The 1,153,433-nt window shown below is 36.7% G+C and overlaps 1 protein-coding gene, 1 long non-coding RNA gene and 2 other non-coding genes across 4 annotated transcripts; 1 reads left to right on the top strand and 3 right to left on the bottom strand.

The window, feature by feature from the left end:
* Positions 1-191,074: 191,074 nt before the first annotated feature.
* GPC5 (glypican 5) lies at positions 191,075-873,275 on the bottom strand. The gene is made up of 9 exons (XM_047075274.1): positions 873,113-873,275; positions 827,559-827,720; positions 594,604-595,298; positions 554,093-554,226; positions 530,572-530,697; positions 397,878-397,998; positions 191,850-192,006; positions 191,267-191,435; positions 191,075-191,135 (listed from the first exon to the last, which is right to left on the bottom strand). The coding sequence occupies exons 1-9, from the start codon at positions 873,273-873,275 to the stop codon at positions 191,075-191,077; spliced, it is 1,788 nt and encodes a 595-aa protein (XP_046931230.1).
* On the top strand, positions 284,328-284,436 carry LOC124523363 (U6 spliceosomal RNA). The gene has a single exon (XR_006964984.1). It is a non-coding gene; the product is annotated as a U6 spliceosomal RNA (small nuclear RNA).
* Positions 763,993-764,133, bottom strand: LOC124522938 (U4 spliceosomal RNA). The gene has a single exon (XR_006964871.1). It is a non-coding gene; the product is annotated as a U4 spliceosomal RNA (small nuclear RNA).
* A 14,356-nt stretch (positions 873,276-887,631) lies between the features above and the next one.
* LOC124514919 (uncharacterized) lies at positions 887,632-890,869 on the bottom strand. Its single transcript, XR_006962694.1, has 3 exons — positions 890,288-890,869; positions 889,366-889,434; positions 887,632-888,908 (listed from the first exon to the last, which is right to left on the bottom strand). It is a non-coding gene; the product is annotated as an uncharacterized LOC124514919 (long non-coding RNA).
* Positions 890,870-1,153,433: the final 262,564 nt, after the last annotated feature.

The raw sequence follows: 1,153,433 nt of genomic DNA, 5'->3' as shown, positions 1-1,153,433 counted from the left end.
GTTAGAAGACCATTGCAATACCGCCAAGGAGAAAGGGTTTCCTAATAAACAATTGATTGGAATTAATAATTGACAAGAAATGGATGAAAATACTTAGGCAAGGGGTATAGAATGAAAGTAGAAAATTAGAGCTCAGAGCAATGAACACCGCACTCCAAAGAGGCAGCTATAGAGGTCACAGTTGAGCAAGAAAGTCCAAGGTCTGATTTGGAGAAAACCATTAGAAGACATGAAGGTTTCCAGAAAATAAGATAATTGGAGATGTTACAGAATGGGGAATTCAAGATATCAAACTCATCAACAAGATTAAAAATGAAAATTGTAGGGTGATAGCAAGACCATTTATGGACATGCTATGTCCTGCATAACAGTGAGTTCTCACTCAGAAACCAGCTACCCCAATCTGCTTCCCCCTTTATAAACATCAGAACTTCTAGCGATGTTACGCATCACATTTTTGTTCATAGAATTTTCCCCCTCAAAAAATTCTATGCTCTAAGTTTTTATAATCTTTTGTTGGTTTCACACAATAAAATTTCTTTAGTATTTAAATAATGATAAATCATTTTAACAGGGGATTTACTTTGATAAATATGTCACATTTGTAAACATTCAAAGTTAATTTTCATCCAAACTTGAACTTACTAAATCAGCACCTCAATTCTTTTTTTTTTTTTTTTAATTTTTTTTTTCAACGTTTATTTATTTTTGGGACAGAGAGAGACAGAGCATGAACGGGCGAGGGGCAGAGAGAGAGGGAGACACAGGATCGGAAACAGGCTCCAGGCTCTGAGCCATCAGCCCAGAGCCCGATGCGGGGCTCGAACCCACGGACCGCGAGATCGTGACCTGGCTGAAGTCGGACGCTTAACCGACTGCACCACCCAGGCGCCCCAGCACCTCAATTCTTTATTATGCAATCACAGGATTTTTGAATAAAATCTGAAAAAAATGTTTCTTTGCTTTAAAACAAGTTCCTAAAATATTTATAGAATTACTTTAAATTGATCAGTACAAAGTTTCTTTTAATCTTACAATAAAATCCATGTTTCTTCTGTAATCTTCATTAAAAAACAAGCAACTATGTCTTTCATAAATTTTTTTTAAAATTTTTAATGTTTATTTTTGAGACAGAGAGACACAGAGAGACAAAGAGAGCAAGCAGGGAAGGGGCAGAGAGAGGAGACAGAATTCGAAGCTGGCTCCAGGCTCTGAGCTGTCAGCACAGAGCCTGATGTAGGGCTGGAACTCATGAACTGCGAGATCATGACCTGAGCCAAAGTCAGGCGTTTAACTGACTGAGCCACCCAGGCGCCCCATCAGCAATATGCCTTTAAAATTTAGGCCCCATATAAATGGAACTGGAGCCCAAATTTATATCCTACTTAAATGCTTGCTACGGTAACATTTCTTGTGAAATATCCAAGTAAAGCCCTTGAAAGTTTTTATTGAGAAAGAAATCAAAGCAAACTAATGGTGCCTGAAATTTGCTTTTTTTGTTTTTTAACCAAGTATTTCATTACTGAATCTCTTCTTTGCTTGAGAATATGGACATATTTACTTTTCTCCAAACTTTCTTGCAACTAGTTTGTAAGTAATTAATTATCTCCATTACTTTGCCAAAGATTTCCCAAAATGTCTTTTCTTAAAATCCAGATTTTTAATAACTAAGTACTAGAGCAAATAAATGTAATTCTGCAAAGCACAAACAAGAAGAAAATAACTCTCATTGCTTTAGTGTTTCTTGACAGAATGATGTTCATTAGATGGTACTTGTATGTTTTACAACCCAGGAACCTATCTGATGACACTAAATGCTATACAGTAGGAAATAGAAGAAGTAAAATTGTTTTAATTATTTTTACTCAGTAAAATCAAAGTGAGTTTTTGTACATGTAGGGAGTAGAAGTCAAACATTTAGACTTTCATAGAAGCCACACTAATGTTTTTTACTGTTAGTTCAGCCATGTGACTGATTTTATATTTCATCACTTAACAATTTCAAATCCTACCCTTTCTGAAAGTAAAGAACAATTAAAATTACACTGCTTAAAATGTTGATACATGTTTTAATGCAAAAAGTTTTTAGGCCCCTGAAAATCTAAGATCTATATTTTATGTTTTTGATAGAGCCATAACTATGTAGTTTTATAACTCTTTTCAAATATTTAAAAATTTAGATTTGGTCATATTTTAAAAACTCGGTGTGTATACTAAAAATTATTACATCTATTTCCTTAACATTCAGTTTTAGCTTGGATTATGAACACTGCCATTGAATGGAAGGTTTCTTTCCCAAATTCCATCTATTTTCATCATTATTTACCATTACTGCTTCCCTGAAAGTAAGCAACATAATTATCATTTATATACAATTTTCTTATGGAAATATGTAGGGTGTAAATATTTTCTGATTGTGACATTAATTAATAAGTCAAAATTTCACCTCTTAAACAATATTAATACTAAGTTACTATTATTAATTTTTCTCTGATTTTTGTCATTTAATTTTTATTTTGAATATATTTTTGGTAAAATATAGAGAGATGATAAAATACTTGTATTCATCCTCATATATTTTTGTTCACAGATATAAATACTCTGTATTTTTATGGCCTAACACAAAGAAAACAACATTTCACACATGTGTGCACATTTAGCATCAGAAATACATTTCATTCGTTGTAAAAACATAGCTGTAAAAATAAAAATAAGCTACCCAGTTACAAATCATCTATTTGCTTTAAGTAAGATTGTTGTAATTATGAGAATACCTTGCTTTAACTGTCCTTTAAAGCCTCTTGGAAATGTCCAGATCAGTAAAAACAAGTTCCTGAGTTTACTAAAATTAATTTTAAAATAGCACATTTGCAGTAGCTTTGGCAATTCTCAAGCTCAAATGTGTAATTCCTAGTTTTATGTATACCCAATCAACATTTTCCTGTGTGTCTGAGATCAAATATCCTTAAAAATACTTTGAAGTGCACACTGCTAGTTAATTGGATAGTTATAATACCATTTAATTCATTCCTAAATGTTGAAATAAAGGTGGCAGAATTCTAGCTAGTGTTATAAAGCATGAGGCTCTGAATAGGTCTCCCACTTCCATGAAATACAGCAAATAAATATTACACAAAACATTTAATGCTCCTTAAAAACTTACATTTTAATGTCATTGATTTCTCAAATACCTATGGCCTTCTCATTTGAAGCCTATGAAGCAAATATCTATAAATAGAAGATCGTTCCCCAACCTTAACATATTACAAGCCTACTATGACATCCTGCCTTGAAGAACAATAACATTAGTCAAGAGAAACATGAATATTGGAAACAGAAGACACGACAAATAATACTGCGCGCACGCATGTGTGTGTGTGTAAGCTATATAGCAGATATATATCTCTGCATATATATGCTGATATATATGTGCAGATATATAGTATCTGTTTTTTGAACAGAAATAATATATTGAAATGTCTGGCGTCAAGCAAGCACTTTCAATTAATGAATGTTTTAGAAAAATAAAATATCTTCATCATCTTGTTTTTTTCATTAGGGCCAAATCTAAAGGAATCGAATTCAACCCCTGGGGAGGATTATGGAGTGCGATTTTCTTGAACCATGAAATTTTCTCTCTTTTCAAAAATAAAATTGTGATCTGCTTCCAAATTAAATTTCAGTGATTGCAAACAGTCAGTTGCTTACTCTACACTGTGATGTTACTTGCCACAACTTTCCTGTGAAGTATTTCCCTAGTTCTCATTCTAAAATTGAGGAAATGAAGGATTGAGGCAGTTACATAAGTGAATTGTCTGGTGCCATTTCAGTAGTAAATGATGAAGCTGGGATGGGGCACAGATCCCCAGGACTCCAAAGCTTATGCTATTAACACGCTATTTACCGTCTGTCAATCGTCTTTACCCCTCACTCCAAAAAGCCACTTACAGGTGAAGAACACAGAACAGAAAAACAAGGCAGAAGCTATCAAACCAATATTCCCAGCTTGTTTATTCTAGCTCCATTACAAGGTATTTTCTTTAAAAGTCTTAAGCGATGTTGAAATACATCCCACCTCACCTGAAGTGTATAGTTTAGTATTATATATTCAATCAAAACTTCTGAAAATCTATTAAGAAAGCTGAAGGATTTCAATGTCATTATAAAAATAAAGCATTTGACAAAGCTCTGAGTGAGGGAGTGGCTGGGGTGTGGGTGGGAAGGAGACAGATGATGTTAGCCATGGACTTTCCAGGAAATATTTCAAAGATTTTTAGTGTTATGAAATGATTTTGCACATATGCCTCTAATTACATAATTCATATACCCAATTGTTTTTGTTTTGCCATAAACTACTTCTTTGGTTACTAATCAAAATTGTACTGAGTATTCCAATTTTTCTTATTTTTGTTATTCAATTGAATTTATAGTAAAGAATCCCCTACAGGGTGCGTGTCCCTAAGCATGTAAAATACTCATCTCTAATATAAATTATAAAAGCCTGGTCAAGACCTGAAGACAATGGCTAAATAAGACTTTGTTGGTCAGTAAAAGTTTGGTCGTGCAGACACACAATATGACATCAAATGAGATATATATTTCAGCTAGCATTCATACAATATATATATATATATATATATATATATTATTAACCACTTTTGTGAATTATTTCAAGCTGCACAAATATTTACACCTGGACTAATGGAGGACAGGTAGGAAGGAGGGAGGCAATTTGAAAACCCGTCAGTCATCAACACAGCCAGCCTGTTATTGTGCTTGTATTTCAACCAGGTATCTCAGCCACTGCTATTTTGCTTTATAATTAACATTTCTGTGAGTATAAAAACTGAGAAGACTATTTTTTAATTTAGTGTTCTCTTTAGTGAAACTTCAAATTTCACCATTCACCAGGTTCTCATTATGTGACAAAGGATCCAAAGACAAAGAGAGACCAGATGAGAGGCAGTAGCTTAAACTCGCAGACTTCAGTCATTTTGAAAAGAGATAAACTCGGGGCAGTTTGTAATAATTGTGCTTTAAAATACATTCCTACTTTGTTTCCGCCTCACTGAATCTAGGGTGTACTTGTGTGCATTAAGAGATTGAGGGAAAAAGGAAGAGGGAAAGACTAGATCACTGAGCAAATTATCCATTCAGACTTGATCGAAGAATGAGCAGGGATAATACACAGGCAATGAGAGATTCAACAAGTAACACCTTATTATAATGTTTTTAAAAATTTAGACTTTTGTTGTTAAATTGCCTAAAATGAATTTAAGATGGTGGACACAGTACAAATTTATCGTAATTTAAATGATCTTAAACTATCAAGAAAAAAATAAACAATCTGCTATTTTTATTTAGGATCAATGATCTTTGAAAATAAACATGATAGATTATGGTTTTGGAAGCAGGAGGAGAGGAAGAAGCAGGACGGCTCAGGGATCAAACAGTTTGCCTGTGGGTCACTTTTGACTAAGTTTTATAATAGCAAGTTAACACTTTCCTCAAGGCCCAGCCATGCCTCACACCTGAATTAGCTGCTTTGTGTTCTGCACACACACATAGCCAACTTTACTTTGCTCCTAGGAGACATACATTTTCTCTCTAGCTCCCATTTTTTTCCCTGGAAAAACTGTGCCCACCCTTTTAAATTCATCTTAGGCAATTTAACAAAAAAAAAGTCTAAATTTTTGAAAATATATTACTTGTTGAATGTCTAATTGCCTATATATATATATATGTATGTATACACCCACATATATATGTACATATATATATAGCCTATATATTATATATATTAACAACATATATATGTGTTGTTAATGAAACCAAACACTTTAGAGGGGGCTTAAATGAAAAACTCTCACAACTTTCCCCCAACTTCTGATTCTACTATCACCGGACGAGAGAAACAATGTTATGAATGTTTTTGAATTTTTTGGGTAACTTTCATATAATAAGCCTACGCACATGTTTTCAAAAATTTACATATACAGGATTACAATATATAGGAAAATGCTTGCATGAAGGATGAATGGATCAAAGAAAGAGTGAATAAAGAACCAATCCTCTGAGGGGAATTGTTTCACTTCTATGATATGCCAAGAGTTGGTATTAGCATATCCTTCTACCAACAGATGTTAACGGACTTGAATAGGCACACGGAGGTGATTACAGATCTCCACCACTGGCAGCCTCTGTTAACCAATGAGGGGAATCAACTGGGATAAGAATCAGAGGATTCTGTTTAACTTTCTCAGGGCCAGAACTTGCACCCTCTCAGTATACCAACCTGCTGCATTGCTAAATAGGGTCTCTCATCTCCAAATACGAGTGATGTTTTTCTGGGGCTACAAAGTACTTAATCAGCATTCCAGCAGCTCCATTAGTTTCCCATCTGACTAATTAGGAAAAGCTGGCTTGAATCAAGGAAGTGTGAGGAAGAAAAAGGGGTGGGGGAGACTTCGTTTCCATAACTTAATAGTCTCATAACTGGTTCTCTTTTATAGCAGGGGAAATTAGTAACATCAAAGCCTCTTGTAGCTCCAGAACAAGTATGTAGGACGCAGTTCATCTAGTTGATGAATACACCTTCATTAAGAGATCTCCACTTTTTATATCTTCCTCTGATGACTGTTTACCAAGCCACAAGACTGTGGCTGCCTTATGTGGTTGACAGACTGCCATAGCCATGGTCTTCTTGTCTTTTTCTAAGCCAAACGGTTTTATTACAAAAGATTCCTCAAGTTAAAATGAATGAATAAATACAGCTGGAATAATAATACTCCCCTTCTATACTACTTGAGTTTTGTTTTTAGAGTGAAATCAGAAACTGATGATGAAGGGAAGCTGAGATAAGCCATCTAATTATACGTGCATCTTTGAAGGAAGGATAATTATAACCTGCTTGACCCTCTAGTATGCTTACATCCTCAGTTTCTCAGAAATTTAGGATTTCAAGCCCTGAGATAGATTGGGGCACCAGATTCTAATAGGTCGAAACTGGTAATGCATAAATCAAGAGTTGCCTGATACTTGAGCCCATAAATTCAAGGAGGAAGACATGAAAAGCATCATCAAAGAAAAAAAAAAAGACCAAGTCATTGATCCAAAGCCCCTAAACACAGAGTTAAATATGGATTAAATAAGAAGCACCACCACAAAACGATGAATGGGAAACTCAGCTGGGACCAGAGCATTGGAAATAGGTAGAGATGCAGAATCCAAAGACACTCTTTGAAAGTGGAAATAAAATGGTAAGCCTCTTCATTAACCCCTCTTTTCCTTTTCAGGGATATGGAATGGTATGCATGAACCTGACCCAATCTAGACATCCTAAGCAAGTCTGCTCCTGGCCGTGAGGAGTTTGAGGAGTGCAAGATCATTGGTACCTTCTCACTGACTGGAGTATTGACTCTGGTTCTCTTCAAATCAACAACTCTTACCATACCATCTAGTTCCAGGAACATGTTCATGCTTGTTCCTCTGGGACAAAGACCTTGATTCATTACTTCCTTAATACTCTCACTTACCAGGGAACGAAATCCCTACTTATTTCACTTGGTCTCTTAGGAATAAGCAAACTGTCTAATAACCCAGATGCTCTGTCTTGGTCTATTTGTACCTGTTGTTTCCCTTTGGGGAACTTCCTACCAAGCTGTACGCCTGCATCTTACAGTCCCCTGATATTTGTATGCCATCCTCCTTATGCCTACCCAACAGAACCTATTACGTGCCAGTCCCAAAAGTACAAGGAGAAAAAAGACATCTTTCCCATCCTCAAGAGGCTCTCATTTTAACAAGGAGGACTTGTTAACGACCAGATGAACCACAGTGCCTTAAGCACCATAGAGTGTACAGGAAGCTCCTCTGCCCTGAGGTAAGGTAGCAACAGCTCTAAAAAGCACGTTGCAGGGAGTCAGGGTTGTCTAGGAAAAGCTTCAGAGGGGGCTACATTGGGCTTTGGATTTGAGCTAAGACTTTATCCAATGAAAACAAAATGGAAGCATCTTTCAGACCTAGGGAACTTCATTGTAGATGGCATGGAAGAATGAAGACTTACTGGTTTGGGAACTGAGGGATTTGATAGTGAGGAAGGGAGGGTAGATGGGGCACCTGGGTGGCTCAGTCGGTTGAGTGTCTGGTTTCAGCTCAGGTCACGATCTCATGGGTCATGAGTTCAAGCCCTGCATCTGGCTCTCTGCTGTCAACGCAGAGCCCACCTCAGATCCTGTCTCCCTCTCTCTGCCCCTTCTCCACGCATGCTCACTTGCTCTCTCTAAATAAATAAACATTTAAGAAAAGAAAGAGAGGTTAGGAAATAATACAAGAAATGTGACTTAGGGACAAAAGGAGGGGTTCCTGAGTATCACAGTCAAGGGTTTTGATTTTATTCTATAAGAAATCAAGGAGCCATCCACAGCTTTCAAAATCAGAGCATGATTATGTCTGGGGTTCACAAAAATAATGCTGATGGTAGTGTTAAAGATGACTCTGTGTTTGGATCTTTACCAGCTCTTATTATTGGAAGCCATATAGATTATTCACTCTGCTCTGGCAGTTACACCATTTTCCCTGATCTTGTTCTCTGACCTACAACCAATATGGTCCTTATTTTGATAAGCTGGGTGCTAATTATCAGGAAAATCTTAACTTTCAAAATATCTAAGAAAACATGCTTATTTCCTGAACCAGATAAGAATTTCCCCAATATATAAAATGGTAACATAAGCATGTATAATACACAGCAGGAGACAGAAAAGAGGTGAGTGTTTGGGGGTAGAAAGTGTTTTAAAAAGAGAAATTGGGCTTTTCTGAGGTATTGGAGCAAACTTGAATTAAGCAACAACATTGTAAATTAAACTTGGGCATGTAGTTCTTTGCTATCAGCTGGGAACAAATGATAATGATTTGAAGAGGGCAAAGATAAAAGCCATAGTGAAATGGGTCTAAGTTGCTGCCGTAAATGATTATTTACAGGACTTTGTAAGGAAAATATTTCTCACTGCTAGAAACCACTGAACCAGGATAAACATTAATTCTCAGAATGTCATGAATATAGGAAACCCTGAAACAGACTAGCCCAAGGTAAAGACAGGGGAGACAGGATGAGAAGGTTGAAGATAGTACATAAAGTGAGGTCACAATGGTTACTGCAGTCAAGAGCAACAGATAGGCAAGTGAGAAATATTTACAACTAGTGAGGGACATTCCTTCATGGCCCTATAGCTGGATGCAGACAACTGTATGATCTTATATACTGATACCTGTCCTTTACAAAACTGACAGAAAAATAAAAAGTGCACAAAGAACCTAAAGATCAGTCAAGGAAGAAGTACATGTTTGAAAACTGAGTCAGAATAAATTAATGTCATTTGGTCCAACAGTTAACACGCTAGTAGAATAACCAGATTTTAGCCTTAGAGAATGGAATCAAATCTTGGTTCCACCACTTACTAAATGCCTATCACTTGGCAAGATCATGCCCCTTCATTTGCCTTTTAATTGTTTAAAAACAAGATTCTGATTCATTAAATAATCCTGATTGTAAAGTTGTTATATACAATAAACATGTAAAGTGAGATAATATACAAATGGCATTCACACATAGCACATATTCATTAAATGTTGAAAGACATTTTCCCACCAGATCAAGAGAGGTGTCTTGCTTCCAGTAACATAATGCAACCTCATAAATGATGACATTAAAAAAGACCAATAACTAATGGAAAATTCCAATGGCCTTACCCATCACAGTATAAATCTTGCCCATCAGAAGTGGTTTCAACCACCAGTGAGAATACAGACAGTGGAAGATCAGATTTATAAGGATAAATGTGAAATCCCAGGCAGGAGGTGTGACTAACAGCCAATGTCATGGGGGAAAAAAATGACCTCAAATTTGGAAACAGGTTAAAGGATGCAAGGTTTCTTTCCAGAGAGGTAGTGGGTGTTGTAGTAGCTCAATTTGCTTGAGGAATTACCTGATCTCCAAGGTATATGTACCTTTGTCTTCCTATTTAAGTATATTTAACTCTTAAGAGTTGACGTTAGCATGCAGAAAAGAAATAAGGGAGTAAATGAGAGCAATGAAGACATTTTACTCAATAGCATGATAAGTATCTTCTGTCCAGGATAAAGGGTAACACCAGATGTTTATTGTCTTGAAAGACAGTTTTGCATCTATTAGCACATTCTTTGCCCTATTCCTTTGGTTGGCCAACCCATCTGTAAGTTTCTGTTCCTTTGTTGTTGTTGTTGTTTTGAACTAATCTTAATCATCATACTAATCCTCACAGTAACTGATATATTAAAGGAAATCTCTGGCATATGTTCAAATTTTATGTTTATAGGAGAGTCATTTCTAAGTTTTTGAACATGATACTTTACCATAAACTTCTTTAAACAAAAGTACAAAACACTATTACTATGTGCATTTGTTAAAGTTCCATTATAAATATGCCTTAGTTAATAATTTGAATGTAACTCACTGCACACGTTGGTCCCTTGTAATTAATGCCACCGTTTCAAAGTCCTAAAGATTCCTATTCAGGTGTTGCTGAAAGAGAAACTTTGAATCATGGGGATTGATCACATCTTCAATGGGACAGCACCTCCCTTGAATCTGCAAGTTAGCCAACCATTTACATTAACTTTGCCCACAAAGCTGTTGATCAAAAAAAGGGTGTTACTAGATGACTGCATCTTTCACAAAAACACTGAAAGTATAAAAACTGGCTGCACTACCATTCGGAATTCAATCTAAGAAGTGAGGGAGAGAAGGCAAGGAGAACCAGTTTATCCATTATTCCAGGTTTTGCCTGCACAACAGCCCCAGCGACCACTTTCCTACCTCCCCCTATACACACAATTCGCATCTACTCTCCCCACAGAAAATGAATGGAGATACTACAGTAATGCAACCTTCTCTGATAGCGAGGCACACAATTTTTCTTGGGTAACTGATACATTCCTTTAATCTACAAGTAAGTTTATTACCTTATCTTACTAATAAGTTATTTAGTAATAACTTACAAATTACTTACAAATAAGTATTTAATAAGCCCTTACTATGCACAAAGCAATCTATAGGTTTTATGCCTGTGTCTGCACTAAAGAAGAAATAGAACACATAATTTCTGCTATGGACTGAATGTTTGTGTGCCTCTCAAATTCATGTATTAAAACCTCATGCCCAATGTATTACAAGGTAGAGCCTTTCAGAGGTGCTTAGGTGATAAAGGTAGATCCCTCTTGAATGGGATTAGCACTACCATGCTAATGGCCTGAGAGTGCTCCTTTGTCCCACCATGCAGTGTTACGGTAGAAAACCATCATCTAGGAAGGAGTCTTCCCCCAGACACCAAACCTGCCACTGCCATGAGCTTGAACTTTCACCCTTCAGAAATGTGAGAAATAAATGTTCGTAATTTATAAGCCACATAATTTATATTATCATAGCCCAAAGAGATTAAAACAGTCCCTTTAATGAAGGTACCCACCATTTATAATAATTTTTAAGATTATTAATAGTCATTAAGTTGTCCTGAAAATGTTTATGAATTTTCAAAGGTCCAATTAATAAGTGAGAATTCCTTAAATTACATTAGGTAAAGATGTTTGTTTTATTTGATTTATCCAAGTATTAAACAGGGAACTCACGGCATGAGTTCACACTGAAATCATTATCTGAACAATTAGATCAGCTGGGGCCCAAGAAGGTAGTGGAAAAAGAGAAGTTATCATCCACCTGAATACTTTTTTCCAAACCACTGATGTTCATAAAGCTATTTTTCATGGACATTTAAATGTTCTATCACTATTGCAAATATAATATAAAGCCGAGGAGACTTACAAGATATTAAAAATTTTTTAAAAACTACCAAAATCAAAGAAAAAGATTAAAATGTACATACACAGTGAAGTTTCTAGAAAAATATGAGTCATTTGAGTTGAATGTTTTAAATTTACTTTCATTCCCAGACTATTTACATGTAAGCTTCTTCCTTAAAGTTTTAGGGAAGAGGGAAAAGAGAAGGATACAGGATAACACATTTATTTTGTGCAAGTCTGAATTATTTTTTATCATAGACATGTAAGCTACTTACTGGTAAGAGGCATTGTACTTAATAAGAATATCACATCTGTTTTTCTTTTTTCTCATTAATAACTTCATTCCTCACTCAGAATGGCAACATATACATAAAATAGTAATTGATGTTTCAGATGAGTTTGAAAAATCTGAGAATCACCAGGTCAGATTTACTCTCATTTGGAATCTTCCTTTGACTCTTCCAAATATATGACAACATATTTTGTAACATTACTTTCTCCTTTTGCAAAGTGAACCATATAATTGCACCCTCAGTTTATACTGTTTTTCTTATTTGTTTTGTGAGATATGAAGTCTTTTGAGGGTACCTAGGTAAAGATAAGCTATTTCAAAAGTGGCTCTAAACTTCCTGATCAAAGTTTGTCTCCTTTCAAATGCAGCAGTTTATAATAACATGTTTAGATCTATAAAATCTCTACAGCAAAAAAAAAAAAAAAACGAGAAAATCAAAAGTCACACACACAGTAATAATGCACAATGTTGTACAGCATTATTTTTGATTTACCAGATAATCCTGAGTAGAGATCCTACTACAACAAACTTTAACAAGGTGTCACCTTCTTGGTATTATTTTAAAGGCCTATTTCTATTCTAAAATCTCTTAATTTGGGTCTTGTTCTGCAGTCTGTACTAATCTACAAGACCAGAGGGCCCCCACCTCTTTAACTAAATTTGACTTTCAACCATTTATTATGCCAACCAGACATGTAAAACATTTTACCTTTCTTCCAGAATGAAGATATGTTCATTCTTCTCCTGTTAGGAGGATATTAGGCATTCATATTCAGGTATTCAGAGTTTTGTTTTAAATTGGTTTACAGCAAACCTGTTTACAGCTAATCATAAGCTAGAATGTGGTGTAGTTCTAAAATAGTGTACTTTAGATCTCATGATCCACACCCTTATGTGCTGTGTGGGGAAACCACCATCATCATTTTGAATCTAGCACTGAAGATACCAAGTAAGAGAAACTTTCTGCATTCTATACCACTAAGTATTCCAAGTTTACAAGTATAACCAATGTATTTTCCTCATTTTAAAAAATTTTAAATTACTATCTTACATATATGCAGACAGGCTTTCATGTGTGTTCATTGTATTTAAAGTATGCATAAAAAGAATGAGGGTTTTGTCATTGACTTATTCAGTTTATTAAGTACAGAAATCTCTAGGCTATACAGGACAGGTACTATTGAACCTTCTGATACATAAGGGTTGACATTTTAGTTCTCATGAACAGAAACCATATCACAACATTAAAGTACATAAAATACAACAGCAATGGGACTTCATTAATAACACATTCATTTTTATGGAATTTTTTTGGTAAATTTCTACTTTTTAAATTTTTTTTTTTTCAACGTTTATTTATTTTTGGGACAGAGAGAGACAGAGCATGAACGGGGGAGGGGCAGAGAGAGAGGGAGACACAGAACCAGAAACAGGCTCCAGGCTCTGAGCCATCAGCCCAGAGCCTGACGCGGGGCTCGAACTCACGGACCGCGAGATCGTGACCTGGCTGAAGTCGGACGCTTAACCGACTGCGCCACCCAGGCGCCCCAGATTTCTACTTTTTAAACAGTGACTCAGTAATTGCCAGATATCTTTAAATCACATGGACTAGTGGGTTTTTGTTTTCCAATACTCTGACATAACCGTCTATAATCTTTAAAATAAATTGAATTGTGAGTACATTTTATAAACAGAACATGGATATTAGTAAAACAAAGGATTCATTTATTTATTTTAAAACTATTTTCTTAAGATCAGGAATAATGCATAAGAAATCATTTGACTTTCTAAAAATTTTCAGTCTTCATATCAGTTTAAAAACTTATGTGTATATATCTGTCGTATATATATATGTCACATATATACTTTTATTAACTTAGAAAACAATTGAATGCCTAATGTGTGCCAGCTCCTCTAAATATTTTTTCATTGTCTAGTCAGTTCAAACCAATAGTTTTGCTCTATTTTACCAAAAATACACCTCATATGAAAACTACTAAGAACCTTATGGTACACCCAGAAATAGTAATTAACAACATTGGTCTTGGAGCTCTGATGTATTTGATTTCATAGACTTTTTCTCTTCATTACACAGCTTCCTTCAGAGCATGTTAAGTTTATTAACAGAGCAGTGGGTGGGTCTTAGGACTACTTTCTTTTCCTAGTAAGAATCCTATAACAAGATCAAAATTCTGCTTTTCTGTAATTCATCAATTTCTTGGTATTTTGTCCCCTCCCCTGACAGACCCAGAAACAGGAGTTTCCTGTTTGGAGAACTCTTATGATAGTATATTAAACACTTGCCTGATGTGGAGAAATTTCTTAGAGAGTAAATTGAGTCTTCAAATCATTTTATCCACGATGTAAATTGAGCATGAAACTCTGTTTCTTCAAAGATGAAAGGTATGTTGAAGTTGAGCCCATGAAATTTGTTTCTACTTAAAGATATCTCATTATTCATTGAAAAATTAATAAATTCACAAGCACTTATTGAGTGCCTATGTGTACAGCATTGAATTTGGTCTATAGAGAATGACAGAGGCATACAGTCCAGCTAGTGAGACTATTAACCATTTACAAAATGTGTGTGCTTCTATGTGTTCTTGCACCCGGTTTAGAGGAGCGGATTTCAGTAATTTCTTCTCATTTCTATACAGATTCATTTCAAAGTCATGCTTTACTTTTAAAACTTTATAGGGGCGCCTGGGTGGCTCAGTTGGTTGCTTAAGCGTCCAACTTCGGCTGAGGTCATGATCTTGTAGTTCATGGGTTCGAGCCCACATCGGGCTCTGTGCTGACAGCTCAGAGCCTGGAGCCTGCTTCTGACAAGTGTCTCCCTCTCTCTCTGCCCTTCCCCTGCTCACACTGTCTCTCCCCTCCCTCAAAAATGAATAAGCTTCAAAAAATTAAAAAAATATTAAAAACTTTATGAACATACTGCCTTTTCTTTGTGATAATTGTTTACAGGTGTTCCACAAGATTTTTTTTAATTTTTATTTTATGTCTTAAGTCAGATTTAGTGTTGGCTCACAGCTTGTGAGCTTCTCTTTTCTTACCCCATTCATCATCCCCTTGATAAATTGGTTACTCACCTCTCTTCTAAGGTCATATCTAAAGCTCTACCACTTACTATGTGTGTGACCTCATACAAGTTATTTACACTCTGTGTGCCTCAGTTCCCTCACTTAACAGAGGCCATGTATTAATTATCTTTGTATTGTTAAGAGTAGCTGATATGTCATGTATTAAATAAATATACGTCCCTCACATAAATTCATTTAATTATTGTTTGGTTATAAAAATGAAATTCAAAAATAAAAATTAGATTACCTATAACCACAGAGACTACTCTGGCTATTATCCATGTTTACTATTGATTGTTGATAGAATGTATCATGGCAGCTAAAATTTTATCAAAGAACATGAATAAAGAACACAGTTTTTCAATGGATTCTAAAATGTCTGAAAGATAAAAAAATAAGTACGACCATGTAAGTTACAACAGAAAATATAATAAAGAAATCTGGTAGCCTAATCTGAAGACAGCAATTATAAAAGCATAAAGAAGCCTGAATTGTTCCTGAGTAATATTCTTTGGCCATCAAGAGTTTGATTTGTCTAATAATTCTATTTTAGATACCAGTCTTTCATCTTAGCACTTTTTCAACTTATGTATTTGAAAGTTACATTTGACTTATCTTACATTTAAATGTAATTTACTTAGAAATGCATTGATGTAAAAAGATGACAGCACCTAAACCGATGATAAATGTATCTATAAAGAGTTTGACATTGGCATGCTGTCAAGCCATTTTCATTTGTTAAAAGGCGAGCTGTAACTTTCTCCAGAGATATGTTCCACAGACTTTTTTTAGTAAGGTGATTGCTAATAATACCATTCTACACTGTACAAAAAAAGAAAAGAAAAATCCAGCAGTAATGTACTATCAAGGTAACTCATTCAAATTTAATTAGATACCAGGATTTATTATCAGTGGGTCAAGGAATCAAGAAGAATGTTGGTTTAGATGTTTTTGTGGATCACTGATTTTAAGAATCCACATTTAAAAAGATCTTCAAAACGGTCTTAGTTTCTAAAATCATGTTATGCTTCAAAATATTTAAAACAACTCCATGAAGTTCAGGCATTCGGGGGCCTTAATTAATTTTCTGTCTATGGTCTTTCTGGTTGTTAATCAGATTTGGCATTTGCCTTATGTTTTGATGAGAAAGTTGTAGTTTTGATTAGAAAGAGATTTTAGACAAAAGTGTATTTTCCCTTATCAAGGGTCATTAAGAAATAAGGCATCCAGCAAAAGACAAGCTGGAACTCATTAGTTAGCTTAATAAAACACTTATGAGGAACAACAACATGTACTAAAAGAATGACTATATTTACATGGCCTTTTAAATAAACAAACCAAAGCCAAAAATTACAAGAAGAAATGACATAAAATAGACTTATTAAAAGATAAAAGTTGAACAGCTAGGGAAGTCACCTTTATGTTATTATCTTATACATTGCCAGAATAGGTTTTTCTTCAAAAGAGTAAAGTAGGGTCTTTATAAAATGTATTTAAGGATTCTGGGAAGATGGCGGCGTAGGAGGACGCTGGGCTCACCGCGCGTCCTGCTGATCACTTAGATTCCACCTACACCTGCCTAAATAACCCAGAAAACCGCCAGAGGATTAGCAGAACAGAGTCACCGGACCCAAGTGCAGACGAGAGGCCCACGGAAGAGGGTAGGAAGGGCGGCGAGGCGGTGCGCGCTCCACGGACTGGCGGGAGGGAGCCGGGGCGGAGGGGCGGCTCGCCGGCCAAGCAGAGCCCCCGAGTCCGGCTTGCAAAAGCGGAGGGGCCTGACGGACTGTGTTCCGACAGCAAGCGCGACTTAGCGTCTGGGAGGTCATAAGTTAACAGCTCTGCTCGGAAAGGCTGGAGGACAAAGGGAGGGTGAGCTGCGGAGCCCCCGGACGACAGAGCTCAGTTTGGCGGGGAACAAAGGCGCTCGCCAGCGCCATCTCCCTCGCCCATCCCCCAGCCAAAATCCCAAAGGGAACCGGTTCCTGCCAGGGAACTTGCTCGCTCCGCGCAAACACCCAACTCTGTGCTTCTGCGGAGCCAAACCTCCCGCAGCGGATCTGACTCCCTCCGGCTGCCACAGGGCCCCTCCTGAAGTGGATCACCTAAGGAGAAGCGAGCTAAGCCTGCCCCCCCTGCCGCCGTGCACCTTGCCTTCCCACCCCAGCTAATACGCCAGATCCCCAGCATCTCAAGCCTGGCAGTGTGCAAGTAGCCCAGACAGGCCACGCCACCCCACAGTGAATCCCGCCCCTAGGAGAGGGGAAGAGAAGGCACACACCAGTCTGACTGTGGCCCCAGCGGTGGGCTGGGGGCAGACATCAGGTCGGACTGCGGCCCCGCCCACCAACTCCAGTTATACACCACAGCACAGGGGAAGTGCCCTGCAGGCCCTCACCACACCAGGGACTATCCAAAATGACCAAGCGGAAGAATTCCCCTCAGAAGAATCTCCAGGAAATAACAACAGCTAATGAGCTGATCAAAAAGGATTTAAATAATATAACAGAAAGTGAATTTAGAATAATAGTCATAAAATTAATCGCTGGGCTGGAAAACAGCATACAGGACAGCAGAGAATCTCTTGCTACAGAGATCAAGGGACTAAGGAACAGTCACGAGGAGCTGAAAAACGCTTTAAAGGAAATGCAAAACAAAATGCAAACCACCACGGCTCGGATGGAAGAGGCAGAGGAGAGAATAGGTGAACTAGAAGATAAAGTTATGGAAAAAGAGGAAGCTGAGAAAAAGAGAGATAAAAAAATCCAGGAGTATGAGGGGAAAATTAGAGAACTAAGTGATACACTAAAAAGAAATAATATACGCATAATTGGTATCCCAGAGGAGGAAGAGAGAGGGAAAGGTGCTGAAGGGGTACTTGAAGAAATCATAGCTGAGAACTTCCCTGAACTGGGGAAGGAAAAAGGCATTGAAATCCAAGAGGCACAGAGAACTCCCTTCAGACGTAACTTGAATCGATCTTCTGCACGACATATCATAGTGAAACTGGCAAAATACAAGGATAAAGAGAAAATTCTGAAAGCAGCAAGGGGTAAACGTGCCCTCACATATAAAGGGAGACCTATAAGACTCGTGACTGATCTCTCTTTTGAAACTTGGCAGGCCAGAAAGAATTGGCACGAGATTTTCAGGGTGCTAGACAGCAAAAATATGCAGCCGAGAATCCTTTATCCAGCAAGTCTGTCATTTAGAATAGAAGGAGAGATAAAGGTCTTCCCAAACAAACAAAAACTGAAGGAATTTGTCACCACTAAACCAGCCCTACAAGAGATCCTAAGGGGGACCCTGTGAGACAAAGTACCAGAGACATCACTACAAGCATAAAACATACAGACATCACAATGACTCTAAACCCGTATCTTTCTATAATAACACTGAATGTAAATGGATTAAATGCGCCAACCAAAAGACATAGGGTATCAGAATGGATAAAAAAACAAGACCCATCTATTTGCTGTCTACAAGAGACTCATTTTAGACCTGAGGACACCTTTAGATTCAGAGTGAGGGGATGGAGAACTATTTATCATGCTACTGGAAGCCAGAAGAAAGCTGGAGTAGCCATACTTATATCAGACAAACTAGACTTTAAATTAAAGGCTGTAATAAGAGATGAAGAAGGACATTATATAATAGTTACAGGGTCTATCCATCAGGAAGAGCTAACAATTATAAATGTCTATGCGCCGAATACCGGAGCCCCCAAATATATAAAACAATTACTCATAAACAGAAGCAACCTTATTGATAAGAATATGGTAATTGCTGGGGACTTTAACACCCCACTTACAGAAATGGATAGATCATCTAGACACACGGTCAATAAAGAAACAAGGGCCCTGAATGAGACACTGGATCAGATGGACTTGACAGATATATTTAGAACTCTGCATCCCAAAGCAACAGAATATACTTTCTTCTCGAGTGCACATGGAACATTCTCCAAGATAGATCATATACTGGGTCACAAAACAGCCCTTCATAAGTTTACAAGAATTGAAATTATACCATGCATACTTTCAGACCACAATGCTATGAAGCTTGAAATCAACCACAGGAAAAAGTCTGGAAAACCTCCAAAAGCATGGAGGTTAAAGAACACCCTACTAACGAATGAATGGGTCAACCAGGCAATTAGAGAAGAAATCAAAAAATATATGGAAACAAACGAAAATGAAAATACAACAATCCAAACGCTTTGGGACGCAGCGAAGGCAGTCCTGAGAGGAAAATACATTGCAATCCAGGCCTATCTCAAGAAACAAGAAAAATCCCAAATACAAAATCTAACAGCACACCTAAAGGAAATAGAAGCAGAACAGCAAAGGCAGCCTAAACCCAGCAGAAGAAGAGAAATAATAAAGATCAGAGCAGAAATAAACAATATAGAATCTAAAAAAACGGTAAAGCAGATCAACGAAACCAAGAGTTGGTTTTTTGAAAAAATAAACAAAATTGACAAACCTCTAGCCAGGCTTCTCAAAAAGAAAAGGGAGATGACCCAAATAGATAAAATCATGAATGAAAATGGAATGATTACAACCAATCCCTCAGAGATACAAACAATTATCAGGGAATACTATGAAAAATTATATGCCAACAAATTGGACAATCTGGAAGAAATGGACAAATTCCTGAACACCCACACGCTTCCAAAACTCAATCAGGAGGAAATAGAAAGCTTGAACAGACCCATAACCAGCGAAGAAATTGAATCGGTTATCAAAAATCTCCCAACAAATAAGAGTCCAGGACCAGATGGTTTCCCAGGGGAGTTCTACCAGACGTTTAAAGCAGAGATAATACCTATCCTTCTCAAGCTATTCCAAGAAATAGAAAGGGAAGGAAAACTTCCAGACTCATTCTATGAAGCCAGTATTACTTTGATTCCTAAGCCAGACAGAGACCCAGTAAAAAAAGAGAACTACAGGCCAATATCCCTGATGAATATGGATGCCAAAATTCTCAATAAGATACTAGCAAATCGAATTCAACAGCATATAAAAAGAATTATTCACCATGATCAAGTGGGATTCATTCCTGGGATGCAGGGCTGGTTCAACATTCGCAAATCAATCAACGTGATCCATCACATTAACAAAAAAAAAGAGAAGAACCATATGATCCTGTCAATCGATGCAGAAAAGGCCTTTGACAAAATCCAGCACCCTTTCTTAATAAAAACCCTGGAGAAAGTCGGGATAGAAGGAACATACTTAAAGATCATAAAAGCCATTTATGAAAAGCCCACAGCTAACATCATCCTCAATGGGGAAAAACTGAGAGCTTTTTCCCTGAGATCAGGAACACGACACGGATGCCCACTCTCACCGTTGTTGTTTAACATAGTGCTGGAAGTTCTAGCATCAGCAATCAGACAACAAAAGGAAATCAAAGGCATCAAAATTGGCAAAGATGAAGTCAAGCTTTCGCTTTTTGCAGATGACATGATATTATACATGGAAAATCCGATAGACTCCACCAAAAGTCTGCTAGAACTGATACATGAATTCAGCAAAGTTGCAGGATACAAAATCAATGTACAGAAATCAGTTGCATTCTTATACACTAACAATGAAGCCACAGAAAGACAAATAAAGAAAATGATCCCATTCACAATTGCACCAAGAAGCATAAAATACCTAGGAATAAATCTAACCAAAGATGTAAAGGATCTGTATGCTGAAAACTATAGAAAGCTTATGAAGGTAATTGAAGAAGATTTAAAGAAATGGAAAGACATTCCCTGCTCATGGATTGGAAAAATAAATATTGTCAAAATGTCAATACTACCCAAAGCTATCTACACATTCAATGCAATCCCAATCAAAATTGCACCAGCATTCTTCTCGAAATTAGAACAAGCAATCCTAAAATTCATATGGAACCACAAAAGGCCCCGAATAGCCAAAGGAATTTTGAAGAAGAAGACCAAAGCAGGAGGCATCACAATCCCAGACTTTAGCCTCTACTACAAAGCTGTCATCATCAAGACAGCATGGTATTGGCACAAAAACAGACACACAGACCAATGGAATAGAATAGAAACCCCAGAACTAGACCCACAAACGTATGGCCAACTCATCTTTGACAAAGCAGGAAAGAACATCCAATGGAAAAAAGACAGCCTCTTTTTTTTTTTTTTAATTTTTTTTTTCCAACGTTTATTTATTTTTAAGACAGAGAGAGACAGAGCATGAACGGGGGAGGGGCAGAGAGAGAGGGAGACACAGAATCAGAAGCAGGCTCCAGGCTCTGAGCCATCAGCCCAGAGCCTGACGCAGGGCTCGAACTCATGGACCGCGAGATCGTGACCTGGCTGAAGTCGGACGCTTAACCGACTGCGCCACCCAGGTGCCCCAAAGACAGCCTCTTTAACAAATGGTGCTGGGAGAACTGGACAGCAACATGCAGAAGGTTGAAACTAGACCACTTTCTCACACCATTTACAAAAATAAACTCAAAATGGATAAAGGACCTAAATGTGAGACAGGAAACCATCAAAACCTTAGAGGAGAAAGCAGGAAAAGACCTCTCTGACCTCAGCCGTAGCAATCTCTTACTCGACACATCCCCAAAGGCAAGGGAATTAAAAGCAAAAGTGAATTACTGGGACCTTATGAAGATAAAAAGCTTCTGCACAGCAAAGGAAACAACCAACAAAACTAAAAGGCAACCAACGGAATGGGAAAAGATATTTGCAAATGACATATCGGACAAAGGGCTAGTATCTAAAATCTATAAAGAGCTCACCAAACTCCACACCCGAAAAACAAATAACCCAGTGAAGAAATGGGCAGAAAACATGAATAGACACTTCTCTAAAGAAGACATCCAGATGGCCAACAGGCACATGAAAAGATGTTCAGCGTCGCTCCTTATCAGGGAAATACAAATCAAAACCACACTCAGGTATCACCTCACGCCAGTCAGAGTGGCCAAAATGAACCAATCAGGAGACTATAGATGCTGGAGAGGATGTGGAGAAACGGGAACCCTCTTGCACTGTTGGTGGGAATGCAAATTGGTGCAGCCGCTCTGGAAAGCAGTGTGGAGGTTCCTCAGAAAATTAAAAATAGACCTACCCTATGACCCAGCAATAGCACTGCTAGGAATCTACCCAAGGGATACAGGAGTACTGATGCATAGGGGCACTTGTACCCCAATGTTCATAGCAGCACTCTCAACAATAGCCAAATTATGGAAAGAGCCTAAATGTCCATCAACTGATGAATGGATAAAGAAATTGTGGTTTATATACACAATGGAGTACTACGTGGCAATGAGAAAGAATGAAATATGGCCCTTTATAGCAACATGGATGGAACTGGAGAGTGTGATGCTAAGTGAAATAAGCCATACAGAGAAAGACAGATACCATATGGTTTCACTCTTATGTGGATCCTGAGAAACTTAACAGGAACCCATGGGGGAGGGGAAGGAAAAAAAAAGAAAAAAAAAAAAAAAGGACGTTAGAGTGGGAGAGAGCCAAAGCATAAGAGACTGTTAAAAACTGAGAACAAACTGAGGGTTGATGGGGGGTAGGAGGGAGGGGAGGGTGGGTGATGGGTATTGAGGAGGGCACCTTTTGGGATGAGCACTGGGTGTTGTATGGAAACCAATTTGTCAATAAATTTCATATATAAAAAAAACAAACAAAAAAAAAACAAACAAAAAAAAATGTATTTAATCCTATGTCATGTTTTACTTAAGACAGTGGTTAATATTTTAAGATTTTAACTTTCCCCCAAGTATGATATTTGAATTGATAAGTAACTTTCTTAGATTGCTCAACCCAAAAATACACGCAACTCCATATGCTAACATGGCTTTGCAGATCTTTCTTATCTTGGAAAAACATAGATTCAAAGCAAAAGAAAGTGGTATTAAGTCTAATTTATAAATTATATCCTGCACTCATTTGTTCCCTGATTTAAACTATGGGAGACTGTGTTGCAAAATAATAGGTAAATTACCTTGAAATAAAAGTGTTTATTAATGTGTGGTAATGAGACTTAGAAAAATATATGGAGATTCAATGAGTAAATGGAATTACAGATGATAATTTTGACTAGAGACACAAGACAATGATAAATAACATGGATAACATGTATAATGTTTAAAGTGTCAAAACACTAGCTCTCATAGTGTTGCTGCTAAAATACAAATTGAATTTTACATGATGTAAGAATTTTTTACAGTTTTTGAAAATTCTCACTGAAAAAATGATGATGACAATGTTGATGTAATGCACCGCATAGTACATGGGACATATAAATGTATGGAAATACCCAACACCAGGTAGGTAAAGCTCAAAAAGGGCCAGCTACTTTTAACATATTAAGAAAGTAGCTTCTTTTACTTAAGTGGATGATTACTGGAGTAAGCATACAAATGTCAGCTCCTGGAAGTTAAGTTTTATGGAGAATATATTAAGTACATGCTGATGTGCCAGACAATCTGTGCACATAATACAGATGGACCATACTTTAGATATTAGAAGTATTTCATTATGGAGACTGAGGTAGGCAACCTTCATAAAATATGTATTTCCATCTTAGTTCATATTTTTCTAACTAAATTCCTCTTTTAACTTTAGAGATAGATTCTCATGAGGGAAAAAAATACTTTACCCTCAAATTGTACTAAACATCACAGTTAAGAATCCTAATGCTTTTCCAAAACGATTCTATCTTTATGTAAAATATATGTATATTGAATTCACTAATACTAATTCGGAAAGAGAGAATGAGAAAATAACCCTAATAAACTGCATAAACATTCAAACTCTCATTTGCTCAAATGCAACAGATTATTTCTACTTTATTGGTAGTTTCAATCTACTGAAAGGAACTTGGATGTTTATACCACTGCTCTGTCAGTCTCCACCACCCTTTCTACCAACTGAAAGAGAAAATGGAGGTAACTTTGCAAATAATGTTTATATTTAAATATATGGGTCCTTAAATATATGAGTTCTTCTTTTTTTAAAAAATGATCTGTTTAATGTTTATTCCTTTTTGAGAGAGAAAGAGAGGGAGAGAGAGAGGGAGAGAGGGAGAGGGAGACAGAGAGAATGAGTGGGGGAGGGACAGAGAGTGAGGGGGGCACAAAGGAGCTGAAAGGGCTCTGTGCTAACAGCAGCAAGCCCTGATGCAGGGCTCTAACTCAGAGACCACAAGATCATGACCTGAGCCCAAGTCGGACACTTAACTGACTGAGCCATCCAGGTGCTCCTGAGCATTTAAGTTTCTGTATCTTTTATTCATTCAACCAACCAAAAAACAAACACACACTGAAAATAGCCTTTGGACCAGTCGCTGCAGTTGTTCTTGGGGATGTGGAATGTGACAACAACGTACATGGACCAATCAAAAATCCTAAACCATATCTACCCCACCTTCAAAGACTTCAGAGTTTAGCGAGGACCCACAAAAACTTATAGTACCTTGTGATCATTTCCATTATTAAAATATATCTGCAATTATATGGGAAAACATAACAGGCAATGGTTAATTTTATAACAATAAATGATAGAAAAAATGATTAATGCCTGTTAATATGGTACGGAGTAAACTAGATTGAGACAATATTTCTGTTCTATAGAGATTATGTCTTTTTTTTTTTAATTTTTTTTTCAACGTTTTTAATTTATTTTTGGGACAGAGAGAGACAGAGCATGAACGGGGGAGGGGCAGAGAGAGAGGGAGACACAGAATCGGAAACAGGCTCCAGGCTCTGAGCCATCAGCCCAGAGCCTGACGCGGGGCTCGAACTCACAGACCGCGAGATCGTGACCTGGCTGAAGTCGGACGCTTAACCGACTGCGCCACCCAGGCGCCCCGAGATTATGTCTTTTAAGACACATGCTGGCAATTGTCAGGAATCTGGGGGCCAGTGGTTCAACACACACATTTTTAAAGATTTTAATTTTTATCATTTTAATTTACAACTTATTTACAGTAAAATAGTCAAAACCCACAACTTCCTATTTTACTATTTTATATATATGATGTATGTATTTATATATATTTTATATATTTACTATTTATATTTTAAATACTTCCTATTATACTATATTTATGCTCTTAAGGTTTTTTAAGTCTGTATGCTAGAAATACTGTAAAAGTATAAATCTCCACATTTAGCAATGTCATATTGGAGACTGGAAATAAGCTCTGTTAGTAGTGTTTACAAAACACAGAAATCAGAAAATAGTGCAATTCCGGTTTTGGTGTGTGTGTGTGTGTGTGTGTGTGTGTGTGTGTGTGTGTGACAGAGAAAGTGATGCAAGCCAATTATTAAACGTTTTCTTGCATACCACCAACAGCACCCAAGACATCTGACTCACGATTCTATCAGTAGCAAAATACAACCAGAAAATGTACAAGGTAAGTTGAATTCTATACTTAAAGATTCATGGACATTAAAAAAAAATCAACACAATGAAATCTAAATCCTTCCATGGTAGGTATGATTACATTGTGTATGTGAAAAGCTTCTATTAGGCAGATTAGGCATTGATATTAAGAATCAGATTTTCTTTGGGGCACCTGGGTGGCTCAGTCAGTTGAGCTACTGACTCTTGATTTCAGCTCAGGTCATGATCTCATGGTTCATGAGACTGAGCTCCACCCCAGGCTCAGCACTGACAGTATGAAGCCTCCTTGGGATTCTCTCTCTCCCCCTCTGTGCTCACAAGTGTGCCCACACTGTCTCTGACTGTATCTCTCTTTCTCAAAATAAATAAACTTTAAAAATGTAAGATTTTCTTTGCTTAGGCTTCAGATAGGAGATTCTCAAACCTACATTAATCACTAACATCTGGAATATATTTTATCCAATAAATTATCCAGAATTGAAATTTATTACACTGGAAATAATTTCAAAATCTTACACCGATGTGATCTTCCAGATTGTTGTAGTAATTAGAGGAGCAGGGTCCAACTACAATGTTAACCAGTAACTTCTGCAAACATATAAAAGGTAAATGCAACTACACATGAAGAGTAAATTCTATTAAAATTCTATTTTCTATCTTCCAGCATCCTGAAACTCAAAAATCCATCACTTTCCCTGAAGATCTCTTTATTACTTGTTATGTTGGATCTTTTCCTCACTCCACCACCCCCTACCCTTCTATGAAGAGCATTCCAGATTGATCACACACACTATCCCATGCTGCCCACAGTCCCTGGACAGCCAGTTCTGTTGTCTGACACACACTATCACTATAATGGTTATCTCAAGAATCCACCCCCTTGGACATGCTCACAAATACACTCTTGCCAGTTGGAGAAAACTCTGAACAACTGCATATTAACTATTTTTGGCAATCTAAATTTTGATATATTTAACATTTAGAAATAGAGCTTACGAAGAAAATGTCTTGAGCTATGGTTTGATATGGAATTTTCATAGCTTACTTTTAATATAGAATAAACAAGACCAAGCACATCCAAATGATTGCAATTCATGACCACCTTAAGGAGAATACAATGTATCATTTAACATTTAGAAATATGAATAATTTATGAGTTAAGGTAAAAATATCATATATAAAAGATGAGGTAATTACAAGTAACCTTAATCACAATTTATGAAAGAAATAAGATCAATACTAAAATTTAGTATGAAGCCTGTTTCTTATCCAGAATATTTTTTTCCAAAACTTATATACACAGATACATATGTAACTTTTTCTATGGAAAAAAAAAAACTTCAATTACTTTATCAAATACAATACTATTCTTGGAAAAATATAAATCCCTTGTGCATTTGAGATAATAACATTAATTTGCATCTATTAAGTACAGTTTCAATGCTTATTCAGTTAGATTAATAGATATTCAAAACTCATACTATGTCTTTAGTCTTATTACACTTTTCTTTACAGAAAGCTATTTAGGTAAAAATAGATTGTATATATACTTAGATAGCTATCATTCCATGCCTAAAATGTCATTGTACTGAAAGCTAAATAAATATATAGATGTACAAAATAAGACTTTGATTAATGTTAGAAGCTTAGAGAAATGCTACATTAAGAATAATTATCTGCATATACCCCATTCTTGTGTATTACCTTTCTGCCTACTTTTTAAGAAAAATCAGTATTTCTTTTTCTATATAATTGGCCTGCAGATATTTAAAAATAAAACCCCAGCCACTGACTGGATGGAAAGGTGGTAGTGTGGTCAGTGTTCATTTTTCTGAGTTTATGTAGTTACCATTCATTTTTGCTTTCCATAATTTCATGTTAAAGTATCTTACTAATCATTGCCTTCTTTATATTATACACAGATTAAGATGTGACAGAAATATAATCACCAAGCAGAAATATTTTAAATAAAACAAAAATCTTCTAATGTAATGCTATCTGTCCTTAGAGTTAATCAAAATGTCAAAATGGGGACTTATGTAAGTATCCTATAGAAATAACTTGTTCTTTTCAGTTTTATTTCAAAAACAAGAGTTTTGTTTATTAGTCCCTTAAGGTAAGGTCAAGCCTTTCTCTTTGGGAGTATTTTCATTGAATAACCAAGTTGACTTTATATAAATCACATCCACACATCTACTTTTTCTAATTTAATTTTATCTCAAGTACAGCACAAATTAAAACACTTAAATTTCATCTGAGAATCCTTCTTAGATGTTCACTGATTGTTTTTCCAATTTGTATCTCATTCAACAAAATTCTTTTAGTAGTTTATCTTTTCTGGACTGATCCAAACCTTGAGTTTTAATTTTAATGGAAAAGATTGCCCTTTAATCTTTCTTCTTTGCTTAAGTTTGCACCTTGCACTAATCTAGTCACTTGTACTATCAATACACAGGACCAACAAGGTCTGTGCAGTGTTGAAGAGGTGGGTAGGGATTCTTCCAACTCTGATGTTCAAGTCACCATGGGCCCGAGTCAGAATGTTTCCAGACTGAATAGGAAGGTCTGGCAAATCCATTGTTTTGGTAAAATGAAAAGTCAGTAAAAAGAGCTTCTAAAATTAAAACTGAAACTTGGGAGTAAATCCTTATCCAATCACCCATACCTGGGAAGACATTATTTAGCAGTCTGTTCAGTTTTTCTTACCTGCATCTAGTCAAGATCTCATTAGCTCATTTATTCTTTTCTACTACCATTCCAACTACTCTAGTCCAAGTAACCACTGTCTTATTCCTGGACTTTTCCAGAGCATTCTAAAAAGAATTTCTGTCTCAACTTGCTCCTTTTGCAACGTATCTTAACCCGGAAGTTGATGCCCTTTGCCTATACTCCCTCTGATTATGTCATGCTTGAATATGAAACCTAAATTAACGTTCTATTGGCTTTTAGATAAAACCCAAAGTCCTCAATATAAAACATAAGATATTTAATCATTTCCCCTGGCCTCAATGTCTCTCTCATTTGATTTCTATGTGCCTATCTCATTACTATTATGTATTCCTCTATTTCCCTGTGTTTTGAGGATATTTTCTCCTTATCACCATGTTTTTAAACAATTTCTCTCACTTTCCAATATTATTCTGAACACTTGTTCAATTTCTCTCTGGTTTTCATCTGGATAATTTTTACTTATTTACCAAATGTCAGCTTATAGTTAGTTTCCTTACCTCTTTGAGTTGTTTGAGTATTTTCTGTGTTCATATAGAAACCTGTTCTGCCTCACTACTCCACTGGAATTGCCTTTTCCCTGCATGTTGCTTGCTATGATACACATAGAATGCCTAAAATGTGTGTTTAACAAAAGAAAATAGATAAGTGGTAAATGACTAAATGATGGTTTAAAATTCATAGTTAGTATTCAGTAAGTGCCGTGTGTGAGGGTACTTAACACGATATCTCTCATCCAGTAAACTATCGGTCACCTGCATTGTTCTCACTTTAACTCTCAGGAGTGTGTCTAATGGCAGAAAATTATTTTGCTGCAGTGATTTCAGTAGGTCTGGTTTGCCCTTTTCAGGCCTGGAGTACAAAACTTGAGGATATTTTGAGAGTCTGAAAAGTACAAGAAACTGACAGCAGCTGTGACAAAAAGGATTGAGAGAGAGACAGGAAAGATACAAGATGCCTGACAACTGCCTAGCTACCCTTGCTTCCAAGAAAATTCAGGACAGAGCAGTTATCATTGAAAAGAAATTTTAGGAAGTATTGAATGTGGCATGTGACAGAATTATCTTCTCCATTTGGCTCTAAAACTTCACAAAAAAAGTCCATTAAACTCTCATGTCAAAGTTTATATGCAGTCTTTTTTTTTTTTTAAATTTAATTAGTGTACTGAGTTCTTTATTTCAAGCTGATAGAAGGATTCATTTGAAGACAAGCCTAAAGGTGGGCCAGGCAAGACAAGTCCAAATTTATCCACGGTAGCACTACATCTGGATATGGGAAACTCTCTCTCTTTTTCTTCTCTTTGACGTGCAAAGACCATTCTCCTATAAAGGATAAAATGGAACCAAGGGCTGAAGTTTGCAAGATCAGGGAAAGATATCTAAATAGGACTCTTGTCTGGCTGTCTCCAGATTAGACCTTTAAACATTAAGAAAAAATTGAGGAGTAGTCCTGGATCCCACCACCTAGTCAACAGTGATAAGAACAGACCATGGATTGGGGGTAGGAATCCACGAACAATTTGACCGAAGCATCCTCTCCATCACATTGCTCAAGTCAGGTAGAAACTGGCTGCCTGGGGTTTTCCTTAGGGCAAGATAAGAGAAACCTTGACTTCTGGGATAATGAGCAAAAAACAAACCCTCAGCTTCTGGAAATGGTAGACTTTAAAAACAAAATCAATGTGATCTATCTAATCATTTTCCTCTCTTACTTTTCCTGCACTGCTTTGTCACAAGTTATTTGCAATCGTCTGAAGTACAGAAGGTCCTTTTCTTGAGGTAAAATTTTGAAACTGTGTGACTTTCAGGTATAAATGGTACTAGGTACATTAAGATTTTAAAAAATCCGTTACTCTTCTCAGCATGACTCCCAAGAATTGATATTGGTGTGTTACGCTTTGGGGAGTAGAGAGCTGCCATGAAGCTCTACTTTAATAAACTCACTGGCTAGAAAAAATGCTTGTATCAGCTGCTAGGTCACAATTCTATTTTCTTAGTTATACTGTTTTTTCCCAAGTTTCTTTGGCCAAAAACATTTGGAATTCCCATTCCAGATACAGAGGAATGACCATTAGGTCTTTTAGAAAACTATTCTTTATATGTACAAGCACATGGTCCCCATCATTAACTCAACATTAAGACAATTTCTGGCGTTACTACAGGAAACTTGTTTTCTCAAAAAATATGCATTTTGAAATTAATGAATGATATTGGAATTTATTACTCATTTGAACTAGAATAACAAATTTCTGTCCCACAGGTACATTTTAGAAATGACCTAGGTACTGGATATTATAGTAAGAGCTGAAGAAGCCTTTTCAAAATTTAACATGAGATTAAGTCACATTAAACAGAAATGCTAGTTATTAACAGAAACTGAAGACAAATTTATATTTACAGAACAGTTCTTTTTGTCTGTAAATGTGTTATCTTCATGTAATTTTAAAATTATGTCAATAAATGGCAATTTTATGATTAAAATTTAAAAAGGTATTTTATTTTTTTAATTTTTTAATGTTTATTTATTTATGAAAGAGAGAGAGGCAGAGTGTGAGCAGGGAAGGGACAGAGAGAGAGGGAGGCACAGAATCCAAAGCAGGATTCAGTCTCTGAGCTGTCAGCACAGAGCCCGAGATGGGGCTCAAACTCATGAACTGTGAGATCATGACCTGAGGTGAGGTCAGACACTTAACTGACTCTGGCACCCCAAAGGGAATTTTAAAAATGAGAAAGTCAATGAATTTTATTCCATTAATGAATATTCAGTGCAAAATATTAAGCAACTCCTTAAATTATCAAGTAATATGTTGATAACAGGTGTTGGCAAGAGTGTGGGGAAAAGGGAACCCTATAAATTGGTGCAGCCACTATGGAAACATTATGAAGTTTCCTCAAAAAATTAAAACTTAGTTCTAATAATTAGAACTACCATATGATTTAGTGATACCTCTTCTGGGTATATATCCAAAAGGAGTGATATCAGTATGTCTAAAAGGGATCTGTCTACACTCCATGTTCATTGCAGCATTATTCACAACAGCCAAGTTATGGAAACAACCTAAATGTCCTACAGCAGATGAATGAAGAAAATCTTGCATATATATACATACATACGATGGTTTATTCAGCCATAAAAGAGAAGGAAATTCTTCCATTTGCAACAACGCAAATGAACCTGGAGGACATTATGTTAAGTGAAATAAGCCAGACACAGAAAGACAAATACTGTATAATAGCACCTGTATATGGAATTGTAAGAAGTCAAACTAATCAAACCATAGAGTAAAACAGTGGTTGCTAGGGATTGGGAGATGGGGGACAGACGTGGGGAAATGTTGGTCAAAGAGTACTAACTTTCAATTATTAGTAAGTTCTGAATTCTGAGGATCTAATTCACAACATGGCAATTATTGTTAATACATTATTGTATACTTGAAATTAGCTAAGAGGGCACATTTCTCTTATTATTTCTTTGCAGTAAGTGCTGCTAAAAGTTAGTTTAGCTTTCAAAATATTATGTTACTCATGTAGGGCCTTAGTTGCACATAAATTGCTTTATTTTGATATACTCCTGGAACTCTGGGTTTTTTCCATTCCACAGTACATAACATGCATCGGAGTGTTTTCTTATAGCACACATATCTTCAATCTCTCTTAAAGTGGAAAGTGAAGAGACTGGAGATGTCCTAGAAAGAGGAGTAGGAGAAAGGCTTTGAAATTCATATCCTTTGTAGATTCGAAATGTTTTAAACCTAATGGAGTCCCACAGAGGCCCAAATCATCTCTTTATAAAGCAAATCTGATCTTGCCACTGTCTTGGTTAAAAGTCTTTAATGACATCCGTTGCTCTTCGACTAAAGACCAAAGTCCTTTATATAGTCACAATGGTGTGACTGGTTGTCACTTTATTACCTGACTTGATCTCCTTTTCTACCTATTCTCCCCACCTTCCCACACTTTTTCTGCCCATCAGAACTCATCCAAAGAGTATTTCCTGGCACCAAGACTGAATCAAAGTATCCTGTTCCTTCCCTTTCTCCTTCATACCATGTGTCATGAGTAATTAAATAATGTGTTTATCTTTAAAATAATTTCTCTAATAGAAGGTAAATCCAATGAGGGCAGGGCCATGGATGCCTTATTCACTGCTCTATCTGCAGTGGCTAAGATCGTTCCAAGTACACGTTAGCTGCTCTACAAAGAGTTTGAATAATGAATTTAGTTTTTATTACTATGTGACTTTTATAATTTAGAATTATTCTCAATTACTCGTACATGGATTCCCATATGTGTCCCTTATATTTACGAACTTTCAACTATTGCTGTTCATTGGCTACTTTCATTAAAAACTATCAAGTGGCCTTTTTTTCTATAAAAATCATTTCATTTCTTCCCCAGCCTTTTAATTTCCTATCTTGTATTTTAGGCTACTTTAACATTCAAAGCCTGAAAATTAATTGCTACTATACACAAGAGATATTCATGGAATAATGACATGATACATTCAATCAAACATTTATTCATTCCAACTTTCCTTCAAAATATTCATCATCAATGCTATCTGTATAAATTAGCAGATAGCCTTTCACCATCCCTTCCATATAATGTGGTTATTTGTATACAAAGTTCAAGTTTGGTGGTTTTTACTTTTTTTTTCTTTTATATATAGAGAGAGGCAAAAGGATAGAAAAAGAGAGAATCCCAAGCAGGCCCCACGCTCAACGTGGAGCCCGATGTGGAATTTGATCTCATAACCCTGGGATCATGACCTAAGCCGAAATGAAGAGTCAGACACTCAACCAACTGAGCCACCCAGGAGCCCCAGTTTTTACATTTTCATATCTATTTGCAGCCTACATATATTGTAATGGGAAGAAATGACATTAAAATCTTAAAGAAAAAATAGTAAACAGGAGAGAAAAATATGATCTTAAAAGTTTTAAAAATTAAAAAATGAGAGAAGGTGAATGACCATAAAACAATTGGGAAAATCCCTTTCTATGATATAGCAAATCCATAGACAAAGTCTAGATTTAAATTTCCTATTTGTCTGCTTTCATGGCACTCTGCACAAATGGTTTTATGAAGGCCATCTAATGCAACTTGCATGGAATGAGATGCACTGCTACAACTGAAACCATGTTTACACTTTACAGAAAGGTAAACTTTAGGTCTAGACTAAATTTTTGCCAAACATAGATGTCTCTTTCTTAAGTACCATAGATGAAGTATAATAAATATAGAAATTAGGAATATGGGGGGCACCCATATTAGGAATATGGGGGTAGCTCCATCAGTTCAGTGTCCGACTTTGACTCAGGTCGTGATCTCATGGTTCATGAGTTCGTGCCTTGTGTCTGGCTTGCTGCTGTTAGACTGTCAGCAAAAAGCCCTCTTGGCATCCTCTGTCCCCCTGTGTCTACCCCTCCCCTGCTTGTACTCTCTCAAAAATAAGCATTTAAAAAAACAAGAGGGATGCCTGGGTGGCTCAGTCAGTTAAGCATCTGGCTTTGGCTCAGGTCATGATCTCACAGTTCGTGAGTTCCAGCCCCGCATGGGGCTCTGTGCTGACAGCTCAGAGCCTGGAGTCTGCTTCGGATTCTGTGTCTCCTCCTCTCTCTCCCCCTCCCCTGCTTGTGGTCTGTCTCTATCTCTCAAGAATAAATAAACTTAAATTTTTTTAAAAAAAAACAAGAAATATAGAAGTAGATTCAATACAAAAGTATGAAACAATTTTGTTCTCAAGACCCCCACCTATTAGTATATAATACTGCAGAAAGCTTGCCTCATTCAAATATGTGAAGGTCAAGGAAAAAAATAGAGAAATAACAAACTGCTATTTACAGGGAATTGAAAGATAATGTTTTAAAAATATGTTCTAAAGTGTGTTTATTTCTTAATTACTAGCCAATAAAGTAAATGAATTAAACAGCATGGAACCGGGGGACTGAATTGACAATAGTGTAAACACAATAATACAAATAACAGGTTAATCTTATTTACATGTAAACACATTTAAACAGTCCTATTCTTACAATAATATACATAAGAATCCAACTATTTAAGTATACACAAGTCATGAATTCTTAGGTATCTGAAACACACCTTGAGAGATCATATAATTATGTTCTATTCAAGATTGAGTTATTAATCTTATGCCTGTAGATTCCCAGTGAAAGGAATACATATTTTTTGTTTCCTCGATCAGTGCAGTATACTGCAGCTCTTACAATCAGAAAATTGCACATTTTACCTTCAATTACCTTTTCCTGTTATCTAAAGAAAATATACTAATAAGATGTGCACAATAGGGTCTGTATTCACTCCATTGTGCTGTGGATGAGATCTCGTTTTCAACAGCTATTAAAAAGCTAGTGTTTTGTTTTGTTTTTCATTGCATGAATGTGTTCAATATTTGCATAATGATCCCTCTCAAAAGATGAGAGAATGAATGAGGAATAAATAAATTGCAACCTCCCTGAATAACGACTCTACCTTTAAAGATGGATCACGCGTGGCCATGCTCGAAAGCATCCAATATATCAATATTTATTAAGTAGACAGAAAGTCAATTGAACCATAACTTGCTTTGTGCTAAGAAAGAAGAAACACTGAAAAGGATATGGGAGGATTATTAAAAAGAAACTTAAGAACCCTCCCCAAATCAATATGAGAAGCTCCTACTGAATCTCTTTTTCCAAATCTTTATGGAATTGAATAAACCATCTACACAGGGAATTAAAAAAGATAACTAAATATGAAATGATCGTGCCCTGTCAGAAAACCTTATTGAATTCTTAAAACAAGGATATTCAATGTCCATTTATAAAGATGTTCTGTACCATTTGTATACATTGTGCAAGAATTCTTAGTTGTATACATATATATTCACTTCCCCAACTGGAACATATTCCTTGAGAACATAATGTTTTCATGTATTTTGAGTTCCATTGAAAAGTGTTTAATAAATGTAAACTAGCAGATGGTGAAGAATTGGTGCAGTGTATTAGAAAGATGGCATCCACACACCAAAACCAAAACAAGCATGGGCTTATCCCTTTTCTTTATTAATGTTTGTTGAACATTCTGTGTGCCAGGCACAGTACAAGCACTTTCCTTACATTATTTAATGCTGAGAAACTCTTAGTTGAGTTTTATAATTTCCATTGTATAAAGGAAACAAGTTGGAACAGTTCAATTATTTTTTCCTAGATTAAAAAAGGAATAATTAGAAAGCCAAGGGAGTCAGCACTGTTTTTTTTGTGATTCCACAGACCATGCTTTTAGCCACCTCTCTATACTTTTTGGACCACTTGGTGATTACCTTGAAAAAAAATATATATGAACAACATGTTTGATTGAAAAAAAGATTTAATAATTTAAAGTAAATCTTCAGCTATCGCTCTCTGCCTGACAATTAAAAATGTACTCTTACATACAAGGTAGACATAGGCTTATTGAAAATATTTATTCCTCTTGTGATGATAAAAAATAGGGGGCATGATCTTTAACCCCTTACTGACTTATTTCCCTATCTGTAATGTGGATATATTATTCAGAGATATTATTTTAGGTTTTCTGTATGTATGTTTCCTTTTCTGTGTTTTCTATTTTCACCTCTTCTGTGTTTTCTATTTTCACCTCCCCTCATCCCAATACCTGTCTGACTTAGTTTTAGGGGAGGTTTGTGACTTTTGTTTTACACAAGTTTGAGCTCATACTTGAGCTCCTGGGCCACAACCAAAATTAAGAATTACAAACTTTTGGTTGACACACACACACACACACACACACACACACACACACGGGTAACATACAATTTTGAGCGCAAGCCTAAAAAAGAGATACGTGTTTAAAAAAGAGAACACAAATTTCTTAAGCTATGTTTACTTTTCAGCATGTATTTCTTAAAGGAACAGTCTAAGGGTCTGAAGAAATAAATAAAATACATAAAATATATGATATTTCATCTTCGTACGAAAAGTTAAATTTTAAAATAAAGCTAAGTAGCTAAAGAGTAGGCATTTTCAACATCCTGTGGTTTTTTTCTTCCATTGACTTTGGCTCTTGCTCTCTACCATAAGATCTTTGTCAAACAAACAAAAAACCCAAAACTATGCTCTCCTCCTCTACGTTAATTGGTCCCACAGACTGAACAATTGAGCTCAAATACAGAATAATAATGCAGCAGGTTAAAGGTGAGATAAAAAATGATTTTATGCCAAGGGTAAGGCCCTAGGGGGCCACCATTCATTATGCGCTTTCTGTTTAGATCAAGAATGAGAGCAGAGTCTGGGCAGGATTATTAGCTTTAAGAGAAATAGGAAGGATGCATCTGGCTACAGTGGAGTCTCCATTAGGCCACCTCACACATGATGCCTCCTCTTGACTAAATTTATTTTTTCTCTGAGGATCCAGCAAGTTCTTCTACTCCATCCAGTATACTGTGCATCTCCTTCATGCACCTTTTTCTCTTATTTATTTCTTTTTCTTTTCTTACTTGGGTAAACATTGCAAAGGACTATTCTGTCTTTAGTTTCCAAGTTATTTTCTACAGATACTGAGACCTAGGAAGAGGAGGGGAAGAATAGACGTTTTGCTTCCTAACAGTTTCAGGGTTTCTTTCTTTGTCTCTCTGTCTCTCTCTCTCTCTCTGTCTCTCTCTCTTGAGCGTGCGCACGCGCACGCGCGCGCACACACACACACACTTCTACTTTTGCAAAAAAAAAAAAAATTCAAAGTTTGAAAAAACATTGGCCTATTCATACTTCATTTAACTTTTTCACTGCTCATTTACTCTGTAGCATCTTGAAATCCAGTTTCTAATCTCACTACTCAATTGAAACAATCTTTTAAAAGTCACAGCTGGACCTAATGGAGAAGCCAGTCCACTTGCTGTCTCAGTCTAGGTACTTTGCCATCTCTCTGTAGCACCTGAAAGGGACAGTGCCCTCCTTTAAAAAACTCTTCTGCATTTTGTCCTTCTTGGGCAATCTACTATCCCAGTTGCCCTCTGGCTACCCTAAGAGCTACTCCCCTGAATCCTTCACTGACTCTCAATCAGGGAGATGGGCCAGGTGCTCTCTATGGGCAATGAAATATATGGTGGGTCAAGAAATAGTGGACTTGAAATCTGAAGACTTGGAAACAAGCTTAGGGAGTTTTGGATTTTCTATCAAATATGATCAAATATTTCACAGACTTATAAATAAATAAAATGAATGAATATATTCTTAGAAAAAGTGAACATCAATTTAAAATACCAGATTTGAAAAATTTTCTTTAGAATGATGTTTTATAATATTCTTTGAATGAAATGTTGTGTTAACATTTTGACAGTCTAGTTTCTTAACCCAGGGTATTTCCCTGATAATGCTGTGTGAAGGGGAGAATAGTAAAGTAAACAGTTGATAGGAACAAGGCAGTGTGCTGTGGGACAAATATCTTATTTTTAAGTGTATACTAAAACACACATTTTCGTTGACTATATGTCTTAAGGTTGAGATTTACCCTAAGACAAATACAATTACTTATTTTTTAAAATAATTAATTAGATCTATGTCAGTTTTGATAATTCACCTCCTTTGAATGTATTTTCAGACTTAAATAACTATAATTTAAAAGACTGGTGTTATGTTTTTGCCCTGAATATGGCCTTGGTGGCAAATACAGATGAAAAATGGTACTTTAGTATGAACAGTTGGATATGAGTAATGAATAGTACATTATTCTGATAGTTACATCACTTAGGAAAATATTTTAAATAACTTGAAAGTTGTTTAGATATATTGTTTTGAGATAATGATTATGGCTAGATTCATTTTGCATCCATTTTAGGTGGCACTAAAATGGTTTAAACACAGGTCTCCATGATGGGAAATGGATTTCTGAGATCATAAGCCACATCTCACGATCAGTTTTGTTTCATTCATTTCAGCATTTAGTGGAAAAAATATTAAATTCTAAGAAAAAACCTCAAATGTTCTAATTATACCTAGTTATAACAAATTTGTGTTTATAAAGAATGTATTTAAAGGAAAATTATTTAAAAGTTTGATGAATTATACACTTAAATGTGGGTATTTAATACATAGTTGAAAGATTAAACAACTATCTCTGGCTACTCAAAGATAGAATGGGCAGGGGCCTATTCTCCACAGTATACAACAACAAGAATTACAATAAAGATGATAAGATGGTCTACTTATTTATTACCTTCCAAAATTAGGTTCCAAGATGGTCACATTAACCCTTTGCATTAAAATCTTGGACAGCCCAGTATCTGGAGTGAAGCTTACAAGTTATGGGGTTCAAGTTCTACAGATACTATGAAGTTAGAAAAGTTACTCTTGATTTATATTCACCATAACTCAAGAGTAAATAGAATGGAACTTATATAAAACTTGAAGTATATATCATATACAGAAGCTACCTTAAAACATTTAGAATCTCCTATTAGCATTTTTTTTCAGTGCTGTGATGTTATATATTTATGAGCCCATGCTTCTAGTCTTTGTGGAGCTGAGGCCAAGGAACCTGCTCACTCACAGCTGTGACCTCAGAACTATCACAGGGCCTCCACAAAGTAGACAACTATTTGTTGATTGGATGAATGGGTAATTTATCAAACACTAAGTGGTATCTATCACTTTCTAATCATCTGCTCTCTGGTCTCTGATTCTTTGTATATGATGACCATGGTATGGCTTAGATCCTCACTGACCAGCTGTTCTTGGTTATGTTTGAACAATGTTGCCTGGTTTATACCAAATCCTAAAGAGCCAATATCTGGTCTTTTATCACCAGTAACCTAAACTAGAACTCTTGGTCCCTACCCATGTTAATTGCTATAAAGGTCTATCTCCCTGATGGCTAGATTCACATTTCTTAAAATTTTTTTTTAATTTCTTTGTAAGTTTATTTGTTTTGAGTGAGACAGAGCATGAGCAGGGGAAGCAGAGCATCGTGAGCAGGGGAAGCAGGGGGGTGGGGAGGGAGGGAGAGAGAGAGAATGAATCTCAAGCAGGCTCTGCCCCATCAGCACAGAGCCTGATGTGGGGCTCAAACTCATCAACTGTGAGATCATGAGCTGAGCAGAAACTGGAAGTCAGACGCTTAACTGAGGACCTAGGTGCTCCCACATTTCTTAAATTTTCAATATTAATCCCAACATTCTTCAAGTGCTGACTTCTCCATTTGGAATCTTAACATCTGCTCACTCCCATCTTGCATGCTTGAATTCTTAGGCTGTGAGTTTGGACTATTTCAGAACTAGACATTCTGTACCTGTCTTTAAGTTATAAATATTAAACTTTATCGGCTATATTGGCTCATTTAACTTCTCTAACAAGTGTAACACTCAGGCATCACTTGTACTGTCACTGAGACTCTGGCATGGTATTTTTTGCCTTTCCTGAAAAGAAGTACCAAACATGATCCAGTCCCCATAGCTCTGTGCTGGATTGCTGCATTCCATCTCCCTAAAACCAGTTCTGGTACCTATATGCTTCCCAACTGAAGGAAAGGAACTTGTCGGCGGGGGGGGGGGTACTATTAGAGGGTAAAAGTAGAGAGAATAGAGGCATTGGTTATGAATGAAGATGAAAAGAAATTCTAGATTGTAACTGGAAAAATAATTTGGGATAATAGGGATTATGGTTTTTGATATGGAAAAAGATAGAAGAATTACAGAGATAGTAATAAAGATAAGTCTTCTCTTTACTACTTTGATCCTTCCATAAGGGTAATAAGAGGGGGGTGATTACTGAAAGGGAGAAGAGATTTTAAGGAGATAACAAATGTTTCTGAAAAATGTTTCTGCTGTAAGTAATTCACCAAGGAATCAAGATACTTTGAATTAAAAAATAAATAAATAAATAAATAAATAAATAAATAAATAAAGAGGTAATAGTCCAGGTAATATTATGCAGCATAAATATGTAATTGGTCAAGTCTTATTATCATAAAACATTGACAAGATAATGTACTTGCTAACTAATCTTATTCACCAAAAAAAAAGTGAAAGGTGTTATTAAAATCATAAAACTATTTTCTCATATGTTAAATTTAATCATCTCTAAAGAAACAGTCCAACAAAGAATTTACTAATACAAAAGGTAGATTGAAAATAAATGCAATACTCGGTTTAAAATGCAATTCTTTGATTCTAAGTTTGCTACCTTCTTTCCTTTTAAAGCAAACTACTGCAACAAAATGAGGTTTGCATTTGGGTTATATCCAAGGGCACCATTCAATTTCACAATCTCCACTACAGCAATTACACTGAGTTCATTTCATTCATGTGCATAGAAGCACTCAAAAAAAAAATCTATGTCAACAATTGTGGTACTTTGTTCTTTTCCCAATGGGCATTATATTGCTCAACTGTCCTCAAACAACATAATGGAAAAAATAGATATTAAGTGCAACATTAATTCCAGTGCAGATAATTAGTGCCAACATTGTACTTGCAGTGTTTTAAATGGAAGATTCATGTATGGAATAATATTTACTATAAGGGACTGAAATTCATATCTATTCATATATATCTATATACATATAAAAATTTATATATATTCTACATATATAGATGTATATTAAAATATGTAAATAAGCATAGTACAGATAAGTCTACATAATTATGTAAAAATCAAACTATCTACATGTATATTGGCATACAGAATTTATACATATCGTACATGATAGATCTGTTCCATTATATACATTCAACTGTCTGAAAAGTTAAAGTTTAAACTATAATCACATCAATAAAAATAGTATCTTGGACTTACATACAACTTTATAATTTACAATTGTGACCAGTTTGTATATATAATCTCTAATCCTGATGGAACAGAAAATGCATTATGCTCACTAAGAAGGTGAATAAAACAAGTTATGGATAGGTTAAGCAACATAATAGGTCAGAAAGCTAGTCAGTGAAGAATCTGTATTTTGCAAGAAACTAAGTTCTCCATATATTTTTCTTGCTACCCCATTTTTGATATACTTTAGTGCCTACCTACACATCAATATCATCTATAAGTTTAACTAGACTCTCAAGTACCTTTTTACCTGTCTTGATGCAGCCCTTTCTCCCATTTCCAACAATGGGGATTCCAGAACTTGCATCTTTTCAAACCTCTAGCTCATTGTCGACTTCTGTCTAGAAGATGATTACATGACCTACTACATCAAGAAAGCTGAAGTTATTAGGAATGAATATTCAGTTTGTTATTTCAAAAGAGTCCCTATTTTTCTGAGTTTCAATATTTCCTTTAGGCTAAAAGGGCAGTGTTACTTCCAGACAAGTTGATTCCATTAAGTGGCATGTTATTTAGCGTACTCTCTCCCTTGTCTTACACTATGTGCAAAGAGGCTACTCTGACACTTCAATAGGAAAATAACAGACTCTCTGTCTTTATTGCTGTTGAAACCACAATTCCTAAATAGCCAGGAGTCCAACTTTTTACCAGTTCCAGTGAAGAGGGCTAGGATCTATCAGGGCATTACCCTTGCTCATGATGAAGCTAGCAAAATTTATCTGACTGTGGATTTTCCAGATGACTCTATTGTAGCTTAAGTTTGAGGACAATGAGGCAGAATAAAAAGGAGAGAATCCAGATTTTGAAATTGATTGAGAAATTGATACAACAAGTTTTGGGCATAGGACTTTGGGAACAACATTCTCTTTATACGCAGTCTAATGTCCTCACTACTGCACTGTATTCCTTCAAAAGAACACTCTAGGATGATATTCTTTGCTTACAGTCCTCTGCACAAGAAAAGCATGCTTCTGGAAAACGTGTCTTCAGGAAAGAATAAGGAACTTCAGCTTTATGTGGCTTGAAACACAAATGAGTTTCATTCTTTGGTGAGGGATTAATCAGTTGTTTTCAGCCAAAGTTTGATTTAAAAAACAATCCTTCCAGGTATTGTTACAAATATGTTATCACACTGTGAAATTTGGTTCCAGGGTGGACAAATTAAGCAGGGAGCACTCCTTAACGTCAGTTTCACAAACCTGCTTTCTCATAAGCCTCAGGCTGACTATATAATTTGCATATCATACAAATGATAAACATAATCATACTAACAGCTTAAAAGTCTCTACTATGTATGCAATACTTAGATAAAGGCCCATATTCTGCAATAAACCCACTTTAGAACAATAGTTACTAATGATTTCTTAGTAAGTTAAATGTGCACATAATTTCAGATACAAAAGATGAAAACAAACAGTTACTTGAATTTTTAAACGAGAATAGTAATCCTTTAACTTTTTCTTAGGCTTCAGAAATAATCCTTTATGGTTATAGATCATCTTCTGGGAGAAAAAGACAAAATCTCTGCTTTATCTAAGTTTATGCTATATTTATTAAATATTGTATTGTTTTTACCCTGCCTATCTAAAAAGTAATTTTTTTAAAACAGGAATGTGTCATAATCGTTAAGATTTTTCTTAGGAATGTTAGTACTTTTACTTAAAAGGAATTGTTAGTATTAGAAATGCACATTTATAAATCTGAATGTTAATTACAGCCATTATTCACAGACATTATTCTTCTGGAGGTGTGGGTAACACTCTAGTGTCGCACTTTTTTTTTTTTAATATATAATGACCCATCAAAGGTTTGTTCCTAAGTATATCAGCTTCTGTCAAAAGATTTTCATTACTATAGATAGAAATTATTTAAGATAACTAATGGTCTATCATGTGGAATGCTTTGAAGTGCTGAATTATGGCCTTTAAAAGAGATATTCATAAAGATCTTTGTCATGAGTTATAGGACAAAATAAAAAAATATAGGGCATTTTAAGAGTTGGAATGATATACATCACTGATTTTTCAAACTTGTATTTTCATTAAAAAGTCTATATAATTCCTTAATTTAAAGTACTGGAAAACAAAATCATAAAAGTCTAATTGAATCTAATTAAAAGATTTCCAATGTCACAGCTTATTTGAATCTGTATTCAAAAATTTTGTTAAAATTTCTAATCCAAGTATGCAAAATAAAGGGGCTTCTTACATTTATTGTGATTTACATTCATGGAAAAGTGCTATAAATCAAAACAATGTAAGTCAAATCCATTTCCTCATATTAACTGTTTATAATAGAGGTTTAGATTGCTCACCCTAGTCTATTGACTACATAGCAATGGGCAAAGATACGTTGCATCATTAACTACCAACACTACATCTTGTAGCCTTGACTTTACCAAAGTTCCAGATAAATTAAATAATTCAAAATTAATAATATAACCTGAAAATTATCTAACACTTAACATTTTACAGTATTATCAGACACATATCCCGATTACCACTTGAAAAACTATTTATTATTATTCTATACAATAAAACCTGTGTGTACAAGGATGTATGTGGATAATTTTCTATCTCATTTCCAGTTCCTGCTAAATTTCTCCTGCAACCATTTAAAAGAAACTTAAGGCTTAGAATTATAAAATTCAAAATAATTTTTTTAGAGTGGATAACTGATAGGGAGCTTTAAGAATTCTTTTAGGGAATCTTTAGGCAGCTCATGAACTTTCTCAAAAATATATTCATAAGAATATATTTCACTGCTTTTATTCTTTTTAGTATGAGAAAAAGGATGGTGATGCTTTTTTATGTTGGTATATCTATCTTGTTATTAAGTTGTTAAAATATGTAAGAAAAGCTAAGGGTTGGCACACCTGGGTGGCTGAGCTGGTTAAGCATCTGACTTTGCTCCAGTCATATTCTCATAGTTCATGAGCTCTGTGCTGACAGCATGGAGCCTCCTTGGGATTCTCTTGCTCCTTCTATCTCTGCCCCTCTCCCGCTCTCATGCACTCTCTCTCAAAATAAATTAAAACTTAAAAAAAAAAAAGCTAAGCATTCAATACACTAATCCTCATAGACTTACTATGATTATTTTTGAGATAATCTATAAAAGTCATTTAACAGTTTCTGGTACCCAGTTAAACAGTTATTGTTAGTCAATATTAGAGTTATTATTAACAATAAATACTGTGACATATGTGATAAAAAAGTAGAATGTTTTAATAAGGCTAATTTATACCATTGTGACCTTCATTTCTATGTATGTATAGATGTATGTATGTATGTATGTATGTATGTATGTATGTATGTATATATATTTGAAGGGTCAAATATATATATATATATATATATATATATATATATATATATATATATATATGTATTTGAAGGAATAATGGTTGAAAACTTCCCAAATGTAAAATACAAAGTAAAACATCAAAGAGATTCAGTGTACTACAAGTAGGATAAACACAAGAGCCACACTAAAACACATTGTACTCAAATCATTAAGCGGCGCCTGGGTGGCTCAGTTATTTAGGTGTCTGACTTCAGCTCAGGTCATGGTATCATAGTTCGTGAGTTCAAGCCCCACGTCAGGCTCTCCACTATCAGCACAGAGTCTGCTTCAGATCCTCTGCCTTCCTCCCTCTACCCCTACTCTGCTCACTCTCACTCACTTACTCTCTCAAAAATAAACATTAAAGGGGCGCCTGGGTGGCGCAGTCGGTTAAGCGTCCGACTTCAGCCAGGTCACGATCTCGCGGTCTGTGAGTTCGAGCCCCGCGTCAGGCTCTGGGCTGATGGCTCAGAGCCTGGAGCCTGTTTCCGATTCTGTGTCTCCCTCTCTCTCTGCCCCTCCCCTGTTCATGCTCTGTCTCTCTCTGTCCCAAAAATAAACATTAAAAAAATTTAAGCCAAATACAAAGAGAAATCTTCAAAAATGCCAAGGAAGAAGACTCACAACCATGTATAATGGGTTTTTAATAATATTAACAGCCAATTCCTCATCAAACCTATGGAGGCCATGAGGCAGTGGGATGCTTATTCAAAGTATTGAGTCATCAAGAAGCTATAAATATATATATATATATATATATATATAGTGCATATTTATCTATCTATATATATAGTGCATATTTATCTATATATAGTGCATATATGAATAGTGCATATTTATAGTGCATATATATCGTGCATATTTATCTATATAGGTATATATTGCAAATAGCAGTCTCAATATACACGATGTGCACATTGACAAAATTCAAAGACATAGTTCTATAATAATAAAAAAACTAATAATAATAGGAGACCTCAATACCCCACTTTCAATAATGGGTAAAACTAGACACAACAGCAGTGACACATACAGAACATTCTACACAACAGAATACACATTCTTCTGAAGGGTACCTGGAACATACTCCAGGGCAGACTATATGTTAGGTCATAAACATATTAGGCCATATGTTAGGCCTTTATCAAATTTAAACAAAACTGAAATTATACCAAGCATCTTCCCTGATCACAATGAACTTAAGCAATTACTACAAAAAAACTGGGAAATCCACAAATATGGATAACACACTCAAACAGATGATAGGGATGCCATAACAAATTGCCACAGATGGAATGAAATAACAGACATTATTTTCTCATATTTCTGGAGAGAAGTCCAAGATCACAATGACAATGGGTTGTTTTTTTCTGAGGGCTTTTCTCTTTGCCTTATTGGTGGCCAGAGTCTGTTTTCATATGATCTTCCCTTTGTGTGTTGATGCCCTTATCTCCTCTTATAAGGACACCAGGCATATTAGATTAGAGGCTACCCAAATTACCTTATTTTACCTTAATTACTTCATTTTTTTCATTACATACTGTTTTTAGTTTTTATTTTTATTTATTTTTTGGTTGATATGTCTTACACATTTCTTATTCAGTCATTTTTAAATTTAATTTCATTCAATTTTTAATTTTAATTTTGAATTTTGAATTCATTTAATTTTAATTTACATTCAAGTTAGCTAGCATATAGTGATTTCAGGAATGGATTTCAGTGATTCATCCCCTACGTGTAACACCTACCACTCATCCCAATAAATGTCTTCCTTAATGTCCCTTACCCACTTAGCCCATCTCCCCACCCACAACCCCTCCAACAACCCTCAGTTTATTCTCTGTATTTAAGAGTCCCCTATGTTTTGTCCCTTTCCTTGTTTTTATATTATTTTTGGTTCCCTTCCCTTATGTTCATCTGTTTTTTATCTTAAATTCCTCATATGAGTGAAGTCATTTGTCTTTCTCTAATATCACTTAGCATAATACCCTTTAGTTCATCCATATAGTTGCAAATGGCAAGATTTCATTCTTTTTTATTGCCAATACTCCATTGTATGTATATGTGTATGTATGTACACACACACACACACACACACCACATCTTCTTTGTCCATTCATCCGTTGATGGACATTTGGGTTCTTTCCATACTTTGGCTATTGTTGATAGCACTGCTATAAACATTGGGGTGCATGTGCCCCTTTGAAACAGCACACTTGTTATAAAAACAAACGTTTTTATATATTTATAAATATACATCTATATATTTATATATGTATATCTTTTATATATTTCTATCTCTTATAACATATAAACAGCACCCTTGGATAAATACCTTGTAGTGCAATTGCTGGGCCTTAGGGTAGTTCTATTTTTTAATTTTTTGAGGAACCTCCACACTGTTTTCCAGAGCGGCTGTACCAATTTGCATTCCCTTCTTAGTTACTTCTTTAAGGCCCTATCTCTAATCACAGTAACATTCTAAGGTAAAAACTTCAACATAAATGATTTTGGGTGGGAACACAATTCAGCCCATAACAGAGTCAAAGAAGCAACTAGGAACATTAGAAAATAATTTGAGATGACAGGGCGCCTGGGTGGCTCAGTTGGTTAAGCATCCGACTTCAGCTCAGGTCATGATCTCACGGGTCCATGAGTTCAAGCCCTGCGTCGGGCTCTGTGCTGACAGCTCAGAGCCTGGAGCCTGCTTCGGATTCTGTGTCTCCCTCTCTCTCTGGCCCTCCCCCATTCATGCTCTGCCTCTCTCTGTCTCAATAATAAACATTAAAAAAACAATTAAAAGAAAATAATTTGAGATGAATGAAAAACACAGCATACTAAAATTTACAGGATCCTGCAAAATCACTCCTCAAAAGGAAATTCCTATCTGTTAAGTGTCTACATTACATAGAAGACAGACTTCCAATCAACAACCTAACTTTACACCTTTAAAATACTAGAAAGAGAGAGCAAACACATAGTGAACAAAAATAAGGAAATAAGATCAGAAGAGAGATGACTCAAATAAAAAATAGAGAATATATGCAAAACCAATGTCATTTCTTTGAAAGCATCAACAAAATGGAGAAACTTTTAGTGAGACTGAGAAAAAAGAGACGACAACTAACTAAACCAGAAATCGAAGTGGGGACATTACTCTCAAACTACCAGAAATTACAAGGATTCTAAGAACACTATGAACAATTGTATTGGTGATAAATTAGATAATCTAGAGAAAATGGGTAAATTAGAAACATACCAATCATTTCTATCTCAGGGGGGAAAAAAGATGATCTCAATACACTTACAATAATTAAAGATATTGAATCGATAATCAATACGTTCAGGAATAGATGGTTTCTCAATTGAATTATAGCAAACTTTTAAGTAATTAAAAACAACTCAAACTCTTTCCAAAAAAATTTCCTGGGACATTGTCTAAGGCCAGATTCACACAGATACCAAAGACCAACAAAGATACCACAAGAAAACAACAGAATATTCCTTATGAATTAGACACCAAAATGTTCAACGAAATACTAGAAAACCAAATCCATTTAACAGAACATAAATGGATTAAACACTGTGACCAAGTGGAATTTATCTCAAGAATGCAAGGGTATTCCAATTAAAAAAAAAATTTAAATCATTGTATTACACCACATTTGTAGCACAAAGGGCAAAAATCTGTAAAGCAACTGATAAAATTAAACACTCTTTCATAATAGAAATATGACCTAATAGAAACATAAAGGACTGAAATTTCTGCTTTAAGATCAGGACAAAGATTCTCACTTTCACCACAGATAATGAGCATTGTAGAGTAAATAGGGAAGAAAAATAAACAGTATTTAAACTGAGAAAGAAGTAAAACCATCTTTATTTGTAGGTGACATGATTCATGATTCTCTACATAGAAAATCTACAAAATAGTAATATTTTTTAAGAATTAAAAGTGTAATGTTTACATTTGTCCTTTTTTTTTTTTTTTTTGAGAACACCAGGATCTTTGGTTAACTCCTGATAGATAGCTCTTGAAATTCCAGCTTCATCCTCCAATAAAAGTGTATCCTTTTTATTTGACATTCATTTGTTTATAATACATGTTATTAGTTTTAATCAAACAGTATGCAGAGGCCATACTAAAATAAGAATATTTTAGTGTCTCAATACCATCCAGCCATAGGTCAGATCTTAGTCTCTATATACATTCCTATACTTGATTTAACAGACGTTCACATGTTCATATACTACCTACTGAATACTTCCTCACATATTGTACAAAAATAGAAATAAGGTGACTGTGATGCCACTTTTGTGATCACAATTTTGAACGTGATAGTTTTTGGACATACAATTTATTGACGATTTAATTATATAATGGCCACCATCAACTACACAAAGAAAAAAAAATCTTTCCATTAAATGTTTAGGTTTTCTCAGGGCACCTGTGGTTCAGTGAGTTAAGCATCCAACTTTAGCTCAGGTCATGATCTAACCATTCCTTAGTTTGAGCCCCGCATCCCACTGTCTGCTGTCAGCAAAGGGACGCTTCACATCCTCCGCCTCCTCTTTCTCACTGCCCCTCCCCTGCTCACACTCTCTTTCAAAAAAAATTTTAAGGTGTTCTCAATATGTTCTATGAGAGTTTTAGCACCAATAGAAGAGAATAAATCATTAATTTACTGTGTTCTGAAACTTGAAGGAGTATTTTCATCAGCAGGGCAAAATAAGTGATATATAATCTCCCCCTTTCACTTATTACATGCCATCCTAATTTTTGACCATCCTTGAACATAACCTATAGCTATGATTATGCAAGAAATAGAAATACAAGTTTATTTCTTTGAAAATAATTCTATTGTTACTTTAAAATATAGAAATGATCGATTTGGCCTGTGACATAGTTTAAAATTCATTTCTGTATTTCCCACCATGAAATCTCAGTGCAATCATTAACTCTGTCTTCCTCTCTGTTGCCCAAGGACACTCAAGCTGTTAAGTGTTTCCAGACCCGTGGTCCACGTCCATTCTCTACACTCTTGAAAAAAAAATCTACAGAGTTGTGAAAAAATATGAAACAGAATTGTGAAATTGTTTCCATTTACTTAAGGAAAAGGGGCAAAAATTGAAACACTGAAGTGACCGGCATAACTGGGACTAATCCCAATGCTGTAAGCACCTAAAATGTTGCTGTAGCATTTCCTATGGATTTGGTGTAAAGTAGAAAAAAGAGACCAAAAGTAATGTTTACATTTCCTATGTTCAGTGCACTAAAGGAATACTGCAAATGTATATCTAAGCAAATTGAAGCAAAATTCTACTTGCTTCACCATTTATAATTCTTTTCTGTGAACTTTAAAATTTTATCACGTAATGCTTTCAACTCTACTGAGGAAAGATGTTAATTTATGGCAATGTTAATAAATATAATCTATAGCAAGTCATTATAAGCCTATTGGAGCATTGCATCTTAGGATATTTTCTAGTAATGTAAAGACATTAATTCTGATGAAATAATTCATAGAAGAAAATGTAGTGCAAATGTTCCTCACAATGTATTCTGAAAACTTGAAGGTAGTTGAAAGAATAAGTAACATGGACAAAGAACTAGCATTCATGAGTCACGTTTTTATTTTTCCAGAAGCCCAGGAAATGTAATGGTCAGTTTAATGCCAAGTTATTTTTGGTTGTGATTTTAAATATGAATAAGTATTATTCTTTTTTGAATCTTAACTGTAGCAATAATATAATGGTCCCAAAGAAGGATGTTCTTGTCAAAGAATACATTAACTTTCCCAGGGAAAACCTGAGATAGTCTATGAAAAAGTAGAATTTTAGTTGGTAGAAACAAAGAATAGCAAAACAAAACATTCTGAAGAATCAGAACTATTAGATGTACTGTGGATTACAAATTATTGCACTTTAATTTTTAAATGAGTTTAGACATCTGTGAAACTTAAGCCCCAGGGCCAGTGATTTGTGTGGCAGTATCTCACAAAAGGAACAAAGCTTTGACATGCAAATTTTAGCTTTATGTTGCATCAGCTCAGGTAACCTTGTGAACCACCTTCACACAAACACTGGAAGCTGAGTGATGCCTCCCATATGGATCCATTCTTCCCTTCCCCTTCCCAATCAAGTAGACAGCAATTCTCAGTTCATTTTCTGAACACACTGATAAAAGCTATACTAAGCCTTTACTTATTATTAACCTCCCCAGTACTATTATTACTCATTTTTTTTTTCCTTTGAGATAAGCAGCTAAATGCAGAAGCTGATCTTTGCATATGGTGGGCTATTACCCCCCAAAAAGAATTGCAAATGTCAACCTATTATTGGGTCATTAATGTCAGGTCATGATATTTCAGAATTTGATGTTTTTAACCTTTGCAAGCATTAACCCATATACAATACACTTTTCAAAAGAGTTTATTTATCCTGGGAAACAGTGGATGCATGCTCGAGGAACATTGTCCTGTAATATTAGGTGTTGTGTATATGGCAAGGATCATTAAGTATATTTATGTAATCTCTTCGGTTTACTTTGGCCCTTTGTCTATTACTTTAGAAGAATCCAAAATCATGGATGAAAGAAATGTTCAGATATCAGACACAAAAATGAGGGAAACAGAATTTAATAGTGTTTCTCTTTTATTGTAGAATTATTCAATTCTGACTTACTGTTTAGACAAAATTTGCAAGGATGATACTATCTTTTTTCTTCTTCTTCATCAGAAGTCAAAAGTGTTTCTGGTTATAAAATTCAGTGAAGTCAACGTCACTACATGAAGCAGTTTTAGTGTGTAACATTAAAGTCATAATTCCAGAGGGTAAAGAAAATCTATGACGAAATAATTTAAATAGGAGATTCTGTACACAGCTGTGCCAATGTTTACACTACTCTGGATACATGTATTTGCAATGTGGCTTCAAAATATTAGGAAATAACACAGGATGCTTGTGTATTTTAAAATTATTTGAAGTTGTTTTTGCTGATTTATTTTTAATTTTTTTGTTTTTTTCATAAGTCTCTACTCTTTAGGTTAACCGGACATACGTAAAAAAAAAATATTCTGAAAACAAATAATGGAGAGTAAAAAAACAAAGAAATTTAGAGGAAAAAATATAGCTAAACAAATTTATCTGTTATCTTATGGTCAAAGGAAGGGATTTTCTGCATATTTCTGTAAAGGAGTCCTCATATAAATCATCCTTTCATTGAATGAATCATTCATTTGGAAGCTATTATTTTAATACCTACTGTGTGCCAACACAGTACCAGGCCCTACTGTGGTCAGCACTCTCATGATCCCCACCTTGCATAACTTCTCTCCTTGAGTGTGAACAGACACCTATGATTTGCTTCTAACAGAATTTGGCAAAGATGAGGAGATGTCACTCTCTTTGATTATGTTATATAAGATTGTAACTTCTATCTTGCTAAAATCTGTTATCTTCTCAGTTTGCATACTTTCATGAAGCAAGCTGCCATCTTGGAGAGGCTCACACGGTCAGAACCTAAAGGTAGACTCTGGGCAATCGTGAGGGAGAATCTGAGCTCTGCCCAACAATTGTTTAAGCTTGGAAGCTGCACTTTCCCTCTTTTAGCTTTTAATGAGACTCCAGCCCTGACTGATACCTTGTTTGCAACCTTGTGAGAGACCTTGAAGTAGAGCAAACAGCTAAGCTGTGCACAGACTCTTGACCCAAAGAAACAGATAATGTGGGTTCTTTTAAGTTCCTAAATGTGTGGTGATTCGTTATGCAACAATAGAGAACTAATGAACCAAGGAATGCCATAATAAATAAAAGCATTAATAGTTGCTATATCTCCGGGAACTTATGTGTCCATGGAGAAAGACCACATAGCTCTAATACAGCGTGGTAAAATGTGATGAAGAGAAAGGTGACTAAGGCTACTAGGGAGATACAAATTCAGAGAACCAAATGGGGCTTGGGGAAGAGGAAAATCTCCCAGAGAAGTAGCAGCTGAAACTTAAAGAGTGAGTATGAGTCACTGAGGAGAAGGGGGAGGTATGTTGTGTACATCATGGGAAGGGTAGATGGCATTGGTCTGGAAGACATGGAATGTGAAAATACAGAAGTGAGAAGGGGAGAGAATGTTTTGCCTTATCAACATGTCTAGGTTATCAGAAACAAGGCAAGGAGTAGTAAGAGATGAAGAAAGAATTAAGCAGAGACCGGATCATGTAAATCCACATGACTCTTGTTTATGATAAAAATCATGCTTATAAATTCTAGGACAACAAAATTAAAAGAATCTTGGAGAATTATTTGCACAATGCATTTCCTCCAAAATACTGTCTAGTTGTTCTGATAAAGTCTAATTTTCAAAAACTTTAAAATGGGACCTTACTACAAATGTAAAATGAGTATGTGCTCAAAGATTAATTGATGAGGGAATACATACCAAAGCCTGTTTATTTAGAGAACCAGTCAAATATTAAGATTAGCTTAAGTGAGAATTTGAGTGAGAGGTTTACGTTGTCAACTGAACAAGAGGTTTTGCATTTGTGTAAACAGGAATCTCTTGCTATGCTATTGGTTGTCTATCAATTGATCCATACTCCTACAGAGTTGTGAGAGAACCTCGTCAGTTAAATACGTACTCTTATATAATCCTTTATACAATCAGGTAATCCAGGAGGGCCCACTAGACTATGTTCAGCAATCTACTGAAAATTCACATAGTAATTAGTCATTTTCCCTATTTGCAGGTATTGCATAATTTTTCTTGCATATCACAGAACACCTATGACTTTCATCCGCCTGCCTATTTTCCAAGTGATTAAGGGGCACAACAATTTCCCCTGCACCTTGGATTTTTTATCCTTTTCTTCCTGGCACTTAAATTCACAGAGAAGTTTGAACTTCACTCCCAAATTATTGTATCCTCATTAAAAACTTTTTTTGGCACCATTTTTTGTTGATGTTCTAAATCCATATAATTATCTTACTAGAGTCTGTGAAGAGGAAATTCCTTTTATTATGTTTATTAGAACATCAAATCATCTTTATTTCTATACATAACTTTCTGTTGTTGTTTTAATAGTATAGTAGCTAGCGTTTATTGTTTACTTATCTGTACTAGGCATTAGGATACATACCTTACATGCCGTATCCCTGTAAGAGCCTCCTAACACACTTTAGTGGATATTGTTCTCATTCCTATTTTACAAATGAGAAAGCTGCATAAGGTCATTGATCAAGATCAAATAGCTACTAAGTACTGGGAGTAGAGGTGGCTTCAGGCTGACAAGTCCCACTTTGATTAGTGTGAAATCACCACCCACTGATTAAGTCAACAGATGGTGAGAAGATACCTACAGTATCTAGGCCTGGTGCAGAGCAAGGAGACCACTGTGCTAAACAAATACATCCAATACGAGAGATGTTTTTAAATGTTACTTTACTTTTTTAACGTTATTTTAATTTTAAACTAAAGCAGCATTGATTAAAATTAAATCTAAGCAATAAGACAAACCTCTGTTTGCTGTCAGGTGAATCTCCAATTCTCGGCAATATCCCAGGGAGCAGTGTCCTCTGTTCCAGGATCCCTACCAGTCCAGTTCACAATGTGAACATTGCTTTACTTGCTCATCTTTTTTGTTTCCTATCTGTATTTTTGCCACAGTCTGGCTTTCTGCTTTTCTCAATTTGGTGCCGTGCTGTCTCCAGCATCCTATCAAGAATGTCAAATTGCTTTCTAAAATGTTCTATGGCTTCTGGAGAAAAGAAGTGTGTTTCCCTCTGAGTCTCACAGGTTCCATTCCCTCCAATTTTCTCTGCAATATACTCTTTTAAGCCCTATGGAATCAAATTGTATTACCTTTCTCATCCTCAACAAGGAGGGAACTATGCAACATTGGTGTCTGCCCTTGGCTTTGATCCATGGCCATGCAGATTCCAGACACAGGCTAACCCTGTTCTCATAGCACAGCAGAACAGCAGACTGCACTCGCCAATGCCCTCTCCCTCCAGAGAGCCTCACCTGTGCAAGGATGAGAACTTCTGCCCCAGTCTGCTCTTCTGACAGGTTAGCAGGATACCCAGTGGCTGGGAGGGTAGAGAATCACAACCTTTCTACTGTACTTCAAATAGGCAGATCAGTGCTACCTCATAAATCGAAACACTGTTAGTTGGTTAGGTGTTAGGCAGGGTTTCCAATGTGCCCCAAGTGCCTCCTAGCTAGTAGATATTCCTCTCAGGACTGGCTTTCGAACTTTGTACCCTATGGTGTTGTGAATTCCCCTTCTTTCCTTCCTGTGTTCCTATCTTTCTTCATCGCTTTCTTTCCTGGATGCTCATAAATATTTTGGTAAAATATTTGAGAAGGGTGTATCAGGATTATATACTATAACAGCATTTTACACAGAAAGTCCCTTATTCGAATGTTAACTCTAACCAGTCTTTAAACTTCCCTTCTTAATTTGGTGATTCAGCTGCATTTAGGGATCCAGGATTCATGTGCCCCATCCCTGCCTTCACTGGCTGAACAGTGAACAGAGTGAGCAACCAGAACAGAGAGAAGGTTTGTCAAATAAGACCAGGAAGTACCTGTGCAGTCAGACGATGGTCCCCTGTATACCATCAGGCTTAGCATTTGCTAATTTGATGCCCTATTTATGCATAATCTAGTCTTACATATTTATTTGCAGTTTACTTTTGGTCATTACATTTCTACCAAAGGAACATTACCCAGACCGCATGTGTCTGTACTGGAAAAGAAGAAACCATCTCTTCACTGTCATTTATTTATTTATTTACCTAGTCACATATGGTAAGATTTGCTCAACTCCTGCTCAGTGTTGGCATTTATCTCTAGGTCTCTGTCTTCTATCTCTCTGCTCTACTCCCCCAACCCCCAATCTCTGGAGAATATCACGATACTTTATATTCTTACTAAATGTTTTTAGAAGATTATGTTTAGAAGAACATTTAGAAGTCATAATGTTCTTCTAAATGTTCTTTTTAAATTTCATTTAAGGCTTGTTGCATAATATTCCTATAGCATTCAGTTTCTCTCCCTTTCTGAAAAATATGGTTTCAGCAGCTGACTCTATAAAAACAATCTATGTCATCAAGCTATATACTATTTAGGATTGTTTCCTTTGATTCATGGAAAACATGTTCCAAGAGAGTTAACAAGCAAGGCGCAAGTCATAAAAGAGAAAGGTTAGAAACAGACTGCCCATCTATCATGATTCCTGGGAAAATATTTTTGCTGGAAGTGACAAATTGCTCTCATTCTCTACTTAGTGTAAATGTGCAGCCAAACAGGCCTCTCCAGCATGTTTTCTTTCTCCCCAGAATGTCACCTTTGGCAAAGCACAGTAGGTGCACCCACCCTGGTCCTGCTCTGTACAGAAAGATACTTCGACAGTGCTCAGACACAACGCATGGGTGACACATTTGTTTCACAGCATAGGGGCTCCAGGGAATTGGGTCTAAATTTTTTCCTCTGGGTGCAATGGAAACTACTATCGACATCAAATAATAGGTCAGTTTCTAAGTTCCCAGGCTAGACCTTGGAGACTATGTTTGCCTTTTGAAGGCAAAAAATGTATTATTTTTTTAAAGGCAGTATGATTAAGCATGTAGCAGTGTTACATAGAAACCATATATAAGCCAATGGAGCTAAAACAGCCCTTTCATTATCAAATATAAAGATTATGAATTATATGGGGCACCTGGGTGGCGCAGTCGGTTAAGCGTCGGACTTCAGCCAGGTCACGATCTCGCGGTCCGTGAGTTCGAGCCCCGCGTCAGGCTCTGGGCTGATGGCTCAGAGCCTGGAGCCTGCTTCCGATTCTGTGTCTCCCTCTCTCTCTGCCCCTCCCCCGTTCATGCTCTGTCTCTGTCCCAAAAATAAATAAATGTTGAAAAAAAATTAAAAAAAAAAGATTATGAATTATATATGTTTAGTATAGATCCAGGGTTAAGTCAGCGTTCCAACATTTTAGAAAAAAGTGTTTAATTTTTTAAAGAAGTTTAGTTTTATGATCTATCCAGAATGGGATTTAAATGAACAGAGTTCAGAATTTCCATATGATGATTTTCTACTAAGACAGATCAACACATAAGATATATTCACATCGTCTTATTATGCGAAATGTACATTATCTGTAACTATCTGACGAGAAGTAGTTGACATCTGTTTCCTGGATATATAACGGGAAGACGTTTTACCAGACGTTTTACCAAGTATTAAGTATCTTTTACAGTATGCCAACATAATCGCGTCACTATATGGGTAGGTTTCACATTCCCATCATGGTCCCTAAGCTTGCTATTGCTGTGACATGTAACAAACATAGAAGAGCCGTCTCCTAACCTCCCCTGACCATTATCTGAACCACTATTAACCACGGGGCCTTGTATACAATCAGAAAATTACAGAGGTCTCTAAATGGTGAACAGACTCATTCAGAGGACGTGAATATAGGTAACTTGAGTTAAACTAGGTTATGGCAGGAACACGTCCTAATTAGCAACATAAATGAGAAATGCTCAAATCGCCCCCCCCAATCCAAACCATGAACTCTCTTAGAAAGGAAAGGAAAAAAAGGGAAAACAAAACAAAATCCAAAATTCTGCCTTAACCCTGGCATACTCCTGTGTACCAAAACACACAAGGACTCAGAAATTCTGTAGGGATTAGGGTTTTAGTCCAAAGAATTCTTCACAGAGGATATATCTACATTATTTCATTTTATATCCACTTATGTAGCTGGTCGGTCAAGATGGCAACAAACTATACCTTATGTTAAGAACCTTTTTTCAGGGGTGCCAGGGTGGCTCAGTCAGTTAAGCATTGACTCTTGATTTCAGCTCAGGCTATGATCTCACGGTTTGTGGGATCAAGGCCTGTGTCAGGCTCTGTGCTGTCAGTGTGGAGCCTGCTTGGGATTCTCTCTCTCTCCCTCTCTCTCTCTGAACCTCCCCTGCATGCATGCTTTCTCTCTAAATAAATAAATAGACTTAAAAAAAACACACAAAAAACATTTTTCAGTGATTGAAAGTAACAGTAACTTTACTATTGTTTTTCCCTTTGGACACATGTTATTCTACTTTCAAATTGCTTTTCGTATTGTCTTATATCACACTTATTACTCTAACACGGATTTATGCTCACCATCCTAGCACAGACATTCTTTAAGGACACATTCTTTTTTTAATTTTCCACAGTTCTCAATACAGAGTCTTGTGTGTTCAATAAATGGTTATGGTGTTGAATATACTTTTGAAGTGTTTAGCAAACATGGAACAGAAGTTTCACCAAACAACAGAGTTTCAAGTCAATAAAGTTGGACAGTAATTTAGTAAAAATATCTGTCAGCACTGTGGTAAGCTAAGACCAAAGAGTTGAGTAAAACGAGCCTTTCCTTTGAAGAATTTAAATCTCATAGGAATTTAATTCTGAATCTAGAAAGAAATGAAATCTAAAAACAGATGTGTAAATAAAGCTGCTTTAATTAAAACAGTTTGATATGGGGACATGGTTGCCAAATAGAAAAATCACCAATGAATTAATTACAGAAATGAAATTAAATTCTGAGATGAAACAATTTAATGGATAGTGTTGGATAATTTACTATATAATTTGAAAAAAATATTCCTACAGCCAAGTGTACCCAAAAACAAATTCCAAACAAGGGATCAAAGTATTAATACAAATTTATTTCAGAAAATTAGAATAATTGCTTTTATCTTTAAGTAGATACTTTGAAAAAGCAATCAAGTAATACAACATCCCCAAAGAGAATAATTGGGAGGGTTGATTACATAAAAACTAATAGGAATCAGTCCACATTTAATGATAAAATATGGACTTGGGGCAAAATGATGAAGAATATAGACAGGCCAAATGAAACTTTCTCTGCTAAGTCAAGTACTCCCATGCATAAATATGAACAGGACTTAAAAACAAAAATGGATAATACAAACTTACATTTAATGGACATATGTATACAAAGGTCTTTTAAATATACCAAAAAAGTTTGACAACTTGAGGAATACAATGATCAACTTTGAAAAGTGAGTTCTATCCACTGTCGACAATGACGTAAGAAACAGGTACTCAGAAACATGCATTTTACTTGGGACTGAAGGTTGCCCTAATGCTGTTCAGACACAAAGGGGAAGGTTCACATATTTGTGTCCTAGCACTGAAAGTGCTGCACGGCAGTGTAAGACAATAAATCTTAGAGATTCGTTTTGGAGTTCCACTTCAAAAAAATGCTTTTACCAACATACTAGCAGAAACGGATATAGATAAATGAACAAGTTTGTTTACGGTAGTGTGTAAGAGCGAAAAAAAAAAGGGGGGGGGCAGGGAAGGGAAAGAAAGGGAAGGGAAAGAGAAGAAAAAAAATAAAAACATAAAAGAAACTATGTAAAGGTCCATCATGTGGAACAGACCAAATAATTTCTAGTATACATCCACACCAGGAAATACAAAGCAGCTATTTTACCAAGAAAGGACTTCTATATATACTAAGGTTGAGAGCAGTAAACAAAGAGTAGATCTTTTTTAACTTGCGGGGGGGGGGGGGGGGAAGTCATTCTATTTTGTTATAGATCTGTGTTTATCTGTATCAAAATTCTTCCGTGAGCATAAACACATATTGAAAGAGATACACATGGAACTAATAGCAGTCGTGCTGTCTGGAGGAAGGGATGGGACACGACTGAAGGGCTGGAAGGGAAGATCAATTGGTACTTCACACACTTCAAAATGACCATGGCAATATTGCAGAAACTTTTACTTCCTTTTTTATCCTTTTATTTCAAACAAAATGAATGAAACCAGGCAGATAAATAGTGCGATACATACAATAATAAAAGAGCGGTCTGGACAGCATGTGTACACACACACACACACACACACGGGAATAATAATTATTTTTTTAAATTTTTTTTTTTCAACGTTTATTTATTTTTGGGACAGAGAGAGACAGAGCATGAACGGGGGAGGGGCAGAGAGAGAGGGAGACACAGAATCGGAAACAGGCTCCAGGCTCCGAGCCGTCAGCACAGAGCCCGATGCGGGGCTCGAACTCACGGACCGCGAGATCGTGACCTGGCTGAAGTCGGACGCTTAACCGACTGCGCCACCCAGGCGCCCCGGGAATAATAATTATTGGAGAGATTTAGGACTTGAGGGGTGACTAGAGAGCAAGTCTTTTTTTCTTTTTCTTTTTCTAAATTTTTGGTCTCCTATATAAAATTAAGGGGAAAAAAGTTTAAAGCACCTATCAGAAGACTCTACACGCAAGGTAGAGAAGAGCAAATAGATTTGTGGGGTAACTGGGCTCCAAGTTCCCTCTTTATCTCCTACCTATCCTATCTGGGGTTCTAGGTAAGTCCAAATCCTCAGTTCTTGAATGCTGAATGAGTACAGTCAGAAAAAGCTCAAAGAAGAAAAGCATTCCCACTACAGAGAGAATTAGGAGAGGTCTTCCTGTACCACAGATGTTTCAGGGAATTTCCCCACTAACCCCAGGTACAGAGCTACAGTGAAGGGGCAGCCTTCCCCAATTCTCCCATCCCCAGGCAGACATGGCATTTAGGACCAGCAAAAGAGGCTTTTGACACTCCCCACCTGTCATATACCAGTTGAGCCACAGCTCATCAAGTGGCTCCCCTCCCTGTCTTTAATAACAGGGCTGAGTCCCATTTTAACACCCCCTGCCCTGCAACTGACATGCAATATTGACACCATACCCCTGATGCAGCAGCAGCAATGGTGGGGATGATGGAAACAGCCCTACAGACTGTTTTCTGTCACCACTTTGCCATCTGTTGGGCCAGTTTGTAGGTACAACGCAATAGTATAGGAAGGTTAAAGTCCCAACTTTTAAAACTGAACACTGAACATAAGAATACTGGGGGCATAGAGACTTGGGGATAAGATCCTGGAGAGGAGGAATTAGAAGGGACTCTCTGCACCTGTGTATGAAGCCCAGGTTCACTCTTGAATTCCAAAGATGAAACCAATTGAATCCAGACAGCAAATACTTCCAGACCATATAAAGACTGAGGCTAAATTCAAGACTGAAGTATACTAGCATATGCATAGGCCAGACAATGAGAGGTCCAGGATAGGATCTAAATTATTAAAAATATAGGGGTGCCTGGGTGGCTGTCGGTGAAGCATCCAACTTCGACTCAGGTCATGATCTCATGGTTGGTGGGTTCGAGCCCCATGTAGTGCTCTGTGCTGACAGCTCAGAGGCTGGAGGCTGATTCAGATTCTGTGTCTCCCTCTCTCTCTGCCCCTCTCCCACTCGTGCTCTGTCTCTCAAAAATAAATGGTAAAAAATTTAAATTATTAAAAATACAAAGAAGCAAGAAAACAATTATCAGGGGGAAAGCACGATCAAGAGATACCAACTTGGAGAGGACACAAATGTTAAAGATTTTTTAAACAACTATTATAAAAATGACCCATGAAAAAAAAGGGTGAATACTCATGAAATGGAAAGATAGAAGTCTCAAAGAAATACAAGTTAAGAAAAAAAAAGCTAAAAAATAGGCAAAAAATTTTACTGGAGTGTCTCACAGCTGGAACTGCGATGTTAAAGCAAAAGTGTACATTAAGATAGAACAATAGAAATTATCAAAACAGAAAAAAAATATGTAGAAGAATGAACAGATACCAAAGGTCTAGTACTGTGGCATAAAAGACACTGAAGAAGAGGAGAAAGGTTGGAACAGAAAAAAACATTTAAAGAAATAATGCTGAATCCTCCCCCATGTTGGTCAAAGACATAAATGAGAAGTTCTAAGAAACTAAACAAACCATAATCAGGATAAAGTTATTCACACGCAGATACATTAGCATCAGACTGCTGAAAACCAAAAATAAATAAACTTTTTTAAACATTTATTTATTTTTGAGAGACAGAGGCAGACAGAGTGTGAGCGGGAGAGGAGGAGAGAGAGAAGGAGACACAGAATGTGAAGCAGGCTCCAGCTCTGAGCTGTCAGCACAGGGCTCAACCTGGGGCTCAAACTCTCCAGCTGTGAGATCTTGACCCAGCCGACATCAGACGCTTAACCGACTGAGCCACCCAGGCGCCCCAATAAAGAAACTTTTGAAGCAGGCAAAATAAAAAAAAAATTATGTATGAGAAAACTGGGAGTTAAAGGACTATAGATTTCTCGTGAGAAACCAAGAATGGCAGAAGAGAGTGGAACAATATTCTCTAAGTACTGAAAACAGAGGCACCTGGGTGGCTCCGTGGGTTAAGCTTTTGACCTGGCTCAGGTCATGATCTCCAGGTTTGTGAGTTCCAGCCCAGGTCAGACTCTGCTCAGCAGAGACCCACCTTTGCTTTGGATCCTTTGTCTCCCTCTCTAGCTGCTCCTCCCCTACTTGTGCTCTCTCTCAAAAATAAACATAAAAAAAAAAAAAAAGTACTGAAAACAAATGACCTACCAATCCAGAATCCTCCATTTAGGGAAAACAATCTTCCCAGATGAAGGCAAAATAAAGAATTTCAGCAGGAATAAAACTAAGGAATCTGTCAATACTATGTCTGCTTTAAAAGAAATGCTAAAGCAAGTTCTCCAGTGGAAGGGAAATGATAACAGAAGGACAGGGATACGAGGACATGCGGAAGGTCAAACATGAAGGAGGAGAAAGAAAAACATTTTGGTAAATAAAAGACTTTTTGTCTTTAAATACATTAAATTATGCATGACTGGTGAAAGCAAACATAACAGATGTGATTTTTAGGGCAGTTAGATGTAGTACTTTTGGCAACTGCATCACATAGGAAGTACAGGTAATGAAAGGTTATGACGGTAAGATCATTCCATTTTACTTCAACTGGGAAAATATTAATTCTAACTAGATTGTATAAAGTTTGTTAATATAATCCCTAGAAACCACAAAATAAAATAAAACCACTATAACCTATTTATGTGTGGATATTTTCTTTTTCTCCACTTGGTTAATAGAAGCTATTTATGTATGTAGTTATCATTCTCTCATGTGCTTGTGTTATTTTCATCCAATGGGATTTTGTTCTATTTTTAACTTTGTGAAATATTTGGCTAAATTTTTATCTTTATATAATCTAATATTAGTCTATTCTACCACTTTCCGTCTTTATGCTTTAGTTATGTTCTCTTTAGATCTTGTCTTCTAAAGTACAAATTATCTCAAAAGTATTTACCAAATGTTAGCACTTTTCTTATAATTGTATTTTCTAACCGCTTTATAAATTTTATTACCAGATTATGTTGGCTATTTTACTGCAATCATTTATATTATTTGTTTTCCCTTGAAATCTGACAAATGTACATTTTTACTATGATTCTGGTTTACGGTTTCCTTTTATTTCTACATTTGTTTGCTACTTATTTTGTTTTTACATTTTTTGGTTTATTAGATCTTTCTGCTTACTCTATTTTTAGATACTGCAACCAATGTTGTTACAAAACAACATTTTCCCCATGTAATATCAGCTTAAAAGTGCTCTTTACCAGATTTTCACTTTCTCACTTTTGTAACATGTCACTGTTAGCTCTGTGTTCAATCTCTTTGTGTCTTTCATGTTTGCATGATCTATTAATAACATCAGGACTAATATTGTTCTTTAACTCATTTTAAGATTCTTGTATGTTAATGAATTAGTTGAATCCAATTCCACTGATTCACATAATTCAGTCGTATTAGTAAATTTTTATGTTCTTACCTATAGTCTATTAATGTCCCTTTGTTGCCTTTCCAATTTTGTTTTTCCTCACTCTATTGATAAAGTTTACACTTGTCTTCCTTCCCTCTCATAGTTAACGTTTAAGTTCCATATGTATTTTTATTCTATTAGCTATTTTCAAACTATAAAACATTTAAATGCATTTTAAAATAATCAATATAAGTAAGCCCCACACATTCTTTAGTGCACATTTAATTCTCCCCTTGTCCAATCCTTCTTCTGGGTTTGGGGATAAATTGGAACTTCAGATTTTTTTTTTTTTTAGAGAGACATCAAGTGTGCAGGAGCAGGGGAGAGGAACAGAGGGAGAGAGAGAGAGAGAGAGAGAGAGAGAGAGAGAGAGAGAGAGAGAGAGAGAAAGAAAATCTTAAGCAGGCTCCATGTTTAGCACAAAGTCTGACACAGGGCTTGATCCCACGACCCTGGGATGATGACCTGAGCTGAAATTGAGCCAGTCACTCAACAGACTGAGCCATCCAGGTGCCCCCAGATACATTTTTATTCAGAGCTTATTACTAACAGCAAAATGTGAATATGTGTGCAATTTTATTCTTTTATGAATATATGTGACAAGAGAATCTAACACTTCACTGCTTTAGCTTCAACAATAATCACAAGACAATTGTATATATTAAAATAAAGGAAACAGGTGAACTGCCACTAGACCTAGGATAACTGAACTGAGCAAAACTGCTGAGTGTACTACCTCCTTTTTCCACCAGCTTCTCAATTATGGTTCTAAATCATGCAACATGACACCCAATATCTACATATTAGATTTTTTTTTTACTCTATCACTTAAAAAATAAAACATATATTGAATAGATCTTAGGCACTCTACCGAGTTAAAAAAAAAAAAAGGCCAAAAAGGGGTATCTGACCTCACAAAATGAGGCAGAAGTTAATGGGGCTGAAAAATAAATGAGTTGTCAAATGTAGTAGAATGGAGTGTTGCGGTGGTCAATATATGAGTGTTAGAAGAGCACAGAGAAAAGAAAAACTATTCTACCTCTTGACGATGTCCAAGAATATTCTCTAGGCTGATACTAGGGTATACTAGATATGGATACAAAAGAAGAGAAGGAAAACTCTGTACATGAAGATAGCATAGTTGTAAAACAGAATAACAGAAGGATATTCATTGTGTCAGGATTATGATCACAGAAAACAGGAAGCTCTAAGGTAAGAGACCAGAATGTCAAGAAGGATCTTAGGCATAAAACGTCTCAAAAGTCTTGTTAAAATTTTGAACCTGATCCTAAGGGCAATGTTATTAATTCTAAGTTTGATGTAAATCAGAGCTTTAACATATTAATGTTCTAAATAGCAGGCAAAATTTCCCCATTTTCAAAGAGCATGCAAAGTCTATATGACTATTGACAGAAAGGACAGGTTTGTGTCATGTATTAGCAGTCCCAGTAAAAGCTAACACACAACTCAATGAAACAAACACAACCTGGCTGGCAGAGGAGCAAGGAAACCAGGTCATTTGAATGCAAGAGGGCAGTAAATTGCAGTACATTCCAATTCACTATAACTATACTTCTTAATGAGGGTAATCATTTATTATACAGATAACAAAAAATAATAAAGATTTTGTTGAATTAACTGCTTTTAAGAAAATAAATTGTTTCACAAGAGTGTTGCATTCTTACATATCTCTTAAAGTTGACAAAGAATCAAGTGTATAGTTCCAGCTGAGCCAAAGAAAATACAGCTATTGTTTAGCTTCTTTCTCAGTGAACAACATAAAATTACATCTTTAATTTTGAAATGGAACTAAGTTAATATTTAATGGCTATATGGTCATATTCAGAGTAAATTATGGCCGAATACAGAATTTATGAGTTTGTTTTTAACCACTAGGGCACTATGTTCCCATGAAGCAATTTGACAAAAAATTTTTTATCTCAACCATAAAAAATAGTTCACAAAATCATAGATAAGTTTTTATTATCTCAATTATGCAAGTGTTCTTAAAATAGAGGTACTCGGGGTATACAAAACAATTTCTATTGTAATGAAGTATTAGCAACCCAGTTCTGTAAGGACTATTACATTGAACATTATTGTCATGAACATTACATTGTCATGGCACAGATCTTCATCCATGGATCTTGAAGGAGTTTTTTGGTTACCTTGTCTGCAGATGACCCTAACTTTAAGTTAAATAATTTTTTCATATTATTGTTATATGAGCACATAAGTTATTTATTATATTGTAAAATTGAGGCCTTTTTAATTTTTCTAGACAACATCTGAATTGGATACAGAGGATACAGCCCTGCTATCCCTATGCTTCCTTCTCAACTGGTTGTCAGAATAATTGCTGGCATTTAGTAAGTTCTTCATAACGATTTCTTCAACACTTGGATAAATACAGGTAAAAATATTCTTCACATATATTAGTATATAGTTGACTCTTGTTACTCACAATGGTTGTGGTCTATAAAGTCATCGCAAACACTGAACCCCTGCCTCTAGCATAGAATACAAAATAAGGTTCCTATAAGCCTCTGGTCAAAACAATTTCATCAAATACTCCATGTATAAGCATTGTTTTATATGTGTTTCTGATTCCAAACATTGTATTCAGTATCTACTATTGATTCATCAACATTGAACTCATAGCCAACAGCATAAAGGTTATCTAACACAAGCACTTTCCTCCCTGAGGCATACTAGAGTCTTTCTGCACCTAAGAACACAAGATAGCACTTCAGCATTACACCTGAGGCCATTTAAAATTTTTTGAACATTTATTTATTTTTGAGACAGAGAGAGAGAGTATGAACAGGGGAGGGTCAGAGAAAGAGGGAGACACAGAATCGGAAGCAGGTTCCAGGCTCTGAGCTGTCAGCACAGAGCCCGACGTGGGGCTCAAACCCACGGACCGCGAGATCATGACCTGAGCTGAAGTCGGATGCTTAACCGACTGAGCCACCCAGGCACCCCACCTGAGGCCATTTTAAATGACAAAAGTATGAACGAAAAGCAAATAAGTGTTATAGAGGCATACTTCATTTTATGGCTTTTAGCATTATTGCAATTTGCAGATATTGTGCTCTTTTTTAGTAACTTGAAGGCTTGTGACAACTCTGCATCAGGGAGTCTGTTGGCACCATTCTTCCAACAGCATTTATTTACTTCTTGTTTCTGTGCCACAGTATGGTAATTCTTTCAATATCTCAAGCTTTTCCATTATTATTGTTTTCGTTATGGTGACCTGTCAGTAATCTTGTATGTTACTATTGTTATTGTTTTGAAGCACTACGAACCAAGCCCACGTAAGACAGCAAAATTCATAAATGCTGTGTCTATTCTGACTGCTGCAACGACCAACTGTTCTTTTACCTTTCTCCTCCTCAGGCCTCCCTGCTTCCTGAGACATAACAATATCGAAATTAGGATAATTAATAACCCTACAATGGCTTCTAAGTGTGCCAGTGAAGAGTTGTACATCTCTTACTTTAAAACCAAAGGTAGAAATTATTAGGGTTAGTGAGCAAGGATATCAAAAGCTGAGAAAGGCCAAAAGCTAAGCCTCTTGCACCAAAGTTGGCCAAGCTGTGACTGCAGGGGAAAAGTTCTTGAAGGAAATGAAAAGTGCTATTCCAGTGAACACACAAATTTTAAGAAGCAACTGTACTGGTGATAAGGAAAAAGTTTTAGTGGAAGATCAAACCAGCCACAACATTCCCCTAAGGCAAAATCTAATCCATAGCAAGGCCCTGACACTCTTCAATTCTATGTAGGCTGACAGAGGTGAGGAAGATGCAGGTAAGGGTCTGAAACCAGTAGAGGCTGGTTCACGAAGTTTAAGGAAAGAAGCCATGTCTGTAAGATCAAAGTAGAAGGTGAAAGCAGCAAATGCTGACGTAGAAGCTGCAACAAGTTATCCAGAAGATCTAAGATAATTAATGAAGCTGATTATACTAAACAATAGATAATCAGTGTAGATAAAACAGCCTTCTACTGGAATAAAATGCCATAGCTGCAGATAAAAAGTTAATGCCTGGCTTCAAACCTTCAATGGTTTGAACCTTCAAACCTGAGTCTCTTGTTAGGGGCTAATGAAGTCAGTGACTAAGTTGAAGCCAAAGCCCAAATTCTGAAAATGTGAGGGCCCTTATGAATTATTCTGGATCTACTCTGCCTGTGCTCTAAAACTAGGTGAACAAAACCTAGATGACATCACATCTGTTCATATCATGGTTTACTGAAATTTTTAAACCCAATGTTGAGATCAACTGCTCAGAAAATTGTTATTTTAGTTTTTTTAACTTTTATTTATTATTAAGAGACTGAGAGAGACAGAGCATGAGCATGGGGGACAGGCAGAGAGAGGAGACACAGAATCTGAAACAGGCTCCAGGCTCTGAGCTGTTAGCACAGAGCCCGATGCGGGGCTCAAACCCACAAACTGCCAGAATATGACCTGAGCCAAAGTCAGATGCCTAACTGACTGAGCCACGCAGGTGCCCCAGAAAAATGTTACTTTTAAAATATTACTGCTTACTGACAACGCACCTGCTCAAGAACTCCGAGATGTACAAGGAGATTAATGTTGTTTTAATGCCTGCTAACACAACATGCATTCTGTAGCTCACGGATAGCACAGTTATTTTGACTTCCAGGAATTATTTAAGAAATACATTTCATAAGGCTAGAGCCACCATAGATTGTGATCCCTCTAATGGATCTGGGTAATGTAAGTTGAGAATCTTCTGGAAAGAATTCAGCATTCTAGGTGCCATCAAGAACATCTGTGATTCATGGGAAGAGGTCAAAATGTCAACACTGACAAGCGATTGGAAGAAGTTGATTCCAGCTCTCATGGATTACTTAGAAGTGCCCAAGCCTTCAGTGGAGGAAGTCACTGCAGAGGTGGTAGAAACAGCAAGAAAACTAGAATTAACAGTAGAACCTGAAGATGTGAGTGAGTTGCTGCAACCTCACTGTAAAACTAATAGATGAGGAGTTGCCTATAAATGAGCAAAGAAAGTAGTTTCTTGAGGTGGAATCTACTCCTGGTGATGATGCTGTGAAGATTCGTGAAATGACAACAAAGGATTTTGAGTATCATATAGGCTTAGTCGATAAATAGCAGCAGGGTTTGAGAGAATTGACTCCAATTTCGAAGGAAATTCAACTATGGATAAAATACTATCAAACAGTACCTCATGCTACAGGGAAGTCATCCATGGAAGGAAGAACAAACCAATGTGGCAAACTTCCTTGTTGTTGTATTTTAAGAAATTGCCACAGCCACCCCAACCTTCACCAACCACTACCCTGATCAGTCAGCAACCACCAACATCTAGGCAAGACACTACCAGCAAAAAAATTTGACTTGTTGAAAGCTCAGAGGGTTAGCATTTTTTAGTAATAACATAATTAAGGTATGTACATTGATTTTCTGTTTAGAAATAATGCAATTTCACATTTAATAGACTACAGTTTAGTGTAAATATAACTTCTGTATGCCTGGGAAGTAAATTCATTTGACTTGCTTTATTGCAATATGTGCTTTATTACAGCAGTCTGGAATCAAAATGACAGTATTTCTGAGGTATACTTTTGATTTTAAAGCTACAAAAAAAAACTGAAAAATTCGGGCGCCTGGGTGGCGCAGTCGGTTAAGCGTCCGACTTCAGCCAGGTCACGATCTCGCGGTCTGTGAGTTCGAGCCCCGTGTCGGGCTCTGGGCTGATGGCTCAGAGCCTGGAGCCTGTTTCCGATTCTGTGTCTCCCTCTCTCTCTGCCCCTCCCCCGTTCATGCTCTGTCTCTCTCTGTCCCAAAAATAAATAAATGTTGAAAAAAAAAAATTAAAAAAAAAAAAAACTGAAAAATTCAAAAGCAAAAAAAAGAGAATATAAAATAGATTATAAAACTAAAAGAAAAGGGACACCATGTTCATGGAATATAAGATTCAATATTATTAAGATTTGTATTCTCCCAAAACTGGCCTACAGAGTTAATGCAATCCACATCTCTACAAGCTTTTTTTGTAGAAATTGAGATTATTTTTAAGATTTACATGAAAATGCAAAGGACCTAACCACCCCAAAAGTCTTGGTGGGAATGAGGAGTTGGTAGACTCATACTTCCTAATTTCAGACTTTCTATAAAACTATAGTAATCAAGAGTGTGGTAATCATGACAGGATATATAAATCAATGCAGTTAATTCATACATAATTAATTGTATTTTGGCAAAAATTTATTAAGAAATTTAAATCAATGATGAAAAGAATGCCACTTTGTAAATAGGAAAAACATATCTTTCTTTAAAATATAAGGTATTGGAAGAATTAACCTTAAGTTTTCAAATATGCAGTAACAATCAATTTCAAGCTCTATTTAGAATAATTGTCCAAGTACATTGTTTCCCATAACTTTAGTTGTCCAATTTATCATAACCATTTCTAAAAGTTTATGTTGAAACAATGTGTTCTTAAAGAATTCTTTTATGCCTTCTTTTGTGTTCATGGTCCTTTTGGTCAAGTGTGACGTTTAATACTACTCTATTATATAGCACTAATAATATCTAGACTGAAAATGGAGAGATGTGAAAAACAATAATCTTCTCTTCATAATGCTGCTCATTAACATATGTTGATTACTAAAAGCAATAAAAAGTGACTGAATATATATTAAAATTTTCTAGTATTTCTTGTTTTTATTGCTAAAACCTATTTCCTCTAACTGCAATAGACTTAAAACAGTTTTTAGACTCAATTTCTCTTATTTTTGCTATTTATCTGAAAGCAATGTATAAAAGATGACCGATTCCTAGATGGTTAAGTGAGGAGAAGTGTAATGTTGACAGCTACAGGCAAAATATTCAGCAAACTATTAAAATACAGCCCTAAATAAGAGGGACAAGTCCCCTATCAAGGTATAATTGCTTCAAAATAGTCATCCAAATAATTTCTACAGAATTAGGTGTTTTTGGTCTGGTTTGTGTGTGTGCATGTAAGCATGTTACCAGAACATATAGGAAGGTTTTGAAACTAAGGAATAAAATCAAATAAGAAGTGAACAGAAAATATTCAGTAATCGCTGAAAAACAAATAGATCTGGATTAAGTGGAAATGTTGGCTCTATATTTAAGCAGTTATAAGTATATAAGGAATTTTATATATTTTCTGAAGAATTAGAATTAAGAAATATAAATAGATTGGTTCACAGCCAAAGAGAAAAGAAAAATCATTTGCTAGATATAGAAGTTCTATTACCATTCAAGCATCCATCATATAGAGTACACTGAAAAAGGTTTTCCCATAGATTATCAGGAGATTGAATTGTCTCATGAGGTAGAACTGAGGCAACATCCATTTAATCAAAATATTCCTTTGTTCTCCACCCCACTCTCACCAGGGCCCTGTAGTTTAAAACAAAGTTAGGTTAGCCATAAGATCATGACAAATTATATTGGCAGAGTGATATAAGACCTTTTCAGTGGCCTTAGATGAATGATGGAGTTGGTATGTTTGTGTCATTACTATCAGCAATAGATATGCTATCATGAATCAAGTATAGTGGTTAGAGAAAAATAATTTTATGACAGTCTTTACACATATTTTAAATATTCATAGAGTAATGTTCAAAACATATTGTTTTCTACTAGCAAGATTGGAAAAAGATACATTCCCAAATATAGTTGGTGCAAGGTAGTCCCCAAATCTTTCAGGGCAAGTTATCTTTTATTAATCTATTTAACACCAGTTGCTTATAAGAGTTAAAGCAAATTTAATGTTGTGCCCAAAATATAATGTAAAAAGAGAAAAAGCATTTGACTTTCTCATGTACGTAATTTGTCTCTAATTTAGTCTTAAGGTTGGGAATTTTGCTGGAACACAGAATACAAAATGAGATGTGAATTATACTTTAACTTTTAAAATTGCAGTATAATGTATATTCAAGAAAATTAATGAATTTTGTATAACCCACACTGAGTGACATCAAGCACAACATGGCAGGCTGCCTTGGTTTGTTCCAGATTTTGGTAGAAAACTTCCAAAATTTTAACCATTATATAGGATGTGAACTATTGGTGTTAAGTGTATGCTGGCTTTATTTTTTTTAACTTGGAAGTTTTCCTTTCCTTCCTTTTTTTTTTTTTTTTTTTTTTTTGGTTCTATCTCCTTGAAGAATTTGTCTTAGGTTGTTGTTATTTCTTCACCAAGTATTTGGAAGAATTATCTGTTGAAGCCATTGAGCCTGGCGTCTCTTCTGTGAAAAGTTTTTTTGTTTTTAATTGAAGATTCAATTTTAATAATAGAATATGATTTAAATATAGTATTCTAAGTTAGCTCTTCTGAATTTTTCTAGGGGTTTGTTCATTTCATCAGAATTTTCAAATTTATTGTCCAAACAAATCAGTTTATATATTCTGTAGTGAGCAATTTAACACTTTCATATAATCATGTCTCCTTTTTGGTTCATGATATGAGTAATTTGCACCTTTTCTCTCTCCCTCATTAGTTCTCACTGGGGGCTTCTCAGTTTTACCCACAAAGAATTGTTTCTTTCAATTCAACAATGCTTATTCTAGAAGTTTCTGCTTTTGTCATTATTTACCTGCTTCTTTGAGTTTAATTTGCAGCTATTTTTACATTTTTCTTTAGATACAGATTGGTTTTTAGCCATTTCTGTGTTAGTGTATGCATTTAAAGCTACACATTTTCCCCTGAGCCCAGCTATAGTTGCATCCCATAAATTTATGCTATGTTATTATTGTCCTTCAATTCCAAATACTGAGTGATTTTTTTTTCCTAATTTCTTTGACACACAGGATATTTAGAAACATACAGGTTAATTCCCAGTGATCTTGATTTTCCTACTTAGTTTTTGTTACTGATGTTTAGATTACACTATGTTCATATGATATGCTCTATCCTTTAGATTTTATTGAAATGATTTTATGGTGTTTTACGCTTGGGTTCAATGTGAGTGTCTATAGCACATCAATATCAAACCCAAAGAACCATGAAAACATTTACAATAAAATTAGGTATGAAGGTCTCCCCCCAGCCGCCCCCCCCCCCCCACAGAACAAACTAGAAGAGGACAGGGCAAAACAACAGTGATCACAGAACTGTGAATTATCTTTATCTGTATGGGAGAAACAAAGGAAGGCTAAAGGGCACCAGAGGGACCTCAGCCTAGAGGCCATGTGCAATTTCTAGCCAGTGCAATCACTCCCTTCGTGAAGCCAGCAAGGAGATTCCAGAACATCCAGAACATACCCCAAATTACACAGTTCGAATTTGAAGTATTATCTGACTCTAAAGATCAATTCCTTCCACTCTATCCCAAAAGCATTATACTTCATGGAAGACAGGAAACAAATGATCTAAGAAAGGAATAACCCTTGGAAAGCAAAACCTTTTTTCTCAAAAAATAAGTGGCAAAAAGATACAAAGAAATATTGTCTTGGAAAGGAGAAAGGAAATAAAACATACATCCAATGATGTATCTTTGCAGCTGAATGGGAAACAAGGCTACATTGTGGGTATTAAGCATGTTGGTACAACTGGAGGCCACAATCTCTATCCTGCAAATAGCCTCTTTCTCTACTCTAGCATTTAAATATTTTAAGCAAAATCCAAGTGATAAGGTATTTTACAGGACTTGCGTTGGAAGTTTGCTTTATCCAAGTGACAACTTATTTTACATGACTTATTGTAAGTTTGTTTTCTTTTATTGTTTTATTTCTCTAATAGTGTCTCTGGTTTTCATTTTTCTCCATAATGGAGACCTAGAATTCTTCCATAGTAAGTAAACCAAACTATGACATCCTTCTGGTAGGCTATGACATATTGTTTCCCCACTGATAGCTGAATAGCATGGCAATGGGGGGACAGAGACGAATACTGGGATAAGAATAGATTTATTCAGGGTTTAGGATACTCAGTAGGATATACTATACTAATTAAGCACACAATGAGACAGTGGTAATTGGGACTAATTCTTAATTCTTTAATGTATTTTTCCTCTCAAGCTTTACATGAAATATATTTATATCATTCTGTAAACTTGGAATTATATACTGTGGGAAATATGTTTGAATAAAACAGTGTCTTTTATGATAATTTGTAAGGTAATAGATCACAGTTCCTTTCCACTAGCATGCTTTCATCTGCATCCATGACTTGCTATTGCCTAAACTTTATTTGATTGGTATCTGCCAATCATTCTGTTCAAATGAACATATTAAGTATACTCTGAAAACAGATGGGCTAAAACATATGGCATTGATGCTACATATACTTTGACTTTGCTGGCTGCCTGGCCCCCAACTCCTTCACTCTGAAAGACAGATAGAAAATGACACATCTATTTTCTTTATTATATCAGATCTTAACCCAACATTAATATCAATTGAATAAAATCAATTTTAAAACTTCCCCCAAATGTCACATTATTCAAATAGACTATGTTGTCACAAAATGTACTATCTGTTAAAGCAATAAGAGTAAAACACAAATGCCCCGTGTTGACATTTCACTGCATAGTATCTCCACTAATAAGATTCTGGCTCCATTTCTAGTTATAATGCACTTGTGAAACACCAGAAACCAAATATAAATCAGATGTTGTAAAGCAGCCCCACACTCCATGATAGCCTAAGAACCTGCGGAGGAAGAAGTGGAAGAAAAGGGCAGGCAAGTTTACTTCTCTTTGCCTCAAAGAGGGCAAGCATGTTTCTTTCCTTTCTCCTTTTTATGTTTCTTGTATGTATTGTACAATAAAGGTCACCTGACAGTGCACATTTGCACACACATACATAATTGTACTTAAGATGCATATACCAGTTCATCTTATGTTTTATTAAGTATTTGATTATGTGCAATTTTGATAAAATGGTATAAGCATCTTAAGTATTTGATTGCATGCAGTTTTCCATTTTTAAAGTAGTTTTCAACATTGCATTGAACAGTTTAGGGAAATTTTCCATGTAACCATTATAATTTTCCTTCCAAATTCCCCATCTGAATCAGTAATATTAATATTACTATGGTCTACAAAAGTGGTAAGAAAAAGGATCTTTGATTTGCCCCACCCCCTTGATCTTCCTTTACCTATGAATGTTTTCTATTTTTAATTAAGTTTTCTATTTTGATTAAAAGTAGATATATAAAAAATATTGTAAAGTATTGAAACCATATCTCAAAAACCTGGAGGTTACCCTATGGTTTCCTTATCAACAATCATTTCATTAATGATACATCAATTCTTTCATTGAAAATTCTTCTTCCATCCTTTTTTCACACTTTCCAGGTATTTAAAATTGGCCATTTTATACTTTCATTAAACTGCATTAAGGTATCCTTTTCTGTTTACAGAAATTTGTTAGAAAATAACCCATTAAATAGCTTCAGAAAGAAGCCAATATTTGAACAATTTCTGTGCTGAAAAAATGCTGTATTTCAACAGTTTGGGGTTTTCCTTTCTAAAAATCATTTTAGTCTTGCATAAATATGGGTGTTTGAACTTCCAAAACTTCCTTTTGCATAGTGGTTTAATGCATAAAAATATTAGGCATTAATATTCTCCAATTAGAAGCCAGAGGACTCAGTTTTATGTTCAAATAATGTTATTTTACTTGCTAAATCAAATGAATAGCCAAGTTCTATTTTTCAAAGGAACATATGATAACTTTTCTGAGGAACACTGGGGAATTTACTGCTTTATCTGATGAATCATTTTTCATTAATTTGGGGGAATAAAGTCCTACAAAGGGGTAAAATTTAAATGTGAGCTCCCTTCCATTGTCCAAGGTTTTATTAAAACTTAACAAATGAGGCTTTTTTCAGTATTTACATAAGGCACTTTATTATCAAATGTTTCATGTGTCATGAGTTAATGTCTTTTTAATATGAAAGTAGTGAAGTTTTTCTATTGACCTGTACATCATTCTGCTCACTGGTATAATTAGTGGTAATAAAACATTATCTCTCTTAATCAACTCTTTAAAGCTGGCAGGAATCATCAATTCTACATCCTTCCCATTTAGATGAGTAATGTACACTCTGCAGAGATTTTGTCGCATTTAGGGGAAAAATATATTCTTGTTAGAGAATGTTCCATTTGCTCTACTAATGACTAACCAATGACAATAATTACTATACAACACTAAACTCCTTAATACAGTGTAGAAAAATCCTTTTTGCCATGTCTGACCTCTAAGGCCAATTGTTAAGCTTTCAATGACCTATGTACTATGTAAGACAGTGATAGGAAAATTGTGATTCTGTCATTTTTGATTTTCGTATCTCATAAGGTTATGTTAATAACACTAGAAAATAAGACTAAACAGGAAAAATAAATCAATTCTTTGACAAGGAGATAACCAGTATGCATTATCTATTTGCCTATGTTTTAACAAATTTGTTTAGTGACTTTAAAATTTTAAGTATGAAGGTGCCTATAATGTTTTTGTAACATTCTGATGGTATTTTTGGTACAAAAATGTTATTATGTAAGAACACAGATAAAAGTTTTGGACAAGTTATGACGCATAGTTCCCAGTAGTTCCTGTTATTTCAACTACTCTAACAGCTGGAATCTGAGATTAAACATTCAGCTTTTAACCCCCCAAAATATAAATGTCTTTAAACAGAGAACATCTAATCCCAAGAGAGCTGGATTTGAATTCCCATGTTAATTAAATCAAGTAATGAAATACAAACAAAGATGGATGTTATACAACAGATTTTCTACCAAGAAAACTTAAGAATGCTATGTGCACATGAAAAGAGGAAAAAAACAAAAGATACGAAATCATGGTTTACTACAGTGGCCAACCCCATCCCACTGATTTCCTATGGCTAGTGTGCAGAGTTTTGAAATTTTTAAGAACTCAGCAGAGAGTCATAGAGCTGGCAAGAAGAATGTGAAGTAACAGAGGCCTTGGTTCAGAGTATGGTGGAAGGAAAAGACAGAACATGGAAGGCAGGGAACACAGACCTAAGCGTCAACTTTCTGAGATGAGCAGGGCCTGCTGGGGACTTAAGAACAGCACACAGAACAGATGAAAGAACACAGTTCTGCGATAACAGTATGTGATGGTTACAGGGTGTTCAAATAGGATCCTTCTGCCCTTGCTTTCAACTGAGGAATGAGAATGATAGCTGCAACATTCTAAAGAGTTAGTGAAGCCACACTGCACAGTTTCCAAGAAGGGGCTTACAAGTATTTAGGAAACTCTTCTACATTGATTGTTAGAGATTTGAGAGTCTCTGAGTAGAGTTTCTGCAGAGAGCTGGTATGTTTTTAGCACTCTCCTTGCCCCCAAAGGTAGAGGAGTGGCCGAGATCCCATCTCTTAACTCCAGTGTTCAGTTAGACAGACTGCAGCTGGATAATGCAAAACACTTGACATGAATCCCAGTGCTTAGAGCAGACTGACTCATGTATAGAAAGTTAGAGGAAGAAGAGGAGTTTAGTCGGTCTGGCTACATCCCAGAGGGGAGTTGTAGTTGGGCTGGGCTTGACCTGTTTTCCAGTTTGGTGAGTCAAGAATATTTGATTACCTCCCACTCAAAAGATGTGGGTCCCATATGTGAAAGAGCCAGATGAGGATTCCCTAGGAGCCTTCCCAGATGGGCCACTGAGAAGGGTGACAGAACCTAAGAAACTGGAAGCTACAGGTGCATTTCTGACCTGTAGAGCTGCACATGCAGTGAATCACCAAGCCAGTGAGAAATGCTTTGCCCAAGCCTCCAAAACCAATAAAATCTGATGAGAGCACAGATTCCTTTTGAGAGGAAAAAAAACTCAAGCTCTAAGTACCTGCCAGGCCCAGTCATTTTAGAATAAGTCAGGTAAGAACAATCCCCTACATCTCTCCCTCTCCCTCCCTCCCTCTCTTTTGCCCCTCTCTCATCTCCCTGTCCTCCCTTCTCCCCCCCTCTTCCCTCTCTCTCCCTCCCCTTCTCCCTCTCTCTTCAATCTTGTATCAGATACTGGTGATTAGTAAGATGAGAAACCAGAATCAAAGACTAAGGCAAGGTAGGAAGGGAAAGATGGGGTGGACTGTTCTCAGTACTGAATTGGGTCTGCTTTCCAATCAACTCCACTGAAAGAGTTTTATTATCCAAGAATGAGTAGAAAATAGGACTACTGGAGTTTTCAAGCCAGGGGTATGGGGAAAACTTCTTCCACAAATGGACAGTGGAAATAAAAAATTACCCTCTTTTATTATATCCCCTGCATCCTGCCTGTTCAAAATATTCCTTGAAATTTCTACTTGTCTTTGGAGGCCACACAGACAGACATAAGAATGCAAAGGGGAAGGGTGGGGAAAAAAAACTCCATGATTAAGTGTTTACTCCAAAGAAAGTAACTTGTAAAGCTGAAGTAAATGAGGGCGCTTGAAGTGACAATTACAAATGGTTCCTACCAAGAGCAGAAATGAGAGATAGAAAACAAATTGAATTCAGATTTAGAAAGAAATATCAAGTCTTCTGTATATCCAAGATGTATTCTGTAAATGCAAATGCTAGGCACATAATACCAAAATAATCTTAAACAGGATTAAGTTATCCCATCATGAGCGGTGTAAGAAAATGCAAACCTCATTCTCTCTCTCAAGGTTCTTGAAATCTTTACCAATTTAATGGGCAAAAATAGAGTCTTGATGACCAGGAAGCCACAGAACTGATTTGTGTGTGTCTATGTATGTATGTTTAATATGAAATTTTAGAGTTTACCAATAATCATTAACAAGGTTTAAGATCGAATCTGAAATATTAATTCTTTTTGTTTCCCAATCCAATATATTTGGACATTATTTTAAAAACACCAAATGTGTTAACTTCATGCCAGATAAAACTGAAAAAAAACTTTTGATGGATATTTTATGTATTGATCAGAAAACATTTATACATACTTTCACAAGTTTCACCATTGGAATGCATCGATGCTGATAAAGCATCCAAAGTCTACCCCCAAATAATGGTGATTGTACCAATTATTGTGTTGTGATATTCACAAGCCCACAGAGGAATTGGATCTTGGGCCAAGTTTTAGGATGCATTTCCGCACAGGTTAGAAAATGCCTGATAGCTTTGATTTAAGCAACACTAGAATTAGCATGTTTTGGCACCATTAGGGATTATAGCCCTGTTTTTTAATGGATCTGCATTAGAATTTCCCTGTAAATGAATGCAATTTTATCTTCTAACTAAAAGTTACGAAAAGAAGCTCAGGCATTTAGGTATCAGAAATTAACTTGTTCACCATTATTTTTTCTTCTAGATCTGTAATTCCTTCTATATTTTCATTCAGATTTGATAAGCAATTTATAGCTTAGCAAGGAAATCATAATAAATTGGTGTCATAAAAAAAACCCTCAAACTGATAGCCTTTTATTATACCTTAAAAAAAACTTATTCCTGGATAATTATTATTAAAAGGCAAATTCACTTAGCTCATACACTCCACAATTAAAATAACCCATCAAAAACATCCTTGTATTAGAAGTTTTCCCTACCAGCTTAAAGGTTAAAAGAATATGACTACACACTGGGTGCTGGTATTTATCTCAAATCATGTACATGAAACTTCATAAGATTTTTGATGCTTAAATTTAGAGGTGATAGGTGAAAATATTCAAAATCTCTCATTTTTTTCGTATCATAAGTAACATAAATTAGGGTAATCATACATATTCTGATTCTATGAGCAGCCCAATAGCTTCAAATTGCATAAATATGAAAACTTTAGGCAGCTCCCATCTTTTCCCCACAAATAGTGGTGTGTATTCACAGCATTTGAGGAATGTACTTTGCTTGGATATAAAATCAAATTTTAATTTAGTCAAAATGTAAAACTATTACCTGATAAGCCTTGCAGATTTTTCACTTAAAATAATTCTTTTTGGTTTTGTATTGAATCTTTCCAAGTACTTACCTAAAGTTAAATATCTGATCCCACCTGAGCAAATTTATTTACTGCTATGTGTCTTTACTTTTTTAAGGATAGTCAGCAGCTATTTTCTTTCTAAGATGATTTTTACATAAAAAGTTAGTAATACAAAAAAAAAGGTTGGATAAGTCAAATTTAATCCTACATTTTCAAAATGATGAGGGTAAAAATGCAGGGGTATATCTTTTTATAGAAAATAAGATATAAATAATTTCACCCCAGGAACTATCAATTAAAGGACTACTTTAATTCTCAGGAATTCATAATCAGGGAGGTGTTTTAGCAGTGCAACTTTTTGTCAATGTACGACAATTAAAACATGTTACACTGAAAATACACAGTAAAACAATGGCAGATGGAAAAATATAAAGTAAATGCTATACCATAGATGGTGGAATTGCCTTTCACCCATACCTATAGCCAGGACTACAGACTCACTCTCAAATATTGCTAACTCTAGATAACCTCTGACAATACTCTGGATTTAAAAATATGTAAATCATTGTGGGATTTGGCTATGTAATTTCATTCGATTTTCATTTTCCTCCTTTCTGTATGCCAATTCTGCAGAGAGTTTATGAATGCTTGAGATAATGTGATACATATAATCAACTACATAGTCACACATATATGGACATATACCATTCAATAGAACACACCATCTCTGGTTAACCACCAGATACCAGGAATAATACTAGAAAAACAGATCTAGATCTATATTACAAATCAACAGGTTCTGCCAATAAGTTAAGCCTTTTCTACAAATACATAGAAAATTATTGGTAGGGAAATTATGGCACCTTAGAAAAAATAAACTATGCTTTCATTTCACCAATGCTATGTGACTTACCTAAGAAAATTATTGATTCGAATATTAAGTCCTAGTGATTCTCCTCCTAAATGATTTTAAAGTGACCTGATAAGAACATGCAAAGAAAATTATATCCAATTCTTCCCTTCTTTCTAAACCCGTACCCATACTTTGAGGTTAACAAGACTATGAAAATTCTTGGAACAGAGTTACAGACAACATAAACAAAGTAATAAACGGATAAGGCAAAGAATGATAATACTGAAAGAAACCAAATACTCTGTGAGCTCCAAGTGCCTGGATGCCAAGAGGCTCAGCTGTGTTACTGCAGAAATTTATCCCTATGCTAATATTCCAAAATCTACTAAGAGATCTAACAGAGAAATCCAGACTACTAGTGATTGCATGAAGAAAACATTTGCCCAAGCAACTGTTTTTGTTCCTTAAGACAAGAGCCTGGATATTACGATATTTTAAGTTCACATATGCTTATTAAAAGTTTAAGTTTCTATTTTTTTAATATTGAATAGTATAAGACATTAAAATAACATTCATTTTATTTATCAAGCTCATGTGCCTAGATGCACAGATTTCCATCTAGAACCTAAAGGAATTTCTATGTCTTTAGACGTCCTTCCATGAAAGTTCACCGATTCAAACAACCATGGCTTCTAAATGAAGAAGGATCACAATTTTATTGTTTGATGTTCAGACAGAAAGTATGGTTAGGTCTTTGATGCTCCGTCCTAATTAAGTATAGAACTTTGTTTGCTCACAGCTGTTTTACCAATATGTTCTTTTCCTCAAGAGGTATGCCAGGTTGAAATATATGTAAGTCAGTTTTTTTCCCATTTTATCCAGCACAAGTTGTTCCATTTTCTAGTCAAATGAGTAAGAGTGAGGAGGAGCTAGCTCCAAAGTTACTTTAATGTGAATCTCTATAAACTTCATGAAATGCAAAACACCTGTCATTACCCAAAGGTTCTTCAAAAAAGCTTTCATTATTTTTTGAGCACGCCTGACGTATTAACTAGGCAATACAACCTCATTCAGTTGTTGGTGCTACCAACACACAAATTCTTAAATTCTGACTGAAGACTCATTTCCACCCACCTGTGAAGTCTTCCTATTGGCATCTGTCCAGATGCATTCTCCATCCTGTTCTCTGTCCCAGGAGGCTGACATGTATGGATACCTTAATTGGTGCTCATGCTCTTTGGCTTCCAATTAGTTCTGCCAACAAGGAATCCCAGTGAACCCAAAGAATGAAGAAGAGTGTTATCTAGTTTCCATGACCCCCATGCTCAGCCCTCGTTCAACTCCCTTGTGATGTTGCCTTCATCTGTTTTTGGCCCTTGACTATTTTCAAGGCCACTTAACTATGCAGAAGTCTCCTCTTTCATCTCTTTCTCTCCTCATCCATTCATGCTCAGGGGTGGAATCCACTGGGCTACTACTCATTTGGGGTTCCTATAGTATCTTTTGTAGTTCCCTTACATCCTATTAATGGCCTTATAATTAATTGTTTTGTAAGCAAGTCCTCCTTGAACCATCCTAATTTTTTCCTGTTAGGACCCTGACACAATAGCTTTAGCTTTCTAAAACTAAGCTCTTTCATCCCCCCAAAACTATTTGGTTTCCTAAATTCTGTTAATATTACCATTTTTCTAGGGGCACCTGGGTGGCCCGTTCAGTTAAACAGCTGACCCCTTGATTTAGGCTCAGGTCATGATCTCACAGATTGTGAGTTTGAGCCCTGTGTTGGACTCCAGGCTGACAGTGTGGAGCCTGTTTAGGATTCTCTCTCTCTCTCTCTCTCTCTCTCTCTCTCTCTCTCTCTCTCTCTCTCAAAGTAAGTCATAAATAAAATATTACCATTTTTCTAGGCATATTACCATGAAATTTCATAATAAAACCAGTAATAATCTTCATTTTCTTAAAGCATTATTAACAAGTCCATTTCATGTACATCCTTTCATTTACTCTCAATTTATGCATCATTGCTTCTACTCTACATGATACTCCTTTGCAACATCATGCATGTGGTCATCCAGAATGCTATCTTTGCTTGAGGCATTTGGAATCCATTGAACACAGGTGACTTCTTTTCTTCCCTACATTACTAGCTACTGATTTCCATTCTATCTGTCTCTCTATTTTTTGTGTACATTTTGAGGTGTTCACTATTTAAATATAGAGCCCTAAATAGATTTCTAACATCCTCACTTACTCCAGTCTATCAGCAGTAGCATAACTGTTCTTAGAGCTTTCGTGTTATGTAGAAGTTCTAAATCCTTCAGTGACTTTTCACCGACCCTCATAATTTTCATAGTTCACAATTTTCTAGGCTTTAATAACCCCTTGAGATTGGTCTCCCACTATCCTTCTCATTACTTCCTGAGTTTCAGTCCAAATAAATGAACATGATTGGACCTGATCTTCCCTACTTCGATGCCTTGCCTACATATTCTCCTATACTGGAAAAATTCACCCTTTCTTAGAAACTGATAAAATACTCTCCAAATTAAGGTCCAAGGAAAATTCCACTGTAAGTTCCCTCTGCCAGTTGACAATCACTTTGCTCTCTAAACTTCCACAGCACTGTCACATTCTTCCATTCTTATCATATCGCACTTCTATTTTAGCTTTTACATAAGTATTTTGTATGATATCCATCATCTATTTTAGACCCTTTAGCTAAAGGAATGCATCTTATTCCTGTTTGCAGTACTTGAGGTCACTGAAGCTTAATTGATGACATTTGTTTTTTTTTTAGTATCAACTCAGTAGTGTATTAAATAAATGTTTAAAATTTTTTGATTGCTATTAACTGTACATTACCAAATTCTCTACTTTCCATCTTTTAATAAAATCTCAGGTAGATCATTTAACTTTATGGTAACCTCTAGTAGCGAAAATATAATCCAGAAAAACTTTTTATACAATGGTAATTTTCCTGTAAGAAACTATAGAGATGTATATACATATGTTTTTATAAGTCTGTATATGCAAGTATATGACCGTGTGTATTTTTTCTTCATTACATTCTAATACCTAGAATGGACCCATCATTTTACAGTCTCAAAAGTATTTTAAGTAAAAAAAGCAGGAAAAACAAGACTAAAGGTTTTATGTAGTTTTATATTAGTGCTGCAAAATACTTGGTTAGAAATATAATAAAACTCTCATTACAACCACACAGGGAGCTTCTTTCTCACATGTATTTGCATTTATTACAACATCTTGATTATTCTCGGTTAACCAGAAATATTTGTACCTTATTCAAAGATCAACCTTCCTCTCCTTACAAATTACAATGTAATCTTCAAAAGCACAGGTCTTCTTATCCCCTTTCTATTCTTCAAAAAATTTATAAACCTTATCATCAGAGAGTCCAGCCATATCATTAATGCTTTTCTAGACTTGAGTGCTACCTCAAATCAATGGTTGCTTAATGTTCTAAGTTACTTCAATTCCATCCTTTCTCAGATAATTTATCTCTTCAGATAAAACATTAAAGGATATACCCACATTGGGGAGATTATTTTACCTTTTGACTGTATAAACTCTGTTTGAGATCATTACATTAGAGTGTTTGATGTTCTCTTTGCTTCTAACTACATTTACCCTTGCTCTGCATTATTGAATAACATTGTCCTATAGATGGGGACCAGCTTCCTTTGGATCACACATGATTGAAAAATGAGCCAGAATAAATACACCTAATTGGGGCAATAAATGGTCATTTAACAGGCTGTAGTTAAGCATGGTTTGCTAAACTCTTAATAGAGAAATTTTATGCAAGTCTGGCTTTATTCTACCTCTCCTGGTACCACACCATTTAAAAGGAAATAGATATTGTCTTTCAGGATCTGCAATGTGCCAGGCACTGTACTTGGATATTACACATCTTACTTTCTTCTAGTCCCTTTGCAAAAATGCTTTTAACAAATGAGGTCCAGGGAAGCTACCTTGACCCAGTGCTCATTAGAGAGGAAATCAGTGGGATGAGATTCTGAGATCTACAATCTTTTCCATGTCCCATGCTGCATCCTGAGAATGGTCTGGAGGAACTGGGAGTAAAGGCAACTATCATGAAATAACAGCCGTACTCAGATATGTACAGTTGTGAGCAAGTAAGACCAAATGAACTTAGATCAGTCACATTTGGAGATGTCACAGTTTCACTATTCCCACCATGACTAATTTCCTACATGAGGTCACTGAATGCAGACTTGGGCAAAAGGCTGCATAGTTGGTTCTTGTCACTGATAAGACCTGGCTCCTACAGCCATTGGCTATTCCAAAGGAGAAGAAAGTATGCCATTGAGGAAATCTAAATGCAAGTATTGTCTACCATCCAACTGGTGAGTGTTGAAAAGTAGGTGTGAAGCAGACATGGCATCTTCTGCCCAGACACTAGCTGGCCATTAAGTCAAACATGGCTTTTTTTTTTTTTTGAAAGCAATTACAGACATCAAAACTGAGCCATTTGGGAGTGGAATGCTCCATTCTTATTGCAAAATTGTATGTTCACCAGAAAGCTGTACCAAGCTGTCAGAGATTACATCAAGGAGGCAAAGATACTTCACACAAGAGGAGGGTAAGATAAGAATAGAGGATAGAGCATGTGTTTAGATGTGTTAAAAAGTAAAACTTGGTGTTTTCTTCCAATTTTGGTTTTGTACATAAATCAACATTCATAGGTATGGATAGTCACAGAATATTTTCTTCATCCATAAATAATTGCTCAACTCCCATGTGACATTGTCCTAGATGCCCTAGACTTATCACTAACCAACATAGATCACAATTACTTTTTTTTTTAATTTTTTATTTATTTTTGAGAGTGAGAAAGAGATCCTAAGCAGGGAAGGGGCAGAGAGAGAGAGGGAGACACAGAATCCAAAGCAAGCTCTAGGCTCTGAATGGTCAGCACAGAGCCCAACATGGGGCCTGAACTCGTGAACTGTGAGATCATGACCTGAGCTGAAGCTGGACGCTTAACCAACGAAGCCACCCAGGTGTCCCAGATTACAATTTCTTGCCACACAGTCTTACATTCCATTGAGGAGAGAGAAATTAACTACATAAGAAAATACTATGTTTCATTATACCTTTAAAAATCAATTTTCCAAAGCCCAATCTAATATTTTTAAAAGCACAGATGATAGAAAGCTACTTTATTATAATGTATCTAGTTCCTCAATACGTTTTATAAGTTATACTGTGGAAACTTAAAAGTCACCTGACTCATCTAAAATTATTTGAGTGCCTACTATAGGCAAGCAGTATTCTAGAAATAGGCAAACTGTTTTTTTCCAAGTTAGTTATTTTCCTTCATTTTAAGCAATTAATATTCTAACAGGAGAAAAACAAACATGAATTAAGATACTAGTAATTTCAGTTACTGACGTATACTCAAGACAACGGGAAAGGGTAGTGTGACAGAGTGACTAAGTGACAACTTGAAAACTTGGACCAAAGTGGTCAGCAAAACAGTCCTAAAGATGTGGACTGGAAGAGATCTCTGAAAACACTACCTCCCAGTACATCCGATAACACCAATAATTCCTGTCTCTGCTTCAAATTTCCAGGGACTTGAAACTCCTTCCTTTCATGACTAAGGCAGGATTCAGAACAAAACATTACTGTCCGAGGAAAAGGAAAATCCAAGGGTTCTGAGAGAAGAATGAGCTTAATGTATTGTAGAAACAGAAAAAAGGTTCATGTAGCCTACGCAGAGACAAGAAAATGAATTTTAGTACCAGATAAAGTTAGAAAGTTGTGCAGAAATTCAATAGGAACAGCTTTATGGGCACTGGTAAATAATTTTACAGTTAATTATAATTCTAAAATGGAGTCACAGGAGAGAAGGGACACAATCCCATGTTTTTTGTTTGTTTTTTTAAAGATCATCTGAGGGGCACCTGGGTGGCTCGATCACTTAACTCTTAATTTCAGCTCAGGTCATGATTTCATGGTTCATGGGATCAAGCCCCAGGTCAGGCTCCATGCTGACAGCATGGAGTGTGCTTGGGGTTCTCTCTCTCCTTCTCTTTCTGGCCCTGATCGCATGCTCTCTTTCTCTTAAAGTAAAAAATAAACTTAAAAAGAATTCATCTTGAGTACTGCTGCAGCCCTCATGACAGGTGATGGTGCCATGGACCATCTACACCATACGGTGTAGAAAAAGACATGAAGATCAGTGGAAAGGCGATGAGCATGCTTTAGAGAGAAAGAGGACACACTCTGGTTCAGCCAATATGTCATGGTATCAGAAGACTTTTGCTACTCGATATGATAGCAGTTCACCTTCCTCCATGAAATGATCTCTCCCAGAGGCCTACCTTATTTTCACCATAGCATTACCTGAGATTTTTTTGTGTACTTGTTTGGTGTCTATCTACTTTCACTAGAATACAAGGGCTAAGAGCGCTAGGAACTTGTCTGGCTTATTCAGTTATGTCTACAGTACCCAAAACACTGCCTGAAACATAGTAGGCACTCAAGTAGTGAGTGAATTCGTGACTATAATTTCTACCCAATGGTTCTCCTTCTCCACCTTGGGACACATAGGATAATTTGTTATCTATTTTACTTATGAAATAAGTGAATGCAGCTATGCTATCCCTCTTGAATTTCTCTTCTTTAGGGTATTTCTACTTCCTTAAAATATTCCTCTTATATGTTTTTTAGATTCTTAAATATCATAGGTCATTTTTAAACTTTGATTTCTAGAATTTATTACATAGACCTCCCACAGGAAGGAGGTAAATTATCTATAATAAGACTTAGTGGTAGAGACTACTAGTTACCACCCATGACATTTTATTCCTTGGTCATAGAAAATTCATTCCATCTGTGGCTATACTGAGCAGCTCTCCATACAGCCAAGTTTGGCCATGTGATTTTTCAGGCCAATTAGATTTGGGTAGAAGTGTTATGTGGGAGCTCAAAGTCAGCTTAAGGAAAACATACTGTGTTGGAAGGAGTGACCATTTTAACTTATTCTCCCTCACCTTCCACCTTCCTACTACTTGGAATGTGAAGGTCCTATCATACTGCAGGAGATCCTGAAGATATCTTAGAACCTGCAAATTTAGCCATATACAAAGAATGGGAGAAAAGAAAAAAAATGAAGCAGTTGTGGTCCTTCATGACCATGAGTTTACCTTTTACTTCTTTGATGTAAGAGAAAAAACTCGGTCTTAATCTGCTGTTATCTGGTGCTTTCTGTTGTATGCCCAGGAATCTAAACTTAATTGACAGAAAATTCAATTTATTTATCAATTTCTACTTTACCTAGTCATTCCTAGTCATTTGAGACTTATAAAGATTATGATACCATTTCAGGAGAGAAAAAAAAAAAAGAGGGATATATCAACTAGGAGGAACCTGAAAACTCAATTGCTTTAAATACTGATGATGACAGACAAATCACATATACTCAAATGCAGCTCTGGCTTGGTCGTTTTTTCTAGTGTTTCTTTTAAAATATAGATTGGAATTACTGGTATTATTTATTGCAAAACTAGATACAATTATTGGTGTTTTTTTAAAATAAATGAATCACTAAAGTTTCTAATCATGACTATATTTTTCCAGGCTTTCATAAATGGCTTATAATGTAATGGTCACTGACATGATTAAGGCAATTTATTTCAAAATTATAATGAAATTGGTCATTGAACTGAATGTATTCCAAGGAAAAAGGAAACATTTGTGTTAAATATCCATGAACTCAATCTGCCTATCATCTTCCTCATTTCATTTGAATTTATAGATATTATGGATTTGCTGAATTCATTAGCTCGTTATCTAATATCCCTAATATCTACAACACATATATACGTGTGCTTTAAATGTTCCCTACTTTAAAAATGCCTGATATACCAAAATCCAACAATTTAAGCACAATATTATAAGTACTTATTCTTCCCTCTGCTATGATATTGTATACTATAAAAGTTACCTTTTATCCAGAAATCCACTACCTCCTATACATCCAGTTACTGACTTTAGTATTGTCAGTTCATCAATACCACCCTTAACTGTGTTCCCACATTCACTGCCCATTTGCTAGGTTTTTCTGGAACTTTATGAGGGATTGCAATTTGATGCTATGTGACATTATCACAATATTTAAGCATACAACGCATGAATTACAAAGAAAATATGGTACTAAAGAGAATCCTAAATACAGTTTTCATACTTTGAAACATTACCATATTTATGGATTTAAATTACTTTAACTTGGATTTCTAACCCAAACCCCCCCCTTTTTTTTTTTAACAGATTTCCATACATGCTGTATAAACATTTTTTCCCCCAAACAATGAAAATGACTTGCCATATGCCATCATAAAGCTGGTCAGGCTTTATCCTTATTAGTTTACATTGCATCCTCATTTAGCAGGATCTGGAAAAGTCTGAAAATCCGATTATCAGTTGGCCAAATCTCATTTTAACGTGCATGATTTTGTAACTTTCATCTATAGTTATTTTTTGACAACAATAAGTTATAGTCATTTTTATTTGTCAAAACTGATCATCTTGAAGTAGAACAAAAGCAGTGAAGGTCATGCAAACTATTTCTGATGAGCCGTTCTACTGCACTGCCTACAACTTGCAAGAGTTCTACCATGCCAGGAACTTTAAATGTACAGCCTCTTTATGGACGTAAAGAAGGACTAAGTGGAAGTGAATTCTGCTCAAGACACATGGTATGGAGAGCATTGCTCTCTCGAGGATCTTCATACACATTGACAGTTGTCAGCTGTAAGCACAATTATAAGTTTCATTAATGGGAGTTTCTTTCAAACCCATCTTCATTTATTTGAAGGCTAATATTAAAATGGGCATATGGTAGTTGCCTGTATTAAGAGTAAAACACTGCCTGAAATAATACCTATGAACACAAGCACACAGATCTACACATAAAGTAATACATCTGCTGTATGACACATGTATACATGCTTTAAATTGTTAGCTTTAGCTCTCAATTTCATTGGCTGACATGTATCAGAGAATTCCTATAAATTGTTTGTGAGGCTATCCTACAATTTATAATTGAATTACCATTTTTCATAAGAAAAATATAGATATACTGCTATAAATGCAGAAATATTTGTTATCCATTGACCCTTAGTATTATGTGTTTGTTATTGATTTTTGCTTAAATATGCAATTACATAAAATATGATTGCCTTAACTAAACTGTATTTATCATGTTTGACAGATACCAGGCGAGTTATTGTAGTACAACCTCAGGGAGATAAATGGGTAATGCTTCCACTATGCTAGTTTCCAGTATGCACACCTTTGATTTCTATAGTTCTTAACTAATATTTTGTTCAGGTTGAATAAGATTCTGACAAAAATAGAACTAATTAAAATAACCAAAACAGATTCCTGAATGACTTTATTCTGCCACTACCTTAAATGTCTTTAAAGATTTCATTTGTCCTATCAGTACCCCCTCCTAAAATTTTTTAATGGTCTCCAATGCATTCAGACAAGCTCCCATCTGGCCATTCCTCAATACTAATCTATAGGAAAAGGAAAATAACAACAGGAAAACATCAGGATAAACATAAAGAGATTCTTATGGCCAGCTCTGTCTTCTGCTTGTATGGACCAAGCTGGGCATTACACGGAGAACCACCACACAGAATAAATCTAAGGAGCATGTCTTTGAATTGTGGCTTAAGAGATGCTGCATGAAGGTAACGTTAAGTTACTCACACCCTTTGTATCGGCTTCCATAACATGAGTTTAAAGCAGGCATCCTATTTACCAGATTTTATCATCTCATGAAACTTAAAGACATTAGCAACTCTGCCATAGTTCTCTAATCGGGGGAAAGTTTGATCAAGCAGCCTTCCATTGTTTCGAGTGACAGCACCTTCAGCAGCAAGAAAACAGGAGTTTTCCTGACAGAATCCTTATCTCATCATCCTGTGTTCAGCCACTGCTTTGTGACCTTTGCAGGCTGGAGTCCTAGCCTTCTCTCTTAACATCCTGGTGAATTCAGAAATAATTTTTTTATTGAGTTTCTACTGAACTCGTTACATAGATTTTCTTATTTAATCCCACCACAACCCTCGGTAGGAGGTAGTATCACCATTTTAGAGAAGAGAAAACAGACTGGGGAGGTTAAGTAACTTGCTCAAGTTCATGTTATTGGAAAATGTGGTGAAAGCAGATTGGGAGCACAGCCTGTATGACTCCAGAATCCCAAGCTTTAACTCCTATAACTAGGTTCTTACACATAACTATCAGATTTTTTTTCCTCCAGGTTTTTATTTGAATTCCAGTTAGTTAACATTTAGTATAATATTGGCTTCAGATGTAGAATTCAGTGATTCATCACTTATATACAACACCCAGTGCTCATCACAACAAGTGTCCTCCTTAATGCCCATCACGCATTTAACACATCTTCCTGCCCACCCCCCCTCCAGCAACCCTCAGTTTGTTATCTGCAATTAAGAGTGTGGTTTTTGGTTTGCCTCTCATCCCCCTGTCCCCTGCCATGTGTTCATTTGTTTAGTTTCTTAAATTCCACATATGAGTGAAATAAATCATGTTGGATTGGTCTTTCTCTGACTTGTTTCACTTCACTTAATACTCTCTAACTCCATCCACATCATTGCAAATGGCAAGATTTCATTCTTTTTTGTGGCTGAGTAATATCCCATTGTGTGTGTATGCATATATATATATATATACATATATTTGTATATACATAAAGAAGATATGCATATGTATATATATATACATATGCATACACACACAGAGCACATCATCTTTATTACTATCAGATTTCTTTCATGTGTCTGAACTTTCCTACCTTGTCTGCTAGCAGATAATCAAAATACTAAACTTAACCTGCTGGCACACCATCCTGCTTTTCCAAAATATATCTAGCCAGCCCTCCCAAATCCCCCAAGCCAAAAGCCTAAAAAAAATCAACATTTATTGTCTTCCCACTGCTACTCCTCTATTTCGTGTCCCACCAACCTATTAAGGCATCCTACACAACTTACCCATACATTCCCACTCCCCTTCAGTATCATGCCTTGAGGAATTGTTTAGGTTGTCTAAGAGATAGGAATCAGCCAGGCAGTTTGCCTATTATCTGAGTCCTGAACATCCTGATAACTTACCTCTTCTCTTTATTATTTAACATGTTTATGTGTACCACCTGTCCATTTGGATTATAAATCTGCTCATATTACACATCTGCATCCTCATAGTACCTATCAAAGGTTAATGAATATATCAAACAATTCAGATGAAAGTGCGCACAAACACACACACACACACAAACACACACACACACACACACAAACACACACACACACACAATCTGGATAAATGCGGCTTTCAAATTATTATGTGGGGAAAAGCCAGAGCATTGATAAATAGAAACTGTTCAAATGGGTGCTAAGTGGTCTCCACAAAAAGGCTTATATTCTATTACATTGTAATTACATATAAAAGGGTAAAACAAATGTCTTTCTGAGTAACAGTCTATGTCATGAATAATCACTCACCAGATAATTTAACTTACATGGCTTACTTTATCTTATGTATTTATGATTGCCTCTTATGTATTACACAATATTGCAAGATACCTATAAAGAGTGGTAAATATTTCACAGATTATACTAAATACTATTAAAGTATCCCTATTTACTATGAAATAGTCCATGTATACTTGCTTAAAATATGTAAAATATGTAAAAGAGCAATACAAGTACTATTAAAGAACTAATTATATATTGGTGTCAACAAACGTAGTATCTGTTGATTATGTATGAATTACAGTTCAATTATTAAATATACCAAAATCTAAGACTTACTAATGACTTAGAACATCTAAATCTTAATTTACTCATAATATCCAAATAATACCTTCTTCACAGGTTCTCATGAGGAACAAATGAGATTTTACACATACCCATACACACTCATGCAAATGGTTTGTAAGCTACAAATATTCAACATGTTAATAATTAACAACAACTCTCAAAAAGAGTGGTCTTTCTTTTCAGAATTACAGTATTAGGTTTTAAGATAAAGCCAAATTAAGTCACAATATATGGCTTAGATGATATGTTGTAATAGTTTTGTTTTGCATGATATCATGCATGAGTCTAAGCACACTGCTGGTCTTTAATAATTCCACCCAGGGCAAAAACCATCCTTATGGGAGAATTATGATCCAGCATGGCAAAAAAGTTGAAAGAAATATTTGTATCACACCAACATCACTGAGAATGTACCACAGACATTTGGAGATTTTTGTCTAAGTGTTTAATGAAAAAATTAGTATACCAAATCTCTTATAATTTAGATGAACCAATTTAAAAAATCAGTGTTGAAAACCACTTATAAAAAGTTGAAAAACCTGACATTATGTCTAAAACATAAAACTTTAACAGAAAATTTGATACATTCCAAAGATAAATATGATGTTTGTATAGCCAGAAAGCAGAATTCAAAAACTGAAGTCTACCTCAATTCTAGGTTTATCTCTGGATTTTTAATTAAGTGTTCTTTTTTTTTTAATATGAAGATCTAATCCTCCAACTCGAGCCTAAGTTATAGTTGCTTTTCCACAAAGTATTGAAAAAAGATGCATTCCCTCACCTCCGTCCAAATCTCCAATGTGGAAATGGGGTTGGCAGGATGGTTGGTCAAGATGAGTGATGTGGCTTATAGGCAAATAATGCAGCAATCTATCTTTATACCTGACCTTCCAACAGGAACAGACAAGGATAAGCAACTGAGATTCTCCGTCCCACCACCACATCTCTCATTGACATAAGTAAACACATTACCCTAAAGAATGAATTCAATAAATTTATCTTCGTTATTTATGTTGTTATAGATCACAGTATATCAAAGCTCTCCAAACAACAAGCCAATGGAGATGCAAATAAATACAAAGACCTCGAGTTTAAAATAATACCTTTTAAACCTAACCTTTCCTAGTATTTAGGACGTGTAAAGTAACATAGTATAAAATAGTCTTTACAACTCAAAAGTAAAAGTTAATTTATTAGTAACTCTTACCTGTACACCCATCTTAGTATTGCAGAATCAGCGGGGTGATCATGGTGTATTCAATTATTTTATGACTAACTTACTATATTTTTACTATAAATCAGACCTATTTCTCACCTTTGTTCTAAAGAAAATAAATTGCACAAAGGAAGGCCTATTATTTTTATAAGGATTTTCAAACACAAATGCCCACTTAAAACATTCATCAAAAATATATCAGAACTCAAGCAAAAAAGGGATATATTCCACACAAATGTTAAAACAAACAATAATAAAAGTGAAACCGAGATCCTGACTACACACCCCCAAAGCAACTTTAGTGAGGCTAGGATACACAGGCTTTATGGATCTGATATGTGGTATTAATTTATTTTTATATCAAGTGAATAGAATCAAATATATTTTTGGCTATATGTATGCAATATTAAGATACTAGATATGGATCTCTATATCAAACTTTATAGTTACTGAAACATAACATCATTTACATCATTTGACTGAAAATATTCATATGCTTTAAGTAAGCAGATATTATCCCCACCTAATGAAGACACAAATTCAGACATGTTTATTCATTCTCTCATTCATTCCATCACCCCTATTACTTAGTACCTACCATAGATTAGTAACACCCTGGGTATTAGGAATTTATTAGTGAATGGAACAAATTAAGTTTCTACTCTGAGCCTTGTTCTTGAGAGAGGATAGGAGTAGGAAAAGAGACACATATATCAAGTGGGGATAAACACTACAAATAAAAAGAAATCAGGTAAGATAAGGAAGCTAATTCATATGGGGTGGTCAGGAACATGTTCTTTTAGCAGAGCCCTCTGTGAAAGGAAGTTGAACCATGCATCTATCTGGAGAGATTACATTCTGAAAAAAGAAGACAGTAACTTCCAAGACCCATAGGTTTTACTGGCTCAGAATTCTTTAAGAATTATGGCTTTTAGAGAGAGAAGTGTCCAAGAAGCACCCAAGAGAGAAGCTGAGCAGACTTAAACAGGATGACAATATACAATACATGATGTTTTTACAATGTTATCCAAGGACATTCCAGTTTTACCAGAAAATATTTTACATGTATAAATGCATTATGTGAGTGCTTTAGGAATGCAAAAACTGAAAACAAGGAGAAAATTGAATTCTAGTGTTCCCTATTTTAGTAAAACTCTAAGGAAGGTGAAATGCAAGCAAATAGGAAAAAGATCTTGGAGCTGGACTATAAAATTTAAGTCATTGAGGACTTGTTGGAATTTTTAGAAAATTTATTAAGTTCACAGAATGTAGAATATAGAGTCTAGCGTATTTTATTTAAACATCAAATAACTGGTCCACATCAGTTAATAATTGGGTAACATTTATGACATTTTATTGAGCTCTCTCTCTCTCTCTCTCTGAATATTTCCTAAAGCAGGCCAAATGTCATAATACCAAAATGAAATTTAGCAATATTCACTGTTATGGGAGTCATAATTTCCATTTTACCTTCTGATGGTCTGATTAAAACCAGTGTTGGGGTACTGAAAAAGAAAGAATGCACCGTGCATATGTTGGATGGATATCTTCACAAATTATTCCCTTCACCAACCTTTTGGTCAATGAGTGCCAGTGAGTGTAAAGTTATACTAGATCCTAAAGTTTGAATAAAGAACTATAAACTTTACCAGTCAGCCCTTATGAAAGTTAATAACTCCTACCAAGAACTACCATTTGCTCAACATCGCCCGATTCATGGATTTCCTTATCCCTCCCTTCGTTTTTCAGCTCCCTTTGCTAGATTCTTCTCAGTGGACTACCCCAAATTTTAGGGACTAATAAAGCTAGGAGTTGGACACAATCTCTTTACACTATTTTTCTAAGCAAATATTTCCTCTCAAGGCTTTGAAACTATCTACAGATTGTCTAGTTTATACCTCCAATCCTGACTTCCATTGCCCCTATCCTTGAATCTTACTTTCTATCAGGATGACTAAAATTCATCTTAGTCAAAATAAATCTGTAATTTTTTTTCCTATAACACAAATCTATTTATCTGCCAAGCTTTTCCATACCTCAACAAGTCAGATTATCCCCCATAAAATGAGTCAGATTAAAAATGTGGAGTCAACATCAATGTTTCTTACCTTCCCTGCTGTATCTATCCTATTAATTCTATAGTATCAACCTCTAATGTGTATCTTAGAGGCTTTCATTTTTTTCCCCATTTACACTGACAACAACCTGGCCCAAGTGACCCTCATCTCTTTCCTATACTGGTCTGTTTTTACTTTGGTTTCTCTTTAATCCACAGATTTGAAATAGAAGATTTCCTACAGATCATTTAAATTTCAGTGTGAAGATTTCCTCTCAAAGATGAATTCACAGCTAGATGTTAGGGAGGTGGCTCATCTAACAGAATTATCAAGCCCTAAAATGATCCAAACATAAAGTACAAAGTACAACCTTGGCTCAAAGTATATGGATATGCAATGTCTGTGAGGAATGTATTTTGAGAGTTGCAACAGAAATTACGGTGAAATTACTATCAATAGCAGGTCAGATTAAGGCTAAGATGAATATAAACTGTGGAAAGGATCACTCCTAATATAAGGCTCAAAAGCAGAGATAAGGAAATTTCTAAGTTTGATTTAACTGTAAAAAGATTTTATTGAGAAAATCAGGAAAATCTGCACTGAGAACAAGACTCAGAATAATACTAAACAGTTGATTAAATTTGGAGTAAATATTAAATAAAACCAGTTAGAAATTAAACACAGAATCCTAAAGACTTGATGTATCTTTTACAGTTTTGAATATAAAAACATGGAGGTAGCAGGTTATCAGGCAAAGATAACTTTAATAAATGCTTATTGTTTGGTTTACTCTCTGAATCAAAAGCTTATACTTCATAATCCTGCATATGCTGCCTTGTTTATCTATCTCAAAGGTATCAACATAAGTACTAATAAATTCTCTGAATAGTTTGATATGCCCTTTAAAGATATCAGTAACAGTTTAAGTGGGACTAAATACAGGTTTTTAAATAACTTTCTCTAATGTGAAAATATTCCTTGAAGTATATTTCTAACCTGAGATCATTTTTTAAAGAGTGCCTCAGGGGGAAAAATTAAGGAAATTATGCTGTAGATGTTAGAAAAGTACTATTAAAAAGCTAGAACAGAACAAGACAGAAAACTGAAGTCCATTAATCTGAGAATCCGGTTCTGTTCTGTGCATGTCCATTCAGAAAGGGACACATGTTAGAGATGGTCTGAAAGGTAAAGTTAAGGCTAATACCATGGTCATTTGATGTGGTCATCAGATGTGGTCTTGAGGAAAGCTAGATTTAATATCAGGTGTAGTGGGAAGGCTTAATGAGAACGGACTTCTGATTCTTCTACTCTTGCCTTGGCTAGAATAGTTTCTATCATTCAAGTATTTGAGTTGAGAAATTATTAGTGGTCAAGATGAAATTGTCCCTCAAGAACTAGTAAATAAGTCTCAAAAATTTTTATGATAAGAGTACTTCAGAATTTTTTTTTTCCTGGTGTGATTAATACTGCTCTATTTTTGGATGAAAACAGCACAGGGAACTCCAAGACATATGTACATTATCTATGTGGAAGAGTCAACTTCAAATTCACTGGTAAATTATTTTTGGTTTTCAGAATGTAAAAAGACATATTGCAAGGCTTTCACTTAAAGTGCTGTAGTCCTAGACATTCCAAAAAACAACTTAGTGCAGTATTTTCAAAGAACTGAGAGATTCCATTTTTTACCCCTGATGCACTTCAACAATTTACTAACCCATTCCCTGAACTATCATTGCCATGGACTACTAAACTCTGAAATCTGAAACTAACTGTCTAATTTCTGATTAGGAAATCCTATTGTCTTAAGCTTTTCAACACCAAGAACACTGTACCCCAATTTTGTTGAAACCTCCAACTCTCTGAGGAGCTCCATTGTCATCCTTTCTTTTACGCTTCCCTACAATTTCTTTCCATAATCATTTTTCACGGGAAAACTATGCTTAAGTAATTCACCTCTTATCAGGCACAGATTTCTTGTCTCCAAAACTTGTGTTCATCTCCTCTTATTGGTTCTAATACCAATCATTTTGGAGTGGAATCAAATTTGACAGAAGAACTCTTAAAGATGAGTTCTCATACAAGATACTTATTGTACTTGGGGTTATGCTTGAATTATAGGGAGTGAATATTTCTCCAAAGACTAATGTAATCCACTTGGTTCTTGGCAAAGATGTAGTAACTTTATGTATTTAAAAATATATTTCCTTTAAATAAGACAGCAATTAGTTTTTCCCTATAGCTATAGGTATTCCATCTAATCCTCATGCCTGGTTAGTATTCATGAACACTAGTTCTAAGCCTTTTGAATTTCTACTTCTGTCTCTAGAATTCACTTTTTATAGTGTTAAGGAGCTAAAATGCTCTTCCAGGATTACTTTGGTCACAACAGTAGGAATCAAATTTAAACTGGCTAATGCAAAATGCAATTGGTTGACTCAGGCAGCTGAGAAGCCCAGGAATAGTTGAGATTTCAGTTTGGCTGGATCCAGATGCTCAGATACTATCATCAGGAGTCTTCTTATATCAGAATACTGCTATTTCCTTGTTGGCTTTATTCTAGGCAGGATCATTCCACACAAGGGCAGCACAGTTAAGAACAACTCCAGGATTATAAATCATAAGCCTAGTCAAGTAGAAAGATAAGAACTCCTCTTCCCTGTTATTCTAGCCATATCCCCAGATATTTGTCTGACTTGGGTCACTAATCTGCCTCTAAAGCAATCACTTCAGCTAGAGAGAGAAATGGTTTGAATGTGTCCTGTTCCCATCTTTTGAGACCAGGTTAAGATCCTTCAGATCTATAATGCAGGAGTTGAGAGAGAGAAAGAGACAGAGAGAGAGGCAGAGACAGAGAGAGAGGCAGAGACAGAGACAGAGAGGCAGAGACAGAGACAGAGAGACAGAGACAGAGACAGAAAGAGACAGAGACAGAAAGAGACAGAGACAGAAAGAGACAGAGACAGAAAGAGACAGAGACAGAGACAGAAAGAGACAGAGACAGAGACAGAAAGAGGCAGAGACAGAGACAGAAAGAGGCAGAGACAGAGACAGAAAGAGGCAGAGACAGTGAGAGAGGCAGAGACAGTGAGAGAGGCAGAGACAGTGAGAGAGGCAGAGACAGTGAGAGAGGCAGAGACAGAGTGCCAGAGACACAGTGCCAGACAGAGAGAGAGAGACAGAGAGAGACAGAGAGAGACAGAGAGAGAGACAGAGACAGAGAGAGAGACAGAGACAGAGAGAGAGACAGAGACAGAGAGAGAGACAGAGAGAGAGAGAGTGACAGAGAGAGAGTGACAGAGAGAGAGTGACAGAGAGAGAGTGACAGAGAGAGAGTGACAGAGAGAGAGTGACAGAGAGAGAGTGACAGAGAGAGAGAGAGAAGGTGGTTCCTAAACCAAAATTTGAAAGCTTTTGTCAGATAAGGGGAGAAAATTTTCTGGACAGTGACAAAACTTTTGATTCCTAATAAATCATGTGTTGTGGAGTGAATCATGTTCCCCCAAATTTATGTTGAAGCCCAAACCCCAAAAGTGAGTGCACTTGGAGATCGTGCTTTCAACGCAATATGAAGATTAAGTGAGGTCATAGGTCATTATGACTGGTGTTTTTACAAGAAGAGATACACCAGGGAAGTATGCGCACAGAGAAAAATCCATGTTAGGATACAGTGAGAAAGCTGTAGTCTTTGAGCCAAAGAAACCCTACAAGTATCTGCCCTTGTTAATACCTTGACCTTGAACTTCTAGTATTCAGCTATGAGAAAGTCAATTTCTGTTTTAAGCTGTCCAGCGTGGCGTATTTTCTTACGGTGGCCCTAGAATATAAATATATGCTAAGTACAACTTATGAATATTGGTGTTTGGAAAACAGAGAAAAATCATGATATATCAGAGTAAGATGATAAAAGTAATTTCAGGAACTCAAGCTTCTTTTAACTCTGATGAGTAGGAATGAATTGTATTCCCAGGGTCAATGATACTCTTAAAGGTTGGCTTCTGGCTTCAGCGTCAATGTACTTGAAACCAGGGACAATTACAAATACACAAAAGAATGTGTTTGTATAACTACAAATAGTTTTTCAAGGGGAAAAACAGAAACAAAAACAGGACACTATTTGGTAATGTCCAAAGATCTTGTATTTCCAAAACTGAGATAAAGAGTTCAGATTCTTTAGTCTTTTAAGAATGCTTTTTATATCATATCTTATGAATTTGTTATCAACTAATTACCATCTATACTATCAGTAGCATGGTATTTCCAGACATTTTTGTAGGTAGAATTTTGCTATATCACAGAGGCATTATGTCAGGCAGGTGCCCTGTCATTGTCACAATGATTTTTAATATAAAAAAGCTAAAATAAAATTAATTAACACAAATTAAAAAAAAATCATAGGATATACAAAAAACCAAAAAGATATTTATCTTACATAGATAAAAATATTAAAATACAGAAATGCTGTTTTTAGACAATCAAGTACAATAAAGTTTAAAAAGATATTAAATCAAAATGCAAACTGATACAATCAACCTTGAAATGTATGGAAACCCAGTCTGGACTGTTGCTCAAATATAATGGAACTCATATTATAATTCCCTAAACTATTATTTAAGTAAGATAGAGATTACATCTAATATGTCTCTGGATATTTGATCTATTTTTTCTTCTACCTGATTGTATCTTTTTAAATAATGAATATAAATTCTGTAGTATTTAGTACTTAATCTCAAGAACCAATTCCTATTTCTTTGGAAATAGGGATACATACTAACAAACAATTGTTTAGTTGTGTATTGTGACACCAGAAGACCTTACAATACTATGGAATGTTTGTTAATGATAAGAAGAACTAGATTGTAATAATGGTGTCGAAATTCAATGAATTATCTTGTATCAAGAAGTTTTGTTTTACTACAGAGATTTAATGAAATTATGGACCTAAACAAATAGAAAGATATTCACATTCATGAATCTGAAGACAATTTTGGTAAGATGGCAATACTTCTCAAATTGAACTACAGATTTAACAAATCCTTATCACAATGTCAGTTAGTTTCCTTGCAAAAATTGACAAGGTGGTCCTGAAAATCATATGCACTTTCAAGGAACCCAGAGAAGCCAAAACAATCTTGAAGGAAAAGAACAAAGTTGGAGGACTCCTACTTCCCAATTTCAAGTTTTACTGAAAAGCTACGTTAATCCAGACAGTGTGGTAGTGGACATAAAAGATCAATGGACTAGAACTGTGAGTCTATACATAAAATCTCACATTTGTGATCAGCTGAGTATTCAACTTTTGCTAACATACTTCAAAAAGAATCTTTTCAACAAATGGTGCTGTGACAACTGGATACCCATATGCAAGATAATGAAAGTGGGTTCCTACCTCATACCATATGCAGAAATTAGAAAACTTGTGTATCAATCTTAGTTGTTTTTTAGTAGGACATTGCAAACACAAGCAACAGAAGCAAAAATAGATAAATGGACATCAAAATCAGAAACGTGCTTCAAAGAATGCCATTAAGGAAAGAAACTACACAATGGGAGAAAACTTTTGTTAATCCTGTATCTTGTAGCAGACTTGTATTTAAAAAGCAGAACTCTTGCAACTCAATAAGAAACACTGAAAATCTAATTTAAAATGGGCTAAGTATCTGAGGAGACTTTTCTTCAAAGAAGATATACAAATGGCCAATACATGAAAAGATGTTCAACATCATTAGCTTCAGGGAAATGCAAATTAAACCCACCATGAGTTATTTCTTCACACCCACAAAGGTAACTATAACCAATAAGACAGAAAAAAATTAATTTAGAAGGGCCAATTATAAAGACCACATATATGATTCCATTTATAGAGATGGCCAGAATAGACAAACCTATAGTGACAGGAAAGTAGTAGTGGTGGTTGCTTAGGGCTAGGGAGAGACAGCTAGTGGGTATGTGTTTTTTGGAGGTCGGGGGGTGGGGGTGTGTGATAACAATGTTCTAAAATTAATAGTTATACAACTTTTTGACTATATTAAAAACTGCTAAATTTTATACTTTAAATATACTGTACAGTATGTCAGCTACATCTCAATAATGATGTTATAAAAATTAATGGTGTTTAAAAATATATATGAGACAGCCATAGGAGGATTTATTGACAATAAAGTAGAAGAAACAAAGCTCTTGATTTGCATACAATTGTTAACAAAAAGACCAGGCACAAACTAAAGTGTGCTGCAGTCTCACCTGAGCTCATTAAAAGCTCATGATGAGAGTCCTCAGCACATATCAATTTCATCCTTCAAGATACTAGGTATGGAGTGTTTTCTTGAATACTATAATGAACAATCAAAAGAGGAAACACATTGAAATCTTACATAAATCAAAGATAGCTATTTATATAACTACAAGGATATAAGAAAATGTAGGAGAGGACAACTGCAGAGTATAAGGTCAGCAACTGGAGATAGTATGGAGTAAAGACAGGAAAATACTTCCATGTGAAGAATATTAGACCTTTTGACTATCATATGTAATTTGGTTTTTTACCAGTGGGGAATTTGTGTTATATTATCATAAACACTTGATTTCACTAACTTAATGTTGCATCAAGATACATACTTACAGGGGCGCCTGGGTGGCGCAGTCGGTTAAGCGTCCGACTTCAGCCAAGTCACGATCTCGCGGTCCGTGAGTTCGAGCCCCGCGTCGGGATCTGAGCTGATGGCTCAGAGCCTGGAGCCTGTTTCCGGTTCTGTGTCTCCCTCTCTCTCTGCCCCTCCCCCATTCATGCTCTGTCTCTCTCTGTCCCAAAAATAAATAAACGTTGAAAAAAAAAAATTAAAAAAAAAAAAAAGATACATACTTACAGTTTAATGATATACACTTTGTGAAAACATTAGAAAATGTCTAATCCTCAAAGAAAATTAAAATAATGATTTAAAAATATATATAGGAACAATTCATTTAAAATCCATGAAAATAAGTATTCACATTAAAATAGCATTAAATAATTACTCAAGCAATATTGAAACATTTACTCAAAGTAAGGTGAATTCAATTTCAATTCTACAATTGCATCTCTATCAGACACATATTCCCAACACATTTCTATTGACACACAGAGTACCTAATTCATGACATTGTCCTCTGTAGAGAGAATATATACAAATTATATATATTTATGTCATTTGTTATGAAATTATACTGTATTACTATAAAACTATGCCTTAATACTTCCTCTCCTGGAGAGGAGTTAAGATGGCAGAGCAGCATGGAGACCCTGAGCTTATCTTACCCCTGAAACACAGCTAGGTCAGCACCAAACCATTTTGAACACCTAGGAAATTGATCTGTGGATTAGCACGACAATCTGTCTGCATAACTTGAGCCACAGAATTTACCAAGTACATGGTGTGGAGAGGTCAACTGTGGGAAAGGAAAGCCACAGAAGGTAGGGAGGTGTTTCTGCACAGAGAGGACAGAGAAAGACAAAGGGGGAGAGTGCAGTGCATTAGGATTGTACAAGAAAAGCACTCCCATGAAAGTAGTTGGAGAGAAAGAGAGAAAAAGAGTGAAAACACTTGCAGGGCAATGAACAAGAAATCCATTCCCCAAAACCATTGAGGGGAATAAAGGAGAGGGTTTCAATATTACCAGGTTTCTATAAACAGTGGAGCACAGAGTCTGAAATTCCAGGCTCACTGCCTGGTTGTGCTCTGGTGAGGAAGTAGGTCAAATCCCCAGAGGCAAGCAGAGGGGTCTGAGGGATCCATGTACCACATGGGAAGAAGCAGTTTTCCTGCTTGGAGTGCATTTGATAGAGGCCATATAGCCTTCCCACAGGCAAAGGTCCCAACGGAGCACAGAGACCAGCCATGTTTGCTGGTATTGAGACAGAGAAGCCAGAGTGTGGCAAAACTGGCACTGGCTATGTGTTGTGATTTGCCATAATCTCAATCTCTGCTGCTATGCAGTCATACATTTTCTGGGACAAGCCAGTACCCAGCCATTGTGCAGTGAGACAGTTCCTTGGAGAGTTGGCCCAGGTCCAAGTTCCAAGGGTTTCTGAGTTTGGGGTTTTGAAACACAACCCCACTTGATATAAAACTCTGGAGGGAGATGCTGCCTGGCAGGTGGACAGCTTGGATATGGTCAGGGTAGAGGTGGGGAGTGGACAGAGTCCTGAGACTAAGGAGGGGTGCTTGATCGCAACTCAGTGAGAGTGCAGGTTCCTGTGTCAGAGACTAGGAAGCTACATGAGGCCATTTCCACCTCTCTGGGGCATGTGCATGTGCACCACACTGATCCACCCAGTAAGCTAAGCAGCATTACTTAGTGAAGAACAGAGCCATTACACCAAGTCCCGCCCAACTGCGCCTTCCAAGCACATCCCCTAGAAGACCAGCACAAGTCATTATACCAGCTTAGTGTATGGACTATAGAGGGCATCACAGTTTCAATTCTAGAGGAAACTGGAACTAACCTCATTTGGGTTTCATTCTGTTTGTTGGTTCATTTATTTGTTCATTTTCTTTGCTTTTGTTTTTGCTGAAATCATTCTTTTCTTCTTCTTGGGCACAGAGATATTTTTTATTTTTTAAATTTTGTATTCTATTTTATTTTATACTATTTAATTTATATATGTATGTGTATATATATACACCTATATATGCATGTGCGTATATGTATATACATATATATGTATGCATATATGTATATATTTTTTTTTAATTTTTGAATTTTTTCTACCCTTTTCTTTTCTCTTTTTTCTCTATTATATCACAATTCTTTCAACAAGCAGACCAAAACACACTTAGGATCTAGCTTCCTTTACTTGTTTTTTGTCTCGTTTTCAATTTCTAATTTTTAATTTTTATTTTATTGATTTTTTTTATTCTTCCTAAATGACAAAACAAAGGAATTCACCCCAAAAGAAAGAACATGAAGAAATAACAGCCAGGGGCTTAATCAACACGTATATTAGCAATGTGTCTGAACTAAAATTTAGAACCACGATAATAAGAATACTAGCTGCAGTTGAAGAAAGGATAGAATCCTGCTCTAGAGAGATAAAAGAAGTAATATCTAGACAGGACAAAATTAAAAATGATATAACCGTGATGCAATCTTGAAATATTGCCACAATGGCAAGGATGGATGAAGCAGAGCAGCGAATCAGTGATATAGAAGATAAAACTATGGAAGATAATGAAGCAGAAAAAAGGAGCAAAGCAAAGGCAAAGATGACAATAAAAGACATCAAGAACCCAGTGACTTATTAGAAAGGAGGACCATCTGAACCTAGGAGTCTGAGAAGATGAAGAGAGAGAAAAAGGGGCAGAAGGTTTATGCAAGCAAATTATAGCAGAAAGTTTACCTAATCTGGGAAAGGCACAGATATCAAAATCCAAGAAGCGCAGAAATACTATTAGATTTAACAAAAACTGGCCATCCCAAAGCTATATCACAGTTAAATTCAAAAAAAATTCACAAAGAAAAAATCATTAAAGCAACAAAGAAAAAAGTCATTAACCTATAAGGGAAGACAGATCAGGTTTGCAGATCTATCCACAGAAACTTAGCAGGGTAGAAAGGAGAGGCAGGATATATTCAATGTGCTGAAATGGAAAAATATACAGGGCAATAATTCTTTATCCATCAAGACTGTCATTAAATATAGAGAGATAAAGAGTTTCCCAGAAAAACAAAAACTAAAGGCGTTCGTGACCACTAAACTAGTCCTGCAAAAAATTTTAAGGGGAATTGTTTGAGTGGAGAAAAGACAAAACAAAAAGACCAAAAGCAACAAAGACTAGAAAAAAATCAGAGAACATCACCATAAACACCAACTCTACAGGCAACACAATGGCACTAAATGCATATCTTCCAGTATTCACTCTAAATTTCAAGGGACTAAATGCTCCAGTCAAAAGTCACAGGGTATGACAATGGATAAGAAAACAAAACTTATCTATATGCTGCTTACAAGAGATTCACATTAGACTTGAAGACACCTGCAGATTCAAAGTAAGGGGATGGAGAACCATGTATCATGCTAATGGTCATCAAAAGATAGCTGGAGTAGCCATACCTATATCAGACAAACTAGATTTTAAAATACATACTATAACAAGAGATGAAGAAGGATGTTATGTCATAATTAAGAGGTCTATCCACCAAGAAGATCTAACAATTATAAATATTCATGCCCTAATGTGCAAGAACCCAAATATAGAAATAAATCAATCACAAACATAAAGAAATTCATTAATAATGTCATAGTGCTGGGGGACTTCAATATCCCACCTACAGCAATGGAGAGACCACCTAAGCATAAAATTAACAAGGAAACCATAGCATTGACGGACACTCTAAACCAGATGGACTTAACAGATATATTCAGAGCATTTAATCCTAAAGCAGCAGAATACACATTCTTCTTGAGTGCACATGGAACATTCTCCAGGACAGTTCACATACTGGGTCACAAGTCAGCCCTCAGCAAGTACAAAAAAAAAAAAAAAAATCAAGACCATATGCATATTTTTGGACCACAACACTATGAAACTCAAAATCAACAAGAAAAAAAATTTGGAAAGGCCATGAATACATGGAGATTAAAGAACATCCTACTTGGGGCGCCTGGGTGGCGCAGTCGGTTAAGCGTCCGACTTCAGCCAGGTCACGATCTCGCGGTCTGAGTTCGAGCCCCGCGTCGGGCTCTGGGCTGATGGCTCAGAGCCTGGAGCCTGTTTCCGATTCTGTGTCTCCCTGTCTCTCTGCCCCTCTCTGTCTCTCTCTGTCCCAAAAATAAAATAAAAAAACGTTGAAAAAAAAAATTAAAAAAAAAAAAAAAAAAAAAGAACATCCTACTAAAAAACTGAATGGGTTGACCTAAATTAAAGGGGAAATTAAAAACACAGAAGCCAATGCAAATGAAAACACAACAGAACAAAACCTCTGGGATGCAGCAAAGGTGGTCATAAGAAGGAAGTATATAGCAATTCAGGCCATCCTAAGAAAGGAAGAAAGATCTCAAGTAAACAATCTACCTTACCCTAAAAGATCTAGAAAAAGAACAGCAATAAAGCCCAAACACAGCAGAAGAATGGAAATGATAAAGATTAAAGCAGAAATCAATGTTATCAAAATTAAAAAAACAAACCAGAACAGATCAATGAAACCAGGAGATGGTTCTTTGAAAGAATAAAACTGATAAACCCCTAGCCAGCTTGATCAAAAAGGACCAAATAAATAAAATCATGGTTAAAAAGGAGAGATTACAACCAACACTGCAGAAAAACAAACAATAATAAGAGAATATTATGAGCAATTATATGCCAAAAAATTGGGCAATATGGAAGAAATGGACCAATTCCTAGAAACATATCAACTACCAAAAACTGAAATGAGAAGAAATAGAATATTTGAACAGACTCATAACCAGTAAAGAACTTGAATCAGTAATCAAAAAGCTCCCAACAAACCAGAGTCCAGGGCTGGATGGCTTTCCAGAGGAATTCTATGAAACATTTAAAGAAGAGTTAACATTTGTTCTCTTGAAGTTGTTCCAAAAAATAGAAATGAAAGGAAAACTTCCCAACTATTCTATGAAGCCAGTATTACCTTGATTCAGACGAAGACCCCACTAAAAAGGAGAACTATAGACCAATTTCCCTGATGAACACAGATGCAAAAATTCTCAAAAAGATATTAGCCAACCAGATTCAACAATACATGAAGGAAGAATTATTCGCCACAAACACATGGGATTTATTCCTGGGATGCGGTGCTGGTTCAATATCCACAAATCCATCAAATTGATACATTAAATTAATAAAAGAAAGGTTAAGAACTACATGATCCTCTCAATAGACAGAGAAAAAGCATTTGACAAAATAAAGCATCCTTTCTTGATAAAAACCCTCAAGAAGTTGTGATAGAAGGATCATACCTCAAGATCGTACAGGCTATATAGAAAAGACCCACCACTGATATCATCCTCAATGGGGAAAAAGTGAGAGCTTTCCCCCTAATATCAGAACACGACAAGGAGGTCCACTCTCACCATTGTTATTCAATATGGTGTTGGAAGTCCTAGCCTCAGCAATCAGACAACACAAAGAAATAAAAGGTATTCAAATCGGCAAGGAGGAGGTCAAACTTTCACTCTTTGCAGATGACAGGATCCTCCATGGAAAACTCAAAAAACTGCTAGAACTGATCCATGAATTTGGCAAAGTTGTAGGATATAACATTAAAGTACAAAAATCAGTTTCATTTCTTTATGCCAAGAATGAAGCAGCAGAAAGAGAAATCAAGAAATAAATCCCATCTGCAATTTCACCAAAAACCATAAAACATGGAGGAATAAATCTAACCAAAGAGGTAAAAAATCTATTCACTGAAAACTATGGAAACCTTATGAAAGAAATTGAAGATGACACAAAAAAATGGAAAATGATTCCATGCTCCTGGATCGAACAAATATTGTTAAAATGTCGATACTACCCAAAGTAATCTACATATTCAATGCAATCCCTATCAAAATAACACCAGCATTCTTCACAGAGCTAGAACAAGCAATCCTAAAAATGTATGGAACCAGAAAAGAACCCAAATAGCCAAAGCAATCTTGAAAAAGAAAACCAAAGCAGGAGGCATCACAATCCCAGACTTCAAGCTGTACTACAAAGCTGTAATCATCAAGACGGTATGGTACTGGCACAAGAACAGACACTCAGATCAATGGAATAGAATAGAGAACCCAGAAATGGACCCACAAACATATGGCCAACTAATTGTTGACAAAGCAGGAAAGAATATCCAAAGGAATAAAGACAGTCTCTTCAGCAAGGTGTGCTGGGAAAACTGGACAGTGGCATGCAGAAGAATGAACCTAGACCACTTTCTTATACCATACACAAAAACAAACTCAAAATGGATGCAAGACCTAAATGTAAGACAGGAAGCCATCAAAATCCTTAAGAAAGCAGGCAAAAACCTCTTTGATCTTGGCAGCAGCAACTTCTTACTCAACATGTCTCCAGAGGCAAGGGAAACAAAATAAAAAATGAACTAGTGGAACCTCATCAAAATAATAAGCTTCTGCAGAGCAAAGGAAACAATCAGCAAAACTAAAAGACAACTGACAGAATCAGAGAAGATATTTGCAAATGACATATCAGATAAAGGGTTAGTATCCAAAATCTATAAAGAACTATCAAACTCAACACCCAAAAAACAAATCATCCAGTGAAGAAATGGGCAAAAGACATGAATAGACACTTCTCCAAAGACATCCAGATGGCCAACTGACACATGAAAAATATAAAATAATGTAAAAACAATATAAAAATAATATAAAAACAGGGAGGGGGAAAACCTAAGAGATTCTTAAATATGGAGAACAAACAGAGGGTTACTGGAGGGGTTGTGGGAGGGGGATGTGTTAAATGGGTAAGGGGCATTAAGGAATCTACTCCTGAAATCATTGTTGCACCATATGCTAACTTGGATGTAAATTAAGAAAATAAAATTAAACTTAAAAAAATTTAAAAAAATAACTTATCAAACTCAACATCCCCCCCCAAAAAAACCAAAAAATAATCCAGTGAAGAAATAGACAAAAGACATGAATAGACATTTCCAAAGGAGACATCCTTATGGCTAACAGACACATGAAAAGATGCTCAACATCACTCATCATCAGAGAAATATAAATCAAAATCCCAAGGAGATACCATTTCACACCTCGCAGAATGGCTAAAATTAACTCAGCCAACAACAGATATTGGTGAGGATATGGAGAAAGGGGACCCCTTTTGCACTGCTGGTGGGAATAAAAACAGGTGCAGCCACTCTGGAAAACAGTGTGGAGGTTTCTCAAAAAATTAAAAATAGAACTACTCTATGATCCAGTAATTGCACTACTAGGTGTTTATCCAAAGGATACAAAAATGCTGATTCAAAAGGTCATATGCACCCCAAAGTTTATAGCACTATTGACAATAGACAAAGTATGGAAAGAGACCATCCAGTAACTGATGGATAAAGAAGATGTGCTACATATATACAATTGAATATTACTCAGTAATCAAAAAGAATGAAATCTCACTATTTGCAACAACATGGATGGAACTAGAGTGTATTATGCTAAATGAAATAATTCAATCAGAGAAAAAACAAATATATGATTTCATTCATATGTGGAATTTAAGAAACAGATGAACATAAGGGAAGGGAAGTGAGAAGAATAAAAACAGAGGGAGACAAACCATGAGAGACTCTTAAATACAGAGAACAAATGGGATTGCTGGAAGGGAGGTAGGTGGGAGGATGGGCTAAGTGGGTGATGGGCATTAAGGAGGACACTGGTGGATGAGCACTGAGTGTTATATGTAACTGATGAATCACTAAATTCTATTCCTAAAATAAGATGAAATGAAATAAACCACTCAACAACGAAAAAAAAAACATATGTACAGTGGAAAAAGATATATATACTCCTTTTAGTTGCCTAATAATGGAAGAATTTGTTGATTAGAAAGATGGTTATCAGAGTGAGTATAAGCCTGAATCTGGAGTGAAGAAGAATCAAGTACAAAATAAATAAATAAATACTTCCTCTCTTCATCTCATTTTAGACTGGATCTACAGAGCCCTTTCAACATGGAGAATGTGATTTTTTTGAAATTTCTAACAAAAAATAAGTTGATTTTATTTAAAGCTTTAGTACAAACATTATTAATACCCATTAAATATCCTAGTCAAAAAATGGAACATATTTAAGATAATTTTAAGTAGATTCCATTGAATTAGTGCTTTTTATAATATTGAAGTTCAATCAACATTGCCTTATTTCAGAAGTCAGGGTAAAACCTCTACATAGGAAGAAGGAATGATATTCCATCTGAATCCTTAGGAAAAGCAAGGGCTAACTTAAATTTTTCAAGTGTTTTCATGTTTTAAAGCAACATCAGAAATATGCTTAGCTTTGAGGATAACTAAAAATACTAGTTGGCTATTCTGTTGTATCAATTGTAATATGGAAAAAAAGGGAGAGAGCATTTAAGATAAATTCAAGAAAAAAGTAAAGCAAGGAGAAAAGTGAGAAAAAAAAAACAGTAAATTTTGAGTAGTAGCAACATAGGAAAAGTCACTACTAATAATTAAAGGACATCATCTTAATTGGATTGACTTGGAATTTCAGTTCAAACTGCTAATAAAGAAAATTTTCCTTATTATGGAAGACATTCATCTCAACCTACTAGGTTAATTATCCCATCCTATTTTTAACAGAAAAATGGAGATTTGTGACACTGCACTGAAACAAACAGCATTGTATTTAATTATAAAAAACTCAACTTGCTTGAGAGAATCTCAAGCAGGCTCTGCACTGTCAGCACAGAGCTGATATGGGGATCAAACAAACAAACTTTGAGATCATGACCTGAACCTAAATCTGAAGTCAGATCCTTAACTGACTGAGCCACCCAAGCGCCCCTCTATTATCAAAAACATTTGCCAGTGAAGAAACTAGAACATAAAGATAGACATGGGATGAATAAAATGGTGACCTTTTTCAAGGATATGAAGCCTAAAAAGATAAATGACTTTAATATTTCTTTTTGCCCCTGACCAACTTTCTTGGTTGAGTTTATGCAGATAGTTTACCTGTTCTAAAATCATAAAGTACATTTAAAAGCTTCCCTAAGTATTTCTCAATATTCCCCTGACTTCACTTTGATTTTAATTGTTTTTATCTTTCTAATGATTAGTATGGCCCCAAATTGTTGCTATTTTGTCTACATATGTCCTACTCTAAAAATGTAGACTAGATTCTCTGCCAAAGTCAGTCCCATCAGATGAGTAAGTGTTTGCATTGTTAGGTCTCAACAAACCAATGATTCAATAGCTTACTCAGTGTGAATTACTGAAAACTGTAATAAAAGAGCTATGCCTTTTTAATTGCTACAAAATTTGCTTTATACAGTAGAACATGGTACTTGGTAACAGCAGTGACTTTCCTCTGCATCTGATTTCATACTTAAGTTGGTTGCTGTAAGGCAGATTCACCATTTAAAAATCCCTTTCTGATGTGGTGTCATAGGCATTGTTCTTCCATTACACAGAAATAAGATGATGACCAAGTATAAAAGCATTTTGTAGCCATAGTGGCAATAAAGCAATAATCTAAAGATAGACAGCCCAAAAGATTTCATGGCAGCTACAGAAAGTGGCTGACATTTAGTTATGATTGAAATGCTCAATTTAGTTCAAGCGATTTCTGAAAGAGTATCATTCATATACACTAAGAAGTTCTTCAGGTCAAGTTGAAGATTCTCTTGAAAACAGCTTCAATACTCTTGCATGAATGGTTGAAAAAATGTGGAAGTTTTGATAACTGCTTCAATTACAGATTTAATATGGTCTCTTTAGATTAGAAAGGTAACATCCTACAATATTGCGATTTGTGATAGGAGGGAAGCTTAAAGCCACTATGAGAAACTTCTACCTCTGGAAAAAAAAAATTTTTAACTGTAGTTCAGGCTATAAATTCATGATAAATTTCTATGTATTTGATATCTTCCTATCCATTTTAAGTTCTCCATTTTAAGTCCTTCTTTTGGAGATATAGATAATAGCACTTAAAATGAGAATTTGTGGGGCACCTGGGTGGCTCAGTTGGTTGAACATTGAATTTTGATTTTGGCTCAGGTTGTGATCCCATGGTCATGGGATAGCGCCCCCATGTCAGGCTCTGTGCTGAGCATGGAGCCTGCTTAAGATTCTCTTTCTCTTCCCCTCTCTCACTCTCCCCTACTCATGCACTCTCTCTCAAAAGAAAAAGAAAAAAGAAAAAACAAGAACTTGTGTCAGGTGAGAGAGTAAAATGGGTCTGCTATATCCATGAATTTCCATTAGTGAATGGGGATCGACTGTATCTGCCAGACACATGAGAAATATTGCTGAGCCTAGCCAGCTTTCGTAAGTTGGACACTTACGACATTCCTCTACTCCAACTTTAAGAATGTAGAGATGCTATGTAATTTATAGAAGAAATGGTCAATGAAAATAACCTTGCGATATTACTATCTCTAAGATGAAATTATTTGAATTTGACTTACTGCATAAACCTTCACCACTACAACCCAACCACGTATCCACTGCCTGCTACTTCTAAGATGAATTTTTGAATAATTTGACTATATGGACAGGCCAATAGAACCCACTGAAACAGATCAGACTGAATGACAAAAATTTTTTTCCTTCTACAATTCAGAAAATTATCAAAGGTAAACCAAGAATAACTGCCATGTCATATTTGATCAGAATAGTTTATGATCATAAAATATTCACACGTTTTCATCCCATTGAGAACAACATATGTGCCAGGAGTTCACTTAAGAAATTTCTACTTAGCATTTGTTTTTCAGATTAAGCAACCTCTGGAAGAATATAGGTCTGGGTCTATATATTTCTATAGGTTGTTAAAATGGTAGATTAAGGCTGGCTTAATTCTAAACCTTTTTACCTCTTAATGATAGAGTTAAATTCATCTCAGGGGGAATTAAAATATCCTATTTTCTGAGGGATGCTTTAGGGATTTCTCTATCTATTAATGGACCGACAGGTGTTCTCTAAACAATTAGGACTAATTAGCATTTTTGTTGACTAGATTGAATAGGGAGCACTGGAAGAAACACTTAATGGCCATATAAGTAATTATCTCACCCTTGGAATTTTCTTTGCCAGCAAAGAGAAAAACTGTACTGTGGAGAAGTATGGAAAAGGAAAAGTTGCTTTACTCCATGATTATTACCGTGAGTTAGCTTCCTGTAAAGAAGGAAAACAACATCAAATTGTGTATAATTCAAATTAGATTCCTATCTACAACAGCTACCATATACTATGTTGAATCCTTTACATAATTTGCCTCTTGGCTTCAGAAGCCTTACAAGTTAGGGGCTAATACCACCAGATTTATTTTTTAGGAAACGGATATTTCAAGTAGATGTTTAACTTATCCAAAATTATAGAAATAGGTCCAATTTTGGCTATCCCATCATAAAGGACCTTTGCTTTTCAAAGACACCTTGCCACCTCTTCATCCTGTTTTTCCCTAAAGACATCCCATTTATTAAGGATTTTTATTTTAAAAGTGGAATTGCATAATGATATAGTCACTAACTAGGATTTATACTTTCTAGTTGCACAGAAAATTCTCTTCATATTTCTTTTCATTAATCAGTGTAATTTTAACGATCTACTATGTGCCAATCATTGTACCAGACCCAGAAAAAACAGTAATTAAAATAATCCTTGCCCTAAAGGGATAATGGGCAGTATGTTTTAATATAGTTTTAAGTGTATTCTGATTATTTATACCCATTATCAAGTTCTCTCTCTTGAGTTTCCTACAGTAATGCAAAGGCAATTGACTTAGTGGGTCATTAATAAGCACAATCGTTGTTTAAGTTACTTGCGGTCTTACCATATTGGGAATGAGATAGCCAGATAGCAGAAATCTCAAAATTAAAACTCGGAGTCAAGAAATAAATATGCTGATATCAAAAGAAAAAATATTACATAAAATAACTGAATTGTTTCAATGTTATTAGACACTTAAATACCTATTTGTTCATTATATTGATATTCTCTCATCACCATCATACCATTTGACAACCTTATCTTTAATTTTTTTAAACCCCCCAATTGCATTATAGCTCCATAATTAGGCTGAAAATATGTGATTTTAGATTATAAGATTTTAAGAAGTCCAACTATATGAGGACATATTTTATATACTCTTTGGAGATAGGAGTTAGGCAAATATTAATCCAACACCTCATTTTCAAAGCTGTCTTCTCTTTGGTCTAGATTTTTCACATTAGACCATATCTGCTCTGGATCTCATCATCTACAGAATGGCGATAAGATTTCGACTTTTTTTTCCTTAAGCAAATACTAAGAATAATTTACTTTAGAAAAACTTATTTTCTTTAATAATTCTCAGTCCTAAGAGGAAGCAGTGTATGAAAAGCTAATAAATAAGGGTAAGTAATAAACTCCACCTTAATACAATTTTATATTCTAAATGCTTAGGGTAGGTTGGAGGTGGTGGGAGAGATTGAGACTATAAAACAATGTTGCACTGCACCTATACCCACCTGCCAAGAGTTCATTGCCACTGACAATTCTTTGCAATATGTAACACTTATGGCAAAGTATTTTGTCATGTTGACTGTAAGTCTCTGAAAAGTTAAAAGTAACTTTTGGAGGCTTTTGAAGGTATAGGAAGGTCAAGAAGGTAAAATCAAGCATGGCGGTTGCTGAATTATACATAAGAAACTAAATACATGACCAAACTCACAATCTGACACCACAACAGAGCTATAAATGAATAGTAACCAATAGCCTCTTGAAAGATTTAAGATAGGCCACGTTGGTTTCACCATAATGCAGAAGTTTCTTTAACAATGACCTTCGTTTTAGATTTTCTTTTTCAGATGTTCAATATGTACCTTATTCACAATGGAGACTTTATTAAGAGTAGAATATATAGGGGCACCTGGATGTCTCAGTTGGTTAAGCGTCTGACTTCAGCTCAGGTCATAATCTCATGGTTCGTGGCTTCCAGCCCCGTGCAGGCCATCTAGCGCTCAGAGCCTAGAGCTTGCTTCAGATTCTGTGTCTCCCTCTCTGTCTCTGCCCCTCCCCCGCTGAGCTCACCGGCCTTCACTCAGTCTCTCTCAAAAAAGAAACTTTTTTTAAAAAGTAGAAAATATAAATACTGACAGCATAAATCTAAATCCAATCATAGAAAATAATGCAAGTAAGAGAAGAATAGTTTTGCTTGATTTCTCAATTCACAACCCAAATAAAAATATGCCCATATATTTTTCTAGGATAAAAAGCAAACAAAACCTTACCTTCTCTCATCGATACAGAATTTTACTTTTAAAATGTTTATGGTTCTGGTTCATATAATGTAAGGAATCACCAATACTTAGTATTTTGTAAAAATCAATTCCCATTCCCATTCTCTGGATGGTACTTCCTCACCGCTGCTTTCCAAAGGAAAGGACCAGGTCAGTTCTTTCATTAGGAACTCATTTCCTTACCCAAATAAATATAGTTACATGGCTGTTATTTGTATTATCAATTTCAGATATGGGCCCATGACTTCCTGCCATGGCAGGTATCAAGTTATTTTCTTGGGCTCTCATCTTTAACATTTCCACTCCCTCCAAAACCATGTACAGGGTTATTCCAGTTTTGGTTAAATCAGTGGTCAGAGTTTACATTTTCTTAACTATGTAAATACCACTGGGCCACATGGTATATTTTATTACTTTTGCTTTCTCGTGCAAGTTTATGTTTGGCTAGTATTTTTGTTTGCTTTATGTATCATTCTTGTGATACACACACACACTATTTTTCCCCCCAGATGTTTAAGCAAATCTTCTAGACGTATCAAGCTCTTCCAAATCATCATTAGGTGTATAGGTAAATCTTTGTTCTTCTCCCTGACTACCATCTCCCAGGGTTCGAGCTTTCTACTCCATCCTCATTGCTCCCCTGAGGGACACTCCAACTGCCATCACCTTGCTATTCAGCCTGATTGTTTTCCAAGGAGGGATCCTCACAAATCCCTTCTCTTCATTTAATTATTTTTCTGATGAAAATCCTCTAACTTCCAAAGAAATGGTACATAAGATAATTTTTTATTTTTTTTTTTATGTCCACAATGTGTATCATGTTCCCTTCTTTATTGTTAATCAAGTGGGTATAGATTTCTAGTTGATCATTTTTCTCTAAACTTGTGAAGGTATTTGTTGAGTGGATACAGGACAGGCTCTTCAAAATAAATTCTCAGATACTTTATTTAGGGAGCTTTGTAACATTTTCTAGTTAGTTGCTTTCTCTGCAATTTCTCTTTTTGCTCTAATTTCATTTACTAGTTAATGTAAGAACCCCTATTGAATGTACATAGGACCCCTTTAACTTATCCTTGAAGAGCTACATTTTCTTTTTTCTTTTTATATGATTTGACTTTCTTATCCTACCCTTGCCTGTTTGGCCTAGTCTTTAAATACCACAATAGTTTTAAAATCTGTTTTATTTTATATATTTTATTTTGTGTCATGTATGTCTCTTTGGATCAATCTCAGAACATATGACCTTTAGCTTTTTTTTTTCCTTTTAACATTATACTTCCTCTATTGTAGATTTTCTCCAAATTTATTTTGATTTCTGTCTTTCACATTGAAGGCCTTCCTTCAATTATCTGGTGATCTTTGGCACTATTTCAAAAAGGGGGCCATAAAAGTTGATGAGAAGCCCTTTATGAAAATAGCTTAATAGGCCTCACTGAAGAGTCGCTGGGTAAGGCAAAGTTTTCTTTGGACAATTATCCACGTCCCTCTTTGAAGACCTATTGTGGGGGGCCATCTAGATTCTTTGGGAGAATCATTCCCTTATCTTATGTCTAGGGGGACTTTTTTGAGGTTGGCTTCAAGTGACTAGGAAACAAAAAAAAAGAGCCTGGAGAACAATGTTCAGTTCATATGTATTAACTCACCATACCAACTTGTTGGATTTACTTTCTTCTTCTCCTTAGCCTGGTATTTCTATGTTCAGAATCAATTACTGAATTTTTTGCCTTCACGCTAAACTCACTCCTACTCAGTTTTAACAAGGGCCATGAAGAAAACTGGACTCTGATATTTGCTGGGTTACTCAAGGCTGAGCAAGGGACCTGGGTCTCTCACATCTCCATGCATTTACTTCAAGAATTTCCATTGCTTCCAGATTTAACTGGTCCATGGTCAGGGTCTTTCTTGAAATCCTGAAGAGCTACACACACAACTGGAGGTAGTAAGAGATTCCTTTTAACGCTTAATCACTATGCTTAGCACTTCATGTGCTCTTTTCTCCCATTATCTGAGTTTATACCTTGATTGACACTTTTGCTTTTTGAAAGCATATAAAAATTGTAGCCAGGAGATGGTTTTTCATTAATCTGCCATAGTTATTCAGAAGTGTCAAAATAATCTCAAGGATTTGGGGTCTAGATTTCAGCTCAGGTCATGATCTCAAGGTTCTTGAGTTTGAGCCCCATATCAGTCTCTGCACCAACAGTGTGGAGCCTGGTTGGAATACTTGCTCTCCCTCTCCCTTTCTGCTCCTCAACCTGCTCTCTCTCAAAGTAAATAAATGAACTTAAGAAAATACTTTAAAAGATAATCATCTCAAAGGTTTTAGTTTATAATCAATTCAAATAAACATAAGAATCTGAGGATATTTTTTAATGTTTATTTACTTATTGAGAGAGGGAGAGAGAGAATCCCAGGCAGGCTTTGGACTGTCAGTACAGAGTCTTATCTCATGAACTTCAGTTCATGAGCTCAACTGAAATCATGCGTCAGAGGCTTAACAGACTGAGCCATCCAAGTACCCAGAAATTTGAGGAAATTTTAACATGGAAAAATGACAGATCCAGAATATTAACTGTTTTTCTCTTAAACTCCCTTTATAATTATATCAAAAGTTTTAAAACCTGTACTTAAGATACAATAGTGGCTTTCAAATTTCTATTTTCAGAATTCTATCCAGTAGATTCTTAGCTTTCATCTGTTGCCTCATATTTAGCAATCTGAATTTTTTTTTTTAAAGACCTTAACAGCAAAAATGACATTGAGCCTTTGGGAAAGGATTCTTTAAGACATCTTGGGGAAGAATTTGAAATCAGATTTTTTTGTTTGTTTTGTTTTGTTTTTCCTCCCCTCAGCAATTGCTCTAACTTATGACTAGTTTGTATTATTTTGCTTGCATATACATATACATTTCAAAAGTAAATCCAATTCTCTTGAGTCATTTTTGTTCCCTTTTATATGTATCCAGAAATCAGCTGGCAATAGTTCACACATTTGTATTTCAGGTCAATTAATCAAAGTTATTAGACTCTACTGATTATTTACAGAACACTAAATTCCTTAAAATTCAACAACAGCTGCATTATACTTTAAGACTGCCCCTCAGAAACCCTAAATCCCAGTTTTAGTATAGATACTGAGATAAGAGTGAAGTTGTACAACGTTATTTAATTCAATGACTTTCTTTTATCAAAAGAAGAAAAATATACGAATTCATTCACTGAAGTCAAAGACAAGATTCACACAGAGCGTAAGCCACTAAGCATGGCACAACAACAACAACAACAACAACAGTCTCCCCATTCAAGTAACTTAAAATCAGGTAGGGGAGGATACATAGATACATCATGAAGTACACCGATTCATGACATAGAAGAAATATGGATAATTACAGTCAGAATACTCCAGAGTTCTTTCCATTTGAGGAATAGTGTGAAAGTCAGGAATAATCTCACAGAGGGGTACCATCCATGCTCAGCACTAACAAGCCACTCAGTAGTTCAGAGGGTAAGAGGTGGTCTAGGGTTGGGGAAAAGGTACATAAGTTGGAAAATACAAGTGACAAAAAATGGTTTCTATGATTATTACAATGTCAGGGGTGCCCAAGACCACTTCTAGATTTGGTGATTTCCTGGAACAACTCACAGTACTCAGCATGTGTTTGTTTTGGTTAGGACTCAGCTAATAGATAAAAAGCAAAATTAGCAAGGGGAAAAGGCACATGGGGCAAAATACAAACAGATGTGATATTCAAAAGTCCTCTCTTAATAGAGCCATACACAACATACTCCGATCTTCCAAGGAGTGACAGAATTGCAACAACACATGAAATTTTATATCCAAAGGATACTCACCTGTACCTAGGAATCCAAGGTTTGGGGGAGGCGGGTGGTCATATAGGCACCTTCTGCCTAATACATATTTAAATTCTAGACCTCCAAGAGGAAACCAAGTCTTCATTAGAAAACAATGTTTGTGCCAATTTAGGCAAGTGAGTCCCTTTTTTAAGTTCTGGGAATGGTGGGAATCCTCTTGAAACCACGTTACCATAAGCCAACCAAGGGCCAACCTTGCAAGCACGTCTTTTTAACAAGAGCATCCTGGACTTGCAAAGTTTGTTCTCTTTGCAGGATTATTATAACTACAGAACACAGTTTATGGAATGTCTTGAGAATTAAAAAATCTAAAAAAGTTTCCTGAAGCATTCAATCTTGTCATTAATTTTGATAATGCTTTGTAAAATTAATGAGAACATTTGATACTCTGCCACAGAGAAACTTCCTAATGGTTTATTTGTTACTCTTCATTGTTAAGAGAGAACAGATGATAAAAGATCTTAGTCAACAATCAGATTACTGACAGAAATGTTCCGGTGACATGACTAACATTACCTCAAGTTTTCACTCATTCGTTTTTCCTCTAATCATGCGCAAAGTTCTTTTTGAGTTTAGATTATCTTTAAATAATTGCAAGCAATCATAACCTATTTTATCCCTTGTGTTCAGGTTAAAATATGAACAACATTTTCATGTTATGAAAACAGTTTTGATAAAAAAAAAAAATGGATGTGTGTACTAGTTTTTTTCACAGCAATAACACCAGGCTGAGACTTGAATGCCTTCAAACATTTCATTGACCAAAAGAAATTAAAAAACCATGTCAACTTTCTCTTTTAAATTTTGATCTGTCATGAATTACAAGTATACTGCCCACAGAGCTAGCCTCCATTAAATGGAAGAAAGCTAGTTTTCCAAACTCTTTCAACCCAACTGTTACCATCATCCATCCAGAGCCATAGTTATACAAAGTGTACAAAGGTTATGGAAAAAAATATGAATTTTTTATGTCCCATATTAACAACGCACAATTTATACTTTCTACCAGTGTGCTGAATAAGAGGTCTACCTACAGAAACAGTGTGTCATTTTTACAGATAAATGGCAAATAAAGGAAACTTTAGTATATAAAAACCAGCTAATTATAAATTGTTCTGATAGAAGACCCTTGATACTCTTAAGGATAACGTTCTGCTGTCGCTAATAAAAAAGTACAATCACGAAGGAAAAGCTGACCCCTGATGTTAAATAAGATTTATTTTATCTCCAGACTAGGGTGGGAATAAGTTTGGCTAAAATTACTAGGGTGTAACGAACATGATGATTATTTCCATGTGTCAAATACCAGAGAAAGAAGTCTTTCAAGTTTATTGGGTCCAACTTTCATAGAACAAAATGGCCTTGAGGTCAGGTGTGAAATCTTTTGTGCTATTAATCTTCATCTGAACATGAAATTGTTTTTTTTTTTTTCCTTTTAGCTTTAGTGACAGGTTCTAATTGCCACTTTTCCTGTAAGAGTAATTTATACAAACAAGGAGAGAACATGGAGGAAGAGAGTCCTCTTGAGGATTTATGGTCATCATAAAAAATTTGTAACACTAGCTCAAATTATTTTTCAATAAGCCTAAAACAATTTTGCATAAAATAGGAAAACAGGTTCTATAGACCACCTGGTACATACTGATAGTTGGCTTAAAGTTATTGTTTGTTCATATTAAATGACCACATGTTAATTTTGCAATAAATATACTAAGTGTATAGTATTTGAAAAATAATTTTATACTCTTAGCTATAATAGTTCCATTATAGTATAGTTCAATACTTCTAATCTTTGAAACTCAGAAGTTCCTACTATGAAATATTCTTAGGATGGGAAATACCCTCTAAATTAAATTAGACCATGTAAGATAATATGGGTGGACATTAAAAATAAGGAAGGGGTTGGGGCGCCTGGGTGGCGCAGTCGGTTAAGCGTCTGACTTCAGCCAGGTCACCATCTCGCGGTCCGGGAGTTCGAGCCCCGCGTCAGGCTCTGGGCTGATGGCTCAGAGCCTGGAGCCTGTTTCCGATTCTGTGTCTCCCTCTCTCTCTGCTCCTCCCCCGTTCATGCTCTGTCTCTCTCTGTCCCAAAAATAAATAAACGTTGAAAAAAAAAAAAAATAAGGAAGGGCCAAAAAAACATTCCTGACAAATCTTAAGGATGTCAAAAAAAACACACACAAAACAACAACAACAGTGTAAGAAATGGTTTTGTGTCTGGGAAAACCAGCTTCATTTCTTAGTTTCCTCTTAATGTTTCTAACAGTTTTGAATTAGCATTTTCTTCTTTGACCATCTGTTGTTTCTGCTTCAGTGTTTTCTTCTCTTCATTTACTGTAATTAAACTACTTCTCTATTTCTACCAAGTCTCAGTTCATGTGCATCTCTGTATTTAAACAATTTCAAATGCATCAAATAGTACAATCGCTCAACTATGAGAAGGATTTGAAGGAATACTTTATAACCAGTCATGTGGTGCTGTTTCCCCCTCCCTTCCTTTCTTACTAACCAGGGGAGATCACAGAGGACAATAGTTCAGTCCTCTGGTGTTCTCAGGCCTTTTCTTACTCTTACACAGTGGCACGTGGTGCCTGGAGTTTACAAAATTGATCGGAGATACCACAGGAAGATAACCACTTTACCACAACACAAAGAAAGTGCTGCTTCACTGCACAGATTAGCTTGGGGAAAACAAAATGAGATAAGAAAGTTCCCACCAGCTAAATGTCAAGAATCACACACACTTACTGGCAACACTCAAATACCAAGCAATTCATAGAATGCTTCTGCTTAACTACTATTTAAGCTCTATTATAACTGGAGAATGCTAATAAAATAAAGAGTCTATTATATTGTACAGGATTGTAATTTAAAGGTGTAATATTTTCCAGTGAACTTAAGGAGCTAGATCTTATTAGCACGAGTCCCAGTGTTCCTGAGTGGTATCCAGAGATGGAGAGGGAGCTAGGTTGTAGCTGAGAAGGTTTACAATGGAAGGAAAGTCTCCCCATACTTAATGGAAAGGATTAGGAATACAGAGAACATGAACAGTAATAGCAACAATGGCAACTAAGTACACATACTGTGCTGTAATAATGACCAGAAGAGGTTTGATTGCGGCTACCATGTGCATGTCTAACTACGGCATTCCACTGGCCCCGAGATCATCACCAAATGTACATTTCAGTGGTAAGGATGTGGGAATCACAGGAGAGCAGAAAGTAGATTGGGACCACAGTCAAAGAGGATATTGAACAGACACGGGATGAGCTCCAATAAATCCCTGCCCTCCATTTCGGTAATTCCATAAGTCTACTCTAGAGCATCTATTTGAGCCAAAGCCTGTGAACTTAATACTATGATTTCTGACAAGACCATCTTCTTGCTTTATTGATCTTTGACATCATGTATCTATGATGTCCTTTACGTCCATGTATCTTAGCATGGATTCCTTATATTGTACATAATAGGACAAAATAAGGTACATGGAAGTACAGTATATTCTCAGAAATAGCTCAGGTTGTAATCAGCCAAAATAGAATAGCTCTGAGAAATTAATTAGCATTCTACCCTGGGATAGTCATAAAGTAAGCTGTTTCTCAGCTATGATTAAGCTAATAGAGTACTAGTTTCTTAGCTAGCAAGTTCTCTAAGATTACCAGAGCTAAATTCCCTGCTTCATCATATACAACCAACAACCAGTGATACTTGTTAAATATGTTACCTCTGCTCTCGCTGCTTTGGTTTTCACAGTTTATGTTAATACTAATATTAATACCACATGCTTGCTTTGAGAATGAATTAACATATGAAGAATATAACATACTCTCTAACCTATAAGAAGTACTACTAGATGTTGTTAGCTAGCATTCCTATTAGGTTAGCCTGCCAGCCCCACTCCAGTAGACTATCAAACACAATAGTGAATGGTTATGGTGCAGCTTTTATGCTGAAATAGTCCTAAAAACAGTACCAGTGTTATCATTTATGGGTCATGGAACAACAGTTCAGATACTTCATGTTTCTGAACCTCAGTTACCACATCTACAAATTGAAGAAAAATAAAGGCTACAAAGAGAAGCCAGTTTATTTACACTGCAGAATCTCAAAAGTGTTCAAAAATTGGCTTCACTAGGGATCTTTTTGAGAAGTCAAATTAGATCTGAAGAAAGTGGGCAAATTCAGTGAGAGTTTGTTCTGTGGTGAGACCACTCCGTTCCCTCCCTCAAGCTGTTAGCCAAGTGGCCATCTTTCCACTTGAGCAAAGACTGGACCTTTCCTGCACAGATAGGTAGAATGAGAAAGGCTCCAAAGTGAGGCACACCCTTTGCCAACCAGAGGCAATGGAAGTATTTCTCTCCAATGAAGTTCTGACAAGGCCCTAGAAAGGCCTACAAAAGTGACATTAAAGATTTTCTAACAAGTGTCAGATGATTAGCAATTAAACCCTACCCAAGTAGACAGATTCACATCAGGTTTGTAGTGTCCCATTGTTAAACAGGACTCAGTTTGTTAGCAGACATGGAAGCACATCACTAACGTTAAAAACAAATCCATATGGAGTAAAATATTTTTTAAAAAGGAATTAGAAATGAAAAACATGGAATGGAATAAACCACCCTCAAATTGAACATATTAATACATATGTAAGCTTGAATGTATCAGCGGTATAGAAAAAAATGTATTTTTTCAGCCTATTTAAAATCTCTTTTCCAAATTTATTTCTTAGCTCTATAATTGTTTGATTCTTGCCATCACAGCATCCACATCTTTCCTAAAAAGTTTATATGTAGTCTTTGCCTGTCCAAAGTCGTATATTTAATATGATCACGACTCTATCAGATTTTATTCTCAACTTAGACAAGGAAACAAAGTCACAGAGAGGCTGGGTAACACGCTAGGGTCACAGTGTTGCTTCTTATCAAAAAATAATATTTTAGCCCAGGTGAACAGCTTTCAGATTTCCTGTTCTTAAGCACATTGCTGGGCTGCCTCCTCTTTAACATATTAGCTCCTCAGGGTAGAGACACCCCCATCTCAACTGTTAAATCTCCAGTACCCAGAGGAGAGACTACACAAGAAGGTGAGGTACTTGGTACATATTTGTTGTATCAAAGAAGAAAACAAAAAAGCCAGTATTTACACAGAAGTCTACCCACACTGAGCAGAACAGTATTTATATTGTTATAGAAGTATCAACATCAATTTCACTAAAAGTGTTCTATAATGATAGGGTTGTGATATGGAGGGAAGTTATATGCAAAAGGTCATCAGGTGACAGACCTAAATCCTTATAGTAGGAAGGCAACAGAAGAAATGCATATTTAATTGAAATATCCAGAAACAGGGGTATTTTTAAGCATGTTTAAAAAAATTGGAGGTGAAGGTACTAAGAAACAAAATCTCTCAGAAGACAGAGGATCCTTGCCTTTGGTGTATTGAGTATCATGGCTGGGAGAGGGGCAGGAGCTGCTGGCAAAAATGGAGTAACCGGTTTCTTCTGGATGGTTCCTTTAGAGGCCCAAAACCCATCCTCAACTTAACATGAGAAAACATGAGGAAAGTGCACAGAAATCAATGGGCCACTTCTAACAGAACCATTAAGATGAACAAATGGTCACATAAGGCCAGAGACCATACATTTATTATAAACATACATCCTTTAAAGCCTGAGGAGGATATAATTTCACTGTGGATTTAGAAACTGGTTCTCACTTTGCAAACCTATTTCCAGTTTCTGCCCCCAAACCTTTTACAGACAAAAATCAACAAACTGCTTTAGTGTTCCTGAGAGGCTTTTTGCCTAAGGATTGCCTTTCTAATTAAGCCCTCCAACTCTTTAACATGCTAATTTTATCCATTAACTTGTAGATGAAGTGGTTTCAGCTGTTATCTGTGCATCACACACAATGGGGCTTGATCTACAATTTCAGAAAAGCTGGATTGAAAATTTTTGCCAGCTTTCATTAAAGAAACTTGAATTTTATAGCACCAAATTATTTTTTAGTGTAGTTAACCAGAGTTTTATGGACTGGCCAACAGAGAAGAGGATAAAAGGATATCAGCACTGATGCTGGGAGGGAGCAAGGGCGATGAAGTGAGTGGACCATGAAGTTGAAGTTCTCTGGAGCACGTTTGTGGATCTCCACCTTAAAGATCTCATCAGCGAGTGAAAGGACAAAACCTAAAGTTTAATGTATTGAGACTTCTGGAAACGCAATGTAAACTATCATCACTTGACCATATTCACGGTCTGACCCAAACCCAGAAGGAAGTGGAGAAACAAATTAGCAAAAGGCACCCCAATCTCAAGAATGGGTTGCATCTGAGGTCCTCTGCAATTTTCTTAAAGACAAATCCAGTACTAGTTTCACTTCTGCATAGCCTTCAACTTGCGACTTTATTTTAATGTTTACTTTGAAAGACAGACAGAGTGCACACAAAGTGGTGGAGGTGGGGAGAGGCAGAGAGAATCCCAAGCAGTCTCCCCACTGTCAGTGCAAAGCCAGACACAGGGATTGATTCTACACCCCTGAGAGCATGACCTGAGACAAAAATCAAGAGTAGGAAGCTTAACCAACTGAGCCACCCAGGTGCCCCTCCAACTTAGGATTCTTAAGCTCCAGACACTGGAGTTTGTTTGCTAAGAACAGGGTAATAATATCACCAATGTCATGCAATTGTTGAGGGATAAAACACTGTGTTTTATGTCTTGTATTACTATATTTCACCTATGTGATTAGGAGAAGGATAATGGAGTTTTCTGGCATGCTGAATGAAGGATGCCATATGCAAGCTAGTCCATAACCTACCTCAAGGGAAACGATTCATCAAAGTTGCAATCAAACCACTAGAAGCACGCTTTCTTTTGACTCTAAATGGCACAACCCAGGAGGTGAAATTTGAACACTTTTCATGCCTGACAGAGGGAAAAATTAGAATAACCTGTGTCAAAGGAAAATTGCACCTGACAGAGTTAAACAGGCAAGGAAGACATCATTCAGGACTATCACAATAAGGATCGAGACTTACAAAAGGGAACAGATATTGAACTCAACTCCACTGTAACACGAGGCCATAGAGTTTTCAAGCACTGAGGTGAATGAGAAGGAGAACCGGCGATGGAGTCACAAAGAGTGAGGGTAATCAATGTGAACAGACCACGGGTGTTTGCTAATTGGCACTTACCTTAAATCTGGGTCCTCCTCTCCCACAGAAACTGGGCGACAGGGGTCTTCTCTTTCTTGATCATTACCTTTCAAAGGTATGGTTCCTAGTCCTTGAAAAAGCCAGTCCTGTGTTGTCAAACTGTCAAGGGGCTGGAGAACTTTTCCATTGCGCAGGGGCAGAGGAAATTTACAATAGCAAGTTTTTTCAAATAAAAGCTCTAAGAAAAACGGGTCAGGGAAGTATAGGCAGGAAGAGATCGATCTGAAATTTAGTTAGGCTGAGGAGACTGTTAAGGTGATCTCAATTACCTGAGGCAATAAACCATTGTCACTTTAGGAAAGGTACTGTGTGTTGTGGTGAAAACCCCAGACTGTGTGACTGGATCCACCCCCCGCACCCCCACACACAAGCTGTGGGACTGTGGGCGAGACAGACAACCTGAGCTACAGCCTCCTTGCTTGTGAGAGAGTAATAACTGTACCCAAGGCCTGGCGTAAAATAGCTGCTCTGTATGTATTAGCTATCATTAGTATTCTTTTCACTATCATTACCGCATTAATACTTGCTTGGCAATTTAACACGTTAGAAATGCTAGACTCTGGGAGGGAAAGAAACCAATTTCAAACGGTTAGAGGAGATAGTAATTGTAAGAAACTAGGCCACAGGACATTGATCTGGGCTGCCTCTCAATAATGATGTTCCCCTCGGAGATTACTCGAAGCCACAACCTCAGGAGGTTTGAGCCTAGGATTAGATGGCTTGAATGCTGTTCCTCCCTGAGGCTCAAAGTGCTGGCACTCCAGACCCAGGCACTCTGCCCACACGGGGTCCTGGAAGTCCTCACACCAAAGCCTGGACTGAGGAGGGGTGACCGAAGTTCCCTTAAACTGAGTCCATTGCTACCCTCAGGGTCCACCATGAGAGAAGAAACATACCACTATCACGCATGAGACCTCATGGGTAGTGCAGCCCTCCTTCCCTTACACAACGCAAACTAGGACACCGTAATGATTCCTGGGCAATGCTCTAGGGCCCCAGAAGGGCCACGAAACAGCAAAGGGCAGAGGTCTCCTTGAGGTAGGCTTCTAAACAACTGAAAGAGCTCAATGCCTCTAGGTGCTTCTTCCAGAAACAACCACGACCTTTGTGTTTGGTGAGCACAAGCGTGCCACTCCACTGACAGACACAGAACTTCTACAGAGTCACCAGTTCACAATCCTTTCTCGAATTTCAGATAGCAAAAAAACCCCAAATTCATGACAGAGAAACCACATGAATTATTTTCCTTTCTCCCTGATTCCTTTGCCAAATAGCAAATGTTGATGTATTAAAATTGCCTTAATTATTCCATTGAGTCGTTCTAGCAATTACATTCTCTCAAATTAATTAAAAAAACGTTGTAGGACTTTTAATGGAAATAAACTTGTTCAAGCTGTAAAAAGATGGGAAAAAAGTTCTAACCCTTGATAGGAAAAGACCTGTTTGACACGCTTAAATCACAACGCTCGTTCCCAAGAAGTTGTTTTCCTTTTTAATATATTAACTTTGTAGACTCCCCAAATTGTTTTTCACATGAATATAATCATTTCTGCTAAGACGATACTAGCTGAGCAAACCCCCTTCTACGGTTTAAAAAACAACATGAAACTACGTATTTCTTACCATCTAGTTCTAGAGGTCAGAAGTCTGAAATGGTCTCACTTGTGGTCTAGGGAGATCAAAATGGAGACAGGACTCTGTTCCTTCTGGAAGCTCTAGAGGAGAATCCATTTCTTTGCCTTTCCAGCATTCTTTTGTTCCTCCATCTTGAAAGCCAGTAATAGCAGATCCAGCCCTTACCACATCACTAACTCCTGTCATGTCTCTCTTCCACTCTCTCTCATTTTATAAAGACCCTTGTGATTCCATTGGGCCCACCTGGACAGTCCAGGCTATGGTCCCCATCTCCAGGTCAGCTAATTAATAACATTAATTCCACCAGCAACCTTAAAGCCTCTTTGCTGTGTGTCCTAGAATGTTCATGGGTTCCAGTGATTAAGATGTAAGACACCTGTGGATAGCCATTTTTCTGCTTACACAAGCGTGGTTAGAAAAGAAACACGGCAGAGGAATAAGAGCCTTCCAGGCTCAGCCTCCAGCAGAACCACTGTGTTGCCTGAATTCTAAGCGGCATTATTATCAGAACGATACACAACATCGAGGACTGAAGCAGCTGAAGGCTTAAGAGACTTAATAGCCCACCACCAACCTTAATCAAGGCAAGTTCTAGGGGCTGAGAGTCTAGTGCTCAGAAGGGTGAAATTGGCTTTTAACAGAATAAGCCTCTTAAATGGATACTTCAGTGGTGTTTATAAGATGAGCAAATGATGTTTAAAAACAAAAGTGTTACTGGTTTTCTATAGTGCTATGCAAAATATGGATGAGTCCCATGTACATTTTTGACTTTGAAGTAATTTGCAACAAACCACCAAAAATGAATAAATGAGATACGTTGAATAAGCCCTAAAAACAGAAAACAAGGCAGTATAAAAAGAATTAATGCTTGAACAGCCCTTGATTTCCACATGATAGAAAGCAGCTGAGAAGTTTCAGTATGTCTCAGAACTACTGCAACCAATGAGTAGTTACACTCTAATCATGTGTAATTTTTTTTTTAATTTGTGATTGTAGCAATACAGAACCCATTGGAGGCTTTTATAAAGAGAATAAACAGCAGATTACAAGTAGACATATCAATAAAATGTTCTGTATGATGGAAGCAACATTTCTTATATCTGTCGTGGAAAGTTCCCACCACAATGGAGGGATAGAAAGCTGTCTCCATGACAGTCTTCACAGCCGTTTCCTTTGTCAAACACTTGAATCTTCTGGTTTTAACTTCTGAGATACATTTAGATTTATCTAATGGAAGCAGGACTGTAGAAGAAGACTATCAGCCTGAATTCACCTGACCTGAGCTGTTTGGGAGTTTGGTTTCTTTACTCTGAAGACTGTAAAGGAGCTCTTTATTATCAGTATTGGAAGAACCGATGAACATTTCTGTTGTGATTTTGGAATGGCACAGATTATTAACTTTTTGATGGAAGGAGTTATAACACCACCTGCTCTTTAAATGTTAGTTTACATAATGGCTCTGCCAGATTATAGAGTTATTTCAGGGGCAACAACAGAAGTTTTAATGCCTCAAAAGGAATTATTCACCAGATAATGATAATAATCATTATCGAGAAGATAAGACCCCATTTCCTGACAGATTCTCAGAGGTAAGTGTTCCATAGATAGCAAACATAAAAATCTTCTGTTCCGAGGCATTCTTTCTTTCCCCCTATTGCCGGGGCTGTCCTTCTATTCACTGAAAATTATTATATGAAATAAAATCTGTCTTCCCAAGTTTTCCATTAAAAAACTGATTTGTGTGCTCCAGGAGGATGGGAAGGTTGTCATATATATGTTTGATACAAAGGAAAACACATTGAAAAAGTACAATTTATATTTAGCAACTGCTGTGAACATCTGTTAACTAAGGGACACATTTATTATTCAAGGCAATCATCAACATAACTATTTGATCATTTGTCTGAGAAACCTGAGCTCTGAGTTCAGAGAGAAATCTCTCCCTCTCCTTTGGGCTGGTGCAGAGGAGAGCAGGATTGTGGTTTGTATCAATTGGATTCTTGTCAAGATTATTCCCCTTGGTGGTGGCTTGACTATAGCTGAAAGAAACCTCTTTCACTACCCTCCCATCCATCACTGATTTGTTGGATACATTGCCAAGTGATTTGGGTGGTGGAGCCCAGGAGTGATATAGTACAGGGCTGATATACGAAATGTTTAACAACTAGGCCTGTGAAGGTAATACCCAATTAGGATGGGTCCTGGAAATAGAGTACTGAAGTCCCCTGCTAAGCCATGCAGTCTTTAAGTCCAGGCCAAGAATAAGGTCCTAAGGGAGGTAGTAGGGCTGTTGGCACACCCTGAGGACATCAATGGAACTTAAGACAGCAGCGACTTATTGATCTGAAGTATTCCAATGTTTTAACAACTGGTCCAAACAAACTGAATATAAGCTCTAGTATAAGCAAAGGAAATTGCATCACTGCATTGGGTTTGACTCCCCGCCCCCCCCAGAAACAGTAGATCTATGTGGCAGGCATTTCAGTCGCAAGATGTAAAATTCTCCATCTTTAAGATATTGTGCACTTAAAAGAACTGTTTTAAGGAATGAAAGGGTCCCACAGAAACTCAATAAAACTACTCATGAATCTTGCTATATTAGCTCATTTTTACTAGTAATAAGAGATTGTTTTTTGAACATTTAATGTACGTCTGCAGGGAATAATATAGCATGATGGAAAATGCTCAGACTTGAGGGCTAGCAGCCCTCAGTCAAGATCATGGTCCTACCATTTATCACCTCTGTAATCCTGGGCAAGTTGCTTCATCCTTGTGTGCTTTGGCTGGCATAGCTACAGGTAAGGCCAAGGGTACCTACTGCACAATTGTTCCCACTTCTGGATTGAGCAGCCTGTAGTACTTGCCACCTGCTAAACATGCCAAACTTTGTTTCCAATTTCTTGACTCTTTCCCCCACCTACAACATAAGTTGCATGAGATTTGTCTTTTTTTAAAAAAGTTTGTTTGTTTGTTTGTTTGTCTGTTTATAGGAGGCGCTGAGAGAGAGGGAGACGGAGAATCCCAAGTAGACTTTGCACAGTCAGCACAGAGCATGACACAGGGCTTGATCCCATGAACCGTGAGATGGGACCTGAGCCGAAATCAAGTCTGACCCTTAACTGACTGAGCCACCCAGGTACTCCAGGATTTGTGTTTTGGCTTTTTTTTTTTTAAACTGATTTGTGTTTCCATCCAAGAGGATGGAAAGGTTGTCATATATACGTGAGATATGATCTCAGGGTTTGTGAGAATGAGCACTGCATTGGGCTCACCGTTTGCTTTTATATCTCCAGTGCCTAGATGTGTGGTTAGCACATAGTAGTTGATCTATATTCATCTGTTGAAAACACTAATAAATTGATATTGTACATGTTCTGGATCTTTTGTATCTATTAGGATGTTCTCTGTTGCAGTAACAGAAACCCTGAGTTAAAGTGGTTTAAATACTAAGGAAATGTGGTGTGCTTACCAGACTGGAAGTCCTGCACTATCCAAGTTGAAGCGCTGTCTTTAAGTGTTTTATTCTGCTTCCTCTTCACTTTTTTGTCAACAAACTGAATTTTCTCATGCTGTCAAAAGTCTGCCAGCAACAGCTGGGGGAATTTAGTTTCCTATTTAAATCAAAGGGAGGTAGAGAAAACCTCTCTTGTATCCATGGGGTAAAAGCCGTTTCCCTGGATCAGATTGAAATTCATGAGCTCATCTCATTTGTTCCCAAACTTGAGCATGTATCAGACTCACCTGGAGAGTTCGTTAAAACATAGATTGCTGGGGTCCCCTCCTCTAGTTTATGATCCAGTAGGTCTCAGTTGGAGCCTAATAATTTGCATTTCTGACAAGTCCCCGGGGGATGCTAATGCTGCCGAACCGTACTTGGAGAACCTTTGCCTGAACTGCTATGCATCTTTGAGGAAAGGCCAGGAAGCCACCTAGCTGAGGCCTGGATCCCTGAATCAGTCAGTGGTAAGAGGGATGGGAGGACCAAGGCTGGCTTGGATTTCAGAGGCCATTCCTATTGCTGAGGGCAGGATCAACTTCCCCAGACCTTCATGGGATACAATAGGGAAGATGGCAGGAAGAAGGAGAAGCAGAATGGATGGATTCTTGATAGGAAAACTGGCAGCTAAATAACCCTTTTAATGTAACAAGGAGTTACTTGTTGTTACTTTAATGTAACAAGGAGTTCTCATGACTAAGATTCAATTATCAGTGTTCAGTGGATTTCTTTTCCTTCCAGTGCCCTCCTACTTTGCATATACCGAGTCAGCAGCTTTCCACTATCGTTTATTTCATTCATCTATGTAGTCCATATCTGAGGGCCTGCTTCTCCAAGGCCCTAAACACTGCTCTGGGATAATCAATAGAAAATAAAATAGCTCGAAATTTAAGGAGTGGTCATTTAAAACTCAGTTACTGGGGAGACAGTGGAGCTAATGTCTTGGAGTGAATTTATTTTTTAATGTTTATTTACTTTGAGACAGAGAGAGAGAGAGAGAGAGAGGCAGAGAGGCAGAGAGAGGAGAGAATCCCAAGCAGGCTCCATGGTATCGACTGGGGCATGAACCAATGAACCGTAAGATCATGACCTGAGTTGAAATCAAGAGATGGACACTTAACCAACTGAGCCACCCAGGTGTCCCTGGAATACCTTTAAAATACAAAAGTCAGGGCACCTGGGTGTCTCAGTCAGTTAAGTTCCTGTCTCTTGATTTTGAATGAGGTCATGATCTCATGCTTTGTGAGAATGAGCACTGTGTTGGGTTCTGTACGGATAGTGAGAAGTCTGCTTGGGGTTCTCTCTCTTCCTCTCTCTCTGGGCCTACCCCCGCTCACGTGCACACTTTCTTTTTTTCTCTCTCTCTCTCTCAAAATAAATAAATAAACATTTTTTTAAAAAAACAAAATAAAACAAAAACCAAGAGTCTATAATACAAGATAAAATGTGTCAAAATCTAATAGAAAATTTTGATTTATGTGAGGTCTGTCTGATTTCTTTACTTCATTGGCCTCTTCTCCAAGCCATGCTAACACAACATCTACCTTTAGAAACACCACAGTTGCTATATCAGGAGGAACAATTCAGGCTTGTTTTAAGGTGACTCATATGCTGCTCCCATCTATTTGCCTTATTTTTGAGACTAAGGACCTACTATGTAATGAGAACATTCTCTTTTCTATCTTATATATTATTCTAACAGATCTTACTTTTTATAAATACCACATTAACTTTTTATGTCATGGTCAATATATTTTTAAAAGATTATGAAAAATGTTGTCAGTGATTATTATGGCTATTATTAGAAATTGGGGAAGTTCATTAATTTGCCTGAAAATAACATATAGCTGTGGAGAAAAGGAAGTCTAGTGATAACTTTTTCCATCAGATTTTAGTTGTAAGGAAGAACCAACCCTTTTTAGCAATGCTAAGAAGGAAAAGAAGGGAACTGAGCCCCAAATATCAGTGAAGAATTGGCAAACATTTCCTAAAACAATGTTTAAAATGCTTATTGAGGAACCCTAAATATTTGACTTATTCAGTAGGAAATCAAAATCAGTAGGAAATCCTCCCTGTAAGAAATAAAGCTTAATAATTACCAAGATGCATACTGAAACTTTGAATCTTTATGGTACATAAATAAAAAAAATATATATTCTCATTACTGTGATGTTGATAACATGTTAAAAATCTAACATATGGCAGATAAAAATGCACACATATTTTTGTTCACATGAGATAATAAATAATGAGACATTAATTTTTACAGTTAATGCAGAATTCTCAAGCACACTTTATTTATATACCTACTGTTTCAAAAGGTTGTTAGGAGTATTAACTGTTATTAAACACTCAGGGATTCAGGATCAAGCTTATTACCAGTAGTTATTAGGTGCTCATCAGATGTTAGTTCCAATTCCTTATTTTCTCACACAGTCAATAGACAACAATTGATTACAACCATTTTACACAGAAGATTGAAGTTCATTGTGTTTAAATCTTTCACCTAATATTATGGAGCAGGGAAAACACTCGAACTTCACCCAAATGGTTTTAATGACTGTTCTACTGTTCCAATGAGATGTGATATTATCTTCCTACTCATAATTTGGCCTGAAAATTCTTCCCAGATTTTTGGATGGTTGCCAGTATTGTGGGAATATACTGTGAGTGATTTTTTTTATGGCCCAGCATATTATCAATTTGGTAAACATCCTATGTGAAAAGAATATGGTTTCTGGTATTGTTGAGCTCAATGTTCTATTATTTTTTTTTCAATGTTCTATTATTGAATACAGTGTTCACTATATTAATCAGAGCAGATCTGTAAATTATGTTGTTAATGTCTTCTACATCCTTACTGCCTTTTATCTGTTTTGTATGTGTGTCATTGAACAAGTTATAGGAATATCTCCCATCAGGACTGTGAATTTGTCCATTATTTCAGAAATCTGATTACTAATATAATAATCCTCCTACTCCATAATGTTGCCAAAATGACTTCCATGAAGTAAAATCAATTTCTTTTATTATAGTATTTTATTGAGATCAAAGAATCATCAATTATAAGATATACTATTTATTATAAAGAAAGGAAAATTCTCGCTAAGTAAAATCTATTATGATATACCACAATGACAATTCTACATAATTTTGTCATTCAAGACTCTTGTTCTTAAATTTCTTTCATTTATTTCAAGGCATCTAGCAATCTCTACTAACTTCAGTTGCATTGCACCTGAATCAGTAATAAAGCAAAGCATAGCTTCATCTACTTGTGGGAATGTTCCTTTCTTAGGTCCTCTAAGGTATTTGGTTTTTGCTGTAAAAAAAAAAAAATAGGAAACTGAATTGAGTTCATGCTTCTACTTCTGAATATTTGTTTCAAAAATACCAAATGCATGGCTCACTGCTGTTTGTGACTTTCCTCAAGGACAATATATTTTTGTTTCAATTCTGAGTCATTGTCTAATTTTTTTGAAGATGTCTTATGTGACCATTGAACTCAATACATGCAGTATCAACCAAGTAGATCATTTAATTGAAGTGCCATGTGTCATGGATGCCACCTGGCCAGCAGCAACTTAAGACTTCTATAAATTATAAGATTTAACCAGGTTTCAGAAATGTGACTTAGAACTGATGAAATACCACTCTCAGCCATCTGATTCATCCTTTGAAATTATTAACTGTTACACTTTATTATATAATGTCTTCCTCTCATTAACAGTAAAAGGCATAAATAATGGCAACTCAAAATTTCTGAAGAACAAAGATCATGAATAACCCAAAGTATGCCAATTCATTAGCATTAGATTTCACCGGAGTCCACAGATGATGTTCAGTACATGCTAGATGATAAGGAAGGTGCAAGAATGGAAATGAGGGAATGCTGAACCCTGTCGCTGTGTGTTGCCCTCCCTGTACTCCTCTCATTTCTTCTGGAAAAGGTATTCTTCATCTTGGCATTATTTTCTTCTCTAACCATGAGGTCAGAATGGGAACCAGCAAATTCTTACACAATCCTCAGCTCCATAGTTATAGATTTTGGTTTAAAGATACCACCTGAGCAAGACTGGGCCAAACATAGGAACACATTCCTCAACCCATAATGATTAGTCTGGTTGTAGGCATGTGACCCAATATAGGCCAGTTAGAAACTTTCCCTCAGGATTTTTCAAAATGAAGCTGAAAAGGACTATATATATATATATATATATATATATATATATATATATACACACACACACACACACACACACACACACACACACACACACACAAACACACGTATTTTTTCTGTTTGGAAAGCAATGAAGATACAAGCATTGATGATGTCAGAAATCATCATTTTAGCCCTGAAGAAACACGGTCTGAGATAATTTGCCTGGCACACAGCAAAAAATGAGAGGTACAAAGAGAATCCCAATGGTTATAATTCTCCAATTCCTCTTATTGAGAGTCTTCTACAGTTTACATGAGCCAAATAATCCTCCATTTTGCTTAAGTATGTTTGCATTGGATTTCTTACATTTACAACCAAAACTGCATTAGCTCTGGCTAATATGCACTTAGCACATGTTTATGATTAAGGATAATATAATTATAATTATTTTCTGTGATAGCAAGTGTCGCTTAATCACAGAAAGGAAAAACATAATATTTTAAGGTTTATAGAAATGAATAAAGTTTTCACTGAGTTGTTTCTTTTTTCTTTAGTTTTCTTTTGATCTCATGTTTTAAGAAGAAATGTGTGAACAAAATATTACTTGGAACTTGGGAAAAGTTAAATGCAAAAAATAGAATAAAATAAAAGGGATTCAAAGTAACATACTCATCTCTCAACATATTGAAAAATGCAGCCTTTCATTCCTTCTTGGATACATTATTATATAATCAAAATAAGGTTTGTCCATAATTATAATTACAATGACTGTGCTTCATACACTCAATGAGAATATATTGAACAAAGAATTAGACATCAGCAGGAGTTTTTCAGTTTGACATACTGAGAGATCTAAGTAATTCTCAGCATGCTCTGAACTTTAATATATGTGTGTGTGTGTGTGTGTGTGTGTGTGTGTGTGTGTGTGTGTGTATATATATATATATAGGCATAATATATATAATATATCTATATATAGTCATAGGTAAAAGCCTGCCTATATATTGCAGGCTTTTACCTATGCCTATTTTTCTTAAAGGATTCCTGAGACACAAAGCTATATACACTAGTCTAAAGGGAATATCATAGCTTTTTTAAAATAAAAAAATTGTGTTTGAACTGATGTAGTCAGTATCAACACTTCTGTCTGAATTTTAAAATAAAACCTCAGTGGTTCTATGACTGATGAAATCTGTCCCTTTAGTACAAATGGGCAAATCTCTTGACTGTATGAAGACTCCCAAGGCAGATCCAACACTAATATTTCCTTAGTAGTGTTGAAAATCTTGAGCCTTTAATTTGACTTACAGAATATCCAAACACAAATTATAAAAATAATAATGATCAGTGTTCTCTTTGGAAATTATAGTCCCCTAATTGAAAATAGACAATATTGTACTTCAAACCATATGAAGCCAACTTTAAATTTTTATGAAAGAAAATACTTGTTTTCACTATTAAGTTTTTATTTCCAATATAGAGAATTGACCATTTTCTGACACCAGGGACATTTATATTTGGAAATTGAGAATTCTATTGATTAATTTAGTAATGTTACTTCTGCTTTCACACTAAGGGAAAGGTGATATTGGAACTAATGAATTAAGTTCTCAGATATTTCATGTAACTTTTATGGTAAGTGGACCATAGGCTAGAGGCTGCTGATTTTGGAGACTGGAATACACAGACCTCTGCAGTGAAAAGAACAACGAAATATTTCCCGCTACTTGACTAAGTAATGGTCATATACTTACTTATTTATTTTTAACAGAGAGTCTAATCCTAAAAGAATCTTACTTCCTAGCTTTACAACCATCTGGCAGTATTGAGCTCTCTTTAATTTCCTTTGATGTAACTTTGACATGACAGTTACCATGGAAAAGAGTCAGACAGTATTTGTTGACTTCCCTTTAGATGTTAAAAACTTTTCTAGATGAAATAAAAAGTGTGTATTGCCTACCAAAATTACTCGTCATCTGTAAGTCAGGTACCTCCATGATGTCTCAATTTTAGTATGGAATTAATGCAATAGGACTTGGTTTGGACTCACTGTTTTCCATCTCATTTTGAGTACATGGTCATTTCTCTATTTCTAAGATAGAGATGTGACTCCAATTTTTCAGAAATAACTTATGTGTATCCTTTCTTTTTTTTTTTTTAAATTTTTTTTTTCAACGTTTATTTATTTTTGGGACAGAGAGAGACAGAGCATGAACAGGGGAGGGGCAGAGAGAGAGGGAGACACAGAATCGGAAACAGGCTCCAGGCTCTGAGCCATCAGCCCAGAGCCCGACGCGGGGCTCGAACTCACGGACCGCGAGATCATGTGTATCCTTTCTTTAAAAGTGATTTGCTAGTGAAGATAATACCAATAGCCAGCTTGAATCAGAAATTAAAATTTATCAGGCCACTTAGTCATCTTTGTCATTGGCATCAAGGGCTATAAAGGTGCTGGTTTTCTTTCTAGACATCATTGTTGAAAGGTGCAGTGATCTTCCTAAGGCCTGACTTTACTCATTATTTTATTAATTTATTTACTCATTTATTCAACCATCCATATCTGCATTTCACTCATGATGGAAGCAAGAATAACATCTGAGCTAATTATATCATACAAAATTTTCAACTGTAGGTTATAAATTTGGACCTCAGAATCCTCTGGGGAAATCATTATCTATCAATAAAGAAGTGTTACTAATTAATTAAGGAGCATATCAATGACCCATAAACAAACCTGTCAATGGGAAACATTTTTAATCAGACACAGCTAGTAACAGAATCAGTTTTAGGTGCCCGAAATATAGTGGAATACAGCATGAGTAAGTTTCCGGCTATCATGGAGATAGCATGTAAGTAAAGAGAGACACACAATACATAAATACATAATAGAGTGCTATGATACTGAGGGGATGGTTGACCGCTTTAGAGAAATCAGAAATGATTTCTTAGAGAAGATGATATTTGACCATAGACCAAAGAAATAAGAAGGAGCCTTAAGTCAGAAAAGCCAGCACCAGAATCACAGGAAGAGGAAACTAGCAAGTGCAAGGATTTTGAGGCAAGAATCTGTTTGTCACGTTGAAGATCAAAAGGAGGCCCATGTAGCCATGCGGCTATAATGTAGTGCCTTAGTATGCAATATGTCATCATATATATGTCCTATATATCATGTTTTACATACATGTATATGTGTATATATACACATGTGTATATATACACATATACATGTGTGTATAAGTATATATTATTTATATACTTTTATATATACATATATACATATATTTTTTTCTGAGAAAAAAACTTTTACTATGAAATTAAAAGCAGGCAGCAAACGCAACTTATTCTGCATGTCCCCAAAGGTATTGGGGGTGGGGTGCACATATGCCCCACAGGAATTAAGAATAAAGTGGAATTACAGAATCAAAAACATACAAAAGTACTACAGCAGGTTATGATTTTACACAGGATGTTAAATGACTAATGCTGACAATAAAATTTACTATAAATCTGAAAAAGCAGTACATATTGCTGAAATGAAACATACCTGTTGTGAAAAATGACGCACGGTGTCCAAGTATAACATATCAAAAAGCAGGGCTTACCCAGGCTGATGAGGACAGGCAGTGTCACAGCCAGTGGTCGCACCACATATCGTCCTACTAAGGACACGATGCATACATACATATGTCATATTATGCATGTGACATTTCCTTTTCTGAATACTATGATATTTCAAATGTATTCTTGGTACTTCCAAATTTCAACTTAACAAGTATGAAGTCTATAAGAAAATGGCAGGCTTTGAGGGGTGGATATTTTATTATTGTTTTATATCCTTGGAACCTCAGCAAAGAGAATTGTGAGTGCAAAAGATGCTGATAAAGCATATTGGGAGTCTGTGAGTGGAGGTGTTTCATGAAGTCTTTGTGTGAGCAGAGACTGTATCAGAGCTGTCTCCTTACCCCTGTCTTCAGTACCACTCACCTCCCCCCTCTTCTGAGCTCACTCACCTTTAGTTGTACACTTCATATTGTTTCCATGGCAGTTTTCAGTATCTTAACGTTTCCTGTATAGCAGGCCCATCCAAATAAACATTATTTTAACTTAGGATCATGCCACGCACGATAGCAGTCTTTCTACTATCTGAGTATAGAAAAGGGAATATGCCGCTTTCACCCACTGCTTTCTATGTGTGGCAACCGCATGCCTCTGTCTTTGTGCTTTGTTTATCAGTAAGAGGAGCTGCTGTTGATGTTGAAAGTTCTCCCAGTTACCCTGGGTCTGACGTGGATGAGGAGAGGAAAGGGCAGAGTTACAGCTTTGATGTTGGCATGTTAGAAAGCAGAAAACAGAATAGCTTAGCAGCTAGAGAAATGTTGCCTTTGGATCACGAACAGAAGGGCCAAGGCAAAAGTTTTATAAATAAAAGTGAAATTTCTCCAAGACTTCATGACTAAAATCTTTAGTGAGGCCACTTAGTTTTCAATAAAGTTTTCAGTTGGAGACTAATTTTCTTTTAGGATTGTAATTATGTTTTAGGACTGATTAAATATAGAACAATAAAAAACTAATCAAGCCTCTACTTCTCCCTCTTAAATATCATTTATATTAAATTTTAAAATACATATTAAGCATATATATCTGTATGTTAAGTGCTTTGTGCATAGAAATCTTCATTTCCATTCTTATTGCTATGTAAAAGTAAGTATATGCCTTTCAAATAAAACATTACCTCTCTAATTAAATCTTGTAAAAATATCAGGAGCTATCAGCATAAGTGGTTGTAAAAGTGATGGTAATATTTCAAAAATTTTAGACAAACTATTTAATAATAGATATTTAATACTTTATTGATGGTATATTATGTATTATTACTTTTATGAGATGGAATACATCTTTTTTTCCAATAAATTTTATGCAGAGAGGAATAAATTTTGAAGATATTATTAATGAAAAGCAAAATTAATTCTTCTGTAATTAGTTCTTCATTATGCTTTCCTAGCTCCTTTGGCTCTTGCCCTACTGGCTCTCTTAGTCTCTGGAAGGCTTAGCAAGTTCCTGCCAAAGGGTCTGTGCACAGACTCTGTCCTGCTCATCAAATGTTCATACTCTCCTTAAATGTGATTGTTTAATCACACTGAATCGCCTCTGAATCTAAGCACACCATGAGTATGTAATAAACCTATGTTGAGTGAATGAATCAATGAATCAATGAAATCCTGAGCTAAACTTAATGGCCAGGAAAACTTTCCAAAGGCAAATACAAATTATTTTTATTGGAGATAGATGTTCAATATGGGAGATTCTGAACTCACCTCCTCCCACCAACACAACAAAATTATATCTATGTATGCAACAATTCTCTCTGAAAAACTAGCTGAACATCTTCTCCACAATACAGAATGAAAGAACCACACTGAGAGCGGTAGGAGCGGCAGAGACATGGTCTCACCAAAAACCCAACCCCTGGTGTGGTGACCCATGATTGGGAGGGATCTCACAAATACAGAGCTTCTCCCTGAGGAGTGAAGGGTTTATGCTCCACACCAGGCACCCCAACCCTTGGAATGTGCATAGGAGAGATGAACCCCCCCCAAATATATGGCTCTGAAAACCAGGGAGGATATATCTAGGAGAAACAGAGGACAATAGGGAATGAAAATTCAGCTCTTAAGGGGCTGGTGCACAGACTCACTTGCCCCAGGACACAGCCAAAAAGGAGCAGTTTACAAAGTACCTAGAGCACATGAAAAGGAGATTCATTTGCTAATCTTAAAGCATCTGCCAGAGGTGCAGAAGCCTGTAAGAACCCATTCCAGCGCCTGAGGCACTGATGGGCACCATTTATGCACTCCCCTCTGACCTGCCAGCACCATGGGGCATATTCTACCACCTACTACTCCCACAATCCTGCTAAAGCCTGAGCACCTCACCCCTGCTCCCACACTCCCACCAAAGCTGATAACTGAAGGTCCACCAGAGTATGGCTCCTATAGCCCCACCAAAGCCATTCATGTAGCCCACACAGGGAATGCCCCTGAGCATCTTGCTCTAGTGGCCAGGGGGACAGTGTTTCAGGGCCCCACAGATCTGGAACAAACAGAGTTAAAGTTCTTGGCAGGCTATCACCCCCAGCGTACCACACAGACATGAGACTGAAACATATCCCCAGTCTTCCTAGGGGAAGGCCATATGCTTATCACACATCCAGGGGCTACAGAGGGTTCTCAAGGAACATAGGCCAGACAATGTCATCTTTTTGCTCTCCCTTGGCCACATAATAGCTTGCCAGCACATGCACAAAAGAGCTCATCTATTCATCTGAAGCCCCAATATTTGCAACCATCACCAAGAGGACACCTCCAGGTCACCTGGTCTGAAAGCCAGCGGGATTTACAATTGTCCCACAGGACTATATGTATTTGCTTACCTTAAACTCTACTGCCTAAGGATCTAGCTTCCAATGAGCCTGAAACTATGTGCTGACATTTATCCATAGAAGATGTACAGATGACCAAGAGGCACATTAAAGATGCTCAACATCACTAATAATCAGGAAAAAGCAAATCAAAACCACAAGGATATAGCACCTTACCCCTGTCACAATGACTACTATCAAAAAGAAGCAACAAGTGTTAGCAAGGATGTGGAGGAAAGAGAACACTTGTACTCTGTTGGTGGGAATGTAATTTGGTGCAATGCTATGGTAAACAGTTCAGAGGTTTTAAATTTAAAAAATTAAGAATAGAAATACCATATGATCCAGGAATTCCCCTTCTGGGTATTTATTCAAAGAAAATGAAAACACTCAATCAAAAAGATATATGCACCCCTATGTTCATTGCGGCATTATTTACAATTAGCCAACATATGCAAACAAGTGTACATCAATGGATAAATGGATAAACTGTGGTATATTTGTTCAGTGTAATGCCATCCACCCACAAAAAAGAATGAAAATTCACCATTCGCAATGATGTGGATGGACCTAGAGGATTATGCTAAGTGAAATAAGTCAGACAGAGAAAGACAGAGACCATGTGATGTCACTTGTACATGAAATCTCAGAATCAAAACAAACAAACAAAACCTAAGTCATAGATACAGAGAACAAGTTGGTGGTTGGCAGAAGAGAGGGAGTTGGGAGGTTGTCAAATGGGAGAAAGGGATCAAGAGGTACACACTTCCAGTTATAAGATAAATAAGTGATAGAGATGTAATGTACAGCACTGTGACTATAGTCAATAATGGTGTATTGCACATTTGGAAGTTGCTAAGAGGAAATCTTAAAATTCTCATCATAAGGAAAAGGTAAATTTTGTTGATTTTGACGACTTAACGGGGTGATTATTTATTTATTTATTTTAAAGTTTTGTTAATGTTTTATTTATTTCTGAGAGAGACACACACAGAGACAGAGCCTGAGCATGGGAGGGGCAGAGAGAGGGGGAGACACAGAATCTGAAGCAGGCTACAGCCTCTGAGCTGTCAGGACAGAGCCCAACGTGGGGCTCGAACCCATGAGTGGTGAGATCATGACCTGAGCCGAAGTCGATGCTTAACTGACTGAGCCACCCAGGCGCCCCAGTGGGGTGATTATTTAGTAATACATACAAATACTGAATCAGTGTTGTGCACCTGAAACTAATATAATTTTATTTATCAATTACACTTTAATAAAAAATCTTCAGAACATAAATTAATTTTTTATAAAATAATTATTTTATTAAATATTATAATACTCTATTCTAAATGAAGTACAATTGGGTAGTTTGTTACTCTAAGTTGCTCATTGGAACCTATTTTCTAGAGTTACAGTGTTTTCTGTTTATGTCCTGTCATCTCACCTCATGTCTGGTTTTAAATTAGTTGTTTATTCTTATATCCTTCCTTTCTTCACCGTGACCATTGACACATGTATACAGTGGCAGAATGAACATATTAAGTAGGAATACAGTGTGGTTATTAAAGGCAGTGGGTTTGTCCTCAAACAGATTTGGATTTCAACACTACATTTGAACACTTGTCTGGCAACAGGAGCAAATTAATGTTATTTTATTATTATTATTATTATTATTATTATTTTAATTTGTGGTGGGAACGCGTGCATGGCTCAGTCAGTTAAGCATCCCACTTCGGCTCAGGTCGTGATCTCGTGGTTCGTGCGTTTGAGTCCTACATCTGGCTCTGCACTGATGGTGTGGAGCCTGCTTGGGATTCTCTCTCTCCTTCTCTTTGCCCCCCCCCCGACTCATGCTCTCTCTGACTCTCAAAATAAATAAATAAAATAAAATAAAAATTAGGGGCCCGAGAGGCGCTTGGGTGGCTCAGTCAGTCGAGCGTCCGACTTCAGCTCAGGTCATGTGATCTCATAGCTCATGAGTTCCAGCCCTGTGTGGAGCTCTGGGCTGACGGCTCAGAACCTGGAGCCTGGTTTGGATTCTGTGTCTTCATCTCTCTCTCTCTCTCTGCTTCTCCCCTCCTTCCTCTTTCTCTCTCTCTCTCTCTCATCAAAAATAAATAAACATTAAAAATAAATGGGGACCGATATACTCCAATGATTATCTTAAAGATTAAATTCACTAATGAATATAAACCCAATACATACAATATGCTTTTCATAGTGCCTCAGTTATGTTGTTCTAATCTTCTTTGGTAAATTTACAATTCTAGATACTGTTTAGGTCCCACCTTGCTATTTAATTTTAGAAGCTGTGCATGCCCAATACTAAATTTAGAAAACACATATTTTATGTCCATATATAGATTATAGCTCAAAAATATTTACTGTACAAGAAAATACATAGAGCTTAATATCAAATTATATTGTAATACTCATTTATATTGTAGGGCCGTGCAATCTTATGACTTGACTTTTAGATGCATTTTCAATCCTTTTCCTTGTTTTTAATTTGTGCCTTCCTAAATTATCCTTAATGTGAACCATCTCCACACGTCTATACCAGAGATCTTTGTTAGACTCTAATGCTTCTCTGATTGAAGCTTTAGAATTTTCAGTGATAATTATCATAAAATAACCTTATTTTTTTCTGCTAATACATGTCTTTGAATCTGTGCGCCTTTAGCTGTTCAATCATGATCCTACTTCAGATTTTGAGGAAATGTCCTTGAAGACCACGTTGTTGGAGAAAGACCATTAACAGTGAGATCTGTCAGGGAAGCTAATGGCAGGTCAGAAGGAGCCTAGTATATGCCCTCTGCTAATCCCTTTTACACTTGAGTTTTGTTTTTTTCTATTCTCTTCCCTAATGAATACCTGAATTACCATACCATAATGTGTACCTTCAGGCTACGGCCAACTGAAACTGATTTCTAAATTCATAGGACACAGATCCAGCCATGACCACTTTGCAATTTCTGAATGAGGATACTGTTTTTCTGTAAGGACATGTGCAAAAGCATTGTCAGGCAGGTTTGAAGCAGTGGAATGAGCGTTGAACTTGGAATGATGGGATTTCTCTTTGTATCCTGGCCTCTCTTAATTTGCTCAGGGACTTTGGAGACTTGTTTCAACTTTTCTTTTTCCTCACCTGCAAATAATGAATCAGCATACCTAGACCATGGTGGCAGTATCAGGATTCAGTGGGTTTCTACATGGCAAAGCCTACCACACACATTGTACACCTGCCTGAGCCTGCAGTGCACTGAACACGGCTCTGGAGTCAGATAGAGATATTTGTGATTTCTGCCTCAACCACACGTGATGAGTTGTGAAATCAGGCAAGGTGCTTAAACTCTCTGAGCATCGGGTTTGTTTTTCCAGTTGTAAAATGAGGATAATTATCTCTATAGGGTTTCTGAAAATAAATGGTCATAAAGAAGTAATGGTACTTAGATAGACTCAATAAACTAGAGTTACCTATAGCAAAATATGGAATGCAAAGTTAGGGAAACAGGGAGAGGATGAGCAACTTAGAGTGGAAAGGTTTTCAGCCCAATTAAACCTTGATACTAAAAACCATTATGCAAATAGCCAGGTTTTTAAATTATATTCAGCTTATAATTTACCCATTCTAAAGTATATCCTGCTGAATATGAATTTTTTTAATTTGAAGAATTAATATCTTAATAAAACTATAGAGTCATAAATATTAAAATGCTTCACATGTTTTTCATAGCCTTAGCAAATATTTATAATTAGATTAGACATAATGTGCCTGCATGGCTGCTTCCTGAAGTAATACGTCTTAGTTAAAGAGAGTGTATCATGGTGCTACCCAAATAGGAAGTGACTGTTCCTATCCCTGACAGCCACTGGTGTGCTGGGAGACAGCAAGAGAACGTGGAGCAAGGTGGTTACAGACAGGACCGTAGGGCTAGGTTCCTGGGATGCCCCCCCCCTCAAAAGCAGGTGGTCAGCAACTAGTAGAGCATTAAACAAAGGTTGCTAAAGACTATGCTTTTTTAAAAATGTAAGTTTTTCCTAATACAAAGACTAAAACCTTGATTTTTTTTTTAACATTTATTTTTGAGACAGAGAGAGACAGAGCATGAACGGGGGAGGGTCAGAGAGAGGGGGAGACACAGAATCTAAAACAGGCTCCAGGCTCTAAGCTGTCAGCACAGAGCCCGACGCGGGGCTCGAACTCACGAACCGTGAGATCATGACCTGAGCCGAAGTCGGACGCTTAACCGACCAAGCCACCCAGGCGCCCCCTAAAACCTTTGTTTTACATGGGCCATTGGGTGGATTGTTTTTACAGTTTATTTATTTGTTTTGAGAGAGAGAGAGAGAGAGAGAGAGAGCACATGCAAGCAGGGGAGGGGCAGAAAGAGAGGGAGAGAGAGAACCCCATGCAGGCTCCATGCTGTCAACACAGAACCTGATGTGGGGCTCGATCTCACAAACCGTGAGAGCATGGCTCAGTCTGTTAGGCCTCTGGCTCCTGATTTCAGCTCAGGTCATGATCTCAGGTCATGATCTCAGGCCATGAGATTAAGCCCCATGTCAGGCTCTGCTCTTGAGCGTGGAGCCTGCTTATGATTCTTTCTTTCTCCATCTGCCCCTCTCCCCTGCTTATACTCTTTCTCTCTAAGAAAGAAAGAAAGAAAGAAAGAAAGAAAGAAAGAAAGAGGGAGGGAAGAAGGAAGAATGAAAGAAAGAAAGAAAGAAAGAAAGAAAGAAAGAAAGAAAGAAAAGAAAAAAGGTATTTCTTTTACTTTTAAAATGCATACAGTCTGCTAAGAAGAAATAGGTAAGTCACAATAGAGTAATACATTGTTACCTGTGGAATAAAAAAGTTGTACAGTCTACAATGGGAGCACAAAAAATGGAGTGGTTAATCCCCCTGGCCAGTGAAAGGCTCTCAAAACAGAAAGTAGGGGAGGTACCACTTATTTACAAGAGAAGTGTCAGAAAGAATGAGAGACCAGTGGGGTAGAGCTGAAGAAGGATGGCCCTCCAGACCAGCTCACAGAGCATAGCCAACTTCTCAGTGGCTGAGTTAATTTACGTACAATGATAATAAAACTCCATTTCAGAGTTTAAAAGTATAAAATTCCATTTCAGAATTTAAATACAACCATTCTCAAGATGGACTTAATCATATCAAGCAAATCCATAGTTGAAGAACTCTCTCTTACCTGTTATTCAATATAGGAAACTGCATCCAATATAGATCAACTTTCACTGTTAGTTACATAAACATAATAAAATGAATACTAGTTATTATGTCATGGTACTCTAAATATTGAGTCCAGAATTTATATCTTATTAATATAAATGTAAATATGGTTTGATTCCATCTTAAATTATGAAACAGTAAACTTTATTTTTAATAGAAAAAGGAAACATTTATCTTATTTCCTTATATCTTAGTAGGTAGTTATCACATTAATAGCATCCTTTAAATTTCTGTAGGAGTATAATGTGCAATATATTTTTAATAAGCTTGCAATAAAATTTCATGATTATTGTGTCAGATAAACTTATTCCAGGTTTAGAAAAGTTATAATGGACTATGTTATATTTGTCAAGTAAACATAAAGTTATTTGTTGTAATGTATGGTCTACATTTCAGTAATCTGCAAACCCATTCCTGGACATAGAAACAAAATCATTCCAAAATGAAAATGTCCTTTTTCTTTTTTTTATTCCCAGGCCATCTAAAATTAATGAACCCTGTTCTCACCTAAAGGCATCTAATTTCGCAATTACCAAATGCTTCAACTAAACAACACTTTTTTCCCCACATTCAAAACTAAAATAAACTCAACTCATATTACTGAATGATATATTATTTCAAGATCATTAGGAAAAAGAAATGTGAAAAAGGAATGACCACTGTTATTACGCACTGCTGTATTTACTTATTAAATCCACTCCGTGAAATATTGAATAATTCCGTTAAACAATGAGCTCCATCTGTCTTTTTAGTTTGTTGTGCTGTGTCTTATTTTGCTTTTAGTTTATATCACCATTTATTGTCACGCACTTAGTGGATATGAATGAAACAGCTTAGTGAAAACCAAAGGTATAAAATAAATACACTCATTAAATAAAGGCCTCTTTTGTCTGTCTCATCCTTTCCCTTTAGTTTTTCTCCCGTTAGGTGCCATTTTTACTCTCAACTCTGACAATTAATTAATAGAGGGCTTGTTCAAAGCTGTGCTTTTAGCAAAGTAGCTTCCTCCTATTGTATTTCTTTGAAGATAATCAATTGGAGCCTCTTTTAGCTGTCAATAAGTCTTCACAGCCTCCTTTCTTTTCTCCTGTCATCAGCAAGTGATACATTTAGAGCTACATGGGAGCCAATCTAAATTATCCCCGAGGAAAAAAAAGCAAGCTTGATATTATATATGCTACTAGTAATTTTTAAGAGCCCTGCTACCTCAAAATAGAGATGCCAGCAGTCACAACTGACAATATATCTCTTTGCTTGAGACTGAAACGGGAGAAAGGAGCAAAATAATGCTAAAGTAGGTACTGTCATGCACATCACAATTTGATTAAATGGGTTTTAGAATGCAGCTAGTTACCATAGTGGGATTTTTATGTTAAAAAGTTAATAAATAAAAAGTCAGTGACACAATTTGTGGTAGAAGAAGGGGAAAAAAATCTTGAGGGGAGTAAAGAAGACTTTATTTCACATTTAGTCATAATGTTCTTTATATGAGTAATTAAGTCTGAGGATATTGTACTGAACAATGATGATAGAAATTAATAGATTCTAAATGAAGCATTTTCCTTTTATTCTCAACAGCTGTTCATTTTTACTTAGTGTGCACATATTTCCCCCAAAAAGACAAAAGTAAAATTATTCTTTAGGAAATTAATCACATGCGTCTCATTATTTCAAATAAAATGGTCTAAAACCTGACTTCTTAAATGGAGAAATCTCTTCACTGCATCAGCCTCAGAATCTCGTCAATGAGGAGTGCAGTGCCACCATCTGGTAGGTAGGGGGATCGCTTTTCTTTGTCTAGAGAGTTAACCTGGAACATTGGAATCCAATTGTGGACATGTATGTAGTATGAATAATAAATGGTATTAAGCATGTGCTTCATTTACTTTATTGGACATGTATGTAGTATGAATAATAAATGGTATTAAGCATGTGCTTCATTTACTTTATTATAATGGTGCAAAGTGTTGGAATTGAGTCCACTGAGAACATGGTTTGATGTATGGTTTACTTAAAAGTATTTCTGAGTTTTCTTTCAGTAGGAAGCAATCACTATGGCAAACTCAACAAGCCTTAGCAACTTCATAGGTTAAGATAGCAAATGAGTAATTTATTTAAAAATTTTTTTAAATATTTATTTATGTTTTGAGAGACAAAGTGTGAGTGAGGGAAGGGCAGAGAGAAAGGGAGACACAGAATCCAGAGCAGGCTCCAAGCTCTGAGCTGTCAGCACAGAGCCCAATGTGGGTCTCGAACTCATAAACTGGGAGATTATGACCTGACCGGAACTAAAGGCAGTCAGTTAACCAACCAAGCCACCCAGGTGCCCCATGAGTAATTTATTTTTAAAAATGCACAGGGCAGGGGCGCCTGGATGGCTTGGTCAGTTAAGCCTCCAGCTCTTGATTTTGGCTCAAGTCATGATCTCATGGTTTGTGAGTTGAAGCCTTGAATTGGGCTCCATGCTGACAGTATAGATGGAGCCTAGTTGGCATTCTCTCTCTCTGGCCCTCCCCTGCTCATGCACTCTCTACCTCTCTCAGAAATAGATAAATAAACATTTATTAAAAATTTTAAAACATGTACAGGACAAAGGAATATAACTCTCAAGACACACATTGGCGCCTACTGCATTCTATTTTAAAGTTGCATGTGTTACTTTAAATGGGAGGGGGTTGATTTCTGCATGTAAATATGGATTACGTGGAGAATTTTCATGCATATGAAGAGAACAGTTTCAGAAGTTCAAGTTTATACAACAGGTGCATAATGATTTTCCACTAAAACATGCTTATATAGATATTACTTCATTTCATTCTCATAATAACCAATGAAGAACTTGATTCTAGATGAGGGAATTGAGAGGCAAACTAGGCAAGTTTCCTGTCCTAGACGATGCAGGGAGCAGTGATGTAGAATTCAAATGCAGGACAATTCCAATTATGAGTTTTCTACAAGCACTTCCCTCAATTCCCTGAATATCTAAACATTGTTCTACATAAGAGACAAAAGGTTTAATTTGCTTTTTTCCCAAGCATTCATGTTCACTTCCTCATGCCAAAAATAGTCAACCAATTAACTATTAGCAAATATACTGTATGTGATTATAGAAACCTGGATATTATATAATGTACATTTCCACAACATTTACTCATTTTACATATATATTATGTATAAGATATTATATAGGTATCTACAATTGCTACTAAAAGGTTTAGATAGATAGATTGATAAAATTTTCACATGAATCCTAACTCAGATTTTCCTTGCAGTCCCAGGGTATTATACTACATGGAATGGTAGTGACAATAATTCTTTGAATATACAGATACTATTAAGGTTCTTTACCAAATTTCACAGCTTAGGTGCCAAAAATATCAAAACACTTATTAGGGACCCACATTCACAATGTCTTGATTTAAAATGATTACAAACTACAAAAGATCTATAAAACATTCAGAAGATAATTGCCACCAGAATGATTTTCTTTAAAAGGTCAGTTTTTTGGCTATATTGTCTTCAGAAGGAACTCTCTTAGGATCTGGGTTTTTGAAACACAGTTTCCTTTGAGACCCTTTTTCAGTAGTATCTGATTATACTATGCTTACATTTAACCTTACGTTAATATTTCATTAGTGTTCAGAGTTGTGTTATTATATTTTCTCTTTGAATATTTTTCATTAATTGAATCACTACTAGCATACAGTTTTCATATATATTTTTTCATATATTTTTTAACTGAAAAATATCACTGTAAAAATAATACAGCGCTTGCTTTATTTATTCCTTTCCAAAGTTCATTGAGGACCTAGTAATATTTGTGTCTTATCATTTGTATTAAACCATTTACTTTGGTAATCAACCAGCATAGCCTAATTTGGCTACAACATAGTAGCATAAGCTAATTGGCAATGATACAGAACAATTTCTCAACCTTAAAAATGTTGGGTTAACTTAGAACTATACTATTTTATGTTTTGTTTTACTTTTTAATTTGAGTAAAATTTATTTAATTAAACCAAAATCATCAGATCATTTGCCAATTTGATAAACTCACCTAGGTCTAAAGAGACCGAGCTCTGTGAAGGCGGAAAATAACACATTTCTGGGGCACGTGGGTGGCTCAGTCAGTGAAGTGTCTGACTTCGGCTCATGTCATGATCTTGCAGTTCATGGGTTGGAGCTCCATGTTGGGCTCTGTGCTGACAGCTTAGAGCCTGGAGCCTGCCTAAGAGTCTGTGTCTCCCTTTCTGCTCCTCCCCTGCTCACACTCTGTCTCTCTCTCCCTCTCTCAAAAATAAACATTAAAAAAAACCATTTATTATTACTGGGGTGAGAAGTGGCATTTATTTTTGAAGACTCCCTAAATATACTTTTTATAAACAATAAGGTAACCATTTTGTTTCTTTCACTGCAGTACAGAGGCATTGCCCCTACTTGTTCACAAGACTGTGAAAATACATCTTACTAAATTTAAGAGAATTGATACTAATTATTTTGAGCTACAGATCTGGTAGGTGATACCTATTCCTATACAATGTTGGGGATAAAAATCATTGTGTTCACTTTCACACACATTACCAACTTGAAAGAAAAAATTTCAACACACTACATGGATAACAAAATTGAATATTGTGTTTTATCCCACCAGAGCTGGGGCCAACTGAAGCTAATAAAGGTTCCTGAACATTGAGTGAACCTATCCAGTCAGACACCTGCTATATCAAACTAAGGACTGTTTTCTAGCCAATGAACATTGGAACTTGATATAACCAACTGTGTGTAGATCTATGAACTCATCTATCCTATCACAAGTTTCTAATACTCAATTTACAAAATTACCATGAACTCTTTTTTGTGGTTTTTTTTTTTTTGACATTTAAAATCCCATGGGGCGTCTGGGTGGCTCAGTCGGTTAAGCGTCCGACTTAGGCTCAGGTCATGATCTCGCGGTTTGTGAGTACGAGCCCCGCGTCGGACTCTGTGCTGACCGCTCAGAGCCTGGAGCCTGTTTCAGATTCTGTGTCTCCCTCTCTCTCTCTGACCCTCCCCCGTTCATGCTCTGTCTCTCTCTGTCTCAAAAATAAATAAACGTTAAAAAAAATCCCTGACTTTTCCCCCATTAGCAATTTACTTAGTGAATTTCTTCATTGGTGTGTTCCTTGCCTGACACATTAAGAGACTTGGCTTTGTAAAATTTTGTTTAGCTCTGGTGGTCATTGTTTTACTGCATTAAAATCATTGTGTTTCAAGTTTCACATTAATTACTAGGAAAAGAATAAATGAAGACATCAACTTCAGAATTTGAAGGCACCTTATAAATCACAGACACCCTCTTATAATAATACAATGCACTAAAGTGATTTAAAAGCTCTCCTACTAGACACACCTAACTATGTTAAGTAAAAATAAAACAAATGAAAATCTTTAAATTTTTTTAATGTTTATATGTATTTTTGAGACAGAGACAGAGCATGAGTGGGGGAGGGGCAGAGAGAGAGGGAGACAGAATCCGAAGCAGGCGCCAGGCTCTGAGCAGTCAGCACAGAGCCTGACGCAGGCCTTGAACTCATTAACCGTGAGATCACGACCTGAGCTGAAATAGGATGCTTAACCAACTGAGCCACTCAGGCGCCCCACAAATAAATATTTTTAATGCCTCGCTGAATTTTCAACAACAACAACAACAACAACAACAACATCAACAAGAAAGAATCCTTAGTTTTCCTAAAAGAAGGAGGAATTTAAATCTGGGATAACAAATGTTCAGTCTATCATTGGGGAATGCCTTGGGTGGTGAGGACAAGGGTAGAGGATTGCTCTTAGTTATTTAACAGCTCAATTTTAATGCAAAGACAGATGCTAAAGCTGTCTGAGGAGCTGAGGAGAAAACGACATGTGGAAAATGAGAGTATTCCACAAAGTTAGGACCCTCAGGGGGCTGCATTTGCAAAGACTGGTCTTTAAAAAATCCACCCAATGGCCCATGTAAAAATTAAAAAAAAAAATTATATTCTCCTAGGGTCTGGAAAAAGTAATTTTTTCCTGACATGGCAAAGGAGCTTAAGTCCTCAACTAATGCAGTTTTGATGTTCAATTTTATGTTACATGTATAGATGTAACAAAATGAGAGGTTTCCTATAGAGTTCTGAAATGAGCTAATATAATCATCATGCGTGGTCTCATACTAAAAACATTCTCAATAAAACAAAACAAAACAAAGTTTGTAATAAAAATAATACACCAAAATACAAACAGTACACAAAATAAAAAACAAGATTAGAGCTACACAAATTTGAGATGACAGAATGGAAATGTGAAAAAAAAATACAGTTTTGTTTGCAGTGAATAAAATTGAACTTTTACAAATGATGTTAAAAATATATAATTTAAATTAATAGTGTCAGTGGTTGGATTAAGACATCATATTAGATAGGGTGAAAGAGAAAATTAGTAAACTGAGTGATATATATAAGGAAATTGCCTAGGATGTATCGTGTGATTTTTTAAAAACTGACAGTTACTGTAATGACTAAAATCCTAAGGTACTTATAAACAAATAGCAAAGTACAACCCTGACATTTATAAAGGATATCATAAACTCCATTGAAAACCATACCATTAGGGCGCCTGGGTGGCTCAGTCAGTTGGGCGTCCGACTTCAGCCCAGGTCATGATCTCACGGTTCGTGGGTTGGAGCCCTGCGTCAGGCTCTCTGCTGACAGCTCAGAGCCTGGAGCCTGCTTTGAATTCTGTGTCTCCCTCTCTCTCTCTGCCCCTTCCCTATTCACATTGTCTCTCCCTGTCTCTCAATAAATAAACATTGAAAAAAAAATTAAAAAAAAAAAAAAGAAAACCATACCATTAGATCTAAGTTAAGTGGAGAGATATATCATAATTTATGTTGAATTAATATTAAAAGCAGTGTATCACTCCTCAATCTGCAAATTTATTGCAATATAAATAAAGTTTATTTTTCTTGTTGTTTATTTATTTATTTGGAGTGAGCAGGGGAGGGACAGAGAGAGGGAGACAGAATCTCAAGCAGGCTCCACATTGTCATGTGCTGGAACTCACAAACTGTGAGATCGTGACTTGAGCTGAAACCGAGAGTCAGAGGCTTAATCTACAGATCCACCAGGTGCCCTATAAATAACATTTCTGAGAGCATTTTCAGAGATTTTAATCTTAAAATTCATATATATTATCCAAAATTGCAGATAATATTTAAAAAATAAGAATAGGGGATGAACCCTATTATATATCATTCTAAAGCACTATAATCATTAAATCAGTGACATTGGTACAAAGTTAAATGGTCAGACTAAAGAAAAACGTTCACTTATATGAGCCTAACATATAATAAATGACACACTAGAAGTCTGAAAGAAAATAACAGATTGATTTATGGATGGTGCCAAGACTATGAATATCTGTATGGAAAAGGAAAAATATTGAAACTCTGTCTAATAATGGCCTATATATATATATATATATGCATATGTAAGTATATATATATATATATATGTATATATATATATATATATACACACACACACACACACACACAGGCTTATCATATATAAGTGTGTATTTGAAATATTCCATATATATATATATATATATATATATATATATATGCATGCCATGGAAGAAATGATTAATACATTTAAACTCAAACTAAAAATTTGTGCCTAAAAATCCCACTTTTTCTCTAAAAAAGATAAAAAGATATGCCTCTGATGGGGAGTAGAGTCAAACCATATAACTCACCAAGAAATAGTATCCACAATATATAGTAAGTTATAAAAATTCATAGAAAGGATGAAGAATACATGGAAAACAGGACAAAAACATGAATAAACTTATGAGAAGATGCTCAACTTCAATATTACTTTGAAAGATGCAAATTAAAATAAGACATTTTTAAAACACATTTTAGTCCATTTTAGCAACAATTTATTATATTATATTATATTATATTATATTATATTATATTATATTAAATAAGAGCAAAGATATGCAAATATCTGCTCCTGGTAGAAGTGTAAATCAGCATAGGCACCCCAGAGGGTAATTAAGAAATACATAGCAAAGAAAATTACACCCTCTATCATCTACCTTCAACTTACTATGACATATGTCCAAAAAGGAATACGTTCAAGGAAATTCCATGAGTTATTTATAAAAGGAACAATATGGGAAGAATGGGGAACATTCTAGTTTATTTGAACACTTTAATACTACAGGGAAGCTGAAATAAATGATTCTATATATACTGACGTGAATAAGTAACAAAAACATAGTGCTGAAAAAAAATATATAAATATTGATAACAATATGTAAATACTGAAACAAAATTAAGTTTAGATATTTGGTATGATTCAGTAAAACTTGTTATATGTTGCGGAAAACATCAACATCATGGGGATGATGTACAACCCTACAAGGTTCGAGGCTACTTCTATGAGAATAAGGATGTGAGTGGTAAGAAGTAGATCTTTAGCTGTCTTTACTGATTTTACTTCTTAAAAAGCCACAGAGAGAGAAAGCAACATTGAAAGAAAAAAAAAAAAGCCCTATTTACCTCAATCAGGGTATTAAATTATTTTCCGTGCTTTTTGTGTATATTTGAAATATTTCATAGTTTATATTTTAAACATTAAAAAAAAAGAAAGCAAAAGAGGTTCTTAAAACAAACTTCTCATTTTATAGAGAAGTAAATGATGTCTAGAGAAAGGGATACACCTAATTTTATAGCAAGATAGAGGACAGGTTAGAACAAGAACCCAGCCAAGGAAAAGTGATCCAAATGTTTTCAAAAAATGGAATGCTATCTTTGGTGTTGCATATTTTCTGTCTTCAAGTTTCAAATAGAAGTCTAAAGAGTAGACCCCCAGAAGTCTAAAGAGTAGAGCACTGTACAATGGAAATATAATGCAAAGTACTATGTAATTTAAAATTTTCTGTAGTCAAATGTAGTCAAATTCTTAAAAAAAAATTAAAGAACAGGTGAATGTTTTAAAATACATTTCATTTTACCCACTATATTAAAAACATTGCCATTTTAACACATAATAATTATTAACGAGGTACAGTATTTTACATTATTTTTCCATTGTAAGTTTATACAATCTGATGTGTATTTTACACCGGTAGACTTTATCTCAGTTTGGACTGGACACATTTGAGGTGCTCAGTAGGATGTGGCCAGTATCATAGAAGGCCAGGGTAAATAGAAGATTCTTCAGTCTTCCTGGAAAAGGTAAAATGGGCTAATTGGAAACTGAGTACACTTCCAACAATGATGGGCAAAAACATGTCTTCCAAAATGAGATGTGGACCCTGCAGAGAGGGGGTTTGGGGTCTTCCTACAAGGGTTCCACGCAAGAGATCTTGCTTGTACTTGAAGAGTATATGATATCTGATCAGAAGCTAAGACAGCTATATGTAGCCTGCAGAAAAGAACTGCTTACGTCAAGCCGTAAGAACAAACAAAGTTGATATTTGCTTACACTCCACCAGTTCTACTCTGTTCAATAAACCAATTCTGCCTACATTAAAATTGTAATAAAAACAAAGTACACTTATATGTACCATAAAATAAACATTAACACATTAACTACTTTCCCCACGAATGCACACTATAGCTTGAAACCGTATTTTCTTCTGCCATCTTTGTTTCAATGATGAGTACCCTAAGGGCACAAAAGTAAATGTCAAAATGTTTACCTTTGCTATTATGCATGGTAATCAGGATTTTCTTAATAGTGGGAAACCCCCAAAACTATATGATTATTTTATTAATTAAAACATATATTAAGTAGAACATTGGCATTACTTATAATTGTAAACATTTTCATTCACTTAAATCAACTCATGCTCCTCAGATGACTTTACAAGTAAATATTAAAATTTTAAATTTAGCAATTCAATTGATATTAACAAAACATTGATTTATCAATTTTAAAATGGGGTTGCTCTTTAATTATTATTTGAAAACAATGGATTCTATTTTGAACATTCTTTTGAAAATCACTGATCTGATTTTTAGACAAATATCGGAAGTTTTTCAATTTGGCTATGTCTAGGCAACAAGTACATTCCCGATTGGGTTATATTCTTCCATTGCTCTCAAAGTTTGAATAGAACCATTACAATATAGATATAAGGAAGTTATACTTAAGGAGGTAAACCTATTTCCAAACTAATTATATAGCATACTTCTTTTGGATTATTTAGCCCCCGAGTCTGTAGCAAAATACCTGAAATGTTAAATGACTTACCTACTAGCTTTGTGAAAATACCTACTAGCTATTTCCCAACCCAGTTCTCAAAACTCCCATCCCTCACAAGCACAAACTTATCTTGATAACTTCAGGTCTACCATCTGATTCTCAGTACAAATCTACCCCAAATATTCCCTATTCCCCAAGTGTTCTATCTACGTCATTATTGCACATTGTGTTTAATGTAGGATAACATCTTTCTATTTTAATTTGATCCCTTGACTAGATAAGAACCATATTGAATTCATTTTCACCATTTTGCCTTCCTCTATATACACATAAAACAAGTTCATAGTTTGGAGAAACAATGGGATACAAATAAACAGGTATCAAGCTTTGGACTGGATCAGAGGATCTGACCTCCCACCTCTAGTAGGTCTTCTAATTGCAATTTCCTGAGTAAGTAATTTTTAGGGCTTTATATAAAAAAGAAAAATTCTACCTTTAAAATCTTGGTGATACACATTTCCTCATTGCTTACACATATACATATATAAATTTTATACATCGATACTTAAAAAATTACTTTGGCAAAATTGTACTATATTAAGTAAAAAATCTTTTGTGGTACTCAGCATAGTACACAGCAATGATCCGTGAATTATCTAGCACATCAAGAGGGAAATTGTATTTATTTTTTGTTTGCTTGACTGAATTCATTCATTAGCCAGACTTTCCCCAAACACAAAATACTTTCTAAGAATAAATTAAAAGTTGTGGTACTTGGTCTAAATTTAGCTTAATACAGTAACAAGAAAGTGTGTGCTGTGGGTCTTATTACTAACATTTTTTTTAAAGTTCATCTCAGTAGTAGCTTGTCAATACTTTTAATTTTTTTTCCCCTCTGACCAGGACACTTAAGAAAACTTTAAAAGCTAATTAGTTACTGTGAATGATTAGCAAAGAGTAAAAACACACAGCGAGGCTATCTGTGGTAAATCAGGGATGAACTGATGTGTTTGACAAGTGATATTCTGTCAGGTCATGAGTTTAAGATAATTCACATATAGTGTTAATAGCTGAAGGAAGATAGTATTTTACATGCACTTTTGTTCTCATTATAAAAGGAATACCTACCTGTTCATTGTGAACAATTAGCAAATAGAGATAAGAAAAAATAAAATCATTTGAAATCATAATACCTAAAAGATAATCACTGGTAATATTTAGTGAATTTACTTCTCTTTATTCGTATAAGTACACACACATACATAAAGAGAAAATTAGACTCAAATTATTGATGCAGTAATTTTACTTGTTTTTTAGTTTTACTAATTACTATTTTCCCATAACTTAAAATAGAATTTTATAGGTTACATAATTTCCTGTGCTACAAGCTAACCGTTGAAGATGAGACAAAAAAAAAATAAGCCATTTTAGATTTTAGTATTAATCAAAAGGGATTTAACCTTGCTGCAAAGATCAGGTTAAGGATGGGGCTTTCTTTCTCAACCAAACCTCTTGTCTTCATGCATAAGCAAGGTGTCCTGAATTACCACATGGAGAAAAGCCAACTGCCAACTACGAAGATCTGCCTTGGACGCTGAAAAATAAGCCTCTAATGTATCTGAGACATGATGCACATTTGGACATATTCGTTAGAGAAGTTTAGGTGACCTCAATTCAGAGAATATGGAATCAGTAAAAACATGGCTTTTGATTAAAATCTAAGGCCATATTTATATTTGTTTGCATATATAAAAACTGTAATAAGGGGCGCCTGGGTGTTCAATCAGTTCAGTGTCCAGCCCTTGACTTTAGTTCAGGTCATGATCTAACGGTCAGTGAGTTCAAGCCCCTCATTGGGCTCTGTTGCTGACAGTGTGGAGCCTGCTTGGGATTCTCTCTCTCCCTCTCTCTCTGCCCCTCCCCTGCTTGTGTGCTCTCTTGCTCTTTCTCTTAAAATAAGTAAATATTTTACAGGGCACCTGGGTGACTCAGTCGATTGAGTGTCTGACTTCAGCTCAGGTCATGATCTCACAGCTCGTGGGCTCAAGTGCCACGTCAGGCTCTGTGCTGACAGCTTAGAGCCTGGAGTCTGCTTCAGATTCTGTCTCCTTCTCTCTCTGCACCTCCCTTCACACTCTCTCTGTCTCTCTCAAAAATAAACATTAAAAAATAAAAAATAATAATTAAATATTTTTAAAAACTGTAATGAAATATATTTATTATATTTTGTTTAAATTTAGTCTTGTAATATCTTTCTGCACCTAAAATTTAGATAATTCACTTATAATTTTTCATTTTCCCTTTAAGGTTTCAAACTTCAACATTTATTTGTTTAATCTGTATACATATTAATTTGCTATAAAAATTCAATCTTCCCATGGGTCAGAAGAAAAAGTACTATGGTCATGTAAATCATCAGAGTAAAATGTTTAAGAGCATATAATCAATCTGAAGAAATAAATACTAGGCTCTGAATATTTCTTGGATACTAGATTTATCAACATTACACTATAGTAGGAAAAATCTATTCTTTAGCTAGTAATAAATATTCTACAAAACTATGAGTAAATACTGTGATAAAAGAGAATTATAGATGTTTTTTAAGTGATCTAATAATGTGGATAGGCAGATCATGATGGATCAGTCAGGTTGGAGACTAGCTTCTAGACTCAACATTTGGACACATTTAATGGATAAGCTCACACTCAAGTAAATACCCTGAAAAGGCAAAATCATGAGAAAATCCTTCTCTTTAGGCATCTGCCTTTAGCTGTGTCCTCTGTAAAAGAGAGCAAAGGAGCCAAACTCATTTGAGAACAGTTCTATTTCTATGGTATTATAGAAAAGGTAGTATCCTTTCTTTCTTTTTTTATTAACTTTTTTTAAATGGTGGAGAACATGTAGATGCTTTTCTCTTTCTTCAGAGCTAGATTAGGAATCTTGGCCCTGAAATGCCAAATTTGTTTCATTTTGCTTCAGGAGAAACTATTAATTACTCACTAGTAAGGATAAAAAGATGTTAATCAACAAGTGTAGTCATTTGACTAGAACACATTTTGGGCTTAATCTAAAGTTCAAGTAGTCTGTGGTAGAACACTGTCTTAAAGACAGAATAAATGAGTTTGTTTAAAAAGAAACCTTAAAATCCTTATACTACTGGTAGTATAGATTCAAAATGCAAATTAGCTGATATTAATTCAGGAATTAGCAACTATTGATATATAGCATTAACCCATTTCAAAGACTACTTGCATATATATACTGCACCTACAATGCATAAGATAACAGGTTACTATACATTAAGTATAAATTATTAACTGTATAGATCACAAATTACTGCATTGTTATTATCTATATTCATATATTACGTACACATGTGTCTTTGTGTTTGTGTGTGTATGTGTGTATATATGTAAATAATGTTTCGAACTTGTGACCCACAATTTATATATATGACAAATACACATATATATGTAAATAAATTGTAGGCCACGAGTTCAATACTTTAATAGGTAAATGAAATCTCCAGTTTAATTTGCAATCTTAATGGTATGGTATGAACAACTTTTTAAATAAAGAAAACTCTTTCCACAACTGCTGACACGCTTTTCAGGATTTTTGTTTGACTACTGCCAATTTTGGTCCCTAGACTGGAATAAATGCAGAGCCATCTGCTCCGACGCGGCTGTTACGACAGTTTTAGGCTCACTGAAGCAATTGTTTCTATTACCCTTAGAACTTATGACATGCTTCACTTTGCAGCATTCCTACTGAAAAAAATTGAGCCTAACTTGTATCACAAATATAATTAGGTTATGATCTTGGTAAAAATTCTATGTGCCAGAATAGCGTAACCCTCTCAGCTCCAAGCCTCCAAAAAAGTTTATTGGTGGCTTGAAATGTTGCGCACCATTCCCAACCCTTGCCCCCTCATTAGCGAATGACTTCGGCATGTAGAATAATGGGGTGTGTTTAATTATGTTGAACCGTGATGGGATCATAATGTTTGTATCGAAAGAAAAATGGGGAGGGGGAGTTATTGAAGCAAATTTTTGTTGAGCTTGCTGAAATTCACTGGAAGTAGATGGTGCTGTGGATACAGATTTTGTGACTAGTCTTTTCAAGGTAGTAAGGTATAAAATAGGCTGAGTTCAGGCATGTATTCAGAGTTGTCATGTGTAGATCATGAAAGGAATATCAGACAGAGAGTGTGAAGTAAAAGTGATTTTGCTGGCAAAATGTGGAAGCTTCTGCACTGCAAGAGGTCATTTTGATCAAAGATTGTGCATATCTGATCTAAATAAATTAACAGTAATTTGAGTGTTTCCATAAAATGGTGGTAATGGTGGAGACCACAACATGCTAGCAGCTCATTCATTCATCAGCACAAGAGTAGAGGTTTTGCAAGATGACAATATAAAAAGGGTAAAAAAATAGCTTTAATAAGGTAAGATTTGGGACGCCTGGGTGGCTGAGTTGGTTAAGCGTCTGACTCTTGGTTTCGGCTCAGGTCATGATCTCATGGTTTTGTGAGTCTGAGCCCGGAGTCAGGCTATGCACTGATGATGGGGAACTTGCTTGGGATTCTCTGTCTCCCTCTCTCTCTGCCCATCCTCCATTCACACTGTCTCTGTCTCTCTCAAAATAAATCAGTAAACTTAAAGAAAATAAGCTAAGATTTAAGGAATTCATGAAATTACAAGAATATAAACATTCTATAAAGGTAAAGTGCTTGACAGTTGGTTTTCCATAGATAGGCTAATCATTTGAAATGGTAAACCAAATGAAATGGGGTATGCTAAAATACCATTGAAGATACAAACCATTTATTTTAAGGCATTATCATGATATTAACAAAGAAGGTGTCAAAGCTCAGCAGGGAGGATGAAAATCAGGTAAGAAGAGGGTGCTCAGGTTGCCAGAGGCAATGTGGACTTAAAAGTCTAGAAACAACAAGTAAAGATAGAAGTTTGAGATGCCACACAAAAGCCAGGGCGTTTGTGTTTTCAGAAGCAGGGAGCCTGTAAGCCAAGACATTCACTGAGATAGAAAACAAGGTGGTGACAAGAGATGTTCAAAATCTAAAAGAGACAGAGCAATCAAAACAGTGATGGAGATCTCAAAAGACGGAGGTCGTGCCTTACTTGTTTACCACTGTAGCCAAAATGGCTCAATGAGGAGGTATCTGGAATCATCTGTAGTTACTAACTGATGAAGGGATGGGTAATCAGAAATAAATGGGTGTGGAACTAAGCGACCTGCTTCGAGATATAGAACATAAAGAACTATGGGGCGCCTGGGTGGCGCAGTCGGTTAAGCGTCCGACTTCAGCCAGGTCACGATCTCGCGGTCCGTGAGTTCGAGCCCCGCGTCAGGCTCTGGGCTGATGGCTCAGAGCCTGGAGCCTGTTTCCGATTCTGTGTCTCCCTCTCTCTCTGCCCCTCCCCCGTTCATGCTCTGTCTCTGTCCCAAAAATAAATAAACGTTGAAAAAAAAAATTAAAAAAAAAAAAAAAAAGAACTAGTGCATAACTAGGTCTCCAGGAAGGGTAAAGTGAAGATACAATCGTGTGTGGTAGGTGGTAGGTCAGGAATCATTAAACTAGGGCCTGAGGTAAGGCTGTAGAGAGAGGGACTCGCCTTCATCTGGACATTTGGGAAGAAGGTTAGAAAGATGGGGGCTGGATGGGGGAACCTTGCAGCTGGGAGGTAAGATAGAGAAAAATGGAAAAAGGAAAGACTCAGAAATCCAAAAGTCAATGAGCTAAGGGAAAATCAGAATCCACAGTCTTAGTGTCTTGGGTAAAACTTTCCATTAAAAAAAAATGAGTATTAGCTGTTGGTCGCTAAAAGATATAGAGCAGTACCCCCTAGGCTGGTGATGAAGTTGAGTCTTATCTAAGTTAGAGATCCGGCTGCCTAGTGTTTAGGAGCATGAATACAATGAAAAGAACACCCCTTATTTCTGTCTTCATCCAGGTCTCGGTGTCCAGAGAGATGAATATTTCAGGGTGGCACAAAGGTGTCTTGAGACCAATGGTATTAACATATCTGGGTACCAGTTGAAAACACAGAGTCATTGGTTCCACTCCAGACTCACTGTTTCAGAAATTCTGGGAGTATAGCCCAGCAATATGAATTTTTCTAGACCTCCAGGTGATGCTGACACATGTTAAAGACGTTAACGTCTGAGAACCACTGTTTTGCAGGAAACTAGCATTAATGATAGATAAGGGATAAACTTTGTAATTTATGGTAAAGCCTTTGTCTGGCCCTAAAAAGTAGGAACTAGTGCTTCCAAGGTACACTATCTGGGATTTTATAACATGAAGAGGCACAGTTTTAGAAGGAACTATTATATTAGTAATGGGATCTAAAGAGATAAATCTAAAGAACCTCTAAAAAGAGAAATGGGCCTGGTGGAAAAGAGATTTGTTTTCTTTGCTTTGAGGAATATTACATGTTTGCAAGTGCACAGTTATGTTGCACACTTGATAACATGAAAAGATTTCTAACGAGAATTCCTTACAGCATTACATTTAATAAAGAATAGGATAGGTTAAAGAGAAGTTTTTCTGAATTAAAAAAAAAAAAAAACTAACTACAAGTATATTTTGCTAAAGTACTAAGCACACAAGCCCCATCTAGTGGCCTTTCTGCCAAGAGTTCAGTGAAGGTTTCTAAAAGGGTGCAGGACAATTATGGAAGGAGAAAGATACAAGCAATTTAACTCTTAGATATGTGGACTACAGCACGTAAGCATCATAATTATCTCACATAGTCTTATGCAAACATTCCTCAAGTTTTTTAGAATCACTCCTAAATTTCAAAACTATCTAGAATCAGAAAAGGAAGAGAAACATTGAGTTCCAATTATGTGCCAAGCCTTCTGTTAGCTGGTTTTATATATTTATAGATACAAGATATGGTATAGATATAGATGACAGATATATGTACAGATATAGACATAGACATATAAGGTGAACATTAAATCTGGAAACAAGGGAACATAAATATTTTACTAATATTACAACATATAATAAAATAAAATGGTCTATGCTTCCAGAATACTTCAATGAAAAACAAACAAACAAAACTCAGAGGGAGACCTTTTTCAAAGTTATTCAGTGTGGTATTCCCATCATACTCTGTGCTTAACTCTGTATAGCATTCTTCATTCTATGACATTTCTATTTTTTGTTTTGTTTTGACCTAGTATTTTAAGCTCTTTGAGGAAGAGAAACACTTTTTTTTTTTTTTTTACTATGCTGTTGTTTATTCCTGGCACCAAGCACAGTGCTCAACAGAGTAGTCAATAGTTGGTAAATAAGTAAATGCATGAATGGACAAATACATTAATTAAGTAATAGATGAGTTATTTAAATCTTTGCTTTTATATTTCATGTTTCATACACATACATATACACATAAATATATATTACCCTCTTAACAGTGAAACTGAATCTTATCAGCAAGTATGGGAGTATCCAAAGATATTGTGTCCTACATTCTCCAAATATTTATTGACTCAAAATAAAGGTAATTACTGTTTCATTAAGAATCTTAGTAAGGGAAAAGGAATATTTACATAAATAATTATGATGTAATATAGAATATGACAAGTGACATACAAGACATGACTTTTTGCTCTTTGCGTTTTAGTGGAAGAAATGACTTCTAGTTGAAGGCATCAAGGAAGACTTTACTAAACAGATTCTTGAAAAAAAAAAGATCAGAACAGTTCGATAAGAAATTAGGATGGAAGGGTATTCCATTAAAAGGAAGAACTTGGGCAGTGCCTGGGTGGCTCTGTCAGTTAAGCATCCAACTCATGATTTCCTCTCAGGTCATGATTTAATGGTCATGAGATCGAACCCCATATTGGGCTCCACACTAAGCTTGGATGCTGCTTGGGATTCTCTCTCTCCCTCTCTTTATGTCCCTCCCTCGCTCATGTGCGCCTACTTGCTCTCTCTCTCTTTCTCTCTTTCTCTCTCTCTCTCAAAATAAACATTTTTTTTAAAAAGGAAGAACTTGGGTAAAGGGTTTATTTAGAAGTTAGCCACACTTCCCAGTGTGCTCTTGGCACATTGCACATGAACAGAAGCAACATGGCAATACAGCCTGAAAAGGAAGTGAGGTCAAAGCAGCACCAATATTGTGCCAAGAGCCATATTCCAGCCTGAAGGGCTTCACTTCCAACAAAATCGCAGAATCAATGGATCTAAGCAAAAAAGAAAAGTAGGCAACCAAACAAATGTAATAATAACCCTGGTGAAAGAGGCAGATCTATATTTCTAACATAAATAATCCTATTTTGAAAATATCTACTAATTCTCAAATTAAACAGGGGTTTAATTGAACTCACATTCGGTGCACAGACCACAGCATGTAGGCAACACAGGATTTTCCTTTCGCATAAGCTTTACATACCAGTTCCATCAATAACCAAGAAATTAATTTTAATCAAAATAAGTCTTGGTGGTGATACAGATTACAGGTAATTAGAACCAAAGTTTTGCTGCTTCAACCACAAATGTGTTTCCATTTTTATGAATAGGTATAGTTAAATGTAAATAATTGTTTAAATTTTTCCCTTTTTAGAAAAGAAAACTCTTAGTTTTTTTTTTAATATAGAGAGAAAAAGGGCAAAAATGGATCTTAATTGCTTTAGTGTTGTTTAGTAACCTAGCATTACACTGCCAGAAGTGGAAAAATTAGCTTTAGATATCATGTTGCACATTTTAGGTTTCAGTGGAACTAAAATAGCAGCGAGCAAACCTTTTCAAACAACATGTAGGATAGTATCTCTTTTAAGTAATGAGAAGAGCCATCTTTTTGTAAAAGCTCCTTCTTTCTCAGAAAATATTTTCAAGGTGACATGTCAGTTAAATGAAAGAAGCATGAGATGAACAAGGGAGACATAAAATTTATTATGACTATAAAGCATATGAAAAATTTCACATCTACTAAGAGACATCCTCCTTTTTTTTTTAAACCACCTTATTTTCCCCCCTAGTCAAAATTGATTCTACTTCTCAGATCTCCCAAAACTGAATTTAAAGTTTCAGCTAAGAGTCAACTCAAAGGTTATGTTTTGTTTGCTATTTTCAGTCCTGTGAACAATCCTACGGTTTTACAAACCTTTTTAAATTCATTTCAGAACTCATACCCTAACGATTCCTATATGGCTGTGTTTTCTACATTCTCCTTTAGGGCCATTTTCTCCATGTACATTAGGGTGATAATACAACTCAACTGGATCTCACTACTTTAAACTAGAAATTGTGTTCTTTTTTCCCAATTCATACACAAGCACTTCCCTTCTCATCCTTCTGTCTAGCTACCCAGCCATCCAGCCACCTAGTGACCCAGCCACCCAGACACCCAGCCACCCAGCCATCTACCCATGTATCCATTCCTCCATTCATTGAGGAATAATTTTCAGTACAGTCATGTATCTAAGAGCCGTTAATACTACATGGTAACAAGAAATACACAGATTTTATTATCTATTATAAGTACAAATATGTGAGCTGCCATTTTAAATTTTGCTAATAGGTGCTATGGGGTTGGGAACATTCGGGAGCAGATGGGAGTGGACACCCAAAGCTGGTGGCTCAAAAATGTTCCCTTGTAAAATTGAGTGAATGATGGTAATAGCCATTAAGATAGAAGGCAGGTTTCAGGATGGGGGTAATAGAGAAACAGCTCAGTTATGGATGTGGTGAATTATACATGTTTGAGTTTCAGAAGAAATCATAGAATTGAGAATGTATAGGTGTCAATTACTCACTAAAGAGAATAATATTGCTCAGGAAAAACACAGAATGAAAAAATTGGAATATCCAATAGGAACCCCAACAGTATCTAGTGGACCAAAGAAAAATGTATTTCAAAAAAGTGAAGGTTGACTTTGCCAATTCTGGGGAGTGGACAAATGAAACAAAACTGAAAGTAGACTACAGGGGAATGGGTGACTTTGGTAATCCATATTCAGTTGAGAAGGGAAAATGGATTGAGGAGCAACCTATGTGAGGAACAGTAACTCTGAATATAGACAACTATTTCAGGAAGTCTGGTTGTGACAGAAGAGAGCTATAAAGGGCAGTAAAGGAGATTATGGGTTTAGGAACACAAATGCGGGTATATGTGTACACATGCGGGTATATACGTACATAAGCATTAAATTTACTGATTTTTTTTAAATAGAAGAAACTTGAAAAAAACATTTTTAAAGGTAGGCTTTATTAGAATAGAAGAGAAAAAATAGACATAACCTATAATAGCAAGCTGTCTGAGAATGCAATTGGGGAGAGCATACAGCACACAGAAGTGGCCCTAGATAGGATATAGGGCATTTTTGTTGTTTAGCAAAAGGGAAAGAGGAAGAGAAAGAGTAGGAATGGAGTCGGTATATCTTGTGGAACAAATCTGAGGAAGTTCCCATCTGATGGGATAGTAGTTAGAGAGTTCGTGTCATGGTAGCAGATTTGAGGAGAATAACACTGTCTACAGTAGCTTTCACATAGCCAGTGCATGAGGTGCTACTGACATAGGGGGGATCATAAAAGCAATTTGCCAGACTGTAATATGGCTCCAAAATTACAATTCTTGACTTTAAAATATTTCTTAAGTTTTAGAATTTTAAAGTTTTTAATATTGTCCCTCCTGCTACATGTGTATCTCATTTTTTCTCATTCTGCATCCAAAGAAAATAGAAAAAAAAAAATTCACCACAGACATTGCTAACTCTGGTTTCGGAAAACAATTGCTTCTGATAGAAACTGTGACATGTGAAGCTATGGGAAGGTTGGTAATCAAGTATTCTATATTAATAGAAAATCTTGCTTTGTGGATATAGGAAGTAAAGTCTTAAAAGAAATATAATTAACATCATCAGAATACAAATCTTTGATGATATTCATAAATTAATACTCAGCCCCACCATTTATGCATGCATTTTTTGGAGGGCATTAGAAATTCAAAACAGAAGTCATTTTAAAAATTACTTTAAATATGCACATTCAGTCATCTTCCTATGGTGGAAGATTTATTTGAAAATTTTCTCTTGATGTTATCTCCATTGTAATATTTCATGATGTTGACTCTAACACAAGAATAAGTGCCAGAGAAACATATTACTAAAAGTTACATTTAAAAATGAATATCTTCTATTAAGAAAAAATATCTCCAATTATGTTCATAAGCCAGCCTTCCAAAATGCTGAAAAATGTACTCAAATAACAGACTGCCATATGTCCATAGCCTAAATCAAGTAAGTACACATAATGTACTTCTTAATAAGAAGAAGCTTTTGATTTTTTTCCACTAATGACAAGTATACTATTTCAAATTATGAAATAAATATGCTCCTCATCTTTAGAACTATTACTGGATGACTCAGTCTAAGTCTTATATTTAACTGCTTCCTGGGCAAAAATACCCCTAGAAGGCAGATTGTGAATCTTATGTGTCTCTTGACACCCCACAAGGAAAAAAAAAGATGCAGACAAAAACTTCAGGCTAATACAGAATAAAAGGTAAGAAATTCAAAGTTTATTCCATATTTAAGGGTGTATAGCTTTCAAAGTTCATCTTCAAAGTACCAGTGTTTGATCTTAATGATTTCCTTTTCTGTTCTCTTTTAGTAGTTTCTTCTAACACTATTTTTGACATAAAAGTCTATGCCTAAATGAAAGATTTTCTGCATAAAGGAAATGCATCATCGAGGAATGTGGATTTCTGAACCTCAAAGATATTTGAACATGGTTTTAGAAGTCACATAGATTCTTTAAAAATAGATACTAAAGACACTTAAGGGGGAAGGTCATTTGGAAATTCTTCTAGGGGACTTGGTTATTTGTTATACCCTTGGCCTAGGAGAAAGTCCCCATCTAGAAATGTACTCTTCCATGGTTGGAACTAGCAGTTCCTTATCAGGACCATGACTGGAGAGAAGAAAACATAGCCACCCTGGAAATGCAAATCCATTAAATCAGACTTGACCACCACCAGGTGACAATTATCACACTTAGTTTGCCTTCATCACATACTGAGAGATTATAGAATCACCCAAGTTTTGGAGCTCTTTCTTGGCTTTACCTAATGGTGTGGCACTTTCATGTACAGACCTTCCAGTTTGAGACAAAACAGTGTCTTCTTTTCCTTTTTTTTGCATGTGTTTTTGTCGCCTGCTAGCTGTTATACCTTGGCCCTAATTGACAGTGAAAGCTGAAGTTGAACTAAAATGAATAAAATTAAATTGAGCTAAGAAGTCAATTTGAAACAACAGTTGACCTTTTCCGAAAGGCTTGGGGCTCTGGTAATCCACATGATTCAGATGACAGCAGCATGGGATCTGAAAGCCCTTGTGTCCAGAGGCAGGGCTGAATCCATCAAATACAGGTTATCAGCTGTCTGGTTCAGTCTTCCACTCAATCCAAGGAAAGGGATGCTTCATTCGCCCTCCAAATCTATCTCCATAGGTCAGAGTCTTTAAAATCAAAATTTATTTTGCTTTGTTCTTAGCCCTAATTCCTGCTGCTTCTTTTAAAACCATTTACTTTATTCAAAGGAAGGGAAAAACAGAAAACATCATTTACACAACTATCTTCATACATTGCTACTACTGTCCCCTTTTCTAGATCTCTTTCTCTCAAGGCTATTTCTTGCTACTTTTAGTCATTTGCATTGCTTTTACTCATTTCATTTGAGAATGCTGTGGTATTTGAATTTCTTTTAATATGAAATTTATTGTCAAATTGGTTTCCATAAAACACCCAGTGCTCCTTCCAACAGGTGCCCTCCTCAATGCCCATCACCCACCCTCCCCACCCTCCCATTCCCCATCAACCCTCAGTTTATTCTCAGTTTTTAAGAGTCTCTTATGGTTTAGCTCTCTCCCTCTCTAACTTTTTTTTTCCTTCCCCTCCCCCATGGTCTTCTGTTAAGTTTCTCAGGATCCACATAGGAAAACGGTGTGGAAGTTCCTCAAAAAATTAAAAATAGATCTACCCTATGACCCAGCAATAGCACTGCTAGGAATTTACCCCAGGGATACAGGAGTGCTGATGCATAGGGACACTTGTACCCCAATGTTTACAGCAGCACTTTCAACAATAGCCAAATTATGGAAAGAGCCTAAATGTCCATCAACTGATGAAAGGATAAAGAAGTTGTGGTTTATGTACACAATGGAATACTACTTGGGAATGAGAAACAATGAAATATGGCCTTTTGTAGCAATGTGGATGGAACTGGAGAGTGTTACACTAAGTGAAATAAGTCATACAGAGAAAGACAGATACCATATGTTTTCACTCTTATGTGGATCCTGAGAAACTTAACTGAATTTTTATATCATTTGCAATTTGGGTCTTTTTCTCCCCAATGTTAAAAACCATATAGAATTTTTTGTTATAAAAAAAACTTTTCTCTCTCCACTTCAATGCCTGGACAATGATGAATATTTAAGTAATGCAAGTACTGATCATAGAATATCACTTGTTAGCATCTACTGAGTTACAACAAATTGTTACTATTTCTCAGTGGTATATCTTCAATTAATTTTTCAAACCTCTTTAATAAAATAGTCAATACTGTAGAGTCCTAGATATAAGATGTTTTCATGTAACACAAACCACATACTTAATGATGGGGAAAAACAACTGTATATACATTATTTTCCCTATCAAAACTTCTGTTAATTATTGTAGAAAGAAATTTTACTGTTCAGGCATGTGTGTGTGTGTATGTGTGTATGTGTGTGTGTGTGTGTGTGTGTGTGTGTGGTGTGTGTGTGTGTGTGTGTGTGTGTGTCTCAATTAATTTGTCTTATTTGTATCATTTTGAGTATAGGGAAAACTGTGATGTTCCTAATAGAACCTAAAATAATGATATTTCTAATGGAACATGGCCAACATCACACAAGTGATTCTTGCTTTTTTTTTTTTTTTTGTCAACCAATGATTTTCAAGCTTTGCTTGATTTCTCTCACCTTCTCAACAAAAATTATTGTGATACCCAAATGGTAAACAGCCCTTCCTCATGACCACAGCCAATCTAAGGCTGATCTGTTCTTTCAAGTTCCTCTTTAGAGAAACCTGTGCAAAGCTATAAATAAGCCATCACAATACTCTCTGTCTTGCTCAGTTCAGCAAATGAGTAAACCTAACTCTGTTTGACAATGAAAGCTTCTCTGGTGGTCTTTATCCGATGGTTTTATCCAAGTAAGAAGAGCTTTCAATGAAATCAATTATACCTAAGACATTTTCTAAGTAATGGCCATTATTTAAAAATATGCCCTCCCCTGAAACATAGTATTTGAAAGATAAAATGGAATTTGGGAACATCTTATCCAAATCCCATGGTTTTATATGGTAGGAAAATGAGATCCAAGATGTCCTTAAGGCCCCTAGACATTGGTGACACAACTATAATTAGAAACAATGTTATTTTATATATTGCCCAGTGTGCCTCCTCCATAAAGCCTATAACTTTACTGTAAAATTCCATATACTGGTAGTCCTTTCAAAAGTACAATAGAATAAAGTTTGCTTTACATGAAGCATATAAATGAATGCTATTTTTTTTTACTTGCTTCTTCAGATATTTAGACCAATAGTTGGAAATGCCCTTTCCAAAGATACTTCTTGTCTTTTTGTTGATTTTCAATTTCTCCCACATAAGCAAAAGGATTTTTCAAAACATTTAAAAATGTGGCATGGAGTTACTCATGCACAATTTGCTGAGACTATTCTATTATTCTTGTTTGAAGTCCTATTGCCTGGCTCTGATTCTGGCAGTGCAGCATGCTAACTGAAACTATTGTGACCTTGGGCAAAGAACTCAAGTATTTGTGCCAAACAGGAAAACAATAATAGGTATCACAGAGAGTTTTAAGGTGAAATAAGTTAATACATAGAAAATCCCCCAAATAGAGCTGGGCTCTGTAATTGAGTATCACTAAATAAATATTAGCTTTTGTTTTTATGATGTTGGTTAGCTATTAAGAATTATTATTATTATTAGAATTTTAAAAATCCATTTTCATATTTTATATTTGCATTTTACAAACAACAAATCTGATCTTTTTATAATCAACAGATATTTTTGGAGCAGTTTTACTTTCACAGCAAAATTGAGCAGGGAATATAGAGATTTTACACATGTCCCTTGTCTCCCACACAATCTCCCCCATTATCAACATCCCCCACCAGAGAGGGACACTTGCTATGTTTGGTGAACCTCCATTGATTGACACATCATTATCACCCCAAGTCCATAGGCTATATTAGTGTTTACTCTTAGTATTACACATTCTATGGTTTTAGACAAATGTATAATGACATGTTTCCATCATTATACTACGATGCACAGTATTTTCTCTGCCCTAAAATCCCTCTGTGCTCCATCTATTTTTCCCTTCTTCCCCCTAAACCCTGGCTACTATTGGTCTTTTTATTGTCTCTATAATTTTGCTTATCGCTCATGTCACATAGTTGGAATCATACAGTGTGCAGCCTTGTAAGATTGGCTTCTTTCACTTAGTAATATGAATTTAGGGTTCCCCCACGTCTTTACATTTCTTGATAGCTCATTTATCTTTAATGCTGAATTATATTCCATTTTCCTGATGTACCACAGTTTATCCATTCCCCCACTGAAGGACATCTTGGCTGCCTCCAAGTTCTGGCTAGTATTAATAAAACTGTTAAGAACATGTACAGGTTTTTGTGTGGATGCACGTTTCCAATTCTTTTGAGCAACCATGAAGAAGTGTAATTCCTTGATCACATAGTATATGGTTAGTTGTGTACGTAAACTTCACCTTTAAAATAGAAAATGTTTACTATTCTTGCCATTGTTCACTGACCTTGAGCATGTTTTGCTGAGCCTACATATAGGAACATTGTGTGGTGATGACAGGTATCTTCAAAGACACCAACAGCTCCCAAAATACAATAACCCCTACAAAGTATATGATAGGAGCGTTGATCATCTGCATGTTGAGGAAACAGTCAGTAGAAATATTCAATAGAAAAATTCCATTAATTTGTTTCATAAACATCATAACTTTGCCACTTATACCTATAACTCTTGTTTTTTCTACTCCAATTTTATTCTAGTGTGACTGTATATTCCTATATTTTCCATAAAGACTTCAAAATACTTTTCTTCACTCTTTCACGTATCCATACACTAACTAAACAAAGATATTCTGAATGTCTTGGCTCATGCACCATATTTGATTCCAAGGATATAAAGATGAATAAGACATGGGTACCATTTTTAGAAACTCATGGTCCCAGAAGAAATAAAACATAAATAAGTAAACTACAGTGTAATAATATAAACACGCATAATGTTAAGTTAGAAGAGAGTGACCAAGTTCACTTGAAGAGGTGGAGAAATCACCACAAGAAAAAAAGTATTTGATTTTCATTTATGTCATCAACATTTCATGCCTGTATTACGGCAGTACCAACACTCTCCAGATGTATTTTTAACCCTGCAATTACAGAGCTCTTGCCAGAGTGCAAATTGATCAGTGAACTAATTTTTGGTGTAGCATGTTATGGGTAAGTGATTCATGAGTTAGTTTATGCCAATCCCTAGGCTACATCGTATATTACAACATTCTGGGATTCCATGCAGTTTTCTAATGATGCTCAGCTTTTTTGAGTTATCAGGTTTCTGCTCTTGCTTCCTCATCCTGTAGTGATTATCCTCCTGGCTATTTATAAGCCTATTAATAACTGTTTCTCCAGCAGCAGATTATATTTCAATTCCTTTGAGAAAACTTACCATGATCCCTAAGACGGTCTAAGATAGCTTTCCTTTATGTTCCCATAAGATCTGTTTTCCCACAAATAAAGTTCTTCATACTGCACTGTAATTTCCTGATTACTGATCTGTATTCCCCAGAGGCAGAAATTTGCACACTGACTAGTACAGAATAAGTACCAGGTAAGTATTTGTTCAATGAATAAATGAGTGGATAGATGGATTGAGAGGTAAGGGGTTAATATCAAAGAAAAGACTGGTTTTATGGGTTGGGAGTATAAAGAAAAAACAATTAGTGACTCAAATTTAATTTGGAGTTTAAAATTTGTATTAAATTAGTGTTATGCTATTCCCCTTTGAGCTCAATAATGTAATTTAAATTTCAGGAAAAATAAATAAATAAGATTCCACCAAAGTAGTTGTATCATAAAGGTAACACTAATAATAATTTCCCTGAGAAATGCTATGATACAAAATCTATATTATTTTGCAAAAATATACCAAGAACTGGAAATAATTATGTATACTATTTAATAAATAAGTGTAGTTATTTATATTTTGAAATTAGAGGAGGCCAACCATAATAGACCAAAAAATACCCCCAAGCAATACAAACTGTGTTAATATATCTTCCAAAATTGAGACATTACACATTAATCTAGAAAATTACACTCTTAAGTTCAGTGCTTTGCAATCCAATTTAACAATTAGCACTCAAATAATTACCTTTGACTTATTAATTTTCACTCAAAATACCATATTAACCTAATGCAAAAATTCCTATGTCAGGTCTCTACTGTGCGAAGATATGAAAGTTATTCATATAATTCACAAATACTGATAGCTGTGGAAGAAAACTATGCTGATCAAATGCATTCTATATTTAACAGCTATGGGCTTTTAAGTGTGAACATATTTATATTCATTTTGGTTTCCAGTTAATATTCTTGACTAAAATTAATGTCAATATTTTCAAGTCATTAAAAAACCCAAGTTTTAATGTTAATTAAGATGTGTCTCAGAGACACATAGCTTATACTCATACCCATTCATGCAATTCAAAGCACATTCATTAAATGTCGTATGTTTGGAGGCATTATTGTAAGGACTGTGAGGCAGTTGTTCTCAAGCTTTATTGGGAATAATTATTATTTATTATGCTCGCTAAATATAAATTTCTGGGTTCTACCATGGAAATGTTGATTCAATATTCTGGGATGGAATTCTACAATCTGCATTTTAAACAAGCACAGGGATCATTCTGATGGAAATTGCATACTCCATGATCAAAAAGAGTGCTGTGATGTGTGGAAAGATGCCTGTAAAGAGCACCTTTTAATGGGTGCTGCCTAACTTACCCTCAAGATCTTACAACCTATTATAGTTAATGTAACTCATATATAAAACTATATTATTGGGTGGGCCACAGGAACTAATAAAAGTTTTGGTGCTGGGTGCAGGAATGGAATCCTACTTCAGAAATATATATCTGGTAAATATACAGGGTGTTGAAGAAGTGTTTGACTGTATCTTAGAGAGTTAATTCAACTATTCCAAATCTCGGAAGCCCTGCAATTAATAATAGTAAAAGAAAGAGACTTAGAATTTGTTTTCAAGAACCAACAAAATTTGGTACCTTGGAACTGCCAGTCCCGTTTGCTAGTTATTATGTGTGTATGTATGTTTTAACTGCCCAGCGTCAACCTTTCCCAGCCCTAAACAATGAGTTCCGTGGAAGTTCCTTAGAACTGTCCTCAAAGACAGTTTCACATAGTGGTTTCACTGACACTCAGAGCTTCAAATCAACTCAGGGTGATCAGGCACACTGACACCTTAAAACAAAGGCTTCAGGGTTTCAGGGCTGATTCCCCCAGGGTATTTCTCACCCAGAAGACATCTATTTCCTCTTATTTTCTCCTCAACATGTCCAAGCATGGATTATTTCTTTTCATTTCCTACCTGATTATTTTCCTCTAGAATTTGGGAGGAAATGTAAAACAGGTGTTAGCCAGCACAGTACATTGTGATGGTTTTATCCCTTTGAAAACTACAGGAAGGTCTTTTTTGGTTCTCAGATAATAATTATATTATTCTTATTCTAACTTTATACAATGAATACCAGCTGTATCATTCAGGGTCTGGTTCAAAAAACATACAAGGAATTATGCCAGCCAGCTAGATATTTTAGAGATATTACAAGAAATTTATATATATGTATATATGTACATATATATAAAAATATAAATATATATGTATATATAAATATATATGTATTATATATGTGTATACATATTTATATAAATATAAGTATATAAATATAAATATATATGTACTATATATGTGCACATATATTACAAAAATTTATATATATATATATTTCTATATCACATATATATATTATATTATATATTTAAAGATTAGTGGAATAGAAAGATGTTGAAGACCATACATAGTAATTACTATAAGGAGTAGCTCCCACTTTTAGGGTTGAGGGAAAGAAAGAGATAGGATATCCAGAACAGAGAAACTTGAAAGAGGAGTTTAAGGGTGCCTGGGTGGCTCTGTGGGTTAAGTGACTAGTTTTTGACTCAGGTCAGGATCTTGTTGTTTGTGGATTTGAGCCAAGCATCGGGCTCTGTGCTGACAGTGTGAAGCCTGCTTGGGATTCCTTCTCTCTCCCTCTCTCTCTCTGCTCCTCCCCTATTAGCTCCCTTTCTCTCTCTAAAATAAATAAAAACATTAAACAATTTTAAAAAAAGACAGGCGTTTACTTCTCAGAATGGACAATGAGGGTATAGCCATTCCCGAATCATGTTCAGACCTCTGTGGGTACCACAATGCTGGTATCAGACTTTCAGTGCAATTGAAGGGAGGTGACACAGGTTCCTCCAAGGGCTACAAGACAGCTGCCGCCATAAGTGTTAAATGTGTCTGGAGGCAAGGGAATGATACTGGAAGGGATATAATCCTGACAAGAATTGGAAACAGGAAGGAAGTATTTTACCCCTTCTCCCTTCTTATGATCTCCTTTTAGTATCTCTCACTGGCAGAAAAGCAACAGGACACTGGCTGGCAAGATAATTTGGGAAACATAATATATAGACCTCATGTAATTTGGGAATTTGGTTGAGAGTTTAGAAAATGTAGTTTGCATAATCACAGAACAATTTTTAGAAGGACGTCCTAGAGCTGAGACACAACAGGTAAATAACCAGCATGGCAGCTATAACAATCTTTTTACATTTTTGAGGCCTGTGTCTTAAGAAAGACAGAACAATTGTGCACCACCACTCATTTCACTGGGATATGAGAGACGATGAAAGTGTTTAATTTGGTAAAAAGCAACAGGGTTTCCTCAGAAAAAAATGAAATTGGCTGTCTGAAATGACAAATAACTAAAAGCTATTGTTCATCTATTCATAAGCTCTCCATGCTGAAATAGCCTCCTTTCTTAGAAGACAGATTCTCTGCCTAAGATGACTTTGTGGTGGCTGGGGGCACCATATCTCAGCAAAGAACCAGACTGTCAGTTTAAAAATATTACATTAACAGCAGGGCAGAGATGGGGAAAATAGAAGCAAAGAGACCATTATGGCATTATACAAACAGTGCAGGCAAGAGATGGTGAGGACCTAAGTTAAGAAAGCAGAAATGGGAATAGGAAAGACAGAATGTATTCCAGAGAAATTGAGCACGTAAAGACAATGGGCCTTTCTGGGGCGCCTGGGTGGCGCAGTCGGTTAAGCGTCCGACTTCAGCCAGGTCACGATCTCACGGTCCGTGAGTTCGAGCCCCGCGTCAGGCTCTGGGCTGATGGCTCAGAGCCTGGAGCCTGTTTCCGATTCTGTGTCTCCCTCTCTCTCTGCCCCTCCCCCGTTCATGCTCTGTCTCTCTCTGTCCCAAAAATAAATAAAAAATGTTGAAAAAAAAATTAAAAAAAAAAAAAAGACAATGGGCCTTTCTAAATGTGGGGAGTGAAGGAAGCAGAGGAACCTTGGATAACTCCTGACTTTCCGGCTAGATAGGATCATAAATGGTAGCATGTCTACCAAATACAGAAAATTAAAACACAGATTTAGGAGAAAATTTGACAAGTTTAGTTTGGGGCTCATTGATTACACAATCTACATCTAACTGCTGCCTGAACATCACTGGAATTTGGTATATTGTTTGGGCATTGGGCCTTGAATATGTGGATTTTCCTTCAGAGTCCTTCTCAGTTGAGCAAATCATTTCTTATAGAAAACAACCCCAATTACTAACAGAGGCACTATATATTGTCCTAAATTATAGAAACCGCTAATTATTTTGCTAAACTCTTGACTCATCCCCCCTCAAAAACAGTGTTTCAGGAAGATCAAATACATCGTGAATACATTCTGATATCTGAAACATTTGTGCTTTTGTAAATGCTGTGTCTGGAATGAATTTATCCCACACCCCACCTGACTATTTTTGATCTCCTGTGGACACCAGTACAGATGTAACTTTTAGGATGTTATTCCTGGCTAAATAAGTAAATATAAAATTTATTATTCTCATATTAATGAGTGCCTCATATTGTTTCAGTTTTTAAAATATTTTAATGGTGTAGTTTATTTATTTACTTACATATCTGTCTCTCTTCTAGACTTTGATCACCTTAAGTGTATAAAGCAACATACATATATTTTAAAAACATACACAACTAGAAACAGCAAAGAGATTTCTTACAACTCATATACTGACAAAATATTATCAATTAGGCATGTAATGAGATACCTCAAATCAACCTAGTAATAAAATGAGAAAAGGGAAGGGAGGCAATTTGCAAAAAGGAATCACAAAATGACCAATAAACAAAAATGTGATGCTCAACTTCAGCAATCAGTGAAATGCACATGGCCAAAAAAGATCCCCTCAGTTTATGTAAACTTGAGACAGGTTTCTTCCAACTCAAAGTTCCTGACCTCCCTCTCCTAGAGCCCTTACTTTAGAAAACTTGCTATTGTAACTCCTGCCTCTGCCCTTTGGAGATGTAAAAGTTCTCCCGCCTCTTAACAGTTTTACAACCCAGGACTGTTTTTGTCAAGGACCTGGGAGCCATCCCTTTGAAGTGTAACTTTTTTAAAAGATAGAGCCCGTATCCCCTGGTCTCTGTAGGAGTCTAACTTGGACAAGTGCCAGTTAGCAAACATTTATAGCCTAATCCCATTGACCAACCACTTCCCTAATCAACTCCAGTACGTTTCATCTAGTTCACCCCAGTGCTTAAAAACTCTCCCACCTTTTGTTTCAGCAGAGTTGAATTCAATCTCTCTCCTTTATTGCAATAGCCTTGACTCCTATTTCAAATGTTTTAAATAGTCTCCCTTTCCCGTTTAATTCTGTCTGGTGCCATTTTTATTTGGCACACCTAAGTATAGTTTTTACATTTATATCTAAAAGTTTGCAAAATTAAAAAGTCTGAGGATATGTAATTTTGGCAAAAAGTAAAAAAAAAAGTTTTTCTTTGGTTTTTGTGTAAACATAAATTGATACAATGGTTTTGAAGATCAATTTTACTACCCCAAGTAACTTATACTCAAATGCATAAAGAGCTTGCTTGTAGCATTGCTTAGACTCATTAAATTTGAAAACAACAGACAATACATTATGGTATATTCGTATCCCTAAGTGAATAAAGTCTATTTCATTAGCAGAAAGACTATTAATGATGTGTAGATTTGAGAAACACAGTTGTGAAAAACATACACACGTTTGTATGTTTGTATGTACACATACAGGCAGGCATATACAGTATGTCAAGGTATACAACCAAAGATAAAGAAGGGCATTATCATTTCCTTAAAATTTTAAATGATCTGGGAGATTCAGGGAATATACCTTTGCAGTACTGTTGCAGCACAGGCTTTGGAAACTTCAGGATCCACACAATAACCAGACAGAACAATCAGATAGTAAAATCAAAATCACATGATATCATTTTACAGCCCAACTCATGAATTATCCTCACAAACCTCAAAATACGAATGCATGGAGACATATTAGCAATAGTCGCTAAACTCAATGCCGTCAGCATGTCTGCCGAAGAAAGCAGTGGGAAGCAACACAGCATGTTATGAGCCTGAAAACCAAAGACTGCAAAAAAGCCAACCAGTATTCACTGGAAATCAATCTGCAAACAGCAGAGAATCAGAAGTTTTTCCCACTCTAGCAGGGGGAGAGTGTAAACACCCTGATACAAGGCTGCAGGGCTGGAGCCTCTGACTCAAAACTAATCCACCAAGTCTTTCTTACTATTTGGGGGTTCACAAAGAAGAGAAACTGCTGGAAGTGGAATCAAGCATTAGTGGGACAAGGTCAGTGGAAAGAGAAGACCTGAGTAAATGTAGGGGAGGAGATGGAACCAGAATATCTCAGAAAAGAAGCCACCATACTTTACAACTACGTGAAAACAACAGGACTGGGAAGTTAGTAAATTTAGAAAATCTATCTGAACCAAGCCTCCTTCTAAAAATTGAGAAAATTTAAATTCACATACAAATAAGCATCAGAAAATGATTGAGATCAAATCCTATAACAAGTTATTATAACAATATTATTTTGCTGCCATCTTTGCAATGAAAGCGCGCCAGAATGACGTGCAGAAATCAGACCAAACATTTAACATATAATTTTCAAAAAAATCTGAAAGACATTTAAAAAAAGAAAAATAAGATACCAAATAATAACATAAACCAGAATTAGAGAAATTCAGAAATGAGGTTAGAGATTTTGAAAAAGAAGAGAAGAAAAAAACATTTAAAAATAAAATCTTGAAGGAGTGTAAGAGCAAAGAAACACCACTAGTAATACAGTAAGGGAAGTAGAAAGTGGAAAAAGGTAGATATCTAAAATTAAAAATAAATTTAACAACAGATCAAAAGTATTGAAGAATGTACTGAAAAGAAGCAAGAACAAGTCAACAAATGTATATAATAGGTGTCCTTGAGGAAAAACAAATCAAAACAAGGGAAGAGAACAATTACTTAAAACTATAACTCACTGGGTCGCCTGGGTGGCTCAGTCGGTTAAGCATCTGACTTCTGCTCAGGTCATGATCTCACGGTTCGTGGATTCAAGCCCCAAGTCAGGCTTTGTGCTGACAGCTCAAAGCCTGGAGCCTGCTTTGGATTCTGTGTCTCCCTCTCTCTCTCTGCCCCTTCCCTGCTCATGCTCTGTCTCTCTCTGTCTTTCAAAAATGAATAAAAACATTTAAATATTTAAAAAAAAGACTATAACTCATTATAATCTGCTAAAAATTTGATATTAATTATTTAAAAGGTATATTATGTTACTGAGAATGTCAACTCAGAACTGCCAACACAAAGCTATAAGCTATATTCTAGTAACATTACTGCACCTTAAAGAAAACAAGACGTTGGGCACTGAGAGAGTAAAAATATAAAATGTTATTTATAAACAGTAGAAAATTAGACTGTCAATATTTGCCAGCAATGCTTTCTCCCAGAACAGAAATCAGTGCATATTAAAGAGATGCAAGGAAAGAAAATCCCAATATTCTTCTATCCAGCAGAAATGACTTTCATGTAAAAGGGTCACAAACTCTTATCACCAAGTAAGAATTTATGAAATATTGTCTTTATAAGTCCTGCGTAAGAAATGTATTAAAGACATCTTGACAGAACTAGTAGTAACCATTGCATATATAGTTACTGAAAGAATAAATGAAGTGTGCAGATGTAGTAGGTGAATAAAATTTAATTAGAATATGGATAAAATATTCCAAAATATAACTGACTTTAGTAATCATAATTGGTAGGGTAGTTTTAGTATTATTAATATTAATAATCACATTGATAATGTGATATATCTAAAATAGAGTAAAGCAAATGAGTAAGGAGATTATTTCATCTTTTATCACCTGTGTCTTTTTATTTATTTTTTTTTTCAACGTTTATTTATTTTTGGGACAGAGAGAGACAGAGCATGAACGGGGGAGGGGCAGAGAGAGAGGGAGACACAGAATCGGAAACAGGCTCCAGGCTCTGAGCCATCAGCCCAGAGCCTGACGCGGGGCTCGAACTCACGGACCGCGAGATCGTGACCTGGCTGAAGTCGGACGCTTAACCGACTGCGCCACCCAGGCGCCCCATCACCTGTGTCTTTAAGAACCATGTCTTATGCCTAGATTGTGGCCATAAGAATACTATTTCTTAAGAAAACAAACCAAGGGTCATGTAAAAATGACTGGTTCCATGTGTGTGACAGATAATGAACAAGCTCAGTTTGGAATATTTTCTTAAATTATATGACAATGAAACTAGCAAAAACTTTAAGGATCATGTCAAAAGAACTCAAAGGCCAAATCAGAGAAGGGTCAATTGGCATAATGTGGGACAATCTGGACTTCAATAAGGATAAGAATCACAAACATTCTTAAAGCTACTTTTGTGATGACCTTAATTTGTACAATCTTTTAGGGTGCCTGGGTGGCTCAGTTGGTTAAGTGTCCAACACTTGATTTTGGCTCAGGCCATGATCTCCACGTTTATGGGATTAAGCCCACAGCCTCTGTGTGGACAGTGTGGAGCCTGCTTGGGATTCTCTCTCTATTCCTCTCTCTGCCCCTCCCCTACTCTCTCTTTCTATCAAAATAAAAAAATAAACATTTAAAAACCTGATTTTTTGATGGTGTTAAAAAAAAAGAATTGGTCACCTTCTGAGAAAGGAAGGGTACCAATTCATTATCTTAAAACTAGTTAAATAAAAAGAAATATTCAAGAATCTATCCTGACTTTCCTGAAGATGATAAGTAAAATAGATAACTACATCACTGAAGTTGACTTTTATCCTGAGTGCATCTGTCAAAGAAAATAAGTAATGCTATAGAGAAGGGAAAATGACATATAAGACATTTCAGATGAGTAAGTATATGAGGAATTTCATATACCTATGAAAAAGCACCATTCAATGAATTATCATGGTAACAGAAATTAATATAGAATAAAATACTCTTCCACTTCAATTCTTTGGACAGATACACAAAAGTAGTGACAATGGGGGAAAACGTTTGCAACAATGGGGAGCAATAAATAATAATGAACTCTTATTTATTGCTGTTAACCATATAAATTTGACTCAATCACCCTGTAAAGCAGTTTGACATTTCCTAGTAAAGCTTAACATATGCATGCTTTGCTTTGAGATATTGTCATGATACTTCTAGGTATATACTGCAGAGGCTCTTATACATGTGTATCAAGAGATACGTTCAAGATGGTTTATGGCAACATAATTCACTATATCCAAAAACTGAAATCAACTCCAGTATCCATAAACAAGAGAATAAATAAGCGGGTGTGTGTGCCCATAAATGAGAACACTATTCCTTGGTAAAATAAATGAGTACATCTACAGCCATCATCATGGATGAACTTCAAAAATATAACATTTAAGTGAAAGGAACATACCACATAACAACAAAAATGACATGATTCCACTTACATAGAATGCAAACTCCAGCAATATATGTTTGCAAATGCATAGATTGATGGTGAAAACTCTTAACAAGAGGAAAAGGGAATGATTTATATATAATTTATGATCATAGTAAATTCTTGGAGTGTAATGTGTTCAGGGAGAGGCACACAGAGACATGGAAATATTCTGTTTATTTGACTGGGTAGAGAAGTAGATACAAATTCATTTTGTCATTTTCCTTAAACTGTGCATGTGTGAGTATGTGTGTGTAATTATAGATTTTTCTCTATTTCTATACATCTATATTCGTCTCTGTTTCTATCTCTATATTATTGTTATGACTTCACCTGGTTGTATGGAATATTCCTTTCTTTCTTGCCAGTTCACGGTAGAAGCATTTAGGAAAATCCTTTTACATATCTTACTCAACAACTTTTTCTGGTTCAGTGTGGGGATGGATGGGGCACTCCTGTAATGCTATGTACGGATTAGGTTATTTAACCCTCGCAGGATGTTCTTGGAAAGTACTATCATTATCCCCATCTTAAGGAAATTCAGGCACAGCACAATTATGTGTGCAAGGTAATTGGTAAATTACTTGTGCAAGCTACACTTCATTTACACGTTTTTTTTTAACCAGTCCACTGTATTGCTAGTAAAAATAACACTGCATATTCAAACAAAACGACCACATGGAAAAACTTGTAATAGTTCTTTGCCTAACAAATAAAATGCAAACTCTTCACTCTTGAATTTGGAACCCATTATGATATTTTCAAGCCACATTTGAATAATGTTGGTCCTCCCCTCTCTCCTCACAGCTCCCCAATCTCTGTTCACCATGCTCGCTCTTCACAAGATACCTTTTCCTTCCTGTTGTCATAGCTGAAACTAAGTCATGCACCCACCTTCTCAAATGCCACTTTCTCATAAACATCACCATTAATTTGTTTTTTCAGATGGCCCTTTCCCTGTCTCCCCTATGCAGTATTTTCTGATTGCCCCATTTAGATAGTCTCTCTCCCTCCTCTTAGTTCACATGAAAGTTTGATTTATCTCTGTTGGAATTTAACATGAGTCAGGAGCTTGTGCAAACTATTTCTTCAGTGTTCATCACAAACTGGTAGAGATGAAACTGAGACATTTCTGCTCACATACAAGAAGCACTGTTCCAAAATGGAAGGCTGCTTGAAGCAAGTGTTACCTGAAGGCTTCAGACCCCACGAAAAGATGGAAGTGGATGTCCTTTGGTGTTAGGAAGAAAACCCTTGGCTTAAAACAGTCAGACTGATAACCAAAAATCATATAGCGTAAGCCACACTCCCAGTCTAATTGTTATAGTCCCTAACGCCTTCGTGTATATGATGTTCTTTTGGTATGCTAACATATACATGTAGATGGTGTTTTAAGAGTTCATGCTACTTTAATAAAGCTTTAGATATACTAATAAATAAGGGATATAATAAACAAGGGTACACATGTTTGTTCCTCATGGAAGAAATGGTTCTTAGACCAGCAGCATACAAGCAATGCCCCCCTTAGACCTCCTGTATCAGACTCAGCTTTTTAACAAGGACCCCAAGTGTTTTGTATACATAAGCAACTTTGACAAGCTCTGGGCCCAGATCACATGCTCTGTTGTTTACATTAATTATTTATATTTAGATGAGCACTTAATTGGTCAAAATCCTATATGAAATACTCTTTGTACTTAGTTAGAGATATGGAAGTCATTAAGGAGCTGAAAGTATACCTGACTTGTTTCTACATGATCCACTTTATCAATTCCTCCTGAGAGACAATTTCAATAACCATTCTGTTTATTTGCAACCAAAGGCTATAAAAATAGACCTGGGTAGAAATATGATTTGTTTCTGGTTTCACTGACAGTCACATGACTCCAGGCAAGCCATGATAAAATGTATCTGATAATAGTTTCTTAAAAATTTCAGTTTTTACTTCCTCTATTGGTCACACAGTCATACTGAGCATTGTGCTAGTTCAGAGAGACCATAGCTTCTTCATTTTACATCCTCTGGCATGGTACAGATTTAGTCACGAGATCTGCAGAATACCTGCTTGATCTGGGATGCATGCTAGGAGGCTTTGTAAGCCTTAATTAAGAAGTCTTCCCTCTTCACCTGAGTGATTGAACATCAGTTCTGTGTCTAAGCCAAAGCAACGAAAATCATTCCATAGGCATTCAAGGACAAACCCTCTTATTCCAATTCTATTATTTAAATCCACGAATGTGATATATAATGTTTCAAGAGAATGAATGATGATTTTAGATGTTTCATTAGGTATCCAGATACCACTACACAATCTTGTTAATAAAATAGCAAGCAGCCAGGATGAGTCTCAATTATTTAGACACCGAAATGGAAGTGTATAATCAGAATAATATTCATAGTTATCACATCTTAATTAAAATATATTTATCTTAGAGATGTACTTCATTTCTCTTTAGTATAATATTCACCAGCAGTGTAAAGACTGTAGTAGATGACAGTTTCAAACTGTTTATATTTTTCAACATTGAACAGAATCAGGAAGTGTTTCTTTGTGAAAATCTTTTTGGCTTTATCATGATCCTTCAGTATTAGGCATTATAAAATGTACATTAAAGTATATATAGTGATTATTCAAGATTACTTTCTCTGTGTCACAAAGATTTGAATCTAAGTAACCTTATACAAGATGATTTATTTTTAGCATCACTGAATAAACACATAGCTAGTTATTTTTAGTAAACTTTCTTATATTGAGGATAATTTATTAAAGGGCCATTTATCAACACTTTGCAAAGTAAACTAAATACATTTTGTTTTAATTGAATTTGGTGAAACTTTAATTTAGAAAGAATACACATACTTTTAATATGCTTATTTGGAACTATTATTTTTCAAGGAAACTATGATTAATATAAACAAATGCATACTTGTATTATCTGTTTGACATAATTTATATTGGAAAAAATCATCAATAGATAATATAAAATGATTTCTACAAAATGAATAATTACATAGTTTTAGTAATTCTGGAAAGAAAAATAAAGACTGCATTTTTTAAAGAAAATGCCACTTGTAATTTTTTTGAGTTCTCCTTGACCTCTATGCCTGAGATTCTGAAATAAAGGTGATTTGTGGCAAAAACAAGTTTGAGGAAGCCAAGAATTTTCACTCACTCTACAATTGTGCATCACTAAATAAATCAGCAACTTCTATTCTTCAGTGGTTAACAAAGTCTTATTTATTATCTTCATTTTACTATGCACATGGAATATACTATTCTTTTCCAAGGTCATTGTTAGTACCATGCTGTAGATGCATTTGTCAGATGCTGCTCTAAGGTTAGTTACTAAGTGACAAGTCCAAACCCAATATAAACAACAGTTCTATTTATTTTAGGCTATTGAAGGTGAACCAAAGTTTCTTTCCATATCTAGTAGCTTTATATTTTGATGTATTTCCCTTCTACTTCCAAATTAATCTCCATTAAGTTGAACACCTTTGGTATTCATAAACTTACCTCCTGAGATAAAACACAGGGAATGCTTCATAAACTAGACGGTGCTATCAGGGGCCGGGTACTGTATCACCACTGTTCTTATGACGCAGTAAGCAGTTTGCGGAACAGGGAATCATTGAGAACAGAGATGATGAAAGGTTGGAGAACTGAGTCCTGCATTCTAGAAATATTTAGAATTTGAGATGATGATGAAAACCCAAACAAAGAGAAGAAGAAGAGCAGCTAATGAAATAAGAACCTAAAGGCTAGCAGTCCTTTTGAAGAAAGACTTTGGGTGGCTGAATAGGAAGCCGAGGGACCAGATTGCTGCACTGGTACTCTGAATGCACCAGTCTTTACGAACCCATACGATGATCCTTCTGCAGAGACATGTTGAGGAAAAAGGAGACATGACCACTAGGAAAAAAGTCATCTGAACACACACCAAACGATCTTTGTTGCCATTTACAGTTGCTTAGCTAAAATAAAATTATTTCTAAAAACTGCTAAACACACTGTATAACATTGTATGAACAATGATGAATATGACAATAGAAATTATCACAATTTGAAAACTGAAAATCACCCTACTATTCTTGAATGTATTATAGCTGAAACAAACTGGGGTCAAATTCAATGCATCTGAGTTATCACTGTGAACCACCTTATCAAAATGAATCTGGTTCTAGGTTACACAGTCTGTGTTTTTCTTTAAAATTGAAATTTAAATTACAATATCACATATGAATTGCAAGCAATGCTACTACAGATTCCAAAACGATACATGGACTAGTTTTGCTGCAGCTCGTATTTTAGTGTCATTCTGGTTTGTTTTTCAACATTTGAAACTATCAGAATTTCGGGTATTAGAAGAATAGTCAAGTAGTTGAAAAAGTATTGATGATTGTGTCAATATGTTTGCTCTGCATGGCTAAAAGAACAGAACTTGTTTTTTCCCACTGGTGTTTAGAACCTGCATCAATCAGCTACTTTGAAAGGGTGCCAAGTGTCAAGTGAGGCAAAATGAAGGTTCAAAGCCATTTTGACCCTACACTTCCAGGTTACTAGTGAAATAACCACACCTATACAAATGAGCCAGATTCAATACCTAAAAAAAAGCACAGAGTAAGTTCCCATAAGATTGGAATTTTTAAATCATTTTACTGAAATAGGAAAATATTTTCAGTTTCCTAAGAGTAAACACTGCAGAGTACAGATGGCTGCTTTTTATAAGAAACATATCAGTTATCATTTCATAATAGCCACCAGGTAGTTTTGAAAGCTAAAAAGTTGTTAAATTATTTGATACCATTGGTGATGAAAACAAAATGATACCTAAAAGGTATATAAATATTTTGATGGTAAAACTTTGCCCGTTAAAGTGTGTAGAACCCTCTCTTGTTTGAAATAAACATGAACAAGAACAGACGGAAGATCAGGTTAAGGAATAATTAGTAAAATATTCACCAGCTTTGAAAATTGTCATAAATGAAGCAAAATCAAATTTGCAGAACACAATAGTAGTGTTATTCCATGTAATCCTATATGGCTATAATTACATAAATACATTTTGGTATAACTCTTTCTAATCAGACATTTTTTTTTGTTTTTATTTTTTTTTTTATATGAAGTTTATTGACAAATTGGTTTCCATACAACACCCAGTGCTCATCCCAAAAGGTGCCCTCCTCAATACCCATCACCCACCCGCCCCTCCCTCCCACCCCCCATCAACCCTCAGTTTGTTCTCAGTTTTTAACAGTCTCTTATGCTTTGGCTCTCTCCCACTCTAACGTCCTTTTTTTTTTTTTTTTCCTTCCCCTCCCCCATCAGACATTTTTGAGGTGACAAATGAACTGTATTGTAGTAAGGTTGTATTTTATAAAGAATACACATCCGTGTAAAGAAGACACAATGGTGCGTTTCAAGTTCTTTATTCAAATTCAAACCTGGCAAACTTTCTAGAGCACTTGAGTTTTAAGTCATTATAGCCATCTAAAACTAGGTCTCAACTTGCTTTAGCAATATATCAAATGAGACAAACACAAGGAAAATATGATCGTGCTGTATAAAAATAGAAATATGACCTATGCATTGCTACTTTCCCTGCCCCTATTTATTTCAGCATACTATCCACAGTGGTTTCCTAACCACTTATTAAAAATTGAAAGGCAACAGCTATAAACTCTGAGAAACACGATAGGCAATCCACTTATAGCAGATGTGGATTTTAAAAAAATGTTTGCCTGGAGTTGCTGAAAACCATCTAAATCTTAAATCTCTCCAATTCTGATGGATAGTTGCTTGCACCATACATGTTCATATCAGTAATAATTGAAAACAAGGTTTTGAGGTAAAAATTCATTCTTGCCACCTTGACAAGTATGGTTTGTGAGAAAATTATTAGTGGTTGAATATCCTCCACTATCTCTACTTCTCTTGTGAAATAAACAAAAAAAAAAAGAGAGGGAGAGAGTAATCTATTAATACATAATGAGTTCTTGAGCTTATAAATAACTCCCAGAGTGAAAAAATTCCTATAAAAATGCTAATTCTACACACACACACATACATATAATTTATAGATGAAGTTTCAACTTCAACTATTCTTTATAATAATATTTATGCCTTAAAGCCCTACTAACAGTCAAATTGCAATAAAATTATGGTACATGGAAACACTGAAGATAAAATGAAAATGAAAGACTAACTAATATTATCCTAATAGATAAGTATCATAATTCCAAAATACAATGGAGGACATTTTAACTCTTAGAAAAATAATTTTTTTTCTAGTGAAAACCCTTTCATTTTCATTTTCTACTTCCTCCTTTTCTTGTTGTTTTGGCCTAACCAACAAAATATAGAGTAAAACAGAAGAATCACCCTGATAAACTATATTAATACCAATAACAAAAACATGTATCCTAACCTGCCCCTACAAGAGTAGAAGATATTTAATTTTCACAAAGAAATTGCCTTAATATATCAAGACATTTTGTGGCCATTGGTTCAACTGCTGCTCCAATGTACTAAATCCCATCTATTTACTTTCTTTTTTCTTAATTTCTTTATGTTTATTTATTTTATTTTTTTTTTTAAATTTTTTTTTTCAACGTTTATTTATTTTTGGGACAGAGAGAGACAGAGCATGAACGGGGGAGGGGCAGAGAGAGAGGGAGACACAGAATCGGAAACAGTCTCCAGGCTCTGAGCCATCAGCCCAGAGCCTGACGCGGGGCTCGAACTCCCGGACCGCGAGATCGTGACCTGGCTGAAGTCGGACGCTTAACCGACTGCGCCACCCAGGCGCCCCTATGTTTATTTATTTTTGAAAGAGAGAGAGAGCGAGAGCAAGCGTGAGCGGGGTAGAGGCAGAGACAGAGAGGGAGACACAGAATCCGAAGCAGGCTCCAGGCTCTGAGCTATCAGCACACAGTCTGAGGTGGGGCTCGAACTCATGAGTCATGAGATCATGACCTGAACTGAAGTTAGTCGCTTAACCAACTGAGTCACCCAGGCAACCCCCCCCCCCGCCCCGCGCCATCTATTTACTTTCTATATTAAATTCATTTCTATTTCTAACAGGAAAACATGTTTCTTCATATTAATTGTCCTTTGTATTTTGCACCTCTGTGGCTTCCATTTTTTTAACCAATATATCTGCCTTATAAAACAAGAGCCTAGAAAGAATGCAGTATTGATGCTTGAAGCATGTGTAGTGTTCTAAATTTATTACAAGAAGTGAAAAGCAAATGAATTCTTCTCCCACCAAAGTCATGAAAGGACGTGTCTAACAGTTCCAAAGCAGCCCTTTGTGATTTAGAGAGAAACTATCAGACTAGCCTCCAGATAGGGCTGCACAGGTCCAGAAAATTACTTTAAAGTAGTCACCTTTGGTATGACCTGAGATAAATAAAGAGCTGGAAGGTAGCTGCCCTGGGTACATTAACTTTCATCCTTCTTTCTCAGTTGATAACTTTGGTTGTCTTGCCCACCTGAACATCTGCATATACCTAACAAGAAAGAGCCAATATGCCTCATCTTTGAAAGTGAAGAAAAGAAAACAAAGTTCATCTGGTGATTTGTTGTGGCTGTTGTCATTTGCAAGCTCCATCTTTTGCCGTGGTGATCAGTCCAGCCATACCGGAAACGGTTTTCAAACTCATACAACCGCAACAAGGCGAATGACCGGTGAGAGTTTTTTTGGGAGAACAAATTCCTAAGAGTTAAATCTGAGCAGTTTCCACTATCACTAACCATATATTTAACCAAGTTCTTTGCAATTCGACTCTGATGCAAACCTGGTAAAGTATCTTTTATGTAATGGCACAATATAATGAAGTTGCAGAATTTGATTATTTAGTAGAGTTTACCCATCCTGGTTTGACATTATTTACCAATATGCATTTAATAGGCACCCTAATAGTCATTTCATGCCCTGACGACCATCTGCCTTTAAAGCCTTTAATTCTCAGAACTGGTCATTCACTAGTCTTTCTCAGAAAAAATAAAAATGCCATTTCCATTCAAAGCCATGAGTTAAAGATAACAAAACCCCCAAGAATACATGTCCTGAATAACTTAAAAATGGGGTCATTTTCATTTCCAATTCCTTTTGCATGCTTCTGAATTCACTATCATTATTACTTTACATTCACAATAATAATTATCTTCAATTATATTTCAAAATTAATTCTTTAGAAGTGGTGTTAGAATCATGTACTTACAGTCCGTGATTTTCAGTGTCCTCTTGACTTCTCCACTTCCCGATCCCCCACAACCATCTTCATCATCACACTCCCCGCTGACCTGTTCAGCCATGCCACCGCCACTGCCCATCTGCAGTTCCCACTTGTTGGGCTTGGGTGACCTACCCTGCAACAACTAAATATGGATACAAAAACACTTATTAATGGAAGACTCAAGTCATCTAAGGAAGTGATTCAGAAACGTGTCTAAATTAGAATGATTTTCTTATGGGGCTCTACTATTTTGGTGAGAATACTTTACCAAATTGAGTCTGTAAGAAAAATTAAAACTACTGAAATAATAATAAATAATGGGAAAGGTGTTACAGCTACAAAGATCTACAATCTGCATATCGGCTCAATAATCAAGCTTTGCTTGAGGCTTTGGAAAGCCAATAAACCAGGCTTTCTTGCTCATGGATAGTTTGGCTGGAGAATCTTTTGTCTCTGAATTAACACGTTTAAGCTTGGTCAATCAAACTCCATCAGTCAAACTCCAGGACGACACAACTCCCTTTGCAGTATATTGGTTGATACTACTGTGCTGTGCTGTAAGCCAACAATCCAAAATTTCTCAAAACATAGAGTAATATTCTTCAAGAAAAGATTCTGTTAAAAGAATGTCGAATTTTGCACATATATGTGTATATAGCTTTAAACTTTCTTGGATCAGATGCATAGTCCAATGCATATGGCACAGAACTGAACCTGGGAACAAAAGACTTAGATCCCACTTCCATTTCTACAAATTACTTAGGAAATTTAACCAACTTCTTGGTTCTTGGTTCTCAAGTATTTTATTTACTAATATGAGCAAAATGGATGGAATAGCCATTTCCCCCTACAGCATGGGAGTGCTGGTAATATTTTTGAATAATATTGGTAATGCCTGAACTCCTTTTCAAGAAGATGATATCATGAATAATAGAATATTTCACTTAAAGCTAAGATGAGAGAAATGATTGAGTATGTGGCACACACCCCTGTAAGGCAGTATAGAACATATGACCAAGCATGAGCACAAGAGGGTACTGCTATATTATGAACAAAATGTACCACTGCTGAACACTTAATGGGCATTTAAATTTTTAGGGTGCTTCGTGAAAGTATCAGGGTTGTTACTTCTAGGAGATTTTCTAGATAATAGTATCGACTGGCAGACAATAATTAAACATGCAGCCCAACGACAATATTTCATATTGGAAAACAAAGGGTAAAATATCCGCAGTACAACTAAGATGAATATGTTTAGCATTTAAGGAACACTTACATCAAAGAAGCTGGACTTTTTTATAAGCTTTCAAAATTAAAAATAAAATGAGGTCACAAATTGTGAAATATTACAATTCTTTAAAATTAATTTTTCCCTAACAAGAACGAAACAGTAAAACAATTTGACAATAATTTAAAAATTCTGGTCAGAATTAATTTCTATTTATTAGCATTTCCTAAATGTGTTAATAGGCGTTAAATTCAAAAAGATGTCTCCCCTGATTCTCTTGCATATTCCTCCAAACAAGAGGTTAATATTCCATAAGACATTCCCTTACTGAGAAGATCATACCCCGGGAAACAAGCCATCATATCTTACTTTTTCTCCACGTTTCGGTTTCTCATCCTCTTCACAATCCCTCTCACTGTTTCCAAGTCCCTGAATATGAGACATAATCACTGCTTCCTAAGACAAACTCATCAAAAAATATCCACAATTCTATCTGACCCACACTTCCAGGTTCCCAATAATCCTATCTCCCTCTGATGGGGTCAATATCTCTGCGTCCTCTGCATGAAAGTTCCATCTTACTATGTTCATTTTCTTCCTTCTCAATCATCACACATCCACAAATGTTCATTTTCGTTCTCACAACTATGATAAAATTTATCTTGCCAAAATCCCCTATACATTTCTAATCAACAAAAACAAGATTTTCACAGTAAGATCCTTATTCAAACCCCACATCTTTTGGATTAAACTATTCCAATTTCTTCTTAGTTTGATCGTCTCTCTCCTCACACTTCCAGGAAAATAAAGATAAATGTTTCAGTTAATAGCAGAAATCTCTGTTCTTCCTTTGTAGTCTCTTTCTGGGAATCCATCCCGACAGATTGTGCTCTCACCTGTATACAAATTACACACAAGTCCTTATCTGCAGCTCTTGCCACAATACTTCATCTCTAGGCAGTGATTGGATATAAAAATGTATTCTACTGCTTTGTATCTTAAAATAAAACTTCCATCTCCACTATTCATGTATCATTACAACTTCTCTTCCCAACCCCTGATTGCAGGGGACATCAGTCTCTCCATCTACTACCACCAAATTATTTTCCCCAAATCAGTACTTTCACCATGTCATTTCTCTCTGCCTTACTGCTCTTTGTGACCCTTAACTGTCAAAAACTGCTAGTTCCCAACATGTGTCTAGAGGAGAAATATCACTAGCGATAGACAAATCACAGAAAGAGATCCTGTGGCAAAATGGTTGTGAAATTCCTATGATGGCCCCTTCTTGATACCCATGAACTAAAGGCTCATGAGAAACCTCACAGTAAGCAATCTTGTTTAACAGTTGAGACTCACTTCCCATTTTCCAAATTTACATAAGCAAATTACCCCTTCCCCTCACTCAACACCCACTGACATACATTTGGAAATGGGGCCTACAAAATACCATTCAAATACAGTTAAAAACTTTGTTTTTGTTAATTATGTCTAAGCACAATCCCCCAGCACCCAAATTCTGCCTCAGAGCAATCAGTTTGTTTGTCACACTGAAACTGTGTGAATTTATATGTCTATAATTTTGTTTGTGCTTGTTTCGTATTTTTCTCACTTCCAACTCTTGTTTTTCCTCCACATAGAATACCCCCTTTCTTCTTTCACAATTCATCATATCCTAAATCTCAAGTTCAACCTCAAATACCTCTTTTCCCACTCCATACATATTTCTTGGATCTTTTCAATCTATGTGAACCATTCACAGGCGCTTAATTAACTTTCTTAAGCATATGCCGTGTCTTTCTGACTAATGTTAAGTTTCTCAAGGATGAGACCATGATATTCTCATTTTTATGCTCCCAATCATTACCAGAGGGATATTTTCACATTATAGATGCTGAATAAATAAGTTTTAATTCATTTGCAATTTGAAAATAATTTATTAAATTTACCCTGTCTTCCACGCCCTTTACATCTAATTTAGGAAAGTGCTTTCACTTTTACTCAAATCTTCAGAGGCCATGATATTCTAGAACAGCTTTTGAATTCATGCTTATTGACTAGTAGATGAATTCACTTATTTATTCAATGACATTGAGTATATATTATGCAACTCATACATATGTTGAAGAATATAATTCACATCCAAGGAGAAGACATAGTCTTAGTTCTTAAAAAGTACTCAGTATATATTCCTTTTTAAAATTTTTAAAGTTTATTTATTTTGAGAAAGAGAGAAAGCATGAGTCAGGGAGGGGCAGAGACAGAGGGAGAGAGAGAGAATCCCAAGCAGGCTCCACACCATCAGTGCAGAGCCCGACGCTGGGCTCAAACTCATGAAACCATGAGATCATGACTTGAGCAAAAACTGAGAGTCAGACACTTAACTAACTGAGCCACCCAGGTGGCCCTATATTCCTTATTTCAAAAAAAGTTTTTAATGTTTATTTACTTTTGATAGAGAGGCAGAGTGTGAATGGGGGGTGGACAGAGAGAGAGGGAGACACAGAATCCAAAGCAGGCTCCAGGCTCTAAGCTGTCAGCGTAGAGCCTGATGCAGGGCTCGAACCCACAAACTGTGAGATCATGACCTGAGCCAAAGTTGGACACCCAACTGACTGAGCCACCCTGGTGCCCCTATATTCCTTCTTTCAAATTGGTCTACATGAATACGCAACAAGGTACAATCAAAATAAAAGAAATGATGTGAAAATCGGGGGTGGGGTGGGGGAAGCAGACTAATGATTTAGTTTTGTCATCTTGCCAAATGATTTTTCTTTTTGATCTTAGTAAGAAGTTCATCTCATTCCTGTGCTCCAGGAAGCATCTAAAATATTGTGGAAATAAAAATTTAACATTGAAGGATTATACCAAGAAATACTTCCCCAAAATATTTGTGTTTGCTACCCTATTAACTCAAGAGAAAAGGGGTATTCAAATTACCTTTTTAAATGAATACCTAGGAACAGGAATCTAGATAGGGTCAAAAACTTATTTATATAAAATATTCATTTTTTTCTAGAGTAGGAAGGGAACTTTAGCTTTATGATTGGGTCACCGGGTGATGAAATAGCCTCTTGTTCTTTCACAGGACATCAGCTCTTTATCGCCCTCTCCTCCTCCAAAGCCTGGGAGCAGCGTGCAGATCACTCCGCCATCTTTCTGTTGGCTCCACCTTCATGGGCAAGTGCCATTTCACTTACTATTCTTAAGTCATTTTGGAGAAATATACACAGCTTCCATCAAAGACAAGCTTGCGCCCCATGTCTTTAGGTAAAACGAAACAAGTTCCACATGTGCACATTTAAAGCAACATACACAGGGGCGCCTGGGTGTCTCAGTTGGTTAAGCATCTGACTCTTGATTTCAGCTCAGTTCATGATCTCACCGTTCATGAGACTGAGCCCCTCATTGGGCTCTATGCAAACAGCATGGAGTCTGCTTAGGATTCTCTCTCTCTACTTCTCTCTCTCTCTCTCTGCCTCTCCCCTGTTCAGCTCTCTCTCTCTCTCTCTCAAAAGAAATAAATACACTTAAAAAAAAAGCAATATATACAAATAAAATGACCCTGTAGAATGATAAAGAAGCCAATTTTTATAAATGACATATGAAAATCAGTCATATTACAGTAGATATACTCATGCCACACACTGTATCAAACATCGCTTCTTTTTATCACATACATGGATAGCTGTTCCATATACTCATAAAATACAGAACATATTAGAATTTTTCAAAATGTAAAGCCTTAAAATTTTAACATTACTCTCTGGGCCTACATTCTCTGCATCTGTAAATTAAGAGAACAATATCTGTTTGGAAGGTTTTGAGACTATTAATTGGTTTAATTATACAAAGTGCTACCATATTGTGAGTGCTCAGTAATGGTTAGTTATTTGTATCACAGTTATCATTATAACCGGTAGGAACTGATACTGGTTACCCTGATTCTGTCTTTCAAAAAGGGAACCCATGCCATGATCATCCTCATCCTGCCTTGACTTGATCTGAGTCTGCCCAGTTGTAAAGATGGCAGTATTTTGAACACTTGAACCTATTCCCAAGTCATGAAAGGTAGAAAGTCGATCAATACATACATATTTATAGAACAACTACAACAGAGGAAGGGCATGATTTTGAGTCCCAGACATACATTAATTGTGTGCCTTTAACCAACTCACTTAAGCCCATTAAAACTTATTTTATTCTACTGAATAATAATGCAAGGGGAAGCACTTTATGTAGTAGAAGGCACCATACTCATTTACAGTGTCCTGTGCAAGATGCCGCATCCATAAAATTGAGAAGCAGAGTGAGGACAGTGAAAAAACCCACAACTTTTAGGGTGTTCCTCCTTTCCTCAATGCCATGCAGTTTGTGCAGTCAGCTGATTAGCTGAAAATAGTCAGTTCTGATGACTGATGCTTCCTGCTTATGTTTAATTGGTTTAGGAAACTCATTAGTTATGCTATCTTGGAGGATGAGTTCGGTGGGTAGAATATCTGATGACTCTAAGGCAAATGTATTTCTTTCAGCTGGTGAATTAATCTCTCAATAGACTCAATTTGCTTTTTACTAACGGTCTGGCAATATCCCATAGTTGCAATATCCTTTCAAACACTTACAATAAAATCTGGCTAGAGATGGCTCACATACACAACATGTTTGCTGTGAAAGAGAAACATATTCATCCAAAATTTCCAAATGTGAAAGCAATTGAACATGCCTCAAAATCCTATACATAGTAATGCATCTCTAAAATATTTCCTCCTCCGTCCCCTTACAATCATTTACACGGATATACAAGAAGTACATATGTATATGGAAAATATTAGTCATCAGACACGAGCCTCTACTCATCTATTCAAGTGCAGACACGGTAAAACCTGTTTTCTGAGTTTATGCTATTGATGAGAACATGTTGTTGAAATTAAATGTTGACAGAAAAACTTCAATCTAAAAAACTAAAGATACAGAAAAAAATTATTTTTTTTAATATATGAAATTTATTGTCAAATTGGTTTCCATACAACACCCAGTGCTCATCCCAAAAGGTGCCCTCCTCAATACCCATTGTACAGAAAAAAATTATACTTTCACTTCATCAGTTATAAGGCATCTCTAAAGATATATTTTAAGTATAGAATAAAAAATCTCTTTGAATATATACACGCAAATATATACATATATATGAATTTAATTTTGTTATAAAGCACTTGGTATCTGCACTTTCATACAGTTTAAGTGAAACTTAAAAAGAAATGTATGGGAAATAGGAAAACAACGGAAGCTCATAACATTTTAAAATTGGAACTCTGATTCAAAATTCCTCGTGATGTATTTTTAAAGTTATCTCCGTTACATATTTCAAATGAGACCTTTAAAAAAAACTTCTTATATAATATGCCCTCATCTTTTTTTGCAATTTAACTTCCCTTCCCCCAAACCTCTAACTCTGACCCCATCTAGACCCCAACCCGGTCCATCCTTTTTTCACCTCCCTTATGAACACAATTACAATCATATTTTACAAATCTTTTTCTAGCAAATTTTCCCACTCTTCCTCTTTCAAATTAAAAAAAATAATAATAATTTATGTTAAGCTAACCTAACCATAGATCTCCAAGTTCATATTTTCAAAAGCAGTTAAGCCACAATAGACCATTCCACCTAAAAAGCCAAACACATTTTACAGTGTGTCATGTTATGTTACGTTGACCAGACACAGAAGTCATTTCTGTAGGATTTCTTGTCAGTGTTTGCTTTAAGTTTGAGCTTTCTGATCTCGGCTTCTGTTACCCAGTGATTTGAAAGGTCACTGTTCTGTTGGCATTTAGTTTATGCAAGGCAGTCTGGCAATTTATAAAAGTCTTGTGATTTTGTAAATAGAATACTGAACTTAAAAAAGGCTTACCACATTCACTATCTGGCCTCTAATGCTTCAAGAAATCATTTATTTCTAGTCCCCTTAAGAAAATTCTGTATGTCTCCTTTCACTGTGCTAAAACTTATCTTCAACTCAGAATGTGGCCGGTTCTGTCTTCTGAGTTGCCATGCCAAAAGTGACCAGATACGTCTATAATTAATGTGTGTTCCAGTCCAACCGCTCTGTTTGACCTCATGGGAGAGTTTAAACTAAAAGCTAATGAGTAAGTGCAGAAATAAAATGGAAGTAGGGATACAAACACAACCTCAAAAAGAACTCAGAAAAAATGAGAGACTTTTTCTTTTTTTTCAAAAGAGGAAGTGCCCATGCCAAATGTTAGCAAATGGCTTTTGTGAAACGTCTGTGTGACAACACTCTGAAGACCCGGAAAGAATTGCTAAAAAAGAAAAACAGAAGAAAACAACAACAACAACAATAACACACACACACACACACACACACACACACACTCACAAACACATGCACACACAACATTTCTTACAAGACAGCCCCAGAGTTAATTTTGGAGCTTTCAATCAAAACATCCATGCTGAGTTAGCTGGACAGATATAGAAGATCAACGGCTACAATAGGGAAGGAACAAGGCCACTTTGTGACAAGCAATGTATAAGGACCCTGCAGCAGGAGCATGGGAGACGAGGGGAGGAGGAGAATGGAGCCTATCTATATTGCAAACATGTAAGATGTTCAATGGACTAAGTGGATGTGTAATGCAAATTTCTTGAAGTCAGACATTTCATTACGTAGGACATGAGGCATGACATTTATAATTGCCCCACCCCCCACCCCCAAAAAAGGTGAGAATTGTTTTCTTGATGCTGCTATCTTACTTCCCAAGTAGTTTATTAATTTTCCAAATCATTACTGCATATTGCACACTAGATATTGTATATCTACATAGACACACACACAAATCACATTGCATATTGTCACGCACAATTATAGGATAGACACCATCCAGGTTTCTAGCTGTTCCAGGTGAGTCTATGATTAAAATTAAAGAACATCCTAAACCAGAAAAATCAGATATTAAATAATCTCATTATTTTACATTTCTTGGGTGAAGCGTGAATTTGTATTATTCATGGTGTGGTTTATCATCGAGGAGTCATTTTTTAACATGCTGAAAGCCTATATCTCTGTTCCTAGGTCTTCATATGCATGAGAATACTTAAATAACCACCATGTAATACAGACTTAACATGCATATTTGCCCTAAAAACACAGATTACCTCAGGAAACGGCCTCTCCCTGGTTTGGATGCTACAGCAACTCAAGGTACTAGTAATTTACTGCTAAGAACATGCCTAACAATTTGCCTCATTATCTTGTATCATCTTCCTGACACTATAAGGCACAACGACCAAATTTCCAAAATCAAAGATAGAACTGAACATCTGCTCCCTCTGAGCAAACAAGTGAAAGTATTCCAAAACATGGATGGATTGACTGAAGATGAATTCTAGATAACTGATCATCAGCTAGTGAATCAGGTTTCCATTAAGCACACTCTACAGAAGTGAATCGGGACCCATATCAGAAAGGTAATTTTAACTTTACATGCATTTGCTAGTTAATGGTATAATATTAATTTTGGTTGTGTTACTAAGGGAGTGGTTTTCTTTGCTCAGTTCATCTGCTAAATGTTGCTTTATCTTGGCTCAGTCAAAAAGAAAAGGATTGGCAATGTTAGCAATTCAGTTATCTCTACTGACAGAAAGACCATGAAATTTTTACATGGAATACAGGAATTAGCATTTCCATTATTTAGATTTTCCCTTGCCATTTCTTTTCATTATCTTAATATATTTCTAACAGGACTACAGGATTTATGTCATCCAATTGATACATGTTGGAATCACTGTCCTTGAATGATTGATCTGTATAAGCCTGATGTCATGAGAAACAGACAAGGGAAAAAAATAAAAGGAAGGAAGGAAAGGAGGGAGGGAGAAAGGAAACCTTTAATCATGATACATTGTCGATGTAAGGGTTCCAGATTAGAAAAGATTTTTATTTGCTAATTCGTCAAAAGTTCCATTATCTTTTAGAAAGAACTGTGACGGATTGCAAATTCATTTAAAACCTAGTTTTGGCAACTAATCTAGATTGCCTTCACTGGCCAGCTGTGCGGAACTCATCCTCAGATGCTCTATTAAAACATTCTAGGAGAGATGCCCTTAAAGTTCCCCAGTCTATTAAAGGTTTACTTCCAAGGAGCTCGTTCTGATCTCATTTAGTACGACACCCTTGTGTATGCCAGATGGTAACAAGAGTTATAGCTTCACACATGTCATTCTGATTTTCACCTTTGCAGTGAAAGTCCCTTAATCTAGCTTTCTTTACATAAACCACAAAAATACGGACAAAGATATGCTAAGCCAGGATTAAGGAATTGTGATCTTGGTAAATATTCTAGAAATAATTTGAGAAAAATTAGTAAAATTTGAGGCTGTGGTTGCCTTGGGGAAAGGGCAGGTGGGTGTTTGGGATTCTAGGCTAGATTCTTCCATTAATGATTTAAATGTGTGCCTAAACAAACTTTAATTTTGCTGAGCCTAAATGTTTTAGCTGAAAAAAAGGAGGAGGTTGAAAGTCCCCAAGTGTGCCTTCTGGCTCTAAAATTTTCAATTCTAACTTGTTTCAAGCCATTCTAACATTTGGTTTAGAAACTGGCATTCTAGGGGAGCTTGGATGGCTCAGTCGGGTAAGCATCCAGGTCTTGGTTTCGGCTCAGGTCATGATCTCACTGCTTCCTGGGCTCATGCCCCTCATCAGGCTCTGTGCTGACAGTGCAGAGTCTGCATGGGATTCTCTCTCTCTGTCTCTCACTGCCCCTCCCTGACACATGCTGTCTCTCTTTCTCTCTCAAAATAAAAACTTTAATTTTTTTTTTTAAAAAGAAATAGGTATTCTATCATCAAGGGTTATTGCAGCCCTCCTTGACCTACATTTTAATTCTATTCCTTTTTCTGTTAGCTTTAATTTTTGGAGTTTTGTTTTAAATTTTTTTTAACGTTTATTTATTATTGAGAGAGAGAGAGAGAGAGCATGAGCATAGGAGGGGCAGACACAGAATTTGAAGCAAGCTCCAGGCTCTGAGCTGTCAGCACAGAGCCCAACAGGGGGCTCGAACTCAAACAAACTGTGAGATCATGACCTGAGCCAAAGTCAGACGCTCAACCAACTGAGCCATCCAGGCACCCCTAATTTTTAGAGTTTTAAAATGTACAGTATATGTTTCTTATAGGCTGAATCATGTTTCTGCAAAAATATATTTTGAGGTCCCAAACTCCAGGACCTCCAAACATGACCTTCTTTTTTTTAAATTTTTTAATGTTTATTTGTTTACTTTTGAGTGGGGGGGGGAGCCGGCATGAGTGGGGAAGGGGCAGAGAGAGAGGGAGACACAGAATCTGAAGCAGGCTCCAGGCTCTGAGCTGTCAGACAGAGCCCTATGCAGGGCTCGAACTCACTGACCACGAGATCATGACCTGAGCTGAAGTCAGACACTCAACCGGCTGAGTCACCCAGGCACCCCAAACATGACATTCTTTGAAAATAGGGTCTTTACAGAGGTAATAAAGTGAAAATGAGATCATTAGGGTGGGGCCTAACGCAATATGATTACTGTCCTTATAAAAAGGGGAAATGTGAACACAGGGCCAGACATGAACAGAGTGAACACTATACAAGGACATAGCAGGAAAATGTATGTGACGGTGTAGGGTTGGCCGACACACCTACAAGCCAAGGAGGCCAAATGCTGCCAGAAAACCAGCAGAAGCTAGGAAAGAGGCATGGAGCAGATTCACAGCCCTCAGAAGGACCCACCCTTGCTGACTCTTTGATTTCCAACTTCCAGACTCCAGAACTGTGACGCAATAAATCCACTGTGTTAAGCCACTATTTGTGGTCTATTGTTACAATAACCCTTACGGTTGAATACAAACATACATACTAAATAGTGCAAAAGTCATAAGTGTGTAACCTCAAGAATTCGACATGAACTCAGCCATGTGATCACCATTAGCATGATACAGAACATTACCAGCATTTCGGAAGCCTCTTTTACGCCTCATTTTCTTCTCCCAAATATAACACAATTTTGACTTCTACCACAGATTCATTTTTCCTGAGGAACTTTATATGAATGCAAGCATGTCTGTGACATTCCAAATGTAGCAGAAATTCATTCTTTTTAATTACTGTATTTTATTCTATAGTATCAATGAACCATAACTTAATTTCCCATTGTGTTGGTAGACAATTGTACTATTTTGAGCGTCTGGATGTAAAAATACTGTTGCTGTGAAAATCTTGTAAATGTCTTTCAGTGTAAAAAAAATGGTCATACATGTTGGGTATATACCTAAATATGAAATTGTGAGGTCATGGAGGCCGGTATCTGTGTAGTGAAACTAGCTTTATTTGTTTATTTCCTCCTTCTTAATATTGATGTATAATTTATTAATATAGTCTACAGATCTTAAATATACAGTTCAGTGAGTTTTTGCATAGGTATACAGGCAAAAATACAACTCAAATTAGAATATAGTACAAGCATCCCAGAAATCTATCATCTCAGTCTATAACAAGAATCAGAAGATAACTGCTATTCTGATCTCTACTTACATAGATTCATTTGCCTGTTAATGAATTTAATAAAGATAGTATCATGTAGTATATATCCTCTTGTATATGGCTGTTTATATTCAACATTATGTTTTAAACATTTATCATATTATTGTATGTATCAACTATTCATTATTATTGTGTAGGGGAGAAAAAGTATCTTTTCTTTCTACCCTTTTAAGTTCTCAACTACAATCTCTGCAACAAAAGACAGATTAACAAGAGAAAAGCATACAAATTTATTTAATAGGAATTTTTTTTTATCTTTTAATGGATTTTTATTAATGTGCATCTTCATAGGGTTTTTTTTTATGAAATTTATTGACAAATTGGTTTCCATACAACACCCAGTGCTCATCCCAAAAGGTGCCCTCCTCAATACCCATCACTCACCCTCCCCTCCCTCCCACCCCCCATCAACCCTCAGTTTGTTCTCAAACTTAACAGGAACCCATGGGGGAGGGGAAGGAAAAAAAAAGAGGTTATTTAATAGGAATTTTATATGACACAGGAGCCTTCATTAGGAAGAAGCAGTTAAAGCTGAGCATTCTTATGCTAGGTTTGATGAAGAGCAGAAAATCATGGGAAAATGTGATAGGACAAAAAAGGCTATGAGCTAAGTGGGGAAAAAGCTTATTGTTCAGATTCTCCTGAGCTGAGTCCCTAGTCTTTGGAGATAAGGATACTCCCTACCCTGTTTATAGTGAGAGCACCTTTCATATTAGGGTCTTAAAACCTGCTTCAGGGGAAGGTTCCTGCACTTGCCCTTTCTCAAATTTCTTCAGCTCAAAATAGTCAATTCGTCATGATGTCATATTTTGACGTTGCCTTTCCTGAACCCTGTCAATTGCAATATAGGCGTTCCATTTTATGCATAGACAGCAACTTATTTAGCATTGGACTATTCATCTGTTCTCAGTTTGAGGATACGATAAATAATGCTAATTGCATATTGTTGTGCATATTTTTTGAATGACTTAAGCATTCATTGATCTTGAGTGTATATCCAGGAGTGGAATTGCTGAGACAAAGGGTATATTAATATTTATCTTTAATAGACATTGCCAGAATAGATTTCCGATATGGTTCTTCAGGTTTAAATTTCCACCAACAATACACAACACTTCCAGTTATCCCATGCTTTCTTCAAGACTTGGTAATATTGGCTGTTTTAATTTTAGTTGTTTTGTGGGCATGTAGTGATAGTTTTAGTGATTTATTTCTAGGGGTACCTGGGTGGCTCAGTTAGTTGAGCGTCTGACTTCATTCAGCTCAGGTCATGATCTCACCAATTGTGAGTTCAAGCCCCTAGCAGGCTCTCTAGGGGCAGCGCAGAGCCTGCTTCAGATCCTCTGTCCCCCTCTCTCTGCCCCTCCCCCATTCCCACTGTCTCTCTCAAATATAAATAAAACCTAAAAAAAGATGATTTATTTTTATATGATTTTGATTTTTTCTTTAAATTTTTTGATGTTTATTTATTTTTGAAAGAGAAAGAAAGAGAGAGAGAGAGAGAGAGAGAGAGAGAGAAAACATGAGTAGGGGAGGGGCAGAGAAAGAGGGAGACACAGAATCCAAAGCAGGTTCCAGGCTCTGAGCTGTCATCACAGAGCCTGACGGGGGGCCTGAGAACCATGAGATCATGACCTGAGCTGAAGTGGGACGCCAAACCAATTGAACCAACCAGGTGCCCCTGATTTTGATTTTTTTTTTCATCCTCTAATATAAAGTGACTTTTCAAGTCATTTACCCATAGGAAAAAACAGGTTATCTACATTTTCTAATGGATTTCTAAGAGTTCTTTATAAATTCCAGATATGACATTTGTTTTCATGTTTATGTAATATTTTTATTATTTTTGTCTTTCCTTGCTATTTTTAGATGGATCATTTTTTATTGCTTGTTAGCCTCTTGTTACACCTTTTTGAATATCTTAGATATTATAATTGTAATATTTATGTATAGTATAATATTTATTCTAGACTTATTACTTTCGATAAGTATGCTTATTGAATATAAGTATTCAATACTATTACCACTTCGGCAACAATATAAGAACCTTAGAAAAGTTAAACACTATTTAGCCACTCTCATTATCACATTTTATTTCAATATATATTATAAATTCCAGAGGCCAATTCTTATGTTTACCCCTCCTTCTCATGTGTATTTCATGGTAAATATCCCCCCCCAATTCCTTTTAATATCCTTGTCAGATTTTAATGTCAATATATGCTTCCCACAGCAAATTAGGAAGAATTCTCTCTTTTGTATGTATTTCCTGAAAGTGCTTGTATAAGATTAAATCTATTCATTCCTTTTATTTTTAGAAGAATTTACCAGATAATCTGTCTGTGCTTGAAATTTCTGTGTGTGTATGAGTGTGTGTGTGTGTGTGTGTGTAAAATGTGTTAATTATAGATATGGTTTCTATAATTGATACAGAGCTCATTCTGATTGTCAAATTTTCTTCTTGTGCCAATATTTTAAGATTTGTTTTCAGTGAACTTCATTGCTTCCTGTAGTTTCATGCTTCTTTTAGGAATTATTTTTCCTTAGCCTGAAGAACTGAAGTATTTCTTGTAGCTCAGGTCTGCTAGGTAAGCATTCACTCAACATTTATGTGACAAAATAGATTTTATTATGCCTCATTTACATGTATATTTTCACTGGTCATAGAATTCTGGATTGACATAATTTTCCCCTCAGCATGTTAAAGAAAGATGCCATTCTACTGTCTTTAGTTTTTGTTGAAAATCTTAGTTTTGCTCTTTTACTTGGTTTTAAGACTTTCATTTTGTCTTGGTTCAACAGTTTGACTAAGATCCACCTAGTTATGGTTTTCTTTGTATTATGTTGCTTAGGTTTTGTTGAGTTTCTTAAGAACGGACCTTTTTCCTTTATCAGTTGTACAACTTTCTTGACCAATTGGTCTTCAAATATTTGTCTTTCCTACTCCCTCTCACGTGTCTTTCTTGGTCTCCAGTTGCAGGTATATTAGACATTCTGATGGTGGCCCAGGCCTCTTATGCTTTGTTCTGCTTTATCTAATTTCTGTTCTTCAGTTTAGATTATTTCTGTGGATCTGGATCTCTCTTCACGTTCACTTATTTGGGTTTTATTGTATTTACTGTGATTTACACCTATTCAGTGATTTAAGTTCAATTAGTGGGCTTTTCAGTTTTAAAATACCTACCTAATTTTTTATATAGATTCAAGTTCTTTGTGAAAATGTCCACCTTTTCATTCTGTTTATTTTAATTTTATTACCATATGAGCATCAACCAGCTTTCAGAGATATCGAGATTAGCTCTTTGCTTTGTTTCTCCACTGCAACCTCAAAACCTGAGAAATGTCTGGGGTGAGGTTCTGGGGGTTGGCCATACGTTTATGGCAGACCCCTCCCTTTCAACGATTTTATCTCCTAAGCACTGTGAGATCCTGGAAGATTTCATTCTGCCTTCTAGAATCCCTTGGTATAGTTCCTCAGCCTCACATATACCCAAGAACTCGGCAGATAGCTCTCCAGAAAAGAAGTCTTGTGTACCACTGTCTACTTTACCCCAAGATTCATCCAGGTCAGGCCCACTCCTCAGCCTCTACCCACAGTCAGAAAAAGCTTCCAGAGAATAAACATTGACAAATAGCCCATGTTGGCAGGACTCTCCAGTCTATAAATTTTAGTTCTTTAGTTCTTTTGGTTGTCCCAGTTGTCCTTAAAATTTTTAATTATATAATTTATCTACATTCTAATTGTTGCAACAATTCTTTGGCCAAGTCTGACCTATATACCAAACTTGCATTCCCTTTACTTTTAGTACTTTATTTGTTAATACAGAGTCTTTTATTTTTTTTTTCTGAAAGCATCTTAAAATTCATAAAAGTTTATGTCATGAAATTTTTGCAGAACTGAATATTCCAAAAATAAACATAGACTTTCAACTCATGTTATCTTTTTTACATGCTCATCTTAGGAATCAATGGACCACCAAAATTGCTTCTCAAATTAAAAATATATCTGGAAATTGTCCAAAAAGGATTTAAGATGGCTTTTCTAGAAAGAGGTCTTGCTAGTGGGACTCTGAACTCTCTGACAGAAGTAAAAATAAAAATGTCTTGTAATTATGAAGACCATTCAGGTATATTTATTGACATTCTTACTGCTTCATCTTGAGGGGCTGACTTACAGGTACATAGAAATATACCCAGAACAATGGAGAGATAGAAGATTTAAACCAGCATGTTCTAATTTTTTTAAATTAAAAAAATTTTTTTTTTGAGAGAGAGAGAATGAGCAGGGGAGGGATAAAGGGAAAGAGGGAACCTAAGTAGGCTCCAGGCTCAGTGCAGAACCTGAGGTGGGGCTTGATCCCATAATCCTGGGATCATGACCTGAGCCCAAATCAAGAGTTGGACGCTCAATGGACTGAGCCACCAGGTGCCCCTCAACCAACATGTTCTGAGGAAGTAGTTTAGAATGTGACAGTGTATCTTGTTTTTAAGTCAGCTGGCCAAATGTAATTCAAATATGTTATACACAAACCCTTTGTGTCCCTGAAGAGAGCTCTGTAATGATGTAGATGCCACTAGGGGAATTATCAGGAATACTATCATGAACCATCCTCTGCGGTGCTGAGTAAGAAATTTACTTTGGTCTGTAAGCCTCAAGTTAAAGGAGGGAGAAATAACAAACAAATAAACCCTGAGAACATGTTGGAATGAGTGACAGACAGAAATGTCAGCATCTATTATCAAAAGACCCAGAGAAAATAGGGAAGACTAGGGTAGAACTGAGTCAATATTCTGTAAATTTTTAAAGAAGGTAAATATTAGAAGAAAGGAAGATTGATCTGAGGAACAGCCCTTCACCTGCACTAGTAAAGCATCCATCAGGTAGGGCATGGGCAAATGACAACCTTAGTACCTCAAAATTCAGTTTTGTTCCATCAAAGAGTGAAAATGTTGTTGAACCTCAAATTAGTCCAAATAACTTTCTGGCCTGATGAATTTTGCCAAGATAATAAGTTCTGGGCGGGGGGCGGGGGGGGGGGTCTTTGTATTTTCCTTACTTTAAAATTACAAAAGTACCTTCTTATTATATAATCCATTCACATTATAATCTTTTAGGCAATATGGAAAATCTTATGAAGTTCAATAAAACATTTATACATTTAAATTTTAAATATCCAATACAGTGCTTTACCAGTCTCTACTTGGCATTTTCCCCATGTCCCTATACCAGTGAGTGCCCTTAAATAATTGAAATAAATGTATACATATATATACTTACATATGTATACATTTATACATATATATTTATTCCACATAACAATTTCATACTATAAAAGGTAATATTTTCATTTAAAAATTAAGTATTAGTATCTTTTGATAGATATGCCAGAGGCAGCACAAGAGCTATTTATTTTTGGCACAAACTGGCTTCCTTTTGATAACTGCTCTCATGTCCTGAGTGTTCCCTCTCTCTTCCATGTATTCAGTGTCATATCATTTTTTAGCTCTTCACACAGGCTTTCCTGGAAGATGCAATTTCCCCTTCCTTTGATCATAATACTTTCTTAAACAATATTGCTATTCCCTTGCAATTGATTCAATGTGAGTATTAGGGGGAAAAATGACCAGCTGATTAGAACACTTTACTTATGGGCTGGGTGGAAAGAAGACATATCCCTCCAAAACTGCACTGAAATATAAAGGGAGGAGATTGTCAATTCAGAGCTATGCAGGCACCATCACGGGTTCTTCTTCCTTATTGTCAGTTATAGATCTAAGCCAGAAGGGTACTGACGATAGAAATGGAAAGGGGAAGTGTGTGTGTGTGTGTGTGTGTGTGTGTGTGTGTGTGTGTGTGTGTGAAGGCAGCCACTTGAATGCAGTCATCTCAAGGCCTGACAGGGAAGGATTCATTTCCAAGCACACACGCACGAGAGCTGGCAGGATTTAGTTCCTTGACAGTTGTTGGACTGAGGACTCCTTTGATTTCTCGCAACATGGGCCTCCCTGTAAAGCATCTTACAACATGGCAGCTCTCTTTATCTTAGCAAGAAAGCAAGAGAGCAGGAGAGGGTAACAGCAAGGTGGGGAGAGGGCCAGCAAGATGCACGTCTGTTTTGTAACCTAATCCCAGAAGTAACATCCCTTTACTTTTGCTACATTGTGTGTTTCAGAAACAAGACATTAGGTCCAGCTCGCACTCAAGGAGAGGGGATCACTCAAAGGCATGAACACTAGGAAGTGGGATCATCGAGAGCTATATCAGAAACTGCCTATGACACCATCCAGGTAATTACCACTAGTATATTATTTGTCTTCAGAAATATACTTAAATAAAGCTCTAGAATAACAGTCTAGGATTAAATTAAATTAAAATAATGGTCTCTACAGCTCTGTATCCTGCTCCATACCCCCAGAGTTATATATAAATGTAGCAGTTGTTTCTCTTCTTTACCACCAGACTCCAGCATGATTCACCCACACAGCAGAGACCCTCTATGTGTTTGCCTAAGCCAGATTCGTCAGAATCTATATGTTATTGACATGCCAGTGACTATTTTTACCCATTCTGGAAAGCCGATCAATTTTCCACATTCCCCATTCTCAACTCTCAAGAGTGTTGATTGCTTTTTACAACTAATCTCTTCTCCTCCTTGTCACCTGGGCTTCCGCAGCAACAATACCCCTGACTACATTTTCTTTCTTCTTTTTGCAATGTCTTTTTCTCCGTCTTCATGCAATTTTAAGCAAAGAGACTTTTTCTAAACATTTTCTAGCAATGCATGCTCCTGCACAGTGTGACCTGACTACTTACATCAGTTACAATTTCCAGCTCTTTTCAGTTCTTCTCTTCTTCTTAGTTGAGCTCACAAATGATTCTACACCAAAGAGGAATAAGATGGAATGGCAGATAATTCTGGAAGACCGTTGTAAGAATTGCTAAGATTTTGGGGTGCCTGGGTGGCCCAGTTGGTTGAGCGTCCGACTGTGGCTCAGGTAATGATCTCACAGTTCGTGAGTTTGGGCCCCGTGCTGGGCTCTGTGCTGACAGCTTGGAGCCTGCTTCAGATTCTGCATCTCCCTCTCTCTCTGCCTGCTCGTGCTCTGTCTCTCTCTCAAAAATAAACAGACATTAAAAAATTTTTAAATAAAGAACTGCTAAGATTTTATTGAATAGTTTCTATCATCCTTTTGATGCTTACTTATATTGCTTATATTTTCCTTTAAGATTTCAATTTTGATAAGTAAATAGTGTTTATTAAGCCACTGTGTTCTAGGAACTAGAGAAAGAATGTTTAACAAAAAAGAAAAACCTAAACTTTTCTAGTATTATTATCATAGCTATATGCAAAATCAATGCATTCATTTTTAAAAATAAGAACTTGAAAGATGTGCAGTGAAGGAAGAGAAACTTTCTTGCAAAGGTAGACACAAAGCAAGATTTATTTAAAACAAAATTAAGAAAATAATATTTGGTAGTTTGTTTTGAATTAATTTTATATAATCTCTATTTCTAAATATATGTTTAGGAGGCAAATGTATAAATTTTAATCATTTTTATTCATAGGAAAAGTGTAGGGTTTCATAAATTTTGCCACTAAACTTCCCTGACCTTTATCAATTCCGGTTTTTTCCCTTGTTTACAATCTTACTGAGCTATAAAGGTATAACCATTAACCAATCAAAATGAACACTAAAAGGTCAGTGCATTGCATATAATATAGTTGCTTTTCAAAACATGTGTAAGGCATTCAAATTCTGGCACATTTTTGCAAGTCCAAACTTGTAAAATAAATCCATGGTGACATAAATGAGACCCGGGCTCCTGGTAAAACTTGTAATAAAGATGAGAAGAAAGTCCAGCTCCCTGGCTTTTCGTTTTTATTTTCATATTTTAAATTTAGTCTCCAAAATTCTAGTAAGTACAGAAAGGACATGAAACAAATAATGTTATGGATGCCAAAAACTGTAACAATCTTACAAATATCTAATATCAGCCTATTAGACATGATAGAGTTACGGTTATGGGTAATGTGACTCAGGACAAACCACGAGAAAACAAAAAGGGATAGCCAGATTATTGAAAGTAACATTAATGAGTGAAGAATGCAATACTATATAAAATGGATTAATATGTGATGGTCAAAGGAATAGATGAAGATCTAAGTACAAATAATCTTCTGAGGGAGGCCTGGGTGGCTCAGTCAGTTAAGTGTCTCACTCTTGATTTTGGCTCAGATCATGAGCCCATGGTTCCTGAATTCGAGCCCCACACTGGGCTCTGGGCTCACAGCATGGAGCCTGCTTGGAATTTTCTCTCCCTCTCTCTCTGCCCCTCCTTTTCTTGCACGCTCTCTCTCTCAAAATTAAACAAACTTTAAAAAGTAGTTTTCTGAATATTAATAGAAAAGAGAATTCTTTGAGAACAAGAAGGATGTGTTCAGGAGTGCCAGATGCTAAGTTGAATAAGACCTGGATAGAAACCGTTCATTTAATTTGAATATTATATAATCATTAGTGATCCATGGGGGAACTCTTGCCACAGTAATTTCCACATGAATTGAAAAGCTGAATGTTAAAAATACAATCAAAATGCCTTAAAATACAAGTTGATACTTACATCATCTTGGATGAGGCAAAGGCATTGTTAACATAAACCCAGAGCTGGATACCATAAGGAAAAGATGCCTAAGTCAACTAGATAAATTTCAAATCTCCATGTTCTCCTATGTTTTCTTGTTTAGTAAAGTCATTTAAAATGTAATTTTAACAAGATTACAAATACATCTATATGTACACATACATAAACATGCATTACTTAACATAGAAAGAAAATATAGTATTTAAGACATAATAAGGTAAACATTAGAACATATATTTAAAAAAATTTCTTTTTACATTTATCTATTTTTAAGAGAGAGAGACAGTGGGGGAGGGCCAGAGAGAGAATGAGACACAGAATTCGAAGCAGGCTCCAGGCTCCGAGCTGTCAGCACAGGGCCGGATATGAGGATGGAACTCACAAACTGTGAGATCATGACCTGAGCCAAAGTCGGACCCTTAACCAACTGAACCACCCAGGCGCCCCTAGAACATATGTTTTTGTACATAATAGTGATTTTGTGCATAAGAGTCGCACGGAAGTCCAAGCTGGAAAAAGAAAGAGCATGTCCAGTGAAGATCTACAGGTTCTGTGTGAGCACACATGTGCACATGCACACTTACAAAAGGGCTGATGCCCTGGCCCTAGCGAACCTCATGGTGGAGCAGGAAATTAGGCCCTGATGTGGAGAGTTCCTCAGTATATATGTCGATGTGTCAGAGCAGGGAAAGGAGCAAGACGGGGGATGCCCCACTTCTTCCAGTCATTCATTTTCACATTAGGAAATAAATAAATCTTATTATTATTTCCAGCTCCTCATTTTCTGGGTCAAGGACTACTTGAGAAAAAGGGGGAGACTGATGATTTATGTTGCCAAAAATAAAACAAACAAACACAAATACCTCATCGTGTTCCGGCTTTTCCATGGGATCCGATATAATTATAAACAATCGCTCCAGAGCCAAATACTAAACATTTGAGAGAAGAGCTGTTTTTTACATTACCTTTAGTTTTTATCAGAAGAGTGAAACAAATATTATACTAATTGGCCTCCTAAAAGGAAGCCCTATATTGCTTTCTTGGTTGTTCCATACTTCTTAAGACAAATGTTTTTTCTTAATACTGCCTTATACTGATCATTTATTAAAGCATGTTTAGCATCGATCTTAACAATCACTTCTATTTCTCTGTCCAAACGTAGTAATGAAAATCATTTCATGTCCAAGAATTGTATTTTAGAGGTTTACCACCAATGCAGAGATTTCATTTAGGATTACTTTTACATTGTATTTCCAGAGAATCTCTCCACATTTCCCTAATATTTCACACTGAAATAGTTGACTTTAAAGGCATGCTCAGGTCAGGGCACCTGGGTACCTCAGTCAGTTAAGCGTTTGGCTCAGGTCAATCATGAGTTCTGTCTCGCTCTCTCGCTGCCCCTCCCCTGCCTGCTCTCTCTCTCTCTCAAAATAAATAAGTTTTTGTTTGTTTAAAAAAGGCATGTTCAGGTCATAAGATAAAAATAAGTTCTTTACTCCACTCACAACTCCCTTGCTCTGTATTAAATTGTATGTGTTGTATCAAGACTAATGACTAGGCTTAACATGTGGAAGGGAAGTCATATCAATTGACTGATAAAGTCATGTTTGAAATAAGCTGACTCACAAATAGACATTTTCTTTACTACTACTTATAAAAATATTTAGTAACAAATAAATATGTATCATTTAAATATGTATAAATAAAACTGTCACAATAGTTATAAGGAATATACGTAGAGACTGATATCCCCTTTAAATACCAGTTCAAAACAGAGATGCAAGTTAAACTTTCAGCAAACATTGGTGATAAAAATCAAGCAAAACTTTGTGATAATAAAAAAATAACATGGGGCGCCTGGGTGGTGCAGTCGGTTAAGTGTCCGACTTCAGCCAGGTCACGATCTCGCGGTCCGTGAGTTCGAGCCCCGCGTCGGGCTCTGGGCTGATGGCTCAGAGCCTGGAGCCTGTTTCCGATTCTGTGTCTCCCTCTCTCTGCCCCTCCCCGGTTCATGCTCTGTCTCTCTCTGTCCCAAAAATAAATAAACGTTGAAAAAAAAATTAAAAAAAAAACATAAAAAATAAACCAGAATATGGTAAAATAACCCATGGACACTTAAATAAATGTCATTATTTAAAACTGAAATATAAAATCTTCTTATCCTTCATGTATTCATCATTACTTCCTGAAGAGAGTGAAGATATCCATAAAGAAAAGATAATATCAATACAATATTTGACACAAAATTTAAATACTGCCACATAGCCATTTCCCAATGGTAAAGTTTTGTTAATTACGCATTTACCAGTAAGTGCTTTATCCATTTAGTTATGGATATATGAAATGGTGGTTATAGACCAAATATTTTGATGATAGGCAGTTGAAATTAGCAAATTCATAATCAGTGATTCAAAAATGACTTTTGTGATACCTATAATGGAAATAGGTGTGAATGCTCGTATGTAAAACCACTGCCTCCCACCCCTCTAATTATCAGGGATAATCTTCTGCAAATTATATCTGCCCTACCTGAAGGTACATCGTTTTCTCCACTGGCAATCTCCTCAGCATACAATATTCTCAAATTTCTCACAATACTACATACACACATACATACATGTGCATATGTACATATACCACACACACAAATAACCCTGTTACAATTCTATGATCAACTGCTACCTATCAAATCTGTTCTTCTTCCTCCTAACTGTTCCTTCCAAGTTTCTACAATATGTGATATCCACTTTCTTATCTGTTCGTTCTTTATATCTCTTTTTCTTTATATGCCTATTTCCTGCTTAGCTTTACTATATCAGTTCCCCCATGGATCACTAATGATTATATAATATTCAAATTAAATGAACAGTTTCTATCCAGGTCTTATTCAACTTAGCATCTGGCACTCCTGAACATACCCTTCTTGTTCTCAAAGAATTCTCTTTTCTATTAATATTCAGAAAACTACTTTTTAAAGTTTATTTAATTTTGAGAGAGAGAGCGTGCAAGAAAAGGAGGGGCAGAGAGAGAGGGAGAGAAAATTCCAAGCAGGCTCCATGCTGTGAGCCCAGAGCCCAGTGTGGGGCTCGAATTCAGGAACCATGGGCTCATGATCTGAGCCAAAATCAAGAGTGAGACACTTAACTGACTGAGCCACCCAGGCCTCCCTCAGAAGATTATTTGTACTTAGATCTTCATCTGTTCCTTTGACCATCACCTGTCTTTGATACAAGACATCAAATATTTCCCACTGTCCTTAAAATAAATTTCACAGTATTTAGGATTGTGTACATAGATACTTATCTCCTATTATCATCCCTTGATTAGCTTTTCCTTTAACTACACCAATATTCTTGGGTTTTGTTGATTGGATACGGTTCTTTGTTACCTTGATGCTTTTATTTTGAATCCTCTTCATGGATTGATATTCTTCACTATTGTCTACCTAAAAAACTGCTAAATGATCTAATTCATCACAAGCTTTTTGGAAGACTTATTTGAAGTAATTGCCATCAATATTTCTCTCTGATTTCCAAAATTTGTGTACCACCTCTCTATATCACTTATTTCACAGCACTGTAATTGTTGTTGTTGTTGTTGTTGCTGTTTGGGGAGTAAATCTATTATGGTAAAAACGGCTAGTTGCCAATAGATATTTACTATTTCTTATCTCCTAATTTACAAAATCTTGTTACATTACATAGCAGCAATGTGCTAAAAATATTGATATCCCAGGATTTGGTATGCAAAGAGTTTCAAATAACCTGATGGACTGTGCCAGTGAGATGTGATCAGAAGTCTGCTGGGCATGATTATAGGGAAAGAGAAATCTTAGCAATTGCATGCCTTTGGGCACTCTTTTTCCCGTTTCCACTGAATCATAGAAACAATGTGGGTAGATGAAATTACCATCTTTAACTATCAGAAAGAGACATATATGAAAGAAAAAAGAATAGAAGGAAGAAAATACTTGTTCTGTGATGCTATCATGAAGTCACTATACTGGACGTGGTTTGCCAACTCTGACCTCTTCATTAATGAAGCCACCATAGCCAGGTTTCTGTCACAGTTTGCAGCCAAATACATTTCTACGTGACACACTTTGCTAGCTGGAAGAAGGACCCTTTGAAGTCAGGGACTTTATCATATTCAGTTCCAGATTTCAATAGCTAGCCCAATACCAGACACACCATAGATGATATATACAATTTTTTAATGGAAGGAATAAATGAATAAACCAAGACAAATAAGATCTCTTTCTCCTAAAATCAGGGCACTGGAAGAAAATGTCCAACTCTGAATATAAATAGACATCTAACAGCAAAATGTTATTTATCCAGTCTCAGAAACTTCTATGTCCTTATGTAGATAAAACGCATTTTATAAATAGGAGTGCATAATGAATTATTAGTTAGAATACTGAGGTCAAGTCTACGGTTTTCTTATCCTTCAATTATCCTTTAGCCTGAGAAAAACAACATGACACAACTGTTGCTCAGTTCCAATTAACTCAGCTAAATTGTTGACCCTTGTCATTTAAATTACAAACTATTAAACGGCAAACACCAATTTTCCTCTTTAAATTCTGACTGCTTGAAAGATACTTGGGGGACTTCTTTTTTTTCAGAGCAAATTTTACTTACCTATTATTACTGGAAAGGAAAGCCTGTCCAACTATCAATGACTTACTATCCTTAAGTTAGAGTCTGAGAGACAAAACAATTCATGGAAGATGCAGAAAGGCCAGTTTAGGATTTTAGCAAAACATGACAAGTCTCATTTTTGAGTAGACCTTTCTTGTCATGCAGTTAATAAGAACTTACATTCAAATTCAAGAAGTCTCACCGTGGGTAAACAGAAATGCTTAGGACTAAAAGGAACACAATTTCTATTACCTGGTGTTTAGTCTGTCATTATTTACATATGTTTGGGAGTGGTCATAGTTTACATGCCTAAAATGTAAGACAAAATTAATCCTGCATTATTTCTCTTTTCTTCAAATCTCATATTTTACACTTTAAAAGCTGTCAGTCTATAGCTTAGCTAGTCCATATAAGTGGAAAGTCCTCTTTTTTGGCTGATCACCTTGTTACATGGCTTCTACCTCCTAAATAAATTACCTATATGTTTTTCCAATTCCCCAATGGTTTCTCTCTTTCAGGTACCTTGATTTTTCAACTAGACTCTAACAATAGCGTTCTGATTGGTGTCCTTGGACCCACTTTCAACACAAATCCCAAGCCATTGCTTAAGTAATTTTGCCAAATCAGTTCACTACAGCCAGTGTGATCTACAGCTGGTGCAAATATAACACCACTCATAACCTAAAGCATATAAATAGCTCCCAACCCCTCTATAGATATAGTCCAAAGGTATTATTATTCATAGTATTTGTAAGATTAGGCCCCTCCTGATTCTCTCTCCCTTTCTCTCTGTCCCTCCCCTGCTTGCACATGTGCTCTTTTTCTCTCTTGCTCAAAATAAACTTTTTTTTTAAAGGGAGCGCCTGAGTGCCTCAGTTGAGAGCATTTAATCTCAGCTCAGGTCATGATCTCACGATTCAGGAGTTTGAGCCTCGCATCAGTCTCTGTGCTGGCAGTGTGAAACCTGCTTGGGATTATGTCTCTTTTCTCTCTCTCTCTCTCTCTCTCTCTCTCTCTCTCTGTCCCTTCCCCATGCTCTCTCTGTCTCTCAAAATAAATAAACTTAAAAAAAAATTAGTCCCCCCCCCCTTGCCCTCTCACTGTCATTTCATGCCAACCCTTTAACTAAATCTTTGTATGACAACATTTTTTTTTTTGGCTTCAGATGTACCATTTTCTCTCGTTCTGTCCTTTACAATTGTTATTTAACATTTGTAAAATATGCATGTCTTCAATTCCAATATTACCTGACCCATTTGCCTTTCAGGTCTCATGATCTTGCTCTCTCTCTCTCTCTCTCTCTCACACACACACACACACACACACACACACACACACTGCATATGCATGCATTTTTAGAGAGTCAATCAAAGTCCAAAAGAAGGAATCATTAATAAAAGGATTTAAACAGAGGTACAATTGCAAGCCTGGCCTTGGATAGAGTTTACCAAGGAGGTGCTTACAACAGTATTGGTGAGAGATTATGAAGATCATGTGATAGAAGTGCCAATGGTACTGGAAAGTAGGTTCTAGAAAGAAAACAATAAAAAGGCAAGATCAAGAGAATTTGATGACTGTGATTATGAGCATCTGTTAGGGCTCCATGTGGAAATGATAACCTTAGAAGGATTTTTTAATATATATTTCATACTGCAGATGTACACCAGAATCAATCTGCACAGATATGGCTGTCAGACTTTTGAGTGTTAAAATTGATCAGGAAATATTTGTATGTCTAGAAAATAAGTGATCTTGGGATAGAGACTTAAGTAACAATGATATTAAAAGACAACAGAAAGATTGGGGCACCTGGGTGGCTCAGTCAGTTGAGCGTACAACTTCAGCTTAGGTCATGATCTCACAGCTCATGAGTTCAAGCCCTGCATCAGGCTCTGTGCTGACAGCTCAGAGCCTGGAGCCTGCTTCGGATTCTGTGTCTCCCTCTCTCTCTGCCCCTAACCCACTTGCATTCTGTCTCTGTCTCTCTCAAAAATAAAATAAACATTTAAAAAATTTTTAATAAAAAAGACAACAGAAAGAGAGATGACAGCAGAGGAATGAGAGACGAAAGTTCAAGAGGCAAGAGGAGATCCAGAGGTTTGGACAGCAGATGCAAAGGAGAAAGATGTTTCTGCAGATAGATTTAGTTAAGTAACTGACACTACAGAAATTTGTCTAGAATAAGTCTGAGAAGGGTCAACATGACAGTCTATGACCACATGTGGGGAACAAATTCCATTAGAATGCTGAAAATTAATACCATATTGTGTACTTTATTAGGAAGTTTTATGTGATCACAGAGCGAAGATGTGAGTATAGAATGTGCTGTTTTTCATTGCACAGAAGGGCAGATGTGAGAAGGAGATAAGGTCATGGTAAAAGTAATGAATGGGCTATAGAGCTCATGGTCAACTCTCAGCATTGCAGCCTCCTCTGTGCGTGGAACTGAATCTCTTGGTTTTGCTGAGCATCACTTTTCTCAGTGCCCAACAAGGATAGGCATACTGCTGTCCTTGAAGTGTTACTGTCAGGATGAAATGACTGTTGATACATGTAGAAGCAAGAAGTATCTGGAAATTATGAATAATCAATAAGGATATGCTATTATTATTTTTATGTTACTATAACCATATTGTCCAGCATATGGTAGATATAAATAATAGTGTTCTTTATTGGAAAGTTTAGAATGGAAGAATTTCAAGAAAATAGGTGAAGGAGGAAACATAAGAGGTGACAACTATAACCCCAAGAGGGATAACCAATGGAGCAAAGTTACTGGATTGGAATAAGCAGGTCAGATGCAGGAATTAGCCTCGGAAAGAGGAAAGTACTATCTTACTCTGAAATTGGGATGACAAGGTACAGGATAGGTAAGTAGGTTGAAACTTTCAAATGGAAAAAAATGGAAAGAATTCATGTTGGATGGAAACAGTCATCTCAGGGAAGAAATCTCATCATGCGTAGTATGCCTAGACTTTAGTGATAACTGGAGTTGAGAAGAGGGAAGATGGTTTAACCAGGACGTTGAGTAATAAAGTAGATATTGAGCCATGGAAGTAATTCAACTATTTGGTCTGTGTGTTACATCTTACTCTCTATCTTGCCTTAATCTGTAAACTTCCATGCTCACATGTAGGTACACTGTGGGCTCTGCAATATATCTTTGTTGTTTTCAATCTATAAAAGAATCTATAAAAGGAGGAACAGAAACTTTCCAATGAAAGATAAAATAATAATATTTTCTGGAATATTACATCTTCAATCCTTGGCAATTTTAACTATCAACTATAAGACCAAACTATAAACCCCCCAAAATGGTATATGAACTTTTCACAGTAATGTAGTAAAAAAAAAAATTGCCCTCACATTATTTTGAAAGTAAGACTGCAAGGTTAAGAACTCTTTCTGATTTAAGGGGGATTTGAGTATTTTTTAAAAATGGGATAAAAGTAAACATACCACAAGAAACTGTGCTGAGAAAATATAAATGAACACAGAAATAATTTGCCTCATGTATTTTCCAGGTATATTGCCAATTTGGGTAAAAAAGGTCTTAGCTATCTTTTGACAGAAATCATAAAAGAAGGGCTTATGTCATATACTCAAATATGTCTAGGAATCAGCTTCCCTGAAAAGGGAAGGAGGGGTCTGAGGTTGAGCTTGGGAAATAAATAAGCAAACCAAATATGCTGAGTAGCTAAGATATGGGGCATCCTGCTTGTTTACCTATTTTTCACTTAACAATTTCAATTAATTTCTGAAACTGTCACCCAGCAGAAACTATTAAATGAAAGCAAAATGCTTTTAACATTAGAATGGGAAAAATTATGTGTTCAACCCAAATTCAATGTATCCAAACAGATTTCACAGACAGAAAAATATATCAAGTGATGATATAAAGTCATTATTACAGGTAATAGCACTCAGAAAGAAAGTAAAGTTTGTACATAGCCTGTATTATTAGGAGGGGTTATTGTAACCCACCTGATAGTGAGGGGTGGTTAGTCAAAAAAGGGTGCAAGCAACCACTTTGTTGGATAGTGATGGGCAATTTTTATGCAGGTATTTGATAGTAGAATCCAAAGTGTTTAATGATAAATTTCTTTATTCTGAGGCTTTGAGACTAAAAGATCCCACTTAGGAATATTTTGGCATACCTATAACAGGAGTGAGATCTCTAGGTCAAACCTAATGTTCTGCTAAACATGAAAAATAGCAAACACACAATTACCTGAAGAATTACAGATGATGTCACCTTCTTGTTTGTTTATGTTTGCAATGTTCTTCGTCTCTATAGCTTATATCTGTTCACGTTCATTTTCTCCTTATCTTATAAAGTACTTTAGACAATCTATTCAATACCCCTAGGACATTTTTTTCCAATTCTACCCACATATAAAATTGCTGCAAGCATTTGTTCTGAGTAAAAAAAATTCTAATTTGGAACATGTGTCAAGTGAAGAGCCTCATTTAAGCACTCATCATACCCCACATCTATTTTTTATCTGATAATGTGAAAGAACCATTTATTTTCACACATATGGCTCAAATGAGATTCTTTCTTGTATTTTTCAAAATTTAATTTAATCCTTGGTTTTCAAATCTTGTATCTACTGTGAATGCCTGTAGAAATTTTTTTACTTTTTTAGTTTCCCAAACTGGGTGTCCATTTTTTTCATTGACTCTTAGGAGGTCTTCGTGCATTTGGATCTGGAATCTTAAATTGGTATAACCACTGTGGAAAAAAATGGTAACGTTATTTTGTAAAGTGAAATGCATATATAACTTATGACCAGCAACTCCAACAGAAACACCTGTATGTCCATCAGTAATAGAATGAATTAAAAATTTCCATATTTTTTCAATAAAATGCTACACAACAGGGAAAAGAACAAAACCACTGGTATATAAATTACATAGAAGGATTATACAGATATAAGTGTGAGTGAGGTAAAGACAGAACCAAAATAGTAACTACTAGACTCCTTTTATATGAAGACCAAAATAGGCAATATTAATCTGTGGTAACAGAAATCAGAATAGTGGCTACTTTGGACACCATTGATTGAGACGGGGGTGAAAGAGATGCTTTTTGGAACTTTAAAAGTATGCTAGATCTTACAAATACACATTTGTGAATTTATTATACTGAACACTTAATATTACTATGTATAAGTTTTATATACTTCAGCACAATTCTATTCATTTTTTTTTGACATAGTAAGCTATTGCATATAATATGCAGTTACTTGGAACAGTTCTGGATTTAGGCATTTCCTTGGTTGGAAGCCAATTAGAAGCAAATATTAATTCCAAAAATATAGAAAACATTTTTCAATGAGAGATGAAAAATGTGTGGCACTGTAAAATATACAAAAGATAAGAATGCTTGCTTCCAAAGTTACTTTCACATTTTCACAAATAGTTGAACTAAATTTCCTATGTTATTCCGAAAAATACTCAGTAAATATCAAATGAAGGTGTTAAAATTAAACCAAGGTTACATTTTTAACAGTTAATTTACAATGCTCCATTATTTTCCTTAACAAACAATTTTATGGTAGAAATAAGCAAGTTTCTGTATTCACGTTATCTTTACCCAAGAGCATTTAAACAAATATCATTGATTACTTGCAAATTACACATTGTGGATTCCGAGCTCCAAACTAAAGCTCTAAGGATATAATTCAATTAAAACGATCCATAATTGTGAATTCACCTCATCAGTGCCCCAAGACAAGAAGCTCTTTCTCACATCATCGTGAATTATTTTAATGATCATGGCCTGCACAGAAAAAAATTGAAAAGCTAAGAATATCTTAGTCCCTTTGCAATTAAAACAAAACTTCTCTCTGATGCTTCTCTATATCTTGATTTCTATAAAAATACTTTCTATAAAATTATGTTCATAATTTCTATAAAAATTTTAACACAAAAGTTTGGGTCAGATCAATAACTGAACTGATTCAATATTTTCTGACAAGTCCACATTTTATAGGATGGTGGGGTTGTCATCTACAAGGTCACTGCTGAAGATGTGATGGGTCCAAAATACTCTAAGCTTCACATAATCCATTTTGTAACTGTCACCCCAAATTTACCAAACTATTTGGATTGAAAATTTCAGCAGAGACCTCTGTGAGACACAGAGATTCATCTACAAATGCCTAGTCAGCTTCTGTCCTCTTGCTCTTCAGATTCAATTACAAAACTTGCACCTTTCTCTTTCAGCATTCTACCATCACTCTTTGCAAAAGGAAGGCTAAGGCTCTACCTCCTCAAGTTGCCATCTACTATAAAATAGGTTATAATTGTTTCATCCATCATCTTTCAGGATTCTTCTCTAATAGATGGAGGATGTAGCTGACCTACTTTGAATACCTGTGAGAATATAATTTAACATAATTTAAGAATTTACATAAGGTAGTTCTGGCTTCCAGAATGGTAAAGACTTCTGAAAATCTACTCTCCCACAAAACCAATGAAAACACTGAAAGCTGTCAAAATATCAACTTCTTCAGAACTCTGGGAATTAAAGAATTTCAACAATTTGCCGTTGAGGAAAGATGCTGAATCTCAGTGAACTTTGTGACATTTAATTTGCCCTATTCACATACTCCTAGCTCCAGCTCTGTGGTAGCCTTGGGGCACCTGGGTGGTTCAGTCAGTAAAGTGTCTGACTTCAGCTCAGGTCATGATCTCATGGTTCATAGGGTCAAGCCCTGCATCAGGCTTTGTGCTGACAGCTCTGACCCTGGAGCCTGCTTTGGATTCTGTGTCTCCTTCTCTCTCTGCCCTTCCCCTACTCGTACTCTGTCTCTCTCTTTCTGTCTCTCTCAAAAACAAATAAACATTAAAAAAACGTATAGCCTCAAATTATAGTGAAAAACCAAGAGCATAGTACTCATTGATGGGGTTCCTTGGATGGGGCACAATGTGTTTGGAGCTCCCTAAAAGCCCCAATCTCTGAATATTACCATTGTTTGGCCTGGCAGTTTCCTCAAAACCCCCACTCAGAGGTCTTGTCTTTATTTTACCTGTGTCCTAGCTCTCTTGGTAAAAATAGCCTTTTCCCATGGGTATTTGCCAGAAACATTCAGTGACAATGGTTTAACATTTCGGTTTTCTAATGTGGTGATAATGGTGGAGGCAAACCAGTAGTTGACCAACAACCTTAAGAGAAATCCTGGGGAAAGAGGAGTGAGATGTTCATATGGGACTTTGAAGAGCTCCAACATACAGCTGGGAATGTAAAAGAACACACACACATGTCCAGTGCTATGTGTGCCTTCCCAGAGAAACCTGAGAAGGCTCTAAACTCTCCTTGCTGACTGACCTTGAAGCTCTGTGAAAGCAGGAAGTGAAACACTCTAGTCCTCCCTCTAATCCAGCTCTGAGAAAGACTTGTTCTTGCTCATTATCAAGGACTAGGATTATGTTTCAGGCGATCTCTTTGACGGCCCTATAGCCTTTGACAGGGTCTCATGGGCTCTCCTTAAAACTCGATACCTTTGCTTTTCTGACTATATTTCCTCCTGAATTTCCTATTCTTTTTCCATCCATCTCTCTTCTGGTATTCCTCCCTGCCTGTTCTTAAAAATTGCAATTTCTCTGGGCTTGGTCCATTTCCTTCTCAGACTTCTATGCTGTTTGTTTTTTTTAGGGAAATCTCAATTATTTAAATAATACCAATAACTGAATATATGTTTATGAATGCCAAATCTATAAATGCTACCTGAATCTTTCCCCAGACCCTTCAATATTCAGTTTCTAAATTCTGCCTTCTGGATGTTCCATAGGTACCACAAAATCACGGACTGTTGACAGTATCCAGAGAGCTCAAATGATTTTCAGTTTAGCATTAGAATATTACCTTGAATATTTTAAAGGTTTTGAGTTAGGTTTATCTTTCCCTCTAAAATCATATACTCCTAACTTCATCACACCTGCCAGAGACACAACTAAAGCTATCCAGAATTTATTCTCAGGTATGTCATTGCTATTAAATCCTGAAAGGAAAACTATTAAACAGACTGACTTTTCAAAACAGAGCATTTTATTCCCTAGAAGCAAGGGCATAATCTGAGGCTGTAATTATTGATTTTAAATATTTCTGTTAGAAATGACTTGAGGTACTATGCATACATTAATTTGATGCTATAAACTGTGAGTCACCCATGTTTAAACTCTTTCATCCTAATTGCAAAAGAAATTCAAATTTAAATTAATTTCCTCTAGTTTGTTTGCATCCTAATTAAATGATAGCCAGGGAGAGCTCAGGAAATAGTGAGCATATGCATAAAAATACATTGGGAATCCACTATGGACGTGGCCAGTCCCTGGTAACCAACATAATCTGTGTACTGACGCTTTCAAGCTCAACAGGGTACGTGTAAACAAGCTAGCTAATTATATCCCCAAGGAGTGGGGTTGCTAAGCCCTATAGCAGTCACCTTTAACTGAAAAATAAAATAAAGTATCTGTTTGAAGGTGAGCAGTTTGATGATAAATTTGCATATCAAGTAGTAAAATCTTAAGTTCCCTCCCCAGTCAAATTTTTTTTAAATTTAAAAATCAATGTAGCAAGATAATATCTTAATGCTTTCATTTTTCAGAATTCATTAACTAGCAATTCATGTGTTTCTCATTTGATGTTTTAATGAGATGGTCAATTTCTTTCCCTTCCCATAGCAGGCATGTACTGCATACTGCTATGGGCTGCATACTACTATTAATGTTCACAGAAGCTTTTAATTCCCAAAGAACTTGATAAATATTTTAGTACCAGTTGTAACTAGGGGATAAGTATGTAAATATACATCAAGCAATTGCATTATTTTGCCATATCCTACTAACTTCTACTTTGGAATTTTGATTATGGCATATGACAAATGTGACTGTGGCCAAAGTTACCCATTACTTACCCATGGCTAAAGTTGGCCATGTCATAGTAAGGAAGATGCTCTAGGGACAAATGTGTCCTATGTTTTTGGAGAATCAACTTTAACAGTAAAGTATAACCTTGCTTTCAATTATAGTCTCAGGCACCTCAGTCTTGGTCTTGGATAATTGCCTCCTCAATATTCTTCCCCAAAGATATAATAGTGGATTGCAACTACCTTTGTATTTCAAATATAAGATGATAGATAAAATAGCAATCAGTGTAATTCGAAAATATACATCACCTAAGACGTAAGGATATAAGCAGTCAATTCACAGAAAATTAAGCACAACTGGACAATATATGAAAAATCCTTACGCTTGCTAAATGAGTCTTGTGAGTTTTCCAAGTTAGTTAATACATATTTAACTTTGAATTTTAAAATAAGTCAATGCAAGCATCAAAACAGTCTCCTAAGTTTTCTTATTTCCATTTTAATAAAATAAAGCAAATTGAAAGCGAAGTAAAACTAAACTCATTAAAGTAGTAGTATTTTTTCTATCACTTTATAAAATGACCTTTATTTAAATATAGTATTTACAAAACATGTTTAAAGATTTGAAGTATTTTCTACTTCACTTTAATAAGAATTAAATGATGTATTTTGTATTATACAACATATATATATATATATAATAATATTTTGACTTCTGGGAATCTAAAATTTCAATCCAACTACAATATTTAATAGTTCCTATACTGTTCAGTCTTTATTTTTATATGTGAGAAATAGGGATCTTCTCCATAGCAATCTTCTCAATTGCTGTTATAATTAATTAACATAATCCTTGTGAAGCACTGAGTAGAATATTTGACTCTTCTTTTTACCTCCTCTAAATTTAACTTTTTTCCCCTTTTTATTTTGTAAGGAAATACATGCTACTTGCATTTTGTTCTCTTTCTCCTCCTCTTCTTGACAGGAACATAACATAGTGTGAAGGAGGGGCAGGGAGTAAAGCTTAAGAAAAAATGATGTGGCTTCAAAATAGACATGAAAATGCCACATCCATCTTAAGGAGCCACAGTGACACTGGAAATGACTGGTAAGCTATCCTGGTGATTATTCTGTGTGCACAAGTTTTTATGTCTGTGGGATTCTAGGACAGAAGCATCCATTGGATTAAATCTGATACCATGATTGCAGTTTTTCATCTGACTAATGCACAATCTTATACACTCAGACAAACAACAGTGGATTTTACAACATGACATATGACATGGAGTAATGGAATATCCAAAGAATTTTGCAGTATAGAAACTTTCTTGACAAAATGAATAAAGGAAACATAGTTTAGATGATAAGCACCTTAGTGTGTGGTTGATTTGTTAGCTTTTTTTTTAAAGTTTTATTTTGAAATAATTTTAGTACTTTCTATAGATAGATTCCTACACAGACACAATGAAATTATTCAAGCAAGAAAATTAACACGGATAAATTAATATTCACTTATCAACAAATCTTACAGAATTTTGCCTCCAGAAGCAACCAATCCTCTTGACAATCCTCCTTGATTTTGGACTTAGTGCCTCCTGAACTGTCAGAGTATAGATTTCTGCTGTGTTAAGCCACCCATTTTGTGGTAACTTGTTTTAACATCCCTACAAATACGAATATGCATTTTCAGTGTATTCGTGAAGTTTTACTTGTCATATATGTACTCTATGGGCCTTATGGATATTTTCCATGGAGCTAATGTATGGTCATTTGTCTCTTTTTGTGAAGGTTACCAGGGTGCTGGAGAGAAGGTGCATTCTTTGTTACCAGAGTATACATTTCAACATCTATTCATAGTATCTACATCATTGACTTGATTAGGTCTCCTACCTTCCCACTTCTATTTTGTCCATTTTATGTGTCTTGTACTGCAAGTGTTAGGTTACAATCTCTCACTACTATTGCAATTCTCCTCATACCTCCTTGAGTGTGCTGATAGTTTTTCCTTGATAAAGTGATGGCTGTATTACATGGGGCATAAATACTCATACAGATTATTTTTTTCATTGTGAATTGTGGCCTTCACCATTAAAAAGCACACTTCTCTATCTTGTTTAATGCTCTTGCTCTTGAATTCTACTTTATCTGATATCAAGATTGCTGCCCCTGCTTCCTTGTGGTTTTTACTTTTTTTCCATCTGCCTAGTATATTTTTGTTTATCCTTTTTGCCCTATTCTGAATCACTTTGTTTTATCTTTTGTACAAAGTATATAGATGTATCCTGCATTTTGAATTAAGGTGAAAATCTTTTATACTTTGGTAGGAATGGTAGGTGCATTCACATTTATATCTATAACTGCTGTGTTTGGTCTCAGCTCAGTCATAATATTTTATGATTATCTGTATTCGGATATATTCACCATTTTCCTTTCACTAGAAATTTATAATCATTGTTCTTCAACATATGCGTATATACACATATATATTTTCCAAAACATTATCTATTGTTGTTTCGGTGTTTACCTCTGTTCTTAAACCTTTTTAATGGCCTTAGTCTCCTAATATTTTATTTAACTTTTATAATATGATTTAGTTGAAATTACTCTGGGTTGTGTATCCCTCTAATCCTTTGGTTCTTTTTTCTCTTTCACAGCCCCCTATTTTCTTCTGTTTCCTTTCATCAAGCAATTGCTAAAGGGCAAATCTTACCTTTCAACCCCCTTTCTCTTCCCCAGGAGTCATGCATTTTGAAGACTGCCCTTCAGATAGCTCAAACTTGTAAATCTCTTCCTGGGATTCCATGTTCAGCTCTACTTGGGCACTATTTCTATATTTTCAGACTTATGAATCATAATCTTTCTGGTATGGACTATATATAAACCGTGGGCCCTATTTCTACCTTCCTTCATCTCTTTGCCCTGTAGCTATTAGCCACTTGCCTCTGCTTGTCACAACCTACATGAGGGTGCGTTGAGGGAAGAGAGCGAAACTCTCTGGCAGGCAATAGCTTTTTGACTTATTTTGGAGGCTATGCTGAAGGTGTGGTGTTTGTGTTGCTTTATTTTTCTTTTCTTACTGTTCTGTATTGCTTTTGAGGAACTTGTAGGAGATGGGTGCTATGAACTGAATTGTGTCCCTCCCCAAACTCCTATGTTGAAGCCCTAACCCACTTTGTGACTGAATAAAGATAGGGCTTTTAAGGACTTGATTCTGGTAAAATGAGATAATAGCAATGGAGTGCTAATCCTCTGACAGAACTTATAAAAACAGGGAGAGGGCACCTGGGTGCGTCAGGTAAGCATCCAATGTCAGCTCAGGTCATGATCTCGCAGTTCGTGAGCTTGAGTCCTCATGGGGCTCTCTGCCGTCAGTGCAAGAGCCTGCTCTGGACCCTCTGTCCCCATCGCTCTCTGCCCCTCTCCCATGCTCACTCACTCTCTCTTTCTCTCTTTCAAAAATTAATAAACATTAAAAAAAAGAACAGGGAGAGACACCAGAGCTCACTCTCTCCCTCTCCTTCCCCACCCCAATTCCCCCATGGGTGTGCACAGCAAAAAGACAAGAAGGAAGCTAGGAAGAGATACATTACCAGAAACCGAATCTGCCAGTACCTTGATCTAGGACTTCCCAGACTCCAGAACTGAGAGGAAATAAATTTCTGTTGTTTAAGCCACTCAGTTTGTTATTTTATTATGGTCACCCGGAGCAGATTATAACAGGTATCTAGGCAACCCCATTGTTTTCACCTACTAAAGTGCCAGCTACTTAGCTTTTGTAGTCTACTTGTAATCTAAATTGATAAATTTAATAAATTTATCAAAAACTTCTATATGGTCCTGCAAGTAGATTTGAGCAAGTTCTCAATTCACCCCCACCATTTTACAGCAAACAGAGTCTGTATCTAGCCATGTAATTCCTCAGGATCAATATTGATTTTCAAAATGTTTACTATTAGACTTCAGTCATAAATCCAAATACGTAGTCTTACAGCTTCCCTTATAATTATTTGAATGTTAACATAACTTTTGAGACACATTATGGTTTCCCCCCAAATGGCTTCATCAATGCATTTCAGGCACATTGGAGGATAGGAAATACTTCAGCACCTATTACACTTTAAAACTATGTAACCTTGTGGAAGTTTCCAGCAGATGAGAGAGAGACAGAGACTCCAGAACTGAGTCTATAACCTTATGTGTTGTTCTCGACAAAGGAAGATCTGTTTCTTCACCAAAACACCAAACCAAAAACCTCATGAAATACAGTTATGAAAACAGGATGCAAAGATGCAGAACAATAAAAAAGTTAAATCGTGTTACAAGCGAATCTTGTTTGAAATGTGATTGTACGTAACAGTTTTGCAGAGGGCTTGATGGCAGAGGTCGGCTCTGGTAAAGGTTGGCTCAGGTCTCAGGTGAAGAGACCTGAAGGAGGCTGCGGTTTGGGGTTGGTGGGGAGAAGTATTCAGGTCATGGAAAACATGGGTTAGATCATCAGCCCAGCTAGCTGGAGAGAGTTGCTTCTCCCTACATGTCGTAGGGTGCTGCCAGATTATCAGTAGCCTTTGAGTGCAGAAAATTTCATTACTGATTTCTGCATCCACACGATTAATGTCTTAGATTTAAAAATATTAATGGCATGCATTAATGCATGAACAAATGCTAGAGTGAATGAATGAATGAACTAATGTAATAGAAGCAGTGACTATATATTGCAGAGGTTGTAGTAACTATAAAATAGTATCATGACTGCCTGAAGGTGTGGGTCTATAGGAGTGTATTAGTGTTGCATTGCTGAGTAACAAATTACCACCAACTTAGAAGCTTAAAATAACACACATTTATTTCACTGTTACTATAGATCAGGAATTCAGGCACTAATTATCTGAGCCCTTTGCTCTTGGTCTCTCAAGGCCACAAGGTATTGACCTGGCTGTGTTCTCATCAGGAAGCTTGACTGGAAATGATTCCACTTCCAAGTTCATGGACATTGTGGGCAGAATTTATGCCCTTGCCACTGTGTGACTGAAAGATCTGGCTTTTTGCCGACCGTTGGCCAGAGTTCACCCTCAGCTCCTACAGGCTGCCTCTGGTTCCCTGTCACATGGCTGTCCCCATAGGCAATTCACAACTTCACTGCTCACTTCTTTAAGGTCAGCACGAGAATCTATTTCTCCAGAAAGGATCCCTGTCTCTGTTTCAGGGACTTCATTTGGCTAAGTCAGGCCCATCCAGGTTAATTTCCCTTTTGACAAACTGACTTGGGGTCTTTATTATGCCTGCAAAATCCCTTTACCTTGACCTTGCATATTAGCTAGACGTGAGTCACAGTTTCTGCCCAGTCCTAGGGGAGGGGATTATACAAAGGCAGGACATCATGGGGAGAGGAGATCACCTTAGGCTGAGCCCACCACAAGGTGGAGCAATTTAACTCCACTTAATGAAGTCACCAGTTATTGATATGAAGTCACCAGTTATTGATTACCTACTATGCTCCAGCCGCTCAGACTCATACTGACCAATAAATCATCAGTTTATTTTCTTAAATGTCCAGATAAAGATGTGTTCAGGAAAAGAAAAGAGCACAAAGCAAGATCACTAAGCTCCATCTGGCAATCAAAGGACAGATTCCAGGAGAAGAAGGGATATTAAAGAGTGTAAAAGTCTTTCGAAAGTTGTTGAGAGGGAGCACGAAAATTGCAGAAAAAAAAGGAAAGAAAGAACCGCCAGAGCTATGGTAGAAAGACACAAAAAGATCGTGGTATGTGAAGAGCACCAAGAGGAGCTCAGTATTGCTTTAGCATTAACTATAAGGTAGGTGATGCTAGAGTAGGTAACCGGAGACCCAGGGGAAGCTTTACAGTCATTTTTAAGGACCTGGGCATTATTTTCTATGACAAGTGATGGGAAAACCTTGAAGAACATCAAAAAAGATTCTGGGTGGTGTTATAGAGGGAATTTTAAACATATTGAGACACTGGTTAAAAATTAGGACACTTATCTAGGGAAGCGATGATAGATATGGAGACAAGAGGGCTTATTTCAGGAAAATTTGAGCGCTCAGGCAACAATACACTGTAACTGATTGGCTGTAGCATCCAGCAGAGAGAGGGAAAGCAAACAATATTCTGAATTTTAGGGAAGGGAATAGATAAATGATAATATGGTACATTGAGATAACAAAGGGGCAGAAATAAATTATGAGCTTTTCATCACTGCTGTAACAAATTACCACAACTTAAAGGCCAAATATAAATCTGTTATCCTACACTTTTGAAGATTAGAAGCCCAACATCTGTCTCACAGGGCTAAGGTATAAGCAGCCATGTACAGGCCGCACTGTATTCCTTTTTGGAGGCTCTAGGAAAGAATCCTAGATCTTTCCGTTTTCCATTTTTAAGGCCTCTTGTGAGGACATTGGATGCATCTGGATAATCCAGGGTAATTGTTCCACATTAAGACCAGCTATTTACTATTATCTGCAAACTTATTTCTCCTTTGACATTTTATGACATATCCACAGGTTCCAGGGATTAGAACAAGGATATCTTGCCCCTAAAGAAGGGGCATTATTCTGCCTTGAACATTCTGGTCTCAGGACTCCAGCAATACCCACATATGAAATACCTTAGCTCGATTCCAATTTCCTTAAGGTTCTCATCACATTACAGCATGAACTCAAAGTACAAAATTTCATCTAAATCCCATCAGCACAGAAGTCCCAAATGACTCCCCAAACACATTAGTACAGGTATTCGATAATAGCTATAGATATTCTGGATCAAGAGAGGTGACAATGTGGGGGAGGTGGGGGAGTCACAGGTGCCAAGCACTTTCACAATCCAGAGAGGCCAACTCCATTAGGTATCAAGGCCTGGGTATGGTCCTGTGTGTGTGTGTGTGTGTTTTGGCTCCACACTCTGAGCTTGAGGCTAGGCACTCTGGATCATTCCTCCTTCATGAGATAAGGCGTGTATTTATAGCTGAGTAGTTTAAACAGCCTATTTCCTCTCTGTAGAATTTTGGAATTCTGAAGGCCTGCTTTCATTTTGCATTCTGTTCCTTTCTGTCCAAGCTGGCAGTGTCTCTGTTGGTGTAACATTCTCAAGACTTTTGTGTGCATTCTCTGCATTTCATAGCGCTCACTCAACTAGACAAGAGGGATATCCATAGACGTTCATATCCATCTCTACGTTCAGCTTCTGCTAACGTCTGAGTCACTGCATCTCTTCAAATAGTCTTCTGTGTAATAAAATACTCTGACCTTTTGATCTTCCTGAGGCATTAGCAAAAGACTGTTCAGCCTTAGCCTTAGCTTTTTTAGTCTACATTTTCCTGACAGCAAATCTCTTAACTTTAATGCCTTTTGCATTATCGGAATTTCACAAATCATCAAGTTCTGATTCCTTTTTTTTTTTTAACAATTATTGCCTCGATTCATCTCTTTTTCTTGCATTTTACTAGAAGCAGCAAGTAAAAACCAGATTGACCCTTCAAAACTTTGCTATGAAATCTCAGCTAAATGCACAATGTACATGGACATAAAGTGCTGTCCTTTCCACATAACTGCAAGTAATTCCAGTAAGTTTTCTGCCGCTAGGTAACAAGGATCCTCTTCCCTCCTGTTTCAAAAGACATGCTCCTTATTTCCTTCCTTACCATCAGATTCTTTCATGTTCATACTTCCAATGACAGTCTGCTCATGACAATGTTGGTATCTTCTTAGGTCATAGTTTTTCTCCATCATGCTTTTCACGCGCTAGTTCTCACTAGCACAGTCACCAGGATCCATATCTCTACCAAAAGTCTATTCAAGATAATCTGCGTTTATTCTGTTATACATATTTTCCCAGCCTCTACCCACCATCCAGTGCCCTTTCACATATTTTAGGTAATCTCCACAGCAGCCTACTTCCAAGTATCAAAACTGTATTAGTTTTATAGTTGCCACAGCAAACCACAAACTTGGGGTCTTAAAACAACACAATTATTACCTTATATTTCCATAGGTCAGAAGTCCAACCTGGGTAACGCTGGGGGAAAACCAAGATGTCAGCAAGGAAACGTTCCTTTCTAGAGGACCTAGGGGAGAATCAGTCTCTTTTCCTTTTCTAGCTTCTAGAGGCCACACGTGTTCTTTGGTCCATGATCCTTTTCATATACCTTCATATCCAGTAATTTTGAGTGTTGCTGAGCATTTTTACACAGTCACACCTGCCTCTAACTCCCATCTTCTGTCTCGTATTCCATTTCTAAAGACGTTCATGATTACGTTGGGTCCACCTGGATAACCCAGGTTAACCTTCCTATTCTAAGATTAACTGATTAAGAATCAAATTACACGTGCAACTTTAATTCCCTTTTGCCTTATAATAATTTACTCACAGGCTCCAGAGATTAATATGTAGGCATTTGGGAATGGGGAGGATAATTCTGCCTACCATAAATAACTTGGGAGAAAGTCGATGAGTTTCGTTTAGGACATATTGAGCAAGAGTTGCATCCAGACTTCCAAATGCATGAGTCCAGGTGGCAGCTGATAAACGAGTCTGAATATTTGGCAAGAAGGCATGCATAAAATACGGATTTTATATCTTTAATGCAGTGGTTTTCTGAGAACTTATTTAAAATGTGTATTTTCAAACTCCACTATAAGACACTCATTATGAGGGGGTAATATGTTCAAGAATATGCATTTAGCAGTCATTCCAGGTCATTTCAATACAGGTGGTACTTTGATGATACTTAGCAAAAGAGTTTGATCATATTACTAGAGATTGCATATGTGTGATAAAATGGTGGAAATAGTTACCTGGAAGATAACTCTGGGAAAGAGGGTTATTGTAGTCAGGGACTCGGGCTGCTGACTGGAAAAAAAACAAACAACAACAACAAAAATCAAGTGCTTCAGAGCTTTGTATGTCATAAATAAAAAATATTAGGAGATAAGAAAATGTTGCTTTTGTAAAGAAAGTCATTGCCTATTTGACATGCAGTGCCTGAGCAGAAGGCCTTCAGAGATAGTGTGGTATTGAGATACAGGAATTAGGAAAAAAAAAGAAGTCTGAACTGCTATGATCTAATCCTGATACTGCAAACCACAAGCCTTGTGACTTTGGGAAAGTCACTGTCTCTCGGGGATGTCATTTTTCACATCAATAAGATGTCTACGGTTAGCATATGGAATTGTGAGAATCCAGTAATGTAGCTTGTGGGAGATCTCTGCAAATAATGATTGCATATATGGGTTTACAAAATAAAGATGTGAAAAACTATTGTAAAGAAAAATAACTGGTAAGCAATATGAACTCTTATAAACTGAATGAAAGAGTAGTATTGGTTTATTTTACCAAACCTAATAAGTTTATTTTACCAAAAAACCTATTCATATGAGTCCCTCTGTGTTTCTTTTTGCTCTGTGAATATATATTATTTGCGTCAATTTTATTCCATTTTTCTCTCTACTATTAATGCATAGAGAATTGTGACAAGTTCTGTTTTCAAATCACATCAGGCAGTAGATGGCTCTGATTCCCAACCCCGAAAAATCTCATTTTCAAGAAATTCTTGAGCTTTGACTCTGATTGCATTCAGAATATCTTGGTTCAAAAGTCTTGTTTTTGAGACCCATCTATTTGCTGTCTACAAGAGACTCATTTTAGATCTGAGGACACCTTTAGATTGAGAGTGAGGGGATGGAGAACTATTTATCATGCTACTGGAAGCCAAAAGAAAGCTGGAGTAGCCATACTTATATCAGACAAACTAGACTTTAAATTAAAGGCTGTAACAAGAGATGAAGAAGGGCATTATATAATAGTTAAAGGGTCTATCCACCAGGAAGAGCTAACAATTATAAATGTCTATGCACCGAATACCGGAGCCCCCAAATATATAAAACAATTACTCATAAACATAAGCAACCTTATTGATAAGAATGTGGTAATTGCAGGGGACTTTAACATTCCACTTACAGAAATGGATAGATCATCTAGACACATGGTCAATAAAGAAACAAGGGCCCTGAATGATACATTGGATCAGATGGACTTGACAGATATATTTAGAACTCTGCATCCCAAAGCAACAGAATATACTTTCTTCTCGAGTGCACATGGAACATTCTCCAAGATAGATCATATACTGGGTCACAAAACAGCCCTTCATAAGTATACAAGAAATGAGATCATACCATGCATACTTTCAGACCACAATGCTAGGAAGCTTGAAATCAACCACAGGAAAAAGTCTGGAAAACGTCCAAAAGCTTGGAGGTTAAAGAACACCCTACTAAAGAATGAGTGGGTCAACCAGGCAATTAGAGAAGAAATTAAAAAATACATGGAAACAAACGAAAATGAAAATACAACAATCCAGACGCTTTGGGATGCAGCGAAGGCAGTCCTGAGAGGAAAATACATTGCAATCCAGGCCTATCTCAAGAAACAAGAAAAATCCCAAATACAAAATCTAACAGCACACCTAAAGGAACTAGAAGCAGAACAGCAAAGGCAGCCTAAACCCAGCAGAAGAAGAGAAATAATAAAGATCAGAGCAGAAATAAACAATATAGAATCTAAAAAAACGGTAAAGCAGATCAACGAAACCAAGAGTTGGTTTTTTGAAAAAATAAACAAAATTGACAAACCTCTAGCCAGGCTTCTCAAAAAGAAAAGGGAGATGACCCAAATAGATAAAATCATGAATGAAAATGGAATTATTACAACCAATCCCTCAGAGATACAAACAATTATCAGGGAATACTATGAAAAATTATATGCCAACAAATTGGACAACCTGGAAGAAATGGACAAATTCCTAAACACCCACACTCTTCCAAAACTCAATCAGGAGGAAAGAGAAAGCTTGAACAGACCTATAACCAGCGAAGAAATTGAATCGGTTATCAAAAATCTCCCAACAAATAAAAGTCCAGGACCAGATGGCTTCCCAGGGGAGTTCTACCAGACGTTTAAAGCAGAGATAATACCTATCCTTCTCAAGCTATTCCAAGAAATAGAAAGGGAAGGGAAACTTCCAGACTCATTCTATGAAGCCAGTATTACTTTGATTCCAAAACCAGAGACCCAGTAAAAAAAGAGAACTACAGGCCAATATCCCTGATGAATATGGATGCAAAAATTTTCAATACGATACTAGCAAATAGAATTCAACAGCATATAAAAAGAATTATTCACCATGATCAAGTGGGATTCATTCCTGGGATGCAGGGCTGGTTCAACATCCGCAAATCAATCAACGTGATACATCACATTAATAAAAGAAAAGATAAGAACCATATGATCCTGTCAATCGATGCAGAAAAGGCTTTTGACAAAATCCAGCACCTTTCTTAATAAAAACCCTTGAGAAAGTCGGGATAGAAGGAACATACTTACACATCATAAAAGCCATTTATGAAAAGCCCACAGCTAACATCATCCTCAATGGGGAAAAACTGACAGCTTTTTCCCTGAGATCAGGAACACGACAGGAATGCCCACTCTCACCGCTGTTGTTTAACATAGTGCTGGAAGTTCTAGCATCAGCAATCAGACAACAAAAGGAAATCAAAGGCATCAAAATTGGCAAAGATGAAGTCAAGCTTTCACTTTTTGCAGATGACATGATATTATACATGGAAAATCCGATAGACTCCACCAAAAGTCTGCTAGAACTGATACATGAATTCAGCAAAATTGCAGGATACAAAATCAATATACAGAAATCAGTTGCATTCTTATACATTAACAATGAAGCAACAGAAAGACAAATAAAGAAACTGATCCCATTCACAATAAAATACCTGGGAATAAATCTAACCAAAGATGTAAAAGATCTGTATGCTGAAAACTATAGAAAGCTTATGAAGGTAGTTGAAGAAGATATAAAGAAATGGAAAGACATTCCCTGCTCATGGATTGGAAGAATAAATATTGTCAAAATGTCAATACTACCCAAAGCTATCTACACATTCAATGCAATCCCAATCAAAATTGCACCAGCATTCTTCTCGAAACTAGAACAAGCAATCCTAAAATTCATATGGAACCACAAAAGGCCCCGAATAGCCAAAGGAATTTTGAAGAAGAAGACCAAAGTGGGAGGCATCACAATCCCAGATTTTAGCCTCTACTACAAAGCTGTCATCATCAAGACAGCATGGTATCGGCACAAAAACAGACACATAGACCAATGGAATATAATAGAAACCCCAGAACTAGACCCACAAACGTATGGCCAACTCATCTTTGACAAAGCAGGAAAGAACATCCAATGGAAAAAAGACAGCCTCTTTAACAAATGGTGCTGGGAGAACTGGACAGCAACATGCAGAAGGTTGAAACTAGACCACTTTCTCACACCATTCACAAAAATAAACTCAAAATGGATAAAGGACCTGAATGTGAGACAGGCAACCATCAAAACCCTAGAGGAGAAAGCAGGAAAAGACCTCTCTGACCTCAGCTGTAGCAATCTCTTACTCGACACATCCTCAAAGGCAAGGGAATTAAAAGCAAAATTGAATTACTGGGACCTTATGAAGATAAAAAGCTTCTGCACAGCAAAGGAAACAACCAATAAAACTAAAAGGCAACCAACGGAATGGGAAAAGATATCTGCAAATGACATATCAGACAAAGGGCTAGTATCCAAAATCTATAAAGAGCTCACCAAACTACACACCTGAAAAACAAATAACCCAGTGAAGAAATGGGCAGAAAACATGAATAGACACTTCTCTAAAGAAGACATCCAGATGGCCAACAGGCACATGAAAAGATGTTCAGCGTCGCTCCTTATCAGGGAAATACAAATCAAAACCACACTCAGGTATCACCTCACGCCAGTCAGAGTGGCCAAAATGAACAAATCAGGAGACTATAGATGCTGGAGAGGATGTGGAGAAACGGGAACCCTCTTGCACTGTTGGTGGGAATGCAAATTGGTGCAGCCGCTCTGGAAAGCAGTGTGGAGGTTCCTCAGAAAATTAAAAATAGACCTACCCTATGACCCAGCAATAGCACTGCTAGGAATTTACCCAAGGGATACAGGAGTACTGATGCATAGGGGCACTTGTACCCCAATGTTCATAGCAGCACTCTCAACAATAGCCAAATTGTGGAAACAGCCTAAATGTCCATCAACTGATGAATGGATAAAGAAATTGTGGTTTATATACACAATGGAATACTACGTGGCAATGAGAAAGAATGAAATATGGCCTTTTGTAGCAACGTGGATGGAACTGGAGAGTGTGATGCTAAGTGAAATAAGCCATACAGAGGAAGACAGATACCATATGGTTTCACTCTTATGTGGATCTTGAGAAACTTAACAGAATCCCATGGGGGAGGGGAAGGAAAAAAAAAAAAGAGGTTCGAGTGGGAGAGAGCCAAAGCATAAGAGACTGTTAAAAACTGAGAACAAACTGAGGGTTGATGGGGGGTGGGAGGGAGGGGAGGGTGGGTGATGGGTATTGAGGAGGGCACCTTTTGGGATGAGCACTGGGTGTTGTATGGAAACCAATTTGACAATAAATTTCATATATTGAAAAAAAAATCTTGTTTTTGGGTAAATAAAAGAAGCATCTTTGAAAACTACATCTACAAAAGGGAATATTAAATAAAGAAATCAAGCTAAAGGTTATAAAAGACATTAAAGAACATGAAAACACAATATTACTGTATACAATAAACTAACATTTTTAAACATATGAAAAACTAGCCAAAAAGGATATGTAAGCCAATTAGCTGTGGTAAAATAATAGAATTTGAAACAGTACAATCTGCTGAAAATATCCTAAAGAAAATTTACACTAGTGTTCTTCATATTAGAATATAACATGTATCAGAAGAAAAGGTGACTTTGAAACACGTATGGAAGACAAGCAATGTTTAGAGTTTGTTACCTTATATTTGTAAGCTCAAGAAGCAATTGTTGGGGTTGATCATTTAGAGGCTGTCCCCCCTTCTTTAGAATGTGCATTCTGCCCACTGTTCCCAAAGGGGAACGATTTCAAGGATGCAATGTTGGGAGAGGAATGTGTTGTTGAGACTATCTAGATTGAACATGTGATGAATCCAGTTAAGACTTTTACATAAACTATTAAGATTCTGGTGGGGGCAGGTGCAGAGATTTGCCACCCAAGGCAAACTTCATAAGTTCCTCTGCTTATTAAATCAGCCACCTATCAATCTAGAGCTATCTGCCTCTTTTTTCTTTCTCCTTGCCATTCATGTACTTGGGCTAGTTTGCAAACCAACAGCAATTTAAATTTTATTCTTTGACAGTAATATATTTTAAACTAATTTTTCTTTTGCTTAAAGGATTTTAAAATGTATATTTTAAATATTTTCCTAAATATTGACAATTGTAGGGTATTTAATGCCAAATTATATTTTTAGGAAATGCTAATAATGCCTAAAAGTCAAAGGGCTATGAAATATTAAATAGAAGCCCCCAAACAATATAAATAGTTTGTGTGAAAATTACTCACTAAAAAATTGCCTAATGAATATCAATACTTTAAGAGTCTCAGGTTCTACTGTCTGAGCTAGCCGGGCAGTTGAATATCAATACTTTTTTGGCCCAAATATTAATAAAAAATTAAGTAATAATATTATTAGTTAAAGATTGATTTCCATGAAATATGATTTAACCTTTTTAAGACATTCAACTTTAACACAAGTTTTTATTTTTTTATTTTTTTTTTATTTATTTATTTTTTTTAATTTTTTTTTCAACGTTTATTTATTTTTGGGACAGAGAGAGAGACAGAGCATGAACGGGGGAGGGCCAGAGAGAGAGGGAGACACAGAATGGGAAACAGGCTCCAGGCTCTGAGCCATCAGCCCAGAGCCCGACGCGGGGCTCGAACTCACGGACCGTGAGATCGTGACCTGGCTGAAGTCAGACGCTTAACCGACTGCGCCACCCAGGCGCCCCTAACACAAGTTTTTAAAGTTGATTGCTTTATTTTTCTTATTACATATTTACCAGGATGAAGGGGAAAAAAAATCCACTCATCTCTTTTTTATTATTCTTTCTATAGCCCTTGGTAGCCAATTGCTGAAACTAATTTCAAACCATTTATTGTTATTCACTTCTTTTTGCAAGTTTTACTTTGACTGATTCATGTTTTTGTGATTCACAGCTAAAGCCCAGGTTCCATTCATCTTCATATACGTTGGTGCCTTTCATAGCTGTTGACATACACTGAGTCTTAAAAATTTGTGTTTAAGGAAAATTAATTAACAAAGTAGGACTGTGCTGGTAGATCTTGTATGTCATTACCTCCAATACAGTACACTGGATGCCGGGAAAAGAATATATAAACAGCCTAAATATCTTAGAGAGTTCGAGAGTTGTTTTGTTACATAAAAAAATAAAATAAAATAACAACTGCTTGGTAACCTGGTTTATAATAAAAAGCAACACAATTTGCATAAGTAATTCTCTGAAATGGATAACTATGTGGATTTGTGTACACATTCATACACTTATGCATCCATATATATGTAGTAGCAAGGTTATGGACATTGGCTATTTATTTTTCTTTTACAGAGAGAATTAATAAATTAAATTACTTAATTATTCTCAATAAGTTTTTTTGTAATACTATCTACTTAATAAGCTTGATTTCTTTACGTTCTATCTCCTTCCATAAATTTTTCAAGCCAATTCAACAAAGAAAATTTTCATTAATATTCCCTAGGAATAATTTATAAATATTATCTTAGTATGGAAGCTGAGATTTTTGAAATGATCCAAAAAAATTACTAACTACTTTCAATGGAAAACTCAACATTATTGGTTTATCTAATTCTATGGAGTCTCTTTCCTTCATTGGTTTTTGCTTTTGTTTTCATTTTAGCTTTTTTACAACTCTGTAATCTACAAATAATTCTTGTCTAAGAAAAGAAAATTATCCAGTGGAGATGTATTTGATCCTTGCCCTAAAAATAATGACCAATTTTGCATTGATTAAGCATATTCATTTCAGCATTCTTGACTGCCTATATATGTGTCTGCTCTTTGGATTCTCCTTTGAACCAGTTGAAATATCTTACTGGTTCTCTTCTTAATCAAGAAGTTAAATGTAATCATTAACAGATGTTCATTTTACATTTGCATGAGTCATGATTTTTCTCTTTTTTAAAATTTTGTAATTATGCTTTGACATTGTGTTGACATTTTCTTAAGACATGCCAGAAACATTAAATGTCAAGTTTCTCAAGGTCATTTCTAGGAAAAACATTCAATTTTATATAAAAACTTAACCTTACATTTTACAGTCCCCAACACCCTAGCCATAGTATTTCATGTACATTGTATACATTAATCTGAGGATGATGTAAGATCCCAAATATTTTATCAGTGATTTCAACTACTTGATTTCTTTCACTTGTTTAAATTTCCAGTTCAGTACTGTCTAATAGTACTATAGAGTCAGGCAATTTTACTAGATAGCCATTAGGTTTCTACACTTTCTTACCTGTGATGAACATAGTAAGTTTATAAGTCAAAGTACAGACATCTGGTGGCAGGATTTTAATTTGTAATCAAATAAAAAACTTTATGAAATTTATCTAGAAATAACTCATGATTTATTTTGTTCCGGGGGCGTAGTACTATGCATTCATATATCAGTCCAAGTGTCTAAAAAGGTATGTAGAGGGCATTTACATTATCTGCTTCACAGTTGTTTTGTAGGGAAAAAATGTAGTCAATTGATGCCATTTAAGAGCTAGATAGCAACAATATTGGCAAATTCTCATAAAAGAGGGTCACTAATGTGTAAACAATAGCTACTGATGTTTGATACTCATAAGTATATATTTATTTAGATAGATAGTATAGTACAACTTTGGCACATACCTCAAATGTATTTATTTAGACCCATGTAATCATGAAGACTATTAAGTATAAATGAAAGTGAAGGAGCCAATCAGCTGATATTTTAAAAGATTGAAAAAGTCTAAAGCCATATCCTTCTGCATATATTTTGATAAGAAGAATGTAAATACATTTCTCTGGACGGGGAGCGATTGTGATTTACGGTGAGTAGAAGCTGACTGTCCACAATGTTTATATTCACCGTGGGGGGTTGAATACTTGACTGATTCATGCGCTGGGAACTTTTAAATTAACTAAGAAAGTTGGCAAAATAGATGACTCCTTGTGTGACACTACAGAAAAGATTTTGTGTTATCCATGCACATCTGTCACTTTGCCTGTCTGTTAGTACAGACAGTACTTAAAACTCCAAGTATGAGCCAACAGGAACTGGTACATTACGTTTAAACTAAGCAGCTTTAAAAGCCAGTGTGTAACTACCTACAAACTCTTGCCACTGCTACTATCAACATGAAGAATGTACCAGGTGGAATGTTTTACATGTCCAATGTGCACCACAGAATTCCATAAGTAATTTTTATAGTTTTAGTTTAAAAGTATACGAGTCAGACATTTCTTCTACACCTTGGTCTAGCAATAAAAATTCAGACACTGCTTAAAGAGATAGTGCATTTCGAAAGCAATATTTGGATTTGAAAGCTAGGGTTTTATTTCATATTTTCAATGCTTATTTGATCTTCTGGTTAAAGTTGTTTCTAGGGATAAAAACTTAAAATAAATGTCTTTATATTCTTCTCTCATATAAAATTAAAATAAAAAATCTTCATTACTAAATGTGGAAAAATTGGTCTGGAATATTTAATGAGAAACATTTAGTAAGTGGAAACTTTTTCACTATTGAATATCATCACCACATTCTAACACACAAAAATATGAATATAATATTATTAGGATGATATCATTGATCTTTTTAAAATATAAGGACATTTATTTATTAAAGCCACACATCACATTCCAGAATCAAAAGTAATAAAAAATCACTGTAAATTCTGCTTAAAAATAATAAGGCCTGTTGAGTTCAAGCCCCACATTGGTGTGGAGATTACTTTTTTTAAAAATCTTAAAAAAATAAGAAAAAAAACTTGTTAAATATTAGGTGACAGCATTTTAGACACTATTATATACATATATTTAAGTGTATAGTTAATTGACTAGTTAGCATAATGTATTTAAATGACACAATATATGTATTGTTAATATAAAATAGATGTAATTATCTAAATCAAAGAAAACAAGAAACTGATGAAATGAGGCTCTATGACCATTTATATGAATGCATGTGTATCTGTATGCATAGGTGCATGAAGAAATTTTTATCCTCAAAATGATGGAAGTTTAAGGACAAATAAGAAAACTATTTTGGAACGGAGGTCATAATTTTTTAAATTACATATTTCAAAGTACCTGACTGTATAAATAATGAGAAAGTTGTCACTTAATATTTTATTCTATTTACTTTTAAGAGAGAGAGAATTAGTGGGATAGGGGCAGAGAGAGAGGGGGAGACAGAATCCCAAGCAGGCTCGACATGGAGCTCAAACTCATGTACTGTGAGATCATGATCTGAGCTGAAATCAAGAGTTGGATGCTTAACTGAATGAGTCACCTGGGTGGCCCGAGTCACTTAAATATTCTAAACGTTTTAGTTACTATTTTTATATTATCATGTCTTAGCTCAGGCTGCCACACAAAATACCATAAACTGGGTGGCTTAAATAAAAGACATTTATTTCTCAGAGTTCTGGAGGCTGAGAAGTCCAAGATCAAGGTGCTGAAAGATTCGATTCCTGATGAGAGCTATCTTCCTGGCTTCCACACCACTGTCTTCTTGTGTTCTCACTTGGTGGAGACAGAGAAACCCAGCTCTTGTCTTTCTTCCTCTTCTTATAAAGGAACTAATACCATCAATGAGCTGCATTTTCATAACCTAATTCTCTTCCAAAGTTACTACCTCCAAATACCAGGACACTGGGGTAAGAGTTAGACATATGAATTTGGGGGGACACAAACATTCAGTCCTTAATACATAGTTTCCAACAATTACAATTTCGTATGTAACCATAAATCTAATACTTTTAAACATATATACTACAAGTGTATGGGGCGCCTGGGTGGCTCAGTCAGTTGGGAGTCTGATTTGGCCTCAGGTCATGATCCACAGTTCGTGGGTTTGAGCCTTGCATCAGGCTCTGCACTGACAGCTCAGAGCCTGGAGCCTGCTTCTGATTCTGTGTCTCCCTCTCTCTCTGCCCCTCCCCTGCTCATTCTCTCATTCTCTCATTCTCTCTCTCTCTCTCTCTCTCTCTCTCTCTCTCCCCTCCAAAAAGAGACATACTGTTAGAAATGCCTGCCTGTGATTTTGTCTGCAAATGACAGCCTGGTTGGGCATAAGATCTCCAGGTTACCTGCGCTATCATCCTCCAGCATTTAGTGTGCTGGTGAGTGTTGATAAGCCTAACACTGGATGTCCCCTTTTCAAAGGATTTACTCTCTCTTTCTTGGTAGTATAAGATTTTATTTCTTTTTCTAGTGAAATTCAATCACTTAAGCAGTGTGTACCTAACCGTTAGATTTTCCCTGTGCCCTGTCCTTGCCACCCACACACTCAGGAACTCTTTGTCACCTTGTATCTATAACCCCAGTCTTTTCCTCACTTGATACAAATTTGGCTACGTTTTACCTCTGAATACCTTCTTACTCTTTCTAGTAACATTTATTTTTTTGTCTTTTTAGAGTCATTTATCTTAATTGGGCTCATATTTTTGCTCAGAACCTATTATTTATCTAAATATTCTAATTACATTTTGTGTTTACTGTAAGTTTTCAAGCTTGTCCCTTATAAAAGCAATCTGAATACTATACATATTGAATTTCTTGTCGTTTATTATTTTTCTAATATGGTTAAATGGTATTTAATTGGCTCTACAAACTTACCTTTAAAAAAACTGTATTCTATTGTTTGAGCACATTTTTCCTGAGTTTATAGTTTTTTTCCTGAATTTACCAAGCTTTCCTATTAGATAAGGGACATGAGAATTTTTTTTATTCTTTCCCTTCCCAGGTTACACTCTTTATCTGAGTTTTACATACACATTATTCTCACTTTGTGTGTGTGTGTTGTAATAGGTTTGTACAGTTGAAAACTTCTCCATTTATTTTGCTAGTGCCCCAGGTGAACAGGAAGATGGTGTCTTACACCCTTCCTTGCCACCTAATACAATACAGCTTAGCAGTCTGGGTTTTGCTTTTATTAGTTTTTGAATTTATTTTTAATTGAAGTAGGATTGACACAGAATGTTACATTAGGTTCAGGTGTGCACCACGGTGACTGAACAACTCTATATGTTACGCTGTGCTCTCTACAAGTGTGGCTACCAGCTGTCACCATACAACAGCATTACAATACCATTGACTGTATTCCCTGTGCTGTGTCTTTCATCCCATGACTTATTCATTCCCTAACTGGAAAGCCTTTAGCATCCAAGGTGACCACGAAGGGGTGGGCACAAGCGTAGTCTGGGTAGCCTCTCCAGGGGCACAGAGGCAACATGTGGACCAGGATGCATCCTACCTGCAGTGGAGGCAATGCCTCAGGCTTTGGAACATCTACCCAAACTCAACATAGGGTTCTGGAAAACGGGGAGATTTGTGTGCTTTTGCTGAGATCCTGTATGAGTCTGGAGCTTTATCTAACCTTTTTTTCATACAGGTCTGCTACATACTACTATAACAAGGTAGTCTACAGATGGTGAGTAATGAACGGGAATTGGCAGAACTTTGTTAACTTTCGTATTGTACTGCTCCTCAGAGTGAAAACGTGTGTGTGTGTGTGTGTGTGTGTGTGTGTGTGTGTGTGTGAGTGTGTGCACACAGATTGATGGTGGTGGCAGGAGGAGTGCTGGTGCTTCTGTGGTCAAGAACAGACCAAGATGTGCCTAAATGTAAATCTTTTCCCCTTTCTCAATGCCACTTTCCCAAAACTGTCTACTGTTTATTTTACTGTCTATTGATTGTTTTTTTTCTTTTTTCTGTATTTAGAATCTTTGTTCATTCCTTAAAAAATATAATTATAATATAGTATCCAACCTAATTCCCTAAAATTTTAACATTACTTTTAGAGTAAAAATATAGAAAGTCACACTCTCACTAAATATATATTCCTCAACTAAAATTTTTTGCATATTTTGAAATGAAAAATTACTTCATCATATCGAATCAAACAAATTTCATCTATTAAACTCAGGCATAATATTAACGTAGCTTATCATTAATTAAGGCAGATAATTTAAAATCAAAGAAAGCTACACAAAAGCATGACTTACTAATTACATGACATTATAAGTGGTCTGATGGAGAGAAACTCCACCTCTGAATTATAATATTCAAATGTTGTCCATCCAGGAAATTTCTAGTCTCTAATTTTAAAAATTGTCATATTGTTTAAATTTTTAGATTAATTTTCAACAAAAAATATATGTACGTGCCAGGCAACAATACAAATTGAAGTTCTGAAAAGTAAAAATAAAATTGAATATTTTTTTATCTTTTACTGTTTAGATAGGCAAATCAAAAACCATATTTTGACATTTTGGAATAAACATCAGTAGTTTGCTTATAAAAGCCTGGATAGGAACCCAGTCAGTCTTGTTCACTAGATCATACCAATGTCTTGAACAGTGCCTGGGATATGGTATGGACTCAATAACTGTTTCCTGAATGACTCAATTAAACAAACACATGCAGGATATTGGTGAAACATGAAACATTGTCTTCTAAACCATATAGCATTAAAGAGACTGAGTTGATTCACAACCTATTCTGTAACATGATTAAGCCAGGCCAATTTTCTCACTGAAGAATTCAGAATTTTATAAAGAAGGACACAAAGTTTCAGAACCAAATAATTAATGGAAGATCTCTCAAGGAAATGTTGTTTTTCAATGTAATTAGTACTAAATATTTAAAGGAATAATAAATAGCAAAAGTATTCAGGTTTCTGAAAGGTGAATATCCAATGGTGTGCATTTTTATCATGCTGTAGAATTGACCTGTAGACTATATTACCTTAACAATTAATTGAATAAATATATCTCATGACTTCAAGATAAGGCATTGAAATATGCTCTCTTTAATTGAAATGTTTTATTAGTGATTTTTAAATACTATAAATATTTCATAAAACTAACTAGCTTCTGGATTTTTTTTTCCAAACTGAGAACAATAATTTACCTGCTTCTTATTTTTCCTTGTTTCTTAGGAACTTTAATTTCAATGCAAATCTCTAAATTCCTCTATTAATGTTAGTTTCTTGGCCAGTGATTGCTCTAGATAAAGTAAAAGGCTTAACCTAATTAACATGATTGTGGCATTTATGTGAATGACTGCAGGTTCTCTCTTTAAATACTTTATTTTTTATGTTTTATGGCATCATTGCACTATGCCATGTGGAGTGCACAGAAGCATTTATGGTAGGAAGAGTAGTTTTGGCAGAGTGGTTAGAATAGAAGCAACTCTTCATCATATTGACATATAAGGGGATGTTAGTAAAGCAAGAAAGGGAAAACTTCTTTCAAAAGAAGATTATTAGAAAGGGGACTTAAAGATAATAGTCGGAAGCCAGAGCGACACAGCAAAAGTGGGTACTTTTAGAATAGGAAAGTGAATGATGTCTATAAGTGGAATAAGAGATCAGAGAAGTGAGAAAGCCTGAAAACAGAGGTATGAGACACAGTAATGAATGAGGAGAGAGAAGACAATGTGAAAGGTGTGAGATCCATTCTACAATTGAAAAATTTCTATTGGAAAAGACGAAGAACCATCCAGTTGTAGATGAGTTTATAGAAGGGTGGACATGGTGGATTTATAGGCAGGTGATGCCTTATATATTTGTGTCCAGGAAAGAGAATATGTCACTTGCTGAAAAGAAGAGTTGGATCTGAATGGAGGGTTGGCAAAAGTTACTGAAGGCAATTAATCCATTCATTCCATAACTACTTAGTAAATATGAACTACATACCAGACACTTCACTATGATGCAAATGCAACAATAAAAACCAGACTCAAGTTTGATTTTATAACCAGGAAGTTTATAGTTTAGTAGGGAAACCAAGTAAAAAATCAATTGTAATACAGGTGGTAGATGCAGGGAAGGGAGGCTTAGAAGGAATTCTAGAACACATCACTAGTACATCTATCTCAGGTTTTAGGGCATCTACGAAAGTATCACACTCTGTCTGAATCTCCCCATTCGAGCTCTTGATCCCAAATTAACAAAGCATCAAGATGGTACTTAGCACTGAAAAAGAAGTGCTACTTGAAGGCATATGTTTGAATGGCTGCATTTTTTAATGTGAGTTTCACTGGTGTAGGAGCAGGGATGGAAGACGGATTTGTCTTTGACTTGGTATACTTCCAATTGGATTCTGACATTCCATGTTGCAAAAGATTTGAGGTGCTTAAGAGACAGTTTGAAAAGAAACTGTGAGGTTTCCACAAAATACAAATTGACTTGAAAATATTTCTCTGTGTGAGGTCAGATAACATGTGTAGAGAAAATAAATATTTCAGAGAACTAAAAAGATAAGAAACTGAAGTCAGGAGTAAGGAATACCAGAATTTAAAAATCTGATATGAATTAACTACAGATGTCATGGTTCCCAACAGGGCAATGAATGTGGGTGGCTAAATGAGAATGCAGATGCATGTTATTAAAGATAAGGAGATCAATAAACTATAAGGCTGTTGAATGTATTCTTCACAAAGACACTAAAGTCACCAAGAATAATGGCAGGGGGAACAAAACCTGATAGCTTCTGGCTAGAGTTTTCCTTAAAATGCATATGTGCCTTCCTGGGAAATGGAGGAACTTAGGGCCTCCTGACATGAATCTCACAGAGGTGGTGAAGCATTGAGTCGGAAGCAGCCATGCAGAGGTAGGAGAATGCCAGCCACATCTGGCACAGGTACACAGAGCTTCAGATAATTTAGATGATCCCTTTAATGCACTTTCCTTAGAGGAGCTAGCACAGTATATACTCCTGAGGGACTATTTACCTTTTATATTCCAGATGCTAAAATAGAATAAAAATAACCTGCTCACTTGAAAAGCTCATTGCGTATTAGCAATTTCTCTGCACTACTTAGAGGTTTCTTCTTCACATGGTCTACAAGGACAAAAATGTTTCAGACAGTGGAAACAAGCAAAATATGCTCTTAATAACCTTGAATTTCCAATAAGGTTTCAAGAAGTCTTTCATAATATCCACCTTATGTTTTACTGGCCCTAACCCCCTTTCCATATTTCCTCCCTGAGTATATATTTATATACATACATATATATACATATACATATACATATACGTATACGTATACGTATATGTATATGTATATGTATATGTATATGTATATGTATATGTATATGTAAGTATGTATATATCTCACTGGTTTGGTGCTTACATATTTATCCTTTGATGAGTCTCTCTCTCTCTCTCTCTCTCTCTCTGTATGAAACATATCCACAGACATACAGCCAGTTACAGTCAGAGCCCAGACTTGCCTCCCAGCCAAGGCCTACACACCCCACGACTCTCCCCCATTACCTTCAGTCTAAGCAATTTAAACATGTTCTCTCTTGTCATATTATTAAAATACATACACATACAGAGATGTCACCCACATGTTATAGCACTCTGGTTTTTACAAAAATGTTGCAAATAATTTTTAAAAGAGCTCAAGGTTCTCCTTGTATTTGGGTAACATCTGAAGAAGAGTATAATGCAAAGCACACGATTTACCTTCCTCTTTTTTCATGCATTTTCCATCTTTAAATCCCTTCAGTTATAAATAAATAAATAAATAAATCCCTTCAGTTAACATCATAACCACCCATCAACTTTGCATATATTTTCCTTTGCCAGAAAAACCTCCCCTAGACCCAAACCCAAATGCATCCCTCAGTCCATATCACCTTCTCTCCTACATTTCAAGTCCTGATTCCTTCTTTTTTCCTTTTTATTTTTACATTTATTTATTTTTGAGAGATAGAGAGACAGAGCACAAGTGGGGGAGGGGCAGAGAGAGAAAGAGACACAGAATCCAAGGCAGACTCCAGGCTCTGAGCTGCCAGCACAGAGCCTGACATGGGGCTTGAACTCACAAACCATGAGATCAATGGCCTGAGCTGAAGTCGGACGCTTAACCGACTGAGCCACCCAGGTGCCCCAAGTCCTGATTCCTTCTTATCACTGTGCTGATGTGACAACATCAAAGAGCAAATCACCTGTCAGTTGGCCACCAGCAGGACCTTTTCAGAGAGCAGAAATTAGGAGAGGAGAGCAAAGTGAGCAGGCAAGCCAGCATCCCTGTTAGCAAGCAGAGAGAAGGAACTCCCGGTAGCCACACACATTAATAATTTTTATTCCCCAAAGGGAAACTCGCTACAAAAGAAATTGTATTACACTTGTATATGACAGTACTTAAAATATAACTCCAGCTGAAGTATTCTAAACTTACCCATGATATGAACCTGAGGGAATGAACTTAATGAATCAATATTTATAAGCTCTTTTCACTCATGTCTTATGGTTTTAGCCAGTGATTGATTTCAGAATGCTGCTGAAAAATATAGTTCCTCCTAATATTTGCTTTCATAAACCCATGTAGACATAGATCCATATTGGATTTCAACGTATCCACAAAACTTAAATATCTACTTTTAGCCAGCTTTGATTTTAACAAGTTTAATTCTAACATTTACTAGTATCAACTATGTGAAATAACCTGGCACGAGTACGTAGTATATGCTACATATTTGGCAGATGTTTTGCTTTCCTCTTTTCTCATAACAAAATAATGACTCATTTATAGAATGTTGTAAGTAGGAGTAAAACTAAACTCTTGTTTGTCAATTATCAATACTTTAGGAAAGATAACACCCTTTCCTTGTTAGTTGAACACTGAGGCATTAAAAATTATATACAGTAGATTAGGTAAACTCCTCTTTACTAAGAATTATTTTTATAAATTTATGCTTTAAAACATACAGAAATCCTTAAAGTGTCACCAAACAGAAGTGTAGATTTAATAAGCAGCCCAGCTGTGGGACACCTGGGTGGCTCAGTCAGTGAAGCCTCTGACTCTTGATTTTGGCTCAGGTCATGATCTCACAGTGTGAGATCAAGCCCTGCATGGGGCTCCACACCAAGCACAGAGCCTGCTTAAGATTCTCTTTCTATCCCTCTCTCTCTGCTCCTCCTCCAGCTTTCTCTCTGTCTCTCAAAAAGAAAGATAAATATATATATATATACATACACATATATATGTATATATATATTTGTAAATATATATGTATATTTATATATATTTGTAAATATATATATGTGTATATATACGTATATATATATTTGTAAATATATATATGTGTATATATACACATATATATATTTACAGTCCAACTGTAACAGTTACAGAAAATAACTTGAAGGCTGTCACTCCTCTGGGTATTGTCAATTTTAGCCTTGGTCAAATCATCTCATCATAAGTATACAAACTTGAACTATATTCCCTTTGTCCTTAACAGAATTACCTACTCTGGAGTAAATTTTGAGGTCATGCCCTAATTTTTTTGTGAAAGGACAATACAGCAAATAATCATGCAAAATCCATTTTGTTGCTTAATACAACAATATTGTTGAAAAATATCATCACTCAGTGGCCCATACAGAATACCATAGGAAAGGCATTGATATCACAATTCAGCACTGGGGAAGTGTTTCTCCTTCAGAGGCAAGCTTCTCCTTTAATTAAGGTCAGAAATGTTTAAATGATGCTATCTTTATTTGAACATGGCTACTAGGAAACTAAACGTAAAACTATAATTAGTATCCATTTTCTTTTGGACTGAATACTTACATTTTTCTTTATCTTATCCTTGGTTTTCTGTCTATTTATAACTTCCCTGTACTAGTATTTATATGTTTAATTTCATTTACTTTTGGTTTTGCACCACATTTGTTTTGTAGCCTCCTATGCTTTATAAAACAATATAGATGTTATAAAATTGATGAAACATTTAAGCTTTGTCTCTGCACTCAAATTAGTTTGATCAGAATTGTTTAATTTAGTCAGCAAACACGTGGATGAGTTGAAATCAACTTTCATAGGCTTTTTCCATATGTTTCACATTGAGTTATGCTTTATTTATGTTTTGGTATAAAATACAAAATTAATATCATAAAATATCAACATCTTACTTAGAATACAAGGGAGTATTTAATTTTTAATCTCTCACCCCTACACCTGAGAATATAGAAGTAGAGGTAGAAATCATTTGGACAGTTTGTCCTCTCTGGGGTCCTTAGAGTATACCCCAATTCACATATATTCACACATACATTTTTTGTAGGAATAAAAAGAACTTCAGACATTCCTAATTGACCCTTTAAGAACTACTTATTCATAATTATTCAGTAGGTATTATGTGTTACCCTTCATAATATTCTGTGAATAAGATGAAAGACACTATCCAGTGGGTCACACAGACAATTAAATTAAGAGTAGGGCATCCATGGGGTTCTATGAAAATGAACAACACAGTAATCCAGAAGAATGTTAAAATGAGTATTCATCCTACCACTCCAAAGTCAAGGGCAGAAAAGAGAGCTTACTGCAAATACAACATGTACATGGTGCTGCGGTGTGAGGCAGCACGGGCTATGGAAACCTGTAAGGAGTTTGATATGGTTAGAAGCATGTGCACAAGATGGGTACCATTCGATGGATGAGCCAGGAGAAGTGTTCAAGACTTATTTGTATTTCGTACTACAAAGGTCAGAACTTATATCAAGGACAGGGGAGAAATAAACAATTTTTACCAAGGGAGTATCAATCAGAATTGTATTTTAAGAACATTACTCTATAAGGTGAAAAAGAGATTGAAATTGGAGGAGTGGGACCAGGAAGATTAATGATGAGGAGAATTATATTCCCAATCGCTGCTGTGGCAGTACACATGAAAAGCAAAGATCATACAAGAAGAAAGAAGAAAAAGAATTGCTTGGATTTGAATGAAATAATGTAGAAAGAATAATAAGGGTTGGATTATTCAGTGATTCATCGAGATAAGAAATTTAAAAAGGGAGAAGCTTTGGAGGAGTAAAAGATTTCATTTTGGGATTGTTTGATTTTAAGGAATAAGTAATATCCCCAAGTCAAGCTTTTACAAACAAGTATATACACAGGCCTAAAGCTGAGCAAAGAGGTGCTCAAGGCACAGGCTTCAAAGTCATTAGCAGTTAACTGGGAACAGTTGCCATGAATGTGAATGTGATCACCCAAAGAGCATATGTAGCGAAGAGAGAAAATGGAATTGAGAATAGAATCGTATGCACTAGAATGACAGAAAGAGAAAATTTCAGAACTTGATAAATACCTGTCTGAGAGGTAGAAAGAAAGTTAAGGGAGCATTGTATCGTAGAAAGTTAGAAAAGGGTTTTCAAAAAAGGTTTCATTGATAGTGTCAAATTCTGAAGTCAGATCAGCCAAAATTACACTGGAAAACCCCCAATGGATTTAAAGACCCATTGGTGGCCTACTAAACACAATTACAGAGGAGTCACAGAAGTGGAAGGATTACAGTGGGGGTGTGTATAATATGAAGAAGTGGATACAATAAACACTAACCACCTCTTGGAGACAACTGGCTCTGAGGGGGGGAAGTATAACACATAACAGAAAGATATGAAAGATATGTAGAATTGACAGGGAGTGTTGGAGAATTTTCAGCTTGTTAATATGATTAGGGAAAGAAGTTTACAGAAAGATCTTATAGGTATGGAGGAGAGCAGGAAAGCTTCATATATCATTTAAAGAGATGAACTACTGTCTTTGAAGAACAGCTTTCTGATGAGGTAGCAAGGTAAGCAGACAAAGAATGTAGACAATGCTTTTATGTCTGGGGCTTGTCCAAGAGAATGTAAGAACAGTGGTGACTACAAAGGGGTTAAACACAAGATACTTGCTAATTTTTTAAAGTTTTTTTTTAACTTTTTTTATTACTTATTTTTGAGAGACAGAGACAGACAGAGCATGAATGGGGGAGGGTCAGAGAGAGGAAGACACAGAATCCAAAGCAGGCTCCAGGCTATGAGCTGTCAGCACAGAGCCCGGCACAGGGCTCAAACCCAGAAACCGTGAGATCATGACCTGAGCTGAAGTCAGACGCTTAACAGACTGAGCCACCCAGGGGCCCCACAAGATACTTGCTAATTAAGTGTTATACACTAAAATCTAAACTTGGAAAGAACTGAGGTGGAAAAGAGCAAAGGATGGTTACCAGGGAGGGTTTATATGATACTACAGTCATGGATATGGATCAGATTCAAGAACAGGTATTATTGAATTAAGGAAGTAAGCAGTCTGGCATGAAAAAGGTGGGGATGAATCATCTCTGAGCGTTTAAGTCACAAAATGACAGCAGATGTATGTATTATTACAAATACTGTGAGCCACACTCCAAGATACTCAATTAATGTGAAGAAATGCCAGAGCACTATAATTAAAGTGGTATGCCGGAAGAAAAGACTTTAGAAGTGAGAGCTGTAGGTTATGAGTGGGTGTGGGAGCCGACTCAAGAAGTAAGATCTTAAAGTGGAAGCAATAGTCACTGAATCACAGGCGGTTGGGAAAGGTGGTGCCAGGGAAGTGGATAACAGCTACCCAAGGCACTGAGGACCCAAGGACTGTGATAGTGTTTGTGTGTCCACAAAGATTATGAACCTGATGGCCAAGTGTTGATGAATATCGAAGAGTGACTACGAGGCCCAACTGAGAAGTGGCTGATGATGGTATACCTACCTTCATGGCATTATCCTCAACGCAAGGAGACTGAACTAGTGTGGGTGCGAAAATGGCAAAATGAAAAGAGTTGAATGATAAACCCACCCCAGCATCATGGTAAATTGAGTCTAGAGAGCATGTTCTTAGGGGCTACAAAAGGGCACTCTCAGAGGTGAGAGGCAGACTTTGGGTTTTGGTAGGAAGTTACGGGAAGTATACAAAACAAGAGATATAAGGGAAAGAAAATATTGGAGGCAGAGTAGCAAGTGTGATTAAGGAAAGGGAAAGGACAGAGCACTTTGGGAAAGAAAGAGTGTGAGAAGATACATTTTTGACTGATGAAATGGTCTGATGGTTGATGACGGCTACTCACAGCTTAACACTTGCATAGTGTCGCTCTTGGTACTTTATGTATATTACCTAATTTAATTCTCACAAGAATCCCAAGAAGTCAATCCTACCATTTCACAGAAAGTTGAAGAAACTTAACCAAGTTCATATTGATACTAAGTATGGAATCAGCACTGAAGCAGAAACTATGATTCCACAGTCTGAAATATTAACATGTGCACTAAATTGCTGCTTCGGTGACAGGAATGAGTCACTGATGTGACACAGTGGCATCAGTTTGCTGAAAAGTTCACAAGAGAGCTCAAGATAAAGGTATTTACTGCTTTCTGAGATGCAGAGTAGCATGTCTCAAAATGTTTTCGACCTGAATCTCTGCTAGAGGGAAATTGGACAGAAATTGCTAAAAACTATGCAATTAATTAATGCAAAACATTTTATAAATTCCTCTTTGTGTAGGGCATTGCAAATATTCTTTGGCTGATTATAATTTAACACCTCTCATGTGTGTATAATTCTATCTATCTCTGCATCTGTCATCTCTGTTTACCTATCATCCAGCTACACATCTATCTATATCTCTGTCAAGTTCAGCAATGCCTTGCTTTCCTCTAACATCTGTGGGGGTTTGTGGGAGTGGGCTTGTATGCAAAATGTGAGTCTCCATTTCTTTATCAAATCCTTTTCACTCTTCTGTGTTCTTCCTCCTTTTCATGTCATGAAACTATTCTGGACAGTTCTAGAACTTCCTCATCTTACTGTCTTACCCACACTTCTGCAGGGTTTTTTAAATCTCATGCAGAACATCACTTTTGAAGGCTGAACAACTTGTCAGCTCTATGTTATAGCAGATGCTGGATCACAGATAAAGAGGGAAATAGCAAGTGGTGAATTTTTGGTCTCTTACCCTTATGACTGAGACTTTCAATCTATCATCCAGAAAATCTCTTCATTTCAAAGCCCTGTGTTCTGGGAAAGTTCTACCATAAAATGATACAAACTTCCAGTACATGGTACCTCTTGATGTATTCATTCTAAAGCATTTCCTATCAGGAAATAGGGCCACAATCCCAGGGGCAGCTGCATTTTAAGTAATAAGACTGACGAAGAGTCTTTTACCTCACTGCTGTTTACATTTGGGTTATATTAACAAAGGAAACACAGTTTGTTCAGTGAAACAAGTTGTTGAAAAATAATGAGCTACCAATTTCTTTTTTCCCCCCTTTGATAGAATTCAATAGGTGGCTCGAGAATTCATATATTTAAAAATTTGAATGTAAAAGACATTTAATATAATTCATCAAAGTATATAAGAAAATATAGATGAATGAGGAACTATGAAAATTGTAATTTCAAACTTTTCCTTCTCTAACCCACATGGTTTGTATGGTCTCACACAGATATGTAACATGAAATTTTCTCTTTAGAATTTAATGTTCTCATCTTGGAATATTACAATCTTGAAGTGAGGCATTTTCTGCTTTTCCCTTAAAGTATAATCAAGAAACATGATCATTAATTAGACTTAGCTACCTATAATTTAAAGCTTAGTTTTCTGATTGGCTTAAAGAAGTTTATTGGAATGTGATGTATTTATAAATTAAGACAAAGTATATATTCTAAACTGATTTTAAAATACAACACCTCTCTTAATTTAATAAAATCAAAGAATGCAGGCTTTTAAATTCATCAACTAGATCTAGTTTTAAATCAATGAAATAAAAGAGATGGCAATAGAAAAACCTCGTGTTGTCATTTAAAATATGTTTCAATATATCACATTTAAGTAATCTTGTATTTAGAATTTAATGATGAAAACACTAGCAATCTTACACTGAATATTTTTATTTAGAATTTGGCCTGAAACTCGAAAAATGCCTTAAAATATAATTGTTAATTATGTTCATTTTTGGAATTAGGTCAAATGTCTCATACCCTCTGAAAGTTTAGTAAACTTTATAAAATGGCAGTAGAAACGAAGAAATAGAGTCTCCACTGAAAAGAGTCATGGGACTTTAAATATCATTGTGTTGCTAATGTTAGCATACCTCTCTATCCTTTCAGTGAACTTTGACATTGCAGATAAAGGAGTCCTTGATATTGCTGACAGTATTTCCAGTAAGAAACTTGCTTGAGAATTCTTCCTAAGAACATTTTACTTTTTTTTTTTTTTTGGTATCCACAAATTGCAAGTCACCTGGTGGAGTATTCCCACTGAAAAGTAACAGCTAGTAATATGAATGGAGGTGTTAACTGAATATATTAAGTAGATTTTCTTGGCATTAGGCAAAGGAATCTTTCAAGGATGGTGTGGAAGTTCCACCAGAGAAAATAATTAAAAACAAACAAAAAAAGAGGCATATGCACGAAAATTTTTATAATCTAGCAGGATTATGATCTAGATTTTTTTAAAGAAAACTGGGGTGCCTGGGTGGCTCAGTCAGTTAAGCGTCTAACTCTTGACTTTGGCTCAAGTCATGATCTCAAGGTTCGTGGGTTTAATGCCCATGAGATTCTCTCTCTCTGCCCCTCCCCTGCTTGTTCACTCTCTTCCCTCCCTCAAAATAAATTCAAAAGCTTAAAACAATATATTAAATTGAAAAAGCAAACTGACCAACCAAAACACAATACAAAACTAGCAAAAATAAAATACAAATAGGAAAATTTATTCTATGTATATAATATGGAAACTATGTTGATACTCAGATGTGAGCAGATGCTATTAGGAAAAGTCAGCCCCACATGAGCTGACTATTCAGTTTAAATAAAATTAAAGAGGCTAAGGGTTGACTTGGGGATGTGTCATTTAGGTTTGGGGCTCAGTTTTTACCACCCCATAAATTTAGTAATGTACTTCCAATGAGTTGCTAGGGTTACAAATATCTCTGCCTGCATACATGCCTGAGGTTCTTAAGGAAGGCCATTGCCCCCTGATGTTCAATAACCAGGGGATCCAAGAACTGGGATTGGGATAAACCAATGAGTTACAGACTCCTCACCACACTGTGAAACAAACCTACCTTTCTAGATTCCTTTTTATTACTGGCCTACTATGAGATCTAGTCAAAGTTTGCATATTCACATTTTCCCATTGTTTTGTTTTTAGTTTCCTAAGTGCATGCCATTGCCTCTACTGAGAATACACTTTTCCTGTCATCTCTGTCAATCTGCATACTCTTCAAAGATCTCCATAAATCTGGGGCGCCTGGGTGGCGCAGTCGGTTAAGCGTCCGACTTCAGCCAGGTCACGATCTTGCGGTCCAGGAGTTCGAGCCCCGCGTCAGGCTCTGGGCTGATGGCTCGGAGCCTGGAGCCTGTTTCCGATTCTGTGTCTCCCTCTCTCTCTGCCCCTCCCCCGTTCATGCTCTGTCTCTCTCTGTCCCAAAAATAAATAAACGTTGAAAAAAAAAAAAAAAAAAAAAGATCTCCATAAATCTCTTCTATGTCTCTACACAGGTATTATGTCACCTGTCTTGACCTTATTTTTTTCACCTGTGCCTACCCCAAAAAATCTAAGGCACATCACTTCAACTCTTGCACCATACTCTCAGCATTCTTGCCCCAGTGGCTTCTTGGTTCAACTTCCTGAAAGCCCTCCATTCGCTGTCTCCAGCAATCTGGCTTCTCTCCACTGTTCACACAGCTTCTCTCCTCAAGGCCTCCACTTGCTGTGTTCTGGCCTGGGCACTCGCCCGCTGTTCACATGCTCTGCCATGAACTGAACTACACTGGAAGAGGTGGGGGGAGGGGACAGGGCACAAATACAAAATGCCAGGGGCCGGGAAGCAGTTCTGGCAGTTGTGAACTCAGTAGTCCTCCACAAGAAGGTGTTCAGTTTTACGATCTCTTTAGACACGGAGGACAAAAGTTTGGTTTTGTTTGTTTGTTTGTTTGTTTAACTTCTCTGTTTGCAGAGCAGTATGCTATTTTTACTTTAGAGGCCCTGGACAGTCTGGTGGAAACTCTCACATCCTCCATACCTCAGCACAGTGACCTATTTCTAGTGTCAGTGTGGGAATTGGAAGCTGTTGCAAGAATGTTTAGGAATACCTTCCTCTGCAATCCAGTACAACTTGACCACCTGTAATAACAGTGTTCTAAATAAAGCTCAAATAAATGCCTGCACTAATTCTCCAGAATGCTCCATGATTTATTCAGTGTTTACTAAGCAAAACACAGCGCTCTACTAGGACTTGTAGATAAAGCTAGCATCAAGTAAAGAAAATATGTATTTAATATTATTTTGAGATTAAAATTCAAACGAAGAGGAAAAGACAAATGCATCAAATGCTCTAGCAATTAAGATTTATTGAGCAATTGGTGTAGAACCAGACCAAAAATTTACGGATAAAAGTAGAAATAAGATATTGTACCCTACCTCTAAGATGCTCAGTGCTCAGTAATAGGAGAGTCATTTATTAACAAATTATGATGCAATGTTATAAACAGTATAATGACAAGTGTTCTACTGACTTCACTGTAAATGAGCTTATAGTATATTTTACCTAAACCAAAAAAACATAGAAAGACCTCAAGAGGATTTAAGAAAGCTTTGACTCATCTACACAGTATGCCTTTAATACCAGAATTAAGGCACCTTCACTGAGGAAAATCATCACCCTACAGCAGGGAATTTTCTATGAGCCAGGTAGGAACCAGAGCCAAGGCACTGACTCTCTAGCAGAGTCCAGAGTGAAAACACAGATGGCCCTACATTAGTCCAGTAAAGCCATGCTTGATTAATGCCTGGAGACGGGATTAGGGATCTGTCCATAAAATTGCCCTTTCGGAATACAGTTGAGAGGGGAAAAGCTTATAAGGTTCACATAGGAACTCAAAAGGGTGAGGGGCCATCTGTGTTTTCTACTGGAAAAAGTATGGCTTAAATCTAGATCTCTGTAGTTACAAACAAACAAACTGATTTTTCCCAAAACATCTAACATCAAAATATTCAGCATTCAAAACTGACAAATTTTTAAAAAGTGTTTAATACATGAGAGAGAAGAAAACTAGGAAAAATCTCCTTTTTATCCACAAAAATATACACAGCTATAGTAAAGAGCACAGCAAAGAGAGAAAGGTGGTTTTGAGAGAGGCTGGCATGAGAAGAGAGCAGACTGAAATAAGACTAGAACACAAGGAAATCCAAAACCCAAAATAAAATAGGGTATTTCCTGGAATTCTACTATGTTTAAAAGTGCAATTACTATTCCTTTGTCTTTTTATGCCTGATTATTTTTGCCTATGATTTCATCTGAAAAAGTAACAATGATTTAAATTAATAAAATTAGCAAAAAGTTTTTAAAGAATCAAAAGTAAGTATATAAAATATAATTGAAGAAAATATTAATTTCCTTAGGGATTTAAAAGACTTAATGAAATAAAAAATTATTATTCATCAATTCCCTCCAAAAAAGTACAAATTTAATAGAGTATTTTTCAAAAAAATTTTTTTAATGTTTATTTATTTTAGAGAGAGAGAGAGACATGAGCAGGGGAGAGGCAGAGAGAGAGGGAGACACAGAATCCAAAGCAGGCTGCAGGCTCTAAGTTGTCAGCATAGAGCCTGAGGCAGAGCTCAAACTCACAAATGGTGAGATCATGACCTGAGCTGAAGTTGGACACTTAACCTACTAAGCTACCCAGATGCCCTTAATGAGAATTTTTTTAGCTTTTTATTTAAAAAGTTGAATTTCATCTGGAAGAATATTGAAATTATCTAAAAAGTTTTGCAGGAAGATGAGGTAGTTTTGTAATGATAGTAAAATTAAATAGTGCCATACAAGCATAAGAAGAGACAAATCAATGAATTTTTTCAAGATAACTTTTAGGATTTCAGGTCAATGGAGTAAGAAATTATCTGTTATGCAACAGATAATGCTAGAGGTAGGGTAACTGGTTAATTAGCTGGAAAAATAAAGTCATAGTTCTACACATCAAAATAATCTCATTTAGAACAAGCGATTTGTTGCTTAAGAAAACATCCAGAAGAAAATATAGATGGATATTTATCTGACCTTGAGGTAGAGAAGGCATTCAAAGACTAAAATCCAAGAAGAAGTCACAGAGGAAAATACTGATCAAGTTGACTTCATACAAATTGTAAAGTTCTAGAATATCATTCACAATAAAATTAAAAGATATACTCAAAACCAGATAAAACTTTGCAAGGTATATAATAAAGCAAAAAAATATGCAGAAAAATTGTGCATATCAGTAAGAAAATATCTTTAAATGGCAAGGAAAGCCATGAAATAGCAAGGAAAGTATAAAATACTAGAGCAGAGAGATTTTATAGATTGAAAGAATAAAGTAGTTGTTTTAGGATAAGTTATATGACATTATGTTTTTCTTACTTGGCTAGTTCATCTACATTTATTTTTTTAATTTACCTTCTTTGAGATATAATTGATATATAACATTAAGTTTCAAGTGTACATGTTGGTTTGACTCATTTATATACTGCAATATGATACCACGGTAGGGTTAGCTGACACCTCTATCATGTCACGTAATTATCAGGTTTTGTTGTGGCGGGGGGAATAACTAAGATCTAGTCTCTTAGCAACTCTGAAGTTTATAAAACAACAGTATTGCTTATCATCACTATACTGTGCATTAGGTGTCCAGGACTTCTCTGTCTACTGGGTGCAAGATTGTACCCTTAAACAACATCTCCCTAATTCTCCTACCCTCCAGCCCCTGATAACCACCACTCACCATTCAGTTTTTACAAATTTGGTGTTGATTCCACATATTAGACAGATCATAAAATATTTGTCTTTCTCTGACTCATCTCACATAGGATAACTGCCCTCAAAGTCCATCTATGTTGTTGTAAATGGCAGAATTTCCTTCACTCTCATGGTTGAATAATATTCTATTGTATGTAAATACATCACATCTTTATCCGTTCATCTGTCTATAGACACAGGTTGATTCTATATCTTGGCTATTGTAAATAGTGCTTCAATGAACATGAAAGTGCAGATATCTCTTTGATATCTTGTTTTCATTTCCTTTGGAAATATACTCAGGAGTGAAACTGCTGAATCATATGGTAGTTCTATTTTTAAAATTTTTGAGAAACCTCCATACCATTTTTCATAGTGGCTGAACCCATTTGCATTCCCATCAACAATGCACAAGGATTCCCTTTTCTCCACATCCTTGCCAACACTTGTTATCTCTGATCTTCTTGATGATAGCCATTCTAATGTGTGAGATGATACATGTATTTAACATATTCTATATGATATATGTTCAATAATTGATAGGGACTGGAAAATGAAAAAAAATATGCTAGCAGTTTAATGGGGAGACTGACATGTAAACAAAAAACTCCTCTAAGAGGTGATTACAGTAATGCAAGTACTTACAAACTAGCGGGGAACAATGAAATGATACTGTATTCATGTGGGAGCATGGAGAAAGACTTTGCATTCAGTAGAGCATGTGAGCTGACACCTGAGATGAAGACACAGGAGGATAAATAACACTGAAGAGAGTTTTCAAGGTAGAGAAAATGACTTTTATGAAATCAGAAAAGCATGAATTTTATGTGGTTTAAAAAGTATGTTGTATCCAGGTAATAATACAAGTACTCCAATATTCCTGCATTTTTTTACTAGAGGTTCTGAAAAGGCATCTACTTCGAAGCTCATTCAGGTTGTTGGCCAGATTCAGCTCCTTGTGTCTGTAGTATTGCATTCCCCACTTCTTTATCGTCTTTCAGCTGGGGGCCAGCTTTGCTCCTAGAGACTGCCTACGTTCTTGTCATGGTTTCCCTGTGGACTATCCAGCAACATTTTATTCTACTGATCTCTAGGACTTTCCCTTCTGCCCCATCTCTCAGACATCAGCTGGAGAAAGTTCTCTGCATTTAAGAACTCATGTGATTATATTGAGCTAATCAAAATAATCCAAGAAATGTGCTTATTTTTAAGATGTTTTAAAGTGATTATAACGGCACAGTCTCTTTTGTCACCAAATGCAGCATACCGAAAGGTTTCAAGCATTAGGATGTGGACATTTTGGGGGTCTCTACTCTGCTATCACATTAATCAAGAGTAAAAATAGAGGAGCACGGGAGGATTTTATAGGGAAAAGAATGAGTTCTATTTTGAACATGCTGAGCTTGAAGTGCCTTTGGGAATTCTGGGTGGATATGTTTTGAGAGCAGTTTTATACACAGATTTGGCAGTTCTGTATAAAAGTCAGGCTGATTGTATAATTTGGCAGTCATCATCTTATAAATTGTAAATGAAGCCATTATTATATATGAGAGGTTTAGCATTTTGCCCGGGGAGATTTCAAATCAGTTTACGAAGTTAATATACTGTGGTGCTCTCAATAGTAGGATCATGTTTTATTCATTTGGTATTAGCCTGGGATCAAATTCTTGTATTTGTTGAATGAATAAATGAATGAGTGAATGAATGAATGAAAACTATAGACACTTGTCCTTTAGGACTCTATCTTGTTTATAGCTGTGTGTGTGTGTGTGTGTGTGTGTGTGTGTGTGTGTGTTTGATATGGCTCAAAGTTTTTAAAAACGCTATAAAAACAGAAAATATGTTCATTGGAGGAACACTTTAATTCAGACTAAATTAAAGCATTTTTTATAAATAAAGCAGTTAGAAGGCACTCTTAGATTTTAAAAAGTATTATTCCATAGAGAAAGCACTGCAACAATGAGTTCCTACTATTTCATTCACTCTTAAGATAATAGTAAGTAAACTGTGCATAACTTATTCAAAGCACGTTCTTCTAAATTTCTAAACTACCAGGATGTGTGCACAATAGCACACACACAGAAACACCTCTTGTAATGTTATTTTAATTTAGTTAGTCCATTCAGACACCTGAACAAAAACTACTTGTTTCATTAGAGAGACCACTCATCTATATCCTTCTCTTCTTGAATGCATCAAGGAGAAAACACCTAATAGTATTTTTGTTTTTACTAATAGTATGTAAAAAATACACACCAGTGACAGTATTTTTATATGCTGATGTTTCACTTGCTTTCTAGTAAATGGATTAAGTTTCACCTTTTTTAAAGTTTTTTTGTCTTTTTCCCAAAAACAATTTTTTAGGGCAATTTCTGGTTTAAAACAAAATTAACAGGAAGGCCCAGAGATTTTTCATATACCTCTCCTCTCCCACCCCCCATCCATACCCATGCCTAGCTCCCTCCATTATCCACATCCTCCACCAGAGTGATACATGTTTTACAACTGATAAATCAACATTGACACATCATAATTGCCCAAAGTCCATAGTTTGCATAAGTGCTCACTGTTAGTGTCGCACTTTCTGAAATTTTAGACAAATGTATAATGACATGTAGCCGTTATTACAATACAATACAGGGTATTTTCACTGCACTGAAAATCCTCTGTGCTCTGCCTATTCATCCCTCGCCCTCCCCTAACCCTTGGCAAACAGTGATCTTTCTACTCTTTCCATAATTTTGCTGTTGCCAGAATGCCATGTAGTTGAAATTATACAGTATGCAGACTTTTCAGGTTGTCTTCTTTCACTTAGCAATATGAATTCAGGGTTCCTCCATGTCTTTGCATGGCTTGATAGCTCATTTCTTTACAGTGCTGAATAATATTCTATTTGATGTGCCACAGTTTATTCATCCATTCACCTATTGAAAGACATATTGGTTGGTTCTAAGATTTGGCCATCATGAATTATCTAATCTTTTTAAAAATACATTAAAAATATTCTGAAGTAATTATATTCTGATAGGTATTCTCAACACAATTGGAGAGTATCTGGAAAATAATAATTACAAATAAGTAGAAAGATTCATTTTATAATCTCTACAAATCATTTTATAATCTACAAATAAGTACAGAGATTCATTTAAATAATTAATGTAAGGAATGGAAAAGGGATAAGATTATATATCATTATAGATCTGATAGACACCAAGAATGGTTAAGGGAATATTAATAACAATTAATAACAGCAGTGTGTTTCAAAATAAAACTCAGACAAAAGAGAAAGTTTGAATAGTCTCATGTGTATTAAGTAAATCAAATCCACACTTAAAAATGTTCTCATCAAGAAAATTTCTGGCTCATGTGTCTTCACCATGATTATGTCAAATATTTAAGGATGAAGCAACACCAGTTTTATACAAACCCTTCCAGAGAATTACAAAAAAGGAGAAAATAGTTCATAATTTGGCCTCAGGCCCACATCACCTCTGTATGTAAAACCTAAGACATTACAAGAAGGAAAGCTATAATCTTCATCAAAAATGTAGATGTTAAGACCCTAGATAAAATATTAGAAAAGTGACTCCAGTGGTACATCAACAGTATCAATGGGAGTAACATCAGTAGATATGGTGGAATAAAGATTTGTGAAAATTTCCTCTCCCATTAAAGCAATGAGAGTATGGCAAAATTGTCAAAATCTAATTTTCAGAGCTTTGGAAATGAACTAATTTCTTACAGCAATCTGCAACGTGTTGTTGTTTTTTTTTTTTTTTTCAAGAAAAACAATGGAATCTCAGTAAGAATAGTGAGTTTTATGGTGATATTTGTGATTGATATATGTATGGATCTGAAAGCCGTAGCCATGTTCAGGGTTGCACATATGCCCATGAAGGCCTGAGAAGGCCCTCCTCCCATCATACCCCTCCATGAACCTGAGGAACTGCACAAGCAAGAAGTGAAGTCTAAGGCATAGTATCAACTGCCTATAGGATGCTGAAGGTGTATCCTTCAGTACACACACACACACACACACACACACACACACACACACACAGAGTTTCTCAGTAAACACAGGACTTTCTTTGGTTCAAGAAATTTAGGAAAATCTCCATAAAATCATTAAACACAAATGCAACTGAATGGAAACTTTAGTGGCCACTAATGAAAGTGAATAGAATTAGTTTCAAAAAGTCATTAAGTAAGCAGCAACACAAACAACAAACATCAACATGAGGGAAAAAGCCCTAGGGAAGGGCAAATCTGACTTTGAGTTGTCCCATTATATTCTCTAACATGTCCAGTTTTCAATAAAACAATACAATACATGCAAAGAAAGAAGAAAGCACTGTCCATACACATGGCAATGAACAGTCAATAGAACTGTTCCTGAGGAGGCTGAGATGTTGACTTTACTAGACAAAAGTTTAAAATTTCACAAGAGGGGCTCAATAGCCAATTTCAATTGACAGAAGAAAGAATCAGAAAACCTGAAGATAAGCAATCGAGATTACCCATTTTGAAGAATAGAAAATAAAAAGAATAAGGAAAAAATAATAGAAATAGCCCAATGTTCCATTTTAAAAAACAGAAAGAGAAAAAACTAAATCTAAAACAAGCAAAAGAAAGGAAATGATCATGATTATAGTGTAAATAAATGAATTATATAATAAGAAAACAGAAGAGAAAAATCAATGAAGCCTAAGTTGGTCTTATGATAAAAAAAAAAACAAAAACAAACAAAACCTTTAGCTATACTGACAAAAAATATGAGAGACAAGACTCAAACGACTAAAGCAAGGAATGAAATGGGAGCCATCACTACTGACCTCCCAGACACAAAAAGGAATATAAGAGAATACTATGAATAATTATATGCCAAAAAATTAGGTAATATACATAAAATGAACAACTTCCTACAAAGACCCAAACTACCAAAACTGTCTTAAGGAGAAACATAAAACCTGAATGGATCTGTAATAAGTAAAGAGGTTGAATTAGTAATCAACATGCTTTCTGCAAAGAAAAAGCCCAAATGGCCCAAAAGCCAGATGGCTTTCCTGGTGAATTTTACCAAATGTTAATAGAAAAGTGATCACCTTTGTCCTTCACAAACTCCTCCAAAAAATCGACTGGGAAAGAACGCATTCCAGTTCATCCTAGGATGTCTGATACCAAAAACTGTGACAAAGATATTAAAAGAAAGAAAACCCACACACCATTATCCGTTATGACTATAGAAACAAAAATCCACAATAAAATGCTATCAAATTGAACACAGTAACATATAAAAAGGATTATATATTGTAAGTACGAGTGATTGATTACAGGAACTAAAATAAAGAAAATAATTGCATTTAAAATAGCATCTCAAAAATGAGAAATGAGTAACTTAAAGTATAAAACCTATACAATGAAAACTACAAAGTATCACTGAAAGAAATTAAATGGAAAAACATGCCATGTTCATATGGATCTGAGGACTTCATGTTATTAAGGCGGCAATATACCTCAAATTGTTCTTCAGATTCACCACAATCTTTATCAAAATTTTAGTTGACTGTTTTTGCAGAAATGGACAGGTTGCTCCTAATATTCATACGGAAATGCAAGTGTGATAACAGAACACGGCTCCCAAAAGATGTCCATGTCCCAGAACCTAGGAATATTTTAGTTTACATGATTAAAGAGACTTAGACATGATTACATTAACAAATTTCAGTTGGACAAATTATCATGGATGATCTGGGTTGGCCCAACACAATCCTTACTAATGAAAGAGGGAGGTGTGAGTAGTAGTGTCAGAGAAACAGACTGGATAATGGACAATGTTGGACAAACACAAGGGAGGGACCACAGGCTACAGAGTGCAGATGGCCTCTAGGAGCTGGAAAAAGCAAAGAAACAGATTCTTCTCCAGAGACTCCAGAAGAGACACAGCCTTGCTGCTGACACCTTGATGTTAGGCCATTATCTGCAGCACTGTAAAATAATAAATTTATGGCAAGCTGTTATTTCAGCAAAAGGAAACTGACATAGCCAAGGTCCCAGAATAGTCTAAACAAGCTTGAAAAAGACCAACAAAATTGAAAGGCTCACCCTTCCTGATTTCCGAACTTTCTACAAAGCTAGAGTAATTATATCAGTGTGGGACCGGCTTAAAGATATTTATAGTCAACTGATTCTTGACAGGGGTGGCAAGGTAATTCAACAGGGAAATAATAGTCTTTTCAACAAATAGTGCTGAGAAAATTGTATACACACATGCAAAAGGGTGAAATTAGATTCTGACCTTACATCATATACAAGCGGTAACCCAAAGTGGATCAAAAACCTAAGTGTAAGAGCTAAAAGTATAAAACTCTTATAAGAAAAGATAAATACAAATCTTCATGACCTTGGATTAGAACAGGGCTTCTTATAGGTGACACCAGATTATAAGCACCAAAAGAAAGTAATACATCGTAGTTAATCAACATTCAATGTTTTGTGTGTAAAATAGATCATCAAGAAAATGAAAAGACTGCACACAGGATGGTTGAAAATGTTTACAAATCATACATCTCATAAGGGACTTGTATTCAGAATATATATAGAACCCTTACAACTCAACAATTAAAAATGGGAAAATGGTTTGAATAGATAGTTCTCCAAAGATGATATACAAATACACAAAAAAAAACACATAAAAAGATGCTCAACATTAATAGTCATGAGGGAAATGAAAATCAAAATTACAATGGGATACCATTTTATACTCACTAGGAAGGTTAAGGTCAAAAGATAGAAAATAAAAAGTGAGGGTGAGGAGGTAGAGACAATCCCTCATCCTTTTCTAGTGGGAATGTAAAATGGTACAGCCACTTTGGAAAGCAGTTTTGCATTTCCTCACCAAAGTTAAACATGGTGTTACCAAATGCCCCAGAAATTTTACTCCTATGTATATATCTAAGAGAATTGAAAACATATGTCTACCCAAAACGTGTACATAAATGTTTATAGCACCTTTATCCATAATAGCCAAAAAGCAGAAACAGCCCAAATGCCGATCAATTGATGAATGGATAAACAAGTGGCATCTCCACTTTTTATCAACCATAATAAGGCATGAAATACATCTGCAACATAAATGGACCTTGAAAACATTGTAAAGTGAATAAAACCTGACACGGAAGGTATTGTATGATTCTACTTTTATGGGATGTCCAGAAACAGCAAATCTACAGAGACAGAAGGTAAATCAGTCATTGCCAGGGGCTGGGGAGGGGAGTTAATATGATCTTTCAAATAAGAGATCTTTCAAATAAGAATTTGGTGTCTTTCAGTGATAAAACTCTTCTGGAATTTGTGGCAATCATTACATAACTTATGAATACACTATTCACTGAATTGAACATTCTTAACGGGTAAACTTTTTGGTATGTGAATTACAGTTCAGTAAAAACTATGATAAATGCAAAACAACAGGTTTATTCCAATAATACAAGATTGTTTTAATATCACAAAATCAATCAGTGTAATTTTCAACATTAACTGTTTGAAAATCTAATCTCAGAGGATGCACAAAATTGGATTTTTTAAATGTATAAATGAGGAATACAACAAATTTCTTTAACCTGATTAGAGAGAGACATAAAAACCTATGCAAATATCATAATTAATAAGGGGATATTGAAAGCTTTCCTTCTGAGATCAGAAACAGGACAAGATTCCCCAGCCAGTTCAATAAAAGAAAATTTTAAAAAGTGCCTAAGTATTGGCAAAAAGGAAATACACTGGTCAAAATTATTTGCAAACTGCATTGGATATGCAGAAAATTTTAAATGTTAGAATTAATAAGTAAGTATAACTAGCAAGATCACTGGATACAATATCTGCATATAAAAATTTAAGGAAATGTATTTCCTTAAACTAGCAATAACCAATTAGAAAATGATAAAAATATACCATTTATGATCAAAGTTTTGTTAATTTCATGAAATAAATTGGAAAGTTTTCCTTTTTTATATGTTCTGGAAAATCTGAACAAATTTTCAAGTCATTTAAATAATGTTAAATATATCCCTCCAATAACAACAGCAAAAAATATTCAAGTTGCATGTGATTGTGGATATTCTTAATGGTATTAGGAATATCTCTTTATTGAAAACCCTTTTTAGATATAAATTAGGGACTCCTAAGAATGTTTTGACCTAAGTATTCTTTTTTTATTTACCAAAATTGAGAAATTTTTTATCTCTCATTTTTTAAAAAGTAACACAGGCTTATTTTTAAATTTGCAATTAATACAGATATGTAAAAAGTAGAAAATGAAGGTAATCTACATACTAATATTAACAATAACCATTCATAGGGGCACCTGAGTGGCTCAGTCAGTTAAGCATCCAACTCTTGATTTTGGCTCATGTTGTGATCTCATGGTTTGTGAGATCAAGCCCTGTGTCAGGCTCTGTACTGACAGCACAGAGTCTGCTTCGGATTCTCTCTCTGCTTTTCTCTCTCTCTCTCTCTCTGTGTCTCTCACAAACTTAATAAATAAGCTTTAAAAGGACAATAACCATGTATACTATTTTGGTGTATACCCTTATATATGTATGTGTGGGGGTGTATATACATGTAGCTGTAGATATATACATATATATATATATGTATACACACATACACATAAGTAAGAGTACTTGCATGTGTGGGTGGGGGAGAAATACATAGGTAAATAGAAACAGAGAGATAGATGTCAAATATAGCATGCATTATATTTTGCAAACTATTTTTATTTTTGAATTTAGACAACTTATAGAACTTAATAAACATAGTAACTAGAAACCCTAGAGTTATTTCCATATTTCCAAATTTCTGAAATGACATCTGTGTACACATAAACATTCATCACAATCAACTACACATGCTGCTCAGAGTTCTTTCCTCCAGCTGACATGTTAGATTAAAGTAATGATTGACATGAGTTTGCATACTATTTGGGAATTTAATATTGGTTATGTTGGATTTCTTCTGTTGCTAAAACATACAGCTTGGAAATACACATTTTGTTTGCCTGCAACTGGATGGTGCACATATACTAGAATTAAAGAATTACAGCTAGTAGGTCCCCAGCTTGCATCCTTAAGCAATCCTTAAAATACTACCTTTCTTATTAGCATGGCCTTCTGTTCTCAGTTTCAATAGGGCACACTCAGGAATTTAAATCATAGTGCTTCCTCATTTAAATAGATAATCTGCCACTCAAAAACTGTGAAGACCTTAAAGTTTGATGTTAGAAATGGAGCTAAGAGTTCCGAATATTTTAAATAACAGACTATAGTGGCACCTGAGTGGCTCAGTCAGTTAAGAGTCTGATCAGGTCATGATCTCACAGTTTGTGAGTTTGAGTCCCACATTGGGCTCCATGCCCACAGCTCAGAGCCTGGAGCCTGCTTCAGATTCTGTGTCTCCCTCTCTCTCTGTTCCTCCCCTGCTTGTACTCTGTCTCTCTCTCTCTCTCTGTCTCTCTCAGAAATAAATAAACATTAAATAACAGACTATAACTTTGTGCAGTGCTTTTGTTGGTCATTTAAAACAACAGAAAGATTTGGTACTCGTGATTTTCCTCAATAGTGGTTACAAATAGTCTTTTCTCAAGACAGATACCATATGTTTTCACTCTTATGTGGATCCTGAGAAACTTAACAGAAGACCATGGGGGAGGGGAAGGAAAAAGAAGAGAGGGAGAGAGCAAAACCACAAGAGACTCTTAAAAACTGAGAATAAACTGAAGGGTTGATGGGGGTGGGGGGGGGTGGGTGATGGTCACTGAGGAGGGCACCTGTTGGGATGAGCACTGGGTGTTGTATGGAAACCAATTTGACAATAAATTTCATATTTAAAAAAATAGTCTTCTCTTCCTTTACTATATTTGAACAGCATATTTCATTCCACACATCCTTTGCTTGCTGCCAGAACCCTAATACTGCGAAGGTAGAAAGCTTCTCTAGTACAGTGTTTGTAAATGTCAAGTAGCCAACAGATATTTGGAAGTCTAGGGATATTCACCTTTCTAACATTTGCTTAAAGCCATCTGAAATTAACGTTCTCCGCTTTCTACTCTTCTTACCCAAAAAACAACAACAACAAAAACCTTATACAGATGTGACACAAAACATTACATAAAGCTTTTATTCAGCCCTCTTCCAATGAGGCAGGAATTACACATGCATGTATAAAATAAAAGGGGGGGGAATATTTTTATAGTAATCTGTATATTTGATGTCAAGTTACCCTTTGATGTATCTGCAATTTTTTTTTAACTTTTTTAACATTTATTTATTATTGAGAGACAGAGAGAGACAGAGCATAAGCCGGGCAGACAGAAGAGGAGACACAGAATCCGAAGCAGGCTCCAGGCTCTGAGCTGTCAGCACAGAGCCCAACATGGGGCTCGAACTCACAAACCGTGAGATCATGACCCGAGCTGAAGTTGGACGCTTAACCAACTGAGCCACCCAGGCGCCCCTGTATTTGCAATTTTCTAGTGAAACAAATGCTGTTTATTTTGGATTAGGAGGAAGCTCGTGCATTGTCCACCAGGATTCACTTGCTGCTAAAGAAGCACTATCCTGAAGCCAATCACATGCCCCTCAAACCAAGTCTGCTTGCTTTTATTTTATTTTCCCAGCCTGATTACTCAACATCTGTGAATAAGAGTAATTTGAAAGATGAAACTAAAAATGACATAGAGTTGGCCCACCCTCTCTCCTAAGAGTACCTAATTCTCCTCTGAGGCCTTAGGACTGTGAACTAGGGAAATGGAGAATGAAGAGCTGGCCCCATTAACTCTGGAAAACTCTACTCTGGACAAGCTGCTTTTGCATGGTGCAAGGAAGCCAACGGATGCCTGAGTAACACTTTGTAGGGAGTTTTGGCCTCCTCTGGGCTCCATTTTTTCTTTCTGTTTCTTTTGTTTTGTCTTTCCAGGTTTGTTCTATCAAAACCTAATGTTGGGTTGCCTAGGTGGCTCAGTTGGCTGAATGTCCAACTCTTGATTTTGGCTCAGGTCATGATCTCAGGAGCGTAGGATCGTGCCCCAGGCCGGGCTCCGCCCTAAGCATAAAGCCTGATTAAGATTCATTCTCTCTCTCTCTGTCCCTTTCCTTCTGCTCATGTGCCTTCTCTCTCTTTAAAATAAAATAAAATAAAATAAAATAAAATAAAATAAAATAAAATAAAATAAAATAAAATAAAATAAAATAAAATAAAATAAAATAAAATAAAATAAAATAAATAACTATAAATAAATAAGAAACCTAATGTAACAAAATCGGAGTAAATCTTCAACATCCTTTCTATTTTCCCCATTTTCACTACTCCAACATTCAGCCATACCTTCACCCCAATCCACCATCTAACATTCATTTAGTAAATATTCAAGGTGATTTGTATCAAATCACTTTAAAGGAGCTGATTGGAGATACAGCAATTAGCATAGTATATGGTTAGATTAGCATATGGCCGCCCTTATCCTCTAACATCACAGAATAATGTTTCCTATTTTCAAGTCCTTGAAAATATTCTGTCCTTTCAAGGTCCAAAACTTTACAAGTTTACCTAGCCATCTTTTCCCCTTAAGCTTCTGCCTCCCTTTTTCAATTCATATTTGTTCTACAAAAATTATCCCCCAAAAGAAAAATTAATCTTCCACGAAGACTGGTTTTTTTTTTTTTTTACATTATCTGCTAGTTACTTAAAGTTCAGACTCTTCAACCCATACTTAAAATCTTGTCTTTTCAACTCTTTCATATTCAGTTACTGTTACACAAAATGATTATATAGCTACAGTCTTGCAAAATATTCACTATAAATGATAGTGTGAATAGGCAAAACACCAAGCACCTTAAAAAGTAACTAGCTTACACTAGTCCCTTCAAAAAGCAATTAATAACACGTGTGCTCCAAACAACTATTTCTAAACACATGTGTCTCAGTAACCAAACTTAGCTGGAAACATAAAAGAGATTAAAGATCTGGTCAACTGACCCAACGTACAATTTTGAAAATGTAAGTTTAATTTGTTCCTGATAAATGACTTCTCAAAAATAACCCATTAATGGGGCACCTGGGTGGCTCAGTCAGTTAAGTGTCCGACTTCAGCTCAGGTCTGCAGTCTGAGAGTTCGAGCCCCACGTCAGGCTCTGTACTGACAGCTCAGAGCCTGGAGCCTGCTTCAGATTCTGTGTCTCCCTCTCTCTGCCCCTCTTCTGCTCATGCTTTGTCTCTCTCTCTCTCAAATATAAATAAAGATTAAAAAAAAATTAAATAACCCATTAATAAAGGACATTGTCAGAAAAGTAAAACTTATTTTGGGCCTTTTAGTAAGTAACATATCTGTTTGATTTAAACCTAGGAGATACCGAATGATATGAAGAAATTAGGTTGTAGCTAAATATCCATGAATATTAGGGTTATTCTCTATTGGTTTGGAGTGCTCTTTTACACACCAATATTCAGCTTTAGGAATTTAGGGACTCATTAACTTTGTTAAACATGGAATTTAGCTTTTTTTTTTTTCTAAAAAAAAGAGCTAATTATTTCTTTACTATTTTTATATCCAAGTACACTCTTCTTATTACTCACAAAGGACAAATCTTTACCAATCCCCAATCCCTTCAGTCAGGGAAATAATTTCATTTAAACATCCCCTGAAAGCAATTATTTATGGACTCCACAGAAACTGGGGTAAACTTTTTGTGGTCCCATTTATTTTGTGGAAATTCTAGATTGCTTATAAAAGAATATGAACTCATAACTATTTGGTTAAAACATTAACAGAAAAATAGAGCAAAAGTAAAGCAATGATCCCACCGCATAACAGAAATACCTTGTTATAATTTAACTGACATTTCAGGTGTTCTCAAAGTGTTATTTTGATATTTAACAACATCACTGATTGGAGAGGCTCTACATTCCCTGTATTATCAAAATTTTATGAACCAAAAATATTAACATAATTGGTTTTATTGAGAATTTCTTTGTTGTTCTCAGATGTTCTCTGAACAGAAAATCTATGATAAACACTGTAACAAATTTGAAGAAACCCCTCTCTGGGCATCTTCCCTAGCTGACACTGTGTTCTATCTTCCAGCAATGTACAACACTTATTTTGCCATAATTTCTGTGGCATAGTTGTCTCTGAGGTCTCCTTTAAAATCTCCAAGCTTCTCACATTTCAAGTTTCTCTAGAGCAATGTTTCTCAACCGTGGCTGGCAGTCCTGATGTCCAGCTGTGTCTCAGACCAATTTCATAAAAATTTCAAGGGTGGAACCCTGACATCGGTAATTTTTAAAACTCCCAGGTGGTTCCAATGTGCAGTCATGGTTGAAACACACGATTTAGAGTGAGAAATGACCTCCGGCTATCCCACGACTTTTCTATTAATAGCTTAACATATTACAAGTGGCAAAATGGCATCAGTGAACATTTATGGTTGTAAAATAGAGCTGTTTTGTTCCAGTTCTGCTGAAGTATTTTTGTAAAACCTCTAGGTCTGTGTCCCTGTAATTTGAAGTTTGAGCCATCAAATTCTGATAAAGAATCTTTGCTAAATTTAGAGCAGAGTTAAAGCATGATTTTCCTGATTTAAAAATGGCAGCTTTCAGTAAAATTTGGCCATTTAATTATGTACCTAAAAAATCAATTTTGAACAAAAGTGTCACTCTCAAATGATTAAAATTTTAATAAATTTCAGGTAAATAATAAGTTGTAGATACCATTTATTTAGATCAATTTATTAATGCATAGAATTCCTAGGAGCATCACTCTCATTAATAACTTATTTACATAAATTCTTATATATTAAATTCACTGTGCTAACATTTTCGTTATCTGAAATGCCTGAATGTTATATCACTAACATTTTTAGCTTTCTAGTCAAGAAAAACTCTTTTAATTGCTCATTCTAATACCTCAAAAGAAAATCGTGTTTTTTGTTTTGTTTTGTTTTTGGTTTCCATAAATATGAAATTTATTGTCAAACTGGTTTCCATACAACACCCAGTGCTCTTCCCAAAAGGTGGCCTCCTCAATAGCCATCACACTCGTGTTTTTTGTTTTGAACCCACCTTTAAATTTCAGCTCCAAGCTCTTCTAACTTATTTATTTTAAATTTGTTGCAGAGTTAATTGTCAAAACTCTGGATTTATTTCTCAACAATGTTACTCTCAGGTTTAAACATGTTAGGAATAATAAGACACCCTTCATTCATCAATAATAAGGAAATCTTTTCTAAGAAGATTTCACTCTAAATTGTATCCTTGCCGCAGCCCTTTCATTAGGCAAGTTTCAAGTTTATTTGATTTGGACAACCATTTTATCAATTTCCTTAATGGGACCTAGCAAACTTTGACATTTGAAATAAAAAGGAAAAGAAAACGTCAATATGGAAATTTAAGTTACTATGGAATAAAATTTATGAGAAGGTTATTATTAACACTGATGTAGGGGCTCCTGTGTGGCTCGGTTGGTTAAGCCTCTGACTTCAGCTCAGTCATGATCTCACAGCTAGAGATTTGAGCCCCCCATCAGGCTCTCTACTGTCAGCACAGAGCTTGTTTCAGATCTTCTGTCCCCTCTCTTTCTGGCCTTCCCCCCACCACCCCTGTGTGTGTGAGCTCTCTCTCTCAAAAATAAAATAAACATTAAAAAAAAACAATGATGTAAACCCAACTGTTTGGGGGATTATAGTGAATCTGATGACATTGAACAAGTTCCATGACATTTACCCATGAACCAACTGAGAAAATATATTTCAAGAAAGAGCCTTTGGTCCTAGGTTGCTGAGACCTGAATTACCATGCAAATTTGGTGTCTTCTTTTTAAGTAAACCTCATTTTCCATGCCAGTTCATAAAGTGGTAACAGGGAGGCAGGGCAAAAATATCAATCTGATAGGCAGTCTTTCCAAATCTGCTTCCCCAAGTAGAAGTGATTCACTCTCTTGCTACTTCTCCTTCCTGTAAATATTTATATTAAAGAGGCTCTATATCACTTAATGACAAACCCATTCGTCTGGGTAATAATTTGATCTGACTCATAACCGTATCTCTAGCAACTAGGGGTTCACACTTGGCATTCAATAAATGTTTGCTGAATGAATGATGAGGGATGTGGAGTACACAGATTTAGCATTTGTTGTAAAGCATCAAATTGCATGCCTAAGATCTGTGCATTTTACTGTACTTCAACAACAAAGAACAAAACAAATGTTTTCATTCCCCTTGGAACATGCTTTGAGAATCAGATGACAAACCATTATGGAATTGGAGAGTTCCTCCTTCACAAGTAGGTTAATAGGCATTTTAATAATCCACATTGTTCTCTGGACTAGAGAGTTTACTATTTTACAAAATCAAACTCATCCACAAATTTGCCACCAATATGGATATTCAAATAATGTGCAAACACACATGTCAAATTCAAGGAAGATGTCTTAAATACTAACAACTTCATTGAAATAAAATTGAAGTTTTGTGTAGTAATTATTTTGTGGGATTAGGCATATTTGGTTGTTACTCCACTAAAACATGTCAACATCCCTTTATAGTCAGACTTTGCATAAAAGATACACTCTGATTTTCTTTTACAAATGTTTGAAAATTTTTACAGAGTTATGTATAAGTAACCAAAAATTGGGTATGGACTAAACTAAAGCAAATGGGCTGCAACACTGTTTAATAATCTAGTACCCTAAACAGGTCCTAAAAGATATATAAGTACATTACTTACAAGTAAAAATCTACCATTTTATTATCAGTTATCTAGACAACAGTTATAATTAACTAAAAAAAATGCCCTATAGAATGGTCAGAGTATATAAACCCCAATCAATAAATAAAAAAATATATACATAACTTTTCCTTTCCTAATCATTTTATCCTTGTTTCTTTGATGTCATTACTTGATCTTTAAGAGGTAAGAAAGCATATAAAGTGAAAAAACTTAAAACATGAAGACAGAAGCATGGTTTCACAGATATTAAAACTTGAAAACATGTTAAGAAATAATGATAAATAAATTCTTGCTGTTCTTAGCAACATGGAATAGAGGCTAGGAATAAAAAAAGACCTTGTAGTCTACAGTATTGTTTGTTTGCTTGTTTGTTTAGAAAGAATTTTTCTCCTTAATGAAACAGAATGTAACGTATCACATAAATAAATTAAAAGAAGTAAAAGTGGGTGAATGTCCATAGTCTTACCTGCAGGCTCAGTTTTCACTTTTAGTAATGGATCCTGAGGGATAGCTGTAGAAAACTGAGACCAGAAAAAAATGAAATTCTCACTGACACAACAAAAATGTCCCATTCCTCAAGAAGATGGGAATCTTCTTTGGTCGCGGAGTTAGTTTATAGCACAGTAAATTGAATGGCTTTGCTTAAATTGAATGTTTTTATCTAATTATATAGAAAAAATATAATTTCTATATTATATTAAAACTATGATCCATTACAGGAGTGATTATTAACTTTTAAAACTAATTTCATGAACTGATTTTATTTCCTTAAAATGGAAATCATACCACTTTGCATTGCACTTTGAATTTTTTTTTTCCAGTGAGCTTATGAAATTGTTGCATATGCAAATATGCCATACCTGTTAGCATTTCTTATATACTTTGCAAATGAAGTGTCTAAAGCAAATTCTATACTCAATTTCTGGTTTTGTTGTAAACCAATACTACTTAATAGCTTAGTACACCTGATGTGACTTGGCATTTTCAAAACTGATTTATTGCACACTCTGAAAAACTTGTTAGTTCTAACCTGGAGAATGCAATAGGTTCTTCTGCCATGATAATTATTATGCAGCTGATAGATCTGTTATGCCTTCCCTCAGTTTATGTAATTGTGATTTATCAGCCATTTCCAAGAGAAATCACATCTCCAAAGCAATAGGTTCTGCCTTTCCTATTGACTAAAGTGCTCTGCGTTATCTGAAGAGTAGCCCTGTTACTGAGAGAGACCTATACAAACCCATCCTATTTCAAGCCCTGGCGTATGTCCTGGGGAGAAACTGATATGTCTTTTATTCTTTGCAGTAGGTCTGGTCAATGTCTTACAATTCAAATACAATTAACCTAGAGTTTGCAGTTTGCTTCTACTGCTTATGAATAGCTGCAATCAATAGGTTACACATGATTGACTTCCTAAATACTTTTAAAAGCTGCCAAATAATTAAGTAGGGTTGGTGACAATTTAAGGTATATGGAGGTAATGACTTTTCTTATTTCTTTAATAATTTCCATTCTCAAATTGTAACTCTTTCTTTTAATTGACAATGGCCACTTGACAAGCATTGTTTGTAATTATGCTTTTTTTTAATCCAAAGTTCAGTGACTTCTGTCACAACAAAATTATAAAAAGCTGCCATTCTAGATGGCTCCTTCATAGCCATATGGGAAAGTTATTTTCATGTATGCATTTCTTTTTCTGTATTATAAAGTGACAAAAAGAGCTTTGAGAATTCTGTATCCTTTCTTTTATTGATGAGAACCCAAATTAAGTTATGGTTAAAGAGGTTTTAGAAAAATATCATGTTAGTTTTTTCTCTGAGTTTTCTCTTACGTGGCAAAAAGTAAAGCAATGGAGAATCAGGTTAAAGAAAACTATCATTCTCTATACTCCATGTGAGAATAAAGAAATGAAATAATTTTAGGATAACTAAAATTAAAATAATTTTTAATTATTATTTAAATAATAATTATATTTAAATAATATTTAATTTTTTAAATTTAATTAAATATTAAACATATTTAAATATTTAAATAATAATAATAATTAATAATAATTAAATAATTATTATTTTAATTATTTAATTAATTTTAGGATAACTAAAATTATTTTAATAGTTACTTCAAATTTTAAAGATAGAATAAATTGGATTCAGCACAAAGAGCATCTACTATTACTACAATAACTACCTTTGAATCCATAATTCATGTATTTACATTTACATAAAATCTATCAGTTCTTTCTTGTTTTACTATTGCAGGCATCTTTGATTCTTATAAGGGGGCAGTATATGATAGACTTGAGGAATATGAATTAGACCTGGAAAATCATATGAAAATTATTTTCTTTTATCAGTCTATTGACCTATCAATCTATTGATCTGTCTATTCACTCTAGACCTATATCAAATGTATTTATAATATAAAAATAATGAAATCCAAAAAAATAATGAAATCCAAGGTGAATACAAAGAAATCCTATCTGTAAAGTGGGCAACTTATATCAACTTTACTTAAATAAATCTTTATATCTCTAGCAAAAGTGAGTCTAACAGCTAAGATAATATATTTCACATATGCTTCAGTAGTAAACAAATTTACAGTTAAAAAGATGCTCATCTAAATATATTTATAACGATGAAAATACGAAAATACCTTAACAATCCATCATGGCTATGTAAATGATGGTACACCTTTATAAATGAAAACTACACAGTCATTATAAAAGATATTAAACACTAACGTGGAAAAATCTCAACGCTATACTATTGTGTGAATAAAGAAAGTTAGAAGCAAAAACATATGTAGCATATATCCTTTTATATAAAATAATATTAGAGCATATGCATTCAGAGAGAGATGTCTATACATATGTCTTTAGCTTATAAACATCTGTCACCTTTGGGCAGTTTGATTTGTACTGATATCTATGTTCTTCTTTTTATCCAGAGTGGTAATAGCATTGATGATATTTCTGCAATGACTGTGAATCTTCTTATGTACCCTCCAGATGTACCTCCTCATTGAGACTATTTTTTGGTCTTCTCATCTGAGGCATTTTAAGTTGATATAACTATGAACATATTCTTAGAAGTTATAGCCAAATAATAAGTAATCCTTGCATGGTTGCTCCTTAAATCTGAATACTAAGGAGTAGAATGCAGTTCAGTAAAAAACACATACAACAAAGGTCAAGTGTTCTTACATAAAATACTAGATTTTAGGAGAAGGGAATAAAAAAAAAGGTTCATGATGAACAAAAAAGAAGAGAGGAAAGGTAATTAGAAAAACATGATACAGCACAAGAAATTGCAATGTTATCAGAGTCAAGGGTTTTCTAATAGGGATAACAGAAGACCTCAACATTTGTTTCCATCCCTGCAGTGAAAAGAGAATCAAAACCTGAAAACTCAATCTCAAGTAACACTACGGCATTTTGGTGATAATGACATTTCTGTGTAGATTCATCAATTGTAACAACTGTGATATCTGGTGTTACATGTTGAGTGTAGGGGAGGTTGTGCATGTTGGGGGACAGAGGGTGTATGAAAACTTTCTGTACGTCCTGTTCAATTTTTCTGTGAACCTAAAACAGCTCTAAATGATAAAGTTTATAGATAAAAAATTAAAGATCCTATGCTAACTGCTGAAAGCAATGTGGTCAATGTCTTCCGGCCATCCCAAAGGACCCTAACCAAGATTCAATTGTCACGTGGAGGGAGTGGTCCAAGGGGGTAATGGAAACCATGAATCTCTTGATGCCTAGACATAAAATCCCTTGGCATCACTTCTATTGCATTCAATTTGAAAAAGCCAGTCACAGAGCCAACTTAGGTTCAAAGAAAGAGGCAATGGCCTGCCCACCTCAGTAGGAAGAATGGGAAAAAATTGGTGGTCAATTTTAATCAATCTTGGGAAGAGATCTCAGGAGGGAACTTGGCAAAAGCATCAATTTATATTAGGTAATTGAGGTTAATCAGGTTAATCAGGTTAATTAGGAACTGTGTTATTAGATGTGACCTAGTATTATACCTCCTTGTCTGAGTTGGAGAGGGTATGAACTCAAGAACATTGTCATCATTTTAGAAAAGTAAAGTAGCTAAATTGCTACATTTTATGTCTTAAAAACTACATAAACTATGGTAATAGAATAAAGAAACAAGCAAATTAAAATTAGCAACTCAAAATTCATGCATCATTCAAATTTAATTTGCATGGCATAGAATCATGAGCTTTTTTTAATTAAAAATATTGTTATAGAGTTACATAAAAATATATTGGAGGAAAATTAATCCTTATTATATTTGGTGCAGGATATTTCTTTCTAAAATTACAGATAAAGTTTTGTGCCTCAAATGATAAAAATAAAAAAGAGAACACTACTGTGGTAAAGAGAATAAAGCTTCCCTCTCTCTACAGATTTCCATACTCCAATCCTCAAAACTGGTGAGTATGTTAACTTATGTGGTAAAAGGGAGTGTGCAGATGTGATTACATTAAAAATTTTGAAATGAGGGGACATCTGGGTGGCTCAGTCAGTTGGACATCCAACTCTTGATTTCGGCTCAGGTCATGATCTCAGGGTTCGTGAGATGAAGCCCCTCATTGAGATTCTCTCTCTTTCTTCCCCTCTCTCTCTCTGTCCCTCCCCTCCTCATGCTCCCTCTTTCTCTCTCTCTCAAAATAAATAATAAACTTAAAAGAAAAGAATTTTGAAATGAGAAGATTAATCTGGATTATCTGGTGAGCTCATTGTAATCCCATGGGTCTTTATAAGTGCGGGGGGGAAAAAAAGTAGAGTCAGAGGAGTGGTGATGATAGAATACAGGCAGTCTCTAGAAGCTGGAAAAGTCTGGAACAGAATCTTCCTTAGAGACTGCATAAGGAACATAACCTTTAATGTTAGCCTCAGAAGACCTAGTGCAGATTTCTGGTCTCTGGAACTGTAATGGTACATTAAACCACTACATCTGCAGTAATTTGTTATAGTGGCAATCAAAAGCTAGTAAATTATCAAAAATTTAAAAACGTAAGTTATAATTATTTCCCTAAAATGACAGCTCACAACCAATGAATCATTAGAGAAATTTTAAAACTAATTTGTATGGTAAATTAGTTAACTACATTGATGTTATCCAATGGAGTCATCTAGGATTTAGAAACCATGGTTTTTAAGTAATAAAGGTGGTTGAAAGCATGTAAAATATGATTTGAAAAACATGTGTCAAAAATATATAATTCTCTTCTGGGGCATGTTATTCAATCAACTTTAATATTTTAGAAACACACAGAGACCTTCAATGATAAGTTAAATATAACCTATGTATAAATACACTTATGTATAAATTAATCTATATATAAATAAATATAAATAAAATAATATTTTATTCTAACCTATACACTAAGATATGGAAGATATTTTTTAATATTTATTTATTTATTTATTTATTTATTTATTTATTTAGAGATCAAGACAGTGCAAACTAGGGAGGGGCAGAGAGAAAGGGAGAAAAAGAATCTCAATCAGGTTCTGTACTGTTCAGTGCAGAGCCCGATGCGGGGTTCCATCCCACAAACTGAGATCATGACATGAGACAAAATCAATAGTCAGACACTTAACTGACTGAGCCACCCACATGCCCAAAGAGATGGAAGAAATTTTTAATTTGTGAGTTCAGGGTTCTCTCTCCATGTGATAGTTAGCAATTTCTAGTTTATCAGGGTGAGGCGGGATGTGTGTGCATGCATACTCCCTCTATTCTCCTAAATAACTTAACTGGTATGCACAAGAGAACCTGGGGAAGGAATGAGGAGAAAAACAAGCATTTCTTTGTAGATCTATAGAATTAATTTACCATTGAAAGAAAAAAATGTGTGTGCTCACTTCCATAGCACTACACTAAATTTGAAAAGATACAAGGAAGGAAGACCAGCATGGTCCCAGTGCAAGGATGACACACAAATTCAGGAGGCATTCCATATTGAGAAGAGAAGAGAAGAGAAGAGAAGAGAAGAGAAGAGAAGAGAAGAGAAGAGAAGAGAAGAGAAGAGAAGAGGAAAGAAAGGAAAGGAAAGGAAAGGAAAGGAAAGGAAAGGAAAGGAAAGGAAAGGAAAGGAAAGGAAAAGAAAAAAAAGAAAGAAAAATGAGAATTGAACATGTCAACATTTTTTCATCTTCATTTATGGGAAATCTAAATACACTTCAACATTACAATGAAATGGAGAAAGAACAAATATGCATAGCCAAGAAATGTGCAACCTAATCAGTTTCAATCATAGACAAAGTGGCCACCAGTGGGCCTATTACTACACATGATAAAATGAATGCCTAGTGTGCACAATGGCATCAGCTTGCCACTGTTCTGTTTCCCATCTTAATTAGAACAAGAGCTCCAATATTATTTATTTTAAATTTATGCTAATGAACAAGGTCACTTTCCTCCTGAAAGCCTTTTTAATTCTCTACAGTTTACAGAATCAAGTCAAACTCGTTAACCCATCTTTATAAGTTCCTGCCTACCTTACCTTATATTTCCAATTCTCCAAATATTTTTGTTCAAAGCAGAAGACACAGCCTGGAGCCATGTTCTTAGCATTCCTCTACTTCCCCTAGCCTGGCACACCTCATCCACATTTGGTAAAGTGTTCAGAGGATATCAGAAGCTCCCCAGACCCCATGTTAACTGCTTAGGATGGTGTTTCTGGGGATGTAGAAAAAAACCTTAGAAAGTTGGCAATGTGGACTCCATTTGTAGATGTGACACTTACCTGCCAAGACTTAGGGCAACATATGGGCACTGTGGGGTCTTGTTTTCCTAATATATAAAAGCAGGAGAGTGTTGGCAACATTCACCCCATGGGGACACTGTGTAGGTGAAGGGACACAGTGTTTGTACAGTGCCTGACACAGTCTTCGAACATGAAGGTACTTAAATGTCAGCTATTCCTACAGTAATTTAGAAGAGAATGGTTTGTAAAAAGGGAACTATAATCACAAAGAAAACGTAAGAGGGTCTTTGTTCTTCTAAAATACAAAAGAGGTATATTAGCAGTTGAAGTAGAAATCTAAGAAAACATAGTTTATTTATGTCAAGTTGTTTTAGCATAGGAAAGAAAGTTAAGTTTCTCTTTGGTTTTCGATGCACCTGATAACCCACAAGAATCAAAAGTGAGAAGGTTAAATTAATTACAGCATTCCCTATCTGACTATCAATGTGTGGTACTCGAGAGTCTTTGAATTGGTTGTACCATCTACTAGATGTCTCATTAATTAATGAGTTGAATAAAATATTTGACACATGTTCATTTACGAAAAAAAAGAAGTGGGAAGGAAATGGAGATGCCTACTCTACTGCAGCCACAGAGTAGGTCTTCAGCCTGCATTCTGGAAGTTTGACAATCACAGTGATTTGTACAAGCAGAAATTGAATGAGTGATAAAGGACAAAGTGCATGATGCTCTGATGAGTTAGGCCACATGAGAAAGGAGAAAATGTCGTTTGGTTCTCCAGAGGAAGGTGTAACCTTGGGTGTGGCTGCTCTTCACTTGTGGCCCTTGTGTCAGCACACCCTTGATGAAGCACAGCCTGGTGGTCTTGCTCTGCTCCCTTACTGACCCTCTCCGTCCTTAGTCCCTACCAGATCTGAGCCTTTTGGGTGCCCAATTGTGAGTAAATATTCTTGCACATAATTACAGTATTCATGAGAACACAAGAGAAGTAAGTTTGAAGCAAACAAACATTCACATTTTAGCAAAAGGCAATGTCTCCCTCCATCTTATGCAGCAAGTGGGTGAGGACTTTTCACAAATGCTGGATCATAACCAGGAGAGATCCTACCTCTCTCCTAACAATGTCCCCTCTGCAGCCACATTGGTGTGCTTGCCATGGTCAAGCCTGATCTGCTCCTGCCTCAGAGCCTTTGCAATTCCTTCTGCTTGAGATGGCTAACTCCTTTGAATACTAACTGCTTAGTAAGGCCTCTCCTGACCACTCGATGGTGGGACCTCTAGCCTCCTTGACCCTCCATATTTTTGGCCTACAATACAGAACACTTTCTCATATACATCAATTTATTATGTAGGTTTGTCTCTCTCCAAAGGCCGATATAACAAGAACAGTGTTTTGTGCCGATATAACAAGAACAGAGTCAGGCACATTGTAGGTATGCATTACGTAGTTATTAAATGAACATTTCTTGAATGAATTAGCATTCAGGATGTATTTTGGTCAAGCAAAAAAGTCTAAATAACATTCAATTTGAAACTGCTTCGTGCAACAGGGAAATCAGCACTACATTTTGTTGTTTCTACGTATTAACTAGTTAAAATATTTCAATTTTTGGTATCTCAAGGAATTTTCTTCAGCTTTACGGAAAATTCACTAACCCAGAATATTTTGTAAACCCAAATATGGTTCATGCAATTCTGTCTACATACATTAATATGAAGATGAAGTTTACATCTTGACTTTTGTTATAAATGTTTAAATTACTATTTATGAACCTTATAATTTTAAGAATGTAAATCCTTTAATAATCAATTACCACATCCAATTAGTTCACAATCATTGAAATATACAGTTGGGACTGGAGTTCATTTCAAATCTCAGAATACAAAGTCACTTAATTCAGAACTCCATCTGTGCCTCCGTCTCTAGAGTCTGACAAACAGTCTCCAAATTGTCTTCTGAGTTTTCATCAAAACAAGACACCAGTTTGGAATCTATTTTAACATTACTTGCACTATATGGGGACTCACATTGCATCTGCTTTGATTTTTCTCTAATGAAAGTTCCTAGTTGTTCTGTGTCAGAAAGGATGTAAGTATTCCCTAGAAATAGTGCTGTTATTTAGAATGCAACAATAGAGAAAATCGAAGCCCCAGATCTTATATTTCCTATTCATAAAATTGTAATTGGCCTTTTTATGTCTGTGTTACCCTTGAGACACAGGGAATTAATTTTATGTCCATGAACATATATAGGATACCCATAAAACTCAGAACAGTTCAAATTCTCATCCCCCAAAAAGAATTAGAAATAAAATCAAAGCATATTTTTCTTTAATCTTGGGGATTCTGTATAGTTTAATGTTACCTCTTGAGATGATATTAAATTGCAGTTATTGTAAATAACGGGCAAAGGAAGAACTATGGTATAATGTTTGCAATAGCATTGTAAATAGAGAACAAATCCCCACCAAATTTACATTTCACTTGCAGGATGAAGCAGACTCCTTGCAGATATCAAATGTTTATACTCTCCTTTGTCATAGCTGCTACAAGTACAAGGCTTGTTCGCTCACTGGGTTCAAAGTCTGGTTTCACTACTCTACATGACCCAGGTATGGCTTGGACTTGCTAACATACGGCAAGCCTCATTTTACTCATCTCAACAGGGATAAAAATGCCTGCAGCAAAAATTGGGGAAGGGTGAGGCCTATGTAAATTAATATACATAAAATACCAGCATGATTTCCGGTTCACAGGAAATGCTCAATCAATTAGTGCCAACACCAAGGGCAATCAGACAGAACAGACATAATAGTATCAGCTCACGAAGAGCTGATAGCTCCAGAGGCAGAAAAGCTCTGCCATTTGGAATACAAAAGTAAGTCTTGGTCTTATGTCTCTGTATTTTTTTTGTGCTTAATGCACAAAATCAGGATCTATTCAGCAATTGAATGAGAAAACACACATACACAAACAGCCATCCAAAATAACTCCTTGTTTTTAAGACATGTATTGTTGTCTTCACTCCTCCTCTGTAAGTAATATCTACAACTTAAAAAAAATTCCGTAACACAATGAACAAATATCAAAGTAATACATAATTTTGTTATTGATACAGATTAATGGATAGCAATATAATATGAACATATTTCCAGATATGCCTGTATGAAGTTTTTTTATACCAATAAGATTATAACAATATGAACAACACCTCAAAAAACAAAGAAAAAGAAAGAAGGGACCAGACAAGAAAGAAGAGAAAAAGAGAGAGACACAGACAGATTGAAAGACAGAATAGAACAGGTACAGCAGCAATCTTAAACCAGCCCTATCAGGAACCTTCTCTTTCCACATCTCCCTTTTCATATGTCTGGTCTGGAGGAGAGGGGTCTCGGAGCTGTGGAAGAGTCTTTTTTTACTTACTCTTTTTGTTAATTTCTGTATGAGAGGGGCTCTATCTTCTGTCTTACCTTCTCTCTGTTATCCTGATGCTAATCAAGGCTGAAATTAAAAGATTCCCATCCTAACGATTTGTTTTACCTCATTAGCATAAGAGGCTGAAGCCACTAATGTAAAAGTGTACCTCTTTCCGTGTCTCGATAATCTCTGTGGAAACTAAAGAACCACGATGCATCAGACCCATGCTGCTCAAAATGTAGACTCCAGATGGGCAGCCTGGGCATCACTAGGGACCCGGTTAGAAAAGGAGAATTTCATTCCCTCCTCCAACAAATGCTGAAGCAGAATCTGCATTCTAACAAGTTTCTGAGGAGATTCATATGGATATTTAAGTTTGAGAAGCACTGCAATAAAGGGCTATTAATAATGATAGTTTCAATTCCCAAGCTGTGCTCCTTAAAAAATTAGTATCTTCCAAAATGCTTTCTATGAAAATGAGTTCTATAATCAAATATATTTTTAAAATATGCAACTAAATAAAGTTAAGCAAATTTCCTCTTGGGGGTCGTCTTGGAGCCTCTGTTATACTCCATCTTGTGTAGTATTTTGTCCTATGTTCAGTCTCCTCTTGCACCTGATCAAAATAAGAGTGTTGAGGCACCTGGGTGGCTGTGTCAGTTAAGCACCCTACTCTTGATTTCCGCTGGGGTCATGATCTCACAGCTTCTGAGTTCAAGCCCCACGTCAGGCTACATGCTGACAGTGCAGAACCTACTTGGGATTCTCACTCTCCTCTCTCTCTGCCCCTCCCCCCCTTTTTCTCTCTCTCTTTCTCTCAAAATAAATAAACAAAATTTTTTTTTAAATAAGAGTCTTCATTATGTTCTTCCTAAGGTAGATACTACCATAAAAACAATTTGTTAAAGCCATCCTCCAATAAGAAATATCTGAAGTTGCTTAAGTATGCTAGTCTTTTTTTTTTTTTTTTTTTTTTTTAAATAGAGAAGACCTAGACTTTAAATTGCCTTTTACCAGGACACCTGGGTGGCTCAGTTGGTTAAGCACACGACTTCAGCTCAGGTCATGATCTCACAGGTCATGAGTTTGAGCCCCACGTCGGGTTCTGTGCTGACAGCTCAGAACCTGCAGCCTGTTTCAGATTCTGCCTCCCTCTCTCTCTGCCCATCCCCGCTCATGCTCTGTCTCTCAAAAATAAATAAACATTGGCAAAAAAAAAAAAGTCTAAATTGCCTTTTCCCAGTACCAAAACAAAAAGTTACATCTGTTGTTATAATTCAAATACTCTGTACTTGAACCATCTCTGGGAATATCCCACACAGGAACTCTGGTGGAGAGCTGGAATTCACAATAGTCATGTACTAAGAAAATACTAAACTTGCAAACATAAACACATTAGCACATGCTTCCCATTTCCTATTATAATCTTATTTTCAACAAGGTCCCATGTTTCTTTCTCACTCATTTCATTATTTAAAAGCCCTTTTAATTTTTTTCTATCATTTTCCATGTTCCAGGAAGACAAGTTTTACAGACATGAAGAATTTCACAGCCAGCTTTCTCCCCTTTCCCCTTAGAGATTATCAGGGACAATTAGCATTTAAAAAATTCAAGCTACCACTGAATTTGTTTTCAAATTCTTCCAGACATAATATTTTTTCTGGCTAAAAAAAAAAAATCTCATTTTTAGACTCCTTTTTCTCTTCACTTCTATCATAAAAATGCAGGCTGGCTGCTCTTTTTATACATTTTTGGTGATAACAAATAAAGTTAATTAAGATTTCAATCTAGTTTTATCTGGCATCAAAACTTGTAATTATTCCATTATATTCAATATTGCCTTCAGAGGCAATTAATGGTTAAAACATTACAAAATATTATTTTATATAATATCAGTAGTTTAATTCATTTTAGACTATCTCCCCCTATACCACCACCCGCCCCCCCCCCCCGGATTTCGTAAAGGAACCATTAATCATCATTAAACTTAATTGCCCAAGAAAACAACTAAGCAGAATTGAGAGTATACAAAGAAGCTCAATGGTACATAAACACCTGTAATTCCTGCTTCCCTCGTGGTTTTTTATTTGGAGCTCAGATTTTAAAGCAATGCTGATTTACTCTCTCCCCATCTTTATTTATTCAACAAATATTCATTTAATGCATATTAAATGCTAACGTCTGTTCCAGACTATGGGGATTTAAGAAAAATTTTTAAAAATAAACATACATTATAAGGTCAGGTAATGTAAGTGCTAAAAGGAAAATTAAAGCCATTTGAACAAACAGAAAATGACTTGGGTAGGGGAGCGAGGGGTTGTCTTCCTGGACCATGAAAAATAATAGAAAAAAATATGTAGATATATAGATATAGATAAATAGTTATATATAGATATATTTGATCAGCTATAATTAGGTATATATATATTTTATCAGATTATCCCAATTACACTTCAGTTTAGGTAAGAATCATTGCTCTGTTTTAGCTGTTCTCAAAATGATTATCGATGAGGCACTCATGCATGAATTTTTTGTGTGGCCTATATATTTCAGACCATACCAAAACTTCTCTTGAAATTTGCTGAACATTTGCATAGCTATTTTCATATGACATAAGAGAAGAAAAAATAAACTTTATCTTAGTCATATAGAAAGAAATCTATTCAACTAGATTTCTATTCAACTAGAAATCTATTCAACTGAACTATTTCAATTGAAAGTATAGATTATGGTAACAATTATTATGGTGTTGTTTTGTGTTTGCTTTTTAAGGAAAAAAAATTAAAGACCCAGAAATGCATAGTGGAATTCTTTCTGTCATTTATTTTGTCAATATTATCACCAAACCATTGGTCAACTAAACAGTGAAATTGAGAAAAAAAAATCTTTATGAGTTGCTTGATATCATATAGGAAAAATACCTGATTTAACTGCATTTAAAAATGTTAATCACTTATTCAAACAAATATCATATTGATAAAATCAATTTTTTTAAAAAGCCAACATAGGAAATATCATGAAATATTGTTGTAAAAATCAGAAAAATCAGTGTATAAAACAGAAACTCTGCTAAGTAAAAATCACTATTTGTTTTCAAAACTTACATAAAATGTACTAGCAATGGATCTGTGGACTTTCTTGAGAGATTTCATGTAGACAATTCAAGTATGCGAGGGAACTTTTGCCCCCTTGGCTGACTTTTAATATTGTCATACTGAAACCCTGTCCTTCAGCCTATTTGTGTTTTAATTCCTCTTGAGTGTCTGACGAATCACGAAAGAAATTTGTCATCATTTTAAGATTCTAGGTGCATTTTCATGATCAACAACCATTTCCCCGATGATGGTCTGCATTTTTATGCTGCCCTACTGAATCTGAGATGATTTAATCAGTATTGTTTTTGTGATATATTCTTCTGATATATTGGGATTATGTAAACTAATTGTTCTGTAACTATGTAGTTGTTAGCATAGGTTTGTTTTCTTTTCCTTCGTTCTGGATTCATATCAAGCCAAACTAAATGGAAGCAAGAAAGGGAAAAAGGATCTCTGGTATCACTGTGGGTTCTCACTTGAAAATTGAATTCCCTTTGCACTAAGGAGAAAAATGTAAAGTCACTTAACTCCATTGTTTTAATGAGGTTAAGAATAGACCTCATAAGCATCTTTGAAAATCACTCCTCATTGTTTTATAAAAACATTAGAGATTTAAAACATTAAATAGTCATCTTATAGGCATTTAATGAAATCTGCAAAAATACACAGTTATTAAAATGACAGCAGTCTGCTTGTTGTTATTTGCTGCTCAAAGGTAAGACTAACATGCATTTTTCCTTTCTTTTGCAAAGATGAAAAATACTATCTCCATTAAATCTCTGGGGTTTTTTGCAAATACTTGGGGAGCAGAACATCTTTATATTTGAAGGATTTTCTAATATAATGCACAACCATGTGACTAATCAGCAGAATAAATTGGAAGGACTCCATAAATTTCAAGGCTGGAGTTTTTCACTCCTCCCTACCACTCATTAGCTTCTTCCTTTGGTAGGAGAGATCTGATTGGTGAGATGATAAGAGTCTGCAATCTATTTCCTCGTGATCTTGAATTGAGAAGGTTAATGTCCTGAACTTACATGCTCATGTGTTGTTTCTCTGTCTTTGTCAATCTGCCACTCCTGGATCTCGGTTTTAGAAACCACCTGCCTGTGAGCCCTATGCATTCTGCTCACCAATCTTGCATTTTCCATGCAATAAACCAAAAAGAACAAGCTATGCCTTATGCAGTAAAATTTTTAGTTATTCAGCTGCTCTAAAGGTAATATTTTTGTACAAATTCTATGGAGGGGAAAAAGAAAAAGGAAAAAGATTTGGTTTGAAGCCCAAGCTATATTTTCTAATCCAGTTCTGCACCTATAATAAAGCAGACAATTTCCCTCTCTTTCTAACTCCTGTTATTTATTTCAGATAGGATCCAAATCATGAAAGAATGAAATGGGATGGTTAATTAACCAAATCAAATACTGTGAGTGATGATAGTGAATCATGATAAAATTACTCTCACTAGCCCTTTGAAGTTGAGCAAGCCTAGAGTTTTCATTTCTGCTAGAAGCAGACATCTTTAAAGGTTTTCTTTCTAAAACTCTCTTTAAAAGATGCTAGGCTTTAGCACAGCAAGATTTGGGTGAATTATATGCATAAAGTCTTTATCATGATCAAATTTGGTTAGTGTATTTAATCCTCATACTGTATTTCAAATTTCATTAAAAGTCAAAACTCTACATCTGGCTGACACTGGATACTGGATTTTAACACTCTCAATATCTACCTTAACAATAGTCCAGCTTGCAGGGGATAGGAAGCAAAAACCACAATTCCCAGAATCCCTTGCAGCAAGGGAATCAGATAGAATTTCATCAATTAGATATCCTTGTGGAAGATCTCCAATCAGAGCTGAATCATTTGATAAAGTAAAAGACGACCTTTGGGCTGGCAGAAGCAGCATGCAGATTAATCAGTTTCCTGACTACTTTTTGAGACATCATCTGTGATGATGCTTCTGTTTCTGTAGCTCTCCAGCCATGTAGAGGCAGTTGTATCCATGCAGACCAGCTCTACCCAGCATGGGGCTGTCCCAGAAGCTTGGTTTAGGGTCTTGGTTTTGTAAGCCTACTAATTTATCTGTGAGATAGCTTAATCCCTTCAATAAAACAGGTTATTCTGTTATATATATACATATATATGTATATTTTGTATATGTATATATATGTATATTTTATATATATTTATATATATATAATTTTTTTAATGTTTATTTTTTGATATATAGAGAGAGACAGAGAGAGAGACAGAGTGCAAGCGGGAGAAGCAGAGAAAGAGGGAGACACAGAATCTGAAGAAGGCTCCAGGCTCTGAGCTGTCAGCACAAGAGCCCGATGCAGGGCTTGAAACCACAAACCATGGAATCATGACCTGAGCCAAAGTCGGAGGCTTAACCTACTGAATCACCCAGGCACCCCTAAAACAGTTATTTTTAAATGGAATGAAGCATGTAGTTAAGAACTGGGCTAATACATCAGTAAAACAATTCAAGATGGAAATAAGAATTTAAGGTAAAGAATAGATTAAAAAATATAGATTAACCTTGCACAGGAAATATTGTAGAACTAACAAAAATATGCCAAGAGTCATGGCGACATTCAAGCCAAAGGGAATTAGACTACATACAGAGGTCAACTCCACATGGTTGAAGCCAAAGGAACCACATTATGCTAGGCAGTGAGAATTACCATTCCAGTTGAAGAAGTTACATTTTAAGCACACAGCCTGAAGGAAAAAGGAACATTAACATGATCTGACTTAAATGGTCCTAATAGGACTCAGGAGTCACCTGCTGGAAAAAAAAAATACATCATTGCTGTCAGCTACTTACCCACAGAATCATTCCTATGTGTTTCTCAAAAATTTTAGTTCCTGGTTTACTCCTACTCTGTCCATTAGAAATGCCTGACTTGTAGTATATACATGCACAGAATTTTTTCCAATACCCTGTATTTTTAATTTCATAAATGCTTCCATTCCAAGGATATCTCCCTCCATTATTCCTTCCAATGTCAAATCTTAGACCGTGTCATTACCACTCACTGGAACCTATGCATGGAACTGTGATTATGTGATATACATAATCACAACATAATGAGTACCTTCCACTGATGGATACCTCAGATCCATCTGGTGCATGACCTCCAAGTCATTGGTGCAATTATTTTTGTCTGTCTCTTGATACACTTCCTTCTCTCCTTACCCAGTTTGAATTCCATGGTCTGTCATAATCACTCTTGTATACCATCCTTACCTCCTTTACCCCCCTCTCTTTTTCCTGCTTGCTTGGCACAGCTGCATCTCTGGTTCAGTCCAGCTCTTTCCCCATTCCACAACCAGATCACATAACTAAATATGGCTGGAAAATAACACGCAACCATACTGACCACGTCCACTTTAAACTCACAATTCTCAAGGGACCTTAAGGGTAATTATCCTATACTCCCCTCTCTTTGGTCATTATTTCTTCTAATATTTTTTTTCTTTTTCTCTCTACCCACTTCTTATGGAATTTCCATTATGTTGGTATGTTTAAGGGTCCCTAACATTTATCTGATACTGTTCATTTTTCCTCAAACTTTTCCCCCTTCCTTCTTCAGATTGCATTATCTCAATGGATTGATTTTCAAGTTTGCAGGCTCTTTCTTGTAATGAAATTTATAGCTAGACACTTTTACTGAATTTTTCATGTGTTATTATATTTTTCTTAATTTTTTAAAATGCTTATTTTTGAGAGAGAGAACGAGTGAGCATGAGTGGGGGAGGGGCAGAGAAAGAGGGAGACAGAGAATCTGAAGCAGGCTCCAGACTCTGAGCTGTCAGTACAGAGCCTGACTCGGAGCTTGAATTCACGAACCGTGAGATCATGACCTGAGCTCATGACCTGAGCAGAGCTCAAGAGTCACACACTCAACCAGCCAGGCACCCCACAAAAAATTGTCTTGATCCACTTCTTCTATCAGCTTCCATCCAATTTCTTGCTCCCTATTGGCAAAATAGTCTGAAAATTTGACCAGACTTAAGGTTTCCAATGCTTGTGTGTCTGCCCTAAACCCACTTCCCTGTGGCTTCACTCCCACCACACCTACTAACCTGCTTTGAGCAAGTTACCAATTATTTCCTTGTTGCTAAATTAAATAGTCAATTTCAGACATCTTCTTAAGTGATTTGCTAGCAAGATTTTACATAACTAATCATGTTTTCCTCGGATACCCTGTGTTCGTTTGACTTCAAGGAAAACACACTCCCTTGGTTTTCCTCCCACCTCATTAGTTTTTCCTTCTCAGCTTAATGCACTTGCTTCTCTACTTTTCACCTTCCTTTGAATGTTAAAGCCCCTAGCTGTGCCGTCCGTGTTCTCTTCACTGCTCTACTTACACTCCCTCCCCTAGTAACCTATTCTTTTTCAAGATTTTGAATAATACATATATGCCCAAAAACATATCACACATATATATCCAGCCTACATCAACATTCATGAGCCCCAGTCTTATATACCAAGTGCCTACTTGGCATTTCTCTTTAGATGTACCTTAAACACTTTAGGTTTTATCATGAACCAGTCTGTCAACCCACAACCTGTTCCACCACTGCATCCCAACTTGGCACCAACTCCATCTTTCCTGTTGTTCAAACCCCAAAATCTGGACTGAGCCAACATTCCTCCTTTTCTCTCATATTCTATATCCAATCCAACAGAAATCTCTTGTGCCACTATCTTTTCAGCATATCCCGAAGCCAATCACTCCTACGCATTCCCCCTGCTAATACCTAGTGCCACCTGCCAGCAATTATCTCTGAGCACCAATTATCTCTTAATCCCTTAATCTTCTACCCTTGCCACTCACACTTGTAGGCTCTTCATATCACAGCAGCCAGGGTGATTGTTAGAAGAGTCAAGGAGGACACTGTTGCTCTCCTCAAATCTGCTCAAAGTCTTCCAGTGGCTCCCAATTTCATTCAGAGGAAAATTCAAAGTTCTTCAAAGGCCCATAAAGCCACAGAAGATCTGTTTCATCACCAACCATCCCACATTTGATTTTTAACTTCTCTCCTTAGTCACCCTGCTTCAGCCAAACTGCATCCTTACACTTTATTTTTTATTCATTTTTTTTAAAAAGATTTACTTATTTAAGTAATCTCCTACACCCCATGTGGGACTTGAACTCACAACCCCAAGTTCAAGAGTTGGATGCTCTTCCAACTGAACCAGTCAGGTGCCCTAACACTTCGTTAAACCTTCAAAACACATCCCAGCCTTTCCAACTTTGCTCTAGATGTTGCTTCTGCTCCCGGTTCTCTTTCCCACACACCAGCATGGCTAACTTCTTCATTTCTTTAAACACTGCTCATATCTCAGCTTCTTAATGAAGACTACCCCAATCACCCTACTTAATATTGCAACTAGCCACAATTTCTACTCCTGACAATCTCAGTATCTTCTTTCCTTGTTCCATGCCTTTCAAATCCATAGTCCTTGTCACCCACAATATATTTTATATATTTACTGTGCTCACCGTATCACCAAAGAACACAATCTCCATGAAAGCAGAGATACTTGTTTTGTTCATAGATATACCACTAAACACCTAAAAAGTGCCTGATTTAACATAGGTGCTCAATAAATATTTGTTGAGTAAATGAAAAAAAGAATAAATCTTATGTAGGACTGTGAATCTGGGTGTAAATGAGGATAACTTCAGTTCAGCTACTATTTGGAAAATATTAATAATGTTCCACCACAAATAGAGACACTAGTCAGTATCTTTATTATCATCTACACTTTAGTTTGATTGTCTGTCTTATTTCAACACACAGGCATGAGATTAGAAGTGGTTCATTTGAGATAACAGAATAGAATTTTCAGGTAGAAAAAGTGTTTACATAGCATTTAATCACATTTCATGGTTCACTTGCTTACACTTAGCAAAACAAGGCTGCAAGTCCTGACTTGATATGCTGTCTGCTTTCCTACATAAGCAGAAAGCAAATCTTCAAGAATTTCAGATTTCCAAATTGGACCAATTAGGAAATGCTTTTGCAAATTTTTCATTCTCAGGAAAAGATTAAAGTAAGTATTATTTCTTATTTGTTTTGTATCTTAATTTATATAACTTTGATTTATGCAATTATGCTACATGTGTACCACAGATACATATTCTGTCACATTATGCAGCTATTAATACTGTTTAAGTATGTATATATTCAAAACACCACTTGCCTCAAGTAGGGAATATTAGGGCTGACATACCCTCTCAACTTCACAAACATATCTGCAGTGTAATTCTGTTTGTACTTTTACAAAAACTTTTTATTAAAGATTAAAAATAAAATAGCACTCAGAGAATTCAAGCAAAGGTTATACATCTTAAAGCCCTTGGTCGACTATGCAAAATTTTTTATTAATTTTTATCTTAGAGTTAATCTTGTGTTTGGATAAATGATGAAATGCCTGCAGAGTTTATTCAAAAAACATTTTCCAGGAACTATTATGGCTTGACAAAGTCCTAAATGCTGTAGACAGATATGTGAGTTATGGATGCTTCTTGTGCTCTAGAATCTCATCATGAAATATAGAAAGACATACACAAATTGAAAAAAATTATAATAAAATGTAGTATGTCTTTTCTCAGGTTGGGTGCCTCCTATCGTGCATACACATTAAAAAAGTATTATTATTATTTTTTTTTGGAAAAAGTATTTGGAAGCCGGTGCATTGAATTTTGTGATATCCAGGAAGCAAACTCTGAGGTGGAGATCATCATAAGGCATGTTTCTGAGGACAGTGCTCCAGTATTATTAAATGGCAGGGCAGATGAGGAAGTAGAAGGGGAGGTCAAGCTGCAATGTAATCTCAATACAGGTATCAACTAATGATCAGTTCTGAAGCTCAGATGACCATTCAGAATTGCCCTGAACCCCGTACCACCAAATAAATCCGTCACCACATGGGGGCTACCCTAGGAAGGAGTCTTCAGCAGGATGGCTATCTTTAGCCAAGACAATCCCTGCAGGGGAGGGGGACTGTCTGGCCTACTTAGCTGTGACAAAGGTACTAAATAGCATGCCTGATAGTAAAAAAGGAATTCCTAAGAAAGGGGAGATGGGTATAATAGTCTTAATGAGGCATTTCAGATAATATCCCTGACCCTGGCCTGCACATTACATGGCTGAATTCATCTTCTCAGGCTGCCATAACACAATCCTGTAGACTGGGCCTCTTAAAACCCAAAGTTAATTTTCCACCCTCAAGACTCTGCTGGGTGGGCGCCCATCCTCAAGGCTCCTGCAGACAGAGCTGTGACACTGAGGCCCTGGTGATCTCTAAATTGCCTTTGAGGTTATTCTCTTTTTGACAAGAATAACTCACATTTGCAACCTAATAGTTTTATAGTCCACACTTGTAGAATCCAAGAAGTCCACCAGCCTTCCCTCATTTCATCCCACTTTCTCTGTCCACTTCACAGTTCAAGCTGGCAGTGTCTTTGCTGGTATAATCCCATCTCAATTTCCCAATTCTGTTTAGGTGTCTGCTTGACATCATGCGTAACCCTCATAATGAAGCGATTCTCCAACAGCAACATTGATGTTCTCTCCAGAAGAAGCTTCCTTACTTTTTGCAACATCGATAGGTTGACAATTTTCCAAGTCTTCAAGTTCTGGTTCCTCCTAAGGATTCCTTCTTCAATTCATCTCTCCCGTCTTACATTTTGCCATAAGCCATCAGGAGAAACCAAGCCATTCCTTCAACACTTGGCTTAAAAGTCTTCTGAGCTAAATATACAATTTCATCACTCCCAATTTCTATTCTCACAAAACACTAGAACACAGTATAGGCAATTTCTTTGCCATTTTATAAGATTACCTTTCATCTCATTTCTAATAACATGTTCCTCATTGCCATCTGCAACCTCACCATAATGAAATTTTACTTTCATATTTCTACCAACATTCTATTTGTGGTTATTTATGTATTCTCCAAGAATATGGAGGCTTTCTCTCTAGCTCTCCTCTTTTCTCTCTGCTTCCTTGCCAGAATCAGCCTTAATTTCACTATTTCTAACGTACACCTCAAAACTCCCCCAACCTCTACCCATTATCCAGTCGCAAAGCTGCTTCCACATTTTTAGGTATTTGTTACAGCAGCAACCCAATTCTTAGTACCAAAATCTGGATTATGCTTCTCAGGCTGCCATGACACAATACTAGAGAGTAGGCTTGAACAACAGAAAATTATTTCCTCACAGTTCTCGAGGTTAAAAGTCTGAGATTGAGGCAATTAACATGATCGGATCCTGGTGAGAGCTTTCTCTGTCTGCTTGTTTGCCCTGTCCTCACATGACAGAGGGATAGATAGAGAGTTCTGGTGTCTCTTCTTCTCCCTTAAAGCACTAGCTCTGTCAGAGTGGGACCTAACTGTTATAACGCCATTTAGCTGTTGCTACTTTCTCACAGGTTCTATCTCCAAAGAGCTACATTGGAGGTTAGGGCTTCAATGGGATGAATTTGTGGGGCGGGGGGCAGACCAAATTCGGCAATAGCCTACCTCATAACTCAACCCCATCATACTGATTAGAGTGAAGATGATCCAGAGGAAGAAGATGGGTTGTGCAGTAGCAGAGGAAGAAGTAGCAGACAGAAAGAATGTGGAGATGGGGGAACAAAGCAGGATACTGGCCACTGCTGTTTCTCTTGGATGACTATAGCTGAGTCCCCTGGAGTGGGGTACCATGCAGAGAAACAAGACTGAACAGGTGCTATACAGGCATGGATAAATTTAGGGCAACTGGTTCCCAGATCCTCAATTTCTCTGAATGCATGCTTTCCAAAGATTAACTTGGCTAAGAATGTGTCTGCGTTTTCAGAAATTTTTCCAACTCCCCCTTTAAAATATCATTTTCCCATCTTTACAAAAGAAAGGCAAACCTGTCACCATCTTCCACAATTCATTGCCCTGCAGTATAAAGCTGCTAAGAGTGAGACCCATGGGAGCAAAACATCAGGGAAACATTCATACTTTATCTAGAGGTGCTTTGAATAATCTACCTTAGAATTAGAATTCAGAACACCTACTGGTTAATACAAGGAGATTTATTAACTTATTCATTTGAACAACAACAACAAAAGAAATTTGACCTTTTCTGATGTAAGGTCATCTAATTTGCTGTTGAGTTTGACAATGAGTGCTGCATGCCCTGATGTTGTTTGCAGACTGAAAGAGCTACACTACCGCTCTAATGTTTAGATGTAGATCATGTATGCAATGAAAATATCCAGATAGTATATTCTTTGCAAATATTTAGACTTGTAATAAATTTTAAAGTGTCAATTTCAAATGAGAGGAGAGGATACATACATTTTCAAAATTATTTTAGGAGTTGCATGAGCAATATTTAAACACTGCCATATGCCTATGAGCTATCTTTCAATCTTCTCTGAAGGATGCTGACATGCTTTCCTAATCTTATCTATTTCCTTATGAGCCATAAACCCCTAGCACTGGAGGAAACCTGACCTTTCCTTTCTATATAGTAGTGGGCAACATGGGTTTGTATGTTGAATGTTTAATGGTGCCAGAAAAAGAGAGCCCGATGACTGCATTTCCATTATAGGAATAGCCTGACACCAGGGGCAGAGTACTCAAAGGATGTTAAGTAGAACTCTCTGCTCCATGGAAAGAACTCACAAGCACAATTATTCTACTCACGCTATTTGACTCCTTGTTCTTTCACTTTCTCCAAGGCTATTTCCTTCTTCCTTCGTCCTTAATACAGATGCTTCTAAGAAACATAGCTTGAACCACTGTTCCGCCTAGGCGATTCCATCTACTCTCTATCTGTGCTAATGACTACCAAATACACATTTGCAAAATAGACTTTGTCCCTAAATTTCACACATCCTAAAACTGAAGAGTCCAAAGGACGCTCAAAATCATTGTGCCTAAAATGAGCTTATAACCCTTCCTTCCTAGAGTTTTTCTTCTTTGTACTCCCTATTTGCTTCATATTTCTGATTTCTCCCCAATTTTGTAAATTTGAAATCTGGAATTTCATTCCAGATTCATTCTTGAATCTTCCATCCTCATCACTGTATTATATTTAACAAGACCCCAAATCTTGCCAATTTACATATAATATAATTGTCAAATCCTTTCCCTACCAGTTTCCTAGTTAAGGTGTTCATTATCTCTCTGCTACAATGATACAATAGCTTCCAGCAGTGCCCTTGACATCACATTCACTCTGGAGTAATCTGTCTAAAACTTCAATATTCCTCTGGAGCTCTATTGCTTAAAACGGTATGTTTCTCCAGAGCGAATACAGTACTTAAAATTTTTTAATGTGCATCGATATCATTAAAAATGTTTACATAAGTACCCTCTAATATAGTGTGTCACATGTAATCATACAACAGATGTCAAAAATAGAAATTTTTAAATCATATTAGAAATTAAAATAAATGGCATTTCTAATATTTCCCTCCCAGATGTAAAATGATATTGTCAAAGTAAATGTCAACAATAATTCTAATACTTCCTTTTTGTACTTTAATGTTTTTAGCATAATTTAGAGGGTACTCCATGTTTTGGGTCTTCACTGGGATTCTAGTTAGACTGAATTTATTGAGGTTACCTATCAATGTAACTTGTGTCTTTACTAAATGGGAATTCATCCACAGAAGAAAGTATGGTATCTCCAGAGACTAAAACATGGTGGGTGTTTTAAGCAATGCTCGCTGGCTGAATGTCAAAAGTTCTCTCTGTATGCACCTTCCCTTTTTAATTATATTGTCTAACAATCTAACAATCCATTATATTATTAATTGGTCTAAAGATTTGTGATTATATTGCTTTGACTGTTATTTCATCAAAATAGTAATTGAAATAAGTGAATTTAGGTTGTAGAAATATATTCATCTGATTCTGTTTAATAACAGAAAGATGGTGGTTATGAGGCTACTAAAAATTCTAGTAACAAATATCCAGTGAAAGATAATAAGATTATGGGTCTCACACTGCTTTTGGTAAATTATTCTAGTTGATTACTAGGTAGGCATAATGTTTAACCTTATGGACACTGGAGTCAGATTGCATATATTGAATTAGTTCTTTATTTTATCACTGAGTGTGTGTGTCCCAGGTCAAATTATTTAATACAACATGCCTCAGTTTCTTCCCCCTCAAAAATGGTGACAAACATAATACCAATCTCCTAGCACCTTTAGGAGAATTAAATGAGATTATACAGGTAAATATTCACAATAGCCCAATTTAACATATAAATACATGTAAATTATTAACAGTGCCAGAAAATGCTAAGTGTTTATTACATGTCAGCTATCATCATACCTACAATATACAATAAACAGAATAAGTTGGATTTTAAATCAATTTCTCTCTTGAAAAACAAAATGTCAGATTGCACATATCTGGGATAAAAGACCTGAGTTTTAATATCCTGTATATTAGCAAATGAGGGTTTTTAAAACCACTATTGCAAGAAGGTTTATATTTTCCATCTAATTTTCATTTAAGGTCTTGGTTCATACTATGAGCACTTTAATAATTGGTTTATAGATTGCCAAGATCCATGTAATCTTTTATTAAAAATAAATTCATTAAGGACGCTTTCTGTGTCAGTAAAGCACTGCTCTAGGCCCTAGCAATTCAGTAAAGAATCTAAATCTCATACTTTAACAAGTTTACAGTAAGCAAATACATATACCATAATGCCAGGAAATAATACAAGCTTTGAAGAAATTAAATCAGCATTCATGTATGGAAAAAATAAGGGTGGGGCCTACATGGGGTCATTTCTAATAAAGTAGTCAGGGAAGACTTCTTAGAGAGGCAACTTTTAAATAGGTACTGGAATAAAGGGAGAAATTCTGTTTCATGAATATTCCAGGGAAATAGTTTTAACAGTAGAGGAAGCAGCAAGTGCAAAGGCCCCCGGTAGAAATAAACTTGGTAAATTGGAGGGCCAGCAAGAAATCCAGTGATATTGTAAGTGAGCAAGATGCGTGTTCATGCATATGTCTGTACAACTGTGTGTGCCCACACACGCACCATGACAGAGGTAGAAGATGAGGTCAGAGAAGGAACAGCCAGAACATAAAAGTCCTTATAGAAAAGCAAGTTTGGTTATCTGCTGAGCATAATGGGAAGTCACTAGGACAACAGAGCTGAGAAATAGCATGAATTGAGTTACATATTAGAAAATACCATTATGACTGCAAAAAGGTAAAAAAGGGAAGCAGGAAAGTAATTTAGTAGGCTGCTGTAGCGTTCTACATGAGAGATGACAGAGAAATAGATTAAAGGATTATGAGAAGAAATCTCTCTGCTTGGGTTGCCATAATACAGCATAGATAGGACTTGTTTAAACAACAGACATCTATTTCCTTGCAGTTCTACTGTAGAAGTCTGAGATCAGGGTGCTGGTTGGTCAGGTTCCAGTGAGCTCTCTTCCTGGCTTGCATCTAGAAGGATGACTTTTCACTGTGTCCTCACTTGGCAGAGAAAGAAAGAGATCTCTTCTTCTTAAGGCCATCATGAGATCCCTGCCCTTATAACTCAATGTAACCCTAATGATCTCCTAACAGCCTCCTCTGTCAATAGCATCATATTAAGGGTTAGGGCTTCATCATCTGAATTTGAAGGTGGGAGAAATGCAAACATTCAGTGCACAACAGAAAAGTTGGGGAGAATTGTTAATGTTGTAAAATATACTGAAAGTACTTTTTAATGAACTAATCAAAAGAAAGGAGTCCAACAGATCTTTGTGTAACAAAGCTTTGGTCTGAGCAACTGTATAAATACTCGTGCCATAAATGGAGACGTTTAAGACTGTGTAGAAGCAAGTTTAGGAGGCAATTAAGAGCTGGGTCTGAGACACGTTAAATTTGACTTTCCACTTGGACATCTACGTTGAGAGAGGAGTAGGCAGAAGCTCAGGGGAACGGTTGGTAAATAATAAGCGTGGAGAACAAATAAAGTTGAAAGTAAAATCTGTTGTACACTAAGACTGAGGCTTATTTTAGTTTTCTTCTTGCATCTTGATTCATATAGCATGAAATCAGCTACTGTTTTTATTATGAATGACCTTTACAGTGGACACAGAAGAGGTACCATGAAAGTCCTTTAAGAATAGCCGATTTTGGGGAGCCTGGGTGGCGCAGTCGGTTAAGCGTCCGACTTCAGCCAGGTCACGATCTCGCGGTCCGTGAGTTCGAGCCCCGCGTCGGGCTCTGGGCTGATGGCTCAGAGCCTGGAGCCTGTTTCCGATTCTGTGTCTCCCTCTCTCTCTGCCCCTCCCCCGTTCATGCTCTGTCTCTCTCTGTCCCAAAAATAAATAAACGTTGAAAAAAAAAATTAAAAAAAAAAAAAAAGAATAGCCGATTTTATATTTGCTATAATTTGAACAAGAGCATGCTACTTAGTTTGGCCAACAAGGAGACATCAAAGTACCTTTTGTAAATGCAGAATTTTTCTTTTGTCATACTATACTATAACAAAAGATCTTGGTCCACCTTAGTAAGTTTCATTTATTTTGCACCAAATTTACAAGGAACATGAAACAAATAAATAGCACTTCTGTAAGACCATTAATATGTCAAATCCAAAGAACAAGAATGTTTGATGTAAAAGCAGTCAGAGATGAGAAGGCCTTGCTTAATCAAAAACTTCCTGTTAATCAAGACTAATAGAGGAGAGAGTAATAAATAATCTCTGACATAGCAAAAGCAGTCACATTTAACTGGAAGATAGATTTTACATATGGTTGATGCGATAGAACTATCAAGCTAACAAGAGCCCTTGGGGCCAGTTTGAATATTCATTAATCAGCCCTACTTTGGATTTAACTTAGAATAAAACTGTCAATGAACAAATGGGCTTTTGTAGAAAAGGTGATAAACAAAATCCAATGAATTGGCAAATTGGAAAGTCTTGAAAGAGAATAAATGCTGTAAGATTAAGAACTGAATAGAAGACTTGAGCTCAGCTCTCTGCAGGGAACACAAAAGCTTCTCACTAAATCAGGTAGCTTTGGAGAACATTGTTTTTTAATGGTTTTTCAAAAAGAAACATCTGCCATGGTAAGGATATATTTTAAGAAAAAATTTTGAAGAAGGCTTAAAGTTCTTAATTCTCCTATTTTCTACAGCACATTGAAAAGACAGGTTTCTAAATAAATGGATTATTTTTCAGTTGAAGAATCACTAATCTCATGTATCCAAAATGTACAAATGAGATGATTTATCCAAAACGTACAAATAGGTGGTTTTCCTCCAAAGGCAGAGCGGTAAGAACCATGATTTAATGAAAGCAGGCAGAATTGGCACAAGCGTAAGTTGGGGTAGTGATCCCAACTAAAATGTCTAGGGAGACAAAGTAAGTTAACAAATGATCAAATACCTGTGTATGAAAACAAAACAAAAAACAACAAAAAACAAAATGGTATTTATACCAACACTCTACCACAATGTTGAATGGAAACCGACACTCGTAGTGACAAGTGACAAGAGATTTGGAGAGGTGAAAGTCCCCCCAGCTGAAAGGGGAGCAGTTTCTTGTCATCTGGGAAGAAGATTCTAGTTTGGACTCATCTCTAAAATGTTTTAACACAAGAGCCACCTGGATCTTTTTACATGAGATTTCCCAATTCTTTGAATGTTGGTCACAAATTAAAAAGTATTTAAATACTGCATAAGCCACTATTTTGTGTGTCAGACAAACTATATTTCTTGACTGAATTCAGCTGAATGGGGTTCTTTTTTTTTTTTTAACCACAGGTATAAGAGGGAAAATTTACCATAGCAGAATATGAAAACTATTACATATGCATGTCTACAGAGATAGTATACACAGACTTTTGCTTGTATTGTATGATCTGATATATAAAACTGACCAAAGCAACTAATAATTATCAAAGCACTTATAGATTCATAAAATGTTAGACCTTCAATAGATCTTAAATTTAATAGAACTGAAGGTTTAATATTATGTGAATTTTTCTTTAAAAGAGTACGTTTCTTTAAAAAACTCAACATTTTATCATAAACAAAATGTGCTAACAGGAGAGTGAACAAAATAAAGTGTATAATTTAATGTAATGATTATAAAGTGAACATAACTCAGCCCAAGAAATAGAATATTTGTTTGTACCGGGGAAGCCTCTATCTTCTCCTCCATTCCCTATAAAAGCCCTGTTCTTACACTAATAAAAACAATTTTCTTAACATTATCATTATTTTAATAAAAATTTCCCAATTTTCTTTCTATTTTGCTGGAGATGCATTCATCCTTAATATAACTTAGTTTTGCCATATAAATATCAATACATTTATATAAATGAGGTTGTATGTATGTATCATTGCCTTCTTTTTCATTAGCTCAGCATTACATGTACTAGAAGTATCCATGGTAAGTGGTTTGTTTGTTTGTTTGTTTGTTTGTTTTCGGGTGAGGAGGGTATAAATTCCTCATCTTCTTTGCTATGTAATATTCCATTTATGAAAATACCATAATTTGGGGTACCTGGGTGGCTCAGTTGGTTATGCGGCCGACTTCGGCTCAGGTCATGATCTCGCGGTCCGTGAGTTCGAGCCCCACGTCGGGCTCTGTGCTGACAGCTCAGAGCCTGGAGCCTGTTTCAGATTCTGTGTCTCCCTCTCTCTGACCCTCCCCTGTTCATGCTCTGTCTCTCTCTGTCTCAAAAATAAATAAACGTTAAAAAAAAAAGAAAATACCATAATTTATTTGTTCATTTATATGCCAATGGATACTTGGGTTGTTTTGAATTTTTAGTTATTACAAAACAATCCTCTTTTTTAAATGAAGAAACTAAGGCCACAGTCTGCCACAATTAGTGGCAGACTGTGGCACACTTCCCTTTTTCATGTTTTGTAAAGTTGCCGCTGTCTCCACTGCTCAGTTTGTGTCATTGGCAATTTCTGCTGAAGTGAATGTGGATTCAGCTCTACATCATCAAGCTCATCATTCAAAGTGAGATAGGGAATCCACTCCACTTTAAACATCAGGTAGCTATTTGCTATATAACCTTATTAAATGTACTATGCAAAATCTTGTTTTATTTATATTGCCACTGAGAAATGTAGGGGAAGGGGAGAGAAGCCAGAGTACCAAACGTGTAGAAGCTTTAAATACTGTCTGAAAATGAGACTGAATGCATCATGTACAAACTTTTTCAACCTCCAATTAAGAAAATCATAATATTCAGCAGCTATCTTTCCTCCTCAGATGTTCTGGAACACAGAGACAAAATCAGAGTTGGAGTTAAGTACTGAGGAATCAAAGACATGCAGATGGTGATGAAACCCCGGATTCCTTAGGAAGAGAACACCTGGTTAAAAGAGAACGAGGTTTGGAGTGCCGGGGTGGCTCAGTCGGTTAAGCATCTGACGTTGGCTTGGGTCATGGTCTCACAGGTTCATGAGTTTGAGCCTCGCATCGGGCTGTCTGCTGTCAGTGCAGAGCCCACTTCAGATCCTCTGTCCCCCTCTCTTTCTGCCCCTCCCCCACTCTCTCCCCCATTCACTTTGTCCCCTCCCCCAAAATAACTAAACATTAAAAGAGAGAGAGAGAGAGAGCTGTGAAAGCTAAGCCTGAGGAAGCACACCATGGAAGGGCTGGGTAAGGTATGTGGGCCTGCAATGGGAATGGATAAGAAGTGGCCAGGGAAGTAAGAAGGAAAGCAGCCATAGACTATGGTGTCACAGATGATAAGAGAAGAAAATGTACCAAAAGTCAACAAAGGGGTCAAAAGCTGTTGTGAGGCCATGGAAATGGAATGCTGACATATCTACTCCATTTAGCAGCAGAGAGGTCACTGGTGACTTCAGTAAGAAAGGTTTTGGTGGGATGGGGCAGAAAGCTGCCTGCAGAGGATTATGGAGTAAGGGAAGTAGGAGAGAAGACAGACACGGTTGATGACACTTTCAGGAACTTTGGGGAACAATGAGATGGCAGTAGCTGAATCTAGATGGGTGAGCAAGAGAGGTAGGAAGGGAGATATATTTGTTTGTTTGTTTGTTTGTTTCTTTGTAATTTGGAAAAGAGTTTAAAATTCCCAAGAAAAGGGTAGGATCTAAAACAACTAGAGATAAGGGATTCAGAAACAGTAAGGTCTTACTTACCTCAACTACTACAACAGAAGGGAAGAGGAGAGGGTAGTGGAGAACATGGATGAAGTCCCCACCACGTGGCTTCATTTATCTAGTCTTATGCTAAAACTGTATTTTTTATTCTAGTAAAATCTTGAGAAACAGCCTCAACTAAGACACTTGTTTTCTTTCTGTTCGATATCCTGGCTGTTGTCCTTCTTCCCGTTCAGTTAGCAAACAATATTGTATGCTTGCTGTTACAATGTTTAAACTGGATGTAGTTCTAGCCTTTGTAAAGTTTCTCAGGAGGTATGGTGCATTTTCTGCTCTGAGATATGGTCTATAATCTCTACCTTCCAATTTTCTAGTACTTTTTCTTTCAATTTCCTTCAGTAAACAATAGATTCATGGTTAATTTTCTATAGACTGTACAAGGGTGTTTGAAGCTGTCACTTTTGATATTTAATGTGAGGGAGACTGGCATGCCTCATCTGTTTTACTAGATCCCTGTGGAAACTGCAAGTTGATGTTTAAGATTGCATCAATCAGGACCCATCCAGAAATTACAGACTACAAAATGCTCTAAGTGTTTAAAGTGAAAGGAATTTATTCCAGAGAATTGGTTATACAGGTGAAGAAAAGCTGAGGAGCCAAATGGATGATGGTGAGTCAGCCTCCAGACGAACAGCATAAGAAACAAATGGAGGAGGGGCACCTGGGTGGCTCAGTCGGTTAAGCGTCCGACTTCAGCTCAGGTCACGATCTCACAGTCTGTGAGTTTGAGCGCCGTGTCGGGCTCTGTGCTGACAGCTCAGAGCCTGGAGCCTGTTTCAGATTCTGTGTCTCCCTCTCTCTGACCCTCCCCATTCATGCTCTGTCTCTGTCTCAAAAATAAATAAACGTTGAAAAAAAAAAAGGAAAAAAGAAACAAATGGAGGAGACAGGATTACCAAAGTTTAGGGGTTGGGTCACCTATCAAAAGCTGCAAACACTAGGTCCATGCAGAAGAACTGGGAAGGCTGGAGGTGATTAGGTTGCAGATACAGTCAGAGAAGCTACCCAAAGAATTAGAAGTGGAAGAGCCTGCCTTCTCCCTTCCTCCTTCCAGCAGGAGCCTGGATTATGAAACCTGCAGACGACTGCCCCCTTCTATTTCATGACACAGCAGGGTAGAAGGTCAGGAAGGAACCTGACAGGATAGGCCAAAACATCACTAACAGGCTGTTTGCATTCTATAACCTTGTACATGCCCTTTAATTTCAATGAACATCAGTTTCGAGATCTGGGTGAATTGCTAAGGGAAAAACTCCTTACCTAGCATATGATTATCATAGTGTAAAGGCTCAAGCAATGGGATCTCCTCCTGTCTTCCTCCCCATGGCCCCGTGTGATGATTTTCAAGTGCTGATGCTGATCTGGCTAAGTAAAAATTTCCTGGGGAAATCAGATAAATATGTAGATTTCTGGATCATAAGTTTGCTGTGAGGCTCAGAAGACTGAATTAAAATAAAACAAAACAACAACAAAAAAAGGTCATTCTGATGAAGAGCTATATTAGTGAATCCACGTGCAGGAACAGATAGAATCATATTGGGACGCATTCTACCGTATATCAATTGCTCGCCAGCAACATCATGGGATGTGCCTCTAGACTCCTTTCTGGCTCTGCTGGTGGCTTTCTCACATCCTAAATGCTGGGATATGACAACTCAGCTCTTATTGGAGGACTTGCTGTTTTTTTTGTTGTTGTTGCTGTTGGTTTTTGTTTGTTTGTTTTGTTTTTTAGCAGTTTGAAAGCTAAATCATTTGGCTTTCTTTTCCCTTTTCCTACCATCCTGCTCTCTCCAGATACTCATGGGGTTTACTAAAGTGACAAGATTATATCCTATGTGAACAATGTTCAAGGTAGAAACCCTGGGTATTACAAAACAAAGAAACAAAAAAATAGGAAGCAAATATTAGGCTGAAACCCGAACCAAATAAAGCACATAATAAATGGTACAGTGAAAGATCTCAGAATAGATACATCTTAGATTCTACTTCAAAGGAAACCCACTCTATTCAACAACTAAGTAGGCATTAATTTGGGAGGTATTTACCTGAAGTTGAATTCAGCAATTCAAGAACTTTGTCCTTCCCATAGAAGTACAACAGTGTAACACAAGTGTAAATGATTTAGCAGATAGCATTTGAGTCCAATTACTGAGCCCCATATGCTATATGATATTTAAACAGCTGGACCTGCTGTTTCTATATTAAACTATTTCCTTACAACAGGTTTATGATTTATAGTAGTGCTATTGATTTAATGAGTCATAAGAAGTTCATTTTTCCCCCTAGTGAGATTTTTTCCCCCAAATACAAACAGGTATAAGATATTTTTTAATTTAATTTATTTTTTTAAATTTACATTCAAGTTGCTTAGCATATAGTGCAACAATGATTTCGGGAATAGACTTCTTAATGCCCCTTACCCATTTAGCCCACCCCCCCTCACAACCCCTCCAGTAACCCTCTGCTGTTCTCCATACTTAAGAGTCTGTTATGTTTTGTCTCCCTTCTTGTTTTTTGTATGATTTTTGCTTCCCTTCCCTTATGTTCATCTGTTTTGTATCTTAAAGTCCTCATATGAGTGAAGTCATGTGATAATTGTCTTTCTCTAATTTTGCTTAGCATATTTTTAAAATATTGATCATGATATAGTGTTTGGTTTTGAAACATGGCTTATAAGAGAAAGTCTGCTAAGCATCTCTGATTATTATTAAGAATCTGCCAACAGTGAGTAGTTGTTTTCCTTAAACATTGGCATCTATCATTATTGACATTTGCTATTTTTTACTAAAATTGGTATTTCAATAGTAATTTGGAGAATTACTTTAACTACAGTTTGATTTGTTCTTAGTTGTGGCTATTTTGATGTCAAATATTTTGTATATTTGTGGTTTTGGTGAGAGGGGATAATGGATAGTGGTGTCTAAGGAGAAAGGAACGTTAAGTATTTCTTTGAACAGTGACCCTTGTTGTGTCCGGGGCTGGGTCTTCTATCTATCCCTTCCTGGTGAAGTCAGGCAAGCCCATTCACTGCTATTATTAGTGTCTATGTCGTGACAAGTTGTGGATATTCCTTGCAGAAGAGTCTCTAGTTATGGGACATGTTTCAAGATAAAATAAGTTACATATAATGAGATTCAGTCCTTTAAACTATTAAATAGCTATAATAATCTATAGCCACAAATCTTGCAGAGAATGCAATTAAATAATATGATCAAATGTTTATGAAATCATTGCACTTTGAAGCACTGTACAATGTGTGGCTTTAATATGCCACAATCAATTTCTGAAGGAATATACAGTTTGCCCTCTATGTAAAAAATAGCATATACAGATATTAAAGCTATCAAAAAGTTTCCTCTGTCATTTATAACTCTATAACCCTTTTATTTCACTTTCTACCAAAAGGGAAATTATATGTTCGTTAGCATTAAAGATAAAATACCAGATATGACTCTCAATCCTTTTCATGAGAAACTTTCATGATTTCAACAAAGAACTATTCTACAACTTAATTCACTTGATGATTTGTAAAATCCTAGTAATTCTGCTTGAGTTACTGAAATGCTAGGAGCCAGCTGTGAAGACTGGCAGGCTATATGCAGATAGTCAAATAAATACTTAAAAGATTTTAAATCCTTATAATGGTGTCTTAAAAGTGCTGCATACTGTGGAAACAAAAACAAATCCCTTAACACCCACCCATTTGAACCTTTCAACCAGAGTTCTGAAGCATGTTAATAGAGGGAATCTTTGTTATGAATGGAGAGATAGTTCTACTACTTAAGCTCTAAAAATACAGCAACTTACAAACTTAGTCATCCATATAACATCTGCTACTTACATGGGTTTTCACCAAGAATAATTTTTCATTAATCCCGATAAAGACTTTTTGAGACAATATCTTCTCCTTAGATCCTGAGATTGGCTTTGACTACCCTCAGAACAGAACTACTTATAAGAAATGAAGCATCAATGTAATTTAATCATAAAAATAATTCTATTTTTATGAGATAGTTGGACCTCATTATCTGTATGGCCCTATAGCACTTAGAGCCCATAGCATCTATGATTATTTAATCAACTAAATATCCACTTGGCTTAATGATTGCCTAAGTCAAAAACAAAAACAAAACAAAACAAAAAACCCATGCAAACAAAAGGAAATAATCTCACAACACAGTTTTAAGACAATGTCTCTGCTTATTTTAGTAAAAATAGAACTCAAAGACTATTTTTTAATCATTCTGGTTCTAGACAGGATTTTACCATTTCACACATATACTGTCACATGTGCACATATAGAAAAATGTATGTAAAGAAAAGGGAAACTACATTATTAATAAATAACTTGCATATATATTACGAATGAAATAACTGAACGAAAATTTTGTTTCTATGATAATATGCACTACCTTTTTTAGAAAAAACAAGGATTTAGAACATCTCAAGTGGGAAAGACAGGTGCATTGGGAAAATATTCTCAGTTCCTTCTCAGTTCCTTGGTCCTCTTGCCTTTCTCAAAAAACAACAATTTTTGTTACAATTCCACATCCTTCTCAGAAGTGCTGTGGGAATACTGTTTAAATTTGGGATCGGCCAAACCTATCCAGGAACCAGGAATTTTACTGCAGTATTTATTTTTAAAATTTTTGGCCCCAATTTTGATTCCAACCAACCCAAGAGCCAAAAAAAAAAAATCCAACCTGACTCGGGTGTAACTTTTTCCATGCTACATGTACAAATGTACATGTGCACATATAATTTTGTGTGTATGTGTGCAAATATACCGATAGATAGACGGATAGATAGGTAGACTACGTAGCTACAGATAGTATTAGTTCCCCTTATAAACTGCCTGAGGTAATAAAAAAAGAATGGCTTAGCGATACATCAAATGGAACTTAGCATCAAATGGAACTTTGGTTGAATATAAAGATGTTATCTGTAATAATAAATAAAAGTCAAACAATATGCTGGGCATGTACATACTTCCAAAAGAGGGTGGGAAGTGGCTCACAGATAAAAGGTACAAGACACTTTCTGCACACACGCTGGGCGTGTGCTGATACAACTGGTCCAATGTTTTAAGCTCCTGATTTCCACTTTGTAAATTTGTGTGACATGAAGCAAGCCAGCCCCCAGATGAGCTTCCTTGACCACTCACTGCCTATGTGGAATTCTGGGCCGATGCTGCCTTACCTGCTTGTGAGCTGGGGACAATGGTGTGGACTTTTCTCCATCACCTGGCCGTGAGCCAGAGAAAGGAAGGAAACCGACAAAACTTGTAAGCAGTTCTTTGCCTCCTCTTGAACTTTATTATCTTTATCTGTGTAAACAAGCTTACTTTTTTCTTTTTTTCTTTTGGATGTGGGATGGGGGTAGAGGAAAAGAGAACAACAACAAGAAAAAATCAACTTTGGAAGCCTTTACTCTGTCTTTTGTTTTTGAGCCCTATGTAGTCTTGGGGAAAATTTATCAAAAAATAAATTGTTAAGAATCCGGAGACACCGCAGTCAGTTAAGCATCTGACTCTTGATTTCAGCTCAGGTCATCTCAGGGTTGTGAGATCAAGCCCAGTCCATGCTCAGGGTGGAGGCGCCCTGGGATTCTCTCTCCCTCCTTCTCTCTGTGCCCGCCCTGCCCCCTCAAAATAAATAAACATTTAAAAAAGGATCTCTGTTATAATTTATTTTAAAATCAAATATAACACAAACAGCAAATAATAAATACTGTAGTGTAGAAGTCATATGCTGGCCACAAGAGGGCTTATGGAACAAAAGGAACCAAAAAAAAGGGAGGCAAAATATAAGTGAGGACAGTACCAAAGAAAGGCTACAGATTAGTTCCTAAATACCTTTATCACTGAAGGTACCATTTTAGAAAGAATATTTCTGATGTATGATGACAGGGAATAGATCTGAGTAAGCATGATGACTTTCAACTCTACTCATAGATTTAATAAAATCCTAAGAGATCATAAACTGGCAGATGCTTTGTGAAAATGAAATGCTAATGTTCACAATTATAATTTTTATACCCATAGCCATAAAGTACATAAAGGTATTAGGTTCTTTTCTAATGCAATAGATGTGTAATTTATGTATATTACAGCAGATTAAATAATTTGAGGTAAGAGGGAAAACCCCACTGGTAAGTATGCATTTGGCCATTTGAAATACGCCTAGAAAGTACTTAAGTAGATAAACACCTATTAGGAAGTGAGAATAAAAGGAATGTTGCACCTGCAGCAAGAATTATAATAAATACCACTATAAAAAGACAGGAAGTGTCATGACCCTATTACATGTTACTGAAGTTTTAAACAATGTTAAGAATGGAAACAGTTTCAAGTTTATTTTAAGCAGGTTTATTTTAGATCACAGTGATTTTTTTTAAAAAGCTTTTTGAAGACTTAACTGAGAGAGGAAGGAGAGAAGCATCCTATTCCATTATTCTTTCATATAGAACCTTAATGTGGGAAAGTACATTGTGAGATGGACAGAAATCTGGACAGGTTGCAAGGTACTGCGAAAGCTGCATTCTGATTGGAGGCATATAATCACAACACAGAGCAACCAAAAGGATTAAGGTATATTTATGGATCCAGGAGGAACAGCAGTGACAATACTGGTGTTTAAAAACCAAAAACATGTTAAAAAAAAAAAACACCTATGAAATGAAAATGAGATCATCTACAGGACGTCTCAGGATTAATATGAGTAGAAATGGGTAGGTTCACAGGATCCTGCAAGCAAATCAAGGAAGAATAAGAAACATAACCTTCTTTCTGAAACTAAAATTCTTGATTCATTAATTTATTAGGCACTATAACTTGATGCTTATGAGTATGGGGTTTGGAGTCAGACTTACACAGACTTAAATTCTGGCTCTACCATTATATGATGTTGGGTAAATCATTTCACTTTCTTAAACTACTGTTTTTTTCATCTGTGAAATGAGTATAATTATGTCACCTCGCAGGATGACTAGGAATTACAACAATTAAATTTTAAGAACACTTCACAAAGTGCCTGGCACTTAGTGTCGGTAAGTGATTGAAGTTGACTTTCTGGGCAAATACTATATACATAAATCTTGGGAAATTTTTCCATTGATTTTATGTAAACTGAGAGCTATGAATCCAAGATTGACTAAAATGGTTTGAGGATTTGATAGATACAGCACTTTTTGAAGTAGGGAGCAGTAAGCCAGGTCTGCAACCATTTAGCAATAAATGTGGGACAATTTCAGAATGTTATAAATTACATTAAATAGCAAAAAGTTAGCCTAAGTAGCACAGCAATTGGAAACAAACTGAAAGGATTCATTTGAGATTGTGAGATTAAAACCTGGTTTTAACATGTAAATGCAGGAATTTACTACTAACTCCTAATCCACTCAATGCTTCCATTAAGGGCATTCGTATACAAAATTATGCCTTTTGTATGTAAAGTTAAAAACATTTGCTTTTTACTTTGTAGGTATCTGTGAAGCCTACTCCTTAGGAGAAACGGAAGGCCCAAGTGAAAAAGGATGCAACATACACAAAAGTAGCTTTTCCACTTTGGTCAAGACCCTAACCTGCCAGTGCACACCATCAGCTGTGCTACCCTCTCACCTCTGGGTAGATACTCCAGAAACCAGAGAAACTGGGGAAGATGCTGCCTTTGCTCCTAGTCTGGACGACCAACGTGTTTCTGGGAACTGTGCTTCCTTCTATCCTGAACTGAAATATATTTGTAATTCTCTCTGTGTGCATGCATATATGTGTATGTGCATGTGTGTGTGCTCCCAACAAAGGAACACTGTTTTACACACACACACACACACACACACACACACACACACACACACACACACGATCTACGGTTCAATCAAGATGTCATAGACACATCAAGCATGAAAACCCAATACTGGCTGAATAACCAAAAATCATATTAAAATACATTCAATTCTCATTTGCTGAGGAATAAAAGCAAGGCAACTTTCTGGTATAAAATGTACAAGTCTGTATAATGCACTCATATTTTTGATTAAGTATTTCATGTACTCCTAGTGAACCCACATTTTGCCACTGTTTTCATTACAATAATTTTGTGTGGGTAGCATTATTTTTTGTTGATAGATGAAGAAATTTATATAGAGAATGAATAAAATTTCTATCTGGAAAAAATATTTTTGGGATCCTTTGTTTATCTTCTATTTGTTGTATAGCTTCTTGTGAACATTCAGGATATAATTTGATTTGAGGCAACATCAAAAAATAGTCTCAGATCCATACCAGAGGTCTCTAAGCAAATAGAGTAAATTGAAAAAGGAATGTGGGCATATAACTTTTCCTTCCCATGTCAAGCACCTGGAAAATTTAACACCATCATCCCTATGCTCATTCAGAAACAATTCTGAGACACTGTTGTTTGCTAGGTACAATGTCAGGTACTAGGATGGTCTCACTTAAATAAAATACAAGTTAAATATTTTACTCAGCACATATTAACATTCTATGAATTCACAGAATACTATCTTATGAAAGTCTATTGCTATTCTTGGCAAAAATAGGCACTAAATTAAAAATTAACTGAGACAAACAGAAGAGCATTCCTCTTCCTTTATTTAATTTGTAACATAAAAAAAAAAACAGGGAGTGTGAGTACTCACTATTGTCATTCACTTGTTTTTAAGACCTCGTTTGCCCTTATTTATATAAAGGGCATATTTTGCAACATTCTATAAATGAACATAAAGTAAAAATTAAATGATTGTCTTATACTGACAGGAATTCACTGTTTTTTTAATTTCATTTTTTAATATTTGCAACTTTCTGGTTTTGAAAATTCTACCAGTTGCATTAAAAAAAGTGGTAGAAATAAAAAAGATACAAATTTACCATTGTTTTATTTTCTAGAAAAACTACAGGTCCTAACATTCTATTTTTAAATTGTTGATTTCAAAGAATGTATTTAAATATTTTTCTGGTGGCTTTCATTTATTAAACACACAATTATTAGGGTCCACTATGCGCTTGTGAATCCATGTGTATACAGACGTGAATAAGATATGATACAAAAAACATGAATGACACTATCAACCTCCATGGTCTTGTAGATATTTTATAGAACTCTCTCTTCAAAGACAGCAGAATACATGTTATCTTCAGGATCACATGGAGCATTCATTGAAATCAACCATACATAGGGCCATAGGGTCAACTGAGGGATTGATATCACATAGAATATGTGGCACAAGGACACAAGATTGATAGAAAATCATTCCAAAGAAAGAACTAGAATATCCTCAAGTATATGACAACAAACAACACTCTTCTAATAAATTATGAGTAAAGAGGAGTTATAGGGAGAATAGAAACCATTTTGAAATGAGTCAATAGGCAAAAACATCAAAATGCGCAGAGTGGAGCCAAAGCAATGCTTAGGAGGAAATTAATAGGATCACATTATTTTATTAGAAGAGGAGAAGGTAGAATGTGATAGCTGACTGTTCATTGCCCAATACAGAGATAGTTGATAGTTTCTAAAATGGATACATCAAGGTAAAGAGTTTACTAAAATTAATACCTTTTAGCTGTTTTTCATATGTGTATGTGAAAGATAGATATATATATGAAAACAGCTAAAACTGTTTAAAACGAAGACTTTTTTAAATTGTTTTTAAAATTAAAATTTTTTTAAATGTTTATTTATTTTTGAGAGAGAGAGAAAGAGAGTGAGTTGGGAGAGGGGCAGAGAGAGAGAGGGAGACCTAGAACTCAAAGCAGTCTCCAAGCTCCGTGCTATCAGTGCAGGGCCCAACACAGGGCTCGAAACCATGAACTGTGAGATCATGACCTGAGTGGAAGTTGGATGCTTACCCAACTGAGCCACCCAAGCAACCCGAAGACTACTTTTTTTTTTTTTTTACCAGCATGTTAGTATCATTTGAATTTTAAACCACCTGTATATTACTTTGAAAAGACCAATGAAAATACTGATTATAAACAAATTAATTAATTTTTTCTATACAATTTCAAAGTTTCTATTATTATTAGTTAGAAGGCAAGGAAAGACCTGTGCCAGATATATAGTGTGGTGTCAATGAACATTTAGCTTTTCCCCTTAAAATATACATGCTAGCCTGGCCATTATGTGGTGTGCAAGTAAACAGAAAATCTATCACAGACTGATATAAAGAGGACTGTGAAACTGCTAAGGATATTTTTTTCTGGTATGCAATGTTCACATGCTACAGAATGAACATTTATGCTTTAACAGACATATATGCGTAAAACTGCACAGTAGCATAAATATAAATTTACTCTATCTCATTAAATTTGTCAGAAGAAAGTGCTTAAAAAGAAGAACTCACATGCTAATACTTGGTTATGCAATGAGATTAAATTCATTTTATTAAAATAGAATTCTAACATTCAAAACTATGCATGTTACAATATACAAACACCGTGTAAGAAAACAAAATTAATTAACACATAAGCAGATCATGCAGTCAGCCCACTGAATCATTCCCCAAGCCTATATGCTATGACACTCGAATGAATGAACACAGTCCACTACATCTGTGTGTGTGTGTGTGTGTGTGTGTGTGTGTGTCACTCTTCATTTTCATAATGGGAAATGGTGAAAAGCCCACTGTAAAATGCAGGAATCTTTGATAGTAAAGACCTTTCCAGATTAAGGAAGTTCTCTTTGGAAGAAACTTAGAGGATAACACTTTCCACTACATTTCACACAAGATCCAAGGTTTACTTCGATATGGATCCATAGTAGGAGAGAAACCATAGCCTGGTGTAAGACAAGTTAGGAGTGAGAAACTTTAGTGCCAGACACAAAGAGTTTCAAACACTCTTCAAGCCAAATGGAAATCAATACGTATTTACTTTTTAAAAACACACAATTTCTTAACCTTAGAAAGTGCTAATTGCTTATCACGGAGGTACAACTTTTCCAGATAAACCAACTAAAGAGTTTGCTTAGGAAACAATCTCACATTTCACAGAAATGTGTTTAAGAGCCAACGACTGTTGAAAATGTACACAGGCATACCTCACAGAGAGACCGCAGGTTCAGTTCCAGATCACAGAAATAAAGCAAATATTGCAATAAAGGGGGTCAAATGAATTTTTAGTTTCCCAGTGCATACAAATCATATTTACACTATATTGTAGTCTATTAAATGTGCAACAGCATTATGTCTAACAAAACAATGTACATGACTTAATTAAAAAATACTATTGCTCAAAAATGCTAACCATCATCAGAGCTTTCAGTGAGTTGTGATCTTTTTGTTGGTGGAGGGTCTTGATTCAAAGTGATGTTGACGGCTTGCTGACTGATCACAGTGGTGGTTATTGAAGGCTGGGGTGGCTGTGGTAATTTCTTAAAATAAGACAACAAGGACACTTGTCACATCTACTGATTCTTCCTTTCACAAAGAAGTTCTCTGTAGTTGGGTCACCTGGGTGGCTCAGTTGGTTGAGTTACCGACTTTGGCTCAGGTCATGATCTCGGGGTTCTGTGGATTCGAGCCCCGTATCAGGTGTCAGGATGGACCCTGCTTCAGATCCTCTGTCCCACTCTCTCTCTGCCTCTCCCCCATTCGTTCTCTCCTCTCTCTCTCTCTCAAAAATAAAAAAAAAAACATTAAAAAACAAGTTCTCTGCAACATGGGATGCTGTTTGATAGCATTTTACCCACAGCAGAACTTCTTTCAAACTTGGAGTCAGTCCTTTCAAATCCTACCACTACTTTATCAACTAAGTTTACATAATATTCAAAATCTTCTTTTGTCATTTCAACAGTCTTCCTAAACACCATCATCAGGAGTAGATTCCATCTTAAGAAGCCATTTTATTTGTTCACCTATAAGAAGCAACTCCTCACCCATTAACATTTTGTCACAATATTGCAACAATTCAATCACATCTTCAGGCTTCACTTCCAATTCTAGTTCTCTTGTTATTTTTGTCACATCTGCAGTTACTGCCTCTACTAACGTTTTGAACCTTCAATTTGTAAAAAACCATAATATCTACGAAGCGCAATAAAGAGGAGCACAATAAAACAAGGTAAGACTATACCTTCCACAATTCCTATATATTTAGTTATCATTTGTCCACTTAAAATATTTTGGTGTCGTTTTCCAATTTTAGTACTGATAATTGTTTCAGAGTATGTCCTAATTTTGAACATAAAGAAGACAAAATACTACTCTATATTTGCACATTTTTTTCATGATGAGCCATAAACATTCAAAGTTCTAATACACAGATTCCGTGGGCTACAATTTGCCTTTTACAAGGGTATAAATGGACTAGGCATTTCTCCAAGTGACAAAATTAGAAAGGAAAATCCCTTCCCTTCAGGTATAATATAGGAGCTCCTTATAGACTTTTGTGGGTCTTTTGTAGTTATAAGAAACACTTAAGATTATTACTATTTCTAGTTTCTTTGAGAAGACAAATGTGTTCATCATTTGAGGGTGATTTTGCTTTTCTACTACCTACAAGTAATTAATTTACTGGCATTTAAAAAATCTGTCCCAAGAGTGATGTAAACTCAGGAAATATTCCATTGTCATTCATTCATTCATTCAACAAATATTTGTTGATTACAAATTATAGTCTAGCCACCATTTTAAGTGTAGGAGATACACAATAGGCAATGTTCCTACCTTCTTGGAGCTTCTACTCTAGCAAGGAAATATAAATAATGAAATAAGTTACATATGTGTAATTCATTAACAATTAAATTACACACACACACACACACACACATACACACACACACACATACACACACACACACAGTTACATGTAAAGAGTGATATATACCAGAGATAGACATAAGGGATGGGAGGAGGATAAGGAACAATATGAGGAGGGGGGATTACATTTTTTAAACTGTGGTTATGTGAGACACCACTGAGAATATGATGCTGGTCTAAGAACTGCAGAGCTTGAGGGTACAAGCTTAGGAGATCTAGAACCAAGAGGCTTCTAGACAAATGGAAGGAACAAGCAAGGCAAAGAAGACCCTATGGTGGAAGAAAACTGGACAGGCAGAAAATTGGTTTTAACAAGAGCAAGTTTTTAGCTTCTAGACATAACAGATGTAAACACAAATAGAGGGAAAAAATCAGATTAGTCTTGATGGTCTCAAAGCTGCTGGTGGCATGAGGTTGCCACTATTTTGTTAAATACAAGAAGTTTCTGGGGTTCTCTCTTCGTTCCTCTTGGTGGAAGCATGGAAGCCAGTGAGGAGGAATCTTAGACTACTGGAGGCTCTTTTTCCTTTCAAAGATTTTTACATAAAGAAACTTATGTGAAAATTGTGACTCTGTTCTTGCTAATGTGAACTTTGCTTTAAACCATGACTCTATGATTATATGAACAGAGACATACCTTTGTAGATAAGTAATAAGAGTTGCATGATAAGCTATACTGTCATTACCAAGTACATAAGAATATTCAAATATCTGAGAAAATAAAGTCAAAACTGCTTTTACATTGGGGGAATTCTGAGATGTGTTCTACAAGAAAAATGGGTCAGCTAAATTATTAGTTTGTTGTTCAAAATTCTAATGATGCTTATGGTGTACTTCATTAAATTCTTAGTGAGGTGTTAGGAGAGGCTTTTAATTTTTTAATCCACTTCTGGCAGCAGTAAGAGATTATAGAAGGCTTGTTTTTAATCTTCTCCCAGATCAGATTTAATGATTTTAATTTTCTTTCATTCTGTAGTTGTATTGCCTGAATTCTGAGGTGTAACATTTCATCAATATGGATCAAGACCGACCATGACATTACTTTGTTGTTCACAATAAATGTGAAAGATAGCTGTTACTTATTTTTTTCCTCCTACTTGTTTAATAGCCAGGGAAAGGAGGGAATTTAATTATAGCAAAAATAGTAACAAAATACAATTGATGTACACTACTGAGATCAAGACTAAATACTTAAACCAAATGAAACAAACTTTTTTTATGCATCCATTTAATGTACAATTTAGCTTTATTGGATTTGAGATACTGACAACCTATAATTTGTAAATGTCATGTTTATATACAAACTTCTGCATATACAGTTGGACCCTCTGATTGTTTCATTGAAGAAAACAAACATCCTTACACTGAAAAACATATCTGAATCAGTTTGTAAGTGTCCCATGTTCTACAGATTAGAGAAAAACTAGATGTGTATCCACAATGTCAAACTTTGCAAATTTTTTCTGCCACTTGTAAAGTGTGATAAGCACCTCAGGGATTCCCACTGTTCCATTCCAATGTTCTTAAATGTTGTACTCTTTGTTACCAAGTAGCAACATAGCAGACATCTCTGGTTGCCTGGGACTGACCCTTACACCCAGCAGGTAGATTCTCCGGTTGGATGGCTCAAGGTGCAGGTACAAGGAGGTCTCAACTCATATAAACTCATTAGAGAAATGGTCCATCTTAACTTTTGTAGAAATTGCAAGAAGCTTCAGCCAACAGAATTGTCTCTGTTTTGATCCTTTCCAAAAGTTTTTGGTTCTCTTTCATATGATCCATTGCCATCTTTTTTCTGGTTTACCTTAAATACAACATTGCTCATAGGATCGGTACTTTTATTATTCTTTGAATACATTTTTATTCTCTTTTTATGTGCTTATTTAGATTTATCTTTCTATTTCCAGTCTTTATCACATGTTACTGTGACAATTTCCTTCCCTCCAAAACACTCAACAAAATGTTGCTGGGGTCTACTTCTCTATCATTCCACAGCGGCATCTTTATCCCCGGGTAGGACAATGTGGCTTACTGATTCCTGACCAGTTCTGGGGATTTTGTGTTCTGATCCAAGTTTTGGCATAAAAAGAGGGTATTTTAATTCCTTTTGGTGATGGCAGCAAAATTTCTGACTGGGAGTCAAGGTGAAGATGAATTACTTTCACAGAAGCAGAATCCTGATGGGAATGACAATACCAGACAATTTCTGAGACCTCTTGAGTCTTGTGATACAGAAACATTCCTTTTTAGCCCTTCTTGCCGGTGTATTTGAGGGAATACACAGGTGTCGCCTATCTGTGAGTCCCTCAGAGCAGCACATCAGTGTTTTGTCACTTGCTCAAGAGTTTTCAGAAAGCATTCAGAGAGACAGAAGGAGAAAAGAAAAAAGAGAAATGATCACCTTGATATCCGTACTGAGATCTTAGGGAGGAGAGCAGATGCAGGGACACAGAATAGCTTATTCTTTTTTGTCCACAATTAATTTTGGAATGCTATACCATGTCTTCAGTTACACGAAAATTTAAGACCTACATTCCAAAGGCCACAACAGTAAAAAATGGATATCAAAACTAGAAAGGCAAAGATAATTCAAATCACCTAGATTAAAGGTTGGAAATGTTTTCAGAGAATAAATATATGTATATTATATATAATTTGAGTATGTATATTTTCATATTTTTGATATTTCAATCAGACGATGTGACTTTGTGATCATCATAATTCAATGTGATCATCATTTGAACAACTTTGCTAAAATGCCTTTGGTAGGAAAGTAGGTATCATTAGAATCCAATGTCTAAATATCTCTATAAATGAATTTTACTTTCAACTGCTCATTATTTCAACTGTAATAAATAAAAACTGATTGTTTTAAATGACCATAGACTTCATCAAAATATTCATATTACAGGCATAAAAATAAAATATAATCACATCTAAATTAAGTGGATTTTTTAATAATACTTTCAAAATTTAATTTCATTTTTATTTATATCAAGTATTTATATCAAGTAAAATGCTTTTACTTTTGGGGCACCTGGGTGGCTCAGTCAGTTGAGTGTCTGACTTTGGCTCTGGTCATGATCTCACGATCCATGAGTTTGAGCCCCACATCAGGGTCTGTGCTGACAGCTCAGAGCATGCTTCTGATTCTGTGTCTCCCTCTGTCTCTGCCCCTACCCCAACTGCGCTCTGTCTCTCAAAAATAAATAAACATTAAAAATGTTTAAAAAATAAAATAAAAATAAAGTAAAAACAAGTAAATGCTTTTACTTTCAATGACCACACTGGCTTTTTTTTTTTTCCTGAAAATTTAGTGTAAATCAATCTCAGCATTTCATTATTAATATCACCATACTTCCTTTATTCATATTTCTTAGTGGATTCTGACATGTCTTTGAAAAAATTGAAACACAGGAATTTAGAAAAGAACATGAGAGTAATAATAGTGAAGAAAACTACTTAACTAATAATAGAATTCTGACATATTAACTGCAGTCCCATATTGAATTATCACCATTGGCCTTCAAATAACTCTTGACACTAGATATTATTTAAGCATAAAGCCATAGCAAACAATATACAGAGTAAAACAAAATATTTTTTTCTAGTAATACACATATATAAGTAGTTAATTTTCTCAAGAATATTGCTTTTCCAAGCGACTCAACTGTGTGTAGTCAAAAAATGCTTTCAAGGAGGATAAATGTGAATCATATAATGATATTGACAACCTCATTTCTAATGTCTTTGATTAAAATAAGCAAGCTATGATATTGCCTTTAATCCTGGAATTGCAAAGCTGAACACGATCTAACAGAAATTATATTTGGTATCCAAGGAAGACATGTGTGCTAAAAGCATGGTATATGGAAGGCACTATTCTGGGAGCCGTGAACCCTTACAGAGCTAAGGTAGACTATTCATATATTTTGTCTTCACACTGTATGGATTCTCGCCCATACCTCAAACACAGCTTTCTCAGTGGCCTGCAAATGATACGGCTAACATGAGAACATTCCAAAATGGTGTAGTGTAACACCATTACACTTACTAGCATTAGACACATTGTTCTATATCGATCTAAAATTATAAAATTTGTGGTTCTTCTTAAGTTTTAGTGACATCCTAAATACCAGGAAATCATGCTGCTTCATATTCCTGCTACCTACTTGTGTCTGAGAGTGTGCTAAACATCCTGTTTTGGTTACAGTCAATGGACTCCACAGAGGATTGCAGGCAACCAGCAGAACACTTAGATGACACATTTCTCTGTTTGTGTTTCCTAGATGAATTATGGTGTATTCCATTAGGGAAATAATAGATATTTGAAGTCATTTAAGATCTAGGCAAGCACAATGCCACAAAAAATACCAGAAATTCTTATAATTTTTCAAACAGTGACTACAATTTTAAGTATATCAAGCAATACAAATATTATAAGAACATGCCAATTTGGAGAAGACTCAAGAAAATGTGAGTCTAACCTAAAGGCTTAAAGAATAATGTATTTCTTTCTGAAGATAGTTTAATCTCAAAAATATGAAGACAGTAGTTATATCTTTCAATGACTTTTTTTCTACCCAGATATAGTACTAGATTTTAAAAACTCAAATATGCACATCAGTGCTTGCACTCAGAGCCTCAGAAAAACCACACCTTTCATGTAAGCACATGCTTTTGAGAATTTTCTTTTGAGAGTAAGAGAAATAAAAATGACTCCCCAGGAATAGCAACGGCATACCTACGTGTGTTCCCACTAGAATGGAACAGATGGTAGTTATTATTGTCTCCAAAACTTTTTATTTATGGATTACATTCTTGAAAATGTTAGGTCCAATTTCATTTTCAAGAGTATCAGTTCCTTGAGAATTCAGCCTGTTTTATAAAGATCACTGGCCAGTTTTCAGTTCATTAAAAATAACTTACATTAGATATACATGCATGGCCCTTATTTCATTTTCAAAATCACTCTTTGAATTTTCCTACTTTGCAGATGCAGAAAGCGGTATTTAGAAAAGCTATAATTTGTCCAATGTTGCCCCAGTTGAATAAAAATCAGGGCTTTAATCTACATATTTTGGTGCTACAATCATGTCATTCATTTATACACAAACATAAAACATAATTAAAATATTAGGAGTGAAATCTGGCAAACATGATGACATTGGGAATCTAGGGACATCTGTTAATGGCTACCTGAATAAAGGGGCTAGGATGCATTTTCACAGTAAATGGATAAAACAGGAACATATTATCTATAGATTATGCTCTCTAGGTATTCTCTCTCTCTCTCTCTCTCTCTCTCTCTTTTTCTTGGTGAAGTTTTCAGTCTACATATAATCTATTTGAAATGGGAAAACATCACAGATCTCCAAGCAAATAATAGCTTTGAACCCAAGGGAAAGGGAAAGATGTGAGCAAGCCAATTAAGGAAAATATAATTATGAAGTAACTTTTTGAAGAAACCAAGGCAATGAATCAAGACCCTCAGAACAAAATGATCCTGTACTTCTTGCTTGAGGTAAAAGTTGATAATGCAAGTGTATTCATATTACTGAATTTAATAGATTTTTAAAAATATCTTTTTGGAGGAGTCAACATGGCGGAGAAGTAGGGGGACCCAAGTTTCCTTATCCCTCAAACACAGCAGTACTGAGGCCAGAAGACTCAGAATTCCAGGAATCCAGGCTACAGAGTGACAGAAACATCTCCAGGGGCCCGTGGGCCAATTTGGAAAGTCATAGGTGTGTGACTGTGAATTGGGAGAGATAAAATGGGCAGCATAGGCACAGAGGGGAGGCATCCCCTTTTGTGGAGAGACAAAAGGAAGAGAAAGAGAGGCTGTGGAAGTGTAGGATTGTGTTTGGACAAGAGAAAAACCTCCCACATCACAGACCAGGAAATGGAAAAACGGAGAAAGAACCAATTTCTCACTTTCAAACAACCTTAAGAGTAAGGACTTTCTCCAGACTGGGGCTGGCCATTCTGTTTGTGTGCCTGGGGAGGAGGGGAGCCATCTCCAGGCTTGGTAGTGAACTCAAGGCACAGTCAGAGAGGGCAGGCCCCTCCTTTGAGTGCTGTGGGAAGAAGGCATATAGCACTGCAAGGACAAAACCCCCTCCAGGCACCTGCCAGCTAGAGGCCTTTTGTCAGCTGGCTGGCAAAGTGGCTCTACCCTGGAACTGGGGCACACAAAGCGAGGGGGCACACAAAGACATTGGGGGTTTGAATCTGAGCCCAGCGCCTGGGAGGCACAGGAGACTGTGGATTGGGACAGACTGGCCTGCTTGCACCCACATGGCACCGTGAGGATGGCCTGAACAGAGTGGTTTGGATCACTTGGTCCAGGGAGGAGAGCCTGGGGCATCGCCATTTTTCTCCCCATCCTCAATATGGTGAGGATTCAGGGTACAGGACAGCGGGCCTAAAGTGGAGGCAGGACCTGCCTACACCAAACCACACCCCTCCGGGCCCAGTAACTGTGTATCTACAGGAACAAGATTGACAATGACCAACCAGATGGCCCCTCTTCCAGACCTGCACAGCCATCAGTTCCAAGGCACCATAAAATATCAGTGCAGCGTTTTTGCATTTTCTGCAAAAGTTTGATTCTTGGTCAACTCTTATTATATATATATTTTTTCCTTCATTTTTTTCCTCTTATTTCTTACTTCTTCCCTTCTCTATTCTGGTTATTCTGGTTGTTGGTTTGTTTAAGCTTTCACACCTCTTCTTTACCTCCTTCTTCTGTATTTCCCTCTCTCTCTCCCTCTGGATTAAACTGCATAGTTTCTCAGATTCTCTGCCTGATCAATTCTTTTTCTTTCCTTTTTCCCTGCCTCTGTCATTTCTCTTTTTTATGGGATAAGGCTTCTTCCACAATCATCCCATTAAAAAAATTTTTTTCCTGGGTTACTTCAATGAACAAACCAAAGGACACCTAGTGGAAGGTCCAAACCACCACTACGAGTAGGGAGATAAAGCAACCAGAGTCACAACAACAGAGAGCATGCAACACACTCCACAAACATCTCTCGAGGGGCCAGGCCCTTGACAGTGCATGGCTCCTTTATAATACAGTAGTGCTCACAAGTGCAGGACACATAACAAGCTATTAAATCATGTAAAAGACAGAAACCTATCCAAAATGACAAAATGGAAGAATTCTCCTCAAAAGAAGTTCCAGGAAGAAATGACAGCTAGAAAATTGCTCAAAATATATATAAACAATATATCTGATCAAGAATTTAGAATAATAGTCATAAGATTAATAGTTGGGCTTGAAAAAAGTATAGATGACAGCAGAGAATCTATTGCTATGGAGATCAAGGAACTAAGAAATAGTCACAATGAATTAAGAAATGTTGTAGGGGCGCCTGGGTGGCTCATTCAGTTAGGCATCCGACTTCGGCTCAGGTCATGATCTCACGGTCCATGAGTTCAAGCCCCGTGTCAGGCTCTGTGCTGACAGCTCAGAGCCTGGAGCCTGTTTCAGATTCTGTCTCCCTCTCTCTGACCCTCTCCCATTCATGCTCTGTCTCTCTCTGTCTCAAAAATAAGTAAACATTAAAAAAAAATTTTTTAAAGAAAGAAATGTAAATGAAGTGCAAAATAAACTAGATGCAGTGACAGCAAGGATGGAGGAAGCAGAGGGGAGAATAAGTGAAATAGAAGATAAAATTATGGAAAATGATGAAGCTGAGAAAGAGAGATTAAAAAAAAATACTACACCATGAGGGGAAAATTAGAGAACTAAGTGATTCAATGAAATGTAACAATACCTGTTTCATAGGCGTTCCAGAAGAAGAAGAGAGAGAGAAAGAGGCAGAAAGTTTACTTGAACAAATTATAGCTGAGAACTTTCTTAATCTGGGGAAGGAAGCAAACTTCCAAATGCAGAAGGCACAGAGAACTCCCTTCTGATTTAACAATAGGTCTTCACCACAGCATATCACAGTAAAACTGGCAAAATTCAAAGATAAAGAGAGAATTCTGAAAGCAGCTAGGGACCAATGGGCCTTAACAGACAAGGGTAGACACATAAGGGTAGTAGCAGACCTGTGCACTGAAACTTGGCAGGCCAGAAAGGAGTAGCAGGAAATATTCAATGTGCTGAATAGGAAAAATATGCAGCCAAGAATCCTTTATCCAGCAAGGATAAAACACAAGACCCATCTATATGCTGTCTACAAGAGACTCATTTTAGGCCTGAGGACACCTTCATATTGAAAGTGGGGGGATAGGGGCGCCTGGGTGGCGCAGTCGGTTAAGCATCCGACTTCAGCCAGGTCACGATCTCGCGGTCCGTGAGTTCGAGCCCCGCGTCGGGCTCTGGGCTGATGGCTCAGAGCCTGGAGCCTGTTTCCGATTCTGTGTCTCCCTCTCTCTCTGCCCCTCCCCCGTTCATGCTCTGTCTCTCTCTGTCCCAAAAATAAATAAACGTTGAAAGAAAAAAAAATTTGAAAGTGGGGGGATAGAAAACCATCTATCGTGCTAGTGAAAGTCAAAAGAAAGCTGAAGTACCCATACTTAGACAAAATAGACTTTAAATTAAAAGCTGTAACAAGAGATGAAGAAGGGCATTATATCATAATTACTGGGTCTATCCATCAAGAAAGGCTAACAATTATAAGTATTTATGCCTCCAACTTGAAAGAACCCAAATATATAAATCAATCACAAAAATAAGCAACCTTATTGATAAGAATACAGTAATTGCAGGGACACTACTAACAGCAATGGAAAGATCATATAGGCAGAAAAACAATAAAGAAACAATGGCCTTGAATTATACACTGGATCAGATGGACTTGACAGATATATTCAGAACTTTTCATTCAAAAGCAGCAGAATACACATTCTTCTCGAGTGCACATGGGACAGTCTCCAAGATAGATCACATACTGGGTCACAAAACAACCCTTAATATAAATTTGATGAATTGAGATCATATCATGCATATTTTCAGATCACAATGCTATGAAACTTTAAATCAACCACAAGAAAAAATTTGGAAAGCCTCCAAATGCATGGAGGTTAAAGAACATCCTACTAAAGAATGAATGGGTCAACCAGAAAATTAAAGAAAAAATTAAGAAATATATGGAAGTAAGTGAAAGTGAAAACATGACAGTCCAAATGCTTTGGGATGCAGCAAAGGTAGTCCTAAGAGGAAAATACATTGCAATCCACACCTATCTCAAGAAACAAGAAAAATCTCAAATGCAAAACCTAACTGCACACCTAAAGAAATTAGAAGCAGAACAGCAAAGAAACCCCGAAGCCAAAATAAGAGAAATAATAAACACCAGAGCAGAAATAAACAATATAGAATCCAAAACAACAGGAGAACAGATCAATGAATCTAACAGCTGGGTTTTTTTTTTCAAAAATAAACAAAATCAATAAATCCCTAGCCAGACTTCTCAAGAAGAAAAGAGAGAGAACCCAAATAGATAAAACCATGAATGGAAGAAGAGATCACAACCAACACCACAGAAATATAAATACTTATTAGAGAATACTATGAAAAATTATATGTCAACAAACTGGACAACCTGGAAGAAATGGACAAATTCCTAGACACCCACACACGACAAAAACTCAAATGGGAAGAAATAGAAAATTGAGCAGACCCATAACCAGCGAAGAAATTGAATCAGTTATCAAAAATCTCCCAACAAATTAGAGTCCTGGGCCAGGGCTTCCCCAGGGAATTCTACCAGACATTTAAAGGAGAGTTAACACCCATCCTTCCCCAGCTATTCCAAAAAACAGAAATGGAAGGAAAGCTTCACGACCCATTCTATGAAGCCAGCATTACCTCGATTCCCCAACCAGACAGATACCCCACTAAAAAGGAGAACTACAGGCTAATATCCCTGATGAACATAGATACAAAAATTCTCAACACCATAATAGCAAATTGAATTCAACAGTATATTAAAAGAATTACTCACCATGATTAAGAGTTGGATTCATTCCTGGGCTGCAGGGCTGGTTCAACATTCACAAATAAATCAATGTGATACATCACATTAATAAAATAAAGGATAAAAACCATATGATCCTGTCAATAGATGCAGAAAAAGCATGGACAAAATACAGCATCCTTTCTTAATAAAAACTCTCAAGCAAGTTGGGATAGAAGGAGCATATCTTAACATCATAAAAGCCATATATGAAAAGCCCACAGCTAATATCATCCTCAATAGGGAAAAACTGAGAACTTTCCCTGTGAGATCAGGAACACAACAGGGATGTCCACTTTCACTGCTGTTGTTTAACATAGTGTTGGAAATCCTAGCCTCAGCAATCAGACAACAAAATGAAATAAAAGGCATCCAAATTGGCAAAGAAGAAGTCAAACTTTTACTTTTCGAAGATGACATGATACGCTACATGGAAAACCCTAAGACTCCAACAGAAAGCTGCTAGAATTGATACAACAATTCAGCAAAGTCACAGGATTGAAAATCAGTGTACAGAAATCGGTTGCATTTCTAGTCACCAATAATGAAGCAACACAGAAATCAAGAAATCAATCCCATTTACAATTACACCCAGAACCATAAAATACCTATGAATAAACCTAACCAAAGATGTAAAATATCTGTATGCTGAGAACTATGGAAAACTTATGAAAGAAATTGAGGAAGAAACAAAGAAATGGAAAAATATACAGTGCTCATGGATTGGAAGAAAAAATATCGTTGAAATGTCAATACTACCCAAAGCAATCTACCCATTCAATGCAATCCCAATCAACATTGCACCAGCATTCTTCTCAGAGCTAGAACAAACAATCCTAAAATTTGTATGAAACCACAAAAGACCCCAAATAGCCAAAGTAATGTTGAAAAAGAAAACGAAAGTAGGAGGCATCACAATCCTGGACTTTAGCCTCTACTACAAAGCTGTAATCATCAAGACATTATAGTATTGGCACAAAAACAGACAATTAGACCAACAGAATAGAACAGAGAACACAGAATTGGACCTACAAATGTATGGCCAACTAATCTTTGACAAAGAAGGAAAGAGTATCCAATGGAAAAAAAGATAGTCTCTTTAGCAAATGGTGCTGGGAGAACTGGACAGCAACATGCAGAAGAATGAAACTGGCCCACTTTTTACACCATACACAAAAATAAGCTTAAAATGAATGAAAGACCTAAATGTGAGACAGGAAACCAACAAAACCCTAGAGGAGAAAACAGGCAACCTCTTTGACCTCGGCCGCAGCAATTTCTTGCTCAACATGTCTCCAAACGCAAGGGAAATAAAGGCAAAAATGAACTATTGGGACCTCATCAAGATAAAAATCTTCTGCACTGCAAAGTAAACAATCAACACAACTAAAAGGTAACCAACAGAATCAGAGAAGATATTTGCAAATGACATATTGGATACAGGTTTAGTATCCAAAATCTATAAAGAACTTACTAAACTCAACACCCAAAAAACAAATAATCCAGTGAAGAAATGGGCAGAAGACATGAATCGACACTTCTCTAAAGAAGACATGCAGATAACCAACAGACACATGAAAACATGCTCAACGTCATTCATCAGCAGGGAAATACAAATCAAAACCACACTGAGATACCACCTCACCCCAGTCAGAGTGGCTGAAATTAACAACTCAGGAAACAACAGATGTTGGCAAGGATGTGGAGAAACAGGAACCATCTTACACTGTTGGTGGGAATGCAAACTGTGCAGCTACTCTGGAAGTGTGGAGGTTCCTCAAAAAACTAAAAACAGAATTACCCTACACCCCAGCAATAGCACTACTAGGAATTTATCCAAAGGATACACAGTGCTGATTCATAGAGGTACATGTACCCCATTGTTTATAGCAGTGCTTTCAACAATAGCCAAATTATGGAAAAAGCCCAAATGTCCATCAAATGATGAATGGATAAAGATGTGGTTTATGTATACAATGGAATACTACTTGGCAATGAGAAAGAATGAAATCCTGCCATTTGCAACCATGTGGATGGAACTGGAGGGTATCATGTTAAGTGAAATAAGTCAGTCAGAGAAAGGTATCATGTTTTCACTCATATGTGGAACCTGAGAAACTTAACAGAAGATCATGGGGGAGGGGAAAGGGAAAAATAGTTTCGAACACAGGAAGGCAAAGCATGAGACTCTTAAACTACAGAGAACAAACTGAGGATTGATGGGGGGGCAGGGGAGAGGGAAAATGGGTGATGTGCATTGAGGAGGGCGTTTGCTGAGATGAGCACTGGGTGTTGTATATAAGCGATGAATCATGGGAATCTACCCACGAAGCCAAGAGCACACTGCATACACTGTATGTTAGCTAACCTGACAATAATTTATATTAAAAAAATCTTTTTTTTTACATTTTTTATTCTATTTAAATGTTTGTTTATTCTTGAGAGAGAAAGAGCATGCACACGCAAGTGGGGGAGGGGCAGAGAGAGAGGGAGACAGGGAATCCAAATCAGGCTCCAGGCTCTGAGCTGTCAGCACAATCCCAACATGGGGCTCAATCTCACAAACCAAGAGAACATGACCTGAGCAAAAGGTAGATGCTTAACCAACTTGGCCACCAAGATGCCCCTAAGTGTATCTTTTTAAAGGTAATTTTTATGTTCTCACTTTGTGAATCTGAATATGTCTATAGATCATGTGATATTAGGCACTATAAAATTAAATAGTAATTTCCTGAATTAAGATTGACTGGTTGGCTATATTACCAATAAATATTATTTTGATGTACTTGAGAAAAATGAGAATCTTTAGGAAAGAGAATTAAATTTGTCTCTGATCAAAGATAATAACTCATTTCATGGAGCCAATACAAGGACAAACCATTACAGAGGTAAGGATATAAAGTCTAGGTTAAAGAGAAAGAATTAAATACTGCCAGAATTAGAACTTGAAGCTCATATTGGACTAAGACTGTGTCTTTTATTGAAGTTCTTTCTAGCTCCAGTAGAAAAGATTCAGGAGAAAATCTGTTGACTCTACTTCCATGACATGGGTCATGTACCTATCCTTGAAACCATCACTGTGCTTCAATGGATGGGGCCTTTTGAATGGGCAGCCCAGCATATGCTCAGCTCTGTGACGCTTGCATGGGTAGTCTTGGGTTTCCTCACGCCATACCAGCAAAAAGTAATATCCTTTCATTATAGAATATGACCTCAATATTGCTGCTTTCAAAAAAGTCAAGTAAAATAAACAACCGATACCCCCTCTAGATGTCAGTCCATATACAACAAAATAGAACAAAACAACTGAGGTACCTGACCGACATACTCAAAAACTATGGAACCAAGAGTGAGATAATTCATATGAACTACATATATCACAGAATCCAATTTAAGCTTTTGCCATTCAACAGGTGTGTCCAATTAGGTTGCACTGCCATTGACTAATATGTCTGGCTGGTTCCACTGCTTTTACTATGAATGCTAAACACAACTTAGGTGGCCTGAAATTTTCATTCACAAACACCACACTTTGTAGCACCATTTTTAATGACCATAGCTTTAAAAAAAGAGAACACTGTAATTCTGGTGGACACAAACCTTATTAAATAAGCTATACTTGGAAAGATCTTATTAATTCATGAGTACAATTCAGTAAGTGGGAAATTTGAAATTTAAAGCATGCATTCATTTGCAGCAGACTTATATATTTCCATCTTTTATTTTTGGTGAACATTTGACTCTCATGGAAACATCTGAGTTACTGATCAGTTAAGGGAAATGTCTCACTGTTATAGCTCTGTGTATGTGGGAGTATTTTACATTCCCCTTCATCTTTGCACAGCATGTGGCACAATGCACTGTGCATAACATTTTCTAGATAATGATAATTTTCTGAAGCTCAGTATAAAATAAGAGAAAAACATATCAAAAAAGGTACTAAACATATTAAAAGTTAGTTACAAGTAAATACCACTAGGTAATATACATCTTAAAGAGAAATAAGAGCAATCTATCCCCTACTTTACGTACATAGTTATGTTGTTGCCACTTATTAAGCACTTACTATGTGCCAGGCACTACACTGCATTTTTAAGATACATTACCACTCTTAATTCTCACAGCTACCCATTTTACCAATGAGATAACTGAGGCTCAGAGAGTAAAATCCAATTACCCTTTGTTACATGTCCCTCGAAATCTTAAGGCTGAGTTTCAAATCCACACCTGTGACATTTTAAAGATACAGTACTGCCTCTCTTGGCATTTTGTTCACTTTTACTCAAGTTTAACAACTGTGAATATTTTTGCAACCAAACAGTTTAACCTGTAGCTCTATATATACAAATGTATATACTATGTATAGTATATATATATATATATATATATATATATATATATATATATTGCATACATATCTATAAAGAAGTGGGCTTAGGGGTGCCTGGGTGGCTCAGTCGGGTAAGTGTCCGACTTCAACTCAGGTCATGATCTTGCAGTTTGTGAGTTCAAGCCCCACGTCAGGCTCTGTGCTGACTGCATGGGGTTGGCTTGGGATTCTCTGTCTTCTTCTTTGTGCCCCTCCCTTTCTCACTCTCTCAAAATAAATAAACATTAAAAAACAAACAAGTGGGCTTTATTTCCTTAGATCTGAACCACCAAAAACACAACACCCAAATATTACTATTTGTGCACTCACAACATAGATAGAAATTAATGTGTTCTTCATATCCCTTTGAGAAAAGAGATGCTATTTACATCTGAAGTAATTTTAATTACTACAGTTATATATATATCATATGATAGATATGTGAATTACATGGTTTAAACCTTTGTTACAAAAATAAAGCAAAGAAAGTGGAGTTATTTTTTTTCTCTGCTTATCTTGCATTTTCTCTCATGCCTATTGTCAACCCAATTCAATACATATGCTATTAAATTATATTAATACTACTTATCTATTTAACAATAATGCTAAGTTTATATTAATGACTACACAACTATAATTATATAACATTTATGGCAATGATTATATATTGGTAATAATTACTGATATTCTTGCAGAGTGATCATTGCATGCTATCATATATTAATATTTGCAAAAACATTTGCTTTTGGAACCAGGACAATACCTTTAAAGCTGTAAGAGAACAGACAGCTACCTTTTATATTTCACAAATAGTCCCACCATTTAGCATATGCCAGGCACTCAAAGACCTGTAAATTTGTAAATAATCCTTGAATGCAAGAATTTCCACAAAAGCTATAACAATGCATTTGTTAAAAATGCATCTCAGTACTTGGGGTGCCTGGGTGGCTCAGTTGGTTAAGTGTCCCACTTTGGCTCAGGTCATGATCTCACAGTTTGTGAGTTCGAGCCGTGCGTCGGGCTCTGTGCTGAAGGCTCAGAACCTGGAGCCAGCTTTGGATTTTGTGTCTCCTCCTCTCTCTGCCTCTCCCATGCTAATGCTCTGTCTCTCTCTGTCTCTCAATAATAAATAAACATTAAAAAAATTAAAAAATGCATCTCAGTACTTTAGCTTGTGATTCTACAGTTTAAAATCACCATTTTCTTGTAAGTATAAGAATATTTGATATAAAAATTGATACCGTCCTTATGTAGGTAGTGTCGATTCAATTTTTTCATTTGTTAACAGCATTGCATTACAAGACAAAGGCAATCTTGTTCAATTTACATACCTAGAGCAGTGGGAATCAGGCATGAGATACAGAAACAGAAGTCTAAGAATAAGTTAATTTAAGTTAACTTATATAACGTTTCACTAACAAATCCTAAGTTCTTTACCCCTGGTAATGCTGAGAGAATCCACTGAAAAAACAATTTTCTAAAACTACCTGGACAGGAAGGGGCATGGCCTTTGTGGTTCTAACGTAACAAGTTCCCAGTGGAAGTCACAGAGCAGCAAAGAGTAGAGAGAAAGGCAATAAAGGGCAGACTTCACTTCCTCTTTTGTTTTCTTCTTACTGTTTTGTGACATGAATAAAGTCTCTGATTATTGTGAACTTCAAATGTCCTATTTACACAATGAGCATGATAATACTTGCCTTGTCTATTTCCTAGGATTACTGCAGATCTCAACTGAGATATGAGACTACTTCAAATCTTGTAAACAATGCCAGCACTGAGGCTTGGACCAAATACTAATGAAGCAAGGAAACAACCATCTCAATATCATCAGAGTATCTCCCATGAATGGACACTCTAGATAACGGAGCTTAAGCCTTGGAAGGAAATGTGTCTCTAAAACAAACTACTGTGGGCTGGTCCACGTGTTTTTGCTTTTCTGGCATACTGAACCTACCTTAATTTCTCAACAACAAAAATCAAAAGCGTAACCATCAGTAATTGTTAGACTGGAACACGGGAACTTTGATTTGGCTTTCTGGATATCAGGACTTCACATGGCTGGTGTGCCACCTCAAGCTGGCCTCTGGCAGCCCCCCTTTCCCAATTTGCTTCTTTTACTCAGCTGTTGTTTAAGAAACCAGATAACCTGGCTATTTGGAGTCTTATGTAACCAATAAATTTTAAGAAAGTGTCTGAAGGCCTTTCTGTAAAGTCAAAACAAAGATTTCATGCTGAGGGGTTTCCTGAGTCCCATATGCAGCAATCTTTAGAAAAAGCCAGAATTCTAACCTGGAATAAACATTGCTGACAGATTAATATCAGTAATTCTGAGTTTTCCTTCTGTGTTTCCCTGACCTTCTGGCTTTCCCATATACAAGAACATTCGTAACATTCCAAACCACATGTTTAGTTATAGGTGTTAGAAAACATGGTGCCTCTGACATGTTTATTTTAAAAGAAAAAAAACAATGATCATGGGTTGAAGTGTGAAGGCTTCTGCCTCTCTTTCAAATGTTATCATAGCAGGGGAATTGGAAATATGTACCTAAAAGCCCTTTTGACCTGGTTTATAGTATTGTGAAGAACAGCTAGAAAGCTGGTGATTCCTATTGATTCCATAATACAATGAGCAACCATAAGAAATGGACTGACAGCTCCTGAAGTTTAGTCAACAATGGTTGGAAAATTATACCTGAACTTTCTTATTCATCTTCACTTTTCATAAATATAAATTAATCATAGGTTTTAATTAAATAACAAAACAAAGCCAAATACAAATGCAAAAGCAACACTTCTTTGAGAAGTAATTTGAAAAGGAGCCCATGTTAACACTTTCAAATCTCTCTTGAAGAAATGAGAATGTTGTCCAACCTACTTGAGTTTTCTATCAACAGTGAAATTCGCAAAGGTCACCCCCGACAAAGTAACACAATATTTTTCTCACAGTCCTTGTTACAGTAGCAGTCAAGCAGCATATTCATTTTCAATTTAATTATGTTTGTAAATAGTGGGAGAGGCAGGCAAGAAGCCTGAGCTGACCGCCCGCGGAGCCTCTGTGGGTGTCTGAGCCACTGCGGCAATCACCCTTGTAGGTTTCATTATTTTTCAGTGGATTTTTATTGGCTGGGGATAATATCTTATTAAAATTCTGTTAGTTATAAAAGTTGTTTAAGGAAACCCATTCCTTTGCCATAATGTCTTCCCACCTGATTATCAGTTCATTTATGCCTTCCCAGCTAACATTTATTCTTAAGACAGTGTAATTTTTGTGTAACCTTGATTGTTATCTAATTTATTTCCCAAGTGACAATTAATCCCTGATATATTGCCCCTAGCGCAAAACCCCCATTGCTTACTGAAGCATTCAGCTACAGTCACCTTGTATCTATACGAGAATCCATTGACAAAGCAGTTTGAAAATTAGCTTTGGTTTAAAACTGCTACAGCAACACCATTGGTTTTTCTAATGTATACCATGGAGGCAACATCAACTGTATAACTGATTATTCTTTATAAGGCAATGTGACAGATAATAGTGAAAATATAGAAAGAAATAATATGCATAAATAACTATTATACAAAGTAATGATCAAAAATAATGTAAGAGAATTACTCTTTCTTTCTTAAATGTTTATTTTTTGAGAGATAGAGAAAGAGAGAGAGAGAGTGCGCACGCAAGGGGGTAAGAGGCAGAGAGAGAGACAGAGAGAGAGACAGAGAGAGAGAGAGAGAGAGGATCCCAAGCAGGCTCTACACTGTCAGTGCAGAGCCCGACTAAGGACTCTATCTCACAAACTGTGAGATCATGACCTGAGCCGAAATCAAGAGTCTGATGCCTAACCAACTGAGCCATCCTGGTGCCCCTAGGAGAGTTATTCTTAAATTTCAGACAAGAGAGAGATGCCCAGAGGAAAAGTCAGGTAAGACTTGCTAGAGGCAGTAGAATAAGACTGGGAACTTGAAGCAAACATATGGTTCAAATATATGAAGATATAAAGCTGGGAAGAGGAAACCAAAGCAGCAAAACAGGTAAGTGTGATGCATCTAAAAGGATAATTACAATTGAGCTTCTTTAAAATATTAAAATGTAAAAAAGTGGAAAATAAATGGGATCTTTAGGCTAAGAATAAATTAGAAGAATACATTTGTAAACGTCTTGACTACTAGGGTGATAAATTTCAGCGTTACAATTGTGACGACTGCCAGAATCAGAGTTCTGTATGCCTAGGACTACAATGAAATGTAACACTGTGAGGTTTTTTTTTTTTTTTGATGTTGTTATTTGTGGAGGTTTTACTCCCATCTTTTCAGCTGTGTCTTCTAAGAATTTTCAGAATGCAACTTTACTAATTTATCTTTAAGGAGGAATATACGATGTTCTTTTTTAAGTCATCGCAAGCTGTGCTTCCCCTGTAGGGCTTAAAACATATGTAGAAATACAATATATGACAAAGTAGCACAACAGGCTAAAAGGAATAGAGAAATGAAGTTAGATAGTAGAAAGTATCTTGAATTGTTTGCGAAGCAGTAAATGTGCTATTTTAAAATAGACTAAAATAAATCAAGAATGTGTGTTGCTATCAAGTATAACTATGAAAATAATAATAACATCAGTAACCAAGAAGCCAATTAAGAAAAGCAAAATGAATTCTAAAACTACTCAATTCAACAGAAGTCAGGAAATGAGTAAAGAATGAAAGAAGAGATGGAACAAATAGAAAATAAAGAGTGACATGCCAGACATAAACCTAAACACAAAAAGTTCTTTAAATGTCAGTGAACCAAATACTTAACTCAAAAAACAAAGATAGTCACACTGGTTTAAAAAAATATATATGTTGCTTATATTCTAGCAGATGAGCATTACATATAAGATCACAAAGAGCATGAAACTAAATGATGAAGAAAGATATACTATGTAAACATTAAATAAAAAAGAGTTGCTATATCAACACTGAAGTAGAATTTAAGGGAAGAATATTGCAAGAGATCAACTGGCTTATATTTTTTTGTGACAAAAGACACAATTCAACACATAGCAATTTTAAATGTGTATGTGACAAATAATTTAACTATATAACACAGAAAGCAAACATTGATGAAAGTAAATGGAAGAACAAATATAAAATCATAGTTGAAAACTTTAACAAAAATCAATATAGAGAGATGATCTATGAGATGCATAATTTGCCAACTTTGCTTAATTTGCCACATTTTTTAATGTTTATTTATTTTTGAGAGAGCACATTAGGGGAGATGCAGACAGAGGGCAGAGGACAGAAGCAGGCTCTCTGTGTTGACAGCAGCAAGCCCGATGTGGGGCTTGAACTCATGAACTGCAGGATCATGACCTGAGCCGAAGTTGGATGCTCAACTGACTGAGCCACCCAGGCACCCTAATTTGCCACATTTTGAACTGTGCACATGAGTGCAAAATAGACATTATTTTAAGTGCACATTTGAACATTTGCTAAAGTAAATTCTGCACTATACAGTTAAATCTCAAAAACATAGACTTACTAAAACCATAGAGAACGTGGTCTCTGAACATAAAATAATTAAACTTGACGTCAATAATGCAAAGGTAATTAGAAAATGGCCAATGTTAAATAATTTATAAACTTTTAAGAAAAACAAAGATTAGAAAATTTTCAACCAGAACTTTACAAAAGAGGATATCCAAATAACTAATATGCACACCTGTTATCAGGGAAATGCTAATTAAAACCATAGCTCGATATGACCACATGCCTCAAGAAGAGCTGAAACTCAGCAGCCCTTCCAAAGAAACAATGACATAATCACAGACTTGATCTTCATGTTAGGGGTTGCGGCGGGGGGGGTGCCCACATGTGTGCCCTTAGTAATACAGCCTCAATTGGTCCTTAGGATTTGTGTGCTCTAAAGCCAAAGTATCACCTGCAGTTCAACCCCATGTCATCGGCGCTCAGCAAGTTAACATCATGATAGTGGATGGCTAGAGACTTGTATCAGATTCACTGATCTTCACAGCACGTTCTTTTATTATTGAACCATGACTGAATTACACTTCATGGAAACTGATACAACAGTTTAGTCACAAACTCAATCTTTAAGTTGTCCATATAGATGTCCATATAGAATAACAAAATCTAACTATATATCTGAAGTGAAAAAGCCAATCAAACAAGTGCAACCATCTCTCTCCTATAGCTTCTGCAACAATGTTTAACTCATTACACCATGGTCTTGCTACCAAAAGGGACGTAAAATTGACCCAAGAGAAATTATTTTGACAAACATGTTGCTCAGCTGGAGGACAACTTTATAAACATGAATTTGGACAGTTACTTTCACTTAGATGCTGCTTTGGCCACCCTCACACAGCCACAGAGACTGACCATGATGACAAAGTGACAATCTTCTGAAGCCTTGTAGAACTCACAGATCCAGATAGCACAGTGCCTGGCTCATTCAGAAAGGGGGGATGACAAATTTTGCTTGACTGGGTGTGGATATACACAACTCAATTCTGACACTATCTACTCAGACAAAGCATCAGATTCCAAGGATAAGGGTTCAGTCCTACAAAACTTCCCCATTCACCCCACTTCAGATACCAGTCACAAGTCCAGGCTGTTATTTGTGCTTCTGACCTAAACAGCTACAAACTACAGGTTCCAATGGCCCCTTCCAACTCAGGGTGCCCACATCAGGTCCAGCTTGTTTTCTTACTTTTGAAAGACTAGCTATAAATCAAAGGTTCCCAAGACCCCTTCCTCAGGTTTGATTAATTTGCTAGAGTGGCTCACAGAACTTAGTAAACCCCTAGATTATGTTTCTTATAAGGAAATAACTCAGGAACAGCCAAACAGTGAGATGCATAGGGCAAGTCATAGGGAAAGGGCTCAGAGTTTCCATGGCCTCTCCAGTGCACCACTCACCCCAATCGCCACATGCTCCTCAACCTGGGGGAGGTCCTCTGGGGGTTTCATGAAGGTTTCATTACATAGTCATGACTGATGAAGTCACTGACCATTGATGATTGGTTCAACTGCCAGGCCTCTCCTTGTTCCAGAGGTACTCAAAGTTCCAACCCTCTAATCACATGGTTGGTTCACCTGTGGCAGGTTGGCAACCTGCTCCTAAACTTAGGTGGAGTTAAAAAGTCACCTAATTAACATAGCAAGAGACACCTTTGTTGCTCTCATCACTTAGGAAAACCCAAGGGTGTTAGCAGCTCTGTGCCAGCAACTGGACAAAATCCAAATACACATCTCTTAGTCTAAATCACACTAGCCCCATGTAATATCCATAATACCCTGAGACAGAAGGTAGTACGATGAACTTCCCCCAAGGTTGGATAAGCCTCCCCCTGTTTGAGCTACAAACGGTCTCTTCAAATTCTTCACAGAATTCAAATTCCATTCTACATTTTAGAAAATGCTACAATCTGACAACAAATTAAGCCTTTGGAAAGAATCATAGTTAATGAGCTTCTAAAGAATAGGAGGTGAAGCTGGAGAGACAATTCTGGATGTCCTGGAGTTTTCTTTCCTTCCTTTTTCAGGAAGTTAGCAAGTTGCAGGCTCTGCTTATCTGAGTTAGCTAGCTGGAAAAACAGGCTGATACCAGCTTCAGGGCTTCAGCCTCTCCTTTCTGAGATGTTTCATTGACTAGGGAGCTCTTTTATAACATAGTTACTAGATGTTGCCTGCCACCCTTTTTCTCTCTGTGGTGCTCTAAGTCAACTGTACCAAGCTTACCTTTTTTTTATGTTTCAAGTTTTAATTTAAATTCTAGTTAGTTAATGTATAGTGCAATATTGGTTTCAGGAGTAGAATTCAGTGATTCGTCACTTACATACAACACCCAGTACTCACCCCAACAAGTGCCCTCCTTAATGCCCATCACCTCTTTCCCCAACCTCCACCCACCTCCTCTCCAGCAACCCTCATTTTGTTCTCTACAGTTAAGAGTCTCTCATGGTTTGCCTCCCCATCTTTTTTTTTATTATTATTATTTCCTTCCCTTATGTTCATCTGTATTATTTCTTAAATTCCACATATGAAGGAAATTGTATGATATTTGTCTTTCTCAGACTGACTTATTTTGCTTAGCATAATACTCTCCAGTTCCAATCATGTTGTTGCAAATGTCAAGGTTTTATTCTTTGTGAGTGGTGAGTAATATTATAGTGTGTGTGTGTGTGTGTGTGTGTGTGTGTGTGTGCGCGCGCGCGCGCATGTGTGTGCGTGTGTATTTCACATCTTCTTTACTCATTTATTGGTCGATGGACGTTTGGGCTCTTTCTATAATTTGGCTATTTCAATTGTACCAATCTAAGCATGGTAGTCTGTGGGAAGACAGCCCAGAGGATGATGTGCTCTATGCTTGAAATTTTCCCTCAATAATGTTTATTTTATATTCATATCATATTGTGCTAGTGGTGGATATTCTTGTACTTAAAGGAAATATTAACCAGAAGTTCACCTCTTCTTTAAGTTGCTGAAAGAATGAAAAAGCAGGAATTCTGCATGCTTAAATTATTTGAACAATTACCAAAACTACCTATGACCTCCTGATTACTAAACCTCACAAAATACTTTCCAGTTGTACCTTGATTAGCATCTCTATAGACTCTAAGATCATCTATCAATTCTCCCATTCAAAAAACTCACTTTTGTGTTTGCTTCAAACTTTCTTTTGACGTGTTGACATTTTTCCATTTTTCTACTTACCTATTTTAAGTCTCCTCGCCTAGATTTTCTCCTTCTGTTCACTCTTTGTACGCTGGCACAATGCAGCTAACTGTGGATCATCTCATTATAAATACCCTCGATGCTGCTCCTTGCTTTTTTTCACTCAACAATATAGCCTTTTGATGATTACATTTCAATGTATCTGTATCTGTATCTGCAATATTAGTTTCACCCCTAAATAGCATGGATATTTCATTATTTAAATAGCCATAAGTATAGCATTCAAAGCACTTTTTAAATAATGTTTTGCTATTTCAAAGAGCCCTAAATCTCCTGAGCACTCTTGAATATATGGGGCAGATCATTCCCTGGAAGTAGAATCAACTGGTTTAAGGGGATAAGGATTTTCCATCTTTGTGGATATTGCCACACTGTCTTCCAAAGAAATGAGGTCAGGAGTCCCTTACACCAGTCTCCTAGGTTATCTCTCTGCCTCCAGTACTGGTTCCTCTAATCCAATATTCACAATGCTGCAGGGTGACTATTTAACATGTACATCTGACCATGCCATCTTTCAGTTTCTCATGGATTTTAGATTAAGTATCTACTACTCACCAAAGCAAGAAAGGGCCTACGTGGAAGGACTCCTACCTCCTTTCCAATCTCACTTGCTGCTAGCTTGCTTTTGCACTTGCTTCTTTTTCTGCCTGATACGTCCTGTTCCCGTCCCTCAGCACTCTCTCTTCACCAACTTTTACCTTTTCCAATCCTTCAATATTCATGTGTGCGTTTTCAGCATCTGAACAATTCTCAGAACATAAAAAAACAGTCTATAATATTTTTGAATGAATGAATGAATGAGTCAGGATTACATCCCACCCACAAATTATTATAGCATCTTGGTGTGCACATCTCTTTCAATGCACTGATAACATTTCATTTTAATCAGCCTGTCTTCTATACTAGTTTTATGGTGATGAGGACTGTACCTGGCACGAAATCAAGTGTCAGGTGAATAAATAAACGATGGAATGAGGTCCATTTCTTCTTCATTTACAGAAGAAAAATTCTGAGGCCCATGGATGTAATGTGTCTTTCCCAGTGACATATACCTAATCTAAGTGGCAGAACCAGGCCTAGATGTCATATATACTAATTTTTATTTTAGAACTCTTTCTAGTAAGTATGCTGCAACTTTAAATAATTGCATTTTGCTTTCTGTTTCACAGTGTTTTATTTCAAATAGAATTTGGACTAAACTTTGGAGGGTGTTTTCTCCCCCCTCCAGTTATAGCTCTGCTCTTTAATAAATAGCAAAGCCAGTGCCTGCACTAAGTTCATTTAGCTTCAGTTACCTTGGCTATAATATCTCTGCTTCACCTGCCTGACTGCTTTATCGTGAAGGTTAAAAGAAACTGCAGGGGTGTGTCCTGAATGTGGGAAGCATTATACAAGTAATTTGTGGTGAACATTGCCTTACATAATCATATTCGCTAATTCCTTCATGCAAGAATGTTTGTGATCACACAAGCAAGCATCTGGGCTCTGCTGATTCCAGAGATAAAAACCACTGCTACTATAATCATATTACATGTGTGCCTACAGGAATTTCCATAAAGAACCTGTGACAAAGAAACAGGGGTTTGGGCTAATATATATTTTCATCAAGTTCAAATCAAAGAGCTGCACAATTCTGATCATGTCTACATTTCTCAATGGTTGAGATATGTAAGTTCATCATAGAGTTTGGGGAGGTTTGTCACAATTTATCCAATACCAGTAAACAGTATACCCATAGTGTTCACAGAAGAGAGTCTTCATCAAAAATTGCTAAATTATCAACTATTTGACAGGTGGGAAAACATGCTTTAAAATAAACCTGAAATAGAAGTTGAATGTGGAATCTAAAAACAAAAACAAAACAAACTCTTAGAAACAGAGAACAGATGGGTGGTTGCCAATAACAGGAGTTGGGGAGGGGGCTAGGAAGGGAAGTAGCTGAAGAAGGTCAGAAGGTATAAACTTCTAGTTACAAGATGGAGATGTCCTGGGGATGTAATGCATAGCATGGTGACTATAGTTAACAATGCTGTATTGCAGATTTGAAAGTTGCTAAGAGGGTAGATTTTAAAAGTTCTTACCTCAAAAGTTTGATGGATGTGTTAACTAATATTGTGGCAGTCATTTCACATTATTAACCCATATAAAATCATTACATTGTACAGTTTAAACTTACACATGTTATATATCAATTATATCTGGAAAAGCTGGAAAAATACTCTATGAGAGTTGAAAGACAAGTACTGTAACGTAATGTATCAAGGTTTGATTCCGGTCCCTATTTTAATCAAATCAAACTCCTTTCCAAGACCCACAAGGCTTGGTTGCACAGTCGCTAGCTCACTAGACTCCATCTTTGCTTTGAGGAGATCTGATGTCTCCCTAAAAGTCAAATGGTCACAAATCAAATGTCAACTAGTAATGTATTTCCTTATTACCTTAGCTTAAGTAGCCTTGTCCCAGTGACTTTCTCTGTTATACATATTTGCCTCTAGTATTTCTAGCACAAGGTCCACTATAGCTAGTGTTGATCTGATACATGTACCTGTTCATATGTGGCTGTGCTATCCCTACCTCATCCCACCCCTACCCAGATACTGCCCAAGGAAAATGGAACCTATATCCTCGGTGCCTGAGAGGCAGTCAGTAAATCTTTGTACTATGAGTGAATTAGTGAGTAATCAAATGAAAGTTCAGAGCACAGTTACCATATGGTAATGGGATTGGAAAAAATTGTCAGAACATGCTGATGTGCTGTTATTGAAGATGGGTTTTTTTTAACTCATATATTTTGCACCTCAAAACAGAGATTAAGAAAAAGAGGTATCTACCCAAAAAGAGCATTTCTAAATTGCTCAATTATAATAGACTATTTTTATCCTTCTTTCCAAGTTGAAGAAATATTTAGTACCGTGTACAATGTTTATTACTAAACACACATGCATGTATATTTATGTGTGCATGAAGTGATGAGTTACAAAGACAGTGTAAGATGTGGGATGTTCCACATAAATATCATATATGCTTTTATTCTGTTCAGAATCATGGAATATCTATTTACACACACACACACACACACATACACACACACACACACACACACACAAATATATATTTAAGGAAATAATGTCAGCACTGCAGGCCAGCTAATAGGTTAAAAACTAACAAAAAGTTAAAAACTTAAAGTAGGAAAAGGAGAAGAATAAGAGAAAGAAGAACATAAAAGGAAACAGGAAGATAAAGAGAAGGGGGAAAGGACAAATGTGGATCAGGAAGAGAGAAACAGGAGAGGGCGAAGAGCAGAAGGAAAAGGAAAATCAGGAAAAGAAGTGCTAGTGGTATAGTAGTGGTGAGACCGTGGAGCTGGCTCAACAAGGTGGTAACACATACTCCAAGGCTTCCGTTAGTACAAACATAAAGTACTGCTAAAAGAACATTTGCAAGATTATTTTAATAAACGAACCTATATTCATATTGTTTCAAAAACATTATATTTGTCTTAAAATTTAAATCTGTTGGTAAAAAAATAATACTCAGATAATACAATAAATATTTGGAGGGAAATCTTAGATGTTATATCTCATATTATATACCACAATTATATCTATAAACCCTGAAGGATTATGTATGTGTGTGTATATATATAAGTATATATACATATATATGCATATATATTTACATATAAATATATATGTATATATACATACATGTATGGGTATACACATATATATGAAAACTTTAAAACTGGAAAAAAAATAAGTGAATGTAATTCCGATTTTGGAAAGATTTTCTAAGTGTATGAGCAATCCAGATGAACTAAAAGAGGGGCGCCTGGGTGGCTCATTCAGTTAAGTGTCTGACTTCAGCTCAGGTCATGATCTCGAGGTCCAGGAGTTCCAGTCCCTCATCAGGCTCTGTGCTGACAGCTCACAGCCTGGAGCCTACTTCGGATTCTGCGTCTCCCTCTCTCTCTGACCCTCCCCTGCTCGCAGGCTGTCTCTCTTTCTCAAAAATAAATAAATACTAAAATAATTTTTAAAAAATATGAACTAAAAGATCATGTTATATAATTAAGTAAAGGACAAATTCATAAAGGTAAAATACATCGTTAAAATAAAAGGCAAAAAGGTTAAAGACATATATCCTACAAAGGTAACAACAAAAATGTTAACATCATTAATATAGGGTATTCATTCAGATTAATTAGAATAAAAATATAAAGGCTTCGAAGAATACAGTCCAAAGCTATGGTAAGAGAAAATTTAGAAAAGGAATAATTATAACTAGTGAACATTTGGCCAAAATATTGAATTTCAACAGGAATTAGAGAAATCCAAATGAAAACAATAAACAATTAAAATAATGTTGGCAGGTATGCAAACAGACGCTCAGTATGGACTTGCAAATTTATCAACTTTGAAACCCTGTGCTAATAGATTTAGGAAACCTAAAAAGGTATGTCATTTATTCTAGAAATTTCCATTGGAACATTTCATATGCAAATGTTTACAAAACTGAAAACAATACAGATAATGCACTGTTAATGGTGAAAATATAGAATTCTCACACAACAGAGTATTATACTTTTAGAAATCTCTCATGATTTTTTTGGAAATAGCAAGTGAGCTTATAGAGTATAATTCTAACTTAAATTTTAAAAATATAAACAAACAAGGGAGGAAAGACTGAAAAAAATAAATGTGAAACCATTTTTTTAAATAATGGGTTATTTTAGGGGCGCCTGGGTGGCGCAGTCGGTTGGGCGTCCGACTTCAGCCAGGTCACGATCTCGCGGTCCGTGAGTTCGAGCCCCACGTCAGGCTCTGGGCTGATGGCTCAGAGCCTGGAGCCTGTTTCCGATTCTGTGTCTCCCTCTCTCTCTGCCCCTCCCCCGTTCATGCTCTGTCTCTCTCTGTCCCAAAAATAAATAAACGTTGAAAAAAAAATTTAAATAATGGGTTATTTTAGTATTTTCCTTGATAATTCTAACCACTGCAACTTTTTTCCTAAATGAGCATATTTCACTTTTATAATATGAAAAATACAAATGTTTTTAAAAGGTAAAAATAACCAAGATAAACATGAAAAGTAAATGTGTTAATTTAACATACCAGAAATAGTGTTCCTTTCCAAAGATGTAATTTTAAGCTTTTATAACATGCTACAAAGCTATTCATTTTGTTGCAGTATTTTGTTCTTATCTACACTCTCATAGTAAACAGTGAATTTCTACAGAAATGCATTGTTTTCTTTGTTTTTTTTATTATTTTTTTAAATATTGGCATCAGTTTTTAAATGCATTAAGCCTTTTGTGACTCCCATAATAGTTTGGGTAATGACAAATGAGTACACTGTGTAAACTAAATTTGTGGCTGCTAGAGTTCCTGGGATATTAGGTTGTTGATCATTTTTGATTCATCAATATTGTGAAAAGTAATAAAATGAAACTTTATTTAAAATGGTGTTGAGAGGCTGGTAAGGGGAGTGCTCACCCCATACCACTCGTCCATTGCATATTCAACAAGAATTGAGGGACTTTGCATAACTACTTTGGCTAGTTGTTTACTATGCGCCACCAGGTGGAAGAATGGTTTCCTCCTCCACCAGCAACAGCCCAGCCAGTGACTGTCCCGACTCAGCCAATGAAAGGCACGGTACTTTAAAGTCTGTTTCCTTTAATGGATTTTTTGTGTATTACACCCCTCCCAACTTCCGCCTCTCCTTTGTTCTCTGGACTTGCTATGGTTTTGCCTTAGCTTGCTTGTCCTAGATTGCAATTCTCTACGGGTCCCAAATAAACCATTTTTTTCCAGTAAAATAACTAGCAATTTTGTTGTTAAGGTTAACAGCATAAACAACAAATAATAAACATACCCAAGTTGCAAGGAAATATTTTAGAGAAAATATACTCTACAAATAGATATAATTCAAAAGTGAATACATACACCTGTCTCAATGACTGTCTACAAATCTTTTCTTTAGCAGACTATAAGACTTCACAAAGGAGCAATGTATTATAGTCTGTCTCCCTCTTAATTTACTGAAATAAAACAAAATATTTCATCAACCCTCTTGATGAAACTCTGTCCTGTGAAAACTGACAATGAATCTCTTTTCTGATCATATACTACTCCAAATGTATGTTTTTGATTACATTAATAGAAGTTTATTACTTTTTTCTCTGCTTTTCCTCACTAACTCTAAAGGGAAACGTTAAAGTAAGTTGTTCTTTATTAATAATTCAGTGAATTTTTCAGTTCACTGATGTCAGGCAGCTGAGTGACCCAAAAATGAACCTTTCTAGAAGCATACTGCCTAAGAAGGCTTTCACATGTCTCCATGAGGAATGCACCTTTAGTTGTCTAATTATTTCTATTTAGATGTTCAGGCAATTAGGAAGAAAACTTGTATTCTTCATTAATCCAATTCTATCTTGTACCAATAAATAGCAAAAAAAAAAAAAAAAAAAGAAGAAGAAGGAAAAGAAAAAAGAAACCCAAAAACCAAAAACCAACCAACCAAACAAACAAAAATCCCCAAAAAAACTGCATTCCTCCTATATGGAAATCTACTTTATAAATGAAATTTATTTAATATTTAAATGAAATATTACAAGAATTGTAACTCAGTAGATATATTCAACTTAAATTTGCATTTCAGAGAAAAGTTCATGATAATTATATCAGGGGGGAAAAAAGCAGGTCAATTTATCAAGAAGGGTGAAAATCCCACACAATAGCAACAGCTCAAGCTCAGAGGTACTGAATGGGACTCTATAACCACAGAGTGATTATTTTGACACATTCAGCTGTTTAATATCATGCCTCACTGCCCCTTTCTGGTTGATGATTTTCCTTTGTAGGATCTGACAGGCCTAAATGAATTTTCACCCTTGTGAATTAAAACCCTCTCATTCATTTACATTGGCCAAAATCCCTTATGCTCTAAGCAAATGTGTCTTTTTCTTCTTTCAATGCATCTGAAGGTACATACAATTACGTGTAAGTATCTGAAATTCTTATAGATGTAAGGAGAGAAAAACTGGTTAAATGAAGATGTAAAAAGAAATAGGAAAGTTATAAATATTTAATCATTAACTTTTTATTGACATCGTGGTAAAACAGATAAACAAGCAATTTAAGGTTAAAATATGTTTCCAAACGAGCACTCTTTTATACCTGGCTTCACAACTAAAATTCCCTTTGGAGCTAAGCAAGTTACATACATGAGTCAATAGCAAACATTATTGAGTATTTCTGAGCCAGGGAATAGGGAAGTGTGTTTTTAAGTATGAACTCATGGAATCTTTATCACGTCTTTTATGAGGAATTACTATCTGATTCATATTCCATTGAATTTCACTTAATGTCATTCCTCAGGTGCAAAAGAATGAGCTCAGAATCATCAAATTATGACATATCAACAACACTGTTATCATGTTTTATTTATTTATTCTTTATTCTTATACCCAGCCCCCCCCCCCCCCCCCCACTAAGAGTTAAGATTCTAATGTGTTTAATCTATATTTTGGGGAGAAAACTTGAAAAAGGTGTATTTTTGTACATGTATTATTCATTCTTATCAAAGTTATGCTCTAGAATTCATTGTTTCTAAGTTTTATCAGTCAACACTAGACCTTTAAATTCTGCCCATGTTGCTATGGGTGCCCGGATTTATTGTGTCTAACTGTTCAGAGTACACTGTGATGTGTACCTGATGCATTTTACCTATTCACTGTTCAAGCAACATTTAGGATGCCTCCTATTTCTACCAGCAAAACTAACGTTTCAGTATTTGTTCCATTTCTTCCCTTTGTTACAAACGTTCCAGTAAATGTCCTTCTGCATGTTCCCTTATGTTATGGGCCTGTGTGAAAATTTCTTTGGGATACACACACACACACACACACACAGGCATAAGACTGAGTTCAAAGCATGTACATGTGTATAACTAGATTATGTTCTGCTTGCGTTGCTTTCTAGATTGGATCACTTCTACCTAAAAGGCACAAAACTCTGTGCCTCATCAGTTTGAAGATGAGAAACCAGAGGTACAAATATATTAAGTAATGGCCCAAGGTCAAACCAAGCGGACTGGTTCCAAAGCCCACACTTGCAGTCACTATTCTGTACTTCCACCCTAGAGGGGAGAAATAATAAAGCACCAGGAATTGTGGCAATCTAGAGAGCATAGGTACTGCCTTATGACTTTATGACATTTAAATATAATAACCACAAACATAACTAGGAGTGTGACAAATGAAATTCATCAGCATGCTGAATTGACTCAAAAGCTACCATTATATAATCTGTCCTCTATGTAATGATTTCATTATCAGCAGAATCATTCCTAAACTGGCTTTCAGTAGCTCTAGCCAATGGTTAATAACAAGTCCCATTGAGATACTAGAGTCCACCTTATTTTTTTTTCACAATGGGAAATGTCTATTTAGCATCAGTTACAGCTATAGCTCTACTGAGAGCACATTTTATTTGCCCTGGCTGAATCATCATGGACATTTTCAAATGTATGTTTCAAGTCATGGGTGAGAATAGATAAATACATTAAACTACTACTAAGACTACACAAAAATTTTCCCCCAAACATTTACTAATTAAGTCTACTAGATAATGCCAAAAATGTATAAAAGCATTCTATTGTTTGCTGAGTCAGTCTACTCCAGAGCTCACACAACCTGTACCAGGTAGAAATAATCATTTGTTGTGATTATTGTCAGGAAAAAGTTACCTATTTCTCTAATGATTTAAACAAGATGTTAGTTTTAGAAGAGAACAAGGCATTTAGAAAAACTCAGGGGTCTCCCCAATATAATTGTTTATGCCTTGACAAAAGATCCTAAAATTTCAAAAGGAAGATATACTCTAACATTGCCATCTGATACATCCATTCTTTAGCAGACAGCAATCTGATTTCCACACCCACCATTCCATAGCAAATGCCCATATGAAAAGGCTCTTATAAGTTTAGTATTCACCAATGACCTTCTACTTATGAAATTTAATAACTGTTTCTTAACGCTCATCTAAACTTAATTCTCAACTGAATTTGACCACATTAGTTACATTCTCCATAGTTTGCTAAGGTCATCTCTCTTCTTATTCACTTCCTACTTTAACTTGTCTTTGATGTAAAAATTTATTGACTTGTATACTCACAGAAAGTTAGAGCTTAATAGATTTTCACAAAGTGAACACACCTGAGCCCAGGGGAACTTTGTTGCACAGTGGAATACACTTTCATCAGATAAAAAAAAAAAAAATAGAACATCACCAGCAAATCTTAAGCTCGTTTCCAGACTCTCTTCTCACCATTAACAGCCTTCCTCCACAGACAAAAACACTGTCCTGACTTCTCTTAATTTTGTCTTCCTTCAACTTTAAGGAACCACAAATAGTGCCCCTGTGTTTGACTTCTTTGGCACAAAATTATGCTAGTAAGATCCATCTATGATATGTGGATTAACAGTTATCTTTTCTCATTGTTGTATAATATTTATGAATATTGCATCATTTATTTGCCTATGCCACTTGATGATCACAAAATGGTAGCTATCATTAAAAGTAAATAATCATAATAATAAGATTAGCTGTAGAAAAGACTCAAATATGGAGAACAAACTGAGGGGTTTGTAGGAGGGGGGATGGGCTAAATGGGTAAGGGACATTAAGGAATCTACTCCTGAAATCATTGTTTCACTATATGCTAACTAATTTGGATGCAAATTTTAAAAAATAAAAAACAAAATTAAAAATAAAAAGACTAGCTGTTATACTGGTAATATCTAGTAGAGCACATACCATAGAGTAGATATTTGAAAGTGTTTATTATTTTCCATTGCATAATTGCCAAGTTATACCTAAAGTTATTCATATCAAACAATCCATTTAGCTTTAGCTTTTAATGAGGAGAAGCTCTCTTCTTCAAGAAAACCTTTCCTCGCTCACCTTCAACCACTCCGTTTCATAAATCTTCCACAGGAGAAGTAGTAAACATGTTAACAAAGATTTCTAGGTATAAAAATGAAATGTAGTATTGATGAGATGTGTAGCAATTCACTGAGCAAAATATATTTTTAGACCAAACTATTTATTCTTCACCATTACAACTATTTTTAATACTTTCCTTTTCTTTACTTTGGTCCTATGCTAGGGAACACTCCACAGGAACTAGGAAAATTCCCAATTGTTTACTGGGCTAGTGCAACTCTCATCATAGCATTTGAAAATGATAAGAGAAGAAGCTTAAAATTCAGCCTCCAATTTTGCCTCTTACTTCTACTTAGTCAACTATATGGCAACCATATGAAAAATAGACTTAATGTTTGTAAACATGTGGTTAGTTGGAAGAAAATTAATACCTGAAAGAATCATCTGCTTGTCTGTTATTAATGCTTTAGATATACCACCAAGACCCCATTTAGGTAGTCAGAAGGCTTGTTTTGTCTGACACAACTTTCAGACATGCCAAAACCATGTAACTTCACTGGGCTTAAAGAAATGAGACCATGGGGCGCCTGGGTGGCGCAGTCGGTTAAGCGTCCGACTTCAGCCAGGTCACGATCTCGCGGTCCGTGGGTTCGAGCCCCGCGTCAGGCTCTGGGCTGATGGCTCAGAGCCTGGAGCCTGTTTCCGATTCTGTGTCTCCCTCTCTCTCTGCCCCTCCCCCGTTCATGCTCTGTCTCTCTCTGTCCCAAAAATAAATAAACGTTGAAAGAAATGAGACCATGAGTACTGATGAGTATCCTTCAACAGTGAAGACTCATTGGCATTTTCTATTTAGAATTCATCATCAAAAGACAGAACTAATAGGGCTTCTCTCTCTCTCTGTATATACATACCTACATATGCCTTCATGTATATAATGTGTATAACATACACATATACATATATCCACACATATACAAAATGTGTCCATTTTAGCGATACTTGTAATTTATAGATTCACAACATAAAACAGGTCTATAAAGTAGAAATCAGTACAGAGTCTTCTAGATCATTTATAACCTTAAAATGTTCTACTCTTTATCGGACTTCATTAATTCACTCTTCAGTAAATATTTAATGAGGTTTAGTATGGGCCAGGCAGGCTAGAAGGCCAGAAAAAGATAAATAAATCACCCTCAAGGAGCTCTTAAACTAGTTGTATGGCAATACATATAAAGTAATAAAGTATAAAGCAATGTGATACCCTACTGAAGCAGGTGTGAGTAGTCTTATTAGTAGTAGGAGGAGTAATGGTATGGCAGGTAGTAGTCATGAGAGGGAGCAAGGGAAGTGTGGCCTTTGGAGACACATCCCTTGGATCATATTCTATCTCTGCCATTTTCTGGCGTGGGACCTCGGGCAAGTTTTCAAGTGTCTGTGCTCCAGTGTACATTTTTTACAATAGAGATGATAACAGTAACTATTAAACGAGTTGTTACACACAAAGTTCACTAGGAAGAATGTCTGACATACAGCAAGCACTGAACGTATTCGTTAGCATCAGTACCACAAAACACTGCGTAGCACTTTGTGGGTTCAAATACTTCACTGGATACTTTATAAACATTATCTCATTTTACCCTGGTAACCCTGTGAGTTTAGTACTCTTATTCTAATTCAATAGAGGAAGAAATTCATGCTCAAATATATTAGCAACTTGTTCAAGGTCATACAATCGAGTAATTTGGAGAATTGGAATCCAATCCAAATTCTGCCAATTACTCATATCCTGAACCAAGTGCTTTGACAGCACAGAAGATGGAGCAACAGATGTTTTCCTTGGTGTTTGCAAGCGACGTATTGGAGGTGGGTCATTTAGTTTGGAAACTGAAGCACAAATACGCATGAGCTGGCATAATTAAAGCAGAGAATTTCATCCCAGGCTCAAGGCATAGCATGGTAAGGACATTAATCCATGGAAAAGCTTGGCAGTTTCAGTAAAGACGGAAAAGTTCTGTGTCACTGGTGTGAGGGGAAATGGAGCATGAAAGTTACAGTGGCAGATCATAAACGAGTTTCAGTGAAAATCTACAGACTTGGTTAATCCCAACTTCTATGAAATTAATGGGGCCCAACTCTGAACCTGTTGTGACCAATTTTTGAGCTTCTCTCTAGATAGGCTGTTCATGCTAATACTGACAGATTAAGCATTTGTATATTTTCAATCAAAGTGACTCTACCACTGAGTGACTATGCATGTAAGCATGTGATTTAAACAAAGGCTCTTCCCTCAGCTCTGTCCATTTCACATGGTATCAGATTCTCCAAAGGGCAAACCAAAGGGTTACTGTTATCTGAAGGCAAGGTCAAATTTTTATAATGAGAATCTAGTACAGCAAAGAATGCACATGTACATCACAGAATAATTCATGAACTTTTTCTTTCCTAAACCAAAAGAACATATACTGCCTGCAATGCAGTTACACTAATTTTATATTAAGAATGTCATTAGGTTGACCTCTGGGGCTCCTGGGTGGCTCAGTCGGTTGAGCACCTGACTTGATTTCAGCTCAGGTCATGATCTCAGGGTTCATGAGACTGAGCCCCATTGGGCTCTGGGCTGGCAGCGCAGGGAGCCTGCTTGGGATTCACTCTCCTCTCTGCTCCTCCCCCACTTCTCTCCTTCCCTCTCTCTCTGTCCCTCCACTGATCGTGTGTGTGCTCTCTTTTTTTCTCAAAATAAATAAAATAGGGTCGACTGAGTGGCTCAGTTGTTTAAGCATCAGACTCTTAGTTTCATCCCAGGTCATGATCTCCTGGTTTTGTGGGTTTGAGCCCCTCATCGGGCTCTGTGCTGGCAGTGCAGAGCCTGCTTGGGATTCTCTCTCCTTCTCTCCACTCTTCCCCAACTTTCACTGTCTCTGTCTCTCTCAAAACAAAAATAAAAAACTTTTTAAAAAATTAATTAATTAATTAATTTAAAAAAAAAGAATATCATTAGGTTGACCTCTGATTTGTTACTTTTCTACCTGCAGTTAGCTATAAGGTTTTTCTGGCTTTTCTGTTTTCACAAATGTAACTTAATAGCTTAAGTGGTTGTGTTAAACATTTTTTTGTTTTCTATTATTCTTTGTCCACCGTCACATAATGGAGGTATTATTGATTTTATCCACATTAATTTCTCCTACCACACACTATGGCAGGCTACTAGTCTCAGTATAATTTCAGGTTGTTTGCTTTATATGAAGCTGCCTCTTAAACTGTACAGCATAGCCCTATTTTTTTTTTCTTTTACAACTCATTTACTGAGCATTCCTATACGTAACTTTTTGAAGTAGATTTTTTTAGATTTTTTGCTTTCCTTTTTCTTCCTTTATCGTTGATTTTTATAAAGCTATGAATTAACCATTTTTATAATAATAATAAAGTATTTGTAACATTCATTTTTGAATGCACACATGTGAATGGGAGCCCAAGGTTAAACTGGAAGGTGTCATCAGATTTTTTTTTCCTTAATTAGAATTCTAGAGACACATGGAGATAGATGCCTTTTCTTTATACTTTAAATGGGTTGTTTCATGTTAGAGATAATAGGAGTAGTCAGTTAACACCAAACAAATGTACAGTAATATACAAAGAACTCTTCAAATATAATACATTGGTATTTTTTAAATGTTGCTTCTACAAGGACTATAAGTTATATATGAATATCAAGGAGAGGGGACAGTAGCAACTACCTGATAATAATTTGTGCTCTTATGGAGCTAAACACCATCTGGTGAACATTCTTAATATTTCCTCCTCAAACACCTTAATAAGCTGTACTATTGACATACCATATGTCTCTCCTGGATAGTAATAACTGTATAAAGAGGAAAAACCAAAACCTAGTCGACATGTATACTAACAAGGCATACTAAAATTACATTTGTGCCATAGCATAGGTAATGCACTTTGACTGTGCCGCAGTTCAGTTTGCAGGTAGTGAAATATGTTAGTTCTCCATTTATAACCCAGTTTGTTGCAGTACGGATCCACATGGAATACCTATCACATCACGTCTGCCCGCACCTAACCACCAGAGAGAAATTATAAAGTGAGTAATGGTAATATTACCAAATTATACGGATTTTTGTCCCCTAAAATAAATTTTATGAATTTCTGGAATTATTTTTAATACTAAAAACGTGATCTATTTTGGAGAACGACTTTAGTTGATTGTTTTTTATATTTTCAAAAAAGACCAAAACCATAAACATAGTCACCAGATTATTTCCCAAATCAGATTGTGAGTTCCACAAGAGAGGGAATCATTGATGTATCCTCAACCCTGAACAGTGCTTAGCAAATAGTAGATGTGCAACGAAAATTCATTCAATGAATGAGTAAATCTGTACCTTAATATCTCAATTAATCAGTATCACTTTCTTTTTCAAATTTTCCTTTTGTTTGTTTCATATTATGAGCCTCAAAGTAGTAATGTCAGGAACAAGCAACTCAAGTATTTAATATCACCCCAATCATTCTTTCATTAGTTCCATAACTGTTGAGTTTCTACTCTTGGCCAAGCATCGTGCTCAGTGCTATGGGGGGAGAAGAAGATTCTACTCCTCCCTAACCCATTCCCAATGAGCAAAATGTAAACGCAGAATTGGGGTCAAAATAAATAGTGATAGAAATCCATTCAATAATTTTAACTGCAGCAGTCCCCGATGACAGACTGTGTCTTGCATAATCGCTTTTTCTTGATCACTCTCTCAACCACTCACTATATAGGCACATTAGGCAGCGAAAATTATGTAAGCCTACCACTCAAGAAGTGACAAGAAAAGATCACAATGTCACGCTTCCATTGTTGTTTCTTCTATGAAGGGATGGCAAAACAAAATTAAAATAGTTGAATGGAGAAACCCAACTTAATTAATTAGCGACAGTATACTAGCTGGACATAAGGTGTAGTCCATATGAATTTCTGTTCCAAAAAGTAAGAAATTACTCAAAGATCAGCAGGTGGACATAGCAACGAGACAAAATACCTTAGAAACATCCAGGCAATGTTGTTATTTTCTTTTTTCTTACAAAGAATAAATACTCTATCTGGAAACTGAAAATATCCAGATTTGAATCTTCAGTATGAATAAGGATTGAAATATAGGCACTTGCAATATGCAAGATTATAGAGTACAACATAGGAGGAGGAGAATTTTAAGGGATGGATAGACTAGAATAAAATACTCTACCTTTGCTCAATTCTACATTTTAATACTAAATGGCTCTTCCGTGTGCCATGATTCCCAATGTCACATCAGTTTGAAAACCACTATGTGAACAGACGGAATACTGCAGTTAAACCTGCAGGTACATGTTGAAAAAAAAGGGGCAGGGGAAGAAGTGCACAAAGTAAGACACAAGAATTCAGAATTCTAATATCACAGATCATTTTCCACCATGCAAGAGTAAACTCTGAAAAAGTGTGCTTTAATTTTAAATGAAGAAGTTCAGTTAATTGCAAAGCTGGCTCACATCACATGCCCTCAGGTGCCAAGCCAAGTTATGAAACTGACTCAGGGTTCTGAGTTTAATTTTATTTTTCCTCTTTATCAGTAAACCCCAGGATTTGGACCCTGGAAAGATACTTTCAGAACAGAAAGGATGGGATTTGTAGAATCAATGGCTCATTTCATTCAACAGTGACATCTGCTGTCCATTCACTAGATTTACCGAGCCTCCCATGTAAACATGTGATATCTGAGGGGTTAGGGATAATTTTGCATGTATGCAGGTAATTGAGTCAAGTATATAATACAGGGGAGTACTCAGAAATGATGAAACATTCTCCAGAAATCTTCTGATGATGTCGGGCTTCAGTACTTCCTTGCAAAGAATGTAGATTATTTTTAATTTATTATTTTTTGAAATTGCATTTCATATACAATCATGTTAAAGAATAAAACTGAAAAGAAGCTATATTTTCTGAAAAGAGGTAGAGTTGCAAGCATATGGAGTAAATTTAAATATTTCTATCATCTAAACGTGCAAAAGATTTGTACATTTCCACAGTAGCACCTTAGTTCTAAATCATCTTACTTCTCTTAGAAACAAGAAGGGAAAAAACAAAAATATAAACTATACACAGTATTTTCAGCAAGAGCATGAGACAAAGAAAGACCCCTAACTCCAACAAATCACATAGCATGCTGTCACAAACAGTTCTGAACTGAGTAAGAAGCACCCTAGGGAAGTCAGGCTTTGGTAGAAGAAATAATTGAGAGGATGAGGGATCTAGCAGTGGTAGATCACTAGAAATCCACAAGCAAATCTGTGAACCCAGAGGAGAAGGTCCCAATCAGTGTCAAAAATGCTGAGCGGAGTTAAGAGCTAACAGGATAGGAGTCCTCCGGGAAGTGGAGACAGAATAACGAACAAAACGCTCAATGGTAAATCCCAGAAAACAAATAAAAATATAACTTCTAACATGGAGTGAGTCATTCTCGGGCGGCGGGGGGGGGGGGGGGGGGAACAAAGTCTGTATTGCCTGTGGCAGGGAAGCAGGTAATAGAAGAGAATAAAGCTGGAAATGGAAACTGTTCCAAACCAGTTTGAGTTCCAGGAATTAGAACAGCAGTGGCTCTGTCATAGCCCCAAACATGAGGCAATAGTTTATCACTGTAGCTAACAATGAGAGAACCCTTGAGCTACAATGCTTGCACAAATTCTGTAACTTGTTTCCCCCTTTCTACAAGAAACTTTTGCTATTAGCTAGTCAAGGAAAGTCAACATTCCTATATAAGGAACAATAAAGGAATTTGCTTAGCATCCATGAAAAATACTCTGAGAACCAAGAAAGGAACATGTCAACTCCCTTAATCATCAGAAACATGTTGCTATAAGACAGATGAAAAACTCTAATGAACAGTCATACGTGCCAACATAAATTTTAACAGTGTAAAACATACAAAGAGACTATGAAGTAAAATACAAGACCTTGGGGAAGAGATAGCCAGTGAGTGAAACTGAAATTAGGAGGACTCATGGAAGAAATGGGATTAAAGATGAAATCATTTTAGAAAAAACTAAATTACAAAGAAAACAAGAAATATTGGACCCCAAAGACAGTAAAAGTCATAAATAAATAGTGAAAGAAGAAAACAAAATGAATCTTCTTTATCCCTCTGAAGAAGCAGAAATATGGAAATTAGAATTAGGAAAAAAACCATGTATGTTGGGCCAAAGTGTATAATAAATATTATGTATGGTATTAAATACATTATATTTAATATATATCATATTATATTAAATGTTAAATATATTAAAATATTATGTTAAATATTATATATTACACATTTTATGAGAATATTCAACTCCAAGATAAATCCTTGTATGATAATTGGACTTTCATGATTAAGAAATCATTGTTTGGGAGGTTCAATACAAAGATCAAGACACTTATAAGAAAAGAAAATCAGTGGAATATTAGAATTTTCCACAGCAAAAGATGATACCAGAATATGGGAGGAACTATCTCCAAATTAATAAAAGAAGAAAGTTAATGGCTTTTTCTTCATCCTCCCAAGATATCCACCAACAAATAAAGCTTACAGTTATGATCACCCATAAATTCAGGGTATATTGTTTATAGTAAGACCTTATAGAGGAATAAAATATGCCACCCCAAATGTATCTCTTTGCATGTAGATTATTTCCATCTGATTCTTTTTAAGACACATAAGACTCCAGTTTTTCTTTTTGTTCTCTCTGCTAATTGCCAAAAAGCATTTAGATACAGGACCTTTTCTGGAGAGGGAATGATCACCATACATAACTACAGTGAATTAGGTGTGGTTGACAGGAAGGAATTTATTAGCAAGCCCTATTCGATCAAAGTCCTCTCTATGCCCCAACATTTCTGCATTGCCCAGCAAATACTTGTTTGCCAAGCATTTACTCCTTCCATTCTTCTTGTGAACTGCCTTTCTTCCCTTTAAAGATGCAGACCTCTATCCCCTGCTCCTTAGTTGAGGATGATATATATACCTCATTTTGCCTGTCTTGGAAATCTCTTAGGTTTATTCAGATTCCCCATACATATCTAATTAAATGTGATTTTCTCCTGTTAATCTGTCTCATGTCAAGTTAATTTTTAGACAAGCCAGAAGAATGCTGAAGGATAAATTAAAAATTTCCACTCCCCAACAATCTTCTTGAGGAATCTTCTGGAGAAGACACTCAGCAAACTTAATGCTGATTAGGAGAAATACTGTCATGAAGAATAGAAGTGAGTGTGGAATGCATTCATCTGTAGATTTAAGGGGGAAATGGAGGGGTGCCTGGGTGGCTCAGTCAGTTGAGCATCTGACTTTGGCTCAGGTCATGATCTCACAGTTCATGAGTTCGAGTCCCGTGTTGGGCTCTGTGCTGACGGCTCAGAGCCTGGACCCTACTTCAGATTCTGTGTCTCCCTCTCTCTCTGCCCCTTCCCCACTCATGCTCTGTCTTTCTCTGTCTCTGTCTCTCAAAAATGAATAAACGTTAAAAAAGGGGGGGGGACGGTGTGGAAAACATAAAACCACTTATTGACAGTTCTGACAATGTACAAATGATCCAACTTTAAGCATTAGGGAGAGAGAGAGAAAGGGGGAGGGAGGGAAGGAAAGAGAAAGAGAGAGAGCACATACTCACACAAGAATGTAGAAAGTGAAATGAGCTCCCTGGTTGTCTCATATATTATAGCTGAGAGTAATAGAGTATTTTTAAAGCACACGATTCACCCCTAATGATATAAACATATTAAACTGTACAAAAGAAAGTATTAACAAATGTTCAATTACAAAAACTGAACACAGCAAGAGTCATAGAGAAATTAAGAACTAGTACCTAGCCTAATTTTTTTGCCACTCATAGTGAGGAGCCGTTAGATATTGTCTAAAGAATGGGGAAGGACGCCTGGCTGGCCCAGTGTGCTAAGCGTCCAACTCTTGATTTCATCTCAGGTCACGATCTCAGGGTTCATGAGTTCCAGCCCTGTGTCAGATTCTGCGGTGACAGAGCAGAGCCTGCTTAGGATTCTCTCTCTCGCTCTCCCTCTGCCCCTCTCTCACTCATGCTTGCTCTCTCTCCCTCTCAAAATAAACAAATAAATTCTAAAAAAAGAAATGGTGGAAATTTTAGATAACAGTAAAATTGTAAAAGTAATGACTAGAAAAATGTATCTGCTCTATCAACAAAAATAAATGATCATTTATTTTTAAAAATACTTTCTAATAATATTATAAAGCAATACTCAATTTAATAGTATGCCAAAAAATATGCCAAAAAAGAGATCAAAAATTTTGAGGAAGAGTCGATAGATATAAACACAGCAAATGCAAACAAATGAATTATCAGACTATTTTTATAGTCTGTTTATACTCTGTTCCTTGCTTGTGTTTTTATTCCTTTTTAAAATTTGGTTATTTAAATTTAATTGTTTGTTCATTCTTTTCCTGCTAATTCTAATCTGTTTCTTGTTATTTTGCTCTTTCCCTCATAACATCTATTTTCCTTGAGTGTTTCTTTGCTGTTTTGTTCTGTTCTGTCTTTTGATTGAGAAAAAAACAACAAGAAACACCAGTAAAGGCTGCCTCTCCAATTTCTGACTACATTTCATAATTCTCCCACTTTTGTTTACTTTTCAGAGACCTCAGTTAGTTGTGTGTTGTAGTTGAAATCAATGTGAAGGACGGGCTATAGGGAGCTTACTCTACATAGAGAGCCAGAAAAACACCTTTTTTTTTTTTAAAGTTATTTCCCACTTGTAACTTGTGGGAAGAATGCAGATTTGGAGACATAAATTTTCCATGACATGGGAAAAATCATTTCACAACATAAAGCTCTATTTCAGCTAATACAGAAGAGATATGGTTGAGAGAACAAGAAAGTTGACAGTAAAGAACTCACATGGACAAGCATCTCGACAGATAATATAATCCATCCTACTCCCAAGAGGAGAAATTTTGTGTTAGTGAAACTTCAAACAGGTATCACTTTCACCTCAGTTAATCCACAAAAATTGAGTCAGCAACATCTTGTGATCAACCATATTAAAAGTAGCTGATAGATGGAATGCCATTAACAGAATGAGCACTTATCCATCACTCAGTAAAACTTCATCCATCACCCTTATACCAAATCCAATTCTATCTTATACTGAGTACACATACTACATTGAAAACTGTCAACTTCTTATGATCTAAAAAGTTTTCTTGGGGCGCCTGGGTGGCGCAGTCGGTTAAGCGTCCGACTTCAGCCAGGTCACGATCTCGCGGTCCGGGAGTTCGAGCCCCGCGTCAGGCTCTGGGCTGATGGCTCAGAGCCTGGAGCCTGTTTCCGATTCTGTGTCTCCCTCTCTCTCTGCCCCTCCCCCGTTCATGCTCTGTCTCTCTCTGTCCCAAAAGTAAATAAATGTTGAAAAAAAAAAATTAAAAAAAAAAAAAATAAAAAAAAAAATAAAAAGTTTTCTTCCATGACTATGTGATCATATTCACAGAAAGAATACAGAAAGTTCATGGATAGCCAGTAAAAAAAAAAAGTTACAGTAATACAATAATAAATATACTACATATCAAATTAATAAATTAGATTACATAATATAATGCTTACGATACTGACATTATCTGATATTAAGGTTTTCTGTTAAGCAAGTAATCTGTTATAAAAATGATTGTATAATCTCATGCCAGATTACACATTTTCAAGTGAAATAAATAACAAAGAATAAAAGAATCTTACATGTAAATTGACTTCAATCATGGTCTTTATTATAAACATACATAATTACTAATGAAGTACAGATGAATGGTTAGTGATGCATATCAGAAAATAGATATCCCTAGGGGTGCTTGGGTGGCTCAGTCTATTAAGCATCCTACTCTTGATTGCAAGCTCATGGTTAGTGGGATCAAGGCCCACATTGGGCTCTGCATTGACAGTGTGGAGCCTGTTTGGGATTCTCTCTCTCTCTCTCTCTCTCTCTCTCTCTCACCCCCCCCCTTCCTCCCTCCCCTGCTCATGCTCTCAGTCTCTCTCAAAATAGATACTTAAAAAAAGAATATAGGGGTGCCTGGGTGGCGCAGTCGGTTAAGCGTCCGACTTCAGCCAGGTCACGATCTTGCGGTCTGTGAGTTCGAGCCCCGCGTCAGGCTCTGGGCTGATGGCTCAGAGCCTGGAGCCTGTTTCCGATTCTGTGTCTCCCTCTCTCTCTGCCCCTCCCCCATTCATGCTCTCTCTCTGTCCCAAAAATAAATAAACGTTGAAAAAAAAAATTAAAAAAAAAAAAGAATATAAATATTCCTAAATACAGATGGACAATCCAATTGTTCTCAAATAGAAGCCAGAGATTCTTGTTCCTTATTAGTGAATGATATGATTATCAATTATGCAGCTGTTTTCAATGTCCCCATGAAGAATATCACACACTTTCTGGCAGAGGTCTCTGTGGATGGGTCATGTAAGTTTTAAATATAGAATTATCTATTGTGGCCACAGCTTTAAAGAAGATGCTGATTCATTCTGTGCCTATGATTCAGATGCATAAGTTGTGAGCAACAATTCACCATAAAGCAAACCACAGTTTCTTTTAAATCATGTCATGTACACACATATATACATACAAAAAGTTAATAGTGATGAAAATCTTAAGTGAAATGAAATACACAGCCTGTGATGAAGAAAAATATATACACATATACATACAGCCAACAAGATTTCCAACAACCATACATTTTTTTCATAAATTTCCACCTCAAGTAAATGGGAATTTTCACTTTTGTAATATATTGCATATTAAAAATGAACTGTGTTTTTATTGATTTTGAAAGCAACACTTCCAAGTATGAAAGTAATAGCTTTTTGATTGATTCAGTCAGGATGAGTTAGACGTTGAGAAGAAAGGGAGAATTAATCAGAAAGGGTTGATATAGGACCCGTTCTTGGTATAGATTTCCATTTTTTTGTGTCATTGTTCTCTTGTTAGAAACCTGATGGACTGTTTGCACCAAGTTAAATGATAAAATGACTATGGCAAGAGAGGAAGCAAGTAAAGATATATAAGAATTAAGTCTGTTTTGAAATTAAAGGTAGAGACCAAATTTTAGAATAGTGACAGTATTCTGAGTAGAAGGGTGTTTTGAAAAGTCAGGTACATAATTAAATCAATCTTCATAGGAAAGAGGAAGTTGAAAACACACCTAAATGAGATTAAGAATATAACTTTGCCTTGCTTTACCAAGTAGATGTTCTAGAATATATGCATGCAAATCACGTCTGTTGTCAATCAAATTGCAAATGAATACAACTCTTGGGCTTTAGCACTGAAATTTATTTATTTTCTTTACTCAAGTGATTCAGGAAACATATATCAAGTTCCCACTCTGAGCCAGGCACTGGACACTAGATAGAAACCTGGATAAACATAAACCCTCCCCACACACTGACATTGAAGGGAATGTGAGAATTCTATAGTGGCTACACTCATCCTTCTGAGGCACCAGTGTAGACATGTAAAGTTCTCAATCCATCTGGGAGGCCACAGGGAGGAGAATCCAGAAATGCCAAATAGACTGAGAAGAGAGAGGACCTAGGACCTAATCTTGAAAGAAAATATCATAACCAAGGTGATTCAACAGCTTGGTTGGAGGGGGAAGATGGAGGCAGGCTTGTAACTGAAGGGAAATAAAGAGCTGAGGGAAGACTGCATTAGGGCATGAGAGACTGTAATGCGTCCAAAAAGAAAAAATAAAACAAAAGTCCAGTATAAAAAAATGTTGACGGCAAATAACAGTTAATGCATAAGGTGAGTCCATGTGGAGATGGATGAATTGGCCCCAGAGAAGAGGGGCCCATTTAGTGTTCTTACACGGAGAAGAGAGAAAAAGACATGGGATGCAAACATTTATATCAGCTCCAATTTGCATCGCTTCATGATTATCTCCAGGACTTCTCAGCAGCCCAGGTTTAGATGGTTGTATTAATCCAGAAGGGTTTGTCAGGTGGGAACCAACAGGATAGTGGAACTGAAAATGTTGCCAACAATTGATGAGTGACAGACAATGGCATCTAGACTGAATGGATAAAGAAACAATATGAGGCCGTATGAGCATTCAGCAATGGGAGGTATAAATAGGACCAAAAATCAGATGTAGCAGAACAAGCAGGGTGAAAGGCTATAATGAGAAAAGAGAGGTTGAGAATTTCTGATTTCATAGGTGGAGCATTTCTGGCTTCCTTACCTTATGTGTCCCATAAATCACTAATTTCTGTCATCTATATCTCCATCAACCCCCTTTTCAGCTCCAGTGACAAAGCCCTGCTTAATGCCCTCACACACCATGGGTTTCTTCGGCTGGAGTCTTTGAAAGAGCCTCTGTCTCTAATCTCACTTCCCCCTCAAACCAATGGGCCCTTTAAAATCTCAGAGAAAAAAATTTTAAGTGGAAATCCAATAAGGTCATTTGCTTGCCTAAACTCATGTTAAAAATAACAAACATGGGGTCACCTGGGTGGCTCAGTCAGTTGAGCGTCCGACTTCAGCTCAGGTCATGATCTCACAGCTCATGAGCCCGAGCCCCACGTTGGGCTCTGTGCTGCCTGCTCAAAGCCTGGAACCTGCTTCAGATTCTGTGTCTCCCTCTCTCTCTGCCCCTAACCCACTCACATTCTGTCTCTGTCTCTCTCAAAAATAAATCAACATTAAAAAAATTAATTAAAAAAATGAATATGAATGACCCTATGCCAGGAACAATGAAAAATAGCTAACTCAAAGGTTTGTTTAGGGAATGAAAAGAATTAATATTGGTAAGTTATGCAGTGGTCTCTGGAACACAGATTCACTCATTGGTATTATATACGACAGAAAGAGAATTCAACCCAGAGGTCTGACCTCTGGCTTTGACCATCTCGTGAACTGACCAATACACTCAGAGTAAGTGAAACATCTTTTCTGAGTCTTGGCTTCTTTGTATGTAGAGAGTTAAAATAAGTTACTTCTCAAGTAGTCTCTAGTCCATAAACACTGTGGTTTCTTAATTCACTGTTAGAATCATAGCCAGATGTATGTAGATAAAATCCCCTAGCAAGGTAGTCTGCATAAAAGATGAACATGGGCAAATTTCTTCTCTATGAGATAGAAGCATTCCTTAATAGAATTTTTTTTTGTATTGGAATAATGATATACAGAATTAGTAAATCATTGTATTGTACACCTGAAACATAACACTGTATGTTAACTGTATTTGGAATTAAAATAAAAAACTTAATTTAAAAATTGCAAAGATGTACAAGATCCCATACATCCCATATGTCAATATTAACATTTTATATATAACTACAGTATATTTGACCAAACTGAGAATTTAATATTAGTGTCATACTATTGACCAACCTACAGACTTCACTCAAATTTCACCATTTTTTCCACTACAGTCCTTTATTTATCTAGGATTTAATGCAAACCCAGGATAATGCATTGCATTTAGTCCTTATATCTTTTTTGTTTTACGATTTTGATAGTTTTGGTGAGTAATGGAAATGATCCAGATTTTGTAGAATTTTCTGCAATTTGAGTTTGTGTAATTGATTTCATGATTAGACTAGAATTATGGGTTCAGGGTAAGAATAACACATAATAACAATATCATTGCATCATATCAAAAGGTACAGGGTATCAACATGACTTACACTAATGATACTAACCTTGATCACTTAATTAAAGTGGTGCCTACCAGGTTTCTCCACTAAGATACTATTTTTACATTTTTATTGTTTGAAGCAACTTTCTAAGTTTCTAACATGAATAATCATGGAGATATTTATTGGTAAACATTACCAGAAGGGCAAGGACAAAAATAAGGGGTTTTTCTAACCTAAGTAAAAATGTAACTAGATTACAGTTAATGTCTTTTTAAAATGTAACCTAGTTACACTTTTACTCAATTCCTAAAATGTAACATCTAATGGTGACAGTCATTTAAAAAATTCAGAGTTCAGGGGCACCTGTGTGGCTCAGTTGAGCGTCCAACTCTTGATTTTGGCTCAGGTTACGATCTCATGGTTGTGAGATCAAGCTCCCTGTCAGGCTCCACAGTGAGCATGGAGCCTGGTTGGGTTTCTCTCTATGCCCCTCCCTGCTCGCTCTCTTTCTCTCTCTTGAAATAAATAAGTAAACATTTACATAAAATTCAGAGTTCAATTACTACAGGCACTACATTTTTGTGTATTTATATATTTATAACAAATTGAAAACTGAGTAGAGTAATATTCTTTTTAATCATTGATCGGAACACTGGAAACTTGCATTGCAAAGGTACTTTGTGTAATTTTTAAGCATCTTTCATTTTTTGGTCAATGCATAGCAATATTAAATTATTTAAATGTTATTTGAACATTTTACATGTTTACAATAGTCAATTTTTTATAGCAAACTGAAGGATTAAGAGGCAAGTATTACATAAACAGACAAAATATACTCTGGAAAGATTAAGTGCCTTTCTTTAAAAAAAAAAAAAAAAGAACTGAAATGCTTACGTATTTTCTTTCCAACCCTGAACCTTCTATGTACACAATACTCCTTTAACATTGACCAGAAGGCAATGGCCATGACCCCTATTCTGTAAACTGGCACCATATCACTAGAACCCTTAGCTGGAAGGCACTTAGTATAGATCCCAAGCCCTGGGCTGCTGCGAAATCCAGACTGAACTTGCTGCAGATGTTTCCAAAGATTCTCACTATATTTCAAAGTGGTCTCAAGGATTCTCAGTTCATAAAATAACCCCAAATAAGTGTCAGATATATAGCCAATGTAATGGAGTTGGATTATGGCTAAGTACTGATGTGTCTTCATCCACTCATACTGTATAAGAGAGGAAGGTGCTTAGACTCTGGGGTTGCCTGGATAACACAATGCCCTAGGTCTTCCGAGTAACGGCTACCCACCCTTGCCCCCAGATTTATCTTTCTAACTTCCACTTACATTTGTTTCTCTTGTTGAGTCTAAATAAACCTACATACAATTTAAAAACAAAGTCAGTAACTGAACCTGTTTCTGTATATCAAGTCTTAGAAAATATACTTTCTGTCTCCTAATGTATCTTTCAAAACAAGGCCAGCAATATTTTTGTAAAACCTTGTGTGGAGAAATACAATCTAGAAAAAGTATCTGTAATCTTCATCACAAGCCACAGAAGTCAATAGATCTTCATGACAGATCTTCAAACCCAAACAAAAAATCAATATTAAGGCATTTACCTGTGAGGATTTCAACATTGTGCCATAGATTTTGACTTGCTTGCCCCTTTCTGAACTTGATCTTCTGTAGAAGCAGAGCTAAATCTAATAATAAACTTCACATAAAGATAGATCTTTATTTTTCAAAATATTTTAACATTTTGAAAAAATTTACTTGCACTACTTTTTCACTCTCATCAAACAAAATGTATTATGTTAATCAAAGTAAAGATATTTGAATGAAAATAATCTAGGAGAAAGAGGGACTCCCAAACCAATGGATCACCTTTAGTTGATGGGGTTGTCACATGATTGTTGACCCAACTGTCCAAGTTTGGTAAGGGTCATAATCATGGAGAAGCAGTGATAACCAAAAATTTGTAATTTAGTTAAGGGAAGATAAGATGTATTGTGTTGGTTTTGTTGTGGATACATGAGCAACGGATAAGCCAGAATGCATTCACATCTGCTTAATGAAACACTGTGTGGTGCAGTTCTCTACTACTGTGCTTAGCACATAAGTTATCAGCAGTAGAGAAGATGCTCTTGCTTCTAGTGGTTGAATTTGCATAATTTTGAGAGTCCTGGTGGTAGGCAGGGTAGAATGGACTATTGGCTTGGAAAATGTCAAAGCTGCAATGGATTCATCCCCAGGCTGCTGAGTAGATGGCTCCCAAGGCCCCATAAGGACAGCATGCAGATTTCCAAATAAATTGACTTCCATGACTTAAATGTGTTTCTCTTCCTCTGTCTCATTTCTAAGAAACCTGGGCCAATTAGAGGAGAGACATCTATGGTATTATTTGAGATCCTGGATCCAAGAAAGTCCTAGAGTAATGAGATGAATATTTGTTTTCTATTTTCTATAGACAATGGAACATGCTGGGTGCATCCCCTTATGTGATGAACTGATTTCTGTAATAACACTGCATGGTTTAAGAAAAATAAAAATAAGTAAACATACTTTTGTTACAGGGTTTTTCAACTTTGGCTAGATTTCTGTGGCAAAAAAATAATGTTTTGTGGACTTTAAAACCTATTTTTCCCTCCTAGACACATAGTCAGACCACTTTTCCCAGCTTCCTTTGAAGTTAAGTAACCATGTTTTTGAGTTTTAGTTAATGGGAAATGGGGAGAATTGCTGAAGGTAACTTCCAAACTGATCCCACTAAAACCTTCTGTGTGAGTAAGCTTGCCTATTCCAGGGGCACCTGGGTGGCTCAATTGGTTTAGCGTGTGACTTTGGCTCAGGCCATCATCTTGTGGTTCGTGGGTTTGAGCCCCACATTGGGCTCTGTGCTGATAGCTCAGAGCCTAGAGCCTGCTTCAGATTCTATGTCACCCTCTCTCTCTGCCCCTCTCCTACTCGTGCTCTCTCTGTTTCTCTCAAAAATAAATAAACATGAAAAAAATTTTTTAAAAAGCTTGCCCATTCCCTACCCAATATCTGAATGGAAAGAATTCCATCAACATAGAGAAGGGGGAGCCATGTGCCATGGAGAGAAGAAGCCTACATCCTGCATGGCTCTTCAGAGCAAACCCCTATGAGCTACCTTTAATGAATATTATAGTGAGACATAAACATAATGATAAGCCACAGAGATGTGAATATTGTTTATTATACTGGTCTGAAAATCCTAGTTAATATAATTTCCATTACATTTAAAACTTTTATACCTAGATGACTAAAATCTGTTGGCATAGGGAGGGAGAGACAGGGGTAGGAAATAGGGAGAATGTTACTTCAAATGAAGTAACATAACGTTTGCCAAGTATTTAGAACAGTACATGGAACACTGTGGTCATGACATGAATATTTGTTTAGATAGATTGATAAGTAGACAGATAGATGAGTCAGACCGTTTTTTGTTCTTTCTTTTTTTCTGGCAGAGAAATTCTAAATTCACCTCGAATCTTTGGTTGATGTTTCTGCTTCTCTGCGGAGGCTCATCCTTCTCTAGTTAGCCATATTACATGTTGGGTTTCTTCCTCAGCACTCAGTCCTACACCCAATTCTCTTATCACTTCATGTTATTTCTTTGGAAATTTTATCCACAAGTATGAAACCTAGTATCTACATAGGTTGATAATGACACAGTCTGTATCTCTAACTCAGATGTATCCTTTGAAACTTAAACAAGCAAAATCAATTTTCTACTTGATGCCAACTCTAAAAACCTTTCCAAACTTCACATAGTCAACAGTAAACATGGGGCACATGGGTGGCTCAGTCGGTTAAGCATCTGACTTCGGCTCAGGTCACAATCTCACAGTTCATGCATTTGAGCCCCGTGTCAGGCTCTTTGCTGACAGCTCAGAGCCTGGAGCCTGCTTTGGATTCTATGTCTCCCTCTCTCTCTGCCCCTCCCGCACTCATGCTCTGTCTCTCAAAAATAAATAAACGTTAACAAAATTTTTTTTAAAGTAAACGAATGCTCCTTTTCATGTATTAGTTTTGTTCCATTGATTCGTATTTTGGAAAACTCTACCACCATCATTCTAGTTGTGTAGGCCAAATACCTAGGAGCTACACCTGTCACACCATCCCACCCTTCTCAGGACCAAATGATCAATTTAGACAAGTTTATCTCTGACACGGCTTTCATGACCACCTATCTCTGTCTGCAACCCACCCCCCCCCCGCTATCCTACTCCACAATACTGTTATGAATGGCTGCCAGTCAATCATACTGTTACAATGGCTGCCAGAATCCACTAAATTCTCAGGTTTCCTTAGCTTCCATGTAATCTACTCTACCTACTGCCTGCTGTTTTTTTTTTTCCAATTCAAATCTAGTTAACATATGCCTCAACTTAAAACCTAGTATGAGACAATAAACTTCAGATATTGAAAAAACAAACAAAAAAACCCTCGTATGACTTTTATTCTTCGATACACATAAGCCATTTATCATCTACTACCAGGCCCTGTGTGGCTCCACTCCCGCCTGCTTCCACTACCATCCTGCCCATTCCTCACCATGTGCTCTGAGCTCATTTCACACTGCTTTGCCCTCAGTCATTATTGCCCCACACTTACCGCACACTACATGCACTTACTGTCTGTCTCTCTCCTTCTCTCCCATTTTTTTTCTGATGCTTTCATTCTATGCCACTTTATTTTTTGCCTAATAAACCACTACCTATTTTTCAGGCCAGATGACTTCCTCAGTGAGTGCTAGCACCTTATAATACCATGTCCCCTTTCATTATAATACACAACCTAGCTGTAATCATATGTGTTATCACTTGATTCCTATCCATCACTCCTCCTACACTGAATTTTCAACAATCCTTGTCAAAGAAGAGTAAAATATATTTTGTTCTTGATAAAATGAATTAATCTGATGGTAAGAGGTGAAAATTTGTTTCTTTGGGAAAAACACACATCAATGAGACTTTTGAATGAAGAAGGGTAAATGACCATCTCATCCTAAAATGAAAAGATTTGAGACAGGGAGGTGATAATCCTCTCTGTCTAATAACAGAAAAGGTAACTATTATTTTAGTGCTTAAAGTTGCTTTTGTACAGGTTATTGTAACTATAGAAGAGGATGACCTTAATACCTTTATTCTTTGGAATGGGAATTGGAAGACATCATCTAAAGTATTCCCATGGGGTAATTAAACCCTGGAGAATATAATACCAATATTAGAGCATGGCATTAAATCTGCTTTGAGGAACTAAGAGAAAAGCCTGTGTTTTTACTTGGGACAAAGGCACAAACGCAGAGTAACATTATTCTAGAAAAGTCTGATCGGAGATGACAAAAGTTGCCCTACAGAATGAAGTACTCTTCTATTGCCAAGATCACTGTGATGAGTTAAAAGCAGTAAGAAGAACAGAATTTAATCCACTGATACATTTCTCAAGAATTTCCATAAATCGTCTGGAGACAAGAACCTTATAGACCTCTGCTCAACAGTGGTGGCTTCTGGAATAGTGCCCCTGATAGCAGCTTGAAGTGACGTGTGATCCCTGAAACTTTAAGGAGTTGAGGGATAGTGTATTCTTCTACAAAGAATATGGGGCCTCTCAACATTCGATCCTTATTTTTCCTAGTGAGTGAGGAGGATCAAGCACATCATTTAATAACCTAAATCATTTCTTGGACACCCTCAGTGTTTATGGACCAAAAAGGGGATAGTGCTTGCCCAGGAGTCTGTGTAAATTCCTCAGCTGCCATCTAGTCTGTTTTGAAATAAAACTTAAATCCCAAGTTTGACCTTGGAAGACACCCAGTTTTTAAGATAAAAATGAAGCACTCCTATTTTCAGTGACTCTCAGACAGTGAACATCAGTCACAGAATACAGTTACATTGAAATATGTATTTAAAAGCAAATATTACTCTCAAGATGATAATTGAGAGAGCAATCTGCAATGCATAACTGCTCAGGGTCATGCCTGAGCCTACAAAAGAAAAGTACTTTTGAGCCTTTCTTGATACCTAACCCATTCTTTATAGTACTAACTTCTGCTCCCAGAGCAAGGCACATGTAAAAATGCCTTCAATTAACTATTTTTAAAGTTCTGCCTCTGGATTACTGCTGACCTCTCTTATAACCTCTGTCTGATTTTGTTCACTTTGGTACAGACCTAGAAAATCTCCTACTTGTTGGTAAACTGACATAGGCTGGGAGGTGATTTTTGTTAGTTTTTAAAATAAATTCCTTCATAAACTTGAAATCCTAAAGCTTATCCCTAGAGCAAGAGTGTCAAGAAGAGAGTCTATGGGAAGCCCAATACAGGCATTTGGGAGGCCATAGATACAACTAGTGACATAATATAACCTTGTTCCCAGAGATATTTTAACATGATGGTACATCATACAGAAGCAAATAAAACATCACAAGGGCAGTTAATGTAACAGAATTAACCAAATTCAAATTACTATGTATTCAGCTATGTAACAACAATTATACATCTAATGAGACATAGTATCTGTCTTCATATAGCTTGCATTCTAATGGGAATGGCCTCTAGCTATAAATTACTGTGATACATGGTAGAACACATTAGGAGCTACAAAAGAAATAAACACAAAGTGATATGGAATATAGTGTAAACAACTCAAGGAAATTTAGGCGGTATTTCTTTTTTTTTTTTTTTTTAATTTTTTTTTTCAACGTTTATTTATTTTTGGGACAGAGAGAGACAGAGCATGAACGGGGGAGGGGCAGAGAGAGAGGGAGACACAGAATCGGAAACAGGCTCCAGGTTCTGAGCCATCAGCCCAGAGCCTGACGCGGGGCTCGAACTCACGGACCGCGAGATCGTGACCTGGCTGAAGTCGGACGCTTAACCGACTGCGCCACCCAGGCGCCCCTAGGCGGTATTTCTATATCCTTTAAATTGCAGCTTCCCTAGCTAATAGCTGAGAAAACTTGCATACATGGCATTAACTGTGTATGTCTCAGTATTTTTCAATCCATACAATGGGTTGATTCATATTTCTTATATAAATGAATGAGATGATTAAAATGGCGCATGTAAATACCTGGTAATTTATTTTTTTTTTTTAATTTTTTTTTCAACGTTTATTTATTTTTGGGACAGAGAGAGACAGAGCATGAACAGGGGAGGGGCAGAGAGAGAGGGAGACACAGAATCGGAAACAGGCTCAAGGCTCCGAGCCATCAGCCCAGAGCCTGACGCGGGGCTGGAACTCCCGGACCGCGAGATCGTGACCTGGCTGAAGTCGGACGCTTAACCGACTGCGCCACCCAGGCGCCCCCCTGGTAATTTATTGCATACATGGTAAATATTCCATTAAAGTAGAACTCTTACATGGAAACACTCTTAGTAGATATTACTTCTGACTAGGATATGTAAGGACAGGGAAGTTTCAATAAATCTCAGCAGAGAAGGGGATAATTTATTCATGATAAATGAATTTTGGATTTTTTTTTTTGTTTATTTATTTTGAAAGAGAGAGAGCAAGCAGGGGAGAGGCAGAGGGAGAGGAAGAGAGAATCTTAAGCAGGTTCCGAGCTATCAGTGCAAAGCCCAATGTGGGGCTCGAACTCCCAAACTGTGAGATCATGATATGAGCAAAAACCATAAGTTGGACACTTAACCAACTGAGCCACCCAGGAGCCCCAAGTTTCACATTTTCAAAAGACAAACTGTGAAGTGGGTTGCAGGGGATTCCACATAAAACCAACAGTAAGAACCAAAGCATAGAATAGAAGATACACAAGTTGAGTGCAGCAAACAGGTCTGAGCAAAAAGGACCTGTGAAGAAATGATGACAGAACAGAATAGAAAAGTCCTCTAAGCCTGGATGTGATTCTATTGATAATGAGGAATCTCTGAAAGTTTGGTCAATGTAACTCTGAAAGAATACTTCTAAGAAAATGGATTCTTTTGTTAAATATATTATAGAAGTTCTGCATATGCAAAGCATTTTGAGAGATTTCTGGTATATATTAACATAGCAATGCAAAAAAGCAAACTCTATCCAACTGTATTTAACCTAAATTTTATGAAGTTATTTACTAAACAAATTTCCATCTCTGTTTCCCCATGGGCAGCATCTACTAAAAACTTTTATTTTGGGTATTATAGGAACTTACTTAGAGAAATGTGGTCTAAAGTCTACTTTAAGAAGACACAGTTCTAGCCGACCTATCAGTTGGAAGAGAAGAGTTTGGAGGCTAGGAGACCATTATAAAAGGTGAGTTGTGAGTTACTATGTGAATGGCTTAGTTTGCAGATATAAAATTGAGAGAAAGGCATAAATCAGAAGCAACAATCCTTGCCATATGATTACTGAAAGACAAAAGAATATTCACAACCCAACAGAGACTCCAAAATGTTAAGCCCAAATGATTGTGTCATCTGTAATAAAAACTGGAAATGCCGAAGGAAGAACGAGATTCAGAGAAAAGGGACAAATTCTGGAAGTGTTGAGTTTTGAGGCCTTCTCTGAAACTTTCAACCAGGCAGCTGAAGATTTTGTTTCAAGTGAACCAAACACAGGAGGTGTCAGATTCAGGACAACATGTGAAAGAGTCAAAGCTGAATAGGGCACTATCTCTGCTCTTGAGGTCTTAACTTTTCTGGACACACTCCTTCATTAGAGAAGACCCAGAAATCTTTCAGAGGAAATCTTGGACATGCTCATGTTTCTCCTGAGTCTGCCATCCATTCAGTCATATCCTTGAAAGACCCAACTTTCAAAAAGAGAACATCATCCCTCCCTCACACTAGGCAGTGTGTCAAAGCACACAACTCTCTCATTTTGTTGTTACACAAAATTTTTGTATTCCACTCTCTTTCAAAAAATAAAACACTGGATTCTTTGCAGCCAATATCTTAAGGAAAGTTTGGTATTAGGGAATAATATTTCCTTGAGAACTGCTTGCAGCATAGGGACACCATCTCTTGAGATCAGTGTTTTTATATCAAGCTATGTACAGCATTCAGAGTTCCTGTGGAGAAGAGTCAGGGGGCATCTGAGAAAGCAGAAGAGAGTCCATGACAGGCATTTCATGCTCACCAAATATTCGTGCACTTCCACATATTTCAAGGACTTCCAGTTATGTTGGGATCATGTGAAAATATCTGACAAACAGACTATGCATTAAAGTGACATGTACCCCATTGGGACTGAGAAAAAGATCCCTACCTCATTTCTATACTCTCTCTTCTTCTGCCTCAAAGTTTTGTGTCATGAGTGCTAGAGTTTACAGATGGAAGAGGGTAGCCTGACCAATGTTGAACTTTATATGAGCAACAAATAAACAATGATTCATTTAAGCCACTGAGAATTCAGATTTAATGCATTTTGTTTTGTTTTTTTTAGTTTTGGGTTTTTTTTTGGAGGGGGGAGACGTGGGAAGGGGTATTGGAGCCAACACAGTGGGATTAATACAGAGCTCAAATGAAGAGAACAGCTCCATGTCAGCTAGAGTTTTTTCGTGTTGGACTTCCAAATAAAACTTACTGGTAGAAATCTTTAGCAGATCTAATGCTCTACATCACATCAATGTTATTTTTGTCTCAGTTGAAATCATCAGAAAATTACATATTTAGTTACATGGTCTGTAACAGAATTTTTTTTACTGATTTGCTTTTTGATGGTATACACGAACTTAACAGAAGTTAAGAGAACTCAATAGAACTCAACACTGTAATCATTATACTGATAATATTGAGTTTATTGCCCACCATGTCAAATAGGTTTATGAGAGCCCATTTAAAGAATGTCTCTCAGATCTCAGAAGTGGGAAGAACTAGAATTCTCCACAGAAACTTCTATATTTTTAATTCAAAAATTAATGGGAGAGAACACGTTAGAAAATGGAAGATAGGACATTATCAGAAGGATTCCTTAGTCACATTTGACGCATTCCTTTCAATAAAGAATGTCAAACTGTAAGAGGAAAATTAATAAACCTAATTGTTAAAGTCACTCAACCAACATGTTAAAGGGTCTAGAAATTTTCTCATATGAATAATAGTGAAGAGTCAAAGAGTGATTAGTCTGAGGCAGAGAGGACTTGCTAGGGTTTTTGAAAAGGGTATGTATATGGGTTTGGTAACAGGGGATGGTGGCTGTACGGTCCCTGCTTTCACATATTTAGTGAGCTGCTATGTCTTAGGTGAAAACACATAAAACTACCTTTTTTAGAGGCCAAAAAAGGCTCAATATTGACAATTTCATATGATTCTACCTAATGGAATAGAAAATATAGTTATCTGAATTGTTTATTAGGGAAGAACTTGGGACAGTATTTAGACTTTACAAAAGTTAGATTTTAGGCTAAAATAAGATAGAAATTTTATCTAGAATCATTCAAAAGTGGACCCATGGATGGAATATTAGGTCCAAAAGGCAAGTAATATCAGAGAATTCATGTAAGAATTCCATGCTTTGAATTTAGGTTGGATATGTGATCTTGATGTCTTTCATTTCTACAGTTCTAATATTATTATACAACTTTTAAAACATTCTTGTAAAAATGTTCTTCAGTGTTGGTTTTCTCAATTTAAAGATTTGCTTGCAAACCAAATGTTGAGCCTAAAAAAACACACTCAGGGCTGGCTTCATGGGCATGTGACCTGCTTATTAAAGCCTGTGCACCTGCTATTGTAGGATCTCTTCAGAATCCTTAGTAACTTTTGAAATAAGAGATTTCAATTTCCTACATTTTCATTTCACACTGAGGCTTGAAAATTATGTAACTAATCCTGAATACATAGTCTTCTTAAACTTTTATGCAGATTAAAATGATAAATGCACGTTAATTCTAGGTCATTAAAGACTAGTTTATCACCTTTAAGTTACATTTGGGAATTGTCCTTACATATCAAAATTTATTGCCCCAAAAGATCATTTTGTAATAACTATTAAATAACGTATGCCAGCATGCTTTGGAAACTGAAGAAGTTCTAATGGAATTTGGGTGTTTTATGTAAAATTAAATCATAAAATGTTTCCAAAGGTATAAATAAAAATAATTATGGAAAAGACTTTTGGAAAGGCAAAAAGCAAATCTATGACAATATGCCAATTCCACTTCTTGAAAATAAATAGACATGAAACAAAGAATAAAGGGATAGCAGGAAGGCAGGAAAATGCATAACTATTTTGGTCACAGCTTCTAGCAACCCATTAAAATGACAACCAAACAGAGGTAGCAACAGATGTATCCACCATCGAAAAAAGTTAAATTAAATCAAGCGATAAATTTCAAATGAAGTAACTGTTCAATGAAAAGGAAAAAAATAAAAATCACATCTGCTTACACAGCGATAAAGCATGAAAGATTCTGTTGAAAGTTTATGTTGAAAATTAAGATATAGATAAAGCAATCTATGTGCACTCATCCAATAAAGAGAAAAGAATGAATTGGTGGATTAGTGCCAATTTTAATTTTGAAATCCTCAAAAAAAAGAAAGAAAATTAAGATTATTGTTGATAGACTCTCTCTACTATAGCAGACAATCCAGCTGAAACTCTAGAAGGACACAAAGTAAATTCATTTTTAAAAACAAATAGTACAGTTCTGTTCTTTGAAAGACATGCATAATACGGGTTTTTTCCCCTACTTTAGAGACCATTTGACTTGAAATTCTTACATTCTTATAAATATTTTAGATAAGGAAATAAAACTCATAATTATTTAACACTAAAAGTTGAAATTACTCACTATATCATTGTTGCTAAAATAATAGCACATGCAGCCCACTAACACCAAAAAAGTCCAGGTGAGTGTGGAAGAGTAAGGTTGGAGGGAATCAGACCTAAGTTGAGATTGCCAGAGCCATAAGAAAAACTCTGAAGCCTACTGAACTCAAGAAGGATTTCTGGACCCTTTGGAAAAGGACTGAATGAGTGTGATAGTGGAAACTGAATTCCAGCTGCCCTCCTCTGGACTTACCTGTAGTGGAAAAGGACTGAGAAGAAAAATTTCAAGTATTTACATTTGTGAAATTGGTGTTGAGAAGACAATCTGTGAAATATTACTATTTCTTTGTAGTAAAATTTAAGAAATTAGCATTATGCCTCTTGTCCTTCATTCTAGATTTCACTATGTTTCCTCTTTGTATCTCTCCTCCTTGCTCCTCAGATCTCAAGCATGCTATGACTATGAGGCCTTCCATTTAGCCAATGTTGACTGTCTTTCCAAATTCTTTTTTGATATTGCTGTGACCATGAGTGATATTTCACTAAAGGAGAATAGGATGTAGATTCCTGGAAGTTCAGGGATATGGGGACTGAGGAAAGATTTCTGGATTCCCTGGGTGCCTACTTCCACAGGTTGCCTTCCTGATATCCTTAACTTCTGGAACTCCTGCTCTGGCCTCCTTTTAAGGCCTAGAGCACAATTAAGTGTCTCCTCTTGTCCTGCATTTGCACCACCATGAGGATCCTTTGGAACCCTGAAACATGCGATGTGACCATTTGTTGGCTGCCAAAACGAACAAACAAGCAAACAAACTTTTAAAACTCCTCACTCCAGCCCTCCTATACTGAAACATAATTCATGGCCCTTGGTCAGTTGAGGGACACTATCAACTTGATCACTTTCCAAATACAACTTTCCTTTCTTTACTCTATGATGTCATATAGAGATATTCCATGTAACTCCTACTGCTTGATCCAATGGGACTATGATATGAAAATTACATTAGGATAAAAATAGGTAAAATAAATGCTTATTGAAGTCCTTTACAACAACAATATCAACTAGTGTCTCTGAGTGGGACAGATGTTTAGAGACCAGTTTAGTGGGGGACATCATGGGGAAGAAAGTAGGTGACACGCTATGTAAGGAAGTATTAAGAACAACAAGTCGTTTGTTATTCTTATTAAGACAGTCTGTGTGCCAGGTTAACATGTTTCTTAAAAACATTAGAATGATCATTCAGTTCAGCTTAACAGTTTAGTAACTGAAAGCTGATTGAGAGTATACAGATATGTGTGTGTGTACACATAACTTATATACGCACTTATGTGCAAAATCAGTTTGAGCTTGTCTCACTTAAATGGATCTACCTACCGAGTTTGCTAGGGATATGCTTTAGATATGCTTTAGATAACTCAAGATAACTCAAGTATTTCTCTGCATGCTTTCATATTCTTGCCCATTGAGGAATCTTCTTAAAAGAAGATATATAATCATTAGCAAAGAATCCATAGTCCAACTGGCTGTATTTCCATCTCCTCATTCCAGTGACAGATTTCATGGGTTGGGAAGAATGAGGAGATCCCAACTGCTTCTCTATACTACTAGTTTATGTATGTATGTATGTATTTTTAAGACTTTTTAATTGTACTATAACTAACATACAGTGTTATATTAGTTTCAAGTGTACAATATAATGATTCCACAATTCTATGCATTACTCAGTGCCCTATATTATTAGTTTTAATAGCTGGCTTGGTTGAACAAATTCTAAGCATGGAACACAAGAAACAAAAATTATGTTTGAAAGCACTGGTTTCCTGTAACATAACAGCAGTATAAAAGTAGTTCTTCCTAGATTGAACCTGGAACTTTTACATTTCCAAAATCCTCTCTATTTTACAGAAGACAGAAAAGGAATTCTACTACTGATAATTGCAAAGGCAAACAGGTTGCAAATGTTCTGATCATCCTATATTTCTGTCCTGTTTCACGTTTTATAGATAAACATAATGCATCAATATCAGAATGGCATCTTGTTAACAATGTTAAGGCAGAATTCTAAATTTTCAAGCATTTCTAGAAAAGCAAACTATCGATAATAAATTGTATTTACAGAGAACTCTTATCTACTTGAATGAATTGAGAAATCTAGAATATTAAGTCATCAAGAAATGATTAGTTAAATGATTTAATTATAGCACAGCATGTTTTTCTGTTGATAATGTTACTAATTATACTTTAATAAACCAGTCCCAACAAAACAATTACAATCCAAATGTTTAACATAAAAATCCAATCTCCTTTGGAGCTAAGACTAGTATTTCAAGTGTAATTTCTCTGTTAGAAATTTATTCTGATTTTTGTAGTTCATCAAAATAAATCAGTATCTAACTTAGCAATAAATTCTATCAGTTCAAGTTTTCTCTACAAAACATTAACAATAGCACAAAACATTCAAAATACGGAGAAATATTTTATATGATGATTTAAGTTGATGTGCCTTTCCTGATCAAATTGAAATACAAAGTTTTCAGATTGGTGCAAAGACGGCTTATAAAAATATACTCAAAGTGGAAAATATGTAGCAATGTTATGAATATAGAGGAAGAGTTTAAATAGTATTTTCATATTGCACTGTGCTTATGCAAAGCCTTATTCACACAAATGAAAACAATGCAATGATATTATTATTTTTAACTCTTCAAGAAGATTTTGGTAGATAAGATCATTTTTGAGCAATTGTTTACTCTCTCCCCATCTGTATCCCTGGAGGAGGATATACGTTTCCATTGCTTGGCTTTAGTATTTCCTGTCTGACTTTGCTTTGGCCAAACGGATATCTTAGAGGAACAAACACAGAAAAAGGTGGCATGTTTTTGCACAGATGGGCTTGTGCTTTTGACTTCTACCATAAAAACATGCTTTCGGTTCTGTGATCTCAGCAGGATGACCAACATGTACATCAGATCTGGACTTTAAGCAAATCCCAACCAAGCATGGCCTGTATCAGGTGACTTGTAGCTGACCACAGGTTCATGAACAAGAAAAAAAAATGCTTATTGGTATATCTCAGTAAATTTTGCATGGTTTCTTAACACAAAATTATTGTGACAATAGCCTAACTGCTACGAAGGTGTTGTTGAGCATTTCTGTTATTCAGTCATTACATCTACTATGTGCAAGTTATAATATCTTTAAAACAAACTAGAACTATGTTCTAATTGAAGAAAGTTGTACCACAGTATTTCATTAAATGTCCTCTGGTAATTTGCTTTATATTCACTCTCAATTAAATGCCTTCTAGGTTCTTAAAATTGTGACTAATTCTGCGAAGCTAGATCAGAAATCTTAGTATAAAATCTACAAAGTGAATCCCTTTATCTTTTTATTATGGAAATAAATGTTTTACTATAAGCAAACGTGGTCTTACTCAATTTTGTGAACCTACTATTTCGGAAATTTCCTGATCCATAATAAAACTTCAATAACATTAGTTGAATAAAGTAAAGAGATAGTATCAGTCTTCTGTCAGCCTTCTCTCACCTACTTACTCAGAAGCATACCACATCATAATTGCTATAGGTATTGTTTCTATAATATATTCACTCTCATCAATGCCCTCATTTAATCATATTTTTTACTCCCTGTACTATTAACATACCTGGAACCTAGTGAGGAAATTGGTGTTTGTTCAGTGAATGAATGAATATATGGATGAATAAAATAGAAGAAGAATTTTAAAGTTATAATTTAAGATTGAAAGCATAGTATTTGTAATTAGATTGATTTTAAATAGTCTCTATTAAAACTTGATAATTGGGAAGATGCATTTTCCTGTTCCATTTAAATTTTACACATAGTGATCGACTTAATTATAAATTTCATTTACTTATTCAGTGGATATATATTAAACATTTCTTATCTTTCCCTGCACTCTGCTAGTCACAATGAGAAAATAACAGGTATATCCCATGACATGATGGAGATTATAGTCAAAGGCATCATAAATGATGATCTACATAAAGGCTTGTTTTAAATGGATAATATTCTCAATAGTTTTGTTATTACAAACCCAAGAAATGCATTTATAGGTTTGCAATACATTTTAAAGTGTCAGATAAAAAGGTATTTTAAGAATGGGTGAAACATGACACTTTAATGAATTAGCATAGAAACATGACAAATACTCTAGTTATGAGTATATTTGAGAAACAGACATGGAAAATGAGTTTTGTAATAAGACTACTGTGTCCTTGGATGAAATATGATAATTTTGCTGCTCAATATTTATCAATTAAAATAAAAAACACAATATTGTTGCTTACATCAGAATTTAGGTATATAAATAACTCACTTTGATAGGCTTGAGGCATGTTTCTACATTTTCTAAGATGTGGAATTATGAAATTTAAACTCTATACATTTTAATGGGTGCAAATCAAATATTTAAAAATTTCTAAAAATTAGGTCTTCAAGCTTTATTAAGGGCCTTAAGAACATATTTATTTTCTAGAAATGTAAACTTTTCTGATAATGTGATTCTTTTACAAAAACCTTGAAAAGATCTTCTTATCATTAACTTAAAAATGAATGTGTACAATAGAAAGTCACTAGGATCGAGTAAATTTAGCAACTATCTTGTTTTGTTACATATATATCTAATAGATTCAGATTTGCTTTTATAATTAACAGATGACAAGCTCATTTGCTTTTATAAGACAGAAAGAAAAGGAATGTTAAAGGAACTTAAATTAGATTTCACCATCTGTTTAATGAATTTCAGGCCTTGTTTGATAATAAATTTCCAGATATAAAATTTCAAAATGATCATTTTCAGAAAGAGTAACTGACCTGACTTGTAAAAGGTATATAAATGCCTATTCACACTCATTCCTATAAAACTCATGATTTGTTTTATTTCTAATGAAACTGATTAAGCTTCCATTATAGCAATGTGAAATACATAATAAATGCAGAACTTATATTCATAAGAGTTATCATAGTTCTTAAGGTTATTATAATTCATATTTTAATTTTACAAATAGGACTTTTACTTAGTTTAGTTTTTAATAAATCTCTGGAGTATTTATTTCACTACTGCAATACCCTGTGCCTAACAGACTTTCCCGTCAATCCCCCATGACCATATTCTGCTACTGTCAGCCTACTTTCAAGGTGCATTAACTGCTCCAAAACTATAGGGGGCCATCTGGTTAAGTGCTTCTGAACTGCAAGAAATATATCCTGAAACTCCTCTGCACTGATGGATTACATCTTCAAACCACATTCATAAAATGATAGTTAAGTAATTACAGAGTACAGTTACTGAGTCTGCCACTACAGACTCTTAACATACCTGCAGAAAGCTGAGAGTACACATAAGCCAGTTAAAATTTATGTGTGGCCTAAGAGTGCTTCAGAAAATCAGGTGAATTATTTTCTGCATGCTAAACTTTGGGGTATTTGGAGTCAATTTCTGGCCATTGCCAGGAGAGGACTGTACATGGCCCAGAAAACTGTGAATAGTAAGAGGAGAAAAGCTGGGCTGTTTGGGAAGCCTTATAAACTATTATGACCCTAGGAATTCAGAGTTCAGTGAGGGTGTTTGAACTATGAACTTGAATTAACATGCAGAAAAGGTAGAGGAAAGGTTTCTCATTTTACCAGCACGAAGATCAGCCTAGTTTAAGCTAAAAAATTAGCAATGTTTGTGTGATAAGCCCAAAACACTAGAGTCAGAATAGGAAGACAAAGATTAGGGTCAGAAATAATAAAAAATAGCAGACTAACCAAGATATTTGGATACAGAGAAAGAGGCCACAGTCAATACCATCCAATACCCCAGTTTTTTAATTCCTTGATTTTTCTTTTCTAAACAAGTATTCTCGTAAGTCAGAGAGTGCCAAGGAGAACACAGGAGCACACAGGTTCTTTGTCAGAAAAAACTGACACATGATGGATAACCAGGAGTTACAAAGAAAAAAATAGGTACAATTGTTTTGTTGCAATTAAAAACTACAACAATTTGTTTTATTTTCTCTTGTTTTTAAGACAGGATGAAACACCTAGAAGTAACAGTTGAAAAAAACTGAAACATTAAGGAGTACATCTGTGGGGAGATTAGATGTCAGGTTTGTGTAGAAAACGGGAGTAACTAGCTAATGAGGCTTGAGACATGGAAGATGAGATCAAGCAGGTCCATATAAATTCTGATGTAGAGTTTCTCTTTCATTTGTAAAATCATGTTTATATTTATCAGAGTAATAAACATATCTAATGGAAAACTGAGTAGTACCAAAAGGTCTATGTTAAGAAAAAATAGCATTCCTAAGCCCAAGCACTTTATATGCCATGTTTCCTGCTCCTGTAAGCAGTAGTAATCAACCTGATGGATTTTTCTGGTATTAACCTTACATATCTACATAACTGGTAGTAAATAGGCAGTTTTTCTGTTTCCTGAATGTCAATTCTTGGCAATATTTATCGATTTTCTATGTTATACCACCAACTCCCCATTTCTTTTTCCCATCCAACTAATATAGTTTTAGCAAGGTTTTTATTAATGTAATAGTTGTATCTACAAATCTACTATTTACTTCAGAGCAATATCTTATTATGATTATATTTTTTTTCTGTAAAATTTTTCCCCTATAATCTATAATTGTCATGGTATCTATCAATTGCCTTGAATCTATCACATCTTTCTATGTATCTACCCTGTTTTTTTCTCAAATGCTTTAGCAGATCTGTCAAATACTTAGTAATATCTTTTCCATACATTCCAACATCTCACCTTTTTACATTTATTTATTTTTGATAGACAGAGAGAGACAGAGCACAAGTTGGGGAGGGGCAGAGAGAGAAGGAGACACAGAATCTGAAGCAGACTCCAGGTTCCGAGCAGTCAGCACAGAGCCCGACATGCGGCTCGAACTCACAAACCACGAGATCATGACCTGAGCCGAAGTCGGACACTTAACCGACTGAGCCACCCAGGTGACCCCAACATATCACTTTAAGTTACTATTTTTTTCCTTTTTAGCTTATAAAATTCCCTTCCACAGCCACCTTTTTCCCTGTTCTGATGTTTTCAATCTGATGTTTAGTCTCCTAAACCCCATATATTCTTTTTTTTATTACTCCCATTGCCAAGAGCTTTCTACAAAAAGCATAATAAAATATGTATATGTGCATCCTTACCTATCTGAAAATCTTTTTATCTTCATGGTTGACTGCTAGTTTAGCTGGGTATAGAATTTCAGGCCAGAAATCAGTTGCTTTATAATTAGAAAGTATTGCTTTTGCATTTTTGTCTAGGATTCCTGTTGATAAGCAACTATAAATCTAACCCTATCTTTGTATGCATTACACACACATATATATTTATTTCTTTCACTGGAAGATTTTGATATCTTCTCTTCAATATTCAGAAGTTTCACAATTATTTGTGTGTGGTGTATGTTTCATTGATTGTGATGGATCCTTGGTGGGTTCCATTTGGAGTCATGATTCCTTACTTTTGAAAAAAAATGGTATTTGATAAATTTCTTCTATTACTTTGGTTATTTTCTCTGAAATTCTTATTACTTGGATCTTCTGGAGTGAAATTCTAATGTCTCATCATTTTTCTATTTCCTTCTCTTTTGTGTGTTATTTTTTTTAATATTTCCTTAACTTTATAAAACCCTTCCATTGAATTTAATTTAAAGAAATTAAAGAAAGGCACAAAGATTCTGGGATAGAGTGATCAGAAAGCTTGAAAGGAAATCAAAGGAGTGAGAACAAAGAAAATATAGTCAATAGCACAGATAAGTGATATCAAATGTTCAAGAGAGATAACAACCTATAAAAGGCTATTAGATTCTGAACAACAACAACAAAAGATAATCAGTGACCTTAGCAAGAGAATTTCAGTGGAGTGAAGGAGGCAGCAATCAGACTGAGTGGATCAGGAAGTAAAAGAGGAAAATTGATAAAACTTTACAGATATTCAGATATTAAAATTAAAAAGGAATTATGTATTTTATTTAGCACAGTATTTGCAAAACTGTTAGGATTACGTAGGATAAGCCTTCAGTATACCATACAATTATTGCCAGTATAAAATAATGTTCTATATAGAAATGAAAATTGATGTCAAAATATTGAAATATACTTATTAATATTTATTATATAAATGGATTCATACAATATGTGATCTTTTGTGACTGTCTTCTTTTACTTATCATGTTTTCAAGGTTCTTCTATGTTGTAGCATTTATCCATAGTAATCCCTTTTAACTGCTGAACAAAGTTTCATTTATAGATATATAATATTTTATTTATCCATTCATCAGTTGATGAACATTTGAATTGTTTCTACTTTCTGTATATTATGAGTGAATTACACTGCTATCAACATTCATGTACAGGTTTTTGTGTAAACACATGTTTTCTTTTCTCTTAGGTATACAGCTAGCAGTAATATTTCTGGCTCGTATGGTAACTCTATGTTTAACCTTTAATAGAACTATCTAATTCTCAAAGTAGTTGCATGATTTTACATTCGACCAGTGGTGTTTGAGAGTTTCACTTTGTCTACATCCTACCACACTTGTGATTTTTTTATTTTTTTGATTATATAACAAAATATGTTAATTAAGGTGACTATAGACATACAGCTAGTATCTACAAGAGCTGGAATCTAGTCATATGCCTTGTGGGAACTCAAAAGTCATGCTCTTTAGCATACTGCAATATTGTGGCCAGTGAATTTTATTGAAATAAAAGGGACTTTGCTATTTATTTATTTATTTATTTATTTATTTATTTATTTATTATTATTATGGTTCTTTGACATTTTGTAGTTCCTGAAAAAATTCAAATTCTGGTAATTTCAATTTTTTGCAATAAATATAAATTTTTATGGGAGATGGTTATAATTTGGAATCTCGTTTTGTGAAATTATGTTTTATGTTATATTTCAAACAGAAAGATTAAAGATCTTAGCCTATAAATAGTTCTAGTTTTACCTAATTACCAAAATATAAAGTATAAAAGTTCTAGTGTTCAAAATTCTCGCAATATGTTTGAGAAATGGAAAACCTGGTAGATAAATGGCTCAAATTTTAACAGGTAATAATAATATCCAATACATATTCTCTTATGTATTGAATCAGCAGCATCCAAGCAAATATAAAGTAAAATTTTATCCAACATAAAACAATTACATACACTTTAAGTAAAAAAAAAAAAAAAAAATCAATGGCCAACCCAAATCCTTTCATTTCCAGTTGATTGTACACTAATTGAAATGGTTGGTTTTATGCTGACAGTTGATTTTTTTTTAATGAAATGGCCAATAGTAAAGTTAGCGCATTATACCACACACTCTAGAAAAGCAACCTTCCATTGAATTTATTCAGACCAGCTAATTGCTAAATTAGATGACCATTCCAAGTTATTGAGTACATTTCAAATACTTTCATCTGAACCAAAAGATAACTAAATGTGTTTTGGTTACTACTGCACAGTTAAGTAAAATCAAAAGGTGTCTATCTTTCTGGAATATCAATATGATTAAGCCTGACACTGGTGCGTAATACAGATAAGTCAAAGTGCTGTGGTGAATTCTCAGAGCAAGAAAAGAAGTTTGTAGAAGTGAAAGAAATTCACAGAATCACCTGATACCACTGACCAATCAGTGGTGATTAACTGGTTCTGCATCACTATTATAAGCTATTATCAGTAAGAAAAAGTTTCTAAAATGTGTATTAGAGTCAGTATTTTAATGAAAAAAACCTTAGGCAGTTTTCAGAATTCAGAAACTTCGACATATTAATGTTTTTAAAAATCTCATATATATTTTTTGTATATATAAACACTAACCTCCTAACTGCCACTAAGTTTTAAGTTAGAACTTCTCACTCTATTACAGCTCTAAAGTTACTATTTATCATATTAGTATTCTAGGAACAGAATGGGAAAAAAGAAAAAAAGGCAATTTAGCACAGTCTTTTCCTACATGAAATAAAGACTTCATCTCTGCTTGAACCCAGTACGTTATGAGTATTGAAAAACATATTATAAAATGTCTATATATTTTGTAGTTTTAAGCAAATGGTTATGATTATTGCTTTTTCTCACATTTAAAAATCAAATTTATTTTACACATGAAGACATATTTCCAAGGAAGTTTTAGTCTCTCTATAAAAATGAATATTTAATAGAAACTGATAATGTTCTCTTATGTATTGGAATTTGGAGGTTTGAAGAAGTAAAATGTTACTTAAATCCACTACTTTTAACAACACTGTAGCATTTATTGGTTTTGCAATAAAAGAATTATAGAAAATTATTGTTATATTACTTTTTATGTTTCACATTGAAAGTAGGTAAAGTAATTTCTAAGCTATGGGTCATTATTGTTTCTAACTAACCATGCTCAACAGTTAGGTTTTTAACTGCTGACATCACTTTTTTTTCTTTTTCAGAAAAATGATAGATATTATTTAATATTTAAAGATAAATTGCTGCAAAACTGTGACTTTTTGGCTGACAACTCTGCCCTACACAAGCTTAGTCAATATGAACAACAAGAAGTTTTAAAATAAATTTGCTAAGAATTCTGAATTAAATTTTTCATACATTTCCTCAGCCACTATAAGAGGAATCAAGTATTGTTTACAATCTATTATCAAAGGGCAATTTCGTCTGATGCAAACATCTAAGAAAGTTCATGTTAACCCTTTAGAGCTTCTCCTTTTATAAAATTCCTCACCATACTCATCACAGGTAATTTTCAAAGGTATAAGCTTGTCTACCTCAAGCAGCACAGGCTTAAAATGTAGGAAACCCCTGGGAAGCATGTTAGCACAATGGCTTCTCCAGAAAAGGGGTCAGAATCACAGATGGCAGAAGGCCAGGCATGATTGTCCTCTTTTCTCCAAGATTCTTGTTCCCAATTCAGAAGGATTTACAGAGGAGGAGGGGACTTTGAAGTGTCTGAGATCCCTGAGGTCCAACCTACAATCTGTAAGTCTCCATGTATATGAGATCTTGTGAGCAACTTATTTTTTGTCTTGTAGGTTTTAAAAATAGAGGGCTTGTCCTAAACAAAATAAAATTAAAGTTGTGTCCGCTAGGATCTTTCTCTAGGAAGCCTTGAAACTTTTTATAAACTATTTTCTAAAATTTTTTAATGTTATTTATTTTTGAGAGAGAGAGAAAGAGACAGGGCATGAATGGGGGGCGGGGAGCAGAGAGAGAGGGAGAACACAGAATGTGAGACAGGCTCCAGGCTCTGAGCTGTCAGCACAGAGCAGGACACGGGCTCAAACCCACAAACCGTGAGATCATGACCTGAGCCAAATTGGATGCTTAACTGAGCTATGCAGGTGCCTCTAAACTATTTTCTAGTTAAAATATTTATTTTGGCCATACTTGGAGTACCCACAGGTGACACCAGTTCAAGCCAACATTTCTTTTTTTTTTTTTTTTTTAATTTTTTTTCAACGTTTATTTTTTGGGGGACAGAGAGAGACAGAGCATGAACGGAGGAGGGGCAGAGAGAGAGGGAGACACAGAATCGGAAACAGGCTCCAGGCTCTGAGCCACCAGCTCAGAGCCTGACGTGGGGCTCGAACTCACAGACCACGAGATCGTGACCTGGCTGAAGTCGGACACTTAACCGACTGCGCCACCCAGGCGCCCCTCCAACATTTCTAAAGGATTGCTACTTTGGTCTCTAGAACTCCATGTGATTTTCCTACCACCCATGCGTAATCACTGCCAAATTCCCAATTATTCCTTCAACATGCTGAGAAAGTTGACATATATCCTGTGCTTCACTTCATGTATAAATTCTTAGAATTTTCCTGAATAAAAATTTAGCAATATTTATTAAAATACTTAAAATTATGAATGAATAGATTCTTGGTTATAGCATCTAGAAATATATCACAAGGGGAAACAGTTATAAAAACAATTTTCATCTGGAACATTCCTATTAGCAGTATTTATTACAGTGAAAAATTGGTAACAACCTAAATATCCAACTTCAGTTTTAGATTAAATAAAATTATAGTCCTTCCATATGATAGAATATTATACAGGCACCAGCAGCCACGTTGCAGAGCATTTTATTTTATGGAAACAAATATGTTACGTGTTGTTAGGTGAGTACTCTGTGACACAAAACCAAATAAATGTACTCTTGAATCTCACTCGGTTATACCAAAAATGTAAAAGTATTGATCTAATTATATGTATAATTAAGTCTAGCAAGAGCCTAGAAGGCTTGCTTATTTCCTGATCCTGCTTAATGTTTTACAAGTATAAGTTGTTTATTTTCCACTCATTTTGAAAATTTTCTAAAATAACCCATTTCAATTTCTTATAATAGACATTGATTATCTTTCAGTAAAAGAAAAGTTAATGTTACTAAATACCTTGTCTGTCCTAGATCAACTCTCTATCTACGTGGTATCACATACATTTAATAAATGCTTTCTCCTTTCCTAGACTTTCAGAATATACATCTCTCATATGATTCTGCTATTTTATATTATCCTCTAACAGTTTTTGTTGAGAATTTATTCTCTAACAAGAAGGTGGCCACCTTGCAGTCCCACGACTTACATATTATCTAACACTGATGCTCCCAACGGGCACCTCTTGCTGTGTGGTTGCCACTGAATCCTGGACGTTCCCCTTGAGAGTCTGATGTATTTCAAATGTAACAGAGCCATAATTTCCAATTAACTCCAACAACTAAACTCCAGACTTGTTCCACTTTCAGAATTCCTTGTTTCACTTAATCACACTATCATCCCACCCAATGTAGTTTTCATCCTTGCTCTCTCCCTCTCAATCCCATTTCCAATCCATCCTGAGTAACTCTCCTTCTCCTATTTATCTAAATCTCCCTGCTTCTCATATTAGCCATTCTTCCTATTCTAGTCCCAATCGCCACAATCTTTTGTTTTGTTACTTTCTTCCTCTATGTTTGTTCTTCTACTTTTGGTCCATTTCCAAAGTGAAGCCAAAACTACCCTTATAAAACATTAATTATATTATATCATCCTCTGCCTACAGTCTTTGGCTTCCCATCCCACTTAGGATAAAATCTGAACTCCCTGCTGGAACTATCAAATCTTAATTCAGAATCTCTATCTCTTACCCGTTCAGTCACTCTGTTCTGGCCACATGGGCTTCTGTTTGTTCTTTGAATACAATAAACCTATTTCTGCCACAGGTCCTTTGTATGTGCTATTCCTTTTGCGCCAAACACAGTTCCTCAGATTTTCCTGATTCTTTTCTTTTCCTTCTTTAACACCAACCCAAATATCCTCCTTTTAATGGCCTCCCAAAACACATGCTTCTTAAGTACCTTTTCCTACCTCATCCCGTTTTGTTTTCTTTATAACATTTGTCAGCTATAGTTATTGTACTTGCTATTAAGACGTTTAAAAAGTACCATTTCTTAAAGTGAAATTCCTACCCACTTGTCTAGTTAGTGACTCTAATTATAGAGATTACAGGGTAGGAAGGGCGGTACAGTTCAACGACAGGCCAAAAGAAAGGTGTTTGGAGGCTAATTGTATGGAGCCAATTTACTAATAAATATGGTTTATTTCCACATACTTACATAGAAGGAAAAGGACAAGAGGAACATTTACTTATCTATATGATGAGAGATGTCATTTTAACTGTTAAATGCAGTTAATATCCATCGCAATAACAAACAGATTGAGTTCTAGCCAAACAGAAATAAGTGATGATCTAAATCCATAGATTAGATTTTGAAATATATTCCTACTTCTACTTCCTCCCTTTGTCTCACACTACTCCAAAATTAAGAAGTTATCACTTATAGAAGACAATTTTCTGAAACTCTTCAGACCTGACACTTTGTCAGGTCTTTATAACTGTCCCTTGATAGTTGCCAGGGCACACACATATTATCAATAGTCACAAGTCTAGCGAAAACAAAAATGTTCCTTCATCTCCAGGAGAGCTGCCTTAGGAAAGAACGTGTTCTAAGACATTAAGTGTGAATATTTTCATGCCACCTGTACAAAATATGACTTTCTGCTATCTTCAATAAAAATCTAAATTTCAATCATCATCCTAGTAGACTTTAAAAAGGCAGACCTCAAAAAGAGCATTTTATATGATATTCTCTTGTAGTTCTAGAACAAAACTTAAGTATGAATAACTGGAGATGTTCACAAATGTAAAGATGAAAGAATGGGACTCAATTTAACACAGGAGATAAAAAAAAAAGTGGGATTATTTCCCTCTGCCATCTTGAAAAGGATATGGCTTTAAACCTATGAAACAAGAAGATGGTGATGTTAGGCTGAATGGACAACATATCCGTGAACCGGTTTCCTAAGAGTTTTTATAAACCTTTATATTTTGAATATCTACTTATTTCCTCAGGAATATGGTTACTTATATCTGTATACTCTTTCCTATATAGCAGCTCCGTCTCTTTTACTTATAACAGGTTTTCATCATGTATGTATTGAATGCACACCTACTTGACATATATATCTACATACTTCTACACTATAGCCATGTGCCATTGCCCTCTTACACATGTTACCCACCTTCCTACGACCAAATAAATTAACATAATGAAGCAAAATAAATATACACTGAAGTTTTATTTTTCCTTCCTGCCCCCCAGTGGCGTAGCCTGTACACTCTCTGGAGACTGCTTACCCCACTTTGGAGACCACTAAAATTTTGCCATATCCCAAGGAGAGATACCACCTCATCTTAAAGCTCTTTTGATTTTATGACCAGTGAACACTTGAATTTCTGAATAATCTAGATCTGCATACCTTATTACGGTTCATGATGCTAGGAAGTGCTGGCTAGACCAAGGCATTCGTTCCTTCAGCCACAGGTTATATTGTTGGCCGCTGGTGATTCAGAGCTGAGTTAACATACCACCCGCCCCCACCCTCACAGCCTTCATCCAATTACTGGTCCAATGATCCAATTCCTCATCCAACGCAGGCCAAACTGAAAGGCTGAAAGCCTCCAGAATTCCTACTGGATTCAGATGAGGCTTCCATTACAACCACAATAAAGTTCAACTGCTCTCTCTTTAAGGCACCACTTCTTCCAGTCTTTTTACTGATTATAATGTCACGCTGCGAGAAATCTCCTGCACAGATATCTCTGTCCCAGCGTCTCTTTCCTGGGAAACCTCAACAATTATGTGTCAAGTTCCTAATAAATTGTTTACGGAGCCACTGGAAATTCAAGAATTAAAATAATACCCTAAATTTTCCTGAATCCCCATTTGGTTCTCACTGAGTCAGGACTAATTTCACCTGGAGGTCTTCTTTGTTTTTTTTATGAAAAATCAAGTTTCCAAAAATTCCTCCTTTTGAATGCCTGAGCGACATTTACTATTGGGCTTAATATCACTGCTTCTGAGGACAACAGGGTTTGTCCATCTTGATCTCAACCATTCTGCCTCAGGCTACGGTCTAGTTGATACTGCTCACTACAATACCTCCTTCAGTGTCACTTTAGCTCCTGACACAATCCCACGACCACTGAGGTCCAAGAAATGTCTGAACACTTGGCGTAATAACAGCATAAAGGACTTACTTTATCTGGGAAGTGTCTCTCTGAGGGAAGGCTGTGAAGTTTAACTCACTAGTAGATGTGACACCACTTTTCTCTTACACTTTTCTCAATGGAACTTAACTTTCAGTTCTGCCATCCAGGCTGAGAGCTCTGTTTCCCCAACGCACCAGTCATAGAATAAGCAAAATACCATTATTGCCTCCTGGACAGGATAAATGTTGGACACAGACCCTGATATCCTCCTTGAATTTCCTTTGATGAAGATACAGACTTTGATAAAAATGGAATCCTAAGAACAGACCCTACATAAACTTAGGTTTTGCAGAGCAACTATGAAAAGCATACCAGTGACTCTAGAATATTTGAATATTAATAGAGTCAGTACTTTAAGTTTGTTATGTTAGTTATTAGAAATAAGAATCAACTATCCATCCAAGGTTCAACTTAGGAAAAATGAAAATATATGTACAGATTGTTATAAAAAGACTAATAACTAGAAAATAGTCCTTCTTACCCCAAACTCCAACAAATGAAGAATGGAGGGTGGCCTTCACAGCATGTAACATAATATTTGATTCTAACTAAAAGATTAGTTCAGTGAAGTGTTCTTTTGATAGAAATTCTCATGCTTCATATGCTATATGTTAAAAACAGCAGTATATACTCACTTGATGACATATTATTAAAGATAAAACAGAAGTATTTCATAAACAACCAGATTATAGATTATAAGTAGATTATAAGGTAACATGTAAAACGTGATACAGAAAATAAATACAAAAAATGCATATTATTCATTTACGACAACTTTTATAGAAAATGGAACAAAAATCTTCACAGCAAGGCTTAGAGAGTTGCCTGCAAATGACTTACTTGTTTTTTGTTTCCTCTAATTGTCACAGTAGACTCCATGTCTAAAGCTTATTCACTGGGATGAAGCTTATCCTGAGATTTTCATCACATATCAAAATGCTGAGGCTATGTCTCCTTTTCACAGATACAGACTGCCCTCCATTGAAATACTACTGTACATTGATTCTGTATGAAAATCGCTCAAATATTTCTAACACTCTAGATACAAATAATTTATTCCAATACTCACTCTTAGATAGGACTATTAGGATTAACAGATTTATCACATGAAATGGAAAGTGACCACTTATTATTTACCATTGATTACACCAATAAATAGAGTTTCAGTCACTTACCTGAATAACGTGCTTTAGTTTATCAATAATTTGATTTATCACAGGATCAGTTCCTCTGACTTTGACTTCGGGATTTCCAGATTGGGCTTTGATTCCATTGCCAACCACACGCTGAGTATAGCTAACAAAATGAAAAGTGGAAGATATATGAGTTAGTAACCTGGTCACAATATGATCTGCCATAACTATTTGAACATATTTGAGTTCAGAATATTGTTCCTTTAAGGGTACATGACAATATACCCTGGCACAGCTACAGTATTTTTTTTTTTGGTAAATGCTTAGCATGTAAATATAGACTACTCTAATGTTTTTTCTCTCAAAAGACCCAACCAAAGATTGTGTTTTAACATCACTTATCAATATACTAAAGAAAGCTAATACACATTTCACTTTGTTACCAAGTCTTGCTGAATGACACATATGTCTGCATCCATATTATCTGAGTCAACTTACTTCATTTTATATAATATACAAATGAGTCCCAACAATATCTTTTACATATTGGATCAGGAAATTATATATATAATTAAATGTAATTAAATACGTATTTACATAAAACATATATATGTATATATAAATATGTATTTACATTAAATATGTATTCATATACCAATATATTTATATAAAATACATATACATATATTTTAACCACACAAGTCAAAATTACAAACATTATAAACAACTAAACTGACAAAATATTTTGCAAGTAGACAAAACACAATCAGCTTTCACCAACGTATACCTAAACAAGGGTCTAGTAAATTGTGTTGTATGTAATGGGGTGATTGCATAGGTGGTTAAAGTCATTGCAAATTACTATCTTCCCAAAATGATAATCACACAGTATCAACTTAGTAAGCATACACATGTTTAGATTCATCAGTCACGATCCTAGGAATGAAGGAGAGGTTTAGCATGCTATGGGGATAGCTAGAAGGAACTGTGTATGTCAAGTGAGAAGTAGGAATAACACAGGTAGTAAACACTGAGCATTCAGAGAAGTCCATCTTGACTAAGACACTTGGGGAAAAACTAAAGAAGTTAGAGCTTGTGTTAGCCCTTGAAGTATTACGGAAAGAATAGGTCCTAGATGACGTAGTTAACGCAAACTCCAGAGCAAAGGATGACATCCCAGCAGGAGAAATGGCAAAGGCATATGAATGACACACACAGGGAAGAATAACTAGGTTTCTATTTGCAAAGAGCACAAATGGGGAAAAGTAAGAGATAGGAGGTCACATCCTGAACATTCCATACTCTCTCCACTTAAGACTTTCCTCTGAGCAATTTGTTTGTTTAAATAAAAGTCATAATAAAGTGGTCTCAGAGACTTTTCAACAAACATTTTCATATGTTTAATATAATTTTTCTTCCCTCTATTTGAGCAGACTATCACAACTATCCATATGAACCGTCTGTATTTTTCTACAGCAATGGAATCTCTTTGAAAAGATGAAAAGAGAGTCCACTGTTGACAATATGGCGACACAAAAGAATTTTCAAGGAATATCCAGCTTCACCCCAAATTTTGCATACACAATGACCAGTTCATAAAAGTGGATCAAACAATTCTTAACTAGATCCTTCCAATTAAATGATGGAATTGTGGGGGGCACCTGGGTGGTACAGTCAGTTGAGTGTCCGACTCTTGATCTCTGCTCAGGAGATGGTGTGCATTGATGGTGCAGAGCCTGCTTGGGATTCTGTCTCTCTTCCTGTCTGCCCCTACCCTGCTGTACACATGCTCGCTCTTGCTCTCTCTCTCAAAATAAATAAATAAACTTTAAAAAAAATGTAAACAGAAATGATGGAACTTTTTCATATTGATAATATCAATTGGACACGACAAAAATAATGATATTAATAAATCTTTTTTATTTTAAAACAACCTTGAACCCACTTCTTCAGGCAGAAATAGAAGGTACAGAGTTATGCATTCCAGTATACATTAGACACTGTCAATATGTACCAATAACCAGTGGTAGAAGGAAACCAAGCCCACAAATCTATTAATGTGTAATAATATTTTTTACTTAGGAGGAATTGAGTAAAATCTAAATATTAAGCTTTTCTTAACTCCTCGATAGCACTATTATATTTTTCTTCAAAATATTTCAAGCAGATTGAACATGTGGCTCCTTTGTTAATGTACTATTAACGATAATGAGTAATATGAACACATAAATAGACAAATGCATGTTTATCATTCAGGCATTGTTTTAAATACTTCCTTTGTAGTTTGTCACTTTATTCGCATAATAATCATTTGTTGTGGTCATGAGAATGTGCCTATAGACCTCAAAGTACTGGAAGTTTAATTGCCTAAAGGTACATGGGCTTTGCTCTGAAATCTATTTCTGCATCTGCCCCCAACCAGTGACTGAGTGCAGCAGAGCTAATAAGCAGGGCCATCACTAGAAGACACAGGGCTCCTCTGGTGACCAAGTTTGTCTCAGGATTCCCTGAAACCCTTGTTAACCTTTCTTAGGCTGCACTACATGGTAGAATGCTTTCACTCAACCTTTTTAACATCCCCTTCACTCTGGGTCATACGTGCTTCATGACTCACAGCTTTTCCAGCTTTATTCAGTGTCCACCCCATTTACTCCAATAGATATTTCCCTTAATAAATCCTCTTGTGTTTAATCCCTTTTTGGCATCTGCTTCTTGGAGAACCCAGATTAATACATCATATAATTTTTATACTGTAAGTATTCCTACTCTATAGATTGAGGATCTAGGATCTGAATAGGTTAAGTAACTTTCCCAAAGGCAACATTTTGTTGAGTGTGCAGCAAGGGTATGAATCCAGGGAACATGAGGTCCAAAATACAATCACTCAAAAATTATTAATGAAAACTCCTGAAATCAACTAAGATAAATTGGGATACAATTAGCTTGGTGCAAAGTGTTTGTTTGTTTTAATCATTTCTTCTTTTTTTCTGTAACTACAGCATTTTCAAAAGTTTTACTATTTATAATTAGGAAAGAATGTACTATTTTCCTCAAAGATCCCAAAGAACAGTTGTATACTACCAGCTGGTGGGGTGAAAAGAAACTAATAGACTTCAAGTGTGCTCTAAGATTTTCCTGCTTGGGGGCACCTGGCTGGCTCAGTCAGTTAAGCATCTGACTTCGGCTCAGGTCATGATCTCACAGTTTGTGAGTTTGAGCCTTGCATCGGGCTCTGTGTTAACAGCTTGGAGCCTGGAGCCTGCTTCAGGATCTCTGTCTCCTCTCTCTCTTTACCCTTCCTCTGCTCATGCTGTATCTGTCTCTCTCTCTCTCTCTCTCAAAAATTAAAAAAAAAATTTTAATTAAAAAAATATTTTCCTATATCTCTAGAAACACAAAGTGAGTAATGGAAAGTTAGTCTTGTATCTTAATTTTATATACAGGAAATTCTTGAACAACACACGTTTGGACTTCCCTCAGTCCACTAATACATAAATTTTGTTTTTCAATAAATACAATATTATAAATATATTTTTGTTTCCTAATTATTTTCTTAATAACATTTTTATTTTCTTTTCTCTAGCTTACTTTACTGTAAGTATAGTTAGTATGTAATACATATAATATACAAAATATATGTTCATTGACTGCTTATGTTATTGGTAAGGCTTCTGGTCGACAGTAGGCTATTTGTAGTTTGGGGGAAGTCAAAAGTCATATGTTGATTTTTGATTATGCTCATAACCCCCACATTCTTCAATGATCAACTGTAAACTGTTACTTGGTTTATGGTTCGTGGGTTCGAGCCCTGCATCAGGCTCTGGACTGATGGCCTGGAGCCTGGAGACTGCTTTACGTTCTGTGTCTCCCTCTCTCTCTGCCCCTCTCCCACTTACGCTCTGTCTCTCTCTCAAAAATAAACATTAAAAAAAAAGATGTAGGAATGTCATGTTACTTTAATCTGAAGAATATCTCATTTTTTATTCTTAACTGTCACTGTTGATAACACAGATAAATGTTATCACAAATACAATTGATCAAGAATCTCATTCCAAACTAGTGTCTTATAGAATAGTTCAGGATCACTATTCTTATTTATTATTTAAATAAGGAAAAACTCTGCAGCAGGCCATTTAAGATACTTCAAGTGAAATATAAGTTTTAAAAATACGTTCTTCTTTTCTGTTTTTGTAAGGCTAAGGAGAATCACAATGCAATAGCTGTTCATACATACCAGAATGGTTTAAATGAAAAAGACAGATGATACCAGGAGGAACTGGAGCCTCTTCTGGTGGGTGAGAGTATAAACCAATGTAAACCACTACTTGAAATGTATTTTAAAACTAACATATCCCGTGGCCCAGGGGATATACTCAACAATGTTTACCAAAAGACAGATATAAGAACATTCAGGGAAGTACTACTCAAAATAGCCCCAAACTGGACACAATCTCAATGTTCATAAACATTAACATGGGAAAATAAATGGTCATATATTTATATAATGATATATGATACAGCAATGAGAATGAATGAATGACAACTATACTCAAAATCTTATATAAGCTAAATGTGGAATGAAAAAAGCAAGGTATGGAACATATTCTATTACCCTATCTATAAAAGTTTAAAAATGAGTCAATAATGTTCTAAATCACCATAACTGCTACTCTAGAAGATACGGTCTAGAAGGTTGAAGGGGCTCCCTGGAGTTCTAGTAATATGTTTCTTGATTTGGGACCTAGTTACATAACAATGCTCATTTTGTATAAATAAAAAAAAACAAAAACAAAAACAAAAAATGCCGAATTGTAGAGTTAAGGTTTGAATATTTTACTATATGCGTGTATTTTCAACCTAAATAAAACACATTAAAAACCTCCTTGTTCTTTTTTCCATAATATGTATACAATAGACAAATTGTCTCTGAACCATCTATAAATAAAAGATCCACACAGGTATTTTTAACATGGTCTAAATGGTGGTGTCATCACTAAATTAGTAATTTAGGAGCCTAGATTGATATAAAAACTTACTCCCTGCAGCCTTGCCTTTGTATGCAAAAATATGGTTTCTAAATAAATAAATATTTTTCTAACAAAGAGTTTGAGTTTTTTATTATAAAATTTTAATAAATCATTAATCACATTTTCCTTCTAATGTACAAGTAATGGATAAAACATTTCAAGGATCCCTATAGAGGTTTCTCAACTTGAAAAATTGCTTGCATTTCAACTAGAAAAAGGGAATAAAACACACACCCCCCCCAAAAAGGCCAATTTTTTGTTAGAGAAGTAGCAGACCCACCATCTGTGCTGATTTCTTCTAAGCAGGTCTGGTAATGGATGACAGCAACTTAATAGGGATACTTACTCCCCAAGTAAAACTTGCTTTTCATTAAAATGGAAAAAAGGCAAGCACTGACGTTATTTACATTCTATAAAGATGTTTTAAAATGATGATTAACAAGATTCCAATTCTCTATGTGTTCAACATATGAAATATTAAAAAGAAGTGTTATTAAATCTACACACAGTATGTCATTAGGAAATAATTTCTCCAGACTCTACCAACATTTCTTATTTGAAATTCATGTCATGCCGTACTAGTTGGTATTAATTTTACTTTATTTAGAACACAGAATTTGTTTCAGATGCACATCAAAAGTATGATATTTTGATGTGTGCTCACATAATTTCTGGGGGACAAATATTTGGAATCTGACCCTGGAATGCATTACAAATCACTTCAAGTGGTCTGAGAAGTCTCTGATAACTTCACTGGGTCAAGACATAAGAACTTCAAAATTTATACGAAATGAGAAAAACACTTGATCAGGGACTTTCTCTTTTTAACATGTCACCATCTTTGTTAGAGTTTTAAGACTGTTAATGGGGACCATGTTGGTGGTGGTGGTGGTGGTGGTGGTTTAGCAATAACAGTAGTAATAGGTGTTTTGTTTGTTTGCTTGTTTGCTACTTTTTTTGTATGATCTGGTTAGGTGATTGTATATTAAAATTCCTTCAATTTCCAGAGTTTTGAGTCTCCTAAAATCCAGGAGGCAAAACACTGTGTGTTTTTGGCTCTGGTAAATATGTTGCCATCCTGGGTAAAAAAGTCTGGGAAGGACATTACATGCATTCATCAATAAACCTCTTTTTTGACAACAAATTGTCCTTTCAAATAATTTCTGGGCCTCCCTTCCTGGTTCTGGCAGCAAATGTGAAAGTAAGTAGCACTGGTATTTTTGTGTGTAAATTTTCATCAAATATTTGGGTGACACTGAATACCACTGCTGACTGCTGCTTTATGTACAGGCAGCTTCTGTATAGCACTTTTCTTATACAGTGAAGGTCTTAATCTTTGAAATCTCAGAACGAAAAGAAGTCATATGATTGATTTTATGTGCCAGGTTTATGGGGCTAACCTTTCATGGTAGGTAAGAGGCTTACAGGGGATTTAGAAAATAGAGACATCTGTAGAATCAATTCAAAATGATTAAACCTTTTGTGATTGCACTATCTCATTTCAATTGCTGAGCCACAAACTATTTATAAGTTAATCTCTACCATTTATTTGGCTTTATAATTATAGATAATGTCTAAATTTGAGATCTATGTTTCTGAACCTAAATAACGAAGTCAAAATAAATATATATCTTAGAGACCTTATTGTGTTATCATTACTTATAGGTAATTAATTTCCTGATGCAGATATTGTATTTCTGATACCTTATGGATAACAATCGTTAACATTATTTTAATAAGGCAACGTCATGCTTTGTATGGTAGCCAACGAAGAATGTTTATCAGATCCCTGCCATAAATAAAATACGAACATGTTTAGAAAAAGCAAGAAAGCAAGAACTCATTAAAGAATGGATATCAATCAATCTTCCGCCTAACTTCAGTCGGCAAGGCATGTATTTGTGCTTGTCAGTTTAGCCAGGTAATCACAGGTTTCAAGATATTTTATAAGATAAGCAGCTGTGTGAACCTGCAAAATATTTGCACATGAGAAACTAGTGACTATACATGCAAAACCAGTGGTGTTCTGAAGGCTATCACTTCGACAAATGTTGATTACCTGATAAAAATTGTATTAAAAGTAAACTTCCCCCCATGTAAAAAAAAAATAGTACATTCCTTACATGATTTCTTTTCTCCTAACCCCTCCCTAATCTTACCAAGAAAAGATCAATATCTTAATTATAGCAAAAGCTCTGTTTTTATGGTTTAAAATTTTTGAATTAAAAATTCAAAGCAAGTAATAAGAAAACTTTGGTTTGTTTAATTAATTATCCTCATTTTCTTCAAGGTAACTGTCAAATTTAAAATGATCACTTCCAACTACCATCAATTGCACATACTGTTATATGAATTATGAAATGTTATACTAACTTCTGTTTCCCAGGCACACATTTCAAAATTAAATTCTTCTTAGTAAGAGACAAGCTATCTTTCATGGATTTATGATAGCTGATAATCATCATTTTGTACTGATTTTCTGTCTCCCTTCACTGTTTGCTATCAATATATGAAAGTAAAATGTTATTGTCTGAGTACTAATAAATTAAATACTATTAGAGCCAAAAAAAATGACGTGAAATTGTTTAGGGTATAAATTTCATTTAACCAAACTTGTATTAGACATCACTAAATCCTAAAAGTTCCCAGAATCTTATACAGCCTGTTTTGGTATTTTTTAAATGTAATTGACACCAACATTAATTAAATTTCAGATATAAAACTATCAACTGCATCATAAATACTTTAAAATTAGGCACAAGATACAATAATCTAAGACTACCAACGTATCATCCAAATGAAACACTTAGGTACTTCTTACTAATATATACCATAATAAAATCAGAGAGAAAGAACCTCTGAATTTCAGACTATACTAGATTACTAGTACCACCACTAGGTTCCTAGGGCCACCATATTCACCCCACTACACAGAGTATTATAAAGAAACTGGAAGCTACCTGCATGAAAACAAATTTCCCCTTGAACTTTAATTAATCAATAGACTTTACATATAAACCTCTATCCTTGAAGTCATAATCTATTTTATTCTAGGGAAATTTTATTTACTACAAAATAATATTTATATTTCTCAAATACAGCTCTCAAATTATAGCTTGGGTTTTTTCATTACAATTCAGTTATCCTTAAGGAAAATAATCACCTTTGGAAATTTTCAGTACCTAGTATCTAGCATTTCCTGTAATCTAAATGATTTTCATCTTACTAGCAAAAGTAAACAATGCTATTGATAATTTCCTGTGTTCCAAATTCATACAAACAGGAAATAGAATCTTAAAATATGATTTGTTCTCCTCTTAAGCAGCAGCCCAACCACCGGCCCTGAATGTAAACTTTCCCTGAAAGCTATGAAGGGCTAGTTTATCATGAAGGTGTTGACGGTTGATTCTTTGGGGACCCATATAAGCACACAGAATAAATTTTAATCATACTTAATGCTAATGTGGTAGCAAGGCTGTGACAATATTCAAATATGACTAATTTCATTGAATTAGCTGTACTCAGTAAGCTAAACTTCATTGCTTAAATCTATATAAATGCCTCAAAAGAAATAATTAAGCTTATCTCCTTTCTATTTATTTTTTTGTTGATGCTTAAGAGTGAAAACTTTTGTCTGCTTGGTTTTTGTTTTTATTTAGCAATCAGTTCTCCTGTTTTATCACCATAAGACTGTGTGGGTACTTAGCAGGTTGCTGAAGACAGCACTCTGCTTTCAAAAAGAAATACACCTATTCCAGGAATATAGTACTTGGCATTCAGCTCTTGGCCTATAGCCTAATAGATCTGTTGTCTGTCTTTAGTGACAGTCACATAAATTTAAAGCTGGAGAGGACCTTAGAGGTCATCTAGTCCAACTGAACCATGTTTTAAAACAAATGAAGAGGTATGTTTATTTCATCATTTTGCACCTATGTACTGTATATTTCCAGAAAAGCCTTTGAGACAGCTTAAAATAAAAGGCATAGACACTATAAAACAAGGGCACAATGACAGAATAATGAAGAGAGGCAGATGACAATTATAAAAGAAGACCTAGTAAAGAGACACTACACTTCAGCCTAAAACTTAGCCCTAAGCCTCTTGATGGTAAAGGCTAAAAGGAAACCCAGAATTCAAATAGCTCTTATTAGTTAATCAAAGTGGTATTTGCAAATGTCAACAGCCACTTTTGTTTTGTTTTGTTTTGTTTTGTTTTGTTTTGCTTTTGGTATCCCTAAACTCTCAAGCACAGCACTTGAGTCCTTAAGTAACAGACAATGAATAATACAACCAAAATTATCTTCAATAGCAATTTCAAAGGTTCCAAAGATATAAGTACACATGATCCTTTTTTATATGAATCTTTGTTAAGAGCTGTCCGTGTGATATTAGATTTTAGTTCTGAACAAGCATTTCTCCTGGGGCTTGGTTATCTGACTTGGTGAAAAATGTAGCCTTGGAGAACTTAGAAGAGCAGATGGTTAATATTACCCTGAATTTACTTTTGTTTTTAATTGATATTTCATTTCACCACTCACAAGGAATATATTCTCTGGATAATGTATTGAAGCACCATAAACAAAGACTCTCAAGGTCAAAGGGACTTGAGATAGATCAGAAAGCAGAGGTCTGGTCTGAAGAGCTGCATGCATGGTCTCTACTGTACTACACGGCAAATAGGAACACGACAAGCAATTTACCAATAAATAAACACCAATGAGAGGGGAAGAGTGGGTGTAATGGCATGACACATTTTAACTGACAGTTAAATGTTTTCTAATAGATTTATACATCCTACATTTAATGGGATCATTTTCTTTTCTCTTCCATCACTTTTCAAAACATGTAGCTTGTTGCTTTGTAGAGGAAATTATTTGGTAGATTCAATTTCCAAAGTTTAAAACAGGCCCATCATCAATGTTCTATGAATTGGATGGTCTTGATGTTTTGATGGTCTTGAATGTATTGGATGGTTCGTATTTTTGGATAGGGATGGGAGCCTGTCAAGGAGGTCAAAAAGTCTGCATTTTGTAGCTCTTATTATGAACACTTTTCGTCTGCTCTTATCTTAGGCATAATCGCACAAATTAGTTAGGAATTAATAAAAGCCAGACATAATCACAAGAACTAAACGGATAAAAATGTTTATATATACGTTATTTGTATTTTCAATAGCAAGAACTTGGAGTTCTGGGCCCATGGAAGAGATTTCAAGTTTTGAAGATTTGTAAATAGCCATTCTTAACAAAAATAACCCAGCAATAATTAGTATTTAGAAAGCAATTAGAATTGGAGCTTAACACGTCAGTTTTAATCTCCAGTTTCAATCTTGTCTCTGATGCCAACTTGAAGTTCTGTCCAACAATTCTATTTTGTGGTCTGTTGAATCTCAAAATACAAATCGATAGGTTTCAAATCATAGTTATTATGAAGAGCAAGGAGGAGGTGAAGGTGGGGAAATAACTAAGCTTTTTGTCCATACTTCATCTTAACTAGACCATAGCCAACTTTCTGTTATCACACAGTCCTGAGAAAACAGTCCACTTGGATAACAGAATTTAATGTGTCCACTTGCATATATGAGAAAATTTCTCCTCCAGCTATTTTTTGGCAAACTCAGTTGTGCTGTGCAGAAAACAGCTGGACTTAGTTCCACAGACAGAACTATACATGCCTAGGGACTTTTAGATCCCCAACAACTGTATATACCCCAGAAACAAATTTGGCTGACTCACTATATGAAAAATATTCATACACAGAATACAGGACATTTCTGATAGCCCATCTGGGTATTTCTGGCCCAGATGACTTAGAGATTCCACACCTTTGGGAAAATGTGGCCAATCTCTCCCTCACTCTCTTTACTTCCCTTCTTCTTATCTTTTCTCAGTCACTTAAATGATTTCTGCCACATCTCTCAGGGTTGACACACTCCATCCTCCCTGCCTGGAAAGTTCTGTACCTTTAGACCCTTTCCTCAGTCAGCTGCACTAAACATCAAAAAGATTTTTGCACTAATGATTCATTTAAGGATTTTGAGATTACCCTGAATTATCTGGGTGAGCCCCAACTGCAATCACCTATATCTCCTTAAATGGCAGACAGAGGGAGATTTCTTTCTAAAGGAAGGAAGAGAAGATGACAGTGGGATCACAAGTCAGGGGTCACAGTGACGCAGCCACACGCCTAGAAACTCCAGAAGTTGGAAGAGGCAAGGGATGGATTCTCCCTAGAGCCATTAGAGGGAGTTTGGTCTGGCCAATAATTTGATTTTGGCCCAGTGATATGAATTTCAGACTTCTGAACTATTAGAGAATACGTTTTTGTGGTTTTAAGTTTCTCAGTGGTAATCTGTTACAGCAGCCACAGGAAACTAATACAACCACCAACTTGGGTATCTCCTGTGTTATTTGCTCTCACTTCAGCTATTGCTTGCTAATACCTCGTTTTCTGGGATGCATGTATCATCACTGTAATTAAGTAATTAATTCACAAGGATGTGTTTAATGTCTGTAACTCCCTTCTAGACTGTAAATTCTTAAGGTCAACTAGCGTGTCTGTCTTAATCATCCTCTAGTTCCAGGGCTTGGCAACATGTTTGTAATATGAGAGCTCATATCTGTATCAGAGTGAATGTAGGACAGATACAAAAGTAAACTAAAAAATCATTTTCAGGCAGTAGTTTATCTTTCCCAGAATTGTTCCTTATAAAAGTGATGAGTCATTTCTAAACATTCCTGAATTTGGTAACAAATTCTAGGAATTTGAAGTTCATTTTAATGCTGATTTGATCAAGCTTTAAATAGCTTCTGATAGTCTATAATGGAGTCCGACCCAAGACCCCATTAGTAAAGAGAAAGAAAGAAATTAGGAAAACAGAACAAACAACATGAACAATACCAAACGTTAAAACTGATACTCAATATATGGATTATAAGGACAATTAAGTCATCCTATCCATATTTTATTTCATAAGACAGAAGAATTTCCTCCTTATAAAAACCATATAAGATGGTAGTTGGCTCTCCATAGCCTATTCTCTGAGTCACTCTTGCAGCATCCCAGAGAATGTTCCTCTATTGTCCCAGTCCTGTTTCTTGAGGGGCCAGAGACTAGCCACTCCCACATAATTCATAATGTGAAGCCTCCTTAGGAGACAGTAGCTATAATAAAAGGACATGATGCATTAGGGGTCTGCTGGGCCTTGTTCCCTCAAGCAAGCCTTGTTGGGGGGGAGGCAGTATGACACAGGTGCTAGAAGCAAATCATTACCTGAGTGATGAGAGCTTAATCACATAAGTTTCCCAGAATCCTCTCCCTCTGCTGCTTCCCCCACTACCCTAGCATGAAATCAGCCTCTTTTTCTTTTCCCTTCTCTTCCACATGTTACAAATTGCTATTTATTAGTACAATGGAATTTGAATGAAGTTTAGGGAAAAATGGAGAGAGATTATAAAGCAAAACAGGGAACTACTGATAAACAAGTGGCCTGCACTATACCAATAGGCTATTTAAAATTAATGGCCATTCTGATAAAGGGTTAGTATCCAAAATCTATAAAGAACTTATCAAACCCAACACCCCAAAACCAAATAATCCAGCTAAGAAATGGGCAAAAGACATGGATAAACAGTTTTCCGAAGAAGACATCCAGATGGCTAATAGACACATGAAAAATGCTCAATATCAATCATCATCAGGGAAATACAAATCAAAACCATGATGAGATACCATCCCACACCTGTCAGAATGGCTAACATTAACACAAGAAACAACAGGTGTTGACTAGTGTATGGAGAAAGGGGAACCCTCTTACACTGTTGATGGGAATGCAAACTGGTGCAGCTATCCTGGAGAACATTATGAAAGTTCCTCACAAGGTTAAAAATAGAACGACCCTATGATCTAGCAATTGTACTACTAGGTATTTACCCAAAGGATACAAAAATACAGATTCAAAGGGGTACATGCACCCTGACTGTTGTAGCAGCATTATCAACAATATGTAAATTAGGAGAGAGCCAAATGTACATCAACTGATGAATGGATAAAAAGAGATGCTGTATATATAATTTGTGTGTGTGTGTGTGTGTATATATGTATATACACACACACACACACGTATATGTATAGTGTGGTGTATACATATAATATATAACGGAATATATAAATATGTTATATATGTGTATATGTATGGATATATGAATATATATACACAGATGGTATATATACATATATATAATGTGTATATACATATAAAATGTGATATATGTAAATATATATAATATATATAATGGAATATTACTCAGCCATCAAAAAGAATGAAATTGTGCCATTTGCAACAACATGGATGGAACTCGAGTGTATTATGCTAAGTGAAATAAGCCAGTCAGAGAAAGACAAATAGCATATGATTTCACTCATATGTGGAATTCAAGAAACTAAACAGATGAACATAGGAGAAGGGGGAAAAAAAAGAGAGGGAAGCAAACCTAAGAGACTCTTAATGAAAGAGAACAAACTGAGAGTTGATGGAGGGAGGTGGATAGGGAATGGGCTGGATGGGTGATGGGCACTTGTTGTAATGAGTTCTGGCTGTTGAATATAAGTGATGAGTCACTGAATTCTACTCCTGAAACCAATATTGCACTGAATGTTAACTAACTAGGATTTATATAAAAAACTGAAATAAAAAATTAATACCCAAATAAATACAGCCCTCCTTTAGAATTCCTCATCAGAAAGCAGTAACATGTATAACCTGTGATAAGTACTCATTCTTATATGAGTACCCCAGTCCCCACTATATGTCCATGCTGAGTACGATAACATGATTGGTACCTTGAAGCAGACAGATTAAACAGGTTTCAACTTAGCCTAGTTGAGCTGTTCCAATAAATGCTTGCTGGCCACTGGGAGGAGTTATGTCTATCAACCTGCTCTTCAGTTTACATCAAAAAGTAGCTCATCTCAAAGGTAGACAAATTAATGGAAAAATGGTTATTATTTTTTGATGTTAGACCCTGATTTTGGATAAACATCACTACCTTCTAGATAAAGAGAGTGGGGAAAATAAAACAGAAAGCACACACACACACACACACACACACACACACACACACACACAATTAAAAATCATGCTGTAGAAAAGGGAAAGGGAACATCATGTTCTCATAATAAAGACTCAGGGAGAAGGAATATCCCTTAAAAAGATTTAACTGTGGAACGAGAAGGAATATTTAGAAAATAGCTTTGAAGTACTTAAACTATGAAGAATGTGTAGAAAGGCAAGTCATTTATGAAATAGAACAAAGTTAAAATGACAAAATGGCAAAATGGGAGATGCCTGAGATTAGGAGGTTTATAGGAAAACTAACATGCAGTAGCAGAATTTCCAACCACAAAGAAATACATGGGCAAGAAAACTGACACAGTGAAAAGTTCAAGTGGTAATTGAATCACAGCCCCAGGGGAAAAAGAGAAAGATAAAACAATGACAGAGAAATGGTAGATGGGAATGCCAGAGACTGGAGTTTCAACTCAAAAACAATTTGTGTACCTGAGAAACAAGACCAACTCATTCTGAAACAATAATCAAAACTATAGCTGAAACATGAAGACTAAAATGACTAATCAGTTAGTAGAGGCAGTGGTAGGAAAACAATGAAGTGTGACCCATATTTAGATAAAAACCAGCCAAACTCCAGAAATTAAAAAAAAATGTCCAGCAGCGCCTGGGTGGCTCAGTCAGTTAAGCGTCTGACTTTGGCTCAGGTCATGATCTCACAGTTTGTGAGTTCGAGCCCCACATCGGGCTCTGTGCTGACAGCTCAGAGCCTGGAGCCTCTGCAGATTCTGTCTTTCTCTTCTCTCTCTGCCTCTCTCTGGCTCTCAAAAATAAATAAACATTAAAAAAAATTTTTTAAATACATAAAAATTTTAAAAATGTCCATCTTATATATAGACAGAAAACAACAACATTAGCCACAGCGACAAACAACAACAGCAACAACAACAGCAACAAAGAGTCAGACTTGCTTTGGACCTTTCTTTTGCTGCATTAACATATTCAAAGACATGGCACTTTTAAGAGGATAAGACTACCAAGAATATACCTATTAGGTTGTCTTTCTCCAGGCTGACTGAGAGATATTCTATACATATTCTACTGATTTGTCTTTCTAATAATTACTCAAGGGCATATGGGTATATACTGGGGAAAAACAATAAAAATTAAAGTTTTAAGAGCCAGGAAATTGTAAATCCAAAATCCTGAGAAAATTGACTCAATTAATTATAAATCTAGGGTGTCTTGGTGGCTCAGTCCATTAAGCATCTGACCATTGATTTTGGCTCAAGTCATGATCTCATGGTACATGGGATCAAGCGATGAATCAGGCTCTGCAAAGTCAGTGTGTAGCCTGCTTGGGATTCTCTCTCTTCATCTCTCTCTGCTCCTCCCCTGCTCACCCTCTCTCTCTCAAAATAAATAAAATAAACTTAAAATATATATTTAAAGTTAATTTTACATATCTTATAATTGTTTGCCACCATAATATTCTTAAAGTAAAACTGGAAGAGAACATAAAACATTTTATAAATGCAATTATATTTCACATTCCAATAGTAGATATTAAGATTTTTAGGGTCAAAGAGAAGGAAAAGCTTTCTATACCCCTCATCTAACACTGTGAGCTCAAGAGAGACCACTAAAAATTCTTTTAGGCTCTAATCAGTGTCCAGACTCACACCACAGATAACCTCTTCCAACCTGATCACTGTAGTCTGGTCCATGCCTATTCCCTCATCTGATGATTACAAAAAACTCTTAACCAGTCTCCCAGCTTCTGCCATGAACCCCCTTGAGCTATTCCTAACACAAGGCCAGAAAGATATTATTAAACATAATTCATATCATGTTACTCCTCTGCTTAAAACCTTTCAATGGAGGCCATCTCAGTTATAAGAAAAGACAGTCTTTACAATGGTCTACGAGACCCTTTCTCCATAATCTGCCTCGTCTCCTTTATTTTTCTATCAGCTACTGATACTCTTCCCTCATTAGGCTCCAACCACACTGGTTTCAAAGATGGTACTCTCAGCCAAGTCCACATGCTTCCGATTCAGGGTCTTGGTACAAGCTACCTTCTCCCCAGAATGCTCTTTCCTCAGAAGAGCATGATCCCTCCTCATCTCTTTCAAGTCTCTCCTTAAATGCCTTGCACCTGATATACAATCGCCATGTCTGGCAGTTTTAAAAATGGCCTCAAAATGGGTTGACACCAAGTGATGGGTCTGTGTCCCCTTACCTTGAACTGGAGCATGCTTGTGACTGCTACAACCAATAGATTACGGCAAATAATTTTGTGTGACTTCTAAGGCTAGACAGTAAAAACCCACAAAACTTCTCCCTGGTTCCCTCAGAATTCTCAATCCATGGGAACCCAGTTACCATATAAGAAGTTCAACTACCCTGATACCTCCAGGGTGGCAAAGTCATATGTAGGCTCTCCAATGAAGAGTGCCTCCCAACTGACCCCATCCTTCTAGCCACCCTCACTGATTTATAAGACATAGGAAAAAGCCCCTTGGACCCTCCAGACTGACTTATTTGACAGTAGAGTAGTACTGAGTCACTTTAATCACACAAAAGCAGAAGAATCATCCAGGTGAACCCTGCTGGAATATTCCTGACCTATAGTATCCACGAAATATAATAAAATGTTTGTTGTTTTAAGTTATTAAATTGTGGGGATAGTTTCTTAAGCAGCAATAGTAACTATAACACCACCCTATCTCTACAGGCATCAGTTATCCTCTTTTCTTTTTCATTTGTTTTTAAAAAATTAACATTTATTTACTTTTGAGATAGAGAGAGACAGATCATGAGCAGGAGAGGGGCAGAGAGAGAATCCAAGCTGTCAGCAGACAGCCTGATGTGGGGCCTGAATTCATAAACCATGAGATCAAGACCTGAGCCAAAGTCATATGCTCAACAGACTGAGCCACCCAGGCGCCCCTCTATCCTCTTTTCTTGATTTATTTTTTGGTTGGTATGTAACATTTTAAAACAAATCAAGGAATTATCCTATTTTGTGATAACTTCTATTACAGAGAGATTTCTGTATGTTTTATTCACAGATACATAAAAACCTACCTATAAATAGTTATTATTCTATAAATATGTTGAATGCTGAATGACTAATATGAAATGGTAATAAAGTTTACATATGTAAGTTTTTAACATTAAAAAAATACAAAGTAAAAAACACATTCCATGCAGGAGGAAACAAACACAGAATGCTGTTTACAAAGGATAAATGAGTTCACTGAAGTAAATCCAAATAATCAGGTATGGTAAACTGAGATAAATTATATCACTTACTATTGAAAACAGACTCTCAGGTTGAATTTATAAAAATAAATGAATGAATAAAACTCTATTCTATTTCCAGGAAGTGTAAAAATCATTCCTGGAAGTTTAACAATCTAGAATACCTAGATTAATATAGAGATTACTATGGAATATAAAAATCAAAAGTTTTTAAGTAGCAACATTGACTTCAGACAAAGTGGAATTTAAGGGGAAAGATTTTACATGGAAAATAAGAAAGCAACTTAATGGTAAAAGGCAAAATAGTCAATGGATATATAGAAACAATAATCTTTATTCAATAAGTTACATAGCAAACCTTTACAAAGCAAAATATATTCACAACAATGAATACATAATTAAAGATAAAACTATATTTAAGAGATTTAATGATGGTAGAATTAGTATGGCTCTCAGTTATGATTGATTACATAAAAAGTTTTAAGGATATAATTTTGTCACTATAATGTACATTTTTAACACATGCATATTATAATCTGTGGACCACAAAAGTATTTTTCTTTCATGTCTCCTTTGACTATGAAAAATGGATTATATCTAGGACTACCAAAAAAGTTACAATATGTTTTTAAAAGTAAAAATTATGTCAGGCACCTGGGTGGCTCAGTTGGTTAAGCATCCTATTTCAGCTCAGGTCATGATCTCACAATATGTAAGTTCGAGCCCAGCGTCAGGCTCTGTGCTGACAGCTCAGAGGCTGGAGCCTGCTTCAGATTCTGTGTCTCCCTCTCTCTGCCCCTCCCCCACTCATGCTCTGTCTCTCTCAAAAATAAATAAATGTTAAAAAATTTTTTAAAGTGCAAATTATGTGATTTACATTATCTGCATAGAACTCAAAAAAACTAAAAATTAAGGGAAAGCTGAAACAAGACAACCAGCACCAATCCTGTTCTTATAATATTTAAAAATAGACACCTCGAGATTAGTCCTTTTTTAACAGAAAGAAACCCAGCCAATTACTATAGAGATAATCCCACATTTAATTCAAAATGCATAGCTATAAATATTCTCGTTTATGTTTAAAAATTTTAAATAATTTAGTATTTAACTCAAAAATTTTTAATGGTAAAACAAAACATATATAAGTCAATTTAGGGTATATTAAATTAAATATTAAATAAAACGCAATGAATTATAAATTTAACAAGTAGAACTGATAAAGATATGAATTCATCCTTTAACAAGAATCCCATAATACACAAAAATATGACAAAATATACAAAAAAATACATTATAATAAAAAAATTAAAAATTTAAAATTTGAAGTGGAACAATAAATATAGGAAATGAAGAAATCATTTTAAATACAGAGAATATGACTCTAGAAAATGGGTTACATGTTTCATTTAGATGAACTGGGTAAATGAATCTTGTATTAACTTAAAAATGGTAAATCTGGTAAACATACCAAATCTTTGCAAGAAATTCAAAAGTATTACTGAAAATGAAATTTCTATTAAAGCTTCAATAACCAAACAGTTTTATTAGTATCTTTTTTAAAAATCTGAGTTGGAGGCACCTGGGTGGCTCAGTTGGTTAAGTGTCTGACTCTTGGTTTTGGCTCAGGTTATGATCTCACTGTTTGGTGAGTTCAAGTCCCACACTGGACTCCTTGCTGACAGTGTGGAGCCTGCTTGAGATTCTCTGTCTCCCTCTCTCTGCTTCCCTCCCTCACTTGAGCTGTCTCTGTCTCTCTCAAAATAAATACATTTTAAAAATAAAGTTAAATTAAAATTAAAATCTGAGTTGAAGCAATAAAATATATATAAAAGCATAGAAAAACAAGTAGCTTCTATTCCAGTAATTATACAAAGCAAATATAACTCTGATACTAACTCTTGAAAAAGTTAGAATGAAATATTTAAACAGTATCTCCCATGAACACAGTTAAAATATCCCTAACTAGGGGCGCCTGGGTGGCTCAGTCGGTTAAGCCTTTGACTTTGGCTCAGGTCATGATTTTGTGGTTCGTGAGTTCGAGCCCCACATCGGGCTGTGTGCTGATAACTCAGAGCCTGGCGCCTGCTTCAGATTCTGTGTCTCCCTCTCTCTCTCCACCTCCCCCACTCACACTCAGTGTCTCTGTCTCTCAAAAATAAATAAACATTAAAATTTTTTAAAAAAATATTCCTAACTAAAATGACAACAAACTGAACTGTACCCTACTAAGAAATCACCCACGCCAATAATTTGGGATTCAAATTCAGGCATACAAACATGGCTTAATACTAAGAAATGCCTATTCATGTAACACAACATAACAATAAACCTCTTCATTTACTTTATATTGCACATTTACTTAATAAGTATAATACACGTGACTAATTTAATTAAAAATAGTTAAAGGATACTTCCTTACCCTGATTAAAATAACTATCTTAAACTAACAGGCACTTTTATTATTATTTAGGTCTAGCCAACACCATAACATGAAAAAAACAAATAAGTATGTATATTAGAAAGGAGAGAATAAATGATCAGTAATAGGTTTAATAATTAATCATTTAATCATGATGAGTTCTGTGTGATCACATATGCCACAAGAAAAACACAAAGTAAGTTTGTGCAATCAACCCAAAAGATAAATCTCTATCTTCATATGAGACAATATAATTGTATAGGAAAATTTTAGACTTCATTACAAAGATAGAACCTAAGTCCTATGTTGGCCTTTCTCTCATATACAGGAGCAAATTTTGCCACCCCAAAATACGCCTCTTTGGCATATTGATAATTTTAAGCTGGTTATTCTTTTTTTTTTTTTTAATTAGAGAGAGAGAGAGAATGAAGGCACAGGAATGGGGGAGAAGGGTGGAGGGAGAGAGAGAGAATGTTAAGCAGGTTCCATGCTCTTGGCAGAGGCCGACTTGGGGCTCGATCCCACAATCCTGGGATCGTGACCTGAGCCGATATCAAGAGTTGGACACTCAACTGACTGAGCCACCCAGGCACCCCTTAAGCCGTTCATTCTTAAGAAACTGCAAACACAAGAGAAAAATTGAAAATCAAGTAGAAGTTACCCTTTTGTAAGAGACATTTACATGTATAAGGGAAAATTCTAAGTGTAATCTCCTTTGTATTAAGAAGAGGCAGGTGATTCAATCTGTAAAACTTTTAGCAATGAAGAAAGCACAGACTTAAATCTGTGTAACAACCTTTACTGTGTGTTTCTTGGTAACCTCCCACCTGACTTCCCACCCCCAACATCTTTTATGTTTAGCTGAAGATGGTATTTAAGGTGATGGCTTCTGCCATTTGGGGGAGTTACTCAATTTTCCTGGGTCTCTCCCATATATAAAGAAGGTATACATATTGTTAAACTTCTGTTTGATTCTCTTCTATCAATCTGTCTCTGTTTAATTCTGTAACCAGACAAAAGAACTTAAAGGGGAGAGGAACATTTTTCCTCCCAACATTCACAATGTGGATTTGGTCACTCATTAACTCTCCCTGAGCTTCAGTTACCTTATGTTTAGAATATCAGTGCTGTGTTCTAATATTCAGGGCGGCTGTGATATTAAGTGTGCACTGAAACGGTGCTGCATTAAAACAGGTGACTGATGCCAGCCTTCTGTGACCTTCTCAAGTAACTTCAAGGAGAAACCCAAAACAAGAAGAACCAGAAGGCCAGTTAAGCAAAGGCATTCAGGCAATGTTTTTGAACAATCAGATATGATAGAAACATAATGTATAGAGATGACCTAGGGTCGGTCTTTCATGTGTTTATGTGGAAATCATTAAACCTTAATTCTTAAAACCAAACAAGTTATACCTGGTGACACACAACTGCAGCTTTGTGCACTGCTTACAACACTTATATATATCCCTCCCCCTTTCTGCATACAATCCTCTGTAAACTAACAAGCTTCAGAGCAGTTTTTTCAGAACAATCTGAAATACAGTAAAGCCTTGGTTTGTGAGCATAATTTGTTCCAGAAACATGCTTATAACCCAAAGCACTTGTATATCAAAGCGAATTTCCCCATAAGAAATCATGGAAACGTAGATAATTCATTCCACAACTCCAAAATACTCACATAAAAATGATTACAATACTGTAATATAATACAAAGTAATAAAGAAAATATAAAGAAAAATAAACAAATTAACCTGCACTTACCTTTGAAAATCTTCGTAGCTGGTATGAGGAAGAGAGAGGTGGGTTATTGTCTAGGACCACTTTCATTATTGCTAACGGAATCACTGCTATCTATTGGTTTAATGGAATCTTTTTCTTTTTGTGCAACTTTAACAAGGAACCTATCCAATGACACTTGCTTTTGCCTTTTTTTGAGGATTTCCGGCAATAAATCACCAAAGGAAAGGGTCTCTACCTGCAGGCAACCTGACCTAGAATGAAGCAAAGCATTTCTAAGCTTACTCTCGTATGGAAAAGCAAAGGACTTTCCACAGGTGCTTTGAAGTGACAAAAAATACCCTTGTGCCAGTTGTGGACACTTTCCAATGTTGAAAAACCACTGATTTCTGCCAAACACCATGGCCTGAAACCAAGCATCTGAGCATGGGAGACAATCACCCACAATCCCACAGCAAGAGAGAGAGAGAGAGAGAGAACCACTGGCTCAGTTGTGATCACGGGACATTTGGCATCACATACTACTTGGTTGCAAGACATCATTTGTTTATCAAGTTAAAATTTATTAGTAGTATTTACTCGTCCTGTGAAAAACTTGCAGAACAAGTTACTCACAATCCAAGTACCGTCTCCCGTGCTACAGTCCTCAGTAAGACAAGCAAGAAAGCATTTACTAATTTACTTTGAGGCTGGCTTTTTTTTCAGTCAATGTAAGTGAAATCATCCATGTGTATTGCCAATAACAAGGCATTTTAACAAATATTAGTTACCATTATTTTAATCTAAAGAAGAAATACAAAATATTGATTTTGCTATACTTTATTTTTCTCCAATCATAGCTATAAAGGAGATAAACAAAACTAAAAACTATTAAGGATAATACTTTTGAAGTAAAATTAGTTACTCCTTATAAGGACACTATCGGCAAAGAGCTCATATTACTACATACATTGTTTTAAAATAATCCAAAACCGGGGCGCCTGGGTGGCTCAGTTGGTTGGGCATCTGACTTTGGCTTAGGTCATGATCTTGCAATTGGTGGTTTCCAGTCGCTCTGTGCTGATAGCTCAGAGCCTGAAGCCTGCTTCAAATTCGGTCTCCTCCTCTCTCTGCCCCTCCCATGCTCATGCTCTGTCTCGCTCTCTCAATAATAAATAAACATTAAAAAATTTTTAAATAATCCAAAACCCCAAGTATTTCACTAGTTTAGTTAATTGTTTATGCCAATATCAATTCCTTGGTTTTGATAATGCATCACAGTTATATAAAATGTCATCATTGGGGAAAGTGAGTTATGGATACATAAGGTCTCTCTACATTTTGTTTGCAACTTCTTGTGACTCTGTAATTATTTCAAAATAAGAAGTTAAAGATATAATGCAAACTGAACATGATTCAAGGAGAAAGAGAAAAATTGCAAGACAAATAAAGACAGGACTGTGTTCGAAATAGTGAATTTAATCCTTCAAAATGTAAAAATGGAGAACAAAGAGAAACCTTATGTGAGGAACACCAAATTAAACATGATTAAATAAAAGATAAAATTTTGCCTGAGGACAAATTGAGCAGCAGCAATCCACTGCATCTGTAGTTTCTTGAAATCTCAGCTCTTTTTAAAAATAAGGTATCCTCTTTAACATACCCAATTAGTGGTACTGTGAAGTATTAACATTACAAAGTACCTTATTGTGTACTAAGGCATCTAGAAAAACAAAGGTTGCTATTCTTGGAAAAATGCAAACCAAGGGATGACATGATATTGCCAAGGCTAATTAGAATCAAATAGAAGAGTAAAGATTCCAAAAAGAGACTGAATATTTCCACTTTATGCAGACAAAAGGGCATCCAATAAAGGACACATACAATCTATTACTCAGGAGACCAAACCTTGGAGACACAAGTCTGACATTTCTTATTTCCTTTAAAACAACACTGAAAATCTCTTGGAACCCACAGCAACACCCTTGGAGATTTGAGATTACCTGATAATTTCAGAACTGATGTTTGACATAACACTGACATGTTGAATATTTTTCTTTAGCCACAGGAGATCTCCAGCTCCAGAAATCATAAGTCAAAGAGCATACACTCAATTCATTCTTTGTTATTGAGTGGTTTGTTTTTTGCTAGGTAATTTATGGAAAATTAGCACAAAATGACAGCTACGATATGGTGTACGAATACCAAGCAGATGAGAAAGTTGAATATTATTACCAACACCAGATAAGAAGGGCAGTCAGCAAATAAAGGTCAAATGAAAGAATCAGCCTAAGTTTCTCATAATATCAACTCTGAAATGCAGTTTCAGCAAATGTCTGGGCAAAGATAGTTTGGTTGCCTTTTTTTCTTGCCTGAGCTATACTTTGAAATTCTCAATCGCTGAAGATATATGCCATTATCAAAATCCTAACATATATTCATTACCTTTAACTCAACAATGTAAATTTTATTATAACAAGCAAAATAATAGAAGAGTAGTGAAATTAATGAATGCAAAGAAATTGATCACAGTTATCATTTTGGTGGGCAAAATTAAAAACAATGGAAGTATACATAAGTGAATTACGGTATATTCCTTCTAGGGAATTATATATCATATAGGGAAATGCTGGCTATACAATGTTAGGTGACAAAAGCAATGTTAAAACTGCTTACATAGTATTACCTCTACCGTATGAAAATTATGTACATGCTCAGAAAATCAATAATAACACATTTTCAAATATATGGTGACCATAAAGTTATTTCTCCATACCAGGCCATAACTAACAGTAAAGGAGGGAGTAATAATAAAATACTTTAGGCCAAGAGGTCTAAGTTGGGAATCTCCTGGAGACACAGAACACGTGTCCCACTACTTGGGTTGTGCGTACTATGTTTAAGACAGGAAGGTCTTTGAGTAGTTTGTATATTTAAACTCATTTAATCCACGTCAGCACACTGGAATATGGACAACACTGGGATATGCATTTTACAGATGAAGAAACTGAGGTACACAAATAGCCAGTAACTTGCCCTAATTTGGTGAGTTTGAATTTAAGGGGAGAGAGTCTGGCAGGGGTTCATGCTCTTAATCACTATACAAAATGCTTACTGGAAACACTGGAAGGAAACACATCAAACTACTACAGAGTGGAGACTAGTTTGGGATAAATTTTTATGCTTTTTTAAATGATTCAAAATTTTCATGTCCATGCTAACTGAATATTATTTTCAAGAAGAACAATATTGTAAATGCATCAGAGATATAAAAGAAAAATACTGTATCTATTTTTTCTACTTTTGGTATAAAATAAACTATAAAATAACAGTAATTTTAAATTAATAAATCAATATTATCATGTTACTTTCTTAATTATTTCCTGGTTTTATAAGTACAGTGAACATGAGTTTTCTTTCATGTCTCACTTTACCAGTGAATGGATACTCTAGAATTAATAATATCTAGCTAGGCATGTTTTCACACACACACACACACACACACACACACACACACACACACACACACACAAAACCCTAAAACAAAAATGAATTTCCAAACATCTTTCTTCCATGGGCCTTTTTTAGCTGGGGGCTGGGGGCGGGGGAGGGAAGCAAGGGTTCAATCATTTTTTTTCCCAACCACTTTATTAAAGTATTAATGACATATAAACAAAGTCCATATTTAATGTTTACAACTTGATGAGTTTGAGGATAAATAGACACCCATGAAACTATCACCACCATCAAGGCCATAGATATACCATGACCTTGAAAAGTTTCCTCCTCTTCCCATTGTTATTATTAGTGTGTATGTAGTAAGAACACGTAACATAAGACCTACCTACTTAGAAACTTTTACGTATACAATATTGTTAGTTATAGGCACTATCATGAATTATAGATCTCCAGAACTTATTTATCTTGTATAACTAAAACATTGCATCTTTTGACCATGACTGTCCCATTTTCCCCTCTGCCCAACCCCTGAAAACCACCATTCTACTCTCTGCTTCTATGAGTTTGATCACTTTAGATTCCACATGTAAATGATGTCATACAGTATTTATCTTTGTGTGATTGGCTATTTCACTTAGCATAATGTACTGCAGGTTCATCCATATTATTGCAAATGGCAGGATTTTCTTTTTTTAAGGCTGAATAATATTTCATTGTATGTATATAACATATTTTCTTTATATATTCATCCACTGGTGGACATTTAGGTTGTTTCCATATTTTGCCTAATGTGAGTAATGCTGTGATGAACATAGGAGTACAGAGAACTCTGAAATCCTGAATTCAATTTCTTTGGATAAATACCCACAAGTGTGATTGCTGAACCATATGGTAGTTCTATTTTTAATTTTTTGAGGAAACTCTGTGCTGTTTTCCATAATGGCTGAACAAATTTACATTCCCACCAAGAGCATATCAGTATTCCTATTCCTCCACAACCTCAGCTCTTTTCTTTTTTTTTTTTCTACCTTTAAATAATAGCCATCTTAATTGGTATGAGGTAGTATCTCATTTTGGTTTTAATCTGCATTTCCCTGATTATTAGTGATGTTGAGCAACTTTCATGTACCTCCTAGTACCTCCTAGCCATTTGTATGTCTTCTTTAGAAAAATGTCTATTCAGGTGCTTTGCCCAGTATTTAATCAGGTCGTTTGTTTTCTGCTATTGAGTTTTAGGCGTTTATTACATATTTTGGATATTAACTCTTTAACAGATACATGATTTATAATATGTTCCCCCCATTCTGTAGGTTGCCTTTTCTTTTGGTTGACAGTTTCCTTTGCTGTGTGGAAGCTTTTTAGTTTGATGCAGTCTCACATGTTTATTCTTGCTTTTGTTGTCTGCACTTTTGGTGTCATATCCAAAAACATCATTGCCAAGACTCACATCAAGGAGTCTTACATTTTTCTTAGGAATTTTATGGTTTCAGGCCTACATTTAAATCTTTAATCCATTTTGAATTGATTTTCATATGTGGTAAGGTATGGGTCCAATTTCATTCTTTCACATGTGTATAACCAGTTTTTCCAGTATCATTTTTTGGAGCCTATCCTTTCTCCATTTTGTATTCTTATCAAAGATCAATTGATCATACATGTATGAGTTTATTTCTGGGCTCTCTAATACACTCATTGCTCTGTCTGCTTTTATGCCACTACCATACTGCTTTGATTATTACAGAATTATACCATACTATGCAATCAGAAAGTATGAATCTTTACCTGAAGGCATTACACTTCCTAATTCCATGGGACTTTTTTATTAAATACCACTAAATATCATCAAATACTATTTACCAGGCTTATTATTGACTTATTTTTCTGTATTGAATATATGTTAACCATATCAATAAATCATCATAATAAAAAATAGACTATAGAACAGGTGATCAATATCTATATTTTATTTTTCTATAACTTTTAATCTGGATGGACACTAAGGAAGCTACACTACATATGCTATATGGTTATTGTGAGAAATAAGTCAACTTTAATAAGGTAATGTGTATGCATACAATATGTGTATGCATACATATCTGCTGATAGATATACACACACATTAACTTTCTCATTTTCTTGGTCATGATATTCTGAGGAGAATTTTTCAAGTTCTATACCCGTATTTCTGATAAGTAAACAAAATTAAGAAAACATAAATACAGTAAAAACTTGATTTGCAAGCATAATTCATTCCAGAAACATGCTTGTAATCCAAAGCACTTTTATATCAAAGTGAATTTCAAGAATCATTGGCTCAGTTGTGATCATGTGATGTTCGGCATCACGTAACACTCCCTGCAAGACATCACTTGTTTATCAGGTTAAAATTTATTAGAAATGTTTGCTCGTCTTGCAGAACACTTGCAGAACAAGTTACTTGTAATCCAAGGTTTTTCTATGTATTTTTTGTGCTCATTAAAAAAAGAAAAAAAATACTTATTTATCATTTCTTGTTTATTGTGGTATCTTCCTAAATGTTTCCACAGGACCCATGGGCAGAAAGAGCTGCCCTGGAATCATGAGGAGTGACTGATTACATACTTGGGAGTTGGGGGAAATAAGGGCAAGAGTAATTTTCCAAAAGGATTTTCAAATGCTAAAGAAGCTCAAGAAGACAGGATCCCAGAGGCCTAGCTAGTGTCAAGCTAAGGTTGTTTTTCATTCTAGCAAAGCATAACATTAAGACAATTGGGAGTTCCAGGAGGAATGTGGTACTTTGCCTGCCTCAAGTATTTGTCAATGGGCTGCAGATTAAAAGGAAATTTAATTGTATCATTTCCTTCTGCCTTTGTTTCCCACATCAATAGATAGGGAGCAATTTAGCAAGCCCTATTGGATCAAAGTTCTCTCTCTGTCGCAGAGTTTCTGAATGGCCCTTGTGTACCAAACATTCACTCTTTTTCATTCTTCCCTTCTCCTTAATTCAGAAAGACAGATATACTTTATTTTGCCTGTCTTTGGATTTCCAGGTATGCATGGATTCCTCGAACACATGTGACTATTAAATTTTATATTTTCCTGATAATCTGTCTCATGTCAATTTGATTCTTAGTCCAGATAAAAGGACCTTGAAGAGGACAAGAATTCTTGCTCCCTGACATCACAATAAAACTGAAATAATTGCCTTTTGTGATATGAATAAGAACACAGAAAATGATACTTTAGATAACATTTGAGGACTCACATGTCCTCAAATCTTTATTTGAATGAAAATATTATGTTTAATCTCTCTTTTTTAAACTTCACTCTTATTTTTTTACCTATTTATTTAGTGTTGTGATACAGTGGGAAATGCTGAACTGACATCATTTCTACAATTAGTAACCTACCCCAGACAGCCACTTCTTTCCTCTTTTCTATAGTAAGCCTGGGAAATCAAACCTCAAACAAATATGTATTGCAAGGCGAGAACCCCCTATTTCCCCTGGGGCAGTGGTAGATTTGAAAGAGAATTGGAGAACAGCTACCCCAGCAGGAAAGTTTCCTGGATGACACATTTACGTCTACAATGGAAGCTGGCAGTTCCTAGAAATATAGCTAAGATAAAATTTTAAAGCACATTTAAAGCCAGGTTTAGAATTCATTATTAGTCAGGGGAAATGTAGAAGGTAAACCCCTCAAAATAGGGGAATTTAGAAATTACATTTTGAGGGGCGCCTGGGTGGCTCAGTCGGTTAAGCGTCCGACTTCAGCTCAGGTCATGACCTCACAGTCTGTGAGTTCGAGCCCTGCATCGGGCTCCAGGCTGACACCTCGGAGCCTGGAGCCTGCTTCCGATTCTGTGTCTCCCTCTCTCTCTGCCCCTCCCCTGCTCACACTCTGTCTTTCTCAAAAATAAATAAACATTAAAAAAATTTTTTTAATTAAAAAAAATAAATTACATTTTGATTTGAAAGATGTATACTGTCAAAATGAGCAGAAATTTATTTAAATTTAGTTTCTTGTTCTTTTTGAAAAGAGCATCCATTTTATTCTTCAACAAAGTTATTATTTGTGATACTTAAGCATCTTAATTCTTTAAATGATTGTTACAGGTGAGTTTAAGAGTATCAGCATAAATATTAGGTTGGTTAAAATTATGTGGTATGGAGGTATAGGAATGAGCTAGAAAATCTCAGGAGACAGAGAAAGAAGGAGCAAGCGAAAAGGGGAGGGAGAAGGGGAAGGGAAGAAATTGAGGTAAGGAAACTGAAGGACTCCAAAAATATATTTTTGCTCCTTTGCTTTTTGCTCCTTTGCCTGCTTCTATTCTTGCTAGTACCTGCACCCCCAGTTTCCACTTGCCTCAAAATGCAAATAGTGTATGTCTTCCTTGTAGGGGACAGGGAATTAATGATTTGCTTACAATAGATAACATCTAAGGAAGGACCACATGAGGATGACCAGAAGAAGCCATCACATGCTATTCCAGTCCACCAGAGCTACATATCTTGGCGCCCAGACCCTCTGGCCACAAGGAATAACAGCTGCGCACTTATCTTTCTTCGAACTGCTTCCTGGATGCCTGAGCAGACACACGGACCAGACCATGATCCTCAATAAAACTCACCCCGAGGGCGTCTGGGTGGCTCAGTCAGATGAGCGTCAGACTTTGGCTCCGGTCGTGATCTTACTGTTCTTGAGGGAGTTCCAGCCAGGCTCTGTGCTGACAGCTCAGAGCCTGGAGCCCTCTTCAGATGCTGTGTCTCCCTCTCTCTCTGCCCCCCCCCTCATGTTCTGTCTCAGTCTCGGTCTCTCTCTCTCTCAAAAATAAACATTAAAAAAATTAAAACATAAAAACTCACCCCAAACAAAGAGGAGACTCCCTCCTTTTTTTTTCTGGGATACTCTGTCTGTACCTGCACTCTCTCTATACGACCAATAAACTTGGCTTTCATCTTCTACTGGCTTACATCTGATTTCTATTCTGCTTGTAGTCAGGGACCCTCTTGGTTAGTCCTGTGGAAATCCCCTCCCCGCCTAACTGGACCCAGCCTATCAGCATCAAAATGAGATAAGAAAAACAAAGAGAGGAAAGCAACAAATATCTGAATAAGCAGCAAATGTTCTCTGATGGTTTTTTTGCCATGAGATCTTAAAGCATTTGAAATTTTAGAAGATTCAGAAATTTAAAGAAAATGTGATTTTAGCAGAGTGAGATTACAACTTCTAAGAGGAACAAGAGGTATCTTTCTAAGAGAACCTTCTTAAAGGTGCTGCCTTCTTCTTTTTTTTACTTTTCTTTTTCTTTTTTCAATTTTTTTCTCCACTTCTTTCTTGTTACAGATTTTTGTACCAAAATGTTGGTTCATTAGATAAAGCAAAGTCTATGTGAGTTGATCTTCACCAAAGAAAGTCTTTATTTGTTTGTTTAAATTCATAGTGTTTGTAAGAGGATTGCATGCTTATTTAAGAGAATATAGAAAAGATGAACAGAAGAAAACTTAAAAATTTGTTTGGGTACTTTCCATGTTTGTCAAACAAAGTAATACCCAAATAATCCATTGACATTTTACTCAAAAATTAAAATAAAAATTAACTATAGAGATATGTGTGTTATAATTTGTGTTGACAGCTTCAATTTCAGAATGCCAGAATCAAATGTTCAAATTAGTGGTTCTAAGTATACTTTCCAGAATATACTTCTAACTGTTTAACTTGAAAACTCTAGATATGTAATGTTTTATTTTTAATCCAAATTTTGCAAGTGGTTAATTTAAATGAACTATCTAACATTTTAATGTTACTTAAAATTACTTAAGAGTAAAATTTAAACAAATTTTTACTCATTTTTAGTCATAGCATATAGTTCCTACATTTACTTTACTAAAGATAACCTATATTACTGTTATTTATAAACAGTATGGCAAGAGTTGCTTGCCATGGGTCCAGTCTATACAGTATACAACATGAGCCACCTGCATTAAATACCTCACAATTTCTATTCCATCTGTAAGGACACAAAAAACTCCATAATTTAAAGACAATAATGAGTATTTTTTATAAACGTAAGGACAGAGTAAAGCTTCAGACTTATTAGCCTAAGTAAAAGTATGATTTGCTTGAGCCTATAAGTAAACTTTCTTTATATATGAAATATCAATGACTAATAAAAGTAGAAGTCATTATGACATTCTCCAGATTTTACAAAGAAAGGTAACATCTTAAACTCAAGTGTTAAGACTGCAGGGGGATGCCTGGCTGGCTCAGTCAATAGAGCCTGCAACTCTTGGTCTCTGGGTCTTGAGTCCAAGACCCACACTGGGTGTGAAGCCTACTTAAAACACAAACAAACGACAACAAAAACAAAGAGCAAGTGTTAAGATTGCAAATAAAATTATTTAAATTCAACCCTTCTCTTCATTTTCAAAACTTTGGCATACAGACATAACTACATGAGCACACAAACACTTCAGTAAGAGACAAAATTCCCTTTTTTCATTCATTCTAACAACCACCAACTTTATTAAGAATTAGAATCAAACTCAATAAGAATAAAATTAGTATAATCCTTGATTTAAGTGTGTGTGTTAAGACATAACCTTTAGACAGCTACAACAGTGCCTGCATAAATGATACTCAATAACTTCTAGATGACAAATTGTAATAGCAGTAAAATCTGACTGTTTTTTAATCAATCATTTTGGTTATTTACTTTTGGTATTATAAATAAGGCAGTGATTGATATTCATATATCAAAATCTTTGTTCTCATCTCTGTTTCCTTCCTTAGGATGTTAAATTGTTCATTTTTTTATAAATTTATTTTATTTTATATTGGGGTGTGATTAGACACATGACTTCTACATTTCCTACTAATGTTAGGGCAAAGGTTTAACATGCAATCATATTTTATATATATCAGGGGCACTCCGGGTTAGAATAAATGTTTGGAGGGTACTAAGTTTACTGTTTTTAATCAGTACTATTATCTCATTTAGTTTCTCTGCATCCAATTATATATTTTATCTTCTTGGCATAGGAAAACCTGAGTGGTGAGTTTACAACTCTCATTACTATTAAATGTTGTCCCATGGAGCACCTGGGTGGCTCAGTCAGTTAAGCTTGACCTCAGCTCAGGTCATGATCTTGCTATTTGTGAGTTCAAGCTCCCTGTGGGATTCTGTGCTGACAGCTCAGAGCCTAGAGCCTGCTTTAAATTCTGTGTCTCCCCATCTCTCTGCCCTCCCCATTCACACTCTCTCTCTCAAAAATAAATAAACATTAAAACCTTTTAAAAAAATAATAAATAAATGTTGTCCCCCTTTACATTATTAGTTTTTGTTTTGTTTTGCTTTGTTTTAATGGTATATGACATTAAATCACATATTATTTGGCACATATAAGGGCTTGAGTGCTGGTATGCTTTTATTACCAGTTGCATGCTTCATCAATAAAGAGTGACACATTGTTTTTTAATGCTTTTAAGAATACGTTATATTAATTTTAATAATCTGATCACTGGTCTCATTTTGCTTCCATTTACCTGGTGCATCTTTTTTTTCCCGTTTCCTTTGTAAAAATTCTCTAAATCTCTTTATTTTAGGTTTTTCACATAACAGTATATATTTGATTTTTAATTTTTTTTACCCAATTGAGATTAAGTATCCATTAAAATTACTCTTCTAAATGATATATTTAGCTTTACTTTTGTCATTTTAATATTTTTGTTTTTATATCTTTGCCATATTTTGCTGAATAAAGTCTATGTCATTTCTCATTACAATCTAGAGCATACCTGTCCTCACTTAAAATACCTTAAAGCTTTAGATATACTTAAATGCAAACTGCCTGTCAGCATGATGAAAAAACAAATATATCACATACTTTTTGTAAGAATTTTAAAAATTTTAATTTCACCTATGGTTCCTCATGCCAACTGCTGGATTGTGGAGTTAAATTATTACTTTTAGATCATACATCTTTTCCTATGGCAATCACATTCTGATTCATATTTATAGTATATGATTAGAGAAATAATTAGAATTAAGTCTTGATTTACAATTATTCCTGTGTTTTGCTGACATTTACATTTCTATTTCCCACAAGTTTAGTTTTTGATTCATGTGTTTAATTGCCTAAAAAATTACTTTACATGAATCTTTCAGGAACAGTAACAAAAGCGTATCCTAGTAAAAAAGTATCCTAGGCTTTGCATATTTGAAAATTCTGTCATTCATTTGTCTTCTTAATGTTCCTTGCTTACAATGTTCTATTTTAAATATCTTATACTGTTGTCTTTTCTTTTCTTTTTTAATATAATTTATTGTCAAACTGGCTTCCATACAACACCCCATGCTGTTCTCTTCTCATCCCTTCTTCGCTTATTTTTCCTTAGCCAAAAAAAAAAAAAAAAAAAGATAGCACAAAGTCAATGCTCTCTATACTTTATTTCTGCTTCCTGTAATTATTTTTACAAAGCGTGATGTTTTCTCTTCTATGATTGTGAGCTATAGGCATTTTCATTTTTTATGTAATAGAAACTAACTCTCCAATGATGGAATTTTTCTATTCACTTATTTAAAAAAAAGAGAGATGGATCCAGGCTGAGTTTATGCCAAAAAAGATTCCTGCTTTGATCCTTCATGGTGAGTCTTTCTCATATCCTAACCAGAAAAGCTTGTTAACCTCTTGTTATATCTCTAGTTCACCAATATAATAGGCTATACAATAGGAGGGAATGAAAGGGCTTTAGTCAGTCCCACTGGGAAGCCTCAGCATGAACAAATTGGTAGTTGGTGGTATCACTACAGAGAAAAACAGTAATGGAAGACAACTTTGTATCAGAAACACAGATTCAGTTGTGAACAACAAACATGTTTGAGTTTTGCACTAGGTACCATAACTATAAGTACAGCAAGGAATGAAACCATCTGCTTGATATAATAGATAAAAATAGGTAAAGACACAGATAAAATTCTATTGTCTTTTAAGAGAATTGACATAAGATAAAAGAAGACAGTCTGGTGATAGAGACTAACAGAGTGGAAACCAAGTAGATACCACCTTGATCAACCTGTCAAAGTATGCATCATTACTAATGAGATAAACTGAAATTATGTCTGACCTGACAGAATGCAATGAAAAAATGCAGCATTAGTTCTGTAATATTCTTGTCAAAATGTAGTACCTGAATCTAATCACAAGGAAATATCAGAAAATCTAAATTGAGGTATTCTCTAAAAGGAAAAAAAAGGAAGGAAGGAAAGAAAAGAGAGGGGGAAATGATGAGGGGGCATAAGACAAGCTGAGGGCAAAGTACAGGCTAACAGCAACCCCCTGCCCCCAGGTCGGATATGTGTGATATACCTCGGACACTCCTGTCTGCCCAAGAGCAAAGGAAAGGAAAGGAAACAAATGGTTGACTGACAGAGCTCACAGACTTGCAGGATAGGAGTCTCCTTCAGTTTATGGATAACTTAGTAAACTGCAAGAAAAAGGCAGTCTTATCCATAGCAACCTATAGATTCCATTTCCTGGAGCCCTAATATCACCCTCATCAAGATGTAAAGGGTTTTCAGTACTTGCCATGGTGATGTGGGAAAAAAAGGCAAATGAAAAATTAAATTCCCTTACTGCCTACAGCCCATTGACAAGTCCTTGAAACAGGCTTTCCTCTAGGAGCTCAGCTGCCTTGATGATGACACTTTGCTAGGGGCAAAAGGGAAATTTGGCTTAACATAATCCTGACACCCAGGATCCTGTGAGTCTCCTTAAACACGTGAAACCACATTATAAATCACCTTAACCTTATTGGCATTCATAAACTACATCAAATAAGGGCAAAATTCACAGTGTTTTCTTGTGCAATTAAAATATTCACAATGGGGAAAAGATAGTTTCTTCAATAAATGTTACTGGGAAAACTGGACCAGAACATGCAAAAGAATGAAATTGGATGCTTCTCTCACATCATACACAACAACCAGTTCAAAATGGGTTAAATATTTAAACATAAGACTGGGAATCATAAAACTCCTAGAAGAAAAATCATAAAAAGCTTTGCATAGGTCTTGGCAATGACTTGTTGACATGACACCAAAAGCATAGACAACAAAAGAAAAAATAAATGCAAAAACAAGTGGAACTATACTAAACTAAAAGGTTTCTGTACAGCAAAGGAAACCATCAACAAAATTAAAAACTAGTCTACTAAATGGGAGAAAATCCAAAGCCATATATCTCATAAAAAGTTATATCCAAGCGGCACCTCGGTGGCTCAGTCAGTTACGCATCCAACTCTTGATTTCAACTCAGGTCATGATCTCATAGTTCCATGAGTTCAAGGCCCACATCAGGCTCTGCACTGACAGTGTGGAGGCTTCTTGGGATTCTCTCCCACTCCCTCTGTCTCTGTCTCTCCCTCTCTCTCAAAATAAATAAATAAACTTAAAAAAAAGTTATATCCAATATATATAAGGAAAACTTACAATTCAATAGCAAAACACACACACACACACACACACACACACACACACACACAACCCAAATAACACAATTAAAAATTGGGCAAAAGACTCAACTGATTTTTTTCCAAAGAAGGCATATAAAAATGGCCAATGGATTTATGAAAAAGTGCCCAAACTTACTAATCATCAGAGAAGTGCAAATCAAAACCACATTGAGATATCACTTCACACCTGTTAGAATGGCTATTGTTTTTTAAAAAAAGGAGAAGGAAGGAAGGAAGGAAGGAAGGAAGGAAGGAAGGAGAAGAGAAAAGAAGAGAAGAGAAGAGAAGAGAAGAGAAGAGAAGAGAAGAGAAGAGAAGAGAAGAGAAAAAAAGAGGAGGGAGGAAGCAAGAAGAAAAAAAGTATTGGCAAGGATGTGGAGGAAATGGAACTTATATGCTATTGCTGAGAATGTAAATCGTTACAGCCATTATAAAAAACAGAATGGATTTTCCTCAAAAAATTTAAAACAGGGGGTGCCTAGGTGGCTAAGTTGGTTAGCATTCAACTCTTGATTTCAGTTCAGGTCATGATCTCACAGTTCATGAGTCTGAGCCCATGTCGGGTTCTGCACTGACAGCACTGACAGTGTGGATTCTCTCTCTCCCTCTCTCTCTGCCCCTGTCCCACTCAAGCTCTCTCTTGCACATGATCTCTCTCAAAATAAACAAACAAAAAATTTAAAACAGAACTATAATGTGATCCAACAATCCCATTTCTGAATACATAATCAAAGGAATTGAAATCAGGATCTTGAAAAGATATCTACACACCCATGTACATTGAAGCATTGATTATTCACATTAGCCAATATGAAAACACCTAAATGTCTGTCGATGGATAAATGGTTAAAGAAATGTGATATATACACACAATGAAGAAATCCTGAAATTTGTGACAACATGAATGAACAACACAAGTGAAATAAGCCAGACACAGAAAGACAAACATTGCATGATTTCACTTACATCACACACATACACACACACACACACACACACACACACACACACACACAAACTGAACTCATAGTAACAGTGTAGAATGGTTACCAAAGGCTGGGACATGGGGAGAAAAAGGGAAATTAGAAAAAAAAATTGGTGGTTGCCATTGACTGAGTGGAGGGGGTAATGAAAAGTTATTGTTTAATGGTTAGAAGGCTTCAGTTTTGCAAGATGAAGCGTCTGGGGATAGATGGTGGTGATGTTTGCATAACACTGCGAATGTACTAAATACCATTGAAACACACACTTAAAAATGGTTGAGGTAGTAAGTCTCATGTTATGTGTATTTTACCACAATCTTAAAAACATTAACCATGACAGGCCACTTGCTGGGCCAAATAGTAAGTTTCAATAAATCTCAAGTTTTAGAACTTATATAGTATATTCTTTGACCAGCATAGAAAGCAATTTGAAATCAATGTCATAAAAGATACCTAACCCTCCCCCCAATACTTGTAAATTCGACAAAAACACTTTTTCAGAAGTCTCAGAGTTCATAAAAGAAAATTTAAAAGATAATACAAAATGATGAAAATGTCATAAAATATTATCATTTGTGGGGTGGAGTTAAATTTGGGTTGAGAGATAGTTTGATCATTTTAAGTGCTTACACTGAAAAAAACATGCAACTAAAGAACAAGAGAATTGTAAGAAAATTAAGTAAAAAGTGAAAAAATCAAGTAATAAAGATAATGGAAGAAATAAATGAAATTGAAAACAAATACTAGAAAGTACTCACAAAATGAAAAGCTGTTCTTTTGAAAAGATTCATACAATTGTTAAAACTTAGCAAGACTAATTAAGAAAAAAAGGATGAAAGGGTAATATCATTACAGATCCTGCGGATATTCAAATGATAACTATACAAATAACTTGACAATCACAAATTTAACAGATTAAAATTCTTCAAAACAACAAATTACCAAAGCTTAGTGAAGAAGAAACAGATAATCTGAAATTTTCTGTATCTATTAAATAAAATAAAACATAGTGTGAGAATTTCAATCATAGATTGATGAATTCTCTCAAATATGTAAGGAATAAATAATGTCAACTGTATATAAACTCCTTCAGAAAGTAGACAAAGGGATAACCATACCAACTTCTTTCATGATTTCAGCAGTACTCTAATACTAAAATATGGTACAGACATTACCACAAACAATTACAAGAATCTGTCACTCATGAACATAGATGCAAATGTTCTATAAAAATATTAGAAAATCAAATTCAGCAAAATATAAAAAAATAATGAATACCAAAAATAAGTGAGACTTACTATAGTAATAAAAGGTTATTTTAGCATCCAAAAAATTAATCAATATTTTTTAACTTAATAACAGAACAAAAAAAACCACACCCATATGATAATCTCAATAAATGAAGAAAATACTTTTGACAAAATTGAATAAGTATTTATGATAAAATATCACTTCAGATTGATAATAGAAGCAAAGTGCCTCAGTCTTATAGAGGAGCATCATCTACATAATTGTACAGCAAATATAATACTTAATTACATAGTCAATGAGTTTTCTCTAAGATTGGAAACAAGGCAGGTATGTATGTCTTTGCAACTTCTACTTACTACTGTACGGGAAATCTGAGCCAGTACAATAAAACAAGAAAAATGAATGAAATACAAAATTTGCAAAAGAAGCCAAAAAACTGTCTTTATTTACAAACAACACAATAATTTATGTAGAAAATCATACAAAATCTGTAAAACAGAACACAAGACCCATATGCAATTTTATGTACTAGCAACCAAAAAATAATTTAACAAATGATATATAAAAAATTCTGCCCAGAAAATTACTAACCATTTCTGTGAGAAGTTAAATAAGACCCAAATCCATGTTTGTAAATTAAAAGTAATATTAAGGTGCCATTCTACCTAATTTGGTTATTAGATTTAATCCCAGTCAAAATACCTGATGGGATTTTAAAGAAATTGACAAGTTGATTTTAAAATTTGTATGGAAATGAACAGGACCTAGAATAGAAAAATAAAAATAATGATAAAAAAGCAGAGTTAGAGAACTGATTATTCCTAGCTCAAGACTTATCAAAAGCTACCCTAGTTGAGACAGTGTGGTATTGATCTAAGTGAGGATAAGTAGGTCAATAGAGCAGAATATTCATGTAATGGAATAATATTCAGCAATATACATACACCACCATAAATGGACATCAATAATACATAAGGAACAAAAACAGCTGGACACAAAATGTCAGTCCAAGCAAAGACCAAACTAATACATGGAGATAAATTTCAAAAATGGGACATAGGGAACTTTCTAGGGTATAGAAACATTCTGTATTTTGATTAAGTTTTAGTTATGTGGAGGTACATATTTCTTAAAACTCCTTTAATTGTATATTTAACATCTATACATTTCAATATATGTAAATTTTCCCTCAAAATATTTTTTAAATGTTCAAATAAGGATGAAAAATTAAGATTGAAAATGCAGTAGCTAAACTAATCATCAAGGAAAGCATATCTAAAGAGTAGTTCACACATGTATCAGAGATTTAGAAGCAAGAGAAGCAAGATTTAGAAGCAAGCTGCTTTGGTGGTACTAATGAAGGATTTGATTCTATACGTTAATTTTTTTAAAATTTTTTTTTAACATTTATTTATTTTTGAGACAGAGAGAGAGAGCATGAACAGGGGAGGGTCAGAGAAAGAGGGAGACACAGAATCTGAAACAGGCTCCAGGCTCTGAGCTGTCAGCACAGAACTCGATGCGGGGCTCGAACCCACAGACTGTGAGATCATGACCTGAGCCGAAGTCAGACGCTCAACCGACTGAGCGCCCCTCTATACGTTAATTTTAAGTCATTAGGAATAATTATCAACTTTGATTCTTATTCATATGTCTAATTTAGGATGCTATTATTTCACAGTAGAAAATACTGTGATTAGTACAAAGTAAGCTGTCCTTCCATTAGGAGCATTTTTCCTTAACTGTATTATATCAGGAAAGAGTGACTGATTTTATATGCATGTTTGGCTATAGATTGCCATGGTTGTAATGGCTAGTGGAAAAGTACACATTTTACAGATATTTTTAAGGAAGATTAAACAAGATTTCATTGCTTAGATACAAGACTATAATGCTAAGAACTGAAAAGTTAATGAAGTTTGACACTGCATTTTTTTTTTTTTTGGCTTTCTTCCATGGTTACTAGAAGCCAGTTAGAAATGCATGTTAACTTCACCTTACAGAAGATAAAGACTGTCACACATCTATTAATGTCTTCCTTATCAAACTGTCATATTTTCTGAAATTTAGACTTTCAAGTTTGAAAACAAGATAATAAAATTAAATGGATTTTTAAGAATAACAACATAATTATTTCAATATATTCTTTCAATGTACAATGTGAATCTAGTATTTAATATATCTATTCATACTTCTAGGCAACGTAAAATAGTTAACGTATTACATAGAGAAGAATCAAGTGTGCCTTGGCAAGTACTGAATTCTTTTTATTTCTAATGTTTATTTATTTACTTTTAAGAGAAAAAGACAGAGATAATCCCAAGCAGTCTCTGCACTGTCAGTACAGAGCCCAATGTGGGGCTCAATCTCATGAACAGTGAGATCATAACCTGAACCAAAATCGAGAGTCAGATGTTTAACCAACTGAGCCACCCAGGCACCCCGCAGATACTGAATTCTTGCTCTATTAAATGGTAAGTCTAGAAACTAAACTCCTATTTTTTTTCAACAAAATTTAAAAGTACATCTATTAACAGTATAGGTTTAAGGGTTAGATTTCACATATATTTTTAAAAGTGAAAAGAAACAGTTCAAACATTCCAGTTCTTTATTAGACTAAATTTAATTCTTAGTATCAATTGATATTTTTGCTTTTTTTGTTAGAAATTTTCAGTAATTTCTTCAAAATCTAAGTGTATCATTCTGATTAAACTATTCATAGTATAACTTAACTGTTCATAGAATAATTCATCATACTGTAGCATCCCCCCCAACACACAATACTTGATACAGAACCCTGGTACCCACTCTCAGCTCAAACCATGAAGAAGTTGGAAAGCAAAAGAGTAAGTGCATAAATAAACTTTCTAACAGCAGAGATTTCAGAAATAAAGTAACGATAGTGAAATTGGAAGACTTAAGGAAAGCTATTTATGTTACTCTGAGGAATACAAATCAATAAAAGTTCATGGCTGAAAGGTTCTCATTGATTGGAACATACTGGTAGCAGAGTAATTTCAAAACTCAATGTAGGGTTTGCCAACCACACCACATTTTCTGATTGTATCCAATAAAATGTTATGACCTCGAAACAGCTATCTCTAGTATTAGTTTCTTGAATGACTTTATTTTTTATTCTAACATGACTAAGCTGAAATCAAAACATTTGAAATTTCAAAGAATTATAAACTCTTTTTAAGTTAAATATTTCAAAGTTGACTTCACGAATGTTGTTGTTGGAAAGCATTCACCATTTAGACGTGTTGTAAAAAAATAATGCAGACAATTGCTTGATTGTATTTCTAGAAATTTCCTTAAATTTCCTATGAATGCAGTTTTCAGGGCACTACTAACTAATCCTTTGTTAATTTTTTTTCCACATCCAGCCCAACGGAAGCTACTGTAAATCTCTCCATTGCTGCACGGGCACTTGCAGGATTAATGGGTCTTAGTGTCGGGTCAGGGAATCACTTTTCTAAGAAGTGCCTTCATTTCTATGCTGCTTCAGAAAATGATTCTTCTGCATGTGCTGCTGATAGTCATATCTGCCCAATCAACTATGACACTTTAACTGAAAAAAGGAAGAAAACCTCTCTAAGAGGAAAGGTCTCATCTATAACAAGCAGCTCCGAAGGATAGCTTGAGGAATTAGGAACTGGATATCAAAATATCTTGGATAAATGTGTAATGTTTCTCAAATTGACATCATTTTTATGATTTTATAAATATATTAAATTAACTTGCCATTCAATACATAGCTCAGTCTAACAATTCTTTCGCCTCGCCTCTTTGACTACACACAAGAGGAAAACGTGTTAATGAAAAGCAACCTACGTAAATAAATAATATATAAATAAAAATATTTATATGATATATTTATATTTCATTTATATATTTAATATATAAGTAAACCAGCACACTAGAATGTAAGCTACCTGAGGCCAGAGGCTTCAGTTGTTTTGTTCAGTGTCAGTCCTAGAGTTGTCTTTCAGTAAATGTTTGTTAATGAATGAATATATATGAAATGAAGCTCTTTCAAGCTTTACATTATGTCTTTAAATCCTGTGGGGCACTTATTGTGTCCCATGTCTTACGTGTTTAAACACATTATTCTTTTTGTAAAGGCAATAGTTTCCTCCCACTTCATTCATCAGGTCTCAGAACAAATACAATTTCCCTGACCACTGATGCCTGGATTAAATGTATTATGTACATTTAAAGCATCTTCCACATTCATTATCATCATATTTTGTTTATAAGCTTATTTATGTTTATCCCCTACAAGACTAAGTTCCAAAAGGGTAGGTAGGTATCTAGCTGATATTCCCTGGACTCAGTAAAAAATATTCATGTATAAAACATAATTATTAATCATTACATGAGATTATAAATCATTAATAAGAATCTAAACCTATCTAAACTGCACCAGCCAGATATTCTATGTATCTAGAGATACAGCTGACAAATAGAACTTGAAAAGTCAAAAAGGAACGATATGCTATTCTTATGAGGTTAGATAAAAAAAAAAATACCAAAAACCTTAGAACAAAAGGAAAGAGGATCAAATTCTATAAAATAAAGATGAAAACATTTGGAACTCTCCACCAAAATATGAAATACTGCAATCTAGGGATAACCCTAAAGGTTTAAATCCAATATGAGAGGGAAGATCAGGCTTCTTTTCAACTAGTACAGGAAACCTGTCATTCATTACATTTATGTCTTACAGAGGACAACATTAAATCCCCTAGAGGGGGCTTATTAACCTTGATACTATTGACATTTCGGACTAATTTTTGTTTTGACAACCAAAGATGGCTCCAGACATTGAAGATTGTCACCTGAGAGGTAAAGTTGTCCCTGGTTGTTCTGTAGTGTTACAGCAGATTCAGCTAAGAGCATAGAAGTTAAGAGATTTAGTCATGGTTTCGCAGTTTAAAGACACTAATGATATTCAGATGATATTTTAACCTTTAAATATGATATTCAAACAAAATATAAGTGTTGTAACTTTCAAACAAATATTGATCTGAACAAACTCTGTTGTAAGATACAAGTTCCAGCAATAACAATATATGATTAAGCGTCCATCTTGGTACAGAGGGTATAGATGGAAGAGAGAATCAAGAGATGTAAATGCCTGACCCTCCTTTGCCCTTAACTCGGACATTTTAAATCGTGTCCCTTACTTTCTTCGTCTTTAAATCGAAGGTATGAATTATTTGATTTCTTAGTTCCTTTTAGCTCTAATATACCATGAATATATGACACCATTTCATGTATATTTCAGAAACAAATAAAAACAACCCCTCTCTTCTTGATACATGCATCATAATGTACCACAGCTGATACTGAACACAAAAGATTTATACAGATTGTGTGATTTTGGAGTTTGCTTTTCGTCAAAAGGTATTAGTTTCAAAAGCCTGTTGAAGATGCCTGAAATTCTATTAGAAAATGGTATTTTGTTTCTTTGACTTAAGGCAATAATTTTCAAACTGTGCTATAGGTACTCAGAAGTATATGGTAGAGTGCAGCTAAGCAGGTAAGCAGGTAATGCTTTAGATCCCCCTCCAATGATTCAAACAGAATACAGAAGCTTTCATCATTTTATTCATTAAGGCTCAACAAAAAAATCGTTTGCACACAGAATTTGGTATAGATGTGAAAACACCGGAAAGAATACCTATCATATGCCATTTATCCTTTTATGTATATATACCTATGTATAGCATTCACATATATTTTATATCTGTGTATATATATACATAAATGCAAACATATATATATATACACACACACACCTATATATAGGTATGTGTATATATATATATATATATATACGTGTATACATATACACCTATATATATATATATATACACATCTATATATACCTATATACCTATATATATATATACACCTATATATATATACACATCTATATATATATATATACAGATCTATATATACACATATATATAGATCTATATATACACATCTATCTATATATATATGTATATATATAGATGTGTATATATATATATATAGGTGTATATATATATATATAGGTATATATATATAGGTATATAGGTATATATATATATAGGTATATATATGTATGTGTGTGTGTATGTGTGTGTATATATATATATGTGCGTATATATATATATATATATATACACACACATACACACACACACACACACACACACACACACACACACTTGCAAGTGTCTCTAGAGCTATTAAACCATGTGCTGTTGTTCATGGACAATGGATTATAAATTCATTCAGTCCCCTTTTTAAAACAGTCTCATCAGGGAGACAGTGCCCCCATACAGCAGTGTTTGGGAGAAACGATTTGCAAAGTCAGATACAAAAACACTGAGTGTAGGAATATATGCCATGTCATCCTACTGAAAGGGCAGGTGGCAGGTGCTGTGTTGAAAGTTGTGTGTTTCTGAAACAGGCATGTATGTGGAAACCCAACAGGAGCAAATGTGTGCGTTATCACACCAAGAAAAGATCTATTGGCCTGCAGCACATGGGTGGAAGGGAGAGACGTAAGAGTTTCACAGTGAGTAGGAAAAACTAAGAGGAGGTGACCTCTTTCTTTTAATAAACCAAAAGCTCATTTTTTACAAACCATCTCTAAAAAGCAGCATCACATTTAAACACTACTGGATTTAAGATAATAAATATCTATGATGAATATGATTAAGCTTTGAAAATAGTCATACTGCATAAAAATATATTTTTAGGAATATCTAGAATGATTTTTTAAGCTACTAATTATACAAGGCTACTGTTACAATATCTTATAAATTATTTGCATAACAATTTACTTCCAAGTACATGACTCAAGTATAAGAATTCTTAGGGGTGCCTGAGTGGCTCAGTCAGTTAAGGATCTGACTCTTGATTTCAGCTCAGATCCTGATCTCACAGTTTGTGGGTTCGAGTCCTGCACCAGACTCTGTGAGAACAGTGTGGAGTCTGCTTGGGATTCTCTCTCTCTCCCTCTCTCTCTGCCCCTCCCCTGCTTGTGCTCTCTAAACAAACAAACAAACAAACAAACTTAAAAAAAATAATTCTTAATGGATCAGTCTTTGGAAATCTCTGTAGAAGATGTATTGGAAATCTCTACTACTATGGTTTAAGACATTAGTTTAAATATTGTATTTTCCAAATTGGTCATCAGCGGATATACTTCATGTATGACCCAAGTAGGACTACTCCAACACACCCTCTCCTCTATCCTCTTCCTTCCCCTTCTACATTCTCTTTCTCCTTCATTTCCACTTCTTATCCCACTCTTTTTAGGCACAGCCTCCTCCAGGAAGCCTTCCTTGTAGGCAAGCCACCTCCAGCATATTCCTAAGTGCACTTCTCTCTCACTGCATCTATTTCAACCCTTCTCCCTTTTTATAGGCTCCTGAAAACAGGAATAAAAGACCACCCATGGCTTTCATTCCTAGTGTCTACCATTGTTTGTGACACAGAAGAACATCCAATAAATATTCTTTCAACTAAAACATTAAATGTCTTTGCACTAGGTTCATCCAACAAACAGAGGGGCCACATGCAAGTCTTGTGCTTCCTCCTTAACGAGATAAAATTCATTACATTTTTAAGGTGATAGTAAATGCGAGATAAAACTGACATTCAAGTAAGAACTGGAACTCAAATACTTGACAACAATTACATGAAGCAACAGCAACTGTTACTACTACTATGCTACAGGACTACTGTTGTTACTGCCCCTACTATAGAAGACGACTTCAATACCCGAGTATGAAAAGTATCTTGTTCAACTAGGATGTCATCTCCAAAGTCATGCAAAGAATATAGCACCAAGGAATCCATTGTCTATTACTATGCTTATTCTATAAAGAATAACTGTTTTATTTTAAAAAATCAGATTTATGGCCACTAAAAGACATTTGTTTTGAAAATAAAATGAGTGAAACTTTTTTGCCAACACATATTTTTCTCTAAAAAAATAATCTCAAAGATGGCTGACCCAGGAGATCTAACTTCCAATTATACTACCAACAAGATTAAGAGAAAGTTTTTTAAATTATGAAACTATTGCTAAATACTCCCTTATCTTCTTCCTAATATATTTAATAAAATATATATTTAACCAGGGATTATTTTTTTTCATTACATTTTGATACTACTAATTTTGTCTTCACTTTGAAATTTGGAACCAAAGCACAGGTACTTCAAATATTATGAAAATGATTATTTTTTCCCTCTAAATAATAAACTAATAATTCTCAACACCTGAAAGGAGATCCTGTCTACTGGTATGCAGTTTCTCTTTGAATAGAGTTTTTATTTTTTCAGTTGAGCTATGATACACTTGCAGTAAAGTCAATAATCTGTTCTAATCTAAGCATATATATAAATAAATGCACATCAGACCCTGTTTAACTGGCACCAGAAATGCAGTCTGTTTTTGTTTATTATTTATTTTTCACCTTTAAAAATGTTTATCTATTTTTTTAAAGTGTCTTTATTTAAGGGAACTTTATGTTCACTAATTTTGAATGTATAATCTGAAGCATCATAAACTTTTTTTTCCTAGACAAAATAAAATCACACTCAAGAATTGTATCACAAATAATCACTTGTGGCTTGGTGGCTAAAAAAATCACAAAGACTTATGATCTTACAGTTCTATAGGTTAAAAGTCCCATACAGGCCCAAAGAGAAGTATGGGACTTCTAACCTATTTATCTATTTTAAAAGAGAGAGAGAGAGAGAGAGGGAGAGAGAGAGAGAGAGATCAAGCAGCAGGAGGGCAGAGAGAATGGGAGACAGAAAATCCCAAGAAGGCTCTGTACTGCTAGTGTGGAACCCAATGCAGGGCTCAAACCCATGAACCGTGAGATCATGACCTGAGCCACAACCAAGAGTCAGACGCTTAACCTACTGAGCCACCCAGGTGTCCCTGGAGTCTGTTTTTAGAGCCACTACCTACAATGATTACATTTCTAATTGTGAACCATACTTTCATATTTATTTCAACTGTACAAAGTTATAATGAAGAATATACCCTCTTCTTTGAACTTAGTCTTCCAACAATTTTTCTAATTTCAGGATATATACATTTTCCCATTAATAGCACCCAATTTTCAAAAGCCTCCTTAATTCCTATGAACATGGAGAACCTTTATCTAGACTACTTCTGAAACTTTCTTTAGAGCAGTTGAGATTAGATTAGCCAATCTGATGAAACGAAATGGGAGAGGGCTTGCAGGAGAAAGAAGAGTTGACTACATTTGCAATGGTACACACGTGTTTAGAAAGTATGCTTATGGCCCTCCTCTATTTTGTCTTTGGTAAAGAGCCATTCAAAAGTCAAGGGTTGGGGAAAACTAAGTGTACAAATCCTCACTTCTCTCTGTGAATTTATATTTCACAAAAGTTCTACAGTCCTCAAGCTGCTTCACTTACTCCAAAGTTATTTGAGCATCACATTCAGTTTATATGTTTGCATCTATCCCAAGGAGATACTAATTTACTAAACCTATGCCTTATGAAAGAGTGAAACTTTCCATAAAACTTTTAGATATAACTCAAAATTGTTGCACTGGGAGACTGAGGTGAAACTGGCCTTTAGTACATTACAAGGGTGGTATAATAGTCTTTCATTTTACAACATAAAACATGAAATTTAGGATTATAAGTTAATTTGAGAGGTTGTGAAATGAATCTGATGAAGACTAGAATCTGATTTACTTATATGATTTAGTAAATTGCATGTGCATGTCAGAAGCGAGGCAAGAGGACGTGAAATGTTTCTTGCAGCCATATGTGTATTTTCATGTAATGGATGGGGAACCCTACATGTCCTTCTGTGCGGAAGGAAGAAACAGTTTCCCACATGCCCATTTAATTTTGCATGGATTTTCCACTTCATTATGCCTCTTTAAGCCAATAGAGAAACCATAATGGGAATTGGTAAAAAAGGTGAAGATTAAAACTCCACTTAGGGTCTTATTTACCATGATCTGATTTTAACCACCATCCAATAAATCCCTATGAAGTAAGTATTATTTCCATTTTATTGTCAAAAAACAGAAGCTTAGAGAATTTAAATAGCTCTTTTTAAATCATGCATCTACTAAGTGGAAAATCTTGAATTTTAACCAAGTTTTATCTCTTAAGGGAGAATAATAACAATACACTCATAAAGGGTAGTTATAAAATTAAGTTAGAAAATTCAGGAAAAGCACTCAAACATGTTAATAATATTATTTTATACTAATACTTTGTAGTCTGCTGAGGGAGTGATTCTTCAATAAAGTCTTACAGGTAGAACAGGATTACAGGAAAAGAATAAGAAACCCTCCTTTTTATAGGGAAAATTGTATTTGCTCATTAAGATTAATGACTAAAAAAATCAAACTCTCACCAATTTTTTAGTTTAAAAATATCTAAGAATTCTATGTTGAGATGTGAACTCAATAGATAAATTCTACATTGAGATAGAAGTCAAAAATAAATGAACTTCACTCTACTTAAAATTTTTTTTAATGTTTATTCATTTTTGAGAGAGAGAGAGAGACAGAGCAGGGGGAGGGCAGAGAGCGAGGGAGAACAGAATCCAAATCAGGCTTCAGGCTCTGAGCTGTCAGCACAGAGCCCCACACAAGGATAGAACTCAGGAACCGAGGAACTGGAGATGATGACCTGAGCGGAAGACCAATGCTCAACAGACTGAGCCACCCAGGCGCCCCTCTATTTAAACTTCACTCTATTTAAAACAAACATTTCTTCACTAGATTATTTGTTGAGTTTGATAAGTTCTTATAGACACTTTTCCAAGGAAGATATCCAGATGGCCAACTGACACATGAAAAAATGCTCAATATCACTCATCATCAGGGAAATCCAAATCAAAACCACAATGAGATACCACCTTACACCTGTCAGAATGGCTAACATTAACAACTCAGGCAAGGACAGATGTTGTCAAGGATGCGGAGAAAGAGGAATTCTTTTGCATTGTTGGTGGGAATGCAAGCTGGTGCAGCCACTCTGGAAAAACAGTATGGAGGTTCCTCAAAAAAGTAAAAATAGAAGTACCCCATGACCTAGCAATTGCACTACTAGGCATTTACCCATGGCATATAGGTGTGCTTATTTGAAGGGACACATGCAGCCCCATGTTTATAGCAGCACTATCAACAATAGCCAAAGTATGGAAAGAGCCCAAATGTCCATCGATGGATGAATGGATAAAGAAGATGTGGTATATATATATATATATATATATATATATATATATGTGTGTGTGTGTATATACGTATATATATACATACGTATATACACACACACACACACACACACACAAATGGAGTATTACTCGGCAATCAAAAAGAATGAAATCTTGCCATTTGCAACTACGTGGATGGAACTGGAGTGTATTATTGTTAGGTGAAATTAGTCAGAGAAAGACAAATATCATATGACCTCACTGATATGAGGACTTTAAGAGAAAAACAGATTAACATAAGGGAAGGGAAACAAAAATAATATAAAAACAGGGAGGGGGACAAAACAGAAGAGACTCATAAACATGGAGAACAAACTGAGGGTTGCTGGAGGGAGTGAGGGAGGGGGTATGGGCTAATGGGTAAGGGGCATAAAGGAATATAATCCTGAAATCATTGTTTCACTTTATGCTAACTAATTTGGACGTAAATTTTAAAAAATAAAAAATAAAATTAAAAAAATAAATAAAATAAAACAAATAAACAAACATAGGTTGTGACTGGCCCAGGGACAGAGGCGCAGCTGAAATGAGCTTCACGAAATTGTCACTGAGCGTGACGCCGGTGTTAGTGTTGAAGATGGACGAACGGGTATCACTTATAAAGTCCGTGGAGACAACCTGGGTGTTGGAATTTTAAGATAAGCGTGGGTCGCAGAGCAAGTATCTCCAGGAGCCCAGACTCCGACCCTTAGGCACACTGGCCATCCATTCATCAACAATATCTGGTGGAGCCCTGCTGTGGCCAGGTTCTGGGGATGGTATGAGGAAGGCACACTGGGGCTTTGCCTGCGTTTGTGTGTGTGGGGGGGGGGGTGGGGGAGTCCCATAGGATGAAGATGGAAACACCCTGATGCTGCACCAGTAAACATCACTTCCTGGTGATGACGCAAGCACTCACAGCCAGCCAGCACACAGGCCCTCTCTGAGGGTATGCAGTGAGGCTGGGTCTGGACGTCTAGGAGGATCTGGTCAACTCAAGCCCTCGGCAGTACCTGAGGTGTTAGGAGCTACAACACAGAGGCCCTGAGGGCTTGGCCCTCGTGTGAAGTAAGGCCACAGAGTATGGTGTTCAGAAGCGAGGGGATAAATTTAAAAAAAAAAAAAAGCCAACAAACATGAAAAAATCTCAACAGCCAAACATGAGAGATATTAATTAATTAGTGTATCATAAAAATTGTGTCCATGAATTTATTACTAACATTTTTTTGTGTAGATGATCACTGTATATTGTTAGAGCCACCCTGAAATAATAACATTATAACACGTTTGACTTTATGAGTTAAGTCCTGTGTTCTTCAGATCTTCTCCCCGAAGATGATTACAACCTTTTTCCAATATTAGAGGCAGAGGCTTCCAGAAAAGTATCATTGATTTTTTTTTTCTCACTAAAGTTAATTTGAAAATCCACACAGCAATCAAAGGTTATTCCAAAGCAGAAGCGATTGTTACATTTTCAGGACTTTCGCAAGCCAGTTGAGGTCACATCGGTAGCTTGAAATCAGCCATAGTAAGAGTATTTACACCATTTATTACAGAAACTGGAAAATACTACACATCAGGGCTTTTAAATTTTTTCCCCAGAGAGTTATTAAAAATTTACCAGCACACCACAGTTTTAAACCCACCTTTTCTATTAAGAAAACATGATACAAATAACAACAACCACCACAAAATTTTGATGTTATCAGTACCCTCTACTGATAAGAAGTTAACTACCTATTAAAGGAACCTTGGGGCGCCTGGGTGGCGCAGTCGGTTAAGCGTCCGACTTCAGCCAGGTCATGATCTCACGGTCTGTGAGTTCGAGCCCCGCGTCAGGCTCTGGGCTGATGGCTCGGAGCCTGGAGCCTGTTTCCGATTCTGTGTCTCCCTCTCTCTCTGCCCCTCCCCCGTTCATGCTCTGTCTCTCTCTGTCCCAAAAATAAATAAAAACGTTGAAAAAAAATTTAAAAAAAAATAAAAAAAAAATAAAGGAACCTTGACTTTCCAAGACTAAACACTTCATGCCAACTTTGGTTACAATTCATTTTTGCTCTTATAAAAACCATGTTCCTTTTCTCCCTATTTTACTCCGCATCTCGCAGAAGTTACCAAATCTTAAATCTCCAAAATTTCCTCTTCGGCTATGTGTCCCCTTGATTTCACTCCTCAGACCACTACGGTCTAGCGTCTGTATCCACAATTCAAATGAGATAGCTCTCTTAAAGATCATAAAGACACTGTATACACGACACCAAATGCCATCGATCAGGCCAGTGAGCGAAAGCACTCTGCCAGCTGCAAAGTTGTTGGCTGCTGAGGGTTCCCATGGATGCCCTTTACTGGGTGAATGTCCCTGGTTGAAGGAAACTTCCTTCCTGGAGGTTTATGTTTACAGTGACTGGCTACTTCAGGGTTTACCCATAGCCAGTGACTGACTGATGTAGGGCTAAAACAGCCCAGGCCATTTGCCTCAAGAGTCTGACACCATTCATATTCTAGAGTTCCTTCTGACATCAGGCTGAAGCTAGACTCCACCTGAGTGTGTTCCCCTCCACACCTCTCCTGTCATGATTTCCTGATAACATCAGATGTATCTCTCCGGGCCAGCCACTTAGCCACTACACTATGCTCCACAGAGGCACTACAGCTGTTTATCTAAAAATGTGTTATGATCATCATTTCTCTGTTTAAGAACTTTGCAGAGCTCCACAGTTTGTTTTTAGAAGTAATTTCCCCATTTGCTTTAAAACAATATCCAAAGACCATTACAAGTTAAGGAAAAAAATCAGTTTGTCCCATTCTCCGCTAACTTTCGTCAGAAAACCTATGGTCCTCTAATACCAGTCTGCTTGCCATTCCCAAAACACATGACGTACCTGCACATTCCAGGGCAGGTTTTCATATTCCTCTCTCTTCCTGTAATTCTAAAGCAGATGTCCTACGTGACTTTCCCCTTCACAAAATGTCCTATGTGACTCCTTCCATGGCCGACTTGCAATGACTCATCTTTTACGTATCATTTCAGCCAATGCATTCTCCCTTCCTCATGAACCTATCATAAATTCTTATATATTATCACACTTGGATATTTTGGCATATTTACAGTTTTGTGTATATATTTGTCCTTCCAACATGTTGACTATAAATACCCAGAAGGATCAAGATGACTAATAATCACTTTTTATGTTTCTTCTGGTGTAGAGCATAGAGATTTACACAAAACAGTTGTTCAATACATATTGGAATTTAATACTAAAATTATGAACTACACAGCCAATCAACAATAATGACTACAGTAGATTTATGTTTCCTATTCAAATAAAACCTTAAAAATAAGAAAAGAAATAGAGGACAAAGTAAAACAGTCATTGAAATACTGGCAAACAGGGGTGCCCGGGTGGCTCAGTTGGTCAAGTGTCCAGCTTTGGCTCAGGTCATGATCTCGTGGTTTATGAGTCTGAGTCCCGTGTTGGGCTCTGTGCTGACAGCTCAGAGCCTGGAGCCTGCTTTGGATTCTGTGTCTTCCTCTCTCTCTGTCCCTCCCCCACTTTCTCTCTCTCTCTCTCTCTCTCTCTCTCTCTCTCAAATAAGTAATAAAAACATTTTAAAAAAATGTTTTAAAAGGGGTGTCTGGGTGGCTCAGTTGGTTGAGCGGCTGACTTCGGCTCAGGTCATGATCTCGTGGTTTGTGGGTTCAGGCCCCGCATCGGGCTCTGTGCTGACAGCTCAGAGCCTGGAGCCTGCTTCTGATTCTGTGTCTCCCTCTCTCTCTGTCCCTCCCCCACTCGTGCTCTGTCTCTGTCTCAGAAATAAATGAACATTAAAAAAAATTTTTTTATTAAAAAATTATTTAAAATTTTTTTTTTAGGGATTCTGGGAAGATGGCGGCGTAGGAGGACGCTGGGCTCACCGCGCGTCCTGCTGATCACATAGATTCCACCTACACCTGCCTAAATAACCCAGAAAACCGCCAGAGGATTAGCAGAACGGAGTCACCAGACCCAAGTGCAGACGAGAGGCCCACGGAAGAGGGTAGGAAGGGCGGTGAGGCGGTGCGCGCTCCACGGACTGGCGGGAGGGAGCCGGGGCTGAGGGGCGGCTCGCCAGCCAAGCAGAGCCCCCGAGTCCAGCTTGCAAAAGCGGAGGGGCCTGACGGACTGTGTTCCGACAGCAAGCGCGACTTAGCGTCTGGGAGGTCATAAGTTAACAGCTCTGCTCAGAAAGCGGGAAGGCTGGAGGACAAAGGAAGGGTGAGCTGCGGAGCCCCCAGACGACAGAGCTCAGTTTGGCGGGGAACAAAGGCGTTCGCCAGCGCCATCTCCCCCGCCCATCCCCCAGCCAAAATCCCAAAGGGAACCGGTTCCTGCCAGGGAAATTGCTCGCTCCGCGCAAACACCCAACTCTGTGCTTCTGCGGAGCCAAACCTCCCGCAGCGGATCTGACTCCCTCCGGCTGCCACAGGGCCCCTCCTGAAGTGGATCACCTAAGGAGAAGCGAGCTAAGCCTGCCCCCCCTGCCGCCGTGCACCTTGCCTTCCCACCCCAGCTAATACGCCAGATCCCCAGCATCACAAGCCTGGCAGTGTGCAAGTAGCCCAGACGGGCCACGCCACCCCACAGTGAATCCCGCCCCTAGGAGAGGGGAAGAGAAGGCACACACCAGTCTGACTGTGGCCCCAGCGGTGGGCTGGGGGCAGACATCAGGTCGGACTGCGGCCCCGCCCACCAACTCCAGTTATACACCACAGCACAGGGGAAGTGCCCTGCAGGCCCTCACCACACCAGGGACTATCCAAAATGACCAAGCGGAAGAATTCCCCTCAGAAGAATCTCCAGGAAATAACAACAGCTAATGAACTGATCAAAAAGGATTTAAATAATATAACAGAAAGTGAATTTAGAATAATAGTCATAAAATTAATCGCTGGGCTGGAAAACAGTATACAGGACAGCAGAGAATCTCTTGCTACAGAGATCAAGGGACTAAGGAACCGTCACGAGGAGCTGAAAAACGCTTTAAAGGAAATGCAAAACAAAATGCAAACCACCACGGCTCGGATGGAAGAGGCAGAGGAGAGAATAGGTGAACTAGAAGATAAAGTTATGGAAAAAGAGGAAGCTGAGAAAAAGCGAGATAAAAAAATCCAGGAGTATGAGGGGAAAATTAGAGAACTAAGTGATACACTAAAAAGAAATAATATACGCATAATTGGTATCCCAGAGGAGGAAGAGAGAGGGAAAGGTGCTGAAGGGGTACTTGAAGAAATCATAGCTGAGAACTTCCCTGAACTGGGGAAGGAAAAAGGCATTGAAATCCAAGAGGCACAGAGAACTCCCTTCAGACGTAACTTGAATCGATCTTCTGCACGACATATCATAGTGAAACTGGCAAAATACAAGGATAAAGAGAAAATTCTGAAAGCAGCAAGGGGTAAACGTGCCCTCACATATAAAGGGAGACCTATAAGACTCGTGACTGATCTCTCTTTTGAAACTTGGCAGGCCAGAAAGAATTGGCACGAGATTTTCAGGGTGCTAGACAGCAAAAATATGCAGCCGAGAATCCTTTATCCAGCGAGTCTGTCATTTAGAATAGAAGGAGAGATAAAGGTCTTCCCAAACAAACAAAAACTGAAGAAATTTGTCACCACTAAACCAGCCCTACAAGAGATCCTAAGGGGGACCCTGTGAGACAAAGTACCAGAGACATCACTACAAGCATAAAACATACAGACATCACAATGACTCTAAACCCATATCTTTCTATAATAACACTGAATGTAAATGGATTAAATGCGCCAACCAAAAGACATAGGGTATCAGAATGGATAAAAAAACAAGACCCATCTATTTGCTGTCTACAAGAGACTCATTTTAGACCTGAGGACACCTTTAGATTCAGAGTGAGGGGATGGAGAACTATTTATCATGCTACTGGAAGCCAGAAGAAAGCTGGAGTAGCCATACTTATATCAGACAAACTAGACTTTAAATTAAAGGCTGTAACAAGAGATGAAGAAGGACATTATATAATAGTTACAGGGTCTATCCATCAGGAAGAGCTAACAATGATAAATGTCTATGCGCCGAATACCGGAGCCCCCAAATATATAAAACAATTACTCATAAACAGAAGCAACCTTATTGATAAGAATGTGGTAATTGCAGGGGACTTTAACACCCCACTTACAGAAATGGATAGATCATCTAGACACACGGTCAATAAAGAAACAAGGGCCCTGAATGAGACACTGGATCAGATGGACTTGACAGATATATTTAGAACTCTGCATCCCAAAGCAACAGAATATACTTTCTTCTCGAGTGCACATGGAACATTCTCCAAGATAGATCATATACTGGGTCACAAAACAGCCCTCCATAAGTTTACAAGAATTGAAATTATACCATGCATACTTTCAGACCACAATGCTATGAAGCTTGAAATCAACCACAGGAAAAAGTCTGGAAAACCTCCAAAAGCATGGAGGTTAAAGAACACCCTACTAACGAATGAGTGGGTCAACCAGGCAATTAGAGAAGAAATCAAAAAATATATGGAAACAAACGAAAATGAAAATACAACAATCCAGACGCTTTGGGACGCAGCAAAGGCAGTCCTGAGAGGAAAATACATTGCAATCCAGGCCTATCTCAAGAAACAAGAAAAATCCCAAATACAAAATCTAACAGCACACCTAAAGGAAATAGAAGCAGAACAGCAAAGGCAGCCTAAACCCAGCAGAAGAAGAGAAATAATAAAGATCAGAGCAGAAATAAAAAATATAGAATCTAAAAAAACTGTAGAGCAGATCAACGAAACCAAGAGTTGGTTTTTTGAAAAATAAACAAAATTGACAAACCTCTAGCCAGGCTTCTCAAAAAGAAAAGGGAGATGACCCAAATAGATAAAATCATGAATGAAAATGGAATGATTACAACCAATCCCTCAGAGATACAAACAATTATCAGGGAATACTATGAAAAATTATATGCCAACAAATTGGACAACCTGGAAGAAATGGACAAATTCCTGAACACCCACACTCTTCCAAAACTCAATCAGGAGGAAAGAGAAAGCTTGAACAGACCCATAACCAGCGAAGAAATTGAATCAGTTATCAAAAATCTCCCAACAAATAAGAGTCCAGGACCAGATGGCTTCCCAGGGGAGTTCTACCAGACGTTTAAAGCAGAGATAAGGGGCGCCTGGGTGGCGCAGTCGGTTAAGCGTCCGACTTCAGCCAGGTCACGATCTCGCGGTCCGTGAGTTCGAGCCCCGCGTCAGGCTCTGGGCTGATGGCTCAGAGCCTGGAGCCTGTTTCTGATTCTGTGTCTCCCTCTCTCTCTGCCCCTCCCCCGTTCATGCTCTGTCTCTCTCTGTCCCAAAAAAATAAATAAACGTTGAAAAAAAAATTTTTTTTAAAAATAAAGCAGAGATAATACCTATCCTTCTCAAGCTATTCCAAGAAATAGAAAGGGAAGGAAAACTTCCAGACTCATTCTATGAAGCCAGTATTACTTTGATTCCTAAACCAGACAGAGACCCAGTAAAAAAAGAGAACTACAGGCCAATATCCCTGATGAATATGGATGCAAAAATTCTCAATAAGATACTAGCAAATCGAATTCAACAGCATATAAAAAGCATTATTCACCATGATCAAGTGGGATTCATTCCTGGGATGCAGGGCTGGTTCAACATCCGCAAATCAATCAACGTGATACATCACATTAACAAAAAAAAAGAGAAGAACCATATGATCCTGTCAATCGATGCAGAAAAGGCCTTTGACAAAATCCAGCACCCTTTCTTAATAAAAACCCTTGAGAAAGTCGGGATAGAAGGAACATACTTAAAGATCATAAAAGCCATTTATGAAAAGCCCACAGCTAACATCATCCTCAACGGGGAAAAACTGAGAGCTTTTTCCCTGAGATCAGGAACACGACAGGGATGCCCACTCTCACCGCTGTTGTTTAACATAGTGCTGGAAGTTCTAGCATCAGCAATCAGACAACAAAAGGAAATCAAAGGCATCAAAATTGGCAAAGATGAAGTCAAGCTTTCGCTTTTTGCAGATGACATGATATTATACATGGAAAATCCGATAGACTCCACCAAAAGTCTGCCAGAACTGATACATGAATTCAGCAAAGTTGCAGGATACAAAATCAATGTACAGAAATCAGTTGCATTCTTATACACTAACAATGAAGCAACAGAAAAACAAATAAAGAAACTGATCCCATTCACAATTGCACCAAGAAGCATAAAATACCTAGGAATAAATCTAACCAAAGATGTAAAGGATCTGTATGCTGAAAACTATAGAAAGCTTATGAAGGTAATTGAAGAAGATTTAAAGAAATGGAAAGACATTCCCTGCTCATGGATTGGAAAAATAAATATTGTCAAAATGTCAATACTACCCAAAGCTATCTACACATTCAATGCAATCCCAATCAAAATTGCACCAGCATTCTTCTCGAAACTAGAACAAGCAATCCTAAAATTCATATGGAACCACAAAAGGCCCCGAATAGCCAAAGGAATTTTGAAGAAGAAGACCAAAGCAGGAGGCATCACAATCCCAGACTTTAGCCTCTACTACAAAGCTGTCATCATCAAGACAGCATGGTATTGGCACAAAAACAGACACACAGACCAATGGAATAGAATAGAAACCCCAGAACTAGACCCACAAACGTATGGCCAACTCATCTTTGACAAAGCAGGAAAGAACATCCAATGGAAAAAAGACAGCCTCTTTAACAAATGGTGCTGGGAGAACTGGACAGCAACATGCAGAAGGTTGAAACTAGACCACTTCCTCACACCATTTACAAAAATAAACTCAAAATGGATAAAGGACCTAAATGTGAGACAGGAAACCATCAAAACCTTAGAGGAGAAAGCAGGAAAAGACCTCTCTGACCTCAGCCGTAGCAATCTCTTACTCGACACATCCCCAAAGGCAAGGGAATTAAAAGCAAAAGTGAATTACTGGGACCTTATGAAGATAAAAAGCTTCTGCACAGCAAAGGAAACAACCAACAAAACTAAAAGGCAACCAACGGAATGGGAAAAGATATTTGCAAATGACATATCGGACAAAGGGCTAGTATCTAAAATCTATAAAGAGCTCACCAAACTCCACACCCGAAAAACAAATAACCCAGTGAAGAAATGGGCAGAAAACATGAATAGACACTTCTCTAAAGAAGACATCCAGATGGCCAACAGGCACATGAAAAGATGTTCAGCGTCGCTCCTTATCAGGGAAATACAAATCAAAACCACACTCAGGTATCACCTCACGCCAGTCAGAGTGGCCAAAATGAACCAATCAGGAGACTATAGATGCTGGAGAGGATGTGGAGAAACGGGAACCCTCTTGCACTGTTGGTGGGAATGCAAATTGGTGCAGCCGCTCTGGAAAGCAGTGTGGAGGTTCCTCAGAAAATTAAAAATAGACCTACCCTATGACCCAGCAATAGCACTGCGAGGAATCTACCCAAGGGATACAGGAGTACTGATGCATAGGGGCACTTGTACCCCAATGTTCATAGCAGCACTCTCAACAATAGCCAAATTATGGATAGAGCCTAAATGTCCATCAACTGATGAATGGATAAAGAAATTGTGGTTTATATACACAATGGAATACTACGTGGCAATGAGAAAAAATGAAATATGGCCTTTTGTAGCAACGTGGATGGAACTGGAGAGTGTGATGCTAAGTGAAATAAGCCATACAGAGAAAGACAGATACCATATGGTTTCACTCTTATGTGGATCCTGAGAAACTTAACAGGAACCCATGGGGGAGGGGAAGGAAAAAAAAAAAAAAAAAAAAAGACGTTAGAGTGGGAGAGAGCCAAAGCATAAGAGACTGTTAAAAACTGAGAACAAACTGAGGGTTGATGGGGGGTGGGAGGGAGGGGAGGGTGGGTGATGGGTATTGAGGAGGGCACCTTTTGGGATGAGCACTGGGCGTTGTATGGAAACCAATTTGTCAATAAATTTCATATATAAAAAAAATAATAAAAATAAAATTTTTTTTTAAAAAAAGAAATACTGCCAAACAAAATAACATGGCTAATACAAAAGTATTAGTTGACACAAGATGATACAATTCACATTATGTTAACCTACTTTCATGTAAAAGTCATTGGTGGAGTCCATTTATCCAGATAATAAAATGAATCAAAATGCATCCTGAAAGATAAGTAGAATTTTAAAGTTCATCAATATGTCATCAACTTTCATATCAACCTCAGCTCAGATATTTTGAAAATTTTGAGCAATATGAATGAAATTAAAATAAAGTTTGTCACTGAGAATATAAAATAAATATCATTTTTATGAATCATAGTTGCCTCATGAGTTTCCTTTAAACAAAACAGCATTCACTATTGGCAGTGATATAATGTAAATCATGGAATTTTTAAACAGTTCAGTCAAAAATAAAATGTTTAAATAATAGCGTTTTGAAATAAAATGTTTCTATGTTTACAATCTTTACTTCATCTTTATTTCCTTTATACCACCAACCAGACAAATGTAAAATGAATTCCTTATTTCTAAATATATTCACATTCCTTTGCTTTAAACTCAAATATTTCTAAACTAGAGAAGAAACCCTTTTAGAATATTGGAATGTGATCTGATTCTTAAAGGCTTGAAGATATACAACATGCACAAAAATCAGAGTGTGGGAAAATTCTTGCACTATATCTAAGGGAATGTTCACACAGAATGAAAGGATGGAATCAAAGTTCAAACTGTTCCTTCAAAATGGTTCATCTTCCCTAGCAAACTGAAACTTCTTTGTGCCTTAAAGACAATGAATCACTAAATCAAATGGGCACTAGAATATCCCCAAAAGAGAGTAGATCTTGACAAACTGAATAGAACCTCAGTCTGCCCATGTGTTCAAAAAGTCATTGAAATCAATTGTCCATTGTATTTATGTTTGCTCTACTTGAGACAATCCACTGTCCGTCCTTCCTTCCTTCCTTCCTTCCTTCCTTCCTTCCTTCCTTCCTTCCATCCTCCATTTGGTTTTCTAAGCTACTCTAAATTACTAGTATAAATTCAATGCTTTTTTTGGTTATTTCTGCCAAGAGTAAATACCATTAGTATTATGCATTGGCCACCTGGTTAAAGCTGACTCCTTCTACAGTGATAGAATTTCTATCCATAACCTTTAAGTGGGGCAAAATAATTTAGATGATATACACAGCATTTAGCATAGTATATTACTTTGAAAAAACAGATGAATTTTTTATGTAAAATGCTACTGAAGTACTCACTTAAATGTAACCATTCAATTTTCTACCTCAAGCCCAAAAGCTCTCTTTGCTGGCATAAGGTATTTTTCTTTATCTAGCATACCTGATGTTGCGGGCTACCTTCTCACTCCATATTCTGCAAGACATGCTCAGATTCTCTTCCCATTCAATTTATGACATGATTCATTGAATGCTACAGCCTACTTGAGGATTTTTTAATATTTTCCAGCCCTGCAGTAGAAATCCATTTTTCCGATAAGAAATGTAGTGATGACCCTGTCAGCTAAGTATCCTAATTCATCTGTCTATGTGAAAAAGCTCTTCCCTCCAGGCTCCTTCAGAATTCATATATGGATTGTTCTGTATGTATTAACATCTGTGGAGAGACTAGCTTTCACACTTCTTTAAAAATAAAAAATACATATATTTCACAATTCCAGAAGTAGTAGATAATAATCAATTCAAAATATTATGATCACATTTTTTTTCTGGTTCTCAGGGATTTATCTATAGTTATGACATGAAAGAATTTATAAAAGAGAGTGTACTACCAGAGCATTAAAAATGAGGCACATTTCTCTGGACTCACATTATGCTGTTTCCAGTGGAAATTTTTCCAACCAATATGATATTTACTCTTAATTCAGAAATATGCACCAGTTGTTTAAAATTAATACTTTACAGTTAATTAACAATTAAATTGATACTTGATATTGGTCAAAATTTAAAAATGCATCTAAATATGCTTTTAAAAGGCATGAAAATAAGAACCTATAAATCATTATGTGACTAGCATTAGAAATTATAAAAATTAAGTAAACTTCTTCCACCTGCATATATGGGATGTTGTGAATTGAAAACATACTTTAAATATGAAATCACATGGTCTAATGTGAGGAACTTCAGGGGAGGAAAACAAATGAGGTTGGTTCCCCAATTTTGTCTCATAGTTTGTTTGTATCATCTACTTATCTATTTTATTCTCAGAAGGTTTTTGGAAAGGGTGTTCTGCCCCACTGCAAGCTTCATTATATCCTGAAGACCTTAATACAGTGTTCCCAGGATTTATAACCAGCAGTGGACATTGACAGCACCACCTTTCCTAACCCGGTTTAGCTAGCCTGCTCCATCATCCACACGCACTTTCACTCATTCAACTGTTACTTAGAATCTTCTGTGTGCAATGCATTGAGTTAGATGTCAGATAATACAAATGGCTGCCAAAAACAAAGATGAGTAAGACGAATACTCTGATCTCAACACTCCTAAAATCTACTAAGAGAGACAGCGATGTGTAACTATAGTGATAATACAAAATACAGTATCTAATTGATAAAAGTAAGAATAAATTACAAAAACTTGAGAGACACTTCAGGAAAGAGTTGCCATTGAGCTGAGTCCTGTCAGTTGAATATGACTTCCCATGGCATTCCTAATTCAATGGCTTGAATTACTGCAGAAAGACACGTATGTGTATGGCAGATTTCAGGAATCACGAATAATTCACTATTGCTAGCTCATAGGGAAAGAAATATGTAGAAGGAGAGACATTGGAAAACAAGTTCCAGACCATAAGAGAGGGACTTAGTTACCATCACCTCTAAATTAGACTTTATTCATTATCACTGAATTGTGTTTAACTTGTTTCAGTAAATTCTCCTCCTGATGAAACTAAACGCATACCATTTCAAAAGAAATCATTGCCAACCCTTTTCTGATGACTTATGCTTCTCCTCCTCTCTCCTAACCCATCATAACAGGCAGGGTTAATAAACTGGCAGAATTTTTAAGTCTCTAGGGAACAAAACATACACAATTTTGGTACAGATTTCCAAACTATGGGTTGAAATAACTGTGTATCCACACATTTCTAAAGCTCTAATTTCAGCCCTAATTTATATGCCTTATTTTCTAAACAGAAAAACCAGACTATCCTCCCAAAGCAGTACATGAAGGCTGAAGGGTTGCTTGAACCAGCCTATTTCCTCTTTAGTCAGGAAACCCTTTCCAAAAAAAAGTCACTTGATAATATTTAAGAAATGTCTATTAACTTTCAATCATATGTAAAAAAAAAGGGAGCAATCTCCCAGCATTTCTGTCCCCTCGACCCCTAAGAGCCAGAAAGTAATAATGTTCGGTGCTGATCTGGACGTAAAAAAATGGGTTTTCATGGATTGTCAGTGGGGGAGAAAATTGCTAGAACCTTTTGGAAAATCATGTATTAAAATATCAAAAGTCTAAGCAATATAAATGTAAATATAAAATCTGAGCAATTTCTATAAAAATTCCAGTATATGTATACAATGATGTATACTGTTATTTATTGCACATTGTTTGTAGGGGAAAAAATTAACTTAAATTTATATCCATTTAGAGGGAAATGACTGAATCAATTTGAAAAAGCATATTATTGAATAGTATGCAATAACTAAAATTACAAGTTGAGATGTTTTGCATATCAGCCACTGGAAAAGCCACTACATGATGATGAGTGAGAAAAATTAGAGTTTAATATGGGTAGTCATAGAATAACCACATTTTCGTAAGTATTATCAATAATAACTTTATGAGTATATATGTATACAGAGGCATGGAAAACATGGCGAAGTATTATATGTCTTGCTATTAGCATGGTTGCTCTTGAAATACCTTTTTAAAAATTAAGTGAATAAAACACATACCAGCACTCTCTCCCTAGCTTGAATTCTATTCAATAAGAGGCCTGTGGAAAGAGCAAGTAGCCCATATTACTGACAGAAAATATTTACCATTCTCCTCAAGCTTCTTGACTCACAGTGATGATAATGTCTCCTCATTTATAGAAAAATTGCTGTCTCGACTAGGAAATTCTTCATCTTCCTACCTACCAATGTAACAATTGTCCATATTCATTCCCAGGCTTTTCTTCCGTTCCAGAGGACTGTCTTCTCCCCACCCTACGCTAATATCTACGTCTATGTACCCTGGATTCTTCTCCCACTCCATTTCTTCCTGATTTCAACATTTACATCTCTACCCAATCCTTCTCTTCTATCTATAAACAGAGATAAACCTCTCTTTCCTTAAAAATAAGTCAAAGAAACAAAAAACCCACAGCCTCCTTTTTTTTTAATGTTTATTTATTTTTGAGACAGAGGGAGACAGAGCATGAACAGGGGAGGGGCAGAGAGAAAGGGAGACAGAATCTGAAATGAGCTCCAGGCTCTGAGCTGTCAGCACAGAGCCCGACGCGGGGTTCGGACCGTGAGATCATGACCTGAGCCGAAGTCAGACGCTTAACCGACTGAGCCACCCAGGCGCCCCTCCCACAGCCTCCTTTGACCTAATTTACCCCTGTGGCATGTTATTAAAATTATTTATCTGGAAGAGGTCATCCAGCTGGACCTAGGATATTGGAGACTCTCAACCCCCTCCTCATTCTTGCAGTGTATGTTCTGCTTGACTTCCCTACTCCCAAAAGCTGCTCCACAGACACAGCCATGATACATAAATGTGTTGGTGAGACCATGTGAATTCAGTACATGACTAAACCCAGTTAAGGCCTCTATACAACATGTAAGATTCTGGTGGGTGGATGAGGAAATCTCCCTGCGAGTGCTCAAGACAAGCTTCATAAGTAAGTTTGTTGCTTATTAAGCAGCCACCGACCACTCTGGAGTGGTCTGCCTCTTTGGTCTCTAACCTCTGTGTACAGAGGCTAGCTTCAAATTAAGCCCAGGAAGCTCCCCAAGGAGGCTGCAAGCCAATAGTATGCTATCAATCATACAAGAGCCTACATCAGGTCCTGAGGTCCCCACTGAACTAAGAGTTCCTTTTTGTTATTGGATTCTGGGTCAGTCACTGAATTCTTGTGGAGTATCCAGGCTAGGTGGGATGGCAGGGGACATCAGGAAATATGGGTAGTGGCTATCTACCACATTTTCAATTGTTATTAATCCTCAAATTTGAAAGTTAAAATTTCAAAATTTTGACAAGGACAGGTATTCCATTGCATACTAGATGAACCCAACCCTCTTTACCTTTCCTTCTCTTTTCTCTCAGAGAAAAATCCTTAAAATAAAAGTCCACCAGACTATAATTACAACTATTTGTTAAACTCCTATTTATCACCACTACATACCTAGAGAATGGCCCAAGTCTAGAACCCTGATAAATGCTGGGTAGGATGGGCAACAACAGAAACACTCACATTGCTGGTGGGAATGCAAAATGGTACAACCACATTGGTAGACAGTTTGGCAGTTTCTGACAAGACTAAACAGACTCATCATATGATCTAGCAATTGTACTCCTTGGTATTTACCTCAAGAAGTTGGAAACATGTCCACACAAAAACCTGTATGAGAATGTGGATACCAGCTTCATTCATAACTGCCAAAACTTGGAAGTAACCAAGATATCCTTCAGTAGGTAAATGGATAACTAGAAAATAAACTGTGGTGCATACCAACAATGGAATATCATTCAGTGCTGAAGAAAAATGAACTATCTAGCCATGAAAAGACATGGAGCAAACTTAAATGCACACTACTAAGTGAAAGAATCTGAAGACTACATACTGTATGATTATAGCTACAAGATATTTCAGAAAAGATTAAAAAACAAAAAACTTGGACACAATAAAAAGATCAGTGGTTGCCAGAGATTGGGGCTTGGGAGTTGAAGGGATGAGTAGGCAAAGCACAGAATTTTCAGGGCAGTGAAACTCTTGCACATGATCCTATTGTGGCAGATTGATGTCATTATACACTTGTCTGAATTCAGAGAATGTACAACACCAAGAATGAGCCTATGGTAACCTGCAGACTTTAAGTGATTATGATGTGTCAATGTAGGTTCATCAATTATATAAATGCACCACTTTGGTGGGGGGGATATTGATGATGGGGGAGGTTATGCATGTGTACAGTGGGGGATTACATGGGAAATCTCTCTACCTTGCTCTTAATTTTGTTGTGAACCTAAAATTGCTCTTTAATGAAATGTCCTAAAAAAAGAGAAAGCATATCTATCCATCATTTCATGACTATCCAGTTTAATCCACAGTTCATTGAGATGCTTCTCTTCTGGAGCCTCCACTGATCTTCTAATTTGCCAAGACTAAACTACACTCTTAAATATGTCTGATAATTGGCCGCTCTGCTCCATTGTCACTTCACTGTTGAATGTGTCCTGTATTAGTTTCCACACATTATTCTCCCAGGTTCATCTACCACATCTCCTGCTGCTCTGCTTTGGTGATTCAGAGGTCACATCTTCAGCTCTCTAGATTTCTGATTCTAAACACTCTCCCAGGGTGACCTCATCCATGTCATTTTTTCACTTACCATCATGACATCCAAATTCATAGTTTTGTCTCTCATTTATCTCTTGAGATTCAGACTCATAATCCCTGACTGCCTGCTCATCTTATTTAGAGCCAGCTTCCACTTTGCAGCAAAGGTGATTCTACTTCAGAGTGCAATGAGTGTGGCATAATAATCGTCTGACAACACAAAAGTTATTAACATGGAATACTGTTTAGCAGATTTTAGACAGGTGCAAAAATTAAATGACAGCAGAAGTTGCACAGAATGTACCAAACACACCTCAGTGTAGAATTCCACGGCTGAGGTATGCTGGAAAGCCAAAAGACTTTGTTGATTCAGGTCTCTTTGGGACCACTGACTTAGAATTTTGTTTCTTTCTTTCCTTTTTTTGTCAATTTAATGTTTCCCCTGTGGCCTAAAAGGCTAATGAAGCTTCAAAAGTTCCTGCCGTGGTCCCAGACTGTAACTTACACAGAAAGAAGCTGGGTCATTAAGCTAAAGGTCTCTGGATGAGCATCTTCTCTAACAAGCATAAAGGTGATCTTGACCCTTATTGTCATTCAGGGAATAACTTTCCTAATTCCCAATAACAGAACCATAATTGAGCCTTGCACATGAAAGGCAATCAGATCAAAAGTTTTTGGTTAATTTTGCTTTCCAGAGAATGGGATCTTGACAAGGTTCTCTTAAAATAGGGATTCCCAGTAAATAGTAAGTTAGACATTCATTCAATTTCTCAGAAATTTGTGGCAGGTGCAAACAATTTACAAAAGTTTCCGTTTACCCCAGGAGTAAGAGAAATACATGCATTTTATTTCAAATGTCAAATTGTACTGTTTTAATTTCTGATATAAGAATTTTTAAAACCTTCAATTGTTCAAAACCTGCAAACTATTCAATTTGGCAAAATATTTGCCAAATTATTCCAGAAAACCAAGCAATCTAACTGGCAAATTCCTTTATTTTGAGCATAATGAAAATATTTGGGTAGTAAATAACATGGTCTGAATATGAGTATTTTTTCCAGTCAGTAAAAATCTGTCACTTGCATCAAACTAAGGATTCTAAAGAATGTGAATGTAAATATTGTGGCAACTACCAACAAAAAAGATTCTTTGTTTAAAACATAAAACAAACCTCAAGATACATCTTGGATGCTATTTAAAAGAGCATTAAAATTTATCTTAAGATTAAATTAGCATTTGTGTTATAAAATAAATTAAGGATTAAAGATGAGCCATGTTTTTAAATGTATTTGCTGTAAAAAAAGGAAATAGGCTGTCAATTGCTCAGTATTTATTTATAATTGAAACCAGTTAATAGTAACATGAAAGGCTTTATTTTGGGGAGAATAGATATTTTTATATATATGGCCTGAAGTAAATCCGTAGTGGCACCAAAACTAAATATATGTCCCTGTTTCAGAAAGCAAGAAAATATGCTATACTACTGATGAAGAAAGTGTTCATAAATTTAATGTAAAGCAGTAGTTTTAAACTGGGAAGTTTAAAGGAAAAGGGATGGAGGTCAACTGTATAAAATGTTGTGATTTCCTGGGAAACAACTACTTGGATGGTGGTATAATAGTATCAATTTCCTACACAATATACCAATGTCAATAATAACGTGAACCTCCTATATAATGATATCGCTCACTATTCAATATTTTCTAACTACATTAAAATAATGTTTGCTATCAATATTTTTCTCATGAGCACATAGTAACATTCAATATTTAAGTACGTTCTTAGTAATTAGTATTTTCTCCCATTTGGCTTCCTTCCCCATCACTCCACCACCAGTTCAAATGCATGTGTTTTAATCTTTAAAGAAACTACAAAGCTGTATAATCACAGTAGGTTAAGACATTAGTACATGATGTGCTTGAGGCACTGGGAAGTCGTAGATCTAAAACATTTATGATCAAAGTCTTTTTATTCCCTCTGACATAATGCAGTTTAGCTAATTTCCTCTATTTAATGGATATAAAATAACTTTGATTTTCTAAATAGGTAAGTTTATATATTTTTAAATATGGGGATTAATAGGATTCTTCAGCGCAAACGAACCAGTAAGATGTAAACAGTAACAGAAAAAGTTAGAGGTGCAGTTGTATTTTCAAACTATTGTTATATTATGTCAAATTTATGGAAAATTTGCAAAAAAAATGATCTGAAGACTTTTAAGATAATTTTAAGATTCACGAATTCTTTCCATTTTTCTCCATTTGATTTCTCATTCTCATTCTTTCCCTCTCACTCATACGCCCTGTTGTGTGTATTTCCTAAGAACAAAGGAATTCTCTTAGTTAACCATACAACAATGATCAAAATCAGAAAATTTAATATTAATATAATTCTATCCCAATAATGTCCTTCTTTTTCCATATCTTTTCTTTTTCCCTCGTCCAGGATCCTGCATTACTTGATGTATCTCTATTTTCTACTTTAATCTGGAAACTAAGAGTTTCTCAAGATTTTCTTTGTCTTTTTCCCCCTTAAAATTTTTAAAGAGAGGTACAGCATAGAGAATATAGTCAATGGTATTGTAATAGCATTGCATGGTGACAGATACAGTTGGGGTGAGCATAGCATCACATATAGAATTGTTGAATCACCATATGTTGTACAGCTGAAGCTCATGTAATATTGTGTCAACTATACTCAAATGAAAAAGAAAAAAAATGGAAAGGTATACCTCCCACTTCTTTGATAGAAGCCCCCTCAGGTTGAGATCAACTATTGTTTCTCATGACTAGAGTAAATTTACATCCTTTTGGTAAGAACACCAGAGAAGTAATATGTGTTCTTCTAGGTATCAAATCAGGAAGCACATAAAATCAGTTTATTACAAGACTGATGAAAGCATTTACGATTGGACTGAGGTGCTGCACTGGATTTATCCACTGTAAAATTATTTTGATCTTTTTGTTATTAATAAATGCTTTAATACTATGCCAATATGATGCTCCTCATCAAATTTAACCTGCTAGTTGTAGCACAAATTGATAATTCTTGGCTGAATCAATTATTAGTGTGATAACTACAACACAGTGATTTTCTAATCTCTTCATTTCCTGTACATTTATTTGTTGATATTCTATTGCAAAATAAGAACTATTCCTTCTCTTCCATTTATTCATATATTTATTCATTCATTTATTCATTTATATCAGTTTGGACTCAAGGATTTCCATTTTATCAAATGGATTTTTTAACATTTTTTTAACGTTTATTCAATTTTGAGAAAGAGAGACAGAGCATGAGCAGAGGAAGAGCAGACAGAGAGAGAGACACAGAATCTGAAGCAGACTCCAGACCCTGAGCTGTCAGCACTGAGCCCAAAACAGGGCTCAAACTCAACAACTGTGAGATCATGACCGGAGCCAAAGTCAGCCGCTTAACCAACTGAGCCACCCACGCACTCCTCAAATGGATTTGATCTTTTACCATTCCTATTTGTTTCTGATACTCAGACTGTACTAGATTTGTCTATTTGGAGGTTCTTCCATCTGGATCTCAAGTACTTTCACCATGTCTGTTTCTGTCATTCTTCAGCAATTCTTTACTTTCTAGTACAAGACAATTCCTTCTTGGCCTTTTGGCTAAGATCAAGTGTCTAGTACAAGACATTCTAGACTCATTTTGTAATTTTTCTGCCCCAATTCTGGAACTGTCCATTTCTCCAAGGAATCCTGGTTACTTTTATTGGAGAATGATAATTTAAAAACTAGAATCTGGGCAACAGATACAGCAATTGCTATTGGTATGATATTGTCCTTAGGTATTCTCAACAAACAGAGCTAGAAAATATGTGTATGTGTCTATCCGTCCTCATCTATACATATGCATATTTTTAAAAGCCATGAATTGTAGGTTTTTATGTTTAAGTGTGATCCATCATGAATTGATTTTTGTGTATTGTGTGACACATACACATGCACACACAAATAATACATTCAGTTGAACAGTGTTTTAAAACTCTTTGTTGACCATGCTTTCCTTTACCAACTGAGCTGCTTTGGCAACTTTGTTAAAAATTATTTGATCTTACTCTTTTGTTTCAGCAACCTATTTATCCATTTTCATGCCAATTCCATTGTTTCATGAATATTGTAGCTTTAATTTCAATTTTGATGTCACGCTGTATAAGTCCTTCAATCATAGGCATCACTTTTAATATTGTTTTTGTTATTCTATGTCGTTCATATTTCCATTTAAATTTTTGATTTGAAGCAATTTCTCATTTTTATAAAACAAGTTAGTGATGTATATGTGTATATATATATGTACATATAGCTATATATGTATATCTATATCTATAGATATATGTATGTATATGTATTTACATATATGCATATATGTGCATATATATCTATACATACATGTATCTATAGATATATATGTACATATATATATATACACACACACATATATCAGTTTCACATCAGCTCTCTCAATATAAACATATTTTCCTCTAAGTGCTTGAACATATGTACTATAGCTACCTTAAAGTCCTTATCTGCCACGTGCCACATGTGGACATCTAGACTTTACAGTTTGCTTAATATGACCTGTCTTTTCTCTTGAGTCTAGGTATTATTTTTCATATTTCTTTGCACATAAATAAATTTTTGTTATTTTAACTAAACTTCATAAATATATTATAAACTCTGGATTCTGTTATATTCCCCTGAAGAACACTGTTTTTCGTTATGGCAAGCAGTCAGCTTGGCTGGACCGATTTTAAGCTCCGTGTCCCCTGTGGTGGACAGCAGCTAAGCTCACTACTCAGTTCTTCAAACCTTCAGCTGTTGTTGCACTGGGATGCTTGTAGCCTCCCTCATGTAAGCACAGTTCAAGAGAGAGCCAAAGATTTGAGAAGAGTTTACACGCAGATTTGAGGTTTGCTCCCTCTGTGGTTCCCTCCCTTGTTTGACTCCCCTCTCAGTTCCAGGCATGTCTTACAGAATAAAACTCTGTCATCTGACTCTTCAAGCCACTAAGTCTGGCTTTTGGTTTGAGTTCTAGCCTCCTGATGCCCTGTGAACTGATAGTGCTTTCTGACAAAAGCCTTATATATATGAATCTCACCCCACACAATTCTCTTCCTTTAAGGGGAAAATCCCTTCTAGTCTCTGCTTTCTTTTGATCATTTTCCTATGCCTTCAAATAGCTGTTTTTATATTTTCCCCAGAATTCATAAGTTTTAGCCTCAGCTTTGCTATTACTGGAATTGAAACCAAGTGCTTCAGTTTTTATTTCAGTCATCATAAGGCATCATGATTCAAATATTTTCACTCTATAAAAACTAGCAACTCTTTTTCTCTCTTTCTTACTCTGTCAGGAGTAGTGCTATGCTATACACTGTACATGCACAAGTGTTTTGACACAATGCACAAACATCTAATTTCATTTAGTCCTAAAATAACATTGGAAATAAGCATATTTATCCCATTTTATATTGCAGAAAATAAGACTGAAAATATTGTTTAGGCAAGTTCAAACAGTTAGAAACAGAGTGAAATAAATCACAGCTATGTCACACTCTCTTGCTACTCATTCTCCCCACCCCCCAACCCCTTCAAACAAATACATCTGACAACTACAATTTGAAAATGTAACACCATTGACGAGTACCAATTGAGCAGTATGATTCAGTGGTTAAGGTCATGGGCTTCAGAATCAGACAAACTATTTTTAGTCCCTCCTCTTCACTAATTCCCTATACGTAATGATCAAATCTACAAAAGCAGGTAACATAAAATAACATTGTGAGAATTACATGTGTTGTGCAGACTATCTGATATACACAGAAAGAGCTTAATAGATATTAGATTTTAAAATAACTATTAAATATAGTTTTATTACCAGATACTAAGGAGCTAACCTTCTCGCAAAATAATTTAAAATAATTTTAAGTGTATTTATTTATTCTGAGAGTGAGCAAGTGGGGAAGGGGCACAGACAGAGGGAGAGAGAGAATCCCAAGCAGGCTCCGCACTGTCAGCACAGACCGGTGCAGGGCTCAAACTCATGAACCATGAGATCATGACCTGAGTCAAAATCAAGAGTTGGACACTTAACTGACTGAACTACCCAGGCGCCCCTCTTTTGCAAAAGAATTTTAAAAACGTATGGTCATGGTATATTTATACCAGACTTGATCTGTCACAGCTGGATAAATAATCGCAATAATACACAATGGGAAGGAGAAAAGAAATGAACATTTATTGGAGATGGACTATGTCTTTAACACTGAGCAGGGCATTTTAAAATATGTTACTGTATTTTATTTTCACAGCACTCTGTACAGTAAATAGGTCCTCTATTTTTAGAGATAATGAAACTAAAATTTAGAAGACTTGAAGTAACTTATGTAACAACACAAACTACTAATCTCAGATACTATTAGAAACTTCGTCTAACACATTTCTCTTTCCCACATGACAAAATTAGACTGCTATGAATCTATGACAAGTACTGAGTCTCATAATACTCTTATAATTAAAATGCTGTCTGGTGTTTAAATGCTTTCTGAAAGTTCCTGTCAGTCCTTTCTCCTTGTCCCTCCTTCAACGTAATGTCCTAATTTCCTTCCTTCAATATTTCACGACAACATAATTCAATTAAAACTTGATTTTTCTTTCTTTGTATCCATTTATTTCATTTGTATTGGGTTGGTTCCAAACCTAATTTTATGTTCTTCAGAAACCTTTCACATGGCACATAACCATGCATTATACTGTCTTAGGCATGGAGAAGAGTGAATTAGACTTATACGGTCTTACCCCTTCCTTGAAGGTTTTAACTGCATTGATTTTATTAAATAATAGCTGAACACTTACCGTTTTACCTAGCCAATGCACTCTCTCCTAGCCCATGATTCCATGATTCCAGGTGGTCCCAAAGAATAGTCTCAGTTAGAACACTAGAACATACTACATCGTATTGATTATTTCAAAGTGGTTCAGCCACTAGGAAAAATGGTCTTAGAAATAGAAGGTTGAACGCCAGATATTATATGTAAGATTGTAAACATTGGTTCTGGAAATATTGAAAGATTGATCCAACAATCTTTGGAAATGAAACAGCGATCAAATAAGGGGGATACTGACAGTTATAGATATTGATAATGGGCAAAGAGTGTTAGGACACTGGATTCTACTCAGGAGGACTCTTACACTGCAGATTGGTTTTATGCAACTTATGATACTTTGTACAGTTTGGGTCATAATTCCTAAGAATTTAATAAAAGATTAGGGATCAAAATGAACCATCCATCTCAACTTGCAGAAAGTAGAAAAAAAAAAGATATGAAAAAAGATACATCATGGATCTGGAGTGAGAAGAAGCTAGTTCTGGTCTCAGCTCTGCATCTAACATCTGAGGATAAAACTTAATTATTTGAGTTTAAATGGGGGCATCCATGTAATTTCTTAATTCCTTTTGGTTACTGTACTCTAATTTAGAATTGGCCATGAAGGTCTACTGAGTTGTAATTTGTATCTATGGAACATTAAGCAAAAAGGACACATTTTGTTAATGATGTGATTTTTACACACACGTAAGGGCTATGGTGAGTGAACATCTAGATCGCTGGGGTCTACATGGTAGCTCTTTCTCATGTAATGGTAGTTTGAGGGTTAGTGGCATAATATGTTAAACTTCTCACAACACACATGGGAAGGACTGAGTGATAGGACGCATTCCTTTAGTTCTCACTTCTTCATCCTTCAGCAGTTCAAAACCTGGATTAAGTGCTACTTCCATTAACACATAGTTTGCCATTTTATCCTTTTCCTTCTTAGCTTTATCCCATTATCTCCTTACAAACAGACTCCAATCTCTACATAGGTTAAGCAGATATCAGAATCTAAACATTTAGATAACTGTTAAGGACTCTAAGCAAACCTCATGGGCACAGAAAAATATTAAGTTGAAAACTATACTTCAATTAATACACACACACACACATATATATATACATATACATATATATACATATATATACATATACATATATATATATATCCATCCATCCATCCTAACAAGTTTCTAAAACTAATAATAGAGCTACCAAGTCTTAAGGTCATTATCAGGTGATTTTGATAGAGTGAGTGTGGAAACATTCTAGGTTTGAGGTATCTGTGATTATCATTTTCATTCTCCTTCAACAACACACTTCTCTTTTTCATAATCACCACATAGCAGGAATATAATGACAGTTTAAAGCATCAGAATTTCAGTAGATGCCTGGGTCAACTCTCTGTTATCCCTCAGCACTTGCCTGACCTTTGTCAAGTTTCCTTGAGATCTCTGTTCCTCAGCTTCTTCATCTGTAAGTGCTATTTTGCAGGGTTTCTCCAAAGATTAAATGAGATAATACATGTAAAGGCTGGAACAGGGCTGAGATAATAGCAATCATTTAACATATCAGTTATTGAATATAGTCTGCCTTTGAAGATTCAGAAAATTTACAATGAGAGGATAACAGGGAATGTTATTTATAGCAAACCCTCCAACCTCTACTGTCTTCTTTTATCTATCTTCTCAGACAAATCCAACAAATCCTAGTTCACATCCTACCACTTATACCTAATCTTTCACTTTTCTGAACTCTAAAATATTTGTTTGCTATCTCATCTGTTTTGGAAAGAGATCACATACTATTTTACATCACGTTAAAAATGTTTCACATAGGTATCATTTATCTCCAGTACATCTTTAGTATTCTTAAGAGGAAAGGTTTTATCTTACATTGCTTTTGTGCTTTTAGACTTTCTTGGGAAAAATCAGTTCTCTGCCAGAGCTCTGTCCACAATGCCGAGTACAAGTGTAACTGAATTGGTGGAACAGAGTGGGATTTCAAACATGTCTTTCTCAGACCAAGAGTGAAGGCCAAGCATGTAGTCTCAGACATCCCAACATTAGAAGTCACTCATGTCAAAGCCAACTGCAAGCCGTCAGTCATCAACTTGAGCCGTTCTGTAACACTGGAGTCCCTGATTCATTTGTCAGGAGAAGATGGAAAGACAATAAATTTAGATGCCAATGAATTTTAACTGAATCTTTGTTTTCAGAAAAGTAGAGGAGAATGGAATTTAATTGGCTTCACTGTCCTCTGAAGCCCTACATATAGAAAACAGGTAAGTTCTGTATGAGTTAAGAAAGAAAGTATTAAGCTTTACCATACTTTGTGACCACTGTCAGTGAGGCAGGTGATATAAATCTTTAGAATTACAAGGTAGTATTAAAATTTCACATAAAAACAATTTTAATTTACTAGGAAAAATAGAGAATTTCACAATTAAAGAAACATTTTCTATTTTGCATGCATATAAGACATTGCAACTTGTTTCTACTTTAATTCCAATTTTTGGCATATTTAAAAACCTCAAGGCAGTCCCATTCATAGCCACAAATGCAAAAGTTCCATAAACATATTAACAAATTGATTTCAGCAATGTTCAAAAGGGATTATATGTAATGCCTAAGTTAGGTTTATTCTAGGAATAAAAAGTAGCTAGCATTAACCAATTAGTATAATTAATTATATTGACGGATTAGAAGAAATCACATGATCATAATACATAAAGAAAATCCTTTTATAGTAATTCACAGGATACAAAATCAATGCACAGAAATCTATTGCATTTCCACACTAATAATGAAGCAGCAAAAAGAGTAACTAAGAAAACAATCCCATATACAATTACACCAAAAATAGTAAAATACCGAGGAATAACCCTAACCAAAGAGGTGGTGAGAGACCTGTACTCTGAAAATTATAAACAGGATAAAAGAAACTGAAGACACAAAGAATGGAAAGACATTCCATGCTCATGGATTGGAAGAACAAATATTGTTAAAATGTCATTACTACCCAAAACGATACACACATTCAATACAATCCCTATCAAAATATTAACAGTATATTTCACAGAGTCCTAAAATTTGTATGGAACCACAATACACCCTAAATAGCTAAAGCAATCTTGAAAAAGAAAAGCAAAGCTGGAGGCATCACAATTCCGGACTTCAAGTTATATTACAAAGCTGCAGTAATAAAACCAGTATTGTATGGCACAAAAAAAGACACATAGATTGATAGAACAGAATAGAAAACCCAGAAATGAACCCACAACTATACCATTAACTAATCTTTGACAAAGTAGGCAAGAGTAACCAAAGGGAAAAGGACAGTCTCTTCTACAAAGGATATTGGGAAAACTGGACAGCAACATACAAAAGAATGAAACTGGACCACTTTCTTATACCATACACAAAATAAATTCAAAATGGATTAATGACCTAAATGTGAGACATGAAACTGTAAGAATCCTAGAAGAGAGCACAGGCGGAGACTTCTCCGACATTGGCCATAGCAACTTCTTTCTAGATATGTTTGCCACCTGAGGCAAGGTACACCAAACCAAAAATAAACTATTTTTCTACAACTTTATACTCAAAAAACAAATAATTGTATTTTAAAAATGTGCAGAAAACATGGACAGATATTTCTCCAAATGGCCAACAGACACATGAAAAGATGCTCATCATCACTTATCATCAAGGAAATGCAAATCAAAACTACAAATGTGACAACACCCCACATATGTCAGAATGGCAAATATCAATAACACAAGAAACAACAGGTGTTGGAAAGGACATGAAAAAAAAAAGAACCCTCAGGCACTGTTGGTAGGAACACAAACTGGTGCAGCCACTGTGGAAAACAGTACGCAGGTTCTTCAAAAAGTTAAAAATAGAAGTACCCTATGACGCAGCAATCACACTACTGAGTATTTACCCAAAGAATACAAAAACACTAATTCAAGGGGATACATGCACCCTATGTTTAGAGCAGCATTATTTACAATATCCAAAATATGGAAGCAGCCCAAGTGTCCACTGATTGATGAATGGGTAAAGAAGAGATTGTGTGTGGGTGCGCCCAGGAATATTACTCAGCCATAAAAAAGAACGAAACCTTGCCATTTGCAGCCACATGGATGGGGCTAGAGAGTGTAATGCTATGCAAAATAAGTAAGAGAAAGACAAATACCATATGATTTCCCTCATGTGTGGAATTTAAGAAACAAAACCAATGAGCAAAAAGAAAAAAAAAGGGAGAGAGACATAAACCAAGAAACAGACTCTTAACTACAGAGAACAAACTGATGGTTACCAGAGAGGATGTGTGGGAGGGATGGGTTGAATAGGTAAGGAGAATTAAGGAGGGCACTTGTTGTGATGAGCACCTGGTGATGTATGGAAGTGTTGAATCACTACATCCGTTGTACATCTAAAACTAATATAACACTGTATGTTGACTGCAATTAAAATGTTAAAAATTTAAAAATAGTTTAAAAATAAAATCCATTTACACAGAGAATGAACTGGTGGTTGCCGGAGGGGACAAGGTTGAAGGGATGGGCAAAATAGGTGAAGGTGATTAAGAGGTATAAACTTCCAATTATAAAATAAATAAGTCACAGGATGACAAGCACAGCACGGGAAACATAGTCAATAATACTCTAATAGTATTGTATGGTGATACATGATAACTACTCTTATTCTGGTGAGTAGAGTTCATTGTATGGAATTGTCAAAGCATTAAGTTGTACTTTTGAAATGAATATAACATTGCATGTCAACTGTACTTCTATTTGAAAAGGAAAATCCATTTAATAAAATTTAATACCCATTCATTATAAAAATTCTTAGCAAAATAAGAATTGAAGGTAACTTTCCTTATCTGACTTAAGATTTACAAAAGTTACAAAAAAGTTCATTGGTGAATAACCAAACTATCACTGTAATTTTGGAATCAAGACAAGAAAAACCATTATCTCTAATTTTTTCAACATTGGGGGACATTTTAGACAATGCGACAAGACAAGAACAATAAATAGAATGTATAAGGATGGAAAGGAAGTGAAAAAAAAACACTATCTTTTCCCAACTAATAGTATTATATACAAAAGAACTTTAGATAATTTCTGGAATTAATTAAGTAGTACTACAAAGTTACTGGATAGAAAATTGGCATACAAGACATATTACATTCCTATTCACTAGCAACAGTAGGAAAACAAATTTTTAATAAATTACAATAGCATCTATCAGTATTAATTTAGATATTCTAGGAATAACTACAAACAAATGTGAAAGACATCATCCAAGAAAATTATGAAAATTTATTGTGCAACATTAAAGAAATTAAAAGGGGTTAACTAATCAAGACATACACCATGTTCACTGCTTGGAAGTTGAAATATTGTAAAGAATTTAATGCAGTGTAAACCCACTCACAATCCCATTAAATTTGGCAGTATGTGACAAGCTACTTCTAAAATATATACAAAATTATAAGGTCTGAAACACTGTTGAAAAAGAACTAGTTTCAACCAGACATACAGAACTTATTATAATGATCTAATAATTAACAAACTACGATATTCACACAAGGATAGGCACTTGGACCAATGGAATGGAATAAAACACCTCAGAAACAGACCCATTTTTTATGGATGTTTGATAAATGAGATCTTTAACACGTAGAGTAATGGAGAAAAGCAAGCTAAACAGAAAATAGTTTGGAGTCAAGTGGTGGAATACATTTAAGTAGAAAATAAAACAAACAGGACTTATATGGCCCTCTGGGGCCTAGGTCTAGGTGCATTGGGTCTAAGTGCACTTGGGTCTAGGTGCATTTATATGGGAAATACTTATCCACTATACTTTGAGAAAATTTCATAAGAGCCAATCTTTATTTCCTGGAGTAAATCCTATGATACGAAAATCAAGAACTTCTGTGCATGAAAGTTCACCATGAAGACAATGGTAGATACAAACCAAAGTATAGAAGAAAATATTTTTTAAAGTATAATTAAAGAGAGGCTAGAAAAACAAAAACAACAAAACTCCTACAAGCATTAATAAAAAGACAAGATCTTAATAAATGGGCACTTACAAAGAGGACACTCAAATAGTCAATGACCATTAGAAATGAGGGAAATGTAAATTAAAACAAGATATCACTAACTCACTGAGAGAGCAGAAAATTTTAAAGTCTGACAACACTATGTATTGGTAAAGGTGTGGCAACAGAGGTCTCATTTTCTGCTGGTTGGAGCAGAAGTTGGTACAACCATATTGTAACACCATATAGAATTACCTTGCAAATTTCAGAGTGCAAAAGAACTTACAACCAGCAATTTCACTTCTCAGTATATACTGTAGAGAAACATACACACGTACAACAGTATATACATATAAGACAGCTACTGACAGCATTGTTCTTCAGAGCCCCAACATGGAAATGCCCAATGTCCACCACCAGGCCAACAGATCAATAAATTGTGTGATAGTCATAAAATATTCAGCAATTAAAATGAATAAATTACAGGTGCACATATTAAAATAGATGGATCTTACAAATACTAAGCATTAGAGGTCAGCCACAAAATAATATATACAGTAAGACACATGTTAAAAAAAAGCAAAACTGTTACTTGAGAATGTATATATAGATGATATATATTAAAATGCAAGGGAGGGGCAACTGGGTGGCTCAGTGGGTTGAGCGTCTAACTTTGGCTCAGGTCATGATCTCATGGTTCATGAGTTGGAGCCCCACATCAGGCTCACTGCTGTCAGCTTGTCAGCACAGAGCCCACTTTTGGATCCTCTGTCCCCCTTTCTCGCTGCCCTTCCCCCATTTGTGTTCTCCCCAAAGTAAATAAATATTTTAAAAAGTAATAAATATAAAATAAAATAAAGTGCAAGGGAATGATTCTCAGTAAAGTCAGGAATATCGGTTACATCTGGGGGAAACAGTTTACAATCTGGCAAGAGACCCTATGCTGGCAAAATTATATCTTCTGATTTGATGGTGTTTATGTGAGGTTCACTTTATATGCATTCATTAAATTGCACATTTATGTTTTATGCTATGTGTCATATTTAAGGATAAATATAAATAATCTTAGAACTATAATATTTACATAATCATAGCTATGATCATTTATGTAAAACTTAATTTATTAGGATCATTTTAACAATATCAATTACATAGAAGTCCCACTATTTATAATAAAAAGAAACATGAAAAGTTGAGTGTTGTTTGCTATTTGTATCAATGAGGTCTGATGCAATATTTGTCCCAGTGCAATTTGTTGAAAGTAGAGAGGCCTAGTAGTTGCTCTATGCAGGCCACTGGACAATCTGATACACAATAATTAAAAAATAAAGAATTTACATATACCAGCAGCAAACAATATGGTGCGTATCATTTCTCTCAATCAACTGCAATTTAGAATAGAATATAAACAACTTCCCCATGTTATATATCAATTGCATTTGGTAACAGCATTCCTCAGATGCTAATTTCTATTACAAGACTGCACAATTTATTCCAATAATGTATCCCAATAATGAGTTTACAAAAACACCCTTTTAGGTGAAATTTCCCTTAATGATTCATAAACCACAAAAGTGTATGTAAAGAATGAAATGTTATTACCCTGACCACATAAACACATAAATCTAATACAATAAATAAACACATAAATCTAATCACAGATCTTTTTAATAAAGAAAAAAGACAGGGCACCTGGGTGGCTCAGTCGGTTAAGTGTCCGACTTCAGCTCAGGTCATGATCTCACGGCTCGGGAGTTTAAGCCCCGCTTTGGGCTCTGTGCTGACAGTGCAGAGCCTGGAGCCTGCTTCTGATTCTGTGTCTCCCTCTCTCGCTGTCCCTCTCCCCCTCACCCTCTGTCTCTTTCCCTCAAAAGTAAATAAATGTTAAAAAAAAAAAGAAGTGAACAGCTTACATAAATGAGAAAGAAAACTAGTCATAAGAAAATGAAAAAATGAATAAAAATTTCTTTATCACATAAAGTATGTTGGAGGAATAGGGAAGATTGCAAAATTTTATTTTGGGTGTTCTAGGACTGACATTAATCAGTGTATAAGTCCAGTTACTTGTGGTCCTCTGTAGTTTAATTAAATGTTTCCAGAAAATAAAAGTGAATCCTCCCCAATCCCAGAAGTAGACTTTTTTTAAAAAAAATTTTGATGGTTATTTACTTATTATGAGCTGTCAGCACAGAGCCCAATTCGGGGATAGAACTCACAAATGGTGAGATCACAACCTGAACCAAAGTCAGATGCTCAACCAACTGAGCCATCCAGGCACCCCAGAGACTCTTAACTACAGGGAACCAACTGATGGTTTCCAGAGGGGAGGTGGGTGGGAGAATGGGTTAAATAGGTGATGGTATTAAGGAGTGCACTTGTGATGAGCACCAGGTGTTTTATGGAAGTGTTGAATCACTAAATTATACACCTGAAACTAATATTACACTCTCGTTAACTAACTGGAATTTAAATAAACACTTGAAAAAAAGTGAAGCCTCCCATCTGGAGGTTTCATCAACTGTCTTTTCGCCTCTAAAATACTTTTAAAAAATGGAAACAATTACTACAGAACTCATCAGGTTGTCCTTGATTTTTCACATTCTCCCCCCAAAAAAAATGCATATCTTCTTCCCAGACATCATTTCCCAATTCCAAAAACTAGTGTCGTGGATTCTTAAGCATACACTTGACACTAGACAGGTGGACTGTTCTGGGAAAGAACTCACATACCTAATTATGGTTTCATTCCATCTGGTGCAATGGTGCCATCTACAGACATGACTGCATATTTCCACAAGCTTCTCTGAAACGATTCATAACAATTGCTACAATGAAGGGCTCCAAAAGATGTACAACTGACCTTTGAACAACACGGGTTTGATCTGCGCAGGTCCATTTATACGTGGATTTTGGTTTTGATGAATACAATACAGTACTATCAGTGTATGATCTTTTCCTTATGATTTTGTTAATAGCATTTTCTTTGCTATAAGAATGTTGTATATAATATACATAACATGCAAAATATGTTAATTGGCTGTTTATGTCATCAATAAGGCTTCAGTCAACAATAGGCTATTGGTAGTTGTGTTTTTGGGGAGTTGAAGGTATGCACTGATTTTCAACTGTGTGTGTGTTGGGGGAGTCAGTTCTCATAACCCCCATGCTTTTCAAGGGTCAGCTGCTGTTCTCACCCTGATTCTTTAAGTTGTAGAACATCTGTTTTTTTAGACTGTATCATAAAAACAATTCATTTCAGTTAAACACGGTGAAAATGCAATATGAAATCCATGCATTCATAATCCAAGGGAGTTCAATCCCTATTCCTAAGAATAGAAAAAATATATCTAGAGATGGCATTGTATTTTGGTATTTTGAGGTATATTACAAAGTAAAATGGAACAGGTATATGATATGGGCCTTCACACAAAGTGCTTAAGAATAAGTTAAAATTCACAACTAGCACAAGTAAAATAATTCCAATGGGATTAATTCCTAAATTGTGTGAGCAGGCTTTCAGAACAAGAAAAAATGCATATGGGGAAACAGGAAAAGAGGAGTTCTGAGTTCACATACTTGACATCTTTCTCTCCTCACACCTCTCTGCCCTGGGAGGCAAGTTTTCACTGAGCCACACCCAGGTTAATTCACCTTGGCCACACCGCCAAGCGGAAGGGTCAGGATTCAGACCCATCATGGCTAACCGCCAGCCTACTCATCTTTCCATTCTACCACTTGCCAAAACCCCAGGAGAAATCCTTCACAGCTTTAAAAAGGGTGAGAGGAACTGGCACCCTTGCTTTTCCAGGGTAGCTCACAGAGTGTTTTCTATGGGCTTTAAAATATGCATTACTATACACCAACTGCTGAGCTCTGCTGCACCGGATGTTTTTCTTACAAAGACCTACTATAAATAAAAATTGTAATAAAATATGATCCAGGAAACAGCTGGTTCCTAGGATGAAGGCATATAAATGAGTAAGCAGTTAATTATCTTCCCCTTGATTTCAATGCTGCATGAATTCACCCTTCCTTAAACTACACTGAATAGGAACGAGCAATGAGTAACCCCACTGACAGCATCTTTTCCCTCTCTGAAACTAAATCCATCTTGCCCTTCAAAGTCCTCTAACCCATGCTATTTGTCTGGGAATAGCTTTTCTATCAAGGGAAGAAAAAAGAATCTCCTTGAAAAGGAAAAAAAAAAGTACCTCCTATAATTCTTCCATAGACATTCATTTACACATTCACTGCATACGCATGCATGCATCCAACAAATACTCTCCAATGCCTGCCTTGTGTGTCACAGGCAGAGGACACACAAATTTGCACAAGACAAACACAATCCCTGACCATGAAGATCTTACAATGGCAGAAGGGTGAATGTGGGAGACAGTACAGTCAAACACAAATAAATTACACACAGTAAGTCATAGTTAAATATTTATTAAATGAAGCCCTTTTGGGCTAACTTAGCCCTTATTGATCCCTCTGAGGACCAAGCACTTAGATTGTGTAACATTATTTAGCTAGGTAAGCTTCTGGAATAATGGGGCAACGAGTGATATTCCTTTGCCATCCAGACATGATCCAGGTAAGTACTCTTCAAGTACCTCACGATGTGCTTGTGTAGTAGACGTGGGAAGGAGTGGGATAAGAGGAGGAAGAAGTGGAGGAAAAGAAGGAAGAAAAGAAGGGGAAGAAAGGGGGGAATCTCACTGAAATTATTTTTTGCTTTAGGAAAAATAAAATATTTCTAACTTGTGAAGAAATCTATTTTTTTTAAGTGGAAACTAAATAGGAAAACACAAACCGAGGCAGAGGCAGAACTCTATTTGTCTTGGGTGAGAAATCGGGTCCCATGTAGGGTGGGGAGGCACTGCTGGGGCCAGAGCCTGAAGGTCAATAGGAGCAGGAATATAGGTTACGTTATGACATATGTGATGGGGTAGAACCAGGTCCAGATTTTCATCACCTTAAGTCAGATGATCTGTGTCAGTGGGGCCAGCACATTGCCTAATACACCACCTCCATCAAATTTTCTGAGGAAACAAAATTATAAAAAATCAAGTACTAGAAGAATTCAAGGAAAGGGACACCTGGGTGGCAGAGTTGTCGGCTCAGGTCATAATCTAACGTCTGGAGGGTTTGAGCCCCACGTTGGGTTCTGCGCTGACAGTGCGGAGCCTGCTTGGGATCCTCTCTCTCTTGTTCGCTCTGTGTCCCTCCTCTGCTAGCGCTCGCTCTCTCTCTCTCTCTCTCTCTCTCTCTCTCAAAATAAATAAGTAAACTTAGAAAAAGATTTTTTAAAAGATTCAAGGAAAGCAGGGGTGTAAACAGAGTTACACTGCTTTCCCTCACTCTACACCAAGAGCATTGCGTGCTCTGGGCTGCTCTGGGCTTGCTCTTTAATGAAGACAGCAACCTCTCCAGTCACTGGTGCCGGCCCTCTCAAGTTAGCACGGAAGACAACTGGAATGCAGTGATGTCTGTAGCGTCCTTGAAATCTTCCAAATGCATGTGTACATAAAAAGCAGACCTCAGGTGTCTGCCGTCCTCACGTAAAATAGCATTCAGTCCACAAACAAAGTGATGGTAGAACATCAGCAATCAAAAGCTACTGCATTCCACCAAGAAGCTGAGAATGAATTTCAATGTTACATCTGTAAAAATACAGAATATTATGGGGCAGGAGCCTTTCCCTCACATACTGTGTTAAAACTGAATTTACAAAGCCTGCAAAAACGGGAGACAGTTAGATATAATGGATGTGGATCTATATACACAGAGAGACACATACAGAGACATAGATATAAATACACGTTTATGTGACAGAATTTGAAGAGTACTTTTAGGTATTCCTGAATGTTACATTAAACCTTTCATTTAAGATAATCTAAAAATCTTAGCCTAAATATTGATTATCTTATCAAAATCAGTATATACATTGATAGGATTTACCTCTTGGGGGAAGAGGTGTTTTAAGTGCTAGTATCATTCAGTTAAATCTCAAAAAAAAATGGTAACACTCTACTTTCTAAAAATTAATTTGATATTCTAAATTAACTCTATTTCTAATCCAAAACGTCTTGCATCTTGTGTCTACACAAGGTGGAAGAAATTTGAATAAGGTCAGTGCTTGGCACCTTTTAAAAAATATCTTCCTTTATATTCAATATTTGGCAAACCTCATCCGCCCCTTCCTCGAACCTTCCCACCCCTCACCTGAAAAACATGTTCTGGTGCTGTCCCTATCGGCTTCTGGATTGCCCGGCACTAACTCTGCCTTTGCACCAGCCACCTAGCAAGGAATAGGATTCTGTTCCACAAATGCTCTTTACTGTACTGAGGGCTGGAGAGGTTCTTGCAGTCACGCTAAACAAGAGTTTGGGATTTGGCAACCCAGTGCATGGGTCCTTCTGTACCGCACCACAGCGGCCCCAGTCTTGGCAGTTAGTCAAAAGCTAATGAAAATTTCAAAGGTACAAAGCTCTTCTCAGAGCTCCAGAGAAGCAATAGAGCTTTCAGCAGGATCATAACAGGTGCATCAAAGTAATCCAAAAGAAAAAACCAAAAGTCTTCTTGGGTCTAGAAAAAAAATAAAATTAGAAAGATAAACACGCACATTATAAACCCTGTTTTATGCGCCAAAGAGCTCCTCTCGATATTCAGCATATAATTGCAAGAGGATCCAAACAGACCAGCACAAACTATAAGGGCTCATAAGTATCAGAATTTTTCCAGCTTTAAAGAACAAACATAGGTATCTGCAGATTGAAGTGCTCCACTTTGGAATTTCTGCTTCAAACCACAGAAAGGTGGTGGCTACATCACACTTTGGTCTCACACTGCACAAAATAAATTTTTTAACAAGCAAAACATATGTGGGAGATGATGAATACAGATTTCATTTGAGCTCTGTACTTCTTGATGGTAATTCAGAGGTCAGGATATTTCTACCAATATACTCTTGAGAACTGGGACAGAAAGAATCAAACAAGAGCTCCCCTTCTTTCAATCCCCACCTTCATTTCTGCTATTGACTATGTTTCCTTATTCCAACAAGTAAGTGGGCACACAGGAGAAACAGAAACTGAGGAAGTGACCCCCTCTGTCCGCTGGTGAGTGAGAATAGGAGTGCTGGGGAGGTGGGGAGGGATGGGTAAGTACAGAGACAAACAAACGATACAGCAAGTCCAGGAATAATGGACAATATACCAAACAAAAATGCAAGAAATTATGGAATAGAAGAGGACGAAGCAGACCCTAATGTTGATTCTACAACTAGATTTAAATTTGGGCAATGTTTTAAAGCTTTCTGGGATTTTGCTTCCCCGCTTGGAGAACATGAGTCACAATACAGGTTCGAACTGTTTCACAAGTTTGCTATAGGGTACAGATTAGCTAGCGTTAAAGTGCTTCAACAATATTTTTCTCATAAGCTGTATTTGGGGTTCTCCTATTTTTTCATAATCATGGCAGTGTTCCTTTATTCTGTAGTTGCACAACAACAGGAATGCATGCATTAGACAAGCATTTGAATATAGAGGGACAGACAAGATCTCACGGTTCTAGGAAACAGCGCAGGAAGATTTAATAGACTCTAAAAAGACATTCTTATATTTATAACCTGGACTAATACAAGCATTACTCTGAGTCCATGCTAGTTAACTCCCCCTGAGGTAATGCATTTATAAATATTGTCTTTATTGCAGGTGCAGATCTTTCCAGCTCAGCCCATAAAGCAAGCTTTCAGGTGCTGCACTTTCCCTTCGTTCACACACTGTCCGATAGGTTTCTGATCCCTGGACTCCGCACTGTCCTGGAACATCGGAGGGGCTCACTGACACTGCAGCGCCACGTTGTGGTTACACCGAGAAAACGTCCTGAGAGCGGAAGTATGGCAACGTGTACTTAGACATTTGCTGCAATGTTATTGTATCGTTGAGGAAAGACGTTCTCCATATGTGACTTTCACACAGATTCATATGCAGAGACCAACATTCTGGAGCTTCCTATCTGGAGTATTATTGTATAACAAATCCATACTGCAGTGGATACTAATAATGATTTTGTTTGGCCTATAGCAGCATTATATTCAAGGCAATTTGTAACACAGAAATAAATAGATGACCTCCTATCCAATTTTTTAAAAGAAGTGATCTCTCAAAAATGCTGTAAATATACAGTTGCTGTATGCTTAACAGTGGTTAGAAAATTAAAACAGATGCAACTGAATGATTATTGTAACTATAAAATTGTAAAGTTTATAAAAGTAACAGTCTTTGTAGTTGGACTTGGATTTAATTCCATGTGATCAGTGCCAGTTCAAAGGTGCAGACAGAGAGGTGAATTCCTAATAGATGGGATGTATCAGAATCCATAATAATGACAAAGATAGGAAGGCACAAAATCAGAGCCAGCGGACCTATACTCAATAACCCATGAATTTGGTACACTCTTCTTTCTTTCCTATTGTATTTGGGTCCTCCTAGGCTATTTTGTCATGTGTGAAGTCATGAAAAAGCAGAACTCATCACTAGGAAAAGAGATAGTTATGCCTTTGGGATGAAGGAAGATAGGAGGAGCTGTTAAAACTTTTACAATAAGACATACTGAAATCATCCACAATCGTTTTCTGCCAGAAAAAAAAGAAAAAAAAACTATCTTAAGTAGACTAAGAAGGGTAGTTTATGTGGTTCATCACTGCTTTTGTAATCTTAAATTCAAATTTTCTTTTTAAAAGAATATTTATTTATGGGAGAGGGAGAGACGGAGAGAGAGAGAGACAGAGAGAGAGAAAGGGAGGACAGGGAGGAACAGAGAGGGAGAGAGAGAATCCCAAACAGGCTTCGTGCTATCAGTGCGGAGCCCCATTCAGGGCCCAAACTCACAAACCTTAAGATCATGACCCGAGCTGAAATCAAGAGTTGGATGCTTACCTGACCACCCAGGTACCCCTTGAATTCAGATTTTCTAAACTTTTTCCATACTATACTAATCCTACAAGATACTTAAGTGAAAAATATTTTGTTGCCAAAATATTCCAAAATTTTCAGGAAACTGTAAAGTATACAATTGCCTCCAAGAAATTTACTGTACATTGGCCTAATGTTTTGAAAAAACCTTACAGTAAAAAAACAAAATGTACTTAATATTGTTAATAATATATCTCCAAAATTAGTTGAAATTTTAATTTTCCTTGTTGCTCCTCTGAATATCTCCCAAATCAAATGCTGGAAAATACTTCATTGTACGACTGATCTTCCATTATATTGCTTTCTCTTACATGTGTGACTATACTGTTTAGCTGCTCAATTCTTTTGACACGTGTGCATTTACAATTATTCACTGACATGCATAACAAATTGTTACCCCTCAAGAATATTATTACCACCAGTACTTAAATCTGCCAAATTTATACTAAAACAAGTATGGCTAAGTAAAAACACAAGTATAGGGAAGTAAAGTTCTTAGATCACTTAGGAATCAGAAATAAAAATCAGTAGCACAAACAAAACTGTTGGTACTTCTCAAATTATTTTCCAAAGGATAATGTTGCCTCATTAACTAATTTTGACTGAGGACATTTATGACCGTTTACCTAGAAAAGAAAACCTTCCATTGTAGTGCGCCTTCTCTACATATATGACTGTGTATGAGTGTGTGTGCCAATTTCCTTTATTTATAGGTCTAATTAACTTACTAATTTATTACACAATCTTTTCTTCACATGGAATAAAATTTATGTGATAATTTATGATATCTGAAAAGGATATTTGGAATAATCATAACCCTATTTGGATAACCTCTTCTTGTATCTATATTATATATAAAAAAGTAAAATCTATTGTTTCTTAAAAGCTGGTGACCAAATTTCAGATGCTTGTTGAAAATGGAAATATTTGCGTTAATTCTCAATGAGTATGATTAATTAGGATTAGAGTAGGACCTAGAAGTCTGCATCTTTAATAAATTCTGGGTGAATCTGATATTAGTTGGTCTGAGAAGCAGGCTTGAGGAAGCACTGATCTGTTACAAAAAGAACTATTCTCTTCCAATACCCAAAAAAGGAACATGCATCGAATGCATTGAGACTCTATTACAAATACACCCAAAATAATAGTGCAAATAAACATTGTGATATAATATGAAATGCTGATGATCTGGGGTATTGCTGGTAATATTTTTAAATAAGTCAGTTGGTTTGGTTTCTTTCTCTCTCCTTTCTTCGCTAAATAGTGTATATATGCCAGCGTTAAAAAAACGTATATTTCCATTTCCCATTTCTACTAATACACTTACAGCTTCTAGCTCATTTTTAGTCAGATTTTCTAATTGAATTTCCTTGTGCCCAAGTAGAAACTAAGAATGGGAAAAAAATACACCAGTATTTTAGGTCTACTTTTCCAATTTACTACTAAATGTCAGAGAACTTGTCTAAACTTTATTTCCTGTTTTGTAAAAGGATAATATATCTCAGGGTTATTGTAAGGATCCAAGAGGATAATTTGTGTGAAAGGTCCTTAAAAAATAAAGAAGTGTAGTGAGAATGAGAAGCATTATCCCCTGTCATACACTCATTATAATCATGCTATTGAAGAACGGATATTAGGTTGTTTCATTTATTTATTTATTTTTAAAGCTCATTCATTTTGAGAGCGCGCGCGTGCGCGCGCGCACACACACACACACACACACACACACACACACGGGGGAGAGGCAGAGAGAGAGGGAGAGAAAGAGAATCCCAAGCAGGCTCCGCACTGTCAGATGCAGGCTCGAACTCAGAAGCTGCTGCAAGATCATGATCTGAGCCAAAGTCCAACACTTAACCAACTGGGCCACCCAGACACCCAAATATGTGGTTGTTTTAGAGTAAAATTTAAAATAAAGATAAAGTGAAATTAAGCTAAGTAAAATAAAATTAAATAAAAGTTAAAAACAATAAAACCCTATTTCTGCTATTGTGCATGGAAAAACATTAATTCACTACGGAGAAAATCTATTGCATTTGTTAATGATTTGACAAAAGAAAACATGAAGTTTAAATTTCATTAACTACTTCCCCATTTAAGAGTAGGGAGAAACTTAGCCCACTGCCGAAAAAAACAAAACTTTAATAATTTTTCTCTTCAGTTGCAAAGCTAAACAAAATGATGGTACTTGATACAGAGAGAGATTCCCGGAAACCCTCTGCCACCTAGTGTACAAAAAGCATTCCAGGGATGCTCACATGTTTGCATTCAGCCATCAGAGTTATCTTTGCGTGTGTCCAGGTCAGCTATGAAGTTATAATTTGGAGTGGGAATAAAACACTGCATTTTCTAAAAAGCATCTGGCCTGAGAATCAATATAGCATTTCATTTCATTTTAGCAGCACTTTAAATTAAAGTCCCATTTATAAATGTTTTAATACGGCAATAAGGGACTCCTGGGTATGTTTTAGTCTTTCATTAATATACACCTCTTGTGTGCTGCAAGATACATGCGTACTGAATAAGTCCCTTCAACCTTTCAAAGTGCTAATTAATGATCCAATAAAGCAAAGCCTACAGTATCTTAATGGCAGCAAAATACAACCCTTTAATTGGGAAAATAAAATATTAAAATTTCCTTTCCAATAGCTCTTAAGCATATGCATGAAATAAGTATCAAGGGATTAAAAAATTGCAAAGACTCTTTAACCATATTTTTATATGCACAGTACCCCCCACTTCTCATTTTAAGCTTTAAATATTTTCAGCTCAGTTTTGCATGGAGGTGGGGGTAAAACTCAGAGGTTGGCGGTGAAGGAGTATAGAAAGCTGGATTATTAAAATATTTTGAAAAGTACAATGTCAACTATACCATACTCTCTCTCTCAGCCCTAACATTTTTTGAGCCAGTTATTTCTTGACCACTTTTCTAAGGGGGGTGCGGAGGGACAGAGACAGGGAAGGAGGGATGGGGAAAGGCTATGCCTCGCCACGTGGTTCAGAGAAGGGATGCTTCCCCCCAGCTCTGAAGCAGTCCACAATGAAACAGGACTCATCAGGGTGCTTTCACTCTCTGCTCACTCCACTTCCTGACATCTGTGAGAGGATCTGTGTGGCCTGCACTTCAACCTGGCCTGCCAGGTCTGGTACGGAGATTTCATCTCCTTTCCTCCAGCTGCCTCAGCCCGAGTGAAGGTTCACATGCAAACCTCTCCAGCAAAATTTCAACCTAACAGGCAGGTCTTTCTTGCACTTTTGCTCTGCTAAAACTCCCTGTCTTAGGAATTCAAGATGGCACAATGACTTGTGATCCAAATGTGCTATGCAGTTACTGAACTGTTCTCCTGAGATAATTTTAGCACACCAAAAACCATTAGAATTAGCAAGAATAATCGGACAAAGTGCAAACAAGAAAAAGAAGAATTCATCTTTTTTTTTCAATTCACCAAGCTGCCTTTTGATGGCTAACAACTGCTAGCAAAGAGCATGTATCAGTTAAATAAATCATTAGCCTTAAGCAAGAGACGTCAGGAGATTCTTCTAAATTACTTGGCATGATGGTTGGCGAGCGCTGAGGTAAAACTCAACGTCATACCTGTAAAGGATGTGTTGGCACAAGGGTGTGGTAATGGGACAAGAGAGAAAAATCATGATTGAGTACAAACAATACCAGCAGCAATACAAGGTCACCCTTCCAATGAACACAAGCAACAAACACACTATTTGGAGACTAATTGCGCCATGAAACAGTGACACTTTAAATGCTGAAATCCATGGTAAGCAGCAATATTTAAATTTTTTATAAATATTATTGAGAGATACAGAGCATGAGCATGGGATGGGCAGAGAGAGGGGGAGACACAGAATCTGAAGCAGGCTCCAGGCTCTAAGCTGTCGGCACAGAGCCTGATGCGGGGCCCGAACCCACAAACCATGAGATCATATCTGGGCCAAAGTTGTATGCTTAGCCGACTGAGCCACCCAGGCACCCCTCAATATTTATATCACAAACCAGTATATACATATATATGACCAGGCAAGTGAGTGTGTATGTATGTCTTTGCATGTGTGCACATGCATGTGTGTAAAACCAAATGAAAAATTTCACACAAAAAAATACTTAGGTTTACTAGGAGTGGTATACTCTGCTTTATTCTGCTCTTTTTTTCATTAATTTTAAAAATAAAGATTTATTTTATTTTTCTAATGCTTATTTATTTATGTTTGAGACAGAGAGAGAGGGAGACAGAGTCCAAAGCAGGCTCCACGCCTGTCTGTGCAGAGCCTGATGCAGGGCTCCAACTCATGAGTCATGAGATCATGACCCGAGCCGAAACTGAGTTGGACATTTAACTGACTGAGCCTCTCAAGTGCCCCTACAGATAAATTTTAAATTGATTTTATAAAGTCTCCATGGGGGGTCAGATTCCAAAAATATTTTTTTAATTTTTTTAAGAATTTTTTAAATGTTTATTTTTGAGAGAGACAGAGTGTGAGTGGGGGAGGGGCAGAGAGAGAGAGAGAGAGAGAGAGAGAGAAGAATCTGAAGCAAGCTCCAGGCTCTGAGCTGTCAGCACAGAGCCCAACGTGGGGCTCAAACTCAATAACCATGAGATCATGACCTGAGCTGAAGTGGGATGCTTAATGGAGCCACCCAGATACCCCAGATTCCAAAAATATTTTAAAAACTATCTTTATTTATTAAATGTATTAAATAATGAATCATTCAACCTAACATCTTAATACTTAAATTAAGATGATTTATTAACGTGGTGCCTGTGTGGCTCAGTCAGTTAAGCATCTGACTTAGGCTTAGATCATGATCTCGCAGTTTGTGAGTTCAAGCCCCACTTCGGGCTGTGTGCTGACAGCTCAGAGCCTGGAGCCTGCTTCAGATTCTGTGTCTCCATCTCTCGCTGCCCCTCCCCTGCTTGCACTCTGTCATTCTCTCTCTTAAAAATAAACATTTTAAAAAATTTAATAAAAAAATATTTGTCAACAATAATGCTTATAACAAAGGTTTAAAGAATTGGTAATTATTTCCGGTTTCAATTACAGTTGTCAAAAATGAAATAACCCATTGCTATGTATGCTGAGTCTCTGAATACTTTTAACAGATAATTTTAACTATTTTTTAAAATGTATTTTATTTGAGAGAGAGGGGGAGAGGGAGGGTGTGTGTGCAAGCAGGGGCAAGGGACAGAGAGGAAGAGACAGAGAATCCCAAGCAAGTTCCGAGCTCAGAGCAGAGCCCGATGCAGAGTTCAGTCTCCTGATGCTGGGATCATGACCTGAGCCAAAATCAAGTCGGACACTTGACCGACTGAGCCACCCAGGTGCTCCAATTTAACTATTTTTAAACCATCAACCTTGGAAGAAAGCAAAGGACATGATCATATATATTTATTTCTTGCTATATTTCAATTTGTGTACTCTTTTTTTAAATGGCTTTTTAGTTTATTGTTTTATTTGTTTATTTTATTTATTTATATTTTGTTTATTTATTATTTATTGTTTGTGTGTGAGAGAGAGAGAGAGCACATGAGCGAGCAGGGGAGGTGTAGAGAGTGAGGGAGAGTGAAAATCCCAAGCAGGCTCCACGCCAACAGCACAGAGCCCGACGTGGGGTTCGAAACCAGGAAGCCATGAAACCATGACCTGAGCCGAACACAAGACTGACTGAAGCTTAACCAACTGAGCCACCTAGGCGCCCCTCACTTTGTTTACTCTTACTTTGCATTAGTTTGCTTAATCTCCACAACAATCTGGTCATGGAAAAAGCATTACTGCCTCCTCTTATACATGAGTGACCAGACTCACCAAGCTCACCTAATCTGCCCAAATCATTTATTTATCAAGTAGAAGACAAAACACGAGTCCAGCTTATCTGATTCTAAGTCCAGGGCTCTTTTCTTAAATCATGCTAATACTAAGTGCTACCTGCTATGGTTCCAATAATTTACAAATTGCTCTATCAGATCTGACATGTGAACACACAAATAGGACTGTGTTTGAATATTTATACTCTTAATTCATAAAGTCATCTGCTTAATCCATGCCCACAGAGTCAAGCAGAAAATGCCTCCAAGGAGGAAAACTTATTGAGGAATGTGGTATGTGGACATGCCCAACCACAGAGAACCACGGCCTCCCTGTTGGTGGCACAGAGGTCTGCAGTGATTTGGAATGTGGACACTGGAGTGAATGAAGCTGCTTGGATTCAAATCCTGGTGCAACAAATGACTGGGCGTGTGGCTTTGTACAGGTCGGCTCTGCAGTGTGCAAACGGTGACAGTAATAATGGTCCTCACAACAAAATGTTACACGCTGCCCACTACGTAGCAGGCGGTTGATAAATGTTAGTAGAAGCAGTTCCTCTGCTGACATGTAGTCTTGTGGCATTACCAAATTATGACATAAAAATAGACAACCGACTCACTTTACTTCTGCTTCTATAGTTTGTGAACTATCAGTTTGATTTGAGGTCATCAGCTACATGATACAATCCATACTCTCAGAGACGTGCTCTCTTGGGATGCCAGAGAAGTTGTTGGTTGGGTGGGGAACAACATAAGGAACTCAAGAAAGAATTGTGTCAGGGAACATTGTGAAAGCTGTGTAAAATTTAAGCTAATTCAAGCCAACAAACCATTTTAAACTCGAAAATGTGCACACAATATCAGATGGCTGAGGTATCCAAAGCAAAATCAAAGAAACAATCCCAATACTCTATTTCTGAGGAAACAAAACAAAACAAAAAAAAACACAGGCCTGGATGTCATAGGCAATTATCTCCACTCAACATCTGGTTTGGATTTAGATAAAACCATAAAAAATTGCTGCCTTACTATTAATGGTCCTGACATTTGTATTCAATGCCTAGGCTATCAAAATCTTCCCACATTATTCCAACTTAAGAGAATTTCAAAGATAAGAGAAAACAGCATTAAGATTGGCCTCTAAAACCAAACAGGTATATAGACTGTCCCAGACTTGAATAATAAATATATAATAATATAAAAAGCTAATGTGATCTTTTAAAAATTTAAAGGAGAAAATTTTAACATTATAGTTAAGAACTCAAGATATTCCAGCCTGTTTTATCTTGTAAAGATACTGTGGAAACAAATGAGGTAATAACTGTGAAATGTATTAATTGTATATATTACACATAAAGATAAAAAGACTGAATAAAAATAGAGCTCTAGACTTGCAGATCTAAAAATCTGCTCCATTGCATCCAGACCATTAGAAACAAACAAGATTGTATTTCAAAACATGTAGGGAAAAGAAATTTCATAATCTCCTTTTAAAAATCCATCCTATCTCTAAAAATTCTCTTAGAATGCTTGCCATTTGACTGACTTAGATTCTTACCCCTAAGTGTGAGACACAGGGGTTTAATTTTTATCTTTATGAACAAAAGACATTGAGTGTAACCTGAACTCGGCACAAAAATAGCCACATTAGCAATTAAATGATAGGAAATAAAATCAAGAAAGATACTGTGAGAGGAAATCTGATTGCTATGAGATAATAAAGAAGGTTGAAAGGGGATGATCTATATGGCTTCTCTGAATTCCTTGCTCGTAGTCTCACGAGTGTATCATGAATTTGAGTGACATATGTTTACTATTTTAAACTTCTGATCCTTAACATTTCAGTGCCGGTTTCCTTACGTGGAAGGAATAGACAATGGGAAAGCAAGATAAGTGAGACGCTTAAATAGCTACTTACATGTGCTAATTCCATCTCTTGTATACCCAAAACACGTATCATTCTCTTTTAGGTGCATAAATTTACAAATGTTGTATCTTTATTTTTCTGCGAATAATGTTGAGTTGCATATGTTTGAATGATTTTTTTCATTGAAACATTTTGTTTTGTTTTTTGGTGATTTTTTTTAAAAAATTTAAGTCCATGATTTTTTTATCAATATAAAAATAATCAGGTTACTAGTATTACCTCTGAGGCATTTATAAATTATAAATGAAAATGTCAATTTCTTTTCGTTTCAAAGACATGTGACTTTGTTATACAATGGATAAAGTTCAGAAAAGTATAAAAGGACTTTGACTATTAAGATGTTGAAGAAATAAAAAGTTAGGGCTGCTGCTTTCATTTTATCATTAATAGAATATGGGTGAGGGAGTTGTATTCCCAATATTAACATTTTCTTCTATTTCTTTTCTTTGAAGTCTTTAAAATAAGCCCTTAAATATCAGTAAAAGATACCAAGCCTTTTGCTAACAGTGTGTTCGTTTTTTAACTTGATATTCAATAAAACACTTTATCAGAAACATGAAATAATTAAATTCATTCTTACATGGTAATTATGTTGCCATTCTTGCAAAATAACTAATATCTTCAGGAAATCTATTCAACAAATACTTTTGGGGGACCTACAATATTCAAAGAACTATAGCAAATCCTATGTTGTACATATACTGAATACAGAATGTACTGTAATCAAGATAGATCTAGGATATACCCAGGCCTTGATTATTATAGATTCTGCCATAATACATTTTATAACTTGGTGGGGGGGGGGAATGAGCACACAATAACTATATGCATCAAGAGGTAAATGAATTTGGAAAATTTTCAAAGAAAAACATAGGTAAATGACATTTTAAGCGATCAAAAGGACATCTTTCCATTCCTGGGAAGATTTGTTCGTTTTGCTTTTCAAATTATCCTACACTTTTGAAATCACTCTTTTTACAAAAATCCTCCCCTGGTTATTCAGAAGGGAAAGATCATCTCCCTAACACATACATTCCTATTTACACTGTGCCCCATTATCTGTGCTTATCCTTCTCTCTGACGCCTAATGTAAATATTTGCAGAAGCCCCAGCTATGTGTCAGCCAAGCTGTCAATCCGGTGGCTCTCACGGGTGCTCTTTTGATGGGAACACAACCACACAACAGGACCACAGGGCCGGCTGAGGTATCACGAGCAGCTCAGCTGTCAGCACGCCACCTGCTTTCCACAGGGTTGTGACTTTGTTTTCCTGGTGTCTTGTGCGGCTCACCTAGCAGAAAAAGCACTCTGTCAACATCAGCTGCCGACAGAACACATTCCAATTGTTGGCTCTCATTTTAGGGGCTGATGTAGAGCTCTTAATTTTGCCTTTCAAGAATTTGTTTTCTGATGTCTAAGTTGGATGCTAAGTACCTTTCTTCTAAACATCTTGACTGAGTCATGGTCATCTGCCTTAGTTAGGAATTCCTAAACGGCAAAACTCTGTTGACATGATCTGAGATGATTCACATGAGGAAAAATAAAAAATGGGGAATGCTGCTTTTATTTGATTACTAATAAAGAATATGGAGGAGAGAATGTATTCTCAATATTAATGCTTCTCTATTTTTCTTCTTCTTTCAACTGATAAATACAAATCATTTGATATCAATAAGAATGCCACCATTTTTTTTTAACTAGACAGAATTTATTGTATTTGGTGAGCAAAGTACTTTTATAGTAGACTAAACTCCATGGTGTGGACATAGCTGAAATATTCCTCAGTTCTTTATGTGTTACTTGCTAATACTGAATACAGTTTGGGCAGTAGTTACTTTTTTTTTTGAAAGAGACAGGAAGACACGAGCAGGGGAGGGTAGAGAAAGGGAGAGAGAGAGAGAATTCCAAGCAGGCTCCACACTGTCAGCACAGAGACTGATGCAGGGCTTGAACTCATGAACCATGAGATCATGACCTGAGTCAAAATCAAGAGTCGGACACTAAACCGACTGAGCCACCCAGTTGCCCCTTGGCCATAGTTATTTTTGAGTAAAGTGGTGGCTCCCAGCGAGGCTGACTTTGCCCCCCATATACTCAGAAATATCCTAGAGGAAATCAGAAAGGTCCACTGGTCACTGAGTCAAAACTCCCAGATTAGAGTCCTACCTCTAAAAATGCCACTGTTTTAGGGTGCCTAGGTGGCTCAGTCGGTTAAGCGTCTAACTTCAGCTCAGGTCGTGATTTCATGGTTTGTGAGTTTGAGCCCTGCATAGGTCTCTGCACTGACAGTGTGGAGCCTGCTTGGGATTCTCTCATTCTTCCTCTCTCTCTGCCCCTCCACTGCTCACTCTCTCTCAAAATAAATAAATAAAAAAATAATGCCACCATTTTTAATAATGATAATGTCCATTTTAACTTTAACACAGTATTAGACACAACACTGGACTCAAAGTGCTCTCTAAATGACATAATAAATGAGAAAACACCAGGAAGAAGAAAGTAGTCTAGAATTGAGGATTCAGGAAGTTAATTATATTTCTACATCAAAACTGAATTTTGCAAGGGAAAGATGCATATGGATTTTTTCTTTAGGCAAACATCAAAACTGTCTTTTTAAAAGTGAGATCATTTATGTGAGCCTGTGCTGTGTTTTTATACTAATCTATTATATAAAGCGAATAAATGATAGTTATTGCTAAGAGTACAGCTCAACTTATTAAAGTAGAGCGATTCCATGGTACAGGAGGTAAAACTGAAGTTTATTAAGCACAGGTAATTTTAATTTTAAATGCTATTTTTAAAGCTTGATATACCATGGGAAAAACATTAAGAATTAAGTTTCTTATCCTTGGAAGAAGATAAAAATCAAGTCAAGATGTGCCACTGAAAAAAACACAGAGAGAAGAAGTGCAGACTCAAGACTAAAACCTAAACCAAACCAATCAAATATTGAATCAAAAGAGAGAGAGAGAGAGAGAAGCTGCTCTGGCTTAACATAGTCACATGAAGACATTTATTCCTTCTCCTTCTGATGCCTTATTAGAATGGAAATAAAGAAGTGATGATTTAAACACACAAATACAGAGATCAGGAATGTGCCAATAGCAAAGAGGATTTTGCAACATTTCTGAAAGACAGCATGTGCAAAAGTAGTGCCAGAGGAAGTCCAGAGAAAGGCTGGGCTGAGCACAGAAGGGTCTGTAGTCAAGGAGAGGGTGAACACACAGGATGCAGACGGGAGGGGCGGGATGGCAGGGTAAGGACCTCATTTACCAGGTATACACATGAGATGTGGCAAGCCAGAAATGAAAGGTGTGAGCATTTTGGGAAAAGTGACTAAGATAACCTGGAAGAACTGAGCATATCAATATAGCTAGAAGTAGAGCAACAGGAAGGGGAAGTGAGGGGAAGTGTTCTTCAGAGGCGTCCATCAAAAGAGTCATCAATAAATCATCCCAAGAAGTAGAAATAGAAGTATCTAAGAAAAGCATTAGTGATATGATGATACAACAAAAGGATCCCCAAACAGAAAGCTACAGTTTGTTGTTGGGATTAGACTGAGTTAGAGCAGGGAAACCATTGCCCTTCATGAGAAAAAGATACTTTCACTATTAAGTGTATGGGTTACTGAGAATAACAAGATAATAAAAATTATTGACCCATATATGTTTTAAAAAGAAATAAAATCAGTTCTATAAATGTCCAGGTTTATCAACAGTTAATGCCTGAGCCAAATTGCCAATCAATAAGTGTTCACAGTGGTATGAGAGTAATATATAGATATAGATAGCAATAATAGATATATGGTGGCAGAATGGTCCATAAAATCATTCATACCCTACTTATTCCAAGCACACATCTGTGGTTCATCCACAAAGAGAGTGATTTTCGATCTTGCCAAATTTCTTCAGAAAACTAAACCAATTTTCCTTTGTCCTTCCGTCCTTCCTTCCATCAGGCTTGCCTGTATTCAGTGATTCATTAACTCTGTATTCAGTAGCTGCCCTCTATATTGGATTCTAGAACACAAAGATGTGTAAAATGCAAACCATTGCCTGCAGTTATCTCCCTGGATAATGGCAAAATCATGCCTCTCAAACTAATAATTACAACAAATTTGCTGAACTGTAAAATACTATTATGTTCATGGACTGAGATGTCTGATTAGCAAAAGTTTGAAAACTTCCAGTTAGAGGGGCGCCTGGGTGGCTCAGTCAGTTAAGCATCTGCCTCTTGATTTCCGCTCAGGTCAAGAGTTCATGGTTGGTGAGATTGAGCCCCACCTTGGGCTCTGTGGTGACAGTGCTGATCCTGCTTGGTATTCTCTCTCTCCCTCTCTCTACCCTTCCCCCACTTGTGAGTACATGCATGCACGCCCTCTTTCTCTCTCTCTCTCTCCCAAAATAAATAAATAAACATTAAAAAAAATAAAGTCTGGTTAAGAGATCATCACCCTTTTCTAGAATTTGTCAAAGACACTTCACACAAAGTTTACATGAGGTCACCTTAGTACCAAAATAATGGGGATAAACACCTGTATGAAGAACACAGAATTTCAGATAAAGTTGTCTCAAATTTCATCATTAGTACAACCATTCATTACAGGAAATGTGTTAAGAAGAAATGAATAGCCACTTAGAATACATTAACATATATTTGTATATCAAGCATCCAAAAACTAGTTTGCACCAAAAAGAAGCATCAATAATATACTGTGTTAATAATATATATCAAATATTTAGAATGAGGAGAGGTAATTACAAGTTCTGTCTATCATGCTGTATCAGATGCTTTTCACTTGATTATTTGAGGAAATACCAAGTGTTCTGAACATGTTGAGAAAAGCTGATTCTCCCTTTTAAATAATCTGTAAAAAAGCCTATCTAAAATAATATGCCACTTGCACATCACTCTTTCCCTTTTATAGTCCCGATTTTACAACAGAGAAATTATCTCATATCATTAACATGAGCTAGAATGTAGCTCATGAGGGTAGGTAGGAGCTTTGTTTGTTTGGTTCAAATCTGCACCCTCAGCAACCAGAAGAGGACCTGAAACATACTAGGAACATAAGTATATTTATGTGAATGAATGTCTGTAAGCAAAAGTTAAGAGAAAGTAAACGAATGAATGAATAAGTTGAATATACCAAAGGAGTATCACTAACTTATATTTAAAATACTGCTCTGAGACAAAGATTTTCTGTCCTTCCAAAATTTTCACAATGGAAGGAGTTATGTTACTGTGTATTTTTAGTCCAAATTATCTGGAAAAACTATTCTCATTTTCTGCTTCTTCTTGACACATTCGGGAGGGAAATAAATTAGATTAGGTTGGACACTTCTGATAGGATTAATCCCCCTTAAAAAGAAGAAACAAGAGTTCTCTCTCTCTCTCTTGTTTAGCCATGTGAGGACACAGTGACAAGGTGGTCCCCTGCAACCCAGGAAGAGAACCTTCACCAGCTATTGAATCTTCTGGCACTTTAATCTCGGGCTTCTCAGCCTCCAGAACTTTGAAAAATAAATGCTTGTTGTTTAAGCCACCGTTAGCTCTAGTCTGTGGTGTGCTGAAGGTTGGAATTAATACGAAAAGAGGGAGAAGGCTGAGGTTTAGAAGGTTGAAAGTTTAGAAGGGAAGATCAGTTCAGTTTTGAGTATCTTAGGTTTCAATATCTACAGACACCAAACTGAACATGTCAAGTAGGCAGCTGAATACACAAGAGTGGGCTTTGTAAAAAAAAAAAAAAAAAGAAAGACAGATAACAAAGCAAATATGTTCATCAACAGCATATTGACATACCTGAAGGTCTAAGGCTGAATGAAATCACCAAGACTGCAAAGAGTGTGAGTCACTGGTTTTCAGCTAAAGGCCAATTAGCCCCCCAGAGGACACTGGACAATGTCTGGAGACATGGTAAATGTCAAAGTTGAGGCATAAGGTGCTGGTAGCATCTAATAGATAGAAGCCAGGGACACTGCTAAACATCCTAAAATGCACAGGACAACCCCACAAAATAAAAAAAATTATCTGAACTCAATTGTCAGTAGCATCATGGCTGACAAACCCTGGTGCAAACAGAGAAAAGGACCGAGGCCTGAGCTCTCTGGTGCTTCAATATGAAGAGGGCAGAGAGAACCAACAAAGGAGATGGTGACCAGGCAACAAGCAAGGCAGGATGACAATGAGGAGTAGGTTGTAGCTGTAGAGCCACATGAAGAAGGGTACCAAGAAGCAGAGAGAAATGAAAAGTGCTAAATGCTGATAGGTCAGTCAGGATGTTGCCTGAGGAATGACTGTTGAATTTGGCTATATGGAGGTCACTGGTGACATGAAAGAAAGCAGTTTGGTTGGTAGTGGTGGAACGCAGAAACTGCTTCTCAATGATCAGCAAAATTTGACTCATTTTCTAATCTACTTATTGCTGATCAGTCAATATAAACTTAAACTAAAACTCATATATGGTTATAACCCCACTATGGTTAATTGACTGTCCTCTGATCTCCTTCGCCAAATAAGCTATTATGTTTCTACTGTTATTATCCAAATATTATTATTTATAAATATCATATTATATAGTATATATATATGAGTTATATGTCATTTAGTAAACGAGCTTATTTTGCGTAATAAAACTAACTTATTATCCAGATAAGCTGGTAAACGTTTAGCAATCAGCTAAGACTATGGAGAGGAGCCTCGAATTGCAACAAGTACTAATCACGGTGGTGTAACAACTCTCTTTGTGGCAATTTTTAGCTAAAAATATAAAGTAAACTAGCTCTCAAAATTTGGGAAAATTTACCAACCAGCTCTTTCCAAGAGCTGGCTCCTACATTTTATATCTGTTTTACTTTGGAATCTGAATTCTTCCTCCTCTGTTCTATACCGGATTACACTCTATCCAGCCCATGGCTTACTCTCTCCGTTCTATGGTAATAGGTAATCTTCACAAAGCTGAGTTATCCTCTCTGCAATTTTTCAGTGAGTTTCTGTTTTACACAACTGACATAACTTCTGACATATTTCTGATGTAATTAATTCACCCTTCTCAATGACTACATCTAGGGGCACCTGGGTGGTTTAGTTGGTGGAGTGCCCAACTCTTAATCTTGACTCAGGTCATGATATCACAGTTGGAGAGTTCACACCCCAGCATTGGGCTCTGAGCTGACAGCCCAGAGCCTGCTTGGAATTCTCTCTCCCCTTCTCTCTGCCCCTACCCCACTCGTGATCATGCTCTCTCCTCTCTCTCTCAAAATAAATAAATAAACTTAAAAATTTTTAAATAAATACATAACTACATTTATTCCAAGTGCCATAAATTCTAGATATGTTGGCTTTCCAGCATTGCATTAAGCTCTGTCTTTTGTTTTGAAAAGGTACCTGCCAAAAATGACTGTTGCATCTGTGGAGGAAATGATGACACTGAAAAAAATGTTTGTTGGATACATTTCCCCTTTTCTTAAATTCCTTTGCTCTATTGCCTGCTTTCCACTGTAAAATACAGCATACTGAACCATACCAGCTAAAGCTAACATCGGTCTATTAACTGTTTAATGATTATGTACTCATTTCTTTTTTAGGGATAAACGCACAATGCATTTCAACCCAGGGTTTGTAAAGCAATATAGGTTTTTTTTTTTCAATTTTTCTGAATTTGACCCATGCTCTTTTAAGTCAAATCTCCTCACTATAATGCTTCCCATTATCCTATAGGAGAATAATTATAAAATTATTGGAAAACTTCTTAGAAACAATAATTCAGTAAATCCAGATACATTAAAATCTGCCTTTAGTTTTGGTCCTGTGGTGAAAATTGTGCTACACTAATTACAATGGTTGCTAAATAAATTTCAGTGCTTTGCTCCAACTAATAATTTACTAGACACATGACCAAGATGCTGATTAATATTCTTGGTATGTCAATATTCCTCACTGTTTTAACGACACTGCTGCTTAATTAATCTTGGCATAACCGCGTTCTACTAATAAATAGTGACAGGTAAGTTAGACAGGTAAAAATACATTTTAAAAATTACAATTAAAAGCATCTCCTGCCCATAGATATTTTCCCAAAGAACATACAGATGGCCAACAGACACCTGAAAAGATGGTCAACATCACTAATCATCAGGGGAATGAAAGTCAAAACCACAATGAGATATCACCTCACACTGGTTAGAATAAGTAATATAAAAAAGACAAGAAATAACAAGTGGGGATGTGGAGAAGAGGGAAGTCTTATGCACTGTTGTGGGAATGTAAATTTGGGAAACCACTGTGGAAAACAGTATGAGGTTCCTCAAAAAATTAAAAATCAAAATACCATATAATGCAGTAATTCTACTGGGCAGTTACTCAAGGAATAGAAAAACATCAATGCAAAAAAGATATATGCACCCCATGTTTATTGCAGCATTACTTAAAATAGTTAAGATATGGGGGCTCCTGGGTTGGTTAAGTGTCCAACTTCAGTTCAGGTCATGAACTTACAGTCTGTGAGTTCAAGCCCTGCATCGGGCTCTGTGCTGACAGCTCAGAGCCTGGAGCCTGCTTTGGATTCTGTATCTCCCTCTCTCTCTGCCCCTCCTCAACTCGTGATCGCTCTCTGTCTCTGAAAAATAAACATTTTTAAACATTCTTTAAAATTCTTTAAAATAGCCAAAATATGGAAGCAACTGAAGAGTCCACCAACAGAAAAATGGATAAACTCATTGAAAAGGAAAAATACTACATGATTTTACTTACATGTGGAATCTATTAAGAAAAAATAGAAATGGGGAGCCTGGGTGGCTCAGTCAGGTGAGTATCCGCCTTAGGCTCAGGTCGTGATCTCGTGGTCCATGACTTTGAGTTGTGCCTCAGGCTCTGTGCTGACAGCTCTGATCCTGGAGCCCGCTTTGTATTCTGTGTCTCCTTCTCTCTCTCTCCCCCTCCCCTGCTCTCACTGTCTCTCTCTCTCTCAAAGATAAATAAACATTAAAAAATTTTAATTAAAAAAATAGAAACCAACACATAAATACAGAGCACTGGTGATTACCAGAGGGGGGAGAAGAGTGGGGAGATGGGCAAAATGGGTACAGAGTGGGTGATTCAGACTTCCAGTTAAAGTATGAATAAGTCACAGTGATAAAAGGCACCTCGGGAATATGGTATTATAATAGTGTATGGTAACAAATGGTAGTTACACTTGTTTTGAATATAGCACAACTCTATAGAGTTGTTGAATCACTATATATACTCTTGAAACTAATGAAACATTGTGTGTCTACTATATTTCAATTTTAAAAAATAAAAAATAAAAATTAAAGGCAAAAGGTCAGCTCTCCCATATGTTTAATACAATATAGACAATCCAGATGACTCCATTATAATATTCAGATGCCTTTTACTGTACAAAGTTGAAGTACCTGTGGCATTTGAGACTCCTCATTTGAGACTCCTACACATTAAAAAAATTTTTTAACATTTATTTATTTTTTAGACAAAGAGAATCAAAGTGTGAGTGAGGGAGGGGCAGAGAGAGGGAGAAAGACACAGAATCCGAAGTAGGCTCCAGGCTCCGAGCTGTCAGCACAGAGTTTTACACGGGGCTTGAACTCACGAGCTGTGAGATCATGACCTGAGCCAAAGTCAGGCGTTCAACCAACTGGGCCAACCAGGTGCTCCTGCACATTTTTTTTTTCATGGTATATATTTCTCTGAGTTTCAGCATCACCAAAATATCCTCTCTCTACTGAAAAACATTATATTATAGTTAAAAATAATTGGGTGGAACATTGTCTTAAAATGAGATATTCATAATTTAAAAGTATTATTCCATAGATTACAGTTTACTAATTAAGAAGAAAGTACCATTAAAATGTAAAGACCTCAAAGATACCAAACCTGTTTGTGTGTATCATGAATAGCACGCTGTCAGTAATATAACAAATTGGCATAACGGTGCTGGTGTGATACAGTGAGTAACACAGATCATCTAGGCAGGATGCTTGTCAGGTATGTTCGACCTGAATCTAATCACGAGGAAATGGCTATGCAATCTATGTTGGAGTATATACTAGAAGGACAACTACACACAATAAAAATATCTACATTAACTAAAAAATTTGACATATGAGAGAATGTTCTATATAAATGGAGACAGAGGATAAATTATATCCAAATGGAATGCATTAATAATGACCAGATCCTAGATATTTTTTGAAAAATCTATATAGGACCTTTGTGATAGATGGGAAAAACTGGAATATGAACTGTAGAGCAAATATTATTATAAACATTGTATTTAGTATATAATCATCTGGTTGTTACATTTGTCTTCTTGTTCTTACATGATACAGATATCAAAGTTTTTAGGTAATAAAATGTTCAGAGTAAACTATTAAAAGTTAGCAATTTACTTTCAAATGTTTCTGAAGACTAAGAGGATGTGTGTGTGTGTGTGTGTGTGTGTGTGTATACAATTCATACATATGTGTATGTATATGCTTTATGTATATAAGTATATGAGTGTATAAATAAGTATATACATGGATTATATACACACATGGATATGAGGAAGAGAAAATATATGTGTATTATATTTATAATATATATATATAGTGTACAGAGAAAGAGAGGGAAAATACAAATGTAGCAAAAATGACAGCAGTTGGTTAATCCAGACAAAGGAGATTTAATAGCCATTGTACTTCTGTAAGTTTGAAATTTTTAAATTTTTTTACTGTTTATTTTTGAGAGAGAGAAAGAAAGACAGACAGAGTGTGAGCAGGGGAGGGGCAGAGAGAGAGGGAGACACAGAATCCAAAGCAGGCTCCAGGCTCTGAGCTGTCAGCACAGAGTCCAACATGGGGATCGAACCCACCAACTGTGAGACCATGACCTGAGCTGAAGTGGGATGCTTAACCGACTGAGCCACCCAGGTACCCTTTTAAGTTTGAAATTTTTAAACAAAAGAATTATAGGAAAACAATTATATCATTGCTACTTAGATTGATATATTTTTAGAGATTAAATAAGTAATTTTAAATGGCATGACTTTTTTCTGCCTAATCCATCCCATTTTCTAAACTACACTTGTTAAAAGAGAATAAAATTGTCTACCCAAACACACAACTTTTCACTCAGATGAAGATTTTTTGTCTAATAATTATTTTGACATCCAACTTTCAATCTTCAAACAAACAAAAACAAGACAATCTCAAATAAAATTTCCCCACAGTTTGAACGGATGAATGCTCTACTTTCCACCTACCAGGAGTGGCCTTTTTATTCCCTCATATTTAGTGACTTAAATAAATCCCATTTGATTTTATGGCAGGAAATGTTCTTCACCTCTGTTCACAGAGTTTCTATGATGTCTCTGGAAGCTATTGCTTTAAAGTACTTCCTATAAATTATATCCACGCCACGGACTACAACTTGTCCATCTGTGAAGAAATGATTGAAATATATTATCCTAAATTCTTTATTCAGAGTAATATACTAGTGCTTTTTCCCATTGGTGAGACATCAGATTTAAGGAAAATATAAGAAATCTAGCCTTTTATTTGACTGCATTAATCATTAAGTATGGATTTGCTACTTATTGACTTTGACAGGAATTTTAACACAGATTCTTTATTTCTAGTTATTTTCTGAAGCAAGAAATGTTGGTTATAAATTTCCAGGGAAAAATTTTTTAAAAATTATTTCTTTTCTTACTGAAAACTAGTTGTTTTTGCCAATATCTAAACATCTCGATAGATTTTTATCTTTGGGGGACTCAGCGGTAGCCATGGCTAACACTGATAAATTAGGTACATAAAATTAACATACGCCATTTGCTTTTGAATGATAAGGTCAGTATGATTAGAAAGTAGAGGGTTTTTCTTCTTTCTCTGTTACAAAATAGAAGTATATGACTGCCACCACTGGATGGCAACCAAAGATACAGAAACACTAGGAATGCTCCACAAACACAGCCTAAGGAGCCTTAGCATTTCGAATGGAATATAAGAAGATCTTACTAAATAAAATACATTAGCAAGAAAATAAACACGTATAACAGATTTTATGACTGTATAATCTAAAATATATTCTTCCAATAAATCATATTTTAATATAGTTTGAAAAAATTTTTGAAGTTAGTGATCTCATTCTTATTTATCTGGACTATCTCAGAGTCTAACAAACTTTTAAAAGTTTGGCTTCCAAGGTGCTCCTTTGATGGCACCTTCACTTAAGGGAAAGAGAAATGAAGGCAATAAGGAGGTATTGTTTACAGCAGATTATTGAATGTGAGGTTGTCAAGCTGAGAAATCACAAGCTTTGGAAATGGGCAGAATTGGTTTTGACCCATAGTCCTGAAACGTAATGATTACGTGAACTGGAGTGGATTCTTCTTCCTATCTGTGCTTCCTCATATATAAAATGAGGAAAATATACCTACTTCATAAGGTTGGTAAAAGGGGAAAAAATGAACTAATTTAGGCAAAGGTGTCTATTACTGTGTCTGGCATACAGCAGACACAAAACGAATGATAGCAATTACTTATTCTATGATACAAATGGATGAGTTTTGTTTATATTTAACTCCATCACAAGCAAACTGATCCACATAATACTTTTCATTTATTCTACCTGTGTCATGCTATCCTAAAGAATTCCTTAAAATAAAATGTTAGTCTTGGGATGCCTGTGTGGCTCAGTTGGTTAAGCATCCGACTTTGACTCAGGTCATGATCTTATGGTTCGGTGGTTTGAGCCTGCATTGGGTTCTGTGCTGACAGCTCGGAGCCTGGAGCCTGCTTCTTTGGATTCTGTGTCTTCCTCTCTCTCTCTCTCTCTCTGCCCCTCTCCCACGCACACTATGTTTCTCTCTCTCTCTCTCTCTCTCTCTTTCTCTCTCTCTCTCTTTCTCTCTCTCTCAAAAATAAATAAACATTAAAAAAAATTTTTTAAGTTAGACTTGTGTAGTGAGTATTAAACTAAATCAGTTCTGTGTCTTTCCTATAGAATGGTGACTGCACCAAAACATCCTCCGTATAGCATATGCATGGTCTTAGGTACAGCATGTTGCTTTGCTGACCTCTTTAGGTATAGTTCCTTTAAATTTGAGGTAGTGTTGGACAAGCAAATCCAGCTTCAAAGTGACAATTAGCCAGGCTGTTGTGACAAGCATGCTTTCCCATAAGAACCAGTGGCAGATCAACCTGAATGACAACCAGAGTCATGCCAACAAATGACTATGGAAATAGAATCACCATGCTGCCGTCATTAAATCATGCACAGGCACCACAATTACAGGCTATAGCACAACAACTAGAAGACAAAATTAAAAAGTTTTATACCTTCAAATATTAGGGAAATTCCTCTCCCCCTTAAAGTAATGCCATACTTTACTTTCTTTCTATACTCTTCGCTTCCAGTTTTGTTTTGTTTTTTTTTTTTTTTTTTTTAACAATTCTTGCTCTTCAACTGGGACTGACAGAAGATTAGGGGCATGGGGTGGGGAAAGAGCTATATGTTGACCAAGAATAAGAAGACTTGTATGTTTCTCTCATTCAAACCAAACAAACAAAAAGGATTCGATTTTTCTTTTTTTTTTAATGTTTATTTATTTTGAGACAGAGAGAGAGAGAGAGAGAGAGAGAGCATGAACGGGGAGGGTCAGAGAGAGAGAGACACAGAATCTGAAGCAGGCTCCAGGCTCTGAGCTGTCAGCACAGAGCCCGACGCGGGGCTCGAACTCACGGACCGTGAGATCGTGACCTGAGCCGAAGTCGGACGCTTAACCGACTGAGCCACCCAGGTGCCACAAGGATTCGATTTTTCTAACATTTATTCTATTTGTGGAATTGACCTGGGAACAAAAGCAATGTTTCATTATAAACTTACTAAAATTTAAGATGAAACTAAACAATGAATTGTATGTAACTAATCAAGTAAAAATTTCGCTAGAAAAAATATAATATATGTAATTTGATCTATTTACTCTTGTTCAACTCCAGAGCTGAATTTTACTACAAACACCCCTAAATAGTAACTTTGATATTTTAACAAATCTCTACAACATGCACTGACTTCAAGTCCCCAGACTAGTATTGGGTAAACAATGATGTATACTACAGAGTTTCTGAAACAAGAAGCTTAAGAAAGAACAGAGGTAAGAAAAATGTAAAAAGTAACAAATTTCAAAATATAATGAAAAGTGCAAAAGTAGAAGAACATATAAGGTACAGAATTAGTACAAGAAGGAAGAAAGATCTAGAAAAGATTCTCCGAGGAATCATCTTGTAACACAGGTGCTGAAGGAGAAATAGGATATTTTTAAGAAAGGCAAGGGGGGAAAGGACATGTCTGACAGAGGAAGAGCACATTCAAAGTCATGGGGCACGAAACCAAATGGTGTATGTGGGAAATTATAATTAGTTATGCAGTGATTGAGTATAAAGTTCGTGTGGCAGATGAAAAGAGCAGGGCGTGAGGTTTGAGACAAATATAAGTAGACACTAGATCTTGGAGGGCCTTTTGGTTTATATACTTTATTAAATTGGCCATTCAGCCACATTTTAGTAATATTAACACTATCTGTATTCCTGGAGATTTTGCTCTGTTTTGCCCTGTAAGACATTGTGAAAAGAAAGGAAATACTAATTTGGTCACCTAGTGAGGTGTTTCATAGCCAAGGCACATTTTGTTTACTAATAATCCTTGAAATCTTCCAAGAAAATCTTGTTGGGGACTATGATGGAGAGAGGTGGGTATCTGAGATGATGCTTTTAGCTGTCCTTACAATTTGAAGAGCACTTGGGGCATCTCTAGGAGGGGAGGTTCCTGAAACTCCACTGGGGGCAGGGCTATTTACCAGACTTTCTGAGGAGCTCCACAAAGACAGTCTACTGTGGGATGGACACAGATGGAGTCCCTGAACTCCTAAGAGTTAAACATGTACCACTGCAAGATGTTACTGTGAAGAGGAAGTCACCTGACCAAACCTTGAAACTGTCTTGAGGGAAGGGAATTTCAGTAAGTTCTTTTAGATAAGTGATGCAGAATGAGGATGCTGAGGAAAACAAAAGGCAAGAAGCATAAAGTGCAGTTCCACGGATAGAATAACAAGCAAATAGAATTTTCAGGTTTCTGCCTAAGACCTGAATGGGCTCAAGATCCAGATGCATCAAGGTAATTTCTTATTAAATATAAAATAAAGTTTGTATAAAGCCTGAAATTTAAGAAATACGCCAACAACTTTACAGCCATCACAGAACAGAATTGTACCTACACATTTAAGTAATGAGTTAAAAAATTAATTATGGGCTTGGCCGTTGATATTTCATGATCTTCTGTCATTTCCACATAATACGGATTCACGTTTCTATGTGACTTCACATTAAATAGCTCTACTCTTCCCATACAACAAGATGAAAGGGTTCACTGTATTTTGCTTCAGATCATAACATTCCCCGAACGTAATAGTATAACTAATAACAGAAGCAGCAAACTTCTTTTTCTAACAGTGGATACTAGTTCAAAGAAGAGAAATCAACAAAGGGTACAAGAAGAAAAAAATACATACAATTTTGCTGTAGATAACATACTCTCATTAAATGATAATTAAGAACAGGGAACATGCCTCTTAAATGAAAATGACAAATAATAAAAGTGTCTTAATTCAGTATTATCCAGTAAAGACACAGGGCTGGTGGAGGAGGAAGAAAGGAAATGCCCCAAAAATGAGAAAGTAAAAGATTTGTTTATAGGATAATAAATTATCCACAGTCCTCATGGTTAAAGGTTACCAGGAAGGCCTTTAAAAGCAATTTTATTGGGCAGTTACACATTATAATGTCAAAGTAGGTGTGTGTTGGCAGGAACTAAAAAGAGCTTTGAAGGATTATGGAGAGAGGTTTAATTATTTTCTGATGGTTGCATGAGGCGTATTTTTAACACTGCACTGAGATTTGACCAGTAACCTAGACTTCAACACCGCCTTATTACTCACTTATTACTCACAAGCACTTGAAAAATACTCAGACTTTCAGTGCAGACATCTACTGTGCTGTTTCTTGAATGAAAAAATACACCAGTTAGTCTCGTATCTATTCATTCAGTTGCTCATCACTGACGCATGCAATTTATTAGGAACTGGCCCCACAGCGTAACAGTGGAAATAGCATGAGATCTGGCATCACTTCCAGTTTTAGCTCTCCTACTTACTGCAGACAGCATCTTGCATCTGTGACTTAATGTCTCCAATTCTTACTTGCTCTTACTGAAAACCAGAGATCATCATAACATCTCCTTAATAGGTATTAATGGGAGATAATACAAAATCCTTAGTTATACCCTGGCTTCGAGTAAGGAGCATTGCTCTCTAATATTGATGTGGAAACTGTCTCCTCAGATATTACAAGGTTGTACAAACAAACAAGGTCACATAAACTTAATCTCCACCCTAATGACCACTGCCTGAAGAAAGGTGGATCTGAACTTCCTAAAGAGCTCTTGAAATCAGATGTTTCTGAGAACCCCCAAAAGGTGTCCCAGAAGACTGTCCCTGGTCACACAGGCAAAAAAGCCACTATACCAGCAATACTGCTGCACCCAGCATCATGGTCCCCACCGGGAAACATAATCTCAGCTTCCTCAGGTCCACCACTGATCTTTTAGGTGTTTTTTAAGTGTTATCACAGATATATGAATGCTCAGCAGCCCGAAAACTGTCAGGTGGTCTGAGGTGTTTTGTGGAAGTGTCCCTCACTCCCATATTTCCATACACAATGGGGAATGAGCTGGGAAATAAATTTGAGGGGCAGACACCAAGGTGCCCCTGAACTTGAACCACTTCTCTTTCTACAGGGCTCGTTGTGCATGTTCCTTCTTAGATCTAGATGATTCTTCCTATAAATAGAGTCCCAGCCACCCATGCTCCCAGTTTCACTTTGCCAGATATACCTGAATCTCACTTAGATGAAACCTGGGGCTCTTGCTCATGGAACAGTCTAATGAATGAAGCAGACATCTAAGCAAGCGATTAATGTACGTCTCAGGCAAACGCTATCACAGTGACATATAGGAAGCATAAGGAGCCCTAGAGAATAAAATGACTGATTGATCAGTCCTTATAAAAACATAAAATTACCTCTTTATTTTGAAGGGTTGGGGAAATTCCAAGAATGAAAGGCTTGCCCCAAACCACATTGATATGAAAGAGTTGATTTGATATGCCTCGATTGGAGAAGTGGTGGACAGAGTAGAAAGAGATAAGTCTAGAGGCAGAGAGAAAATTCACACTGTGAAAGGGTTTATAGGCAAGGAATTGCATTGTTGATTTATGGATTCATGAGGAAGGTAGCAGGTGGATGGACTAGGAGTCTATTACATAAATCTGGTTGGGGGATGGGGGTCTGAGTGCAACAGGAATGCTGGTAGAATGGAGATACCAATCCAAGAATTATAGGAGGAATACAACTGCATGTTAAACTCCCACTCAGTACTATATTTCTGTATATATTTCCTGATCAGTGTATTTGTGGAAAGTCACACATTATGACAATTTAAAGTCCAAACAAAGAGAAATGTAACATTACTTACAACTCAAATGCTAGAGAAGTATTCAGCTTAAGAAAATAACCCTTAATTTAGTCCCACGTCTGGCAGTAAGATGTAAGGCAGAAGTAATTTTTCCATATTTTAAATAGATTTTTAAAATTTGTTTCATTGGAACTATAATATACACCCATTCTTAGTGATATACACAGTAATGAAACCCAAAGCTTTTCAAGAATCACCTTCATAGGTTACTGCCAGGTTATGGAATGTATCAGAATAAACATGTTTAAAACTTGGGTTACAATAAGATCTATGATAGAAAATGATATACTAAATACCTGTTTTCCACCTGATAAACTATTGGGACTACATCGACATAAAAAGCTTTTGCACAGCAAAGGAAACTATCAACAAAACAAAAAGTCAACCAACTGAACAGAAGAAGATATCTACAAATGATATATCTGTTAAGAGGTTAATATCCAAAATATATAAAGAACTCATACAACTCAACATCAAAAAAAACAAATAATCTGATTTTAAAATGGGCAGAGGACCTGAATAAACATTTTTCCAAAGAAGACATTCAGATGGCCAAAGACACATGAAAAGACGCTCAACATCATTAATCATCAGGAAAATACAAATCAAAACCACAAGGAGATATCATCTCACACCTGTCAGAATGGCTAAAATGAAGACAAGAAACAACAAGTGTTGGTGAGGATGTGAAGAGACAGGAATCCTTGTGCACTGTTGGTGGGAATGTAAATTGGTACAGTCACTGTGGAAAACAGTATACAGGGTCGTCAAAAGTTAAGAAAAAATAAAAATACTTTATGATCCAATAATTTCACTATTGGGTATTTACCTAGGGAAAACAAAAACACTAAGTCAAAAAGATATAGGCACCCTTATGTTTACATAAGGAGGGAGATACAGGCCTCCAGTTATGGAACGAGTAAGTCACGGGAATAAAAAGTAGCGCATAAGGAATAGTCAATGATATTGTAATAGTGATGTGATGGGACAGACGGTAGCCATACTTGTGATGAACATAGCATACTGTATAAACTTGTCAAATTCCTAAGTTGGACACCTGAAACTAATGTAACACTGGGGTCATCTATATTCAATATTAAAAAAAAAGAACTGACAATTACAAAAATTATGCTTTATAGATTTATAGCATGTTGTTTATACTGCATTTTAAAGAACTTCCTTTGGAAAGCAGAATGAGAATGAGAATTTCTGCAGGTTGGCAACACCGCCTACTGTCTGCTTGCTACTTCCTTATAATTGTGGGCTGTGATCCAGGGTTGAACACAGAGGGCAGTTTAAGAGTAGTACCACAATAGCAGGCCTTTTTCCCGGCGGTATATGCAAAGGAATTAATCTTAGAATGCTATTTTAAAATATCTCAAATAAATAAATTATTTCAAATATCACATATTTTATGTAGACTAAAATAGAGGTGATAATCTGAATTTTTCACAGTTTTTGGCATTAATTTGAGGTAGATGTAATTTGGCTTACAAGGATGTTTAACTCTTCAGCTTCGTCTCTCATTACCACCCCCTTTCTGCCATCTCCTTCCCACCTTCTAACTCAGTCCCACACTCATCACGCTGCTCTTTATCCAGAAGCCCTTTCCCCCCTGTGCCTTCAGAGCTGGGGGTTTCTCTGCATAAAATTCTCTTCTCTTACCTTTTCATCTAGCTGACTCCTACTTACCCTGCAGGTCTCCGTGAAAATCAATCAGGCTCCTCAGGAGGAGATTCTTGTTGAAGAGATCTACTGGAGAAGGTGCTGTCAGGTAGAGGGGAGTGAGGGACCCAGGACGGAGCCAAGATAAATGTTATGCAAGAATGGGGTCTCGATGTGGGGTTAACTTCCTCTGAACCCACCAGGAAGCAGTGGGGCACAGACTGCAGCAGGAAGTTGATTCCACCTGGAGGCAATGATGCTGCTCCATGGACCTCAGTCATTACCTCATGACTGGGGCCTGGGGAGGGGGTCTGAGAGCAGCACATGCACTCTGAGCCAGGTGGCAATCCTGTGGAGAAGGTGCCAGCTGGGGGTTGTTGACAAACACTTCCAGAACTAGAGAAATGAGTGTGAGGCAGGTCAAGAAGAGGGTGGGGTATAGAGGAACCGGCAGAAATATCAGATCCCTTTCTTCCTGACTTGTGGGTACCTTGTCAGCGTACTCCCCCAGCACCCTGAGCGTCACTCTCCCAACACTCACTAAGGCTTCCACAAGTGCCGCCACTCTCAAGAAGGCAGGGATCACTTCTGTGCATTTTTAATGGACACACAGTAGATACCACATAAATATTTGTCAAACAGCCTTCAACAGAGCCTCACACACAGTAGGCACTGTATAAGTATTTGTCAGATACGATTCAGTAGAGAGAAAGCTAAAATCCCCTAATAGAAATTTTTAAATAGGGAACTTCTTTTGAAGCAGCTTACACTGCTCACCAAGTCAAGTTACTTATACTCATTTGTATGCAGTTAGAAATCATCTGCCTCATCAAAATAGACAAGAGACAGATTCTTGACTTCCACATCCTCTGAGAACGCTCTGGACAGGTGGGATTTCTCTCCATACTGTACCACCCATAAGCTGCTCTTTAATTTCTTTTGAATTAAAACTAAACAGTTTGTTTAGTTGGTGAAATCTCTATGAAGCTGAAACAATTTGTCATCTGGGCTGTTAGAAAACTTCTAGAGAGGAAAGCAATACATTTGCAAGTAAAATGAACAGGAAACTGCTAATTAGGCATCCCAAAACAACCATGTGTTTTCCCAGGAACGGCATTAAAAATTTTTTAAAGATAAGTAAATAATAAAAATAATAATAAAGTTTGTTGGTGAATAGTTCCCAAAAGACACGCATTAAAAAGCATGATAAATTATGTCGATATACGCACTAATGGATCAGGTTTGTGCGTGCCTCTTGAGGCGGGCTATGTGGATTTGGATTGAGTCCCAAAGAGAAGCTGACTTACATCTTGCATGAATAAATTTCTAATTAGCTGCCCAGTCCTGAAGCTTTTACAATCTAGAGATAGTTTAATCTGAGGGTCTGGGCCAGGGATAGAAATTGTGGCCAGAGAATATTTAAAAATTGTAGAACCAGTTGATATTGAAAACATCATGTTCCAGACAGAAATCTTCATCCAAAATACATACACTAAAAATTATATATATCGGGGCGCGTGGGTGGCTCAGTCTTAGGTTAAGCGGCCAACTTCGGCTCAGGTCATGATTTTGCAGTCCGTGAGTCCAAGCCCTGCGTCGGGCTCTGTGCTGACAGCTCAGAGCCTGGAGCCTGTTTCAGATTCTGTGTCTCCCTCTCTCTGACCCTCCCCCGTTCATGCTCTGTCTCTCTCTGTCTCAAAAATAAATAAACGTTTAAAAAAATTTTTTTAATTATATATAAATATTCAACCTTGTGTAGAGATGATCTGTTTCATTCCTAACATTTCTTTTAAATTAAATAATACCATCATTAATAAATCATGAGTTTCCCTTCCAGACATTTTGTTTCTGCAGATATAATACTAAGAACAAGTGTGATTGATATCAACCTTATATTTATTTGCAGTTACTCAGCAGTCTATTATGGTCAGTATTTAGAAACCCCAAAATACCCATTATAATGCAAAACTCTATATATTGTATTTTGTATATTTGCATGAAAAAGCAGTGATTTTCAAAGCCTTTCCTCCTGAGCACTGCTACAGATCCAAATGTGGCTTAAATAATTAATTTCCATCGGTGATACTAAATATCTAAGAAGGATTCGATCAATGCTTTTCTTCCAGAATATGCGATACTTAAAATTCTGGCTGTGTAAAGTCTTCAGCCATTTGATATGCAAAATTCATTATGCAGAAGGCGGACTGTATATCAAAATTGAATTCTATCAGATACCAAGTCTGCTCTAAAATCTTTATCCAAACAAGAATGACATCATTTCTACAGTAAGATTTATCACTTCCTGATATCTAAACTTCCTTAGGAAGTAAATAGGTTCTTTCCTATGTTACAAGTCTAAAATCATAGGACAAAAAGATAATTATTAAAAAAAAATTTATGATGCCCTAACACAACAATTCTCACACTTGATTGGTCATCAGAATCATCTGGAAAGCTCAGATTCCTGGGCCCCAACCCAGTGTTTCTGATTTAATAAAGGTCTGGGGCGGGGGCCAAAAAATTGGAGAGTTAAATGCACTAAATACTCAGGACATTAAAAATATATATATATATCTGGGGTGCCTGGGTGGCTCATTTGGTTAGGCGTATGACTTTGGCTCAGGTCATGATCTCACGGTTCATGAGTTTGAGGGGCTCTGTGCTGACAGCTCAGAGCCTGGAGCCTGCTTCAGATTCTGTGTCTCCCTCTCTTTCTGTCCCTCCCCCACTCACGCTCTGTCTCTCTCCATCTCCCAAAAGTGAATAAATGTTAAAAAAAATTAAATATATATATATGCATATATATACATATATATGTATATATATACGTATATGCATATATATGTATACACACATATATATGTATACACACACACATATATATATGTGTATATATATCTTCTACATCTTCTTCAAGGTGAGGTCTTATAATATAATTAGTGTCTCTCTTAAACATCTTTCTTCCTTACTAATGCATTGGGTAACAGGAAGGAAAAGAACGCTTTCTTCTTGAGAAATTAATTAGATGAAATTAAAAAAAAAAAAAACAATTTCTTTAGGGAAAAGGAAAGTGCTTAGATAAAAATAATAAGGCAAGCCAATATATAAATTTCAGAAGATAAAAGCAAATATATAATCAATTATGTATTGGAAAATAGCATTCCTGAATATATAGTTTTGTATAAAGAAACTTCGATAAAAATGTATAATTCTTTCCAATTGCCAAATGTCATCACATGCCTTTTCCGTATCTGGGATTAACTTAATTTTTTTATCATTTCACTTACATGCTCCCCATATATCAATTTCCAGTGTGAAGATTATGCCACATCTCTCTTCCATTTTACTTTAAACTATCATAAACCATACACTTGATAAATTTATTTGCTCCGGTTTGGAATTGCAGGAACTGTAATAAAATAACCAAACGGGAAGATAAGCCCTCACTACCAATCACAATGTTCTCTCCTTATCTCTATGCAACCGATCTTACTCCAACAGGGCTGCTCAACAGAAGTAGTATTGACTGGGGGGCTTATAAACAACACACATTTATTTCTCACAGTCCTGTTGGCTGGGAAGTCCAAGATCAAGGTGCCAACAAATGCAGTGTCTGCTGAGAGGTCAAGTCCTGATTCACAGTCATCTTTTCACGGTGTCCTCACAGGGGAAGGAGTGAGGGATCTCTCTGGGGTCTCTTATCAAAGCGTTAATCCCATTATTTTTTATAAATATGTTTTTTAAGTTTATTTATTTATTTTGATAGAGAGTGAGCAGGGAGGGGCAGAGAGGAACAGACAATCCCAAGCAGGCTTTGCACTGACAGACACAGGGCTCAATTCCAAGAACCATGAGATCATGACCTGAGCCAAAATCAAGAGTCAGAGGCTTAACAGACTGAGCCACGCAGGAGCCCCAGCAGTAATCCTCCCCAAATCCTTACTTCCTAATACCATGGCACTGGAGGTTAGGTTTCAACACATGAATTTGGGAGGGACACATTCAGTCCATAACACACCTTCCTATCCAGGGTGTGAGATGTGAGAACTAGGTTGAGTTTGGGTTCTATTCAGTTAGTCGGGAGAGCAGTGTTCAGGCAATCCTAATCTGCCCCCAACTCTTTTTAATCTCCAAACCACTGGTTTGACCTTTAATGAAGTAGTTACCAGTTTCTCCCCTGTTTCATGCAATTTGTTTCTCAAATACTTCTAAGCCTTACATTGAAAAAACATTTAGAAAACTTTTATTTGCTTTTATTTTATTTGCCAATTTACTTTTATTTTATTTGATGCATGGGCTTTTCAAGATATTGTCTTAAGACATCTTTCTGTATTTCAGAAAGACAGATAATTTTCCTTTAATATTTACATGGATAATTTTACTTTTTAATTGGTTTATTTTTGGAACAGGACTGAAAGTACAAGGTAAATAAATTACAAAAACACATGGAATTATGAGCAATCATTTTTTTCTTCCTATACATATCCTTCACTCATCTTCTTCTCTATTTCCTAGAGAAATATGTATGAGAAATATTTCTCTATTTCCTAGAGAAATATGTATGGCTACCTCTTTCTTTTAAAAAAAATCTAAGTTATATTCCATTTTTGAATATACCATTAATTATTTCCCTATCAACAGACATGTTGGTTATCCATACCTTATGCTACCATAAACTATGTGCAATGCATGCTCTTTTGTTTACATATATTAGTAAATCTCAGGATAAATTCCTAAATGTTAAACAGCTGATTCAAAGGTCATGTGCATTTGAAATATTGACAGATGTTGTCCAATTGCCCTTCAAAGATGTAGAAATAATGGCCCCTCCTATTGGGGGACTGACATACCTGTTTCTCCACACTTTGGTCATTGCAGTGAATTATCAAATTTAATTATCTTTATCATCATAAGTGAAAAAACAAATTTTTAAATTTAATTTGCTTTTATTTAGTGTTGGAAATTCTTTAATTTAATTTGTAGGTTGAGCGTGTTTTTTTTTTCATATGTTTAAGAGTCCCTGAAAAGTTTCTATGATCTATCTGTTCATGTACTTTGTCCACTCTTCTATTAGATTTTTTTGTGCTGTTTTAATTCATTTGAGGAAGCACTTCATTTCAGGGGTCAGGGGGAGTCTCTCTGTGATATATGTTGTGTACGTTGTAGCCCCAGTGTGGTTATATACTTGTAGTTTCCTTGTAGTATAATATTGCTCTGCAAACAAGACTTACATTTCCCCGATAACACAAATGTGAAAGATTTTCATTCACTGTGGATAACTTCTTATTCCTTAGAGGTGCATGTGTTATTCCTCTTTTTCATTTTTCTTCTCTCACATATAACCATGCACAGATTGGCCAATATAAACCAGTAGGATTGTGTTGGTTTTCTCTCAGCTTTATATCCAAAATTACTCTCCATGAAGCATCCAAATTGTAGCTGCCTTGGCTTGATTATCTGCAATGACTTCTCAGAGCACCTAGAATAACACGCAAGCTTCTCCCCTGGCCTATGTGATCAGACACCTGCCCCATCTACAATCTCCTTACAGAAAATCCTTACACATCTTTCCTGTCTCTTTGTTCCACACATGCTGATTTTCCTTCTGTCCCTCAGACACATGGACATAATATTCTCTCTACTTGGAAACACAAGATCTTCCTACATTCTCAGCTCAAATATGTTCTCCAGAGAAGTTTTCTCTAGAGATTTAATGGAACACAGTGTCCTTCACAGCCACCTGTTCTACAGGTGTTCTAGATTTTAAGTAACGCAAATCAACTCCATGGTGTGGGTGGGCCTGTTCAATCAGCTGAAAGGCTTAAGAGAAAAACTGAGGTCTCCAGAAGAGGAAGGAATTCTACCTCCAGATGGCTTCTGGACTCAAGACCAAGATATCAACTTCTGCCAGAATTGCCAGCCCACCGGCCTGCCTTACAGATATAAGAATCACCAGTCTCCACAATTGTGTGAGCCAATTCCTTAAAATCCCTTTATATAGATGATAGACAATAGACAAGTGATAGGTAGAAAGAAAGAAAGAAAGAAAGAAAGAAAGAAAGAAAGAAAGAAAGAAACTACTGATATCATTCGTTCTATTTCTCTGGAGAACCCTATTACATCCAATAAGTTACCACATGCCCATCACATAAAAAGCCCAATCACTGCAGGTTTCATGTTTATTCTGTGGCTCCTTCTATCCCACAGAGCATCACATTTTACCTCTAAACAAATATGTATCCCAAATGAGAAGTGTGACTTCAAATTAGATGGCAGTGACTCAATTCCGAACCAATAGCAGCATACATGTTTTTACTACTTTGCATTATATTTAAATAGTCCATGCTAACTAAAAGATACTAATTTTGCTTGATGCAGAATAATTTAAATATATCACCTGAAATGCTGTTGATTTAATGATCCAATATACCTAAAAATGCCTAGATTTTGTCTATAATAATCCATAAAGGAACTCATATTACATCTATGGACATAATTGGTATTTCGTATTTAATTTGTATAAAATTAATAGGAAAATGTATTTATATCATAACACATCATGTATTAAAACCTTACCGACTAACAGTTTTCAGTTTACAGAAAAGGAAGGCTTTCTTGCTGTCAGAACTGCATAGAATGGGGAAAAGAAACGTGTAGTAACTCACCAGTTCAGGTTAAAGTTTGGCTGATACTAACAGAGGAAATTCAAGAAATATATTGTATTTCTTAACACGTCAATATCATTTTTCATATTATAATAATATCGGCATCATAAAAAATTTAAGCACTACCTTGAAGTGTATAGAAAACAAAATTTTCTTATTTGTATTTCCCCTTCTCCCAATCATTTCTTAGAGTTTTGTTCTATATAGGATGGACTAATTTTGATGCTACTTTCTAAACTTGAGATTCATTTCCTTCATTATTGTGAGTCTTCGGTGTCTATTCAATATCTAAAAGATTTATAACTTGACCTCGTTGTGGCTGCCACTGTATATAAAACTGATTAAAAATAAACTTTGCCTAGGTTATACAAACACTCAAAAATTTGCATTCATCTATTTCCCTAGGAGAACTAAACAACAACAAAAATATTAAAACATTTGCTCATTTCAGTATAGTTATAAGAAAAAGAAATCTTCAGAACAATGAAACAAATATTCAGGCAAGTCAAAATATAAAGGTCAATATTCTTCAAATGTTACATTCATTAAGGTGTAAGTAAGTTCAAATTAGATTTTGGAAACCCATTTCAATAATATCTAACAAAACTTATATATTTGTCTTGAAGAATGCATCCGAAAATAAGGATTTTGTTGGCTGGGCAATAAAATGTTCTGATAACTAATGAGATGCCCTAATAAAACTTATGAGACTATCCTGGAGCCTATTTGAAAAAGAAAGTATTAAGAATAAGTGACTGGTCTCTTTCATCTCTCCTCTGGCGTTTTATTTTAAAATATAATAAATCATTCACTGATGAATTTATATGCTATGTTGTGGAAATAGGACTAGACTAAGAAAAACTATGTTCCCTCTTTGTAGTTTAGCAAACTTATGCCTATTTTACTGAAGAGGGAATAGTTTTTCACCTGTAAGCTCAAAATGAAAATGAAGGATAACTAAGGAACTGTTCTGGCTAACGTAGGAATAGGCATCCTGGAGGCCTTTCAGATTGCCGCTGTTTTGCAATAACACAATCTGGAAGTCACAAGTCTATGGAACTGTGATGAAATCCGTAACCCCAAAGAGATAACAACTTCTGTGCCAAACAGATGGGGAAAGGTCCTTTAGGTTTCCACTTCAGTAAACTTTTATCTTGCTATCTTTTTTATTTTATTTTTTTTAATCTTCCTCTACACACAATCCCTGATGGAAACAAGTAGCAAGTTAAAAACAGTTTATGTGTACTGTGGAGGTCTGGCAAGAACCTGAGTAGTTAGAGACATGGCGATGGCTGATGTTCAATCTCATTTTGTTCGAGGGATTCTGTTCACAATATGTATTTCCTTTGGGAACTCAGTGGATGGAGAGTGATGACTGTAAGTGTAGCAGCCTTAAAATTGTCACGTCACCAAAACAATCTGGTGTGTGATGTACTGAAATTTAGTGTGGCTTCAGAGCTTTGTTTCCAGTCAACTGGTAGTTCGTTACGAGCAACCCTAAGATGCTACAGTCAGTGACTGAATATTCCCAAACTACAGCTTAAGAGTAAAATATTTTTATTTTATCTTCATAGTGCTTTTTCTTTGTATCTTAACTTTTAGTGATCCCTTAAGAAAACTGAAACGTTGCATGGGTACAAGTCAGACAAAAATTCTCTACAGTTAGGGTAGTTGATAAACTGTCTACTAAGGTCTATTTTCCTTACAACCTTAATGAAATTATTATCTAAAATATCAAATAATATGATTAAAATATTAATAATGGACTATCTCCTATTCCCAGACCAAAATCCCTAATATGAATTTTTATTGACTCATACACTAACCTCCACACATATCTTTATTTTCCAAATGAAAGCCTTCTGTTCCATTATAAAATTCATCCAAAGGAGAAGTTCTGTAGAATTTCATTTCTACTGAAGTCAATAAGTATACACTGTTTAATAATAAGAAGATTTAACAGTTGTGTGATGTTAATTATATGATTGCTACTACTCTAAATTATTTCTGTGAATAACATTTAATTATCAAATATGAGACAGATATTATTGGCAGCCATGTTTTAAAGATAACTGATACACTTAGTGGTTAATGAAGGTTCCTGAATTCACATTACTAATAAGTGCCTAATCTTTATTAGGAACCTTGGTAGCCTGGTTCTTGAGCCTAACATTTGTAACCTCTGGGCTTTAAGAACTTTCTGAATGAATGGCTGGTATAATGAACAAAGGAAGGGTTAATACTAAATAGGACACAGCCATGAAGTTCAAATGAAAGAGAATGTTGAGAAGGAGAAAAGATAATCTGAAAGGTTATACACAAACAGAAATAATGCAATTAGTAGGCCACCAAACTTGAAGCATTTCTTTCAAGACTACATTTGCTCCCAATCTTTCTTGCTTCCAAGTCTTCTGATTAAAATTCCATCCAACCTTAAAGATTTTGCAGACTCTTCTCACACATGTAATTATTTGCTCTGTGTTCATCTCCTCTATATCCTAATCTAATGAGAGATGGCTCATGTCTGTCTTGTCCGTCACTGTATCCCCAGTATCTAGAACAATGTGACAGAGTAGCTGCTTAAGTGTGATTTTTTATGCCTTATCATTTTTGTACTTCTATGTTTTATTATAGAACTTTTGAACATACACAAATACAGAGAATAAGCAGCCCTGTACCCAAAAAACAGCTTCAATGATTATCCACACACAGAAACACTTGTTTTACATACAGTATGACCCTCTTCCCTCTAGTCACTGAATTATTTTATAAGCAAATCCCAGACACCATCTAATCTCATCCATATATATTTTAGAGAAGTTATTTAAAAATTTTAATGTTTATTTATTTTTGAAAGAGAGAGACCTGGAGAGGGGCAAAGACAAGAGGGAGACACAGACTCTGAAGCAGGCTCCAGGCTCTGAGCTGTCAGCACAGTGGGAACACTGTCATGAACAGTGAGATCATGACCTAAGCCGAAGTCGGACACCCAACCAACTAAGCCACCCAGGTGCCCCAAGAGAAATTATTTTAAGTGAATGAACTGGGGAAAATGAATGAATGGAGACACATATCACATATTACCTCTTTTATTAAATACTTTTGAACCCCTTATTTGATATTCAACCATTTATTTGAAAGTCTGTGGGATTTTTTCATCTCTCTTACTTCACAGCACCTGTTTTGGTTGGAAGTGGATAAGTGCCTGAAGTTAAAAGCCTGTGTACATATCATGAACATTTCTTTACTTGTTTTTATTTTTAATTTTTTTATTTTAATTTTTTTTGAGAGAGAAAGAGACAGAGTGTAAACAGAGAAGGGGCAGAAAGAGACAGAGAGAGAGAGACAGAATCCACAGCAGGCCCCAGGCTCCGAACTGTCAGCACAGAGCTTGAACCCACAGATTGTGAGATCATGACCTGAGCTGAAGTCGGATGCCACCCAGGCGTCCCTCTCTACTTGTTTTCAGTTTCTAAGTCCCTCAGAGGTGAGGACAATGCCTTACTTTTGCATATCACTCAAGGGCTATTGCAGTATCTTGAACATGGAATCTAGTTTTCTCTCTCCTACATACCACTTCCAAAAGCATGTAAAGGGATGCTAAAACAGCCCTCTTGATGTTTCCATTTCAGCTAAGAACAAACAATAGATGGGATTCGAAACTCAGGTGCCAGATACAAAAAGCACATGACTAAAAACCGTTTTCAGTTCTTCATGGTCATATTCACCTTAATTGCATAAAAAATGATGCTGAAGAGGCAGAAGGAGAGAATTTCTTTGAAGAAACTTGTGGGATGGCTGTGGCATTCCCCCATTCATTCACCCTAAGTGACAAAGGCTTTAGAGACCCTTAAGTTTGCAAGATTGAAAGGACTGGTAGTAGATCCCTATGTCTATGAATGGCAGCCTGTGCTTGTGGAGGAAGTTCCTGGCGTAGCAGCAGAGGAAAGAGAGGCAGTTACACTGGGTATAGGCCAGAGAGAGAAGCAAAGTTTCTATGGTCTACAGCAGTCCATGTTGTAGAAAAAGACCCCAGTAGATCTCAACAGAAAGAAACCAGAGGTTTACCATCAGAGGGAGAAATGAGCCTTGAGCACACAAAGCCCTAGGCTATCAATTCCTAATATCTGCTAAGCCAGAGTCGAAACAGTGGCTGGAGGATGAGAACACACGGTTGGCACATGGACCTGAGGTTGTTCACTCCTCGCTTGGGGTCCCCCTAGACTGATTTGGTATGCAACCGGGGAATGGGGAGAAATGACCACCTGAGTTTTGACTATGAAGTTGGACTAGACCTTTTCCTTGCAGAATTTAGACTTTTTATGGGACTGAATTCAATTACTAAATTTACACTAGTTATGGGACTAATGACAATATAACGTCCTTTACACACTGAGAGTGACCAAAGGGTTCTGACAATTGGCCAGGGTGTCATCCTATTGCTAAGATAGAAAGTAGCCTTGTGAGTAGGTTTAAAGAAGTAGTTTCCACTCTCACCTGAATCCAACTACCTGAATGTAATGATGACACACTTAACAGGAGACAACTGACTGCTAAGGTAGTAAGCCAGTGAAGAGGGATTCAGAAGAAACATCTCAGTTCAGAAGATGGGATAACGTGCAATTATTACCCAACTGTTGTAGCATTTTTAGAAAAGACCAAAATGTGTATATTGGCCTGCGACAAATGGGTATCTTCCTAGGTTTTAACACTAGTTAGGAATGTGAAGACTTGGAACAAAGTAGATAAAAAGTGTATCCCCTTGCCACTCTATGTCATTTTCCAAACTACTTCAGGCACCATTTACATACAATTTATTTGCCAAGCAGACGAACTAGAGTAAGGCAGAAAAAGACAGTACACCACCAAGAACTCTGCAAAGTCTAGGTTTATTCTGAACCCAACACATACTTGTTTATTCTGAACCCAATACACACACCTGTATTCGTCCTCCTGGACATACACTATGCGATTGATTTGACAGTCCCTTAAAAGGTATCTACGACCATACTTTATTTTTATTTCTCTCACAAAAGAACAGAAGTGTTTCAGTTCATCCCTCACTGAGGATTGTAAACTTAGGCTTTTGACCTCAGGCACTTTTATCCACTTCATACCCAGATGTCTCATCTGTGATAAAGACAATCACATGTCTCTAACCCAGAACACTTGAGCTTCTTAGAGTTCTTTAGAGTCTGAGTTCCCAAAAATATCTATGGAAGTGCACACCATGAGACATGCATGATTTTAAGAGTAAGTCAGAAAACAAACCAGCATGCAGAGTCAGCCACAGGAAGAAATTCTTATGATTCATCTTTATTCTCATCTTTCAGCACTCAGTTTCATTTTCCACCCACGTATTACCCACCAAAGGGTTATCACCAAGCCACCTCCCAAATCTCCAAATTGCTTAGTTCTCGGTAACACTTACAAAACTTCTTATTCCTCAGAGTCCTCTTATCTTTAAAAATATTACTGACAGGTGTTCAATGATATTAAACATTCTTAACCTGTCAGGTAACACAGAGTTCTATAATAAAAGACACTGCAGTAGATAAGAAGAAAGAAGATATATGACATGTAAATGCAAAAAATATAGGTGTCATGGGGGAGTTAGAGGTTACAACAAAACATAAGTGAGGGGATTCATTCCATGAGGACTCAAGATAAAAGTGGGAGTTTGGCAAAGTTGTATGTACAGTTGCATGGAGAAAATGATTTAGTTGAAGATCGTTCCATTAATAGTGGGAAATTCAGGGCCCACAGCGATTGCCATGGTGGGGTAGGAGTGGGGACATCTTCTAATCACATCTCTTATGCCACTTCAAACTCTGAAGCAAATTAGATGGGCCATAGGTATGATAACAGTGATGATCATCATGAAGCTATACTTCAACAATACTAGAAACCTTACTGAATAGACAGAAATTGCAAGGGGAAAAAAAGAACTACTAAACAGATTGTTTAAGTCAGGAAGAACATACTGCCTTTGCATAAGCCACCCAGGAAAAGCAACTAGTTGTTACATTAATGAAAATCAGAACAAACCAGAGACCTGACTGCTTTGTTGTCCATAACATTTGGAAATTAGGCCAGGTGTTTAAATAAATAAATAGATAAATAAATAAGTAAACAAACAAATAAATAAATAAATAAAATATAGCTGAATGCAGCAAGGTCAGGAAGAAGAAGGAAGATCAAAGATAAAGTAGCTTTTCAGATAGATAATGTAAGGGAAAAAATTGAAGTTAAAAAATATTATATTCACACGCAATTAAAAAATTTTTTACTTTTTTAAAGAAATGTATGAATCAAAGAGGTGCATACAGGGATCAGCTAGCAGCTTTGTATCATAAAATAAATACACAGATACATTTAGATATATACATGTATATATATATGTATATATATACATAAATATAATAAATAAATATAAGGAAATATGTTATTGTCTGGGAATCTGATAATGGATAAGTATAAAGTCTCAGAGACTTCCAAGGTTTTATATTTTTATCTGATTTTTAAAAATTCAATTATATTATGTTCAGTAGGGCCACCTTATAATGAGAGTTTGAAAGGAAAACACTGAATTAGGAAAGAAGCATTAAGAAACAATAATTCAAGATGAAGTAGAAATCATGTGCATTATTCATTTTTCTAGGATACCTCACAGCTCCTGGCTAGTTTGAGAGTTGTTGTACAGGTCATAAATTCCTAGAGACTGAGGGAGAATAACTGAATTATCCATCTATTAATCAGAAGGGAAAAGGGAGCCCTGGTAATTAAGTAGCTGTCACATGCACTTCAATACCCCGAAAGAATAGTGCAAACCATCAAACAATCAATTTGTAATCACACAGAACTGAGAACAGAGCTCTGAGAACAGAAGGACTGACGCGCCTTTCAGAGAACAATTTTGTTTCATGATAAAGAGACAGGAGGGGGAGATAAGAGGGACTTCAAGAGATACAGACTGAATGGAATTCAGTAACATATTTTCATCTTAAACCAGAAATTCTGCGAGCTGTTGACCTCACTATTGCAGTGTAGTGTATGGTGTCCATGCAGTCCTTAAAATCATTTGAATTAAAATAGATTTTGCTTCACAAATTAAACACTCCTCGTATCCTACAGATAGCTGAGATATTTCCATCTATAGTCACAAAGGATTCCACTTCTTTTGATGAGCGCAAACCTGATTTCGCTCCATTTTATAGGACTGTCATAATATTGAAACAATCAGTATGGCTCTCCTATTTTTTGAGACAGCACGTCTGTGCACATAAATAATCTTATCAATCATCTCCTAAAAAATGCCTTCAGGAGAAGAAGTCTTGCCAAAATAGTCACTTTGCTCTTATAATGAATGATAGACTCAGTCTTGGCCACCAATTTATCCTATTGATGTGTTTGGCATAATTTCTCTAGAATGAATCTGATGAATTTTATAATCCACCATAAAAAAGGAAAACCTGCTATCATCCCTAAATGCGGTATACATTTACTTGATAATTCATTTCTTCAAAATTCAATGGCATTATTTATCTCCATCAAGTGCACATCTCCAAAATGAGTATTTTATTTGAGAATCTTAGTGTTTTCACACGGTGATCACTATTATACTTCCTTTTGTCTTAAGGAGAAAGTACCTAATAATTCAAGATTGCAACATTCATCAGGATTTAACTTTATACTGAAGACTTTTTAGATAAATTCACTAGTTCAGTATTTAGCCATATCCATTAATGCTTTGACAAAACTGTATCACAAAATTACTACGAAAAGCCAAATTAGTTAGAAATTGAATGTAAAAATAGCACTTTCACTTTAAAAAATAATTATAAAAAGAGAAAACAGTAACAGCCTATAATTCTAACATCACTATAACATCTTTTCTCATTAAACATAAATAAATACAAGGCAAATAAAAAATAAAAGCTCCCGAGTACTTTTTAAGTATATTTCATGTAACTGTCCAGAAATATTCAATGCAGAACCAATATTGCTATTTTTTATTCAGATCTTCTGCTAAAATATGTAATATCCTAGTTTTAACTACCTTAATTTAATAATTTTTTGAAATCGTTCCACATTAGCAGATATAAATATGCATAATTCTTGACTAACACGTAGTATTCCATGGTGAAGATATCATAATTAGTCAACTAGATATGAAGATACTAGATTTTAGCATTGACTTTCTATTGAAGACAAAATAATCCTGTTGAATATTTATATCAAGAATTGGCTGAGCCACAAATAAAAATACAATTTAAATGATATATTTTTTTAAAAAAAATTCAAATACGCATGAGAGTTTTCTCAAAATCAAAAGAAAAGAGATGCCACCCAGTCAGCTTATTTTGGAGCACTAAGGAGTAAAGTTTTAGGAGAATTAAATGAGATAATGCTTATAAAACCTTGTCTGCTAGAAAATAATCAGGGCTTAAGAATATTTGGAAGCAGCCTGGAGATGGTGGTAGAGAGCCACTGTGGGAGGCTTGCCTGATGCCAGGGGAGCCAAGAGGAGTGGAAGTGGATTGGGGACCTATGAGATTGGGATGGACCAGAGGAAATATTCTCAAGGAGAGGAAAATGGCAGTTATGGTCATGAGGTAGAAGGGGTGTTTGAGAAAAGATTAAAGCAAAGTACAAGCTGTTCTCAGGAGAGTGAAGTGGAACAGTGCACTTGGAAGTAGCTGACAGACAAGAGGCTGGGTGATGCAGGGAAGGGGAGAATGAGCTGGAAACAAATGAGAGTAATGAGAATCACTTCCTTTATCAGAAAGGTAGACACTTTCTATAGAGAATTCTCGCTAAATATGAGCTTTTTTTAAAATTCTTAAGCCATGAATGAAGTCTTAAGAAATATACAATATAGAAGAAAATACATTCTTTGAGTTGAAAATACTATCCCTCTAAAAAGTTTTTCCAAATCACTGATTTCCCCAACAGTATTTCTTATTATACAAACCCCAGCCCAAATAGTGGAGAAGAGTGGAACAAACTGAAACTAAGGTTCTTGTGGCTCTAGAATGACATGATATAATGTAATGTAATATATTATATATACTTATATAATATACTAAATCTTTCATTAATCCCCATGGGATTCTTATTACTCTTTGTAGAAAAATTGTTAATACACACAAAAAACCTCCCTTCCAGTTTGCACAAGGTAAAAAGAGATAGCACAAGTCAAAGTATAATTTAATTACTAGACCTAAGTGATAGAACTTTCACTGGCATGAAGACTGTAAGAACTCAAAGTTCTACATACTGTAAGTGCTCTCAGTAAAGGCAAGAAATACAAATTTTAAAAAATACATTCTCAAGAAAAAATGTTCCACATCACTCATCATCAGGGAAATACAAATCAAAATCACAATGAGATACCACCTTACACCTGTCAGAATGGCTAACATTTACAACTCAGGCAAAAACAGACGTTGGCGAGGATGCAGAGAAAGAGGAGCTCTTTTGCATTGTTGGTGGGAATGCAACCTGGAGCAGCCACTCTGGAAAACAGTACGGAGATTCCTCAAAAAACTAAAAATAGAACTACCCTATGACCCAGCAATTGCACTACTAGGCATTTATCCAAGGGATACAGGTGTGCTGTTTCAAAGGGACACATGCACCCCCATGTTTATAGCAGCACTATCAACAATAGCCAAAGTATGGAAAGAGCCCAAATGTCCATCGATGGATGAATGGATAAAGAGGATGTGGTGTGTGTATGTATATATATATATATATACACACACATATATATATATACACACATATATATACACAATGGAGTATTACTCAGCAATCAAAAAGAATGAAATCTTGCCATATGCAACTACGTGGATGGAACTGGAGGGTATTATGCTAAGTGAAATTAGTCAGAGAAATACAAAAATCATATGACTTCCTCATATGAGGACTTTAAGAGACAAAACAGATGAACATAAGGGAAGGGAAATAAAAATAATACAAAAACAGGGAGGGAGACAAAACAGAAGAGACTCATAAACATGGAGAACAAACTGAGGGTTGCTAGAGGGGTTGTGGGAGGGGGGATGGGCTAAATGGGTAAGGGGAATTAAGGCATCTACTCCTGAAATCATTGTTTCACTATATGCTAACTAATTTGGATGTAAATTTTAAAAAATAAAATTTTAAATTTAAAAAAATACATTCTAACGTCCAACGAACATAACTATCCATGTCAAATACTGTATTCAAATTTAATTATACCCCCAAAAACAATTGGCTAAATTACATTCCTCCCTTCAATAATTTTTTTTCTGTGCAATCTAAGAATCTCTATGAGATATTCAGATATAAACTACAAAATAATCATTTAATGTATAAGGAATACAAGCGTTATAATAAATATGATCACACAGAAATATGTAAACAGTTTCCATTATTTAAATGTATTTAATTACAGTACGCGTTATGGTTAAGCTTAATTTGCTAATAATATTTTAAATTAAAAAATTTTTAAGGTTATTTATTTATTTTGAGAGGGAAAAACAGTGCAAGTTGGGGAGGGGCAGAGAAAGAGGGAGAGAGACAGAATCCCAAGCAGTCTCCGCAGGGTCAGCACAGAGACCGACAGGGCTTCGTGAGATCATGACCTGAGCCAAAGTCAGACACTTAACTGGCTGAGCCACCCAGGTGCTCCGCTAATAATATTTTAAATGAACTTACCACTCTTGTGGTAACTAAACCACCTATTTTCATGTGGAGTAGGCATGTTTGTAAATCACAAAGCGTAACACCCTATCTTTCTTTTTGCAGATTGTTGAAAATAAAATACACTAAAACATTCAATTCCAAATGCAACCCAAGCCTAGTTTCTAAAACAATCACCAGTGCTGGAAAATCAAAGGACCAATTCCCAGCCAGTTATACTGACTACTGTTATATACTACGAAGGGAGATTTTTCTTTTTCTTTTTTAAGCCCGGGAGATTACTTCAGAGTACAGTCATTTATAGGAAGCAAAGGAAAAGAAAATGTCAAAGAAATTCTAGACAATGTGAAAAAAAAGGCAAAAAAAATTTCCCCCCTGAGTTTCCCCCACCCTGACAACACACAAATAAACAGTGCCTCCAACAGACACATATGGAAGTACTCCATTCTTACATACACACACACACACACACACACACACACACGAGACACTTGTAGGGTGGACATATGAATGTTGCTGAGGTATAGTATTTAATACATTAAATTCATGTTTCAATGAATCTTTGTGTAGGCATTCACATTTTACTGAATTTCTTCACTTTGTAAAACTAATAAAATTAAATGAAAAAAAAATAGGATACTTGACAAACAAGACATATTGGATAGAAGGTAAATAATACTTAATTGTTGGTAAGCCCAAGTAAAGCAGAAAGGAAGAAAGAATGGTCAAACACCAGAGAATGCTATCACATTTCTAAAACATCAAAAAGGATCAAATTTATTTCTAACAAACTAAAGAGATAAAACTGTCGTATACTCTAACCTCTGTGGCAACGTTAAAACTGAAGTAGTCCATTCAAGACCTGGGAAAAGAAAGCAAGGATGAAAGAGGCCATTATGCTTTCACAACCATTGCGTATCAAATACCTTTTTACTATATGCTCCCCGTCCCAGCATGGTAGTCCATCGGCAGCAGCTAATTCATTAACGCAGAGCTCATCAGCCAGGCCTCCGTAGAACGTCCTGTACAGTCTAAGGCTGTTGATAAATTCCCTGAATGGGAAAATAACAAAAACAATCAAAACCAAAAACCCATAACAAATGCCAGTATAAATGGTATAATTTGTTGTGTGTGAAATTTAGAATGTAACTTTTTTTAAATGTTCACTGCTTATTTGTTATATATTCGCAATACTTTTCTAACAATCAAGATAAATACTATACTTTTTTTAAAAAGGATGTATTAAAATTTCCTCTTTTGAATCAAAGTTTTCACAGGGGATGAGTGTTATATAACTCTAGTCCAAGAGTTGTGAGGAGTACACACACACACACACACACACACACACACACCCCACTTTATACAGTATCCCTAAAAGCTCTTACTCACTGTGGCATCTGAACCACAGTGACACTAACTACTTTCTTACCCATATAGAAATGTCAGAGGCTCTTAACAAGTTAATTGATTGCTTATTAATTAAAAGTTTATTAAACTTGGGTTGTTTTCCCATCTGGGTCTTCTCTTTGGTGTATAAAAACATAAAATAATATATCTTTACTAAGATGAAAAAACAGATATTTAATATATTGCAAAAGCATGAAAATAAAAGTTGTTGGAAGATATAGTATTTAATACATTAAGTTTTTTTCCTCTCACAGGAAGTACATCTCTTTCCCCCATCAATTATGGGAAGGGAAAATTCAACAAAAAAGTAGCTTGCTTTTTAACTTAAAAATTTCCAACTTTTAAAATCAAAGCTTTGATGTCCCAGGAACCTGAGTTTTAGCATTTCAAAAAACTAAGTCCTAAAAACTACCTTTTTGAACTTTTTTACATAAACCATTGCTTTGGTGACAACGAAATGAAAAGCCACTAGCTTAATAAAGAGGAGATGTCTCCTGGGCTAGAAGACAGGGACAGAAGAAAAGCAAACAGAAATCTATAGGTTGAATAATTAAAACGTAGTGATTATGAAATTGCACCCCCCACTGATATTTTTAAAATAATTTCTTTAAAAATGAGATCAAAGAGGAGGGGTTGCTCTAAATTACAGCTGAAATGACCAAATTTTTAAAAATCAAATCTGATTTTGACAGCACTGATGCTCAGCTATATTTCTTTAATGCTTATGTATTTATTTTGAGAGAGAGCATGTGCATGAGAGAGTGAATGTGTGAGCTGGGGAGGGGCAAAGAGAGAAGTAGAGAAAGAATCCCAAACAGGCTCTGCACAACACAGGGCTAGAGAACTCAGGAACTGTGAGATCATAACCTGAGGCAAAATCAAGAGTTGGATGGTTAACTGACTGAGCCACCCAAGTGCCCTCGATGCTCAACTGTATTAATTTTATAATTCTCTTTCTTACTTGTTTTCAAAGAACTATTTGTGGAAGTGGCTGGAGTTTTAAGTAACTACTCATCCATAGGTAGGATAAATGTCATTTTCAAATATGTAACATTCTGATTATCACAGAGATCAGAAGTTTCCACAGCAAGTGTTTGGTGAGTATTTAACCAAATTTTTAGCAAAGCTTCATCAGGAAAATGATAACAAAATGACTGTAGGATGCATAAATCTGACTCACTTCCAATTTATGCTTAATCCAAAGAAAAAAAAAAGTATGCTGTATTTTCAAACTAGCACAGTAACCACTTATTTATACTTATTGATGCTTTAGGTTGGTTTCCTCTCCTAGAAAATAAGTTCCCCCATGAGGGCCATATTCCTACTAACTGGAATGCATGAACAAATACCAAGTCTCATGTTGCTACTAAAACATAATTGATGAAGCCAACTGATTCTTTCCTAGAGTGATGGGGTTTAATAAATAGAAAGGTGTGTGACTCCTGTCCTGAATTCTGTTCACTATAAATAAGCACCTGTTTGGAATCAAAGAGTCTTCTAGAAATGAAGAGGCCTGTCAAAACAGCTAGAATGTTGAGATCTTCAAAGTGATGGTATAAAACTGAATAGATATTTCTTATCAGCCCCAAACCTAGTCCTAATCTCAGTGAATGGTGCCTTCACAACCAATAGATCATCCTGGGAAAAGCTTTCATCTTTCTTTTCTAGTCCTCTTTCCCAATGCTACTCTCACAGCCTTAGCTGAAGCCCCTATCATCTCTCTGGAATGACTGCACTAGAATGGCATACCTCTAATCTCCTCAACAATCACGTCTCATCCTCTAAGAGCTACCTCTTCAAATTCAAATCTGATAACCCCCAGACTATGTCACTCACTTGCTTAAAGCCATCAATGGTTCTCTATTCTCTATAGCATCTTGGAAAGGCACATAAGGCACTCTCTCACTTCTATTTCGGCAGTAGGTCAAACCATACTTTAGGATTCCACAAAAGTGAGACACCTGCTGTTCCCCAAACACACCTTCATGCCTTTGCATGTGTTCCCTCTGAAAGCAACGTATCATAGATTTCCACTCATTCTATAAACCAGCAGCTATCAGTTATTTGTCACAAACTACTGAACACTATTGAGTACCAAGCTCTGTGTTGGCACCATAGCTAAACAAGACAGTCCCTACCTGCTAAGAATGCACTTTCTGGTGAAAATGCACAATAATAACACAGTGTTTATAGTGCACATGTGAAGACAGAGAAGGAATCAGGAAAAATGTACAAATAAGATAATACTTTCATCTCAGTGTTTCATGCAAAAAAAAAAGGAAGCAAACAACAACAACAACAACAACAACAACAATAAGAAAGGTAAAGAGGAAAGAGAATACTGACACTCATATGCAGTTTAGCTCGTGGGAAACGGGCTTATGGGAATTATGTAAAAAGGTAGGAAGAGGCCAGTTTGTAATCAGCCTTATTGATCATCAAAAAGTGTTTCCATTTTGTTCAGAAAGCAGAGGGAGCCATTAAAAGTTTTCCAGCAAGCAAGTGATGGCATCATGACAGGATCATGGAAATAGGTAGAAAGTCAGTGAGGTCACTCAGGGGGCTATAACCAAGACTCAGGGGGAGAAAATATGAGGGTGTGGAAAAAACATCTGTCAGTGAGCATCATGGCAAGTGATAGAGTTGAAAGACATTAGGAATCTAGAATTGACAGTTAATGTAAAAGTTATTATTCCTAATTGTCTTTTTCAACACCTCCCCCCAACTGACTGAGGGGATGATTATTATCTCAGTGTTATTCACTGCAATAAGAAGTAAAGGAAGGGTGATACAACTCTTTTCAATGTCTCACACTATACTTAGGATTGCTATTCTTCTGCTCAATATTTTTATCTCTCTATGGTGCATATCACTTTCTATTCTAGCACATCATGTACTTATTTACTATGCTTTATTGTTTCTCATCTGTCTCCCACTCCAGAATAAAAGATTCAGGCAGGCAAGGATTTTTTTTGGTTTGTTTTGTTTACCAGTATAGATCTTAAAACAATTGTGAAGGCATATAGTAATGTCAACAATGAGTAATTAAATTAATGAACAGGTTAAAACTAATTAATTAATAATTAATTCTATTCCCAACATGTTCGGTTTGCAATTTCTTTGGAACATATGGAAAGAGAAATCAAGTAGAATGCTACTTTCAGACTTACTATGTGTAACATCATCTGGGGATCTTGCCAAAATGCAGGTTCAGTTAAGTAGTTCTGAGGTGCAGCCCAAGATTCTACATTTCAAAGAAGCACTCAGATGATGCTAAGGCTACTGGTACAAGAACCATGAATACCATGGATGTTTGCTGTTGGATATGTAACCTTGGAACCAGGGGATTGGACATGTGACATGAGAGTCATTATCTACAGAGGTAGTGACCAAAGTCATGAATGTGGATGAAATCTCTCGGGTGAATAGCACATAGTAAGAAAAAGTCAAATGGACTCAGAAGTAGAAAGAGCAAAGGAAGAAAATCGTCAATGATAAGAGCTTTGAACATTAAAGAATAAGCAAATTTGAACCTAGAGAGATTCTCCACAGGGTCAAATGCTATTATGAGAGGTTACTTAAAATAATGAAAATGTCCTCTCTATGTGTTCACTCAAAAATTCATATGTTGAGACAAGGCCTTTAAAAGGCAAAAAGGCTCAAATGGTCATACACATAGGTTCTAATCCAATATGACCAGTGTCCTAATAACAAGAAGAGATGCTAGGGGCGCATATGAGCAGAGGAGAGGCCATGTGAGGACACAGGGAGAAGGTGGCCATCTGCAAGAGAGAAAAACCTCAGGAGAACCTAAACCTGCCAATGTCTTGCCCTTGGACTTCTAGCTTCCAGAACTGATGTCCGTTGTTTAAGCCACCTGGTCTGTGGCATTTTGTTATGGCAGCCCTAGAAAGCTAATACAGTAATTAAAGCATCTGAAACAGGGGCGCCTGGGTGGCGCAGTCGGTTAAGCGTCCGACTTCAGCCAGGTCACGATCTCGCGGTCCGTGAGTTCGAGCCCCGCGTCAGGCTCTGGGCTGATGGCTCAGAGCCTGGAGCCTGTTTCCGATTCTGTGTCTCCCTCTCTCTCTCTGCCCCTCCCCTGTTCATGCTCTGTCTCTCTCTGTCCCAAAAATAAACAAACGTTGAAAAAAAAAATTAAAAAAAAAAAAGCATCTGAAACAGTGTAATGGACTTCAGATTTGCAGTATGAGGAGTATTAAAGAGAGAGTGAGAAACTAAAAGTCCCAAAGACGAACGTGAAGAGAGTTTTGGTTGAGCATATGTTTGTCTGTTTGAATATGCAGGAGAGTTGAAAATATTTGTGTATGAAAGGGAAGGAGATAACAAGGGTTTGTAGTCATTAGCTTGTTCCCAAATATCCCAATTCTCAACATTCCAGGCTTAAAGTCACTCTGAAGCTTTAGTATATGACTTTAGTATGTGACTAGCTCTGGGTTCTAGTAAATGTAGGCAGAAGTGATGTATATTTCTTCTAAGCTTAAGCTTTAAGAACCAATGTGGTTTGGCCAGCTTCTGTTTCCCTCTTCCCAAAGACTGGCAATGTTTCACAGAGAGGCTGCTTCGTCATTCTGAGGCATAAAGCAGGTAAACTTGAGCAGTGTCTCTGCTGGTCTAAGATATTCATAGGTTGTGGGGTCACCTGCGTGGCTCAGTGGGTTAAGACTCTGACTCTTGATTTCAGCTCAGGTTATGGTCTCACAGTTTGTGAGTTTGAGTCCCATATCAGGCTCTGCACTGACAGTGTGGAGCATGCTTGAGATTCTTTCTCTCTTTCTCTCTCTGCCACTGCCCTGCTCCCTCCATCTCTCTCTCTCTCTTTCTCTCTCTCTCCCTCCCTCTCTCAAAAATAAGCATTAAAAAAAAATAAGATGTGCATAGGTTGTGAAAAAAAGCACTTTTTTTTGTCCTAAACCAATGATAGGTTGGGGTTGTTTGCTACCATATCATAATTCAGTCTTTCTTAACTGATAAAAAATAGAAAAAGAAAATTAAAAATTGATAGATCTCACATTTTAAAAAGAAGAGAGAGTAAAAATTATCAAAAATTGAGTGATTCGCTTTGGAGCAAATCTCTGAGACTGAAATAATGGAAGAAAGACTGAATGCTGAGATGAGTTTTGGTTTATAAGGATAGAAATGTGAGGACAGCTCCTACTTCAGAACTTTATATTCTGTGTTTGGAGGTTCTTAGGTCACAGAGAGTAAGAGTGGTGTGGCAAAAAGTGATTGCAAGAAGGGCCGGTGGGGGGCGAGGGGGGGTGCTACATCGGATACAGAAAAAATTGAATTGGGAAGTGCAGGCGACAAAGCACCAGTAGCTATAATGAGGTTAAAAAAAAAAGAAAACAAAAAGATTTATCTACTGCCACAGAGCCAATTAATGTTGGTCCTATTACAAGAATCCATATTTCAGTTCCCAGGTCAATGCTTGGCCTACTCTACACCATCATGCCTCCTTTTCAAGTTTTACATGAAATGTCTCAATAAATAAAATATTCTGTTCTTTGGATGATTCAAAATTAACTTGCTGGAAGGGTGACTATATCCACACAATTATTTTTCTACAGTTATGAGAGTATTTCCAGTTAAAACCAGGAGCATAATAAATGCAGGGAGATGGTAAAAGTTCCAGCTAATTATCATTGAGGGGCTATGTTATATATGTCAGTTGCTTGCCTTAGTCTTAAGACATCTTACTTAGTCTTAAGAGTAACAGAAAATATTTTTTAAATATTTAAATATTTTTTAAAAATGGGAAAACATTGCTTGTCAGAATATTTAGTCAAAGCCTGTATGTCAAGGCCATACACAAATTAATAATTTCTCATTTGGGCCTGTAACCATTTAACAAATGATATCCCCATCTAGCTTTGCTCTCCCATCTTCTTTTTGATGCATGTCCCATGCTGTAACCAGAATTGGCTTTAGAAATCAGTCCAACACTTTACTGCTTTAAAACCCTAAGGATTCATTGGCGCCTGGGGGGCTCAGTCAGTTAAGCTTCCACCTTCAGTTGAGGTCATGATCTCACATCTCCTGGGTTTGAGCCCCATGTCGGGCTCTGTGCTGACAGCTCAGAGCCTGGAGCCTGCTTCCGATTCTGTGTCTTCCTCTCTCTCTGCCTCTCCCCTGCTTGCGCTCTCTCATTCTGTCAAAAATAAATAAATATTAAAACCCTAACTATTCATATAAAATGTCTTCCCATGGCACATAATCTACCCACTCTCCACCCCTTAACTTCCCATGACAGCCCCCCCTTCCCTCCACTCACACACACCAGCCAACACCGCACACATATACTCACAAGGCATAAGATACTTCAATATTTACGGGATAAGATTCCAGGTTAGCACATGCAGTTTCCTCTACCCTGGATTGCCTTCTCCTCCATCATTCTCCCAACCTTCTGCCTGTCCTTCAAGATTCAGCTTAAAACTCATCTCCCCTCCACCTCCTTGCCTGACCAGCCTGTGCAGTTTTATTTGTTCATCCTTGTTTCTTGCACAGCACCAGGCATCTGTTTTTCAGGCCTGGCTATCTGATATTATAACCCCTTTGTTTGCACGTCTGCCTCCCTGATTAGAGGAGACATTCGATAAAGGCAAGAGTAATGTCTTCTTCACATCCCTACAGTTTGGATCACAGTTTGGTATCTAACAGGCCCTCAGAAAATTCTTGCTGGTTTGGTCCCAGATGCAGTCTTAGTTTTTAAGAGCTTCCAGAATTAGAAGTTTCTAAAAAAAAATACATTTTTAAAATGATAACAATAATTGAAAGTCTTTAAAGGATACAGTTGACCTGGAAACTAAATTAGGGGGCCCATTCCTAGACTGTGGAGAAATATCAGAGAGGGCTTCCTCGTGTGTTGCATTAGAAAATGGAAGAGGGGCGCCTGGGTGGCGCAGTCGGTTAAGCGTCCGACTTCAGCCAGGTCACGATCTCGCGGTCCGTGAGTTCGAGCCCCGCGTCGGGCTCTGGGCTGATGGCTCAGAGCCTGGAGCCTGTTTCCGATTCTGTGTCTCCCTCTCTCTCTGCCCCTCCCCCGTTCATGCTCTGTCTCTCTCTGTCCCAAAAATAAATAAATGTTGAAAAAAAAAAATTAAAAAAAAAAAAAAAAAAAGAAAATGGAAGAAATCTGGGGCGCCTGAGTGGCTCAGTCAGTTACACGTCCAACTCTTGATTCTGGCTCAGGTCATGATCTCATGGTTCATGAGTTCAAGCCCCGCATCGGGCTCTGCACTGACAGGGCAGAGCCTGCTTGGGATTCTCTCTCTCCCTCTCTCTCTGTTTCTCCCCCACTTGTATTCTCTCTCCCTCTCAAAATAAAAAATAAACTTAGGAAAAAAAAAAGAAAATGGAAGAAATCTAACAGAGGAAGACTGCAAACTGTGCCAGACTACACAGGCTCAAGACAGATTGTATATATATGTGCTGCTGAAATTAATATGTAGGGACACAATAATATTTAGTCATATAGCTCTGTAAGATAGCTATCATAATTATCGCCTCACAGATATACCATGTAAAACCAGAAAGAGCCATAGATTATCTGTTCCCATGGCTCTTTGTCCTAATTGTACACTGTCATCGCCAAGAAAATGTGTAAACTGCACACCTACATTTCTCCCTCACTCAGATGTGTTGGTCCGGAGTTGGACCTGGGCACATGAGTGTTTCTGAAATGTTCCTATAGGATCCAAATGTATGGCCAGAGTTGAGCACCTGTGATTTAGACCTATTCTTTCATTTGGAAACTAAGGAAAGTGAAAATCAGAGAAGAAAAAAAAAAAACCAAGTGAAAATGACTAACTTACTCAGGAATTTAATTATAGCAGGCCTCGCTATCTTGGTTTCATTAATTAATTAATTAATTAATTAAAATGCCATAGCTTAGCAATGTTGGGCTGATACTGAATATCTGATAAATCAGACTTTAATGAACCTTTATACAGAAGAGTATTTCTACCTGTTTCAAAAATTTTACAGAAATTCTCATGCTGTTAATAGAACACAATTAGTAGATTGTTGGACTAGAAGACACAGATACAACACTTATTTCAGCCAAAATCTGCACTTAGAAGGCAATTTGTTTAAGCAGGATTTATCTGTATATTTCTACCAGTGTGAAAGGTCTGATGCAGAACACAGTGAGCGGGGCAAATTCTGCTTCCTGGCTAATGAGCGGCTCTGTCCACTGCTAGCACAGAAAAGACGGAAAGGGCCGCAGCACAATTGATCATTCATAGCTTGCAGCCTTGTTTGCCCTAAGCTTACTAAAGGCGAGGGAGAAACATGGACCAGCATAGTTATTGCTTCATTGCTTCCCATGCCCTTGAGGCCAGCAGTGCCAGAAAGGTCTCCTGATGTGTCACGTGGTAAAGAAAAAAACTATGAAAGGAAATGCAACTCACCCTGAAGTGTCATTTATACTTTGGGTGACACAGGAATGCCCAGTTCCTACTATAAAATTGAGCAACACTTCTGATTGGCTGTGTCATCAGTGTTGACTTGAGTCATTTTTAACGATAAAAGTAACATATCTTTTCATAAATGGTACAGTAATCAAAAGGCACACGAAGAACAAGTTAGTATGTCCCTCCATAGTGTGTCTATCCCTCCCTCCTGAGGTAGCCAGTGTTAGCAGCCTGGTATGCTTTCTTCAGCTCCTCTATGTGCACGATATCTAGCAACCCAAAACAGACAGACAGAGAGAAAGAGAGACATAGTGATAGTCTGGTTTTACAAAACTGGGACCAAGCTATATACATGTGCATGCAATAGGCTTTTCTCACTTGACAACATATAATGAACCCATATGAGATTAATAAGTCTAGATCTTGCTTATTTTTCGATAGCTGTATAATATTCCATAATCTGAATGTAGCAACTCCACCACAATCTACGAAAATATTCCACTAAACTAATTTACATTTTAATTAATAAGGCTGATATCGTCCTCATACGTATGGCTTAAAGAGTGGCAACCACGTGTTTCAGACTTTGCTGATTTCCTCTCAGGAGCCTTTTTCACTTAAGCATATGGCTCTGATTTTACATTCAATTTTGTATTTCATTTCATTAGATGTTGCTGAACACAGAGCTATATTCAAAAGGCATTACCTCTCAATCTTATGTCTTCATATAGCAAGAATTTGTTGCAATTATAGAACATTTATAAACTGTCACATATTGTACTTCCTCTCCTTTTTTGCCATTGAACATAATATAAAAGGGACTATTTCTAATTTTGACCAAACCTAATTATCTGGAAAGGTATTGGAGAAGAATCTTGTTTTCAAATGGAACTTCTCTCTGTGGAATGTTTCAGACTACACGCTTCTTTATTTAATGACATGTATTGATTTTTTTTACCCCTAAAGTCAGTCCACAAATAATACAGAACCCAAATTAAAAGCAGTGCCTCCCATACTGTTTGAAAATATCTGTAGAACAAAGGTCAAATGTGCAGTTTGCTGGTTAATGGCCTGAGGCAAAGTTAAGGTTAATGTGGCACTAATGAGCAGGCTCAACCCTGTAGAGATGTCTGACCACAGTTGTCAAACAGTAGACATTTAAAATGTCAGTCTCCAGCTCAGCAGAGGAAGTATATAATTACATGTTTCCAGATAAGAACTATTTTTTCTTACATATTCTGAATCTATATTTAATAAATTTATCTTATTCTGAACAAAGTCATTCCATTTGACAAAATATTTTTAAAATCTTCAAAATAAAAAAAAATTTAAATTTCTATTCTATGGCAGTAACAGTTCTTGTGCAAATGCTTGAAAGTCATTAAATGTATACAGTCAAATTAGCTAGAGGGAGAATTGAAATCTAGTTACCTGGTCCCTTTCCTTAGACTTTGCGATGCATGTAGAGATTGCAGAGAGGATCAAAAGACCTTAAAAAGCTATGCAGTATGAGGCACCAATCATCATAAATGTAAATGTGTTACAACCACATTGCACTCATATTTGATTAAAAAGATAAAAAGTATTTTTCCTAAAAGAGTAACTCATAAAGTGTATTCTCTGAACCCCACTTGAACCTACTGGTCGTTATGGAAGCTGGGACCAAACGATCCCCACCATTCTCAAAAGAGAAGAATTTTTTTGTTTTTTTCTGACTAAATGATTCCAGGTTCCTTCCTCCTCATAGGAAGTCTTGTTCACGCGACACGATTTCCCTTCCTTAGAAGATTTACTATGCTTTCTCAACAAAGCTGAAGGGGTTAAGATGGGCAGCAGGCTGCAGAGCACGGGGTCAGTGAGGGGAGGGGAATGGGAAGGAGAAACAGAAAAGAACCTTGGAGACATGCTAATATCCTCAGATATCCTCTGCAGAGGATTCTTTTTGACCTGTGCTGTATGTTTCACACTCCAAGGTGGTGATTTTATACTAGCGCTGAGCTGAACGTTCACAGCCATCTATACAATTAGGACAGACACCTCTATTCCTCACTTCTCAGTAACTCTCCAAACCCAACACATTGCCATTTAATGTCCCAGTAAAAAGCACCCTTTCTGAAAGCATCCTCCTTTAAAAAGAGTGATTTAAACCTGATGTCAAAACTCAGTTTTCAAAACTAACTCTCATCTCGTTTTCCCATGTTGTAAAAATGTACCTCAGAAAGCACTGGCTGTTCTCCATTAAAAAGCACTTTAAACAAAGATCTTAACTCATTTATGAAAGTAAACACAGGACCACATGTCCAATATTTAAACAAATCAGACAGTATTGAGGAAATTGACCATCCAGCCCAAAAGAGAAGAGACATAACTTTTCCTGCCTCATAGTTTTTGTTCATTTTAATAAAAATATGCAATTATTTGTTCAGTTATGCTGGTTTCAGAAAGCATGTTACTAGTTTTTCAACAGGAAAAAAATGTCTAGGACGTGACTGGGACAAGATCAACAAGAATCTTCAGTCAAATATTTGCAAATCTAATGATTCTAGCAAACTTCATTAATACTAAGATTCATTATTTGAGTAACTATATTTTGAGATTCAGCATTTTAGGTCAAACCTTGAATATTACTGTCTTTTGCAGTAAAGTATTTTCTGTGGTTACTGACATTTTAACTATAAATTCCATGACTGAGAGGATATGAACATATTTTTTATAATATTTTCCTCTCTCAGCATTACCAGAAAACTAATTTAAAAAAAAAAAACTTTCCCTTTAATAGTCTGCCAGTAAATGGATTTCTTCCTCATTCCTTTTTGTCTTTTTTTTTTCATTTGTGATTTCTGTCATCTATTCTTGGTCATTGCCACCCACCAACTTACCCGATGGACAATATATGTCTGGTATAAACTGTTCTTGCTGGCATCTTCGGTTACTGTATAACTCTTACTGCAAGTACTTGTGTTCCTGAACTCTGGTATAAGTATGTGCTTTAGGTTCAGAAAATCTATAATTAAAAGGGTTCAGAGAAAATGAGATATTTTCATCTTTGATTTTATTCTTATTATTCTAGTAATTCTCATTTTAGAAAAAAATGGCTCTTGAAGGTTACATGTAACCCAGGTATTATTTTGGGTGGCACAGAATATTACTGATCAGAGCTGAGTAATGTATAATTACCTCTGCTTAAGTATAACATCTAAAATATTATCCATGTGATGAGAATTATAATAACACATCCTTCCATCATGATTATTCATACATCGGTTTGTTTATATAAAGCTTAGCTTACATTGGACAATGTAGATAAACCAAATACAATGAAGATTAGAAATCCTTGGAGTTTACTCAATTTGTGGGACCCCAAAGTCGCAGTGCCCATGTCTAACAAGATTCTTGCTGAAGGAGGCTGAAACCGACCCAGCAAAAGGAGCACCTTAGACCTGTTGATCTTCAAAGTCATTAAACAGAATGAAGCATATTTTTGAGAAGAAACCTTGATGTGAAAGTCTGTAACTCTAAAATATGGGCCTAAATAAAAAGAATCATCCTGAAACTACCCCTGAACTTTCTTCAGTTGTACTTCCAAGGAAGAGGTTCCACATATGATTCTAGAGATCATGATGGGCCCTGGAAATGGTGTGCCTTATAGTGAAGATGGAAAACAAAAACAAAAAAGTACAAAAAAACAGTATGCCCATCAAAGGATATAATCTACCCTAGAAACACATTTCTCCTATTTTGTGGATAATTGTGGAGGAATTGGCAGCTTTGTCATTTCCTTAAATATGCAAAGGGATAAAAATGTAAATATCCTGTTCCCCATTTTCCCCTATTAGCTATATGCATCTAATTAAGACACTTCCAATGCCACTGAAAGGTTTAAACTGATGGAAATGTTTTTTGCTATCTACACAAAACCAAGTGGAAGAAAGTGCTTAGTACTCTTGCTATATACTGAGCACTTCTACATATGATGCTTCTACATACAATTAATTTTGCTAGTTTAATAAAAGAAATGAGCCTCACTCAACATCCTGATTTAGACCCCATAGATTCTGCTAAAAATTCTGAGATAGTTTTTATACACTCCTATAAAAATGATCAATTTCAGTATGACATGACTTTCAATCTTCTTCACCTCTTCAAAAATTGAGTGGAAAAAAGTGGGAGCTGAATTTGCAATTCTTTTCAACTCTGCATACGTTTACTGGCCTTCCAGAGGATAGAAGATTCATTTTTTGTAAGGGGAAAGAAAAGACGGAAAACATTCTCAGGTATATTAGACAGGGAGAATTTCATTCACAGTTTGATTTTCTTGGTTGAGGGATATTTTGAGCCATATAAATGGGATAACCCTACAGTCTCAATTATAAACACTACTGAGAAGCTCCTAGCTCATTTAACAAAGCTGCTACTGGGAAATAGAAGATTTTTGGAGAATCAGTTTGAAAACTGTCCGATTTAAAGATCCTTCTTCCTATGGCTAAGGAAAAAAACATGTATTTTTTTTTTATTCTTTGTGTAATGAGAAATTTGAGGAGATTTATTTCTACTCACATTAACTTAAAGTTGAGAGCCTCAATATGACAGATGTCACAAATTAACTTGAGGACCAAAGCATTATGGACCATTGATGTAACTTTGAAGAGTTTAGAATAAATCTCACTCTCCCTGATATAAACCTACCTTCATCTAAGCAAGCAAGTTATAAGAATTCTAATTGCAGTCAGTGATAACTATACAAATCTGCTTTCTAGAATTTTCAATAAATTCTGCCTTCAAAACAAAAAGAGTATCTGTTGGATACCATGCCCGCATAGCCACATCTAAGACAAACCACCATTTCAACTTCTAGTCCATACCTTTCAGTACAAATACTGCTTAATGTTAATTTAGTTGTTTGAATTTGGTTTCCGATACATCAGGAAATGGTCACTAATTTTTCCATGAACATCTAAAAAGGTAAGAGCAAACCTCATTTTTAAAGGCTTTATTTTTAATATTAGTCTTAACTGGAGAAAATGGCTTTTCAATACACAAAATTTTGCATGTATTTGTTTATGAACTTTCCTTTTCTGGGAAGTTTTTATCAGATTCTCAGTGGGATACGTGACCCGCAAAGGTTAAGCACCACTAGCCTAAACTTTTGCCACATGTTTGTTCTGCCTTCTGGCATTCCTTCTTCCTGTGTGCCTGGTTTTTGACCCCCTAGGGTCCTGCTTTTCATTATTCATGTAGGTCTTGATGCTGGCCTGCCTGCCTCGGAGCTCACATTTCCTCAGTACTGCTCTGGCCTGGCCTCTTGCCCCCTCCCCAAAGCCCTGCCTTGGCCTGGCCTGCCCTGGGTACCCTCACACCCACCACTCACTAAGCACTGTTTTAAATTAGCCAGAAATGCTCTCATTGAAGGGAACATGACTTTTATTTTAGTAAATTAAACTTACAGGTAATAAATAATAATGTCACCTCAAAGAAGCACTAACTTCCTTTTAGGAAATAGGTTGGAAATTGCTTTCCCCGGTCCTATAAACGATATTAACTTTTTCTCAGAGTTGACTTTTTCCTGACCTATGGATATTTTCATCCACCGAGTTTATATATATACAATTCATCATCAAGCCCAGTATGTCAATACTGATTTAACCATATAAACACATACACTCAGACACACACATCAAGAATTTTAAACATTAATTAATTTTGGTTTCACTAATAAAATATTGTGCTAAGTAAGGTTTGACCATGTAGCTATAAATTCATGTGTTTTAAGCTAACTGATCTTATGTGATATGTACTGATCCTATCTTGGCATTAATCCTAAGTAATATTAAGTGTTCTCCATTCAGATTATGTTTAAAAGTTTTTCCTATGCATGATTAACTATTTCAGTCACTTCACTGTGTTCTTTTGCAATGTACAGGGTAACAATTAATTGGCTTTCATGGATAGACACATCCTGAAACAGAATGTGCCCTGACTCATTCCCCTCTTTCAACTAAGCAATTTCAAGCATCCTTTTGAGTTCCTATTCTCCATTTAAATACAAAAAACAAAAAACTGTTAATGTTCAAGTGGTAAAATTCCTATGCAAGTCAAGATTTCATAAACACATTAGAATAAAATGGAGCTGCCCGATAAAACAAGATTCCATTAAGTTCCGAAGAGAAAATTGAGAAAAACCAAAGCTCATAAAACAATTCAAATTGTATTTGTCTTAAACATTAAACATCCAGTATTTCCAAAAATTCTCCTTTCCCCACCTTCACATCAAAATCTCCTCTTACATCAAAAATATTTTATTTTTACTAAGCATCTAGGACAGTCGTTATTACCCCAATGCACAGCCATGCATATAGCCAATCCCCTTAATTGGCGCATTCTTAAATGAGAGGTTTGGCTAATTGGAATGCTTGCTGTAGAACAGATGGGGCACTGGTGTTGAGACTCTGTCTTAATTTATTGTCCTGGGGTTTTCCTAATTACCCGCTTAATTGGCACAGCCACACCACTTTGAAATAATAATGTACCGCTAATTATCACCGATTTAAGCTTGCTAATAGCTTATTCTTACCAGCTAACTTCAAGAAATCAAGCAGAGAGCAGGAACTGCCACAGGGAAATCACTCTGCCTGGGCTGGTTTAGACAGTTACATAAGTGCAGTGTCCTTTACAGCTGTGCTGATTTGGTTTCTGCCCCACAAGACTAAATAGTAATGTTTTTCTAGACATTCAAAGGAATGGTAGCTCTTCCTTGACTTTCTCAACTTTCAGAGACCTTTGTAACTGGTGTGTATCAATAACTCCAAGTCTCCAATGAGCTCATTATTAGCATTCTACATAAACAGAAAACAAAACAAAACAAAACAAAACAAAACAAAACAGGGCAGGTTGAACAAGTACAATCACATCACCCAAATATAATCAAAGGAATCCAAAGCTATAGTTTAGCTTCCTTCCTTCCAAGCCAAAAGACTGACATACTCTATACTTCAAGCTTAGCACAGCTGGTAGAGCCAAGGACAGACATGGATGTCCTTCATCAAATGTTCGAAATCGAGCAAGGAAAAGGGTATTAAACGGAAGGGTTCTCTTTTAAAATGAATACAGAGGAGGAAGGGGGAGAAAGAAAACAGACAAAAGGGTTACAGATTTGGGAATTCAGAGAGAAATACCTGTATTTAGGATAAGATACTATAATTTTGCCTAAGTTTACACCTATTCTGCATCTGTTTTAGGTACTTTTTCAGGTCAGATTCCTTAGAAGCAATACCAGAGGCAGGAATTTGGATGCAGAGGATTCATCAAGGTAGCACTCTTAAGAGAAAGGTAGTGAGAGAAACAGGATAGAGTGGGCAGGAAGAAGGTAAGTCAGGATGCAGTCCCAGCTTCAACCAGATTGTACAGGGAGTGTGGAAGCATGGATTGCATCACATATCTGGCCACATCACGTTGAGTAAGGGCAAGCCTTTTATCCCCCTGTGTCAGACCCTGCTTACGAGCCTCCGCCAAGGCGGTGAGGCAGGTGGGAAGTTAGCCCCCTCTTTCAGATGGATGAGATGGTGTGTAGTCCTCCTCCACACAGACTAGAACTGACCTGTGTAACCTGTAGGATACTACAGAAATGACAGTGTGGGACTTCCAAAGCTAGATCATAAAAACACTGCAGCTTCTGCCTTTCTCTCTCTTGGATTATTTGCCCCTGAGGAGAGTCAGCTACAGAGTGCGAAAACTCACGAAGTCATTGTGACGAGACAGTGAGGCCTCCTGCCAACAGCCTTGTGAGTCGCCATCTTGGAAGATAATAGCCAGTTCCACTCAAGGCTTCATAGGATTGCAGCCTCACCTGGCCTTGGTAGCAATCACCCTAAGAGACCATAGCCAAAAGAAACCCTGAGCCAAAACCCCATAGCTGAGCTGCTCCCAAATTCCCGACCTACAGAAAATTGGTTAATAAATAGTTGTTGTTGCTTTAAGCCACTTTGTTTTGGAATGACTTGTTAAGTAGCAAGAGATAATGAATATAGATGGCTCCAATTTGTTAAGTGCAATTCCCCAGAGAATAAGGCAGCTGTGCATTATCAGCAACCAGGAGAGAGCAGCCAGAAAGCAGATAAAATGGCCAGGTAAAGGGATGTGAGTAGGGCATCAGCAGCATCCACTACCGTAATTACCTCTCCTATGAAACGTTTCCATTAAGCCTCCCATACGACTTACAGTGTCATGTCATGAACTCAATTATGGACATTTATATTTTTAAAAATGGTAGCTGGCAACAACCTATAATTCTAGACCTAGTAAAATATTCTTCAAAAATGAAGATGTGTTCATAGGGCACCTGGGTGGCTCAGTTGGTTGTGTGTCCGACTTCGGCTCAGGTCATGATCTCATAGTTTGTGAGTTCGAGCCCCACATCAGGCTCTGTGCTGACCACTCAGAGTCTGGAGCCTGCTTCGGGTTCTGTCTCCCTCTCTCTGCTCTTCCCCTGCTCACATGCTGTCTCTCTCTCAAGAATAAATAAAGATTTAAAAAATTAAAAAAAAAAAAACAAAATGAAGATGTTTTCAAACAAAAGTTGAGAGAATTCATCACCAGTAATAAGCAATGAAAAATATACAAAAGGCTAAGGCAAAATGATTCTAGATTGACACATGGAATAAAAAAAAAGCACCACAAAGAATAAAATATAGGTTATTACAATATTGACTATTTTATTTTTTTTTAATTTTTTTTCCACGTTTTTATTTATTTTGGGGACAGAGAGAGACAGAGCATGAACGGGGGAGGGTCAGAGAGAGAGGGAGACACAGAATCGGAAACAGGCTCCAGGCTCTGAGCCATCAGCCCAGAAATATTGACTATTTTAAAACGATAACAATAATATCTTGGAAGATGTTAAAACATTGTTAGAAGTTATTTGTTAGGAATAGGGTAATGGAAGATAGGAAGAGGGTAATGGAGTGAAACTATTTTAAAGTTCTTATATCGTTCAATGAAGTAGTAAAAGTTCTACTTTAAAGCAGATAGTAAAAATTAAAAATGCATATTGCTATCTCTATGGTAACCATTAGAAGAATAATAAAAAATGCAAGTAAAAAAAGCCATGAAGATCTCAAAAAATATTATATACCTGTTAAAGTCAAAAGAAGGCAAGAGATCCACATAAGAGTGAAACCATATGGTATCTGTCTTTCTCTGTATGGCTTATTTCACTTAGCATCACACTCTCCAGTTCCATCCATGTTGCTACAAAAGGCCATATTTCATTTTTTCTCATTGCCACGTAGTATTCCATTGTGTATATAAACCACAATTTCTTTATCCATTCATCAGTTGATGGACATTTAGGCTCTTTCCATAATTTGGCTATTGTTGAGAGTGCTGCTATGAACATTGGGGTACAAGTGCCCCTATGCATCAGTACTCTTAACAGGAACCCATGGGGGAGGGGAAGGAAAAAAAAAAAAAGAGGTTAGAGTGGGAGAGAGCCAAAGCAGAAGAGACTTTTAAAAACTGAGAACAAACTGAGGGTTGATGGGGGGTGGGAGGGAGGAGAGGGTGGATGATGGGTATTGAGGAGGGCACCTTTTGGGATGAGCACTGGGTGTTGTATGGAAACCAATTTGACAATAAATTTCATATATATAAAAAAAAAAAGAAGGCAAGAGAGGAGGAATAAAGAATAAAGAACATGGGGTAAAGAGAAAACAAAGAACAAGATGGCAGCCTTAAACCACTTCAGGATACTATATACCCCTGCAAAAAATTGACTACACATCCCAACTGAAAAACAAAAAAGTAATTAATGATCACTTAATAAATACTGTTGGGTAGTTAAAAAAAAAGCTAACTGGTCAAATCATACATAAGTCAACAATAGTTATATTAACACAACCTGAAAAGAATTGATTGGATAATGGAAAACTCTGTAAATTAAACTCTGTTTTAAAGCCTGGAAATATTTTTGTTAGGATGCCATAAATCTAACATAATTTTAACAACAAATTTTGGGGCACCTGGCTGGCTCAGTTGGAAAAGCATGAGACTCTTGATCTCAGTGTTGTGAGTTCGAATCGAGCCCCACACTGGGTATAGAGAATACTAAAATAAATAAATAAATAAATAAATAAATAAATAAATAGCAAGCTTTGGACAACAATTTTTTATAAGATGTACCACTAAAGATACTAAGTCTAAAGTAAACTGTGACAATATAATTTAAAGACTATGACTTCTTTATATGTAAAAATGTATTTTAAATTGTTAACCATAGAATAGTGTTTATCTTCATTTACATTGACAAAACAACAGATGCATTTTACAATTTTCTATTTTTCAGCTACCAGAGCAATTATATTAACTTACAGAAACTCTTGTGTGTGTTTTTTTGTTTGTTTTAGTTTTAAATTGCTTTAAATTTATAGATAGTAGTTACTGTTATAGATATTCTCATGGGAATTACCCAAGGTAACTAAGAAAACCTAAAAAATACTGTCATGGATACAATGCTAACTTACAAAAACTAACTCAGAAAATATTTTTTTAACTTTACTTTTTTATGAATCGCACAAAACAGTGTTTGTTAATGATCTGGATGGGCTGACTGAGAACTCATTTTTCCCTTATCTACTTTTTTTTTACAATAAACTTTCATTTTGTTCTAATTAATAACTAAGTTATAGCAGAAAGTCCCAAGTCAATAAGTCTTTTCAGCAAATTATATTTTATCTCTATCTGGATAATCACTATATCTACAATATACCATAATGAAAAATTATCCATGCTTAGCATATGAAATAGCAAAAAAAAGTTATTTAAAAATTGAGTACCATTAGTTCTCACAAAAATTTTGACTGAAAGAGTATTAACTATGTTTTTATAAGGAAAATATAATTAAAAAAACACTTTTCGCCTAAACTTTAAAATAATGTATATGTGTATATTTATTTATATGTATATACACACAAACACACACATATTTTCTCAGATACAGAGAGTTAAAGAATACTCCTCTGTCCCTGGCATACTGTCATAACTTATACTTGAAATAGAATATTTATTTATTTTTTCATCCTTCAGCCTCTTTCCTGTTTTTCTATAAATATCCATTCTAATATATTTAATATAAGTACTTTGCCATATCCTCTCCTTGAAAAATATATACTAATTTTTTATATATTTGCTACTAATTTATAAAAATGGTATTGCACTGTTATTCTCATTCTATTTAATATATTTTTCTCTTTAATCACAATGATATTTTTTGATGCATGAAAATGCATTCTACCCTTCTGACTCATAATATTCCAAACTAATATATTTTATTTTTCTTGTTATGGACATATAACTTGCCTCTAACTCTCAGCTACCACAGATATGCAAGAATTCTCCTTGCGAATATAAGCAAGAGTTTCTTGGGATACAGGCTAAGGTAAGGTAGACAAGTACATAGAGTATACGAGTTTTATAAGGTACAGCAAGCTTCTTGCTAGAATGGCTGTACCGGTGTACCATGTGATCATTCACATAGAAAATCGAATCCTATCAACTGATCAACCATTAGAATGGAGTTCAGAAAAGTATCCATATATAGCATTTTAAACACATCTTTGTCCAAATCAGTCTATTCGATATTCATGTCACTTGTTTGGCTATTCTATGCACACTGAGATGGGCTTGGAGAATGTTTGGATTATCATAACCTGAGTCAGAGGGTGACTCCAATTACATCCAGCTTTGTATGTGGTATCTGCCAGAGCAAATCCAAACATGTACTGCTAACTGCTATCTAGCTAACAATTGATTGTCCTTTATCAATTAGTAAGGACAATTAGAAATATTTCACTTTCAGCTCGTAAGAATATCTTCACTGTTAGACCTCAGGGCAACTCTCCCACTCCATGACAGACAGGAGCCCTGATCATTTGGATATCCTACAGGACGCCATGCTGATAATAAAATATTGATCACATCATCCTAGTTGCCTTAGTAGACATGTTCATGCCTCTGGTGGGGAAAAATACTGACATTTCAAGTGTTTGACAATTCAGCAGGGGTTCTAAATGTCTAGTTGTCTGGATCTTAATGGGTTATTCTAACATAAAAGGCAAATTTCTGCCTTATGATGACCTAGCACTCAGGAAGAGGCACAATGCTTTTTGGGTCCCTTTGAATATTAGACAAAACATAACATACACTTGAGTGTTGCTCTAACCCAAATATAGAGTAGCCCCAAGGAGCTTTTGTATGAGAAAGAAAAGTCTGTAGCTTGGAATTTTGCAAACTGTTCTGATGTTCAGTCCAGATGACCCAGCTCATCCATTCAAAGGTGCCTTAGAGTACAAGTAGCAAATGAAGATGCTCTACAGAAACCCTGGGATGTTATGATCTCATGGTTCGTGAGATAGAGCCCTGTGTTGGAGTCTGTCCTCACAGCATGGAGCTGCTTGGGATTCTTTCTCCCTCTCTCTCTCTCTGCCCCTCCTCTGCACATGTGTATGCTCTCTCTTTAAAAAATAAACATTTTTTTGAAAAATGAATTGCTTAAGTGAGCTCATGTACAATACTTCTGGTTGTTTACTTTGTGTGGCATGATACTTGTCTATGATGGACCTACTCTGGTTCATGGGTAATAGCTAAAGGTGGCTGGTTGTTTAGGGATACAGAAATACATGAGTCTGCAAGGTTGGTGACAAGAAGTCTATTCAATGGCCTGGATAGATACTTATAGAACTTTCCATTCACAAGAGCCCCTCATTACTCTTGAGATATTTCACTTGTATTGGGTTTTGTTTTGTCTTTCCAACAACTGAGTTGTTTTGATGGTGAAACAGACATGACCTTTAAAACCTTAAGATCTTCCTTAGCTAGGTTTTATTAGAAGAATCACTCTACACTATACCTAGCCACTACATGCTATATACACTAGCTAAAGCACATTAATTTCTCAAATACAAGAAAAGACTGCTGATCACTATAGATGTTTAGAAGAAAAAAGAACAGCTAGTTTACATGCAAACAAAGTGCTACTTCTTTTGAGCTGCAGCAAATAGCGAGCAATAGCCCAGATCTTTATCCCAAATTATAGTCCATCTGAGAAGAGAATGAGGCAATTAAGAGCACTATCCCAAAAGGAAAGAAACAGAGTTTACATTCTAAAGAGTAAAGCGATGTAAAATAGTGAGGCTGCCATAAGATATTATTAGAAATAACTATTTGAGGGGGCACCTGGGTGGCTTGAGCATCCGACTTCAGCTCAGGTCATGATCTCATGGTCTGTGGGTTCGAGCCCCTTGTCAGACTCTGTGCTGACAGCTCAGAGCCTGGAGCCTGCTTCAGATTCTGTGTCTCCCTCTGTCTCTCTCTCCCTCAAAAATAAACAAACATCGGGGCGCCTGGGTGGCGCAGTCGGTTAAGCATCCGACTTCAGCCAGGTCACGATCTCGCGGTCCGTGAGTTCGAGCCCCGCGTCAGGCTCTGGGCTGATGGCTCGGAGCCTGGAGCCTGTTTCCGATTCTGTGTCTCCCTCTCTCTCTGCCCCTCCCCCGTTCATGCTCTGTCTCTCTCTGTCCCAAAAATAAATAAAAAACGTTGAAAAAAAAATTAAAAAAAAATAAAATAAATAAACAAACATTAAAAAAAAAGAAATAACTATTTGGATTAATAAATGAATATAGAATTCTCAGTTTCAATTCATTTCAAAAACACCCACCAAGAAGCTAGTATTTGTCAGGGCATACAGTGGGCAACAGAATGCAAAAATAAATAAAATAACAGTTTCCTTTAATTTTAAGAGTTTTTCAGTTTGACTGCCAATTATCAAGCAAAGAGATATAGATGAAGGCTTTAATTTAACATGTGAAACAGTGACGGGGGCAGTGGTAGAAATGTGAGTTATAGAAGCAAGCCACTCAATGCTTATCATTTTGAATCAATGTATAGCCATTTTCAGCATTCCAGATTAAAGGTATAGAAACTTCTTATCTAACCATTTGTTAAATACTTGCTTAATAGACAGTAACACAGATTTCATCATTTATGTGAATTCTTTTTCTCTCTTGCATCACCCAATACAGTAGACACTAACTATATGTGGAATTTAGGCTAAAATCAATTAAAATTAAAAATGGAGTCATCAGTCACACTAGCCATATTTTAAACTTTTTTTTTATGGTAAGATCTACTTTCGTAACAAAATTTGAAGGGTACAATATAGTATTGTTGACTACAGGGAGAGGGAATTGGGGAAGTATTAACTAATGGCATAAAGTTTCAGTTGAGCTAGATGAGTAAGTCCTAGAGGTCTGCTGTACAATATTGTACGCTAGCCACATTTTAAGAGCACAATGACCATACGTGCCTATTGCCCGCCATAGTGTATTATAGCAAATGTCCCTTATCACAGAAAGTTTTATTGGTCTCACAGGTTGTACTTATCTTCCTAATTAACTGAATAGGAGCAACTGCTGAGTTTTAAAAGTAATTAATGGTGATCTTTTTTTCTTCAATAGTGTATTTGGTTCTACTTAATTGAATACATTCTATTCTGTTGAAAATTAATGGCTTACTTTCTTTTCTCTTTCTGGTTGTAAAACAAATGTCTTACTTTCTTCTGTTGGCAAGTGTCTCTTCACCATTTCTTGGAGAGATCTTCATCCCATGCTTCTCTTTGCTTCCCTCAAAAGAACAACGGGGGCTTTGTGTAGGTGTTCTGATTGGACGGCCACAAATCTTACTGATCTTTCAAAGAGAAAATATTAAAAGGCAGTTAGAAACCTTCCTCCATCCTACCTGAGAATGTAATATTTGCTAGAGTCCAAAACAATGTAATGTTCTTACTTACACTTCAATATTAACTTTTAAGACATAAAATGTTTGTTAATTTTCCAAAGGGGGAATCAAATTACCTGCATAAAATGGCAACCATGATTATTAATTGATGCTATGCACATATATATGTTTTGCATGTATATATACGCAAAGTACATGAAGCAAACGTATGCAGAATAAGAGAAGTATATTAATAAACTTGCCTGCTTGTATAAATAAGACTACTTAACCAAAATAGGTATTTTATGGTTTATATTCAATTTATGACAATCACATAATTGTACTGAAATTTTAAATGAAATAATTTGCTATTAAATATGCAGTCTGTTTTCTAAATGAGTTCTAAAGGTAGTTTTCTTCTTAAGGTCTTGTTTTTTATATTAGAGAGAGAGAGAGAGAGAGAGTGCAAGCGGTAGAGAGGGGGAGAGGGAGAGAGAGATTGAGAATCCTAAACAGGCTGTATTCTCAGTGCAGAGCCCAATGTGGGGCTCAATCCCATGACCCTGGGATCATGATGTGAGCCAAAATCAAGAGTCAATCATTCAATCAACTGAGCCACCCAGGTACCCCTTAAGATCCTCTCTTAAAATAATAATGAATACATTTGTATAGACATTTCATTTGGTAATTGTTCTATATCTTCTTCTTGTATTTTGAGAGTGCTAGTATAGTTGTTTTTCTAAAATCTAAAATCGTTTTTCTAAAATCAAATGAAAGAGTAAAAAACTTATCTAGCCAAGATCTTTATATAATTTACATAATTATCATTGAGAAAGTAACTAATTAATTGGACATATTACCATGTAGAGCATAAAAAAGACTCACACAATACCTTAAAGAGGTGGAGTACTTAAAGAAGTAGAGTAGTATAATTGCAAATACATAAAAACATTGCCTAGGAATCAGGAGACTTTGGTTCTTGTCCTAATTTTTCCATCTTAAGCACTGAAATCTTGAAAACAGTAGCAGAACTTCTTTGAATTTGATTCTCTTATATGTAAGATGAAGAAATTAGAGTAAATTATTCCCAAGTTCCATTAAATTTATCAATTTCTTTAATTTTCCATGCAATGAGCATTAAAGGAATTATGCACTAATTTGTTTATTTAACCCATATTTATCTTGTTTCTTATATTTGCAAAGAAAATGTATTAGAGGTTAGAAGAGAAAAAAGGCAAAAAACTGAATTTTCTCCTAAAAGAGAAAACTAAGCAGGCTCTGAGCTCTCGGCAGCATCCCATGCAGGCTCCTCATTGTCACCACAGAGCCCAACACAGGGCTCAAACCCACGAACCATAAGATCATGACCTGAGCTGAAACCAAGAGTCAAACGTTCAACTGACTGAGTCACCCAAGTGCCTCAGAGCAGGTAAATGGTGAAGAGACTCCTAAAGTAGTCCTGAGGGGGAAAAAAGTTATTTTGAACTGTAGTAGTGGCTATGTTCATGAAGAGAAAGATTCATGAATTATAGAGAGAAGTAAAATCAACAAGGCCAAATCCAGAACACAGACAACACCAAAAGTTATGGAAGATGGAGGAAGAACTGTTATCCATTGCTGGTGGGAACGAAGAATGGTATAGACAGTTTGGAAGACAGTTTCGTGGTTTCTTACAAAATGAAAATTATCCATAGGAATTGAAAACTGATGTCCATACAAAGACCTGCACATGGATGTTTACAGAAGCTTTATTCATAATTGCCAAAACTTGGAAGCAGCTGAGATGTCCTTCAGTAGGTGACTGGGTAAAACTGTGGTGCATCCAGATAGCGCAATATTACTCAACACTAAAAACAAATGAGCTATTAGAAAAGACATGGAAGAAACTCAAATGCATACTACGAAGTAAAATAAGCCATCTGACAAGGCTATAAACTGTATGATTCCAACTATATGATATTCTAGAAAAGGCAAAACTGTGAGCACTAAAATTCTTAGTGGCTGTCAGAGATCAAAGAGAATATAGGGATAAGCAGGTTGAGAACAGAGGATGTTTGGGATGGTACAACTACTGTGTATGATGCTAGGGTGGATACATGTCATTATAAATTTGTCCAAACAAATGGGATGAATATACAACACCAAGAGTGAATCCTAATATAACCTATAGACTGGGTGACAATGATGTGTCAGTTGAGGTTCATCAATTCCAAAAAATGTCTGACTCTGACAAGGATGTTGACAACGGGGTAGGCTATGTGTGAGTGGGGACAGGGGATAGATATATGGGGAATCTGTACCTTCTTGCTCAGTTTTGATGTGAACTTAAAACTGCTCTAAAAAATGCAATCTATTTTTTAAAAAATCAACAGGGTTTGGCAAATGACCAAAAGTGAGAAGTTAGGGAAGTGTAAGACCAAGGTGTTAAAAGGCTCAAAGTGAATTTCCAAGAAGCTGAAAAATAGTGATAGTGCAGTGTAAATATATTTAAGTGTGAAAATATTTTCTTAATGGAAAAAAAAAGTATCTTCATTGTCAACAATTCTTAGTCACAAGAACCAAGGGAAGACAATATAAGTTGATGGCAGAAATATTGAGTGAGATTGTTTAATGAAACTGCAGAATATTTGAAATAAAGGAACACAGTAAAAAAGAAATAGACTGCTATCATGATCCAATGTGACTAGCGATAGAGCTCTAGGAAACTTCTAGGAATCTCGGCTCTCATCCTGTCCTTAAAACTTGAGAAAATAAAAACACTTTGTAGTTATAAGTTAAGGGAAATCTTATTTCACCCTGCCCTTCCCATGTTGGACTTAAAACCATATTGGCTACTGAACATATTTCCTAGACAGGTAGATAGAAAGCTGAAAACACTAGCCTCACAAGATCTTTATTCTCATCATCTTTACAATTCTTTTTTGTATTTTGCTACAAATACAAAAGAAAATGTACAAGCCATAGACTTATGTTATCTTTGATTGTATCCAAAGGTCCAGGCATATATACCAGATTCCAACAAATACAAATAAATTTCAAATCCCTTCTATTTGTTGACTTGCTACCCGCTACCCGGGGAGCTCTACTTCACACCTTATTGAAAGGGAATGGAAAGCCATCTGTTACTAGCACATTAGCCTGTCACCTTGGCCCCGCTGGGGTGAGCCGATTTGGGTGGCCCATTTCAATACCTTCTTGCTATAGAAAAGTCCTTCACACTTACTTGGACTATTTTTCATCTTTGACTTACACTGCCATTTCCTCCTTACCCCCTCCTTGCTCTGTACTGTTCTCCCCTGCAATCAGTCTGAAGTGTCTCTGAAAGAATTGTTTCCCTTCTTAAGGCTTACCTACTCTTGCTTTAAGTTCATTCTCTGGCTTCCCACTGATCTTCAAGTTCCCATCTCACTTTGAAAGGCCCTTTTTAGTTGCCCCTAACCCGGGTCACTTCTCCCATCCTGAGCGAGTACTTGTTTTAGTACTTATCACCATGCAAACCTTCCCATTTTCACTATGTTCTTGCAGAAGGACAACTTCTCCTAGAGCCTCCCTTTTTGTTCATTCAGTCTTACTCAAGCCATCAAATTGCCAAAACTTTTAGTTAATAATCTAGAAAAGCTATTTGTTTATTTTTCTATCTATCTATTTATTTATTTTAGAGAGAGTGAGTGTGTGAGTGAGGAAGAGGGGTAGGGTGGGGAGAGAGAGAGAGGATCTTAAGCAGGCTCCATGCTCAGTGCGAAGCCTTATGTGGGGCTCGATCCCATAACCCTGGGATCATGACCTGATCCAAAATCAAGAGTCAGATGATCAAGCGACTGAGCCACCCAGGCGCTCCTCAGAAATCTTTTTAAAGAACAATTTACATTGTTCATTTTCAGTTGACTCCCATAAGCAGAGCCTCTATTTCTTTTGCAATGGTCTTTTAAAGTGTTTAATAATAATTATAATTGAAGAGAAAACTGTATAGATCATCACTAGTTGAAAAGCAATGAATGTGGAGGTACTGTGAGTATTTAGTAAGCGATCTGTTCATACGATGAAACAGAGGTGGATGGATGCTCCACCACTATCAGAGGCAAAAAGATAGAAGGAAAATCAAAGCTGTTAGCAGTTTTGAATCTGTTAATCAGGGTGAACAAAGATCCAATAACCCACGTGTACAAGTTAGAAGGTAGAACAAGTGTATCGTTTTGGCTTCTCTGTTCCTTAGAGCAGGAGATAAATTCTCATTTAAAACTCTGATTTGGAGGTAATTCTAAAAGGTAGCTCTAAATGATGCATTGGAGATAAAAGGAAAGTTAATGAATAGAATCACCTACATAGAGTCAATAGTTAAAACCATGAAAATGGATGAAATGACAAAATGTATATAGAATGCCAAGAAGGTCGGGGAGAAAATCTTCTGGCAGGAGAAAAACAACTCTGAAAATAAGGTGTTGGGTGGGGAGGGGAAGAGGAGAAGGAAGAGGGACTGGAAAAGAGAAAGAGATAAAAGGATTAAGAGGAAGGAGGGAAGGAAAGAAGAGAGGAGGAGAGGGTGGGCGGGAGGGAGGACTCCAGACTAACAGAGCTGGCAGTCTTTTAGATGGTCTCCAACCTTGAGGCTCCTGGATGGCTCAGTCAGTTAAGCATCCAACACTTGGTGTCGGCTCAGGCCATGATCTTGCAGTTTATGAGTTCAAGCCCCGCATCGGGCTCTGCGGGGAGAGGGCGGAGCCTGCTTGGGATTCTCTCTCTCCTCTCCCTCTGCCACTACCCTACCCTACCCTACTCATGCTCTCTGTCTCTCAAAATAAATAAACTTAAAAAAGAAAAACAGAAGGTATCCAACCTTAACCTATAGGTGAGAAGACGGAAGCCCAAGACAGGAATATAACTTTGCTAAGTCTGTATCTAGCTATTGGATGAGTCTATCTACTACTATCCAATCAACAGTCTCTTCTTTATACTTATTAGTGGTCTTGTTAGTCACATATTCTTATCCATTGGGAGGGACTCCCAGCATCATATAAGACCTGGGTCCTAAGTGTCCTACATGAATGAAATAATTTGGGTTGAAAATGATCTAGATATATGAATAAACCAGAGAATCCCATTTTTCCTTTGTATGTGGAAATAGATGAGGGGAAACATGGCAGTTATTTCCTTTAAGATTCCCACAAACTAATGGAGGTGGGGAGAAATGTAAGGATATTAGACAATTTGACGGATTTTAGGAGGCAAACTAGAATAACTGAATTTATGAAAAAGAAGTCCTCTTTTTCTTTTTCTTAATGTTTATTCATTTCTGAGAGAGAGAGACAGAGCATGAACAGGGAAGGGGCAGAGAGAGAGAGGGAGACCCAGAATCTGAACAGGCTCCTGGCTCTGAGCTGTCAGCACAGAGCCCGACACGGGGCTCAAAGCCACAAACTGTGAGATCATGACCTGAGCTGAAGTCAGATGCTCAACCAACTGAGTCATCCAAGTGCCCCAAAGAAGGCACTCTCTCTTGATACACTCCCCAAGTTCCAACTTAGTGAGATAGTAACATAAGATTTTCCTCTCTTCCACGAAAGTTCAGATAACATTGCAAAGAATAGTCAGTAACTTCCTGATCTACAAACTACCACAGCAAAATAATTTTGGTTTGATCAAATACCTGATTAACAGAATTGGAAAAGCAAAGTTCTGTCAGATTTCATTAAAGATGTCACAATTGACATATATTAAATGTTCTTGGATTTATGAATACTCAACATTTTCTCTAAAAAATCAATTTTTTTCAATATAAAAAGGATTTTCATATTGCTAGTGATCTGTGGTTGCTCTTAAAATCATGGTGGAAATAAAAAACTCTCTAATCCACATTTATTTTTTAATTGCACATTAAAATATTTTAGTAAATAAGTGTTATTTTGCTATTGCAAATAACTTTTAAAAGTTATCAAAATGTTGATATCACCTGTGTTTTCCATGTTGGATGCAACTGACCAATATTGGTTTTAATCATGATATTACTGTGCATTGAATGCCTATGATGGTAAATTGTGTGTGTCACCTTGACTGGCCATAGGGTGACAAGGTTACACATTATTTCTAGGCATGTCTGTGGCACTATTTCCAGATGAAATTAGCATTTGAGTCAGCGGACTCTGTAAAGTAGATTGCCTTCGCCAATGTGAGTGGGCATCATTCAATTTACTAAGGGCCCGCAGAGAACAAAAAACAGATGAAGAAGGAATTTCTCTCTTTTTCCCTGCCTCATAGAGTAAACTGTCATCTCATCTTCTGCCTTCAGACTGGGATTCACACCATCAGCTTCCCTGGCTCTCCGGCCTTTAGACTCAGACTAAATCATATGCCACTGGCTTTCCTGGGTCTCCACCTGCAAACAGCAAGTCATGGAATTTCTCCACGTCCATAATCACATGTGCCAATTCCTCAAAATAAATCTCTCCACATATATATTTCTCTGGAGAACTGTAAATAATATAATGCCAAATTCAGGCTTGATGAAGCAACATATCTTTTTACAACTACACAAATAAATTGTTTTGAACATCCTAGTCTTTATTGTAGCTTACATCTGCTTTGAACACATAATGAAATGATGATAATTACATGCAATTAATAAAAGGAGCATGTGGATACATAAAACTCTTAAAACACAAAAATCTTGCTTAATTTTCCTTAAATTATCAGTTCATTTCCTTCATGTGTCATTATATTTTGACAGAAGTAGTCAGAGGGGCGCCTGGGTAGCTCAGTCGGTTAAGCGTCTGACTTCGGCTCAGGTCACGATCTCGAGGTTTGTGAGTTCAAGCCCCGCTCTAAGCTCTGCACTGACAGCTCAGAGCCTGGAGCCTGTTTCAGATTTTGTGTCTCCCTCTCTCTCTGCCCCTCCCCTGCTTGTGCTCTATCTCTTTCTATCAAAAATAAATAAACATGAAAAAATTAAAAAGAAGTATATATCATTTCATCGCATTGATACATATGATAGTGTCCCCATACATCAAAATATAGTTTATTAACTCAATCTTTGAATCAGGTAGATTCCAAAATATCTTCCTAGTTTATTTTTCAATATAATGCAACATATACTTCAATGAAAGCATAAAAATACACTGAATTAGTGTTGATAAACTTTTTTTAAACTTCAAATTTATGTTTATTTAAAAAATTTTTAATGTTTATTTTTTGAGAGAGAGAGAGCACGAGTTGGGGGAGGGGCAAAGATAGAATCCAAAGAGAATCCAAAGGAGGCTCTAGGCTCTGAGCTGTCACCACAGAGCCTGGTGTGGAGCTTGAACTCACAGATGTTAGATCATGACCTAAGCTGAAGTCAGATACTTAACGGACTGAGCCACCTAGGTGCCCAAATGTTGATAAACTTTTAGATGAATTTAATTAAGCAAACAATAAGTAAACAATATTAATTATGCAAGAGTGATAACATAGTAAAATCATATGATCAGAGATGAATTTCAGCAAAATTGAACTTAATGGAGCCATTTGTAAAATATAGTCTATTTTTCTGACAATTTCCATTAGTATGCTAGATGTCTTCCCAGCCAAAGTTACTTTTGGTGAGAAATATTAACTTCATGAGGACTAGTATTATGGTATGGTGATAGTACGTTATTACAAAAGATTTTGCTAAGTTTGTATTAATGGAAATGAAAAAATAAGTGATTACAGAATATCATACCCTATAACTATGGAGCAATCACCATCTATATAATATGCATGCTACTTTGAAGTTCAAGGTATAAATAATTCCAGAAGTCAGCTGTGGAAAAAACATAACGTTATAGCTATAATACCACTTTTAAAACACTAGTACATTCTGGTATTGCAACAAGGAATATTTATAGTAAGTTATAAATTATTAAGACTCTAAAAAGCAGTACTTTTAAATATAAGTTATCCATAAGGAGAATTCTAAGTTTGTACAAGGTGCCCAGTTCCTGGGAAAAAGCAAATAAAACAGTGTTAACGCTGAATAAGGAAGAAAACACCTATTGTCTCCAGTTCACAAGGGTAGAGATATGTTAACTCTAGAGCCTGCAAAGAGTAAATAAGGCCCTTTTACAAGTGTCTACTTGGAACCAAAGAATGTTTGTCCTTGGATGGCTGGCTTTTCCTTGTCTTTCCTTTTAATTTTCCAGAAGTTGCCTCCCTGCATAGATTTCAGTAGCTATCATCATAAAGGTTGCCACACCGAACTCATTTTATAGTTCAAATTAAAAGAGAAGAAAGAAGAGGAAGGGGAGGAGGGGCAGGACACTGTGAAGCAGAATAACATTTCTAGATATTCTAAGTGGGATCCTAATTCTGCATTGCTAGTTTTGAGCACCTGCAAATTAAACCACCAGAGGGAGCTTCTGCATTTCAATCTGATGCCTAATCACTAATTAAATTTACTGCATGTGGCCATTTAAAATCATTTAACTCACGGGGCGCCTGGGTGGCTCAGTATCTGACTTCGTCTCCGATCATTACCTTGAGGTTCGTGAGTTTGAGGCCCGCATCGGGCTCTGTGCTGATAGCTCAGAGCCAGGAGCCTGCTTCAGATTCTGTGTCTCCTTCTCTCTCTGCCCCTCCCCTGCTCTCTTTCTCTCTCTCTCTCTGTCCACCAAAAAGAAATAAAATGTTAAAAAAAAATCATTTAACTCAGGACTCTTAGAAAAAAAAAATGCAACTTGTAGGCCAAACTGACAAATATTTAGATACATGAAATCTGCATAAAAAGCCAGTCTTCCATGTAAAATGGAAGAATGGGGCTGAGTGCCAATGTAATCAAATGAGAAAAGGAAAACCAACCCAGAATTGAGGACTAATTCCTCCAAACTGAGCTATGTTGTTGTCAGAAATGGGGAGAGACTGAAAACTAAGACAACCAATTATTTTCCCCTCTTGAGCCCTCTTGCCTTTCTTTCCTCCTTCCCTTTCTTCTGTGTTTCCTTCTTTTCCTCGTTCGTTCCCTTCTTCCCTTTTACTTTCCTTCCTTCATTCCAATCTCTCTTTCCTTTTCATTCATACCTATCTTTTTTCCTCCCTTACAATTATATGAGCACATTATTTTTGCAAGCTCCCAGGACTGGAAGTCAAATTTATGCATTTTAGTCCTTGTTTAGCTACCGATAGCAGTATCGCTCAATATGTGGAGCACCTATTATTTGTAGGGTGTTATTCTAAAAGATGGGAATACATTCTGAGAGATGATGAAACTTTTTAAAAATGCTTACATTCTAGCAGAGGAAACTGAAAATAGAACATTAAATATATTACCTTTATGCCTTAGTGAATGCCATTCAGTCAAAAATGGGTAAGAGATAGACTAATGGGTTGGACAGAGGATGGACTCCTGAATGAAGAAAGTAGAAGTGGTATAAATATGCAATGGAATATTAGTCAGCCATCAAAAAAAATGAAATCTTGCCATTTGTAATGACACAGATGGAGCTAGAGAGTATTATGCTAAGCCAAATAAGTCAGTCAAAGACAAATACCATATGATTTCATTCATAATGGAATTTAAGAAACCAAACAAATGCAAAAGGGGAAAAAAAAAAAGAGAGAGACAGAGAGATGCAAACCAGGAAACAAACTCAATTATAGAGAACAAACTGATGGTTACCAGAGGGGAGGTGGGTACTTGCTGTGATAAGGATCGGGTGTTTTATGGAACTATTGAATCACTATGTTGTGCACCTGAAACTAATATTATACTGTATGTTAACTAGTTGGAATTTAAACTAAAAAGCAAAAAAAAAAAAAAATTAAATGAGTAAGTCATAGACTGGTGAGTTGGGGGACAATGGACTGCTTCAACTAGTTGGCCAAGAAAAACTTCTTTAAAGTGGTATTTGAGTTATGTTCTGAATGAATACAGAAGCAGCCATGGGAAGATCACAGGGGGGTGCTTATATACAGAGAGAACAGGAATTAAAATAGTCCTGGGAAGGAGAAAAAAAAGGCTGCTACAATGGAAAAACACCAGAGAGTATGGGGTGGGGGCTGGGGATCAGAGGTAAATTGGCCGGATTACATGATTTCACATATGTTCTGCCAAAGAATGAGTTTGTCTGAAGTCACTGCAGAATTCTGAGCAAAGCAATAACATTATCTGTTTTATGTTTTAAAAATATCACACTGTCTATCTGTCTATTGTTTGGAGAGAAGTCTGGGCAAGTCACAACAGAGTGATAGACAAGATGGAAACCATGAATCCAGATACGAAGCAGTCTGTACGGTTCAAGGAAAAGGGGATGATGGCTTTGCCAAGGATGGTCTTCAAGGACTGAGATCTCGCTTGAGGACACGTATATTTTGAAGGTGGGAATAGGAAGGCTTGAGGGTGGATTAAATGCTACAAGTGAAGGAACCAGCAGATTCAAGAATGACTTCTGATGTTTTTTGGCCAAAGCAACTAGGCAAATGGAAGTGTCACATAAGCTAGAGAAGAATGAATTTGGGGAGAAAAATAAAATTCTCTTTTGGACAGATCTGTGTGTTTCTGTGACTATTCTTGTTTCTGTGACTATTATTCATCCAAGAGGAACTATCCAATTAGCTGTTAGTTATGTGAGCTGAAATGAAAGCTCAAGGGTAAGGCCAGGCAAAGTATATGAATGTGGTTGTTGACTGCATTGTCCTTGGGATGAGTACAGATGGAGGAGAGCACAGAAGACCAATACCTGGGGCATTCCAACATTTACAGGTGGAGACAAAGAAAAGTTAAAAAAGATTCTGGAAAGAAATTTTCAGAGAAGTGAAAGGAATCCATTGAGAGTGGAGTCTGGGCCATCGCAAAATACAAATGAAGAAGGTTTTTTTTTTTTTTCTTTTTTAAGAGGAAATGATCAAATGTGTGCAAAGTGACTGACAGCTCACATAAAATGAGGATGAAAATGGACCATATATCTTATGAGAAAAAGACCACTGGTCACTTGTGAGAAGTGTAGTTTCTGTGGAGAAGTGTGGCAGAAAGCACAGTAACTCGGGTACAAGAGATAAAAGGAAATCAGAAAGCAAGACTGTCAAAAGGTACAAATTTCCAGTTATAAGTAAGTCATGGAGATATAATGTACAGCCTGGGACTACAGTTAAAATACCGTATTGCATATTTGAAAGTTACCGAGAGAGTAGATCTTAAAAGGTTCTTATCCCAAGAAACAAAATTTGTAATTATGTGCAGTGATGGATGTTAATTAGAATTATATATTCACAATATATATATATCAAATTATTACATTGTACACCTGAAACTAATACCATGTTATATGTCAGTTATTTCTCAATAAAAAAAAAATAAACGTTGACTGTGAAAATACACAAACCTTTAATGGAGTTTCATAGTCAAGGAGCACAGATTTATGGGACAGAGCCTCAAAAGGACACAGAGTCAAGTCAGTTTCTGTTTTGTTTTGTTTTGTTTTGTTTTGTTCTGCTCTGTTCTGTTTTAGGGCAGTAGCTATTACAATTTGATTGCATGTTTAATAGTACAGACTCTGTTTCAGATCATTTGATCCCAAAATACTTCAATTGCAAAACAAGTGAGACATTTCTCAAAGTGTCTGACTACCAGGGAGACACGTAGTTTAAACCTACAATCTGAAGTCAGAGTGCCTTTGCTTCTGCACATATCCACGGCTGATGCATTGGAGATGCTGGATCATAGACTATGGATTGGGTAAGGAGAGAAATAAGGGCAAAAGAAATGGATGGGGAGAGTAAATATTATGAATATTTCCATAACATAAAATAATTTTTTGGATTAGAAATACAAGAGTAAGGGAGCTGGAATGGCAAAAAATGAAGACCGTGTGATGTAAGTGAATTGCAGATTTCAGAGATGGTACAAACATTGGTGATGAGTATGGGAGGACAGAATGATTAGAAGTAGAATCAGGGGCTCCTGGGTGGCTCAGTTGGTTAAGCATCTGACTCATGATTTCCTCTCAGGTCATGATTTCATGATTTGTGAGTTCAAGCCCTGCATTGGGCTCTGTGCTGATGGTGTGCAGCCTGCTTGGAATTCTCTCCCTCCCTCTCTCTCTCTCCCTCCCTCCCCCACTTGCACATGTTCTCTCTCTCTCTTTCTCTCTCTCTCTCTCTCAAAATAAATAAACAAACTTAAAAAATTAGAATCATATTATCAGATATACAGGTTGGTATAATGATCTTGGATAACTGGAGTTTGGGATTCCTGATGGTCACTGATGTCAATGGGGGAACAAAGCATAATGGGATTGATCTAGGCAATCAGAACACATATTTAACAACATAGGAGTGTGTGGAGTGTTGTGGAATCTGAGAGCATCTGCAGAGGCTGGCCACATCACTGGTGGCAGTTAGAAGAATGCTGATTTACTAGAGCAATTGCCAGTTTCAAGTTTTAGGAGAAAATGTATAATCTGACTTTAAGCAAATCACTTTAAGCTCTGTCCATATTGTGACATCGGCCAAATGGACACAATTCAACTAAGGGGATTTTGTAAAGGTCTCCAAATGTGGGCTATCTTTCTCTTTTAAGACTGAAGGATCATTAAGGGCAATAAAAACTAGAACTAGAACATAGTTTGCCAATCCTCTAAAGTCTTGCCTTTTAGGAGTTTATAATCTAGTTAGGGAGGTAGAATTTCCAATGATGAAACAAATTGATAGATATATGAAGTTAACTTCAATACAATACAAACAATGTCTCAATAGAGTATAAGTAATGTTTCAAAAGAATACGATAAGCAGTAAGTTGTGCAGGAGCCCAGAGAAAATCACCAGGAAGCAGGGGCAGCAGGGAACCTTGTACACAGACCTTGAAGCATTGGTGGAGAGAAAAAAAATGAGAGCAATCCTACCCTGAGAGGATAGGAATGGGATAGAATTCTACATGGGATACTAACTTGGTTATCCTAAGTAAAGCTTGATTCAATTACCTTTTGCAATACAATCTAAGGGGGATTTTTTTTTTTTTTTGCCTTCTATGAGCATTGGGCTGTATGACATTTTAAACCTTTTGAGTTAGACAGTCTGATAGCGTACCAACTACTAAGCTCTCCCAACAAAGAGAAGAGTGCCAGACAGCCAGTGCAACCTCCATATTGGGGCAGTAAGAAACCACAGGGAAGGACAGAAAAACACCTTGACATCAAGTTTAAGGCATGGAAATATCTCTAGAGCCATAAAATCAAAACTTAACCATTGCCTTTATCAAAGGGAGTAATAAGAATCCTAAGCCATCCAAATGCATATTCTAGATGTAATAATTAGATGAAAATAAGAAAGAAGAATAAAGCAGTATGACCATATATTCTTCCACTTTTCCAAAGCTGAAAATGTTTGAAGCTGCTTTAGAAATGGCATCAGCTAGAGGCTTAAAATGTTCCAACAAAGGCTATTCTGCTTTCATCGGGTCTCCTACGTTTTGCTTCTCCCTTGGCACTGGGATTTCCATCACCCCACAATGGGCTTTCATTAGCTTTTCCTTGGGTAGATGCAGGACATCCTTGCTGCCTTTCTTTTGAGCATCCTCCCAGATTTGATCCTACCCTCCATGCTTCCAGATTAATCTTCCTAAAGCACGGTTCCAGTCAGACTCCTTCTCTGATCCCAAACCTTCTGTGCTTCCTCCCATTTCCTACTGAGTAGAAACTAAAGTATATCATGTGAATTTACAGTGTGAACCTCAAAATTTCTGAGCACCTCTCTTTAAACACTATGTGCTTCAGCTGAACGGTATTACTCACTGTCCCCAGTTACCCTGTACTTTTCAGTCTGTACTTTCCTTATTTCAGCTTGTCTAAATGTTACCATCTTTCAAGGGTCACTGAAAATATCACCTGTGAAATTTAATCACCCTTGATCTCTCAATTTGAGGTTATTTGCCAACCTAGCAAACATTTGGTTTGTACATCTCAATAAGATTTGTCCTGAAGCAGTTTAGAGTATGGCAGAGGAAGTATTTTGATTTCTTGTTTGTTTGGGTTTTTTTGTTTTTTTGTTCCTAATAGCTATCAATGCCTCCTTCTGCCCCCCAGGGTAAAGCTAAAAATACATTTATTCAAATGAATTCATATATTTCTTCTCAACTCTCTGATTTGTTGGAAATAGTCAAATGACAATCCCGGGGACAATTTACTCCCTTCCATAGAGTACTCAAAGTCTACCATTGTGCCTTCCTGTTTACTGAGAAGTTGTGAAGATTTTTTGCCTTTCTTATTTTTCATAGCCACTGACCTATAATGAACATTCCATGTAACATTCATGCATCAGAAAATTTCATTGTCAGGAAATTGTTAGAAAAGTACTTAAAAAGAGGCACTGTTACCTGGGAAAATAATTTAAACACATTTAATAGACAAATTCGTATTATTCAGAATAGTTGAAAACCATAAACAACCCAAATGAAAAAAGTGGATGGACAAAGGCTAAGGTCACATAAGTCATACACACACGCACCCACACCAGACACAAATGGCAAAAAACAAACAAACAAGCAAACAAACAAACACAGGGAGGAGTTAAGATGGAGGAGAGTAGGGAGACCAGGATTTTCCTCATCCCTCAAACACAGCTGTATTAAGGTCAGAACACCTGGAACACCCAGGAAACCGATCTGTAGAGGGACAGATCTCCACAGGTGGAGGGAGACATCTTGGTGGGACAGGGGTGCATGTATGGAAATTGGGGGAGATAAAACAGTGTAGGCACAGAAGGGAGGGCACCACTTATGTGGACAGACCAAAGGGAGAGAAAGACAGAGAGGCTGTAGAATTGCAGTGTTGTGTTAGCACAAGAGAAAAACCTCTCTGGACCATGGCCTGAGGAATAAAAAATTCGGGAAGTACCAGTTTCTACTTTGCAAACAGCTTCAGACCTGAAGATCGGAGTTTTCGAAAATGCGAGCCTTTCTCCAGACACAGCAGACCATGTGCACGTGCCAGGTGGAGAGGAAGCTCATCCCAGGATGCAGTAGAAACCTCGGAGGTGCACTGGGAGACAACTGTCCCCTCCGTTGACTGCTGAAGGAAAAGGATTTATTGCCTCCCCAAGGACAAAAGACCCTGCAGGTGCTAGCCAGAGGCCCTTTGTCCACAGGGCTGAGTGGCACTACACTGGAACAGAATCTGCGCAGTGCAGGCCCCTTTAAGACATCGGGTTTTGAATCCCAGCCCAGCAGCTAGAAGGCTCCTGAGACTATGGAGCAGGGCAAGCGGACCACCCCGGCACTGCTCTGTGAGGCCGCCTGAGCAGCCTGGTTTGAGACATCTGGTCCACGGAGGACAGACTGGGGTGTTGCCATTTTTCTCCCCATCACCAACAGGGTAGGGCTTCAGGGAGGAGCACAGTGGCCCCCAGTGGAGGCAGGGCCTGCTTATACCTAACCCTGCGCCTCCATGCCTGGTAACTGCTTATCTACCCCAGTGAGATTGACATTGACCAAACCAGAGGCCTCTCCTCTGGCACAGCCACCAGTCCTGGGTACCAACAGACAACTGTTCTGTGGTTTGGTATGTTAGTCTGTTTCTCTCTTTTCTTTTCTTCTCCTCTCTTTTCTCTTCTTTTTCTTCTTACCTTCTTCTTCTTCTTTTTCTTTTTTTTTCCCCCTTTGGAAACAGGCTCATAGCTTCTGATTTGATTTTGGGTCAATTCTCATTATCCTTTCTCTGTTTTGTTTGTTTAATGCTTGCCCCATTTTTACTCTATTCTTTTTATACCTTTTCTATATCTCCTTTTTCTTTATTTTACTTATTCTCTCTCTGAGTTAAGCCTTATAGTTTCTTTCATTCTCTACTTGGTCTTTTTTTTTTTCACCCCTTTCATTTTTCTCTTTATATAGGATCATGGTCCCTGCCCTTTCCTTTTTTCCAGGGTTATTTCAACAAACAAATCAAAGCACATCTGGTGGAAGGTCCAAACAATCCTCCATTAGGAGCAAGAAGAAGCTTTGTAGAGAATTGACCAATGGGATAGAGCAGCCAAATATGCAACAACAGAGTGTACATAACACACTCCAAAAACACTTACTGAAGTGCCAGGCCTTGGACAGTGTATGACCTCTTTTTAATATAGTAGTACCCACGGGTATAGGACATAACACAAGCTATTAAATCACACAAAAGACAGAAACCTAGCCAAAATGATGAAATGGATGAAATCTCCTCAAAAGAAAATCTAGAAGAAATTACAGCCAGAGAATTGCTCAAAAGAGATATAAGCAGTATATCTGAACAAGAATCTAGAATAAAAATCATAAGACTAATAGCTGGGCTTGAAAAAAAGCATAAAAGACAGCAGAGAATCTATTGCTATAGAGATAAAAGACCTAAGAAATAGTCACAATGAATGAAGAAATGCTATAATGAGGGGCACCTGGGTGGCTCAGTCGGTTAAGCATCTGACTTCGGCTCAGGTCATGATCTCATGGTCTGTGAGTTCAAGGCCCGCATCGGGCTCTGTGCCGATGGCTCAGAGCCTGGAGCCTGCTTCAGATTCTGTGTCTCCCTCTTTCTCTTCCCATCCCCTGCTTGTGCTCTGTCTCTCTCTTAAAAATAAATAAACACAAAAGAAGAAAGAAATGCTATAAAGGAGATGCAAAATAAACTAGATACTGTGACAGCAAGAATGGAAGAAGCAGAGGAGAGAATAGGTAATAGAAGATAAATTTATGTTAACTGATGAAGCTGAATAAAAGAGTGAAAGGAAATTACTAGACCACAAGGGGAGAATTAGAGACCTAAGTGATTCAATGAAACAAAATAATATCCATATCATAGGAGTTCCAGAAGAAGAGGAAGAAGAGAGAGAAAGGGGCAGAAGGTTTATTTGAACACATTATAGCTTCCCTAATCTGGGGAAGGAAACAGGCATCCAAGTCCAAGAGGCACAGAGAACTCCCTTCAAAATTAACAAAAACAGGTTAACACCATGGCTGATCATAGTGAAACTGGCAAAATACAAAGATAAAGAGAGAATTCTGAAAGCAGCTAGGGACAAACGGACCTTAACCTACAAGGGCAGACACATAAGGGTAGTAGCAGACCTATCTACTGAAACTTGGCAGGCCAGAAAGGAGTGGCAGGAAATATTCAATGTGCTGAATAGGAAAATATGCAGCCAAGAATCCTTTATCCAGCAAGGCTGTCATTCAGAATAGAAGGAGAGATAAAAGCTTTCCCAGACAAACAAAAACTAAAGGCATTCATGACCACTAAACCAGCCCTGCAGGAGATCCTAAGGGGAATTTTGTGAGTGGAAAGCAGCAAAGACTACAAAAGGACCACAGACATCACCACAGACATGAAATCAACAGATAAAACAATGACACTAAATCATATCTTTCAATAATTACTCTGAATATAAATGGACTGACTGCCCCAATAAAAAGATATAGGGTATCAGAATGGATATAAAACAAGATCCAACTATATGCTGCCTACAAGAAACTCATTTTAGACCTGAGGACACTTAGAGATTGAAAGTGAGGGGATGGAGAACCGTCTATCATGCTACTGGATGTCAAAAGAAAGCCAGAGTAGCCATACTTATATCACAAACTAGATTTGAAAACAGACTGTAATAAGAGATGAAGAAGGGCATTATATCATAATTAAGGGGTCTATCCGTCAAGAAGAGCTAACAATTATAAATGTTTATGTACCCAATGTGAAGACACCCAAATGTATAAATAAATTAATTACAAACATAAAGAAATGTATAGATAATATACTGTGATTGTAGGGAAGTTTAATATTCCACTTACAACAATGGACAGGTCATCTAGGCAGAAAATCAATAAGGATATAAGGGCTCTGAATGACACATTAGACCCGATGGACTTAACAAATATATTCAGACTTTTCAACCAAAAGCAGAAAAATACATAAACATTCTTCTTGAGTTCATATGGAACATTCTCCAAAATAGATCACATACTGGGTCACAAAACAGCCCTTAATAATCATAAAAAGGTTGAGATCATACCATGCATATTTTCAGATCACAACCCTATGAAAATTGAAATCAACCACAAGAAAATATTTGAAAAGCCCCCAAATACATGGAGGTTCAATGTCCCACTAAAGAATGAATGAGTCAACCAGGAAATTAAAGAAGAAATTAAAAAATATATGGAAGCAAATGAAATGAAAACACAACAGTCCAAACCCATTAAGATGCAGCAAAGGCAGTCCTAAGAGGAAAATACATTGCAATCTAGGCCCATCTCAAAAAGCAAGAAAGCCCTCAACTATATAACCTAACTTCACACCTAAAGAAACTAGAAAGGCAGCAGCAAAGAAAGCCCAAAGCCAGCAGAAGAAGAGAAATCATAAAAACGATTAGAGCAGAAATAAACAATATATAATCCAAAAACAAAACAAAACAAAACAAAACAAAACAAAACAAAACAAAACACTACAACAGCTCAATGAATCTAAGAACTGGTTTTTTGAAAGAGGACCCAAATAGATAAAATCACAAATGAAAGAGGAGAGATCACAACCAACACCACAGAAATACAGTTATCAAAGAACACTATGAAAAATTATATGCCAACAAATTGGACAGTCTGGAAAAATGGACAAATTCATAGACACTCACACACTACCAAAACTCAAAGGGGAAGAAATAGAAAATTTGATTAGACCCATAACCAGTGAAGAAATTGAATCAGTTATCAAAAATCTCACAACAAATAAGAGTCTTGGGCCAGATGGCTTCCCAAGGCAATTCTACCAGACATTTAAAGCAGAGTTAATACCTATTCTTCTCAAGCTGTTCCAAAAAATAGAAATGGAAGGAAAACTTCCAAACTCATTCTATGAAGCCAGCGTTATCTTGATTCCAAAACCAAAGACCCCACTGAAAAGGAGAATTACAGGCCAATATCCCTGATGAACACGGATATAAAAATTCTCAACAAGATACCAGCAAATTAAATTCAACAGTATATTAAAAGAATTATTCACCATGATCAAGTGGGATTCATTCCTGGGCTGCATGGCTGGTTCAGTATTTGCAAATCAATCAACATGATAGATCACATTAAAAGAAGAAAGGGTAAGTACCACATGGTCCTGTCAACAGATGCAGAACAATCATTTGACAATATACAGCATAACCCTCAAGAAAGTCAGGATAGAAGGTACATACCTTAATATCATAAAAGCCATATATTAAAGGCCCACAGCTAATATCATCCTCAATGGAAAAAAACTGAGAGCTTTCTCCCTGAAATCAGGAACACAACACGGATGTCCACTCTCACCACTGTTGTTTAACAGTGTTGGAAGTCTTAGCCTCAGCAATCAACAACAAAACAAAATAAAAGGCAAAGAAGAAGTCAAACTTCACTTTTCACAGATGACATGATCATCTACATCGAAAACTCAAAGACTCCACCAAAAAACTGCTAGAGCTGATACATGAATTCCACAAAGTTGCAGGATATAAAATCAATGTACAGAAATTGGTTGCATTTGTATCTACCAATAATGAAGCAACAGAAGGAGATATCAAGGAATTGATCCCATTTACAATTGCATTGAACTCCATAAAATACCTAGGAATAAATCTAACCAAAGTGGTAAAAGAACTATAGAAAGCTTATGAAAGAAATTGAAGAAGACACAAAGAAATGGAAAAACATTCCATGCTCATGGATTGGGAGAACAAATATTGTTAAAATGTTGATACTACCCAAAGCGATCTACACATTCAGTGGAATCCCAATCAAAATAGCACCAGCATTCTTCACAGATCTAGAACAAACAATCCTAAAATTTGTATGGATCCACCAAAGACCCCGAGCAACCAAAATAATGTTGAGAAAGAAAACCAAAGCAGGAGGCATCACAGTCCCAGACTTTAGCCTGTATTACAAAGCTATAGTCATTAAGACAGTGTGGTATTGGCACAAAAACAGACACATAGATCGATGGGACAGAATAGAGAACCCAGAAATGGACTCACAGACTCACAAATATATGGCCAACCAATCTTCGACAATGCAGGAGAGAGTATCCAATAGAAAAAAAGACAGTCTCTTTAGCAAATGGTCCTGGGAGAACTGGACAGCAACATGCAGAAGAATAAAACTGGACCACTTCCTTATACCATACACAAAAATAAATTCAAAATGATGAAAAACCTAAATTTGAGACAGGAAACCATCAAAATCCTACAAGAGAAAGCAGGCAGAAACCTCTTTGACCTCAGCCAAAGCAACTTCTTACTTGACATGTCTCTGAAGGCAAGGGAAATAAAAGCAAGGATAAATTATTGGGAACTCATCAAGATAAAAAGCTTACGCAGAACAAAGGAAGCGATCAACAAAACTAAAAGGAAACCAATGGAATGGGAGAAGATATTTACAAATGACATATCAGGTAAAGGGTTAGTTTCAAAATCTATAACGAACTTATCAAATTCAACACCCAAAAAATAAATAATCCAGTGATGAAATGGGCAGAAGACATACATAGACACTTTTCCAACAAAGACATCCAGATGGCCAACAGACACATGAAAAGATACCCAACATTGCTCAACATCAGGGAAATAGAAATCAAATCCACATTGAGATACCACGTCACACCAGTCAGAGTGGTTAAAATTAACCCAGGCAACAACAGATGTTGGCGAGGGTGTGGAGAAAGGGGAACCCTCTTGCACCTTTGGTGGGAATGCAAACTGGTGCAGCCAATCTGGAAACCAGTGTGGAGTTCCCTCAAAAAATTAAAAATAGAATTTAATAAAAATTTAAAAATACCCTACCACCCACCAGTTGCACTACTAGGAATTTATCCAAAGGACACAGGAGCGCTGATACAAAGGGGTACAAGTACACCAGTGTTTATAGTAGCACTATTGACAATAGCCAAATTATGGAAAAGAGTCCAAATGTCCATCAGCTGATGAATGGATAAAGAAGATCGTGTGTGTGTGTGTGTGTGTGTGTGTGTGTGTGTGTAATGGAATACTACTCAGCAATGAAAAAGAATGAAATCTTGCCATTTGCAACAATGTGGATGGAACTGGAGGGTATTATGCTAAGCGAAATAAGTCAGCCAGATAAAGACAAATATCATATGATTTCATTCATATGTGGAATTTGAGAAACTTAACAGATGACCATAGGGGAAGGGAAGGAAAAATAATATAAAAACAGAGAGGGAAGGAAACCATAAGAGACTCTTAACTACAGAGAACAAACTGAGGGTTGATGAGGGTGGGGTCAGGGGAGGGGAATGGGTGATGGACATTGAGGAGGGTACTTGATGGGAGGAGCACTGGGTGTTGTATGTAAATGATGAGTCATGGGAATTTACTCTTGAAGCCAAGAATACACTGTATGTTAGCTAACTTGAGAATTAACAACAACAAAAAGAAAGAAAAAAACATATGAAAACCAATCAGACTCAATATGTACCTGTGAAATTATAAACAATTTTCATCCACCCTACTAGAAGACATTTCAAAGGCTGACAGTATCAAATATTGGCAAAGGTGCTGAAAAGAACATGACCTCTTCCATTGTTAGCCTAAGTCTAAATGGGTATATCTGCTCTTGGCAGGGGGTGGTCTGGCTGTGTTTTTATCAATTTTTAAAGTATATTCTCTCTACCAGCCAGCAATTCTACTTAACGGTATCTTAGCTAAAGACACAACTACAGTGCAGAACAAGGAGGCATGTACAAAGATGCTCAATAAATCATTTATTTTGAATAATGAAAAATTAGAAATGAAAGTCCATCATTTTTTAACGACTGCATAGTCATAGTATATTATAATTTGAAATACTATGTAAGAGTTATGAGGAAAATATCTAGACATACTATGAGTAAAAAAATTGAAAAATGAGAGTAAAATATCATTTATGGTATTCAAATTAAAATATCACATTTCTATTATCACATTTATTTATGCATATAAATGAATTTTAAAGGTCTGGAAGAACACATACCAATTCCTAACTGTGGGTACCTCCCACAGGCAAATTGGCTGAGGCCTAACCTTCTATAGCATTCTTCTCAGTTTTACTAACCTGTATAAGCAGATATATGTCTGATTTTACTAAATAGATCATCTGATTATATTAAATTGTAATTATATTCTACACAACTCTGCAAAACGTTTTGTCACTAAAATGTCACCTATTTCAGGAACATAGCCAGAAGTCACTAGATATATACAAATGTCAGTTTTATGTTTCTAACTTATGTATGTGTACATAGAGATAAACACACACACACACACACACACATTTACATAATATGCCACAAATGCAATCATATCATAATGCTGGATTCTATTTTTTTAAGGCCATAGATATTTTTCTATTATTTTTCTTGTTTCTCTAAGTCCAACTCTCCCTACCATGGCCACTCGCATCTTTTCCTTCCTAGATAATTAAGTGCAGCAAATCATTATGCATCCATTTCTATTGTTTCCCCATGTTTATGAGCTCATGCTCTTTGCACATAAACTCATACACATATATACACATATACATATGTTTTTATAAAAATAAAGAAAGCCCCCAGGGTCACATGGGTGGCTCAGTTGGTTAAGCATCTGACTCTTGATCTTGGCTCAGATCATGATCTTGTGGTTCCTGAGCTCCAGCCCAACATTGGACTCTGCTGACAGCGTGGAGCCTGCTTGGGACTCAGACTCTCTCTCTCTCTCTCTCTCTCTCTCTCTCTCTCTCTCTCTCCCCCTGCCCCTCCATTCGTGTGTATGCATTTGCTCTCTCCCAAAACGAATAAATATTTTTTTTAAAAAAGCTAGAATAAAATTTAAAAATATAATAGGGGCTCCTGTGGTACTCGGTTGGTTAAGTGTCAGATTTCAGCTCAGGTCATGATTTCATGGTTCGTCAGTTTGAGCCCCGCGTCAGGCTTTGTGCTGACAGTGCTTGGAGACTGGAGCCTGCTTCAGATTCTGTGTCTCCCTCTCTCTGACCCTTCCCCCCAACACACACGCACACTCTCTCTCGAAAATAAATATTAAAAAAAATTAAAAAGTAAAAATTCTAAAAAATAAAAATAGCCCCCATAAAAACCACACGCTTTATAAAAGTAGGATCATATTTTATAAGCTTCTAGTCATTTCACTTTCGCAATTCCATAATATCACATGAAAATCCTTTCACATCAACTGATGTAGCTTAAATTCATGATCTATGATGCTTGTACACTCGTCCTTGGTGCATTTGCGTTCTAATTTGTTCAGCATTCCCCCTGCTGTTGGATATTTGTTTACAGTGCTACGGTTACAACAGTGCTACACATGTAAACGTATTGGTACAGTGTCTTTGAATACTACTACTGGTTTTATTTTAGTACAATAGAATCTCAAGAAATTGGACTATCAACATCTGTAAAAGAACTCCAGGATTGCTGAGGATGGAAGGAAATTGCTGGTGGAGGAATAGAATTAAGAGATGTTTGGCAGTCAGAGATACAGAGTCCTTGATCGTCATATTAAAGAGATTCACCAAGTCTACCAATGAAGGGCTTTAAATCCTGAAAAAAATGAGGTTACAACTGAGTTTTTCAAATGCTATTCTGGTGAGCCGAAAGATGGGATGGGCAGTGGGGGGAAACTGAGTAAAATTAGTCTAACAAGGACACACCTGCATGTAATCATTCAAGCCAGATAATGGCTGGTGCTATAAACAAGACACTAGGACATATTTGAAATACAATTAGGATGTGCAATCAATAGGAATCAGGACTGAAAAATTTGTGAAGGCAAAGATGTCAAGGGTAGTTTCTAGGTCTCTACGTGGATGTACTGAGCCAGAAGAAACCAAAGAGTAATTGGGTTTGGGAGACAAGATGGTTAAGATCAGTTCTGGATTTGTGGGTTTTGAAGAGTCTTTGAGACATTCTGAGAAAATGTGAAAGTAGTAAACTGTATATATAGGTCTGGTGCTCAGACATTGTCTTGGATATATATAAATAAGGCAGTAATTTAATCTAAAAAATCAATTTCTAGCATGCTGATGTGACAAGTGTCCTCGAAAGTAACTCTAGGAAAGCACTTTTTATTTTCCCAGAAATCTGAACTCATTGGTAGAGAAGGTGTGATTAAAGGAAAGGAGAAAAGACATTGCTGTCACCCCCACTCATTTTTATGCTAGGAACTGTGAGAAATATGAAAAGAGGGAAAGCTGAGAAGAAGTTACAGGTATTACCATCATCGGACCACTTCTGGTTACCAAGACATTAAAGGACGGAATGTTTCCTTCCTTATTTCGAGTTTCATAGATGTAAAACTACTTATAGTTGTTTTATTTCAAAATATCCCTTTTGCTTGTAGATTAAACTAAATGTATGTGTTTCATTTACTTGCATTTTTCTAGCTCTGAATCTTAATTCAGTCTCTTCTTTTCACCAATCTTAATATTCCCAACATGGCAGTTTAGTAAAATTGAAAGTAGGTATGTCCCTTGCTATCTCTGAACAAGGAAAGACTTGTTCTGTATAAAATACATTAGGAAATACCTGCTATTCTTTTTTTCTAAAACCCATTGGCTGATGGACAGCGTGAGGAAAAACCAACAGCAAAGTAGGGTGAAAAGATTCTATGTATTATCTTCTGGGCTGGGACACCATAGTTGGACTTTCTAATATCCCAGTGTGGAAATAGGGACCCTCTATCAAGGGCACTGATGATTGTGATGTGCATTTTAATAAATTATATTATGTTTTGATCAAGAAGTGATGAAAATATCACATTCTAATCAGTATTACATATTATGAATTTGTAATACATTTACGAAGCATTTATATCTTCATCCAAGTTAGTGGGGGAACACCACCTGTCCAAACAATACATAGTGTTAAACTGGTAGTTTTACATTGCCTTTGCTGTGTGATCCAATCTAGAGAATTCATCCTAATGGTCCGGTCCTTGTGAATATTATAATTCCCAGTTTATATCGCTAAGAAATTGAATAAAAATGGTTAGTGTGAAGTTTGAAGAATAACATAAGGCAAAGATATTTATCTTAGATGTGCTTACTCTGATCTCTCTATGGACAGAGACCACTTTCAGAAGGTCAACAGAATGTTTAGTCTTCTTTTTCCACATTGCTAAAGCTGGGAAAATACAATTCAATCAAGTTCACATGGAGTTTCAAAGGAATTCAGTTCCTGGGTTGTGTTCTCAGAGCCCATGGTAAATTTTAGGGTGACTGACCCTTTCCTGATGTGAGGTGATCCATCTGAGGATCGTGGCTGCCAAAAGTCCAGCTCTAAACTTGAAGCTGCCTGGCCAGATACCAGCCTACGTTGCCTTCAACTTTCCCCAAAAGTAATTTCCTTGTGGCTGAAGCCACCAATAAATCATGAAACATACCTCTGAGCAACATTTTCCAAAGTGTTTTTAGCAGAAATCTATAACATATTCAGGCAAATATGGGGTCTTGGTTAAATATATATTGAAAACGCTTTTCTTAAAGTAGTTGACAGATATTTTTAAGTAGCAGGATTTATCAGAGCCTTTGACACACTAATCTGCATAGAAATAACCTGCAATACTCTCTAGGAGATGAATATTATGTGTAGTTTTTTCCCAAACTTAGGATCATGCAACATTTTATCAAAAAAAAAAAAACCACCTACTGCTAACATCTAAAAAGAATACTAGTGAAAAGCAGAAAGCAGTTTTTAAAACTTCTTAGATGAATCATGAGGATTTTGTAAACTAGAGATTGGTGTGTGGAATCTACAGGGCGTCTGGGTGGGCGGTCGGCCTCAGTCCTACCCCAACCCCCAAGCAGTTCAGGCTGCCCTGGTACCAAATAGTATGCAAAACAGGAAGCCCAAACACCTGAGGTTTGCCTTCCTGAATGAGAACTGGAAGGTGGACGGCATGGCATAGGGCCACTCCCAGAATTACGTCGAGTAGATTATATACACTTCTATAAAGATTTGTCTTGAATGTTTATCATTTTTGCTTTGTCCTTATTTCCAGTAATCTAATTTGATAAATGGGATTTTTGACTGGGCTTAAGATAAATGCAGATATAATATTAATAATGCCAGTGTATTTATCTACATAAAAATTTAAATGGAAGCGTTTTGCACATTCATTAAAAGAATCATAGATTATTACAATTGTCTTGCTGTGCTCTCATGGGAGATATGAAATGCTAGTAATTTAAGATTCGATGAAAAATTGTAAATGCCTGAAATTAAATGTAATTCAGTGCATTAATCAAGAAGTTTCTACTGTGGAGCGCGGAGGTCATTTCAGTTCAACAAATATTGCCAGACGGTTTAAAAGGCATAAGGGATAAAGAGATGAAAAAGACCCAGGGAATTCTCTGGTTAAGTTTCTGGGTTTGTTGATTACATGCAAATAGTAGAATATTCAAGGTCCCGTAGGGTTGAGGGGAATGGGTGCCATTCTTCAATCTGGAACGTTAATGCAAGGGAGGGCAGGTGAGGAGAAGGGAAACAAGACTGGTGAGTGGGAGGGGGTGGTATCACTACACAGAGGGCCTTCTACACCATGCTGAGAAGCTTGCATTTTTTTTTTCAGAGAGACACAGGGAAAGCAAAGGTGGAGCAGAGAGATCGATATGGAAACAATTCGAATAGTCCAGGCAATGCAGGAGAAAGACTCACTGTTGATTAACAGGTATTCATCAGGGAACACATGCCCGTCGAGACTTAGACTCTAGAGATACTGTGATGAACACAACCGACAGTCTCTGTCCTCTTGGCACATACAATCGATATAAAATATAAATGAATAATCAAATAACAGAATATCCACAAAATGCTATAAAGGAAAAATTTTCGTGTACTAGTATATACTACAAAGTTACCCAACCTTTTCTACAGAGGCTAGGGGAAGCTTCCCAGGGTTAGCAGCATCCAATATAAGACCAAATGAGAAGCAGCATCAGCGTTCACTAGATGCAGGTGTTGGGAGGCATGGTTAGAAAAGAGCCTACTTTCAGAAAAATCTAACTGACAAGAGTCAAGAAAGAGGATTGTATGCTAAAGGAAACAAGAGAACTCTAGAATGACTAGAGCAAAGAATTTGAGATAGAGGGCACAAGGAGGGAAGAGGCAGAGGAGAGAGAGAGAGAGAGAGAGAGAGAGAGAGAGAACCTTAAGCAGGCTACATACCCAGTGTGGAGCCCAATACAGGGCTTGATCTCAAGACCTTGGGATCATGACCTGAGCTGAAATCAAGAGTCAGATACTCAACCGACTGAGTACTCAGGTGCCCCTAGAGCAAAGAATTTTTAAGAGTGGTGTGAGATGAGAGTATAGTGACACCAAAGGGCAGATGTGCAAAGCACTAAAGATCAGTATAAAGGCTTTAGATTTTATTCTAAGGTCAACAGTAAGCCAATGAAGGATTTCAAGCATAATCTATTTTATGCTTTGTTAAGATTATTCTGACTTCTGTTTGGAGAATAGACACTATGATGGTTTGGAAAAGTCAGTCTACTGTCAGTTCCAACCATGTAGCTGGATGTCTACACCCAATGTCTAGCAGTGCCCTCGTGCACTGAAAACTCTCACAAAGTGTTTTTGGTGGAGGTCTGGATAAATGAATGAGATTAGCTATCTTTTCATTTTTATCTGACCTCAAAATTTCTCCCATGAGAAAGGCAGTCTTTCAAGGTCATAAAGATTACTATCTGTGGAGCAAACAACACCTTTAATGTGGGGGATTTTTTTTTTCTGTGAAGGACCTTGAAGCATTAATGATAAAATATCTCCAAAAAACTTTTAGTGGGTCATGTACACGACAAATGAAAAGACACATTGTCCCTACAAGTTCCCAAAGCCTCAAGAAGCATATGCCAACAAAAAGGACAAATCTATAAATGAAAATTATTCCCTGGAATATGCTGGGTTTCCTTTTGTAGGAGTCAATTTTCAAAATGATACATTATAACTTTTTTATAACAGCTTTATTGTTATACAATTGATGTTCCATAAAATTCACCCTTTTGAAATGTGCAGTTCGGTGAATTTCACCATGTTGACAGAGATGCACAGCCATCATCATTATGTAATTTTACAATATTTTTATCACTTTCCCCTGCAAGAACAATCCTGTACACATTAGCAGTAATTCTTCATTCCCTCTGCTCCCCGCCCCCAACCCCTGATAACCACTAATTTACTTTCTGGGTCAATGGATTTGCTATTCTGGACATTTAACATGATCAGAGTCTTATGAAATGTGGTCTTTTGTGACTTCTTTCACATAGCATAATGTTTTCAAGGTTCAATCATACTGTAGCATGTAACAATACTTCATTCCTATTTTATTATAAAAAATATCCCATTGTATGGCTATGTGACATTTTATTTATCCATTCAGCAACTGATGAACATTCAGGTCATTTCCACTTTTTGGCTACTATAAATAAAGCTGCCATGAATATCTATATATTTTTTTTATAAATATATGTATTAAGTGCTTTTGGGTATACACCTTAGCCTGGAATGGCTAGGTCATGCAGTAATCTATGTTTAACTCTATACAGAATTGCCTAACTTGTCTCAAGTGGCTGCACCATTTTACAGTTCCCTTAGCAATGCATGAGTGTCCAAATTTCTCCATGGCCTCACCACACTGTTACTGTTGACTATTTATACTATAACCATCGTAGAGGTGTGTGAAGTGCTATCTCATTGTCTCACTGTGGTTTGATTTACATGTCCCTAATTACTAAGTATGTAGAACATCTTGTGATATGTTCTATTAGCCATACCTTCTTTGGAGAATGCCTGAACTCTTTGCCTATTTTTATTAGGTTATTTTTTATTGATGTGTTGCCTAATTGTATCAATTAGTGCCTTTATGTAAACATTACCTTGGAAGGTGTAACACATGATAGAGATGTCTATTTGTGAATTTAAAGCAAATACTTCTAGTAACTCCATCGTAATTTTGGAATTATGTAATAGTCCTAACATTTTTTCTATCTCTGTTTTATCTTTAATTTGTATATTTTTTCTATTTTGCTCAGATCATAATTTATTTACATGTATGTTGATGCTCCTTAGCACATTCCTAACATATATGACAACTTTTATTAATATAAGGTATATCTCTTCGTTTCGTTTCTTTTTTTTCTTCCTGCTTTTATTGCTGTCCTGTACTCATCCTCTGGAAATACTCTCTCCAAGTCTTTCTTGACATGTTTAGGTGAGCTCATCCCATTTATGGCTCCAGGGTGGGAAAATGACCCAAAGGTGGCTAGTCAGGGGGCCAATAGATGCCTCCAGAAGAAGAAAAGGCCCAAAATCATAGTGATGAGCAAGAGGATAGGGATTTTGATCAATGAGAAATAAGTACTATTTTTTCTTGCTAGTTAAACTAGAAGGTGATGACCCTAGACGTTTTGTGGCCTACATTGTTACACCTGGGGACAGCCTGACTGAGGACCAAACTAAGGTAGACGAAAGCTTCATTGACAAGTAGGCAAGAACCCTGATAACATTCACGAGGAACTAGATCAAATCAGAACTTCAGTTATCTGTACCATTTGACCTTTTAGTTATATGGTCTAACATCCACTCCTTCCCTTAGGAAGTTTTAAATGAATTTGAGGTTCTGTCACTTCCCACCAAAAAAAAAAAATAAAAAAAAAATTGCCCATTATAAGCAATAATGTTTTCAGTGTCTTTTTTTCTTGATGCATTAAAGTATAATTTTCAAAAAGATAAAAAATATGCCTCTAAAGCTAATATATAAAGAGCTATTGTGAAAGGCTTGTTCAATTCCTTAATGAGGGAATAAACACAGCAATAAAGCTGCTGGAAAGAGATTAGCATTATGGTCACTGAAAAAAAGAACAGTAGAATATTATTCTAATGTTATAATAATAAAAGATAAGGTTAATACTTTTCAGGTAAATAAAATAATGGCTTTTTGGGGTTTTTCTCAATCAGAAAAAAAATAACTTGTAATTCAATAGGGCAAAAATTATTTACAATGTATTAATCTTCTTCAAATTGATATCTAACTTTACAGAGAATAGTATGGCCTTTATAGTGAGAAAAACAGTAAGTAAAAAAGAAAAACTTACTTATACCTAGTGATGACTCAGGTGGTTTGTCCTAATAAACTATCAAAACAGTACAGGGTAATGTTTTGCCTTCTTTTAATTTTTTGGATATATTTTTTAGACATAATACTTTATTGAGGGGAATTATAACTACATAGCGTTTGGCAATATGGGAGAATCCAGTTACAATCCTTCTCTATCCACTTGGATGGTAAAGGTTTCCTACCCCTAGATCAAACCTGGAGGTCACCTTGACAATCACAGGGCCTTGCCCGGTGTGGTACCCAGTATCACAACAACTGCTGATTGATGGAGTAAGGTGAGATCTTCTTCAAATCAGACTGTCCATATTGTACAGACAGAGACAGCTCAAAGGTCATTGAAGAATTTAGGGCATAGCTTAACACTGACCCTCTTATACCCACCATGCACTGGATGGGGCTTTCTATTTCTATCCCTGTTTTCATTTGCCTTGGTGGTTTTACAACAGTTGCAGTAGTAATTGCAACAGTGTCTCATCTGCTTATTCTAGTCTCCAAATGAACACAAAGAGTGCCTGAAAATAGAAGGAAGCCAGAAGCTTCAGTTTTTAAAGTGGGAGGTTCTACCTTTCTCAAATGACAGCTGTTGAAGAGTCAGACCTCAGCCTCCAGCCATCCTGGTCCATGCAGGCCCTAAGGGCACAGTCCCAGGAGAAAAATGGGAGAGGAGCAAAACATCCCATGGTTAGATTGAACATTCCTGAGATGGAAGACTTTGAAAAGTCCTCTTATTTTTTCCTTAGTTGTTAAATGTGAAAATGGAAGAGACCCTACCCAGAGCCTCTCCTAATACATCTCACATGCTTCCCCACACACATTCAAGGCCACCTAGAAACATTCCAAGGGGAGCCCTGAGAGACTCTTTTCTGATCATCAGCTGGATTAGGTCTTCAAAGACACAAAATGAAAAGTTTATAGAAGTGGCCATGGGGACATGCAACCCTCCACTGTGCAGCCTCCCAAATAAGAATAATTACAGATATGGAGAGACATTTCCCTGCTTAGTTCTTGGGACAGCCAGGGAAGGTCTCAGATGCCCAGAGCTCCTAAGCAATTGCCCCAGCCTACAGACCATAGTCTATACCACCAGGGCCATGTGATATGACCATTGTCCTTGTGGGTTAAGATGTGGCAAAGTGTGGTAGACACTTGTTTGTCCCTTCCACCACCTCCATTGAGGTCTGCCCTGGTTTTAGGTACTCAAGAGATTCTGGGCAGAACTCTCAATTCAGGGCTGTGTGCTATGTTGTGGCCACAGAGTCATGGCAACCTGAGGTGTGCCATTAGTGGCCTTTGGGTCCACAGAAGTTCCACTGATGGCCACAGTGCTCGGTGGAATGTTGATCCTGGAGGCTCCAGGCCCAGCAGTGGGGGTTGTGCCACGTGCAACAGCCCAGGGAACACTGTGACACGTGGTGGTTGTTACAGTCAGGATGGGGGTTTTCGTGGTTAAAACTTGTTGTTATGGGGTGCCTGCGTGGCTCAGTTGGTTAAGCGACCGACTTCGGCTCAGGTCGTAATCTCATGGTTTGTGAGTTCAAGCCCCGCATCGGGCTCGCTGCTGTCAGCGTGGAGCCCACTTCAGATCCTCTGCCCTCCTCTCTCTCTGCCCCTCCCCTGCTTGTGCTCTCTGTCTCAAAAATAAATAAACTTAAAAAAAAAACCTTTTGTTTTTATGCAAGGTGAAACAAAGTAATGGCCACTGGAATGTCTGTCCCTCTGGAGTAAAAATATCAAGTTGAGAATATTTGTCACTTTGTAAAAGAGTTTGGAGACCTTAAATCAACTATTTTGGAAGCAAACTTTAAAACTTTCTATAGGACATAGTAAACATGAAGACCACGAATAAAGAGCTAGGAAGCTACCATTCTTTACTTGAACTTAAACCAGGTACTTCTAGGAAGCATTGGGAAAGAGAAAAATATAAATGGTTACAAGTTCAGATGATGGTTGACATTATAAGCAAGACTAACTCCTTCGAAGGAGCATCAGAGCTAACTCAGCAAAGTGGCAACCAAAACAGCCTTCACAATCCAGCCAAAGAATGGAGAAAAGCTTCAGACAGCACTAACAAAACCTTTGGAGGTAAATTCTAGTCTTCGGAAAAGCGTCAAATTGCTTTCATGCGAATCTCAAAAACAGAAGCAGAGAGTGGGGAAATTTACTAAAGAGAAAAAATAATATAAAAGTCTGCCCATGGAGTGAGTCCTTAATAATAAAGAGAGTCAGATCAAACCTCTAGGTGAACAGTTGGCTAGAGATGAGCAATTGGGCTGCTGTTCTTGAGGAAGACAGCATGGATTGTGCAATCATGAAATTGGATATAATGGACACATCAGAAAATGGAGACTTTTTAATTGGTGAAGCCAAAGGATTGTTGATTTACGGGGACTGAGTTTAGTACCGGTTTACAAACTCTTGAGGAACACAAGCGTACACAAAATTAACTGCAGAGGCTAAGATAATCCATGCACTTAAAAACCATTTGAAAAATTTCCAACCAAGAAAGCTTTGCTATATTCAGAAAACACTCAGAAAGGGAGAGGCAACAATTCCTGCAGAAATATCACTGGGGCACCTGGGTGGCTCAGTTGGTTGAGCGTCCGAGTCAGCTCAGATCACGATCTCATGGCTCGTGAGTTTGAGCCCCGCTGACCGCTCAGAGCCTGGAGCCTGCTTGGAATTCTGTGTCTCCCTCTCTCTCTGCCCCTCCCCTGCTTGTGCTCTCTCGCACGCTCTCTCTCTCTCTCTCTCTCTCTCAAGAATAAATAAAAACATTAAAAATTTTAAAAAAATATCACATACTTCTTGAACTTAATCAATAAAAGGAAATATGGTTTTATACAGTGTCCAATTTAGAGAGAATTTATTCCATTTGAGGTGGAGGAGAATTATTCCAAACCACCCCAGAACATCAGTGATGCATATGAACAGTTACACACTTCAAAATTCAATCAAAAATGCTTCAGAACATTTTTTTAAATATCACTGGGTATTATTAAAACCCTCGTATTCCCAGGAGACAAAAGCTCATGTTATTGATATAAAAGCTCTGTTCGCTCAGAGAAACATCAATAACTTAACAAAGCAAATGCACACATGACACAAAAACTGAATGAGGAAGAAATTAAAGGTTTGGAAACCTGCCCTTCCATTATTTGTTTTCCAGAAAAAGTGTGTTTGGCAGAGGCCTGAGGCCACAGGCAGGAATCTTCCAGATGCCAGATCCCTGAAGAAGGAGGAGCATGTGACTGGGACGATGAGAAAATGAAAATATCCATGCCCAGTATCCACCACCAATACCCCCAAGCTTCCTCCCGTCTGGCTAACTCCATCTTGAGTCAGCAAGTTCTCCAGAAGAGCCAGACAGAGTTGTGTAATTAAAATAGTGATCCTAACAGGGAAGCCTATAAAGAATTGAATAAAACAGGAATGAATAGTCTGGAAAGAAGATGTCAGGAAAACAGGCAAATAATAATAATAATAATAATAATAATAGCCTTCAAATATCTGAAATTTAAGATGCCCAAGACTTAGTCCCTATCTTCAGAACATTACAATCTATGGTACCGTGAATTTTCAAACACCTAGAACTATCCACAAGCATGATGCACCACTGTTCCAGGAGATCTTTGTCCAGATTTCCCTTTATAGGCCTTCAGATCTTCACAAGACATTTAATAATTATTCCTCTCTTAGGAAATTAGGTAGAAATAAACCATCATGGTTAACAGTACTTATTCACAAGAAAATCAGACTATAATCTTTCTCACATAGATAAAAGCACAAATTAATCATGCAACACTGGATGCAATACCAAAGCCTTAGGAAATATTGATCTTTAAATTATACAAGCTTGTTGTCTAATGTGTTTCTTAAAAATATTTAGGCTTACCTCATATGAGGTACCTGGGTCATGACTGACCCTCACCACTGGAAATCATTTCAAGCTCCAGAGACATTATCAAAGGGCCAAACTGGACCTCCCCTCCCCCCATGATCCACAAGTGCAGGGGGCAAATCTCCAAAAGATAAAGGATTCAGATCTAATCAAGCATGTGAAGAAAATTCTTACCAGCAGAGGCCAACCATGTTATAGAACTATCTCTATATACTATAGCATGTATTTGAGTAGAAAATCACTGGACAATAGAACCTTTGGCTTACCTCTCTGGCCAAAAAACGTTTGCCTCTTTCCACATCTGAAAAGAACTCAATGGGCCTAGTACTGGGAGGAGAACCCACTGATTACGGCTACATACTACTGCCACCATTCTGTCACAGCAACCTCCCTATCACTACCTAGCATGCAGAGTTAAGCAGGTAAAACGTTCTTAAGTGATCTTTGCATACGATGATGACTTGGATTGGATGGCCTCTCGTGATCTCATGAAATCTTCCTTTCCTTCTTTATTAGCTTATAGGTTTTTCTACTTCCGGTTGGCCCACTATGATTGGACTTTTTCTGAGATGTCTTTTACCCTAAAAACTTGTATCTTTCACCTTCAATTATTACTAATTTAATTCTTACGCCTTTCCATTTTCTCATGTGGAACTTCGGTTTTATTTCTCAGAAGAATGAGTCCATTTGAATAACATACTAATCCCAAGTTAAACACTATCTCTCTACATAAGTTAAATAAAAATTAGGCAAAGGTTAAAATGGTATCTTTAAATATATTATGGATGTACTTTCAATGACTACCCATAAAATGTGTCCATAGGTGGTTGATTTATAACCTTGAGTCACAGCCTTTTATTCTGTGGCAGTCAAATGCAAAAATACACATGAATGAAAGCTCATAAAAAAAAAAAAAGTTTGCCTCAGAGATAACACCATCTTGGGGAACGTTGGAGGTGGTCATTGAGAAGACATGACTGTAGGCTGACATGTGAGCTGGACCCAGACATTTGGAGCATCTTAACCCTCTCCCCTGTCCTTGGAATGTACATTTTCTCCATTATCCCCACACTAGGAACCATATCAAGGATGCAGCCTTGAGAGAGTAATGTGTTGCCTCAACCCTACTTGCCTTACAATCTCTATTATACAAAATCATATAACAGTGATTTTTAGGAAACTGTATAAAAAAGAACAAAATTAGTGCCTTACCAGAAATAATGCAGGCTACTATTTTAATTTGCCTTTCAATTCATGTGAAAGAATATCATTGAGATACCTAAAAACATATGATTAATTTATTATGCTTTAATTCTACAGATGCAGATAAATGTGAATGTGTATAGAGGAAGTGATGAGGTATTAGTTATCTCAATAACATACTTTAATTAGAGTGCACTAGTGTGTACAATTCACCTTAAACTCAATTTTGATAGGTATTAAAATTGAATTGAATAGCTATTCTAAAGTAATTTGAATGCAACCAGCTGAATCTCTACTAATAGTGCATAGGTAAGAGATGTGAAAAACTGATTATCTATTTAAAAATACAAATTAGGACTTTTACTGTTGGAAATTATGTTTCTAAACCCTTACAGACTTTAAAAAAAAAAAAAAGCTTTTTGTGGTAGTAATTCCTAAGATGGCAACGTAGGACACTCTTGAATCCCCTTCTCCCGCAGATGCACCAAATGTACAACTACCCATAGAGAAATTTCCTCTGAAAGAAATCCAGAAACTAGCTGAGCGCATTGGGTGAATGAGAAAATACCTACACTGAAACAGGAAAGGCTGAGACACACACTTATAAATCCCACCTTCAGCAAGGCGCCATACAATCCAGAGAGAAACCCCAACTCCCAACTGTGAAAACAAAGCATACCAAAATTTATGAGATCCAGCAAAAGCAGTGCTAGCTAGTAAGTTTATAGTGATAAGTACTTATATTAAGGGCAGTGGGGTGGGAGGGGGAGTCATAAATAAACAACCTCATTTTACACCTCAAGAAACTAGAGGGAAAAGAGAATAAACTAAGCTGAAAGTTACCAGCAGAAATAACAAAGATCAAAGCAGAAATAAATGAAATGGAAACCAAACAAACAATAGAAAATATCAATGATGTTAAGAGCTGACTTTTGAAAAGGTAAAAAAAATGTACAAATCTTTAGCTAGACTAAGAAAAAAATATAGACTCAAATAAATAAAATTATAAGTCAAAGAGGAGACATTACAACTGACACCATAGAAATACTAAGGGTCATAGAGACAGCTATGAACAATTATATGCAAACAAACAGGATAACCTAAAATAAACAGGTAAATTCCTAGAAACATAGAACCTATCAAAACTAAATTATGAAAAAAATAGAAAATCTGAACAGACCAGTGTTAAGTAAGGAGACTGAATCGGTAATTTAAAAATTAAGAAAGAAAAACAAAAAGCCCAGGACTAAATGTTTTCACTGATGAATTCTATCAAATATTTAAATAAAAATGTGATTTTGTCACTTATATGTCAATAAAGTTAAAAAAAGCCATTTCGTTTCTAAAATTGTATAGAATCAATGTGCAGTTGAGTTTCTTAGTAATATTTGCTCATTTAGAAGATGTTGAACCACTGAAATTAACACAGGTTCTGGGTCCTTTTAATAAGTTAAAATATTAAATTATATTAATAAATAATATGCTATGTGTAATTAATAGCAAAAAATAAAGTGTTATTTTATAAAATAAACAAATGATTTCCTCACAAGAAATCATTTGATCATTAAATGATTTCTGAACATTAGGAATGATTATGAAATGATTTTTATATATTATTAATTAATATCAATTAATTAATATTAAAAGCACATTATAGTCTTGTATAAAGTTTTATGAAAATTCCAGTTTTTTTCCTCATTCAAGGAAGATCTTTACAATTATTTGCTTACATTAAATGACAATTTATAATATTTTTTCAACTCTATTCCACATTAGGAAAGGTATGTTTGCTTTAGGAGCATTTAAAACACCACAGAAATCAACAAAGCATTCATAAATAATAATTATTTACTGTGATAAATAATTAGTAGTGATTATAGTAGTGATAAGAATTAGTAGGATTTAAACATTTAACATGTATAAGACACTAATCGAAGTGTGAAAGCTCATTTTATGGTGAGAACTCTATGATGTAGGTATTATTGCCCCATTTCACCACAGAGGAGACTAAGGAAAGGAGAGATTAAATAATCAAATGCCCAAACTCATAGCCAGTAAGTGGCAGAGCACCTGTGAAATCCAGTCTGACAGCAGAGCCAGCGCTTTTAATATCTACACTTTGCTGGCTCTCTGTTAATGCTTTATTAAATTATGTATTGTCTTAATCCCCAGAATAATTATAAAATGAAAATACCCTATTGTAAATTAAATTTTGTTTCCCTAACGGCTTATTAAACAGGAGAGACTCATGATTTTCCTCAGGAAACTGGTAACATTTTTTTTTCCAGTTGAAATTCATCCAACAGAAATATGATACAGCTGATACCTCTATGGATTTCTTAAAGTGAAAATATGTATTTATTGAGGACTAGACTTGGAAGTCCTAGATCTCAGAGATTGCTTTGGGAATGTGAGAAAGTCATTATTTGCTGGCTCTCCAGTAATTTATTTTGAATTTGTTAAATTCATTGATGTGTGAACTGGTTATCGAAGCTTGATAAACAGCTTATAAATCACTTTGAAGTTGGCAGAAATAAATATTAATGAGTCAATTTTCAAGGAATTTAAAGTCAGTGGTATCTCCTTTTTCTGTTGCCATAAGTTAAAAAAGAGAATCTCAGTTGTTTTATTTAGAAAAGGATCTAACAACTTATTAGTAATGATTGATGTTTCTCAAGATAGTCCTAGGACTACTGATTATATCAAATCAAACGATTTGCCTAAAAGAAAAGAATGTTCTTTATAAATTCACCACAGAGTTTCATATGACAAAAGTTTTGTTTAAAACTTCTTTATAAAACACAAGTACAATGATGATTCTCACTCTTTGAGATTCTAAAGTAACCTGCTTCCCCGAGGTTGGCTCAAGGCTGGACTTAGAATAAGCAAAGAAATAAAGCAAGCATTTCAGGTACTGGTGTCTACCAATGTCAGAGCCTTACCGACATTTTCCCACTTGAACCATTTCTACCTTCTCCACACAGGACAAAACAGAATCAAAGGATTTTAGTAGCTGTCCCAGGCCACATGACCAGTGAATAGCAAAGTCAGGACTTAAAAACAGGTTTATCGAAGTATGAGCCTGTGTTAGTTTAGTGTTTGAAATAGGAAAAATAGATGATTTTCTATGTGATAGATTTTAAGGATACAGAAAGGCCCTCCAGTTTTCAAAACAGATAGTAAAAGAACCTAATTACTTATGTATATTAGAAAACCCTGGCCCTTTGAGATTACATGGCATGCCCTCAAATTAATATCAAATCTGGACTTGATTTCAGAGCTCTTGTGCCTGTTTTCCCTTCTGGAGATACTCAATATCATAATACTAATATTTGTTTCCTGGATCTAAAGGTTTATTTCCCATAATTATGAAATACTTGAAACTTTAGAAGTCTCACTTTGAGTTGGTTTATTATATCCCTTCCAAAAGTTCTAGTACTTATCTGATCTCCAGAAAGGGACAGATTGAAGAAAGATCTGGACCAGTGCATATGGTTGCGAACCTTGTTCACTATATAAAAACATCCAGCTGAATAAATCAGGAAGCAGGAGTTGAAGTCCAGCTCACTTTCTACCCGCCAAGCCACACAATGGTGTGGCATCCACCTAAAGAGGGCACCATGTCTAATCTGCAAAAGGGGACCTTACAGGCTCACACAGGCCCTGCAAAGAAAGGGGGAGTTACGTGATTGGGCACAAAGTTAAGAAGAAAGGGGGAGGAGGTGATTGGGCACAAAGATTTTCAGATCCAATGTCTATCAGAAATTGATTAAGAAAACCAACTTCCAATGCTAATGATTAGGATGTTTATTAACTTGATAAATTAGTGCCACAATGGGGAGAGGTCTTCTTTCAGCACCGAGGAATATAATTTTGTTTCAGGAGAAATGATTTAGGATAAACATCAGCAACATGTCCTACTTCACTGTATGGGATATGAGAATGTTACTAAGGAGCCTGTGAATATGTAAGAAAATGGCTGTACAGAAGGTGGGAAAAATAGAAAACTCTTGTGTCCTTTTTACTTGATGATTTTATTTCAAAAACTTCCTAAAATCTTCTTGGAATAAAACACCATGATGTTGCATATACCACATTTTCAAAAATCATTACACCATCACTGTGACAGATTCTGAAGAGTCTCTGAAGAAACACTTCTGAACGTTAAGCTGTCAAGTTTTCATTTAATGAAAATATAATTGGCATGTCTATTTTAGTGTTGAAAACCTTTGAAATGCTAACAATAACTACCCATTTTTTTTTAGTAAAAGGCACCATTCTAGGTAGTTTGCATACATATTGCCTAACTTCCCAAAAAAGAATGCTCTAAAAGTTATGTGCTACTATTCTCTTTTTATCAATGAGGAAACAGGCTCAAAGAGTCTAAGGCATCTGAGAATTACTGGCAGAATGCAGATTCAAATCCATGTGGGTTCCCATTTTAAACCTGAGTCCTCTCTACCTCACTGAACTAATCCTATGAGAAGGCTTCTACTTAGAGAGAAAGGGGAAAGTAGCTAACCAATATTTTACTGTAAGATATAAAAAATATATTTTTTTTGAGAGAGAGAGAGAAAGAAAGAACAAAAGAGGAGGGGCAGAGAGAGAGAGGGAGAGAGAGAATCCCAAGCAGGCTCTGTACTGTCAGCACAGAGCCCAGTGCAAGGCTTGATACCATGAACTGGAGATCATGACCTGAGCTGAAATGAAGAGTTTAACAATCAACTGAGCCACCCAGGTGCCCCAATAAAAAATAAATCTTGAATCAAATATGGAAACCCACACAATTTCCTACTATTTCCTAATGTATTAACTCATTAAGTTGCCATAATTAAAAAAAAATTAATGTTTATTTTTGAGAGAGACAGAGACAGAATGTGAATGGGTTGGGGCAGGGAGAGAGGGAGGCACAGAATCCAAAGCAGGCTCCAGGCTCCGAGCTGTCAGCACAGAGCTTGACATGGGGCTCGAACTCACAAGCTGTGAGATCATGACCTGAGCCAAAGTCAGACGCTCACTGACTGAGCCACCCAGGCGCCCCAAGTTGCCATAATTTTAAAGTACATAATAATGTGCTTATAGTCACTTAATTTTATGTATATGGCCAACCCTCGAGTTCTAAGAAATCAGTCAGGGAGTGTGGAGTGGCTGCTTACCTGCTCCGATAACTTTTGTGCATCGAGGTGAGCCTGCATCACGGCATCATTAACAAGCAAGTGGAAGTTCAGGAGCACATGTTCAATGTCATATGTTCCATGCATGGCATCTGACAGCTCTCCCAATGACCGGATGTAGGCATGCCAGTGTGGATTCAGCTCTGCCATGTGTGCCAAGCAGCCTCTCATGACGTTGAGGCAGTACCCCATGCAAGGCTTGCTGAGAGTCAGGCCCTGGCAGTGAGGGCAGTACTGCATCCTCAGGACAGCTCTGCTGCACTCTCTGGAGAAGTGTAAATGGTCTGTGGTATTGATGACTTCAATGCCCAGATTCAGTGCCTGCAGAAATGTGCGGCTAGGCAGCAGCGATCTCCCCATCTGCCCCATCACTCTTTGGGGAATATTACCAAAGGGACTAACATCCCGGCGAGCCATCCGGATGCATTCTGAGTATTCCAGGGAACCGTCTGTCACACCAGGGCTAATGAGGTGATTGTAGACCAGAGGGAAAAGACCGTCAAAGAATCTGTTTACAAATTCTTCAGGATGAACATCTGCACCAAACAAATAGAGCCCCACATCAGTGAAGAACTCCTGAACTGAAGCTGTAGCCTCTAAGGCCATATTTCTGTAGCTGTTGCAGAAGAAGATACTGGTGTAATTCTCTGCTTGTCTGATGAGATTTTCGAGGGTTTCTGTAACAAGAGCAGAGGTAAAACATGGAAAGGCTTAGTATACATGCTGAAACTGTCCATCCGTCTGCTCCAGACAGTAGCATCCTAACCAACTTAAGGACCCAAATGGGAAAATGCTCAGCCTACTGAACCCAATTTAGTGCTCCAAGGATAAAGGTTGGTCAACAGTGGGCATCACACACACCATGCAAGTTTTATGAGATGTATTTCCTAAAGTCAAATGTAAAGAAATCAAAAAGTGTTGAAATCAAAAAGAAGTTACGATATGGTGGTTTCCCACTTACTTTATTTCATGGTCATCCACCACCCACCAATGGCAGAAGAAAAGCGTCGATGAGAAGATTATTTCCAACCATGGGTTCATTGTTTATAAAAGACTGATGGTAGATGCTTGATTCACCACCTACTGTACTTTTACGCTTTTTCAATTTTTTTTTTTCCAGAATGAAAGCTAGTAGATTATACACTAGTTACTGCATTAGAATTCCTACCAGGTTCAAATGAAAAAGAAAGCAAAATATTTCATGATTAAACAATGCCCTAACTGGCAAACCTTGTTAAGTAGTAGGTGAGTCATGAGTTCTATTAGTTGACAAATATAATCGTGTGACCATCTTCTGAACACTGTTTTGTTGTTCTCATCATCTGATCTCCAAAGACTTAACTGTGGGACATTTTATTTTCTCACTTAAGTAACTGATGCTCCCAAATCAATTTCTCCACAGAAATAGAGAATAATTTATCCACAAATTAAGGAAGGTTGTAGTAATCGGTAAGCAAGAGTTATATTTCAAAATGATAGCTTTAGGCAGCAGTTGAACACCTTGGCTATTCTAGTAATTACATTTTATAATTAGCCTAATTATAATAAATAATGATGCTGGACTGTTATCAATACATAATTAATTGTAAAATACATCAATAAAATTATCTCCCATAACCCCAATCTCATTGTTATTTTTAATTAGGTTGTAAAAGACCACACAATGATTCAGTAATCAGACCATTGAATATATTATAAAAGGAGATGGAACGACAGTAGAATGAAAATGAAATAATAAAAAGCAGAAGTGCAGTGAGAGCCACTAATGAAGTGGAACTGTGTCATGAATATGCCATCATTTCCTAAAAACAAATAAACAACAACAAACCAAACTAAGCACCTTTACAAAAAGCACCGAGAGGTAAAATACAGCCCCATGTATTCTGATTCTGTTCTGAGACCAATTAATGTTGGGTCTCAAACTTTAGTGGGATATATCAAGATGCCTGCTACGGACTGAATGTTTGTTCACCTCTCCCCCAAATTAATATGTTGAAATCTAATCTCCAACGTGGATGACATTTGGAAGTGAGGCTTTCAGGAGGTGATTAGGTTCATGAATCGTGAAGCCCTCATGAATGGGATTGGTGCCTCTATAAAAGAGACTCCAGAGAGCTCCTTTGCTCCTTCTGCTATGTGAGGACACAGAAGATGACCATCCATGAACCAGGAAGTAGGTTCTCACCAGACAATGAATCTGCCAGCACTATGATCTGGGACTTCCTAGTCTCTGAAACTACGAGAAATAAATGTTTGTTGTTTATAAGGCACCCAGTCTATGGTATTCTGTGACAGCAGCCTAAACTAAAATAAAACAGCATGTGCCCTACCATGAAAGGCAGCAGTTTTTAAAGGTGGCTGTCACTCTGTTGCAACATAGAGGATTACAGACTTTAGTCTGTAAAGGAGAAGGTCTCCTGTGTTACCATGGCATCCCCGGTGCTCTCTGGAATGTAGGCTGCATACTATGTATTCAACAAAAATGTGAGCAATTGAAGGCTTCAAGTGAGATTAGCTGTTTTACCAAGTGAGATCGCCTGATCACCTAGGCTGGGTGAGGAAAATAGAGATTGCCAGGTCTCTGCACTAGGGTTTACAACCCAGTAGGTCTGTTTGGGTTTGGGAATCTCCCTTTAACAAGCAGCCCCCATGATTCTGTCAACCTAACCAGTTTTGGAAAAACTGCCCTCACAGATAATCTATAAAATGTTTGCTCTGCTTTGATAGAGTGGTTCAGCAAGCATTCCACTGAAACAGTCTCACCCGACAGCTGCGATGTCAGCCACTGCACTCTGCTTTCACAGACCCTCAAGAGTGCGTGTGGAAAGTGAGTTAAACCTGTGGCTGAAATAAAATAAAACTGCTAAGCTTATATTTTTCTCAATAATATAGGCTCACATCTCTCAGCAAATTATGTGTGGCCAAAAATTATGAGGTAGATTGAAAATGAGTTTATTTGCCAGTAATGGTTAAATAGCAATGTTTGCCATTTTTTAAAGATAAGTGTAAATTTAAAGAGACCAAAACCAAAGGCACGATTACATACTTTGCGCCAGTTTTTCTAAGGTGCATGCTATAGACCTGTTTGTGCAGCTGATACTTGCCACACAATTCTCAGTGCAATAAAGGTTGAAAGCTACCCCAGGAAATACAAATGTTCCATCTGATTTCTGCCAACTCTAAGTGGTGTACAAACACACAATTTTTTAAAGTAAAAAAAATAAAAGGTTTCTTTAAAAATTTGAGCCCCAGTAATCTATAACTTACTATGATTCAGGGGTATATGAAATTTGTCTTTTCAGCTGCTATAACAAATAGGTTTTGCAAATTAATTTATTCTGTGAAAACAATATTAAAAATAATGTATTTAATATTTACATTTTCTTTTTTTATTTTATTTCAGAGTAGTTTTTCTCTGATCTAGATTTTTATTTTTTTATTTTTTTGTAATTTTTTTAATGTTTATTTATTCTTGAGAGAGAGACAGACAGACTGCGAGTGGGGGACAGGCAGAGAGAGAGGGAGACACAGAATCCAAAGCAGGCTCCAGACTCTGACCTGACAGCACAGAGCCCAATGTGGGGCTCGAGCTCATGAATCATGAGATCATGACCTGAGCCAAAGTCAGAGGTTTAATTGACTGAGCAAACCAGTCACCCCTGATCTAGATTTTTAAAACAAAATATAATGGAATGTATTAAAATGTTAGGAATCCTATCATGGTAACATTTTAAAACTTTACTTTATGTTGTAAAAATTAAAATTTTAGTTTTCATAACTACGTATTGTTTTTGCTAATCTTTGAATAAGAGAAGACATGTGCTCAAATATCAACATTCTGATTATTTCCTGAATATCTAAACACAAAATAGCTTTTTTAAATGAACTTATTCTGTAATATTTTTTAAATGTTTTACTTATTTTTGAGACAGAGAGAGAGCATGAGCAGGGAAGGGGCAGAGAGAGAGGGAGACACAGAATCTGAGGCAGGCTCCAGGCTCTGAGCTGTCAGCACAGAGCCCGATGCAGGGCTCATGAGACTGTGATCCGAGCCAAGATCAAGAGTTTGATGCTTAACTGACTGAGCCACCCAGGTGTCCCCATATGTTAGTATTTTTCAATGTATACATTTGTGATCCTAAATATTTTTTAAATCCAATCAATGATGAAAATGTAAACAATTGTTCTGTATACATTTGAATTAGGGATAAACATACTTTTGTAAGTTTTTTATCCTAATATAAAACATTAATATATAAACAATTATATCAGAAACTGAATAATCTAGAAGCCAATCCACTTGATGACTGTGTTAATCTTTTTTAAAAAAGCTGGTAAAATCAGAAGTTGAATTTATGAAAATTAGTTGTTTGTATTAACTCTGAATTTACAAACCCATCACTTTGTTGTCTTACTGTGTTTATCATAGAGTTGAGTGTTTCCATTTTATGGAATCGGTATTATGATTTTAACAAGAATTTAAACTTGCCAAAAGAATTGTCAAATAACCCAAATATTTTGTGGTTCTGCAAAATAACAATCCATATATAAAATCGGTGTTTACAAATCCAAGGGAGGTTAGATGCTAAATAATTCATCATCTCTACTTCATTATTAAAGAGAAACTATACAGTTCCTTTCATTACAAAGTTTTAATAAGTAAAACATAGCCCTCACCTAAGCTATACAAATAACAGTTTTCTTTTGATATGCCAAAAATTATAACACATGTTGAAAATAATTAAACATTTGCTAGGCCTTCCTTAAGGAATTTAGGAAACAGACTAGAAAAAAAAATCTTTTTGTTGTTTTTCATTGAGAATTTCAATAAGCTCTTCCTCTCAGTGGTAACACATCAAGTCTACCAAGGCATAAAACTTCCAGCTTTCCTTTCCATACCTAAGTGTGGTAGGTTCAATAAGAAAATGCAATCTAATTAGTGATTGAATAAAAAATGTAATTTCTCCTGGCTTTATGAGAGAATTAATTCATGCATCATCTCATTAAGTAGAAAGCGAAGTTGGAATACATGAAGTTTATGTGAATCCACTTCAATTTTCAACATTAACATTCTGTGAAAATTTAATAACAAAACACCTATGAGAAGAAACTTACATCAACTTTCTTCAGCCCACATACCCTTTAGAGACATTTTATAGTACATACAAATGATTACTGACACTTAAACCAAGGGTTTAAACTTAAATACAACTAGTGGAGATAAAACAAGGTGATATCGATTTAAAATTAAACTTGACAAACTGAAAAATCAGTGAAGACTTATATGCAGGTAGATTTTTACAATGGAAGAAACAATATTTATAGGGCTTTTATTGCTTTAATGATAAAGAGGATTTCAAAATGTAATGATCGCGAAATTACTGTTATACTAACCTCCCCTGCATGACATGAACAGACATTTTATGACCCATTTCATATTTTTATTATTTTATTTTTGATACATGAACATTTTAAGATACAAAGTCTGAAGTGTCTATTACAATTTAAGACCCCAGATATTCTCAAACATAGCAATGAAATAGATGAGGAAATATTAAATCATATCAACTGTGGATAATCAGACGATTTTACAATATGTACCTGGGTCGAAGAGAAATTTTCAGAGCAAATTTACATATTTGTGCATTACATTTCTCAAGTCACAAATTTTGTTACTATCATAGATAATTCCTTACTACCCTGAAACTTCAGAGGTAGTCTGTGCCAAAAACTATCTTTTCCTCTGAAATGAATTGTAGGTATATGAGTAGATAGGTAGTGATCATTTTAAGAGCAATTTCTCAACCAGTTTTTATCACATACACATTACAATGAACTGTAACTCCTTCTGCCTTTTTTTTTAACAAAATGCCTTCCAATAATTTTAATATGGTCTTACCAATTTCTCCAGTCTGGAATTGTTTATACTGAATTCATCCCTTTGATATTTGCATATTTCCTCCACTTTTCCATAAAATAAAATGTGTAATAAAAGCTTTCTACAATATTAATTTAATGACATTTTTAAATGGTATGCGGTATGATTTATAATATCATTCTTCAGAAATTAGTCAGCTATACAAATAAATAGTAAATAGAATATTGATCTGTATCACCAAAAATTAACACATCAGTAATTAATCTGGTCTCCTCAGACAAGCACTGTATGGAAAAATGCTTTCTCAACTTTTCTCCCTCATTTCCCTCCCCACTAATTCGGTTATCATGGTGCTTCACATTTATTACTATTATCATTTTAAAATCATTTATGTTTGGAAATCAATTTATGATTTTAGCAAGAATTGAAGCTCAATTAAACACTTACATAACAGTTAAAATCAATGTCGAACAACTCACTGTAGATTGTTTCATAAGTTGTTATAGGATAAAGACTTTAAGTCACATCTAATAATCTTTAAAACAAACCCAGAAACATAGTCCACAAATATAGGATTGTTGTATAAAACTGTAATACTCGGTTATTTGGCACATTAAAAAAATGTTTTAGTAAATTGGTTTGGGCAAATTCATTTTCTCTGGATTGACCATTTGAGATAAGGTGAGTAGGAAAGCCTCCAATGAGGAACATTTGAGTAGACGCCTCAGTGATGTAAATAAACCAGCCATGAGCAGATGGGGTGTGGTTAGCGAGTTCACAGGAACTAGAATGCAAGGACCTGAGGTGTGAAGAAGCTTGTTGACTGGCAAAAAGGAGGAAAGTCTATGTGATTGTAGACCAGTGAGTGAGAGAAGGGATGAAAGGTCAGAGAAATCAGAACAGCCTCACAGACCATGGTAAGGGATTTGGATTTTATTGTGGAATGAGAAACTACTGGGGAATATAAAACATGAAGAGCATGATGTGGTTTGTATATTAAAGGATCACAGTGGCTGCTGTGTGGAGAATGGACTGTTGGGACAAGGACAAGAGAGAAAACAGGGAGTCCAGTTAATAAGCTATGGTCGACATTGGTGGACTGGGCTGTGATGGTAGTGGAATAATTTACAAAAAGTGATCACACTGGCCACATGTATTAAATTATATCCAAAGGGTCTTGCTGTTGTATGGAGGGAGGTGCAGAGAAAATGGGTAAATGTAGGATCGCTGATACCTCTGGTGCCTCAGCCTCAGCTGCTGAATCCACACAGGTGCCATTTACTGAGATAGGCAAGTCTATGGAGGCACCATATTTGTGTGTGGTGGGAGCTGGAAATTAAAAGTTGCATTTTGGACACGTTAAGATTCAAACGCCAATTAGAAGTCCAAATAAACTTTTATCAGTATAGAGTTAGATAAACTAATTTCTGTCTCAGGAGTAAAGTTGAGCTTGGTGATATAGACTGGAGATTGTTGGGCATGGGGAATAAAACCATCGTACTGGATGAAATAAACTAAGGCAAAAAGATAGGAAAAGAGTGCAGAGATGCAGGAAAGGAAGAGGAGCCAGCAAGAAGAATAAGAATAAAAAAAAAACAGTGAAAAGGAAAATCAGAAAAGTGGAGTGTACCAGAAACCAAGAGAAGAAAATGATTCAAGTAGAAGGAATTAATCTATCATGTCAAATGCTATTAAGAGATCAACAGAGATGATGAATAACAACTGACCATGGGAACTAACGAGAGAGAGGCTCTTACTGACCTTGACAAGAGCTGCCTCAGCAGAAGGAGAGCAAAAAGGAGAAAAGGAATTGAGGCAATATATAGATAACTGTCTTGAAAATGCTTGCTATAATGGAAGTAGAGAACCAAGGCAGGCACAGGACGGAAACAAGAGGTCAAAGCTATTTGTTTTATGAGGAGGGAGAATTTACTGGATGTTCATATGCTGACAGGAGCCATTTGATCAACAAATAAATATTTCAGTGACTGAGCAGGGGGATAGGAATTGTTGGAGGTAATTCTTTGAATAAGCAAAAGAATCTAAGTAGGGCACATGTGGATACAAGAACACTGGCTAGACAGTGGATGTTAAACCTGACAAGGATGATAACAAGAGAAGTGAAGAGAAAGAGAGTGTGCCAGGTAATAAAATCTTGAGTTGATAAGGGAAGATAACCAAAAGTTTGATGAATGACAGCCTGGAATACTAGTGTGTAGTGAGTCTTCTGGCAGGCATGTCCAAGGGGCTTTTCTTGAGGAGAAGGGAGCAACAGTGTGGATCAAGGAGCACACTTCCCCCAACCAGAGAAGATGCTTGTAGTAGTTTCCTATTACTGTTGAAGCAAATCACCACAAAGTTAGTGGTTTGAAACAGTTGAAATCTATTCTCTCACTGTGCCAGATGCCAAAATCAGAACCATCAGGCTGAAACGATGACAGGCCAGGCTGAGCTCCCTCCAAAAGCTCTAGGAGAGAATCTATTCCTTCCCTCTTCCAGCTTCTTATGGCTCCTATAATTTTTTGGCTTGTGGGTGTGTAAATCCAATCAATCTCTGCCTCGTAGTCACACTGTCTTTTGTATGTGTGTGGCAAATCTCTCTCTGTCTCCCTCTTTTAAGGATACATATGGGAGATTGCTTAGAGCAAGATGGCTGCGTAGGAGGACACTGGGCTCACCGCGTCCTGCTGACCACTTAGACTCTCCCCACATCTGCCTAAATAACCCAGAAAACTGCCAGAAGACTAGCAGAACGGACTCTCCAGAGCCAAGTGTAGACGAGAGGCCTACGGAAGAGGGTAGGAAGGGCGGAGAGGTGGTACACACTACACGGACTGGCGGGAGGGAGCCGGGGCAGTGGAGGGGCAGCCAGCCCACCCGGCAAGGCAGAGCCCCTGAGTCTGGCTTGCAAAGCTGAGGGGCTGGACAGAGTGTGTTCTCACAGCCAGCAGGACTTAACATCTGGAATGTTATAAGTCAACATCTCTGCTCCGAGAGTGGGAGGGCGAGAGGACAACAAGAGGGAGAGTTGTTTAGCTCCAGAGGACAGAGCTCAGCTTGGCGGGGAACAAAGGCGCTCGCCAGCGCCATCTCCCTCGCCCATCCCCCAGCCAAAGTCCCAAAGGGAACCAGTTCCCCTCACGGAACTTGTTTGCACATCGCAAGCACCCAATGCTGTGCTTCTGTGGGTCCATCCCACCGACGGGTCTGCCTCCCTCCCAGTGCCACAACCCCCTCCCCCCCCAACCAGACCACCGAAGGGAAAGCAAGCTGAGCCTGCCCCTCCCACCCCTGTGCACCTTGTGGATCCACCCCGGCTAATACACCAGATCCCTTCAAAGCAACACCACAAGCCTGCCAGTGTGCAAGTAGCCCAGACAGAGGCCACACCACTCCACAGTGAGTCCTGCCCCTGGGAGAGGGGAAGATAAGGTACACACCAGTCTGACTGTGGACCCAGCCGTGGGCTGGGGGCAGACATCAGGTCTGACTGTGGCCCCGCCCACCAATGCAAGTTACTCCAGACAGCACAGAGGAAGAGCCCTGTAGTTCCGCACCACTCCAGGGACTATCCAAAATGACCAAACGGAAGAATTCCCCTCAAAAGAAACTCCAGGAAGTAGCGACAACTAATGAACTGATCAAAAACGATTTAAGCAATGTAACAGAAAATGAATTTAAAATAATAGTCATAAAATTAATCGCTGGGCTTGAAAAAAGCATAGAGGATAGCAGAGAATCTATTACTACAGAGATCAAGGGACTAAGAAACAGTCAGGAGGCGCTAAAAAATGCTATATATGAGCTGCAAAAAAAAATGGAGGTGACCACAGCTTGGACTGAAGAGGCGGAGGAGAGAATAGATGAATTAGAAGATAAAATTATGGAAAAAGAGGAAGCTGAGAAAAAGAGAGATAAAAAAATCCAGGAGTATGAGGGGAGAATTAGAGAACTAAGTGACATAATTAAACATAATAACATACGCATAATTGGGATTCTAGAGGAGAAGGAGGGAAAGGAGGAAGAGAGGGAAAGGTGCTGAAGGTGTACTTGAAGAAATCATAGCTGAGAACTTCCCTGATCTGGGGAAGGGAACAGGCATTGAAATCCAATCCTTTAGACGTAACTTGAATCGATCTTCTGAATGACATTATCATAGTCAAACTGGCAAAATACAAGGATAAAGAGAAAATTCTGAAAGCAGCTAGGGATAAAGATGCTCTAACATATAAAGGGAGACCAATAAGACTAGTGATGGATTTATCTACTGAAACTTGTCAGGCCAGAAAGGAATGGCAGGAAATCTTCTACGTGATGAACAGAAAAAATATGCAGCCAAGAATCCTTTATCCAGCAAGTCTGTCATTTAGAATAGAAGAGATAAAGGTCTTCCAAAACAAACAAAAACTGAAGGAATTCATCACCACTAAACTAGCCCTACAAGAAATCCTAAGGGGGATCCTGTGAGACATGACTACAAGCATGAAACCTACAGACATCACAATGACTCTAAACCCATATCTTTCTATAACACCAAATGTAAATGGACTAAATGGTCCAACCAAAAGACATAGGGTATCAGAATGGATAAAAAAATAAGAACCATCTATTTGCTATCTACAAGAGACTCATTTTACACCTGAGGACACCTTCAGATTGAAAGTGAGGGGATGGAGAACTATCTATCATGCTACTGGAAGTCAAAAGAAAGCTGGAGTAGCCATACTTACATCAGACAAACTAGACTTAAAATTAAAGGCTGTAACAAGAGATGAAGAAGGGCATTATAGAATAATTATACGGTCTATCCATCAGGAAGAGCTAACAATTATAAATGTCTATGTGCCGAATACGGAAGCCCCCAAATAGATAAAACAATTAATCACAAATATAAGCAACCTTATTGATAAGAATGTGGTAATTGCAGAGGACTTTAATATGCCACTGACAACAATGGATAGATCATCTAGACACAAGATCAATAAAGAAACAAGGGCCCTGAATGATACATTGGATCAGATGGACTTGACAGATATATTTAGAACTCTGCATCCCAAAGCAACAGAATATACTTTCTTCTCGAGTGCACATGGAACATTCTCCAAGATAGATCACATACTGGGTCACAAAACAGCCCTTCATAAGTATACAAGAAATGAGATCATACCATGCATACTTTCAGACCACAATGCTAGGAAGCTTGAAATCAACCACAGGAAAAAGTCTGGAAAACCTCTAAAAGCATGGAGGTTAAAGAATATCCTACTAAAGAATGAATGGGTCAACCAGGCAATTAGAGAAGGAATTAAGAAATATATGGAAACAAATGAAAATGAAAATACAACAATCCAAACGCTTTGGGACGCAGCGAAGGCAGTCCTGAGAGGAAAATACATTGCAATCCAGGCCTATCTCAAGAAACAAGAAAAATCCCAAATACAAAATCTAACAGCACACCTAAAGGAAATAGAAGCAGAACAGCAAAGACACCCCAAACCCAGCAGAAGAAGAGAAATAATAAAGATTAGAGCAGAAATAAACAAAATCGAATCTAAAAACACTGTAGAGCAGATCAATGAAAGCAAGAGTTGGTTTTTTGAAAAAATAAACAAAATTGATAAACCTCTTGCCAGGCTTCTCAAAAAGAAAAGGGAGAGGACCCAAATAGATAAAATCATGAATGAAAATGGAATTATTACAACCAATCCCTCAGAAATACAAGCAATTATCAGGGAATACTATGAAAAATTATATGCCAACAAACTGGACAACCTGGAAGCAATGGACAAATTCCAAAACACCCACAAGCTCCCAAAACTCAACCAGGAAGAAATAGAAAGCTTGAACAGACACATAGCCAACGAAGAAATTGAATCAGTTATCAAAAATCTCCCAACAAATAAGAGTCCAGGACCAGATGGCTTTCCAGGGGAATTCTGCCAGACATTTAAAGCAGAAATAATACCTATCTTTCTCAAGCTATTCCAAAAAATAGAAAGGGAAGGAAAACTTCCAGACTCATTCTATGAAGCCAGTATTACTTTGATTCCTAAACCAGACAGAGACCCAGTAAAAAAAGAGAACTACAGGCCAATATCCCTGGTGAATATGGATGCAAAAATTCTCAATAAGATACTAGCAAATTGAATTCAACAGCATATAAAAAGAATTATTCACCATGATCAAGTGGGATTCATTCCTGGGATGCAGGGCCGGTTCAACATTTGCAAATCAATCAATGTGATACATCTCATTAATAAAAGAAAAGATAAGAACCATATGATTCTGTCAATCGATGCAGAAAAAGCATTTGACAAAATTCACCATCCTTTCTTAATAAAAACCCTCGAGAAAGTCGGGAAAGAAGGAACATACTTAAACATCATAAAAGCCATTTATGAGAAGCCCACAGCTAATATCATCCTCAATGGGGAAAAACTGAGAGCTTTCCCCCTGAGATCAGGAACATGACAGGGATGTCCACTCTCATCGTTGTTGTTTAACATAGTGTTGGAAGTTCTAGCATCAGCAATCAGACAACAAAAGGAAATCAAAGGCATCAAAATTGGCAAAGATGAAGTTAAGCTTTCACTTTTTGCAGATGACATGATATTATACATGGGAAATCCGACAGACTCTACCAAAAGTCTGCTAGAACTGATACATGAATTCAGCAAAGTTGCAGAATACAAAATTAATGTACAGAAATCAGTTGCATTCTTATGCACTAATAATGAAGCAACAGAAAGACAAATAAAGAAACTGATCCCATTCACAATTGCACCAAGAGGCATAAAATACCTAGGAATAAACCTAACCAAAGATGTAAAAGATCTGTATGCTGAAAACTGTAGAAAGCTTATGAAGGAAATTGAAGAAGATACAAAGAAATGGAAAAACATTCCATGCTCATGGGTTGGAAGAGTAAGTATTGTCAAAATGTCAATACTACCCAAAGCTATCTACACATTCAATGCAATCCCAATCAAAATTGCAGCAGTCATTCTTCTCGAAACTAGAATAAGCAATCCTAAAATTCATATGGAACCACAAAAGGCCCTGAATAGCCAAAGTAATTTTGAAGAAGACCAAAGCAGGAGGCATTACAATCCCAGACTTTAGCCTCTACTACAAAGCTGTCATCATCAAGACAGCATGGTATTGGCACAAAAACAGACACATAGACCAATGGAATAGAATAGAAATCCCAGAACTAGACCCACAAACGTATGGCCAACTAACCTTTGACAAAGCAGGAACGAATATCCAATGGAAAAAAGACAGTGTCTTTAACAAATGGTGCTGGGACAACTGGATAGCAACGTGCAGAAGAATGAAACTAGACCAATTTCTTACACCATTCACAAAAACAAACTCAAAATGGATAAAGGACCTGAATGTGAGACATGAAACCATCAAAACACTAGAGGAGAAAGCAGGAAAAGACCTCTTTGACCTCAGTCGCAGCAATTTCTTACTTGACACATCCCCAAGGGCAAGGGAATTAAAAGCAAAAATGAACTATTGGGACCTCATGAATAAAAAAATGCTTCTGCACAGCAAAGGAAACAATCAACAAAACTAAAAGGCAACTGAAGGAATGGGAAAAGATATTTGCAAATGACATATCGGACAAAGGGCTAGTATCCAAAATCTATAAAGAGCTCACCAAACTCCACACCCGAAAAACAAATAACCCAGTGAAGAAATGGGCAGAAAACATGAATAGACACTTCTCTAAAGAAGACATCCAGATGGCCAACAGGCACATGAAAAGATGCTCAACGTCGCTCCTCATCAGGGAAATACAAATCAAAACCACACTCAGACATCACCTCACGCCAGTCAGAGTGGCCAAAATGAACAAATCAGGAGCCTACAGATGCTGGAGAGGATGTGGAGAAACGGGAACCCTCTTGCACTGTTGGTGGGAATGCAAACTGGTGCAGCCGCTCTGGAAAACAGTGTAGAGGTTCCTCAAAAAATTAAAAATAGACCTACCCTATGACCCAGCAGTAGCACTGCGAGGAATTTACCCAAGGGATACAGGAGTGCTGATGCATAGGGGCACTTGCAACCCAATGTTTACAGCAGCACTCTCAACAATAGCCAAATTATGGAAAGAGCCTAAATGTCCATCAACTGACGAATGGATAAAGAAATTGTGGTTTATATATACAATGGAATACTATGTGGCAATGAGAAAGAATGAAATATGGCCCTTTGTAGAAACGTGGATGGAACTGGAAAGTGTTATGTTAAGTGAAATAAGCCATACAGAGAAAGACAGATAATATATGTTTTCACTCTTATATGGATCCTGAGAAACTTAACAGAAGTCTATGGGGGAGGGGAAGAAAAAAAATGAGGTTAGAGTGGAAGAGAGCCAAAGCATAAGAGACTCTTAAAAACTGAGAACAAACTAAGGGTTAATGGCGGGTGGGAAGGAGAGGAGGGTGGGTGATGGGTATTGAGGAGGGCACCTTTTGGGATGAGCACTGGGTGTTGTATGGAAACCAATTTGACAATAAATTTCATATTAAAAAAAAAGGATACATATGGGAGTTGTAAGGTTCAGCCAGATAATCTAGGATAATCTCCCAACCTCAGGATCATTAATTTAATCACATCTGCAAAGACCTCTACTTCCAAATAAGTAACATTTACAGATGCAGGGATCAGTCCCTGACACCTCCAGAGGCCAATATTCATCCTACTGCAATACTGATCACAGAACACAAAAAATATCTACTCTTTGACTTGGAAACTCAGGAGACAAAGGTTCTAGTGTAGTCTCTTCCATAAACAAATCATATGAGCCATTTAACTTCCCCAAACATCAATTTTATCTTTAATAAAATAGGTATCATAGTGTCTGTTCTGACAGTGGGACAGAATATCTGTGAAATCACATGAAATAAAGTACAGGATGATGCCCAGTGATCTTTCCCCTACATTTACATCCTGCAGAAAGATATTTTAAGAATGCTTGTAACTTACTCCCTTTCCTGAGGAATCAGAGGTCGTCTGAGACATGGATCATGTCCTGTTCATCTTTATATCTCTCAACCCTTGGCTCATTGGAAGCCTCAATATATCCTGATACGATTAGGTTTAAATCCACTCCAGTGAAATGTTATTTATGTGACTATAAATTTTCTAACTTCCCCATACCATATTTATTCTCATCAGAAAACAGGTAGAATAGTTTCTATCTTCTGTAGTGGCTGTGATAATTAAATGAATTTGTATATACACACACTGTCCCTGCACCTGCAGGTGGAAAGTGCTCAAAATACATCAAAGAATACTAATACTAATAATCTCTTACTTCTGCCATGTACTTCCCATAAGCTAGATACTTTATTAAATTCTGTTGGTAAATTAATTCACATTCATGGTGTGGGTAATCTCACTGTAATAACAAATAATGATAAACATCTAAGGTTATAATAAATGTCAGGAGGCTGATAAATGACAGTATGGAATACTAGCAGGTACTGAGTCTGGTACATATTATTATATATTGAATATAATAAGAGTATTATTTAAAATAATTTAAAAATTCTTATTAACATTCCCATCTTAAATGTAATCAAGCTTAAGCACTGAAAATGTACGTGATTTCCTATAGTTTGCTCAAGTAAGTGGTTTTCTGTATTAACATACAAAGTGGCGAAGCCTAAATCTAAATGCAAGTTATCTGGCTCCAGAGTCTAGGTTCTAAACTATTAGAATAGGTGGTCTCTTTAAAAAGGCTGAAAGTCTATTTAAATAAGTTGAAAAGGGGCCGTTTTGTATATATTTCAACCAAAAATAAAACAAAACTTTACATATCCAATTAAATGCAGACATTTCACTGTTAATTTAGTACATTGGGCCATTACATGTGGTATAATCCAAATTAACCATTATAATTATTCTTTTTTGGGAAATTAATAAGTATTATTACCATAGCACAAAAAAATGAAGAGAAATCTCTACACATGTTTTGTTGGAGTCCAAACAGCTGAGGATTTTCCAATATTTGTAATTATTAACTGGAAAATTCATCCTAATCTCTGCGGGAAAAAGCGTACCATGTAAGATCTTTATTATCAAGTACACGTGGAGAAGAAAATAAACACTCTTGCCCTTCACCTCCAACTCACCAAAACCACAATCTGTATTTGAAGAGATTGAAGGGAAGATGTACTAAGGTTTAGTTAGAACAAGAATGTCAAGTTCCACTCAGAGATAAAGGGTGAGGATAGAGGGATTTTTGCTGGTGATGGTCTGCAAATTCCATCAGGGAATAGAGGAAGATTCAGGTGGGCAGAGAGAGATAACTGAATGGTTCAAATTAAAGATTGTACTGGTCCACTGAAATGGCTCAAGGTCTTTATAGACCTCCACTCTAACCAAATGCAGTGGCTTCCTTCCAAGGCTCACACTCTCCTGCATACTTCAGCCCCTAAAACTGATGGCATTGATTCCCTTACATCCTCTATGGATGACTTTTTTCTTCTTTGACTCATTCCTGTAAATCCTAGGCCACTTTTCTTTTTTGAAGCCCCAGTTTTTGTTCCATATTATCTTACTCAAAATACAATACCACTTCTACAATATCAAATGAAACCTCCAGGCCAATGACCCCCAAATTTACATATATTACTCATTGATTCCCAAAGTTTTTCGTCTCAGGATCCTTTACATTCTGAAAAGTTATTGATTAACCTGTAGAGCTTTTGTCTTGGAGGGTTACATTTATAGATATATATTATTTTAAAATAAAAACTAGTAACTATTTAAAAATTTTATTCAATCCAGTTAAAACATAACCACAACAAACTTATTACGTTAGAACAGATTACACACTTTGTGAAAAACAACTATTTTCTAAAATAAATAGTGTGAAAATTGGCATGATTTTACATTATTATAAATTTCGTTAATATCTGGCTTAATCAAAGACAGCTAGATTTTCATATCTGTTTCTGGATTTAATTTACTACAATATGTTGTCTCTGTCAACACATACAGGAAAAAAAAATCCAGCCTCCCAAAGATATGCAGTTGGCAAAGAAGGTATATTTAAACATCTTTTCACATAATTGTTAATATTCTTCTTTGCTATTACACCAAAACTTGACAAGTAATTTTTCTTCATTGTCAGTTGCAAAGCCCCATTGGTTTATGTTTCACTAGGAATGGTTCTATTACCCATGCATGATTTTGTCACTACATTAACATTTGAAAAATGTTGATGGACACATTACACACATTTCCTCAATGCTGACACAGTTAATCTTTTCTGTATGTATTAGGAACTTTTCAAGTTTATGGTGATCTCTGTAAGTTTCCTAAAATTCCAATTTTCTCTTGAAATCTGAAATGTTATCCCTGGCAACAAACATTGGAAGTTGTGTTTCTTGAAACAGCAGGCTCATTTTGGTTCACTTTAAGAAAATATCTACCTAATACCCAAGTCTGAGTCATCATAATTTGTCAATCATTTTTTTCACATTAAAATAAAGCATGTTCAAGAAAAAGAGTGGCTAGTTGAGGTTGCAATTAAAACAATCACACAAGTGCCTTTTGTCAAGAGTGCCATTATAATTTAGTATGCAGAAGATGTTCTTTACATATTATGTCATCACACAGTATGTGAAAAATATATATAATTCAGGGCTGATGTTTAGCAAAAATTAATAATTTTTTACTGCTCCATCAGGACATTTTTAAATGAAACTGGAGTTTTTCCCCTGCAAGTTTGTAGATGTGAACAATACAATGACTGTGAGTACAAGTTGGTGCCACTAACTTATTGCTAAAATTCCAACAGTTTTGCTCACCACTGCATTTGCACTACCGACAGAAATGCCAATGCAGAGAAAAAGAAAAATCATGTCTTAATAGTATTATGAATATTGTTTTGATCTCCCACACATTCTGAAAAGATCTTAAGAACCCCAGATTACACTATGAGAACTGTTGAGGAAGCAAAATTGTCTTACCTGGAGATCTAATTATTTTTCAATGCCTAACATCAACCTCGACTCTTTTGGTCTACTATTCTCTTCTGCTTTGCTCAGCAGCTTTCTGACTTCCTTATTTCATATATTAGAAGCAGCCTTGTAAGCATCCAGATTCAAGGTGCTGAGACTTTTATTTCCTATGTCTAGTTAGTCATCAATAACTACTTTTCCTTTCTTTTGGAAAACAAACAAACAAAAAACCTTCCTTGTTACCATATATTGCCCAAAAAACTATCTTATCCAACCTGGATTACTAAAAAAAGTTCCCAAAGGTTCCTTGGACTTTTCTTTCCTCACCCAACTGTGAGCATTCTAAATGTTTTCTCCCTGACTTTTACCTATGTATTTAAATACAATATTCACTCCAGGACCAAGTCCAAATCCCATAGATCTGAGCAAATCAACACAATTTTCTTTACATACAGGGTCTCCAAGGCATGCCTAAAAGGATATCCAGGTGCTAGAAAAGCCATTTTATCAAGTAGCACATGGCATTCTAAATTAAAATGAGTTAATTGGACCTACAGTCCCTCTAACTACACAATTACACAAATTATAATTATACAAATTATACATCTTTCCTTTTAAAGCTAGCTCGTACAATTCATTAGTGTACAAAAAAGCAAATGACCTCCAGCTAAAATGGCAAGTATCCTCTAAATAGCTATAGTGGTTCAACTGACTTTGTCATCATAGTTAATTATATTTATTTCTCTCATTATGTCAAATCACGATAAGCCATTGACCATATTTATTGGTCTAAGAAATGTGTTTAATTTACACCCTCTTCTAGAAAATTTTGGTGGGTATTTTTCCCCAAATAGTGAATACAAATATGTGTCTTAGCATCTTACATCTCTCCCCCATTTCATGGTTCCTGGGATATTTGCCTACAGGATAGTTTTAAAAATACTTTTGTTTGTTCTGTTAGCTTTATAGTAATGGCTAAGATATTGGGCAATACAAGAATAATCATTACACAAATTCATACTAAAGTAAAATACTGGTGAGATATAACCACTTAAAAATGGTTTTAATTTCATTCCAGAATCTCCTACTTTAGAACATCCTCACCATGGTCTACAGATCTGCTAGATTATACTGCCACGTGTCATGTTTGGGTGCTTCCTATAGTCACAGGCCAGCAAACAGAAAAAGAAATGAATTGCAGTATTCACTCCAAAGTTACAGGCAGTTTAGTAAATATACTGTTTCTGCCTTGACAAGAGAGAAACCCCCTCAGACAGTAGGCAATTTTTTTAGATCATTACATTCTTTCCAAATAGCAAGAGGAAAAATGTAAATACTTTCTGATAACTGAAATGGGTTGTAAAGCACAAAATCAATCAGACCAAGAAGGCTCTGTTTTACTACAACATCCATTCCTGCTTTCACAGACGTTATCAGAAAATATTCCAACAGTAACATAGTCAAAAGCAGAAAGCACAGGGTATAACAATTATGTGATTCAGCTATGGGATGCTAGAAGCCCTCTATAAATTTGTTAGAAATCTAAACTTTTGTAAAAACTGTGCTTCCAAAGATATCTTTTTAAAATCCAAGTTTTAAGTTATACATTATAATTATATATTATAATTTCAAAGATATGACTTTAGAAATAATGTAGATTTTCCTTATAAAAATTGACCAAATCCACATATCCCCTATTCAAATATCTGCTGCCCTTTTTCAAAATGGTTGTTAAATAAAAGTGGAAAAACTCATTACTACAATTTTGCAGAGCAAGGTCAAAGCATTTGGAATATCAGTGTATTGAAAATGTAAAAAAAAAAAAAAAGATAAGTGTACCATAATCTCCCAAATGCTCCAACCGCAGATCAGGGACTATAGACTATGTTCTATTAAAAATAAGCAAATACAAATAAGTCCTTTAGATAGAGAAGTTCTAGGACATTTCTCATGTCCTACTGCCAATTCAGTTAAAACATAGTAGCCTTTGAGCTGATGCACCAAATGCCATAAAGCTAGAGTTAAAAATCTATTTTTTAAATTGTTTTATAGGAAATTGATCTTGCCTTCTATGTGGACTTGTGGCTATACATTTGAAAATAATTAAAAAGTAGAGCCCATCATTTAGGAAGATACTAATCAAAGTTCAGTCTTGGAACGGCTGAGTCTTATTTCCACTGTCTTGCACTTGTACTGATGAATCCCAGTCTGTTTTCTTTCATTTTGAAACTATTATCCAAGATGTTTCTTCCATATTTTCTACAATGAATTCCAATACAATAATCAGCGTTTTTATTTCAGTAGGTTCCCCCACTTGGCATTGTGGTCCACACTGGTCATTACTACACTTCATTTTATGTGACTATTTTCAATTTTAATTCAGAGTCCATTTCCACGTATGCAAGCCATTCCCTGTCCAAATACAGTGAAGGGCTTTAGACAAACTCAATTCCATCCATAGACCTAAAGATTAGTGCTCCCTCTGCCTATCCCTCCTACCCTCATGAGGCTAAGGGGAACTCACTTGCTACTCCAGTCATACCAAATAACAGCGTCTTATCAAAACCATTCTCTGGATGAAAATGAAAGCGAGCTTGGAAGTTTAAATAAAGCCACATTCTCCCCCACATATAATTTGTGGCACAGCATTTTCAAGAGCCTCATTATAGTTCAGAAACTCTTTAGTTATCCTTAAAGCCCAAGACTGTTTTAATGTTCCAGAATGAGTAAATTATTCAGACAGGATTTACTATGCATGAGGAAGGGGATAAAAGAAAAAAAAAAAACTAATAACACTTGGTAAAGTTTCACCAATGGTATTTTAGTAGACACTTTATATAATTTCATCTACTTAAACTATGCTAAGTTGCTACCCAGGGTACCATACAGCATTCAAGCTGTATAAAGACTAATCTTGCTCATTATGGTTCTAAATACACATATAATATACACAACAGTACATTGGTCTGTAGTGCCAGATATGACCTCACATTATGAAATATTAAAAAAGTCAAAGGCTCCCATTGCCTATAACAGCATTTCTTAAACCCTAATATGAATAAACGTTACTTCAGGTTTCTGATTTAATTAAGACATTCAGATTCACTAGATCGGGTTGAGGTATTTCAAACCTGTCCCTGGTGTTTCTAAAAGTCTAAACACCCCGAAGTGAGATATAACATGCTCTTCCCTGTGCGGAATCTAATCTATTTTTCTGCGCTCATTTTGGCCACTCCTCCATTTCTTTCTCTCCTACTCCTACACTCACCCTCTCTTCTGCTTCCAACACACAGACAGCTGATGCTCAACACAGAAACGTGATGCTGTTTTGGTCTCCCAAGCCTTCACACATCTCCTTCCTCCTTCTCTCCTTGTCTACCTGGACCCCTTATACTCATCCTTAATGCAAATGGCATCTTATACACAAACTTCCCTGACCCAATCAGGTTGCTAATTGTATATTCTACTATTCTATGCCATTATCCAGGTCATTTTGTTCATACTGCACTATTTTCTAGTTACGTGCTAAAGTCTCTCTATGACCCACTATGCCTACAGTTCGTGAGATCAAGGACCATAATTTACTGATCATGTAGTTTTCCTTCTAAGCACTAGGCCTGAAACATAATAGGTATGTAATAATTGTTTATTAAGCAAAAGATAAAACATTACTATGGCAGTCTTTCTTCCAACCAATCCAAACACTCTAAACTCTAAGTTCCTATCAATACATATTTAAAATCATATATCATAAGTCAGAATCATGGAGCATTGTGAATTCAATCTGTCAAAGATGTATATATATATATATATATATATATATATATATACACACACACACATATCTTTTATCCTCTCCCATATATATATATATACATATAGTCACATATATATATACACATATATATGCATATATATGTATATAATGGCTTCTTTGTTAAATAATTATATTTACTGCAGGGGCTCAGGTCATGATCTCACAGTTTGTGAGTTCGAACCCCGCGTCAGGCTCGGTGCTGACAGCTCAGACCCTGGAGCCTGCTTCGGATTCTGTGTCTCTTTCTCTCTCTGCCCCTCCCCAATTTGTGCTCTATGTCTCTCAAAACATAAATGTATAAAAAAATTTTTTTAATAATTGTACTTACTGCAAATTTAATTGCTTTTAACTTGTTTAAAGAGACACCTTATGTTTTACTCCATTTTGCTCTCCCTGTTGGAGAAGGTAATCAGCAGGATGTGACTGTTGGCTGACCCCTGAGCTGGACCCAGGCTACCACTGGAGGCTCCTTACCCTCTCCTCTGCCCTTGGAGTGTTCATTCCACTTACCTTCCTGATGCTAGAAGGTGCCCCAAGAACACACCCTTGACAGAGTAAGGTGTGTCTGAGGCCATCTGGACTGTATATATGACTGAACCCAGTCAAGGTCTCTATATAAACTGTGAGGATTCTGGTGAGTGGGTGTGGAGATCTACTCATCTTTCAGCTGCACAAGACAAGCCTCGTAAGTTCCGTGGCTGCTCATACCTGCCGCCTACCAATCTGGAATGGCTGCTTCTTTCTTTAATCTCTCTTTATCCTCCCTGTAAGGTGGGGAGGTGGGGGGGTGGTTTACAGACCAATACTCCCACATGCCTAATAGTTTTTTTCTTCTACCTACAATTATTTTTAATGTAATAAAAATAGGCCTTGGGGAGAAAAGGTGATAGTGAATGACTGCTGTGATTCACCACTCATGTTCAGAGGTCTTTGTTAATGAAAATACCCTTATGCTCTTTCTCATTGTGAAGGGCAAGGTTCCCTGGACTAGTCTAGATGGAAAAAAAAGTGGAATAAAGATTAGAAAATTTTCTACATAAAGAGGGGGATAGGAGTTTTGGGTGGTCTGTGCCTGCTATGGTTTGAAAGAGTTTGTAGAATAGAAGTGGCTCTGGCAAAACAGCAGGAAGTTGAAAGGGTTTTTATAAAAGGACCTGGTACGAAATTTCCACTAACAGGGATGATTTTTAAATGTCCAGACACAGAAATTTCTGCCTCGGGCTACTATTTACCACACCACCCTCACACTTTCAGTAAACCTGCCATAGACTGGTTTGGGCAATTGTGGGCTAATGAAGTGCTGGGAGATTGGAAGGAGACAGTCTTGACTTCTCGGCCCCAGTGGCGTATGGGAGTGAAGAGTGGCCAGCATCTGCAGGAAAGGAGAAAGCAGGCAAGTGCCAGGATGACAGAAGGACCCAGGACCTGGGGCCAGCAGGGGTAATACAAAAGCATACTCTCAGGGGAACCCTTAAAAATAGTGGGTTGGGTCCTGAGTTTATTATAGGAAATTGTATAGTAATTTGATACATTCTATTTGGATATTAAAAGAAAGTGTAAGCCCAGAAGACTGAAGAACCAGTAATATCAAACTTACCTATTGGTGTAGTTGCATAGAACGGCCATTCTACACTCTACAGCCATTACCTTGTTTCCAATTCTGGCTCTGCTGCCTGCCACCCAGACTCGGGGCAAGTTATTTAACTTGTATGTGTCCCTGTTTCCCTTTTTATAAAACAGAAATAGTAACAGTGCCTACTTCACAGAGTCAACATTAGGATATCAGTTAATCTTATTAAAAGACCTTCAACAGTACCTATCAGGTAGTATACTAATTTCTCTTCATAAATAAAAGAAGAAATACAAAGAGAATAAAGCTCTCATCTGCTATTAGATTTTCTTCCCTGTATCATGTACATAAATCATATTTACACTTGTATAATAAAGTGATCATAGGCTAATGAAGTTATTCTTTAGAGATTTACATATAAAATATGTGGAATAAAATGTTATGATTGTATTACTTAATATGAAGTGCTTTTATTTCTTCATAAAATAGTCCTAATACTCAATCTCATGGTTGGAAGGAAGAAAAACGTAAAAATCAGATCATAAACTCCGGTACAGGAAAAAGTCAAACTTGTCTCTTTGGGACCTGAAAAGGGAGGTGCAGACGGGTAGAACTGTCACTTCACCTAGAAAGCCTTCCCCACTTGAAATTGTGCACACTTGAGGCAATACGTGGAGCACCTTTCCAATTGCATCATTAGCCTTTGTTCATTTCTCAGTCTTCCCCACCCAGCTGTGAGCTTCCTGGGGGCAGGAATGATGGTATCCCTAGCAAGTACCATAGTGCTAGCAGATAGCACTATGTGGATTTGATAAGCAGATCTCCTCTGTCCTAGATCTCCATTCCTACTAATGCCAGTGCTAACTTACCCCGTTGGAAGCACAGGGACTGATTCAGTATATCCTGCTAAGCAAAGGAACCACAATGAGAATGATGATTGTAGAAAGTTTTGGGGGGCACATGGATGGCTCAATACTTCAAGCGTCTGACTCTTGGTTTTGGCTCAGGTCATGATCTCACGGTTCATGAGTTCAAGTCCTGCGTTCAAGTCCTGTACTGAAGGCATGGAGCCTGCTTGGGATTCTCTCTCTCCCTCCCTTTCTGCTCCTCCCTCGTTCACATTCTCTCTCTCTCAAATAAATAAAAACTTTAAAAATACATTTTAAAAAAGAGAGCTTTTGATATTTTATGTTATCCCCCCCAAAAGATGATCAAAATAACAAAGGAAAGAAAATAAGAAAATTATTTAACCTCCTTAGACTTATTTCAGTTTGGCACATTATTGTTGTTTTTTTTTTTATTGTCTATGGGAAGGTAATCATTTCCTTGATTAGAGTGTCTAAAACTCAAAATCCTTCTTGATGCTCTCCTCTGTCTCTGGTGGACAAACACAACTTTGCTCTTATGTTACCTTCCCTTTTGGTACATCCTGACCTTCCTTTTCATCTATCCTCTCTCCTCTAGTCCTTTGAGTATTCCAAAAGCCCTCTTGAGTTGATACTTCACCTCTGTGCTACCTTGATATTTCCTAGCACTGATTTCAGCATTCCTCATTTTATTTATCCCTCTCTCTCCTTCTTCCCTTCCTCCAACCCCAAATTAAGAGCACTCAGAAAGCAAGTACTGGGTCTTACTCATCTGAAACATCCAACAGTTTGATTCAAGAATATTCTCAGGAAAAAGATTTTTTAACAACTTAAACCAAGTAAAGATTTTGTTGTTGTTGTTCTTTAAGAAAAATGCAATCACTGGGGCGCCTGGGTGGCGCAGTCGGTTAAGCGTCCGACTTCAGCCAGGTCCTGATCTCGCGGTCCGTGAGTTCGAGCCCCGCGTCAGGCTCTGGGCTGATGGCTCAGAGCCTGGAGCCTGTTTCCGATTCTGTGTCTCCCTCTCTCTCTGCCCCTCCCCCGTTCATGCTCTGTCTCTCTCTGTCCCCAAAAAAATAAATAAACATTGAAAAAAAAATTAAAAAAAAAAAAAAGAAAAATGCAATCACTTATTTTGCTATCTACCCTACAACTTTTTCAAGAAGCTGGCTTACCATATTACTTATTTAAATGAGCATTTATATATTTTTGGTAACTGTAGGGAAAAATTGGGGCACATTTTAGAGGATCACTGACTCTTACATACTATAGGATCATTCTATTGTGACCATCATGTTATACTAAAAATCATATAGAAGGACAAAAGGAAGGATCTAAAGGCAGCAGACAGGGAAAGAAAAATTTTAAAAATGAGCAAGTGGGAAGAATGATGTATAAACCTTCAGTTCTTCAATGTAAATTTGTTTATTATTTTCCGTAACTTGAAAGTGCAAGGCATTCATATGTATGTGAACACACAATTAAAATTGCCAGCAAAGTATAAACCAAGAGTAAATACCCAAGAACCTCTAACATTTGCCTTACTAATTTATTACTTTGTTTCAGTCGAATGTTGAAAAATGTCAACTCACTTGATCACTTTGTAAAGACTGACAATACTAAAATATCCAGATCAAATGAGCAAAAACAAAATTCCTGAGTTTAACTCTTCCAGTTGTTTCTACTTCTGCATATAACTTCATGATCTGAAACCATGCATGATATTAAGATCTGCTTTCCATACAGATAAAGTTCAGTGATATTTATAATGGTTCAGTCACAAAGTTAAAAGTACAATGTCTGCTATAACTAATTTAAAATGTCATTCTCTGGCTTGTGCTGTAAGCAAAGAAATATTAGTCTGGGACACCTGTCTAGTAGATGAATGGATTTTATTTTGTTGTTTCTAAGTTAACGCAAGAATGGGAAAGACAACAATGCAAATAAATGTTATTACAAGGATGAGCTCAGGGTCTCTTTTGAGACATTTTAGACTTTTTTTATCATGAGAATATCAACACCCACTTCTGTCTTTACGCAAATAACAAATAATAATTGAGTACCTACTATGAGCAGGTGCTAAATCCTCTTAATCAAGAAGTCTATTAAAATAAATTAATCTAAAAAAAAAAACTACACACATCTAAGTGGTTAAAATTTAAATCACGTGACCGTATCAAAATAAAACAACTGAAATGCTCATATACTGCATGTGGGAATGTTAAATGCTACAACTACTTTGGGAAATGACCTAGTCATTCCATTCCTGCTATTTACCCAAGTCAAATTAAAACATATGTATGTCAGGGAGCCTGGGTGGCTCAGTTGGTTGAGTGACTGACTTCGGCTCAGGTAATGATCTCACAGTCTGTGAGTTCAAGCACTGCGTCGGGCTCTGTGCTGACAGCTCCAAGCCTGGAGCCTTCAGATTCTGTGTCTCCCTTTCTCTCTGCCCGTCTCCCACTCATGCTCTGTCTCTCTCTCTCTCTCTCTCTCTCTCAAAGAATAAATAAACATTAAAAAAAAAACTTTAAAAAACACACGTATGTCCATAAAAACACTTGTACATGAATGTTCATAGTATCATTACTTTTAATTATTCAAAAGTGGGAACAATTCAAATGCCCTAAGTGTCTAACTGCCAAAATGAAAACGAATACAAAATTGTGGCATACATGTAAGATGAAATACCGGTCAGTAATTAAAATACATTGCTGCACATAATAATATGAATAAATATCAATATAATTATACAAAATGAAAGAAGCCAGGCAAAAGAGAGTATGACTCCACTTATATAAACTTAACGGTAAATAAGAGTAGGTCAAGGGTTGCCTGAGGACAGGGACTCTGAGAGGCAATGTTTGCCAGAAGGAGATTACAAAGGTATATGAGGAAACTTTTAAGGGTAAAGCATGTATTCATCATCTTGATTGCACTGGTCTTATTGGTGTACTATATATCAAATTTTATCAAATTATACTTTTCAAATATGTGCAGTTCATCATATGTCAACTAGACCTCAATAAACTATTAAAATGAATTAATTAAAAAAAAAGAAGTCTCGTAGAGACACATCGTAATAATAATAAAAAAAAAAAACTAAGACGCAATAAGAACAAAAATCAAAACCCAGTAATGGCAACTCTTCTCTCTGGTGGTATTTTTGGGCTAGAATGGGAGTAGAGACGTGTCTTCTCCCATCACCACCTAAGCTCACAGATCATGCCCACAGGCAGCTACTTTCTCCATCTTTTCATAAAAATGGGTGAGTTATTCTACTTCCTCTGAGAGGCTTTTCATAGATCTTTCTTATGAGGAATAGGCTAGAGTGTACAAAGTAAACGACTAGTTATTTGATCAGTTTGGCTAGAGTAGAAGTTAACAACATATAATCAGTTACAAATAATATTTACTCACTTGATTCACCAAAATTATTTTACAAAATGTTATAAATATCCTTTGTGTGTGGGGGGGTGGAATATATAGACTCCCTTTTGTTCAAATATTATAAATCTCTAAACACAGGACTGACTATACAAGTCTTAAGATAATTTCCATCATCTATCATAACATATTACTTAAACTGACTGTAAACATGTAGATATGAAACTAGTAGACACTAAAAATAAGCTAATTTAAAAAAATCTTTAGGCTTATTTTCATTATATCAAACAGAGCAAATATTGCCCAAGTTAATCAATTTAATTAGGGTTAACTTGTGCTCAATGCACTAATTATGCCTACATATCAAAAGCAAAGCTCATTAAGATACCTAAATTAAACCTAACTCTCCTTTGTGATCACCTCTTGGGATTTGCTTAATTGTTTACCAATGTCAAATTTAAGTAAGTAATTCCAAATGATATGAACACTAGCTGTCACAAGCAGTGAGTCTTTGTATGCTTTTGCTGTAGGAGAGAAAAGGAGGGCTATAGTTGTTTTTTTAATTCTATCAGTTTTATCACAGAAGGAGTTATTTTGGCAATTTCATGTCAAGCTAGTTCATTTTTCAGAACTGCCTGCAGTCTGGGAGAGATAATCACACTGAAGCTTCTCTTGGGACTGAAGAATAGTCCCAGAAATTATATCATATTCCACAGTTGAACACACACCCTCAAGTGAGCATCACCTCAGAAATCAACAAAAAATGAGGTTCTGAGCATTTAAAATTATTGACTGAAGCTGATCACAGGAGAAGACACAGAGATTGACAGTAGGTAGCTGGCAGTGTTGCAGCCACCCATGTTTCTAGTTGACAATCACTCATGTATTTTTTATTAGATAGAATATATTGTGCTCTTTTTTCAGCAAGATTTTGTTTTGCTTTAATCTTGGGAAATGAGCTCTCTGATTCTTACCCCCTACTCCTGACTATCCCACATTGACATCAGCACAGTCTTTCTCCTGGTTTATACCATTTTGTCAATTTTTAAAATCTTGTATTATGACCACCCTCCGTGTCTACATATCCATCTCCTCAATCTTGACAACAGACTCAACACTGAACTCACACCTAATTTCAATCTACTCAGAATACTAATAGATTAATAATCACCAAACACTGTGATGCACATTCACTCCTCAAAATACAGGATGTTTGTCTATTGTCAGATCAAAGTGATCTCCTGCCACTGAAAGCTTTGTATCTAGGATTCCCACTGTTTGCTTCATCAATGCGACTTTGGCTTATCACATCAAGGTCACCAGTTGCGTCTTCAGCTTTTGGCTTTGTTCAGTGAAGACGAGGACGGCAGAAAGGATCACTCAAGACTCCATGCAAGTCAAGAGACGTGAGAGGGAGACTAAGGGAAGCCCCCCACCCCCACCCCCAAGCTGCTCTCAAGCTCCTGCATTTATTAGGCATACATTATAGGGAAAACATCGTGCAATGTCAGTGGCTAAGTGCCAGTAAGAATGTGTAGAAAGTGTGCAAAAAAACAAGGCATTCTCAAGACTACAAACCAGCCAATGCTGAAAGCAGGGTGGAGAACAAGGTATTCCATAGATAACATGGTCTAAAGAATGCATGAGCACAGGCAGTACCCAACCCCTAAATACACATTAACTAGCTACTGGTCAGCTTTTTCAGCAGGGCCAGAAAGCAGTGTAATGCTTCCCTATAGTCACCTTAACCAGGACATAGCTATTTGATTTCCCATACATCAAAGTGTCACCAGGTGATTCTACATCCACTGGATGGATCTTTCTTTGCAGTCCTTAAAAAAACTAACTTATGTCCCAATTCTTGCAAGAAACTCATTCTAGTGTATCTCCCCTGTAGTGATACTTCCTTTACTCTGGATTAACTCAGTGCCTAATAAAACCATGGGCATAAGTGATATTTTGAAGATCTTAGCAAGGTGGGCTTAATACAAATTACTGATGAAAATTGAATTCAGATTTTTAAAGTATGTATTAGTCATCAAGTTCCATAAGAGACTCTCACCTTCAAATATATATACAAGCAGATACATTTCTTCCTATCAAATAGGCTCAAGGTTTCAGTGGATTGTTGATCCTTCAGTTACATTGGCTGGCCTTAAAAGAAAACTTTAATTGTAGTTTTGATGGAAATGTTACTTCTATAGACACTTACTAGAGATTCCATATGTAATGAATAATCCCCTTCTTTGACCTACCATATCCCTAGAAAAATCATTTTCTTTTCAGTTTTTTTTTTTATTAAAGTTCATTTATTTTGAGGGAGTGTGGGTGGAAGGGCAGAAAGAAAGGGAGGGAGAGAGAATCCCAAGCAGACTCTGTGCTATCAGTGCAGAACCCGATGTGGGCTCGAACTCACAAAAAGAGATCATGACTTGAGCCAGTAGAAAGCTTAACTGAAAGAGCCACCCAGGCACCTCACCTTCTTTTCAGTTTTGATGAACCTCTATCCTAGTTTTATTCTGCCATTTCATTAGCAGAATAAACATCTGAAAGTACTACTCAGTAAAGTACTACTAATTCCTTTTCTACCTCTTTCTGTAGTGTGTACAGTGAGGTTTTTCTTAGACCATCAGTAGAATACATGTTAATTAGCAAGCAGGGCTGTTGAAATCCTTATTCTGGACAAAGTTCCTACTTTAAATTAGGGTCTCTGTTCACTGTCACCAGATCACACCACACCTTAAACATTCGTTCACAACTCTATCATGGAGTGCTTTTTCTCATTTGTCTAGGAATTGAAATCACATTCTGACTCACTTAACATCATTCCCTGCAATCGCTGTTATCATTCAGATTGTATCATAGTCCTGTGAAAGAACCATATTTAGTCTGGCTGGTGCTTGCAATGTGGTCGCAACACACATTTTTTATACCATTAAAACAAGACTGTGAGTGGCCACTGGGGGCCACAATTAAACAAGTCAGGCCCCCTCCCCCCTGCCAATTCACATACGTTCTAATGGCAATACTGGACCACACAGCACAATCTCTACTGGTCCATATTCCAAGCACAACTGTCAAGTTTCCTGATGCTTTTGTAATCACCACATAGGATTGTGTGGTACTTTTTTTTTTTTTTTAATTGAGAAACTATCATTTGAAAGTACTCCTCTGTTAGGCCAATGGTGTATTAAGTAGTTAATCAATGTGCGCTATTTACCCTGAAGCCTATTTTCCCTTTATAAAAATGAATTGGTTGAATTCTCCTTGTTAGAAAATGCCACTGCAATTACTGCATTCATTTACAAAGATAGAGAACAATGATTAAGTTATATTTCTTAAACATTTCCTATCTTGTCGCTTACATAAAAAGTTATCTGGATGCCAAAGGTTTTTCCATAAATAAGTTAATGATTAACAAGATGCAAGTGGACTTTTAAATTGTTATTATGAGCAGGAATCATTTATATTTTTGACAAGGGTAATCCATTCCCCTGACATTCCAATGTCTTTTGCTTTAAAAAAAAATCAAAAGAGATAGAAGTAACAAGAAATATTTGGATATATTCTAAAATTCTTCTAAGATGTGAATAACAAAAAAAAATCATTAAGTGACAAATAAATTAAAATAATGTTAAATGTTTCCATAATCGTTACACATGTATTTAAGAACCTGGAGAGAGAAGTAAGGGGCACAAAACAATTCATTTAACAGATAAGGAAACAGGCTCAGGGAGATGAAACAGCCTGCATAATTACATTTAGCTCCTGCTCTATGCTGCTGGCTGGTACTGTAGCTTTGTGTGAAACAGAAAAAAGTACATTCTGATCTATAACAGAGCCCTAATCTTACAGAGCTAAGCCCTGCTGAATGCTGCATCCACTGGCCCCCAGGCCAGACACCTTTGTGCAATGCTCAGACTGCACGGCCATACGCAGTGAACTACATGAGTTCATAACCGCAGAGTCTGCATTCAGACATGGGTTCATGTGGAAAAGAAAAAGGAAGCCGGAAAATCCAGAATCAGTTGACCACACGAGTTCCATTTACTATCGAAATAGCAGATATTTCTTTCTCCACTGCAGTAAAAGTTGGAAGCCTTCACAGTTCACTTAATAAAGCCATCAAATAGTAATAGCAAAGCCTGACAGAGACAGTGTCATAAAAGAGAAAACAAAAGAACAAAGAAAAAAAAAGAAATTTTCTGAGTACTTGGCGCTTGTTGTAGCTGCAGCAGTCTTCAGAACCTCCCCCCAACCCCAGGTCCTCATCCCACAGAGAAAGATGAGGAGCTTAGGGGAGGTGCGCTGGGATCTCCTAAATTCTCTAGGCTTGCTTCAGTAAATAAAGCAGCTTCTGTGGATCAGATTCAGACTACTGCCCCCAGCCCCCCAAGAAGCGTACATCACCATGGTCACTGCACATGCGCTGCACTGTCTGCAATCCCAGACGTGCCGTCCCTACTGGAGCTGGCCTAGACGTGGAGGAGCTGACCCAGCAGTGGGCTGAGATGTTGTGTTCCTGGGTCTGTATACACTTAACCCTCCACAGTAGCAGCACTGATTCAATATTAGAAAAGTATGAAGAATGAGACTTTGACTGTGGACCCCCCCAGGTGGACCTGGAGAATCACCCCACATCATCCACCACCTGTACCACTTCAAGTCCCACCTATGCATCTGGCAGCTGCAGCTCCAAGCCACATCTCTGGTCACTGGTGAAGACCAAGCTGCTTCCACTCATCTGCGATAGCCCCATTGCACAAACCTACTTCAGTTTTACTTTAAATTAAGAGGAGGGGCGACTTGGTGGCTCAGTTCGTTAAGCATCTGACTCTTGATTTGGGCTCAGGTCATGAATTCACCATTCATAGGATGGATCCCCATGCCGGGGCTCTGCACTGACACCACTGGAGCCTGTTTGAGATTCTCTCTCTCCCTTTCTCTCTGCCCCTCCCCTGCCTGTGCTCTCTGGCTCTCTCAAAATAACAAACTAAAAAAGTTAATTAATTAAAAGGAATCATTAACATGGGGGAAAATATGAGACAGAATGAAAGAGCAGACAAATATACTTACATTAGTAAGCAGGTACTTGTAGTTAATGTAGTTATTTCATAACTAGAATAAGCATAATACAAAATATGTAAGAGCAAATATTTATTCCAGGGGGAGCAAGGATGGTTAAATGAAAAGAAATTCAGGGGTGCCTGGGTGGCTCAGTCAATTAAGTACCCAACTCTTGGTTTTCTGCTCAGGTCATGATATCATGGTTTCATGAGTTCGAGCCCCCACATCGGGCTCCACACTGACAGCAGGGAGCCTGGTTGGGATTCTCAGTCTCCTCTCTCTCTGCCCCTCCCCCACCCATGCTATCTCTGTCTCTCTCAAACATAAATAAATAAACTTAAAAAAAAAGAAATTTAAAATCATAATCAATGATGTCAACATTAAAGAAGAAAGTCACATGATCACACCAATAGATGCAAAAAAGGCATTTGATACAATGGAATATTAGTCAGCCATCAAAAATAATTAAATCTTGACATTTGCGATGACATGAATGGAACTAGAGTGTACTGTGTTAGGTGAAATAAGTCAGTCAGAGAAAGACAAATACCATATGATTTCACTTATATGTAGAATTTAAGAAGCAGAACAGATGAACATATGGGAAAGGGAAAGAGAAAAGATAAACTCTTAAATACTGAGAACAAACTGAGGGTTAATAGAGCAAGGTGGGTGGGGGATAGACTAGATGGGTGATGGGTATTAAGGAGGGTATTTGTTGTGATGAGCACTGGGTGTTGTATGTAAGTGATGCGTCACTAAATTCTACTCGTGAAACCAATATTACACTATATGTTAACTAACTGAATTTAAATAAAATTTTGAAAAAAAATTAAAATTAAAAAAAAATCCTCATACTATTTCCATTCATTCCAACACATTCTCCTGAGAGGCAATAATGTTATCCTTTCACCACCACCCCACCCAAGTTCTTTTATGGTGCTATGCACGTATCACTGGAAAAATATTTAGGGGATATGTAGAAACTGCCTTCAGAAATTTAAAGGCCCTTATTGAAGTTGGGTTCAAAGAATTTGCTAGACCCAGAAAGAAAATAATGGAAAAAAAAGCCTATCTTTAATAAAAGCTTTGGGACAATGGAACAGGTTTCCTTGAAAAGTAGCCAGTGCCCTATGAGAGGAGTCACTTAAACAATTGATCTGGAGGGTGAAGAGTCTAGAGGATGAAATGACCTCTAAAATTCCTTCCAACTTTAAGACCCATTGACAAGCATAATTCTAATGTTTCTTCTAGGAATTAACTCAATGGTGCTCAAATGTTGGGTGAAACACAGGTGGCAAGTGAACCCATGGGTTGAAATCACTGTCTTTTCCCAGTGTCCAGTTCTACAGCTCATTTGTCTAAGTATTTATAGTTCACCCTTCCCACCCATTCATATAGAAAACAGGTACAGGTGAATCCAGCACAGAAAAACTTGCACATTCCCCACACAGGCCTGAACTAATGCCACTTGGCAATATTTCTAACCTTCAAGGGACTGTAACTTCCTTACAATATTCATAATATGATGCCTTTAAAGAAAAACAAAGTAAAAAATGATCTAATTGGAGAACTGTGAGACATAGATAAGTTGAAATGAAGACAAAATACTGAGAAGGCTTGAAAAGCATTTTGTGACATGAAGCAACTTAATTCATCCCAAATGTTATGCTACAGCAAGTTATATGATTCTGCCAGATGCTTCTCTTTAGAAGAATTTTATTATACCAGAGAGAGCAATTTCTTTTAATGAGAATATTTTTGAATAATATTTGTTCTTGAAACCACTGCTTTCTTTGTTTCATATCTAATGAGAATAATTTCCTTTGATTCATAGGCATTTTTATACTTCTGCTGGTTCAATCAAAATACCAATTAACTACAGGCATAATATGAGAACGAACTGAGGACCTTGCAGCTCAGTTTCAGAAAATGTGCATCAATCGCAGAAAGCATGTGATTGGTATCTTAAAGGATCCACAGGTGAAGGATGATAAGCAAAGCCTGTGGTTACTGTGCTGGTTTAGTATCATCTCTGGATAGTTGGAACAGTTGGAAAAATGAAAAACACCAAGAGTATATGTCTCAGTCATCATAAAATCTAAGCAAAATACAGATACTAACCTCAATGTAGAACATGGTGAGTGAGGCCCTCATTTTTGCAAAAACTTACATGAAATGTTTACTGATGCCAATCATGTACACATAAAATAAGTGAATCTGTTTAGAGAGGAGGTATAAATTGAGAAACACACTGCCACTTACAATTTGGAAAAGGAAAACTGGACAATAACTTTACCTCTGAGAGTGGCAAAGAAACTCAAAACAAAAATAAAACATTTTAAATAGGTAGTCATGGAGGTAATATGTGTAGCATGAAACACAAGGGAAAATCCACCATTAAAGGATAAATGCTTTCACATTCCTGTTGCAGACATGAGAACGCTTAATCATTAGTTCTAGGAAAATTAAGCAAGTTGAAAAGGAAAGCAAATATTAACTCCAGATAAAATAAAAAGTTGTATAAGAAAGAAAATGTAATTATGGTATTATACTAAGGTTAGTACTAAATAATTTTTAAATAGTCACAATAAACAAATACAATAAGACCTTGGATTGTGAGGAAATTGTTCTGTTAAGTGTTCTGCAAGATGAGCAAACATTTCTAATAAATTTTTACTTGATAAATGAGGATATCTTGCAATACAAGTAGTACGTGATGCCGAATGTCACAGGATCACAACTGAGACAATGGTTCTTGAAATTTATTTTGATATGCAAGTGTTTTGGATTAAAAGCATATTTCTGGAGCAGATTATGCTCACAAACCAAGGTTTTACTGTATATGGATTTAACAAAAGAATAATAAATAGAATAACCACACAGACCCCTCACAGAGGTCAATGGCATGATTTTACAGGAAGCTTCTGAGTAATTTCCCTCTGGCTAAAACAGGAGCTGAGCAATCAGCATATGACTACAGACATCTGATCTTTCCTAGAATGATTAACCTGACCAAGGTATGTTACAATGTTTTAAAATGTCGCCAAATTTTATAAAAATCCATAGTTATGCTATATTGCGGAACACTGTCTAATAAGGTGCAATATTAGTGCATTAAGTCACCTCTGATCATAAGGCATTAGATTCCCTACAAAAAATAAAATATATTTTTCATCCAACTGTACAATCAGTTTCTGGTTCACAGTGAATGCACACAAATCTACCTGGCATCAGTAATAGTTAACGTTGTTATTGCAACAGCAATATCCTGGTGTCAACAAATTTGATGATTTTATTTTATTTAAAACAAAATAAAATCAGTTTCAAAATCAGGAGAAAGAAAACAAATGTGAGAAATGGGAGCATAATATACACATATATTTGTAGAAAAAGAATATAGATATATTCATAACGTAGATGACCATATATTGGTACATGGATGGAATGAGATAACAATGTCAGCCTAATCCTTTCTCAGGTTTCCATGGGTTGAGCAGCTGGATTTCCCAGACAACAACTCTAAACTACTGCCCAGATGACCTGGGTACTCAAGTAGTCCCTCCAATAGCAAACAGTTGTTCACATGCTCTCACAGTAAGAAGGAAAGGAAACAGAGTGATGGCTCTTCCTTGGACCACAGACCAATTTCATGTCTAGAAGTAGTCCCCATTGGATTACAGAAGAAGTAAGGGACCCATGTTTGGATTATAGGGTGTCTCAACAAAGCATATTCTTTATCACATACTGTGTGATGATACAAAATTTGCCCTGACTCTCCACACAAGAATTACCCTCTTTTTCTCATTGGAATGTGAGCTCCCTGTTGTATTCTAAGTGACAGAACACTATCTTGTACACAGTAGAGACTCCATAAATATTTGTTTCAAGAATCAAGGATAACTCAAGATATTCTTGGCTACTGGGCAAGGTAGATGATGCTGTCATTAAACAAAATAGAATGTAGAAGAGGAAGAGAAGGTGTAAAGAATAATGACTTAACTCTTTCTTAGTTTTTACATTCTTAGAGAGAAATGGTGCCTTCTGAGAAATATTACAATTGCCTGTGCCTCCCAGACAAAACCACTTGAACTTTCTGAGCTAAATTTCTTGGCAATCTGACTGACCAAACACTATATCCTTCCCATCTGTATTAGTTAGTTATTGCTGCATAACAAAATGGCCATAATTTAGTGCCTGACTCCATAAACATTTATTATTGCAAAATATTTTTTGGTCAGAAATCAGCATCTTAGCTAGGTTATCTCAGCTGAGGGCTCCCATAGGCTGCAATCTAGGGGTCTTCCAGAAATGCGGTCATCTCAAAGCTCCATTGCACAAACATCTGCTTCCAAGGTCAGTCACATAGGTCATGGTGGGCTCTGAAAATCTGCATCCAGTCTCATTTATGTGGGCCTCTCCACAAGACTGCCTCTCAAGAGGCAGAATACACAAAAGGACAATGATGAGACCATCTATAGAAACACAACTCTGACCCACAACCTGCAGCAACCAGTCCAGAAAACCAGATTGTAACCTCTGCAGCAACCTGCTTAGGAGGTAAAACCATGACTTCTGTAGCAACTGGGCACAAATGGTCAAGACTGTCAGCTTCCCTACGTTCTGCCCCCTGGATTCAATTGAAGACCAACCAGAGAAAGCAAAATTGCTCCCCTAACCAGTAGAATGTTCTCTAGTCCACCTTCAGCTCTCCCGTAACAGCCCCCAATAAGTGCATACCTGAAGCCCCTCCCTTTTTTGCCCTCTGTCAAGCTTGCCCACACTTCTGCCTGCCTTTGAGTCTCTGCCACATTTAAGTGACAGTGACAGACACTCTTGCTATATGACCAGCTCTGAATAAATAATCTTTGCTTGTACTCACTGGGTAGTCTTCATCTATTGCCACACTTGTAACATGGTAGCTGGCTTTCCAGAGAGGAAGTGATGTGAGAGACAACAAGAAAGAGTACCCGCGACTGAAGACACAGTCTTTTTATAACCACATCTCTAAAGTGCCAGCTCATCTTTTCTATCATATTCTTTTTATTAGAACTGAGTCAATAAGTCTAGCCTACACTTGGCGTGCCTGGGTGGGTCAGTCAGTTAAGTGTCTGACTCTTGATCTCAACTCAGGTCTTGATCTCCGGGTCATGAACACAGGCTCCACATGGGGTGTGAAGCCTACTTAAAATTTTTAAAAAAGTCCAGCCTACACTCAACTAGAAAACCTTACACAAGGCTGTGAATCCAGGAGGCAGGGACCATTGGTGGCCATATTAGATGCTGCCTACACATAGTCCCACCTAACTTTTTGACAAATATTTCTTAGTTGCTGAATGAAAGTTTATTTTGGATCTTAAAAACAAATTTCTGTTGAGATTCTTTGAATAAGACTACTCCTAGACTTGTTCTATATTCATAAATATTTTAATGTAACACTTTGAATGAATGGCACATGTTAGAAAGAGCCTAATTGAATGTATATTCTTGAAAATATGCAAAGGTACATTTGGGTCTTTGGCTTGGTGTGTCTAAGCAGAGCTCTGCTGTGTGACCATAAACCAACCATCTGCCTGACATTAGTGTTTCCAAGCTCCCACTGCCCCCAGCGATTGAGAACTAACATGCTAGATGCACAAGCTTAACTTATTATTCATTGGCATCCATAGTGTTAAAAATATTGCATCTGAATGCCAACGGCATGGGTTATCCACTTCACAATTGTCCTGAAGTCTTCTCCAAGCTCCCTACTGGCTTGTGGCTGTCATTTCACTCGTGTCTTTATTTTTCACTTTCTGATTTTTGTTTACATTTGTATTTTTCAGTCACTGTGCTAATGCCACAGCTTTAGAAACCCATATATGTATAATATTGGCAATTAAAAGCCTATCAATTTTTGTGGTTGACTGAGTCATTCATTGATTCTTATTCATTCAGTTACTTTTAACTAACAAATACTGTAGAGTATTCAATGGTGAGTTACAAGTACTTTACAGCTTGTGACACAAAATCCAATAAACACAGATCACAAAACAAAAAACAACAACAATTGTAGTACCTGATATAAAGGTAAATTGCACAATGACATGTAATGCTAAAATGAAGTCAGTCCATGAGAAAAGTATTCTGGAAAACCAGAAAAGAAAGTGTTCTTCAGTTACTGTCATAGGCTGATATCTAAAGACCAGAGCAGAAGTAAGGGGAAATTGCAGCTGTGATGCCTGAAGATATGAAACACCTCTGTGCATTATGGGAACTAAGAGAATGCCAGGGGCTAGCACATAATATACAAGAGGGGCCCATAGTGCAAGATGAGCCTGGAAATCAGCTGAGGACAGACCCCACAGAGCTTAAGTTGCTTAGCTGATAATGACAGAGATTACTTAAGAGCATTTACATTAGTCAGAAACAGTAATTAAACATGGGAACTCATTAAACATTATTCAGATACAATAATTAAACATAAGCTGAGGATAGCAATTTAAATAGTATTACATCAGAAAGGTCAATTTGGGTGGATAATTGGCTCAAAATTTTCAACCATGGAATCAATTATCTGAATTAGTTGGCCTTATTAATTAAATCTTGGGAACTAACAGATCCATGAGAAGAATACATGGAGCTCCCCCCACCACCAAAAAGTGTTCCTAAAATATAAAACAAAGCAATGTGAAAACAAGAAATATGCTATAGATAAAATCATCACACCAATATTATGTTCCTGTTTACTATTAGAATTCAGCTGAAATTCATCAATATTACATCATCTACATGATGTCCACCCTTTAGGAAGAAGTTAAGTAAAATATGAGGTGGTACAACCTTGTGATGAGTGAGGAGCAAAACAAGCTTTGCTTTCAAATCTGATCTTTTCCCACCTCTTTCAGTTTGCATTCTCTGGTCCAGCCCATCATGAATTTAAAATTTTTTTTCAACGTTTATTTTTATTTTTGGGACAGAGAGAGACAGAGCATGAACAGGGGAGGGGCAGAGAGAGAGGGAGACACAGAATCGGAAACAGGCTCCAGGCTCCGAGCCATCAGCCCAGAGCCCGACGCGGGGCTCGAACTCACAGACCGCGAGATCGTGACCTGGCTGAAGTCGGACGCTTAACCGACTGCGCCACCCAGGCGCCCCCAGCCCATCATGAATTTAAATGTATAGTGACTACTTAAACCTCTGAAATATTTTATAAAGAGAGAAAGTTCTTGAAGTCAGTATGTATCCTATGTTGTTTCTTAGGACATGAAAACATGGTGCATTACTCAATTCCATAAAATAGCTAAATAACTTATTTGAAAACACCCAAAGAAGAAAGAGCCCACATTGTTATTCTCTTTTATATAAACATTATATAGGGGCGCCTGGGTGGCGCAGTCGGTTAAGCGTCCGACTTCAGCCAGGTCACGATCTCGCGGTCCGGGAGTTTGAGCCCCGCGTCAGGCTCTGGGCTGATGGCTCAGAGCCTGGAGCCTGTTTCCGATTCTGTGTCTCCCTCTCTCTCTGCCCCTCCCCCGTTCATGCTCTGTCTCTCTCTGTCCCAAAAATAAATAAACGTTGAAAAAAAATTTTTTTTATATAAACATTATATATATATATATGTGTGTGTGTGTGTGTATAATATATGTGTATGCATTATGTGTGTGTATATATATGTATATATATGCATTATGTGTGTGTATGTGTATGTGTGTGTGTACATATATATACATATATGTATATAATGCATACACATACATACATATATTGTGTTCAGAAATAACCATAATGTCTGCAGATATGCCTAACTGAATCTTTCTATACTGTTTATATATACTCTGTTCTCTGTGGTTTGTGGCTGCAACTAATTTTTCAACTTTATCCCATCACCCCACTACTTGATTTTTGGTCATGTAACTTAAGCACAATGAGCACCATGTTTAAAGGCACTTCAAATTCAAAATATCCAAACCTGAGTTTAACATTTCCCTTCTCTACCAAAGTGTCTAAATCCTGCTTCTTTTCCTTAATGTCAGGTTTCTCAACCTCAGTGATAGGAGCGGGATATTCTTTGTTGTTAAGGATGTAGGCATTATTGAAGACTAAGCTTGATTCAATATATGCCAATAGAATTCCCCACCCATTCCAACTTGTGACAATCAAAATATCTCCAGAGAACAACCAAAAATATTTCCAGGCATTGGCAAATGTCCCCTGAAAGGCAAAATCACCCCCAGTTGGGATCCACTGGGCTAACCCTTTTCTTTCAGGTTAACACTACCAGCATCCATTCAGTTCCCCAAAAAGTTTTGAATATCATTCTGGACTCCTCCCACCTTTTCTGTAGTCTTCTTCTGTCTCCATTTAGAGGAGTTGATCTTTCATCCTAGCTACACTCCTAGTATAAGCCTTTATTATCTCTTATCAATTACATCAGCCAACTAGCTTGGCTATTTCCAATCTCACCTCTTTGATTTACCTTCTTTCTCCTGCCAATGTGATCTTTCAAAAATGCAAATCTAAAACTAATACAGCCTTGCTTAAAATATTCAGTGGTTTCCCAACATCTGTGGTAAAGAGTATAGGAGTATTACGTATAGAATATTATATAAATATTTGGTATCTACATATATATGCATACATGTAATGTGTTTATATATACATGCATACATATACGTACACATTTTATACATAATGTGTATATACATACATACAAATTCTTACACTTATTCTTCATTCTAACCTTGTGTGGAATCTAACGCTTTTCTCCCCATTTTCTAGGGAAGAAACTGCAAGACAAAGAGATTAAGCCACTTTCCCACGACCCACATTCTGTAAGAAGTAGAGCCTGGATTTGTTGCCAGGTCTCCACTACAAACCTTAAGTTCTTTCATGCTGAACCATATTTCCCAGCCCTCCTTGTTTAGCTTTGTATTCCCAGTACCTAGCTCTATTCCCAGAATATAACAGGTACTCAATAATATTTGTTGAATATATAAGCACAGTATATAGGTATGGCAGGAAAGACAAAGACTGTGACTTTTGGAGATCATCCAGAAATTAATACTTACCACAAAGGGAAAGGTCCAATTTGCTTTGGACCAAGCAGGGATCAATCATGAGTGAAAGAGTCATGGATGTTGCAATGAGGTTTTGAGATTTCTTCAAGATTTTTACCAAACAACTGACATGATTTTATAATACAGAATTTCTCTGCTATATATATTTTTGTTTTTAAATATATTTTCTAAACATCTGTCTTTAAATAATGTCTTTGAATAAAATCTCATTCCCATCGAACACATAGTTTTCCTAGTATATTTTATGACAGTTAAGCAAAATCAGGCTATGGTCTATATTATACACCTACCCTTACTAGCAAATCTATACCTCAGTAATCTGTTTCCATCCGTGGTTGATTATATTCTTCAATAATATATTTTGGTGCATTGTTGCTTGCCATTTAACTTTACATGATACTCATGCATGATGCCAATAGGGCTATTCCAAAAAATCACATGCACATCTATAGACAGCATCCGCTGCTAAGAAGATAATAGAACATTTAAATTTGGCCATCAATTTAAGTGTCCTAATTACTGCACATTGCTCCTATTATTGCTATTTTTGGAAAAAAAATACAAAAGACTGCACTGACTTTCAAACCGGTTAGTAAGCACAGTGAGATGAAACAAAGCACAGTGAATTTTGAAGGGGCAGAACAATGCATGGAGGCTGATTCTATGGAAGGCATTTGTCAACTGACATAACTATCTCTAAAAGGACGTTCTGGTATATAGAGATCACCTCTGCTATGATTTGTATGTATTAGGGGAACTACTAAATAATATGCTACTGTGCTGTGCAGGTAAGAGGCTTCATAATTTCTTTCAACTCAAAATAGAGACTCCTCTGGGAGTTGAATGCCAGACAATATCCTCTCTAGACAAAATAGCAGTTTTCTCAATCAGGCAATTAACTCTATATATTTTTAAAATTTTATCTTGAGCTGACAGGAATTTTAAAAGGTTTTTTTCTAAAGTTAAACATACTGGAATATTTATTTATTGTTGTTTTGGGACTCTAATGATATTCTCATCAATATTTTGTATTCTATTTAGCAATGAAGATGAAAACCAATAAATATTCTGTACTCTTCTTAGCAAAGTACATATAGGAAATCTACCTAGTACAAAATATTTATTGTTTTTGATGTTTCTCAAAACTTTAAATGTCCTTTGGGATCTGTGCCTTTTATTATATAGTTGTTCAGCTCATTTTTCTTATAAAAGGGATACATTAAATTGAAAATCCCTTTCAAATGTATATTAATGACATTATACATACCATTTCACTAATCACTACTTGCATGTAGGTCCATATATTTCCAGAGTGCTCTAAATTGAAGGATCAAAATTGTTCATAAATTTTAGAACATGCTTATATATGTTTTCTAAGAGTCCGTCTAGGAATTATCAGTTACTGTATATGCTATCTTGTTTAAAATTCTCAGAATTATTTTTAAGTTAATTAATTTTATGGTGATTTTAAAATGACAAAAAGAATGGCTGTAACCTTCAATACAACTGAGTCTGAAATTAGGTAATTCTCATCTCACATTCTCATCTGCACCTGATACATGGAGAAGGCCATTCATTCAGTCTGTCAGGCTCTTGAGTATATATTAAGTACCTTGAAGAAAACAAAATTCAACAAGACATATTTAGTGCCATCATCTAGATTTCAATTCCATAGTAAGAGAGAAATATGTAAGGAAATCACTGCAATACTGTGTGCCAGATACAATGACAGGCCTATAAGCACCTGCTTTGAGACCATCAAGAAGGGAAGCTATTGATTCCCTCTGTATGAGCAGATTTGAGGAGAAGGAATCTCAAAAACAGGCTTGGCTGCAACTGGACTTAAGCCTTAATATTAGGATAAAGCAGACAATAAGCAATAAAGAATAAAGAAAATAAAAATCTATCTAAAAATGTGAACAGCCAGGAAACTGCACTAAGTTCATTACATGAAGTATAATTTACACCAGTACTTTCCAAACATTATTCCATGATGTAAAAATCAGAAAAATATAAACAAATGAGTATGTTAAAAAACTCACAGTTTAACCAGAGACACATTGTTAATCTAAAATATATTTTTCCCGATATGTATATTTTAAGAGTTCATATTATATAAATATACTCTGCCCAAGATCGAGTCTCATGGGTGATATATTCTAAATATCTTTTTACAATAATAAACAATAATTCACAAAGTAATTTCAATACCTAAGTGTTATTCCACTACTATAGGTATTGCATTATTTACTTAACCAATCCCTATTTAAAAATATTTGTAAATTTTCCAATATATTTTTACTTGCAAAAATCACTTCAATGAGCATCTTCATACAAGTATCTTTAAGCAAATGTCTATGTTCTTCAAGGTAAAATTTTTGGGTCAAAGTACATGGAAATTTTAAAAATTATAGACACATATCACATTTCCCTACAAAAAGGTGATGGTAATTTTCACTGTGTGTGCCATGAATCCACCAACATTCAACTTAAAAAGTGAATCCTGGGGGGTGCCTACATGGTGCAGTCGGTTAAGCATCCGACTTCCGCTCAGGTCATGATATTATGGTTCATGGGTTCAATCCCTGAATCAGGCTCTGTGTTGAGAGCTCAGAGCCCAGGGCCTGCTTTGGATTCTGTCTCTGTCTCTCTGTCTCTCTGTCTGCTCCTCCCCTGCTCTCTCTCTCTCTCTCTGTCCTCTCTCTCTCTCTCAAAAATAAAATAAACATTAAAAAAAATTTTTTGAAGTGAATCCTGGGGTAGCTGGGTGTTGCTCTTTTTACAGCTCCTGCGCATGCGCATACACACCTACCAGCGCCACAACACTCCACCCCAGTAGGCTAGCAGTGCCATCTAATGGAGAGTGGAGCCCTTACTGAGCCCCGCCCAACTGGGCCAACTTCGGTCTGCAAGAACACAAGTCTCACCGCCTGCTTAGTTTATGGACTATAAAGCACTACATAGTCTGACTTCTTGGGGAAAACAAAGTAATTTCAGTCCTACTTCAATCTGTTAGCAGGTCCATCTATTCAATTTTCTTTCTTTTTTTCTCTTTTACACTTTTCTTTTTCTTGAATACAGAAAGAAAAAAAATCACTTTTATTTTCAATTTTTATTAAAAATATTTTTAATTTTTATTACTATATATTTTTTTTGTGTAAATTTTTCAAATTCTATTTTACTTCCATCATTTTATTTTAGTCTACTTCAGTGTATTCACCTTTTCAAATTTTCAAATGATTTTCTGTTTTTTTCTTTTTTTCTCTTTTTCGTTTCCTTTTTTTAAAATTTTTTTAATGTTTTATTTATTTTTGAGACAGAGAGAGACAGCGCATGAGCAGGGGAGGGGCAGAGAGAGAGTGAGCCACAGAATCCAAAGCAGGCTCCAGGCTCTGAGCTGTCAGCACGGAGCCCAATACAGGGCTCAAACTAACAAACTGCAAGATCATGACTTGAGTCGAAGTCAGACGCTCAACTGGCTGAGCCACCCACGCGCCCCTCTTTTCTTTTTCTTGAATGCAGAACGAGAAAAACTTCATTTTTACTTTCAATTTCTATTAACAATATTTTTAATTTTTTACTATATTTTTTGCTTTTATGTAAATTTTTTCAAATTCAATTTTACTTCCATCATTTTATTTTAGTCTACTTCAGTGTATTCACCTTTTTAAATTTTCAAACGATTTCCTTTTTTCTTTTTTTATCTTTTTTCTCTTTTTCATTTCTTTTTCTTGAATGTAGAAAAAGAAAAAAATCATATTTACTTTTAATTTTTATTAAAAATATTTTTCTTTAATTTTTTTCTACTATATTCTTTAATTTGTGTATATTTTTTCAAATTCTATTTTACTCCCATCATCTCATTTTAGTCTACTTCAGTGTATTGATTTTTTCACATTTTCAAACTATTTGCTTTTTTTTTCTTCCCCCCCCTTCTTTCTCTAATCTATGAAACCACTTTCAACACCCAGACCAACATACACCTAGGATCTAGCATCACTTATTTGATTTGTGTGTGTGTGTGTGTGTGTGTGTTTAGTTTTTTAATTTTAATATTTTTTATTTTAATTTTTCTACCTCATTAATTCCTTTTCTCCCTTCAAAATGACAAAACAAAGGAATTCACCCCAAAAAAAAGAGCACAAAGAAACGACAGCCAGGGATTTAACCAACACAGATATAAGCAAGATGTCTGAACCAGAATTTAGAATCATGATAATAAGAATACTAGCTGGAGTCGAAAATAGTTTAGAACCCCTTCCTGTGGAGATAAAAGAAGTAAAAAATAACCAGAATGAAATTAAAAATGCTATAACTGAGCTGCAATCATGGATGGATGCAGCGGCGGCAAGAATGAATGAGGCAGAACAGAGAATCAGCGATATAGGGAGCAAATGTAGAGAATAATGAAGCAGAAAAAAAAGAGGGAGATTAAGGCAGAAGAGCATGATTTAAGAATCAGAGAAATCATTAACTCATTAAAAAGGAACAACATCGGGGCGCCTGGGTGGCGCAGTCGGTTAAGCGTCCGACTTCAGCCAGGTCACGATCTCGCGGTCCGGGAGTTCGAGCCCCGCGTCGGGCTCTGGGCTGATGGCTCAGAGCCTGGAGCCTGTTTCTGATTCTGTGTCTCCCTCTCTCTCTGCCCCTCCCCCGTTCATGCTCTGTCTCTCTCTGTCCCAAAAATAAAATAAACGTTGAAAAAAAATAAAAATTAAAAAGGAACAACATCAGAATCATAGGGGTCCCAGAAGAGGAAAAGAGAGAAATAGGGCTAGAAGGGTTATGTGGGCATATCATAGCGACCTAACCTGGGGAAAGACCAAGACATCAAAATCCAGGAAGCACAGAGGACACCCATTAGATTCAACAAGAACCGACCATCAACAAGGCATATCATAGTCAAATTCACAAAATACTCAGCCAAGGAGAGAATCATGAAAGCAGCAAGGGAAAAAAAGTCCCTAACCAACAAAGGAAGACAGACCTATCCACAGAAACTTGGCAGCCCAGAAAGGAGTGGCAGGATATATTCAGTGTGCTGAATCAGAAAAATATGCAGCCAAGAATTCTTTATCCAGCAAGGCTGTCATTCAAAATAGAAGGAGAGATAAAAAATTTCCCAGACAAACAAAAATTAAGGAGTTTGTGACCACTAAACCAGCCCTGCAATAAATTTTAAGGGGGACTCTCTGAGGGGAGAAAAGATGAAAATATGTAGAAATAAATAAATACCAAAAGCAACAAAGATTAGAAAATACCAGATAACACCACCAGAAACTACAACTCTACAAGCATCATAATGGCAATGAATTCATATCTTTCAGTACTCACTCTAAACGTCAATGGACTCAATGCTCCAATCAAAAGACACAGGGTAACAGAATGGATAAGAAAACAAGATCCATCTATATGCTGTTTACAAGAGACCCACTTTAGACCTAAAGACACCTTCAGATTGAAAGTAAGGGGATGGAGAACCATCTATCATGTTAATGGTCAACAAAATAAAGCCGGAGTAGCCACACTCATATCAGACAATCTAGACTTAAAAGACTGTATCAAGAGATGCAGAAGGGCATTATATCATAATCAAAGGGTCTATTCACCAAGAAGACCTAACAATTGTAAACATTCATGAGCCAAATGTTGTAGCACCCAAATATATACATTAATTAATCACAAATATAAAGAAACTCATCGATAGTAATACCATAATAGTAGGAGACTTCAACACCCCACTCACAGCAATGGACAATTCCTCTAATCAAAAAATAAACAAGGAAACAATGGCTTTGAATGACACACTGGACCAGATGGACTTCACAGATATATTCAGAACATTTCATCCTAAAGCAGCAGAATATACATTCTTCTCCACTGCACATGGAACGTTCTCCAGAATAGACCATATACTGGGACACAAATCAGCCCTAAGTAACTACAAAAATATCAAGATCATACCGTGCATATTTTCAGACCACAACGCAATGAAACTTGAAATAAACCACAAGAAAAAATTTGGAAAGGTAACAAATACTTGGAGACTGAAGAACATCCTACTAAAGACTGAATGGGCTAACCAAGCAGTTAAAGAGGAAATTAAAAAGTATATAGAAGTCAATGAAAATGATAACACCACAACCCAAAACCTCTGGGATGCAGCAAAGGCAGTCATAAGAGGAAAGTATATAGCAATCCAGGCCTTCCTAAAGAAGGAAGATCTCAGATACACAACCTAACCTTATGCCTTAATAAGCTGGAAAAAGAACAGCAAATAAAACCCAAAACCAGCAGAAGACAGGAAATAATAAATATTAGAGCAGAAATCAATGCTATCGAAACCAAAAAAACAGTAGAACAGATCAATGAAACCAGAAGCTGGTTCTTTGAAAGAATTAACAAAATTGATAAACGACTAGCCAGTTTGATAAAAAAAGAAAAAGGAAAGACCCAAATAAGTAAAATCAAGAATGAAAGAGAAGAGATCACAACCAACACAACAGAAATAAAAACAATAATAAGAGAATATTATGAGCAATTATATGCCAACAAAATGGGCAATCTGGAAGAAATGGACAAATTCCTAGAAACATATAAACTACCAAAACTGAAACACAAAGAAATAGAAAATTTGAACAGACCCATAACCAGTAAGGAAATCGAATTAGTAATCAAAAATCTGCCAAAAAACAAGAGTCCAGGACCAGATGGCTTTCCAGGGGAATTCTACCAAACATTTAAGGAAGAGTTAACACCTATTCTCTTGAAGCTGTTCCAAAAAATAGAAATGGAAGGAAAGCTTCCAAACTCTTTCAATGAAGCCAGCATTACCTTGATTCTAAAACCAGACAAACACCCCCACTAAAAAAGAGAACTATAGGCCAATTTCCCTGATGAACATGGATGTAAAAATCCTCCACAAGATAGTAGCCAACTGGATCCAACAATACATTAAAAAAAGTATTCAACACGACTAAGTGGGATTTATACCTGGGATGCAGGTTTAATATCTGCAAAACAATTAACGTGATTCATCACATCAATAAAAGAAATGACAAGAACCATATGATCCTCTCAATAGATGCAGAGAAAGCATTTCACAAAATACAGCATCCTTTCTTGATAAAAACCCTCAAGAAAGCAGGGATTTAAGGAGCACACCTCGAGATCATATAAGTCATCTATGAACAACCCAACGCTAATATCATCCTCAATGGGGAAAAACTGACAGCTTTCCCCCCTAAGGTCAGGAACAAGACAGGGATGTCCACTCTCGCCACTGTTATTCAACATAGTATTGGAAGTCTTAGCCTCTGCAATCAAACAACACAAAGAATTAAAAGGCATCCAAATCAGCCAGGGGGAGGTCAAACTTACACTCTTCACAGATGACAAGATACTCTATATGGAAAACCCAAAAGATTCCACCAAGATTCTGCTAGAATTGATTCAGCAGAAGTTGCAGGATATAAAATCAACGCACAGAAATTGGCTGCATTCCTATACACCAACAATGAAGCCACAGAAAGAGAAATCAAGGGATCGATCCCATTTATAGTTGCACAAAAAACATAAAATACCTAGGAATAAATCTAACCAAGGAGGTGAAAAATCTATACACTGAAAACTATAGAAAGCTTATGAAAGAAATTGAAGAAGACACAAAAAAATGGAAAAAGATTCCATGCTCCTGGATAGGAAGAAAAATATTGTTAAAATGTCGATATTACCCAAAGCAATCTACATATTCAATGCAATCCCTATGAAAATAACACCAGCATTCTTCACAGAGCTAGAACAAATAATCCTAAAATTTGTATGGAACCAGAAAAGACCCTGATCTTGAAAAAGATCAAAGCTATCTTGAAAAAGAAAACCAAAGCAGGAGGCCTCACAATCCCAGACTTCAAGCTATACTACAAAGCTGTAACCATCAAGACAGTATGGTACTGGCACAACGACAGACACTCAGATCAATGGAACAGAATAGAGAACCCAGAAATGGACCCACAAATGTATGGCCAACTAATCTTTGACAAAGCAGGAAAGAATATCCCATGGAATAAAGACAGTCTCTTCAGCAAGTGGTGCTGGGAAAACTGGAGAAGAATGAACCTGGACCACTTTCTTACACCACACACAAAAATAAACTCGAAGTGGATGAAAGACCTCAATGTAAGACAGGAAGCCATCAAAATCCGTGAGGAGAAATAGGCAAAAACTTCTTTGATCTTGCCCGCAGCAATTTCTTACTCAACACGTCTCCAGAGGCAAGAAAAACAAAAGCAAAAATGAACTACTGGGACCTCATCAAAATAAAAAGCTTCTGCACAGCAAAGGAAACAATCAGCAAAACTAAAAGGCAACCAACAGAACGGGAGAAGATATTTGCAAATGACATATCAGATAAAGGGTTAGTATCCAAAATCTACAAAGAACTTATCAAACTCAACACCCAAAAAACAATCCAGTGAAGAAATGGGCAAAAGACATGAATAGACCCTTCTCCAAAGAAGACATCCAGATGGCCAACCGACACATGAAAAAATGCTCCACATCACTCATCACCAGGGAAATACAATCAAAACCACAATGAGATACCACCTTACACCTGTCAGAATGGCTAACATTAACAACTCAGGCAACAACAGATGTTGGCGAGGATGCAGAGAAAGAGGAGCTCTTTTGCATTGTTGGTGGGAATGCAACCTGGAGCAGCCACTCTGGAAAACAGTATGGAGGTTCCTCAAAAAAATAAAAATAGTACTACCGTCTGACCCAGCAATTGCACTACTAGGCATTTATCCAAGGGATACAGGTATGCTGTTTCGAAGGGACACATGCACCCCCATATTATACCAGGACTATCAACAATAGCCAAAGTATGGAAAGAGCCCAAATGTCCATCGACGGATGAATGGATAAAGAAAAATACACACACACAATGGAGTATTACTCAGCAATCAAAAAGAATGAAATCTTGCCGTATGCAACTACGTGGAACTGGAGGGTATTATGCTAAGTGAAATTAGTCAGAGAAATACAAAAATCATTATGACTTCACTTACATGAGGACTTTGAGAGACAAAACAGATGAACATAAGGGAAGGGAAACAAAAATAATATAAAAACAGGGAGGGGGACAAAACAGAAGAGACTCATAAATATGGAGAACAAACTGAGGGTTGCTGGAGGCGTTGTGGGAGGGGGGATGGGCTAAATGGGTAAGGGGCATTAAGGAATCTACTGAAATCATTGCTTCCCTATATACCAGCTAATTTGGATGCAAATTTTAAAAAATAAAAAATAAAGTTAAATCAAAAGAAAAAAATTTTTAAGTAAAAACTAATAGAAGATGTAATTTAATTAGTTGTGAACTACCTATGATGTTTTAACTTCAGAAACTAATAAGAATTTTTATAAAAATAATGGGAGAAGGAAGGGAAAGGGGAGAGAAGAAAAGTGTTTTCAACACTTCCCGGGAAAAGAATGCTTTGGTTAACATGAATTGTACTGTGTAGAAACATCCTTTGAGTTGACCAGCGGACTACACAGATGGATGGGTACACCACTTACAGAAATGCTTCTCTGCTTAATGGCATAGGAATAATCTCAATATGCTCATTAATAGATACAAGAGGCCAGACTTCCTAAATCAGAATCCTGGATATAGGAGCAAAGAATCTGTTATCTTTCTCATTCCCAAGTTCTCAAATAAAACTTTGAGAACCAGTGTCAAGAAACAGCCAAATCACTTTGCTTTGATTCATTGTCCAACAAGCAAGCTTCTTCTCCATAACTTCATCTCCTAAGAAGACAACTTTGAAGACACCAGAAGAGTGTGCCAAATAGAAACACATGTTTAGAATTCCATAATTAACATAATACATTCATTTTATAAGTCAGTTTCTTTTAAATCTGACACCCAACTGATTGATTCTGGAGAAACTAATAAAGTTGTGTGCTTAAGCATGCAAATTAAAAAATCAAATCTGAGGCAGTGAAACACCCAAATTTAATCATCCTGTGAGACTCTTGCGGGCACCATCTGAATTACAATAATACCTACATGGACAATTTTTTTAGTTTGATAGTTTAAAAACATACAAATGGTTTTATAAGTTGAAGTGCCCAGAGTACACATATAGTTAGTTAAACTCAGGGTATTGGTGGAGATATTAGAGATACAGTAAGGAAAGGTAATGCTGATAAACCAAAGTGAATTTCAGGATTCTGTAATTCTGCCAAAAAAATTATCAGAGACATTTTCATTCAGAATGTGAGAAGACTATATACACCATTTAATGAGAAAAAAAGGGTGTCCATAATTTGAGAGCCTGAATCACTCTAACCGTTTCTGCCGAAGTTTGAAAGCCACATGCATTCTTTCGGTTATTTATATTTACCTGGTGGTATGCTAAAATTCATAACTGTTGGATAAAATTCTTTTATAACCTTTATATATTAAGGCAGTCAGCAAACTAATAATGCACTCTCATAAAACTCTTGCCAATGTAAATCACTACTGAGAACTCAGCCTGACATTTGAATTACTTGAATTTATATCAATGACTTGCTGAATATTCAGCAATGTTAGAAATATACTCAATATTAATAATGACTTTGAAGAGAAAGTCTTTGCTGAAATCTGTTGGATAGTTTTTGAAATGAAAACCATTTAAATAAAATTTTTTTTCAATTTAATCATGAAATTTTATTTCACTAAAATTAAGATTTTTTTCCCCCATGTAGAGCAAATGGCTTTCAGCCTTTTACGTTAAAAAGCTTATGAGAATTATTTGCAACTGGCATTTTTGTTTTCTATTTGCTTTCCTTGGAGTCTAATGTGAAATAGTCAGAGACAACTAGGACCAAATATCTGCTTTCACTTTCAGGTTAAGAAAAAATGGTTTTACTGGTGTTAATTAAGGGTATGTTGAAAACCATGTACCTTCATTATCTTTGACAAGCTCCAGGCAATTTTATTTTTCTTTCAAAGTTCTGTCATCTTGTCTTGCAGTGTTTTATTTGCTAAATTTTGTTTTGTTTTGTTTTCCTACATAAAAGAACAAATGGAAATAGATGGTAAAGCAAGTTTAATGGAAAGATGTTTGTGGCATATAGTCAAGAAAAAAAGAGTATGTTTTAAAACAGCATATTTTGTGAAAAAGTCAATTTCCAAGGTCACTTGGAATACTACTATATTGCAATACTACGTGACTGCATGTAACATCATTAAAAGGACAGGACTGTGAAGATGGAGAACAGGCTGGTTGTTGGGGACTGGAATTCAGGCGGGGGCGGAGTGGTGGTGAGAGAACCATAAGGAGTGGCAAAGGGAGTTCCTCTGGGGTGATGGGAGTTCTGTACCTTGACCGTTGTGGTTATACAACCTAAACATGTGATCACACAGCACAGAACCACACTGCATAGAAGCCCAGTTAACAGCATCATTATTGTTCCAATGCTGTTTTCTGGTTTTGCTGTTGTGTTACAGGAGGTGGGTGTCCCCTTTGGAGGCCACTGGGCAGAGGGTTGAAGGCACTCTCTATACTATTTTTGGAACTTCTCATGAGTTTATAATTATTTCAAAATAAAACGTTTCTTTTTTATAAAAGCTATGCATTTTGTAAAGTTGATGATAGTCATCATTAGCAATAAAATTAAGTTTTTGGTGATTTGTTACTGCTTGGAAAACTCCACCCAATGTATATGATATGTTCGGGATACTTCTGAAAACTTCTGAAAAACAAAATCCATGTGGAATACACTAAAATTCATTTGAGGGGCGCCTGGGTGGCGCAGTCGGTTAAGCGTCCGACTTCAGCCAGGTCACGATCTCGCGGTCCGTGAGTTCGAGCCCCGCGTCGGGCTCTGGGCTGATGGCTCGGAGCCTGGAGCCTGTTTCGGATTCTGTGTCTCCCTCTCTCTCTGCCCCTCCCCCGTTCATGCTCTGTCTCTCTCTGTCCCAAAAATAAATAAACGTTGAAAAAAAAAATTTTTTTAAATTCATTTGAGAGAGCACTGGGGTCGGAGTAGGGCACATAGGGGAGTTCTGCAGCCATGCCTCAAGATGCCACAACTCAGGTAAACAAAAAGGTCTCTGTAGCCGTTGATAAACACAGATGTGTTCTGCACAACACATGCTGTGGACAGAACAACTCACCATGGTTCTAAGTAGTAAGTCTTGATCACAGTCACAGGGCAGTTTGGAGCATAATCCAGAGTGAGTAGAACTAAGGATTGGTCAGTGTTATGGTAGCTAATGATCTCTAAGTAATACCAGGAAGGCACAACCAGTGATGTAATAATAACAACGATGGCTCAGCACTTTCCATGGACTGCACACTGTGCTGTATATGAGCTCATTGTATATGCACTAGGAGCTGTGTGGCTGTTACTGCTATTACCCCATTTTAAAGACATGGAAGCAGTCTCAGCTATGTATTGTGGGGTGTCCAGTGATAGACAGTGGAAAGATATCACTCAAGGACAGAGAGGGATGTCACTCAACAGACCCAAGAGACCACTGCAGAGATACTACACTATTGCAACTCATGTTCCAGGATGGTGGGAGTGATGTTTTCCTTCTGCTCTGCCTCCACAGGTCTTACACGGTGCCTGGCACAGAACAGATGTTCAGTAAATGTACAGGAAAATGAATGATGGTAATATATCTGAGCATGCATGTGTGTGTATGAGTGAGTGTACATGTTTTATGGTAAAAAAAATCTAGAAGGCTACCCAGGACAAAGTTAACAGTGAGTATTTCTAGATGCTAGAATTATAGAGAACTTACTTATGCTTTTGTTCTGTTACCTTGTCTGTATCTTCTACTTTTCATAATAAACATACTATACTTATAAAATAAAATAGTAAAAGTGACCTGAATCTTAAGAGGCCTTCTCAATCACTACCTGTGTCCAGAAAAACCAATTATATGTATCAAGTAATAGAACTGACCTTCCCATTGTTTAATGTATAACAGAATGGCAATTTCACATTTTGCTTTTGTTTTTTAATGGTACTTAACCTGTTTCATTACAAAAAAACAAAAACAAAAACAAAAAACAAAAACAATCTTAATGCAATTGAAGACAGTATTATTTTGCTTTTAATGGGAAGAAAAATTGTGCCACTCACCTAATAAATCTTTATGTCCAACACATAGCTCCAGGGTCTAGGATCATACCTGACATAAAATCGATTTGCAATAAATGTTGGATAAATGAATGAAAAGGCTAAAAGGAAGCATCCTGGAATTGAAATAGCACTGTGAACACTAAGGAAATTTTCCATACTAGTGTAAAATCTTACCCAAAAGTTCCAATGGAAGAAGATCACCACTAAGTGAATAAAAATGGAAGGAAAGGTTCACAGAGATGGCTCACTGAGCTGGAGGGTGAGCACCTTTCAGATTGGACAACTGACACTGAGATCAGAGAAGAAATTACAGCCTTCATTAGTGGTCTCACATTTGTTTGAGTGTATGTCTCTTTGGTCCATGGTTATACCGTCCCTGATACAGTGTATTGGTGTGACGGTAAGTTTTATGTGTCAACTTGATTGGGTAAAGGGGTACCCAAATATCTGGTTGGATATGATTTCTAGGTGTGTCTGTTTGGGTGTTTATGGAAGAGGTCAGCACTTAAATCAATGCACTGGGTAAAAACTATGTCTCTCCCCAATGTGGGGGGGCATCATCCCCTCTGCTGAGGGCCTGAACAGAACAAAAATGCAGAAGAATAGAGAATGTTCTCTTTGTGTGCTCCGCTGGGACATTAGTCTTCTCTTGTCTTTGGACTGGAACTTATACCATCAGCCTTCAGCTTTTCAGACCTTTGGACTGGGACAGAACTGTATCATCAGCTCTTCTGGGTCTCTAGTGTACAGAGAACAGATCACGGGACTTAGTTTCCATAATCACATGAGCCAATTCCTCATTTTAGACACATATCCTACTGGTTCTGTTTCTCTGGCAGAACTCTGACAATACAGTTAGGCAGGGCCCTCTAAAAAGCAGATGCCAATACAGAATTACTTGCAAGGATCTTACTAGGGATATACCAGTAAGAGAAAATTGGGAGGGAGCCAGGAAACGCTGGGAGAGCTTTCAAACTGTGATGCGAGTCAGCCCCCAGTGAAGGAGAGAAGGTCGGAGAGAAGTGTTGCAGTCTGTTGTCCTCTAAGGAAGATGTCATGGCAGCCAGGAGCCAAAGTCAAGAGTCACAGGAGTCCCTCTGGTGTCTCCTAGAAACAAGCCTGACTTAATCACCCTGCCACACTCACTCATGACTGATGGGGAACAGCCCATGGAGGCATGGCCTCTGTAGGAATGGAGTAATAAATGTCAGAGTTCACCGCCTTGGCCCTCAGGCAGGTCAGCTCCCTGCAGGTGGAGATCTGTGAGGCCAATTCTCATGCAAACCTGAAAGTTCCTATCAAACAATACCTTTAAAAATAACCTTTCACCTTAAATAATGGCACAAAACATAAATTTTAATCCAAGGGTCAAACGCAGAATGTTATACTCTGCTATCAGTGACAGGGTTAACCTACAGAGGTGTACGTTCTCCATAAAGCAACAAGCACCTTCCATGGATGATTAATATGGAGGTTTATATTTATTCTTGATATGTCTGCCAAATGTATATCCTGCACAGAAACAGAGTAAACACTCAGATGAATGAATTTCATAAGTAAATTTGAGATACACATACATGCACACATGTACACACCACACATATATTATACCTTGTTCCTTAGTTTGCTATTTCTCTTATAAATATTTTCTTTCATTATTTTGTTTTAATAACCTCTTAATTTTAACAAATCATAATTTTATGGGTAAGTTATGAAGATTTAAAATAAACAGTATTTTCAGAATATATGATGTGATCACTAGTTTGAATTGCAAATGTCCCTAATTCTTCTCCACTTTTACTCACACTCACCCCCTCACACTGACAGACACATACACATATTTTTATGAATTCTACACCTCTTTTTGGTCTAGTTTCAAATGACATTTCTCTCCTTTTCCAAACAACTAAAGCATATTGCTTTATAGACTGGATTTGGGAATCTGCATATGCTATACCATGAGCATGGATGGAAGGCAGAATCGATGTCTTTTATAATTTTTATCTCAGATTGCCTAACAGATTGCTGGACTAGTGCTTTGTATGTAATCAATATTTTATTGATTGTGAAAAATAAACAGTTATTTATGAAATGTTAGATTGAGAATTTTGAGTTCTTTATCTGCTTTATCATTAAAAAAATGGGATTTGTACTTTATGTTGTTTAAATCTTTTTTAAACCCTTTATTTATTCTTTTTGAGAGAGAGAGCACATGTGCATGCAACAATGGGGGAGGGGTAGAGGGGGAGGGAGAGAGAGAATCTTAACCAGCTTTCACACTCAGCATGGAGGCTGACACAGGGCTCAATCGCATAACCAACCATGAGCTCATGACCTGAGCTGAAATCAAGAGTTGGATGCTTAACCAACTGAGCTGCACAGGTGCCCCAAAATGTTACATTATTTAAATAATGATTTTGCTTATTTTGTTTTTTATTGAGAGAGAGAGAGAGAGAGAGAGAGAGAGAGAGAGAGAGAACATGTGCAAGCAGGGGAGAGGGGAAGAGAGAAAGAATCTTTTTAAGAACATTAATTTTATTTTCTTAACACATAGTGCAATATTGGTCTCAGAAGTAGAATTCAGTGACTCATCACTTACATACAACACCCGGTGCTCATCACCACAAGTGCCCTCTGTAATACCCATCACCTGTCTAGCCCATCTCCCATCCGTCTCCTTCCATCAACCCTCAGTTTGTTCTCTACCTTTAGAGTCTCTTGTAGTTTCCCTCTCTTCTCTTCTTCCACCCTTCCCATGTGTTCATCTGTTTTGTTTCTTAAATTCCACATATGAGTGAAATCATATGGTTTTTGTCTTTCTCTGATTGACTTATTTCACTTAGCGTAATACACTCTAGTTCCATCCAGGTTGTTGCAAATGCAAGATTTCATTGCTTTCAAAGGCTGAATAATAGTCGTGTGTGTGTGTGTGTGTGTGTGTGTGTGTATGCCAACTTCTTTCACCATTCATCAGTTGATGGATATTTAGGCTCTCTCCATAGTTTGGCTATTGTTGACAATGCTGCTATAAACATTGGGGTGCATGTACAGCTTTGAATCTGCATTTTCATAACCTTTGGATAAATACCTAATAGTGTAATTGCTGGATCACAGGGTAGCTCTATTTTTAGTTTTGTGAGAAATTTCCACACTGTTCTCAAGAGTGGCTGCACCAGTTTGTCTTCCCCCCAACAGTGCAAGAGGGTTCCCCTTTCTCCACATCGTTGCTAACACCTGTTGTTTCTTATGTTGTTAATTTTAGCCATTTGACAGGTGTAAGCTTATGTCTTATCATGGTTTTGATTTGTATTTTCCTAAGAGAGAGAATCTTAAGCAGAGCCCACAGAGCCTGACACAGGGCTTGATCCCACGACCCTGTGATCAAGACCTGAACCAAAATCAAGAGTCAGATGCTCAACCAACTGAGCCACCCAGGCTCAAATAATGGTTTTAAATAACCATAATCCAAAGGTAGATAACCATATATAAATATCATTATATTTACTTAGTTTTCTGACAGTGGAAATTACATTGATAGTTAAATTATAGAATTTATCTCAGTGTAAATGTTACACATAACAACAAATGTAAAAAGCACATTTCCCTAAATGTTAAAAAAAATGTTTTCATCCAACCATAATGAGGACTCATTTTCCATATCAGGAATCTTTAAAAATAATTTTAAATTGGTATTATAGTGAATCTTTGGCAAAGATAACTAGTTGCATAATTTGGGGAAAGACAATTTTCTATAGTACTTTGCTTCAAATATCCTAAGCTATCTTTTTCCCTAATATAATATTTCTGGGCTATATCTTTGAAAACCTTTTACCAAAACCACTCCTCTTTCGTTTTATATACGTATTAATACAACATTTAAAAACCAAAAAATTACCAATATTCTGATTTGTTTTTATTCTCTTTAAATGAACAGGGTTGACATTACCTACTATTGACATGTTTGTTACCAGGTAACTTAGGACAAATGATCACTAGGAAGTCTGGTCTACATCAATGTTATCCCAAGTGTGGTCCTCAGAAGGACATCATCACTATCACCAGGGCTCTTGATGAAAGTGCAAATCTGTGGGTCCCCAACAGATCAACTGAGTCAAAACCTCTGGGGGTATAGCCCAAAGGTCTATATTATAACAAGCTCTATGAGTGATTTTTTTGCTGAAGTTTGAGAAATACAGTCCCACATGACAGCTGGGTGTTTCACAGATACAGAAACATAAATTTGGATGATTGACTAGACTTCATTTCTCATGTAAAAACTTTAGTAATATTGGAAATACTATTATAGAATAAGGAAATCCTTTATCATCAAGGATTCACACTATTTTACACAAATTCCTAAAATCATTTTTGTCAAAAATTCTCATGATGTAGCCACGAACAAAGTGATTAAAGAGTACCACTCTCAGGAAGAGGAGAAGCATCTGGGTCTTCTTACTGAGATGCTCTGGTAGGGTTAATTAGAATTCTAGCTACAGGGATGACTGCGTGGCTCAGTCAGTTCAGTGTCTGACTATTGATTTCAGCTCAGGTTCCTGAATTTGAGCCCTGCGTCGGACTCTGTGCTGATGGTGCAGAAACTGCTTGGGATTCTCTCTCTCCCCGTCTCTCTACCCCTTTGTCTCTCTCTCTCTCTCTCTCTCTCTCTCTCTCTCAAAATAAATAATTATATTTTTAAAAAGATTTCTAGCTATATTTAAGGGACCAGATCATGGAGTCAGGGTACAAAATACCAAGAAAAACATGATGAAAGGCAAGACCAAACTACTATGCTCAAGAGGGAAATGCAGAGGTCAAATTCAGAGGACAAAATTAGAGGAAGTAAAGATGAAATACAGTACAAGTTTCAAAGTCAAGGCAAAGAATACTGAGGTCAAAGATGACGCTCTAGAGAAAGAAAAAAAAAGGATATTGCACTAATGTTAGAGAACTTGAGTCCCTAAAGTACCAGGTGAAAGAGTTTTCTCTAGCCTTCTACTCAATTTGTCTTGATTCCTTCTTTCTACCTTGATTCCTTCTTTCTAAGGTCATGTAACAAGTGATAAAGCCAAAAAAGAAAACAAACATCAAATCCTTCCATTCACCCATCTTTTAACATATACATGCATAGCTTTATGAGAATGAAACCTGATATTTCATTAAATTTAAATCACTTAAATCCACCAATGCCCACCAAATTTGTTTTAAAATGTCTCTCTCACTTTGGGTGAAAAGACTTTATGTTCTGATTTCCTTAATAAACAGTTATTTTGAATTTTGTCACAATTCATTCCATTGTTCTTTGCCATGACCTTTTCAAAGGATGTCTTTTTATAGCCACAATATAAAAGCTATTTTAAAGTATATGGTGTATTATTTTTTTCTTAAGAGAATTCCACAAATACAGAAGATTGGTCTCCTAATAATAGCTAAAGGTTTTCAATCAAAAGACAAGTTAAAACAGCGAAAAAATACATAGCTCTGCTATAAAAAATACATAAGTATATAACGCACATAATAAAATATACATTGAGTAACAGAAAAAAAACATAGGTATTGATTAGTAAGGGATGCTAGAGGTAAAAAGCTATCAAGACAAACTGATGCACAGGCCAACGAAAAGTAGAAATGAAAAGGGGAAATTAATGGAGATGTACCCAGTGCCTAGTATATGAGGAACTGATACTGTTAACATTTCAGACTGACCAGACATACCATTGCTCTATAAAGATGTGTTATTCTGGAGAGGGTCAGTGTGCCGATTTTGGTGCTAGGGTGTTCACTTGCTGACTCTGCTATTCTCCATCTGCGTGTCCCTGGGCAGACACTTTCACCCCTCAATAACAAGGGAAAAGGAACGAAATCTTGCCATTTGCAACAACGTGAATGTAACTGAAGTGTATTATGCTAAGCTTAATAAGTCAGTCAGAGAAAGATAACGATCACATGATTTCACTCACATGTGAAATTTAAGAAACAAAACAGATGAACACAGAGGAAAGGAAGGAAAAATAAGATAAGAACAGAGGGAGGCAAACCACAAGAGACTCTGAAACACAGAGAACAAAGTAAGGGTTGCTGGAGGAGTGTTGGGCAAGGGGATGGGCTGAACAGGTGATGGGCATTAAGAAGGACACTTGTTGGGATGAGCACTGGATGTTACATGTAAGTGATGAATCACTAAATTCTACTCCTGAAATCATTATTACACTATATGTTAACTAACTTGGATTTAAATAAAATGTTTAAATAAATAAATAAATAAATAAATAAATAGATAAAATAATATAATAAAATTAAAAAAATAAAAGTCTAACTGTATTGTCTACAAAAAAATAACAAAGGCAAACAATAACACATACTAAATAGGGCTATTTTAAGTGCTAAGTGGTTTAATATACATAAAGGTCTTAGAACAGTGCCTGTCTATATCCGTTAGTATTAGCTAGTATCATAAAGAAGCACTGTACAATAGAAATATAATGTAGGCCAAATTCATAACTTCATGTTTCTAGTAGTTGCAATAAGGAAAGCAAAAATAAATAAGTGGGATTAATTTTACTAATATGTTCTATATAGCCCAACTTATGGGTTGAAATTATGGGTGAAACTGAAATTTTCATTGTATGTCTAATTAATCATATGTCTAACTCATCATATGTCTAATTACCAAACTCTCAAAGTTTAGAATGTGACTTTACTTGGAAGCAGGGTCATTGAAGATCTAATTGGTTAAGTTAGGATAAAGTTATATGGGAGTACAGTGGGTCATTAATCCAATATGACCAGTGCCTTTATAAAAGGGGAATTTGGACACAGACATGAAAACAGGAAGAATATCACGCAGAAATGAAGGAAGAGATGGGGTGATGCCACTACAAAGCAAGGAATGCTAAAGATTGCCATCAAGCCACCAGAAGCTAGGGAGAGACGTGGACCGATCCCTCCTCACAGCCCTCTGAAGGAAACAACCCAGTAGACACCTTGATCCCAGACTTCTAGCCTCCCAGACAATATATTTCTGTTTAAGCCGCTGGGTTGTGGTATTTTGTTAGAAGAGCCCTAGGAAACTAATAGAGCCCGATATAACGAAACTCATCATTTTAGCATGTCTTCAATATGAAGTATTATAAATGAAATATTTACATCATTTCTGTCATATCAAGTCTTCAAGATCTGGTGTGTATTTTACACAAAAGCACATCTCAATCCCTAGTCACATTTCAAGTGGTAGTGACAAATTATGACCAATGGCTCGCAGGTTGGACAGTAATGTCTTCAACTATGCCCTGAGGTGAGAACTTAAATTCCAATCTTTGCCCATAACTTTTATCATTACAGGACTTGCGCTGTTATACTAGGAATAAAAATGTTAGTTGATGTTGGAATGACCATTTTCCTGATTACAAATCTCCAGTCTGTTCATCCAATCTGTCCTTACCTTTTTCTATGTCCAGCCTATCACGCACAACTCTCTTGCCCCCTTGCTTTTCTGTCATACTGTCCTTAAAAACTCTGTCACTGAGTCCACCCAATCATTGCTCTCCTCCATGCTCAGGTCAGAGTACACTGCCAGGGAAAAAATTACACACCACAAGAACTGGAATGCTAAATAGTCTATCTTTTACCTCGACGCAGCCTTCAATAGCAAGGCCACCAGTTATTTGTGGGTCAACCCAGAGCTTATCTTCATCTACAACCATCATTCCAATTCCCTTCCTGTCTCTAGAGAATTGGGAGTTGCTCATTTTGCCCAGATTCAATAACGCATTCATGTGTTTACATCCCATCTCCTCCTACGTTCTCATGACCCATGTTCAGCAATCACCTCTGCAGGCTTTTATCTCCCATTGATGGTTTCCTTTCCAGTGCTTCCATATCTTTAGAAAACGTGCTCAAGGCTCAGTCACTAAAAACAAAGAAAAACACAAAAGCAAAGTTCTTTCTGTAACCTGATATCCCCTCTTATTCCTCTTCCCTTTCCACTTTCTCATTCATACCACCAACTTGTCTTCACTTCCATTTGCCCTCTCTCTGGTAACACCAACCACCTTCATATCACCAATTTCCATGGATGCTTTTTGTGTTCATCTTTATCTTTCTTGGAAACCTCATTTCCTGGGCTTTGTGGCCTCAGTCCTCTCCAGCTATTCTTTCTTGGCTTCTTCCTGTGTCACTTTTCTCCCACTGGATTCCTAAACCTGATGTGTGTTGAGTTTTCCCTCCTCAAGCCAATGGTTTCCTCCCTGCATTTACAGCCTCCTTTCCTCCTTCCCCCAATGACTATCAGAACCATAGCTTCAATCAATAACCCCCTCAATGTTTCTTAAACTTTGAAGTCACTGATTCTGAGACTCAAATGAAAATGTAGGCACCCTTGTAAGAAAAAAAAAAAAAAGGAGTATGCATACATAAACACCCAAGAATTTACATCCCCTGAATTTTAGGAAGGTCTAACCTCTACAGTGATGACTTTCAAAATCACTGGACCTATACCACCCTTGAGATCACCAGTTCAAATTTCCACCAAAGATTGTCTCCTAGATGAGTCCTAGATGCCCTCCAAACATAACTTGGTCCTCTAATTAAACTGCCTATATTTTCGAATGGCCATACTACCAACCCAGTTAAACCATAAATGTATAATTGGTCCCTTTGCATCTATCTCTTGCTTGTTTCCAAAACTTTACTGTCTATATTCACTCTCCAAAATCTATCTTTAGCATCAGCCCTAATTAAACTCTCATCATTTCTTACCTAGCTCCCCATTAATGGGATTGATGCCCCTAGTTTACTAAGTCCAAATGAAAATCCTTCAAATGTTCCCCATCACTTCCAAGATGACTCCTTAGAAAAGCACTCAATGTTCTTCCTGATACAGAATTTTCCCTCTTACCTCTCTAACTTGTATGTTAACTCCCTCTTAACTCTCTAACTTGTATGTTGCTAAATTGTTAGCAAATTAAATATTATACCATATACTAGATAGAAAGTATTGGTGTTCTATAATAAAATAAAATGTGCTATTAACTATAAAATTTCAGAAAGTAATCTCTATCAATTTTTAATATAAATCTAATACACCATCAATACTTAGAAAAAAACCTAGCCACCTATTGGACCTGCTTTAAATGACATAAAGTTAACTTTTATGGCTATTGTTTATATTTCTTAACAAAATACAGTGGGGAAAAAATTATATGAAACAAAATACATCACTACATGAGTGTCCTGGCAGAGTGAATAAAGCATAAGCTGTGGAATCTGACAAGCCTAAGTTTAATTTCTTACCTTGAAATTTCTTTGGTGTTAATCTCTCTTACACTCAATTCCCTTATTTGTAAAATGATGATAATAAAGCCCACTTTTCAGGACTTTTTTTTTCTGAATCTCAGTCTTCATGTAGGCTAATTAATCCCAAAAGTTAATACCTCACCTTTCAGAAAAATGAAGATGGAAATAGGACACTTAGATATAAGAAACTGACTTTTTTTTTTTGCACTCTTAGGACACTCCTTACTTTCAAAATAACAGTGTATATTTGTTTAAAAATGTTTTAAACCCACTCAATTTAGAGTTCTATATATAAGCAACAGCTAACAGACTTAGAACTGTCCAACATAAATCCAATAAAAAGAGGAAAAGGTGTTGGAAATAGATTTGTGAGGAAAAACATGAAGGTTTAAAACAGAGAAGAGGCTTCACAATCTGCATGTACATGATAGGCCAGCCCTGAGGCTTGACAGGCAAAAGTCCATTAGTTAAGGTTACACCACTATCAGCATGGCACCCTACATGAGTCCCCTCCCCATGCTTGTACCATCTCCGCATTGCTTGTTACTTCAGTGTCTAAGGGCAAATGAGAGAGTGCTTCTGGGCACTGGTATTTCCTACAGTCTCTCCTTGTCATGAGGTATTCCCTTCTCTCTCTGCTGTTGAATTTGTTAGAGGACTACGCTCTCCTAAGGTGTGAGGTGATTGCATTCTATCAGCCATCACTGGTTCCACTCATCACAGGCACAGAGGAGCACAGAGGAACGAGTGAGTGACCAGTTCTCCTCACAGAGGAGCTCTTGAAGAATATGTTGAGCCCTTGTCCCAATGTATGTCACTCCTTCTTGGTCTTTGGGGGTAAAAAAATCCAACTTAGGGATCATATTAAACTGGACTTTTTGGGTCAGAATGGTTTCCCCCACTAAGGTAGCAAAGGTCTTCTTTTGGGGCAAATACTGTTTCTCACCGCCTCCATGCTCTGTTCATCTTAGCAGTGAGGCCTTAGGTCACGGTGTTCCATTGTCCTTCCAATCTGCATCAGGTGTGTTGCCTGACTTTTTTCTAGCCTCTGTCCTTTGTGACAGCTTTTCTTAAACTCCACTACTGAGTCTTACTTTTTCCAGAATCATAAACTCATTTGGTCTCTGTATCTTTCCATCCTGCATGACTATTTATGCCGTGTATACAGTGAATAGGCATAATAAAAGGAAAGTTCCACTTTTCCTTGAGTTCTTCTTCACAAAACATTCAATATTTTTTTTTAATTTTTTTTTCAACTTTTTATTTATTTTTGGGACAGAGAGAGACAGAGCATGAACAGGGGAGGGGCAGAGAGAGAGGGAGACACAGAATCAGAAACAGGCTCCAGGCTCTGAGCCATCAGCCCAGAGCCTGACGCGGGGCTCGAACTCACGGACCGCGAGATCATGACCTGGCTGAAGTCGGACGCTTAACCGACTGCGCCACCCAGGCGCCCCAGAACATTCAATATTTTAAGGCCACCCATTCACACTTAGTATATAAGTCTCTAGGCTCTAACATGGATTTATCCCTCACTCGTTTAGGGGAAGAGAGATTTGAACATGTACTAGATTAAAATGTAAATACACTTTATGAAAAGTGCAACTTTCTTATTCCAAAATCCAATTTCAGCAAACTTTTCTTAACCTCCAACATTCTCCTTCATGCCCAGGTTCCCAAAAAGACATAAAAGAATTTCCTATGTGACAACTCTCCCCTTAATCTGCCATCTGTCCACAACAAATTCAATACGTGATTTTCTAATGTAAACTAAGGTGTTAAACCTAATTGAATAATACACTCCATTAATTTAAATTAATGAATGAGTCATTGATAAAAGGCACTTTCATTAATGAAAAGAAGAAATCTTTTCAGTATAATTTTAGCAGCAAAACATAACATTGGGAGATACACCTGGTCGAGTGGGCAAGATCATCTTACCACAACCCACAAATCATTCCTATTTCTCCAAGTCACATCCATGATTATAATGCCACTATGTGTTTACTATCATCACAGCATAGAAAGAATTATTTCCTTGAAATCTGAATTTTAAAGGGTATATATGTGTATGCATATGTGCATAAGTATATAGTATATTTAGTATATACACACATAAATACGTATGTACATATGTACACATACATAACATATATCATTTATGCTTTTAATGAAAGTAGAACTTCCACGTTATAAGGGTTACAAGTTATTCACCTGATTGAACATATGCTTGACACAGTCATCATGCTAAATGATAAAACAATAGTACCATTTCAATTAAAATCAGAAAGAGGGTAAAGATACTTGTAACTAGTACTATAACTCACTTTGTAATGTAAGTATTAACAATACAGTTTTAAAAAGAGAAGAAAAAAGAAGGATAACCATTTGTAAGATGGAAAAAATGATTATTTTTAGATATATTAGTATACAGTTTGAAAACACAAAAACACTAACCAAAAAAAAAGTACAGAATCTCTAACACAGTTAAATATAAATATAAGTGAATTGTATAGATTCAACAGTAACTACCAAAAAAGGAAAGAAGCAATAAGAATGTGCTGAAACTATAATGGAGAAAACTATAAAACTACTAAGGGAGATAAAGAAGACTCACATAAACGTAGAGATATCATCTTCTTGAATAGGAAAACTGTACATTGTAAAGATGTCAGTTTCCTCCCTAAATGAAATCTATAAATTCAATGCAATCGCAAGGGGGTGGAAAATACGAAATTGACACAATAATTCTAAAGTTTACCTGCCAGTATAAACCTCTGAATAAGTGGCATCAGTGCATCAGTGTAGGGAGACAAAGATAGGCAATTCAGTAACTCGTGTGGGGAAACTAGTCATCCTCCTGGAAAATATCAAGCTGAAACTCTATCCCACAGCATTCACTATAATACATTCCAGATAAATAAAATATATAAATATAACAGAGTTAAATAATAAAAATGCTAAGGAAATATTTAGTAATATTTTATTCTCCAGAAGAAAAAAAAACAGATAATATAAGGGAAAATATTGGCAGTGAAAAGATGTCTAGCAACAAGTGGATGTTTAAATACAATATGGTGTATCTGTAAAATGTGCTATCATATTGATAGTTAAATATTGATGCATGAGTAGTTACATGAACATGGACAAATTTCTGGCATGATAGGTGTAAATAGGCAGTGGGAGACACCTGGAGAGATACACCTCAAAGGCCACTGCAGGTTACCTCTGAACTGTGAAACTGTATACAATCTGTATATTCAATTCTATGGGTTTATATTAGACTTATATACAAAGGTAAAGGACTTTATTTCTGAAAATACATATATAAAAATGTTGAAGAGAATATTAAAATATAAATTAAGATTTCAGGACCCTCAGCTGGGTTCTCACATTAATGAGTAAGCGACTCTGGGCAAGCCACTTCCCTGGGTTTCATCTTTCATTCTACCCCAAAGTCTTAGGCTACTCTAAAATTCTCACTTCAGGCAGCAGCATTATATGCATACTGGGGGATCAAAAAATTAAGTATACATTCTGCAACAACAACTCAAAAGAGGGAGGACCAGTAGTTAAAAAGAATAAATTCCTAAAGGTGTGGGGGAAATGTGGGTGACCCCAGGATGGGAAAGTGGCAAGACTGCTAGTATAACTAAATCATTCTCTGTCTCTCCAGCCTAATCACATGCATGGAGTAAATGGTGAGCTCTTAACAATGTACTCTACTTCTATACTACTCTTCAACATCAGTTAAAGCCCTATAGTCGTCATTATGCTCCCATAATTGGTAATACTGGTATAGAAAACTATATTAATTTCAAGCTCCAGCAGAAACACAGAAAAACATCAGGATTTATCAAGTGAAGTAAAAAAGGTAGAGAAAAATTATGACTCTCAAAAGTGTAAAGAAGGCGCCATAAACAATAGAGTGTACTTGATTGGAAGAGTGAGCTAAATTAGGTGATTTGTTTTAAAAGCAGTTCCTAGATTTATAGGACTTTGGTATCCGTTTATTTTTGTTCTAATTCAACTACAAGTATAAACTTGTCTCACGTCAAGGTTACAGAAGAAAAGAGGAAATTGTTCTGCCACAAATCAGCTATGTGACCTAAGTTAGTACTCAGCCTCTCTCATTTCAGTTCCTGCAACCATTAAAAAGAAAAAAAGAAAAAACACAGTGGGTTGGCATAGACAACTTCAAGATCACTTGCATTCAAAATCCTGATTGTTTCTGTCTTTTTTCATTCTACACCAAAAATTCTTTTATACTTACATATGCCTAATCGACCTTAGGGATTTTAGAAGTAGTTATAATGGAATAATAAGAAGAATTTTGCTTTAAAAATATAAACAAAATATCAGGTGCCTGCCTAGATGGCTCAGTCGGTTAAGCGTCCAACTCTTGATCTCAGCTCAAGTCATGATCTTATGGTTGTGAGATCCAGTCCTACATCAGGCTCCATGCTGAATGAGTGTGGAATCTGCTTCGGATTCTCTCTTGCCCCCCTCTCTCTCTACCTCCCCCACTCACTCTCTCTCTCTCTCTCAAAATAAATATTAAAAAAGTACACATATACAACACACACACACACACACACACACACACACACACAATCCATACCATTAGGAAATAGGATTCTCAAAGTTGAGGTTTGAGGAACCCAATACATGATGTTTTCATTCTCTATTCAATTTGACACTAACTGAGATATGGTCATGGGAGTCAAATGGAGAACCAATGCCTGTTTTATTACTGATAAAAGCAATACTGACACATACACCTTAGGTGTTCAGCTAAATGGACTTACTAAGTATATGCCTACTTCATGGTGGTATACCCTGCCGGGCATGGGCACAGCTGTGCAGTCAGTGCCCTCTCCATGGGGAGCTGCCTCAGGAAATCTTTGTCTATGTAGGAGAAGAGCAGAATGTGTGTTCTCTGCAGGCCATCAGACCACACAGACAAGCAAAGAGGAAGAGCCTGAGCTAAGAATGCTCATCTCTGTCTCCAAAACTATCAAAGAGGTCACTTCTCTCCCCTGAGTGGTAGGAATAAGGCAGAGAATGGAGACAGACAGAGAGACTCAGATTGTTTCTCCAGGAAATCTCCCTCCAGATGGGCACATGAATCGAAGAAAAAGGAATTCCCTTCACCCTGGAAGTCCCCAGATTTCTTCATTTATTCCAGCATCAGGGCTGTCATGGTCCTGAATCCATGGCCATGCTGCCCCCAAGCCAATAACTGCAGTTTGATCTTCAGACTGCTCGTGGTCAAGTGAAGTTTCAGCTCTGAAAGTGTATGAATTCTGCCTCCCCACCGCCACACACATATACACAAATAATTAAATATAACGCCATTCAATACCATGCTGAAAACTCACCTCCTACTCTAATTCCTATCTCAAATGATGTCCAGCCATATTATTTAATGCTTCTCAAAGGCTTCAGAACAAAATTAACATAAACACCCCAAATTTGAAAACAGTATCCATTATCAAATCTTCAGGAAAAAGAAGTTGTCCAAAATATTTACAGTTCAAAGTCACATTCTCTTGTTCTTTTGAGTTGCCGTTGAAATCCTAAACTTAAGATAAGTTTGAAGTACAAACACGAGTTAAAGTCCTGCAATTTCTTCTGCTCAGTCTCAACCAGAGAAGCTCTTGATGCCTGGGTTGAAATGAATTTCCTTCAGGGGCACTAACTGGAGCTGTCTTCCACTAGAAACATCCCCAAATTTAAATCAGCTCAATACCAAAAGCACCTACGTGTCTCACTACCAAAGAGTCTCAAGAGTTAATAGACCACACAAGCCTATCAGGACAGTGGCTCCACACACCAAACTTAGAGCGCATGGTAATCCCCAGCCATTAGAGCAGCTGTTTCAAGAAAAATGATATTCTATTCATAGAAGCCAGTATTTTTCCAAGACTAGAGCAACACCCACTGACATCTGAGGGAAGAGGAGTAGATTGTGAGCTTTAGCAGAATGCCATCCATCTATGCCAGATGTCCACAGATGGATACACACACACACACACACACAGAGAGAGAGAGAGAGAGAGAGAGAGAACTGAAACCCAAACAAGAGTAAATTTGCACCAAGAGGTTAAAATGGGCCTCTCACATTCACCATAACTGGAGGGGAGAACTGATTTACGCACACTATCTTCTCTCAGAGATCAATATTCTTCTCTTACAAAGTTTAGAAACACACATTGGTGGCAAACCCAGTCACTGGGTCTTATTTGTAGAGGCTTTCTTTTTCTGTCTGCTTAATTGAAACTTCTGAAACTTCTTTTTAATTTCAGCTTCATATTTCTAGCACATTCGGGTTTAGCTGAGTGGGCGCTCCATCCCAAGCCTGGGTGGCTGTGATCACCTCCTTTTCCCAGGAAATAGCTAAACCCTAAGTAATCTGCCCCTTAGACTATTCCTACACATGTAGCAACTGGAGGATTGATGTGCAGAAGATGCAGATGGTCTTTCTAAAATCAGTTGCCCTGGGGGCTATGTGAGGTCAAGGCTGCATATCATGACTCCTGGATAATTTTACTCCCATAGCTTTCCATTATTCCAGGCATTAAGTAGTATCTTTTTTTCCCCCTTGGCTACATATTTTTCTGCAGTCTGGACTGTACTTCCAATATGTACTTTCTCTCTGCTGTCTTCTTCTTCCTTCAAGAAGGCTCAGCTATGTTTTCAATGACTTGCTTTGCTTTGAGGTTGGCCCCCCTTCCCTGCTCTCTCAGGTAAGACAGCACTGCTTGCTGTGTTCAAGAGCATTCTTTCCATGATATTTCCTTTTGTCTCCTGGCCCAGATATGTTATTTTCTAACATAACCCTCTTGTTTTCATCTCCTATAATAAGATTCAGTTAAAAAGTACTGAGACTCTGAGAAGCATTGTTTGAACAGTTAAACCAAACTTGGACTCAAACTACCACTATCTTACCTGGAGTCCCTCTAATAAGTCTGTGATTTTCACTCTTCCCACTCTCCTTAGAATCCTTATTCCATAGATCTCTTGGGGGAGTGCCCTAAAGACCCAAGCACTTCCTGTACAAGGATTTAACAATAAATGTGTCTCCTTGCACACCAATCAGCTAACAATTCTCTGATCACTTCACAATGATACTCTGCTCTGCTCTCAAACATGCCTAGATTTTTCATACTTACTTGGTATAGCCAACCCAATCTGGAACCCAGCTATGATCTTTCAAGCTTCAGCTTTTCATTCTTTCTTTTTATATATATTGTGAAGATTTTTAATTTTATATTTGAGCTCTTAATTCTTTGGTGGTTAAGTCTTTAAAATCCCAAAACACTATAGTTAAATTGAAAAGTTGTTAAGAAAAGAAATCTGTTGTTACAGAGTCTAGAGTTGGGGGGGGTGGGATTAATCACACATAGCTTTTTTCCATAAACAATCTAAATTGTGCTTCCAAGGACATACGTGTTTTTCCCCAGGTCTACTGAAGCATAATTGACAAATAAAACAAGTATATATTTAAGATGTATAACTGTGAAATAATCACAATCAACTTGTTAACATATCCATCATGTTACATAATTAACACTTGCTCTTTGTGTGTGTGTGTGTGTGTGTGTGTGTGTGTGTGTGATGAGAACAGTTAAAACTTTCTCTTATGAAAGCATACAGCGGCACCTACATGGCTCAGTCGGTTAAGCGTCCTACTTCAGCTCAGGTCATGATGTCATGGTTTGTGAGTTCAAGCTCCATGTCAGGCTCTGTGCTGACAGCTCTGAGCCTGGAGCCTGCTTGAGATTCTGTGTCTCCCTCTCTCTCTGCCCCTCCCCCACTCACAGTCTCTCTCTCTCTCTCTCTCTCTCTCTCTCCCTCCCTCCCTCAAAAATAAATAAACATTAATTTTTTTTAAAAGAAAGTATACAATACAGAATGAACTACAGTCACGCTGCTGTACATTAGATGTCCAGAATGTGTTCATCCTGCAAAACTGAAACTCTGTACTCTTCGACCAACATCTGCCCACTTCTCTCTCCCCGAGCCCCAACAACCACATTCTACCCTCTTCCAGCGTTCAGCTTCTTTTTTTAATTTTTTTTTAATTTTTTTAGATTTATTTATTTTTGAGAAACAGAGTGAGACAAAGCGTGAGCGGGGGAGGGGCAGAGAGAGAAGGAGACAGAATCCGATGCAGGCTCCAGGCTCTGAGCTGTTAGCACAGGGCCTGATGCGATGCTTGAACCCACAAACTGTGAGATCATGACCTGAGCCGAAGTTGGATGTTCAACTGACTGAGCCACCCAGGCGCCCCCAGCATTTTTTTTTAAGATTTGTTTATTTTTTAGAGAGAGAGATCAATCGGGGAAGGAGCGGGGGGGGGGGGGGGGGGGGCAGAAGATCAAAGCAGGCTCTGCACTGACAGCACAGAGCTCGATGTGGGGTGTGAACCCGCCAACCCACGAACCACAAGATCACGACCTGAGCCGAAGTTGGCCCTTCAACTGACTGAGCCACCCAGGCGCCCCCAGGGTTCAACTTTAAAAGGCTACCCTCAGCAGTTTCCTTTACCCCTTAGGTTGATTGTTCCAGTTAGCTCTCTGACATTTTACCTCTCTCAGGCTTTATTTTGTCTGTATAGTGTTTCTGATCTTGTAAAACCTGGCAGATGTTCATTTTCGGAGAACCACTGTATGAGCACGTCAGACATTGCTTCTCCCTTTGCCTTCTCCAGCAGCCCAATCCCCCTTCCTGTCTCTCAGGTTGGTTCTTGAAGTTTTCCTTAATTAAATCTCTCTTCTTACAGCTTGATCCTCCCTTTCATTTCATTAGTTTGCTATTCTGTCCTGATCATAAAACTGAAGAGTATTTTTCAACTTCTCTGGCTCTTCCTTGAGTCCCTCAACAATTCTTATATCTAGAAACAGGCATTCAAGGGTTTCTAATTACCAGTTCATCCGTTTTGTCCTAATTTCAGTGAAAGGAACTGAGGTCTCCCTTTTAGTGTCTCCTACCCACAAGCCGTTACAACCTCGAGCATCTCACAGTGTGTTTTGGACACATGTAGTTTTCGGCTACCTTCAGGGTAGTTTTTGTTTCTGTTTTTGTTTTTTACTGAAGCATTATTTGTCTTGAGACTAAAACACTTATTTTGTGGTGTTTTAGTGCCTGTCTGCTTGTTGGCTGCAACACCAAGGTCTAACTGTGCCAGTGTATTTCATTGACACCAAATTCTCTGGCTTCCTAAATGCCTAGTGTTTTTTAAAGACACATCCTGCTTACTTGCTGCTATAAAAAGTCACATATATCTGGACAAAGACCATAAAGTACAGCATCGAGGTCACATGCAGCAGCTCATGTTTATTAAGCCTAAGGCATAAAGCTACCTGACCAGGCTCCACCAGTTAAAAATCAACCACACCATTTTTTAAAAGTGCCTAATATAAGCCAAAACCTCAAGTGAACTTCCTTGCTAACACCTAAAGCCTTAACTCACCCATCATGTACATAGTATCAATTTTTATTCCTAAACCCCATTCTCTGTGTCTTTCTCAAATTTTCCAGCTGGAAGCACAAGATAATGAGTTCTAGCTATTCCAATAAACAGATTCCCTGTTCCCTGCCCAGGTCAGAAGCATTCAGATGGAGGAATCGGGTAAGCAGGGGCCAAAATATGTAACCTTTCGAGAACAGCTATTAGACCCCTGGTTAAGCCACTGGTTTAAGAGAACAAAGGGGTGAAAACGGTAGGGAAGGACATATCTATTCCTTGATTTCTGAGCAACTTCTTGCCCCTTTTCATCCCTCCTCTCAAATCCCTCTCAGAGGAGGAAATGTGAATTTGAAGACTGGGAAGTTTCAGAGCAGGGACTGGTCAAGGGCAACTCAGTTCTTCCCTCTGGTTTGTCAGCTCAGCCTGCCCACAGCGAGCCTGCCCTTCCATTCTATAACTTATAGAGGGGCTCCCTCTGGTGGTAGTACCTGGTATTGTTGTTCAGAGCAGCCCTTGACTGGACTGTAACTGGGTCTCTTAAATGTGCTGAGTCTCTCCAACAGAAGGACAAAGTATGAGCAAACCCACTTGGCTAGAAGACCCAGATTTCCTAAACTCATCTGTATCACTAACAGGACAGAGTTTATATCTGTCTACATATTTATCTCCATCTCTATCCACCTGGCTTTCTATCTCTAAAATGCTTCTAAACACATATAGAATGGGTAAAGAAAGACCAGGTAGTATTATTTACTGAGTACCTCAGCCCCAATTCTGTTCTCCAGTAACCTACAAATAACAAGCAAACCTATATCAACTATGGAAGGTCTAAGCAACCCGTGAAATCTTATCTGAAAACGAATCTTTCAGAGACTGCCTCCACTGTTCTTATAAAATCTTAATAGAAGCTAGTCGTCCAAGGAGCGAAACAGGTGGAGTTTCTATATTATTATTTGAAAAAGACCAAGAAGGCCCTAAAAAATGAACATAAACATAATTCGTAATCTTTGAAGTGTGGTAATATTTCGCTTTTGTTTTTAATGCAAATACAGTCACAAGGAGTCATTACCTGATTCCTAAAGCTAGAATGATTATATCAGATTAGTGTCTCCCTACAGAGGGAAAATCTAGTAGGCAAGAGAAAATTCTGTTTCTGGCGATATAGGTGGTCACCGGGAAAAGTCACAGAAAAGTAAAAATGAAGTGCTGGAAATGTCTATCCCAAACTTTACAATTTGATTCACTGGACAGTCCTAGCTTATCTGGTTCGCTGCTTAAGATTTTCCTTATTACATGGCAAATTTCAAAGTCATTTTGCACGAATGTGCTATTTTCCACCAGAAGAACCAAAAACAGTGATTCAAAACAGTAAGCAACTATCGCACAAGGAAGTCCAGGTTCTCACTGATATCTTTTCAACTCTGTTGGAATTTCCTTTAGTGTATGTTAAATGGCTTCTCATCCTAGTCCTCTCTGAGATATTATATTTAGATCATCCCTTATTGTATCATTTAGACCTCAAACTTACTAAGCTTTTATGACAAGCAAGGGATTATGACAGGATGGGAAGAGTGTTAGGCTCACAATTATGAGGTCTGAAGTCTTCATTTCCTCCTCTATAAACAAAAGGGGGTCTGGACAAAAGGATTCCTATAGGACTCCCAGCTGGGACCTGCTTTAGAGCCAAACATAAATGATTTCTTTACACATAGATAATACTAAGAAAATGGCCACACTGATGATGCTTTCTGAATTCCTACCACGTAGCAGAAGCCAGTGTAGACGTTTTACAATCTATCATCTCTGATTGCCATAATACCTCTTCACTGGCTATGTTCTTATCTCCACTTCAGATGTTAGAAGAGCATTTGAGCACATAATCAAACCTGGGTGCATCCCAATGTCCATTATAACCATGCTACTCAAACAGTGCCAGATGGACCATCTGCTCATGACAAGTGCAGAATCTTAGGCCTCAACTCACACCTACTGAATCAGAATTGACATCTGAACAAGATCCCTATGGATCTGCAATGCTAACGTTTGACAATCACAGGGAAGACAGTGCTACACTCTGAAATGAAAAGAGATGGACTTAGCCACCATCTGTGGTACTTATTGATAAAGCAACCAAGACAGAGGAATTTAGCAACTTAAAAGGTATTATAAAACTGATCAGTGATAGAGCTGACAGCTAATCTTGTCTGATTTCAAAGTCCATGCTCTTTTCCCACACTGTGTTATTTTCCAATTGTTATAATGTATCCTACTTTACTTCAACTGATAGACAGATGTAAATGGTAGATACAGCTATATGATATGTACAAGCTAATTGTAAAAAAAATGTGAATTATTACACTCTAGTCTACACTGCCTTTCATCTGAGACTAATTAAAGCTACAATTAGTGTCATTCTTTCATTTATTCATATTAATAAAGCAGTGATAATTATTGAAAACTATTGTGATGACCTAACAGAAAAAATTAAATCCACAACTGGGACCAATCAATTAAATAGGCTAAAAAACATTTTAATAATTTACATTATAATGAGATCACATTATGGCAAAGTTTAGAATGCTGGAAATACAGCATTGTAAGAGCTGAGATATTATTAATATGTAGAAACCATCAAAATAAAGTTATCTTCTTTCATCAAGAGACATTATCCTTTGGGCACCTGGGTGGCTCAGTCTGTTAAAAGTCTGACTCCATCTCAGCTCAGGTCACCATCCGAGGTTTATGGGATCAAGTCCCTAGCTGAGCAAGAAGCCAAGCCTCAGGTATTCTCTCTCTCTCTCTCTCTCTCTCTCTCTCTCTCTCTCTCCCTCTGCCCCTCTCCTCTGCTGGTGCTCTCTCTCTCTCTCACAAAAAAAGAAAGAAGGAAGGAAAGGAAGGAAGGAAGGAAGGAAGGAAGGAAGGAAGGAAGGAAGGAAGAAAGGAAAGGAGAAAGGAAAGGAGAAAGAAAGAAAAAGAAAGAAAGAAAGAAAGAAAGAAAGAAAGAAAGAAAGAAAGAAAAAATTATCCTTTCAATATAGTCTCTCATAGATGACAGAAAAAATATAAAAAATTAGTTATCTTATTTGGATTTATTAAAACTCTGTAAGTTGTGACTTCCGTAGACTTAAAAGACAATGTTGGAGTGCTGAGTGCAGGTAGTTTGCTTTACAACAGAAATAGAATTTCTGTAGGACTGGTAAACATCGACTTATAGTAATTACTTAGAATTACATAATATATTGATGTTGAAGAATACTGTGAGGAGGCACATAATATTTTATTATACCTTTACATCATCTCCTCCAGAAGGTTGTATGGCATCTATTGCTACATGAAAATGTCCTTAGTCATTTTATGAAGTCACACTTTACAGAATTTAAATGATTCCAAGTAGACCAACTTGATTTTGCATTTTAAGTACCTGTTTCGAGATTTAACCCAGTTGTAGATCTCTCTAATATGGTACTTCTTTCATGCCAAGGATAAGAATAAACTAATCTTATTTATTGTTATTCAAACATCATCTCTAGAGATTCCAATTTTGTACTATAGATAAATTCCTTCCTAGATGTTTCTGGAGAATGACAACTTAAATCTAAGATCTAACAGAAAAAATAAAAGAAAATCCTTCAAAAAAGAAACAAAAACAACATCTATTCAATCACATTGTTTAAAGACATTAATTTACAATGTAATTTCAGGCAGAGCTGACCACCAAAATGACTGGGACAGAGTGGAAGGCAGGCCTCCAGGCGTACATAGGGGCCCCTCAGGAAAATCAGCCTGAAGGCACATAAGTATTGGAGTACTGACTATGATATTTCATGCATGCATGGAAGAGTTCTGCTTACAAAACCCTCATCCATAAAGTAGTTATTTGATCTTCAAAACAAACACTCTAGGTAAGTACATGAGGGTGATCTTGTTGTGTAAACGGAGACTCAGAGAAATTTGGTAACATGTCCAAGACTCCATGATCAGTAAATCCCTGAACCTGTTCCAAATCAGGTTTCCTGTGCTTCTGCTAAGACGTAGTGCCTCTGTTTTAGAGATGTGCTATTGACTATATACATCAAACTGATATACAGTGTTGATTTGTGTTCATTTTAACAAATGTCACTCTGTACTGGTAACCTTGAAATACAAAATTTGAAGGGATCCCTTCCCACAAAGACAAGTCAAGGTTTCTTCTATCCCAAGAGTTTGGATGAGAAAAGAAAATAGCCATAATCCTACAATCTTTTCTTAGGAAGCCAGTTATTATTTCACAGAAAAATATATTCACTTTAATATCAGTAGGGCTCTTCAGCAGTTACTGAGGTCATTAGAACTTCAGAAACACACCCTGAGTGAATAGAAAGACCTGCTTAAGATTGGATAAGAGAATAACCCAACAGAAAGGAAAGCTGGGGTTTGAAGGGAAGGACAACTAATATTTATTAAGTGCTCACGCTCCACAAGGCACTTTTTGGGGGGCTGATCAATGCACTACTATTTTCAATGACAACTTTATATGTCATATATATTTTATGAGGATATACAATGGGTTGTGATAAGGGTTTCCAACTCATCTTCCCTAAACAGTGTAGCTAATGGAGTAGTTTGGGTTAAGTTTTAGGTACTTTAGAAGTCATGTTCACACTTGTTCTCCCCAGTTTTGTTAGGATAAGGTACTTGCTTGATTCAAGGACTTTATTATTCTGGGTTTTTAGGTTTTAAATGATACCTACAGTCTGTATGTATTAAGTCTCTTCACTTACTTTTACCCTGTCTGTCAACTTTTCCACCCCCACCACCCAATGTGTAGTAATGGCCCAGGACATCTATCTATCCACACTCTTGCAACCAAAAAAAAAGAAAGAAAAGTTATACAAACTTCAATTTTTATTTTGACTTCATTTCTAATATTTCACCACATAAATTCTAATTGTTTTTATAGCCAACTGTGTTTCTCTTTCCTTTATTATATTCCAAGTGTCCTGTCTTGGTTCACCATGTCTTTCCAACTCTGAGCCTATACATCCATAGTAGCCTACATTTTTTTAAGGATTTTAATTGATTATTTTTATGTTGAAATAGTGTTTCTTTATGCCTTTGATCTCTTCAATCTGTGTAGATTTGTGACCTTTCTTATTCCTAAACATATATACTGTTGTTCTTTTTTCTCCAGTTCAGCAGGGTTTTATTGATTTTCTTGAATACTCAAAATAATAGTTTTACTTTATTTATCCTTTCTATTTCATTTTTATTACAAGACTTAAAGTTAGTATTTCCCTTTATCTATTTTTTGTTGCTGTTTTTCTTGTGATTTTAGAAAAGAAAGCATAAAGCCCCTTTTTCAGCTCACTGACTGGAGTTCTTCCTTACGTAGAGCATTTGCTGAGCAGATCTGGTTTTATGTATATTCTCCTTTACAATGTTTTCAAAATAGCTTCTAACTTACAATTTTCATTTTAATTTCTGTTTGATCTATAACTAACTTAAGAGTATGGTTTTTAATTTCCAGTAGTTGAGGAGGTTGGGGTTTCCTTATTTATTACTAATTTTATTTTAACCCAACATGAACTATAATATGCAGCTTGTAGAAGTCCTGCTCTTTTTGCAAGTTTACCTCATTGTCAAATATATGGTCAATTATGAGTATTTCATAGATATATAATACAATTATATTTGAAAGTGTAAATTTCTATACACATATTTTATATGATGTTTATTGATATCATTCAAATCCTCTATGTCCTCAATTATTTTGTCTACCAGATCTGACTCCAGCAGGCTGGTACTGTCAGCTCCAAAGGCTGTCAACACTGAACCCAAATTTGACACATCCAATTTTTCACATGTAACCCAAACATGGAGATTTTTAGCCGTTTACCCTAGGAAGCTGCACCCAACATTAACTAGCCATAGATGAGCCTCAGGGGCCGTAAAAGAGCCCAAGCCTGTTTTCACTTTAGAATTCTTTGACCCTTGAGCTCTCAGAGACTCTCTGCCATCTTCCTGAGTGACATCATCCACACATATAAGAGAGAGGACATATCCTCTCTTCCCTGCCCTTTTCCCCTTCTGGGTGGTGCCCTGCATCCTGGTCTCTGGAAAGGTCTCATGCTGTGAAGGGATATCCCTAGCTTGTAAATCTATTAAATTGCCACCCACCTCAAGCTTGCTGAGTGCTACCGCCACCTCATGGTCATATCATTTTCCTTGATCATGCCCTAACTCACTACACAGCTCCCACATTTGTTTAAGTAACATAGTAAATCTAGCTTATTAATAGCTTTCCTTTATACCTATTCTTTTTTATTAATCAATTTTTGGCATTTCAATTATACACATTCCTTTTTCCTATTATTATCTATGTAGATAGATGATTGATAGGTAGGTAGGTAGGTAGTGAGAGAGAGAGAGAGAGAGAGAAAGAAAGAAAGGAAAGAAGGAAGGAAGGAAGGAAGAAGGAAGGAAGGAAGGAAGGAAGGAAGGAAGGAAGGAAGGAAGGAAGGAAGGAAGTTAGGTCGATTCATTACTTGCCACTGAATCCTCTCATCTCCTTTCTCTCAAATTCTTTTATGTGATACATTATTCTGTTGGAGTACATTCTCAAACAATTCTCTCTCATGAGGTACATAAATGATATACTCTCTGAATCACTGAATATACACCATACTTTATCCTATCACCATTAACCTAACAGGTGAATTATGTCTTCGCTGAGTATTGGACTCTTGTGTTACAGTTGCTTGTCTCTCTGTAAACTCAAACTGTCTTTCAAACTTCATTGTTATAGAAGAGAATCGCAGTCTCTCTGGATCCTTTTTTATTTTGAAAGTATATCATTCCAACCTACAAGCTTGTATAATTTCTCTTAATCTTTACAGTTCAGGAATTTTACCAGGACTTACTGAGGTATGTGTCTTTTATCCTCAATCATTTCTTTTCCACTTTCATTGAGGTATATAATTGATGAATATATTTAAGGTGTGTAACATGATGTTTTGATATACATACACCTTGTGAAATGAATACCACAACCAAGCAAACTAACATGCCCACCAGCTCACGCAGTTACCTTGTGTGTGGTGAGCACACTTAAGATCTGCTCTCCTAACCAATTTCAAGTATACAACACAGTCTCATTAACTATAGTCACCATATTGTACACTAGGTTTCTAGAATTTATGCATCTTATAACTGAAATGTTGGAGCCTTTAACCATAATCTCTACATTTTTTCCACCCCACCCCCATCCCCTGGTCCCCTGATAACCACACTTCTGTTCTCTGTTTCTAGGAGGTTGGGTGTTTTAGATTCCACACACAAGTGAGATCACACAGCATTTGTCCCTCTGACTTATTTCATACGGCACTTGTCTCTGGCTTATTTCACTTAATATAATGTCCTCCAGGTTCACTTGTTGTCACAAATGGCAGGATTTCCTTCTTTTTTATGGCTGAATAACATTCTACTGTCTGTGTGTGTGCCCATATAAAAATGGCCATATCTTGGCTATTTTGAAAAATACAATAAACATGGGAGTACAGGTATCTCTTTGGGATAGTGATTTCATTTTCTTCGGATATATGCCCAGAGGTGGGATTTTAATCTACACACTCAAGAACTCAGCTCACGGAAGTTCTCTTCTATCTACATATATTTAAATCAGTGCTTCACTTACATCTAAAACTTCTTCTTCTGATTCCTAATATTTACATACTAGGTCTCCTGAATCTACTCACCCTGTTTCTTTCTTTTACCTCCATAATTTCAAAGCCTTAGATTTTTCTTCACTGTTATAGATTATTTCTTCTACTATGTCTTCCTAAGCATTAAATATGAATTCAACCCAGCCATCTTCTTCATTTCATCAACTAAATACTTTTTTTTTTAATTTCAGGAAGACTTTTTGTTTTTTGCCGATATGATTTTACTTAAAGTACTTATGCAGAGGGAAAGAGATAGAAATACAGAGAAACAAAACAGACAAGGTGAATTGATTCCAGCATTTCTGTTTTGTCAGGTGCTGTCACTTTGGGCTCTTCTATTTGTTCTTCTCTGTACTCTGGAATCCCTTTTGCACTGATCCCTGTTTTCTTTTTTTTTCCTTGCATGGTCATGAGCCTTGGGGCAAGTAAACAGCAGCAATAGCTGGAATGGTGGGAGCACAGGGCTCCCTGACCACTTGGGTCATCCTTTGCCATTTAAAAAATCAATATCCTGACTAAGTATCTGGAAGAAACTTCTTCCCTGCTGGTCTCTTTAGTTGCAAAAGCTGACAAAGGCTTGAACAAGCTGATAGACTTGTGAAATGTTAAGTAATTTAATGAAGATTCTACTTACATTAAGTATCTAAAATATTCAAATTCATAGAAGCAGAGAGCAGAATGATGCTTTCCAGAGATGGGGGAGGGAGATATATAGATATATTTACTTACAGCAATTATTACAATGTTGGACACAGATCAATCTGACTGTGGCCATCTCTGCTATGTTAAACTTTTAGTCCCAGACCTCATATAGGCCTAGAGATTCTCCAGAAATGTCCAACTATAAAGTTTTCTTATTACAAATCTTTAAGCATATATGACCTGTCCTCTGGCAACTCAGCAGACCAACTGTGGGATCCAATATTGCAAAAGCCTCAAAGCAAACTAGTTATGCAGAGCAATAGCAATGCCCAGTAGCCAAGGCTATGAGAACGATTTCATCCCCTAGACCAACATTATCAGCATTAGCTACAAATAATTTTAAACATTGTAACAAAACAGGATCACTGGCAAAAAGGCTTGGACGACAAGGATAAATTTACAGGGCCAGGCATTCAACATAGTCAGAGACATCATAGCAATAAAGGAGCATATTTTTAGAAGACAGAGGAACAGTGAGTAACTAAGACAAATTTAGTGTGTGTGTGATGTCAATGGGGATAAGTGAATTTGACAGTTTACAGAGAGGGAAGCAGAACAGAAGCACCTCTACATAATGGTGGTAAATAAAAATTGTATAGCCCATCTTCATGGGTGCCCAAGGAGAAAACAATCTGAGGTTGTTTGTCATTTTATCAAAACTCTCATGCATTAATAGACATGAAATCTACACCTATCAGTTTCAATCATAAACACAATATAAGCCTGGAGACCCGTGTAATTTCATAATTAGATTATTCTGTTTATGTTAATACATATCTTTAGGGTATCTCATCATATTTACAACTGGAAAATCTCTGAAACAATATTATCATATTTAGTTTATTTGTCTGCTTTTGATTAAAAGTTGGAATAAATTACATAGTGATTTTAGAAATGAAAGAACAGACCCTGACAGTGGTTAAAGCCTGATTTGGACCAGAAGGTAGAAGCAAAGCCATAGGAAAGAAGGGAGGGGAAGAAATCAAGCAGTTATTAAGCACCTGCTGATTCAGGCACTGAACTAGCCATTTTATACCTATTATCTCAGTTACCTCTTCTGATAATCCTTTTCAAGATATAAGCTTTATCTCACCCATGAGGAAGTAAAGACAAGAGAAATAACTCACTCAAGTGTTGGTTGTAGATATCATGGCCATGAATGAATTAGTACAAGTTGAACACAGAAATAAATTTCATGGGGGCGCCCGGATGGCTCAGGTGGCTAAGCATCTGACTTCGGCTCAGGTCATGATCTCACAGTTTGTAAGTTTGAGCCCCCCGTCAGGCTCTGTGCTGAAAGCTCAGAGCCTGGAGCCTGGGAGAGAGGGTGTCTCCCTCTCTCTCTCTGACCCTCCTCCACTAACACTCTGTCTCTGTCTGTCTCTCTCTCAAGAATAAGCAAACATTAAAAAAAATAAAAAAAAAAAAGAAAGAAATTTCATGGGCAAAAAGTCCAAATTGTACACATACATGCATACATTTATGTTAATGTATGCATGCATACATTATATAAATATGTAAATGCATGCCACTGGGCATAAAGTAAATTGTACAAGAACATGTACAGTGATCAGCTTAGACTTCTCTCTCAGCTGGAGAAAAACTCCAAAGCACAAAACCTACAGGAATGAATGAGAATTTCACTCATTCTTATAAAGATCAGCACAACCTTCTCCCCATTGTACATTTTTGTGTGTGTGTGACATTCCCAGGTCCTACATTATTCTACAGCTAAATTATGGCATGACTCCTGCAGGTCTGAATCATTCGTTGAGAAATAAAGTGATACTTGACTAAGAGCCATGGAACCAATTAAAATCCTTCCCAGCAACAGAAAGTAAATAAAAAGCCTCTTACTGGTGTCAGACCAAGGCAAATTCTAATACAATAGAGAGAAAGTTGAAAAGAGCATACTCTAATTTTAGCAGCTGAAGTCAACAGTGGCTGTGGTGATCACAGGGATCAGTGCAAAAGGGATTCCATACTTCATGGCAAGATGTATTATAGTGGCTGGTACTCATTATACAGAAGTTTGGGGGGCCACTATACACTGCATTAAATTAAAAAATGAATATGTTCTGGGCATGTTTTCAAAAGAATTAGAAACTCTTTGTTTAAATATACAGTTCTCATAGGAAAGGTAACTAATCTTTCTTAAGTTAAATTTTTGAAATGGTTAACAGTTGATTGCATTCTTTCAAAATGATACAGCTCATATTTAATTTCCCCTTCTATTAAGTTATCTTTAATGATCTAAATGATTTTTGGGGGATTTTTAAAAATGTTTATTTATTTATTTTTTTAATATATATATTTTTAATGTTTATTTATTTTTGAGAGGGAGAGAGACACAGCATGAGTGGGGTAGGAGCAGAGAGGGGGGACACAGAATCCTAAGCAGGCTCCAGGCTCTGAACTGTCAGCACAGAGCCCGATGTGGGGCTCGAACTCATGAACCATGAACCATGAGATCATGACCCAAGTTGAAGTTGGACACTTAACTACTGAGCCATATTTATTTATTTTTGAAGGAGAGAGAGACAGAGTGTGAGCAGGGGAGAGGCAGAGAGACAGGGAGACACAGAGCTGCCTCCAGGCTCTGAGCTGTCACAGAGCCCAACATAGCGCTCGAACTCACAAACCTGAGATCATGACCTGAGCATGACCATGCTTAACCAACTGAACCACCGAGGCACCCCAGTTTTTTAGGATTTTAAGTTAAGCAGGGTTTTTTCTAAGTTAATTCTCTCCTCTTTCTAATATTCATCTGATCCTAAAGTAGCTAAAACCCCATGAGGAAAGAAAAAAAAGTACTAAATATCCTGTTTTCTCTAATCACAATGATAATAATAATAGTCCATTTTTATTTGTTTGTCTTACTACATACAAGATACTTCACTATGTGCTTGATATAGATCATGAGGACTACTTCATATAGTGCAAGAGACTTGTAAGTTACATCTGAGTACTATTCCCATTTTACAGATGTGGAAACTGAAGCTGAAGAAGCCTCAATAACTTGTCTGGTGTCACACAGCAGACCAGCTGGAGCTGGCTTGGATCTCAAGCAACATGACTTCAGAACTTCCACAATGAAACCCAGTACTATTGTGAGCAGATGAAAAATGTTATTAAAATGTGTAGGCAAGGTCTTGCAGCTCATCTGATAGACTGATATCTTATTCTCAGAAACACCTGTATAACTAGGATTCATTCTAATTCTGCATTCTCATTTGAGAAAAACACTTGAACCAGGCTGTGTTCACATGGGTAGGCTGAAACATGAATGGCGATCATGCTGGAGTGGACATCGACTACCAAGATTCACAACAGGGACCTGGCTCAGAGGAGGTGATCTCAGGATATAGCCAGGGTAGCTTATTTACAGAAATGTCATGTGAATACAAGCTTGAACATGGAAGGAAGCAATTGAATTTTGAAAAGATCTGATGTAACCTTCACTCACTTAGACGTTAATGTCCAAGACTGTCCATGGCCCAATAACTTGCACCTCCCTGCCTCTCCTGCAGAACTAATGAATCTCTCTGCTTTATAAGCTGGTTATACTATTTTCTAAATCTTTTAAATAATGCAAATTTGATGCACCCAGCTAATGGCTGTATCTAATGTCTCCATTAACCTGAACTTCTTTCTAGAACAGGGTTAGACCAACTACAGACTGTGGGCCAAATCTAGGCTATCTGTTTTTGTACAGCCTGTGAGCTAAGAATGACCTTTGTATTTTTCAACAGTTGAAGAAAGAAACAAAAGAAAAGGAAAACACTTTGCGACACATGAAATTTATAGAATTTCAAATTTCAATGTGTAAATAAAATTTTACCGGAAATGAGGCATTCACATTTGTTCAAGGTATTATCTATGGCTGCTTTCTCACTACAAGGGCAGAATTTAGTAACTATAATAGAAACTAGCTTTGAAAGCCTAAAATACTATCTTTTCATTTACAGGGTCTATAATATGAGCTCTACTTCTAGAACATAAGTTCCATGCTGATAAGACTTTTTCTTTTTTACTCTTTTCACTTCCTTATCCCTAGCACCTAGAAAGGAACATTCAAATAAATGTACTAAGGAAGGAAAGGAGGTAGGAAGGGGAGGAAGGAGGAGAGAACTTGTCAACAAACCAACCCTGCAAAAGAAAATTAAACCTAAGGTCCTTTGTCAAGAGCTCTTTATACAATACCTTAGCAACCTTTTGAAGCCATTCTGCAACCGACTTTACTACTTCTTTACCTCTACCTCTTCCCAACAGCTATAGACTCCAGGAGTACCTAACAACCACCCATTGCCTAACCACATCCTTTCTCCCTCTAGATACTAACTTTTGCCTCTGCCTAGTGAAATGCTATTTATCCTTTGAAGTCCAAATTCAATAGCATCTTCTCTACATGGTCTTCCCCAGCCTATCCAGAATAAATTGCTTCCTCCTCTTTACTCATCCATGACCACACCTAGTCAATATTTGCAACATATCATAATTAGGCTTAACTATTTTGCTTCTTAGCAAAATCATAAGCACCTCAAAAGCAAAAGATAATGATATTTAATTCATCAGTGTACCCAACTCTGATATATGACAAGCATTCAATAACTCCTTGGTAAACAAATCAATAACCAGCCAATACTCCAGGGGGATTAACCCTGAAAGGATCCAACCAGTTGATAAGACTTGACTATAGTTTTCTATTTTAATAAAATATCTGGTGAAATTAAATTGCATTATTATTTTGAATGGGAATTGGAACCTCTCCCTCCAAAAATGTTTTGTGCAACAATAGCATCAGCATCAGGATAAAAGGTTCCCAAGGTAACCACTGTGAAGAGATTACTCACCTCTTGAAAAAGTGTGGATGTGATTATTAGATCCAATGATACGATATCCATATCATATATAGAGACATTACCTAAAGTTAACAAAATTAAACCAATCAAAATACTAATGTTCTAAATTTATATAAAATTTTTTAAAATATCATTTAAAGGGAAAAATTTATCTACTAGCAATTAAATATATGATCTGTTATTTTCAGTGTGATAAGAATAGTCCTACTCCTACAGATCGACAAAATTACTGAGTTTAAATGATTAAGAAATGACTCTGAAATCAGAAAAACGGGCAGAGGTAAACAATTTAATTCAGCAGGGAAAGTTGCAAGTCATAAAAATCCTTAATGAACATAAGATGACAAAATATCCAGGTAGATACAGTGAAACTGAAATTGAATTATCTTTCTTAATGAGATAATCCACACTTAGCAGTGTTACTGTTAATCCCAGACTTTGAGGCTTCCCCTTAGCTCGTCAAGGGTGGCGACACCTCTGTGAGAACACTAAGGGGTCCCCTATGTTTCCAGGCCTAATAGATTCTGTTTCTAGAGTCATTTTAGCAAGGCTTGATCAGTTTAGTTTGAAGAAAGGTATCTTAAGTAATTCATAAAAGTTCTAGTTATTTAAAATTAAATGAATCTAAAGGAAATATTTATTGTTAAAATGCCTAGCTCTATAATAAATCAGGAATAAGCAATTAACAGTCAGAGGAAGTAAGTTGTTTGCCCAAAGGCTATATCCATTCTCTTCTTAGGTAACCTAAGACCGCTTGCTGTAAGATTCTTTTAACTACCAAGAAATTAGTACAAATTCTTTTTTTTTAAACTCTTTTGTTTTCACCAGTACCTGTCAATGTGATTACTGGATTTAGTTTTTAGTAATATTTCAATAAATTCTTTCCTGGACTTTCTTTGCTTTAAATCTTAATAATAAACCTAATTATCAGATTAACCAGTTTTGTATGAAAATATCTTTCCAGGTCTAAAAGTCCACCTATTAAAGACATTGGAAAATATCCTAGAATTATAAAGAAGGAGGGATGTTAGAGATAAAGAAGGGACTAGCCATGAATGTGTTACGATGAATTAATCATTGATTTTCCTTCTAAAACTTATTTATTCTGAGGAAATAAAAAACATACTTAGTAGAGGAGAAAGAACATTGAGATACAGGAAACTCCTCGGTGCTAAATTTGGAGACAGAAGCCTTCGGAAAGGACTGTGCAGTGGAAATCTTGAAGACAAAGAAGCCCTATTACTCCCACCACATCCTATCATTGGGGCATCTCTGAAATTTATGGCAATTGTCAACTCACCTGCCTGTAACTTCAACTAGAACAGACACTCTGTTTGTGACAAACTGTGTTATTTCTTCAATATCTGTCTTCTCCAAAATATATCCTGGATTTTGTTCATTTTAATCCCAATTCCTCAGTTGGTCATATGGTCACAGAAAATAAAGGCTTTATTTTGACTCTCCCTTGAAACGAGATGTGGCAAAATGTGATTTTTTGTTTCTGGCTATTGGGATATGAGTGGAAGTGATGTGTTCAGTTTCCAAGTCATATTTTGACTTAAAGAGAAGAAGCACACCTTTCCCTACCTTCCTCAGTACACCCCCTCCCACCCCCGGTCAGTGTGTGGACGTGTGGACATGAAGTCAGCTTTCTTGTGCCAAATGCACAAGGCCAGTACCCCCAGAGATATGCACTGGTAAAGGGATGGAAATAGAATGGAGCTCTTGAACTATTTACTCATAATCTTAAGAGGGAGAGAAACACACTTCTATCTTGGCGGAGCTGAACTTGTATCTTAGTTAAAATATCTTATGAGAACAGAAACCATCACTCTGCTGTTTTTCATATTCCCAGTGCCTCCTGTTGGACCAATCAATAAATATTTGATTAGTGGAAGAATGTCTAGACAAAGTTAAGATGGAAAGATAGATAGATAGATAGATGAATAGATGGATGGATCAATGGATCAATGAGGGGATAATAGATGGAAGGAGGGATGTAAAAAAGAAGTGGACGCTGAGGAGAAAAGGAGATAAGTTTCAGTTTTAAAAATGTGACTCAGACCTACCCTGTGTTCAGTAATACTGGGCTCAAGTTGAAAAGATTTACATATGGGAATATCTTAAATATTCATAATATATCACTATCAACATTGGTCCAGGCTTCATGACCAACCACATTTACCAATCCCTCTACCCTGCACAAGTCAACCTTCTCTTCTCCTTTCCCCTGGCCCTCAGCAGTGGACCTTAATGTTTATTTCACATAGAAATGAGAAACTCTCATACTAACATACTCTCTAGCATATCTGTTTCAGCTCTCACCTTATTTAAAAGTTCACCTGGAACTTATGCAATCCATACAACTCTATGGCAGGTACAATTATTATTCCCATTTTATAGATGAAGAAACTGAGGTTGACAGAGAGTAAATAATTTGTCCAAAGCAACCCAGTTAGTATGTGGTGGAGCTGTAATTTGAGTCCAGAATTGTCTGAATCCAAAGCCCGATTTGTGCTACTGCACTTGCCACCCTGCATGGCAATTGCTTGTCTCTTTGTCCAGATCACCCAACAGACTCTAGGTTCCATGAGGGTGGGGCTGCTGTATATGTCTCCATTATCTTTGTTATATTCATTACCAATTTTAGGGAAAACCACTAGTACACATTCATTCAAAATGCTTTTGAAAATGAAGAAATTAGAATGCAATGTGACCATGTTAGGATATTACAAATGTTTCATTATAGAGGGTTTCATTATATAGGGCTACATATGTCTCCCCTTCTACTGTGACAGGAAAGATGGTTGTGTTTACAACTCTCTAGTATCCTTGGTTTGTTCGTTTAATCCATGGGTATTACCACCTATTAACCCCCTTGAGTCCGTTTTATATTTGGACATTTTGTTTTCACTTGTGTACTTCCCATATAGTTAAGGAGAACTGTATGTACAACCCCTTCTTCATATTTGCTCTGCAGAATCTACAATTGTGGCATTTGCCTTTTCTCCCGATGCTGAATGTTGGTATGTTGAGACGTGACAAGAGCCTTAACTGATGCACAACTTAGTAAAATCTAAGGAATTTGACTGCCCTACTGCACTTAAAATGTGACACTGCCTAGCCTCTGCCGAAGGCGGGTTTTATAATTTACTATGCGCATTAATACCTGAAAAGTACTTAGAAAGAGTTGGGCGCATAGTGAGGGCTACATAAGTGTAACCTATATTCCTATTATCACGGTCACCTGGGGAAGTTGTCACCTCTTAAGAGATGGGGCTGTGCCAGTCAATTAAGACTATCATTTACCCCTTCTTTAGTATTCCCCACCTTTGTATAAAACAAGTTTCCAAAGTTTGAAAAAAAAAAATACAACTAAGAGCAAAAGCGAAAGGCAAAATGACTAAATAACTGGTAGGCTATTGTCAATACAACTGTCGCCATTTAAACAGGCATTTTTTGATATGGCTATGGCATAGAGACTTTTAATGTGCAAGAGGTGAGCAGAGGTGGTTCCTGCTGCAGAAAGGGCAAGGAGGTCCAGGCAGGTGAGCCAGCAGCAGCCCAGAAGCCCAGTAGCATCATCAGGTAGGAAGCCCAGAGCCTCAGGGGAGAGCAGAAAACAGTAAGTGCATAACCTGGCCAAGATGACAGGTGACAGGATGGTCAAGAAATGTGAATCAGGATTATAGTCTCACAGAGTATGGACTCATGTGACAGGATCACAGTTCTCAAGGAACCAATAAGGAACCAGACCATAGATGTAGGACTTGAGAATAATACGGGTGGCCATAAACTGAAGTAGAAATATAAACCAGGAGCTTAGTCCTAAAAAATGGTGAAAAATCCTAACAAGAGTTTAAGATTAAAGAAGAGCCAGAAGTACCAACCTCTTGATCAGCTAATGACTAAAATTTCTCTAACTGGAGGTAAGACTAGATCCAAAATCTGAAGGTGGGCAGAGTCTGAAGGTTGTACTTCTGGAACAGAACTGAAGGAACAGAACCCAGCGATGGCAATAAAAGGGACTTTGAAGACTAGGAGAAAAGCAGGCTACACATTTTATCTTTACCATTTTGAATCACAACCTTGGGCAAAGAACATTTATTGTCATACAAGCCTAATAGCCTTGACCGCTCAGAGAGTTCTTGTAAGAAATTCATATAACAAAGATGCTCCAAAATTGCTTAGCATGGAATTTTTATATTCTTTTACTAGTTTTCATTTGTTGAATCTTCTAATCTACATATCTCTAAAAATCTTTAGGCTATCATTTAAAAACCCAATGTCATATGCCCTCATTAAGGAAGCAATTTAGCTAACTAATGTCATTATATTACTGAACATTCTAACTAATCTGACAAATTTTTCATAACCACCCAGTGGGATCTAGACTCCCTGGTAATTTCTAACAGACATGCTGATAGAGGGGGAAAAAAACAACAACAAATCTTATCAACACTGTCATTTCAGAAATCTTATTTGCTGGAAACTGGAATTAAGACTCCCATCCCTTTACAAAATCCTCTCTCCAACTTGAGGAAAAACCTTAAATAACTCCACATTTCTCCCTACCTCCCAATGTAAAACTCCACTGGCAAGAACACATGTAACATAACAACCTCTACCCATGTTTTGGACCACTGGACACAAAGGGTAGAAATAACGAAAGCGTCTTTATTCTTTTAATTGAGAAACCTACCATTAGCCATGCTTACTTCAGCTTGGGATGCTCCTAGTAATAACAGATTTTGTTTTTAATTCACCGATGAATAACTTTCCTAAAGAATTAAATGAAATCAACACAATAAAGCTATCACTGCCACAAGACGATCTGGGAAATGAAAACAAGCAGGAGATGAGAATTTCAGACTCAGAACCATACCCCCTCATGAATGGGATGCTGAGATGGCTATAGAAGTGGTGTTGCTTTTAAAGATAAAGTCTTTTTCTTAAGGGACTCTACCTTTGTTTGTCACTACTCCAAATGAAAGTTATAAGGCTAAAATAAACCTGACATTTAAGGAATGTGATTAAAATGAATTATGGATGAAAAGTGTACAGAAATAAAGCAAAGTATATTCAGGGACAAAAATATTAATAAAATAAAAAAACAAGCAAGCAAAGGAAAAATCCCTATACTTACTGTTTTCCTGAATGACAGAAAGTTAATAAAGTTCGTATTTGTGGGATATAATAATAAATTTTGGATTCAGCAATTACTTGTGTAAAGATTTTATAACCAATTTGTAATCTGCCTTCCTACTATTCTAACACAAACAAAACGTACACACTGTCCTTAGGTACTAAATAAAAAGTAAATACCTTGGTAATTATGCCAATAATGCCTGTGTAATAAATATCTGTTCATTTCATAATAATCCCATCAGCAGACCATAGATCTACATGGAAAGTACTCAATAAACAGTTACCGACTGACTAACTGACTGAATTCCACAGAAGGAATGCCTACAAATAGGCAGCTTTGAAGAAGTTTTGAAAAAAAGTAAAGCTCTCCTAATAAAATTACAAAAAAGTTCATGTTGAAATTAGAATCGAGAAACCAGCATATAGTCTGTATTCAATAAATGATTTTTATTTGATGCGTTATTTTTGATAAGGAAAATGGAGTAACATTGTTTTATATGAAAAGGTATAATTAGGAGTTCTGGGAAACATATTTCAGCTCAGTTCAAGGTTGTGGTTTCTGAAGTGTGGCGAGTTGCAAGTGAGGGATACACAGAGCTCCTGAATTCGATGTGAAGATGAGAAAGGGCGACTCCGGAAGACATGAAGCACATACTTAAATAAAGACATATTTAGTTTAGCTCAATAGCTATTGTTATTAATCAACACATAACAGGAATTGAGATACTTATTTATCATATTGGACAGCTTCTTATTTTTCCGCAGACAATATCAACAACAATAACTTTGTGTGTGTATGTGACGTTTTTACCAAACAACCATCCTTCATCCAGGAACCTGGCTTCCTCAGTTCCATCACCTTATCCCCTCACCACAAGAAGGGGTATTGACCCAGGGTTGGCTGGGCCACAGAATACCATTCCTTTGGCAATAGAAATTGTACCAATTGTCAACAAGGACTTCACAGTAGAAGAAGATACTGACACACGTTAATAAAACAGTTACTAAATATAATGGCTATTTCTATGATAGTTTAACTTGAAGAAGTCAACAATGTGGCTGCCATCTTTCCTGACAGGTAAAGAGATGTTGAGTCTGTGGCAGAAAGCCACATAAACATAGGGGCAGGAGAGAAGAATAAAGGAAGAAAGGAAGGCAGGAAGAAAGCGGTGGAGGGAGAAGCAGAAGGAGCGGAAGAGAATGAGAATAAACGAATATATCCTGAAGAAATCATGTCCGAGTTCTACTTCCTAAGCCTTAGCTACCTGCTCCCCTGCCTTCGATGCTAATGACTTAAACCAAATTAATTCCCTCTCAGGTCTATGACTCAGTGCAGTCCTTCTGTGCCTAAGCTAATTTGAGTTTCTTTCACTTGCAACTGGGGGTGCCCAGGGGCGGGGCGGGGGGAATCCAGACAAATGCCACTGCTCTGGCATTTCTGAATCTCTGGTTTGCCACATCTTCCCATTTCTGCCCTTCTAGCCTTCAACACCCGAGGAACCAATTTTCTGTATCAAATTTCCTCTCTTTGAAATACTTCGCACAGTTTCTATTCTCCTGGCTGGACCCCAACTGATACAGTCTCTGAAACTGCACCTTGGGAAAGAGGTCTTGGGGACATACACTTCAGAATCATCAGCATACAGATGGTAAACGAAGCCAGAGAGTTGGAGTTGGGTGACATTCCTCAGGAAGAGCGAGGAAATAAGGTTCGGAAGTGGAGATCATTTTAAAACAACAAAACTAGGGGCGCCTGGGTGGCGCAGTCGGTTAAGCGTCCGACTTCAGCCAGGTCACGATCTCGCGGTCCGTGGGTTCGAGCCCCGCCTCGGGCTCTGGGCTGATGGCTCAGAGCCTGGAGCCTGTTTCCGATTCTGTGTCTCCCTCTCTCTCTGCCCCTCCCCCATTCATGCTCTGTCTCTCTCTGTCCCAAAAATAAATAAAAAAAACATTGAAAAAAAAATTTTTTTAAATAAATAAAACAAAACTAATGTGTGCTGACTGACGGCACTTTCATCTTGAACATAAGATGATTTTGGCCTAAAGAAGGCCCAAAATAACAGGCAAAAATCTTTGACGAAAGATCATGCTGACGTGGCCACAATCTACACTACAGCCCTAAGTGGCACAGTCCGGTAGAGAAGAAAAGCTGAAATTGAGTAAGGCTGAAATGGAGCTAATTCTTCTGGTCAGAAGGCTGACTTCCTCCAATCTGCCACACCTCCATGGGTCTGATTCCTCTTCTGGACAAAGGGTTAAATAACAACATAATCATAAGCAGGTTTGAATAATGCATGTGCCATGATGTATGAAAACCGCCAGACTCATGATAAATGATCCGCACAGAGCAGCTGCTACTGCTGTTGAAGACGTTGTCACATGGAAAACACCAGCATCGGACTGTTCTAACTCTCTTCCTACATATACATACAATATACATATATAAAATATTATTCTCTGTTGGGTTAGTTTCCAATTAAGAAAAAAATTTACAAAATGATGTTATAAGAGTTTGGGATAAATAAAACCCCAAATCCTGCAGATGAACTAACAGTGTTGCCAAATGAGCCATTCTGATCTCTGCCTCTTGTGTGTTTGCCTATCCCGCAGTTCTATCCTGTTTGCTCTTGGCTTCGATTTATTCCAAGGTGCTGTCAGAAAGAAGCTAATTGATCATGTTAACATCCTCCAGCACTCCCGGCTCTCAGAGTTCTGCAGCCTCAGATGATGCAGTAGTTTGGATCTCATCAGATACAGAATTACATGGCCCACTAATTCCTGAGACCCGGCTCCATTAGCTGGTATCATAGTGGTAGAAATCTCCTCAACAAAATATTTACTGCACTTAATATGCCTGAAAGATTGATCTTTCCTTGATGAGGACACATTTGTGCTTAGAGATGGTGGGTCAAACCTAAATTTTATATCTGGATGACACACACCTGCAGAGTTTTCACACTGACTTGAATGTTTTATTGATAGCCTGATTAGATCATTCCAAACAAGATCTTTTCTTGGACATAAATCCTAAATAAACACCTTTGACTTCCTGCATCCATATCTCTGATCAAAGAGGAAAGCAAATACACAGGACTGATGTTCAGTCATTAATACCAAATGCTAGTGAAACCAGTTCTGCCCGTCCCAATTTGGAACTTTCAAAATCTTATTCAGCAAAAGTAAGTATGATTCAAATGAACAAATATTGGTTTTCTTTCACCCACATCAGTTCGATGACATTTTCTCTTGGCTCACCCCTCCAATCCCCTTGAGAAGCCCCGAGTAACTGCATGCATTGAAGATGCTAGGAGCTACTTTCTGTGTTTGTGTCCTCCCCTGAAATGAGGTCTAAGCCCCTACGTAACATGTTCAGCGGCTGAAGTCAGGAAGCATCCACTAGCAACAAGTAAGCATGTGAATGTACACCATGGCTGTACCTGCAACAATCTATATATAATACATTCAAGAAGCAAAGAATCACATAATAGCCTAAAGGTATATTAAATTTTATAAAGATTTAAGATACTATAAAGCATTTTGGCCTCAGAAAACTCTCCTTTTTCCTGTTCTATAATGGCAGTAGCCTCTTGTTCCCTGTTGTATTCCAGTCATAGCACTTGTAAGAACATAATGCTATATAAGTAATTGTTGAATACTCAATTTCCTGGAAATCATCACCACCTTATTCCCACCCATCCCGCACAAATCACCTGAGAAGCGCTGTTTTACAATGACACATAACTTCTGTGAAAAAAATCATTTAAGAAGTTGTAGAAAACACTTCCATTTGTTTAATAGTGTTAACAATATAAAATTTTCCCACATAGCATCGCTAAAATAAATATATGATTTGGGTATAATGCCTGTTGAACTAAAAATGGCTTTCTTCAAAAGAACCTCAAAGGATCATCATTAAAGTCAGGGGAAAAAACCCTCTAAAGCAATAGTAAATATTATTTCCAACTCTACTTTCTTGTCCCTCTCTGCTTCTTCCCCTGGGATTCAATGAAAGACTCATCCCTTAGTTGATTACATAGTTTTAGGATATAGATGATAGGAAGCATGAAATGCAGATTTTCTCTGTGTAGTTGTCTTTGGGGGAAAACCTTTCACTGTCTACAAGAGTGGCCATGAATACTAAGCAACTCTTATATTAGTGAAGGACTCTATCTTGGAATAAGCCAGGAAATGAAACTTTGTTTATGCAATTATTCTGCCTTCTACTAAGAACCTTTGCTTAAATTTAGATATACAACATAAATAAAAGGTGTTTATTCCATTTGTCCCTTAACCCAAAAGATTGTTCTGTGAGCTGTTATTATCACCCGTGTACTGCATGGGAGTCCTGCTGGATCTGAGAGAAGGGAGGGTAGTCTCGTTTACACTGCCATCTTTCCTTCTTTGACAGACAAAACACATTGGGCAGGTAGAAGATCTTTTCCCAACATGTGTAAAATCATATATGGCAAGTGTAAAATATTCAGTTTACTTGAGGTAAAAATAATGATATCACACCCCAAAATCTGATAAGAATGGTAGGACTTCTAAAATGGTAGCTTCAGCAAATGTCCTCCCAAGCACAAATCAATATGGTTCTCAGAGCCAACACCTACTAAAACTTCAAGGTATGCCTCCAGTTTTCAGTCCTATACATTTGGCAGCATTAGTGATATAGTAACTCACATTTGCTATGTCTCAGGAAACAGTGTGCTTGTTAAAATAAATATGTTCTATATAAGCCATAAAAAATTATGGCCCTCACAATTGCCAACCCCTAAGATGCACACCCTCATATAAGCTTCTTCCCTTGAGTATGGAAAGGAGCTGAGACTTGCTTCTAACCAAAAGAATATAGTTAAAGTAATAGGATCTCACTTACATGGTTATGTTAAATTATACGAGACTGTCTTCCTGGTAGACTCACTCTAAAAAGTCTCTTTGCTGTCTTGATGAAGTAAGTGGCCAGGTTCAGGAAGTACATGAGGCAAGAAAATGTGGGCACTCTTTAGAAAGAGAAGGTGTCCTTCAGGAACTGAGTGCAGCCTCTGAGATCTGAGAGGGGCTTCTAGCTGAAAGCCAACAAGAAGTTGTGGCCCTCAGTGTGACAACCACAGGAGCTGAATTCTGTCAACAACTTGAGTGAGGTTAGAAGCAGATTCTTCCCCACTTGAGTCTCCAGATGAGACTATAGCCCAGTCTCTATCTAGACTGTAGCCTTTAGAGACCCTGAGCTGAGGACCCATTTAGGTCATGTCTACATTCCTGACCCACAAAATTTTTGAGATGATAAATGTGCTTTTTAAGCTGTTACGGTTTTGGTCATTTGTTGCACAGAAAAAGCACTAATACAGAAATATTAAAATGTCTAGAGTTTGGGGCAATATTCAGTGTTATCTATAATTCTGTCCTCAAATATCGCATGTGAAAAAAATATGATGCATATAAAAGTTTAGCTGCGATCAGTAAGATTAACATTTTTAGTACCAGTATCTTTTTACATCTGAAAATGGTACAAAAAAACATAAGATGCTTTGCCAAAAGATGCTTCAAATTAATCTTAGTCTAGTAGTCTAATTGTTCTTTTACTATATGATAAAAATACAAAATAGATATCTATACATATATATTCATTCATCTTTATAATAACTGGATTATTTTTGTTCATTAAAGAGACACTTATAAAGTAAAATGATCTAATAGTCTCAATTTTGCCTGCACAAAATATGCCCTTCAACGCTTCACATCAAAATAAAAAATTATTTATGCAACCAGCCTCTTTACTAGTTAGATCACACTACATTTAAAAAAAAAATTAATTTTGGGGCACCTGGGTGGCTCAGTTGGCTAAGTGGCTGACTTGGGCTCAGGTCATGATCTCACAGTTCACGAGTTCAAGCCCCAAGTTGGGCTCTGTGCTGACAGCTCAGTTTTGTGTGTCTCCCTCATTCTCTGCCCCTCCCCCACTTGCACTCTATCTCTCTCTCTCAAAAAATGAATAAACATGAAAAAGTTTTTAAAACTTTTTCATGTTTATTTTTGAGAGAGAGTGCTAGCAGGAGAGGGACACAGAGAGAGGGAAACAGAGAATCTGAAGCAGGCTCTGCGTTATCAGAGCAAAGCCTAATGTGGAGCTTGAACCCACGAACCATAAGATCATGACCTGAGCCGAATTCAGACAGTTAACCGACTGAGCCACCCAGGCATCCCACATTAACTTTTACATACAAATTTTAGCAAGCTCAGTAAGAACACTTAGCATCATTCTGGCCATAGCAACCTTTGAAAGGTACACCCTCAGCCAGAGTACTACTGAAAGTTCCACTGGGAATTGTGTAAGTATTCAGGATGGGGCATGATCACTTCTGCCACCAGCTGCGGACTGCATCTTGATTTCCACGTCACAGATAAGTACTTCAGAGCCACTGTTCACGCCCCACTTCCACTAAGCAAGCTGGTTAGGCTGTTGTCACGTGACTGAAACAGCTCTCCTTTCTTAGGGAAACTTCATAGCCAAGTAGCTTGAATCAGAAGCATTACAACATTTATGGGAGAGAACTCTAAAATTTCACACATAGTCTCTTCCCTATGAGGTGGTATGGGTAAAAACTGCTTGAAACAAGAGTAACTTCACTCTGCCCTGAACTAGGACTGCGCTCTGGTTCTCAGGACATGTGGCCAAGTCAAGCTCCTCTGTCATACTTTTTTTTCTCCTTATAATAAATTCTCAGAAGCTTTCTTTTGTACTACCCACCCACTACTGCAATTGTGCCTAAATATTTCTACACACATATTACATAAATTACTTTTCAGAGAGAATCATTATTTCCCATGTAATTGGTAGACTGAAAGAACTATGGGATGTCCAGGCATCTGGATGGCTCAGTCAATTGAATGTCCAACTCTTGATTTCAGCTCAGGTCATGATCCCAGGGATCAAGTCCCGTGTTGGGTTCCACACTCAGTGTGGAGCCTGATTAAGATTCTCTCTCTCTCTTTCCATCTGCCACTCACCCCTATTCATGCATATTCTCTTTCTCTAAAATTAAAAAAAAAAATGGGTCAAGGCGGTTGAAGAAGCACACTGAACTCCATATTCTAAACGTATGGCAGTTCCCTGCTACAAGCATAATAACCTATCCATCAATAGCCTCTTGACCATTATAATTCAAATAACAACTGAAGAAATAAGATTATTTCTTTTCATAATTAAAAAGAATGACTTCTTGAACAATGCTTTATAAATGATGATACTCACTCAATTAAGAAATATCCAACGTCATGCAAAATAGCCAATCTCACAAATCTATCTGACAGAATCAGAACAATATGTTCAGGAACTGGAAAACAATATCATCAATCACACCAGATTGTCAGCCATTTTGTGATCTGCTTACTAATCATGATACCAATGCTATACGCACAAAAAAGCTATGACTTTTTAGATCATGGCATTTTAAATGGATCCTAACTTTGCTGCATGATTTCTGGTGCAGTGGGTAATGACAAAAATAGACAAGCTATTATATTATAAATAAACATCTGGGTGTGCAAATGAATGCTCACTAAAATATTTATTTGAAGTTAATTAAACTCCATTATTAGAGCCATCATCACAAATTATATCCTGCATTCCGATCATTGGTTAATTGCTTATTATCTCACAAAGATGGATAAGTGCAAGTCAAATCACTTAGAAGATTGTTACATTTGATTTTGGTATGGGTAATAATTTATTCTATCCGAAACAACTCCTGTAATAAATTAGCCAAATACACCACCCTCTTGCAAATAGACTCTTGCAAATATCTAAGTCAGGTGCTTTCATAACCTATAACAGTGCTGGACACACAAATATGTCCTAAATAAATAAAATATCCCCATAACCACAAGTATTGTGAATACATGTACTTCATCCTCCCACAGATAAATCTTGAAGAAAAAGATAAAGGAGACACTAGGGACAAGTGCCAAAATTCTATAGTGTTTCTCCCTCTTAACTACTAACATATAACTTGTTGCCTGGCCAATGAAAAGAGATTGGTTGAGATCTGTTTCCCATTTACTTTAACTCACTGATGACCTTCAGCTTTCATCTTTTTCTATTCTTCCATCCCCAACCTCATGTCTACCGATACAAGGTATTTTAAACATCCATTTCTATACTTTGCAGGAAAAACATGGATACAGGGTTCTTCATACAATCAGTGCATCAAAAAGTCATTATTTTTGGTACCCTATAGTACCAAAGACAGAGTTAGGCAAAAATTTCTATAGTTGTTGATTGGTTATTTTAAAATATTGACTGTCAAACTACCTACTGGATACTCATTTTTGGTTCAAAGAACTTTAATAGATCTTGCTGATGTGTTAAGAATGGAACCCCATGGTCCTCTTGGCCATGCTCACTTCTATTTGTTATTTCTTGAAGACCTAACACGATGTCCAGAACATCCAGATGTAGCTTAAATCAACATATTGATAAATGAGCATCTTAATTAGTATAGGTGAAGATAAAGATAAGTAGACCTTCTTTTATGTTTTCTTAAAAATTTACTTATTAATTTTGAGAGAGAGAGAGCACAAGCAGGGGAGAGGCAGCGAGAGAAGGAGAGAGAGAATCCCAAGCAGGGCCCACTTTCAGTGCAGAGCCCGATGTGGGGCTCGATCTCAAAACCACAAGATCACAACCTAAGCTGATATCAAGAGTTGGACACTTAACCAACTGAGGCACCCAGGCTCTCCTATGTTTTGAATATATTTCCTAATGAGTTGACTGGAGTTAATTATAGGGACTGCCAAAAGTATATACATCTTCCTATGATGAGACCACAGTTAAAGATCAAATCAATGCTATAATACTGAAAACAGACACCAAAATTTAAATTTATGTTCCAATCTATTGCAATATATACATTGGTTTAATACGTTAGCTATAGAAATTGTTGGCAAAAACCTAACATAACTGATGGTTAAATAATTTCCTATACTTTAGCTAGGTCAATTAGATATAAGTCTATAGGTCAATTAGTTATAAGAAGGCAAAGTAAAAAAAAAAAAAAATCCTTGAGTCTCACTATGTATCTTGCTTATTTTTTTCCATGTAGATTTTTGGAACATTTCCACTAATTAAGTGAATCCCAACACATTTTTAGTTTTAACAAAGCACATCACCCTTTTACTTTTAGGTTCTGGACAGCCTAAATATATTTAATATTTTTTGTTTTTGTTTTTTATGTTTTTGAAAGAGAGAGAAAGCATGAGCAGATGAGGGGCAGGGGGAGAGAGAATCTTAATCGGGCATCACACCCAGCATGATGCTGGGCTCGATTTCAGGAGCATGAGACCATGAACTGAGCTGAAATCCAGAGTCAGACACTCAACAGACTGAACCACCCAGGCATCCCAGCTTCAATATATTTAAATATGGCTTATTTAATTTATAAAGTGTTTTCATAAATGAAAACATAATTACCACTCATCCACATTCCACTTCAAAATGGAAGACTATGTAATTGTGAATTAATGAGATGAATTTTCTTTTGTACTTTATGTAAATGAATTTCATTACTTTATTAAAGTGAATGGTTCCTACAATGACTGAATTTAATATTTTTAGTTATTTGTTTTTCCTTATAATTAAAATAGAGTGTTCAATACATACATTATTTTTGTCTAATGTCTGTGATGACTCTTAAAGGAATCAATTATTTATATATATATCATATATGTATTATTTATTTATATATTTATATTTATATAATATTTTATAATATTTATAATATCTATATATTTATATATTTAAATATTTATAAACATATTTTATTTTTATTTATATTATATATATGTATCTATATATTAATTATTTATTTATTAAATAATACATATTATATAAATATATATATGTATTTAATGGCGATGCTTACTTAAGGCTACCCTGTATCCAAATGCTCAATGATAATAATTATGATAACCAATTATCAAGCTTGGTTTATGATAAAAATGGAAATGTACAGAAACCTAATTTATAAAGGTAGAGACTTGAGTGTACTGAACATGCAAATGTTAAGAGCAGCTAAATTTAAGTAACTATATAAAAAGGTTAAAAGTACAATAAGATGTAAGATTGATATTTAACAGAATGAGAAAACAAGTTCAAATTCTGACAAATACCCCTGCAAGCATTCTATAGGAAAGTTTTTCATTATTAGCCATTAAAAAATGGGTAAAACATGGCGTTATGAATGACTCTTAGCAATCAGGAAACTTTTTTGATTGTTGAAGACTTCAACTAGTACATCAAATTTAGGAAAATATCTTTAATAGGAAGTTATTGCCTTTCTTTAAGACAATGGACTACAATACACATCAAGGTAGAAATAGACCAAGGGATACAGGACTTTGGACATTCTGTAGTGCCAGTCTGACTAGGAAAGAAAGAATGTTGAAAAACAAAGTCAGACATAGGTTGACTACAATCAGAACCTTTTTTATTATTATTTTCAGATATTATTTATTTATTTGAGAGAGAGAGAGAGAGAGAGAGAGCATGCAAGTGGGGGAGAGGAGCAGAGGAAGAGAATGAGAATCTTAATTAGGCTCCACAGTCAGCACAAAGCCCAACATGGGGTTTCATCCCACCACCCTGGGATCATGACCTGAGCCGAAATCAAGTTAGACAATCAACTGAGCCAGCCAGGTACCCCATATTTTCAGATATTCCAATCAGATACTCATTTCTTAAATTCCATTAGTGAAATAGTTCTCCCTACAACATATTTATAAATATCTACATAAAGGTTTTTTTAATTTTTACTAGATGGTTTTCTCTCATACCATACAACATTAAAAAGTGCCATACAATATAAAAAGTTTTTATCCTTTTATAATCATTACCAGAATTTTGAATAACTCTAGAACAGCAACAGTTTCAGCAAAATCTTTACTATCTCTCTGAATTAGGGTTGGCATTTTCTAAAGTGCTGAAGTGGAATCTTTGCCTACATAAATACAAAGGCAATGTATATATAATCTTTTTGAAAAATTAAAGAAATATAAACTGACGAGAATTTCAATCAGGGGTTACTAAAATGACTAGGCTACCTCCCCCCACAGTCTCTACTTTTTGCTAACTCTTCAAAAACTTTTTTTTCCTCATTCCAGATGAAATAGATTTAACATAAATAGAATTCCCTCCTTCCTGTTCCCAAAACACAAAGTTAATAGAAAACATTTCATATTGGAAAGATTAAAAAAAGAAAGAAAATCTCCATGAAGTAGAAATGAATAGGGAACTCAGGGGAGTAGACAGGAGCTGAAATCAGCAGCTCACAGGGAAGACAGGACGGGGGCATCAAGGGTAAGGCCATTACACATATACACTATTTTGAACCTCAGGGCAGGAACAGTGAATGAAGCATAAAAAGTGCCCACTGCTCACCCATGTAATGAAAATAAACTGTCCTGGGGCGCCTGGGTGGCGCAGTCGGTTAAGCGTCTGACTTCAGCCAGGTCACGATCTCGCGGTCCGGGAGTTCGAGCCCCGCGTCGGGCTCTGGGCTGATGGCTCAGAGCCTGGAGCCTGTTTCCGATTCTGTGTCTCCCTCTCTCTCTGCCCCTCACCCGTTCATGCTCTGTCTCTCTCTGTCCCAAAAATAAAATAAACGTTGAAAAAAAAAATTAAAAAAAAAAAAAAAAGAAAAGAAAATAAACTGTCCAATGTGGCCAGGATTTAGTTACAACCTTAGAGGGATAGACTTGAAATAGGCTTATATTTCTTGGGAGTTTGACAGGTGTCTCATGGGGCAAAACCCATGAGTAAAGCATTGATACAAACCGAGTTTGTGCACCCAGCAATGCAGGCTCAAAACTGGCTCACTGTAAGGGTATATGAGGGAATATCTCCCTCAGATAATGAGCTCAAAACAAGATTTGCAAAGTACGAGTTAGGTCGATTCTGGAAAGGCCGTCAACCACAATCAGAGGATCAATTCTGAGAAAGTAGTCATACTGAAGAGAACTAAAAAAACTAAAAAAGAGAACTAAAAACACAGAACAAAAGAGTTTTGTTTCTGGCCAAGATTGAGTAACAGGAACTGGAATTGCAATCCTACCAGAAGTAAATAACAATATAAAAAAATAGAGAAAATATGTGAACCAATGGTTTTCAAGATGCTGGATACCAGGCAATGAAGTAAAGTGATCCCTGAAATCTGGGGATGGGTGGGGGGGTGGAAAAAAGTCCTACAATTGCCCCAGTTTACTGCTTTGAGATTTCCAGACTTTGTGCTGGGAAGGGGATCATATGTACAGCCAGGAAGATTTGTTGAATTAAAGACACTGCTGAGAATCTGCAGAAATCAAAGCAACTAGAATTTGCAAGACAGACTAACAAAAAGGAGAGAGATGCACAGAGAACTCCAGAGATCTGCAGCAGGTCTCCCTGGAGTATTCATCAGAATATTGATCCATGCATAAAAGGTCACTAACAAAATCAAGGGAAATAGCCACCCAAAGAATAGAGGGAATAAACAACACTGACACAGCAGATGGTGTCTGTCCCTATCAGCACACTCGAAAGCCTCATAATTCATGAGGTGCTGGGTAGAGTACACAGAAGGGTCTTGCCTCCTGGTAGAGAATAATTAACCCTAAACTAAAAATCCCTTGTGTTCTACCCGCCTGCTTTGGATTCTGTGTGTGTGTGTGTGTGTGTGTGTGTGTGTCTGTTCCTCCTCCACTCACACATTCTCTCTCTCTCTCTTTCTCAAAAATAAAAAGTAAATTAAGGTTTAAAAAATTGTTTTTTTAATTTGAAAAGGAAGACTCAGAAAAATCAACTTAACTTTATCCTAGAACAAATCTCAAGAACATTTATAGGAATATAAAAACATTCAGTACCCAAGAAAATTGATTTCACAATGTCTGATATCCAACCAAAAATTACCAGTCACATAAAAAACCAGGAACATATAACCCATGGTCAGAAAATTCAATACATTGATACCAAGGCAGAACTGACAAATATAATACAATTAACAGGAAAGACATTAAAACTGACAATAGATTTAAACTTAACTACATGCCTAATTCCATAAAATCCAAATGACCTATATAAACTAATTTAAAGGCAGAGATTATCAAATTGGATAAAAAAATTGAGACCCAACTATATGCTGCCTATTAAGAAACACACTTTATTTTTTTTAATTTTTTGTTTAATGTTTATTTATTTTTGAAGGAGAGAGAGAGACAGAGTGTGAGTGGGGGAGGAGCAGAGAGAGAGGGAGACACAGAATCAGAAGCAGGCTCCAGGCTCTGAGTTGTCAGCACAGACACGCGGCGCTCGAACGCACAAATCGCAAGATCATGACCTGAGCCGAAGTCGGACGTTTAACTAACTGAGCCACCCAGGCACCCCAGAAACAGATTTTAAGTACAAAGGCAACAATAGGTTGAAAGCATGAGCATGGGAAAAGATGTATCACAGTAACACTAATTAAAAGAAAACTAGAATGGCTATATGAATATCAGAGTAGATTTCAAAGGAAAGAGTAGTATCAAGTATAAAGAAGTGACAATTCATCAGGAGAATGTAACAATCACAAATGTGTATACACTCACTAACAGAATTAAAAATACTGAAGCAAAAAAATGAAAGAGCTGCAAAGAGAAAGGAGAAAAATCTACAAGCGAGGTCAGAGATTTCAGTGAGAGTCAGAGGTCAGAGAGTTAGTGAGACACCTTGCTCTCACTAACTGACAGAGCCAATTGACAGAAAATCAGTCTAAAACATCACTGATGGATTTGGTAACATGGAGGTCATGAAAGCAATTGCCCAAAAATGGTAACGATAGCAAGGTGGCTAAAATGGGTTAAGAAAATGGGAGGTGACAGTGGAAACACCAACTCTAAGGGCTCCTTCAAAAATTGTTGCTATAGGGGCACCTACCTGGGTGGCTCAGTCGGTTAAGCATCTTGACTTTGGCTCAGGTCATGATCTCATGGTTCATGAGTTCAAGTCCAGCATCAGGCTCTCTGCTGTTGCAGAGCATGTTTTGTAGCCTCTGTCTCCTTCTCTTTCTGTCCCTCCCCCTCTCATGCTCACTTGCTCTCGCTCACTCTCTCTCTCTCTCTCTCTCTCTCTCTCAAAAATAAACATTAAAAAAAACTTTAAAAAAATGTTGCTGTAAAGGGAAGCTAAGAAATGAGTTTACAAAGGGTAACGTGGGGTCAAAGTTGTCTCTTTTTTTTTGAAATAGAAAACAAATTCCAACAAATGTATATGCTGAAAGAGAAGTCCAGAGGGTACAGCAGAAAATTATGTACTGTACTTAAAAGAACAGGAATAATTATAGGAGACTACTTTGAAAAGGAAGAGGGAAGAGAAGCCAGTAACAAGAAGAAAACATAAAAGACTTCATGTGCTTGAACCTTAAAAACATATTTCTGAATCACTCACAAGTAGTAAATCATAATAAAAATTAGGAAATACTTCAAACTGAATAAAAATCAAATCAATACTAGAGATAAAAATTTGTGATGAGGTAGCTCAAGTTTTATTAAAGGGATATTTAAGACATTTAAATTTTATATTAAAAAAATTTAAAGTCTATCTTTTAATTAAAAAGAATAAAAGGCTAACTGTAATGAATAAAGATTCCACTTAGGATTTCAGAAAAAGAAAGAGGCACCAGGGACTCAGTCAGTTGAGTGTCTGACTTTGCCTCAGGTCATGATCTTACAGTTCGTGAGTTCAAGCCCCACATCAGGCTTGCTGCTGTCAGTGCGGAGCCTGCTTCAGATCCTCTGTCCTCCTCTCTCTGTCTCTGCCCTTCCCCAACTTGCATTCTCTCTCTCTCTCAAAAATAAATAAACTTTAAAAAAAACTTTTAAGAAAGAAAAGGAAAATAACTCCTCTGTAGGTTTGGTATCGGGACTATGTAGGCAACTTAAAATGTAAGACCTTCTAAAGCTACATTACTGAATGGACTTGACATTCAGTCTTGTCAATCCAATCCAATAACAGATCAATGCTTAAAATCCAAATCTGCAAAGTTCAAGAAGGCACATACTATCTATGTTTTTACTTCTATTGGTAATTCTATCAGTTCTGTTTTCAACCAAAGACAAAGAGAAATAGACAAGATCAATGGAACAATAAATTCCTTGTACAGAAATCACCAAACCATACGATCATACCTCAAAAATACATACACTCAACTACTGAAAGCTTTTGAAGACATCTTCTTTAGCCACAAACTATTGACATATATCCAGGCACTGAGTTGCAGAAATTAATCATAGCCCTTAAAAACTTTTTTTCTATAATAAGATGACATGTTTATTCTTTAATCTTCTGCATCTGGCTATAAAATATAAGCTGCATTGACTTTAAGAGAAAATTACTTCCTAGGAAAAAGATATGAAGGAAGAGAATAGCATGAGATATAGTAAATTGCTGGTCATTCCAAAACGTAGGATAGTTAGTTGTATGATAAATGGGACATGAAACTCTCTTAAATAAGAACTTGCTCAAAAATAAAGCTGTTATTCTTGTCATTTGGCCTGTCAAGTAACAGTCTTTGATTTTTTAAAACTTCTTGGTGAGAGCATATTTCTTGGTTAATCATGGGTGGAAAGAGAATCTCTACTATTTAAAAGGTCACACGTTATTTTATTGAACTGGATTCCTATGGTAATAAACTAGAAATAAGGTTCTTATCAAATTCAAATGCTCACTTATTCACTCATTAAAAAAAAAAAAGATAACTTGGGCCAATCATACTGTTGGGATACTGTTGGGATAGAAGAACACTCTATCTCTCTCAAAGAATGTGCATTCTTCCTGGGACCTAGATAAGTAAAGCAACACTTATAAGTCAGGAAGGTGAAGTCTAAGAGGGTGATGTGCACTTGGGACTCTGAAGCAGAGAAGGTTAAAGATACGAGAATCAGAACAAATTTGAGCAATGTGTCAAATGAGGCCAAGCTCACAATGTGGTGGGAAAACAGTTCTACCCAAAAGGCTAATCATTTATAAAAGCCCATGGATGTCATCTTACGAATATTCCATATCACTGAACTATGGTGTCCAGCCTAGTTCAGGACTTTGAAGAGGCATTTCATGAAACCAGGAAGGTCCCTGATAAGGTGAGGGGCATTGATAATCCAAGTTCAATTTGAAGATTTAACCCCAGAGAGGAAAAGAAGCAGCCCTTCCACTTAGAAGGGATGGACAAAGAGAAGGCAAACAAGAAGAACCTGATCTCAGAACCCTGCCCATATTAACAGGTAAGGCTCACCACATCCCTACAGGTGAGAAGACAAAGACACAGAGGGAGGTTTGGTAAGCTGCACAAGTCAATAACTAGGTAGGATTTGACTCTGAGCATTCTGACTCCAGAGTTCCTGCTTAAAACCACAAGGAAGTTCTGCCTCTCACTTTCAGGGAGATTAAATTGTAAAAATTAACTGAAACATTTAAACAGGTTCTAAAACAATGAAGAATTACATACCAGGGATTAATACAGAGTTGGAAGGAGAAGCAAAGGAAACAATGAGTAGAAAGGGAAAGAAGTGAACATTTCCAAGAGGAGAAAAAGAACATATAAAATTAAATGCTTGGGAAAAGGAGTAGTTTAAGTATTAGGAATCCAGATTATGTTTTTAAGTTTATTCAGTTATTGCTAGAATCTTGTCCCTTTCTGTCCCAACTGCCTTTTAAAGACTTTTTGTTTCAGGGCAGTTTTAGGTTCACAGCAAAATGAAAAGGAAAGTACAGAGAATTCCCATTGACCTGCTGCCCCTCCCACACACAAAGCCTCCCCTTATTAACACCCTTACCAGACTAGTACATTATTTAAAATGATGAACCCACATTGACACATCATAATCACCCAACATACATAATTCATCTGAAGGTTACCTCTCGGTATTATATATTCTACACACTTGGACAAATGGATACTGACATGTATCCATCATTACAGTATCATACATATTTTCATACATACATATAGTCTCATCATATTTTCACTGCCCTAAAATATTCTCTGTGCTCCACCTATTTGTCTCTTTCCTGCCCTCATCCCTGGTAACCAGTAATCTTTACTTAATCTCCATAGTTTTGCCCTTTCTGGAATATCGTATTATTAGAATAATAGAGTCTTTTGAGTTTGACTTCATTCACTTAATAATATGCATTTAAGATCTCTCCATGTCTTGGGGCACCTAAGTAGCTCAGTCGGTTAAGCGTCCAACTCTTTGTTTCAACTCAGGTCATGATCTTGTGGTTCATGAGTTTAAGCCCCGCATCAGGCTCTGTGCTGACAGTGCAAAGCCTACTTGGGATACTCTTTCTCTCTCTCCCTGTCTCTCTCTCTCTCTCTCTCTCTCTCTCTCTCAAAATAAATAAATAATCTTAAAAAAAATATCTCCATGTCTCGTCATGGCTTGAGCACTCATTTCTTTTTAGTGCTGAATAATATTCCCACTGTCTGGATGTACCAGTTTATTTATCCATTTACCTACTGAAGGACATTTTGGTTGCTTCCAAGTTTTGCCAATTAAAATTAAGCTAGGGGGGATGCCTGGGTGGCTTAGTCTGTTGACAGTCCGACTTTGGCTCAGGTCATGATCTCATGGTCTGTGAGTTCGAGCCCCACATCGGGCTTTGTGCTGACAGCTCAGAGCCTGGAGCCTGCCTCAGATTCTGTGTCTCCCTCTCTCTCTGCCCCTCCCCTGCTCACACTCTGTCTCTCTCTCTCTCTCTCTCAAAAATAAATAAACATTGGGGCGCCTGGGTGGCGCAGTCGGTTAAGCGTCCGACTTCAGCCAGGTCACGATCTCGCGGTCCATGAGTTCGAGCCCCGCGTCAGGCTCCGGGCTGATGGCTCGGAGCCTGGAGCCTGTTTCCGATTCTGTGTCTCCCTCTCTCTCTGCCCCTCCCCCGTTCATGCTCTGTCTCTCTCTGTCCCAAAAATAAATAAACATTGAAAAAAAAAATTTTTTTAAATAAATAAATAAATAAATAAATAAATAAATAAACATTAAAAAATTAAAATTCAGCTAGGGGCACCTGGGTGGCTCTGTTGGTTAAGCATCCAACTTCAGCTCAGGTCAATGATCTCACAGTTTGTGAGTTCAAGCCCCGCGTCGGGCTCTGTGCTGACAACTCAGAGCCTGGAGCCTGCCTCTGATTCTGTGTCTCCCTCTGTCTCTGTCCCTCCCCCACTCACGCTCTGTCTCTGTCTCTGTCTCTCTCTCTCTCACTCTCAAAAATAAACATTGAAAAAAAAATTTTAATATATGAATAAATAAAATTAAGCTGCCATGAGCTTGCATCCCCACTAGAGGATGTATGAGGGCTCCCACTGTTCCACATCTTCATGAACATTTGGTGTTGCCAGTGATCCAGATTTTGGCCATTCCAAAAGATGTATAATATTATGTTATTGGTTTTTTAATTTGCATTTCTCTGATGATGTATGATGTGGTGAATCTTTTCATACACTTATTTGCCATCTGTATATCTTCTTTGGTGAGGTGTCTGTTAAGGTCATTGGTCCATTTTTTAATCAAATTGTTTTCTCATTGTTGAGTTTTAAGAGTTCTTTGTATAATTTGGATAACAGTCCTTTATCAGATGTGTCTTTTGCAAATATGTTCTCCCAGTTTGTGGCTTGTTTTCTCATTCTCTTGACATTGTCTGCAGAGCAGAAATTTTCCATTTTTATGAAGTCCAGCTTATCAATTATTTCCTTCATGGACCATACCTTTGGTGTTGTATCTAGTAAGTCATCCCCATATCCAGATCATGTAGGTTTTCTCCTATGTTACCTTCTAGGAGTTTTAGTTTTGCATTTTACATTTAAGTCTACAATCTATTTTGAGTTAATTTTTATGAGAGGTAGAATGTCTATGTCTACATTCACTTTTTTGCACCCAGATATCCAGCTGTCGCAGCATGATTTGTTGAAAAGCCTATTTTTGCTCCATTGATTGTCTTTGCTCCTTTGTCGAAAATCAGTTGACTGTATTTTTGTGGATTTATATCAGGACTCTCTATTTGGCTCCACTGATCTATTTGTCTATTATTTCACCAAAACCACACTGTCTTGGTTACTACAGCTTTATAGTAAGTGTTGAGGTCAGGTCCTAGATCAGTTCTTCAACTATATTGTACTAGCTATTCTGTGTCTTTTGACTTTCCACATAAACATTAGAATCAGTTTCTTCTACCAACTATTTTGTATTACTCATATGCAAGTGCAGAATTCAAGAACCTTAAAAAGCATAGACAGAAATTTATTATAATTACAGTTCAGAATCCGAAAATAGGTAAACAAAAGATGATATATATTTTAAAAGGCACCACTGAGAGAAAAAGTACAAAAAGGCAGCTCACTGTGAGGTAGAATTTTGGTTCCCATTGAATTATAAAAGGTTATGCTGCAAAATACCAAAAAATCAAATAAAATATCAGTTAAAAAGAACTTATAGAAAGGAAATATTAACATTTTATGTCACACCTTTTTAAATTATCATGTGAAAAGGAAGAAAAACTATATAACTGTACTTATTTTCAATGTTCTGAAGATTTCATAACTAGCATAGGACAAAAATGCATAAATACTTACAGTTTATTGTTTCTAATGTGATCAAATTACATCATTTTGTAGATAGAAATGAAAGGTTTAGAGTACAAATCCAGCAACTTATCTATTTAAATTCCTTTAAAATAGAACTTGGAGATGTTTTTGAAATAAAGGAGATTAATTATTGCATTCATTATAATAATGCTTATGGTCCTAGTAAAATGATTATAATTATTTTATAGACAAATGTATGTCTTGTTACACATAACACAGAAATAAAATATTTTTGTAGTTATTTTACTATGGAGGACTGCTATTAAGTTTATGAATATAGTATAGATAGGACAGGTTAATTTAGTACAATAAACTCTTATGCTTACAAATCGTAGGTGAATAGAACCCAAATAAGCATGTTACATTTTTATTGCTGTGACATAACTAAGCAGATATAACTGTACAGCTATGAGCATTAATTTCCTTAAGATAAAATATAGAAAAACGTAACTATGTAGGGTCATTTTTCAAGTTAGATTTATAAACAGCTAATAAATACGTGAAGAAATCAAATGTTATTAAGAAAAATTACTATGGTCTGAATGTTTGCATCTCCCTAAAATTCAGAGTTGAAACTTAATCTCCAATGTAAAGATACTGGAGGCAAAGCTTTTGGGAGGTGATTAGGGCATGAGGGCAGAACCTTCATGAATAGGATTAGTGTCCTTACATAAGAAGTCCCAGAGAAATTTCTAGTCATTTCCAGCATGTGAGGACATAAGCCACTATCCACAGCCAGAAAGCAGTCTCACATGAGACAGAGTCTGCCAATGCCTCGATCTTGGACTTCGCAGCCTCAAGAACTGTGAGAAATAAATTCCTGTTGTTTCTAAGTTGCCCAGTCCATATTTTGTTATTGCAGCCCACATGGACTAAGATAGGAACAGTTCAAAGCCTTTTTAATCAATAAATATTTTTAGAAATCCGTCTTTGTAATAGGAAAAAAAGGTAAATGACATATTCTCAAATATTTTGGAAATATTACTTGATATTTTATATTTATTTGATATCAAGATAATTTGATAATTGAAGCTTCAAATCAGTACTTTCCTTCTCCTTCTCAAGTACACCCATGACTCACATAAATAAATAGTGGTTTCAGATATTCAGGGTCAAATATGTGTTTGACCCATAATATACATGTTTATTAAGGAAAATACTGAAATTAGCAAAATATATATAAATAAATGACATATTTTCAAAAGCATATTATATAATACTCTCAAAAGTAAGGTTTTCAAATTTTTATGTAATTTATATTATAAAATAACAAAATTATTAGACCCCAAGCTAACACATTAAAGGACAGAAGAATATTTAATATAATCTCTCCATAGACAATACCCATTAATTGTCATAAAACTTAGCAAGGCAAAATATAAAAATATTTCTAATATTCACTGAGTAAATAATTTGGATCTTCACATCTTGGAATCTAATCATGAAATATTGACATAAATTCAAATTACATAAAGTATGTAATACAGTGTTCCTAGCCACACGGCCTCTATATGCATGGATCTGGGTGAAGCAGCTCACACACTTGAATAAATCCAAGATAATGAAGCTGACTCAAAGAGAAAGGGACTAAAATTTCCACTCTGGTCCCTTTGACAATGTGTACTAACCAGCAACTTTCTGCACATTGGAGAAATTATAAAGAAATTCTCAGCCATGCACTTAGAGACCTTTCCTTCCTAACTCTTCTCATGATGTGAAGTGGTGAGATTAATTTAGAGGTGACTGCAATGGTCCACATGAGAGGGGATGAAGGCGTGGTCTAGAGCAGTAGAATGGGGGGAAAAAGACAGATCTACCATCTTGGGGATGCTCACTTTGAGGCACTTATGGGACATCCAGTGGCCTGTTTTCATGTTGCATTTGGAGTTGCAAATAGATGATGTGACCTAGAAATATACACTGTCAAGTCACTGGAACACTGGTAAGTGGTAAAAGATTATAATTAAATGAGACTATTGAGAGAGACAGGGAGAGAGAGAATATAAAGGAAAAGGAAAGGTAAATGAAACTGAAAATATGTATCACAATTAAGGAGGGGAAATAAGAGTAAAAAGAAGTCATTTTTAAAAAGGCAAGAGGATTAGAAAAGTGCTATAACTAAATTTGAAAAAGAAGTCACAGAGGAGCTATCAACGGTAGGGAGAAATGGTCAAGGACCACCTATTGCACAGAAGTCAGCCAGTTGGAAAGTGGGATCCCCCAGCAGTCACCAGTGATCTTTGATAGAGCCATTTCAGGAACAAGGGCATAGAAGGCACACTGGTGAGCTGAAGAGATAATGAGAAAAATGTCTATTCATTCTATTTGTAACAAGTTTGGGTTATTAATATTAACATATCAACTAATGGAAAAGCTGATAAAACCCATACAGAGTGTAAAATTTTTCTAAGTTTGCTGGAAAAGGGAGGAAACCAATGAAGCAGCAGTTCAAATGGCTGTCAGAATCAAACACAACCTAAAGCATAGGCTGAAAAGAAAGAAAAACTGGAATGAGAGAAATTAAAAATACAGCAAAATAAGGGATAGAGGATACAGGAAGGTGATGAATGCAAAGAGGGAAGAGGTTATGAGTACAGGTCTAGCTTTTGCCTTGTGAAGGAAGAGACAGTCTCACGTTTAGAGATGAAAGGCAGGAAGAAAGAACAGGTGAAGATTCACATCATAAATTTAAATTTTTGAGATAAAATTTTTAAAAGTGGGAATGCTCTCACCTATCTTTTTTTTTCTGTGTGGTATGGGAGTACATATCACCTGTGGAGCGAGAAGGGAATTGTTTAAGGTTATCTCCTCAGTTTGTCTCAACTCTCCCACTAAAAAAGTCACCATCATGATCTCCACTTACATATGGAAAATGAGGCTCAGAGAAGTTAAGAAGCTTTCCCAAGGCTGCACCGTCAATACTGGGCAATGTGACTACAGAGACTTGTTCTTAACTAGCAGTCCTTCAGAACAATCTTATATTCCTACACGCAGGTGGGCAGACATGCCCAGAAAGGGAGAAAGTTAATCCTAAAGACCGCATGCATATTTGAAGCTTAAGGATATTTATCATGGCTGTATGAGTGGATTTTTGAAGCATGATTAGTATTAACCACTAGGGAAATGCAAGGCACCACTAGATGAGATGATGTTTCTCCAACTCTCAGTAAAAGGAGGATTACACCCATGTTGTTAGTATCCACCAGTAATTCAGCGTTGTGAATACACTCTGCGGAAGGCGCCAGGGTTGACCTGTAATGATTTTAATGTGCAACCAGTATTGAAGCTGATTTGAACCTGTTCTTTATAATGTCCTATTGTGAGGTTCCACATTATGAGTACTGAACCAGAAATCTCATTACTTTAATAGCAATATGGCAAGGATAATACACAATGCAGGAGAAATTGTTTAAACAGTAATCTCCCAAAAGTGTTGGACTTCATTCATACAAGCTTAAATCTTTAACCATACAACTCTATTTGATGAGGATGTCTCGAGCACATTCTGTGTTCATTGATATGTGCAAAAACAAGAAAAGGCCGTTCCTGTCTTCAGAAACTGGGAATTTCATTAGGAAAAGAGCCTTCATTAAAAAAGCAAATAATAATAAAATGATGATATTTCAAAAAGAAACTGATATCATTCATGACTAAAGCAAGAAATATCAGTGGGTGCTGTGAGAGTCTGTAAAATGTTGCGTAAAAGAGAAAGATCAGGAAGAAGCCACACAAAAACTATCCGCTGAATGATTGTCTAAACGTAGGAAGAAAGAAGTAGGAAGCAAGGGAAGTTGGTATGAAGGTTTAATGAAAAGGATAGTTCCTTGGCCAAACTATTCCAATGCACTACTTCTTTTCTTAAATAAGGAGATGTTTTATACAGTGATACCAATACAAGTGTGCCTTACTATTACTGTTTTATTTTACTAGTATTATTTTATGCATAAATATGCACTTGAAAGAACCCACAATTAGACATTTTGAGCAGATGCTTAAGAAACTTTACTGCTTATAAGAAGACATTAAAAAAAATAATCCTCACTTCAGTTACATATTTATACTCTGTGTATGAAATGACTCTGAAGCAAGGTCTATCTGTAAGCAACTCATTTCACTTTCCAATAACATTATACGTGCCCTAACATGTTAATTGCCAAACTTTTTAGTTACTGACACATCAACTGATAATCCTAAAATATCAAGGAAGACCAGAAATTTAAGTGAGTTGTTTAGTAAAACAATGAGTTAACAGTACCTCAATATTATTGTAGCAGCTTGGAAATAAATTTTCTTGTGCAAATTCATTGAAACATATTAGAGATTTCTGGGACCTCTCTCTGACTTCAGCATGTCACTATTAGAGACACTAATTTTGGTTGTTGCTATCAGAGTTTCTTCCTACATATCTAATATACCTAGCCTGTTTCCCTAAACTCATTTCCATTTTTATTTGTAAAGTTACATATCTACCAAATATTTCCATTTAAAAGCATCAAACTAATCAAAAGTAATGCTGTCTAAATAAAACTGGACTCTATTGTAAGCCAGGAAACAGTGTGTCTAGCATATTTAAAACAGGACCATGCAATTAATTTAAGCTCGAAGGAAAGACAATAGAAGTAGACAATCTTAGATAAGATTTTTCAAGAAGAATATAACTTGTTTGTTTTGTTTTGTTTTGTTTTGCTTTGTTTTGTTTTGTTTTGTTTTCCTAAAAATTTACCTCAAGAGCGCCTGGGTGGCTCAATTGGTTAAGCATCTGACTTTGGCTCAGGTCATGGTCTCGCAGTTCATGAGTTCGAGCCTTGTGTCTGGCTGTGTGCTAACAGCTCAGAGCCTGGAGCCTGCTTCAGACTCTGTCTCCCCCTCTGTCTGCCCCTCCCCCGCTCATGCTCTGTCTCTCTCTCTGTCTCCTAATAATAAATAAACATAAATAAATAAATTTAAAAAAATTAAAAATTTACCTCAGATTCCCATGTTCTAACACATTAATATGACAAAGTAATCTTGAAATAAAAATAATAAATATTAAAAATCATATTTAAAAGAAAAAACAACCTCAAAATGTAGATAGAAATTAATAGGCAGAGCCCAACTCCAAATTCTGTATGTAGTCTCTTTAGCTTTTAAAAATATAACACATACACAAATAATGCACAGCTCAGAAAAAGCACTCACAGAGTGTTACCTGCCTCCCAGAAGCTATTTGTGGCCCTTTTACTACAACCCCATTTTCCCCCCAAATATAACTATTATTCTGACTCAAACACTGTATATTAATATTATTGCATATTTTAACTTCATATTGATCGAATTATACTATATTCATAACTTCCTTCCACTCAACATTATAATTGTAAGATTATCCATGTTTTCAAGAGTGACTGCATTCATTCATATCCATTGCTACACCATGTTTCATTGTATGATTCGACTACAATCCATTCATTTTAGTATTGATGGGCATCTGAGCTGTCTCCACTTCGACTATTACAAACATGTTGTTATGAACATTCTTCCACATTGCTCTTGGCTTTCATGTATATGCATTTCTGTTGGACACACACTCAGAGGCTAAAGTGCAGGGTTAGAGTACACATATGCTCAATATTAGTAAACTTGTTTCCAAAATGATTATGTGAATTTATATTCCCACCAGTAGTATATGAGAATTCACCATCTTTGCCAACATTTACTATTGTCAGTCTTTTGAAGTTGAACAATTTGTATATGTTTAGTGGCCATTTGGATATTATTCCTCTTTGTAGACTGGCTGCTCAAGTTTTTTGCCCTTTTTTTTCTCTTGCTCTTTTTAAAAGATGTGTTTTGCAAATATCTTCTTCCATCTGTGACTTACATTTCATTCTCTACTGAAGTCTTTATTAACAAGTTCTTAGTTTTAATGTAGTCCAAGTTTTCAGTCTTCTCTTGCATGGTTAATGGTTTGTCTTGGTTATGAAATTATCCCTATTCCAAAGTTATGAAAATATTCACGAATATTTTACCTTTTACATATAAGTCAGTATTTCACATAAAATTGATTTTTTTTTCATGTGGATGGTATAAGGGTCAAGTTTCATTTTACGCTCTGGATTGTCCAAATGAATCAGCAACTATTACTAAAACAAACCAAAAAAATCTTAAATCAAGTTTTCAGGTGTTTATGGATGTTTCTGCACACTGTTTTCTGTCCCATTTGACACCAACAGTACCCTATAGTAGGGACTGGATCTTTGTAAAAAATCTCAATATTACAAAGTCCTCCCAAATCCTTCTTCAAAAGTATTCCCTATTCTCGCCCCTTTTCATTTACATGTTAATTTTGAAATCAGCATTTCAATTTCTACTAAAAAAAAAAAAGAGAACCTGACAAAATTCTGATGAGGATTAATTTGCATTTATAAATCTCTTTTTTCCTTATAATAGCTCACTAACTTGTGTAGCAGTTTAAGCCATCTTAGGTATTTGACATTGTTGATGCTATTATGAATTGCATCTCTCTTCACAATTTCATTTTATTGTTTGTATACTTCAATTTGAGTTTATATTGTTGGTAAACCTTAGTTTATTGTTGGCATATCGAAATGATGTTTGAATATTGACTTTATGTCCCAGCTTTGGCAAAATTCAATTTGTAGTTCAAATATGTAAATTATTGTGGAATTTAAAAAACCGTATCAGTGACTAAATAACAGTTTTGGTTTTTCCTTTCCAATACTTTTACTTCTTTTGTTTGCATTATTGTAGTGATCTATCCAGTAATACCGAGAAGAGGTGATGATCGTGGGCTTCGCTGTAGCCTTGCCAATGTTAAGAAAAACATTATCGGGGCTCCTGGGTGGCTCAGTTGGCTAAGCATCCGACTGCGGCTCAGGTCATGATCTCATGGTTTGTGGGTTTGAGCCCCGCGTTGGGCTCTGTGCTGACAGCTCAGAGCCTGGAGCCTATTTCAGATTTTGTGTCTTCCTTTCTTTCTGCCTCTCCCCCACTCATGCTCTGTCTCTCTCAAAAATAAAAAATAAAAACATTAAAAAAAAGAGAAGAAAAACATTATCAAGATTTTATTAAGTATGATGTTTGCCATAATCGGTTTTCTTTAGCTACCTTTATCAAATTCATTTCTATTTGTAGACACTATTTTTACCATCAATGGATGTCAAATATTATACAATGCACTTCTGCCCATATTGAGATGATCCTGTGATCTTTTTCCCCCTCTTCGGTCTCTTGAGAAATTATATTACATGATTTTCTGGTGGTAAATCAAACTTATATTCCCGAAAACAACCGTACCTAGTTTTTGTGTATTATTTCTCTCCTGAATAGTTTAATTTCTCATCTCTCTGCTCAGTCTAGTTGGGGGAAGGTGGGGTGTTATCTTATTAGACTTTTCAAATAACTCTTCATTTTGATAGCTTCATTTTGCTTTTTATTTTTTCTGTTCTTATCATTATTTCCTTTCTTCTACTTTCTTTGAGATGGATACCAAGATCATTGATTTTCCATTTTTCTTTACTTGTAAGAAATTCACTTACCACTCTAAATTTCCCTCTGCATCCAAATATTTCACATTTCTTCTTTTCCTTCATTATTCCATTCAAACTTTTTTCTAATACTTACCAGTGTCTCCCTAACCTAAAAGTATATTTAAATTTCCAGACATAAGGGACTTTTATGTAATCATTGTATTATTTATTCTAATTTAATTCTCTAGTGAACAGAAACAATCTTTTTAACTTTGTTCATCCTCCTGTTATAGCCCAGAATGTGGTCACATTTGTAAATGCCTTTGTGCACTTTAAATGGGTGCCATATTATATAGTGTGGGCAGTGTCTTAGGTAGGTCTTTCCAAATTTAAAAAAAAAATTTTTTTTAACATTTATTTATTTTTGAGACAGAGAGAGACACAGCATGAACGGGGGAGGGGCAGAGAGAGAGGGAGACACAGAATCGGAAGCAGGCTCCAGGCTCTGAGCCATCAGCCCAGAGCCCGACGCGGGGCTTGAACTTGCGGACCGCGAGATCGTGACCTGAGCTGAAGTCGGACGCTTAACCGACTGAGCCACCCAGGCGCCCCTCCAAATTTTTAATCACACAATTTAAGTTTACTGTATTCTTACTAGTTTATTTTTTATCTTCCTCTTCAATACGTTATTTTTGTTTTATATTTTTTAAAACATGCTAATGGATGTCTACAAATCCAACACTGTTACTTCTGCGTAATAAATTGAAATTTTAATCACTCTAATATGTTCCTTTTTGGTTTTAATAATGCTTTATGCCTTAGAGACAAATTTTTCAAATATCAATATTGCCATAACTATGATGGCTTGGTGTGCTTTTTATTTTCATTAGGTTTACTTGTTTATTTTTAGGTGTTTGTATTATATATTTTCTTCTATCTTTTTTACTTGTCAATTTTTCTAAATTCTTTCATTTTAGGTTGTCTTTTATAAGCAGCACATGATTAGGTTATTTTTTCCCAGTCTCACATCCTTGACTTTGAGCGCTTACCATATTAACATACTTCACTTACTGAGATATATTAATTTAGTCGACTTATTATTTGCTACTGTGTGTGCCTACTTTTCTTATTATGTTCTGTTTCCTTTCATACTTGACTTTTTTAAAAATTTTTTATTATGCCATTTTCCATGTATTTTCTTGGTAGTTATTCATTCTTTTACTATTCTTTCAGAGGTTTCAAATAGGCATCCTTGACCTGGAGGAGTCTAATCTGAATTATAACCTTACATTTTTTTGGAGAGAAAAAGGACCTCAGAATGCTTATATGTCATTTGACTCATGACTTGATGTTATTATTGTGTATTTTAATACTATATATGTTTTACACCCCACAGGGTATTTTTACTATCATTTTACCAGGTGGTATTTGTGTCCAGAGTCCCCAGGATCATCCCTACATATGGGGATTCACTAAAAGTACTCGTGGGACTCAACATATAGCTGTGCTCACAGCAAAGATTTCTTAAGTCTCTGTAGAAAGTACATGGAGCAGGATTGTAATGTAAAGAAGTGGGCAGGGTCTGAAGGAATTCACACTTAGATCTCCTGGCGCTCTTCTCCATCCCAAAGAGGTTGCATAGAGTGTACTTTTTCCTCAACAATGAAAATGCAGCAACATGTGCACATTGTTTCTATTCATGGAAACTCACTAGAGACTCAGGGACCAAGGCCCATAAGCGGGTTGTTTGACTGGTTTATTACAGGCTGGTCACATAGGCACTTTCTGCCAAGCTTGTGCCAAAATTCCAATCTCTCATGAGGAAGTGAGATATTCAGCATAAATCGTGTTATTTGTATAAACATCCCAGGAATAGTGAACTGTTACAATTTCAGAAAGTTTTCTATAAGTGTAAGGAACTGTTTACCAGCCAAGTTCCCAGAGGCCAGCCAAAGGCCAGTCTTGCAAGCAGACTTCTCTAAGGATAGTAGTAACAGGCCTGCTATGATAACATTTTCCTGCAGAGTAGTATTTTAAATGTATCCATATATTTAGTTTTTTACGGCTCCTCAGTCCTTCCTACATTTCTTAGTTTCTATAGGTGATCATTTTTCTTTCAGCCTAAATTACAGACCTATTTTTAAATGTGTCCCTTATTTGTCTAAAAAAATATGGCTATGTTTCATCTTGAAGGATATTTTTGATGTGTATAGAATTCTAGGTTTATAGTTATTTTCACTTCTTCCATTAACATTTCATTGTCTACTGGTTTCTATTTTTTTCTTTTGACTGTTGACTGCTAATCTTATCACTGCCCCCTACATGTTAAGAATTCTTTTCTTTGTCTTTGGTTTTCACCAGTTTTACTATGATAGGTTAGGTGTGATTTTCTTTTTATTGAGTCCATTTAGGGTTCATTTATAGTCTGATGTCTCTCACCCTTTGTCAAAATTCCTCATCTCTGTTCTTTTGCATACTGTTTCTGCCCCTTCTTTTGCTCTCTCCTTTTGAGATTCCTAATAGAAATGTTAATTTTTCTCACCACTCTTTTATATATTTCCCATCCTTTTATCTCTCTGAATATTTTGTTTTGATGGATATTATAATTTACTAATCAATCCTCCAGCTTCATCTAGTCTGCTGTTAAACTCATCCATCATAGTCTTCATGTGGTTATTTTTCAGTCTAAATTTCCCATTTGTAATAAAATAAAATAAAATAATAAAATAAAATAAAATAAAATTTCCCATTTTTTTTCTTTTTTACATTTCCCATGCCTCTACCTAGAATCTGAATCTTGTCTTTCCTTTCCCTAAAAATTATCATACAACATTTTTTCCTAAGTTTATGCTTGATATTTTCATTATCTGAAAGTTCTATAAATCTGTTTCTTTGGTTTTCTATCCTGTTCTCCTGTATTCTCATATGTCTGTTTTTGTTTGTTTCTTTGAGTGCCAGATATTTTATGTGGAAAATTAAAGACATAATTTGCAACCTAAGATAACATTATCCCTCTGCCGGGAATACTTTCTTTTGATTTTTGGAGTTTGCTGGGAATATTAGGAAGCCTATATAACCTTGATATAATCAGAAATTATGATTATACAATGCTTGGTTTACACACTTAGGAGAAACAGTTCTTTTTCTACTATAAGCTTATTCCTAGAGTATAGACTTTGGAGTCCAAAAGCCTGCCTTGGCAAGTTCTAACTTCCAACTTTTGTTCTCCTAGCACAGTGAAATCTGTCAAAATCTTTGCAAGTAATCTTAGCCTCTCAATTGCCTCTTCCAGAATCTGGACACACAAGGGGAAAAGCCTCTCTAAGCCAAGCTTATCATTATGGGTTTCATTTTTCTCTTGGAGTTTGGCCCTATAATTATTTACACGCTAGCTCTCTGATGCCTTCAAGCAAATGTTTGTGTAGGGTTTTGGGATTTGCTAATTCTTCTCAGTAAAAGATTACTCTAATTTATCCAGTCCCTCATGTATGTTTGTTGGGAAATGTGTGTGTGTGTGGGGGGGTGCGTGTGTGTGCACACAGCACATGTGTGAAATTTTAAATTTTTCATATTAAGCTAGTTATTGAGAGGTTTAGTTTCAATTGTCAATATTCTACACTGATAATTTAATCATTTTAGAGCATAATGGCCTCACAAACTGTGCAGAACGGTAATTATAAATATTTTAAATAGAAGTGGATTAATGCTACAAATGAATACGCAATTATAAAATATGTGAGTGAATATATATCCTTCTCAGAAATGAGTTTTGACACAAGCAATAGCTAAAGCTAGAAAGGGGACCAGCACACCAGTCCTGTCATTATAAGTTAAGTCAGAGAGACTGCAGTAAAATCTGAGATGAATCAAGATCTAAGATGGAAGGGAGATGAGTCAGTCCTGGCAGAAATTCAGAAATCAGAGTAGAAAACAAAATGTAGAATCCATAGTAACAATCGAAGTTCCCAGAGCCAACAATGAGGGGACCAAGATGATGTTATATTCGTTTCACTCTGATTACATATCTACATCTTATTTTCTCTAAAAATCTCTTAAGCTTTTTTTTTTTAGAGTACATAGAATATTGCACATACTACACGGTAAAAATTGAACACACACATCTCACGTGTATAATTAATGAATACAGGCAGCATAATAAAGAACTCCACAGGATATTAACTGTAAGAATAGTCCTTGGCAGGGAACAGAAAGAGGGGAGGGTGGGAGCTTAGAATAGAAGGGGGGAAAGTGAGATAAGAAAAAAGCCAGAATACCTGTGGCTAGATCTCATGGAAAAAAGCTAAAGAAAAATTCCCAAAGTCTAGGAAAGGCTGCTAAAAATTTCCTTCAAGAAAAAGTAATTATTTTTACTCATATAATATGTTATGGAAGAAAATACTCTTTAATCTGTTCGGTTATATACATTTTCCACTGAAAAGTTTAAGTGTTTTTTATAAGTTAATAAACTTATATAAATATATTTATTTTGAGAGAGAGAAAGAGAGAGAGAACACATGCACAGTGGGAGAGGGGCAGAGAGGGAGAGAGAGAGAGTCCCAAGCAGGCTCCGCACTATGAGTGCAGAGCCTGACACAGGGCTCAAACTCATGAACTGCAAGATCATGACCTGAGCTGAAACTAAGAGCAGTAAAAAGTTTTATAGTGTGAACCTTAAGAATTGAAATTAATTATGCTAATTGAAATATTATGTCGCTTCTTTGATACAAACTTACCACCCAAGAATTACCCTGAAAGCATTGTAAGGCTCTAATTTGGAAGCTTTTACAGGTTAGCAAAGAAAAGTACAGACCGATAGCATGATGCAAACTCTGTAAGGGCCTCAGAAGGAAGAACACTAAGATGCACAAGGAAAATGCGTGAAGAGCCAGGAAGTACTTAACATGGATCATGTGATACATGACAGAGCTGAGGACAGAAATGTGGATCACACCTGATCCACTCCCCTGACGGCACTGACTAGAAGGGAGAGACATGTGGGCAAATAAGCACATTAAGATGTCACAGGCACTCCCATAAAGCACGCATGCATAAAGCTGAGGTCCAAAAGGGTAAGGGGATGGGAAATGACAAGATGAATAGATAAAGAAGATGACATTGGAGCTGAGGTCTGAAAGATCAAGTGTTAAGGTTAAGAGCTAAAGGCTAAGAGCTTCCAGGCTAAAGAGCTATCTGGAGTGGATATATAATGCCACGATCTCTGAGGGAAACAAGTGGGTGTCCGTGGTTAAACCACAGGTATGAGAGTGAATGGCAAATGTCACAGACCTTCCTGAGACCTTAAAAGAACTGTAAAAGGAGACAGAAACTTTTTGTTTTGTTTGTTTACAAGAGTAAGACTTTAAAATGCAAATTAATTCATTAATTTAGGAAACATTTTAGAAATAGATCTCAAGCATTTGCGTAGGACATAAAGAGGCAGAAGACTCAAAATCAGAGACTGTACATTTTTCCTTCTAGAAACAAATGAAGAAAAGAAAGGGAATTCTTTCCTCATCCTAAAATATAGTAACTGTGAAATTCACACAAATCACTTTGAGGAATATAGTGAAATTTGAACCAAGCTTCTCTTCCAGGAAGAACGTCGTGGGACATGAGCAAAAATTCTGCTGAGAGAGGGTAGTGAAATGACAAAGGTAACAGTAAATTCTGGGGAAACAAAACAAAACAAAACAAATAAAAACAAATTCAGTGTATTACTAATCTGGTGCTATATAAGGAATTGTCCCAGTTTTCCTAGTTTGAAAACAATGGACATTTATAATCTCACAACTTTGGTGGATCAAGAATTTGTGAGTAGTTTAGCTAAGTGGTTCTGGCTTATGTCTCTCAAGAGACTGCAGTGAGGACGTCAGCTGAGGCTGCTGCATTTGAAGGCCTGACCACACTGGAAGATGTCCTTCCCAGACGGCTCTCTCACATGGTTGTAGGCAGACAGCCTCAGTTCCTCGCTGCTAGGACAGAAGGCTTGTCACTTGCTACGAGGACCTCTCCGAAGCCTGCTTAAACATACTAACATGGCAGCTGGCTTATCCCTGAGTAAGTGACCCAAGATGAGAGAAAGACAGAAGCCACCATGTCCTTAGTGACCTAAACACAGAAATCACACACTATCATTTCTGCCTCATTCTATTTATCAGAAACAAGTCACTAAATCCAGCTCATTCTCAAAGGGAGCAGAATTAGGCTCCAACTTTCAAAAGAAGTATCAACGAATTTGTGGACATATTTTAAATCATCACATATAGCCTCCGCTGTGTTGATATAAGAGTTCAGGGTGTCTGGAGTTCATGGAAAAGACAGAAAGTGCTCATGTTAGAGCTACTATGAAATCAACAGTTGGTTAGGAGCTCAAGGTAACAAGCATTTGGAAGAGGAATCTCATAACCCTACCAATGCCATTTTCTTTCAGACATAGTTTCATAATAATAGCAGAAGCCTGTCACAGTAAGGAGTCTAAGAGGACAATCAGTCTGAAGGCTTCTGGACAGTACATGGAGGAAGAGAGGAAGAGAAACAGCAAACAGTAACAGTAGAATCCAGATAGTGCCAAAGGAGATAAGAACCAAGGATCACATTATTTTCTGGGAAACAGAAGCCTGGGTAGTAGAGCCCCCCCGCAGGGGGGAGTGGGCAAGGAGAGGACGTGGAATATAAAATCTATGCAAAGATTCTGACACAAATAAAGGAGGAAAACATAAAGTATTTTTTTCATATGCAAATGAAAAAAAAGTGCAGACAGAGGACCACAGGCTGAAAGCTGTAAGCAATCAACTGTGCATCTGCAAAGAGTGACATGGAAAGTTATATGCAAATTCAAGACATTTAGAACTTTGAGTTGGTGGCTTCCAGTTGAGCTTGCCCATAGAAGGCAAGGACAGGAGAATTCTGCTTCCTGCTGTGTTTCTGCGAGACTCCAGCCTGGCTATGTATCTTTATGGCAGTGGTTTGTGGCAGAAGGGGCCCCTTTCCACCGAGCCCGCTCTCAGCAGGCTCCAGTAAGACATCTCTTCCCCTCCCCCCTCCAACACTCCCCATCCCCCCCCCCCCCCCCCCCGACGTGGGCACCCAGCGTAATGTCTTCCTCATGCTGCTAAGCCCCCAGTGACTTAGCAACCCCTAGCGTACCTTGAATTTGGCACACACCTTTGGAAACTGAGAATTCTCCTCAAAAGTCCTGACACTTAGTGCTGTTACCTGCTGGGAACCTGACCGATACAGCAAGTACTTTCTCCCAATTCGCTTATTTTAAGTAGTTTTAGTTCTTTCTGTTTCTTTTACATTTCCCTGCCTATTTTTAGCTTCTGGCTTTGCCTACATTATTATTGAATGAGAAAATTCAGAACATATCTCCTTACTTCTTCATTGATATTTTTACATTATCAGTTTTTCTTCTGAATAAAGGTGGCCTCAATTATTGAATTATTGGCATTTAAATAACCTTATTTAATACCGCTTCAGTTATATTCAGTTCTATTCTCTTAGAACTGTTTTAGGCACTGAAAGTGATGTGGCACCTAGAAAACATGAGAACCATAATGGATATAGTATAAAAATAGGTTTTCAAATGTATTGCCACTTATAAGCATACTCTTAAAGAAAATAGCCCCATTACTCAAAATATTAGTAATGGAAAAAGTCACTACATTCTCATTTTGTAGCCACCAAATTGGCATCACACATTTTCTATTTCATCAAAACTAAAAAAAAACTTTTTAAGGAATGACCAATTAACATATAGAGAGGAACAAAAAAGCTGCAGGCTATTGAATTAACCATCATACAGCTAGTCAACAGAACTTTTCTGCCAGTGAGTATAGTTTTAACATGTATATAAAATGTGCTCTCCTAGGGAAAAAAATTCTAAGCTAGCTAAAGTGTATTTTCTTATATAGGTCTGTTATTCTCCACATCCTTATTATCCAGTTGCAAATAGCTCTTTTAAAAGTGCGTTTTCAATGTGCTCTATCTTTAAATGGGCGGTGTTAAGACTTCTGAAAGTGTCAATTAGCAGTAAGCTTCAAATTCATGGAACAAACAGAATCTGACTCATGTGGGGTTTATATTTCATGTATTTCAATGAATGTGATTACAGTTAGAAACATATTATTTCATACTATAATTTAAGGTAATTTTTTCCAAGAAAGGAAGAAAATAAAATGGGTGTTTTTGTTTTTTTTTAATTTTTGGATGTGAATAGTCACCCACAATTTCAATGCAGTAAAATAGTTGGAGGATGAAGGGCTATAGGGTTTGAGACAGAACCAGAATATTCATAGAAAGTAAAACTTCAGAAATTGTGGTCAAAAACTGCCTAAATCATCTAATGTTATAGACTGCAGTACATGTAGCTACTATTCCTCAGTCCTCTTTCTTTTCTGCATGGACTTTGGACCACCATCTTTCTCAAAGTAGGCTGGCGGCAAAGTTTTTTGGAGAACTCTCTAGCAAAACAAATTCCACAGCTTCATGCCAGAGTTTTGGTGCCAGTAGTCCACGATGATGTGCCTAGAAATCTGTATTTTTAAACTGCACCTAGGTAAGTCCAAGGTCCAATTAGGCTTGGTGATAACTGCTGTAGTCAGTATTAGGATTAGAATGTGGCCAATGCCCAAGTTATGATTTAATGTGATACTGGGCAAATTACCTAAACTTCACAATTCAGATAATTTATGTATGTATTGGGGGAAACTCTTTTACGTTCCTGGCAAATCAGAGGCAAAAATAAAATTAATGCTTACTGCATAGTAGTAGGCATGTACATATGACATTCTTCCTCTTGATACAGCTTCTCTATGGCTTTCTAGTATTTTTGCTCTGATTTCTGATAAACTGTTTTCTGATGGCATATCCATTCTTAACTTCTTGATTAAAGAATCTTTTAATATCAATGTTTGAATAATTGATTCCTTGCTGGCCATATTGTTAACCCACAGACTCAAACTCCAGGAAACTATCTTTGTCTCCTGTATTTCCATTAATGTGTCACCTGATTATGACACTTGCCATTGCCTGAGCCATCACTCTGGTTTACTTCCACCTCCTAGACTGTCAGAATTACAAAGTATGTTAGAACTAAATAATATCTTATTTTTATACCTTGGAAACTAAAGCCCAGACAGTTTAAGCAATTCCTGTGATGTCACATAGCTCATTAGAGACTAGAAGTCAAACCTCCATATTTCCTATTTGCATTCTTGAGCTACTTAGCTCCAAATGAGTCCCAGAAAACAAAATCACAAATTAGAATTTAGCTTTGACTGTATTCAAAATGCATACATATTTTGAATGTTTCTTACATCATATTTACCAATTTTAAATTTCTGCACTTAAAAAAGAATAGGATAAATATTTAGACATGAATATAGCATATTGTTGCAGCAGTTTTTGAAACAACTTTCATCAGTTTCCTGCTTTTATCTACTTTGTAAGGATGACAAACTAGGTAGCAGGAAGTAGTGACAAAGTGGAGAAAGATATAAGTAGAGGCAGAGGTACATACATGCATGCGCATGTGCGCACACACACACACACACACACGCTAAAATTTTGAGGAAAGACAAATTTCCATCTTTACTAGAATACTTACTTTCTCATTTGAGTCCATTTCAACTTAATCTTGCCACATTTATCTATGGAGGAGGTTATCTGTAACCAACTCTAACTTCCATCTTGACTACTGTTCAAAAATATAAAGTGATTTTAATGTGTTTTTCTAATATATAATTAGGAAACTATTCTGATGCAGTTACTAGAAAACATTATCAATATACAATTTTACATGTCCAAATATTTGAGAGGAAAGAATATCAAGTCTTTATTGAATATACAGCTATCTTACAGCTATCTTCAGAGTTCTTAAAAGGCATTTTATACAGTGGTGAGTCATTAAATGTGTTTTTGAATGAAAATAGTGAATGGCTCTAAAGATACTCACTTCATTACTTCTTAGCATGTATGATTCCAGGAAATAACCTAGAAAAATTCTCATGATGGCAGCCATCTTCCCTGAATTGTTCTAATGATGAGACAAGAAGTAATCTACACTTAGTAAGCTGCATGAATACAATGTGTAATAATAAACTACTTTAAGAGTAGCTATTTTAAACCTCTCCCAGGTAAATGTGTTTGTACCACTGTTTTCTAACTGAGCCAACAAACAAGAATCTGTCTCTGAATTTGCCTCATCATTAGACGAACTCTTGATAGCTCTACCTTGCAAACTAGGGACTAAGGTGTGTATCCTTGGACCTTACTTGAATAAAGTTCGGCCCACCTCTTGATAGTTAACCTGGTTTGCAGGCACCCACTTTCTTCCCAGAACATCAGAGAAATTATAGCAGAATTTAAGAAATAATGGAGTCCATTGTTCCTCAACTTCTCTCATGACTGCCAGCCAGAATGTCTCGATTAAGTGAAGTTTCACAGACTTACTTCAATTTTCACCAATATACCTTTGTGACTCCAAATTTTTAATAACAACTGTAGTAAAACAAAGAATTGGGAGTGACTGTAGGTCCTCAGACCGAAAAATGGATCAGAAAAACAAGCATACCATAAGAATTGAAATAAGTTGAATCTTTAAACCTGGTGTTGTACAATATTGAGAAGTAAAATTTCTGTTCTGTTGGTGTAAGGTTATGAAGAATTTCTCACAGACATAACTTCTTGGGGGAATTGTCCTTTAATTCAAGATTATGATATTCTACTTTATAGTGTAAAGCATACATTTTTACACATAAAATTTTCATAATTATTTTGTTAGTTGGCAAGACAAAAAGTGTACAATAAAAGAAAACCAAAAAGAATGCTGGACATTCTCTATTAGTGGTGAGATCCCTTTCTTCTCCCCATTTCTCTGCCAGTAGACAAAACAGAAAAGCCTCTAAATTTTTTTCTGCATTTGAGACAATTCAAGGAATTTACAGAGAGTTAAAATCGAAATGTTTCTATCCAAGTATAGAAAAAAGGCATTAGTTATGTTTGTATATTAATCATCAATTAAAAGTTGACATTAACTCTGTATATGAAATAAACTCTGACTTAAAATCACCACCACTATTTTATAAAATAGTTTCTTGTGAGCAGTGCAAAGAACAGAAGCATTAGAAATAAAGCTAAGTACAATGAGAAATTGAGATATTTTATACAGACTTAAATATTAGACAAGGGAGATAAGATAGAGAAGAATCAATTAGAAAAACAAAAGTAACTACTAAGGCAATTAGTGTGTTTTTTTATTAGGTTATTGGCTTTATGTATAATAGAAACTAATTAGAGAGTTATATACTTTTCTAATTAACACTTTATATGGCTAAGAGACTTAATTCTCTCTAAATGTCAATTCCAGAGGGATCAAGAATTCTGAATGCCAAGCTTATCAGTGCATGTATCCCTCCTAATGGTCAATCAAACCACACCCACAATGGAAGCAAAACAATTTCAGAACTGTGACTGGTGAGTTTGGAAATCACAGATGATGTCTCTAAGATTTAAAAAGTAACTTAGAGAAAACTCATCCATTATAGGAATTTCAAACACTTTAAAGTTGGAGATTACTGGGCTCAAATTCAAGCTCTAACATTTACTGACTAAATGCTGGAGCCTGGGGAACTGCTTCAAACCATATATTCTCAAATATCAAGTGGAAATTATAGTAAGATCCTTATGACATAGGTGAGTGGATTAAATAACATGATCCTGAGTTTTCCATTAAAAGCTATACATTTTAAATGTTTTCTGATTATGATAGTAATGCTCACCATACAAAATGTAGAGATGAAAATTTTTAAATGCATAAATAAACTCAGTAAGTAACCACTGTTAACTTTCTATTTGTCAAGATGGATACAGAGAGACCTAATTTTAATTTTATTTATGATGATTTTTATACTTCAGAAGGTTTTCAAATACATAGTTTAATATATCAATATATGCTTTGTGCATTTTGTCTTTTATTATTTTCCTCTGAAGGGACTTAATCACCCTATTTACATACATTCACTTAAGGTCTTACTTTATTCTTTCATTATTTTGTTACATTTAAACCTTTACTCCTTCTAGATTCTTGAACATGAATTCTAATCAGGAGATATACAGATTGTACCTTTGTTATCAAAATATCAGAAAGGAGGGGTGAAAAAAACATATATATATATATATATATATATATATATATATATATATATATATAAAAGGGCTCTTTATAGGTGCTAATAAAAATAATGTTTGGAAATATTGATGGACAAATCATTTTAGGGTATAATATGAGATGTAAAAATTCTAGTTTTTCATAAATGTTTAGCCTACTGGCCTAATTCCAATTACTATACAAAATATCTTTCCCTACAAATTTAAAATGACTCTTTTATGTCCCAAAGTTTAACTATGTTTTGGTCTGTTGCTCAACTTTCTTTGTATTCTGCCTCAGTTTCACTTGTATTAATTTTTAACAGAGTTTACAGTGTATATTTTATGTTATAAAAATTCATGGATATACCTTACATTAAAGAAGAAATAAAATATTGTATATGACTTGCTAGGTAAAATTGATTTTAACATAAGCACTGGTGACATTTCTGGTTTATGCTAATCTTTAACAAACCTACACAATGTTCAAGAGAAAATATTTGGAAAATTCTGAGAAATAATGCATCTTTGTACTGCAGTAAAATACCACAGCTGCATTCCATCACTCAATAATACCTCTAATTTATTCCTAGCAATATGACATATGACTCAGGACTTCATATATATGTGTATATGTACATATATATATATATATCAATCTTGCTAGGCGACTAGCTACACACCACCAAGGATCAGATCTTGATATTTCAAGTAGTTCCAAAATTGTAATGTATGTTTTTGTCCTCCGTGAAATATAATTTTATCTCAGTTTTTATAGATTTCTTAAGCCAAGATTAGTACAGGAGCCTCTGAAGAGACGAATAACTCAACACTACTTCAATAGTTTGAGTTCTGGAGATCTCATGGGAAAGGTTACATAAGACAGCTACAAGGAATGTCTCCTACATTCAAAGCAACTGCTGATCTGTTGATGCATTGCTTAAGTTTGTTCAGCTTCTCAAACTTCAATGAGCAGAGGAATCCTGTGGGAAAATTTGTTAAAATACAGATTCTGGGGTGCCTGGGTGGCTCAGTCAGTTAAGTACCCCACTCCTGATTTTGGCTCAGGTCATGATCTCACGGTTTTGGGATACTGTCAGCACAGAGCCTCCTTGGGATTCTCTCTCCCCCACTCACTCTGCTCCTCCCCCACTCATGTTCTCTCCCTCCCTCTCTCTCTCTCTCTCAAAATAAATAAACTTTAAAAAAAATTTAATTAAAATAAAATAAAATGCAGATTATATGTGTTCAAATCTAAGTTCCAACAACTTAAAATAGACTATTATATACATAGGATGATATGTGTGAACCTAATGGTAACCACAAAGCAAAAACTTACAGTGAATACACACACACAAAATAAGAAAGGAATCTAAACATAACACTAAAGGAAATCATCAAACCACAGGAAAAGAAGAAAGGGACAGAAAGGAACTAGAGAAACAACCAGAAAATAATTGACAAAATAGCAATAAATATATACCTAATCAATGTTGACTTTAAAGGTAAATGGACTAAATTCTCCAATCAAAAGACACAGAATGACTAAATGGATTAAAAAAACAACATAAATCTATATACTTTCTACCCGAGACTTGCTTCAGGTATAAGGAAACACACAGACTGAAAGTGAAGGTATGGAAAAATATATACCATGCAAATGGAGACAAAAAGAAAGCTGGTGTAGCTAAACTTGTATCATACAAAATTAACTTTAAAACAAAAGCTGTAACAAAAGATGAAGAGGGATACTACATAATGATAAAAGAGTCAATCCAATAAAGATATAACATTTATAAATATATATGGACTAAACATAAAATCACCAAAATATATAAAGCAAGTATTAACATAAAAAAGGGAAAACCTGACAGCAATACAATATAGTAGGGAATTTTAACATCCCACTTACTACATCATCCAGACGGAAAACCAATATGGAAACACTGGCTTTAAATGACACATCAGATCAGATGGACCATATATATACAAACATTCCATCCAAAAGCAGAATACACATTCTTCTCAAGTGCCATAGAACATTCTCCAGGAGAGGTCACATTTTGCACTATAAAACAAGTCTCAATAAATCCAAGATCAAAGTCGCATCAAGCACTTTTTCTAACCACTACGGCATGAAATCAGGTGCAAGAAGAAAACTGGAAAAACAAATACATGGACATTAAACAACATGTTACTGAACAACTATTGGGTCATAGAAGAAATCAAAGGATAAATTAAAAAAAAAAAAAACCCTACAGGGGCACCTGGGTGGTTCAGTCGATTAAGCATTCAAATTTGGCTCAGGTCATGATCTCGCAGTTCGTGGGTTTTAGCCCTGCGTTGGGCTCTGAGCTATCAGCACAGCAGAAGAGCCTGCTTCAGATTCAATGTTTCCCTCTCTCTCTGTCCCTCCCCTATGCTGTCTCTGTCTCTCAAAAAATGAATAAATGTTAAGAAAAAAAAAATTTTTTAAAACCTACAGACAAATAACATACCAAAATCTATGCAATGCAGCAAAAATGGTTTTAAGAGACAAATTCAAAGCACTACAGGCCTATTTCAAATAAAAAACTTAACTTTACACCTAAATGAACTAGAAAGAGAAGAATATACAAAGCCCAAAGATAGTAGAAGGAAGCAAATAAAGAACACAGTGGAAATAAATGAAATAGAGACTAAAAAGACAATAGAAAAGATCAATGAAACTGAGAGATGATTTTTTGTAAAGATAAATAAAATTGACAAACTTTTAGCTGGACTCATCAAGGCAGCAAAGAGAGGGCTCAAATAAATAAAAACATATTAAAGAGAAGACATAACAGCACAGAAATACAAATAAATCATTGAAAGACTACTATGAATAATTTGCCAACAAATCAGACAACCTAGAAGAAATGGATAAATTCCTAGAAATTTACCATCTAAGGCTGAATCATGAAGAAATAGAGAATCTGAATAGACCAACACCAGTAAGGAGACTGAGTCAGTAATCAAAAACTTTGGTCCAGGACCAAAGGGCTTCACTGGTGAATTCTACCAAACATCCAAAGATTTAATACCTATCTTTCTCAAACTCTTCATAAAAAAAAAAAAAAAATGAAGAAGAAAAGCTTCCAAACACATTTTATGAGGCTAATATTACCCTGATACAAAAACCAGACAAAGACACTACAAAAAATATAATTATAGGCCAATATTCCTGGTGAAGACAGATGCAAAAATCCTCAACAAGATATTAGCAAACTGAATTCAACAATACATTTAAAGGTCATGGTCATACACCATGATCAATCAAGTGGAATTTATTCCAGGGATGCAAGGATGATGCAACATCCACAAATCAATCAGTGTGATGACCATATTAACAAAATAAAAGATAAAAATCATGTGATCATATCAAAAATGCAGAAAAAGCATCTGACAAAGTTCAATATCCATTTATGACAAGAACTCTCAACAAAGGGGGTACAGAGAGAACATACCTCAATATATTATGATTATATATGACAAACCCACAGATAACATCATATTCAGTAGTGAAATCTGAAAGCTTTTCCTCTAAGATCAGGAACAAGGTAACAATGCCCACAATCCCCATTTTTATTCAAAATAGTACTGGAAGGGCTTAGGAGAACGCTGGGCTCACCGCGTCCTGCTGATCACTTAGATTCCACCTACACCTGCCTAAATAACCCAGAAAACCGCCAGAAGACTAGCAGAATGGATTCTCTGGAGCCAAGCATAGACGAGAGGCCCACGGAAGAGGGTAGGAAGGGCGGAGAGGTGGTGCGCGCCCCACGGACTGGCAGGAGGGAGCCGGGGTGGAGGGGCGGCCCGCCGGCCAAGCAGAGCCCCCGAGTATGGCTTGCAAAAGCGGAGGGGCTGGACGGAGTATGTTCTGACAGCAAACGGGACTTAACATCTGGAAGGTTATAAATTAACAGCTCTGCTCGGAGAGTGGGAGGGCTGGAGGACAACGGGAGGGAGTTGCTGAGCCCCAGACGACAGAGCTCAGTTTGGCGGGGAACAAAGGCGCTCGCCAGCACCATCTCCCGCGCCCATCCCCCAGCCAAAATCCCAAAGGGAACCAGTTCCTGCCAGGGAACTTGGTTGCATCCAGCCAACACCCAACGCTGTGCTTCTGCAGATCCATCCCTCCTGTGGCGGGTCTGACTCCCTCCCGGAGCAGCAGGGCCCCTCCCAAAGCCGATCACCGAAGGATAAGCGAGCTGAGCCTGCCCCTCCCGCCCCTCTGCACCTTGCCGATCCACCCCAGCTAATACGCCAGATCTCCAGCACCACAAGCCTGGCAGTGTGCAAGTAGCCCAGATGGGCCATGCCACCCCACAGTGAATCCCGCCCCTAGGAGAGGGGAAGAGAAGGCACACACCAGTCTGACTGTGGCCCCAGCGGTGGGTGGGGGCAGACATCAGGTCTGACTGCGGCCTGTCCACCAACGCAAAGTTATTCAAGACAGCACAGGGGAAGTGCCCTGCAGTTCCACACCACTGCAGGGACTATCCAAAATGACCAAACGGAAGAATTCCCCTCAAAAGAATCTCCAGGAAACAACGACAGCTACTGATCAAAAACGATTTAAACAATATAACAGAAAGTGAATTTAGAATAATAGTCATAAAATTAATCGCTGGGCTTGAACACAGTATAGACGACAACAGAGAATCTATTGCTACAGAGATCAAGGGACTAAGGAAGAGTCAGGAGGAGCTAAAAAATGCTACAAATGAACTGCAAAATAAAATGGAGATGACCACGGCTCGGATTGAAGAGGCAGAGGAGAGACTAGGTGAACTAGAAGATAAAATTATGGAAAAAGAGGAAGCTGAGAAAAAGAGAGATAAAAAAATCCAGGAGTATGAGGGGAAAATTAGAGAACTAAGTGATGCACTAAAGAGAAATAATCTACGCATAATTGGTATTCCAGAGGAGGAAGAGAGAGGGAAAGGTGCTGAAGGGGTACTTGAAGAAATAATAGCTGAGAACTTCCCTGATCTGGGGAAGGAAAAAGGCATTGAAATCCAAGAGGCACAGAGAACTCCCTTCAGACGTAACTTGAATCGATCTTCTGCACGACATATCATAGTGAAACTGGCAAAATACAAGGATAAAGAGAAAATTCTGAAAGCAGCTAGGGATAAACGTGCCCTCACATATAAAGGGAGACCTATAAGACTCGTGACCCATCTCTCTACTGAAACTTGGCAGGCCAGAAAGGAATGGCAGGAGATCTTCCATGTGAGGAACAGAAAAAATATGCAGCCGAGAATCCTTTATCCAGCAAGTCTGTCATTTAGAATAGAAGGAGAGGTAAAGGTCTTCCCAAACAAACAAAAACTGAAGGAATTCGTTACCACTAAACCAGCCCTACAAGAGATCCTAAGGGGGATCCTGTGAGATAAAGTACCAGAGACATCGCTACAAGCATAAAACCTACAGACATCACAATGATTCTAAACCCATATCTTTCCATAATAACACTGAACGTAAATGGACTAAATGCGCCAACCAAAAGACACAGAGTATCAGAATGGATACAAAAACAAGACCCATCTATTTGCTGTCTACAAGAGACTCATTTTAGACCTGAGGACACCTTCAGATTGAAAGTGAGGGGATGGAAACTATTTATCATGCTACTGGAAGTCAAAAGAGAGCTGCAGTAGCCATACTCATATCAGACAAACTAGACTTTAAATTAAAGGCTGTAACAAGAGATGAAGAAGGGCATTATATAATAATTACAGGGTCTGTCCATCAGGAAGAGCTAACAATTATAAATGTCTATGCACCGAATACGGAAGCCCCCAAATATATAAAGCAATTACTCACAAACATAAGCAACCTTATTGATAAGAATGTGGTAATTGCAGGGGACTTTAACACTCTACTTACAGAAATGGATAGATCATCTAGACACACGGTCAATAAAGAAACAAGGGCCCTGAATGATACATTGGATCAGATGGACTTGACAGATGTATTTAGAACTCTGAATCCCAAAGGAACAGAATATACTTTCTTCTCGAGTGCACATGGAACATTCTCCAAGATAGATCACATTCTGGGTCACAAAACAGCCCTTCATAAGTATACAAGAATTGAAATCATACCATGCATACTTTCAGACCACAATGCTATGAAGCTTGAAATCAACCACAGGAAAAAGTCTGGAAAACCTCTAAAAGCATGGAGGTTAAAGAACACCCTACTAAAGAATGAATGGGTCAACCAGGCAATTAGAGAAGAAATTAAAAAATATATGGAAACAAACGAAAATGAAAATACAACAATCCAAACGCTTTGGGATGCAGTGAAGGCAGTCCTGAGAGGAAAATACATTGCAATCCAGGCCTATCTCAAGAAACAAGAAAAATCCCAAATACAAAATCTAACAGCACACCTAAAGGAAATAGAAGCAGAACAGCAAAGACACCCCAAACCCAGCAGAAGAAGAGAAATAATAAAGATCAGAGCAGACCTACCCTATGACCCAGACCTACCCTATGACCCAGCAGTAGCACTGCTAGGAATTTACCCATGGGATACAGGAGTACTGATGCATAGGGGCACTTGTACCCCCATGTTTATAGCAGCACTCTCAACAATAGCCAAATTGTGGAAAGAGCCTAAATGTCCATCAACTGATGAATGGATAAAGAAATTGTGGTTTATATACACAATGGAGTACTACATGGCAATGAGAAAGAATGAAATATGGCCCTTTATAGCAACGTGGATGGAACTGGAGATGTGATGCTAAGTGAAATAAGCCATACAGAGAAAGACAGATACCTTATGTTTTCACTCTTATGTGGATCCTGAGAAACTTAACAGAAACCCATGAGGGAGGGGAAGGAAAAAAAAAAGAGGTTAGAGTGGGAGAGAGCCAAAGCATAAGAGACTGTTAAAAACTGAGAACAAACTGAGGGCTGATGGGGGGTGGGAGGGAGGGGAGGGTGGGTGATGGGTATCGAGGAGGGCACCTTTTGGGATGAGCACTGGGTGTTGTATGGAAAGCAATTTGACAATAAATTTTAAAAAAATTAAAAAAATAAAAATACTAAAACAACAACAACAACAACAACAAAATAGTACTGGAAGTCCTAGCCAGAGCAATTAGGAAAAAAAATAAATAAAAGTTATCCAAATTGGAAAGGAAGAAGTAACATTGTTACTATTTGCAGATGACATGATGCTATATAGAAAAAGCCCTTAAGACTCCACCAAAAAAAAAGTGAGAACTAATAATTCAATTTAGGAAAGTTGCAGGATATAAAATTAATATACAAAATTTGTTGTTTCTTCTCTACACTAATAACAAACTATCAGAAAGAGAAATCAAGAAAATAATCCAATTTATAACCACATCAAAAAGAATAAAATACCTAAGAATAAATTTAACCAAGTAGTTAAAACACCTGTACAATGAAAATTATAGACATTGAGAGAGGGATTGAAGATGACACAAATAAATGGAAAAATATTCCATTTGAATTCAAAAAATTAATATTGTTAAAAGGACCATACTATCCAAAGCAATCTACAGATTTAATACAATCTCTATCAACATTCCAATGGCATTTTTCATAGAATTAGAACAAATACTTCTAAAATTTGTTTGGAACCACATAAGACCCCAATAGTCAAAACGACCCTGAGAAAGAAAAATAAAGCTGGAGGTAACATTCTCCCTGATTTCAAACTATACTAAACTGTATGATACTAGCCTAAAAAAGACACGAAGATCAATGGAATAGAACAAAGAGCCCTAAAATGAACCTACGTACATATATAGTCAATTAATTCATGACAAAGGAGGCAAGAACATACAATGGGGAAAGGATAATCTCAATAAATGGTGTTGGAAAGACTGGACAGTAACTTGCAAAAGAATGAAACTGGACCACGATCTTAACACTGTATGTGAAAATCAACTCAAAATTGGTTAAACACTTGAATGCTAGATCTGAAACCATTAAACCCTAGAAGAAAACACAGGCAGTAAGCTCTTTGACATTGGTCTTAATGGTTTTTGGATCCAACTCCAAACACAAGGGAAACAAAAGCAAAAATAAATGGGAATACATCAAACTAAAAAGCTTCTGATGGAAGCCATCAACAAAACAAAAAACCAACCTACTAAATGGAGGAAGATACTTGCAAACAATTCATCCAATAGGAGATTAATATCCAAAATATATACAGGAACTATACAAATCAATAACAAAAAAAAAATAAAGTGATTAAAAATAGAGGATAGAGATGGACATTTTTGCACTAGAGACATAAAGATGGCCAACAGGCACATGAAAAATTGTTCAACAACACTAATTATCAGGGAAATAAAAATCAAAACCACAATGGGATATCACCATATACCTATCAGAATGGCTATTATCAAAAAGACAAGTGTTGGTGAAGACATGGAAAAAAAGGAACCCTTGTGCACTGTTGGTAGGAATGTAAATTGGTACAGCCACTATGGGAAAGAGTATAGGGGCTCTCCCCCGCAAGTTAAAAACAGAGCTATCATTTGATCCAGCAATTCCACTTCTGTTATCTATCTGAAGAAAACAAAAATACTAATTCAAAGAGATATATGCAACCCTCTGTTCACTGGAGTATTATATACAATAGTCAAGATATAGCAACAACTTAAGTGTCCATCCATAAATGAATGGATAAAGACATGGTGTGTGTGTGTGTGTGTGTGTGTGTGTGTGTGTGAGAGAGAGAGAGAGAGAGAGAGAGAGAGAGAGAGAGATGCAATACTACTCAGCCATAAAAAAGAATAAAATCTTGCCACTTTCAACAACACGGATGGACATTGAGGGTATTATGTTAAGTGAAATACGGCAGACAGAAAAAGACAAATAACTCATGATTATACTGACTTGTGGAATCAACAAACAAACAAAATAAAACAAAACCCAGACTCATAAAGAGAACAGACCGGTGGTTGCAAAGGGAAAGAAGAATTGGGGTAGTGAAAAATGGATAAAGGGAATTAAGAGGCATAAGTTTCTAGTTATGAAATAGGGGTGCCTGGGTGGCTCAGTCAGTTGAGCATTCAACCTCGGCTCAGATCATGATCTCGCGGTCCATGGGTTCGAGCCCATGTCAGGCTCTGTGCTAACAGCTGGGAGTCTGGAGTCTGCTTCGGATTCTGTGTCTCCCTCTTTCTCTGCCCCTCCCCCACTCGCGTTCTGTCTCTCTGTCTCTCTCAAAAAGAAATAAACATTAAAATTTTTTTAAATTAAAACAAAATAAACAAGTCATGTGGATATAATGTACAGCGCAGGGCATATAGTCAATAACATCATGTTAACTTGTAAAGTGACAGATGGTAACTAGACCTATTTTGGTGACCAAGTCACAATGTATATATATACCTAAATCACTATGTTGTATACCTGAAACTATTATAATATTATATGTCAATTTATACCTCAATAAGTTTTTAAAAATACAGATTCTGATTCAGCATTTTTGGATGAGGCCCGAGATTCTGAATTTGTAAAAAGCTCCCAGGGCATGGCAGGGCTGTTGGTCACAGATCACATACTGAGAAGCAAGAAGTTAGTTGGAAACTATCACCCCATTTTAAATGGGAGACCCAGAAATTCACTGAGGATAAAAAGCATTTAAACAAAAGATAAAAATATTTACTTTTAAAACACAGGACCACACACACACACACACACACACACACACACACACAGCCTCCCTTACACATACCAGCTTGAACTATTCTGACTAAATAAAGAAATTCCCAAGGTTCCTTTAAATGACTTAAATTATGATAATTTGAACTTTAAGTCTGTGAGGGTGGCATAGTGTGCTTATGGTATAGGGCTGGCCCTGAGAAGGATCCTAACACAGCATCTAAAACAGAACAGTGAAGAAGGGGGCTAGTGGAGACAGTTCAAGAGGACAGTCTCAAATCTGGGCTCTCATACATCTGCTTCTCACTTCCCAATTACAGCTACATGTTTTGAACATTTATTTTGCTAGCTAAGAATTGGAAGAAAAATATTTCAACTGATTTTGTAATATATTCTCCCCAAAATGTTTATCTTGATGAATATTTACTTAATGTTCTAGTTGACTAGTTTGCAAAATTAAAAACCTCTTAAGTCCCTAACAAATTTATATTAAAATATAATAACGTCAGGGGCGCCTGAGTGGCTCAGTCGGTTGAGTGTCCAACTTTGGCTCAGGTCATGATCTCACCATCCATGAGTTAGAGCCCCGCATCAGGCTCTCTGCTGACAGCTCGGAGCCTGGAGCCTGCTTCAGATTCTGTGTCTCCTTCTCTCTCTGCCCTCCCCCTACTAGCTCGCTCTCTCTCTCTCTCTCTCTCTCTCTCTCAAAAATAAAATAAAAAAATTTAAAAGAAGTTTAAAATATAATAATGCCATAGGTATCTATGGTATGCTTTCCCTTTTAACAAAGCAAGGTTTTAGGTAAATATTTTATTTTGTCTCTCCTAGAATTAGTCTGCCTTTAACTATGTTTCTCAAAATGTATCTAAAGCTTACTTACATCATACACATTCTTGGTGCTTCCTGAACAGGCAGATATGTGACCCTACAGCCACAAAAATTTGCATTTTCAATAAGTGTTCCAAGTCATTCTTATTCACATACAAAGTTTAGGCCCAGTTTGCTAAGAAATTCAAAACTTGACATTACACATTTTTTTTTGAGTCGGATACTCTCCCAAAGATATGGCCACATAGAACCTGTGAATGAAACACTATTTTGGGAAACAGTCTTTGTAGATGTAATTAAGCTAAAGATCTTGATGTGGCCCATCTTGGATTACTGGGTGGACCTTATATTCAATAACAAATGTCCTTATAATAAAATGAGAAGACAAACACAAAGGAGAAAACGGTATGGAGAAAGAAGCAGAGAAAGGTGTGATGGATCTACCAGCCAATGAACACCAAGAATTGCCAACAGCTCTCCATAGCTAGGAGAGAAGCATGGAAGAGGTTCACCCTTAGAACTTCCAGAAGGAACCACCCCTACTCACACCTTGATTTGGACTTCTGGCTTCTAGAACTGTGAGAGAATAAAGCTCTGTTGTTTTAAGCTACCCACAGTATGGCGATTTGTTAGAGCAGTCTTTCAAAATATGTAGATATTCACCACTAATATAAGTAATAATCGGTGATATTTGTTTATTTCTATGCCAGGCCTGATGACTAGGACAAATAATAAAACCTGTAAGGAGATGTTAAATTAATCTTAACACAGTCTCTTCCACCTTAACATCTCCTGGATCTTGCAAAGGATTCTTGTCAATACCACTGGCTCCCTGAACCACTTCCCTACTTATTTAGTGCCTCTTTCTCTGATGTAATAAGTTGAACAAATGTTATCTGATTCTGCTTAAGAACTTTATCTTCCCAGCCCAAGTATCTAAAGCAGAAGTGAGCCAGCCAACTTTCACACATAGGCATAGAGTTTAGAAGTCCTTTGCGAAGCTGTATTCTTATTCTCAGAAATACAAAACACTGTTGTAAGAAGTCTCTTCAATATCATATAGAATAACGTTTTTATTCCCAAGTTATATATTCCTGGAACTTTCCATTGTAGTTTTAGAAAATTAATTTGTATTATAATCTGGAAAGTTGCCTTTCAAAAAATTCAATGACACACATATGCTTGAAGTACACACCCATAGCAGGATTAACATCACAATTTAAACAAGAAAGTAAAATACATACAAAATCTAAGAATCATATTCTTGTCTAATTAAATAACCAATTGATGAAACTGTAATATTTAAATGTCTGTATCTCCAAAATGTTAGTGAAGTTACTACAAGGAATAAGACACAGTAAATCCAGGGAACATGGACTCTCAATTTAGAATGAATCCAAATGTATCACTTTCTAGGCATGAGAACATTGACATTTTATTCAATTTCTCTTACTCATTAATAAAAGTATAGGAATAGCTGCCATTAATTGAGCATGTACTGTTTTAAACATAATGTTATTTCAATTAATTAGTCTTCATATCATCTCTATGAGTGAGGTTTTATATAATTTGCATTTTTACAACTGAGAAAATTAAGAACCAGAAAGGCTCAGTAAATTTCCCAAGGACACAGCCAGTTAGTAGTTAATTACCAAATTAAAACTCGAGTTGATCTGAATTCAAAGCTTCCAGTTTTAAGCGGTACACTACGCTTCCTTTCTTTACTGTTACCAGATTAAAGTCAGGTGGTTAATTGTGGTTTACATTTATAAAAATCTATCTCTGACCTATCAGCCAAATTAGTTGTTCACACTCTAAAAAAGGGTTCCAAGAGCAATTTTAATATCATCGTTCCCTGATGATTTCAGCCCTTACAGGGTAAATACCATTAGTTTTCAGAAAATTAACATTGTGAAATATCTGCGGGAGGGGTTTTTGGAAAGGTTTTCCTCCCTGATAAAGAAGTGCTCAGGAAGAAACTGTCCGTCTTGCCTTATGAGTGGGAGGGAGTAAGAGAATGAAGCATTAAGAGAATGCTGCAACAGCCCCACTGTGACCATGTGGGGGCCAGAGGCAGAAAGCCCATGTGCTCAGAAGACAGGGAGACGGGCACCTGAGTGACTCCTGTCAGTTGAGCTTCTGACCCTGGATTTCAGCTCAGGTCATAATCCCAGGGTCCTGGGATCTCTGTCCCTTCCCCCACCACACACACTTTTTCTCTCTCTCACTAAAAAAAAAAAAAAGAAAAAAGAAGGAGAAAAGCAGTGACTTCTCTGATACTCTGATAACTCTGGCACCATTTAACTACACTCCTATAATAATGGAATAAGGTATCTCTACTGTTTAGGCCACTAACAATTAGTTGGCTAACAGCTCTGTTACCACCTGAACCCCAAAGCACATTCTATCATAAAAGCAACAATTCAAACTTTCTCTAACAACTGCATATTATTTAAGAAGAATAAACTCCAATTTTTCATTAAAATATAAATACTTAAAAATCAAAACCATGACCTAGAAAAAAATCAGCACTTAGTTTACTCCCTTTCAGTATTTCATTTAATTAAAAAAGTGAATATTTTAATTTATTTACATTATAGTATAATTTGAAGGCAACATATTGGGAAGACCAATAAATCACTTAAAGACTAAACAAAAACCAGTATTATGCTTGATCATTTTAGAATGCAAAATCATGTATCTGATATCTGGAAAGAAATTTAAATATATAATTAATCTCCATTTACACCTATATCTCAGGGATACCTATAAGCAAACTTGCTATTCCATTAAGATGGCAGAGATTAAGAAACAGTCAGCAGATGATTTATTCTGCCACATGCTATTCTGAGTTACGAGCTCCTGAGATTGCTCTGCAAATACACTGAAACTCACTCATGTCTTCCAATTATTTTCTTAGACCACTAAATCTTTATCTACATTATTCATATCTATCTATATCCCAGGGATACTACTTGAAATTGTAGAAAGTATCAGCCTCCTAAAGAATATAGTACTAACCTATACAGAATTAAGGTGATCAGCCTGTTTGTGCCCCGATGTAACCAGACCCTGCCGGTGTTGTCCCAAAGGCTGAACTCATCATTATGTTCACACATTTGTTACCTCTACATGACATACCAGTGGGTCAAGATCCACCAGTTAAGGAGTCTGGTATAGGTCACACCTGACATTTAATTAATACAATATATTGTGGCTTAATGATGGAAACTTCTCCTAAGAATAAAATTCACTGCTAAGATAATGGTAGACAGGAGTGGGAGGCCGGGGGGAGGGGAGCAGAGAATTCACTCAAAGGTAGAAATCACCACAGCAAGACCCTTGATATAAGAACAGTCTTAATTGTCAACAAATACGTTCAAGCGAGCCATTGGGTATGGTCTCTACATGCTTTTTAAATCCACCCTTTTGGAACTCTTTCCAGATTCCTTGATGGCATGGTGTCAATAATAAGGCAATTTTGTGGAAACCCCAAAGAGTAGTTGGCTGAGGTTGGGGGTCGGGAGGCTGTGGAGAACCAGAGGCAAAACGCTCATTTCCAACTCTAGTTGCAAAGGCGTTAAGCATTAGTCATGATGAGAGAATCCAGCTGAAACTCTAATGAGGGCCAGAGTAGGCAAGCAGCAATGCTGAGGAGGGAATTGGTCAGAGGGAAGGGAATAGACAACCTGCTGAAGGCAAAGAGGCAAAGATGGTTGCTGGTATTGCCAACAGAAATAGGGATTACAAGGTTCGGTACTCCTCTGTTGACATATGTGTCAGAAAGGGTGTGTCTATACATATACTCCTTATTATGTCAATTTCTTAGAAGTATTTAAGTGTCCCCCACAAAATGTATGGGAATTAAGTTGTTCCATTTGTAAGTTAGAGTACTGTTTCAACTTCTGTGAAGGTGTTATCAGTTTCATTTAATTAAATACACAACCTTGATTTACACATTATCAACACTGAAAGATCTCTGAGATATGGAATATCCGCCAGCATCAAAAAAACTTAAGGAAATCTAAAATCATTTCATTAGTGTTTTTGCTAACATGCTATTTCAAAGAACAGCAAAGCATAATTCATGACATTATTTTTTCCTTGTTTAGACATTAGTTAGCGGGCAATCTCTATCTGTGCATGTGCATCTGTTTGTGTATGTTAGTCTGTACATCCCGTGACTAACAGGTTGATTTACAGTTTCCTAAAAACAGAAATCACATAAACTTGCAAGTTACTCAAAATAGTTGTAATTTTTAGCCAGGAGTAAAATTAGAAACAAGGATTTGATAAAACTTGTTACCTAAATTATTGTTAGCTATTACTATCTTGTGGCAATAAACATTAAATCTAAACATAATTCATTATAATAAATAATATTTTAAGATAAAAGGGTAACATAGGATATTACTTTAAATGGAGAAACATCTTTTCCTCTATGATGAAGAATAATATATGTGTCCTAGAAAATTTTTCTAGTCTGTGTCCTTCATTTTATTTTTTTAATGTTTATTTATTTTTGAGAGAGAGAGAGAGAGAGAGAGAGAGAGAGAGTGCAAGCAGGGGAGGAACAGAGGAAGAGGGAGACACAGAATCTGAAGCAGACTCCAGGCCCCGAGCTATCAGCACAGAGTCCAATGCGGTACTTGAACTCATGAGCCGTGAGATCTGACCTGAACTGAAGTTGGATGCTCAACCAACTGAGCCACCCAGGCACCCCTGTGTCCTTCATTTTAAAATAAGAAGTTTAAGGGGCGCCTGGGTGGCGCAGTCGGTTAAGCGTCCGACTTCAGCCAGGTCACGATCTCACAGTCCGGGAGTTCGAGCCCCGCGTCAGGCTCTGGGCTGATGGCTCGGAGCCTGGAGCCTGTTTCCGATTCTGTGTCTCCCTCTCTCTCTGCCCCTCCCCCGTTCATGCTCTGTCTCTCTCTGTCCCAAAAATAAATAAACGTTGAAAAAAAAATTTTTAAATAAGAAGTTTAAGACACAAGTTTGAGTCCAGGAAGAGAGATCTTATACATATGATCCTATCCACAGGAGCTTTCTAAGTTTCTGGGTTATTTCTAGGAGCATAACTGCTTACTTTTCTAGTCATCTTATTCACTTAGGAACTAGTAAGAAATGTAAGAAGCAATAGTCAAACATACCACATATGCTAGCTAGATAATACATTTCTGCTTATGATCTCTTTTTCTTTTTCTAAATGTTTGATAAAGACTTTCCCTATGTAATCATGAAGGTGAGTATGTATACATTGTTGTATGACTTTTTATGGTATAGTTATTCTCTTTTACATTTTTAGTGATCCATAAACCAACATCAGATATTTTGGGCTGGATTTGTTCTCTTTTACCCTTATTACTTGCAGTGTAAATTTGCTATTATTTATTTACTACTATTCCTTTTCTCTTTTGAGAACATATTTGGTTCTAGGAGTCAGAAACTAAGATTTTGGGGTCAATTCAGTAAATACATATTTAATTACTACGTGCAAGACTGTTTTGAAGGCTTTGTAATGGGTACACAGTAGATAGCATTAAGCATTAAAGTGGTATATATATATCACTGGTGGTTTTACAAGCTAACACATTAAAGCTGGACACATTAGTAAGTACATTTATATCAAACAACTCAGCCTTACTTACTGTTATATTCTATCCTCTTTGGCCTGACACCTTTCAGATTCACTCTTATGCATGTTCCCCAGAGTTCTGCAGATATGTAAGAACAAATTCTTGCACATTTTTTGTCTGTAAACTATTTACCCTGAGTCACAGTGTGTACCTATCTCCATGGAGCATGTTGCCGTATCCCCCTTGTGATAAGTCCAGAAAACCAGCATCAGTGGTAGTGAGTCTTAAAGAAAATGAGCATCCACTTTTAAAGCATCTGCCCCAGGTGAGGTTATCACAAAATTTTCAAGCAAAGATAAGGTAGTCTCCTCAGACATAGGCAGACAAGCTACGTCACTGGTAAGGGAGGCTCACAGTGATGTGGGGGTTCAAGACTGTCCATTTATGTGGGTCACATCAGATGTCCCCATTCCAAGCAAAGGACTCTATTCTCTACCAATTAATGCCCTCACTTTGAAATGAGAAACATGGTAGGACTGTGAATTAATTAGCGTTAAAATTCAACAACCCATACGAGGCAATTTCATACTTAATTTTAGAAATATCAGCCCTGTTCCTATAATAAACAAGAGATTATTAAGGCTGTCATGCAGTTCTCTGGTTCTTAGACCATGACTTTAGCTGGGAGTTCAAGGCCCCTGAGCTCATCATTTTCTTTCTGTGAGCACCCTAATGTGCTCAAAAGAATTCATTCCATATCCCTGACCTCATGGCCATCATTACTACCATAACGTTCAAATGTGGCAGCTGTGTGAGCTTCCAAGGCACTTGCTTCCTGTGGCACTTCATCGCAATCACCCACAGGTGATAACTTGGTTAATATGATTCCACTGCATACAACAGTCCTGGAATCCCATTTTCCATTAGCAAAAGGCTCAGCGTTATGTTCAAATCCTAGAGCATGACCAAACCAATCCCAAATTCCAATCTTTGTGGGTGTATCTCCTGAGACCAATACAGTAGCATTTCTATATCAGCCAGGGTTCAGTCAGAAAGCAAAAACCACATAGCAACTTCGCTAGAAAAAGCTCAACATAAAGTATGGACAAAGATTGACTATACATAGGTAAAGAGAGCTCTCAAAGATATAGAGATAGCTCATACGGAAGTGACGCAGAGCACTCAAGAGAGGAACAGACCTGGGAAAAGCCCCATGCTCCTCCCAGGACTGAGATCCAGACACCACTGGGGAGGGAACAGTGATAGCCTTCTGGATGATGACAAAGTCTGCTGACGTGCTAGAAGCTGGGGCTGGCGAGAAGAAAACTCCCTTTCAGGGGGCCAGCAGAACGGGGTGTGAGTGGAAAACTGTCCTCCAGGGTTCCAGAGAAACTCTCCACAAAGCTTTCTGCAATGCTGTTGTCACTGGAACTTGCTGGAGATGAGGGTCACTGGAGATTCTGCATGCTAACAGGAGCAATCACACTGGAACCAGCAACAAAAACTCCTCCAGTGTCCTTCTAGCACCTTCAACTAACAATGCTCAATATCATGCCTACAGGCAAAGAAGAAATGTTCACATGATCTAACTCCAGTATCACAAGCCAGGCAATGATAGGACTGAGAGGCAACAACAACAATAAAAAGACAAAAAAGAAAATGTCTAACTGGCACAGGTACAATTTACTTATGCATATTTAAAGTAGTGGGAACTAAAACAATATGATTCCCTTACTCTATAATGGCAGTGCTGGGACCAGCTATAGTTTCCCGTCTATAAGTTCACTGAGACAAAGCAACATAACCTAGTTGTATGCGCCAGGAATTCCCAACTCCCGGGTGATAGACTATGAGCAACCAAACATGTTACTTACCAGGAGTAACAAGCTTGCTCATTAGGACTTATTTGGGTAGCCTTACCTGTTGATACCTACCAATTAGAAAGTTATGGCTAAGTAAATGTCAATTCCAACCAGTTTCCTATGCTGCAAGGCCCACCTTACGGCTCATCAGTCCAGGGCCTTTAGGCTTTAATCCTAAAATCCTTAAGGTTTTAACCCTAAAAATATGCTCCTCTGACTGCCATCTTCTGAGATTTCAGAATAGTTCTCCTCTATTGCAGTGAACCTAATTAACTCAGCCTGCCCCAATCCTAGGTTTTGCGGTGAGGAGCTGAGCGTCAACTAAAGGATCCATAATCTAATGAAGGAGCTGAGAACTTGCTTGGGGGTAATGTAACAGGCTGTTTAGCTGAAGGCAGAAATGCCTCCTTGAATATTACGCTTGCCTTCTAAGGACATCTTTTTCCTGTGGTGTGCTTCTTCCTGAGCTGATTACTTCCTCTCACACTCTTGTCCAAGCAGTTGTGGAGACCAAATGGAGAATGTTTCAATGGGAAGACTCTGTGCAATACTGGGTACAGACAGCCGTTTTTCATCACCTAAATGCAGCATTCAGCAGAGTTTTGGATTCAGGAAAACTCTACACTGCGTCAACAACCAACAGCTCTGACACCCATAGCAGACGGAGCTCTGGGCTAGACATCAGCCTCTCAGGGTGGGAATTCATCATCCCCGGAGGCAACAGTGAGCCCTTTTATGCTTCTCAAGAAGCAGAGGTAGACACAAAATAGATGGGGGCTGAATTATAAATTTGCTGATCAGGGTAATAGATGAAAGGGAGAGTAAGCAGAAAAGGTAAATTAGTGTATATTAAAGAGGCAGAGAAATGAGCACATGAAAAAGATGTTCAACATCATTAGCCATAAAAGAAATGCAAATTGAAAACACAATGAGTTATCAGTACACACCTATCAGAACAGCTAAAGTAAAGGTAGTAATAACACAAATGCTGGCAAGGACACAGAGAAAGTGAATCACTCACACATTGCTGGTGGGAACGTAAAATGGTACAGCCACTCTGAAAAACAATTTTGTACTTTCTTATACAACTGAACAGGCAATTACCGTAAGATCCAGCAATTGCACTCCTAGGTATTTATCTCAGAGTAATGAAAACTGTGTTTATCCAAAAATCTGTACACATGTTCATGGCAGCTTTATTCCTAATGGAAAAAACTAGAAACAACCCAGATGTTCTTCAATGACTGCAAAACAAACTAAGGTACATGCATAGCATAGAATGTTCCTCAGCAATAGTGACAGATAAACTAATGACACAACAACCTGGATAAATCTTGGCATTTAGTTGGCAGAAGGAAATTATGACAAGTAAAAACACAGCCAATCCCTAAAAGTCATATACTGTAGGATTCCATTTATATGGCATTCTTGGAATGACAAAATTATAAAAACGGAGAACAGAGTAGGGGTGGCCAGAGGTCAAGGATAGTGGGAGGCAGGTGGGTATAGTTATAAAATGGCAACATGGGGCGCCTGGGTGGCGCAGTCGGTTAAGCGTCCGACTTCAGCCAGGTCACGATCTCGCGGTCCGTGAGTTCGAGCCCCGCGTCAGGCTCTGGGCTGATGGCTCGGAGCCTGGAGCCTGTTTCCGGTTCTGTGTCTCCCTCTCTCTCTGCCCCTCCCCCATTCGTGCTCTGTCTCTCTCTGTCCCAAAAATAAATAAACGTTGAAAAAAAAAATTAAAAAAAAAATGGCAACATGAGGAATCATTGGCTAATAAATCATTCTGTATCCTGACTTTATCAACGTCAGAATCCTGGTTGTGATATTATACTATAGTTTTGTAAAACATCACCACTGTGGGAAAGTGGGTAAAGGGTCATGGGATCTGGCTGTATGATTTCTTACAACTGTGTGTGAATCTACAATTACCTCAAAATTTAAAGTTTGACTAGAAACAATAACTAAAGACAGGTCATCTGACTTCAGCTCGGGTCATAATCTCACAGCTCATGAGTTTGAGCCCCGCATCGGGCTCTCTGCTGTCACCACAGAACCTGCTTCAGATCCTCTGTCCCTCTCTCTCTCTCTCTCTCTGCCCCTCCCCTGCTCATGCTCGCTCTCTCTCTCTCTCTCTCTGTCTCTCTCAAAGATAAATAAACATTAATAATAATAACAATAATCATAATAAAAGACAGGGAAGTACTAGAAGAAAGGAAGATAGAGTCCATTCCCTGGTCATCATTCCCTCAAATTTAAAGAAGCCTATGTGGGTTAAAGCTTTGTTGTTGATTTGTTTCTTGTTTCTAGACATAGAAGGATGGATGTGTGCTTGTTGTAAATTCAGCACTGTGCAGAGTAGATGTGAAAACTGAATGCCGTGCTTCACAATGGCAGGTCCCAAAAAGCTGAAGCTGTAAATGGACTCTGACCTTGGGGTGACCCAAATGTACCAGACCCTCACTGGACCTAAATTAAGACTTGCTCTTGGCCATAAAATAAATGGATTTAATTTGAAAAACAGGATGTGTTTTAACCAACTATATTCAGACTTACGCATGCATTTATCCTATTTGTAGAACAAACTCTCAATCTTTAATTAGCATAGTCACCATAAATGCTACATTTTACCATATAAAATCCCCTAACTTTGCCCCTTTAGCAAATTATTTAGTGAATTTCTTCACTGAGGGTGTGTGTGTGTGTGTGTGTGTGTGTGTGTGCACGCGTGCACACTTTCATGTGACTGTTTCCTTGCCTGGAGGTAAATAAATTCAGCTTTAAAAAAATTAAAAAGTTCTTCTCTTTTTTTATTCTTTGTTAAGTTTTAGGTGCAAGCAGTAGGCCCAGTGTGAAAGTTAAATATTTATTTACTAGACAAAAGGTAGTGGTAAAAAGACCGATCATCAGGAGTAAGAAATAGGTTGTATTAAATTTGAATTCAGAGGGAAATTTAATGAATATTTAAGAAATCCCAAATTCCAAACCCCAATTAAATCTGAAGTTTCAAAACAATAAAATCTCTATTATAATAAATGATAACATCACCATAATTTACTATTTCATTCATTCCAAATTTCTTTGCCTATATTAAATAAATACTCCTTAATTTCACTATTCTTAAAAACCAAACTGGTCCCAGCTGCAGCTATTAAGAGAGTTTTTTAATTCCTCTTACAGTTTGCCTAAGAGTTTTATTTTAATGAGAATACATAATTACTGCTAAACTGCATCATTACAAATTCATAACTTTCACTTAATGAAAGAAAATGTCAAAATATTTATTTCACTCTGAATCTTCTAAAATGGTATTAAAGTTTTATATAAAATAATGCCATACAAAATAGAGTAAAGAATGCAAATATTCATCATTCAAGTTCATAGACAAACAGATAAAATATCAGAAAACTTTCTGGAGGTTTTGACAGCAATTACCTCACACACAGCTTGAACTAGATGATTGAAGACTCATTTGTGTCCCTCAGTGCATGCTGAATTAGGTTTAGTTCCAGAAGCATTTACTAATAAGCGTTATTTTTTTAAAGGAGTGGGGATGGGTTGATAAATGTTATACATTGTTTCTGCCTGAAAGGGTTTTACATGTTAGTTAAACTGTGGTAAAACTAACTAGGTTGTATTCTATTTCTGTCTTCCAAAGGACCAAAAAGTACACCTGTCTTCTTATACTTTATAGAAACGAAACAGATAGATAATGATGGCGGTACTGAAGTAAACTAATTTTCAACATAATTGTGGAAGAGTAAAAGGAAATATGCCAGGAAAAAATGTTATCTATTTCAAAGTCACTTAACCAGACTGACCCAGACTATCACATTTCCTTCATGTGTATTACCCAAATCAACATACCTACTCTTAAATATGCAAATGAGATGCTATATTTCATAAATCTAGAACTACAGTATTCATAAATATTTTGTCTTCTATTTAGAAAGGGAAAATTCTGCCAATTAAACTATGATGTACCATCTAATACATCAATTTTAAGATGTATTCTGATTTGTAAGATAGTGAAATATTTTAACGAATGTGTGTATTAGAAGTGATGAAATAGTCCTTACAATTTAGACCTGTAAAGAGCTGTTTACCCACAAAGCTGTTTATCACCCACACAACTGTGCCATAAACTAAGCTTTAAATGCTGTTCAATTCAGGGAAAAACATGGAATCAAGGACATGGGTAAAATCTCACCTAAAACATTGAGGCACTTAACAACCTTCCTGGAGACGTTTCTCATCTCTAAGATGGGAATATTGATCATTAAAATAATAGCAAGATAATATAATATAATTAATCATGCTCATAATGATTATAACAGAACAATAATAATCAGTCACTTTGTGCAAAAATATATTAGATTATTTTTTAATTTTTTTAACGTTTTTATTCATTTTTGAGAGACAGAGACAGCATGAGCTGGGGAGAGGCAAAGAGAGAGGGAGACACAGAATCCAAAGGAGGCTCCAGGCTCTGAGCTGTCAGCACAGAGCCTGATGCGGGGCTCAAATTCACAAACCAAGAGCTCACGACCTGAACCAAAGTCAAATGCTTACCTGACTGAGCCACCCAGGTGCCCCAAAATAAATTAGATTCTTAAATTCACTTGATTTCCCAGGATTATTGTCTGTTAATATTTTCTTGATCTTTTATGCTTAGTTTCTTAGCCTAAAACACTTATCAGCATATAAACAGATACTTAATATTTATTAATGAGTGTTCAAATGTAAACTACTTTATGTCTGATCAGAGAAACCAGGAGCTGGTTCCTTGAAATAATTAACAAAATTGATAAACCCCTAGCCAGATTTATCAAAAATAAAAAGGAAAGGACCCAAGTAAATAAAATTATGAATGAAAGAGGAGAGATCACAACCAACACTGGAGAAATACAAACAATAATAAGAGAATATTATAACCAATTATATGCCAACAAATTGGGCAAGCTGGAAGAAATGGACAAATTCCTAGAAACATATAAACTACCAAAACTCAAACAGGAAGAAATAGAAAATTTGAACAGGCCCATAACCAGTCAAGAAATCATATCAGTAATCAAAAATCTCCCAACAAACAAGAGTCCAGGGCCAGGTGGCTTTCCAGGGGAATTCTACCAAACATTTAAAGAAGATTTAACACCTATTCTTTTGAAGCTGTTCCAAAAAATAGAAATGGAAGGAAAATTTCTGAGCTCATTCTACAAGGCCAGCATTACCTTGATTCCAAAACCAGCCAAAGACCCCACTAAAAAGAACTACAGACCAATTTCCCTGATAAACATGGGTGCAAAAATTCTCAACAAGATACTAGCAAACTGAATCCAACAATAAAATAAAGGGATTATTCACCATGATCAAGTGGGATTTATTCCTGGGCTGTAGGGCTGGTTCAATATCCACAAATCAATCAATGTAATACATGACATTAACAAAAGAAAGGATAAGAACCACATGATCCTCTCAATAGATGCACCAAAAGCATTTGATAAAATATAGCATCCTTTCTTGATAAAAACCCTCAAGAAAGTAGGGATAAAAGGAACATACCTCAAGATGATAAAGGCTATATACAAAAGACCCACAGCTAATATCATCCCATTGAGGAAAAACTGAGGGCTTTCCCCCTAAAGACAGGAACATGACAAGGATGTCCACTCTCACCACTGTTATTTAATGTAGTATTAGAAGTCCTAGCCTCAGCAATCAGACAACAAAAAGAAATTAAAAACACCCAAACTGGCAGGGAGGAAGTCAAACTTTCACTTTTCACAGATGACATCATACTCTGTGTGGAAAACCCATAGACTCCACCAAAAAAAAAGCTAGAACTGATACGTGAATTCAGCAAAGTCACACGATATAAAATCAATGTACAGAAATCGGTTGCATTTCTATACATCAATAATAAAGCAGGAGAAGGAGAAATCGAGGAATCAATCCCATTTACAATTGCACCAAAAACTATAAAATACCTAGGAATAAACCTAACCAAACAGGTAAAAAATCTATACACTGAAAACTATACAAAGCTTATGAAAGAAATTGAAGAAAACACAAACAAATGGAAAAAACATTCCACACTCATGGCTTGGAAGAACAAATGTTGTTAAAGTGTCAATACTATCCAAAACAATCTACATATTCAATGCAATCCCTATCAAAATAACACCCGCATTCTTCACAAAACTAGAACAAACACTCCTAAAATTTGTATAGAACCAGAAAAGACCCCAAATAGCCAAAGTAATGTTGAAAAAGAAAAGCAAACATAGATCAATGGAAGAGAATAGAGAACCCAGAAATGGATCCACAAACATATAGCCAACTAACCTTTGACAAAGTGGGAAAGAATATCCAATAGAAAAAAGACGGTCTCCTCAGCAAATGGTGTTGGGAAAACTGGACAGAGATGCAGAAGAAACCCGGACCACTTTCTTACACCATACACAAAAATAAACTCAAAATGAATGAAAGACCAAAACATAAGACAGGAAGCCATCAAAATCTTAGGGGAGAAAACAACCCAGAAATGGACCCACAAACATATAGCCAACAACCTCTTTGACCTCAGCCAAGAAATTTCTTACTAGACATATCTCCGGAGACAAGGGAAACAAAAGCAAAACTGAACTGTTGGGATCTCATCAGGATAAGAAGCTTCTGCACAGCAAAGGAAACAATCAGCAAAACTAAAAGGCAAGCAATGGAATGGGAGAAGATATTGGAAATGACATGTCAGATAAAAGGTTGGTATCCAAAATCTATAAACAACTTATGAAATTCAACACCCCCCAAAAAAAAACCCCAAATAATCCAATGAATAAATTGGCAAAAGACACAGATACTTTTCCAAAGAAGATATCCAGATGGCTAACAGACATATGAAAAAATGCTCAACATTGCTCATCCTCAGGGAAATACAAATCAAAACCACAATGAGATACCACTTCACACCTGTCAGAGTGGCTAAAATTAACAACTCAGGCAACAAGACATGTTGGTGAGGATACAGAGAAAGAGGAACCCTTTGGAACCACTGGTGGGAAGGCAACCTGGTGCAACCACTCTGGGAAACAGTATGGAGGTTTCTCAAAAAATTGAAAATAGAACTAGCCTACAACCCAGCAATTCCACTACTAGGTATTTAACCAAAGGATACAAAAATGTTGATTCAGAGAGGCACATGCACCCTAATGTTTATAGCAGCACTACTGACAGTAGCCAAAGTATGGAAAGAGCCCAATGTCCATTGACTGCTGAATGGATAATGAAAATGTGTGTACACACACACACACACACACACACACACACACTTGAATATTACTTGGCAATCAAAAAGAATGAAATCTTACCATTTGCAGCAATGTGGATGGAACTAGAGCGTATTATGCTCAACAAAATAAATCAGTTCGAGAAATATCATATGATTTCACTCATATGTGGAATTTAAGAAACAAAACAGATGAACCTACGAAGCAAAAATAAGATAAAAACAGAAAGGGAGACAAACCATAAGAGACTCTTAAACACAGAGAACTGAGGGATCCTGGTGGGGGTGTTCGGTGGGGGGATGGGCTAAATAGGCGATGGACATTAAGGAGGGCACTTGTTGGGATGAGCACTGGGTGTTGTATGTAAGTGATGAATCACTAAATCCTATTCCTGAAATCATTATTACACTATATGTTAACTAACTTGTATTTAAATTAAAGAAAAAAGAATTCTAAAAAACAGATACCAAAAAAATAAACTATTCTATGTCTAACATGTCTCAATGTAAAAAGCTTTCATATCAACATATATATATCACCTAAAAGAAACACCACACCTTGACCATATATTTTTCATGAACAACATTTCTCATTATACCATTAAAAAGAACCAAATACATTTTCACCAAATCATTCAATTTAAATTCAAAATTCAAAACTTTTACTTTTTCATGTCTTTGCAGAATGAGCAAAATAAATCAAGTTCTCTCTCACTCTACCATACATAAACCTAGAATTCTTGGGGCTACTGTTTGCTATTCCCATTTTATTACCCATTTTTTTAATCTCCCTACCAAAATTAGTATGTCTGTGATTCATTTACCACATCAGTTCCTAAAACACCATGGAACTAAACTATTCCAAGTATTTTCATAATTATTGTCTCTTTAATGACATATGCTATTTAACTTCCCTCAATCTATTTTATGGATGCTCTGTGAAACTTTTCCTTGTCTTGTGTACCTTACTCTGGAAGCTGTTAGAGATTGGGATGGCATTTTCCCTGTTCTTTTTATAGTTCCTGTAAAAATATAATGGGTGGTTAGATAATAAATACAAGAATAGCAATTTTTCAACTCCGAGCAATTTTCCATTTTACACTGATTTCCTACACTAAAGATTTTACTGTCTTCATGGAATCACAGCACTTTAGAGCCCAAAGGCACTTAAATATCAACCCACCTATTTTAGAGATCATTCTCTTCCATCAAAAATTACCCTTTCCTGATGTTTAGCATTTACCAAGCACCATAGAAAATGCTCAGTTTCAGGTATTTCGTTCATTTCTCACATGACCCATTATGTAATTATTAGCCCCATTTTACAGATGAGGAAACCAGATCTCAGAGAAATGAAGAAATTGGTCCAAAGCCACCCTATTCCCTAATGGCAGAACTATGGCTACGATGCTGTGTGCCATTTCACTATACTCCCTATCAACAAGAACATCCACAATGAATGCTTAAATGCTTAAATGCTAAACCCTGTGTCACTATTTTTGCTATTTCTTCCTTTCTTTCCCTTTGTTCCTCTTCCGTTTCTTCTAAATTAAAAAAAAAAAGCACATTTTCTCTTCATATGAAATAATGAAAACCCTTTAATACATAAATCATCAAAACATTTTCTCCTATTTCAATTCCAGGATACCATCCTGAATTTCAGACCAACATGAATGACCCCTAAATACCTCTGGTTGGATGTTGCATGCTGTATCTATTTTTTTTCTACTGTTGAATGCATCCTCTGTACTCCTCTCCCAAACTTCTCTAGAGTTTTCTCTCTTAGAAAAACTCATCCAGTTTCGCAAGGTAGAAACCTGGAATTTTATTCTTTCATCTCCTTTTCATACATCCAAAACTTATCCATCTACCTTCCTATTATCACTGGAATTTTTCACTTTCTTTCCATTCTTACTGTCCTCACTTTAGTCCTCACCAAGATCATTGGCTGCCATGATCGTTAAAGTAGCCTACAAACTTTCTCTACCTGAATCCACTCTATCTGCTCCAATTCTTTCTTAATTCTAAACAGGGTAATCTTTTTAAATGTAAAATGGATCACTTAATTAAAATCTTCCAGTGCTTTTCAACCACCTGTATGTCAAAGTCTAAAGACTTAATCTGGGTTACAAGGTCCTTCTTGATTTAGCATTTGTCCTCTTAGTTCAGTCTCTTTGCTGGACATTTTTTCCAACTGATCCAGACAAACTGCCTGACTCTGATTTGTTTAACTGAAAAGAAGCAAAAATATTTCTAAAACACAAACATCTTGGCATACATATCAAAGAATAGCCTCTTTAAATGTCTCCAAACCATTTGCAAAAAAATAGTCTGGCATTGAAAAGAAAACTTTTACAAAAAAAAATAATTAAATAACACATGACTAAAGTCAGCATATATTTTTTGGAATTTCTCAGTCTTATCAAAATTGCTAATTGTAAAATTATTAAGTTTCTTAATAGAAATTGAGTTAGAGCCTGCCTTATTATTTGCAACAGTCCTTTTTGCAAACATCATATCTAATGTTAATTTTAATCTAGCTTTCTGTTTACTCAATAATGCACAATTATATTGGTTTCTGACACTCAATTAGACATAAATTTGACTTAGAGCCATTTGAGGGCATCAAAATTTCAGCTTCTATATTGCTTTCTATGATATATCATTTCTGTTGGACCATTTATTTACATAGTGCTTTCAAAAGTAAATACAGAACAGCTATTTTCTTCCACTATAGATTTGTAGCTAGAAAGATGTAATAGATATATTAGTTTTCAGCTTACTGAGATCATGACATTATCCTAAATGATCTGCAAGAAAAATGTTTACATTATTCATTGAAAAATTGATTGTTTCATTGCCATGGCCATTTTAATATGTCCTCCTAGATGATAGAGATGTATGCTAAGTCAAAGGGTTTCAGGGTATAATAATCTAGAGTAATATTATCCAAATACTAGCAGTCAAGCTAATATCAAAGTATGCTAAATAAAAAACCTTTTGAGTGTATGAACCCCAAATATTATCTAAATAATAATTGAACACACAGAATAAACACATCCAAGAAAATGATCCATATCATTTTAAAGCAAAAAAGGAAAAAAAATTATCTATAAATCAATTCTATGCATTCACATATCCATAGTATTGATGGAATTCATTAAAACACTTTATATTGCTTTCAACTTAAGGTAATTATTGATATGCATTTATGAAAATAAATATAAATAAATTATTCCTACTCAAATTTAGACATAGATTCACAGATTGAAATTAATTGTAATGCTATCTTCAATGTATTAACTTACAAAAAATTAATAGATTTGTAAATACGTACCAATCAAATGAAACACAGCAATTATCAGTAGTAGGTTTAGAGTCCAACTCCAAAAGCATTACATTGGATCTAGAAGTTCATTTTGCAATCATAAATTTTAGAGTGATAAAAGTTAAGTCTACAATAAAGAGATGTATAGACATGAAACTTTAGTTGCTTATGGCATATTTTAAAATATGTCCATAAATTTTGAAATATCCTCCCTTCAAAAGGTAGAACCCAATGAATTCTCCTTTGAGTGTGTTTTGAACTTTGTGACTCACTTCTCATGAACAGAATAAAGCAGCAGTGATGGTGTCCAATTTGGGAGACTAGGTCATAAAAGACACTAATGTTTCCTCCTGGCTCACTCTGGGGTAAGTTAGCATCATGTTGTGATTAGCCCTACTGTGAGGCCCAGGAGAAGCACGGAGGCCACCTGTGTTGACTGCTGAGCCAAGCAGACACTGGGGCCTGCTGCCAACAACCTCATGAGTGAGCCTTCTTAGAAGCAGACTCTCCAGCCCCAACCAAGACTGTAACCCAGGCCCATGTCTGGACTGCAATGTCATGAGATACCCTGCACCAGAAATACCTAGAAAAGCCATTTCAGGAATTGTGTGAGATAATAAACTTTTGTTTTTTGTTTTTTGCTTCTAAGTTTCAGGGTAACTAGTTTGGCAGTAATAGATTACTAGTATGGTGTTGAAAAAGAAACCATCCAAATATCTAAAACAAAAACAACCAAAATGCAGGGAGAAGATGAAAGATGTAACTCTCTAGATACAACAGCTGACATAAGAAGAATACTGAAATCAGACCGTGATACAAGATAAGTAGAACATAACCATAATGTCATGAAGAAAATCAAAGTAGTTGGAGATGGAAACAAAAAAAAACTGAAAAAAATTTGAGTCTAAGAAGAAATAAAAACTTCAATTTCAGAGTATTAAATGTAGGGCCACCTGGGTGGTTCAGTTGGTTAAGAGTCCGACTCTTGATATCAGCTCAGGTCTTGATCTCGCAGTCGTGGGACTGAGCCCCACATTGTGCTCTGCACTGAGCGGGAAGCCTGCGTGGGATTCTCTCTCTCCCTCCTTCTCTCTGCCCCTCCCTCACTCATTTGCTCTCTCTCTCTCTCTCAAAATAAATAAAAATAAACTTTTAATTAAAAAGAATACTAAACATGTAAAATTACCAACATGAACAAAAAACAGAATTCCTAAAAGAATCAATCAATGATCTTATAAGTAAAATTTTCAAATGTGCATAGAACACGTAAACTATTATCCCTATTATACCAATCTATTTCAACTTTGCCAGAAGGGTGTCTGGGTGGCTCAATCAGTTGAGTGTCCAAATCTTGATTTCAGCTCAGGTCATGATCCCAGGGTCATGGAATCGAACCCTCTGTCACACTTTGCACTCAGCTTGTGGTCTGCTTAAGATTCTCTCTCTCTGTCCCTCCATCCAACTCGTGTTCTCTCTCTCTCTAAAATAAAATTAATAATTAAAAAAAATTTACCAGAAACTTTTTAACTGCCATAAAGAAGAGGTAACACATAAGACTGATATTTTAGATACCAGGAATTATACTGAGGCTACAGTAATGTTTGAAAACAAATATCCAGCAAATTCATTTTCAGTGAAGAACAATACAAATTATGGACTCTGGCTTTCTGCCATGTTAGCTGTTTTATGACTTATTACCTAACTCCCATTTCAAAAACTTTGATATCTATAGCAACACAGAAGTTTGCATTCGAGAGCAAGTACAGACCCTGTAGCAAAATAACTTGAAAAGAGTCTTTATCTCTTTACGATTAATTAAACAACAACAAAGGAGATAGTCTTCACTTACTGCAGATTAAATGACTAAATTTAAACTTTTTCAGACCTCCACTTCAATCTGAATAATTAACCAAGGCCACTTTAGTCTCTATGGTTATAAATTCAACACCTTTATCAATACACAGAGGAGATTTATCATATTGTATATAAGTATCCAAAGCATAGGCATTTTTTATTATCACATAACAATAAACCTGACACTCTGCAAAATCATGTACTGAGATTAAGAAAGATTGTAAGAAAAATATGCAACTGGTAAACAGACCAAAAATAAAATTTATAAACCATACAATGTACAAACATAGCTAAAATGGCATGTTACATTCTTAACAACTAAATGTTTCATTTAATATGAGAATGTATCAGACGTGAAAGGAGCTGGGTGTAAGGTTGTGTAAAGAATGGAGACAAAGGAAATGTGTACAGAATCAGGGATGACTGTGCAGTCAATACTTCCAAGACAGACGCCACGAGCAAGGATGTGAGGACTACAGATACGGTTTCGGTCCTGTGTTGCTTTGTCACCCCTCCACAGATTGTGTTCGTGTCCTGTGCATGCACTAGCTGTGGTGCAAAAACAGTAACATACTAGAAAATGTGAATCTAACAATGTGATTTCAACATTATACTGACACAATAGCTAATTATCACTTCAGAAATAGGCATTGTAGTAGACGAGACTCTAAGAGATGAAGATTTGCCTCACAGTGAGACTCTAAGAGATGAAGATTTGCCTCACAGTTTCTTTTAGTAAATAGCTAATTCCTTCCTTAAAGGGAGCCTTTTTTTGTGATTTCACATTTTTTTGTTCTGTGTGGGTTAGGAGAGGCTTGGATTATTTTATTTCAGTACTGTGAGTGAAATTGTCACTGTATCCCAATGCATTTGAAACTCTGATATGTAAAGTGGACAGAGATGGCATTAAAAAGGAGAATAAAACCCAATCTCACGGAAGAATATAGATGGAAAATGTTTCAGCAAATTACAAAAAATATACCCCACATGAAATAAAGTCCAATCCTGGAAAATGAAAAAGGGTTTAATATTAAGTTATTTAATAATATTAATGTATTCCATTAGAACTCAAAGAAAAAAATCCAAATATTTGATAATATTCACCACCTATTCCTGATAAAATCTCATACTAAACTAAGGTAATAAAGAATAATGAAAACCTATCTCAAACTGATAGTATTTACTAAAAAAAGAGTAAAACACTGGAATCTTTCTTGTCTGCTAAAATCAGAAATAAGAGGTGTTTACTTCCATTATTCTTTATTATTAATTTAAATGTTCTACTCAGTATATTAACACAAACAATAAATAGAATAACTGCCATTTTTAAGTGATGTGCAAATATAATTATTTGCCATTAATTTTGATGTGGGATTTTATTAAATCTACAAAGCTCAATTCCTCTATATATCAGTGTATCAAACTACCAGTGAGGATTGTTTTTATTTTACCTTTGGAACTTGATGATACAATTCTAACATTTATGTTAAAGAATAAATAGGTGAAAACACATCTCTAAAAGGTGGGGAAGAAATGTAGCAATACTTACCCACCAGACATTAAAACACAATATAAATTAAAAGAATGTAGAATATAATTGATTAGGACTATAATATACTGATTGGACACAGAACCCAGTATATCTAAGAATGAAATTTGTAATAAATGAAGAATTGAAAGTCCATGCAAAAGGGAGGAATTATTTAAGAATATCAGAGAGAATATAACCAAGAGAAACTTCTAGCTCCCAAATTTAGTTTTCTTACAGTCTAAACAGTAGGTGAATAAGAAAATCAGTTGCATACATTAGAAATAAAACGGGTAAGCTGTATAAATAGAAAGCTTAAGGATGAAAATACATAGCAAAAAAAAACCCCACAAAATATTCATGTTTATTAATAGACAATTCATAAGTTTCATTAATAGGTATATAAAATTTCCATCATTTGAATTAGCTTTAATAGCAATGTGCTTTAATAGTAATAACACTGGTTTGATTATAGGTATTCACATATAAAAATTAAATAAATTTCCCATTATATATGAAAAACCCTTGAGAAAATGTGGGCCAAGATTTATGCATGTATGTATGCTTGTGTGTGTTGTGATTGTGTGTGATTTTATAACATTTTTTAAATTGAGACAGACTTCACATGCAGTAAAATTCACCATATCAAATTATACAATAATCTGAATCTTTATGCATCTATCCAAGAATATATGCACAGATCAGAAATACAGTTATAAATTCGGATTCAATCAGCTTATCATTCTTAACCTATAATGTGTAATATTATGGTCATTGTTTCAGCGGGTTGTTTATTTTCTGTGCATCTAACACAGACTCTGGAGGTTGAATATCAGGCACATGCAATCTGCTGCCATATGTACCACATGACTACAGGGAATTTCACTGTGCTGTTCATCCCTACACCCCCAGAATCTACAACAGTTCACAAAATGAGCAGGCATCCATAAATAGTTCTTAAAGAAAGGAATAATAAAAATTAATTTCCCAAGGTATCATATTTTTGCCCAACCTTCCAAGTCCATCTATTTACATGTTTAATGTATAACAACAGCTTCACTGAATGCCATGCAATTCATCCATTTATAATTCAATGGTTTTTAGTATATTCACGGAATTGTATAACCAACACCACAAACAATTTTAGAACATTTTTATTGTCCCAAAAAGAAACTCGGCATGCATCCATTGGCAATCACACCCCATTTCCTTCCAACCTTACTAGGCCTATTCAAAGATTAAAGTATTTTCTATCACCATAAACTCACCTCTTCTCTAAAATTCATATAAATGGAATCACACAATACGTGGCCTTTAGAGAACAGATATTTATAGGATCCTAGGGCCTGGTCTGGGTGATCATAAGGTCTTACAAGGTGAAGTGGGTTGGGAGTGGGCTACGTTTATGCAGGTTGGTGATCCTTAGAGGAAAAAATCTTGAAGCAGGTCTTCCAGGGTAGGCTATTAGTTTTGATAAGTTAAACTCTTTCAGCCTTTCTTCCAGGAGCAGGTATTTCTGGAACATACAGCAAAGTTACTTTTGCTTAGACTAAGTATTATTTAACAAGGGACAGAGAATTATCTTGGTTTCAGTTATTCAGCCTCATATAACATTGTTTTCCAGGAAAAAAATTACAATACATGCTTAAATTTTTGTTGTCTTAGTGTATGATTTAGTGTCTCCATGTAAACATTAACTTGGAGCATGTAATACATGACAGGAATGCCACGTTTCTGATTTTAAAGCAAATGCTTCCAGAAATTCCATTATGCTCTTGGTATTACACAATAGTTCTACACCTTGGAAGGTTTTTATTTCTATTAAGCTTTTTCTTTATTTTTTAACCTTTATTTCTATTATGTTTTAATCTTAATTTATTACTACATGTATGTTGCTACTATTTGACACACTGTACAAATAGATATTCATTGAGGTTTGCATCTTTTATGATTATAGAGTATACCTCTTCATTTCTTAGATTTTTGGTTATTTGTTGTCTGTTGTTGCTGTCCTGTATTTAACCTCTGGGAACACCCTCCCAACTCTCTGTTGACACATTTAGGTCAGCTGACCTCACACATGACCCCACGGTGGTCAATCTGTCAGTGGAGGCTTCAGGGAGGAAAAAGTAGCCCAAAGCCAGAATGGTGAGCAAGACACTGGAGATTCAATGGCAAATAAGGTCCCTTCTTTCTAGTGCTAGAGGTAATCAAGTTAAAATGAGGTCCTTTGGTGGGAGAATCCTGATCCTATTTGGTGTACTTACAAGAAGCAAAATTTGGGTACAGACTCACATAGAGGGAAAATGATGCAAAGAAAACTCAAGGGAGAAGAGAGTCATATACAAACCAAGCACAGGGGCCTGGAATAGATCCTTCCCTCACAGCCCTTAAAAGGAACCAACTCTGCTGATACCTTGATTTTGGACTTGTAACCTCCAGAACCGTGACAGTAAATTTCAGGTCAAAGACATACATTTCAAATGTCTTCCAGGGAATCACCAAAAAGCCACATGATGACAATTCTTTTGGCATGAGACTCTGAAAGAGTTCTAGCTTGGTTTGGTGAACTTCATTACCAGGAATACGGGCTGTTATTTGTCAAGGGTACCAGTGAGCTAGAGGGGAAGAGATGAGACTAAGGAAAGCTAAATGCCACAGAGCTCACTGTTATCAATACTAAGTAAATTTTCTTGAGTAAATACTCCCCGGGTTGCTGCAACCTTTTGCATAGCTTCCAGAATTGTGAACATTTTGATTCTGACACTTTTGCTAAACAGTTTCTTGCTCTGATGGAGGGGTAAGTTTTTGAATGTCCTTACTGCAACATTTTGCTGACATCCTATACAAAAAATTTTAGCAAAGCATGTTTTGTAATTGTACAAAAAAGAGGAAACGTTTAAACAGAGGAAGGTTTAAAAATAAATGGTAGCCAACTTATATAATGACATTATGAAGCCATTAAAATGTTTTAAAAGTAAGTAATCATATATAGAAATAGTCATGATATTTGAATCATGATTCAAGATTCAAGAAAACAGTATCAGCAGCTAACATTTATTGAACTTTCTACATGCTTCATCTATGATAGATGATTTACATGAATTATCTCATTTTATTTCCACACCAATGCCTTGAGGAAAATACCAACCTCTCCATTTTATAGACGTGGATACTAAACCTTAGAGACAGTCACAAGTAGTTTTGCCACAGTCACAAAGGAAACTAGTACCAAAGTAAGTACTTACATTCTGACTCTAATAGCCTCACTGTGAACAGCTTACTCACAAACTTCTTGATGGGATCTCCCTACTACCTTGCCATGCAGCCCCAGAGCCCCCTTCCATTTTCCTAATATTTCAGGTATGTCCATTTATCATCACTATTTGTTTTACTGTCTTACTTCTCATTAAAATATGAGCTTCCTGAAGAGAGAAGCTGTGTCTCTATCTTGATCATTACTGTGTCCCAAAGGACTGGGCCCTCAATCAGAATATAATAATTTTAAATGAGCAATATAAAATATATGAACAAATAAATGATTTAGTGGATATATAATATTCTCATTATTCTTATAGTTTGAAAACATAAACCAATCTGTATTAAATGAACACCCATTCTGCTGGTAGACAAAAGGAAAAGACAATGGCAACTAATCATTAGTTGCATCTATGATGCATCTATAATGCATCATATGGCATCTGCATGACATATTTCTTGGTCTTCCTAATGCAACACAGGATAGCAGGGCGTGCTCTGGCTAAAGCCTTAACAACAGAGACTGCTTGAGGAATCCATATATGTCTTATAAAAACTAAGTTTTAGGGTAAAAAATGCAGAGTGAATAAATCATGCTTAGGATGTCAGAAATGGGCTCTCTGATGAAAGGGTGATGCTTAAACTGAGCCCTAAATCATAACCAATGCCAGAGGAGCACGAGAAAAAGTTGCAGACAGAAGGTAGCAAGCATAGGCAATGTTCTTGAGATATGAGAAATGATAAACTAGAGATACTGAGAGTGGACGGCAGAAGTTAGAGATAAAAAATGAAGTTTAAGAAGAAATGGTTTGTTAAGATCTCACAGAATCTTTATAGGCTATTTAAAAAACATTGGATTTGTTCATAAAGGTAATGGAAGGTCAGTGAATGCATATAAATAGAGTAGGTTTAAAAGTGGATTTAACAGGGGTGCCTGGGTGGCTCAGTGAGTTGAGCATCCAACTCTTGGTTTCAGCTCAGGTCATGATCTCACAGTTTGTGAGGTTGAGCCCCAAATTGGGATTCTCTCTCTCCTCTCTCTCTGCCCCTCCCCCCAACTTTTGCATACTCTCTCTCTCTCTCTCTCCAAATAAATATTTTTTTAAACGTGCATTTAACATACTTAGAATTGCATTTGTACAAAGCATCCTGGCTACACTGTGAAGAATAATGGCGCCAGATACGGCTATAAGAGTCTACAGGATACAGCAATGGCCAAGCCAAGTAGTGATGCTGGCTTGGACTAGGACATGGAGAAAAACAGGACTGCTGAGAAATTAAGGAAGTTCAAATGCCAGGATTCAGTAATTTATTAGATAGGGGTAAGGAGGGTGGTTAAAGGAATTAAGGATGACACAATCCTTCAGATTCCCAATGTTACCATAATCTGCAATGAGTTACATCATTTGCAAATCCCCTCAATAATTCTCTACTGACTCATTATTCCTCTAACAAAAGTTAATTCCAATACAAAAAGTCCTTGATTTTAGCAATTTGATTTTCAATGAAATCAACTCTCTGTCTCTCTCTCATCATGGCCTGCCATAATAGCAACAGCTAATATGTGCTGAATTCTAGATGTGTGCCAGCACTGCTCAACGTACTTTATGTTATTAAATAATTTAATCTCCATTTCAGAGATGTGAAAACTGAGGAATAAATTATTAAATTAATTAAACATGTCAACATTTGCATAGGCAATGAGGCGCAGAGATAAAAATGCGTAAAAAAAATAAATGTGCAATTAATTTGTAAGCTTAATATTATATGTATGAAAGTGTACACACAGAGGCATTCCATGAATAATGAGGGATAGAGAGAAAATGGGAGAGAGAAGGAATATGTCCACTTTTGGGTTTTCAACTTCAGTAACAGAAACTTATTTTTTGTTCTTCCAAAGTTAATTTATACTTAAATCATAATATGTAATCATGAAGTATCCTAACGTTAGGTAAACAAGATATATAATATATATAATGGTCTTTCAGGACAAGAGCTGCTATGTCTTCTCAGCAGGGCAGACTATTCTTTTTCACAAAAAAATTAATTTTATTGTTGTGCTTCAATGCAAATTCTCAGAGGGGAGTAGCTGAAAAGAAATGCTCCTTCTTATTTCATTAAAAATAATAAAGCGCAGAGAATATTTCATCTGAAATACCCCCCAACCCCATTTTCATTAACTGCACTATTCTAGATGTCAACTCTCTGATTCAGAATTGGAAAGGGTACGTTTTAGAGGGCTCTAAATCTTTGATTTCAGAATTACATACATGATTCAAGTCCCTAATTACCTCTAAATTCATATCTACTCTACTGAGCAGGTGCTTGGAAAACGATTTATGGAGGTGACTCAATTGCATTCATAGACCTATTTAGGTTTTGCTTCCTCAGGGAGGTCTCTACTGACCATGGTAGCTACCCTTTCATGGCACTCCAATTCCCTCTGCAAGCCGTCTCATGGAGCATACTTCACAACCACTCGATATCTGTCTTTCCCACGACTGTCTGTTCCACAAGGTCAAAGGCTGAGACTGTTTTGTTTCCATGCACAGCCCTGAATCTTAGCTCACAGATGGGAACCAAGGGTGCTTTTAATTACACATTACTATGCAGGATTTTATTCAAAAATATAAGCTGACCAATGAGAAAATAAAAATGGAGCTATTGATGACAACTCCAGCCCTTCAACTAGTTTTCTCCAGCTAATGATTAAAACACTTCTTTGAAAATTACCAGAAATAAATTGGAAAAGAACAGGAAGGCCATGGGAGGTGGTGTCTTTGCAAAGTCACCTGGCTACTCTCATCTGGCTGAAATAGGCTCATGTATAGCTCCTCCTTGTGTAGCTTTTGAATCTGCCTACACGGCTCTCTACTCATCTCCCAAGCCTCAAATCATAATTCCAAAATCCTCACCATCTACACTAACCACCTAACCCTGGATTCTCCAAATTTCTCGTCTTCTAGAATATGTGAGTTATTCTGACCATCCACAGCCTTTAATTTCCTTTCCCCATTAGTAATTTCTTAGCAATAATCGCGCCTCGGGTAAACCTCATTGGCTACGATACTGCCACTGCGCAAAGCTTCCATTAGTAATTTCTTAATTGTGTACACATGTATATATGGTAATTTCTTGATTGTATATACGTAAACACACAAACACATATATATGTAATGTTATGTTCTATATTAGACTATACATCTTTTAATAATGGGAACCATTTTATAATTTCTTTTTTCTTACCTGCTAACTTCACCAAAGCCTAAAATGGCTCACAAGGCAATTAAAACATATGGCCAAAAAATTACTGTAAGTGAGTATACCAAGCTCCATGGAAAATAAAGACTTTCAAAAGTTTCTGGTCATTAGAAATTTTTCTGAGAAAAAAAATATAGATATGTACTTGAATAAATTAGATGGAGACTGCAATTAATCATACAGTTCATTTATTTTGGACCTTAAGTCTGTTTGGTACTTGAATCCATTCAGAATCATTTGGTTGTTTGATCTAGGAGCATCTTCCTGCATTTGGATTATACAAATGCTGAATTATTACCCTTTCAGGACCATTTGCAATTTAATTGTTCTCAGACAGAGCTTTAATAACAGTGTATATAAAATAAATATGCAGGATTTTTGTCCAAAGCATAGTAAACTCTTCACTCAAGTGTCATTTTCCTTAATCTGCCCCTCTCTACTTTTTCCAGTGAGGAGTTAATTGAGTTTCTCACAATCTCGTGCCTAATTCCCATGCCAAATCATTAAAGGCTCAATAACTGCTTGAATAGATTAGAAAACCACCCTTTGCTGGATCCCCACAAAAATGTTTTTGTGACAAAACCCTGTTGCTGCAAGTAACACATTCAGTCTTAGTGCAAAAGTCTTTCTAAGACACTCATGGAAAGAATGAAACAAAGTGTTTCAGCGATCATCCCCAATCTGAAAGTACCAGAAGGCATCAAGTTGAATGACAAAGTATAGTGAGACTGAATAAAAAGGAAAAGTCTGATCCAAAGTATTTACCCTCTAAAGTTGAATCACATGAACCTGCTCCTGTTTCAAGTATGCTCTGCAGTTTCCATTCAAGCCGCTCCTTTTGTATAACGAGTAAGGAGAAAGAGAAGTACATAAACACAGCGATGCTTTGAATAAGGACTGAATATAAAGACATCTGTCGTCTAACATTTTGCAATTGTGCCTAATAATGACACACCTCCCTCTGTTTTTTCCACAAGAGTCAAGGATGAGTTCCTAAAGGAGCCTAGGGTAACAGCTTTCAACATTTTGTGTTAACAAGTACCTTGCCTTTGTGCATTTTAAAAGAAGAGAGCTAGGATTTTTTTTCTAATAGCCAGTCTCCCACCAACCCCCCCCCCACTAGATCAGAGAAAGCCACCAGGTTAGCACAGAATTTTTCTAGGGGGAAAAAAAACCCTCTATGTTCTTTGCTTTATTCAAGGTGACTTCTATAAAGTCATTTCAAGGTTTTAGAATCACTCCAATGACTGTAGCTATTCAATAGGTATCAAGCTGTCTTAGAGTAAAACAAGGGACCATTATTTGTAAATCATTTTTGTGCAAACTTCAATACCACAAAATGAGACTTAGAATACAATGTGCTGCAATTACATTTAAGCTCTAAATCAAATCATCATGACTCAAAGATATAGATAGTGTAGCCTACCTCAGTGAGACCATTCTTCTTCCAGGGGCATTCTCCACAGCTGGAGCCAATAGTCATGGAGGAACAGAAGACAAATGTTCTAAAATATCTCCCTAAATGTAGACCATGTGGGGACTTCAGCATCAACAGTAAGCGAGAGCAACTATCAAGAAGAGACTCCACCACAGGGTGCCTCATGGCTCAGTTGGTTGGGCATCTGACTTCGGCGCAGGTCATGATCCCACAGTTCTACAAGTTCAAGCCCCATGTCGGGCTCTGTGCTGACAGCTCAGAGCCCAAGCCTACTTCAGATTCTGTGTCTCCCTCTCTCTCTGCCCCTCCCCTGCTCGTGTTCTGTCTCTCTCTCTCAAAAATAGACAAACGTTAAAAAAAAATTTTTTTTAAAGAGAGAATCCACCAAACTAGAATCTCTGAAAGACCTATCCATAGCACTGTACCAGAGAGGTTTTATTTAACATTATGCTCAAAATAAGATTTTATGCTAACATAATAAATTAATAGAAATAAGCACCTGATCTATTTTAGGGTTATATTCATTAACTTTAAGGAATTTCATATAAATTAAATGAAATCTTTGCTGCAAAGTTTACTTTTACTTAAGAAAAGTGCCAATGTGCCAATACCTTCCTCCCTTGGTGCCTCACATCCTGTAGTAACAAGGATAATCGTGGTCTGCTTTGGATTGTAGGGAATTAAATGCATTGGATTTCACAAATGCCAACATACACACAGTCTATTATCCCTTGATATATAAAAGAAGACAGCAGCTCTTTGCCATGGAAGTGGCTGAAAAGGCTACAGGTGAAGTCAACAGAAAACGTATAGGGTTTGTATAGGATTTTTCTTTTCTTTCAAATGAAGAAGGCATGCATCTACTACTACCCCAGCCCAAAATGTTAGAATACCAGTGTCAGAGGCTCTAGACTAATCAGTTCTAGATGGAGAAGAAAAGAGCTGATTGTAGTATTTGTTGATTCTGGTGTAGGTACTTCTACTCTGGCCAATTTCATGTCACCAAGTGATACCAATCTGCTACAAAATTCTTGATCACCTCCAGCAAGCCAGAATCTAAAGGTGAGTGTACACTATAATCCCTGTTTCTTTAAGTGGACAGAAGCAATGGTTTGAATATTAGATTTTTCACAGAAGGCCAAAGAAGGGGAGGGGGGCCAAACTTCTGCATGTATGTTAAAATTAGAAAAGATAATGCAAAAAATTTGGCAAAAAATGACTATACAGTGATCCCTAAAATATTTGCTTGTCATAAAAGAAAGCAAAGACTATTTTCAGTGAAATGCTACTGTGAAGCTCAGACTACCTGGGGATTGAGGACTCAGCACCCTCTGATGGTCCCTATCAGTGCCTCTATCTGGAGCTAGGCAAAAATGGGAAACAAGTTTAGCATTTAGAACAGGAACCAGGTCAAGACTGGAGAGCCAGGAGCTGAAGCGACCCAGATACATGAGGTCATAAGAGAAGGCAATGAAACAACCAGGATCTTATTCCACAGCCTAAGTCCCTGAGGGAAAATCGCCAGGACACTTGTAAGCTCAATTAACTAACTACAATGGGGGGAATCAGAATAAACTATGTATTTTTTAATCACAAGGGAAAACTACCCTCTACATCTCCCAGATATCCAAACACTTCATCTCTCTCTCTATCAAGCTAACAATGCTGGTATTATTTTGTTATTAAAAATGATGGGGCACCTGGGTGGCTCAGTCAGTTAAGCGTCCAACTTCGGCTCCGGTCATGATCTCGTGGCTCTTGAGTTTGAGGCCCGTGCTGGGCTCTGTGCTGACAGCTCAGAGCCTGGAGCCTGCTTCAGATGCTGTGTCTCCCTCTCTCTCTGCCCCTCCCCACTTGTGCTCTATCTCCATCTCTCACAAGTAAATAAATGTTTTTAAAAAAATTTAATTAGCACTTACTACATGATTATTTTTCATAGGCACAAGGCAAACTTTGCCTTAATTCTCTCATGAGATATAGACTTTTAAATATTCTGTGTTAAAAACACACACACACACACAAAACAAAAACCTGAAACAGAGATATGATTTTTCTCAAAGCACCAAGTATAAATTAAGACAGCTGCAGCTGTGGGGCACCTGGGTGACTCAGTCAGTTAAGTGCCCGACTTCAGGTGATGTCATGGTCTCTCAGTTCATGAGTTCAAGCCTCACATAGAGCTCTGTGCTGACAGCTCATAGCCCAGAGCCTTCTTTGGATTCTGCATCTCCCTCTTTCTCTCTCTGCCCCTCCCCCTGCTCATTCTCTCTCATTCTCTCTCTCATTCTCTCTCTCTCTTTCTCTCTCAAAAATAAATAAACATTAAAAAAAAAGACAGCTGCAACTTAAATCTGGGTATCACTCCAACACTTGGGCTTTTCATGATTTTACTTCCTCTCCTCTATAATCCCCTTTGAGATAAATTTAATAAAACTAAGAAAAATCAAATATATACATTTTTTGTTATTTTTTAACATAATGTAAGTAACCTTAAAAGTAATTCTAACTAACATGAAACCCAATGTTTAAGAAGGCAGGATAAGTATAAATAAAATAAATATACTAATGTCTAAGCTGTCTGGCCAGCTCAGTATTGATAAGCAAAACAAAGTGTCTCATTCTGTAAGCCAAAAAGTAACCTTCACTCCATGTATGCTAATTACATCGACATTTCATACCCAAATGTAATAATAAAATCAGCTTGGATTCATTATTCCCAAAACTATTGAATCAAGCAAAAGAAAGCAGCTACGGAAATGGCGAGCCATAGCCGCTGACAGAGACTTGTCTTCATGTGACACACTCCTTTAGAAGGCAAAACTTGTCGATCACACAAAGCTAAGTTAAAAGCAAAAATTAGGGGCGCCTGGGTGGCGCAGTCGGTTAAGCGTCCGACTTCAGCCAGGTCACGATCTCGCGGTCCGGGAGTTCGAGCCCCGCGTCAGGCTCTGGGCTGATGGCTCAGAGCCTGGAGCCTGTTTCCGATTCTGTGTCTCCCTCTCTCTCTGCCCCTCCCCCGTTCATGCTCTGTCTCTCTCTGTCCCAAAAATAACTAACGTTGAAAAAAAATTAAAAAAAAAAAAAAAAAAAAAAGCAAAAATTAAATCTGGCTTTCTGGGCTCTAATTCTTTCAATCTAGCTTCCTCTAACCAGGTTCAGAGACAATATTGCACTTCCAATTCCCATTTTTTTCCCTATCTTGGAAGAAAAGCATGTTGCCTTCTCTGTTTCAACAGGCCAGTCAGCATTCATGCTACAGCACAATCATGCCAGACTGGCATTACCCCTTGTCTAGCCACCGTTCTTCTCAGCCAGCAGCAAGGTCTTCAACTCAAGACAGATCAAATTCATCTTTCTCTTCCCAATGACTAGCAGAATGAGTCCCGTAAGAGTGTTATAGGCGTTGGGATAACTAATGACTATTTTAGGTACAGTTTTTTAGCTCACGTACGTATAAAAATCTTCTCTCCCTCTGGCCCCACACCAGAACCTCCTCCAAGCGAGTCTGGATAGCATTTTGAAGCTTTAAACAAAAACTTTAGAAGGACGATACTTCTTCAAACTACCTTGCCCTCCCATCTCACCATCCCCATCTCTCTGCTCAGCTAATTACCTCCCCTGCAGAAGACCCTACTTCTGGCTGGATAAAATTCACTTTTTGCACCTTGAGGGATAAAGGCCAAATGTTTGGTGTTGCTCTTCTGATCTGCAGAATAATTTAGGTCTCTTTTATGTAATAAATACTGTAAACCATATACTGATATTGTTTACTTTCCCTGACCTAAATTGCTGATTAAAGGCCCAATTTTGTTAACTTCTAAGTGCAACACTCTTGTTAGAGAAATACTACAGTAATTGCAACAAAGTGAAAAATGGACCCAGAGCTTTATTTGTATTAAATCCAAAGTAGTTCATACATTTAAAAGAAATTGAGACAATATCAACTGAAAAACTGAATTTCTGAGCACAAGCATCCCATTGGTCCTTTCCCCAGTGGTCCAATCCCCTTACTCACTTGATCCTATATCTCAGTAAAGATGCCACAGATGATTTTTAGAAAGAGGTAATATAGAAAAGGTAAATAATAATGTTATTTCTCAAGTTTGCAGTTCTGTAATAACCACAGTTTCAAGAAATAAGGCAGAAATTAAGCTGGTTTCAGAATTATGGGTTTAGCTGGTGCTAGCATTTAATGTGGCCAATTATTATTTAATAAGTTCCCAAAGCTATATATAACCTAAAGAATGGTATACACCATCACTGGATTTCAATATTCAGTACCAAATAACATTTAAAATTCATTAAGAGATGTAAAATATTAACGTATGAACATTTTTAAGTGTTTTTATTGATTGCTCAATTATCTTTACTAAACCCTTCAAGTTGCTCTAGAACAAATTTTCACTGATGGAATATTAATATTTCTGAGGGAAAAAAGTAAAACCCTCTAAATCTATGGACTGTTTTATTGCTAAGTAAATGACATCCAGTTCCTCCAGATACAGAAACAAGCCATACACATACAAGGAGAGGAAAAGTAGGCTGCAAAATCAAGAGGACATTAATTATGCACATAAAAATTAGTAAACATGTTTCTGACACTCAATGTACCATGCCACAGAAACTTCAATATCTACATTTGTATACCTGAATTTGACAGCAATGGTAGAATAACATTTTTTCATCAGTAATACAAGAGTGATTTTTTTTTAATAAGTAAATAATGCAGTGGACTTGTATGTAATTTCCATTGCTTTGACATTTTTTTAAGTAAATGGGAACAGGTATTTGATGAAACAAATATTCATATATGTATCTCACTCTTACTAAGTGTAACATACCATGGTAAGAAAATGCCTGCAAGAAAGGATGAATACATGTTCTCACCTTGAAAACCTGAAAGTAACCCTCGGCCTTACTAGGCAAGACAGCAGTTGATTCCCAGATGTGTAGACACCCAAAGAACCAACTCCTACCTGGTCTAGCCCAGGTTAAAGTAAAGCAGAAAGCAGGAAAAATGACCTAAAGAAAATAAGCCCTTGGTTAGTGTTTGAGCAGAAGATAATTAATGCCATTTCTCTTTGAAGAATAGATTAGTCTGCACTTTCTGAAATTCCAGTTTGGAGGGGGGGGGGCAGTAGAAATTTATTTTGTGTTAAAAAATCTGCCTGAAGTGATCTGAATTATTTTTATCTCATTTTTAAGTATCTTCATTTGTTGAAATGAAAGTTTAATGTTTTGTATTAATTGTGACCACAATACATCAATCATAAAATGGCACTGTACTAAACTGAATGGTAACATGAGGAAACACACCCTGCCACAATACGTTTCTAGGGTAAATTTCATCTTTGGGGCATCAGAGACAAGGTATTTAACAAAGAGTCCAAAGATGTGGACTAATTAACTCTATGACTAACATGGTATAAACATTTGGGCCTCAGTTTGCTCACTGGAAAGATGGTGGACATCAGACAGGGGATGTAAATTTCAAAGAAGCTGAGAAATCATTCATTCCTTTTACTCTTCATTTTACAGGTTTTGTAATGTTCAAAGACTGCCCCTATTTTTAATTTTCCCTTGAATTTTTAAATTATGTGATCCCTATTTTACATTTCTTTTATTCTACATCAAAAAGATGGTATCTCATTAGCAAAAGGATGCACAGCTATAGAGGAAACCTATATATAAAAGTTAAACATCACACAGAGACAAACCAAGAAACAGACTCTTAACTATAGAGAACAAATTGATAGTTACTATAGGGGAGGTGGGGGAGGGATGAGTGAAAGAGGTGATGCAGATTAAGGAGTGCACTTGTTGTGATGAGCACCAGGTATGTTATGGAAGTGTTGAATCACTAAATTGTACACCTGAAACTAATATTACACTGTATGTTAACTAACTGGAATTTAAATAAAAACATTAAAAAAAAGTTAAACATCAGAGGTTGGAAGATGGTGGTGGAGGAGGAGGAACCCAGGCTCAGCTAGTCCCATGACTACAAGATAACTATCAAATCATCCTAAATACCCTAGAAACTGACTGAACACTACAAGAACAAACTCCATACCTAAAGGTAGAGAAGAAACCTCATGGAAGAAGACAAGAAATGTTAAGACACAGTTTGAGAGAGAAGTGGATTATGGCCACTGCTGTGAGGAGGGAGCCACAGTCATGGAGAAAAGTGAGAGACAGACTAACACACAGAGGAACACACAGCAAAAGTGACTCCCCACAGCAATTGGCTTGGAAAACAAGAGGGGCTGAATTTCACGACTCTGGCAACCAGCAGCAGTGAAAGGTTCAGCAGGCCAACTTGGGATAGGGCCCAGAGGGCATTTCACTATTCTCTGAGAAAAGGCAGGCAAAGAGCCTGCAGACATACAGCATGGAAACAGTGATCTGAAGACTGCCTGGGACAGAGTTGTGATGTTATTTGCTCATCTTAAAGCTTATCTCAGAGAGAGTGTTCACAGAGAGACCTCTCAGGGAAAAAGGAACTGGCCTGCATCATCTCCACCCCCCCATCCCTCAGGATGAGCACAGGACCACCCTCAGGAACCAGCAGAGCAGGGACATTCACTACCTAACTTGCTTACACCAAGCCCTGACCCCACACTCTGCTGAAACCACCTTTTCCAGTCACACTTGCCTCAGACCCAGCACAGCAGGTCTCCTCTCCCAAAAGACCAGCCCAAACCCATGCCAACACTGCGAGCCCCAACATGGGAGCTTTGCAGAGGCTTTGTTCCTGCCGTGGTAGTTACAGGTCTCATTTCACAAATATACCAGAGCACACCTAGTAAAAATGCACCATATTCAGGCAAAGGACCAAACAATGCCCACAACAGGCAAAGAGATACTTTGCAAAGGAGTAGCCTGAAGGATAAAGCAGACAGGAGAAAACATCAGAGTACATACAGCACACACTAGGGACACTCCTGAAAGCACCAGGCCCTAGGGAACAGGGGACACCACACTTCATGGCACTACAGGACTCTTTTCTTTGCCTTTCTTCTAAAGAATAGGAGATGCAGCTGACTTCCCTAACACAGAGAAATAGGCAGAGAGACTTAAATAAAATGAGAACAGAGAAATTTATCCCAAATGAAAGAAACTGACAAAGCCACAGCCAGAGATATAAGTGAAACAGATATAAGTAACATGCCTGATGGAGTATTTGAAGCAATGATCATAAGGGTATTCACTGGACTTGAGAAAAGAATGTAAGACATCAGTGAGAACCTTAACACAGAGATAACTAAGCAGAGATAAATGATTCAATAAACAAGATGAGAAACACACTTGATGGAATGAAGAGCAGGCTGAAAGAAGCAGAGGAAGGAATTAATTACCTAGAAGAGAGAGTAATGAAGTAATCAAACTGAACAAAAGAGAAAAAAGAATTATGCAAAATGAGAATAGACTTAGGGAACTCAGTGACTCCATCAAATGTAATAACATTCATATTAGAGGAGTCCCAGAAGAAGAAGAGAGAGAAAAGGGGACAGAAAATTTATTTGAAGAACTAACAGCTGAAAAACTCCTTAATCTGGGGAAGGAAATAGATTTTCAGAGCTAGGAATCACAGAGAACCCCCAGCAAAATAAAATCAACAAAAGCAGGAATGCCTGAGTGGCTCAGTCAGTTAAACATCCAACTTCAGCTCAGGTCATGATCTCACAGTTTGTGATCTCGAGTTCTACCTACATTGGGTGAGCTTCAACCCCACTTTGGGTGAGCCTGAGCCCTGCTTCGAATGAGTTCAATCCCCACTTCAGACTCCACACCCTCTCTCCCCTCCTCTCTCTCTCTCCCTTTCTCTTAAATAAATAAATAAATAAATAAATAAATAAATAAATAAAATCAAAAGCATATCCACACCAAGACATACTGTATTAAATTGGCAAAATATAGTGATAAAGAAAAAAATTTAAAAGCAGCAAGATAAAAGAAGACACTAACATACAAGGGAAAACCCATAAGTCTAGCAAGGGATTTTTCAGCAGAAACTCTCCAAACCAGAAAGGAGTGGCATGATCTACTCAGATTGCTGAATGAGAAAAATCTGTAGCTAAGAATATTCTATACAGCAAGGTTGTCCTTCAGAATAGAAGGAGAGGCAAAGAGTTTCTCAGACAAACAAAAACTAAAGGAGTTTAGGACCACTAAACCAACCCTGCAAAAATATTAAAAGGGACTCTGAGTGGAAAGCAGAGATGAAAAGTGACAGTATGATGGTGGGAAACACAAATGCAGTAAATACAAATATCTCTGTAAAAGTCATTCAAGGAACTCACAAAATAAAAGGATGTAAAATATGACAACATATACCTAAAATGTGGGGAGGAGTAAAGAATGGGTTAAACTTAGATGACCATCCATTTAATACAGACTGCTATATGCAGAAGAGGATATATACAAACTAATAGTAACCATATATCAAAAATATATGTGCAAAGAATAAACAGAAAGAAATCTTCTTTCTAGATAGGTCTCCTGAAGCAAGGGAAACAAGCAAAAATAAACGATTGGGACTACATCAAAATAAAAAGCTTCTGTTCAGCAAAGAAAACAATCAACAAAACTAAAAGGCCACCTGTGGAATGGGAGGAGATATTTGCCAATGACATCTCTGGTAAAGGGTTATTATCCAAAATAAATAACTTATACAGCTCAATATTCAAAAAACAAATCACCCAATTAAAAAAATGGGCAGAAAACATGAATAGACATTTCTCCAAAAAAGACGTACAGATGACCAACGGACACATGAAAAGATGCTCAACATCACTCATCATTAGGGAAATACAAATCAAAACTACAATGATATATCACCTCACACCTGTCAGAATAGCTGACATCAACAACACAAGAAACAAGTGTTGGCGAGGATGCGGAGAAAAGGAACCCTCGTGCACTGTTGGTGAGAATGCAAACTGGTGCAGCCACTCTGGAAAACAGTATGGAGGTTCCTCAAAAAGTTAAAAATAGAACTACCCTACAATCCAGTAATTGCATTACTGGGTATTTACCAAAGTATACAAAAATACAAATTCAAAGAGATAGATGCATCCCTATGTTTATAGCAGCGTTATTTGTGATAGCCAAATTGTGGAAGCAGCCCAAGTATCCACGGAAAAAGAGGTGGTATATTATACACACACACACACACACACACACACACACACACCATGGAATATTATTCAGTCACAAAAAGAATGAAATCTTGCCATTTGCAAGGACATGAATAGAGCTAGAGTGTATAACGCTAAGTGCAGTAAGTCAGTCAAAGAAAAATACCATATAATTTCACTCATATTTAGAATTTAAAAAACAAAATAAAGGAGCAATGGGGGGAAAAATAGAGATAAATTAAGAAACAGATTCTTAATTATAGAGAAAAAAACTAATGGTTACCAGAGTAGAGGGCAATAAGGGAATGGGTTAAATAGGTGATGGGGATTAAGGAGTGCTCTTGTAATGAGCACTGGGTAATGTACAGAATTGCTGAATCATTATATTGTACATCTGAAACTAATGAACACAGTAATTTAAATCAATCAATATTAAACATCACTGTTATAGACAAAAGTATGTAAGAGACATTACACACTGACAAGAAATGAAAATTTTAACAAAGAAGGAAGAGCGGAAAATAAACAATATTTCTGTCCATCCCTATGATGTCTCTCATGTTTAACTAGGCTATCCTATAAAAAGGCACTGGCAGTATTCTTGGGCATGAATTTATATTTCTTTCTCAAACATTCCAGAAGTTGCTTTCAGCTCCAATTCCTAGGACAACCATGAACACTGTGGAACTTAAACGAAAAGCAGAGGAACCCCACTAGATCTGCATTGTGTGAAGACTCTGTTTTACATTAATTTTTCTGAATTCGTTTCACATCTTATGGAACACTGCCAGCCTCACAATTCTAGAAATGGAAAGTCTTCTGCACATGACAAAGGTCAATAAGCAGTTTGGCCTTGTTCCAAGTGACAAAAGATAATCTAATCACTGTTATAATTCAGTATGGGGGCTTCTTTTAATTCTCCACAAGAATATCAATGAAAGCATTATAATTTATTACATATAAATAGAAATATTAGAATTTAAAATTAAATTATGAAAACTAACTTAAATTCCCAAATCCCTACTCATTAAATTTTAATGCTTTTTGGTTATAACTTGAATATTTACCAAAAATCCCAAATTATTTCTATAGGAAATCACTAATTTTTTTGCATATCTGTAAAACTACCTTAATGTAGTAAGCAATGATAGGATTACCTTATTAATGTTTCAAAATAAGTTATCCACATTATATTACTTAGAGTTCTCCAGGAAACAACCAATAGACTGTATATATAAAGAGAGAGAGATTTATTTTAAGGAATTAGCTTATGCCATTGTGGAGGCTGACAATTCCAAAATCTTCAGGGCAGGCCTGCAGGCTAGATATCCAGAAAAAAGCTGATGCCACAGGCATGCATCCTAAGGCATTCTGGAGGCAGAATTCCCTCTTCCTCAGGAAACTTTAGTGTTTCTCTTAAGGCCTTCAGCTGATTGGGTGAGGTGTACTCACATTGTGGAGGTAACCTGATTTATTCAAAGTCTGCTGATATAAATGTTAATTGCATCTAAAAAATACTTTCATAGCAACAACCATACTGGTTTTGAACCAAACATCTGGACACCAGAGACTCGCCAAGTTGACACATAAAATTACCCATCACACACACATTTTCTTATTAAATAATTTACGGATACAGGCAATCTATCTACTGTATATAGTAATCACACCACTGTGAGCCTTCTCATTTTTCATTAACTTATTTTACATTTTTAAAATCAGTTTATATTTCATACTATAACAAGTTGTAAACATAGGGATTTTTGTAAGTTGAGCGCCCATTATATAAGCTGGTGTTCTTTTCACTGACTCCACTCTCCAAGAAGTCTGGATTTCATGATCAAAATCTCCCACCCAACCCCAGCCAGTCAATGCACATTGTCTGTCCTTCACTAGCAATTTCCATTCTTGTTCTTCCAGACCCCCAAATTTTCCTAACCTTTTTTCATTAAATTTTTATATTTTTATGTGACTCTTTTCTAAGTTCTCTTTTTCTTGGAACTAAGTTTTCTCTATTCAACCTAATGTATTCTAGAGCTTTATCCAAAACCAGTTTGCAATTTCAAATAATTACCTTCCTATGAAAATCATTCAGGCTTTAGCTACACGGGTAAACACCAACTTGCCCCACCTGTGAATCCTTATTATCACCCTATCTTTGATGGGTATGTAATTGCCATATCATAAAAACATAAGTGGTTAAGGTAAAAATGTGTAAATGAATGAGTCAGCTTTTCTTTACTTCCCCATGGTGCTGGGATAAGGAGCAGCTGGAAATACAAGGTACAATGACTGAACGAACATAACTTATCCTCCACAAGACACTATTACACAGGATATCAGATCAAAAGTCACTAAGGTATTTTCAACAAATCACTCTCTTCCAGAAGAAATAAAATAAAACAATCCATTATAACAACTTTACTGAAAAAGTTATGAAAGTTAGTAAACTCCTTAAAAACTAAATCTCCAGATTGTGAGAGAGTTATAAAAGTGTTGTGAGACCATGGCATTGTGAAGAGCACCAGGACTAAACTCAGATAGTGTGAGCACCATTTACAGATTTATAATCTGCTCCTTGTGTGGCCTAAGATGCCCCTGTCCCTTAGGAATCCAAAACTCTCCATTTATTAAAATGAAATACTATAATATTTTGCCTGAATCAATGTGTAACTCTTAAGTGTCCATTGTTTTAGTTTTCTATTTTAAAACATATATTTTTCTTAAAAAGTTACATTTAAATAGGGTGCCTGGGTGGCTCAGTTGGTTAAGCATCTGACTCTTGATTTTAGCTCAGATCATGATCTCACAGCTTATGAGTTCAAGCCCCACATTGGGCTCTGAGCTGATGGTGCAGAACCCACTTAGGATTGTCTCTCTATCCCTCCCTCTCTGCCTACTCTCTTTCTCTCACAAAATAAATAAATAAACTTTAAAAAGTTACATTTAAATGCATGTTTTTATTTTTTAACTTGCTTCAATGAGGTATTATTTGCATACAAAATGTTATAGATATTTAATGTATAAAATTTGAGGTGTTTGGTGATGGATTTATATCCATGAAAGCATCATCATTATCAATGCTGTAGGCTTACCCATCACCTTCAAAAGTTCCTTTCTAACACCTGTGCTTGTTCCTTTTGCGATAAGAGCACTTAACATATGAAATATTCTCTCAGTAAATTTTTAAATATACAATTCTTAATCATAGACCCTTTGTTGCACAGATCTCCAAAACTTTTTTGCATATCCAATAGTTTATATGCTTTGACCAACATTTCCCCATTTCTCCTCCCCCCACCCCATGCGCCCTTGGTGACCATTATTTCACTCTCTGTTTCTAAGTATTTGATTATTTTAGATTCCACATATAAATGAAATCATACAATACTTGCCTTTCTGTATCTAAATTATTTCACTTAGCATAACGTCCTCCAAGTTTATCCTTGTTGTCACAAATGGCAGGCTTTCCTTCATTTCTAAGGCTGAATAACATTCCATTTTGTGGGGGTGTGTGTGTGCACGTATGTGTATATACATGTATATGTGTGCATGTATCCCACGTTGTTCGTTAATTTCTGGTAGTCCTCCACATAAAAGAAATCTGTAACATTCACCAGTTCTTTTCCAGAGACTTCCACCTGGTATTCATGAGAAAAACTGGGGACAAGGGAAAAAATGACCCACTGTCAAAACATAAAGTAGACAATAAAACCGTAACTAGAGATGGCTGTAGCGATGTTGGAACTATCAGACCAGGACTTTTAAAAGAACTATGACAAGTATGTCAAGGGATCCAGAGGAAAAAAGTAGATAAGAGTCATGAACAAATAGAGAATTTTAGCAGAGAAATAAAACAATATATGTATATAATCTTCTATAGCTATCAATTTCTCCAAATTTTACCAATTAACAATTTTTCTAATTTTTCCAAAAAATATTTAATAATATGGAGAAGTAAAATAAAAAACAACTTACATATAGTAGGCTTTCTACATAAAGGAGTATGTAAATAGAAAAAAATGATGAGATAAATGCTTCAAATCATTAGGAGTTATGTAGGAATGGTGTTGTTACAAATCATAATAATAAACATAATCCTGTCTTACTTAGGCATCTATCACCAACTGGGATCAGAAACTGTGTGACCAAATTATTAATTTATTTCACTTCCAAAGATTTAATACTGTGTACTCAAGCTTCTTTGGATATAGCTGAACTAGAAATTCTTTGGATATAGCTGAACTGTAAGAACTAGAAATTCTTATAAATTATACATTAATTATTAAATATTACTTGGCTATATGCCTGATATAAGGCAAGCACACAAATATAGTAAAACAGATCATGGCTAGGTTTAAACCATTCCCAAGTAATTACATACGGCTTTGAAGAAAATGTTATTTTAGGAAAGAAAAGAAAGCCAAGCTGGAAATATAACATAAAGCTTTTTTTTTTTATTGAGCATTTAGTGTTATATTAATGTTATTCTCATGTAACATGAAAAACAAAGTCTCAAAATGAAATATTGCTTGCCTAGGACTCTAAAATGAGGTTATTAATCATATCTACTTTTTATGAATATATATTATAGCATAATTTTGTAAAACAGTGAAATTTTTCATAAAAATGCCTATGAAAATACGAATATCTCACTATTCCATCTCTTAAAATATGAATGTTTAAGATTTCTTTTTGAGCACATTTAAAGATCTAACTGAAGCAACCTGGTGAAACGTACCAGGACAGTCATTGCTTTGACATCTTTTACATTTATTTTTTTACATTTCTTTTACACTGAGATGTGAAATGAGTTAAATACTTTTTTCCAATCAGTTATCTGAAGCACATTTGGCAATTAATCCATCTTTTTTCAAAACTCATTCAAAATTCCACCTTGACCAAATATGCACACCACATCTCTTATATTGCCTGACAAAGGATAGGCACTTAACAAATGCATCTACTAGCCCTCCTTCTAAACTGAGCTTAACCTTGCTTTGGTATCAATTCCATTGTCCCTATTTTGCCTGCAGCCAAAATAACAAAACTTATTTAACAAAACAAAATGCCTTCAATTCCTTCAGTCATTCTTCACAAGGCACAATTTTGCACTATAAAGCCATCATGGCTTCCCTCCTTTTTATAAGCCTTAATTGCCAGTGTTCATCTAACAGGGTGGCTTCTTGGACAGACCATTTTCTATCAAACATGTTTTCTCAATTGCTAATGATCAGGAAATAGCATCCTCCCTTGATCCCAACTTTCACTTCTAGAAATGCAATCGAATTTTGTGTTAGCATTTTTTTCACATTCAATTCACACTATGTTGAACTAATAAGTTTTGTCATGAGCAAAAGCCATGATTCTTTTCTTATGTGGACTGTGTTTAAGCCCCATCTTCTCCATTTTGAAAATACAAGGTATTTTGATCATCTGATAATAATTTTTTTAAATGCCAAAAATCTAAAAATGAGAAAGGTCACATATCACATATCTTATATTTTTACTGTCTCTTTCACTCAAATTCAAGACACTGTCTAAAATTTTTTTAATCTTTTTGAGTATAGTTGCACATTACATTAGTTTCAGGTATAAAACATACTGATTCAGCATCTCTGTATGTTATGCTATATTCCCCACAAGTGTTCCTACCATCTGTCACCACACAATGCTATTATATCATTGAGTAAATTCCCTATCCTAGACCTTTCATTCACATGACTTATTCATTCCATAATTAGAAGGCTTTATCTCTCACTCCCCTCCACCCATTTTGCCCATGCCCCCATCTCCTTTCCTTCTGATAACCATCAGTTCTTTCTCTGTATTCATTCTAAATCTGTTCTTTGTTTGTTTATTCATTTTTTTTTTAGATTCCACATATGATGAGCATATGAGTGAAATCGTATGGTATTCGTCTTTCTAAAGCTGACTTATTTCACTTAGCATAATACCCTTTAGCTCCATCCACGCTGTTGCAAATAGCAAGATCTCATCTTTCTTATGGCTGTGCGATATCCCTGTGTGTGTGTGTGTGTGTGTGTGTGTGTGTGTGTATCATATCCTCTTTATAAATTCACTTATTGGTGGGCACTTAGCTTACTTCCATATCTTAGATGTTGTAAGTAATGCTGCAATAAACATAGGTGTGCACTTATCTTTTCAAAATTTACTTCCTTTAAATACACATTGTTCTAGGGGCGCCTGGGTGGCGCAGTCGGTTAAGCGTCCGACTTCAGCCAGGTCACGATCTCGCGGTCCGTGAGTTCGAGCCCCGCGTCGGGCTCTGGGCTGATGGCTCAGAGCCTGGAGCCTGTTTCCGATTCTGTGTCTCCCTCTCTCTCTGCCCCTCGCCCGTTCATGCTCTGTCTCTCTCTGTCCCAAAAATAAATAAACGTTGAAAAATATTAAAAAAATAAAATAAAAATAAAAATAAATACACATTGTTGTAGACTTACAGAGTAAGTTTTAAGACTAAAAATTATTTTAAAGAAAGTGATAGTCTTTTTTAATAAAGTACATTCTCAATGTTTTCAATATTCATCTCGATTTAAACATTTTTTCATATGCTACAAGAGAAAAGTTTCAGAAAATGATATACAGTAAAATTTCATTTTGACATATGGGTGCCTTTCAACAAGCATACATGTATATGAAAAACGAGTATACACACAGTTGCTATATTCTATATTCTGCATATACATACATATATATTGCTATATTGTATATTCTATATATATGTAATGTACAGAGCAAAATACTCCGTGTAGCTTGGGGCTAGGAAGTGGGAATTAAGAAACAAAGGTCTTGTCATTTCTTCTGCTCATCTTTTTCTTATAGAGGGAAAGTTTTGCTTATATAATAGTATTTAAACTCTTACTTGAATAACAGCTACAATAAGCAAATATCAGTCATTTTAATAAGCAGGAAAAACTCAGAACATCATGTTTCATAACCTAAGTTATTAACAAAAGTCACCAAGGGATGATCTATTATATTTTTAAATTTATATTGACATTAATGTGCTTTTACTTTAAATATGCTTTAAAATATTTTATTCAAAGTCATTTTTTCTATCACTCAATTTAAATCTTTTGCCTTTCTCAAGCACTCTGGTTTCAGAGTGTTTTCCACTTCGTCATATGGAAGTAAATTTGACTTATTCTTTGTTAACTACTTTGCTTCTATATTATCCATAAACTCAAAGAGCTTATTGGCACATAGCTCTTTCATGCTTTCAGAATTTTATGCAATTTTGTGATATCTTGCAGTATTCTGTTAATAGGATGAGCAAGAGACAATCAAAATAAAATATTGGGAAACCAGACTACACTGCAATAGAACAGAGAAACTCATTACTAAAGCCCATAGAAACAAGAGAGTAAGATTAATGGTCTTACACATTAAATAAAGAGGGTAAAACACAAAGGATAACAATTTTTCATTTTCTTTTCATTCTTAAATACATCTGTTTTGCTTAGAATTACTTTTATGAGTCTCTATTTAAATTGATAAAATAATTACTCACCTTTAAAGAGTAACAAGTTTATTTCTAAGAAAAAATGGAATGTAGTGAAGGAGTGTGGACTTGGGAATCAGAAGATCTTGGCTTAAATATGCTACTTATTTACTCCAATCCCAGGCAAAGAAATTCGCTTCTCTGATCCTCATTTTCTGTTCTATAAAATAAGAGTAATAGGACATATGCCTAATAGAGTCGCTTTGAACTGTTAAATGAGGGAAACTATGCAAAGCCCATATCACATAATAGTTACAAAAACCTTAGCGTTCTTCCTTCTTTCATAATAAATCCTATTCTACAAAGAGAAAGCTAAATAAAATATCAGCACTTTTACACTGCTTGAAACCTTGTATTATCTGAGTTAATTAAAAGACCGTATTTGAGAAGATAAGAGTATCTGAAAAATAACTATCTCTTTTAAAAATGACTTAAAGGTGAAAGAAGTTTCCAACTATAATGGCATCCTACAGAGAGGGAGGCAAACCATAAGAGACGCTTAAATACAAAAAACAAACTGAGGGTTGATGGGGGTGCAGGGAAGAGGGGAAAATGGGTGATAGGCATTGAGGAGGGCACTTGTTGGGATAAGCACTTGGTGTTGTATGTAAGCAATGAATCATGGATATCTACCCCCGAAGCCAAAAGCAAATTGTATACACTGTATGTTAGCCAACTTAACAATAAATTATATTAAAAATAAATAAATGAACAAACAAATAAATAAATAAATAAAATGGCATCCTAAATGCATACATTTATGGATTTCCCCTCCCAATGTCTCACTAAAATGACAGTGAGGGAAACAAAAAAGAGCAAAGGACAAAGAATAAGAAACAACAGCAGATAAGAATGGTTAACCAGGGGCACCTGGGTGGCTCCATAGGTTAAGTGTCTGACTTCGGCTCAGGTCATGATCTCACAGCTCATGAGTTTGAGCTCCGCATCAGGCTCTGCTGACAGCTCAGAGCCTGGAGCCTGCTGCCGATTCTGTGTGTGTGTCTCTCTCTCTCTCTTTGCCCCTCCCCCTGATTGCAGTCTGCCTCTCTCTTTCTCTCAAAAATAAATAAACATTCAAAAAAAATTTTTTAATAAAATAATGGTTAACCAAATGTTGGGAGAGGGAAACAGAAAGGAAGAATGGTAACTGACTTAGAATAGGGCTATTTTCATTTTTATTTTGTGAAACTTGAACAGATATGAGTTTCATATCTGGATTAATGTGCTATAGTCCAGAGCTAGAACACAGGGGGTTAAAGGTCCAGAAAGTAGAAGAGGACATGGGAACATAAGGCCCCCACCAGCCTATGTGTTTAGAGAAATTTGGGGAGGGCCTGTGGACTTCCATGAATGGTAAAACTGGGTTCAAGTCAATTGCATTCAAATATCTCAGTGACAAGAATAGTCATCCAATTATTATACTGTATATTCTTAGGTCTGTTTCTATATATTCTTAGGTATTGTTCCTTGGTGGGAATCCTCCCCAGTACCCATCTCGTGTGTGTGTCCAATGTTATCAAAAATAGATCACAAGTAAAAATAAGGATTTGATATCAGGAAGAATCAGATGGCCAGATTGGCTGACCAATGGTCTTATTCTACTGCCTGGCATAAGAGACATCTCTATTTCTGTACATTCTGTCATTTAGTCATCAAATATTGAGTAAATTCTATGTGTCAAGAACTATTCTAATTTCTAAGGACACAGTATCAAATAAAATAACGTGTCCATCTTTAGGGATTTGCATTCTGATGTTGAGAGAGAGACAGAGAAAATAAACACATTAAAAATAGGTCAATGCTGTTAAGTAAAAAAGGATTATAAATGGTGATCAGATTGGCAGTGCAGTCTATTTGATATAGAATAGAGAGAAAACACTTATCTGGTAAGCTGGCACGTGAGCAAATAACTGAAGAAGTTTAATAATAATAAGAAGAACAACAACAATAATAATAATTGAAATGAGGGCATGATCCAAGAGGATATCTAAGGGGAAAGTTTCCTAAGAGAAAACATTAAGGCACAAGTGAAACACAAAAAGGAGCTCATAATACAATACGAGTAACTGACTGCTGTCACAGAGCTCACTTCCCAGAGATAGAGACAGACAATGAATACAAACAACATGGGTTGTTGGACAGGGTAATTTTTACAGAGAAAATGAATGCAGCCTACTGCAATGGAAAGTGACCCAGTGTGTCTCTTTTAGATTATGGTACTAGGGAGGACCAGTCTAAAGAGCTGAGATTAGACTGTCAGGAATGCCTGCCCATAACAGAGCTGCCTCTGAGAGGTGGAGAAAGAGTAACTGACAACGTTAAGCCTGACACAGAGACACAAAGACAAGCCTGACAGCAGAAAGAGGTAACCAAACAAAAAGGGCTAAATGGAAAGCAAGCTCATGTCCATGCCATTGCAATTTACAGGGTTCAGTAGAAATGAGGAAGGAGTTATTAAAAAAAAATCAAAACAAACACGAGCCATATGCAAAAAAGAAGTGATGAGGCAATCCTCAAATCATGGAATCTAAAATGGTAAGAATAGCTGAATCTTCAAAACACACTGGATGAGGAAATTACAGCAAAAGAGACTAAGAAGAGTATTGAGAGAGAGAGTTAGGAAAAACCATGGTGTTTTTCTTTTTCTTACCTAAGTTTCATCCTTGACTTTCTCCTCCTTTCACATTCTTTCCCTCTCATTACAAGTGTTCACTTCCTTGCTCAGGACTCAGATTTTTGTCTCCAAAGACCCAAACATGTATTATCAATTGAACATCTCTCCTTGCAATAATACACTGATCCATCAAATCTGACCAGATACAACTGGAACTCATCATAGCCAACCCTCTCTTCTCATCCTTGGATAATAACAAGCATCCAGTTACCTGAGGTAGAACCCCAGAGCCACGTTTGTCTTTCTCACCACCCACCCTGTAGTCCATAGATTAACATGTCCACCAATTCTACATCTCAGAAGTCATCTTTGGTCCCATTTCTCTTCATTTCCTCTAAAACACCCTGAGTTCCTCCCATTAACATCAATTGCCTGAGTTACTGAAGGAGCTTCTTACTTGGCTCCCCTACTACTACACTGTTCACCAGTCACACATCCTCCCACCCTTCTAGGAGTTATCTTTTTAAACACAAATATGATCCTTTTACTATTATGTGGAAAAACATGTTCCTCCAGATTCCTCAACCTACATTTCTGCCCCTTCATCTCCCCATGCACTAGGCTGCCCTACCCTCAGTTCACACTGGAGTCATGGTGGAGTCCCCACTTCTGCTTCTAAACAAACCATCAAACCATGGCTCAAAACAGCCCTTAACCTCCATGCATCCACTTCCCTCTGCCTGCAGGTAGGTTGCTCTTTTTTCTTTATTTGTTCAGTCAGTAAGTTAATCAACAAGACATGCAATTTACAATCCTGGGGGCATCAGGAAAAAAAGGTAGAACAGTAGATAAAACAATATTTTTTAATGTGATAAACATAAACAAAAAAGGAGGGCTTTCAGTGGGAATCTATGAAAAGCCAAGACCTCAACAATGAAAGGAAGTAGCCAAGATAGAAGTGAAGCGGGGAGGGGAGGGGCAGCTAGAGTGAACGTGTATCAAGCAGAGGAAATAGCCTAGAGATGAAAAAGAGCCTAGAGGCAGAGTGAGGAGTTTGAATATTAGTTTATGTGCAATTAGAAATCATTGGAGAATATCAGGCAGGGGAATAAACCTTCATATTAAAATGAAAATTGGGGGAAATGGCAGAAATAATGTATTCCCATTTTTACTTTAAACAGATGAAATTCATCTCTTTATGAATGTTGACACTGAGGCCATCAAATATGATCCCAAAACTGTTGCCCTGCTTTCCTCACAGAGCAACAGCTCCAGTTTGTTACCTTCAACTCTTAACACTGTGCCTCAGTATATGTGACTTAATCAAGAATGGCCATTGATTTGCATGGACTAATTTGTGCAGATTAATTTATACATGGTTAGGAAAAGGAGTATATTCTGCAATTACAAAAATCAACCTGAATGCAATAAATATATGAATTTAGAGCATGAATGGGAGAAAAGGATATTTAAAACAGCTAAAAAATACTGTATCATCCCTCTTAAAGAAATTTGAACAAGCAAAGAAATAATGAGCCAGTAGGCATAGAACATTACAGAAACTCACACAGTTGCCAGGCCAGACTAATCTGATGACATTTTTTTCTTTATGGTAGAGAATTCACTGGTTGAAAAAAAAAATCAGAAGCATAAACTATAGCTGACTTCAGTAAAATATTTGACACATAACATACAGAAAGATGTTAAATAGTTTGTTTGGACAGACAGATGATTAAAATGACTCAAAGCTAGATCTATGTATAAAACTATAAAGTATAATTACAAATGGCCATACTTCAAGTAGTTATAACAAGTTTGTTCCACAAAGGGCCATTAGAGGACAGAAAGAATTATATTATTTATTAACATATATGTATATATACGTGTGTGTGTATATATATATATATATATATATATATATATATGGAAAAAAATAAGCAAAACAGCAGTAAGTATGTGAGAAAAGAGAGAGTAAGGGAAGAGGGAAAATTGGTTGTTAAGGACATTTAGAGTCAGAAGACCCAACTTCACATCAAGACCATGCCAAGTATTTACCAATTATCCCTAGAACACATATGCTGATACAGTTTGTAATTTTAGTTTCAAGTGTTTTTATTCCTTTGCAGAATGTAATGTTGCTTTAAGAATTTTTTCTTCACACTGCACTTCCCAACCATATTATTGTTTTGTTTTGTTTTGTTTTTTACTTATATTTAGCTACAAAAGATCACAAGATTCATTCCTTACCAGTGTCTCCTTGTTTCTCTATTTTGGAAGGGAATATTGGGGACGTGATTTTTAAATAGAGTAGTCAGAGAAGACACAACAAGCAAATGCCAAATTTTACAATCTCATCTGGGGAACGTATTCCAGGCAGAAGGAGCAAATGGCAAAGTCCTGAAGCAGCTAACTGCTAATGGAAAAACAAGGAGACCACTGTTGCTGGAACGGTGAGAACATGGGAGAGAGGCTGCAGGTGACATTAGAGTGGAGCCTTGTAACAGGGCTCCATTACCCTGAATGAAATGGAAATCAGTGAAGGGATGTGAGCATTTGAGCATTACAGGCTAAGAGGCTCCTCCATTCCTACTCCATCCCTACTCCGGCTGGTATATCAAGAACAGAAGGTAGGGGTCAAGGACAGAAACAGGAAGAGCAGTTAGCACAGTGTAAAAATCTAGATTAAAAAATAACAGTGGCTTGGACCAGTCTGGTAGCCAGGGAAAGGGAAAGATATAGTCAAATTACGAATCTTTTTGGACTAGAGCCAATAATATAAGTTTAGATTGGATGGAGGAATGAGAGAAAGACCAGAATCAAGGATGACCCCAGAACAGAACATCTATTAATTAAGAAAGGGCAAGTTTTCAGTTAAGCAAGTTTTGGGGATTAAGATTAGGAGCTCAGTTTGGAGTGTGAGAAATCCATTATAAATTCAAGTGGAGATGTCAAATATTCGGTTGGATGTATTAGTCAACAGTTCAGCACAGGGGTCCAGGATGAAAATAGCAATTTTGATATTTAAAGCCATAAAATTTGGTGAGATCATTTTTAAAAAGTGAGTACAGATGAAAACAAGAGAATTAAGAATGGAACATTGGTGCAATTACAAGATAACACTGGAGGAGATTTAAAAATCAGTGAAAGAGACTAAGGAAAGGCATTCAGTCAGCAAGAAAGAAGAAAAACCAAGAAAATGAGATTCTGGAAAGCAAGCAAAAATAAATAAATAAATAAATAAATAAATAAATAAATAAATAAATAAATAAATAAATAAAAGACAAGGGAGCGGTCACACTGCCATGTGCTGCTGACAAGTCAATTAAGATGAAGACAGAAACCTGGATTTAACAATGGATTTCACAGTGTGGAGACCAATGGGGATGTTGACAGAAGTGTTTCTTTGAAGTGGCATAGGTGAAAGTCTGTCACAATGGATTCAAAAAAGAATGGGATGAGAGAAATTGTAGACAGCAAATGTAGACAACTCTTTTAAAAACATTCTGTTACATGGCAGGGGGGGGGGGGAATGGAGCACAGAATGGGAAGAAAATCTCCTCAAAAGATATTTTGTACTCAAGGGAGAAATAAGAGCTTATTAGTATATTGACAGAACTTCTATATTGATAGAAGACAAAAATGGGGCAAAAAAGAAAGGGAGAATGACAAAGCAAAGGAGGATGCCAGAGAATAATTATGATGATTGCCAGTAAATCCGCTTAGACAGGGAGAAACATGAGTATATGAGGGCTGAGAACAAGAGTGGAAAGGGGGTGAGGTCAATGAGGTCAAGGAATCATTAAGAAGTAGTTCTCAAGAAAAGCATCTGGGGGGAAAAAAAAGTTAGAGAGGGAGGGAGCCAAACCATAAGACTCTTAAAAACTGAGAACAATCTGAGGGTTGATGGGGGGGTGGGAGTGAGAGGAGGGTGGGTGATTGATATTGAGGAGGGCACCTGTTGGGATGAGCACTGGGTGTTGTATGGAAACCAATTTGACAATAAATTTCAAATTAAAAAAAAAAAATTTAAGAAAAAAAGAAAGAGAAGCATCTGGGAAAAACAGTAGGTGGTGATCACAAGACAGTACTCTGCATCGAACTGACATTTTGGAGGAGTTAGTTATTCTGAATGATAAGAACCAGGTTATGTCCCTGGAGTGAATGCTTAAGAGAACACAGAGGATGAGATCATTGGAAGAAAGGACATTAAGTAACCAAAATGTCAGAGTATTACAAGGATCCTCTTTGCTGTTATTTAAATCACCAAAAATTATGATCACCAATAGTGTTTGGAGAGAATGACAATGTGCCAGAGGTTTCCTTTTTCAAGGAATAAGAAAAAAGAAGTCAAAAACCATCCATCAAGGAACTTTCTAACCTAGCAAGGAAGAAGTAAATACATAAATGTAATATACAGAGTGCTAAAATAGAGATATGAATGAAGCCCCATGAAATGATACAAGAGGAACTGTTAGCTGCTCAACAGACATCAAATGATGAGTGCAGTGGGTTGAACAGTGGTCCCGCAAACAATATGTCCCCCTAGAACCTTTGACCATGAACTTATTTGAAAAAAAGAATCTTTGAAGATGAAATTAAGGATCTTGAGATGAGAACATCTTAAAATACTTTGATGGGCCCTAAATGCAATGACATATAGGAGACAGAATAAGTGAAGACACCAACACAGAGGAGATGTGAAGATGAAGGCAGAGATTGGAGTTGGTCAGTCACAAGCCGAGAAATAGCTGGAGCTACCAGGAGCTGGAAGAGGCAAGGAACAGACTCTCTCTGGAGCCACTGCAGGGAGCACGGCCCCATGGCACTTTGATTTTGGACCCCTGGCCTCCACAGTGATGAGAAAATCAATTTTTGTCATTTAAGTCACTGGGTTTGTGGTCACTTGTTACAGAAATAAAATACACTGAAACAAATACAATGTGGATAAGTCTCACAGGGACATTTGAACTGAATTGTGAAAGAAGAATAGAAGTTTGAAATGGCAAAAAGTTAAAGTGAGCAGTGAAATATTATTCCAGATACGAGGTGCAAAGGAGGGAGTAATGAAGGGACATGGCTTGTTTTGGGAAAAGTGACAAGTTCAGGGCAGCTAGACACGAGGCAAAGAAGAAAGTTCCGACTGTTTTTCTTGAGTAAAACAGATTGCACATTTAATGATTTCTCTCTGGACTGGACCTAGGTAGACTGTAAAATAAGTTACATACATTTAATACATAACTATCTTTTCTTCAAACATATATATTTCCTCCTATTGTGCTAAAAAAGTGAAGACCTGATTCAAATACAAGTTGAGTAACAATACCAACAGTCAACAAATATTTATTCATAACCAGTTTCCCCTACTGCTTAACTAGTACCTACCTAGGTTACATAATTGAATCTAAGAGCTAAAGAGTCCTGATAAGGATGGAAATTGAATAAAAAACAACAAATAGAACCCTGAAGGAGTGCTACCTAAAAGTCCTAGTTCACCAGCTGCCTATTTTATTTAAAACCCCAAATCGGGACCTTTCCCAGGGAACTAAATCTGAAATGTCCTATTTCTCAGTGGCACTCTCCGTTTTCCCAGTGACCAGGCCTGAAAGCTTGAAGCTTCTTCTCTCCACTACCAGGCAAAGTACCCAGTGACTCATCCTGGCACATATCTCTCCAATTCACACATCTTACTCTCTTTCCATCCATCATCGCAACATAGCGTCCTCTCCTTACTCCGATGTGCCTCTCCACCAACTCTTCAAACTGTGCAGAAATGATGTACATGTGCCATCCTTTACCACCACAATAATAACAACTCTTTACCAAAGAAGCAGTCGATCTTATTCATTTGGCATTTAACTAAACATACAAAGCACATGGGTATATAAATAATATTATAACCAACTCCGGTGACAATCCCCTTTATTTTTTAAAAAATGTTTAAACATTTCTATTCATTTTTGAGATACACAGACAGAGCACTAGCCAGGGAGGGGAAGAGAGGGAGGGAGACACAGAAACTGAAGCAGGCTCCAGGTACCAAGCTGTCAGCACAGAGCTCAATGCGGGGCTTGAAATCACGAACCATGAGATCATGATCTGAGCCGAAGTCGGACGCTTAACTGACCAAGCCATCCAGGCACCCCGGTGAGAACCCCCTTTTTAAATAATTTACATGTGCATGTGGTACAAACTTCCAGAAATACTTAAGAATGTACAATGGAAGGCAAATCTCCTTCCCATCCCTGCTCTTAATTTTCCTATGTCTGTACTCAGAGATAATTAAATTGGTTAACAGTAATAGCAAGTATTTTTGTATCCGTAACCACATTTCTGTTGATCCAGAACAATTAGATTTTGCTAAAATGTTCCTAATGCAAACACTTATTTAAAAAGTAAAGGTTGGGGGGCTTAGCTTCCCAGACTATAGGATGCCATATATGATGGCAACTACAACAACTTTAAAATGTACTCATTTGGAATAAACAAAAAAGTTGAAGTAGCATGGAAAATTATTTCAATGGTTTTTGTGAGCATTCTTTATTTAAATTGAAACAACTTTTTTTTTTAATTTTTTTTTCAACGTTTTTTATTTATTTTGGGACAGAGAGAGACAGAGCATGAACGGGGGAGGGGCAGAGAGAGAGGGAGACACAGAATCGGAAACAGGCTCCAGGCTCCGAGCCATCAGCCCAGAGCCCGACGCGGGGCTCGAACTCACGGACCGCGAGATCGTGACCTGGCTGAAGTCGGACGCTTAGAAACAACTTTTAAAAGCAGAAAGAACTTAGTTGAGTCTAGGGATGTGTGGGTAGCTCAGTGGGTTAAGCATCTGACTCTTGATTTCGACTCAGGTCATGATCTCATGGTTCGTGGGTTAGAGCCACACATCAGGCTCTGCAGTGACAGTGCAAAACCTATTTGAGACCTCTCTCTGCCCTTCCCCTGCTAACTCCCTCTCTCTGTCTCTCTGTCTCTCTCTCTGCCTCAAAATAAATAAAGAAACTTAAAAAAAGAATTTGGTTGAGTCTAACTTAGCCACTTGTATTAACTCACTTATTCATGCACACTACTCATCAACAGGCTCAGACTTTATCTTGTACCATTTATGTCTATCTTTCCTTTAAGACCCAACTCAAATTGCTCCAACTTCCCTGAGAAAATACTTCATTCTTCTATTCTCCTCTAGCAAATGACACATTTTGGCATTAGAAAAGAGTACCTTATAATATTGTTTGGGTATAAAGTGAAAATCATGAAAATCAAGTATAGTATTGTCTTAACAATCCTTTAAAACATCTTAAATCAGTCAGTTAAGTGGCTCAGTCAGTTAAGCATCCGACTTTGGCTCAGGTCGTGATCTCTTGATCTCATGGTTCGTGGGTTCAAGCCCCGCATCTGTCTCTGTGCTGACAGCTGGGAGCCCTGAGCCTGCTTTGGATTCTGGGTCTCCCCCTCTCTCTGCCCCTCCCCCACTCACACTCTGTGTTTCTCTCTCAAAAATAAACAAACATTTAAAAAAGTAAACATCTTAAGTCAGTCATAAAAGAAAAAAATCTCAGTTCTACATCAAACTCAAATCAAGGAGATGCTTCATACCAAGAAAACCATCAAGACCAGAGACACCATAATAGGAATATGGAAACTTAGAATACCAGGTCCATTTATCCCACCTTATATATTCACTGGGTCATACTCTTTCTATGAATGGAACAATTTAATTTGTTATATGTATTTCTTTCTCAATCTCTCTCCTTCTACTCAAAACTTATAGTGGAATTAAATATGTATATAATGCAATTCCTCTGAACACACTATGTTGTACATTATTCTATAGAACTATCTCCTTAGCTATAGTGTAAATATCACCAGAGAAATCTCTTCAGATGCCCCATGTTAAAATGTTACTCAAGGCAGTTGCTTGGCAAATACTTTCTGATGACATTATTTGATTGGAAAATATTAACATACTGGGTTCTTGCAATGAGGAAAAAATTAAGGATAAGAAATAGACCCCTGAAGGGATACAAAAGACGAGCTTTATCTGATGGATATTGTCTGATGTACAAAGGAGAAACAGAGGTAAGATTTACCAATGACATGGTTAAAGGTTAAACCTCTTCGAAAACAAACTATTCCATGAAACATTGCTATAAAGAAATCAAGCCTGAATCAAAGTTCAATTTGTTTATTTTTATTTTTCAGACACACCTTACACAATTTTCAATTCTTCAGCCCCCAAATCAGTCACAGATTTTGTTCTGTAGGAATACAACCTTAACACAGAGAATCACTCCATGCAGCATGTTAAGAGAACCCATGAACCATTCTTCAACCCAACCCAACCGTCTATTACTTCTCTGTTCAGTACAGTCAACAGAATAACCTTTGTTTTACCCATCCAGTATAAAGCCTCTGGGTCCAGAACTTGATGTCACATTCCAGTTTGCTCACCCTCTTTCTCATATTCATAACTAAATGGTAGGCATTCTTATCCTTCCTGTTAAGGTTTATCTTAAAGACACCATATTGGGGGAGCAGGGTTTGTTTGTTTTCACTTTTCAAAAAATAGCCCTAACTGAGCAGAGTTCATCTGGCTTTGTTTTGTGTTGGCTCCAAAGACACCAAGAGTAGGAGATAGCTAGTCTTAGAAATTTTCTAATTATTTCTTAGCTTTTTCCCCTCCCTAGCCCTGGAAAGCTGGTATCAAAGTTAGTCTAACAAATAACCAACCGTGAAGCTGACTATTTAGTATTATTTGAGGGTTTCTGAAAAGACCTTTAAAAGAACCCAATGGGTTTAACATAACTAAAACTATTTTGCTACATTCAGTTTTATTCAAATATATTTAAAAGGTTCAGTGAGGGGGAAAAGGAGGTCGGTGTCTATTTGAGAAGCAGTTTGGCTTGAATAGAGAGGGAAATTGTAAATTGCAGGGTTCTGTTAAAGAAAGTGATTCATTGGTAAAGACCAATTAATCATGAAGGAGCAGAGTAGGGGTGGGAATTGGAATGAGCCCAGTGGTTAGTCTAATAAGAAAGAGAAAAGAGAAATTACTAACGTTAGAATCTTAGTTACCGAGGTAACTATAGACAGATAGGAAACTGAACATTTTAGGATCTTAGTTGGAAGAAGAAAAAAAGAAAGACCACAGTATGTTGGTATTACTGTTACTAGTTTACTTGTTTTTAATCTTTTCTGTTTTGAGATGGGAAAGGTTGAAAAAGCAACATATAAGAGATGGAGGGGGGTGGGGTAGTTAGTACAGGTAGAGGAACAAACATGCCAAATTACTTGGAAAATTTTCAAATCTGAACCCCAGATTGTATTATGCGATCCAGAGCGGTGCTTCTCAAACTTTAATGTGCATAAGCATCACACATCTTGCTAATGTGCAAACAAACTTTAATGTGTATAAGCATCACATCATCTTGCTAAAATGAGGATAATGATTCAGTAGTCCTGGGGTAGGGCCTGAGAGTCTGCTTTTCTTAGAAGCTCTCAGGAGATGCCCGCATTGCTGGTCTGTAAACCATACTTTGAGTAGCAAGCATAGAATACAGTAGTGTTCACTGACTTTGGAGAAGCATTTTTTAAGGGATTAATTTTCCCACTGAGTTGGCATGGTTTGTAGTGGGCAGAGAGTTGAGGGTGAAAAAGGAGATTTCCTTTTACAACTAGAATATTACTTAATTCTGCCTTAAAAAATCAGAAATTCTACTTTTATCGTCAGATCATACAAATTACCCTTAATTGTCCTTGTTTGTTCTAGGAAGTATTACACTTGAGAGGCCGGAAAAGTACAAATACTGTCACTGTACCTATAAAATATCAAGGAATACAGCAAGCCTTCAGTACCTGTTTATTTAATCAATGGTCTCTCAATTAAAGCACCCTGTTTTCCATTTTTGGACTTCTTCTCTATCCTGAGAGATAGCTCCACTATTTTAAATGAAAAATCATTAATTTCCCGATAAAATATGCAAAAACAAGCAGAAAAATATGCCTCTTCTTTGCTACACCTTCTCCAACCTCTCTCAAAACAGGAATGTACATGCCTACATGAACACATATATGCACACAACCAGGTATACACATATTGTAACTGTTCAAAATAATTTTGTTTCTTTGATTTTTGCCAAATGTTATTAAGTTTTCTCAGAATTTAGAGCCCTAACACACAGCTTATTATTAATTGCTTCTTGCGGATTTTGAGCGACTAGAACAGAGCTTGGCTTGCAGAGTGGGCTTATAAAGACTTCCTGACATACGTAAGATTTAAATTATCCTAAGTAAAGCAAAAAATCCCATCAGATAGAGAAAATATTTTCTTCTCCGTGTGTGTATGTGTGTGTGTGTGTGTGTGTGTGTCAAGAAATTAAGGTCCAAAGAAGTTGAGACCCCTTCCAAGCTCACTGAGCTGGTGAGAGACAGAGTCAGGACCTGCTGCTTTGTTTCTGATGCTGTGTGTTCCCTTCTATCACATCACTTTCCAATATGTCACAGTGCTCTCTTCAATACATCAGCAATTAACCTAAGAAGCAAATGAGATATCATTGGGTGAATACAAAAAAAAAAAAAAAAAAGAATGTCAAAACATTATGGAGAAGAGAGCTCATTTAACAAAAAAAGGCATTCTACAAAATGTACTACAAAAGCAAATGAACTGCCACTTTTTAAACTAAAACTTAGCTTTAATTTGACAATGCTGTCTCTAAAAATACATATGAAGATAATATTAATGATGAACAATAAATTCAGGGAAGGTATGACATATATAATTGAATATCAATCTACAATGTTCTCCACTCCCTCGTTAAAAGGGATAGTGTTAAGACAAGTTAAGACAATCCAAATTTTCAATAGTGACTGACCAACTATTACTTCTAGGGCAGAAATGTTACTGGGTAAGTTTAATGTGAACGCCAAACCTGCTGGAAATCACACAGGAGCCCAGGATGCCCAAGCTCAGGAGGAGGCATTTAATTACCAGAAGCCAAGTGGGCATGCACATCATAACAAGCAATAGGGCTGGAGTAGTCGTGAGGGTACACTGAATAGTTTGACACACAAAGATTCCCGAGGGTACACCGAATAGTTTGACATACAAAGATTCCTGAATACAATTAATTCATCAAGAGATCTTCAGAAATAAAATCATTTAACATCCCCTAGGGTCTTAATTAATTATTGTAAAACAAAACAATTTCAGTGTTAACTTACAAAGGCCTTACTTGAATGATGAGCCTAGAGGACAAAGCTTCTAGCCTAACTCCCAGGTAACAGACCCAGACTCTTTTGCATCAAGAGGAAGCCAGATGTTATTGAGGAAGGACTCAGTTTTACCTTCACTAGACTGTACTATGAACTCTCCTTTAACTTTAAGCCTTACTAAAAAGGACCTTGAACTAGAAGGCTATACCTTGCAAAAAGAGGAATACCCAAACTTTGGGGTTATATTGGTTAATAGATCTGTGTTAAAACGAATTCCTGTGGATCCTGGATCACTGAACTCCAATTCAGTAATTAGGCTACAATAACATTAACCATACTTTTATCTAAATAAAAAGTATTACTATGATTATAACAAACACAATCGGAGGGTTCCTTCAATTCAGCTACAATCAACCCTAAATGTGGTCTTCAACTGAAGCAAATTTATAGATCTTCCAGTATTTTATGTGGCAAAAATTGTCTTCATTCTTATACATAGGAATCACAAAAAGCAATAGTCATTTACCCGAAGAAGAGCAGTATTTCTCTGATCTTCCCACAAAGCAACACTCAACTGCTCATGTCCTTGGGGGCCCTCTGGAGTTTGAGCACACAAACCAATTCTACTTATTATGGGAAGCTGCTGAGTAGCCCTGACTTCACAGCTAAATTATCTGTAGCACCTTAGTGTATGATGGCAGACTGGATTAAATGGTCACCTAATTTCCCATAAACACTGGAGCCAAAAACAAAAAAATGACATCTTCTAAAGGATATTTGGCCTTAATCCTATACCCCAAGTGTCTCTTCTAGATTTTTCCATGAAAGCTTGCCATAAACTTCATACATCATACAGGCCTGAATGGCAGAACCACTGGAACCTGGGCCAGCTAGAGACCCTTCTTTGGCTTTGTACCCAACTCAAATGTAACAGTCTATTAAAGGACATAGTAAATGGCTAAAATCAGACTATCCAAGATCCAAAATCTTATCTGTCACTATGACTTCCCGGCAAGAATAATTCGTTTTGGAGGAAACATCCCAACAGATCAGCTATATGTCTTCAAGTGTAATTGAGGAACTAGCAACATATCACTTAGGAACTTGTTAGAAATGCAGATCCTCAGATTTACTGAATCAGAATTTGTATTTTAATAATATATTCAGGTGATTTGTATGCACACTGAAATCGGAGAAGCACTGTCCTAGATGACTTGACCACAGGGACTGCATTGACGTGGGAGCCTCCTTGTTTCCCAGGGACTTCTCTCTACCCCCTGTCGTGTTCTTTCCTGCTCTTTAGATCTCATCATCATGGCATTATTTATGTAGTGGATCTGGAGGTGCTCTGTGGGAAAGTCAGAGAAACACTGCCCTCTTTTAGATAACTGACAGTTGCTTTTCATGATTCCTGTGTATAAGAATAAAGACAAATTCTGTCATATAAAATATTGGGAGCTCTATGAATTTGCTTCAGGACCACATCTAGGATTGACTGTAGCTGAACTGAGGTCACCATCCAATTGTGTTTATTATAATCATAGTAGTAATTTTTGTTTAGATAAAAACAGTTAATATTTTACCATAGCTTAATTACTGAATTGGAGCACAGTGATTCAAGGGCCACAGGAATTCGTTTTAACACAGATTTATTAACCAATGTAACCCCAAAGTTTGGGCACTCCACTTTTTGCAAGGTACAGCCTTCTAGTTCAAAGTCTTATTTGGTAAGTCTTACAGGAGAATTCATAGTACGATCCAGTGAAGATAAAACTGAGTCCTTCCCCAATAATATCTGGTCTCCTTGATGCAAAAGGCTCTGAGTCTGTAAGCTGGGAGTCAGGGTAGAAGTTCCATATTCAACTGTCGCAAAGGGGGAAGGTATGGTAAATACACAAGGTTTGGGTAGCCAACAGTTATAGGACACTGGGCACAAAACGTGCAGCCATCCAACTCCCCGAGTGGTGAAGTGTATACAATGTGATCTGGGCCACTGGCTACAGCTGATTGATCCAGTGGAATAGATACCTGACTCAAACTAAGTCAATATGACTATCTCTCCCAGAATTTGAAATTTCAACAGAAAAACAAAGAGCCTGGAAGTGACTGCTGCTGTCATGTTTAGGACAAGGTTCTAGAGAAAATGTCCACAAACTAGCTAAACATTCTTGTTGCCTTGTTCTTTTCTTTCTTAAGCTCAGTTCAACATTTCCTTCTAAACTGAGAGCACTTCAAGTTTTTTCCAACTAATCTCCTTTTTAGTTTAAGCATGACAGAATCAAATACAGTTGTCTGCAACTAACAGAAACTATAGTTCTGAAAACTATTATGATAATAGTAGCCTATAATACACTAAAAACACTAAACAGAAATTCCAAAAACTTAAAAAGTAGCAATACTAAAGGCTATGTGATATACGTATAAAGCTTCTTTACAAGCTATTCTTCAATTCTGAAATACTGTTTCCCATCCTCAGTCTGTCTTTTCAAGAAAGAGCCTGAGAGAATTCCTGTTCAGTATGTCCTGATAGAAATCTAACTGCACTATTTACTAAAGTTCTAGTGAATTATTTAGAAAGTTTTACAAAAGAACCTTTTAGGAGTAAGTAATGGATAGTCATGCTGAATTTGTAATGGATTATAGAAAGTGGTTTTCCTATGCATCCAAGTAATGGCAGCTCAACTATCTCTTACCACACATCGCTCTTTATAGAAAGACATGTACGTGTGGTGAAGGATTTAACACTGAAGTGAAACCCGCAGCAGGGGAAATTTAGCAAATTAATTGATTAGTGTTCTATTTCCCCCTCCATACTGTAAAAGTGATCATCTATTTTAGAAGACATATCCTGCCCATAGTACAGCTATCTGTGGTTCCATAAATGAAGATATGTTTATAGTTTACACAATATACATCTCACAGCAGGAGCCTGAAATATGTCAAATGTATAAAGTCTGCCAAACTGAAGTAAATAAAACCCCATCCTTTGTCAAAAAGTTTCTAATTATTCTTCCTATTCAGAACATCTTAAGCATTGATATACACACCCAACGCATAAAGAGAAAGTCCGGTTCCATAGAAGAATATATTAGGGCTACAATTTCCATGTTAACCGTAGTTAAAGCATAAATCCTATACTCATTTCTGGTTCTGCAAATGTATACAGTACAGTGAATTGACTTCTTTTTTTGTCACACATAATTTCAGTGGGTTCTTACCCTTAAATTTTACCCTCCGGTGAGAATATAAGAGCCACAGAAAAACAAATTCTCTTCCACTCTCTGTCATTACACAATTTAAGTCTATTCTACATCGTTATAATACAATAGAATATATTATAAATCTACTCTTTTTACTTTTTAAAATGTTTTTATTTGAGTATGGTTAACACATCATGAATTAGTCTTGGTAAGTATGTTGAATTTAGAAAATGAAGCCACATTCAGTTTAATTCAACAACTTTGCTGATTTACTATTATGCCTAAGAATTTGTACTATGAATCTGTTAATGTCCTACTTCAAAACAATGCAATTTTATTTGAACTGCATGGCTGAAATGTTAAATATGAAGTTACCCATACCAAATCTTTAGAGTCAATTATATTATTGAATTTCTAAACTTTAATAAGCTTCCATCTCTTTTTCAATTATCTGTTACCAAATCCTGTTTCTCTTTACTTTTTACCCCAAGAAGCCCAAGTACCTTCATAATCACTGTCAAAGGATACTTGAATGCACCTCAGCCCCAGAAGCACAGTGTATGATTAGGTCCCTACTCCCCTATGTTATTTCATTTTCTATAGCCATGTACCTCTTTTCCTATTTTAAAACTTACTCTTCAATAAAAGTTTAGATGCTCTCATGACATAAGATGTATTTCATTTTCAGATGTAAATAGCTAATAATGCTAAAGTCTCAAGAATTTCTTTCCAACAAATGAAACTTATTAATTCAAGTGAAGTGGAAATGACTTGACCGAAATCACATTGTTAATGAGCAAACCCAATGACTCACACCTAATACTCACAATTCAGAGCAGATATCTATTATATTATTACGATTCTGTCATCATATATGTATCAATTACATTAAGAAAGGAAAAAGGAGGGGGCGCCTGGGTGGCTCAGTCAGTTGAGCTTCCGACTCTCAGTTTCACCTCCTGTCATGATCCCAGGGTTGTGGGATCAAGCCCCATGTTGGGATCTGTGCTGAGCATGAAGCCTGCTTAAGATTCTCTCTCTCTCTCTCTCTCTCTCTCTCTCTCTCTCTCTCTCTCTCTCCCTCTGCCCTGCTCCCTAGCTTGACTCTCTCTCTCAAAAAAAAAAAAGGACATAGTTTAATAAACTGATATTTCTATGAGCATTCAAAATCCAAGTAGAGTTTTGAATAGGAAACTTAAAATAAAGGTTTTGAAATACAGTGTGGCAAACAATCAAAAAATAGCACTTACAGTTTAAAAGAAATAGATGATAAAACTATAACAAAAACCCTTACTAACTGGCATATAAAATGCCCTAATTTATATCTTAAATAATAATTACATTTATTTCTCCTTTTTTTAGCATTAAAAATTTTTTTAAACAGAAGGAAAAAATGACTCAGAAAAAAGACAAAAATGAAATAAAAAAGATAGAAAATCTTTCATTTTAATAACATTTTAAGTGACTGGAGATATAAAATAAATTTACAAATTCACACACAATTCAAAAGACAAACCCTTCAAAGGGTACCTTTCTCATTTTAGTGGACTGATTCCTTTCTTTAATAAAGAGTAATGCTAAGTTTCAGGTATAAAGATTAACTTTTTTCCTCAAGGTTTAGTGATTTTTAAAAACATAGATAAAATTAAAATTAAAGCAAAATGAAAAAGCTCACAAAACAGACAATTTTCATATTAAAATTCCATTAGCATCGAATAATGTCACCTAAATATGAATCATCTCTTTCTTCCAAGCCCTCTCAGGAAATTTTTCTATGTGAAAGAAACATGAATAACATGGAGAGTCTTTTTGTGCATCAAAAGATCATCTATTTTCCCATTTCCTTTTAAAAGCAGATGTCTCAAACGAATAGTTTCTTCTCATGGCCTCTATTTTGTTACCACAACCCACAGCTATTTAACCTCTAACTGTAACCACCAATCCCTCTGAAATGGCTTTTGCCCTCATACTAAAAACCTAATGCTTAATATAAAAGAATGTGTGGTATCATATTTGGCCTCTCCATCTTTCAGAGTTTCCTACACCATCCTCTGAGAATTCACTCTTCCTTCCTTTGACACTGCCCTGGCTGCACATGATTTTTACCATCACAAATCTGTCTGTAAGCCCTTTCTTTTCCCCATCTGTACATTCTTCCTGGATAAATGTACCCAAAAAGATAACTCTGTATTTTAGTTGTTTCAAAATCTGTAGTGATATGAAAACCTCTCCTAGACTCCTCTTTCTTATGGACAGTTTGGTATGTCCTCCACATAGGCGCTCCAGAAACACCATTCAAAGAAGAATCTATCGTTTCCCCCAAACTGTCACCCCATCTTTCTCCACCCCTTTTTCTATGAACTGCTCAAGCCCAAAACTCAAGGAGCTTCCTGGACCCTTCCCTTTCCTTACCCTCAGCAAAGCTCTCAAACATACATCTCTAAGCCCTGACAAGTTCACCTCCTACACCATCTTCAGATAAATCACTCCTTCTCCATCACTTCTGCCACCTTCTTGCCTGACTTGCTACAATGTTCTATTTTTCTAATGAATCACATTACTTTTGACAAAAGCAATATTTTTTCACTGCAGAAAAATTCAAAATAACTAAAAATGGAAAATAATACCATAATCTTCATCCAAAGATACTCTTAGTACTTCAATATATATCCCTCATGGGGCACCTGGGTAGCTCAGTCGGTTGGGCGGCAGACTTCAGCTCAGGTCATTAGCTCACAGCTTGCGAGTTCGAGCCCCGCATCGGGCTCTGGGCTGACAGCTCTGAGCCTGGAGCCTGTTTCAGATTCTGTGTCTCCCTCTCTCTTTGCCTTCCCTGCTCATGCTCTGTCTCTCTCTCTCTCTCAAAAATTAATAAACATTAAAAAAATTATATATATATATATATATATATATATATATATCCTTCCACATAATTTTCTTGCTTCTATAGCACATTTTCCTACCATCTATAATCCCCCTTCTAATCCATCCTTCACTGATGGACACAGCAATGTTATAAAATTCAAATATGATTCTGTAATTTTCCTATTTATAATTCCCGTGTGTGTCCAACATTGCCTTCAGGATTAAAGTTCTGAATCCCTCGCACAGCATAAATCACTGTTGGCTTTGCCTCTGCCTTCATTTCCAGCCATTTTCTCCCCTACATCCTTCGCTTCCACCATCTCCATTTCCTTGCTTTCTTTGTACATAAGACTCTCTATATACTGTGGTCTCTACTTGGTGCAACCCATCCTGTCTTCCTTCATCTGGTTAATTACCATTTGCTCTGTTAGTAGTTCATCTAATCCTGCAGCTGTTTGCTTCAATTAGTGTGAGCAGAGGATCCTGTTCTGTTCTCACCCTCCTCTCCTAATTCCCTGAGCACGCCTTTTATAGACCTTACTTTCTGCATATCGTGATTGCCTTTTCTACTCGCACTATTAAAACTCAATGCAAAGGCATCTTCTGCATTAGTCTTTTACAATAGGGCTTAAACTCATGTGTTTTGGAATTAGAGAGATCTGGATTTCAATCCCAAATCTGTTATTTACCCCAATGCAACCCTGGGAAAGTAGCTTTTCTGCACCTCACTTTCACCATCTGTGAAATGAAGTGATCCCTATATCAAAGATTACCAGTACAAGGTAAGTCAGCATTTCTCAACAGAGGGTGATTTTGCTTCCCAGGTGACATATGGCAATTCTGGAGACATTTCTGGCTGTTATGACTGGAAGGTCAGCAAAGATCCTACAGGCATCTAGTGGGTAGAGGCCAAGGATACTGCTAAACATCCTACACTTCACGAGAAGTCTCCCCACAATAAAGGGGACACACGACTCTAAATGTCAGTAGTGCCATGGCTGAGAAGGACATGAGGCATGAAGGAGGCTTTCAGCACCACACATGCTCATCTTAGCACTGGGAAATGGTAGTGATTGCTAATATCAAGAGATTCATTTATTTCCAACCTCTTAAAGACTTTGAATTTGTGCTACTTCATTAATTACATTTCCCAGTGGAAAGTTAGCTTATTGTTTAGCAAGCATTCTTTCTTTGCATCCTCCAAATTCAAGGAAGAAACATACTCCCTCATCCACTGACTGGCTTTGACCAATGGAATATAGACAGAGATGACAGAGGGCCTCTGAGCCTCATCTTTAAGAGGCATTGCATGTTTCCACTTGCTTTCTTACACTCCTGCCAACAATCGAGGGAACAGATTTCTCCTGAGTGGTTATTTTTCCTTCATCTGAGCCCCAAAAATGAGCACACAGGAAACAGATCTAAGCACATCCCCACAAACCAAAGCCTGGACCAGACCTGCTTGGACCCAACCGGGGAGTTTGGAGCCAAGCCAAGGTAAACCAAGCCTAGGTCAGCCAAACCCTAACTGATCTGCAGACACATGAGCAAGTAACAAACACGATGGTTGTGTCCCTCTGAGATTTTGTGGTTGCTTGTTCAACAGCAATAATTGACTGATAAGCCATATGCTTTTTTATCCTCATTTTTACACAATTTTTTCCCACACTAAGGAAAAAGGAAGAAAACTTCACAGCAAGACATCTTTATCACCAAAATGGAATCTCTCATAGAGGAACACACAATAATAGCATTAGCATCACCTACTGAATGCTTTTTTTTCAGTTTATGTTCTAGCTTATATACTTACATATAAAAGGATTTCTTTCCACTGGAAAAGCATCCAAAAGGTGACCAAAATTTGGCTATGTACTAAGAAAATATTCAGAAACAGCACAAAAGAGTGATAGAATAAGAAACAATGAAAGAAGATGTATATTAAGATCAACTTCTCCTTACAGGGAAAAATAAAGTAACTCAAATCAGAATATTTTAAGTTATGGTAAATGCTCATTATATTTAACATCCGTTTGCTCTAAGTCCTGTTGCTCTGGCTTTTGATTTCTTGTTTTTTATATGTTAGGAATTAAGAACATTAACCAGAGGATCGGTATATTATCCTTCCTATGGTTTTTTGTAGTGTCATCCCCCATCGTGTTTTAATAGTGAAAAACACCTTGTCAATCAGTTTATACTGTCTTCAGTTCCTACTGCTAGTCTTCCAAAAATTTCCTAATTAAAAAAAAAAACAAAACAACTATATCTGTGGGCGCTTCTGAAAACTGTGGCCCCACGAATATAACAATGGTTAGCATTCTTTTTTTTTGTCCTTTTCTTTAGGACCTACAAAATATTAGAATTATTAGAAACGGCCATCCTAATTGGCTATAGACAAATTTTGCCTGTAAGTTGGAAACTAGGGCATTTTCTTTCTTATGCTATTTCCATTGTTTACATGAGCATAATCATATGTGTCAGACTCTCAAAGGTATATGTGGAGACAGACTGAGAAACTGACAGATTTCAGCTCAACTGTTAAGGAAGATTTACTCATACAAACACATGCAGAAATCTTTATTTCCTATCTTCATATAAGTAGAATAAAGAGAGTGAAAAAATTGCATGTTACAATTCTATTTTTTTCTTCAGAGAGCTACTGATAAACCAGGTTAGTAGTTTAGTTAATATCCTATAAAGATAAGATGGGATGCCTGGGTGGTTCAGTCAGTTAAGTGTCTGACTATTGATCTCAGCTCAGGCCATGATCTCACAGTTTGTGGGTTCGAGCCCCACCAAGTCAGGCTCTGTCCTGATCGCACCGAGACTGCCCTGGATTCTCTCTCCCTCTCTCTCTGCCCCTCCCCGCCTCTCTCTGTGTCTCAAAATAAATAAAGAAACTTAAAAGAAATATCCTCTAAAGATAAGAAATTGATCTGAGTTCAAGGACATGAATAATTTTGGTACTTTATTCTTCTAAGTTCTTCCAAATATACACATTGACCAAGGACTCTTGCTAAGAAGAAGGCAGATTTATAAAGTACAAGGTATGCAAACTGTCTCCATCACAAATAACTTATTATATAAGTTTTCTGTTGAGCACTCTAATTCAGTTTTACTGAAAAATCACAAAGGCATTGGTACAGTACCACCTAAGCAAGGTTTTCACATGCCTGCTATCCCCCTCCCCCTCCCAAACCAGCCCAATATGGGCATCTCAGCTTCCAACTTCCCCAAATGCATTTCATTTTAATACAAACAACATGATTTCTGGAATGAGAAAAAAAGCTGCAATATTCTTTCATGCAGAGTGAAGATCCAGTTAACGAGCAATAATTAATCATAACAGCTTGCTTCAAACTACATTCTTGTCGAGAATTATGCAGAGTCTATAAAATTGATAGCCTAGAGTGCTCTAGGAAAAAAAAAAAAAAAACCTATTTCTCCATGGTATTCTTGCTCAACTAACACTGCTAAAAGATGAAGCATCTTAGCCTAAAAGGAGAGAAATAGCTGTCATAAACAGGTTCCTTACTACTCCAGGAGCATAAATAAAATTTTGAACTGTCTGTTTAAGCTTCTTTTCTTTGCTAGTAATATTCTGTTTTGAAGCGTTGTTGATGGATGCCAAACTCTAAATATCACCTGTGAAGGAGATAAAACTCAAGTTTACAATGAGGTATATGACTGTGTCATGGCTAAGAAGATTTGGTACAATAATTTTACAGCAGCCAGAAAAAAAAAGTATTCTTGCTTAATATCAAACATATGGAAATAAAAATTGCCAACCAACCAAATTGCAATTAATTTTTTTTTAAAAAGGTGAACACTGTATTGTAACCCTACTGGGAAGCATTCCCAACCAGCCCTGTTTATGTTTCTCCTTCTAATACAGTTAATCTTTCCCCTGTCTGATCCACACTTTTCTTATTGTGTTGACCGCTCTCTATTGGGATTATTCACCATCTTCCCTGTTAGAATATGAGAGTCACAGAGGAAGGACCTAAGTCTCAATGCTCCCTGGCCTTTCAGCACCTCACAGAATCTCAGATCCAGAAAAAATATTAAATATATGTTTCAACTGAATTCAACAGCGAAATTATATCCTTTATTCTGCCAACTCTTCATGATCAACTCTTTAATGTGATCAATCACCAAGGCACAGAGTCAACCTACCCAAAATTTTCTCTACTTTTTTAAAAGCAGCAAAAGTCAAATTCTTCTCATCATGAAGGGGTGACTTTTTTGCAACACATCTCCAACTATTTTAAAAGATATTATCGGGTTCTAGAAAAAGCCACTTAAAATTTTAATTATTGTGAATATTTCCTTTCATATGTTTAAGGAAGAGTAAATTCCAGAGTTGTAAAGAATGACTCCAAACAAATTCTACATTTAATAGACAAAAATAATTGAGATAATAGTGCAGAGGGAGACAGAGAAAACTTAAAGAGTATGGATAATATGCAAACTGGGGAACTTCCCCACCAGATAATTTTTAAAGGGTAATTTTAGGGTATTTAAAGGGGATTACTTGATACGTAAATGTTTTTGTAGTAATAATTTATGTATACATATCTAATGACAAAATGTTACCTAGTATTTAGTGGAACAACTGCAGTGTACTCAAAAAATTCAAATGACAAATGATCAGTGTTCAATAAATGATGGTAGTGATGATGGTTGTAGGAGTAGTCAAACAGCATTAATATAGACTATTAGTCATCCTACAAACATTCAGTAAATTCAGTATTCCTACAGTTCTCAGCACTTTCATCAATGTTTCATCAATACTTTCAGATACCAGTTTGATTCAACAAGACAAAAATAATGATGTACATATAAATAGCCTTACTATAAAAATAATGCATGTATTGACAATGACAAGAAATAAAATCTTTAAAAATGAGTTTCCCAGTAAGACTTTTCTCTCTACATAATTTGCCAAGTAACTGGAAATGTTCTCAGTAACATCAACCTAGAAAGATATATTACATCGGCAAAATCTTACTGATACCTAACTGAGAACTTACTGTGTACCAGTCACTCTTTTAAAACCCTGTATCTGTATTTTTTCTTATTTAGTCCTCATAACAACTCATAACAAGATTAGTATAGTTGTTATCTCCATTCTACAGATGAGGAAACTAAGATATATTGTTTATAGGTAAATTGCTTAAAGTCACAAAACAAGAGTTACATCTAAACCCATGCTAGGACCCCAGATATCTTGCCCTTAAAGTTTAAAAGGCAAAATAAAAGATATATCACCATCCTACCCATCTAAAGATCACCTTGACTGACAGCAAAAATCAACAACAATAACAAAATCATGTTACTTGAACGTCTACCATAGATCAGACACAGTGCTGAGAAAAGTGATATACACATGTACCTGTTCCCTCAGACGACACTAACAGATACCATGACTAGGTGGCTCATAAACAGCAGAAATTTATTTCTCACAGCTCTAGAAGAGAAGAGGTCCAGGATCAAGGAATGGACAGATTAGGTATTGGGTGAGGACCCACTTCCTGGTTCATAGGAGGCCATCTTCATGCTGCATCCCCACATGGTGGAGGGGTGACGGAGTTCTTGGGAGGCTCTTTTATAAGGACACTAATTCCATTCATCAGGGTTCCATCCTTAGGATCTAATCACTTCTCGAAGGCCCACTTCCTAATCCCATTACACTGGAGATTAGGCTTCAACATACAAATTTGGAACTTCAGGGAGAAACAAACATTCAGTCTATAGCAACACATAAGACATACCTCCTGTTCTCAAGAAAGTAATAGTATTGAATGAACAGAGGATTCTGGGAGCAGGACCTGCTGATGGAAAGAAGATGTTGTGAAATGAATAAGAACTAATTTTGAATGATATAACAGAGATTATAGCAGACATTTAAAACTGTGAATATTAGATAGCATTTTAAGCAGCAAAAAACTGCAAAGCACCGAAGAATTTTAAATTGGAAAATGATATATGAATATTATAATTTAAAATCTTAATCTGTTAGGTTTCTTGGGATCAGGAGAGGATAAAAACTAAAGTTGTTAGTCCAGTCAAGAAGTTGTCACAGTAATAAAAGTGTCAAGAGAAAGAGGAAAAAAAGAGTAAATAAGAAGAAAAGTTCATCTTTAATTGACATGCAGAAGATACACAAGAGATTTAAGTAACTGATGGCATTGAAGTTGAACCTAAGACTCAGGAAAAAAATGGTGATACCATGCATAAAGACAGATAAGTTAGGATGAAAAGTTGTTTTTGAGAAAAGGATGAGAAATGTATATTCAAACATAACATTTAATGTTATGTTAGCAGGATATCCAGGTAGAAATCTATACATCAGGCATCTGAGAGACAGGGGCTACATTAAGAATGAACTATTCAAAGAAACAAAAACAGGAAGAGGAAAGATAAGAGAGTTAGAAAGAAATGATCTGAGAGCCAGGATGAGGGGTCAAAACAAGGTACCAAACACAAGGTGATGCCAGGACAGTTTTGAAGATGAAGAGGAGAAAATCGAGCTACATATGGAATGAATAACTACTATTTATTTTTCCCTAAGAGGGCCCTTCATCAAACTGTGGGCAGCATGAGAAAATGAAGTGCCTTGCATTACCATCTGACATCATCTCTCTTAACTTCTAGACATGTCCTAAAAAAGTAAACCCCAGTTAAGACTGCAACACAGTTAAATAAACCAGAGTGAACTAAATTAATGTTCCTCAGCTTTACACCAAAGGTCCATTAATCTGTTTCACAGTAAGGATTAAGTGTATTAAATGCATGAAAGGACTATATTTAAAGCTGAAATTATAATCAATACTCAGAGAAACACTGTCTCCAAACGAAAAAACAGCAGGTGGTTCATGAGCACTAGAACAGAGGCAACCCAAAATAACAGTAAACATAAAGCAGGAATGTTAAATGTAAAACCAGGCCCTGCCCCCAAGGGGATGAGTGCTACAGAATTTTCTCCTGCACAACATCCAAACACAGTCCAAATATAAAGCCTCACGCTACACTCCATAACTAGCGCCTTTCGTCAAAAGATAATCTATAAATATCGCTACACTCCTTCAGTTCTTGTTTTTTTGTTTTTTTGTTTTTTAATGTAAGGTCATAGATATCAATGCCTCACGGGAGTGATCAAAATTGGATGTGCAGACTTCTACAGTATGTTGACAATCACTTACAATAAAATCAGAATGAGAAAGGGAAATTGTCTAAGAGGACCATTGAGCCAGGTAATAGATTCAGTCTAATATATCCACACAGCAGGAACCAAATTAAAATGTAGATGGAATTCTAATATAGTCCAACTGGAAAGATTTGCTCCAGTTTCTCACCAGAGCTTGTTTGTTGTTTGCAAACGGTTAATCTTGAAGACACAAAATTGGTTATATTAATTATTTTAGACACTTTTACATGTATAAACATGTAAGTTAAAATAGCATTAAGATCATAGTGTTTGGGATTTTTTTTTAAAAAAAAGGGCAAAATACACATAAGTTAGAACCATTCTCTTACCTGATTCAAGACCAGGTCATAAAATAATATTTGCATAATTCAGAATAACACAGATGATTTCAGCAGATCATAAATCATGTACTTAAATCCAATATGCCATCTAACGGCATGTAATTTTTTCCTGAGAACAATACAGCATGTAATCTATTACCTTCTATCTTCTTTCTCCTGTCCAATTCTTTTTTCCCCATTTCCCTTCCCAGCTGAGCTGCAATATTGCTATCAGGTTCAGCCCCATCTGAACGGAAAGGAAGATTTCAGTAATAATGAGCATTTTCTTTATAACTTCTAAAGGACTGTTTGACAGAAATGGAGGGATCTCATAGACAGGCCTTGCAGATAGCTCTCTGAAGGAAATTACTGTGCTGCTTCAGTAAAAAAGAAAATAAAAAAAAAAGGAAAGAAGGAACGATAGAAAAAGGAAGGCATGATCAGGGGTCACTAAAAGAAAACATTTACAAAGACATGATCAGCCTAGTCTACTTTTCATCATTCTTACCACTGCAACTTAGTAATAAAACAAATGAAAAGATCAACATAAAGGTACACTTCAAAATCAAGAGTATTTATTCATTTATTTAGAAAGATGAATTTGAATTTTTTTATAATTAAGGTTTACAAAACCCTGAAGTAAATTAGAAGACGGTAAAATTGTTATTTAAGCTTCTGAACAGAAAAGCATATCCATATGACAATTTTTGAAATCTGAGGAAAATTTTCGAGTAGAGAATTTGCCATTTGAAACAAATCTGTAAAGTTGATCATGATTCTAACCATGGAAACACTTCAGTGTTGAAAGGCAGAGATTTCACTGGCTGCTTTTTCTAATAAAAAGGTAATAAAATTAGAAATAATAAGAATCTGACCAAGCATATCTTGAAAATTTTGAAACATATTTGTCTTGGTTTCCTGGTGCCATAATAACAAAGCACCACAAAATGGGTGAAACTTGCTGTCCCATTGTCTGAAAACCAGAAGTTTGAGACTAAAATGTTAGCAAGTTTGGCTCCTTCTTCGGGCTGACAGGGAAAATCTTTCATGCATTTATCTCCTCTAGCTTCTGGTAGGCTCCAGCACGCCCTGGTGTTTAGATGGTGTTCTTCCATGTATGTGTCTCTTTAGCCAAATTGGCCTTTTTTATAAGGAAATCAGTCATATAGGATTAGGGCCCACATTAATGACCTCGCTTGAACTTGGTTATCTCTGTAAAGATTGTTTACAAACAAAGTCACATTTGAGCTTAGGGTTCCAACATCTTTTTTGAGAGAACACAATTCAACTCATATCAACATACTTTAGGGTAGATTAAATTTTCATACAAACTATGGTCTACCTTCCCTGTGGGAATATTAGTGAGTATTAGGTCTTGATATCAGGCTTGGCTGTTTAAGACTTTGGAAGATGAAATGTGAATGGAAGAAACATGTACCCCTTGCAAGCAGATACATTGGAGCCAAAACCATCTTTCCCTCTGCTACTTGAGCAGTATCACCTCAGATAGGACTATTCCTTCATCTGGGCCAGAAGAGCCATCACCAATACATAAAGGACATATAGTCTCTGTGAGCCACTGACATCTGGAGGTCAGTGAAACCATAATAAACATAGCCAATCCAAAGCAAAAACTGTCTGGATAACCTCAAAAAAAAAAAAAAAAAAGACTACCTAAAATAAAATGAAAAGAACTCTTCATAGTAATCATGCAATAAAGCAAAGCAATAACCAAAGGAAAATTTATTCCCTAAAACACGTTTATTACCAAAAAAGAAAACATAAAAATTCAAAAAAAGCTATCTTAAGGAATCAGAAACATGAAATTTTTAAAAAGTAACAAGAGAGAATTTAAAAAGATCACAACAGGCCTTATTAAAAAGAAAAAGAAAAAGGATAACTAAATATGAAAGAATGTTCTTAAAAAATAGCATAAGCATGGACAAAACCCTGATTATGACAGAGATGATGAGACAAAGAGAAGAAACCAGAGGAAAGAGAAAATGGGAGAGAAATGAGAACCTGAGAGAAAGGAAAGTGTAAGAAAGGAGAGTAGGAGAAGAGAAGCAAGATTAGAATGAGAGAAAACATAACATAGATGGATTGGAAACTAAAACAATCAAAAGGGATTACACATCTTCAGGTTTACTTCCCACCACTTTCCACCTCCCACACTTGGCTGCAACTATAAGAAGACTCGTGGACCCTATAGCTCAGAATCTTGCTTCCTCTCCCAGTATAGGAATCACCTGGCCTTTTTTCTTCACCTGAAGCCTCTGTTTTCAGAACTATTTTCCCAACCTCCTTCCCCAGCAATCCAATCAGATGTCTTCTCTACAAGGTCTTACCCTAACTCCAGCATTGCACACAGAAAGGTCATTTGTCTATTTTCCACAATAGATTTTAAGCTTTGGGGAAAGCAGCCACAAGTTTCAGTCCTATCTCTGGAGGAACAAGAGCAGTCTTCATTTTGTATAGTTTTCTGGTAACTAAGATCAGTGGAGCCATGTAAAGCAATGACTCAGTCAGTCCCCATATGCCTGATTTTCAGTTAACACAAAATTCTGCAAATCAAGGACTGCTTGAATATAGTACAGTGCCCACTGTATATACTGATATATACTAAATAAATATTGACAAAGAAATGAATTAATTCTCTATAGTAGCTTACCCACCAACTTGGAGTTGAAGAGAATTTCAAAAGAATTTCATTAAAAATTAAGAAGTAAAAAAAAAAAAAAAAAAAAGATGACAGTGTAAATCAGTCCCTAGAATACTGTCTTGCAAGACTCAACATTGATTTTAGGTTCTTTCTTGTTCCTAAGCTCACACCACAGTCATTCACTTACCCAGTCCTGCTAAATTTTTCTCCTACATATACTTAAAATCTCTTCCTCCCCGACTCTTTATCATTCCTACCAAAATTCACTCTTCTGTCTTTTCTCTCACTCATCCAGCCAGAAGATATCACCTGGAATCTTAAATCAAAATATTTAACAAATGTACACACAAAAAACCCTCAGTTTTTAAAACATTTTTTTTAAGTTTACCTATTTATTTTTGAGAGAAAGAGAGAGAAAGCACAAATCAGGGAGGGGCAAAGAAAGAGGGAGAGAGAATCCCAAGCAGTCTCTACACGGTCAGCGCAGAGCCCAATGCTGGGCTCAAACTCATGAACCATAAGATCATGACCTGAGCCAAAATCATACATTTAACTGACTGAGCCACCCAGGCACCCCAGTTTTTAAAACCTTTAACATATTTCAATTCCTGAGAATATTTGAAATAAAAACACATTGAAATTTGTCCCTACTAAAAACAACACCCACACACCCACACACCCACACACACACACACTCACACACACACACAAAACCACAATAGGAACTGAATAAATGGAACAGTGGGATCTCAATGTTCATGATTTAAAATTTATTTGAATTAACTCAACTTGTATGAAGAATCTCTTGATAAAGCTACTATTTTTATTTAAATAAATATATGTGCTCCACTAGAATGCACTGAAATTGAGGTCTATGATTTGCAGTATTTGGATTTGATGAAATAGGCAAAAAATCAGGGATGACTTATTTAATAAATTTTGCCTTATGAAAAAAAAATTAAAGGAAGTTTCTCTAAATTAAGGCAGAAAAACCCAGAACTTGTGAAAATTCAGGGGCTGAAATATTTATGCATTTCAACATAATAATATCAGAATAACATTTTACTTATGGATGTCCAATAGCTCAGCACAAGTTGTTGAATGGATATCCTTCCTCCAATGAATGGCATTTGCACACATCAAAAATCAGTTGTGCATAATTGTGTGGTTCTATTTTAGGGTTTTCTAATCTAGTCTATGTGTCTATCTTCCACCTATACCACACTCTCAATTACTGTAGCTACAGAGTAAGCTTCATTATCAGGTAGATGGACTCCTCTCACTTTATTCTTCTTTTTTCAAAATTGTTTTAGCTATTTTAGTTCTGTGCCTTTCTGTATAAATTTTAGAAAAAGCTTGACTAAATCTACATAAAACTTGCTAGTATTTTGATAAATTAGGTTAACACTATAGAGTAATTTAGGTAAAACTGTCATCTGTACTACATTGAGTCTCTCAATTCATGAACATGGTATATCTTTCTATTTATTTAGGTTCTTTGACTTCTTTCATCAGCATTTCAGCATATAAATCTTGTACATTTTTTAGTAGATTTATACCTAAGTATTTCACTTTACTTCACTTTCTTTTTTCCTAGCCATTCTTCACATCTGCCACACCTCTTTTTTGAGGGGGAGGGGAGAATAGAGACAGGGAGAGAGAGAATCTTAAACAGGCCCTGTACTCAGTGCAAAGCCCAACATGGGACTGGATCTCACAATTCTGAAATCATGACCTGAGTCAAAATCAAGAGTTGGACACTTAACTGACTGAGCAACCCAGGAGTCGCCCCGAATGCCTCCTACTATTTATGAGGTTGGAAGGCAAATTATGTAATTATTATCCTTAAAAAATCATTCTGGGAGCGCCTGGGTGGCTCTGTCGGTTGAGCATCCTACTTCGGCTCAGCCCCGCGATGGGTTCTGTACTGAGAGCTCAGAGCCTGGAGCCTGCTTTGGATTCTGTGTCTCCCTGTCTCTCTGGCCCTCCCTTCCTTGTGTTCTGTCTCTCTCTCAAAACTAAATAAACATTTTAAAAAATTTTAAAAAAATCATTCTAATGTGCTTTAAACTCTTTGATTTGTATGAGTTCTAGCAAAATGTATAGAATTCTTTGGTACATGTATTTTTAAGATACATATATGGTTTTGTGTTATATACCTCATATACCTTCACTCTACCTTATGTTTTTAAAGTCTATCCATGTCACTATGTATGTATCCAGTTGATCATTCCTAATGATGCAGAATGTATTATCTATACATTGTCCTTAGCTTTCTGACAATCAGACACCCAGACTGTCTCAATTCCCAGCTATTACTATAAATGCTTTCATTACCATGCTTCTACATGTGCCTAAACAGTCTCTTTAAAAACGTTTCCAATATATACAACCATTAGAAGGATCAGAAAGACAAGAGAAAGAACATATATCTTAAATAACTATTGTCAAATTGCTTTCCAGAATAGCTATACCAGTGTAGACTAGCAATTGTTAAATATATTCCTAATTTGCATTCAAAAATATGTTCTCATTAAAATAGCAAATACACAAAATATATTGAGTAAGAGTTGCCAAATACATAGATAATTTAATTTAAACCTATTTTGAAGATATGCAATAAAAACAAATTAAGCAGCTGGCCTCGATCATCCTAAAGTATTGCCCTGGGACTACCACTAGAAAGTAAGCATGTTAAACTCAGATTTTAAAAATCGAAACATAAACACAGCATGTATTGTTCCTTTTTGAACCAGTGGAGTGGATGCTTTTGCCCCACACCTCTGACCCTTTTCCCAAATCATACTTTCCAGAGACTGTAAGTGCCCATCGTTCTCCAGACTGTCTTTCCTCATGTAGAGAGGAAACCCTCTAAGATGCCTTGTAGACAAAAAATAATATTTCACATTTTCAGCAGAGGAAATGCAACTATCAGATAGTTACATGATTTTATGGAACAATGATTAGCAACATTTAGACCAAAATAAAAATTATCTTAATGAACATAGGCTTTTAAAGTAGTTCAATTAAATCTTAGATTAAATTTTTATCATATTCGACCAACCACAAAAACTTTCACATTGCTCTGAAGGCTATGTATTTATTTATTTCTCCATGCTGTTGAGAAAGGACCAATTTGAAGTTAGTGATTCTATCTAATATCTCACAAATGCATAATCTAAAGGCTTGGCTGTGTTAAGATATGCCAACATAGGGGCGCCTGGCTGGCTCAGTCAGCAGAGCATGTGACTCTTGACCTCGGGGTTATAAATTCAAGCCCCACACTGGGCATAGAGGTTACTTAAAAAAATAAAATCTTAAAAAAAAAATAAAGATATGCCAACATAAACTGCAAACATCCCTGAAGATGATCAGAATGAATCAGTAATATCAAAACTCGAAAGCCTTTTGTATGTGAAGATAGTCTCATTTTGGAGAAAGACACTACGATTAAGGCTTTTGTTAAGTCATTGAATAACGTGCCATGGATTCTGTCCCGTTGCTTTATTCTGTTAGTCAAACCTTAGGTTTCTGTGTTCACGCTAGATTCTACTACAGTGAGAGTCCAAACATTACAACTTAATACCATTTAATGAAATTTGAAAATTCCTTTGACTACCAGCTGAGCAGCAGAAAAAACCCTGCTTTGAAATGTACTATTATTATTATTCACCAAATAATTGTTCTCATTGCTTGTCTCTACCAATGTAGAGAGCATGACTGGCCATAACCCCAAGCACTTGCAACATGACTCTTGGCAACCCCATCCGGTGTGGGAATCCAAGGAGTGATCTAGGAATTTGGATCACAAGGCCCTTCTGCTGCTTGGCCACTACAGCACTTCTGATAATGTGACAACCAACTTTAGACGATTCCCCATAAAACATGTGCAGAAACACCACTAGACAATTTCTGCCCTGAAATTTTTTGCTGCTTATCAAATATTGGGAAAAATATATACCATGAATAAAGGAAGAAGAATAGCTGACATATACTGAGTGCTTATGTACCAGCCACCGTGCTAGTTACTTTATAGGGATTACCTCAATCAATCTTCATTAACTGCAGCCTAGAAGAAGGTACTATTATTATGCCATTCTACAAGCAAAGGAATTGAGGCCCCACCAGCAAATCTTGAGATAGGAATCAAACCTAGACTGTCCAAATTTAAAACCCTTGTCCAGGAACTCTTAAACATATTCCCTGTCCAATCACAACAAATGTTTTCCCACAGCAAAGACCAATGTTTGTTCTATTATGTAGTATCTTCAGTTTATTCCTACTTACAGAAAAAAAAAAAAAAAAACATGAATAGGTTTCATAAATTAACATTCAAGTCAACTTTATACCCAGAGGAGAAGGAGTCAAACAAATGGTACAAGATAACAGTATACTTTAAGGTGCAAAAGTTCAATGATCTTTGTTTACACAAAAGTTAGCCCCCAGGCAGAATCACCCTGGAATAAAAGGAGCACAGCATAGCTATCCAACAATTACCCTTTATTTACTATTATGACTCTCTGGATTTTGAGATGTCATTTGAAGCCCTTGGACTTCTGCATAAAAGCTATATAGCATGTATATTACATTTATTGCTAGATATATTTTATGCTAAAAGCATGGAGATATACATGGATAATTTCCCATCATGAACAGCTACATTGAAAAATGGCTATAAAATTTAAGTCCTCTATTTGTCTGAGGAAAGAGAGGTATCTTATTTTCCATTATATTTTACCACTTTACCAATTAAATATTATAGATGATGGTTTAATATTTTCATCTTAATCTTCTTTTCCCCCAAGGCCATAGAAACAAAAACTATTAAAAATGCTTTCCTATTTCTAATAAACTATGTTTCATAATTTATAATGAATTATTATACTATTTAAAAATTCTAAATTTGGTAATAATGCCAGTTACATGAACTGCAAATATTTCTAGTTAAGTAAGAGATGATATAATAAGATATTATCGAAATGATTGACAACTATTGATAGTGTTTGGCTAACCGAACTTATTTTTGAATCGTATAAAAATGGTAAATGGCAATGGGCTATTAAATTATGAGAATTACCACCAAGACTTCAAAATTGGGTCCCAAAAGCCTCAAATTCATCACTGAGCCTTATTTGCTAAATGGGTTATTGAGTAATAAGGAATTTTATTTTCAATTTTATGTAACCAAGTTGTATCTTGTACAATGAAAATAAGTTTAAAACAAATTTCTCATGTACAAACCCATGATTTTGACCATAATTACTATTATGTGCCTTTATTCAACATGGTCTTATTACAAGCTTTCTCCCGTCAATGCTCAAAGTTTATTGACAAATTTCAAGCAACGCAATTTTATTTATCTGTGTTACTTCTTTATAATGCCCTTCAATTTTTTTTTTTTAATTTTTTTTTTTTTCCAACGTTTATTTATTTTTGGGACAGAGAGAGACAGAGCATGAACGGGGGAGGGGCAGAGAGAGAAGGAGACACAGAATCGGAAACAGGCTCCAGGCTCTGAGCCATCGGCCCAGAGCCCGACGCGGGGCTCGAACTCACGGACCGCGAGATCGTGACCTGGCTGAAGTCGGACGCTCAACCGACTGCGCCACCCAGGCGCCCCTCAATTTTTAAATTATGCTAAATATTCATAATAAGATTCATTGAGTAGAATCATGAGTATTTTATCAAAATTAATGTTATTTTCATAATTACACATATGGTATTATTATAGAAACACCATCTCTATCACTTTACAGAACCAAATCCTAGGAAGCAGTTGGAAATCCCCAGGCTCTTCCAGACCACTACTGTTTTAACCCTGTGTCACAGATCAGCCTCCTCCAATATGTTTATGGCAAAGAGGTGCCTGTGTGGCTCAGCTGGTTGAGTGTCTGACGTCAGCTCAGATCATGATCTCACGGCTTGTGAGTTCAAGCCCTGCATGAGGCTCTGTGCTGACAGCTCAGAGCCTGGAGCCTGTTTTGGATTCTGTGTCCCTCTTCCACTCTGCCCCTCCCTCACCCATGCTCTGTCTCTCTCTCCCTCTCAAGAATACATAAAACATTTAAAAAAATTTTTTAATACATGTACATGGCATAAATTGTGGTGATGGCTTCCTCACCACATAAGATATACTTATCTCCAAACTCATAGAGCTGTATACATTAAATATGTACAGCTTTTTGTGTCAATCATACCATGATAAAGTGATTTTAAAAACAAAACAAAAAGATTAGCTTCCATCAGATAATCAATGAATGCCCCTGTCACGCCCACCAACGTCCATCTTCCATAGAGAACTTTAGAAACAGAGAACTCAGTTCCACAGAGAACTTTAGAGACTTCTAGAAATATTTAGAAACTATTTAGAAATAGTTTCTAATAGAAACTATTAGAAAAACTGTTTCTCTCACTCCAACTCTCCAGCAGATGTGACTCAGAGATTCCAACATCCGGCGGAAAGCATCCTTCTACCTCAGCCTCTTTAATTCATCTCCATGACACACCAGGCGCTTACCCCACAGACGTATCCTTGGTGAGGTTTACTACCATCAGCCCTCTCTTGTCCTCAATTCCTTTTCCATCATGCCCAGGGCCCCATGATGACCATAATGTAACCAGAAACTGACCATTTCTGACCACCTGTACTGCCAGCACTGGGCTTAAGTCACCCTAGTGCCTCTTATGGATTATTTTAATAATCTCTTTAGGGGCTTCCTAGGTCCACCCATGCCCCACTACAAGCTGGGTGTGTGTGTGCCCCTCAACAACTAGACCTAGTTAACTGTTTTCAAATCAAGCCACACCTATGGCAAAAACTTCTGTTTCAGAATAAAAGCCTAAGGTGCCCTACATGCATCTATGCCTGTCACCTCTGTGATAGTCTTTCTTACCACCTTCCAGCCCCCCACGGTGCCCCAGCCATACTGAGGCTATTCCTCTAACATGTGAGGCCCATTCCTACGTTAGGATCACTCCCTCTTGCTAGAATGCTTTTCTCCCAGACATCCATATATCCAACCCCTTCACTTTGACGAAACCTTTGCTCCAATGCCAACTCTTCCCTGACCATCCAGTTTAAAACTGCAATCCTCCAGGACTGCTACTCTCCCTCCCTCTGTTCTATGCTACGGTTTCCCAAAGCATTTAATCCATCCTAATGTATTTACACCTGTATACATTTATTTTCTACTTTCCCCTGGCTGAAACACACAGTGTGAGAACAGGAATTTTTGTTTCATTCACTGAAGTACACCAAGCACTTAAAACAATGCGGGCACATACAGGCTGCCCCATGAATGTTTGCTGGATGGATGAATGATTCTCCTATTACCTGTGCTCAACCACAGATCCCCACTACTCACGCCTTCTCTGGAGGCAAAAACTAGGCAGGGCTAAAAACGAAAACAGCGGTACCATCATGCAAACCGGCTTCATTATTAATTAGCTGTCTCCAATATCAGCCCTCTAACTGGACTTTAGTTCACTTCCTTTCCCGTTTCCCACAGCAGCTACTTCAGAACATCACCACCATACACACACACTTCCTAGTCCGTCTCGCACCATGCCCTAGAGCTGCAGTGGCGCTCACTGTCCCTAAGCTCGCCGCAGTAGAGGGTGGTCACCCCGCAAAACTGGGGCTCTAACTAACAACAAGGCAGAGGGGCAACAATTATATCTCAATAAAGCTAGGGAAAAAAATTAATGAAATTTTTTTTTAATTAAAAAATAGATCCTTGGGGCTCCTGGGTTGCTCAGTCAGTTGAGGTCCAACTCTTGATTTTGGCTCAGGTCATGATCACAGGGTGGTAGGATAGAGCCCTGCATCAGCGTGGAGGCTGCTTAAGATTTCTCTCTCTCTCTCTGCCCCCCTCCCCAGCTCACATGCGCTCTCTCTTTCTCTCTCTATCTGTATATATATATAAAATAAATGAAATAAATAAATGAAATAAATATAATATATATAATAAAATAAAATAAAGTCCTCAGTTAAAATTCACACTCAGAGCCATGTGTTGGTTATTTAATATTACCATGCTTATAAATAAAAGGAACTGGAAGATACATTATGTCACCACTTGAAGAAGAGAAGAGAATGTCACACGAGGAATGGGAGATAGAGAGGCCAGAGAGAAAGATGTGAGGTTGGTAGCTTCATGGATTGAGAGTAGAGGCAGAGCTAAAAAAAAAAAAAACTTGGAAATATAGAAATTAATATTCAATTTATAATTATTTATAATTTTTAGATTTTATCTTTTTTCATCACCATCTCATAAAATTGATCTTGTATATATACCATATTAGTGTGTATGCACGCATGTGTGTAAGTATGGAAGTAGTAATTTAAAAACCTTTTTTTGAATTAATATGATAGGAAAGAGGCAAAAGCAAACGAAGAAAGCAGGGGAGCAGAGGCAGGGGCAAGGATGGGACTGTAAGCCATGAGAATGTGCAGGAAGCTTGTGAAGAGCTTGGACTTCTACAGAATATGGAAAGACATCTGAATTATTTTAGCTAAAACTTTAAGATCCAAATGGATATCGGTACCTTAAAAAAAACTCTTGTTTTTGGTATCTAAAAAAAATCTTAAATACATACAAAACACCGACAACAATGTATATACCCTCAAAGTGTGTATACAGGTTCTTAGGACATATTCCTAAGGGAAAATAAAAAAAAATAAAAAAAAAAACACACACACACATGAAGAACTGTTTGTGAAAAGACATTCATAGCCCCTACTCAGGGAACCGTGCATTTTGGAAACAAGGTGCCATTTCATACCTATCAGTTTAACAAATCTCTCAAAATTCTGACAATACTCATTGTTGGGAAGGAAGTAGAACAGTGCACAAAGCACAAAAACTGTTTGTGGTGTTTCAATGGGTGCAGCTCCTTAGAAGAGCAGCTAAGCAACATGTAGTGAAGCTGACAAGGCACCCGGCCAAGAAGCCCCAGTCTCACTGTGTATCAACCCCAGGAAAACAGGTGTCTGTGGGGACTTGAACAAGAATGGTCACTAGAGCAGGAGAAGTACAAAACTCAGTTGGAAATTACTGAGATGTCCATCAAAAGGAGGATGAACAAATGTCACGTATCTATAAAAAGAAATTCTACAGGGGCGCCTGGGTGGCTCAGTCGGTTAAGCATCTGACTCTTGATCTCAGCTTAGGTCTTGATCTCAGAGCCGTGAATTGAAGCCCAGCATTGGGCATGAAGTCTACTTTAAAAAAAAAAAAAAAGAAAAAGTAATGTTATAAATCACTTTACATGGATGAATAAGAGATAGAGGGACAGATAAATCTCAAAAACATAGCTAGTTATAACTTCCCACATGTCCCGTTCTTTACTTCACACATAGGTAGTTTTTAAGAATCATCCCTTGGGGCACCTGGGTGGTTCAGTCAGTTAAGCGTCCGACTTCTACTCAGGTCATCATCTTACGGTTTGTGAGTTTGAGCCCTGGGTCGGGCCCACTTTGGATTCTGTGTCTCCCTTTCTCTCTGCTCCTCCCCCGCTCACACTCTGTCTCTCTCTCTCTCCTTCAAAACTAAACATTCAAGAATCATCCCTTGCGATCCATATGCAAAAGTAAGATTAAACTAATACGAAGATAACAAAATGATAAAGAATCTGATGAAATGTTAACTTATCCTCAAGAAAATAAATATGCAGTTCTCACACTGAAAAGATTTAACTGAAAAAGTGTTTAATATAAAAATCAAGAAAGAATTGTTTTGCCGACTATAAGCAGGTGACTGTGCTTTCTAGGTGAGATTACCATGGCACCAGGTGATATTATCATAACCTGCTGTCAGTCAAACTTAAAACAACAAAAAGTTTACTTTTTCAAGTTTAAAAAATAAATCTGGCAAAGTAAACCTGATCTTAGGTCAATAGTTAATAGTATTTCCACCATCGACAACGCTTCATGCAAAGCAAGCTTTACTTCCAGCTGAAAAGTAATTTAAGCTCTTGCAACTTTTATCTAGAATATAGGAAAATTACCCATTTGCAGAATTAACAGAAGCCTGCTGACACAGACTCGACAGAAACTATTTTTTAACATTTCTGAGATAAAGGACAATTGGATAAAGACCAATTGCATTGATAGCTGCTGTATGAGATAACACATGAATCCACATGCTGCCTCACACTGAAAAGGAAAAACAGTGCAATCATATTCAGGATGCCATCGAAGGAGACACTATAATGTGCCCCTTTCTAGTTCATAATGAAAAAGACAGATGTTGGCATATTAGAAGTCTAAAGGAATCAATAAAAGGTTTGGACACTGTAACCCCAGCACCCAACAGTGCTGGTACCTAGTAGGTGCTCCAATGCCACACAAATCATCAAGAGAGGAATACATAAAAGAAAGAAAGGAGCAAGGGAGGGGTTCAAGCATTTTACTTCAGAGCCATCTTCTTGATAAGTAGTGTTCATTCATTCATTTATTCATGCAGTTCAGTTAATTATATTTACTAGCTGCTAAAGATTGAGAAAAACAACCCCCCACAACTGCCAGCCTAAGGCTACCCGTTCTCTTACACTTGAACTTTTGATCAGGTAACTCTCCGTGTTAAAAACGGTATTATTCCTTTATCCTTCGACACAATGCTCTTCCAAGGAATAATTTTAATTATTATCCACCTTTGTGAAGCATAGCTGAAGTGAATAAAATAAGATTAATGTACCTCATGCTTAATAATATTTATATAAATCTATTTACTCTCCCATATATTAATATATTCAAATATTCACTATATCTTTGTGCCTTTGACTATATATATATATATATATATATATATATATATGTGCCTTTGACTTTACATTAGTTTTACAGTAGCTATACACCAGCTATACATTTTACAGTAGTTAGTGTAAAGGAGAAAAATCCATTAATTACATCCTCACTCTTAATTCACCTACTTTTTAAAATAAGATGCTTAATTTTGAACATATTCCTATATTTCATTAAAAATAAGAATGTATTTTTTTTTATTAAATTCCTAATTCTAACATTTCAATGCACGAGGACAAGCCTGCCAATCTTTCAAGTACTTACAATCAAGAAATGAAAATTTACTCAGCCAAGAGAATGTAAACATAAATAAAAATGCTAAAACTTTCCTGTTCTAACTATCATTTATCACTCAGTCTTTTGTAATAATGTACACTTTTTAAATGCCATATATAAAACTGGAAACCTCCAGAATATAGACTTGGTATCTACCATATATTTTTGAAATACACAAGCAACTGGAAGATAAGAGAAGTAGGGAAAGGTACAACTCAAAGAAAAGGTGCAGCTTTTTAACCTTATCTTCCCAACGTTTCGACAAGTTTCCAATGGCATTCTCCCAAATATTCCTTCCTTTTATTTTTTCCCTTCCTTTTAATTTTTGAAAGTGAGGCTGAAAAATTTGTTCAGTTTTAAATTTAAAAAGCTAAACTACATTATCTTATTTGAATGGAGATTTAAAAACTGCCAAATTTGAAAGCAGCATAAGCGTTGCTCTTTTACTGTAGATGACATATTCTCTGTCAACTTCCTCTGTTTCTTCATGAGTCACACCATACTTTATTGTATAAACAAATAAAACATTGTAAAGAGTATTTCCAAAATATTTTTAAAGCCAGCAATCCCACACTCACTTTAAAAGAGTGGAAGGGAAAACAACTCTTTCGCATTATCTGTGGCTGTTCTGCTTCATTCACGATCATTATTAAGCCCTTGAAAATAAAGAAGAGTTACTGTCTGCACCGTGACATAGCCAGTGTTCCTCTCTGCAAACAGCACCACTTATTTACAAATAACAACAGACACAGAGATAACAGCTTATTCCTTTCAGCTTATGAAATGCTCCATTCCGTATGAAAGACTACACTTGAGGATACATTGAAGCCCCTGGTCATAATTATGGATCCTTCCAAAAACAGATGATCATTTCGTTGCTTGTTTAATTTAAGGCAATGTGACTGGAACGAACACAAATAAATTACATAAAAGAAAATAGAAGAATCATCCCAGCAGGCGGATTCCAATTGCACTGGTAGGTAGCTTCCTGTGCACAATTCCAGATCTGAATGCAGACTGTGTACAGGATAAACTTGTCTTCCGGCACCAGTTGCCAGCACTGTTTTCTCCCTTCCTTTAAAAGTTCCTTCATCTCACAATAATGTGGGTGCCCACTACATCCATACACGCAAGCAATCATTCCCATCGGTCACACCCAAAGGGCTGCTTCAAAACCAGGCTTCCATGGGATTCTATAAAAGCTATGAGAGAAGGGACCATACTACAGTCTTTTATAACCCAGAATACCACTTAAAAAGCAGGTTAACACTGTTGGAGTAGGAGACATAAATGAAATATTTGAAAATCAAAATATCAAAAACAGCAAATCTACTTACATTATTTGAGAAGTGAATTGATTTCCCCATTAAATTTCTCTCAAGCAGCCAGTTTTCCCAATAAAGTGTGTTGGCTTCTTTCTTCTTAGAAAAATAAAGACTTTGAATTGTTTTCAGATATTCTGATGGCACAGAAACTAGATAGTAGGCAATTTACTTACTGATAAAGTCACCTGCTCAATTTTGGTACAGTAGATGTGATTTCTCAAACTGCTTTTAGTATGTATGTTTAAGCTTGTTTTTATGGACATAATCCTAAAGCTACTTACTGTATTTATTAAATTAAAAGCAGTTATTCTTCTTATAAAAGAATGTATTCCAGTAAAGTTAGCCTTTAGGCAAATTTATTCTAAATTTGTTTTGCCTTCTCATGATTCTTAAATAAAACTTGACATTCCACAAAGGGCGAAAACAACCACTTATAACATGTTATATTTAAGAAAGCGCCTACCATTTTCATTTTTACGATTAATATTTAAGTAAACAGCAAAACTCAAGGGCACCTGGGTGGCTCAGTCAGTTAAGCATCCAACTTTGGCTCAAGTCATGATCTCACAGTTCGTGAGTTTGAGCCCCGCATCAGGCTCTGTGCTGATAGCCCAGAGCCTGGAGCCTCCTTCAGATTCTGTGTAGCCATCTCTCCCCCTTCCCAGCAAAACTCAACCTATTGAATATAACAAAATTTATTAAACAGAAAAATTTTTCAATGTAGATAAATTACCTGACACTGTGGTAGATAGAGACAATCCCATGTATTTCTACTTCTTATTTGTCACCAAACTTTTAGCAATATCACCACAATTTTTCAGCAGCCTGAACCCATTTTAAAAGTAAATAATTCAAGTGTATTTTTCCCAATCATTTGAACCTAATATATTCTCTTTTTTTTTTTTGTTTTTTTAAGTAATCTCCACACCCAACATAGGGCTTGAACTCACAACCCTCAGATCAAGAGTTGCATGCTCTACCAACTGAGCCAGCCAGGCACCCCATGATGTATTCTATCTTGATCAATTTATCCAACAATGTGTAAAAGGTTTGTTAAGATATCTTTGAAGGTAGAAGAAAATGTTCAACATTCACTGAGTGCCAATATATTAGCAACGATAGCACTTTCTTTCACTTCTATAATTAGCTCTGCTATCCAAAAAGGTCGGTTTCATTGGTCATGATCTTCTTCAGCCATATATTCTTACTTGAAAGGATTAGTTTTGACATTAAAAGATAAGAAATCATTATGAAGCTTTCCTGTTCAATAAACTTTAATGACTCAAACTCAAGTTGATGCTCTAAATCTCCTTCCATGTGAGTCCAGCTCACCTTTTCAAGCACAGAATCTCCACCACACTCCCCATCCCTGTTCTGGTCAGACTGGTTTATTCACTGCCCTTTACCTCTAGAATGTATTGTCCATATTGTGCATGTTGTCATTTCCATGAGAAAAAAACCATCACATCACTCTGTGTATGTGGTTATAGTCTTCCGGTTCAGCCAGTTCAAATCACAAATCTTTGCTTACAAGGCATATCAACATGTTTTCCTCCAACAATTTCATATGAATAAATCCCATAACAGACATAAAGTTGTTTTCTAAGACATCTAAAAAATCACTAAAGTAATAACATCTTAAAATTTGACATATCACAGTTTCCCTAAGAAAATCACTAATTCATCATGAACTACATTTTAACTCCACTTAAATTTTATCCTGATTCATTGTATTTATGTTATTTAATGAACATAGTTTTAAAAATTAATCAGCTTTGTGATTTAGTTATGCATGTAAACAAAGCACAAATTATTTAAATAGACTGACAATAATATACATAAAGGAAAAGGAATACTAACAAAAGTCTATTTTGCTTTGAACAAAAGCAATAAATTTGTTTGAAAAGTAGTATAATCTAGATATTTTCATTCTAATCATATACAGTTAAGCTAATGTTTTATAAAAGGAAAAATAAATTAAGCTATTTTATTGTAGTAATAAGGGGCTTTATGGAGATGATGACTAAAATAAGGGAAAGATCATCTATTTTCCAATGTGCCTTGTAATTTTATAACCCATTAATTTTATTTCTGAACATACTGTTTGAATTAAGGTTGAGTTCTGGTCTTAGCTGATCCTTAAATATCCAATTAATATTTCCTATTTTACTGTTTATCAGACTTGTCTGCACTTTGACATATCACACTGGTGCTCTTATGAAAACCACATGAGGTAGCCAGGGGAAAAACTTAGACAAATATTTCTTCAAATCATATTTTTAAAAATAAATCTATAATTTCCCAGTTAAAAGCAATGAGATTTTATGTAACAGAATACTAAAATCTAATAATTATGTCCATTCATACTGCAGTAAAACCATAGGTCAGAATACTGAGGGACCTGGAAGGACCCACAAAGGACACATATTTCCAAGGACTATTTCACTAATATAAAAGTTTTCCCAGTCCAACTCAGTATTTATGTCCTGATTGACCTCAGAAATAATGACCTTTTTCTGAGGGTTAAAAGAAGTTAAAACTTCATTTTGTTCCAGAATGATGGTATGCAAAGGTAAGAAAACCTAGCCCAAGTGTACCAGGATAATGGTAATAGGAAGATTGCATAACAAGACTTCTCCTTAGTTTCAGAAATCAAGATACATTTACCTTGAAAAGCAGCAGCATTTCGCGATATTAGAAACTTTAATGTGGAGCTGGATGATTGAAGAACTTCCTGCATATCTTGGCGAGCTGCAGTCTGGTATCTCTCCTCCATCTTCCTGGTGCAACAGGTAGGTTTTTTGGATATGCAAACCTGTAGATCAGGTCCTGGAACAGATGTAATATTTTTCAGAATAATCACCTGTTTATTTGATTACCATTACATGTCACATGTCAGGCATTAATGATCAGAAGGGGCTCATGTACTATGTGAGAAATTGATTTACTAGAGCAGTTGCTGTTAAAAAAAAAATGTATGTATTGTCCAAGAAGCCAACCATGAAACAAAATGTTGTAAACTATTAACTCTTTGCTCAAATATTTTATTAACATTTTGATCAAATATTAAATATGTCTATTCAATTAACTAATTACTATTACCTGACAAATACATTATATAACAGGAAACAAATTAACTGTTACATATAAGTACAGAGCTACATCAGGAAACTTTTATTTTTGCTTATTTTGTTAATTCAGCCAAAAGTATTTGATCTAAATACGTTAATCAGAAGTGTATGGGCTAGAGGCGCCTAGGTAGCTCAATTGGTTAAGCGTCTGATTTTGGCTCAGGTCACGATCTCATGGTTTGTGGGTCTGAACTCACAGTTCACAGGTTTGGATTCTCTGTCTCTCTCTCTTTGCCCCAACCCGGCTTGCTCTCTCTCTCTCTCAAAAATAAACAATAAAAATAAACATAAAAAAAAAAGAAGGACGTGGGCTAAAACAATTATTTATTTCCTGAGGAAATAAAATCAAAGTTTGTACATCAAATAAAGGTGAAAAAACTTCACCTGATTTCTCAACTCAGCATTACACTTGCGATTCTTATGGAAGAAGCAGTTATCAGCAATAACAGTATAATGGGGGACTGAGATCCTCCATGGTCCAAACCCACCATCCAAATTTCTACTCATTCCCTAGTTTACTACAGACAATTCCTACCATTAAAAGTACATTTAGTTTTACAACCATATTCAGAAAACTTCCAGAAAGATGCAGATTACATGGAATATGAAGTTGTTACACATATGTAATAGTTGTAGTTAGAAAAATGCTAATAGAATTAACAACTCTTATCCCAGATGAGCTAAAACCTCATTCTATACCAGAATAATATGCAAATACAAAAAAAAAGTATTTTTATAGCCAAGTTTACCAGTACAATGATCATAGGCAAAACACGTAACAAGACAGGGGAGGCACCTTTATACACAGCAGACGAGCTAGAGAACAAAGAGGTAAAGGGGCATGGATAGTGCCTATCGAGGAGAACACTGATGGGACATCATGGTTTGGGCCCTAGAGCATCCCAAGGCTAGCCAGGTTTTATGTAAAGCTCAGCAGAGTTTTCTTTTCATGGCCTAATAGAATACATTATTTCCTTATCTTAGGGTAGGAAAAACAGTTGTGGCCTTATTGGTGACGGGGAAGTTTCATAGCACACATGTCAGCTCTTCAGTGACCAACTCTACATCAGCAAATATAAAATACCCATGTGTGCACATACGCATGCCATACAGACACTGTCAAACCCCTCCTTTTTCACACAGAGTAGACCTCAGGCCTCACATCTCCAAAAGTTGGTTCTGGGTAAGATCAAAACATGTGAAATCGGCCAATACAGGACACCAAAATTTGTAATAATTTTGGCTTTAGTTTGTTTACGTTAGACAAATAAAAAATGACAACATTTGAGCATTTCTCAAAGGCAAAAAAGCATAAAATATTGATGTGTGTCACAGCAGGTAATATTTTGGCAACTGTTTTTCATTTTTCTTGGCTAAAAGTATACAAAAGCAAATTCTACTTTAAGACTGATTGAAAGAAAAAGCTGTCTTCCCAGTTTTATTCCTAAATGGAAGGACTAGGGAATTAAGAGTTCAGAGAAGAATAGAGATTGGAGGAAAGAACAAATAAATAAACATGAAAGTATATAAACATATTTAGTATGGTAAGGACTGCTAGGTAATAACAATAGTAACAACAATAACAACAACAATAATAGATCTTTGTAAATGTCTCTCCAGAATTCAAACACCAAGGTCCTTTGCTAGACCACGTTCTTAAACATAGCTTATGAAGGCACCAAGTTGTGACCACTCCAACCTCCCTCTCACTCCAGCCTTATCTCAAGTAACACTGCCCACTGTACCCTTCCCTTCACACATGGGCCTATTTCAGCCCTTCATGTTCACCAAGTGCCCTCTTGCCTCAGGGCCACTTTCTCCATGCTCGGCGCTCTGGAAGGGATGCTCTCATCCTACATGTGCTCACCCACACATATGGAAAACACACACCTCCTCCTAATTCATTGCCATCTATTTTTCTTTACATGTGAACTCAGCCTTCCCGCGAGAACCTTCCTTAGCCTCCCAGACAGCTCTTGTCTTTATTATATGCTCTTGAAGTGCACCATTCCTCTCCATTGCACTTATCATGGTGCAATGTTATATTCCTTCATGTGATGACTAATTAATTCCTTCATGTAACTGTAAAGCTCCACATGAGGGAATTTTTGCTCATTGTTATATCCCAGTTGACCAGTACAGCGCCTAAAAAAACATAGAGACTCCATTTTTATTCACCAAACCTATAGTTGAGGATCTAATGTGAATAAACATCATCTTATTGAATCCTCACATTAACCATATGATGTAGAGACCATTACTACCACATTTTACATATGAGGAAATGGAGACATGAAGAGGATTTGAAAACTGCCCGATATCACATACCTATGTCACACACTACAAAATGGTGGAGCTGGTGATCGAAAACAGGCAGAGTGATTCCCAAAGTATCTTCTTCACCATCACTCTACTGAGAGGAAAGCTGTAGCCTTAAATCTATAAATGGTTTGTCTACAGATATGACTGGCCATTTTTGATTCGTCTTCTTGAAAGAAGTCATCTGTTTGGTAAGTTACCAAATTTTAGGTCAGGAACCATCCAAGGAATTTTATTCAAAAAACAAAATAGGCTTGGGGAGCCTAGGTGGCTCAGTCAATTAGGTGTGCAACTCTGGATTTCAGCTCAGGTCATGATCTCAGGGTTGTGGGATTGAGCACCACATCCAGCCCCACATCTTTGGATTCTCTCTCTCTCTCTCTTTTTTTCTCTCTGCCCATCCCCTGCTCGCATTCTCACATATTCTCTCTCTCTCTCTCTCTCAAAATAAATGAGCATTAAAAAAGTCATCTAAAATATGAAGTTATAAAGATGCCATTTGCGTTTTCACCCAATTTTAAATGGTGGAAAGTACAGTTAGAAAGGTACTGCAAATGGCCTTGACTGTTGTCCTAAACATAACAAGGGAGAGAGACTATCTCCTATCTCACAGCTCTGAATAAGCATGGACAGCAATTTAGAACACTTAAGAGCAAATACGTTCTTCACGCTGATGAGCATCTGCACTGATTAATCCAGACTTTCATTCAGAATCTTGGTGGATGATAATGACAACAACATAACACTAAACTCCAATGCAAAGCAGGACAATAATTCAAAGATCTAGTTATGTTTAACCAGCACAACATTTTCCTCAGTATCCAGAGTTGGGGTGGCGGTGGAGGGGGAAAGAGTCCACAAGAAACTAGTTCCCATGCTTCCTGTATCAGCCCAAAAGACAGAGGAGATGAACCAAACACCCTCAGGGGAAGGACCATACCTTACATTTTGCTCACAGTATAAGCCCAGATGTCATAATAAGCTGTATGTTGATAAAACGCCCAACATGGGAGGCTGCGGTTCTCCCACTGTAAACAGAACAAACATTATAAGAAAGCAAAGCCAGACGGAACCCAAGCAGATACCATGTAGGTACCAAGACTCATTTTTAGCATATTTCAAAAGCCTGGTTTCAAAGAACATGGCATAACTGAGGATGCTATGAAACAGCAAGAGAGCACAGTCAAGGCTCAGAGGCAGCAGTCATGTTTCCGAATGGCAAAATCAACCTCTGCAAGAATTAAATTACTAAAAGCAAATGAAATTAAAAATAAAACAGCAGGCTCCTTGCTGAAGGATATTCAACCAGAATTTCAGGGGCTTTTCCTGATCTCTCACCCAGAAGCAGCAGGACTGGTGACTATGACTTCCTTTCTGTTTTCCTGCATGAGAAACTGTTAGAGCCATCTCCCTGCTTCTGGATGGTTTTTTCAAATGTGTTAAAATAGGAGCATTGGGAGTCATCCTGGAAAGATGGCAGCCGTGAAGGCATAGTTTTCACTATCTCCAAATCCCCACATAAACCAGATGGAACAACTAGAAAATAAATCCAAGAAATATAACAAAACTAGATGATAGAGAATTCCCACAATTTCAAAATATAAACGGGGGGTTAGGGGGTGGAAATCAGCAACAGCCACAGATTTTCCCATTATCAGAGTCTGGGCAGTGGGGAGAAGCACTGAGGACAGGACAACCCCCAAACAGCCAACAGAATTTGCCAGAAAGTACAGTGGGCCAATTTGAGAACAGCAGCAGAAACAGGGACGCTTTTGCCCTCTCGATTACCGGGTATGTGCAAATGACCTACGATAGAAGGCAGTGAATGATCAGGAGCTATCCGAACCTGTGAACTCTTAAAACAGATCAAGCAGCCTCTTTTCCAGGATAGAACTCCACACAGAAAAAGTTCTGGAAGTGGAATCAAAATTTAACAGAATAGGGATCCAAGAAGCACAGATAAAGAAGGTCTAGACCAATGTGAGAATGGAATTAAAGCCAAGGAATTTCAGAAAAGAAGCACCCATAATTTTAAATGCTACACAGAAACGGAAGAAGTTCTGTAAAGCTAGAAAAGCTTTTCTGAAGCCAGCCTCAACCTAAATGTCCAGGAAAACAATACTCCCTTCCTATAGAATGAGCAACAAAAAATACTGCAGTCAAATCTCACACAGAGTTGTTATGATAAAAAAGAGAGTAAGGAACAGAAAAATCGCCCACAGACAAAGAAAGCATGCTAGAAAGATATGCCCCTAAAAAGAAAAACAAAAGATAAAAGATAATGAAAGAAAACATGGAAGAATAACACAAAGCAGTATCAGAAAACCTGACAGATGCAGTGCCCATACTCGGTACAGAACAAAAGATGAAAGAACAAGTTCTGAAATGAAGACTAAACCAGAAGGAACACAGGAGCCAGTCACACAAAGGTAATGCCCTACGGGAAAGAAAATGAAAAATAAGAAATTTTCAAAAATCAAAATGAATGGATAGATTTGAAAAACAGCAATAACAAACACTCTCGTAATACCAGTTCCCAAAGAAAAAAACAGGAAAAATGCTAAAAACTACATTTCATGTTACGCTACAACTGTGAAGGGCACAGATAAAACAAATAATTAGGGAATATTCAAATTCTACTGTCTAATTCTACCCTGTATTTTCAAAATTGAGATTTTTTTTTAGTGTGGAGGCATAAAGAAGAAGTAAGTCTGTAATCTTGAATTTGAATTGAAGTATCAACATGAAATAATGAAAAACTTTACCTCTGAAAGTACATATTTCCTAGCTTCCCTGAAAAGGCCTAGAAACAATGACCAACTGAGTGGCAAAGGGCATCCCTTGTGCCCAGATTATCATCTTGAAATACTACTTTTCACAAGAAGAAATCAGTGCTTCTTAAAGAAATGCCTCATCCTAGGTCAAGAGCAGGCAAAAACAAGATGACAAACTAGCCAAAGCACCCTGTCCACCACACAGTGAAGAAGCTACCAAATAATTAGCGGGGTCTCATCAAAAGGATTCAGGAGCTAGGTTAGGGCACTAGGGCTGTCATAAAATACAACAGACTGGTCAGTTAAACAACAGAAATTTATTTGCTCACAGTTCTGGAGACTGGAAGTCCAAGATCAAGGTGCTGACAAGCTAGGTATCTCCTGAGATCTCCTTGTCTTGCATATAGCCACCTTCTCCCTATGTCCTTGCATGACCTTCTCTTTGTGCATTTGTACCCCTGGTACCTTTCTCTCTTCTTATAAGGACACAATTCATATCGGATAGGACCCATCCTCATGACCTCATTTAACCTTCCTTCCTTCCTTCCTTAAAGGCCGTATCTCTAAATAGAGCCATATTGGGTGCTAGGGCTTCAACTTATGAATTTGAAGGGGGGGGGGGGGGGGCTGGGAGGAAATAATTTAGTCTAACACAGCAGCCAATTTCAAAAGGTTTCTACTGGTTAAACCTGGAACAACCTGAGCCTCAATAATAATAATTGTAATGAAGGGTGCCTGGGTCGCTCAGTCTGTTGGGCGTCCGACTTCGGCTCAGGTCACGATCTCACGGTTCATGAGTTTGAGCCCTCACGGGCTCTGTGCTGACAGCTCGGAGCCTGGAGCCTGATTTGAATTCTGTGTCTCCCTCTCTCTCTGTTCCTCCCTGCTCACACTCTGTCTCTCTCTCTCAAAAATAAAGATTAAAAAATTATTTTAATAAAAAAATAATAATTGTAATGAGCTACAATTAATCAAATATGCTTAGACCCAAGGGTTTTCTATATCTGTGCTTTATTTTGTAATAAAAAAATAGTTTTAGAATAGAACTGCTTGTTGATTACATACGTTCTCTTTTTGTTTCAAACATTTACTCTCCCCCAGTCAACTTACAGGATTTTTATACTTGTAGCACAAACCAGCTTTATTGATGGCTTACATAGAAAAGAGCCCTTGGTACCAAGACCCTGAGATCAAGATATATTTCAGGATCACCAGAGTGGATATTACATGTCATAAAATACCAAATGCTCACCACACGAAAACAGGACCTTGGAATTGAGAGTAGGAGGAGTACACTGGTAAACTTGCTCCTCCTATCTTTTCTGAGATTGTCTTCTTGCCGTAAATTCAGAAAGTGATAGGAGTTTGTAAAATGTTATATGGTGATAGGGTTCTGACTGAGTCAAATGTATTCCTTCACCCAGCTAGAAAAAAAAATACTTAAGTCCATGAATCCAGCAAGAATCATGACAATGGCATTGGATCTGCTGAACACTGGCCAGCATCTGTTCCCTCTCCTGGAAATTTACTCTCAGTTCAACCTCTTGCTCACTCACATACATGCTATCCAAATGAGACTGATACACATAGACACGTATCTACACATATATAATGATGAGTCTAGACTGCTTAAAACATAGCATCCTATCCTGTCAGCACAGTGATTGATTCAGAAATAGCCAGTCACAAGAAAGAAATGCAAAAAGATATTTGCCAAGGCATCTAGGAAAGCAAAGCTTTCTTGCTTCGGCTGGAACTGAATTTAATGGCACAGGGACGCAGGGCTTGCAGATGCCACAGTCACTTCCCGGCTCGGAGTCAAGCCTGGATCTACCACAGCCTCTTCTGTCACCTGCCATATAACGAGATCCGGCCAATACAACAGCAATAATAGTGCGCAGGGTTACAGCAGGCTAAACATGCCACTCTCTTTTATGCTTTATTCCAGAACTTCAAAAGGACTTGCTATTAAATGGAGGGTCAAATAACACCTGTTTAGTGCCTGTTCCAGTTTCCTGCTCTGTGGTAATAACTTTTATGTCCAAGAAACAATAAGAAAGATTCCACTGCAGTGTGGCAGTGCTACCAATGGAGAACAGCCATTAACTCCGGACAAAATACAACAACCAATGACCTGAAAGCTCTGGAGAGTGAACAAAAGAAGAAAGATTCTGGAAGGGAGTCAATATTTAGAAGAAGGGAAACGCCATAGGGTTAGTCTCCTATCTCGGTGGCTTTTAGTCTGAGGGCATCCCATCTATAAAGTGACTACCAATTAAAAAAAAAAACTCAGTCTTTTTAGGAATTAAGCACAAGATGATAGATATCGAGGAAATCACTGTTGGTAGAAACAGCGAGGAAGGGAGAAACACCAGGAAGTAGTGGGCCAGAGAGAAGGAACCCAATTGCTCTATGCACACTCTGCCCAAATCTCTGGCTAATCCCGACACTACACCTCACGTGGCCAAGGCAGACTGTAAGTAGTCCAGCTACTGGCAAGATAAAGAAAAGGAACTAAATTAAAATTGCAATAGCTTCCCAAGAGATACAACTGACAGTTTGAGTCCAACCAGAGTAATCTTCTCTGAAGACAAAGACATTAACACCCTTTGGAGGAGTATCATAGAATCCAGAGATACCAATAGCATAACATTCACAGTGTCCAGGGGACAATCTAAAATAACTGGACATATGAAGAATCTGTATTACGGCGACCCATTGTCAAGAGATAAGGCAATAATTCAGACCAACCTGAGATGATCCAGATGTTAGAATAAACAGGGAAGGGCTCTAAAGAGCTATTATAACTCTGTTCAATGAAGTAAAAGGAACATGTGCTCTGAAAATTATAGAATAAGAAATCTTAAGAGAGAAAAAGAAACTGCAAAGAAAAACAAAATGCAAATTCTGTAACTGAAAAATACAACATATGAAATAAAAATTTCACTGGGTGGGCTTGATAGCTAAATAGAGATGACAGAGGAGAGTCAGAGGACATTAAGAGACCAATAGAAAGTATCCAATGTGAAGAAGAGCTAAAACTTGAAAATACAGAGAGACAAACAGACATAAATAGTGCCTCAGAGAGCTGTGGGAGAGTATCAGAAAATGTAACATATAAGATTAGAGTCCCAGAAGGCAAAAAGATAAAATGCTCCATGAAATAATAACTTTAAATTTCCCAAATTGGTAAGAACCACAAATTAAGAGATTTTAAAAGCTCACTGAACCCCAAGCAAAATAAATACAAAGAAAATCATGCCTAAGCACATTATAGTCAAACTACTGAAAGCCAAATATAAAAAGAAAAGGAAAGAAGCCCTGTATGTGAACAAAGGGGAGAAAGATAGGAGATGAGGTAGGTTCACACAATGCCTTCTAGATCACACTTAGGAGGGATTTTCACAATGAAGAAAGGAAGTAGGGGGGAAACATGATTTGATTTTGTTCTTACAAGTGCACCTAATTGCTATTTTGACCATAAGTATTTCTGTATTGCAGATGAGAGTTAAGATTGGGTAGAAGTAATGAGAAGTGGTTAGATCAGACACATACATTGGAGGCGGAGATAACTTGGATGTCTTGGGTGGGATCTGACAGGTGAGAAGGAAACAGGAATTACAGATAAGCCTTAGTATTTGGGCCTGGATGCATCCGTGGTACTGGTCATAGAAACGGAGAATGCACAGGGTGTGCAGATTTGCAAGGAGCCCTGGCAAGAGATCCACACTGAAACTGTAAGTTTGGGAGTTTGACACACAAATGGTACTAAATAATGAGGGTTTCAATGAGACCAACTAAGGGAAGAGTTTCATTTATTAAATTTAGAACGTTTCTCATCCTTAGGCCAGACCATTGGGGTTGTTGGGGAGTTTTTTTTGCTTTTGGGGGTTCTTCTGTTTTGCTTTGTTTTCTTTGTGAGAGAGCTGCCCTGTGTGTGGTAGGATAGGAGCATTTCTGAATTCCACCCACTGGATGTCAGAGGCACGCTCCCCAGTTGTGACCCCAGACATTGCTAAACATACCCCTTGGGCATAATCAATGGTCTCTGGGTGAGAAGCACTGGCCGAAGACAAATGTTGGTGATAAAGAAGCGTTTTTTTTTTCCAATATATGAAATATATTGTCAAATTGGTTTCCATACAACACCCAGTGCTCATCCCAAAAGGTGCCCTCCTCCATACCCATCACCCACCCTCCCCTCCCTCTCACCCCCCATCAACCCTCAGTTTGTTCTCAGTTTTTAACAGTCTCTTATGCTTTGGCTCTCTCCCACTCTAACCTCTTTTTTTTTTTCCTTCCCCTCCCTCATGGGTTCCTGTTAAGTTTCTCAGGATCCACATAAGAGTGAAAACATATGGTATCTATCTTTCTCTGTATGGCTTATTTCACTTAGCATAACACTCTCCAGTTCCATCCACGTTGCTACAAAGGGCCATATTTCATTCTTTCTCATTGCCACGTAGTACTTCATTGTGTATATAAACCACAATTTCTTTATCCATTCATCAGTTGATGGACATTTAGGCTCTTTCCATAATTTGGCTATTGTTGAGAGTGCTGCTATAAACACTGGGGTACAAGTGCCCCTATGCATCAGTACTCCTGTATCCCTTGGGTAAATTCCTCGCAGTGCTACTGCTGGGTCATAGGGTAGGTCTATTTTTAATTTTTTGAGAAACGTCCACACTGTTTTCCAGAACGGCTGCACCAATTTGCATTCCCACCAACAGTGCAAGAGGGTTCCCGTTTCTCCACATCCTCTATCTATATAGATATCCACATCCAGCATCTATATAGTCTCCTGATTTGTTCATTTTGGCCACTCTGACTGGCGTGAGGTGATATCTGAGTGTGGTTTTGATCTGTATTTCCCTGATGAGGAGCGACGTTGAACATCTTTTCATGTGCCATCCGGATGTCTTCTTTAGAGAAGTGTCTATTCATGTTTTCTGCCCATTTCTTCACTGGATTATTTGTTTTTCGGGTGTGGAATTTGGTGAGCTCCTTATAGATTTTGTATACTAGCCCTTTGTCCAATATATCATTTGCAAATATCTTTTCCCATTCCGTTGGTTGCCTTTTAGTTTTGTTGATTGTTTCCTTTGCTGTGCAGAAGCTTTTTATCTTCATGAGGTCCCAGTAGTTCATTTTTGCTTTTAATTCCCTTGCCTTTGGGGATGTGTCAAGTAAGAAATTGCTACGACTGAGATCAGAGAGGTCTTTTCCTGCTTTCTCCTCCAGGGTTTTGATGGTTTCCTGTCTCACCTTCAGGTCCTTTATCCATTTTGAGTTTATTTTTGTGAATGGTGTGAGAAAGTGGTCTAGTTTCATCCTTCTGCATGTTGCTGTCCAGTTCTCCCAGCACCATTTGTTAAAGACACTGTCTTTTTTCCATTGGATGTTCTTTCCTGCTTTGTCAAAGATGAGTTGGCCATACTTTTGTGGGTCTAGTTCTGCGGTTTCTATTCTATTCCATTGGTCTATGTGTCTGTTTTTGTGCCAATACCATGCTGTCTTGATGATGACAGCTTTGTAGTAGAGGCTAAAGTCTGGGATTGTGATGCCTCCTGCTTTGGTCTTCTTCAAAATTACTTTGGCTATTCGGGGCCTTTTGTGGTTCCATATGAATTTTAGGATTGCTTGTTCTAGCTTCGAGAAGAATGACTGCTGCAATTTTGATTGGGATTGCATTGAATGTGTAGATAGCTTTGGGTAGTATTGACATTTTGACAATATTTATTCTTCCAGTCCATGAGCACGGAATGTTTTTCCATTTCTTTATATCTTCTTCAATTTCCTTCATAAGCTCTCTATAGTTTTCAGCATACAGATCTTTTACATCTGTGGTTAGATTTATCCCTAGGTATTTTATGCTTTTTGGTGCAATTGTGAATGGGATCAGTTTCTTTATTTGTCTTTCTGTTGCTTCATTATTAGTGTATAAGAATGCAACTGATACCTGTACATTGATTTTGTATCCTGCAACTTTGCTAAATTCATGTATCAGTTCTAGCATCTCATTAATAAAAGAAAAGATAAGAACCATATGATCCTGTCAATCGATGCAGAAAAGGCATTTGACAAAATTCAGCAACGTTTCTTAATAAAAACCCTCGAGAAAGTCGGGATAGAAGGAACATACTTAAACATCATAAAAGCCATTTATGAAAAGCCCACAGCTAACATCATCCTCAATGGGGAAAAACTGAGAACTTTTTCCCTGAGATCAGGAACACAACAGGGATGTCCACTTTCACCGCTGTTGTTTAACATAGTGTTGGAAGTTCTAGCATCAGCAATCAGACAACAAAAGGAAATCAAAGGCATCAAAATTGGCAAAGATGAAGTTAAGCTTTCACTTTTTGCAGATGATATGATATTATACATGGAAAATCCGAAAGAAGCGTTTCAAAAGAACCTTCACAGAGAAGGAGTTGTCAATGAGGTAGAAAGACAAGAGGTGGGGGAGGGGCAAAAGGAAAAGATGATGGCACCACATCCTGCTTTCAGGAAGGGACAGATCAGTTCTGTTGGGGAAAGTGGCCACATTCCAGAAAGTCTGTATTTTCCTAAGATCTGTAATCATCTGGGCTACCATTTTGGTTGTTTTCTTGACTCTCATTAGACAGTGACTACAGGAACAATCACATTGCATATGGGGTCCTATTCCTGATAAATAGTTACAAGGTCATTTAAACACACTGAGAGCTGTTGTGCTAAGACTTAACAGTTTTGCTGTCCATTCCTGTCCATTTTCTGTTGATGACTGAAGCGCTAACAGTCCCTTGTATTGGCCTGCACCCTGGTGCTTACCCAAACATTCGCTTTTGTGCATTTAATTGATTATATTTTATTTCTTTCTTTCTCCAGAGACTTCAAGTCCCAACAGGATAACGACCACCTTTGCCTCGTGTCCCAGGGTGTTGTACACAACTAGCACAGTGTCTGGAACAAAAGATCTTCAATAAAGCATTAGTCTCCTCCCTTTTCCCCTTACCTGCACATAAATATTTTCTAAGAAACCTAAGAAGGCACATTCACGGCTTAAAATTAATGAGATAGTTTTAAATATAGATTCAGGATAAGCATATCACTGAGGACATTAAAAACTGGTTCAATAAACCTTTTAAAATGGCATTTGTTATTATTGTACCTTTTTACAAATATTCCTCAATAATAATGTATCGCTGGAACTTATAGATTCATCCATTTTATGGAATACAGGCACTGTCCTATAAAAGTATATATTGATATTATTCATTTAAATATAAAAACAAAATTTTTTTCAGAAGAGTATTAAGTATTTTGGCTATCACAAGAGTATTATTTTGGCTACTATGAGGGGGTTTTTTTGGTTTTAGATTCAATATAAAATAAGTAACATTTGGCAATCTACAAATTTAGACAAATAGGGTCAACATAATATTCACAGGTAGAACAGTGATGCTATAAATGGCATCGTTGATCCTTCAACAGATGATACACTCAGAGCTGTGTTTCTAGCCATAGTTTATCAATATTTACACAAAATCACACACTTAAATCTTTACTTTTATAACCAAAAACAAGCATTTCTAATATGGATGTATATATTCTATGTCTATAAAGCAGAGAAAGGTATGCTAAACAGAATGCTTTCTCACACTTGAGTCATGAATTAGAAGTCAACGTTCTGCAACACGTTAACCAGCTCAGGAGACAGAAGGCCTATATATTGTTAGCATATACACACAGCCTGCTACTTGAGTGTGAAACAAAATGAGTTGCAGCCTCACCCCCTCAGTTTTAAAAGAGCCCCCAAATTTTCCTACTGCTCTTTCACCAGCTCACCTAAAAAGACTATCTGCACTATTTCTCTCAAGGAAACCAGCCCCATGCATTAGAGCCCCTCCAAGCCAGGCTGAAGCAGAGATTCAGAATCACCTGGCCCAAAAAATTAAGCATTACTTCTCTATTTGCAACCACTGATGGATATGGGCTCAAGACCTTGCCGGTGGTGGGGTTAGGAAAAGGGAGGAAGAAATTCTCATTCATAAATATAGCTCAGGCCAAAATGACTTCTCAGCATACGATTCCCGTGGGATCAGCCCACCTCAAAATAATCTCTTTCCTCTGAGAACTGCTCCATCAATACCTCCATGAGGGAGGCCCCTGAGAGCACGTGTGTGTCATAGGACATCACATCTGATTAGAGTCTGTTGAACTGAATGTGAGTATGTGACTCAAACAGAAGCAACTAGATTGTTTCATCTGAGAATGTAGAATTGGAACACAGAAAAAGTCTAGTCTGTTCACGAACAGAGCTGGTTTATATATAATTTCGGAGTGAAGGGCCCATTCTATCTCACCATGGAGGAAAAAGGGCAGAACGTGCAGTGTAGAGAAATGAAAGAAAACTGTCAGCTCTCTATAGTTCCTGCTTTAGTCCTTTTCTGGGGCCCAAATCCTTCCTATCATATCATATCATATCATATCATATCATATCATATCATATCCCCTATAAATTTGGGATTTCATGAGATACATCTAAAGGCTAATAAATTATTTTTTGAAACAGAACAAATTAGTCTGTGCTTCTTGCAGCCAAAGTGCCCACACTAATACTCTAATAAAGGGGATAGCAAGAACAGATGGTTTGATCAATAAGTTAAATAGAAAGATCTCAGGAATACTGACTACATTACCATGGAAAAGTCCCTAGTGACATAAGCCAGACTTAGATATTGTGCGTGAGCAGGCAGAGTGGGTTTGGGTACAGAATGGTAACTGACACTCAAAACCCTCCCAACCCACTAACCAGGGCTTTTTTGTATGCCTAGAAATAAACAGTGCATTAAAAATAAACTCTAGGGGTGCGTGGGTGGCTCACTGGTTAAGCGTCAGACTCCTGATTTCAGCTCAGGTCATGATCTCACAGTTCGTGGGTTCGAGCCTGTGCTGACAGCACAGAGCCTGCTTGGGATTCTCTCTCCCATTTTCTCTGCCCCTCTCCTACTCACACGCATGTGAGTGCATGCTTACATGTTCTCTCTCTCTCTCCCAAAAATAAATAAACTTTAGAGGCATCTGTGGCTCAGTCATGATCTTGCAGTTTGTGGGTTCAGCCCACATCAGGCTCTGTGCTGACAGCTCAGAGCCTGGAGCCTGCTTCGGATTCTGTGTCTCCCTTTCTCTCTGCCCCTCCTCTGCTCACACTCTGTCTCTCTCAAAAATAAACAAACATTTAAAAAATTGTTTAAATAAAATAAAAAGTGAACTGTGTCACACAGATATTTGTGAACAAAAATAAATAAATCTAACTCAAATTGGCAAAAACTCGTAAGGGATTCAATTGGTACAAAAGACTAAAAGTATAAATTAAATATAATTTTAGGGAACTTTAACAGGTCTGCTTAAACAATTTCACAGAAGACTTGCTTCCTCTCTGTCTCTCCACTCTATCCTCCATAGGTTTTGCTTCATCCTCAGTTTTCCCCATAAGGAACACCCCCAGACACTTTAGCCTCAAGTAAAAGAATGGCTGCTGTGATTCAGTCCCCATCACTCAGGAGAAGAGAAAATGTAACTTCAGGCAGTCCTTATAGAAGAATAAGCCTCTCTCTCTCTCTCAGAAGTCCAAGCAACCTTCATTCATATTTTATTGCCTTTGGCTGCGCTGTATCCATATCTGAATAATTACTGTGACCAAACATGAATTATATTGATTAGTTTAAGATAATCAGAAGTTCAATACTGGATCAATCCCAGTTACACACACACATACACACACACACACACACACACATGCAAACCAGGGTACAGTTTTGGACAACAGTGACCAAAAAAATGGCAAATGACTATAGGAGCAATTGACTTCTCATTTCACATGGGAGTGCCAATTGCTACAGCACTGTTGAAGTCCAAACTAATTAGTGGACACACAAAACATCCCCTGGCCTGCATTTTACCTCCTAAAGCTGGCCCTTTCTCTCTCCCCCTCCTGCACCAAACCATAATAACCCAATCCCATCAATTCCTCTCCTTCATTTCCCTAGCTCTTCATCACATCAATACACACATACACAGAGACAGAGAAAGCAGTCGTATCTGTGTGATACAATGTACTAAAGACTTAAGAAGTTTTCAGAGCAGAGGTACCACCACCAAATATATATTAAACATTCTTATCTCTCTATCCCTCAGCCATCCTGCCATGCGGTTCCGCCTACTTAGTCTTCCTTCTTTATTATCTTTCAACAAACCAAAATATTTCCTCCATTTTTATTATGCAGGGAAATTGAGTTCTAGGTGTTTCCATGTATCTCTCTGGCAGTTTTAAAACGTGGCTCCAAAATTCTCTAACACTCTTCCCATTAAGAGGTAAGATCTATGTCCCCACTGCTTGAGTCTGGATTCTGTGATTGCTTGACAAATAAATAAATAAATAAATAAATAAATAAATGTGTGTGTATATATACATAGATATATTTGAATATATAACTGAATATATTTGAATATGTATATGAATAGATATATATATTTGCTTGACAAACATATATATATATATATATATATATATACACACACACACATATATCTGCTTGACACATATATATGTTTGTCAAGCAATCACAGAATCCAGATTATATGTATGAAGTGAATCTGTGCTGGTTTCTAGACCTAGAATTTATGAAACTGGCAGTTTCCATGTCCTAACTCCCAAAACACTTGCTCTTAGAACCCTGTCAGCATGCTGTGAGGACCCTCAAACCACCCCACTTGTAGGGATCACATGGAATGCCCATGTGTAGATATTGCCGGGCAATGCCCAGCTGAGGTCCCATCATTCAACTAGCCTAACCACCAGACATGTAAGGTCACCTGCAGATGATTCCAGTCCCCAGCCATTGAGTCACCCCCAGCTTTCTTTCAAATGTCCCCAGCTAAGATCCCAGATAACATGCAGAAACATGCCATTCTCTGCTCAGATCCTTGACCCATAGAATCTGTGAGCACAATGGTTGTTGTATACCACTGACTTTTGGGGCGGTCTGTGACACAGCAGTGTAAGCTGAAGCATGTGATACGGAGGCTGAGCAGTTACAGAGTCTGCTGGCTGCAAGATGGAGAGTCAGGAAAGCTGGTGGAATAAATTGCAGTCAGAGTCCAAAGGCCTGGCAACCAAGAGTATCAGTGGTGTTAAGTCCCAGCCCAAGAACCCTCGTGCAGTCAGGCAGAGAGAGAATCCAAACTCCCTCCAGGTGTTTTTGTTACATTAGGATCCTCAATGGGTTTGGATGATACCCACCCACACTTGCTAGGGGGTGAGGGGGGACAGGCATCTGCTTTGCTCTGGAACATCAATTTAGATGCTAGTGTCTTCTGGAAACACCATCACAGAGACACCCACAAATGATGTTTAATCAGCTATCTGGACATCCTGTGGTCCAGTCCAATTAATACATAAAATCAACCATCACACTTTCCCTAGCTTTAGGTTCCCCACTCATTTCATGATTTCCTTTTATTCCTTTTTGTTTCACATTCTGGCTTTCTCCCAGCTACTTCCTTAGGGACAGTACTACTCTTCAATTCAGGCAAGAGTGTCCCTGTCCTGAGCCTCCAGCTGGGCCCCTCCTAATGCAGTGAGATGTCACCAGGGTCCATCTGTATGTGCTGTAGACCAGATCATGTGCCCAACAGATATGACCTTGAAATTCACCATTCAGACAGCACTATGTAAACTATTAAGGCCTGGAGCCTGATCTGTCTTCCCAAGGGCACACTTGATCATTAGCGTGGCTACGCCTGGGCCTGAGGTGTGGCCATGTGACTACATTCAGGCCAAAGGTATATAAATACAATCTCAGGGGCGCCTGGGTGACTCAGTCAGTTAAGCATCTAACTTCAGCTCAGGTCATGATCTCACGGTTTATGAGGCTGAGCCCCAGGTCGGGCTCCATGCTGACAGCTCAGAGTTTGGAGCCTGCTTCGGATTCTAGGTCTCACTTTCTCTCTGTCCCTCCCCCTCTCATGCTCTGTCTGTCTGTCTCTCTCTCTTAAAAATAAATAAACATAGGGGCGCCTGGGTGGCTCAGTCGGTTAAGCGTCCGACTTCGGCTCAGGTCATGATCTCGCGGTTCGTGAGTTTGAGCCCCGCGTCAGGCTCTGGGCTGACAGCTCAGAGCCTGGAGCCTGTTTCCGATTCTGTGTCTCCCTCTCTCTCTGACCCTCCCCCGTTCCTACTCTGTCTCTCCCTGTCTCAAAAATAAATAAACATTAAAAAAAATTTTTTTTAAATAAATAAACATTAAAAATTTATTTTAGTGCTCGTTTCGGCAGCACATATACTAAAAATTTATTTTAAAAAATACAATCTCAAAGAATCTCTTTAAAAATATGTATGCTAGACTTCTCTCGTCGCCATTGTCCTCCTCCTTTCCACTGACAATTCCCAGAAGAATCTTAGCAGCCACTGTCTAATATGTCAGAGACACCCTGCAGCCCTGGAATGTTCAACTACAGAAAGTTATGTAAATAATAAATAATAATAATAATAATTAATAATAATAATAAAAGTCTTTACTTTTATATATACGGTGATCCCCGTTGTAGCATTTAAGCCTGATCCCTAAAGAAGGTAGTCCTCTAATCTTGCATTATTTCATATCACCTTTCACACTGTTGCCAGGATGATCAATCTAACAAAGTACAATTGTCCCATCCCAGTCTAAAATTCCTCCATGTGTCCCTACTCTTCAAAACAGTGTTTCTCAAAAAACAAAACAAAACAAAACAAAAAACAAAAGAGCTATAGATCTCCACATTCAGATCATCAATGGGAAGGAGGCAAATTGCTAAGGGACACTCCAAGTTCTGATCTGCACGCTACAATGGGAGAGCCAGTGACCTTGGCCTCATCTCCCACTTTGCTTCATCATCCCACCATCAACTCCAGTCATACTAAATTACTTGGAATCCTCTGAACACATAATGTTCTTCTTTCATCATTTCCATGCCTTTACACCTTTACATCAGGCTACAATGCCCTTGACCCCTCTCCTTCTCTATTCTTTCTACTAAAAACCTTCTTTCTCATCTTCCAGTATTCAACTCATGTTTCTCTGAGGGTCCCTATCAGGATGAGCCAATCCCTGCTTTGACCTCTATTCAACCCTGTTCAATTCACTACTATAGGATGTAAAATATTTCATCATAATTTTATTCCATGTCATCTTCCTTCTAAACTGTCAGCTACTTGAGGACAAGTACCTCCAGCTACTAATTAGTGTTTGTCTAAGACAAACAGGAAAAGAAAGAATGAAAAGAAAACCACTCATCATTCTGTAGTAGTCTACTACTTGAAGAGTAACTAAAATTGTTTTGAGTAAAATACATGTGCGTAAACTAGGCGATTACTGAACATACTATAGATAAGAATTTTTTTCTAAAACAAACTCAAAATCAGTCAAGCACATGAAAAAATGTGCCTAATAAGCTTTATATACAAATAAGCTTTTGTTTCTTCAGAACTACTTAAAATTTAGTATTAACAACAAAAAAAAGCTTCTGAATTTTTTGAATATAGAGAGAATAAAAGTGAGGAACAGGAAGTTCTTCCTAAAGATTAAATAATGTAGCAAATAAACACACTAATTTCACCCAGGAAATGGGTAAGTTATGGAGTAGCAGATTCTATATCTAAAATAGTATTAACCCAAACATTGAAATCCAGAGAAAGAAAATAGATAAATGGTATTTTGAAAATTGGTTACATTTCTCAGAGAAAAGTTCTATTGTATCCAGATACATTAAAATTAATCAAATAATGGATTAAAAATCCTAGCAAGTACCTGGCGTACAGCAGGCTATGAATAAATGATATTTGCTTTTCTCTTCTCACACAGTCATGATAATGGAACATCCCATTCAAATGAAAAATAAACACTGCATTTTAAAATTGGCAATCTATTTAGATGCTTGCTCTTGATTCAACTGAGACACCCTATTTCCACCCACAGGCTCCGTCTTGCTCCAGATTCTAGTATCAACTGAATCATAGTCAAGGGTTCAATTAAATCCATAAAATTTATTCTGTATCAGTTCAACACTTTTGAGATCTTTCCTCATCCTGATTTACTCTCATACTTAAATTCTAGTAACTAAGGCATATTCCTAGTGTTTATTCCACTTTCAACAAATTTCTTCTCCCCAGTGCTTATCAGACTGCAGCCCCCACAATAAGTCCAGCATTTCCTAAACCTTGGGGTGTCAGTCATGGCCAGCAGGGGTAACTAAACACCTGGTCCATGTCTCTAGAAAAAACTGTATTCTGCTAGTCTTCGCCCACTGTGTTTTATGATCTATTCCTGCCATAAACCCCACTGAAAGAAGTCCTTCTTGTCCCAAGAAGGTCTTGTAATTACACAACTGACAGTGGCATTTTCTTGGGGGTCATGCTCCTTAAATTCATAAATTCCAGGTTTGTTTACATAAGCATGCTAGACTGACTTGCTATATCTTGTTAAAATCATTCCATAGGTGGGGCCCCTGGGTGGCTCAGTCAGTTGAGCATCTGACTCTTGATTTCAGTTCAGGTCATGATCCCAGGGTCATGGCATCGAGCCACACATCGGGCTCCAGACTGAGTGTGGAGCCTGCTTAAGATTCTCTCTCTTTCCTTCTCTCTCTCTCCCTCTGCCTCTTTCCATTTGCACTCGCTCTCTCTAAAGAAAAAAAAAATCATTCCATAGGTAATGATCGCCAGGAAAATCCATTTGCATCTTTAAAATTTGACCTGATCATTTCTTGTATTCTAACACTATCTAAATTGCAATCTAACACTTTATTGTTGGATACTTTTTTATTCCTTATTAAAGGCAAGAGTCTCCTCTATATGATCTCTTCCCGCCCAGGCAGACCACAGTTCAAATATTCCACATAGGTCTTCTCTTCAGTTAAAGACATCTTGCCTACTGGCCTAAATTATTTATATGATTGCATAATCTATTCTAGGAGGACCTGTGGAAAACATCTTACACATTACTTGTTCTTTCTCTCTAATAACTGCTCTAAGCCATGCAACTAATTGCATCATTCTTTATCATGGCTAATAGGAAACTCAGAGCCAAAATGTTCAGCCCAGCTCACAGGTGTTGATGCCTCATTTTGTTAAAATGTATGTATTTCACATCTTAACCTTATATCTGATTTCTTTTTTTTTTTTTATATGAAGTTTATTGACAAATTGGTTTCCATACAACACCCAGTGCTCATCCCAAAAGGTGCCCTCCTCAATACCCATCACCCACCCGCCCCTCCCTCCCACCCCCCATCAACCCTCAGTTTGTTCTCAGTTTTTAACAGTCTCTTATGCTTTGGCTCTCTCCCACTCTAACGTCCTTTTTTTTTTTTTTTTCTTTCCTTCCCCTCCCCCATGGGTTCCTGTTAAGTTTCTCAGGATCCACATAAGAGTGAAACCATATGGTATCTGTCTTTCTCTGTATGGCTTATTTCACTTAGCATCACACTCTCCAGTTCCATCCACGTTGCTACAAAAGGCCATATTTCATTTTTTCTCATTGCCACGTAGTATTCCATTGTGTATATAAACCACAATTTCTTTATCCATTCATCAGTTGATGGACATTTAGGCTCTTTCCATAATTTGGCTATTGTTGAGAGTGCTGCTATGAACATTGGGGTACAAGTGCCCCTATGCATCAGTACTCCTGTATCCCTTGGGTAGATTCCTAGCAGTGCTATTGCTGGGTCATAGGGTAGGTCTATTTTTAATTTTCTGAGGAACCTCCACACTGCTTTCCAGAGCGGCTGCACCAATTTGCATTCCCACCAACAGTGCAAGAGGGTTCCCGTTTCTCCACATCCTCTCCAGCATCTATAGTCTCCTGATGTGTTCATTTTGGCCACTCTGACTGGCGTGAGGTGATACCTGAGTGTGGTTTTGATTTGTATTTCCCTGATAAGGAGCGACGCTGAACATCTTTTCATGTGCCTGTTGGCCATCTGGATGTCTTCTTTAGAGAAGTGTCTATTCATGTTTTCTGCCCATTTCTTCACTGGGTTATTTGTTTTTCGGGTGTGGAGTTTGGTGAGCTCTTTATAGATTTTAGATACTAGCCCTTTGTCCGATATGTCATTTGCAAATATCTTTTCCCATTCCGTTGGTTGCCTTTTAGTTTTGTTGGTTGTTTCCTTTGCTGTGCAGAAGCTTTTTATCTTCATAAGGTCCCAGTAATTCACTTTTGCTTTTAATTCCCTTGCCTTTGGGGATGTGTCGAGTAAGAGATTGCTAAGGCTGAGGTCAGAGAGGTCTTTTCCTGCTTTCTCCTCTAAGGTTCTGATGGTTTCCTGTCTCACATTTAGGTCCTTTATCCATTTTGAGTTTATTTTTGTAAATGGTGTGAGAAAGTGGTCTAGTTTCAACCTTCTGCATGTTGCTGTCCAGTTCTCCCAGCACCATTTGTTAAAGAGGCTGTCTTTTTTCCATTGGATGTTCTTTCCTGCTTTGTCAAAGATGAGTTGGCCATATGTTTGTGGGTCTAGTTCTGGGGTTTCTATTCTATTCCATTGGTCTGTGTGTCTGTTTTTGTGCCAATACCATGCTGTCTTGATGATGACAGCTTTGTAGTAGAGGCTGAAGTCTGGGATTGTGATGCCTCCTGCTTTGGTCTTCTTCTTCAAAATTCCTTTGGCTATTCGGGGCCTTTTGTGGTTCCATATGAATTTTAGGATTGCTTGTTCTAGTTTCGAGAAGAATGCTGGTGCAATTTTGATTGGGATTGCATTGAATGTGTAGATAGCTTTGGGTAGTATTGACATTTTGACAATATTTATTTTTCCAATCCATGAGCAGGGAATGTCTTTCCATTTCTTTAAATCTTCTTCAATTACCTTCATAAGCTTTCTATAGTTTTCAGCATACAGATCCTTTACATCTTTGGTTAGATTTATTCCTAGGTATTTTATGCTTCTTGGTGCAATTGTGAATGGGATCAGTTTCTTTATTTGTCTTTCTGTTGCTTCCTTGTTAGTGTATAAGAATGCAACTGATACCTGTACATTGATTTTGTATCCTGCAACTTTGCTGAATTCATGTATCAGTTCTAGCAGACTTTTGGTGGAGTCTATCGGATTTTCCATGTATAATATCATGTCATCTGCAAAAAGCGAAAGCTTGACTTCATCTTTGCCAATTTTGATGCCTTTGATTTCCTTTTGTTGTCTGATTGCTGATGCTAGCACTTCCAGCACTATGTTAAACAACAACGGTGAGAGTGGGCATCCCTGTCGTGTTCCTGATCTCAGGGAAAAAGCTCTCAGTTTTTCCCCGTTGAGGATGATGTTAGCTGTGGGCTTTTCATAAATGGCTTTTATGATCTTTAAGTATGTTCCTTCTATCCCGACTTTCTCAAGGGTTTTTATTAAGAAAGGGTGCTGGATTTTGTCAAAGGCCTTTTCTGCATCGATTGACAGGATCATATGGTTCTTCTCTTTTTTTTTGTTAATGTGATGTATCACGTTGATTGATTTGCGAATGTTGAACCAGCCCTGCATCCCAGGAATGAATCCCACTTGATCATGGTGAATAATTCTTTTTATATGCTGTTGAATTCGATTTGCTAGTATCTTATTGAGAATTTTGGCATCCATATTCATCAGGGATATTGGCCTGTAGTTCTCTTTTTTTACTGGGTCTCTGTCTGGTTTAGGAATCAAAGTAATACTGGCTTCATAGAATGAGTCTGGAAGTTTTCCTTCCCTTTCTATTTCTTGGAATAGCTTGAGAAGGATAGGTATTATCTCTGCTTTAAACGTCTGGTAGAACTCCCCTGGGAAGCCATCTGGTCCTGGACTCTTATTTGTTGGGAGATTTTTGATAACCGATTCAATTTCTTCGCTGGTTATGGGTCTGTTCAAGCTTTCTATTTCCTCCTGATTGAGTTTTGGAAGAGTGTGGGTGTTCAGGAATTTGTCCATTTCTTCCAGGTTGTCCAATTTGTTGGCATATAATTTTTCATAGTATTCCCTGATAATTGTTTGTATCTCTGAGGGATTGGTTGTAATCATTCCATTTTCATTCATGATTTTATCTATTTGGGTCATCTCCCTTTTCTTTTTGAGAAGCCTGGCTAGAGGTTTGTCAATTTTGTTTATTTTTTCAAAAAACCAACTCTTGGTTTCGTTGATCTGCTCTACAGTTTTTTTAGATTCTATATTGTTTATTTCTGCTCTGATCTTTATTATTTCTCTTCTTCTGCTGGGTTTAGGCTGCCTTTGCTGTTCTGCTTCTATTTCCTTTAGGTGTGCTGTTAGATTTTGTATTTGGGATTTTTCTTGTTTCTTGAGATAGGCCTGGATTGCGATGTATTTTCCTCTCAGGACTGCCTTCGCTGCGTCCCAAAGCGTTTGGATTGTTGTATTTTCATTTTCGTTTGTTTCCATATATTTTTTGATTTCTTCTCTAATTGCCTGGTTGACCCACTCATTCGTTAGTAGGGTGTTCTTTAACCTCCATGCTTTTGGAGGTTTTCCAGACTTTTTCCTGTGGTTGATTTCAAGCTTCATAGCATTGTGGTCTGAAAGTATGCATGGTATAATTTCAATTCTTGTAAACTTATGAAGGGCTGTTTTGTGACCCAGTATATGATCTATCTTGGAGAATGTTCCATGTGCACTCGAGAAGAAAGTATATTCTGTTGCTTTGGGATGCAGAGTTCTAAATATATCTGTCAAGTCCATCTGATCCAGTGTCTCATTCAGGGCCCTTGTTTCTTTATTGACCGTGTGTCTAGATGATCTATCCATTTCTGTAAGTGGGGTGTTAAAGTCCCCAGCAATTACCACATTCTTATCAATAAGGTTGCTTCTGTTTATGAGTAATTGTTTTATATATTTGGGGGCTCCAGTATTCGGTGCATAGACATTTATAATTGTTAGCTCTTCCTGATGGATAGACCCTGTAACTATTATATAATGTCCTTCTTCATCTCTTGTTACAGCCTTTAATTTAAAGTCTAGTTTGTCTGATATAAGTATGGCTACTCCAGCTTTCTTCTGGCTTCCAGTAGCATGATAAATAGTTCTCCATCCCCTCACTCTGAATCTAAAGGTGTCCTCAGGTCTAAAATGAGTCTCTTGTAGACAGCAAATAGATGGGTCTTGTTTTTTTATCCATTCTGATACCCTATGTCTTTTGGTTGGCGCATTTAATCCATTTACATTCAGTGTTATTATAGAAAGATACGGGTTTAGAGTCATTGTGATGTCTGTATGTTTTATGCTTGTAGTGATGTCTCTGGTACTTTGTCTCACAGGGTCCCCCTTAGGATCTCTTGTAGGGCTGGTTTAGTGGTGACAAATTCCTTCAGTTTTTGTTTGTTTGGGAAGACCTTTATCTCTCCTTCTATTCTAAATGACAGACTTGCTGGATAAAGGATTCTCGGCTGCATATTTTTGCTGTCTAGCACCCTGAAAATCTCGTGCCAATTCTTTCTGGCCTGCCAAGTTTCAAAACAGAGATCAGTCACGAGGCTTATACGTCTCCCTTTATATGTGAGGGCACGTTTACCCCTTGCTGCTTTCAGAATTTTCTCTTTATCCTTGTATTTTGCCAGTTTCACTATGATATGTCGTGCAGAAGATCGATTCAAGTTACGTCTGAAGGGAGTTCTCTGTGCCTCTTGGATTTCAATGCCTTTTTCCTTCCCCAGTTCAGGGAAGTTCTCAGCTATGATTTCTTCAAGTACCCCTTCAGCACCTTTCCCTCTCTCTTCCTCCTCTGGGATACCAATTATGCGTATATTATTTCTTTTTAGTGTATCACTTAGTTCTCTAATTTTCCCCTCATACTCCTGGATTTTTTTATCTCTCTTTTTCTCAGCTTCCTCTTTTTCCATAACTTTATCTTCTAGTTCACCTATTCTCTCCTCTGCCTCTTCCATCCGAGCCGTGGTGGTTTGCATTTTGTTTTCCATTTCCTTTAAAGCGTTTTTCAGCTCCTCGTGACTGTTCCTTAGTCCCCTGATGTCTGTAGCAAGAGATTCTCTGCTGTCCTGTATGCTGTTTTCCAGCCCAGCGATTAATTTTATGACTATTATTCTAAATTCACTTTCTGTTATATTATTTAAATCCTTTTTGATCAGCTCATTAGCTGTTGTTATTTCCTGGAGATTCTTCTGAGGGGAATTCTTCCGCTTGGTCATTTTGGATAGTCCCTGGTGTGGTGAGGGCCTGCAGGGCACTTCCCCTGTGCTGTGGTGTATAACTGGAGTTGGTGGGCGGGGCCGCAGTCCGACCTGATGTCTGCCCCCAGCCCACCGCTGGGGCCACAGTCAGACTGGTGTGTGCCTTCTCTTCCCCTCTCCTAGGGGCGGGATTCACTGTGGGGTGGCGTGGCCCGTCTGGGCTACTTGCACACTGCCAGGCTTGTGATGCTGGGGATCTGGCGTATTAGCTGGGGTGGGAAGGCAAGGTGCACGGCGGCAGGGGGGGCAGGCTTAGCTCGCTTCTCCTTAGGTGATCCACTTCAGGAGAGGCCCTGTGGCAGCCGGAGGGAGTCAGATCGCTGCCGGAGGTTTGGCTCCGCAGAAGCACAGAGTTGGGTGTTTGCGGGGAGCGAGCAATTTCCCTGGCCGGAACCGGTTCCCTTTGGGATTTTGGCTGGGGGATGGGCGGGGGAGATGGCGCTGGCTAGCGCCTTTGTTCCCCGCCAAACTGAGCTCTGTCGTCCGGGGGCTCCGCAGCTCACCCTCCCTTTGTCCTCCAGCCTTCCCGCTTTCCAAGCAGAGCTGTTAACTTATGACCTCCCAGACGCTAAGTCGCGCTTGCTGTCGGAACACAGTCCGTCAGGCCCCTCCGCTTTTGCAAGCCGGACTCGGGGGCTCTGCTTGGCTGGCGAGCCGCCCCTCCGCCCCGGCTCCCTCCCGCCAGTCCGTGGAGCGCGCACCGCCTCGCCGCCCTTCCTACCCTCTTCCGTGGGCCTCTCGTCTGCACTTGGGTCCGGTGACTCTGTTCTGCTCACCTTATATCTGATTTCATGTTATTTTTCATAATCTTATTTTTCATACTGGATTCATACTGTTTTTCCGACTCTTATGTTCAGAACATATGGACCTGTGTGCATTGATTTAAACTAGTATTGGAAGAGTGATGATATAAATACATAAAATAGAAACCTATAGGTAACAGAAAACAATTAAGACACTGAATGGCTTGACCTCTTCTGGTTCAAATTATTAGCTCCTCCAGGAGTTGTATAACTCACTCAGTTAGAAGGGCCCTACAGCATAAGAATACATTAACGATGCAGTAAGAAGCATATGTCATATGAATAGCCACACACAACAAGCAGTATAATTAAGGTTATTCAAACAGCCATGAATTCAAGGTCAATATGGTCTTCTTGTCTTTTGGGACTGATTTCAGCAGGATGTACAACTTAAAAATATACAAGGGAAGTACCTTAATTGATTCTTGTTGCAAAAGAAATAAAACAAAGAAGTCAAAATCATATTGATTCTACCTCTTAAATAATTTTAAATTTACTTCTTGCCATCTGTACTATGACCACTTGCACCTAGAATAGAAGTTTTAAGTGGATACCCTATAGACAAGAAGGGTCTTTTAAAAACGCAAATCGTAACACTTAGGCTGTAAAATTTCCCATGGCTTTCTATTGATCTTGGGATGAAGTTCAAAGTCCTTAACAGCCAAAAAAGGCCCATGTGACTAATGCCTGCCTTAATCGGTCACCTCTTCTAGGCTCATCCATCCCTTTCTTAAGGGTAGACATGTTCGTGAAGCGTGTACCCTATAAAACAAACATATACACAACAATGACCAATTATACTCAAGCTTTTTCTCTCTGCAGAAGTAACCCTCTGGAAAGAGTGGTCTGCTTTGATTATTTCCATTTCATCCACCCATCAATCCTGTAGTCTCAATTCTGACCTCAGCCCTTCTTGGTAAATGAAAACATCTGGATAACTGGTGAACTCTGAGTTGTCAAATCCAAGAGATAGCCATCCATTTCTAATCACTCTTGACCTCTTTGTGGGATCTGACATGATTTACTCCCCAATTCTCAAAACACTCCCCTTTCCTTGCCTTTCAGAACACCACTGGATTAGCTTCTTTCTCCTTGTTTTTAATTACTTGTGTCGCCCCAGGTTTTGCCTCTCAGTTCTGACCCTGAGTGATCTTATACTCCTGGAGATTCACCTATGCGCCTAACAATCTCCAAATCTTCATCTGCACCACTCTTTCAAGTGATATTTGGGTCCATGCTGCTGACCATCTATTGTGCGTTACCACCGTGATCAACCACAGCTGCCTCCGTGTTGACATGCCCACTGTTACACCTTCCTTCCTTCAGAGTGTCGTCTACTCTGAAAGCTACTTTAAAAACTGGGTATCTAACAAATCTGTCTTCTTTTTTTTTAAGTTTATTTATTTATTTATTTATTTATTGAGAGAGAGAGAACCAGCAGAGGAAGGGCAAACAGAGGGGGACAGAGGATCCAAAGCAGGCTCCAAGCTGACAGCAGAAAGCCCAATACAGGGCGCAAACTCATGAACTGTGAGATCATGACCTGAACCAAAGTTGGGCTCCAAACCGACTGAGCCACCCAGGCACCCCAACAAATCTGTCTTCTCCATCCACTCCATCCACTTTTTCAAGAAGGGCTTCTCTAAGTGGTATTAAGTTAAAAACTGTCCCAGGGGAATGATAAAAAGTGAGCTAAGTCAAAAAACCCTCTTCCCTATGAAAATACAATAAATTTTTTTCTTAAAAATCAAATAAATAGATTCTCTCAAGGGTAGTGTTTCTCAGAGCTTTAATCTGCTAATATGTATTATGCCTCTTCAAGATCTGTGCTTGGGATGCAGCATTTCTCCCAAGCTAGTCAGGCACTTTTGCTAAGAACACTAATTAGACAGCTACTAGAAATAGTACACAGCAAAACACAGTTTGGGTTTGCCAGTTACTAAATTTGAGGTCAGCTTAAGCAGAACTCATAAAAACAGTGTCTCAAGGACCGATAAATGTATAAGTTTCTATGCTGTGGGCAGGGGTAGGCAGCCCAGTCGCGCGAATGGGCTCGGAGCATCCCTTCTCAGAGGACTATTTAGGAGACGCTGAGTCTTCCTTCCACCTGTGCTAAATTACACAGTAATTTCCTGCTCTTTATTTTGATTAATAAATCAAATGAATTCATCAAATATTGATTAAACACCTGTTCCATACAAGACATTATGGTAGTTATTAAGGATACCAAGAAGGGCTGAACGTAGTTTTGTCCCTTCAGGGCTCAGTCTAGGGGGAAACACATTTGTAAAAAATTTAATTAATGTGACAAAGTGCTATGAAAGAAGTATGTATTAATTTCTGTGAGAGCACAGGGGAAGAAATGATTTCCTTTTCTTGGAGAGATAAGAGAGGGAATCAGGAGACTTTTAAGTAGGTGGTTTATAGTCTCTTTACCAACAAACAAAAAAACATAAGATACAACATATTACTAGTTTATAAATAAGAAATTGAGTTTATTATGGTTAAATTTATCTAAGTTCACAAAGCTGATGAGTAGCAAAACAAACTTGAACTAAGACTGGTCAGACAAGACTGAAGGAAGAGAAGGTAAGAAGTATGAAAAAATGAAAAGGTGTGTTTCATTGGGGAAAACAGAAGCACGGAGGTATGGCTGAGAGGGAACACCAGGTCTGTGCTCAGCTGGGGGCTGGGCAGGTTACCAGGGGGTGAGCGGTCTGAGAGGATTCCCTGCTTGCCAGCTGGCCTGTGACTGTTTCATGGGTGCTGACAGAAGCCAAGAGACTCACGGAGCAGCAAGTAAGCAGCATGAGCGTGACGACGGTCACCCTGCTCCTCCGGGGGTTCGACATGGACGCCCGCACATGTTGCACCACAGGGGAGGACTGTGGGTCATGGAGGACAAGTGGCTTTCCCACTTCTAGAGCAAGCTGAACCGATCCTGCTCTTTGCCCTGGGAGAAGACTGTCCCTCGAGGCTGTTAGTTGCAAACACAACCCTGAGAAATGGCCCAGGTAAAGGGTAGTCGGGGCCTTGCAGTTTTGGCATACTCAGTAAAAACACACAGGACGTCAGGGAAGGTGGATTACCTCTCCCAACAGGGGGAAGATATAACAGAAATACACTTCACAAATTTCTATGTCTTTTGAATTCTTGACAAAGATGACTTTTTAATGAATTAGAATTTTTAATTACCCTGTGGTAAGTATGTGATTGTGTATGTGATTTACACAGGAACACTGAGGTGAAGCCCTTGCAACTCTTCTATCGTGACCTTCTCCATGTAATAATGTTTCAGGGCTCCTGGGCTTGAGTCCAAGGGCAGCAATGAAAGCAGGCAATCCCACTGTCCTTTATCCTAATGATCCTGACTTTCCTGTAGCCCATCAAACACTTCATGATCTGACCCCTTCTTCTTTGCTGTCATAGGCTTTCTCCCCATTTGGAAAGGTCAGTTTTTGATCCTGAGCTACCATGTGTAAAATGGTTCCTCACAGATCATCCCTGGAACTACTAAGGTGCTCTAAACTAACTTCGGAGCCAAGAATTATTTCTAAAGGTATCCCTGAATCAGAGGACCTAATCACGGCCATGTCTGTAAGGACAAATGGAACATCATTTCTCTCTTAACTATTGTGACAGTCTATTGGTCTTGTTTCCAGTTTTCTCTTTGTTGGAAGCCATGTTGCATACTGCTTCCAAGGTAGTGTTCCTAGAGAGAAATTTGAGAACACTACCCTTCTAAACTAGTTCACACTTTCAGATTCAAGATTCAAGAAGCCTAACTAAAACTGTCCTAAACTGAAACAGGAATGCATTGGAAGCATATTGAGACATCCCAAAGGACATTGAAGACAAAGGAGGGGCAGGGAACAAGATGGGCTAAAGAAAGGAAAATCAAGACTAGAATGTTTACAAATCTCTTACTCTGTGGCTTTAGTTTTTTCCTGCTGCACAGCAGCCTTCTTCAGATAGCAGAAAATATGACTGCCATATATCTTCCCTCCAAAGGGAGAAAATGACCCAACTCTCTTGGTTCCAAATTAAAAAACTCCAGGAAGAGGATCACCTGATAGAATTGGCAGTGTTTGTACTAATTATAAGGATGAGCTAGATGGGCGAAGGAAAAGGAGAAGGTTCTAGGAAAGCTGTTCAATTTATACACACAATCCCAGCAGTGTTTGATACACATCTTAGAACATCTTCCCAATGCTTACGGCAAAAGCTCAAACTCCCACATATTGCATTTAAATTTCTCAGTGATAGAATTCCTGCCTGCTTTTCTAGTTTCAGTCTCTTGATCTCCACTCTCTCCTAACTTGCCTCCCTGTTGGGAGAGGTAATCCACCTTCCCTGACGTCCTGTGTGTTTTTACTGAGTATGCCAAAACTGCAAGGCCCCGACTACCCTTTACCTGGGCCATTTCTCAGGGTTGTTTGCAACTAACAGCCTCGAGGGACAGTCTTCTCCCAGGGCAAAGAGCAGGATCGGTTCAGCTTGCTCTAGAAGTGGGAAAGCCACTTGTCCTCCATGACCCACAGTCCTCCCCTGTGGTGCAACATGTGCGGGCGTCCATGTCGAACCCCCGGAGGAGCAGGGTGACCGTCGTCACGCTCATGCTGCTTACTTGCTGCTCCGTGAGTCTCTTGGCTTCTGTCAGCACCCATGAAACAGTCACAGGCCAGCTGGCAAGCAGGGAATCCTCTCAGACCGCTCACCCCCTGGTAACCTGCCCAGCCCCCAGCTGAGCACAGACCTGGTGTTCCCTCTCAGCCATATCTCCGTGCTTCTGTTTTCCCCCTAATTTTACTCAAGGTTATCTACTATTGCTGGCACTTTGTGTACTTTGTTTTGGGGTACATTCATACATAAAGTGATACTCAAATATATATACGTATTTTGGAGGCTGCAGGCACATCAGGCTATAGTTTGCTTTTTCCTTTCATAAATGCTGTAAGTCATTTGTCCTAATGTTGGTTGGATAGCCTTCCTCTCCTGGTTTAAGTGTCCACATGGTTATCCATAATTTATCATTCAATAGATATTAACAGACATTTACATTACCTGCAAGTTTTTTCTGTGCAATGAAAATATACATATATAATATATTATATATATATATATATATATATATATATGTTTAAATATATCCAATTAGTTTGTAGGAATACTTTCCTATAAATTGGAATCGCCAGGCAAAGGGCAACCAAAATTCAAATTTTGAGTGATAACTGCAGAATTCGCCCTGAATGTACAGCCAGTCTTCATCAGTCTTCCTGCTCAGTATTTGTAGATGAGAATACGCTATTTCCTCCAATCACAGGAGTATTGGATGTCACTATTTTTAATTTTGACAACGTGATATTCATAAGAAATTAGTTTTCCTTTGTTAATGTTGAGCTCAAGCATCGCCCATATCCTTATTAGTCATTTATATCATTTGAATTTCCTCTTTACGTTCTTTTTTCATTTCCCTGGAAATATTAGTGTCTTTGTTACCAATTTATAAGAGCTCATTTGTGATTAAGGATGCTAACCTTTCTGTAGCTGTGCATTAGAAATGAAATGCCATAGGGTTTTTTTACCCCATTTATTTCCCTATGATGTTTATTTTTTTGATTACACACACAGGTTATATATTCAAATGTAATGTTTCTTTCTTTCTTTCTTTTTTTTTTAAGAAAGGCAAAGGGAAATCACTGAAGGATTTAACACAAGAAATAAAGATGAGGGGCACCTGGGTGACTCAGTCAGTTAAGCATCTGATTCTTGATTTTGGCTCCGGTCAGGATCTCAGGGATTGTGAGATTGAGCCCTGCATTAGGCTCTGCCCAGAGCCTGCTTGGGATTCTCTCTCTCCCTCTCTCTCTGCCCCTCCCCCAAACTCACTTTCTCTCTCTCTCTTAAAATAAATAAACACCTTTTTTAAGTAAAATGTAGTTTTGTTTTGTAACTAAAGCTCTTAACTATACAAAAGGTATCCTCATACCTTTTACCTGACAAATAGCTCATGAATTCCTCACTCTTTCAATGTTATTCCTATTTCCTTTACCTTTTAAGTTGATAAAAAAAAAAAAAAAAAAACTTTGTTAAAAATGACTTTTCCCCCCAGAGTGGAATGTATTCTAAGCCTGGTGAGAACAGACCGTTAATCTCTTCATTTTATTGACCTACTTCAGTTTCAGCTCATTAAACACAGACATTTTCAATGATCAAAAGAAAATGAGCCAAATGTAACTTGCTACAACCTTACTAAATAAGAGAGTTGTTCAAAAAGTAAATAAATCTGAACAGGTAATTTAATATTGACCATATTCCATTTAAAGAATATATATGTAATGAACAAGGACATCCAGAAATAATGTTTACATTCCTTTGATCAACTGAAGGCAAAGTCTGTGCGTGTTATCGGACTCCTTCTCAGTTCTTACCCTCTCCCAAAAAGAATATTGAAGAAATCGTGAACTAACGTCCCTTGAAACTGTAAGACAAAGAAAAGAAAAGCCTATGAGCTCTAAAAAGATAGCTGCAAAGATTAATTATATTGCCTATAAAGATTTATAAAAGCTAAAATAAATGTGGTTATCACAGCACAGAAGGAGAAGAAAATTAGTAATTCAAACCCATTACCCTAATAAGAGTAATAAACAAATTATAAAACAAGAAATGTTTACTAGGTTCTAAATATGACTGCATTTGAAACATATTTAAGTTCACAGCTGAACCATACCAAAATGTGCATGTCTCATTAGCAATGACTTAAATAATCCTTCTATTTAGGTACAATTTCCTAATACCTCTTGTGACACATCCTAAATAAATAACGAACTACACTTGATACAGAAAAAAATTTTTTTTTCTAAGATAGTAAAAGGGATCTAACGACTAGGTATTTCTAAAACAGGAATTGTTGGAAATACTTTGGAGACAGATTATACCTGCTACCATATATGGTTTTGTGGTTTAGCAGCAATTATTCGTTTGCTTGTTCTGAAAGGCTATGGTCTCTCTACTTGGTCTGCATGGAGTCTGGACCCCAAGCTGGGATCTTTTAATAAACAATCTTCCCAGCTCAGGAATAATTCCACAGACAAGTGAGATGTGCTTTACTGCCAACATGGAATTAACAAGGGTGGGAGGGTGGGAGATAGAAAAACTGAAATCATTTTCTAGTTCCTTACTATTAATTCCTCACAGAAAGGAAAACAAACAAAAAAACAGAAAAAAGAAAGAAAAAGAAATTAAATGAAACACAAACCAACCAATCCAGAGTCAAATATAAATTATATTTCGGCACATTTATTTTTCTCCATTCTCCCAAAAATAGATGAGTTAACGCTCTAAGTCAGATCAGTCACTGTCTACATGATATAAAAACTGCGTAAATTAATCCCTTAAATATTAAATAATCTTCCTTTCTTTGCAGGACATTTGAGGAAACCTTCTTCTGGACATTTGTTTGGCAATCATTTACTCTGTTTTCAAAAATGTTGGATAATGCAAATAAAAACTCCTTTAAATTTAAATTTAAAAGGGCTGGGTCACTTTATAGAAAGTTATGGCAGAGGTACATAAGAAAATATTAACTCCTCGAAAATAACTTAATCAACAACCCAACTGAGCCCAGGTCAGTAAATTTTTTAAAAACTTCACCTTCTACATTTCTCATTCTATTAACATTAAGCATAGAACACGTAAGTAAACACAATGAATTGAGTCTGGTATGTAAGTACACATATGAGATTAATTCTACAAGTCAAAATTTATTTATGAATTTTAGGCTAATCACAGAACATTAAGATACATCAATCACAGATCTCACTCTCAAATAGCCTATAGCCTAGCAGAGGAATATACTTAAAATTGGTATTACTGCTTTGAGTCCCTCTCTTACATTAGAAATAACGAAGTATTGATCTGTACATGGTGTGTTTGAGGATTTCAGGGCTGATTGATTCAAAGGCAGGACCTCCAGATGATAGTAGTAGACACTGAGTGGCACTTTGAATCTCTGCATGTGAAGGGATGTCCCTCACAGTACAAGACTTCCAGAGACAGCAGAGCAGGGCTATCACCCAGAAGCAGAAGGGGGCAAGGGAACTCCCAGGAGAGAGGGGAACAGGAGAAGGGGCTCACATAGCTCTGTGACACTACACAGCAGCAAATGGGAAGTCTCTGAGTCAGAGAGTTTCAAAGGGCAGCAGTGGCTTGGGGTCTGTTACAGCCCCCGAGTTTATTTTAGCTGTGGCTAGCAGATGTTGGGTGCAGTTTTGTGGAGTATGCAAAACAAGCACGCTCTAATGGACTAAAAATATGCTTATCTGAGCTCTATTTAAAGCAAATGGATATGTAAAATTTTGAGTTTGGCACTGGAGGGCCTTGGGCTGATGGTTCCAATCTGATGTGATGAAGTAAAAAACACAGGGGTCAATCTTTAACCCATTTACACAACACCAGAAAACTTCATAAATATCATTATATAGAGATAGCAGAATCTTGGATGGACTGACCATCCATCTGTGGACTGACTTCTAGAGTTTAACTTAAGAATCAGACAGGTTTGAGGCACCTCGGTGGCTCAGTCAAGTAAGCATGTGACTCTTGATTTTGGCTCAGGTCATGATCTCACAGGTTGTGGGATCGAGCCCCAAGTCCAACTCTGTGCTCACAGCATGGAGCCTGCTTGGGATTCTCCCTCTCTCTCTCTCTCTCTCTCTCTCTTTTTCTCTCTCCCGCCCCAAAAATAAATAAATAAACGTAAAGAAGAAAAAAGAATAAGAGAGGTTCAAAGGATGTAGCGATTTATTCAACAACTATTTCAATTCTTGTTCCATGTCAGGCACTGTTCTAGGCACCAGATATTCTTCACTGAATAAGACACCCAACAGTACTGGCTATATATGGCTACATCATTTACCGGGCCCCTGCAAAATCAGAATACAGGAGCCTTTGTTCAAACTTCAAGATGGCAAGAGCAGAACATTGAACCAAGCAGGGGGCCCTTCTGAGAGCGGGACCCTGTGTGACTGCAAAGGTCAGATGCCCATGAACCTGGCCTTGGTAGACATGTTCTCTATTCTCATCACACACACAACCTAGCGGTGACAGAGCAACAGTACAGAATAAAGAAAAAATATATAGCGCCATGAAAGAAACAAAAGGATTTCTACAATAATAACTGGGGGAACATAGTTCAGTGAACCTTGAGAAAAACCTCTCCAAAGAGTTGACTTTTCAGCAGAAACCTGAACCGGCCAGCTATATAACATATGTGCGTGAAGAAGCCATAGGTTGGACAGTTTATTCCAATGGTTCTCAACTAGGATGATTTTGCCTTCCGTGGGACATTTGGCAATGTCTAGAAACATTTTGGAGTGTCACAACTTGTGGGGAGAGGGGGAGGACGTTGCTACTGGCATCTAGAGGGTGAAGGTCAGGGAAACTTCTAAACAACCCACAACATACAGGACTGTCCCCAATTCCCCACACAACAAAGAATTATCCAGCCCCAAATGTTAGTGGTGTTGACAATGAACAACCTTAATTAGAATGAATGTAGATGATATACAAAGCCATAAGGGGGGTAAGAGTTTGTCACATTTACTTTTCATGTCTTTAGCCATGTGACTTTATGGTGGTGAATATCGGAAACCTATATTCACAACAAGGGAGAATTCAATTTATGGTACAGTGCAATACTATACTGTCACTAAAAAAGTACATATTTAGAAAGATGTTTAAGGGCATGGGAAGTACTGATATGCTTACAATGGTAACTAAGAAAAATAAAGTGATTCTACATTCTTTCAAAAAATATTTATACAATGGGGCACCTCGGATGAGTGTGGAGTACAGGTCATGATCTCGAGGTTTGTGAGTTTGAGCCCCACATAGAGCTCACTGCTGTCATCATGGAGCCTGCTTCAGATCCTCTGTCCCCTTCCCTCTCTGCTCCCCCCACCTTGCACCCTCTCAAAAATAAATAAGTAGATAAACATTTACAAAAATCTCTTAAAAATATTTATATCCAGGGGCGCCTGGGTGGCGCAGTCGGTTAAGCGTCCGACTTCAGCCAGGTCACGATCTTGCGGTCTGTGAGTTCGAGCCCCGCGTCGGGCTCTGGGCTGATGGCTCAGAGCCTGGAGCCTGTTTCCGATTCTGTGTCTCCCTCTCTCTCTGCCCCTCCCCCGTTCATGCTCTGTCTCTCTCTGTCCCAAAAATAAATAAACGTTGAAAAAAAAATTTTTTTTTAAAAAAAAAATATTTATATCCAGAGCAGATGGCTGATGAGGGTGTTTAAAAGGGTAATACAAAAGGTTATCGGTGGTTATTTCTGGAGGGCAAATTTTGCTCTCTATGTATTTTTCAGTATTTTGAATTTTCAAGAGAATGTGCATTCTTTCATAAAAACATGAAAGTGCAAAATCTCACTCTCTCTATAAAAGTGCATTATACATTCAACTTACTTAACGGCCATATGTGAACTTGATACGGCTAATCAAAGACCTAGAGGGGATTACGCTAAGTGAAATAAGTCAGAGAAAGACAAACACTATATGATTTCAAATATATGTGAAATTAATTTTTTTTATTTTTTTATTTTTTTTTTTAATTTTTTTTTCAACGTTTATTTATTTTTGGGACAGAGAGAGACAGAGCATGAACGGGGGAGGGGCAGAGAGAGAGGGAGACACAGAATCGGAAACAGGCTCCAGGCTCTGAGCCATCAGCCCAGAGCCCGATGCAGGGCTCGAACTCACGGACCGCGAGATCGTGACCTGGCTGAAGTCGGACGCTTAACCGACTGCGCCACCCAGGCGCCCCTAAATATATGTGAAATTTAAAAAACAAAACAAACAAACAGACAAAACAAACAGAATGCAGACTCGTGCATATAGGAAACAAACTGTTGGTTACAAGAGTGGGGAGGAGTTGGGGGATGGATGAAAGAGATAAAGGGGATTCAGATTCTTCAGCTATAAAATAAGTAAGTCATGGGGATGTAATGTACACCATAGGGAATACAGTCAATACTACTGTAATAATTTTGTATGGTCACAGATGGTAACTAGACTTATTGTGGGGATCATTTCATAATATATAAAAATACCAAATCACTATGATGTACACCTGAAACTAACAGGATATTGTGTGTCAATTATAGTTCAATAAAAAAGTGGGGTGCCTGGGTGGCTCAGTCAGTTGAGCATCTGACTTCAGCTCAGGTCATGATCTCACAGTTTGTGAGTATGAGCCCCCCCGTTGGGCTCTGTGTTGACAGCCTGGAGCCTGCTTCAGATTCTGTGTCTCCCTCTCTCTCTGCCCCTCCCCTACTCACATTCTTTCTCTCTCTCTCTCAAAAATGAATAAACATTTTAAAAAATTAAAATTAAAAAATTTAAATATTTAAATTAATTTTTAAAAGAAACAATAAGTGTTGGCAAGGATGTGGAGAAAAAGGAGCCCTCCTACACTATTGGTGGGAATGCAAACTGGTGCAGCCTCGATGGAAAACAGTGTGGTGGTTCCCCAAAAAATAAAAAATAGAACTATCTATGATCCAGTAATTGCACTACTGGGTATTTACCCAAAGAATACAAAAATACTACTCAAAGGGATATGTCATCCCTATGTTTATTACAGCATTATTTACAAGAGCCAAACTATGGAAGCCTAAGTGTTCATCAACAGATGAATGGATAAGAAGTGGTATATATATAGGGAATGCATGTGTGTGTGTGTGTGTGTGTGCGTGTAATACACACACACACACACACACACACACACACACACACACACAATGGAATATTATTCAGCCAAAAAAAATGAATGAAATCTTACCATTTGCAACAACATGGATGGAGCTACAGGGTATTATGCTAAGTGAAATAAGCAAGTCAGAGAAAGACAAATACCATATGATTTCCCTCTTATGTGGAATTTAAGAAACAACAAAGGAACAAAGGAAAAAAAGAGAGAGAAACCAAGAAACAAACTCTTTTTTTTTTTTAGAGAGACAGGGTACAGCAGAGGGAGCAAAGGGAGAGACAGAGAATCCCGACAAGCTCCATACTCAGCACAGAGCCCAACATGGGGCTTGATCCCACAACCCTGGGATCATGACCTGAGCCAAAATCAAGAGTCAGATGCTCAACCAACTGAGCCACCCATGAGATCCAGACTCTTAACTATGAAGAACAAACTGATGGTTACCAAAGGGGAGGTGGGGACTAAGAGAACACTATCTTGGTGAGCGCTGAGTAATACATGGAATTGTTGAATTGTTACATTGCACATCTGAAACTAATACAACACTGTATGTTAACTACATTGGAATAAAAATAAAATAAATAATTTTAAAAGAATAGAATATAATAACTTTTTTAAAAAGCTGTCCTATCGGGGCACCTGGGTGGCTCAGTCGGTTAAGTGTTCAACTCTTAGGGCACCTGGGTGGCTCAGTCAGTTGGGCGTCCGACTTCGGCTCAGGTCATGATCTCACAGTCCGTGAGTTCGAGTCCCGCGTCGGGCTCTGTGCTGACTGCTCAGAGCCTGGAGCCTGTTTCAGATTCTGTGTCTCCCTCCCTCTCTGACCCTCCCCCGTTCATGCTCTGTCTCTCTCTGTCTCAAAAATAAATAAACGTTAAAAAAATTTTTTTTCTAAAAGTGTTCAACTCTTGATTTTAGCTCAGGTCATGATCTTGCACTTCATGAGTTCAAACCACTATCTTCAGAGTCAGCTTGGGATTCTCTCTCTCTGCCCCTCCCCCTGCTTGCATGCTCACTCTCTCTAAATAAATAAATAAATAAACTTTAAAAAAAAAAAAGCCGTCCTATTTATTGTGATTCATAGAAGAATGACTAATCAATTTAGGATGGTTTTAACAGAGACATTAGTGAAATTTGAAATTTCTAAAGCTGAAAAGAGGAAGAACTAAGGACACAATTGCTATTGTCTTTTCTTCTAGCTGAAGGTCAGGTTTTTACAAGAGAAAGGTAGATATGGAAAATGACTATTCTCTACTAAAAGTAAAGCTATTGTTACTTAACCAAGTAGGTCAGATATCACACCCACAGACAATCTGTTGCAATGAAGGATATGACCAAAGTCTCTCATGACCCCATTTTTACCAAAACAGGTTTATGGTTTCTTCAAGTTATACTGAGAGGCCACTGATTTATGCATCATTTCTGCTTAGGAGAGGCATCTGCTGGAATTTTCCTTTTGGTGTTATACCAGTTAATAACAAAAACAAATGTTATAGACTTAGAAGGTGCTTTTATCAAACATAGAAAGTAAATTACACACACACACACACACACACACACACACACACAAGATAAAAATCCATATTCCAGAAAGTCTTGACAAGCTGGAAAGTGGATGGGGGAGGATAGAAAAATTATAAAATGTTATTAAGTTCTCCAAACTGAGCCCCTCCTAAAGCCAATTATACAAATACAGGATGTTGGACACTTGGCAGAAAGGAACTTAAAATGTGGCAGGAAGGATGGGGACACACACAACACTTATATTTTCTGGTAAGAGGACTATGACGAACAACGGTGTGATTAGCACAATTCAAGCCCCTAGTGCACAGTCATTCTCTGTGGCCTTAAAGTAGAAACTCAGACTCACTGTCCTACCATTATGCTTCACTAAAGGCCCAGATAAACATGAAACACGTGATTCTCATGACCATCAAAGCATACACTAGATTTTGCAGAGGAGAAAGTGACAAGCCGCCCTAACACTTGAACTAAGTTCATGTTTACAAGCCAACACAGACAACATGAACAGAATCACCCCACAGTGATGAGACAGGGCCACCTGAGACTTGTGGTGGAGAAGCAGAGACACAGGGACACTCTGCAGCCTCACAAATGACTGAACATCCCCCTCTTTTGATCAACAAGACTGACTGCTGCTTCTTCAATCATGGCGACTACCCCCACCTTCATCTTCCCAACGCCTAAGCAAGTTATCAAGACACCCAATTCCTGAACTGCCCCGCTCCATTAAACCATCCATGAGATCACCCAGAACAAGCTCAAATCTTAGAAAAAGCCCCTTCCTGGCTGCCCTTTACCCATGACACCCACGATTCCTACAATGAGTGATAGTCCTTGCTGCAGCAAGCAAAATGAGCCAAATTTGTTTGAGTACAGGGTGGTTTCTGGTGGGTTTGGTGAATGGACTTCAACACGGGGCGATCCTGATATTAATAATCTGCCCCAACATCAGAGCCTGGGTTCCTTCTATGGCTTTGGAAATCTTATCAACACAACTATGTTGTTCAAGCAGCAAAAAAAGGTTAAATTCATGAGAAACAAGTCTTAATTTCAGATTACTGTCCATGAATGACTATGGCCACCAGCCATCTAGTATATAAATCCTTAAACCATCTTGCGTGCACTACTTCACCTCCCTGAATACAGACAGCAGAGCCGTGGCCGTGGTAGTGGAGGCCGTGGCTGTGGGGTGCTGCAGCCAGCAGTAGCACAGTTTTGTTTCCTAGACTTTCCATTAGTTCATGGAAATATATAGATACAAATACAGATATATAGATACATAGATATAGATATGTTTTCCATAACATAATAAAAATCATTTCAGATAGGTTTCTTTCTTAGAGCTTCCATTAGCTCATGAGAAGAAACAAGAGAGTCACTATAATCTAATAAATACCATTTTGAATAGAAATATATTTCCTAGGGTGCCCGGGTGGCTCAGTCCATTAGGTGTCTGGCTCTTGAGTTCAGTTCTGGTCCTGATCTCACCAATGGAGCCCTGCTGCTTGGGATTCTCTCTCCCTCTCTCTCTCTGCCCCTCCCCCAGCCACATGTGTGCTAGTGTGTTCTCTTTCTCTCTCTCTCTCTCTCTCTCAAAATAAATAAGTAAACTTAAAAAAAATAAGCATAGATATAAAATAGCTGAATAATCTTATTTAAAAAACAAAAGTATTTCCCAATTTTAGAAATACTCATTTGTGGCCAAAAAAAAAACCTAGTTAATATAAAAACATCTTCTGTTACATAGAGATCTAAAACTAAAATTTCACCCTTAAAGCCCAAGTCTAGTTAAAATCATGACACTAAATTAAAAAACTGTAGTGACAACAACACATTTTGTGAGCACTTCCTATGTGCCTGGAGTTGTGCTATCTTATACACACACACACACACACACACACATTATTTCATTCCGTGTATGCAACAACTCTTCAAGAACTAAGATTCCCAGGGCACCTGGGTGGCTCAGTCAGCTAAGCGTCAGACTCATGATTTCGGCTCAGGTCATGATCTCAAAGTTCATGGGATTAAGCCCCAAGTCGGGCTCTGCACTGACAGTGCTGAGCTTGCTTGGGACTCTCTCTGCCCCTCCCCTACTCACGCTCACTCTCTCTCAAAATAAATAAATAAACATTAAAAAAAAAAAAAACTAAGATTCCCATCTTGTAGATGACAAAATAGAGGTTCAAGGATAAGCAATTAACCTAGGCCCACCACTACACGTGGGAGATCCAAGTTTTGAAACCCAATGTCTGTAATTCCAAACTCTGAGGTTACCAGGTAGATTGTTTCTCTTGCGTGTGAAAAGGAATCAACACTGTGCCTGAAACAATTAGAAGACTAAATCATGATGAAAGCAGTTTAAAAAATAAAACTACACAGCACTAAAGTGTCCTGTAGTATTAAATTTTCATTTTGCCACATCAAGTTTATTTTTATTATCCCATTTATAACCAAAAGTTACCAAGAAAAAGTTCTTTCACAAACTACTCCTTGTACCAATGAACATCCACTGTTCAAAAACCAGTTGGTATATAAATTACCTGAAGGTAGTCTTGGATTTTTTTATAAGCTTCTCCTTTCTGAAATACCTTCTTAAAACGGGGAAATAATGCAAGTGTGAACAATGCATGTGGGAAGAGAATTTCAATGTAAAAGCATTATCCCTCCTCCCCAGTAAATAAAATGAAAATCAAAGGACCTTTAAAAGACACTTTCACTAAGTTTGTTTTGGTTTTTTTTTTTTTTTTCTGAATAAAATAAACAAGAGCAAAGGGCACCTTGACTACTACTTAGGAAATAAAATCAGAACACAGGGAAATCTGTAATTCTAATCACATTTACATCTTCTCTCCTTTTTTACATTTCTCATCCAACATCCTTAGGAGCTCAATAGGCTTAAAAGAATTGGAGCAGAGTAAAGAACAAAGGTGAGGAGAATCTGAGAAACAACTTGAATGGCTGTTCTCACCATTTTAATAATTTCAAACTGGGTAACATAGTTTTCAGAAGATGTAAAAGTCGCAAATATAGGAAGAAACTAAAAAGTTCTTCTACCTGCTATTATTATAAAAATGGCATTTGGGGTAGACATCTCAGGAATTAACCACTTGTGGACAGTAAATGAAGAAAGCACTAAAAAAAGATTAACTTTCAAAAAAAACGAGTATCAAATTGAAATGTACCAGCTTTAGTGAGTGAAAGCCCATGTGCCAAATAAATACATTTTTTACAAGGAATATTAACATTTGTATTCTTACATGGAAATGACTACTTACATTAACTATTGTTTTCTCTTGAGCTTGAGGACGCTGTTAGAAAATCGGATACCCAGCTGTTATACTCAATCACGCTAAACGTTACAGATCATACATAAATACAAAAATAAGGAAAAGCAGTTATGAAGCATGTAGTACGTGTGCTTTACTCAGTTTGGGAATGAGTTTGTTATAGAGGGAGAGAAGTAGCAATGTCAAAAGAAATAGTTTAATATTTCATTTACCTATTCAAATAAAACAATGGCTAACAATTTGGAGACAAGAATGGTTTTAATCAAGATGATTCTAATTCAAAATAATACTTTCATGTGACTTTTTCTTAATGCAATTATGAAAGGAATTTAGCCCTTCTTCCCGCCAGCAACACTGATGTCCCCAAGAGTGTAACCCTGAACAGCCCCCGGCATCTGTACTGCTAGGATTCCTCCATCTCATTAAGCCACAGATGAAGAAATGTACTAGCAATGGGGAAACAATCCAGAATGGCTCAGAAAAGAAGATGCTTGCCATCCTGGCTCTTTTTTGTGGGGGGTAGGGGGGGGCGGGGGGGTCATATGTATCAAATGCAAATAAGGACACCATTTCCTTCTGTATAAGGCACAGCTTCAGTTTCCCCTCACATCCCGGTTACAAGGTATGCCAGTGATTGATACTCTAGAAACTTCCTCTTCAAAAGACATGAAATACACAAAGTTCTAGGAATGTAACAGCTAATCAATGTGTTGCATTCAGCAGGTACCAGGAATACTGAGACATTAAGAAGGGCGGTGAAATCAAGGCCTTTACTGGGGAGCTGTCAACGTTTCCTGAACATATCAGCCAAAATTAAGGCATTTGGGGAACAAAATCTAATAATGCAGGTGACGGTTTCATAAGCTCAATGCCTTCGCCCTATCCCCCTCCACCAACACAAAGACCCACGTCAGCAGTATTAGCTACTGATACCTGAGGTTTAGCTTTTTTTTTTTTTAATAAAAAGAATGCACTGAAATACGAGAATGGGCTTATAAGGGGGTACTATTGTTTGAGGAAAGAACTGCCCTAAGCTGAGAATATCAACTATTTTGTTTCAAGTAGTATAGAAAAAGCACCTTGTACTGAACAGGCATTCAAAAAATACTTGAAATATTTCAAATATAAAAGACTGGTCATGTAAACTAAAATGGACTTAGGGTTCCCCAATGCCCAGATTTTCCTTGCAGGATGAGGGGAGAACTGAGTTCACAAACAGCAAAGCAATAAAGCAAAATAGTTACAGTTCCATCCATAGCGCTAAGAGCAAGTCGCTTCACCCTGAAAACATAGCCAGGGGACGTATTTTAGAACCAAGCATCCTCCATAAATTCTTTATTCAACCCATAAACTCACGGCACTCGTCTGCGTCTTGCCTTCATAGGCAGGGTGCATTGCTCCAGTAAAATCGTAGCTTCAGACACCTACTATTGCATTTGACAGCTAAGACCTGATCTTCCAAACCAAAGGTAAACTGGAAATCCCAGCAGCAGAAGGAAATCTGCGCGGTACGGGTGGGGAGCAGGGGGTAAAGGTGCAGGCAAACAGCCTTACAAGAAGCAGACTCCACACTGGCTACACTCAAGGTATTCTTTCCTCTTCAATCTCTGGTACGTGTCTCATCCATGTTTAGTGACTTCCCGATACATTCAGTTTTGATCGCCTGTTGCCGTCACATCTTTCAGGCGTCGACACTACCCAGTCGTCTGAGAGACACACTGGGTACTTAGTGCAGGTTCCCCCAAGGAGGGCTCGGTGCCAGGGCACAGAGGCAGCTAAGGGTCACGCCAGTGCAGGTGTACAGGGTCCGAGTCCTAATTAAAGAGGAGACGGCTGCCCTTCTCAATGTCCCATACTCCAGCAAAGGAGAAGAACACCGGTTTGTATTTTTAGTAGCAAACTTGGAGCGACCAAGCCAACTTGGTCCACCGGAGACAGCAGCAAACCGAGGCCCCCCGGCGGGGCAGTGGTGAAATTCCCACTCGGAACAGAAACGCAGGCCGCGCTGCCCCAGCTTTGCTGACCTCTCGCAACGCACCAGCAGAGACTACGGGAACCAGCGCGGGCGGCAAACGCCCAGAGCCCAGCTTAGCCGCAGGCGTAGTCTGGGTGTCCCCGCAGCTGCGCTGCGCTGCGCTGCGCTCGGGATGTTCACGCCGAGCTTACCACCCCCTCGCCCCTCCCCGAGGCCTCCCCCGGATTCACCTTGCCCGGCCGGAGTGCCTGAAAGGTCATCTTCCCACGAAGGGCCACCCCCAGAGGCTGAGGAGCGCGGGCTCTGAGCTCAGGACGCCCCCGGCCCTCGCCCCGGCGCGCCGCCCAGCGCTGGCGCGCCGCCCAGAGCCTGCCCGCCGCGCCTTACCTGCCCGCGGCGAATCCGGCAGCCCCTTGACAGCTCCCACCAGGCGCCACTGGAAAAGTTTCCGAACTTCTTCGCAGCTCTGCACGCCCTCGCTCCGAGTAGACCCAACGAGAGCCAGAAGGAGGAGACAGCAACATCCCGCGCGCCAGGTCTGTGCATCCATCATCAGTGTCCTAGTCGCCCCTTCCCACGTAGTGGACCCAACTGTCCCCGCGCGCCTTGCGTTGCAGGCGCTGGAAAACGCTCGGCGGTCGCGGTTCTCAAAAGGTGCAATCTGGCGGCAGAGGTTCCGGGGCTGTTCTGGGACACCGGCTTCACCTGGTGGCACTTGGCTTTCTCCGGAGGAGCTCGGAGGCTGAGATACCAGTTCTCGAGCAGAGCGCCGCCAGGTCTCCCTATCCGGCGGGAGAGAGTTGGCGCTGTACCACTGAGGAAAACGCCTGAAGCCCACAGAGCCCGCGAGCATCTGGCTCCGGCCGCCGCCGGGGTTGCCGCGGGCTCAGCAGGAACAGCCAACCTGAGACGCGCTCGCCTGCCGCGCTCTGCGGGCAAGCCCCGCCCCTGCACGTTCCGCCCCGCCCCAGGTTCCGCCCCACGCCCCGCCCCCTGCGCGCGGCCGCAGGCCGCACCCGCCTTTCCTCTGTCAATGCCGGCCCACGCGGGGCCGACCTCAGAGCGGCGCTGCCTGGAGCAAGGAAGCAAATAAAACGAAACGCGGGCCGCGTTCTCCCAGGCCTTTCCATGGAACAACGGTCTGATGAAAAGAAGAGCGAATGTGGGAAGAGGCTCAGAGAAGATAAGAAATGAGGAACACCAACTGGAAGTACGATGAAATATTTGACTATAAGTCAAGGTCTTCAGTACATGGGAATTTGTATCGAAATTGCGCAAAATGGGATCTAGGTACAGTACAAAAGGCAAAAACTTTACAGTTGAGATCCCAATTGAAGACTTGATAGCATTTATAGGGTTTTAAGAGTGTACATGAAAATTGGTTTATGTTACTACTTTAGAACATTTTTCTGTAACATTAGCTATGATTCTCTGAAAGAATTTAGAAGTCGTAAGAATTGCATTCAGACCTTATCAGGTTCTTATCATCACAGTAAAGTCCAGTTTATTCTCTCATCAACCTTTAGCATCGTATTTTACTTCATTACTTTGTATCCATATGGGCCCTCTGCGCTTTATCACTTCTGGAATTGTTTTAAAACATTTTTCAAAGAACTTCTAAGATAAGAGTGCTTAGGGGAGATTCTAAAAAGAAAGATAGAAAAATGAAGACTTTAAGTGATTTAAAAATGACAAAGGAATTTTGTCAATTTACAACTTACAGAAAGAATGCATTAGAAAGCAGAAACCAATGGGTCATGTGCATTTTCTGAATGTGATTGACTCAGTGCTAAGCCTGTGAGTGACAAGTGTCTCTTCATCTACAAGCATCTGAAGGTGGTACTCCTCCAGTAAAACAAAACTACTTAAAAGCATCAGGCAGGGGGGACTATGAATGCCTCTGCCACTTAAAGGGAATTTAATCTCAAATTTGAACCCTTGCCAAGAGATAGAGATGAATAATTTTAAGCCGTAGTTAAGTGTCATGGGACTTTTAATGACCATTTGATATCAAAGGCAGCACTTGCAAGCAGTAGATTGCTTGCTTTAAAACCATTCCAGGGAAATGGCTGAAATACTTCTTCAGTAAAATAGTGCTCACTTGGCTTTTGACATCAATTGCATGAATAGTAGTTTTTTGTGTGTTTTTTGGAGAAGCTCTCTTAATAGATGAGAATTGAAAAAAAAAAATAGCTGCTTTTAAATTCAAGGACTTCAAGCAAAGCTTTATAGATGTATCCTGAGTGGGGCAGGGGGGGAACTTCCCCATGAATTCCTTCGTCTCTAGACACCAAGCATGGAAAGGTGGCTTGGAAGTCAGCTATATATGTATCTACGAGAAGAACAAGAAGAATGACCATGAGGACGTGTATAGTGGGTGACAGACAATATTCTCAGGGCTTTTTATGGATACCAATTCATTCATTGACTCTTTAGGACAACCCTGTAAAGTAGTTACTATTTTTGTTGTTTTACAGGTGAGGAAACAGAGAGGTGAAGTGGCTTGTCCTAGGCCAACATGGCTGTTAAGGAGCGGAGCCAGGAATCAAACAGGGAATACAGAACAGGTGCTATTAACCTCAGACTCTCGGCTACTCAGTGCCAAAGAACCTATTGGGTTACATTCAGTAACACCAAAGACAGTTTCCTAATTTATCAGATTTTGCAGTAATAATTATATGTAATTTTCATCTATGGAATTTTATTCTACTAGAATTCCTTCTGTGTCAATATAAGGGTAATAAATCCCCAGGTTTTTCCAAAACTTCTTTTTTCCCTACCAAGGTCTCTCCTTGATAGATTTGATCATCATAGAGCATTAGCATTAAAAGAATTCTTAGCGATTACCTGGTCCAATTCACTCACTTGGAATTTCTAAAACAATTTGTCTTGCAAGGGTAAAATCGCAAACACAACTGAGAATTATTGATGGTTCAGTGAAAACTAATCAACTAACAAATATTGAACACATATTAAATGTAAAAATTAAACCACTGTGCATAATAGGGATTATAGAGACATGCAAGCAAGTTCTCTGTGTTTTTACCATTTATTTTAACAAAACAAGTAGGTGGGAAGTGATATAGAGAAATGGAGTAGGGGCTAATGAGCAAATAAATATATTTAATCCATATTAAATGTGCCCAATTACAAAAAAATAAATATTTGTTTCTACTTCTTACTCCCTATTGCCACCACAGTGGCTAAGCCAAGTGGCTTCAAAGGGTTTTCCTAGCAGTATCCTTATGCCAGGCGCTCAAACAGTATGTGCTGGCTCTGCTGTGAAGCTTTCAGGATGAGTTTCCTTCTTCTGACTAGAATGCAATGCCAAAAAAAAAAAAAAAAAAAAAGAATGCAATGCCAAAGTGCCTTTTCTATGAACATTCTAGAACAACCTCTACATACCGTACTAAAACTAATCTTTTGTTCAATTTACCTCTAAATATTATGGATGAAGCTAGAGAGGAATTTCCATATTTTGATAGTGATAATGTCTCGTTTTTCAAAGGTTATTCAATAAACATTTATCGAATGCCTCTTATCTAATAGGCATATGTTTTGCTTTTGAAAGACCAATAAATACCATTAGACAGGAGAATCTTTAAATGGTCATTATGGAAAACACACCTTTGTATCTTCTAAATGCAAAGCTTCTAAGTAGCCATTTAAAGTGTGTCAAGTCAAGACCTTGTCAAGAGAAATGAAGAACCTCTAGTGTGATTTAGGTGATAATATCACAATACCCTCAGCCCTGACTACTGCTTTAGGCTAAGACTGGCCACTGGTTAGCTCACCTCCAGAAGCTGGTTGGGTAACTTATATACCCAATCGATAATAATAGCTAATACTTATTAAGCGCTTACAGGTATTATTTCATTCAACATTTCAACCACCCCATGAGATAGTTACGTTACGTTACTAATAGGGAAACAGAAGTACAAAGAGATTAAATAACCTTCCAGAAGCCACAGATCTGATAAGAGCCCAAATGTAAGGCAGGTATGCCAAGTTCTGCACTCCCTTAGCCATTACACCCTATTGCCTCTGACAAAACAGGTTCCTGTTTCTGGCTCCTTGACTCAACCTACCACATAAGGCACTGGTACTTAATGCTGTTCCTTGTGTACAGCCAGCTTGATCTCATCTTTATAGAGGTCCAGAGACCCAAAAGTGGCTCTGACACTGACCCCAAAAGCGCCTTCCTCAGTAGATGGCTGAGGTACTACTTGCTCCTCCTTTGTTCCTCCATGAAACTTTCAGTCGTGAGAATGGTATTGTCAGGACTAAAATTTCATGTGTTGCCTCGACATCTTTGAGCCTTGTAGGGTCCCAAAAGCTTAGATATAAGTTCTGCTGTTGCCAGATATGATCTCCCCACCCACCACCAGCAAGAAAGGCTCTGACCCTGGCTAACTCCCCCGTCAGCCAGACCAGCTCCATCCCACCTTATCTTCAACCTAACAGATCTCCCTTTGTCCTTCCTGGAGAACCAAAGGTCACCTCACCCTCCTGTCTGTCAAGCCTGCCTCCCACAGGTTCACTCTGCTCTCAGGTACAACTTCTGAGGCCCTGAGTGCTTTGTGGTGTTCTGTTCCCCTGGACTATGAGTATATGTGACTAATAAGCTGCTGTGAATCTTACCTGTCCATTGTCACGTGTTGGACCATCTCAAAGTACGGGCTGAATAGGAGGTGGTTAGAACAAGAAAATCCCCGATACATGTGCTTTCACTTAGGTATTGCCAAACAATCCTGACTTTTTTTCTTGCCCTACCTTCTACCTCTCCCAAATGAAGGCCCTATTCCCCTAGCTGCCCCGCTAAAGGAAGCCAAATTGGAGGTCAGTAAGGAATTTCTTCTGCCAAGTAACCAGAAGGAAATTGAAGGATTCTCCCCAACGCCTTCCCCATTTCAGAGCAATGATTGAGAAAAAGCTGCCTGCAAGAGATTCTCATAACAGAGTACGAAATTCCATAAAATACCCAAAACCAGACACTACATTGAGATTTACATGGAAATCAGAAACACATTTTCCAGCAAAGTCTTTCTAAAATATGTATTTACTGCTAATGTATATTTCCAATTTGAAAATTCTCATCTTCTAATCACATTTGTTCATGATTTTGAAATACATTAGATGCACTTACAGCATTATCTCCTAGTAATTATGCTTTAAGGCAAAAACAACATACCTCTTTCACAAAAGGCATTATATAAATAAATTGTTCCTGTATGGAAATTCTAAAGTATTTTAAACTGTATTTAATGTTATAGGTTTTGTCTCAATTTCTGATGAATGACATTTTATTTCTTTATTTTAGAGAATTTAGTGAGAAATAAAAATATTAGTTGCTTTCTAAACAAGAATGAAAGTACTAGTAAAGACACTAAGAAGCCAGGAACACTTGATGAGTTTATTAAACCAAATTCCTTTAAATAACTTTCTTCTAGTCTATATTCAAGAATATGAAAACAGTGCCCTTCAGAGTTGTGATATATAGTAAATCTGTAAATTATAAGACATTATAATGAAAATAGGTACAGTACACATTTCTCTCATCTTCAGATTTATATTTTGCACCATTCAAAACAGCCCCAACTATTTGTGGCTTCCAAATAGAGCAAAACTCACATTCAAAGTTCAATCCCACCATTAATTAAACCAATACTTAAGGAAAGGCAATCGTGTGAACAAATAAATTCAGTTGTTACCTGTATGGAATATATAACATTCCTGCTTAAATAATGTTTTCGGGAATTGCAAAACAAAAACCCCAACTTTAAACCCGTCTATTGCTGGTTGCTTAACGTGAGAAGTGGCCACAAGTGTTTATCTGCTTGGTTAGCAGCCTTGTGAGGTCACAGAGCCTGCACGCTTGCCTCCACCCTCTAGGCACCGAGTGAGTACACATTCTGCGTTTCCTGCACCTTTAGTGAATGAACCTGCCCTCTGTAAGTGTGACATTCTCCTGTGTCCTGCATTAATTTGATCAGAATTCTTTGATTATTTTTTAAGCAGCAGTCAACCTTTTAACTTCAACTTAATTGCTAAATTTCTATATTATTTTCAAGGTGGCAAATATCACCATAGGATGGAATAGCATCAACAAACATTTTGAAAACCAGGTTATAACTTCCCAACTAAAATTATGTATAGATCATTGTATCGTCAAGCATTTGACTTTCAATAACTCTCCGACGTCTGTTTCACTTCTTATCATTTACTTTTCTATGACAAAAATGTGAGGTGGATAGCTTTAAATTTTAATGTTGCCACCAAATTAATTATTTAATCAAGAGTTAAAGAATTATTTTCTTAATTGTTTTCCTACAACTTTTGATATTACAATATCTTAAATATTAATACCTTTAGATCAGATGAATTTTTTAAATTATTTTCTTTTTAATATTTTTTAAGTTTATTTATTTTGAGAGAGAGAGAACGCAATTGGGAAAGGGGCAGAGAGAGAGAGAGAGAGAGAATCTCAAGCAGACTCTGCACCACCAGCTCAGAGCTTGATGTGGGGCTCAAACTCACCAACCGTGAGATGATGCCCTGAGCTGAGGTTGGACGCTCAACCAATTAAGCCATCCAAGCGCCCCCTGATCAGATGAATTTTAATACTATGTATCAAATATTCTCCAGAATGATTATTCATCATTTGTATCATCTTGGGCAAGTTGTTAAATCACTCTGACACTTTCTTTCCTTATTATGTAAAATGCGGGGAAAGTATAATAACTATGTTATGATGTTATTGAGAGGGTTAACTGAGATAACACATGTGAAGTGTTATGTACAATTCTTAGTTCATATCACTCAGTAAATAGACATTATTATTCTTCTCCATTGGAAAAATGCTCATCACTAATTCCTGATCTATTAGTTACATCTTAGATGTAATTAGCATAATAAATCTGCTCCTCTGAATTAAACAATGATTCAAAGCTAAAATCTTTTGCCCTCTCTGTATTCATTGTATGGTTTCTTCATATTATTTAGCGTTTATGCAAATATCAATTTTTTTTTGAACAATGGAAAAAATGAGCATTATCTCAACTTGTGTAGGGACAGAAGAATCTAAGTTGCCCAAGGTCATGAGCTAAAAGTCATTTTTAAAGGAAAGAGTCAATCCTTTCTGAACATAATGAGCACTTAGAGCAAGAACTAGAGACTAATTATCATCAGCTTTTTAAGATGCAAAGTGTAGACACTCTACTAATGATAAAGCCTCATAATTGATAATTATCTTTGATTAACGTGTAGGAAGTTCTTCCAGCAGCTTTCAATGCTGTGTACCATTGTCGTAATTGATCTTTAATTCTTCCATCTACAGATTCCTCTTATCTTATGTTTGATCTTTGCTATCTATAAATAAGGTCCATGCATTAACTATTAACTATTATTAACTATCCCTAGATGTGATAGTACTTTACAAATGTCTTTGCAATTTAATTAGCATTCAGCCTAATTCTTTATATTTGCATATGAAAAGGTACAAGCAGTTCATGCTCTCAGGCAGAGAGGAGAAATCCCTTGCTCTGACCACTTTTGAATTCACTTGATCCAGATTTTGTGAGAAGAGAGAACAATTCTCTCTCTGGATGTGTCTGGGGACACTTTACATAATTGCCAGCCTCTCCTGGAGGAGAAATTGTATTCTGATCCTCTCTATCTTGGGGGGAAAAAACTCCATCTGAGCTGTTTCCTATATATCATTCTAGTTTTTCCTCACTCTCCTTTTTCTGTCCATATTCTCAAATCATCTTGTAACTGCTCTCCTGATGTTCATAAATCACCCTCATCCAACACCTAGTGGCCAATTTTATGCATATATCTGCTGAACCTGACATTGCCAAACACCATCTCTCTGAAGACTCTAACTTCTTCAGCTTTCCTGACAACGCACTGTCCTCCTCCTCCTCCTGGCTCTCCAGTATCTGTTTCTCTATTGTTTTGCCTGTTTCTCCCCTTTCTCCTACTTCCTAATGCTTAGTTTCTCCCAAAGCTTCCACCTTTATGCTCCCTCTTTATTCCCTCCATATCTCTAGGAGGATGTGCTGGGTTGAAGTGTCCTCTAAAATTCTCTATAGAACCTCAGAATGTGACTTTATTTGAAAATAGGGTCTTTGCAGATGTAAAAAGCCTTAACGAAGGCTCTTGAGATGAACTTGTCTTGGAGTTAGGGTGAGCCCTATATCCAGTGAGTGCCATCCTTATAAGAGACAACGACACAGAGAGAAAAGGGCAGCGTGAACATGGGGGCAGAGACTAGAGTGACCCAGTTGCAACCCAAGGAACGCCAAGGATCTGACAAGCCCCTGAAGCTAGCAGAGAGGCATGGGATGGTTTCTGCCTCAGAGCCTCTAGAAGAAACCAAGCCTGCCGACATCATATTTCAGACTTCTGGCCTCTTGTACTGTGAGAGAAAAAGAAAAAGAAAAAAAAGAAACCTGCTGTGTTAAGCCACAGAGTTTGTGGCTAGTGTGGCAATTGGTTAAAGCAGTGCTTGGAAAATGAATACCGACGATCTGGTGGTTCTCACACCAATGGGAAGTGATCCGGGCATGCGAGCTAAGTGCGCGTAGCCCTTGTTCTCTCATCTACCCCCTCCTCTCTCTGCTTTTTCATCTGGATACCCTACCAGTATCTCAAGTTCTATTTTATCAAAAGGACTTTGTCTTCTCCCCCAGTTCACACTCTTCTTCATGCACTGTTTTTTTCCTACTAAATTTACAAACACAAGACCCTGAAGTCTGTTCTTTTTATTAATAAAGATCATCTTGCTGGCTCAGAGTGTTTCGTATCCTCTTTCTCTTCTAATGCCTCCATGTAATATAAATTACAAGACTTGCCAATATATCTACCTATCTCTCATATTCATGTTTTTCATTCCAACTGCCCCACCTTTTCTCATTAAATTACCAGTTGATTGCATTATTTCCCAGAGAAGACTCATCACCTACGCCCTGTTCCTGATCTAAATCATCTTCCATCCTGGGCCCAGATCAATCACTTTGCAGCAGGTCTATACTCTATTCAGGAAAATTACTAATTGATGGCAAAGCAATTAGTACCCCTGTGTTTCTTCAAGTCTAATTCAGGGAATACCTGCATCATGTTAATGTGGAATATTAGAATGCAGATTTCTGGACATTTTCCAAAAATGAACTCTTCGTTTGGGATGCAGAGTAATTCCCACAAAATGCTTATGCAAGTTCAATAGTGTGAATACACTTTACTCTGTTTCTGCCAGAGGGAAAGAAATCCATCACTCCCCCCACCCAAAATATGCCTTGCTTATTTCTACTCAAAAGCATTAAACTGAATATCACTTTTAACCTCCTCTCTTTCTCTTTCTTTAAAAGCTCATTTCTTATTTTTTGTGAAAACTTTTCCAGCCACACCAAATTATTCTTTGCCACCTCTGGATTCCTATAGCATATTATTGTGCCAATGATTACTTGCTGATCAGTTACATATCATTATCTAAGCTATCCTGTGGTTAAGCTTTGTTTCCCTAAGAAAATCTTAAGCTTCTCCACACTGTTCAGAGGATCTAAGTGTGTGCTGAATCAACGTTTGCAAGGTTAGGTGTCGCATCTTAAAAATCTAACCAGTTATAATAGGAGACTTAGATGTATACTGCCTCATTAGAAAAACTAATGGAAGTAGATGTTTATATTCCCATTCTTTCCACTTGAGTACAATTATGAAACCTGACTGGTGATAATTTAATAATGATAATGTGCTTGATATTTGCTCTTCGTAAATTTGAGAGTAGATCACTAGAATGAAACCACCAACTTTAAGTAACATTGTCTACTGGTCTAATAGCCATTGGATTAGTCTTAAGACTACAAAACTTGGTTAGGAATCTAGGAAAATAATTATGCTTATAAAAGTATAATGTTAAAACTAAACCAGTATTCATTACTCACTTTCAAATGTAAATCATTCCATTCATGCTGACAAATATCTATTGAGCATAACATGTACTATGCAAATCAAAATACTGATTACTTGGTCCATGGCACACTAACCATGGAAATTGAACATAGAATGATCTCTGTCAGTCTTTATGAAGAGGAAAACACAAATATTCTGCAGAGAAATACCAATAATACAGAGGTTCAATGAGCCTGCTTTTAATCCAAATAAATATAAATAATCACCAATAATATTTTAAGATTTGTTCACAATCATAAAATAACATATGTTTTTAAATCCTGTCTTGGCTTTCACTAATTAGCTTTTGCCTTTCCCAGAAGAAGAGTTCACATTACAAATTTCAGAATTCAAAATACATTCCCTGCATTCTCCATTCCTTATTCTCACTTCTCAGATGTTACATAGAGAGAAACTGGACAAACAATCATACTATATCTCCAGTACTTCCCCTGTCCACACATTTGACACAGTGAATGTTCCTTCAAAATCCAAACAGCATTACCTAAACCACTCACTCAGACCAAACCCCACTGACTTCTTCATCAACACTCAGTGTGGCCCAAAGCATCTCATTGATTCATTCAAACATCAGAGCAACTATACGCCAGGCTCTGTTCCAAGTATAAAACTAGGGAGGAAGAGCTGAATCACATCAGCCCCTACCCTCCAACAATTCACAAATCCGAAGGATAGACATGCACATAAAAAAAGACCATAAAGAGGTGTGGACGCCCTGATCAAAGTGCACAATGGCTTCCATGACTTCACAAAGCACAAGGCTCAAGAAGCAAGTTGATTTCATTGTGTAATTACTTAACAAATGTCCTTCTGAATATTTCAAAGTGCAATTTACTTTTCAAAGTACAAATATCTTTTCATGAGAAGCTGTTGTATCTAGGGGAATGACATTGGAATCATAGGGCATAGACAACATAGACTCATACAGTTACTCTCATTAACTCACAGCACTAATAAAAAACAATCCATATATCACATCATCAATATGATGGTATATCATGTAGTCAATAAAAATTATACTCTTAAAGTTTCAAATAACTTGAGGAATGTTGTACGAAAAAATTAAGATTGAAAATGCATCAAGAATATGTTTGCGGCTGTACTAAAAATTGCCTACAAAAAGGGATGATACAAATATACTAACTAGTTATTTCCAATTTATTACTTCCTTTTTAGAGTATCAAGTATTTTCTAAATTTACTGTTGTAATCTTAAAATAAATATTTTATATAAATAAAACTCCACACTGTCCTAAAAAGGAAAACTACACTCCCCAACGTCTGAGGAAGAAAAAGAAGTAAGTACACAGAAAGTTTGGTGGAAGAAAAGGCATTGAAAGGAAAGCTACCACTTGCCTAACATCCTCATCACAAGAGATTCTCAGATATTTCATGGGAGCTTACTTATAAGGACTGCTCATTTTGCAGCTCAGTAAATTTTTACAAAATGTAAATCTTTATATCCAAATTAATTAGTGTGCCTTAGTGCACTCCCCAATAATGTGTAGTAACTTACTGCCCCTAAGTATTGGGGCAGCAGTTAAGTAAGCACACCAGGCCTTTCATATTATTAAAAATGTGCTCAGCCCTTCTGTTTGCTCTTCCCCCAGTGGCTTCCCCTACGGCCACGCCCCTGCACCCCCACCCCTTCCCCCCCCCCCCCCCCCCGCCCGTATGCGTGGCCTCAGCACCCCCTCCCCTCCAGCAGCTTGTCAGAAAGGTGGTGGAGCAGAGAGGCAAAACCAAGTCAATCTCAACAGCGAATGGTGGAAATCCAAGAAGTTAATTTCAATAACTATTTTTAAAGGGCCAAAGGGACCAAAGAATGTGTAACTGACCTTTTTGTGCTGTTCGTATGCTAATTTGGATAATGCTTTCAGTACAAAAAATGTCTCCACGTTCCCTAATTATATGGCCAGAAAATGCTCAGAAAGATTTCTTTGCAGTATTTTGTGTTTCTTTGCAGTATTTTGTGATAAACTTAACTTTGAAAATCACTTTTAATCACATTACTAAAAACAAAGCAAGATAATTAGGAGGGAGAATAATCAGCTACTATATCTGATCAAAATTTCCCTTCATCTTTGATATTGTTGCCTTGGAACAGTCGCCAAGCCTCTAAAACGTCCCAGTTTCTCCAGAGGGGTCGTGGGGGTGCTGAGCTAAATTGGCCTGTTATATCTCTGTCAGCTATGAAATTGTATATATATACTTTTAAAAATATTGTTGGGATGAGCACTGGGTGTTGTGTGGAAACCAATTTGACAATAAATTTCATATTAAAAAAAAATATTACTGGGTTTAGAGGCTCCTGGGTGACTCAGTCCATTAAGCATCTGACTCCCGATCTCAGCTCAGGTCGGGATCTCACAGTGAGTTCGAGCCCCACATCAGGTTCTGCACTGATGGTGTGGAGCCTGCTCAGGATTCTGTCTCTCCTTCTTTCTGCCCGTCACCCACTTGTGCTCTTTCTTGCTCTCTCTCTAAATAAATAAATAAACTTAAAAAAAAAATTTTTAAGTGTTACTAGGTTTAAACAAGACCTCTTGAAAAACAATAAGCAAAAAAAAATTTAAACTGGAAAACATTTTAGTTGCTCAAATGAATTAAGACACTTATTCCCACTATTTATGTAGATTTAAAAAATTATACACATAGTTTTTTAGCCTTCATATTTTACAACTGTATAAAAGCAGCACCAAAATATATAGAACTCAAAACAAAATTGGCAATCTTCGTAATAAAACAGAAAATAGGGTCTAGTTCTACAATAGAATGGCAGTGGGTGGTTTTACCTCATGAGTTGGGTACTCCAGAAATTAAAATAATTTCTGGGGCGCCTGGGTGGGCTCAGTTGGTTGAGCGTCCGACTTCGGCTCAGGTCATAATCTCACAGCTCGTGAGTTCGAGCCCTGCATCGGGTTCTGTGCTGACAGCTCAGAGCCTGGAGCCTGCTTCGGATTCTGTGTCTCCCTCTCTGCCCCTCCCCTGCTCATGCTCTGTCTCTGTCTCTCTCAAAAATAAATAAACATTAAAAAAAAAATTTCTTAAAAAAGAAATTAAAATAATTTCACATAATGCAAAAACCAAGCCTATCTTATTATAGTTATTAGCATTTCTATTAGCATAACAGTTTTTTACCACCATTTGTCAGAGTCTGTGATGTTTAACCTCATTGTTAATTTAGTCCACATTATAGCTTGTAGGTACAGTTATAATCCCAGGAAAAATAATCAAGGCTCAGAGAGGTTGAGTAACCTGATGAGATGACAAAGCCAGCGAGCAGCAGCACCAGATCTGGACACAGGTCTGTCTGATCTGCCCGTGCTCTTATCATTGCCCTAACACCCATTTTGCTCATCAAATGCCTCAGTGACACACCACTGTCCGTTACCTGACCTACCATACGAGGTCCTTCTTGAGCTGACCCCCAGCCTACCTCTTTAGAATTATTTCCCACTTTTCCCTTTTGTACGTACTTCATTCAAGCAAAATGGAATCACTTCTTTTTCCCACCTTTGTGTCTTTGACCAAGCTATTTGGTCAAAGAACCTGAATTCCTAAACATATCTCAGACTATTATACTCATTGACTGTGAAACCAGTTTGCCTTGTAGAGAAGCTATGAGTCCTGCCCTCAATTCTCATCATTTGCTCCTCTTGTATGCATTTATCACCTCATTATTGGGTATTATAATTCATACGTTTGGATTTATCACCTCCACTAGAGTGGAGTTCTTATGCACAGAATCAAGGAAGAGTATATTTTTGTATCTTCAAGGCATTTAGCACAAAGGGAATGTGATTGGATTAGAATATTAGTTAGAAAGTTTAAAAATGAATATTTTATTTTAAGTCCAGGTAACATGCGTTGGAAACTCGAGCTGCTCTAGTCTTAAGAGGGCAACATTTAAGAGGGCACACATATTTACACAACAACACACACACACTCTTAAAGAAATTAAGTAAAATAGAAGTAGAAATATGGAAAGCTGAGATTATTTGTTGGTTTTGGCTAATTGTCACTGAAGCATAAAGAAACAGAATCAACTTGGGCCATAGAACTCTAGGCCTTCCTTTACATTTCCGATTCTCACAACTGGTGATGCCCAGAATGAAATCTGGTAATTTTTAAAATTTCATCAAAGAAAAATCAATTTAATATTTTCACTCTTATTTACCTCTCTGGTTAATCTGTAAAAGTCAAAATAAAAGCTGTAGCAGTGTCTGCACAGTAAAAACATCTGTACCTTTACAGTTAATGTTAAAAGTTTTTTCTTAAAAAAAAAAGTTTTTTCTTATGAGATTTTAATTAGAAGCAGAAAACATGGATCAAATAAACTTTCAATGTGCACACATAATTTGCCCTCCCAGGCTATAGAGTTCTGTTGTGAAAAGCTCTATGGCCATTTATGGCTCCTAACAAAATGTTTGCCATCAAACAATGTCTTGGCCCTGTTTTCTGCTTACAGTATGTCTGTTCATCCTTAACTGCCTGCCTGTTTCACTTCCCTAGAAACCTCTACAGGAACTGAATCCATCAGCTTTCCACTCTTCCAAATAATAATCTGTCATTAAGAAAAAGAAAGCCATCTTATCCAAGGGCCCCAGGTTCACTACCTTTCATCACAACACTTCAGACTAAATCACTATCATCTTACTGGATTATGTCACTGAGATTCCTTTCTCTTTTAGCATCCATATGCATCCATATAATCAATCATTACATCATCAATTCTCCATTCGGAAATTTTCTGGGATTTTTCTCTTCATCATTCTTACCACCTTCAGCCTAATCCAAGCTGCGGCTTCCATAGCCATCCATCCTGCACAGACCTCTGTGAGCTACAACGTGAAAGTCAGTCCCTTCAAAGGACATGTTAACTACAAAAGAGATCCGAACGTACAAGAAAACAAAGTTAGTTATAAGATCTACACATCAGGCACAAAATAAATATTTATTGAATGTAGGGATATAATCTATTCATGAATATTTTAATGGATAGAGGATTAAAACACAAATACAGCATATTCTTAATGTACAATTTCATCTTAAGTTATGCCACATGATATGTTTTATAATGTATTTCTAGTTCCTGACTTATTCCACATTCTTACTGTCCAGAAATAGATCTGACAGCTGTGGCCACAGATGGTAAAAACTTAATCAATTGAAAAATCCAAGATACTAATCAGTACACAAATACTTTTCTAGTAGGTGTTTTTGGAATTGTTACCAACTTACTGGCTTTTGTTTCCTTTTCCTCCATAGATCATTATTCCCGGATTGGACTACAACAGATGGCAGAGATGACTTTTTTTTCAAATGTTCTACATTTTTTTAAACCTCAGTTTACAGTTGAGGAAGTAATAAACGTTCTTGACTACCTTGAAAAGCGTGTTTAATTTCTGTGTGTTTAAGTAGTATGTCAAGTTTATTCACCAAGACCCAGAACCAATTTACTGTTCTCAAACTTTTTAAATGCTTCATTATCTCTAAACAAAACCAATGTAACAACAATAACACCTAGCACACCATAATTACACAGTAGATATGTTGCGTAGATGTACAGAACAATTACACTTGAAAAGTTGAATTTTTGCCTTCCTTAGCAACAGAATAGATCCTATTTAATAAAGAATAAACAGCACAGGGGAGAAATAAGAATATTTGTATTTTGTTTGAAGCTATATTTTCCAGAATGCTGTCTAGAGCCATGACCTTCAATCACTGTGCTTCCTCAGCACTTTCCTTGTGAAATATTCAGAAGATCCTATCTGGTGATCTGAGGAAGACCAGACAACTTTATTTTATTAAGTTATCTGTGTCAATAGGAAGCATCTCCAATGAAATTCCTCATTCAACAATAAAAAATAAAGGTCTACCATCAAGTTATTTTATTTTGTTAAATATGATAGAGTTGATAAGAGACAACACCAATACATTTCACAGGACCAAAGGATTGAGCTAAGCCATGTGCAAGCTGATGTTTACTGTGTGGTAGATGCCAAGGACCGACGTGTCTTATTTAATCTTCACCACAATTCAGGAACCAGGCATTATAATTTTCTGCAGTTTTTAGATGTCAACTGAAGCACAAGGAGTATCTGGTTGGTCCGAGGTCACATGACCAGTTAGTGGTGAAGCCTGGACTCAAATCAGCGGGTTTGACTCCAGAGGCTGTGCTCTTATACAATCTGAATGTTAACAGCAGCCTGAGAAAGGAAACACAATATAGTCTGAGTAGACTGCAAAGGCCAAATAAAAGAATGCGGCAAGCTAAATTCTAGAAATAACGGAAGGGGAGAATCAGAAATCAAAGTCAAGCATTGGGTAAATGTTAGAATCTACCTAAAATATTAAGGGACCAATAATGACTCTAGAGAAATCTCAAAATCCTTGCTAATGCAGTCTCTAAAATTGTCAGTAACACAAACTAATATGCTGCTAGCTAAGTCATATGCTTCATTCCCATCTCATCAAAATTGTAAGGTAAGTCTCCTGGATGATTTTCTGTAGGAAAAAAGCTCCAATCTTAGGACCAAATTAATGCAAAAATAAGAATTTCTTTACAGAATTTCATTTACAAAAATTAATTGCCACCTGATATTCATAGATTGCATCTAATCTGAATAGAAGAGCTACCCTTAGGTACTTTAGACCTCAACTCACCAATACAGTAGCCACTAGCCATATGCAGCTACTGAGCTCTTGAAATATGGTAGTCGAAATTGAGATATGCTGTAAGTATAAAATATACATCGGGTGTGGAAGGGGAAAAAAGCACGTAAAATATCTCATTAGTAACTTTTATATTAATTACATGTTGAAATAATGATCTGGATATGTCAGATTAAATAAAATAAATTACTCATATTAATTTCACCCATTTATTTTTATTCTTTTTAAAAATGTGGCTGCTAGAAATTTTTAAATTACCTATATGGCTTACATTATATTTCTAGTGGAACACTTTTGATGCTTTAAGTGCACTTAGTGAATTTACTTGTATTATTACATAGTTTGAATCATATGCTAAGATTAAAACCTTTCTTCTGAATTCATATCTGATATAACTTTCAGCTTCTGATTAAATGCACCACATTTACTCAAATGCACTTTTGTTTTCAAATTCTGCATGGAACAGTGAAAGAGAGCGATCTTATTTTGGTGCCATACTTGTAAGACAGTTGCAAAGCGTTGGAGCCACCAACTGTTCAAAAGTGGCAATACCCGACTAATTCCAACCCTCACAGAACAAAAAATAAACAGCTGAGAGAAACTTCAAGTCTATGAAGGAAAAAAACATTTAAAATAATATGTAGACAATATGTATGATTTCTGTTTTACACTAATGTGGTTTGTTCATCCAACAAAAATATAGTGGCTCACATTTTAGGAAATTCTATTTGGAAAATAGATGGAAATCGTTCGAGAAAAAAAATATTGATAAGTATCTGGAAAACCATATGCTGACTGAAAGATTTCTAATAAACACTAATGGGTCACATAGAATTTTGCTGTTTGAAAATCTTAATTGGAAGAAATCAGAAAATAACAACAATACATCTTTCGTAAGTGAAGCAGATTATACCTATTTTTAAAGACATGCTTATAAGTTTGAGAAGATTTTAGTGATTTTAAAAAGTAGTTGTCACTCTGGAATATGGCTCTACAGGGCCCTCTTGCATGTGGGAGTGTTCTAATGACTGTTGTGGCTGGTAGCACTTTCCCAAGTGCTGGTGGTGCTTCATTCAGGACCAGGGACCCTGATGTATCCTCTTGGCTCCCACCAGTGTTCGGAGTCTCCTGGCTGGTCTTGTGGGAAAATTTCCGGGCTTCCTTGGCCTGATGAATGAGGAGGTCCGTGTCTTGTGCCTGAAGCTAAACAACAGAGGCAAAACAGTCAATTTAGCAGACTTAAACTTTCAGATGCCCAACCTTAGGGCACGGGTCCAACCATGGAATGTTAATCCATCCAGTTAGTCTTTCTTGGGTGTTTAACAATCCCAACAAGGATATTACCACAGCTCTGGGGAAATTTCTACCAGGAAAGACAGGCCATGGCTCTTACCTGTGATGCCTGTGGCAAAAGACAACCCTGAAACTCTCTGGTGTCATCCACATATAAATATAATACTTCCAACCACTAACCTTATTATTTTTTTTTTAGTTTTTTTTTAATGTTTGTTTGTTTTTCAGAGTATATAAGCAGGGGAGGAGCAGAGAGAAAGGGAGACACAGAATCTGAAGCAGGCTCCAGGCTCTGTGTTGACAGCTCAGAGCTGTCAGGGGACTCGAGCTTGCAAACCGCAAGATCATGACCTGAGCCAAAGTTGGACGCCCAACAGACTGAGCCACTCAGGCGTCCCCCTAATCTTATTTTTTACTAGCAAAATGAACCTTAGAAATTTGGTGACATCTGAGAAAAAAAGTCCTAGTTGCTGTGCTTGGAGAACATTAAAATGAACACTGGCGTGTTTATAGTGGTGATGGCTTTAGAGGAGGATGCATTGAAAGAAGATGGAGCCTGGCTTCATAAATCATTTAAGTAAAGAAACATGAAAACTGTGTTTGGAAACTTAAGCTTTTCTTATTTTGAGGCACACATATCTTCAGGCAACATGAGGAGTTCTGATGTTTAAAGGAATTTTCTGTGATTTTAAGAATAGTGTACAATCTTCTCTTTTCCTTTGTGGACTCAGTCAACCTTTTTAGAAACTTAGTTTTTTAGGTCTTCTAATACTGGCCTGAAATATATGATAAATAAAATCTTCCCTCAGAAAGTTTCTTAGAACTATCAATTTGTTGGTAAAGATCTATATTCAAATGCATTTAGTATGTTTGAAACTAGACACCATCTCAAAGCTTTGTTCTGATTTATTATCTCTTAAATGCATCTATTTGAAACTGTCTCATTTGAACATGTTTTATTTATGGTGTGATTTTACATTAAGAATTATTCTTAGAAAAAAATAACTCTAGATGTTTATGGGTAGCCAACATGTGTGAAGCTTTGTAACATATAACATTTACCACTGATACAATTTCAAACAGAAAAACAAAAAAGTATTAAAGTAGACGTGGCAGGCAAGGTAGAAAACACTCTGTTTCATGTTACACAGAAGCGGTAGAGATATGATTTCCACCCTGATGGAAATTATACACTAATTGTGGAGGCAGGACTGACATGTGACATGGGAATGAAAATTACAGAGTAGGAGTGAGTGTTAAACTTTGTAATGAATGCCAATGGGTTCCAAGAAGTCTTGATGCAGCAGGAAAGTTATCATTGAAGAGAAGGGACCTGTGAGAGCTTTAAAGAATAAATATAGCTTGGACAAATACAAGAGAAAGAGAAAGATGTTCCAGGAAATGGGAACAAAATGAAAGAAGATAGAAAAATAGTAATTTGATTTTCCTGAGAAATAATGAGGACAAGAGGTTAAAAGAAACACACACACACACACACACACACACACACACACACACACTTTTGTTTTTATCTTCCGAAGTACCTGATTTAAAGCCATTGTCCTCTTACTTTAGCCTGTACTACAAAGCTGTAATCATCAAGACAATAAGGTATTGGCACAAAAATGGACACGTAGATCAATGAGACAGAATAGAGAACCCAGAAATGGACCCATAAATCTATGGCCAACTAATTTTCAACAAAGCGGGAAAGAATATCCAATGGAAAAAAGATAGTCTCTTTCTCTTTAGCAAATGGTACTGGGAGAACTGGACAGCAACATGCAGAAGAATGAAACTGGACCACTTTCTTACACCATACACAAAAATAAGTTCAAAATGGATGAAAGACCTAAATGTGAGGCAGGAAACCATCAAAATCGTAGAGGAGAACACAGGCAACAACCTCTTTGACCTCAGATGCAGCAACTTCTTACTTGCCATGTCTCCAAAGGCAAGGGAGATAAAAGCAAAAATGGACTATTGGGACTTCATCAAGATGAAAAGCTTCTGCACAGCAAAGGAAACAATCAACAAAACTAAAAGACAACCAACAGAATGGGAGAAAATATTTGCAAATGACATATCAGATAAAGGGTTAGTATCAAAAACCTATTAAGAGCTAACCAAACGCAACACCCAAAAAACAATTAATCCAGTTAAGAAATGGGCAGAAGACATAAATAGACACTTTTCCAAAGAAGACATCCAGATAGCTAACAGACACATGAAAAGATGCTCAACATTACTCATCATTAGGGAAATACAAATCAAAACCACATTGAGATACGACCTCACACTGGTCAGAGTGGTTAAAAGTAACAACTCAGGCAACAACAGATGTTGGTGAGGATGTGGAGGAAAGGGAACCCTCTTGCATTCCCTGGGTGCAAACTGGTACAGCCACTCTGGAAAACAGCGTGGAGTTTCCTCAAAAAATTAAAAATGGAACTACCCTACAATCCAGCAATAGCACTACTAGGAATTTATCCAAAGGGTACAGGAGTGCTGATTCATAGGGGCATATGTACCCCAATGTTTAGAGCAGCACTATCAACAATAGCCAAATTATGGAAAGAGCCCAAATGTCCACCAACTGATAAATGGATAAAGAAAATGTGGTTTATATATACAACGGAATACTACTTGGCTATGAAAAAGAATGAAATCTTGCCATTTGTGACAACGTGGATAGAACTGGAGGGTATTATGCTAAGTGAAATAAGTCAGTCAGAGAAAGATAGATATCATATGTTTTCACTTATATGTAGAATTTGAGAAACTTAACAAAAGACCATAGGGGAAGGGAAGGAAAAATAAGTTACAAACAGAGAGGGAGGGAAACCATAAGAGACTCTTAAATACAGAGAAAAAACTGAAGGTTGATGGGGGTGAGGGGTTGGGGGGGTTAGGGAAAATGGGTGAGGGTCTTTGAGGAGGGTACTTGTTGGGATGAGCACTGGGTGTTACACGTAAGTGATGAACCATGGGAATCTACTCCTGAAGCCAAGAATACACTGTTTACACTGGAGGCTAGCTAACTTGACAATAAATTATAAAAACAAAAAAATAAAATAAAACAAAACAAAAAACACTGTCCTCTTAAGACCAGTTATTAGATAATGTTATCAAAATGGTTTGCCGAATTCAGTCAAGTCACTTTGTATGTATGTACTTAACCATGATCAAAACAAGTTCCAATACCAATATTTATTTGGATAAATTTAAATTTAATTAATGTTAGTTGTGGTTATTTTTTCCTTCAACTTAAGATAGGATAAAACCAGGCAGCTCCCGGTTTATGTTCAAGGTGTTCACAGATCCCCAAAAAAGAATTACCAATTTGGCATCATTATCTTCAAGATTATGGTTTTGCCAAAGAAAACTCAATTAGAAGAAACTTCCTGCTACTCCAAGCAGAGATAAGCACGTGAGTAGTTGGAATTCATCTAGCTTTGTGGGTGAGTGAAGAAGAGCCAAACATCACTGGGATGCAAGATCACAGCGTTCTACACTGGCATGTTTAAGATCAGTCGACAACTGAAATGGGGCCTTGAATTGCTACCTTTCGAGAGATTTTGTCATAACAAGGAAGGTAGTATATAATTGTTGATTTTCCAAAAGACAAGTCTTCATATACTTAAATGAACCTTATGTAGAAGTTTCACTATTAGGAGGATATAATCAACCCAAATTCCAGCTCCATTTGACAGGGAAGAGTTGACTCATGAATAGGGTCATTCGACAGATATTTTCAGCCACATGAATAAGGTAAATCCTTTGACTGGAGGCCTTGATGTGGCATTGAAGATACTGATGAAAAAAAAAAAACAACAAAAACTTATTGTTAGGTACAAGTTGCCACTCTGGAAAGGGATACTGAAAGCAGTTAACCCTGGAGATAGTCCAGCGCTGAGAAAATTCTTCAGGCTATGGATTAAAATGACAGAGTCCTGAAAACTTCACTATAAACAGAAACTTACAAACACCTATAAGCACTGCAAGCCACACTGAAGGGGTCTTCTGTGTGGTCAGAGGTAGAGAGCAGCAAGGATTGCTTGCCATAGCGGAATGAATCAAAAACCACTCCACTGTGTCAAGTTTGCCTCCCGGCCAAGCAGAGCATCCTTCTCCTTGAATTTACTTTTTACCTTATTTGATAATTTTTTAATTCATATTCAATATTTGAAGAAATGTGAGGAAGATATAGCTCTTTATAAATGTTGCTTTGTCATCTATGTGAAGAAAACCAAATTCCAATATAGAGTTAATTGTGCTAATATGTAACTAATGGAAAGTCCTTGGATTTCATTATATTTCCAAGGATCCAAGACCCATAAAGACTAAGAAGTATTGTTTGATAGGCATACTACAGATGATGAGGCATATATTGGTTCCTCTTCAAATACACTACAGGTGTTGGTCAAAATTGTGTTGAAAGAGACGCCTCAAATTACTTAAGTAAAAACTGAAGTTTAGTCGCTTTAATGAGTGAGGTTTTTTCATGGTAAAGCTGGATCTGGGTTTAAAGTGATATACTGAAGCAGGCTTGTGCTCTCTTTCCACATTGTGGAAGTAAATGGCCACCCACAGATCAGTAATCCCAACAGAAAGCTGCAGCTCTTACCCTGAAGTTATGAAAACAAGAGTCACATGGACTCTTGGGTCAAATGCTGATCCTGCTACCTACCCATCATTCTCACCTGAGATTCTCAGGTGTCCACTTTATGATTACAGATAGGTGGAATGATCTCCAGTTAACTTATGCCCCTAAGGAAATGGAATTCTCTTACCAGTGACAGAGTAGTAAAAGTGGAGATCTATGCATTGTCCACCGAGGAGAAACAAACCCTTTACCCCATAGATGTAACCTGGTTGTGTTGAACAAGCATGACATAAGGATTGTGATCGCGGTGACAATTAAGTTATGTCTCTTACCTTGGCTTCAAGATTTACTCAGTTCTGGTAATATCCCCTTACCTTGAAAGAATATTTGGACAGGTCCATGATTTTTGTGATCACTCACTTGCAAAAAACAAAAGTTGTTCAGTTACTATCAGTAGTAAACAGTTTCAATTTAAAAATTGGACATCCAGTACAAACTCGTAAGCAAAATCTTTAACTTGATTCACCATCGAACGTTCTTTTAGCCCAAGCTTGGATCTGCTCTCTCTAGAGGCATGCCATGGGAAGGGAGGAGGGAGGCAGAGGGAACAAAGTGTGAATCCCTCTGGACTCTGCTCTTGCCCTTCCTCTCTTCAGAGACTCCTTAATACACGATCTCTCTGCTACACCGCCCTTGATCAGGCAGATGACTCCCTAATGATCTTCTATCATTTTGTTCCACACTCATACTATGTATGTTCACCTTCATTCTTTTTCTGCTGAGATTTTCTGGCCCTTATTGGACAATATTCATGACGTCCTACACATGTCCAATCTCTGGCTCATCCGTGTGTATTTGTTATCATAACATAACCCAGCTGCTCCTGATTAACTCACACACACACAAACAACTCTCTCCAATAAAGTGTCCTGACCAATTTCCTCTTTACTACATCCTGACTCCTTTTTATAGACCTTAAGGAACAGGTTTTTAGAGATGGTTACTTTCTAATTCCGTGTATGTAAGCTTCATGTGGGAAGAAAATTTTAACTGCTTTGTTCATTGCTTCATTCCCAGCACCCAGAGTAACAAGTGACGTATGCTAGGCATCACGTGGTGAATAAATCAATATGAAATTGGAGACTGTCATTTAAGTGATCTGATGTTGATCACTGGTGCCTCTGTCAAAATGGAGACAGGAAAGATCCAGTTATAACATCATATTAGACATGCACAAAAAATTCCCACATTTCCTCTGCCTAATATAGTAAATACAATTATCCCACTCACATTGAAAATGCACTTATACTTCCCCAGAGGCAGAGAACACAAAATCAAATCCAGCTACTATGGAAAGTGGCATGTCCAGGATCTCTTAAGAAGCACACTCTTTTGGGGCGCCTGGGTGGCGCAGTCGGTTAAGCGTCCGACTTCAGCCAGGTCACGATCTCGCGGTCCGTGAGTTCGAGCCCCGCGTCGGGCTCTGGGCTGATGGCTCGGAGCCTGGAGCCTGTTTCCGATTCTGTGTCTCCCTCTCTCTCTGCCCCTACCCCGTTCATGCTCTGTCTCTCTCTGTCCCAAAAAAAATAAATAAACGTTGAAAAAAAAAAAATTAAAAAAAAAAAAAAAAAAAAGAAGCACACTCTTTTTAGTCCAATGTGATTTGTCATGTTTGGCAATATTTGACTCAAGTGTAGGTTTAATCACCCTATGTTCTGGTTATCTATTGTTGAGTTACCAAACCACTCCAAAACTTTGTGGTTGAAAACAATGACATTTTGTTCATAAGTCCATAATTCTGGAAGGGTCTGGTGGGGGCATGCCATCTTGGTGCCCTTTGGAGTCAGCTGAAAAGGCTTGAAGGATGATGGCTGGCATCATCTGGAGACTCAGTCACCCTTAACTGAGATGGTGGCAGGGATACAGACACATAGATTCTTCTTAAGGGCACTTAGCTGCCCCAAGTAAATGGTGATTTGGTTCCAATGGTGAGTGTCAGGTGGATGAGGTGGAAGTTGTATGCTTTTTATGTGCAGCCTCAAAAGTCGCAGTGTCACTTTTTCCATGGTCACAGGATTTCCTAGATTCAAAGAGAGAAAATACAGACTCCTGACACATCTCAATGAACATGTGTCAACATCACACTGTATCAAAAGCTTGAAGGATGGGCTATATATCATCGTGATCGCCTTTGGAAAACACACTCTTCCATACCCCAAATCTTAATCACAACAATGAAGACAGGCAGAATTCCCACATTTGGAAAAAGAGCAAAAGTAAAGCAACAAATAGTGGTCCCGTGCCTGACACCAGGCCTCGTGGCCAGGAAGACAAGGCCTTCTCTCCTGATGATTGTTCCTCAGGCTGCCAGTCTGGCGGCCACCAGTTGTGTGCCCACCACAGTCTTAACCTGAAAGGGTTTAGGGAATAAGTCTCTATCTTTGACAGCTCTCTTTTTGTTAGTGGTGTTCTGAAGCTCTGAGAAAACACAAATAAGAGAATTAATCACCACAGTATTTTGAGGATCCAGGCTTCTCTGGAGTTACCTAAAATCTGAGTTGCTGGTCAATTACATGTCTCTTACTTTCACCAGTTAGAATGCTAGTCCAGGGGCCTGCTTGCCCTCAGATACAGCACTGCCTTTGTGCTATTCTCAAACTTCGTGGACTGTTTTCCATATTCCCATGTGATCTGTGTTTTGCTAGAAAGAAGAAACCAGGAATTTCTCCCGGTGCCTTGAGTGGCATCTCTGGCTGCATTTTTCATCATTCCGTCCTCTGGGTTTCAAGAACACTTCATCCTTCCTTTGCTCTCTGGATTCAGGGAGATGGAATGCCCTACTTTTTGCTCATCTCTGGGTTGACATATCATCTATTTGACTCCTCTCAGTGATTCCATCATCTAACTAACACCACTATTCAATGTTCTTTGTTTCAAATTCTTAAAAGTACTTAGTATTATTTAAGCTACTGTTACTCTATTTTAGGCATAGCAACTGAATCTATAATTTGCAAATTAAAATAAGTCTGTAGAGTGTTCTTTAAGTTGTGACTTAACTCATTTTAAAGTTTATTAAAATAAACTGATTAAATTAGCTTATTCACTTTCAGAGAAAGGAAGTATTTATTGAACATTTATTACAGATGATAGCTTTTATAAAGCATTCAATTCCCACAATTCAAAAAAATTGGAGGATCACCCTGCTTTTATAGTGAAAAAACTGAAAGATAAGTTAATTAAGTAGCTTACCCAGTGTCTGATTCTTTATTATTCTTCCCACTATACCATAGTTCACATTGCCTATTTTATTTTTTATCATTGGTCTTAATCATGCTTTGAAAATTGCCATTGGGTGGCTCAGTTGGTTGGGGGTCCGACTTTGGCTCAGGTCATGATCTCACGGTCTGGTCCATGGGTTTGAGCCCTGCGTTGGGCTCTGTGCTGGCAGCTTGGGGCCTGGAGCCTGCTTCGGATTCTCTCTCTCTCTCTCTCTCTCTCTCTCTCTGTCTCTCTCTCTCCTTCCCCCATTCATACTCCTTATTTCTCTCTCAAAAATAAACATTAAAAAAATTAAAAAAAAAGAAAATTGCCATTTGTTATTTAATAATAAATTTTAATGTTTTAGTAAGTACCTCCAAATCAGAGCTATTTGTATTCTTCATAAGTACCTTTTCATCTATACTTTGATAAATCAAAGCTTTTGGTTGAGAATTACTGTAGGAATCCAATTAATAAACAAACATGGAGGGAGAATTAAGGCATTTCAGGATGAATGGACAAAACCAAATCACCAATAATTACTTGAAATTTTCACTATTTGCATACTAATCTCATAGAGCCTAAAAAATACATTTAATTTGTAGAAAAAAACATCATGAATAAATTAGTATTAGTATTGAAATAAACAGGTTAATTGCTTACACAGTAGGTCTGACATTAGTTAGAAAGAAATCATATTGAATTAATACAATGTTCTCATTAATATAAACTATATTATCAGTTACTATAGTGTCACAAAAGGGGTCCCCCATAAAGTGATGGTTTAGTTGAAGCTACATTTGCATTGAAAATGATGAACAGCGTCTAAGCTTATTTGGTGTCACCTTGAAACATGTTTGAAAGCCCAGGAATACATATCTTTCATGTATATTTTATTTCATGTAGACTAATTTAGTGACAACTTTAGTTTTTCTGAGTTTCTTTGGGGAGAGAAAGAAAGAAAAAGTCTTGAGTGTGAGGATATAAGCCAAAGAAATGTGTCAAGCTGAAATTGACAAAAGCTTCTGTGGCAGGCAGGATTCTAAGATGTTCCCCAGTATTCTACCTCTGGTGTACACACCCTGCATAATCCCCAAGTCTGCAAATTTAATGTGTTTTACTCCTGTGATTAGGTTATGACATATGACACCATTTACCTTGAGATGGGGAGGATCATCCTGGAAAGCTTGACCCAATCTTATGAGCCCTTTAAAAATAGAGAATTTTCTATGGTTGCTAGCAGAAGAGGAAGTGGAGATTGGAAGGGCAGTTCTCCATTGCTAACATGGGGAGGACATCATGCTTAGAAATGGGAACAGCCTCTAGGACTTTAGAGCTGAGTCCCATCGGACAGCCAGCAAGGAAACAAGGATGTTAGTCCTACTACAGCAGTGATGAATTCTGTCAATAACAAGAATGAGCCAGGAAAAGGACCTTAACTCCACATGAGGACATGGCCAGCTGACACCCAAATTTTAGCCTGAGCAGAAGAACCCCACCACGCTGTGCCTGGACTTCTGACCTATAGGAGCATGAGCTAATAAACAGATGTTGTTATAAACTGCTAAATTTGTGGTGATCTGTTACACAGCAATAGAAAAGGAATACATCTCCAAAGGTGGTGTGAACAGATCCTTTTCAGCACACTGGGAAAGCATGGGGTGAATGGAACACGGAGGGACTTCTGCACATACACTTCCTCCATATGGTCATGCTAGGACTCTCCACTCTACTCTGAACAACTGGAGTGGGCTTAGGCACTATGGGGGTTTCATTACTCAGCTTTAGTCCAAAAGCATGTATAGTGTCCTAGTTATCAAGAACATTTTGATCCAAGGCTTGGATGAGGTCGAAGCTTGACTCCAGCAAGGATTTTGGTTCATAACAATACAGACATTAGATGTTAGAAAAATCGTGTCATAAATACTTGGTCTCCAAATGTAAATCCACTGCTCTACAGTAAGATGTATCACAGTCATTGAAAAGGGTGAATTGTATTTTGTAGAATGATATGGCTTTCTTATTGCTTTATTTATTACCCAATAAATAGAATCTGAATTTTTGGGAGTTCTTGCTTGCAAATTGGCAATTTACAGATATGCAAAAACATAATCCCCCAAACCTAAAACATTGCTCAATGTTATGCTGACGATGACTTTCTTACTTCAAAGATAATAGTAAAGCATATTATTCATTTTTTTAGCAAACTGAAACATTCTTGAGAAGTTACACAAAAAATGTTTTTTTAAAATAACATGTTTGTTATTGAACAGAGTAAATTTTAGAGATGCAATTCGTTGCCAGCCCTTGCCTTTTGCCTCTGTCTCTTTAACTATGGTAAATGTGAGGTCACAGCAGCCTGTTTAGATAGTGAAGTTAACCTTATTAATAACAGTATATGCCACAGATTGTTCCAAGTCATACTTCAGTATAAAATGGGTTCTAAGTTTTATCGGTTTGCTCAATACCTAAAAAAAGAGACATAGTTAGCATTACCACTATACTGGGCAGTCAGATCATGAACACACTTTTGCCACAATGTGATTTTAAAGTATAGCAGACTTTGTATTTTACTTAGGCTCCAGATACTAGAAGAATTTTATATAGTGCAATGCTGTATCAATTATTAACCAAAGTGTGGTATGTGGGTCATGTGAGATGACTTTAGATTGCAACCTAAGAATATTTTTTTACTTAAGTAGTTAGAAAATAATATTATGTGTTAAGCATAATATTTACGGCAGGTAAAACCATAATGCTAATTTTAAAAAATAAACATATTTAAGTAGGAATGGAATGGAATAAAATAAAATGATTAGGTAAATATTTTTTAAGTATTATATAGATATGCCAGAAATTGAGAGGGATTGAAAAATGATTAAAATTTGGGAAACACTGCATTGCCTCTAAACTTTTTACCTCTTTTGATTTTTAGTTCTAAAATTAATTGTATTCCTTTACTCTTTCAAAGTATATTTTCAAAGTCATCAAGTTAATGTCAGCAATTAAACTTTTTTGAAGAAATTGAAAGCATTTATTTAATTAAAATTTTTTTAAACGTTTATTCATTTTTTTGAGAGACAGAGAGAGACAGAGCATAGGCAGGGGAGAGGCAGAGAGAGAGACACACACACAGAATTCGAAGCAGGCTCCAGGCTCTGAGCTGTCAGCACAGTGCCAGATGTGGGGCTTGAACTCACTGACCATGAGATCATGACCTGAGCTGAAGTTGGATGCTTAATCGACTGAATCACCCAGGTGCCCCAAAAGCATTTATTTTTAATTACTTGAATATTTTACTAAATGATTCAAAAACTACATTCTCCTACACAAAGGTTCTAGATCCAAACTTCTCTGAGTGTTATGATGTATTTAAAATCCAATCAGAATAATCTATTATTTATTTATGAAGTAAATAAATTGCATAATTATTTATTTATGTATGCATGAAACTCTGCTTCATATAAGAGTTTAATTTAGGGGGGCACCTGGGTGGCTCAATCGGTTAAGCATGAAATTCTTGATTTCAGCTCAGGTCATGATCTCACAGCTCATGAAATCGAGCCCTGTGTTGGCCTCAGTGCCAACAGTGTGGAGCCTGGTAGGGATTCTCTCTCTCCCTCTCTCTCTGCCCCTCCCTCGCTCATTCTCTCTCTCCCTCTCTCTCTAAATAAACATTTTAAAAAGCATTTAATTTTTGAAATGAGTATATTTTGATTTAGTTAATATAAGTGACCATCAACAATCATCACTTACTTATATTGCTTATATTGTATGTTTTAAAGGTTTTGTATATATTTATATATACTTATATATTTTAAAAACATATTTTAGTATATCTATACACTAAAGGATTTTCATGTGTGTATGTATTTAGTTGTTATAGGTTACACAGTAACTGAAATATCTACACTTTGATCAGTATTTGATCAGTGTTTTGATAATAGAAAATACTGATATGTTTTAATCATCACTTGTGTTTAGTATAAAACAGAACTAAGTCACTTAGTGCTTTTGGTGATGAGCAAAACTACTATTTGGTTATGAGATATTTTGCACACCTACAAAATAAATTAGAATTCTCCCATTCCATGCTTAGGGCCCTCCATATTTTCTGAATCCTCCCAAGATTATCAGCAATGAAAATGCATAATGTTTCATATTGTGGTCTGCCTCATTTGGTGTTAGTTACTACAGTTATTGCCTCTGTCTATATCTCACTGTGTGATTGACACCAAAAGCAATCTTGGGCTGGAGAAACAGATTCTTCTTATTTAGGTGCACCCTGGAAGGCGTTATAATTACATACTCAAGGGAACTTATGCTGAACACAATTTTACATTTACATTATGGACTCTGCCTGCAGGCAGTGACAGTAAAGAATAATGAGATGAAGCCAAAGATTTCTGCAAACTCTTCTCTCTGCAAAAAAATGGGGGGAGGGTAGACTCAAGGGAAAGAAATACTGTAAAATTTCCATGTCAGATAGAAGAAAAATAACATTTAATTTGAAAGGAATGTGAGAAAGAAGATTGTGTTAGGGAACAGGCTAAGCTGATGTAACAAAGAGACCGAGAATACATTAGCTCACAAAAACAAAACAAGAAAGATAATTTTAGCTTTCTCTCAAGTATTAGTCCAGAGGCAAGCAGGCGATGCAAGGCAAGCAGAGGACTCCCCTGGACCACCTATTCAAAACTGGCTCACCAGACTGAGTCTTCAGTCAAGACCAAGGGATAAAAGAGAGAGGAGCACACACCTAATTATGTCAAGAGCAAGACTGGGAAGTCACATGTATTTCTTCCCTTTGCATCCCATTGTCAAGAACCCAACCTTACTTATCTACAAAGGAGATCGGAAAAATACAGTCTCTGGCTGGGCAAATACTCATCAAAAACTCGAGGAGTTTTACTATTAAAAGGAAAAATGGAGAAAGAATATTGGAAAACAGAAGTCTTGCCTTTGGCCTCCAGTGCCCAAGTGTCCACATGCACCAATCTTCCCAAACAGAAAGCACAGGCCCTCCCCAGGGAATTCAGCTCAAAGTTCATCTAGTTATTGTTCCCATTTCAAAATCTCGGATCTCCTAGTGGTGTTCATTTCTGTCCATCTGATTTGGAGACGGACCTTCAAGGACTAACAATTTACTATCTTAGAGACAAGTTACTCGCACTCCCATACATCTCAATTCAAAATGATGAAGATGAAGAGCTGCAATAAAAATTACCATTCTAAAAGCAAAGAATGGCAACACTGCAATCACTATGATGTATTCTATCTGGCAGGAATTGAAAAGATTTCCTTACTAGACAATAAAGTAAATTCCTTGGTTAGGCTCTGGTTCTGACTTCTGAAATGAACTCATTTGTCCACTTGCTCCCCATGGTCCCTGGCCTCACCCCTGAAAGATTCATTCTTCTCATTATCTACTGTGGTGTCTGCTCATGTAAGCCTGGGCCCAATCAGGAGAGAGAAAACATGCAGTAATTTGAACAAGAAGTGTTTAATATCAAGAATCACTGAGGCTCCTGGCTGGCTCAGTTGGTAGAACATTCAACACTTGATCTCAGGGGCCTGAGTTCGAGCCCCATGTTGGTGTAGAGTTTACTTGAAACATGAACAAATAAAATCTTTAAAAAATATATCAAGAATCACTAACTAAACAGGGGTTTGGAAGAATGAGGATTTGGCTGGTTAGGAGCAAGAACTCCAGAGAATATAGGAATAGGCTTAGATAAGGGCCTCAAGGAAGAAGCCCCCCAAGGACTGAGATCCAGACCTTGTTAAAATTGTCAGCACGGCTCACTGAATGGTAGAGAAGTCACTGTGGGATTGACTCAGTGGAATTTGCCAGAAATCCACCCCCTGGTGTGCTAGGGATAGCTATTCATGGGGCTAGGTCTTGTCCTAGGTATTCCACTGTGAAATTGCTCAATGGAACTGTTGTTTCTGGGAACTGCAGACAGTTATAAGTTGGAGGAGATGGGCAATGGAGAAGAGCCTGCCAAGTGAGCACCAGGATGAGAAAAGAACACCTCTTTCTCCTGCAGTCTGTTCTCAGCACCTTCTATCGACAAAGCTTAGTACTACACCAGTTATCAGGGAAAAATACTTAAAAAGGTGAGCTCCATTTTTGTAGAACAGTCAATGATGGGTAAATCTGGAGGTGAAGGACATTAAGTTGATCATTGGACATATCTGAAGTGAGTTGTTGGGGATATTCCCCTCTGGAATGTTACAAAAACTAGCCTTGGTAACTTTGGGCTTCTTAGTGCAGGCGACAAGTTTGCGAGGGGGGGAGGCAGATAAAGGAGTTACTGTAATGGTGAATGTAATTCATCCTGATCACCATGAGCTAGAGTTGCTAGTACAAAATGAGGTGAGTGAAGAGTATATATTGAGCCCAGGGAATTCACTAGGGTGTCTCTTTGTGCCTCTATGCCTGTTGATCATGATGAATGGTAATTACAGCAACTGCAACCCAAATATGATATGGCAAGTAAGGGGTCAAAGTCTTTAGGGGTGAAGGCCTGGATAATCACACCAAGCAAGTGACCAACATCAGCTGAGATGCAAGCTGAGAGACAAGGAGATCAAGAAATCCAGAAAACGTGGTGGAAGAAGGAAATGATGAATATCAAAACAGAGGCAGGACTAGCTGCAGTAATAGGACCACATTTATTTCAGTAATGCTGTCATGTTAAGTGTGCTGAGATCATGACCAGGCATCATTTTACAGGAACTCTATAATGGATTGCAATTAATGCAGGACACCAGCAGATCTGAGCGGGGCAAAGGGTGTGTGTGCTATTGGACATCTCGTGTGCACCATTTTAATCTCCTTGAAGACACCTCATGCTCCAGCTTCCAGTATGAAGTTGCTACAGCACTGCCTGTGTTCTCCTCTAGGATTTTGGTTTCCTGTCTCACATTTGGGTCTTTCATCCATTTTGAATTTATTTTTATGTACGGTGTAAGAGAGTGGTCCAGTTTTCCCAACAGCATTTGTTGAAGAGCCGGTCTTTTTTCCATTGGACATTCTTCCCTGCTTTGTCAAAAATTAGCTGACCATATAGTTGTGGGTCCATTGCTGGGTTTTCTATTCTGTTCCATTGATCTTTGTGTCTGTTTTTGTACCCATATATATCTGCTACCCAGAAGAGTGGGGTGGTAACACCCAGAAGCAATTTCAGCAGGAAATGAAAACCAGTAAGAAAAACGAGTCCTCCTTTTCCCTCCCAAGGCAGACAGTTTTGGAATGCATTTTGTGAGGGTATTCTGAGGGTTTCATGGGATGGAACACCTGGCAATTTTAGTAGTGACCAACTTAACTCTTTTCCTGTTTTCACTCCCCTCTCCCTCATCCCCGCTCTGGGAGTCACTTCTAACATAAACTACTTGCCTGTCAGCCTTTGTTTCAGCGCAGCCCCATTTAATGTCGAAGGCTCCACTCCAAAAGGATGTCTAGAAATCCAAGCTCCTTCACTCTGTTGCTTTCAACCCTAGAGTTCCATTCTACTTCTCTGCATAGCCAAAGTTGACTCACCAGCACCAGGTCCGTATTTCCTCTCAAGGATGGGAAAAGAGATAGAGGAAGATAAGCACATTGCTTTAAAGGAAGTGACCTGGAAGCTGCACCTATCACCTGTGTTTACTTATCATTAGCAAGAACTTACTCACTTAGCCACTCCTACTGCAAAGGAGCCAATAGTCTCTAGCTGGGTCCATTGGTGGGCTTTCTATTCTGTTCCATTGATCTATGTGTCTGTTGTGTGTCAGTACCTGTATATATGCACTACCCAGAAGAGTGGGGTGGTTAACTCCTGGGAGCCACAGCCAGGTAAAACTTTGCTGATCCTCTTTCTAGATGTGGGGGGTGAGACAACATTTGGAGGTGGAATGAACAGCCTGCCACAAAAATAGAAAATGTAGTGATGTATGTTAAGAATCTTCTGAAAATATTCCCTTCACCACCAAGTAGAAATCTCTGGGATTATTGTGGCATAGAAATAAGCACCAATACTGCCCTTGCCTGGGACTAGTTCTGCCATTTCTCCCAACCAGCACACACTATATTTATTTGCCACTTGTTTTTCATTTTCCCTAAATTATCAACATCCACCTTTTGCCTGTTCACTTCTTTGAGAACTTTGTGATGTCTTTTGTTATGACTTTTTTTTTAATTAAAAAAAATTCCTTTAACGTTTATTTTTGAACGAGAGACAGTGCATGAGTGGGGGAAGGGCAGAGAGCAAGGAAGACACAGAATCTGAAGCAGGCTCCGAGGCTCTGAGCTGTCAGCACAGAGCCCAACACAGGGCTCGAACCCATGAACTGCAAGACCATGGAGCTGAAGTCGGACGCTCAACCGACTGAGCTACCCAGGCAACCCTATGATTGCTTTTTATATTAAGAACAGTACTTCTATTTCTCTTTTGTTATTATTTATTTCCTTTTTTTATTTCAGACATTTTCTTTAGTGTAGGTTTGTATTTTACCTATTTTTGAGTTCTTGTATATAATGGCTGTCGGAGGCCTATTTATTTTGCTCCACTGATTTGTCTTGATTACTGCCAGTGTGTCTCACTTTATTAGTCTAACTTCATAAAACATTCAGTGCCTCCTATGTTTCCTGTGTTGTTCACCTTTTTCCCATCTTCACACCTGTTTGTTCTTCCAGATGGATACTGGAATTATTTTTGCCAGATCCAAAAGTAAATTCCACTGAGTTTTTATTGGAGCAGTGTTAGCTCAATAATGTAGTATGGGAAGACTGACATATTGCTGTTTTTCTCATATAGAAACCTGGCTCGCATTGTTTATACAACTTTTCTTTTATGAATCTCAGTGAAGTTTAAATTTTCTACCTTTCACTCTCCATATTTAAAGTTCTTTTCTAAATGTTTTCTGTTTGTACTGTTTTTTAGCCTTTAAAATTGCTTTGTAGCATAAATATGCTAGTATCTAGGAAAACCATTGGTTTTTATATCTTACTTTTGTGTTAAATAACCTCATTGAAATCTCTCATTAGTCCAATTTTTCTTTTTTTTAGTTCTAGTAATTTTTCCACTGATTTTCTTTGGGTTTCCCAGGAAGACAATCATTTTGAAGGCTGATAATGATAATTTTGCCTCCACTTGTCCAATAGTTAGGCCAATTACTTCTGTGTTCTATTTTTTTCATTGAGTTCATTAAACACTACCAAAGCAGAGCTAAGTCACAGTGGTGACAGCAACCATTTTAATATACTATTACATTTGTTATGTTATTTGCATTATATTTATGTAGTTAACTTGCATCTGTCATAAGTGAGATTACCGTCTATTAGATTTAGTATTTTTCTCAGATGTTAGTGCTAACTTGAAGAAATGCATTAGGAAGACTTTTACCTTTCCTCTGTTGTTTCAGAGTTTATAATAGCATTGGAATTGGCTCAGCCTCAGAAATTTAAAATAACTCAATACCCCAAATTCTCTAGGCTCAAAGTCTTTGAGGGGTGTAGTTCAGTTATGTTTTAAAATATTTCTTGGTTATTGATCCATTAACAATTTATGTGCTTTTGGTATCGTTTTTGGTAGTATTTTTTTTTTTTTGGAAAATCATTGATTGTACCAGGGTTATCAATTTTTAGCATAAAATCCACATGTAATTTTTATTTTTTTCTCTTAAACTAGGGGCTTAAAATCCAAACCAAAAAAATAAAAGTGCAGGAAAATAAAAAATCACTGAAAAAAATCTCACCACTTGGATAACATTGTGATGGACATTTCCCATGTATTTCTCAGTCTTTCCAGTGAGAGTCCTTTATACTACTCTTTGCATAATTTTCATAGAAATTATACTTATCTTTTTTTGTGATTATAATAAAAATGTGGTCATTCTACAAAATTTGGGGAAGGTATAAACTCAGATATTAAAATTGCCCTAGATTTGTCTGTTTGGCAGTAGGTAATGTTAATACTTTGCTGCTATTCCCTTACATCCTGTTAGCATAATTATCATAATGATACACTGGTCTGAAAGGCAGTGCAGCAGTTAAGGGAACTGGCTCTAGAACTAGACTGTTTCGATTAAAATTCTGGCTCCTCCATTTATCAGCTTTGTGAATGGGGTCAACTGCATAGCTTCCCTGCCTCAGTTCCTTCATCTATGAAATGGGGACAGTAATTACAGCAGTTATCTCATAGTGTTACTGTCAGGATTAAATAGATACCCAGTGCCTGACACTCGAGAATTGTTAGTTGCCACTATCTGTAACTAAACATAAAGACATTCACAAGTCCTCTATGAAGGATGAAGAACTGAATAAATTGTCTAAAGCAAAATTACTCAAGCCACTCAACATAAATCTTAAGGTTATTAAGAAATAATGTCTCAAGGTTCTGCACAAGGCAATGCAGCACATCATCCTGCCCTATGCAGTTCTGCAGCATAACAGCCTGGCTTGTTCGTTACTACATCGTTTCAGCAAAGAGACTAAATAAATGAGTAGGGATGGAGTGGCTATAACTCCCCTTCCTTGCTGTGGAGGTCAAAGTTCAGAGAATAAGGAGGCATAGCAGGTCCTTTTGCTTTTTTCAGCAGTGTCCACTTTATCCCACCAGTTCTGTACTGTGGGCTCACAGGTTAGTGTCTGTGGTGGTCGCAACTCCCACCTCACTTCCGTAACTACCACCTACTTTTTTCTAGTCTACTTGCTCTCTTACACAATTCTAGACCAAACTTTTCCAATAATGCTTTCTTAATATCTTCAGCCTCTAATCCCATGGACACATGTAGCAATAATGAATTTCAGCCACAAATTCCAGGATAGGGAGGGGCTTTTTCCACATTGAGTTTTGGATATTAGACCATATTTGCCACTGTTGGGCTGTCTCTTATTCATGACTGAAGGCCTTTTCAAGCACGACACTCTCAGGCAAGCAGGATCCTTCTGACACTTCCAGGCCTCCTTACATGCACAGGAATCATTCTGCTGCTCTCTCATGCCACAGTTAGTCATGAGAAATCTGGTGAGAATTCTCAGGCCTGTCACCTGAGTGAGGTGGCAAACCTGGCTGTCACATTCCCAGTGTGTCTGGACTTTCTGTTTACCTCCTACCTCGGCCCCGCCCCCATGAAACCAGGGGTAAGCCATGGTGTTTCTGCATTCTCTGCTCCCTTCAACCCCAGCTATCCACATTCCAAGGAATCTTTCCTGGTCTTGAAATACAAGAAGCTTTTCTTTGACATCATTATGCAATATATTTTTTTAAATCATTATGCAATCTTTTAAACACAGTTACTTGGGGATGGGTTCATGAGATTAAAAAATACTTAAAAGGCCTTTATTTAACCTCAGATTAAGATGGCAGCAGGACATATTAGACACCATGTTAAGTCCAGGAACTTTGAAGCTGAAATGACTAGGAAATAGGAGATGGTTCAACAAATAGGCAGTTAATTCTGAAGTAAGTTAATGAATCTGATAGAAAATAATCTTGATCTTAGTCATCTGTTTCAAAATATACTATTTTTTAAAATAATACTTTTGCCTCTGAGTTTTCCATATGAATGACAAGCATCCAATTGAAACTAGAAATGTATTTTACGTTGATAGTTCCTCAAATACTTAAAATTTTGTAAGGATGGGTTAATGATTATTAGACAAAACTCTTAACCATGTGTGTATCATTGATGATGCAAAAATGATAGATGAAAAGGGAGGGAAAGAGAAAAAAAAAGGAAAAGAGGGAAAGAGAAAAAAGAAAGGGGAAGAGAGAAAGAGAAAGAAAGGGAGGTAGTAAGAGACAGGGGGAGGGAAGAAAGAGAGGGAGAAAAAAGAATGCAGGACTAGAGCTCCAACAATTCCTGGAACAAAAACTCCTACTAAAGATCTAGGAAGAGTAAAGGTCTGCTGTCATCAAGTATATTTTCTAAAATTCAGCTTTTTCATTTTATCCTGTATGGTCATCTCAGTGATAAAATTTGCCAGGCAATTGCTTAACTCCACTTCAGTTTACCTTTGCAAACAAAGTTACTGGGTCAACATAAAAAATTCAAACAGTTTCAAAAGTGGGACATTTTGAAAGCATTTTGTTTGCTAACACAAATATACCTTATGGTTAACTATTTAGTAGAAATTGATCACCTCGAATTTGGCCCAATTATTCAATGAGTTTAAGACAAAACTGTGTCAGGAGGACATAGCTTATTAAATCATGGTTAAAGTGTAAAAATCAACCAGTGGTCTCAAGCTTTTCTTCAGAGTCTTAGTAGCACATACTGTCTTTAGCATTGTATTTTTAAAAAGTGGACAAAGGTCAAGACTAAGTTATTCTCAGTTACTTAAAATACAATAGTATTTATATAACATGCTTATTTAATTTCTGCAATGTAACCTCACTAAATTCACCATTTTAAGAGGGCAAAACACTTCTATAGTGGTGAGAAGTCTCAGATTCAAAATCAGAAACTTATTCTCTGTCAGTAGCATCAATCATGACCAAATGGTTTCACTGGGCACTAAACTGCACATTCCAGCTTTGGCTGGAGAAATCTGTAAAATACTAGATTCTTCATATCAAACAAGGAGAAACATATCAAGACCAAATCAGTGAAACACTTGATTACTGTATTTATGCATGCTAAACTAGACAGAGTTAATTACCTAAATGCTATAAATACCTATATGCCAAATGCACACACGGTATCAGCCACTGTCCCTGAGCTCAGGGAGCACTTACTTGCTCAGGGTTTTATTTAGTACCAGTTACTTCTTCATTTGACTAATTCTAATTTACACATGTTAAGTTTATCCCAGAATCACTGATGTCTTCTTGAAGACACACCAGTTATCAATATATACTTTCATAAAGACTTGTCAGTTCATTGAGCAGTTTACTGCCCAAGGACTCCAGTGATCTGGGAGAACAGTACTGAAAGTAAAAAAAAAAAAAAAAAAAAGTGGTTCTGATGTCATGGACCCATTTCCTAAATTACAAAGCAGGAAAACTGAGTTAACTTCTGTCTGAAATCTCTTCTGAACCATTTTTATCACATTATGACACATCAGTAAAGCCCTCAGAAGCCACCAGGTCACGACACATCACATATGAAGTCCTGGCCCTTAGCCCTGCCATTTACAGACTGTCTTTTTTCTATCCTCTACGTCAAAGCAAGCACAATCTTGACTCTGGACAAAATTTGGCATCAGATGAAGAACGTTAGGATAGTGTGGAAATCTACTGCCATAAATCAGAAAATACACTAATTGTAAAATTATATTTGGGAGTGATCTTGATTCATTCAACAGATATTTACTGAATGTCTATTTTGCACTCATCTTGGGGAATACAAAATAAGATCTGCTTGTTGTTTTCAAGGAGCACACGTATACTAGCAGGTGTTATCGCCAGGCCAGAAAGCAGTAAGGTAAGGGCCAGGACTTACCTCTGAGCATGACCAAACCATCACCTGCCTCACTTCCTGTGGCTACAAATAACCAAAGCTTACAGGTTTATAAAACTTAACTGTTTGAGTTAAAACACAAACTACTTAAAAGTGTTTTCTGAAAATTTCTGTTAAAATCATCTTGCTTTTGTTTCCTTCTTTCATGTCTTTAGCTTTGTGGGTTGTTTTCTTAAGCATGTTTCCTAGTAATTTCAAAGTTTAGTGTTTTTATTCTGCTGGTTGATGCTTTGAAATAAAAGTAACAATCAAACATTTTCTGTACTCTAATTAAACCAAAGGATAAATTGTTTATTTACCTTCTGTCTCCAGTGGCTGATTTCCTAGTTTTTGCCAATTTTGAGGTTTTACAGCCCAATGCTCTCTTCATATTCTGTCTCTTCACTTCTTACAGTAGTTCTTTACTGTGTACGTGTTTTATTGGCTAATAAATATTTATTTCATGGTTTTATCATCCTGGAAGTCTTTCTTTAAATAATCGGTTAGTAGACTGATGCAGTCCTACAATTTTTTTCCAGAATGGGTTTGTGAGAAATATACTATGAACTCTTTTCATCTGATAGTCTTTGTTTTACTTGGACAAGAGTGACAATGGGGTAGTTATTGTATTTCTGAATAATCATGTTCTCTTTGAACCTCTATAAACTGACATTTAAATACTGCAGAGAAAATTCTTAAGATAGTCTGAGGTCTATTTTTTCTCACCAAAATTTTAAAAGTATTTTCCTTAATTCATTAACTTAAGCTCAGTCTGAATAAAATCCAAAGTAGTTACACAGGCCTGGGACTATTACAATGCCCAAAAGTGACATGGGCGATTCACGGTAGGCAGAGTGGTCCTCCTCAAATAACCCCTCTAATTCCTGGAACCTACCAATAGTATACATGGTAAAGAATTAGGGCTGCTAATCAGTTGGCCTTAGAATAAGATTACTTGGGAATATCTGGGTGGGCCCCATGTCCTCAAATCACAAGGGTCTTTAAAAGTGGAAGAGGGAGGCAGAAGGTCAGATGGAGACTTGATGACAGAGGTCAGTATAATGCAACGTGTGGACTTGGCCCACAACTGCTGGATCTGAGGTGGAAAAGGGTCTAAGAACCAAGGAGAGCTGAGCTCTAGAGGATGGAAAAGGCAATGGATCCTGTCCTACAGCCTCCAGAAACACAGTCCTGCTAACACCTTAATTTTAACTGAGACCCACTTTGAGACCCCTGACCTACATAACTATAATAAATCTGTGTTGTGCTTTAAATGAAACAAGTGGTAGAGATGGAGACCTGAGTAGGGTAATGACTAACATTTAAACTGAGACCTAGAAGCAACTCAATCAGCCAAGCCACATGCAGGTGAAGGACGTCGTAGGCCTGCTAAAGAAGGTCTGCCTCTTGCACACGTGCTCAAGGGGTCATCTTACCTGATAATTCTCTGCCTTTCTTCTCCCACCCCTCCCCTTACTGAAATCCCACTGTTTGGAGGCAGCAAGGATGTACTCACAATTATTTTTCCCTTCTGCTAGGTATCCTGTGTGCTTCTGGGATGGAAAGCTGTCACTCCCGTTCCCAATCGGGTGCAAAAGGATCAAGTCTGAACATGATTTTATCCCTTAGACGACCTAAAGTGGGTCTCACACCAAAATTCGTTCAAACTGAGCAAAGCTTAAAAAACAAAAAATCCATTTTGTGGGTGGGGCAGATTTGGATTTGTTCCAGGCTTCACGTGGACTAGTACCATTAGAACAGGTATTTACCTTGCTGACCAAGGTGGGAAAATTAAAGACAATTTGCCTATATTGCTAATGGGAGAGGCTAGTACTTGAACCAGGAAGTCTCCCTCTTAAATACTACCCTGGGGCTCCTTAAGTAGGTACTTAATTTCTCAACCAGTTAGCCAGTACCACCTGTGACTTTAGAAGTCTTCCAGAGTCTACAGCATATTTCTGGGGCGCACAAACTAAATGAATTTACGGACATGTGTGAGAAAATCGATTGCCATTACCAATTTCTGTATGTTGTTTCCTAAAACTAACCCGAGAAGGTACCTGGTTTTCCTTCAGCAACTCTACCATGACCCTTCTTACACCACAAATATCCCTGAGATAGTGGTTTTACTGATGCTATGTCCCAGGGTGTCAAAAAGACAACTCAGAATTTCATCAAAGCCCAGTAAACCAGCGTAAAGACTTCTTTGTATTCCTGACACTTTCTGCTGGTGGTGAAACTTAAGACTTAGAAAATTAGAACACCATATGGTATTTTGGTAAGCATGGTGACATTTTCTGAATGCTAAATTGATTTTCAAGAGAAGACACTAATTCAAGTTTGGGAAAGGGGCCCAGATCCTGCATTTCTAACAAAATCCCAAGTGAAGCCACTAGTCCCCTCTCAGGAAAAGTGACCCAGCGAGTGAAAAATCAATGTAGTTAAGAGGGGGCGCCTGGGTGGCTCAGTCAGTTTGAGCAGGACTTCAGCTCAGGTCATGATTCCATGGTTCACAAGCTCGAGCCCCACATCAGGCTGTGCAGACAGCTGAGAGCCTAGAGCCTGCTTCAGATTCTGCCTCCCTCTCTCTCCTCCCCTCCCCTCTCAAAAATAAACATAAAAAAATGTAGTTGAGAACTAGTTTCATCTACTATTTGTGCAGACTGGAAACAGTTATCATGTGGCCATATGAAAGGGTTTTTCCAAGCTAAGGGAAGAGCAAGCGCAAAGTCCATGAAGAAAGTCAGCCATCAGGATGCTCAGAGAGTTGAGTAAGGATGAAGGGAGGCAGAGCACTTTAAGGTCTTTGCACAAAGATGATTAATGAATGAGCTGGGGGCTTACGTTCCACATTTTAAAAGTAGCCTCTACAATGTTATCATTAACAGTAAAGAATAGAATTCATTCAGAAATGTTCAGAAAATGGCAGAAACTACATCTTTTCCATGTAAACCTAGAATTTTATAGATCAAAGAACATGAGATGGCACAAATTTGACAATTCTTTGGAGGGCTAGGAAATCATTTGTCAAGAATGATCTGTAGACCAGTGTGAATACAAACTTCAACCCCCAAGGAGATCCAGAAACAACTGCATAGTTGGCTTATCACTGGGGCAGAAAGGGGTTACTATTTACTACATAGAGTTGGAAGGAAAATCCTATGGATTCAGAAGCAAATGTAAGATTGGCACCAGCTAAAAGGCTTATGCCAAGCAAAATAGCCATAAAACCTGTATGAAACACAAAATGTACATTCTCTATTCCTATTCAGTCTCACCTCCATACAAATTCCGAGGTACTGACTGCTTTGATGTGCTGCATTCATATGGCTCATTATGTTCTTACAATATATAGACCAAAACCAACCAGTTTCTCAAAATGCTGGTCTTCCTAGCATCCAGCCCTACTTGCTTTCTAGACTGTTATACACCTGAGTTCATGTTTTTATTTTGAAAACCCACCTGTGGTTAAGAACCTGATCTCAACATGTAACCACTCTAGATTCCAGTAGTGTTCACTGAACATGGCCCTTGCATTGAATCTGTTGAGGAATGTAACTGGACTTTTAAGGTACCTAATAGTTCAAGAAGCATACATCCTCAACCTGAATATTAAGTAATTTTCATCTACTCTTGCCAGTCCCAGCTTCCTGTATGTCTATATTCCCATACAAATAACACCTCAACCAAGTAAAGGAAAATGATTCCTTTAATCAGTGTAACTTAAGAACCTTTTAATGTCTTTAGGTCTTTTAGTCGAAATTCAAGTGAACATTATAGTTTCTGTAACAATTTCATAGAATACATACATCTTATAAACAAGCATGTAAACAGGTATGTACTCATCTTCTTTTACTAAGCGTACATACTCTTAAGTTTAGGCATGCAGTTATTAATATATACCATAAACACTTGCCCCATTAATGACTAAACCTGTATTTACATTGCCAATTTAGTTACTTTTTCAAGTACTCAAAACTGCACAGGGATGGAATTTCTGCTTTTAGAATTGCTTTACTGGCCACAAGCAAAATATCTTAAAAATCTTTAATTTCATCTTATTATAAAAACACTACAATTTGGACAAACTGCTGAAGATCTTAATTTGGTTTAAGTATAATACAAACCCATTAAAAAACATTCAACCCTGTCATCAAATATTTAGATATTTACTAAAAAGCAGTTTAAGACTACACACTTTGGCTTCCTCTCTTAAATTTCAATGTATCAATAGGTCAAAAACAAAACTATTAACATGTGGACAAGATCCCAATAAGTACAAAATAAAGATGCTTCCTACTTAAATTAACAAGTTAACTAGCTGGATTTTAAGCGCCTATGATCTGTGATTGGGAAAAAAAAAATTGTACTTGGGAGCCCTGAGCAGAATTTAATATACTAGGAACCCAAATCTCCAAATCAAGCAAATTCAAATGTGATTTAAGCATTGTCAGATTCAAAATAGTAGAGGATAACCTTTTTTTTTTTTTTTTATCGACTAATTGACCTGGGTTTTAATCCAGACTCCACTGGTCTTAGATCTTTGCAAATAAATACTGTTGATCTCACTTCCTCATCTGTAAAACTAAGACACAAATGCTGCCATAGATACTACAAATGCTTTAGTAAACAAATAGAGGCAGTACAATCACCTCAGGACCTGTCTCCACTTCCCAACTACCTTAAATTGATAAGCAAAGATGTTTGGATCAATTTATAATAACAAACAACACCAGAGAAACTGCCACAACTAAGAATGACCTTAAAATTTTTATTTTAATATGCTCATTCTGGACAATTTCTTAACAAACAGTCTTAAAATATGGAATTTTATTTGTTTACATTAAACGCACCAAACAACTCAAAGAGCATGACTAAATTGCAAATACAGAAGTAGGCCTCTGAATGCTATGCCTGCTCAAATTACTGGAAAGAGAATTAAGCCTTAACAATTTTCCTACTGTCTTAAAATTCATGGGATACATCCGAGTTATCCTTTAAAACTCTTGAGGAATATTACATCTGGAACTGAACTTATAAAAACAGAAAACTATATTAATTCATACTTTAAAAACAATGTAGGCTAAACAACCTCTAAGGCAAAGGATAATCTGCAAAGACTCAAGTAGACATGATGATCTTTTAGTTGGACACCAAATACTGGCCTTTGTATACTTGTGCTCTCCTTACCTTTACTACTCAGCCCAAAGGCTAGTTTTCTAATGCTAGACAACTACACCATAGTTGTCAACTTCTAACAGAACAATATTTCACTAAATACATAATAAACTTTAACATAATACTGAATTGTTCTCCAGGCAATTGCAGGTTGCATTTTGTCAGGAATCATTCTGTAGGGCTCTTCAAACTACAGGGAAAAACCCAACTCTGGCTTGTTCTGTTTAGACAGGTCTGCCTGTAAAATGAAGATCTCAAAGTTTTTAGTAAAATCACCACTACTTTGCAGTTTTGAAAATTCATAAAGCTGTAAGTGCTTTCCTTTCAAAGACAGGCTAAGAATCATACATGTATAACATGCAAAAAAATAGAAAAACTTATTTTTCCTGAAAATAATCTTAAAGCTATCAAAACTCAAGCAATAGTACCCTAATACTCAATTCTTAACAAGGTTAAAATACAAAAAAGGTTAGAGCTTCCCCCCTCCCCGGTCAATTAGAGAGAAGGCAGGCAATTATGAGCTATAATCAAGGTGTTCAAATTATTTGTATCTCAAAATGGCTAATTATATTTAGATGGCTTTTTGTTAGTGCTACTTGAAAACCATGTTGTATTGTTTAAGAAAATCTTAACAGAATCATGAACATAAACTTTGCCACGCATTTTAAAACCAAAAACAAATAAAATGCAATTCCTAGTGAACTCTAGACAACCTCAGCCCTACTGCCAACCTCACAAGAAAACAGCCACCAAACAAGTTAATAAATGTGTGTGTTAAGTCTAGTTACAGTCCAATTGAGTTCTGAACACAAATACTACAAAGGTTCAGCATCTAGGGAGTAAAGTTAACCATTTAAGATTTTATTTAAAATCTGACTTCCATTTTAGCATGTAAAGAAATCCTCTAAATGTCTTATCACTATTCTATGTTAAATAGTAATGCTAAAAGCTTTAAAATGAAATTATATGGTTTGGTGAAGTAAACATCACTTTTTTCACTAATCACCATGGCACATCTTTCTGGAGACTACTATAACCCATGCTAACCTTATGGGGCTTTAAAAACATTTAAAGCAGTATTTGTCATTAAATGATCAAAACAAAACCACTTTAAGGTTTTCAATTCAAAAGGTTTAAGAACTCAAAGGACAATTAGATCCTCATTTTATTAATCGTTGCACAATTCTTTGTATTTTCTCTCTGAAAAGTTACCTTTTAATAATCACTCCAGAACTATGAAACTCTTACCTTTCTATTCAGGGATCCATGATTAAACTCTAAGTTTCTTTAAAAAGGGATACATTAGCAGTTAAGCTTTCCATGTCCAGATTTTACATAATCTATTTTATAACACGATGTAATAAATAAGTTATGGCAAATTTACTCCATATTACAGCTTTCCTTCAAAATTTAGCTTGGATCCAATTTTAACAACGGATCCTTTAATATCTGATTATTCTCAAGTTAACCCACATTCTTCTACAAGGTGAAAACACAGGCTAGACACAAACACATGAAAGAAAAGGCAGAAATGTTGAATAAAATACTGTTACTGCCACTTCTTATGTTCCACTCCAATGACTTGAAGTCACATATGCCTAGACCAACTATCAATGCTGCAAAAGTCCGGTTTATGAAGGGAGAAGTACTAATAGTATTACAGCATTAGAGAAAACCTAACTTCAGACTCCCAGCCTACACTCTTGGCATGAGACATGTCCACACACACATACTTGTCACTCTGCTTAGCATCAGTGTGTCTTCTTTTTAACTCCTGTTTTTTAAGTTCCAGAAAGTTAACAACAGTCTAAGGACCACTAACTGTTTATACAGCACAGATAATTACTAAGAAAACTAGTATGTAACCAGTTAACAGTTATACATTAAGAACACCAGTACCGGTAAAACAGTATTTGATTACTAGAAACAACCTCCCCTCCCCAAATATCAATTAACATGCTTAAAAAGCAACCAAACCCCACAACTTTCTTAATACATTGCTTTAAACAGAGTATTTTCACCAAATTTAAATAAACAATGCACAAGCAATGCAATTATTAACTTTTGGATGAAGACAGTGCAAATACCAACTCTAAAAAAGCAAAGGCATCTCCCAACTTCACAAATTATCATACGTTTATTAAAATAAATTTCCTTCACAGACACGATTAAAATCAAATACTTAATAAATCTATTCCAATATAGTAAAAACTTATAATCCTGACATGCAACCTCAGAATGTTTTAGCACAAAATTATGACAAAACTTCAGTTTAAGAAACAGAAAGTTGTATAGATGAATTTCAAAATTAAAATTACAAAAGTTTTAAAAATACTTTACATTTCTGGAACGTTTAAAGTGGAAGTCGCATCTTCAGTAATATTTAATTTTCAAAATCTTCTGGTCACAATCCCCACCAAACTCAACAGGCCGGGACAAGTGCAATACCATACAGAAACACAGCATTGCAACCGATCCCAACCTGTGTAGAAAGGGGTTTGATTTTCCCTTACTTTTCTACAGACTTTTCACTACCACAGTCAGTTTTGCATGGATTTGCACAGCAGAATATCACACAGCTGGATGCAAACCTGCAAAACTAACCATAGAAGAGTGTTCAGTAACTGGACAGTTTGACTGGGCGACAGGCCGAGGCTGGAGTTCTACAGCTAGCAGTACTTTAAGTGCTCATAATGCAGTAGATAACTAAACACTACCTGCACTATAAGCACTTTAGTGCTACAGAAGCTGTCACATCAGATACACCAGGCAGATTCTACATCGACACAATAAAAGTACACAAAATTAGTAAAAATCACTTGAAGGAAATAGCAGGCCACCATCAGTTTTGCATAGATTTGCACAACTACATTCTTCTTGTAGTGCAACTATGCAAAACTAACAGAGGACTGCAAACAAAAAGTATTAAAACACCTACATACTTGCTTGGCTTGGCTTATTGGATGAAAACATAACTTCTTATGCCAGAAGGAGCACTTAGGGCAGTAGATGCTAATCTACTTCACTATCTGCACTAGATGCACCTTAGAACAAAAAGCACTCAACACCAGCAGGCCCTGCACTTTAAAGCCCACCTTGGCTTCCCGAGGCAGCTGTCACCATAATGCTACAAGTGCCTTCACTGCAGTAGATGCACATATCACTACCTGCACTGTAAGCACTTTGACATTATTCTGACTGGTCACAATCTTCAGTCTCACAAGGTGATGTTCTTTATTCCTGCTAAATTTGAAATAAATAATTAGAAGAACACCTCAAACTTTTAAGGGCTAGAAAACATTCAAAATTCAGCATAATTCCTAATGGGGAAGAGAAAATGAGTTTATCTCAAACCTGCGAATTTCATTCACAAGCACATTTACACCTTAAAAGTAGAAAAAAAATCTTTTTCACAAGACAATCTTAACCATCTAATACTGTCAAAGAAATTGGTGGCTCTTCCTTTACCTGGAGGTTCCCAAAGACATACTCAAAAAAAAAAAAAAAATCAAGATTAGACTGCATATGAATGAGAATTAACAGGGCAATTTGATTCATACATGTACCTTTTTAGAGGAAATCTTCATATCCACGTGGCAAAACATTTTTTTCTTCTGGCTTCCAATTAGCAAATACTTGGCAAATCAATTAACAAAATTACCTTTCAGACTACATTTCAAGTGTTATTAGCTTGTTATAGAACTTAAATATCCTGTTTAAATTGTTTTGAACCTTGAAAACTTACTCCAAATTAGATCTACTTTATCACCCAACTTAAAGCAGTTCTAAAATTACATTTTATAAACTGCATACCAGTTTCCAAAGATTTTTATGGTATTTACATTGTACTTTAACTAACTTAAAAATTAGCTGGCCACAGAGTTAATTTTTTAGAAAAGGTAAGTGAACAAAATACAAGATACCTGTTTCACTATTTGAAAACCCAATCCCATTTTACTCAAATGATTAAAATAAAAAAAAATGTTTTAAAGAAAAAGTTAACCAGAAAGAATTAGAATACACTTACCCACTAGGGAAAACTTTCTTCTTGCAAGTATCCTTAGAAAAGCTTTTGGTGCAGTTAGGTCCACGTGTATGACTGGGTTGGGGGGTGGGGAGACAGGAATAAAAGACAAACATATTTGCTGAAAATTATTATCACCCTCCAAACCCATACTTAAATTTAAATTTGCTTATTTCTAACGCTCTTGTATCAATTAGTTACATTCATTTGCCAAAACGAGGATAACATAGCCAAGCAACACTGGCAATGTTTAAAAGACCAACAATGTATATAAGTGTAAACGTGTAAGAGAATAAAGTTGAAAAACCCACAGGTATTAAATTCATGTCTTATTTAAAAAGATCCTGAAATACTCCAGTATGATCCACAGCAATCCTTTACTGTACAGTTCTAATGAGAGGGAAAAGCAGCAGCAGCAAAGGGACTATTCTTTACCACCCCTCCCCCATCCAAGACCTCGTGGCTGCAAGCCGGGATAAAGAGTTGTTTCCTCAAGTGATGTGGTCGGATGGCATGTTGGTAATTTTTTCTTTTGGCGATACTGCAGGAACGAGTCTGCCTTCTCCAATTCCCGTCCCCTTTGCTCCGGCTCAGGAGTAGAAAAGGGAGCAGGAACGCTCGAGACTGCAAAGTGCCCGCCTCGCTCATGGAGCCCGGGCCGGCAGCACAAGTCGCACAAGGGGGTGCATGGCCCTGCGGTTTCGCGAGCGGCCGCCAGGGGGCGGTGGGTCAGAGTCGGGCCCTGCCGGACGCGGCAACCCCCCCACCCCGTTTCCCGGCGGCAGCCGCGCGGCGACCGGCGGCGCCGAGGCCCGAGCGCGGCGGGGACGCGGGCGCGCCGCCCCTCCTTTGTGTCCCCCGCCCCCCCCCAGCCCGGCCCAGAGGGGCGGGGGCTCCGCGACTGCGGTGCCCGTCGCACGCGGCCCGAGGCCTAAGCCGGGAACAATCGGCGGCGGCGCGCAGTCGCCGCCATGTCCCCCGCCCTCACCCCCGCGCAGCCCGCCCCGCAGGAATATGGCGGCGCGGCCGCCGCTCCCGCCGAGCCGGGCCGGCCCTCCCGCGCCGCGCTCCCCGCTAGCGGGCGGGCAAAGGCGGCTCCACGCCGTCACCGAGGCCGGCCAGGGCCTGCTCCGCGGGCCACGGCCCGGGAAGTTGCGAGCCCCACCCGGGACTGCCCACGCGGGTTAACAAAGCCCACGCGGAGTGGGGGTGGCGTCCAGGCCGCGCCGCCCCGAGCTCCCGCGCCCTCCGCCCACCCTCGCGCGTACAAAGTTTGGGGGCCCGCGGGCTCCCGCCCACGCCACGCCGCCCGCCAGCGCGCAGGTACCTCGTGGGCGCGCCCCCTCCCGGCCCGCGGCCTGCCCCATGTGCCGCTGCCGCCGCCGCTTTGTTCTGGAGGCGCTTTAACTCTCGCCCCCAGGAGAAACTTTCCTTTCCCGGGGACCCCGCGCCCCGCGTGCACCCCGAGCCCTGGAAGGGGCGCGGGCCTCGCGCGTACCCTCCCTGAGGGGCCATTGTGTGCGCCGCGCGCCCACCCGCCCGCCGGGGCCGGCCCAGGCAGGGTCCGCGCGGGTCCCGGGCGCGGCCGCCTCGCGCACGCCGCCCCCTCCCACCCTCCCTTCCCCGGCCCTGCCCTGCCCCTCCGCCAGCCCGCAAGCAAGCGAGGGGGCAGCGAGTAGCCGCTGCCACACGCAGGGGCGGCCAACGGCCCGAGACCCGCCCCGGCCCCCGGCCACGCCGCCGCCGCCACGCTGCCCCGGGCCATTCCGCCCCACCCGCCCGCCCGCCCTCCCTCCGGACTGGGGCCGCACACAACAGGTTTCACTCACTCGGCGGAGGGGCGGGCAGACTCACCAGGAGGAGTAGCCGCCACCATCTTCGCCTCGCCCGCCGCGGGCTCTCGCTCCCGCCTCCCCACCCGCCTCCGCTTTACTACGACCGGAGGCCCCAGGCCGGGGGTGCGGCCGGCCGACTGGCCGGCCCCGCCAAGGAGCTTCGCGAGGGGCGCGAGCCGCGACTACGCGGCGGGGGTCGTCCCCACCCCCTCGGCCTCGCCCGAAGGCGCGAAGTGGCGCGAAGGCGCAGGTCGGGCGGCGACGGCAGCACCTCGAAGGGCCATGTGGGTGAATGAAGGGCGGCGGCTCCCGCCTCAACGTAAATACGGACAAGCCCCACTCCCTCATTAGCATAAAAAACAAAGTACTTCCGACCTCCCCGCCCGCCCGCCAATCACCGCAGGCCCCGCCCACGGCGGCTCGGCTCGGCGGCCGGGAGAGCGGGAGCTGGGAGCCGCTCTCGGCGCAGCGCTGCCTTTCCCCGGCCGCGCTTCCCCGCCGCCCGCCCACCGCCGCCCGCCTCGCGGAGCGCCTCGCCCGGACACCTCGCGCCACGCCTCCGGCACGCCCTCCGTTAACAAGCTCTGCGCGCGTGCAGACCCCCGCGAGCCGCACACCCTCCTGGAAGCGCACGCTTCCTGCGGCTTCCTGAGAGCTCTGCTCTCCCTGGGACTCGACGTGTACGCGATGTGATTACTGTTTATTACTTTCCTTGCCCACGATGGGTCTCGGTGGTAATTAGGGGCCTGCTTCATGCCAACATGAACCAAAGATAAATAAAACCCAGTGACTTACTCTCACATTGAAACCGGATTACTGCGTGCACAGATCGTTTTAGAACAGAGATAAATGCATTACACCCGGGACTCATGAATGCACACATCGTTGAAGTGTTTCCTTAACCCGGCCGTGTGTAAACCAAAACGCATGCCCGAGCAGAGGTTTCGCAGCTGCAGTACCTGATCCTCCTCTCCTACCCCGCTGCACTTAGTAAGAACACTTGGTTCCCCTGTGCAAATAGTAGAGCTCGGAAAGAACCTCATCAACAACCATAAAGCTGAGAAAAGGAGCCCACTCAGGAGCACGTCCTTCTACACATTGTGGTTTAGGAAATTCCAGAATTCTCGGAAACAATTGTCAAAAGAAGTGAGGTTTCATAACATTTACTACAAATACAGTAATTTTAAATTGGTTTTAAATAATCCAGTAAGTATTTGGTGGAAAGCACATAACCACTATTTCGTGATTTTACAAGCCAACTGGAAACACCATATTACCAGAAGATGTCTATAATGTCCAAATGTTAAAATATTCGACATTCAAATTTGATGATATTGCTAATATTTACTATCTTTATGACTCATTTTGTCATGCTTTGCTTAAATTGTCAGACTAGAGATGATATAAAAAGTAAAGGATTAACTCTTCTTTTTGCTAGTCTTTTATACGAAGGACATTTTTTCTATATATTTTTGCTTTACAAATCCAAATAAATGGCCAAATCTGAAATTTTACAATATTTAGTCTATAATGGTCATTTATGAGACTTTCAAAGGGGGAAAACTTATTGCTAATTTTATTTAAAGTCTGTATTTACATTACTTTTGGCCAGGATTGACAGATATATCAATTTCTTTTTCTTTAAAACTTCTTCTGCTTTAAGTTAGAATGGCTGGGAGGAGGAGTGCTGTGAGTGTTCATAACACTCTCTGAATCATGGGAAATCCCACCTGTACACAGGTTTCTTAGCAGGAGAGAGTTATTTATCTCAATTTTTTTTCCAATTAAAGTCAACACTGCAATACTCCTGTGTTTAAAAAGCTCTTTTTTAGACATCTAACAATATTTCTGTGGAAATCTAACATACAAGTAACTATTTTCTGTGATTACAGTTTGCGAGATTTAATTCTTGATGTATATACATTTTTACGGTAATCAGAATTTTGGAAGATGTAAATTCATTTAAACCAACTTACTTGGAAATCCCAGAAAGTTTCACAATTAGTAGATTGCATTTTATTTTTAAGGGGTTCACTTACACTTCCTTTCAAAATTAAGAAACAAATTATGAGTATAATTAGAATAAATGAAAACTTTTCAATCCCAATGAACTTAAAGATTACCAACTTTGTATTGTTTTAAGTCATTACTAACTAAAAACTCATCCTTCTCAATTTTAGGGGCCACACCTAGGGCCACAGCTAGGTATACGTTATCACTAAAGTAAAGATTTTGTGGTTATGATTTTGAAGATCAGAAAAAATTTCTGAACTGCTAACAAATGCCTTCTGCAACCAAGAAATGTAAAAACAAAGCTATCTGAAATGCCAAAGTAGACACATAGTCTTCTCAAGTTAACTAAAACAGACGATACTGTTTTACACAATCCAGAACTTTTTAGATGATTTGAAAAGCTCAATTCAACATGAGAACATTTGCATTAACTTTGTACATTATATATAACAAGTAGTAGAGAAATATTTGTATTTTTTACTTTTCATCCAGATGTTTCAGTCTTATAGGTGTTATGAGTTGAAAACATGTGAAAAGTTCTGATCTTGTAACATTCAGAATTTTATTCCCTATTTTTTGCTATTTGGCTACATCAGTATCAATTGACTTAATTGTATTGAATTTTTGAAAGAGAAATTCAGTTTAAATATTGTTTTGTAGCATGATTACAGGATTTTAAGAAACTAATGAAGCAATAATCCCATTCACATTAGAGATGTGAAAACTCAAGAATGGTGCAGGAATGCAAGACAAATACAATTATCTGTTATTTTAAACCTGTATCTCTGTATAATTTGAATAGTAATTTGGGGATTGCCTGTAACTTGGCTCTTGCAATTAAGTATATTTCATATTTTGGCAATTTGGCATTTTTTAATATAGATTCCTATAGTAATTTATATTTTCTTATAGTATTCGAATTTTAAGGGAAAAGGAGATATATTTAAACATCACTTTGACTTTGGAAAATTAACAGGTTTTATAAATCAAGAACATTTTGAACTCTTTTATAAGGTAGCAAAAAGGGATCAGTGATACAAATTTATTGATGACGTTTTGGATTTTTACAATATGTATTTGTAAATGTTTGAAAATGCATAGTCTAGTCTTAACCACATTAATCATGTTTTATATTTAGGATTTTAAAGATATTCAATCCAAGTTAACAATCATCTATTAAGTATCTGCTATTCTCTGGGTACTGGTCAACATTTTAATAAGGAATAAGACAGAGCCTATGCTTATGAAGAGTTTAAGAATTATAGTATATTACAGATTATCATTAATATCTCACAAATAAACCAAAAGATTTAGGTCTTCAGGCTTTTATTTGTTCCTTCCAAAGTCTAATAAAGTAATCCCACTGATGTCAGGTTATCTTATTTCCTTAGTTGAGAATTTAGAATATCTGTACTCCATATATGTTATTTGATAATCACACATAACATGAATATATGGATTATTTGCTACAAATGGCATTCCAAGGTGCTGTTGATGACAATAGATTTATAGTGAACACAAAGATCATGATCATTTAACCTGATAGTTCCATTTATGGTTTTGAAATTAAGAAAATACAAATTATAGAGGGAAAGATCAATGTGTGTGATTTTGAATAAAGAAGCAATTTGAAGAAAGTCCTTTTTTTTTTTTTTTTTTTTTTGGTATCCTTGAAAGTGTCACTGTGGTACTCTATAGAATCAGATGGGAGTAACTGATTATTATTTAATTAAGAAAACTAGGGGCGTCTTCGTGGCTCAGTCGGTTAAGCATCTGACTTTGGCTCAGGTCATGATCTTACGGTTTGTGAGTTCGAGCCCTGCATCAGGCTCTGTGCTGACAGCTCAGAGCCTGGAGACTGCTTCGGATTCTGTGTCTTGCTCTCTCTCTGCCCCTCCCCTGCTCATGCTCTGTCTCTCTCTGTCTCAAAAAGTAAATAAAACATTACAAAAATTAAAAAAAAAGAAAACTAGATATACTAGGTACTATTTGTCACAATAAAGAGACAGTCTCTACTCTTAAAGAGATTTGGTGTGCACTTATGGTTATCAATATATGTAAACTGTATGGCTTTAAGAAACAGATAATATATATTTAAAAAAATTTTTTTAACATTTTTCATTTATGAGAGACGGAGAGCACAAGCAGGGTGGGGGCAGAGAGAGAGGGAGACACAGAATTGAAGCAGGCTCCAGGCTCCGATCTGTCAGCACAGAGCCCGACGCAGGGCTCCAACTCACAAGCTGTGAGATCGTGACCTGAGCCGAAGTCGGACGCTTAACCGAATGAGCCACCCAGGCACCCCTACAGATAATATATTTTTAATTAAACAGTTAAAGGTGATGTATAATAATTATAGTAAAGTATTTTACTCATTTTTCACTTAATTTATGCAACATTAAAATTAGAAGTACCTTATGTTTAATTTCTTGTTTTTAACTTAATTCAGTAGTTCTTTACCTGGCTGTACTTTACAATTACCCATAGAGTCTTTAAAACATGCAAATGCCTGGCCCTTACTTGAAAATATTGTGATTTAATTGGTCAGAAGTGGGACTGGAACATCATTTTTTAATAAATTTCCAGGTCATGCCTACGCTAAGTCAGAACTGACAAGCTCTGGTACTTAGTGTTTGCATTAGATAAAAGTGTTTGATTAATCAGTACCTTTAGCTGGTTAATCTTGATAGGTGCTTGTGCAGGTATCCATCCATATTACATATTTGCATTATTAATACACACAGAGAAACTATGCAAAACTGACCCAGGGTATTTTAAATCCTTCACCCAAGAGTCATGGTCATAAAAGTTAAAAAAACAATAATAAGCAAAAACTTCAGAAATAATGTTGAAAAAACCTATGAACTTTAACTGTAGCAACCTTGGTTTATAAGGCACATTGGAAGCTAGCATCCTGTTATATTTTTGCTATTTGGGGTTGCAATATAATTTAAGAAATCTATTTAACAATGGAAAATCATTCCAAATATGGATTGTGTTTGAAAAATTGTCTGTAGTGGACACATTCAGATGTAAGTTGAATTTTTTTTTCAATCATTTAGCAGTGAGAAAAGGATATATACAAAGATCATCTGGGTCATCTATAAGATCTTTTTTTAAAATTTAATTTATTTTTTTAATTTACATCCACGTTAGTTAGCATATAGTGCAACAATGATTTCAGGAGTAGATTCCTTATTGCCCCTTTCCCATTTAGCCCATCCTCCCTCCCACAACCCCTCAGTCATCTATAATATCTTAAAAATAATAAAAGACAGACAACAAACAGATCTCTGGTAGGAGTAATTACTGAATGCTAATGCTTTCAATGAATTTTTATTTAATTTCCTAAAAGCTTCTTAGGTTTTCTTTATATTTCTTGCTTTCAAACATAGGCTTTAACTTCAATTTATATCAGAGGAAACAAGTTGATTCAGCCAATCATCTAAGTCTGTTCGGGTAGCTCATAGTTCCATAATCAACTTAAGATATTGATTATACAATTACCTCTTTAAGATTGGTTAAAATAACACAGATTTCACAATTGTCATGTTATTTTACATAACTACACTTGAGTACTTAACATTCAGGCCTAATACTTTCTATGTATATAAAGGTTACGAAGAATTATTTTAATGTTATGGAAACTGTAATTGGTTATGTGAATTATAATCATATATACATAATTTGCCTTTCTGAAGTTACTTTACTGTGAATAGATGAGAATCTGTTTAGAGTGAAGGTTTGTATTTCTGTATTGCTGTATTTCTGTAAGTGTCTAACAAATAGAGAAATTGATACCGTTACAAAAACACAGAAGTATTATTTAAGTAAGACTTCCACTAACGGGGATACATTTTTGGAAAATCTTGCAAACCAATGCACTTTTGTTCTCCTAAATGACGGTTAATTAAGCTATTTCCATATGCACTCCGTAAATTTCAATGTGTTAGTTTATTTTTCATATAACAATGTTCAAAACAAGGGGGTATATTACAAAGTTTGACCAGGTAAAACCGAAACTGAATTGGAACAAAAGAAGACATTTCTGTCTGAAATGATAAAAGTGTAAGGGCTGATTAAAAACATTACAGAGAGTGAGTATAGGCTGTAAATTACAATCGTCCAAAGAGAAATCAGTACCCACCCGAGGCTCAGAAATCCTCCTTGAGAATGTGAATGATTTTCTTTGTTTTCCGAGAATATGTGCATGATGGCATTGTTGGTGGTAGGAAGACCAGCTATGACTGACACATTTGTTTATAAAAATTTCCCCAAATTATGTAGGTATAAACTTAAAAGCAAATGATATTAGATTAGCTATACATACTTAGATGTTCTCAGTGCTGAAATTTGCTTGCAAAATACTTAGAGCAAATTGTTCCTGGCTGGGAGGTAGCTGTTATGGGGAGCTGCAAGTTAAATTAATCCAAGAGAGAATTTAAAGCAAGTCAAGATAGGATGGGATGACGGAAGCTGAAGTTTACGAGCCATAAAAGTCCATGCAGGATATCAAAATAAGGAGGAAGACAGCTCAAAGGATAAGAATGGGGGATGGAAAATAACCTAGAAATGTTGACGCTAAAAATATTCTATTTTTTCATCTAAGAGGTGGTGGTTATTTGGGTGTAAAAAAAAGTCATTGTTGCACACTTAGATTAGTGAATTTTATGCTCTTCATTCTATGTAGATTTTCTCTCAATATCAAAAAACAATACAGACAGCAATGACAACAAGGAGGAAGGAATCAGTGTTAAGAACCCAGGGCAAACAGAAGAGCAGGGATTAATGAGACCTATAGAAAGATGGTGTGGTTAAATACCTGCGTATTGTCTGTTGCTGGCTTTTGTGTGTTCTCTAAATGATTACACGTGGATGTGCCAGTTGCAATTAAAGAGTAATGGACAGAATGGACAAATCACTCATAGGTTATATTTAAAAAACTATTAATGCTTAACATTAGCCAGAGGAGTTGGCTTTTATAATATCAAATATTCAAGAAAATACTAACCTCTAGCATTAGCTAAGAGAATTCCCTTTTTCAATATTAAATGTTTAAGAGATGACTAATGTCTTACATTATCTGGGCGAGCTGACTATTTTAATGGGCATTGTTTAGACCCACATCTAATATTAGCTGTAGCAGCTGGTTATTCCAATACCCAGTGTTCAAGAAAGATTAATGCCTAATATTGGCAAAAAGAATGAGATATTTTGAAGTCTAATGTATGTTCATCTAAAATAATTGCCATAGAGTATGTGCTCAAAAATTGTTTGTTGAATTAATCAATGAATGTGACAGTCCTTTCTGCAGAATCATGAATGCAGTTTCCGTTTTATGAATGTATCCTTAGAGACATACTTAATAAATAAGTCTTGTAATTCTATCTGAAAAGGGAGACAGACTTATTTTGGTTTTATTTACACTTACATAGTATTATAAACAGGGACTTAGTTGAAGCCTTAGTAGGAACCAGTGAGATGCTAGAGATGGGAAGGGACTGGCATTAAGAAACGATGGAGACATTGATATTTGATACTAGAGTCTGTCAAGATTATCAGGGTTTTAAGTTATGAAATCAGATGCGAGTTGGGACCGGGGGATTAAACATTGATAATGGGGGGTGTGAAGGGACTGTAGTCGAAATGGCGGGCAGGCAGCAAGATATAAACAGGAGAGGCTGATCAGGATTAACCAGCTAACTCAGGATCAGAGAAACAAAGGTGAGGTGCTGAATCAGCCACTGATATCATGAATGGATTTTGGGAAGACACATTTTATCTGGGATGGCCCAGTGATTCCCACAGAACCTGTGGCCCCCAGGTGAAAGTTCTCTGTCTTAAAGAGCATTAGAGCATTAGATATTGCTTTCTTCTGCCATCAAGGAATCCTTAGATATTATTTGATATCATTCTCTGATAACAGAATTAATTCTCTACAAGTGGGCAAGTAAGGGAATTCAGCAGTGGGCTAGATAGGTTGATCCAATTTCCTGGGAACTCCATGCTGTATCACATACCCTGGACATAAAACCAAAGTAGAGGTGGAATAGAAATAAGTTTCTAGCAGACCAAGTTTTGACTGGAATTCTGAAAGAGATTCAACAGGTTATAGTATCTGGTATTTGACTATTAACCAGCTGAAGAGACCATTAATATAATGATTCATTCACATGGATGGGCCAGTGAGGGTTTATGATCCCTTTCTATAACCTAGAAGCTGATGCAATTGGTGGTGGTGAATCACATTTGGATTTGTCTGCTTAAGAACATTCAAATGACCACCAATCATTATCTGTGAATATGCTCTCTAGCTCATCAAACTGGGGTCATGGCATATGCAAATAAGATATTAGGATTAGAAGAGGTCCCCTTTCCCCCCAAAAGGCTGTGGTTCCCTGTGGAACTTTGGAAAGCAAATGAGGACTACAGCTAGAAAAAAATCAGTGCAAAGCACCAGTAATCACCACACTGCCTGGTAAAACTCATACAGAGACAGAATTCTGTCCCAAATGAGAGTTTCTTCAATATTTCCTTCTCAGGGAGTATACTAATCTGGCAGTGCTGAATCAACAGGAGACAGCTGGTAGATAAAGGTTAGACTGACAGTGCCCTAAGAAACAGAAGGTGGGTAGATTCTAAGACAAACCCCCTGAGGGCCAGCTTTTACGGAGTTCCCCTGGGTGGGCACTGCAGCTCTGATCCTGGAGGCAGAAACCCTCTCCAGTGTCTTTTAGTCTTCTTGAGTAAGATGAACTATCGCATTTCAGCAGAACTTCATGGGTGTACTATCATATTTGATGTATTTTAGGGCACAAACAGTATCAGCTAAACTAGATTCAGAGATTTAGCATTTTAAAACACTTCATATATTTTTCATTTTCATTTTGACTTGTTAGGAATATCCTGTGTCTTTGTTACCTAAAAACTGCCAAGCTAGGTCGAACAGTATTGCTGATTTTATAAGGGATTACTAGTCATTTGGAATTAGTCAACATGAATGTATTAAAGAAAATTAAATAATTTAAATCCGAACATTTCCAAGGCACCAAATCCTCCTTTGGAAAATCTTTAAAAGAAATAATAATAAATTAATAAGTAAAAAGTAATAAAATAATAAATAAAAGGTACTTTAAAGATTTTATTTTTTTAAGTAATCTCTACACCCAACATGGGACTAGAACTCACAACCCCAAGATCAAGAGTTGCATACTCTACTGACAGAGCCAGCCAGGCACCCCATAAATTATAAAAATGTACTTAAAAAAAAAATCTTACTTTCTTCGGTTGCATCAGATTCAATGAAAGCAAAGTTGCTATTGTTCTGATTGCTAGGAGAAGAAACAAAAGACAAGAATTATTCTCATATTGCCAGTTCGAGACAATAGAAAATTGAGAGTATAATATAGATTAAGTAATCCCTTTCGAGTTCTCCTGAAGTCTCAAAGGCATATCACGACTTTCTCAGCTGCTCTATAAAATAGCTTGCATTTGCATAGCTATTTATTTTTTTTAACTTTTTTTTTTTTAATTTATTTTTGAGACAGGGAGAGACAGAGCATGAACAGGGGAGGGTCAGAGAGAGGGAGACACAGAATCCGAAACAGGCTCCAGGCTCCGAGCGGTCAGCACAGAGCCCGACGCGGGGCTCGAACTCACGGACCGCGAGATCATGACCTGAGCTGAAGTCAGCCGCTTAACCGACTGAGCCACCCAGGCGCCCCTGCATAGCTATTTATTAAAGTACAAACAACATATACTGATGTTTAAAGAATGGAATTTACAGGGTCACCTGAGTGGCTTAGTCAATTGAGCATCTGACTCCTGATTTCAGCTCAGGTCATGATCTCACTGTTTGTGGGATTGAGCCCCATGTTGGGCACAGCGCAGAGCCTGATTGGGATTCTCACTCTCTCTCTCTGCTCCTCCCCTGCTCATGTGTACACACACACTCTCTCTCTCTCCTCCTCTAAATAAATTAATTAATTAATTAAAAAAAAAGAAGAATGGAATTTAGAGCAATAAAAATCCATCTCAGGGGTCCCAACTGTCCTGTATACTAGCCTGAAATCATGCAGACCCTTCTACCTACCAATTTCTTCACTTTAAAAGAAAAATATTAATAATATCTATTTTACCAGGTTGTTTTTAAGAATTTTTTAAATATATATATTTTTTATTTCAGAGAGAGAAAAGAGAGAGCATGAGTTGAGGAGAGGGGAGAGAGAGAGAGACAAAGAGAGACAGAATCCCAAGCAAGCTCCATGCTCAGCACAAAGCCCACATTGGGGCTTGATCCCACGACTCTAGGATCATGACCTGAGCTCAATCAACTGAACCACTCAGGTGACCTTACCAGGTTGTTTTTAAGAATTAAATGACCGACTTCAGCCAGGTCACGATCTCGCGGTCCGTGAGTTCGAGCCCCGCGTCGGGCTCTGTGCTGACTGCTCAGAGCCTGGAGCCTGTTTCCGATTCTGTGTCTCCCTCTCTCTCTGCCCCTCCCCCGTTCATGCTCTGTCTCTCTCTGTCCCAAAAATAAATAAACGTTGAAAAAAAAAATTAAAAAAAAAAAAGAATTAAATGAGATAATATATGTAAATGGTTGAAGGTCATAAATGACATACAAGGACTCAATAAATATTAGTTATTGTTATTATTAACAATATAATAACGTTGAAATATATTTATGATAAGATTATTTGCCAACATCTAAGTTCTTATTGTCACAAAGATACTAAATTATATTATTATATCTATTGATCCAGCTTCTCAACATGTTCTAAGAGTAAATTATAATTGAAGAAACTGTGATAATTTTTGAACCATAAAAGTGGCCATTTTACTATCAAAGTATCTGAAATTCTCTCTGCATAGAATCTTCTACATACCACACACATCCTTATATGTGCAGGATATATATATAAAACCAGGTAGGTTGTGTGTTCATAAAGCAAGATCAAGAATACATATGATCCTTGCTTGCCATGCAAAGAGAGTGCAAAGGAGAGGAGAAACTTACTTTCTTCCGAAGTCTTTTCTCCTTGGTTTAAGATTCATGGGAATGGAAAATAACTGCCGGTTGCCTCTAAATTGTTACATTTGCTCTGAATTGAACTTCATGTTGTCTCCTTTGGAGCATGATAGAAAAAAAAAATTTATTTGATGGGCCAAATCCAATGTTCAAGAATGAATGAATGAATGAATGAGTTCATTTATTCAGTCAACAAATAATTCTTGAGTAAGATACAGAAATGTATAACACAGAGAGCTTGTTTTCAAGAACTACCCTTAGAGTGGACATGTGTACAAGTATTGTGTGGGAAAATAGCCAGCACAATGCCTTGCAGTGAGAAGATCCTGGATACAGGGTTTCTTTGTATGTGTCTATACGTTTTCAAAATAAATATACAAAAAGTGGATCTTCACTGATATGCCTGTACCATTTCAGTATTGTTTGTACAGAGGACTGAGGTTAAGAGAGTTGCCAGTATTTGCTGAATGGGTAAAGGGAAAGCAAGAGGAGGGCATGAATGGTTATTTCTCTCCTTATTTAGTTAAGAGCAAGGGCTTACCCAAAATTCTCTTAAGGCTCTTTTGCCAGGACCTCCGAACCCTTCTATCTCCACCCCAAGAATTAAAGTTAAGTATTGTTTTTCCTTGTTCTTTGCAGAATGCATTTAAAGCTGCAAATTCCCCTAATCTTTTCCTGGCTCTACTTTTTTTTAAGTACTCATCATCTTACAACACCCAATTTAATTTATTTTCTTATTATGTCCATTGTTTATTTCTGGGTCTCCCTACTTGAATATAAGATCTCTAAGGGGAGCCATATTTTCTTAGTTTCTTCATAACCCAAAGATTATGGTTCTTTGATCTTTTTATTAATTCCAATTTTGTTTTACTCAAAGTCATTTTCACTCTAGTCTCCCCAACACCTTTTGCACCCATTGCTCTGCCAAACTGGAAACATAGAGACACACTGGAGAAAAACAACAACAGAAAACAAAAATTCCAAATGTTATTTACAGTTAAATCTTCTTAAATCCAATTCACTTTAATAGTGTAGGTGTGTGCATGAAAGAAAAAGACTACTATTTCTAAGATTCTAGCCTCATCTTGGGAGACATGAATGTATTGTTATTCATGGTAGGTGCAAAAAAAAATGGCAACACCTTAGTTAATTGGCGTAATTATATGTAATTGTCCCTTTAGCTGTCATTCTCTGATTTTCCAAGGATTAATTTTTTTACGCAATGAAACTATCAGAGAAAGGCTGACCCTGATAGAATGCAGAAATCTGGATCAATGGAACTCTTTAATTTGCCTCTTTGTATTGGAAGAGCCTCTAATTAAATATTTTTAGAAATCTACCTCTTTTACCATTCAAAAACCTTTAAATAGTCTTCTAAAATGAACTGTGTATATAATCGGTGATCTTTGTAAATCTTGCTTACAAACCATTGGTAACACAGGCCATCAACCACAGTGTCAATACATTTTGAAAGAGGCTTTAGAAAATGTCAACTCTACAATTCTCTTTAGTAGCTTACACTGACAGAAACATATAATCTTTCTTTAAGAGTCCACAACTGTAGAAACTAAGTTCAGAAGCATACTTTGGAAGGCACCCAATCATTAGGGCTGACTCCTAATTCCTAGCATAGAAGGTATACCACAAAACCATCTCACTAAAGAACCAGGAAAATTCAGGAATTACATTTAAAGCTAGGAAAAAACACTTTTATTTTATTTTGATTTAGAAAGCCCATATAAATAGGCATGTGCATATTTTTGGTATGTTAGTTAAATTAGAACTTTCTGACAGAAAAGGTTAAATGACAAATATTTTAAAAACAAAATTGATGGTATAAAAATCTGTAATAAATGTTATTAAAAATAATTGAATGATTGAAAAGAACTTTAAAAAATAATTCTACTTTAAGGAGGTAATGATAAACCTGTAAAAGTGACATTGCCTCAGTCAAAATTTGTGGAATTATTTTTTTCTTAGATTAAAAATGCAGTTAGTGTAACTTAAAAGCAAAAGGAAGAAAATAGGAAGCTTGAGAAATGCTTAAGAATTATTGAATAAATGGGATGATGAACATTTAACTGTACTTGCCATGAACTGGCATGGCCTGAGGCTGAAGTCTTCCTACCCCTGATTTATGGGGAAGAGTTTCAGTCAAACTATATAGGAGTAGAGAGCTTTACATTTTTGTTTTTAATTTAAATCCAAGTTGGTTAACATATAGTATAATAATGATTTCAGGAATAGGAGAGCTTTTCATTTTGGGGGGTTTGTTTGCTTCAATATTTGCTTCTAATTTTGGGGGGAAACATGGTGTCAGTGGCTTGTGGGTTATAGTTGACTAGGTGCCTGTTCATAAGGGTGTGTCTCCAACTATTCTATTAAGAATAACCTCTTTGGCTGGACCTAAAATGAGATCAGTACTCCTCTAGAAGTTATATATAGCATGCTCCTTTTCCATTGAAAACTTATACTTTAACAAGTATGCCAAAAATACACACACCTACACACACATACATACACACATACACAGACTGACTTTCTAGATCAAAATAAAATAAAGGTGCTTTTGAGTTTTAGATGCAGCTTGTGAAGTCACCCTGCTTCTTTGGTAGGGATAATTTTACATATATCTTGGGTACAAGGAACTAAGTCAGCTCTAAAGATAAGAGATCCCTACCATTAATCACACCTTTTTGGGTGAGAGATTATCTCCATCATATTTCTATTAAAATCCATATGCTATCATCAGAGGGTAGTACACTAACTCACAAGCACATGCTACATCTTCATGTTATTGACATTAATGTATTCATGCTGATATACTTTGTTAACCATTAACCTATTAACCTGGCAAAGACAGAATCTGAGGAGCTAAAACGGAATAGCTAAGCTTTGATGTGGGAGAACTTTGAGGAGGAAAATTTTGGATGTAAAAGTTAAGGGCATTTGACCAGCCAGGAAGCATATTAAAATATTGATCAGGGGATTGAAAGAAGTAATAAATGATAAGGGTGATAAAAATAATGGTTTTTGAAAGAGAACAGATGGAGGGCAAAACAGATGAAACAAAATTTGTCTGTATCATGGTTTGCCTATGGTCAGCTTGCAAATTTGAGTTGGGGACAGGATAGATCTAATATTGCTGCCCCAGACCTAGAGCCTCTTTGTTTTTGTTTGTTTGTTTGTTATTTTGATGGTTATTTACTTTTGAAGGAGAGAGAGACAGAGCGTGAGTGGGGGAGGTGCAGAGAGAGAGGGAGACACAGAATCAGGCTCCAGGCTCTGGGCTGTCAGCACAGAGCCCGATGCTGGGCTCCAACCCATGCACCGTGAGATCATGACCTGAGCTGAAGCTGGACACAACTGATGGAGCCATCTAGGCGTCCCATTGAACCTCTTTGTTTTAAGCCAAGAGATTCTAATACAATTTTGTTTTAAAAATTATGATTGTAAAGAATACCATTATTACAACTTTCTCTGTGTCACTTAATAAGGTAACAATGCTAAAATGTTAATATTCTATTTGAGATGAACTTTTCTAGTAGTTAATGAGGTTAAGTGACAGAACAGTTAACTTGAACATATGTTTTCTCATTTCAGTGCATTAACCCAAACTCTCTCTTCCCTCTGTAAAACACACTGACCCAAAGCCACAGAGTATTCACTAGAGCTAACAGGCTTCCTTCCAGTTTAAGTTCTACATATCTGCTCCCACCAGTCAGTCTTGGGGGCTTGCCAAAAATCAGTTGTGTTTGTTTCCAAACCAATTTATGCTAGTTGTTATTGTAATTATGTAATGGCATTAAATGTTACATAAACTAATGAAATAAGAATTGGAAGGGAAAATGGTTGTTTCTAGGAAAACTAAGTTGAATGCTTTAGAAAGACTCCCTGCAGACAATATGATTTTTTTTTTTTAAAACGCTGCTAACTCAGATGTGGGTGAAAAACTATAAAAGATTATGAAGAAAATAACCCAAAAATCTAATAAAGATTCTCATGTTATTTTGCTAATGTTTTATGATTTTTCCCCTTTTCTACAGAAACCAATATTAGAAATCTCAGAAGATGCATTGGGATATGGTTCATATGGGAAGAACATGATCTAATCAATAAAATTGTGATCAGTGAAACTGTATTTGAAGAAAATGCCTTAACACTGCCTGGAGATTTCAAAGTAAAATACACTCTTAGGTGTTCTGTGCTAATGTGTTCTAAGTATGTAATGTTAAAACAGTTAGAATGCAAGTTAACCATTTTGCATTTGCTTTTCTATTAATGCACACTATTGGTATCAAGTTGCTAATTGACATGCCACAATTTTTGTGAAGCCTAATTCCAAGGGTGCACTGTAAAACACTGATTACTGTAGCAGTTAGCAAGTTTGTTTGTAATATGTGATGTTTTAAAGGGAGTTAGATTGAATTAGGCTTATAACACAGTGACCAATTCTTTACAATATTTCCTAAAATTGAGGTCAGTTTATGAGACCTGGTACATGTCAGGTTGAAGGGATGAAATGGAGTACTCAGGTGGCAAGGGGCCTGTGCTTAAACGGTTGTTATGGACTAAATGTGTCTCCCCAAATTCATATCTTAAAATTCTAACCCCCAGTGAGAGTGAGATGGTATTAGGAGGCAGGGCCTTTGGGAGGTGATTGGGGCATGAGGGGGCCCTCATGAATGGGACTGGAATTATATATGACCTATTTTACCTATCTTATTTATACTGGCTTCTATTAAAAATATGGATATGGGCTCATGGGAGTGATTCAAGCAGGTGGACTTTTTCATGTTTATCTTGATAAAGTTTGATTAGCCATTGTTCTACAGTCTACAAAAATAGAAACACGAAGGGGAATTTGAATAGCTTTGGATGCTCCTGGAGGAAGGGAAATGATCAGGCTTGTTTTAAGAAAAGGCTGAGTATAGTTACCATCAATAGATGTATGTTTTCAATTCATCCCAAGCTCTGTTGGCCTACTTACAGTAAGGAGGAGGGAGAGAATCAAACTGTGATTACATGTTCGGTATGTGCATCAGTCAGCTTTGGGGGTGAGGAGACTTTCTCTGGAACCACACACAGTTGGTTGTGGGCACTACTGATAAAGAGTATGTGCACCATTCACATGTAAAATAACTATACTCCATCATAACACTTACCAGTGATTTCCATTCTGAGATAAGGATCTTGTTAGAAATCAGTGGAAAAATCAGACTGAATAAGGCTAGATTAATAATTGAGGCTTTCTCCCGGTTCAATCAGTATTTAAGATTGTTTATAGTTCTCCTGGGAATAAAAAAAAAAAAAAAAAAGAACTAACCCTAATGCTAATACCAAAACAAGAGAAAACAAAACAGGAACAACCTTGGCAATTAGGTGAAGGATGCTTAAACATTTTGTTCACTATCATTACACAGCCTTTCGTGAAGTATAACTTTTTAAGAATTACTATCAAATATTCACATACCACTTACGTTTCCATAGGTGCTTCACAAATATCAAGTCATTTAATCCTCATTAAAATTCTCTGAGGTAGTTTCTAGTATTGTTATGGTTTCCATTTTACAGATGAGGAAACTGAGGCACAGGGAGGTTAACTATCTTTTCTGAAGTCACACAGTAAGCTGTGGAGCCAGGACTCACATTCGAGCAGTGTGGCTATGGAGTCGGTGCTCCAAGCCTCTATGTGGTGCTGCCTCTCTAGTAAAGGATATGATTGTCATGGCTGCTGTTAAGACCCACACTTTCTTGCTGCCATCTTGGCTCCATTTAGATGATAGATAGGTCCGGGGAAGCCAGAGGAATGTAATATTTCATGGATGTATGCATTTGGCCACACCCTTGAAATGATTATTCTGGCTAAAAGGGACAACTAGGAGTCTTTCTTCCTTATTTTTCCTCCAAAAACATAATGAGAAACCAGGAACTACTGTAGTTTAACTCAGCTCACTTTTAAAATCTGTGGACCCACACATTTGCCTGTATACCCAATAGTGCCTCTTTCTCTGGCCTGTAACTATCCATGGTCTCATGTCAGAGAAGGATGTGGAACCCAATTCCTGCAATATGGCTGGGATAAGAGAGCCTGTTTCCTAAGGCTCGTGTGTACTTCCAATCCAGATACATGATCATATCACATGTAGGTAATGAGTGTATTGCTGCATCCTTCCTATTGTTTATAATTGATAGCTCATTCTTATCCCTACTTCATTATGTAAATACTCAAAGGACTAGACTGTATAGCAAAAGATTTGTGGGTGTCCATGTGGGTGTCTAAACCTTAAATATTTTAATTTAAAACAAACAAATGTGTTTTTCCATTAACACACCAAACAGTGGTGTTAATCCTATCAGATACATGGCTTCTGCTTTATTTAGATGCTTTTGAATTTTGGTTTTCTGTTTGTTTTGTTCACGGCTTTATTTGGAAAGTTGGTGCCTGGCACACTGTAGGTGCTTAGTAAATAACTGCTCAAGGTGTGAATAAATGTGATGATGGGCTCTTCAATTTGAAAGAAAAAATGTTCACGTGTACATATTAACGCCATTATAGAGGGTGCAGTGGGAGATTGGTGGGGATGAAGGAAAGGAGCACGAAAAGAATGTTATTCTTTTAAGTAGATGACATAATTGGGGGAATGACTTTTTCATATTCTCCCTGCCCCAACCATTCAGACACTTATCCTCAGGGAGTATCATCGCTCTCAGCTTCTTCTGTCCTTTTCTTGGCTGAGATCCCTTGTAATTTTGTTGAGAATGACTGCCCTAAACTCTCATCTGTATTGTAATTTAGTTCTGACAAATTCAGATATAATTCCTTGTCCATTAAGATTAATACTTGTCTTGGTTCACTCTGCACCCTAACATACACACTTTTTTGCATGTTTGCTTGTTTATTGGTTTGGGGAAGACAAAAAGTTAAAAAGCTCTTTGAAATCAATCAGAAAGTCAGTAGCAATTTGCCAACCAGTTATGTGACTAAATTTAATTTCTTTTCCCCTTCTTTTCCTTGTTTCATTGTGAAATACGTGACATATGTAAATCTCAAAAACCGAGTGCGGTTATGAAAACCCAAACCAAAAACCAAAAACCAAAACCAAAGTGAAACAAAAAAAACCCCAAAACAAAAAACAAAACAAACAAACAAAATACATAAAGACAAAAAACTGAGCACTTGTGTATCCACCACCCACAATGAAAAACAAAACATGGTAGGCATCTTAGAAATCACCTGAATGCAAATGATCTTAACCTTGCATCCCTTTCCCTCATTCCTAGAGGTGGTGCTAATCACCTGAATTTGGTGCTAATCATTGCCTTGCTTTTCTTTGTAATTTTACCACATTTGAATGTGTTCCCAAACAATGTGTATGTGGTTTGCCTGTTTTTGAAATTAAAGTCAATGGAATCATATTGTATTCTTCCATTACTTAAATTTTCATTTAATATTTGTTTTTTTTAAATAATTTTTCTTGTTGATGCCCATAACTGTAGTTCATTGATTTTCCACTCCATAAAATGTTCCAGTGTCTAAGTATGCCACAATTTATTTATTTTATCCATTGTCATTGGAGTTTTCGAATTATTTACAGTTTTGTTTGTTTTTTGCTACTGTGGACAATATAGCTATGAACTTGGGCATGCATCCCAGTGCACAGGAGGAGGAATTTTGCCAGACTAGAGTATTATACACAGGAATGGCCATACGGTATGCATATATTCAACTTTACCAAGTAAAGTAAAATTACTTTTCTCCATTGGATTTAGCAGTTTACACTCCTGCCAGCTGTGTGTGGATGTTTAAATTCAGCTTTTCAAAACAAGACAGGCATGTATAGATTTATCTGTATCTTGAATTGCTGTGGAATCGCTGCAATTGGAAGAAAAAAGCAGCTTGATGTTCTTTTTCTTTAAATCTTATATTCTCCATAGGAAGGGGAGAGCCAGAGAATACATAAAATTGTGTTTATGCTAATCTAACATGGTGATTAAATAAAAAGAAATTAAAGTAGTAGAAAAAGAGAAAAAGGAAAAGAATACATTTTTCTATCTTCTTAATTAAATCTTTGAAATTAATGGTTGAGTGTTGAATTGCTGAATTGTTGAATATATGGTATACCATATGTATGATAACGTACCTCAAGGTTACTTTATCCCTATTTTATAAGAACTGTACGAGCTTAAAAGTGATATTTGACTACAGAGTTTTGGAGAAAATATTACTATTTTTCTTTGCTGTCAGAAGACTGCCAAACATTTTCTAATTTAAAAGTTTCTTGAAATAACGTTCCTTCGATTCTGTGAATTGCTTTTGATATTTTGTGCTTTGCAAAATGAAACTATATGCAAGTTCTACATTTTTAAGGCACAAAAAAGTTTTATTTCCTCATTATTCCAAACTGTGTTAATTAAATATTTTTTAAAGTTTTTGGGGCAAAGTTACTTATTCGCCAAATGTGAAAAAGACACTTCATTCGGAAGAGTCTGGATTTAATTGCCCTATCAAATGCTTCTAATTTCAAATTTCTGCTACATTTTAGGTTTATAACTTTTTGATCCAAATTTCCCAACTAGCAAAAATGAATGATTCCAAGAAATACAGAACCTATGAGAAAATGACAAAGAAAATATTTTATATGACCAAGTCGAAATCAACAAAATGTATTCTGTTATAAACATATCGTAATTGTTCATTTTTACCACATATTATTAAATGATGCTGTTTCTACAATAAAAATACTGCAAAAAGTTACAATTAAAATATTAAGCAAATATTTCATTAGTTATTAGTTATGAAGAGAGTACTTAACCAATTCAACCACTTCACCCAAATATTTCATGTATATATAAATCTGAAATTCAGCATGAATTTATGTTTTTGCTGCAGAATTTTGTAAAGAATGCAGAATATTTTTCCTGGGGAACATTGCTAACAATGAAAGGGAAATTGTTACTGTACTTTAATATTTAAAATTTATATATAATCAGCCAATAAATGTTATTTTAGTAATTCAGTTTTGTTCTTTACTAATATTCCTAATGGTATAAAGAAAATATGTTTGGTTTGACAAATACTTGTGAAATGACTGTTTCTTAGTAGAATCCAGGCTCACATTGTGACAATGAATCAAGACATAAGATCCTATTTAACACTTGTACTTCCAAGGGAAATAACGGATTTACTATGAGTTTTCTTTTACTTGTGCATTCTGTCCTTAGCTACAGCATGAACAACTTGACTATTTTAAGTAATCGAACAGCTGCTAATTAGTGGTTTTAATAGTCAAGGAAAGGGTGAAGCACGTTGTGCATATAAACCGAACCTAAGTGTTTTTTTCTGAATAGATTTGCACAAGAAAAAGCCTTTAAAAATTGCATTTGTCTTCATGATCTGTAGTAACATAACTATTCATATCTTAATTGCCATGTGCTTCCTAATTCATATCTTTCACAATGACCCCTATATATACTTTGAATAATTATTTAAGATTTTCTGACTTTAAAATAATTAGTGGTATGCGCATACAAAAGAAGGTGAGAATTAGATTATCCACCAGGAAAGCAAGCTAATTTTTTTTTTTTTAATCATTACATACCTATGTATGGGAATTAAATCCTAATGATTTCTCATTAAAAATTCTGCCAAAATTCCTCAAGTAATATTAAGAAAAACAGATGATAGTTGGAAAGTTTGTTTGCCCAGAACGATCAGAACTGACCTATTCAGAATTAATAATAATTCTGAAGTCTAGATAGCTTAAAAGACCGAAAAAATGTTTGTTTCAAGATGTGGTTTTCATCAGACATAGGTTCTGACACTAAATACATTAGCTTTAAAATTCTAAATGCCTTAAAAAATTGTATATAATATAAATAGCTGAGGGACTATACTGAGTATTTGTTGTCATTTTTTGTCAAATGCAATTATTGGTATTTACCTACAAACAGAAAACACGTTAAGTAAGATCCTACATATCTATTTATTTAAGATTTGAAAATATTTTCTTAACTGTTTAAACAAAATCAAAATTTGCCATGGTGAAAATCTGCAACATTTAAAACTGGTAAAAGGAAAAAAAGGCGGTATCATCCAACATGAACAAACGCATTAACGTTTTCTTTACCTGTCAATCTATAGGTAGGAGCGGGACACAGTCCCCCATTGGTCAGACTAGGATGAGAAGCGTCTGTAGAACATGGGCCAGAGGATGGTTGAACAGCTAGCTCTCTTTACCAAATCCACCTGCATCCTCAGATTACTCTTGCTACGTTTTTATTTTCAAATGTCTAAATGTCTTTGTTTTTAGCATGAACACGTGGAGTTATTTTCTTCCGCTCAGTAGTAATAACCTTTGTTCTAAAAAATATTTACTATTCTCTGGCAGAGGACTTCAGTTCCATCATTTATACCACGTACCTCTCACTCCACGTCACACAGTCTGGGGCTCCCTGTTGTTTCTGACATGGCACTTGCAGCTTTACAGAGACACCACAGGAAATTGTCCTTCAAGGTTAAAACAGCATGATTAAAAAAAAAAAAAAAAAGGAACAAAACGTTATTTAGAAAAATTCCTGTCAAGAAATCTCGTATCAAATGCTTCACACATTTAGATTCTCAGAATTTTTTAAGATATTTTATTTCAAATAATTTAGAAAACTCAAGTCTTACATCAAATGTTGCTATAATTGTAAATTGCTGCAAATAGGAGATTTATCCAGATGTAAAGGAAGTTATACTGAAGGAAAGAAAGGGGACCGACAGAAAATATGCTCTTCTTTCCTCTTCCTTACATTTGTTCATACAAAGGAAGAGTCTGAAGACTACACATTTTACAATTATTTCTGATGTTGTCTACTAGACAAAGGATAATTATAAATTATTCAGTGGTCTCAGCTTCTTTCTAAAATTTTTGTCACAGCCTATCCAGTGGCGATTTTTAGTTTTACTGACACACACTTACCGTGACGCTCTCTGGTAGTGGTCGTTAGTGATCATGAGATGCTTAGGTAGGGAGCTGAAGAGAGGGAAGGCACAGGATGTACATAACCCCCAAACTGGACAGCGAGTGCCATAACAATGGAAATTTAATTGTACCACTAATACCCAAAGAAGGATATAAAAAAAAAATCCCACAGTTGATATTTATTGTCTAGAAAATACCTAAAATGACTTGGAAAATAGAGGAGGTTATCCGTTATTCAAACAAAAGAGTATTCCTTTTTATTACCTGGATATTTTAGGCTGGAATAAATTTTGTGTTTTTTTGGCCTCGGGCACAATTTAAATACTTAGAACGGAGAGGGTGTACTCAGCAGACCTAAAGATTTAGGTAAGTTTGAAAGGCTGTACGCATTGCATCTGGATTTAAGGACATGACATTAAAAATTATTTAAACAAGGAAAAAACCCAATGAGTCAGGGAATATAGCAGGTGTGTTAATACCTAGCAAATCTAATTAGCGTTTGTGAGTTGTCATATTTTACTTTTGTGTGCTTCATTAATTCTTCCTATGATAGATGCACATTAGGCATTAAAGAAAAAAACAGCCAGGGATCATTTTTATAAAGTTTAAATATATTCACAGCTAGACTTTTGAAAGTTTCCATGATAGGCACCACCTTTGTGCCCAGGCAGTTCGTGGTGTGTGTGTTTGTGTGTGTATTGTGAATTCTGGAAGAAAATGGGGATTATCCAGAACTGCAGAAGAGAGAAAAGTAGCAGCTGTCCCAGCCAATTACAGATATGGCTAGATTTGTAGAGCACACTTTTAAATGTTTTCTGATAGACTCTTTTGTAATATGCAACATGTTTCTGGGTAATGGGACCCTGAGACAACTCTAGTCTAATTTCATTGTCAAAGCCACAGTAAGTTCCACAGTCCTAAACATGCATTTCTAAAATTTTAACATCAAATCCTCTGATATTCACTAGCTTTGAGACTCTGGTTAAGTGCATTAATGTCTCTGGGCCACCGTTTCCTCATTTATAAATTCGCAGTGATAGTAATGACTCAACTAATTTCACAGGATACTTGTGAACATCAAAAATGAGATGATATGTAGCATTCCTAAAATTCTAAAATACTATCGAATGAAAGGTGTTTTCCCTAACTACCTGGGACTCTGGGTTTCTAGGCATATTCTTCACAAGCATAATTTCTGTCCATCCGTTCCTCTCCTTCTCATTCCACTCCTGCTACGCCACATAGCTCCTAGTGATGGTGTTCTTCCTAGTATCTCACTCAGGGCTTACACTTACAGCAGACACTTCAAAGATGTCTTTAACCGCTTGCAGTGCCAGTTATCAATTTATCGCCTCTCAACTCCAAATTCACCCTTTACTTCTGAGTACCCATACTGAACATTACGTTTTTTCTAAGGAGCATGATGTAAATTTAGCCAGCAGAGTGGGAGAAACATTGGAGCAGGAAGGGAGTAGCTTTTCATGGCTCCTGTGTGTGTGGCTTTTCTTTTTCTTGCTTCTGCTGCAGGGTTAGTCAGTGGTTGTATGTGTGAAGACATGCGGTGGCACTTGGCCAGAGCCTGGACCCAGCGGGCATAGTTCCTTGGGAATCTTGCATCGCTGGCCATGGTGACCATCTTTCTGCAGCCCGCCAAGTGTGGGCACTGCATGCTCCATGCTTCTCTCCTACAGCCGCGTTCTTACCCCCTTTGCACAATCTCTGATAGCTGTGGCTCTCCTCACCCAGAAGGGTAATTTCTTATTTTCCTAGCAATGTGGACCTCTTCTGGCCCGGCAGTGCAGCAAACGTCCCTGCCAACCAGTGGGCTACAATCATACCTTTTCCCGTTAGGTCTGAACCTCAGCCTTGGAAGGGAGAACTTCTTCCAAGTTTGCCTTTCCTTTTTTTTTTTTTTTTAAGTTTATTTATTTATTTTCAGAGAGACAGAGACTGCATTGGTGGGGGAGGGGCTGAAGAGGGAGATGGAGAATCACAAGCAGGCTCCATGCTGCCAGTTGTGGAGCCTATCACAGGGTTTGAACCTGAACGGTGAGATCATGACCTGAGCTGAAACCAAGAGTTGGATGCTTAACTCACACACCCAGGTGCCCCCCAAATTTGTCTTTCCTTAAGGACTTCCTCAACCTTAGGGTATCCTTTAGTATTCTCTTTACATCCTTTTCATAACTACTCTCCTACTATAACTTAATAATTCTTTATATTAAACATCCCGTTTAAATTACTGTGTGATTTTTGTCTCTTGATTGGATCCAGACTAACCCATTAGCTGCTAACATATCAAATAATCATGTCAAAAATCTATGATAGTCACAACAGTAACCTAGGTTACAATTACTATTTATACTATTAAAATTTTTTAAAAAACATTTATTTTTGAGAGACAGAGAGAGACAGAGCATGAGAGACAGAGTGCAAGTGGGGGAGAGGGGCAGAGAGAGAGGGAGACACAGAATCCGAAGCAGGCTCCAGGCTCCAAGTTGTCAGTCAGCACAGAGCCCGATGTGGGGCTCAAGCTCACAGACCTGAGCTGAAGTTGGAAGCTTAACTGACTGAGTCACTCAGGCGCCCTTATACTATTTTTAACATATTAATTAAGTCATTATGTTTTCTTCTGTTTACTAGCATCAGAGAAATAATTCATATAATGGCAATGGGCACTTGTGATGTAAATAGCTGTGGTACTGTGGATATTGCTTTCAATTTTATCCAGATTTCTACTCTGCCTATAGCTTCCATAAGACCAACATTATAAAACAACCAATAAATCATAATTATAAATGTTACTGTCTCAGCTAGTGAACTTTTAAAATTTAGGAAACATGAAAAAGTACAATTCAATTTTCCTGTATAACGTTACATAACTAGGAAGTAGTTTTTCTTGATCTCCAATAGTAATTGCTTATCATTTTTACCATCTCCGTATTGAGGTAGGATTGAGTTCTGTTGTACCAAACTTCTTGATTTTGACCAGAAAATAATGGCCCTACATGGGTAAAGCCTATGATGGGCCATTGCGCAGATAATAGGAAAATACTGTATGTCTTCATATCTAAGGTGCCATCAATTGTATGAGAAATAATTTATTTACTTAATGTATTATGATCTGAGGAAAAATGCTAAAATTCTAAGACACTGTCAAATGTAAGGACCACGATGATTGAGAGATGTTAAAATGTGAAAAAAAAAATGCCTCTAGAATCAATGAAGTAGAGTACAACTCTAGGTAATTCTCAGGGCTGACTAGCCTTGATATTGCTGCCCTGCCATAATTAGCAATATTTCAGTTAAAAGAAAAGCAATTTTCTTTGTATGATTATAATATATATTGTATTTCTAAAATTAGAAGATTGTTTTGTACGACAGTTTAATAGTGTATACAGTTCAGGCATCATCAGACCATATCACATTTGAATACCCTGACTTTATCCATGATTGCAGAAACCCTGCATGGTTTTGGCTTCCATTCTCACATTGACCTGCCACAATTTCCAGTGAGTACCCTATGGCGATCGGCTGTTTACTAGTTGTAGGGCCATCAAGCCTATTCCCTTTCCTCCACTTGCTGCCAATCAGATGCTGATTCCATCGGGGTATTGTAGATCTTTGTGGTTGTAGGTTCTCTGTGTGCTCACATTGTAAGATTCATGAAGTTTTGTTGTAGATGCTGCCAGCAGTTTTGGTTTTGCTATTCTTGTTTGCCTGTCTGGTCTGTTTTTATGGACGAATGAAAGAAGATTCCAAAACTACATCACTACTGTGAGAAACTTACCTGAATCCTTCAGGGTTTTAAACTGCCATTTCCAGCCCAATAAATTAATCCATGGACAGCTAATGGGTACAGATCTGCAATTTGAAAAGCAAGAGTCTAAGAAGTCCATGTTGTGTATCATGGAATTTGTTAAAATGCTGTATCTATATGCAAAAGATTGTGCTTGTGAGAATTTCTCTTTGGAGATGTTCTATTCAAGCGCCCCTCCCCAATTCTCATCCGTATCTGATTTCCAAAAAAAAAAAAAAAAAAAAAAAAAAAATTTGGAAAAGTGCTCCAAATGTAGATTATATATAGATTAAACTGGACCAACAGAAATGTATACCTGCACTACATTGTTTTACAAATCCATCTATCTCCATAGAGCCTCTTTCACGGAGCATTTTTTGGTTTCTATGGTATAACTATTGCTTTACATTGAGGGATGTTAAACGAAATAGCTGTATGTATGCTAAGGATATTCTTAAGGGATGCTTGCTATAACATTGTGTCCTCTTCACAAGTATCCATAGGAAAAGTGTCTCTCATGTCTCATTATTAGAAATTGTCAAATGTCTTCATTATTATTTAAACAATACTGAAACAAATAGAATTTTCCGGGTGTAAATAATTACATAAAATACACGGCTGGTACTCAACTCTTAAAGGTCAATTAAAGTCAGAATTATTTTAATATAATGGCATTAAATAATACTTCTGTAAATTTGCCTGCTTACATATTACCACTCATCAATATTCTTTCTTCATTTATTCTTTTCCTTGTCTACTTGTGAGACTCTTCTGCTTGATGTTGATAATATAAACCTTGCAATGAAATACTAGAACATGAAGGGATAAGGTACTAGTTCCTTGCCATGGTGAAATATCTTTATGTTTTCCATTACATAAAATCTTGGCTATCCATCATGTCAAATGAGAGGACATACTTTCACTTTTATGTAGTACATTATTCCCCAGAAATAGGAATATTTCTTAAAGATATCTGAATGTTTCTTAACATCCTTTATTAGGCAATGTTTCTATTTTACTGTTTTTCAGATGCTTACATTTCAAAATATTTGGTTTCGAATGCTTTTGCATTGAACTAGTGAAAGCATTATCTGAATAAATATAAACAAAGTTGAAAGTTTGCATTTATTTTTCAGACTATCATTACAATTTTCCCTTCCGATTATGTTCTTTAAAGAACAAACATTTTGGTATTAAAGAAACAAATGTCATTAGGAATTTGATGATGAAAGTAAAAAATTTATGAGATGTTTTGATTTTATAATGTACTATTGTAAGTCAAATAATGCAAGATTTCTAGAAGGCAAACTTTGGTAATGAAGCTAATTTTAGAAGTATAATGTTATAATCATACAATTTTCTAGAATTTTCTGAGCCCTCTGAATGCCCACCTTAATGTATTACTATTCTACTCTGTAAGCAGCAATGATGTGGACACTGGTAAAAAATTTAGGAAAGAGTTCCAGACGCTGGGATAGGAATTAGTAAGAGCTTGGAAAGGCTTCGGTTCTAGAGTGGACTGAATATTAGGCTGAACAAGAACTCAGAGGCAAAGGCAGGTCCTACTCTATCAGACCTAGGGCACTGTTTAGCACTGGACTAGTGCCTATAATGATGAGTTTCAGAAAGTGTGGCTGAGGCCAAATAAATATCCACTGTCACAGATGCCTAGAGATCCTCAGAATCTTGGGCTGGGGTATAACCTAGAGGTAGGCATAAAGTGAATTCAATTATGGGACAAAAGGTGTATAAGTTGGGAAATGTGTGAATTGGATAAATAGTACATTTGAAGTAGTGTGCCATTACCACATTTCCACAAAATGAATTATTAAAGGAGAAAAAATGAAATTATTATAGAAAACACAGGTAGCATTAAAGTGAGCATGATCCAAGAGTATAGGTAAGAGGGACAGGTTGTTTTTCTTTTAAAATTTTCTTCGCTTTAAAAACCTGCCTATTTCTCAGTTAAATGGCCTCTGCTTGACTCTGTAACTTTGGCTCAGGGAGTTGGCCTAGCGACTCGTTTTGTTTAGTTCCTGGGAGGAGAACAAAAGGTCCTTCTTCATGAAAATTCAGACCATCCAACTTTAGTACTGTCCTTAGTATTCTCCTTGTGTGAGTGCCTAGGCTGAGCAGTTTGGCTGATTTTCAGGGCACTGGAACTATAATAAATCTCAAATCTGGGATTAAGTATAGTGTAAGATTATTTACAAGAGTCAAGTGAATGTAAAGTCAAATAGACTAATTGTGAGAGCAAATCTAAAATACTTTGGTGAAGTCTCATAGAAGAAAAAACTGAGGGCAGCTCTTCAATGAACAAAACCTCTGTTGACAAAACCCCAAAGGGGCAGCACAAGCCTTATCTGATGGCAGCATTTTTGCCTCTCTGAAGATAATACTCTTTGATAGTGAAAACATACTTGCTACTGACTTAAAAGAAAAGATATGTACCTGTATTCATGGAAATACAGGTAAGTTCTCCTGGCAAACTGTCTCTGAGTATGAAGGGAGAGTCCTTGGAAGCCAGGCATTTATAGGAAATAACAGGCTGAATAGGTTGATCTTCCACTTTACAAAAGATTTTGATTAATAAGAATTTTCTCAAAAATGATATTGCAGGTCTCCTGAAATTCAAATGAAATCCTAAAACATAAAAAGCATTTCCTTTCTCTCAGCAAACGATAGAGTTACACTGCAGAGAAGTCCCCAGAAATTCATATTCATATACCCCCTTTACTTTGCAGGTAGAATAATGACATAGCTTTCCTGTTGTCTTTCCTGTTACAATTATGCTTTACATTAGAATTATGAGGAAAATGATTATACTGCTTTATTTTTTTAATTAATGCACTTTTTAAAGATGTGGCATTAAATTCCATATTTTTATGGGTGCACTGTCTTTACAACTACAACAGAATGTTAAGTTTTATGAGGGCAGGGACTTTGTCTCTTTTGCTTGTAAGTGCATTCCTTCTTTCTGAAATAGCACACGGCACATAGTAGGTACCAAATAAAGGAATGTATGGATAAGTGAATGAATGAATGTTCTAAGGAGCTTACTGGATGCTTGTTCTACAATCCTAAGAAGGAAAAATATATGATGCAGCACTGTGATGACAAGAAATAAATACTAAAAGAAACTGGTGGTCTTTCCTTTCCCTAGCAAGTTTATATACTATAAAACAAGAAATAGAATCCCAACTTTCTCCCATTTTTGGCTAATAATCAGCTAATATTTTAATGCGGAATGTATGTTAGGGCATGATATTAGAAGGGCAATGCTTTTCAATAGAGAGGGTATTAGTATAAAGAGTTCTAAACAGAAATACTCGTTCAGTAGTTTGCAAACAGGACATTTCCCCAATACTTACAAAATCACAACAGAAAATCCACTTAATTTCTCTATGGAAAATTATTATAAGCAGGGAATAGTGAATCATATAGGACTCTAAGAAATTTGTTTATGTCATTTCTTATTTTTAGCTTAGGTTATTTAATTAATGAAATGGAGTTAATGACATAAAAACATTTCTGAATCAATACTGATACCTGATATTTGTACATATATTTTTAATATTGAAATCTATATTTATTATGGATAATGGTGAAATTTGGCTAAGGGCACATATTAGAGCAGTGCTTGATACATTGTAAACACCATTTAAATCTTCACCATTATTACTATTACTATTATTATTATTATTATTATTATTATTATTATTTTGAAGATATCACTCACTTGCTTGAGTAAATGTTCAACAAAGAATTGATTTGAAAAGAATACCCAGCATTTGATGCAGAGCATAACCTGGGAGGAAATCTTGATTTTATAAATATAAGTTGTAAATTTCTTATGTATTTAGAATCTACATTATTGATTGAGAAGTTTCATTGCTTTTGGAGTAACAAGTTTAAATTTGATTCCTTCGCATACTGCCTTTCGTAATTTTACTTCACCTTAGTACCTTCCTACATAACTTGGGAACAGTTATATCTACTTTTGTAGATCATTATGAAAATATATTTTGAAAGTTTTATTTAAATAAGACTGTGTGGATGTATATATACCATTGTGCATGTGACATGTGCTAAGATATTATAGCTAGTTTTATATAGTCATTAAAACATTTTTAAATGTTTATTTAATTTTTAAGGGGAGAGAAAGACAGAGAGTGGGGGCGGGGGGAGGGACAGAGAGAGAGGGAGACAGAATCTCAGGTAGGCTCCAGGCTCTGAGCTGTCAGCACCGAGCTGACGCAGGGCTCGAACTCACAAACTGTGAGATCATGACCTGAGCTGAAGTCCAATGTTTAACCAACTGAGCCACCCAGGCACCCCTATATAGTCATTTTTAACAATGATATCCAACTACACCATGCATCATGGATTCTCTACACCCGTTCTTTCTGGTCAACTGGCCTTTTATATATATCATATACCATATCTATATATCTATATCTATATCTATATCTATATCTATATCTATATCTATATCTATATCTATATCTATATATCTATATCTATATCATCTATATCTATGTATATATATAATCTCATATTCTTGGTTTCTATCTTACCTAGTTTCTGAAAAGAAAGGAAAAGATAAGTCCTCATTATTTTCTTAAAGCAATAATGTTGATTATCAGAAAGTTTTTCTTTACAATATTCTATTGTTGATTTTTCTTTAACTTCTATTCATTAGTCCTAATTCTCCACCTTGGCTCCTGGTTCAATTCTCCTTTTAAACAATAATTAGAAAATATTACATGCTGCTTAAAACCAAAAATTCAGAATCAGTCTATACAGTGTCTCCTAAAATCTGTGAAAGAGCTATTTGTGATCTGAATTTGACATTGCATTTCTAGCAGGGCCATACTAATTCCACCAAGGAGGGCAAAACATCTTGACATCTAGACAATATGTCATTGTCTAATAATTTTTAAAAATGCACTATTAGTTTAGATTTCAAAAAACTTAAATCTATTTTTGATCTACCCTCATCTCCAGTTATTACATTCATTCCATAAGTGTTTGTGGGTTTGATGAGGCCTGTGCTTCATGTGGATTAGTCATTGTCTATTAATTGTGAGCAGAAAGGACTCTGGGACAAGGATGAATATTTGAGTAAACCAAAAGCTTTACCAGCCAAAATGGTGGAAATCCATGAAGTTATAAAGGATTAAACTGAAGTAACTTCTCATTTGCCTCTCAAAATTTTCTTTAGTTTCCCCCTAAGCCCTCCAATGAAATAGCAGTGCTGGGTGGCTCAGTAGGTTGAGCATCCCACTTCGGCTCAGGTCATGACCTAACGATTCTTGAGTTTGAGCCCCGTGTTGGACTCTGTGCTGACAGCTCAGAGCCTGGAGCCTGTTTCAGATTCTGTGTCTCCCTCTGTCTCTTCCCCTCTCCTGCTCTCACTCTGTCTCTCTGTCTCTCTCTCTCTCTCAAAAATGAATATTTAAAAAAATTAAGAAATAGCAGTGTGCTCTTCATTTTGTAGTTGAGATATACACCTCAGAAGATTCATAACAATGCTGTTCACATGTTTTGTGTTGGATCATGGTTCTTTTGACCAGTTAACAAATCTTTCCTTGACTTCTTTCATTGAGTACGGCTGTGTAATAAGCCCTGGGGACATGGTGACCTCTGCACTCAGGAGCTTCCATTCTAACAGGAATGATAGTCATCATTCAAGAAATTACAAATACAGTGAGTATCATAAAGCAGAACTTGAGCACAAAAATAAGTAGCTCCAGTAATGATAAAGCAATGAAAGAACGGTAGAAGTCATGAGCGCATCCTGATAATCAGCGACAGACAGATGAATGGGTGAATAAATGCTGGAGAAGGGAGGCTCTTACTCATGGTAGAATGCTAAGGATTGACTTGTAAATGTGGAGGGAATGCTGACATTGGAAGATCAGCCTTTGCAACCATCACAGGAGAGATCTGATGAAGAAAGAATCATCAGTAGATACTGAATCTAAAAGATCAGGATATTTGTATGGTCCTAAAGTCTCTTCACAAACTCTTCATTAGTTACCTGGAAAAAAAAAAGGAATTACACAGTGGAGAAATCAGAAGACACGTTGACTAGTGACCAAAAAAGTATCACTGATGAGAGGAAGATGGCCATTGTATGCCACTCTGAGAGGACACAGCAAAACCAATGCGGTATTCTTACTGAACCTAATCATGAGGAAACATCAGACAAACCTAAAATGAAAAATGGTCTATTGAAAAAAAAAAGGAGGGTTCTGGTCTTCAAAATGCCATAGTCACGAGAGACAAAGAAAATCTAAGGAAATGCTCCATTTCTAGTCTTCTTAAAGGAAGTCTAATGAGGCTTAACTAAACATAGCCAAACAAGAGTCAGATATGCCACTTAGTTGTTAAACCTCAACTGACAAAATTGGAAGAATGATGGTGGGCTGAATAAAAGTAAATTAGCTATTTTAATAATTGAAATTAATAACTGCACTGTACTTGTAAGACAATTCCCTATTCAATATAGAAAATAAATACTGAGATATTTAGGGGAAAGTGTCATCAAGTATATTACTTACCCTCAAATGTTCCAGAACACACACACACACACAACACACACACACACACAGATCTATTATGAAGTAAATGGGATAAAATTTTAACAATATGTGAAAGCGTGAATTGTTTTTACTGTTACATATTATAATTTTGCAACTTTTTTGTAAGTTTGAGGTTATTTCCAAATAAAAAAATTAAAAAATATAAAAATGTGTATCTTAAAACTATTTAAAAAATATAGCTATGCTAAAATTATTTTAATGAAATAAAAGTTGAGACAAAATGAAGCAAGGGTGAAACAGGTGATGGGTATTAAGAAGGGCACTTGTGATGAGCACTAGGTATTGTATGTAAGCGTTGAATCCCTAAATTGTACAACGGAAAATAATATTACACTGTATATTAACTAAGTAGAACTTAAATAAAAACTTTAAAAAAAGAAGCTTACTATGAACCTAATATAATACTGTATGTTAATTATACTTCAATAAAAAATGCCAAAAAAATGAAGCTTATAATTCAAAATTAAAAAAAAATCAGCATGGAACATTCTACTTATGAAACATTACATTCTATTTCTCTTAAAATGTTATTTTTAGGGGTGCCTCGGTAGCTCAGTTGGTTGAGTGTCTGACTTTGGCTAGGGTCATGATCTCATGGTTCTTGAGTTCCAGCCCAAGTTGGGCTCAGAGCCTGGAGCCTGCTTCAGATTCTGTGTCTCCCTCTCTCTCTGCCCCTTGCCTACTCATGCTGGGTCTCTCTCTCTCTCTCTCAAAAATAAACAAACATTAAAAAATGTTATTTTTAGAGGATTATGTGTTGTTAATGTTTTTATGTATTGTCTGAAATACAGTGATTTAAGGATAAATAGATTAATTGTAATTTAAAACTTTCAGGAAATTCATAGAAAGATTTTTATTTAATTATAATTTCCTTTGGAGGACTAGTAATAAGATGATTTTTTAACGACAATTTCTTAACATCAATAAAAACTTAAGTTTTTTTTTACCTCACTTGTATTTCAGTTTTTCACTATTTATTTCACTTTTTTCAAATTATTTACTATTGCCTCTGATGAATGTAGTTAATCTAACAGCTCTTATTTTAGCCAAACACAGGGCTGATGTTTGCAAAGATACTGAAACACCACCTTTTTCTCCCATAGACACAAGATTCCCTTATCAGTTGCAATAAATACCTCTTCTGTTCATTGATATTCAGTTAATAAGTAAATGTTTCTGTTCCATAATTTACATAAAAAAATTTCAGTTGCCTTAGCTAAATGACACATTGTGCTGACCCAAAGATGAAAGCCTTGATGTTATTCTTCCTTGGAGAATATAAAAAATGATGAGCATTTCTGAAATATTCCCATTTAATTTTCAACAAGACAGCTGAAGTATTGTCGGTGGTGAAAATTTTAAAACCTATATCAATAGTGGATAAGTTCTTTAAATTTGAAGTTAGCCCACATCCCTAACATTAACGTTTGAAGGGGCAGCCAGCAGCCAGCATAATTGGTGGGCAAAATAATGGATTCATAAGGCTGTATTATTTATGTACAGTTGTCATCACTATCAAGTCTGTTAATAAAACCAAAACCATTTTTAATTTATAAAATTATTTTATGAAAAGTCTCTAACACTATGCACACACATAATAGAACTTTGTAGAAAAGTGCTAACTGATTGAATTTAGTTAGGTTATACAAAAATTAGTAATGGTTGAAGTTGTTTAAGAACCAGTTCCTTGAATATATCTTGAAACCAAATCTTCCTTGTATAGCTACAATTTAAGGCTATTTTTATGCAATCCAGATTTTTAAAAAAACCTTCAAGTATATAAATTATCATCTGCTTGGTTCTAAACAACCAGATTCTGTATTTATAAATATCCAGATAACCATTAAAATTACCATTTTTAATTTCATTCTGTATATTAGCTTTCCAGAACTTCTACATCTTATATCTGAAAGTTTGTACCCTTTGACCAACAACTACCCATTTTCCTTTCCCTCCAGCCCCAGGGAACCACCATGCTACTCTCTGTTTCCAGGAGTTCAGCTTTTTTTTCCGTTAAGATTCCATGTATAAGTGACACTATTTGTCTTTTTCTGCCTGGATTTTTTCACTTAACATAATACCTTTTAGTTTTATCTATGTCATCACAAATGGCAGGATTTCTTACTTTTTTATGGCTGAATAGTATTCCATTAACTATCTATCTATCTCAAATCTTCTTAATCCATTCATCTGTCAACAGACTTAGGTTGTTTCCTTATCATTGCTCTTGTGACTAACTCTGCAATGACCATGGCAGTGCATCTATCTTGAGATCTAATTTCGTTTCCTTCAGGGGTATATCCAGAAGTGGGATTGCTAGAGCATATGGAAGTTCTATTTTTAATTTTTGAGGCATCTCCATACTGTTTTCCATAGTGGCTGTACCAAGTTTGGGTTTCCTTTTCTTCACCTCTTCATTATTTGTTCTGTTGACACTTCGGTAACAGTCATCCTAGTAGATGAGGTGATATCTCATTGTGATTTTGATTCACAGCTCCCTGATGATTAGTAACCTTGAGCATCTTTTCATGCACCTCTTGGCCATTTGTATACCTTCTTTGGAAAAATGTCTATTCAGGTCCTCTGTTCATTTTTTAATCAGTTTGGGTTTTTTTTGATACTGAATTGTATAAATTCCTTATAAATTTTAGATAAAGACCCCTAATGTTTTGCAAATACATTTTTTTCTATTCTGTGGGTTGTCTTTTCATTTCGTTTATTGTTTCTTTTGCTCCCCAACAGCTTTCTAGTTGATGTAGTCCCAGTTGCTGATTTTTTAATTTGTTGCTTGTGCGTTTGGTGTCCTATCTAAAAAAATCGTTGCAAGAATAACGTCAAAGAGCTTTTCCCCTACATTTCCTTCTAGGAGTTTTATGGTTTCTAGTCTTAAATGTAGTCTTTAGCTTACTTTAAGTTAATTTTTGTGAATGGTGTTAAGATAGGGGTCCAATTTCATTCTTTGCATGTGCATATCCAGTTTTCCCAGCACCATTTATTGAAGAGACTATCCTTTCCCCATTGTGTGTTCTCACATCCTTCTTAATATTAGTTGACTATGTATGTGTGGGTTTATTTTTGGGCTTTTTATTCTGTCCCTTTGAGCTATGTGTCTGTTTTGTTTTTTTTTTACAGTACCATACTGTTTTGATTACTATAACTTTGTAGTATAGTTTGAAATCAGGAAGTGTGATGCCCACAGTTGTGTTCTTTCTCAGAATTGCTTTGGCTATTTGGATTGATCTTCCCAGTGATCCTTTCTGTACAGTTATTCTCCAATTTTTTTGGCTCCTTTGTGTTGCAGTAGGTCCTTCATTAGACTTTTGAGCTCTCTCAGGACTATTTTTGTTCATGGATAGCTGTCTAATTTTTGTTTTTAGGTAGGAGGATGAAGGGTAGTATATACCACTACATCATCTTATTAATGTCACTCTTGGTAATGCTATAACGACTGGATACATGCTAAAAGTTTCAAAGATAGATAGATAAATATTTTTATTACAGTGTCTAGTTTATTATAATTATTGTGTATATGAAAAACACTGATACACACTATGCATACCTATATCTATAGCTATGTAGTGGCTTTACACATTCATTTAGTGAATATTGATTAAACAAACACCTACTATGTGACATTAAAGTGTTAAAAACTAATATCTCAACTGTGAGGAAAATAGGAGGGAAAGCCAACAGGTAAATTCTGGAACGCTGAAAGGAGCTTCTCTATGGCGGATTTCTAGAGACCATGATTTTTGGAAACATACTGCAATTGACATCTGCCAGATTGAGACTGGCCCCAAATAAGCTAAAAAATGCCCTCTACTGGAGGATGTTGGTTTATCACGTCTGGATCAAGTCCAGCCTGTTTCCATGGGACATGTGTAAAGGTCTAGATTAGGTTCAGGAAGAACACAGTTTAGGGGTGGGAAGTGAGGGTGGATATGAAGAAAGCAACAGCTTTTTTGAGGAACCATTCACTCTTTCCCCTAGTAACTTTATCCCAGAACTGCACTTACATTTTGGAAATCTTTCTTACTTCGGAGTACTTTGTTTTCACATTTTAGAATCAGGAGAGATTCCAAACTGGAAGGAAGAATGTGAACTCTTGACTTATTCTATAAGCTTCTTTCGGTGCTACAGTTATGCATATCCTATTTTTGTCACTTATAAATTATTTAGGCATGGAAATATTATTTTAAGGTTCACAAAAAATCAGATTGTTTTCCCTACTCCCTGTTTAAGTCACTCATTTATTTATTCATTCAATATTTAGAAAGCAAAAGAACTCCAATAAGCATGGTTAATTAGTTTCCTTGTCAGTCTATACTTCTGAAGCAAATAAGTAGCTACATTATTTTTCATCTGTTCTTATTTTTGGTTTTGTTTCTTTCACAAGTTTTTCTTGAGCACCTACTATGTGCTGCTTACAGTAGAAGCAAGAAAGAAGAGTAAGTTAAAGTCTGTGTATGTAAGAGCTCATTATATCTGAATACTGCAGCCTGACTTAATTTGTACAATCACACTATAAAAACTCTATATGGTTCTTACAAAATGGAAAATCATCACTGCCTTATTAGTTTACAATCAAGGGGCGCCTGCATGGCTCAGTAAGTTAAGTGTCTGACTTCTGCTCAGGTCATGATCTCGCAGTTTGTGAGTTCGAGCCCCGCGTCGGGATCTGTGCTGCCAGCTCAGTGCCTGGAACCTGCTTTAGATTCTGTGTCTCCCTCTCCCTCTGCCCCTCCCCTGCTCATGCTCTGTCTCTCTCTGTCTGTCAATAATAAATAAACGTTAAAAAATTAAAAAAAAAGTTTACAATCAATATTATATAAGCAAAGCTGTCACCGGTTAATGAAAATCTACATTAACATACATTACGAATAGCTTAACTCACCATTGCTCAAACTTCAGAATTACATGACGGACTTATTACAACACATATTTCGACCTCACCCCCAGAGTTTCTGAGTCAGTGAATCTGAGTGGGATCTAAGAATTTGTGATTCTAACAAGCTCCCAGAAGATAATGATGATGCTGGTACCAGAAACACGGACTTAAATCAGCTCCACAAAGTAAAGCCATGGGCTAGATCCAACCACCACCTGGATTTATTTTTGTAAATGAAGCTTTACTGGAACACAGCCACACCCACTACTATTGTCCATGGCTGCTTTTGTGCTACTGTGACAAAATTACATAGTTGTGACACAAGAGGTTTTATGACCCACAAAGACTAAAATATTTACTATCTGACCTTTCTCTCTGTCTTACACACACACACACACACAATCCCTGACATTTGTTTTAAATGATCACTGTGTTCCTATCTGAAATTCTCATTTGAAACTATTTTTGTGATTTTTAATTCAACATAATCTTGATACAAAATAAGAATTACTTACTTAAAGCTCTGGGGTTACTTAATATGCAGCTTTCAGGGGCGCCTGGGTGGCGCAGTCGGTTAAGCGTCCGACTTCAGCCAGGTCACGATCTCGCGGTCCGTGAGTTCGAGCCCCGCGTCGGGCTCTGGGCTGATGGCTCAGAGCCTGGAGCCTGTTTCCCATTCTGTGTCTCCCTCTCTCTCTGGCCCTCCCCCGTTCATGCTCTGTCTCTCTCTCTGTCCCAAAAATAAATAAACGTTGAAAAAAAAAATTTAAAAAAAAAAAAATATGCAGCTTTCAAAGATTTAACAAACTGGTTCCTGAAAGTGTTACTGGAAAGTAAATAGAAATTCTTTTTCGCACCTCCAGAGTGTGACTATGCCAGTAAAAAAAAAAGAATAAATAATGCAGTTTAAAGGGTGAATGAGTCTGATGACCAGACCTAACTGTGTTATTAGACACATGAACTTAAGAAATCTAGATGTTTAATATTAGCTGGTATCAACTGGCAAGAACATAGAGAGAATGGAGATTTTCACAGCATTTTCTTTCTGAAATAAAATGGTTAAGTTTCACTTCTCTCAAAATAGGGTTTTTAGCGACTATTGAGATAGTATAAAGGCTGAAATTTGTTCATTTTAGTTAATCAAAGACTTCAGAAGTAACGTAATTCAACATGCAGTTTACAAATAACTTACAGAAAACGTGCATTAATATTTTTAATCCTTTTGACGTCCCTCTAATAAACATCTGTGCCAGATAGTTTGGTTTAGTTTGCTCATTGTCCTTTCCAACCCTCCTCAAGCATACAGAGAACAAAAAATTAACACTACCTTCACCAGTCTATCCTCCAGTTAGGATGCTTGATGTGATTTAGGTTGCACTAACTGGATGTTCTCTGTGAGACTTCGATTTAGAACTGCATCATTTGGGCAGAGAGGCCGGGAGGGAGCTCCAGGTAGGGTTGGTGCAGATCCTGGAAGAGATGGTGATGTTTCTGATTCTGCAACTGACTGGTCTTCCCAACTGGAACAGGGGTAGAGTAGGGACTAAAAGTTAGGTCTAGAAACTTAATCTAGAGCAGAGTTATCTCAACCTCAACTCTACTGACTTTTTAAATTGGGGGGCAAGGAGGGGAGTGGATTATCCTTTAAAATAGAAACGACAGTTCAATTTTGTGATTTTCTAAAGATCATGGGGTTTTTTTTGCTTATTTTTCGAAATAAAGGGATTTTTCAATATATTTTCTACTGGAATATGAGTTAAATACAAATGTGAACGCAATAAAATTACAACAGATAATAAAAAACACCCGGTTTTTAAATCACTGAGGATTGAAAGAGGCATAACACTGCCTCTGCAGGTCTCCCGAGTGAACTTGATAGTGAGGAGCAACCAAGGTATCCATAGCAAACACTATCAGAGCAATAAGTGAGCACAACATACACATGTCTATTTTGGCATGTTTTATTACCTGAGATGCAAATAAGGTTAGACCTTATTGTTTTGTTATAGACTGAATTGTGTCCCTTCAAAATTCATATACTGAAGCCTGAACTACAAATGTGACTACAGTTGGCGATAGGGCCTTTAAAGAGATACTTAAGGTTAAAAGAGATCATAAGGATGGGGCCCTAATCTGATAGAACTAATGTTCTTCTAAGTAGAGGAAGGGACCCCAATGATCTCTCTCTGCTTCTGTGCCATGTGAGGCACAGAAAAGGACATTAAGGACACAGCAAGAAGGTGGTCGTCTGAAAGCCAGGAAGAGAGGTCTCACTGCAAACCAACTGCACTGTGATCTTGGACTTGTAGTCTTCAGAACTGTAAGAAAACAAGCATCTGTTGCTTAAACCACCCAGTCTCTGGCATTTTGTTACGGCAGACTGAGCAGACTAATACTGTCTCTTCTGCAAAAAGACTTTAGCAATAATCAAATACCCTTGTTCCTACAAATGTATTTGAACCATTGTTCTTGCAAATGTTTTTGAAAACAAATTGTGAATATTTTAAAGGAAAGGCACTAGAATGTCTGTATTAAAATACAAAAAAAAAGTATTGACAAGAAGATTTAGTTAGGAGGAGTAAAGAAATAAAGAAAATAATAGCATGACAAAGACATTGTCCTTGCCCTCATGACAGCGATTCAGTAGAGGAGACAGAGATATAGAGAAGTAATCTCAATACAAGAAGATACTGAATTTGCATTCTGTTGTTGCTGTAACAAGTTACCACCAACTTAGCTTAAGACAAAATGTATCATTTCACAATAGATAGGTCAGAAGCCTAATGTGTAACTCACTGGGCTAACACCAAGGTGTTGGGAAACTGCTTTTCTTCCTGGAGGCTCTGGGGAAGAATTTGTTTCCATGTTGATTCAGTTTTTTGGGAATATTCAGTTCAGGGTGGTGAGAGGGCTGTGATTCTTTTTCCCTGCTTGCTGGCAGTGCAGGTGATTCTTAGCTTCTAGAGACCATCTACATTCCCTTTATTAATCATTAAAGTCAGCAAAGACAGACCAGGTCCTTCTCACACCTTAAATCTTTCAGATTTCTCTTTGTTTCATCTCTCCTGGTCTACTTTTCTACCATTCTCTTTGGCTTTTAAGATTTTATGTTGAGGGGCACCTGGGTGGCTCAGTTGGTTAAGCATCTGACTCTTGATTTCGGCTCAGGTCATAATATCACCGTTCGGGAGTTTGAGCCCTATGTCGGGCTCTGCAATGACATTGTGGAGCCTGGTTGGGATTCTCTCTCTCTCTCTCTCTCTCTCTCTCTCTCTGCCCCTTCCCTGCTGCATACTCTCTCTCCCTCTCTCTCTCTCTCCCTCAAAATAAATACATAAACTTCAAAAGATTTCATGTTGGACCCACCCTATCTTTAAATCAGCTGATTAATAATCTTAATTCCATCTGCAGAATCTCTGTACAACAGAAACTAGGTTAGTGTTTGAATAATCTGGTGATATGTATCTTGGGGGGCAGACACCTTTAGAATTCTGCTCACTGCAGATACTGTCTGTCCTAGTGTTATGTGTATGGTACATTCAAATGTACCAGGATGTCTAATGGCTGCACTTGAGAGCAATGCCTGTCCCTTACACCAGTATTTTCGCCACCACTGCAGTGATTATCTTCAGTACCATTATGCCTGTCACAGGAGGGTATTTGAAGAGAGCTCATTTTAGCTTTACTCTTTCCTTTTGCAGCCTCCTTGTCCTAGGACTCAGGCAGAAGTCCTTGGGCATTTGGCCAGAGAGCAATCTAATATAAAAATACTGCGCATAATGTTTTCCCTGTGATGACAATCCTTTATCCTTGAAACAATCTCCTACATGTCTATGTTTTCTCCCCTAAGAATGAGTTCTTCTCCAGAAGTTTCCTTGGACTCCCATGTAAATAGACTCCTGCTATTCCTACCTACTAAGACCTACAGATTTGCCCAGATATGCCAACTCTTAGGATAGATATATATCCAGTTTAAACTGAAATCCTTGCTATGCCATGCTGCAAAGATGTACACTGGATCCTCCATTTTCCTCACATTTGGGGTATAATTTGTTTGGACTCCCCAGTTCATGGTCTGTGGGACTCAAAGCCCTCCCAATGATTTCCACAAATTCCCTTTCCACTTCTTCATCATCCTGTGTCTCCCTCTCCCACATTTGTGTATGTATCCATTGCACCTACTTTTAGCATTGTGTAGCAGAAATGAAATAGCAATGGCTCAAATAGAGGATTATTTTCAGTCTAAGTCTATGATACCATTATTGCTTTGGCCCTTTTCTTCTTTCTGCTCCTGCACCTCCAGCGCATGGCTTTTACCCTCTTGGTTGCAAGATGTCTGCTTCACCTTCAGTCTCCTGATGACACTTCCAGTAGGAAAAAGAAGGGATTGTGGAAGAATCACCTATATGAAGAAACCCATATCCCAAGCAGTCCTCCAGTTACATTTCAGCAATATGAATTGTGTACTTGGACACATTTCACCCTAAAAAAAAAAAAAAAGAAAGAAATTCTGTTAATCAAGAAGGAGAGGATTAAGAGATTAAGAGGACACTTATCATGATGAGCACTGAGTAATGTATAGAATTGTTGACTCAGGATATTGTACACCTGAAACTAATATAACACTATGTTAATTATACTAGAATTAAAATAAATAAAGAATAGAGACAAAAAGAAGGGGGTATGGTTATCGAACAGTTGTTAGCAATGGCTGCCACGGTGAGTGCCTTCCCACTTCTAATTTAAACCAATCTGAGCACACGGCTTTGTCACTCATCAGTTTCCACCAAAGATCACTCCACACCAAACATTTCAGATGTTTAATAATTTTACTGAAGAGCTGAGATTTCTTTGGGTATAGCTCCCTCCACTTGCTACTCTGTTACTCCTCGTTTCTCATGAGCTGGGCCAGCCTATTTAATGCAGCATTCCTAAGATGAAGGCCGATACCAGCCATTAATATAGTAACTTCCCACTCTGCCACATACATGATCTTCGATATAAAAATAATATTTCCCACAGTCACATCATTGCAATCTCCAGGAAGCCAATATCATAGTCCATATTGAGAAATACTATTGTCCTGCTCTGAGGAACCAGTGCTTTAAAACTATTCTCCTGGGTTTTCACAGATTTTTTAAAAATTCAGTAGGGTTGTATCAGTTTCATAGTACAGATTCTGAAAGCTATTACATTAAAAGTTGGGAGACTCAATTCTTTTTGTTGTTGTTGTTGTTGTTGTTGTTGTTGTTGTAACACTGAGATGACTGCTCTAAGAAGTTGGAAAGCTGTATCTGTTTTGATCCCCATGTTTCTCTGATGTAAAATGGAGCTGGGCAGGGTGATCTTTAAAGTCCCCAAATGTTTTTACCTGTGAGGCAAAAAATGGTTGTATTTGGCCATTGTTTTAACAGAAAGGAGGAATATAAGAAAAGGAAGAGGAGGAGGAGGGGCAGGCGAGGAGAACCAGGGAGGGAGGGAAAGAGATGAGGGGGAGAGGGAGGGGCAGAACATCTGGCTGAGTCAGACAGTTATAACCTCATAGTAGGTAGGACTAAAGGGAAAATGTGACTACCTGATGCTCCACTTTTGGCTGTGGGTGGGCCCTTAGTTCTTTCTTATTTGTAAAGCAGCAGCAAAGGTCAAATCCCCCAGGAGACTTGGATATACTCATGTCCACTTCTGTACCATGTTACACGATGTTACTTCTCCACAAGAAGACACTAGTCATGTCAAAGCTCTCCTCCCTCCTCACCATGCCTGCCTTATACCTTCCAAGCTTGGCACAGGGAACACCACCTCACTGGGGCCAACGGGGAGGGGGCTCAACCCTTTGCCCACCTCCCAAATTGATGCATGTTTTGAGTTATGTGCTTTTCCTCTGTGCTCTTATGCTTTCTATGTTTCCTTCTATTAGATGTATCTTTTTTTTTTAATTTTTTTAATGTTTATTTATTTTTGACAGAGAGAGAGAGAGACAGACAGGGCATGAGTGGGGGAGGGGCAGAGAGAGAGGAAGACACAGAATCTGAAACAGGCTCCAGGCTCTGAGCTGTCAGCACAGAGCCCGATGCAGGGCTCGAACTCACAGACTGCGAGATCATGACCTGAGCCGAAGTCGGACGCTCAACCGACTGAGCCACCCAGGTGCCCCAGATGTATCTTTATATACAGGTATAGTTATGTATTTACTTTGCAAAGCATTAAGTCAGCAAAATGTATTGAGTAGGTACTATGAAAGAATGCACTGTGATAGTTAACAAGGTCAAAGATGAATAAGATAATGTTGCTTTCTTTTATTTTTAATATATTTTTAAAGTTTATTTTGAGAGAGAGAGAGAGAGGGCATGCAAGCAGGGGAAGGGCAGAGAGAGACAGAAAGAGAGAGAGAGAGAGAGAGAGAAAGAGAGAGAGAGAGAGGGCATGCAAGCAGGGGAAGGGCAGAGAGAGACAGAAAGAGAGAGAGAGAGAGAGAGAGAGAGAGAGAATCCAAGCAGGCTCTGAGCCAACAGCAGAGAGCCCAATGCAGGGCTCGAACTCATGAACCATGAGATCATGACCTGAGCTGAAAGCAAGAGTTGGACACTTAACTGACTGAGTTACCCAGGTACCCCAACAATGCTGCCTTCAAAGACTGAATAGTCCACCAGGGGAAATAAAGGGAAATAAAAATGCTATAAGATAGGCATAGAAATCCATGGGAGCAAAGAGGAGAGGTATCTAACTAAAACTGAAGGAGTCAGAGATGGCTTTCTAAGGAGATTCCTAAGTTAAGACCTGAAGAATAAGAATTATCTAGACAAAGAGGAACTACAGTCAGGCACACCAAGCAGAGGGCACAGCGCAGGCCCCAGAAGAGAGAGCCAGATGGTATAGCTGGAGCTGTGAGAAATCAGTGTGGCTGCAGGAAAGGGCTGAGCTGGCAGTGCTGAGCAAAGGGTGCTCATGATAGTCCTGCGTACCAAGTTTAAGTTTATTTCAAACCCACAGAAACCATGGAGAGGTTTTAAGTACAGGTGTGGCATGAGCATTTACACACGGATGCCACAAAAATGCATTTTTCTTCTGAACTCTTGATTTAAAAAAAATTCTGAATTCTAATCATATTTCTTTCTCTGTCTTACCTACCAGATTATGAATTTCTTTGAAGGCAGGGAAGATGTTTTGTCTTAGCAAAGCTTCTGCACATGTAGGTAGGCATTTAATAAATGTCTGTTGAGTGAAAGAATAAATGAATGAGAAGACAAATAGGGAAAGTATTACGGGAGGGAAAGTAAGCTTGTTAAATGTATTCAGAGATGTTGTGAAAGTGTAAGCAGAATGGAAAAGACCATGATACCTCAATGTCTTTAAAAGCTAAACTGACACCTCCCAATCCTGAAGCTGCAGTGACTTCAGGCATGGGGCGATTTTTCAGCGTCTTATGTCTTGAAAGTAAAAATACCTTTACAATATGCTGAATGGAATCACAGCAAATTTAGGGAAGAGGCAGAAGTGAATTGTTAAGAGCTATTTTCTTCCTCACACTAATATAATATGCAAATATTAATGTTAACCAGTATTTAATTGGTGAACTGTAATGTTAATAACATGATTTTTAGTTAAGAAAAAAAGCATCCTTGGCTAGGTGAGGACCATTTTTTGAGGTAAATATTTATGCCTACCTTTCATGTAACATTCAGATTTCTATATTTTAAACCACCTATACTACCCAACCTACTTCTAGGATGGTGTCTAGGAGTGAGTAGTAACTGGCTTCCATGTTTATAATTTCATTCATATTTCAGGAAGGATAAATGCATGCACAAATGGTAAGTGGAAAATTGCTATCATCTCTCTTAATTAACCGTGTCAATGGGAAGCCTACTTATTCAGGACCATGAATCTCTAACTAAGATTGAACCACACATTTGGTGTCATAGAATCTTAAACTACAGGCCTAATTCTTATGGAATAAACAGTTTCAAGGTAACTGGTCTTGCAAACTCACACCTATAAAATACAACAAGTTTTATATATGGTTTTAATCTTTATTGCAAGGACCTTCAAATGCTTTATGGACAGATTAATCCTCATAACCTCTACTTGGGAGATGGCAAGTATTGTCTTCATCTTATAGAGTGAAAAATTGAGTCATCTAAAGGTCTTGGCTTGTATCCAGTTAGCAAACTGGAACGTGAAGGGGAAGAAAAAAAGCACCTTAAATCTGCTGCTTCTTGGTGTAGAGCCTCCGTCACTAAAGTTTGGCAGCAGTCTAGATGGTAAATTATGAAATTTATTCCCTCCTGAAATTCATTCTTGGCAGATGTTTTTCTATTGGTAGATTTCAAAATGTATTCTGCCTAATTTTAAATTAAATGAATGTATCATTTAACAAAGCTTGTATTTAAAAAAACCCATTCTTCATGCTTTAAGCCAATATTTTTGTTTTTAAAAATTGGCTACTTTTATTAAAATGTCTAAAAAATATATCATACATTGATATAAAATTATAAATGTGATACATATATGATGTAAAGATATATGTCTGATACAAAAAAGTAGTAAAACCAATACCAATGTACCCACAACCCAACTTATGAAATGCATTTCCAATAACTTTGAAGCCTTTTTCATCCCCAGGGTAGTTACCACTGAATGCTGTGTTTATCATTTCTTTGATTTTCTTTATAGTCTTACCACATGTGAACATATCCCCTAAACAAAAATAACACATTACTGTGTTTGTCTGTTTTTGAACTCTCTATGAATAGAATTATACTGTATATCTTTTGTAACTTACTTCTTATGTCATTTTAACTCCAGGATTAATTCCGTTATGTATATACCACAATTTATTTTTCCATTCTTGTGTCAATTTACATTTCTGTTATTTGTATTTTTTTTTCCATAGTGAACAATGTTGCTATGGAAATTCCTGGAAGCAATGCCTGTCTTAGCTTGGGTTCCCCTAAGAGCAGAACTTGATATACTTGTATACAGATAGTTTATTTGGGAAGTGATCTTGGGACAAGCAAGAGTAAGGAACGAGGCATGTGAAACAGAAAGAGAGGAATCCAATAGAGGATGTTGCCTAATGGAAAAATGTTTGTGTCACTCCCAGATCCATGTGTTGAAGCCTAATCTCCAGAGTGGCTGTATTTGGAGATGGGGCCTGTAAGGAAGGAATGAAGGTTAAATAAGCTCAAAAGAGTGGATCCTGATCCAGTAGAGTTAGTGTCCTTATTAAGAAGAGACACCACAGCATAAGTAATAGAGTCAGTGATATTGTAATAGTGCTGTATGGTGACACATGGTAGCAGCTACACTGGTGGTGAGCATAGCACAAAGTATAAACTTGTCTAATTACTAATGAACTAATGTAACACTGTGTGTCAAGTATACTCAAAAACAAAACAAAACAGAACAAAAAACCAAACAAACACAAAAGGGAGACACCAGACAGCTTGCATTTCCTTTCTTTCCCTGCGATTGTTTGAAGACTCAGCAAGAAGACAGCCGTCTATACACCAGGAAAAGAGCTCTCACCAGGAACTGTATCTGCTGGCACATTGGTCTCAGACTTATAGCCTTTCTCATAGCCTCTAGAATTATTAGAAAATAAATTTCTATTTTTTAAGCCACCCTGGCTATGGTATTTTGTTGTGGCAGTTCAAGAAGACTAAGACATTGTCCACTGCAGTTGGCCAAGTGTGGTTTTTGTCATCGATTTTTATACTTTTAGCTCTACATTTAGATCTTCAATCCATTTTGAGTTAATGTTTGTACATGTTGTGAGGTAGGGGTCCAACTTCATTCTTTGGATGTGTATATCCAGCACCATTCGTTGAAAACACTATTCTTTCCCTATTGAATTATTTTGCCAGTCTAGCTGGCAATCAATTGACCATAAGTGTGAGGACTTATTTATAGGACTCTCAATTCCATTAAAATTGATATATGTCTATCATTTTGCTAGTACCATATTGTCTTGATTACTGCATCTTTCTAGTAAGTTTTGAAATTGGTTATTCTGCACCCTTTAACTTTGTCCTTCCTTTTCAAGACTGTTTTGGCTATTCTGCGTCCTTTGCACTTCCATGAATTTTAGAATCCGCTTCTTAATTTCTGCAAAAAAGCTAGTTGGGATTTTGATAAGGATTGCATTGAATTTTTAGAGCAATTTGGGGGAGTATTGCAATGCTAATAATACTAAGTTTTCCAATCCATGAATATGGTATATTCATCCATTTACTCAGGTCTTCTTTTCTTTTTTCTCATGATGTCAGTTGTTTTCACTGCATAAGTTTCACATTTATTTTCTTAAATTTATTTCTAAGTATTTAATTCTTTTCATTATACTGTAAATGGATTTTTTTTCTTATTTTCATTTTAGGATTGTTCATTGCTAGTTTATAGAAACAAAATTGATATTTGTATATTGATCCTGTACGTAAGCCTTCCTGAACTTGCTTATTATTACTAATAACTTATAGTGGATTTCTTCGAGTTTTCCATATACATGATCATATCACTGTGAATGGATAGTTTTATTTTTTCCTTTCCTATCTGAATTCCTCTTTTTATTGTCTAATTGTCCTGACTAGGAACTTCTGTATAACACTGAACAGAAGTGGTAAATGCAGACATGCTTGTCCTGATTTTAGTGATAAAGCTTTCAGTCTTTCACCATAAAGTATGATGTTAACTGTGGGTTTCTTGTAGATACCATATGCCAGATTAAGGACATTCTCTTCCACTTCAACTTTGTTAGTGTTTTTACCATGAAATGTTGTTAAATGTTGTCAAATGTTTTTGCTGTGTTTATTCAGATAATTATATGACATTTGTCCTTAATCCTATAAATATGATGATTTATTTTCATATGCTGAAAACTTCACATTCCTGTGTTATATCCCACCTGGTAATGGTGTAAAATCCTTTTAATATATTGCTGGATTAGGTTTGCTTGTATTTTGTGGAGGATTTTTGTGTGTCCATTCATAAGGGATATCAATCTATAAATTTTTTATGATGTCTTCATCTGGTTTTGGTATCGGGGTTTTTGAGTTTATCCTACTTCGAGTTTGTTGAGATTCTTGTATTTGTAAATTAATATTTTTCAAATTTTGGATGTTTCAACCATTCTTTCATCAAATATTCATCTGGTTTTGGCTTAACAGAATGAGTTGTGAAATGTTTCCTTCTATTCTTTTGCATGAGTTTGTAATGGATTGTCATTAATTATTATTTAAACGGTTGGTAAAGTGAATTGTGAATAACTCTTGTCTCTACGTGTTCCATCTGTTATGGGAAGTGGGGCATTGAAGTCTGCATATATTATAGTTGAATTGTGTATTTATCTCTTCAATTCTATATATCTTAAGTCCTTTTTTATTACTTGCTTCTACCATTACTGCCTTCTTTTGTGTTAAATAGATATTTTCTAACATACCATTTTGATTCCTGTTATTTCTTTCATACATATGAAGCCCTGTAGATTGTAATTATCATTTTAATTTACAATTTAGTTCATATTAATACTAATTTAATTTCAATGTTCTGTAAAATCTTTCCTCTAGTATAGCTCCATTTCACTCTCCCTCCTTTGTGTTATTATTGCCATGAGAATTACATCTATATACATTATAAATCCATCAACACAGTTTCATCATTGTTACTTTATGTAGTTGTTTTCCAATAGGGTAAGAGAAAAAAACCCAAATGAATTTATACTGTCTTTTATATTAGCCTATGTAATTAGTTTTATCAGTGCTCTTTCTTTTTTCATGTGGATCAGAGTTAGTCTAATGTCTTTTTTTTTTTTTTTTTTTTTGCCTAAAGGGCTCTAATTTTTCTTGCAGGGATAGTCTGCTAGCAACAAATTACTTTAGGTTTTGCTTATGTGGACAAGCCTTAATTTCTCTCTTGCTTTTTGAAGGTTTGTTTTTCTAGATATAAAATCATCATTTGATAGTCTTTTCATTCAACACATTGAATAAATCATCTCATTACCTTGTGGCTTCATGATCTCTGAGGAGAAATCAGCTGTTAATCTTGATAAATCATTCTTGTACAAGATGAGTTGCTTCTCTGTTGCTGCTTTTAAGATCCCCTCTTTGCCTTTTGACAGTTTGATTATGGTGTGTCTAAGTGTGGATCTCTGAGTTTATCCTATTTTGAATTTGTTGAGGTTCTTGTATTTATAAGTTAGTGTTTTTCAAATTTGGAATATTTTCAGCCACCATTTCTTCAAATATTCTTTCTGCCCATTTATTTCTCTCTCCTTCTGGGGCTTCCACTATGTATATGCTGATATGCTCGATGGTGTCCACCAGTTATCTCAGGCTGTGTTCATTTTTAACATTCTTTTTACTTTCTGTTTCTCAGACTGGATAATCTCAATGGGCCTCTATTTAAGTTTGCTGATTCTCTTTTCTGCCTGTTTGGCTGTTGAGCCCCTCTAGTACATTTTTCATTCCAGGTATTTTAATATAGTTGTTTACCATCTTATTTTCCCATCAGAATGTGAGCTGTAAAGGAGGAATGTGGTCATATCATTTCTTTAGCTCTGGCATTTGATTTCTAGAATATAACAGGTACTCTGTGGATACATTTGAATTAATTAATGTGAAGAAAGTTCATAGCCAAATATTGTGTACCATGCGAACACAGCTAGACACAGTGGGTTCTCCAGGGGATTTCTGTACCATTTAAAGAAACTGATACTTTTCATTATATGGCTTTAGTTGTAGAATAAATAGAAATATCATAAAATTCTTCACTTATTCTATAATAAATCTTACTATATAAGACAGCATAACACAGTGATGAGAGTTCCAACTTCTAAATGAGCCAGACCGAGTTCAAATTCTTGCTCTCCCACTTACGACTTATGTAGCTTTGGGCAAAAGTAGTCACCTACAGGCTTAAACTTCATCTTCTGTAAAATAAAAAGGGGTTACTATATGCATGGAATGACATACAGATGGATGGAAAACAATTGACATAGTTCTGTACATGTAAGAATCACTCAAGAAATTATATAATTAGTAAAATGATTAGGACTTCACTATCAAGCAAACCTTACATCAACCTAATCTGTGTATAGAGACATAAAATTCTTACAAAAAATGCTAATTTAATATAATTGAATAAGTGAAAAATATTTCCTCATGACCAAATAGATTTTTCTCAGAACTTAGGAATGCTTAAACATGGGATTCTAATAATAGAATAAATTTCTTTGCTTCTGATCCTCCCTCTATATTTGGTATGATGTTGATAGCATCGCCAGATTACTTCTGCTAAAATATCATTACCCATTGCTTCGTAATCTGTAAAGATTTTTTGCAACTGGAATTGCATTATCTATAGAATAAAAAATTTAACTTGAATTTGAGCCCCACATTATATTCTCACCCTTAATATTTATTTTAAGTTTTTTCTTCTGATATTTCCCATGTTAACTTTGGATCAGAAAGAATGTAGATCACTCTTCCCCCCATCCCCGCCCCAAACATCTTATGCTTTTCTGCCTATTTACATTTGTTCATTTCATACCATCCACCCCCAAAACTGTAACTCAAACTCTTTCCTTTGGATCATCTTTCTAAATCTGTGTACAGTCATATAATTTTCCTGACTTTTGTTGTTGTTTTCAGTTGCTGTTATTTAATTACCTAAAGGAACTTTAACATCCTTTTCCTCAACTAGGCTACAGTCTTCTATAGGAGAAGGGTCTAGTTACTTTTGCAGACTTGATGTGTAATAGTTATGGCTACAGAAGAAATATTTGTTGATTTTAAAACCATCTTTATAAATTATACCTTGTAGAAATTTAGTCTTGGCTAGTAATCTTTTTCTAATTATGGAGAAACTACTTCATGTCACTTTTTAGGAAACTTGTGCTCTGATCAAATGCATCTGTTTAAAGTTCTGTTCTAACATAAGCCTAGAATTTTAAGCTACAGTTTACACTTGACACAGTATCAGAGGTAAATAGTAGCCTAACACTACATCACAGTGCCTACGTCACTCATTTCACTTCATCTCATTATGTGGCCATTTTATTATCTCACCTCATCACAAGAAGGGCGAGTACAGTGCAATAAGATATTTTGAGAAGGAGAGAGATCACATTCATGTAACTTTTCTTACAGTATATTATTATAATTGTCTTATTTTGCTATTATGGTTATTAATCTCTTATTGTGCTTAATTTATAAACTAAACTTTATCATAGGTATGTATGTATAGGAAAAACACCATATAAAGCATTAGGTATTATCCACAGTTTCAGGTATCCACTGAGGGTCTTGAAATGTATCCCCCACAAATAAGGGAGGCCGCTATGGTGTATGTTCATTCACAAGGTGAGTTTGTCAATAAGCAGATGTCTCTGTTCCACTATGTGATGTTTGTCCCAGAAACAAATGAATGGGGTTAACTTACTGACTTGGTGATTTTAAAGTGGTGGAAGGAAGACACTTAGAGTGATATAGTCTATGTAATGAAAGTATAGAACAGCAACTGCAAGAGAGAAAACTTGATGTGAGGGTCCATGGTTGCTGAGGGTTTATGATCTATGGTCTCTCTTTATTGCCCAGTGTGGGAAGGCTGGAAAGGGGTGTGCTGATGAGACTCTTGTCTTTGATATCCACCCACCATTCTCCAAGACTAGCTGGTTTTGTTTGTATTATATGAGATTTGGCGGGGGGGAGTAAGAAAACATTGGTTATCTCTTTTTAGAAAGGAAAAAAACCAAATGCTTTTGTAGCCACATAGCACCAGAGTTCTGTATGTAACCTGACATCACAGAGTAGAAAAAACTGTTCTGTTCTTAGCAAAGGCTTAAACAAGGATTCAGTAAAACATCAATAATAATTGAAGATAAGTGAAATGGATGGCTAGTGTTACTTTCAGTTTCTTTTAACATTACTTCTTTAAAGTAGACTTCACTCAGTAATGGCTGTAGGTCTCTGATATTATAAAGAATTATTTAACATAGACATGTATCACTTTGACCCTCTCTCAGTTACCTTATGTTACAGAAATGTGGATATTAGATCATGATGATTTTAGAAGCTACCACTTACCTTGTGGCAGTACATTTTAAACAAAGGCAAAAGAGTTAAAAAGGAATGAACAGCTTCTTGAATATTGAGTCTATAACTATTATGCCACAATATCAACGTTCAATAACTGTGTCAGGGAATCTATCTTATATTTAATCAGAATCCTTATATTTCAACCTTTATTATTCAGCATGTCAGTGAAGAATGCATCCTTTATCAGAGATGGATTTACCAGGAAGGTAATGGAGTTTAGCCTCATAGCTCCTCACTTGCATAGATCCCTTCCTAGGCCCTGGGAGGGATCCTAGCATTGTGTCACAATGTCATATATTGTAAAATTTACAAAAGTAAGTTATTTTAATTGTACTCAGTTAAACTGCTATGATTTTGTATATGTGTGTACATTCTGCCATGCTTTCCCTTGGTGATGGCAGTAGACTCACCATGAGCATTTTTGGGATCCAGCGGAAGGGACGTTGAGTGTTGGATGCACTTAGTTTGAGTGTAGTAGAACATGCTTTTCTGTGGTTCATAATCACTTCTTTTTAAAAAAAAATTTAATGTTTATTTATTTTTGAGAGAGAGATCGAGAGACAGAGTGCAAGGGGGTAGGGGCAAAGAGAGATGAAGACGCAGAATCCGAAGCAGTCTCCAGGCTCTGAGCTGTCAGTACAGAGCCAGAAGTGGGGCTTGAACCCACCAACTGCGAGATCATGACCTGAGCCCAAGGTGGATGCTCAACTGACTGAGCCACCCAGGCACCCCCATAATCACTTCTGTATGTAGTTCAGTTGTTGGTAGTTAGCCCATGGTAGGGATTGTTTCCAGGAATATTCCTATGTACTGCCCACTGGTGACTTAACTGGTGTCATGAAATGAAGATTTGGACTATGCATTATAAAATTATAGGAGTTTGTCCTATGGCACTTGCTGTTGGACCTATGTGGGGAGTGGAGACAAAGTGTGTGGAGCTTGAAGCTAATCTTTGGCAAATTCTTCAATTTTTCAGATTTGTGAATTATAAACAAGGAATGGTTCTCATCAAAACCTGGTCAAGAGGTGCCTGGGTGGCTCAGTTGGTTAAGCATCCAGCTCTTGGTTTCTGTTCAGGTTATGATCTCACAGTTCCTGGGATTCAGCCCTACATCCAGCTCTGTGCTGTCAGTGTGGGGCCTGCTTGGGATTCTCATTTTCCCTCTCTTTCTGCCCCTCCCCTGCTCATGCTCTCTCTCTCTCAAAATAAACAAATAAACTTGAAAAAAAACCACTTGGTCAAAAAGAAGTTGTCTTCTATGAGGAATATTTGAAAATGTAACATGTAAAATTATGAATGCATCACATATATTAATTGACCATACTAGAAAACACAATGAAGCCTCTCTATTCTGTCTTTCTAAAAATGAGCAACAGTTTATAAAACAATCAGAAGATTGTTGTGTGAAGAGACAAGATGTAGGGAATATAAAAGAATGTTAAAAGTCAATAAAAATGCTGCTTTTTGAATTTTTTGTTTGTGATACTTGTCAGTTTTTTAAATTTGTAATTTGTTGTGATTTTTAAAATCATTTTGTAAAAATGTTCTCTTAAATGACTGATTTTATTATCCTTTTCCTCAAAAGTGTCCTCCAAATTATATAAACTTCATGTCCCATAAAATCTACTTTTGCTCCTTTATACTATATGATGATAGTTAAAACTTCTAATCAATTTAGTTAAAAAAATCAGGTGTGTCACTCATTTTTTTTCAAGTGTATAGAAGCTTCTTCATATGTTGTCAAATCACTCATTCCTTTTTTTCTAAGGGCAATAATCCTAGTTCTTTAATTTTTCTTTATGTATTATATATTATATATCCTCTTGGTCCAATAGAACTTTTCTGTGATACAAATGTTTTATATCTATGCTGTGTGCTGTGATAGCCACTCTCCATCCATGGCTATTGAGCACCTGAAATGTGGCTGGTGAGACTGAGGAACTGAAGTATTAATTTTATTTCATTTTAATTAATTTGCATGCACACTGACATAGCCACACATGGCTAGTAGCTCCCACATTGGACAATACAGTTTACACTCTTAATCAACTTTGGAATTAACTCCTCATATCTCATGTATATCTTCATCTAGTCATTGAATGTAGACTTCTATGTCTTTGTGCAGTAGAGTCCTAAAGCATGACTAACAAGCATAATATACATTATTTTGAAGGTTGGGCTCAATTTTTGAATACCTCAAATTAAATATTCTTATATTCTTATTATGCTGTGGGTATTTTTATAAGCAGGTTTTTGTTAATTACGTTTACTGTTGGCAGATGCTGGAAAGCTTAAAAAGAGATTTGTGGAAATTTCCTTTTCAAACATACTTTTCAATATGGTAAAACAATCAATCAAAGAATGCTTTATTTGGGGTAAAAGATGCACAGAAGCTAATCAATAATGCATTTTGCTCGCCTAAAAGTTGTGCTTACCGGAATGAGCTTGACACAAGTGTGACACATTCCACAAATGGAGACTTTCTGCTATTTCAGAATTAATTTAACAGCAATAGCCAGATATTTCACATGCTCTGCAAGTTTAGAGTGATGCCCAAGGCAGATGCGGCCATGGCTTGTCCCCTGGAAGATGATTGTTTACACCCAAGAGCAATTCCTGGAATGTAACAGGAAGCTGCACGTGACCACATGGCTGAGCTGGGTATTTCTCCAGGCTTCCTGTTGGAGGAATAAGTGCTTTTCATTCTCCTCCAGGCACAGAAAAAAATCATTCTAAAAACCATACAGAAGAAAATACTTATTTAAAACAAATATGACTTTTTACACATGTATGCTTCTTTACAGAATGATTTCCATATAACTATTACAACAGGAGTTGGAAACCTAAGCAAAACTTCAGAAAAATCAAGAGCAGTCCAGATGTTGGGGTCCAATATAGTATAAAATTACGCTGAAATTCAATATTAGTTGAATTTTTTAGGCCCACAAGCATTCCTAGAAACCTCTAAATTTGATTCAACACATTTTTCTTTGTTATTTTCTGTTTTCATGATACCCTTATGTTTTTGTTTACTCTTTTCACTCCACTGGATTGAAAGTATATGATGATTTTTCTATCAAACAGAGTACTCTGTGTGTATGTAATGCTAGATGTAGGGATAAAACTGAAATAGTTAGGCCACCATCAAGATATTTTCTATTTAGTTCATTGTGTCCTTAAAGCAAGTGGGTGATGTTTTTTTTCAGTTATTTTAAAATGAACCTTAGTTCTGGGTGCACACAAATTTAGTTTACCTAAAAACAGAAACAGTCATAAAAACAGTAAGTAATGAAAGCTTTATTGGAAGCCCAATTTTACTTAATCTTATCTTTTTTTAAAATTTCCTTTTTAACGTTTATTTATTTTTGAGAGTCAGAGAGAGAGAGAACACAAGTGGGGGAGGAGCAGAGAGAGAGGGAGACACAGAATCTGAAGCAGGCTCCAGGCTCTGAGCTGTCAGCACAGAGTCCTACACAGGGCTCGAACACAAACCGTGAAATCATGACCTGAACCAAAGTTGGATGTTTAACCAACTGAGCCACCCAGGCACCCCATTAATCTTATCTTTTTATTTTGAGAGTTTTAGAGTGTAAGCATTTGCTAATTTTTACGGCAGGAGTAGGAGTTTATGCAGAAATGTAATCACTGTCATTAAACTAATGTATCTAGACAAAAAAATCCTGGAAACAACCCCACTGTCTATGTAGGAAGAAGGGACTGACCACAAAAGGCCAACAGGAAAGTCTGGGTGGTCATGCATATGCTAATGGTCTTGCATGATGATGTTAATGGTCTTACTTGTGGTGATAGTTTCACAGAGAAACATAAGCCAAAACTTGTCACATTGTACAATTCAAATAAAAGTAATCTATTTTATGCAATTTTACTTCAATAGAGCTGTATAAAACTTAAAAAAGTTTTTTTTTAATTGTGCTCTAAAATTTTTGACTACTCAAAAATAAAGCCTTTATCCAAATAGTTTTCACAGTCTCACAAAGGAGACTAGGCAAGGTCCTGGTAAATGATGAATAAAATACAAGAGCCACCTCAAAGAAGCAAATGATCAATTTCCAAATGAATGATAATAGAAGCCAGGAAAAAATCCACAAATCAGATTGGTTACACCTCTCTGTCTGTGCATAGCATCAAACTTCAAACTTCATTCATTTGTTAAAGCAAAATACTTGCTTTAACATCTTCCTGGATCCTAGACTTCTTCTCTCACTTGGTCTTTTATTCTATTAGTTCCAATTTATTTTGTCTCTTGTACTAGATATATTCTAAATGCATCTTATTTCTGTTCTCTCTGACTCATCATCACTGTTTTGGTCAGATCCTTATTATTTTCCTGTCTGCAAGTAATTCTAAGCATCTCTCTGTGTCGAGTCTTCTTCCTTTCCAATCTATCCTCCATGCAACAAAGGAGAGCAGTTACCTGAAGTGGCCAGGGAAAGAAGCACCTTTCTAAAACAGGAGAGAGAGGCCACATGTAGGCCAACTGTAGGAAGCCACATGACAAAGCTATGGACCTTGGTAGAGGAATCCAGCATTGCTGATCTGTGGCCTGGAAGAAAACGGGGAAATAGACACTGACCTTTATTTCTCTTCCCCTTCAAATCTCCTGCCATGACTTTTATTGGTTGAATCCAACGGAAAGCCAGGGAGCCCAGGGATGTGGTCCATAATGGTGGGCCTTTTAGAGCACAGAGAAGAGTGGGGGGAAAATGGGCGGATCTGGAGAGGCAAATAGAAAATATATTCACACATCCTTCTAAAACATAAAATTGATCATATTATTATCTTAAGAATATAGCTTTGCGTGCGTGTTGGGGGCTGGGGAAGACCTTTGCCCCTATCTTCAAAATTGGAAGGTAGGGGCACCTGGGTGCCTCAGTCAGTTAAGCTGCCAGCTCTTGATTTCAGCTCAGGTCATGATCTCACAGTTCTTGAGTTTGAGCCCTGTGTTGGGCTCCTTGCTGGCAGCGCAGAGCCTGCTTGGGATTCTCTCTTTCCCTCTCTCTCTGCCCCTCCCTGCCTCTCTCTCTCTCTCTCTCTCTCAAAATAAATAAATAAACAAACTTAAAAACATTTTTAAAATTGGAAGGTAATACTTTGTTCACATCGCTAACATTTATTCATAAGAAAAATTATTTGCTGAAGTAAAGGAATGATAGCTATGATGTATTACATGCCTACCATGTGACAGGCACTGTCTTAAGTAGTTTATATATATAAATTATATATATTCATCATTTAGTCTTTTCAAATAGCTCTCAGAAAGAGATGTTATTTTTGTTAATTTATGAATAAAGGAGCTTATCTATCTTTACAATGGAATCACATTATACGTGCATAGTCTTGTGAATTCACTAATAACTTGTAGGGAGGAAGATAGGAAGCAAAATAACACTTTAAATTGTGATGATCCTGTTATTCCACTCTCAACACTTACGGGAATTTAGAGTTTATTTATTTTGTACAATGTGATTTTTAAACACACACTCATTTATCTGGTACTTAACAAAAGAAACAAGACAGAAAGAAAAGTGGCGATTATGACTTATTAAGAGATGGTGTGTTGTTTTCCAATGTGTCTCAATTTTCAAAGGGATTTCAAAGGTAATTTTTGTGTCCCTTGTTTTCATCTTACTCAGTGACTTTAAAACCTAAGGCTTTCATAAGATGACTCTACTCCTGAGAATTAGAGCGTAGATTAAACTACGGTCTGGTTATAAAAGTCTGTTTGATTATAAACTCCTCTCTCTTTAGCATTATTATGTATAGCTTCACTAAATAAAAGGATAAACTCTGTCAACTTTTTTTCACTCTCCCTGCAGAATTAGGAGTTTGAGATTATTTCCTTTTTTTCTCAATTTGCTGTTACTTAACATTTTTGAGTGCATGCAACTTGAAAGGCAATGGAAGTTTTCCATATCTTGTCATTGTCTTTATTAGCATGGTTTTTATGAAAGGGTACGCTTATAAAACAGTATTCATATTTTAGTGTGTAGGAAATGTCAGGTTTTCTATTGGATATAAAACGTTTGTTCCCATAATTTATAAAATATATGTCAGAATATTTTAAAATGTTTTCAAGACTAGTGGCTATTGCTTTTTCTTGGTTTTAGTGTTCTTTGTCTAAACATGGTGCAGAAATTTAGTGCTCATAATCTAACATTGTTGGAGAACCAAATACATCCATATTTTGAGAAGAAATTACTTTTTACAAAGAAATTTTTAATGGATAATCATATGCTTCTCTCTGAGTCTATATTCCTGCTTTAAAAATTTCCTAATTCAGGGGCGCCTGGGTGGCTCAGTCGGTTGAGCATCCGACTTCGGCTCGGGTCACTATCTCACAGTCTGTGGGTTTGAGCCCCGCATCAGGCTCTGTGCTGACAGTTCGCAGCCTGGAGCCTGCTTCAGATTCTGTCTCTCCCTCTCTCTCTCTGCCCCTGCCCCACTCGTGCTCTCTCACTGTCTCTCAAAAATAAATGAACATTAAAAAAATTTAAAAAAATTCATAAGGCGTATGAATTTATATCATCGTTACTTATTTGCAAAATTTTTTCATATTAAATTAGAATTCCATGTATTTTTCTTATTTGTATCTTGAGGATACCTAGGATGTACTTGCAAATAATGAACATTCAGTAAATGTCGGCTGAATGAGTGAATGAGTTTCTAAATGACAACTACCAAGATTTATTCTCAATTGTCATTAATTCCATTTGTAATTAGTAGAAATTAGTAGTAATTAGTAGCAAACTTGTACTGTTTATATCAAGAGGTGACATAAACTTCTGTTATATGGAGTTATAATCATTGTCTCTCATACCTTGAAATAAAATAATTTATTTAAAGCAGAAAGTAACCACAAAAATAAAACAATCAAAAACAGAAAGCACGAATTGGGCCAAATCAGTAGCAACACTGTTCTGTTTGGTGTGCGCAATATGTTTTTTTTTTTTAAGGTTTTTGAGTTAATATTTTAAAGTCAGGTTATCTGACATTAGGATTGCTGGATTTTCTTAAATTTGAAGATAAGTCAACACCGCCTCCAATCCCAAAGGCAACAGTAGTCTCAGTGATCCTTAGATCTGGCCTTTGGTGATTCTTTCCAGTTGAGTTCCCACCCACATGCAGTCCTTGCATCTGACTCATCACTGGCCCAATTTATCATTTATGCCAGTTTCTCTGAGCCTGGGGGTGCACGCAGGGAGTACTCAGCTGAATGGTTTTTAGGGAATCACTTTCTACATTTTTAAGTTTGGTTATCTGTTCATAACACTAGTCTGCCTGAGAATGTGCCTGAGTTCACAATTACCCTTGTTCCACTATATAAAAAGAAAGGGATGCTTTCTCCCATCCCAAATCTAACTGTGGAGTGATTCTCTGAAGCATAAAACCCAGAGGGCTTCAAACGAAATGCAAGCCTCCTGTAACGATTAACCAAAGCACTGCAAGACCTCACGAATCACCTACCTTTTCAGTTTTGTACATATTTGGGATCCCAGTGAAGGCTGGCATTAGAAATGGGATCCACCTGTGATGACTGAAATTCAGATAAATTCTGGAAAGGGCTGGTGAGAATAATGACAATTTTTATTGCACTTCTTTTTGTTAATTAATTACATTTATTGGACAAATGCATGGCTCCTGAGGGAAATTGTCTTGAGTATGCAACTAAAGAGCATTCATAAGAATCACTGAACTCTTTTTTAAAAAGCTTTTTATTTATTCAGGGTTATCTTGGGGGGCATCTAAATGTAAAATTATTTTCAGTCAATCTTAATTCTCATCTCATTTCATAATGCTACTTGGGTATGATTTTAACAATACATTTTTCTTCTTTCATAAATAAACACAATAATTTTAACCATAAATGCCAGCAGAGTGAATAGCTTTAGCTCTGATTTTGAGAGTTGGTTGGTTTTTATTTTTAATATTTATTTATTTATTTTTAAATGTTTACTTATTTTTGAGACAATGCGAGAGACAGAGTGTGAGCAGGGGAGGGGCAGACAGAGGGAGACACAGAATCTGAAGCGGGCTCCAGGCTCTAAGCTGTCAGCACAGAGCCCGATGTGCGGCTCAAACTCACGAAATGCGAGATCATGACCTGAACCGAAGTCAAACACCCAACCGACTGAGCCACCCAGGCGCCCCTAGTTGATTCTTTTAAAAGAGTTATTCTCCAAACCAGAACACCAGAATTCAGTGTGTATGTACCCACATATTGACTAGAAGTCTGACTAGAAAACTTCTAGTCAATATGTGGGTACATACACACTGAATTAAGTAGGATGTTCCACACTTGCAAAAATACATATGGTAACTTAAAACATTAAAATGCTTATAAAGGATGACAACCTAAACATTACAAATAGAAAATGAAAAAAAAAAATAAGTATACAGGTATCTTCACAAGTCATTAATAACCAGTTTGTGTGAACTATGGGCAACAATGAAAGAAATCCAATTGTTTAATGGTTTTTCAATTTTTTTCTTCTACAGAAACTTTTTCTCAAGCTTGCTTGCCATGCTAAAATAACTGATTTGAACTTTTCTGTGTCCTGAACATCAGTGCATCCAGAGGAAAGACTGGCCAGCATGTTAGAGTGTGAATAATACGGGAATCTGGAATCCCCTACCCTCAATGGAGAGTTATTGAGGAAAAACCGAACTCATGCTTTTGAATTCAGACTAACTTCTCCAGAAATCTTTGCAAAATGCTTTTTTTTTTTTGAGGCCCAAAAGATTTAATGACTTTCTAAGGAAATAATATCTAGCAAGCAATTCTTAAAATTAATCACAACTCACCTCATATTTATTTAGCTCCATTCTCCAGTATAATTACTTTTTTGAAGATTACCCTAAAATTAAAAATAATCTCTCCTGCATCTCAGTGAACTGCTGTTCTTGGATATGCACTCTCATCTCAGGTTCTTCATCTCTCTCCCTCTCTGGACTTTCCAACTTTTCTCAGATGAACAGAATCTATTCTCTTCGTCACCCTGACTTGGAAATTTTCTTTTTTGCTTTTTTTTCTCCATCTTCTCCAAACCCAGGAATAAAACAATGACAATTATTTTTTCTTGTTATTGACACCTCATTTTAATCCCCCCCATCATCATCTTGGTCCCCAGACCCATTACTTCATAGCAAGACTATTTTAATAATTTCTTAGCTTGATCTTGTTTCTAGTCTCTCTAATATTTTTTTATATACCACTGCTTTCTTTATTCAGTTTATCTAACTTGAAATCTTTTAAGATTTCCCCATAACCAACAAAATAAATGTATAATTCCCTAGTGTATCATCAAAGACGCTTCACTTCTGATCCTGATCTATTAATTTAACCTCATTGACTTAACAGACATTTTTGAGAGTTACTTTATGCCAGAGACTGTGCTGGGAACTGCACTTAAAGATGAGTAAGGTAAGGCCCTTGGTCCTGACAAGCTCACAGTGCTTCTCGGTAGGAGGACCTTAGCCAGTAATGCTTTCCAGACCCCCTTCACAATTCCAGGGACTATTTTTTTTTTTAAAGTTTATTTATTTTGAGGGGGGGCAGAGAGAGAGAGAGAAAGAATCCCAAACATGCTCCACACTGTCAGCCCAGAGTCCAGCACAGGCCTTGATCCCACAAACTGTGAGATCATGATCTGAGCCAAAATCAAGAGTGGGACACTTAACAGACTGAGCCACTCATGCGTTCTTTATCCAATGAATAGTTCCCTTCTCATTTCCTCCATGAAACCTTCTTTAATAATCTAGTCCATTTTGGTTTCTTCCTTCCCTAAACTTCTAGCTCATAGTGTTTGGAATAATAATCTGGACAACTTGTTCTTCCCTTCTCCTAGCTGTATTGAGAGTTAACTGACATATACCATTATGTAGGTTTAAGGTGTACAACGTGATGATATGAAATATATATATATATATATATATATATATATATGCTGCAAAATGATTCAATAATGTTGATAACAATAAGGCTAGTTAATTAAGACATACATCTCCTTATGAGATTTTTTTTTGTATGTGTTTGTATGTGTGTGGGAGAATATTTAAAATCTATTCTCTTTGCAACTTTCGAGTAAATAATACATTACTGTTAACTGTAGTCATCTTGCTGAATACTAGATCCTCAGAACTTACTCATCTTATGAATGAATGGGGGTACCCTTTGTATTCTTTGACCAACATTTCTCCATTTCCCCCACCCCTTACCCTGGCAACTGTTATTCTACTTTCTGTTTCTGTGAATTTGACTAATTTTTCCCCCCAAGATTTCAAATGCAAGTGAGATTATACAGATTTACCTTTCTCTGTCTGACTTAATTCAGTGCATAATTCCTTCAGGGTCTGTCCGTGTTGTTGCAAATGGCAGGATTTCATTTTTTTCATGGCTGAATAATATTCCATTCCATATATATACACCATATTTTCTTTATTTATTCATCTACTGATGGACACAAAAATTGTTTCTATATCTTCACTACTATATCTTCACTATTCAAGTGAATAATGCTTTAATGAATATGGGGGTGAAGATATCTCTTCCAGATAGTAATTTCATTTCCTTCAGGTATATACCCAAACTTGCCCAGCTGTATAACTTCTCTGGAAAAAATGTCTATTCATGTCCTCTGCCTATTTTTAATTGAATTATTATTATTATTTGCTATAGAATTGTATGAATTCCTTACATATTTTGGATATTTGCCCCTTTCTGATATATACTTTGCAGGTATATACTTTGCAGGTATCTCCTCCATTCTGCAGGTTGCTGCTCCATTCTGTTGACTTTTTCTTTTGTTGTACAGAAGCTTTTTTGTTTGCTGTAGACTCACTTGTATATTTTTGCTCTTGTTGCTTGTGTTTTTGGTGTCATATTCAAAAAATTAAATGTGACATTGTGATACATTGTCTACTTCTGCAAAAAGAATTTAAAAAAATCAGTAAACAAAAGTGACATCTGCAGATCTGACTCTGGTGACATGAATTTCCATTCATGTCTTTTGCCAGGTCCCTGGGTAGGTTGGACTAGATTGTCGCTGGAGAGGGTACATCTGAGTACAGGGCCCTTTTAAGATTTCTGGGAATGCAACAAGAATGTCTTCTATTGGGTTTCTAGGCTTGCAGGTCTGTTAGTAGACTGTGTGGTTATGACGGGGTTGGATGGTCCTTCAGGATCTCTGAGGGTGCAGATGGTAATGTCTCCCATTGGGACTATGGATGCTCAGGATTACTGGCAGATCATGGCTGTGAGGTGGGTTGAGCCATGTATAGGGCCCTTTCAGTTTCTCTAGGGGCAAAGAATGTCACCTGCAAGGCCCCTGTGCCAGCAAAACCATTCACATACTGTGGCTGGGATAAGAGTCCAGTTACAGAGCCCTTTCAGAATCTACAGTCTCACCAAGTTTGGTAGGTTTGCCTCCAGGGGCTCTCAGACCATTGCTGAGAGGGGCTAGGCCTAGTTCACGGGGCCACTTCAGGGTCCACAGCTGGGACCAAGTTCTGAATGCCTATTACCTAATGCATGGGTGGGCATGAGTGTTCCCAGATTGCTTGGTGTATGATGCTGGTGACAGGATCAAGCCAAATGGGGCTATAACTCAGTCCTCAGTGGTACAGACTTGTTTCAGGTCTGTAGCTGGGACCAAGGACATGGGAGTTTCTCCTACATGGTCCCTATGCTAGCAGGACTGGTCACAGATTATGGCTGTGATGGGCTAGAGCCAGTTACAAGCCCTTTCAGAATCTACAGGCTGAATTCAGCAGGCTCTACGTTGCCACTAAGAGGTGGGTGCTACTGACATCTAATGGGTAGAGATCAGGGATGCTAAACAATCTAAAATTCTTTGGCCAGTCCTCACAACAAAGAATTTTCTGGCCCAAATGTCAATATTGCCTAGGTTGAGAGACTCTGTTCTGGGTAATTTCTTATCTAAGCATATAACCCTTTTCCACGATTATGCTGTAAGCTTATTGAAACTTAAGCCATTTACTTTTCCATTTATTTTCCTCACTTTTTTTTCTAAGTTTATTTACTTTGAGGGAGGGAGAGAGGAAGAGGGAGAGAGAGAGAGAGAGAGAGAGAGAGGCAAAGAGAGAGGCAGAGAGAGAGGGAGTGAGAGAGAATCCCAAGCAGGCTCTGCATTGTCAGCTCAGAGCCCGATGTGGGGCTCAAACTCATGACCCATGAGATCATGAACTAAGTTGAAACCAAGAGTCGGACACTTAACTGACTGAGCCACCCAGGTAACTCCTATTTCCCTGACTTTAAAAAAAAAAACAAAAAACATGGTGTAGTGGATTGAATAGTGGCCCCCAAAAGACACATCAAATCTCAGGAATGTGTGAATGTTGCCTTTCTTGGAAGAAGGGTTTTTGCAGATGTAATAAAAGTCTTGAGGTGAGGAGATCACCCTGGATTATCTAGGTGTGCTCTAAACCCAGTGAGAAATATCCTTATACTAGACACACAGAGAAGAAATACATAGAGGAGACATACACAGACAGAATAAAGGGAGGAAATGAGAGATTGAAGTGATGAGGCCACAGCTAGATGCATACAGGAGGTAATAGGAAGTTGAGGGCAGAATTTTGAGTGATGTGGCCACAAGCCAAGGAATCCAAGGAATGCCGACAGCCACCAGAAGCTTAGAGGCAAGGAAGGATTCTCCCCTAGAGCCTCCAGGAGGGTACAGCCTACCTACACCTAGATTTCAGGCTTCTAGTCTTTACAACTATGATAGAATAAACTTCGGCTATTTTAAGCCATTGAGTTATATTCATATTCATTATAGCAGCCTCAGGAAACATACACATGGTAAGTACAATGCCTTACCCATTGCAGCTGCTTAATACATCATATTTATGATGAGAACTGCCTTGCTTCTTTGTAGAAATTTGGTTAAGTCTCCTTACAAAATCTAATCAGATACATATTCTTGTACCTCCATCTAACTTCTCTCAATACTATGGTGTGTCACGAAACTACTAGACATTTTAGCACACAAATGAATAGAATACTGCCCAAGGGAGAGGCCATACAATGTGATGATTAGATGTCGATAATATTACATGTAAGTTCTCTCATGTATGTACTCATTATTTTATTTCAAATGTACTCCTATAGATGTATCATACTGTAGTTTCTCCTACTGGACTTTTAGCTATAAAATGTGATGTTGATGTTAGAATTTAGAAGCTAAGTTGTAAATGTAGTTTGTAGCAACATCGACTTTAATCTCTAGATGGCACTATGTTATAAGGAATCAACCTAAGATCTGCTACTACAATTTTAATATAATTGTTTCTGGAAATAAAGAATATTTTCCTGCTAAAATCTTCCAAGAAATTATATGCAGCACTATGAAAGTTCTATTTTATTAAATATGGATAGACTTCTAATTTTCATATTACTGTGTGATAAGGAAAGATAATAGAGGAATTGAGTTCTAAAACATACCTGCCAACATTAAGGGATACATCAGAGAAATTTATTTTCATTTAAGTTTTCTGATTGTTCTGCATACATTTTGTTGGGGAATGTATAAACAACAAATGGTACATGTACGGTTTCTCATGTGAGAATGACCACATAACCTGGGACTTTATCTTTGATAGCTACAGGTGAAGATTAATAATCTACTCTTCATTTTAGCTTAAAATATACACAAGATGACATATTTATGTTTTATCCTCATTATTGAAATATTACTTTTGATCTCACATGAGATGAGACAAAGGTATTTGTACTATCTTTTCCTTAATTCTCTTTTTTACATTCTTGACTTTTCTTTGGAATATATATATATATACATATATATATATATATTTCTCTCTATCTGCATTTGTGATAAACTCATTTACCCAGCCAAATACTCTGTTAGTCCTTGTCTTTTCCACTTTCAAAGCATTTTGAACCACTCCCAAGTTACTGTTTTTTCTATTCTTGTTTTGTATTTTAATTATTTGCATATGAACTTACCTTCTGTACAAAATTATACAATCCTGGGGGGATGGTATACTGACTTATTTATCTTTATGCAAATGATATATCCTTGGTAACTATCTATTACATTAAATGGATTGGGTAGTGCACGATTCGATGATTCAGAGAAAAAAGTAGCTTATTTGGGCGTTTCTCTTTTGGCCTTTTTCTTTAAAAGAAATCCAAATTTCTTTGATCTTAAATAAAGTGAGATTACTAAGTAAAAACAGATATAATTTTCTTGATCAGAGCAATAATTTGGGAATTAAATTAGTTATTAAGTAAAATTTGAGGACATTAAAAACCAGTTTGTTTGAATTTTTCTGTTTTCTTCATACAAATGAAGAAGAAGTCTTTATCATCACCCAAACTAATTCCAACGCTTAACTTTTACTCTTTCCTCAGATCTCAACTTATCTGCCAATTCTTACAGGTACAATTCTTTGATCTTTGGAGAGATTTTACCCTTTTGTGCTGTTAAAGCACACTGCCCTTCCAATATTATAGCACACATATTAGATCTTCGTTGCTTATTGCTTTGACTATTATCATTCTTTAAATAATTTCAAAAGGGCAAGAATCACGTGTATCTGATTTACCTTATACACCTAGCACCTGGCACAGTGATTGTTGCATCATGGCCACATGGTATTAACTGTGTGAATAAGAGTTGAATAAATGATTTATGGATGAAAGGGAAACATTTACATCATTTACTTTGCAAACATATTGAGATACTTATTACGTATCAAAAACTATGCTAAAGACAAGAGAGCGAACATAACAAACAAATCTGCTGCCTTCATGGAGTTTCCATTTTAGTGAGGTAAAGACAGGCAAGTCAACAAATACATACATAAGTAAACAAGTGAATACAAAATAAAAGCCAAAGATGTTAAGAAGTATATAATTGATAAAAATGAAGCAGGAAAAAGTGATAAAGGATGTTTCAGATGGTTCCAGGAAGGCCTTTTGGGGGTGATACAATTGAGGTGAAGTGGGAGAAGCTTCCGTGTTCTTTTTGAGGCAGAACATTTCCTTCAGAGGACAGTTAATGCAAAGAGCATGAATCAGAAATTTGCTTGGCATGTTCCAGGAACACAAGTGGAGTGAGTGAATGAGAGAAGCAGAATGTGATTGGAAATGAGGCTGGAAAGGAAACCTGGTGTCAGATAATAAAGGACCTTGTAAAACCCAACAAGGACTTCAGATTTCATTTGAGAAGCTAATCACATGGTCTAGGGGTCAGAGACAAAGTCAGAACAGAGTGGGAGGGCGAGTGGATATAAGGGAGGTTTCTCCATGTCTGGCTATTAAGACAAAAGAAGCCACATGGCTTGAAATGTGTGTGGTCCCTGGGAACAGAGACTAGCCGTAGGTGGCCTTCAGGAGCTGAGAGCAATCCTTGCTCACAGCCAGCATGGAAATGTGGACCTCACTCCTATAATCACAAGGACTTAAATTCTCCAAGAATCATGAATGAGCTTGGAAGTGGATATTTCCCTCAAAGTTTCCAGATAAGAATTCAAGGGGTCAAAGCCTTGATCTGAGTCCTGTGAGACCCTGAGCAGAGAACTCAGCCATGCCTTGCCCAGACTTTTGACCTACAGAACTGTGAGCTAACACATGGGTATTATTTTTTCTGTTTGTGGTAGAGTGTCACACAGCAAGAGAAAACGAATACCTCGGGGCGCCTGGGTGGCGCAGTCGGTTAAGCGTCCGACTTCAGCCAGGTCATGATCTCGCGGTCCGTGAGTTCGAGCCCCGCGTCAGGCTCTGGGCTGATGGCTCAGAGCCTGGAGCCTGTTTCCGATTCTGTGTCTCCCTCTCTCTCTGCCCCTCCCCCGTTCATGCTCTGTCTCTCTCTGTCCCAAAAATAAATAAACGTTGAAAAAAAAAATTAAAAAAAAAAAAAAAAAAAAAAAAAAGAAAACGAATACCTCAAAAGTTGTTGTGATGATCAAGTACCCAGTATGCTTGGTTGGTTATAAAGGGAAAAATATTAAGGATCCTTAGCAAGTTCAGACTCGAGGGGTCCTTGGTGTAGACACTAAGGATGAAACTAAAGGGCAGTCCTTGCAGTGGATGGAAGGTATTTAGGATGGAAAGAGCCCAAAGTAGATTTTTATTTGATTTCATCTCACACCGGCTTTACCCTTAATGTAGTTTTATTCTAATTCGACATTGATATCAAATCACCTAGGTTCAAAATAATGGCATTACATTTGAGTTAGTACTTTTGCAAGTCACAAAGTCTGGTAGATTATGCCTTCTAAATTTCCTCTACCTTTCCATTTCCTTTGCTAGTCCCTTATTCCAGCACTACATCCTCCAGTACCTGGTGGATATTGCAAACATTTACTTTGCCATCCCCAAGCCTGCTTCTATGAATTAGTTCCAAACTCATCTTGCCCAAAGCTTTCTTCCTTCATGCTGCTCCCTTGCTCTATAGCTTCTCTTCACAGGATTCTGTCTTGCCAAGACCTTTTTGAGCTGCAGTGGTCTTTTGGTGTCTCTCAACTTTATGCACGAGGAAACTGACACTGGAGAGGTATGCTGACTTACCCAATGTCAGAGTGAGCAAGGGGCAAAGTGAGGCCTAGAATAAGATCTCCTGATTTAGTTTTAGTGCTTTTCCCATGACACTTTTCAGACTTCTCAGAATGGCTTCAGGGCTTTTCATTTGTATTTCCAACCTTACCTCTCTACCCTTACCCTCTTTACTCCTCATCATGAATCATCCACCCCAGACAGACCCATTTCCCAACTGTCCTGTGAATGTATGACTCACCTTATTCCACCTAAAGGATGCTCTCCCTTTCCCCCTTTGCCTTTCATAATTATGGTGTTTGTGCTTGCTGGTCACTCTACCTCACACAGATGCCTCCTTCCTCTGATCTCTGTCAGCATCTACTGTGCCTATCAGTCATTAACACCTACACCTTACAAACCACTTTATTTGGATGTAGGTGTTTCATGGGTGGCTGTTTTATCTTTCCAAGGAGATTATACATTCCCAGAAAATACTTCTGGTTTCTCTTCCATCTGTAGCCAGCTCCGTGTTCAGTGCAAATAGTGTACTGAATTACATTAGTCTTGGTGTTCTTCTGCACTGTTTACATTTTAAATTGACTAACGCTTATCGAGGGTTTATTAGGTATTAGATGGGGGGATGAAAGGTGATGTATAACTGTCCTAAAATGAGCTTGCATTCTGACTGGCAAGTAAACTACTCTGAGGTAATACGATAAATACATTGTGCAGCAAATTTGGGTGTCATATTTCTCCTACTACCAATCCAATGATTAGAGGAGATGAGGTCTCTTGGTTGGTTTTGATCTTGGCAGGGTTTTTCTCCTACGAGGCTGTTGGTTCATACAGGGATTTTATTATGATACATGTTACATCATTTCCCTGCTGTAGCCAGTTGAACACACTGAAATAACTGAAAAACACTGCAGCCAAGCCACATTTTAAAGGACTTTGCTATAGCATGGATCCAATTATTCTGGGTAAATAACTTATCTGATTAGGTGCCTTATTGTATTTTCATTTGAAAAGTGCTCTGATCCAGAGCCAGTTAATTAAAAATCTATTTTCAACCTTTTTTTTTTTTTTCATTTCAAACAAATACGCCCTTACCTTATTGTGAGCATTTTAAAGTTTAGAATATTGGCCCTTCCAAGACATGTTGTAACTTAATTATAATAAATTCTGCTTCTTGACAATAGCTACAAATGAAAACAAATCTTCTCCACATAATGCTTTCTAAAAAGGCAAAAAAGAGAAAGATTGAAAAGTCCGGTTGACAAATTGCAATTGGTCTGCACTAGGGTACTTCAGTACATCATTCAGTATCACTGAAATGTAAAGGAGCTTTGTTAGGATTTAAAAATTGAGGACTTGGATTCCTACCCAGTTGCAATAGCACAGTGTAGCATTGTTAGTTCTGATTCAAGTGCAACTGATCAAAAGGTTATTGAATATTCCTTGTCTTTCTGCCAACTCTGAATGTCTTCTCCCTGACTGGAATATTTGGATCCTGTTGTTGTTCATTAACGCTTATCTTACATTCCATTCACTATCATTATCTACCTTTCTCAGTAATTAGCTAATTATATTTCAAGATAATTAGTTTAATGAAAGTGTGGGAAGTATGCAGTAAGAATCTAAGTGATATTGCCATGACTTCTACATGGAGATTAAGTACAAAATAAGGAACACACAAAAAATTAAAAAGCAGGAGCACTTAAAATATTATGTATGAGTGTTTTACTGAAATACTTCAAATAAGTGCTAGTGCTAGTCTCCTCTTGGGTTCCATTGCTCCTTAGGGGTATGTAATGGTATGTTGGGTGTTAGAGATATGGAATAATTCCTTTAAGTCACTGAGGCAGCTTTCTGGCCAGTAGAGAAGTAGTGCTTGTTACTGATTGTTTTGTTTATGGATTTCTCCAACACAAATAAAGAAATATGGAGAAATTTAGAGAAACAAAGTGAAATAATATTAGATTAGTGAAGTGGCTTTATTAATAGAAGGAAAATAGCCATACTGATAGTATTCCCCCATTTTAAGAAATGAGCACACAATTAAGTTGAACCTAAACCTAAATGCTTATTATTATCTAGTGATGTATGCATGTATGTATGCATGCATGTATGCATGCATGTATGCATGTGTATGTGTGTGTATTTATGGCAATGTATGTATGTTTTCAGTGAACAGGGCACTTTGTTAACTGCTGTAGGAGAAAAAAGTATATTAAAAATGATTTCTTCCTTTAAAGAGTTATTTTCCCTCTAATGGCAGCCATGAAAATGTGCATCTCAATCTTCCAAATACAGGGAGCATGCCGCTGGGCTCTGAAGTTCATCACCACCATATCTGCACTGAGTCCATGCTTCCTAGAGGCTGTTCCTAGCCAATGGCTGAGTATGGCTGAGACACAGAGGTAGCCCTATCCTGAGAGACATGGGACTCTTATGGCCCATTCTCCTCTGAGAGTCACAGGACCTTCCTCTGACAGCATGGTAATCTAGAACACTCCCACCCAACCCTTCTTCCTGTTCTGCTTCAGACTTGCCTTCTCCAGCTTGCTCCCTATTTTCTTTCACAGGCATTTCCCCCAATAAAAATCTATGCATATTTAATCTCATCTTGACATCTTACCCTTGGAGGACTAGCCTAACACACTGATGATGAAATCAAATATACTCAGGGAAAATTAAAAACAACATAACCAGGAAATACAAAATAAGAGGCAACAAACGATACAGTTGAAGAGGTCACACACACACAAAAAAGACATAAAGTACTTGACTCAGACAGGTAAAGGGAGGCTATTACAGAAATTAGGATGTATAAGTTTGAGTACAGTAGGCATTCCAGCTGAGTGGAGTATAGAAGAATTGAAGATAAGTTTGAAAGGTTTGCTAAAACCAAAATATAGAAGACCTTGAATATTATGCTGAAGAATTTGGCTTGTCTTTTTCATCTAAAGTCCTTCCCCTGAAAATGTGACAGCAGAGGGGATTCACAGATTTGGAAATGCTGAGCCCTAGCTTGTGCTTTCTCTTTCAGGCTCTTAGTGAAAAGGCATGACTAATATCTGGTGGAGTTCAGCAGTGCCAGCCCAAGAGGAAAGCTTTGAAGAGAACTGGGACTGGACTGAGACTTAAGATTCTAACACCTTGGTAGTTTCCTAGTGAGCTAAAGTATTCCACACACACATGCAACAAAGACTGCTTTTGAGACTTAGGTCTTAGTTCTGTACCAACAACAAGCTAATTGGCTTCTTTTCTTTCTTCTAGAAACTGGGTTATGACTAGCAGTGTTTGGGCCAGAGTTGAGGCATGTTTGGCAGTGATGGCGATGAAAAGAAACCAGAAATGTAACGCCAAAATCCAAATGTATGACTGTTCTTGAATAATCAGTTTATTTGGCTAGATTATTATTCCTGTATGACTACAAAGCTGGAGGTTGGGTAGCAATGACTTCGGGTAGATAGGGCCAGGGTTCTTCAGTGTGCCACAATCCCGTCTCCACCCTCCAGCCTCATATTGGGTCCATGCTGTTCATCTACAGTCCTGACTAGTGTTTGGAACCTTTTGAATGTGTGACCTCATCTACATTTACACCTAACTTCCTTTGCTGCACTGGTGTTGAAAACTCATACCAGCCCAGCCACATGGGCAGCATGTTTTTGCTTTTGGGCAATAGCTCTGTGTTTATAAATTAAAACAGCTGAAGTGAGTTGGATCCCAGGGGACTTTTCAGTGAGATTCTTCTTGTCTGATCAAGACATACAAAGGGTACCATTTTCTAGCAAGCACCAAGAGGATTAAATTATCAACAGTGGCAACTGAGCTTCTGTGCAATTAGCATTGACACTAATGGTTACACAGTCTTGCTTCGAGGAATAACCCAAGTCCTCCACAGGGGATGAGAAAGATTAACCCAAATCCTGTTTTCCTCCACAGGGGATGAGGAAGATCAGGGCTTATTTGAGGACATGTGTAATGGAAAGTTCTCTACAATATATCATCATGTTACATGAGCTTTTGTTAGGTTATGTGATTACTTGCATAATCTTTCTTTGAAGGTCCAAAAACATTTATTGAAAGTCCATAGGAACCACTGTCTGTGTCCCAGGTGATAAGGGTTTTACAGGTGATTTCCTTGGTCATTGTTCCTACTGTACAGCTCCAGTAATAATAGAGTGGGAATCAGTAAACTTTTTCTGTTAATATATAATATATAATACTATATATTTTTGAGTACTTTGTCACAACTATTCATTTTGGCTTTGGTAGTTGGATGTGAAAGCAACCATTGGCATTATTTAAACAAAGGGGTGTGACTGTGTGACAATAAAACTTTATGAAAATAAGTGATGGGTAGGATTTAGCCAGCAAGTGTAGTTTGCTGACCCTGCCACAGGGCAGAAGGAAAAGGATATGCTTATCACAACTCTCCAAGCCACAGCTAAATTTTCCAGGGATTCAGGGAAGTGTCAGAACTCCAACCACCATTCTTCATGTTCCAGATTTCCTTCCTTGTGGTTAAAATGGAAGCTTCTCCATATTTCTACAGTTTCCCAGAAAACTATGCATTTTCTCCCCAGCTCACTCACCAAACTCTCCACCAACATTGTCCTTCTTGAGTCTCCATAGGTTTTTGGTCTTAACAAAAGCCTGGTTTTCCTGAGCCTGCCTACCTCAATAGCCTATGCAAATGGACAGAACATGCTCACGGAATTTTCCATGACCAAAGAATCCAACTTCACTTCAGTTAACCCACCCCTCTTGCTATTCCTCACTGCCTCCTCTAACGTATCTATGCCCATTATTTCCAAATTTGTATCTGCGGCCCTGACAAGAATTGAAACTTGTTTGTCCTACTGCAAACTGACAGCCATTGAGAGACCTAACAAACAACTCAAACTTAACAGAGTAAAACCTTGGATTACGAGTAACGTGTTCTGCGAGTGTTCCTCAAAATGAGTAAACATGTCTAATAAATTTTAGCTTAATACAAGAGTGATGTCTTACAATACAAGTAGTACGTGATGCCAAATGTCACACGATCGCAACTAAGCCAATGGTTCTTCTCTCTCTCTCTCTCTTTCTCTCTCTCTGTGGAATTGTGTGTGATTATCAACGCAATGTCACATTTCTGCAAAATTCTCAAAAGGAGGCAAAACCAAGTGTCATTGGATAGGTTCCTTTTTAAAGTTGCACGAAAAGAAAGATTCCATTGAGCCAATAGACAGCAGTACTTCTGTTAGTGATAGTGAAAGCCATACCACACAATAACCCTCCTCTCTCTTGTCTCCCTCACACCAGCCATGAAATTTTTCAAAGGCAGGTGCAGATTATTTTTCTTTATATTTAAAAAAATGTTTATTTATTTATGAGAGAGAGAGAGCATGTGTGCACACACACACACACACATATGAGCAAGCAGGGGAGGGGCAGAGAGAGAGAGAGAGAGAGAGAGAGAGAGAGACATAATCTGCAGCAGGCACCAGAGCCTGACGCAGGGCTTGAACTCACAAACTATGAGTTCGTGACCTGAGCCGAAGTCAGATGCTCAACCAACTAAGCCAGCCAGGTGCTCCTGTATTTTCTTTATTATTTTGTATTATATTACCGTATTGTAATCATTTTTATATGAATATTTTTGGGTCGTGGGATGAATCATCTAAGCTTCCATTATTTCTTATGGGGAAATTCTTTTTGATATACAAATGCTTTAGGTTACAAGCATGTTTCCTGAATGGATTATGCTCACAAACCCAGGTTTTAGTGTATTGCCAAAACTGAATTTATTTCTGTCCTTAAACCTGTCCTTTCTTTGTCTTCCATCCTCAGAAAATAACCCCACTTCACCCTGTTACTTCAATCCCATGCTTGTATTCTCTTTTTCTTGTTTCCCACATCCAAGCCATCAAAACATATTCTAATTCTAACCTTTTCATTATTAGCCTTTAGTCTATTCCACCTCCTGGAATGGTAGTATTCTCTCTGGGTCAGTGGACATGACAACAACCTCATCTCCTCGACTCTGTTCATAGTCTGTACAGAGCAACAATAATCAACCTTTAAAGCATAAGGCAGGTCACTCCTGTCCTTTAATCTTCTGAATGAAAATTAAGAGCAAATTCCTTATCTTTTTCTGTTAAGCTGTACACAGTGTGGCTTGTATCACTTGGATTTCACTCATCATAGTGTTGTGGGCCTTCTTACCATTCCAAGCTCATTCCCACCTAAGTTCATCTGCACTTGCTCTCATCTTTCTGGATTGCTCTTTCCCTTCATGTATCAACACTGGATGTTTCTTGTCCAGATTTCAATTTAAATAGTGTCTCCTCAGACACGCGGACTATCCGAAATAAAATAGCCACCCTGTCACTCTGTATCATTTTATAACATTTACATTTATTATCATGGCTGTCTGTTTGTTTGTTTGCTTTACGGCTCCTCTGGCAGAGTGTAAGCTTCCAGGGAATAAGAGTTGTTTGCTTATTCAATTACCTTAGTTCTTCAGTCAATTGATTGTTTTGCATACCCCCCATCCATGAGACTCTTCTCGTTTCCTCTCCTTGGTTTTCATGGTAAATTGTGTTGACTATCATTTCAACAAGTCTCCTGTCAATAGCTCTGGCCTTTTTTCATCATACTATCCTGACAGTCATCACTCCTGAATGAATCAACTTTTACCCTCTCTCTGCCATTATTCTGCTTGATAAGACTTGCTGGAGAAAATTACATAACTGAGAAGACTGATACCATTATAAACTTACAGTCATCACCTCACCTGGGCCCTCAACACTGCCTGGCAATCTTAATATATTTCTTAATCAAATTTCAAATCTCCACCCCCTCACTCCCAGCAAATGAGCTCACCCCCTGCTTCATAGAAAATAATAAGTCGTCAGAGAGGCGCTCCCTCAACTTTCGACCACCAAAGCCACAGACCTTCCTTTCTTCCTTCCCTCCTGTCACACTGGCAGAGGTGTTCCTCTCCTAGATAAGCCCATGCCATCTATTGTTGTTTTGGAGACTACTCCTTGTTTCTTAACAGGATATTGCACTGTTAGTTATTTTCTACTCTGTACTTGACACTTCTCTCTCCTTACTGGCTTTCCCTCACTTATTATGCTTGATTTGTTGAATTTCTTTCAGTTCTCAACATCCATCAAACTTTTCTTTCTCTCTCTCATCCTTTTCTTCTCGCTCTTTTGGAATTTTCAGCATTTTCCTCTCTCTGCAACATTCCTTCTCCTCCTTGCTCTCACTCATACCAAATCATCCGGTTAATTTGTGTTTTTTTTTTTTCCCCCTTCAAATTTCAGCTTAAATGTTAGTTCTTCAAAGTGACCTTTTCTTTCTATGGACTATAGTTAGGGCCTCTGTTATTGCTTCCATCACATTCTGATCTCCCTCCTTCCTTATACAATCCTAGTTTAAATTATTTGTTTAATGTCTACATTCCTTGATCCACCAAAAGCTCCGTGAGGGAAGTGACCACAGATATCTTGTGAACCGCTTTATTTTTGTACCTAATACACTGCTTGCCAAAGCACTGGCATTCACTAATGGATATTTGTTAAACGAATGAATGAGTGAATGGATGAATGAATAATGAACAGAAGAAGAAGGAGGAAGATGAAGAGGAAGAGAAGGAGGGGCAGAGTGGGAGGAGGGAGGAAGAAGAAAGGAAGAAGGACATCCCAAAGAAAAGCACAACCTAAAGCCTGAAGCTGATTTGGGTAAAGTATTTATTTCATTCCTCTTTCACTGAAGTTGCCCCATGGCTCCCAATAGATGGGAGGCTCCTTCCCATCAGGAAGGTGCTCCAGACTCACTCAATGCATTATCTATATGGGTAAGAAGCACTCTGATAAAGCTCATCAAAGATAGCATGGCTCCATGATGTCTCCAAACTGCTGATCTCTTCCAGCCTGATTATGTCTCAGATTCCATCTCCTGCTATTGTTGTTGCCCAAGGAGTCTGAGTTGACTCAGGTTTCCTTGAGAGAGGATTTGAGGGGAATGGGAGAGAATGTTGTGCTCCTCCTAGTGGTCAAAATATACCCGTTACAATGAGGTTTTGGGTGGAGTGGGCTTGTACTGGAGAGATTAGAGTTTGAGGCCTGTAGTCTGGGATAGCAGTTAGGAAGGTGTTGCAATGGATGAACAAGGCAGTAAGAATTTAAATTAGCATGGTGAGAACTCTGACTTTCTATTGTTAGATCATGTGTATACTGCTGAACACTAACATACAACTTAAAAATAACCAAACATAGAAGGCTAATTCAAACAAATGTGTTCTTATGTGTTTCCACAGAGTGATAGGCTGAAAAATTAGTTTAAAAAAAAAACACACTAATTTGAACATATCAAATTGGGTTACTGAATAACAAAAATATTGTTTTGAGCAAAGAACATATTAAAAATATCAGTTTACTATTTTAATTAGTTGCTAGAGTTAAAACAAAAAAAAAAAAGAAAAATTAAAAAACTCCTTATTAGGGATTCAGTTATAGAAGCCTCTTAGATAAATGCTATGTGAATTTGATTTTCCTTTTATAATCTTTACCATGTCACAAAAAGAGTAGCAGATGACATAAGCAGATGGACTTGTGTTATCTGCTACTGCTTCAAATCTTCTCTAAGCATTTTTTTGGCCATATTCATAAACATAGGATATGGTAGAACTAACTTACATCTGTTTAAAATCCTTGGTAACTTCTGTTAGAATTTATTTTAGTAAGTTATAATATGGCAATGCTTTTTAAATTATGGGCAGTATTCTATCCACTTTAGAAATAAGGTCTGAGGTATATTTCAATACTTTTAGATAACTATAAGTTTGAAAGGCAAAATGTGCCTTTGAGTTTTCATATTAGTGAGTATTCCTGAGAAAATGATTGTAGATGATATTTTCAATTCATGAAAGAAATGGAGACAGACATGGAAAAATTCTTGTTCTAGTTAATAATTTCTGTAGCTTTATATAAATTCCAAAGTATTTTAGGACTATTAATTTCACTCTTTACTTAGGCCGCCTTGTTTTGGTAAGTAGCATGTTTTTCTCCTGAACAAAAAGCAAGCCACCCTGTCTCCATTAACTTTGTTAATTCTGTCTGAGAAAAGAATGTAACCATGTCCACTCCTTACTTGGTAAGAGTTTGCCTGATTTAGTTTTAAAATGACCACAGGGAAACACCTTGAATATTATTCCCACACCTATAAACTGGCAGAAAATAGCACACAGGGTCTCAAGGAATTCTTAAATAATTAAGTTTAAATTAAAGTACAGGCTAATATTTGTATAGTTATGGTTCTGATTATCGGAGAAAAAATCCAAACCTAATGAAATTCACTAGTCCAGTTAATTTTTATAGAAAACTATTGTCATTATGCATTTAGTAGTTTTATTTGGTTGTATAACCAAACAGCAGGAAGAAGTATGCTTTCTGAAATAATCATAACTTTTAAATTCTGGTTATTTGCTTACTACTTTATTATTTTAGAATAAATTTCACGATTTATTATTTTTTAAGCTAGATTTAAAAGCTAGAACCTGTAAGCATCTAAGAAGCTCCAGGTGAGACAGTTACATACAGAACAATGTTAGTGAGGTATACATTTAATTTTCAGGCAAGTGTCCCTAACAGACAATCTTTAAGAAGGAATCATGAGTGAAAACAGCTCCCTGCATTATGTCTATCTCCTAAGATTATTGGGCTAGTTCATGGATTTCAAACAGACTTGTAGAGTTCTGGTGTTCCAGAGAGGCTCATGAGAACCTCCACAGAGGAAGGAAGGAGATGGGAACACCTGGGCTAAAACTTCTTCCCTGATCTTCCCTCTTCTACAGCTCAACTCGGCCCTTACCTATTTAATTTGAGGGTTTACCAAGATTGTTTTATTTTTGAAATAATATTTTTTCTGCTGAATATAATTAATAGCCATAATATAAAATGAACACTTTTAATCAAGTAAAACAGTAACCTAATAATAATAAAATAATTTTGCCATTATTTTCTGAGTATTTAGGCCGTTATTTCCATTTTAATTCTACCCAGGAATTGCAGTATAGTTTCAATATTTTTTCTAGGTTATTTTGGTATAACACATTGGCATTAGAAAATTTATAACATGTTTCTCCCCTTAATTCTTACCTTTAAAAATTCTCATTGTAGAATTCAACAATTTGCTAACACAGAATTTGTTAGTCATGGCATTTCCAGGACAGAGCAAAATAATTATTCAATATGCAAATGCATTAAAATAGCACCAAGTCAGTTGTACATGACCAGGGATTAAGAGCAGGAAAGGCTTAGCTCACAGCAAATGCAGATCCTGAAATATATACCTGTTTTTCCATTACTACAATCAATAGCTGTTGATTGTCTGATGTTCAGAAATGTTTCTGAGAGGAAAAGTTCAAGTTGATGAGTCAAATGAAAGATGACAGTTTAAAAGATAAGAAGTCAGGATTTCCCAGCCAAGAACAGAAAAGATAGGTTGAAACATGAAAAGCAGTTCTTTTGTGTGTGTTAAATATTTTCAGTTTCTAGTAGCTGTGGGTAGAAGAGAACCTGTAATACTCATGGGCATACCTACTTATATTCCACACTGATGTGTTTACTTCCAGCTCTTAATGATGGGGCTGAAGTCCTAGAACTCAACAGTGCCGTTAGATTAACAATGTCACCCGGAGAATACATTAATGTCAACCTCTATTTCTCTGCAAAGAAACCTCCTCGTTCCAAGTTCCAATGAAGCACTTTCCTCTTCAGGGTGCATAGTTCTGAAATATTCAGTTCACAATGGAAAAAGATAAAAACTTCAGCGCTTATCCATTTTTTCAGGCCAAAGAGAAATAAACCTCAGTGTCTCTCAAGCTTGTGATCAGTGACCTTTGTTGTCTGACAGGAAAATGAAAAACCACCCATTTTTATATTTGGCTTAATAAGGTACGTGAGGTAGCAATGCTCAATAGCCAAAACCGACTGGTGATTTCCTTTCTAGATGACCCATTAAAATTGGCTGAGGATAATGAATTCATCCATCACTTATGACTAAGTGTACTGTCCCCTGCATGCACTCGGGATAATAGCATTTTAGAATGAAGGGTATTAAAATCATCAGATAAATCTAACATTACTGGGGAAAGTCATTTCACGATGATCATTCAGAGGCCATCACTACGCACATTCATACCAGTTTCCAACTGGTTCAGGCCCAAAATTGGAGGAGAAGAGAGCAGGACAAGATGCAATTTCTTTCAAGTGACATCAGTATTTTTCAGCTACTAGGTTGCCCAGCCTTTTTCAGGGGGAATAAAAAAGGGAAGAGATAGAGATTGGAGTATCTCCTAGTTCCAGTTTTGTAGACGTTTTTTCTGCTTTTCACAAAGTTGAAACTTTATATATTTGATTAATATGAAGCCACGTGAATGCATAATATTCACACAGAATAGGAATGAAATATGCTGAAGAGGAGCAGGGTTTACACAGCTCCGGGAGAAGCTGTCTGGTGTTAAGAATGTGGGCTTCCTGTTTCATTTTGCCTCCACCATTTGCTGCCTGGATAAACTTTCCACAAGGTATTTAACCCGTTCTCTCTGCCTTGCTTTCCTCAGCCATAAATGGGGATAATAATATTAGCTACCTAGTGAGGTTGAAGTGAAAATTAAATTTCATAGACACAGAATATTTATCATACGGACTGGCACAGAGTAGGCCCTCAACAAAGCTTATCACTATCATCATCAATCATCATCAATCATCATCATCATCATCATCATCATTATTTTGTTCTGACAAGGAATCTGAACAAACAAAAAGGTACTGAGCAAATGTGTTCTGTGTGAAGACTTTTCTTGATTTTCTTGTTTTTCAACTAATTGCTACAGAATACTCTCTAAGCCAGCTTGCATTTTTCTCTTATCAATCGAGTTTTATAGCCATCTTGATCAGAAACCACTCTTGTTTAACCCAACTAACACATACACTTCAGGCAATGTGGGATCTTCAAAGCACAATATTGGACTTAACTTATGGTGGTAGGGGCAAAGATCTGAAGTGGTCAGAAACCTCTGGGATATGAGTGGTTTGATTTCTGGTTCCCCCATTAGAGGAGGTCATAAAAAGACAGGATCTAGAGGGTCACTTAACTGAAACCTTCTGTCTACTGTTCATTATGAGTGACCTGTTATGGTAAAGGAGCATGATGGAACAGAGTAGATGTTGGAGAAGATATTTCAACCAGTTTATCTATACAACAGATAGTTTTCTGTCTCCAGAGCAGATTGTGGGTAGGAGATCTGGTTGCAATTTTGGTTAAAGAATACCAAGCAAACCAAGCAAACCGGCACCTGTGTAGTCTGGAAAGGCCATCATGAAGTCTATAAAATATGCCAAATTCCCCTAAACTGTCTTCTCTTTATTATCATGGGACCATTTAGGAGCTTAGGTAGGGTCTGTTTTTCTGATATGTCTGTAGAGAATATACTCATTTTTCTTATCATCAGATTTAGAAACTATAACTGACCACTGTGTACATGGTAAACTTGCTGATTAAAGTTTTGCTTATTTGCAGCCTGTCTTTTCCTAAGAAATAATTATTAATGCCAACTAACTCTGAAGTTAGATCCTGGGATGACAAGTATAAGTAAGACATCATCCCTGATATAGGCAATCTCACGAGTCTAATGAGGGAGAAAGCCCCAATGATATCATGACTCTATTTAGTCATTTAAGCATAAAAATTGCTCTAGAAACTGAGAGGAGAAAGAAACTAGTTGACCAAATAATCAGTTGCTGCTGACCAATTTTTATAGCTTTGGCTTAAATTCATTCATTTGAATAAACCTCATTCAAAGAGACAGATGGTCTCAAAGACTAAAATATCCCAAGACTGCTTCTCTCACATATCTCCATAGAACTGAATAAAAATGGGGCTTCTTTAGACTTCAGTGTTTCTTATACTGTAGCACTGAAGGAGACTATCCTAATTCAGCAAGGACTTCTTACTTCTAGGCATTCTTGGTCCTGATGTTTGCATTTTGATTCTATTAATATTTATCAGACAGCCACAGGGTTCCTAGCACAGTCACCGGTTATGTAATTTCATTGAGTTTAGTTCTTAAAAAGCCATGTTGGAGCATCCAACAGGGATAAATATTTATTGGTGGAACTATATATCAGAAGAAATCATTTGAGTTCATTACTTACTATGCCCCTGGGCTATAATCTTATTGTATAGAAGGCAATGCTAAGAAGGAACTCCTAAATGCCACAACTTGGCTTTAGAATTCATGGCAATAAATGCACTTATGTAAATTCTAGATTTCAAAGAGAAGATTGCTATTCTTTACCATGGTAAACTAAAATGTAAAAGATAGGGAAATGTGCTATTCAGTGTCTTGATCTGATGGCTAACTTAATTCTGTGCTGCAAGACCTGTGGACCACTTCTACTGAACTATATACGTTTGGATATTTTTCAAAATAGTGAAATTGTGGTCACACAGTAACACATAAAGGTCTAAAGGAAATTTGATTTCATTTAATTTAGGGGGAGTGGTCCCCCTCTCTTCTAGATACTCTTAGACTTATCATTCCTTCTTGCCTTGTCATTTATTACTTTTTCCTACACCATACCTGAAATGGGCTTGGTGTCCATTTTTTAAAATTATCGCGGTAAAAATCATGTGGTAAAAAACATGTAAATTATTGTGGTAAAAACATGTAATATAAAAGTAATCATTTTAGAAATTTTGAAGTGTATAATTCAATGGTATAAGTTCCAGAACTTGTCCGTCACCTCAAAAGGAAAGCCCATACCCACTGGCAGTTATGCCCTATTCCTTCTCTCCTTCCCCCAGATGCTAGCAACCACTAATATGCTTTCTGTCTCTATGCATTGTCTGTTCTGGATTGATCCTGATGATGAGTACCGTCTGGGAAACAAATATTTTGTTGTCTAGAATGCTGATGTGATTCTTATTTTGGTAAACCTTGTCATAATTTCCCTCCTTTTCAAATTTGGTATGCGCATCCCAATACTTATCATTATGTACCCTGCTGTCAGATACTGATGGTTTAACTTTTATCCGTGTTTTGCCTTTTTGTGAACATTCTGCTTATATTGGACTTCCAACATGTTAGAAATGTCATCTGTAGCTATCGATGGATGAACGTGAAGACCAATAGGGTGATATAATTCGTAGTTAATTCAGTTGCTGAGAGCTACTACTTGGGGCTTACTCCCCATAGTGATCTTGAAACTCAGCAAATGTTTATTGAATACTTCCTACATGCAGAGTGCTGGGAGTGTACTTAGGTAAAGTGTTTAGAGACTTTGTGGATGAATTCACAGAACATTTAATCTCTCCAGCAGTAAAGGAAACACTATGGACTCTTCACTCTTCTCTACCAAAGAGGCTAAGTAACTCAATGGACTCTTTGGGCATTGGAGACAGTATATGCCTCACTTGGGTATTCTAGTTGGTTCTTTACATCAGCTACCTGTATATCAGGGTGGTTAAAAAGGTGATTCAGCTTATAAACAGGGAGATTTGGGTCAGAGAAAAGACAACACTTCATGATACATAATAGAGACAGTGACAAAAAAACTGAAGCCTACCTCTGTAGTAGCTAGATGGCTTAAACGTATCTTGTCTATCTCTTGCTAGAGGGAATTGGTATTTGACTGAATCTGAAGGTTTGATGACTTAGAGCCAGGAGGAGGCAGTATGTGTTCTGCAATCAGTGGGTCTGAGAAATTGCTGCAAAAGTCACAGGACCAGAGAGGAGGCAGGCCCTCCTGGAGATTACTGTCTGTGAGAACAATACACACCTAGGAGTCGAGGGGTGGGAGGTATACATCTGGGTGCCAAGGGGTGGGAAATGGAAGACTGTGCTTAGAAACAGGCAAGATTACCTAAAAAGGAACGAAGATAGTTGCCATCAGCATACTTAATTTGACTTTATAATTTTTTTCCTAGAGTTTCCATTCCATGTAGCTGGAGACTCATCTCTACATCCAAAGGATAGACCTTATGGCTATTATTGTTACCATTCTTATTACATGAATATTTATGATTGTGTCATACTAAAATATGTCTTGGAAGCAGAGAATGAAATGTTCTTATTCTATTACTTTATTGAGTTGAAAGTCACATAAATTCATTTTATTTCTATTTTGCTCTGAAGAATAAATTCAGATGCTTTCCTTCAGAGGCAATATTATTTTTGGTAATTTTCTATCAAAAAATGAGAGAAAAGATAACTATGGAAGTGTATCTTTGACTAAACATATATTATCTATTAAGTCTACAATATACATTTGCATTATTAAATATGGAGTGTGTATAAAACATGGCTCTAACTTCTGATTTACTAAGTAACACCAACCTAGAGTGAGCATAGGAAGATAAAATGTGGGTAACAGTCACAGTGGTATTCTCAACTCAAATCTTCAATTTTATAACTACACTTACTTTGGATTGCAAGCTTTATCTACTATTCCTCTTATTTTGGAGGTAGGGGGGAGAACATAGATTATTTATGGAGGTATAACAAGTACTGAATCAACTCAAACTGAAAGTTGATTAGAGAATAGTAGGGTTCAGGAATGCTGCTATCAGAATGAGGGCCTAAATGGGCCATGGGTCCTTCTCACATCTATTGTTCCATGATTCACACCTTCTGTGTACCTTGTGCATCTGACAAGGATACATCTTAAATGTGATGAATTGATTTCCAGGTGAGGTATCATCCTTTTAAGCTTGCAAATGAAATGCACCTCAGTCATTGCAAGAGTGACTTCCTTTCCTTCCTTGAGGAAGGAATAACAGCAATATAGTAATAATGCCAAAACACAAAGGTACCCATTCAGCAGAGAGAGTCAGTTTTGATTACTCCTACAAATGAGCAGAGAAAACTGGAAAACTGACTCAGTCATCCAATATCAACGTCAAAGAATTCTTTTTTTAAATTTAGATGTCACTGACATAATTGCTGAGCAATCCCACCATGCCTCTCACAGGGCAGTGCAGTGAACTCAGCTTGGGTGTCTGGAGTTGGGTGAATAAGCACCACGAGGAGGCAGAACTGCTGGCCACCAGCCTGGTGTGAGTCAGAAAAATGAGGTCAGAGGTTGTCTGTACAACGGCATCTTTTCTGATTTGACACTGAGCTTTCTCTCCATGAATTTTGGACTTTGTTTTCTCTTTACAAAGAAAGCATAAGGTATAAGGTATGAAGGTATAAGGACACCTTTAGGGTACTACTCAGTGTGAGTAATGAAATAACAATCTTGAGGCTCCACGGCCATTAAAGGGCAATAGGAAATTATCCCCATGATGAGGGAAACATTTGTTTTCAGCTCACTTATGGCCTTATTTGCTGGGGTTGATTAATTTGTATTCCTTAAGTAATTATTGGCTAATAAAAAGGACCACTAGGAGGAGGGATGTAATAATTAAAGGGGGAAGAGAAGAAGTTCAGAGCAAACATGGTCTCCTTCTCTGTTTTGCCCAAGTTTGGATCAAATCCAAAGATGGAAAGGGTCTTGGTTCCTTCCCATCTCCACTTCTCCATTATTCACATCTTACATACACTTTTTGCATCCAGCAGTGATATACCTCAGACACAATGCTGTATTTCTCAAGCCTCCTACAGAACTTATTTTTATCAAGCCAAGTGCTTTCCTCTTTCTACGAAAGTAGTTCTTTTACTTAGCACCTTGAATATTTCTTTTTCTAAATTCTAGTTCTCAATGAAGAATTGTTTTGAGCATTACAGAAAATCTACATAGAGGACAGAGCTGGGAGAAGAACAGAGACAGAAGCCATCTGTTGCTTTGGCTATCCTTATGCAAATTGAAAAGCTTTTTTTTTTTTTCTTTTTTAAAGATTTAATTTTGAAATTAAAGTAGTTTAAAAGCCCAATGTTAAATTAATAATTTCTATCCCAAAGTTTATGAAGTATGACTATAAAGTAACATGATTCACTTCATTCACCTTGTAGCACATAAACATCTAAATAAATATATTAGAATACACAATAGGAATTTTTATTATTATTCAAATGATAGTATCATTTTCTAAAACATTTTAGATACATACTCTTGTAGTTTGCTTTAGACCTAAATTAAAACTAGACCCAAAATTATTTTCACTATATAATTACATTTTCTTGCCTATTTTTCAACGTTTTTGTCAGAGCTGGAACCATGTATCCCCTGGCTGTTTTCAAAATTCAAATCTGTTTCAACATAATTTAGCACCTTTACATTTTTAAAGTCATTTTCTTTTAGTTTCAAAAGAGATCTAGGATCTTACATCATAGTGGCAGCAATGGGAACTGTCTAAAGACTAATAAAAACAAGTGTTATAAAGGGACAACACTTATTTGGGTTTATGATATGGGGCCAGTTTGTTTTTAAAACATCATTTTACGAAATGTCACACCCCATATATCTATCTGTTTTCAAAACCAATGTGATTGGTGGGAATTAACTTAGATGTTGGAAGAACTCCCTGAGTTTTTGTTTGTGTTCTTGTTTATCGTTGTGAGATTTTCACTTGTGTTCAACCATTTCCCTCTTCTTCGAAGATGCTAGTGCCAGAAGCTTGGCAGGAAAGCTGTCAGTGGTTGTTATGAGATTCTTTCCTGAGAGAAATAGACCCATATTCTTCCTCTTTTTTATTTTATTTTATTTATTTATTTTTTATGTTCATTCACTTTTAAGAGAGAGAACAGAGCATGAGCAGGGAAGGGGCAGAGAGAGACACATGCACACATAATTCGAAGCAGGCTTCAGGCTCTGAGCTATTAGCACAGAGCCTGATGTGGGGCTCGAACTCACGAATCCTGAGATCATGACCTGAGCTGAAGTCTGATGCTTAACTGACTGAGACACCAAGGCACTCCTCTTCCTCTAACTTCTATGCAGCAATTTTGAAACTGAATTTCTAGGTTATTTTTGTAAGTGGATGGTGTACAACTCTCATTACTGCAGTAGGTAAGGATTTGGAATCTATAGTAAGAAGCTCTCAAGAATTTGAAAAGAAAAAAGGAAAAAAAATTTGAAAACAAAATCAGAAGGAGACCCCCTTAGTGAAATTGATACTAATAGTTAATATATACTGTGTTATCCAACTGCAGAATTACCACCTTGTAGTAAAAAAAGAATATAATTAAGTTAACCCATTTTAAGAAGGTAGTTGTAACTGCTTTAATAAAAAAGTATGTTGTTGCTGTTTTAATATTTAAATCCTATCAAGATAGTCCCAGCTGTTGAATGCAGTGGGCCCAAGTGCCAGTCTACATATAAGCTGTGTTAGAATGACCTGGAGAGTTTTAAAGTTATCATTTTTAAAGAAATTTTGGTATAATCCCTAGGGTTTTCATCTAGAACTATTGGGTCAAAATTGCAGAGACCAAGGAATCCTTACATTGAAAACATTCCAGCTGATCCTGATGCACTGCATTTGAGACTTCCTGATGCAAGGGAGGGTGTCCTTAGCAATTATCCTCAGAGAAACTACAGAGTAGAATAGAGATCTAAGATGAACAACAGGCGATCCTGTTTTAAGGAACCGTGTGTGTGTGGGGGGGTTGTGGTTGGGGGTTACCAAAAATGGGTGCTATGCAGGCACCAAAGAGAGGAACCCAAATAATTCTGGAGAATCCAGCTGGACCTTCAGAAGTGATGCTTGAGCTGAGTATGATAGTATGTTAGATGAAGTAGGTGAGTGGAACATGTAGCAGAGGTACACTGTGTGCAAAAGCATAGGTCTTTGAGAAAGCATGTGCTTGGCAGACTGCAAGTAACTGAGGATGGGAGGAAGGATGTAGAGCTGAGAACATTGAGAGGGCAGGGGCCAGATCTAAAGAGCACCATATGTCATAGGAAGGGGTTTTTACCTTATTCTACATCAAGTAGGTGCCACCAAATGACCTCATACATGAAAATGACACGATCAGGTTAGAGTTTTGCACATACTGTTGAGGTCAGTGTGCATATGGGGGTGATTTGGAGCTGAGTGAGGCTCCAGCCAGACCAGGGTAGAGGTCGTCCCGGTGGCCCAGTGGGAAATGAAGAAGCACTGTGGCAGCACAGAAAGAGGAGGGAAGGTCTTGGTGAAGACAGGAGCAATCTTTAAGGACAGAAGAATTACTATGAGTAATTCTTCTAAAATATTTCTGCCAAAGCATCCCAGTGACATAGGGAAATAATTGTGTAAACTTTAGGGCTATAGCACATGAGCCCTAAGCATCCCACTTTATAGCTCCACATTTCTTTTGTTACACACCATATTTATTATTTTTTTTTTCAACGTTTATTTTATTTTTGGGACAGAGAGAGACAGAGCATGAACGGGGGAGGGGCAGAGAGAGAGGGAGACACAGAATCGGAAACAGGCTCCAGGCTCTGAGCCATCAGCCCAGAGCCCGACGCGGGGCTCGAACTCACGGACCGCGAGATCGTGACCTGGCTGAAGTCGGACGCTTAACCGACTGCGCCACCCAGGCGCCCCTGTTACACACCATATTTAAAATACATGTTCACTTTGAATTCCTCATAATATACTCACTTATTTTTATGAAATGCGATGTTTGAAATTACTTATTACTATGAAGATGACAAGGGGAAGGAGGGCATTCCAGGAAGATTCATTGTGTTCATTCTGTACTTTATATATATTACCTCTTATGACATTACTGTCCATCGATGTTCTCATATTCAAGTTTGAAAAGCACAGAACTGGACAGGCATCGAAGAGGCAGAATTACATAATTTGGTGTGGGAGCTAGGGAGGATGGAGAGTGTAGGATGATTCCTAAGTTTCTGACTCGGGCACCTGTTTGAATGGCAATGTCAGTGATCCCTGTGGGGTCTCAGAGGCATGGGAGGGGTTCCCTTTCTTTTTTTTTTTTTAATTTTTAATGTTTATTTTCTTATTTGGAGGGAGAGAGAAGAAGTGGCAGAGAGAGAAGGAGAGAGAGAATCCCAAGTTGTCAGCGCAGAGCTGACCCAGGGCTCAGTCCCACAAACCTTGAGATCATGACGTGAGATGATTTCATTAGTTGGACACGTAACAGCCTGAGCTACTCAGGTACCTCAGGAATTCCCCTTCTTTAGGAGAAAGGAGGACAAGGAGGAATAGTTTTTTTGGAGGGGTGAAGGAATGATAGGTTCCATTTTGGCATGTTGACTCTGAGTGCAGGTGTAGATAGGTAGGTTGATGGCTCTGGGCTTTGGAGAGACATGTGCCCCAGAGGCACAGACATTAGTTGACTGTATACTTATGCTTTGAGATCATCTTTACTGATGCTAAAAATGGGTTTAATATTACTTGCTGGATAATTCTAGTTAGTTAACCTCTTTAGTTTTCCAGCTTAGTATTTGAAAAACTAAGTAGTTCTGCTTTAATACATTAGGGATGAAAGGAGGTGACCAGAGAGCTAATTGGAAGGGAAAAGGTCCAGTCTCTTTGGTCAAGTTATGAGCAATTCTTCAGGATACAATCCTCAGCTTTGTGTTTGCCATATTCAGTAAAAGATAAAAAATGAAAAATACAACAAATGGTGACAGGGAACTAAATGACAAGGAAAAATAAAAAAGAGGAAACAAAAGAAAATCCACGTAGAAAGTAGTAAGAACAGTAAGTAAAAGAAACAACTTAAGAAAATACAAACGAAATAACAAAAAACAGAATAAAAAAGAAACAAAAACAATTAAGATTCATTAAATCACTTAATAGATGTAAAGGAATAAATTAAAATAGGCTGAACTAATGCAAGCCACATATTTTAACCAGGAAAGTGCATTGTGAATTTTCCATCCTAAAAGAAATTCATTAAAAAAGAAAGAAAAAAGCCACTTGAATCACTGGATTCTACTTATGTTAACTAACTTGAATCTAAATAATAACAATTAAAAAAAAAACAAAATAAAGAGGAAGAAACTCCAGTGTTGAAAACAAAACCAAAACCAAAACCAAAAAAAAATCCACTTGAAAAACTGAGATAAACAAAGAGAAAACAAGAAAAATAAGAAGATAAAACAAATAATTTCATCTTCAGCATCACTAACATTTTGGTAAATATTCTTCCAGTTTTTTCCCCCCCCGTATATACCACCCACATGTTATAGAAGATGTATACCACACAGGTCTATAGCCTATATGCACATTTATAATAAATATATATATTGTAAAAAATATATATGTGTATAAATATGAACAAGCAGCATAAATTATAGGCATTTATATATACATGCTAAATATAACCTCTTAAATTCTAACAGAGTAGAGGGCAAAAATTAGAAGTGATAGATAGAATAAGAGAAGTAAAATAAGCTTAATTCCAAAGCTAACATCCTCAGGGATCTTGAGGCTATTGGAGCCAGGATCCCTTGAAACATTCCCTGGGCCTCCCTCCTTAGAGTTAGATTTCCCTGCAGGGGATCTTTAGCAGATGTCCTTTGAGCTGAGAGCAAAAGGGCAAAGATCATGACCCTTGCCCTCTCTCTGGGTCCCTGTATTCTCTTAAGCAGCTGTTGGAGATACTTATCAGCCTTCAAAGGCTGCCAGAAGGGAATCCCTGCTGGGTGCCTACCAGCACGTAGGAGTCCTCTTTATCTTTAGGGAGTCTCTCTCTTGCCTTAAGCCAATCCTAACCAACACGTGTTTAGCCCACGACAGTATATAAAACTCTTTTACATGCACCAGCTCATCTGATCTTCACAACAACCCTGTGAGGCAGGTATTATTTCTTGACCTTTCTTTCTTTCTCTCTCTCTCTCTCTCTCTCTCTCTCTCTCTCTCTCTCTTTTTTTTAGGGGATTAAGTTACTTGCTTAAGAATACAAACAGCTAAAAAGAGGTGCAGGCAGAACTCAAACCTGCATCTTTGATTGCAAATCCTGTGATCTTTGCTCAACGTTTACAGAGCCCCCTGCTTCTGAGTAAATGGATAACACTGAGATTCTGAGTGTCTCAGGCTGAAAGCCACACCTGCACCAGTTACTCGTCCACCTTGAGATTTTGAGTCTTCTTGGAGCGTTTTTTAAAAGGCCTATGTGGAGGTCAGTAAAAACACAATAAATACTTGTTGGAAAATAAACAGATCTATTTTGTACTTGGGGAGTCTTCGCAAAGTTTATCAGAATCAATCTTCCTTAGAAGTTCGATTCAGAAGTATTTTATCTCTTCCAGATCTCAAAATCATGTTTCTATGTCTTTAATTAACAGGATGATGAAATTACAAATAAGGCTTTACCAATGCAAATAACAACTTACTAACTTAAATTGAAATAAAGTAAGCTATTGGGATAAGGATGCAAAAGAGGATACAAAAAGGGAAAAATATTAGATATTGGGCCTCAAAAAGCATGTGAGTAGAAGGGTAATAGGCCTACAGAGGTGGGAATAAGGACATTTCTTTAATAATTATGCCTGGAGTTTCCCCAATCTACACCTGTTGTTATTTTTTTTTTAATGTTTATTTATTTTTGAGAGGGAGACAGAGAGAGAGAGAGAGCGCGCGAGCGCATGAGGGGAATGGAAAAGCTGAAGCAGGCTCCATGCTGACAGCATAGAGCCTGATGCGGGCCTGAACTTGAACCGTGAGATCATGACCTGAGCTAATTCGGATGTTCAACCGACTGAGCCACTCAGGCACCCTAACACCTGCTATTTTTGCACTTTCTTTATGAAATACTTGAAGTTAGGTGACATAGATTGATCAGACTCTTTCACTTTGTCTTTTGCTTTCTATTGCTGATCTATCTTTTCCTCAGTATATTCACAGATACAGAAATAAGGCATCTGACCAAATGAGTTTAAACACAGAGATCAAACTCTTGAGGAGAGTGGTTTTTAAATCTATGATACAGATGAACTCATTCTTTAAACAAGTGTCTAAAGACGCTTGGAAGCACAATACGTAAAATAAAAGCAGAGCCGGTGTCATGGAAATGGTGGCAGGAGAGCAAATTGCCATCTCCTGAGGCCCTCACATCCTTGTGGCAACCTTGACATCCCTCTTTGGAAGGGGTCTAGCCAACTAGGATTTGAAGGGGGTCGAATCGTTCAGTTTTATTTTTTATAACACAATGAAACAATGGGATATAATACATTCGATGTTTGCCGTAGGCTTTGCTAAGAAGGAGAGCTTGGGGCAGGGAAGGATCTGGGTGGCACATAAACGGGACGTGGGAAAACCAACCTGTGTCTGTAACATTTCTTTCTTATTTTTCTTCGAAATTTTTCATTATGAACATAATTTCATGACATAGTAAATGTTCTGTCATTTTCAGAATTTAAAGAATGGGATAAAAAAACCTTTAAAAGCATTGTAAATTGCATTATATCTCTTTGATTTGTGGTTTAGCTTTGCCATCCATCATGATGTTTGGAGAGAGAAAGGGACTTTTGATCATCAATCTGTTCTCCTGCTCTTGTCAGTGCTTGTGTCCTCAGATAAACATAATCTGTTTCTATTATTTATTTTTCTGAAAAGGTTTGAATAAACTGAAAAATAGAAGCTTTTATTTTATGCATATATTCTTTTTTTTTCTATTTTTTTTTTGATGTTTATTTATTTTTGAAGACAAAGAGAGACAGAGCACGAGCAGGGGAGGGGCAGAGAGAGAGGGAGTCACAGAGTCCGAAGCAGGCTCCAGGTTCTGAGCTGTCAGCACAGAGCCCAATGTGGGGCTTGAACCCAAGAACCATGAGATCATGACCTGTGTTAAAATCAAGAGTTGGGGGGCGCCTGGGTGGCGCAGTCGGTTAAGCGTCCGACTTCAGCCAGGTCATGATCTCGCGGTCCGTGAGTTCGAGCCCCGCGTCGGGCTCTGGGCTGATGGCTCAGAGCCTGGAGCCTGTTTCTGACTCTGTGTCTCCCTCTCTCTCTGCCCCTCCCCCGTTCATGCTCTGTCTCTCTCTGTCCCAAAAATAAATAAACGTTGAAAAAAAAAATTAAAAAAAAAAAAAATCAAGAGTTGGTCACTTAACTGACTGAGCCACCCAGCTGCCTGGAAAGAATAAATTTTATATATACATATATCATATTGTATAATAACCTTTAGGTCTGCTTGCTTTCTACTGTACTAGGGGATATTGTATCTTTTTGTACTTTTATAAGTCACATGGTGAGACTATGAAGCTTTTGTGAAAATTATATAATTTCTAAAGTGCTCCCTCTATTAAGAATACAGGTTTTTTGGTTTTTTTTTCATTGAGTAAGGTTTCATCCTCAGCATTTTTCTGCCTATGTATAATATAGCTAGACATTTTGGAGGGAATTTTAATTGAACTTGAACCTGGCATTGTTTTTTATTTCTCATTTGTAAATAGTTTTCAGATCTACCCTCATACAGTATACAGTTTCTTTCTGTATTCAATCACATTCTTCATTAGCCTTACGGCATTTTCCTAATCTTGCCATTTTAGCCATTCAAGTTTTCCAGAACTTGACTTCAGTTAAACATCTCTTAAAATATTCATAGTTATACACCAAATACCTTTGCATCTAAGAGAAACTTAGGGGATGTTTATCTCATTCTCTCTTTAAATTATTTCATTGGAAATCAAAAGTTCTCTGAAGTTACTTTCATTCCACACTGACTTTATATACATAAGAAAAGTTAGAGATATAGCCATAACACGAAATCTGTAGTCTGAGTGTTTTAGAAAAATTTTATTAGAGTAACTTGTTTGGAGAGCTTATGGGGGTGGGTTAAACACTAAGGAAAAGAGCATGATCAGGAGCGAACAATTCTCGTGGAGCAGGCAGCTTTTTTGAAGGAACTTACCATATAAAGAATATACCAAATTTTGACCACATAAGAAAGAGCTTCTATGTTTTATATATACGGAATCAAAAGTTACTTTCACCATGAATTTTTATTCTCCAACATATCCCTTCGGCATTAGATGGCTGGTGTAATCTTGTTGCTAAACCTCCCGTTTCTGGTCCTTACAGTAGAGAAGGTAATTCCTAACATGGCTATATTAAGGGAGTCTTGTTAAAATAAATTTAAAGATGGATGTGAGAGTAAAAAAATAAAATAAATAAAAAAAGAACACAGATTATGAGTTTATCCCATGAAAATGAATCAAACAAGGCTATTCCTTTCCACGGATGAGTGTTACATCAGTGTGAACATTCTGAAATGCTTGAACAACCCGATATTCCAGCAAAATTCTGGCTTCTCAGAACAAGATTAAAGAGAGGAACTGACTCCACATCATCGAAAGAAGGTATAGATCAAACTTGCACTCAGAAGTTCTATTTTCAGTTGAGGAAGTCTTATTGCTAAAGCATGTTTCCGTTTGCAAGCTGGCTACTTTTTGTAACCTCTCGTTCTTAGGAGAGAACATGTGTATACAATCACATGTGATCCATTATAATGCTTCTGTTTTGCATGCAATCAGATGGTTATGGGTTTTTGTACAAGAATTTCCGTTTGAAGCTAACCTTTTTCCTGGTGTCATACAGTTCCTCTTAAAATATTTATTGCAATTACTTATGATTCCTTAATGTGAGGTTTTGTAGAGAAATACCTGCCATCTTTTATTTTGGTATTTACTCAGCTTCCAACTATCCTACTTTAAGTTTTAACATTATGTTTTAGAGTGGATTTAGGTTCACAGCAAAATTGAGGTGAAAGTGCAAAGACTCCCCATATATACTTGGTGCCCACACATGCACAGCCTCCCTCACTATCAACATCCCACACCAGAGTGGAATATTTGTTACAACCGATGAGTCTCCACTGACACATCATTATCACCCTAAGTCCATAATTCACATTAGGTAAACACACCAGCTGTTGTAAATTCAATGGGTTTTGACAAATGTATAATGACATAAATTTACATTAAAATATCATATATTACTGCCCTAAAAATCCTCTGTGCTCCACCTATTCATTCCTGCTTTCCCCCAGCCCCTGATAGCCACTGATCTTTCCACTGCTTCTATAGTTTTGCCTTATCCAAAATGACATATAGTTAGAATCATGCCTTTTCAGAGCAACTATACTTTCTTAAAACAGAAAATATTTATTTGTGAATCATGAGATTAATTTCTAATTTGATGACGATTTTTGATATTAAAATTAGTGACAAGGGTAAATTTTATATTCAAAATACAAAACAGAACTCTATGTGTTTTTCAAGTTTTATAGAGATTATGTTCTTTACCTGGTAGTTGCATCCAATTTCAGGGGCCACTTTTAGGTCCTGAGAGAGGCATTTTATTGCCTTGACTCTGTATACATAGTTTCCCTGCTTTCTATTTCTATATTCCTGGAGGAGATACCTGCTGAGAAAAGAGGTAAGTAAAGGTGAAATATTTGAAAAATCTTAAGATTCATTTTTCTATTCTCATCTACTTTTCTGTCAAGAAAGGAAATCCTGAATTCTACCAGGGGCCTAGCCCCTTAACAGATTTCCTGCCTTACTGGGATTTAGAAGACTTGAAATTTTCACGACAGGTTCCTTCAGGCTGAATTTTTAATTACTTATTTTGGGTAAGCCTTCCTGTTCTTCCAAACCAAACCTTGAATGATTTCTGGTCATGATTACTCTGGCTGCTATGAAATAAGGTGACAGGGAGGTCTTGTTTTTTTTTGTTTTTGTTTTTGTTTTTGGTCAGGAGTAACTATTACAGACCTTGTTAGGTTGTGGTCGTTTCTCCTCTCCTACACACTACACAGATGGTGTTAAAGTCCCAGAATGTGAAGTCTTAAAATGTCATAATAAGAAATCCATGTTCTTTTGAGCAGCTAATCAAGTTTCCCTGTCACAATTTGTAAACATCATTATAGTGACAAACTGCTTAGAAGAAGTCCTAAGGAAGTGTGGAAAGAAACAGTTATATGTGCGAGTCGTGCTAGCTGTCAATTCCCAAGTGTATGTGTGGACACCTAAGGCAAGACAGTGAAAACACTGAAAAGAGAGGTGGGGTAAATAAAGGAACAGAAACGTTAATTTTAACATCATTGTTCACACCAAATTCAGTTCCACTGCAATAATAGAAGTGCCTTTAATTTTGTTTCAAGTATTTGTAATGCTAATACTTTTAAATTTTGGTTAAAAATTTGTCATTTCTTTTGAATCAATGGAATGTCATTTGGTTTTGAGAATAACTTTAAGTGCTGTGAGAAATGAGGAACTCAAAACTGAGGCACATTATTACCTGATGAGGAAGTCGTTTAGGAAACTTGTCAATCACAGTGGTGACTAAGGAACCACTTTGGTCACCATTTCCGATCTTTACTAGCCGTTATCTGGGGAAGGGCAGATGGTGGCACCCAAGCTAGATACCACACTAATGAGAACTGCTTGGGGTTGGAGATGACAGAGATGGATCCAAGATAGGTGTCTATCTAGTGTTTTAATTAAAAAAATCAACTTTAAAAAATACTTGCAAAATATAGTGATCAGCTGACCCTGAAATGCAGATGTTCTTCAACAGGAAAAATATATTTTATGAAGTTCACATAAAAATAAATAACGTTAAGCTATTCTTGAAAGGAACATAGATTTCTATTCTAAAGATGAAATGTACCGAAGGAATAGATAAAACACCAAACACACAAAAAAGAAATGTCTGGACAAATAATAATTTGCCAGAATATAGTCAAAAGGTTAGAAACATGTGGAGTATAGTCTAATATGGCTCACTTTACAAATCAATTTCTAACAGATTGTGAGTGTTCTCAAAAATCTCAAAGTATGGGATATTTTTGTAAGGATCATTACTTGCTGCAGATCCTGGCACATATCCTGTTTCTTTCTTTTAAATACAACAGAGTGAAAATATGTTATCTTAACAGTTGGCTCCAGAGTTCCTTTTAGGGAATTCTGCAATATGCTTTGGGGCAGGTGTGTCCCTGAGGATAAGGGGATTGGCAGGACTAACACTAGGTGATCCAGTGGTGCAGAGCAGGAGGGAGCAGAAAAGGTGGTAGTCAAATGGGGACTCAGAGAAGCCGGACTGGCTTGAGGCTGGAGGCCTACAAGGGGTGAATCTGGCAGTTAAAGTCAGTTGGGGAAGTGGCTAAAAATGGCTCCTTGAGCCTCTGAGGTCTCCAGTAAGAGTTTTGCTATAGCTAACAGGTTTGACCTTGTTGTTGCTTTTTAAATTTTTTTAAGTGTTTTTATTTATTTTTGAGACAGAGAGAGACAGAGCATGAGCAGGGGAGGGGCAGAGAGAGAGGGAGACACAGAATCCGAAGCAGGCTCCAGGCTCTGAGCTGTCAGCACAGAGCCCCACGCGGGGCTCGAACTCACAGACTGTGAGATCATGACCTGAGCTGAAGTTCGACGTTTAACCCACTAAGCCACCCAGGCGCCTCAACCTTGTGGTTTTTGAGGGAGGGATTAGAAGAGGCACCTTTGTTCCACATTTGGGATACCACCAGGACTAATAAATAAAAAGAGCAATGAGACTGAAAGCATAGAAAAAACTTAACTGGAGCCAGAAAATCCTATCAGAAGGGATGCTGAGAATTTAAGGCATACCCCCACCTTCTCCATGCTCAGGAATTTGGATAGATTTAGGGAAGGTTTTGAATTTCCACAATCCATAGAATGAGAGTTTGAATCCATTTTATTTAGATATTAAGGAGCTAGGAGACCAGATGACATTGTGGTTATGCAATAAAGTGTGATCTCTTCAATAATTGAGTGTGAAACTTTAGAAGGGACTTTTTGTCTATGTTTTGGTAGGATTTTCTTTTCCATATTAATATGTAGAAGTTCTTTACATACGATGGACATAAATCCTGAATCAGTTATATATGCAGCAAATGATTTCCTACGTTTTGGCTCTTACTTTATTGATTTTATAATATATTTTAATGAACAGAAGTTTGAAATTATCATGAAGTTGAGTTTATCAGATTTTTTTTAGAGTTTGAGCTTTAAGGTGTTAACTTCTTCTCCACTCTGGTCATAAAAATATAATCCCATACAGCTGCAAAAATGAATAAATTTTAGTCTTTAATCCATCTAAAATTTTTTTCTGTGTCTGATGTAAGGTATGGGTGAAATTTTATTTTATTTCATTGTTTTTTTGGTAATAGAGGTGATGGAAATGGTTATTTTTGCCATAAAATTGCTCTACCTTAAAGAGAATACTTTCAATATTTTGCCATTAAATATATTTGTTCTAATTTCCTTTTTGTAGATGTCCTTTTTTAGGTTAAGGAAGTTCTTATTTCTTAATGTTTTCTTGTTTATTGCCTTTCTCATGAAAATACTGAATTTTATCAAACCCCCTTTTTGTATTCATTGAGGTGGTAACTTGATTTTCCTCTTTTTATTCTATTAGAGTAGTGAATAATATTAAGAATTTTTCTATTATTAATTTGATCCTATGTTTTTGGAGTCATTCCAGCTGGGTCATGATGTATTATTTCTTTTAGAGCATGCTGTGCTCAATTTTCTGAATTTATGCTCATAAGTGAGATTGGTGAGTAATTTTTTCCTGGTTTTCTTTGGTATCACAGTTTAAGAGCTCCATAAAAGGTATTAAGGAGGACACCCTTTTTTTTTTATTCTCTGAAAGCTTGTACATAATGGGAATTATCTGCTATAAAGCCATTTGGGCCTGATGTTCTCTTTTGGAAAAGATGTTTAACTATTGATTTAATTTCTTTAATGGTTATAGACTATTCAATTTTTTACTTTTTGCATCAATTTCAACATTTTAATTTTTTAGGAATTTATTTATTTTGTCTACATTTTCAAAACATGTGACACGAATTTTGCTCCTAATAATTCATTGGTATGTATTTAATTTCTGCAGCATTTATAGTTATGTCCCCTTTCCATTACAAATATCTATTTTATATTGTGTCTTTTGATTAATCAAGCCAAGGGTTTTTATGTATTACTAGTTTTCTCAAATCTTCTCAACTTTTGGCTCTGTTGATTCTTTTCATTGTATTTTAAAATTTTCATTAAGTTATAATTTCATCTTTGATATTCCTTTCCTTCTCCTTCGTTTGTCTTTGTTTTTCTATTCTTTTTCAAAATGTTTGAGATAAACTCACTAATGTTGGTGTTTTTACTTTTCTAATGTAAATATTTCATGGTATATTTTAAGCTCTAAATTCCACTATAACTGTATCAACCATTTTTTTGCTTTTGTTTTGTTTTTGTAGGTGTGTGTATTACTTCCATCTTTCCTGTCTTCTTTTAAATTTTTTTTTTCAACATTTCTTATTCTTTTTTGGGACAGAGAGAGACAGAGCATGAACGGGAGAGGGGCAGAGAGAGAGGGAGACACAGAATCAGAAACAGGCTCCAGGCTCCGAGCCATCAGCCCAGAGCCTGACGCGGGGCTCGAACTCACGGACCGCAAGATCGTGACCTGGCTGAAGTCGGACGCTTAACCGACTGCGCCACCCAGGCGCCCCTCCTGTCTTCTTTTAGAATGAGGTTATGTCTTTTTTTTTTTGTCTTCTTACTTTTTACTTCTCAACTTGTTTAGTGGTTATGCTTTTGTGTCTATTCTTCCAGAAGTTATTCTATTTATTTTAACCAGTATATTTAACAAAATTTAGAATTATCAAAATATTTACTTTCACCCTGAAAAATAAAAAAATTCAAAAATATCTTAGAATGCTTTAACTCTGATCATATCTCTTTTCCAATTTACATAGCACTGATATTTTATTTCTACTACATTTTTAATGTCAGAAGTTAAATATGTTATTATTATTATTTATACATTCAATACTTGCTTAGACTTAATCACAAATTTAATACTATCTTTACTTATAGTTCTCCCTTCTTGCACTCAGCTTTTCCCTCTGGGATTATTTTCATGCTGCCTAAAATACATCCTTTAGATTTTCCATTATGAAGGATTTTTGGTGATACACTTTTTGGTGATTTTTGGTGCTTTTGTTTGTTCCTTTCTCAGTTTTCGTACCTCTTCTTTGTCTGTGTTTCTTCCCTGAAATCTTGGCTATCCACCCAATGATTTACCCAATTCAGTCTTAATTTCTATTTCTCTGCCACAGAGATACGAACATGTCACTTGACAAGTATTATTTTTCTCCAGTATTTTCTTACTTAGCTTCTGTGAGTTTATTTAATGCCATCGTTGAAAAACCAAGTTTTAGTCATTTAATAATTTAGTATTTAAGGTGGTTTTTGAAATGAAAGTCTTCAAACTGGTAGGGTAACTGTCACACTGTTTCATGTTAGTATAGTACTTTTCACAAAACAACACATCTTTGGCAGCATTTTACTTCTTATAACAGCCTGAAGGTGCTGATGAGGATGACAATTTTTGGTTGCTTTATGTATTTATTTATAGTTCCAAACAGAGGAGTAGATTTTTCCTGGATTGTAATGCCCAGTCTGTTTGTATTCTTTCAAAAAGACTTCATTTTCTTTCTTTGTTGTGGTAAGAGTTAAGAACAAATGGAATTCAGGACACTGCTGTAGTTTATGAAGAAAAATAATGGGACGTTATATAATATAAATGTATCTGGCTTCTTAATTTGTGCATCTTACAGGTCATATAGCATATATCTTCAATACAGTTAGGTAATCTATAAAGATTTATTCAGTATAAATAAATTAATGTTATCTCTCTGTTCATTTTTTAAAAGATGATCTGAATGCAGTTATTGAAACTGTTAACACAAATATTTATCAGGCAGTTCAAGTATCTTTTTTTTAGAATATTTTTATTTTTATAATTTTTATTTATTTTTGAGAAAGAGAGTGTGAGTGAGCAAGGGGCAGAGAGAGAGAATCCCACTAGGGGCAGAGAGAGAGGGAGAGAGAGAGAGAGGGAGAGAAAGTCTGGAGCTCAAAGAGGGGCTCAAGCTCACCTAAAACAGGACTTGGTGTAGGGCGTGGGCTCACCCAAAGCGGGGCTCAAGAGCTCACAAAACAGAGATTATGACCTGAGCCAAAGTCGGATGCTTAACCGACTGAGCCACCCAGGCATCCCTTCAGCGATCTTTTAATGGTACACAAAATGTGTAAACACTTATGCAATGTAAACTCAAAATATTTTATAATGTTCATGAAATTTACCCAACTGTTTTGTTTGGAAAAGATGTTTTTAATTTTCTTTGGTCACATTTTCTTTTTTTGAAAACGTTTGTCTATTTATTTTGAGAGAGAGAATGTTTGCAAACAGGGAGTGGGGCAGAGAGAGAGGGAGAAAGAGAACCCCAATCCCAAGCAGGCTCTATGCTGCCAGTGGGGAACTCCATGTGGGACTCCATCTCATGTACTGTAAGACCATAACCTAAACCCAAATCAAGAGTTGTATGCTTAACCAACTGAGCCACCCATTCACCCCGATAATCACATTTTCAAAGTGAAAATTACAGTGGAGACAGAAAGTAATTTAATTGATCAGGTCAGAACCCATTGACAGACAAAAGACTTCCCAAGTGTCTATGGGACATTTACAAAATAAACTTCATACAAGGCCATAAACAAAGACATTTCCTCCTTGACGTGAAAGACCCCACAAAGACACACACACTTCAAATATTCCCGTTTTCCCAGCTAGCCATCCACTTCATGTTAAGTTCCTGTAGGAATATTTCAGCAAGCTGCAAGATAAAAATATCCATTTGTATCAAAAACTTCAAAAATTTTAATAGTAAGATGTTTTTAATTGGTTCTTCAGCTTTCATTTTTTAAAATAGGGCAACACTTCCTAACAACTCAGAGCTGACATATCTTTTGGTGGTCGAATGTAAGAAATACATGACATCCAGCCTTTTAATGTTATAAATAGAGCAAAATCTAGTTGCTACTGATTTTTAAACCAATTAAAAGTATGCCCTAAAAGATCTGATGATGTCTAGCACATACTGCTGGTCTTACTCATGTACTATTTTAAGGACAAATTAAGTACGATATTCATCCCTAGAAGAGATTTCATGCTATTTGTTAGTTTTTGTTTGTTGTTTGTTTTCAGACCTATAGGGTCTGGATGACACCCCCACCACCCTACTGAGGACATCTAGTATTTTCAACATAGAAGAACTATGGAAAAGTCAATTAATTTTCCTAAGTCTGTTTTCTCCATCTCTAAAATAAGTGTTGGATAAGGTGGTTGCTGAGGTCTAAATCTATAATTCTAAAATTCTGGACATGAATTTCTATTTTCCCCATTGTAGTTTAATAAAACTTTAAAATAACATTTTTCAGTGATGCAGTTAATGAATGTATCACAATTGCAGAGGGTCTTTGTAGCACAAACCTGAATGTTATTACAATTGATATACTTTTCTTGTTTTATTTTACTGTGACTTGGAAATCATAACCATTTTACCTGAAGATGGTTATGGTGTAAAAACAAATCCCGTTTTCAGTAGTTACTTCACTTGTTACTTTCAGAATCTTAGAAATACAAGGATCCTATACAGTAGGTAACATTAATATTTCAGGTATATGTTTGCACAATATGTTATGTCTGTCACTTTTAAATTCTGAGTTTGAAGAATTAACATTTAAGACATTTATGATAGCCATGTTATTTTAAAGGTGGAGAGGAAGATATGAATTTCCCCAATTCCTTGGTTTATGGGTGAAAAAAATTGAGACTAATCCACATCAAAAGAACACAGACTTTAGAGGAGGTCCACTTAGATTCAAGAGACTAAAACCCATCCAGGCTGCTGGCCCATGGTTTTCAGATTTGTCCCTCACCAAAACCCATGGCACAGACAGAGTTTTCTTGTTAGCACATTGAATTTGTGAGTGCATTTTTTCCTAGTCTGCTTTTCACTGAGAAGGAAACATTCTGAGGTCCCAGATTTATTAAAACAGGAATTTTATTTTTATTTTTATTAAAAAATTTTTTTAAAATGTTTATTTATTTTTGAGACAGAGAGAGACAGAGCATGAATGGGGGAAGGTCAGAGAGAGGGAGACACAGAATCTGAAGCAGGCTCCGAACTGTCAGCATAGAGCCCGATGTGGGGCTCGAACTCATGGACAGTGAGATCATGACCCGAGCTGAAGTTGGATGCTTAACTGACTGAGCCACCCAGGCACCCCTAAGGAGTTTTCGTTTTAATTTTACTTTGCATGGGCCCAATACCTTATTTGTTGCCCCTCACAGATATTTAAATCCAAGTCGTAAATTAATAAAGACCATCCACATCAACCAGCTGTGATCAAGAAGAGCTGCCTGTCCCCTTCATTTACTGCATTGTTTTCAACTCTCTTTTGCTTCTGATTCCTGAATATTTCCCTTTCTCGGACTTTTAACCATACATTCAGGTGAATTTTATTTAGCGTTTCTAGGTGTTTGCATCTGGATGATTTTTAGCTTGTCATATTATGTCATACAGTCATTAATGGTGGTTTCCTTAAATGCTCCAAAAGCAAAATGAAGTTTAGAATTATTTTTTAAATTTTTATTTAAATTTTAGTTGGTTAACAGACAGTGCAATATTGGTTTCAGGAGCAGAATTCTGTGATTCATCACTTACATACAACACCCGGTGCTCATCACAAGTGCCCTCCTTTTTCTTTTTTTTTTAATTTTACTTTTTAGTTTTTAAAATGTACATCCAAATTAGTTAGCATATAGTGCAACAAAAGATTCCTTAGCGCCCCTTACCCATTTACCCCATCCCCCCTCCCACAACCCCTCCAGTAACCCTCAGTTTGTTCTCCACTCTTATGAGTCTCTCCTGTTTTCTCCCCCTCCCTGTTTTTATATTATTTTTGTTTCCCTTTCCTTAGGTTCATGTGTTTTGTCTCTTAAAGTCCTCATATGAGTGAAGTCATATGATTTTTGTCTTTTTCTGAGTGACTAATTTCACTTAGCATAATATCCTCCAGTTCCATCCACATAGTTGCAGATGGCAAGATTTCATTCTTTTTGATTGCCAAGTAATACTCCATTGTATATATATACCACATTTTCTTTATCCATTCATCCATCGATGGACATTGGGCTCTTTCCATACTTTGGCTATTGTTGATAGTGCTGCTATAAACATGGGGGTGCATGTGTCCCTTCGAAACAGCACAACAAATGCCCTCCTTAATGACCATCACCCATCTAGCCCATATCTCACCAACCTCCCTCCATCAACCCTCCATTTGTTCTTTATAGTTAAGAGTCTCTTGTGCTTTGTTTCTCTCTCTCCTCTTTTTTACCCCCTTCCCATACGTTCCTCTGTTTTATTTCTTAAATTCCACATGAATGAAATCATATGATATTTGTCTTTCTCTGATTGACTTATTTTGCTTAGTGAAATACATTCTAGCTCCACCCACGTCATTGTAAATGGCAAGATTTCATTCTTTTTGATGGTTGAGTAATATTGCACTGTGTGTGTGGATATACATACACACACACACACACACACACACACACACACACCACATCTCCTTTATCCATTTGTCAGTTGAATGGACATTTAGGATCTCTCTATAGTTTGGCTATTGTTGGTAATACCTCAACATCACAGAATTACCTCTTCTTAGGTAAAAATGCCATTTTCCTCCTTGGCTTCTCTCTGAAAGCAAGTATAGTTGTAGTAACAATTTGTTGAATTCTTACCATACACTCAGTGCTCCAATTACATTATTTCATGTAACGCTCACAAAAAAACTGACAGGGGTTTATATACAATTCTTGGGGGTGAGGAAGTGGAGACTCATGAGGCTAAATTTTGTAAGGTCACACAGTAGGCAAATGACACAGGCAGGATGTCCATGAAGGCCTATTTGATGCAAGAGTCCTTGCTTCTAAACACCTATGTATATTGCCCACTGAAATAACTGCTTTCAAGAGACAACACTATTTGATATGTATTATCTGCTAAGATTATTTTTAAAAAATGTATAGCCTTTTATGTTTGGCTTTAGAATATGCTATATGTGTATATGTATGCACATGTGTATATATTTGGTTATTTAAATGATGCTCTCTTCCCATTAATGTTTGGCTTTAGAATGCACTTTCTGATTTAAAAAATGTTCTCCATAATAATATTTTCTAAGCAGATATTAAAATCAATGCATATTTAATTTTAATGATAATTATTACACATATTAGAAATATGTTTTTCATTTACTCTTATGACAAGGCAATACTGACCATGAGTTAATGATTTACAATTGTCTGCAGGATAATGTCCATGATTTTGAGTCTATCACTTAAAGCTTTTGTGAACTAGTCCCACCCCCTTAACACTCACCTTCCCAAACATTGTTCTATGCCTTTAGAGTGAGAGGAGAGTCAAGAAGAGACCCTAAGCATGACTTCCCTGATTTTTTTTTTTAATTTTTTTTCAACGTTTATTTATTTTTGGGACAGAGAGAGACAGAGCATGAATGGGCGAGGGGCAGAGAGAGAGGGAGACACAGAATCGGAAACAGGCTCCAGGCTCCGAGCCATCAGCCCAGAGCCCGACGCGGGGCTCGAACTCACGGACCGCGAGATCGTGACCTGGCTGAAGTCGGATGCTTAACCGACTGCGCCACCCAGGCGCCCCCATGACTTCCCTGATTTTAATTTAGTAATTGAATGGGTTAGGGCCAGTTGCTGAGATAGAGAAGGCATGAAGTGAGGACCGGAACTGGGGACCGAAAGAAAAAGCAAATTCAGTATTGCACATAGTAGGTGTTAGCAATGGTGGGAATCCAAGTGGAGAAGTCTAGGAGGCAGTTTTGTTCTAGAGAAAAGGAGAGAGAATATCCTCTAAGTCATAGTGAACTTCCTGGGCACTAACGACTGAAAATATATTTTATAATGTCCTAATTCAGTGTATTGTTCAACAGGTGCTCTCTTCTTAGCATTAGAATCCTTGGAATTATTTATATTTTACCTCTGTGTATTTCCAGAACACCCCTATGACTTAGCCATCACATTGTATACCTTTGCTTTGATCACACTGTATGTTGACATATCTTACTTAATTTTCTGCTCTTCTCTGCTGGACTATACATTCCTAGAGAACAGGGACAGCTGTCTTGTTTATTATTATAAATGGCACCTGCTATTAAATACATAGTAGGAGAATAGATTAGTAGATACTTCCTAATTATATTTCTAATTCAATATGGTATTATGAAAGTACATAAGATAAGGAAGGAAGCCAGACAGTTGTTATGGAGAAATATGTAGTAAAAAATAAGGGTGTTCTTTATGGACTAGTTCAGAAGGAAAGTGCCATGAAAGTATAAACCTCATGAAATGTACTTGTTTGGAATTATTTCTTACTATTTAGCTTGAAGATGAACTGGAATAAGCTCACTTATTTCTGGTCTTATTATGCTTTAGTGCTTTATACACCCCAGTTCTTCATTCATTTTTCACAAGGTTAAAGGGGTTATTTGGAATTGTACAGAATGTTCTTCCATTGCTATGACAGGAATGCATGTTGGTAGCTCCCATTAGCATTTATCAAAGTTTATATGTACCTAACTTGATGTAAACAAATGCCTCAAATTCGCATTTCTTCCAAACCCTGTTTATCATTAATAGTTTCACTATTTAAATGACACAAAAATGTACATGCTTTAAAACTATATTAGTTGCTTTAAATGCCAAGAAAGGTAAAGTTTATGTAGTCTGCCACCTGCTTAATGCCTGTAAAATCATTCCTGCTAGAGATACTGTATTGTTTTCCGTTATAGTAATATTGCATGAATAAAAATCCTAGCCTTTTAAATCACAAGTTTCGTAAGGTGTTGATTGGCCTGGAGCAGGATAAATTCAGATAAATATTTATGGTGCCAAGAGTTGTGTATATAAATATTCTTCCTTGAAAATGTTTCTGGTGTACTGTTAACCTGCCAAGGTGATATAATTTAACAGGTAAAGCAGTGAATAGAGAGCTAAGGGTCACTGAGTTTGAATTCCTTCTCCATTCCCACTTTAATATATGATCCTGAACCATTTGGATCTTTCCAGTCAAATTCCCACTTTGCAAAATGGCAAAAAATTAACCATATAGTTGTTGGGAGATGACGCCAGGGTTCATGGTTATAGAAACTTTTAAAATTTGGAATTATCATTAAAATGCAGAAATTCATAACACTGCCATTCATGGGGAAAGTGATTTGCATGAAACATTCATCTTCACATCTGTAAACTCTTTTTTTTTTTTTCAACGTTTTTATTTTTTTTATTTTTGGGACAGAGAGAGACAGAGCATGAACGGGGGAGGGGCAGAGAGAGAGGGAGACACAGAATCGGAAACAGGCTCCAGGCTCTGAGCCATCAGCCCAGAGCCCGATGCGGGGCTCGAACTCACGGACCGCGAGATCGTGACCTGGCTGAAGTCGGACGCTTAACCGACTGCGCCACCCAGGCGCCCCTGTAAACTCTTAAGTGTAATAACACTGGTTAGCATCTATTGACTGCCTGCTGTTATTCAGACCCTGTCCCAGGTGCTCTATATCCTCCATTTACTTCTTATAACAAAACTTTGAAGCAGGTATTATTATTATTCCCATATTAATGGGATTAATGTTATAGGATGTGATATGCCCAGGATCTCCCAGTTTGAAGGTGGTGGAATCAAGATTCAAGCCCATGTGATTCTGAAGCCAGAAGGCTGGGTTCTTACCCTCTATGCCACATTGCCTCCATGCTTTGCAAATGAGGTATGTGCAGTTTAGAAAGGTCAAGCATTTCACTGAAGATCACAAGCTAACATGCTGGACTGGAATAAAAACCTGGCATATTTGATGAGGGAGCCCTAGATGTTTCTATTACTGTTTCTCTAATAATATTACCATGCTTGGTATCTTTCCTACCACCTTTCTTTATTGGATTACAGGATAATTGGAGTCAGTGTTCTGCTGAAAGCCCTGACCCCTCTAATCTCAAAAATCCAATCTTGCTAATGAATTCTATTTTAGTGGATATGAAGGTGGATTATGCATCAAAGGTGAAACCAGTCGAGTATCAATCTTTTTGGAATTCAGTCCCTTAATGCCTAAATGAGGGGTTGGGATGGTAGAGCCTCTAGATTTTCCACTTTCATTATAGCTCCGCCCCCTCTGAGAGCAGTGAAGATAATGATTTTATCCACCAAGGCTCTGGTGCCTAACTTAGTGTCTGGAGCTTTGTAGTTATACCAAAAATATCTGTAAACTTTTAATGAAGTTGTGTTAAATTCTTTGATTTTAAGACTAGGCCAGATGGATTTTCCACTTGATTTCAATGCTTATTAAAATGGTGAGTATATTATTTCCTTTATATAATTAAATGTAGTGAACAAATGATTTACTTGAATTGCTTATTATATCTTTGTTCATGAGACAGAAAACGTGAGATAGCAGCACTACTAAAGCACTTAGGTAGTTCCACTTGGAATCATCTGTTTGCTTCACACAGATAAAGCTAGCCAAACTCATCATGTCACTTTGCTAAGACTGTTCAGAAGAACATACAGTATGATAGTTCCAGAAAGCATGAAATGGTTAAACAGTAAAGGTCCAGACAGTTGCAGCCATAGGATATAATGATTATGATATGTAGGTAGAGAGCCCAAGGATTTCAGCATAAGTGGACTTATTTTAAATTTTTAAATTTGCATACCATTCTTGCATACCATTCCCTTATAGGTAGTCAGTGTTATGACTGCTTCTAAATTAAAAGACTTTTCTCTAAGCATGCTTTCAATTAGGTAAGGGAAGAATGGAAAACTTCTTTAGGACTGTCTGACATATTGCCAGCAATGTTCAAGATAAGCAGCAATTACATTTGAGTTCCTGCCATTTGTGCCACAATACAGGCACCTTCCAGTTGGTCCCATTGTGCCTGTAGTCAGCAGACTAATGACTCTCTAAAGATGTTGATGCTCTAATCCCCAGAACCCGTGAACATGCTACCTTATGTGGCAAAAGGGACTTTGCAAATGTAGTTAAGATTACAGACCTTGAGATGGGGAAGATTATCCTGGATTATCGGTGTGGGTCCAATCCAATCACATGAGTATTGAAAGTGGGGAAACTTTTCTGACTGTGCATAGAGAGCTGAATGTGAGGGAGGACTCAAACCACGGTTACTTCCTGTTTTAAAGAGGTCACAAGCCAAGGAATGCAGTTGGCCTCTAGGGGCTGGAAAAAGCAAGCAAACAGATGCTTTCCTAGAGTCTCCAGAAAGGAATGCAGTCCCTTTGATATTAGCCTTGGTAAGACCTGTTGGACTTATTATCTACAAAACTGTAAAGTCATAAATTTGTATTGTTGACATTGCTAAGTTTACGGTAATTTGTTAGTACAGCAACAAGACACTAATACAGTGTCACTGTACATGATCTTTCCTAAATCACAGCATTGATATTTAATAAGAACTGCCTATTGAGTAGGATTTAGGAGGTATTAGGTATCATGCTAAGGTGTGTTTGTGTGTGTGTGTGTGTGTGTGTGTAATCATGCAACAATGACCCCCAAAAAACCCAACATGCTATTTTTCTTATTTTGCACATAAGAAAACAGAGGCTTTGGAAAGTTTCAGTAGCTGACATAAATCACATACCCAGTAAGTGATGCAACTATTTTAAACCAGGTCAATCTGGGGCGCCTGGGTGGCGCAGTCGGTTAAGCGTCCGACTTCAGCCAGGTCACGATCTCGCGGTCCGTGAGTTCGAGCCCCGCGTCAGGCTCTGGGCTGATGGCTCGGAGCCTGGAGCCTGTTTCCGATTCTGTGTCTCCCTCTCTCTCTGCCCCTCCCCCGTTCATGCTCTGTCTCTCTCTGTCCCAAAAATAAATAAAAAACGTTAAAAAAAATTAAAAAAAAAAAAATAAACCAGGTCAATCTGTAGTCAAAACTTATACTGGGTCTACTATACCATGCCTATGTTAACTTAAAATGTTAAGATTAATTTTCTTCATCAGAAGGCATTCAAAGGCAATGAATTTCATATAAAAACAGACTTTGTCATGCCAGAAATTTAGTTATCTTAAATGTCAGATTATTTTCTTCAGCATAGTACCTGGTATATCATAGGCATTTAATATATGGTAATTAAATAAGTGAATGATTATAATTGTTTAATTAAAATAGTGGGATATAGGTATATAATATTACATTTGATGCATTCACATATATACCCCAATACACTGGGCACATATACATATAGGAATCAACATTATTTCTTTGTAAAAATAGCATAGAGATGTTACTTTTTGCCACAGAAATCAAGGATTTTAACAGATTTCTTCTGCGTTTATAACATTTGAAGTTATATATTATTTTAAAATTTGATTTGTAGGTCATTTGTGGTTTATTTTTATGTTTAACATCAGTAATGAGAGTATATTTAATAAGGTAAAGAGATTAAAATGCAGGAGATATAAATTTTGACATAAATGTTCTCATTAAAGTATTAAAAAAAGATTACTGAACAATGCAAAGGAAACTAAATGACTTTTGTTTTTCTTTTAAGGTGTTTCATTTTCTTTTAAAAATTGCCAGTAAAATTAGAAAGATGACAGGGTCCAATTAAACCAGGCTCTTTTCATCTGAAGTGTCCGCTAGTATTTAAATGCAAACATATGAATAATAGTGCAACTTTATTCATTAGTTAAGCTTCATTCCGTATTATTCCAATTTTAAGTGATTACTAGATGCCCTAAGGAAGAATGTAGATGCCACTAAAACTTTAATTTCATAAGGACATCAGTTACAACTAAATTGGTTCAGAAGATGATTAAACAAGAAGCAAACTCTTCATATAACCAAAATAATGTTTTACTGTCCATTTGCTTCCAAATCTTTTACACAGGTTTCAACATATTCCCAAATGATAGTGGTTCATTTTATTAATGAGAAAAGTACTTCTCATTCTTTGATTAAAATGACAAAGGTTAATATTTGGCAACAAAATAATCATAGGAAATTGAGAATGCTATCTTGCATTTAATAGAAAAATTCTGAGTAACTAGGAGCAAGATACTCAATCAGGCACTAAAGTAATTTTAAACATACTTAGTTTTGGTATTAATAACATGCTAATTTATTATAAATTTTCAAAATTGTTATTAATACAATTATACACATATATGTATATTATATAATCATACATAATTATGCATAATTAAATATATATAAAATAATGTATTGATGCCTAAGTAGTGAGCAATTTAAGTGAAAATAGTTCACATTGAAAGTGAAGGGGATTATATATGTATGTTCTTTATCACAGCAATCTAGATGGTAGCATATATCAAATATCTTGATTAGACAATTTAAACATTTTGTGACAACTATATAGTCATAACAGTGGGAATGTAGATGGATAGTTTCGGGAGAATGAAAAATAGAGGACATCTCAGATGGGAATATTCAGGGTAATCTGAGGAACTCAGGTCAGAAATCCAATATGGAACCCAATTAGATCTGTGAAGTACCAGTACCCAGAGGGTGGTTATCAAAATGAACATAGAATGTGCAGCACAGAGAAAGGCAGTTGAACAGAAGCACATGCTGGTGGCTGAAACGGAGTGGTTTAGAATCAGACAAAGAGACCAGAATTGGAGTTCATGAAAAAGTGAACGCCTTGGCAAATAATTACGTTTGCCCTCCTCTTCTCTCTTCCCTCCCATCTCTGAGGAACACGGTTTCTCTGCATTTCCAGTATGATCCCTCTCCATGTGAGTACAGGATTCTCACTGCTTCCATCTCTTCTGGGACACTGCTTTCTAACTACGTCTTCTCTTTGGCCATCTTTACCCCCATTCTCCTTTTTATGTCCTTCCTCTTGATTATGACTAAGTCAAGCCTATCCATAGCAACTCTTCCCTAAGCCTTCCTGCTAATTACACAGGGAATCTAGTTGTTTCTTTTTTCCATCTTGCATATTTTTTCATTCTCTGTAAATATTCACACACACTTAACTCAAAATGCTTTATTATTTTTTGTAACTCTTGGTTTGCATAAGCACTAAAATGAAGTAATCTTTAGATTATTTATGCTTTGCCATATATTTATCTCTGGTTTCTGTGAAGGAAAATGGCAGTATTTTTAGTTCTTGATCTTAAAATAACTCATTTTGAAATGCTGTAAAACCTTAATGAATATCTAAATTCATATAAATTATTTAAGCTATAATTTCTTATACTAAACAGTCATTAAATTAACATACATCCTTAGATCTCTTTCCAGCTGTACCAAATTAGCTTACTTGAGTACTTTTAGTTTATGATTTCAGGCAATGCAGAAAGTATTGCTTTTCTAAGTTGTATTCTAAGGTTACAAATAGCAATTTGACTTTAAAATGCCATTTAGAATGTTTCCTCCAGTTAGTATTCATGTAATAGAAACTGCATTTTTTTCCCTAAGAGTATTGAATTTCAAAACATTTCCTGATCTTCTCATTTATAGATGAGGAAACTGAACTGTAGAAAGTTTGGATGACAAGAGATAAGGGTGCCTGGGTGGCTCAGTGGTTGAGCATCCAACTCCTGATTTTGGCTCTGGTCATGATCTCATAGTTCATGATTTCAAGCCCTGAGTTGGGCTCTGCACTGATGGCATGGATCCTGCTTGCAATTCTTTCTTTCCCTCTCTCTCTGCCCCTCCCCTGTTCACACACACACACACACACACACACACACACACACACTCTTTCTCTCTCTCAAAATAAATAAATAAACATTTAAAAAATTAAAAAAAAAAAGAAAATTTGGATGACATACTCAATGTCTCAAAAAGAAATCTGTATTTTGAGGTACACTCTGTTCCTTCTTTCTTCTTTCCTTTCGGAAAGCAAGTGTGACAGAATTGTTTTGGTTTGGATGGTAATTATGATGAAGAAAAAAAGCAATTGAAATGATGGCATTTTAAAATGAAGATACTACTTTAAATTTTTATTTTTTTAATTGTGCAATGTCCAAGAACATATAAATTCCACTCTATGCTTCTCAGGGTGTCCCCGATTTTATTCTTCACTACACTCTTTCTGAGTATTTCAATCTCTAGGAGACATAAAAACATGGGAGAATCATCTTCATCTGTTCCAATAAATGCAGTTTCCTTCTCTTATATATTATTTTTTCTAGCCTCTAGATTTAGTCTTTCTTTCTGTTTTTATCTCACATCTCTTACACATTCTTTCCACATACTTCACTCTGCTAGTTATTAACATTTCCTCTTTGACAATTCCTTATTTCTCTTCTTTTAAAGGGAAACCCTGCTGCTGTCATTACTTTTTCTTTAGATTTCCTTCAGATCTCTCCTTTTGCCAGCTACCCAATTCCCAGTTTGCAGGGAACCTGCTGATGGACATTTTTCTTTCCTTCTCTCTCTCTCTTTTTTTTTTTTTTTTGGCTCAAAATACTCAGAATGCTGTCTGCATAATAATGATGATAGGTATATTGTATTTATAAATTACCTTTCATCTGGTAATCTCAAAGTAATTTATGTGCATAAATTCATTAATAGTCTCCATTTTCCCATGATGTGGTGGATCAGTTTGTTTTTCTTCTCTGTGAGTGAAAGGGAAGTGACTACAGAAAACAGGATTTGGGACTACTGTTATCTAGGAATTGGGGACAATGTTCAATAGGACAGGTTTGGGGAGAGCAATATATCTATGTTAAAATTTAGTTGACTTCACTAATTTTAAGAAGATGATATTAAGTAGAGTAGAAAGACCAGAATTGATTTTATTTCAAGAAATTCTACTTTCAGTTCCCATTCCCTTACTTGCACTTCTAGATTTAGACAAGGCATCTGAGGGCTAGTAGATCACACTCCCAGTGATTGGATCATTTATCTATTGTCTATGTCTGCTTTATTACTAACTTGGCAGAGTTGACAAAGTTGTGATAAAGACAATATGATCTCCAAAGCCTAAAATATTTACCCTCTGGCTCTCTACAGAAAATGGTTGCTGACCCTGATCTATCAAGATGGCTCAGCCTGGCTTGAAAAGAAGAGGAAGGGGTCTTTTTGCTATTTCTTAAAGGCCTAACCATTTACATTTAAGTCTTTTATCCTGGGCTGCATTTTGATTATGACTGCTAACAAAGGGATTCCTGGAAGTTATCTTAGTCAGGTTTCCTAAGAGCACATAGTGAGATGGTGATTTTTGTAAGTGGTTTATTGCAGGGATTCTTGCAGGAGAAGGGGAGTAAGGGACGGAAGATAGAGCTTTTAAGCAAGCTAAGCAAGATTTCAGATGGAAACCAGCTTCAGTCTGTTCTCAGAGGGAGCCTTGTGGAAGCTGGAATTGGAGCACAGAGTTGGCCCCACCATGAGGCAGGAAGTTGGCTGTACTCGCCATTGGTAATTTATTGTGCGCTGCCCCAGGGGCAGGTGGAATCTCCCTGGCAAGGCAATTCTTCAGAGTAGGGGCAGCTCTGAGCCGTCAGCAAGCTCAAAGCAGCTGGAGAATGGGCACTTAGGACTGATAAAGAAAATTAAAAGGTGTGCATCATTTTGTTTTTGTGGTGTAACAAAGCACTTACTGGCTTAACACAGCAGAGATTTGTAAAAATTTTTTAAAATGTTTATTTAATTTTGAGAGAGAGAGAGAGAGAGAGAGAGAGAGACAAAGCAGGAGTGGGGGAGGGGCAGAGAGAGAGGGAGATAGAGAATCCGAAGCAGGCTCTAGGCTCTCAGCTATCAGCACAGAGCCTGATGCGGGGCTTGAACCCATGAAATGTGAGATCATGACATGTGCCGAAGTTGGCCACTTAACCAACCGAGCCACCCAGGCACCCCAACACTGCAGAAATTTGTGATGTTTCACATTTATTTAGGCTGATCATTTGATAGGGGCTCAACTGGACAATCTTTTAGGTATTAGGAGGTCCCAGATGTTCTCAGTTAGGCTCACTCACATCTGGGGCCTCAGCCTGTATGGCTAGGACTGCTGGGGTGGCTGTGGCCTCTCTTCATATAATTTCTTATTATCTACCCCATGGACCTGCCAACTGCAAATCTAGTTTGCTGTTTGTTTTTGTGAATAAAGCTTTATTGGAGTACAGATATGCTCATTTGTTTATGTATTGTCTATGTCTCCTTTACTACTAAAATGGCAGACCTGAGTAGTCTTGATAGAGACTATATCATCTCAAAGTCTAAAATATTTACCATTTGGCTCTTTACAGAAATAGTCTGCCAACCCTGATGTAACAGGATAGCTTAGACTGGCTTGCATGGTGGAGGAAGAGGTCTCAGTTCAAGAGTGGAAGATGCACAGCCTCTTGAGACCTAGGCTTGGGAAATGTGCAAAGACATTCTGACAAATTCCGTTAGTCAAAGGAAGTCATAGGGCCAGTCCAGATTCAAGGAATTTAGGAGATAGACTCAACCTCTTGATGGAAGGAACTAAAAAATAAAAAGCGTGTGGCCATTTTTTGCTGTCTACCACAGTGAAGCCCCAGTGACATCCACCACAGAGGTTAGCCCTGCCCTTATTTTTGCAAATGAGGAGGCTGAGAGGTAGCGTGTGTTAAATAACACACAATGTGTTAGGAGAACGACTTAAACTAGAATTTAGGTCTTCTGAATAATACTCTTTAAAAACATTTTTTTATGTTTATTTATTTTTGAGAGAGAGAGAGAGGCAGAGCATGAGTGAGGGAGGGACAGAGAGAGAGGGAGACACAGAATCTGTGTCAGGATCCAGGCTTTGGGCTGTCAGCATGGAGCCTGACGTGGGACTTGAAATCAAGAGCTGCGAGATCATGACCTGAGCTGAAGTTGGATGTTTAATCAACTGAGCCAGCCAGGTGTCCCTTTTGAATAATATTCTACTACCATCTGAGCTCTGTCATGGTGCTTTTACTAGTTACCCACTGGAAGTAACTTTCATTGGCTATTGAATGTTATTCCTTAGGACTTTTAACATGTTTGACAAGAATTCTATTACATACCAAAGAAAAATACAGTCAAGTCTTAAACATCCACTCAAATTTTGATTTTTCCATTTTAAATTATTCATAATGTAAAAATAACAAATTGGGAGCTTTATTACTTTATGTTGTATCTAGGGCTATGACAAAAACAAAACAAAACAAATCGAATCAAATCAAAACAAAACAAAACAAAACATACACTCTGACCAAAGACTTGGTAGACAAACTAAGAACATAAAAATGAAAAATTAAACACGGAAGTACCTTATTGTCAGACCAGCTATTTACTATCAATCTTACTAGGATATGTCATCAGGACAAAGGTATAAAAATAAAAGTATGTGATATCCTGGATAATTCTCAAACATTATCTTTAAAACATTTTGTGATTGAAACTGCTACTATATAAGGTCTGGAGCATGGCATTTATAGACATCACAATAATTCATAGGTTTATTAAGCATTTAACTATATCTAGTCAGTGTTCAAAGTCTGAAGTTGTTTTAGGAACTCAAAAAAACCCCATAAGTACTATTATTATTTCCATTTTATAGATGATGAAACTGGGACACTTAGAAGAGTCACACAGACAGTAATAGGATTTGAATCTGGGCAGCTGAAACCCATTACCTGTAGTGAGTAAAAGTCTGGTCCCAACAACATCGCTTACCAGTTCTGAGACTTTGGTTAAGTCACGTAATTCACTGGGCCTCAGTTCCATGATTGAATAATGGCAATAATGATACCCGCCGCTAGGAGCTGTTGGGACAAACCAATGCGGGAAAGTATGTGAATGCCCTAAGCTTGAGTATGTAGGGAATACAAAGGCAAATAAGGCATGTTCCTACCCTCTTCCAAGACCTTACAATCGACCTTGATTAGAGGTAAATACAATTCGGTATCATAAATTTGACACTTCTCTGGAATTCAGTAACCAGGGGGTGGAATATTAACTATTGTACTAATTTCTATGAAGTCAGTGGGCATGCAGCTTTAAACCCTTCCTCTCCTCTTTTTGGATTTTTCTTGCTAGCTCAGAAACTCATACATGAATCTACCTCCCCAAATCCTGGATCTGCACACAGCTAGTCTTGGTCTCATATTATTTTCAAAATCAACAGTCTTCACAGATATTGTTTAGAGCAACTCATCTCTACAGTTTTCAACTCTAATTTACTGGCAAATTCTACTTCATTTTCTCCTTTAAAAATATTTATTAAATAGCTAATATAAACAAAACATTGTGGTAGGCCATGGGAAACAAAAAGACAGCAAAATGTGGTCTGAGCCCTCAAATAGCTTTATAATAAAAATTAATGGTTTCCAAGTTATTTATATTATAGACCTCCAACAACCACAGAAATGCAAGTTGCATTATTTGTAGATTGAGTAACACACTTTAGAAATTAAATGTGTAATTATTTTTTTATGTTTATTTATTTATTTTGAGAGAGAGAATCCCAAGAATCCATGCTGTTAGAGCAGAGTCTGACATGAGGCTTGACCTCATGAACCTGTAGATCATGACCTGAGCTGAAATCAAGAGTGGGTTGCTTAACTGACTAAGCCACCCAGGTGCCCCAATGGATAGTTATTTTTTAAATGTAGTGAGATAACTCTTATGACTAACAAAATAAAAATTCATGAATGTATACTTGTTTTTTTGTCATGAAGTTTGTTACTCAGAATGATTAAGAAGGACAGTCCATCATGGTTCCTGAATATATTCCTGCACAGGGCTGAGTGTATCAGACTGCAAGACTTAACCATTTTCTAGTCCTGAGCTATTTCTGTAGTTAATTATACAGGCAACTAGTTGGTCAAGAGAATCACACCCTGACTTCCTTATAAATCCACGCTCCCTGGAGGAAGGAGGACTAGCTGTTTGTTACTTGCTGCAGTGTTTGCTGCTTACTTGAAAATAATGCTGGGCCTTGTCCCTGGGATTCTCACTTGTGAAGCAAACCCACTGCATAGGTAACATCTATCTGGACCTGGAACATTGCCCTGGTGAGACTGGGGACAAAGGCTAAGAACACATACGTGCTGATGCTCATGCTGTTTCTTGTGCTACCGGAATGAAAACGTCCTTTGTCTCTGGTCTAGGACTCTCTGGTCTTCCAACAGCATCCATGCGGCAGTAACAGGCTAACTAATTAGCTTGTAAGTAGGTGAAAATCTTAGACCCTTCACCATTCCTGACAGAGCTGGAGATCTTCAACATTTAGTTTTTAAAACATTGAAATGATTTCTGGTACTCAACAGACTAAGAATCATTGGTCTTAGAACTTAGATAAATCAAACGGTATTAATCAAAAGACTTATATGAGTTAATAAAAGGAGAAGCATTAGAGAAGAATAGGATGACCATGAACAAAGATGTGGTGTGCAGTGAGAAGACAAAGGTGTGGAGTAAAAGAAATGTGACAAGAGTATACGATCAAAAATCATCTGGGGTCACACTTTGGACCATGATGAATGTCAGGCATTGGGGAGCCCTAGGAGGTTTTCTAGCAAGAAAATGATATGATTAGTTTTTCTCTAGGAAAATTAATTTTTCAGTAGGGAGGGAATAGATGAGACTGAATATTGGAGACTAATTAGGAAGGTCTGAAAATAGTTTCAGTGCAAATTCTAAACACTAGTGCAAAAGGAATAACAAGAGATGGACAGATTTAGACTTTCTGTGGAGAAAGATGGGATGGGTTTCTAACTGGTTAACTTTATAAAGGGATTAAGGAGGAAAGAGTAAAAGAAGACTAACGTTTTGAGCCTGGGAAGTAGGAGATAGTGACAGCATTGAAAAAATTTAGAGAACTACAAGGGAGATTCTGAGGTGAGGGGAAGATATTGGGTTTACTTTGATCTAGTTTTGATTTGAAGTAGCCTATGCAATCAGATTGCCTTCTTTTCTTTCTCTCCCCTTTACTCCCTCCTTCCCTTTCTTATTTCCATCTATCCATCCATTTGTTGTCAAACATTTGATTATTGCCAATCTTTTCTTGGGAATAGAAATATAAATAAGTCACAATCTAAAAAAGTAAAAAGGTAGATTTAAAATTTCAGTATAATGTGATGAACTACTTCGTAAAGATTAATATATGCTATAAATGCAGAAAAGGAACAGCTAACTCTATTTTTTTTTTTAAAATTTTTTTTTTCAACGTTTATTTATTTTTGGGACAGAGAGAGACAGAGCATGAACGGGGGAGGGGCAGAGAGAGAGGCAGACACAGAATCGGAAACAGGCTCCAGGCTCCGAGCCATCAGCCCAGAGCCTGACGCGGGGCTCGAACTCCCGGACCGCGAGATCGTGACCTGGCTGAAGTCGGACGCTTAACCGACTGCGCCACCCAGGCGCCCCGGAACAGCTAACTCTAATGCAATTGGAGAATTCATTTCAGTAGAAGATATTTGAGTTGGGTATTAAACACTGAGTAGGAGCTTATGAGGATGAAAAGACCTATGGGGGGGCGCCTGGGTGGCGCAGTCGGTTAAGCGTCCGACTTCAGCCAGGTCACGTTCTCGCGGTCCGTGAGTTCGAGCCCCGCGTCAGGCTCTGGGCTGATGGCTCAGAGCCTGGAGCCTGTTTCCGATTCTGTGTCTCTCTCTCTCTCTCTGCCCCTCCCCCGTTCATGCTCTGTCTCTCTCTGTCCCAAAAAATAAATAAACGTTGAAAAAAAAAATTAAAAAAAAAAAAAAGACCTATGGGAAAATAGAATATTCGAAGGGAGAGGGAACAGGAAGTAATACGTGCACTGTACAACCAGGTAGAAACAAATGTCCAAGAGGTTGGCAATGAAAGACTAGAGAAACAGCTCTACATGTCAATTCTATAAGATTTTACTAGTTTCTTTTTGAACATAATGATTACAGCTTAAATTTACTATGTGCTTACTATGTATCAGGCTCCTTTTTTTAAAAATCATTTTATATGCGTTAATCTTGATAATGCTCAAAACAGTGATATTGGGTTTAAGATGAGCAAACTGAGACCAAGAACTTGATCAAAGTCATGGAGCTTATGAAACGTGGTGCCAGGATTTGAACACCCTTAGGGCCAGGATGCCATTTATCTTGTAATCTACGTGGGGCTGTGTACATTGGCCCCAAACCATCCAAACTTTGTTCCAGAATTGCTCTTAGTCATTATGTTATATTTTATCGTATTATTAAACTGAAGAAAGCCTCTGGTTATCACTGAAACATACAGAACTAAAGGGACGAATTTGTAGATTTTTCCAGGGTGTACCTCAGATTATCAAAGGTATATGTAACAGCAAGAATTAAGAAGATTAGAGACCACTACACAAATGGTTAACTTTAATCACTGGATGGATATCTCTGTCTTTTGAGGGTGAAAAATCAAGGCAACAAGAGGTAACTTTCCCAAACATGGACAATCATTACTTTGGTAAAACTTTAATGTTCACTTCAGTTTGTGGTAAATGACCTACACTTTTCAAGTGACCTCTATTTTGTTTTTTGTTTTTCATGAAGTCGAGAGAGAGAATGGGACTTCACAGTCCCTAATGCCAATACAATTCACTAACCTGAACAGGCAGAAAATCAGCACAAGTGGGTTTCCCCTCCCTTTATTCTTTCTCACATTTCCATATTATTTTTGAAGCTGTTTTGAGGAATGCAATGATGATTTTTTTTTCCTGAGTGTCTATTTTCAATATTCTAACCACAAAGTGAGGAGAACCTCAAATGCTAAAAACATTAGCTTGCAAGTTTGCAAGTTTTTTTTGTTTTTGTTTTGTTTTGTTTTCACCCTTCACATTTAAGCCTGTGATAAAAGGCCCACTGGAGGGCTGTGTTCAGTGCCTAAAGTGAATGCTTTAAATTTAATGATACAATCAAAATAATTTTTCCCTAGTAACTACTATTGTGCTCATTTGAGTGGATTCCAGTGCAGTTGTTTTTCCTTTTGCACTATGCTTTGTGTATAAATATAAGAGAGATGGTTTAGTTCATGTATACCAAGTATCCAACTAATAATTTACTTTGCCTGTTATTTATCTCTGTCAGGATGAATGTCTGCCTCTCTCCTGTTCTTGGTTCCTAGGCATTATTCTAATAATGTTAGTTCTGCATTTGGAGAATTCCACATGGAGCTGCTAAAAATTGCTTAGAAGTACTTCATACCAGAAGGTTAAATCTCAAAGAATTTTGCATCTAGTAAGCTAAACTGCTCCCAGCAACATTATATTAATTAATGTCAGGTCAAGCTATTTCCTTTCCTTTGTGCTCAATTCCAAATACCCCAATAAGCGATTTCAGCCAAGCCAACCACAAACTGATTTGAACAGTACAGGTTGACTGTACTCAAACCACTTGCTATTCTGAAAATAGCTACTTAGTTACAGATTCGACAATATTTTATTACTTTTTAGAATCACTTTTAACAGTAAGCCACCTCTTTTTAAAACAAAAAAACAGAACAACTGGTTTGGAACTGCATAGGTACCATATTTTCCTCTTTTCCCCAGATACTTGTGTAAATGTTGTAAGGTGGAATTAGTCTATATCCAGACAATATTCTAGCCCTGGAAGATTTTCTGTCCTTTGCAAGCAGTGACCATAATTTTCTTGTCAGCCTTAGCAGGGCAGCAAGGGAGAAGAGCTGAAGGCAAGGGGAGGGAGATGGTAGGTGGGTAAACCATGGCATGCTTACAGCCCACCGAGGCACCATTTCTTCTCTCCCTGAAGTTCTGCCCAGTGAAATACTCAAGCTGTCCTTCCATATGCCCCATGGGTTCTTGGTGGAGCCATGATTCAGGCCACTCAGTGGGAGCTGGTCCATGTGAAACTGATCAACCCATCAGTCTCATTAAGAGAACATCATGAACCAAGATTTTGATGATAAAAATGCCGTAATACATAGAATATTTGAAATTTAAGTAAAGATGAAATAAACATGTAAAAAAACTAGAGGAGCTTTTAAGGATGAGTCAAGATTCTTTAAACTACAAATATATAAATTACAATGAGTAATTTTTCCTTTTTATCTCTAATATCCTAGCTAACATTTGTTAATCCAAGATCACCCAATACTTGTATCCAGAAATAATTTTCTTTTTTTTTTTTTTAATTTTTTTTTCAATGTTTATTTATTTTTGGGACAGAGAGAGACAGAGCATGAACGGGGGAGGGGCAGAGAGAGAGGGAAACACAGAATCGGAAGCAGGCTCCAGGCTCTGAGCCATTAGCCCAGAGCCTGACGCGGGGCTCGAACTCGCGGAGCGCGAGATCGTGACCTGGCTGAAGTCGGACGCTTAACCGACTGCGCCACCCAGGCGCCCCCAGAAATAATTTTCAATCAAGTATTGGGAAATCATCCAGGGGAGTTAAAAATGGGAAAAAAATACATTTACGTTAATACACAGACTGCACCTCTTTTTATGCATTCACTACTTTGTTTTACCTTCATACTTTTGGCTTAACTTCTGCATTTTCTTTTGGTATACTTCTAAAGAAATGTTGTATCCAAGGGATGAAATGTTTTATCGATACACTTTTCAAAAAGAAGAGAAGAAAAATCTGAAAAACTAAACAGATTTAAATTGAAACCAGAACAGATACTGATTGTATCAACATGATTTTACTGTTGCTACTTTGTGATCTTTTGTCTTATCCACTATGGGAGGCCACAATGAAATCAGTTTTACAATGAGCCTGAATACGAAAGGTGCCTGAAACTGGACTGTAATTTTTTTTATTTTTTATTTTTTGATGTTTTATTTGTGTTTGAGAGAGAGAGCGCGAGAACTCCCGAGTATGAGCGGGGGAGGGGCAGAGAGCAAGGGAGACACAGAATCTGAAGCAGGCTCCAGGCTCTGAGCTGTCAGCACAGAGCCTGATGCAGGGCTCAGACTCACGAACCATGAGATCATGAGCTGAGCTGAAGTCTGACGCTTAACCGGCTGAGCCACCCAGGTGCTCCTAGGCTGTAATTTTAAAGAGACTGAGACCTCCTTGCCTTCTAGAATTTATCTCAAAATGATTGATAAAATTAATAGGTCCTGGTTGATAATACAATTTGTGCTGCTGTTTCTGTTAGTAATTTTGGAGGACAGCAGTAGGATGTGTTCAGTCCAAACTAAATTTGGATTTCTCCATCGGGCATTAGATGGCAGTATTAATCAAGACATTCACAGTTGACTTATGTTGCAGCTACTTCTAAAGATACTCATAATTCTCCAAGAACGTTTCATGAACTAGCTATTTATTCTGCATTTTTTTTTCTTCTGCAAAGGGAATCTATAAAATGTACTGCCGGTCTGGTTTTGTAATCTTTTGCCTCTTATATTTACTTTTGTTTTCAGGAAGCTGCTAAAAGACAATCGACTTTATTTCTGGTTGGTTATTTCTAAAGTTAAGTGCCCAAAATGTTTCTTTTGCCAATTTTAAATAGGTTTTTTTTTCTCTTCTTGTGGATAAAACTGCATAAATGTCAATGATTAAAATTTCAAAGTTAGAGAACGGCCAATTTGTAATGGGCATGTGTAATCTGTCCTTTAAACAGTACCATTTGAAAGGGAGCAGAGCACCACTTCTGAGCAGAATCCCTCTCAGGTCTCCACTACCTGTGTCCATGGGTACCTATTAACCCTTCTGGGCCTAAAATTCCTCGCCTGTAAAATGGTGATAATACTAGTTTCTATCTCATAGTCTTGCCATTGAGGATTAAGTAGATGCTTATATGTAAAATACTTAGAACAATTCATGGCATATAGGAAGCACTATGTGTTTGCTGTGAGGACTTGGGAGATACCACTGTATCTGTAACCATAACCCCTCCCCCCCACCTAAAGTGTGTTTCTATAAAATCAGTCTTTTTTTTTCTGTCTCAAGTATTTTACAGTACACAAAATATCAGGGATGAAATTCATAAAAAGCAAGCTCTCTAGGCTGCTGTTGCCAGGCAGGTTGATGTTCAATGGAGCCAAACAGGAGTCATCATGGTTTACATGCAACACAATGGGGTATTCTTTTTAACAAGACTAAACGCAGAGGTGATTCTTCCTACTGGAAATGCCATGGAATTAGGTTCCCCCCACCCCTGCAGCAGAGCAGAGCACAGGACGCAGATTTGGCAGCAGAGAGAAGTGTTATGCATGCAGTCCTCAGAGAGGAACAGGCAGCTAGCTGCAGGATGCACATATCCAGAGAGAAGCCATTTTCGGGGAAATGAGTAATCCTTGGCAGGCATTCAGAGGGGCACTTTGGAGGAGAGTTTGAAGATCATTTACCAGGCTAGACAAAGACTTGGATATTGAAATGTGAACTTTTGAGATATTGCGGATAACATCTGAGAATTCTCATCCCTGGTCCTGGGAGGCATCTGACCCCCATGAAGGGCAGAGTAGGAATATTGTGAGAGACTCTGAGGATGGTAAGCAGAGCCCAGGGATAAGAAGAGAATTGTAGATCGGATGCTTAGCATCATACACAGCTAATGGTTTCTACCAATTCTCAGTGAGGAAAAAGTGTATTTTCCATGATATGCATGATAAAAAAATAATAACTAACATAAAAAAAAATTTTGTTTATTTTTGACAGACAGACAGACAGACACACACACACACACACACACACACACACACATACACACACACCACAAGCCAGGGAGGGGTAGAGAGGGAGGGATACAACGAATCTGCAGCAGGCTCCAGGCTCTGAGCTGTCAGCACAGAGCCGGATGCAGGGCTCCAACTCACAGACCGTGAGATCATGACCTGAGCAGGAGTTGGACTCTTAACCAACTAAGCCACCCAAGAGCCCCAATAACTAACATTTTTAAAAGCTAGGTACACGCCAAGCACTTTATTTGTCTACATCTAATCCACAATAATGTAAAATGTTCTTTTCTACTATGGTCCTCAGGAGAATACTGAAGCTAAGAGATGTTAAGTAACTTGCCTAAGGTAATTCAGTGTCAGTGCAAAACTTAACTGATCAGCAAAATTGAATATAAATAAGTCTTTTACCATATCAATCATTCTTCATTAAGTCTTCTATTGTTTTATAAAGTTCTAAGTTAAAAAACCCTTCTAGGTAATTTTTTTAAGTTTTATTTATTTATTTAGAGAGAGGGTGAGAACATGAGCAGGGGAGGGGTAGAGAGACAGGGAGAGACAATCCCAAGGAGGTTCCACACTGTCAGTGCTGAGCCTGACATGGGACTGGAACTCACAGAGAGATCATGACCTGAGCAGAAATCAAGAGTCCTACACTTAACAGACTAAGCCACCCAGGTCTAGGTAATTTTTTAAATACTTTTGGATTGATATAGACAAAGTTGGGAGTGAATGGATTTTACCTAATGATCTCAGTAAAGGTGCTGGGCTCCAAGACCAACAAAGTATGTAGCCTTCTTTATAGAATGTTGCCTTAATAGGACTTACCATGGTGTGGCTGTAGACACACACACGCACGTGTGTGCACACACACACGCACACACACACATATATAATTTATATGTATGTAAACATCAACATTCATGTATATGGATCTTGCCTTCTTAATGCTTGCTGTATCATCTAATTAAAATTAAATATAGGATAATTTTCATCATTCCAAGGCTGGGATTTCAGGACCCGTAGACATGACTTCGTATATCTTTTAATTTTCTAGGATAAACCATTTACTTCAATATTTAAATTTGACCTTGTCTGCCCTCCTTATTCCCATCCTTCTATGTTATCAAATGGAACCGCATCCAATTCTAATGTTAGTATCAATTAATGGATATCAGGTTTTTCACGTAAACATCCCAAATTAACCTTTCTAATACAGAGTTAAGCACCTCATTTAGGAGAGATTTTTAAATTTTCAGTAGTCTGAATGAAAGTATCATTTTAAGACATCCCCTTTCCTCTCATATTCCATAAAATTTATCATTAGCATTCAATGAAGCTGCCAGGGATGTTTTTTCCTAGTGGTTGCATCTGACACTAAAGGCAAAAAAAAAATGTGACTCATCTGCCACAGTGGTTAGATATAATGTCTGAAACCACTGTTTACAAGGTCCATTAGTGTTTACAGCTCTGCCACTTTCCTTCATGGTCTGCAAAGCATTTTAGCTCAGGCTGAGTTATTCTTTCCTAGCAACCAATTTTCTATAGTGTGGATATCTCTTTAATTTAGAAAACTCCAAAGGGAGTTCTGGTGTCTTCTATGTATAGCTGGGCAGCAGAGGTCAGTAGACTGTGATTTGTTTGTGGTACAAGGGGAGCTGTGCATCCTGATCTCCGAAGTCAAAATGGTATCACAGATGACAATGTCTGCTCTCTGCCAAACAGTTAGAAAGCTTGTTTTATATTTTCTATCGTACAATTCTGTTTCTCTTTAATAGCACTTGGTACCACTGACACTTCAGACTCCCCATACCTGCAAACACTGCATGCATGAATACATATTGGAAAATGTGATTTGGATGGAGACAAAACTGGGGCTAAAAACATCTATAAAATTTATCTATAAGATGAGTAAAATACTTATTTAGGTACTTATTACCCAAGATGTCAAGCAAGGCCAGGACTAGAGGTAAGAAAGGTGTCTGCAGATAAGGCCCAAGCAATATCCGGAATGAAAGCCTCCTTAAAGTTCAGGCCCAGAGCATCTCTCTTACCCTCATTCCATCTCTAGTGTCAAGAACTGGGAAGGGTCTGAGATTTCTCCTACTTGCAAGCTAACAAGTTAGCCTGCTATAGCTTCAAGGATGCTGGTAGGAGACACAAGACTCCTACGTCAAAGACTAAGGACTTTATTACTTATGGCATATGAGGAAGCGTGTTTCACATTCCTTGTCATCCCCTCTTGCCACCCAAGTCCGCTTGGTGATATAAGCAGCCCAGGTGGATGCTGTGTACAAAGTGGGTTTGCAACACAGCTCAGGAATCCCAAGCTTAAAGAATCCAGAACTTTTATGGTGGACTTTATGCAAAGCTACTCGACTTTTGTCCCAGAGTAAAATTTTATCTTTATTATACTGAGCAGTAAACAAAAATAACAAACAGCAAAAAAAAAAAAAACCCACAAAAAAAACAAAAACAAAAAACAAAAAACAAAAAACCCTCAGTAACAACAACAAACAGCAAAAAACCCTAAACCCTCTGTCCTAAGGGGAGATATCACCTCTGCCTTTCAAGGCCCTTTGCTATACAAAGATACTATAGATAAAAGCTGAGTGACTCCACTCATAAAATATGCATATAATTTGTATTTTTCTGTTTGTATGTGAATGTCTATATTTCCCATATATGGATCTTGAAATACCTCACAGAGAATTGGCCACAGGCATATTCTGTTTTTTTATTTTATTTTTTTTTTGTTTTTTCCTTATGTATGTCTTTCCTCCTGTCATATATTTTTGTTTTTATTTTATTTTTGCAATATATTTTTAGAACTCACCTCTTGCTTGGGAAAATGTGGTGCTAATCATGCAGGAAGACAACTTGGTTTTCATACGTAAAAGTACCGAATCAAAGTTTGAAGCAAAAATTTGATATGGTATTTGCATACCTTTAATAAAATTACAGTCTTCAAAGTCTTTTATTGGTGACTTTTGCTGTTTACTAATGCTCAAAATATGTTATTTTCAGCATCAACCTCCCAGGCACCTTCAACCTACACTTTCATCGTACATATTATTTTCATGAAGGGATATTGTCATTCAGTAGATTTTAAAAATCACTTCTGCTGAAAATACAGGTTAGAGTTGTGTTTTTACTGCAGGCATAAATGAGACTTTATATGATAGCTGCCCCCAATTGGATTTACCTAGGTACTCTACACTTGACAGTGCTGAATGTGTAGATCTTAAAACACCAACGTTTCACTGTAGTAGATTATGCTGGTGTTGCTACACCTGTTCTTAATTTAAGGGCAAGATGTCTGGATGGCAGGAAGTGACCTTGAAACATGACCATTAATTCCAATAGGATTAAGTTTGAGGAAACAAACATTTGATGGTGAATCAATGGCATTTTTTTTCTTCTTCTTCAAAACAGCTACCCACTCTCAAAATGACTGCTTTTCTCCCAAATTTCAATATGGCATTTTGGCCAAAAAAAAAAAAAGCTTATTAAGAGGTACAAACTTCCAGCTATAAATAAATCACAAGGCATACAGCACAGGGAATATAGGGATATAGGCAATACAATATTGTAATAACATTGTATGGTGACAGATGGTAATGCCACTTACCACGGTGAGCATTTTGTAGCGTATATAAGTGTCAAATCACTACGTTATACATCTGAATCTCATATAATATTGTATGTCAACTATATAGATCAATTAAAAGTAAATAAATTAATTAAAATACATAATACCGTGCTGAAATGAAAATCATTTTACATTAATTCCGGATTAAAAGAATCACATATTTCAGAACAGATTGAATGCTAAGTGGAGAACAACTTGTGAACATATCTGTTATTTAGGATTTTTTCTTTTAATAGAATTCATTTTGGCCTCACCACAGCCAAGTAGTATTAGTAATGGCTGTCAGCCAGGACCTAGATATAGCATCATTCAATAGAAATGGGTGCTATAATTCTGATCTTTAAAACTGAAATCTAAGCATACACATTTAGTTTGCTAATGTAATGAAGAATGGTGAACAGGGAGGTGATCCTTATTAGGTGCAAAAAATAGCACTGACAACATTAACCAACAATAAACTTCTCCAATGAAATATTTATTTTGAGTGGTTAAAGACATACACCATTTTATGCAGGGATGCATGATTATATAAAAGACAGACATTATTTCCTTTAAAAATAATATATATATATATAAAATATATAACATACACAATATATTATATATAATAAAATATACAATATATTATTATATATAATAAAATAAACAGTATATTATTATATATAATAGCACATTGTATGTAATACAAGAAAATACATAATATATGTTTTTATGTTTTATTTATTTATTTTTTATATTTGAGAGACAGAGAGAGTACAAGACGGGGAGGAAGAGAGAGAGAGAGAGGAAAACACAGAATGTGAAGCAGGCTCCAGGCTCTAAGCCATTAGCACAGAGCCTGATGCAGGGCTTGAACTCACAAGCAGTCAGATCATGACCTGAGCCAAAGTCAGATGCCCAACCAACTAAGCCACACAGGTGCCCCCCAAAAATGTATATTTAATGCTTACTATTTTGGATGTCCTGAAGCCTTCATGTTATTCAGACTCTTCGCTTTAAAACAGTTGGTATAGTCTCTCCAAATACCTAACCTAGCACATTTGTGGAAAATTGGTGCTACAACTTGGAAAAACCACAAGTAGGAATTAAACAAACAAGCATTTATTAAGTAGGTACACATTTTTTTAAAATGATGATTTATTTATGGGGGGCAGGAGGGGAGGAGAGAAAGGGAGAGAAAACCGCAAGCAGGCTCCATGCAGTCAGTGTGGGACTTGTAATGGGGCTTGTATGGGGCTGTATGGGGCTTGATCTCATGAACCATGAGGTGATGACTTGAGCTGAAATCAAGAGTTGGACTTAACTGACTGAGCTGCCCAGGCACCTCAAATAAGTACACATTTAAGTACATTTTGTGTGCCTATCATGGTGCTCAGGTGATAAATACAAAGATAAATACAGCATTTATTTTCTGTCCCCAAGGAGCTTAGGAAAACAAACTCACAAACAGACACCCTCATATAGACCCAGGAAAACTGGGTGGGGGCTGAATCTAGAATGGGCTGACTTAATATTCCACTTGGAAGGCTGCTGTGGCTCAGATAGGCCATATATAAGAGCTACCCTACATGTCTTTTTGCTTAATGCCAATTAATAACACATATCTGCAAAAAGAGGGAAATCCTACTTTGACCTTTTGGTACATCCTGTAAGCAAAGCCCAGTCTTTCATATGAGTTAGAATAAAATGATTTCCCTCCCTCTACTCTTGATAGCTTCCTATCCTGTCTTTTCCCTGCAATGGCCAATACCTCACTCTTCCACAAAATTTCTCAGTGCCCTTATACTACCAGTGTCTGGTGGGTATAGAGTCCCTCACCATGTGAATGTCTAGTCTAGATTGGGGTGTTTTTCTGGAAGGGGTGCTATAGTAAATATTTTTAGTTTGGTGGTCCATCTAGGTCTGTTGTATAGTCTTCTTTGTTTTTTTGTTTATAGCGCTTTCAAAATATTCAAATCATTCTTAGCTTTCAGGGCAGTACAGACCAGCCAATCCCTAATGGTTCACAGCCTTTAGCATGCATCCAAATATTGGATGAATACTGAGGCTTGTTGAAACAGCCCCAGAGTTTCAGATTCAGTGGATCTGGGGTGGGACCTAAGAACTGGCATTTTTTTAATGTCTTTTTTTTGTTTTTTACGTTTATGTATTTTGAGAGAGAGAGCAAGAGAGAGGTAAGGAGAGAGAGAATTCCAAGCTGACTGTGCTATAAGCGCAGAGCCCGATGTGGGGCCTGAACTCATGAACCTGAGATAATGATCTGAGCCGAAATCGAGAGTGGGATGCTTAACTGACTGAACCACCCAATGCCCCTGAGAACTGGCATTTTAAAAAAATGTTTATTTTTGAGAGAGAGAGTATGAGTGGGGGAGGGGCAGAGAGACAGGGGGACAGAGGATCTGAATTGCGCTATGTGATGACAGCAGCAAGCCCTACGTGGGGCTTGAACTCAGGAACCATGAGATCATGACCTGAGCCAAAGTTGGCACTCAATGGACTAAGCCACCCAGGCGCAGTCCCCCTCTGCCTTTTTTTTTTTTTTTTAAGAGAACTGGCATTTTCAACAAGCTCCCATGTGATGGTGATATTGCTGGTCCTGAAGCCACACGTTGAGAACTGCTTTAATGTAGTGGTTCTGAATCATGACAACATCTTAGAATCAGCTAAGAAATTACAAAACATCAAAACAAACAAAACCCAAATTATGTCCAGGCCTGTTCCAGAGTATAAAACGGTTTTTACATTTTAAAATGGTTGATATATATCCAAGCCCCAATCCTGGTACTTTGTACACACACACACACACACACCCCTGCATCACACTTCCTTGTCTCCTAGATAATTATTACATGCAGTCAGGCCTAAATGCCATTGTTCTGGCCCTGCTGGACCCCTCCCTTATCCAATAGATACACCAAGTATCCTTTCCCCAGCAAACCAATGCTGTGAGCCAGGTAATACCTGATGAACTAAGACATGCTTTCAAGTCACAGGTATACATTTTCCCTTTTACTACCCGAGTTCATCCTTATTCCTCCAACACACAGTAAGGCCTCAGGGACTGGCTTAGTCCAAGTAAAGACAGTCTCATATACTCCAGTAATCTAGCAGAACCTGGGCAAACGGAGGAAGCTACAGTGCATTTGATGCCACTACTGAGGGCACCGAGTGGCACAGGAATGTCAGAACATACAGGTCCTCGTGCCTGTGCCTGTGCCTGTTAGGGGTGTGAGAGGATGTGCCTGTGTGTTCTCAGAAAAAGGATATTTATTTTACCTATTTGATAATTTTGCTCAGCGCTGGTGATGCTCTTGGACTGTTTTCAGGTGCGACTGTAGGGGTGTGTATGTGTGGGGGGGGTGGTAGACTGCTAAAGTAACTTCCGTTGATTCTTTCCAGCAACATGAGCCTTTGCTTTTTCTTTTAAAACCCTACTTAGGAGGTGCTTTCTGGAATGCCTAAGGTCAAAAGTCCAGCAGGGCAGCGCCTCCCTCCCACTATTAAAAATCAGTGTCTGTGAGGAGAGCTGCAGAAGGGTCCAGAAAAGGAGAGACGAGCGAAGTGGAGAACGCGGACGAATGGGGTAGGGGGTGGGGCAAGCCAGGGAGGAGGGGTGCCCACAGTGCTGCGCCTCCGCCCTGCTTCCTGGCGCTCTGCGCAGTGCGTCCGGGCGGCGGCGAGTGGAGCTGGAGCAGGCGGGTTTTCGCCAGCGGGGGCCGCCAGCGCGCGGCTGCTGCTCCCCCAGGGGACTGGGCGCACCACACCCCGGGCTCAGTTCCGAACGCTGACCGTCTGTTCCCGTGCGAGGGCAGGTCCCCGCGTTTCCTGGCCCCCATGGCTTGGGGCTGGGCACTTGCACCCTCGCTGAGGACACGCGCGGCAGCGGCGACAGACTTACGCCCAGTCGCGGAGGGAGCCTCGGCAAGCGACCGGGGAAGTGGCGCGGCCCTCTGGAAGCTTCTTCCAGGAAAGCAGCAGCAGATAGCCCCTTTGCTTCTTGTTTCTCGCTTGTTCCTTTTCTTGCTTCTGGTTTGCGCGGGAGGAGCTGGGCTGCGCAGAGTCCCTGCGGCGCACACCCGGGACGGGGTGGAGGAGGGGGGTGTCGAGTGTGGGGTGTGTGTATGTTTGTGTGTTCTGTCGGAATCTGGCTTCGGTTAGACACTGATCACTTACTCAGTGCTGAACCAGAGCTTTTAAATTTGCCAAAACTTGAATGGTCAACTCCTGGGCAAGATGCTGGGAATGGAGTGGGGTAGAGCTGATGAGAACAGTGGCTGCAGAAGAAAATGCAACTTGCCACTGTTCCTCTTGATCTCGAGAGCACTGTGCTTGACTGCGGTGGTTGATCTCTCATCAAAAGATGGAAAGTAAACAAGATATTTGGGTTTAAAATTGCCAGTCTGTGGTCTGATGGCTCATCTGACATGGCCTTATCCATGGTCAAGGTCGGATCTTAGGACCACGTTATGATTTTAAAGGCTGCTTAAAAACCTTTAAATATATATAATATAATATAATATAATATAATATAATATAATATAATATAATATAATATAATATAATATAATATAATATAATATAATATAATTAATATATAATATAAAAATATATTTTTTAAGCTTTATTTCATTTTTATATACCTAGTGTCTGGACACAGGTCGCCGAACGTCCTAATGCAGTGGTTCTCAAATTTGATGTGCATGTCAGAATCACCTGGAGGTATTATTAACAGTCTTGGGTCCCACCCTTGATATTTCCGATTGTGTAGGTTTGGGGTGGAGCCTGTGAATCTGCATTTTCTAACAGGTTCCCAGGCGATCTTGATGCTGCTCTGGGGACCATGTTTTGAGAACCACTGTTCTAGGACTGATACTCAGAGCTCACTGAACAGTAGCACCAGAATCACCTCTGGAGCTTTAAAAGACACACAGAACAACAAAACAACAACAACAAATGCATGTCCCAGCCCCACTGCCATATATTCTGAGTTCATTGGTTTGTATGGGACCTGGCCATTTTGATGTTTTAAAATCTGTTTGGTGCCATTCTCAGGTGATTCCCATTTGCTGCCAGGGCTGAAACCTGTCACAGTGCTGACAAATAACTCCACTAGAGCTACCTGTTTACATTAAGACATTTTTTTCCCTAAAAGTTAGAAGATGCACCCACTGCCTCATTAGTAGGAATGTCTGATTTGCTTATCCTGAGAACATAGGAAATGGCTTAGATGCAGTGTCATATGGGGAGATAATCTGGAAAGAAGGAGAGTCTGTCTTGCAGGCAGATGATCCAGAGAGAAGATAAAGCAAGGGGAAGGACATTCAAGAAGAGGTGACCTCATTAACAATGTTCTCCTGTGGACATGAAATTCATCCTGCCTGCACCCCCACCTCTCCAGCCTTCTTTTCCCTAATAAGCAAGAAACCTTTACAGAGTTGTCTTTTAGTTCTAACAAAAAAGGAACTCATTGTTTGATGATGGGTGATATTTTTATGTGCATGATCATATTTAAAGATACGAGCACCAAAAAGATCTAGAATCTCAGACATGAACAGAAAAAGTCACTGGTAACTGTACATGTGAATAAAGGCACATCTATGAACTCCCTGAGGATAAGAGCACACGGGACAGTCAGAAAGCCTGTAAGTCTGTGGAAAAGATGCTCCTGGCACAGGTGGTCCAAGTGGGTGGGGAGTGTTTCATAAACCTTAATTTGCATGCAGCTCCTAGTTTGGGAGTTCTGTTAGTGGGATGTGCTTCTTTACCAATCTGATAGTTTAAATAGAGCCTCTTTATTTGTGTTTTGATTTGAAAGTTCGAATTGCTAAGGGAACCTAAACCCACTAATAATGCTCACAGTCAATTCTAAATATGTTATTCTATGACTTGATTATTCAAATCCCTTATTCATTTTTCTATTGGTATGTTTTTCTTTATAACCTGTAAGAACTTTATGTGTTTTAAGGACTTTGATATCTTTTGTATACATTTTCCTAGTTTTGTCATTTTTCTTTGAACTGAAAAAATGTTGGTAGGGAACTTTAAAATTTGTATGCAGTCAAATGTACTGTTATTTTTTCTTCTGGAGATTTTGTCATTCTCAAAAATTCTTTTGAGATGAATATTCACTTATAAATATTCTCTTAGATAAATATTCACTATGAAGTTTATATATTTATTTTTCACTTAAGCCTCTAGTTGGTGTGGAAATAATTTTGCTCTAAGAGATAAGGATGAACTTAGTTGCTTTTTTTCCAGAGAGCTAGTCCCAATGCAATTTGTATAATAATTTCTCTTTTTCTTGATTAGAGGTGCCATCTTTACCTATAATTATACCTAAGTGTGTATACATTCTGTCTCATGTGAGACATGTCTCACATGTCTCATGTCTCTATCTCTTCCCTGGACAGTACCTCCCTTTTATTTTTTAAAAATTTTTAATTTTTTTAATGTTTATTTTTGGGAGAGACAGAGCATGAGTGGGGGAGGGGCAGAGAGAGAGAGAGGGAGACACAGAATCCAAAGCAGGCTCCAGGCTCCAAGCTGTCAGAACAGAGCCCAATGCAGGGCTCGAACTCACGAACCAGTGAGATCATGACCTAAGCTGAAACTGGATGCTCCACTGACTGAGCCACCCAGGCGCCCCGGTACCTCCCTTTTAAAAACTACTGTAGTTTATAAAGAACATTTTAATATTTCTAAGACTTCTTTATTAAAAAAACTTCTAAGTATTCTAGCTGATTTAGTCTTCCAAATGAAATAGGAACTTGCTTTGTCATATCCTCCTCCTCAAACATTGTAATTACAATAATTTAGAATAGCTGAAGATGTTCAAGAACCTCTGAACAAAACATATCACTTGGAAAGCACAGCTCATGGAAGCTTGTTTACAACAGGTACATAGAGATTTGCTTCCTTTTGGTCAGAAATGAGAAGATATTGAATATTTAAAGCTACCTTTTAAATAATACATTTGTTGAACATTAACTGACAGTTATGACTAAACAGACTTTTGAATGTGATAGAAGGGGTATTATCTGAGAGAAAGCTAAACTCCAAGGGATGAAGGTTTAAAGAACACAGGAGATAATTTCTTTCTCAGGTAATATTTGTAGGTCAGTAGGGCAATTCTACTCCTTGAAGTTATTTGCTACCCAGGTTTCTGCTAATTTCATGTTCCAGGATCCCACAGAGCAATCAAGAGGCTGGACTGCTGCCATGTCTGGGTTGCAGCAAAAAAGAACGGGAGAGGGAGCGTGGAACAAATACATTCATGGTTTTAAGGCACAGCTTTATTTCACTGTGAGGCTGAAACAGCATCCATGACTTCTATGTATTTCTTTGCCACAGTGTAGTCGTAATCCACACCTAACTGTAAGTAAACCTAGGTTATATAGTCTGTAATTAGGAGGGAACGTGCTCAGGATAACTCTACACTGTGAAGAGAGTGATCAGATTTTGATGGTCAGCTTGCAGTCAATTCAGGAAGGAAAGAGGCAGGCACAGCCTTTTGTTCATCCTTTTTGAGCTTTCTAAAATAAAACCCACCTTCCCACACAAACTTGTTCTTGGATTTCATGTAAATCATGGAGGAGTCCTGACCAGACTGTTTCCCCTTTGCCTACTGTTATTCTCATCTTTGTTTTCCTGGTACTTTGCCTTTGCCTTGTATTGTTCTTATATGGTTGTCACCACTCTCCACATAGCCCCTTAGATAATCTGGCAAGATTTGCACTTGTTATTCTTTTTTTTAAATATTTATTTATTATGGAGGAGCCCAAGTCAGGGAGAGGTGGAGAGAAGGGGACAGAGGGTCCAAAAGAGGCTCTGTACTGACAGGCTGACAGCAGCGAGTCTGAGGTAGGGCTCGAACTCACAAACCAAGAGATCACGGCCCAAGCTGAAATCATACGCTCAACCGACTGAGCCACCAGGTGCCCCATGCGCTTGTTATTCTTAAAGAGCTCTGTGTCTGCTCCCTCTCCACCCAACTCATCATGACTTCCAGATCTAACTGGTTTCACTTTTATGAAAGCAGACAAGAATTACCCCACTCCTATATCTTGGTCCCCCTCTGGCTAGTTCTTCTTTCTCCAACCATACCTTGACAGGAGAGAGGGGCCTGAATGCCGATGTATTAATTTATAATAAATGAAATATTCTGCAAATTGCTATGTACATATATATATAAAGTATATTTATTTTTGAGAGAGTGAAAGAGTGCGTGAGCAGGGAAGGGGCAGAGAGAGAGGGAGAGAGAATTCCAAGCAGGCTCCATGCTGTCAGAGCAGTTGACATGGGGCTTAAACCCATGAACTGTGAGATCATGAGCTGAACTGAAATCAAAAGTCAGGTGCTTAAGTGATTCAGCCACCCAGGCACCCCTGAAAATTGCTATTTAAAAGATGGAGTAAAAAAATGCAGTTCAAGCTTGGGACATTCAGATATTGGTAACACCCTTAGTAATAATGGGAGAAACTGATACGAAGTTAAATGAGGGTTTGGGTAAGAAAATATAATAAATCATAATGTTTGGTCTGTTCTACTAAAACTTTTGTTTCTGTATTGAAAACTAGCTTATACATGGTGGGTAGATGGAGGAAGGATGTCTTTATAATGCATCAATCACATAGGTTGGTCCATGTATGATTTGCCCCAGCATAATGTTTTACACCAAAACTGACACATATCAAGTGTGTTTCACACATGAAAGGATAGTAGCTGAATGCAAAATACATGAACATAGTGGCTGTAGAGGATAGAGTCTGTACATGATGTTTATCATCCTATATTCTTCCTCTTGACTAAGTGTCCCACATGCTTTGTCCTAGGAGTTCCTATCTTGCAATTCCCCCCAATGTTTGTACATTTTGATCTTGTTTCTACAACTGAGCAGCCTTAACTCCTTCTTACATTCCCTCTATCAATGTACTTTCACTTAGTATTTCTTTATTAGGAATATCAATGTCTTTTTAGCAGAGCTAGCATTTTTATTAAGATTGTTTTTGTTTTGTTAGCATTCTTGTTATGAATTGCATAGATTGTGAGTGGTCTGCCCATAACCCCATTTTTTGGCATAATCTTTGGTTATTTTTCATATATGGTTTACAGGAAGTGAGTTTTATTTTTTAGGAGTGTATATACTGCCTTGTAGCACAAACTATAGTTTGTAAATGCAACATAACCTGAATAGAGGGAAGTGGAGTCTGTTGGTGATCTTGCTGTTGCATTTGGTTTGTGTTCTGTTTTCTTCAATTAGGAAAAAAAAGCCAAACACTTAGGTTATGTTTTTCCTTATTATTCCTGATAAGGCCCAGTTTAGTGCTGTGTATTATATGCCCTCATATTATTTCTTGTTCATCTGTCTTCTGAGTATAGAGAACTGATAGTCTCACTGTTAGCCCAACCACCCCCCCCAATCCTTTAATTGAGGACAATGGAATGTAAAACTTACTAAATGGTACTTAGTGTGATCTAGGTAAAATGATTTGATGTGACAACTGATATATATCTTCTCCTTTGTAGATTTAGTAGTAATTTGTTCAGTTTGATTAGGTCTAATATGTTAATACACCAAAGCAAATAAGCAGACAAACTGGGCATCCCTCATTCCACATGGCTAGGTTGGCATATCCTTTCTGCCCCTGCAAGGAGAGGGATGGCTGTGTATTTCAGAATGAATCAATACTAGCCAACATGTCTACACTAGAACAAGCATATGGGTATAATATTGCTCTATAGCATTCTACTGTCCAATTACCCAAGCTCCCCGCTTCCCATGATTCTTATCCATGTTACAAGGAGCAAAGCCCATCCCTTAGTTTTGCAACCTATAGCTTACTTTTCTGCTCCCTTCTTATATGAACAATTAGAAGAGCAACTTTATAAGAAGCTCAAGATGACCAGTAAAAATTGGCCAGGGGTCATTTGAAGTGACAGCTTCTCTTTCTCTAGAAACTGTCAAACCGAAGTAGTGAAATCATTGGAGGCAATGGATTGACTCTAGGGGATTTGTCTGTCTAGCATTTCTAAACTCCATTTCTTGGCCGAAATCCCCTGTCCACCACTGACCCTACTGATCTGTGGCAGCAGCAGCAAAGGGTAGAGTGATCTCAGGGGTATCAACTACATTGTGAAGTCTCAGACCACTACTGTCTGCAAAGCTTCTAGTTTGTCATGAGGTATGTTGAGGTCCAGAGTGACACATCTCCTTTTGTTTATGGTGGTTGAGATGGTTGCTTTCATATTTGGTAAACCAAAAATGGTAAGAGCAAACCCACATGGTTTGGAGCTGAACAAGAAGGTCATTAACTAAGATTTAGACCAAAGCTGTTAGCAGACAAGCCAATACTGAATATAGATTTAAAATTCATTTTTATTCATTAGGAGTCCTGCATTTACTATTATTTTTATAAACAAAGACTTATAGCTGTTTAGGTATGTAATATTTTCATGCAGCTTTAGTGAAATTATGTTTGCTGCTGTGTGAAATTCTTCCTGGTATTCTAAAATTAAAACCATTCTTTGGCAATTTTCACATCCTCCCCTCCCCCAGAGAGTCATTCTAATATGTTTTTTTTTTCTCATTTAATGAAGCCAATTGCAATTTAGGGTAGATTTATTCTAATTAAGTAGGGTGTCATGGATTCCTTAAAGAAGACTATAGATCTTTAGGTCTGACAGTAGGAAAAGAAGATTGGCCCCCTTCCTTTTTGGTAGCTATGGAGCACATGAAGCTGTTTGAACTTTTTTTTTTTTTTTTTTTTACTTATTTTTGAGAAACAGAGTGTGAGTGGGGGAGGGGCAGACAGAGAGTGGGGGACAAAGGATCTGAAGTGGGTTCTGCACTGACAGCAGCAAGCCCGATGCAGGGCTTGAACTCATGAACAGTGAGATCATGACCTAAGCTGAAGTTGGACGCTCAACCAACTGAGCCACCCAGGCACCCCAAAGCTGTCTGAACTTTTTTGTTTCATCAGAAAGATTTAGCTTTCTCACCCCATTGCCTTATGCTTCTGGGGGTAAAATCTCCTCTTTAATTAACCACATGGATCTCTGTGTGTGGACAAAAAACTTCCTGATATTCTCTGTTTGCTGGTAATGGAAAATCATACCTATGTTATGAATGATGGGATTAGAGTACATTCCCCAGAAGGGGCTAGACCAGGGTTACATGGTCTACCCTAACTGAAAACCAGAGTTGAAGGTTGTTGCTCTGTTCCTGCCTTTGAAAGTATCCATTGTCATATTCAATAATTCTTCTTGAAGACTTAGCATGGCCATAGGAGTTTTGCAAGTAAGCAAATGATCTCTATCTCTGTGTTTCTCTGAATATATATGAATGCATGGGTGCAGGTGCATATGTATGTCTACTGGCTTGGCACCAAGGAAACTGAGCATGGCTCCCTGGTGAATTTTTCTCTAATGCCATTTTCATTGTACCTTCCTTTCTCCTCTTTAAGAGTTTAGAGCAGTTCCCAATGGGCCATCCCATTTCTGTCTCTCAGGGCATCCAGGATTTTCCCCTATCGTGTTTCCTGAAAAAATTTTCCTTGCCCTCAATTCATCCTGAAGAAACCTATTATACATTTTGGGACTTACTTTTATGTTTAATTTAGCACTTTAACGAAAAAATTCTTATATTCTTTGATTCTCTATTTCACAGTGAGTTTTAACTAAACCAAAGATTTTTGAGTGCTGGGATTCTGCCATGTTCTTCTTTTATATTCTCTAAGGAACTTAACCACTTACTTTCAAGCACATAATATGCCCTTGATAATAACTACTTAGAGAACTGAAATGAATGATATTAATCTCTTTGAATGTGATCAGTTTGTGCTATTGTTATAATTCAATTAATCACCTGCCTCTCTCTACTATTACCACCAAACCAGTAAATCATATTCATCCACATACACACACCCATGTATGTGTTTGCACACATACATGCACAACACAGAACCAGTGGTCTACTGGAGGATTAATTTTAAGTGGTTTGAGATCCTACGCAAAATAAAAGGAAGTAATTCATTGTAATCTCCATTCAGCCCCCTTCTAATCATGGGAGACTACCACAGACAGTTGCAAATATTCTGCTCTCTCAATCCCGGGCAAGGCTCTGTTGTTCAAACATTTCCCTCTGTTCAAATGGCTGCTCAGCCATATATGAACAGCATAATCCTGGGCAAGTTATGGAACCTTTTTGAACCTTAATTTCATCCTTGTAAAAGGAGAAAAATCATGTCATCCTTTCAAGGCCACTTTTGGGATCAGCAATAATGACTATACTCATCACCATTTATTGAGATTACTATGTTCCTGGCAGTGTGCTCTGTCCATAAATTTCTCCTTTAATTGTTACAACATCTTTGGCATATACTAGATTCTCAGTAACAGTGACTATTATATTTTATACCTTGGCTTAAATGTACATTGAGTCAGACTGAAGATTGCCAAAGACTCGTTTTTCATTTCCCAGGATTGGCAGAAAGGTTTGATGAAGTCAGGCTACTACCAGGTGCCTATGGCCCAAGGCCAGTGTAATGGTTGCTCTGAGTGGAGGTCAAATGCTAGGACCTGCCATCCCATCCCCATAATAGCCCTCGGGCCAGAGAAGCTTGCTCTCACAACAAAATTTGCCTTAGGAAACAAGAAGGTACTGCCCCAAATTGCTTGTAAGCTGAGTCACACTACACATCAGTAGAAAGCAGCAAATCAATTGCATTAAGCACAAAAGAAACTCACTTATGTAAACTGAGGTATGACACTTCAAAGATAGTGAAGTGTAAAATCCGAGTCTTGTGAACCCTTCTTGTTTCCTCTGAGCTGAACACTAGAATGAAGTTTAGCTTTCAACAGGAGGGATTTGGATTAAACTCTAGGAATCGTTTTTTTGATTGTAAAGGTTTTGAGCTGTTAGAGCACATAAACATCAAAATTATCAAGAATGTATCTAGGAGTTTTAACTTTCCTGCACAGATTTTCAGGGCACTTCTAAGAAGAAGAGAAATGACTTGGATGACCTCAAACAGTAACTCCCCAGGACAGTAATTCCTTCCTCTCTCTCTCTCTTTTTTTTTTTTAAATATTTATTTATTTTGAGAGAGAGAGTACACACTCACTTGGGGGAGGGGCAGAGAGAGAGAGGGAGAAAAAGAATCCCAAGCAGCCCCTGTGCTGTCAACACAAAGCCTGACATGGGGCTTGATCTCATGACCACGAGATCATGACGTGAGCTGAAATCAAAAGTTGGATGCTAAACCCACTGAGCCTCTCCCTTTCTTGCTAAAGCAAAAGTATATTTTAAATTATCTTTTCCCTTTCATCCAGTTACACATTAGTCTTTTGGAGATGGGTCTGGAGATTAGTGTTTTTGAAAAATTTTGCAAATGATTCCATTGTGCAGCCAGGGTTGGGACAACTCCTTGGACAGAACAAATCCCAGAGACTGCAATCTTGCAATTTTGTGATAAAATCACACTCCTGTGATGGGGTTCAATACATTAATGTCCTGTTTACTGCCACCTTGTGGTTGCACCTTCCACTATGACCTGCAGAGTCCTGGCTGGTGTGACTGGAGGAAAATTCTCTCCCCATCAGTCTTACAATGATTTTATAAAGTTCCTAAATGGAGTGATCTTAATCTTAGTTTCTTACAGAGTCTCTGTTACATCTTCCTTTAATTTCTTACTGCAATCTCTCCTGAGAAAATCAAGGCCAGGTGTAGAGTTTTTTCTATTATAGTATCCTGCCAGGAGATTCTCTTTACTCATAGCTGAGAACAGTTACTGAGATAATAATCAAAGGCATTTTTTTATGTGCCATATTCATTACCACCCTCGTTATACAGGTAATGCCAATGAAGCCCAGAGAAGTTGTCTAAAGTCACACACCTTTTGAGTGACAATGCTTGTTTCAAAGTTAAGATCACCTGCCTTTCAAGCTCATGTTCATGGTAGTGGCATCCAGCCAAACGGGAACTAAATACTGGTGGCAAGGTGGCTAGCAAGATAAAAGTAGGGCTCTAGTCCTAGAAAGGGCTCTGGGAATACTTTTCTTTTTTGTTTTTTGTTTTTTAATTTTATTTTAGAGAGAGAGTGTGCAAGCAGGGAAGAGAGGTGGGGAGAGAGAGAGAGAGGGAGGGAGGGAGGGAGGGAGGGAGGGAGAAAGATAGAGAGAGAGAAAATGAATGAATCACAAGCAGGTTCCACACTCAGCGCTTGATGCCGAGACCCTGGGATCATGACCTGAGCTGAAATCAAGAGTTGGGTGCTCAACTGACTGAGTTACCCAGGCGCCCCAAAGGGATACTTTTTTTAAACCCAACATGGAACTCAAGAATACCCTTATATTTACAGGGTAACAGCCTGAGATGGAGGATCGGGATAAAGGGAGATGATGAGACAACTCAGAAAAGCAGTCAAAATCACTGGATGTAAAAGGCTTTTATCAGGGTTCTCCTCAGCATTGGGGATGAAGAGAAATCAAAATATCAAGAATTTGTTCAGAGTGGTTGGGCTTTCAGTGCACGCACAGCCCCACAAGTCTAAGTGGGAGGGGGTTGTTTGCATTTTATGAGCACTTGCTCATGTTCCAGGCAGCACAGTAAGCAAGTAGCATGCATTTTAAAATTCCATCCTCAGAATAACTTTATGAGATGAATAGCATTCTCATTTCCACTTTAACTACCACCAATATGAAGCTGTATATAACGAATTTACCCACGTTCAGAGATAGTAAACATTACAATGGGATTTAAATCCCGGACTTAAGAGCCTTCATGTTTTGCCTCTACACATTATTGCCCCCTCCTCCACTGCCCTCGGGGCTCCTGTCTCCCCACTCCTTTCTTTTATCATGAGGAGCAGATCAATCAGGAAAACTGAATTCTAGCTATTTTCATTTATTAATCCAACTAAATTAAATTGATAGCAGTGTCAAACATTCAGTATTTATGGAGGCCATTTGATGTGTCTTATTTGGTGGAAGGGTGGAGAAAAGGCTTCTGTCTTTGAGGAAATCCCCCTCCCCCACTCCCTGAGCTGTGGTTACAGACCTGGTAATTTACACACACACACACACACACACTCTCTCTCTCTCTCTCTCTCTCTCTCTCTCTCTCTCTCTTTTCCTAGAAGTGATCATGTGACACAGCTCAGTAAGGAAATGCTTATGCCTGGGACTTTGAACTGTTGAATCTTAATTTTTTTTTTTTCTTTTTTTCAACGTTTTTATTTATTTTTGGGACAGAGACAGAGCATGAACAGGGGAGGGGCAGAGAGAGAGGGAGACACAGAATCGGAAACAGGCTCCAGGCTCCGAGCCATCAGCCCAGAGCCTGACGCGGGGCTCGAACTCACGGACCGCGAGATCGTGACCTGGCTGAAGTCGGACGCTTAACCGACTGCGCCACCCAGGCGCCCCGAACTGTTGAATCTTAAGAGGCAAAACAACTGGTGAGAAATTTTCCACAGTAGCAATGGAAGCATTGTAAGAGTGGAGTCTTGGGTGCCTATTCGGATTACTGTTAACCAGACAGTATCCTAATCAGGCTGTTCAGTGGTGGGACTTGGGCTACCTCCCCTTTCTAGGTGCTGTCCATTTCTGAGACTCTTTCTCCAGGCCCCCCCTCTGACCACCTCCCTCAAATTAAGTCTTTGAAATGCTGGATCTCCTTTAGTAATTTCTTTCTTTCTTGTATTTTTGTTGTTGTTGTTGTTGTTAGCTTAAATTTGAGTAGATTTTGCTTGCTACCAAGGACCCATACTGATGTTGACTGCCACACTTCAGAATGACTTATAAACAGACTAATTTTACCCAGGAAATATTCAGATTCTTGGTACATACAGCTATTTTTCCTTAGCTGTTATTATCTTATATTTTAGCTCCTTCATAATTTTGGTCACATTATAGAAAAGGGTTTTTCCTCCCTTCTAATTCACTTACATTGATCTCACTCTCAAATTTTCTTTTTGATCTACTTTTCTGATTTACTCACTTGACTGCTTCTCCAGATTTCTTGCCCAGCCAGGTGGGCCACATATGGAGTCTTTAATACTTCCGTCAGTTTTCTCTCTGGGTGTTCCACACCTCAGCTTCCCTAATCATAACCATGATTGCCCCGTACTTTTACAAGGCACTCGCTTATTTAATTTATTTAGCGTACTGTTCAATTAATGACTTAGTCACAGTCAGCGTAAAGTTTCTGCACTGTTCCAACTTGGAAACAGAAAAGGAGAAGTGTTGCCTTTTTTAAATCTCTGACCTGGCTTCTATCGGAACAGAAAATGAATATTTTAATTCTTTCATCACTGTTGTATCTTTTCTATGACCTCGCGTTAGGTTTTTATAAATCTTTTCTCCTGCAACAGCACTTCTAGAGCTTGTGGGTATTCATGGACTGTCTTTGGTTATTATGACCCTGATATAAAGGAGTACATTAGCTGTTTTTGAATAAAACAAAGTAACAGAGAGGAAAAAATATGCTAGTTAAAATTACAAATAACTTAGCTGCTTTTGCCTCTGAGGAAGTGGCATAATTTTTCTCTGGAGACTTTTGTTTAAAAAATATTTTAATGGTTTGACCTTGGGAGCTAATGTTTATATGATTTGGAAGGAGACAGCAAAACAGAAGATTGTCTGCAAATAAAATGAAGAGAAATTGAATGGTGGGAGCTGCCAGAAGAAGTAAGCAACAGATGAAGCTTTGCAATATGGTAGAAGGTTGCCCAAGTAGAAGGGTAAACTCTCTCTAGAGATGGTTGAGGGACTTGAAGGGTGGGATATTTAATTTTATGTGCTTTGTTCCAAACCTCCAGTAAAGGATGCCACATGTTTCCTTGATTTAATGGCTTTCTGAGCATGAATGGGTGATTGCCAACCAAGAGACTTGAGGTCTCAGAGAGGAAATAGGTGCCAATGGGAAATAAATCAGTAATTGACATGGAAAAGCTTCATTTTCCCCTCTGAAGGAGGATAGGGGTTGGAAGTGTTTGGGTTGTAATTGTTGCCACACAGCCAACATTTTGGAGAAAGAAACTGAGCAACCAAGGAAGCAGAAAAGGAGACACTAGAACAGCTACAGGGGAGAGAGGCTCAGCCTGATGAACAAAAGCAGAAAGAAGAACTAAAGCTTCTCCTATTTCCCTCCGTCTTCTGTAATGTTGAAGTGTGGCAGCATCTATTACCACTCAGTAAGTATAGCTCTTAATGTGTAACCAAGTGGCATGAACTCTGTTTAGCACCAACTAAAATGAGGTGAGCAGGTTCAAGGTATTTTTCTCTAAGAGCATTAGTCAAAAGCAGAAAATATAAAAGAATATTCAAACATCTAACAGAAATGTAACTAAATATTTTCAGAATGTAAATTTCTTAGCGGGAATGTTTGTGTAACAGAAATTATTTCCTTATAGATGGAAGGATAGGTGAAGAGGCTGTAATCTGCTATTTTACATTCATGTTTATGCTTCCAAATACATGGCTTATATGATTGTAGCCATAAATTCCTAATATATTAGGAATATCTCTTTATGAGTGAGAACAACTTCCAAATTAAAAAAAATGTGATTAAACCCCATGGAAATGAACAATTCCCCAACTAGGATTTCTAATATCTAGACTAGAGAGATATAATGGTTGGGACAGAAGAGGTAAGGGTCTCTTGGAGAATTAGGACAGCTATTTAGGATAAAGGAAAGTAAAGAGGAAGGTGGGGGTAAGGGAGAAGGAAAAGGTTATTGAAAAAAATTAAGAATTACTTTTTACAGCATTTGAAATAATACATTATTTGCAACTTCTATTTTGGTTGAGATAAATTCTCACCTTTAGGAGGTGCAAGAAATAAAATTTCTATTTGGGAACTAAGAACGGCTACCTTATTCTAAGCTTACTCACTATATTATATAGTAGCTTATCAATAATTATAAAAATCTATGCTATAGTAACAATGTATTGCCACCATCAGAGGTGAGCAACAGGTAGCTCATTGTAGTTTTGAAATAAAGATTTTGGTTGAATGTTTCTATATTTGAATATTGGAAGTTTATAATGCAATTCAGAATAAAGCATTCCTCACTTAGTTCAGGATTAAAACTTAGATTACAGACTTTCATCATAAGAAAATGTAGTTTTCTGTAGGATAATGGTGGCTATTTAAATCTGAGTCTCCCCTGCATCTTCTCTGAGAAACCATACATGTCAAAGATGATAGCAAATAAACCATCCACAATCTACATGGAGAGCATAAGTAGGAGACTGTGCTATTACCAGCTTCAATTGTACATAAGTAAGGAAGTAAATAAAAACATAGTTAATACCATAAATGCCATGTCCATGGCCAACAGTGAAGTGGAGAGTTAGATATTGAATGAAAAAGTTGGCAGAGGCCTGATAAACTCTCCCCCAGAGTTACTTGTGTATCTTTCTAAAACAGGGCATTTAGATATTATCAACATAACATTTTATCCCTAATATAGATTGCCATGCTAACTGGGGGCTTGGTGAAAGAAAAAAAATAAACTTTAGGCATGAAATCATTAATTTGCATGAACTGAAAACTGTTCATCACATTCAACATGTCATTTTGCTCCCTGTTCCTTGTTTAAAAAATACAAAAAATACACACAAACATTTCTCATTAATTAAAACATTAAAAGTAAGTAAATATAATGAAAAGAAATAAAACTGGGTAGAACCACCAAAAGGGACCAGATAAAAATCCTTTTGTAAATTTAACATCACTGAACAATATGGGAAGTGAGTGTGAATCTAGAATGGATTAGGAGTTAAAAAAAAAACAAACCCAGCTTTATTGAAGTATACTTGACAAATGTTGTATATATTTGTGTAATGATTTAACATACCTATACACTATGAAATGATTATAATAAAATTAACATATCTATCATCTCCCACAGCTACCATTTGTGTGTGTGTGCGTGGGAGAACACTTAAGATCTACTCTCTCAACAATTCCAATTGTAAAACATGGCATCAACTATAGTCACTATGTTGTAAGTTAGATCCCCAGAACTTATTTACCTTATAACTAAAACTTACAACTTGTACGTTATGTAACTTATAACTTATAACTAACCCTTTGACCAGCATTTCCATTTCCTCCAGCCCCAAGTCTCTGGTAACCACCATTCTACTCTCTGAGTTTGACATTTTTACATTCTATGTATAAGTGAGATCATATGGTATTTGTCTTTCTGCATCTGGCTTATTTCGCTTAGTGTAATGTCCTCCAGGTCCATCCAGGTTGTTGCAAATGGCAAAGGAACCCCCCCCCCCGACTTTTAATATTTATTTTTGAGAGAAAACACAAGCAGGGGAGGGGTAGAGAGAGAGAGGGAGATAGAGGATCCGAAGTGGGCTCTGTGCTGACAGCAGAGAGCCCAATGTGGGGCTTGAACTCATGAAATAAGAGATCATGACCTGAGCCATCCAGGCACTCCTCCCCCCTTTTAATCACTGAATAATATTGTCTTGTGAGGAGGCGTTTTAATGGGATAGCTACAGGTGAGGGCTTCCAAAGTTGATGCCCAGTTTAGCATCCCTGCTACCGAAAGGTAGGCAACTGTAAGGCCTGAAAATGGAGGACCATACTTCTAATTGACATTAATATAACTTCTGTCCTGTGTAAGACAAAACCTGTTTGTTGGTTTTTAGGTAAAAGCAGTTGTTTGCTTCCTCACTGGTGACAGGCTCACTGATGCTCTCTCAGGTTTCTTGAACAAGAAACCTAGGTGGTTTTTCTGCTCACAAGCCTGCCCTTCTCAGTCTAAAAGGTCTTGTCCCTCTGGGCTGCAGCTGTGACTTCTTCTGAGGATGCATTTCCAAAGTCCAACTCTCACCCCCACCCCACTGCCCATTATCCCATACCATTTCAGGTGACTTTTCCCATATACGGTTTGGACTGGACTTACTCTCATACTTTGATTACATTACTATTTCTTGTTTACTTATCTTCAACTAGACTGTGAGATCAACTTGTTCACCTTCATGAACTCAGTGTCTATTGTGCTGCCTGATACACTGGATACGCTCAATAATATTTGCTAAGGGAATACTTTTGTTCTTCTCTCTGAGAGAAGAATTTGAGTATAAATAATTAAAACTTTCAGGGACGTATACTAAAATATGCCTACAGTTGTGATTGCTCTTTCAAATACCTTGTTCACATGAATGAATGGAATAGCCTTTTATGCTGCTCTCAGTGAGAGTTATTGCACTTGCATTCTTTAGTCAGTTTAGGCAATAGCACTCAATTGCAAGGAGAAATAACTGGAACTATTCTTTGCAAATTATACCTCAGTGTACATGGATTAGACAAATTGGTTTTGAAGAGATCATACTACTTTCTCAATATCTGACATCTAATCTGGCATTTTTATACTTGTTGTGGCTACCAGCATAGTCTGGAACTTTACAGACTCCTACAGAAATAGTTTTTTTAAATTATGAACAGGTAACATCCCTTCTTGTTATGTGGTCCAATCTCCAGCACACATTGCAGCTACTTTAAACTTCCCGGCATAGAGGTGATCATGTCGCTCTTCTAACTAAGAACCTACAGTGAAGTGATTCTTTGCTGCATGCCCATCCCATTGACAGCAAATAAAATTATCCAACCTACTTTACATTTTTTATCCTTCCTTCTTTTTAGTCAACTTTTTATTGAGGTGAAATTCACATGACATAGCATTAACCATTTTAAACTGAATGTTCAGTGGCATTTAGTACACTCAAAATGGTGTGCAACCACTTCTCTTCTAGTTCCAAACAAAACATTTTTCTTACTCCAAAAGGACACTCCATACCAATTAAGCAGTTACTTCATATCCCTGATTTCTTCCAGCCCTTGGCAACCATCAGTCTACTTTCTGTCTCTATGGGTTTAATTCTTGTAAGCATATATATGGAAAAAATTAATAAATGACCTTTTGTGTCTAGCTTATTTCACTTAGCACAGTGGTTATGGGCTTCATCAGTGTTATAGCATGTATCAGTACTTCATTTCTTTTCACGTCTAATTAATGTTTCATTGCATGGATATGCTATGTCTTGTTTATCCATTTACCTGGTGATGGACATTTGGATTCTTTTGGGAGTTACGCATAATGATGTTAGTCTTTCTTTTTTAATTTAATTTTTTAATCTTTATTTATTTTTGAGAGGGAGAGAGAGAGACAGAGTGTGAGGGGAGGAGTAACAGAGAAAGAAGGAGACACAGAATCCAAAGCAGGCTCCAGACTCTGAGGTATCAGCACAGAGCTTGACGCAGGGCTTGAACTCACGGGTTGTGAAATTGTGACCTGAGCCAAAGTTGGACACTTAACCGACTGAGCCACCCAGGGTGATGCTAGTCTTTCTTAAACTCTTGTATCTCTCCTCCACTTCTTAGCTTAGCCAAGTTAATAGAAATAAATTGTCTTTTCTCTGAACTTCCATAATGTTTCTATGGTACTAATTCATAATTCACTTATTTATTTATCCAAATAATTATCTGCACATGCAAGCATTAAAAAAATTACTGAGCACCTGTTCTGTGAAGTACTAAATCTTTTTCAAAGCCAGTCATACATTATGTATTTGTGAAGATGTCTTCTTTGCCCTACTGGTGTTACTTCTGAATACATAGGAACATCATCTCACTTGATGTCTCCACCCCTCACTGGTCTCAGCTCAGCAAATTGTGTGAATTAACAAATGTACAAGTGAAATTATTTTCTTAACAATCTACCACTGTCAATGTAAACAACTGCCTTTAAATCCTTGGCCCTCGAAGATCTTCCACTGACATGAAGGACTGATCTCATCTGAGGCTGGTCAAGTTTATAGCAGTGCACTTTCCCCAAATTTACTACACTGTCTCTCCTTTGGCCCATGGCCTTCTACTCATCCTTTCTTTGTAAATGTGATTTTCAGTTTCTCCAGGGTAGGAACTGTTGCAGCAAGATAACCATCAGCTATTTCCTGGCAGCAAAACCAAAGAATGCAGGATTACTTCAACTTACTTGCCTATAGATTTTATATAAATGATTTTGCCAGAGTCATTTGAAATTTTAGTAAAGTCAGTAGAACAAAATGCCAATATAAGAAGTGGTTCATACACCTTTAAGTATTTCCCAAATATCCCTATGTAAAGACTAGAAGGGGTACGATAGTTTTGTTATTGTGTGTGTGTGGGGGGGGGGTGGTGTTCATATGCTTCTTTTACCTTTTTCATGGTAAATGGTTTTTCAACAATTTTTTTATAAGTAGTCTTGAAACAATGCAAATATGGGATTGATAGCTTCCAATATAACATCCGACATTTTAATCACATCCCACATTGAATAAAGACACGTTGTTCGCTCTTTTCTAGGTTTTTGAATGTTTTGAATTGATAGGTTTTGATTACCTATTTTCTCCAAGCTACAAAATAGTCCTCAGATAGGAAATTTCTTAAATACTCCTTGCTATACACTACTGGTAAAATAAAAAAATCTATTTTTTTTTTTTTTTGAAAATGAGAAGAGCTAGGGGTGGCAGGTATTCAGAAAATCAGTACGCTTAGCATGCTGAAAAATAAGGCACAAGAGCTAGGATTTATTTAAATACTACATTCAATTTAATTTAAAGTAAAATCCTGATAGCAGCATTCCTAATTAGGCGGATATTTTCAGTTTCTCCTGCTTCCTAGCACAAGGTCTCACTCACTTGCTGATTTTAAGCAATGCATTAGATGGCAGTGTTCACGTAGTTTCCAATGGCACTTACTGCAATCATTTTATTGCACAGACCCAAAACACACCTTCATTTTGGATTTTATACTACTCCAGTCTCTAAAGCTGCTCTTTTCCTGGACTCCCTTTATACCTTTGGTTCTACTAGGAGAAAAACATTTACCAGAATGTTAGTAATTGTGGACATCCCATGACAGATATAAAAGCATGTTCTATGTCTTTTTGAATCCTTATGTCTACTTAAGCAATAAGAAAATATGGCGGATCATACCTGTCTCTTACTCATGGGTATTTAAGATTCACAGAAATACACACTGTTGTCATTTGCTACTACAAAACTCACCATGCTCACTTAAAAGTAAAGGCATGTCTTTGTTATTAAGAAATGTATAAGGCTTGCACGCTTTATTAAAAATTATTCCTAATTTAAAAGTCTTATTCAATTTCACTGTTTTCTTCCTTATTCTTTTCTCTTTTGTGTTTTTACTGACTTTGACCCTTTGGCTTTTGATAATAAAACCCTTATTCTAACCCTCCTTGTGCTTCTATTTATTTTTATCCTCAAATCCAATAAGGATACTTTCCCAGGTCCAAGCCTGATTAACTTGCTTGGAGTACAGTCCATTTGGCACATGGACCAGATGCCAAATAACTTAATAGGTCTTAGATGCCATCAGGGAAATATCTCAAAGACCTAAATCAAGATGCCTTTTAGCATTAAGGCATAGCTTTCTTTTAGAAATTTAGCTTAAAAAAACAAATCTGCAAGTCACTGTTTTCCTCCAAATAGCTGAATGGTCTGCCTTCTCCAATTTCTACCACCCAGCAAAACCTGTTTTCTAGTTTTCCAGAAACACTGGGACCTCTTGACCTGGGAAGGTATAATGCCATATGTTAAATCCACTTAGACTAAATTTAGAAGCATCTTTCTCCCTACCCCAAGTGAGATCAAGCAGTCTGCATGGAGAGGATAGGCAGGACTTCCAGAGCTAAGGGTTTAGAGGTCAGAGGAATAAAGAGAGCTTTGTAATACCTGAGATTTAACCCTTCTTATTCTTTCCAGAAATATGAGAGATTTTGATTATCCTTAATGATAATAAATATTCACATGGAAAAACATCTTTTTGGAAGGAGGAACTCTCAAAGTATATTTGTTAAATGACTACCATGTGACAGTGAATAATAATGCATATCTGGTTATAGTTGTGAAGTTTTCTCATATAATGATAGATAGATTCTCTTACCTATTTCATAGATGAGGAAAGTAAGAATCAGAGAGGTACTTACTGTCCAATATAGAGAACTAATATAACTTTTAACTCCTGGTCTAGCCTTCTTTTCATTAAACTGAAAGCTCAACCAAATCCAATGCAACTTTTTTTTTTTTTTCTGTATAACAATCTGGATTATGTATGTCCTATGTAAACACTGGCTCAAATTTCTCTTGACTTACTAGCTCAGGGCAAGGCTAGAGGTTATGGTCTCCTTTGGTCAGGAAACCATTATGGGGAATAGTTAGCAAGGCCCACTAATAGCTTCTTAGTAAACTGCCATTTTACTCCCAAATTAATCTGAATACCTTTAGGAGTCATTTTACTCTAGATTAAGGATTTTTGAAAGGATGGGCAGTGTTTTAGAGAACTCATCTCTTAAAGGAAGCCTGAAGCAGAGAAATTCTTTTAAAGTGAGAGTTTCCATGAAAAAAAAAAAAAGAAAATTTATGAAGTTGCGATAGACTACATTTGTTTTTTAATACGCACCATATGTCTGGTTTTATTCAGGGACTAGAGGAGTGGGTTAGTGCTTGTTTTCACAGATTATATAAATAACAGTCTTGCTTATTTCTCCTAGGTGAAAACATTTTGGATTATACCAAATAAAATGCTGGGGAAAAATTCCAACCATCCCTAATTATTAATAAACACAGTTCACTAACAGGTCTTTGGTTAGTGTTTATGCTACTTGGGGCTGTGAGATTTTAGAGCGTGGATTGTTTTACAACCAGAGATGAAGGTGATTGATTGCTTTCAGGGGTTTCAATATTAGTATCTATTTCCTGTTGTCCTTTTTCTCCCTTTGATTTTTTCAGGCTTTGCTGAGTGACCCATAAATGAAAACTGAGGTTTAGAATAAGGGTCCAACAGCATTCTTTGATATTTTTTCTTTTCTTCTCTTTCTTTCTTTTTTTTCCCTGCATCTATTCCCCATTAGGACACCAAACACCAACTTCCCCATTCTCCTTTCCCTGCATCCCAGTGGCAGAAGCACAAATAGACCTTGCCTGGTTGAGTGCCCAGAGGGAAGGAAGGCACTAACATTTGTGGAGTGCTCTCATGTCCAGGCACTGTGCTAACCTGTTACATATGTGGTGGTATAATATTTCAAAGTGCTAATTGTCCGGTATAACCGCCAATTCTCCCCAGCTTGGCAGCTAAATGGAAAAGCAACATGGCCGTGGGGACGATTTACAGTGGGGAACAAAGTTCTTTAGCTTTTAAGTTCAAAGGGCACCATCTGGGTATGAGAAAGGAAATTTTTTGAAAAGGAATGCAGTCAGGGAGAACAGGTTTTTCTTCCTAATTTGAAACTAAAGAGATAAAGGAGCCTGGAGCTGGCAACCAAGTCATCTCCAAAGTTGTCCAGGGCCAAAAAACAGTGGACTTGATGTTACTTTTTACTTTTCTTCCTTGAAAATGTGTTTGCTGCTGCTTTGTTCAGAGGCCACCCAGAATCAGCAGTTTGGCAAAGGGTAACAGATTGAAGTTACTTCTTTGGGATTTGTAACAAAAAGGGAACAATGGAGTACAATGGACACTGACTGAAGAATTGATTAAAAATTTTAGATGAAGTGTTTACAGATATGCTGTTAGGTAGTGAACTAAATCTATTCTTATCTGTGAGTTAATAACAAACGGGTCTTGTCTCAACCCTACCCTTCTTGATCTTTCCGCTTTTTATTTCAGAAGGCTCACAGGCTTTTGCTGCAATATTTTCTTCAAGGAGTATCAACGTGAGGGCTTTTTTCTAGCCTTCCTAGCAATCTTTGTAAGTTCCCTTTCTTAAATGGCACTATTTTCTTATCCAGCCTGTTCTTCATCACCTGCCATCTGGCTGTCTCTCACTGCCCCTTCTCTTCTTTCCATCCCTTGTCCTACCTAGCATTTCCTATCTGTGGTATACTCCTCTGGGCTGCGGACAGGGTTCTCTGGCAACATGAAGGTGGAGGGGTTATTTATTGCCTTTCGAAGGCTGTCATTTTGGAACGAAAAATGTAGCATACTGCTAGGAGGAATCCTCCCTACTTCCGCCTACCCCAGAAAATAAGCCCAAGCCCTTTCTAGCTACTTCCTGAATTTCTAATTTTAAGCATGCCTGTCACAGCCATCTTCAGAAGGCAATGACCACCAGCTGCCAAAATTGCAGAGAGAGACAGAGAGACGTGAGCTTTTAAATTTCTATTCCTCTTGATGTGTTGGCTACTTTAGTGGTGTGGCCACCCTGAGTGAGCTGTCCTAGATGTTAGGGTCTTAAGTTCACACGTAGCCAGCCCCTTGTGCAGATGTCACTTTGGACAGCAAATCATTTATCTCTGTCACAATTCTTCATCTGCAGGATAGATTTCTATGGCTTCTGAACTAGGATAAAATGAGATGAAAGATATGCAAACTTTTTCAAGATAAAGATGTTTTTAAAATGCAGAGTAGTGGTATTATTCTGTGGAAACACTGTGATAAAAACATCCACTATCTTTTCTTAAAAACTAATAGGCTCAAAATATAGGTATTATTTAGGTTGGATTGCAAAGCAAATCTAGTTTAAAGTAAAATTTGAACTATTTTTGACATCTTTGTGTTGCATAAATTATTTAAGCCAAACTTTTTTTTTTAAACTGAGCAAATCGTGTTGATTATAAGTCAGATTCTTCCTTTTACTTTTCAAAGGTAACAGGCATCTTAAAAGTCATTGTTCAGGGCAAGTGAGTACAAAGAACAATGACTATTGGATTCTTGCTATTTAATAGGAATTCTTGTTTAGTTCCAGCCTTTAAAAAAGCTATCACTTTTTATATTTGCTAGTGACAATCAAACTCAAGAAAACATAGTTTTTGAGAAAAAATCTAAATATTTTAGAAGATATGCAGATCTATTTTCATTTTCACAGATGGAAATACTGCAAAGTTAGTTATAGTACATTTACTGCCTTCAGAACAATCCCAGTTGAATTTTTCCTTCTATACAACAAATTGTAATTTACATGAAAGGGTATGCTCTCATGTCACATTGATGTGCTATGTGGCCTCCATCTCAAAACTGATAGATGAAATACATAATCTTTTCTATTTTGTTGGAAACAATAATCAAATAGTAAGTGTGTTTCTTTAGAAATGTTGTGATGTGCAGAAAACAGCAGAAGGGATGAAGGCCGAAGGACTGATGTGGTCCAGCTGTGGCTGCAGTGTGTGAAGGGTGTGAGGCGACAGCACAGCAAGAGCTACCTTACATTTCTGTAGGAAGAGGGTAGGAAGTGGAACAAAACTAATTTCCTTCAGAAATGCAAAGCCATGGCAGGGCTCTATTCACTATATTCCTGGGATGAGATTTGCAAGTATCACATCTCTCACTGCACTCCCAATGCAGACATTTGCACAACTGTGATGGAATTTTAAAGCTATATGGATCCTGATATCAATACTGCAATTTAGAATCTTAATCTGATTGAAGACACAACACCCTCTCCCTTGCAAGTCTGTTCCACATGCTGGTGTTTTTGGTAATTACTTCTATCTTCTGCACAGGGTTATGAATAACTCTGAGGTCAGGGAACCCTGCCCCGCTCCACAGTTAATTATATCTCTGGCAAGACTTAACCACAATACTTTGCTCATCATGAGGGATTAATAAGCACTTGTAATTAAAACTCAAGACATGAAATGTATACAGTTTACATGGTGTTTGTTTACTGAACGCAAACTATAAACAGATGTTTATATCAAATAGAAAAATATTTACCAATAGACCTAGTCAGGCGGAAGTATACACAGACAGCTGAAAAATACAGTGAAAATTTCAGAAAAATAAATACTGCTTTTAAAAGAAAAGTCTAGGTCTGGGAAATACTAGAAGAAATTCTCCACATATGGTGGAGATGCACAGGTTTCTCTATTTGCCCCCTGGCTCCTTGGTCCCAGGTCAGTTCTCTGCCTTTCTCTGATTTGCTGTGCCCTCTAGGAATACAGCTTCTATGAACAATCATGTACAGGTGTCTGTGTGGCTGCAAGTTTTTATTTCTCTGGGGAAAATGCCCAAGAATACAACTGCTGGGTTTTATGTTAAGTGCATGTTCCATTTTGTAGGACCATTCCATGTTAACCTTGCCCATAGCTCTGTAAATATTCTATTCACAATGAATCTGGAGAAAAACAATGAATACAATGAATCTGGAGACTGATACAATGAATCTGGAGAAAAACAAAGTGCTGGAAAAAGAACTAAGTTCTGTAAAAATTGTTTAGCCATAGATCTCTGCATATAAAAATATATGCTATCATTTTTCTTTTAAACTCCACAACTGTAAACACAGGGCAAGAAAGATAAAGAATAATAATTATCTTTCCCAACCTATTATAAGAAATCCAAGATAACATTATTTTTGGAAATACATCTGCTAAAGCTTATTTTGGCTCTCACAATACGTATTGGCTATTGTCTTCCATAGGTTGTGTGGATTCTACACAATAAAAAATAAAATAAAAGCATCAAAAAACTATAAAACTTGAACAGTAAAAATGGGAATCACCTACATATATCTGAATGTGTGGCATCAGGAGCACATCTGATATTGTCCAGCACAATTGCATAAATTGTTAGAAAGGACAGAGAAAATACCTCCTATCAAAGGTCCAATTGATCCTGAAGGAGTGGGATGCTCTGAGCCTTTCCTCTAATCAAAGTGTCATTCATTCATTCATTCATTCATTCATTTACTCATTCATTCCTACAAATATTGTTGATCATGTATATGTAAAATGAATTGTAAAGGAAGCTAGTTATATGTCTATGCCCTAAGTTAACTCTCTGAGGACAGAGTAATTCATCAGAAGTAGCTTGGGATATCCCCCAAACACTAGCAACTGTATCAGCAAACTTTAAAAGAGGAACTCTGCACTTGAATTCAAATAGCTACACAATACTCCATGACAAAATAATTGAATTAGATCAATACCCACAAAAACAAAAGCTGGATTTTATAAGGTATTGGAGGTGATGGTGCAAGAAAAATACTGATTTTTATAATGCTTTTATGAACTTTATTGTGCATGGATGACACAAACTTAAGTACAAAATTGCTAGATCTTATAACATTAAAACTGCTGCCCTGCAATACTAAAAAATATGTATTAATTAAGTATAAGATCAGAGGCTTAACATGCTACCATTGTACAAAGGAGTAGTGTAGACAAGGAAACAGCTCAAAGCTAAAAAGAGATACAGATATCTTTATTACTCTCCAGAATGCACAAGACTAGGAAGTGGGCAGAAATCAGAAGACCCAGACAAATTCAGCCTCTAGCACTTTCCAACTGTGTGTAACTTTGGCTAATTCACTGCCTGGGTATTCTGCCTCTGCTCCCATCTCTCTTCAAAAAAAGAAAAGAAAAAAGAAAGGAAGGAAGGAAGAAAAGAGAAAAGAAAGAAAGAAAGAAAGAAAGAAAGAAAGAAAGAAAGAAAGAGAAAAGGAAAGAAAGAAAAAGAAAGAAAGAAAGAAGGAAAGAAGCTTAAAATGATGGATAATAAAATACCTGCCTTCACAAAATAGTCGCCCTTAGATCACCAGACTGTTGGAGTAGTCAAAATGAGAAGGTGTATATGAAAAGTTGGTAAAATACACACATTCATACCTATGTGAACGCATAGCATGATTTCATACAGTTACACTTATTCCTATCAGTTTTCCATTCATTAATACTTTTGGAAATTGTGTTTTGAAATGATGTTATGATCATTTGCTGTGTCTCATGAAGGAATCAATTTCATTATGTTACTGCATTTCTTTTTTGGTCTGACCATCCTTCCTTGGTTTAATCACCCACTTTATTCATTGAACAGCTTCAAAATTACCTTTGTTTTTGTAAAAAAATTCAGTCAAAACCTCAAAGAAGGGAACGTTGGCCATTACTGAGGCTACTTAAAGGAATTTGCTTCATTCTTTTAAGCCAACTGCATATATATACAGAAAGCGGTGTAAATTCTGTGTCGAGCTTGATGAATTTTCACAAAATGAACACATTGATTAATCACAATCTAGAGCAGGAAGCAGAACATTATTGGTACCCCAAAGCCCCCTTTCTGCCCTCCTAATAGTCATTAACAATTTCCCTCTTCCCCAAAGGTAACTACTATCCTGATATATTAATATAAATCATATAGAAGAACTTGATATAGACAAGATGGCAAGGAATGTATATTTTTGTGTTATTTACTCAAAACTGATAATTATCCAAGTTGTTATAGATATCAGTAGCTCACTCATTTCATATGACAATATATTGGATGGATATTATGAATATGCCACTATTACCCATTATAATGGTTTGATGATCATTTGAGAGGAATATTAACTAGTGTCGGCTATTTCAAATAGTGTTGCAATAAACATTTTTGTACATGTGTTTTGATGAACATATGTATGCATTTCTCTTGAGTATATTCTTAGGGGTGGAACTGCTGCATCAATGAACATGTATATTTTTAGTTTCATTAGACACTATCAGTTTTCAAACACAGTGGAACCAATTTGGACAATTAATATGTAAAAGCTCTAGTTTCTTTTTTGATGATGTATTACTTAATTTCCAAACATATGGTGGTTTTATAATGATTTGACTGTTACTGATTTTTATCTTTTTTCTCAACATTTTTATTTTTTTTAATTTTTAATTAACTTTTAATTTTAATTCCAGTATAGTTAACATTTTTATATTGGTTTCAGGTGTATAGTGATTCAACACTTCCCTACATCACCAGTGCTCATCATGCCAAGTGCCCTCCTTAAACCCCATCGCCTGTTTCACCCATCCCCCCACCCACCTCCTCTCTGGTAACAATCGGTCTGTTCTCTATAGTTAAGAGTCTGTTTCTTGGCTTTGCCTCTCTCTTTACCTTTGCTTGTCTTGTTTCTTAAATTCCACATATGAGTGTAATCATATGGTATTTGTCTTTCTCTGACAGACTTAGTTCACTTAGCATTATACTCTTAGCTCCATCCATGTCATTACAAATGGCAAGATTTCATATTTTTTTTATGACTGAATAACATTCGTGTGTGTGTGTGTGTGTGCGTGTGTGTGTGTATCACATCTTCTTTATCTATTCATCAACCTATGGACACTTGGGCTGTTTCCATAATCTGGATATTATAATTAATGCTGCTATAAACCTAGAGGTTTATATCCCTTTGAATTAGTGTTTCTGTATTCAAGGGGGCAGGTGGTAAATACCTAGAAGTGTGATAACTGGATAATAGGGTAGTTCTATTTGTAAGTTTTTAAGGAAACTCCATGCTGTTTTCCATAGTGGTTGCACCAGTAAGAAAGAATATACAATGGGAAAAAGACAGTCTCTTCAACAGATGGTGTTAGGAAACCTGGACAGCTTCATGCAAAAGAATGGAAATGAACCACTTTCTAATACCATACAATAAAAAGAAATTCAGGGGCGCCTGGGTGGCGCAGTCGGTTAAGCGTCCGACTTCAGCCAGGTCACGATCTCGCGGTCTGTGAGTTTGAGCCCCGCGTCAGGCTCTGGGCTGATGGCTCGGAGCCTGGAGCCTGTTTCCGATTCTGTGTCTCCCTCTCTCTCTGCCCCTCCCCCGTTCATGCTCTGTCTCTCTCTGTCCCAAAAATAAATTAAAAAAAAAAAGTTGAAAAAAAAATTAAAAAAAAAAAAGAAATTCAAATGGATTAAAGACTTAAATGTGAGACCTCAAACCATAAAAATCCTTGAAGAAAACACAGGCAGTAATCTCTCTGACATTGGCCATAGCAACATTTTTCTAGATATGATTCCTGAGGCAAGGGAAATAAAAGCAAAAATAAACTATTGGGACTACATCAAAATAAAAACTTCTGCACAGTGAAGGAAACAATCAACAAAACTAAAAGGCAACCTACTGAATGGGAGAAGATAGTTGCAAATTACATATCTGATGAAGGGTTAATATCCAAAATATATAAAGAACTAATACAACTCAACACCAAGAAATCTAATAATCTAATTAAAAATGGGGAGAAGACATGAACAGACATTTCTCCAAAGAAGATATACAGATGGCCAACAGACACATGAAAAGATGCTCAACATTACTAATCGTCAGGGAAATACAAATCAAAACTACAATGCAATACATCACCTCACACTTGTCAGAATGGCTAAAATAGAAAACATAAGAAACAACAAGTGTTGGTGAGGATGTGGAGAAAAAGAACCCCTCTTGCACTGTTGGTGGGAATGCAAACTGATTTCTACCTTTCTTTTATAGTCAAAAAAGATATTGTCTGATTAAAATCCTTTGAATTTCTTGCAGCTTGGATTATAGATGTGCATATGGCCAGTTTTGATAAATACACAATGTTTACTTGAAAAAGAATGTTCATTCTTCAGTAGCTGTTGCTTTGCTGCAAATTAGGTAAGTTAGGTCAAGTGTGTTAAAAGTATTGTTCAAAGTTTTTATAACCTTAATGATAGTTTTGGTCTCTTTTTTTTCCCATTACTGGGTTATATATTTAATATTTCTCACTATGACATTCTACTTCTCTATACTCTGGCAATTTTTTGTAGTACATATTTTGAAGGTATATATTACTAGGCACATATAAATTTAGAATTTTATCTTCTTCGTGGAGGAATGTAAAAGAACATCTTTATTTTATGTTTAGCAATACTTCTTCCCTTAAATTCTACTTTGTTATTAATTTATATGTACTAGTTTTTTTTGAATTAGTATTTGCATAGAATATATTTTTTCATGCTTTTAATTTCATTCTTTCTTTGTCCTTTTATGTGTCTTTATAATGTGTCTTGTAAACAGTAATAATCTGGGATTTTTTATATCCAGTCTGACAGGCTTTTGTTTTTGTTTATTTAGTCCACTTATCTTTATGTGTGTGGTTTTGTTGTTTGCTTGCTATTAATTTTTTTATTGGAGTGAAATTTACAGAGCTGTATCTTAAATATATAATATGATGAGTTTTTACAAATGTAAACACCCATATAAACAGCATTTACATCATCCCAAAAAGTTCTATTGGTCACATTACAGGCAATCTCCACTTGCATAGACATTGTTCTAAGCTCTGGTGCCATAGATTAGATATGTATTTCATATAAATTAATTCTACAGCCTGTGAGCTTTTGTATATAGTCTCCTTTGCTTCACATGACATATGTGATACAAATAGCATATCCTTTTTTTATTGCTGAGTAAATTTACACCGTATGACTATTTTCCTGTTGAGGTACAATTGAATTATTTCCAGTTTTTGTATATTATGAATAAGGTTATTATATACATTCGTATGTACATGTATTCCTATTTCTTTTGGGAGAAATACAACTGGGTGAAATTCTGGGTCATAGGATAAAGGTACACTTACCTTTATAAGAAATTATCGAACGGTTTTCCAAAGCCATTGAACTGCTTTACACTTGTACTAAGCCACTTACATGTGATGTAAATCATGGATACATTTCACATTGACTCTATCATCTTACTCTTTGTTTTCTATTTGTTCTGACTGTTCTATGTCTTGTTCATTTTTGTTTTTTGTTTTTGGCATCCTTTGGATTTCATAAAATGTTTTTAATCATCCCAGCTTATTCCTTTAAATTTTGGTTACATAGAGTTAACTAATTATATGAGAAATCAAAATATATATACAAATATATATAGATCAAAATATATATACAAAAATATATAGATCAAATCTTTATCACTTTTTAGGCTATATAAAGATCTTAAAATTCTTTAATACCATTTACTGTCACCTCTTGTCTTTTGAGTTACTGTTGTCATGCATTTAAATTCTATAAAAACTAAATGGTTAAGATGGCAAATTTTATAATACTGTTTTATCACAATAAAAAATATTGGCATAGTGTTAATTTTCTAAAATAAATAAACAAACAAATAAATAAATTCTATAAAACCTTTTTAGCCACATAAGGTGAAATTATTATCATTATTTGCAGTCAATATTCATTTAGGTTACCCACATATTTAAGATTTTGCTTTTATTCTTTCCTGAGTTTCTGTGTTTCCATATATTACAATTTTACTTTTGCTTGAAAAAAAGTTATTTTTAATATTTATTTTGTGCATGTTGTTGGCAACAATTTGTTGTAGTTTTAGTTTGTCTAAAAATATTTTTATTTATCTTCATTTTATAAGAATATTTTCACTGGTTATAGATTTCTAGATTGGAAGGTTTTTCTTTTTTATCTTAAGAGATGTAATTTTATTGTTTTTTGCCTTCCTTTATTTTCATTTTCTTCGAGAAATTTGCTATTTTGGTCCTTGTAAGTAAAAGCTTATAATTTTTCTCTAGCTGGTTTGAAGGTCATATCTTTTCTATTTTTTTTTTCAGCAAAATTTGGTAATTTACCTAGGTGTGTTGTTGTTGTATTTATCATACTTGAGGTTCTTATTGCTTTTTGAATCTATAGTTTGATATTTTTTATTAGTTTTGAAGACTTCTTGGCTATAAAATCTTTAAATATTCTTTATCTTTTGTTCTTATTTTTCCCTTTCGGACTCTAATTACACATATATTCGATTTTTACATCTGTCCCATATTCTTAGTCTCTTTTCTACTTTGTTCTCTCTATAATTTGGATATTATTTTCCATGAACTTAATTTTCAGGTCATTTTCTCCCTTCCATTGTGTCTAACCTATTATCACACATATATATTGCATTCCCCATTTCATTTTATCACAATGTTTAGTTCTAGAGAGGTCAGTCATTTGCTTCCTTCTTTGAATAGATTTCAATATTTTAATTGTTCTAGTTTATTTATGCAGCTATGACAAGAGGCTTATATATAAACGACACTGATTTATATCTTACAGTTTTGTAAGCTGTGGAGTCCAAGATCAAAGTGCTGGCAGATTTTGTATCTGATAAGAGCCACTTTCTGGTTCATATGGCCATCTTCTCATTGTGTTTTCACATGGTAGAAGGGGCAAGGCAGCTCTCTGGAGGCTCCTTTATAAGGGCACTAATTTCATTCATGAGCACTCCACCCTCATGACCTAATCACCTCTCAAAAGCTCCATTTTATAATACCATCACATTGGGGGTTATGTTTCAACATATGAGTTTTGGGAGGACACACACATTTGGTATATAACACTAATAAAAAAATCTTCATTTTGCCTAATATTTTTTCAAGTTATTGTAAAATCTGTGCCTTATAACTTTATTATTTGTATTGTATCTGCATTTATCATCTATTTTCTCTCTAGGTCTGATCAGATTGCTGGGTTCACTTCTTTGTGCTTACCTTCTCTCCAGAACTCAGGTTCTGGACTCCCAAGTTTTGGGTTGTCAGTCCTTTGAGACTGTAGAAAACTCTCTCAGCTTCTCTGCCTCTTCATATACCCATTCTGCTAAATTTCTCAGCCTTTATGTCTGTGTTGATTAGGAAGGCAGATAGCTCAAGGGGAAAGTGGCATAAAATGTGAGTCTCATTCCAACGAATTTCTCTTCCCTTTGGGATCTTGGCTCCTTAAATTTGGCTTCCTTGAGAGCTCTATAAAATCTTCAAGCAGACTTTTTTTTTTTTTTTTTTTTTAAGAGAAAGAGGCAGAGGGAGAGAAAGAGATATAATCTCAAGTAGGCTCCACACTCATTGTGGAGCCAATGTGGGACTCAATCCAGTGACCCTGGGATTGTGACCTGAGCCGCAATCAAGAGTTGGATGCTCAACCAAGTCACCCAGACACTCCTTTAAGCAGATTCTTAAAAAGCATTTTGTCAAGCTTGTCAAAAGCTTGGTGGGAAAACCAGTCTATCTTAGTCTGCCATAGCCAGAGGTATTTACCTTGAATTTTTATGGCAAAGCCAAATAACTTAGTACCCACAGAACCCCCTGGGTTGGGCAATATGACTTTTAGCCCATGTGACTTTTAGCTTTGGGGCAGAGGCAAGCTGAGATCAAGAAAAACCTGGTGAGCTGTTTTTCCAAGTCAGCAATAAACAAAGCTCAGAGCAAATCAAAGAAGTATGTCCTTGACTATTCCATCTCCCTAGAAAGAGCAGATGCTTGATAAATTCTAGAAAGGAGTAGCTGTATACTATCCATGAAAATGTCAAAACCTCTGAATTTTTATAATATTCTTTTGTCCAATTGTTATATAATAGAAATATTACAAAACATGAAGCAGCTCCTTCATACCTACAGAGAGAAGTGGAGAATGATATAATTATTTTATCAGCTTGGACACTGTTTGGGTTATTAATTAAGTATCTTGGGGGTGCCTGGGTGGCTTGGTTAATTGTCTGACTCTTGATTTCAGCTCAGGTCATGATCTCATGGTTGCAAGATCAAGCCCTGTATTGGACTCTGTGCTGGGGATGGAGTCTGCTTAAGATTCTCCCTCTGCCCCTCCCACGTTCACCCATGCAAGGTCTCTCTCTCTCTCTCTTCTCTCTCTCTCTCTCTCTCTCTCTCTCTCTCTCTCTCTCTCTCACACACACACACACACACACACACACACACAAAAGAAATATCTTCACAATCAAATTCCCTGCTACTCCCCAAAACTCTCCAATATCTGTATGTGTAAATTCAAATTTAGAGTAAATCAAGAGAAATACCCCGAAGTACTGTTTCATCTTTAATTGGAATAGAATACAACAAGAATCACTTTTTTATTTTCTGAGTTTTCAAAGTTTTTTTTTTAAATAAGCAAGAATGGAATTAGTAAGACTAAACCACTAACTATACAATTAACAAAATAGTCACTATAGAAATCAGAGTAACAGAATTAAAAAATAAGTTTTTAATGACAAATATGGTTTCTTCATTTCCTTATGGTTATAATGAATTCTATCCCTTAGTATCTTAATGTGTTATTACTTCTAAATTTTTAATTTTATTAGATTCTTAGGATTAACTTCAATATCCTTAGAAAAAGAAAATAAACAGTAAAAATCAAATTTAAAATACTGTGAACCATTTAACTATTAAGCATATCCTTTTTTTAAAGTTTATTTATTTTGAGAGAGAGAGAAAGAGAGAACACGAGCAGGGGAGGGGCAGAAAGAGAGGGAGAGAGAGAATCCTAAGCAGGCTCCATGCTATCAGCATGCAGCCTGATGTAGGGCTTGATCTCAGGAACTGTGGGATCATGATCTGAGCCGAGATCGAGATTTGGACCCTTATCCTTAACTGACTGAGCCACCCAAATGTTTTGAAACAAACATTCGAAAACATTCCAGTGTTCACTGTTTACATAGAAATTGTATTATACATTATAATTTAAAAATAAGATTTTATTCTAATTGTTGCAGGGAATTTCATTATTGAAACAACCCTGTAATAAATGCATAAGAAAAAAATTCCTTTGGGGGCACCTGGGTGGCTCAGTCAGTTAAGCGTCCGACTTTGGCCCAGGTCATGATCCCACAGTTCATGAGTTTGAGCCCCATGTCAGGCTCTGTGCTGATAGCTTGGAGCCTGGAGCCTACTTCGGATTCTGTGTCTCCCTCTCTCTCTCTGCACCTCCCCAGCTCATGCTCGCACTCTGTCTCTGTCAATAATAAATAAACTTAAAAGAAAAAAGAAAAAAGAAAAAAATTCCTTTGGTAAAGGCAACTCTTCATTTTCATTTATGTTTTCTGTATTTGAAATATCTATTATTAATTTTGAAGAGTGAGACATAGCTATTTTAAAGTAGGTATAAATTATAAGTAATCTCGGAACCCTATTCAAGAAAATTGAATCATATTTGAGGTATATCACAGATTCTGAAAACACAATTAGAGACTTTGGTATTAATAAATGCGTATTTATCTGAATTAACATTTTGTACCTATAATCCTTTATGAGTTGGTTGTCAAGAGAGCTATCCCACTGGAGGGATACCTGTCTTCCTACGGTTCTGAGAGGCAGTCATCAATACTCAACGTGCCCTTAAATGTTGCAATAATATGAACTCATGTTTTAATCAGAAGGTTAAACATAGTCTTAAGGGTCCTCTAACTTCTAATTCTCTTTATTCATTTTCCTTTGGTAGTTGTCTAAAGCCAGAACCCTGTGGGTTATTTCGCTCAGAAATGTTTAAGCCAGACTGCCAAAAATCTTTTCCTACAGCTTTTGAAAAACCATTTCTCAGATGTATAGGAATTCTTATTTGTCAAAAATCTGCATGAATCTAAAATTAAACACAACAAAAGCCATTCATGTTGAAAAGAATTTATAAAAAAGGAAACCATGGCAACAGAATCATTTATTTTTAACCACACCAACTCTTATCTCTACCTTCACCCCCAAAACTAAGCACACTTAAGCCACAGAATTTCCATGCTTCCTTATTCCTATTGTAATTCTGTAAGAATCAAAAATAGCAACAGGAATTGTCATATTTATATTGCTAAGTATTGTGCAAACCAGGCTTCTCTTCATGTTTACTTGCTCACATTATCCTGCAAATAGCCTTTGAGGAACTTCTGTGTTTGACAAGGGGAAGCTCAGGTAATCCAGCCTACATGGCCAGGGCCACTGTAAACTTGGACAGGCTCTCTGGTGAGAAGTTTAGGGTTCTGATTTAATTACTCAAGGATTCTACATCTTATCAGAAGTAAGCTGACCATGCAGAGCAGGAGCAAATATAACTGCAGCAAATTTCAACATACGCTAAGCTTCCCTTGGCTCCTCTTTGTGCACAGAATCCAGAAAGCTCTATTTTTGCTGTGGCACTGCCTTTCACATCACTGCCTGATCCTACATCACCATGCCAGGAGAACTCACACAATGTATATGCTTTCCTGAAGCAAAGGATTACAAACTTCTGGCAAAGACTGTTTTGTTAAAATGTCTTAAAAGTACTCATCAGAAATTTTTAAATGATTGATAACACTAAAAAAATAAACATTATCATATGAATAATTTCAAATACAACTAATTTTCAAGACCAGTATATACTTGAAAATATAATAGCCTCTTCTGATAAATATCAACCAAAAGCATATGGTGTCTGAAATGTGCTTTTCTGATTCGTCTATTTTGGTTTCTGTTAGTTCAGGGTGACGAAAGTAGGGTGTACAAAATAAAAGGTCCATGCCTCATTGGTTTAAATCAGTTCTCCTTCAACCCAGAAGAGCCTCAAGAGAAACAAAGACTTCAGTTTTGAAGATCAATACGTGGGTAACACAAAAAGGCACAAGAATATGTTTAAGGGCATGAAGGGCATTAACCCAATAAGTCAACTGAATGACATGGAAAAGTGATCTTATATTTTCTGGAATAAATGGAAAATCTGATAGTTAAAAGGGCTTGTTTATCTGTTAGCCACACTCAGTTAAATAGGAGACTGCAGGAAGGCTCAGTAAATTACTGGTTACATCAAGAGGAGAGCAGAGACATCGGTTCCTTATGGCTCCATTCTAACTTCTTATTCAGCCCGTTTGTTTCTGCGGTCTGTTTCCCAGAATTCCCCCCATTAGGCTGGCCTGCAGGTCAACATGCCTGACCTTGTTTCACCAAAGGTTTTCTGGGACATGAGTCAAAAGATTACCTGGTATATTTGCACAAAAGCTTTGGCAAATACTCACATAGATACTTAAAAGAATGAATATTTAACAATGACATTAAGTGTCTGGGTTTCTCTGAAGTAAAGGAAAATAAGAAAAACACTGTTTAGATTATTTCTTTGAAACCACACAAAGCCAAAAGTATATTGTTTTTTAGCGTCAGTACAGAGAATCAAAATCTTTCTCTCTTTGGAAGAATTATGAGCAGAAGAGCAGGACTATCATGCAATTCCTCTATTTCTACAGCTGCAGTTACTTTAATTTCTGTGATTGCTTCTTTGTTTCCAACATTTCCCATTTTTCGTAGCAGCTCTACCAATTATTCAGCAAATATTTATTTTGCCCCTATGAAGTCTGAGTCATTGGCCGATAAATAAAATGTGAAGAAGTCAGGATGTAGAAGTACAAAAACATACGGGGATCCAGGTATAAATAAGGTTTTGACTGTCTACCTTTCACCATCCTTGGGAGGCATGCAAAAAGAAAGCTGTTTACTCAGCACAAAAAATATAAGAACATAAAGGTAAAGAAAAAGGACAGAGATTTTTCTTTTCCTACATTTTGTGGAATACTGCTAAATGACCATCCTTGAAACAAACTGAATTTGGACACTATAATTCAATGAACAGATAAGAAAAAATAAAATTCTATCTCTTCTGAGACTATGGTCAGCTTTGTTATAGTCAAGCTTTATCAATTTGGATACCTTTGCATTGAAAGATTTGCTAAGAAAGTTGATAAATCCAACATTTTTTATTATTTGGATATGACATTGGAAATTTATTAAACGTATTTAGTAGGTAAGCAAGTGGCAGGAAAAATTTTGAAATATCTGAATGAATTTCCTATAGGCATCCGGTGTGTGCCTATTCTTGGAAGAAGGTAAGTATTTAAATTTTTTTTCCATTGCAGGCAAACTGTTAGGAAAAGAATGCTGAGGTTAGCATAAGGAAAATTGAAGACTTGTACTCCAGTATTTCATTTGTAGCCAACCTCTTCTTAAGCCTATACATTAAAGTATCTGATATACAACAGGTTAACAATAATAAATATGTGAATCAGTCAAGGCAAACGGAAAAGCAGAGGAGAAAATAACTTGAGATTAAAGCCTGAGCAAGGATGGGAATGCAAAAGGTATGAGTGTTATGAGGTGCTGCCCCTTTGCCAGGAGAGGGCTACGGATTTGCCCGCAAGCTTTCTGGCCACCATCCTAAACGGGGAACAAATGGTTACATAATTCACATTGCCCATGAGCTAAATCTAGTGCAGTTATTCAGAAAAAGCATAATTACTCCCAGTACTTAGACTTGAGAGAATTTTCTCCCTCCCTTGGATCCTCATAAAAAAGCCAATGACTTATATTTGGTGAAGCTCCTGGAGAGTATCCTCATAGGGGGTGGGAACATTTCATGGAGGAGCTGCCTCCTATCAGGCCTCTGGGGTCTGGCATCCTCTCAGTACTCAGTAAATGAAGTCACTTAACCTCTTAGTGACCAAGATGCTTCAATTGGAAAACGAGGGCCTGAGTGACCTCTTGGGCTCTGTCCAGAAGTAAAATTCTGTTTCTTGCATTTTGATCATTACAGTAGGTCCTTAAAAAGTTCTGCTTACTAACATTTTTCATCTTAGAAAGGTTGAATAGTCTTGAAATAAGACTATATGTATGTGTGCGTGTTTGTGTGTATATATTCAAAGTTTTTGCTCATTGATCTACTGTACTAGGCAAGGTCCAGGAAGGAAATAGAATCCACACCAATAATTTAAAAAGAGAATATTTAAAAAAAAGGAATTATTAACTGGTAGCAAGTGGGTAGCCAGCACTAAGAGGGGATAAAAGAGAACTCAAAGAATACATGAGGGCTGAGAAACAGTACCCAGTGAAGGAATGCACTTGGAGTGGGGCATCTTCTGCAATGCTTAGATTTAGACTTCATTGGAGAGGGTGTATCTAGCTGGCCACACTGGTTGGCAGAAAAGTTCACTGTATCACCCAGGCCAACTTTTGTCACAGCCAGTTGGCAGGGGCTGGTGTGCAGGGAACTCAAGCAGGGACTGGCATTCAGAAAACCTTCCATTGGAGTCCCAGTAAAACTTGGTGGAGGGTGTCCCTCCCCCCCCACCCCTCTGCTCCCTATAACCTCTAGCAGCTGAGCTCTAGGAGCAAGAAGACAGAAAGCAATCAAGTCAAGAGAAGTCTCTTCCTCTGGTACTACCTCTCCTCTGACACCTTCCACTGACAAAGCTTAACATGGTGCCAGCTGGAAAAGGAGAAGTCTGCACTGATTCCAATTCCAGTATCACAAAGCAGGACAATAAAGGGTGAATTTGAAGATTGGAGGCAAAAAAATGGACAACTGGCATACCCACCTTCCCCTAAGTCATTACATTCTTCAATGTGTAATATGCATATACAAATGTTCATTATGCATTTTATGGTACAGTACATAAAGTGATGCATGTTACAGTGTTGGGATAAGAAACAGTGGCAGTGGGATCTAGGGTACTAGCAATTTCTCCAGCACTCCCATGGGCAGTTGACAATGGAAGTTTGTCAAATAAGCATACTGTATTGCTATAATAACTTTTTAATATTCATGGTATACAAGTTTGTGATTTAGAGCATCACAACAACTTAGTAAGCCAATAATCATCTGAAAAAGGAGACCATATTTTGGGTAAATGTTAATTCATTTATTCAGTCAGCCAACAGATATTTGGTAAATATCTATTATACACTAGATGCTAGGGATATGGAGCAAGATAAAAATTAAAAAGCCCCAAAGAATTTACAGTGATAAGTGCTGTGAAGAAGATGTATAAGTGCTATGAATGAGAATTATAGGGAGACTTCACCTACTCAGGAAGATTGTGCAGAATTCTCAGAAGTGCAGTTGAGGGTTAGCTGAGAGGAGGAGTTAGTTGCCTAAGGGTAGGGTGTGGTGGGCAAAAAGCAGTGCCAGGCATATCCTGTGCAAAGACCCTATGATGAGAAAGAAGATATATTCAAGGAACTGAAAGATCTGTGTGCCTGAAGCCTAGGGATCATGGGAAGGGATTGCTGAGAGAGATGAATTCTCCAGCTAACTGCCTTTGACTTCATCTGTGCCAAAGGCTCTTCTGGGTCTCCAGCCTACTGGTCCATACTGCAGATTTGGACTTACTAGCCTCCATAATCATGTGAGCCAATTCCTTATAATAAAATCTTTCTATATATACATCACATATCCTAATGGTTCTATTCCTCTGGAGAATTCTGACTAATACAGATTTTGGTAGGTAGGAAAACACCATGTGGCTACTTCTTAAGGATTTAATACACTGTGCCAATGGTTCTCAAATGGGGGCAGTTTGGGGGACGCTTAGCAATGTCTGCAGACGTTTTTGGTTGCCATCACTTGGGGAAGCTAATACTGGCATCCAGGGAGTAGAGACCAGGCTAAACCTTCTAAATTGAACAAACATAGCCCCCCGACAACAAAGAATTATCCCTTCTATATTGTCAATAGTAGCAAGGTTGAAAAATCCTGCTCTGTCTGAATGGATAGCCGTTGAAATATTTTAAGCAGGACCAGGGTCAGGGGTTGGGGTGGGTGTAGGAGGAAAGATCAGTGAGACTGATCTTTTGCATTTCAAAAATATCTTGGTCTGGAGAAAGTCCATAGTAGACACACATTGTGATCAAAGGAGTCTTAAGAAATACTGCTGTCATTGTTAGCCTTGTAAAACCTTAAGTGAAATTCATTTGTTTACAATTTTTCATAGTATTATTATTATTTTTAAATTATAGCCATAAAAATTCTGGACCCCATTCCTCAGGAAGAAGGAGAAAGTGAGTGATAGCATTATTCAAATGGTTTAACATAGGGGGAGATAATTAAAAGATGGATAATGTTCATCCCTCAGTTATCTCATTCAAATGACGTGTGACTGATTTCTGTGAAATTAAGGAATTGATTTGTTTTCTATCAACTCAACTTTCAGACTTAAATTTTCCAGGTAAGTATGCAACAAATTTCCCCAAATTTCCATATGGTTAAGTGTTACTTAAGACTAGCTGTACAGGAAGTCATAAATATTATGGTGGAAAGGTAATGAAGACTAAATTCTGAGATTTCTAATTTGCAGCCATAGGACCCTTAGCTGAGCTCTGAGGGGAAAGGATCCTGATTGCTGTAGGAAGTTTTTGGTATTGCAGTGATAGATGTGAAAATTAGGAAAAAGTGTATTCAGACAGCCCAGTATGTCACAAGACATTCAGACAGCACAGCATATCAATATACAGTTTGTAGCCCATTCAATTTACCCTATCTTTAACTCAGAAAGGATAATATCTTAACATTCGGACACCTTTTAACCCCCAATCCTTTCTGTCCAGAGATCATGAAAAGTATAGATTGTAGATATACTTCTATAACCAGCTTTGTGGTAAGATTTTTAGAAGAGATTTTGTTTTCAACTCTCTTTAAATAAATTATGAATACTGAAAACCATTGCAAAGGTTGTAACGAGACTTGAGTATTTGGCAAACTCTTTTCGGCAAACTTAATTTTCCTTTCAAATTCTGACTGAACCAGGCATGTTGACCCACCTAGACCCAACTTCATCAAAGTACTAATTCTCACTGTATTTTCAAATTATCAGACACTTCCTTTGATCCTTAGACAAAGAGAAACTGTCAGGAAAAAAAAAAAAAGATGGACTGTGATTGAATGCTAAAAGCCAGTGAAAGTAGCTAAAAATAAAACTGTCCTCCAAAGAAATATTAAAAAAAAACTTCTATCTTCATGCAAAAAGGAAAAATAAGAATCTTCATGTTGGCTGGGAAATAAATAACCATGAAAAGTATTTCTTAAGTAGGAAAATCCTAGAATATTATAATTCCAGAGATTCTATATGTTTTTAACTGGGTGAAAAAGTATATATTACTTTTTGCACTGTTGAGCCCACTAGATGCTTTTATTAATTTATACCTTCAAGTGTTCCCCACCCCACTATTATTTGCTTAAAACAAATCAGTGAGCAAACAAACAGGCTAGAGTATTAGAAAGGAAAACTTATGAAAACTGGAAGAATTTGATTGTTACCAATTAGCAGTGTGTATTAAGTAGATTCTTAACAGTTGGTATCATAAAGATTAATTAACATTTAGGACTCAGAATTATACATATTAAGTAACTGAATATTCAATCCAGAGGGCTTCTATATACATTTTTAAAACTATAACTGCCTGGCTTCCTCATTTGTACTTGAATTGGCCCCACTACTACACTGTTCTCCCCATGTATACACATATTCACCTTTCACTCACACTCCTGATAAGCGGAACCACATTTCTTTGGAGATGGAAGCAATCTAGATAGTGGCTAAAAGGAAGTGTGGATGAACAAGCAGCTGCAGGGGTGATGTCTACAATATTTAATGACTGTCCTGCAAAGAATCAGAATCACCATTTATAAAAACACTGACCTTCCTACCTCTTGCTACATCACATTTTAAATCAAAGAAAACAAAGATCCTAAAAGAGGAAACATGTGGCCAACTGTTTGCACTGTAGCCCCTGAAATCAATCTACTCCACTGGAGGACATTTTAAATGTGAGAGCATTTGCCTTCATGCTTTGTGCTTTCCTTGTTTTTTTGTTTTTGATACTTATCCTCTCTTTGCCAGATTGTTGGCCGATAAATTATTTTCAAACATTTATATGACTTCTGTTTATGTATTCCAGAAGGGGGAAGACCTTTTGTTATAGGTAGTAAAAATCAAGTGAAACAGAGAGTCAGGGTCGTGATTTGCCAAAGGTCAAGGGTCATGACAAGTGACTGACTCCAGAGGCTTTGAGGTCAGAGGTGCAACTGGAATCCCATAACCTCCACTCTGGCTTTTTACATTACAAAGGAGAGCAATGCTTTCCTAACTTCTGTGAAGGAATCTATCTTCCCAGTTTTCCTTGAAAAATTATTTCAAAATGATTCTGCCCATGATTTTTCCCCTTGAAACCAAGTGGCATGAAATAGGCTTTCATATAAATTGAATGTCTCCTTAGCTTTTTATTAGTATTCTATACTGGCAACCTAGAGGAGGAGGAACTAACAGAGATTAATATGTGTTTTTTTAAATGGAAAATAAGCACATTTTTTAAAAGTTCAAAACCCAAAGAGGTATATTTATCTTTTTGTTATTTTCTTTTTCAATCCCATGTGTATTTATTGAATGTACCTAAAATTTTGTTTTCCTTGAAAGACTTAAGTAAGAGCAATAGTGGTCTCTTATGCTTTCTATTGGGGATATATCTTTAGAGTTAAGTTCTTAATACAGGTCCAAAATAAGGTTTTGTAACAGGAACCATTCTGGCATTATTATATATACATTTTTATTTAAAACAAATACAAAACATCAATGATGTCAGGGCCTCTGTTTAGGTCAGAGTGTCTGGCAGATCTCACAATATATTAGTGGCTGCAGCTATATCTATACCATGTGAACTGGAGGAAAAATGCAGAACCTTACTTTTCAACTCCATTGGTTTCTAACCTCTCATGAGCACTTAATTCCTCATAGAGAAGGAAATAGTCACGCTGTAGAATCCTGTGGCCCATGAAGGGTAATTGGATAACATCTTTTGAAAGATTTACAAGGCTGCCAAGGATTTTGCCAGCTTTAAACCTGATTGATTCAGTGTGAAAAGATCTGAACAATTCTGACCTAAAAGTTTAAAGACAGACCTTTCCTGTGAAAGTATAATTTAGAGCCTGTAATAAAATTGTATTGGAAAACACCACATTGAAGAACATAGCCATAAATTGCAAAACGTAGCATTATGTTAAAGGACATTTTTTTCCCTCAAGTCCTCTGAAAGAACCCTAATTGTTTACCAGATACTTTAATAATGAAGTGTTTTTGGTTTTGTTTTATTATTATTATTTTTTGCTTTATTTTTATTTTTTTTCCCTGGGAGAAGTCCTTCAAGAAAGACAAAACTATCCAACTACTTTGCCTCCCTAACCAAGAAGTCAAATTTCTTGATAATACATACAGATGGAGTTTATATAAGTTTTTTCTTATTGGGTAAAATAAAGAAAAGTGAAATTCTGTTTATCTTTAACAAAGAGTAGACTAAACAGACGTGTTCCATATTTTAATTTTTCAAGGTGCTAATTCTCATCATATATTAATTTCCATTTAACAAAATATATACACTCATAATTAGTACAATATTTTGTGGGTAGACTCAAATGCCTGTGATGACTCAGATAGATTAATGATTAAATATCTTCCAGCTAATTACTCCAGGCCATTAATTATTTATCTAAGTCCATAATTCTATCATCTATTTTAGCCTCCCTCTTCTATTTCCCATTTTGGAAGAAGCAGGTCTGGGAAAACTAAAGCATCAACATTTCAAATAAACAAAATTAAGCAGAGTACATATATCTTTTTTTCCTTTTCTTTAGAATCAGGGAAAAATGGAGACTATGGTATTTAGACAAAAGCCTATTGATCTTTAAACAATACCTCCTTTGTGACATGTTCACTAACTTTGTGTTTCTTCCTCAAATTTCAGTTTGAAGGATTAGGGAAAAATGCCATGTGCCCACTTACCTGTGATTTGGGAGATATGCCATTTGCTTTCTGATTCTTTGAATCATGTGAACTAGTCTTAGATATTTAAAATAGGAATCCCAATTTAGGGTACTTTTGTCCCTATACACATATTTACAAGTGGCCAGAAATGACTGCTTTTTTATACAGATTTGTGAGAACACAAACTTGTCAACAAATTGAAAGCTTACTTTCCCACCATCCTTTCAAAAGACTAAACAAAAGCAGAACTGTACCATTAAGAAAGAAGTTTCAATTAAGTAATGTGTAAAGGAGGAAACTTCTTCCGTGTAAACTAGTTTATATTGAGAAAGGCGTTCCTAAAGCAAAGAGGGGACAATGTGCTGGGCTCTCATATTTCTTTCCTGAAGAATTAGGCAGTAAGTTAGCTCAGGTTTTCACCCTTTCCAACTCTAAGTAGTTAAGTGTCTAGGAGGTAATTCAACCGGCCACCTGAAAATCTGCCCTGTCTTAAGAATTAGAACAGTTCCACCCTTATTGAAGCCATCAAGAGTTGAATAAATTCCACTGTATCAACTTCCAGCTGGCTGTTAGCAATTTCTGCAGGACAGTGTTAATATGTTGGTCTACAACAGTACTCTAAACTGGCACGGTCCCCAGAAGCTCTTCCTCAGAACGTTACAGTCAGTTAAGCCGAAAATTGTTACCTACTGGAAAAATACCCCAGGGTGAATGAAGAGGCATATTAGGAATTGGCAATAAAAGTATTTTTTGATATGTTCACATCACTTCAAATATCTTTATACAAGTCATCCATTCAACAATAAAGGCTTAGAACAGATAGCCTTTTCCAGATGCTTGACTTTGAGTTCTGGTGCCACCTAGTGGAAAGGAGGAGGAAGAGACGATGCCAATAGAGGCCTGATGAGACACCGCTCAGTAGATCATGACTATCATTTGACTAATTTCCTTCAAATCACTTAGTATATAAAAATTATCTGTCACTTTCCTGATGAGATATTTTTGGCTCCCCATCAGTTAAAGGATTATCAAACCCCTATTTTTCTGACATACCTTTGTAGCATTACTTGCAACTATTTCTCTCCATAAGTTTTTCATAATAGCCAGGTTGGTCTACTTCCAAACCACAGTCCTCATCTTTGCTCATGGTACCTTCCCAGACAGAACAGACTCTCTCATCTTTTTAGAATCTCTTCTTTGGAAAGACCTTATGGATGAATTAGTTGTCTCCAGTCATTATGCTTCCCATAAAATCCCCTTCTAAGAATTTTCCTCAGTCTCTTCTTGAACATCTCTGGAGGCAATGAATTCAACCTGATCTGAGATAGCTTGCTAGATTTTCAATCACCTCTGGGTAGGAAGTGTTTTCTTACATTGGACCCACAGGTTCAGCTCAAGAGCACCTCACATGGAGGTGTGAGTTCAGTGCAGACTCCAGAGCAAGTTGAGTTCACATTTCAACTTTGCAGCTTTCTAGTTGTGTGACACTGGGAATATGACAAGCTCTCTAGATCTCAGTTTTTTTCACAATAAAATAAAATGAGAATAATTCCTATTATCGTATCAGCATTGTGAATCAGCTTGTAGGTGTGAAAGCACTACCTTCTTTCACGGTACATGCTTTAAAAGTGTTTGATTTATTATATGTATAGCTTGGGGGATTCATCAAGATATAAGCAATGGTTGCAGTTAATGGGAAGAGATGAAAAGAGTATACTGAATGATAAACCTCAATGTATATACTTGGACTATTCTACCTATAAGGTGCTCCACTAGTTCCTAAAGATATAAACTAGGAAGATGCTGCATGCTATAGGCAGCTATCTGCTATATACAACTATAGAGCCATATATATAGCTGTACATAGATACATATACATAGATATGTGATAATTAACATAATCAAGGCTGTCAATTCCCAACATATTAACAACTTACCTTACTTTGCCTAAGTTGGCATTTCCTAAACCTATTTGACCCAATAATCCTTTTTAATGTAACATCTTAACATCTTAATACACATTTATGGCTTAAAAGAGGGATCTCCAACTCAAAACCTTTAAGGACAAAGCAAATCACGCAAACCGGGAAAGTAGGTCAGGTTAAATGCATCATGGGATAATAAGAATTATGGAAAATAAGAGGATACATATCTCACCTAAATGCAGTTCAGTTTGGCTTGTGAAAAACACTGAGGCCTAAGAAAACATATCTGCAAGCTGACCCTGGGCCATGTTCAGCCAATCTGTGATTCCTGCAGCATGACTAAAGGGAACTAACTGTGTAACCTGGGGAAGAATGTATTTTTAGAGATAATAAGGAGAACTTAACAAAAGAGATTGTGAAGGAGAGGTAAAAGATATCAAATCAGGAAAGGGTAGCATACTGGAAACAAAAAGAGGCAAAACAGAGGGGTCTCTGGAACCAGAGAGAGGGTGTATTCATTTCCATTGCTGCTGTTACAAAATGCTACTGCCTATTGGCTTAACACAAAACTATTATTTTACAGTTCTGTGGGTCAGAGTTTGATGTGGATCTCAGTGGGCTAAGATCAAGCTGTTGGCAGAGCTGTTCTACTTTTGGACGCTCTAGGTGAGAATCAGCTGCCTACCCTTTCCAGTTTCTAGAAGCTGCTTACAGTCCTTGGCTTTGGCCCCCTTCTCCCGCAAAGACATGTTGTGTCCAGTCCTTTTTATTTCACATTAGTCTAACCTCTTCTCCTGCTTCCCTTTTCCACTTAAAAAAAAAACTCCTTAATTTTTTATTTATTATTTGTGTGTGTGTGTGTGTGTGAGAGAGAGAGAGAGAGAGAGAGAGAGAGAGAGAGAGAGAGAGAGAAAATCCCAAGCAGGCTCCACACCCAGCATGGAGCCCAGCAAAGGGTTTGAGCCCATGACCCCGGCATCATGACCTGAGCCAAAATCAAGAGTCAACCCTCAACTGCCTGAGCCACCCAGGCACCCCTCCTTCTCCCACTTAAAAAAAAAAAACCTTGTGATTACATGGAACTCATCTGGATATGCCAGGATACTTTATTTTAAAGTCAGCCAATTAGCAACATTAATTCCATCTGCAACCATAATTCCCCTCTATCATGTATCACAACAAATTCACAGATTCAGGAAATTAGAACACGGACACCTTGGGGGAGCCATTATTTTGCCTAAAGCAGAGAGTAAATAGGAAGAGTACTGAAGAGAGGCCACTATGACTCAGCAAGGACTGGAGCTTCTTTGCACCCCTGCTCCCCTCAAACTATCCATTCTCTTCATAATAATGGGAGAGAAAGTTAAGAAAGGGGAAGGAAATTGAACCCCATCTGGCAAGAAATTATGCTCATAATATACAGTGTGTGGCTCTATGGGGTCTATACAAATTAGAATACAGATGCTCCTTCAGGAAGAAGGATTAGAAAAGGGGCCTCTTAAAGAGAGAAAAGGGGGCCTTTTCTAAGCAGATAAAGTCCCAAAAGGTTACCCCACCCCCATCTAAGGGAAGATGGTTTCAAAAAGAACCCCTACTCAGGCTGATGCGGTCCTGTGAAAGACCGTGGAGAGAGATAAGCAGAGAGCCCATATAGCCTCAGCTGGGTTCTTTTGCATGGGGCACAGCCTGACAACGGGGGCCCAGTGGCAGGCAGCAGACAGCCTGTATTCTGGGTCATCCTGTGAAAGCTTCTCCTCAGCCACTGAGACATGCTTCTTCCATGGCCTTCCCCAAACTTTGTAGGGTTTTCTCGAAGGGTTTTGTACCAAGCTCTAGGATATCCCATAGCATATGTTATCTTGGTTTCTTACATAAATACCTTTCTTCTTGACACAGTGAGTTGTCTAAATACAAAGGACATTTAAAATACTTTTTTTCAATCCCAGCAGAATGTCTATTTATATCATTAGATTTACCACTGGTGGGGTACCTGAGATGATTTCACAGGATATTAAGATAAATTTTAAAACATTGCTAGTTTAGGATTTGAGTATCTATTTATGTGTTTGTGTGTGTGTGTGTGTGTGTGTGTGTGTGTGTGTGTGTGTGTGTGTGTAGCTTCCTGATATTCAAAGTGTGTCCTCAGCCTCACTGGGAGCTCATGAGAAATGCAGAAATGTGCCCCACCCAGACTTAATGCACCAGAATCTTTTTTTTTTTTTTTTAAGAGACAGACAGACATGCAGACAGACAGTGTTCACATGGGGGAAGGGCAGAGGAAAAGGGAGAGAGAATTTTAAGTAGGCTCCATGCTTAGGTCTGAGCCAGACTTGGGGCTTGATCTCACAACTGTGAGATCATGACCTGAGCCAAAGTCAAGAGTCAGATGTTTAACCTTAGTTTTGTCTCCAGGTGACTTGTGCACATAACAAAGTTTGAGAAATAGGGATGAAGAATCAAACCCATGATCTGACAGGTAATACTGTGTAGAATGGGGAACATTTTTAAAAAGTGAGTCCATTTAAGCTTCATTTAAAGAAAAATACCCCATAGGGGTTACCTAATATGGCAAACGGTGAAAGACCTTAAAAAAAAAGACTGAAATGTGGAAAATAATGAACACAAAAATGTGACTAAAAAATGTGTGTTGAATTTGTTGGATATTTAATTTTCTGTGTCTTTTGGCACCATGTTATTACTCTCACCTAATAGATTGCTACTTTCTTTTTCCTGCCACCTCTATCTTGAGTCTTCTTTCCGTTTTCCTTCGTAAGTCAGTAACTTCAAAGCTTTGCCTTATTCATTTCTTCACTTAGTCAACAGATAACTTACTGAGCACTTGTCTGTGCCATATTCTAGGCATTGGTAAACCAAAAATGGTTTAGTATTAGATAGATATTAGAGATATTATATTATCACCATAGATATTATCCCATCATACCTATGATATCTGAAATTCATGTAGGCACCTAGAGTAATTCCTCTATTGCTGACAAATAACAAATGCAAGAACAAAGAACAAACCCAATTATCTCCAGGTTTGACTTAATCACACAAAGCAATAAGCACATGCACATGTTACAATATGTTAGTTATAAATGAAAGTTTACTTATTGCTACTTGGGGGCAATACAGTCTTACTCTTGGAATCCTGGGCATTAATTATTCAACCATACCTTTCTTAATCTAACCCTCAGGAAATCAGGAATTTCAGAGGTAAAATGCTTAACCTACAGAGCTTATTATTCTTTTCAGACTTTCAAAATAGTCATACTTCAGGAAGATGCTAATCATGATTCTCTTGTTTACTTATGAGTAAATCTTTTACAGTGTAACATTAGGGATATTGTTCATCTGTATTTTTCTAGTTTAACACTTCCAAGTGCCTAAATGAAGTGATTCATGAATGGCTTAGAGTGTGGTTTTAAGATCAAGAGACATGGGAAATTTGTACCTATAGAGTATCTTTCAATTATAAGAAAACCTTATTTATTTTGGGGTGTCTAAGGTAGCTTAGTCGGTTAAGCATCTGACTTTTGATTTCAGTTCTGGTGATGAATTTGCACAGTCGTGGGATTGAGCCCCACGTGGGGTTCTGTGTTGAGCACTGAGCCTGCTTAAGATTCTCTCTCTCTCTACCTCTCTCCCACTCGCTCTCTAAAATAAAAAATGTAAAAAAAATTTCAAAAGAAAACCTTATTATTTAAAGATTTAGGGCAAATGATAATCAATATTTTATTTGTTAGAAAATTGATTCAATAATCCAATGAAGATCTAATATGAATTATTGACCACTGAGGTGGTTTTAGTATCTAAGACATTCAAATGATCACTTCTGTGCATTACTTTGATGCGAGAGCTATGATTTAATGTTTATCAGATGCCTTAAGTGCTTTTTTTGTATCTTCTGATTTAATCCTCACAACTTCCATCTTACGGGAGAGAAAACTGAGGTACAGTTAATTTGAATCCAGGCAATGTGAAGATAAAGTTCAAATTCTAATCCTTTCATTCCTTCCTTGTCATTAACTTTTTTTTTTTTTAAGTTCATGGTGTCTGTGAAGCATGAGTCTCTAATACCAAGGAAAAAAAACTAGCTAGCTTGAAGAAAAAATAAATTGAAATGGAAAGCAATTAATTTCTCTTAATGTGAATGAAGGATGACCTAAATACTTGTGGAGAAGTGATTTCAAGTATGGAAATGTACAGGAAAAAGAATCTTCTTTACTAAATAAGCAATTTAGTATTAATCCTCCTGTTTTTTAATCTTTATATTTTACATTTTTTATATTTGCTCTTAAAACTTTCTATTTTCTACCAAACCACAGGTACATCGTTACATATGTGTACATTCTCCTTCTCAATGTATGTATGAATATATATTCATACACACACACACATGCCATTATTTATTTATAAATAATGTCATTTTATAAATAAATAGGCCTTGACTCTCTTTACCCCTCTGTAAATCTCTCAGTTCTTTGTTTGGCAAGAAAGTATGATCAGTAGAATGAACCTGCATCTACAACCAAAGAAATCTTTAATTCAAACCCTTGCTTATGACTGGCTGTTTGTGCCTCGGTATCTTCTATTTGTAACACGAGAACAATAGCAGAACCCAACAGAAAGGGCTATTAGGAGGATTAAATGCAATAAGGAATGTCAGTAGTACCTTCCCTCTGGAGGAGCTTTAGGACTTGACCCTCCAAACTTGTTTCTTGATGTGCTGGTAAAAGATATAGCCTAGATTAGGCTGTGCTCGTTAGATTTCAGTCTTCCCTGTTTCAGTCCATAAGCTAGGACTCAGCATAAACCCCATTCAGTCTAGTCTGCATGTTCTATATCAGCCACAAAATGTTCTTATGCAAAGACAGCTTTCCCTTCAATGTGTGGTGGCTTTGCAATTGAGAAATACAGAAACAAAGATCTAGTAAAATTAAGTTACTTAAAATAACTGAAGTAATATACACTGGAAGGTATGTGATGACATCATTGTATAATAATATTACTACATACATTAGAAAAACTTTCAAATGCATATATTTTTCTCTGTTGTTATGGTTATTATGGATGCAGTAATTTTTATGTAGTCATGGGACTTACATATGGACTGTTTAGATTTCTTTCTTTTGTATCCTTCAGAAACTTAACCATTTTTTTTGGCATTATAATATTGCTTCAAGAAATCTGAAAAGAGACATTCAAATGTTTCAAATAACTATTCTGCAGACATAAATTTTCTGTATCTAACATGTATTGGTGTATTTATAATTTTAAAAAATCTACATTTTAAAATTACTTTGGTAATGTTTTTGAAATACATTTTATATTACTTTCTGGAATGATTTTAGCCTTTGGGTAAAGCCAACAATTAAAAAAAGGATTTGACACCTCAAAAAAAATGAAATACTTTTGGCATGTGAAAAGTCACACCTCAAATTTTAGCTGTTAATAATAACAGGGATAGTTATAGCGGAAAGGGTCGTTACACACTTATAAAGGAAGTTTCACTAAATATAGTCAGCATCAGAAGTGTTGATGGGAAGAGTTGAAAATAAAACCTCAAGACAACTTTTTATTTAAAATTCTACTTTTTTGTGTGTGTTAATGTCATTTGGAGGAAACCTCACACTTTCTTGCAACATAATAAAGAAATAATAATACACATAATAAAGAAATGAGAAAATAATTTTTAAAATGGTGGGTAGCCCAAAGAGGTAGACAGTGTGTCTTTCAACGGGCACATAAATAGTGCATGAGACAGTTTAAGGCTTTCATCTTATTCACCTTGTTGGTCTATTCAGGAGACTTGTCTGACACCAGTTTGGTTGCAATACATTTTCTTCCTATAGTTTTAATTAAGCTACATAAAAATTGCTTTGTCCTGATAAGTAGTCTGGATTTTCTTCACTGTAACAGGGTCAATATTCTTCTAAATATTATACCAGAACATTTTAATTTCTTACAGGAAACATGTCCACCTTCAGGTCAAAAATAGAGAAGAGAAAGGCCGGAAAGATGGTGAAGTAGGAGGACCCTAGGCTACTTCATTACACAGATACAACTAACATCATTGTAACACTCACATCATTGTAAATAACCCAGAAAATGACTCAAAGACTGGCAGAACAAACACCAAAGCTAAAGGTAGAGAAGAAGCAACCCCAAAGAGAGTATGAAGAACAGAGACCAGTAGTGAACTAAATACCCACAGCACTATCTGATGGAGGGAGGGGCCTGCACATGTAGACAGAGAGAGAGGCAGACTATTATACCTGGGAGCCCGCATGGAGAACACAAATCCCCATAACATTTGGCTTTGAAAACTAAAGGGACTGGATTTCATGAGTGCTTACAACCAGCAGGACTTAAAACCTGGAATTTTAAAAACCAGTGGGCTATGCTCTGGAAGAGTGGGAGGGTGAGAGGGAATTGAGTCCCCACCCTAAAAGAGACAGAACAACAAACAGTCCCTCTGAGATACAGCAGAGAAGCAGCAGTTTGAAAAACACCTGGTACTTACTGGAGAGAGACTTGTTTACTCATCTCAGAGCACATCATGAAGGGAAAGAGATAACTGGGAGACTCCTTCAGGAGCAGGGGAGCTGGCAGGTGCCATTTCCCTACCCTGCTCCCAACATAAACTCACCGTCACCTGCACAAATCAGCACACCACCACACTCACTACCTAATTTGCTGACACCACCAGCCCTCCTACTTGTGCTTCAGAGTATCCACCCCTTCTAGCCAGGCCAACCTCAGTCCACTACTGCAGTTCCCCTCTCCTAGAGGACTGACACAACCCTTGCCAAAAACACCATGCCCCACACTGTGCACATTGTGGATCCACTCCCCCCAATATGCTCATGGCCAGAGCCCATCCAAAGTTGTATCATAAGCCTGGCAGTGTAAAAGCAGCCCAGAGAGGGGCCAGCACCACTCCAATGAGACTTCTGTGCCAGGGAGAGGGAAAGATAAGCACACACACCAGTCAGACTGTGGTCCCAGCAGTGAGCTGGGGGCAGACATCTGGTCGTACTGCAGGACCCACCTACCAATGAAAGCTCAGGGGACAACGCAAGGAAAGTGCCCTGAAGTTTGGTGCTACTACATCTTGCAAATGCATGGTATGACTCAACTTAAGCCCAGGCGGGTCCAGACTGGCCCACTAACACCACAGGGACCATACACTGCCACAACAGGCAAAGAGAGCCAGACAATTGGACTGAAGGAAAAAGTGACTAAGCCACAACAGCAAGGTGCAATCAACACACAGAGGAGACAACCCTGAAGTGTCAGGTTCTACTGAACAGGGGATATTGCACTGCAAGGAACTACAGAACCTCTGCTTCAAAAAGCCACTACTTTCAAGAGTAGGGCATATAGTTGACTTTCCTAAAACACAGAAGCAGACACAAAGAGACAAAATGAGGAGACAGAGGAACATACCCCAAATGAAAGGACAGGAAAAATCACAGCAAGAGATCTAAGTAAAATGGAGTAAGTAATATGCCTGATAGAGAATTTAAAATAATGATCATAAAGATACTCACTGGACTTGAGAAAAAAGTGGAGGACATCAGTGAGATCTTCAACAAAGAGATAAAAAAGAATCAATCCAAATGAAGAAAATGATAAATGAAATTAAGAAAATAAAACTATATGAAATAAATAGCACACTAGGGGAAGCAGAGGAACAAATCAGCAACATGGAGGACAGAGTAATGGAAAGTAATCAAGCTGAGCAGGTGAGAGAAAAAAAAAATATGCAAAAGGCGAATAGACACAGGAAACTCAGTGACACCATCAAGCAAAATAACATTCACATTATAGGGATCCCAGAAGGAGAAAAGGGGGCAGAAAACTTATTTGAAGAAATAATAGCTGAACATTTCTGGAATCTGGGGAAGGAAACAGACATTCAGACATAGGAGACACAAGGAGCCTCTAAAAAAATCAACCCAAGGAGTGCCACACTAAGACACATAGTAATTGAAATGTCAAAAAGTAGTGATAAAGGGAGAATTTTGAAGGCATCAGGCAAAAGAGAACAATTACATACAAGGGAAACCCCATAATGCTATCAGCAGATTTTTCAGTCAAATCTTTGCAGGCCAGAAAGCAGTGGCATGATATATTGAAAGTTCTGAAAGGAAAAATTCTACAGTCAAGAATATTCTATCTAGCAAGGCTATCATTCAGAATAAAAGGAGAGATAAAGAGTTTCCCAGAAAAACAAAAGTCAAAGGAATTCATACTGTAAGCCAGTCCTACAAGAAATATTAAAAGGGATTCTTTCAGGGGAAAGGGAAGACCATAAGTAAGAGCAAGAAAGTAGGAAGCAGAAAGGCAGTAAAAATAAGTATATCTGTAAATATCAGTCAAGGGACTCACAAAATGACACCATATGGGGGCACCTGGGTGGCTCAGTTGGTTAAGCATCCGGACTTCAGCTCAGGTCAAGATCTCACAGCTCATGGGTTTGAGCCCCACATGAGGCTCTGTGCTGACAGGTCAGAGCCTGGAGTGTGCTTCAGATTCTGTGTCTCCCTCTCTCTGCCCCTCCCCACTCATATTCTGTCTCTCTCCATCTCTCAAAAATGAATAAATGTTAAAAAAAAAAGAATGACACCATATGCCTATAATGTAGGGGACAGAATGGGTTCTAACTTAGTGACCACCAACTTAATATAGACTGTTACATTCAGAAGATGTTATATACAAAAGAAATGGTAACCACAAATCAAAAACTGGTAATATATATGCAAAAAAAATAAACGGAAAGAAATCCAAGTAAATCACTAAAGAAAGACAACTAATTGTGAAAAGAGAGCAAAAGGAGAAAGGAACAGAGGAATTATAACAACCATAAAATGAGTAACAAAAAGGCAATAAATACATATGTATCAATAATTACTTTGAACGTAAATGCACTGATTGCTCCAACCAAAAGGCACAGGGTGATGGAAAGAATAAAAGAAGAAAATCCATCTATATGCTGTCTACAAGAGATTCATTTCAGACCTAAAGACACCTGCAGAGTGGGGCGCCTGGGTGGTTCAGTCGTTAAATGTCTGACTCTTGATTTTGGCTCAGGTTATGATCTCACAGTTTGTGAGTTTGAGCCCCACATCCGGGTTCCACATTGACAGTGCAGAGCCTGGATAAGATTCTGTCTCTCCCTCTCTCTCTGACCCTGCCCAACCCACACACACATTCTCTCAAAATAAATAAATAGACGTTAAAAAAACAAAGACACAAGCAGAGTGAAATTGAAGGGATGGAGAAGTATTTGTCATATGAATGGATGTGAAAAGAAAGCCAGGGTAGCAATACTTATATCAGACAAAAAGGACTTTAAAACAAAGACTGTAACAAGAGACAAAGGATATTATATAATCATAAAGGGAATAATTCAACAAGACGATATAACAACTGTGAATATTTATTCACCCAACATGGGAGCACCCAAATACACAAAGCAGTTAATAATAAGCATAAAGAAAATAATTGATAGTAATACAATAATAGTAGGGGATTTTAACACCCCACTTACATCAATGGATAGATCATACAAACAGTAAATCAACAAGGAAACAGTGGCTTTGAATGACATATTGGACCAGATGGATTTCACAGATATATTTAGAACATTCCATCCTAAAACAGCATAATACACATTCCTTTCAAGTGCACATGAAACATTCTCCAGAATAGATCACATATTAGGCTACAAAACAAGCCTTAACAAATTCAGAAAGATTGAAGTCATACCATGCATCTTTTCTGCCCACAACACTATGAAACTAAAAATTAACCACAAGAAAAAATCTGGAAAGAGAAAAAATACAGGGGGGTTAAATGATATGCTACTAAATAATGCATGAGTCACCAAAAAATCAAAGAGGAACTCAAAAAATACATGGAGACAAATCAAAATGAAAACACAATGGTCCAAAATTTGGGATGTAACAAAAGCTGTTCTAAGAAAAGGTATATAGCTAAAATTTGGCCTACTTAAGAAAAAAAATCTCAAATAAACAACCTAACCTGACACATAAAGGAGCTAAAAAAGAAGAACCATGAAAACTCAAAACAAATAGATGGAGGAAAATCATAGAATAGAGCAGAAATAAAATAGAAACTAAAAAAAAAACCCCAATAAAACAAATTAATGAAACTGGGTAGGAGATGATTCTTTGAGAAGACCAACAGAATTGATAAAACTTTAGCCAGATTCATAAAAAGAGAAAGTGAGATGAGATGAGAGAGAGAGAGAGGACTCAAACAAAATCAGAAATGAAAGCGGGGAAACTGACACTACAGAATACAAAGGATTCAAAGAGAATGTTATGAAAAACTATATGCCAACAAATTGGACAACCTAGAAGAAATGGACAAATTCCTAGAAACACAGAACCTCCCAAAAGTGAATAGAAAATTTGAAAAGACAGATTACCAACAATCAAATTGAATTAGTAATCAAAAAAATTCCAAATAAACAAAAGTCCAGGACCATACAGCTTCACAGATGAATCCTACCAAACATTTAAAGATGAGTTAATACCTATTTTTCTCAAAATATTCCAAAAATAAGAGGAAGGAAAGCTTCCAAATTCATTCTATGAGGCCAGCATTACCCTGATACCAAAAGCAGATAATGACACCACAAAACAAGAGAACTACAGGCCAAAACCTCTGATGAACATGGATGCAAAAAGCCTTAATAAAAATACTAGCACACCAAATCCAACAATGCATGAAAAAAAAATCATTCACCACAATCAAGTGGGATTTATTCCTCAGCTGCAAGGGTGGTTCAGTATTTGCAAATCAACCGACATGATACTTCACATCAATGAGAGAAAGGATAAAAACTGTAAGATCATTTCAATGGACAAAATGAAAAAGTATCTGAAAAGTACACAATCCATTCATGATAGAAACCCTCAACAAAGTAGGTTTAGAGGGAACACCCCTCAACATAATAAAGGCCATATACAAAAAACTCACAGCTAACATCATCCTCAATGGGGAAAAAATGACAGCTTTTCTTCCACACAGTCAAGAAAAAGACAGGGATGTCCACTCTCACCACTTTTATTCACCATAGCACTGGAACTCCTAGCCACAGCAATCAGATAACAAAAAGAAACAAAAGACATCCAATTCAGAAAGGAATAAGTAAAACTTTCATTATTTGCAGATGAGATGATACTCTGTATAGAAAACTGGAAGATTCTGCCAAAAAACTGCTAGAATTGATAAACAAATTCAGTAAGGTCACAGGATACAAAATCAACATACAAAAAAATACTGCATCTCTATATGCCAATAATGAAGCAGCATAAAGAGAAATTAAGGAATCAATCATTTTTATAATTGCAACAAAATAATATCTAGTTATAAATTTAACTAAGAAGGTGATATAAAACACTTATGAAAGAAATTGAAAAAGACACAAAAAATGGAAAGACATTCCATGCTCATGGGGAAGAACAAATATTGTTAAAATGTCTACAGTACCCGAAACAATCTACAGATTTAATGCAATCTTTATCAAAATACCAACAGCATTTTTCACAGAACTAGAACAAACAATCCTAAAATTTGTATGGAACCACAAAAGACCCTGAACAGTCAAAGCAATCTTGAAAAAGAGAAACAAACTGGAGGTAGCATAATTCCAGATTTCAAGTTATACTACATAGCTGTAATAATCAAAACAGTATGATGGGGTGCCTGGGTGGCTCAGTCTGTTATTTGTCTGACTCTTGATTTAGGATCAGGTCATGATGTCATGGCTCATGAGAGCAAGCCCCACATTGGTCTCTGTGCTGGTAACATGGAGTCTGCTCAGGACTCTCTTTCTCCCTCTCTCTCTGCCCCTCGTCCCTCTCAAAATAAACAAACATTAAAACAAAACAAAACAGTATTGCATTGGCATAAAAACAGACACATAAACCAAGAGAACAGAATAGAAAGCCCAGAAATAAACCCATGGTTATATGGTAAATTAATTTTTGACAAAGAAAGAAAGGATATGCAGTGGGGAAAAGACAGTCTCTTCAACAAATGATGTTGAGAAAACTGGACAGCTACATGCAAAAGAATGAAACTGGATCACTTTCTAACAGTACACACAAAAATAAACTCAAAATGGATTAAGGACCTAAATGTGAGACCTGAAACCATAAAAATTCTAGAAGAGAGCACAGGCAGTAATTTCTCCAACATTGGCCATAACAGCATTTTTTTAGGTATGTCTGCTGAGGCAAAGGGAACAAAAGCAAAAATGAACTTTTAGGACTAAATAAAAAAAAATGCTTCTGCACACAGTGAATGAAACTATCAACAAAACTAAAAGAAATCCTACTGAATTGGAGAAGTATTTGCAAAGGATATATCTGATAAAGGGTTAGTATACAAAACCTCTAAAGAATTCAACACCAACCCTCTCCCGGTAATCCAATTTAAAAATGTAATAGACATTTTTCCAAAAAAGACATACAGATGGCCAACAGACACATGAAAAGATGCTCAACATCACTCATCATCAGGGAAATGCAAATCTAAACTACAATGAGCTATTACCTGAAACCTGTCAGAATGGTTAAAATTAAAAACACAAGAAACAACAGGTGTTGGCAAGAATGTGGAGAAAAAGGAACCCTTATGCACTGTTGGTGGAAATGCAAACTTGGGCAGACACTCTGGAAAATGGGACAGAGGTTCCTTAAAATTTAAAAATAGAACTTCCATATGATGCAGTAATAGCACTACTTTGTATTTACCCCCAAAATATGAAAACACTAATTCAAAAGGATATATGCACTGCTATGTTTATTGCAGCATTATTTACAATAGCCAAATTATGGAAACAGCCCACGTGTCCATCCATAGATGAACGGGTAAAGAAGTGGTGTGTGCGTGTGTGTTTGTGTGTGTGCATGCGAATGGAATATTATTCAGCCATAAAAAAGAATGAAATCTTCCCATTTGCAACAACATGGATGGATCTAAATAGTGTAAGACTAAGTGAAATAAGTCAGAGAAAGACAATCCATAGGATTTCATGTATATGTATAATTTAAGAAACACAACAAATGAACAAAGCTTAAAAGAGAGAGAGACAAATCAAGAAACAGACACCTAACTAATGAGAAAACAACGATGGTTATCAGAAGAGAGGTGGGTGAGGGGGATGGGTTAAATATGTCACGGGAATTAAAAAATACTCTTACCATTATGAATAATGGGCAGTGTATAGAGTCAGTGAATCACGATACTGTATACCTGAAACTAATTTGACACTGTATGTTAACTATACTGAAATTAAAATGAAAAAGAAAACAGTAGAAGAAAGAATTTTGGTTTCCTTATTAAAATGATAACTTTGCAAACCAGGTGAGTTTCATAAAAGTAATTTTTTCATTTATTTATATCTTCTGTAACCATAAGAGGAAATAAACCTGGAGGCTCCAACTCAGGATTTTTCCAAAGAAAAGATAATCGTTCCAGTATAAAGACATGAAACTCTTCTAACTTCACATTCTTTAAAACTCATAGAACTCAGATAACTATGTTTTCATTGTGCTATATAGAATAGCAATATTTTCATAATTGCATTTGAATCATTAAAAGAAAGTTAAATTTCTTTCAATATAAATTGATTACATTCATTTTGTCAGGTTTGTGCTCTGAGGAATCTGGATTCAATCCTAGAACAGCTGCATTCTAGATATGAGACATTGGGCAAGTCACTTAGTTTTTTCAGTTGATAGAAAGATAAAATGATGTTATACATTTAAGTCCTACAGCATTATGTCCCATAGAAAGCATTCATTAAATGTAACCCAAGTTACAGATCTATAGTAATGATTTAAGTGGCCAAAATATCAAATTAACTAAAAACATCCCATGCTCTGGTATTCTGGACATATCACCATTCTCTAAAATGTCCATAGTCTACTCCAATTTGCGTGAACTAAGAACACCAATAATCTGATTGATTGTAATAATAGAATTAACATTTTAGACTACCAATTATTTGGATTTTATACATTTATTTGAAAAATATTTAATAAACCTCTTCTATATACCAGCCAATGGTCTGGGCAGTGGATAAACAATGGTAAACAGTCCTTGCCTGTATGAAGCTTACAGTCTAGAAGGCAGAGACACCAGAGTGAATATGTAAAGAAACAATTCACCAAGATAATTTCAAAATGGTAATACCCAAAAGAAAATCAACAAAGGTCACCCACTGAGTGATTAGGGGTCAGATCTAGCTTGGATTGGGAGCCAAGAAAATCCAGGATGAGGAACTGACATCTGAGCTGACAACTAAAGTACAAGAAGAAGCCAGAGGGGCAAAGGTCTCAGGTCTCAGTGTCCCTAGCTGCATCCCCAAGCGAGCAGCAAATGCAAAGGCTGTAAAGGAGGAAGAAACTTGCTTATTTGCAGAACAGAAAGAAAGCTGACAGGGGTGAATAAAGTACAGTAAATGAAAGGAAAGTGGGAGGAGAAGAGGTCCAGGTCATGCAAAGCATTGGTCATTGTAAGAGTTTTGGAGTTCTAAAGCAGGCAAAGGAGACATCTGACTTGCGATTTAAAGATCAATGTAGCTGCTGTGTGAGCAATGGCTGCTGGGAGATGAGAGCCAAAAGAGTACATGGAATAGGAAGTTATCTTAATTCAGAAGACATGATGTGGCTTGGATTGAGGTGGTAGCCCTGGAGATAGAAAGACTGGATGTCCTATAACGTGTATGTTCCAAAAGGGCATATATAGAAGTAGATTGGTAAGACTTTTTGATATGATGAGAGATGAGAACAGAATATAGGAAAACTGTAAGGTTTTTGGCTTGAGAAATTGGGTAGTTTGTGATACCATTTACTGAGATGAGGAAATATAAGGAGGAAGAAGATTATGCAATGAGGCCAGTTTTCAAAGCCACATGGCCAACCTCAATTGTGGATGTGTTCTTTTTCTCCAAATAAGATGTGATTACTTGGAAACTGAGAAAACTTGGCACTTCCCTCATCCTTCTAAAATAACATTCACTTTCCAGCCCATGCCTAAAGCTCTATGCAAAAACTAGAATATTTATGCTTAACCTATGTCCACAAACCCTTATTTGCAATTATGAGTTCCATTAGCTTGGAAAACTGAAAGATTTGTATAATTCACTTGGTGGCAAAATTTACCTGCCCTTGTCTCATTTGGTGGCCAAATCCAGCCTGAATTTACATGAGGCCATTTATAGTCCTTATCCCTATTACAATCTTATTGCAAAAGTATTAACAACTTTGATTACAGTATCCCACTCTAGAATCTATTGGTGTTATATAGGATATGGTACATGTGTGATACTATCTTTATAAAATTAAAAGAAAATTAAGAATTCTGAAACATTTCTGTCTCAAGGTCTTAGAGAAGGGATTATAGAGCTTGTACTCTTAAACTTTAAACTAGACAGTATTTTATTATGTGTTTTACTACTTGGTTAAAAAAATGTTAGATCCTTTTCTGAGAGAAGAAGGTTCACAAAGTAGACTCTGAGAAAGCAACCTATTGACATTACAATTTCTTAGATTCAAGCATGGAGGGCAATGTAGGGGCCTCCAACATAATGGATTTGAGGGCAGGAAGGCTGGCATTTTTATGCAAGGAAAAGTCACACAGGCAGGTTAACAACAGATATTTCACTCTAATGACCAAAAAAAAATGGTGTCAAAACTCCTAATTATTCAGGAGTTAACATAACATGGAGCAGCTCCTACACTTAATTTCATTGATTCTAAGCTGCGCAATTTCTACCTGCTAACTTTTCTGAAATTGGGATATGTCTTACAATTAATGGAATCTTAAAATAGACTCTGACCGGGTGGAAGTGATGATGTGTTACTGCTTGAGCATATCCAACCTTGGCTATTATTTTTGCCTGCATGGTGGGAAAGGTAAAACTTTCTGTGTCTCAATCATAAACTATCTAAGGACCTTAAGAGGATCATATCTTTGTTGATTTAGGCTGCTAAAACAAAAATGCCATATACTGGGTGACTTATATATAACAGAAATTTATTTATCACAGTTCTTTCTGGAGGTTGGGAAATCTAAGATCAAGGCACAGGTAGATTTAGTGTCTGGTTCACAGAATGGCTATCTTGTAGCTGTGTCTTCACACGATGGAAGAGGCAAAGGAGCTCTCTAGGGGGTGTTTTCATAAGGGCACCAGTTCTTTTTAAGAGGGCTCCATCCTCGTAACCTTATAGTCTCCCTAAGGCCCCACTTCTAAATACCATCACAGTGGGGATTAGGTTTCAACACATGAATTCTGAAGATATGTAAACATTTAGTCTATAGTAGAGACTTTAGTAGACTATAGTAGACTTTAGTAGACTATAGTAGACTTATAGGTTTTGAGTGTTACCTGAAGTCCTCCATTGTCAGCATCGGTTAGTATCAAGAAAGCACCAGCATCAAAACTTACAAAATGTCAGAAGCTTGGAATAAGACCCCAAAGACAATATTGAGGCATATTTTAGTAGTATCACCAGTGCTCTCTATGGCATAGAGGGTGATATTTTATGGGAAAACAGAGGTATCAAAACTTTGTTTGAAGTTTTCCCAAAAAATAAAATCTTATCAAGATTTGTAATTCTTCCACCAATTTTTATTTTCCTTTTATTATATGCAGATATAAATCCATTTTTCAACAAATATGAAATAATTCTAAATTATGAGAAAACACTGTGTCATTTTAATTGGTTGATTTTTAAAAATTAACTCTACATAAACCAATGGTGCATCTTATTTAATGTCTTATATTTGATGAAATACCATTCCCCTTTACAGACAGAGGCTCAAAGGACATGGCGGTGGGGATGGTGACTATGTAAAAGTGAAGATTCCAATCTCAGGTTATTATTCTTCAAGTTGACTTTTTTTTTTCTTTTTCTGAGCCCAGGTTCATTTCTTACTTTCCCTCTGGCCTTTTTCTGGTACTTTGCTACTAATGCTTAAATGGAGCATCCACTTCATTAATTTACAGCATTTCTAGCACATAAACCTTCAAATACAGGTCAAAGACTGGACTTTGGCCACAACCAAATTAAGTGGATGTTTTCCAGTGATAGCATCTGCATAGAAATGTTAGGCTTTATTTCTTATAAGTCTTGCCTAATGCAAGACAAACTTTGGATTTATATTCCTTGAGTCTTATGTAGCCTATAAGGTTTTTCCTTTGTCACTCTGTGTTAAGAGTATGAGACCATTTGTAAAGGTTTTTGATGTATAAAATTGTACACCTATAAGTTACAATAACTGCACACTGCCAAAGGAATTTTTTTGAACTTTAATCTTTTAGCCACAGAACATTAAGTAGCACAATCCATGTTATATTTAATTTTATTTGAATGTCATAGTAACTAGGACATTAGTTTTGAGATTCTTTTAATTTTACTTGTATAATTTGAATAAAGCTGTACTCCATTAATGTCAGTTAAAATGTGCTAACAAGATTAAAAGAAACACAGATCTTAACTCAAAAAGTACTGGAAAGTAAATATCTTTGTGGATGTTTTCTGTAAATATTTTTTGAAATGGCTGTAAGGCATATTTTCTAAGTAAAGCATCTATAGTCTAACTGTTAAATGAATCAGTTAAGGGACAAACTGCTTGGGTGTGAATTACAACTCTGCGACTTTTAGTTGATTAACCTTAGGCAAGTTACTTATTTTCAATGTTCCAGAGTTTTCTCATTTATAAAGTAGAGGATGCTAAAATTGTATAACTATCTTATACAATTGTTGGACAATCAAGTTCAATTCATACATGTAAGCCACTCAGAACAGTACCTATTACAGAATTAATAATAAATGTTTATTATTGCTGTTAATTTTTAAAATCTCTTTTATCTCTCTCTCTCCCTGAAGTCCCAATCATATTGGTAGTTATTTCTCAAATTTATTTCCCTGTTATCTCTCAAAACTCTAGCCTACTACATTCCACACGTTCTTCCAGATCACTTCTTTTCTTACCTTTTACCAAATGGAGCTCTGTTCTTTCTTGAAGAAACTAATTTAGATTTTGTAGGCACCATTCTCCACCCATTATCTCATCCCAGTAAAAGTCTAGAGTCCAGTAAAAGTCTTGAGCAGATAAATAAAGTATGTTTGTGAGAAACACACAGGATTGGTACAGGACTACTGAAGTTATTTAGGAAGAGAGAGACTGTTATTTCCAATATTTAATTTTGTGTCCATTTCAGTATGTTCTTGTGGGAATTTTCTCAATTCTATTTGTAAAAGTTACATACCTGGAAAGAGGAAAAAAGATGGCAGCGTAGGAGGACTCTGGGCTCACCTCGTCCTGCCTGATAGCTTAGATTCCACACATATCAGCCTAAATAACCCCAAAACTGCTGGAAGACTAGCAGAATGGACTCTCTGGAGCCAAGCATAGACAAAAGGCCCAAAGAAGAGGGTAGGAAGGGCAGAGAGGTGCACACTACACGGATTGGCAGGAGGGAGCCAGGGCAGTGGAGGGGCAGCCCTCCAGGCAAGGCAGAGCCCCCAAAGTCTGGCTTGCAAAAGCGGAGGGGTCGGACTCTATGAGTTCTGACAGCCAGTGGACTTAACATTTGGAAAGTTAAAAGTCAACAGCTCTGCTCTTGGAGAAAGGGGAGGGCAAGAGGACACCTGGAGGGAGAGTTGTTGAGCCCCAGAAGGACAGAGCTTGGTGGGGGAACAAAGGCGCTGGCAAGCGCCATTTCCCTCTCCTATCCCCCAGCCAAAATTCCAAAGGGAACCAGTTCCTATCACTGAACTTGCTTGCACCTCACAAACACCCAACCCTGTGCTCCTGTGGATCCATCCCTCAGACGGGCCTGCCTCCCTCCAGGTGCTGTAGGGCCTCCCACAGGGGACCACCTACAGCAAAGCTAGCTAACCCTGCCCCTCCCTCCCCTGTGCACTGATCCACCCCAGCTAATATGCCCTTGGCCAGGTCCCATCGAAGCAGCACCACAAGCCTGGCTGTGTGCAAGCAGCCCAGACAGGGGCCACACCACTCCACAGTGAGTCCTGCCCCTGGGAGAGGGGAAGATAAGGTACACACCAGTCTGACTGTGGCCCCAGCGGTGGGCTGGAGGCAGACATCGGGTCTGACTGCAGCCCAACCCACCAACACAAGTTTCTTTGGACAGCACAGGGGAAGTGCCCTGTAGTTTGGAGCTACTGTAGACCCTACCCAAAATGACGAAACAGAAGAATTCTCCTCAAAAGAAACTCCAGGAAGTAGCGACAGCTAATGAATTGATCAAAACTGATTTAAGCAATATAACGGAACAAGAATTTACAATAATAGTCATAAAATTAATTGCTGGGCTTGAAAAAAGCATAGAGGACAGCAGAGAATCTATTGCTACAGAGATCAAGGGACTAAAAAATAGTCATGAGGAATTAAAAGATGCTATAAATGAGGTGTAAAATCAAATGGAGGTGGCCATAGCACGGATTGAAGAGGCAGAGGAGAGAACAGGTGAATTAAAGGATAAAATTATGGAAAAAGGGGAAGCTGAGAAAAAGAAAAATAATAAAAATCCAGGAGTATGAGGGGAGAATTAGAGAACTAACTGATACAATCAAATGGAACAATATCTGAATCATAGGAATTCCAGAAGAAGAGAGAGAGAGAGAAAGGGGCTGAAGGTGTACTTGAACAAATCATAGCTGAGAACTTCCCGGATCTAGGAAAGGAAAAAGGCATTGAAATCTAAGAGGTACAGAGAGCTCCCTTCAGACGTAACTTGAATTGCTATTCTGCACAACATATCATAGTGAAACTGGCAAAATACAAGGATAACGAGAGAATTCTGAAAGCAGTTAGGGATAAATAGGCCCTAACATACAAAGGTAGATACATAAGGGTAGTAGCAGACCTATCTACTGAAACTTGGCAGGCCAGAAAGGAATGGCAGGAAATCTTCAATGTGATGAACAGAAAAAATATGCAGCCAAGAATCTTTAACCCAGCAAGTCTGTCATTCAGAATAGAAGAAGAGAAAAAGGTTTTCCCAAACAAACAAAAACTGAAGGAATTCTTCACCACTAAACTAGCCCTACAAGAGATTCTAAGGTGGACTGAGTGAAATGTTGCAAGGACCACAAAGTACCAGAGACACCACTACAAGCATGAAATCTACAGATATCACAATGACTCTAAACCCATATCTTTCAGTAATAACACTGAATGTAAATGGACTAAACGCTCTAACCAAAGACATAGGGTATCAGAATGGAAGGTGCCTGGGTGGCTCAGTCGGTTAAGTGGCTGACTTCAGCTCAGGTCACGGTCTCATGCTTTGTGGGTTCGAGCCCCGCATCGGGCTCTGCTGAGAGCTGAGAGCCTGGAGCTTCCTTCAGATTCTGTGTCACCCTCTCTCTCTGCCCCTCCCCAGCTCGTACTCTGTCTCTGTCTCTCCAAAAATAAAATTAAAAATGTTAAAAAAAAAGAATGGATAAATAAACAAGACCCATCTATTTGCTGTCTACAAGAGACTCATTTTACACCTGAGGACACCTTCACATTGAAAGTGAGGGGATGGAGAACTATCTATCATGCTACTGGAAGTCAAAAGAAAGGTGGAGTAGCCATACTTATATCAGACAAACTACTTTAATGTTTTTTTTTTATTTCATTTTTGAGAGAGACAAAGACAGAATGTGAGTGGATTAGGGGCAGAGAGAGAGGGAGACACAGAATCCGAAGCAGTCTCCAGGCTCTGAGCTGTCAGCACAGAGCCCAATGAGGGGCTCAAACTCACGAGCTGTGAGATCATGACCTGAACTGAAGTCGGCCGCTCAACTGAGTCACCCAGAAGCCCCAGACAAACTAGACTTTAAATTAAAGGCTGTAACACGAGATGAAGAAGGGCATTATATAATAATTACAGAGTCTATCCATCAGGAAGAGCCAACAATTATAAATGTCTATGCACTGAATTCAAAAGCACCCAAATCTATAAAATAATAACAAACATAAGCAATCTTATTGGTAAGAATGTGGTAATTTCAGGGGACTTTAATACTCCACTTACAACAATGGATAGATCATCTAGACACATGGTCAATAAAGAAACAAGGGCCCTGAATGATACATTGGATTAGATGGACTTGAGAGATATATTTAGAACTCTGCATCCCAAAGCAACGGAATATACTTTCTTCTTGAGTGTACATGGAACATTCTCCAAGATAGATCACATACTGGGTCACAAAGCAGCCCTTCATAAGTGTAAAAGAATGGAGATCATACCATGCACCATGAAATTAACCACAGGAGAAAGTCTGGAAAACCTCCAAAAGCATGGAGGTTAAAGAACATCCTACTAAAGAATGAATGGGTCAACCAGGCAATTAGAGAAGAAATTTAAAAAAAATATGGAAAGAAATGAAAATACAACAATCCAAACGCTTGGGATGCAACGAAGTCAGTCCTAAGAGGAAAATACATTGCAATCCAGGCCTATCTCAAGAAACAAGAAAAATCCCACATACAAAATCTAACAGCACACCTAAAGGAAATAGAAGCAGAACAGCAAAGACACACACCCCAAACCCAGTAGAAGAAGAGAAATAATAAAGATCAGAGCAGAAATAAACAATATAGAATCTAAAAAAACTGTAGAGCAGATCCATGAAACCAAGAGTTGGTTTTTTGAAAAAATAAAATTGATAAACCTCTAGCCAGGCTTCTCAAAAAGAAAAGGGAGAGGACGCAAATAGATAAAATCACAAATGAAAATGGAATTATTACAACCAATCCTTCAGAAATACAAGCAATTGTAAGGGAATACTATGAAAAATTATATACCAACAAACTGGACAACCTGGAAGAAATGGACAAATTCCTAAACACCCACACACTTCCCAAACTCAAACGGGAAGAAATAGAAAATTTGAACAGACCCATAACTGGTGAAGAAATTGAATCAGTTATCAAAAGTCTCCCAACAAATAAGAGTCCAGGACCAGATGTCATCCCTGGGGAATTCTACCAGACATTTAAAGCAGAGATCATACCTATCCTGCTCAAGCTGTTCCAAAAAATAGAAAGGGAAGGAAAACTTCCATACTCATTCTATGAAGCCAGCATTACTTTGATTCCCAAACCAGACAGAGACCCAGCAAAAAAGAGAACTACAGGCCAATATCCCTGATGAATATGGATGAAAAAATTCTCAACAAGATACTGGCAAATTGAATTCAACAGCATATAAAAAGAATTATTCACTATGATCAAGTGGGATTCATTCCTGGGCTGCAGGGCTGGTTCAATATTCACAAATCAATGTGATACATCACATTAATAAAAGAAAAGATAAGAACCATATGATCCTGTCAATCAATGCAGAAGAATCATTTGACAAAATTCAGCATCCTTTCTTAATAAAGACCCTCGAGAAAGTTGGGATAGAAAGAACATACTTAAACATCATAAAAGCCATTTATGAAAAGCCCGCAGATAATATCATCCTCCATGGGGAAAAACTGAGAGCTTTCCCCGAGATCAGGAACACGACAGGGATGTCCACTCTCACTGCTGTTGTTTAACATATTAGAAATTCTAGCATCAGCAATCAGACAACAAAGGCATCAAAATTGGCACAGATGAAGCAACAGAAAGACAAATAAAGAAACTGATCCCATTCAGAATCGCACCAAGAAGCATAAAATACCTAGAAATAAACCTAACCAAAGATGTAAAAGGTCTGTATGCTGAAAACTATAGTAAGCTTATGAAGGAAATTGAAGAAGATACAAAGAAATGGAAAAACATTCCATGTTCATGGATTGGAAGAATAAATATTGTTAAAATGTCAATACCACCCAAAGCAATCTACACATTCAATGCAATCCCAATCACAATTGCACCAGCATTCTTCTCCAAGCTAGAACAAGCAATCCTAAAATGTGTATAGAACCACAAAAGACCCCAAATAGCCAAAGTAATATTGAAGAAGACCAAAGCAGGAGGCATCACAATCCCAGACTTTAGCCTCTACTACAAAGCTGTAATCATCAAGACAGCATGTATTGGCACAAAAACAGACGCATAAACCAATGGATTAGAATAGAGACTCTGGAATTGGACCCACAAAGTATGGCCAACTAATCTTTGACAAAGCAGGAAAGAATATCCAATGGAATAAAGACAGTCTCTTTTTTTTTTAATTTTTTTTAACGTTTATTCATTTTTGAGAGAGAGAGAGACAGAGCATGAATGGGGGAGGGTCAGAGAGAGAGGGAGACAAAGAATATGAAACAGGTTCCAGGCTCTGAGCTGTCAGCACAGAGCCCGACGGGGGGCTCGAACTCACGGACCGTGAGATCATGACCTGAGCTGAAGTCTTATTCTTTTTTTTTTAATTTTTTTTAACGTTTATTTATTTTTGAGACAAAGAGAGACAGAGCATGAACGGGGGAGGGTCAGAGAGAGGGACACACAGAATCTGAAACAGGCTCCAGGCTCCAAACTGTCAGCACAGAGCCCGACGCGGGGCTCGAACTCACGGACTGTGAGATCATGACCTGAGCTGAAGTCGGCTGCTTAACCAACTGAGCCACCCAGGCGCCCTGAGACAGTCTCTTTAACAAATGGTGCTAGGACAACTGGACAGCAACATGCAGAAGAATGAAATTAGACCATTTTCTTACACCACTCACAAAAATAAACTGAAAATGAATGAAGGACCTGAATATGAGACAGGAAACCATCCAAACCCTAGAGAAGAAAGAAGGAAAAAACCTCTCTGAACTCAGCCACAGCAATTTCTTACTTGACACATCTCCAAAGGCAAGGGAATTAAAAGCAAAAATGAACTATTGGGGTCTCATCAAGATATAAAGCTTCTGCACTGCAAAGGAAACAATCAACAAAACTAAAAGGCAACTGAAGGAATGGGAAAAGATATTTGCAAATGACATATTGGACAAAGGGCTAGTATCCAAAATCTATAAAGAGCTCACCAAACTCCATACCCAAAAAACAAATAATCCAGTGAAGAAATGGGCAGAAAACATGAATAGACACTTCTCTAAAGAAGACATCCAGATGGCCAACAGGCACATGAAAAGATGCTCAATGTCACTCCTCATCAGGGAAATACAGATCAAAACCACACTGAGATACAACCTCATGCCAGTCAGAGTGGCTAAAATGAACAAATCAGGAGACTATAGATGCTGGAGAGGATGTGGAGAAACGGGAACCCTCTTGCACTGTTGGTGGGAATGCAAACTGGTACAGCCACTCTGGAAAACAGTGTGGAGGTTCCTCAAAAAATTAAAAATAGATCTAGCCTATGACCCAGCAATAGCACTGCTAGGAATGTACCCAAGGGATACAGGAGTACTGATGCATAGGGGCACTTGTACCCCAATGTTTATAGCAGTACTTTCAACAATAGCCGAATTATGGGAAGAGCCTAAATGTCCCTCAACTGACAAATGGATAAAGAAGTTGTGGTTTATATATACAATGGAATACTACTTGGCAATGAGAAAGAATGAAATATGGCCTTTTGTAACAATGTGGATGGAACTGGAGTGTGTTATGCTAAGTGAAATAAGTCAGGCAGAGAAAGACAGATACCATATGTTTTCACTCTTATGTGGATCCTGAGAAAGTTAACAGAAGACCATGGGGAAGAGGAAGGGGGAAAAAGTTACAGAGAGGGAAGGAGGCAAACCATATGAGACTCTTAAAAAACTGAAAATAAACTGAGGATTGATTGGGGTGGGAGGGAGTGCAAAGTGGGTGATGGGCATTGAGGAGGCCACCTATTGGGATGAGCACTGCGTGTTATATGGAAACCAATTTGACAATAAACTATACATAAAAAAAAAGAAAAAGAAAATCTCAAGCAACAACAACAAGCAAGAGCTCTGTGCTAACAACCTGGAGCCTGCTTGTGATTCTTTGTCTCTTCTCTCTCTGCCCTGCTCTTCTCATGCTCTGTTTCAAAAATAAACTTAAAAAATGTCATTGAATATTTAAAAAAAATAGAACTATACTATGGTCCAGCAATTGCACTGCTAGGTATTTACCCAAAGAATACAAAAATACTAATTCAACATGATACAGGTACTTTGATGTTTATAGCAGCATTATTTACAATAACCAAATTATGGAAACAGCCCAAGTGTCCATCGATAGATGTGTGTGTGTGTGTGTGTGTGGACACACACACACACACACACACACACACACAGAGGAATATTGTTCAGACATAAAAAAGATGAAATCTTGCTGTTTGCAACAACATGCATGGAGCTACAGAATATTATGCTAAGTGAAAGAAGTCAGAGAAAGACAAATACCATATGATTTCACTCATATGTGTAGCTGAAGAAACATATTGAATATGCAAACGGGAAGAAAAAAGAGAGGCAAACCAAGAAACAGACTTTTAACTATAGAGAACAAGTTGATGGTTAATAGTAGGGAGGTGGGTGGGGAATGGATTAAACTGGTGATGGGAATTAAGGAGTGCACTTGTTGGGATGAGCACCAGGTGATATATAGAAGTGTTGAATTACTTTATTGTATGCCTGAAACTAATATTATACTATGCTAGCTGGAATTTAAATAAAAACTTAGAAAAAAGAGTACATAAAAAGACATTTATTAAAGTTACACATATTAAAATTTAGTTCTTTGTTAGGCTTATAAATCAATTTATATAGTTGTGATACTAGAAGAATTTAATACCACTTTAAAGAGATCTTTAATTAATAGTTGGTGATATTTAAAACTTAAAGATTAGTAAATATTTTAAATTAAATTCTCATTTCATGTATTCAAATATACTTTTAAAGTAATTTGATTTTCTGACTAACCAGCTTTCAAGTACTCAAGTAATACTTCTACTTATTAAACTTATTGAAATGACTATTTGTAAGTTCTATTAAATGTCCAGTATTTTTCATTAGCATTTCATTTATACTTTTCAGCTTTAAATCACAAGTTGAAATCAATTATTCAGTGACACATATTAAATTAGAATCACAAGGCTGTTCTAATAGCACAAATTCCCGTGAACATTACACATCATAGAAACTAAATGCCCACATATCTTAATACAAAAATATTAACACAATATGTTTGATTCTCTTAGGCCTTTCTGTACTTAATTTTATACCCTTCCTCATTTTAATGAATCTTACTTGTTAAATAAACAATGATATTATCCCAAGCAATTTGGAGGATAACTTCTCAATTGGTTATGACTGCATAATGACCAGGGACATTCGAGAGAATATTCTCTGGACTCTTTTTCATGACACTGATGAGATACCCTGAGTCCTGTTTATAGGCATAGCCCTAGTAGCCTCAGCAGTCTATTTTTCAGTTTTAATCATGGAAATCTGAAATTCCCACCGATGATGCTACATTATTTGATTAGGCTCTACCATTTCTTTGGCTCTTAATATTTAAATGGCCTTCTTTGCCAATTATGAAGATATTCAAAACTGGGGGGATCCCGCATTTGTTTCATATTCTTTGTATCTCTTTGGGGCCATATAACTTTTGCAAATATAATAGTAATATCTGATTAAATTTTGAATATCTGTCATAGTTTTATCTATTTGGCCAAATCTTCAAAGATCCTTCTACTGTCAAAAAAGAATTTGAGACTTTCTATTTGTTTAAACAATATCAGAGTGGTGGTTCTATGACTTAACTGCCAAAATAACTGAGTACATGCATGTTGAATAGAATTAATCAGTGCTATTTGTTCAATCCTTTTTTCGAATATATAAATTATTAAATAAAGTGCCTTCTCTATAAACTTAGAATTATGTTTAAGAAGTGAGAATATAAAGAGTCCTTGTAAATTTTTTAACTTCTCTAGTTGTAAATACTGTCATATTGGACCATAACTTCCCTTAAGCCCCAGCCTCCTAGATCCCCTTAGAAAAAGTAGTATTATTGATTTCTCATGACAATATATGGAACATAAGCACAACGGGCACACAGACCAGAGGTTTTGCAGCAGCAGGCTGTAGTAAAACCACACTGCCTATAGAATGGGCTATGACACAGGACCAAGGGCAGGAGGAGATATGGGAAGTGAAGGGAGGAGGGACAGGTCAGGAAATGGTAAACAGTGTAGCATTATTTCAACCACACCCTCGTATCTTTCTATATTCTAATGAAAACAGATTTAAAAATAGTATGTTCTTTGTTTTTGAGTAATTCCACCCTTCATATTACTAGAAAATTCATTACACAAATGATAAATCAAATGGCAAACACAGCTCAAATGCATTCCTAAATCTTAAAAAATGTCTTTCTGAGGTAAGACTTAGTATGAGCTAGTCAACTTTTAACAGTTTAAGGCAAAGAGGCAAGGGGTCACTACTAATAAATCTTTCCAAAAAGCCATTTCAAAAACACTACCAGGGGCGCCTGGGTGGCTCAGTCGGTTAAGCGGCTGACTTCGGCTCAGGTCATGATCTCGCGGTCCGTGAGTTCGAGCCCCGCGTCGGGCTCTGTGCTGACAGCTCAGAGCCTGGAGCCTGTTTCAGATTCTGTGTCTCCCTCTCTCTGACCCTCCCCGTTCATGTTCTGTCTCTATCTCAAAAATAAATAAACATTAAAAAAAAATTAAAAAAAACCACTACCAAATTTGTTTCACTAATTTTTTTAATTTTTACTTTTTTTTTTACTTTTGCTTTGTCTAGATCTCAAATAAGTTTATATATATAATATATAAATATTATATACAGTGATAATATATATAATACAGATAATATATATAATATACATACACATATATATTATTATATATAATTATTATATATATATTATATATATAAATACCGAGCTGTACTGATAGCTCAGAGCCTGGGACCCTGCTTTGCATTCTGTGTCTCTGTCTCTCTCTGACACTCCCCCCACTCATGCTGTCTCTCAACAATAAACAAACATTAAATAATTTTTTTGTAAATAAAAAAATAAAGTGGTGATTTTCTAACGGGGAAAACTTATATACCCTAGACCACATTTATACACATAACTTAAAATAGAAAATTGAGCTTTCCTCAATTCATATGCTTTCCACCTTTGCTTTCAGTAAATCATTGTTTGGGTTTGAATTATCATGGTTCCAATTATATTTTGGTAAATGGTTTTGCTTGGAACAGGCTTCCAGAATACTCAAGTCAGTAACAATTAGTTTTGAGGGATATGCTACTTTGTTTTTAATGACTTTTTTGATGTTAATTTACTTGAGGGGGGCGGGGGGAGAGACAGAGACACAGAGTCTGAAACAGGCTCCAGGCTCTGAGCTGTCAGCACAGAGCCCGATGTAGGGCTCAAACTTATGAGCCGTGAGATCATGACCTGAGCCAAAGTCGGACACCTAACCGACTGAGCCATCCAGGCACCCCAGTATGCTACCTTTTTTTAAAACCAGTATTTTCACTTTATAGTTGTTTTTTGTCATTAACACCTGTGTTAACAGCATCCAATCATCTGATGATAGGGTTAGGGTTAGCTTAGGAAACAGGACATTGATTTAGACTAGAATACATGTTTCCTTATACAAAGAAAGTAAAATGCTAAGTGAACATGAGTCCATTACTCATGTCTGATGACTAGAAATTCACACCACCCAAAGATCTCATTTATGGGCCTGAAACAGATGCGGGTCTTAAGACAAATGCATGAAGCTCTGTGTGTGTGTGTGTGTGTGTGTGTGTGTGTGTGTGTGTGTGTGCGCGCACATGTGCGCGCATGCAAATTATGTTTTATGTTGAAAAGAGCTAAAAGTCAGGTGAAACTCTTACATTTCAATAAGACATTACTTCAAAAAGTATATCAGTTTCCATCAATTGGCAAGCAAATTTGTGTTTGGTAATTTCTCCGTTTCTTCCTTTCTTGACACATTTTCCTAAGCCAGTACCACTCTAAACTGCTACCGGCCATGCATTTAACAGTGCAATCAGTGGTTGTAGTGATACTTATTTGTAACACAGACCACTGTTTTTATGGTGCTCTCCTGATCTATATATTCAATACTTTACATGGGGTTTCTAAGGTTCACAAAATTATTTGAGACAATTTGATAATTGAAAGATATCTGCATTGTCAAAGTGAAGAACTGGGCAAAATGTAAAAATAATTATAACAACTAGGGACAGGAAAAGAAAGAGAATAGAATACTGTTAATTCTAATTAACAGAATTCTGCCTAATTCAGATTCCAGGCAAGAGAAATAGTCATTTATAGAATTATCTGGAAAATTACTTTTGTGCTTTAATTCATTCGGATGGTATAAGCTTTGGCCTTATTGCTGGTTCATATTATATACATATATATTATGATTAAATTCAATAAATACATATCTTAGTAAAATGACTTTTTTTGTGACAGAAAGCCTTGTATTCTAGTTTTTTTTTTAACTCAACTTTTCTTTATGGTTGTCACCGAATCCTGTTGTCTGCTGTAGTTTGAATTCAGGTGGTGAATGCTTAACTGTGTGGTTTTACTCAAGTATGAAATTAATAATGGAGCTGGGTTTGTTGTGTGGTCTGACTCACTTTCCACAACTTGAGGAGGTTTCAGAATTATGGCTTCTATTAACATTTCTTTGTCAGGGATTTATGCACCAATCAGATTTGCTCCCAACCTGAATCAATACAAGTGAAGTAATACTTTTTGCTGTTCTTGATTTTGAAACCAAGAAGATACACTGGTCTCACCTTGTTGAATCATTTCAAACCTCCCATTGATTTTAATATGTCCAGCTTGATGGCCTGTGCATCTGATGTGATTATTACTACAGTGGTCAAGAGCTTGGAAAACAAAATAGAGCCAATGAAAGATACTTCACTAGGATGAAATTTATATCCTCAACTTCCAAGGAATTTTTTTTACATTTCCCACGAAGCACAACCTAATGTCTTTACTATGACTCATTTACTGTAGTGAAAACTTACAACCAGATTCAACCTGAAGGCAGGTCAGTACATTGACAGAAAAAAGCATTAGAGCAAACCATATATATCCTTTTGTGTTAAAAACTAGAGCCTTTTCATTTAAATATTACTTATGAGAAGTCTAAATCTCTGAATAAACACAGCAGGAGTAAGGAATAACATAATTCCAAAAAAAAACCAAAAAAACAAAAAAACAAACACATTGCCCATCTGGCTTGTTTTACTTTAAGAAAAAATCCTCTCCTCTGTTGTATCCTTTGGAGTAGAGAAATACAGCTCAACAAGTCTAGTTACCACAATTGTAGTGGGTTTTTATTGTTGTTGTTTTTGTTTTAGCTTATGTTTCCCCAGTGAGAGCTTTTTCAGTAGGTTTTACTGTTAAATCAGTTCAATGCAGAGCTCTTCCTTTACTGAGAAAGAAACATTTTGATTGAAGACCTATTTCAACCTTGAAAGGGTCAGTTAAATTTTACCCCAGCCAATGGCTTTATTGTCTGTGTTGCCTTGAACTGTGTTTCAAATAATAGGGCCTCTGCTCTATTTTTAAATTTAGTACTTTCAAGCGTGTGTTGCTTCTGTTTCTCCTAAGAGGAAGGGTGCTGAAGGCAATTTTTAAAGTAATCTCAAAATCGCTTTTTAAAAGGAAGAAAAATAAAAATGCATAAATATAAAACAAACCTTAGGCACCATCATTATTATTTTTACATTATGAGAAACATAGTTTTCAGTTCTTTAAAAATAATTTTTTTAGGAAAATCTTGATACCTCATTTGTACTTTTACACAGAATTCAGTTGAGTATCATGTGTTACAATAAATGAAGGGAATAAAATATCTTAGATACGCATTGTAGCAAAATCTGTATTCTCTGCTTCCAAAATGTGTTTTTCATTGAATATGTTAACGTTACCAATAGTAGCATAAAAATTCTTCTCCCTTCTTCACCCCAGTTAATTTCTCCTGAATGCAAATATCTGAAATTCCACAAGTAGAGGCTTTAATTACAAAACCTTTAATGTTTTCAATGTCACTGTAATTTTCCAAATTTTTGTTGAAAAGAAATTCTTCAGGGAAAAGTAATATTTTAAAAGTTACCAGTCATTTTCACTTATGTCAGAATTAACTTTGGATCCATTTCTAAGATTGATGTTGATCAACAAAAGAAAACCATGCCCAGTGGGGAGTGGGTAAGATAGAGTAGGTGACTTGGGATGCAAAAGACAAACATTCCATTAGTAAATTTAACCAGTTGCATCCAGGAAACTTAAGGCTTTTAGAAGATTGAATGTTTACACAGAGGAAAGGTTTCCCCTTGCCCAGGTTGTAGACTAGGCTTCAGATTTAGTGTCAGATAGTATGTTTCTCAATCAAAAGCTATGTTGTACTACGACAGAAACTTCAGATTATTAATACTGGGGTGCCTGGTGGCTCAGCTGGTGAAGCATCCAACTCTTGATTTCAGTTCAGGTCATGATCTCAGGGGTTTGTGAGTTTGAGCCCTGCATTGGACTCCTCACACTGACAATGCAGAGCTTGCCTGGAATTCTCTCTCCCTCTCTCTCAAAATAAACAAATAAACTTAAACAAAATAAATTAAAAAATTAACACCTGGTATTTTTTTCTAGCCATGAATATTCCCTGCTCAGTTAGCAATGAATCTCCTATTTCCACTGGGAGAACCTATGAAAACTATGTCCTGTTCCATGCAGCTGATCCTAGCTGGAAAGGTCTAAGGAGGTCTGCCTATGGTAGAAACACAACTTACAGGAATAGTCATGTCATGGCATTTCTTTCTTTCTTTCTCTTTCTTTCTTTCTTTCTTTTTATTGATTGATTATGAAATTTATTGTCAAACTGGTTTCCACACAACACCCAGTGCTCATCCTAACAGATGCCCTCCTCAATACCCATCACCCACCCACCCTCCATGACATTTCTAATTGCTGGTGGTACTTGGATCTTTTCTCTACTTTTGACTCTGGATGATTTCATATATTTCCATGTATTCATTTATTTAAATAAATGAGTTTTTTTATAAGTTTATAAATTTTGAAAGAGAGAGAGAGAGAGAGAGAAGCATGGGAGGGGCAGAGGGGGAGGGAGGGAAAGAGAATCCCAAGCAGGCTCCACACTGTCAGCACAGAGCCTGATGTGGGGCTCAAACTCATGAACTGTGAGATCATGACCTGAGCTGAAGCCAAGAGTAGGATGCTTAACCAACTGAGCCACCCGGGTGCCTGGCCATTCCTTTAAATACTATATTGTGCTGATGATTTCCAAGTTAAAGTCTCAGCCAAGACATCCTCGTCTGATCTCCAAATTCACAGGGGCAGACATGTCCATTTGGTCCTCTAGTAAATATCTCCACATGAATATATCTAAAAGTGGACTACTGATTCATACTTCTATCCAACCTTTGTTTTCTCTCCCTTTTGTTGGGTTCCCCATCTGAGTAAATGCAGTAATTTTCAACAGTTTCTAATTGATCTCAAACTTGGCACCTGTAAGTCAGTGGTGGTTCATTTACTTTCTCCATTCCTATCTCTGCTATATAATCCTTCAGCAGGTGCTAGTTAATCAAACAGCTCTACTTTTCACTGTTTCATTGTGATTGCCCAAATTGAGGCTGCCATAGTTTCACATCAGAGATGCTTCTACAGCCTTCCAACTGGCTTTCCCACTTCTACTCTGGTTTCCCTTAAAATCTAATTTTCACATGGTAAGAAATAACAAGTGTTGGTGAAGATGTGGAACACTGTTAGTGGGAATGTAAATTGGTACAGCCACTCTATAAAATAGTATGGAGGTTCCTCACAAATTAAAAACAGAAATATATATGATCCAGAAATTGTACTACTGGGTATCCACCCCCCCAATAAAACCAAACACTGATTTGAAAAAATCAATGCACCGTTATGTTCACTGAAGCATTATTTAGAACAGCCAAGATACAGAAACAACTTAAGTGTCCACTGATAGAATAATGCATATGGAAGATGTGGTGTGTGTGTGTGTATACACACACACACATATCTGCACACATATACAGAAATATCATGCAGCCACAAAAAAGGATGAGATCTTGCCATTTATAACAACATGGATGGATCCAGAGGGTATAATGCTGTGAAATAAGGCATAGAGAGAAAGACAAAAACTATATGATTTCACTTAAATGCGGAATCAAAAAAAAAGAATAAATAAAGAGCAGAAACAGATCCATAAATACACAGAATAAACTGATGGTTGCCACAAGTGGAGGGCGATGGTGAGGATGGGCAAAATGGGTGAAAGAGAGTGGGAAATACAGGTTTGTTTTTTTTTTTTAAAGTAAGCTCTACCCACAACGTGGGGACTGAACTCATGAACCTGAGATCAAGAGTTGCATTTTCTACTGACTGAGCCAGCCAAGTACCCTGCAGGTTTCCAGTTATGGAATGAATAAGTAAGGGGAACAAAAGGTACAGCATAGGGAATATAGTCAATGGTACTATAATAGTATATGGTGACATGGTAGCAATACTTGTGGTGAGTATAGCATAATGTATAAACTTGTCAAATCTCTATGTTGTACACCTGAAACTAATATAACATTATGCGTCAACTATACTTAAAAATCTATTCTTCATATGGCAACCAGAGGGGTATTTTTATTCATTTTCCTTTTAAGTTAAATTATGTCATGATTTCTGCTGCACATGGAATCAGTATGACATCTCCCACTGTACCTAGAATCAAACCTTTACCTTGTTTTCTAAGATTCTACATTATTTTGCTACTGCCTCTTTCTCCATCTTCATCTTCCACCAAACCTCATCTCTCACTCACTCCTCCAGCCTCCCTGGCTTTTATTTGCAGTTCCTTGGACATTCCAAGTTTTCTCTCATCTCAGGAATTTGGTACACGTTCACTCTGTTTAGACTATAATTCATCCGACTTTTGAATAACCGTTCTTCCCCCCCCCTCCCCTCACCTTTTAGGTCTCAGAATAAATATCATCTATTCAGAGGAGTCCTGGCTGACCACTGCACACTTTGTCTATCCATTATTATCTACCCAAGCATAATGTTTATTTCCTTCATCTTTCTACTAGGCAACAAACTGCAGGAGGTCAGGGAAGAGGCTTTTCTTTTCACTGCTCTCACTCAGTGTTCATCATGACTAGTATTTGGGTATTGAATGGAATGAATGCCCAGTTTCTTCAACTGACCCAGCCTTCTTGAAGGCAGTCTGCTTGCCTCTCTGTATTTTTTTTAGAGCTTCTGCTGTTTTCATTTATTTTCCCTATTGCTTTCTGAACACTTTCTGCCCCTTTGGTTTCTGTACATTATCTTGAGTTTGTTCTCCAGCTTTGAATCCATGGGTGTCCATCTGATCAATTCATTTAAACTTATTCGTGAACTCTTTAAATGAAAGGCAATCTGTTGGACATGGCAGGACACAGAACTATAAGAAAAACAAAAGCCTATTCTTATGCCATTGACACATCTTTGGAAAAAGGTATGAGGCAGAGAGAAAGGGAGGAAAGATAAGTAAACAAATAACAAATACATTTGAATAAAGTAAGAGACACAAGCATGTATAGAGAATTACACGGATTTCAAAATGCCTCACTATTATTTCTTATTGTTGATGTACTACTTAGCCCAAAGCCTTAATTTGCTGACTTTTCAGACGCAACAGCATGCTTTTTATATGCTCTGGAATTTGTCATGATATTAGAACTGAATATAATGGACTTTTTTGTTACTTGCATACATTTTTATACATTTATAAACATATATTTCTGTACATTTGTTCAACCCACAATTACTTTGATGAAAACAAAAGATTTAGAGTAGCTTGTGTTATAATAACAGAAAAGTCAACTGATTACAGCATACTATTAAATATGGCACAACGAGATTCACCACCTCAAAATGCTGATGTTACCCAGAAGATATACCTTTGACACTCATGCATATCAGCAGCAACAATGTAAGTTTTCATTGAAGTATTCTACTCACTTTCTTCTTCTTTTTTTAATGTTTATATTTGAGAGAGAAACAGGGAGCAAGTGGGGGAGGGGTCGAGAGAGAGGGAGACATAGAATCTGAAGCAGGCTACAGGCTACAAGCTCTAGGAACAGAGCTGTATGCGGGGCTTGAACTTGCAAACCACAAACCATGACCTAAGCCAAACTCGTATGCTTAACTGCCTGAGCCACCCAGGTGCCCCCTACCCACTTTCTTATAAGTAAAATTTCATTAAGGTTTTAGAATTCACAAGTGAGGTAACTGCTCACTTGAATGTATAGAAAAGTTTATTCAAACTTATAGAAATGTTTAGAAAAGGTTAAACCAAAACTATCATAGTCAACATAATTTTTTTTTCATTCTTTATAAGGATAGTAGTTCAGCAATATAAAAATTCATCATCACTTCACATTGGTCTTTTTGATTATTCAAACGAATCTGCAAGGAAACCAGCTAGAGTGTTCATGTCCATCAAACCTTGTATCCAAATTCAATGAGCCACTGGTTATTAAAAACTCACGGAAGCTTATCTGCATAGCAACCTCACTCCAGCAAAAACTAAAAACACAAATAAAAACAAGGCAGAAAAAGCTGAAAGAATAAAATTGTAAGCATTTGAATTTTGCCATATCAGATTCACTTTAATAGTAAAAGATGAATGCTTTGTTTAAATCTATTCAGGTAGATAGAAAGTTTTTCTAATCACTAACAAATTAATGGCTAGTATTTTGTGTCTGGTGTCTGGCCAATTTAACATTGGTAAGGTGAGTCAAGTTTATTTAGCCAGCCATCAAGTATGCATAAAACACACAGAAGAGTTTCCAAAGTTGCATAAGAATGGTGATCAATTCTCAGAGTAATTTATCAGCTTAAATATATTGATAATTTAATTTTCAATTCATGTGTTTGGTAGAACTAGCATTCACTTGCTAATGTGAATGGAACTCATATGGGATGGTATTGACTAAGAGAGGCATGAAGGAGAAATTGTATACTTTATCAAAACAAAATATTATGAACAAAACTTTCCTGAATAAACCCAGTTTCCTGCCACCAAGGAACATAACACTCTTTTCAGAAGGTTGTGAATGAGTTGACTAAAATTCAGACTCTTTTAAAAAACCAACACCATAGACTGCCATCAATACAGTCACCTCTATTTTGATACATTTTTTTCTTTCTGCACAATGTTCTGTATTGTACACGAGAACATTAATTAATCAGATGGCGTTGCAACAAATTCATTTGAGAATAATTGAGATTGAGATTGAGAATAAATCTCTTTTCTTTCCTTTTTTTCCTAAAGGACACTGTGAGTCCTAGACTGAACCAAATATAACCTAGTCCTTATGCTGGAGGAACACTCATCACATTTTACAGAATTACCTGAAATACAGCTCATCACTGTACACTGAATTAACATTTTGATAAAACTAAATTCCCAGAATAAAAGGGTGTTTAGAACTAGTGAACACCAAAATTTGACCATTTTGAAGTTAATGGAACATAATGCAATTGTATTATTGTTGTCTTAAAATGTTATTGAGATATTTCATACACTTAATGAAGAAAATTGAGAAATTTCATAAATAATAAAGCCATTTTTCTGAGATTTTAATGCATAGTTATGATAAATGATTCGAGGTATAGTATTTTATTATGGAAAATAGGTGTCAATATCGTTATTACTTCACTTTCCAGGATACTTTATGAGCTCGTTGTAATATAATTTAGTTTAGTAGAGTGCACCAGCAAAACAAGTATTCTGTTACAACACAACTAATCTTTGTAACAGCTGCACATTTACCATCCTCAGCTGCTCCAGTTACAACAATCATCCTTTTAACAGCCTGACACCTGTCTCTTATTATATTTGAGAGCAATTGTTAATTTCCTTAAATTTTCCATCCCTTTTAGTGTCTTTGCCTTGCTTTATTTCTCTGATGCACATTTACATGGTCTATTATATTAATTCCCTCATTTAATCTTGAAAACCTAAAATTATTAGGAAGTTAATTGTGCAGGGATCAGAGGTTTTTCTCACTTACAGCATAACTCTGTTAAATGACACAGTTTGTTCCAGCTTCTTGCTGACACTGCAAGGGATTGTCTAGAATGAAGAGTTCAATTACTTTCACAGTGCTAATCATATATCATTATGTAGAAGCATGAATCCTTAATTCTCATGCCAGGGCCCGGAGCAGCACAGCAGCAATAAAGGACACATTCCAAATTCCTCTGTCCACTGCAGCATGCAGGTAATAACCAAAGAATAAAATAATTGTGTCTACTTGGCTATGCTCTTTATTAATTTGAATATTTGATGCCCACAATGAATCATGTTCCATTAATTTTTATTCACCCACACAAGATTTTTGTCAGAATTGATTTGGAATGCATTGTGCAAGGCCAAATACATATTTACACTCTTTTTTGAGAACTTTTCCTCCAGAATTTAAGAAATGTAACTTTTCAAGGTACAATTAAAAGTTTGTAAAAAAAAAAAAAACACGGAACCAAGTCTTGCAGGCAAATAATTTCTCAGCTTTCACAAAGCCTGATTGCTCCTTCTCCCCCCACAATCTTGGACACATAGGTTAATGTGTAACCCACACTATTCTCTTGTTCAGTTTTCCCAAGGTCAACAAAGAAATGGAATTGGAGTGAAGAATATTTTGTTTGTTTCAGAGGCAGGAAAATGGCTTATGAAATCTCAGAGCAGGGTGTAACCTCATTAAGATAAATGTAAAAATAACTCACCAATCACAAGTTATGGAAACAGGAAATCGATGCCTGTGTTTTATAACAAAGGCACTCTTACATTTCTGGCATTAGAAACATTTCTGTTACCATTTTCTTTCCTCTTCTTCCCTCTCCTCTCTGTTGGCCTGGGCAGGAAACTCTCTGGCTCCTTCTGTTAATGTTTCCTGCTGCCAGTTTGCTCTGTCACCTGCTCAGCTGTGGCCAGAGAAGGCTGATACATCTCCCCCCTTTTGATGAGTAACTTGCAAATCTGAAGAGTTATAATCAAGCTTGCTCTTTGGAAGAGAAACATGGATAGCACAGTCCTTACTGTTCAACTTTTTTTTTTCTTGCTAAAGCTGCTCAGGGTCTACTACCTATGTTATACTCTCTGTTTTTAGGCTACATGAAAATGTAAGAGTATTAGAAATGTTCTATAGTTGCAAACACATCTATTTACTTACAGAAAACTCCAAAAAGAGTTTTCTAATGTAATTGCTTCAATCAAGTAGCAAGGTTGGCAAATAGTTTCAGTTTCATTTTTTTTATTTGCTTGATTTTCTCCAAAATCGAAAGGAAAAAGTTATTTTCCTTTTTATTCTTCCTCCCTCTCTACCTCTTTCCTTTGTTTCTCCCTTCCTTCCTTCCTTCCTTCCTTCCTTCCTTCCTTCCTTCCTTCCTTCCTTCCTTCCTTTCTTTTTGGTAAAAGGGTCAGTTTTGTGCCCTTTTGTATTTCATGTACGTAGGTCCTAACGCTAGACTTTAGTCAATATTCAGTTAACATTTTTTCTGTGACTTTTATAAATCACCTGTAAATTTAATATTCAATATAGTATCTATATTTAAAATGTATCCTGTTTTCCAAAAGTTGAACCTATACATTCAAGATCTTTCCTGTTGTTCAGTACCTTATATAGCATAATGCTGAAACTAAACAGGTACTCTGCTTCATATAATTGGAAACTAGTACTTTTTGCAAAATTCATTTCTATAGAGATAGCAGATACTTTTGGGGGTTACCTGGTAATCTTTTGCCTTTGTTACATAATTCACTTTACTGTGAACACAGCTTAAAAATATTACTGTATTACTCTGTAGATATTTAATAGTATTATAGTTTCTCCAGGTTTTGATAGAACATATGACGAAACTGGGTTGAATGCAATGAGACTGGGAACAGCCTGGAATTGGAGAGTTGTTAACTGTAATTAATCATTAATTGACTTATGCATACTCGGAATAGGTCAAAGTAGTTATGATTACTTACCCTGGTTACACTTTAAAATGGCACTGAGGTCTTTAAAAAAAAACAAAACAATATCAGCCCAGTGGAATCTGAGGTGAGGCCTGGGAACCTGTATTTTAAAAAGCTTCACAAGTGGTTCTGATGCAAAGTGAATGTGGGAATCCTTGAGCTTGAGTTTTAGTAACATTAATGAAAGAAAATCAGCGTGGGGCCACTTTGAATACTTCAACTATTGATCCCTATTTACTCCTAAGCCTCTTACTATTCTTTTTATTTGCTTTTGCACTTGCATATTTATGAAAATATTAAAAGTTTGGGTTGGATGAATAATCTGACCAAATCAATATTTGCTCCCATACATTATCTGGGGCTTAGCTACTCTCTTGATATTTTAGTAGGTATTTCAAATTAGCCTTCTTAAATATTTTATCTCATCTGAAAAACTGCCATTCTGAAATTTACTACGAAAAACCTATTTACATTTGTATGTATTTTATTGTCACTAAATTATACAGTTTTACTGTTTGAAATAATGCTTAGGTTTGTTTTCCCAACAATCATCTCCTTCAAACTCAGACATCCCTTTAATTCTAATACAACAGGATTTTGGAATCATGCTCAGTTTATAATTTTAGAGACTGATTATTAATGGTCATTAATATATATTGTTGGGTACTATTCCAGTTTATTTTTTTCTGATTTTAAAATAAAATCAATTCTTACATAAAAATGCTAAGTTTTGTAATTTTAAATTTTGTTCATGTAAATATAGTCACAAATCAGAATACATTCTTAGTTCATGTATCTTAATTGTTTAAATAGTCACATTAAATACATTCATTCTTATTTTTTTCTAATCCTCAAGAATTTTTTCCTTGGTGTGACAAATCCCATCCTTTTTGTTTTCCAGATTCTGTTTTGTTTCTTTCATTCACTAAACTTTATGAGTGGCCAGTGGCTGGCACATGTAGCATAGATTGATTAATTCTTCCTGCATAACAAATTGCCCAAAAATTCCGTGGCTTGAAACAATAATCATTTATAACTGTTTTTGCCTCTCCGAAAGTTGGTGGAAGTTCAGCTTTGTAGCTTTACTTCTCACTCTGTGCAGGACTATGGGATACCTGGGGTAGCTCTGCTACAGGCTGTGGGGACCAGGATGGTTCCCTTTCTTGTATCTGTTATCTTTCTCCTGGGACCAGAGCACTACCTGTGGTATGTTCTCATGAGAATGGCAGGGATCTGAGAGAGCAAGTGGAAACACAGGAGGATATTAAAGTCTTGTCTCAGAAACTTCATACTTCTACTTACATGCCATAGACCAAAATGGGTTACAAGCCAACCCCAAGTCAAGTGATGGAGAAGTCCACACAAAGGTATGGATGCAAAAAGAGGGTTGGAATTGAGATCAATAAGTCAATCTATGACATAGCAATACTCTTCATTCTTGTGCTCAGAGCAGATATCATTGACCTGTTAAATCACTCATTCCTACTGAGCTAAGATTGGCCTCAGAATTCTTCTCAAGTCAGTGTTTTATGAAGCTATGCTAAATTGCAGTAATAAGCAGAATGCCGTTTTCCTTATCTGGTGTTCACTTTCTTCATGTTTAATCATTTCTTTCTCCTTTGTATTATTTCAAAATTAATACTTGGTCTAAACTGTATGACTGGTATAAAGTATTGAACTTTAAGAAAAAATTATTTAATAGTTAATATTTGCCTTCTATTAAGACAGGATTGCAGAGAAAGATGACACTTTTCTGCTCTCTTAAGGTTATGAGTGGCTTTTGACCTATGTTCTGAATGAAATATGAACAAAATGACCCATATTTTCCAGGATGAATCCTTTCATTCTGAGATTCATCAGTTCTTTCACCCTTTGCCGGTTGTCATAGGAGCAAATACTGACATGGAGGTGTGATACTGAACCATTGCATAGGAGACAGATCCTCTTAAACATTGGCCAGACCCACTGCCTACTTGCTTATAAGGAATAAAACTTTTTTAAGCCTCTGAGATTTGGAGGTTTTCTGTTACCCCAGAACTTGACCTATCATGAACAGTGTTTTCCCCAAACTGAAGCTGAAGTTAAATAATGAATGCAATTCACTAGAGCCAATTTAATATCTTATATGAACAAAAACAATTGTAGTCTTATAGATGGAGGAAATAAAGATTGAAGTAGGCAAATTAAGTGATTTTCAATATTTCTTAGTTCTTTCTTTTATTACTGGTTGCAATTAAAATTGATACCCTTTGGAAGAGCTCTCATGCTGTTCACTGTAAATGGCAAAACAGGAGAAAATAAAAGCAGAGAAAAGGAATGGCATAAAAATGCCAGGCAAAGGGGCAATCCTTAGCATGTTTTCCTATTCTGCTGTCACTCATACATGACTGAGCTGAAGTTTGAATACAGAGGTATTAATTAGGAAGGAATCTTTGGAAAAGTTGTCATTCAGTCTTTGTTTTAAGTCAGGCTAGTCTTGGATTGAAATTTAAGATGCTGTTCTTTCAACAATTCTGCATTGATTTATCCCTTTGCCTGTCCTGCAAAATTGATTTTTTGACATTTTGGTATCTTGGAAAGTACACAGTTAGACTTTGATATACTTATGGGTAGAGACAGCAACTTTTTTGGCATCTGGCAAAGAAGTCTCCTAATTCATGACATATTCAGTAACAGTCCTTGATTCACAGAGGATCCACCAGTTCCTTGAGAAAGAACTTGAACACTATATATAATTGGGATTCTTTGTATATATATATATATATATATGGGGATATATGATATATATATGGGGATATATATATATATATATATATATATATATATTTGGGATATATGAATCCATATATCTATCTATCTATCTATCTATCTATATATATATATAGATATAGATATATATATAGATATATATAGATGTGGAAATTCCTTCTTTATCTCCCAAGATAGACCAAAAAAAAAAATCACCAAAAATGTGGAGATGAGCAGGAGCATAGATACAGAACAAGGAACTACACCAGTTTATGGACAGCAAGGATTGAGGACTCTAAAACAAAGTGGCTTCAGAACAACTGGTAGAAACTATAATCATATGTGAGATATATCCCTCATGTCAGGACTTCAAATGGGAGAAAGACTATATACCTAGCAGCTGTAAAAATGGTAAATTTGGGGTACATAGAATGTATCTGAAACTATCTTTGGATGATGCTTAAATCTGAAATATATATCTTAATTTGATATAAAATATTCATCTTAAATTTCAGTCCAATATTTGCCTGACATGAAACAGAAGTTGAATAGACAATTGCTTTAAAATACTTTCTTGGGGCACTGGGTGGCTTAGTTGTTAAAATATCCAACTTTTTATTTCAGCTCAGGTCATGATCTCACAGTTCATGGGTTCGATCCCCACACTAGGCTCTGTACTGACAGTGTAGAGCCGGCTTGGGATTCTCTCTCTCCCTCTCTTGCTCATGCTCTTACTCTCTCAAAAATAAATAAATAAAACCTTTAAAAAATATGTTTCCATTCAATACTGCCATATTCAAAACCTCAGCTCAGTCAGGTGGGGCAGCAGCAGAAGAAAACTTACTCTGGATGTCCCCTTTGCCTGGTATTTTTAAGCTACTCTTTTTCTCCCTTACTTTTATTTTCTTCTTTTGGGCCATATCTAGTGATCAGCGTAAGATGTTTTCCAAAGGCCATCAATTTAAACAACTTCCAGAGATAGTTTCAGACTATGCAGACTTAAATATATAGAGATAGGTATAGTAAACACAGAATAAGAATTTTTCTTTCTTTTTTTTTCACTTTTATGTAAACATTTTAGTAAAACCTACATACATACTGAAGAAGACTAATTATAAATGTAGAACTCAAAAAATTTCCACAAAGTGTACATATCTGTGACACAAGAACCCAGATCAAGAGAGAGAGCATTACCAGTATCCTGGAAGCGGCCTTGTTCCCTCTCCAGTCCATATACCCTCAAGACAGACAGCTTAGTTTTGCCTGATTTTGAACTTTATAAGCATGCAATCATACACTAGACAGTTTTTTTGTATCTGGCTTTTTACTCAACATTTTATATGTGAGACTTATTCCTGTTGCATGTAGTTGTAGTTTATTAATTTCTTATTGGCCTATGGTCATCTATAGCATAAATACACTATAATTTATTTATCTATTCTAGTGATGATGGATTTTTTTTTCTCCATCTTGGGTCAGCTAGGACTATTGCTGCTGTGAACATTCTAGCATATGTGTTTTGATAAGCATTTATACAAATTTCTGTTCTTTGTGTAACTAGGAATGAAATTGCAGGGTCATAAGACATGCATACATACAGCTCATATACATTGTACTGAACAGTTTTCCAAAATGGTTGTACCAATTTACAATTCCATCAGTAGGTATGTTTTAGTTAATTGGTACATAATGGTTTTGATTGAATGGCACACATTATAAAGGAAAAACCATAGGGGTCTCAGATGAAGTTATCTTCCATGAGAGAAGCATCTCTACTGTCTCTATTTAGTGAATAGAAAAGGGGGTTTGGCACCTAAATCTTCCATTTTCTAAGCTGAGTTGATGTACAAATTCTCTGTACTTCTGGTTTGTTCTTTGTTTTTGACTCTAGACCTCCCAATTCGGAACAGGTTTTCAAAAGTGTTCATTGGGATCACCATCCTTGGAGGATGTTTCTCTCTTTTGCAATAAGTAAATGAGGAAAATTCCTTGATATTACTCATTAGCTTTCTTCTTCAGGCTTCTTAAGAATTCAGCAAATGTCTTAAAGGAGAAACCCTCCAGTCTTCAATTTTGTCATAGTTACCCTACGGGACCACAAATGTTTCTGCTGATTTTTCTGAACCTCACTCTTTTGCCAGGAAAAAGAATGAATTCTCAATCCCTTACTTTCCCCATTAGAAGAAAAAAAAATTGAAAATACAGCTGTGGATCAACAATGCACCACTCCTTCCAAGACTGTCAACTGAAAATAATTGTGTTCACTGGAACCACTTCATCTGGAGGGTCTTTTCCCTTTGGCATCACATATAGAATAATTTGCTTTACTATTTAGAAGTTATTGGCTTAGCTATTTTGTTTCTTTCCTGTAAGTCTTAGAATTATTCCACATGTCTTTGGACAAAACAGGCTTTTTGTCTGAGGCTACTCAACTCTACAATAGCGTTTTCCCAGAGCTGTACAACTACTGAACACTCCACAGGTTTTGGTCTCCCATAGCGGCTCCCTGCCTACACTAGCCAGATTCTCCCCCTTCCTGGCACCCCAGGAAGACAAACTGCCCCCAAAAGAATGGGTGCCTATCATAAGCTCACTTTTCCATGGTCTTCCCATATCCAACGTCTTAGTTGCTTGTTTTTATTGCTTAACGTAATATGATGCGTTAAGTAAAGGATTTTTGTATTTATCTGCCTTTTTTAGTTGTTCTTTGTGGAAGTATTAGTATGGCATGAATTAATCCTTCTCTTAGTTTAGACTTTCTAGATTTGATTTCTGTCTAAACAGTGGGTTTTCTGACATGGAGATTAGTATAAATATGGCACATGTTTAGCCATGAATTATAAATTATTACATATAAAATTACTTTCAGAAGTAAAAATAACACTAAGAAATTCTGTTTAACTCTGAAAATGTATGAATTTTTTCTCATTATTATACAATTCTATAGTGCCTTATAGACCTTTGTGTGTGTATTACAGCATGTTGATCCCATGTATGTACTATTTTGAGCACAAATAAACCTTGCTATATTTTAATATGAAGTGAGTTCATTAAGAACATGGATGCAAAAGAACAATTATTTTTGTGGTTTCCTTAAGGTTGTTTTGCAAACTTTCTCATTTAGGCATTTTAAACTTGCTCAATTTCTGCCAATGGCAACCTGTTCTCAAGCTTCGATACTTTGTCTTCATTACCCTCAGTTTTTTGTCTAATAACGAAGTTTATTAGTCAAGCTAATAGCCATGAATTGTGGTTCATTAATTGAAACTTCAGATTCACTGGTTTTAATAAAAAAGCCCACAGTCACTTCTTAAATCACTTTCAGATGTAGTTAATTTCCTTTAATCTTTTTCTTCTTTCTTCCTTTTTTTCTTTATGAAAATAATTAATAGAAAATGATTCATTAAACATGATGGTTGTGTTTATACCATAAGTAAACTAAAAAACATAAAATCTCATTCTTTTCAGGTGATATCATTTTTAAATGCTCTTCTTATAACCAGGATTATAATTTTTGAATTATAAAAGATTTTATAATCTTTCTCCCCCAGTTTTTCAGATGACATAGTATAAAATGTCAGGGAGACCCAATTATTTAATTTTATGAAGACTTTAATGTGGCAATATTTCCTATTTTAATTTACTTCCTTGGTGTTACCACAGTGTTTTGTTTCCAGACAGCATGCAGTTTTGATTCCTTAAATCTCTTTTTGCTATAATAATAAGAATTCCTAATATACAAGAAAAATGTTTTGCATATAACACAAAGAATTTAATATGAATTATGTACACAAATACATATATACAAACATATCTATATATCTATAGATATATACATAGATATACACTACAAACACACACCCATTACAAATACAAGTACAAATAATATTTCATTGTAATCCCTAATGGTAAAAATATAACTTCCAATTGCTCAATACCTTGTAACCTCTTTGAAAAAGGGTCCTCTTCATTATGGGATCAGCTTTCAAAGTTGAGTGAAAGTTTACTTGATAGTTACAGTGCTTGAACTGTTGTATAGTAAATTAGATTTTACAAAGCTCCCATGTATTTATTGGAGTTTAACAAAACTGCATGATTCTGTACTACTTGGGTACCAGCAGGAAGCAACCCCTGAGAGAAGAAATCACAGCTGGGAGCAATTAAGACTGATTAGCTTGTGGCTGAGAAAATCAAAATGGAAAGAACTTCTCTTTGGGGGAATTAGGAGCTGCATTCCCAAGCATTTCCGAGTTGAGTACAATTCTCAGAGGAATTTAAGACTGAGGAAAAATGTGAATTTCAAATGTTTGGAGGTTTTCTCAGCTTATTTAATGTCTGCATAACCACAATGTATTGACTGTATTGGATATTTGAAAGAAGAAGTTCAAGTAAATTGACCAACTTTTCTTCACATGGATTTCCCAACTTTTTCATATACTCCAAAGTTTCCCTAATATTTTCATTTGACCTTATATGTAGAATATAGATTGTTTATATAACTTCTTACTATGTATTTATCGAGATTGGGATAGCTGTGGTTTCTGAAAAACTGGCTAAGCACATAAATATCAGTTCTTCTGAAAAAAGTGCACATTATTGTGTATGAGATTGGTCTGAATTATCCTTTAGAAACTGTAAAATGGTCCAGTTGAAATTTTAAGCAAGAAATACGCAAAAACTTTATACATAATTCCTGAACTGTCATCCTGGATAAAGAACTGGTTTCTAAAGAGCTAGATAAGGATGTGCTTAATAAAGCAAAAGAAATTAAATAAAATGGCAACAGATTGCATAGTTTATACCTGTTTCTTTTGCTTTATATTTGAATTACAGATATGCATTAGAAATGTTTCTTCTGGATAGGGTGAATTGGGTCACTAACAAATTACAAATATAAATTAAATAGAAAGTTGTTTTTCTAGGCTTTTTAAGGAATCTATCAGAGATTCATTTACTCTCAATTCTAGGTCAGTTGGTGCTAACTATTGTTTTATGTGGATATGTTTGTTAGCATATCAAACCTTCTATACCAGAAAAACGATGACCCAATATTAGGTTGTTTAAAGAAATGATTCCATTTTTCTTTCTCTTAACAGGTAGAATGGTTACTTTATATATAATAATTTATTTAACATGATACTCTTCTGTGTCCAGATTTTCGCAGTCATCCTTTTTTATTTTCCTCTCACCTTCCTCTCTCTCTCTTTCTTTCTTCTTTCAGTGTTGGGTGTGCTGAAAATATCACATATATGAAACAAAGTAAAGACCACTTTTTGAAATATATTACAGATTATCCCCTTGAAGGACTGATGGTTCAAAGAGCATAAAAATGTAATTGAGGAAAGTCATAATTATTAACTACAAAAAAATGTACTGTGGTAGGGTAATAGATTACTGAATCAAAAGTTGTCTTGGATTTTATTTCTACATATATATCTCTGTGTAATCACAGTTTCCAATTCACTTTACTACTTTAAGCACTTTACAGAGAGTGATGATACTAATTCTGGATGCCAGATGACTGGATAACCTTAACATTACACATACATAAAAAGATTGATTAGAAATATATTAAAGATAATACACTTCACTTAGTTTGAGAGTCAAAACTATTGACTAAATTATAGGAAGTCATGGTTCAAAATTCTGCAATCACTGACCAGAGATTATATGAAAGGGAACCAACCAGGGGCTGGTAATCACCAAATTGATTTTCTATTTCCTAAACCAGTTGTTCTCAGTTTATAACCTTTTAAGTACTATGAATTCTTCCATAAAAGAACCCAAGTTTCAAAAAAAAACCTCACTTTATTCAAAATTGGAAATTTATGTATTTGCATGTGTTATAATGCCATTCACAGTAAGATTTAAAAACAAATCACTGCATTAATGTTGGGGGGTATCTATTTTTGCCATTAGAGATTTTATATCTGATAACACTATTCTCTTAGTGTCAATCATATTACTGTCATCAGGAGGTTAATAGAGCTGCTATCTAGGCTGACAAGACACAGTTAAAAATGGCCAGCAAATTAGGGGTAGAGTGGTGTGGAATCCTATGGGGAATGACAGAAATCATTAGAAAGTAGGTCCAGGAACCAAGGTAAGCATAATCCTCAATTTCTAAGTTTATCCTGTACTGTCCATAACAGGTAGGGTCAGCAATATATTCCTACTTGCAACTGGATATGAGAGTTAGGTTATAAAGAGTCCTCGGAATATTTAGGGAAGCACCTGTCACCAGTGGTCTTCAAACTGGTACACATATAATCAGCGAATATGACAAAATTTTCCAAAGGGTAAGAGAGATCAGGTGTTTTTCAGGGATATGTTTCAGATCTTCTACATATAAACTCTTTCCTAAAATTAGTCTGTGATGCTTTCATAATAATTCTTCCATTTTATTAAAATAAAGCATCCCTTCATGTCCCAAATCTAAATGGAACTTTAGACCCCCTTGGATCCCTGTGGAAGCTTTAACGACTGGCAAAGTGCAAAAAACCCTTAGGGCTTTCCATCTTTCCCTCCTTGTACACATTCTCTTAAGCATATAGCACAGCATTAGAAAGCAGGGTATTTGGGTCTGTATGGGATCTTTGTGAGATCTTCCGAGTTCAAGTATTTGGTAGAGTTCTACTCAGGGATTAATGGCCACCTTTATTTAAAATGTGTTTGTTTAGGAACCCATGGGGGAGGGGAAGGAAAAAAAAAAAAAGAGGTTAGAGTGGGAGAGAGCCAAAGCATAAGAGACTGTTAAAAACTGAGAACAAACTGAGGGTTGATGGGGGGTGGGAGGGAGGAGAGGGTGGGTGATGGGTATTGAGGAGGGCACCTTTTGGGATGAGCACTGGGTGTTGTATGGAAACCAATTTGACAATAAATTTCATATATTAAAAAAATAAAAAATAATAAATAAAAAAAATTAAAAAAAAAATAAAATGTGTTTGTTTGTTTTTTTTTCATCCTCTGTCCTGTAATGAAAAATGCACTACTTTTGAAGGATATTCTCATGAAAGCATCCCTAAGTAAATATTGGTAAGAAGTAATGAGCAATAAAAATTTTGCCATGTATATAAAGATAAGCCATTCCTTTTCAACTATTCTTAATATTCATCCTTGGAAAGACCAAACAAAATAGATTATTGACACTGACTTTTGAACTCTAACTGAAATATTTTCAAGGGCTACCAAAATTTTAATTTGTAATTGGTTAGAAGTCTAAGGCTATGATTTTGTTATGATTTTTTGAGATTAAAAATAAGTCATATTGTGAAATATTTATTACAGTTATAGCTAACCCTTATCGTATTTCACCTTATACAATAGTGACTGTTTTCTGCCATATATAGACAATCTAAAATTATATACTAGCTCAAGGATGGATTTACTTTGATGGTATATGTCTTTCTACTTCATTCATTACTTAAAAAAAGTTTGATCATGAAATATACAGTTAATTTAGTGATTTCTGATTTTGATACTTGATTGTTATCTAATTATTCTATAAAGTTAAATGTAGGACTTCAATACCTGCACATGAACATTTTTTTAAAGAATACCATAACATATCTTCTCTATCTTATAAATAACTTTTTTAATTTTAGCTTCTTATAGTGTATATTCATTTATATCACTCTTATTACAAAGTAAAAAGAAACTATATTTTCTCTTCATTTTGTAAAATTATAACATGGGTAGAATATATTTTGATCTCTATCAGCTTAATTTTGATGAGACAAACTTTAGCAATCAATATTACAAAGTGACTGATTTCTCATAAAGGCAAGTCACATTTGGCCAATTAGATTATACTGTGGACGTTTTCCATAAATAGACTAATCACAATATGCCAGTTCAAGGTTTGTTTAGAGATATACTTAATTGATGTGATGAAAGTTATCAAAAATATTATATTAGGAAAAGTATATTGAAATGAACTATGTTTTTATTTTTTCCAACCCTTTCTGAGTATGCCAGGTGTGTTGAGGCTCCCCAAGACCACTTCTAGGTTTGATGATTTAGTAGGAAGCCTCACAGGATTCCAAATAAAGGTAAAAGATAAAAAGGTGGACCCAAGTAAAAGAATTACAGTCATAATTAATAGTCCCTTAAGTTTCTGTAAACTTTTTCTGGTATAGACACTAAGACATTAAATTCTAATGTCTAAACAATAAATACTTTAAAAAAATTTTTTTAAAGTTTATCTTGAGAGAGAGAAAAGCACATGCAAGCATGTACAAGTGGAGGAGGGAGAGAGAGAGAGGGAGAGAGAGAACCTAAAGCAGGTTCTATGCTCAGCACGAAGCCTATAGCAGGGATCTGTCCCATGACCCTGGGATCATGACCTGAGCTGAAATCAAGAGTTGGACACTCAACCGACTGAGTCACCCAGAAGCCACTAAGCAACAAATACTTTTGAAGATCGTGTGGTTTCAAACTTTCTGCTTTCAATGTAATTAGACAACAAAATATTTGAGTTGTTAGCTAATGTTATTTTTATTTATTTATTTATTTTAGGTTTATTTTTGAGAGAGACAGAGTGTAAGCAGGGGGAGGGAAAGAGAGGGAGAGAGACACAGAATCCCAAGCAGGCTCCAGGCTGTGAGCTGTCAGCACAGAGCATGACGTGGGGCTCGAACCTACCAACCATGAGATCGTGACCTGAGCTGAAGTCAGATGCTTAACTGACTGAGCCACCCAGGTGCCCCACTGATATGTTATTTTTTGATGACATATCACATATAAAAACCCTTATGTTAGTTTGCCATTCATTTGTTCAAACATTGTTATTCAACAAACATTAATACCCTATATGCTCCGATTATACTTGTGCTTTGGATAGAAATATTCAATGGGACACCATTCCTACCTCAATGAGCTTGAAGTTTATAGGAGAAACTATTACAATGTAGTAAATAACATGGCAGTAGCATATATGAGAAATCTGGGTTCAATGAATCAGAATGACTTTCTGGGGGAGTTGGTGGAGAATATGAGAAGGGATGCAGCAAGTTCATGTTTGGACCCAACTTTTTAAGGACATTTATTTTACTTGCAACATAAATTTCTAAAGGTTCAAGTTTCACATGAAATGCCCTTCAACTGTGGAGTAGGTAAACAAATTGTGGTTCATCCACACAAAGGAATATTAGTAAAGAACAAATAGAATGGACCAATGACCCAGAAACATAAATGAATCAATCGTAAATGCGGTATGCTAAGTGCAAGAAGCTAGATTTGAAAGTGTGCTTCCATTTACATGATATTCTGGAAAAGGCAAATAATGGGAACGGAGAACAGATCGCAGTTGCTAGAAGCCTGAGATGGGAGGGGCTGACAGTAAGAGGCAAGGGGGCGTTTTTGGAGGCGATAGCATTCTTCTATATCCTGATGATGGTCAAGTCCACAAAAACAGATGATGATTGCTGAATGTAAATTATACCTTCATTAAAAAGAAATAGTTCACATAAATTTAGCTGTGTTCCCATAGGGACAGATGTGCCTGTGCACACACACCCACTCACAAAACTGTGGTGACTCATTCCTTGCTCCCCTTTACCTGGGGAAGGGTTCCCAGCAGAGCTTCTCAACAGGAGTGCTGTTGGATTTTAGGCAGGATAATTGTTCATTGCCTGGGACTGTAGTGTGCTTTACAGGATGTTCAGCAACTCTGGCACTCACTCGCCAAATGCCGGGAGCAGCCATATGCCTTTCCCAAAGTCCCCTAGGGGATATTTCTAGCTGAAAGCCACATGCTGGACATTTCTCTAAACTCCATATGAAGAGAAGTGCATTCTTTAACTCACTGAGTGTTTTGCTTATCTTTTCTCTTTTCTGGGGGTGGACTGCCTATCTGTAACAAAAGTATATTCTAGTCTGCTCTATTCCACGAATAGCAGAGTTGACTTTGCTTCAGGCCACATCTCAGGGTTGTTAAGTGTGGAAGGCAAATTCACACATGTTAGCAAGCATCTGTGGGCACACATGCCTCGTGCCCTCCAAGTTATCTTTTAGAAGAGAGCTGACACTTCAGTTTCCATCAGTCTGACTCCTGTGTCTATCTTATCAGACTTGGTAAGGAAAGAGAGGAGTATTTTATACAGATAAGCTGCCCCAATTTATATAATCGTTAATTAACAGAAGTATCAATTGGTTACGATAAATCTTCCAACCTTTAGTTTCTGTTATGACACACTCTGAGCATATTAACCCAGACCCTAAAACTCAAAGTAATACTATAGCACTGTGAACTTTCTGGAATTAGTACAGTAGGTGCCTATGAAAAACTAGTGCCATTTGCTTCTCATACATAGCATACTAGTTGTTTCTCAGTTCTTTCCCCACCTTTGAATGTAACAGGTCAGGGTTACATTGCAGCAGTGTCTGCCCTTGTAACCCACTGTCAGGCTCTCTAACTGTGTCACCGACTGATCCACACTAGCTCCTGCACTACAATTTGTACTCTGCACATAGTACAAATGAAACCGTCAGTGTTAGGTGGAGACAAGCTTTTCCTTTGAAGCATGGAAACACCTTTTTTTTTTTTTTCAAGAGCAAGAAAGTCTTTAGTTTGTGGGATAATGGAAGTGTCATAACATGGAGCATTATCAGATCTTTTTGTCAGTCGTTTCAAAAGCTAGACACACTATCACATACATCCTGAGGTTGAAAATTCTTGTTTTAAAATAGTATTGATAGCATTCTGAGATGACAGAGGAGTACTAGCCTCTGAGAATAACAATAAGTAGGCAATTTATTCCTCTCACCTTATCACAAAGCCCTTCTAGCACTCTCCTGTTAGCATCCTTGTTCTTTGCTATAATCCCCCAGAATGTTTCTAAGTAGTTGCCTAATCTAATAAACTATAGTTTGTAGTACATAGTATTTTAATCCTCATTTTGTTCTAAGTGGTTAACTATGTTTTAATATGTAACATGACCTCTTTCTGCTCTTTAACGTCTGTCTCCTAAAAAGGACTTTTCTTGGTGTATCCAGTCTTATTGGGTGGGCTTTTAGGCACTAGAGCTGATTTTGTAGGAATGATGTGGGGTTCTCAGAGCCCCTCAGATAACATTGCATAAATAATATCTTGCTTTGTGAATACCAAACTCTGGAATAGTTTCTGAACTTCTTATAGTCTTAGAACTTGAATATTTATCAAGTACGAGAATATTTTGTGTGATATTACTTGATTAGAGCTGCTATGTATTATTTTATTTTGAAGGGGTATTTATTCAACAAATTTTTATTAAGCACATATGATGCACTGGGAATAACAATAATAAAAACATATATAGTGTAACACTGCCAGGCATTCTTCTAAGTATTTATATATATTGATTTATTTTAATCAATAGCATTGCTGGGAAGTAATTACTATTATTAACATCCCCATTATATAGATGGGAAAACTGAGGCTCAGAGATGTTAATTATTCTTCCTGAGGTCACACTTCTGGTGAGCAGTGAATGCGGGTTTGAATTCTCACATTTGGCTCAAGGCTCTCTTGTCAGGGTTAATGTTGGAGGAGATTAATAAAGGTTACACCTCAAAGATAATTTTGAGTCTATATAAAACAAAAACAAAC

Source organism: Lynx rufus, unplaced genomic scaffold (genome assembly GCF_022079265.1).
Source record: "Lynx rufus isolate CCGP_SWC_20201006 ecotype Redwood Valley unplaced genomic scaffold, mLynRuf1.p SCAF_1, whole genome shotgun sequence".
Classification (NCBI taxonomy): domain Eukaryota; kingdom Metazoa; phylum Chordata; class Mammalia; order Carnivora; family Felidae; genus Lynx; species Lynx rufus.
This window is presented reverse-complemented; position numbering and strand designations above follow the sequence as displayed.

Bases quoted from the DNA above. Each gene is read 5' to 3' on its own strand.
- GPC5 (XM_047075274.1), bottom strand. From the start codon at position 873,275: ATGGATGCACAGACCTGGCGCGCGGGATGTTGCTGTCTCCTCCTTCTG. The intron at 827,721-873,112 runs GTAAGGCGCGGC...CATCTGTTCCAG, and splicing joins GCCGGATTCGCCGCGGGCAG to GACCTGATCTACAGGTTTGC. The intron at 191,436-191,849 runs GTAAGTACATGA...ATTACATAAAAG, and splicing joins GACACTGAAAATCACGGACT to ATACTTTACCAGGTTTGCAT.